Raw genomic sequence first — 1,153,433 nt, 5'->3', positions numbered from 1 at the left:
TACATCTCCCCCGCGGTTAAATAGAAAATGTTAGAAATTGTTTACAAATCAACGAATATATCTACACAATCACATTTCTTCAATCAATCTTCTTGCCATTTTAATTATTCTACCTGATTTGGTTGCTGGGAGGGGTCATCTTCACTGTCAGAGATCTTTAAATATGGTGATGAAATAACAGCAGTCACTGGGTTGTCAGGTTGAGTCTTTCTTTCACCATCTTCATCAGAAGATTGAGGAATCAAATGCCGAAAGTGAGAAGAGTCTCAGATAATAGACTTCCCAGGATGCTGGGCAGTCACTATATGTCCCTTGGTGGACACAACGTGAAACAGTGCTGCATCATATCGAGCAGCAGATATTCTCCTTCGCCGGTGGCGAGCGATCACTAGTTCGCCTGTATTAAACTCAATGTTCTTCGCATTTTGCCTCTTGTCCGCATAGGATCTAATCTTTTACTTGATAACCAAGCCTTTCATTTGAATTGTATTCTCACCTCCTTCTCTTATGTTGGTCTATTGAGGTAACTTGGTTGTCATTGCTCACCTGAACATCAAAGTTGCAGGATTTTCGCCTGTGGTCATGTGAGGTGTTGAATGTTAGGCTTGCAGGATGGAATTCAACACAGTTTGCAAATCAAGCCTCTCAAGAGTTGCACGCTGTACTGCTTTCTTTAGGGTACCAAAAAACTCAACAAGTCTGTTGGCCTGCAGCCACTAATGTGTACTCTTCTGATGCTTTATGTTCAGATGCTCGAGAAAATCGTTGAATTCTCGACTGTTGAATGGCGGGCCATTATCAGACTTCAAAATGTCTGGAATGCCTTATGTTGCAAAAATGCAGTCAAGTCTCTCTTCTTCAGGTTAAAGTCAATTAATGCTATGGTGGCCAATCAAACCATACGGCAGTGGAGGGGGCTCAACTAGGTGTCCTCGAAACGCCATCTTCTGATGAATGTGTGACTATGAAGGAGTTATCATCCACACTTTGCCATGAAGCCTGTAGTTTAGTATGACTAGGGTTCTCCTATCCGATTGATGGACTGGTAGGGTTTAATTCTTCACCTTATCTGCATGGTTTGATAGGACACTATAGCTTTAAATTACTTTACCCTGAAGAAGACCTGTGACCGTTAGAGTCAGGAATAGGGGTCGAAACATGTTGGTAATTACAGGATGTATTCATGTCTAGTGATTCATTGCATTTCCCTTTATGACCAACTTTTAATGTTTTTAATCATTCCAGAGGTACTCGCCAATAAAGAAAATCTTTGAGTATTTCTCTAAGTATATGTTATATATTTCTTCACTGTCCTGAAAATAGATTTATAAGAACTCCTGGGGTATAAAATTGTTTCCCATGGTTGAGTCCGCTGGGGTGGCATTGCTCCTACCCCAATATGAGAGGTCATCAAATGATGAAGCATGCCTTGATTCGTTAAGGGGGAGACGACCTCTGAAAAATCTTTTAATGACCCTCTGCTTTAATAAGTCAAAAATGCAATAGGACAGTTTGACTTTACCTTCCTCAAGTAGCTTTTTGGTGTTTCTTACATACCATTATTAGCAAGATTTTTGAGATACTTGATAATATTTTCGTTATCCGTCTCTTCAAGTGCATCAATGAAATCATAAAATGTCTCTATCCATGCAAACCATATATTGCCAATATTTTGCAGTTTGACGGTATTGAAAGGTGGTGGCGGTTTAACCCCTTCGCTGCTAGGCCTTTTCCCCTCCTGTGCTAAGCCTTTTTTGGGCTATTTGGGGTAGTGCGCGCTTAGGCCTCTGTAACTTTGTGACCACATTAGGTATCCACGCCAAATTTGCGTCCTTTTCTTCCAACATCTTGGGGATTCTAAAGGTACCCAGGGTTTGTGGATTCTCCTAGAGGGTTCCCAGAAATTAGTCAAAATACAGCAATTTTTTTTTTTTTGGTGAAAAATGGGAAAAACGGGCTGCAAATGAAAGCTTCTGGGTTTTTCTCTGCAAATGGTATCAAAAAAGGGTTTGTGGGGCTGAAATCACCATTTCTCCAGCTTTTAGGGAATGACAGAATTTTGTTAGAAAACCAACATTTTTTACACAGTTTTGGTATTTTTCTGGGACATACCCTATTTTTGCTATTTTTTGTGCTTTCAACCTCCTTCCAGTTAACGGTAGAAATGGGTACAAAAACAATAATGGATCCTGGAAAGCTATACATTTTTGAAAAGTAGACAAAATTCTGAATTCAGCAAGGGGTCATTTGTGTAGATCCATCAAGGTTTCTTTATAGAAATTTACAGGTAAATATAGGAAAAATTAAAAATTTGTTGAAAAAAGCAGCCTTTTGAGTCAACGTTTTCACCTGTAACTTCTTCGAATTATGACATCTCTTTGAAAGCAATGTACCGTTACATCCGGTAGACCTTCCTGGTTGTGGGGACATATAGGACTTGTAGGTTCACCAAGAGCCCAACGAACCCAGAGTAGAAAACTGAGCAGCATTTTGTAATGTTTTTTTTTTTTGGTCCGGGTATATAGCAATTATTGTGGGAAAATGTATACATGGAAAAATCGGTATGAAAGTCACCTATGTATTTCTGAAATGGGAACAAATTACAGAGTTTAGAAACAGTGCATATTTGCACATTTTCGAAATTGGGAATACTCATATTTGCATGACAATTATTGGTCATTTTTCAAAATGACTTTTTTTTTACACAATGTCTTTCATTTGGAAGGGAGAAATGCATCAAAAATCAATAGGTAATAACAGTTGCTTTACAAATTTGAACTACCCTAACTCTCCCGATAAAAATGGTACCTCACTTGTGTGGGTAGGCATAGTGCCCACGACAGGAAGTGGCTCAAAACCTAAGGTGAACGCACCACATTTTCACACTGAAAATTTACACTTTATTTGCGAAGAGTCTAGCTGTAGTTTTTGAACCCTAGCCCTGCCGGCACCTAGGGAAACCTAGCAAACCTATACATTTTTGAAAACTAGACACCCAGGGGAATCCAGGATGGGGTGACTTGACTGCCTCCCACCATGGTCTGTTACCCAGAATCCCTTGCAAACGTAAAAAATTGACAAAAAAAACACATTTTCCCCACATTTCTGTGATGGAAAGTTCTGGAATCTGCGTGGATCCACAAATTTCCACCCACCCCGCGTTCCCCAAAGTCCTATGAGAAAAATGGTACCTCACTTGTGCGGGTCAGCCTAGTGCCTGCGACAGGAAACGGCGCAAAACGCAACGTGGTTTTGCAGTGAAAAATGACCCTTTTTTTGGCAAAGTGACCAGCTGTAGATTTTGAACCCTAGCCCTGCCAGCACCTAGGGAAAACTAGCAAACCTATACATTTTTGAAAACTAGACACCCAGGGGAATCCAGGATGGGGTGACTTGACTGCCTCCCACCATGGTCTGTTACCCAGAATCCCTTGCAAACGTAAAAAATTGACAAAAAAAACACATTTTCCCCACATTTCTGTGATGCAAAGTTCTGGAATCTGCGTAGATCCACAAATTTCCACCCACCCCGCGTTCCCCAAAGTCCTACGAGAAAAATGGTACCTCACTTATGCGGGTCGGCATAGTGCCCGCGACAGGAAACGGTGCAAAACGCAACGTGGTTTTGCAGTGAAAAATGACCCTTTTTTTGGCAAAGTGACTAGCTGTAGATTTTGAACCCTAGCCCTGCCGGCACCTAGGGAAACCTAGCAAACCTATACATTTTTGAAAAACTAGACACCCAGGGGAATCCAGGATGGGGTGACTTGACTGCCTCCCACCATGGTCTGTTACCCAGAATCCCTTGCAAACGTAAAAAATTGACAAAAAAAACACATTTTCCCCACATTTCTGTGATGGAAAGTTCTGGAATCTGCGTGGATCCACAAATTTCCACCCACCCCGCGTTCCCCAAAGTCCTACGAGAAAAATGGTACCTCACTTGTGCGGGTCGGCCTAGTGCCCGCGACAGGAAACGGCGCAAAACGCAACGTGGTTTTGCAGTGAAAAATGACCCTTTTTTTGGCAAAGTGACTAGCTGTAGATTTTGAACCCTAGCCCTGCCGGCACCTAGGGAAACCTAGCAAACCTATACATTTTTGAAAACTAGACACCCAGGGGAATCCAGGTTGGGGTGACTTGAATGCCTCCCACCATGGTCTGTTACCCAGAATCCCTTGCAAACGTAAACAATTGACAAAAAAAACACATTTTCCCCACATTTCTGTGATGGAAAGTTCTGGAATCTGTGTGGATCCACAAATTTCCACCCACCCCGCGTTCCCCAAAGTCCTACGAGAAAAATGGTACCTCACTTGTGCGGGTCGGCCTAGTGCCCGCGACAGGAAACGGCGCAAAACGCAACATGGTTTTGCAGTGAAAAATGACCCTTTTTTTGGCAAAGTGACTAGCTGTAGATTTTGAACCCTAGCCCTGCCGGCACCTAGGGAAACCTAGCAAACCTATACATTTTTGAAAACTAGACACCCAGGGGAATCTAGGATGGGGTGACTTGACTGCCTCCCACCATGGTCTGTTACCCAGAATCCCTTGCAAACGTAAAAAATTGACAAAAAAAACACATTTTCCCCACATTTCTGTGATGGAAAGTTCTGGAATCTGCGTGGATCCACAAATTTCCACCCACCCCGCGTTCCCCAAAGTCCTACGAGAAAAATGGTACCTCACTTGTGCGGGTCGGCATAGTGCCCGCGACAGGAAACGGCGCAAAACGCAACGTGGTTTTGCAGTGAAAAATGACCCTTTTTTTGGCAAAGTGACTAGCTGTAGATTTTGAACCCTAGCCCTGCCGGCACCTAGGGAAACCTAGCAAACCTATACATTTTTGAAAACTAGACACCCAGGGGAATCCAGGATGGGGTGACTTGACTGCCTCCCACCATGGTCTGTTACCCAGAATCCCTTGCAAACGTAAAAAATTGACAAAAAAAACACATTTTCCCCACATTTCTGTGATGGAAAGTTCTGGAATCTGCGTGGATCCACAAATTTCCACCCACCCCGCGTTCCCCAAAGTCCTACAAGAAAAATGATACCTCACTTGTGCGGGTCGGCCTAGTGCCCGCGACAGGAAACGGCGCAAAACGCAACGTGGTTTTGCAGTGAAAAATGACCCTTTTTTTGGCAAAGTGACTAGCTGTAGATTTTGAACCCTAGCCCTGCCGGCACCTAGGGAAACCTAGCAAACCTATACATTTTTGAAAACTAGACACCCAGGGGAATCCAGGATGGGGTGACTTGACTGCCTCCCACCATGGTCTGTTACCCAGAATCCCTTGCAAACATAAAAAATTGACAAAAAAAACACATTTTCCCCACATTTCTGTGATGGAAAGTTCTGGAATCTGCGTGGATCCACAAATTTCCACCCACCCCGCGTTCCCCAAAGTCCTACAAGAAAAATGGTACCTCACTTGTGCGGGTCGGCCTATGCCCGCGACAGGAAACGGCGCAAAACGCAACGTGGTTTTGCAGCGAAAAATGACCCTTTTTTTGGCAAAGTGACTAGCTGTAGATTTTGAACCCTAGCCCTGCCGGCACCTAGGGAAACCTAGCAAACCTATACATTTTTGAAAACTAGACACCCAGGGGAATCCAGGATGGGGTGACTTGACTGCCTCCCACCATGGTCTGTTACCCAGAATCCCTTGCAAACGTAAAAAATTGACAAAAAAAACACATTTTCCCCACATTTCTGTGATGGAAAGTTCTGGAATCTGCGTGGATCCACAAATTTCCACCCACGCCGTGTTCCCCAAAGTCCTACGAGAAAAATGGTACCTCACTTGTGCGGGTCGGCCTAGTGCCCGCGACAGGAAACGGCGCAAAACGCAACGTGGTTTTGCAGCGAAAAATGACCCTTTTTTTGGCAAAGTGACTAGCTGTAGATTTTGAACCCTAGCCCTGCCGGCACCTAGGGAAACCTAGCAAACCTATACATTTTTGAAAACTAGACACCCAGGGGAATCCAGGATGGGGTGACTTGACTGCCTCCCACTATGGTCTGTTACCCAGAATCCCTTGCAAACGTAAAAAAGTGACAAAAAAAACACATTTTCCCCACATTTCTGTGATGGAAAGTTCTGGAATCTGCGTGGATCCACAAATTTCCACCCACCCCGCGTTCCCCAAAGTCCTACGAGAAAAATGGTACCTCACTTGTGCGGGTCGGCCTAGTGCCCGCGACAGGAAACGGCGCAAAACGCAACGTGGTTTTGCAGTGAAAAATGACCCTTTTTTTGGCAAAGTGACTAGCTGTAGATTTTGAACCCTAGCCCTGCCGGCACCTAGGGAAACCTACCAAACCCACGCATTTCTGAAAACTAGACACCCGGCGGCTTCCAGGGAGGTATGGCTTGCGTGGATCCCCCAACGTTTCCTTACCCAGAATCCCCTGCAAACCTCAGTTTTTGCTCAAAAATTCACTTTTTTCACACATTTTGGGGTGGAAAAGTAGTGGCATCACCGGGCTCACACAAATTTACCACCACCCAGCATTCCCCCAGGTCTCCCGGTAAAAATGGTGCCTCACTTGTGTGGGAGGCCCAAGTACCCGCGGCAGGCAAGGGCCCATAACGTAGTGAGGTGACATCAAAATGGCCTATCGCAAAACCACCTGGTTTTGCAAGGGGGGTCACTTTGGTTTTTGGCCCGGTGCTCGGCGGCCATCTAGGGAAACCTACCAAACCCATGCATTTCTGAAAACTAGACACCCGGCGGCTTCCAGGGAGGTATGGCTTGCGTGGATCCCCCAACGTTTCCTTACCCAGAATCCCCTGCAAACCTCAGTTTTTGCTCAAAAAATCACTTTTTTCACACATTTTGGGGTGGAAAAGTAGTGGCATCACCGGGCTCACACAAATTTACCACCACCCAGCGTTCCCCCAGGTCTCCCGGTAAAAACTGGTGCCTCACTTGTGTGGGAGGCCCAAGTACCCGCGGCAGGCAAGGGCCCAAAACGTAGTGAGGCGACATCAAAATGGCCTATCGCCAAACCACCTGGTTTTGCAGGGGGGGTCACTTTGGTTTTTGGCCCGGTGCGCGGCGGCCATCTAGGGAAACCTACCAAACCCACACATTTCTGAAAACTAGACACCCGGCGGCTTCCAGGGAGGTATGGCTTGCGTGGATCTCCCAACGTTTCCTTACCCAGAATCCCCTGCAAACCTCAATTTTTGCTCAAAAAATCACTTTTTTCACACATTTTGGGGTGGGAAAGTAGTGGCATCACCGGGCTCACACAAATTTACCACCACCCAGCGTTCCCCCAGGTCTCCCGGTAAAAATGGTGCCTCACTTGTGTGGGAGGCCCAAGTACCCGCGGCAGGCAAGGGCCCAAAACGTAGTGAGGCAACATCAAAATGGCCTATCGCCAAACCACCTGGTTTTGCAAGGGGGGTCACTTTGGTTTTTGGCCCGGTGCGCAGCGGCCATCTAGGGAAACCTACCAAACCCACGCATTTCTGAAAACTAGACACCCGGCGGCTTCCAGGAAGGTATGGCTTGCGTGGATCCCCCAATGTTTCCTTACCCAGAATCCCCTGCAAACCTCAATTTTTGCTCCAAAAATCACTTTTTTCACACATTTTGGGGTGGGAAAGTAGTGGCATGACCGGGCTCACACAAATTTACCACCACCCAGCGTTCCCCCAGGTCTCCCGGTAAAAATGGTGCCTCACTTGTGTGGGAGGCCCAAGTACCCGCGGCAGGCAAGGACAACAAACGTAGTGAGGTGACATCAACATTGCCTATCCCAAATGTCGCCTCACTACGTTTGTTGTCCTTGCCTGCCGCGGGTACTTGGGCCTCCCACACAAGTGAGGCACCATTTTTACCGGGAGACCTGGGGGAACGCTGGGTGGTGGTAAATTTGTGTGAGCCCGGTGATGCCACTACTTTCCCACCCCAAAATGTGTGAAAAAAGTGATTTTTTGAGCAAAAATTGAGGTTTGCAGGGGATTCTGGGTAAGGAAACGTTGGGGGATCCACGCAAGCCATACCTCCCTGGAAGCCGGCGGGTGTCTAGTTTTCAGAAATGCATGGGTTTGCTAGGTTTCCCTAGATGGCCGCCGCGCACCGGGCCAAAAACCAAAGTGACCCCCCTTGCAAAACCAGGTGGTTTGGCGATAGGCCAGTTTGATGTCGCCTCACTACGTTTTGGGCCCTTGCCTGCCGCGGGTACTTGGGCCTCCCACACAAGTGAGGCACCATTTTTACCGGGAGACCTGGGGGAACGCTGGGTGGTGGTAAATTTGTGTGAGCCCGGTGATGCCACTACTTTCCCACCCCAAAATGTGTGAAAAAAGTGATTTTTTGAGCAAAAATTGAGGTTTGCAGGGGATTCTGGGTAAGGAAACGTTGGGGGATCCACGCAAGCCATACCTCCCTGGAAGCCGGCGGGTGTCTAGTTTTCAGAAATGCATGGGTTTGCTAGGTTTCCCTAGATGGCCGCCGCGCACCGGGCCAAAAACCAAAGTGACCCCCCTTGCAAAACCAGGTGGTTTGGCGATAGGCCATTTTGATGTCGCCTCACTACGTTTTGGGCCCTTGCCTGCCGCGGGTACTTGGGCCTCCCACACAAGTGAGGCAACCATTTTTACCGGGAGAGCTGGGGGAACGCTGGGTGGTGGTAAATTTGTGTGAGCCCGGTGATGCCACTACTTTCCCACCCCAAAATGTGTGAAAAAAGTGATTTTTTGAGCAAAAATTGAGGTTTGCAGGGGATTCTGGGTAAGGAAACGTTGGGGGATCCACGCAAGCCATACCTCCCTGGAAGCCGCCGGGTGTCTAGTTTTCAGAAATGCGTGGGTTTGCTAGGTTTCCCTAGATGGCCGCCGCGCACAGGGCCAAAAACCAAAGTGACCCCCCTTGCAAAACCAGGTGGTTTGGCGATAGACCATTTTGATGTCGCCTCACTACGTTTTGGGCCCTTGCCTGCCGCGGGTACTTGGGCCTCCCACACAAGTGAGGCACCATTTTTACCGGGAGACCTGGGGGAACGCTGGGTGGTGGTAAATTTGTGTGAGCCCGGTGATGCCACTACTTTCCCACCCCAAAATGTGTGAAAAAAGTGATTTTTTGAGCAAAAATTGAGGTTTGCAGGGGATTCTGGGTAAGGAAACGTTGGGGGATCCACGCAAGCCATACCTCCCTGGAAGCCGCCGGGTGTCTAGTTTTCAGAAATGCGTGGGTTTGGTAGGTTTCCCTAGGCCGCCGCGCACCGGGCCAAAAACCAAAGTGACCCTCTTGCAAAACCAGGTGGTTTGGCGATAGGCCATTTTGATGTCACCTCACTACGTTTGTTGTCCTTGCCTGCCGCGGGTACTTGGGCCTCCCACACAAGTGAGGCACCATTATTACCGGGAGACCTGGGGGAACGCTGGGTGGTGGTAAATTTGTGTGAGCCCGGTGATGCCACTACTTTCCCACCCCAAAATGTGTGAAAAAAGTGATTTTTTGAACAAAAATTGAGGTTTGCAGGGGATTCTGGGTAAGGAAACGTTGGGGGATCCACGCAAGCCATACCTCCCTGGAAGCCACCGGGTGTCTAGTTTTTAGAAATGCGTGGGTTTGGTAGGTTTCCCTAGATGGCCGCCGCGCACCGGGCCAAAAACCAAAGTGACCCCCCGTGCAAAACCAGGTGGTTTGGCGATAGGCCATTTTGATGTCGCCTCACTACGTTTTGGGCCCTTGCCTGCCGCGGGTACTTGGGCCTCCCACACAAGTGAGGCACCATTTTTACCAGGAGACCTGGGGGAACGCTGGGTGGTGGTAAATTTGTGTGAGCCCGGTGATGCCACTACTTTCCCACCCCAAAATGTGTGAAAAAAGTGATTTTTTGAGCAAAAATTGAGGTTTGCAGGGGATTCTGGGTAAGGAAACGTTGGGGGATCCACGCAAGCCATACCTCCCTGGAAGCCGCCGGGTGTCTAGTTTTCAGAAATGCGTGGGTTTGGTAGGTTTCCCTAGGTGGCCGCCGCGCACCGGGCCAAAAACCAAAGTGACCCCCCTTGCAAAACCAGGTGGTTTGGCGATAGGCCATTTTGATGTCGCCTCACTACTTTTTGGGCCCTTGCCTGCCGCGGGTACTTGGGCCTCCCACACAAGTGAGGCACCATTTTTACCGGGAGACCTGGGGGAACGCTGGGTGGTGGTAAATTTGTGTGAGCCCGGTGATGCCACTACTTTCCCACCCCAAAATGTGTGAAAAAAGTGATTTTTTGAACAAAAATTGAGGTTTGCAGGGGATTCTGGGTAAGGAAACGTTGGGGGATCCACGCAAGCCATACCTCCCTGGAAGCCACCGGGTGTCTAGTTTTCAGAAATGCGTGGGTTTGGTAGGTTTCCCTAGATGGCCGCCGCGCACCGGGCCAAAAACCAAAGTGACCCCCCTTGCAAAACCAGGTGGTTTGGCGATAGGCCATTTTGATGTCGCCTCACTACGTTTTGGGCCCTTGCCTGCCGCGGGTACTTGGGCCTCCCACACAAGTGAGGCACCATTTTTACCAGGAGACCTGGGGGAATGCTGGGTGGTGGTAAATTTGTGTGAGCCCGGTGATGCCACTACTTTCCCACCCCAAAATGTGTGAAAAAAGTGATTTTTTGAGCAAAAATTGAGGTTTGCAGGGGATTCTGGGTAAGGAAACGTTGGGGGATCCACGCAAGCCATACCTCCCTGGAAGCTGCCGGGTGTCTAGTTTTCAGAAATGCGTGGGTTTGGTAGGTTTCCCTAAATGGCCGCCGCGCACCGGGCCAAAAACCAAAGTGACCCCCCTTGCAAAACCAGGTGGTTTGGCGATAGGCCATTTTGATGTCGCCTCACTACATTGTTGTCCTTGCCTGCCGCGGGTACTTGGGCCTCCCACACAAGTGAGGCACCATTTTTACCAGGAGACCTGGGGGAACGCTGGGTGGTGGTAAATTTGTGTGAGCCCGGTGATGCCACTACTTTCCCACCCCAAAATGTGTGAAAAAAGTGATTTTTTGAGCAAAAATTGAGGTTTACAGGGGATTCTGGGTAAGGAAACGTTGGGGGATCCACGCAAGCCATACCTCCCTGGAAGCCGCCGGGTGTCTAGTTTTCAGAAATGCGTGGGTTTGGTAGGTTTCCCTAGATGGCCGCCGCGCACCGGGCCAAAAACCAAAGTGACCCCCCTTGCAAAACCAGGTGGTTTGGCGATAGGCCATTTTGATGTCGCCTCACTACGTTTTGGGCCCTTGCCTGCCGCGGGTACTTGGGCCTCCCACACAAGTGAGGTACCATTTTTACCGGGAGACCTGGGGGAACGCTGGGTGGTGGTAAATTTGTGTGAGCCCGGTGATACCACTACTTTCCCACCCCAAAATGTGTGAAAAAAGTGATTTTTTGAGCAAAAATTGAGGTTTGCAGGGGATTCTGGGTAAGGAAACGTTGGGGGATCCACGCAAGCCATACCTCCCTGGAAGCCGCCGGGTGTCTAGTTTTCAGAAATGTGTGGGTTTGGAAGGTTTCCCTAGATGGCCGCCGAGCCCTGGGCAAAAAACCAAAGTAACCCCCCTTGCAAAACCAGATTAACTATTGTTACTACAGCGTGAGAATTTAGGAATAATACTGCAAAGAAAATGTGGCAGACAGTTTGAGGTTTACAGGACAATGGGGATAAAAAATATTTTTCAATTCACTAGAGAGACATCACCATGAACTCCCAAGGGTTTTCGACAATATCTACAGTTGGTGGGTTATTCTTACATGGAAAGTGTACCTTGGCAGAGAAACTAAAGACAAAGATTCCTGCACAACCATCTATTCCTCAAACACACACACATACTGGTTGGATTTGGCACGAGGGCGAGTCATGGTTCAGTGTATTAAATTTTATTAACAAGAGATTTCACAAAAATGAAATGCACTGTCAATAATTAAATTCACAAAAAACCAAACCAATGACTCGCAGCTCGTGAGCTGTAAAGCCACGTCAAGGCACCAACCACTTTACAGGCCATTCACACACCTTTCATACGTGATACAAACAAGACCATTCGCACCACCAGGTACAAAAGCAACACAGTACAAAAATCACCAAAAAGGGACAAGGTACACCCTGCTTCAGAAAGACAAATATTACTGCACAGCCATCTAACCCGCAAGCACACACACATACTGGTTGGATTTGGCACGAGGGTGAGTGATGGTTCAGTAGATAAAATTGTATTAGCAAGTGATTTCACAAAACATGAAATGCACTGGTAATAATTGAAAGGGCGAGAAACTGAACCATTGACTCACAGCTCGTGAGCTGTAAAGCCACGACAAGGCACCAACCTCTTTACAGGCCATTCATACACCTTTCATACGTGTGAGACATACAAAACCATTCACACCGCCAGCCGCGGGCCCATCACATAACAAAACTCACAGCAGCACACAGCGCCATTCAAGGGCCCATCACTTTCACACGCCCACAATCCAGACACAGCAACTACACAGGCTGAAGGATTGCGTGGAGTGGCACTCAGCTAGCAGTGTGTGTAGTGACCAGCAGAAAGTCACTACTCACACACAGCCAGCCAAGCACCAGTCGACACACACCGCTAGCCAAACGCCAGTCCACGCACACCGCTAGCCAAGCGCCAGTCCAGGCACACCGCCATCCAATCGCCAGTCCAGGCACACCGGCAGCCAATCGCCAATCCACCTACACCGCCAGCCAAGCTCCAGTCCACGGACACCACCAGCCAAGCACCAGTCCGCACACACCACCAGTCCACGCACACCGCCAGCCAAGTACCAGTCCACGCACACCGCCAGCCAAGCACCATTCCACGCACACCGCCAGCCAAGCTCCAGTCCACGCACACCACCAGACAAGCTCCAGTCCACGGACACCACCAGCCAAGCTCCAGTCCCCGGACACCACCAGCCAAACACCAGTCCGCACAGACCACCAGTCCACACACACCGCCAGCCAAGTACCAGTCCACGCACACCGCCAGCCAAGCACCATTCCACGCACACCGCCAGCCAAGCACCATTCCACGCACACCGCCAGCCAAGCACCATTCCACGCACACCACCAGCCACGCACCAGTCCACGCACACCGCCAGTCCATGCACACCGCCAGTCCACGCACACCGTCAGCCAAGCACCATTCCACGCACACCACCAACCAAGTGCCAGTCCACACACACCAACAGCCAAGCGCAAGCCTACACACACCGCCATCACATTTTGGATTTTTTTAGAAAAAAATAAAAACACAAACAAATTGCAAATAGATACAAATCTTCTAACAGAAAATCAGCAACTAAATACATTGCACTAACACCAACCTTGAAACAGAATCATATTTTCCAAAGAATACAGACCAGGCAGTTCACTTTACCACTCATGAATGTTCCCAGAAATTTTTATGCGTGTGGTACGCTCTGAAACAAGCAGAGAGACACAGTGCAGGATGAGAGGGACAATCGGGGCAGTACATACGACTCTCCTTCCGCAAACCTCTTCGCCAACAGACTCTACATCTCCTACTGGGAAAATCTTTTGCGGGTGTGGGAGGAATGTGATCTGGAAAGTGGCGTTCTTTCAATCTAGCAACATCCTCCACCAGTCCAACTCTAGGAACACTTGCCTGTTCCACTACAACAAGGCTGCCTATTACAGACTCCTGAAACTTAGCAAAAGTCATCTTTGACTCAGGGCAAGAATCCTGGAACACAACAAAAGCATTAAACATTGCCAAGTGGAAAAGATGGATAGCCAACTTCTTGTACCAAATGTAAGCCTTACGAAGAGCAGTGTAAGGTTCCAACCTCTGATCTACTCTGTCAACACCACCCATGTGCCTATTATAGTCTAAAATGCACACAGGTTTGCGCGCTTCAGCGACCTGACCCCAAACAGTCACAGGTGCAGTGCTTTCATCATGGATGGAAGTCAGCATGTAGACATCTCTCCTGTCTGTAAACTTCACAGCAAGAAGCTCCTGGCAACGCAACGCACTGCACTGTCCCCGCACAAGCTTTTGACAAACAAGTTCTTTCGGAAAACCTTTACGGTTACAGCGGATTGTGCCACAAGCAAAAGTGTCCACTTTGGCCAATTCCCTGAACAACCGCACACCAGTGTAGAAGTTATCTACATATAAATGGTGGCCTTTGTTAAAAAATCCTCTACCAAGTTCCCAAACAATTTTCTCAGTCACTCCAAAAGTGGACGGACAACCAGGGAGGTTAAACCTAGATTCCTTACCGGTGTACACCCTGAAATTAGAGACATATCCAGTCCTACTGTCACACAGCATATACAGCTTTATTCCATAGCGTGCCCTCTTACTAGGAATGTATTGCCTAAAAACCAAGCGGCCCTTGAACAACACCAAAGACTCATCCACTGCAATTTCTCTACCAGGGGCATAAATCTCAGAAAATCGATCAACAAAGTGATCAAGGACAGGCCTAATCTTAAAAAGACGGTCACAATCAGGGTGATCTCGTGGCAACGCTAAACCATTATCAACAAAGTGCATCATCCGAAGCAGAAGCAAATACCTGTCACGAGTCATGACTGCCGGAAAAATAGACGTTGCCATCAAGGGACTGCTAGACCAATATGAAGCCAATGATGGCTTCCTTAGCAAGCCCATCAAAAAAGTTAAACCCAAGAACTTCTTCATCTCTTCAACATTTGTGGGAGTCCACCGGGTAGCTCTAGAGTGTGGCTTAAGACTGGCACTGTTGTCCCTCAAAAACTGTTCGGCATACAAATTAGTCTGCTCAACAATCTCTGCCAAAAACACATCGTCCATAAACAACTGAAAAAAATTTACAGGCAAAAAGTTCTCAGTATTCACTCTAGACCCTGGAACACCAGTAAACTCTGGAAATTCCGGCTGCACCATTCCAGGGGCAACCCAGAGGTCATCACTTTCAACGGGAAGACTTGCAGCCCCAGCCTGCAGCCCAGATGCCTCTTGCCGCACTACACCAACGGGAAGCCTTGCAGCCCCAGCCTGCAGCCCAGATGCCTCTTGCCGCACTACACCAACGGGAAGCCTTGCAGCCCCAGCCTGCAGCCCAGATGTCTCTTGCCGCACTACACCAACGGGAAGCCTTGCAGCCGCAGGCTGCAGCCCAGATGCCTCTTGCCGCACTATCGGCACATCAGTCTCCTCCTCTAACACAGGCACTTCATCCGCACTAAGAGTATCTTCATCATCCGATGACCCCATACGGAGAGAAAACTCACTGCCAGAATCGTCCCCTGCCTCCTCTCCCTCAGAAGCAGAGTCAGTCTCTGAACCAATATCAGAGGAAGACTCAAACAGCAAACCAACAACCTGCTGAGCAGTCATCCTGCGGCTAGCCATTATACTTACTAAGATAGAAGACTGCACAAACAAGTCAACAACAACCAACAATGTGCAAACCAAGTAAGTAAAGAAATGTGTACCTTTTATCACAAAGATCAATGTACTCAAAAACTATACAATCCAATTACAAGAGACAGCTGCACTCACCAGAAACAAACTCTGCAGTGACACAGCAAAGACCAACGATATCAAACTAGAAAGAAGAAAAAAAAACAAATTACTCACAAGACAACAAAATACACATCGAGCACCAATGCAAAAAGTTTTTGACACTCAAAAACCAAACATACTGCTATTATTACACCATTTGCAAAAAAAAAACAGGCAGAGAAATCAAACACATTTACATTGTACAAAAAAACAGTCTCTTACCAAACTACACAAACAGCAGAACCACCACTAACAAAACGTCAACGTGAAAAGAAGAAAAGCCTTCACCTAGAACAAAAAAGTAAACAAAAAAAAAACATTACAATTGGAAATCACAAAAAATATAACAATAAACATTATAACATGCCATGTCACTACCCAAATGGTCAATCGGGTTGTGTGCCAGGTGGGGCAGAAAACAGCAGGAAAAAAAAGGCTACTCAGTCCCGGGGCGGGTGAGCCAAATACATATAACAAATTGCACCCTGGAAGCGAGGGGTCACTTCTATTTTTAATTGAACTAATTCCCTGGTGTCTAGTGGGCTTTTCTGCCCCCAATGGGAGCAGAAACGGCAAAAAAATAAAACCGATCTGCTCCCAGAGGGGGCAGAAAAGTCTTCAAAAAATTTAGGGGCCCAAGGAAGCGACCCTTGCCCAAGGGGTCGCTTCCTACAATAATATTTATATCCCTGGTGTCTAGTGGGCTTTTCTGCCCCCCCCCCTGGGAGCAGAAACGGACAGAAAGACGACCAATCTGCCCCCAGGGGGGGGCAGAAAAGTCTTCTAAATAATTAGGCCGCAAAGGAAGCGACCCTTGCCCAAGGGGTCGCTTCCTACATAAAGAAAAAGACATCCCTGGTGTCTAGTGGGCTTTTCTGCCCCCCCTGGGGGCAGAAACAGGCAGAAAGACAACCGATCTGCCCCCAGGGGGGGCAGAAAAGTCTTCTAATTATTTTGCCACCCTAGGAAGCGACCCTTGCCCAAGGGGTCACTTCCTACATAACATAAAAGACATCCCTGGTGTCTAGTGGGCTTTTCTGCCCCCCCTGGGGGCATAAACGGGCAGAAAGAAGACCGATCTGCCCCCAGGGGGGGCAGAAAAGTCTTCGAATTATTTTGCCCCCCAAGGAAGCGACCCTTGCCCAAGGGGTCGCTTCCTACATAACGAAATAGACATCCCTGGTGTCTAGTGGGCTTTTCTGCCCCCCCTGGGGGCAGAAACGGGCAGAAAGAAGACCGATCTGCCCCCAGGGGGGGCAGAAAAGTCATCGAATTATTTGGCCCCCCAAGGAAGCGACCCTTGCCTAAGGGGTCGCTTCCTACATAACATAAACGACATCCCTGGTGTCTAGTGGGCTTTTCAGCCCCCCCTGGGGGCAGAAACGGGCAGAAAGCGGACCGATCTGCCCCCAGGGGGGGCAGAAAAGACTTCGAAAAATTTTGCACCCCAAGGAAGCGACCCTTGCCTAAGGGGTCGCTTCCCAAATTCCAAGAAACAAATCCCTGGTGTCTAGTGGGGCATCCCTACTCCACGATCGCGACGCTGTGCGCGATCGTGGAGCAGGAATGCCCTGTATTGAGACATCAGGGGAGAGGAAATACTCTTTCCTCTCCCCCGATGCCTCAATACAAAATAAATCACCCCCGCGGCCCTACCGGACAAGGGAACCTACCTGCTGCTGCCTTGGACGCGCTGGAAGAAATGGATTCCAGCGCGTCCAACGCTTCCTGATGACGCCGGCGCGCGCTGTGCGCGCTGACGTCATCAGAAAGCGTGGGGGGGCTCGGGGGTGGCAGCGGAAGCTCTTCCGCTGCCACCCCCGTAAGTGGGGGCACGATCGATGCACAAGGGGGGGAGCGCCAGCGCTTCCCCCAGGGGCTGTCCTCATGACGGAACGGTTCCGTCATGAGCACAGCCCAACCGATGCTCATGACGGAACCGTTCCGTCATGAGCATCGAAGGGGTTAAATAAATGGGCAGCATGCTAACTAATTATGGGAGTGGCTGACCTTGAGGGTGGAGCTATTTCTGCTCCTGTTGGCTGTCCATTTTAGCCTGCGTCATTCATTCTATTTCTGAGGTCCTGCAATGGGCCAGCCTCAGAGTAGTCATGGACAATCAGGAAAACAATGACTTTCTCCTCAAGCTCCATCAGAGCCCTTCACTTGTTGGCGACCTCTGGGGTTGCTCTGGGCCATCACCTGGCAGCTTTGGTGGTGGGCCACTTAAGGTATCGGACAGCTCAGTAAACACAACCCTTGAGCTTCCTTCTTGTGTCTCCTTGCCCGATACTGAGGCTTTGGTAAGTGCAGTCATAGGTTATGATTAGTCATAGTATTCTTTTTAGCAGGGAAATATCTTGAGAAAATCGCCTTATTGGAGCGGTTTGTAAATGAAGTTTAATCCCAGTGGATTTGTGACAAAACAAAAAAGAGAAGGGTCAGCTGCTGCTTCAGGAATTCATATTCGATGTTGTAAACGGAGATGTGGTGTATTTTCAGCAATCCACAGAAGGCAATTGTGAAACATTATGTGTTTTCAACAATGGAGAAGTGCATCTTACATATTGTTTATCTTTGGCCTAGGCAGTGCGCAGTGACATGCTAAACAAACATTCACTTTTAGAACATTCCTCAGCACTTGGTAGCTGCCATATAAAGATGTGCAGTGCTTACCTTTTCTGAAGCGTGTGGCTGCTGTTATCACAAATACAATGAGTTACGACGTGGTTATTGGCGGCTACCAAGGCTAGGAAGATGCTGCAAATGACGATGAGATAGGTGATAAGTAACCCAAAGAATGACAGTGGAGTCCCAGAGAGTTTACTGTGGTCCAAGCAAATTGCTTGTGCATGCCACATGTGTCGCTGCCGAAGAATGGAATTTACGTTTCATGCACGTGGAGTCAAAGCACAACTCCGGCCTCTGTAATGCAAATGAAGACAACGGAAGTGTTGCAAAGAAATTACACGTTGATGGTCGAGACCTGATGGTCAAGCCATATATAAAGGTACTGCACTGCCACACAAGATACAGTTGTACATTATACGGAGCGATACTGCAAATGATGGTTACGTACTGATACAGGAAAAAGCAATGGCTGACAGAATAAGTAAGAAAGAAGTATATATTATCATTGCACTCTCCTTGTCTCCAAATAAATCTGCATTTGGTATCGTTCCTGTAGCGTCTTCCCAGCCTGGGTACCCGCCAGTGACCATACCATACACCGAGCTTAGTATTACACGTCTTTATTCGGCTGTGTGTAACTGTGAACTCGACATTCTAAAACAAGCTTTTATGGCATTGAGCTCTGACACCTACATCACTGCTCTACGGAGTCTATTAGGAGCCAAAAGGGTTCAGTCATAAAATATTGCAAGACACTACAGCTCCTACCAGCCACAGGAGGTCTGATCCAAAAGCAGTGACTGACTCTCACAGCTCTCCAGTCTAAAAGATGGCAGCCAGCATTTGATATGAATTTAAACACATAAAACTCTATTATTGGCAGTGGTTAGACGACATCTTTGTTCCTCTTAGTACATTAATAGTTCAGTGGTCCACCCTCTTCAGCTATCAACCTTTGGGTTCGTTTTCTACAAGCTATCTGTTGGAAGAGAAGCTGGTGAGGTGATCAGGGATTCTCTTTTTCTCTTCCTATATCTATAATCTACCTTTCTCTTTTTTGTTTTGTTTAGTTCCTCATCACATATAGGTATGCATCCCATCCTGGTCGCCAGTGTTATAATTGAAGATTCCTGCTTTGTAAGCAGGTGTCAGGTAGTCAGTTCATGTAGTTTAACAGGTTGCAGGTTTTTTAAGAGAAAACAAGTTACTTTGTAGAACACCCCTCCAGGAGCAGAATCCTCTCTGCTTAGCCCACTCTCTCTAACTCCATTCATTCTTCCAGTCACTCACCAGCATTCTATGACAGAAAAAGCTTGGCTGAGCATAGTGAGGAATCAGGGAAGTGGAGCAGGGAATGCATTACAAACACAACAGATAGTAACAATTAGTTTATAGACAAAGACTGTGGTGCTGCCTAGCAACTTCTCAGCTCTGGGTATTTACTTATTGGACAATCACTGTTTCTTTTGCCTCTGTCCTGAAAACATATCTCGTGTGTGCATACCAATGGACCAGGAAGGGAATAGTCAGTTGGTCTGATTATGGATTGTCAAAAGCTCAAAATGTTCAGGTCCACCTGAGATTTGGATTAAGAAGTGATATATTTCCGATTTACACTCCATTGATATGTGGATAGAGGTAGGGATAGAATCAGCCAGAGGAATAGAGGTAGGGAGAATCAGCCAGGTCCTTTGACTCCCCTCTCATACATGAAATGTCCCAGTCTGATGAAACAGACCAAGGAAGGCTAGTCTGACTGTCATTGTGAAAAAGCAACAGCGCTCTAGGGAAAGGGCTTGAAATACGGGAAGAAAGAGGGACTCTCTATGTGATGTTTCCCTTCATGGTCCTTTCTCTCTTTTCATGACACCTGCTTGTGTATAATGACCAGAATAAAGAAGCCACATTGCAGAAGCACTTTAACCTGGCAGTGAAATTTGCCATAGTGCTGGAGGACATCCAATCCTTTTACTCTGCTGACAGAAATGGGAAGGTTGCTCTGAACAAAAGCGTACTCTGGCTGTGTCCTGATTTCGTGGCTGGCAGGTACTTCACGTATCCTTTAAGACCTTGGTGAAAGATTCTCAAGCCCTGTCTAGTGTCTTGAAAGAAGTAATAGGTTCAAAACTGCTGCTCAGCTGAGATGGAGCTTGTAATCCAGTCCTTATCAGGCAGATGGCTTCATGTTATTAGTGGAGCTACCCTTGCAGCAAGTGCTTCTGTATTGGCTTGTCAGCAGGTCCTGATCAGAGATATCAAGGTAGCGAGGCTACATATGGCCAACCTGATGAATCTGCCTTTCCTGAGAAAGCAATTGCATAGGCCGAACTGTTTGAAGGCCCTTCACGTTGCTTTGTAGGATAGCAAACGTGTTCTTCCATGTCTGGATAAACCATAATCCTCTTTGTGCAAATGGACTTTTTTCCTACCTGTCATCACTGTGTTGTTTTTGGTGAGGCTGTTCTGAACAATACAAAAGAAGGTTTTAATGCAAGATGGTTTAAAGTTGCTAAGGGAAACCCCATTGTGTAGCTTGCGGCATATCTGCTCACCCATCGTGACTTAGGGCCATATGTATGAACACATTTTCCCATAGATACAAAATGGGTAAAACCCTTTGATACATCTGGCCCTATGTTCAGAGGATCTTTCCCAAATACTGGAAAGCTTGGGAAAGCTAATTTGAGTTACCCGGGTGCTGGTGTTCCTGTAAGATGGCTGCACAGTAAAATATCTGCTTGCTACTTATCTCTTCTGACATATTGGCCTGTGCTCCAAACCAACCAACCAATGGATTCTTTGACAGTATCAGTTGCTCTTAAAGAAGTGAACTATTTCCTGGGTGCCATCTTAGGAACTCTCACATCTACCTAGTTAATAGCTTCACAGCGGTTTTTAGATCGCTCATCAATATGTAAAGGACCATGCTATTTGTCCAAATAGTAGACTTCAAGAGAACAAATTTAAGAGAAAATGATACCCCTTGTCTGCCCAGGATAGTTTATGTGCCTTTAGATTAAAATATGTACCTGCAATTCCCTATTTTGAATGACCATCAGCATCTGGAACTAATACTTTCAGTTTTGTTTCCTCAGGTTATGGCTGCAGTCTCTGGCTTAGATGGCACTTCACTTGCGAGGGAATGGTTTGAACCCCTACTGAAAAAATTGATAATGAATACCCCTTCCTTCGAGAAGATACTGGCAGGCGGTCAGACTGCGATGCCGGTGTGCTATTTTATCATCGTAATGAACAAGTCTCACCTTCATCTCAGAGGGAAAAGCAGTTTGGCCCCATTTAGTTGGGCTGCTCCCTCAGGCAGGACCTGGCTCCAAGTCTCCCCTTCATGGCTCTTTGGGGGAAAAAGCGTAGTAAACTTATGCTGGTTGTCTCCTGTTGTTTTTGTCTTTTCTGCTTGTGCTGCAGATCTTTGTATTGACTTAGGGGAAACTTAATTTGGGGCCTCTACTGATTCATTGGCTAAGCTCTAGGAACCCAAGTTTCAAGCAGTACCGGACACAGATCATGATGTCTCCATCTGTTCTGAAGGTTCTTCAACAAAGGCTGGCACCTGCTTATCTGGTACTTGGTGCCGGAAATGATCAGTACTGGTGGTATTTACAATGGATGCCTCAGACTGCTGCCGGAGAGCATCTCTGTGGCTCGTTCATGTACCTTGGCCAGAACTGTGCCCTCAGGGCAGCAGTGGGCCAGAGGATGCTGAAAGGTTAACATTACTATTCTAACTCCAGTCCTAGAATATTTGGGGACAGAGCAACTGTCCCCCAAATATTCCAGGAGGCTTATCTAGTTTTCCAACTCCAGTCCTGGAATATTTTGGGGAAAGTTATACATTCTCCAACTATATTTAGAAATGGTTGAAAAGTAGTAATTTCGAATGGCAGAAAGTGCTGTCCTGAGGGAGCAGCTCAGGGCAAAAAATGAGGAATACCATCTCTGTGGCCCTGTGCACACAGGTTGTGCGATGTCAGTTGAAGAAGACAACTTGTCAAATTGGAAGAAAGTCAGTAGTGAACCTTGCGCCTCAACATTTTGTGAGTTGTCTCCATGCCAAGGCAGTGGTTGGCAGCGTGGACTGCATCACTATAAGCGAGCACCTGAACAAGCAGAGTCGTTGTGCTCAAGAGCATCAGCAGAGATGGTTATTCAGATGTGGTGTGTGGCAGAGGAGACCCTTCTGTTCCTAGCAACTATCCACTCCGGTGTGGAGCATCCAATGGTGCACAGACATGGCCCTCCTCAAACTCTTAAATCATCTGTCTATTTAAAACACTTGTTTGACTTGACATGTATGGCAATCAAGTTGGAAGTGTTGCATTTTGTTGTTGACCCAACAGAGTTCTGTGCTGCCTTTGTTCTGCTTTTGTTTCCCAGACAGTGGCAAGTGAAACGAAATGCACTACACTTGTCTCCTTGCTTTTTTTCCCCACTTTAAGTTTAAAGCCATGCTCCCTAAGGGTTCCACATTTGTTATCTTTTAAAAGTCAGATATATTTAGTAAATCAATTTTCATTTTTCTGAACTAGTCTGGAGTTTTTTCTATTGTTTTCGACCAATCTCTATTTCTACTCAATTGTCTTTTTTCTTGATTCTTTGATGTCCTAGACACTGATTTCTGTAATTAGGTTATTTTTGAACATTGATAGAACAAAGATATAGGACTGAGGTGTCAAGTCAACTTCTCAGGATAACCACTGTTTATTTAATGTGTTGCATTTCGATTCCTTGTATGTACATTCATGTTGTGTTGTTATCCTGAAAACCTGACTTGGATCTGGTGTTGCTGGGCCCTCTATCTGCCATGCCTGATTTAGGATCTCTGGAGGTCTTAAGGGTGTTCCCTGGAAGGATTATTCTCTGCTAATGCTCTAGTTTTGGCCCTAGGGAAGGAGCCTCCTTCCATTGAAACCAGAAGATTGTCTATTTTGCTTGGTGCTGTCAAAGATCACTGTTCTGTGGTGGTAAATAAAGTGAAATGTATACAGCTGAGGAAGGCTTCCACTAAGAATGTCAGGGTCAGGACTCCCCGGTTAAAACTGGCCAACTGGGGAAGCAGGAGTTTCATTGGCTGTACTACTAGGCCATGGAACAGCCTTCTAAAATCACAGACAACCCTGCTTAGGTTTAGGAAAGACCTAGAAACCTGATTTTTTTCAAATTCATCATAGCAATGATCTCTGTAATTTCATTTCTTTTAGCACTGTAAGTCCTATGGTTCTGCAGCCCCAAGACGCCTTATGGCTTTCACATGCATTACAAAATTAACCAAAAAAACAAACGTGGAATCAGGTGTGCCTGAGAAAAACAGTGAGATGAATGAGTGCACATCAGATGATGCTTCCACAGCAGAATGTTTAACTTTAGTACAAGGGACCCAATGTAAGCAGAGAAATCTTCTTAGTTATCCTCAATCATGCCTAGTTTTGCTGGATGCCGACATGGAGGCTAAAATTTTGGGGGAAAAAACAATAGTTGCTGGATAAATGCTGGCTGGACTTGGGCAGGGAACACCATATTGTATGTATGCATAAATGTTTGTGTCATTTGTATAGCGCACACCTAGCCGGATGGCAGCGCGGTGCTGTACAGGATGAAAGGAAAAAATGAGTCCAACAAACTATTGAAGAGATAGTTATTTTCCAGGGGAGTTAGTAAATAAAGACCCTGGATGAAATGCATGGTCAGCCCTCAAATTTCACCATGCTAGAAAGGCATGCAGAAGACTGGGGCATATTTACGAGGGCATATCGCCAACAGAATGTCCTTTTTAGTGATGTTCTGGTGGCGATATCCCCTTCCCCATATTTACAAAGCGGCGTTAAGCCGCTAAACATGGCTTAATGCCGCCTTGTAAATAAGGCCCCTTTTTTTAAGTTTCACTTAATGTGAGAGGGGCGTGCAATGGGTGTTGCAGTGGGCGTACTACTGCAACTCCCATTGCTTTTTGATGCTGCCCCATATTTACAAGGATGGGGCAGCGCCATAAACGAAGGCCAGGTAAAACCAGGTCTTAGGATGGCGATAAGGGGAGAAATTATTAATTTCTCCTTGCATTTTTCTCTTTCTATGGGGCTGCACTGCAGCACACATAGAAAAAGCAAATCACCTTTAAAGATTCTTTATGTGCAGGAAGGTGTCCATTCCTGCCCATAAACAATCGACCCTGCAGCACAGGCAGTCTTGCAACATTTTTCGTTGCTGAACCGTCATGCAACTTCTTCAGGGCATTTTGGGTTCCAAATATCAACTTCATGTGAGATTCACCTAAAACCAATCGGTTGCAGAGTCTCCTCGTACCTGCAACCGTCTTAGACTGGCACAAGCGTCCTCCGATCACGTGCCCCTGGGGTGACTGCCCAATGTCTAGTCCCCCCTGCCGCGTGTGAAGCTCCGTCCAGCTTCACACTCGCCGGTGGGACGCGGCAGGGGGTACTAGACATTGGGCAGTCACCCCAGGGGCACGTGCCCTGAAGAAGTTGCATGACGGTTCAGCAACGAAACATGTTGGCTTTAGAGAATTGATTATGGTTTGACCAAAACCATTTTTAATTGGGGAAGCTTACAGCACCTAATAAAGTTAAGTTGAGCCAGTAAGCTTCACCGGTTTTTAATGGTGTGAATTACACTTTTATATTCTCACAGGGGTCCAATGGGCACTTGCAAAGATATTAGGCACTGATAGTTCATTCACACTTGAGTTTTACTATCTTTTCTTACTTCACTGGGTTTGAGATTTCTTCAAAAGAACACACACACTTTCTTTTTGTGCATGGAGAAAAAGCAACCTATGATGATAAGCGGGTATGCCGGCGAGTACCAGCCAGCAACCCCCTTGGTGTTACTACCGTGAAGTGCTTTCTCTCCTTTCCCACACTTTTTCTGGTCACTTCTGGGTGGGATTTGCGTTATGACGGTTCTATGACATTTTAAATTTGATACACCACGACACTCTGAGTAGTGATAGGGAACACACTCTAGGGAATTAGAAAGTATTCGAAACCCTTTAAGTGTCGCATTCTCAGTATCAGATGTACTGTGGGTCAGGCTAGTTGTTGTTTATACTGCTGCTTCCATTAACAACTATGGTATGTATGTACCTCGCTATGCCAGCACTATAAGTTTTTTTTACTAGCCCTTCTTGTATTCATCTTCACCTCAAATGTAAATCTACATATTTCCACATTTTCTCACGATGACCCCCCCTCTTAAAACCCTCGTGTACTGACATCACTGTTGTTTACCTGCTCCAGGAAATGCCGACCTTCCATTCTTCTGACCTGCATCTCCATGTCAGCATTTGCCCAACCAACTCTCTACTTATCCTTGTCGCTTTTGTGCCGTGTCCTTATTGCACTTCTACTGAGCACACCTGTCCCCCAAGCACCAGAGAAGCTGTCTTTGAATCTTGTCACGCCCATCAGTGCCCCCACTTCCTTCTCTCACCACGTGCTGCCTGTCCAGTGAAATTAACAGGACTCTAGTCTTGCATCCTCATAAAATGGGATGTTTTGAATGACTGGAGATAATTGATACTGAATAGTGAAAATAACTTTTTTGTTGTTGTCGGATTTTTAACAATAATGATTTATAATCTATAAAGAATGCACATTCAGTTTCGCACACAAATTAATACAAGTAATTCATTTCAGTATAAATACTAAAAGTGTCTATAAAATAACTGCGAACTCTTGAGCAGGCATCATTCTCTACAGGAGGGAATTTTTTTTATAGCTATTGATGATTAGAGGAATTCAAATTAGACAACACAAACAAGAAGGAACACCATGGAGGACGTGTGACCTTTACAAGGTCACTCGAGAGACATGAACTTAACTAACTCTAATTAGGAGAGAGAGGACAGCGGGTAGGGAAAGGGGGTGGTGGTGGGGACAAGCATTGAAAAGGCCAATAAATATGGTTTTATTGTGCTAATGCTTGCACAGGCACAGACCAAAGCACATGTGTGCCTGCTCCTATTTGCATAAGCATATTACAGCCAGCCCTATTGGCTCATCTTTGCTTCTCTGAGGAATAGTTTAACACATGAGTGGGACCTACATGGTGGTAGAACCCAAGGGCTTTTCTGAGCTCGGAGGGGATGTAGCTGCTTCTGAACAGCTCTGCTGGAAAAGGAATCTGGGTTTGGGCCAGAGAGGATCATCACTTAAAAGGAAGGGAGGGAGACTACAGGCCCCTGGGAAGTGGCGAACAAGGGTTGTGCCACATGTTTACAGGCAAATGACGAGCACTGTGCAGTGGACACAAAACAGAGCATCTAGTCTGTGGATTGTAAGGTTGCAGGTGCAGAGCACTTACAGACTGTGGAGGAAAAGCACTTAGCTAAGAGGAGGAACAATTGGCGCCCAGCACGCACCCTCACATGCCATGGATGCCCACTGGGGAAGGGGCAAAAGCAGATCACTTTCATGCTTGGGATGGTAGCACTGAGCATTAGAGGCTGCTGATGGGTAGGGTCTCCTGTCACTCTCAGACTGAGGAGTTGCATTGAGCTCTCACTCACTGGCGATGAAGTGGGAGCACCTGACACTCTTACTTTGGGGAGAAGGTTTCGAGCACTCGCACCAATTTGATTTCGACAGGGCAGTGACCATTCATATACAGCGACGTATAATGCATAGGGGAGTCGCTACACAGCGACGGCAACCAGATGCCCGGAGATCTGCATTATGTTTGCTTAGTGTAACATTCCACGCTCTCCCTACCTTTTATGGGCAATATTTAAAATGGGAGGATAATGCTCAAACCTACTGAAGAAGCTGTCTTTAACTGCTTCTGCAACTGCATAACCATCTTTTCTCAGACCTGGTCACAGCCTCGGACATGTCTGGGGAGCTAAGAATTCTAGGAAGGGACCATAGTGGAAGTGGTGCTTCACAAGGCTGCAGTGCACCCACCCAGATCCAAACCTATGGCCGCTGGCAACAGGGCTAGGAGGCAGTGCTATATGCCCAGCAGCCTCCTCATTGCCTGTCATTGGCTGGACATCCTAGGATGTCGCTGCTGACATACTGGGATGCCGCACCTGGCTGCCTCTCTATGTTTACTTGTTCACATCATATGGGCAGGAATTGTCCTACAGTGAAAGCAGCGTGATAGCAGTGTACAATCTGTAGGTTGTACTTCTGCCACAAAGAAGTAGTCGCTTACTGCTAAGTAGAGTTCTAAGTATGTGACCTTGTAGGTTGATGTGAGATTGATTGCTTTCAGGTCAGCAAGACCTCTTGAATTGGGAGAAAAATCCCCTTGTCAAGAAAGAGACTGTCGCATCGCGCTGACATGATGGTCATCTTCAAAGAGAGGGTTCCTCACAATCCAATGGGATTTCCATGTCAGTGTTCTGGTACTGGTTCAACTACTGGCCAGTGTCAGCTGGCACAAACAGGCAAAACAAAATGCATTATTGACTGACGCTTTCACAAGTGAATGGCTTTCCAGTGGGAGGTTCAAAAAGTGAATGAGAAACTGACCTAAAGTGGTGTATCTATACTATTATTTCAAGCATATGTCAACGATTGAAGGCCAATTCGTCCCTCTATTAATTGTGGGTGATCTTCAAGATTGCAATTGATAGACATCAATTTTCTTAAATGGGAGTTATTAAATAATCCTGGAGAAATTAAATAACATGATCATACTTGCAGCAGAACATCTTCTTGGTGGAGTAGATAAATTGTAAATGGACTATTTAATCGTGGACTATAAGAAATAGGAGGGCCAACTGGCCTTCATCGTTCCATCTGCATTATCATAATTTGTCCCCACACCCTTCCGATATGACTGGCTGTGTGCCCCACTGCAGCCTTGCTGTTTGAAACTAGACACAGTTCTGATGAAGACCCATTAATGTAATGCAATTAGAGATGGAACGTCGACTTTCCAAGTGCACTAAGAGCAGTTGACCACGAGTCATAAGATGAAGAAACAATACATAGTTGTATATGAAACAATCAACTTACTACTTCTATAAACGTTTTCTATGTGCTTGTGAATTGATATTACACTGCGCAACATGAGCCTGATTACATTATGTTGCAGTACAATATATTGTTTATGCTTAGTGTGAAATGATACACACAAAAACACAACAGTCTTGTTGTTTACAAGAATCTTTGGGCCTCATTTTGACTTTGGCGCAGTTGCGCCGGCTCTCCGCCGGCACAGCTGCGTCAAAGTCGTACAAGGACCACCTGCCTTATTACGAGTTGAACTTGTGTAAGGCGGACGGTCCTTTGCATTTCCCATGCCGGTACCTGGGAAACATGCACCGCAATGGGAATGGCAATAAAGTTCTAGTGTGGCATGGAAGTCACCGGGGGGTAAACAGACAGGGGAGCACATGTTGTGCCCCCCTGAATGTATCCCCATGGCGGGGAGGGCATGGGAGCCCTGTAGGGCCCCCTTTGTTCCTCCACAGCCAGCCTTTTCATGGCGGGGCTCCCGTCATGAAATGGCTGGCGGTAGCGGAACTCATAATATGCTCAGCTGGACTGCGCCAGTCCCGCTGAGCATGTTACATTGTGGCACAGCTCTGCCACCGTCAGGAAACAACTGTTCCCTGGCACAGCCGGTGATCCTCCGCCTCAACAACTTTTACAGTCGTTATGCGGTAGACGGACCACCACCAGGGCGAGTGTGGCGGTCTTATGACCGCTGCACTCGTAATCCGACCCTTTATTCGGCAGGATAAATAATTCTGTCTTTACATTTGAATGCATACACAGGACTATCAAATAGAGAAAAAACATTATGTGGGGAGTGAAAGGAAAATATCAATAGGAATAGGAAAGGCGACTAAAACAACAACAAATCAAAAGCTACCATAATTAGGAAATATTTAGTTGGATTCCGATTGTGCATTCCATTTGGGAGCTAAAAATGCTAGTGTTGTCGAGATAAACCATATCTAGGCTATCTGGTTTTAGGTTTAAACCTATAATAACTGATAAAACCCAACCGAAAGGAAAATAGCCATCACGGCGTAAACATATAAACACTGAAAAAACACCTTTGCAACCACAAACTAAGTGCCATTCATAGAAAGGCACAGATGAGTGAAAGTCATTTTCTTTTCTTCCTGAAAGGGCCAATACATTGTAACTTTGTTATACAAGGTAACATCAAGAAAGACTGGGTTAACGTTATTCTGCTTGAGTTTTGTTGTTTAGGGATGTCACTAAAACATCGTCTCTTCTTTCTTCTGCTTTTTTCAGTTTTGTTGTCTTTGGTATAAAGATGCAGTGTTTAGAAGCATTTTTTTAGGTCTTATTTAGTTATTTTTTAAACTGTAGAGAATCGGGAAATATTAGAATCATATTTGAAATGTTGGTTACATTTGATTTCACTGATAGGTAAAATGGCCTGTTTCATAAAAATCATTCCTAATATCTACCATCACATTAACCCACAGACAGAGAATGGGTGAAATCCTTTGATACATCAGCCCCCTGTTCTAGTGAGTCAGTATTGATTGTAAGTGAATTGCCAAACACCCCAGTCATTAAACATTCAATTCAAGGTGTAGTGACAGCTATATGTGAAAAGAATGTTGTCACCAAGCATCTGAGATAGTGATGGAAACATGACAACAGGCGTTTGGTAAACATGGAACGCAGTGTCACTTGGAATGCTGCTGAAAATAGTTCCTTCCAAGTTCAATACAGATTAGAGTGATATTGTTTGTATTTGAAGTAATTCAGCTACGTATATGAAAAAGTTGTATGATGGCCTGTCAAAATCGATACCTGAGCTGAAGTGCTTCCCTGTAAGAGATCCTTGTCACTTGCTAGATGTTATGCTGAAAGCACCTTTACAATCTACAGAGTTAATGAAGAATGCTATTGACTTTGTGGTCCATTCTGGTGCAGTAAAAATGTGTTTGGACGTTATATACCCCGTGCATAGGCTACCTATACACATGCACTATCAGTGCAGAAAGCAAGCAATAATTAAAATTAAATTAAAATTCCATAAACACCGGAAAATCACTGTTTCTGTTGTTTTTAATGGCGTGAAAATGTGTAACCACTGATAACCACTGTTTTTTAAGGTATTGAAAAAACTGAAAAAACCCCACCAGAAATTACAAAAAATAGAAACTGAAAACAGGAAAGCCAAACCATATCTAATCAGTGCAGTCTTCATGGCAAGAAGAACTGGAGAGTGGTTAAGGACCAGAAGTGACTACATCAATAGTAGTGTAGGAATCAGGTAAAGGGGCTATCGTCCCTTCATCAGCTATGCTGGGGGCACCATTGAGTCAGATGTTTGCTGTGGCACTTATAGTCATGTATGATTTTTATTAGTCACAGTATGAATCATGAGAGATCTATCCACGGAAGCAATGAACTAATATGGATTGTATTTAAATATCTGTATGGTGACCTTTTCTGAATAAGGTGAATGGTTAGTATTGATGAGACACAAAGTCAGGATTAGAGGTGTGAATATTGACACCAGAATATCCATGAGTCACACTACCGAGAACAGAATATCATCAGGGAAGTCTAGATTTTCTTCACCTAACTCCACAAATATGTACTTACTCAATTCTTGTATCTTTAGGGTATAAAGATATACAGTTAGGAATGGTAAATCTATACTTCCCTGTTTGCACTTACCCTTCGATATTTTCCCACTTGATTTTCTGACCTCGATATTAGTGTATCACGATATACTGTGGTAGATATTCAGTGGTACAACCAAAGCAACCCTTTTTAGCAACCTTAGAATTACAAAAGATTGAGTAAAAAAACAATAAGGGTCATCCAGTTTGGTCTTCAGTTTGTGTGCAGCTCCTTGAAGCCCGTACATATATCTATGTGCTAAATTACAAGGCTTGAAACTTATCTCCTGCAGGTAACCCGACTATCTCTGTTGCAAGAGCAGTAACCCACTGAGCTATCTGCATAAAATACATATGTGTGACCTGCACGTTATATGTTATGCTGTGCAGAAGATATTTTAACCCTCTATGCTATTTTATTATGCATCTAACACGTGACTAGACTGCACAAGGATCTCTTCAGCAAGTGTATTCATCACCAGTGTTATCTTACCATTATTAAACTCTGGAAATTGTTTGGTAAACAAAGATGCAAGATATTTTAAAATGCAGCCTGTTTTGACCAATTAAGTAAGCCAGAGTAATTTTCTTGTCACATTTGTCCTTTTTTTGTAAATATTTTGGGAAGGCTTTTTTAACACAGTGGCGTAGCAAGGGGAGGGGTGGTCCGCCCCTCGCGGCATGAGTTTTGGGAGCTGCGGCCTTCCCCCACTCTTACATACATGCGTTTGCCGACCCCCGGCAAACTCAGGAATCGCCAGTACCTGCTCTTCCATGCAGCCGCCGCGGGCGACAATGGCAGGGACCGCCACGGGCGGCAAAGTGTCTAGCTACACCACGGTTTAAAATAAATGTGTACGTTCACTGTCAGGCTCGGCTACTAATGACTGCCCATCGTGAACCCACCCCCTTTCTTCTCCACACTTGGACCCCCATATATGGAATCCCAGAGTCATTGTTTTTCATTTCCAGCACCATTCCTGTTTTTTGTTACTTAGACCATGATGTAGTGCTGTGAAACCCTTGAGAGTCACAAAGGGCTTTACAATACAAGTTCAGTTGAGAAAAAAGGGGGCATTTGTACTATCTATGAAAAGATATATAGCTAAGTAGAAAAGGAAGAGACCTGGGCATACATTTGAGTTCAGCAAAAAGGCAGGTATTAGGTGAAATACATTACCAATCAATGGTGATTGCAGAATATAAATAAAGGGGTGATAAGATATGCACATAAATGCGACTGGGAGTAGCTTGAGCCTCTGTGTCAACATATGTAATGTAAATAAAAAAACATATGTTTGTGTTTAGTCAGTTTACTCAGTATGGTAGATTGCAATTGCATTAGGTGGCGATAACGACTGTCAGAAGAGATAAATTTAATTTCCCTTTCCTGTGTCTTCAGCAGCAGGTCTGACATGTGCATGGTGGTGGCAACCAGTGTGGTAGTCAGCATTTCCAGCACAGTGGATGAGTGACAGTAAAGTTTTTGCACACTTGAAATGGTGGAGCGCCAATTAGTGTGGCCACCTCTCTCGGTCATTACGAACACAGTTTCCAGTCCTGGACGTTTGTGTGATAGCCCAATGCATTTTGGGCACCCAGTCTTGTTTGGAATTGATTCCATCAGACTAACACGCCTGGAAGCAATGATTGAGATGCGAAATGTGCAGCACTGGAGACAGTTGATCTGTAGTGAGGTTGCAGTGCTTAATTTGTTAAAAAGTAAGTGCCAGGGTCCTTGTTGTGAGGCCACTGCAGCTGGAGCTACCCATTCCCTCTGCCAATGACAGTTCCAGTAGAACTACTAACCATCACACTTCTACAAGTGTGACAATTAAGACTATTCTGAGCCCCCAAAGCTATAAGAATGACTTGGGTGGCAGGCATGTCATTGTTAATGTACATTGACGTAATAAACAAGAGTTGTTGTGTTCACCTCTAAATCAGATAGACAGCGCCACCATGTGGCAGACAGTAATAAGTGCTGGTGGTGTCGAGCACCGGAAACCACTGGCTCAAATTAAGCCCTGTGAGGGGTCGTCCAAACACCAATATAATAATGCTTGAAGGTCTGCCTAGATGATTAAAAATTACATCAAGCAGTCATTTCTCCAAAATCAACACTGCAGTAACACTTAGGAGTAAAGTTGAAAAAAAGAGAAATGTGGGTAATGCAATATTATGCTGACTGCTCAGATTTGAGAAATATACACAAACGGCATTGGTCCTAATTTTGCGAGTGAAACCAGTACATCTAATGTGGTAATTGTTAGAAAATGTGTGTTTCTGGTTGGCAGAGTATGCTCCCTGTCCTAGCAGGAGCCACAATCCTAGTCAGGGTAAGTCACCACACAACCTAAATTATCCTGTGCTCACATTCGGGTAGCTTGGCACAGAGCAGTCCGGCTTAACTTTATAAAGTATGACTTTATAAATAAAACAAGACCAAAAAGATGAAAATCCAATAAGTAGGAGTTTAGTTATGAATTTTGAATGAATAAATATCACAATAGCGCTTAGAAGACAATATCGCTTAAAGTGTTAATTGATCGCACCAGACCAGGACAAAGTTAAGATTTCAGGCCGAACACAAGGGAGCATGGGCCAGATACATGGGCCCACTTAGGCCCTCGGAACAAAAGTATCTTGATCCTAGGTTTGTGCTGACTGAGTTGAGGTGCAGCCGAGCGATGCTTCAGTGATCCCAATGCAGCAGTGGTGATGCGACGAGGGCCATGAGCGAGGCGTCAATCTCGGAGTGTGATGCACCGATTCAATTCCAGTGGCAGGAAGATGGTACGTCGATAACACTGCAGCAGACCCCCAAGGTGCATGCCCAGGGGTCCAGGACTGGATTGCCACCTCTTGGTAGAACAGACTTTTGATTTTGATCACCAGCAGATGAGCCCAAGGGTTTGAAAAGGAGAGTTCTAAGTCTTTTGTGTCCCTGAGACTAAGGCAACAGGAGGCAAGCTAGCAAGCCAATCTGGGTTCAAGTGATGCAGGTCCAGTCCTTCTCACCCAGGCAGAGAGAGAGAGTGGCAGCAGCAGGGCAACACAGCAAGGCAATAATTAAGCAAACAGCAGATCCAGCAGAGTAGCAGTCCTTTAGCAGCACAGCGGTTCCTCTGCTTCCTGGCAGAGTTGTCACAGGTCCAGAAGTGTACTCAATAGGTAGGGTTAGAGACCCAGTGCTTATACCCAAATATGCCTTTGAACTCGGGTTGACTTTAAAGAAGGGTCTTTGAAGTGCACAAGTTCTTTTCTTCTCAGCCCTGGCTCCAGACTATCAGTAGGGGGTAATCAGTCCTTTGTGTGTGGTCAGGCCACTACCAATTAGAGTGTGTCAGCCCTTCCCTCCCTTCCTGCCCTGGAAGAGCCATCAGAATGCAGATGCATGTAGATGGGTGCTCAGACACACCTACAATGCACAAAGTGTCACTGTCATCCACCCCAGATGGGTATTAGAGGCAGGCTACAAGGCATACAGAGATATGAGCAGAGAAATGTCCACTTTGTAAAAGTGCCATTTCTAAAATATTAATGTTGAAGCTAACCTTCCCATTAAAAAGTACTTATCATTACCATTCCAAAGATATCAAACATAATTCAGCTACTCCTTCCTTATCAGGAATTACATCTTTAAAGTGTGTTAAGGAATTCCCAATGTTACCCTATGAGAGGAGTAGGCCTCACAGTAGTGAAAATGCATTGAGCTGTTTATCACTACCAGGACATATAAAATTTAAGAGTACATGTCTTATCTTTTACTTACATGGCACCTGCCCTTAAGGCTACCAAGGGCCTACCTTAGGGGAGATTTAGGGGTAATAAAAGGGGAGTTTAAGGCTTAGCAAAGTAGTTTTAATTGCCAAGTCGAAGTGTCATTAAACAAATGCAGGCTCTCAATGGCAGGCCTGAGACATGGGTAAGGGGCTACTTATGTGGGTGGAACAATCAGTGCTGCAGACCCACTAGTAGTATTTAATTTACAGGCACCGGGCACATGTAATGCAATTTACTAGGGACTTATAAGTAAATTAAACATGCCAATTGGGGATGAACCAATATTACCATGTTTAGAGAAGAGAGCACAAGCACTTTATGACTGTTTAGCAGTGATAACGTGTGCAGAGTCCTAAAGCCAGTAAAGCAGACGTCAGAAAAATGGAGGAAGGCAGGCAAAAAGTTGGGGGAAGACTACCCTAAGGCTGTCAGGTCTAACAGTCATGTTGAACAAACGTGTTGCCTGCCTGCCCCCCAGAGCCTAATTGGTGAAACAAATAAGTGCCAGGGCTCTTGTCTGGAGGCCACTGCAGTTTGTACCACCCATTGCCCCTGCCAGCACTGCCAACTGACATTACCAACACAACCAATAATCATCGCTCTCTTACAAGTGTGACAATTCAGACTAGTCATGGCCCCCACAGTTAGAAGAATGGCTTAGGCGGCAGGTATTAGTCATTTCTATTGTGCATTGGATTAATAAACAGATGTTGTGCATATCTTTAAGTTAGACAAACTGTCCCACCATGTGGCAGGCTGTCATTTGTGCCAGTGGTGACAATTAAGTGCAAGTGCCAAGCACTGGGAATCACCAGCTCAAATTAAGCACTGCTGGCCCTCATATAATAATTATTACAAGTACCAGAAACATGCCAGCCTCCTTTATTTTCATTGGCTTCTGACTGTGACAATTACAGAAATAAAGGCCTCCTGCAAGCATTGTGTCCCATCTCCTTGACTAACTTAATCTGAAATTGTAACTGCCTTGTGAAGCTGGTTTTACAAATAGACCACTATACATCAGGAGCATTTAGAGGATAATCTTTAGACCTCACACTAGAAATGACTGACATAAGCATAAGGTGCACATTTCTGCGGTCTATGCATAAAAACATTTTGGTGTACTTAAAGTAGTACTCCTGTAGTACTCTTTTACATACTCTAACACGCCTATGTGAATTGGGCCCCAAAACATCTATAAGTGGAATAAAATAGGATTGTTCAGGAAAAGGTCATACACAATTAATAGAAAGTGAAAGGACTGTTCTCTTCGCACTTGTAGTGTAATTGGACATTTCGTCCCCAGTTCACAAAGGCCTATAAGAGTATGTAAAGGAGTACTTCTGGACTACTGCTTCCCGTTATCATCAATGCATCTGTGAATCAGCCCCCATGCATTTAGTGATGGTAGGTTTTTTTTTTAAGCTACCTTAGTGTGGTTTGTAAGGACGGGTGATATCTTCTGCTGTATATTGAGTACTTGACTGTGTAGGTGGTGAGTGAGTTCACACAGACTGATCGTCAAAATCTGGATCAGCTTGAGCAAAGACAGGTTGGTGGAGCCTTCAAAGCAAGACCCACTCATATTGTTCCCAAATATTATGTAAAATTATAAATATTTTTAAGAGGGTCTATGGGGTATCCAGGACAGACATATAAACACAACTATTAGGCAGAAATGGTTTTCAGTTTCTCACACTAAACATATAAAACATTTCGTTGGAGCCTACATTTATTAAATTATTACGTTCAGGAGGATTTACTATGTTCTCAAATAATTAACTGAATGTTCAACGTGTCAATAAGCTAAACATTTCAGTGGGAGGTTGGAGGTGTATTTTTATTATCCGTATTTGTTACCTTTTAATTTGCAACATTGTACTGACGTTGAGCCATATATTGAGGTTAGAAAGCAGGGTCTTCACACAAGATTCTGAAACCATTCAAGTAGGATATAAGTTCTTTATTTTATTTGGGCTCTTAGGGTACAGCAAAAGTAGGTCGGTCCTGTCAGGGCACTATCCTCCCTCCAAATATCTCTATCTCCTAGTTTCCACTCCACAACTCGCACCAACATTCTGGTACATCTTTCACTCTTGGCCTAAATCATACTGCATCAAAAACACTCTAGCAAGGAGATAAGCAAAAGAGGCACTTTTGAAGAAATATGTTAAGAAATTGAGTCAGTCTTAACCCCACTCTTTGAAGAAACATCCTCTTTCTCCCTGATATTTCTCATAGTCCCCAAACACATACTTCATACTTTAAAGTACACAGGCACCCATTAGAGCCCGCTGCGAGGGCTATACTAGTTGTTAAAGGCCCTGAATCTGCAGCTCGGGCCTATAACAAGGGAGTGGGCCTTTAACAACTGGTATAGCCTGAGGCAGAAGGGCTGTAAGGCTAGTAGAGCATTCCCCCTACTAAGGGTAAAATGTTCTAAATTAGAAAGGGAGAAACAAATATTGGAATTTTGGAGCTCCGGGCTTATACCAGCCAACATAAACCCAGAGCTACTCCATTGTCTTCAATAGAGCTCTCAACATTCCAGTGTTCTAATATAGCCTTATAGCACGACGTAGTGGGCTATACCAGCTATCAAAGGCCCGCTCCCGCGTTAAAGGCCCGAGCCGAAGGCGAGGGACTTTAACAAGGGTGAGGGACTTTATTAGCCGGTATAGCCCTGCTACAAAGGGCTATAAGGCTATTAGAACATTCTACCACTAGAGGGCAGAATGATCTAAAAAATAAAACAAAGGCTTCTTGAACCTCGAGGGGATTTAAATCCCCTCGAGTTCCGAGAGGCCTTTGTAAAACATTGGAATGTTGCTCTGCGGGCATTTACCGGCCCGTAGAAGCATGGAGCACTTCATTGTATTCAATGGAGCTCTCAACATTCCAATGTTCTAATATGAATTATCATTTGTCTTCTAGATGTTAATGTGGCTATCTTTCATGTGGCTATCTTTCATCGAGTTCCACCGGTGCTACTACTCATTTATTTTCACTCATAAAAAACTACCTAATAGCTCTCATCATTGGGAACTATTGCCTTGCCAATGATTTTTAGCCATACTGTACAGCATCCATAAAGCTGTTCAGCATGATGAAAGACCATAAACTTAAATAAAAGAAAAAGGTGCTATGACGTGGTGGTTCGGGCACTTTATAGGCACGCATACCACACATGCTTGAGTCTACAAAGTGAGGCAAACATTTTTCTTTTTTTAATTAGGCGCCAGTTGGGGCGAGTAACATGGTGGGTAAGGGTGTGTGGAGAAGCAACACAGCTGGGGATGTCGGAAGGAACGGGCGAAAGAGAAGAAGTGCATGGATGGGGGAGGAAACTCAGAAGGCAGGGCTGGGGCTAAGCGATGCAGAAGCAAAATGGAGGGTGGTGGTGGAGAGGAGAAGCAATGGGCAAGAGAGCAATGTATAGTAGGGGAAGCAAACATGCATAGACAGAAACATGGAGCAGACGGGAGAGAAGAACATGGCAGAGAAAGCAATGCTAGGGGTAGATAGAAACCTACAACGGCAAGTGCACCATGGAGGAGCCATGGATCAGCACACAGCTAGAGCACAACATGGCAACAGTGTTGAGGTTCAAGAGTACTACACGATGAAGGCAGCAGTAAAATACACGCATTCTCATGGAACGCCTAACCCAAAAGAAACAGGCATTGGTAATGCATCAGTTTCATCTATTTGTTTAATAATAATGATTTACAAACAGTTACTTGAAACTTATTTAAGTGCAATATTTTTCAGTATATACATTTTATTTATAAACAAATAATTGCACAATGAGGGTGCAGGCACCACGAGCTGGGAAGAAACGCTGATGTGGCAAAAGCAGTGACGGGGAAGGATCTGTGACGGGGAAGGAGCAGTGACATGGTAGAAGTAGTGACGGGGCAGAAGCAATGATGGGGCAGAAGCAGTGCTGGGGCAGAAGCAATGACGGGGCTGAAGCAGTGATGGGGCTGAAGCAGTGACGGGGCTGAAGCAGTTTTACCACCTTTTAAAAAAAAAAAAAAATTTTTCCTCTCCCTGAAATAATTCTACTTCTGGCTGTTTAAGTTACAAACAAATACAGCAATGGCTCTAGGAGCATGCTTCCAGTCAAATGTTAACCTCAACAATCATTTACCACAAACACTGACACATTGGTAAAAGCAGCAAACATATTACAACCAATAGAAATGGAGGAAAAGTAAGTGTCAAGCACAGGAACCAATGAAAAGCAAGGAAAGCATGGAGGCGGGATGAAGACCCTTTTAACTTTTATATTAAATACAAAAGATTTCCTAAAATGTGCAAAATAATGCAGTATTGTGATCACAAAATGTGCCACATTATGCCGCATAATTTGCCTGTCTTGCTGCATAATTTAGTCAAACTTTCCACGTAATTCCAGTGGCCTGGACTAGCCTTATAATGAAAAACTATACAATAACAAATGATACCACCGAAAAATAAAAATATCCACCAAGTCCCCTTTAAATGGTCCCAAGTTATTCAGAGTATCTTAGAATGGCTTTGGGGCAGTCCGTTTTCTAATGTTTGCATGGATCTTCTGTGTTCGGTTTCCTTGGCGATGATGAGTAGACACACACATCAAGCAGAGGCGGACATGGCGCAGCCAAGCGGAGTGCAGCGAAGCAGAGGATGTGAGTACAAATTATACACAACTGGCATAGCTGCTACCACAACCTATGACTGCCATCTGACTATTGAAGGCATCAGGGACACAATGTCTCTTGTCTAAGAGTTAACGATTCTCATGCCAGTCATTCATTAAAGATTTCATGTTCCTAAAGTCGATAGAAGGAGACTGCGCTTTAAATGCCGTGCCCCAACAGCGGCCATGCTGTAGTCAGGCAACACTTCACTAGATGAGAAAGGCGATTTATCAAATAATGCATTGACTCTCTTGCAACTAGCCTATGTTTAAACTTAACAGAGCCACCATATGTATACCATAGAAACACTTCCTCAGGCTTTAGAATACTGATTGCATCAAGATGGAAATATGATAAATCGCTAGGGCTTGTCGTTTTGTTAAAAACAATTGAGCGACATCAAGCAGAGACTTTGTAAACATATAGGTGTGCATTCTTTTTTGGAGATTGGACAGACTTGAAAAAGTCAAAGAATATGTATGTTTACATTGGTTTGATTAAAAACAAAGCAATCAAGAATACCTGCTTCTCAGATTCTGTATCTGTGAGCGTCCTTATGAGCTTTAGGTGAGGCTTTAGGCTAGTGTGAGGAAGGAATGGTGACTTAAATGCTGCGGGACAGATTTACTTACATTGTAGCTGTGGCTAGACCACCACACATCCAGAAGCTGCAGATAGCCTCCCCTGGTCACTTAGCAGACAGTAGGTGCCAAGCCCACTGGAGTGAGGTTGGTGTAGCATTCGGATACCCTTACACAGTCTTGTTCAGCTCCTGCCAGTACAAGCCAGCTTTCACTGACATCTTCAGGCAGCGACTGCAGCAGGACCAGAGGCTGCTGAAATGTGGCTCCTTCTCCTGACTAGGAACTGCTGCTGACTAGGTCCCTCTCTGTAATGGGCGTTACCTCGGTAGCAAGTAGGCTCGCATATCGGGCAAAATATCACCCAATTGTGCAAGATCTAGCCCAATCTGGCAACCCTGGCAGTAAGTGGTCGGCATGCTGAACACAGGGGGGGGGGGGGTGGTTTGAAGTTGCTTTGAGCTGGGCGGAAACCTCTGCACTAGCAAGAACAAGGTAACATCCTGAGAAATGGCCATATTAAAGTCAAGCTGCCTGTGTGAGCACAAAACTACTAATACTAACGAGCCAACAAACAAAAGCGAGTCAACAGATAGAGGACTACACATTAGCAGAGCCATGCACTTGAAAGTAAACAAGCAATGTGCATGGAAAACCTTTAAAAAAATAGTTCCACAACAGCGGATGAAATACTTTGCCAATGGGAAACTAATACGAGAAGCACACAAGGAACAAGCATTGGTAAATGCAGGAAAAGTATGCTACTGCTAATAGAAATGGAGAAAGTAAGTGGCCAGCACAGGAACCAATGAAAAGCAAGGAAAGAATGGAGGTGGTATGTAAGCCCCTTTTAAGTATAATATTAAAGACAAAAGATTTCACTAACACAACACGAGCGCTGTGTAGGTGAAACCTAAAAATTAGGTCCCTACATGTGAGTGGTAGAAGAACATAAGTAAAGTGACAATACTCCAGTGGTGGGGCAGACACAAGATAAACAAGACATGCCATCAAATAAGAAGCAAGCAAATGAGTGACAGGAAAGGCAACCAATGGTAAGGCACGAGCGGGCTAAAATCCCTGTATGTTCTTGGTCAACCCACAACTTGTAGTGCTTAATTTGAGTCAGTGGTTTCCGGTGCTCAGTACCAGTACTAAATTGTCAACTCCAGCGCGGTTGACAGTCCTCCACAAGATGGCGCTGTCTGGCTAATTCAGAGATGACCACACCAACAGGCAGGGTTGAATTGGGATAAGAAATCGGCCCAGGCACGCTTAAAAAAGTGGCCCACATTTGCATATTGCCTTCCCTCAAAACACTGCTTCCGCAAAGTTTTATAAACACTCGAAAACAAGTGAGGCCACTTCTGCTCAGGCCCCCTGCCCCCGCTCAGTATGCACACATTAATTGGCTGGCCCAGTGACAGAAAGGGAGTGACACCTCTGCCCGTTGACAAAAGGGAGGTAATGAACGCCCATCTGCCTCCAGAAAGGCAACTCAGGGCCCTGCTGGGCCGCTGGCGACATCTGAACACACCAGACACAGCCAAATCGGCCCCCCAGGCTGCCGTAAAAGCAGGCCAAAACTGGAACTTCGATACCGGCCCCTCGGCCATTGACCGAGTGCCCGCCTTACCAATGTGACCCTGCCAACAGGTAATTATTAATTCAATATACATTAAAAAAACAACTGTTACATACTGCCCAAGCCATTCTTATAGCGTTGGGGGCCTGAAATAGTCGAAATTGTCACACTTGTAGGAGTGTGATGGTTAGTAGTGGTGTTGGTACAGTCATTGGCAGGGCTGGCAGGGGCAGTGGGTGGTGAGAGCTGCAGTGGCCTCCTGACTAGACTTACTTTTTTGCAAATTGAGTACTGACAACTTGGTAGGCCAGACCAAATTAAACATGGTAAGCATCAGCAGGAATACCCCCATATGAAGAATGGATTGCATGTGCACCCATAGGACGAAGACCTTTTTCCAAAGTTTAAATAAATATCCTGCAATGAAATAGAGGTGACAAATACAAAGTACTGCCATTCCAGTTTAAAACCAGCCATATGCAAATCAGTCTTGACCCTGCACCCAATAGGAACAGTCCAGTCCAAACTGCCAGGCCAGGTCCTCCCTGGACTGGAAACAAACATCCCAGGACCGGTATCGGGGTTTCACCCCTCATCAGCCAGGATAGCGTGACTCCAGCGGCATGGAGAGCACAGGACCCACGTCTGTACACGTCCCACTCGGGGTGACAAATGCAAAAAGAACAACTGATGGACAGAATACAGAACAATGTCATAGAGAGATCTGGGCCTAAAGCCATCGTTTTATTGCTCCCCATGCCATTCCAGTTTGAACCCAGCCATATGCAAATAAGTGTTGACCCTGCACCCAATGGGAACAGTCCAGCCCGAACTGCCAGGCCAGGTCCTCCCTGGACTGGAAACAAGCATACTAGGACCGGTTTTGGGGTTTCACCCCTCATCAGCCAGGATAGCTTGATTCCAGTGGCATGGAGAGCATGGGACTCACGTCTGAGCATTCCCGTCCCACTCGGGGTGACAAATGCAAAACAACAGTTGATGGACAGAATGCAGAACAATGTCATACATTCACCCCAGTACAGAGATCTGGGCCTAAATCCATCCTTTTTTTGCTCTCCATGCCATTTGAGTTTGAACCCAGCCATATGCAAATCAGTCTTGACCCTGTCCCTCATGGGAACAGTCCAGCCCGAACTGCCAAGCCAGGTCCTCCCTGGACTGGAAACAAGCATCCTAGGACCGGTTTCGGGGTTTCACCCCTCTTCAGCCAGGATAGCTTGATTCCAGTGGCATGGAGAGCACGGGACTCACGTCTGAGCATACCCGTCCCACTCGGGGTGACAAATGCAAAAACAACAGTTGATGGACAGACTGGAGAACAATGTCATACATTCACCCCAGTACAGAGATCTGGGCCTAAATCCATCGTTTTTTTGCTCACCATACCATTCCAGTTTGAACCCAGCCATATGCAAATCAGTCTTGACCCTGTCCCTCATGGGAACAGTCCAGCCCGGACTGCCAAGCCAGGGCCTCCCTGGACTGGAAACAAGCATCCTAGGATCGTTTTTTTTTTTTTTTTTTTTTATTTATTTATTTTTTTTTATTTGGTTTCGGGGTTTAACCCCTCTTCAGCCAGGATAGCTTGATATCAGTGGCATGGAGAGCACGGGACTCACGTCTGAGCATACCCGTCCCACTCGGGGTGACAAATGCAAAAACAACAGTTGATGGACAGACTGCAGAACAATGTCATACATTCACCCCAGTACAGAGATCTGGGCCTAAATCCATTGTTTTTTTGCTCACCATGCCATTCCAGGTTGAACCCAGCCATATGCAAATCAGTCTTGACCATGCACCCAATGGGAACAGTCCAGCCCGAACTGCTGTACGGGAAACAAGCATCCTAGGACCGTTTTCGGGGTTTCACCCCTTATCAGCCAGGTAAGCTTGACTCCAGTGGCATGGAAAGCACGGGACCCACGTCTGGCCCTACCCGTCCCACTCGGGTGACAAATGCAAAAAGAACAATTGATGGACGGCACGCAGAACAATGTCATGCATTCACCCCAGTAAAGAGATCTGGGCCTAAATCCACCGTTTTTTGCTCCCCATGCCATTCCAGTTTGAACCCAGCCATATGCGAATCAGTCTTGACCCTGCACCCAATGGGAAAAGTCCAGCCTGAACTGCCAGGCCAGGTCATCCCTGGACTGGAAACAAGCATCCTATGACCGGTTTCGGGGTTTCACCCCTCATCAGTCAGGATGCTTGATTCCTGTCCAGGGAGGACCTGGCTTGGCAGTTCGGGCTGGACTGTTCCCATGAGGCACAGTGTCAAGACTGATTTGCATATGGCCGGGTCTAAACTGGGGTGGCATGGTGAGCAAAAGAATGATGGATTTAACCCAGATCTCTTGACTGGGGTGATTGTTTTGATTTGTTCTGCATTCCGTCCATCAACTATGTGTCTTATGAAATACAGGTGCGGCATCCGGCACGCCATTAGCAGTGTCATGTAGAACTCGAATGTTCAGGTTTGCTTTTAATATATGTTTCCTCACGAGCGCGGGGCCCTGAAAAAAAGGGGGGCATGTGGAGTATGCCCCCGCCTGTCCCCCCTTTCTGACGTGCTGTTCATACCAACAAGTGTTTAAAGCTGAAATGCGTTTGTCTTTGCAATGTTGTTAAGATTCATCGGTGACTAGAGTTGTATAGATTAATGACAAGCTGAAAAGAACTAATGGGGTAGTGCAGCGATGAATGTTCATTCGAATTACACCACTCCAAAACACCGCCACGCTGCGGAAAGCATTAACCAAATCCTATAGCTAGCAAGGAGCTTAAGTAAGAAGCCGTTTCAGCGTGTTTTCTTGTTGCCATGCGGATGGGACCGGTCTCCCTGCGATACAACTCCCCCTGGCGCGGGGGCGGGGTGGGTTGTCCGGAAACGGACCACTGCGCCTAGTCTAATAGAGCGGGCGCGGCAGTTCACAGTGCGTACCTGAAGGTGGCGCTGTCCCATTTGAATAGTCTGGAACCTACGGTGAAACGTACGGTTTCACCGTATATAGCAACTGTACTATATGAATTACCTTTTCTCACATTTGGGAACAATACTTAAAGCAGAGCATTTTTTTAAAAAAAATTTCAATGACTTTATTCAAGGACCTTGTCCATAATAAGTCCTTTCTAGCACATCTATGCACAATTATTGAGCTGTTCCTTATTATGCTCGGTCTCGTTACAGCATTGTGTATCCGCATGGCAAGAACAGTGCATCCCGCTCACTCAAATAATGAAACTGTCAAGGATTTTTTTTTTGTTCTTAACAAAGTAGAAAGGTCAAAAACGTAGCTGGTATTCATAAATGTTAAATAGAAAGACGTTTAGGATAAAATATGCAAAGAGGAGAAAAATCCAGAAAATGCTTTTTTTATTGTGTAAAAGTGTTGATAGTTTCAGGGCATTAATTGAGTGCATGTTCAAATATGATAACGTGTGCGTATGAACACTCTGGAACATACTATGCACACGAACTCTAAAATACGGGTGCTCTTTCGCACGGTTTTGAGTGGGATGAAAAGAGTGGGGGGGAGGGGGGGGGGTCTCTAAGAGAGATGTGGCCTAAGAAGGTTAAAGAGGAATTCTTTACGAGAGACATAGCCCCATAATTAAGGATGTGACTTAAAACATGTAAACTTGAATCCCCTGCTTCCCATAGCGAAGCACAGGGTCAGTAGTGCCTCTGTCAGCTTTCATCCAGACATATCACGCTATAGCTAACATACACCTAAAACAAACCGATTGGCTTTGTCAATGCTTGTTACCAGTGTCAAATAAATGAGTAACAGTGATTTTGTAGTGAATAGTTAGAACTGAAAATTGTTTTAATTTTGAAAATATAAGACTGCGAACTAAGTATTATAAGAGGAGAGGATGCGGCCTAATGGCTAGTACAGTCGATCTCAAAGCTGGGGAACCGGGTTCGAGTCTCAGCAACAACGCTCAACATCCTGTGATTCTGGGCACATCACTTAAGCTCCCCATGCCTAACAAAAAAAATGAATGTGTCCTTATGTAACGCAACTGGTGCTCAGGTAAAGTGCTCTGATACCTGACACCTTCGGATCAAGTTCGCGCTATATACAACTCTGGAAAAAAGGTTTCTGGATAGAGAAACTTGTACTCTGTTAGAGGGTCGGTGGGAATTGCCCCCTGAGTGTGCCAGCCCAAAGTCTAGCGGCTGCTGCTTAACTGGGTTGGCGGGGTGGGGTTGGGAGGGGGGGTGAAAAGAAAAAAAAATCACTTACATGCAAGCTGGCCCCTGCCTCTTGATCCTCTTAAGGCCAACTCGTAGAAGGCTGAAAAAGGAAGCTCCCAGGCTCCCCTAGCCAATCACGATGCTGGTGTCACCAGCATGACAGCAGCGTCATTATTGGTTTGAGCGCCGTGGTTCGGCGCTCAGATAGGGAGTGGGAGTGAAGAATACAAGCCCCAGCTAGGCCCGCAGAATACAAGGGTTCGCTCTCCTGTAACAAAGGTTAGAAGGAAGTTGGCACGGAAGCTGCAAATACAAAGACAAAGTTTATTAACCCTTAAGGGTGGTCCTACAACCTATACAACACTCTTCAGCATTGCACAGAGTAGTACAAAGAACTTGCGTACACGGTCCCCTTTTATACACAACAGAGGGGCTCATAAGTGGGTGGATACAACATGAAGCAAAGTTCTTTACCTTTTATGGACATTTTCAATACAGAACCAATATGTGGGCGGAGTAACCAATTTCCTGAGCCCGCGAAAACATGGTCAAACAAAGACTAACTGATTACAGATGTGGTCAAGTCTGGGCATGCGCCAGACGGACAAAGGAGCTATTTGTAGACTGTTACTAGGCAGATTACAAGAGCAACTAGCGAAAAGGAAGGACTCTTCTCGTGCACAGCACGTGGAGACATGATAATACAAAATGGAGTCCAGACATTAGTCAACATAAGACAACAGACATTTTCTAAGGAAGGAGAGTTAATGTCTTTAGTGAATGCTTAATCATATCGCTGTTTTAGTTTTCAACAGACGACCCTTTCAGCATTTACTGAAGACATTCGGCCTTTTAGGATAATCATCATATATGTCAATTTTCATCATCTCTTCCACCTCTTTGTTTAAATGTTTCTGATGGGTGACATTGGCGATAGTTTTCTTATCAGGAATACAAAATGACACACACAAGGAACAGAGTAAAGGACCACATTGGACACAGATGCAACAGGAAAACAGAACTGCTACAATAATACAGAGACCAGTTAAAACCTTCCATCCCCATGTAGTGATCAATGCCCAAAACCATCCAGAAAAGAACCAAGTGCCATTTTCTGTATGGATCTCAGCCGCGATTTTATGTAGTTTATTAATGGCGCTATAAACTGATGGCGTATGATCAGGAATAAACACACAACAACTACTTCCGATAATTTTACATGCTCCACCTCTATCGGCTAACATAACATCTAATACCATGCGGTTCTGTAATGCGACAATTCTAGTAATTTGTAATTCTTCTGTAAGATTCCCAAGTGCAGCAGCAGTTTGATTCCTCACAGCCTCCACGACTCTTGTCAATCTTCGAACCTTCCTACTATTTAGGGCAGCTCCAACAAAGAAAAACAATCCTAAGTTAAAATCAATATACTGTTGCAAACTCGTATCAGTTTGATCAACATCATCAATAGATAGAGTGCGTTTATACCTATTTACAGTTACATTGTTCATCAGCTTCAAATCTTTATGATAAGATGCAGGTGCTAAGAATACAGGAGGTAATAAAAACGCTACATAACATACTCCGGACCAGCCGGCCGGTAAGCGATAATAACCCTTATTCCCACATACAAAGTATGTATTATGGGAGGCTAAGAAAGTACTATTATTTAACCCATCTATATTCAAAATAACAATACAATCACTAACACCAACAGGAATATGACCCACAATCTGGACACACAGGTCCGCTTGAGCTTGCGCCACTTAAATCACAAAGCGCTCTTGTTCTGTAGTGTCTCTGGTGTTCGTGAAGATGTAGGGAATCGATTCATTGTCTGGTCGATATTCTTCCCATTCCCATATTGTTCCATTCGCTTGTGGATAGCCATCTCTATCTTGATGACATTCCCTATTAAGTCTGAAAAGTAATCGTCCCACTGTAGGTTTCCGTGTGGCAAAAAGCAAAGTGTACCATGCTCTACAGGAGCAATTATGAGAAAAAGGAAGAGGTATGAATGGCGTTCCTCCTTTCTTCTGATGAGCTGGCATCATACCACATATCCAACAATTCGTAGCATTCGTGGCAACGTGGGTATGATGCAACATCTGGATGAAAGTGTTATTCAAATAAGACTGACGATGCTTCAGTTCTTGATACGGAAGGGTATAAAAGTAGTGCTCCTCAGGCACTGGAGTAGTCAAAACAAGCAACTCCCGGGCAGGAGTCACATCCTCAACAAACCATGTAGCTATACCAACAATAGCTACAGTAATAATAAAGCCTGTCGCACAAAGAATCTTCTTCTTTTCCATCTTGCAGTAAAAAGTCAATATCTTCCTGAAACTAAAAGGTTGTCAGAACTCTTCCCCTTAGGCAGCGGTTGATTTCTTCACCAGCGGGCCAAGACGGGTGTCGCTACACTAATGCAGGGCTGATCCCCCCCCCTTGCCTCATTGGCTCTCCGTTTCACTAACCTAAGGGCCGTTCTGACAACGTATCTGGATACAGAAAAGAAAAATCACTTCCTCGGTCGAAGATGATATCTCCCTCCTCCGGGGATCACTTGGTCCGGGAAGAGCTCCGCAGTGTCGTTTGCTCCACGGCACGGCCTTTCCCCGCAGTCAGGATTTCTCGATGGTCGGTCAACACAGCAGGATCCACCAATCCAGACGGCACTTTACGACAGTGCAAGGAGTGGATCCAGTTCTTCCGATTGGAAACTCGCACAGCCGTCCTTGTTGCGAGCAGAACTTGCTCAGGGCCGACCCATCTTGGCTCCAGACTGTTCGTCCTTTGGAAAGCTTTCACCATCACCAAGTCACCGGGTCGGAGGTTATGGCCTTCACCTGTGGACCGATCAGGGAGCGCTTCTCGAACCTGTTGATGAATAGAAACCAAATTATCCGTTAACTGTGCCAGATAATCACTCATCATTACACAAGGTACATCATACATTGACTGTGGTTTTGGTGGGCCCCAAATATTCATTGGGCGCCCAAACACAGTCTCATAGGGCGTGAGACCGGTCCGAGAATGCGGTATCGATCTAATTGACAATAATGCCAGCGGTAAAGCATCTGGCCAAGTCAAAGAAGTTGAAGCTTGAATCTTAGCAATTTTTAGCTTCAGTGTACCGTTATATTTCTCAACCAGTCCCGCAGACTGTGGGTGAAACACCGCATGGAACTTCTGCGTTATGCCCAGTCCTTTCAGGACATACTTAATGACATCTGCTACAAAATGAGGCCCATTATCACTCCACAGCAATCTGCAAACCCCATATCGAGGGGAAAACTCCTTCAATAGCATCTTTGCTGTAGTCATTGCAGTATTGTCTTTCGTAGGGTAGGCCTCCACCCATTTACTGAAGGCACAAACCACTACTAGAACATACTTCAGATTGTTACAGCGTTCAAGCTGAATGTAATCCATCTGCAGAACCTCAAAGGGTGCAGTGGGTGTCGCAAACCCTCCTGCTGGAGTTCGTGTACCCTTTCCTGGGTTATACCTCAGGCAAATCATACAGGTCTGCACTACCCTTTTTGCCGTACTAGCGATCTCCGGATGCTCCCAAACTCGTGTGAATAATTTGACAATTGCGTAAGCTCCGACATGCGCTAGTCCATGTGCCATCTGGACCATAGGTTGTACGAAAGCAGTGGGAAACTTCCATTTATCCATCTGCTTACTTCTCCAACACCCTTCATCATCTAATTCTCCATCATTGGACCATTGCTCCCGTTCCTTATCGGAAGCGGTCCTCTGTATCTCCAGCACTTCTCTCCTGGCATCGCGCCATCTTTCTGTCTGTGACTTCACAACATACATTGCAGTAGCACCAGGCTGCATCGCAGTCTCTCGCGCCACCCGGTCTGCTAAAGCATTCCCTTCTCCAACTTTATCAACCACCTTCTTATGGGCACTGCATTTAACTATAGCAATCTTCTTTGGATATGTTAGTGCAGTCAAGAGGTTGTGAACTAACTCCCCATACATTATCTGGGTTCCATGTGACGTTAGAAACCCTCTCTCCTTCCAGAGTAAGCCGAAATCATGCGCTACTCCGAAGGCATAGCGGCTATCTGTATAAACATTCACACGCAATCCTGCACTGAGCTCACATGCTCGTGTTAATGCTATCAGTTCCGCTGCTTGAGCTGATTTCTGCGGTATGCGTGCTGTCTCCACTATTGTTTGTAATGTGGTAATTGCATACGCTGCTGAAGTCGTACCATCTGGTAGCTTCAGGCATGATCCGTCCACCCACAGTTCTCCATCTACATCTGTAAAGGGCGTATCCTGGAGATCAATACGACCCTTTGTCTGTTCCTCAGTCACAAGAATACAGTCATGTGTTTCTCGTGCTTCAGGCTGAGTTTCCGGAAATGGCAACAATGTGGCTGGGTTTAACGTTACACACCTCTTTAACGTAATATGAGGAGCCAAAAGCGTCAACTCATATCCCGTTAAACGGGCACGGGTCAGATGCTGCGTCTTTGTCTGATTAAGCAGGGCATCCACAGCATGGGGAACTAATACCAGCAGCTTGTGAGATAACACAATTCCCTCGCTTTGGCGTATTGACACAGCTGCAGCCGCAACCGAGCGAAAACACCCTGGTAATGCTCGGGCAACAGGATCAAGTACAGCCGAAAAATGTGCACACGGGAGCTGCTTGTCGCCGTGCATCTGCACTAGAACTGATAATGCACATCCATCTTTCTCATGCACATACAGTGAAAAGGGCTTCGTATAATCAGAGGTACCTAACACTGGTGCTGAACAAAGGGCTTGCCGTAATTGCTGAAAGGCAATTTCACACTCATTGGACCAGGGAAGAGGAATCGGAGTGTCTTTTGTCAAAAGTGCTAACAATGGTTTAGCTATGTGTGAGAACCCCAATATCCATTGCCTACAGAAAGAGGCCAAACCCAAAAATGCACGCACATCCTTCTGTGTGGAAGGTGCTGGCGTGTCCAAAATTGCTTGAATACGATCTGGTGTAAGTGCACGCCCCTCCTTAGACAAAAGGTGACCCAAATAAGTCACCTTTGGTCTACAAAATTGCAATTTCTTCCTCGACACTTTGTGATTGTGAGATGCCAAAAAGGAAAGCAAGGATAATGTAGTCTGCTCACACAGCTCAGAAGTGTCAGCCGCCAACAAGATGTCATCGACATATTGTATAAGGGCGACACCGTCAGGCAGAACAAAAGAATCCAATTGCCTTTTCAATGCTTGACTGTAAATACTGGGACTCTCTGTGTAGCCCTGAGGGACTCTGCAAAACCTATAAGACCTATTATTCAAAGTGAAACCGAAGAGATATCGGCTATCAGGGTGAATAGGGATCGAAAAGAAGGCATTTTTCAAATCAATGACTGAAAACACAGTCGCCGTTGGCAGGACCAAAGTGAGTAACGTCGTGATATCAGAAACCACTGGATACTGAGGTATCACTATCTTATTCACCTCTCTTAAATCAATGATAAAACGATAAACCCTGGTGTCGGTATCTTTCTTCAAAATGGGCAAAATAGGACTGTTGCAGACATTGTAGGGAACTTCCTCCACTACTCCCACCTTAATCAAATCCTACACAATCTGTATGAGTGCCTCCTCCCCCTCTTGGGAAATACGATACTGAGGGAGGCGCGGTAATACCGCACCCTCCTGGACACGGACGTGGACCGGCGGGATCACCATCTGTCCCACATTAGTATCTGAAACCGCCCACTAAGAATGGGGAAGAGAGGCTAATGCAGTGTCCTCCACAACCACACACATCCGGTCTGTCAGGGGGTGATTATCGTTCAAGATCACACGTACTCCAGTAGGGGAGCAGCGGATCGTAGCTCTGAAGTGCTTAAGCATATCGAGACCCATAATGTTATCAGGTGTGTTCGGGGCGAGCAAAAACGGACAGGGTGCAGAAAAGTGATCAACATGGAAGGGAAGGGGTCGAGAAAGAGGGCTTCGAGAGAGTGTACCATCAAACCCTACCGATGTAACCATTAAGCCAGATGGGGGAGCCCTCGGAACCAATTGTTTAGATAGTGCACTACGAGTAGCTCCGGTATCAACTAGGAACCGATCAGTAGACCCCAAAACACTTGCTGAAACATAAGGACCCTGCTGATCAACCGGTACTTCAACTGATTCCAACCCCCATCCAACGCAATCCTATGCATGCTGTGAATCATAGTACCCAGGGCGGTCATTCCCAGTCATCTGATACTGATTTTGCCGATCAAACACGTTAGGTCTATCTCGTTGCTGCACGCTAGGCTCAAAACGAGCACGATCACTGGAATGCCCTCTGAAGTTCGAAAAGCCCCCTCTACCTCGCGGTGGTCCCTGGCCACGTCCCTGACGAGATGCATATAATACCGGACATTCTCTGGCCCAATGGCCCGACTGTTTACAATACGCACATTGATTTCTATTAACATCTGATCGACCGGAAGGGGGACCATAAGATCCTCCTCTACCTCTGTCGACACCTCGACGAGGCGGACCATATACTTGTGCTAACATCACCTTAGTTTTCAAGTCTTTTGATTTCTTCTCCTCATGCCCCTTCGCTTCTTTTTCCTGACGCTCATAATACTGAGCCATAGTCAGGAGGGATGCTGGAGACGACGTGGACCAGGAACTTTCACTCGCTTTTAAACGAGCTGCTATTCCCGGCAATAAATTCGCCACATATTTATCGACAAAAAGATGTCGACCCGTATCATCCGTGAGTGACTGACCGCTGAAATCATGAAACGTCTCCTCAAAACGTGTAAAAAAGTCTGAAACTGATTCGTCAACCTTCTGTTTACATGATGCTAACATATTCCAATCAATCTTTTTAGGGGGGATAATTGTTTTCAATTTAGTCAAGATAGCAGCAGGAAGATCTAAAATAAGCTGGGATGGTTTTTGCGCGGGCTTTCTCTCCTTATCCTCATCCTCAATCTCAGACCACCTAGCCTTAAAAGCAGTAACATCATCCACCTTCCGCACAGATCGCCACATATCCGGTGGTAAAATGAGCCCGAAAAACAAATCTATATCTGCTAAGGTCATTGTACAAGAATTCAAGGCCCCTTCGACCTCTTCGTAAAAGGCCGCTGGATTCTTGCGGGGGTCAGGTAATGCATTCTTTAATGCCATAACATCAGCCCTATGCCAGGGAGTATAAACCCAATTATACACAAAATATCCCCTAGCATCGGGGGAAGATATATCTGAACTATTTCCTGCTCCTTTAGGAGGAACATATAAAGGCGCCGCCTCTCGCATCGGTTTAGCATGCACTAGTTCACTCTTATCTGAATGGGAAGTAGATGATCGGTTGCCGCCGGTACGGGAATCCAATTGCTCCGCCTCCCCTGCCTTTAGGCGCGCTTTCTCTTTAAGTTCAAACGCCGCATCCCGCAATGTAAACAGCCGTCGGACCGCATCAGGTACCTTAGAGGGAGAAAAAGTACCGTTACGTAATGCTTTAGCATCTGAAACTACAGCATCAGGCTCAAAAACATCAGAATACTTCCGAAAGGCAGTAATCACATCATGAGAAAAGGTGTCAAGAAAATACAGCTGCTCTTTATCCCGCCAATTTTCCAAGGACTCCAATAATTCGGAAAGAGATAGCTTGCCCTTAAGCGCACAAAGAGAAATTTTCCGAAGCTCACCCATACGGTCAGTTGATAACATGGACCGCGTGTCTACCTTATCCGAGACCAATCCAGAATCCTGCGTTCTCGGGGCGGACACGCCAACATAAGGGGGCGGAGAGCGATCTAATAAATAAAAATCATCTTCAAGATTAGTAAGGACAGGATAAAGTGGCTGGCGGACAGCATACTGACCCGAGACTTGCAACCTACGCTCTTTCTCCTGTCTCTCCGCCAGTTCCCTTTCCTCCCGGCGCTTCGCTTTCTGTGCTCTCACATGATCATTTTTCCGTTGTTCTTTATCAAACAGCGCTTTCTCACGTTTCTCTCGTTCACGCACTTCCTTCACCCATAACCGTACACATTCAAACATGTCTTGCCGAGCACGCCGTTTACACATACACTGTTCCACATACTCAATCTTACGCATATCAAACGATCCATACAAAGGCCATCGCAACTCAGGATCCTTTTTGGTGTATTTCCTCCACACTGTGCTGTACATTATAGAGGAAAGACCATGCTTCACATACATATCCCTATTAGGAGTCCCCTCTGGGGGGGGCTGGAGCAGATTCCTCGAGATTTAACCGGTTTCCAAAACAGCAGCACCACTTACGGAGTGCGCTGAAAGCAGGCATGCACAGAAATAATGCAGAATATGCAGTATTATCAAGAAAATGGCACTTAAACTTTGTGCCGTTCAAATTGTCACAGTTCCGGAGAAATATCTCCACATTACCTGCCTATATGTGTTGCAGCGCATATATTCTCACAGTAATCAATACAAAATATGACCGGTCATCACAAATCAAACTCAAATAGCCAACTCAGGCTTCAAAACTCGGAGCAAGTACCGTACAACGGTTCTTACCAATCAAGAGTGTCCAGATTCCAACTGCCAAGTTCCAAAATTCGCCCAAACGGCTATCACGGCAAACCGACAGAAGAGGTCTCAGTCGAGGACCGGCGCCACCCAGAAGGTCAGTTCGGAAGGGAATGAAGAAACCTCGGGATGCCAGGACTAAAACCGCCGCTGGCAGTGATCACATCCCCGGCCAAGTTCCTCACCTTCGTCACGACCAATCCTTCGAGCATCCGAGTCGTCGATGAGCCCCACGTGACGGGCGCCAATTGAAGAATACAAGCCCCAGCTAGGCCCGCAGAATACAAGGGTTCGCTCTCCTGTAACAAAGGTTAGAAGGAAGTTGGCACGGAAGCTGCAAATACAAAGACAAAGTTTATTAACCCTTAAGGGTGGTCCTACAACCTATACAACACTCTTCAGCATTGCACAGAGTAGTACAAAGAACTTGCGTACACGGTCCCCTTTTATACACAACAGAGGGGCTCATAAGTGGGTGGATACAACATGAAGCAAAGTTCTTTACCTTTTATGGACATTTTCAATACAGAACCAATATGTGGGCGGAGTAACCAATTTCCTGAGCCCGCGAAAACATGGTCAAACAAAGACTAACTGATTACAGATGTGGTCAAGTCTGGGCATGCGCCAGACGGACAAAGGAGCTATTTGTAGACTGTTACTAGGCAGATTACAAGAGCAACTAGCGAAAAGGAAGGACTCTTCTCGTGCACAGCACGTGGAGACATGATAATACAAAATGGAGTCCAGACATTAGTCAACATAAGACAACAGACATTTTCTAAGGAAGGAGAGTTAATGTCTTTAGTGAATGCTTAATCATATCGCTGTTTTAGTTTTCAACAGGAGCCAGTGCATATTCTCCTCCACCCAGGCTGTGCAATACAGCCTGGTGGAGAAAATGCTAAGTGCCCAAGACAACAGGCTAAACCATCATGCACACTTAGAGAGTGCCCACCACTCCTCCCCCTACTCTGGCCAGCCAAGCCCCTCCCCCACCTAAGCCAGTACGGAAAAATAAAATGATAATAACAGTGCGTTATTATTATTTTATTTTTCTATTTTGAGCTGCTCACAGATAAGTGGGGCGATGCTCCTCTGCCTCAATGGAGGAACCGCCACTGGATGCTACCCTGATGTGCGGATGCGTAGCCGACAGGCGTACCAGCTTTGTGGCTCACCACATACCCCTTATCAAACACACTGTCCAAACAAAACGTGGTGCATAGAATAACAAGGGGTGGGAGGAGATCTGTCTCTAGCATACATCTCCAGTGCACCAAATGTAATCTTGAAGGCATCGGGAAGGTTTGGGGTTTGATTGAAGGGAATAACGTCCTGCTGTGGATGGGTGCAGTGTCGATCCTGGTCTGTTTTGTCTTGATGCCTGAGTGGTCCGGTCAGGGTTCATCTATTGTAATTGGGTTTTGTCATCAGAAGTACCTGCTGGCTCTATCTGTGTGTCATCACGTATGCCATCCATTGTCTTTTTATTCCATTGGTTTAGGATACTCTTCATCAAAATGTTTTCCTACTGTGTCTCTTTACGTTTTTTAAGACAGTCACATTTTGAGTGATAAGCTCTACATTGTTTTGCCTTGTGGTGTTCCTGAAGCCTGACTGGCGTACTCTACCTGTGATTCCGGTTCGAAGTGGAGTATGGATTTTCTGCATGGCAAAAATTGTTGGAAGCCATTATTCAAGGCTAAAAGATCTGAGTTTATCAAAACCAGGGGAGCGGTTTCCAGCTTTGCACATAGGCTAGGTTCCCGAGTGTCGAGGGACCTTTTAAAAATGTATCAGGCATAAATGCATATCCCAACTCCTGTATGGTAGTGAGGTTTGGGGAAATGTAAACTTGGATAAGATGCAAGGGACAGAGAACAAATTCCTATGCCAGATGGTACAGGTTCCAAGTGACAGATTTGGTATCCTTGAGTCCTTAGAAAGGTTAGAAAAAGAAAATGCCATATTTCTAAAAGTAACTTTACCATTAAAGAGGATTTTAAATTACAATTCTTTTGAGACCAAACATGATATTGCTGTTTGTTTCCAAACAAAGGTTACCACTTATTAAATGCAATATGTTAACCCAACGTTCTCCTATGGGAGGAGTAGGCCTGACAGCAGTGAAAAACGAATTTGGGAGTTTTTTACTACGAGGACATGTGAAACTTAAAAGTACATGTCCAAATTCTTAAATACAATGCACCCTGCATTATGGGCTGTTTAGGGTCTACCTTAGTGGTGACATATGTATTAAGGGAGGTTTAGGCTTGGCAACAGGTTTATTATGCGAGGTCGAATCGGCAGCTCAGCACTGCAAAGAGGCTGCAACGGCCTGAGACTTTTTAAAGGGTTACTTAAATGGATGGCACAATAAGTGCTACAGGCACATTACTAGCATTTAATTTATAGGCCTTGGGTACATGCTGTTCTACTTTATAGGGACTTTTAAGTAGTGTAAATGTGCCAATTTTACCATGTTTTAAGGAGTGAGCACACGCACCTTAGCACTGGTTAGCAGTGGTAAAGTGCACAGAGCCCTAAAGTCAACAAAAATGAATTTTAGCAATAGGAGAGAAGAAGGCAAACATTTTGGAAGTTAATTACCCTAAAGTCTGTCAGGTCTAACTGTTGGCATTTCCCCCCAATGGATTGCAAAACACCTCCTGATTACAGCAGAGGTGTGTCTGCACCTGCTGGGTTGTCCCGTTAATGGTTGGTGGACAAATCTGGTTTATCATCTTTAATTTTTGTGGTGTGTTTGTCTACTACTGGGTATTGGTATTTTCTTGCACTGTCTTGAGTTTTGCATTGTGGGAGTTAGTGAGCATGCTGTGTGTTTGAGACCTTTTGTTGTCCACGCGGTATGCTCCTTCTTTGTCCCTCTCTTTTTTATATAAGTGTGCACTTAATTTTGCGGGAAGAATTATTTTTTTTCCTCTCGTTTAGCATTATTCACTGTTACTATTTTTTTTTTTATGGTTTGAGTTTATGCGCTGTGCCTCTTGAAATTCACTGTTTCTTTCTCTCAAGGGACCAGGTATGTGGAGCAGCTGAGAGAGTGTGTTTCTTAACAGTGCTGCTCTAAGGTGAGCAGTGAGGGATAACAGCGGCCCTAGCAGCTGAACATGGACATCACATTTCCAGGAGGCTGATCACGTCAACCTCGCTAGTATTGTTGGGGGTGGGGAAGTTTGGACAGAGACATCAGTACTCTGTTGGAGAGTATGTGGAGTCCAGTTTTTATAGTTTGGCTTGACAGCACAGCTGTCACCAGACAACTATGTAAGAATCACCAGGAAATTAGCTTTGGCTCCACCCACATGTTGGGAGTCAGGAGTGCGTGTTTTGATTGGGCAAAAGTTGTGTGATTCCACAAAAAAGTGCTTGTCCTCCACATAGCTGCCATCTTTTTGTTTATTTACCAACCAGCTTGGATTTTCAGGGGCACACACAAGACATTGCAATGCTATTAAAGTGTCTTAGATAACTAGATCATTTATGGTCATTTTCTCTGGCAGCAGCACAGATGGGAGGAAGGCAGTCATTACCTTACATAGATTTTTAGTTCTGGCTAGACAGTGGAACTGTCACCTGACTTTAAATCTATTCCAATATCATTCTACAATTCTTTTCTTCCAGAAAATACACATCCACCCACATTATATCTAGTTGCAATGCTGCACATTACAACATTCCATTAAAACCACATCTATTGCCACCACCAATGCTTGTTTCACTCCATATGACCGAATGTGTAGATGCGTGGCAGACAAACGTACAAATAGAGTGGCTCATCAGTGACCTTCGATCCCAATAACATAAGAGCAGTGAAAACATAAAGGACAACTGTGTATTACATTCCAATAATGCCATCGAGGGCCCCTGTAATTCACCACCAGGCCGAAGGCTGAGTTGTAAGAAAATATAACCAAAATCCCTTGAAGGCTTTGTTGTGCGATAATTGACATTACCAGTCAGGGTATTTTTTTCATATTATGTGATTTGCCGTAGTTAGCATCAAAAGGGAGATTTGTTTCCAAACAGGTGAAATACTATTGAAAACATTATGGGCCATATGTATGAACACATTTCCCCATAGACACAGAATGGGTAAAACCCTTTGATACATCTGGCCCTATATGAAATACTTGACCCTAGCTCAGTATCATCTCTGCTGGGGATTCTCCAGATGTTCGCTTGTATGCCACGCTGCAAGTTCTTAGAAAATTAATTTCTCTAATCTCCCCTGATGATAGAGAGCAATATTAGATCTGATAGATGCATGTTTCCATATGCTTTGCTTCAGCATCAGCAAAGATCCTGAGGCTTTTCAGTATATCTGGTTCTCAATGCTAACACTGGGCTGCTGACTGCACCTAGGATAAGCCCATTGCAGCCTGAAAGAACAGTGCTGAATTTTTCAGGTCTTTTCCAGCAGGGCTAGACAAAAAAAGTTCTGCACGTTTGAATGCAGTATATTGTAATTTCTGGAGGACTGGCGCAATGTGCCAATTCCACCCTAAAACGATGCACTGTGAATAGCTTCTTCCTAGCAGTTTTTCCTGCTCTGAGGTTTTCTTGAGTGATATTCAAGGAGCCAGCAGGACAACATAACAAAGGTGCACAACTATGTGTGGATGGGAAACAGTCTTTACAGCCCGGTCATTACCACGCAATACTTTTACCATGTATCCATTTCCACACATATCCCTTTACCATGCACATTTTAACCATGCATGCCTTTACAACGAAAATGTAAGTACTTCATAGGTAAGTGTGTGTGTGTGTATATATATATATATATATATATATATATATATATATATATATATATATATATATATATATATATATATATATATATATATATATATGTATTACCTACTGGCAGTCGCCAGTAGGTAGTTATAGTTAGGACCTATAGGAAAATCCGCAACATTCTATTTGGGATAACGTTGGCGCCGATTGACGAATCTTCGCAAACTTTTCCAAACTTTTGGCCAGCTCCATTCCGCTCCTATCCTGAAAAGTTCACGGTGATTCGTCAAGCGGGGGCCGAGAAAAACGGGGTGTCCCAAAACGCGTTTTCCTCATGTATTTTCCCTGTTGACGCAGCTACAGCCCGAACTGCTGAACGGAATTACACCAAATTTGGCAAAGAGGTAGTCCTCAGTTCAGACTCGTGCCTTTTGCTTAAATGTTGTAAATCCGTTCAGTAGTTCCTGAGAAAATTAGAGTTAAAAAGATAGATATATCTGGGCGGAGCCTAACCACAGATCTCATTGTGAGATCTGATTGGCTGTCAGTACTTCATCCAAGAAGTGTTGGCAGCCATCTTGGGACCAATATACATGATAGCACCTCATTAAAAAGCATTGCAGTTAATAGATGGTTTTAAGACTTTAGTTACATTATAAATCATTTGTTGATGGTACCATACTCATTTTAGGAATTGTGGTGTGTTTGAAGGTGATTTTACCATGTGAAAAAGCCTTCTGCTGTGATATCATGAATTGTGTTTGAGAGAAAACTATTTCCTCATGCTTTTCCCACAGAGGTTTGGAAGGTGATCTATAAGCTAAACTGAGAGCATATTTTCTGTAAATTCACATTATCTTTCTCAGTCATGTGAGAATGTAGTCTGACATTATCAGTAAAACATGTATATCCAACAAGGGCAGAGACTGTCAGTTGATTCCTTTGTGTTCTACTGCAGCTTCCCAGAGTGTTCTAAAGAACAACTAGAGCGCTAACAGTCCTACTTATGACAAACGTATTGCACACCTGAAGCCTTCTTGATTGGAATAAAGTGGTAAATGAGGAAATTAGGAAACTTCATAACAAATAAGCCTCCCAAAATGGCCACCAGAGACAAAAGAGCCCAAATGTAGCACAAATATCACCCAGATGTAGCCCAAGTATAGCCCAATGACAGAATGTCCCAGAGTGTTCTAACGAACAACTAGAGCGCTAACAGTCTTACTTATGACAAAAGTATGGCACACCTGAAGCCACCTTGATTGGAATAAAGTGGTAAGACTTAAAACATTTAATTTACAAAGGAACAAAATGAGGGGGTTCATTTTGCCATAGACATTATGATTGATTAGTGCTGCAGAAAGAAAAATTAGGGCACATTTTGACTTCTCAAATCCTCTTCTATTTCATAAAAAATTCTGACATGCAGACTGAAACATGCACTTTGAATACCAGCAGCAGAATTCCGTGGTGAGCTGTAGCTTTACTACAGTGATCTAATGAGCAACTAGAGTGCTAACATTCAGAATTTATGGCAAATGTGTGACATATCTGAATACCTTCTTGATGGAATCAAAGTAAAAAACTGAAAGCATTTCCTACTGAGGAGACTGCAGTAAATGAAGAAATTAGGAAACTTTATAACAAATAAATCTCCCAAGATGGCCACCAGAGACAAAAGAGCCCAAATGCAGCACAAATATCACCCAGATGTAGCCCACATGTAGCCCAATGACAGAAGTGTGCAAAACACTTATTTTTTGTGTATTTGCAGTTTTATATAGAGCACACTTGTCAGGTATTGGAGGGCTTTACATGAGCATTGGTTACATCACACAAGATCAAATTCATTTTGGTTGTAGACATGGGGAGATTAAGTGATTTGATCAGAGTCACAGAATGTTGAGCTGAAGCAGAAACTCCAACCTGGTTCCCCAGTTGCAAAGTCTGCAGCTCTGGAAGTAACACCGCATCCTCTCCCCTAAGTGCAACATTTAATCAAGTGGTCAACTGGATAAAAAAACATAAATATTACAAATAATTTAAAAGTTCTTTGTCGCTATTTGAAAAATCAGAAAATATGCCTTCATTTTCGTTTTTTAGAGCACTAACCATACTTTTGATGCAAATAAGACCCTCTCATATATGTAATTTCTAAAGGAAATGCTCTAGGTATTACAGTTTTGATTACATCAAGATGACTTAAGGCGTTCTACACTCTGAAAATTGAAGGCAGGTTGGAGAGTGCAGAGGCAACAATTTGACCACGCTGGGCAGGCAGGAAGGGCAGTGGCAGCACAACAGACTATCGAGGGCAGTGGAAAGGGGGGCAGGGGCAACAAACCAACAATACAGGACTGCCAAGAGAGGCTGTGGCAATATAATAGACCATTGTGGGCAGAAGGAAGAGGCAATGGTAGTACAACCATACATGCCAACAGACCCGTTTCAGCCAGGAAACGTCCAATGTTTTTAAGCTCAAATGGGCTTTATTTGATCTGTCTCCTGTCTACAATCTCCTCTTTTTCAGTGTATCTCAAAGGGGAAAATCAATACCCCAGTTTCTTTTCAAAATCTCCCTCTTACCAAGTTCAAAATGTTTGCAAGTATGGTACATTGGATCATAGTAGGCAGGAGGAATTGGGGTAGGGACATGGACTCGGATAACAGAGGACAGGAGGGACATGGAGAGGTGCACCAAACTGACCCTACAGGGCAGGCATCAGGGTTTGCAGCAGCACAATACACCACACAGGGCATGCGGGACGGGAGTGCAGCACAACAATCCATAGAAAGCAATAGGGAGGGGACAGGACCATGCACATGGACAACAGAGAACAGAGGGGAAAGAGGCAATGGTAGCTAGCTGCCCATAATAGACAGACAGGAGAGAAAGCTGCAGCATAACAGACCATAAAGGGCAGGAGGGACAGATCAGGGGCATTACAATGGAACAGACAAGCCAGGAGGGAGGGAATAGGGGTCTGCACATGGAAACAGAGGGCTGGGGGCAAGGGGGCAGGGCAGGAGCAGCAAGATGACCATGGAGGTCAGGCAGGATGGGCACTAGAAACAAGACACACCATGGAGAGCAACAGTGAGACTATGATGGCATACACACAGACCATGGAGGGAAGGTGGGGGGGGGGTCAGGGGCAGCTAGCTGACCACACAGGGAAGGTGGGAGGGGCCATGGCAGCACAGAAGACCATGCATGGCAAGCGGGACCATGGAGGATAGAAGGGAGGGTCAGGACCTGGGCACAGACAAGAGAGTTCAGAGGAAGGGGCCTCACAACAGACCGCGCGGGGCAGGCAGGAGGAGCAGTTGCAGCACAACAGACCAGGGAGGGCAGAAGGGTGTGGTAGTAAAATGGACCATGGAGGACAGGAGGAAGGGGATAGGGGCATGGCATGTGGACAGGCAGGGTGTAGGTGGCAGGGACAGGTTACAGTCATCTGACAATGCTAGGCAGGTGGGAGGGGAGTGGCAGCTCAACAGAACACTCAGAGTAGATAGGAGTGGCAGGTCCATGGAACATGGTGGGCAAAAAGGAGGGAGCAGGGGCATGCACTAAGACATCGGAGGGCAGGGGGAAGGAGAATAGGGGCAGCAAGCTAAGCACAGAGGCTAAGCAGGAGGTCAATGATGGGCCATAGAATTGGGCAATGGAGGGCAGGAGGAGTGGACTGGTACATCATGCTAAATGGAGGGCAGTGGCAGCACATCAGACCATGCATGGCAGGAGGGAGGAGGCTAGTCCATGGATTCAGACAATAGAGGATAGTGGATGGGGCAGCAAGCTAACTGTTCAGAGAAGGTGGGTATTAGGAACTTTATTGTTTTTAAAATGTGTGTCTGTGCGAACTACTTCAAATATGAACAAGTATGCAGCATAATCTCACTTTTATTCAGGAAGAAGAGGATGTTTGTGACTGTGACTCCGGGCTCACTTGGCAGAAACACCCCCTGACCCTCCACCCTCCATCGCAAAATGTAATGACTGTGAAAAGGGTAGGTTGGACGCCAGGGCCGGACTGGGAACCAAAACCGGCCCTGGCAAAGTGCTCGGATGCCCCCCCCCGCCGATTTTGTTACAGGGCCGATTTTGCCAAAACCGGCCCCCACCCATGCGGCCGACCGGGGGATTGCCCGGTGCCCGCTACGGCCATTCCGGCTCTGGTGGACGCAGTGTTATATAGAACATAGTCCTGAGAGCACGATTGAAAATGAAAACTAGATATAGTATATGGTATAAACTATGCACCAAAAAGTGTGATATAAGATGAACCGGGGCGTGAAATATAATATGCAATACATTGTGCGCAATGACAGATTCATTGGAGAGCGAGAGATAGCATAGGCACTAGCGCGTGCTATGCGATATGCGCCTTGGAGTGTAATATGCACAGGGCAGTGTTGTGTAACCTAACTAGTCTCTAAAGTTGTAATATAAAATATGTGCTGGGGAGTGTAATGTTGCATAGGCACTGTGACAAAGATATGGATCCCAGATTGTAATATCTATGGCATAGCGCTGTGCGTTATAACATAGGCATCGAGGAAGGCACATTAGATGGGGCAATATAACCCTTGCGAAGGCAAGTGTAGCATGACATATTCACGGGGTGGTGTTACAGTGCACATGGGCTAGTGAGTGTCATAGCATACGTACTAGCTGGTGGAATACAACACAGAGGTGTGTGGCACTCGGCGGGCACTGGTGGGTGTAACACAGCATTGGGCTCAGCCAGGAGCACGCTGTGACTCTCAAGTGAGGTTCGTCTCCTTTCCAGAGAGTAAAATAAAAAGTATTACACATCCGGCGGTGGATGTGTGTTTTATTAACCGTGAGGGGGGTTTCTTGCATAGTTTGGTCACATTTTTGTCGAATCCCCTTTGAATGGCTTGGTGTGCGTGTGTATTAAATGTGCCCGTCAATAGCTACCCATGTTTGTATAAATAAATGGCAAGGGTGTCTACTTGGAGAGTACCCACCAGGGGCGGCGCCGGGATTAGGCACGGTAGGGCATCAGACATGTCAGAGCTTCACTAGCGGTGTAAATACATTCCACGTGGATTCATTGTATGCATAGTCGCCTTTTAATGAATATCACGCAACGCGTCATGGTGATAGGTACATGCGGTTTGTCCAGCATGTCCTGGGTGTTTCTATAAATATATATTTAAAAAAAAATGATTTTAAAAGAAGGCCGGCCCCGGGGGATGGGGTCCCCGTGGCCATAAGTGGCCTGAAGAGGGGGGCAATGCAGCCCCCCTCCTAAAGAATAAAAAAAAAAAAAAGGCCATGACCCGGGGATTGGGGTCCCCGGGGCCGATAAAGGCCTTGGGAGGAGGGCCCCCTTCATAATTTATATTTTTCAACAAAAAAAATTAGGGTGCAGGCCCTGGGGGATTGGGTCCCCAGGGCCAATAAATTAGAAAAAGAAGGGGGGCCACACAGCCCTTCTTCTTAAAAAGTAAAATAAATAAAAGACCGGCATCGCGCCGAAGGCCACGCCCCCTCCTTGCAGTACTCTGCAAACGCGCCCCCTGGCCAGTTGTAAGTCCCCTTCAATACTGAGGGTCCCTGAGGGCCAACTAGCCCAACAGGTATCTCCAGTATGCGCCAGGGAGCTGCGTTGCAGACAGGTGTTCTGAGGCCACGCCCCTTTTTACACCTCTATGCAACGCAGCTCTGTGGCGCTTACTGGAGGTACCTAGTGGGCTAGTTTGACCCTAGGGACGCTTAGGATTCAAGGGGACTTAATCTCTCAACTTAGAATGGCCACAGGGCGCGTTTACACAGTGGTGAAGGGAGGGGACGGGGCCTGAGGTGACGTGTGCAAACACGCCCTTTGGCGCGTTTTAAATGGGGGAAATAATTCCCTTTCAATCCTGAGGGACCCTGGTGGCCAACTTGCCCACCAGGTGCTTCCAGTAAGCGCCACTGCTCTGCGTTGCAGAGAGGTGGTGCAGGCCGTGCCCCTTTTTACACCTGTCTGCAATGGCGCTTACTGGACGTACCTAGTGGGCTAGTTGGACCCTAGGGACCCTCAGGATTCAAAAGAACCTATTCTCCCAACTAAAAACGGCCACAGGGCGTGTTTACACAGTGGTGAAGGGAGGGGACGGGGCCTGAGGTGACGTGTGCAAACACGCCCTTTGGCGCGTTTTAAGTTGGGGAAATAATTCCCCTTCAATCCTGAGGGACCCTGGGGGCCAACTAGCCCACCAGGTGCTTCCAGTAAGCACCACTGCGATGCGTTGCAGAGAGGTGGTCTAGGCCGTGCCCCTTTTTACATCTCTCTGCAACGCAGCTCTGTGGTGCTTACTGGAGGTACCTAGTGGTCTAGTTGGACCTTAGGGACCCTCAGGATTCAAGGGGACTTAATCTCCCAAAATAAAACGGCCACAGGGCGTGTTTACACAGTGGGGAAGGGAGAGGACGGGGCCTGAGGTGACGTGTGCAAACACGCCCTGTGGCGCGTTTTAAGAGGTAGTTTTAATCCCCTGTGGCGCGTTTTAATCCCCTGCCCTATTATATACTAGGGGCTTACAGAGGAGGTCATGCTAATCACAGGGGGACCCCAACGCATAGTGTTCCCTAGTGTAAGTAGGTGTTTTCACTGTATTCTGAGTGTCTTTTAACATAGCACTGGCTCTAGGACTGGTTAGTCAGACTCAGTTACCACCAGTATCCGTCTGAAAAAGTTGAGGGTACAGGATGATTTTGCAACAAGGCTTCTTTCTGCTCTTCTGTTTGTTCTTTCTGCACGTTATCCTTCTTCCTGCACTTTTCTTCGTCTTTGAGGACTTCTGTTGCTTCTTTCTGCATTTCTTTTTTTTCTTTCTGTGCGTTGTTTCTTCTTTCTTCACATGTCCTATCTCTGTAGGCATAGTTAGAAATTAGCATTTAAGGTTTTTTAAATGTCATCAGTGATGTCATTTGAGATGTCATCAGTGATGTCATGAGTGATGTCATGAGTGAGGTAATATGTGACGTCATCAGCAGTGCATTGCGGGCGCGCAAGTTATAGTTAGCTGAACTAACTATAACGGGGGAATTTCAATGGTTTTGTACGAGTGAAAAGTCCAGCTAGCTATAACGCCCCTGAAACCTATGGTTTTTTCACTGAATATATATATATATGTATACCTATAAATATATTACCTACTGGTGGTCGCCAGTAGGTAGTTATAGTTAGAAACTAGTTTCCATAGGAAAAGCATTTTTTGATTTGCTAATAACTTTTGCGTTGTTTGACGAATCTTCCTGAAATTCTCCCAAAAAAAGTCTATCCAGGTCAGCTCCTATCCTGAAAGTTTGGGGGTGATTCGTCAAGCGGGGGCTGTGAAAAAAGGTGGGTCCCAAAACTCGTTTTCTCCATGTTAATTTCCATAGGAAATTTTGCGATGAGCTACAGCTTGAACTGCTGAGCGGAATTACCCAAATTTAGCAGAAAGGTAGAGCTTAGTTTAGAAAGCGACCTTTTTTTTTAAAATGGTGTAAATCCGTTCAGTAGTTTTTGAGAAATTCTAAAAATAAGAGTCAAAAAATCTATTTCCCATAGGAAACTTTGTGCAGGGCTACAGCCGAAACTACTGAACGGAATTACTCCAAATGTGGCAGAAAGTTAGTGGGTCAGAAAGCGAACTTTTCAAAAATGGTGTAAATCCATTCAGTAGTTGCTGAGAAATTAGAAAAATAAAAGTTTCGATATCTGGGTGGAGCCTAAGTTGCGTGCGCGAGCTTCACTGTGATTGGCTACTAGCACTCCAAACCAGGAAGTGTTGGCAGCCATCTTGTGGCTCGGTAGAAGCGAGTCACCCGAAAACAGAGAAACAAAGGTATAAAACAAGAGAAGGGGGCAGGGTAGAAAAACCCTGACCCACTAGGTCTGCTCAGGGGGTTCAAGGAGGACCCCCAGGGCCTAAAAAATCATTTAATAAAAAAATCGGCAAAACTTTGCGCTGGGGTCGCGGGTTCTGGCACTTTATTTTAATGAGGCCCTTGGGTGGGCTAGGTTGCGGGGCTTTTCTTGAAAAATATTAGCAGGGGCTCGCAGGGGGTGCGGGGGTCCTCTGGGTTCACTTATGTTGGGAGGGGGGTTGCGCGGGCCCCCTCCTGGAGTCTTCTATGTGCTTGTAACTTGGGCGTCGTTTGACTAATCTTTATGAAATTATCCAAAAAGTTTCTCTTTTTTTGATTAGCTCCTATATGGAAAGTTTGGGGGTGAATGGTGTAGGAGGGGCTGAGAAAAAAGAGGGCCCTAAAACGTGTTTTCTCCATGGAATTTCAATACAAAACTTTAAAGAAGACTACAGGTGAAACTGCTGAACAGAATTACGCCAAATTTATCAGGGAGAAAGGTGATGGTCCAGAAAGCACGCTTTTGTTTAAATGGTGTCAATCCATTCAGTAGTTTTTGAGAAATTCAAATTTTACAGATATCGAAATTTGAGCATTCTGACATGTGATTGGCTGAGGGGTTACAAGCAACAGCTTGCGGCTTATTGGCTGTGAATGGTTGAAACCAGGAAGTGTTGGCAGCCATTTTGTGATTTACTTCATCAGCTCGTATCTCTCTGTGTAGAAGCCATCGGGTCCACAGTTTTACCTGCGCGAGACAACACTGGCATCTGTGTCTGTGTGGAATATGCCTTTCATGCTGCCTCTCCTCATATCACCAGAAGTCTGTTCGTCGTTTCGGAGTTCTGTGAGTCAGTCTGTCGGCACAACCCTCTACACTACCCAAAGACTACCCAAACACCCCAGCAACGTCGTAAACTCTAAAACACTACCCCAGCACGATTCCCTACACTACCCAAACACCAGTGCACTACCGTAAACCCTAAATCTACCCCCAGCACGACCTCCTTCCCAAACACCACTGCACTACCCTAAACCCTTAAATACTACCCCCAGCACAACCCTCTACACTACTCAAACACCACTGTACTATCCTAAAGCATAAAACAGTAGCAGTCCGTCGGCTTGCGGCTGTGCGTCTGCGAGCCGTCGTGTCCCTAGCTTTACTTGTGCGAGTCAGTCCGTTAGGTGATAGGTGTGCCTCTGCTAGCAGGGCCGTTGGCCCGTTGGTGTCCCTTTGCAAGTTAGACCGGAGCTCTCCCTCTGCTAGCCAGCATGCTGGTGTGCGTTTGCGAGCCGACGGCCCGCAGCTCACAAAGTGCGAGCCGAGCAGATGGTCCGTAGCTCTCCCTATGCGAGCTGAGCATACGGGCCACAGGTGTCTCTCTGTGAGGCTACTCGACGGCCCGCAGGTCTCCCTGTGCTAGCAGGATCGCAGCTGTCACTCTGCTAACCGATATTGGAAATATAAGGCGGCTCTAAAAAGAGCCCTTGTGTTTATTTCTCGAAGGTCATGTCTCGAGCTCATTGGCGCTTTTCAGCGTAAGCCCTCATTTTGCAAGAGGTATCAGTGACACGATTCTCATCAGGGTCCATTGACGGACTGGTGGTCTATTGTAAGACCTTCATTCCAAGAGCTCCCCCAAACCGCAAGGTGGGAGGACGTTCCCCTGTCGTGGTAAGAGGAGTGGAACACAGGCCACAGAGGGCTGGGCACAAAGCTGATTTGAGGTCGATTCCCTCCAGTGCAGCACCCTGAACCACCCTTTTCAAAGTACTCATAAAGCATTCAAAAACGCCATTTGCCTGTGACCAGAGAGTTGTGCTTTTCTGATGATTAACGTTCAAATGATTAATAAATTCTTTGAACTCTCTGCTATTGAAAGTTGGACCGTTGTCAGATTTAAGACTGGAAGGAACACCCCATGCTGCGAAAATGTCATCCAATCTCTTGAGGACTTTGTCAGGTGTGGTTGATGATAAGACTTCCACTAGAGGAAAATGTGAGTACTCATCTTCAACTACCATGAAATGATGTCTGTTAGACCTGGCACCGTTGGCGTGGGTCACCCTTCCATTTTTGTTTGTGCCTCAATGTATTTTTGTGCTGGTGTTAGCTGCTCAGGGCCCTGTGACACTGCCATCCAGTGCCACAGGGCAAGTGCTCCCCTTTCACGAACGTTATTTATGGTCTTGTACTAAGTCTGCATAACAAAGAACCTTTTACATAAAGTATACGTATTTTTGATACAACTTACGCCTGGCGTCCATTTGTGGGGGATCTGGTGGTTTACTGTGTGTGCTCATAAATACTTAACTGACGTAACGCCCTGAGGTTTAGCCCTGACTGCTCGCGCCACACTACCTATAGGGTGAGCAGGGGTTGTTCTGAGGGAGTAATTCTCTTGCCCTGACTAGAAGAAGGGACCACTGCCTGTCACAAGTACCTACCTGTGCCAACCAAGGGTTCCCCATTCTAACATTGGTGGCAGCGGTGAGGATTTCGGATTTGCATTTATGATTTACATACAGTGAATTATTGATCACCACGTAGCCAGAGCAGACCTATAATGCAGCCACAGGTTGAATTTTGTTTTGCTGAAGAATCTCCACTTGAAGAAACCATGCCTAGCTCAGTCAGTGGAGGTGGAGCGTCCTCCATACTCTCTGGGATTGATGACATAGATTGGGAACAAGAGGCACTGAGAAAGTGCACTAATGAAGTCTTGAAAGGATACCTCTCCAAGTACAGAATTAAACAAAGTGGATTGACCACCAAGGATCAGTACATAAAGGCGCTGAGGGCCTGGCACGAATCAAAGTTCCCAGAGAATGCAAGAGAGGTGATACCCCCAGAAGGTGTTCCTGAGCCTGGCAGAGGCCTGTCGCCAGAGGAGATGGCCGACAGGAGTGCTGCACGCGCACATGAGGTGGAGATGGCAAAACTTCAAATGGAGATGGAAAGACAAAGATTGGCCATGGAGCATGAGGTAAAAATGAGGGAGTTGGACATCAAGGCCAAGAGTTCAAACCACCCTCCCTCTGGTGGCAGCAATTCAACAGAGTCAAGGGTGCATATTCCTAAAGATGTAGTAAGAGAGTATTATAAACAGGATGATATTGGGCAGTGGTTCAGGGCCTATGAAGTAGCCATGTCCTCCCACCGGGTCCCTGAGAAAGATTGGGGAGCGGGGTTGTGGGGAAGGTTCCTGAGTGAGGGGCGGGACACACTGCTGGATCTCCCCTCTGATGTCAAAACATCCTATCCACACATGAAGGAAGCTCTGATGGCAAGGTATGGGTTAACTCCTGAATTGTACAGGCAGAGGTTTAGGGATTGCACCAAGAAACCTGGTACCACTTATGTAGAATATGTGACTTTTTTTTCCAGAGCGCTAGATGGTTGGGTGAAGGGTAGCAAAGTAAATGATTACCAAGGGCTGTTTGATTTAATTGCATGGGAGCACTTGTCGGATAATTGTTTTCCTGAGCTACGCCAGCACCTGATCGATAGCAAGCTGACTAACCCTAGGAAGCTTGCTGAGGAGGCGGACCGCTGGATCAGCACCAGGGTCCACAAGGGTCCCGTGGGAGGCCCCGCCAAAGGTGTTCAGGGTCCCCAGCAGGAGAGTGGAGGGGACAAGGGTAAACAGAGGGAGTTCTACAGAGGTCCCCAAAGTAATTCCCAAGGGAACCAAGGGAAAGGTTCTCAGCCACCCCCACCCCCGAAGCAGACCGGGGCCCCGACAGGTAACCCTGTTCAAAGAGGACCCCTCAGATGTTACAAGTGTAACAACCTGGGGCACATTTCCATGGATCCCAAGTGCCCCCTGTATGGTAAACCGGCACCCTCTGGTGCTCCACCCCCAAGCAGGTGAATCGTGTAGCCTTTGGGAGGGAGATGGATGTCCAAGGGGCGGGGGATCCCGTACAGATGACCCTAGTCTCATTAGGAGACAGTGAGATGGTCGCTGAGGCCCAACTGCCCCCCAATACTCAAAAGTACGGGCAGTGGGTGACCATAAATGGCCGAAGGGTGGGGGGTCTTAGAGATACAGGAGCCAGTGTGACTGCTGTCAAGCAACACCTGGTGTCTCAAGAGCAGGTTGTCCCACACGCATTCTGCCGTGTTGTCAACGCCGACAACACAGAGAGTCAGTGTCCAATGGCTCAGGTTCCCTTTGAGTGGGGGGGGGGGTCTCTGGTACTCTGCAAGTGGCTGTGAGAGAGGCCATGCCTGTTGATTGTCTCCTAGGTAACGATTTGGAGAGCTCCCCTTGGGAAAAGGTGGAGAAGACAACTCACCTGAGGATGGTGGGTTTACCTGATTGGGCGTGCGTGACCACCCGGTCCATGGCAGCCAGTAGGGGTGTTGAAGGGACCCTGGAGCCTGAGGGAGAGGCCCAGGAACCGGCCTTAGGGAGAGGGCACAGGAGGCACGGGAATCCGGCTCCTGACGTTCCCACGGCCAAGGAGGAAGCAGACCCTGAGGGGGATGCCCTGGAGCCTACCGGGGAACAGATAGCCGAACTGGGGGACCTGCCTGAGCTGACCCATTGGCAGCAAGAAGGAGGCCCCACCAGGGAGGAATTCTGCAGGGAGCAGAAAGAGTGCCCCTCTCTAGTGGGTATGCGGCAGCAGGCTGCAGCCCAGGCCAATGGTGATCAGTCCGGTACTCACTTGATCTACTGGGAGAACGACCTCCTGTACTCAGAGCCTAAGGTTGCTGAACCTGGGTCAGCCCGTGCGCTGGTGGTACCCCAGAAGTTCAGAGCCTTCCTACTGGGGCTGGCTCACGACGTTCCGTTAGCAGGGCATTTGGGGCAGGACAAGACCTTTGAAAGGCTTGTCACCCACTTTTATTGGCCTCAAATGCGCAGGAGTTCTGACACTCACTGCAGGACATGCCAGACTTGCCAGGCAAGTGGTAAGAGTGGAAGGAAGCTGAAGACTCCACTCCAACCTTTCCCTGTGGTCAGTACCCCATTCCAGCGAGTGGGAATTGACATTGTGGGGCCACTGGACCCCAAGCCAGCCATGGGCAACAGGTTCATCCTGGTCTTGGTGGACCATGCCACCCGGTACCCTGAAGCCATCCCTCTGAGGACAGTGACGGCCCCCGTGGTGGGACGAGCACTGATGGGAATTTTCTCACGAGTAGGATTCCCTCTATAGGTGGTGTCTGACAAGGGGACCAATTTCATATCGAAGTATTTGAAATCTCTTTGGCAAGAGTGTGGTATGACGTACAAGTTCACCACCCCTTACCATCCCCAAGGAAGCAAGTTGGTTGAGCGCTTCAACCGAACCCTAAAGGCCATGATTATGGGTCTCGAGGAACCCATGAGGTGTAAGTGGGACGTCCTCTTACCATGCCTGCTCTTCGCGTACCGTGAGGTGCCACAAAAGTCTCTGGCGTTCAGTCCCTTTGAGCTTTTGTATGGCCACCCAGTACGAGGACCTCTTAGTCTGGTCAAGGAAGGCTGGGAGCAATCTTCCAGGAAACCTCCCCAGAATGAATACAGTTACATGCTGGCTTTCCGGAACCAGACTAGGCGTTTCAGGCAACTTGCTGAGGCAAACCTGGAAGCCAGCCAGGAGGAAATGAAGCGGTGGTACGACCAGAATGCCACTCTGGTTGAGCTTCAACCTGGTCAAAAAGTGTGGGTCCTGGCCCCTGTGGAGCCTTGTGCACTCCAGGACAAGTGGACAGGACCCTTTGAGATTGTGGAGCGCAAGAGTTCTGTCACCTACTTGGTGGACTTGCAGTCTCCGAGGAACCCCTTGAGGGTCCTCCATGTCAATCGACTGAAGCCCCACTTGGAGAGGTCCGAAGTGGGCATGCTCTTGGCCACAGATGATGGGACGGAGGAGGAGTCTGAGCCTCTTCCTGACCTCCTGGTAGCCTCAGAGCGAGACGGGTCACTGGATGGAGTTAACCTCTCACCCACCCTGACCCCTGAGCAACAGGATGAGTGCCGCCACCTGCTGGGGCAGTTTCCTGACCTGTTCTCCCTGGTTCCTGGTATCACAGATTGGTGCTCCATGATGTGGATACAGGAGACAGCTTACCTGTGAAGCACAAGGCTTACAGGGTAACTGACAAGGTCAGAGCCTGCATCAAAGAGGAGGTCTCAAAGATGCTTGCTCTTGGGGTGGTTGAGTCCTCCAGCAGTCCTTGGGCCAGCCCAGTGGTCTTGGTCCCAAAGGCTGCCTCGCCGGGTGCCACACCCGAACTCTGGTTCTGTGTGGACTACAGAGGACTCAATTCGGTCACGAAGAACGACGCGCACCCCATTCCCAGAGCTGATGAGCTCATCGATCGGTTAGGGGCTGCACGGTACCTCAGCACGTTTGATCTAACGTCTGGGTACTGGCAGATCACCTTGACTGATGGGGCCAAAGAGAGGTCCGCATTCTCCAAACCAGATGGGCATTTCCAGTTCCGGGTTATGCCCTGTGGGATGAAGAATGCCCCTGCCACCTTCCAGAGGTTGGTCAACCAGGTGTTGGCTGGGCTGTCCGAGTTCAGCGCAGCATACCTGGATGACATCGCAGTGTTCAACGGCACATGGGAAGAACACCTGCGACATCTCTGGGAAGTGTTGATGGCACTGCGCAAGGCAGGCCTCACGATCAAGGCAAGCAAGTGTCAGATCGGGCAGGGTTCCGTGGTGTACTTGGGACACCAAGTAGGGAGCGGCCAGGTGGCGCCCCTACAACCCAAGATAGAAACCATCCTGGCTTGGGAGCCCCCAAAGAACCAGACGGAGGTGAGGGCCTTTTTAGGACTCACCGGGTACTACAGGAGGTTTGTCAAGGGGTATGGCAGCATCGTTGCCCCCTTGACAGAGCTGACTTCGAAAAAGCAGCCCAGAAAAGTGATATGGACTGACACCTGTCAGAAGGCCTTTGACACCCTGAAAACTGCCATGTGCACGGCACCCGTGCTCTTGGCTCCTGACTTCTCCAAAGAGTTCCTGGTGCAGACAGATGCATCAGAGCATGGTGTAGGGGCTGTTCTCTCACAGATCACTGAGGAGGGCTTTAACCAACCCGTAGCCTTTATTAGTAGAAGGTTACTTCCCCGGGAACAAAAGTGGAGTGTGATTGAGCGAGAAGCATTTGCGGTGGTCTGGGCATTGAAGAAGCTAAGACCCTACTTGTTTGGGTCTCACTTCCGGGTTCAAACAGACCACCGGTCCCTCAGATGGTTGATGCAGATGAGGGGTGAGAATCCTAAGTTGTTGAGGTGGTCCATTTCCCTACAGGGGATGGATTTCACGGTGGAACATCGCCCCGGTACAGACCACGCCAACGCTGATGGTCTTTCCAGATTTTTCCGCCTTAGTGATGAAGAACTCCCTGGGGTAGGGTAGTTCTCCCCACATTTCAGCTGGAGGGGACACGTGTTAGACCTGGCACCGTTGGCGTGGGTCACCCTTCCATTTTTGTTTGTGCCTCAATGTATTTTTGTGCTGGTGTTAGCTGCTCAGGGCCCTGTGACACTGCCATCCAGTGCCACAGGGCAAGTGCTCCCCTTTCATGAACGTTATTTATGGTCTTGTACTAAGTCTGCATAACAAAGAACCTTTTACATAAAGTATACGTATTTTTGATACAACTTACGCCTGGCGTCCATTTGTGGGGGATCTGGTGGTTTACTGTGTGTGCTCATAGATGCTTAACTGACGTAACGCCCCGAGGTTTAGCCCTGACTGCTCGCGCCACACTACCTATAGGGTGAGCAGGGGTTGTTCTGAGGGAGTAATGTTCTTGCCCTGACTAGAAGAAGGGACCACTGCTTGTCACAAGTACCTACCTGTGCCAACCAGGGGTTCCCCATTCTAACAATGTCCATTACCGAGGGGCCCAAAGAAGTCAACTGCAATCCTCTTCTGCTTAGGATGATCAGACATGTTCAGTGGGTACTGAGTCATTTTGGGAGACAGACAGTTGCACAGATGACAAGCTTTCAATTCCTTTTCAACTTCTTCATCATAGTGGGGGAACCACACTCGATCCCTGAGGGCTCTTTTAGTTGCAGCTATGCCACGATGCCCTTCATGTGCCAGTTTAATACCTTGTTGCCTCAGGCTTTCAGGGATCACTTATCTTGCCCCACTTAGTATGACACCATCATGTGGAACAGAAAGTTCTTACCGGACATTCTTGAATTGGTGGTCCTCAACATCATCTGCAAGAGGCCGAGTATGTTTCCTCCATGATGTCTTTGTCAGTATTAATAGCTATCAGAATCTGTTCAATAGAAAGAGATGCAGGTGCACTTGACTTTGCTATGAAATTGATGTAGGCCTCAGCCACTTTGGACGTTGTACGATGCTGCTGTAGTGGCACATGTGAAAAGTAGTCTTCAGGGTTTTGATCCTTCCTCGGTTTGCGCACAGTGGTGTAATCATACTCCTGCAGATGCAGCCCCCACCTCTCGATGTAAGAGGGCTTTGTGTCTTTCGGATTTCCAAAAATGGTGAGCATTGCCTGGTGATCGGTGACAAGGGTGAAGTGCTTTCCATACAGAAACACATGAAAGTGTTCACACGCCCATACTACAGCTAAGCTCTCTCTCAGGTTGAGAATAAGCACGTTCAGCCTGAGATAGACTCTGGCTAGCATAGGCCACAATGTGTCTTGCAAGGATCATGCCCAACCCCACCGGGCTTGCATCTACCACAATCTCTGTATGCAATTTGGGATCAAAGTAATCAATTTCAGTTGCATGTTCAATTGCATGTTTTACTTTCGTGAAACGTTGGTCGCATTTTGATGACCATTCAAATGGAACCTCTCGCTTTGCTATTTCTCTTACAGGGGCACTCAAAGTGGCAAAATCACAAATGTACCTGGAGCAGTAGCTGACTATGCATAAGAAGGATTGCAGCATTGTCACATCTTCTGGAGGGCAAGTAGATGACAATACTTGTTGCTTTTCAGGGTCAGGAGCCATTCCTTTTTAAGAGAAAATATGCCAAAAGAATTTGTCTGTTTTTGTGAAACTCACACTTTTCTGCATTTAGTGTGAGACCTGCATTAGCAAGCATATGGCATACTTTTGTGAATTTGAATTTGAATAGAATTTGTAGGGCGCCCAGCTACCCTGAGGGGTTTCCTGGCATGTGAGTGCTTAATCATGTTCCTTTTGTGTAGCCCCAAACATCAGTATATCATCACTGTAATTAAATGGGTGTATGACAGGCTGAATTATTCGACGAATCACATCTTGAAAGATTTCTGCTACTGATTAAACACCACAACTAAGTCTTTTATAGCTGAACAAACCAAAATGAGTTGAAAAAGTAGTAATGTACCTACAGTTTTCTTCCATTTCAAGTTGGTGGTAGTCTTTTCAAATCAAGGCAAGCGGAAGCATGTGGCGCTATTCAGCTTGGTGATAATCTTTGCAATGTGTAGACCTTGATGTCTTACTCTTTCGATTGCTTTGCTGGCATGTCGCATATCAACACAAATGCGCACTAAGCCTTTACTGTCCTTTTTTGGCACAACCACAATGGGGGAAACCCATGGCGTCGGACCAGTAGAGCACTCAATGATGTCCTCCCTTAACAGTGTTTCTAGTTCTTTCTCAACGGCTTCCTGTAAGTGGAAAGCAATTTGACGGCGTTTCTGTGCAGCAGGGTAAATATCTTCATTTATGTGCAGCTGCACCTTCATTGCCTTAAGATTCCCAAGCCCATGAATCAATGTCTGGAATTGACTCATTATTTCAGAATGGGCATTCAAGGAGTAGTTAATAGAAATCAGTCCCATGTCAGCAGCCATATCAAAACATAGTAAGCTTGCACTCGACAACGTACCTAGGAGGACATGAATTGGTGCTTGCGCTGTTGTTTTCTTGTGCCACATGGTCTCTACAAAGGATCCTTTACTCTGCAAGGGCGTAGAAGCTGCCCAAGTAAACCCCTTTGTTATCCACAGTGTAAGACATGGTATTGGAGATAGTTCTTTGTATTTTTGTGCCAGCATGATGTTTATCAACGCACCACTGTCTATAGGAAGGAAAGTTTGTAGGGCAACCATTCACCCTGAGTGTGATTTTAGGACAATATCCAAATTAACTTTGTTTTCCATGTGGCGATTCTCTTTAGATTTGTACATACGCATGTCTGTTTGTGATTGACATCACTATCTCACATCCATCTTTCTCGCTGTCACTCAATGATGACATTAACAAACCTTTAGAAGAGGAATTTGATAAGATTGACTTTGTTTGGTTTCCAATTGCATTAGTTGATGCTGCCAAATGGCCTTGTGGAAGTGGCTAGAGTGCTACTGGAACTTTCTGGCGTCCATCTTCTTGGCTGTCTTTGACACACTTAATTTCTCTTTCACTTTACAAACCATTGCAAACCATTATGAAATGGCTGTCTTTCATATCTTTGCATTTACCTTCAAGTGGAAAAACAATGTCTTTCGTTGGAGACATCACTCTGTGGGCCTATGCGTTGTGATGCTGCTTACTTTTCATACTCAATGCTGATTCATTTTGAGTTGTTCCAGCTACCCTATCAGCAGCCTCTCGTTCAGCACATTTGTCCGGTCTTGCAGCCAAAATGAGCATTTCTTGCAGCATGCGTCATCAGAATGAATCAGAGAGCCAGCCATCGATAACTCTAAGAAGCATGGCATCATCATCATTGAATTCAGTGAAGCTGCAGTGGTTTATAAGAATATCAAGTCTCTCAACAAATCCATCCATCATCTCACCAGGTTGCTGTCTTGATTGGTTGAAAGTATGCCTTTCATAGTCGACATTCGGCATTGGATTGAACTTAGCCTCCATGTCTTCTTGATTTGTCGCTATGAGACATCATCTGCTTGTGATATCTTCTTTATCATTTCTTTTACTCTGCCACCTACAAGGTCTTTAAGTATTTGTTTATCTTTTTGTCATCTGCTTCCTCTATAGCTTCAATGAAGTCATCAAATGTTTCAATCCAGGCAGTTCATCTGGCGCCAATATTCTGCTTTTTGGCGATATTGAATGGAAGTGGTGATTTCAGGAATGTGGCAGCGCCATATTTGAAACTCTTTTCAACAACCATTGAAGACCTTCAAAGTTTGAAGATCTTTTGAGTTGCACTGAGTGCCACCCGCCACCTCTGTGGTGGGAAACAGCCGTCACATCGCATGCGTTACAACGCATCGATTACAATGCGGTTGTTACAATGACCGTGTTGTTACAACGCAGTACCATTGCAATGCAAGTCGTTACAACGACTTGCTGTAGGGGGCACTCTAATCTAAGGAATAGTATAATTAACTTTTCAACACCTTCCCTACTGTTGCACACACTGGAGTTGGATAATAAATTATACTATTCCTAACTCCAGCGCGCCCCCTACAGCAAGTCATTGTAACGACTTGTGTTGTAATGGTACTGCGATGTAACAACGCGGTTGTTACAACGACTGCATTGTAATTGCACGCGTTGTAAACGTATGTGATGTAAACGCCTATATTCCTCTGTGGTTGCTTCTGAGCGGACCAATATCTTTGTAAGTGCAAACCCAGTGCCCACACCTGGGTTGTCATGGATGCCATGTGAGAGCACCGACCCCTGTCAAAATCTCAATTGGAGGTCGGGTGGCACTTTTCCCATTCTCTCTGGTTTTTTTACAGCTGTACTTTCTGTACCTGGTTATCTTTGCCTTTAGCGTTTCTCTGTGCCTGGTAATCTTTGCCTTTAGCCCTTTCATGCACCTGGCTGTCACTGCCTCTAGCACTTCTTCGTATCTGATTGTCATTGTCTTTAGAAGTATGCTTTGTATTGGTGCTGGCTCTGTATTATGCTGTGGTGCAGTATCTCTTCTTTCTGCCATACCAGTAGTTTTTTCGCAGGCTAACTGACTCCGCTCCTCCGTAGGGCCTTCACCTGCGCTGATGGCTCTCAAAAGCTAAAGTTGCACTTTGATTTCACATGCGCCAACTGCAGACTGCTTCTTGGGGCACACGTGGCATGCACAAGCAGTTTGCTGGACCACAGCAAACTCTCAGGGAGAGCAGTCTTCTATCCTTGGGGGCACGTATCCCCTATCTCGTCACCAGTTGTAGTGTCTTCCTCAGCCCGGAAGCATGTAACAGCCCAAGCCACATACAGAGCTCTGGTTTGCATGCCTTTCTTTATTCTTCAAAACCAAAGGAAATGATGGACGGAGTGATGAACATTGCAAGCACTCACCCCCAGTCAACTGATCTGGGTTTAATCCATCACCGTTCTTAAGCCCACTCTGCCACCCCAGTTCAGACATGGCCATATGCAAATCAGTCTGACCCTGTGCCTCATGGGAACAGTCCAGCCCGAATTGCCAAGCCATGTCTTTCCTAGACCGGAAACAAGCTTCCTAGGACCGGTTTCTGGCATTTCAGCCGTCTTCAGCCAGGCTTGCTTGAATCCAGTGGCAAAGTGAGCAAGGGACTCACGTCTGAGCATACCCTGCCAACTTATGGCGAACAAAGCAAAACCAAAGGAAATGATGGACGGAGTGTTGAACATTGCAAGCACTCACCCCCAGTCAACTGATCTGGGTTTAATCCATCACCGTTCTTTAGCCCACTCTGCCACCCCAGTTCAGACATGGCCATATGCAAATCAGTCTGACCCTGTGCCTTATGGGAACAGTCCAGCCCGAACTGCCAAGCCATGTCTTTCCTGGACCGGAAACAAGCTTCCTAGGACCGGTTTCTGGCATTTCAGCCGTCTTCAGCCAGGCTTGCTTGAATCCAGTGGCAAAGTGAGCAAGGGACTCACGTCTGAGCATACCCTGCCAACTTATGGAGAACAAAGCAAAACCAAAGGAAATGATGGACAGAGTGTTGAACATTGCAAGCACTCACCCCCAGTCAACTGATCTGGGTTTAATCCATCACCGTTCTTTAGCCCACTCTGCCACCCCAGTTCAGACATGGCCATATGCAAATCAGTCTGACCCTGTGCCTCATGGGAACAGTCCAGCCCGAACTGCCAAGCCATGTCTTTCCTGGACCGGAAACAAGCTTCCTAGGACCGGTTTCTGGCATTTCAGCCGTCTTCAGCCAGGCTTGCTTGAATCCAGTGGCAAAGTGAGCAAGGGACTCACGTCTGAGCATACCCTGCCAACTTATGGCTAACAAAGCAAAACCAAAGGAAATGATGGACGGAGTGTTGAACATTGCAAGCACTCACCCCCAGTCAACTGATCTGGGTTTAATCCATCACCGTTCTTTAGCCCACTCTGCCACCCCAGTTCAGACATGGCCATATGCAAATCAGTCTGACCCTGTGCCTCATGGGAACAGTCCAGCACCGAACTGCCAAGCCATGTCTTTCCTGGACCGGAAACAAGCTTCCTAGGACCGGTTTCTGGCATTTCAGCCGTCTTCAGCCAGGCTTGCTTGAATCCAGTGGCAAAGTGAGCAAGGGACTCACGTCTGAGCATACCCTGCCAACTTATGGCGAACAAAGCAAAACCAAAGGAAATGATGGACGGAGTGTTGAACATTGCAAGCACTCACCCCCAGTCAACTGATCTGGGTTTAATCCATCACCGTTCTTTAGCCCACTCTGCCACCCCAGTTCAGACATGGCCATATGCAAATCAGTCTGACCCTGTGCCTCATGGGAACAGTCCAGCACCGAACTGCCAAGCCATGTCTTTCCTGGATCGGAAACAAGCTTCCTAGGACCGGTTTCTGGCATTTCAGCCGTCTTCAGCCAGGCTTGCTTGAATCCAGTGGCAAAGTGAGCAAGGGACTCACGTCTGAGCATACCCTGCCAACTTATGGCGAACAAAGCAAAACCAAAGGAAATGATGGACGGAGTGTTGAACATTGCAAGCACTCACCCCCAGTCAACTGATCTGGGTTTAATCCATCACCGTTCTTTAGCCCACTCTGCCACCCCAGTTCAGACATGGCCATATGCAAATCAGTCTGACCGTGTGCCTCATCGGAACAGTCCAGCCCGAACTGCCAAGCCATGTCTTTCCTGGACCGGAAACAAGCTTCCTAGGACCGGTTTCTGGCATTTCAGCCGTCTTCAGCCAGGCTTGCTTGAATCCAGTGGCAAAGTGAGCAAGGGACTCACGTCTGAGCATACCCTGCCAACTTATGGCTAACAAAGCAAAACCAAAGGAAATGATGGACGGAGTGTTGAACATTGCAAGCACTCACCCCCAGTCAACTGATCTGGGTTTAATCCATCACCGTTCTTTAGCCCACTCTGCCACCCCAGTTCAGACATGGCCATATGCAAATCAGTCTGACCCTGTGCCTCATGGGAACAGTCCAGCACCGAACTGCCAAGCCATGTCTTTCCTGGACCGGAAACAAGCTTCCTAGGACCGGTTTCTGGCATTTCAGCCGTCTTCAGCCAGGCTTGCTTGAATCCAGTGGCAAAGTGAGCAAGGGACTCACGTCTGAGCATACCCTGCCAACTTATGGCGAACAAAGCAAAACCAAAGGAAATGATGGACGGAGTGTTGAACATTGCAAGCACTCACCCCCAGTCAACTGATCTGGGTTTAATCCATCACCGTTCTTTAGCCCACTCTGCCACCCCAGTTCAGACATGGCCATATGCAAATCAGTCTGACCGTGTGCCTCATCGGAACAGTCCAGCCCGAACTGCCAAGCCATGTCTTTCCTGGACCGGAAACAAGCTTCCTAGGACCGGTTTCTGGCATTTCAGCCGTCTTCAGCCAGGCTTGCTTGAATCCAGTGGCAAAGTGAGCAAGGGACTCACGTCTGAGCATACCCTGCCAACTTATGGCTAACAAAGCAAAACCAAAGGAAATGATGGACGGAGTGTTGAACATTGCAAGCACTCACCCCCAGTCAACTGATCTGGGTTTAATCCATCACCGTTCTTTAGCCCACTCTGCCACCCCAGTTCAGACATGGCCATATGCAAATCAGTCTGACCCTGTGCCTCATGGGAACAGTCCAGCCCGAACTGCCAAGCCATGTCTTTCCTGGACCGGAAACAAGCTTCCTAGGACCGGTTTCTGGCATTTCAGCCGTCTTCAGCCAGGCTTGCTTAAATCCAGTGGCAAAGTGAGCAAGGGACTCACGTCTGAGCATACCCTGCCAACTTATGGCGAACAAAGCAAAACCAAAGGAAATGATGGACGGAGTGTTGAACATTGCAAGCACTCACCCCCAGTCAACTCATCTGGGTTTAATCCATCACCGTTCTTTAGCCCACTCTGCCACCCCAGTTCAGACATGGCCATATGCAAATCAGTCTGACCCTGTGCCTCATGGGAACAGTCCAGCCCGAACTGCCAAGCCATGTCTTTCCTGGACCGGAAACAAGCTTCCTAGGACCGGTTTCTGGCATTTCAGCCGTCTTCAGCCAGGCTTGCTTGAATCCAGTGGCAAAGTGAGCAAGGGACTCACGTCTGAGCATACCCTGCCAACTTATGGCGAACAAAGCAAAACCAAAGGAAATGATGGACGGAGTGTTGAACATTGCAAGCACTCACCCCCAGTCAACTGATCTGGGTTTAATCCATCACCGTTCTTTAGCCCACTCTGCCACCCCAGTTCAGACATGGCCATATGCAAATCAGTCTGACCCTGTGCCTCATGGGAACAGTCCAGCCCGAACTGCCAAGCCATGTCTTTCCTGGACCGGAAACAAGCTTCCTAGGACCGGTTTCTGGCATTTCAGCCGTCTTCAGCCAGGCTTGCTTGAATCCAGTGGCAAAGTGAGCAAGGGACTCACGTCTGAGCATACCCTGCCAACTTATGGCGAACAAAGCAAAACCAAAGGAAATGATTGACGGAGTGTTGAACATTGCAAGCACTCACCCCCAGTCAACTGATCTGGGTTTAATCCATCACCGTTCTTTAGCCCACTCTGCCACCCCAGTTCAGACATGGCCATATGCAAATCAGTCTGACCCTGTGCCTCATGGGAACAGTCCAGCCCGAACTGCCAAGCCATGTCTTTCCTGGACCGGAAACAAGCTTCCTAGGACCGGTTTCTGGCATTTCAGCCGTCTTCAGCCAGGCTTGCTTGAATCCAGTGGCAAAGTGAGCAAGGGACTCACGTCTGAGCATACCCTGCCAACTTATGGCGAACAAAGCAAAACCAAAGGAAATGATGGACGGAGTGTTGAACATTGCAAGCACTCACCCCCAGTCAACTGATCTGGGTTTAATCCATCACCGTTCTTTAGCCCACTCTGCCACCCCAGTTCAGACATGGCCATATGCAAATCAGTCTGACCCTGTGCCTCATGGGAACAGTCCAGCCCGAACTGCCAAGCCATGTCTTTCCTGGACCGGAAACAAGCTTCCTAGGACCGGTTTCTGGCATTTCAGCCGTCTTCAGCCAGGCTTGCTTGAATCCAGTGGCAAAGTGAGCAAGGGACTCACGTCTGAGCATACCCTGCCAACTTATGGCGAACAAAGCAAAACCAAAGGAAATGATGGACGGAGTGTTGAACATTGCAAGCACTCACCCCCAGTCAACTGATCTGGGTTTAATCCATCACCGTTCTTTAGCCCACTCTGCCACCCCAGTTCAGACATGGCCATATGCAAATCAGTCTGACCCTGTGCCTAATGGGAACAGTCCAGCCCGAACTGCAAAGCCATGTCTTTCCTGGACCGGAAACAAGCTTCCTAGGACCGGTTTCTGGCATTTCAGCCGTCTTCAGCCAGGCTTGCTTGAATCCAGTCGCAAAGTGAGCAAGGGACTCACGTCTGAGCATACCCTGCCAACTTATGGCGAACAAAGCAAAACCAAAGGAAATGATGGACGGAGTGTTGAACATTGCAAGCACTCACCCCCAGTCAACTGATCTGGGTTTAATCCATCACCGTTCTTTAGCCCACTCTGCCACCCCAGTTCAGACATGGCCATATGCAAATCAGTCTGACCCTGTGCCTCATGGGAACAGTCCAGCATGCAACCATTAACTGAATGCACTGCATCACAAACTTTATTAACCACACCCAGTCACACCCATCAGATTACATAATACTTGTAAGTAGTCTGCCAAGGGAAAACAGAGGCCTCATATACACAAACGCAGGACATGACAACTGCTGCTATGCCAATGAATTGGCTGGTTACAAAGAAAACTCTAAAAGTCCTGTAATGACAACCAATGATTTAGGGCCATATGTAGGAAGCCTAATACCGGTCGGTAACGGCCGATTTTCGGTAAATATCCCGTTACCGACCGGTATTTAGGCTTTTGGTATGTAGGGGGCACATTTCAGGATTCGGTAATTTACCGAATCGGTAAAATTACCGAATCGGTAATTTTACCGAATCGGTAAATACCGAATCCTGAAATGAGATGTAGGGGGAGTGTGTCGTTGGTGTGGGGAATCGTTATTTACCACCAACTAAAAGTTGATGGTAAATGACGAATAGGTGTAAAAAAGCATTTTTGTGCACTTTGAAGTGTGCAATGTGGCAGACATACATGCCCTTAGGGCATGTATGTGCGCCACATGTGCACACATGGACGAATCAGGGGTGCAACAGGGTGTCAATGTGACACCCTGCCACCCATGATGATGCCTCCCCCATTACCGATTCGGTATTTACCGATTCGGTAATGGCAACTGGCTTCCCATTCATTCCTATGGGCCTCCAGGCCCATAGGAATGAATGGGAAGCCAGTTGCCATTACCGAATCGGTAAATACCGATTCTAAAATACCGACACTTACCGATTCGGTAATATTTTACCTACATTACATTTACCGATTCATAAATACCGAATTGGTAAAATTCGGTATTTAAGAATCGGTAAATGTAATTTACCTACATATGGCACTTAGTGTATGCTGAACAATATGTAACAAACACATCAGCCTTTGATTTCCATAACTTTCTACTGTTTGTATGTTGATGGTATAAAATGTGAGATACTGAAATTAAAACTTTAGAAGGGTCCAAATGTATTCTTATCTTAATCATGTATTGCTCTTCATCCATTCACAACATTTGTAGAAGAGGCAGTTAGGCATGTCAGAATCGGGGATGACTTCCTGTTACCTCAAAATAAAATTGGGTTCCTTGAGTAGAAATTTGGTGACCCATTTTCAGACGATTTAATATTAAAGTATAAACTGAACAACATTTTGAAAATGACCATCAGAGGAGAATACCTAAACGTTTACATATTAAGCTTTTGCATTATAATTCAGAAGTTAGGACTAAATGTAGAAACCGTTTTATGGTTGCAAAATCTCTAATTCAGAGTTTGCAATTGCAAAATTGTTTTTTTCTATGTCTCAATCTAATTTTAGAAATCATATCTTTTTTTCTAACTCCTAAAATGTGATTGAGATTTTACATCAGTTTGCTATTAGGACGGGGCATGTTGTAGGTGTGCCTTCCAAAAACCAAATAGGTATCAATGTTTTGCAATTGTAATCCGGTCGCAAAACATTAAAAAGTTACTGACAGGCAAGTTCCCATTGTCAGAGATGAAGGGGTCCACTTGGGACCCATTTGCCTTTGTACATTTAAAAAATATATAGTTCTTATGGTGTAGGCAGTGGTAAAGGGGACCGCTGCCAACCCTCAAACATTTTGGGGAAAAACTTTTTTTAATGGAAAATGGGCTGAACGTGAAAAAAAGTTTACTTTTTTCTAAGGTGATCACAGACAATGGTAGTCTGATGACGATAGAAACATTATCTCTCTGACGTCCACAGTGGGAAATTGCACTTTTTAGCATGCTCACCAACATTTTGTTTGGACCTATTCTTCTTGCTTTTTGGCATGCCTAGTGAGGCCCAGTGCATGTATTCTGACCCCTAAAAACTGATAAATGTATATTAATACCTAATGGGCATGTTTAACCTCCATATAAGGGTGAAAACGCCCATGGCAGGGAAAGTTGAATATCGCATGTGGATTGCAGCACTAATGTGTCATTCATTAGGGTGACAAAGGAAAGAATGGCTTGAGGCCTGCTGTTGTAGACTGACTGCTAAAGTTTAAACCTGCAGCCCGAATTGTGAACTATCCATTGTGAAAAAAATTCTCATGGTATCCAGGTAAGTGCTTTTCTGTTTTTTTATCCTGCTCAGCTCGCTGCCCCACCATCCTCGTTCGGGAGCAGCTCCTACTGCGCGCATTGCCTCGATGCCTGCAAAGTACAAATACTTTTTTCTTCAAATGGTATGCATACAAAGGGGCAGATTTATGTTGCCTGGCGCATCCCTGCAAATCAGCAAGGATGCGCCAGGAATGATGCGTCACGCAAGTTTACCCTTGCGCCACACATGATGCGCCGCATTTACAATGCGGCGCATTATGGCGCAGGAATAAACAGATGCGTGACGCATCCGATGGCGTAAGGTTGGCGCAGTGCTTCAGTTGCGTCGCAAGCGCGACGCAACTCCAGCACTGTTCCAACCTACCCTATCCCTAACATGGTGCGTCAAGCCTTATGCCTGCTTCAAGCAGGCGCAGGGTTTTGGCGCATCAGCGTTGGGAAAGTGACTCAGTCAAATCTTATAGATTTGACTGAGTCACTTTTCAGGGGCGTTCCTGCGACGGAACGCCCCCCCCTCTGTCGACACGCCCACGTGAAACCTGACGCAGGTTTTACGTGGCGCAGGGCTTTACATCGTGACGCATCTCCATAGATGCGTCACGATGTAAATATGGCGCAACGTGGCGCAGGGTTTACACCGCCGCTGCGTCACAAAAGTGACGCAACGGCGGCGTAAAAGTGGCGCATCTCCGATATAGATCTGCCCCAAAGTTTCTTGTTCTTTTATGTACATTTAACATAGTTACTCGTGTTTGTGCACCGCACAAGCAATGCCTGATGTAGAATTGTTTTCCCTTGATTTATGGCCCATGGCTGCTCACTCTCTGTGGGTTCCAAATCGGACTGCGAGTCAGTGAGGCTGGAAACCACAGGACGTGGAAGCAACCTGTGGGCTCCTGCTATTTATAATAAATCTCTAACAGAAAAGAAACTCATCCTTCTCGTGAGATTATTCCACATTACATGAGTGCTAGTATATTTTCCTCAACATTCTTTCTGTGCAGATATCTACTGGGCCAAAGTATACAGATTGCACTTTGCCAGCAATAATCTGTATCAATATTTCCGGGTGCTATAGATTGGCACTAAAGACAGTGCATTTTTGCATGCACTTTAAAAGGTCCTACGGGCCTTATTTATCAATCAATCAATCATGGCGTTTGTAAAGCACACTACATACCCGTGAGGGTCTCAACGCGCTAGCGGGTTGAAGCTGCTACTGTTCGAAGAGCCAGGTCTTGAGAAGTCTTCTGAAGGTCAGAAGGTCTTCGGTCTGCCATAGGCGGATGGGGAGGGTGTTCCATGTCTTGGCGGCAAAGGCCATACAACACCGTTGCGTCACATTTTGACACTGCGGCGGCGCAAAAAATGCACCCTACTGCACCATATTTACAAAGTGACACATCTAGGCAGATGTGTCACTTTGCAAACCCCTGCACCACATTATATATGTGTCACGTATAATGCATGCAGGGTGGGTGTTCACCCGTAAAAAAGGCTCGTAGAAATGGCACAGTGAAATCTATGAGATTTCCCGGCGCCACTTCTAGGAGTTCACTGCGTCAAATCGTTATGACTGCTTCACTGCAGGCGTAAGGACTGACGCAGGCCCTTTTAAATGGGTCTCGCCCATGTGTAATGACCCATTGCTGGAGTTGTGTCTGTTTTGAGACACACTACAGCAATGTGTCACTACTGCGCCACCAGATACGTCAGGATTCCTGACATATCTGGTCAATCCTTGAGACATGTGCCGTACTGTAAATATGGCGCATCAAAGGTGTCACAAGGAGGGCGCAATTAAAAGCATTTTGCATCGCTGTCTTCCACCAGCGATGCAACACTTTTCATAAATGAGGCCCCTACATGTTCTAAGTGCACTGACCAGTGAGGATGAATGTTGTTTCGCATGTTTGACGTGGTGTAAATATGGTTCAAACTTTGACCAGCATCAGTGCAATTATTGTATTTGAGAAATATCACCTCAAAACTGTAAGTAAGTGCAAGTTAGAATTGGTTCGACCGGTAACAATTGAGCAGCAACGGAAATCTTTCACCTATTTAATGTATTTGTATTCGAAGTGGTCAACTCCAGGTGCTTACTCACTAACCATTGACTAGAACAGTACCTGGGGGCAGATTTACAAGCCCCTTGCGAGACAATTACGCCGCCGTTGCGTCACTTCTGTGACGCAGCGGCGGCGTAAACCATGCGCCATGTTGCGCCTTATTTACAACGTGACGCATCTAGGGAGATGCATCACGTTGTAAAGCCCTGCGCTACATTAAACCTGCATCAGGTTTAATGTATGCAGGGTGGGCGTTCCGTCGGAAAAAGCCTCGGAAAAGTGACGCAGTGAAATCTACAAGATTTCTCTGAGTCACTTTTCCAACGCTGCTGCGTCAAAACCCTGCGCCTGCTTGAAGCAGGCGTAAGGCATGACGCAGCATGTTCGGTATGGGCAGCCCCTGAGCATTGCTGGAGTTGCGTCGTGCTTGCGACACGACTCCAGCAATGCGCCGCCCTTATTCCATCAGATGCGTCACGCATCTGTTTATCCTTGCGCCACGATGCGCTGCATTGTAAATGCGGCACATCTGTGGTGGCGCAAGGGTAAACTTGCGTGCCGCATCTTTCCTGGCGCATCCCTGCTGATTTGCAGGGATGCACCAGGAAACATAAATCTGCCCCCGTATATTTTTCACTTCTCTGCCTATAATACTGTGGCAGAACGCACGTCAGGCTGAACTCCGTCTCAAGATGAGGTAGCTGCAACAAGGAGCAAACTGCATCCAACTTTAGATGTCTGATACACATCGCTGAAATTCTCTCCACTTCCCCTGTCCCCGGGGCGTCAGTAATTAATTGAGGTGGCATTGGCCTTCCTTTTAATCTGGGGTTCTTGGCCCGCTGCGCCGCAACCGCCAGGCTCCTCCATGCAAAATCGGAAATTGAAAATCTCCCGCTCCATTAGTCCAGGGGCAGAGCGCGTGGCCGGATGTATAAACTGGATTAGCCTCGTGCCCCCGCAGCGCGCTTCCTGACAGAGCCCGTCAGGTCTTCAGGTGTTTGTGGCTGCCCCTCTCTCCCTCGGGGCCCAGAACTGTCTTCTGCTGCTGGTTCTGCTGGTCTGAGATGTTGGCAGCCTTGTTTTGGGTCACTTTCGGTAAATACAATGGTTTAAATAAGATATGCAATTTACTAAACCGTTGCCGAACATGCATCTTTTCTCTGTTAGGATTTCCATTCCATACCTGAGTATTCATGTACCCATTGTGGTTTGGAAACATGGGACCAGATGTACTAAGATATTTTGCAGTCACACACCCTGTGATTTGTTGAATGACAAGATTTGTCTTTTTACTATGTACTAAACTCAAATAGCGATTCGGTAAATGGTTACCTAATCGGAAAATGGGTTTGGAGATTGCATTCCGAATGTGTTAAGGGGTCTCGTCCAAATTGTGGGGCATATTTACAAGCCCCTATCGCCACAGGAACGTCACTTTTAAAGACGTTCCTGTGGCGATACAGGCTTTGCCATATTTACAAGGCAGTGTTAAGCCATCCTTTTATGCTATACTTAGCATGAAAGGGGTGGATAATGGGTGTTGGGGTGGGCGTTCTGCCGCAATGCCCATTGATTTTGAAGCCACTCTCTATTTACAAGGGTGGCGTAAATAGGAGGCAGCGCCTAAATTATGACCAAAAAAAGCCTGGTCTTAACAGGGGGAAACGAGAAGAAATGCTTTTTTCCCCTTGTGTTGTGCTGTTTTTATGTGTGCTGCATTGTGCAGCCCACATAGATAGGGCAAAACTCCATGCATGATTGTTTATATGGAGGAGGGCCTCACTTCCTGAACATAAACAATCATTTTAAAAATTACGATTTGCAACTTCTATGTGTACTGGGCAAAGCAGAACACATGGAAGTTACAAATCACCATTTAAGATTGTTTATGTGCAGGAAGGGACACATTCCTACACATAAACAATCATTCCCCCCAATGCAGGCACCCTTGCACTATGGTGCAAGGGTGCCTGCGTTGTCTCTAGGCAGCTGGAATTAACGCCAGTGCAGGGGGGAACACAGGGCTGCCCCATATTGTTGTAAATACAGTGCAGCCCTGTGTTTCAGATGTGGCAGAGCATTGCGTTGAGCCAAGAAGGCTAATGCTGTGCTTCGTCACTTCTTAGTAAATATCCCCCTTTGATTCCTAATGCAATGTAGCAGTGGTTTGTGACAGCAATTTTGGTCACAAACCATTGATAAGTAGAAGAATCCTCGAAGGAGGACGTGACCCATTCACAAAGGGGAAAGTTTGGGATTAGGCATCGGTCCAGAGGGCCACGGCAAACTCTTAAGCAAACTTCTTAAAATATAGAATCATGGAGCCAGATGTACTAATGCATTTTCTGGTTGCAAACCCTTTGATTTGGTAAATTGCAGGGTGTGTGACAAGAAAATTTGGTTTTCGATTGTACTAAACCAATTTGGTGATTCAGTAACCTGTTACAGAATCACTAAATGGGTTTAAGAAATCATCAGGAATAACTATTTGGAAGGGACGTGTTTAGAGCTTCCCTTCCAAAGAGTGATACCTTATGGTATGTGTTAATGTTTTACGAATTAAATGCGGTCGCAAGCATTCATATTTCACTGACACCTCAAAGAAGGTGGTAACCCAATTAGAAATGGGAAGGGGGGCCCAGATGGGCCCTTCCCCTTTCTGAATTGTCCAAAAACATTTTTTAGGAGTAGGCGGTGGCCCATTACAAACTTTTCTATTTTTCTATTGTAAAGGCATCCCGCTTTCCTTTAAGGAAAACAGACAGCATTTAAAAAAAAAAAAAGATTTTATTTTAAAGCAGTCACAGACATGGTGGTCTGCTGAACACAGCAGGCCACCATTTATGTGATGGCAGAAAATCATAATGGGCCTCAACTTGAGACCCACCTCATTAATATTAATGAGTTAGGTTCAATTGCGATCCAATGCCGTTATGTATTTTATGATCCGACCTATTAGTACCTAGGTCAATTTGCAAAATACAGCTGAATTCACTGAAAGTTGGTGCACAAATTGCAATCACTTTTAGTGCATCCATGTATGTACATCTGGCCCATATTCTTTAAAACACTGCCCGTGTCCTTTAAGGAAAATGTGCTGCATTTGAAAAAAGTTTCCTTATTTAAATGCCATCGCAGACATGGTGATCTGCTAGACCCAGCAGGCCACTCTCCCATATTGAGTTGTAATTTTGCAATACCTCGTGAATAATTATGAGGTAGGTCAGATTGCAATCCACTTCGAATGGTGATTTGGTGAACCAACCCTATAGTTCATAGGTTGGTTTGCAAAATCTACTTGATTCGCAAAATGTCTGATCACAATTTCCGACCACTCTTTGCAAATCCAATGTTGGACTTTCGAATTAGGCCTGGTTGAACCTCCTGTAAAATGACTTACAAATATTTGTAACTTTAACATGCAAAAACATGGGTTGTTGCCTGCAAATATTTGCAAACAAATTTTCCGTTATTACGTTCCACCACGTTTTTGATGCAATTGGAAGCCCACCCCAAGATTGCACTTTCAAAAAGAAAAAACAACTCCTGTGCAAGCTCCTGAGTATTTGCCAGAAAAGGTTTTGAAAAAATGCTGCTAAATTGTGCACTTTACTAAGTAATTTCCCTGAGAACCTGGCATAAAGGGGAGGCATCTGCAGTAGAATGAGGACATCTTATAGAAGGTGGGTGCCGCTGAAAAGCCGGATGTACTGTGGTAGCAATGTCCTGGGTTCTGAATGACTGTCCAAGACCAACTAACGAACATTTGAAGGAAATGGCTACCATGCCAGGAAATTCACGTATTTATGCCCGCCCACACCCGACATTATGCTGTAAATGCTCAGTAAGCCACATATGCTGAATAAATACTGAAAACAACGCATTGAGGCAGGCTGACGTACTGGTAAAGCCACTGAATTTCACGGTTACCAATACCATCACCATCATTGACATCATTCCACCACCCTTACTACTATCCTTATTATCTTTACCACCACTTCGACACTTACTGCCACCACCATTATCACCAGCACTCTCACCATTCCCACCACCACAAAAACACTGCCATAGTTACCACCACCATCACCTCTGAATATATTGAATCGGCACTGGAGATGCATGTACCTCTGGTGATTCCAGTCTTTAACATTACCGCCACGATCTGTTTCACCCAAAACACCACCTCCATTATCACCATCAATGATATTACCACCCTTAACATCACCAGCACCATCTTTACACCAACTGCAATGACCACCAGCACCACCATTATCTACACATGATATCATTATCACCACCATTAACACCCTACCGTTGCCACTGTTAAAACCACCATTATCACCACCACTACCAACATAACCACCACCCGCACAAAAATACCATATCAATGACCTCTACGACCATCACATCCGAATCCAGTGAATAAGGTCTGGAAACGAATTCTAGACAAATGTAGTGGCAATACAATAGACACAAAAATGAAAAACAACTGTTTGATGTTTTCAGGGAGGAGGACACAGCTTATATGTTTGCAAAATGCTGGCTATTTAGAGCCATTGAGCAATGTAAATATTTTTTGTAAGCAAACATGCACTTTTTCCCCCTTAATCACAAACACTGATTTATACCATTATATAGATGATCAATAAACTTCCAATACAGTGCAAAGTTAGATTATTGTTGCAGCATTGTAGATATTCTTGCTAAATGAATCTCTCTTTTTTACTGTCTTTCTGGTTTTATTCGTTTGCAGAGGAAGACAGCCACAATTGTGGGCCAGTTCGCAGCTTTGAGTGAAGCAGCTGCTTCTCTTATGCCTTTTCGAGGTCCAGCTTAGACTCTCACCAGCCAGACCTAATCCTGAAAATGAATACATTATAAGGATTGGTAGCACTTCATACAGAAGTGGGTTTGGTTTGGATCTGCTTCCTTCAGCCATTGTACCGTTGCCATGTCATTGACTTTTTTTCTGCAGCCTGCAGAACAGCTGCGCAGAGTGGGAAGACAGTGCCAGGCCCTCTCAGCTATTGGCTGGCAGGCGTTGTCAGTCCAATCGTTTATTTGGCTCGTGCGCAGTGTGAGAGGGGGCAGGGGCCTGTTTACTGTCTGCTTCCGCATCCAGAACGACCAGCCAGAAACAGACAAAAACAGTTCTCATCAATATCTCTTGATGTGTCATAACACTTTCTTCTGAATTTGTAAAGCTGTGTTTTTTCCATCATGGGCAGGGTTATGTTATTGGATCCGTTGTATGTGTGAGTGCTTGACACTGCAAAACAGTACCTCAAGTAGCCAGATCTGGGTTGTTTGTATCTACTGCGCATTGCAAAGTTACATCCGGATGTACGGGTCCAAGGTAGTGTAAGTTCATTTTAAACCTCTTCAAAAGCTTTCTCTGTCATATACCACAGAAATGGTACAGTCGTATGTCATATATCAATGTTGTTAATAACGAACTACAATTATATCACATCCACTGCTATGGTCAGGTGAGTATTTATTTATTTTTCGCAACTGTACTCCTATTTACCTGTTTAAGGCAAGATTAAGTTAAAAATAGCAAACATATTAAAATGCAATGGCCGGTCAATGATTAGCGATATTACAGCCATGCAGTGTCGGACTGGGACAAAAAAATAGGCCGTGGCATCAAAATAAAAGTGGCCCCATTAGAGGATTAGAAAGCAAAAAAAAAAGTGACCCATGTTACCAAGTTGAGGAAGTTTTGAGCTTGTGTAGACACACTGTATAGGGGTTTTGCAGACCATAAAACAGGCCCACAAACAGCCAAAAAGCAAGCATTTGCAATGCAATAGGTCTCGCATTTACGAGAGTTTGAGCTATTGGCATTGTAAATGACAATAGCTTAAATTCTCGCAAATGCGAGACCTATTGCATTGCAAATATTTTGTTTCCAAGTGCCCCATGCTGCACTTGCACGTAGATAGAGGCCACGCCCCTTTCTTTAGATAAGCAGCATCTAAAGAATGGGGCGTGGCCGCCATTAAAGTAAAAGCGAGGTATGGGGTGCTTTTACCAAAAAAGCATTTATTTGAAAAACAAATATTTGTTCTGTAAAAACGCCCCTAACAGAGCTTTCATTTTAATGGCGGATGCTCCCCTTTCTTTAGACGTGGCTCGTCTAAAGAAAGGGGCGTGGCCTCTATTAACATGCAGGTGTGGATTGGGGCGCTTGGAAACAACCCCCAAAAAAGTGAAGAAATATTATTTTTTTTTAAACTTGCGGCTGAGTTCGACATCGCAAATAAACCAAAGGCTAGGCCGCCACTGTGGCGTGCTGTACGTGCCATAAAAAATAAAGCATTAGTAGTGAGCGTGTCCTGCCTGCAACAGCAGGCAGGTGAAAACGAAATAGTGCTAGAAGGTTGAAATTAAAACCTATCGAGTAACAACACATGTAAGAGGGCCAGTGCTTATGGGAGGTTACAAGATGAGACAAGACGGTACTAAGGAGGGACTACTAAGCCTATTTACCAATGAAGACCCAGAGTTTACAAAGGACAATGACACATGCCAATGAAAAGTATGGATGGAGAGTGGGCGGAGCTTCAAGTCCATATCTGGATACAGCATGCCTTGCAGAGCAGCGCATGTGCTGCCCAGGCTCGAACTAATGAACTTTCCCACACTCTGACCTGACAGACCGGCCTATTGGGCGCTGTCTGTTTGCCCTAGGCCAGTCCGAACCTGCTGCCATACAAGATATGTTAGATATTGGGAGGCCCAACAAATGACACTACTTTCCTGTTTAGTCTGGTGAGTGGATGAATATTACCTGATAAATGGAGCACTAATTAATATTAATTAGCTTTATTTTTGCCAGTTTAACGACCCATTAGCCTGATACCGGAGCGTTATACTTATTGTTTTTTTTTTTTTTATAAACTGTTTATTGAAAAGGTTCATAGACACACACAGCTTCGCGCCTACAACCCTGGGCCCGGCAGCATGTCAATAATAAACAATAAACACAGCTTTTAAGCCAACAACCCAGAGGACAGGCAGCAATCGCGTTCCATAGAATTTGCGGGAACCTGTGCACTCAGCATTCTTGGTGCACAATCAAAACAACAAATATAAAGCATATTCAACATGCGTGATCAATAGATAACAAAATATTTATAAAAAACACCAGTTGGCCATTTGCCTATAATGATGCCGGAGTGGTAAGAAACCCATCAGGTGCATAATTGTTGGACCGGATTAACTCAGCCCCCCAGGTGTCAAACCACCCTTTTGGGCGAGGCATTTGCATATTGTTTATTTAGTTTAAATGAACCATAAAATATATGAACATATTCATATCAAGCAATGCCCGTGTGTAGTATCTATGCGTATTTCCGGTACTCAATAAATTTTCGCTTTCCTTGTACAAAATGTAAATAAGCTAATAGTCATTATCAATACACCACTGCTAAACTAATGACTGCATTAATCAAAACAAAATAACCAAACTCCCTCCATAAAATGTAATTTACTGTAAAACATGATTTAAAAACCTAAATGAAATGACCAATAGGTTTACATTCATTAACCAATATATCATTCATTAACTTGCGTTAGCATTAGGGGTGGGCGGAATTTGCGAAATTCACTTTCGCAAATTATCGCGAAAATTGTAAAAATCTCCGCAAACACGCGGAAATATCACGAAGATGCGGAAGTTTATTTCCCGCCCGTTCGCGGTATTTTCTGCGTGGTCGCGGCTCGCCAACTTACCCATGCGGTTGCTCGCGGACGCGGCCATCTTGTTTTCACTTGTCTCGCGAGAAGAAAGACGTGATCGCGCGACGAATGACGTTACTGCGGGCGCGAACTGTCGTGAGACAGCGCAAATGGCTACCAACAACCCAACAACTCGTGGAGAACGCGAACGGATCAGGAAAACTTGTCGGCGAACGCGGGGATTCAGGTAAGGCGATCGCGCGCACGCAAGCATGTACTATTTTACAGCGCGAGCAAGCAAAACATTTCCGGTAAAATGCGGATTGCGGAAATTTTGACATTTTCGCGCTCTCCGCGGAACGTGAAAATGTCAAATTATCGCAATTTCCGCGAGCGGAACGGAATTTTAGCCCAGGCCTAGTTAGCATTTGGGACTTCATTCATCCTGTCAAGCATCCTGTGATCAAAACAGTTAAACAAATATTCAGTTTCATCCCTAACGAAAATAAACAGCACAGTTTTGCAAGCTTTATTACAAAGTGGCATACAATTTCAATTAAGGTTTACATAGGAGTCAGCTGAAAGTTTTAAATAAGGCTGCTCATTTTATTTATTTATTTGAGTTTTATATAGCGCTGGCTAGACCCGGAGGTATCAGAGCGCTTTACATAAGGTTCCTCAAAATTACAAAATGTCAACAGTTACAAGTTACATCAGTTACATGAAAACATTTCAAGAGAGTCGGAAGATGAAATAAATGGAGCTTAGAAGGGTAAGGGGGTGAGGTAAGGTGTAGGAGGGAGAAAGGATGGAGATAGGATCTCCAAGCACAGAACAACTAGGGTTAAAGCAACTTCCTTTTCTTTTAGTTAAAAACAAGACACTAAGAAGATACATACTTTCACCAACTCCTTTGGAGAAGATTCATTTACACGCCTCTGCATGCTCAAAAGGATCAAAAATATAAAATTAAGTTAAGAAGCATGAAACAAAGTTTAAACAGGCTTTAGCAAATGCAACATGTCTAGCTTGAATTCTGAATGTATACCTGTAATACAATTAGTGGGCCAAACAGATGTGCTATCACTGCATGTAAATTGTAGGAACTACTTTATGTCATGAAAAAGCTATAATGTTAAGTCAATTTCGCACTGTGTAACCATTCGTGATATACCCACGCGCTGATGGATGACTTTAGCTCTCTGTAGCAAGATGATAACAATTATCACAAGACAAGACTGGTGTAAGCATCACTTTGCACCCAGTTAGTTCTAAGATATCTGCCGCAGCCTGGTGTAAGTCAAATAACCAAAGAATTAGTGTGGGAATGAGCAGAAAGCAAGCCGCAAGTTGATTTGAGAGCCAGTTCCAATCTGATCAGTCAAAAGGGATGGTGTTCCACAAACAAGACAATGTCTCCAAAAAGAGGCTTCAATTTAATCAACATGGACGGCTCCTCCATTAGGGTGGAGGAGTGCGCCCGACTGCTTTCTCACAGTGCGAGAAGCAGGAACATAAAATGGTAAAGCTACCATTTTATGTTTTGGCTTCTAGCAGTGCGAGAAAGCAGAAAGGGTTTGGTTGGGGGTAACTGCTCTAGGGCTGGGGAGGAGTGGCTTGCCCAATGCTGCGGGCCCTGACTGTTTGGTCGGCTCTCTGGGGCTGACCACACCAGTCATGCGCAATCTACCTTATCTCCTTGTAGGCTGCATGCAGCCTACATGGAGAAAATGGCCTCCCCATAGACGCCTGGCTGGTCGGTGTCCCCACCAATCATAACGCTGTCATTGCAGTGTTGTGATTGGCTTAGGGGAGGGGAGGGAAGGGAGGCTGCCTGCTTCCTGTTCCTGCTGGAGGCAGGAGAGCAGGAAAATGCCGGACCCGGCCAGGAGCTGAGACGGCGCAGGACACTGGAACGTAAGTAAATTTTTTTAAATCAACCTCCCCGTGCGAACCCCCGCTCGACCCCCCCCAGCGAGTCATGCCGGCCTCGACTGTTAATCAAGTACACTACTGTCTCGAGAATACCAAGTTGGCACATCATATTCTAATACACATGCAATGTTGTGTACAATGCGGAGTAAACATGGAGTCTACATGGCATGTGGTACATTTTTCTGTGCTTAGCAGGAAGGGGTTGAATAACAGGGTACCCCACTCACATGGCTCTCTGGATTTGACTGGCCCAGAGAGGTAGGTTTGACGTGAGTCTTTGTGCAGAAAGAATTTGGCTGATGATAAATTCACCCAGGGAGATTATACAGTGATCACCAGCCTGGTGATAGATGAATGTGAGGTAGGTGTGCCTCACCGTGGGCTCAGAACTACTTTGGGGACAAGGGAGCACACCTTCCTATCTACACTGGCCCAACAGAGTGTTCTAATGACAGAGTGAGTGTTCCTGGCTGCAGTGCTTTATGTGATCTCCTCTCTGAAGGGTGAGTGCTAATTGTGGCATCGAGCTGTGGAGCAAACTCTCCTTCACTGACTAGGTGGACTGATCTGGAAAATGTGGATGATGTTAGGGAGCCTATCAGGCATCAAAAGCCATTCAGGTCTGGTTGACATGTCCCATCTTCATCACCATATTTCCACTCTTTAAGACCTACACCGCTTAGGCTCATATCATACCAGGGTGTAAGGTAACTCAGTGGTCAAGAGCGTCCCTTTCTCAGTGGCAGGTGATCAGAGTAGTGCCAGAGCAGGGGGTCCACCTGCAAAGGCAGAAGCTACCCCCAGCCATTCCTCCATCTTGCCAATGTTGTGTGAAGATCTAATGAGCCATGCTCTCCATATCAATTGCCAAAAGGCTATCTGTATTAGCAGCCGGGTGGCAACCCACTATGTGAGGAGAGTTGCTAGGGGGCACTTTGTGCTCTCATCTCAGATGAAAAGTAACCCATCAGGTTCCACACAGGAGGGGCACCGTTTTACACATTTACTCGCTTTATTTGTGCGATAACCAAACTAATCTAGGAGATAAACTTTCTGTTTAATTGTTATAAAAGGGTTTGTTTCTAGTCAAGTCAAGTCAAGTCAAATAGGCTTTATTTCGACATAAAATATCTTAAAAAGCGTACATACATTGGAGATCATTTAGAGCATATACAAGATAAAAAACGTAAAAAACCCTAGATAATCTAAAATTCATCATTTTTCTACATTTGACTAAAAGGAAGGTTATTTAAATTAGCTAAAAAGAATTAAAATCATGATTAAACAATTTGCCTAAGTCTTTTTGACCGTATTCGCCATGCCCAACCTAGATACTTCGAGGTGGCGCATGCAAAGAATGGGCGAGTGTCTGTGAGTAAAATACGTAATGCCACGTTACAATGTCTAGTGCCCAAAGTAAGGCACATCGGTTTTAACCATTTCATTCGGGGGACCTTATAGGCGGGGCACTCAAATAACAAATGGGGGACAGATTCATGACGCTGAGGGCAAAATGGACACCATGGCGCTGTCTGGTGTGGTATTTTCCAGTGGCATGTGAGCTCCATGACCGGGAGGAGACCTGTTCTAAATTTGAAATACAGAGATCTATCCCATGGGGCAGTAACAATGTCCAGGTACAGTTCTCTGATAGGTGCATCTTTGTGCTCCAAGAAATTTCTGGTAGATTTGCAAATTGTTGAGGAAGAATTCCTGTTATTTGCTACCCATGTCCAATAGATTTGTTTTAACATGGATTTGGGCGGGGCTGACTGTTGGTGCCATGCTTCTTCCAGACCCAGATTTATAAGTAGAGCTTTGATGTCCCTTAGCCATTTTATTTTTGCCCAGCCGGGGCAGTTAATTATCTCCCGTAAGCCTTCCGCATAACTTGAGAGCTCTGGCACTCTCCAGATGCGGGCCCATAGTAACAGGGGGCGTAGTTTTGCTTGATCTTCAATCGCCCGGCAACCCATGTCCAATTGCAGGGGTAAAATGGGAACAGAAGGGCCGAGAGACATTAGGCTTCTCTGGAAGGCGTTCTCAGCTAGAGTTAGCACTTTCACATTTGACATCCCCCAGAGCTCCGCTCCGTAAAGTGCTGCACTTGTTCCTCTGGCGGAGTAAATATCCATTACTGCCGCTATCGGTCTTGTGGATGCTGCTCTCTGTTCTTTCAGCAGGGCCCCAGTCACTCTTTTTAAGCTCAACAACATTTTGGTCAAGTGGCAGTCCCATTTCATTGTATCCACCAAGCGAATGCCCAGATAGTCAAACGTTTTAGTTCTTTCAAGGGCAACATGCCCCAGTGTGGGAGGGGGGCCAAGCTTGCGTGGGGGGTTCAAAATGAGATACTTAGTTTTGTCTGTATTAATACAAAGGCCTCGCTGCTTACAGAAGGTGTCAAATCCAGAAAGAAGCCGCTGGAGGCCCATCGGGGATTTTGACAAAAGTAAGGTATCATCGGCAAAGAGTAAGGTGGGAATTAAGCGACCTGCCAAACGTGGAGCATCTGCTGGAGTCTGAGTCAGAAAATCCACCACTCCATTTACGTATAAGGAGAACAGGGTTGGAGCAAGTACGCAACCTTGTCGTACACCTCTGTTCACCTCAATTCTTGATGTCTTTTGACCATTTGATCCCCAACGTATTTGGGCGTAGTTATTTTCATGGAATCTCATGATCAAATGGAGCAAGTAGGGTGGCATGCCCAGGTCACACAGCACTTTCCACAAGTTGTTTCTAGGCACCAAATCGAAGGCCGTGCGGAGGTCGATGAAGGCCAGATATAAGGTACCCTTTCCAATTGTGACGACCTTCCAGTGGATCATAAGTAGCCTTAGCGATTGTTCTATCGTTCCTGTCCCGGATCTGAACCCAGCCTGAAAATCCGAGAGTATCTTATTCTCGTCAGCCCACTGCTGGATCCTAGATAAGAGGACCTTGCCCGCCACTTTTTGGGAACAGTCTATTAAGCTAATCGGTCTGTAATTAGCTGGGTCATCTCTTGAACCTTTCTTGTGCAGGGGAACCACCTCAGCTGCCATCCAAGAAGCAGGGAGGGGGGCGCCTGCCATGACTGCGTTCAATAGCGAGGCAATCATCATAGCCCATTCGCTTATGTCCATTCGGATAAGGTCGCCAGGTAAGCCATCGGGTCCAGCTGCCTTGCGAGGAACCAGGGATTTTATGGCAATTTCAGCCTCTTTCCTGGAAAATAGACTCTCCTCATAATTGCCGGCACCTTGAAGAATCTGAGGTAAGGGGAAGACCATCGCTTCTGTAGCAGGTGCAGTATACAGCTTCGTAAAGTGTGAGTGCCACTGGTCCTCGGTTATATTGCATGTAATAACAGTGTCCAGGGGTCTATGTTTTTTTCGTAACAGATCCCAGAAACCTTTCGCATTTTTTTCTATGCTTGCTGCGCGAAGCTCCTGCCAGAAGTTGTCTTCCCAGTCTCTCCTGGCTAAATTAATAATGGATTTGTAGGACTTACGTTTAGCAGCTATTGCTAGGGCATCACCAGTCTTTACTGCCATGATTAGAGCTCTTTTTCCAGCACGGCACGCCTGTGAGTACCAGCCAAATTTGCCCTGTCGCTTAACCTGGTTTTTGTTTGCCTTGGGATTTGGTTTGACCAGGAACAGGTCCCCTATCGCTGTCGAAACCTCACTGAACATGGCTGCTATCTTATGCGGGCTAGGAGATTGATTTTCCAGGATTTCAGAGGCTGCGGCAATGACGGCTCTGATGCAAGATAGTTTTTCTTCATCAATTGCCACCTTGTCCCATTTTAAGCGTCTGAGGCAATTGGAAGGGACCACCCCCCCCAATGACCTCTGTACGAGTGCCGCAGGAGCTCCATTTAATGAGCCACTGGACCTCCACCAATATGTTAGGGATAATGACAGTGCATTGTGATCACTTTCCAGGGAGGGCAAGACTACCATATCCTCCAAGTGTGCCCACAAGGAAAAGTTTAAGAGGATATAATCTATCCTAGATGAGTGGCCCACCCTATTGTACGTGTGTGCACCCGCCGGGTCTGACCGTGTTCTCCCGTTTGCTGCTCTTAAACCGAACTCGAGTGTGAGGGAATTCAGTTGGACAATTCTAGGAGTCCACCTTTGGACGATTGGAAGATCGAGGGGTGGAACGCCTCTCCTCGAGTCTTCGTCGAACAGGTCCAAGGATTCGTCGGCCATCAAAGGCTCGAAAGTACAGTTAAAATCCCCCATCACCAAAATTAATGAGTTGCCACGACACTCCCCCAAGGCTGCCTCTAGAGCCAGGAGGGTTGGTGACGAGGCCCTCCCAGAAGCCCCTCGTGTGTAAATGTTAAAAATCTCCAACTGCTCAGCCATATTTGGGCATGTTACGGTGAGCCGCATCAAATCTGGTGATTTTTGGGGATGGTGATACACTCGCCAACCTAATGATATATCGACCCAGACTAACAGACCACCAAATGGGCGCCCTCTTCCTGATGCTGGAATACCTGCCGGGACAGAGAAGGAAGCATATCCTACTCTATGCCTTGGTTCCACGCACCACGTTTCTTGAAAGGCGCAGATGGCGTGAGTTTCTATAAGCGCCACCCAATCCGGGGCGTCCAACTTGTTATTCAGGCCTGCCACATTCCAACTGATAGCCTTCAGGATAGGACGAATCAGTGGCCCTGCACATCCAGCAACCCTGCTTGGGGACCCCGTGTTTCCTACTCCATCCATGGGCTCAGTAGACTCAAATCTACTATCGGAAGGGGAGGAGATGGTGGTGAAGGATGTTGGCTGGAGCGTGAGGGGGATTATTAATAACGAGGGGACACTCACTGCTTTATGCAACCCCTTTGCCTTGGGTGGAGGGGCTTTTGGTGCAACTTGATTATCGAGTCACCAACCCCATCCATGGGGTGGAGCCGCTTGGGTCGGCGTCCTTGCCCTTACTCTGGCGTCCAAGGTTGGGTAGTGGGGATACCATGCACCTCTGCCCTCATCCGGCAAAGGCTTCTCAAACCCGGATGACGGGGGGGGACGATAGAAATACCCCAAGTCCCTGGTTTGTATGTTACAAAAATTGTGTGGCGACTGCTGGCTGCAGATCGTACCTGCTGCTCTGGGATCACTAAAGTTAATTAGTATGCAGTCCCCGGTTAAGTCCTTGCGTCTATTTCCAATCCAACCCACACGGCGGACATGGGCTAACCTACCATCAATATGCCCTGGAAGAGGTCTGTTTAATCTGAGCCAGGACAGGGTCTTGTGTTTGAGATCAGAGTACAACTCACAAGAACCCTCTTCAAGCTCCGGGACCCCCGTGAGGATTACCACATACGGTTGGCACCCAGGGGGAAGGCTAACATTGGGGGTGCTAATTTTTGGCCTGCCCGGTGGTAATTTGGCTAGGGGTTTAGCTAGAGGTTTAAGCACAACCTGACTGCCAGAGATGGGATTAGGTGCAATTATATTTCCTTCTGGCGCGGTTGGCGTATTTTCAGCTACCTTGGGGGTTGTCGCTATGACCTCTGGATTGGGTGCAAAGTTAACTTTAACTTTAGAGGTCATCGCTGCTTGATTATTTAATTTTTTCCTTGGGGGGCCCAGTTTAGGTATAGGTTGAGAAGTTTGTGGAGCAGGACTGATACCTGTATTAGGTTGCAGTGACTGTAGGGCCTTCCCAGGTACGGGAACTGTATGACAAGATGTTGGCTCCGAGGGTGCCAACGTTACTGGTGTTACTGTACCACACCTTGGCCCTCCGTTGTCTTCTCCCTGCCTCTTGGAGTGGAATTTGACCAGTGATTTCACAGCATAGAAGTTATCCAACATTGATTGCTCAAGGGTGGCTAATTTCCGTGTGAGACAATCAATCTTGTCTGCAAGGGGCATCACCACAGACCTAAGTAGGCCCTCAACGTCTAAAGATCGGAGGACAGTGTCAGTGTGCGCTGCCTGTGGAACTGGGGTGGTGCCAGGAGACACTGGCGGGACAGGTGTGCCTAACGGACAAAACAGGCCCCTGGATAATAAAGCTCTAGTATGAGCATTAGTTGTTTTAGGGATACCTCCTTTGGTCGCATTATGCCTACTTAATTTACTGCGTGGTTTCAGAGAACCCCCCCTATATGGGCTAACAGGGCGCTTTCTTTTCCTGGGTACTGCAGAACCTGAGAGTGGTTTCCCAGATGGAACAGTCGCAAAAGCCGCTGCTAAAGAGGTACCAACTTCGGGAGGTGCAGCTGTAAGGGGGAGGTGTAAAGCCTTGTTAGATGTAGCAAGAGGGCTTTGGGCGTAGTTGATCTCAGGTTCAGGGTCATCGTAATGGGTCCCCAGCAAGGGATTACATGAGTCGGGTAGGTTAGAATGTGTTGGGTCGTGGGCAATGTCTGGTACGATGGTCATTACCGTTTCAGAGCTTACCCTAATCCGACTCTCCCTCTCGATGGTGGCCGGTGAGTCGACTACTACAAGTGATGTGGGTGGTGCATTAACTGGGCTAGGGGCTAGGGCGAGGGTGCCCAAAGAAGAGCGCTTGTGTGTCAGGCCCATAGAGTCCCGGGATAGTCTTCGTTCCGCTAAAACTATCTCCTTTTCTACAATGGAGACTGCCCGGGAAATAAATTGGTCCATTGTGCCTATGACTGTATTTCCCACAGCATTCCTAGATTTACTAGCTCTAGTTCTAGTACCTGTAGCCATACTCCCGTCTTGCTTGTACCCACTTAGCAGGGCCAAGAGATGTGGCCCGGCCCGGCCTCTTCTGGCCACTGATGGCCAAAGATGGTCCCGCCCTTGTCCCGGGCTTCTCCCGGCGCTGCCCGCGCGCTTCCCGCGTCGCGGGGGGGAGGGTCCGTTATGTAGCGCCTCCGGGCGCGCTGGAAGCGTGTTTCCTGCTTCCGTTAGCAGGGGATCCTGGGTAATGTAGTTTTCGTCGGGTGCTCCCCCCACACAGCGGTCGCGGCGGAAGGCAGGCGACGGCGGGAGGGAGACACCACAGCCAGCGAGGAGTCCGAAGCGCAAAGGGACCCAAGTCCACTCAGGTGCGTGACAGGTTCTTGACTCGGTGTCAGTTTTGTAGCGCCTTCAGGCGCAAAAATGCGGCACTTCCGGGGTGCCAAGGATCATGGGAGATGTAGTTTTCCCAAGCGTCTCCCCCCACACAGCGGTCGCGTTTGTCCTGCGACGGCGGGAGGGAGATTCAGGCGTCAACAGGGAAGGCTGCCCCAGGGATCAGGATGCACAGCAGGTAAGTGCAACAGCACTCAGAAATGTTTCCACGTAGTAGCACCGGGCCCCCAGTATAGGGAGACTCACGCTGCTTCTGTGGCTCTCGTAGCCCCCTGCCCCCTTTGGGACACTCACGCTGCCGAAACACTCACGTGGGTCCAGACGGGGTCAGGTGGGGTCCGGGCAGCCTTTCCACTGCCCCCGCGGCTTTCCCCCCGGCTTTCCTCCGCTCCGCCGCCGCCACCGCTCCTCCGCTCTCGCAGCGACACCCTCTTGGTTGCGGGGGGGACCGGGAGCCGATAGTAACGGCAACAGCGGCAGTAGCGGTTGGGGTAGCGGGATACACCGCGCAGGCACAGGTACAGCGGATACCAGCGACGAAGAGTGGATGCAGCAAAGCCGCGGTGCACGGGCCGCAGGTGAGCTGAGCTGCTGAACCTCTGCGGTTTGTTTCTAATCTTCTAACACTTGCAGGATTGATAGTCACCATTCTATAGAGCTGGTTTTTGCTTTGGGACCCTGTTTGTGGCCTGCTGTGGTGCCTTTGCTGTGGAGCCTACTGAAGAAGGAGATAAAGAGTGAAGACTTCCTTTCAAAATTAACCATATTTGGCTTAGGGCCATTTGATGGGGCTTCCTTTACAGGTGGCTTCAAGTGAACTATATCCAATAGGAGCAAGCACTTTGGCCCAAGAAGAGTCCCTGATTAGGGTAAGGAAACTCATGTTGGTCACTCTACAAGATATCTGTGTGTATAATGCTTAAAACCTTTGAAATAATGGGTTTGTGTGGCGGTCTCAAGGAGGCTACAAACGCCGTGGTAGAGCTGGTGGCTTACGTTTGTCGGGTGATTCATCAAGTTCTGTTCACCTGCAAATCTGACATCTCTCAATGGAATATACTGTCAAGTTCTCCATTTAATATAGGGATAAGTATGTTTTGTAAGTTCTTAATTTAGTTTAGGAATGCAATACTTTTCTGTGTGTGAATCTCTTCCTAGAGTTCCTGAGGATGTGTTGCTTGGCTGTAGAAGGTGTGGAGAAGAATTGAAATAATGCACATTGCAGAATTTTCAAAACAGAATTAAGCCAGTGCAAGGCATGTGAACAATCTTGCTTGCCAGGTCAGAGCTATATAAATAGCCAGTGTGTCTACTCTACCTAGACTCATGTATTCCAAAAGGCACCAGCCCTGTATTAATTAGGCGTCTTATAATAAAACAAGAGTAGCTAAAGGAGAAGCCATTAAAGATTGCTAATCAATGCTAAAGTGAATGCGCTTCTTCCATAAGCATGTGTGTAATTTGTGTATACATGATTGGCATATTCAATTTTTTGGTAAGTCCCTTGTTAAGTGGTATACCATATACCCAGGGCTTGTAATTTAAATGCTATTAGTGGGCTAAAGCACTGATTGTGCCACCCACAGAAGTAGCCTTTCAAATCTGTCTCAGCCCTGCCACTGCAGGCTTGTATGCGCAGTTTACTGCAACTTCGACTTGCCATTTAAAACAACTTGCCAAGCCTTAAACTCCACTTTTATTACATATAAGTTAGCCCTAAGGTAAGTCCAAAGTAACCATAAGGGCAGAGTGCTAAGTAAATAAAAGATATAACATGTACCTTTATATTTTACATTTCGTGGTAGTGACAAACAGCCTATTTCGTGTTTTCACTACTGTGAGGTCTACCCCTCTCATTTGTTAGCATTGGAAAATCCCATATACCTTTTTAAGTGGTAATTCCTGATCAGAGAGGAGTTGCTTTTTCATGCTTTATATCTTTGGATTGGTAATGATAAATCCTCCTTAATGGTTTAGTTGGAGTTAACCATACTATTTTAGAATTGCCACTTTTAGAAAGTGAACATTTCTCTGAACTTACTGCTCTATGTGCCTGACTGCCTGTCTCCAATACACATTTGTGCTGGGCTGGGTGACAGCTATATGTGTGCATTCCCTCTAGACTGCCACAACACAGGACACTCAACTGCATCTGCATTCATCTGCATTCTGATGTGTCTCCCTGGGCAGGGCGGAATGGGAGGGGCTGACACTTGCACTTCAATATGTAGTGTCCTGTCCACACACAAAGGGCTGATTACTCCCACAGATAGCCTGGCAGACAGGGCTGGGTTGAAAGGGATCCTTGTGCTCTTTGAAGTCTCCCCTATATCAAAGGCACTTTTGGTTATAAGTACTGGGTCTCTGAACCCCTAAAATCAGTCACTCTTTGGACCGGGAAACATCCTTTACAACAACTCTGGAACAACGAGTTCCGGAGTCACGCAAGCCGAACAACGACTTGCACAAACAACGACTTAGCCTGAACCACGCATGTGCCTGGTTCAGGCTAAGACGGTCTAGTGTTCGGGATGGGCAATCACGAGGAGCATCAGAAGAACAGGAGAGGTAAGAGGGGTTCAGGGCTGGGGAGAGAGGGTTGTATGTTAGTTTTTAGGAGGTGGGAGGGGTTTGGGGTAGATTTTAAAGGGTGAGGGTATTAGTGCTAGTTTTTAGGGGGTGGGAGGGGTTTGGGGTAGATTGTAAGGGGTGGGGGTATTAGTGTTAGTTTTAAGGGGGTCGTGGGGAGTCCGTATTATTATTTAGGGGTGGGGTGTGCTCGATTTCATGGGGTGGGAGAAGTTTGTGTTTGTTTTTAGGGGTGGGAGGGGTTAGGGGGTGGGGGTTCATATTAGTTTTTAGGGGTTGGGGGTTAGTGATCGTTTTTAACAGTGGGAGGGGTTCGAGTTAGTTTTTAGGGGGTGGGAGGGATTGGAGTTAGTTTTAAGAGAGTGGGGGGTTCATAATAGTTTTTAGGGGGTGGCATAGTCATAATAGTTTTCAGGGGGTGGGAAGGGGTTTGAGTTAGGTTTTAGGAGTGGGAGGGGTTAGTGTTAGTTTTTAGAGGGAGGTAGGGGTTAGTGTTAGTTATTAGGAGGTTGGGGGTTGTGTAAGTTTATAGGGGTTAGAAGGTGGGGGGTAAGGGTTAGACTTTATGGAGTGGGAGAGGTTGGGATAGATTTTAGGGTGTGGTTTTCCCATGCATTCCTTTATCACACAAAAATCGTGGTAAAAGAATGCGTGGTAAAAAAAATCGTTGTTGAGATGCGGTCGTAGTACAGACCGCGTGGTTTAGGGCGTCGTCGTTGAGGAACTTGATGTTCCAACATACAACCCTTTGGACCTGTACCCAGATACTGCTGGCTGTACTTCTGAACATTGCCAGAAGGACTGCTGTGCTGCCAGAAGGGACTGCCATTCTGCTAACTGTTCTGCTTTGTTGGCCTACTGCTGTTGAGCTTCAGGGGGGACCGCCACTTTGCTACATGCCTTGGTATGCTGGACTGCTATCTTTTGCTGTGTTGAACTCTGTGCATTCTCCAAGGGCTTGTTGGCTTGCCCCCTGTTCTCGAAGTTGTCACTCCACTGCTGTGAGAGCTGTTCTGCGAGAACCAGCGTTTCACCCTACACGAGATAAGGTTCCTGTGCTGTGAACTCCAGCCCTCCACTTTGTACCAGAAAGGCCTCTGTTTTGTGACAATCAGTGCTTTAATCACAATCAGATAAAACCCCGTGCTTATTTCAATGAAGGACCCATTTTTAAGTGCCAAACTACAGCAGCTTCCCGACGAATGCCACCGTGTCTTCTACGATTACAGCGGAGTCCAGACGAATGTGTCTTATTCGATCACCGCCTTCCTACTACCAAGCATAGCCAGGGCGATGACGTGCCTCGCCTCCAACTCCGACACATAGAAGCTGCTGCATCCTCTCACTGCCATCAGCGCTTCACCAAGAAAAGCTCAGTGCGGCCCACCGGAGCACTGAACTCATCCTGAAGGATCTCACCGCAGCTGTGGGTGCATCTTGTCAGCATGATGCCGAGAACAGTCCAGTGCCGCTTCACAACCCTACACACGGTACGGTGACTGCAGAGACCCGTGAGGTCTCTGCCTCCAAGCTACACGTTATCACAGGCTGCTGAGGTTAAATAAAGCTTACTGGTCTCGAGGAACTAACCGGAGAGTTACTCTGAAAGACATTTTGGATTCCTGCTTTGATACTCCAACATTCAGATTAATCATTTGCCGATCCCTGACTGGGATCTTCACAACTGCGCTCAATTTACAGTGAAGAGCCTCATCGAAGTGTATGTGTACAGCTCTGCATTTACCTTTATACAGCGTGCACTCGAAAAGTACTTAATTGGATCTTTATTGTTTTTGGTCTTGTTAGGTTATAATATACTAAGTTATTTTTATAAACCTGTGTGGAGGCCTCTTTTGATAAGCCTGCCTGCTCTTTGACAAGCTACCAGAGGGCGAGCACAGGTTATCTTAGTTGTGTGTCTAGCTTACCCTGACTAGAGTGGTGGGTTCTGTATGCCCGGGATGTAACCTTAGTCAGCCAGAATCCCCATTCCTAACAGTCCCCCCCCCCCGAATTATAAATGAAGGCCATGGGGGATGGGATCAATGGGGCCCTAAAAGCTAGGAGGGGGCCCATGCGCACCCCTCCCCTTAAAAAGAAAAGCCCTGAGTGATGGGTTTCTGGGGCTCTAAAGGCTCAAAAAGAGGGAAACATATGCCTGCTCCCCATAAAAAATAATACAGCCCTGGGGAATGGGGTCCCAGAGGCCCCATCCCAAAATTTAAACTGAAAAGAAATTATTATCGGCTCCCACTAGGACCCAATATGGATGCTGTTTAGGGGGGCCCATTGGACTGCGAGGCTCTAGGGTTTTCCCCTGCAGCCCCTTGTGGTTATTTGTGGCCAGGCCCTGTGTCCAACCCCATCCTAGAAAGGGACTTTAGATTTAGGTGGAAATTTCAGTTAAAATATACAGTTTTAAACAAAACCACTGAAATTCACCAGTTATAATTCTCTCTATGGACTACTGCAAGTGCCCTAAGGTAACTATAACTCACGCCCTCCCCATGCACCTGTTCTATGACATCATTGATAATATCATTGCAACATTTGCAATAACATTATTGATGAGAAAACTGCAAGGTGGGTGCGACGTTTATGGTTACCTAGGGCACGAGATATAATTACATGAGATAACTGTAATTGGTGAATTACTGTGGTTTTGTTTGTTTAAAACGATTTTAACTCACACAATTTTGTTTGCCGTCACACAAGTAGGCTGACCCATTTACCCAAGCTGCATGCTCTGGTGGGTAGAACCAAAGGGTGAATAACAATGTAACTGTAACAGACCAATGGATAAGGATTGTGAGCATAAGCCAATATATGTAAGTATAGTATTTTCTTGAGAACTATTGTCAGACAAGCTAATGCTGTTTTAGAGTTCAGACCTAAAAAGAGTACACTGTTCAGAGCCTCAAAGGTATCACAGAGAACAAACTGAAATAAGGGATTAGATTTTGTAACAAGCGAACAGAGGGCCAGTAACATGAATTGGGCCTTGCATCTTGCAGGTCTCCTCAAATTTGGTACAATTTCTCCAACAGCTGTCTCAAAGGATCCGACAGCTGCCCACTAAAGGTGCTATAACTTTTACAACATAAGACTAGTACATAAAATGAATATGTTTTATATCATTTAGCAACCAATGATTACTATTTTAAAGCTAAACTAAATTATGTATAGCATAAGCAATTCAAACACAACAAGATGATGGACGGAGTGCTGAAACTTTTCAACCACTCAGCCCCAGTCAAGAGATCCGGGATTAATCCATTGTTCTTTTACTCACTATGTCACCCCATATGCAAATCAGTCTTGACCCTGCTCCTCATGATAACAGTCCATCCCGAACTGCAAGGCCAGGTCCCCTCTGGACCGGAAACAAGCATCGTGGGACCAGTTTCAGGGCATCAGCCAGGCTAGCTTGAATCCAGTGGCACAGCAAGCAACGGACCTGGACTGTTCCATGAGGAGCAGGGTCAAGACCGATTTCAATATGGCTGAGTCCAAACTGGGGTTTCTTAGTGGGTAAAAATACGATGGATTAAACCCAGATCTGTTGACTGGGAGTGAATGTTTGCATTGTTCAGCATTCCGTCCATCATCTGTTCTTTTAGCATCAGCAATACATAAAAACATTTTATTCAAGTGTTTATTTGATAGACGTATTTGACCCTAACCGTCACTGAACTGGCTCAAAGCATCAATGAGAAGGTAATACCAAAAGAGGGACTGATGCAGTTGGCAAGAGAAGGAAAGATGGAAAGGGAACAAAGAAATAAAGCAGTTCTATACATTGCAGTTATGTGCTAGGCAAATTTAATAAGTAAATATTATTTATAACATCCAAAATGTTTTTTTATGTATTTTTCAGGCGTTAATCTGGCAAATCTCATTTTTTTATGGTTCAGCTCTTTGCAATTTCCAAAAATTAAGAATTTAACGTATTTCAAAAATATAATGACATTGGCAAATTTTGTAAAGCTAGTTCCTGATATTTGGGATGTGATCGCTATCCTATCAGTTGCAATGTTGCAGATTTGGTATGTTAACCCTATCTCCTTCTGTTTTAGGAATATGCGCAACCTTCTCGAAATTCAAATATCGGGACTGAAGCTATTGCAGCTTGATGGGCAGATATCTGGAGCTGAATAGCCACTAAGTTTGTCTTACGTTTACATTTTTTAAAATATTGCTGAAGTGTCACTTCTTCAGTCATATGTGTGGCATTAAATCCTAAAGTGACGGAATAGCTGTTCCTCAAACTTGCTTATGATAGGGATCCATATGTTCACATTGCACGGACACGGCGTCAATGTCTGGATTGGATGCAAGAGTGAACTCTATCGGTGATCTCAAAACAAGCAAAAATCAGGAAAGATTGTTCACACTCCAGTTACCAACATTGAAGGCAAAACACTTGTAAGGAGGTTGAGAATCACTACATGAACAAAGGTAGGCACAAAGAAATGATAGCGCTCTGCTGATCACAGAGACTGTGCTAACGTATTTCAAGGAGGTCGTTTTGAGTTCTGTGTAGCAGGGATCGAAGACTAACCAGTAAATTCGGGAGCACCATGGGCTGAGATGCTGGCATCTACATACAAGACAATGTAATGTGTCTTGATATTCATCTGGCAGAGGACGAAGAGAACATCAGTTGTGGAGGGCGAGGCCAGGCAACGAAGAGTTGAATTGCATTAAGAGATGCTGAGGTGGTGTCAGAAACACCTATTTGGGTATCCAAAGGCCATTTTGTGATGCATTTGAATCCAGTTGAAGGAAAAAGGACAGTGGTCTCAACAAAATCTGTTGTGTAGTAGCGCATCAGGACATGATCAGGTGAAAGCTTGCCAAAGGGCGGTGGCAATGGTAAATTTTTGTAACCACAAGCAAATGCCAAGGTAGGGACAGAATCTCAAGTCAGAAGGGAGCGGTTGAGGATCACTGATTATAGACCACCCCTTTCATTCTTCCCAATTACCTAATCAGAGCTGCCATTTGAGTCTAAAAGTCTCACTCTCTCGCTCTCTCTCTCTCTCTCTCTCTCTCTCTCTCGCTCTCTTTTTCATGGGAGCCAGTGTGTGCCCTAGAGTCTTGCTGTGTCATCCCCTGGTAAAAAGAAGATGCCAGAGCAGACTTGATGATACAGTGCAGATACCTTGGGAGTTTATTTAAAACGCTTGAGCAGTAATCAGCAGGTGGAACAAGGCACGTGACGTGGCCCTAGTATGGTGCTATCACCAGAGCCCATGTCTCACAAGTTGTCCCACCTGAATGTACTGCTCAGTGGTTTGGGGAGATGTGGAAATCTCTGCCTGGAGCCCAGGAGGTGTGGCCAATCTCTTCTACCTGATAAGTGGGACTTAAGCAGGATATGAGAGTGAGTCCAAAAGCTAGGTATTGGCAACAAACTTTCTAAAATCAGTGTTCAAAACACTGGTTCAAAAGCTCTGGAAGGTCTTGAAGGAGTGACGGGGAAAACGGTGAGGAACCTAGACACAGCTGAGGCAGGGCAGCAGAGAGAAGGGGAATAGAGCTAGCCGCGTTATACATATGTGCATTTTGTCAAATGAAGCAAAGAGAAGTATGGTTGACTTTCATGGAAATGGTAGAGTTCCTAAAAGTACCTCTGAAAGGCTTGTAGGGCTGGAAACAAGTCACAGGTCTGGCAATCTGATCTGTGACTGCTTTTTCGAACCCGTGCCAGCCAAACTGCCCAGGGACATATCCCTTTGTAAATTATACAAAAAATGATGCAAAGTTTGGCATTTGTAAAGGTGTTCATTAAGCAAAACGGAAAAGTCACGCATTGCTGGAGTCGTGTCGCAAGCACGCCGCAACTCCAGCAATGCTCAGGGGCGCCCTATGCCTCACATGCTGCGTCAATCCTTACGCCTGCTTCAAGCAGGCGCAGGGTTTTGACGCAGCATGGACATAAAAGTGACTCAGTGAAATCTTGTAGATTTCACTGTGTCACTTTTACGGGGCTTCCTGCGACGGAACGCCCACCCTGCATACATTAAACCTGACGCAGGTTTAATGTGGCGCAGGGCTTCACAACGTGACGCATCTCACTAGATGCGCCACATTGTAAATAGGCCGCAACTTTTACGCTGCCGCTGCATCACAAAAGTGACGCAACAACGGTGCAAAAGTGATGCAAGGGGCTTGTAAATCTGCCCCTTGGTTTTTAGAAGCCATTCAGGGCAAGAGTCAAACAAACCGTAGCTCAAATCTGTGCTGTACTTTTTTCACAGATCTGACGTGTGCTTGTTTCATATTAACAAACGGGGCCTGCACATTGGCTCCCTCCTGTGAGATGGTTACCAAGGAAACACGTCAGAGACCATGCATAAAATGTGCTGTGCCTTTGTTGAAAGAAATACTATGAATGGGTCCTCCTGAGCACGAGGCCTGCTGCTGTTCAAGGCCAATCCCGTCCATGGTAGGGGCACATTTCAGATGTCTTGCCTAAGAGGCCTCGAGTTAGACAACTCTCTGCAGGAAGCCCCTGCATGACATGTTTGATGGTGTTCGAGGTCTTCCATGCTCAAAAATAAACCCAAACATTAACCTGTCTTTTACTTAACGCTCTAGTCTAAATAAATAGCATCTCATTTAGCAGTTCATTCACCCATTATTACTTGCGGCAGGGATTATAAATTATAAATCGTCAATGGAATACCTATTCTCTTTAGGAACAAATGAGATTATATATTTTATTTTAAATTATATTTTTACTGTTTTTAAGATTTGTATTAATTATTAGACATTTTTATAACCTGTAATTTTTGTGTATGTGGATTTATTGTCTCTTAAATGAAAATATGTACGTGCAATCTTTTATGGCTCATTTAGAGTCGAATAAAGTATTCTTGATTGATTGATCTCATTTTATTGAACAGGGTGGAAGGCTGAGTTATGTCTGCTCAGATTCTGCCCTGTGACCTGCATTTCATACACAAATCTCAAAAGCGAGCGCTCAACTCACTGAGCTATCCTACCGACAATGGTACCCTGGGACCTGTTCTGCACAGCCGAAGGGGAAGTGTGTCAGTGGGACTGCTGGAATGGAAACGCATCCTTTAGAAAGCAGGGAAGTTCTTCCACATGAGAGGGACTTCCAACTAAACCCACCCTAACTAGCACAGCAGTGCTAGCTCTCACGATTGCACAGTCATCCTTTGTGGAGTGGGAAACTTTGCACACTATTTTCAGAGTGTTTTGTGCAAAAACACGTACAAGCCTAGCTACAACCCTCAAAGAATTTAAGAAAGTGTCCTTCTGACCCTTCCCTTGGGTACCGGAATCAATAAAACTTCAGAGTTCTTGGTGTTCTGTATTCGACCCTGCTTGCAAAGCTTTTATAACTTTTAGTTTTAAATGTGCGCCCTGCCTTCGAAGCCTGATTCCCTTTGACATTAGTTTACCTGCAGTATTGACGTGGATATGTAATTTACTTTTAAATAGGCTCCGAGGTGATGCAAATCTCTCTGCGGAATGTAATCTTAAATTGGGCCGGGTTTCTTGAATGCCAATAAGTTGGTCTCATATTGAGGCTGTTGATATCTGTCTTAACATCTAATCCATTTTTTATTTAACTCATTCTGTTTTCTCGAAGAAGTTTTCTTTTTGCCTATAGCATACAAGACTATGCATCTTCTCGAGAAGGCCTTTCTTGTTACTGATTTTTTTTCCTTATTTTGTTAAATGCCTTATTTACTTTACAGACTAAATGTCCAGTTTTTATGTACAAATCTTGAGTATGATTTCTGACTCATCACTTACATCAGTAGTATTAAATAAAGGATTATTTTACCTCACCAGCTAATTTGGATGCGAGAGAAATTTAGCAAAATATCATAGTTATTGTGTCAAAACACTCTTGTGGAAAGACCAGCCCATAATAAGCACGACCATGTTTTATGTGTAGAGGTGTCTTCGCTTCTGTGTACGTGAAGGGGGTGCGGAGTGCGCATTGTTTTCCAGTCTACTATAGACCTATCAGTCTCATAGACTCAGCTCAAAAACGTATAGGTCGACTAGTGCAAAACAAACTGCAATCTTGGGTAGAAGAAAATGACATTTTGTCCCCGTACCAAGCTGGTTTTCGACCCTGTACTAGCTCTGTTGATCAGGTCTTTTATTTTTTAGCACTTTATTGGAGGAACGTGACTTTGACTAATGGGACTCTTTACGCGGTCTTTATAGACCTGAAATCAGCCTTTGATCTAGTCCCCAGTTCCAAACTAAGCTAGTCTTATACTTGTTTTTAGGCCCATGGTCATACACAACATTGTATCTCCTGTCAGGAAGGGAAGATGACGGATGAGGTAAACATGGAGGCCTGGACCTAAGCTTGGAAATGACTAAGAGGGCTGGCAGCAATTTGATTGTTGTGTTCTTGCAGGGGGATGGCTTACAAATGAGTGTACGTCTAGTCTGGAAGTTTCCAGAGTCAGTTGTCAGTTGCTCTCAAAACTTACCACTTCAATTACAACACCGGTTTGTATAAGGCCTTCAGAAATGGCCGAAAGCCTTTCTGTTTTGTTTAGTTTGTAACGTCATTTTCTGCCCATGGTTTAGTCATTGCTGTGAGCAGCATAAGCTGCAATCTGGATTTGTTAAATTTTATAAGTAGGAATATCAATTAAAGTCCCTTTGGAGAGCAGGTGGGCAGCCTGCAGACAGGGGCGGCTCTAGGCTCATGGTGGCCCTGTGCAGGGAGCATAGGTAGGGGGCCCCTGAAGAGGGGGTCCGGGCGGGGCGGAAGCCGGAGGCTGCCAAAGCCCTGCCAGGGGCCGCCATGAATATGTATTGTATCCAATTCCTCGTGGCCAGGCGGCCCCTGGGGTTTGGCGGCCCTGTGCAGGTGCACAGCTTGCACATGCCTAAGGCCGCCCCTGCTGCAGGCACACTGTCAGTGAGGCCTTGTTTGTTCCAAACCCCCCTCTTGGGGTTGAATGAAATGATCTTCCTTTGGTCGGACCTCAGTAAGAGCGAGGAAATCTTGGATGAGCGCACCGACGTTTGGAGACCTAAGGTCTGGATGGTTGGGCAACCTGCCAGTTCTGAGCCACTGGCATGCATATTTCCCAGCTCCACCTATGTCACAATATTCTTCATCGGGGAGAGGAGGAAGAGGAGTCACTGGACTCACTGACTCCTTTGCAGGAAGTAAGGGCCCATTGACTCCTTTGCAGGAAATTAGGACCCATTGTTTCCTCTGCAGGAAGTAAGGACCCATTGACTCCTTTGCAGGAAGTAAGGACCCATTGACTCCTTTACAGGAAATAAGGTCCCATTGACTCCTTTGCAGGAAGTAAGGACCCATTGACTCCTTTGCAGGAAATAAGGACCCATTGACTCCTTTGCAGGAAGTAAGGACTCATTGACTCCTTTGCAGGAAGTAAGGACCCATTGACTCCTTTGCAGGAAGTAAGGACCCATTGACTCCTTTGCAGGAAGTAAGGATGACCAATTGACTCCTTTGCAGGAAGTAAGGAGCCATTGACTCCTTTGCAGGAAGTAAGGACCCATTGACTCCTTTGCAGGAAGTAAGGACCCATTGACTCCTTTGCAGGAAGTAAGGACCCATTGTTTCCGTTGCAGGAAGTAAGGACCCATTGACTACTTTGCAGGAAGTAAGTGATCAATATTCTGCAGATCTCCGCTAGCAGGGCTGCCAACCTCATTGTGTGAGATTTAGAGCACAAGATGGATGGATTTCTACTTCCCTTTCAAAAGGTATGGCCTGCATTTAGGTACTTGCCCACAGTTACATCAGTACATCTCATGTATAATTAATAATTGTGTGTATTTTAGATGTTCCCTTAGAGGGCCCAGGGTGGCTAGACATTACACCGGAAGGCCTGTTTCTGTGCCAACTAACATTGTTCTACTACGGACCAAGGTTGAGTGCACACTCCTTTATGGGTCAGCATTCAACCTCGATAAGCTGGGCAAGATAGTGGGCGCAGCAAATAAGAGGGAACCACGGCTAATTATGCTATGGCAAATATTATTTAAGTTTTTAGTGCACACATAGGGTTCAAGTAAAATAACTTGAAAATGTTCCAAAATATATTAGCATTTGATTTTTGCATTTTCACCCTCATTAATGGGCTGAGTTCTCTCCTTTTATGTCCTGCCTGCAAAATATGTTTCACTGTCAGCAGGTCACAGCTTCATTCAGTAGAAATGGGGGAGAGGGGTGGCTTGACTTCGCTGTTCTACAGCACACATTTTGGGAAAGATGCAGGTATGCAATGAGAACTCCGCTGGATCCAGGTGTGTATGTGTACACCGAGGATGAGATCCCTGCGTGCAAAAATCATTCAATAGTCTAGTGTCTGAGCTCAGGACCATTTCATCTTATGATTCATGGTGGTTCCATGTAGTGCTTAATGTATGCCAGTGGTTGCAGCTGGGAATGGGACTTACTTTCAATTTTCAGACTTTAATGCAGAAAAAGAGAGAAAATTGAGAAATAAATATGGAGTAGAAGAAGTATATGAAAACAGTGGAAGGGGAGTAAAGAAGGGATCAATAAAAAGCTGCAAGAAAGCGATAAAAAGGCTCTGGCATTGGGCAACACTATTGCCGTCAGGGCCGGCTCTGGGGCGGTGCGACCATTGTTACGTTGTATGACAGAACAAAAGTGCCAGTTTCACCCAAAAAAACATAAAAACTTGGAGAACCAAGTATCGCTCCACTCCTTCAGCAAGCCGCAATCCATTTCATCCTCAGGTTATAAAATGCACTATAAATATCAAAACGCCTCAACCAGATAGTTGGTAAACCACCAAAAGAGACAACTTACCATAACATTTTTCAGTCAAGCAGGGTTTTTTAACTGTTCCCTTTCTCCACAAGCTACAACAGTTAGCAAGCTTTTCTCTTTCTCTTACCAGGCAGAACATCGGAAGTCAGAAATGCATACAAATATATATAATTGTGCATTATTCTATTTTCCTTTTTCAACAGATCTATTAGCAATTGCCTCAGCTTGCCAAGCAACTTTTGTAAAGTCGCGTAGAGGAAACAGGCTATTAAAGTATGGTGGCTATCTCTACTGTAAGGAGAGGTGGATTGAGCCCGGGAGTCATTGGAGTTGAGTGCAATATTTCTCTTCCCATTGCACAGGGAGAGCGGTCACTCTGGAAGATGCCGTTGTTAGAACTACTGAGCATAACCACTCTGCAATGCAAAACGAAGTACGTGAAAATGTACGGCAAATTAAACTACTAGCATACATCTCCAATGAGCCCTGTGGCTCAGTTTTGAGGGAGATTGGCCAAAACATTCCCATGAACATTGCTAGTAGCATGCCCACCATGCCCACACTTAGAAGAATGGTTCAGAGACAAAAACTGGCAAGTGATCCCCATTGTGTAACCCCCAAACCTATGGAGATATTAACATCCCTCCTGAATTAACTGTGACTTTCTCTGAAGAAGCTTTCCTCCTGCTTGACAATGAAAACCCTCAGAAAAGAATATTAATTTTGAGCACAACCCATAACCTGGTTACCCTTGAGAATAGTCAAATTTGGATGATGAATGGTACAATCTGATAGAGACATCTAGTTGTAGCTTCCTTACCTTTTGAATTTTCCCCAGGCGTCAGTCTGGATCCGGAGATTTTTCATCAGTAGTACCCCTGCGCATCAGTAGGCGGCGTTGGTCGGATCCGTGTCCGTCGGCATTGTGTGTGCCGGAAAGGACGTTGCAGGACCTATATAGATGCTGCCCGCAGATCCAGAGAGAGCTACCCCAGAGCCATTTTTTGGCCAACCCTTTTTTGACTTTTGTCGAGATTTTTTCTGAGTCTTGGACTCCTGGTGTTGTCTAGATTTCCCAGGGCAGGACAAGATTCAAGCCCTGCACAACCTGTCATCGGATGATGTCCATGACGAATCCGCACCTCATGTGCCTATGAAGTTTGGAGCGCGACCATGACTCAAAGTCGTGCTCTGAGTGCCGGGCCATGAATCTGGAGGCTTTGCAGGAGTGGTCCCGAAAGCTATTGGAGGCCCGTCTCTCGGCTCGGCTTCACTCCAGTTTGACGATGCAGCGCACGCAACGAAATTCATTTTATTTATTTATATGTTTACTTACCTCTAATTGTACGCAAATCCGTAGTTTACCAGCCCCTACCCTGCCCCACGTCAGCGCCCAGCAGCAATCCCACCACGGGTCGCTACTGCTACCAGGGCTACCTTCTGTTTGTGGCCTACGTTTGGGGGCCGAAAGGTCTGGATCCCTGCACCGCGTGGCAGGCACTCTAAGGTGCCTGTCACGCGGTGCCGGAATGACCACGGCCTCCCATTTCACTATGGGAGCTTGTGCTACAGCCGGTTTGCGACCGTAACACATGCTTCCATAGGGAAATGTGAGTATGCGACCGCACATGGTGATTATGCGGTCTGGACTTCCGACCGGAGGTTGGTCGTACCTGAATCCGCGATGGCATTGGGCAGACGCAGGTCCGCCAGACATCGTAATAAGTCCCAAAGTGTCGATCACTGTAATTCTTATTTTTAATTTAGAATTCTGTTTTAAAATTGAAATAGGGGTCTTATAAAATAATTTCCCTATTATTGTATTTATTTTTCCTTTTTTAATAAATTCTAATTAGTCTATAATAATTAATGCACAGGTATTAAAATTAATACCTTGGGTATTAGTACACTTCCCTACCCACTTCCCCTGTATATCTTGCATCCCATACCTAAAGGCAAGTGTTGCAGTGTTTTAAAAAATTTTTTATGTTAGTGATGATTTAAATGTATTTCAACACCTAGTAATTAATACTCATGTATTAAAAGTAATCCCTGGGTATTAATACACTTCCTGAAAAACAAGGAGCTGGGAGTGTGGAGAATACTCACCAGTCTTGGAGGATGGAGAGGTCCTTTCTAACCTAAGAAAGGAGAAAGGGGATACGTCCTCCCGAAGCTAAACCAACAATACCAATAGAGTATCCCTCCTAACTTTACGGCACGGGGCGCAATGAGAGGAAGTGCTCACCACACCTAGACTCCACTCTACTCAGAGTGGGGAAGGAAAAAATTACATTTTTTATATAACCCTCACACGCTCTATTAGTGTAACTTCATCATCGGGTTCACCCTGACTCCTAAAGGTCACGGTGGGCTGAACCATATTTCAGGCACCTCTTAAGAGAAAGAGACTAGAGGGTGTAACTAATAGCTAAAAATCTCTCATCCACCCCAAGGTATTCCTTTATTCGTGGAGCGAATGGGGGCAATTAAAAACAGAATTATGGAAGGGGACTGTAGGATTTAGTGTTCCTATGACCCTTACTCGACCAACATGTTTCAGCCCTGCTCTGACAGGCCTAAAAAGGTCAAGGGCTTTCGGTCAGGGTAAATTCAACTGTGAACATTCTCCCAGTGACACAGCTATTCGCTCAATTAAATAATCATGTGTAGCATGCAATTACAAATCGCATGCCCAGGCAGGTATATACTTGCCGCTCGTGATACAACCTGAAAAAGAAAGATCACATATACATTACTTAGCTGCATAATTCGTGCTGTATTTTTATCATGTGCCATTGTGTGGCTGTTTGAAATGTGGCGTGCCCAACTTCTCATGCACGTTTTATTGGTGGTCTCAAGTAGGTAGTTATAGTTAGGACCATGTTTTTATAGAAAAAGCGTTTTTTGACATGCCTATATCTTTGGCATTGTTTGTATAGATATAAAATGACATTTTGATAATAGGGGGTTTTATACCAGAAGGCTCACATGGGCTTAATCTCCTCCTCCTAATAGATCATGGAATCGCTAGAGGCATCCTGTGAAACGCACACAAACATTTAAAATGCGCCTACCCTATGGGATACGAGGTGTTTTTATAGAATAATTGTATTTTCTCTTTTATATAAAGTACTCTTCAATAAGCTGCTAGTGTGATCAGGATTAAGAAATGCCCAGTCAGGAGTCATCTTTAAATATAACAGGTTTACATTGGGATTGTATTTAAACACATTTATTTATTTATATATATATTTATTTATTTATTTAAATATTGATGTGTTTTTAGATATTTGTTCTATTTACTGTTTCTCTAGTGTGATTATTTAACACAAGACATTTTTTGATGACTGTTTTCAATTGATGTATTTTACATGTATTATGAGTATTCAGGATCCGAATCTCCAGTGGCACATGCATAGGATGTTTTCCATTTCTATCGATTTTTAGGCAGTACGTCATTCACTCTGCACTTTAAAAACATCTTACTTCCTCTTCCGTGTCATGTGATCAAGGCCCCACGTGGGCTGAAACGCGTCATGGCGGTGATGGTGTCGGGCACTAAATAAATAATATTGCACCATCCAACGGGTTTGCTTCGTCTGTTTTCCAGTGCGTGAGTGTATCTGAAGGACGACTTTACCTCAAGTATTCTTTGAGATTGCTTCCTCGGAAACCAGCGAAACCCCTCCTTTGAATTGGGCCGTGCGGCATGAAGCAGCGATTCTGAAGTGGTTTTGGAATCTATTTTTCTCCGTGTAAGGAGCAGCTGCGGTTGCCCCGGGACAGCGGAAGTGCGACAAACTGCAGGGGAGTGGTTTGGCGGAGTTGGGTCGGAGGTCAGCCGACCGGAGGACCTGAGTTTTGCCGGTACCGTCCTTTTGCGGTAGGAGCCCCGTGGAGAGTCCCGTAAAGGAGTGTGCTTGATTTGGGCCGCGATACTTATTGGCGGTCCGAATCATAATTTCAATTAGTAGCAGCCCATTGTTTGACGTCATGTCCGCAGACACGTTGAGGAGTAGGGAGGAGGCAGCTTCCGGTATCTTCACTGATTCCCCGGCTGGGGAAAGTGTATTGAATCGGATATCTAGTAGTCCGTTGGAGTCACAGCCTAACCTTAAGGAACTCTTCAAATTAATAGAGAAGGCCAGCAAGTCGGAGCAGGCGAAGTGGTGGGAGCACCGCTCGCTAACAAGGTACCTGGAGGTGGGAAGAATACCGCTGGGTTTACGCATAATGGTGGCACCTTCATATGAAAACCCGGACCCCCGCATGCTTTTAGATTGGGCAGAATGCAATCTTGAGTCCTCTCGGCGTCTAGTAGAAATCCTAGTAAAGTACGCAGAGAGTGATCGTGTGACCTTGCAGAGTCAAATAGAGTAATTGAATGGGGAAATTGATAAATTACCGAGTACCCCTCTTATCTCCAAGTATCGTGAGGAAATGGCAGTGCGGTTACAGTGTGAGGAGGAAATTATTAAAAAAAGAAAGACCTACAAATTCCAACGAGACCGGTTGGACTATGAAAATGGGCAAATATTGACTTTTGCCCAAAATATGACAATGTCAGAGCGAAAAGCAATAAGTCGTTGGAATTGCCAAATACTGCACGACCGGCTCTCAGTAACCCCCCAGAGACTTCATCTGTGTCGGAGCTGAGCTCTAACGTGGATAGTGAGTCGGATAATGACCAACAAAGGGTGCAGCGGCTGGGGTTTCGGAAACTTACCCTGGCGCAGGAATTAGACTGCATGCGCCAGGATCGCAGGCAGACCTTTCGGTCTGGTGCCCGAAATGCCAATACAAGCAAAGCGCCAACAGGAAATGCAGCGCAAGGTGAAGATGTCACAAACAGCGAAAATGTGAGTACCAAGCCACCTTACAGAAAGGTGTGCAAACAGTGGAAGAACAAGTAAGTGGCAACACTATTAGGTGTGATTCACAGTCGGTTGTTAACCTTACCAATTTAATACTTTCTGATAAAGAAAAGAATATCTTGGCTCTGGAACTTTCATATAGCGCCAGAAGCAATTTTGACTATGCTGTGACCCGAGTAGACATCTACAAATATGTACGTAAATTAAAACTGTGCAAATTTCACCTATTGCATAGATCTGATCATATTACACCGCCAGTTTTACTCAACTTAAGCCCTCCACCATTAACAGCAGGTGATGCAGAGTTGATAATGATTTATTTCATATGCAGGCCGAGAATACACAATTGACGTGCAACCCAGATCTAGGACAGAAGATCATGACTGTACCTACTCCATTCAAACCAAAATCAATGTTTTGTCCTCTGATGTTAAAGGATAATATTGATATGTTCCACGACAAGGTTGCTCACGATTTTAGGTTGTTACATCTTAAGGAGGCCAATACTAAAAAGAGACATCAATATCATGACTTTATATACCATCAATTGGTTAAAAAACTGCAAAAGAAAGTGAATGTGGTCATCCGCCAGTCTGACTAAGGCAGGAATGTGGTGCTGTGGCCGAGGGAGATGTATATGGAGGAGGCCCTCGGACAATTAAATGACAGAGAGTGCTCCAAAAGAACCACTATGGCGGAAGCCAAAATGACATGGAATTTGCTATATACCAATTTGATGGCATGGAGGAGTATGGGCCTAATCACTATGGATGAATATAAATTTCTGAAAATCGAACACCCTGTGATGCATATAATTTATTTCATACCTAAGATCCATAAAGATACTGAGAAGCCACCTGGGCTCCCTATTATCTCTGTGTAAAAGCATTATGGAGAACATGAGCAAGTACATGGACTTTTTTTTGCAAGAATAAAGTTCCCTCTCCAATGGAAGGTTTATCCCAATATGCACTCCTTTAAATTCCACACTTTAATAATACGTAATCAAGTGTATCTCTGCAATCATAACTGTTTTATTTTCACAGTAGGCTGATCAAAATGTTAATTCAACGTTTCATTGTCGTTTTGTACAGTAAATACTGTTCCATATTGAAACCATAGGTGCTCGGGTTACAAATGTAAATCCTAGGTATTCGGGTCACAGGGTTTTCTATCCCAATGCATTTCGGGGTCCACCCTTCCTCAGGGGAAACTCCCTGCTTAAACCCGCCATACGGACGTAACTCCTTCGCGTTCAGTGCTCATTAGTCAGATTCTAATGAACACTGAACGCGAAGGAGTTACGTCCGTATGGCGGGTTTAAGCAGGGAGTTTCCCCTGAGGAAGGGTGGACCCCGAAATGCATTGGGATAGAAAACCCTGTGACCCGAATACCTAGGATTTACATTTGTAACCCGAGCACCTATGGTTTCAATATGGAACAGTATTTACTGTACAAAACGACAATGAAACGTTGAATTAACATTTTGATCAGCCTACTGTGAAAATAAAACAGTTATGATTGCAGAGATACACTTGATTACGTATTATTAAAGTGTGGAATTTAAAGGAGTGCATATTGGGATAAACCTTCCATTGGAGAGGGAACTTTATTCTGTAGTTTTGTTACATCCCTTTGGACAGGGGATAAGATCCCACAGCACCCAAAGCGAGTTAAAAGGATTACTATCTGATTCACAAGATAAATTCAGGAGTGCGACCGACACCTTCACCTCATCTATTCTTTTTTTTGCAAGAACATGTCAAAAAACTCCCTTCGTTCATATTAGATACTGGTGATTTATTGCAGAAATTGCAAGGAGTGCACTGGCAAACTGGTTATCATCTAATTTCTTAAGATGTATCATCCTTGTACACCAGTATCTATCATTGGGATGGACTGAGAGCGATTGAATATTATCTAAACATGAGATCTATCAATTTTTGTGAACATAACAAAATGTTACTATCCATGATCAAATTATGTTTGGAAAATATTTTCTTCATGTTCTCCAATCAGGTTTTCCAGCAGGTTAGGGGTGTGGTTATGGGGGCCTGTTTCTGCCCTAGTTACGCCTGCCTGCATATGGGGTACTGGGAGGAACAGGTTCTCATACCTACCTTTCCTGATATCATGTTGAGCAAAGTGGTGAAATGGTTTAGGTATACAGACGACCTTCTCATTATTTGGAATGGAACTAAGAGTGATGCTTTGCAGTTCATTAAGAACCTTAACAAAAATAATTTAAATTTAGAGTTTACAAGTCAGATCAGTAACAGTTCGATATGCTTTCTTGTTGTAGAAATCTTTATTCAGCACAATGAACTACAAACTAAAATGTATCGAAAACCAACAGCCGGTAATGCTTTATTGCATGCCTCCAGTCATCATCCTGCACATTTGATCAGAAGTATACCATATGGGGAAATGCTCTGTATTAGAAGAATTTGTAGCACGGATCAAGATTGTGTAGAGGCTCAGAATGAGTGCAGGGATAGATTTCTGAGAAGAGGCTATCTCCCGGAAATGGTAGATAAGGCAATAAGCAAAGCTAATAATTCCGGTAGCTTGTTAGCAACAGCAGGTAAAAAAGAGAAAGAGCAAACAGAGCAAAATGAAACCCGATTAATTCTAACCTACAACAATCAGCATCAAAGCATTTGGAAAATTATGAATAAGAACTGGGCACTTATTGCCAGTGATCCAGTTTTGGGAAAACATTTGTCCCATTCTCCTAGTATCACTTACAGGAAGGCAAAATCCATGAGCAATTATTTAGTCTCTAGAAGCCCAGAGGTTAGAATTAATAGTTCATGGCATAACAGTAGCAAGGGTTTCCTCAAATGCTCGGTTTGCAAAGCCTGTAAAAACGAGGTGAGTAAAACAGAATATACGACTCCCCTTAGCAATACACCTATTCGTATACAGAGCAAGCTGACTTGCAAAACTGAATACGCGGTATATGTGCTGGCGTGTCCATGTGGCCTGCGCTATGAAGGGAGCACTAAGCTTCAGGTCCACAAGAGGATACTCCAGCACATAAGGGGCCATTACCAACGGCGATACCGCGTATCCTGTGGCTAGACATTTCGAGGAAAAGCATGCTAAAAATCCCACTGGTCTAAAATATTTTGTGATTGACTCAGTCCCACCTCAGAGAAGGGGTGGGGATCGTGAAGCACAGTTACGTAAACTCGAGACAAGGCATATTATACTCATGGACTGCAAAGCTCCCAATGGACTCAATGCTAGTGAAGATTTTTACACCTATCTTCACTAGGTCAAAGAGATTTAACAGTAGGCTCGCTTAGTCTGCTTTCCAGTGCATGAGTGTATCAGAAGGACGACTTTACCTCATATATTTAAATATATATATATTTTTTCCAAATCTCCCCCAGCAGAGGAGCAAAGGAGGCACACTCGCACAGTTGGCTTTTAACTTTTTAATAATTTTGGCAATCCTAACGCGTTTCGGTCTTGCAAAGACCTTTCTCAAAGGTAAGCCAAGCACACACGGCACTGCTCAAATCCACAATGATTGCCTCAATTTATTTTTATAGCCCTCTAGTGGGCGCGATCACAGTTCGAAAGGCATCCTGGAATTTGTGGTTCTTTGAACAGTTTTTAGTCCATACCCTCCAGTGGGCGGTGCCTCGTTGTTGGAAAATTAGTAACATTTGTTAATTTCAGCTCATACTTGTGCTCCGTGTTCAACCCATTTTCAAGGTTGTTTGGATCCATACCGGAGACAGTCTTCGGTAGCGCCAGTTCACCCTTACGCTTTCGCGGGCACCAAAAATGGTTTAAGGTCGGGCAAATTGGGCGCACTTGCTGGTGGTGCGTACCTCCACGGCGGAACCAAGCCGTTCAAACCTTTTCCAAATCTCCCCCGGCAGAGGAGCAAAGGAGGCGCACTCGCACAGTTGGCTTTTAACTTTTTAATAATTTTGGCAATCCTGGGGCGTTTCGGTCTTGCAAAGACCTTTCTCAAAGGTAAGCCAAGCACACACGGCACTGCTCAAATCCACAATGATTGCCTCAATTTATTTTTATAGCCCTCTAGTGTGCGCGATCACACTTCGAAAGGCATCCTGGAACTTGTGGTTCTTTGAACAGTTTTTAGTCCATACCCTCCAGTGGGCGGTGCCTCGTTGTTGGAAAATTAGTAACATTTGTTAATTTCAGCTCATACTTGTGCTCCGTGTTCAACCCATTTTCAAGGTTGTTTGGATCCATACCGGAGACAGTCTTCGGTAGCGCCAGTTCAACCTTACGCTTTCGCGGGCAACAAAAATGGTTCAAGGTTGGACAAATTTGGCGCACTTGCTGGTGGTGCGTACCTCCACGGCGGAACCAAGCCGTTCAAACCTTTTCCAAATCTCCCCCGGCAGAGGAGCAAAGGAGGCGCACTCGCACAGTTGGCTTTTAACTTTTTAATAATTTTGCCAATCCTGACGCGCTTCGGTCTTGCAAAGACCTTTCTCAAAGGTAAGCCAAGCACACACGGCACTGCTCAAATCCACAATGAAAGCCTCAATTTATTTTTATAGCCCTCTAGTGGGCGCGATCACAGTTCGAAAGGCATCCTGGATGTTGTGGTTCTTTGAACAGTTTTTAGTCCATAACCTCCAGTGGGCGGTGCCTCGTTGTTGGAAAATTAGTAACATTTGTTAATTTTAGCTCATACTTGTGCTCCGTGTTCAACCCATTTTCAAGGTTGTTTAGATCCATACCGGAGACAGTCTTCGGTAGCGCCAGTTCACCCTTACGCTTTCGCACAACAAAAATGGTTCAAGGTCGGGCAAATTTAGCGCACTTGCTGGTGGTGCGTACCTCCACGGCCGAACCAAGCCGTTCAAACCTTTTCCAAATCTCCCCCGGCAGAGGAGCAAAGGAGGCGCACTCGCACAGTTGGCTTTTAACTTTTTAATAATTTTGGCAATCCTGACGCGTTTCGGTCTTGCAAAGACCTTTCTCAAAGGTAAGCCAAGCACACACGGCACTGCTCAAATCCACAATGAAAGCCTCAATTTATTTTTATAGCCCTCTAGTGGGCGCGATCACAGTTCAAAAGGCATCCTGGAACTTGTGGTTCTTTGAACAGTTTTTAGTCCATACCCTCTAGTGGGCAGTGCCTCGTTGTTGGAAAATTAGTAACATTTGTTAATTTCAGCTCATACTTGTGCTCCGTGTTCAACCCATTTTCAAGGTTGTTTGGATCCATACCGGAGACAGTCTTCGGTAGCGCCAGTTCACCCTTACGCTTTCGCGGGCAACAAAAATGGTTCACGGTCGGGCAAATTTGGCGCACTTGCTGGTGGTGCGTACCTCCACGGCGGAACCAAGCCGTTTATACCTTTTCCAAATCTCCCCCGGCAGAGGAGCAAAGGAGGCACACTCGCACAGTTGGCTTTTAACTTTTTAATAATTTTGGCAATCCTGACGCGTTTCGGTCTTGCAAAGACCTTTCTCAAAGGTAAGCCAAGCACACACGGCACTGCTCAAATCCACAATGATTGCCTCAATTTATTTTTATAGCCCTCTAGTGGGCACGATCACAGTTCGAAAGGCATCCTGGAACTTGTGGTTCTTTGAACAGTTTTTAGTCCATACCCTCCAGTGGGCGCTGCCTCGTTGTTGGAAAATTAGTAACATTTGTTAATTTCAGCTCATACTTGTGCTCCGTGTTCAACCCATTTTCAAGGGTGTTTGGATCCATATCGGAGACAGTCTTCGGTAGTGCCAGTTCACCCTTACGCTTTCGCGGGCAACAAAAATGGTTCAAGGTCGGGCAAATTTGGCGCACTTGCTGGTGGTGCGTACCTCCACGGCGGAACCAAGCCGTTCAAACCTTTTCCAAATCTCCCCTGGCAGAGGAGCAAAGGAGGCGCACTCGCACAGTTGGCTTTTAACTTTTTAATAATTTTGGCAATCCTGACGCGTTTTGGTCTTGCAAAGACCTTTCTCAAAAGTAAGCCAAGCACACACGGCACTGCTCAAATCCACAATGATTGCCTCAATTTATTTTTATAGCTCTCTAGTGGGCGCGATCACAGTTCGAAAGGCATCCTGGAACTTGTGGTTCTTTGAACAGTTTTTAGTCTATGTATATATATTTATATACATACACGCACATCCACAATTCAAGGATTGAGCTGAACATTTAATTAATTGAAAGGCTAGGCATGGTTGCATTTCCTCCTGATATGGAAGCCAACTGTTGGAGAGCAGTGATGAGAAAGAGTTGGACACACTTAGTGGGTGGTTACGAAGACATTAATTGTGGATGGTAAACCAAGTAGGTATTTTTTGGGAGGTTTTATTGTCAGTGTTCCCTTATTCTAGGGGTGTGTTGCAATTTGCAATCTGCTCATCTAGCTGTTTAGTTTCATTTAACATTTTATATAGCACTGCTTTATCCAAAGTACTGTCATTAGGGTGGTTTATAAAGGAACAATCATATAGAATGGTTCCCTTTACCATATAGAGGGGAATGCACTTAACAACAAATAGGAGGAGGAGTAAGCGAAAGAGAAAAAAAACATGCGTATTATCGTCTGTCGTGGCAAGTTAGATACAGTGTGTTGCATGGAGAATAGTGAGAAAGTTTTTAGAGAAAGAAATGAAGGCGGGAGAAAACTAGTTACATAGATAATGGTTGAACAAGGTGCATAACTCAAACTCATGCAGCCCCTGCGGTGCAGGAGGGGGGACACTCCTACAGGGCCCCCATTTAGTTCAAGGTCCATGAATACCTGTGAGGTAAGGGACACTCAGGGGCCACTCCATACATTCTGGAGGGCCCCCACTATTTTGCGTTAGGCCACTGAGTTAAACAGCTGCTTTTAGGGGCATATCAACAACAACCGGCGATAATTATCGCTAAGCGCACTTAGCGCTAGGATAATTATCGCCGGCTAGCGTTGATTTTTATCGCTGAGATAGCGTGCTATTAGCAACGCTTATCTCAATAGCGATAAAAATCCTCACGCTAAGTGGCTAACGTGAGATTATCTCTGCAAACCCAGCGATAATCTCACGTTAGCTTGTTGATAGGGACAGACAAACTTAGCCATGATATCCTCCTTCCATAGGATATCATGGCTAAGTCAGAAAAATACCAGACGTAAAAAAGCAGCGTTAACCGCGGTTAGCGCTGCTTTTTTTGTCTCTAACAGGGTTAGCGATATTCTTGATAATAGGAGAAATGTCGCTTAGCGACATTTCTCCTATTATTTTAGTCTGAAACGCCCCCTTTGCATCTCATTAGAGATGCAAGGGGAAGCGTAGAGTAAAAGGGTGCTAACATGCAAATTTGCGTGTTAGCACCCTGTTGTTGATAGGGTGCTAGTTTTATCTCTGCTTTTTAGGCTTTTAAAGCCAAAAAAGCAGAGATAAAGCCCTTGTTGATATGCCCCTTTGTTTTTTCCGAAACTTTAGGAGATCTCCTTGACACCTGAGCAATGAGGGTTTGTTTGTAATTGTCATCTGTGCCTGATTGGCGAGTGATTACAGACAACTACAGCTGATTGGCTACATACGTCCGTACATTTTTCAACTCTGCTGCACAGTTTCTGCCGAGGCTTAGCGATTGTGCTGCAGTATAACTGACTGGTGTGTGATGAGCACAGGGTCTGTTCGATTAGTCAAGTCACACTGTGCTCTATTTGGCTAATACAGACCATTTAAATAAAATTAAGTATTGATCAACAAAAAGCAGAATGAAACAGCATTTTACATTGTTCTTCCACGCAAACCACTCTCACACAAGACCAAATCAATGTTACAATTAAAATAATTTTCTGTTGCACTTTAAGTGCTCTTAGTACGGGTCAACATTGTCTGCTCGCATTTAAGTGCTCAGCTATGCTAACAACATCACTTCAACTAATAAAGAAGGAAACATTTCATGAAACAATTTACTAAGTAGATGCTAAAGAGCTCTGTAGGGAGACGAAAATTGAAGCAAATTTGTTTTTCTTGACATGTAATGTAAAAGTTCATTTAGCCCTTTACTGCAGGCGTGTTTACCTTCAGAAATGAAGTGCATTTCTAGCAAATTGAGTGCTTCTGCATAAGTAAACCTAATATGAATATATGAGTTGACTTGACTTTTATGAGCTTGCATATTCCTTTGTCTTTTGGGCCTTTGACTGCACAAGAATCCACGGTTTCCCCTACAAGTAGATGTATAAACCCAAGACCAAAGAAAGCATGTATCAGATAAAGCTGGCACTTTAAGGCCTCATTTAAGACAGGTCTCTACCAAAGTTTTAGGCTGACTCGTGCTTAAGTAGTTGATTGCTTGATGGGCTGTATTTTGCCACCTTAGCTAGTAATAAATGTTTTTTTGTAAGTGGAACGATAATGGCATGTTCTGCTCTAGCATTGAAAAGTAGAATCACTTTGGCATCTGCACAGTTATCATATAAACAACAGATTAATTTAACACAAAGCCAAAATGTATTTATTTATTGGACTTGTAACGCGCATAGCTGCCCCAGCAATGGGGCGTCCCAGCGCGATCAGAGACACAGGAGGGTGGCATGTCAAGAGGGCGTTATACAACAGAGGGGTAGAGCCAGGTCTTAATCGCTTTACGGAAAGTTAGATGAATCTGGATCTCTCCAATTGAAAGAGGAAGCCGGTTCCAGAGTAGCGCCGCAAGACAACGAAATGAGCGCCCCCCGGCTTTTGCTCTCACAACCCGAGGGACAGTTGCCAGCATCTGATTGGCCGATCTAAGGGGTCGCTGAGGCATATATGGTTGAAGCAGCTTAGCCAGACCCAAAGGGGCCTGTTGAGTGAGAATTTTATGTGCGACACAAAGGGTTTTAAATTGAATTCGTTTCTCAACAGGCAACCAGTGTAATTTGGGTAGGATATGGGTGACTGACGCAGATCTCGGGAGTGCCACCAGCATACGTGCTGCGGCATTCTGGGTCCTCTGCAAGCGCAGGATACAAGATTTGTTTGCCCCAAGATACAGTGCATTTCCATAATCCAGTCTGGATAGTATTGTCGCCTGGATGATGGTCTGACGAGCTCTAGGGGGAAAGAAGCCCAATATTGGCTTCAAGCCGCGCAGTAGGCCAAAACAGGTCCCAGCCACAGCTTTGGCTTGAGTGTCGAACGATAGCCTGCTATCAAATCAAAAACCAAGGTTTTTAACAGCCTCTTTGGGCACAGGCGCTGGCTTAAGGCTGCCAGGCCAGCATTGTTCAGACGCCGCACATTATAAACATAAGAGGGCACCATATAACAAAAGAGAACTTAACACAACAAGCACAGAACACAAACAATAATGTAATGGAAAAATAGGGCCCAAAAACATAACAGTACAAAAAAACATAACATACCACCACCACAACAAAACACAAGTTACCACTGCAACAAACCTGCTTTCATGACATGATGGTGAAAGCTATTTTGCTCCAAGTGCTGCCTTACTTACCGTAAAGGACACGCCATAGGGCCAGTTGAAAATGTTTTGGGGTTTGGCCTAGGATGTCTGATATTTCACTCTATAGCTTTAGTTAAATGTCTTTGTGTAATCAAAATCACCACACGTTTTCCAGTTTAATAGCAAGTGTTCAATGATCGTTAGAACTGCTCTTGATTGCCAATTTTCTTAAAGATTTACTGCATGTTCTAGAGTCCAGTGGCATTTAAAAACATTCACATTTCTGCAAAAAGAGTTAAATCTTAAATGAAATCCACTGGTGGAATTCTCCATGGGGACAGGATGGTGGGCGGAATTTCATCTGCGGCATATCCTCCACATTTAGAACTTCCCCCGGAAGAAAGAGATTATTATCTCACCCCTGTGGATTGACTATTGAAATGTTGTTGAAATCACTACATTCTTTTGCAGCAATGCAAAACTTTAGAATGAAGCATAATGATAGGTTTCTTGAGGTTGATGAGTCTAATTAATTGAATAGATGCACTGTTATACAGACGAATCCTAAAAATAAATCCCAGGTGTTGGCTCCTATTGAAGATGCTGCTGCTGATGTTTGTAGGAGTGTTCTTGTGTCTTGATTACATGTTATAATTATACAAACTTTTCTCAGCCTTTGTAATTGTTCATTTGTGGATATGCGGTTAGTTTCAACAATGAATACTTACGAAGTTCTCATATATAGAGTTGGTATGAATGCATACCATTTTTAACTCCTTTCTATAACTCACATTAGCACGTTTCCAATTTAAGATAAAAATAAATACAAAGGGAGAACAGGCTGTTCCAGTGCCCAGGTAAGGCAGTTAGAAAGAAAGCAAAAAAAGATGGTGGGCAATCAAAGAAAGAATCATGCATTTTAAAGGTAAATACATGAAAACTAAGCGCCTTATTACTAGTTTTGGCGGTCCTAGATAATGCGGCATGCCACTGCTCTGCTCCAGGGCAGCCGAAACTCCCCACCGCCCGCCTGCCAAATTGCAAGTATTTTTTGTGGTCTGGCGGGCGGCGTGGCGGTCCCACGGTGGTGCTGTTTAAAGGCTCATTGTGAAGGAATGCACCGTGTCATACATTCCTTCCCGTGCGGACACTGGGGATGCAGAACTACAGGGTGCACAATATGTGCCCCCCTGCATGCACCCACGTGCAGAGAGGCACAAGGGGGCCCTGCAGGTCCCCCTTAGTTGCCTCACTGCCACCCTTTCCATGGTGGTGCGATCACCATGAAAAGGGTGGCAGTGAGGCAACTCAAAATATGCTCAGCGTTGCCGCTGCGGCACCTCCAGCATATTTTGGCCTCCAATCGCTGCTAGAGCACCGCAGGATCCTTGATCAGCAGCTGTAGCAGTGGTTCAGTGATGGTCAGACCACCACACTTGTAATACTGTGGGTGGTCCCACAGTGTGGTGGTGGTCGGACTGCCACCACGGCTACGGTGGTCCCATGTACTGCCGTAGTCGTAATAAGGCCCTGACACTTCCCTGTGGGTCACTGGTGCAGCAAGGCAGCAAACCCAGGCCTTAGTAGCACCACCGAGCCATGTACAGTAGAAAGACTAGCTGTAAACCCCAGGACACAAAGAACTTTTTCATTTTCCACTTTCTTCAGGGAACCCAAAAGTATTGAGTCAAATAATCTGCTCCTTAGTCCAGTGACCTTTGTTTTTTGTAAATAAAACATGCTGTGATTTGTTAGCACATACCTATAATAATGAAAGCAAAACTGCAAATCATGCTAATGTATTTCAGTAATAACATGGAGCTATCTGAATATGTCTCTTATGATATTGAGACATGACATCTATGCACACGGATCGATATATACATGATTTAAAAAAAAAAACATTCACCACTTCTAACAATTTGACTTGTTATACATTTGCAGAAATGCACTTCAGCTTTATAGCAGTTTGCAATTTTTTGCAACTTTAAAGTCTTCTTCTAAGGCTTTTAGTCTCCCACGTTTGTGACAAAAAATTGCATTATTGGTAAAATGTTCACATATTTTCATTGCCTCACTCCACACACAAATAATCTGATGCAATCACCGCATGCTGATCTGTGAAAGGTAATGGGCCTGCTGAATATAACTCGTTTCCACTGGGCAACATCCTGCTTTGCAAGAAAGATTTTTTGAAGACCATATTTCTTTTCCATCGGTGCAAAACCAATCTGAACAGAAAATGCCGTTAAAATAATACAGCGAAGAAGCAATTATCTATTCGTGAAGCATGACAGTGGAAGGTCGACCAACCACAAGGGTATAATTTTCATGCCTTGTAGCCTACCTAGCCTTTAGACTTGGATATTGCCTCCTTTAGAGGGCGTGGCTTGGCACCCATCAAAAATTGCCACTCGCAGATAGAACTTCGTGGTGGTCAGCGAGGAAAGATGGACCTCATTTATTGTCCTCATTACATAACGCCTAAAACTTCACAGACCTGATGTGGGAGGCGGATCTGCTTCATTGGAGGGGATTTTTACTGCAGTAGAACTGGTGGCAGAGTTATTATTTAACACAGAGGGTACATGTTTGTGAAGAATCGTGGCCGCCATTTTGGACTCTGTGATGTATCCAAGTGTACCTGTCGGTTTGGCTGTCCTCAGACAGCAAGCCCAACTGACACGCGGACTTGCAGTGTCCTGTGCCCACCATTCCTCCTCCTGCTGCTGCCCCTCAGAGGATGGCCCCACCCACAAGGCTCGGCTGTGGCTCCGGTGTAAAATAAAACGATAATAACACAGTTTTATTAATTGCTTTATTATCAGTTTATTTTACATGTGTCTGCTGGTTCCAGCAGTGGGGTAATGCTCCTCCGTCATAAAGGGGGAGCGGCCCCTGCTTTCAGGATCACAATTTTAGAGGTTTTGTTCTTCTTGCCTGGGTGAATATATAAATTCAGAATAAACAATGTGAAATTCTGAGTTTGACACATTGGATTAAGGATAAACCCAGGTCCATAGGTTCTTGGTCCCATTGTAGGTCCATGGCGATGTAAAGAGAAAGACCCCCTTTCACTCTTCCCAAGTTGCTAACTTTGCTAGCTTCATTTTCATATTCTTTAAAGCCCATCGGGGTGTCGTTGTCTGCATCCAATTTCCTGTAGCAGCATGACATCAAAGTCTTGTAGAGCGGTTATAAATCCATTCACCCCCCCAACTTGCTACTGAGGCCATTCACATTGACATTGGTATAATGACATAATGTCTACTGTCCAGGCCCTAGTATTTATAACAAGCCTGTCTTATTGACTGGATTTGAATAATGCCAAACAATATATCTAATGTGAAGTCAAGTTGTTCCTGTTGCATTTCTGTGACTAACACCCTTTTATTTGTGCATTTTCAATGGTCCATTAGCCCTAATAGGAGATAGCGTTATTGATGCCTTTTCTTTAACTCTCCAAGGTATATAACTTGTGCATCTAAATAAGCTACTCGTATACTGGACTGCAGGTATTTTATTTTCTGGTATATCATAATAAGAACATACACTTGTACATGTATATGTGTTCATCCTTAAATGGGAAGAACTAAACGTTCTTAGGATAAAGTATAAATCTCATGCTAAAGGTGCAACACCCATAGTCCACTCCTTAACTAATACCAGTATGGCACATAAGGTAGACATGATTCCCACTCAGCACAATCCTAATGTTGTAAATGTGGTATTATCAAAAACACCTACAGCTAAGGGAGGATCCAAAACTGGTATGAAGAGCAATTCGTCCCATCACTTCAAATCATATAAGAATTAAAAAGCTCCACCATCACCAGCAAAATTCCCTTCTCCAATTTCAATGGAGATTCTACAGGATGAAAGTAGGGCTCTTAAACAATACATAGAAGAAACAAGTCAGCGACTCCATAGCCTAGATGACAAATGGTCATTGATAGACAACAGAGTTATGGAGATGGAGCTCAGAGTTGGAGAATAGGAAGCTGCTTCTCAAAATATTAACACCCTTCAAGTCAAGGTTGCACAACTTAAAAAGCATGTTGAAGACCTCCAAAATCGCAACTGCAAAAATAATCTCTGCATTAATGGTTTAGCAGAAGTCTCGAAGGTTCTGATCCTATTAACCCCTTCAGTGCCACGCCCTTTCCCCGCCCTGTGCCGGCCGTTACATTAGCGGGCGGGGTTCATGACGAGCTGGACTCGTCATGGGCACAGCGCAACCACGGCCCATGACGAGTCCAGCTCGTCATGGGCACTGAAGAGGTTAAATGTTTTCAATCTTTTATAGATAAAATTCTTGATATGCCAGAATCTGCTTCTCTTAACATACAGAGATTTCATAGACTATGACACAGTAATAAACCTCATCTTCTTCTCAGAAGCCCAGAGGAGTCCATAATTTTTTTTTTAGAGTATACAGATTTACTCAAAGTCTTCAGAGCTGCTAGTAGTAAGGGACGAGTATAATGGTCTGGCTCCAATTTATACTTTTCACAAGACTTGGCTAAATCAACTGTAGATCGTCAAAAAAAGGTCCTAGAAATGTGCCCTGCTTTGAGGTCTTTAACCACCAGTTTTGAACTCTTTCGCCTGTGCATTTTTAAAGTCACTTACAAGAACAGTACTATCATATATGAGGATCCAGATAGATTACAGGAATGTTTAGATAACTTTAGAGAAGATTGAATGGATGCTTCAAGATTGTCATCCACTTGAAAATATAATCTTCGTATTTTATGAATGATGTGTCTTTTACTATTTATTAGTTACATTATTTAAATACACACTCTCTGCAATCTTTTAGCAATTGTTATAAGCACACCTGTTCTGTAACTAACTGAGTTCTATTAGCATATTACTTTATGTATTGATGGCATCCATTTTATTGTCATTTTGTCTGGTTTCCCTTGAGACCTGCCCTGGACCCTGATGGTGTCCTCCTCCTGTGGTTCCACCATCCCTACTTATTTGTTTGTTAGTAGGTTTGTTTTATCTGTCTTTCTGTTTTCACATGTTTTATTCTACACCTTTCTCTTTTGTACTTTGTTTTGTTATATTAGTTTTCATCCTTTTTATGTTCTCTTTTCCTCTAAGATCTTTAATACCTTTATGTCCCTACTCATTATTTACATAGCCTTTTGAATTATCTAAAGTTACAGTATTTTACCTTTATCTTTATATAACTTGTAATGCTATCATCAATAGTGTGCATACATGGCAATGTCTTTACAAATAACTTCTTGGAATGTTAGGGGGCTAGGTTCTCCTATTAAACGACAGAGAGTTTTATCACTTTTGGAAAAAATTTAAAATGATGTTGCTCTCTTACAAGAAACCCATTTGGTACAATCTGAAATTAACAAGCTTGTGTGAAAATGGGTGGGATATGTATTTTCTTATCTAACCTTTGTAAAACTACTTTAGATGTTCACTAAATATCTCAAGATTGTGATACAAAAGAGAGGTGGCTTACTGTAAAATTGATAATTAATAACATCCTGTTTACTAGTTTCAGTATTGATGCACCCACTAAACCTGATAAACACTTTTTGATTGACATTTCACATAAATAAATGTCTATTGCAGATGACTATTTGATTCTCGGAAGTGACTACAATCTTTGAATGGAACCTTTACTTGATCATAACTCTAAGGTTACATTTATTCCATCCACTGGTCACAAAGCATTTAGCTCAGCCATAGGCCACATATCTCTGGTGGATGAATGGAGGCTTTGTAATCTGACATTGTGGGAATATACTTTCTTTTCTTTGGTACACTCTTTTCAGTCCAGCATAGATCATTTATTTATTTCTAAATCTTTATTTCTGCATCTCTTGAAATTCAGTGATAGGCTCAAAATTGATCTTTGATCATGTGCCAGTCATTACGGGTTTGGATCTTCTTCCTGTTTCTCAAGGAATTAAAAAGTGGCGGTTTAATAACTCTCTCCAAACTAGATATGCTTTGTTCAAGAATCTTTTCTTTTCAATGATACTTCATATATATTTCCTCAAATTCCATGGGATTTATTTAAAACGAAAGCCAGGGACTTCATAATTTCACATGTTTAAAAAGATTAATAAACAAAAATCAGCTTGAATCCCAGAAAATATAAAAGAACTAGAACACATACTATACAACGAAGCCCACGTCTAGTCATGATGAGTTATTTAAGGCAAAATTTTGATTTAATAAGCTTTCTACCGAAGATGTGGCCTCCAATTTGCATAAATCTAGTGCCAAATATTATGGAGGCCAAATGTTAGTCAACTATTTTAAAATTAGGAAAGCAAGGATTACAATTGAAACTATTGTAAAGGATAAAAATATATCTAATTTTAAAGATACTGAGCTTGTGAATAAATTAAAAAAAATTATCAATCTAATTTGTACACACCAGATTGAATTTCTACTTCTGATCTGTTACACAGTATTTTGCTGACATTAAAAAACAACATGTTGATTTCTATCCCCTGGAGGATAGGAATCTCACACTTGAACTTCTAAAGGCAATTAATTCGGTTAATTTGGATTATAAAATGTTTGCAACATTTATTGCTGTTTGTCATGGACCATTATTACCCAAACTGATAGGACGTGAACAGCCAGGGTTTTTTTAGAGGCAGAAACCTATCAGACAATACAAGACTTTTCTTTAATTCAGTAAGGATTTCTAATACAAATAAGCATTCCTTAGCTGTTATTTCCCTGGACACTAAGAATGCATTTGATCGCATGAGTTGCTCTTTTATCTTTCAAGCACTTAAGTGTTCTGACTTTGGTCTGAATTTTCTTAGTTTAGTTTCTCTTTTATATTTCTCACCGTCAACATCTATATATGTAAATGGTCTGACATCAATCTCCTTCTTACCACACAAAGGAGTTGGACAAGGTTGCCCTTTGTCACCTCTACTCGTTGTTCTCGCATTAGAATCTTTGTGGTAAATAATTTAATTACCGGGACTTAATTTGATACAGAAACATAATAAAATAGCTCAGTAAATAAGAGGCAGAATCCGTGGTATTAGAGGTTCGGAATGGGCTTTATTCCAATTGTCGATTATAATCGGTTGCTCCAAGTTCCATCACCACGAAGGTTCAGGAAGTGAAGTACATACATTATTGATAATTATTCACTTTTATACAATAGGCATTACAGTGAGGCCAATGCAAGAGGCGTAACAATTGATAGCAAAGATAACATTTCACATGCGTAGCTGAAGGAGGCGTAATTGGGTGTAACAAGGAAAACGTCATTGGTTATGATGTCACATATGGGTGGACCTATGAAATAATTTTGCAATGTCAGCAAAAATACTTGGCAGGGATGCGCGCGCAGCAGTATGACGTGTGATTGACGTGCAACTAGGGGGTGAAGGGGACTTGACATTTAGCTCTACATGTGGCGACAGAAGTCTGGAGGGTCAAGTCAACCTAATCCCAAATCATATCTAACATCCTATGTTTAAAGAACTATGTTATCCAGAAGAGAGGTCTCTTAGAGTAGAATCTTATTCTATACTGACTATACTGACTGTTAGTGCGTGTACAAGCGTCTAAGTGTCTACACTAGATGCGAGGGCAGGAATCTTCCATAGTAACAGGGCTATGAATTACTTGCATGAAGACAGAGAAGCCGGGCCTTTGCTCGGTAGCTGGAAGAATGTTTACTGAAACTACTAGACAGGAATGCATCGGGCAGGGAACGGAGCAGATAATTTCGAAGGTAAAATACAGTTTCTTGGCAGGCAACAGGCTTCGTGAGCCGCGCAGGGAATGAGACAAAGTTCATGGTCACAGATGCAGGCTCAGACTGGAGCTTCAGAGGCAGAAAGCAAGAAAAGCTTGATGACAGAATCCGGGCCTACTTGCCTGGACTGTAAAATGGCATAAGTGAACCATATAAAGCCGGTGGCCTTTCATACTTAGGAATGGAATATCCGGCCTATTCATGGCGGATCTGAAAGAGGACATGTTGACGGTGGACGCACATGGGTTTGCGTCTTCATAACTGGAACTGGAGGGAGCATACATGTACTTGTGATTCATACATGAAACCGTTGGGGTCCAAGATAGGGGACATAACTGATCAGAAAAATCCATATTTCCACATTCCCTCCTTGTCCCCTACTTGCCCGTCAAGAGATATCAATCTTCATCAATCCATTGATCTGTTCATATAGCATCATTTGTTCTTCTTTTTTCTTCTGGGACGAATGAAATCTTGGTGATGGGACACACGATGTGGCACACAGACCACAAATCGCTGGTCCACATTGTAGGCATAGACAGCAACTGAATAGTATGAGAAAGCCAATACCTAGGAAGGATAGGACCTTCCATCCAAAGGTAGATAATACATTCCAAAACCAACCGGACCAAGTCCAGGTGCCTGGATTCTGGTGTATCTGGCTTACAATCTTATGAAGGCGAGTTATGGCTTTATATACAGATGGCGAATTTTCTGGTATGAAAATGCAACAACTTGATCCGATGACCCTACAAGCTCCGCCCCTATCGGCCAGGATGACGTCAAGGACAAGACGATTTTGAAGCACAACAATCCGCATAGCAGACTGCTCTTCTGTTAAATTGCCTAAGGCGGAAATAGTTTCGTTCACTACTGCTTCAAGGGTTCTGGTTAATCTACGTATCAGCTTACTATTAGTAACTGTACCTATATAGGGAAAGAGACCTTTATTGAAATCTGTGTATTTTTCCCATGCTGTTTCAGTGTAATCGACTATCGGGAGATCTCTCCTTACTCTAGTATATACTAAATGAGTATTTCTGTGATAATCAGGAGGAGCTAGAAAAACAGGCGGCAAAAGAAATCCAATGTAGCAGGTACCATCCCAATCTAGAGGCAAACGTACATATGCCGTCTGACCACATATGAAATAGGAATGGCGGGAAGCTCTAAATGTAGACTTGCCTTGATCACTAAATTCTACTACAGTGGTGCATCTACTATGGCCCATATGTATGGAACCATTCTTTCTTACACATAATTCACCTTTTACTGGAAATATTGACATAGCGGGCAAAATTGGAGTAGCTTCGGATTCGACATTTAGGATCATAAGATTAAGCGTAAAATTACCTAATCCATACACTTCATTTTCTAGATCAGTTCCTGTTCTCTGGGGAAATCCCTCCTTGTTAGGATAGCAGACCTTAAGTAAAACTAAATTCAAATTTCCCCATACCCAGTTATCTTGATAAACTGCAGAATTCGAATCTAGGGAATTGATTAAGCTAAACCATGCTCCACAGGAGCCGTTGTGTGTGAACGGGTATGGAAAGAGAGGTAGAATTTCTTTATAATTCTGATAGGGAGGGAGTCGGCCACATATCCAACAATTTGTAGCATTGCTAACCTGATGGGAATGATGTAACATACTAATAAACGTGTTATTGCGCAGCGCAAATCTATAAGACAACTCAAGCGGAGGTAATTCACTAAAAGAATGTTCAGCAGTAACATTATAAACGTGTCTAAAAATAGGATAATATATATGCAACAATATACTTGCAGTAATTATTAAAAGACTTAAGGAAAACAAAATTAATAACGTCACTGTACAATGACTACGCAGTGATTTACAGTACGCCTGTCGTTTCAACATTTTTCGGGTGCATTCTCTATTCAGGTCCAAGGGATACATGTCAGAGACAATTCAACCGCTTCACCTCGGAGAGGACTTAAACAATCAAATTGCTTGACTGATTGGATCTGAGTTTTAGTTTATAAAGTTCGGAATTACTCTTTTCAACAAAAGGAAGTTTTGAGTCAATGGGTGAAGACACACGAGGTGTGGTATTCACATCCGCTGGTAGTCCATGAAATTTCTTGATATGACTTGAATGAATCCAGCCTTTTCTGCCCTCGATCTTCACGGCTGTCCTTGTGGTGAGCAAGACCAATTTCGGTGACTTCCACCTAGGATCCAGCTGAGTCTTTCGATCAAAGTTCCTCACTAAAACGAGATCCCCCGGAATTACGTCATGGGGTTTCACCTCAGTGTTGTCAGGAAAAGCTGCAGCTACCTGTGAACGACAAGATTGTAGTGCAGACATCAAGGAAGCCAAGTAATCTGTCAGCATATTACAGTCAATATCAGTTATTTTGCGTGGTATAGGCGTCCCCCACATATTTGGTGGTCTACCGAAGATCACCTCATAAGGGGATAGCCCTGTTCGAGAATGTGCTACCATTCTCATGTAAAAGAGTGCAACTGGTAACGCTACTACCCAGTCAACACCTTTCTCTCTGCATATTTTGGACAATCTAATTTTCAGGGTCTGATTATGTCTTTCTACGAGACCTGCTGCTTCGGGGTGTCGGACACAGTGGAATTTCCACTGATAGCCTAACAAAAGTGAAACGTGTTTCATTAATTCGGATGAGAACGGCTGGCCGTTATCTGAGTAGACAACACGTGGCAAACCGTATCGTGGGAAGAATTCTCGAACCAACTGTTTGGCAGTAGTCGGGGCCGTGTAATCTGAAACCGGGTATGCCTCCGTCCAACGGGAAAGAGCACAAACAACTACGAGAACATATTTGAATCCTCGACATCGTTCCATCTGGATATAATCCATCTGGAGGACTTCAAAAGGGTGATCAGGAGGCTGAAATCCACCCTGTTCTACGGGAACGAACCAAATGTGTTGAATGCTGTCTAGCATAGCTTTTTCTCCTAGATGTGCTGGACTATGTACAGTGTTAATTATAACCTGGACCATTGAATCAGGAAGGAACCACACAGATTTTTCCTTCGTCATCCATCCTTGATCCGTTTGGATCCCTCCTAATTCAGTCCATTTCTTTATTTCGTCTGGTGTAGCATGTGTCTGTATATCAATTACGTCAAGAGTAGGATCTTTAACCGTCATACAATGTGTTGGCGTCGGGACTATTGTCTTTGTCATGTCGGATGTTTGAGTTTGAGCAGTCTGTTTAGCTGTTCTGTCAGCTAGATCATTGCCTTGAGAAATGATATCAGTAACCTTCGTATGAGCTTTACATTTCATAATTGATATTGCAGTGGGTAGATGTATTGCATCTAATAAGGCATGAATGAGGGGTCCGTGCTGAATGTGGGCACCGTGAGAAGTTAAATAACCTCTCTCTCGCCACAGCACGCCGAAGTCATGTACAACTCCGAATGCATAACGTGAATCAGTGTATATGTTGACTTTTTTATTTGTGGCTTGAATACAGGCTTGTGTCAGAGCGACAAGCTCTGCTGCTTGAGCGGACAAGGTATTTATGCAATTTGTTTCAATGATTTCAGTGTCTGTTGTGACTGCGTAAGCGGCCACTAGTTCTCCTGTACCTTTTCTCATACATGAACCATCTACATACAACGTCAGGTCTGGGTCTGACAATGGGACATCTGTCAAGTCTTGTCTGGGTTTCGTCGTGATTGTAATAACATCAATACAGTCATGAGCTAGTGGGTCTGTTCCATTTACAGGTAAAAGTGTGGCAGGATTCAATGTGTTACAACGTCTGATTTCTATATGTGGCTGAAACAGTGTTAGTTCGTACCCTGTAAGTCTTGCTATAGTCAAATGTTGTGTTTGCGTTCGATTCACAAGAACCTCCACTGCATGTGGTACTTGTACTGTCAATGGATGTCCTAACACTATGGCATCGCTTTGTCTGATTGCTAAAGCTGTCGCTGCCACTGATTTCAGGCACGCAGGCAGAGCCTGAGCTACGGGATCTAATGTACTAGAAAAATAAGCACACGGTTTGTGTGATCCTGCTTGTTCCTGTGTGAGTACTGACAAAGCAGTACCTTCTCGTTCTGTAACAAAGAGTGTAAAATGTTTTCTGTAACATGGTGTTGCTAAAACAGGTGCTTGGCATAGAGCTTTCTTTAAGCTTTCAAAAGCTTGTGTATGTTCCTGAGTCCAAGGGAGAACAGTCGATGTGGCTGCCTCCTGTGTTGTCAACTGAATGAGTGGTTTTGCTAGAAATGCATACTGAGGGATCCACTGCCTACAATATGAAGTGAGGCCTATAAAAGCCCGCACCTCCTTTTGTGTCTTGGGTATTGGCATGTTAGCTATTAACTGAATGCGGTCGGGTGTAAGCTGCCTTCCCTCCTTGGACAGCGAGTGTCCAAGATAAACAACTCGCTGGACACAGAATTGCAGCTTAGAAGGGGACACCTTGTGCCCCTTTTCGGCTAGAAATCGTAAAACTGTCAGTGATGCTTTCTCACATTCGGGTTCGCTTCTAGCGGTGATCAGCAGATCATCGACATATTGAAGCAAGGCAGTGTTAACTGGCATGTGGATACTGTCGAGTTCTCGTTTCAGTGCTTGGCTATAGATGCTGGGGCTTTCTGTAAATCCTTGAGGTGCGCGTGAGAATTTGAAGCTACGTCCATTTAAACTAAATCCGAACAAATATTGGCTTTCCGGATCTATTGGGACGCTGAAAAAGGCATTTTTGAGATCAATTACAGTAAAGAATGTTGCTTCGGAATCAATAGCTGTCAGTAATGACGAGATATCTGGGACCACAGGGAATTGTGGCACAATGCATTTGTTCAATTCGCGCAAATCAATAACCAATCGATATACTGGCGGGGCCTTCGGATCTGTTCGTTTAAGAATCGGAATTATCGGTGAATTACATACGTTGGAGTCTGTTTCTACAACCACTCCTTGGGCAATGAGCTCGTCAATGATTTGTAGTAAAGCCACTACAGCATCTGGTGGTAACTTGTATTGTCGCATTCGTGGTAGTACCACTCCTGCCTTTAGTGTAACTCGATATGGTGTAATATTCATGCACCCAACATCAATTAATAGATTTTCTCGGACTTCATTTGAATTCTCTTTACTCTTCTCTTCCTGTCTACGTGCTTTTTCTGTACGTCTATACGATTCTTTACGCCATAATTCAATGGCGTCTTTCTGTGATTGTCTAGCTTTCTTTTTCCATAATTCTTCCTCTACTTTCACGATGCACTCTGCATCCCAGGTCCCAGCCGCGGGCCACCTCTGACTTTCTGGTAATTCCTTAGTGTAGTCTACCCATAAATCAAGAAATAATATAGCGTCTAAGCCGTGTTTATGATACATGAAGTACCCTGGAGTGTCCCTAGGAGGAATAGGAACAGCTTCTTCGAGTACCCCTTTTCTAGTTGTGATCTGTCTTAATTTCGAAAAGAGCGGCATATTGAGAACTGATCTGATACTTGATCTTGAACAAACTTAATACAATAAACACGATAATGAACAGTCACTCATACCACAATATGCAGAACGTATTAACACATTTAACATTTAACATTTAAGTGAGCACAATGATGATACGATCTAAGGAAACTTAATTACTGAACATAATACTCGGCATTAACTGAATTATTCTGAATTTATATACTAGGTATACTAGATATACTGCTAAACAGTACAGATACACTGCTGAAACAGTGCAGACCGGATTTGTGTACCCAAACCCGTCTGGACCGGCACAACTTATGTGCACGCCAGAACGCCTCCCCAGTAATGGTACTCACCGGGTAGCTCGGAACGGAAGGCCTCGGAACGGAACTGAACTGAACTTGAACCGGACTGGACTCGACTCGAACACTTCGGAAACTGGACTCGACTCGGGACTTCGGAAACTGGTGGGCCTCTGTATACCTCGGATCTTGCTCTCTCAGCTAGGCTCTGGTCGGGATACTTCGCACTTCTCACCGCCTCGTCTGGGTGTTGATCGCAGCCTCAGTCGCCCCCGCTTGACCGGAGGGAGATACAGGAAATCCTGCTGGTACGCGTTGTTGTCCGTCCAGCTGTGGCAGGAGACCGGGCCTGCAACGCACCACCGGCGCGTGAGATGAGAAAGTGTCCCTATTCGGGCGCCATTCATGTGGTAAATAATTTAATTACCGGGACTTAATTTGATACAGAAACATAATAAAATAGCTCAGTAAATAAGAGGCAGAATCCGTGGTATTAGAGGTTCGGAATGGGCTTTATTCCAATGGTCGATTATAATCGGTTGCTCCAAGTTCCATCACCACGAAGGTTCAGGAAGTGAAGTACATACATTATTGATAATTATTCACTTTTATACAATAGGCATTACAGTGAGGCCAATGCAAGAGGCGTAACAATTGATAGCAAAGATAACATTTCACATGCGTAGCTGAAGGAGGCGTAATTGGGTGTAACAAGGAAAACGTCATTGGTTATGATGTCACATATGGGTGGACCTATGAAATAATTTCGCAATGTCAGCAAAAATACTTGGCAGGGATGCGCGCGCAGCAGTATGACGTGTGATTGACGTGCAACTAGGGGGTGAAGGGGACTTGACATTTAGCTCTACATGTGGCGACAGAAGTCTGGAGGGTCAAGTCAACCTAATCCCAAATCATATCTAACATCCTATGTTTAAAGAACTATGTTATCCAGAAGAGAGGTCTCTTAGAGTAGAATCTTATTCTATACTGACTATACTGACTGTTAGTGCGTGTACAAGCGTCTAAGTGTCTACACTAGATGCGAGGGCAGGAATCTTCCATAGTAACAGGGCTATGAATTACTTGCATGAAGACAGAGAAGCCGGGCCTTTGCTCGGTAGCTGGAAGAATGTTTACTGAAACTACTAGACAGGAATGCATCGGGCAGGGAACGGAGCAGATAATTTCGAAGGTAAAATACAGTTTCTTGGCAGGCAACAGGCTTCGTGAGCCGCGCAGGGAATGAGACAAAGTTCATGGTCACAGATGCAGGCTCAGACTGGAGCTTCAGAGGCAGAAAGCAAGAAAAGCTTGATGACAGAATCCGGGCCTACTTGCCTGGACTGTAAAATGGCATAAGTGAACCATATAAAGCCGGTGGCCTTTCATACTTAGGAATGGAATATCCGGCCTATTCATGGCGGATCTGAAAGAGGACATGTTGACGGTGGACGCACATGGGTTTGCGTCTTCATAACTGGAACTGGAGGGAGCATACATGTACTTGTGATTCATACATGAAACCGTTGGGGTCCAAGATAGGGGACATAACTGATCAGAAAAATCCATATTTCCACAAAATTCAGCAAAACTCAGCCATGAAGGGATTTCATTATGGTGAAAATCAGGTAAAATAGGCTGCATATGCGGGAAATGTTTTGATGTTTATATCTAACCCAACCTCTTCTCTACCGACAATCCTTAATGAAGTAGATAACCTTTATATGGCCTCATGATATAAACATAATGCAGATAAACGTGAAATCCTACCTCTTAATAAATTTTGTTTTAGACCGCATTTAGTTTGCACCAATCTTGCATGGACACCCCAAAAACCAAATATATAGGATTATGGTTTGCAAACAGCATCAAAGAGACTGTTTCTCTCAACATAAATTCAGTAGCTACAAAAATCCCTTCTCTAACATCTAGATGGAATCCACGATTCTGATCCTGGTGGGGCAGATAGGATTAAATTAAAATGCTGCTTGTACCTATTATTCTTTTTACTTTAGCTAATATACCTGTTCAAATTCCAACATTATTTTAAATCCATATACTGTGTCTCATGGAATAATAAAAAAACCTCAAAGAGTTAGGTGGAGTTAAGTTTTCCATTTTGCATCCTATCACACTGCTTTTTTCTTAAATCATCCCAAATATTTGATTATGAAAGACATGAGTGAGCCCCTCCTTAATGAACAAAACTTGAACTTTCTTTTATAGTTCCATGTTTAGTTGATGAATTATTTACCTGGGTTCATAAACCTCTGAGCCTTTCTTTTCCTATTCATAAGCACACTTATCGAACATTTGTCCAATCTTAGACCTACATTTAACTGACAAAGACACATTTTTAGAATCATCCTTGTGGTAGAATACATTGATTTAGAAAAAAGGCAGAACTATTTTGTGGAAATCCCGAAAATATAAGGGACTCTTGTGAGTTATATCTTGTAGATATTCATGAGTGTATATCCTTCCAACAAGCACAACTTCTCTTTCAGTTACCAGACACATTTGCTCATAATATGCAATAATAAATATTTAATCTCACAAATATTGCAGTCCCTTCCCTCCACAAATAGGTCTAAACCTCTAAAATGCAAATTACACAACTCGTATCATTCTCTCCATCAGCATCCACAATTTAAAGGGCCCTCAATGCATCCAGTGAGTTAAGCGACAAGACTAAATTTGAACTCCGATGGGAAATGGAATTTAATATTTCCTGGCCAATACAATTACAGAATACAATTTGTAGTTTACCACACAAATCTTCTAGAATAGCAAACATTATCCAAACACTATTGTTTATATATATTAGACTCCTCGTCATGCCCATTTCTTTAAATAGAGGAATTCCACCACTTCTCCTGAGGCACCTTTGGCTGACCTTTGTCATATTCTTTTCTACTGCCCTCATACAACTCAATTGCGGTTGAAAATTTGGAAACAAATTAATGATATTTTTTATACAATTGCTCATTTTTCATACTCAAATGTATTTTTAGGTAGTTTATTAGAAGACTGGAAACATTCTGCTTGCACTTTTGATATTAACAAATAACAAAAAACTGGAAAGCTTCATCATCTATTTCCTTTCAAGGATGATGGTATGGTATTTGCTGCAGTCATCGACTAGACAGAGCATATATTCAACCTATGACTTTAGACATACAAAGAGAAACTTTCTGGTCACTAACCACAGTTTTTGTAGACTAATCTTCTCAAATCTCTCAGACACACAGCCATCAGTTGAAGAAGTCAATAAGGCTCCTTATATATTCCTGTACATTATTTGAAATCCTATATTACAGAAATGTATTGCATTGCTCCTGTTATAGTATATGATGTTTAGTAATTTTAGCTAGTTATAGATGTCTCATTTAATATTCTTGCTTTTCTTGTAAGGCTAACTTCATATATTATCTACTTATATATTATTTCTTAATTTCTTGTTTCTTTCATTCTTTCTCTTTTGTTTGTTCCAGTAATTTTAGATTTTAACTACTATTTTGTCATACTTTTATATTCTATTGACAATCATATACCTGTTTAATGAGATGGCGTATTATTGATTGCTTTTTATTCTTTAATAAAATATTTTAAACTTAAAAAAAAGAAATTTCAAAAGTTATTGCCTCCTTTAGGTTTTATACTTTAGGATATTCATGGCACCATAAATCCAATCATAACTATAAGGTCTGTTTTGTAGAACGTGCAGACTTGCACTGCTTCGTTTTGCGTTTTAATGGTTCCTGCTTAGATGTAGCGGGTGCCTAGACTACAAGGTAAAATTTTAATGTATAAACTATATGGCACTATGGCCCAGGCAAAGAGAAGCACCATTTCAACTGCCATCAATACATCCTGGTAATTTAGTTTATTATTTCCTTAAATCATCACAGAAAGATAGAATTTAGCCTCTGGCTCATAACCACGGTTGGTCATCTGCTTTAGTATCACGTATGCTATATTTTTAAACTTAGTTATTGGAGTTTTTGTGTTCGGTCTCTTCTTATTATGTCATCAGGGGCAAAGGTTGCATAACTGACCCTGTGGAGTAGTCAGTGGTCAAAGGTTATGCAAGGATTATGTGCTGTTAGCACTTCCTATGATGTCATCAGTGGTGAAAGGGCATATTATGTTACTTCCGCTACCTTTTTTTTATTTTGGTGATCGGATGTCCATGCAGTGGGGTATTGGTATGTGCACTTAGGACCTAATCAACAATAATTCAGACAAACATTACGAAGAAGGATTTTTCTCCACACAAACAATTGAGTAAGTTTCTCTGCCCAAAAGCCCTTATTCATAATTACACTTTCGTGTACACCCTTCTTCCCTTCCTGTACCTTGGTATCACATCACAGTACTAGCCATTTCTAGCCACTTCAGAGAAGTTGGAAATGTGACAGTCTCAATCAGTGAGTGATTTAGATAGTTCAGCCTTATGTTTAGTGGTATAACTCCTCCAATCATTTTGTTGGTTTTAGTGCCTTGACTTCCAGTTACCAGCTGTTAACACACACCTTGTCCGATACATAGTTCTGTTCACTCAGCAACTTTTTTCACTTGATTCCTATATACGCGTAAACCTCTCATAGGATTGTCTGACATTTCATAATAATGCATTAGTGTACCTATATTTCTGTGATAGATCAACATAAGAATCAATATATTGGGGTCCTATGGGAGCGTTATTAACCCGAGTGACTCAGCATGGTAGTCCCTTAAAATGGTTATGCTTTACTAGCCTCGCACCAAAACTTCAATGTTCCATGTGATTGAAATGGGCTCTCAAACTTTCTGCTCTCAAATGTGTGGTACATTCATCTCATTAAGAAGCATCCTATCCTGTGTAATAAAAGTATTTTTCCTTTTTATAAGAAAAAACACTAACTGGACCATAATTTATGAGTGTTGTTGCAAGCCAGCGAATTGGAGTTGCTAGCCCACATCACCTCCCCTGAGTAGGACTTTGGCTACTCTGCTTTGGTACCCAATAAAAAGACATTGCAGACTTTTTACTTGCGCAGGACTCACATCCTTTGCAACTAATCACCCAATTTCTTACAACTAGCCTCCTGGATTTACTCTGTGCAACCATGATGTATGCCACTTTTCACACACACCAGCCAGCCATGTAAAGTAATCTGTTCACTCTGAAATGTGACATGTAGCATGATTCTAGAAAACTAATGGGTCTTGATAGATCCACCAAAGTGTGCTCCTTCAGGGTCTGCCTCTTATCCATTTCAGGTATCATGAGAAGTGACAGCACTTTGTGGTATGCTGTGAGGCAGGGGGCTCGCCACACTGAGGGGACATTGGAAACTCTAGGAGTACTTATTGTTATGAAAAGTCTAACTTTATTGGTAATCATCCTCTTCTGTGGCCTGAGTGACATTTGTCTTGTTATGTTCAATTGCATTTGTCAACTCCTACTTCCAATCACCACTACACACAGCTCTCATTATACTTAACTATCTCATCCAATCAGAACTGTTAGTTTTCAGGCATTGTAACGTGATCCACCTACGTTATTACCCCAGCTTATCAATAACTACAAACAGTGTAGACTCTGGTACCAAACCAAGCAAAATCTTCATCATATCACCAGTAATATTGGCATCTGCAACAGCTACCCCTAATTAGTCACCACACGCTGCATCATGGAAGCCACAAAGAGAGCACAGTCTCTACTGCCTTTTCATGATGCGCACTCCATGAATAGTAGAACACTTGGCACGTGCCACTTGTTTGCTATTCATTGTGTCCCATGTGCCATGCAGGGAGGGGTGGTGACATGTTTCTGCTGATGAGAGCATTCTCCATACATCCATGCAAGCCATAATGAGCTCATTCAGTACTCAAATTTAAAGAGCCTGGTAGCCAGCGGTGGTTGGTGCAGGTAAGCGCGGTGGGGCAGTGGGGTGGGAGGGGCGAGGGGGTATGTCGACAGGTGACAGAATAGGATTTATTTATTTATTTAATGTATTTAATTCAGTTATTAAATTTTCCCCATTCTGTTGATTGTCAACATCCCCCCCTTTCCCGCCCCGCCCGGCGTGCTTGCTTGCACCGACCGCCGCTGCTGGCAGCGTACATGCAATGAGTTTCATTTCTAGTGGTAGAAATGTCACCCAGTCCATTGCGGCATGGGATCAAGAAATGCAGACAAAGAACACGTTTGTCCGATGCCAGCTTTGTGCCTGAGCTAAGGCGTTCTGGAGGTGTGGTAGGCAGAGATCGGTGGGCATCTCTGTGAAAGGAGGATAGACAAGATTTTCACCAGCCAGATACCTCGCCCCAATGGCAAATGTTTGCAAGCTGGCCAGATGCATATTTCCAAGTTAGTTTGTGCATATCAATTACATTTGCGCACGGTCAAATTAATTTTGTACCTTTGCACTTGTTGAGAATGCATTTTTCCTGAATCAGGCCCAGTGGGTCTCCCTTGAAGCTTTGAGCAAATGCTATCTGGCAAAAACCAAGGGTCATATTTATAAAGAAATGGCACAGCACTGCAAGCAATTTAGCAGCATCGTGCCATTTAAAAAATGCTGGGATGCGTCGTATTCAGAAGAATATGGTTCACCCATGTTTTCCCTTGCTCCGGCGGAAAAAAAAGCTGCCTAGCGCCACCACAGACACTTTTGCGCCATCGTGCAAGGGTGCCTGCGTTGGAGGCATGATTGTTTATGTGCAGGGAGGGACACCTACCTACACATTAACAATCATTAAAGGTGATTTGAAGAATGCAGCACACATAGAAAGAGCAAAAACAAGGAGAAATAAAAGAATTTCTCCTCGTTGCGCCACGCTAACACCTGCTTTTCAGTGGCATTCGTTTTTGGCACTGCCTCAGATTTATAGATCCTTGTAGATCTAGGGCAGCGTCAAAAAGCAGTGGGTGTTGCAGTGGAATGCCAACAGCAACACCCATTGCACGTCCCTTTCACACAGATTCCTGCATGAAAAGGGAAGATATTTACAAAGCAGCGTTAAGCCACACAAAGTGGCTTAATGCTGCTTTGTAAATATGCACAGGGTATTCCGCCACTGGAGTATCGCAAGAAGTGACGCTCCGAGTGGCGCAATACCGTTGTAAATATGCCCCTCAGTTTGACTAGAAAATACATAAAGACACACAAAGAAAAAACCCTACTAGTAGAAAATGTTATATTCTCCCAAGTACACCCAATGAAAAAACAGAACTGCACCAAAAAGATAAATAATGCTGTTTTATGAAGGAAAACCTGCTGTTTTATACATGTGATCCATGGTCTTCTAAGGACAGTCAATTCAATGTCCATCTGAAAGAGTGATCAGCTTAGCTGTCCGGGCTTTTCTCACACCACTGCTCCTCAGAGCAAAACAAGGGCTCCACATCCCTTTGCTTGTACTAGCATGCTATGCATAGTGCGTAGTCCTCAGAACAAGCCAATCCGGATCTCAGGCAGGTAAACGGCAGACTCACCTCTATAGCACTTTCCAGTTGAGAGGAGCATGCAAAATCAGGTCAGAATGCCTCAGATCAGCGATTAACTCAAGAGCAAATACAAGTAGTTCATTTAAAGCAGGGTTCTCCAAAGTTGGTCCTGGACGTCCGGATCCATGGCACATTTTTAGTATATCCCCATTTAGACAAATGTAGTTATCTTAAAATTCTGGCATGGACCGACTTTGGAGAACCCTGACCTACAGTAAAGATGCTTACCTAATGCTGAGCAGGTGTTCTTTGAGATCTGAAATTTAGGATATGTCCTCCTTATCTAAGCCTTCATTACAATTCTCAGGAAGACTTTCTGATGCCATTATGACATTGATGGAAGTCGACGTTCTTTCTGTTTGAGAGGCGACAGCAGATGTGAAACACGCCTACTGTCAAACCATCCATCTCCCTGGTCCAACTTTCTTGATCATCATAACTGAATAGAAGTGGCTGAGGCCAGCAGACATTGGTCGAAAAAGATCAGTACTGGGAGTCATTCAAGTGCAGTGGGACTGAAGCCGAAACCATTTGTCATGGTTATGCGACTCCACAGTAAATTATACTCTGCGCTTTGGGCGACACGGTACAAGTAAAGGTTGCATTTGAAAGACAGTAATTTATACCTTTGTCAATCCTCCGGGGTGCCATTAGAAAGTAGTTACTTGCCAGCTGCACATTTTTTATTCATTATTTTTTCCACTATTTTTTTTTCTTTTGGGTATTTATTTAAAGGAGGTTTGCGCCGATCTGAAGCATAGCCCAGAGAGAGACAGGCATAGGACATATGTTATGTTATGTGCAAAGGTATAACACTTACTATTAGTTGTTTATAACCCCTAAAAAAAATTATTTGATACTCAGCTACATTTTAGAGCTCTGAAGTGTACTAAATGGGGTTTATAATATCATATTTATATATTAAGGAGAAGATTCAATATAGTAATTGATGGTGGGACCAGTGCAGTAGGTGGTTGCCATTCTTCCATCATCGCATGTGAGCACTATAGTGATGCTTTGCCATAGGTGTCATTTAGATGCAACCCTGGGCAGCAGTTACTTCCTCTACGTTGCCACTGGTTACCCCTGTACACATTGAGATTTGGCACATCTATGTTCTAATTTGGTACCTGATTTAGCAACATGGACTGTCTTGAAAAGATTATGGACAGTCCCTAAATATCTATTCACAACAAGGACCAGCCACTAATTTAGGGGCATATCATCAAGGAGGCGATATAAAATTATCGTCTTTATTGGACGAAAAGCAGCGATAATGTTATCGCCTAATCAGCAAGGTCAGGCTATCGCGTGAAACCCTGCATTCGCGCCTGTATTCTGAACGCCCAGCTTTGCATCTCTAATGAGATGCAAAGTGGGCGTTCCTGCCCTGACATAACTGGAGAAATGTCGCTAAGCGACATTTCTCCAATTATCAATGGGCCCGCTAACCTGCAGAGCGACAAGCAAAGTAGCGAAAACCTCTGTTTTCGCTACTTTCCTTACGCCTGTTTCTAGACTGACTTAGCCATGATATCCTATGTAAGGTGGATATCATGGCTAAGTTTGCCTTGCCCTATCATCAAGCTATCGCCAAACTTTGTGAGATTATTGCTGGATTTCCAGCGATAATCTCACATTTGGCAGTTAGCGCTTGGAATTTTATCGCTTTTGAGATAAGCGTTGCTAATATCACATTATCTCAGCTATAAAATTCCACGTTACCCGGCGATAATTATCCTAGCGCTAAGTGCACTTAGCGATAATTATCGCCGATCCTTGTTGATATGCCCCCAACTCCCTGAGAATGTACCCTGCAAGAATCCACTAGAATCCCCTGGAATGGAATTAAAGGAGAGGCTCTATGAGGGAACCTACAAAATATGTGTCGATCCACTGGCAAGGGAGGACCAGATTATGCAGCAGGGATTGACTAAATTATGTGGACAGAAAAAGACAAATTATGTGGCCTAATGCTCCACATTTGATAGCAGCCTTACTTCACTATTCTGCCAGTTTTTTTTTTAAACATATTTTAACACTGTTTAATCGAACCGTTTTGTGTCATTTGAACCAGATGATCTGGTACTTAAACAACTACATTGCATTCCTTCCTCTCTTATATTCCTTCTACTCATTCATTGTTCCTCTTCTCCATTTTAGTGCTCCAGCCACAAATCATTCTGTATCAATGAATCGTTACTAACTTGTTTTCGCTTCATCACATCAACATTATCATCCGTCTGTTATATGCCAACCTCTTCATCTTCCCTCACAGTGACTTTAGCCTTCCCCAACCTGCCCTTTGAATCTCGTTTCCCCCTATCCTGGGCCCGTAATATGCAAACGGCGCATTTCCATTGTTTGCGTCGGGTGCACCTTTTAGAAGGTGCGCCCAGCGTTAAAAATCAAAATGTGCCCCATTCTGGTGACTTTTGTAAATATCTGTGAATTTTGAGAATTTTTTTGAAAAACTGAGCGACTGCTTTGAAGCCACTTTGTGTTTTCACAGTGCTGGTGGTAACCTGCCTGCACTTTAAAGGGGGATTAGAGAGCTGCTTGCAGGCGGGTGCAGTGAGTGACTGCATCCGCCTGCAAGGGGATATCTGGGGAGTCCATGGGACCTCCTTTCCCCTCTCCAGAGGGCTGCCATCACCTTTTAGGTTGTGCACTTACAGTGCGCCTCCTGATAGCTTCTTTGCCTCTGAGTCTGTAATAAGGCGCAGGTGCAGAGGAAAAGGGATTCTCTTATTTGCATAGGGCCAAGTCCCCATGCAAATGAGACAACGCCCAATGGAGATAGTGCTGGCACTTTATTTGCGCCAGCGCCAGAAGATAGCGCTGGCACTTTATGTGCTCCAGAACGATCAGTATTACAGAAGGGGACGCACAAGCATCTGCAACCCCTTCATAATACCAAAGTGCCCATTGGGCACGCAAAGCAGGCACAAACGCCCTTTGCGCCCCCGGGGCACTTTATAATACGGGCCCAAGTTGGGTACATCGGTACAATAAATGCATTGCTCAAGTACCACTGCCAACACACCACTGCAATTCGACTAAATTGAAACATATCTCTGTTATCTATAAGGTGTCAGTAAACTGTGCTACTCCTTTTTGTACCATAATGCTTATCCTAGGACCAGATGTAGAAGGCCATTGGAAAAACTCTGGGCTTGAGAAATATGAATTTCCCACCTGGCAAGGTCCAACCGTTGGCTGGATACTTTTTGAGCCTTCAGCTGGTCAAGATCTTCTCGTTGGGGCTTAGTCTCTGAAAAGAAAATCCTGTTTCAGCTGGGCGAGAAAGCAAGCTGTGCGCGACAAAAGTTCTCCGCAACGGTCCGCTAAAACTGATTTGTTGCTGCAGAGAAACTTCAAGCGAGATCAACCTGTTTCTTCAGCCCAGAGAAGTCCTCCCCTCTGGTGTTTGGTTTAGGTCCCTTGAGGGTAGAAATAGGAATTTCTCCTTCTCTCTTTGCCTAAGGCTCCCATACTTCGGGGAAGACTCTTAAGACTTTAGCACATAATACAGGTATGGCCTTGAATAGTGTCCAGTTTTGACTGAGAATCCAGGATATAGTGTTTTTTCCATTTTTCCCATAAGCTACACTAGATATCGGCCCATTAAACATTGGAGTTTAGTTCTTTATTCTGGGCACAAGAGGGAGCAGACCAAGCCCTTCTGGCTTCTTCCTTTTATACCTTGAAGCTTCTTAGAAAGACTTTCCCGTTTATCCCGCTGAATCTACAGAAAAGGTGATTTCAGCCATCATTCTTTTGAAAATCGATTATTGCCGTGCCTTCTTTGATATTTAATAAAATCCGAAAAAAGTGTCTAATAAATAAAATTCAGATTTCCAAAAACACAGCTGCTCGCCTACTCTTAGGCATTTCTAAGCATGAATCCACATCCTCTGCGCTCCCCCTTCTCCATTGGCTTTCTGCCAAGAAGCGCATAGATTTTAAGGCCCTATGTATTGCCTTCAGGGCACTCCACAGCACTGGCCCCGTCTACCTTAAGCAAAGATTCCGTGGTACACCCTGCTGAGGTTGCTCTGCTCTGCTGCAGCCTACAATCTTGTAGTCCCAAAATTTAAAAAATCCCAGTGGGGTGGAAGTAGCTTTGTGGGAGGCACAACCAGACTCTGGACCTCCCTCTCCCTTGAACTGAATAGAAGGACTAATCTGCTAGCTTTTTGGAGGTCCCTGAAAACCTGGCGTTTTGATTTATAGTTCCTTCTTTATCTGTAGGCCCCTCCACTCCAGTAGGCTACCTTTCCTAAGAGCATAGTGCTTAGACACCCCTGGGTATTGATGCGCTCTATAAATCACATTTTCATTTAATTTCATCTTAGGTTACAGCACACGTGACCCTGTTCTGAACTACAACAGATCTAAAAAGTTCTGTGGAGGGTTCCTTGATGCCACATTTATCGGTTGCGCTGGACAGTGGGTGGTGGTGACTTCTGGCTCTACCCTAACCTATGGGGTAAAAGTTTTTGGGGATACCCCTAAAACAAATTTCAGCAGTTCATTTTTGTCTTATTGCAATCAATCCCAAAGTGCATCTATTCCTAAAATCCAACCCTTCCTCCCTTGTGGAGAGACTCTGTGTCCCCAGGGGTGTAGCCAGCTAAATGAGCAGTCCGATCTCCTGTGTCCTCTCCATACCAGTTTTGGGGGCTGCTCCTCACACTGGATTTGGAGCCAGCCTGGCTGGTGTGGTCCTGGGGAACAAAGGCTTGTCTTAGTTTAGGCTTCACCTAGTATCTCCTTGTGAAAAGACATATGTCACCTTGGTCCCTTTTATGATAATGACATCTCGGGCCAACCACAGCTGTCCTTCCTGAAAGGAAAGAAAAACAACACCCCACACATAGGCTATTGTCTCTGTGGTGGGACCAGTATTAATACCTCATTGTCAGGGAGGCACTGGCAGGCCTGCTGTCCCGGGGTAATGCTAATTAGCCTAACTGGGGACAAGGGAGGAAAAGTATAACTTTCTAACAGGTACTTTTCTCACATATTTAATAGAAACCTGACTTCAATAAGGAATTTAATTTTCAATAGATATGAAGAATAGACTTTGAATGGATATTCTATCTGCCTACTGTCAATAGTTAGATGTCAAAGTTTATAATCTCTACTTTAACATATTACACAATCCAGCTACAGCCCAGCCAGTGTAAATAGCTTATTGGGCCGAGTTACTGGAGCAATACATGACAACTATGGGCCCAATTCATGAAGGAACTTATGTGTAGTAAATTTACAAGGGTGGCGTCTTCACACTCGGGGAGGAATCTCTGCACTGCAGTTCAGTGTGGAGATTCTGCTGCGAGTGCGGAGACTCCATACTTGTAACTTTACTACACAGAAGTAACTTTGTGATCCGGGCCCTGTAATTTCAGACACTATCCCTTTTTAAATAACAGGCACCCTACTCTGTTGGAAATAAGGGGTAGCTTATTAACATTTAATATTAGGGTTTCCAGCCTGTGAGAAAGTGGTATTTCTGACAGGTTTGATGGAAGGTTTTTAGTCTGATGCCTGAAGCCATGTTTTGCTAGCCAACTATATGGATGGCACAATAGGTGCTGCGGCCGCAGTTGGCCTTTAACGTCGCGGCCCAGGATGCATTTTCTACACAAAATACTAGGGACATGTAGGCAAGTTAGATATGTCAGTCAGTGGTAAGCGCGACCACTGTACTCCTGTTCAACAGAGGTAAAGTACACAGAGATTAAAGTCCAGCAAAACAGATATGGCAAACATTGGGGAAAATCACTTCCTACAGCCAGCAAGAGGTTAAAAGTCACAAAATGGCAATTTCCTATAAGTTGGCCTGCACTGAACAGGAATGTGCCCTAGAAGAACAAATATTGCTGAAAATGTATCTCTTAGCTCAGTTCTGTTGCAGCCTATGCTTTTTCAATACACTTTACAACCACAAAAGTGTACGGAAGCGGTGTTGTTTGGAGCTACTCCACTAACGTTTGTTTGCTATGTACACAAATCTCTATTTGTTTGATTACTGCACATTAAGTCATTATGCCATTTATTTTTCTAATAAAGCAGTATTTCACTGAGGCCAATGCAAGTGCAAATTTATATTAGTGGAATGTTTCAATTTGGATTTTCAAACGTCTCCACTACATTCGTTTGCTAAGCATTGAAAAATAATGTTATAGGAACCATTGTTCAGATAAGTGCATTTAAAATCGATTTCCCAGCATGCCCTATTCAAGTGCTGTTTTCTGTGCCATGTCAAATACTTTCTGTATCCATACACTTGTTCAAAATAATTATTTCCCCGAACGTTTAAAGAACTAATAATAAAAATGCATTTGACATACTTCTATTTCCCTTAAGAAAAACATACTTTATAATATAATTTTCTGCCATTTGCAGTAATTTTCATAAAATAATTAAGGATAATTTGAGGGCATATTAAGTGATATTTTTATACTATTGGCCTAATTTTGTTAAAAATGCACACTCCTCTGTAAACTTTAAGTACCAAACCTGCAATCTGTGCTTTTTAAGTTGTGAGCTGCGGACGAATTATCCAATGTCTGAAACGCAGATGGAGAATGACTTTTGGGCCTACTCACCAACAATTTTTTGCTCACCGCTAAATCTGTCCTTTACTGTGGCATAGAAAGGGGGGTCCGCCCCAGGCGGCACGACTTTTAGATGCAGCGACCCGCAATCACCCTCTCCCCCCGCTCTTACGTGTGGCTGTCGCGGGGCAGCAAATGCAGGGAACGCCAACACATCCCCCCCACCCACGCTCTTACCTGAGGCCGTCTTGGGGCGGCAAAACGCAGGGACCGCCACAGGCGGAAAAAGGTCTCGCTACACCACTGGTCCTTTTTTTGCAACACAATCCTTGCCCCACAGCGAGTCAAACATAGGCAGTCATTTTATTTAATGTAAAATTTGTGTATTGTCAAGTCATGTAATGTGAAATTTTCCTACAAGTATTTTCTCTACTGCAATCCTGTGTTTCAGTCAGAAAGTCCACCATTATTCAAGGTGTCGTTTGAGTTTAGTCATAGCCAGGGCTTGAAATGGAAAAATAAAAGTGCAGGTACTCTATACCAGAGTACCTGGTTGTTTCTGAGGAGTGCCAGTACTCTCCAATTGAAAGTATAGCATTTCTCTTCAGAAGTGCCAGTACTCTCCCTCTCAAAATAAAAAAGTGCTGGTACTCCGTACCGTACAGTACCGGTCCATTTAAAGCATTGGTCCTAGCTAGGGTCTTCCATTGCAGACAATTCCAATTAATTATTTTAAAATCTGTTGTACGTTTTATCTAATTGATCCATTGATTCATTTTGCTGCAAAATTATGCATCGAAGACAAATGTTGCCAATGTTGGGCCACGATTATCCGAACTACAATTTAAAACCAAATTTATAAATAATAAGCAATCTGAAGTAAAGCAGTAGTGGTTACTTTGCATCAATTTTTAGAAGCAGTCAATATTCTATCGTGACAAATAACGTTGGCATATTTACACAATAGAAAAGTCGTATTGCATATCCATCATCAGGGCAGCATTCGCCACTGCCTTTTTATTTACACCAACAGAACCTCAACCTATCTAACAACATAAGCAGATATCAGGTCATAATATAATTTAACCTCTCATCCCGAAATAATGACAGATGAAAATCCCATGCGGAAAACTGCAGATGATAAATAGACCCACTTAGACTTTTCCGCCTAACTTGCAGTTTATTGTTAAAATCCTGATCTTATGTGGAACCTTTCCCAAATCCAGAAATACCAGACCTTTTTTATTCCCAGCATGCTATTTGACACAATGTTGGACAGTTGCATATGTAAGTACACTTTTTCAAAAGCTCTACAATGTCCACTTATGATCACATATAGATTTTCACAAGGGAATCCAATAAAATATATCACGAAATGTGAAAAATGGTTCAAGAAACCCTTACTATAATATTTTGTTGTTCAAATAGCCATCAGAATGAAATACTTTTGTAAAATTGAATGTAAGATTGCAGGCCTAAAATTGACCACAACTGGAGAAGCTATTAAGTAATGAGGCAGGCAGGTTACCTTTTGTAGCTACAGTCTGGTTACTTGTTAGCATTTCACCCAGGTTTGATGCCTTCTTTGTTGTAATATTGGCTTATTGTGAAATGTTTAACTGTAAATCCCAAGTTAACAAGTGCCAATACCTTAAATCAATCAATCAATCAATATGGGGTTTGTATAGCACGGCTATTCACCCGTGAGGGTCTTAAGGTGCTGAGGGGGGCTGGTGATCCCTCTGGATGCTAGGGTTCAGTCGAAGAGCTAGATCTTGAGATCCTTCCTGAATTGGGTCAGCGGCGGGCATTGCCTGAGGTGGAGAGGCTGGGTGTTCCAGGTCTTGGCGGTAAGGTAAGAGAAGGATCTTCCTCTGGTTCTAGTCTTGTGTATTCTTGGGATGGTGGCCAGGGCCAGGTCCAGTTGGGCAGAGCGGAGCGGCGGTGTCTGATGGGTACGTGGAATGAGAGGCGGTGGTCAGGTATGCTGGTCCTGCATCGTGGAGGGCTTTGTATGCATGTGTGAGGAGCTTGAAAGTGATTCTTTTGTTGATAGCAAGCCAGTGGAGTTCTTGAAGGTGTTTGGTTGTGTGGCTACAGTGGGGGATGTTGAGAACCATTCTAGCTGCAGCATTTTGAACGTTCTGTAGTTTCCTGAGGAGTTTCTGGGTGACACCGGTGTAGAGTGCATTGCCGTAGTCGAGTCTGCTGCTGATGAGTGTGTGGGTGACCGTCTTTCTGCATTTGGTGGGGATCCATTTGAATGTCTATCATAGTAGGCAAATCGTGTGGAAGCATGATCAGGATACGGCGTTGATCTGAGCGCCTGATTACAAGTTTAGGTGTTATTAAACACACCTGATAAATAACAATGTAACGTGGTATATTATTTATCAGGTGCGATAAATAACACCTGTTACGAGGTAGTGTATTTTGGTGTTTAATGCAGCAAAATCTGCATGACACAGTAAATACCTCCAGGTTTGATCCATCAAAATATTAGCGGTTGAGGTATTTAACGCATTCGATGATTATCAGATGCATGAAATATCATCAAACTTGTAGTTCTGAAACATACATAAACAAGGGTTTATGCATGGGTCGGAATAAATCAACCTATTCATAATCAGGCCCTCAGGGCCTCATTTATTAGGTTTTGGCACAGGGCAGCACCATAAGGAATCTTGCTGCGCTGCCCTGCGTCAAAAGAAAATGGCAGGAATGTGCTGTATCTCTGAGATACGGCGCATTCCTGTCCTTTTCCCCTGCGCTGGCACACAAGGGGCTGCCATGCGCCAATGCTGGCATGCTTGCGTCATGTTGCACGGGTGCTTGTGTTGCGGGAATGATTGTTTTTTACCTTCCTGCACAAAAGCAATCATTGATTGCACTTTCCTCGTTCTATGGATGCTGCAAAATGCAGCACGCATAGAAAGAGGAAAAAAGAGGAGAAATAAAAGTATTTCTCCTTGTTGCGCCACTCCCACACCTCTCCTGAGGAGGCGTAGGATTCTGACGCATTCTCAGCTTTATAACACGTAAATCTGGAAATGTGTTCAGGTTCCATGAATGTTGTGTGGTAACACCCCCACCAACACCCATGGAACGCCCCTTCACACAGAGTAATGCATTAAACAGGACCATATTTACAAGCCCTTGAAAAGTCACGCTGGGTGACTTTACGTGGCCTTGTAAATATGGGCAAGCCCGGTGCATAAAAGAAAGTGACAATCGGCAGCGCAATGATCTTAAAAATGAGGCCCATTGGTTTTAATAAAGTGCATTGTGTGGTTAAAAACTCTGAACAGCAGCAGAGTAAGTGGAGCATGGACTCTCTCCTGTAATCATAAAATATGCAAACGCCAATGCCAGTTTTTGTTGCCCAATGAAAATGAAAATCATTAATGGGAAGTACAATGAGTCTCGCTCAAAGAAGACAAAGCCTCGTCTCCTTACTTAATGCTGCCTTTTGAGAGGATTGCATTTTCGTTTCTCCATATAATTTTAGAATTGGGGCAGCGTAAGTGGTTGTGTGAACAGTTTCAAGGTCAGCCTTCCTTGAGAGTGACACAAACTGTTTCCTCCAAGATGGTTTTTATGCATTAGTAGGGGATTGTAGGGACAGACAAGGTGTCCATGTTGATGTGTATGTCTTTGTCTGCCTCTCCTAGGTACTAAGGGCCTTATTCACAAGCCCTTTGCGCCATCCGTATGTCACTTTTCCCATGTTAAAAATGACGCAAAAGTGGCACAAGTCCATGGATTGCAAAAATCTCCTGAAGGGCCTTTTTTGAGAGTGTTTGGTTTGGCTTGCTGAATTTAGTGATAGTATTTGAGAAAGGAGGTCTTGCATTCAAATTTCTGCCCAGTCAAACCAAACTCTGAGCTAAAGTATCAGGCGACTGGAGATGGAAGAGTGTTGTTCATCTAGCAGAGGTGAACATTTCCATGGGTAGTGGTGTTGGCCGTACAAGAGATTTAGAAGTAGCTTGGCTCACATGACTCGAAGAATAGCCTCTGCTGATGCTGAGTATAGCTGGGAATTTCATTTACATAAGGCCAGTATGACTGACAAAGACCTCCTGGAGACATGTTTTCAATGTAAGCAGGACTTAATGTTTTCGGTGAACCATACTTTTAAATAGCTGTATTTAAATGTTTGGGAGATGATTAAGTGTCCCGGCCTCCAGCTTAGTTTCCACTTGTTCTTGTATGTACCAAATGTCACCACTTTTGTTTTTTGGGTGTTGGCTACCAGCTTATACTCTTTGATGTATCTGTTTAACTTGCTAAGGGCACGCTGCAAGTCCATTTTCATGTGCTCAAGAATGAGCAAATCGGCAGCCCAGATTACGACGGTGAATCACTGGGTTCACCTCCCCCAGGATGAACCCGCCTTCAAGATGGAGCTGCGAAATATGCAACGGGGGGGGGGGGTTACCTTAGAGCTCTCTATTGGGGGAAGCACAATAAAGTATTGCCCACCCCACCCTCAGCAACGATTAAGATTTGGCACACTACATCAGCAGCACTAGGTTGGCAAGGTAGAATCACCCAGGCTACACCACTGTGGCATACAGCACAGTCGGACCTACTAGCCGAACACCGGGGTTTCCATAAATGAGGTCTAATAGGCCTCCACATGCCAGAGGTTTGTGGGCAAATGGGGAGGTGAAGTCCTTCTGCGACTTACAAAGGGAATACCAATTGGTGCACTCAGAGGCATGCCATTACCTCTAGATTAGACACTCATTGTGGGGGTGATTCCGAGAGGAGGAGGGAGGGGCTGCCCACGTCCTCGCCGCTCGAAGATAGGCTGCTTAATGAATACATGCATAAAAAGGCAATCTCCTTAACCTTATGTAAAATCCTAAATAATTCCCCATACATCCTGATGCGGCTTCCTGAGAGGTGGGTGAAAGACCTGGGTAAGTTGGAGGATGAAGAGTAGCAAGAAGCAATGGCATCGTCCAGAGAAGTAGCTATCCGCTCCCTGTTTAGATTACTGCAACTTAGGATTCTACACAGGCCCTGCAACGCCTGTACCACATTATTCAAGATAGATTTATTTATTTATAAAGTTTTATATAGGGCGAACAAGATCCCGAAGGATATCAGAGCACTTTACAAAAGGATGGAAGGAAGGTAATAAATGCAATATCGGCATCAAGTAGGAATAACAAACAAGAATAATCACATGATTACAAGACAAAGGGGTCAAAGGCGAGTAATACAATCAACATGTACATAGCAGGCTACGAGGGGGGCACACAATAAGGTCAAGAAGAGCAGCATCAACTGACGGTCTAATGGTTGTAGGATCAATGACTTAGAGCAGGTGATCCTAACCCAATTAAGGTAGATAGTGCTGAGTCACCATTGTGCCCCAAAGGTATGTTTTTCCAGATGCTGTGGGACTGCCCAGTACTCTGGGCTTACTGGGTTTCCGTGACTTCCTGCATTATTGCAATGTGTGGAGGGGGCATGATGGTCTTGGCGAAGTGGTGCCTATTAAACGGATGGGAGGCAACAGACCTACAGCTGCAGATAAGCACTGGGTTACACTAGGCTTCATCGTAGCCAAACATAATATAGCTAAGATGTGGAGGGCGGCTTCTCCCCGATGTTGGGGGAATGGAAGGCGGATATGAATTGGTGCATGTAGGCAGAAAGGGTGGTCTATGAGTGCAGAGAATGGCCACACAAATGAATGAAGGTCTGGGGGAGGTGGAATGAAAGCAGGGTAATGTTGTGCGCACCTGTTGCTAGAGTCGATACGAGGGAACTGGGTTGAGGGCTGCTACATGGAGGGTCCTGTCACTGTGGTATTGTTGCAAAGGCCTGGCAAATTGAATTATGGAACTTATCTTCTGGTATAATGTATCTCAACATCTTGTATACTAAGAGGAGCTGTCATCGCTGTTATATGCTTATTTACTGCTATAAAAAGAGTTGTGAAAAAAACAATGAGCAAATATCAGTGTATTGGACCATGGGGTGTCTGTAAGGACCCCAGGAATAAAAAAAAATGTCAGCAGGGGATTCCAGAGGCATTTTTAATATCACCACTCTGAGCACACGTCACACTTGAAAAAAAAAAAAAACCCGCTTCGCTGTAATTCAGGCGTCAAAGCACAGCTGGGTTGCATTCGGTAGCCCAGCTGGGAACCCAATGATGAAGCATTCCACCAACTAGGTTGGTGGGTGAGGGTTCTTCTTATAAACCTATTGGGTTCCTTGCATTCCAGTGCACGGTACTGAGTCGTCCTGGTATGAGGATTCATTAATGGGTTCGTCCACATTGTTCTAAATTAATGTGAACTCATACATCTGAGTAGAGAGAGATCATTGATTCCTCACTCTGCCAGGGTAGCCCAAATCCATTGAAGGCTGCTGAATAATGCACAAAACACGTAAAGAGGGGCAGTCGAGAAGTTTAGGAGGCACAGTACACCAGTTGTGGCTTAGAGTTGGCGTTATCAATAGTAGAAGAATGTTGTCTGAATCCCGTTTGAAAAAACAGTATTATGTTTGTTTCTGACACCCATGCCTCAAGTTCTAGTATTAAAAATGTTGCATAGGCTTTTGCCTTGACATCTAATAACACATTTTTACGATAATCGCCTGGATGCCATTACTCCCTTTTTATCTAGATTGAATGAAGGATCAGTGATGTAGCGGGAGGGGGTCAGTCCTCCCCGAACTGCACTCTTTTTGGGGGCGGCAGAGGAGGCAGTAGGTCAGAAGGGTCGACCCCTTCCAAAATTGCAGGACCACACTAGATTGGACACAGCCGACATACAGGGGGGTAAACAGGCCAGCCTAAAAATCTGTGTCCGCTATAAACAACGACCCCGGTAAACTGTTATGGCCAGGCGCCCCATTGACTCCCATGGACTATTTGCCTTGTGGACAGTTGCTCTATTGAAAACCTCAGAGCAGTGTTTCTCGTGTTCATCGCTGAGTGCTGCCATGTGTAATCGCATTTGTACTGCCCCACAGGTATTCTTCTGCGTAAAGTAGCTGGACATATTCAATCCATTTCCCCTTTGGTACACCATTCCCTCTGATGGTGGATATATTGTTTAAAGTGCTGATGTATAACCAAAATGTGTCCTGATTGTTGCAGGCTTAAAGGGAATGTACATGTAGCTTTTCTGATTCCTCATATTTCACTTTTGTGTTTCACAACAGGATGCAATAAGCTTTTTTTGTTTTACTCAGCTGCTCTTATGCAGCCTGGTTCGCTTTATTCTTGCTGTATCTTCTGGCTGCTGCATTGAAGGCTGCTTTTCTTTTCTTTAGCTCAGTGATATACCATGGCGAGCCCTGAATTTCCAGACAGATGGTGGGCTACAGTTTCATTTTCTCCCTAAGTTGCGGTATGCAGTATACTAAGGGGCATATCAGCAACACCCGGCAATAATTATCGCTCAGCGCTCTTAGCGTGAGGATGATTATCGCAGGGTAACGTGGATTTTTATCGCTGAGATAGCGTGCTATTAGCAACGCTTATCTCTTCAGCGATAAAAATCCTCACGCTAACTGCCTAACGTGAGATTATCGCTGGAAACCCAGCGATAATCTCACGCAATGTGGCGTTAGCTTGCTGATAGGGACTCACAAACTTAGCCATGATATCCACCTTCCATAGGATATCATGGCTAAGTCAGTCCTGAAGCAAGCATAAGGAAAGTAGCGATAACAGGGGTTATCGCTACTTTTCCTGCCGCTATGCTTCATAGCGTGGGGCTTGATGATAGGAGAAATGTCGCTTAGCGACATTTCTCCTGTCATGTTAGGTCAGGAACGCCCACTTTACATCTCATTAGAGAAGCAAAGCTGGGCGTTAGGAATCCCCACGCTAAAGCAAGGTTTCACGTGTTAGCGTGGCCTTGCTAATTAAGCGATAAAATTATCGCCGCTTTTCGGCCGAAAACGGCCGCAAAGGCGGCGATAATGTTTCTTCGCCAGCTTATAAATATGCCCCATAGTCTCTTATTAGTGGCAAGTCATGTTGCAGATAGTCAGAACTGATGTTTAAATATTTAATTCTTTGTGGTACCACCTAGAATATTTAATTGGCAGCCTGTAGGGTGCTCCAAATGAAATTGCATAACGGCTGGTAAGTGGTCACTTTCAGAGCGTTCCACAATTGCAAAAGCTTTACATAATTACAATAAAGAGCTGTTTGCAAAAGTCTAATCCAAGGTAGTAATGCCCCTGAATGTATGGAGGGGTTTGCTATAGGTTCTATCTGGGGGTCTGAGGTGCTTATATAGAGGTGAGTTTTGTATTTGCAGCCATCTGGCTATATCCCCTGCAGGGTGGACACTGTTGTTTAGTCACATTTCCACCAAATTGTCCTGGGTATGTATGTTAAAATGTACTCTTATAGCTATCACGGGTGAGGGAAATCTCCAGGTAGGTTGGTGAGCACCTTGCAGAAAGCTGTCACTCTGGCACTTCTACCACTAGTATGAGTGTTTAAGTATACACTAATTAGCAAAATAAATTTCACCCTCTTGATTGTGACCACTTAAAACGATGTGCCCTCTCCATGTCTCCCGTTGTGTTATCAAGTTTTATGCTTGTAGTTGTGTAAATAGAAAGGTCACCCAATGGGCGTCCAAAATAGTTTGTTTTAGTGGCCAGTCTATGTAATCCGTAAAAGCCTGCAATCTGTATCGGAGAAATCACCCAAGTCTTCTACAGGTAGAGTATGCCATCCTCTTTAATATGTTTGAGGACCTCATGTTGGCTGAGAGTCTGCCTAAAGCCTGCTTGCAAAGTGTGGCCTCTTTATTCAAACCTTTATTGGCAGCAATAGGAGCAGATGTCAGTCTTAGATGATAACGTCGTGTCAATCCAGCCCGATTCCAGATCTGATGTTTGTGATCATTTGAGTATGTACTATATGATTGGCTTGTTGCCTCATGTTCGGACTCACCTGAATCCTGAAGTTCTTACACAGATTTAGGTCTAATGCACCATTTGCTCCCTATAAAATACTTGTGGTGGGTTTAGGTTACTCCGGGTTTCTGCTGCTGTTCAAAATGTACGGGTACTTTTCTGGCTCTATGGTTCTTATTTCAATACCCCTCTGTGCGAAGGTAGCTTTGTCACTGAGGACTTGGGTTGCATTTAGCATAGATCTCCACAGAACAATCATGGATTCTGTATTTTAAAGTCGACCTGATGAGAGATAGAATGCACCACATCAGACAATACCTTGCAGTACTCAAGGACTAGGTTGTCTGCGATATTCACAAGGGCAGCTGCCGGTACAGAGGGTATTTGCATGAACATCTCATGCTGTGACAATCCAGCTGTTTTACAGGGCTACTTTGGATGTTAATGAGTACCAAAGGAAGAGTGTAAGGCCATTTCAGTGATGTGGAGGCACAAGCTTTAGCCAGTTTGGCGTTGATCCTCCCCATTTACTCTCGCTACAACACCTGATGCCTTGGGTCTGTAACTACAATGGAATCTCTGGTCAATCTCTAACAATGTACATAACAACTGCATTAGCTCACTTTTGAAGTGAATTCCTTCATCGGATTGAAGATGAACTGGCATCCTGAATTGTGGTATCAACTCCCGCAACAGTAGCTTGGTGACTGTTGGGCTGTCACATTTCCTGGTGTGATATGCCTCAACCCATCATGAGAAGAGATACACGATGATGAGGATATACTTCAATTGGTTACATCGGGTATCTCCACAAAGTTGATTTGGAGACAGTTGATGGGACCATCAAACTTTTCCGTGTGACTCATGGCCACTGCAACCCTCTTGCCCATATTCTGTTTTTGCCACATGGTACAACCCTGGCAAAAACTCTCTACCATTGATCGAAAATGAGAATTGTACCAATAAGATCGAAAGGTGGAAACCAACCCATCTCTGCCCACATAAGTCGGACCATACATGTGTCGCGCCATCACATGCAGGAGGGAATCAAGGAGAACAGGTGTCACTCTCTAGATACCAAGGTGTCACTAGCATCCTTCATACATCCTATCCTTTCCCATTTTGCTTTTCCTAACTCTGGGGCAGTATGTTGTAGCTCCCTCAGCTTGTTAAAGGTATGCACAGTACTCAGCAACATATTGGATGCAGTCTCTCCTTCTGCGTTACATTGCTCATCCAAATGGATGGTGCTGGACACAAGGGAACAGTATCAGGCAATCTCATCCTCATAGCAGTTAACAGTGGGCGAAGTACTCTGTTCCGCAGGTGGAATTGGTGGCATTTTGGTGATTCCGTGTTACTGCGTTACTCTTATAATGCGGAGTTCCAGCCAAATTCTGCCAATCGCCATGTGACAGAATTTTTTCTCACGTGTGCACCAAAACAGTACATTGGTGAGTGAGATTTGGCAATCCCTAGGGTGATTTTCGGTCATTAGGAGGACATCAGATGACATTTTTCCAATGCGAACGGTCACAACCGTTCGTGGTCAGAAGGCTGCCACTCGGGTAGAAAATCTACTCGGGTGGCAGCTAAATCAACTCACATAGCTGTGCCCTCTGGCGTGCCGCGTGGTGTCGTTCACGCAGATTTTTCAGTGCAGAACGTGCTCACGGCGCTAAATTACAGAACAAGCAGCACGACGTGAAGATTTCTGCCCATTGGCAGAACTCCGCAGAATCTCGCTGAGTTTTTTGTAACTCCACAGAATTCTGTGGAGTCAAATTCCACAAGTTTGGCCAACCCCTAATAGCAGTTGCCCCTCTAAACGAAATCATTACCGCTCTTATGTGCAGCACGCTTCACCACAGTAATTTCCTTTGCCATTTGCAAAGCACCTAGCAAATTTGAAACATACAGCCGGTTCCTGATGGGGTTGCTTGCTGACATCAGAAAGCTTTGCTGCAACCACAACTGACCAAAGTCATGCACAATTCTGAACCCATACTGGTGCTCAGTGTAAATAGTGACTAGTGAATCCTCTGAGGCACAGCAAGCTTGAGTAAGGGCAATCAGTTCAGCCACTTGAGCAATGTTACATGGCACAAGTAGGATGCTTCTGCAACTCGGCACACAGCATAGGCGGCTCTTTAAATGCCACGTCAATTCCTCAAACAAGACTGATCAATAAAAAGAGTATGATCAGATTTAGTAAGAGAAACATCTAGTATGTCGGGCCTTTGTTTTGTGCACAATTCGGTGATGCTGACGCAGTCATGGTCGAGCTCACCCTAATCATCTCCTTCTGGGGCTGGCAACAGAGAAGCAGGGCTTAGTGTGCTACATCTCAGGATGGAAACATTTTCTGCTGCTAAAATGATTCTCTCTTAGTGGTTTAAGTGGCTATGTGTCAAATGCTGAGAACTGGATCGAGACCTAAGAAGCTCTATGGAGTGGTGTACCTTGACTGTTATGGGATAGACCTTCAATACCCCCCCCCCCCCCCTGTTTTTTGGTTGCTGAGATTCCCCACTGCACTGCTATGAGACAACTAGGGAACACTGTTGCCATCCGGTCAAGAGCATCTGAGAAGTAACTGATGGGGCGCTTAGTCTACTCATAGACTTGTGTTAATACAAAACGTGCACTCCCATCTCTTTTGTGACAAAAGAGTACAGTCTGGCATTCCAAGTGGGGATGCACTACAGAGCAGATTTTTGTGCTCCTGGAAGGCTCCCATGCCTTTGTCATCCTTTGGTATTGGTTCATTGACATTAGTGTGCATCAGCTTAACAAAGGCTTTGCCACAAAGGAAAAGTTTGGGATCTATTGTCAGCAGTAGCCAATCATACCCAAAAACATCCTCACCTCTCTTTGGGGGGTTGGGAACTTCATTTAAGGACTGTCTCTACACACTCATGGGACACTCTCCTCACACTCTTATCTATCTGATGTCCCAAGTACATGACTTCTCCCTGACAGTATTGTAATTTCTCTGGTGACATCTTGCACCCATTCTCGGCCAAATGTTTAAACAGCACAATTGTATCTTGTATTCAAGCTTCCTTAGTCATTGAAGTGATCAGGAGATCGTCAATGAATAGAATTAATGTTGAACTACATGGTAACTGCAGTTTTTTTAAGTAGGATGGACTTCACTATACCCTTGTGCTGCATGACACCACATGGGGGTCTTCTCTTGGAACTGAACACAAAGAAAAACTGTCTCTCTTCATGTAATGGGACTGAGAAGAAGGCTTGACAAAGGTTAATGACTGTGAACCACTTGACCTCTGCTGGAATTTGGAATAGAATGAAGGCAGGGTTCGATACCACAGGATAGCATGAAACAACAACTTGGTCAATCTTTCGGAGGCTTTGTACGATCCTCCGCTTGTTGTTTGCTTTCTGTAAGGCCATGATTGGGGAGTTACGTGGACTGCTGATGACCTCCTTTCGAATGCTCTGTTCTATCATGCTGTCAGTGATGGGGTGATTCCTGCACAAGCCTCCGGAGTAATTTTATAAATGCGAGTCTGTGGAAAAACAACATTAGATCAGTGGGTGATCTTACGGGGCTTGTCACCTGTAATCAACCCAATTTCTCTCCCCGTAAAGTACCGAAATTCCTCCTTAACTGTCTTTCTCAGATCCACTGGCAAATCCTCTGTTATAATAACTGGATATACCCTGATGACAGGTTTCCGAGAATTCAAATTAAATTTAGCATCTGCTACCTGTGTTTCAATTTCGACCCCATAATGCATCCAACAGATAATGCACTTGAGTTTACAGAGAAGCTCTTGTCCTCGCAAGTTCACTGGCCTAAAGTCACAAATCACAAACTAATGCTGTTCTCTGATGTCTCCTATTTTAACCCCTTCCCCACTCATGACGGAACCACTCCGTCATGAGCCACGGTCGCCGTGTGCTCATGACGGAGTGGTTCCGTCATGCTGCGGCCTTTGGCGGCCGCGCCGCCCACGCGGCGCTAATTCCTCGCTTGTGCGGGCGATTAGCGCAGTGGGCGGAGTCATGACGGAACCACTCCGTCATGAGCACAGCTCAACCGCGGCTCATGACGGAGTGGTTCCGTCATGAGCACCGCGCCACCGCGCTGCCCCCAAACCCCCCCCCAGCGCTGCGGCGGAATTCCCGCCGCAGCGAAAGGGTTAACTGGAACAGGTTCAGTGATTTGGTTAGTGCACTGTTGGTTCATAATACCTACAACTTGGACTTCTTTTCCTGAGAGTGCGTAACCTTTAGGGCGCTTATGCTTGATCCTGTTGTATTCCCTTGTAGGAGCCTAATTTGGCTCCTCTCTTACATGTTACTTCTTTATGTTATGTTATATAGATAGTATTTCTTTTATTTGTGCTCTAACTTTTAATAAATAAGGGAGATTTCGGTAACGGTTACCATTTGCCCATTGGTTCCTATATACAATCCTGATTCAGCAGGGAATGTGAGACATAATTTGGCTCTTCCCCCTAAACCACAAGTTTCAGGGAATACACGTACAAGTGTAGGGGCAGAAGGATTTGTTCCCTTGGTTCCTATGAATGTGAGTTCTCCTTCTGGGGCGAGTGCAGAGCCCTGGATTAATCAAACTGGATTTCGACCTTTAAGGACATTCCAGGGATTACCAGAGATACATACAATTACATGGTAGGCACCTCTAAATGCAGATAGTAGTATGCCTTGTGAGGGAGGAATGTCTAAAACTCCTATGGGGCATTCTAATGTGAGCGCCTAAGAATTGGATGAGTGGTTGAAAACTTTTAATGAAGCATCAAATGGAAGTGGAAGTACAGAACTAAGTCAGGGAACAATCAGGTCTACCCTCAAGGTAAATTTGTTAGATGTACTTAAATTGAAACTGGAGCTGGACGAGATAAGTGGAAGTCTTGAACTAGCCCAAATAGAAGTCTTACAGCCAAATTAACTTTTGTTTATGAGCAAGGATGTTACCAGATGGGCAAGACAGGCTTATGATAAGCTTGTTGACTTGACAAAAAAGTATAAGGTAGACTTAGAGTGGACAATGGCTTTATAAAAGGGCCACCAACTCTCTTTTTCAGATCAGGATAAAGAGAATATGAGAGTACCAGGGCTGAAAATGAAAATTCATGATTTAAATAAGTAATTCTTTATTGTTTGATTTAAAAAAATCATTACAATTTAAAACATTGGTATCATATACAAAACAGTTCCTCAATCATCTTAAAAATGTAATATGTTTATAAACTAGGACCGTTATCATGTCCCTTAATTCGCTAATTAATATACAACTGTACATTAGAAATGCTCAATGGTTATATACCGTACTGGGACATTGATACCACATATACACATCTTTATCACAGTCGATTATTGGTCCTAGTAAAATTAACATATTAAGATCAAGTAGTTACCAAAACAATACAATAAAAATTGTAAACATTATGTACCATTATACGAATTAACAATAAACTGCCTAGGTGCTTACACAGGGTCTATTTAGTCTACACATGAAAAGCTAAAACACTGACCATCATAGCATCATAATATAGAAGGCCATAAAACAATTCAACAAAGCTGTAAACATTATATACCATTGTTCAAATGAACAATAAAGTGACTCTGTGCTTTCACATAATCTTTAAGGCCTAATTCCCAAGGTTACCAGAAACAGAATCATTGGGTCATGCTGCATAAAATTTAAAGTGGCAGATGCCTAAAAACGACTATCCTTCTATTATCCTATCCTATCAAATTTACCTTTGAAAAAGGCATAAACAAACGAATTTAGACTACAGAGGCCAGCAATTCTTCAGCAATTGGTAAAACCTTTATCATTTGACAAATCAATGTAACTGACACACCTGATAATAATAGAATAAAGCACAATAGACAAGCAGATCTAACCCCAGCATTAAGAAATAAAGGTTTTAGTAATGCATGACGTGTTTTAAGCAATTTTGGGCACACACACACAATGTGCAGTAAAGTTTCACAAGGCCACCTACACAATCTACATTCACTAGTTGGCCATTGTTGTATCCAAGTTGGCATGCCCTCCTTAGTCGGGTATCTGCAAAGTCTTAATTTGAAATGTTTATCCCTCATATGGGCTGATAAATATGCAGTCAAATAGGGCTGAATTCGCAAAGAGAGATGAGAATTAATCACAGACCACGCATGTTTTTTTGCCACTAAAGACTCCTGATCCGCAATGAGTGAATTAATTGTATTCTTTTTTATTTAAGAATTGTTTAAAGCTGAGCTTTGTCATTTCTGGAAGCCCTGACTGCAGATCAAAACTCTGAAAGCATGTTGAAATATGAGATCTTCAAGCATCTGTGTAAACAGAATGATATTTTTCACACCAGCAATTTGCTAGAGAGTCAGGATCAGATAACAACAAGGAATACATACATAAAAAAATTACCTTTGCACCACCATGGACTGTCTTTGGAGACCAAACTCCAAATGAATTTCAGCTTAGCCAACTGGCATGGGTATTCCAAAGACTGATTTACAGGCCTTGATTACCAGTAAATCCAATAGTTTAGCATCTTTTCCCCTAGTACTGGGCGAGCCATATGGAATTGTTGGCTGTAGCTTTGCTCCCAAAACTTTAGGAAGATGTAAAGATTTAAAAGCATAAATTAAAGATGATGTGTTTGCCCTCAGAACATAAAAATTACTTTTAAACGAGACTTTATTATCAAATAAAATGCCCAGGCATTTATATGTCTCCACCACTTCAATTGGCCTACCGCTAGCTCTCCATGATCTAGTCTTAAACTTCACTGGGCCAATTTCCATGATTTTAGTTTTCTAACATTCAACTCCAGACCATTAACTAAAATACAATCATCAAATGCAGTAATTAATCTTTGTAAACCTATCGAAGTTTGACTCAGCAAAATTGTATTGTCAGCATATTGTAAATAACTAAGATGTACATCAGCAAATTTCAGAGGATGGGCATTAACAGACTCAAAGTATTGGGGGAGAGCTGACATAAAAGGATTAAAAAAGCAAACACATGGAGATGATGGACGGAGTGCTGAAACTTTTCAGACACTCACCCCAGTCACAGATCTGGGTTGAATCCATCATCGTTCTTTAGCTCACTTTGCTGCCCCAGTTCAGACCCAGCCATATTCAAATCAGTCTTGACCCTGTTCCTCATGGGAACAGTCCAGCCCGAGCTGCCAAGCCAGGTCTTCCCAGGACTGGAAACAAGCATCCTTTGACCTGTTTAGGGGTAACACCCCTCATCAGCAAGACTCTCTTGAATCCAGTGGCAAAGTGAGCAAGGGACCCACGTCTGGGCATACCCTGCCAACTTAGGGCGCACAATGCAAACACAAGGAGATGATGGATAGAGCGCTTAATCTTTTCAGACCCTCACCCTTAGTCACTGATCTGGGTTGACTCCATCATTGTTCTTTAGGTCACTTCGCCACCCCAGCTCAGACCCAGCCATATGCAAATCAGTCTTGACCCTGTTCCTAATGGGAACTGTCCAGCCTGAACTGCCAAGCCAGGTATTCCCTGGACCAGAAACATGCATCCTGGGACCAGTTTCAGGATAACACCCCTCATCAGCCAGGCTAGCTTGAATCCAGTGGCAAAGTGAACCAGGGACCCACATCTGGGCATACCCTGCCAACTTAGGGCGAACAAAGCAAACACAAGGAGATGATGGAGGGATATTAAAAAGACAAGGGGCAAGAACACAGCCTTGATTAAGGCAGTTACAGATTTTAATTTTTTGAGACAAAGTAAAACCATCACCTAGCTTAACCTGAATCCAAGTATTGGTATACAAGTGTATTGTTGAATCCAGCAGCTTTTGGGGAATGCCCCATCCTGCAAGTTTTTGCCATAATAATACTCATGGCACTGAATCAAAAGCAGCTTTTAAATCTGTAAAACATATGTATAGATTTTGTTTTTTTAAAACAGCCCGCCCAGCTAATAGAGTAAGGGTCAATAAATTAATAATTGTAAATTGGCCCTTACAAAATCCTGGCTGGTTAATTGGGATTATTTCCTGTAATGCTGCCCAATTTTCCAGATCAATAAATAAACGGGAAGCAAAGACCTTAGCTTCTACATCAGTTAAAGCAATTAAACAATAATTTGAAGGATTATTTACTGGGCCACTTAAAAAAATTGGCTGTACAATACTTTCTTGCACAGCCTTGAGGGCAATATTAAATTCCAATACCTCATTAAACATTAGAGTCAACACTTCAGCCGATGTATCAGCATTGGCACGGAATATAACATTAGGGAGCCCATTTGGGCAAGGAGCCACATTCGATCTAAGCGACACAGAAGAGTAGCTGTTTCAATACTGCTTATGAATCCCAGGTCTGGCTCCGGATTGGGACTATTCACTTTCTCCGTAAATATCTTCACACAGTAGTGACTCACGTCTGGCCTATTAGTATCAGAAGCACAATCACTATACAGGTTGGTAATAAACCTTACCCAATCCTTCTCCATTATATTAACACTATAGGCCCTATTACCTACCCTTTTTAACTCATTAAGAACATCCCAAAAATATTTTGCATTATTTAGCTTAATGACATTTAATAATCTGTGCCATAGCCCTGTTTGATAACGTGATTTCGCCAGCCACACTTCTTGTCTTTATGACCTTAATGCCCTCTTACCCTCACAAATATGATAAGATTGCCAATATCGATGGATTAAAAACTTCCCATGAAACCCTATTGAGTGACTGTTTTAATTTAAGCAACTTTAATGTATACCATTTGTTAGTGGTGGGTAATAATGGATTCGCTTTAGATGGGGTTTGTGCTGTTAATTTCCCAATTAATGATAAAGAGATATAATTCTACTTGTCCATCATTGATCCTACTCCCACCAAACCTTGATCACTATCTATGATTAGAACTTCAGCAGACGTCATTATTTCAACTTGTTTTTCTGAGTGCCATACCAGCCTTTTCAAATGATAGGAAGAATGGATAATATTTTGAAGCACATTGGCCTTGGGATTACAGCTTATTGGCAAATGCAGAATTGATAACTGACAATTATGATCACTTTCAACTCTAGGAGTCCCCTTATATTGAGCAATATTTGAACCCAGTTCATCTGAAACAAAAGTGTAATCAATAATTGAACCAAGCTTGGACTGTTTAAAGGATGGAACTATCCTTGATTTGTACACAGATGATTCATTTAACATAGTTAGCTCAAGCTGCTGCAAATTATAATGACTTATTTTAGCAGTACTATTACTTAGACCCTCAAAAGAATTAAGTGCGACCAGATGTATATTAAAACTCCAGAGATAATCAAGTCAGCTGTTGGATACCGGGGTGCTAATGTTCCCATAATATCCCAAAAGGTAAATAGCTGAGTTGCCTTAATATTGTTCCTTGTGATTAAATAGACATTCAATATTAAGATTCGAGATTTGATACAGAGCATTGAGATTTGGGGTACATTGATAAATGGGAGGACAAGTGTTCAAGGAAGAAGAGTCCCAAAAAGCCCATGGGGAACCTGTTCGCCTTCTGTAGGAGAAAAGGGAGCGAGTACCACAAGTTTCCTCCTACGGGCAGTGCCTAGCAGTAGTTATGTTCATGTGCCTTGGAGTAGAAGTGATCTTGCGTCCTTCACAAATGACTTTCCACGGTTGAGAAAGAAGGCTGTGGAGTGGTACAAACAATCTGATCGATTTGTGGACTGATTTGAATACCTTGTTTGACATTGTTTTTCCAAGTGATTTGTCGTCTGCCTGCAAAATTGCTTCAGATTGGCTTCAGAGGGAACCGGAAAGAAATGCAGTGACACATGGTCCATCAGCTATTGTAATGAAAAGGTATAACCTTTTCTCTTCTCTTTAATTGTCTCTCTCCTCAACTCGCGAGCTATTTGTTGATTATTCATCAGTTGTACATTGCTTTGTATCACCTCGTACCTTGAACTCTGTATTTTTTATACTGTTTGTAACAATACCACCTACTTATTATAATGCTAAAGTTGTCACATTTGTACCCAGCTGATGTATCCCATCAATTTTCTCTGTACACCGTTTGCCTTTTCTTTTGGAAATACCTAATAAAATCCTTTGAAATGAAAAGGTATGACCAGGTGATGTCTTGGCTGAAACGTAAGGTGCTGCCACAGGATATTGATTGGGTTAAGATTGATTGGATGACCCAGGAACCTAAAGAGATGGTTCATGCTTTCTTTGAGAGATTGTTACAGGCTTTTAGCAGTATAGGGGGATGGAAATATTGGAACCTATGGACATGGGACAATTTGTGTCCAGGTTTGCGACAGGATTGAGATCCAAAATTGGTATGATGATTCAAAAGCATTTATTATGTTGGCAGAATAAGTCCATTGATGAGATTTTTTGTTATACCAAGTACTGCCATCACGAGATTGAGATGAAATAGAAGAGACTTAAGGAGAAGTTGATGACTGTGCAGATGAAGGCTGCTGATAGGGGTAACTAGAATCATCCCTATATGGGAAATGCGGCCCCAATGCAGGGTGTTTCTCAGCAGGGAGCTCCTATGATGCAAAGTGGAGGAGACTTCCAGTTGCAGGGTCGAGGTTGAGGTATTCCTATTGAACCGAGTATTGGCATTGATGTAGCCACCTTGAAAAAGTCTAATTCATGTCACTACTGCAATAGGTTGGGGCATTGGAAGCAAGACTGCTGTCTTAATCCAGCTAATAAAAGACATTTAGGGTTTGCGCAGCCTCAGAATAGCAACCCCAGGCAATCGCCAAATGGACTGAGGTCGGGGTCCCAAAATTTCAATGGTCTGATGTTGCAAGTCCCACAACCCTCCTCCCACATCAGAATTCTAATAAATCTAGGTTCAGTTCAAATCAGATCCCAAACATGAATCAGAATTCTTTCCAGAACCAAACCATAGCTCAGCAGTTTCCTGTGTTCGAGCAGCAGAAGGCTATGGTTTTGACCAGTCTTCCTGACTGGCAGTGCCTGAGAGGGGAGGAAGATTGTGCACTTGGCGTAGTCCTCGAGGTAGACCAGAGTGGCCCATTTGTAGATGTAAAAGTAGAGGGCCACCCCGTCAAATTATTAATTGACACTGGTGCTACCCGCTCTACTGTGAGAATAGTAAAGGTTCCAAACCCACCCTCTCGGGAGGAAGAATCCAAGATAGAAGTAGCCAATAAGCAATTATCGAGTCCCTTGACAGAAGAGGTCCCAGTAAAAATTGGAGGGCTTATTTACAAGCCCCTTGCGCCACCCGTACGTCACTTTTCCTATGTTAAAAATGACGCAAAAGTCACACAAGGGGCTTGTAAATATGCCCCTGGGTCTTTTGCTGAAAACCATCAATTTGAAGCATGTCATTCCAGTCCGTTGTGTTTGTAGGGACATGATTTGTTGTGCAAGTTAAATTGCATAATTTACTGCACGCCAAAGGGCATAAAACTCCAGACTAATAATGAGGATATTGCATTCAAAATAGTGAATACGAATTTAGCTGTTACACTGTTCCCTGTGATGACAGTAGAGGGCCTGCCCTAGATCTCATGGATGCTGCAAGCATGGAAGTTTCTCTGGGAAGGACATTGGTCCCATCAAAGGAGTTGAGCCTGACAATTTACACATAAAGCCGAATGCTTAGTACCCAGTATAATTTGACCCCGGAAACAGTTGCTGATATCACTCCGGTAATTGCAAACATGATCCAGCAGGTGATCTTGAAAGAAATAATGGGGAGTGCCTGTAATTCACACATTATGGGCTTGCAGAAGCCAAGTGATAAGTACTTCAACGTGCAGGACTTGCGGAAGATAAATAGCATTGTGGTTCCTTTTTTTCCTGTGGTTCCGAATCCAGCTGTGATATTATTTGAAATTCCATGCCAAGCAGAATAGTTCACCGTCACTGACCTTTGTCGGGCATTTTTTTCCATACCGGTGCATGAGTAAAGCCAGTTCCTCTTCACTTTCTGGCTCAGCAACTGTTGTTTTGGCAGGGTGCTGGGTTCCTCAAGGGTATACGGAGAGTCCATCCATCTTCAATCAGATCTTGAATAAGAATCTAGGGGCCAGATGTACGAAGCATTTTACTGGTTGTAAACGGCCCATCGGGTCGTTTGCAACCAGTAAAATGCCTTTTTTTATGTATAAAACCTATTTTCAAGTCAGTAACCTATGACTGACTCACTAAACTGGGTTTGCGAGTCATTATTTGGAAGGGGCATGCCAAGGGCGTCCCTTTCTAAAAGCGAGTCACAGGGGGATCTACAATGGTTTTGTAACCGGAATGCATTCACAAAACAATCAAAGCTTACCATCCACTTCAAGTAGGTGATAAGAGAGTTGCAAACAGGAATGAATCTCCAAGGGACCTTCTCCATCTTTGTGAATGGTAGCAAAAGCATTTTTTAAGAGCAGGCAGTGGTCCCATGGACCATTGCCTACCCTTAAAAAATGAAACAGAAACGCTTCAATTTTCTTTTTGAAACGTGGGCTGCATTTAAAATAAAAAAGCTGCTTTATTTAAAAGCTAACACAGACATGATGGTCTGCTGTCCCCAGCAGGCCAACATCCCTGTGTTATTGCTCATTCTCAATGGGTCACAAATTGCAACCTGCCTCATGAATACTGATGAGGCAGGCCAATTGTGACCCCATTGGGACACATTAGTACATTTCATTTCGCGATTCTGTAATTGCAAGTTGCAAAACAACACAATTAGAGACTCACAAAATGAAATGGTTGTACATCTGGGCCTGGAATCTTTGATTATGCCCTGCAATTCAGTGTTGGTCCACTATATTGATGACCTGCTGATTGCATCAGATACTCAAGAAGCTTGTACGATTGATACTATTGCTTTGTTGAACCATTTAGCAGATAATGGACATAAAATGTCCCCCTAAAAATTGCAGTACTCTTTGACAGAGATTGTGTATTTTAGACATCACATTGTGAGAGGTGCAAGGAAAGTGTTGCAGGAAAGAATATCGGTGATCATGCAGATGAATCCGCTAACAACTCAGAAAGAAGTCAGGATGTTTTTGGGAATGGTTGGCTACTGTTGCCAGTGGATTAAGCCTTTACAGAGGCTGGCTACGAGGATGTTTCGGATCTGGTGCCCTGGAACAATGACTGTTTGGTTGCATTCCTAGCAGTGCGAGAAAACCTCTGACGTGGCCCAGCGCTAGGACTGCCTGATTACAACAAAGGGGCTTATTTACAAGCCCCTTGAGCCTCCATTACGTCACCTTTAATATGGAAAAAAGTGACGCACTAGTGGTGCCAGGGACTTGTAAATAAGCCCCAAACTGTTTTCACTTTTTCACAGTGAAAGGGAGGACTGCACTGTCTCAGTGCTGACACAGAACCATGGAGGCGGTAGGAGACCTGTTGCCTATTTTTCAAGTACATTAGACCCCATAGCCGCAGCGTTGCCTGTATGTTTGAAATCTGTGGCAGCTACAGGTGTCAGTATTGAAAGATGCAAAAACGTTGTAATGGGTCACCCATTGACTGTCTTTGTTCTTCATTCTGTTGACATTTTGTTGATTAGAACACGTACACAGCACCTGATGAATAGCAGCCTTACTGGCCGCAAGCAGGTTATCCAAGTTACGGAGAACATCACGTTAAAATGGTGTGCTGTTTTGAACCCTGATGCCTTGATGCCTCTCCCTAATTGTGATGTTGATCCTGATGAAATACATCATGACTATCTTGATGTAACTGAACTGTGCACAAACCAAGACCAGATATACAAGATGAACCACTACCTGAATCTGACTATGCACTGTTTGTGGATGGCTTATGAGACCAAGAGGGAGCTCTGAGAGCTGCTTATGCAATATGTACTATCCCTGTGGTATTCTCCACCCAGGTAGCTGAACTGATTGTCCTTACTACAGCATGTTGTGTTTCGGATCAGCTGAAGGTGACACTTTTTACAGATAGTCAGTATGGGCTTGGTGTGGTGTATGACTTCGGACAGTTATGGTCTCAGAGGGGGTTCATGACCTCGTCAGGTTCCCCCATTCACAATGTAGAACAAGTACATAAGCTCTTGGTTGCTTTGCAGTAGCCTGCGCAATTTGGGGTCATGAAATGTTCCGCACATTGCAAGGGAGATGTTATGTGACCATTAGCACCAGGTATGCTGATGAAGTCGCAAAATATTGTGCTCATTATGCTTGTACCTTTAACGGAGAGTAAACCAATGAGGGAGTATGCAAAAACTTAATACAACCCTTTGCTAACAGTTGCCGATATTTTGGAAGAGATTAAGAGGTTGCAAGAGGAAGTGACAGAGACAGAACAGCAGAATTGAGTAAGGGCAGATTGTGTAAAAAGAGAGGATGATATTTGAGTTTCAAGAGATAGAAGCCGTGTGTTGCCTAATAGCTTGTTGCCACCCATGGCTGGGCAGTACCATGGACCAATGCATGTAGGAAGAGATGCCATGGTTAGGTTGTTTCAGCAGACGTGGTTCAATGCCAAGTTCAGATTGATGGCTGAAGCGTAGTGTCATAGGTGTGTTGTTTGCCAACAGATGAATGTGGGGGAAAGTACTGGAGTTACACTGAGGCACACAGGGAGGTCCTTTAAACAGGTTGCAGCTGGACTTTATTGAGATGCCTGTGTGTAGTGGGCTGAGATATGTCTTGGTGGTGGTATGCATTTTTTCGTGTTGGGTTGAAGCCTACCTGACCAGGAGGTGTGATAGTCTCACTGTAGCTAAGCTGTTGTTGAGGGAACTCATCCCCAGGTTTGGATTTCTGACTTCAGAGTCAGACTGAGGAACATATTTTAATGATGAGGGCCTGAAAATGCAGTGTGTAGCATTGCAGGTGGAGCAGAGACTACACTGCAGTTATTGGTCTGAGGCTTCTGGCATTGTGGAGCAGATCAATGGAACGCTGATGTCCAGATTGGCTGAAGTGTGTGCTTCAACATCTCTGAAATGGCCTGAAGCTTTGCCCCTTGTGTTGATGAGACTTTGCAGTGCCCCTGATCAGAGAACAGGATTGTCGCCTCATGAAATTATCATGGGGAGGGCTATGCGATTAACAGCTGTGCCTGCAAATGTTCTTGTGAATATCAAGGATGCTCTAATCTTAGACTACCGCAAGGGATTGGCTGATGTGGTGCGTTCTGTGTCTCGTCAGGTTGAAGCGGCCACAGCCCCTCCTCATGAGGAGCAGTACCATGACCTCAGTCCCGCTGACCGGGTCTTGGTGAAGAAACATGTTCGGAGGAGTTGCCTTGAACCTCATTGACTTGACCCCTACCAGGTGATTCTTGTCACCACAACTGCTGTGAAGTGCAAATGTCTCCCTAATTGATTGCATGTTGCCCATACTCGCAGAGTTCAGTGCTCTCTTGATAAAATTACAGCACCTATCCCAGAAGTGCCAGTGGTGGTCAAGAGGTCACTGGTGTCAAGCTGTAGGGAACCAGCCAGAGCCTGAGACAATACTTGATCAGTCTGAAGGGTGTCTTGAGGAGTCAACAGGTGCTATTGGTGTTGGAGGAGCCTGTCCAAACAAAGGACCTAGTGTTGTAGAACTGTGAGTGTCATCAAAGGAACGTTGGCCCAGATGGCAAGAAAGAGAGAGGCTGAGTTTGCCAGCTGAACGTGGCATTCCAGTTATTTCTGAAACTTCTGAAGAATCTGACTTGAGTGGTGAGGAAGGAGGAGGGCCTGCTTTGTAGAGGTCGAAGAGATTTAGGGTGCATTGTTGGAAATATTCTTCTCCCGGGTGGACATATCTTGCTGCATTTGATCAAGAAAGAGAGTTTGGAGAATTCTGGGACAATATTGGAGGTTAAGCTGCTATTGCCTGACTTTCCATATCAATTATACCTACTAATAGACTTTGCTATTCTGACATGAGCTTGCCATGTGAGAAATGTTGTCCTGGATATGATTGACTTTTCTATGTTAGATCCAAGAGAACTTCCTGTGGAATTGAATGAGCCGTGTTGTTCCCTTTTGGAAATAGTTTTATATAGAGTGTTTGTCGCTGGAACATTTTGGGACTAACTGCTAATGATAAGAGACTTTTATAGGTTGTTTAAAAGAGAAAAAAGATTACCTAGGCCTGAGTGGAAGAAGAATAAAAATAGGGTTTCTCTAAGAAGAACATGGAGTAGGGCTAGGGAAGTCTCATGAAGATTTGGATGCAACGCTGTTGCATATTACAAACTTGATTTTTCTTTTGCACAGGTGGAGGCTCTGCAACTGCTCTTCACTACTTTTTGGGCTGACTTTAGTGAAGTTAAGGAAACTCACTCATATCATCATTGGAGTAGGCACATACTAGGGACTACCTTGTTAATTGAAGTTGTAGTATTAATTTGGTTGCTTGTAGGGTTTTATTCCCCTTTATCTAATGCTGTAGAGGATCACTAGCTACCGTTCCACGGATCCACAGGACCAGAACCAGAGGAAGATCCTTCCCTTGCCTCACTGCCAAAACCTAGAACAACATACCCCTCTGCCTCAGGCAATCCCCATCACTGCCCCAATTAAGGAAGAACCTCAAGACCTGGATCTTCGAATGAACCCAGCTCCCAGACAGATCTGCAGCCCGCCACCCCAGTGCCTTGAGAACCTCATGGGTGAGTTGTGACGTTTTACAAACCCTTGATTGATTGATTGATTGATTGATTGATTGATTGATTGATTGAGGATAAATGTCTAAACCCAAATCATTGCATGTAGCTAATAGAAATATTTATTCATTAGGTGATTCAGAGGAAGTGTTTAACTTGTAATCTCTAGAGGAGATTACAAGTTAAACACTTACACTAGATTGCTTTATGAATATATCAACACCATGGATGCAAAGGATTGCTATGCTTGTATGCAATTGCTGGTGTCAGTGACTGAAGGCATCACTTACCACCATATACCTTTAATGTATGGTGTTTCTTGTAGTAGGATACTGAGTCTTTTCTATGGACAGAGTAATTTCCAGTATTAATATTCAAATTATGATTTAGTTCTTTCAGAAGTCCCTATGTTTAAACATTTGAATCGAAATGCAAATTCTCAAATAAGTGATATTGTTGAAGATACTTTCTCCCTGTCAAAATCTTAGACACAGCTTATGCCCATTGACATAATTTGCTTTGCTTGTTGACGGATGTGGAGAAGAAGTTTATAGATTTAGTAAAAGATAGGTACCGAGCAGTATTAGCTAATATCACTGGATTAACAAGAATACCCAGTTGGTCACAAGAGGAGGTGGATCATCAAATGGCAGGAAGTACAAGAGCATTATCCTTAGATTGAGAGCATACAGGAAATTTATGTATAAAGAATGATAAGAATGAGTTGGACTCTTTGTCTGTAGGGCAGAGTGACTGTGACCATACTTTTGAAACTAGAGCACGATTGGAATTATACCTAGATGAAACGATCATGCGATTCCTGGACTTTACTTTATTTGTGGAAAAATGCATATTTCAAATTGCTCAGAAAATGGTATGCTAGGTGTAGTTTTCCCTAAGATATATAATGTAGAGCATGTTGATCATCCTATATAGGAAAAGCAAAATAGACTCAAAAAGAGGAGCTAGTGCTGGAGAAATTGTTGGAGGCATATGTGGCACAATTATTTCCAATGGAGGGTGATATTGAATGATATTAAGATTAGAAAGGTGTTTACTGTAGTTATTAAGCTGTCTACTAGTAGGGCAGGAGCTTTGTTGCTCATAGATATCGAAATGGTTACCATTAAGCCCATGGTTTTGAAGAATAGACTTAGACATCCTACTTGCGAAGGAAGGCAGAGTCTGCCAAATGTTGAAAGTTCAGCAGTGTTGTACTTATATTCATGATAATAGCAAGGATTTACAGAAATATATTAGGAAGATTTATTACTGATTTACAGTGAGATTTAACTGTGTTGACAGTGACAGGTGCCTGGGGGCAATTGGAAATGGATTGAGTGCAGTAGGAAACTGTTTTGGAAATTTGGGACGCAGAATGGTGGGTTCTATCTTGAAGTCTATTGTTATTATTGCACTTTGTGCAATAGTTGTAGTAGGGTCTTTTAAGGTGTATAAGAGGGTGGGGGCATGCTAACTTCTAATAAACAAGGGGGATTTTGAATGTATTACTGAAATGCTCTATGATAACCCTTAATAAAATCATTTAATGCGTGCATAATAATGTTGAAGATTTTGCTTGAAATGTAGCTCCAACTCTCAACGATAGGGATGATTTTAATGTAACACACAATTATATGTAACCATGATTTATTCTGCTTAATATTTCATGCATGTATTATTTGAATATGCGTTCACATATATTCAAACATCAGCATGCACTCTAATTGCTGTCTTAACTTAGCGTAACCAAATGTCCTAAGCTTCTGAATATCAATATTTAAATTTCATATGAGAATTGTTTTGCTTGAATGTTCACTCCTCTGCAGGTGTAGATACAAGATTACGTTAGCTAGAGCAAGGCATTGTTTATTTGTAGCGGTGTTGAGGTACGGGGGAATGTCTGTGTAAGAAGAAGACATGTCAGCAAAGTGGGAGATGAGTTCTTATGGCAGAGAAGGGATGTTCAAGGATAATCGAATGTGCTCCATTGAGGGTATGGGAGAAGAGCTGGATATTGCAAATTTCTACATTGGACGATGAAAATCTACTGGAAAATGACGACGTTGGTTACCTCGAATGTTTTGTGTGCTAATCGATATTGTATTGTTAGAGAGCAGAGATGTTTAGGATTTCATAAGGTACCGACCTCTTATGCGATTGCTCTCACTGTGTAGCTTCATGCTATACTCTGCAGTCTTGGAGTACGTTTTGCAGAAGACTCCATAATGCTGAACCCTGTTCCTTGCTTCCTGTAGCTCCCTAGCATTTCCCAAAGTTAGTATAGAGTAGAATAATTTAGATTTTATCAGACCCAATAATGACTAGGCAGATTCTGCAAATACATTTCCAGATTCCTTTTCTCAACCTTTGTATTGAAGTTACTGAGTTTTTGGTGTGTTTCTTATTGTTTTGACTGAATTTTGTTAGGCGTTTTGGAATCATTCTTGTGATGCTATATTTCTACAATATGCTTATGAGACTCATTTATACCTCCTTGTTTTTGAGTCTCAAATAAAACCCATTAACTTTTTTTAGCGGTCTTATTCTCATTGGGTGACTAATTGGTTACACTGGTATTGGATTTTGAAACTTATGTTTACTCCCTCTTACCTCTCATGCAACTAATAAAGGCCCTCCGATCATGGAGGGGAAGACAGTACCAAGAGTAGAGTGTTCTCATCCTTGACCTCTGCCCTTCCCTGGAACATTCCCACCATAACTTAATGAGATTCCCTGCATCACTGCTCCGAATCTGGGTTCTGAAATGGAACGTTAAGTCCCTTAACCCCTTCATTCTGTACTATCTGGGTTTGGGCTATCATACACTTTCCTTTAAGCTCTTTCCATTTAGCTTCTAACGTGTCACTGCAATATTTTTCCATACAGTAAGGTCTAATGCACCTTCTTTGTTCTTGCTCTGTACCACATTAAGTATAACTTTAAAATTCACATCCCCGAATGTTGGAGAATGTGTAACATGCCTACGGTGTGACCTGAACCCAGAAGCTTTCCTCGCCACTGTCGACTGATAATATATATACGGGTACGACTTGGGGTGATGTCAGATACGGAGCTCACAAGGACCTAAAGTAGGTACCTAGCGGGTGAGCACCTTTGGCAAAGTAAGTAAAGGTGGAGGAATTCTGCAACAGTTTTAATGCCTGGAGGGACTAGGGCTTTGTCTGATTTTGCTTGTGCCCCCAACAGTGTGTGACTACAAGGGTCACTCCCTCGGAACTTCCATGTTGTGGGGGAGTACTGCATAACAAGTATGTTTTTCAAGATAATCACTAGCCTTAATGCACTTGTAATGCTAAAGTAATGCTATGGATCTCCACACCACCATTTATGTAGATCTGTTCATTTAAACTTAAAGCCTGAACGTTTTCATGAGATGCATGTTTCACACATCGCACTGCCAATAAGAGTTTGCATATTGACTTAATGCGCGAAGACGCCTGCATTCTGCATTGTCAATATAATATAATTAACCTCACTACATAAAATTCATTGTGGTAGGCAAGTGAGGGGGGTCAATGAGATGTTTCTCGAAGGAACGCGGATGTTCCAGCATGTTGGGAACGCAGTGCATGGTTTAAACATGTTGCAAGTACATGGGCCATGTGAGAAGTTGGCCTGGCATATGCTGTCCACTAGTTATAGTGGGCACCTTGCACCAGTCCAAGCAACCCTTATTGATGATTAGGTTTAAGACAATCTTTATTGAAAGCTCTCCTAGTGGTAGCTATGGAGAGCAGTCATCAGGCTAAGTCTTGAAGGAGTGTAAAGCAGCTTGGTTTACCAGATTATCACCTCTTGAATAACTAAATTAAAGGAGAACCACACAAGGTACATATATAAAATATATGTATTTATTTCTAAACACTCTCTACTAACCTTTTTATGACGTTAGAGAGCAAGGCACACAATAATACATTTATTGAACAACAGTAAATAGCACAATATACAATGGGCCCCAGGGGAGACCAAACCATATATTAAGAAAGTGGTATAAGAACCACGACTTGACTAGACACAGTGCCTAGAGAACGTAGAATTGCTGGGACCCCAAGGAACCACCCAAGGAAGGGACACAGGAGACCCACGGGGGACGTGTGCAGTGTGAGAACACAGCCGCGAGCCCCGTACAATTCAATAGGAAAGTCGCGGTTGGAATTTTAAAGAATAAGGACACTTAGGAGAGGACTTTGAGCAAACCCCTTTAGACTTAGAGGGTTCTAGGGCCAGCACCCACGGGAGCACCGGAGTACTCGTGTTACCTCACCCAGGGAAGCCGAGTGCATAGGTGTCAAATGGTGTCGGGAATCGTCGTTGATGTCAATGGCGATGTGCTGCAAAGTGCTGCTGGTGTGGAAAGGAGAAGTGTCCGGTGTGATCCAAGCCTGGATTGAAGATATGAAGAACCTGAAAGCAGAGGGGACAGAGTCTGGGTCACTTGCCAGTGACCAGGGTCTCGATAGACGAATGACCCCCAATGTCGGGTGTTTCGGGTGCGAAGAGGTGAAGCTTGACTCCACTGCCACGGGGACCAGGAGGCATCAACAATGACCACAGTCTGCAGGCAAGCTGTCCCACAAAGGATGTTGAGGGTTGAGGGTTGGGGGGTCAGTGTCCAGATTGGAGACCAATAAGCCTTGGCAACGGCAACCCACGCGGTGAGAGAAAAATGGCTTCGGTGTAGACCAGCAAGGTCTTGTGGACTCCCCAAGTGATGGAGAGTCAGGGCACATCTGGAGCAACCAGGTAAGCCCATTGAAAGTCAAAGTACCCTTCTCAGGGACCCACAAGTCGATGGACAAGGGATCACGAAGGGACATCGAGAGGAATCACTAGATACCAGCCCACAGGTCACTCGAGGAGTATAGGCCAGCAAACTTCAATGGAATCACTGCTCGGGGTCTGGACTACAAGTAGCCCAAAGCACAGCCTCAGGGATTGCCAAGAAGTATATGCTACTGCAAATGGTCGCGGTGTCCAGGGGTTCGGGTTGCACGGTCCCCACGAGGGCTTTGGATCTCAGGTTTGCTGAGAGCACGGATCGGCCTCAGAGAAGCTTGTAAGCCCACCTCCCGTGTTGCAAAATTGTCAGTGTCCTTTGGGAGCAGCGTCAATGCAAACCGGACAGATGCGTCTTTGGTGCCTGCCTTGCAGAGGAGTAACTCCTTTACTCCAAGGGAGATTCTTCGGTCATCCAACATCGTGTAGATAGTAGAAGTTCTGGGATTCTGTAGCAGAGTTTCATCCAGGTAAATCTAAAGTCCTGTAGTCAGGGGTTCCTACTTTATACCCAAGGAAGGGGTGGGACAAACTCTGGCGACCCACCTTTGGGAGGGTCAGGACAGAGTGGTGGCTACACCCATATCCTTTGTCCAGTTTCATGCCAGAGCAGGGGCTGAGTGCCCCTGCAACCGGTTTGAGCTGGACTATGCACAGGGACACCAAATGTGTCCCCAGTGCAGACATCAAAGCACTCTTGGAGTACACCCACCCAGCCCCAATACACTAAAGCCTGTCTGGGAGGTGGTTACACCTCCCTGTGACAGGAAACCTATTGTCCAGGCCTCCCCTGCCAGAGTTTCGTCCAGCAGCAGGAGGGCAGACTTGTGTCTGTGGCTGGCAGCATCCATTTTGTGATGCCAGGGTCTGTTAAGCTAGTACCGGGTGTACCGGTGGTGCCATGTTTCTTCCTCTGGTAAGGTGGAATCATACCCCCCACAGAAGTTACTGGTGTGGAGGTATGATTCCAAGGTGTTTGACACCAAACACAACATGTTTCCATGCAGCCATTCCAAAGTTAGCATTTACCGCGAGGTTATAATGCACTTAAGAGTATATGGTTTGGCTGCATCACAAACAACCCTGGAATAAAGGTTCCAAAAGCTGCAGAGGGGCTCTGCTCATGCATGGGCACCCTCTCACATGAAACCCAGCACCCTGCCTTCAGCATTGTTAAGGCCTGCCATAGGGGTGACTGATAAGTTTACATATGCAGTGATATGGAGAGATATAGGTAACCAAATCTCAGTAAGGGGTACATACACCACTGTACACAGGCTGCTGTAGCAGACCTGTTGTGTCATTTTGAACAGCTTCCCAGGGGTGGCATAATACATGCTGCAGCCCCTGGTGGGCCCCTGGGGTACCTTTGTCCTGGGTACATAGTATACCATATACTAGGCACTTATAAGGGTACCACAGAATCCAATCTGCAGTGTACCTAAAGTACATGCAATCAATTTAGAGAGGAAGCAGCCAGGCTGGGGCCCTGAATAGCAGGGTCCCAGCCAGACTAAAGTCGAAAAACAGTGAAACATCAGCAAAACGTGGGGGTAACCATAAGAAGAAGATCCTACGCCATGCTCCACATATCCAATGACTACCATATAACTGTCTTTTTCATTCATGTTTTCCACAGAAACTCGAGAAAAGTGGCACAACAATCGTAATTTACAAACTGTCATATAAATAATACATTCCTTAGTGTGCACGCATTAATGGTCCTGAAGAAAGTCATACATGACCTACTGGCATTCAAACTAAAATGGCTGAGACATGTAGACCTGGCATGTGAGAGATCATCATCGCCCCTAAGCACATCCACCACAGTTTTTATACCTTGCCTTAGGTTACCATCATTAAAATTACCTTCATTGGTGGGTAACCTAGAGGCAATTTTAATAACAATTTCCCCTCTCAATTGAGACTCACCAAACAAAACCTGCTCTGCTGTAATTAGGAGTCACAGCACACCCAGACACACTAGGCATCCCGGGTGGGAACCCTATGATGAAGCATGTCACTATCTAGCGTTAGTGGGTGAAGGTTCTTTTAAAAAACCCTAAGAGTTTTTTCCAAATACAGATGTGAGAAGGGTATCTAAAATAGGTTATGGATCATGCTAGTGAGCTTGTTTTTCATTGTTACTGTAAGATCTCATCAAAAGGCTTGCTCTGTCAGCAAAATACACCCTGTGTGATTTGGTTGCTAATCTCTTGTCTTAGTCCATACATAAAGGATGCTAGGATGTCTCCCACATTGTCTCTCAGTGGATCATTCTTCCCACTATGCTCTCTATACGCCTGCATCAGTCTTTCAAAATATACATGTACTGATTTCTTTGGTTCTCGACAGGTTTGTAAAATCTTAGGTCAATTCATCTCCTTCTGGGAACCTTGGTCTTCAGGTCGTTATGACCTCATCGTACTTGGTTTTGACAATGGGTAAAGGGTCATGCATCCCTGCCATCCGCAGCAGTTCCCGTGTAGGCCAATAGACTGCCCTCCTACACTCTGCCCACAGATCTTTTTTGATTGCCACCTCAAATAACATGTTCAGGTCTTCCCACAAAACCTTGGAAATAGTCACAATCTGTTCCATCTGGGTGTACCATTTATCAGAATTCTCTCTAAGCTTTGAAAGAATGTTTGTAAAATGGAAAAGGTCTGATCGCGGCCATGTAAGTAGGCTCCACCCTGTACTTCGTGCAAGGGGAATTCCTTCACCACTTTCCCCTGCATATCCTCCCTCCTCTTTCGACCCTTCTTACTTTTGTTTTACTTTGACCTTCTCTTTCTACAACCATAATTCCCTAAATTTCACAGGATCATTCAATTCTCTGATGTTTTCAATCAGTTCCCACACATGGGTCCTCAGCACTCCCAACTTCAACAATTGTAGCTCCTTTTCAGTCATTGCTATCCTAGCATTTTTCCGCAACTTCTTTCACCGGGTTATGTCAATTTCACATTCATCCGCTACCTTCTCCATCCTTGCTTGTGCCTCTTTCGCCACTATTGTGGCTTACCTGCTCCCCATAATATCCTAGAAAATCCATTCTCACATTTCCCTTCAACATTTCTTCAAATTCCGTCTTCAGCTGGACAAGATTTATTCTCTGTGAGATCTGCCCTACGTATGGCGAATTTCCTGGTAGGTTGGTCGACGTAGTTTGACCTCCTATCCTGCCACTAACTGAGTTATCTTCTTGTAGACAAATTAATGCCATTCCTCCAGGCCTTGGTGCTGAGTCCTGAGGTATACTTGGGATAGATCAACCTGGGATGATACTAACTAAGCCAGTCTGCGCCCGGGTATTACCAAAGCCCGTCTGCGCCCGTCCGCGACCCGACCGCGGCCAGTGCCAGGAACCCTGGACCTCCCACTACCCATCGCTACGACACCACCACCCTCCTCGCACTCAACCCTGGAAGACTTAGAGAATGCCAACAGGCCTCGCCGAACATGACCCACGGACAGTTCTCCTGCATCCACTGCCGCCAGACCCTCACCACCATCCCGACCTCCAACATCGCCAACGCCAGCACCGGCGACACCCTAAAAGGCATCCTCCTCAACGTACGCTCCGTACACAAACACACCATGGAAATCTGGAACCTACTCGACTTTCTCTCGCCTGACATCGCCTTCTTCACAGAGACCTGGACCAACGCATCCTTCGCCCCCAACATCAGCACCGCCATCCCAGATGGATACAAGATCCAGAGGAAAGACCGCCCCAACTACACAGGAGGGGGCCTCGTCTTCGCCCACAAGAGCACCCTCTGCCTCACCACCTCCAACGAAACCTTCCCCTCTGTCGAACACCTGCACTTCCAGATCCAGACCACCCCCAAACCACAGTCCAAGGAACCCTCGTCTCCAGACCCCCCGGCCCCCGCACACCCTACGCCACCACCATCACTGACTTCATCGCCCCCCACACCATCGCCTCAACAAACTACATACTCATTGGAGACCTGAACTTCCACCATGACAACCCCAGCGACCTCAACTCCACTATCCTTCATGACAACCTCGCCAGCATCGGACTTAAACAACTCGTCAACACACCGAACCACGGAGCAGGACACACCCTCAACCCCATCTTCACGGCAGGAAACAGCGTCCAATTCAGACACACAACGCAGCCGCCATGGATCGACTACCACTGCGTACACTTAGCCAACAACAAACCCAAGGCACCCGAACCAGTCCCATGCCCACCACAAAGGAACTGGAGCAAGGTTACCGACGAGCAACTTAATTCCACCCTCACCCGAGACAATCACACCTGGGCACCCGACGCAAACGACGCAGCCAGGGAACTCCACACCTGTATCTCCAACTGCGCAGACGGGCTTGCCCAGCTACGCAACCTCGACAGACAACGCCCCAGGAAAGCCGCCTGGTTCACCACCGGTCTCCAAGAAGCCAGACGCACCTACAGACGCCTGGAGAAGAACTGGAGACACACCAACACAACCGAAAACCACACCACCTACAAGGATGCCATGACGGACTACCACAACCAGATCAGAACCACCTAAAGGAACTTCATCCACAACAAAATCCTGGCCAACTCCACCAACTTCAAGGAACTTTTCAGTGTCATTCAAGAATTCACCAATCCACGCAGCGAAGCCACAGACATCACCCCATTCCAAGACCTCTGCAACAAGCTTGGAACCTATTTCCACCTCCATCAAAAACCTCTACGACAACTTAATCGACCATCCACCAGGTGCCACAGAAGGCCTCCCGCCTCCCAGGAACACCAGCCAGCCCACCATCTCCAACTGGACACCAATCACGGCCGAAGACACCGCCTCGACCATGAAAAGCATCCACTCGGGGGCCCCCACTGACCCCTGCCCCCCTCACATCTACCACAGAGCTGCGGCCGCCATCCCACCCGAACTACAACGCACCATCAACACCACCTTCAAAGCAGGCACCTTCCCAGATGACTGGAAGCGTGCAGAAATCAGACCCCTGCTCAAGAAGCCCACAGCTGACCCCACCGACCTCAAGAACTATCGGCCCATCTCGCTCCTCCCCTTCGCAGCCAAAGATGCAGAGAAAACAGTCAACAGGATACTGACACGATTCATTGAAGAGGACACCGTCCTCGACCCGTCCCAATCTGGATTCCGAAGCAACCACAGCACAGAGACCGCCCTACTCGCCGCCACAGATGACATCCGCACCCTCCTGGACCAAGGCCATTCAGCAGCCCTCATCCTACTCGACCTATCAGCGGCCTTCGACACTGGCTCCCACCGCATACGAGTCGCCAGACTACACGACGCAGGCATACAAGGAACAGCCCTGGACTGGATCTGATCATTCCTCACCGGAAGAAGCCAAATGATCAGACTCCTATCCTTCCTCTCCAACCCCACGAAAATCACCTGCGGATTCCCACAGGGTTCATCACTGAGCCCCACCCTCTTCAACATCTACATGGCCCCCTCGCAGCCATCGTCCGACAACACAGCCTCAATATCGTATCCTACGCCGACGACACCCAGCTCATCCCCTTCCTCACCAAAGACCCCACCACTGCCAAACTCAACTTCCAGAAAGGAATGCAAGACGTTGCAGTCTGGATGACCAACAGCTGCCTGAAGCTCAATGCCGAGAAAAAAGAAGTCCTCGTCCTCAGTACCACCCCTTCTGCATGGGACAGCACCTGGTAGCCAATCGCCCTCGGAAGCCCACCTACTGCCTCAGACCATGCCAAGAACCTCGGCATCGCACTCGACTCATCACTCACCATGAACCGACAGGTCAACGCCGTCACCTCCAGCTGCTTTAACACCCTCCGCATCCTCCGCAAGACCATCAAGTGGATCCCCCTGAGTCAAGGAAGACAGTCACCCACGCACTCATCACCAGCAGACTGGACTATAGAAACGCACTCTACGCCGGTATCAACAAGTTCCTACTCTGCAAACTCCAGACAATACAAAACACCGCCGCCAGACTCGTCCTCGGCATCCCCCGACACGATCACATCAACCAACACCTACGAAGTCTCCACTGGCTCCCCTTGGAGAAAAGAGTCACTTTCAAAATCCTCACTCACGCCTACAAATGCCTACACAACAAGGGACCTAAATACCTCAACGACAGAATCAACTTCCACGCACCCAAAAGAAACCTCCGATCTTCCAACCTCGCACTGGCCGAAACCCCACGCATCCACAGAGCCAGAGCAGGCGGAAGATCCTTCTCTCACATTGCAGCCAGACGCACCCTCTCCCTGAACACCTTCAGGAAGACCCTCAAGACCTGGCTCTTCGGCTAAACAGATCTGCGGACCCCCCTCACCCCCCCCCCCCACCCTCCACGGCACCTTGAGACCCTCACGGGTAGCGCGCTTACAATTCCCTGATTGACTGAATGAATGCCTCAGCTGGGGGAGGGATCAGGGCACCTGACAAAGGCAGGGTGCTTATTGCGACGGACACAGGGGTCCGGGTAACAGGGTTTCCAAAACAGACTAACAGAGAGGTGGTTCAGCACCCAAAAATGTGTGGTAATGTATTGAAATGCATCTATTTTATGCATAAGTTTCAATGTCAGACAAGATTACTATGTTAGGCTATAGTCATAAATGAGGCCCTTCGCCTGTTTTACTGGCTGTGTAGAAGAGAGTTTGTTGTACTGAAGGACAGTGAGACGAAAAAATAAAATTGCCATGAAATTCTACCTTGTGTAGACTGATATATAGTACTTGCTCCCGTGCTGTTTGTCACCATGTTTGGCCCAATCTCTCCTGAGTATGTATGGCTGCCACTGGGACCACCTACGCCCTGCACTCCCAAGGCACTTAATATAAATTGCCCTTCATTCTGAAAAGGTTAACTACACCGTTGGCATTTAATTTTTCAATCACAGCATCATTTTAGGTGATTTGAGTTTGCAAAGGTGCAATTCACTCAGAATTCACAGTCAGCACTGGTATTCTTCAAACTTAACTACGATGAATAAATTTAAACTATGAAAAAGACAAGCACTGGTAAAACTTTGATTGATGAAGACTTTCCTTTTCCATGTTGATGTTCTTCAAGATAATAAAGGGTACATGGCTCTAATGTTGCTAACTTCAGAATTACCACAAGCTTGAGGATTTCTAATGTTTTATATGACCTACAAGTCTTTTCCTTTAGCTATGACGCAATAAACTCCCACACTTAGAGACACAAAGGGGCTTATTCACAAGGGGATTGGGCCATCGGAATGTCACTGTTGACGACGTTCTGGTGGCGCAATGCCCTGCACCATATTTACAAAGTGGCATTAAGCCACTCAGTGTGGCATAATGCCTCTTTGTAAAGATGGTACCCTTTCACGCAGTTTTCTGCGTGAAAGGGGCGAGCAATGGGTGTTGCTGTGGGTGTTTCACCACAACACCCATTGCTTTTTGATGCTGCCCTCGGCTTAGAAGGATCTGTAAGTCTGAGGGAGCGCCAAAAGCAGGCATTAGATTGTCGCAACGAGGAGAACTACTATTATTTCACCTTGTTTATGTTTTTTCTATGTGTGTTGCATTCTGCAGCACACACAGAAAGAGCAAAACGCCTTTCATGATTGTTTATATGCAGGAGTTGTCCCTTCTTGCACATAAACAACCATTCCCTGCAACGCACTCACTCTTGCACTATGGCGCAAGGGCGTCTGTGTTGGCGCTAGGCAGCTATTTTTGGCATAAGAGAAAACACAGGGGTGGCCCATATTGTTGTAAATACAGAGCAGCCCTGTGTTTTTTAAATGACGCAGTGCGGCGCTGCAAAATTTGCTGCGTGGCGCGCCATTTCCTTGTAGATATGCCCCATTAAGACCTAAAATGTGGCTCAAAGTTGCGGTTATTTCGGAATCTGACTGACAAGGATTCAATTAAGAATCTTTGAAACCAGTGCTATAATTTGGTGTATTTTAAACATCCTCATAACTTGCTAAGGTAAGAGAGACTGTGTATATGCTCTTGTGAATGTCTTTGTGGGACGTTTTTTTTTTTTTTTTTTTTTTTGTTTTTAAAATCAAATTGAATATATATGTGTGTGTGTATGTATATATATGTATATATATATACATATATATATATATATATATTTTTTTTTATCCTTCCTGAATCAGCATAATTGCTTTATGTTATGAGTGTCTTCTTTTTCTTTTACTTGGAACATACTCATATTGCATTATGCTCCCTATTTGTAAATTTTTCCCTTATCGCTTTCTATTGTGATCCCTTCTTATTTCCCCTTTCTTCGCTCCCCCTCCCTTAATTCCATCTTTAAGGCCTCAATAAAAATTCAATTATTTGTCCTTGCATTCATATGTTTATGTATTTATTAATTTATATAGTATGATTAATCATTCAGAAAGTTTTACTATACGCTTATATATAACAATGTTATTCTATATTTATTATATGACAATGCATACAGTTATTATAATATATGTATTTTGTTTTTTATGTATAAATTCTAATAAAAAATTGAATCACAAAAAAAAATCAAATTGAAGACCAACTAGCATAAGGTCAAGAGACTGGGGGGCATATCATCAAGGACCGGTGATAATTATCGCTAAGCGCACTTAGCGCTAGGATCATTATCGCCGACTAACGTGGATTTTTATCGCTGAGATAGCGTGCTATTAGCAACGCTTATCTCCAAAGCGATAAAAATCCTAGCGCTAACTGCCAAACGTGAGATTATCGCTGGAAACCAAGCGATAATCTCACAAAGTTTGGCGTTAGCTTGATGATAGGGAGAGGCAAACTTAGCCATGATATCCACCTTCCATAGGATATCATGGCTAAGTCAGTCCTGAAGCAGGCGTAAGGAAAGTAGCGATAACAGGGGTTATCGCTACTTTTCTTGCCACTATGCTTCATAGCATGGGGCTTGATGATAGGAAAAATGTTGCTTAGCGCCATTTCTCCAGTCATGTCAGGGCAGGAACGTCCACTTTGCATCTCATTAGAGATGCAAAGCTGGGCCTTCAGAATTCAGGCGCTATTGCAAGGTTTCACGCGATAGCATGACCTTGCTGATTAGGCAATAAAATTATCGCCGCTTTTCGCCCGAAAACGGACGCAAAAGCGGCAATAATTTTTTATCGCCTCGTTGCTGATATGCCCCTTATTTCCTTGTGCAGTAGACATATACAATTCAGAACTTTTTTTTAAAAAAATTTCTCCTGGGCAACAAACCACCATGCTGGTTAACATAAGCGTGCACACATTCGTATGTTTGCATGAGCATGAATTTTTGCATCCCATTTTATATTTAAAGGGACGTTTGACTGCTTCTTTGAACATAATTAAAAATGCAGCAATTAGATGCATTTTAAAGATTTGTAAGGCTTTCTTAATAAGAAGCTATTTAGTGGGAAGCGGCATTTATAGGGCACAGCTCAATTCTCGGTAGGTCAATCCTCAATCGGTGCATCAGCCTGTGTCTCACTCTCCATCTCGTGCAAGAGGCTCGTCTCCCTCCCCTCCTCCTGCTCACCGCCCCGCCCCCTTCACTTCGTTACCCCAGGCCTCGCGGACCTTACCTAAGCAGCCTGTTCTCTGAGCCCATTATTAATACCATATTAGACACAGGCACAGACTGCAGAGGTGAGCAGCTCGGGGACAGTTCAGATGAATATTAATTTAAACACTGACACTTAGCGGTGAAATAAAGAGCCTCTCTTCCCCCAGGACCCGGCCATCTGGTCGCAGCGTCCGCGAGCCACACGCAGCGCGAGCCCATCTCTCCTTGAGAGGATGTTGAACCTCTGCCAGCTGCTGTCAGAAGATAGCGTGCTGTTCAGTCCCCTGCTGAAGTCTGATTTAGAGATTTCTGAAAGGCCAGTTTTAATGGCTGCCCACGGCTTGGTGAGCTTTCCACCTGACATATCGAACGCGACTGCAGCTCGGTTTACCCAGGTACAAAGGAGACATTTCAGATTGAAACCAGTCAGCCATCACTCGGGGAGCGGATGCGCGCGGGAGCTCAGCGCTGCCGACTTTGGATTCGAGTCTTAGGGTGGGCTCGACATCCTGTGATTCTGGGCAAATCACGTATCTCCCCGTGCCTACCAAAAAATGAAAGTGCTCTTGTGTAATGTAACTGGTGCTCATGTAAAGCGCTCCAATACCAGGGTTGGATTGGGATCAAAACTTGGCCGTAGGCACACCCCAAAAAAGTGGCCCACATTTGCGTATTGCCTTTCCGCAAAACACTGCTCCAGTGAAGCTGTATGAAAAGAAAGGGGGTGGGAGGCATGTTTTATTAACTTCACTTAGATTTTAAAAAAAATGCACAGATGAGTTCACACTGCTGAGCTACACATGAATGCAAGTGAGACCACTTCTGGTCAGGCCCCCTGCCCCCGCTCAATCAGCATACATTAATGGGCCGGCCCAGCGAGAGAAAGGGAGTGATACCTCCACCCATCTGCCTCTAGAAAGGCCACTCAGGCACCCACTGGGCCGCTGGCGGCATCCTAACAGCACAGACAGCCCCCAAGGCTGCCCAAAAAAAGCAGCCCACAGCTAGAACTCGGCTACCAGCCCTTCGGCCATTTGCCGAGTTACCAATCAGACCCTGTCCAATACCCTCGGCTCGAGTTTGCGCTATAAAAGACGTAAAAAACAAAAACCTGCAACAAAACAACCACTACACATAGGATTAGTAAAGCCTGAGGGGCTCCTTCAACCCAGATAGACTTTCGGGGCAAAGCTTATGGGGAGCAGGGCTCTGTGTTGCGACAAGGGCGTAGTAAACATAATCAAAAAAAGTACAAACAAAACACCCGCAAAGCACTCCTGTAAACAACAGAGGGGGGGAATTTAGTAATCAGCAGGGAGTGCATTCCTTTTCCCAACACAGGGAGCACTGTTGTTATTATAAAGGCGACCCTCAATGAGACAATTTTGGCCTCCATAAAGGCTCATCCTAACAGAGTGCCCTTGGACTGCTGCTTTACCTGTGGCCTGCATTGTGGAGAATGCTCCTAGCTCTGTAGAGGTTGGTTGAATGTAGGTTCTTGACCCCATCATTAAGTCTAAACCATGTACCTCTTGCCTGAGTAAGGCGAAAAAGGGAATAAGCGAAAAAGGGAATACGAGTCTGACCACAGTACCGAGGGCAGGTCAGACCTGCTGGTCCTTTTCAGCTTCCATGGGACTGGTAAGTGTCTTCCTTAGGATAGCTCCATGGCTTTAAGTGGGATGAAAAAACTGGGGGGGGGCTCTTAAAGGGATGGGCCGATCTAATTAAGGGCGCGGCTTAAAACACCTAAGCAAAAAATCTGTGCTTTATCATAGTGTGCTGCCCCACTGGTTTTCTGGTGCTGCCGTCATTGCAGCCAGATCTATAATACAACAAGTAACATTACACTTACAACGAGCCAGGATTCTTGGCTTTGTCAATGATTGTTAGTTGCATGAGTCAAAAAACGCAACAACTATGGCTTCGTTGTATAGAATAATGCCCCGGTTACTTACCGGTAATCTTCATTACTCCAAGTCCTAGTCTTCCTGGCCACAGTAATAATCAATGAGCATTCTGCTCCCACCGAAACTCCAAGCAAAAGTTAACATACTAGTCTCACTATCCCTCCAATATGGCCCCCAGTGGCTACAACCAATCAGATAAAAGGATACATCAGCCATAGCTGAACCTGTAAACAAAGCCGTAGACATGAAGCCACAATAGAGGGCTGGGAGGGAAGGGAAACTATACTGTGGCAAGGAAGACTAGGACTCGGAGTAATGAAGATTACCAGTAAGTAACCGGGGCATTACCTCCTCGACCGTCTTCCTCGCCACAGTAATAACCAATGAGCAGTTACCAAAGCAATATCAGCTTCATGGATAGGAAACACAGCCCACACATGGAAGACAATACAAAAATAACTTTATTGACAACAATGGAGAGAGACACATATCTCAAGAAACCACAGAGTCCAGAATCGAAGAGGCAAAGGCAACAGAAGCACCACCCCCCAACCTGAAGCCGGTAATGAGACATGAAGGTATGAGGAGAACCAAGTGGCCGCTCTGCAAATATCTTCCATGGAAACACCCTTGAAGGCGGCCCAAGAAACAGCCACAGGTCGAGTAGAACGCCCCAGGATAGGATGAGAGGGAACTACAGACTGGACATCATACGCCAAAAGAATAGTCGCCTTAATCCAGCGATCGAGAGTGGAAAGAGACGGCTTCAGGCCCTGCCGAGCCAGACCAAAAGTGACAAACAAATTGTCCCCCTTACAAAAGGAAGCCGTGGCAGACAAATAAATCACCAAAGCACGCCTATTATCCAAAAGCTGCAACAGAAATTCCTCCTCCGATGAAGGAACAGGAAAGAAGACAGGGAGGACCACGTCCGCAGAACGATGAAAGAAAGAGTTCACCTTCGGAACAAAAGTAGGATGAACCCGTAAGACCACCCTATCGTCCAAAATCTGCAAAAAAGGAGCAGACCGCAGAAAAGCCCCCAACTCTCCAACACATCTGGCAGAGGCAATAGCCACCAAAAACACCACCATGAGCGTCAAAAACTTCAAGTTTACCGACTCTAAAGGCTCAAAGGGAACCCCTTGCAAGGCCCGCAACACCAACAGAAGGTCCCACGGGGGAGGAGGCAACATCGGACAAGGACGTTGAAAAGACGTGCCACCAAGGGCTCGACAGACACAAAAGGGAGACCATTAAAAGTCCGAATGGTAGCCCACTGAGCACAGAAGGTAGAAAGGGCCAAGCTCAAATGAAAACCTTTCTTCAACAAATCTAGTACCAGAGCAGGATCCAAAGTCTCAACAGACCAGCCATGGCGAAGACACCAACTAGCAAATTTGTCCTAATGCTTAGCGTAGGACTTCAAAGTCGAGGGGTGCCTGGACTGCTGGATAAGACCTGCAACCTCCACAGAACAACCACTCTGGATCAGTGACCTGCTCTCAAGAGTCAAGCCTGCAGACCCATGGACCTGAACATCGGAAGAGGAACCAGAGGGCCCATCAAGGGATACGGATCGAATTGTAACGTCCAACCCGGACAAACCGCCAACTCCAACAAGAGAGGAAACCAAGGGCAGCGGCACCAACCCAGTACCACCAGAAGAACCAACGCCCTCTTTCTCCTGATCTTCTGCAACACTGCCAGAATCAGGAGAACAAGCGGAAAAGCATACAACAGGCCTCTCGGCCACAGGAAGGACATCGCATCCACTTTCCACACTTCCGGACAGGGCATAATTGTGCAGAAACAACGTAACTTGGCATTGTCCGGAGACGCAAACAAGTCCAGCACCGGGCACCCAAACTTCCTCTGCAACATCTGGAACATCAACCGGGTCAGAGACAAAGACTCCATGGAGGGAAAGATCCTGCTCAGACAGTCTGCCACTACATTCTCCCGACCCGGGAGATAAATCGCCGACAGGGACGACAAGTTCAACTCTGCCCAAGAACAAATCAGGCGACAGAGGCAACGAGGGAACGAACCCTGCAACTCCCCTGATGATTGATGTAGGACATGACCACCTGGCTGTCCGTCTGGACCTGAACATGGTGACCCTCCATCAGGGCAGAGAAAGCTAAGAAACCCAACGGAACCATCTTTAGTTCCCTGTAATTGGAGGAACAAGACATCAGAGCCTGCGATCACTCACCCTGCACCGAAGAATCTTCCAGAGTAGCCCCCCAGCCCAACCAGCTGGTATCCCGTAGTGACCACTCAAGAGGGAATAATCAGAAACAGACGACCCCTGGACAGATGATCGTCGCTCAACCACCAACCCAGATCCTCCCTCACCAGGTCTGACACTGGAACACCCTGACTGAAATCCCGACAACAGGGGCACCAATGAGGCAAAACATGGTTCACCCCGGGATACAAATGGAGACGAGCCCACAGAACCACCAACAATGAGGCGGACATCAGACCCTGGACCCTCAACCACAGTCTCACTGGAGGACAAGTCCCCGACAACAGGGACCAAATCTCCGACATTAGTGTCAATTTTTGTGCAGGAGGCAGGGACACCAACTCCAACTGAGTCCGGAAGTGTGCCCCAATGTACGTCAGATCCTTAGAAGGAATCAGGTAGGACTTCTTCCGATTCACCAGAAATCCGTGACCCTCCAGAACCTTACAAACCACCCGGATATAGAGTTCCGCCTTAGAAAAAGAAGCAGAAATCAAAAAATCATCCAGGTAGGGAAAGATCTTAATACCCCTCCCATGCAAACCCATCAGAGGGGCCAGAACTTTAGTAAAGACCCGGGGGGAGGAACACAGGCCTGCAGGTCAATGGAAACCAGAAAAATCCCCCTGAGTGATCAGAGGGAGGATCACCTGCAAGGACACCATCTTGAACTTTGTGGGAGGAATGAACCAATTTAACCACTTCAGATTCAACACCGGTCTGAGGTCCCCGGTGTGTTTCTCTACCAGGAAGGGAATAGAGTACACTCCCAGCACCAGCTGATCCATGGGCACCGGAACGACCGTGCCCTTCTCCACAAGACAACGGATGCCTTCCAGCAGAGCCAACTTCTTCAGAAGTCCCTGGGACAAGGATTGACCCAAAAACAGTCTGGGGGAGTCTGGACAAACCCAAGGCGAAAACCTTCCGACACCACCTGAAGAATCCATTGATCCGACACAGTTCGCCTCCAGTTGTCCAAAAAGAGAGACAGCCGACCCCCCCACAGGCCCACTCTTGGAGCAACCCAGTCATGACTTGGAGGGAGCAGAAGAGGAGGAAGAGGTGGTAGGGAACCAGGATTTGTCAGAGGAAGGAGCACCCCGGCCATGCCCCCTTTCACGAAAGGGCTGAGGAGCCCCTCCTTTACGAGCAGGACCAAAGGCCCTATGAGCCCCCAAAAAACATGAACGCTCAGCTCTCTCCGGAGCCAACAGCTTACGATCCTCCGCAGGCTTCTTGATCATATCTTTCAAGGGGGCACCAAACAGTGTAACACCAGAAAAGGGGATTTTCATGAGTAAACCCTTCTGCGCAGCATCAGCCTTCCAAGAGCGTAACCACAACTGGCGACGAGTTGCCCCAGAAGACCCAGAGGTAGAAGCTGCTGCCCCAAAAGAATCAAAGGAAATGTCAGAAAGCAGAGGGCAAAAATATAGAGCCCAATATGGACCCGTCTCAACATCTGTTTTTTAGAACTGCTGGTGCTGAGCACCGGCAGGGCACGCCAAACTTAAAGCCATAGGTAGATCTATGGATGGTTTGAATGATCATTTTGAAGTGGCTTCCTGGAAGACCCAGAAAATGGCAGGCTTCACCTGGAACTGAGCCCAGAAATAAAGACAGGGCTGTTCTGAAGGTTAGATAAAGACTGTTGCTCATGTTGAACACCTAGAATTGAGCACACTTCCTGCTACATGACCCAAACAGGTTCCACTGCTGTAATCAAACCAAGTGCACTGTGTGTAGGAGAGTAGGATCTGCTTCTTATAGTTACCCCCACTTTTTGCTGATGTTTCACTGTTTTCGACATAGTCTGACTGGGATCCTGCTAATCAGGACCCCAGTCTATCTGCTTTCTCTCTAAATTGATTGCATGTAGTTTAGGTACCCTTATAGGCCCCTAGTATATGGTATACTATATACCCAGGGCATAGGTACCCCAGAGGCCTCTCAGGGGCTGCAGCTTGTATTATGCCACCGCTGGGAGACCATTCAAATGACACAACAGGTCTGCTACAGCAGCCTGTGTTGCATGCACCCCTTACTTAGATATAGGTTCACTATATCTATCCATATCACTGCACATATAAACCTACCAGTCACCCCTATGGCAGGCCTTATCAATCCTGAAGGCAGGGTTCTGGGTATTATGTGAGAGGGTGCCCATGCATGAGCAGAGCCCCTCTGCAGCCTTCGCAACCTCTATTCCGGGGTTGTTTGTGATGCAGCCATACCATATATACTTAAGTGTATTATAACCTCGCGGCAAATGCTAACTTTAAAACAGCTGCATGGAAACATGTCGTGTTTGGTGTCAAACACCTTGGAATCATACTTCCACACTAGCAACTGGTGTGGGAGGTATGATTCCACCCTACTAGAGGGAGAAATATGACAGCACCGGTACACCTTGTACCAGCTTTGCAAACCCTGGCATCACAAAATGGACGTTGCCAGCCACAGACGCGAGTCTGCCTTCTTGCTGCTGGACGAAACTCCGGCAGGGGATGGCTGGACAATAGGTTTCCTGTCACAGGGAGGTGTGACCACCTCCCAGACCGGCTTTAGTGTATTGGGGCTGGGTGGGTGCACTCTGAGAGTGCTTTGATGTCTGCACTGGGGACACATTTGGTGGCCCTGTGCATAGTCCAGCTCAAACCGGTTGCAGGGGCTACCAGTCCCTGCTCTGGCGCAAAACTGGACAAAGGGCATGGGTGTAGCCACCCCTCTGTCCTGACCCTCCCATAGGTGGGTCCCCAGAGTTTGTCCCACCCCTTCCTTGGGTATAAAGTAGGAACCCCTGGCTACAGGACTTTAGATTTACCTGGGCGAAACTCTGCTACAGAAACCAAGTACTTCAACTATCTACACTACGTTGGATGACCGAAGAATCTCCCTTGGAGTAAAGGAGTTACTCCCCTGCAAGGCAGGCACCTGAAACGCAACTGACCAGTTTGCATCTACGCAGCTCCTGAAGGACTCCGAAGATTTTGCAACATAGGAGGTGGGTTCCTAAGCTTCCCCGAGGCCAACCAGTGCTCTCAGTAAACCTGAGACCCGCAGCCCTCGTAGGGACCGTGCAAACCGAACCCCTGGACACCGTGCACATTTGCAGCAGCATATGCTTTTTGGCATTCCCAGAGGCTGTGCTTTGGGCTACTTGTAGTCCAAACCCCGAGCAGTGATTCCACTTAAGATTACTGGCCTACACTCCACGAGTGACCCGTGGGCTTGTATTTTGTAATTCCTCTTGAGGTCCCTTTGCGATCCCTGGTCCGTCGACCTGTGGGTCCCTGAGAAAGGAACTGTAACTTTAGGTGGGCTTACCTGGTTGCTCCATACGTGCCCTGACTCTCCATCGCTTGGGGAGTCCCCAGGACCTTGCTGATCCACACCGAAGCATCTTTTCTCTGACTGCATGGGTTGCAGTTGCCAAGGCTTGTTGGTCTCCAATCCGGACACTGAACTCCCAGCACTCGACATCCTTTGCGGGACAGCTCGTCTGCGGATTCTGGTTGTCGTCGACATCTCCTGGTCCCCGTGACTGCAGAGTCAAGCTTCACCTCATCGCACCTGAAACACCCGACATCGGTGGGCACTCGTCTATCGTTCCCCTGGTCACTGGCAAGTGACCCAGACTCTGTCCCCTCTGCTTTCAGGTTTTTCTCAGCTCCAATCCAGGCTTGGATCACACCGGACACTTCTCCTCTTCCCGGCAGCAGCACTTTGAAGCCTCACGCCATTGAAAACAACGAAGAATCCTGACACCATTTCACACCTATGCACCCGGCTTCCCTGGGTTAGGTAACACGAGTACTCCGGTGCTCACATGGGTGCTGGCCTTAGAACCTTCTAAATTTGAAAGGGTTTGCTCAAAGTCCTCTCCTAAGTGTCCTTAATCTTTAAAATTCCAACCACGACTTTCTCATAGGATTGTACGGAGCTCGCGCCTGTGTTCTCACTCTGCACATGTCCTCCGTGGGTCCCCTGTGTCACTACCTTGGGTGGTTCCTTGGGGTCCCAGCGATTCTATGTGCTCTAGGCACTGTGTCTAGTCAAGTCGTGGTTCTTATACCACTTTCTTAAGATATGGTTTTCTCCCCCTGAGGCCCACTGTGTTTTGTTATTTACTGTCTTTTTAGTACTGTAAAATTGTGTGCCTTGTTCTCTAATCTCATAAAGAGGTTAATAGAGAGTGTTTAGTAGTAGATACATATATTTTATATATATACCTTGAGTGGTTCTCCTTTCATTTGGTCATTCAGGAGGTTATAATCTGGTAAACGATGCTGCTTTACATTCCTTCGAGATTTAGCCTGAAGGCTGCTCTCCATAGCTACCACTAGGATAGCTTTCAATGAAGGTTGTCTTTAACCTAATCATCAATAAGGGTCGTTTGGACTTGTGCAAGGTGCCCACTATAACTAGAGGACAGCATATACCAGGCCAACTTCTCACACTGTGCATCTCATGCAACACATTTGTAATCAAGAGAAGAGACATTGCTCTTATGACCCAGTGGGCACTTCTATATTCAAGACCAGACACTCTTCTTATCAACACTAGACTGTACTGTAACAGATGCAATATACTTAGTTTTGCATTCCATCGAAGACACTGCTGTACCAACCCTCGGGGAACTCAACACCAGGGACACCACCACTGTAATCGTCAAGTTGCCACATTCTAAATCAACCCATATAATCCACACAGGCATAGCTGCTACGACCGCCCCAATAAGTGACTCTCTTGATCTCGCAGGGGTCTCCTCCGAAGTCATCATAAAAGGCACAGATAGGAAGCACAACTAGAATGCCTATGCACACGTTATGAATAAAGGCTGTCTCAATACAGAAAGTAAAATGCAGTAGTATAGACACAAATTGTAAAAGTCCAACAAGTTTCGTTTTTCTTGATTTAATGAGATTCCGTTGCCCAGCCAACACGTGTTTCGTCCGGGTATTAAACCCACGACTTCTTCAGGGCATCAGGCAAAAGCGAGTACAAATAAAGAATCTCTCCGCCGGTTATACTTCCGTCCCGGCTGCGCGGGAAAAATACAAACGTCCCTGCTAGGGAAAGTGATTTGGGAGTAACCCAAATAAATCAGGTCCTTCAAGATGAGTACGTCCGAGAGTGAGATGAGTATCCGGTAAATCTAGAAGTCGTGGGTTTAATACCCGGACGAAACACGTGTTGGCTGGGCAACGGAATCTCATTAAATCAAGAAAAACGAAACTTGTTGGACTTTTACAATTTGTGTCTATACTACTGCATTTTACTTTCTGTATTGAGACAGCCTTTATTCATAACGTGTGCATAGGCATTCTAGTTGTTTCTCATTGTTAGACATTTGTCTACTGGAGGGGTTTAGGGTTTGTTGTCCCCTTGTCCTTTTGCACCGTTCCACTCTTCAACCTTAAATTTCTACATACACTCTGAGGGCACCATAGCATACCACAAAACCTAAAACCCTATTTCAGTTGCTCTGTACAGATAGGAAGCACAGCTGGGATTGCTGCATTCACTAGTGTAAGCAAACCTCGGGACAACACGTGGGGGGAATGCTTCATTCAACACAGAAGACTTTACTGGTACCAACCCAAGGTCATTGATGTAAGCAACAGAAATATCCCATTTATTTTTTTGTATTCATTGCCAAGAATTATAAAGCACTACAAACCATCTAGGCCATATGAGACTCTGCTATAGAGGCTGTTACTTCTCAGAAGGACAGAGGCAGACAATTCGTTTTTTAAATAATCTCTTTAAAAAAAACTCACGCTGATACTAGTAACTTGGCAAACTAACATATTTTTCCTTCTTGTTTGCCTCAAAATGTTGGTGCGTATGTATCAGAGATGCACTGTTTTAAATAACACAGAGGATATTGTTGTAATCAAACCACAGGGCACTGTTAAGAACCAGCAATGGCAAAACCAATAGGTCACATCATTGCAAATGCCTGTTTGTAAAGCATTGCTAAGAAAAAGTAAAAAATAAAATCATTTAAAAGTGTCCTCCAGTGCTTCATGACACATACACAGAAGAAAGTGGGCCAAAAATGTTAAGCAAAACACGTGCACAAATAAAAGTGAAGAAAAAACACATGCAGTCCCATAGAATGCTGATATAAAGAAAACGTAGTTCCCTGATTTTCAGCAGTGGAATCATACAATCAGAAATGTTGTAAAACAGCTTTGATCCAGGGGAGGAACAAATACAAGAAAGTCATTGAATGTCGGGGTGGCTCCTCCGTTAAGGTGGAGGAGCGTCACCCCACTAATTTAAATACCCCCAGATGAAAAATAAAATGGTGATAAACATTCTTACCATTTTATTTTTCATTAACTCTGCAAACTTGCGTCAAAAGCAGAGTGTCTGGATGGGATTGGGCCACTGCTGAGTGGCATCAGTAGAGAGGAGTGATGGGCCACGCATTTTAATTTTAAAATGTGCATGTCTCTTTGGCCGGCTCTCTTGTGATGGCCATCAGACATGTGCACTTTAAACATTTCAACCCAGCTGTCTTAGACAGGTGGGTTGAGAGCAAGCACAGGCTTCCAGTGCCCTTTGGAATGCTGAGAGAGCCTGCTCCATCCAATCCTGGCGCTTCTCTCATACTGGTTAGCAGCAGGATTGGTTAGAGGACTTTGCTGGGCCCGTGCTGGAGGAGAGAAGAACACTGGTGCCTGAGCGGGAATATACAGCTAGGTAAGAGACTTATTTCTTTTATGTATTTTTTTGTGTGTGTATGTATGCCCTAAATCGATGACATGCATTACATTACCATTTTGAAGTTAAACATTTTAAATTTAAAACAATAATGTAATGCATGTCAGCATGAATTTAGTTAATATAGTTTTGTGCGTGCTTGCCCCCACCACCCATTTACCCTACCCCACTACTCTCCATAGCTGGGAGGCACCACTGATAGAAACAAGAAAGCCAACCAATGATAAGTGGTGGACAGCCCCAAAGCCCCCTCTAAGTATTGATATTGTACACAGTAAGGGCCATATTTATCATGTGGTTGTGTCGAACTTGCCCCATGCAACAGGGTGCATGTACGACACAACTATTTAGTGCAATTTATCAAGCAACACAACCTTGCGTTGCCCTGAGTGGCTTGATCAATCTGGAGAAAGAAGTGCAAATCACTGCCTTGCGTTACTCTGCCCCAGAGAGGCGTTCCATGGGTAGTACATGGGTGTTCCCACGCAACACCCAAGGATTTTGATGCATTCCCAGATTTACTATTACTGGTAGACCTGGGAATGTGCCAACATTTTATGCCTCCCCAGGTGAGACGTAACCAGGAGAAATATCTTTATCTTGTTTTTCCTCTTTCTATTCGTGCTGCATTGTGCAGCTCACATAGAAATAGGAAATGCCTCAGGGGATTGTTTATGTGCAGGAAGATGTCCCTTCATGCACAAAAACAATCCTGCTTACAAAACAGGCACCCTGCATCATGGTGCAAGGGTTGAATCAGGGCAACTAATTTAGTTGCCGATTGTGTACTGTTTGAGATAAATGAGTTCCTTGTGAACTTTGTTTTGTGCTTCTGTACTTACCCAACTCACAAGGACGTATGGGTTGCTCTTGTTATTTAAAATACAAAGAAATTGGCAACAAGGAGAAACATTCCAGTAGAGGTATTATGCTTAATTGGTTGCAAAGTCTGCATTTAAAAATATTTTATTGGGTTAAGGCACCTGCTGCAAAGGTGCTCAATAAATCTCAGGGAATAATAATAATGGTGAGATAACTCTAGAGGTTAACGCATTTGTTGGTGAGATCGATGTTTGTGTAGTCCCAGATTTGCATCAAAGTAGTACAGAAGATTAAGTTGTTTCCCGCAAACCATAATCACCCACTGTTCTTGGGGGGTAGGTTGGGGCGTTTGGGGATTGTTGAACCTCTATTTTGTTGCTACCTTCTTCGGGTTTGTTATTTATGATATCGCAACGCACATACAGTGCATCTTATACAATGTTGTCAGCATAAATGTACGACTTAATTATGCAATAGTGCTCCGATATGTGTATTTTATAACATATGCCAACTGAAAATGAAATAATGTTTTTTTTTTTTAAAGTTGTCTCTTGCAAAGCACATCATGTAACATACAGATCACAGATTTGTATTTTATGTAGATAGGTAAATGGATTACTGCTTTGAACACAGAGATCCTTTTGTTACTTGCAGTTCATAAATTATAATCCTGGTAGTAGACCACAGTGAACTTGGCTCCTACACCTTGTAACCCTAACTGTCTCATATAACACATCTTGTATGTTGATTTGCACACTTACACACTTACATGATTTATTTTGAAAGGATAATGTGTATTTTATGTAAATGTTAATGTTAAAAGGAACCTGTAGAGCGCGCAGCTACTCAGGAAGAGTGTCCCGGTGCTGAGAGAACCTCATGGCTAGGACTGTTGCTATCACTTAAAGAGGAAAAAGATTTAAAGTTGTTGCTGACATAGCCAGATTTTTAGCTGCTTCCTGAAAGTGAATAACTCAGGCACTTATCTAAGTGACACCGGCAGAAGGTTCCAAACATGGGCAGCCTGAACTTGCACTGCATTGGGTTGAGTAGCGGTATGAAAGAAATAACATAGTGCTATTAAATTGTTATTTGTATGACTACTGTGGCAGATAAACCCATTTGACATTCTTACAGTGCATAATTGCACTTATATACACGGACTGAACACAGTAGAAAGCATGCATCTCTTAAGTACCTGTGAAGAGATACCAAGCTGTGTGCTTTTGTTTCCTCTCCGTTGCATTTGCATGTAAGTGTGAGGTTCCAGGCCGCCTCAAGTCTGATACTCGATCAAAAGGAGGCCTTATGGTCTCTTAAATTCTGCCTTTATCTTTGGACCAGCTGTCGGAAAATTACACTGGGACAAGTTCAACATATGTCTGTGGCGCCCAACTTCTTGGCAGGGTGGACAGCGTGCACCTTCTGAAAATTATGGGTGGACGCTGTGTACCCGCGTGTACCCCCGACTCGTGCCCTGGTAATACCCCAATGTGGAAGAGAACAATGGTTCGGGATGGCCTGAGAAGGTCCAGTGAAATGAAAAGCCCTTAGGAGGGCGAGATGATTTAGTATAGGTTCAAGGACTCATATTGGAGAGTGATACTTAATATAGAGAAACAAGGGACAGGAGAGGTCAATGTATTACACTTATTTATTGAACAAAGATTGAATTCAAGTGCTCACATATTTAGTGACAAGAAAGCGTGACATGCAGGTGAGGGTGGAGTCTTTAAAAGAGAACATCGCATTGGCAACAATAGAGAACCATTTTTAAATAAGATTAGTACAAAATAGGTTCGAGTTGCATAGGGTCGACGGCGTTTCGAACTCAGTTATTTGAGTTCATCATCAGGACAAAATGTGAGCATATGAACTTGAGCATATGAGCGGTAGAGTGACGGGATAGTCGTCAGTAAAAACGTGTTCGTCGCGGTAGTGAACGTCTTGATTTGAATCAATAGCTGAAGTAATAAACTGGGTACGGACTTCTCAATAAATGGAAGCGCGGTGTCTGTGCCGAAATTTAATTCAAGCAGGTATCAGGAGGAAGTTGCTTAAGGTAGGAGTGTAATCATGCCTGCTCAGCGAGTTGAGGCGAGTTTTCGGTGCCGAGGAACTCAATTTAATCCATGCGGCACTCGGTGCATTCAATGGGGGTCACGGGGAGTGGAGCGAATCCTGTGTAGTTACCCCAAAGCATGAGCGGACCCCCAATGAAGGTGAGATGATGACATCTCCCAAAATCAATCAATGACGAAGAGGAGCCAGGGTAGTTCCTGGTACTATCCATAGCAGGGATAGAGGTGGAAAGGCACCCATCCTACCCAAAGTGCGGGGCAAAGATAATGTATGACAAAAGGTTCAGTCGCTGGTGTTTACGGTGCCTTCCAGTGCTCAAAGGCTAAGCCACACATATCAGTATAAAACAAGTTGTGTGGTTATGTCACTCCTGCAACAATAAAGTCTTACAACCAATCAAAAAAACAAGCATTGACAAAGTCCAAAGGCTGACAGCCAATGCCAACCTATTGTGTTTGCCAATGCTTGATTTGGTTTAGTAATGTTGTGCATAGTCCTCTTCTACCCTGTGAGCGTGTGAGCTGGCACAAACTGTAGTCTTGCACCACTGTGGTAATTAGGACCCTGGAGGTTTTTGGCTGCCGGAGGCATATTGTACTTCCATCTTTCGACAGACGTCACACTAGAAGGTATCACCCTGCAATCAGGTAAATCATAAGATCTGCGCATGCCCGTTAGAGTATACTGTCAGACTTTACTGAATTTTAATTATAGTTCTACAACAATATCCAATGTGGGATATCGACTTCCACTACATTGTGAAGACTATATAGTTTCGGTTTGTATAGATTTACTGTACTTAGCTTCACTTCAAATTCCGCTGACAATATGTACATCTTTAAGGTATGTAGATGTGCAGTTAGGAATAGTAAATATGTATCTACCTGTACATACTCTCCTTCCCAGTACTAAGATAGTCAATATTCTGCATCTTTTGGACATTTCAGATGTATGTCAGAATATCAACAACAATTTTCTAACATATCTTCATGTGACATAGAAAGAACTTCATAATTTAGGAGTATCACTATAACATCTGGCCACAATTCCTGCGTACATAAAAAAAAATTGAATGGCCTTTGGAGGAAAAAGTGGAGTATGGGACCTTCCCTCTACAGAAGATTGATCATACTGAGGCCTCCCCTGCAAAATCTGGGGAAGGCCGCTGAAATGCCACTTAGAATGGTCACCTCACAGATATTCAGTAGCCTTATTCAGAGGAGGAAGGTGTGAGGGTTAGAGTTTACCTTCGACGTTGGAGTAGTTAAAAAAATCTGTTAGCCCCCCAAACTACTCAGAAGGCTCTACATGGAACAAAGACCTTCACTTTAGAAGGCTTACATGTTTTCATTGTAATACCACTCTTGGTGGTCTCAAAAGCTAACAATTATCAGCTGTATCCTCCAAGTGTTTTAATTTGAGCCGGTGTTTGCATGTGGGGACCACTGATACTCATTTTTTTGGGGAGCGGCATGTTTTTTTCATTAGCAGACTTTGATCGAGAACAAGAGTGAGAAATGGAGGGAAGAAGGACAAGGAGAAAGACGGGAAGCAGTGAGAAAGGGAGAAAGGAGGAATTACATGGGGTTGAGTCAAGACCAGACCGCCCTGGTATTTGGCAACCCTGACCTTCGGCAGCAGATGTGGCGGGCTTCTCTGGAAAACTTTGGGGCTTATTTACAAGCAGCCGCAGCCCATGCAGGTAAGAGTGCGGGGTGGTGGGGCCGGGTGAGGGGATTTCGACAGATGACAATGAGGGAAAATCAATTATTTATTTAATTTTCCCTCGCGATCAGTCGAATCCCCCCAACCCGGCCCCACCGCTCTTACCTGCATGGGCCACGGCTGTTTACATGCCAATTGCGCCACCGATGCGTCACATTTGATATGGGAAAATGTGGCATACCTATGCCGCTGGGGGCTTGTAAATAAGCCCCTGTGTCCCCAGCACTTGTCCTGTCACAAATTAAGAATTGTAGATACCTAAAGGTTAGATTCCTCTGGATAGCCCGTATCGATTTGCAGGCAGTAGCCTTCAGGGTTGGTGATAAAATAGGTACAAAAGAGTTTAGTTTACGAGCAATTCCACAGTGGCAGATAAGTCTCTGGACAGGCCTGCTGGGGACGTACAAGACGCCCGCTTTCTTGACATGTTTGCAACCTTGCCTCTGCCCAACACAGTACTTATTTGTGCATCAAGTGTCTAAAAGAAGGAGAAAATAAAAGGCAGAAACTGGCTGCCATGAAAATAGATATCCTGCGATAACATCCAATCTGTTTCACATTGGCTGTTTAATGTTTTCCAACTCGCTTCTGAACGGTGTCCTGAAAAAATACAGGTAATAACAAAGTGGGAGAAAAACAGAATTCATCTGTCCTTCAAGAGAGGCGCTCTCAAAGAAAAGCAATCAGCAAAAGAACAAAGAAGAGACAGGAAGAAAGCAGTGGTGTGACACTTAGACAGCAGGACAAGTGTTTGAGCAGCTATTGTTTAAAGAAGTAACTTGAGGCCACAGCACAATGTTAAGAAGAACAGTTTGTAAAGCAATGTTGTCAATTTTTATCCAGACAAGGAAATTACTTGTGCTCTTTTTCATGTTAACACACAAACACATCACATGAAACATTCTCTAGTGCGCATGTTCAAGCAAATACGTACAAAAACTCATCCTACAATGTGCTTGAACAAACACATACGTACAGACACACAACCTTTATCTAAAGTTAATGTGAGAGCAATCATATACAGACACAGGTGTACACACACCAACACACGCACACGTGCCATCACACACATGCCAACACATACACATACACATACACATACACAAACACACACACACACACAAGCACACACACCCATAATGCCCATGACACTGATTAGCCTTCTACCATGACTGGCATACTCAAAAGTGTCAGAATAGTAGGACTTTTTCATCCTTAGATTGCGTCGTCTCTCCGGTTAGCTCAATTCGAGGCAAAGTGAGCAGATAGAATAGCTTAATTTCCAGTTGACTGTAAAGTTAATTTTTCCTCATAAATTGGCTTGGGTTTGATCAATGGTCAGCCATGGAGATTGCAAGCTTTCTACACGCCCCACTGTTCGGCTTGAGGGAAGTAACACCACTGTCTACCCCAGATCCACTCTTGAGCACATTCGGCCGTCAGTCTGTGTTTCACCAACTTGTATGGCTTTTTATGGGTGCCATGGGCCTGCCATACTGGATTTAGTCAAAAGCCTACATAAGTAGTGGCAATTTTGCACCTCTATCTTCTCTCTGTGGTTCACTGGTCCAGAGAACTAGGACAGTCCATAGGCTTTTTTTTTTAAAACCCTCTATTACAGCTTCCTGTTACTGCTGTTCTTGATTGTCCGCATTATTTACTCATTTACTTTGCCTCACAGTTGGTCTTCATCTATCCAGACGATCTTACGCTGCTCCTCCCCTATCTTCTCCTTGATAATTCGTATAAGATCGTCAATATTGCCCCAAGACTCCACTTCCACTGTAGCGTAAAGACATGGTAGAGCCTCCAACTCCTTTTCCTTCTGTCGGCACAGACGCAGTAACTCGTCTTCGCTCTCCATCTTAGGTAAAAGCCTCCTGCGATAGAATATAGTTACACGTTAGACAGGTCCATATGTTAGTACATCATTACTGCACTTGTTGATTTTTGAACAGTAGGCCAGCAATTTGGGTGTGAAGCAGCAACTACACCTTAGAGGCATGGCATGTCCATTAGGGAATATCGAGATAGAAGAATATCATAGCCAATATTTTTAGGGCCATATTAGCGAGGAGGAAAGTATATATAGGCAAGTTTAGCTATACTATTCTTAACTCCACATCTGCATACTTTGAAGATATATATATATATATTATCAAGGTACATACATGTCAAAGTAAGTATGTATAGGTAAGTATAGATTTACTATTCCTAACCCCACATATATATATATATATATATATATATATATATATATATATATATATATATTATCTACTGGCGGTCACCAGTAGATAGTTATAGTTAGGACCGTGTTTCCATAGGAAATCTCAAAATTCTATTTTGAATAACTTTGGCGCCGGTTGACGAATCCTCGCGAAATTTTCAAAACTAATGGGGCGCTCCGCTCAGCTCCTACCCTGAACGTCTCGGGGGGATTCGTCAAGCAGGGGCCGAGAAAAAAGGGGGGTCCCAAAACGCGTTTTCCCCATGCATTTTCCCATAGGACCTTTAGTCGAAGGTACAGCCCGAACGGCTGAACAGAATTACTTGAAATTTGGTAAAGAGGTAGTCCTCAGGTCAGGGAAGTGCCTTTTGCATATATGGTGTCAATCTGTTCAGTAGTTCCTGAGAAAATTGAGTTAAAAGCACATAAATATCTATAGCCGCGCAGCGTGCGCGCACCGTGCGCGCACCCTAACGTGCGTGAGCGTAATTCTGATTGGTGGTTAAATGTCAGCCAACGTTCGAATCGGTCGAAATCAGGAAGTGTCGGCCACCATTTTGTTTGTTTTGAGTGCGAGAGTGAAAAAGGAAGGTGGCGAATGTGAAAAGGGGGCAGGGTAGAGAGTTCCTGACCCCCTAGCCTTTGTCAGGGGGTCCCTGAAGGACCCCGAAGGCAGAATTTTTTTAAACAAATTTTTAAAAAAACACGGGGTGCGCGTACAGTGCGCGCACCGTGAAAAACCTTAAAAAATAAACTTTTTAATACGTAGTTTATTGTAAAATAAATATATAAAAAATATAATAATACATACATAACTTAGCATTTAAAAAAACGTACAAATTCACTGAAAAAACCATAGGTTTCACACACGTTATAGTTAGGATTTAGCATTTAAAAAACCTTGCAAATTCACTTAAAAAAACATAGGTTTCACGCATGTTATAGTTAGGTGGACATTTCACTCGTAAAAAACCAATGAAATTCCCCCGTTATAGTTAGTTCAGATAACTATAACTCGAGCGACCGCCACTCTATCACAATGATGATGTCATCAGTGATGTCATGAGTGATGCCATGACCAAGTCATGAGTGATGTAATATGTGACGTCATGAGCAGTGGATTGCGGGCGTGCGAGTTATAGTTATCTGAACTAACTATAACGGGGGAATATATATATATATATATATTCACTTAAAAAACCATAGGTTTCACACATGTTATAGTTAGCTGGGCATTTTCCTCATGAAAAACCAATGAAATTCCCCCGTTATAGTTAGTGCAGGCAACTATAACTCACACGACCGTAATCCGCTGCTGATGACGTCAGATATTACATCACTGTATTTACACATTTATATACCCATGTCTTCTTCCTTTTTTTTTTAGCTATACATATATATATTTTTTTTTTTCAGAAAGACACATATGTCATCAGTGATGTAATATCTGACGTCATCAGCAGCGGATTACGGTCGCGTGAGTTATAGTTGCCTGCACTAACTATAACGGGTGAATTTCATTGGTTTTTCATGAGGAAAATGCCCAGCTAACTATAACATGTGTGAAACCTATGGTTTTTTAAGTGAATTTGCAGGGTTTTTTAAATGCTAATACCTAACTATAACGTGTGTGAAACCTATGGTTTTTTCAGTGAATTTGTATGGTTTTTTAAATGCTAAGTTACTTTACGCCGTTCGTGCCGTGCGCGCACGGTGCGCTTCGCGCACGGTGCGCGCACGGAGGGCACGCGGTGCCCTTTGCGCACCGCGCGCCCACTTCACGCAGTTCGTTCCGTGCGCGCACGGTGAGCACGCGGTGCGCTTTGCGCACCTCGCGCCCACTTTACGCAGTTAGTGCCGTGCACGCACGGTGCACTTTGCGCACCGTGCATGCACGGTGGGCACGCAGTGCGCTACGCGCAACGCGCGCCCACGTTACACTTAATGGGCCATGTACGCACGGTGCACTTCGCGCACCGTCCGCACAAGGAGGACACATGATACGCTTTGTTGTTAAGGGTTTTGGTATAAACTGTTAATCCTCTTATAAGCAATGCACACACACTGCGCTGCGCGCAGCATGTGCACACGGGGGGATTGACATTGCGATTTTATTTTAAAGCGTTTATACCGTGCGCGCACGCTGCGCGAACCTCGGGGAATTTTTTTCATTTCTATAGTGCGCGCACGCTTCGCGCACTCTGCGATTTACCGAAAAAAAATAATTTTTTTTAATTGCCCTTGGGGGACCTCCTGGGACCCCTTGACCCCTGCTAGGGGGTCAGGAAATGTCCAGCGTGCCCCCTTTACATGTTTTTCTCCTTTGTGTTTCACCCCCTCTCAGTGCAAGAGACAAAATGGCGAACGACACTTCCTGGTTTCGACCGATTCGAATGTTTACTAAGATGTAACAACCAATCAGAAGTGCGCTCGCGGACGGCCGAGTGCGCGCACCCTGCGCGCACGCTGCGCGCGTATAGATATATATATTGATTTAAATGCTATTTTCTCAGAAAATACTGAACAGATTTACACCAAACCTGCAAAAGGCACCAAACGGACCTTATGGCTACCTCTCTGCCAAATTTCACGTAATTCTGCTCACCCGTTCGGGCTGTAGCTGCGACTAAAGTCCCTATGGAAAAATCCATGGAGAAAACGTGTTTTGGGACCCCCCCTTTTTCTCGGCCCCCGCTTGACGAATCACCCCGAGACTTTCAGGGTAGGAGCGGAGCGGAGCGCCCCATTAGTTTTGAAAATTTCGCGAAGATTCGTCAATCGGCGCCAAAGTCATTCAAAATAGAATTTTGAGATTTCCTATGGAAACTCGGTCCTAACTATAACCATCTACTGGCGACCGCCAGTAGTAATATATATATATATATATATATATATATTAAGGTACCTACATGTCAAAGTAAGTAAGTAAGTATGTATAGGTAAGTATAGATTTACTATTCTTAACTCCACATCTGCATATTTAAAAGATATATATATTGTCAAGATGCATACATGAGGAGTTAAGTATAGGAAACCTATCCTGCTATCTTGAAATTCCCTACTTTGATATTCCAGGCTACAACCAACAACACATCACACCATGTTATCTCATCAGTACTTTCCATAAGGAATGGGTTTCTTAGCTGCTCATAAAAGTGAGCAAGCACATACTCAATAGATGTCATGGTAAAAAGTCTCACACAAAGCCAATTCAAAAATGGAACATTTGGATGTACAACAGAACCACGCATGCCATTACCACGCAGTCATTACCATGCAATGCCTTTCCCATGCAAGTCTTTGCAAAACATATGCCTTTACCAGGCATACCTTTACAACGAAAATGTAAGTAAGTATCATGTAAGTGAAAACCCTTTTTTATTTATATTATATATGTATATACACACACACACACACACATACATATATATATGTAAATGTGTGTATATCTATTACCCACTGGCAGTCGCCAGTAGATAGTTATAGTTACGACCTAGTTTCCATTGGAAAAGCATTTTTTGTTTTGCTAATAAATTTTGCGCCTTTTGACAAATCTTAATGCCATTTTCAAAACTAGTTTGCCACTCACTTCGGCTGCTGTCTGGAAAGTGTGATTCGTCAAGCAGGCGCACAGAAAATGGGGGGTCCCAAAACACTTTTTCCCCATGCAATTTCGCATAGGGATTTTGGAAACAACTCCAGCCCGAACCGCTGAACAGAATTACACCAAATTTGGCAGAAAGCTAGATCATGGTCCAGAAAGATCTCTTTTTATAATTTGGTGTAAATCCATAAAGCAGTTTTGGAGTTATTACAGAAAAAAGATTTATGTATATCTAGGAACGGGAATGGTCCGCCGAGCCGACTGATATCATAGTGAGATCTTATTGGCTGTCAGAACTTTAACCAGGAAGTGTTGGCAGCCATCTTGGGTCTTGGGACTTGGCCCGGAGCGGACTTCAGATCTGTTTCCCTCCCCTCAGTAATAGGGGCAGGGAAACAGATCTGAATATTGCTATCACCTGCATGGAGCAGCATATTTAGCTGCACCTTGTGGGCGGTAACTGGGTGCAGGGAGCCGGCTGGGGCTGTGGGAGCTTTGGGACTCCCCTGCAGCCCCAACCTGGGTATGGTGGGTGCCTTGGGTGGGCACCAGGGAACTCACCCTTTATTGAGTGGACTTTAGGGGAGGAGGTCCCCAGGGCCGAAATGAGCCCAGGGAAGGGGTCTGCCTGCCCTGCTCCCTTAACTTTATCAACCCCAACCACTAAACTCAACTATCCCCGAAATTCTACATACACCCTTACCACCCACTTCTCTTACCCCCATAAACCCTAAAACACCTTTGCCAACCAATATCCCTACCAACCCTAAACCCTAAAAATATCCTTACCACACAATACTCTTCCCCACCCATAAACCCTAAAAAACACCTGACCACCCAATGCCCTTACCCATCCCTAAACCCTAAAATACCCTTACCAAGCATTACCCCTACCAACCGTAAACCCCCAAAATACCCCTACCACCCAATACTCTTACCTACCCTAAACCCTGAAAACACTCTTACCACCCAATACCTTTAAACACCCCTAATCCCTAAAATATCCTTACGACCCAGTAACCTTACCCACCCCATAACTCTAAAAACACCCTTACCACTCAATACCCTTACTGATGCAAAAATGCTAAAATACCCTTACCACCCAATACCCTTACCCACCCCTAAAAATAACCTCACCAACCAATACCCTTACCCACACCTTACCCACGCCTAAACCCTAAAAATACCCTTACCACCCAGTATCCTTACCCACTCCTAAATCGTAAAACACCCTTACCCCTCAATATACCTACCCATCCTAAACCCTAAAAATACCCTTACCACCAATACCCTTACCCACCCTTTCCCTAAAAACACACTTACCACCCAATACCCTGACCCACCCTTTACCCTAAAAATACCCTTACCAGCCAATATTCTTTCCCACCCTAAACTCTAAAATCACCCTTACCACCCAATACCCTTACCCACCTGTGAGCTGTGAAAAATATGCTTACCCACCCCATAGCCCTTAAAACACCCTTACCACCCAACACCCTCACTCACACTAAACCCTAAAAACACCCTTACCACCCAACAGGTTTTACCTACCTGATATATACTTAAATTTGTGTTGTAAAGTCACATGTGGTAAAGGCATATGCCTGTAAAGGCAAGGTGCGGTAAAGGTATTGAAAGGTGATAACGGCGTGGTAATGGTAAATGTGGTAATGATCACGTAGTAAAGGTAGATTCCCAAACATTTATGAATATAAATATTGGTTGGCTCCACGGGAATAACATGAAATTAGAAATAGCCTAAAAAAAGGGAATTATGGAAAACATTGACGCAGAAGCACAGAAAGCAGATAACAAATTTAAAATAAAAATGGCAGTACTCACGTAGGAAAATATAAGAATATAATTTTGACATGTGTATAGATATATATATATATATTTTTAATGAAGGTTAAAGTAAAGTTATAGTTAAGTGAATATGTCAGTGAAAACAGTAACGTTTGAACTAGAAAAAACACAGAAATTCACCAGTTACAGTTAGTAGAGTTAACTATAACTTGCACCCCCGCCACGCACTGCTTATAATTTCATATAATACATTACTCACAATGACCTATGGCCAGACCCTGCGGCAAAGACCCTCATAGGTAGCCAACCCCACATTGTGCACAGCCTTTGGCGTGAACAGCACTGGGTTGGCCTTTGGACCCAGGAACCCCATCCCCTCGTGCCAAATCATATATATTAAGGGGAGGGAAAACATAGCTGCTTCCTGATGCCTAACTGTCCCTGGTGACGCCAGCATCAGGGGCCAGTTTCAATAGAAAAGGGTGTGGGGCACAGTGCCCTCCTCTGTAAGCCTTCTCAAGCCTGGAGATCCTATCGCCAAATACAAAATCTAAGGGTTGTGGTAGTGCAGCTCCCTTCCCAAGCCATATTAGTTCCCCGGGACCCCACCTCCTAAGGGCAAATATAATTAAAAAGGGGAGATGGTTGTATGGCCCCACATCCTGAGCCTTCAAAGGCACCGGGGACCTTTTACCCCTGGGGCTGTTTCTGTTTATAAGGGGATGGGGGTGCATGGCCCCCCTCCCAAGCCTTATCGAGCCCAGAGGACTCCCTCCCCGGGTCCAAAGCAAATTAGAAAGGGGAGGGGGCATGCAGCACCACTCTGCAATCCTTATTGGGGCCAAGGGACCTTATTTATCCCCTGGGACCAAATTTAATAAAAAAGGGAAACGGTGTGCAGCCGCCCTCCCCAAATCTTATTAGGACCGAGGGACCCCATTCCCTGGGGTGGAGTAATTGACACATGGAGGGGGGGCACTGCCCCCTCTCTCAGTCTAATGTAGACCTGGGACACTGGGGCTGAAATGTAAAAAAACGGGGAGGGAGGCTGTGAGGTCCCCCTCCCTGAGACTTTATAGGCCCTGGTATCCCATACCCTGGGGCCATACCTTTTTAAAAAGGGTAAGGGGCTGCGCAGCCCCCTCCCCAAGCCTTCTCAGGACCTTGGGACCCCATTCCCTGGGCTGGCCTTTTATGAAAGGGGATGAAAGTCTTGTGGCCCCCTTCCCCAAGCCTATTTTTGGCCCGATGACCCCTTCCCCCTAGGGCCTGCATTTTAAATAGGTGGATGCCCCGGTGCCCACCTGGGGCACCCACCAAGCACAATATTAGGGGCTGTGGTGGAAGCCCCAGGGGACGCGCAGCCTCAACCGACTCCCCGCACGGTGCAGGAGACAGCCTTCCTCCCACCCAGAGGGAGCAGTATTTATGCTGCTCCCTCCAGGATGGAGCAATATATGGTTTTGCTTACTTGCCTGCATCAGTGCAAGCAGGGAAACAGATCAAAAGTCTGTTAGCAGGCGGCAGGAGCATTTGTAAATCTCATTTAACTTTTGTAGAATCTTAGTATATATATTTAACACTCAGAAACGTTTGGAAAACACTCACAATCACTTGATGTTATCAGTGATGTGACTGACCATGTCATGAGTGATGTAATATGTGAGGTGAAAACCAGTGCATTGCAAGGGCATAAGTTATAGTTAGCGCAGGTAACTATAACTGCTCGATTTCTATGGTTTTGTATCAGTGGAATCTGAGCCTAACTATAACATTCCTCTAACCTTCGCTTTTTCATTCAATTTCAAAGGTTTTTTAAATTCTATTTCTTACCTTTAACGTCCCTGTAACCTTTGGTTTTCCAGTGAATTTCTAAGGAATTTTAATGGTATTTGATAACTATCACGCCCCTGTAACCTTTGCCTTTTTTAGTGAATTTCTATGGTTTTTAAATGTTATCTCCTAACTATAACTTCCCTGAACATTCTCTTTTTAAGTAAATTTCAGAGCTTTTTTAAATGTTATGTCCTAACTGTAACCTTTAACCTTTGAGAGTGTGTGTGTGTGAGTGAGTACTTGAGGGTCTCAGTGGGTGTGTGAGTAAGTGTATGAGTGTCTCAATGGATGTGTCAGTGCATCTGGGAGCGGCAGCATAAGTGCCTCACTGGGTATGTGAATGAGTGAGTGAGTCTCTGAATGGCTCTGTGAGTAGGCATGTGAGTATCTGAGTGGGTGTCTGAGTTGGTGTGTGAGTGTCTGGGTGGGTCTGTGAGTGGGTGTCAGAACATCTGAGTGGGTTTCCGAGTGCCTCCATGAGTATGTGAGAGAGTGCATGAGTGTCGAGGTGAGTCTGTGAGTGGATGCATGATTCTCTGAGGGGGGTCTGTTAGTAGGTGCAAGAGTGTCTGAGTAGGTCTGTGAGTGGGTGCATGAGTCACTTAGTGGGTCTGTGAGTGGTTGTGTGAGTGTCTGAATGCCTTCTGTTTTGCCCTCTTATGTTCTGTTTTGCTTTTCTGCTAATTTTTCTGCCCTCTGTTTTGCCTTTGTTGCTATTTTTTATGCCCTCTGTTTCACCTTTTTCTGTTCAGTTCTTTGCACTCCATGTTGCCTTTTCTGCTTGTTTTTCTGCCCACTGTTGTACCATCTTCTGGTCTGTTTTTTCTTTTGTACTCTCATTTTTCTGCCCTCCATTTTGCCTTTTGTGCTTGTTCTTCTGCTCTCTCTTTAGCCTTTTCAGCTTGTTTTTCTGGCCTCTGTTTTGTCTTTTCTGGTCATTTTTCAGCCCTCCGTTTTGCTGCTTATTTTTCTGGCCTCTGCTTTGCCTTTCTAGCTTGTTTTTCTACCCTCCGTTTTGCCTTTTCTGCTAGTTTTTCTGCCATCTGTTTCCCTACTTTTGCAATGGGGGACGGGGGCCGCATGGCCAAGTACCATGCACCTTGTATTAAATGATCACATTTTAATATGGTTACCGCATCCCCGCAAGGTCTGACATTTGTCATGAACATCGCCTTAGCAGTCCAACAGAAAGTATGCTGCATTGTGGAAGGAAAACAAAGCTTGCACTTGCTGACACTTATGTATTAATCTGACTATTGTGAGCATTGCTGTAGCTTAGAGGAGAGGCAGACTTCACATTTCTTTGGAGATCTGGTGTTTCGACTGATTGTGCATATATCTTTGCAAATCACAGTTTGCACTTTATATGAATTGTAGTATGCATGTCTATGAACTCTTTTATACCTATTAATTGCCACCTGTGGAACCTCTTACTATTCACAGTCGCTAGCCCATAGAGACTGGGAACCTTTCCTAATGTCAATCTCTCTCTGATAAATTTTGGGCTGTTTGGTGGTTTTGATTCAGTTGTCATTTAACACAAAGCAGCATCGCTAAAAAAATGATACTGTCCTAAAAAAACAGCTAGCACCGCAGCTAGTCAGAGTGATTCAATCAACACTTTGGGCTTGGTGTAGGCAGGACCTTTAGAAAACATCATAGCAGTACATTATTGCATATTATTAGCGCTTTTAATCCCTGAAGAGAACCTGAAGGGCTTTTAGTAAATCCTGGTGTATCTCCCAGCTCTAGTACTTCTGCTGGGCGTGGGTGGTGTGCCAGGGACTGGTGGATATGCAGACAGGCCACAATTAGGCCCGTCATGGACACCGCCCGGTGGGCCTCTTGCAGTCACACCACTTCCATGAGTTTCATTGGGGGTCGCTTTGTTAGCAGTTTGGCCCCTGCGGATCCTGGATGTTGAGACCCCCTTGTAGGCCCTTATGATGGTGGTACTCCTGCCCAGCTTTGATGCAGTTGTGGACCCTGGTGAGCCTGGTGAAGCAAGAACTGATGGCCCATGAGACGCCCTCTTCAGCGAGCATTAAAAACATTAACTGGCCTAATGACTAGAGCATCCTCGAAGCTGGGAAACCGGGTTTGAGTCTCGGAAGGGAAGCTCAACATTCTGTGAATCTGGGCAAATCACTTAATCTGCCTGTGCCTAAAAAAATGAATGTGTCTTTCTGTAACACAAGTGGTATTCATGGAAAGTACTCTGATACTATTGGGTCGAGTTCGGCTATATAACCCCCCACCTCACCCCCCAAATGCAAATGATCACATAAAGTGAATTTATTAAAAAAACAATGAATATATTATGATGCAGTTCTAGAGAGGTGACACACTCTTGTTTTTGAAAATCATTAGCAGGTGCTGGCTCACTCCCAGCACACCCCACCATTAATGTTTTGCTGAGCAAGGTATTTTTATGTATGTTGAGGAAAATCTGACAGTTTCAGCAGATGCTGGTGTTTAAAGCAACAGCTCCTATTAAACCCAGTAGTAAGCACCAGAATGAAATGTTCACAGTGCTCCTGGAAGCTAGCCCACATTATGGTGTGAACTAGTGCTTTACTGGGCAGCTAGGCAGGACAGCAACATATCCCAGCCCTGCAAAGGCATGTCATAATGCAACAGACAACCATTTTAACTGCATGCCATGTAGTGGAAGAGGTGAATTGTCCATATTATGATGATGGCCATATAATGATATCATCGCAATACAGAGTGAATATCATAGTAGAAGTGTATGCATTGAGGCTGCAGGTTCAATGAATTATAACATATTTGTGCAGAATGCAGTATCTGTATTTGTGGGGGGTGATAACCTCATGAGATGTTTGTTAAATGGCAGTTTCTTGTCTGACCAACACATTTGGCCTGTCCTGGAACCTTACCATGATAGTTACCATATTGCAAGTTTCAAGATAGTTGCCTGCTGGTTAAGGGCGGACCCACTAAATTTCTATACATTCCTTATTAGCATCAACAAAAGTGAATGTTTCTAAAGATGGACTATGCTTTACACCTTCTGTGCTGCAGCTCTTGCCTGTAATTCCCTATACTATCCCAAATAAATAAATGGCGACCCTTCATATGCATTTATGCACACATTCTGTACAAAGTGTGTGAACTGACATTGCTTGTGCCACCCAACTTGATGTCTGGCTTTTCCCATTAACAAATAAAAATATGGGCTTAAAAGCCCCAGAATTAAACTCTGCACTGGCTTGAAGCACCACCCTTGTGATATGGATCCACTTGATAGATATAATGTGCAAATCATAAATATTGGTCTTTAATTATTTCACAGTGCTCTGGGGATATGGAGTTTCTCATCTGACTTTGGGTAACCAAGGCGACCCTGATGTAAATTTGATTGGATGTCCTGTGTTTCTGCCCCTGAAGGAAACCAGGCAGTGTTGCATTCATTATAAAGTTACTTCTATAGCCTTGCGTTGCACCTAAGGGGTCATTTTAAAACCTATCTTGTAAGTTGAGCATAATTTCTTGACTCCCCTCACAAGAAATTGGCACTGAAAGTGTCACACATAAGTCAATGTAATGTCACACATAAGCAAACTGAAAACATGGACTTGTCACACTTGGGCAATCCGAGAACTTAGCAGCTATGCCTGGGCTGTTTTCGTGCCCGCTTGACAGCGGGCAGGGAAACAGACAAAAACTCCGCAACCAGCAAGTCGGAGCAGTTTCACAGCTTGCTGGGTGCAAACTAGGGAGGAGATTTATGAAAAAGGCACCCAACGCAGCGCAACCCCCAGCGAGGCTGCGCTGTGTTGCGCGACAGGGAGGGAGCAAGAGTGCGCCATATCTTCAAAGATATGGCTATCTCCTCCCCTTTCCCTTGCACCGGCGCTGATTACAGCTGTCGTGCTCCATGCACACACCTTAGCGACGCAGCGCTAGGGTGTGTGCATGAGTCCGGCATAGGTTTTGTACAGGAAGGGTACCCTTTCTGTACAAAATCCTATGCTCGACACAAGGGAAAGTTTTTCCCACTTTGTATGTGCGCTGCACAGTGCAGCACGCATGAAAAGTCGAAATGGGAAGGAGAAATGAAAGCATTTCTCCTTCCTTGCGCCTAATTTAAAAGGGCACAGTTTTCTCATGCTAAATCCAATCTACTGTTTTTAGTAAATTGGGTTTAGCATGAAAAACCTTGGGTGGTTGCATGGGAACACCCATGCACCACCCTTGGTACACCCCCATAGCGCAAAGTAACTCAAAGCAGCACCATGGACTGCTTCGCATTACTTTTACGTTATTTCCAGCTCTAAACAAGTTCAGCGCTGGAAAGTAAATTAAAAAAAAAAGATCTTGCGTCGTTTTGTGTCACTTTTGTAATGAAAACACGGCGCAAAAGCTTCATAAATCTCCCCCTTAGTGTTTGCTTTGACTTGGCGGGAGCTCTCTCAGCTCCTGCCAAGTCAGAGCAAACAGCTTTGTTCCGGGACATGACAGGAGCTGGACCTGGGTGGTGGTGGTCTCCAAAGCCATTAATGGTGCCAGGAGGGGGCTGCGCAGTCCCCCTCCTTCTGTATTGATGGGAGGCCCCAGGGAGCTGGTGGTCTTCGGGCCTTATATGGCCCAGGAGGGGGACAGGGCGGCCCCCTCCCATTGTTTGAAATGTATTTGGCCCCAAGGAGGTTGTAGTCCCCGGTGTCTGGGGGTCTGGGCAGTCCCCCACAAATTGTTTTAATTGCTCTAGGAGAGTGGCGGCTTCTAGAAGCCCAGGAGGGGGGTCTGCATGGCCCCCTGCATTATTACAAACATTGCATAGCGAGGAGGTGGTCCCCAGGGCTTCTAGTAAGCTCAGATAGGGGTTCAGCACCGCCCCCTCCATGATTTAAGATAAAGCCCCAGTGAGGTGGTGGTCCCTGGGGCTCAAAAAGCCTCAGGAGGGGGACCCGTGGGCCTCCTCCTTTTATTATAAAATGCTCCTGGGTCTTGGCCCACCCGGGGGCTTCGATGATAAGCACGGGAGACCGCACTTAAAAAAAAAAAAAATTGCCACAAATTCTCAAACTTCGTGATTTCACGGCAATTTGTAAGAACAACGAATAGTTTTTTTGCCATGGCGTTGTCCCGTTGGGAATCCAGCACCAGAGCGAGAGAGTCAGGGTATTTCTACCCTGCTCCCTTTAATTTCTTTGTGTGGATTTTTTGGGGAGTCTGCTGAAGCCCAAGATGGCTGCCAATATTTCCTGGTGGGCATCCTGGGACATTGCTGGAGCTGGTGCTGGGGGGTGGTGGTCCCATGTGGCCCCCTGTATTTCACAAACAGAGCTCTGTGGAGGTGGTGGTCCCCTGGGCTGCAGGGGACCACGTGGCCCCCACATTTAAGATAATTAGCCCTTGGGAGGTGGCTGTCTCTGGGGCTGTGTGAGGGGGCAGGAGCCCCACATTCATTTTTTTTAAACATGGCCCCTAAGGAAGCCCCTCCTGCATACAATTTATGAGCCCCGGGATGTGGCGGTCCCAGGGGCATGCGGGGGCCCACAACTTGTTTTGATTTGCCCTCCGGACCTGGCCCACCCTGGGGCTTAAAGAAGTTACAGAACTTTAAAAGTTGTTTTATTTATTTTCAGCTGGATTCGCGGATCCAACGCGAATCCCGCCAAAAATTAATTTACAAAATGCTTTTTTGGGCCCTGGGGTTCCTGTGGGACCCCCAGAGCAGGCCTAGGGGGTTAGGGTGTTTCTACCCTGCCCCTTTTCTTGTTTTTAAAATGTTTTTTTACCTTTTTTCTTGTGACAAGGTTCGACCGAGTCACAAGATGGCTGCCAACACTTCCTGGTTTGAAGTGTTGGCAACCAATCAGATTGCAGGCACGAGATCGGGAGGGTTCGCGGATTCTCTGCGTCCCTATTTGGATATTTGAGAAATGTTTACATTTCTCAGGAACTACTGAATGGATTTCCACTATTTAACCAAAAAAATGCTTTCTGAGCCAAGAGCTACATTTTTGCAAAATCTTAGTGTAATTTTATTCAGCAGTTCGGGCTGTAGCCGTGTCTAAAGATTCAGATGGAAATTACCATGGAGAATATGCGTTTTGGGACCCCCCTTTTTCTTGGCCCCCACTTAACGAATCACTCAGAAACTTTCAGCACAGCAGCTGGCCTGACCGCCCCATTCGTTTTGAAAATTTCACGAAGATTTCACAGACGACGCCAAAGATATTGGCAAATCAAAAAATGCTTTTCCTATGGAAACTAGGTTCTAACTATAACTACCTACTGGTGACCGCCAGTAGGTAATCTAGGAAAACACGTTTGGGACCCCCCTCTTTTTTTGTGATCCTACTTGGCGGATCCCTTCGAAACTTTCAACACAGCAGCTGAACCAAAAAGGGGACGTTTTTTTGAAAATTTGGTGGAGATTCGTCAAGCGGCGCCAAAGTTATTGGCAAAACAAAAAACACTTTTCCTATGGAAACTTTGGTCCTAACTATAACTACCTACTGGCTATTGCCAATATATGGTAAAAAAAAAGAGAATATATATGTATTTATATATATAGATGTATATATCTCTCTCTATAAATATCTATCTCTCTCTCTCTCTCTCTCTCTCTCTCTCTCTATATATATATATATATATATATATATATATATATATATATATATATCACTACTAGATGGTGCCAGATGTAATGTTTACATAGAAACAATTGCTTAGGGGGCACCTGGCAAAAAAACGGAAGAGCCTGAAGGGACTACGTTAATTTTTGGCCCATGTCTCACTTTTCTGAGAAGCCAGTGTTCATCAGTTATCTGGAGTGAGAAGATTCAAAAGGCACTGCCACAGCTGTGAATTTACCAAGAATATGGAAATATGCTATACATAAAGGTACTGCAATAAACAAGCGAAGTCAGCAAATAGGAAGGTTGGCACATGCACGGTTTACATTTTTCCCAGATTCGGGCACATGTCCATGTGACTCAAGCAAAATGCACTTCAAGAAATTTGCATATGTTTCTGGCAATCACATACAATGCTGCCTTACACCCTTTTGTTTGTAACATATGTGTAGTGTATATTATGGTAAACAGCGTCTACTATGCATGCGAGACAACGCGGTAGTTACAGTGACCGCGTTGTTACATTGCATACCTTTACGACGCAAGTTGGAACAATGACTTGCGTTAGGGGGCAGAAGGTGTTGGACTTTAAATCCACCACCTTCCCTACTGTTGCACAGACTGAAGTTGGAATAGTGAATTATACTATTCCAACATCCAGCGCCCCCTACAGCAAGTTGTTGTTTCGACTTGCGTTGTAAAGGTATGCGATGTAACAACGTGGTCGATGTAACGACCAAGTTGTAATGGCATGCGTTGTAAATGCATGCGGACTAACGTCACATATTCCTATATTATCAGTGTATTACAAATGTCAAGGGTTAGGATTTTGGCAAATATTGAACTGTTTCTGACTACTGCGAATATTCAGGCTAAATTATTATTTTTAGTGTGCTTAACAAGACTTTATGCACTCTCATTTCGGGAACTGGACTACTCATTTCACTTCATTACTCCTCCAGGATATTTTGCCAGAGATCCAATAAAATGTTAATAAAGTGCAGAGAGAAGAATAGTAAGTGCTTAAGCATATGTAAGTTAATGTCCTAAAACATCACTACCTTAAGCTGCATGTTCTTAGCAACTTCTCTAATATTCTCTTAAATGTACCCATCTTCCTAAAACCGTCAGTATTTACACTTATAATACGTGTGCATGTATTACATGCTCTAATATTCCATCGTTTTGATGCATTGTAATAACATCCAGTGACCCATTGGCACTGTTGGGTTTTAAATTATGCTCAGACATGTGTAGACTACATTCTAGTTTATTTAGTGGATAATGTATAATGTATCCATGTATATGTTATAGCTTTTTCTACCTTTATTTTTCCATTTTATGCAGTGGTAAATTTGTAAAACATTAAGTGCCAGAGCTCAAGCACTTCACTGGAGTCCACTGCAGCTGGCACTACCAATAGCCAGTGGCAGCACTAGCCACGTGCTGAATCTATCATTAAATAAATGCTACAATGATGAATTTTGCTGAAAAATACACACATAGTGCCATCATGTGGTATCCATTAAATATGTGCCGGTATTTGGAAATAAGTGCCGGTGCCGAGCACCGGCAAACACTGGCACTAATTAAACACTGTTTTTTGCCCCATCAACACTCCATCTTGCAGCAACTTTGGTGTGACAAACAAACAGTTGTGTAACTCGATTGAGGAAGCAGCTGGGTGGCCATACCCTGTGTGTGACATTAGGATGGTCATAGTAGAAACTAGGGATATGAAATACCTTTACCTGAACTTCACCATCAAGTAATTCGGTCCCCTGAGTTTGAGAAGGTTCATTACCTGAATCGCTTGATGTTTTTCTCTGTGACCTTAACAAAAATCACAATAGGGTAGATCTTCAATTTGATTAACTCCTTTACAATGCTCAGTTCAGCTTCCAGCAGGCAGTGCTTATTCTGAAAAAATACAAGCATGAATACAGATTACAATCCTGAGCATGTGCATCTGAAAGCGTCCAAAATGACGCATGCGCGGATGTTTCCACGTAAGGCGCATCCATTGATGTGAAGCAGGCAATGGAACATGAAAGCCCAATTACCAGCGCATATTCTTAAAGGGAACAAATAGCATCCCAGAGGCATTAAACACTGCTAACAAGAATGCAGAATGGATACTACGGTGAATTTGAACGAAAATGCATATTGTTTTCACAGTACAATGTATATATATTGTAAGCTACAAGGTAGCTACAGGAGCGTGTAATTTACAATTTTTTCTGTTTTTTATGCAGGCTTCCTCTCTCTGAACTAACATGGTATTCAGATCGTCTATAGACAAGGCAGGGGAAAGGCGCATAGTTGGGAGGGATGCAAAACCGAAAGTAAAAAACACACGTGTTGGCGCTATGGAGACATTTTCACAGATCTTGCCACACACATTGGTATTGAAAAATACAGGCGGGTGGAGTTGAGTTTTACTCCAGCTCTTATCAATGCACTGCACTGTGGCCTTGTTAGTGGGATGACCGGATGTTGAATCATGCGAGCATCCGCCTTACAAAAACGTGAATGCACAATGTCCCACCCTACATGAAAAAGTACAATGTCCCATTATGCTTTTGCTTTAGAAGTCTGTTGTGCAGTTATTTAAAAATGGTCTCATGGGGCAGGAATTGCAATTTTCAAAATGCAAAATCATTAAACCATACGCACATTCCTATAATCCACACTCACTGTGGAAAATGTGTCTTCTGAAATCAAATCATGTTCCACTGCTTCTTTCAGTCGCCTCATGCATATTTCAGGCTTATCAAAGTACTGTGATTGCACAAAAATGCTTTTGCTGATGCAAAAATAATTTCACAGTGAATACTTATATTTTTGAATCTATTATTATTTTCTTCACATTGTAACAGCGGTGGTATTGCTGTGGGTTCTCCTTTCCTTACTGCTGTGGTACTCCTACGTTTCCCCTGTTCACTCCTGTGGGGGAGACACTGTGGAAGGGGGGGCTAGGTAAGAGAACACTTTTGTGTCTGGATCACAGACTCCTGGCATCTTGGAGCAGGAGGAGGCTGAGCAGAGGCAGAACTGTGGGGTAGAGCTTCCCTTCTTTCTCCCTTGCCATTATAACCACCTACAGGCCCCAAACCAATCACCACTTATGCATGAGTAAAGAGAAAACCGAGATGGTGAGAGGGGCAGCGGTATTTGGGCAAGATATCGGAAACACAAATATCGTGGGAGAGAAAATCGGGTCAAAAATATTGAGGACAAGAATATCGTGTAGGTCATTTTCTATGGGTAAGTTAAGTTTTACTATATATAACTCCACATATATGTAACTTGACGATATATATATCTTCAAAGAATGTAAATCATCTGGAGTTAAGAATTTTAAAGTTAAACTCACCTATTTGCACTTCCCTTCTCGATATTCTTTTCCTCAATATTTTTGACACAATATTCTGTCCACGTGATATTTGTGTTTCCGATATTCTGTCACTAATCCAGGGGCAGCAGATGTTGTAGTGTGCTGAGCGTTATGAAGCTAGATGTTTGGTTAATGGGAGTGTACGGGGTTGGCCATATGTGGCAATCCTTGTACACAAGCGGCTACACTGTACATATGAAGCTGCACTGGCATACAAGGCGGTCACTGGATATTTGAGACTGCACTAAGCACTTGAAGCTGCTATGGGCATCAATGGCACCATATGCCACATGATTCTTCACTTAGCATGAGAGGTTGTTTCTGGACGGGAGAATGGACTTTGCATATACAAGCTGTAGGAAGAGGCAGTTGGCATGTGCGGCTGTAGCTGAACATAAAGGATAGTGTTAGACCTGGCATCCTTGCAGTGGTTTTCACCCTAACATTTTGCCTTAAACCCTAATGTTTGATGTCTTCATTTTTGCTGGCTTTAGTATTATGCACACTTTACCACTGCTAACCAGAACTAAAGTTCTTGTGCTCTCTCCTTAAAACATGGTAGAATTGTCTCATATCCGATTGGCATCTTTAATTTCAGTAGCGGCCGCTAGTACTGTGAAGTGGTGGGCAGGGGAACAAAAAAAAAGACAGAATAGAAAAATAAATAATAAATCACTTACCTGCTCCGATGGCCCCCACCTTCCTCCCAACCACCGCCTCCTTTCAGGAACTGCTGCACACACACTACGCAGGCTCCAAGCTCCCAATTCCAGTGCTGCTCACATGCTGGGAATACTATTCCCAGCATGTGAGCAGCGCTGGGATTGGTCTGAGCGCCTCGGTTCCACGCTCAGACATTGACTGGAAGCCTGTGTTAGTTTCTTCACCCAGCTGTACAACACAGCTAGGTGGAGAAAGGGTAAGTACACATGACGGCTTGACCGGCCTTTTGGGGCCGGCCAAACCATCATGAGCTCTTGCAGTGCCCATCACTCCCCCCTTCTCCGTGGTGCTTGCTGCAGTGTCACTGTGGCTGTCTCCACCCCTCCCTCCGCTTGGCTGGCAGGCAGCCTGCTGGACGCAATATAAAATGATAATAAAAATGTTTTATTATCATTTTATTTATGTCCTTGCCTCTGCTGGCTTTCAGTGGGGGGGGGGCGACACTCCTCCGCCATAACGGAGGAACCGCCACTGTTTAATTTACTTGCACGTCCCTAGTAATGTAGCACTACCTGTGCCCAGGGCTTGTAAATTCAATGCTACGAGTGGGCCTGCAGCACTGATTGTGTCACCCGCCGAAGAAACCCTTTAAACATGTCTCAGGCTTGCCATTTTGACCTGGTAAAATAAACCTTCCTTTTTCAGACATATTAGTCATCCCTAGGGTAGGCCTTGGATAGCTCAGAGGCAGAGTGCAATGTATTTAAAAAGTAGGACATGCACAAGTAGGACATGCACTTTTAAGTTGTGTATGTCCTGGTAGTGAAAAATGCTTACATTCATTTTTCACTATTGTAAGGCCTACCTCTCCAATAGAATTACATTTGAGTTGCCTTATTACATTTAATAAGCTGTAACTACCAAATGGGAACAGGTAACTCATTCATGTTTGGTGCCTTTGGAATTGTAAAGAAAAATCCTCCCTATTGTAAAGTCAGATTTTAAACTACCGTTCCGAAAATGCAACTTTTATAAAGTTGGTATTTTTCTGCCTTAGCCACTTAGTGCCTGCATCATATGACTGGGTGCAGCTAACCATTGGACTTTGTTTATTCCTCCTAGACAGCCACACTCAATAGAGAGCATAGGTGTGCCTGGATGGACCATCACTGGTTGGATGAGAGGGTGGAGCTGGCCGCTGCCCCACTTACACCCGAATAGGGTGTTTCCTGCCTCCACACAAAAGGCGGCGATCCCCCCTGTAGTTAGCCTGGAGCCAGGACAGGGAAGGCAGGATGCCTGCCGACTTCAAAGGGAAACCTCTAAAAGCTTCTCCCACTTCAAAGGAAGGCCCAGGTATAAATATTGGACTTTAGACACCGACTCTTCAATACACTTCTTTACCTGTGAAAACTCTGCCAGGAAGAAATACTGCTGTGCTGCTGAAAAGATGCCGGTCTGCTGGACTGCTGCTCTGAAGGACTGCAGCCCTGCTGTGCTGATCTTCTGCCTGCTGTTGTCTTGCCTGGGGAGGACTGGACCTGTATCTGTTGAGCCCAGGACCCCAGAGTGACTACAAGAGCTAGTTGGCTGGCCTCCTACCTTGGAGCCTCAGGGATAGAAAGCTCCCAAAACTTTTACCCCAGCATCTGTACTCTGCCATCTGTGAGTCTACCCTGCCAAGTGGTGCCATCCCAGCCCTTTAGTACATCTGATGTACTGGGAGAAACATGAATGCACAGACTGGCTATCAGTTACAAACATGGCAGGGGTCATCCTTTGGAGGATAGATGTGAGGCAGGGCTTCTGCTGACTGTCTGCCAAACCGTAAATAAGTCTCTAAGTATCTTTCAGAGAGATTTACTTGGAACAACTATTATCAGAAAGGCATGGTTATGTATGGTGGCATATATGCACCTATTTTAATTCCTGAAAACATCTACATAAGGGCCAACTGCCTTGAGGCCACCATTGCCGGCCATGGATCATTCGCTAATGACAATTGGATGCTAAAGTTTCTAGATACAAGTTCAGCCACGCATGAAGCTTTTGAAAGTTGATGTGGCTGTTCAGGTATTCTGGTCCTGTGTTGTGTAAGGCTTTGAATATGTGCGTGCGAAGTTTGAATTGGCTGCGTTTGTAAATGGGGAGCCAGTGAAGTTTCCTGAGGTGTGATATGGGTGCAGCATGGGAGGTCGACTATGAGTCTTCCGGCTGCTTTCTGGATCGTCTGGAGTCTGTACAGGAGTTGTTTGAAGAGTCCTGCATGAAGAGTGTTGCCATAGCCCAGCCTGCTAGTGATGAGTGCTAGTGTGACGGGCCATCTGGTGTTCGGGGGCAACCATTTGAAGACCTTTCGCAGCATTCGTAGGATGAGGAAGCAGGATGTGCACACTGCACAGACAGGATGGGTTCAACAGGACTATAAGCACCAGAATACAAAGCACTAGATAACCTTATCAGCAAGAGCAATTCAGATAGCTTTCCCATAGTGATAAGCAAAATTATCCTTTTGTTGTTTTACTTACATATTTAAATCAGATTCTTGATGCAATTGTGTTTGTACTCATGTAATGGTTTTTTATTTCAAAGTAATTGAAAACTGTAAGAGGCAATCTCAGTGGCATGTGGTGGCCAAACAAGAAAAGGATGATTTATCTAATGAGAATGCTTTAGCGTATAATAATTATTAAAGAGCATGCCCAGTGGATATCTTCATGGCAGATGCAAGGTGATTTGTAGATTAATACTATATTCAAACAATGTGGTGATGGATATTCAGAAAATGCAATGTTTTAACACACATTTGTGGCAGGAGAGATGCAAGAGTTCCAGCTGCACTCATATCATCAGGACAATCTTTCTCTTGTTCTACCTTTGCACCAAAGACATGGAACAACCTCCCTCAACACATCAGAGCCTCCTCCCCACTTACTAAGTTCCGCAAGAAGCTGAAGACCTTCACATAAGCAACTTGTGACCACACACCTTCACATCTTGCCCAAGCGCCTGGAAACCCTCTTGGGTGCTTAGTGCTATACAAATCAACATCATAATATAACATAACAAAATCAGCAAAGTTCTACAGCAAAAAGCAAAAACCTGGACTGAATGAACAGCATATGCATGGACATGTGTAACTTGAGAACTTTGGATGTGCAACGTGTGCCGCAGGGTGGGTTATACAAAGGGCTGCAGGCAGAGGCAGCTGGTGGAATTTGAATCTGGTGGGCGTAATCACACGGGGTCTCTCGGCAACCATAAAAATACCCGCACTTACAAAACTTTGCAATGCGAGAACTTTTGATTCCTGTCCGAGATTGCAGTTCATCATAGAGCATAACATTCAGCATAGCACAACAGCAGTGAGCAGTGCATGCCCACATATCCATCAATACTATAATATAACATAGCCTGACATAATTCAATATACTGTAACATAGCAGCGCTACATGGCCAAATCGGTGCAGAATAACTGCGTACATGCACACACAAACCCCCTCATGGTGTAACTTAATATAAACGAGTGCAATTTTGCAGAACGAATTTCAGCATAACATAACAGCAAAAGGCATAGTTATAAGAGCGCAGCTTAACACGATAGGCGAGTGTTCCTTATATTCACACTTACCTACATCTATAACACAGCGAACTACCATAACCTACCTAGCATAGAGTAACATGGCAGCACAAATAGTAGCATTAGATAAGAGTTCACAATAGCGGTATTAGTGGATGCTGCAGCATTGCATAAACGCATAGGGCAACAACAAAGTGCACAGAGGATTAGTAATTTTTAGTCATGAAAGCAAACAACCAAATAAGTAACATACGCAACTGAATTATATTTTAGGCGCTTACTGCTCAAGACGAGATTGGGCCTTCCTGCGTCCAAACTTTCTCTCTACCTCGCTCCTCTCGTATTCTCTCTGCCCTTCTGCCCTGCACCTCATATTCATCGGCTTCTGTTTGCCTCGCTTCCTCTCCATGTCCTTCTTTGTGTCTTTCTAGAAGTGGGGTACCAGAGTGTCACGAGCCCTAATTCAAACAAGGAAAACAAATGTGCTCCCCATCTCCTGGCACGGCAGTGAAAGACAGCCACATTTGGGGTGCATTGTGCCCTTCACACCTCTTGCCCCAGTGCCAGTTTACCTGCTACAAGAATTGTACATACGTCCAGTGTTTTACTTCCCCACACCGACCCCACATCTAGTTGTTTTTATCAACCTAGTTACCTTGTTTTTTCTTTAGCTCACTACCTTTCTCCTTCACTATCTTTTTAGCCATTGTCTCTCCCTCACCGTTCTCTGCCTAGCTGCTTCCCTACCTTATTACATGACTCAGGGTCAATAATGCATGCAACAGGAACCTCTGCAGTACCGGGGTCTGCCCCTGCTCAGGAGATGACATAGAGAGGAGGCCAGCCTTTGTGAAATGCAGTTGGGGCTTGCGGGGGTGGGGGGGGGGGTTGGTGTCACGCGGGGGTGGCAGCCGGGGTGGGGGGGAGTTTTAGAAATAAATTAAAAAAAATCCTACCTGAGAGCAGGTCCGCCGTCCACGCCTCCTCGGGTCCGTTGGCGACTCCAGCCCCTCTCAGCCAATCCTGGCGCTGCTAGCAGCGCCAGGATTGGCTTCTGGCACGGTTACTGCTCGCCCGCCTGCCCATTAGGAGACCGAGGTTTGAGCCTTTGCTCAACTCTCGTTCTCCTAATGGGCATGCGCCAGCCAGAGCAGACACTAGTGCGCATGACTGGGCACGGCGCAAAAATTCGCTCACCTTCCCCACTCATGCGCACTTGTGCTGCTGTCTGTTGCCCCTGCCTGGTCCGTCTGACAATCATGTCAGTCAACATGACGCTGGACCGCCCACCCCCTTCAGACTCTGAAGGGGGTGGGCGGTCCGACGTCATGCTGACTGACATGATTGTCAGTTCTCCCTCGGCGTCTTTGAACTTAAGTAAACTGATTCAGTTTACTTAAGTTCAAAGACGCCGAAGGAGCTGCGGGCGGGTGGGGGGGGGGGGGGGGGGGCTACGCCCCAACGCCCCAATGGACGCACCGCGCCTGGCTGCAGGTCTTGTTTTCCATGCTGTAAGACATTGGGTTGTTGGTTGATTGGGGTGAGAGCCCTGGTCAAGCAGAAACCACAGTTCTTCTCAGGGTGAACTCACAAGCAACCCTAAATTAACCTGTGTTTAATCCCAAGGTAGCTTGGCACAGAACAGTCAGGCTTAACTCAGAGGCAATGTGTAAAGTATTCATGCAAAACCTCAAACAGTAACACAGTGAAAACACACATCAAAAGGATCTCACACCAGTTTAGAACAATAGAGCAACATTTAGTAAATAAAACAAGACCTAAATGACAAAAATCAAATAAGTAGAACCGGAGTTATGGATATTTAAAGATTTTAGGTGAAAGTAGTGCCAAAAAGCACAAAGCACCAACTATGGATATGTGGTCGCACTGGACCGGGTCAAAGTAACATGTTCAGGCCAACCACGATGGAGCGCAGGTTGGCTACAGTCCCCAGGTTAGGCCAGATGAAGTTTACCTTATAAAATCCATGCCAAGAGTTCCATTTGCGGTGGAGGGTGCAGCGAGGAGTGTTACAGGAGGCTGCCGAAGAGTGGGAAGAGCAGGCCAGGTATCGTAGATGGATGTTGTTGGAGCTTCGCTTTGGCGGCCCCGGGCTAGCGGTTGATGCTGTAGTGTGAAGAGGTGGCTGCCGGATCTTCGCAGTGAATCGTAGTGCGAGTAGCAAGGTCTCGGTGTTAACGGCCCCATCATGGTCACGGAGAGCCCATATGCAAGAATAGAGCTCCCTAGGTTACACCAAGGGTCCAGGACCTGAGATGTATCACCTGTGGGTTAGGAATTCACTTCGGCTGGGTCCCGGGGCTGGTGCAGGATGTTGGTAGCCTTTTATGTCCCTGAGGCTCAGATCAGGAGGCCAGCAGACTAGCCTCTGAAGTCACTCTGTTGTCCTGGGTTCAAGGGTGAAGTTGCAAGTCCAGTTCTCTTCTCACCCAGGCAAGAGGGCAGAAGGTTAGCACAGCAGGGCTGAAGTTCCTTCAGAGCAGCAGTCCAGCAAAGTGCCATTTTTTCCAGCAGCACAGCAGTCCTACTTCCTGGCAGTGTATCCACAGGTCCAGGAGTGAAATTGATGCACCTAGCTGTGACATCAATGCATCATCGACATCGCGTTGCCTTCAGGACTCGAGGTCTTGGTCCTGCAATCGACACATCACCTCCTCTGGTTCCTGCATCGTCCCCGGGCGTTAACAGCTCAACGAACCTTCGCTGCCTCCAGGAACCGACGCATCACTTTTCTACAGTGACGTCTCACCTCTTTTGCACAATGCATCATCCTGAGCAAAACCGTGCCAACGACCTGCTTAGCAGTAAGGAACCGGCGCATCACCTGCCTTTGCGACGCCTCACCACCTCTACGCATCGCAACGTCTTTGACTTTTGATACATCCAAGGCACTGTACCGTGGTCCGTGTGACTCCTGTGATTGGCCTATGCTCTATCGCAGTCATACTGAACTTGTGGATTTGTCCCAGTCAACCACAACCAGATAGCCCCAATTGGAGCTATTGTTCTCTAAGCACTGTGTTCTGATTTAATCTTTAATAATTCATTTATTAACGTGTGTAGGTTGAATTTTTGTCATTTTGGTCTTGTTTTGCTCAGATAAATATTGGCTCATTTTCTAAACTGGCATGGAGTATTTTTGTGGTGTTTTCACGGTGTTATTGTGGGTGTTTGCACAAATACTTTACACATATCCTCTTTAGTTTAGCCTGGCTGCTCTGAGCCAAGCTACCAGAGTGTGAGCAAAGGTAAACGTGGTGTGTACTACCTGACTAGAGCGTGGCTCCCTACTTGGACAGGGTGCAAACCACTGCCAACTAGAGACCCCTTTCCTAACAACCCTCCTAAGGCTGACAGGTCTACCACATGCCCACAACCCTTGAACCATTGGAGCGTTTCAAGGCAGTATCACTGTCTGATGGGAAGCATAGCAAAGACACATTTGTGCAGCAGGGGTAAGAACACACATGGTCTGTTTATGCTTCATGTGGCATTGGTGCATCTGACACACATAAAGTAGCTCAAATGATAGAACAGTGCACCAAAGTTTGGACCTTTCAAAAATAGTTTCCTGCCTCAAGGCCAAGACAAAATCTGAAGGGAAGGAAAAGTTCCTTCCTCCCTTTTCTCTTCTCTTCCCTTCAGCACCACGCAAAATGGGACAAACGGTGCTCAGTGCTTAGCTTGTAAAGGGCCTGTGTGCCAGGGCCCAAAGTATTGTTCAGGAGTTCACTGCTTCTTTCACCACTGACAGCTCCTGCCACTGCAGCCAAATGCCGCTGATGGCAGAACATACGAGCTAGGTTGATCAGTTTTTTCAAATGTATATTAAATCTTTAATTGCATTACTGAGGAATTCTGCTTTAAAAAAAATAGACACATAGCACCTCTATGTGGCGGATAAATATTTGCTGGTGTACAGTGAAACCAGCACTAATTAAGCACTAGCAGTTCTTAATTTGTTTAAAATAAGTGCCGGGCCCCAAGTTTTTGGTAGAGGCACATCTCTGGTGCTGCTGATTGTTGGGATTCCCAAATACCAAGACTATATAGTCTTGATATCTCCTCGTATCTCTTTTTTTACACCACTAATCACTCCCTGCCCTTTTATATCACTCTTGCAGATTCTTTTTCATCTCTGGTTTCCCCATTTCCTTTTGTCACTGTTTTCCTACATTTCCCTTGCTCCGTCTTTCTCTCTTTTCTGCCGTTCTCGTTCTGTGCCAGTCTGAATATGGAAAATAAGTCCCGGTCCCCAAAAATAGGCACCAGTTAGCCACTTCAGCAACCACCAGCTCAAATTAAGCACTGGGGACAAGTGGTAGGAGGTTTGACCCCTTGTTCCTCCATTTGCCCCTCAACACCTTCCTAGTTGCTGCTGAGAGCTACTAGTGGACCTAGGAGTTGGAACTCACAGAAGATAAACAAGACATGTTTACTTCCTGTTTGTGACGCTTCCTTACATTTTCTCAACAAAGATAAATTGAATGATTCAACAAAAACAGGGGTATATTATCAAGCACGGCGTTAAAATTATCGCCACTTTAGCGGCAGAAAACTGCCGCTAAGGCGGCGATAATGTGCTTGATAATATGCCGCAGAGAATTCCAATAGAAGCTCATGTTGACACCAGAACATGGGCTTCTATGGGAATTATTAAGGGCAGATTATCAAGCCCATTATCGCCGCTTTAGCAGCAGTTTTCTGCCGCTAAAGCGGCGATAATTTTCACGCCGTTTCTTGATAATATGCCCCTAAATATGGCCCTTCGAATTTTGGAGACATTGTCTACGCTCTACAGTATAAGCAGCATTCACTCTGTTTTTCTAGTCCAAATGCACTAGGACTCTAGCAATCACTGTAAACAATGGCTGAGGGTAGGCAAGATATAGAAAGAAATGTCTATGTGGGCAAGGTATCAATAAAACCTGTACTGTTCCATATGCTTGAAAATGTTTCCTAACCTCTGCTTCAAACTCCTGCCTGCCTTTCCAGTGCTTTGCAAGTTTCCTTTCAGAGTTTTTTTGACTGTGACCATCAGCTTTTTTTAATCTTGGAAAGTGAATAAGTAGTTGACAGATATGTGGACATCATGAGTCTTAAATCAGCAGCCTGAGCGGGAGCCAAGGTCTGAGAACTCATCACTAAGAAGCAGGTAAGACAAGGTGCCTCTGGCATACACTTCCAGAGCCGGACGTGGAGGATAATTTATACTGCAGCTGAGGACAAAGTTCCAAGAGAGCTTTTTGTCTCAAAGTATAACTAAAAAAAGAGTTAATCTGACTCCGCCCAATGATGTCCGTCTCCGGAGACTGATTTAGAGTTCAGTGGTACACGAATAATCCTCCAATGTCTTGGCAAAACCAGGCGTGTCCGGCACAGGTAAGAGCAGTGGGGTGGTAGGGTGGGGCGGGGCAGCTGGGGGGGAGTGGGCAGACAACGGGATAGGTAAAATTGAATATTAAAATAAATAAAACCACTAACTTTCGCTAACCGCATCGGCCATGCGGCGAACGCAAGGTAAGTCGTTTTAATTTTTTTTATTATTTAATTTTACCTATCACGTCTTCTGTCCATTTCCCCCCACCTGCCCTCCACCGCCTCACCACTCTTACCTGTGCTGGCCGCGCCTGGACAAAACCCCAAATGTGGAATACAATTCAACGATTTACTTTGCTTACCAGAATATTCCTTTGGTGGAGAGAATTCAAATGGCGGATTCTCCTAAGTATGTACCATTTCCTCCAGAAATCGGAGGATTTTCAAGTACCACCAGAACTAAATTAGACAAAAATTATATTTGGGGCACGAGGATATTGGGAATGTAGAAGAGGGGCTGTTAAAAAAAATACACGTTTCAGTACACAAACAAACAAAGAACAAGGGATAGTATGATGAACAGACACAAATGCAATGCCCCTGAGAGGCAAATTGCTTTTGCAGCTTAATTCTGCAGTTTACAGATTCCAGTATATCACAGAAAGACTTTCAACCAACTTAGGTGCGACTTTCGCTCTGCACAAGTTGTCCTTGAGCTGCCATTAGACTTGTCAGTATGCTAACACCACCAGGGATGCAAATTGCTTTGAGACGTAAACAGTCCCAGCCAGTGTTACTGTTTGCACAAAGACTTCAGGTACAACTGCATTGCAAGGGGGGAAACATTGGAACATTGAAAAAAAATATGCACTATGGAGCCTACGTACAAAGGCATTTATGAGTATGTGAAATAGTGCTACATGAGTACTACATCACCTGCACAGTGGTTAAAGGGTATTCTAAATGCATCAGCAGCTAAGGCGGAGGCAGGGCTGGACTGGCTGTAGCGTGCACTGGGCGTTTCCCCAGTGGGCAGCCAGGGCGGGGGCCAGTTTTGGACCCATGGGGGGCCGTTTTTGTTACTGGGGGCTGGTTTTGCAACATAGCTGAAATATTGGTCACCTGCAACAAAAGCGGCAGCTGTGAGACGGGAGTGGTGCTTTTCATTAGCACCCCCACCCTCCTGGGGCCGGCCAAGCTGTTTGCCAGGGACAGTTTCGGTTCCTGGTTTGGCCCTAGGTGGAGGAGCATTGCCCGACTGCTCTAAGAGCTGTGCAAGGGAACAATAAAATGATAATAACAGAATGTTATTTTCGTTTTTATTTTTAGTCTGGCTGCAAGCTCCATTCTGGAGCGGGCGGGGCGGGGCTGGGCTCGCGTGATGTTAGAGGGAGGAGGAGTGGCTGCTGCACCATTAGTACGTTCACACTTAGAATGCTCTTCACCGGCTGTATTGCACAACCTGGGTGGAGAACATGCACAGTCTCCCACTCCCTGTCTGAGTGCCGAACCACAGCGTTCAGACCCATCACAGACCTGCTGTCATGCTGATGAAACCAGCACCGTGATTGCCTAGGGAAGTCTGGGAGCCCGGGTGCTTCTGGGAGGCAGGAAAACAGCGAGGACTGAGAAGAACCGCCACTGCAAGCCTTTTTAATAAAATGAGTTTGTCTGGTGTATGTCACACCAGCCTGCAGAGTTTTAAACGGCATGGTGGAAAAATTCTGTGTGAAATTTTGGTGAATACAAAGCACCATCTCAGAGAGTGGGAGAAGCATCTCACAGTATTCAAGCAGCCATGTTCAGCAAACACTGAACATCCTATACTAGGCCCATTGGCGGCTGGTGACATTTGAAAGTGGTGAGCCTGTAACATTATTGTCGTACTGCACTGCGGCGAGCAAGCGAGCTCGAATAACCTATGGGGGGTTTGGGGGACTCCCCCCCCCCCCCCAAGAAAATTTTGAAAAAAGAGTGGACAAACGGTGCATTTTTAAGCAAATGTGAGGAAGCAGGAAGGTTAATAAAGCAATTAGTGTTGGTCCTAATAAACAGATCGTTCACTGCACCTCCCCTTCCCTCACTTCACACAGCTTTGCTCTTGTACCTTCACCCAGCTCCACAGAGACCCATGCTCACTACAGGTGTACACACACCTCTCTACTGGGGATTGCCAAGTAGACAGACAAATACACAACTAACAAGCAGACACATCTCAGTCTTGAAACTGTAAAGCAGAGACACCCAAACGGATCTTATAATAGGAATTATAATGCAGACAAATAGTCAGACACTAAGTCTCCTCCCCCCTTCCATCTCAAATGTTCAAGCTTGTACCTCTGAAACACCACGCGGCATTCTAAAAGCCGGGAAGTAGTTAGGGGGATGAGGCATTAAAATATGTTTAAATAAATACAATCATTACTTTCCCATTAATATATTGCACGTTTTATAAAATGGTGCACTGTTAAACAGTCAATATAGGTACAACCCCTCAAGTCTGCCTATTTCCTGCTCAGTCTTTTCTACAGGGTTATACCAAATCACTCCACAAACACTGGCAAATATGAAACATTATGCGATGCGATTGTATCAGGATCACACCTTGCATCAATGGGGACTGAGATGGTGTCAATTTACAAAGAGGAGAAAAGGGAAATCAAAGCACTGTGTCCCTTACTTCCGCATGCTACGTGAACCTCTGTGCTTCTGCTGAGACACAGCGATATCAAAGGGGATGATGGACGGAGCGTTAGAGCAAATCAAGCACTCACCCCCAGTCAACTGATCTGGGTTTAATCCATCATCATTCTTTAGCTCACTCCACCACCCCAGTTCAGACATGGCCATATGCAAATCAGTCTGACCCTGTGCCTCATGGGAACAGTCCAGCCCGAAGTGCCAAGCCATGTCTTTCCTGGACCGGAAACAAGCATCCTGGGACCGGTTTCGGGTCCATAACCCTCGTCAGCCAGGCTATCTTGAATCCAGTCACAAAGTGAGCAAGGGACCCACGTCTGGGCATACCCTGCCAACTTAGGGCGAACAAAGCGATACCAAAGGGGATGATGGACGGAGCGTTAGAGCAAATCAAACACTCACCCCCAGTCAACTGATCTGGGTTTAATCCATCATCATTCTTTAGCTCACTCCACCACCCCAGTTCAGATATGGCCATATGCAAATCAGTCTGACCCTGTGCCTCATGGGGACAGTCCAGCCCGAACTGCCAAGCCATGTCTTTCCTGGACCGGAAACAAGCATCCTGGGACCGGTTTCGGGTTCATAACCCTCGTCAGCCAGGCTATCTTGAATCCAGTGGCAAAGTGAGCAAGGGACCCACGTCTGGGCATACCCTGCATACTTAGGGCGAACAAAGCGATACCAAAGGGTCCAGGGAAGACATGGCTTGGCAGTTCGGGCTGGACTGTTCCCATGAGGCACAGGGTCAGACTGATTTGCATATGCCATGTCTGAACTGGGGTGGCAGAGTGGGGTAAAGAACGGTGATGGATTAAACCCAGATCAGTTGACTGGGGGTGAGTGCTTGCAATGTTCAACACTCAGTCCATCATTTCCTTTGGTTTTTGCTTTGTTCGCCATAAGTTGGCAGGGTATGCTCAGACGTGAGTCCCTTGCTCACTTTGCCACTGGATTCAAGCAAGCCTGGCTGAAGACGGCTGAAATGCCAGAAACCGGTCCTAGGAAGCTTGTTTCCGGTCCAGGGAAGATATGGCTTGGCAGTTCGGGCTGGACTGTTCCCATGAGGCACAGGGTAAGACTGATTTGCATATGGCCATGTTTGAACTGGGGTGGCAGAGTGGGCTAAAGAACGGTGATGGATTAAACCCAGATCAGTTGACTGGGGGTGAGTGCTTGCAATGTTCAACACTCGGTCCATCATTTCCTTTGGTTTTTGCTTTGTTCGCCATAAGTTGGCAGGGTATGCTCAGACGTGAGTCCCTTGCTCACTTTGCCACTGGATTCAAGCAAGCCTGGTTGATGACGGCTGAAATGCCAGAAACCGGTCTTAGGAAGCTTGTTTCCGGTCCAGGGAAGACATGGCTTGGCAGTTCGGGCTGGACTGTTCCCATGAGGCACAGGGTCAGACTGATTTGCATATGGCCATGTCTGAACTGGGGTGGCAGAGTGGGCTAAAGAACGGTGATGGAGTAAACCCAGATCAGTTGACTGGGGTGGGTGCTTGCAATGTTCAACACTCGGTCCATCATTTCCTTTGGTTTTTGCTTTGTTCGCCATAAATTGGCAGGGTATGCTCAGACGTGAGTCCCTTGCTCACTTTGCCACTGGATTCAAGCAAGCCTGGCTGAAGATGGGTGAAATGCCAGAAACCGGTCCTAGGAAGCTTGTTTCCGGTCCAGGGAAGACATGGCTTGGCAGTTCGGGCTGGACTGTTCCCATGAGGCACAGGGTCAGACTGATTTGCATATGGCCATGTCTGAACTGGGGTGGCAGAGTGGGCTAAAGAACGGTGATGGATTAAACCCAGATCAGTTGACTGGGGGTGAGTGCTTGCAATGTTCAACACTCGGTCCATCATTTCCTTTGGTTTTTGCTTTGTTCGCCATAAGTTGGCAGGGTATGCTCAGACGTGAGTCCCTTGCTCACTTTGCCACTGGATTCAAGCAAGCCTGGCTGAAGACGGCTGAAATGCCTGAAACCGGTCCTAGGAAGCTTGTTTCCGGTCCAGGGAAGACATGGCTTGGCAGTTCGGCCTGGACTGTTCCCATGAGGCACAGGGTCAGACTGATTTGCATATGGCCATGTCTGAACTGGGGTGGCAGAGTGGGCTAAAGAACGGTGATAGATTAAACCCAGATCAGTTGACTGGGGGTCAGTGCTTGCAATGTTCAACACTCGGTCCATCATTCCCTTTGGTTTTTGCTCTGCTGTGACACAAGCACTGCAATTTTGGAGCAGCTGCAATGCCCACAGATGATTGCTTCTATCTTTTCTCTGCATACTCCCCTTCCCTTCAAGCAGAGGCAAGGGCTCAGGGGTTTAGATCCTTTTACCTCATGCACTTTTGGAAGACAGATTATGCTGTCGTGTTTTTGGGACATCGCTCAAGGAGCCTTATTAGCATGGTTCATGCGCACAGGTCTCTGTGGTGGGGGAGAGACGTCCACGTGACAGAAAGCACAACACTCCTACCAGGAGGAGAGGTCTCGGCACCGCTGCCCCATGAACACATTCCGTGCTGGATGAAGACACCAGGTGCTCCTGCCAGAGGAAGGCGAGAGTACTAACCGGTGCTGCATGTCTCACACATTAATAACTGAAAGCAAGGCGTGTCATGTAACTCTAGTCTGCACCGGAATTCATGCTTTACATGCATGCAGACCTTTCACCTAGTGGCACAGATACAAGCATGCTATGGTGGTGTTTTCACATATGGATTTTCGTAAATATCCCATAAAACCACAGATTATAAAAACTAATGTGAGGCCTACTTACAAGTGAGGGGCATTTCAACATGACACTGAAATCGTTTACACTCAGGGGGAAAGTCTGACACAACGGGCAGGTTTACAACAAAAGACCAACACTGGGTTCTTAAACTGTCGTGGTACAGTGCTGCTAATGCCGTTGAAATAGCACAACTGATGATACCAATTCGCTCAATGACGGAAGAACAGCGTGTGTGAGTAAGGGAACAAAACTGTGTGCAGAAACAGCAACAACGCCTTCAACTTGGTTAAAGGGACTTTTGTCTTCACCTGGTCCAACAGTCACTCTCCAGGGCACCTACAAGAAGAAATAAAGTGCTATGAGGCTATGCTACCAGGTTCAGCAACCTGCTGCCGGTAAAGCAACCCACTAAAAGTCCTGCTAACCAACCCTGCACCTCACCACAGCAAGAGCCCGGCCACCAGAAGCAGTGACCACTGTGCGAGATGCTCTCAGAGCCAGCACCCAAGAGAGAGGCATGAAAGCCCTGATACAGAGACTAACAGTCCGTTGTGTGGCCCACGACCAAAGCTATCAGTCAACAAGTGACAAGATACCGGGTAAAGCACCCCAACGATTCGCCTGCTCCTATGTCATCAGCAAAAGGCCTTAAAGCCATCGTGACCACTGCTACTGGGATTAGCCACAGAGGAGCAAACCCTGCTATCAAACCATCAGCAAGGGATAGCTGTGAAAAGAGAACCAACCACTCAGAGCCGGGATTAGAAGCACAGGAGTCCGGATTCAATTACCAGCAAACTATAGGGAATCCTGTTACCATGACCAGCAGCTCCCAGGATGCAGGGAAGCTCTACTACCGGAACCGACTGCCTATATAAACAAACACCAGTTTACAGTGACAAACTAAACGTGTTAAATCAATCTCACATATGTTGCTGGTAGCTGTCTTTAGAACCGACAGGTTATATGCACAGCACCCCCATGCAGCCTGCGCACGAACCCACGCAGCTACTGTTTCACAATCCCAACCCGTAAAGTGCAGTAAAAGACACAGAAGCGCGCACACACACGTCTCTCCTGTTAGGATTGTGCCCCGGGTGACCCCCGCAAGATGCACACCGCCCTCAGCAGATAGTGCACAAATCCACTGAGCTATTTTTCAAACCTGTACCTTGTCCTGTACACAGAGAGACTAGTGTATCGGGCACAACGATCCCAGGCTCTCTTCCACAGGTTCAAACTCCTGCCTTGCAGGATGCGGACACAGTTTTCCACAGCTGGCACATGAGCCCACTCTGCTGTCTGTCATACAACCACAGCACACAGACCTATAACTGCAGGTTACACATGGGTCTCCCCAGCAGGCACACTAACCGGCCCTGCTACTTACCAGGCTCGCCCACCCCCAACTAAAGACACGGACCTTTACACTCTGCAGACCAATCTTAAACCGGGTCGAACACGTACCCTGCACTGCACGTGCGCGCGTGCACACACGCACACACACCTCTGCAGCTGGCACAAGAACCTCCTGAGCTGCTTGTCGTCCACATTCCTTGCCCAGCAGTTTGCCCCTCCGGTAGAGTTTTCCGCTGCCCGGGTCCCGTCCCGTACATAGTCCATGGGGGGCACGGGTGGGCTCCTCACTGCAGGCCCACAGGGGGCCCCCAGGCAGACTCCGTGTACAGACTCAGCATGGCAGGCCTTGTCAGCACCTCGCACTGCTGGTTAGCAGGAGAGCTGTACTATCGGAGGAGGGTGAGGGAGGGTGGGGGCCGGGGGCCGGGGAAGTTTAAAAATAAAATATAAGAAAAGAAAACTTACCGGTCCGTGCCGCCTCTGCTCAACTGCTCCTCCTGGGTCGGGGTCCCGCGCGCGCTCTTCAAAGAACAGGAACAGCCGCGACGTCACTGCCAACCCCTCTGGATCAGCGTCAGAATTGGTTGAGGGCAGAAATACTCCCTGCCCATTAGGAGACCGGGGGCTGCGGCATGAAGCAATCCTCAGTCTCTTAAGGGGAAGGCTAGTGCGCATGTTTGGGCTGATCGTAAAAATGATCAGCACAAAAACGAACATGCGCACTAACTATTGCTGTGACTGTAGTGCGCTGTAACTCCCTGAGTGCTGCCGCAGCCCGGCCAGCCCTGCCCCTTCCCACCCCCTTCAGCGTCCCTCCCTCGTTCTACTTCTCCGACGCTAATTCCAATCAGGAGTCCTGATTGGAATTAGCGTCGGAGAAGTAGAACAAAGAATTTGAATGCCGTGGCATTAGTGCCGTGGCATTAGTGGGGCAACGCCCCAGCACCCCCAAAGGACGCACCACCACTGACTAGGCCTTGAAAACCATCTGTAGAAAGGCTGTCTCATTAACCACATGTGCCAAGACAGAGATCAAATGTTTCGTTTGGAATTGCACATGATTTAGTGGCCAATCTACATTACTACTGACCACTGGCTGCCCCTGTGGTAATGAGTAGGATTGGTCGAGGCTGGGCTCCAAAACACAACCTCTAGGACCTTTTTGGCAAACGCTCTGGGGAGTTGGTGTGAATAGGCAGATCCAGGATATAAAGCTGTATAATCTCCTGATTAAAAACAGAAGCCAGCTGAAGAAAAGTGAAATGTGTGATACTCATGGGCATGAACCTAACACAATGGTCAACGTGCAGAGAGAAGACCCAAGGTGCAGGTGATTTACGTCCATTCTTTATTGTGACGATCAGCATCATGTCTACTCATTGTCAATAAGCTGCACTGGGCCCTGACCATGGATGTAATGAGATGTCAGACCTGAGGGCTAGATGTACAAACAATAGTAACAGCGATGACTATGTACAAGGGGTGCTTTAGCCCCTATTCTTAAAAGAGCAATTCATTGTTAGTTGCAAATACACCTACCTCATGAATATTATTGAGTTAGGTTGCAATTTGTGACCGACTATGATTCGCTGCCTGCACAGTGATGGTGGCCTGCTGGGGTCAGCAGATCACCATGTATGTGATTGCTTTTATTAACTATAGCAATTATTTTTTCTAAATGTAGCCCATTTTCTTTAAAGGAAAACGGGATGCATTTATAAAGAAAAAAAAAGGAAACGTTTAAGTTTCAGCTTTTAAGAGCAGGCAGTGGCCCCTTGGACCATTGCCTGCTCTTAATTTTTTTTTCTCCAACCATTCTCATAGGGGAAGGGGATCCCTTTGGGACCTCTTCCCCTTTGCGAATGGGTTACCACCGACTTTGAGTTGGTGGTAAAGTGTGAATATTTTACAACCGCATTCAGTCAGAATAAATAATTTGTACATACCAATGTGAATCAGTATTTGGAAGGGAACCTCTAAAGAACACCCCTTCCAAATACCGATTCGCAAACCCAAATTGTGACCCAGTAACAGGTTACCAAATCGCAATTTGAGCTTTGTACATTTGAAAATGCCTATTTGCATTCGTAAACAACCTGATTCTGTGAATCGGGCCATTTGCTACCTCAAAAAGGCTTTGTACATCTTACCTTAGAGATTGTTGCTATGTCCACTGAGCACCCAAAGGAAGGAGAGGCAATTAGTAGGAATTGACAAAGAACCGTGAGTTGGTACAAAAACTATCTGAAATTTGCACTGGCCTCATAGATGAGATTTCACATCAAGTTCAATTTTAAAAACTAGGTTCATAGCCCAGGCAGATGGCTTCAGGTATAAACAAATCAAACTTATCAATACATGTGATCTTTCTTTGGGCATTACAAATAATAATCAAAACCTTGGTAATGTGTTTTTTTTTTTAATTTCCTTTTAGTCTATTGGTGGAAGGCATCTAGAGTAGACCCGGCCAGCTTGGTTGAAAGGGGAGAACTTTATATATTAATAGAGGTTGGTAGGTGTGTGTTTAATTAAAAAGTTAAAAAGAAGATGCTTATATCGTTCAAGTAGAAACATTATATTTTTGGGGGGAAATGTGGTAATGTAGGAGTAAAACTAACATAGCGAAGGTTAGAGACATAGGAGAGCCAATCAGTGGACGCGCCTGGAAAATGATATAGGGATGGGTATTCAGTTTTTTAGGAAATGGGAGAGCATGAAATGCAGGGCTAGCTCCTATTCAAGAGTTTTGTTTATTTTTACAAGCACCCCAGTAAATGCTCAAGCAATAAATGTACAGGCAGTCAATGTAGATGGGGGCTTTCAACTTCAGCTTTCTGCTGCATGCCTTATCAAGTAGTGTTTTGAGATTAAAGAATAGTTTGGGCCTCCTGGATACTATATGGCAGATTTACAAGCCCCTTGCGCCACTTTTGCGTCACTTTTCCCATGTTTGTAAATCTGCCCCTATGTGCCTATTTACAAGCCCCTTGCGCCAACAGTATGTCACCTTTTCCCAACGGCGACGCAAGGAGCTTGTAAATAAGTCCCTAATTCTTTATAAACAATCAAGTGCAGTGTCTTAAAAGAAATATTACAAAGCTTGAAGGTGAAAAGGTAATGTTTTTTTAAAGACACTTCATAGGTTTTGTGTAGGATGACCTTAATATTCTGCTAATACCCACAGGTACACCCCAGGTACATATGCTCTCCACCTTAATAGAGATAATATTCCCACACAAGCAAATCATTTCAATCTTTAAAAGTGTGTCCTGAGAAATGATTTCCATTAAGCTACTGTGTCAAAAAGTTAATTAGTAAAATATGTTACAAGAATTGATATCCCTGTGTGTGATATTATCCATAATCCAATGTACTGATACCATTCTGTGAGGAGTAGGCCTGGGCAAAAATTTCGTTCCGTTCGCAGAAATTGCGATAATTTGACATTTTTGCGTTCCGCGGAGAGCGCGAAAATGTCAAAAATTCCGGTTTCCGTAGCTTGGCGATAATTTGTTTCTTGCTCGCGCTGTAAAATGATACATTCTCGCGCGCGCGCGATCGCCTTACCTGAATCCCTGCGTTCGCCGACAAGTTTTCTTGATCCGGTCGCGTTCTCCATGAGATGTTGTATTGTTTTTAGCCATTTGCGCTGTCTCGCGACAGTTCGCGCCCGCAGTGACGTCATGCGTCGCGCGATCACGTCTTTCTTCTCGCGATCATGCACCGCGAGAACAACTCAAAACAAGATGGCCGCGCCCGCAAGCAACCACATGGGTAAGTTGGCGACCGGCAACCATGCAGAAAATCTCGCGAACATGCCGGAAAAAAACTTCCGCATCTTTGCGATATTTCTGCTTGTTTGCGATAATTTTAAACATTCTCGCGATAATTTGCGAAGGTTAATTCCGCAAATTCCGCCCACCCCTAGTGAGGAGCAGTGTATTTTAGATTCGAAACAAGTATTTATAATACTACTATGAAGACATAAGCAGAATAATTTATGCTTTTCTAAATGTTGTCCCACAATAAGTGCTCCCTCACTATGCTGTATATTCTTACAGAATGTGAATGATAGGGAGCATTTTGACTCTGATAGCAGGGGTTGTGATGCGCTTCCTATAACACCAGAATTCTGAGCAAGGGAGGGATTTTGTTTTCTTTAAAAACAGGCCTAAATAAACTAATCGCCAACAGGATGTTGTGCTGCAATGAAAATGGCCCATAATTATACAATCATACATTTATGCAATTATATCATTATACATAAACAAGGCCTCTTGAGAGAATGTTCCAGGGCAAGTACCACTAATCCCAATACTTTGCAATTAACAATTAGTTGAGATGCTAGTATCACTGCTTCTGCTGGCCTATGATGTTGCACATATTAGCTTAAAAGAGGTGGGTGTGTGAAGGAGAGATCTTTTCCTGAACCACATAGCTTGGCCCCACATTATCTTCTAACATCTTAAAACTACAGATATTTAACCTGCTCTATAAGATCCTTTTGAAAATTTGGCAAAATGTGCCCTGATGTCTTTCCGATGCATGCTCAAGGCTTGATGGCCCAATGCTTCCGATAGCAGCGGTTATCTAGAGAACCTAGATCAATTCTCATCTATGGCATGCTTATTATGGGCCGTCGGTCAGTATATTTTGGGACACGTTCTTACTTCTATAGCTCAACTAGAAAATGAGTACCTTGAAGGAGGTGGGTTGGAGTAGATTGTGATTCCCTTGCATGTGTAGAGCTAAACTGTTTAGATGTAAATCCTTTGAACAAGTGGGAGGGCAAAAGGGGGCAACATGCCTGGAGCCACAGGTGGCATCCTAGTGGTGTCACACATTGCCAACAGCGCTGTGTCCCACTTGAAAATGGTTTCCCAAAAGAATGTAATTCTAAGGCATGCAGGTGTATATTTATGTGTGTGCAGTGTAAATCTATGAACACAACCAATTGGAAATGATGTGAATGCAAAGGGAAAATGTTTATAAGTTATGTTTGTAATGTGATTCTTGGGAATTTGGGCGTTATGGTTTTATCAATATGATGTTAGGTAAGATAAAGTAATTTTCATGTGTCTTTGTTGAGTTATGTGTCATTAGGTGTGTGTGTGTGTATTTGGGACATGAAATATGCCACAATGTGTGTGCAAAGTTGCATATTTCTTTGATTTTTAAAGGAAAACATATGTGTTTTTCTAACCATTTGCATATGATATATATACAGTTTTAGAACATACTTTGCTGTATGTAAAGAAATGATTAGTTAATTAATATTTTTTTAATGTGCTCTGTATGGTTTTCTGCAGTGTGCATATATTTTGTAGGTGTAAGTCTTTGTGCTGGTAATGTTATTTCTTGCCCAAATTTATTTCTGTGTGACTTTAGTACAAGACCTGTGAGTGAAAATGTGTTGTGTGTGATTTACTCCAAGGCACGACTGAAGTAGATTTGATGCTTACGTGGGCTATGCAACTACAAGTGTAGATGTGGGTGTAGCTTTCCTAAATCTTTCTTAAATGGTAACCTTCCAGATCTACTCTTTTCTAGATATTTAAAACAAAAGCACAGGTGCACCACACTAATTCAATCAAGTCGGTTAGAACAATTATATAATCCAAATCCAATCAATGAGAAGGAGAGAGTTCCATGATATCATCTCTTTATTCCATTTTCATGCTAGGAACACAACACAGCCGATGCGTTTCGTCCTGTTACAGGACTTCCGCAGGGCGTTAAATGTAATAAAGGATCAATGAGCCTCCATCCCAACTGGAGGAAGACTTGCTGCTGCTGCTTTATTTCAGATCGTGACTACCAGATTACGATCGGTTCTGTTCTACCTGTAAGGAGATTGCCACCACTTTTCCCCTAGCATCCGGATTTGGCTGATAGATATTCCTGGCTGGGGTTTTGATCCAAAGGACATCTCCTTCATGATATTCCTCATAATCGATGGAGGCTCATTGATCCTTTATTACATTTAACGCCCTGAAGAAGTCCTGCAACAGGACGAAACGCGTCGGCTGTGTTGTGTTCCTAGCATGAAAATGGAATAAAGAGATGATATCATGGAACTCTCTCCTTCTCATTGATTGGATTTGGATTATATAATTGTTCTAACCGACTTGATTGAATTAGTGTGGTGCACCTGTGCTTTTGTTTTAATTATTGGAGTTCCTGTAGGAACTAGCATTGTAACAGTGGGTGCTTTTTCGGTGTGCACTTATACCCTTGATAAAATTTACAAGGGATAAAACATTGGGAGCAAATTATGGTTAGGTGCTGACAGTGTGAAGGCTCCACTGTTCTTCTCTTTGGTTTGTCTTTTCTAGATATGTTTTTATATTTACATGTCCCTCTATGCCCCTCCATAATATTTATCTATTTGCTCCTCTCACTTGTAGTAGATATACCCCATCTCCTGCCATTATCCCTTGCTAATCCCACGTTTACACCTAAAATGTAGAACTACATTTGTAGAGTTCTAAGCACTCTTGGTGGATAACACAACATATATGGTACATGACTGGCGTAAACGGAAATTCCCATCTGTACCTATGTGAATTGCATTTACGTTTGCGTGAAGTAGTACTACACAAGTACTATTACACATGCTGGTAAATGGTTTAGTAAATTGAACCCACAGTATCAATACCCATTTAAAACAATTCAAGTACTTTATGTCTCAATATTAGTGAGGGCTTTTAATATTGTAAAATGATCATCACTTAATGTATTAGTAGGTCAGATTTCAAAATGCCTAAGCATGCTGCTTTAAATATCAACTCACCTTCTCCACTGACGGATGGTTCACTTTTAACTTGGAAATAACATTCATATAATATTAATTCATAATCTACAAACCATATGATAATTTTCATAGCAGCCTTGTGAGTAAATTCTAGCTTTGCATGAGTTACACATTACCTTTTCAGCGACAGACTCAATATTTGCTGATGTAATGCATTCATAGGATTTTGCATTTTGTTCTCGAAAGGAGATAATGACTTCTGCTTTCTGCTTTCGTTGGAACTCTTCTTTACTTACAATATCTGAAGAGAAAACAAACATTTTTTTTCAGATAACTGCATGCCAAATTCTTTGTCTGAATATGAATATTGAACACGCTTGAAAAAGCAACCCACTGATACATTGAAGGGAACATCTAGCTGTATTGGGTACTGCACAGTAACAAATGGATAACCGAGAGAAAACACCACACACAAAGATTTACATTCCCCAATGCAATTTCTGCAGGAAAACTTGAACCCTTTTCTTCAACAAAAGCACCTCGGGGAAATGTCTTGAGTGGGCTTTAAAAGGTTAAAAAAGTTAAAGATATGTGGATGGCTGAAACATTTGTTTTCATTCGCCCATAACTTTAGTGCTGTTTGATTAATTTGCTAACAATTTGGCTGATACTTAGCATGTTTAGTTTTCTTTTTGTAGTTTTAAATTTGTGAGAATGTGTCAAGGGGTGCACAGTTTAAAGAGGTGCCAACAGTGTTAATTTACTAATAACTGTGGCATCATTTAACAAATCAGCATGAAACTGGTGGGCATTTAGTATGTTTGATCTTCTATGTGTGTGGCACGTTGCGTGCAAATCAATGAAAGGGGGAGGGGGCAAAATTACAAAGGAGCAAAAGATTTTGATGTGCTAACGTTGGTGCTGTTTAAGAAATCCAGATAAAAGTTTTCAGTCTATTAAGTCACAAACATTTGACTGGTTACTCTCTTCTAAGAAGAATACTAATTCTATTAAGGTGTCCCACTAACATGGTCTGGATTTAAGTGTGAGCTTAGGTCCTCGAACTCTAACATCATATCTAAAGTCTTATCTTTGGCTGTGCACAAGACGCGGGCTTGTAAGATGCTCTGGAGGAAACATGGGGCATATCAGCAACAACCGGCGATAATTATCGCTAAGCGCACTTAGCACTAGGATAGTTATCGCCGGCTATCGCTGGTTGATATTGCCGAGATAGCGTGCTAACAGCAACGCTTATCTCGATTGCGATAAATAAACCAGCGATAGTTGCAAAAAGGTGCGATTATCGCTGAAAATCCAGCGATAAACGCCGAGGGACATGGGTTACCTTGTTGATAGGGCTAGGTGGTCTCAGTCATATAATCCATCATCCATTGGCTAACATTGTTTAGTCAAAGGAAAAGCAGGCTTAAAGAAACCTGAGATGAGAGCGGTTAGCGCTCCTTTTATCATCGCTGCACAGGTTAGCGTGCAGAATGATAATAGGAGTAATGTCGCTTAGCAACATTTTTCTAGAAATATCTCTGTGTTACGCCCACTTTGCATCTGATTCGCGATGCAAAGCTGGGCATTGTTGTAACGGGCGCTAAGTCAGCAAAACACGCGATAGCGTGTCATTGCTGATAAGGCAATGAAATTATCGCCACTTTTCGTCCGAAAACGGATGCAAAAGCGGCAATAATTTCATAGCGCCGCCTTGATGATATGCCCCCTAGTCGGCATTTCATTTTATGATGGAAAAGTTAGAAGATCTAATTGAACTAAGCAATAACTGGATAAGTAGGGCTTTGGATGTAATGAGAAAGCTAAAGCCACTGCGGGCCAGACTGCCGGCAACTTGGCTTTCTGAGGATCTTTTGCAACCAAGAGCAGTTGCAAAAGATTTGAGAGGGTTTGGAGGAAAGGCTACAATGGTGAAGATAAAGTGAAGTACTCAACTGCTCTGCATTACTATAGAAACTTGATTAGAGGAGCCAAGATAAATTATTTGGCAGCACGGATCACAGCATCAAATAATGATTCAAAGGAGATTTTTAATACTGTGAATTATTTTATTAATCCTAAGTGCCTCTCATTGATTATTGCAGATTCCCAAAAAATCAATAGCAAGCTGGCTTCCTTCTTCTTTCCGCAAATAATACACCTCAGTCCACCCTGGTGGAGTCTTTTGGCAATGTGACTTGGGCAAACATATTCTAGTACGGCACCAGATCAGATTTGCTTTTGGAGCCCATATCTTTCAGCTCTGTAAACAAATTGCATCTAACCATTAAATTAGACTCCCCTCTAAAACCCTGCTCAGCGAAAATGAGACATTTGACAGTTAATAAGTTAGGACCCATTTTCACTAGGTTATGTAACGCCACACTGAGTTCAGCGGCAGTTCCGTGTAGCAGAACAGAGAGTTGGTTGTTGCACCAATTTTAAAGAAACCTTTGGTGAGCCCTAAGGTTCTGAACAACTCTCAGTCTGTTTCATTATTACTTGTCCCCTTTAAGATTCTAGATAAATATGCGAATATCACTTTGTCATCAATTCTGGGATCCATGTAGGCTGGCTTAATCGGCCTTCAAACCGACCCATAATATGAAGTCTGCTTTGTTAGCCATGGTTGATGAGTTGAGATGGGTCCTAGATCTGTGTGGCTGTGCAGCCTTGATCCTGTTAGACCCATTGACCACTTACGCCATCATCTCCCTTCCCTCCTAACTATAATAAACAAGATTGGTATTGGGGGCTTGGCCTTACAACAGCTAGCTTCCTTTCTCAATGACCACCATTCGAAAGATACAATCGCTTCCTTGATGCAGGGTGTGTTTCCTGTCGGGTCTGGAGTTCTGCAGAGCTCATCACTGATCCCTGCTCTTTTTAATGTTTCTGTTACTCATTTGGCTAAACGTATTTTTGAGCTTATGGGTTTTTATTTTATTATTTATGCGAGTAACACCCAATTAATTATCTGCCTTGATAGAAAACAAAATCAAAACACGCACTGCATTTAATGCATGCTGTCTGTCATGGCCAATGAATGAAGCAGAATGTCTTGATGCTTAACACTGAGAAGACAGAGGTCATGGTATTAGGTGAAAAACAAAGCTAGCTGGTCAGATGCTTGATGGCTATTGGATGTAGCCCCACCCCTACACCTACAATGGTAGTCAAGAACTTAGGGGTGTGTTTGGAATCTGTCATTTGTATAGCAAATCAGCAAGGCGGTAGCTTATTTTTTAATTATAAATTGCTGAAGAGAATCTTTCTCTTTCTTCCTTTTGACGGTCCCAGGCTATCAGCACAAGTTCTTCTTTTATTCAGGATTAACTACTGTAGCAATTCTGGTATTCGGAAGCTCTAACTGCTTTAGAACCCGATAGCGCGCTTGATTTTCAACCTTAAAAAGCAGATGCACATTTCCTCTTACAGGGTCTTGCTACAGAGAATATAGTTTTGTTCAGATCTCTATGCTTGGTTTACTATTCAGTGTACAAAACAGGCCTTCTCTTTCTTCAAGGTAAGTTTCATGAATACTGTTTAGCTCACTGACTGCGTTCAGCTAAAAAGCATACCCTAAAGCTCCACATTTCAGGAAATCCCACTGTGGAGGCAGAGCTATTTGCTTATTTTACTACCAGTGGCGTAGCTAACCCTATGGGTGCCCGTGGAGGTCTCTGCATTTGCTGCTCCGCGGTGCCCGCAGTGAAGAGCAGGGGGAAGAGGGGGATGCTGGTGAGTATTTTCTCCATATGCCGCCCCCACGCAGCTAAAGCATTTAGGAGCGCGGGGTCTGTTGCCGCCCGAGACGGCCGCTGCCCTCAAAACTCGTGCCGTCCGGGGCGGACCACCTCCCCCCAGCTATGCCACTGTTTACTACCAAATTATGAAACAATCTTCCTCGCTCCCTTTAATGAATTCATCTGCACGCTCCTTTTACGTGGGCTTTAAAAACAGTCCTATCTAAATAACGTGTTATGGCATGGTGAGGCAGTTAAAGTAGACTAGAGCCAGCATGCCCAATTGGGCAACATATTTTAAGATAACATAGCAAGTTAAGCCCAGTGAAATCATTCAGGTTTCACACAGATCATACTGTTCTGTGATTTGCTAATGTCGTTGTCACATTTTTATGGATCTGCACAACACTTGACAGACACTTACTCGTTCAGGTTACTTTTAATATTTCGAGTTTCATGCAAATCTGTGGAGGGTATTCAAAAAACAGCAGTGTTTCAGACTTTCAATCAATCAATCAGAGTACTTGTAAAGCGCGCTACTTACCCGTGAGGGTCCCAAGGCGCTGAGGGGATGGGGGGGGTGCTGCTACTGCTCGAAGAACCAGGTCTTGAGGAGTCTTCTGAAGGCCAGTAGGTCTTGGGTCCGCCGTAGGTGGGTGGGGAGGGTGTTCCAGGTCTTGGCGGCGAGGTAGGAGAAGGATCTGCCGCCAGAGGTCGTTCGTTGGATGCGGGCGACAGCTGCGAGGGCGAGGCTGGCGGAGCGGAGCTGGCGGGTGGGGGTGTAGAAGCTGAGTCTGCTGTTCAGGTAGGCTGGTCCGGTGTTGTGGAGTGCTTTGTGTGCATGGGTGAGGAGCTTGAAGGTGATTCTCTTGTCGACGGGGAGCCAGTGTAGGTCTCTCAGGTGGGGGGTGATGTGGCTGCGGCGGGGGACGTTGACGATCAGCCGGGCGAAGGGCGTTTTGGATGCGTTGTAGTCGTCGTAGGTGTTTGGCTGGGATTCCTGCATAGAGTGCGTTGCCGTAGTCCAGTCTGCTACTCCCAATGGAACTTTTTCGCTTTCCTTCATAAAAAAAACTACGGAGTGGAATTACACCAAACTTGGCATATAACTAGAACTTCACTTGTTTGGTTAGGTGTAAATATTTTCAGTACTTTGCAAGAAATTAGCATTACAAGAATGAGTCAGAAGGCTCGAAAAGGTTAAAAGTCAGACCACAGGCAGAACCCACGTTTGTGGAATTGATTGAGGGAGCTTTTTGATCCCATTGTCTAGTTTGAGTACACAGTCCAAAGTCGGGTCTGTGGACCTGGATCCTCTCATTGGCTTGCTACAACAGAAACTTTTCAGTTGAAATGGCCATCACAGGGCACACACAAGGATAGATTTTATTTTGTTTATTGTTTATTGAATTATCCAAAGCTGCAAAAGTCAATTACTGGCAGGTTCTAAATGTTAGCATCAAAGGTTCACACTAGCTAAAAAAAAAGATTTGTATCTCAGCAAATTTCTCTGTATTGACCTAGACGTCTTCTACTTTTCATTAGAAATCATATTTGTTGGGGCGTGGCTTTGGAGCCGTTGGTGATGGCCGCTGATTTCGGGAGCTCCGCGGCGACGTAGACAGTGGAGAGCTTCCAGGCTTCTTTTCTTCTGTTTTGGGTCGCAACATCGACATGTCCTTAGTCGGAATACCTCAGCTATCGGTGTGAGGAATAACGGAGAGTTTCCATGCCGTTAAGGTGATTTTATTTCCAGAAATGCAGTCAGTCAGAACAACGGCCGCCATTTTGTTTTTTGTGACGATAGTTTACTGATGCGTTCGTCACCCTTTTTATCAGTACCATTCACTACGAGACTGATATTATAATATATGCACAAAGGTTTTTTCTTCATGTATGGTGTAGCTTCCGGGTTTTCTTTGTGACAAATTATTGGAGTACCTCCCGCAGAATCTTTTTTCTTCAGTTTTTCGTTCTCCTTTCATCAACGCTCTGTGGCAGACTTTTTCCAATTTTGACAGATATTGTTGTCTGAATCATCTCTACCTGGGACCGTCTCTTCCGTCATCAAAAGAAACTTTGTCTTCTGTTTCTACATGGCAATGCCGCGCGGTGCTCGCAGTGGCGCCCGCGCTGGGGCTCACCAAGTTATCTCCTCGCCACTGGCTGACAACAATCCTTTTAATGTCCTACGGGACACTATGGATGAAGCTTCTCCAGAGTCCTCCGATCATAAATCCTCCTCTTCGGCGGATACTCGCCCCAAACAACTCTCCAAATTACCTACAGCTCCGCCCTCTGGCAAACGGGCAAAAATTAACCCCCCTTCTCCTACTAATCCATCCTCTTCAGTCTCTATGGAGCTTCTCCTTGAGGAAATTCGTGCTTTGAAGCCGTATATGGAAGAAACTAATTCGCGCCTACAAAGCCTTGAAGACAACTGGTCTCACACCGTCCAGAGAGTTGTGGTCCTTGAACAAAGAGTTGACGCGTCCGAAGATACCCTACAGCAAGTACCCCTATTACATACAGAAGTTGATCGACTCAAACAACAAGTCGAACAATTGGAAAACCGCAACAGGCGCAACAACTTACGTATTTATGGTTTAGCTGAAGGCCTTGAAGGTTCCAATCCAATTTCATTTTTTCAGTCATTCTTACCGTCTCTTCTTGGTCTTCCTGAATCTCCTCCTTTGAACATTCAACGCGCTCACCGTTTGGGCCGGTTGTCTGCTTCTTCCTCCTCCTCAGCGAGACCTCGAGGTACTATTCTATATTTTTTGGAATATACGGACCTCCTCAAAGTACTCCAAGCTGCCAAACAAAAAGGAAAGATCTCTTGGCAAGGCTCCAATCTATTTTTTACTCAAGACTATGCCAAAGTGACTGCAGATCGTCGGAAAAAATTCCTGGAAATGAGACCTGCTCTTCGAAGTCTTAATGCGAGATATGGCCTTTTTCATCCATGCCTTTTTAAAGTGACATATAATAACAAGACTGTCTCTTATGAAGATCCAGCTGTTCTCCAACAATTTTTGAATAACTGTCGTCATGAGTCTATGGATGTCTCCAGATTATAATTATTTGTCTTCCCTCATGTAGAATGTTAGCTGTTTTACTGTATATGGTTTATTGTTCCACTTCGTTAACATCTGTATTTGGTCTTTTTTCCCCTTAGTTTTGGATACTTGGGCCCCTGTTTGTTATCCTCTTCAATTTTCCTGGATGCCGCCCTCCCTGCCGTCGTTGCCCTGTGGTTTCCCGTTCGGCGTTTCATTTCCCTGATGTGGTTCCAACACCCTCATCCTTTCTTGTTCTCCTGTGGTATGTCTTTTGCCATTGTGTTCTTATGTTTATGGAATTGGTTTTGTATGCTTTCTCGCTTTCTTCTCCTTATTCTATTCTCCTCTCTTACTCCTTCTTTCTTTTCTCAGTATCATTGTTTCATTCTTCCTTCTTTTACTCTTACCTATTGCTTTTTTCTTTCTTCTTCTCTCTTTCTCGGGGTTCAGTTTCTTCAATCTATCTTTTATCTTTTTTCCTTATTTGTTCATACCTCTTTCATTCTCGTTTCATCTCTGTATTCTTTGATTTTCTTCCCTTTTCAATATAATGTGTTTTATGGTAGTTCCTTGGTCGTTTTTATTATATTATGTATCTACTTTTCTTTCTTGTGTTTGATACTATCTCTTCTCCCTGCAATGCTTTGTCTTTCCTTTCTTTACTATTGTAAGGTTACTATCCAATTTTTCCCTATTTATGCTTTTCCGTTTTCCTTTTATTTACATTTTTCTCCTTCTATGTGAATGACTTTGAATATTTTATCCTGGAATGTTAAAGGTCTTGGGTCACCTATTAAACGCCAAAGAGTTTTATCTCAGGTAGCAAATTTAAAAGGGGATATTGTTTTACTACAAGAAATTCATGTTAAAGATACTGAAATTCCTAAATTGCGTCGCAATTGGGTTGGTCATGTGTTTGCCTCTCCTGGTTCTGGGAAGCGCAATGGTGTTGCCATTCTATGCCATAAGAAGTTAGATGTTCAGCTTGTCAATCAAGATAACGATACAGATGGTAGGTGGGTAGCAGTTTCTTTGCTGATTAATAAAGTTCCTTTGACTATTATTAATATTTATGCTCCCACTGTTCCTGACAAAGTCTTTTGGCCCCATATTCTCTCCTTACTTATGCAAGTCACCGATGATTATCTAATTTTGGGTGGAGACTGTAATATGGTTGTAGACCCCTTTTTGGATAGAAGATCTGACTCTAGATTCTCCCCTTCCCACATGCATTCTTTGTTTACATCCACTATCTCCCAAAGAGCCCTTGTTGATTCGAGGAGGCTCTGCCACCCTACTCTTAGAGAGTATACCTTTTACTCACCCCCTCACTCTTCCCAGTCCCGGTTAGATTATATTTTCATTTCCAAAGCCCTCACTCAGCTAATTACTCACTCAGACATAGGTTCTATCCTAATTTCTGATCATGCTCCAGTCTCCTTAAGCCTGGAATTACTCCCCCCCGTGAAAGGCACTAGGAGATGGAGGTTTAATAATTCTCTTTTACTGGACCCACAATTTCCACCAGCTTTTATGGATTTTGCCTCTTCATTTTTTGTAGAAAATGACTCACCTCAGTTAACTCCTTCCCTTATTTGGGACACTTTTAAAGCCGCCTCTAGAGACTTCATTATTACATTTGTTGCCCGTAAACGTCGTAAAGCCTCTCAATCAGCCCAATCTCTTAACACACAAATTAAACAATTAGAACACTCCTTTTACCTTTCTAAGAAACAATCCGACTTAGATAATCTTATTAAGGCTAAGCTCTCCTTTAACAAAATTTCCACTGATTCTGCCAATCTATTTTTACTTAAGTCTAGTGCTAAGTATTATACTGCCCAAAATAAAGCCGGTAATCTTTTAGCTAGATACCTCAAAGTCAGGAAGGAACGTACTAAAATTGAATCTATTGTTACCTCCTCTAATGTTAAGGTCCATAAAGATGAGGATATTTTGGCCGAATTTACGGATTTCTATCAGCGTCTATATACTCCGGAATCCTCCCCAACCGTATCCGATATTACTCGTTATTTATCGTCCATTGCCCCACCTTCCTCCTCAGAAGTTGATTTTTCCCCTTTAGAGGCTGACATTACTCGCAATGACATTTTGGAGGCTATCCAAACTCTGAAGAGGGGTAAAGCCCCTGGCCCTGATGGGTTTACTATAGAATTTTATTCCCATTTCTCCTCCTTACTTCTTCCTAGGATTCACCAACTATTCTCATCCTTTATAACTTCCCAAAGATCAGAAGGTACCTTTCAAGAGGCCCTTATTTGTCTTCTCCCCAAGGATGGTAAAGATCACACCTTTTGTAAGAATTATAGGCCCATTTCCTTAATTAATTTAGATTACAAAATTTTTGCCAAGATCCTTGCCCTTCGTTTAGAAAAAATTCTCCCAAAATTAATTGCCAAAGAACAATGTGGATTTATCAAAGGACGTCACTTATCTGATAATACCCGTCTCTTCTTTAATGTCTTAAGTAAATCGCACTCTCATAAGTCGTCATTGGCAGCTATTGCATTGGACGCTGAGAAAGCTTTTGATAGAGTCAATTGGCAATTTATTTTTTCCTCCCTTTCCTGGTTTGGTTTCGGTCCTAAATTTCTTTCTTATGTCTCAATGCTTTATTCTTCTCCTAGATCCTTTATTCTAGCTAATGGCCTTGTTTCCTCTTCCTTTCCGCTTCTCCGTGGGGTTCGACAGGGATGCCCGCTGTCCCCACTCTTATTTATATTAGCATTAGAACCCTTTTTAACTAAAATTCGTATGAACGCTGATATTTCTGGTTTCCCTTATGGTTCTACACAGTTAAAGATTTCCGCATACGCAGATGATATTTTATTATTTCTCTCGAATCCCCATACATCTCTTCCAGCATTTTTATCAGAAGTCTCGAACTACGCATCAGTGTCTGGATATAAGCTTAATGTAGACAAGTGCGAAATTCTTCCTCTTAATAAATTTTGTTTTCATGCCGATTTTTTAACTTCTTCCTTTAATTGGAGCCCGAACAAAATCAAATATCTTGGTCTTTGGTTTACACCTTCTATTAAGGACACAGTGGCTTTGAACTTTAAAAATGTACTTACTGCTCTCACTACCTCTACGAATCAATGGCACCCTTTGTTCCTATCTTGGTGGGGTAGACTAGATTCTATCAAGATAATGTTGGTTCCTTTAGTTTTGTTTCTTTTGTCGAATCTTCCGGTTCACATTCCTAAGGTCTATTACAAGACTATCTACTCCATTTTATCTAAATTCTTATGGCAAAACAAAACGGCCAGAATGTCTTTCTCTAGACTCAGATCTCCTAAACACTTAGGTGGTGTTAACTTTCCTGATTTTTCGTCGTATCATACTTCCTTTTTCCTTGCTCACTCTGCTTTTTTCATCTCTGATCATACTTCTGACCCCTCTTCTTGTCCTCTATGGGTAGAGGTTGAGTCTTCCTTTTTTCAACCTTTTACGTTTGAAGAATTTGTTTCATTGTCACAAGCTCCAAAGAAATTTTCTCTTCCTATTCTCCAACATGTTTGCAAGACCTTTCAACCTATTATTTTACATAACCTAAATGACCGTGCTCGTTTTTTACAATCCCCTATTTGGTATAACTCCCTTATCAAGATTAAAAATAGATCTATCTTTTGGAACGATTGGCTCTCCCTAGGTCTCAAATGGACTCATCAACTCTTTCATGATGGTTCTTTTATTTCCTTTTCTGTTCTTCAGGATCGTTTCTCTCTCCCTCTTTCTTCTCACCCTAAATATATTCTATTAAAATCGGCGGCTCAGGCTACTCTGGATGCCCTTACGGATACTTCCATTCAACACAATTCCTCTCTCATTTCCTTACCATCTTTGCACTCTTCTCCATCGGCTTCTCAAATCTATAAAAAATTACGAGATACGTCTGCTAATCGAATGAAATCTCCTGTGGAGTGTGCCTGGGAATCAGATTTAGGGGATTGTTTTCCTCTTACTACTTGGGATAACATTTGGAACAAAATAAGGAAATCATCTAGAGCGGCGAATACAACCCAAACGCTATTTTTTATATACAATCGACTTTTAATTACTCCATCCAAACTACACCTCATTGACCCCTCTATCCCGTCCAGCTGTTGGTCCTGTTCGGCTTTAGTGGCTGATCTTAACCACATGTTGTTTATTTGCCCTGCTGTTCATCTTTTTTGGGGCAAAGTGTGGCGACAAATTAATTCCATTTTTTCTACCAATTTCCCCTTTTCTTTTTCTCATATTTTTCTTGGGAGTCTCTCACAAATATGGTCCCCCTCCAACACTGATACCTCCATTGTTGACCTCCTTCTTGCTGTGGCGTTTCAACAAATTACGAAAGCTTGGAAAGATACTTCCCTTATTTCCTATCAAGCATGGTGGTATGGGGTTTGTTATAACCATAGGCTAGATAGAGCATATGTCTATCCTATCTCCCTTGCGATTAAAAGAGACCTATTATGGCTACCCATTACCTCTTTTCTAAATTTGTCTGCCCAATCTATTCCCTTACACAACCCCTGCAGAGAAGAAGTATCTAAACCTCCTTGATGTTTTTTGTTCTTATTAATAATTCTGATAGTATTATTATAGGTAACTTTGCCAATTTGCTTTATCTCTTGTTACATAATAATTCCTGTATTATGAAATCATATTTGTTCCTTATACTACCACTTATTTAATATATTGTTGTAATATGCTTTTGATGATATCCCTTTTTCTTTCCCTCTTTTCTTCTTTCTCTTTCTCTCTCTACCTCTTCCATTGCTCTGATCTGATTTATAATGTATTTGTTATCATATATGTATATTATTATTGTATTGCAACTTTTTTCATTCTTCAATAAAATCCTCTTTAAACTTAAAAAAAGAAATCATATTTGTTATTCTTTCCTTGTGTGTACATTTTAGTGATACATCCAATTTCTTTCCTCCCTATGTCCTTCTGGATATGAAAAGTATACATCAAAAAAGCTTGTCTTTTTTACTTTGCATGTTTTTGTATTTTGATCTCTCAAACAATTTTTGAAATGTGAGAAATGACGGTAAAACTGAAATCTGCACAGGGAAATTCAAATGAAAACATACCGGCTATTTTATACATAGAATTGAAACAGAACATTTCACCCACCTATACTGCAAGACATGTCCGGTGATACATTGCGTACACTGGGTTGCCCTACACTTATTTTAAAGAAAGAAGTACTTTTCTGTATTCTGTCAGTCCTATCAGTTCTTGGGGAGCCTGGTATTCAAGACTGATATTTATTCAAACAGTGCAATATATCAGTTTATCTTTTACTTTTATTTATCTTGCCAGTTTTTTGTTCTGAACACAGTGCACATCACAGTGGTTGTTGGAGGCGGGGGAATCAGAGAAAATAAACAATTTATTTGGAAAATAAAGGGGAATGTATGCTCCATATAGTGCCAGTGGTGGTGCACCTTCACCTACGTGTTTTATTCAGGAGAGGAATGGTAAAAGTATCTGAGGGATGACAACACTCTTTTTCTCTGACAAAGGCACTGATGTGGTCTCTAGCATCCGATACCCCAAAGGTGATCAAAAGCCTTGTTTTGATTTCTTACCCTCCATTTTGGCCTATACCCTCTCCTCCGATAGATTGCAAATGTTGACAACTATCTATATATATGTCTATCTCTCACCTTATTGTCCCCTGGGGTATTTGGCAGTGGAATATTAGGAAAACTAGTGGGCCACTGGAGTCTGTCAAGAATTATGGATCTGGCTCACTGCTAAGGGAACATAGTTTTTCTCTCCCCTCATATAGAATGATATTTGATGTGCCTGAGAATGCCTTCATTCTTCCCATTGGGGGCCGAGCACCTTTGCAATTTTTTACATTGGACTCTTTACCTAGACTATATGAAGCCAAATCCACAAATGGTTACCATGTCCAGTTACACACAAGAACTCTATAGTTTTGTGCCTTTTAGCACTTATAGTACTTTAGAATATAAATCCATGAAAAGAACAATGAAACACCATAAAATTGCAGATCACTGTGATAACAACAATCAGCTCATTCTTCTTTGCACGGAATCTAGGACTAATCTGTGACTCATTGCTCCCACCTTTGTACTATCCCCAGTGCATACAGGTATCATCTGTATAACAATTGGAAAAAATTTTCTATGATCAAATTTTATACAAAGAGAATTATTCTTACATTTAAATGTGCTCATTTTGAATAATGCTGATTTCATCTCTGCGATCTTACAATTTGTTTTCACTGACCACACGTTTCCCTCTATTTCACCTAACCAGTCTTATTGCCAGCGTACCATTATTAGCCCACGTACCCCCCTCATCAATTATTCTACCAACATTCCCTTTCCATACAAATACTGCTTCTTGTGCATATTATTTCAATGTAAACATGGTTTCTAAACCCTTTTCGTCATTCTCTTATCAAATGGTACGACCTCTTTCATATGCCCAAATTTTTTCCTCCTACCCCTGGCACCCTCATATTTTAGATCTATGTCTTTACATGGACATCATCATTGGAACACATTTCCTCTTCTATCTGCTGTACTTCCATCCTTTTCTAATCAAACTTGTTCTAAAGTCATCAGCTCATCTTTGTGACCTCTCCTAGCAAACTAGCCCTACATCTAGACAACCTACTTTTTTAACTGTGAAAACTGTTAATGTTGCTTACCTATGGCACACTCTTTGAGCCACTTGTTTTTTTGCAAAGCATTTTGGGAAATTACCTATATGAACAATATAAAATAAGTGCAATATACACCATCCAACTGGGACCAGTTAACACATTATATCATATTGTGATCTTTCCACCTCTTAATTACCTATCAGACACAACAATGCCCCCTCTAAGGTACTCTTCCCTTATGATGGACTGAACATTAAATGATAGAAGAAACAAAATCGGTATATAACTGGCTCTGTGTTATGTCTTATCCATACATACATACATCGGTATAACAAATAACTGCATGTACATCAAAGGATGCAGCAAAGTGTGTACAGTTCTCTCCTCCCTTACCCGGCTTGCAAATGTTGAACTCCTGAGCACCAACAGAATTGAGTAGTTTCTGTATCACGGTCTTCGCCAGCATGCAAGGTGTGAAGATGATGGGTCGCCGGCGTGCTGAATGGAAGGGGTGTACCAGACTATAAGGTATGAGATTCAGGCTCCTATTGATGTCACTGTCTGGGTCAAGATCTGCAAGGACAATATAGATATGAGAGAGCAGGGGCGTGAATAAGAAATCAATCAAATCCCCCTAAAACAGGAAGGAAGCTAATGTTACATTTGGTGCAATAAGGGCTGGGTGAAACTGTCATTCTTTTTATGAAGGTCGATGAAGGTGGCAAACTTTGCTACGTTATGTATCTGCACAGTTTGGTAACTTTACAAAATGCCACTGATGGCAGAATTTTCCGAAAAAGCTAATATGATTTAGGTTGTTCGCGCAAATAAATGTTAGATTTGAGTGGCACTTTGTTCCTTAAATTCTACTTACTGCAGGATATTTCACGTTATTTATATTTTAAAACTTTTCTTGACATTTTCAAAGTGGGCAAACTTTAAAAAAATAAGTTGCAAATTTTCTAATGTCTAATTTCTCTATTGGTGCACATTCCTAATAATTACACTTGAGGTAGCCTATATTGTAGTAAAATGAGAGTGAAACAAAACTAAGAACAAAGCAACTCATTGGCATTCTCATCTAGCAGTAAAAGATGATGCTGTAAGATATTCCCCCAAAAATATGCAATGTGCTTGAGATTGGGAATAATTATTAAAAAAGCCTGTAATTGTAGCTAACTCACAGCATAGGGTCGAGCTTGAGAAAATTGCAAAAGATTTTAATACCTATACATAGAGAGTCTTTGAATTTTCTTTCCACCTTTAATTGTTAACCTGAAATGGGTAGAAATGCTGGACAGACACTGTGCCTGCGTGAAAAGCTCTACTTGAAGGATGGGGAGGCTGGTTGGGTAGGTAAAATTCTTCCTGCTGCAATCAATTCTGTTGATGTAGGCATAGAACTAGAAAGTGATTAGCAAAGTGAGTGATAAATGAGACTTAAATAATTTAAAAGGAATCTGGAATGCGTACATTATTCTTCACAACAAATTGAAATTTGAAACATAATTATTCTGACTTTTGTAACAGACAATATCTCAATAAAAGAATTCCATATGCTATTTGATTAGAATAATACCATTTGCCTGCCTAAATGATAATCCTTCTTTTTACTTTTCTGAATAATAAAGTCTTCTAATTGGATGTTAAATTACTTTATAGAGAACTTTCATATTTTTCCAAACTTTTATGTATTGATTATTTAAGGTTCTATCTACCAATCAATCCTTTGAAACTCCACTGCATTCTGCAGTAGGTTGAATTTAATTTAGATTAATGCATAATCTTAAATTACAGCTCGGTCGATAACCTAGGATATTTAGAACGTGTTTCTTTCCTACCTCACTTCTTTTTCCCTCAACAAACAAGATGGTTATTTTATTGTGGACTGCATGAGCACTGTCAAATGACCCTTGTGTTACTTAACCTAAAAGGTATTTTTGTAAAGCATATGCTCAACCTAGAGGAGGGGGTATCTATGCACTACTGATAGTTAATTGGCATTTATTGTTACTCAACCATACAGTATTCATGGTATCGATCTCAAAAGGATGAACGCTTGGGGGGACTCACTAAGGTCAAACACAGATGCCTGCAGTCAATGAATTTTTACTCAACTAAGCCACCAGACCCGGCCTTACAACCATTCTTGACCTATCAATCAACTTTTGTCATTGGATCCTGATATTTATCTGACAAAAAAGCCAATGATTCAAAACGTTTACCTTTAGGCATTCCAAGAACAGAACTACTCTCATTATTTTATCTACTTCCCCAATCAAATTTGGCTTTCGGATGACACAATTTGATGAAGGAATCAGAAGTTTTGAAAACTTATGGTTGTCTAGAAGTAGCATACAATATGTTCTGAACAATCAACACTCTTTAGAATTTGGACTTTCTAAGAAATCCAGAAAATGCCTTTTCTTCTAATAGTGCCTCATACAGTTCTATAAAGAGATATCCTAGGTTTCATTTAGGATTAGTTGATCTTTTTACAACCCCAGTAATTAGTTAAAAGTCAGTAATTAATTAACAGTGATCCTTTAATCCTCAGGTCCTGGGGAAGCCTGTGCTTCATCTATGACATCCATGTTTCACCTATTGTAGTCAGTGCTTTTTTTTTAAAGAAAGTGATTATCTACATATTTCATATTGTGACTCTCCACTAAATTGACTATAGACAGGCCATACCGGATGCCAAGACCCATTACTAAATCAAGTCTGGACAATAACACTTCTATATCTAACTGAAGTTCCACCCACAACTATATGGCCGTACAAGATTGTGAACATGAGTCTTTGCGAAAAGGGCTGACTATCTTAAGCACCTTTAGAACCTTTACTCTTTATTCTTTCACAGGTGTGACATTCAGTGGAGCAGACTTTTTCTTTCCTATCACACAAGCTGGCCAGGCAATAACTTTAGATTCTTTTCACAGGCAGACCTTTTAGGTTCAACTCAATAATTCAGAACTAAATGCCTGATAGAAAGTCCACCATCAAGTAAATGCTTCTCTGAAATTTTAAACCAGTATTTTTCTAGAATATTTTATATTCCAGATGAAAATATGGCAAAAAATCTAAAAGTGATTATCTTTTTCAGTTTTTTTTTTATCTCGAAACATATAATGCAGAAGCAATTCTACCTGGGGGATGTTAAATATAAAATTGTATTTTTTCAAAAAATTTATAATTTGAATGAATTAAAAAAAGGAAGGTTTATTGGGACCCAGAGTTCTAACCTGTACTTCTTCCCAAGAAATCAACCTACCCTGAATACCCAATTGATTCACAATCCCCAAGCCAGCATCATTCCATTTTTTCAATTGAGTAGAATGAATATATAAACCTAGTTCTCGACATTCAGTTAGCTTTAGTGAAAAAAAGCCAGAAAAATCTTTTTGTTTAAAGATAATATCAAGTCTATTTGAGAAATCTATTAACGTTTTGTATCTTGTTCTCTTTGGGAGTTTAGATGTCTTCAAAAAAGTAGGAAGTGGGGTTCCAGCCTTTTGGATCATTTTGATGATAAAAAAGTTGTCAGCTCGATGCGGATTAGACAATAAACATGCTACATAATCAAAAAATGATGCATCATAATATGAACGAATATTTGGAAGTGCCAACCCACCCAGCTGAGTATCCAATTGCAAAATTGGCAGCTTAACTCTAGCTTTCTTTTTTATTCCACACAAATGCCCGAATCATAGAATCAATCGCTTTGAAATAACTAACGTTAATCTTTACCGGAATATTAGTAAACAAAAATATCAAAAGAGGTAAAATAGACATCTTAATCAATGACACACGTCCTATCAAAGTTAAAGGAAGATTAGACCATTTATCCAACAGTTTCTGGATCTTTATGCTGGTGGTTTCATAATTATTCTTGACCAATTCCCCATAATGACCTGTAACAGAAATTCCCAAATACCGTATGGGATCGGTTTTCCCAGCCTGTTGTTTTAGTTCTTCTGGGAGGCATGCCTTTCTTTCAGATAAGTTTAGAGTGCATTAATGAATGTTCTAGAGGGTATTATCATCAGATAAATGCCCACCACCTGTGTTATGCATTATGAGCAAAAGGTGAAGGAATATAACTGGGCACAAGGGGAATTACCAAAATGGTAATGTCCTCAAAGAAGTTATTTAATGCAGGTGTTTAGAAGATTCCTTAGGGGTACAAAAGCTAGTATGAGATTTGCAATGCCAATTGCAAAGCAGCATCAGAAAAACTCTAAGCCACATTTTGAATGAGTAATTGGGCATTACTAAATCTCAAGCTTCTGAGTTATGCAAAGTGGGCCTTCGTTGTCAGTTCACACCCTACTACAAACAAGTTCACTGGTCAACACTGCCTGACCATTCCATTGCAAATTCTAATTTAAGTTCTTGAAGTCTGAAAAGCCAGATTGAATAACTGTTTTTCACATTGATGATCCTCGAATAATACAAAAAATTAACTCCTAGCCCTCACATAATACATCTGTCACTCCTTGATGTTCCGACTGATGCTTCATGTCTATTACTCACAAAGGACCTGATTCCCAAAGCTATTTGTGCACCAGACTGTAGTTTAGGTGCACGAAGAGCGGAACTGAAGAGATACATAGATTTACTCACACTTAGAATTCTGCACGCATGGGAAACTTTTAGGTATGGGTAAATCTGCTAACAGGGGTGGGTTGTAGGTGTCTGATGAAGTGATCACTTGTAAAAGAAGTGAACACCCAAAAACCTTCCACATTTTGGGGCATCATAAACTTTTTTGCAGATAAATTCTGGCCCAGAAAATTGTCTGAGATTTACTAATGTCAGGGGCATGTGTAGCTACATTTCCAATAAGGGGCCAAGTTGGTAGGAAGGGTAGTGGAAAGGGTTTCTGAATCTCCCACGTCTCCTTCAACCACACCACCGAGCTCCACTGGACCGATCACCGCTGCATCCACTTCACCTTCCGGAAACCCACCACGCACCACCGCACCCAACAGATGCCGCACCGCTGCTGGAGCAAAGTCACAGAAGACCAGCTTTCCACCACCCTCGCCCGGAGCCCACCCGCAGATCTGCCGCTCGCAACCTCAGACAGTGGATCAACGACTGCGTCAACACCCTTGCCCCGCTCAAGAAGCCCTCCAACACCCACACCAGTAAGAAAGCCATCTGGTTTACCGAATACCTCCAGGCCTCCAAGCGAACCTGCCGAAAACTCGAACGAACACCGGAAAGCTACACAGCCCACAAGAACCCCACCCGCAGACACCACCACCTCATCAGATCCGCCAAAAGGACCTCCTTCAAAGACCGCCTAGACAACAATGCACACAACAGCAAAGAGCAATTCAACATCGTGAAGTAACTCTCCAACCCCAGCTCCAACACCAACGACATCCCACCTTCACAAGACCTGTGCGACTCGCTGGCCACCTTCTTCCATCGCATGATCGCAGACATCCACGACAGCAGAATTTTAGAGCTAAGACCCCTGCCCACACCACATCTTCAACAAAGCCAGCAGCACCATCGCACCCCATCTCCGGAAAACCATCAACATCTCCTTCGAGCCAGCGACCTTCCTGGAGAGCTGGAAGCACGCAGAGATCAACGCCTTACTCAAGAAACCCAAGGTGGATCCCAAGGACCTCAAGAACTTCCGACCCATCTCCCTGCTCCCGTTCCCGGCGAAGATCATCGAAAAGGCCGTCAACATACAACTGACCAGCTTCCTCGAGGAGAACAGCATCCTGGACCCGTCCCAGTCTGGGTTCCGCAGCAACCACAGCACCGAAACTGCCCTCATCGCCACTACCGATGACATCAGGACCCTGCTAGACAATGGAGAAACCGCGGCCCTCATCCTTCTGGACCTGTCAGCCGCCCTCGACACGGTCTGCCACCGCACACTACGAACTCGCCTCTACGACACCAGAATCCAAGAGAAGGCCCTGGACTGTAACTCCTCCTTCCTCTCCGGCAGAACACAGAGCGTCCGCCTCCCCCCTTTCCGCTCCGAAGCCACCGGGATCATCTGCGGCATACCCCAAGGCTCATCCCTCAGCCTAACGTTGTTCAACGTCTACATGGCACTGCTCGCCCACGTCGCACGACGGCACGACCTTAACATCATCTCCTACGCCGACGACACCCAGCTGATCCTCTCCCTCACCAAGGACCCCACACCGCTAAAACCAACCTCCACAAAGGAATGAAGACCGTCACCGACTGGATGAGGAACACCTGACTGAAGCTGAACTCGGACAAGTCGGAGGTCCTCATCCTCAGATCCACCCCCTCGGCCTGGGACGACTCCTGGTGGCCGACTGCACTATGAACACCCCCGACACCCACGCACGCAACCTAGGTGTCATCCTCAACTCTACCGTCTCCATGACGAAGCAGGTCAACGCCGTCTCCTCCTCCTGCTTCAACACCTTCCGCATGCTTCGCAGGATCTTCAAGTGGATCCCCACCGAAACAAGAAGGACGGTCACCCAGGCCCTCGTCAGCAGTAGACTGGACTACGGAAACGCGCCCTACGCAGGAGCCCCGGCCAAACTCCTGAAACGGCCTAAACGCATCCAGAACACCCCCGCACGCCTGATACTCGACATCCCTCGCCGCAGCCATATCACACCCCACCTGAGAGACCTGCACTGGCTCCCTGTCAACAAGAGGATAACCTTCAAACTCCTCACCCACGCACACAAGGCACTCTACAACACCGGACCAACGTACCTCAACAGCCGACTCAGCCTCTACATCCCCACCCGCCAGCTCCGCTCCGCAGACCGCGCCCTCGTCCCCCGCATCCGAAAAGTGACCGCCGGCGGCAGATCATTCTCCCACCTCGCTGCCACGACATGGAACACCCTCCCCATCTGCCTACGGCAGACCGAAGACCTTCAGAAGACTTCTCAAGACCTGGCTCTTCGAACAGTAGCAACTCCCCCCCTAGCGCCTTGAGACCCTCACGGGTATGTAGTGCACTTTACAAATGCTATGATTGATTGATTGATTGATGAGGAAAAATATTTCCAAGATGACAAACAAAACAAAGGTTTGATGGGAAGTTTTGGCATACCGAAATGCTTACGAATGTGATTTCTTAGGGACATATTCAGCAGTTGCAGAATTTTAGAGCTAATCCTTAAGAATTCCAAGAAAGTCAAGAATTTACTCTAAAATTATGAGTAACCCTGCAGAAGCATATTTAAATTTTTCTCGGCAACCTCTTCAATCTAGCCTTGTTTTGTTTTTCCATCTTCTTTTCTTTTATCACATTTGAGATACTGATTTTCTGACATCTATGTACAGTGTTTTGACTTTATTAATTGAAAGTTCATTTATGAAAGAACCTCTGAGAATCTATGCATTCCATGAAGTGCACATACCTTCCTGCTTGTCTGGTAAATGCCGTGCAGCCTCGCTGGGGGACCTCACAGGCCCGAAAGCACCACTTGTGACAATGCGGACTCGCTCGTTGCTGTTCATGCGCTTGTACTTATTCTCAGCACGGCTGACGAACTGTAAGAGAACACAGGTTCTAAAGACCGCTTTGAACTGTCTGCTGAGGTTTAAAAACAGTGATATGTGCAGTGCTTAATTTGGGCCGGTGGTTTCTGGGGCTCGACATCTGCACTTAATTGTCAACACTGGCGCATATGACTGTCTGCCACAAGATAGCGCTGTCTGGCTTATTTAGAGATGACCATACCAAGAGTCAATTATTAATTCAATATGCATAAAAAATTACAATTACCTGACACCCAGGCCCTTCTTATAGCTTTGGGGGCCTGGAATAGTCAGAACTGTCCCCCTTGTTGGCGTGTGATAATTAGTAGTTGTGTTGGTACTGTCATTGGCAGTGATGGCAGGGGCAATGGATGGTGTGAGCTGCAGTGGCCTCCTGATGAGAGCCCTGGCACTTAGTTTTTAACAAATTGAACACTGGTTGGTGTGTGCACTGTCATGAGATGAGACCATTGTCTCTGAAGACCTTTCATTCTATTGGCAGATGAGTCCTTTATTGTACACAACATTAGTAGATGTACTATTAGATCCTAAAAAACCCGATTTATAGGAGGAATTGATGATTGATTCTTGGAGCCAATTTAATGCAGCAAGAAATAGTCCAGAATTTCAGTGACTGGTTGCGGACCTGGCCCCTCTGGACCCGTCTCCTTTTACACTTCTTTTATACCGACTATAGAATATGGCCACTCTTGATCTCCTGTTACACTCTTCTCATACTAACTGCAGAATGTGACAGCTCTGGCTCTTTTGTTACACTCCTCTTATACTGTTTGGATACCACGGCCACTCTCTCCGCTCTTGCACTGCTCTTACAGTTACTGAAGAGCGTAGCCACTGACTGACTTACTCTCTCTCATTACATTCTATATAACGAATGCAGAACATGGACAATCTGCCTCGCTCTCCTGTTACACTCTCCTTACACTGATCGCAGAACGTGGCCACTCTAGCTCTTTGCCTCTTACACCGCTGTTATACGCACTGCAGAACACGGTCATTCTGTCTCTCTCTTGTGTTACAATGCTCTTAAACTTGCTGCGGAACGTAGTCACTCTGGCTACCTCTTCTCGTCTGCAGCCTGCAGAACATTAAGATTCTGGCTCTCCCTTTACACTCCTCTTACAGTGAATGCAGAACGCAGGCACTGTGGCTCCCTCTCCTCTTACACTACACTTATATTAACTGCACAAGTGGCCTCTCAGGTCCTTATTCACAAAGGGCTTTCACTCTTGTGGGGGAGGCCCAGCAGTCGTGGAGAGTCTGCACACTCGGACGGAGTCTCTGCAATGATTGCAGAGAATCTGCCCTAAGTGCGGAGATCCCCCCACGGCTGCGGGACCTACTCAACGAGTGCGGAGACCCTTTGTGAATCAGGCCATCAGTCTCTTCCCTGTAACACTCCTCTTATAGTGGCTGAAGAGCATGACTACCAGTGGCGGATGATATGTACAACTGAGAGGGGGGCAGGGTAGCTTACCCACATGCATACTCACATACATCCATGCAGACATGTGCATACACACCCATTCTCAAAAGACTCACTCACAAATACACATACATTCATACATACACGCACGCACCAAACAGTCAGTAAAAACACTACACTTACCTGCTGCAGCTCTTTGTGAGGGAGGCCTCGGAGGTGCCAGGAGGGCTGGGACTGTTTCCTCCCCTCATTGGGTTATATAGTGGGTTGAGTGTGACAAGCAGCAGAGTGTGAGTGTAGTAAAAAGAGGGTGAGGGAGGCAAGTGGCAAAGATAAAACCGGTGGTGAGTGAGTGAGGCATGCAGCAGGGGTAATTAGGTCATAAAGTGAGTCAGGGATGCATACAGTAGGCATGAATGTGGCATTAAAGAAGGAAATGATGCTTGAGTGGGGCTTGCAGTAGGTGAGTAGGGATATATATTGGAGTGAGTGTGGCAAGAAGCAGGGTTGAGTGTAGCATACAGAGAGTGAATGAGGCAAGTGGCAAAGATAAATGCAGTGGCTATTGAGTGAGTGAGGCATGCAGCAGGGATAAATGAACACATCAAGGATATGCCTCTTGGACATTTTCTGACACATGCATCAACAATGCCATTTGCGATTCCTTAATAGCGAAAAATAAGGATTCGCTAATAAGGAATAGCAAAAGGCTATGCATGTAGAAATCGCTTACAAAATAGCGATTTCTAAACATTCCTTAATTGCTACTCGCAAATTGCGAGTCGCAATTAAGGAATACCTCCCCATTGATTCCTATGGGCCTAGAGGCCCATAGGAATGAATGGGAGGACTTTCTCAATTTGCTAATCTCAATTAGAGAATCGCAAATTGCTCATGCTATATCAAGAGTGCCAGGGCGTCAAAAAGACACCCTGTTGCACCCCTGAAATCTGCATATGAATACATCTTGCACACACACATGCCCCAAGGGCATGTGTGTGTGTAAATTGGAACTTTGAAAAATGCACTTTAGTGCATTTTTCAAAGTTTTTGCAAATTACCATGAAGTTCAACTTCATGGTAATTTGCTCCCCCTATTAGCGAAATCGCTAATTTTTAAACTTTCATGCATTGCATTTAAGGAATCTCAATTTGGGATTCCTTAAATGCAATTGCAATTTAAGGAATCGCTATTTAGAGATTCCTTAAATAGCGATTTTTGCATTTGGGATGATGCACCCTAAATGCAAAAATACCGGTCGCAAAGGGGCAGATTCTGCTAATCTGCCCGTTTGCGAGCAGTTTTCTCGTTGATGCATGTGGCCCAATATAAATTAATTAGTGGGTTGAACAATCACACTTATCTTTCTTCAAACGCAGGAGAACAACTACAATTTTTTTTTTATATTTTACATACAAAAAAAAATACATCAACATACCCTAGAAATACCCTATATGCGCCCCCACAAAGGGAGTCACAGTAACCCCTACTACACATCCTTTCTAAAAAATATAATAGACTACATATGGCACAACTTAAAAACAGGAAAGCACGCTCAGGGGCAAAGGGTCCAAACAGGAGGGAGAAAAATCCTCCTTGTGTTTCAATATAATGACCCACTTTGCTTTTTATAATAACTGTACAATGCCCCATGGAGCTTCTAAACTGTCTACAATTCGATCCCACTCATATTTCAAGGGCCATCCTCAGGGCTTGATGAGGGTTATGTATTTATAGGGTACTGTAAAAGAACACAGCAACACATTATTCATAGAGCTCTCTTAAATCATCATCTTTTTTTCTCCTCAAGTATCAATATATTTCAATTCGTTATGCACATCTCTACAACACACACTAAAGCTACTTTGACTTCTAATCAATAGACATTTCACAATTGAAACCTCTTGATTGACTGCTTACAAGGTTTACATATTAAGTTGAAATGTGTGTGAATGCCATAAACTTACAAAGCATATTCCTGTGGCTTAGTGGACCAATGTGCTCATTGTAGGGGCCTGTGTTTGAAATCATAGTCACAGGTTCAAATAATGGTGGGTCCACTCAGCCTTTCATCCTCCTGAGGTCGATAAAATGAGTACCTTTGGGCAGCAATAAACATCTGTTATTCAGCTCCAATATACAATTCTGTGTGAACGTGTGCTTTACAAATACACATTATGTTATGCTTCTGTTGATTTGAGAAGTTTGATTTATTTGATGTTTACAAATAAACATTGAAGCCTCTTTGTTTCCATGCAATACTCCTGTTTAAGATATATGCGGCGGAGTAACAGTCTGTAAACACTACCTACGTGTAAACACGCACGCTCCGTTGTGCTTAACAAGATGCATTGCGTTAACAAAATGCCATTGGAAGTGACATTTTCATTCTGGATGTATTGTTTGATTGTTTTGGGTTATGATTGGTTTATTTTCATCTTTATTGTTATTTTCAATTTAGTTTTTCCTTTTTTTTAAATATAAATTAGGTGGATTGGACTAGCACGATGGCAGCTTTATCGATCAGTGTGTTCTTTTCCATTTTTCACTCACTCACCTCTCTGTAGTCTGTTGTCAGTGGTAAGCATTTTCTCAAGTGGTTTTAGTTATACGTGGGCCAACCTGATAGGACACCGGTTGGTTAAAAAACAATGGTTTTAGGTCAAGCATGGTTTCCTTCGTTAAGTGTGTGGATTGGGTTGTGGTAACGCGCAAACCAGTTGGAGCACTGGGGGAATAGGCATCCATAGAGGTCTTGGGTAGTCATGATGTTAATGTTAATGTTAAAAAGACTTATATAGCGCTCTGTTACCCAGAGGTGTCCTGGCGCTGATGATCATGCTGGTTTAATACTACCTTGTTTGCTTATGAGTTGGTTGTGCTATTTTGGTTAGGTTCCTCTGCGTATTACAGAAGTTAAAGAATCCGCGAATCAGAACCTTTGTTGCCGAGCACGGGACATTTTGTTTCATTTACCTATACGAATATGGCTTGGAATGAGGCTACCAGGTGACTCTTGAAAGTTTTAGTTCTATATAGTTTGAGTGCATTGATAAATGGTAGATGTGTAATGATGTATTGACTCACACTCAGTACTGCCGCTGAAGACTCTGTTGGACTATTGTTGCCATAGACCCCATTGAGCTGCCACGTGCGTTTCTGAATAAATCATGATTGATTATTTCAGGTCACACCATGATTAAGGTAGTGCTTTGAATTGATCTATGTTACCAGTCAGTGAGTTTCAACAAAACTGTGATGTGCAGCCTTGTGTATAGTGATTGTAGACATGTTACATGACTTTTGGTATAGATCATTTCCCCCCTGTTTTTTCAATTCTTTTCTTTTTCCTTCATTTGTATACACTTTTTGGCTTCAGCTTGTTATTGGTTGCCAAATATTCATTTGTCCTTCATTATGTAATTTGTGAGATTATAGCTTTGTGGATGTTAAATAGGTACAACAATGTTAAAGTAACTGTGATTAGTTTTCACTGAGAATTATAGAAATTTTGAATTTTTTCAAATGTTATCAAGATATGATAACATGATGACTAACTGATTGTCATAGGTTGAATTGGTCCTGTGGAAATTATGATGCCAAATGTTATTTGTTTTTTTGATTCATACAATGGGTGCTTAATAGGTTGTATACTGTTAATATTAAGGATTTGTTGTGGTCTCACAATTAACTCCCATTGAATAATTCATTTAAATGTAGCCAATGAATGACAGTATAATTAATGTATGTATTAAATGATCGGACTTATGCCTGAAATAGGGGATATATATGCTCACTAGAAATGATGATTTAAATTCCGAATTGTATATTTATTAGAAGTCAAAGTAACGTTAGTGTGTGTTGTAGAGATTTGCATATTGAATTGAAATATTGATTTTTTTTTTATTTTTTTTTTTATTGAAATCCATATAGAATTTTTTTTATCCATAGATACATCCATAAAATTCATCAAATATATCAACAAAACAATATAGAATTGTTAAATGGCACCAATTAACCAGAAAGAGTACATCCGAAAATTTGTAGGAAAAACCCACACGTTATATCCTGGAACAGGATCCACTGCTAATAATCACTACACACTAAACAATTGATTAAACCTTAAGACATATACATATACCTATACATATAGATCAACAAATATGTTCAATATACTAATTAATCCTGTATTCATTAAAATGGTAAAAATGTATGGAAAATGTCAAATGTCATAAAATGGATTAACATACAGGTAGTATTATGCATAGAAGTCAGACATATTAAGAATCCTTCCGCTGAGATAGGCTAGATACTAAAATCTTAATCAAAATGGCCTGCCCAGACCCTCTCAAACTTCTTAAGTCCGCCTGTTTTTAATACATAAGCTTGTTCGATTTTTTTTTACTTGTTTCATTTTCTGAATCCATTCACATTTAGATGGTATGGTGTCTGATCGCCATCTCTGAAGTAGAAGCAATCTAGCGACAGCCATTGCAATATATAAAAATTTAATCAGCCTATCTGACAGGAGAAGGTCTGGGTCATAACCAAATACTATTAACCGAATATTTAAACCTGTAAAAATTCGATATTTGTGTTCCAGATAGTGAAAAATATCCTTCCAGAACCTTTGAATCAAGGGGCATTGTGATATAATATGTGTCCAATTGGCGGAAGGATAATTATGGCAGCGAAAACACTGTGCAGAATGGATGGAATAAATCTTAAATAGAAAAAGTGGAGTGCTATAAAGTAGCCATTTACTAAAGAACAACATCCTACGCCAATTAGCTCCCCTTAGCGTACAAAAATTGAGATTATTAACTGCTGACCACATATTTGCTGTAATTTCCATCTCCTCATGTTTTGCCCATTTCGCTATGGCCTTCGCCTCCAAATCAATACCTTTGATAGAGGCTAAGCGCTTTTTTCATTCCCCAGCCTTCTTATATATAACGCTTTCTAATAGATCGTAAACTAAGGATTTCCGGTCAATGATTTGGGCCAGATCTAGTTTACTTAAAAACTTACTAAATACATTATACAACCCAAGGAGAAGAAAATCATTTTAATTAAATTGACATTTCGGTTATATTCAGCCAATTATCATTCCTTAAAAAAATCTGAAATTTTTCTAAATCCAGCCTTCGCCCATCTTTGTGTGATTACCGATGATTCTCTTATCCCGGATTGTATGATAGGGCCAGATAATGGAGTTGAAGAGTTAATTACGGGAATAGAATATCTTCTATAAAAGGTCTGACGGCAATAGAAAAACCATTGTATGCACTTATATCGTACTAATTTAGGAGATTTGACAACTGTTAGTGGGCAGTGGATCTGATTTCCTTTACAAATTAAATACATAAAGTAATTAATAAAAAAGACCTGATTGCAGTTCCAGCTTAAATCTGGACATGTATTGTGCAAAATACGCAAAGTAATAATCCCTCAAGTGCTAAATTCAATCCGGGGGACCTTTTTTCCCCATATAAAAGATGTAAACATAGACTCTATTTTAGTAAAAAAGGAACTCATTAAAACACAGGGAATTGCTGAGTAGAGAAAATTAAACAGTGGAAGAACTGACATTTTAATCAATGCGGCCTTGCCCAAAATGGTTACTGGGACTGAATTCCAACGGAAGAATAGATCCTGGACATTTCGTAAATGCGGCGTAAAATTCAAATCATATAAGTCAATAATTCGTGCTGAAAAATATACCCTAAGATATCTTTGCGGTTTTGTATTTAAACAGGACAGAATATTGAGGTGCACATCCATTGGTGCTCCGCCACACTGTATAACTTCTGTCTTTTTTTAATTAATTTTATATCCGCTGAGCAGTTCGAATTGTTCAAACATTTCAAACGTTTTTACTTGAACCTCCTCATCAGGCTTTATAATAAGCATAATATCGTCGGCGTACAATTTCAATTTTGCCATAGTTAGCAGTGGAGGACATATATCAGTACTATTCCGAATAGCAATCGCCATCGGCTCAATAAAAAAGGCAAATAGCACCGGGGACAATGGACATCCTTGTCTAGTTCCCCGTTTAACCTTAACTGGGCCACCATCGTGCTGTTAATAATTATGTTGGCTTCAGCATTAAGATATAATTTCTGGACCAACCCTGCGATCTCAGGAGGTATGCGGAAACTTGCCAAAATAAAAAATAAAGTCTCCCAGACAACTAGATCAAATGACTTTTCGGCATCTAAAAGGAGGATCAGAGCTAGTATCTTCCAAGTCTCAAAATAATCTAGTGCTTCCGCTAAATAATGCGTATTAGTACCAAGCTGCCTCCCAGCAATGAATCCATTTTGATCAGGGTGAATCGAATGCGAGGCAATTCAGTTAAAACGATTAGCTAAAAGTTTAGTGATTATTTTATAGTCAGAGTTTAAAAGCGTGATGGGACGATAGGAATTGGGGTCCTCACTATCCTTGCCTTTGTTTAAAAAACTGACTATATTCCCATTTCTAAATGGCAATGGTATCACCCCCCCCCTCTAAAATTGAGTTGGCCAGCAATAAAAAATAATTCGAAATGGTACTGGAAAAAGTTTTAAAAAATTCCGCCGGGAGGCCGTCCGGCCCCCATGCTTTACCATTCGTGAGATTTTTAATCAAATCCTCCAGTTCATTTTTTGTAAAAGGACTCGCCATGTTTAATTTCTCATCATCTGAAAGTACAGGCAGTTCATGCTTCTGAAGAAAATTTCTCAGGGTTGTCATATCAATAGTCTGTTGTTGGCCGTATATGCTCCTATAATGCTGTAACATTATATCCCCTATTGCTGCCGGGTCGTCAGTTCGGAAGGCATTTATAGGACATTTCAAGGCAGTTATTTGATTAGTTACAGCCTGCTCTATAGGCTGCCACGCTAGAAACCTCCCAGTATAGTTACTAACTTCATATATTTTTTCCTGTGGTGCTGATAAGAAGTTTCATCTTTGAGATAATATCTTTCACTAAGTTCCCGCTTAGCTTGATCCAGCTGCCGTTGGTTAAAGGCTGAAGGACTGCTGAGAAATGTATCAAAGGACTTTTGCACTTTCTGTTCTAATATTCGCTTTTCTTCCTTGGCTTTCCTAAAAGTATCGGCATCCTTCCCGATGGCTTGTCCCCTGAGAAAGGCCTTGAACGAGTCCCAAACCACATGCGGAGGTGCTGAGTCATAATTTCGCTCAAAGAATTCTGTAATCTCAGATTTAATAAAAAGTACCCAGTTCTCATCTGATAAGTATTGCCTATTTAATTTCCATCTTATGGTAGTCATGGTGTATTTACCTAGCTCTAACTCTAGAATCACCATTGCATGATCCGAAAACCCATTCTGTAGGATTCTCTGCTGTTTAGAAATGAATCTCCTGAAAATGAGAAAGAAATCAATGCGCGATTAGGTACAAAATCTACCTGAGGAGCAAGTATAGGCAATCTTAGTAGGAAATGCAGCCCTCCAGGGATCCAAAATATCCATAGTCAAGCTATAATTTTGCAAAGCTCTTGATGTTTTAGGTTTTAACTGTTTTTTGGACAAAGCAGAGGAGTCGATTTTAGGGTTCATTAGAAAATTGAAGTCCCCCCCTAAAATCAATTCGCCAGGTACTTGGATTAATGATTGAAAAAGTTCCTCATATGGCATAGGGTTATCTTCCACAGGGGCATATATGCTGGCAAATGTTAAAAGTCTGCCCCCTAGATTACAGGTGGCCCAACACCACCTTCCATTCGCATGATTTAAAGAATTGACAATGTTGGCCTGAAGTTTTTTACTGAGAAAAATCGCCGTGCCCCTATGAGATGCCGAAGATGAAGAGAAACCCCTATAAGCTGCCCAGGACCTAAGCATTGAGAAATCTGCTAGTTTGCCTGTTGGTATATGGGTCTCTTGTAATAAAATGGCCGCTGGATTTTCTGTCTTAATCCATGCCTCAATAGCCCACATTTTCTTTTTGTTATTAAGTCCATTAAAATTGAAAGAAACTATTTTCAAAGTTCTCTTTTTATCCATTAGCAACAGGCAAGGTAAAATCTGAATAGCCTAATACCATAGATAGAGATGTGCTGAAGGGCTACAACGATGATCAAAGGCTCCGTCTGAGATCTGGAAAAATATGAGTCTATAAATGAATGAAAATTAAAGTATATGGATTTAAAAAATGGATTTCGGTTTTTCCCCATGCTCCTTTTTCCACCCCCGTGCCCCCACCCAACTCCCAACTCCACCATGAGCAGATCGCCGTCCCTGCTCACATCTTGCACACTGCCCTCCCCCCCTTAACTGGTACTATGACTTGGTACCTAGTGCTACCTAGGTCTCCCTCCACCCCATTTCCTAAAAAAAAAAAAAATTATGAATGAGAAATAAGGAGCTCAAACTAGATAACTAGCTATATGCAATTATCTACAGATATGCACTAGCAATTGTAATTAGAAAAAGCAACAGGAAAAGAGATCCGTAATACATGGTCACTTGTAACATCAGCACTTTAACATTATATTAGCATATTATAGTCTGTAGACCATTATGATTTATCTAACGAGATTTGTTGCAGTAGTTTGGCCGGATGCAGGCTATCGGATAAGAACGCCGTGACCACAACCCCTTTCCTCTTCCGATGCCAGATGCGGGAGAGTTGGAGGAGACTCGCTACGCTAAGCTGCGGAAGCCGAAAACACCGAGGACGCCATGAAGCGTTGTGACCCGGGGGGGGGGGAAATGCGAAAAATTCACCAGTGCGACCCCGTGTAACCCCGGGTAATGGGAGACGGGGAGCCTGGGTCAAAGCAATATTGGAGGCAGTGCGGGATCCACGGAGAGCATGCCGGTGTGAGCCCGGGAGAGGCGGGCAAATGGGGGCTGGAGCTGCTCCAGTACAGAAGCTGAGGCAGGAAAATACACCAGCACAAGTCTGAGAAACGGAGCAATTTAGGAGCGGAGTGTTTATCTGCTGGTATCCACAACACTGCTTCACGGATGCTGAGGTGTCCATAATTATTTTATTTTTTTCTCAGCATTCAGCATTGCTATCATGTTACCATTAGTCAGGCTCAATATTCATTTGGAGTGGCTTATCAGCTAAATCAGCTAAATCTTCACAGTCTACGAGCCTGGATAATCTCCAGGCGTGGTTTGCTGTAGGCACCCATGCACTGTGGAGGAACAGTTTTTCCTTTTTAAACATTTTTCTTATGTCTTTGGGACCACCAGGTTTCTCTCCAAGAAAGGGTAAGTGCACACATTTTTCCCTTATTGGTGTTAGAGGGCTCTCTGCGCCACTTGGTAGAGGGTCACTGGGTAGGATCCCAGGCATTAAGTTGGACTCTTTTGGGTTTTTTTTGGTTGGAGTGTGGTAAATAATTTAATTACCGGGACTTAATTTGATACAGAAACATAATAAAACAGCTCAGTAAATAAGAGGCAGAATCCGTGGTATTAGAGGTTCGGAATGGGCTTTATTCCAATGATCGATTATAATCGGTTGCTCCAAGTTCCATCACCACGGAGGTTCAGGAAGTGAAGTACATACTTTATTGACAAGAAATTACTTTTATAGGACATACATTACAATGAAACAAATGCGGGAGGCGTAACAATTGATAAGGAAGATGATAATTCACATACGTAACCGAAAATGGGCGTAATGAGGAGTAAAAAGGAACATAATTGGTTATGATGTCATATATAGGTGGATCTATAAGATTATACTTGGCATAGATGCGCGCGCAGCAGCATGACGTGTGATTGACGTGCAACTAGGGGGTGAAGGGGACTTGACATTAGCTCTACATGTGGAGACAAGAAGTCTGGGGGGTCAAGTCAACCTAATCCCAAATCATATTTAACATCCTATGTTTAAAGAACTATGTTATCCACAAAGGAAGGACTCTTGGACAAAATCTATTCTATACTGACTATGTGTGCGTGCACAAGCGTCTAAGTGTCTATATGAGATGCAAGGGGCAGAAACCTTCCATGGTAACAGGGCTATGAATTACTTGCATGAGGACAGAGAGGCCGGGCCCTTTGCTCGGTAGCTGAAGGAAATGTTTACCTAAACTACTAGACAGGAATGCATCGGCTGAGGAGCGAAGCAGATAACTCGAAGGTGAAATACAGTTTTTGGCAGGCAGGCAAACCGGCCGAGGCAGGCACCGTTAGCCGCACAGGGAGTAGGACAAAGTTCATGGATACAGATGCGAGCTCAAGCTGAAGCTGTCAGAGGCAGAGAGCAAGAAAAGCTTGATGGCAGAATCGGGCCTACTCGCCTGAACTGCAAAATGGAGTAACTGAGCCATATAAAGTCGGTGGCCTTTCGTACTTAGGAATCGAATATCCAGCCCATTCATGGCGGATCTGACAGAGGATATGTTGACGGTGGACGCACATGTATTTGCGTCTTCAGAACTGGAACTGGAGGGAACATACATGTACTTGTGATTCATACATGGAACCGTTGGGGTCCAAGATAGGGGACATAACTGATCAGAAAAATCCATATTTCCACATTCCCTCCTTGTCCCCTACTTGCCCGTTAAGAGATATCAATCTTCATCAATCCATTGATCTGTTCATATAGCATCATTTGTTCTTCTTTCTTCTTCCGTGATGAATGAAATCCTGGTGGTGGAATACACGACGTGGCACACAGACCACAGATCGCTGGTCCACATTGTAGACATAGACAGCAACTGAATAGTATGAGAAGGCCAATACCTAGGAAAGATAGGACCTTCCATCCAAAGGTAGATAATACACTCCAAAACCAACCGGACCAAGTCCAGGTGCCTGGGTTCTGGTGTATCTGGCTTACAATCTTATGAAGGCGAGTTATGGCTTTATATACAGATGGCGAATTTTCTGGTATGAAAATGCAACAGCTTGATCCGATGACCCTACAAGCTCCGCCCCTATCAGCCAGGATGACGTCAAGGACAAGACGATTTTGAAGCACAACAATCCGCATAGCAGACTGCTCTTCTGTTAAATTGCCTAAAGCGGAAATAGTTTCATTCACTACTGCTTCAAGGGTTCTAGTTAATCTACGTATCAGCTTACTATTAGTAACAGTACCTATATAGGGAAAGAGACCTTTATTGAAATCTGTGTATTTTTCCCATGCTGTTTCAGTGTAATCGACTATTGGGAGATCTCTCCTTACTCTATTATTTACTAAATGAGTGTTTCTGTGATAATCAGGGGGAGCTAGAAAAACAGGTGGCAAAAGGAATCCAATGTAGCAAGTACCATCCCAGTCTAAAGGCAAACGTACATATGCCGTCTGACCACATATGAAATAGGAATGGCGGGAAGCTCTAAATGTGGACTTGCCTTGATCACTAAATTCTACTACAGTCGTGCATTTACTATGGCCTATATGTATGGAACCATTTTTTCTTACACATAGTTCACCTTTTACTGGAAATATTGACATAGCGGGCAAAATTGGAGTAGCTTCGGATTCGACATTTAGGATCATAAGATTAAGCGTAAAATTACCTAATCCATACACCTCATTTTCTAGATCAGTTCCTGTTCTCTGGGGAAGTCCCTCCTTGTTGGGGTAGCAGACCTTAAGCAAAACTAAGTTCAAATTTCCCCATACCCAGTTATCTTGATAAACTGCAGAATTCGAATCTAGAGAATTAATTAAACTAAACCATGCTCCACAGGAGCCGTTGTGTGTGAACGGGTATGGAAAGAGAGGTAAAATTCCTTTATAATTCTGGTAGGGAGGGAGTCGGCCACATATCCAACAATTTGTAGCATTGCTAACCTGATGGGAATGATGTAACATACTGATAAACGTGTTATTGCGTAGCGCAAATCTATAAGACAACTCAAGCGGAGGTAATTCACTAAAAGAATGTTCAGCAGTAACATTGTAAACATGTCTAGAAATAGGATAATATATGTGCAACAATATACTTGCAGTAATTATTAAAAGACTCAAAAAAAACAAAATTAATAACGTCACTATGCAATGACTACGCAGTGATTTACAGTACGCCTGTCGTTTCAACATTTTTCGGGTGCTTTCTCTATTCAGGTCCAAGGGATACATGTCAGAGACAATTCAACCGCTTCACCTTGGAGAGGACTTAAACAATCAAATTGCTTGACTGGTTGGACCTAAGCTTTAGTTTATAAAGTTCAGAACTACTCTTTTCAACAAAAGGAAGCTTTGAGTCAATGGGTGAAGACACACGAGGTGCGATATTCACATCGGCTGGTAGTCCATGAAATTTCTTGATATGACTTGAATGAATCCAGCCTTTTCTGCCCTCGATCTTCACGGCTGTTCTTGTGGTGAGCAACACCAGCTGAGGTGACCTCCACCTAGGTTCCAGCTGAGTCTTTCGATCAAAGTTCCTCACGAGGACCAAGTCTCCCGGAACTACGTCATGGGGTTTCTACTCGGTGTTGTCGGGAAAAGCTGCAGCTACCTGTGAACGACAAGATTGTAGTGCAGACATCAAGGAAGCCAAGTAATCTGTCAGCATATTACAGTCAATATCAGTTATTTTGCGTGGCATAGGCGTCCCCCACATATTTGGTGGTCTGCCGAAGATCACTTCATACGGGGATAGCCCTGTTCGAGAGTGTGCTACCATTCTTGTGTAAAAGAGTGCAACTGGTAGTGCTACTACCCAGTCGACACCTTTCTCTCTGCATATTTTGGACAATCTAATTTTCAGGGTCTGATTATGTCTTTCTACGAGACCTGCTGCCTCAGGGTGTCGGACACAGTGGAATTTCCACTGATAACCTAACAAAAGTGAAACATGTTTCATTAATTCGGATGAGAACGGCTGGCCGTTATCTGAGTGAACAACACGTGGTAAACCGTATCGTGGGAAGAATTCTCGAACCAACTGTTTGGCAGTAGTCGGGGCAGTGTAATCTGAAACCGGGTATGCCTCCGTCCAACGGGAAAGAGCACAGACGACTACGAGAACATATTTGAATCCTCGACATCGTTCCATCTGAATATAATCCATCTGGAGGACTTCAAAAGGGTGATCAGGAGGATGAAATCCACCCTGTTCTACGGGAACGCTTTTTCCTGGGTTGAACTGGCAACAGATCATACAGGTACGAACCTTTTGTTTGGCTGCTGCCCGTAAATGTTTATTGAACCAAATGTGTTGAATGCTATCTAGCATAGCTTTTTCTCCTAGATGTGCTGGACTATGTATAGTGTTAATTATAACTTGGACCATTGAATCAGGAAGGAACCACACAGATTTTTCCTTCATCATCCATCCTTGATCCGTTTGGATCCCTCCTAATTCGGTCCATTTCTTTATTTCATCTGGTGTAGCATGTGTCTGTATGTCAATTACGTCAAGAGTAGGATCTTTAACTGTCATACAATGTGTCGGCGTCGGGACTATTGTCTTTGTCATGTCGGATGTTTGTGTTTGAGCAGTCTGTTTAGCTGTTCTGTCGGCTAGATCATTGCCTTGAGAAATGATATCAGTGACTTTCGTATGAGCTTTACATTTCATAATTGATATTGCAGTGGGTAGATGTATCGCATCTAATAAGGCATGAATGAGGGGTCCGTGCTGAATGTGGGCACCGTGGGAAGTTAAATAACCTCTCTCTCGCCACAGCACGCCGAAGTCATGTACAACTCCGAATGCATAACGTGAATCAGTGTATATGTTGACTTTTTTATTTGTGGCTTGAATACAGGCTTGTGTCAGAGCGATGAGCTCTGCGGCTTGAGCTGACAAGGTATTTATGCGATTTGTTTCAATGATTTCAGTGTCTGTTGTGACTGCGTAAGCAGCCACTAACTCTCCTGTATTTGTTCTCATACATGAACCATCTACATACAATGTCAGGTCTGGATCTGACAATGGGACATCTGTTAAGTCTTGTCTGGGTTTCGTCGTTATTGTAATAACTTCAATACAGTCATGGGCTAGTGGGTCTGTTCCGATTACTGGCAAAAGTGTGGCAGGATTCAATGTATTACAGCGTCTGATTTCTATATGTGGCTGGAACAATGTTAGTTCATACCCTGTAAGTCGCGCTATAGTCAAGTGTTGTGTTTGCGTTCTATTTACAAGAACCTCTACTGCGTGTGGTACTTGAACTGTCAATGGATGTCCTAACACTATGGCATCGCTTTGTCTGATTGCTAAAGCTGTCGCTGCCACGGATTTTAGGCATGCAGGCAAAGCCTGAGCTACGGGATCTAATGTACTAGAAAAATAAGCACATGGTTTGTGTGCTCCTGCTTGTTCCTGTGTGAGTACTGACAAGGCAGTACCTTCGCGTTCTGTAACAAAGAGTGTAAACTGTTTTCTGTAACATGGCGTTGCTAAAACAGGTGCTTGACATAAAGCTTTCTTTAGGCTTTCAAAAGCTTGTGTATGTTCCTGAGTCCAAGGGAGAACAGTCGATGTGGCTGCCTCCTGTGTTGTCAACTGAATGAGTGATTTTGCTAGAAATGCATACTGAGGGATCCACTGCCTACAGTATGAAGTGAGGCCTATGAAAGCTCGTACTTCCTTTTGTGTCTTGGGTATTGGCATGTTAGCTATTAACTGAATGCGGTCGGGTGTAAGCTGCCTTCCCTCCTTGGACAGCGAGTGTCCAAGATAAACAACTCGCTGGACACAGAATTGCAGCTTAGAAGGGGACACCTTGTGCCCCTTTTCGGCTAGAAATTGTAAAACTGTCAGTGATGCTTTCTCACATTCGGGTTCGCTTCTAGCGGTGATCAGCAGATCATCGACATATTGAAGCAAGGCAGTGTTAACTGGCATGTGGATACTGTCAAGTTCTCGTTTCAGTGCTTGGCTATAGATGCTGGGGCTTTCTGTAAATCCTTGAGGTGCGCGTGAGAATTTAAAGCTACGTCCATTTAAACTAAATCCGAACAAATATTGGCTTTCCGGATCTATTGGGACGCTGAAAAAGGCGTTCTTGAGATCAATTACAGTAAAGAATGTTGCTTCGGAATCAATAGCTGTCAGTAATGACGAGATATCTGGGACCACAGGGAATTGTGGCACAATACACTTGTTTAATTCGCGCAGATCAATAACCAATCGATATACTGGCGGGGCCTTCGGATCTGTTCGTTTAAGAATCGGAATTATCGGTGAATTACATACATTGGAGTCTGTTTCCACAACTACTCCTTGGGCAATGAGCTCGTCAATGATTTGCAGCAAAGCCACTACAGCATCTGGTGGTAACTTGTATTGTCGCATTCGTGGTAGTACCACTCCTGCCTTTAATGTGACTCGATATGGTGTAATATTCATGCAACCAACATCAGTAGGGCCTTGTGCCCATAGATGTGTAGGTAAAGTCTGCAGTCGGGGATCCATGTCTCTAGATACATAGTGACCTTTAAAATCACGTAAAAACAATCTTACTCCTTCCGGAGAACAACATATTATAGCTCCTAGAGCTTTCAGTGTTTTTATTCCTAACAGATTTTCTGGACATGATTTAGTAAGCAATAAATCTGTAGTTCGGGTCAAAGGTCCTATCGTAAGTGGAAGAGGTTGTGACACTTCATTAACAATAGGTTTTCCTGAAAAACCAAGGGAAATATTCTGTGAGCCTGAGAGGGGTGCCCCTGGAACTTCACTACGTTTTATGGTTGTTCGACTTGCCCCGGTATCGAGTAAAAATTTTCTGTCTTGGCCTAATAATTCACTATGTACATAAGGTCCTTCTTGGTCTACTGGGATCTCGATAAGGGGTAAGTCAACTTCCCTCTCCAGGCTGGTTCATGCGTATCGTTGATAATCAGGATAGTCATACTGTGCAGTTTGGTACAGCTGTCGTGTCGTGGTTTGTGTGGCAGCAACAGGCAGCGCTGGTGCAGCTGGCACAAACTGTATAGACTGTGGTGGAGCCGGCATGGACTGTGCATGCTGCGGGGCTCCTTGTTCATTCTGATCCTGTCTAGGTGGCCGTGGTCTTTCTTTTGTATTACCTATGGCGATATTATGTTTCAAAACTGGACAATCGTGTACGTAATGACCTGGCTTTTTACAATAATTGCATGTCCCTTTTACAGGTCCTGTTGAATCACCGGAATGTGTCATACCCTTTTTATGTCCGTCTGCCGGAACTGTCTGAGAAACTAGCATTTTCATTTTCGTGTCTTTCATGCGTCTGTGTTCATGTTCTTGTTCCTCTCTAATTCTATTGTGGTGGTACTGTAACATTTGTAACATTTGTGATGGAGTGTTACCTTGCCAGGTACTCTCGAATTTTAATACTCTGTTCTTCACTTGAGGCAAGGCATTTTCTACTAATTTTGTCACAAACAGATGTGGGTATGATTCGCTACTTGCTTTTATGCCACTATTTATACCAAAACATTTTTCAAATCGGGCATAGTAATCACTAGTGTCTTCATCTTGCTTCTGTTTACAGGCTGAAATTGTACCCCAATCTTCCTTTTTCGTAGTTAATAAACGTGGCAGTACCTGTACTAGTAGACCTGGTAGTGCTTTAGTTTTATCCCCAAGCCCTGCTCCTGCAGTTCGGGCCCTTTCTTCTGCTTCTAATGCTGACCATTCTATCTTTTGGTCTCCCACCTCCCACTCTTTTTCCCTGAGTTTTTCGTAAATGCCAGCAGGCATCAATACCTTTAATATTGTCATAATGTCGGGATAGGTATACTCTCCCATGAGTAACATGTCTTTAATTTCTCGGTGAAAACCCGCTGGGTCTTTGTCATGACTGGGTACCACTTTCTTCATTTCTAACAATTCTATTTTCGATATGGGCGTGTATACAAATACGCGTTTAAACTCATTGTCCTCGCCCTTTATAGGGTGTACTTCTCGTAAAGGATTCTGTCTGTCCATGTAATACGTGGTTCTTTCCTTAATGGGTAGTGAGACATGTTCTGAACATACAAAAAGAATGTACTGCTTTCTTGATTCCAGTATTTCTTTAATTAATTTAGTACCTGAACCTCTCCATCTATTCATGAGTAATTCAGTCAATATATCAGGTAAGGGACCAGGGTCCGAATGTTGACTCTGATATAGTATAAGGAGTTGTTGAATCATATAAATCCCAGCTAAACGCTGTTCATCTGGGGTGAGATTCAAAAACGTGCGTGCTACGGTATCATCGCTGTACTTTCCGGGACTGTCAACCCAATGGACAGCTGACCTGGCTAATTCTTGTTCATCCATAGAATCGAGAAAATGATAACCCCTTCGTTCTCGGAGTAATTTGTCAGCGGCTTGGAACGAATGCTCGTTAGACCTTATATGGACTATGGGTGTTGGGAAATTCCTGTTATTATCTGGACATATCGGACGTATCGGGTCAATAAGACATCTATTACTATTACAAGATCTTCCTCTACCTACATAGGCTATGGTGTCTGACTGTCCTGTGGGCAGTCCTGATCCTTCTTCTTCGTTTTGTTCGAACTGGTCTACCGTTAATCTTTCTTCGTGTAGGCGTTCTATTTCTTTACGGATCTTTCGGCACATGGCTATTATACAATTTTGCTTATCATGTCTCCCTTCTGATATATTCTGGCTTCATCTGGTAAGAATTTGCATTGCTTCCGGGTCTACCCCCGGTCGGTCTTGATTTCTGATCACACAATTTATGAGGAAACGTAACAGTTCCCCCTGTATCTCCACTTTCTGATATTCCATGGCTCTGTTAATACATTCAGAATCTCGCCCTGTTTGAACAAAATGGTATATATTATCTAGATGCGCAGTCATCCCTGGTAACTTCCCTAAATACACCGCGGCTCGTCTGATGCGTAATGATGCCATGATCATTTCGTCCTCTTTGCCGGGCACAGGGTCATATCTACAATCTACAAGGAGTTCCTTAAGCGTACGGGCGTTTATGAGTTTGGGGGTACGTGAATGTGCTGACTCTTGAAAGGTAAGTTTATTTATTCTGGGTGGCGTAGAGAAAATGTTGGTAGCACCTCCCGTAGCCCCGTCTGGGGTATCGGGCGTGAAAGGATTCGTTGAACGCGATACAGCAACTATAGGTGTTGACACAGCTATAGAAGTAGCTGTAGGAACAGACGCAGAAACAGATGTGCTTGCCGGAACTTGTGACAGGATTTGTTGCTGTAGAGATACGGGTACTGGATCTTGGCGTTGAACCTCCCTGGCAGGCGGTCTATGTGGGGCGGAATTAGCATACTCGGGAGCTGCGTCATCTAAATATGAGGAAAGAAAAACATCTTCTGCGGTTCTAGGATGCCCCTTAGGATGTACCTTTATTGGAAATAATGGGGGTGGCAAGTCTTTTGGTATCTCTGGAGTAGCCTTAGGTAATCCTTCGGCCAGAAGGGGATACATACCATTCATAAGGGCATTTCTTTGTCTGTCTACTTGTTCTGATTTCACTCTTGTACCTTCTTCAATTAATAGGTTTTCTCGTACTTTATTTGAATTCTCTCTATTTCTCTCTTCCTGTCGGAGGGCTTTTTCGGTACGTCTATGAGATTCTTTACGCCATAACTCAACGGCGTCTTTCTGTGACTGTCTGACCTTCCTTTTCCATAACTCTTCCTCTACTTTCATGATGCACTCTGCATCCCAGGTTCCCGCTGTGGGCCATCTCTGACTTTCTGGTAATTCCTTGGTGTAGTCTACCCATAAATCAAGAAATAATATAGCATCTAAGCCATGTTTATGATACATGAAGTACCCTGGAGTGTCCCTAGGAGGAATAGGAACGGCTTCTTCGAGTACCCCTTTTCTTGTTGTGATCTGTCTTAGTTTCGAAAAGAGCGGCATATTGAGAACTGATCTGATACTTGATTTTGAACAAACTTAATACAGTAAACACGATAATGAACAGTCATTCATACCACAATATGCAGAACGTACTTAAAACATTTAACATTTAACATTTACCTGAACAATCAATAATGATGACGGTCTAAGGAAAACTTAATCACTAAAACATAATACTCGACTTTAACTGAATTATTCTGAATTTATATACTTGATATACTAGATATACTGCTAAACAGTACAGATACACTGCTGAAACAGTGCAGACCGGATTTGTGTACCCAAACCCGTCTTGACCGGCACAACCTATGTGCACGTCAGAATGCCTCCCCAGTAATGGTACTCACCGGGTAGCTCGGAAACGGAAGGCCTCGGAAACTGAACTGAACTTGAACCGGACCGGACTCGACTCGACTCGAACACTTCGGAAACTGGACTCGACTCAGGACTTCGGGAACTGGTGGGCCTCTGTATACCTCGGATCTTGCTCTCTCAGCTAGGCTCTGGTCGGGATACTTCGCACTTCTCACCGCCTCGTCTGGGTGTTGATCGCAGCCTCAGTCGCCCCCGCTTGACCGGAGGGAGATACAGGAAATCCTGCTGGTACGCGTAATTGTCCGTCCAGCTGTGGCAGGAGACCGGGCCTGCAACTCACCGCCGGCACGTGAGATGAGAAAGTGTCCCTGTTCGGGCGCCATTCATGTGGTAAATAATTTAATTACCGGGACTTAATTTGATACAGAAACATAATAAAACAGCTCAGTAAATAAGAGGCAGAATCCGTGGTATTAGAGGTTCGGAATGGGCTTTATTCCAATGATCGATTATAATCGGTTGCTCCAAGTTCCATCACCACGGAGGTTCAGGAAGTGAAGTACATACTTTATTGACAAGAAATTACTTTTATAGGACATACATTACAATGAAACAAATGCGGGAGGCGTAACAATTGATAAGGAAGATGATAATTCACATACGTAACCGAAAATGGGCGTAATGAGGAGTAAAAAGGAACATAATTGGTTATGATGTCATATATAGGTGGATCTATAAGATTATACTTGGCATAGATGCGCGCGCAGCAGCATGACGTTTGATTGACGTGCAACTAGGGGGTGAAGGGGACTTGACATTAGCTCTACATGTGGAGACAAGAAGTCTGGGGGGTCAAGTCAACCTAATCCCAAATCATATCTAACATCCTATGTTTAAAGAACTATGTTATCCACAAAGGAAGGACTCTTGGACAAAATCTATTCTATACTGACTATGTGTGCGTGCACAAGCGTCTAAGTGTCTATATGAGATGCAAGGGGCAGAAACCTTCCATGGTAACAGGGCTATGAATTACTTGCATGAGGACAGAGAGGCCGGGCCCTTTGCTCGGTAGCTGAAGGAAATGTTTACCTAAACTACTAGACAGGAATGCATCGGCTGAGGAGCGAAGCAGATAACTCGAAGGTGAAATACAGTTTTTGGCAGGCAGGCAAACCGGCCGAGGCAGGCACCGTTAGCCGCACAGGGAGTAGGACAAAGTTCATGGATACAGATGCGAGCTCAAGCTGAAGCTGTCAGAGGCAGAGAGCAAGAAAAGCTTGATGGCAGAATCGGGCCTACTCGCCTGAACTGCAAAATGGAGTAACTGAGCCATATAAAGTCGGTGGCCTTTCGTACTTAGGAATCGAATATCCAGCCCATTCATGGCGGATCTGACAGAGGATATGTTGACGGTGGACGCACATGTATTTGCGTCTTCAGAACTGGAACTGGAGGGAACATACATGTACTTGTGATTCATACATGGAACCGTTGGGGTCCAAGATAGGGGACATAACTGATCAGAAAAATCCATATTTCCACAGGAGCTACTCGGCAACTCCAGTATGCGAAATCTCACCAAAGGCATAAAAAAGGCACTGTAACAGTTCACGCTCTCGCTGACTCTCCAAGCCTGTGCCAACGGGTTAAGAAACGAGTCGGCCAGGCTGCAGCCCGAGCAAACCGCACGGCGATTCTTCGGAGGGACCTGTATCTGAATCCGAATTCGGAAACTACTAAGATTACTGAGATGGCAAACTCTGAGGCCGCCAAACAAGATCTTCTTGAGAGTGTCTCTGTGAACCTTGATTCAAGTGCCAGTACTAGCCCTTTTCCTACTGCCTCTCCCAGGGCTGGTACTTTAGACTTGATAAAGCCAAAGCTTGTGATGCTGGTTGATCTACCTGGGGAAACTAGGGATCTAAAAAAATATCCCTTATTCTTCAAAGCCAAGACAGGCTTCCTATCAGCAGTACAGGAGGGGCAGGGAACAGACTTTCGTCAGTGGCTAACTCTTTGGTTTTAAGTAAAGATCTTGGTCTTGAGAATCCTACAGTGGGCAGTCACTCTCCCCCCCCCTTCTGCCTCCTTGCTTTTGCCTTCCTTTGGGGTGAGCTCGCCTGCACAATCTGACCGATCTACTCCTATGGAAGATGTCCCGACACCTCCAGCAGAGACTATATCTTTGGATCCACAGGTCTCGCAGTATGAAGCTAGGCCAGAATTAATTCAAGGCAATTCCTCTCAAGATAATAGATCATTCTCCATGCAATGGGATGCTAAGAGCCTCCTTAACTTGATTCTGGAGGATATTCGAGATCTGAAAGCCTCTCAATCTGCGGAAATTGCTGTAATCCACGCCCGTTTAACCAAATTAGGAGAAAATATGGCTCAGGTTCCGGCGCGTCTTCTTGAGGCAGAGACCAGGATTTCGCAATTGGAAGACCAGGTTTTGACCATGAACAATAAAGTTGCCACCTACCAGAGCCAGAAGTCAGTTTTGGAATATAAACTGGAAGAGTTAGAGAATCACCCCAGATGCTCCAATCTCCGCATTCTCGGAATTCCGGAGGGTCTTGAGGGACAGCAGACCTTATCATGGGTGGATTCTTTCATTAAAAAGAATGTCCTTCCTGAGTTTAATGGAGACCTAACTATTATGCGAGCTCATCGGGTGCCAGCACACCTCCCCCCAACGCCAAATTCCCATGGACTATGCTGGTTAATTTTGGTGATTTCAGGTTAGGGAACAAATATTAAGTAAGGCCATAAAATAGCGACAGTTCACTTCAACGGAAGTACCACTCTGTCGTATCTTCCCGGATATGTCGGCCTCCGCAGCTAAAAGGCGGAAAGAATTTGTAAAAATGTTGCATTTGTTCAAAGAACCGAGTGCGCAGGCAATGATTGCTAGACAGAGCAAAAAGTGTTAGCTAAAGGTAGATTTCATGTCTTTTGCAACGTCCCGGAAATATTGATACTTGAAGATAAAATACAATGAGGAATAATTTGTTGCTATGTTCATTTACAGACCCCATAAATGCATAAACTCTCATGAAGTCCTGAGGATGGCTCTTGGAATATGAGTGGAACCGAAACGTAGGCAGTTTGGAAGCTCCATGGGGCATTGCACAGTTGTTATTAAAAGCAGAGTGGGTCATTATATTGAAACTCAAAGATGGTGTTTCTCCCTCCTGTTTGGACTCTTAGACCCTTGAGCTTACTTACCTTGTTTTTAACCCCTTCAGCGCGGCGCGGATTTCCGCGCCACGCTGAAGGTTCCGTGCGCGGGCGGGGCCATGACGGAGCGGTTCCGTCATGCGCACAGCGCAACCGACGTGCATGACGGAACCGCTCCGTCATGCGCGTCGAAGGGGTTAAATTGTGTTATGTGTACTGTATTCATGACTTTTAGAAGGGATGTATCATAGGTTTAGTTTGACGATTTTAGTCTCTCTTTTAGTTTTGGCTCATATAGGCTGGTTCTGTGGCATTTTGGTAATGTTTTTTCAGTATATAAAATAAAAAAGTGTTTTTGTATTAAGTTGCACTTTTCTGATCCTGCTTTGAAAAAAATAATAAGTGTAATTGTTCAAACAACTAATGAATTTATGTAATGTCCAAGGGGCATTTTCATGATATGTTGATTACACTGGTCACCCCAGCATTTTGCAATAATATTGAGCAGGGTACACCTTACTAAGCGTGTGTACTGAGAGCAGGCGTAAATGTGGAATAAATGGTGAGAAGTAGTAGTAAGGCTTAATTTGTCATAAAGGGAGTGCATAAGAGATGGGTGTGGTGGGATGCGAGTGAGTTTATGCCAAATTCACTAAGGTATATGTGGTACAAATGGAGGTAGTGATGCATATAGCTATAGTATAGTATAGTATGTAGCAGGAAGGGAGTAAGGCATGAAGAATGGATGAATATGACATAAAGGGGGTGAGTGAGGCGTTCAGCATGAATAATTGTGCCATAAAGAGGGTGAGTTAGATGTGCATCCAGGAAGTGGTTGAGACATGCTGCAGGGCTGAATGTGGCATCCTGGGTTGTTGGACGAGGCTCTCAACAGGGCGGGAATGTGGCATAAAGAGAGTAAGTGAGGCATGCATCAGGGGTGAATATGGCAGGAAGAGAGCGAGGCATGCAGCAGGAGACAATGTGACAAGAAAGAAGTGAATGAGGTGTGCATTACTGATAAATGTGATGGGATAAGTGTGAGTGAGTGAGGCCTGCTGCATGGGTCAAGATGGCATAAAGGGAGCTGGTGAGGCACGCAGCAGTGGTAAATGTGAAAGATGAAGTGAGGCATTCATCAGTGGTGAATGTGACATAAAAAGAAGGTGCGAAATCAGCAGCAGGAGTGAATGATACACAAAGGTAGATACTGAGGCATGCAGCAGTGGTGAATGTGGTCAGGTGAGTGTAGGGATGGAGAAGGAGTGAATGTGGTATGAGGGGAGTGATTGAAACATGCAGCATAAATAGAGTGGTGTGCAGCATGAGTAACCTGAGCATGAAGGGAGTGAGCTATGAATGCCATTCCCAATGGGTTAGTAGGGCATGGAGTGGGCCAGTGATGTATGTGGAGTAAAGGGAGTGAGTAAGGTGGGGTGGGAAGCAGTAATGAATGTGATATACAGAAAATAAATGAGTCAGCCAGCAAGGGTGACTGCGGTGGGAAGGAAGGAGCTGTTCTCCACTGATGAATGTGGTGTAAAGTGTATGAGCGATGGTCCCAGAAGGGTTGAATGTAACATGAAGGGAGAGATGCTCACAGCAGTGTTGAATGTGACAGGAATGGAATGAGTGAGGTGTGCAGCAGTGATTGAGATGTGAAGGGAACCAGGTGTGCAGCAGAGATGAATGCAGCAGAAAAGGAGTGAGTGAGCCACTAATAAGGTTTGCACTGGGTGTGTACGGTAGAGAGGGGAGTACCGCGTGCAGAATTGGGTAAATGCAGTCTAAATGTTGTGAGTGAGGCCTACAGCAAGAGTAAATGTAGGAAGAGAGTGAGTGAGGCATGCAGTAGGTGTAAATGTGATATATAGAGAGCACCAGCAGTTTTAAGTGTCATAAAAGGAGTGCGCAAGTGTGGTGTGCATTAGATATGGACGTGGCCGGAAACGAGTGAGTGAGGCTTGCCACAGTGATAAATGAGGCATAATGTGAGTTAGTGAGGCACGCAGCACAGGTGAATATGGCAGGAAGGGCATCAGAGGTGAATGTAGCATAAAGACAGTGAGTTATGTAGCATCAGTGAAAGTGGCAGGAAGGGTTTTAGCGAAATATGCCGCAGGGCTTAATATGGCATAAAGCGAGTGAGTGAGGCTGGGTCACAGCCAGGGTGAAAGTGGCATAAAGGAATAAGTGAGGCATGCGACAGGGGTGAATGTGGCTGGAATGCAGCGACTTAGGTGTGCATCAGGGATGAATGTGGTAAGAAGAGAGTGAGTGAGGCCTGCCGCGGGAGTGAATGTGGCATAAAGGGGGTTGGAGAGGGGTGCAGTGGCTGTGAATATGGCCGTGAGGGAACTTGTGCTGCAAGGGGGAATGTGGCAATAAAGAAGTGGGTGAGGCAGGCCCTGCAAATCTGTTAAGAGCTGAAGATAATTTGGCCAGAGTCAAAATATAGTACATACAAATATAGGGGCATATTTACAAGGCCCTAGCCCAAAAGGAACGTCACTTTTAGTGACGTTCCTGTGGTGATATGTGCTTCGCCTTATTTACAAAGCAACGTAAAGCCACTTAACAAGGCTTAACACTGCCTTGTAAGGCACCCTTTCACGCTATACTTAGTGTGAAAGGGGAGTGCAGTGGATGTTGGCATGGGCGTTCCACCGCAACACCCATTCATTTTGACGCTGCCCCATATTTACACGGGTGGCGTAAACATGGGGCAGCACCAAAATTAAGATCAGGGAAAACCTGGTCTTAAACAGGGGGAACGAGGAGACATATTTAATTTCTCTTTGTTTTTGCTGTTTCCATGTGTGCTGCGTTGTGCAGCACACATAGAAACCGCAAAAGGCCTTTCATTGATTATGTGCCGGAAGGTGTCCCTTCCTGCACATAAACAATCAATAAAAAAAATGACATTTTTGCAACTTCTATGAATGCTGCATTAAGCAGCACACATAGAAGTTTCAAAACGCCATTTAATGATTGTTTATGTGCAGGAAGGGACACCTTCCTGCACATATACAATCTTCCCCTCAATGCAGACACCCTCTACCATAGTGCAAGGGTGCCTGCGTTGGCGCTAGGCTGCAAAATGTAGCACCAGCACAGAGGGAAACACAAGGCTGCACCATATTGTTGTAAATATGGTGCAGCCCTTCGTTTCAGAAGTTGCGGAGCCACGCTCCGCCACTTCTCTAGTAAATATGCACTATAGTCACTCCAGGCAAAATTCGAGTGAGTAGCAATTCTGAAGGCTTAATTCTGGACTGATGCTATCCCCATTCCGGATCTACCTGCATTATACTTCGGGCTCCCATTTTTCAGTTTTCACTGATTTTTACAGATAAATGCAGATAGAAAACCATTTTCTGGTCTGTATTTATTCTTAAATACAGAAAAATACAGAAAATAGGCCATCTTTGGATGATTTTTTTCAACTGTCAGTCATGAGTGCCAGGTCAGTAGGTGTAGAGATTGAGAGGTATGGGGAGATTAAAAAGACAATCGATTTCCAAATTAAGATTTTTTAAGTGCATATTTACAGTTTTTTACGCTATTTTATAATGTAAGTTTTTTCAGATAACGCTGTTGCACTCTATACTGCTGAAACCTTTTGGACATTCAAATGCAAACATATATTTATCAGTTAAATACATGTGGAAAAATACCCATGGCAGCTTCATGTATACAGAAAACACAAAATAAAAATGGATAAATACAGGAAAAATAAGCAAAAAATAAATATGGATGAATACAGACGGAAATGTCAAAAAACAAAATACCATAAAACCTTAAAATTGGTGCAGTAATACCACTTGCCCTCAAGTGAGCTTGCCTTGTGGAACTTGTGCTGCAAAAATACTGTGCATTCCATGATGAAACCGGTAAAACAAGTGGTTTTATCAGGTTAGCCCGATTCCAAAGTGCGGAATTCAGTATAGAGATATAATAATGCACTGCGGCTGTCCACACCGGTATTTACTGGATGTGGTATTACCTGGAATGAGGCCCTACATTGGAAGTGAATGCAATAAAAAGCAAATAAACTCAAGTGAACAAATCAACATCTACACGTTTTGCCATTAACTGTGAGCTGCAAAGATTAAAGAAAACATATATACGTCTATACCATAACGTTAAGTCGAAATATATTCACGTATCCACTGCAGGGAAATAGCTATTTCGACAATTATCTGCTGTGGCACAGATGGGAGATTTGACTACATGACTGAAATAAATCTAAGCGGCTCTGGCTCCCTGCAGTAAGTCATGCAGGAAAAAAGCAATACCATTATTCATGAAAAAAGGGAATGGAAGGGGAAATTTGTGCAGCAAAGAATAAATTCAGTGACCTCTGCTGCCTATGAATATTTAAAAAGAGTCTGTTAATTCCTACTTTACGGGCAACCACTTAATCTTCATTACGAGTTTAATATCCTAGTTTGGGCCCGACAAAAAATCCCTTTGGGACGATAATTTAGGGTAATTTAAATAAATTAATGATAAAAGCTTTACTCCTATGACCCATTTACACATTTTGCCAATTCCCATACATTTCCTTGTGGTGTTTGGGATGCTTGAACTAATCTCAGCCACTGGTATTTACTCGGGGTTGCATCAGTCCATTGATGTTTATGCCCACAATGCCATTTCAGATTAGAACATTGGAATGTTGAGAGCGGCACTGAAGACAATGGAGTGCTCTGGGCTTCTCATGAGCAGTAGAAGGTAGGAGTCGGGAGCATCAACATTCTAATGTTTGTTCACAGCTGTTGCGTTGAACAAAGGCCTCAAGGAGCCGAAGGGGATTTCAACATTCTTGGGCTATGTGAGGTCTTTGTTTTACAAATTTGAACATTCTGGCCTCTTGGGGCGGAATGTTCTAATAGACTTAGAGCCCTCCATAGTGGGCTCTACTGGCCATTAAAGGTCTGCTCCCTTATTAAAGGCACGAGCCAAACGCTGGAGAGACCTTTAATGGCTGGTAGAGCCCGCTATGGGGCTCTAAGGCTACATTAGATCCAACCCTTTGCGGATCAGTCTCGACGCTGGAGCAGTCCAGCCCCAATTGCCAAGCCAGATCCTCTCTAAACCAGAGCACAAGCAATCCTTGACCTGTTTTTCCCTAGTTGATGCTCTTCAGCCTGGTGCAGTTTATTCCAGTGACAAATTGAGCATCATCTGCCTCGTGTAGGTAGCTAAATACCGGTCGGTAACGGACGAAATTCGGTAAATATCCCGTTACCGACCAGTATTTAGGCATTTGAGATGTAGGAGGCATGATTTAAGGATTCTGTAATTTACCGAATCGGTAAGGGATCGGTAAAATACCGAATCGGTAAAATACAGATTCGGTAAATTACCGAATCCTTAAATCATATGTAGGGAGCACTCAAGTGACTGAATTTCAGTAGTAAGGATTCGGTATTTAACACCAACTACAGGTTGATGTTAAATAACGAATACCTTTCAAAAAGCTAAATTTGGCTGCTTTAAAAGTGCCATGTGGTAGGGCATGTGTGTGCGCCACATGTGCACACATGCACGAATCAGGGGTGCAACAGGGTGTCAATGTGACACCCTGCCACCCATGATTATGCATCCCCTATTACCGATTCGGTATTTACCGAATCGGTAATAGTAAATGGCTTCCCATTCATTCCTATGGGCCTCCAGGCCCATAGGAATGAATGGGAAGGGATGCATTATTACCGATTCGGTAAATACCGATTCATAAATACCGATATTTACTGAATCGGTAATAATTACCGATTGCTTACCTACATACTATTTACCGATTCATAAATACCGAATCGGTAAAATTCGGTATTTATGAATCGGTAAATAGTATGTTACCTACATATGGCCCTATGTGTCTCACATTGGGCGTCACAATGAGGTAAACAAAGAAAGTAATGGATGGCATGCTTGAATTAGTCTCAGCCACTGTGAATCACTCCGGCTGCATTGCCAGTCCATTTTTTTTTGCCCACCAAGCGATCTCAGATTAGACTCAGCCATATGCAAATCAGAAGTTACCCTGCTCCAATCCGAACCATCCCGCCCAAAACGCCAGGCCAGGTCCACTCTGAACCGGAACACAAGCAACCCAGGACCGATTTCTGTCACGTACAAGTAGGTTTTGGGGAAGTACACTTAGGAGTAAATTCTCCTTTTCTAAATCGACTCCATAAACAATGTAATTTGTGTAGTGCTTTTATCCACAGTGCTTTACATAGAGCTTCTTTCTATTTCCCATATAGCTTTACATTCTTAAACTGCAGAAAAGCATTTCTTACACAAGACCTGGGCAGGTGAGGTCAAACTAATGCATGCTAAATGCCCAGACTCTGAAAGTGGCACTTTAAAATCAAAAACTGAAATGTGTTGTTCTGGTGGTGGTGTCACATTCCACAGCAGCACTGCAGTAGCCAGCCTGCTGGAGGGCACCCGAAGGAGGTGAAGATGAGGGGAGACCCATAGTGTAGAGGTTTGACCCTACTTTGTTTATTAAAGATTTGCCCTTTTTGATTCGACAGGAGTGAATGTCAGTCAGATTACCTGCATGATCTGAACAAACAAGAAACTTGCGCGCGAGAGGCGGGGGCTCAGCTTGGGGTCATTCTGCGGCGATGCCTCCTCCGGCTGCAGCGTGTTCTGAAATGAAGAACAGAGGACTTCATTTTCCTCTTCCAAAAGGTTATAGTCAACTATCAAATAGGTAAACTAAAAGGTCCCCATGCTTTATTTAAAATAAGAAAAAAGCTTGTTGTTTAGAATGTTGAGATTCCTCCTCGGACAATTGTCTTAGAATGCCGCCTTTTAACACTGTTAACAACCGCAAACGAGGGCAATAACACTTAAATAATGCTCTGAATGGAGTTTTCAAAATGGCTCAGGTAATCAAAATGTCTACAAGACAAGCATGCGCAGATCTTGAATTCTCTTAGGGGACCCAGAACTCTGCCATTCCGCGACATTTCCCCCAATCCTGTAGTGATTTATTAACTATAAGACCTGATCACCAGAGAAAGTCACCAGCCTGCATGCACTGATTCACCAATGTGCGAGTGTAGGTTTATGACTTTCTGGAATTCACAAAACATTCCCAAGTATTCGCATGGAAAGGTGTCCCACGTGAAGGGTACCATGCACATCCCTAAAAGAGTCATGTGACATTCCCAGGGACATCCTATTCCCCCTATCCGGAGTTCTCCATGGTGGAGAACTCCACATAAGAGGAAAAAGGAACTAACATTTTTTGTGTTCTTGTTACCACGGCAAAACATTTTCCACGAACACCCCTAGCGAATCTTGGAGTGGTCTGTTCCCCTTTCCACACTGGAACTGGAATTACACCAGCCCTTGGATGCAGTAAAACTCTGTCCCTTTCTACAGAGGAGTAAGCGAGAGGTTTATGAAGGCCAATAACAAGTCAGGTTTCACAAACATGCATGCTTTGGAATGCCCAATTCAGAGTCGGATTTACCAGTGTCTGGAACAATGCACCCATAGTGAGGATTGCGGAACATCAGCACACATGAATGGACTTAACCCTATCAGGAATTCCCTTTGCGCATTTGGTTGTAAATGTTATATTTATAATCAAATTAGCTCATGAATAGGGCACATAAAGTCTGTCCAAGGTGCAGACAGTCCTATATAATCAGATGCCAGGCTCAGAACATGCCCTCTCATAGATGTGATCATGGTAGTACCCCATTACAGGTAGCATGCCTCTCTTTTATGCTTCACTGTGTGGATTTAGTAAGAGTTGTAAGGTCTGTCTACAGAACGGTTGCATCTTTCTGATCTCAAAATCACAGGAAAAGCTTTCTTTAGTGCTGCCGGTGGGGTGACCCGCACACTTAGGGTGTGGGGGGCCCTCTGCACCTTAAGTATAGCTCTCTTTTACCTCACAGCTCGAGGGAGGGACCCATTTTCCATGATTACACTAGTCCCTATTGCACTTTTTCTACTCCACTCCTTAGAATGTTGGGTTGTGAATGTGATCACAGAAGAACCCCTGTGCTATGGACCGGTCTGCCATTTCTCCTACATGACCCTCGTGCATGTTAGTGAGCAGACAGCAGACAGCAGACAGATGTGATGTCAGTGTAAGTTTGGGCAGAAGAGATGAGGGTGTATTCAATATAGATTGAGGTTGAATGAATCTATATAATCGATTTGCAGGGGTATTTGTGTAAATTCCACCTGGGTGTATGCCTGGGGTACAATTTTTATTGAGTGAGTGTATGAGAGTGTGTGAGTGTGTGAGAGTGTGTGTGAGTGTGAATATGTGTGTGTAATGTTCTGTGTTTTTGTTAGTGTTTTCATTTCATTCTGCGGGTCCCTTTCATATGGTTATGGGGCACCATGCTCACATTTGCATTTAGATGACAATGTCTTCCTGCATGTGCATTAATTTCCTCGACTTTAGATCATTGTCTTTTGTAACTAAGGGGCTCATTACGATGGCGGAGGGACTGCCACCGCCGGCCTGGTGGTGGCGGTCCATCCGCCATCTGGCTACCATTTCCACCGCCACATTAGGATAGCGGGTGAGATTGTGCCACAAGCGTGGCGGGCGCAAAGAGTAACGATTGCCTGGCGGAGCGGATACCACCGGGGATACGGGGAGGCTGGCTTTTGGGGGGCCGTTATGGGCCCCCTCTGTGGGGGGAGCAGTTGTGCCCTGGGTGGGTACCCGCTACATTTCCATGCACAAGGTGGCAGGCACCATGCGGTGCCTGCCACGTTGTGCAGAGAAATGCACAACATGGCCATTTACCATTGCGGTGGGAGCTGCAGCCAGCAGCACCCGCCGCAATGTTAAATTGCCAGATGCGACCGCTGCAGTGGCGGTCGCATCATTATTAGGGGTGCGGGACCGCCACATTGCAGGTGGGCGGTCCCGATCCCCCTACGATGGAGGGCGGACTCAAGTCCGCCCGCCATCGTAATCGGCCCCTAATTTCCCAGATAAAGTGGTCAAGTTTATTCAATGGCGCTGAAATGCAGCAGAGATATGTGAGCATGGTGCTGGATATTAAATTCTTATGGCAATGTATATGGATGTGCATTTGTGTATGTATGTATATGTACATGATAAAAACGGACCTATTAAGAGAAAAACTGTAGCACTGAATATGTGCAAGAGCCCAGAGATGTGGTTTAAAAGAATGTAGAATATTTGTGGGTTGGGAAACCTATCAGGCAAAGCGGCTTCAATTGGCGGTTCGTGGGCCAGGACCTCGCCATTAATTGGCAGAGCTTCAGTTTCACCAAACATGTTGCCCCCCAACAACCCCCACTAACAATGACCACTGGAATTATAGGGGAAAGGCAGGACCAATTTATGCATCAGGGTTTTCTAAATTATGTGTCAAGAAAAATGCAAATTATGCGTCATAATGCTTGATATTTTGAGATTGTATTACCTCATTATTTCACCCTTTTTACACATGCAAACACTATCTGGTCAAATGTTTCACCTTATTAGTACCAGTTTAACACCCAAACACAGCAATAAGCAACAGAAAGATGACTAGACAAGTTTAGCAAAGTGCCTGCCATTGTGCATTAACACGTTACTGAGTTTTAGTAACTTTTGAGCTAGAACAACATTTTTTGTTAAAATCTGTAGATTGTGCAGCAGACGATGGATTATGTGGCAAATGAGCACATCCATAATTATGCAGAAAACACCACAGATGCAAAATCGCACAACTCCAGTGCACCTTTCCATAACTTAGAGGTGAAGAAATTGCAAAGTTTCAGATGTCTGACCCTCTGCTGGCTCTACCATTTAAAACACCTAGCCGGTGGCCCGACAGGAAATCACTGTGGCCCAAGCCTTGAACTATTCAGTACATGGACTGCACCGCTGATGACTTTCCACATAGGACCACAATGCAAGCTATGGAGGACGCAGCCAGAATAAGAGAATAATGTCACTTAGAAACATTCCTTGACTTTCTTCTGTAGGAAGAAACCCAACTTTGAGGTTTTTTCAGTACAAAAAAGTCAAGCAGAGGAAGCCTCCATTACATGGCAGCTCACTCAGAATTTATTTTGTTTTGTGCTGAAACAATATTGTGAATATTTTTAGCAAACCCTGGGTGACTCGGCTCTGGGCTGACTGCTACCTCTGTCATCCCAGCAGGAAGGTCAAAATCGCATTCATAATGTGATCTGAAGAGGTGAGTCTTAAGACATGCTTCCCGAAGTGCAGGACGGATGGGTACATTCTGATAGGACCAGATGATGTTCTTCATTCTGGAACTGTAGATGGAAAAGGTCTGCCTTTTTTTTAAGCTTTTGCTGTTGTTGCTAGTCTAGTGAAGACATGGTTGCAGGGTGTCTTTTCTGGTGGCCTTGTATGCGATACAGTGACACATGAAGTGGGCGTGAAGAGATAGCCTGTCTGGTTCCATTTGGGTTGGGGTGATGTAGTCAAAGTTCTTTGATGAGGTGTGCTGCAGTGTGAAGGATGCCTTTCAGGGGAGTCAGTGCGGTATTGGGGAGACCACGGATCAAGGCACTCCTTTCTGCAGGTGTAAGGTTCCATCTTCACCTGGATTTGTTTTTAGTTTCTTCTTTTTACTTGTCATGAGTGTTCATACACCTGCTTATTCACTTATTTATTAAGCCTTTTCAGGAATGATGGGCAATGCTTTTTGGTAACTTCAGAGCACTTTTTGCCCCACTCAATGGAGTAAAGGGCAATCAGGCAGCGCCTGAAACGCTGGTCTGACAGGTCTGTCTATGGGCCATTTTCATGGTCTGGCTTGACAGTGCAGCTGTTGCCAGACAATTGTGTGAGTGCTGAGTACCACTGGAGAGAGACTTTAGCTCCACCCACATGTTGAGAGCCAGGAATATGTGTTTTCATTGGGCAACAGTTGTGGGCTTCTCCCACAAAAGTGCTTGCCCTCCACCAGCTGGTTGAGCTTGAACTTTCATGGGCATCCATAACAGTCTAATGCTGTAAACTTGTCTTTGATAACTAGATCATTTACGGTGTTTGTCTTTCTCTGGCAGCAGCACAGATGGGAGGAGGGCAGTCATTCACCCACATGAATTTTTAGGTCTGGCTTGACAATGCAACTATCACCTGACCTTTTAACCTACAGCAATATTATTCTACAGTCCAACATTTCCACATATGCCATTTACCTGCAATGCTTCTCATTACCATACAAATAGGAACTGCACATTTACTTTTTTTCACATTACCATACAACATTTCTTTAACGCCAGACCTATAGGCATTGCCAAAGCTTGTTGTGGCTGTTTGTGGGCCTGTATTATGGGCTGATGGGCCGGTTTTTATGGTCTGGCTTGACAGCGCAGTTAATGGGCATTGGCTCCGCCCACATGTTGAGAGTCAGGAGTACATGTTTCCATTGGGCAGGAGTTGCGTGCTTCCAAAAAAAGGGCTTGGCCTCCACACAGCTGTGATCATTTAACTTATTTTTCCAGTTGCCTGAGGTTGAACTTTCAGGGGCACACACATGACAATGTAATGCTATTAAAGTTCCTTAGGTAACTAGATCATTTATGGTGGTTTTCTCTAGCAGCATCAGCAGAGATGGACGGAAGGCAGTCATTAACCCGCATGGATTTTTAGGTCTGGCTTGACAGTGCATTCATAAATCAGACCTATAGGCATTGCCAATGGTTTTTACAGTTGATTTCCCTGATATCACCACAAACCATGGCTTAAGCAAGCACAAATCCATGTAGTCTTACATACCTTGTAAAGCACTTATAGAGCGTGTCTTTGCAAGTTCAAAATGACCCCAATTTGCAAACATGGGCTACTTTTTAGGAGGCGTGGGTGGAATTTCAATTCCGCAGGAGTAATTTCGGTAATTCCGTGTTCATCTATGACGCCGAATTACAAATAATTATGCGATTACTTCTCCCCGCATAATTAAGAGTAATTTGAGGGGAAAATACTACTGCGAAGGCACATTTAGCCAGTGCAAGCAGCAGCTCGCACTATTTGTGTTCTGCTGCATAATTATGCGATTACTTCTCCTCGCATAATTAAGAGTAATTTGAGGGTAAAATACTACTGCAAAGGCACATTTAGCGAGTGCAAGCAGCAGCTCGCACTATTTGTGTTCTGCTGCATTCAGCACTGCTTCTTAGTGTAAAATGCATCCTTGCTTCCGTTTTGGACGCAAGGGAGCATTTGTGTGCTAAGAAATAGCACTACACGCAGAATTACTCTTCTTGCGTAATCTAGCAGAATTTCTGGGTAACACACAGAATTACATGAGTTATGCCTCACACTAATTTTTAGCTATCTGATTTGCTAGTGGGGCCACTTTTATTTTAGTGCATGGGCCTATTGTCTGTCACAGTCCAGCAATTATTGACTCAAATGTGTTTTTTTCTTTTCCCCTGCCTTCATGATTGGTCCTCAAACCTTGTTAATCATCTGCTGCCCTGGAAAGTAGACCCTGCTGTATGAAGAGGAAAAAACCTGGACAGGGATAATGACTTGTCAGTACTAGCTGTGAAGTTAGAACTGGGAAGAAAACGTTTGTGAGATGTGATGGATTTCAGACGTACTTACCCTGAGCGCTTTCAAAGTGTTACTCGAACTGTCCGTCTCATCCCGGCTGCCTCTGTGCATTAACCGGTTCAGCTTGACCAACAAAAGCTGCTGGGCCCTGCAGTAAATGAGAAAAGACAAGACAGACATATTGTTTTTCAGCTGGTCCATGCCCCATGTGTGCTGTTCTTGCAAACTAGATCAGAGACACATGGTTAGTCAATATCAATTCAGGATTTCAGATTTTGGTGTTCGATAAACTCTCCCAGAGTCCACTGGGCATTATCAGCTTAATAACGGCCCTTTTACAGAAGAGGTGCACAAGAGCAAGATAGATGGAAGAAGCAGGGCGAACACAAGTCAGATGTTGAAGAGAACTGATGGCATTGTTTGCATTTTACCAAGAACTGAATAACAGCACAACACAGGCAGCATGAACAATTGGGAAATTGACCAAGCCACATCATAAGGAAGAAAAAACAAATTAGCAAAGCCAACAGCTCTGGCTTTTGAACTTATGTGTTAACTTTTGACTTGGTGTCTTTGCTTGGGTTTATCTGTTGTGTTTTTTGCATGGGTTTTGAGGGTTGACATATATTTGGATGTATGAATAAATGTATACATGGCACAAGTATTTTATATAACATTCGCCAGTGTTGCTGTTTAAGTATGTTGCCAGATGCCAAGAAACTCCCATCAAATGGACGGAAACTCTACCCATGTGCCAGATATTAGCTTGTTATACCCATGCACTCCAGCACCTCACATTATGAGCTATGCATTGCTCAAACCCAGGCAGGACAGTGCTGCCTCTGCTGGCAGGAGCAGGCCCCTTCAGGGAAATGTAGGGATATTTTCTTATTAAATACTCCTTCCAGTGAAGACAGCTCCCCATAAGGTAATACTAGTTAAGTCTGAATGCTGTGTATGGGAGGGAAACCCCCTTGCCCTTTTTACAGGTCTAGTTTGACATTGCAGATTTTGGGATTTCACAATTGATTCATGCTGTCTCTGTGGCTGTTGCTAGACTGGCATTATATTAAGCTTAAATAGAACATAATTAATCAAAGTACTGTTTAAGAAACCTTCTAAGGCGACAGCTTTGAAGAGTTGAAGAGTTTAGGCGAATGGTCTGAGTGAGACCTGGGGCCATGAAGAGAAAATGGAAGGGCACTGCCAGGCCAGAGGGTATGGGGGAACCGTGTTCAGAGGCAGAGTGGTGCAGAGGCAAGAGAAAAGCAAGGGAGGATGGATCAGGCCAGACATGCGATCAGGGAGTCAAATGACTGGTGAGAGGTGGGAGGGGTCAATGGCTTGCCCTTGCCTAGGGATAGAGTAGTATGAATGGCCAGATTTGGCACAGCAACTTCTAGTGCTCATCACTGGACATCAGATATGTGCCAACCCCTTTTCTTGCTCAGAGGTACAGAACAAATAATACCCAAGGTGTCCCTCAGGAACAAGAGTAGGATGGCACCAGGATGATGTTAATGTTAATGTTAAAAATATCTTGTAAAGCGCACGTACACTGGGCGGTTTCATGGCGCTGTAGGAGAGAAGGCAGCGATCGATACCCAGAAGAACATCAGTTGTAGGCTTGCTCAAAAAGCCAGGTTTTGAGGGATCGTCTGAATTTCATCCACAGGATGATCCACAGGAAACAAAACGGTCACAATACTAGGAGGAGTGCAGGGTGGAGTTGGAAAATAAGGATGGCTGTGGTGCAGTGGAGGAACCAGGGGCAAAAGGATGGGTAGGTGATCAAGCTGACATTCTCCGAGGAGTTTGGGGCGGGGGGGAGGGCAAGTGACATAGAACAGAGCAGACAAAAGTAGCATTGCCTAATTTGAAAAAAAGTGGCAGGACCCAGTGATTTTCCTGGGAAGATGTCGCCTTTGCTGCAGCCGCTGGTGCGTGTCCTTTACTTATATAAATATATATGTCACTCTCTCGGGGCTCGGGTATCTTGTGGTTCTACCTCATCTGGATCACTAGTTCGACTACAACTACTTTGACAAGGTAGTTTTAAAATAATTTATCACTTCCTCAAGCACAACATAGGCCCTACATTGCTATCCACCCAACATTAAAGCTAACTCTACATTAAAGGTAAGATCATGGAATTACATTTTAATTACCCTTAACGCAACCTTGATCATAAATCAAATCAAATTGAATTTGGCTGCTACCCATTAACTAACCCTTATGTTAGCCCATATCATATTCTTAAATGATGTTTTTTTTATTAAAATGAAACGATAAAGCGAACCCTAATGCCGACAAACATTAATTGATTTATATCAAATTAAATAAGTAAAAGCCTTAATCTTACTCTGCTGATATCCCTAACTCTATTCCTAAATTAATTTTATGTCAGTTACATTCATTAAAAACGAACCCCAATCCGGACAATTAAATGAAGTAAATTCTCCTTAATTAATTTAAATGAACTTGAGTTGAATTACATGTTGCTGGGATTATTTTATTCAACGTAGTATTAATGTAATATTGTATATTGTGGTGAACCTGAAGTAGTGAGGTTGAAAATGTAGTAATTTTCAGATTAGCCCATTCCATTTGGGTCCCTACTAGATTTGCACAGCTATATTGAAATACAAGGTTATGTATTCCATTTTGGCATGTGTTTTACATGGGGAGAGGAGTTGGCCTAACGGCTAGGGCAGTCAACCTCGAATCTGGGGAACTGGGTTTGAGTCTCGGTAATGACGCTGAACATCCTGTGATTCTGGGCAAATCACTTAATCTCCCCGTGCCTAACAAAAATGAATGTGTCCTCATGTAAGGCAACTGGTGCTGTGTAAAGCGCTCTGATACCCGATACAGGTTGAGTTTGCGCTATATAAAACTCTGTAAAAAAAAAAGAACAGCTTTCCACATTTATGCAGAGACGGATTGATCAAGGGATGGTTCATGTCTAGTGTCAATAGCAGGGCCAGTGCTGTTTTCTACAACCTGAAGGTAGAAGAATTGAATGAAAATGCGACTTAATATGCTATTCGCCTGCCATGGGGACGTATTAAGAGCTCCTCTTTGTTTTAGCATGGTAGCTTAATTAAACTTTTCCTGTACCAGACCAGGTATTGTAGTAAGGAATCCCTTAATACGTACATACATTGTTAAGTTAGCATAACCACGTTAGATGTTAGAAAGCCATCTTGCTGCTTTTGCGCACGACACTGCGTCTACATATTATTGTTTAAACAAACTGCTGACTCGCGCTTTGCCTCACACGAAAGCAATCTGTTGTTACCATCCCGAGCTCTGCGCAGCGACCTTGGTCTGTACATGGTGTGACAAACAGTCTGGGTTGTTAGACAATGCATGTTTTCCACTCTAGGTTGATCGACCCACTATTTAGCCATAACACACAGGCAGCTGCGAATACCTGAAAGCTGGTGCTTTTAATATTGCAGACATCATGTTTAATATTCAGACCGAAGACGAGCCTTCCTGCGAGAAGACTCCTGATGCTCCTGTGATGTGATTTCACTAAGCTGATCTTTGAGGTATGGGGTCCCCTATTCAAGCCTAAGGGACCTTTTATTAGCATAATAATAATATTAGCTTCTTAGTAAAGGGAAGGTGGTAGTATCCACTGTCATTTATAACATGATCACTCCTTTTATATTCTATGGTATTGTAACGATGCTGGTGGTTTTAATTATAATCATTTGTCTGCTTGTATTAGCCAAAGTACTGCATCTGAGGACACGTGGTCTATAAAAATAAACTCTTTTTATTTTCACCGTGTCTCTGTTTATTCTTGTTGTGGACTGATGTGAGAATAATATACGAACAGGTATTTCCGATTCCCACCATTCCTGAGAGTACACTGAGTCGCTTGTTCTGGTTTGTCTTTTTATTGGGACCGCCGAGCCAAATCTCGGATAACGAATGGGACACTTATGCTAGCCGGATACTGGGTTCTGGGTTCTGAGGTGAGTTTCTGGTACACCACAATTCACTGAGGTCCTGGGGTTCTACGCATAGTTCTGTGTATAAGCAGAATCCCTGCAACATGGCGCACCTAACGTTTGGTCTATGAGTTGAAACGCCTTAGTAGTGCTTATATTTGTCCACAACACCCTCATTCTTGTTTCCGGATAACAAGTCTGACGGATTTAAACCTACCTATTTCTGTTGATATAGGTTTCTTCAAGCTTGATCATTAAAAAGGTTATTGAACCCTTGTGCTACTGAGTACTTCGAGTGTAGCTTGTCCGTATGGCGGTAGAAATAGCGGCGCATAGCCGTGCAGCTCTGAAACGTCATTTGACGCAGTATGGGGTGCTGGACACTGGTATGAACGTCATCTTTGTGGTAGGAGCCGATGCGGCTCATCCTTATGAGTTGTTCTACTCGTGGGTGACGCTTCCGGCAGTGAGTGAGGACGATAACTCCTTTCATTCTTACACTGCCACTGCCGTGCCAGCGAACTATACACCGTATAGGACACAGGAAATACCAATATCTGCTTGGCAGCATCTTATTTGGTTTAATGGCGCCCTTCCCCATGCGGTTATACCGCCGAGAATGGGCCCTTTATCAATTGCAGGGGCCACTTGGCCGGTACTAGCCGGATTTACGCCTCATTCCCGTTACCTCACGGTGACGGTGGCTGAATTGCGTGTACTACACACTGCCCTTATTACAGTATATAGGGCGTTGGTACAGTACGTGTCACGCAATGTGCAGGCGGGGGCACCTGCTGTTGCGGGACAGCCTACTGACCACCACATGGTGGTCATTAGTCCTGTTATGGTTAATTCTGTTATGGGCAAGCGCCCCCAGACTCGGGATGATTTCCCTTTTTGGCTTGCTGAAAAATTTGACCAAATAGAAGCGGTTTACCCGAATACTACTCCTGTGGAGAAACACAGGATCCTTACCATTAGTTTGCCTAAAGACTTGGTCCCCGACATTGATGATTGTGTAAACTGGGGCAAGGTCTTTGCAGCGACGTACTCGCAGTGCTTTGGCACTCCGTCTATGTCGGTGCTGCCCTCCGTTATTAAACGTGTTCAAGATAACCACGGAGCGGAGTCTGCGATAGAATTAGGCATGCGGCTCCTCGGACAGTTTGGCCTGGTGGCTACCATGATAATGTGTAACCTTAAGGGTGATGCTATGCAGTTCCAAGTTCGTAATGAACTGAAGAAAGTTGCTGATGAGGATAAGCCGCGGGAGTTTGCGAAAATAATCTCGTCGGTGTACAGAGATTTGGGTCGTAGCTCTTTAGGAGTTAAACCTGTGATCAAAACTCCCGAAATTAAGCAGCAGGGTAAGGCGGAAGCCTCTGGTAAGGATGACCGTCCAAACTTTCCGAAACAGAGTTGGCGGTCAAAACAACAGGGAAAGCAGCAGAAGAAACAGGGGTTTCGGCCTGCCTCTCCCGTTCAGTCAGGTAGTGAGCGCACTTATGATCTGCGTGATCGTGCTACTATTAAGTCTCCTGATAGATTTCAGGTTTCTGAACAACGTTCTCCTCGTTCTTCACAGGAAACATCGGCTTCACAGTCCGGTGGCGGAGGCAGTGGCAAAGGTCGGGGTGCTCCACAAACACGTGACCAACCCCGACAGACTGAGGGTAAAGGCAAGCAGGACGAATTTGCACGACAAAGACCCCCGTTTCAGAAGAAGAAAGTGGCTGCTCTGATGGCAAGGTATGCCTCAGATAGTGCGGACACAGCTTCGGAACCGGACATGGGCGCTGACGCTCCTGGACAGCGCAGCGGAAATTACCATAGTCCGTCAAGCTCTGCGTCCATTTCTGGTGGCGACAGCAACTGATATATTGGTTACTGTTGAAACAGCTGACACCAGAGTGGCTCCCCCTGACAGACTTTACGAAATAGTCTTACTAATTGAGGGTGACATACAACGTACAATAAAGGGGATTTTTTGGGATAATCTGACTACCACCTATGATATCCTCCTAGCGGAGGCAGATTGGCCCCCAGCTTTCATTTTAGAAGCTCCTAGAGGGGAGGAGGTAATCCTCCCGTCCTTTGCGCACATGGTGCCTAAGGACCAGGCTGAAGTGTACGCTGAGGAGTGGGCAATGGCGCTTGCGCCGGCGGTGTATCGTACTCAAGTGGGATGGGACCGGTTGTCCCCCTGCCATGAGATTCCATTGCGGTCTATGCCCCAGCCTCAACCCCAATATCCCATGCGTCGTGAAGCTAGACCGCACGTCGCTGCAATCCTGGAACAACTGGAATATCAGGGTGTTATTGAAACTTGTGTGTCCCCTATGAATAACCCTTTATTCACTGTGACGAAGCCTGACGGGTCGTACCGTTTAGTTTTGGATTACCGGCACTTAAATTCGCATTGCCGGACCTGCGCGGTACAAAATACTCACAGCTCGGCTCTTGTCGACAGTCTCGTGCGTAAAAGATTTAAAACGACACTTGACATTTCCAATGGCTTTTTTAGCCATAACCTGTCCACACTGAGTAGCCAGTGGACGGCGTTTACTTCGGGCGGCAAACAAAAACAGTTCACACGATTAGCCATGGGCTACAAAAACAGCCCTGGCGTATTTTCCGCTCGCGTGGTCTCTCTCTTAGAGAGAATAGACCCCGACGCATACTCCTATGTTGACGATATCTACCTCACGGATGATGAGCTGATGCCACATCTGTCTCGAGTCGACAATATTATAGTGAGTTTTGCAGACTATGGCTACAAATTTAATTTTGCGAAGTCTCACATCGCGGAATATACAGTGTTGTTTTTGGGCTACGAGCTCAACAATGAGGGTAAGGGATTGGCTCCTCACTTTCTGGAGAAGTGCGCATGCCTGCGTGCTCCTACAACACTGAAAAAATTACAATCTTTTCTGGGCTTTCTGAATTTCGGTCGTACGTATATTCCTGATTATGCCCAGCGTATCAAGCCGCTTGACGCCTTGGTACAACCTTCTTTTTCGAAGTCTAGCTGGCAGCTAGAACATACTGCTATTCTTCAGTCTTTACAGGCTGATCTTCTTGCTTCACAATACTTATTGACGCGTGATAATCGCACTAACCTGGTATTAAGAATAGTACCAGGCGCAGTGGGTTTCACGTACTTGACGTTCAATGAGGGCGATACCGTCCCCATTGCGTATAAATCACACTTGTACACCTCTGCTGAGTTGCGTTTTTCCACAGTCGAGAAAGTTCTGACAGCAGTACAGATGGCGATCCTTAAAGAACGCGCACTGTCACATGGAAAACAGATACTGGTGGTGACACCGTATCCTGCCCTAGAGGCAGTGACAAAGGCAAGTGTACCAAATTCTAAAGCTTTGCATCCACGGTGGATACAATGGGCCACGACTCTGACGTCACTAGATGTCACTTATATCTTTGACGCTTCTTTACAGACTCAGGAGTACTTACAGTATGAATTCGTTCATCCAGCTCCTCTGTCTTTGCGCCCGCTCGAAGATTACCATTGTGTCATATACACTGACGGCTCGGCGCAGCCGGCGATTGGATCAAGGCATGCTTATTCTGCAGCTTGCGCAATTGTCATGGGTACATTCGTAAATGGTGAATTCCAATCTGATGCCGTGCATACGCAGTCATTGGGTGATTGTACCGTGCAATTGGCGGAGCTTCGGGCTCTGGTGCTTGCACTGGAGTTTGCTGATCCCCGAGTCACTACTCTTATAGTGAGTGACTCCTTTTATTGTGTCCAGTCCTACAATGACAATTTACACTTCTGGTCTCAAAATGATTATCGAGATACCAAAGGTAGCACAATTAAGCATAAACTGCTTTGGGTTCGAGTGGCAGACTTTAAAGAACGTCTCCCTCTTGTGAATATTATTCACACTCTTGGTCACCAACGACTTGGTGTCCATGCTGTCGGTAACAACTTGGCTGACGAGGCAGCAAAAACCGCAGTGGCTACATACTTAGTGGCAGCAGTTACAAGATCCAAAAGTAAGATTGATGATGACATCTTGGCAGCTATTGCTGCTACAGAGAAGGGAAGTGATTACCCGAAGGGTTTTCCTTCTCGTTATTTTTATCACTTAAGTCCTGATAACGTCCCGTTAGTGAGGATTAACGACGTTGGTGACAGAATTATTCCCAACGCGGACTGCAGACCGTCTCTGATACTAGCAGCGCACGAGGGGTTGGCGTCAGCCCACGCCGGCGTGTCCGCTACTATATCTCTGTTACAACAACGTTATTGGTGGTTTGGTTTATATAAACAAGCGCGCGCTTATGTTCTTGATTGTGACATTTGCCAACAGATTAAACCTTCCACTGTTGCGCGCCCACCACAAACACAGTTGTACATATCTAATAAACCATTTGGTTGTGTTTATCTAGATCACTGCGGTCCTTTTTCTTCTGATACTGCGTACAAGTATATCTTGGTTGCAGTGGATTCGTGCACACGTTTTCTCTGGGTATGGCCACAAAGGAGTGCTGACTCGCGGACTGTCATCAGGGATTTGCGTGTCTTTGTGGGAACTTTTGCGTGTGGTACCTTCCATTCTGATCAGGGCCCTGCGTTCGCCTCTAGGGCTTACAAGGAGGCTATGAGAAATTTGGGGGTCCAAGTCAAATTTTCGTCCCCCTACCGACCTGAGGGTAATAGTGTGGTGGAGCGAATGAACCGTGACTTAAAGCAATCTTTGACAGCACGTGTTTTAGGCACAGGCCGGAATTGGCTAGCCCATTTGTATAACGTCCAACGTGCACTTAATAATCTCCCTAGAAGGTCTCTGGGTGGGCGGACCCCATACATGATGCTCTTCGGAATCAGACCTTGATGGTCTAGACATGGCGGCGTCGACCGCACCATTTGACGTAGATGATCACTGTGCTGTTTTGCAGACCCTACAAGAAGCCAGGGACACTCTATCGAAGGAACACTTGCCCTCCACGTCTGATGCTGAGCTTCAGATTCCGGTAGTCGGCTGGCTACCCCGAGTTGGAGACCTGGTCCGTGAGAAGGTGGAGAACAAGAAGGAGTTCGGCCCCTCTTATCGTGCACCGGTTCCAGTGCTTGGAGTGCAGGGTACAAGAACAGTCATTTTACCTCCACTTCCTGGTCGCAAAGAAAACAGGTACATCTCTATTGACAATGTCAAACTTCAGCGAGTGGCCGATACTTCTTAGTCTGACTCCAGCAGTTTCATGCCAGACGATGCAAAGAAATTCAGTGTTGGTTCCTGCTTCTAACACCTTGTCTGATGTTGCCATCGAGATGCAGTCAGTTACTGATCCATTGTTAATACCACCAGCTGGTGGTCTGCCCGAAGAGACTGAGTATGCTTATCCTACAAATGGTCACTCGCCTGTTTTACAATCTACGGCGGTTGACCAGTCCCGTTTCTCCTTTGACACTAACTCATTGCCTTCTACTTCCCCTTCGAACATTGCTATTTTTGCTAGTTGGTTCAAAAGACATTTTTTGATTACCCCTTGGACATACATCTGGCTGGTGCTTTTCAGTATTTTTTTGTTTATGTCCATTGGATTTGTAATAGTGTTTTTCCGTCTGGTGGATGGCCACTATCTCAAAGAGAGATCAACAATTAGACTTATCAATGGAACTTTGGCCCCCCACTCCTCGTCCCACATCATGAAAAGGGACCAGACTTTTGTGAATATTACTGCCTGGCCCGTTTTGGATGGAATTGCATGGGATGCTGTTAAATTCCAAATTCATGGTCCTACAGAGGTCATCAATGTACCTAATGTATTTCGTGTTTCTATGGGTGATGTGGTTAAGCAGAACATACGTTCTGATGATTGGGATGTTCATGCCATTGAAGCTCTGTTTTCTGATTTGAAATATTATGCCGCTTTTGATGCAGAGGATTTATATGAAAATGCGGCTAACTATGCAGAACAGTATTGTTTTCAGCATTATGGCAATCACTTCCTGCATAAAGCGAACACATTTCGTAATTTTGTGAATTTTACCCAATGGGAACACTGTCCCAGCCCATCTTTCGGCAGTTCGCCTACATTGGTTGATAAGTATACTTATTTTACTGATTTCAGTGTTTCCAACCCGGCATCCTATTATTTTAAAGTGATGCCTGAGTCTGCCTCTAAGGTTAGACTGACACACACCAAATTACTCTATTCTAAGTCCTTTATGGATGAGTTGTCAATCAAAGGTTATGATCTGTGGAAGGCTACCAATGACCTAAAATCGGTTTGGGGTTCCAAACCGTGGCAGGTTCAGGGAACTGAAGCTTTACATCGTGCCTGTCTTGTACCAAATCATATGTTGTTTTTAAATTCGACCATCTTCCAGACCACCTGTTTCGGATTGGCCACTTCTAAAAAACTAAATTCCCCTTCTGTTCCGGATCTGGGCGCTTACCCAAGTTGGGATAACCACACAGATCTGTCCCTTCCTGCTTTGCAGTCATTAGTTTCTAATACATCTTTCAATATTTCGAAATTTAGTAGTGAAGGATGGTTAATTTGGCAAAGCAGTTCCGATACCTGTCAACGTCGTTTTCTAGGTCTGAAACCGGGGTATACTCAGCAACGCGTAGACCCTCGGTTTGAGTCATCACATACAGTAACTACCTACTCTGTAGGGAAATTATGTCAATCCTGGCTGCGACATTCCACCTTGGCATCTGTCAAAGTTCATTTATCAAAGTTACATGACAAAATAGATTTGAATGATTTTGTTAAAGGTCCTGTGGGTGGCAGATCCAAGAGGTGGGCGTATGCTATTTACAACGAAGTATGGAAATTGTCGCACATTGAGGCGGCTTCAAGATTGAGGGCTATTGATCAAGCAAATATGGAAAAGGTATTAGCCGTTATAGATAACAGCATTAACACTCTTTCTTCCAGAATTTATACATTAGACAATATAGTTTCTTCAATTGTTGATATTGTACATGATGATATGTCTGTGTTGTATCATGGTCAAAACCAGTTGCGTTCTGTTATGCAGTTTGCATGGACATTACAAACGTTAAAGGCAGGAAAGGTCCCCTGGGACTATCTGAATACGACGTCATTATTCCTTCCCTTTAACCTTACTGTTAAGCAGCAGTTCATGTCCATGAAAGATGCTACATATTCATTGTTACACATTGAAAAATTGGAGCCGTTACCTTTCTCTGTGGCGGAATTAAATTCAGCCGTGTGGTTAGTACATGGGCTGATCACGCTCCCTTTCGCGCTTTTTTAGTTTACGTCCTGTATGAAACACTATGCTCTGGGTAGATATGAACAGCTGGGTACCGCTTTCATACATGAGGTTTGGTCTCTCCCTTTTATGTATAGATGTACAAGAGACGGTACAGAGGTTTATCTGAAAGGTGAGGAGTGTATCTCGACACCTGATCATTCTGTAGTATGTAGGCACATTCAGTTACACGGTGCATGCAATGTACATGCCCCGAATTTGGCCTGCGTCCTCAAAGGTATCCCAGTGCCAGTGATTACACCATCTTTCACGCTGCTTGCAAACGGTAGTTATTTAATTTTGAATAATGAAGCTTGCTGCGGGATGTTGGTGGGAATCCCATATATAGTAACTGTATCGCAGAGAGTAGTCTGCTGCAATATTGTTCTATTTCCTCCCCCGCGTGGGCGGCTGGATGTTTCCATCTGGCCTTCGATTCCGACCTTGAAAGCGGAGTTCAACAAGATGAGCAGAATAAGGGCTCTATTGTCCCAAAAGGAGGTGCCATTGACTTCCTCCCGTGAAACGTTTGTCCTTCACGTAGCAAATACGCGCACTGAGGTGCAGGCGCTTTTGAATACTGACCTCCCCCTGCATTTTGGCGCTTTGATCCAAACAATTTTCAATGCCTCGTCCACAACCGGCCTGGCTCATTTTTTTAAACTTGTGGGCTCAGGCCTCGTGACCTCATTCCAAACTATTTTTGGTGTGATTCCGGCATTTATTCATTCTATTTTCTCGAGCGTCTTTGGCGGTGTCCCGCTGATTCTGGCGCTGGTGGCAGGTGTGCTACTTTTACTTTTCATACTACTAAATGGCTGCTCTTTCTGTGCCACACGACAACCTGTCCCGTCTGCATCTTCTTCGTGACAGGATGCTTGACTATTATGGTACGCTGCCATTGGCGACTTTGAGCCTGGCGTATGGATTATCCTTCCGGTATTCCTACTTCACCTGCGTGCAACCTGTCTTTCACTGCCTAGATTGTCCCTTTGAATGGCCTGTGGATTTGTGCTTAACCAACATGGTGTCTCCGGTGCCGAATTATGATCGACTGATGAGGCCCTTAGTGTCTCACGAGTTTGCCTGTTCTGGTGTTCGGATTCTGGCCTGTGGTGCGGCGCATGGTATCCTGGGTAATTGGGACATCGCAAGGGCTGCCTATGACTTCTTGGATATGAGCTATCTGGAGGAACACGTCGGTTGCCCTCTGATCGTGCTAGAGGCTCCGCTTATTGAAGAACGATTGTATGACATAATTTCGAAAGACAAAAATTCGACCTACAAAAATATCGCAACAAAAATATCGTGGTCAAGAATATCGACATCCTATCTACAACATGGTAAGTACAAAAATATCGATAATTTAATATCGATGTCAAAAATATCGTAATTCAAAAATATCGGTTTTTTTTTAGTTTAAAAATATATGTAAAATAAACCAAATAATACTTATAAATCAAAGAAACATAATTAAATATATTGTATAATATGTAAAATTTATAATAAATATATATAATTAAATGAAACTTTAATTAAACATATATATAATATATAATATATACACTTACTTAATAATTACTTTTAATAATAATTTCTATAACATATAAATTATTAAATATTTATTTAAATTACCAATACATCTATACACATAAAACAATAACATTAATAAATATTAAATAATTACATATAGCAAATAATAATCAATAATTTTAATTTGAATAATTTTTATTATTAATTATATATTACAATAGCTAAAATATTACAAAACATATTTAATATCAGACACAATAAAACTACTAGTCCAACTTCAACAAAAACAACAGTAAGGAAAATGTTGGATAGCGTAGGGGTAAAAATATCTATTCCAACTCCCGAGAGTGCAACAGTAGGGAAAACATTGGATAGCGTAGGAGTAAAAATTACTATTCCAACTCCAAAGAGTGCAACAGTAGGGAAAGTGTTGGATAGCGTAGGGGTAAAAATTACTATTCCAACTCCAGAGAGTGCAATAGTAGGGAAAATGTTGGATAGCGTAATGGTAAAAATTACTATTCCCACTCCAGAGAGTGCAATAGTAGGGAAAGTGTTGGATAGCGTAAGGGTAAAAATTACTATTCCCACTCCAGACAGTGCAACAGTAGGGAAAACGTTGGATAGCGTAGGGGTACAAATAACTATTCCAACTCCAAAGAGTGCAACAGTAGGGAAAACGTTGGATAGCATAGGGGTAAAAATTACTATTCCAACTCCAGAGAGTGCAATAGTAGGGAAAGTGTTGGATAGCGTAAGCGTAAAATTTACTATTCCCACTCCAGAGAGTGCAATAGTAGGGAAAGTGTTGGATAGCGTAAGGGTAACATTTACTATTCCCACTCCAGAGAGTGCAACAGTATAGAAAACGTTGGATAGCGTAGGGGTAAAAATAACTATTCCAACTCCAAAGAGTGCAACAGTAGGGAAAACATTGGATAGCGTAGGGGTAAAAATTACTATTCCAACTCCAGAGAGTGCAATAGTAGGGAAAGTGTTGGATAGCGTAAGGGTCAAATTTACTATTCCCACTCCAGAGAATGCAATAGTAGGGAAAGTGTTGGATAGCGTAAGGGTAAAAATTACTATTCCAACTCCAGAGAGTGCAACAGTAGGGAAAACGTTGGATAGCGTAGGGGTAAAAATTACTATTCCCACTCCAGAGAGTGCAATAGTAGGGAAAGTGTTGGATAGCGTAAGGGTAAAAATTACTATTCCCACTCCAGACAGTGCAACAGTAGAGAAAAGGTTGGATAGCGTAGGGGTAAAAATTACTATTCCAACTCCAAAGAGTGCAACAGTAGGGAAAGCGCTGGATAGCGTAGGGGTAAAAATTACTATTCCAACTCCAGAGAGTGCAACAGTAGGGAAAGCGCTGGATAGCGTAGGGGTAAAAATTACTATTCCCACTCCAGATAGTAAAACAGTTGGGAAAGCACTAGATAGCATAGTGATTCTATTAACATTATAACCAATTTAATAATTTCTTATAAAAAAATTGCATGTTAACAATGTTTAAAAAAAAAAAATATTATTAAATACCAATTATGTAAAATAAATATTTAAATAAATAAATTTTAATTACATCCCACACTATTCCCCCTTTAACACACAACACACTACACATAAAAATTCACATAATTAATTTAATTATGAATTAATCACTTAATAAAATTAAATCACCAATTAATTACTAATTAACAATTAATAATTAACTATAACAATAAAGAAATATTATTAATAAACTAATTATAATTTATATAATTAACAAAATAATAAAGTAATTTTACAATTAATAATTAATTAAAAATTAATTAATCTATTAATCACATTAATTACCAATTATTAATTGATTACAAATTAATTAATCATAAATACCAATGAAACAATACATATTAATTCATTAATTATAATTACATTACTTCCCACCCTATTCCCCTATAAACCCACAACCCACTACACATTAAAATTCACATAATTAATTTAATTATCAATTAATCACTTAATAAAATTAAATCACCAATTAATTACTAATTAACAATTAATTAATTAACAATAAATAAATATTAATAATAAACTAATTATAATGTATATAATTAACCAATTAATAAAATAATTGTACAATTAATAATTAATTAACAATTAATTAATCAATTAATTACCAATTATTAATTAATTACCAATTAATTAATCATAAATACCAATTAAACAATACATATTAATTCATTAATTATAATTAAATTACTTCCCACCCTATTCCCCTATAAACCCACAACCCGCTCTGATACTAAAACGCTAAATTAAATGTAAAATAATTATAAATCTCTAAACATTTATTTTTAAATGTATTAAAATACATTACAATAATCTTTCACATACAAATAAAATACATATTAAATGACATTACACTAAATAAATATCGATATTATTGACATCGAAATTTTTACTTACGATATTACTTACATCGATATTAATTACTTCGATATTATTTACTTCGATATTACTTACCTTGGGATCGATATTCTGTCCATCGATATTCTTGACTTCGATATTCTGTACCTACGATATTAAAAACACGATATTATTGTAGGTCGAAATTTAAAACTCGATATTTTGGCTAACCACCTTGAAGGACATGTATGTTCCTTTTCTTTGATTAACTGGATGGCTGAAACTTTTAGTGGCTCTGCAAACGATTTCCTGTTGGAAGCAGTTGCCACGTATGCTGCATACACGTTCGTGGATTGAGTGAACTGTCGTCCACTATGTTTTTTCTACCATGTCTTGAACATTACCTGTGCCTTTGGATTGCTGGCCAGCGCAGCATATTTTCTTTTTTTTTTCCTTTCCCCTTTTGAGGTTTTTTTTTAACTCCCTTTTCTTTTTCTTTTTCGAACTTTGTCTGAACCGATACTTGGTTTCAAATTGAATACGCCTTGTTCTGCTCTGTCGAATTTGAACTCTGCGTTCTCTCATTTCTTCCCTACTGGTTAGTGCTTCGATCAAGGGGGCATGTAGTAAGGAATCCCTTAATACATACATACATTGTTAAGTTAGCATAACCACGTTAGATGTTAGAAAGCCATCTTGCTGCTTTTGCGCACGACACTGCGTCTACATGTTATTGTTTAAACAAACTGCTGACTCGCGCTTTGCCTCACACGAAAGCAATCTGTTGTTACCATCCCTAGCTCTGCGCAGCGACCTTGGTCTGTACATGGTGTGACAAACAGTCTGGGTTGTTAGACAATGCATGTTTTCCACTCTAGGTTGATCGACCCACTATTTAGCCATAACACACAGGCAACTGCGAATACCTGAAAGCTGGTGCTTTTAATATTGCAGACATCATGTTTAATATTCAGACCGAAGACGAGCCTTCCTGCGAGAAGACTCCTGATGCTCCTGTGATGTGATTTCACTAAGCTGATCTTTGAGGTATGGGGTCCCCTATTCAAGCCTAAGAGACCTTTTATTAGCATAATAATAATATTAGCTTCTTAGTAAAGGGAAGGTGGTAGTATCCACTGTCATTTATAACATGATCACTCCTTTTATATTCTATGGTATTGTAACGATGCTGATGGTTTTAATTATAATCATTTGTCTGCTTGTATTAGCCAAAGTACTGCATCTGAGGACACGTGGGCTATAAAAATAAACTCTTTTTATTTTCACCGTGTCTCTGTTTATTCTTGTTGTGGACTGATGTGAGAATAATATACGAACAGGTATTTCCGATTCCCACCATTCCTGAGAGTACACTGAGTCCCTTGTTTTGGGTTGTCTTTTCATTGGGACCGCCGAGCCAAATCTCGGATAACGAATGGGACACTTATGCTAGCCGGATACTGGGTTCTGGGTTCTGAGGTGAGTTTCTGGTACACCACAATTCACTGAGGTCCTGGGGTTCTACGCATAGTTCTGTGTATAAGCAGAATCCCTGCAACGGTATGGCCTGATATGATGGCATGGTTTAGGGGGAGGTACATAGGAAGTATAGCACTGGCCTTGATGTCCCAGGAGCAAATCAGACAATGAGCTGCACACCATTGGCTCCTAGCCATTGCGCCTCTTGATCAAAGGCGTGGCATAGCTTTGGAAAGGTCTTCTGGGCTTTTGAGTTCACTGTCCCTTTTTGTGGTAGGAATGCTACTCCTGAAATAAAGAGGTGCCTGTGTCTCTCACAATTATCAATGCTGCAGAAGCATCACTGATTCCTTTGTGCAAAATGTACAACTTTCTGACCACTGCATACTCAGTATAATCTTTAATTTGAGCACCTCAATTAAGTACTAACGTTCTAAGATGAGTTCAAGTGCTGAGCTCTGGCAAACACCAGCTCAAAATAAGCATTGGTAGTGCTCTTTACTAGGCTATGAGGGAAGCAGAAGCAAGGTGCAGGGCACACGATGATAAGCAGGGCTCGAGAAAAGTATTTGGGGCGGACTAAGAAGTATGGCTCTAGTACAATCTGGGAGAGATGAGGTGATCTTCAAAAGAATGGAGTAGGAAAACGACCTCAGGTTGCATGAACGACACACAGAACAGGCCAGCAGATACAACTGCTCAAACATTGTGCATTGACGGAATTGCATTGCAAGAAACATCACTGGCACCTGACTTTGCAAAAGTCTGTGTTCTAAAATGTTGGACCTAGCCCTCTCTGCAGGGTCACCCTCAAACATTTTGTCTTTTCCCCTCCACTTTTTCGGAATACGTTTTTGCTGGTCTTAGCGCGCTGTGCTTTTTATCACTGCTAACTAGTGCTAAAGTGCTTTTGCTCACTCACCTACAACATGGTTAAATTGGTTCATATTCAATTGGCATATCACATTTACTTATAAGTCCCTTGTAAAGTGATATACCATATACCCAAGGACTGTAAACTAAATGCTTCCTGTGGTCCTGCGCATCTGCATAACAATGGTCCCCCACATTGGAAAATATTTATAAATTACAACATAGAAATACAGTGACATCTATGTTTGTATAACAAAATTGAATATTTATATTTCAATACATACAATTTAACAAAAACATCAAAACATAAAAACATATACAGTGGGACAATTTTCAACACTCAAAAAGAAACAAGAATTGTCAAACTCAGGCATTAAGAAAGTTGGCCGAAGTACAACTGAGCAAGGTAGGCCGCGTAATATACATATTAGCACTGTTGCACTGTGAAATGGCGTTACATTTTTGGGAGTATCAAGGGGCTTTGGTCAACGTCGCTTCGATCCCTTACGCTAGATAACCCTCAGGCATAGGTTTTTTGTCATTTGATCCACGTGCCTCTTGTTAGTGCATGCTTTATATTGATAAACATGTCACTCACCACTGCACACGTTACCATGATACGTCTTGCCCTTTCTTTACTGCCTTTGTTTAATTTTGATTCCCCCTTTTTGTCTTTTTTCTTTCGTGCCTTTTAGCGGATATTATTCTCAGGCATAAATCACAAATGTCCTGATGATGATCCCGTTATATAGCTAAAGGGATCGAAAAGTCATCGACCAAATGACTTTGACACTCCCAAAAATGTACAGCCATTTCAAAGTGTAACAGTGTTATATATTTATGTTACGCAGCCTACCTTGCTCAGTTGCACTTCGGCCAACTTGCTTAATGCCTGAGTCTGGCAATTCTTGTTTCTTTTTGTGTGTTGAAAAATGTCCCACTATATATGTTTATATGTTTTGTGTTTTTGTCAAATTGTATGTTGTAATTTATAAATATTTTCCAATGTGGGGGACCCTTGTTCATAGATAGATACTCAGACCCAAGGTCCCTTCCATAAACTTGGATGCCCTTGTCTCTTCATAGTATGACCAGTGGTCCTGCGGCACTTAATGTGCCACCCACTTAAGTAGTACCTTAACATATGTACCAGTTTTAAACTGCCATGTCAACTTGGCAATACAACCACCTTGCCAAGAATTAAACGCCCCTTTTATTAGATACAAGTCCCCCCTAATGTAGGCCCTATGTAGCTCATATGGCCGGTGCATTGTAATTAAAAGGTTGGATATGTACTCTTAAGTTTTATATGTGTTGGTAGTGAAAAACTCTAAATTAGTTTTTCCACTACTATGAGGCCTAACCATTCCATAGCACAACATTGGGGATTTCTTGTTACATTTATTTACCTGTAATTTCCAATTGGAACCAGGTGGCTGTGTCAGGTTTGGTGCCTCATTGGAAATGTAATGAAAAACCCATGTAATGGTAAAGATGGGTTTTGGATTATAATTTTGAAAATGGCAATTTTAGAAAGTTGCCATTTTTTCTGCCCTTAACCCATTTGTGCCCGACGCCTGTCTTGGGTCACATGACTGGGTGTAACTGACAGACTTTGTGAATTCCTCCCATGCAGTCACACAATAGAGTGTGTGTCGTAATGGGCACAGCTCCACTTGCCACTGAAAAGGGAGTGCTTTGCTCTCACACAAAGGTCCTATCATCTCCACATTGTCACTGCAGCCAGCTTGGAGCCAGGGCAGGGAGTCATGAAATTCCATATATTTCAAAGCCACTGTCTAGAAGCTTCTCCCACCTTCCAGAAGGCATCAGGATATAAAAAAGGGGACCTCAGGCACCTATTCTTCAGTACACTTCTGGACCTGTGGACTCTGCCAGGAAGAAGGACTGTTGTGCTGCTGAAAGGACTGCTACTTTGCTGCTGGACTATTGCTCTACTGACTGCTGCCCTGCTGTGCTCTTCCCTGGGAGGGAGAGGAGAACTTGATCTGAAAGTTCATCTAGAACCCACGGCTACCAGAATGAATCCAAGGGCTAGTCTGCTGGCCTCCTGATCTGAGCCTCAGGAACATAAAAGGCTCCCCAACATCCTGCACTAGCACCTGGACCCATCTGAAGTACGCTCCTAAACCCTAATTGTGCCCCTCAGGTACTGGACCCTTGATGTTGCCTCAGAGAACTGTATTGAAGTTTTTGGGCACTTTGCGACCGCACACTGGTCTGTTCATGCCCAGACCTCACCTCCCGTGCCGACAGCCAACACAAAGTTCCGGCAGCCGCCGCTCCATGCTAGAGCATTGACAGCTCGAGAGGACCACCAACGTGAAGCTTCAGCAATGTGCATCAGTGACCCCTGGCCTGCTCTTCGCGCTACTCCATCAGTCTCATGCAATGCTCTCCTTGCTCCTTGTGGGCCCTTCCACTACAAACAGGACTCTTGGCGCTGATTTGAGGAGGTAAAACTTTCAATGGTACTAATCTGGTGACTGTAGCCGAACTGTGCTTCATCGCGGTTGGCCTGAACTTGTGACTTTGACCTGGTCCGGATATCCATAGCTTTCACTTTGTGATTTTTGGCGCTATTTTCACTGAAAGTTTTAAAAATTCATAACTTTGGTGCTACTGATTGGATTTTTGTCATTTTGGTGTCCAATAATTTATTAAAATTTACTCTATTTTTCAAATTTGGTGTGGGATTTTTCCTGTATCGTGTTTCCACTTTATTGCTGTTTGTGTGCTGCATAAATACTTTACACATTGCCTCTGAATTAACCCTGGCCCTTTTGTGCCATGCTACTCAGCGTTATGCACACGTTAATTTAGTGACTTTTTGTGGTTCACCCTGCAAAGGGTTGTGGCTGTTGCTTGACCAGGGCTCACACCATAGTCAACCAACAACCCAGCTTCTCACCCAAAAAAGTTTCCGGTGTGGTCAGCAACTAAAACCAACAGCTTTTTCGTCAAAATACTATGGGGAGGAAACTGTCGCTGACAGAAATGAGCTCAGAAACAAACATTTACTTATTGCCTATTTGTCTTGCCTGTACGCTGCAGCATGTAAACCGAGGCAAAGGGCTTGAGAGATAGAGAATTACTGATGATTTTTCAGATAAACCAGTAGGTTCTTGGGTCCCATTTCAAATTGCTTTTTGCATACGTAACTTAACTCACATCTGCAAATAGCCGTTTTACCAAGCAAAAAACGCTTGGAATTCTCAAAAGTTGGCATTACATTCCTAAAAGGATTTGCTCTCATGAAGATTTTCATGTGAGAAAATCTACTCCTTTAAGTAGGAAATAGGAGTTTCAGGGCGAGAATAGCTCATGAGTTTGTGAACAACCATAAACTTGCACGTTTATGGATCTTGGTGTTGATGTGGGGTATTCACAAGGTCTTTATTGGCTCCAACAATGGAAAAGGCTTGACATTGTAATTTACTTCTGACACTAGTAGGAGTAAATCCATGTCCTGGTGGGAAGGAGAAAGTAATATCCTTGCCAAAATCGTCTGGAGCATAGAGAAAGGGAAAAACTAATTCTCTAGAGAGGAAAAAATAGGGAAAAGTAATTGCACAAATGTTATGTCAAGTCACTGCGCACAAAAATGTGCTATGTTTAATAGTTCATTAGAAAATGCCTCCACAAAGTAGCAATTGCAAATTCGCAAATGTTTTCCAAAAGTTAGGCAGAACATTTGCAACCCTGCATATTTCCAGGCATGGCCTGGGAAAACGTTCCTATACAAAGTTGTACATATTCAATTGTAGATTTACTTTTATGTTTTTTTTATAGCAGAGTTCAGTCATTGATGCATAGTCTTACACCTACATATGGGGGTCTTTTCCAATTTGGTGTGAACCAATCAGCTCATCTTCTGCTGTCTCCACAAGAAGATATGTAATATGTAATGATATTGGCTCAGCACAGGGTCCATTTTTTGCGCTTTAATTTAGACTTCAGTACACAAAAAGAACTGAGAATGTGGCCGAGCCAGGTGTGTTTTAGGTGATACCACATCAGTAATCATATTCTTTTATCGTAAACATATGCACCAAAGCATGACTCAAGCATGTTTAGGATTCATGTGAACAAATCCCTCATTTGTGTTTACACAAAACCATCTCAAAGATGCCCTACGCATCTGCTGAGTTACTCTTGTATAAAACCCTGTGAATACGTTCAAATATGGTAAATTCGGGGTGATGTGCAAAGTCAAACAAGTCGCAAAGTTGGGCCAATTCGGATAGCTTTGCACTGTGTGAAAAACATGCAAACGCACTTGTCTTTCCTGACCATTCCAGGCAGTTGGATGCCCCTTCCAACACTGACAGGACATCAGAATATCAGCCCTGCCAAGGTTCCCAGGTTCATTTGTCGTGTGCTGCTCCAGTTCAGGCTTTTTCTTTGAATTCTGGGTCTTGTAGTTTTGCTTCCTCCTTTACATTACAAGACTACAAGTCCCAGAACTCAAAGAAAAACACCTGGATTGGAGTAGCATATCACGCATGGACCTGGGAAACTTGGCAGCTATGGATATGGAATTGTGTTTTCCAGCTGCCAAATAGGAAACATAACAGCAGTCACTCATCAGCCCTGCCATATCCTTTCCCTGCCGCCGGAAGTCCCGCCCTGACTTCTCCTTTTAAAAATTGTGAGAAGAAGAGAAAAAAACATCAGCTGCTGAACACAATTTAGATGGTGCTCCATCACTTGATCAAAACCTATGTGACTTACAGTTACACCTGGAGGTTTTATCCATGCCCTCCACTAAGGAAACCTTTGTTTTAATTTATTTTGTGGTCGACATTGTACTTACCTGCTGTAGCTGGGGATGGTTCCTTTATCCAGGTCCTTGTCGCTGAATGGATCCACTCGGGCACAGAACCACTCATACTTCCCTTGATGCATGGTGTCCAGGACGTGCACGATCTCATCGCACCTCAGCGACAGCGAGCAGCAGTCCAGCTGGCTGGAGATATTCAGATTCAGACGGATGTAGAACGAGTCCCCGGAGACCACCTGTCCAGTCTCCATCTCCTTCAGCAGCCTACTGTAACCTGCAGAGAGTAAGGCATGCATGTGACCAAATGGGACAAGATCATTGATCATTTCCCTGGGTTTTTGTCTACCTGGAGTAATCTGTATAGGGGTATAAAGTTATATGTATCTATGAAGGGGTAACTCTACAGTGCAAATCTAGCCAGAGAGAAGTTCATTTAAGAACTCTGGCCCAGATTTACTAAGATTTTGCCTCAGGGTTGCGCCGCTCTTGTGCTGCATCCCTGTTACAAAATCAATGTTGGGATTTACCAAGCCATGCAAATCAAGATTTGCGTGACTTGAAGTGGGATTTTATCCCAAACGTAATGCAATGCAGCGCAAGCCACCGCCTTGGATACCTCGTGTCGGGGAGGCATTAAATAGGTGGAGCATGGGCGTTCCTTTCCATCCACTCCTGAAATTTGACACAATCCATATTTACGAAAGCCAGTAAATATGGGTTTGTGTCAAAATGGTGCGCCTGCCCAGAGCTGCTAGAGAAGGAGAAATATCTTTATTTCTCTTGTTACTTCTTGTTTGCATTCTGCAGTAAACATACAAAGATCAAAAAGCCTCTAAGAATAGTTTTTGTGCTGACACAAAACCTATTCTGACCAGGAACCTTCCCTTGCTATGTTTCACTGAGTCAAGGTTTAGTAAATATAGCCTTCTGATTGGAGCCAGTGTGCTATGATAATCTGAAACGTGGAATTTGCCAGCAGAGTGTTTATTAATGCTATTATATTTCCATTTTTACTTCACAGGATCATGATTGCAATATGGGCATTATTCTTGCCTACTGATAGTTTTAATGGTTCTAGGTCTGCTTCATCCTTCCCCACCCTGTTTCCAACTCGAAGGCCTTCATATCTGGCAGCAGAACATCTACAACATTGTAAGTGGGATGGCAGGACTTGACAGGACTTAGACACCTCATGACTGAACACAAATTGTTGGTCACTCTTTTCCTGATGCCATTACACCATTTTAAAGTTTCCCACCACCTTGGCTGGGTATGCATGCTCCAATAGTTACCCCAGCCTGGCTAGGCTTGTTAATACCTTAAAGTTAGATGCCACACAAATGAGTGGGCAATGTTTTAAGAGACTTGGGCCCCTCACCAAAACGTACCTCCCTTTAAATGAATTGGGGAAAAGATGGGCACAATCAGCACTCAGCTATCATCTGAGCAAGGCTGTCTGCTCGAAGCGTAGAAGCTGAATGAGGGCCTTATTATGATTACAGCAGTCCATTAAGCCACCGTATTCATGATGGCGGTCCTTGAAACTGCCATGACTGGTGGTCCAACCTCCATATTCTGACTAAGGTGGTCTCACCTGCCACAGAACCACTGTCACCGCCACAGATCCGCGATCCCTGGCAGTCTTGCAGTGGTGTCAGTCTGGTAATATGCTGGGCAGTGCCGCTGTGGCACCGCCAAGCATATTAATAGTTCCCTTACAGCTACAGTTTTCATGGTGCCATGACTGTGTGTGGCACTGAGGAAATGAAAGGGGCCCTACAGGGCCCCCTGTAGCCTCTGCGCCAGGGGATGCCTGCAGGGAGGTACCTCCAGTTCCTGCAGGGGATGGACCTAACAGTCCTTTTCTCTATGCTTGGATATTATGAATAATAATAGAAAAGGGCCAGTTAGTGGTAAAGAATAACAGCCAGTTAGAGCTAAAGACCTGAAGAATGGCAATTACCTCTTCAGGCAACAATGAGGCAGAAACATGTCGACTCTCCATTTAGACATAAGGGGGAAGAGAGTAAGACTGTTCTGATTTTTTACTGAACTTGGATCCTCATGGTTACCAAACTTGAGGGCACATTATCAAGAAACGGCGTTAAGATTATCGCCGCTTTAGCGGCAGAAAACTCTTGTTTTTGTGCAGGAAGGGGTTTTTGTATGCTTGTGATGAGGTCAAGTGATTACCCGAGTGTCATTGCATTTTAGTTTTTGTATTTTTGCCTGCAGGTAGTGGTTGAGGTTTGCTTTGTCTTTCGTTGTGTCAGGGTTTGAAGTGCGATGTTTGAGGATAGTGGGAAATGGTTGGTCCATTTAAGTTGGGCATGCTGGAGGCATGAAAAGGGAAACGTGATAGACAGGATGATAGGGGAAACATCCATTACAACGCAGTCATTACAAAGCACTGCTTTTACAACGCAACTGTTACAACGCAACTGTCTTTACATCGCATGCCATTACAACTTATGCTATTACAAAGCATTTCACTACAACCCATGCCATTACAACGAATGTCACTACAACGCATGCCATTACAACGCATTGGAGTATTTTAAGTTTGAGGGGGGTATGGGTTTTGGGGTATTTGGGAATAGTACTTTTTACCCCTACGCTATCCAACACTTTCCCTACTGTTGCACTCACTGGAGTGGGAACAGTTATTTTTACCAAGAACGCTATCCAACAATTTCCCTACTGTTGCACTCACTGGAGGGGGAATAGTAATTTTTACCCCTATGCCTTCCAACACTTTCCCTACTGTTGCACTCACTGTAGGGGGAATAGTAATTTTACCCCTATGCTATCCAACACTTACCCTATTGTTGTACTAAAAGTATTATGCGTTGTAATGGTATGCTTTGTAATGGTATGTGTTGTAATGGATTGCGTTGTAATGGTGGTTTTAAAAAATGTGTTGTAATGGCATGCGCTGTAAAATCATGCGTTGTAATGGTAGTTGCGATGTAAAAACCACGTTGTAAAAGCATGCGTTGTAATTGTTTGTGTTGTAACATCATGTATTCGGATGATATTCATGTTTCTCCCAAGACTTAAGGTGGGTGCAGAGATGTGGGAGTAGAGGGAGGAGGAGAGGTCCACGCAGATCTTATCATTAGTAGTGCTGAATGTGGATGGAATAGATTAGCAAAGCTATCCAGGAAGTTTGCTACAGTTTCCAGGTATTCTGTAAATGAAGTATGGTTGGGTGGGTGGGAGATGAAAAGTGCTCAGAGACTTTTTGAATGTGGATGGGAGAAAGTGAAAAGACCAGAGACAACGTGGTATGTTTTTGGATGATAAAATTGGTGGATGGTACTGCGGCCATTAGGGATCAGCTGATGTGAAAGTTCAAATGTGAATGGAGGTGGTGTGAGCCTTGTCTGTGTGATGATGAGGATGTCCAAATTGTGTAGGTAACAGATGCCAGAAATATGTGTGTTTGCAAAACGAGTGAGCATGAGAGAGGGGGCAAGGAAGGTGGTGTTTGTGTTAAGAGTAGATAAGGTTGGAGTAAGTGTGTTTGCGGAGTGTGAGGTGGAGGAATTGGTATGCGGTATTACCAAGTGATATTGTTAATTCTGGGTACAGTATTACCACAGAATTGTACTGGCACAGTAGGTATGACCTCCTCAAACAGCAAGCCTGCCCTTAGTGCAGCGTGTAACCGGTAGCTTTACCTTCATAGTTGAATTTGTAGTGCAGAATGACCCATCCGCTGCACCTCTGGATTGTCCAGTGGGCCTCTTCCTTTGTGCAGGAGTCCAGGGGGACGGTTTGCTTCTCACCTTTGATGCAACCTTCCAGCTGCGGGGATGAAAGGCATGGTGCATTTTATCACAGTTTCAGGAAGACACGCAGCAGCATGATTCGGGCACATCAGAATGGTCTACGGGGCATGGGCTACAGGACCACTACTCGTGCAATGAAGCCTTCACTTTAGCTGAAGTAATTTGCCTATTTGCATTTCTTCTGTGTTTTTTGTGCCTATTAAAGTACCAGACCTCTGCAAGTTCCCATTTCATGCTGCGAAAATAATGAAAGAGAAGAGGGACAGAAGGAGCTTTAGATGTAGCATGTGTGGTGTATATTGACCAGCATGGGCGCACATGGAACGTGACAGCATTAAGGGCTACGTGTATCAAAATTCTGAGAATAGCAATTAGGTAATCGCAATTTACAATGTATGAAACTCAAAGAGTTTAATATAGCGATTCCTAGGGGGTCGCAAATCGCTCTACCTCATTATCATTAATGAGGTAGATTACAATTTGCTACCCCGTAGGAATCGCTAAAATGATGGGGATGGTGGCCTGCTGGGGTCAGCAGACCACCATGTCCATGATTGCTTTTAAATAAAGCAATCTTTTTTTTTTAAATGTAGCCCGTTTTCCCTAAAGGAAAATGGGATGCATTTCAAAAACAAAAATGAAAAGATTTATTTTTATTTCTTAAGAGTAGGCAGTGGTCCTTGGGACCACTGCCTGCTCTTAAGAAATGCTGTAACAAACATTCACAAAGGGGAAGGGGTCCCTTGGGTACCCCTTCCCATTTGCGAATGGGTTACCACCTACTTGAAGTAGGTGGTAAAATGTGAATGTTTTACGAACGCATTTCGGTCACAAAACATTCCTACATAGTGATGAGATTCGGTACTAGGACGGGATGCCCTAAACACGCCCCTTCCTAATAGCGTATCGCAAACCCATTTTGCAATTCGGTAACAGGTTACTGAATCGCAGAATGGGTTTTGAAACATGTAAAAAGCCGTTTTTGCGTGCTCAAACTGGCCGATTCTGCAAATCGGACCATTTGCCAACGCAGAATAGTTTCATACATATAGCCCTTTATATTTTAGTTTGCACATGTAGGTCGCACAATTGTATATTTTTGCTCTTTCATCCATTTATCCATCCACAAGCCAGCCTCTCTGTCCTTCCATCCTTCTACTTGGCTTCTAACTTTAGAGCATTGGGAATGGGTTCCAATTGCCCATTTTACTGCTTCAACAAACATTAGATGGATACATACATACAGATTATAAACTTTTTTTCCTTGCGGTTTTTATATAGCGCAAACTCGTCGCTTTACATGGGCACCAGTTGCAATACAGACGGGCACATTCATTTCTAGGCAGGGAGAGATTAAGTGATTTTCCCAGAACCAAAGAATGTTTGAGCCTCCCACCAGACTCAGACCTAGCTTCCCAGCTTCAAAACCAGCCATTAAGCCACATCCTCTCTTGTTGACAGGCACATAGAGTGCTCACAGAGGATTATCTAAACTGTAATCCGTAATTGTGTATTTACATTTTAATTGTGTTTTTCTGCAGGTTGGTGGATGTCAATAAGTTGACCTTCCATTTAGTCAGTGTGAGGAGATCCCTCAATGTTTGACTTGGATTAGTGACCTTTTTGGCATTTAGGGGTCTATTTAGTCCTGGATGGAAGTCCAACCTTCACCTAGACCTAATTCTTGCCACTACTCTGCCAGGCTCCTGCCCGGCTGGTGGCAGAAGTTTGTCTGGCCGTGACAGGGCAGTGGTATTGCCATGCCAACGTCCCTATTGTGGTGGACCAGCTGCCTCATTGAAGCCGTAGATGTGGAAATCTTGAAGAATCTCCGGGATCTCCCCACACACACTGCTGTGCTTGCATGGCTGTGTGTGGGGTAACCCTGCGGGTTCACAAAGACTCTGGTTACCACACTAAGCCTTAGGACTAACTTCGGTTGACTACACAAGTACCTCCGGGCAATCTGCAAGTCCAGGGATACAAGCTGGGTAATTCCTTGGATTCTTCTTTTGTCAAGGGGTGTTTTTACACTCAAGGAAGGTAACCCTAAGAATCACCGTGGTCGATTAATGGTACGGTCTCCTTGGGTCGGGATTAGCCTCACAAACGTTACCAAAAAAAAAAACACATTTGAGATTTAGAACCAAAAAAAGAAATGACAGGGTCATTAAAGTGATTCGCAAGCTCCTAAATGTTTGCCCCTATAATAATATTAATAAACAAACCATCCCAAGGTTTTGCAGTGTCATAAAGTACAGATGTCAGTCATTGAAACGCACACAAATGTTACATTTACATTTAATACAACACTAAATATTGGGCACTGTGTATTGTTATCCAGTAAACCCACATAGGGATTCTGATAGCACAATAACAAATAATCACGGTTTGGAATTCTTAACAGAACTCTATGTTAAGCCGAAAAATAGCTTGATTTTTTCTAATGTATATATCATATAGATGGTGTGAAATTTTTCTTTTTTTTAGAAACGTATAGTAAATTAGTGGCCTGCCTGTAGTTTACAGAGCTTTCTACTTTTTCTACTTCTCATAGCAAGTGCATAGTTTTGCTTCCGATTTTGTACTGTTTTCATGATGGTGCCAATATTTCTACTTCGGGCTCAGCTGCAGCCCATACGTACAGGTGGAGGGACCACGCCCCATCAACCTTTTCTAGAGAAGAAGAGTGTCGGTGACACTGAGCAAAGGTTAGCCTTGCAGGCACTCTTCTTGTTCCGGTCAGGCAGCTAGGAGCTGGACATGTGCTAAATGGACATGCGTCGGCCTGCCTGAGCTAAACGTTGCCAGGTTGAGAATTTCACAGCCCAGTGGGCATGACCTCCTCAGCCTGGAAAAAGTGCCTCAAGGCCTTCCCCTCATGACGAGCGGGAGCATCACTCATTGTCTCGGACCCCGGCACTTCAGTTTTAACCCCTGAAATTCCCTGGCCTGTGTGTCATTCAGTAACACCTTGTCACAGAGTGTGGTGGTGTCAACAGTCTCACTGACCCCCCCCATCGCACTCTGTGGCGAATGAGCAACTGCTGCATCTTCTCATTGGCCAATGAGAAGAGGCAGCAGTTCTAACTCTCCTCGGACCTCCACAGATTTCCTCCCTGGGAAGTGTAGGGCATGTTTTATGTTTTGAATGTTTGATGCATGCGTGTGTGTATGTATGAATGTATGAAGTTGTCAGTGGGTGTGTGTGTATGTGTGTTTGTGAATGCATGGATGTGAGTGAGTGAGTTCATATGTGTGCTTATATGGCCCGCTCATACCCCTCCCTGGCAAAATCTCCAGCCGCCACTATTAGGGCTTAACATGGATGTACCGTATTCTTGCAAGTCATCTTTAGCACCGTTTTTATTGCGCCTTTGAAACTGGCTGATGTTGACGATATTTCTTTTTATTACCACATTAAATTGGTGTGAAAGTCCAGTTTATAAATAAACATTGAAGTGCAGAAAACCTTATGAACTATCTGTAGTAATTGTAATATTCATAAGAATTATGGGAAGTTCATGTCATTATAGCTGTAAATTGTATTTATATAGTGCTTACCACCCCATACAAGGCGTTGAAGTGCTTTGATGTGAGTAGCTTGTCCAAAGGTTAGCGATAAAAGTTAACAGATTAGTGGGGAATTGTTTTTTTTCCTAAGTGGATTAATTGTGGTATGTGGGTTAAATTAGTTGTCATTGAAATCTCATACGTTTACTGTATTATTTTGAGAAGGGTGGATTAATTATAGTGGATTAGTAAAGGGAAGAAGTGAGTAGCTATTGGGAGATTTGCTTATACATACCTGTTAGCTGGCTAATTTGGATAAAGTAGGGAAGAGTTTGAAAAGGGAATTGTAAAGTCCATTGTAGTCTGAGATGTTTGGTATGAGTCAGAGAGTGGTGGTATGGGCAGAAGATAAAGGGGGAGCTTTTGTATCTAAATGAATTGTTAAACCCTTACACATGCCTTCCCTATAATCACGTTTACATACTGTGATATATATGGAATATCATAGAAAAAACACAAAGCTAATAGCACACAGTTCTCATTTAGTAGTGATCTTTACCACTGGGCAAGTACTCAATGGTGCTGCAGTAAGACGGAAGCGAGCGACAAGTAGACGATTTAGGGATCAACTCACCTGTAGGAGCTGATGTCCCTCCTGCAGACCAGCCTTTTCTGCCATTGATCCTTGCTTCACAGAGTTGATAAATATTCCTTTTTCATTGCCTCCCACCAGGGTGATATCCTGTATTAGTATGTCCCCATTCAGCGTAGTGTGCTGTACAGGGTGACTGGTGCTTCGAATGCGTCCAACGGATGTAACAGAGAGACGGAAAGGTCTGATGGAAGAAATAGACATAGGAGGACATGACACCCTCATAAAAGTGGCCAAACCAAACAATGTAATTTGCTAAATTTACAACTTTTCTTAAAAGTGTACAATTGTGAACTATAGTAGTGTACTGACTGAAGCGTAAAGGATATTCTTTTTGTGTTATCTAGATTCTTACATCTGTTCTATGGAATCCTAAAGGATTTACTATTATAATTTTTTTCAAGCCATCTTTATTGGAATTTTATTACCAATGGTACAATGGCTATATCAGTGCATACAATCTTTTCAGTACCCTTTTACAGGCAGTAAGTAACAAGAGCCCCATATCCTTGGAAGTAATCAGCAAATACATGTTCCACAGATTCAACAAATATTTCAATCAATGAGCCAGTTCAATTCCAGGTGTGAAGAATAAAAAGGAAGATGGAGAAGATATTCAGCATACAGCAATAGCACGCAGGCCGCCCATGATGCCCATCCAGGTGTGGTGGGCCCTGCATCAGATCCCAACTTGTGGCAGAGAATGCGCCTTCGCTACGCTCACCATGCTTCACCACCGTGGAGAAAGGGGGGAGGGACGGAGGGAATAGAGAGTGAAAGGGCGTCCATACTTCCGGACCAGTTCCGATGAGCTAATACAGTGTTAGTGCTCAGTTCGATGTGGTGGAACTGTCCTGTGGTTCCTGAAAGGTATCTAATAGGCCTTCCCAATCTGCTGCTAAGGGTCACTTCCGCAGTCCACGTGCTTCTTCCCACGGGAGCGCTAAAGCTTCGTCCTTACACCACTTAAGTGTTGCTGCCTGCCAATGCCCCACCCCGGGCATTGCGATAGTCTTCCAGTGCATAGCAAGCAATCTACGCACCAGTAGTAGTAGTGCCAAATCGATGAAGTGGTTCATGGCCCCATGCCCTTCTACATCTATAAAGCCCTAGCACACCGCTAGTCACACCGTTGAGGTCAGTTTGGCTTGTTATTCTGGCAAGAGTGTCCGTGACCTCTTGCCAAAGGTTGCTGACCAGTGGGCAGCTCCAAAACATGTGCAACATGTCCACTCTGGCCACGTTGCAATGAGGGCAGTCCGATGGAGACCCTGGGAAGATTCTGTGGCGCATGGCTGGGGTGAGGTATGCCCTATGTAGGATTTTGTGCTGTATATACTAGCATCGTAAATTGTGGGAGACCTTCCGCAGGTATAACAGAACTCTGTCCTACACCTTCTGGGTCAACCTGTGGCCTATGTCGCCATTCCAGGACCTTCTAATGGAGACTAAGGGGTCTTGCAATATGTGGGAGAGGGCCCTAGTCAGCAAAGGTTATCAGTTCATGATCATCCCCCATAGTGTACAGTGTTTGTAGGAGAGGAAATGCGTTGGGCTCTGTTTTGACTATACACCACAATTTCCCTAATTCAGCTACCAACCCTCTATATGCCAAGAAGGAATGTATGATAATACCATGCATACCAACATACCGCGGTATTTTACATCGCGGTTTTGACAATGCAAGTCGTTACATCGACTTGCGTTGGAGGGCGCTGGACTTAGGAATAGTGTGAATTACTATTCCAACTCCAGTCTACGTACAGTAGGGAAGGTGTTGGAATAGCAATTCACACTATTCCTTAGTCTAGAGCGCCCTCCAGTGGAAGTCGACATAACGACTTGCGTTGCTAAAACCACGATGTAACCATTACGCGTTGTAATGGTTGCGTGGAAAAGGATGTTTCCCGCCAAGAAGTGGCCTCCCAGGAGGCCCATATCACCCCTCAGCTGACAATGGGGATGAGGGCGCCACTGATTAAGCTGACAAAAAGTGAGATGACAGACCCATTGGAACTAGATGGAGAACAAATGGCAGCATTTGAAGAGTTGAAAAGCAGAATGTGTGAAGCCCCTGCTTTGGGTATGCCAGACTATGAAAAGGAATTTGAATTGTACTGTAGTGAGAGAAATGGATGTGCACTTTCAGTGTTAATTCAGAAGCATGGATTACTGAGAAGGCCTATTGCGTACTTCTCATCGACACTTGACCCTGTAGCTGTAGGTTTACCAGGTTGTTTGAAATCTGTGGCTGCAACATGCAGAAGCCTAGAACAGAGTGAGGGAATCATAATGGGATATCCTGTAAGGGTATTCGTACCTCATAATGTGGCAATTCTTTTGACAAGAAGCAGAACTCAGTACATGTCACATAGTCGGTTGACTAAATATGAGAAAGTCATTCTGGGAGCATCAAATGTGACTTTGGAGAGATGTGTGAATGTGAATCCAGCGACATTGTTGCCGGATATTGAAAATATGGGTGTGAAAACAGAAGATGATCACAATTGTTTGGATGTGCTTGATTACTGTACAAAACCGAGACCAGACATAAGGGATCTTCCCTTGCATGAGAGTGATCATGTGTTGTTTGTGGATGGATCATGCCTGAGGAATGATGAGGGTGTGCTATGTGCAGCATATGCAGTGTGTAAAGTTTCAGAAGTAATGGAAGCATCATCATTGAAAGGAGTGAATTCTGCGCAAGTTGCTGAATTAGTGGCATTGACAAAAGCTTGTGAAATTGGGAAAGATTTGAGAACGACTGTGATGACTGATAGTCAGTATGGATTTGGAGTTGTGCATGACTTTGGCCAACTTTGGCTACAAAGAGGTTTCTTGACGTCGAGTGGGACTCCAATAAAGAATGCTGAAGTGATTGGGAAATTACTTGAGGCGATACAGCTGCCTAAAGAATTAGCAGTTGTGAAATGTGCTGCTCATGGACAAGGATATGATTTTGTGACAGTTGGCAATAGATATGCAAATGACATTGCTCAATATTGCGCCAAGAATAACCAATCAATTAATCGGGAACGAGAAGGTGAAATGTCTTTTTGTTCTGTGATGTTTACTAATGTCTTAGAGACGTGGGATGAAGTGAAACAGTTGCAGGATGAGGCAGAGGAGGAAGAAAAGAAAGATTGGATCAAGGCAGGTTGTGCCCCAAGAGAGACAGACCATGTTTGGGTCTATAGAGATGGCAGACCAGTAATGCCGAACTCCATGCTGTCAGCAATGGCAAGGATGTATCATGGACAGGGACATTTGGGAAGGGATGCGATGATCAGGTCTTTTAAACAAACCTGGTACAATGCAAAGTTCAGGACAATTGCAGAAAGTATTCGTCAAAGATGTTTGATTTGCCAGCAATTTAACACTGGGAAAAAGACAGTGGTGAGTTTGGGAACAATAGGCATAGAAGGAGGTCCTTTTACAAGAATGCAGATTGATTTCATTGAAATGCCCCAAGTGAACAGACTGAGGTATGTACTAGTGGTAGTCTGTTTGTTTTCAAGATGGGTTGAGGCCTATCCGACTAGGAGAAGTGATGGAGTAACAGTGGCAAAGTTACTGTTAAGAGAGTTGATTCCTAGGTACGGGTTTCCGGTAACGATTGAGTCTGATAGAGGTGGACACTTCTATAATGAACTCATGAGTTTGATTTGTGAAGCATTAAGCATACAGCAGAAGCTACATTGTGCATACAGACCAGAGGCTTCTGGTGTTGTTGAGCAGATAAATGGCACAACCAAGAACAGGATTGGTAAGATGTGTTTAGCCACTGGTATGAAATGGCCGGATGTCTTGCCTCTAGTGCTAATGACTATTAGATCTACTCCAGATAGAACTACTGGTTTAAGTCCGCACGAAATCATAATGGGACGTGCAATGCGACATGCATATGTACCTGTCAATAAGTTGATGACAATAACTGATGACATGATTTTGGATTACTGTAAAGGCCTGGCTGACGCAGTTCATTCTGTGTTTCACCAGATTGGAGAAGAAGCTACCACACTTGAGAAGAAGCAAGCTCATGACCTGAGTCCAGGGGACTGGGTAAGGATTAAAGTTCACAGAAGAAGAAATTGCTTGGTTCCAAGGTGGGGTAGACCAAGACAAGTCATTCTAACTACGACAACTGCAGTGAAGTGTGCTGGTGTGAAAAACTGGGTACATGCGAGTCATACTCTGAGAGTTCCAAACCCAAAAGATGGGACTGGTAGAGAGTATTTTGAAGAGTCAGATTCCAGTGATGATGAAGACCCAGAACCAGTGAGAAAAAATCAAAGTTCAGGGAAAGAAGCAGAAAAGGCTTTAAGAGAACCATTGAGAATCTCAGAAAGGAGATCAGATTCTGTAAGAGAGCCTGAAGTTCCAAAAAGCAGTGGAGGAAAAAGAAAAGAAAAGAGCAGTTCCACAGAAATTACTCCTGAATCAGAAGAGGAGGAGATTGAAGAACCACTTGAGATTATACCTGAAGAAGTAGAGTCAGAAGAAGATAGAGAGGGACAGATTGCGGAAGACCCCCGAGGAGGTGTAGGGAACATTCTTGACAAGCTAGGTGAAGGGACAAGTAGACAGCAAGAAGATTGCGTGTCGGAGACCCGAGGAGGGACAGAAGTAGGGAAGTCTCAAATGGTGGTGAAAAAGACTGTGGAGCGAAAGAAAACTGCTGAAGAACAAGAGGCATTTGAAACAGAATCGGATGAAAGTGAGAATGGAAAATCAGAAGGTCGAGTTCTGAGAAAGAGAACTTGGATTGGAGAAAGAAATAATACAGAAACGAGACCGAAAAAGGTTGTAAGAGGAGATTTTTGGCCTAACAACAGAGTAAAGAGGCTGAGATACAGACTGATAAGAGGGAATACATCGAAAGCTGAACAAGTGAATGAAGTGTCGAGTCAAAACGAAGTGAAGAGGAAGGAGCAAAAGGAGTCAAGAGAACCTGAGGAGATAAAGAGAATTAGAAGACCCAACCAAAAGTACAGATCACCGGAATGGTCTTATGTGGCACTGTCTGAAAAAGGAGAAGAAGAAACAGTGAATCGAGATAATCCGGAGGGGATCTTGAGAAAAGTGGTTGAGGAAAAGGAAAAATCTGTTGGAATCTTAAAAGTTATCCTGACTGACATTGGAGAAGAGTCGGATGCACAGGATGTTGTTGATGATCTGATACAATTTGATGTTGCTGAAGAAGAAGGAGTGAAAAGTGATGAATATCCAAATTGAGTGAACAAAAGAAATCACTTGGAGAAAAGTGAGAAGGAAAGTCTGAAATTCAGCTGTCTGAAGTAATCCAAAGTTCGAGAAATTTCAGTAGTGGAGTAGTAGAGGCTAAGTCAAAAGACAAGGTCAAAGTAGTAAAATGGCTAACGTAGAGAATAATCAAAGTAGATGTGCCTTCTTAAGAAGATGGTGTAGAATGTGCTGCTGCTGTACTGGATTATTAATGCTACTATGGGGTGTTTTAGCTTTATTAGTTACATTTAGAGTTTCAATAGGTACATTTGAAATACATACTGAGAATGAGACAAATATAGAGAAGAGTTCGCAAAAAGTAGTTCCAACTAGAATTAGTAATACTTACATGCATAAAGATAGGTCAATTAATGATTTTTCTAGTAATGTTTTTTCAAAGTTGTTATACGAATATGTGAAAACAATGGAAGTTAGGGATTGCTATGTTTGTATGCAATTACCTGCATCCGTTTCAGAGGGTGTTACTTATCACCATTTACCAGCTACGTATGGAATTTCTTGTAGTGTATTAAGTAGTGTTTTTTATCTGTTAGGGAAAATAGATTATAAGATGTCTAACAAAGATAGTATTTTTGGGCACTTGCCAATGAACAAAGAGCTGAATCCAGCTAAAGAAGCTAACATTTTTGGTGAGATTTTTATTGAGAAAGAAGAATTAACATTAGATTACATTTTTAAGAATAATTTAACTTGTAGTTTGGAAGAAGAGGAGAAAGCTTTCCTAAACATGGTGGAGGAAAGGAGATTGAGTATGCATGAAAAGGCAGGGAAATACAAAGTGAGTGAGACAATTTGGGACATTGAGATGGGAAAAGAATTGAGAAATGGAATTAGTCCAACTTTAGCTCTAGATGCACCACAGAAGGGTAAGCTGTGCATTACAAGAGGGAAATCCCAATATGATACATATTTTGTTGGGACTAGTGAATGTCATGATACATACTTCATTGCAACAGGATGGGGTTTCAGAGGTGGAGAAGATACAATTTTTCCAGGAGTGTATTATGTTTGTGGGAACAAGGCTTATTACAAGTTGCCTGACCATTGGTATGGCACGTGTTATGTGGGCCTGGTTTTTCCAAAGATCTTTCATATAGATAGAATAGAAGATGTAGAACATATTAATTTACTAATGCGCTTCAAGAGGGAAACTTGGTCTGAAATAGTGGGTGACATTTTTGGAGCTTTAATTCCAGCAGTGGGAATTTCTTTGAATGCTTATGGGATTCGGAAACTGTCAACAGTGGTGGATCGCTTATCGACAAATACCGCTGGAGGGTTTCTTTTGGTGAATACGGAACTAATTGCCGTACGTGCCATGTCTATGCAAAATAGACTTGCTCTTGATATTCTATTAGCTAAGGAGGGTGGAGTTTGTGGAATGCTGAAAGTTCAACATTGTTGCACTTACATTCCAGATGAAAGCAAAGACCTGAAGGTCTATATCAAAAATATTACTTATTTGCATGAAGAATTAGTACCACTTGAAGCTGAAAGTATTTGGACTAAAATAGCTAATAAAATAGTTGCTGTTAAGAGTTTTATTGCAAAAATAGGTAGTACTATTATAGGTAAGATATTGTTTCCTTTAACTTGTATAATTGTTGCTTTATTGATATTGAGATTGGTGTGTTTGTGTTGTAAAAACAGGGGAGGGAAAAATAAATTAATTAAAAGAAACAATGAAAAGAGAAATAAAAGGTTGAAAAGAGAACCACAAGAAATTGAATTAGAAGAATTAAGGGAGAGTGTCTACTTAGAAACAAAGAGGGATGATGAAAGAGTGTCTGGTGTGTAGTGTTGTGTAAGGAGAAAAAGACATTTCCAATTTCTCCTAAAATGGGACTAAATTTCACTAAATTTTTTTTTTTGGGTTATTTGGTGATAAAATCACCAAAGGGGGGATTGCTGGAGCAGAATTTTCTGATGAAAATCTATTGGGTTTTTAAGCTCTGGTTTGTCTATTTGTCATAATTAAAATTACTAATTATTAATTACTAATTATTTGTTTTGTGTATATGTTTAAACTTATCAACATGTACTAATGAGAAGAAAACCGACACGAGGGAATGCTTTCGTATTGCTATTTAATAAATGTGCATGTTTTATTAAATAAACGTTGCTGAGTGCTGTTTATTTTAAAGCACAAAACGCTTTTGAATTAATGCTTTTCTGTGTTGCAAAGGCTAGATAATTACATACACATAAGGGTATTAGTGGGGTTAACACTGTTTAATCACTATGCTGTGGTAACGTTGTTTTTGTCTCTTTTAATTAAGATGGTCTATTTTGGCCTAGAATAAAATGGCCGCCGTTTGCAGCCTGGCCTCGAGTGAGAGATTTGTGATGAGAGGGCCTTGCTGAATATGGTCGAAGTCATCTGACCACAGTCTTCGCCTGGTTAAAATTTTCCGTGAGGACAGTAGCAGTGCTGGGCAAGTCACCAAGAAACATCTGAATAACCTTGGAGGACAAAGGAGCCATAAAGAATGAACTGAATGGACTCTGAAGTCATCATGTTAGTTCCGAGGAAATGTGGATGTTGAAAGATACATTTTTTTAGTTCCTGTTCTGTCTTTTTATTTTTGTGATTTTTTCCTGAGCGGAGATTTTCCAAATGTAGCGATGCTACATCCTTTCCTGCTCGCTCTGCTCAGCGGTTCAGCGGACGTGTAGAACATTTTATGTTTCTATAATATTGCAAGTTTCTTTATAAATATTGTTAGCCTAGAGAGGGTGGGAGGCCACTTTGCCACTTCTTCCCAAACCTGCGTTGGTGAGGATCGATGCTGAGAGGACGGTGACTCGGGAGACTTCTACTGAGAGACTTGTCCTGATGACCCATTCTGACATTTAGCTAGAATAGGTAATTATGAAAAATGATTTATTCTGATTGATTTCCTTTGACTAATTTTAGATAAAGAATCATAATTTTAAATACGGTGTTGGTGATTATTTCTTGTCAATTATTGAGTACTCTATTTGATTATTGTTGTATAGATTGTTTAGATTATGACTCAGGACAATTACAATAACTAGGTCTTATCGACCTCAGTGTAGATGTGGGGTGTTTAGGAGTTTTCTTTCCACAGGTTCAGTGCTGGTAGAGTATTTGAGTGTATGTTAGTGAAATGGGCCCTAGTGTATGATGAGTGTATGTGTGTTTAACTGTGAAATTACTCTATCCGTGGAAGTAGGGAGATTTTGTACACCCCAATCTGCATCATTACTACCTGTTCTCTTTAATCTGACATTGCAGGATGTCATCACTGTACGGATTAGGGTCCCTCACACAGTTTAAATTTGCCCTCCGTCATTAGCTTGCGCGGTGCTTGGTGTAAGATTGTTCTTCTTGTGTGTGTTGGTGGCATTTTATTTCTATTAAGATTAAAACCGTTCTTGTGGCAGTGTAGCATCAGTCTTTTGAGGCGCTAGAAGGCATTGTCTAGCCAGCTTCTAGAAGAGTGTGCGGCCACATGTTCCAGATGACGGAATGGGCAGAATCTTATATATGCGCTGGCGGCATTACACTTTCCTATAGAACTACAGTGACACACACTCTGCCAGACGTGTGCCGGGAAGAAATGGAGCTGAACTTGAGAATGCGTGCAAGTGTCTCAGAAGGCAGATGACACACTGCCACCTTGACCAAAACAAACAGAAACCACTCTAGTTCTTGTCCTGATTAAGAGCACCTACGTAATATGACTAGGCCAAAACATCAACTCAGTCACTTTTTTCGAACTGAAATTCTCAGGGTGAGTTACCTTTGCCCAAAAAGTTTTTTATACTTTACGCAAGTTACATCTAACTTTACACATTACCTCTGCGTCACTTGCACTAAGCACAATTGCTGTTGTTATAATGTAATGTTTCCTAAAATTTGCCCCACAAGGATTACAAAGGCTCATATATTACTCTGATGACCTTGCTCTCGCATATGCCTTGATTATCTAGGTTCAGATTTGCATTTATACCTTATTGACAAGAGAAAGTGTGTGTTTGACCTACTGAGTCAATGAGGAGCTTGATGGGCGCAATTATCTAAACAAAACACATCGGGGCTCTTTTATGAGCCCCTGCGTCACTTTTGCGCCACCGGTGCGTCACTTTTTGTGACGCACCAGTGGCGTAAAACATGCGCCATGATGCGCCATATTTACAAAGTGACGCATCTACCTAGATGCGTCACTTTGTAAACCTCTGCGCTACATTATACCTGCGTCAGGTATAATGTATGCAGGGTGGGCATTCCCACGTAAGTATGCATCGTAGAAGTGACGCAGTGAAATCTACAAGATTTCACTGCGCCACTTCTAGGGTGCAAATGCGTCAATATCTTGCGCCTGCCTCACAGCAGGCGTAAGACTGACGCAGGCCCTTTTACATGGGGCTTGCCCCATGTGAAATGACACATTGCTGGAGTTGCGTCACTTTTGTGACACACTCCAGCAATGCGTCACTTTTGCGCCTACAGATACGTCAGAAATACTGACGTATCTGGGACTCCTTGCGACATGATGCGTCATACTGTAAATATGACGCATCATTGGAGTCGCAGGGAGGGCGCAGTGAAAAGTGACGCATCACTGTTTTCACGCAGTGATGCGTCACTTTTCATAAATGAGGCCCATCATTTTTCTCCAAACTAATTAAGTGCACAAATAAGATTCAAAATTGCAGCATAGCACTAATCCAAAGCAGTCACAGACAATTCTACATTTTCTGCCTATATTACTGGACTTTTGAGTGATATACTTGTTTTTTCCATTAAAACAAGCACAGTGTGTAAACATATTGAACTGGTTCGCAATTCTGCTGTGGGGAATTTTTATCATAGGTATATTAAAGCAAACTTGGTAAATAGATGAGGAACATTACACATAAGATCAGACTTTTTTTGGGGAGTTGCTTTGAGCCACTTTGAGACAATATTTCTTTACAGAAAATTGAGTTTTGGATTTTATGTTAATTTTATTATTGGGTTTTACTTTATATCTTTCTCAATGAGCAGAGAATAAGCCCCTTCTCACCTTGCAATTTTAGCCCTGTTGATTTTTAGTTTTGTAACAAAGCGATATCGCCCATGTAACCCGGCATTGAGGATCTAGTTACTAGTATGTAAGAAAGATCTCCCCATCTTGTTGTGAATCAATATTATTTGCTCATTAGTCAAAGATATAGCTTGTCTGTCTGACCCTTTGTTCCTTCAATTGCATTTCTTTAGAACATTAACATTTTTTGTATTATTGTCTTCAACAATATCTTTCAGAAACTGAACATGAAATAGAAAAAAATAGTAACATTACTTATTATTTCCCTTTCACATATGGATTTCTTCTATACATTACATTATTTTACACATAAATTAGACCTTTGAGTGAAAGTGTCATCACCTTGTGAGAGGTATTATGAACGATTTAATAAAAAACAATGTTAAAATGTAAGATTTTGCTGTTTTCCATGCAGTCCCACTGGAGTGCATTGAGCCCAGTGTCTTTACAAAACTCTTAATTCAATACCTAAAATATGCATATAATTGTTAGGGGTGGGCGTAAATCACTGAGTTTTTCTCTGTGGAATTCCGTGGAGTTACCTTACAACTTTGCAAGATTCCACGGAGTTCCGTGTGCAGCAGATCTCCGGTCCGTTTTGTGCTGCTCTCGCTGATTTTCTTGTACCAGGAGCTTGTCCCGTGCTGTAAACTCAGCTCGAACAGCCTCACGCGGCTCACCAGAGGGAGCTGCTTATTTCTGCAGCTCGAGAAGATTTTCTACTCGAGCGACAGATTTCGCAACGTGAACGTCAACTTTCCCAATGCGAGTGGTAGCGACCTGCCGCAACTGCCAGCGTAGAGAAATCTCGCCAGGAGGTAGTCTAGCAATGTTTTTTTTTCGCTTGTGAAATTAATGTCGGTGAGCCGTGTGCAACAAAAACTCCACAACGCGTGGTTGGCAGAGTTTTTGCCAAACTTCGCGCTCTGGGCAAATCTCTGCAAACTCAGCCGGAGGAGCGAAGTTTACCTCCAAGTCCTAATAATAGTATATCAGGCATCAGCAGTAGATAATCTTGGTGTCTCCTAATTCTCATATACATTCTCCTATTTATCTCTCTCTCTCTGTTTAGAATATCTACAGGGTTTAACATGAGAAAATAGCGCCTATTTCAAATAAGTGTTATGAAGGAGAAATGCTTTCATTTCTTCTTTCTTTTTCGACTTTGCCAATGTGTTATACTGTACAGCACACATACAAAGTGGGAAAAGGTTTCAAGTTAATCTACACATGGTATTTTGTACTGGAAGGCTTCCCTTCCAGTACAAAACCTATTCTAGAATCACAGAGACACCCTTGCACTATGGTGCAAATGTGTGTCTGTGGTGCAAAGGTGTGTCCCCTTTCCTGTATCGCTCCTAGTCTATCTTCCATTTCCATGTTTTTTTTTCTCATCTAAGATGGCGCCGCTCTCACCCGCTCTAGTTTCCAACTCACTCCCCACTATTTAGTCACGTTCAACATGCTTAACGCCGTCACTCGGTTCACCGCAACCCAAGGACCTGGCTGTATCCCGGTAAGCGCTACTCACTACCCCTCCCTTCCTGTTCCGCGTTCTCGCATCAACTCCATGCTCACACCGTGCTTGTTTTATCCCCAGTGCATTGTCACGCCGCCTACACTTTTCGAAGCTCCGTCTGGACTAATTAATTTGGATTATTCATCACCTTTCCGAGGTAAATATTGCTCCTCCCAAGCCCACCTTGATCAGCGCACTTTACCACTCACTTAACGCGCCTATTTCTCCGTTCCAGTTTTTCCTTGAATTCACCTGGTGAACTAAATTGCCCGCAGCTCCGGCCGGATTGTGTATTCGCACTCCAAGTTCACACTAGGTAATTAATCTAAATTCTTCCGTTGTCATTCACCGTCATACTCACCATCCACTCCCTAACACGTTATGCTCCCCTCCCTAGTGAACCCCCAACTGTACCTGATCACCATTGCAGACGGTCTAAACAACTGTACCCGTTCACCGTCATTGCCGCCGCCATTAGACGACCCTAGCAATCGTAACTCCTGGTGAGATCATCGCTCACTGTAATTATACTTGGTTCTCCTATCCTCTATCCACATACACTCCACTTTTCATCCTTCTACATAGTGCCACAGCGCTACCACCGGTGACTATTGTTCCGCTCTCACGGCTCGATGCAGCCCGCTCACCTAGCCTCTCCCCAAAGCTCCTCATCACGCACCTCGCCCCGGCAACTCTCCTGTTATTGTCAACGCTAGTCCTCACATCACGCGCTTATCCTTCACCGTTCAGCATACCATCTTGATCGCATAATTCTTATCATTTACCACTCCCAGGACCTAACTGCACTTGCTACTTTTCCGTTAGCACTTCAATCTCGACCATAACGCATGCCTAAATACCCGCATGCGCTTTTGGTATTACACTTGCATCCCTTGAGCTAATTAATCTTGTTCACAACACCATGAGTGGACCGCCCTAAAATTTATTTTCCATTTTTTCCTCATTTTTCCCCTCTATATCTCCTCTGGCTTTTTCCCAACAGGCAATTTTGTTTATAATCAGGCATGTACGCATTAATGTCCTGATGATGATCCTGATATTCTTCTAACAGGATCGAAACGTAATCGACCCTTTTAAAACAGCATGCACGTTAATCCATTGTGTCTAAAAAAGTGCTTCAGCTGTTTTCCTAAAAGCTTACAACATTGGATATTGTAAAAAGCTCTTTTTTGTCTTGCCTGAAATGCCTTTGTTTGTTTTGTAATGTTATTGTTCTAATCGGATACAGGACTGTGTCCCACAAGTACGTTGTTCCTTTACATGTGATAAATTGTATATTACAAAAATTAAATTGGTTGTCCGGCTGGACTTCCAGAATATAGTATCGATTCTGAACTATATTTATCTAACCATTATTCTAATTGTTTGAGGCTCACTGTTGACTGTACTGAACTATTACCCAAGGTCCTCTACTACCTTATTGGGTTCCCTTGTTCTTTATAAATGTGGTGCACAGCAGCATATTTCTGCGCCAGCGCTAGGGAGAGGGGAGGAGTGTGCTATATTTCTGTGAATATGACACTCTTCTGCTCTCTCCTCACACAGCGCAACACATCGTTTGCGGCTGCTGAACTGCACTCCGTGAGAATCTAGTAAACCTGCCCCTATGTGTTTAAAAAAATAAAGCCTCAGAACCTAGCTTGCTCGATGCATTTTTCAATTACTTACAGGAATGGTAAGTTAAAGTTCTTCAGAAACTCTTTCTTCAGTAGGTAGAAAATGGCATGGTCCGGGTCTTTTGCTGCAACAGCATTACTTTTCTCATCTATAAAAGCAAAATGGCAGAACAGGGGACCCAACATCATGGCACCGGCAGAAGAAGCCCCTGCCAGAGTCTAGTCAGGAAAGGTCTAGAAAAACCCATTAAAGGAATAAGAGAAATATATTTTTGAGAAACTGGTGGCAACTCATAGGATCTGAATCAGTGTGGATTCCAGATTAGCATGGGCACCTTGGGCCAGTGTGGCATTCCTTTACCAAAGTATTGCAAACTCCTAAATCAGCACCTCTTGGGTTCCCTGAGGAATAAATATGCAATATTTGACATGACTAAGTTCTGGAGTATTGTTTTGCAGCAAGTAATAACAGGGGTTTACTCATATAATCCTCAAATACCAGCTGCCTTCCTGATCCAGAATGGAGCACAACAAGGATGCATGATCTCATCTCTACTACTTATTTTAGCAGCCGCGGTCGGTAGTAGGAGTAACTGCAGGGCGGTGACGTGGGGAGGGGGAGGGGCAGGGTGGGGGGTAGTAAACTATGGATTCCGGAGGTTTACAGGTAAGTTAACATAGAAATTAATAAAACGAATTTCGTTGCGTGCACTGCATTATATGTTAACTTACCTGTAAACCTCCGGAATCCATAGTTTACTACCCCCACTCTGCCCCTCCCCCTCCCCACGTCACCGCCCTGCAGTTACTCCTACTACGGACCGTGGCTGTATTTTAGGAATACTAACGTGGTTTTATGTAGTGCTTCGTTCGCCATTTCTAAACACTTTAAATAACAGGTGTTCCAATTACCAAGTTTAATAGTATTTAGTTTAGTGATCACGGAAGGATGGAAGCCTGAATTAACATTGTGGGAATTCCAGTTTGCACCTCATATTTCAGTAGCGAGCAATCATCCCTCTGAGCCATCCAGCTGGCTATGTCATTAATGTGTGCAGAACCTAAAGGTCATCTATTTATGACACCATGGGCCTCGTTACGATGTCGGGTGGACGTAACCGTTGGGGTTTGGAACCTCCCGACATGTCATGTCTGAACCATAGGCTCGAAGGCTCCTCACTCAAAGCCATGTAAATAGTTCCAAACCTATTATTGCAAAATAAGTTGTTTATTTATCCTCAAACCATGCAAAAATAGACTTTAGAGCAATAAAACTTCAATGCAGTGCTTCTATCCAATGGTGCGCTCACATTCATCACAATGACAAGGAACCGTAAATGGACATGTTCCCTATAAAATAATCCAAACACTTTATATGATTAAAAGTTATGCCTGTCATTTCTTCTTTCATAAACAGTAAAGGATTAAGAGAACTAATTTGCAGCAGATTGTAAATGGTCCTTTGATTGCTCAGTTTCTAAGATTCAAATAACGTACATTTAAATGTTGTTGTTGCCTTATGTCGATGGATTTACTAGATCCAGGAAATATCGCCCTATGGGGCTGCAAACTCGCTATTGTTTCCCAGACTTGTGCCCGTAGCTTATCCTGCCCTGGAGAAAGCTGGGGTCCATGTCCCGCTTCTTACATCCACCCCCGTTGCAAAGCCCACCCTTCATTCTTCCGCTACAACTGAAAACCTTACAAAAGGTAGACTAACAAACCTGATTTGCCACTAGACACTCAGGGGCAGATTTACAAGCCCCTTGCGCCTCTTTGCGCCGCCATTTCATCACTTTTTTTGACTCAACGGTGGCGCAAACAATGCGCCCTATTTACAACCTGACGCATCTAGGTAGATGCGTCACGTTGTAAAGCCCTGCATCACATTATACCTACGTCAGGTATAATGTATGCAGGGGGGCGTTCCTACGCAGGAAAGCCTTGTAAAAGTGAAGAAGTGAAATCTACAAGATTTCACTGCGTCACTTTTAGGACGCCACTGCGTCATAACCTTACGCCTGCTTCAAGCAGGCGTAAGGAGTGACGCAGTGTAGTGGGAATAGGCCTCAAAATGCATTGCTGGAGTTGCGTCGTGCTTGCGACACGACTCCAGCAATGCGTGACTTTTGCCCCAACAGATGCGTCAGAATTTCTGATGCATCTGTCAATCCTTCCGCCATGGTGCGCCGTATTGTAAATACGGCGCATCCATGGTGGCACAAGCATTTTTTAGGGTGTCGCACGGAAAGTGACGCATCTCTATAGATGCGTCACTTTCTTGTAAATCTGCCCCTAAGATCTCCCACTGTTAAAACAAGCATTGGCAAAGCCAACAGGCCTGGCGTTGGCAAGCAAACAATGTGTTGTTTTGTTTTTTCAAGAAACACATATGGCAAAAAACATTCTAAACTAACAAAATTAAACAAATAAATAAAGGGGAAATCCTGCAGCCCCGGAACCCTAATCCTAGCATTGAAGTGCACTCTTTTTCAGGCGGCTGTGCAGAAGGGATCAGGCGAAGTGCAGTCAATCACAGTGCAAGGCAGCCAATGAATGAAGTGGGCTGACCCATTGTCGCATGCTGTTTGCTGTAGTGGGTTGAAGCAAAAGGTAAAGAGCCCAGTGCACAAAGAGGTCTAACACCTCGTCCCTGTATGTCTAAATGTTTGCAGTTTTATTATTATTTTATGGAAATAACGAGGCTGGTGAGACAGAGGCTAGACAAAAACTCGCTATTAAAGTTTGGCCCAGCAAACTGATAAAGTGGCTTGGATCAAAGGCACAGAATTACCATGTTCTGGAGAAACACAAGTTTATGGCTCATGCAAAAAGCAGGAAAAGGAAACCAGGGCCGAGAATGCAAATTTTAACATTGTTTCCCTGTCCTAGCGCCAGAGGAGTGGAAATAATATTTTAATCATGGGAACAAATTGGATCATCGAGTATTTTTAAGCAATTTAAGTTATGAACTGGTGTCGGTGGCTGCTGCTACACTGGAATATATGGGAAAGATGTTTGAAGTAATGTGCATGCCACTGCAATAAACAGATCAAGTTATCTAAGCTATACCTTATATTAGTGTGCCCAAGGTGCACAGGTCTGAGGGAATAGTTGTTTTAGCCGATGCTGCTGCATGAAACAATCATGCCTATGACTATAAGAAAAGTAGGAGAATGAACTGACTACTGATAATACAACTTTATCAACTGGTAACGCTAGTGTCCCTGCTATTAAATAAATGTTTACAATTGATTTGGAGAAAACATAGGGTTAAGTCGTATTCATAAACCTAGAACCTAGGTAAGTACAATTAATGCAAATAAAGCTTCCACAACAATTCTTTTGGATGAAAATAATGTTTTTGTTCAGATAATTGCACTGAAGGAGCTCCTCCTTGCCTCAGTAGGTCAAAACACACTTTCTCATGTCAATAAGATATGAATGCATATTTGAAATGAGATAACTGAGGCGCATGTGAGAGCAAGGCGATCAGTGTACTATATGAGCCTTTGTAATCCTTGAGGGGCAGATTGTGGGATACATTATATTATAGCAACAATTGTGCTTCGTGCAAGCGGCACAGAGGTAATGTGTAAATTGAGACGTAGCTTGTTCTAAGTACAATAAAAGTTCTTGGGAAGGGCAATTCCATTCTAAGAATTTCAGTGTGAAAAAGGGAACTAAGTTGATGCTTTGCCCCTGTCATGTATGTTATGTAGGGGGGCGGGATCATGATCAGGACAAGGACTAGAGTGGTTTCTCTTTGTATTGGTCAATGTGGCAGTGTATCATCTGTCTTCTGAGACACCAGCAAGAATTCACTAGTTCATCTCCATTTCTTCATCGCACACGTCTAGCCGTCTAGCCGAGTGTGGGTCATTGTAGTTCCATAGGAAAGTGTATTGCCGCCGGTGCATATATAATACGCTGCCCATTCCTTCAACATGTGGCCACACACTCTTCCCTGAGCTGGCTAGAACAAGCCTTCTGCCTCCCCAGAAGACTGAAGCTACACTGCCAAAAGAATGGTTTTATTCTTAATAAAAATGCCACCAACACACACAACACACTTTAAGTAAATAGGAGTTTAGCGTCAGAATCACTGGGTGGGTGCACGGACACACCCATGCACCACCCATGGTATATCCGATTGGCGCTAAGTAATGCAAAGCAGCGCTTTGCACTCCTTTCGAGTGATTTTCCAAAATAAATTAGTGGGAAATGTTTGTGCATCGATTTGTGTCACTTTTGAGTCACTTTTGAGCCACAAACATATACTCCATAGTTTTTATAAAAGATATTATGTATGCATTACTTCTGAAATGATGTGCATACGTGATAAACTGCTAAAGGTGGCACTTCTGTTAAGAATCACTACAACACAAATATTTGTGTATTCATTTTGTTCCCCAACGCCACTTCTTTACTCCCTACAACCACAAACTTAGAAATTGGGAGAAACAGTGAATACACAAACTCGAATGTGAGAGGCCTTTGGATCACGTAGGGTTGGTGTGGTCACATATGCTGTACACGCCTTACTCCACATTGCCTAAGTCCTCCTCCATATAACCACCACCATCAACCATAGCCTGTCTACGCTCCGCTCATCCATAGTTAACCAGATTCAGCAGGGGTGTCGCTTGGTCTGGGAGATTCAGGTGGTGTGAGTCTGACAATTCCCTACCATCTTCGGAGTGCGCGTACCCCAAAAAGATGGTACTTCAGGCAGGATTTGCATAGTCGAATCATAAGCTGTGGTAGGGTAGAGGCTTTGGCTGTTAAGGGTGTCAAAGACAGGGTGTGCGATATTATATACAGTAAAGAGAATTCTTTAAGCCCTTGGTTTCTGTTCAATTATTGCGTGTTGTATAGGATGAGCTTTGATAACAGCTGGCAGATGATTGAGGAGTTGGGCACAAGCTCCAGATACTTTTAGTTTGCAGTCCCCAACTTCTTCTCCCAGTGTATCGATCCAGCGTATTCTGCAGGGGTAGGATGTTGCAAGCGAGGGCCCTTGGATTAAACTATACAGGCCAGGGATCAGTTCCTTAATGGTGACTTCCTTGTTAAGGTTGCCACCTGGCTAGTTTTATACTGACCTGAACAGTATTTTAAAATTAGGAAAATCACCTAAAACTTGCATTTCTACCCCCTTATCACAACACATATAAGACAGGAGACATAAGAAGAAAGCACTTTAAAATGTATTGTAGAGCTGCCTTAATGATCTCTGACTGATAATTGAAGTAAACAAAAACAGAAAGTCCCTGTTAAACATGGAAACAGACAATTTTATAAAAAAGTTCTATTTATCAGTCACGGCCCTTGCAGGGAAGCGCAGTGGGGGGTTGGGGCAGGGCTGGGGGAGGAAGTGACAAACGACGGAATAGGGAAAATAAATAAATAAAACCATTTAACTTTCGCTTGCCGCATCACTGAGTCGGTGATGCAGCAAGCGCAAAGTAAGTGGTTTTATCTATTTATTTTATTTTCACTATTCAGACGTTTGTCACTTACACGCCCCCACCCCACCGCGCTTACCTGCACGGGCCACCACTGCTATTTATGTATCCTGTCTAGGCCATTATCAAATTTAAAAATGTGAACAAAGGCCAGTATTTTTCTGTGGAAAAGATGACAATCCCATATCCTGATGGTTGGGTGCATCACCCATTAATGAAGGTAGGCATAATGATGTCACTTGGTCTCATCCAGGTTGAATAGTCACTTGCATGACTTAGTCAGACAGTTCCCTCCCTGGTTCCATTTATCAAACACCCCCTTGTGCCGTGCCATCATGATGGCTGGATTAGGATGGAAAGGAGTGGGAGGGGTAGAGAATGGAGGTCAGTTTGAAGCGTCTTGTGATGGAGTCCCATACTATCAGCGTGGCAATGGTGGGGGAAGCTTTGGGGGCTTAATCACTTTTTCAATGTTGTGAATGGTATCCTTATCTTTTTTTGTAATGAAGAACCAGTTTCTATTTCATTTTAATATGCCACTAAACCTTTCAGCAGCAGTTCCACGTGAGCATCACTAATGAGCATCACAAATATCATCAAGTGTTATTTAGGTCTTTAATATGCCATTCTCAAGCCTCTTTTTGAGTGCATTGAATTTAAATCAGAAATCACTCATCTGTTAATTAATTACTGATTCTGGTGATGGTTAGGTAATTACTGGACATGGGATTCCTTCATCACCGCGAGTGTCAAAGATCAGAATAGGGCTAATGCAGTATATTACTGCAAATCTAGATGAATTCTCCTATTCTAGGTTGCAAACTACAGAATCTAGCTCAATTTTGTCGACACATTTTTGCCAAGATTTTCCTGTTGCAATATATGTGAGGAAAACTCCAGCTGTGAATACTGATTCAGAGGGAATCTCCCATGTCAGCCTTAATCAGGATTAGGAGAGAACTTGCAATGCTCCCTACAGTGCTCTACTTAACTTGTTTGGGAGACCGCACATTTTAGCTCCAGATTAATGTCCACCATGCGCTGGGTAATCAACCTCCAGGTGTTTGGCATCATTGTTTTCAGCTGCATTATCAAATTCATCGTGTGGGAGAGATTTTATTTCTTATTCTCTGCGGGGCCTCTTGTTCCTTAAGATTGTGATTGACAGTCGGGACAAGCCTAATACAGTTTTTCTATTTATAATAAGATATCTATCTATATGTGTGTGTGTGTATATATATATATATATATATATATATATATATATATATATATATATATATATATATATTATTCAACAAACAAAGTACCTAGCTTGGAGAGCCACCACTCGTCGTCACCTTGCTAGATCCACAAGGCAATCTTGCATCGTGATCCCCAGACGTGCAGCGTTTGAAGCACCAACCAATCCCTACGCGTTTCGAGCGTCTCTGCGCCCTCGCTCACGGGTGCTGGCGATTGTGATTAAAGCATACCACAACACCTGGCTCGCTTATTTATCCTCCCTTGTGGGCGTGTCAAAACATAATGCATGCTGGTCAGGTAAGTTTTTAGAAAGTTCTCTTTATTTCCATTGATCGCCACAATCATATATATATATATCCACATATCGACCAAGATTACTGGAGTCCCATTGGCCCGTAGACAGGTGGCGGGTTCAGTCGGGCAGGTCTCCCGGCATGTAATGTAGCACACAAACGTCTTCTTCAAAGAACAGCCCGCACTCGGAAATGAACCACAAAAGTTTAATCCTGTAGGTTACGCGTTTCGACAGCAAGCTGTCTTGATCACACAGTATACTACAAGGTGAGGAGGCATTACATAGACGTAAAAAGTGATGACGGACTTAATGTTTGACATCATGGCAGCCATATTTGAATGTACTTGGGTTATATTAACTTAGATACATGCGTACCTCAGAAAAAGAAATTGATGTTATCTCAATAGATACAATTCGATCAGTGCAACATTTGTATGTATAGTTAGTTAAATACATGTTAATTTCCGGTATTTAAAAGAAATATAGAACAATTTTAAGCTGTCTAGTACATCAAACGGAAAAAAATGGGAAAATTACCAATGAAGATCAGCCATTTGAAGCCTAGATAGAAAATGCAATTGCGCAGTATTACGCTATTTCTTGGCTGAAAAAACTCATATTGGTATATTTGGGCTATAATATACTGTACTTGTTATGCTATCCCCAAGTGGGCCAATGTAATAAAACCTACATGCCATATACGACATAACATATGGATGTTTACAATGCCAGTATTGTCGAAATCTGGGAAAAATTGAAAGAGTGGGAACAAAAATGTTACATCACTTGGGAAGAATTTTGTTTGTTGAAAAGAGATTTTCCCAAACTATCAATATTGTATCTCTTGTCGAAGATACATAAGAACCCTTCTTTGCCTCCAGGACGACCTATTGTTTCCTCCATAGGTAGTGCCCTGGAAAATGTTTCAAAGTATGTGGACCATTTCCTTCGGGAATATGTAACAGGACTTCCTTCATATGTTAAGGACACTAAGGATTTCCTCATTAAACTTGAGAATGTTAGATGGGAACCAACTGACCTTTTGATAACGTTAGATGTAAATTCTCTCTATACGATTATAGATCATAAGCAGGGCATAGAAGCATGTCATCACTTTTTAAAAAAGAGATCTATGAAATATCTAGAACATACTAGAATGCTTACAGAGATGATGTACTTATGCCTCACGAATAACATTTTCATGTTTAATGGTACCATATATAAACAAATACTTGGTACGGCAATGGGAACATGTTTTGCTCCATCTTTTGCAAATCTTTTTCTAGGAAAATGGGAGGAAGATATCAGAAATGACGAAAGCCTCTTTTCATCTTTTGGCAAAGTCAAGATTTGGCTTTGCTATATAGATGATTTATTTGTGATTTGGACTGACACTGAGGAATTAGCAGAAAGATTCATTGAGAGACTCAATATCAACAACTATAACATTACACTCACAAGTAACATGAGTAGAGTCTCTATTGAATTTCTTGACCTCCTAGTTACACCCCATGACAATACTCTTCAAACCAGTCTTTTTAGAAAAACCACGGCGGGTAATACTCTTCTTCACGCTCTCAGCAGCCACCCAGATACCCTTAAGTGGAGTATCCCCTTTGGGGAACTGCTGAGAGTGAGAAGAAATTGTAGTACCACCGCAGCCTTCCAATCAGAGCAGGAAGTCATGGCTAAGAGATTCTTGGATAGAGGCTATCCGAAGTGGGTTTTAAAAAAAAGCCATCGATAGAGTCAATCAAATTGACCGTAACCAGACTCTAACTACTAAAGAGGAGACTGAGAATACCCCTAATATGGATGAAACTAACAGGGTTATTCTCACTTATAATGGAAATTCAGGGCAAATACACAAGATATTTGCAGACAAATGGGAAATTTTGACAAGTGACTCCATCGTGGGCCCTACTTTTCACCGTCGTCCTAAAATAACATACCGTAAAGGGCGCAGCCTTTGAGATATTCTTGTCCACAACGACATAACACCAATGGCCAATACCAGTGAACACAATCTTAAAGGCTTTTTTCCATGCTGGCATTGTAAAGCTTGCCGCAATAGCTACATGATTAAGTCTTTCAATATCCCGGGTCAAAAATTGCCCAGGAATATAAATCAATTCTTAACATGCAGTACCACTTACTGCATATATGTGCTGGTATGCCCATGTGAGTTATGGTATGTGGGGAGCACTACTTTTATGGCGAAAAAAAGAGTATTGGAACATCTACGCGCCATAAATAAAAAAGATAGTCATTATCCCATTGCCAGCCATTTTGAGCTATTCCATCTGTCCAACAGTTCGCAATTGCGATATTTTGTGTTGGAACAAGTTCACAGTGGTCCCAGGGGAGGTAATAGAACTTTACAACTTCGTAAACGAGAATCCAAATGGATAATTGAATTAGAAACGATGTACCCCACAGGCCACAATTTAGATGAGGAACTGAATACACACTTACGTTTTGATTGATGTATTATCAATTTCTGTAATTCCTTTCATCTGTACTGTACTGTAGGTTTTATTACATTGGCCCACTTGGGGATAGCATAACAAGTACAGTATATTATAGCCCAAATATACCAATATGAGTTTTTTCAGCCAAGAAATAGTGTAATACTGCGCAATTGCATTTTCTATCTAGGCTTCAAATGGCTGATCTTCATTGGTAATTTTCCCATTTTTTTCCGTTTGATGTACTAGACAGCTTAAAATTGTTCTATATTTCTTTTAAATACCGGAAATTAACATGTATTTAACTAACTATACATACGAATGTTGCACTGATCGAATTGTATCTATTGAGATGACATCAATTTCTTTTTCTGAGGTACGCATGTATCTAAGTTACTATAACCCAAGTACATTCAAATATGGCTGCCATGATGATCGCTATTCATTTGTCAAACATTAAGTCCGTCATCACTTTTTACGTCTATGTAATGCCTCCTCACCTTGTAGTATACTGTGTGATCAAGACAGCTTGCTGTCGAAACGCGTAACCTACAGGATTAAACTTTTGTGGTTCATTTCCGAGTGCGGGCTGTTCTTTGAAGAAGTTTGTGTGCTCTATATATATATATATATATATATCTATATGTATATAAATATATATTAAAAAAATATATATATAGCGGGATGCTTGGTGCTCTGTTATTACATGTCAGTGTCAGAGTCTTGTTGTTTTTCACGAGATACCAAGAGAGAACTGGGTTAATAGATGTATTACTACTGTCTTATCTTCCTGATATGCCTTGTTATTGGGAGAAGACTACCTAATAATTAATTTGTGTTGAACTTGGCTCTTTTTGGCTAAAGTTCCTTAAACTTTTTGCTATCCCCCTAAACCTTTTTTCCGACATGGTGTTGCCAACTTAGATGCTTTGGGCTCTTTGCCACTGCTGATCAGTGTCAAAGTGCAAGTGCTCCCTGTATAAAGTGTAATGGTAATTGTTTGTCCATGATTGGTATGTTTGCCTTACTAGTAAAGTCCCTAGTAAAGTGCACCATGTGTACCAGGGCCGATAATGCAACTGCTACTAGTGGGCCTGCAGCACTAACTGTGCCACCCACGCAAGTAGCCTTAAAGAGGGAACTCAGGCCTGCCATTGCAGTGCCTGCTCGCTGATTGTAAACTGCCATGTTGTACTGACAAGTGTACCCACTTGCTAGACCTTACCCTTCCCTTTCTATGCACATCAGACACCTCTATGGTAGGCCCAAGGTACCCCCTGGGCAGGGTGTAGTACATGCGAAAGGTAGGACATGTACTAAGGTGTGTACCATGTCCTGACAGTGAAATAAACTCCATTTCACTGTGGAAAGGCCATCTTGCCCATAGGATAGAATGGGGAGGCTGTGTAATATGTTTTACAGCCTCTTCCCAAAGGCTTAAGATGGAGAGGTGAAGTTTAGTATGCCTGAACTCACAATGTAATAACACATCATTTTATGAAGGTGGTTTTTGTATTGGGTGTTTAGAAGCCACTCTTTTAGAAGTGGCCGGGTGTTTGTGCTTTAACATTTCTGTGTGTCTCTGCCTGGTTGTGGATTGACTGTCTAGATTTGAAAGTGATAGGATCTGGGGAATGTCTTGACCCAGGGGAGGAAGTGATACAGCAACAGGCTGACCTGCACCTGGAGTGTAGGGGGAGGAGTAGCCCCTAGAGGTGAAGAGGCCTGGGTTGCTGCCATAAAACAATTGTCCCATCTCCTGCTGAGTGATTGAGAATCCAGACCCACACTAATCAAAGGAAGCAGGTGTCACTGGCAGGGGGGCACCCAGAACTGGTTTGAACAGGGGCAAGTGCCCCCTTGAACACAAAGACTTCATAGACATTTAGGGGTATAACTATAAGAGGTGAAGCCCCTGAACTTTGGAGAAATGGATTGATCAAGTTTGAACAAGACTGAAGCACTTCGTGGTCAAGAGGAACCTTTGCCAAGGCAGAAACAACTGAAGAGACGGAAAGAAAGGACTGACCCTTGTTGTGTGCTCTGGGGCTGGCCTGCAGTTTGCTGTTTTAACCAAGGAGAGGCTAAAGGGACTTTGCTGTGTGCTGTGTCCCCCTTGCTTGAAAGAACTTTGCTGTGTGCTGTGTCCGGAAGTAACTTATCCCCAAGGGCCCGAGGTGAACTGGCTCCCAGTTGCGGAAACTCAGGAACACAGAAGTTTCCAGGAGAGTCTCAGCGATGCTGTGTGCATGTGTGTTTTGCAGCCTGAGACTCTCGTAAGAAGTGCCCTGTGATCATGGGCACTTGGAGTCCAAGCGAGTCTCAGCACCGCTGTGTGCGTGTGCTATTTGCAGCCTGAGCCCTTCGTGAGGATTGTCCTGTTATCGTATGCATCAGAGTCCAAGTGAGTCTCAGCGACGCTGTGTGCATGTGCTTTGTGCAGCCTGAGACCTTCGTGAGGATTTCCTTATTATCGTGCACACCCGGAGTCCAAGTGAGTCTCAGCGATGCTGTGTGCGTGTGCTTGGTGCAGCCTGAGACCTTTGTGAGGATTGACTTGTTATCGTGCACCCAGAGTCCAAGTGAGTCTCAGCGATGCTGTGTGTGTATGCTTTGTGCAGCCTGAGACCTTCTTGAGGATTGCCTTGTTATCGTGCACCCGGAGTTCAAGTGAGTCTCAGCGACGCTGTGTGCGTGTGCTTTGCGCAGCCTGAGACCTTCGTGAGGAGTGCCCGGTGATCGTGCACCCGAAGCTCAAGTGAGTCTCAGCGATGCTGTGTGCGTGTGCCCTGTTGCAACCTGAGATCTTCGTAGCATCAGCGGCCCCGACCGGCAGCCCCTGAGGAGCTGAGCCGCCAGCCCGAGCCCACCATTGCCAGAGCGGGACCTCGAACAAACCTCGTCGAGGGAGGGCCCGAGTCCCACTGCCCGGTATTCACAAAGATTGCATCGGAGGCCCTAATCGCTGGAAGAGTAGAGGAGATTGAGGTCGCACCCCCCAGGTAACGTGTGTCGACACCTGGGGGGGGGGGGGGGGTGCGGGCTCGGAGGGAGACGCTCTCGGCCTCTCCCATTCCTGCAGCGCGAGCATGTCAGGAGTGTTGTAATATGTGAGATCATAAGCAGTGCATAGCGGGGAGCAGGTTACAGTTAGCGCTTCTAACTACAACTGGTGAATTTCAGGGATTTTTTAGTTTACAGTGTTAAGTTGGCATTGACATTTTCAACTAACTATAACGTCACTAACCTTTGTTTTTTTCAGTGAAAAAAAATATATATATATATTCATATGTTTGTGTATATATTTGTAGATAGATAGATGAAGCTGCTCAGAGTGTAATATGCTATTTAATTCCATTGAAGTGTGGGGTGGGACTATGACTTACAAAATAGAGACCTTGACTGGGTCATGCGCCCCTCCCCCTGTCTTAACAATGGTATTAAATAACTTATATTCAGTGCTTCTCCGTGTGTTGTTTTTATTGTTCTAGTTGGTTATGTGTATTTGTTTTTACAAAAGATATTTAAACAAACCAGGATACCAGAGATAAATATTTGTGTAGCAAGTTAAAACTGCATTGAAAAGGCTCCCTGACTATAAGAAGAGTTACTTCTTCATGTAAAGTAATTGTTACCTTTGTCAATGTGAATTTAGAATGAACAAATAAAGTGTGTTCAGTTAACATGAATAGGTTGTAAATGACATCATGAAACTGTAATTAACATGGCAACGTTTTCAAGTTGATATGACTAGGCCTCAAATCCACTTTCATTTGTTGTACTTTGCACATTACACATGGTTTCTCCTCCCTCTGTGCAGCTCTAGTTAAAAATGTGTCATTCAGCATTTTGCAAAATACACTAAATTCAAGTCGTTTTACAGTCTTGTTTTTGTTGCATCTTCAAAAATAAGCTTTCTTCGTGATCCCGATGTCCTGGAGGAAGTAGCAAGGCTTGACTGTACCTTTACAAGGCCACTTTGTGGAGGTTGTCTATATAACCTTATGTTCCCTTCTTTCAGATGCATAACAAGTTTGATTTGACTTGGATTATCTCTATTCTGGGGTCATCATCCTTTCAGATTCATACATGGCCCCCAATCCCGAAAATGAACACTTAAAAATAATAATTTAATGTCAACAGTTTTTTTGAGAACAAATTAGAGCTAAAACATGCAATCTGTGAGGCAGTAGAGAGTGGTTTTCTCCTGTCAGTTTTTCTGTATTGTGGTGACAAACTGAAGGTTGGAGTAGTAAGTGTGTGAATGTACTGTTGTTAGAGATCTAAACATCATATGCTATTGAGCCATATTTATTTTCATAACTGTGACGCGTATATGTATAACCAAGTGCTCCATTTCCCAGGTAACAGCAATATGAACAACCCACATAACTAAAACTGCTCAACCTGCATTCTGAGATCATAAGAGTGAGGCTAGGACAGAATCCTTCAGTAGACAATACCCTTATAGTTTAAAGCGTTTGGTGTATATATGAAATACCTTTGCAGAGACAACTTCTTGACCATGCAGTTAAATTGATCAATGTCAAAGCTGTCCAAGCTCTCAGACTGATGAGAAGATGAGGAAGAGTTCAGCGACGGGGGTCCGCAAGAGTAACAATCATCTAAAGAAACAGCACAGAGAATAAATCAATAAACACTGCAAAGGGAGTGATGGTTCAATAGAAACAGAAGATCCTTATGATCAATACTACACACTGCTGATTATGGGTGCTAGGGAGCAACCACTGTCACTCAACTGGAAATCCCCACATCATCTTCACCGCTCATGTTCTCTCTCCCAACACAGCAAAAGCCTCACACATCAAAAGGTGAGACGGCAAAGTAGAACCTCTTTTAGCAGAGCTAAAACAACTGTCTGTAGATAATCAATAAGATCAAGGTGTTCCCTCATCCAAACAGCCGTCAAATGCCTCCATCCCTTCTACGCCTAAAGAAAAAAGAGACCCTTCTATAAAAAGAGTAGACGAACGATTTGAACTTAAATTTACTCCTCTCTGGTGCCCAGATTTGACTTCAATCCTCATCAATTTTAAACCAATTAAGGCAAATTTGTGCAACTGATAATGCATCTTTCGATAACATGTATGTACCCTACTGGGGTACAGAACCAACTGCATTTAGCCTGTATCTTCCAGGTACATAGACGCGGAGTGAGGAATAGTATATCGATACCTACCTATAAATACTTACCCTCATGATGTTATTGTGATCTATAAACTGGACATGATATTTTGCCAGGATATTTTTAAGCACGATATCCTGACATTCAACCGCTCGGCCTGTGCTAACAACCTGAATCTGGCCTATTCCACCCTCTCCGCAAACACCAGCAGGAAGCACTGAAGGATCCCAGATAAATGTGGGTGATTCAGGCCTAGAAGCTCTTCATTGTCCTCCCCCACGCAATGTGAGCATGCTATAATGGGGCACTTCCAAAATCAAAGATTGCATTTGTTTTCTAATCAGATCTGTAAATGCTGCCTTTCCAATGTGTATCACAAGTTGATGCAGTCCGTTCTTCATGATTTTGGACTATATTTCATGAAAGCCCTTTGTCCGTCACTGTAATACCATGTAGAAGAATTTGAGTTTTTTGTGCAATTTCCATGGGATTATGAGAACAATTCAGCAAATTAGAAGAACATTAACTTGGGTCATGAATTTGGTGACAATGTGGAGAGGTGTGGCGCAGCCCCGAGAGCGGCTGACTCCAGAGCACGGGGCTCACGATTCGATCCCCGGTCGCAGCTCAGCATCACGTGACTCTGGGCAATAGCTCGCTTAATCTCCCCGACTGCTCCAAGTGCCTTGAAACCCTTAAGTGGGTGATATGTTTGCACTTTACAAGTAAGAATTATTATGATTATTAAAATATGGAGTTGGATCACGAGGGAAACCATGACAGTGGGAATGTGTGTCGGTATGCAGAGATGAGGATGGAGAACAGATGCAAATAGCCTCATTATACATCTTTTAGCCAGCAACACCTGCCCTTCTCCAATGTGTGCCCTCACTTTGGGCAGGGTCCATAAATTCAGGGCAGGCAATTAACAGCACTTAACACCCTGAGCAGAATAGAAATACAGCTTAAGGATCAGTGTCAACAGGGCTAGGATATTCAGTTAATTTCTGGCACAGATTCTCTACCAGATAACAGTAGAATAGCAAAGACTTTTCTAAAATTACCTGCAACTGAAATGAAGTTGGGTGTCACAGAACATTTCACATGTAAGCAGCCGAAGAAGTGCTCTATTCTAGCAAGGTCAAACTGACACCTGCTAGCCCACTGGCTCAAGTGTGAGGATGCCTCATTAAATCACATTTGTTGTGCAGTCATCAGAACTAGATCGGCGCCATCATCGCCCATTACAACCGAGGCACGTCTGCTGACTCAGCATTCCCTGGGAAGCTTCCCATGACCTGTGCTCTTGACAGATTTATCGAGGATGAGATTCTTAAACAAGATCAGTAATTCAAAATCCATTGGTGCTGTAATGGGGTATTGGTTTTAGTAAAGTGTTCTTCAATTTCATTAACACCTTGTCAAGGTGATGTCCTTTCACATTCACAGAAAATAGGCAGATTTCATTCAGCAGAGAATTTGCTACCGGCGCGTGGAAACAGGTATAAGCATCAATGCGAAATAAGGCTGTGCATTTAGTGCCCACGAAGGGCGCCGGTACGAGGGAACTTGATACTAAAGTACTTCACCAGAGTGTAAGCAACATAGCAATGCATGCCATTGTTCCATTCGTCCTTGGCCTCTCTGCTGAGATAGTCACAACTGCGCTATTTCAGCTAGGAGGGTGGTGATTGTTTGCAGCTCAGGTCACTAAAAACCTTGGAATTATTCTGAGTTAGCCTATATTAAATCTATAGGCTTCCAGCAAAAGATATAGGTAGGGCCTGATTCACAAAGGCAACTTACACTTTGGAGTAAGTTTACACTTCCGAGTAAGTTAATGTAGTGAGTCCATCACTATACATGGCCAATCGCTTGTGCTGCAATACCCTCCCAATGAAAATAATGGAGCTAGAAACATGCTACGGAAATGGCAGAGGCCCGCACCCAAGGGGGGGCAGAGGAGCCGGCGGAGTAAACCACGGCAAGGCCTGGAAGGTGGTGGGTCTGGAAGGGACAGACAAAGAGGCCAGAAATGGCACTGCTACCCACAAAGAGGTGGAAGGCATGGGGTAAAGAGGTTCCAAAATGTACGAAAAGGGCATAGTGATCACACCGTCATCCGCTCCTCTCAACACGCATGCACAGACGTCACCCAAAGATTACACACTTTCATTATGGGTGAAGAACTGCTGCAGGTTTATTTCATACAACATAAGTATGACGATAAGTGGGTTATCTTACGGGCGATCCAGGGCAAGCAGCCCCTCGCTGCTCCGCCCGCCTTGCGAGCCAGCACGCACAGTGGGTCGATGCCCGACAGTGCGGCACATTTTTTCAGATCCTCCTTTGGATCACGTGATCTGTCTAATACTCCTGCCCCTTTTAACGGGGGCGGAGCGTGTTGTGGCACACCCCCGGTTGGTCAGGCCCCCCAACCGCCCGAAGGACTAACGGGGCGCCGTCGCAGTCTTCCCAGAACCTCCTACGGCTCCCGGACCTTGGCTCGGGCACCCTTACTGTGCCTGACAGGGGTACCCTTACTGTACCGCCTGTCGCAGAGGTACCCTTACTGTACCCTTCTGCCTCCAGATCGCCCTGTAACTCCGCCTGCAACGCAAGAAAAAAACATTAAAACATTCCAATAGCGCGCTGCCTCTGCCGCGCAGGGTAAGCGGAAAGGGTGGGAATTCGCGTGGCCAGGAGGAGCGGCGCTGGAAGCAGAGGAAGATCAGAGGGGGTGAGGCGCTTAAAAGGGGGGCTAGCCTCGCCCACCCTCGTGGCACGCCTCCCCAAGACCAAAACCCATTGGGGGCTCCCCTCCCCGAGGCGCGGCCTCACTAGAGAGGCGGAGCAGGGGGTGGGGGAGAGGCTCCGACGGGCGGCCACTAAAGGGCTGCGCTGCTGATGTTCCCCTGCGTGGGACGCAGGCAGCGGCAGGAAACCTGCCAACCAATGGCAGGGCAGAGCGGGATTCAAAATTACCCCTGAGGGCACAAGAAGCCCATTTAAGGAGCCCCTGCGTCCGGAGTCCCTCACTGTTGAAATGAGTGGCATGGTGACGAGAAAGAAGAGGAGCATTGAACAAGGCCAGGCCAAGCCCAGAGCTGCACATCTGAAGCACCAGACAGAGCAAGCAGGTCAGGCAGCAGGACCACGCTGCAGGCAAAGAAAGGCAGGTGGGAGAAACCATCCGAGAACCTCTGACTACACCCCTGCAATGTAACCTTACTATGGGAACAGCAGCGCACCCTACTGGGGGTTCGCTCTCTCCACCTCGCCCCTTCACGGTCTGGAAGTCGGAGCTGCAGCGTCGCAGTGTGTGAGGGGCAGCCCCACACATTGAGGTCAAACTCGAGGAGTGCCACAGCGCAGAAAAATCTGCAACGCAGGTGGCTCAAGCATCAGACAGACTGTCGAGCGAGTCTGACAACACCCCCACCCCAACGCAAGCCCAGTAACTTACTAGGGAAGTGCTGCCGGCATCAAACGCAGCATGTGGGATGTGCCAAGAGCGGCCTCCACCCAGCAAACATCAAACTTTCAGCTCCACCCAACAAAGGGGGAATCAAGAAGCAGAGAGTTATGGGCTTGTGTGGGAAGTGTTTTGGAGCAAGACAAAGCCAACAAGAGTGATTCAAGGAGAAGATAAAGCAAACCAACAAGTGGCAGACAAGTAGCGTACAGTAATAAAACAAGAGAACAGCACAACAGTCCATACACTTGAGTGCACTCTTTTGGCAGACGAGGAAGGCCCAGACTCAAATCGTAGTGTAAAAGGGGCAGATCAACAAGGCTAACAGGACATCAACCAGAGATCAGCCAGCAGACCATTGATCACACGGGGAGAGCCCACGAAGGGCGATGTGACCCGTAGTGAAAAAGGCAGAGCAGCAGGGCAAACAAGCTAACAGCTGGGGACAGCCGCACCGGGGGTGACACGACCTGGCTGTAGCAGTAAAACAACCAAGGACATGCTAGAGGGGGCGACGAGACCCACGGAAGTGTGAGGCGGCCTACTCCACTGTACTGGAAGTAAACTCTAGCTCAAAACAGGGTGCATTGAAAGATGGCGGAGCCAAGCAGCAGCGGCCATGAAGAGGAGATATAAGAAATCATAAAGGCGGTGAACGAGGCAGTGGCAGTGGCCATTCACAGGAAAGAAAACTTTTGATGCAGAGGTCACCCTGGAGGGAAAACCAGCCCAGAGGAATCCAGCGACAAAGGACACAGTGAGGAACGCTGTGAGGATCGCGCCGAGGAGAGCAAAGGGAGAGAAGAGCCCAAAAAGTGGCAGCGGACCACCAGCAGAGGTACGTGGCAAGAAAGCGATTGACGGGAAGGAGGCCAAGGAGCCTAGGACAGCTGCCTTGATGGCGATACCAAAAGTTAAAGAAACAGGGGTAACCCTATAACCCAAGGAACCTGGGCCTCATCAACATAATATAAACAATGGTTCCATAGGGAAACAATTACTTTCAATCATAATAAATCAAAAACCACAGCATATATAAATCATTTGAATAATCAATATCAAACAAAAATGTACAGTTTTAGATACAGCAATTTATTCTTTGTGTTTTAAATTGGGTATCAACTCTTTCAGAGATAGACAAAATCCAAAAATTGAAAAAGATAAAGATAAGGCTGTATATACAATATTTTTGGAAAACGACGCAGTGACCAAGTGAATAAAGTGACTTAGTGCAATAAGTGACAGTGCAAATAATTACAGTATATGCACGTATTTACACAATGAAACCAAAATATGTACAAAGTTCCTTATTTTGAAAAAGTCCTTAGTTTCCTCATGGGTGTACAATAAACCTTGTAAGGCACATGTCCTATCTTTTTGTTGTCAACAAGGAAATCAGATTAATAGGGGACTGGAGAACCGTCAACGTTTCGACCCTACATCAAACGCTAGTTGTGAGTAGTCATATCGGGTCTTCTTCAGGACACAGGAATTGTATACCAGCCTAGGATATAGGTGATTGAACAGATGTAACCAATAGTGTTGCAGTTGCCACCTCTTGTAGTCAATCAAAGGGGAACGGGCTCGTAAAGAGTTTTGTCTGCACAAGGGGCCTCTTATTCTGCCGGGTTAACTTCTTCTTATTCCCTCTCTCCTTATTCTTGCTGCTTTCATTAGCAGGGCTTTCTCGTGAATATTTCAACTGACTTCAGAGTTGAAAATTAGCGTATACCACTTCGAAAATGGATGCGGCCATCAGGACACAAGTTCCACTGACGGTGCTTGATTGCTTCTATCTCTCGCGTGACGCTCAAATCGTTTCACTGCGTCATTTTCCAAAAATATTGTATATACAGCCTTATCTTTATCCTTTTCAATTTTTGGATTTTGTCTATCTCTGAAAGAGTTGATACCCAATTTAAAACACAAAGAATAAATTGTTGTATCTAAAACTGTACATTTTTGTTTGATATTGATTATTCAAATGATTTATATATGCTGTGGTTTTTGATTTATTATGATTGAAAGTAATTGTTTCCCTATGGAACCATTGTTTATATTATGTTGATGGCGATACCAGCAAGAGAGACACAACTGCAAATAGTGAGCAGATAAGTGCAATTTAAACAGTCATACTTGAAATCATTTGTGCCACTGCTGGTCGCCAATGCCGGGGGGATGGGCAGACAAAAATGGAAGGAGCAGGGCCATGGGTTTCCGGAGGAACGGGGACCGATTTAAGGGGCCAGGCAAGTGCAGCAAGCACACCCCTGCAGGAAACACTCAGAAGGCGACCCACACCTGTCCTGTTAGAAACACCAACCACAAGCAATAAAACCCCGGCCACCTCTAAAGAATGGGGAAGCATGCAGGAGCGGCTGGTGCAGGTAAGCATGGCGCGTCGGGGCAGAGTTGGGGGAGTCGACAGACAACGATGAGAGAAAATAACATTAAAGAAAAGAAAACACTTACGTTGCGCTCGCCGCATCACTGAGTCGTTTTTTCTTTGGCATACTGGGTCTCCGTTGTGAGGAAACATGGTGTGCGTAAAGGCGTTGACATGTTTGCCTAAGATTCTCAGAAATTACTTAGGGCCAGATGTACAACCTGCAAAATAGCGACTCATTTGCTACTCGCAATTTGCGAGGTGCTATTTGGCATGTAAATGAATATTAATGAGCCTCTCACAATTTGCGAGGCCATTGCAGAGGACAGGCCCTCCCAGGGATGGTGGCCTGCTGGGCTCAGCAGACCACCGTCTGGGACTGCTTTCAAATAAAGCATTTTTTTTTTTAATGCAGCCCGTTTTCCTTAAAGGAAAACGGGATGCATTTAAAAAAAAATGAAATGTTTTAGTTTCCTTTTTTAAGGGCAGGTAATGGTCCCTGGGACCACTGCCTGCCGTTAAAAAATATTTTTTGAGACAATCACAAAGTGGAAGGGGTCCCCTGGGGACCCCTTCCAAATTGCGACTGCATTACCATCCTCTTAAAGAGGGTGGTAATTTGAGAGTGTTTCGCGACTGCAATTGCGGTTGCAAAACATTCATACATGGGGTTGCGTTCATAGCGATTCGCTATTCCTAATTAGCGACTCGCAAAAAATTGCAACTCGCTATTTAGGAATTGTACATAGCCCTTTCACATTTTGCATGCGCAAACGGGTCGTAAACCCGTTTGCGCATGCAAAATAGGGTCGTACATCTGGCCCTTAATTCTGATGTGAAAGAGTGAGTGAACCAGGTGCGGCATGTAGTGGTGCACAAGGAGCCAGAGGCAGTGTGCTGGCATCATGAATCATGACATTCAGTTTTTGGCAGCCAGCCATCTTCTCTAGTGCCTTGGCGGTCAATCAGCTTAAGGAGACTAATAGGCATCATCCAGGGACTTTCTAGACAGGGCGCCCAGAGGGCTCAAATTATTACTGTACTATACACATGATAGAATGACAATATATATCGCAACGTTGTGGACACAAGGATAAAAAAGAACCGCTCCATAATAAAAAGGTAATGAATGTGCCCAATTTAGTTGTTGTGCATCTTACCTCACTGTGTAAGCAAAGAGTAAATGATACACGTACCCTTGAAAGAAATCCGGAACAGCAAGCACATGACTCAGTTGCACTCAATGGGACATTGCAACCAATGAACTACTGGCAAGTCTTTTCCCAGTCAATGGAAAACTATCATGGTAGTTACTGATGGCCCAATAAACCAATAAAGATGGAGAATTTCCATAGCCAATTTCATGCTAAGACTAAGAGATCCTCCCACTATTCCAAGTTTATCTCGCTCTCCCACCACTGATATAATCTAGTTTCTCTGGCGTGATTGGTTGTGAGCATGGGGGTATGTGCTTTGTGCTTAGGGGTTCCTTGCCCTGTGATGGGACTGAAGCCCCTTGTTAAACTGTAATAAGTAATAATGGTAGTGCACCTGTAAGCTCTGCTCTGCCGGCGGTTAGTGAGGTTTTTGCCATACTCCACACTCTAAACAGAGCGCGGAGTGGCAAAACTCTGAACTCCAGGGTGGAGCGGAGTCTACCTCCCACCTCTACTTAAAATTCCCTGAGGGGCGGCAGTAAATGATGGGATCAACCCGGAAGATTGCACAGTAGGGTATGCCTCAGTGGATGATGCAATCGATCTAAAGAACGCGCCAAAGCGGGGGTTCTTGATGGCAAAGAGGGACATGGAATCCGCGTTAAGGCTCTTACTAGTGTGCCCAGAAAGCTACCACTTTTGGGGTTTCATGTTTGAAGGAGAGACATATTTTGACAAGACCCTCCCTATGGGGTGCTACATATTATGAGCATACTTTGAACGATTCAGTACATTCTTAGAATGTACACTGCACAAGACGCACCCTGAAGGGGGCAAGCTCCATTACCTGGACAATTTCTTCTTAGAGGGTAGGCTGAGGGGTGGAGTGGAGAAGTCTGCTATACCCCTTTCAGCGGCTACTGGACAAGCTGAGTGTCCTACTGGCCGCATACAAAATAGTGGAGAACGCGACTCAGATAGTTTTCCTGGGCATAAAGTTAAATTCCACTGCCGGCGCATCACACATTCTGGAGGTCAAGGTGTAGGACATATCAAGCGGGATCAAGGTGCTGGTAGGCAAAGAGAAAGCTTTGCTGGGAGAACTGCAAGAGCTCATAGGAAAGTTGAATTTTGCAGCAAGGGTGATCCCAGTGGTGAGAGTATTTGCCAGGCACCTCACACAACTGACTAGGGGGTTACAGAAGAAGCACCACCATACAAGATTAGGGTCAGGGGGAAAGCAGGACCTTAAAACCTGGTTGACCTTCATAGAAGACTATAATGGCATGCTCATATAGAAGGAAGGTTGGGGGTCAGACAGGCAAATCTCACTGTAAACGGATGCATCAGGCAGCTTTGACTTTGGGGCAATCATAGGGGACAGCTGGTGCATAAAGAAGTGGCCCAGGAATGTGCCACAACAGGACTATCCAGAAACATAACATTCCTAGATCTGTTCCCCATAATAGTGGCACTGACATTATGGCGGGGCTGAAAGACATGAAGCTGACGCTATGGTTTAATAACCAGGCTGTGGTGCATGCAACCATCAGTGGGGCAGTCAAGTGCCTGAGGGTGCTGAAGTTCTTAAGGTACATGGTAAAGCTGCAGTTAACAATCAATCTAGAGTTGAAGGTGAGGCATGTCCCAGGTTGTCAATATTTCTCAAGCAGATGCACTCTCTCATTTCCAGATGGATACATTCAGGAGACTATCCCCAATGGCAGAGTGAACAATAACCCCTTTCCCAGACGAGCTCTGGTGCCTTGCAGATGTGACCTGTCTTAGCTGATAGAGTACACCCAAGCCCCCAAAATAGCACAGTGGTACGCAACATACGCTAAAACAATGCAGAGGATCACCAGGCTAGAATCTTTCATGGACCCAAGAAGAACTTCAAGGGCAGCAGAACAGTTTGTGAAATGGGCTTTTGAACAGAAAAAGACAAAATAATGGGCTCAGGCACACCCGGCAGCAATAGCACTTTTTTTTCAAAGCTTGCCACAGGGGGGACCCCACTGGCTCTCATCACCTTAGTGCAGCATTGAAAGGTTGACAGCGACCAGAAGATAGAAGGCAAGAAAAAGTGCTACCCATTGAATTCAACACCCTAGTACGACTGGTAGGGGTCCTCGCTGCAACTTGTGCAGATATCTTTGAACTCTCACTATTTAAATCTGCATTTACATTGGCATTTTATGGGGCATTCAGGATTAGCAAACTGGTAGCCCCATCCAAACACGAGGCACGGGAGGCCAGCCTTCAGGCGCAGCATATGCGGCTAGGCATGGGGGAAGTCGAAATACTACTGAGGAGGCCCAAGACAGACCAGCAAACCAGGGGGACCTGGATTAAGCTTCAATGCTTGTCCAACCAGAGCCCATGCCCGGTACGCTAGATGCGTGAGTACTGGGCAATACGCCCCGCAGGAGGAGGCCCCCGTTTCAGACACATCAATGGAGAATGCTTGAGCAAATTCCAATTCTGGGAACTGCTGAAGAAGGCGCTGGGCAAGGCAGGGCTGCTAGCTGAACATTCGACACACATTCCTTCCGCATGGGGGCAGCGACGACAGCAGCATGGCTGGGTATCCCTATAGAAAGCGTCAAGGGGCTAGAGAGTTGGCGTTCCATGTCATGCAAGAGCTATGAAAGGATCCCACAAGATGGAGGCTCTTAACACACCTCTCGCGCCCCCGCCCCCCCCCCCCCCCTCGGGTGCCCGGAACCAACAAACATGGAAGGGACAGTGGAGCAGCAAAACAATCTTTCATTGTTTGTCTTAGCAGGAGCCAAGCATACAATGGTGTTGGTTGTTGGACATTTGTTTTTTTGGAGGACCCAAGCCTGGTGGAGACAAGGGGGGTGCCGAACTCCCCAGGCTGGACAGGTAGGATATTATGAGTTGCCTGGAATGTGTTTGGACCAGCAGGGGGCTACATTGGAGAAGCTGCACAAACAATGGGGCACATCAGGAGCGACCTAACTATGGTTGCCAGATTATTCAGCAGCACCAATATGATATGGTCAGAAATTATTCCCAGGCAAAGATGGAGGGGAGTCTGGTCCACCAGGGCCCTGGAAAAATCCTGCAAAAAGCTCAACATAGTAGTTGCCATGTTCTGCAGTGCTAATGGGTGGGAAACCATCAGGCAGGCCTGATTAACCCGAGTCACCCTAAATATTTTAGAAGTAATGGGGTGCACCTCTAAGATGCCAGAACAGAGGTTTTCTGGGCCAACCTATTGGATGCCATGGCACTGGCAGGGTGCAATTAACAGCCACATAACATGTTGGAGGAGCTATCCAAGACGTAAGCCCACTGACAGCATGGCAGTAAAGGAGCTAAAAGGAGATGAGCTTAAGGAGGATTTGAAAGGCCACACCCGACCTCGGCAGGGTGGCAGACCAGGTTACTTACCTTAGGATGCCTTATGGTAGGGTAAGACAGTCAGAAATGGGGGGGGGGGGTACACGAAACACTGCACTCACAGCCCAGGCCCGCCGGACGGCAGACCACACCAAGCAAGTGAAGGTAGTGAGTTAAGTCTAAAATAGCCGGTGGCATTACCCCCACACTGAAAATAAACTCCAACTCAAAGACTCCAATCACATTAGTAAACGTCAAAATGATTTATGGTATGATTTATGACTGCATGACAAGCCAGCAATAATCCTGCCTACCTGCTTTATGGCATGGTTTATGATGACATGAGTAGCTTTATGGCATGATTTATGCTGATGCTTCAATATTGATGACCTTGTTGTGTTGCGCCTGTGATGCAACAGGCGCCCTACGTAAAGGCCATGTGACCTTAGTTTAATGAAGCGGTCGCGCTTGCACGTACGCCAGTAAGGCTACGGCGGCGATACCAGTAAGCACCCAAACTGGCTCCCGAGTGTTCATTTCCCGTCTCAGGCCTACCGTTGGTTGCCCCCTCGTGTGTCGGCGCCAGCCCCGTTCCCGGGCCGGCGCGCGACACAGCAACTGCCGACGAGGGTGGGATTGCCCTCGCTGTGCTTGGAGTCTCGGAGTGGCAGCCGCGAGCACTGCCATCGGCTCGCGGCACTCGTGCCCCGGTGTGCGGCACGCTGCGCCCCTGCGATCGGCAGCTCGGACGGAGCGCCTGGAGCCAGGCGCGACTGCAGAGGCGGCCCCGGAAAACTATCGAGGGCCCGCGGAGGTAAGACGGTGCGACGCTGCTCCCCACCACACTGCCTGCCGCATGTGTGGTCTCGGCCAGCTGGCCACGTGGAACCACGCCCCGTGTGAGCGCGCGAGTCACTACAGCGGCCTCAGCTTGCTGCGGGGCTCTCAAAGGGCCTTACCATCTGCCCCCCCGCCCAGGCTAAAGGGTTGAGGTGCACCCTGCCGGGATAGAGGCCCCCCTTGCAGCACGTGGGGGAGAAGAGGGAGGCCTACATCACAGGCCTGGTTCAGAGGAGCCATTCGTGTGAGTGGAGTTCACCATAGGGGAAGCAACCCCCCTGCTCCTCAGAGAAGTGAAGGGCCTTTGCCACAGGCCAACCAGAGAGCTGTGGGTCCTGGCAGTCTGGGAGGCTGAAAAGCACTAGTACAAGAACACCCCCCAAGTGCAGCTGCGATCAGGAGAGACAGTAAGTCTGCGAGGGAGCCTTCGGAGACAGCACACACACCGGTCAAGGCGCCGATCATGTTCACGATACCCCCCATAGAGCACTTCATAGTGGAGGGGTCGCCCTCATCACTTGCACCCAAGTGGAAAGACTGGGTGGACCGCCTACTCATATTCTTCGAGACCACTAAGGTTCACAAGGACCAGAAGAGAGCTATGTTACTTCATCTGGGGGGCAAGGACATCCATAACATACCCAAGACACTGGTAGAGGCCACGCCCAAGAATCACCACACACTGATAAATGCCCTCAATGGACATTTTGAACCGATGGCCAATCAAGACTATGAAAGGTTCATATTTAGGCAAGTGCATCAACTCCCCAAAGGATCGCTGGACACCTACCACGTGAGACTCAAAAACCTGGTGTCCACGTGCGGGTCCCCCGACGAAACGGAGGAGATTAGGGGACAAGTAATTCAGGGCTGCACGTCTGCCAAGCTCCGTGAACGGATACTGGAAGAGTCCAGAAAGTCCCTCGCCAACATATTGACCCTGGGGCTCACCAAGGAGTTGTCAAAAGCACAGGCCGCACACATGAAAGCGGCCCTACAGGCGCCTGTAAAGGCTGAACCGGTGAATGCCGTGACGACCAAACCTCCGACGAGGTGGGTCTAGAAGGGACCCGGAACGTCGACCTCAGGACAAACTAAGACCTGCGGATACTGCGGAGGACCACCCCATCAGGCGGCTGAGTGCCCCGCCAATGGCAAGAGATGCTCTGGTTGCGGACGATTCAACCACTTTGAGAAAGTCTGCAGGTCCAAGAGATATCGCAAGCCCCGACAAGTGGTTAATGCCCTACCAGAAGGAGAGAGAGGGCCAAGTGACATGGATGATGATGAGGAGGAAGAGCGGGTAGTGCACAAAGTACACATGATCGGCACCACAACCCGGAAAGCACGTCTACCCCAGTGCAGCATTGCGTGGGCTCCCAAGACTTCATGGCAGTAGTTGACACCGGCGCCACCATCAATATCATGGCCTCTGCCCTCCACCGAACCATGAATCCAATGCCATTTCTCTACCCCTCGGCAATCATAGTATTTGCCTATGGTCAAGACACACCCCTGAAGATACGAGGCCGGTTCAGAACAGCCATATCACATGGTGCCCAGTCCATCACCACCAACGTCTATGTCACCGAAGACGGACAAGGCATGCTACTGGGGTGCCGAGCTGCCGAAGATCTAGGTGTGGTGACGTTTGCCTTCGGGGTACACCAGGAGTCTATCCAGCATCTTCTAACCGAGTTCTCGGAAGTCTTCAAAGGGATTGGAAGGTTTAAGGGTAAAGAGGTCCATCTCCATATTGACCCCACAGTCCAACCGGTGGCTTTGCGGCATCTGCGAATAGCCTTTCACCTGCGCCCACTGGTAGAGGAAGAGCTCAAGAAGTTGGAAGCCGCTGGCATAATCGAGAAAGTGACCGGTCCCACTCCGTGGGTCTCTCTGATTGTTGTCACCCGAAAGCCTAAACAGCCTGGCGCGGTGAGGATCTGTGAGGACATGAGGCTACCCAATGCCGCCATTAAGAGGGAGCGCCACATCACCCCCACAATAGATGACCTCATTGGGGAGATGGCTGGAGCCTGCTGGTTTTCCAAGCTAGATCTGAGGTCCGGCTACCATCAGCTTGTACTAGATGAGGCGTCCCGCAATATCACAACCTTCTCAACTCACGTGGGGCTCCGGAGATATACCCGATTGAGCTTCGGGGTATCCAGTGCGGCCGAAGTCTTTCAGAATTTCATACAGGAACTAATCCCTGACATCCCTAGCATTATCAACGTTAGCGACGACATTATGATACATGGAAAGACTATGCCGGAACACAACACTCGCCTCACTCAAGTGCTTCGTTGACTGCGAGATGCGGGACTCACCCTTCACCGGGAGAAATGTGAATTCTTAAAAAGGAAGTTACAGTTCTTCGGCTACACGTTCTCCACAGAAGGAGTCAATCCAGACCCTGAAAAGGTCAGAGATATCAAAAATGCCGTCGACCCCTCTAACGTTACCGAAGTCCACAGTTTCCTCGGTATGGTGAACTATTGTGGGAGGTTCATTCGAGATCTTGCCAATCTGACCCTACCATTGAGGGAGCTCACCAAAGACTCCACCCCCTGGAAGTGGGGCCCCGATCAAGCCAAAGCTTTCAAGGAAATCAAAGAAGCCCTTTCAGAGGCAACCACGCTTGCCTTCTTCGAGCCAAGAAAACTGACACTGGTAGCGGTGGATGCTGGTCTCATGGGACTAGGGGCCGTGCTGTTGCAAAGATGACACCAGGATGAGGATTGGGCCCCTGTGGCATTTGCCAGCCGGTCTCTCACTGAAACGGAGCAGCGGTACTCCCAAATTGAGAAGTAAGCCATTGCCATCCACTGGGGGTGTCGCCATTTTCACCTGTACGTCTATGGTAAGCCCTTCGTGGTAGCAACCGATCACAAGCCTCTCGTAGCTCTATTCTCGGGGACATCCACAAAGCCACCACCTTGGATCGAGAAGTGGATGTTGCAGCTCCAAAATTACAATTGCAAAGTGGAATATCAGCACGGATCTCGGAATCCTGCCGACTACCTGTCTCGACATCCCCGAGCAGCCACGGTCCAGGAGATAGAAGACGCGACCGATACGGAAGAGTATGTCCGGTGCATCACCGCTCATTCCTGCCCCCTTCCCCTCTCCATGGAGAGTCTCAAAGAAGCCACGAGCAAAGATGATTGTCTACAACATGCCAAGGCGGCTCTACAAAGTGGTAACTGGCACAAGGCTAGGGAAGAATGGAGGATACTAACGACCAACGCGCAGCGCATCATGGACAGCTTATACCACGTTAGAGACGAGCTCACTGAAGACGCCACAGGATGCCTGCTAAGAGGACACCGGCTGGTGATTCCGACATCGTTAACTGCTCAAGTTGTTCAGCTCGCTCACATTGGGCATCAAGGCATGGTCAAGACCAAGTCACGACTCAAAGTGTGATTCCCACTGATGGACGAACTTGTGGAGGCCACTGTCCGGTCATGCGCTGCCTGCCAAGTGACGGGGGAGACGCCCTGACCAGCTCCGATCATTGTGGAACCAAGGCCGAAATCTCTGTGGTCCTGCGTTAGTTTAGACTTTGGTAGCCTTCCTGACGGCCGCCACACGTTTGTGGCTATCGATGATCACTCCAAATACCCGGAGGTCGAAATCATATCAGCGCCTAGTGCCTCGGAGGTGATCCCAAAACTTGAAAAGATCATGGCCACTCACGGTCTCATACAGGAGCTGAGGACAGACAACGGACCTCCTTTCCAAGGGCAAGAACATGCCACCTATCTGAGCTCTCTTGGCATCCATCATCGAAGAATCACACCCAGGTTGCCACAAGCGAACGGCGAAGAGAGATTCATGTGGACTTTAAATAAGGTGATAAGGATTGCTCACGACAAGGGACAGTCCATAGAGCTAGCCATTTTCACTTTTCTAAGAAGCTACTGCCAGACACCCCACACCACGACGGGCGTAGCCCCAGCACATCTTCTCATGGGACGAGTAGTCACGGACTCGATCCCCCACCACCCCCAGTGGCAGCCGGAGACACCCAATGATAACCAAATCGACGCCAGACGCTGCAAGGCGCATGCCCAAGTCAGTCACCGGCAGAGGGCTAAAGCTCCCCATCTTAAAAAAGGGGATGTGGTGTTGCTCAAGAATCGCATTACCAGCGGCAAGTTTCGGTTGCCATACGAAAAGGATCCGTGGACTGTGGTCAGTGTCAAAGGAACCCGGATCATCGCCACTCGAGGAAGAGAAACTGTAACCCAAAATGCGTCACATTTCAAGAAGTACCAGTCAGAGGGGTCAGTGTCCTCACCAGACCGGCTTGAGATTGGTCCCAACATCATGTCATCGGAGGATTTCAACTCAAGTGGGGTGGCAGACATGTCTGCCACAGAAGATGGTCGGGAGTCACCTGACCCCGTGTCGACTCAGTGTGAAGGGGCAGCGGGTGAAGCGCTGGAGAATAGTTGCAGTCATCCAGAGACCCGGCCAAGCGAGACTACACCTGAAGCCAGAGCCCGGGATACTCAGAGGCGGGGCCTGTCTCAACGTCAACTGCAGGGAAATCCAGCGCCTTCTTGCCGACTGAAGGACTACTTCACATAAGACTGTTCTTAATTGTACCTTCAGAACATTTTGTTAGTTAATTTGACAAGTTAGGAGTCAAACAGGAGGGTTACCTGCTAATGTTGTTTTGATGTTTGTTGGGGAGGAATGTTGTGTTGAGCCTGTGATGCAACAGGCGCCCTACGTAAAGGCCATGTGACCTTAGTTTAATAAAGCGGTCGCGCACGCACGTACGCAAGTAAGGCTATGGCGGCGATACCAGTAAGCACCCAAACTGTCTCCCCAGTGTTCATTTCCCATCTCAGGCCTACCGTTGGTTGCCCCCTCGTGTGTTGGCGCTATCCCCGTTCACGGACCGGCACGCGACACAACAGACCTGTTCATTGACAATGATTGATTTATGACATGCAAGCAGGCTGAATGATTTATGACCCCAAATAAAGTTTATGTGGGTTTAAATTGTTAATCCAGTGGAACAATAACGCTGTGGCCAATTAATTCCAAACACGTACAAAGGTTGCAGTGCTTTACTACAATGGGAGTGGCCGTGTGCGAGGTTTAGTGTAAGTCAGTTCAAATGTGCAGTTTGTGAATACAGAAAAGTAGTAAACTTACTCAAAAATGCAAAACCAACTAAACTGACCCCGCATTCAGGAAAACAGAGCAAAGGCAGTTTGCAAACTTTCTATCAAAAATATGTCTAGTGTTCGAGCATTAACGCAAAAAAGGTAATGAATTCTATAAGCGTATGACACAGGGTAGCTTCTTCCCTCCAATTATCCTTCCCAGCTGTGACAAGTGGCAGGGCTGAGCACTCGTTTTGTGTGTGAAAATGAGCTGTACAGACTGACATCTCAAGGCCGGAGACCGCCATGAGGTGTCAGTCATTCAAAGTACAGGTGCAGGTCTCCTTGGAGGGCGTCAAATGTATCGGATTTCAGCTGAGGTGGCGGGGTTCAGTTCTGAGGAGCTCTACTTCACAGCTCGTGCCTGTCACATCAGAGCCGCTTCACCTCAGATGGCGTGGCCGTCTAACGGGAGGGCTTGAGGGCAGCGGCATGAGTCAGCCATCGCTGCGGTGCCCCTGGGACCCGGCCTGACCCGAGCATTATACAGGAGCACTGACACGCTTTCATCCGCTTGGCTTCACCCTCGGGTGACGCGCGCAGCAGGACTTCCGGTAATGAGTCCTACGCGGACTGTCTGAGGAAACTCATCGCTGTCACCCTTCACTCACTTTTAAATCTGTTTTTACATTAGCGCCCTCAAGGGAAAATGTAGAAAGAGCAGAAATAGAATACTGGAAAGAAATATGCCGAACACTACTTCTTTTAAAAAAAAAAAAAAAAAATCCACGTCCCTCTTTCGCCACTAAAGGATTACATACATATAGCTATAGGTGCACCACAACTGACTGCATCTCTGGAGCCCTAGGGACCTGAGAATATTTAAGGAAACATACATTAAACAGGCAGGAAGGGGTTGCCACACACATCTTTTTCTTTCTTTCATACGCTTCCAACGGTACTGTTTTCCATAATGTATTATTCAGTGAATTAAACCTTGGGAAAAGTTAATTTAAACAGATAAAGAACCTGCACAATTCTTTTTTTTGATAAATTATAACTGTGGTTAGCAACCCACCGTCAGCATACAATATGTGTCAGCTCAGTGGGAGAGAAACAACATTCATTAGCATGGAATCTGGAAATAATCCTCCGCAGAAAAGCAGAGAAAATAGCTGATATGTTTTGTGCAATATCTACGCTGAACAGCGCGTTTATTGTTAACCAACCCTGGGCGGCGTTGTATCATTCGCCAATGAGGATATTTATGGGCAGAGCGCATTACTGACGCCTCAAGGCGCTTGGACAAGGGAGACAAATCAATGTTTCAAATGAGTAACTATCCAGGTAGAGAATATTTCTTTATTTTGGGATTATTAAAAAGCGCTTGCAATCACCAGACGGTTTCTTGGTGATGATTTGTAGGATACAGATAAAACAGGAGTACCAGAATGCATTGTACTACGCCGATACAGTGACAGGGAAAAGCCACGTTTTCAAGAGTTTGGTAAAATTAGGAATATTGTAATGCTTCTTAGTTTGAGAGTTAGGACATTTTAATGTTTAGCAGTGACTATAGCAAAAACAACAGTTGATGGACAGAATGCATAACAAAGTCATACATTCACCCCAGTACAGAGATCTGGGCCTAAATCCATTGTTTTTTTGCTCACTGTGCCGTTCCAGTTTGAACCCAGCCATATGCAAATCAGTGTTGACCCTGTGCCTCACGGGAACAGTCCAGCCCGAACTGCCAAGCCAGGTCCTCCCTGAACTGGAAACAAGCATCCTAGGACCGGTTTCAGGGTTTCACCCCTCTTCAGCCAGAATAGCTTGATTCAAGTGGCATGGAGAGCACGGGACCCACGTCTGGGCATACCGTTCCCACTCGGGGTGACAAATTCAAAAACAACAGTTGATGGACAGACAACCCTGCAGCAGATAGTGACATATTGAAGCCCGAAAGAATCTCTGTGCTCATACCAGTGAAGGAGTCACAACAGAGGACCGGTCAACAAATAAAGCCTTATAAACAAGGCAGACGGCCTTACAGATATGGGCGTCGATTCACCAAAACACCATCGGTAACGGAAGTGACATTACATACCTGTTAACTTTAATGACATCACAGGAAGTGATATCACATGACCCCTGACCATGATTTTTTCCAGGAAGGCATGAGGATTTGCATTGGATAGTATCACAAAGTAACACAAAGTTGCCTTTGGAAACCATCACAAAGTAAAACAAAGTTGCACTATGCGCTGCTTTACATTATTTTGTATCAAGGGGGTGTTCCAAGCGTGGTGCTTAGAAGCCTTAACTGTTACGAGATTTTAAAACTGCAATTTATTTGGCAACTTTCTCATCTTACGATCCATTTTCCGGTCATTGCATTCTAATTTTATTTTGGGCTGTGTTATGTTATACTGTGGTTATGTTACATTAAATGTGGTGCTATAACAAATTATTTACAGCATGACATGTAATGCAAGCTTATTCTCTCTCATATTCAGCTATTCTAGTCTATGTTGTGCTGCTGTGCTATGTTATTTTACATGTACTACCAAGCTATTTTATTTAATAGTATGCCACCAGGCACGTGCTATTTGTTATGGCACAATGCATTTTCATGCCTTATTGTGCTAACTTATGCTGTGCTAGTAGAGATGTGGGAAAATTGCATAATTATTGTTTTGCAAAATTGACAAAATTATGCAAACTTACATGAATAAGACAAAATATATTTTGCCAGTAACATGCATTAAAGCTTCATGTTAGGGCATATTTTGCTTAAACGCGTCATCTGGGAGGGCCGGAGACATGTTTCAACCAGTCTCCAGCGAGTACAAAATTTGCATCATTGTGCGAAGTTACGCGAAGCTCGCAAAGTGCCAAATTTGCAAATTTCGAAAACAGCATCATTAAAATGTAGCCCGGCTTATAGCTATGGTATGATATATGACACTGTGTTTATATTTCTCTGGTGTGGTACTGGAATGGCTATGCTAGAACTCCTCACTGTAAATTTAATAATGTTTTACGCAGGCGTTTACATAGTACAAAGAAACACAAAACATTACGTTGAGTTACTTGCCATTAAAAATTGCAATATTGCCATGCCCACGCGAGTATTCACCACACTACTTACTAAATCTAAGCCTTCAGGGTGAAGGAATATCTAGAGAGAACACACACAGCCTCAATGCATCACACTTCTATTTACTCCAGCAACTACTGACGTCAGATAGCAAAAGACAAGCTGGAAACCAGCTTACCATCAAACTCCAAACCTTCACAATACGTGCTGCTGTTGTCCTCCTCGGTTAGGCTGCACAAAAAGTGAGAAAATATTAGCAAATATGCTGCTCTTGCTTCAAAGCGAACTTTCAAGCATCACTGTGTTAGCAGGCCAAATGTACTGTTATTAAACTTTAAAGACACTCTCTGATGTGACAGACCATTGACAGATACAGAAATATACATTACAGGAATGACTTCATCTGCACGACTAGGAGCCACAGCTCTAGAAGGGGCTTTTTGGCGCCCTTGAAATGTGGGGCAGCTTCACAAAGAAAGTAGTAAATATACATTTGTAAAACCACTTGTGCACATTTTCAACTTTTGAGAATTCACAACTATTTCCTGTGTTGCGCACCTGGATAGCTGGCCCACACTCAAGCATACAGGGATACTAATAGAGATGTTTGAGGGATCCTATTGTAGCTATATGCAAATCTATATAGAATAAAAATCGGTAGCAGCTAGTGTCAGGGCAAAGTGGCAGGGCGGGCGACGAGAAAATAAGAAAAAAACAACGAACAAAAAGAACTTACCGGCTGCATCGCCGCTCTTTTGCTCCTCTCTGGCTCCACTGCAGCACAGTCTCCCAGACTCCCCTGCGGCCAATCCAAACGCTGCTCTCATGATGTGTGAGAGCTGTATCATGAATGGCCTGAGTGCCCTAGATTTGCGCTCCCAAGGAGTCTGGGAGCCTGTAACTGCTGTCCCCACCCCGGCAACGCAGATCAGGTTGGAGACATCTCAGTGCACATGTCGGTTTGGCCCACCAAACCCACATGCACACTGACAGCAGTGCCCACCACTCCCCTACCGTGAGTGCCCGCACGATCGCCCCGACCCCAAAACTCGGCCCTTAGACCTTGAAAATTAAAACAATAATAGACATGTTCTATTATCGTTTTTTTCACATTTTGAGACTGCTGGGCAGGGTGGGGTGATGCTCCTCCGCCATAGCGGAGGGGCCGCCACTGATAGAAACACAGGAGGAATGAAGCACGCTGTGTAAAAGCACATTTTGTTTTTTTAAGAAAAAAATATTTTTCCCTGTGAAGAAATCCCTTCTGCTACACGCTCAGTAAATCTTGGGGTGATCTGTCCCCCAGTCCATCTGGGAAGAAGAGCTACTCTAGCCCTTTGAGAGAGTACACCTATGACTATTTTCAGGGTTGTAATGACAGGGGTTTGAGAATACCAATAATTTCCCTAGTTTGTTCACTTGCTTCCCACCCCTTGCCTATGCCTTTATCTGCAGTCCTGGAGAAATGCAAGCCACAAAAGCAGTTAAGCCTGCCAGGAAACCCTTTGTGAATTCCTGGCATACTGTCATTTTTCAGATGTAAACAGATAGGACAAATTGTGTTCCTTTTCTGGTTATAGTCTTCTTTTGAGCGTCTCCCCACGTTGTCTTTCATGATTGCTAGAGCAATATCTGTGCCTGGGGAGTAAAATAGCGATAGGATTTTATTTTAACAATAACTACTTTATTGGAAATGTGATTATAGTGTAATGCTAATGTTCTTGTGTAAGTATTGCTGTATTATATGTGGCTGCCTTTAATGTGCGCCTCAACAGGCGTCCAAGCAAGTGACCATTTAGTGGGTTGGAAAAGTATTTACTCTTTCTTATAGCGCTTTCACAGAAAGCACAGAACAGAACAAAACAAAGTGATCAACAGCAAGGGGTCAGCTTTGCCTATATGGCACCGGGAGATGCTCTCTCAGATGTCTATAAAAAAAAGATAATGTAAAGGCACTTTACACAGCAAGAGGAAGTTTTTTCGACAATTCGGGGCATAGGGCAGATGTACAACTGAGCAAAACTGGGACATATCACATGGAGCATGAGGAACAGGCAGTTTAAACACCTGAGTATTACAGAAGGAGTTCAGAAACCAATAAGTGAGCAAAACACAACAAGTATTGGCCAAGCCAATAGGTCTCGCCTTTTTGTTTTAGCCATTCAGTGCCGCATTCCCAATGCTCTGCAGCATGGTTAAAATAAGAGACAAAAAGTTGTTTAATAAGCACACACACCAAACGTGCTCACACCTGCAAATTAAAACAAGTGTTTTTTTCTTTTTGTTTATAGAAACTGTTTGGATCAGTAAACAGAAAGAAAAAAGTAGCAGGAGCGTATGGGGATGCAACATGAGTGGGGGAAGCAACACAGATGGGGGTTGTGATCACAGAGGGAGAGGTGGTGAAGCAACAGCTGAGTGGAAGAACCAACATTGGGGGCAGGTGGAAGCAACACGCAGGACGCTGGTGAGGAAGCAACACAGAGGGTGAGGGAAAGGACACAAACAGAGCGAGAGGAACATGGAGCTGGGAAGCAACAGATGAGAGAGAGCGCAATGCAGAGCTGTAGGAGGAGAAGCACATGGGCAAAAAAGCAACACGAGAAGGAGAAGCAGGTGAGGGTGAGTGCACCACAGGAAGTGGAAAACAGGGCTGGACTGGCCGTAGTGGGCACCAGGCGTTTCGCTGTTAGACCACCAGGGTGGGGGCCGGTTTCAGGCCCTGGAGGGCCATTTTAGTTACAGGGTGCCAGCAATATCGTCCCCCTGTAACAAAATCAGATGAAATCAGCCGTTTCAAACGGATCGGCCGCACCCCTCTCCTCACCCCAGGGGGGCAGGCCGAGCAGTTTGCCAGGGCCCATTTCGGTTTCCAGTCCGGCCCTGCTGGGAAAACACACAGGCAGGGAAAGAGCAACATGAGTGCAGCAGAGAAGGTGAGTATATGAGGGATACTGCTGAAAAACTCATGCACCCTGGAGGAGTGCTGAAACAAAAAGAGAAAAGTAGCACCAAAAAAGTGAGCAGTGAAAGGAATGAGTGATACCCTGGGGGAGGGCCAAACACATGAAGGTACATCATATCCACCTAAAAAGAAGTGCGTTTCAGTGCCAGGGTTAGTTGGCCAATACTTTACTTATGAATTCTTCCTGCTTTAATTTTTTGTTCTTTTTTTGTTTTAAGTTATCCTTTTGTGTTTTAACTGTGGCTTCAATTTACAATAATTCAGAGCCTATATTACCTTTTTTTTGATCAATGAAAATCATATTTTTCTGCGATGCCTGATTTAAGCACTGTGATAAATTCTTCTTACTTCATTATGTTCTTTTTTTAAACAACAAATGGTTTGTTTCATGCATTTTATATTTGAAGCTGTGTTTTTGTTTTGATCTCTCGTGTATGGTGCCCTGTGTCCGGTTACCCTTTGGTTAGCTTTAGACAATGCTTTAAAATGAGGCTTCTAAGACACAGCACTGTGACCTCAATTCCTTTGGTGCACTCTTGTCCAGGTGGAACATTAGGTGGGGTACTTAAAACACCTGGGTTTCATGTTTTCTTGCAAAGGCCCAGTGGTTGCGCTCTGGGCTTGTTTTGGGAGCAACCTGCTGCAATCCCAGGGAACCCCAGTGGGACAACCTCTCCAAAAAAACAAAATGGCAGCCTGGGCCGCCCACATTTTTAAATTAAGGGGAGGGAGGCATGTGGCCCTGCTCCCTGAGTTCTATTCAGCCTCGGTTACCCCACCCCTGGGGGCCTGAATCATCAAATATAGGGGATGGAGACCGCAGCCCCCTTCTCTGTGCTATTATAGGTCCTGAGGAGCCCACCCCAGTGCCAAACTTCACTAAAAAGGGCCACCTCTCCCCGAGTCTTGAAAAGGCTGTGGGGACTGCTAACTTGCTAAATATGGAGAGGGCCTCGAGGCGTCGCTCCATGAGCCATTAATGGCCCCTGGGCACCCCATCCCCTGCGGCCAACTCACTAGCTGTGACCTGGTGTGCCCACCCCTGGGACACAACAATGTCCCTGCACGCACCGGCGGGGCAGAGAAACCTGTGCTTGCTTACGCCTGGCGGGAGAATTTTTAAATCTCCTGCCATTCATGAGCAAACACAAAGTCTGCTCCCTGCAGATGGGAGCTTTGAAAATGCTCCGCCAGCTTGGAGCAGACTTTTGATCTGTTTCCCTGCCTTCACAAATGCGGGCAGGGAAACAGATCAAAATATTGCTCTCACCCAAAGGGACCAGCATAAATAGCTGTTCCCTCCAGACCACAGCAATTTGTGTTCTGTTTCCCTGCCTGAATCAGTGCAGGCAGGGAAAAAGATTACAAGTCTGCTCCCAGCTGGCTGGAGCATTTTCAAAGCTCCTGCTCGCTGGGAGCAAACTCAGTGTTTGCTCCTGTTTGGTGGGAGCAAACACAAAGTCTGCACCCAACCGGTGGGAGCTTTGAAAATTCTCCCGCCAGCTTGTAGCAGACTTTTGACCTGTTTTCCTGCTCGCACTGATGTGGGCAGGGAAACAGATCAAGGTATTGCTCCCACCCGGAGGGAGCAGCATAAACAGCTGCTCCCTCCAGGTCAGAGCAATTTGTGCTCTGTTTCGCTGCCTGCATCAGTGCAGGCAGGGAAACAGATTACAAGTCTGCTCTCAGCTGGCTGTGGCATTTTCAAAGCTCCCACTCCCTGGGAGCAGACACAGTGTTTGCTCCCGTTTGGTGGGAGTATGGAAAATGCTACCCCCAGGCAGGAGCAAACACAAGTTTCCATGCCCACGCTGGTGTTGGTAGGGAAACCGCTATGTCCCGGGGTGAGCTCCCTGCAACATAGCATGTGAACGGTCCCCGGAGAATGGGGTCCCCGGGGACATAACATGCTCAGGGAGGAGGGCCTTGTGGCCCCCTTGCCTTTTTCTAAAGCTAGCGGCCCTAGGGGATGGGGTCTACCCTGCCTTTTCAAGGCTAAGGGAGGGGGGCTGTGCAGCCCCTTCCCTCTTTTTCATAAATTACAGCCTCAGGGTGGAATCCACGGCTCAGGGAGCGTGGCAGTGCGGCCCGCTCCCCTTATCTGGTGAATTGTGGCCCCGGGGTGGGCTCTCGGAGCCTATAACAGCTCGGGAAGGGGGATCACACAGCCCCTTCCCCTTTTTTGAAGGATTTTGGCCCTGGGGGTTGGCTCCCTAGGGCCGAGAATGGCTTGGGGAGGGGGAGCATTGCTCCCCCTCCCCTTATTAAATGTGGCCCTGGGGGTGGGCTCCCCGGGGCCTATAATGGTTTGAGGAGGGGGTGCACAGCACCCCTCCAGTTTTTTAATGAATTTCAGCACCGTGGGTGGGTTCCCCAGGGCCTATAATGGCTCGAGGAGGGGGTCTTTGCGTTCCCCTCCCTTTTAATTAGTGACCCTGGGGGATGGGGCCCCCAGGGCTTTTTTAACCTCGAGCTATTATAGGCTCCTCAAGAGAGGAGCCGCGCAGCTCCCTCTTTTTTTTTTAACTACATAGGGCCCTGGGGATGGGCTCTCCCAGACCAAAAACGGCAAACTGCTCCCACTCTCATTACAGAATGCAGCCCTAGAGATGGGATCCCCGGGTCTATAATGGCTCAGTCAGGGGAGCTGCGTGGACCAGTGGTGGCTTGCTGAGGGAGCGCTGCGGGGCAGTGGGGCGGGGCAGGGGAGGGGCAGGGTGGGGGGCTAGTGGAGTCTGACATACGGCGGTCAGGAGTAAGGTAAGTAATTCAATAAGTAAAACAATTTACCTTGCGCACGCCGCAACGCCAACTGGGCTTCTTAGACTTGGCTCGGTCCACCTTGATCGGGGCGTGTTGCACTGTGACCTTATGTAGCATTATTTTGGTGACTTTTCACTTGTTTGCAGCTCACTTCGAACCCTGCATGCCACGCCAACTAATTAGCCAGGGTCCCCTTCGTCAGACATAGTCGCAACCACGGGACATTCTTTCCCTAGATGGTTGCAGTTTTTGCCATAAATTTCACTCCGCCTGCTCATTTGTATCCTGACGGTACTTTGCACATTTTCATCCTTTGCTTCCGAACAGTTACGGTGTAACCTCCCGTTGCATTATACCACGTGACCTTTTACTCTTTTTTCTCTTCCACAGGAATTATGGAAGGCTTCGCCGACATACTAGCAAAGGCTTATGTCTAGTTACCCAGCTGCCGTCACGGGACTACATTTCCCTTGACGCTGGCTTTTTTGACTACAGCTCCCAAGCACCCCTGTGTATCCAACAGCAATTGACGCGTTGTCAAATACGACATGTACAAACTCGCAGTGCACTCTTCTGGGAGGACGCACTCCAAGGAGACCCCGCTACATCAGAGCGGTAAGTGTTCCCCCAGGGTCGTGATTATCTCTGATTATCTCTGACTCTCCACTAGGCTGTGGCTTGTGCAGTGTGTCTGATTCCTTATCTCGATCTGAATGCTCACACGGTTGCAGTGCCTTATCCTCTGACAGCGTCTTTCCTGTCTTGCACTCTCCGTTTCTTTCGTGAGATTCATACCACTGCCTGCCTGTGTGTTCTGCACTTCTGTGAGCCGACTCCTTTGGTCGAGTCAGCGCCATGCCCTCACACATGCCCCTTAGGACCGCGTTAACCACCGCGAGTCTGCGTTTTCGGGGCTTCCATAATTTGCATTACTGGGCTCTAGTTTTTCTAACGCCCTCATGCCCCTTAGACCCACAGTAACCATGGCGAGTCTGTGCTTTACTACAGGGCTCTTGTGTTTTGTAATGCCCTTTCATGCCCCAGGACCAGCGTCTTGTATCGCGAGTCTTCTGTTCTCAATGGGCCCCCATCCATCTTGGATATACCCTCCGTGACAGACGCTTACAAGCTGCCTTAGCTCTCCCTGACCTACTAGGCGTATTAACATAGCCATCATCAATATATCCAGGCGCAGCCCCCCTGGGTTGTCTATGGGTACGGCACTGGAGTAAAGTAGTCCGACCTATAGTCTTGTGGAGTGTTATTACCCCACAAGAGCCTACTACTACAGATTACAACTATGTAGTACCTGCCTTGAACTTTTCAAACAATTCCTTGATCATGGTATAGTACTAGCCATTTTGGCATTCTAGTCTGAACAAACCATTGCCCTCTGCTTGCCCCTTTCTGACCAATGAACTTCAGAGCTCTGTCGGATCTGTGTTCTCTTCTGTCTGTCTCTCTCTCGCTGACACCACTTACTCTCCTTCTCAGGTCGGGTTAGCGTATGTACCTTTGGCCAAAAGAGGCCCGTACAGATGTGGTAACTATAGCAACCTAAATAGGTAAGTGCCGCTCTGCACTAATCTCACCATTTTTTTACAAAAGTGAAATATGAGTTTCTACCCAGTATTTAGTATGGCATAAGCCATTTTAACTGAATGTGGCATAAATCAGCACCTGCGCTATTTGGATTTCTTGTTTTTTGTCTCACTATAGGTCCCAGTGGTGGATTCACTGAACACACACATCTCTGGTTCAGTATATAACACCGACTTGTTTTTTTACATTCACTTGTTTTTTACATTCACTTGTTTTTTCACCTGTTGCAGTAGCTGCTTTTCTAGATCCTGATGAAGGCCCAGACACTCTCTATAGGTCACTAAAGGCCGAAACATGTCGATCTCTCTAATGTAGGTATCTTGAATTCTGACAGCCTCATTATCCAGCTCATTGTTTTTAATCCTGTCACTGGGTAGCTAAAAAAAGTGTTTGACAGCTAGCTCTGTAGGCAGTTTTAACTCACTTACATACTCACGCTAGCACTGCACAACACATTTATTCACACACCACGCTCACATAGTGTTCTTAGTACAACCCATGTGCTAGATTTGAAAAAACATCCTTGAGCTCCTCCCACATAGAGAGGCGTTTGTAGCCCATTCCTGACACGAGGAGGCATCCCTATGATGAAGCATGACACCTAAGGTGTGTGAGGGGAACCGTCCTTAAAAAGGGATACCTTCCCCGTACCAATTGGTTACCATTCTGGTGTCTGATATTTACGCTCCACATTCTCAGCAGCTTTACATTTTGGACCCGTGGGCTCATTGTGAGTTGAATATATGAGTGGGGAGTGTGCCCACGTAGGTCCTTAAATCTCATCTAGGCCCTTCTTTTGTGTGTTATATAGCAGCATGGGGTTACCAGCCTGTGGGGAAGCGTATGCCACTGCCCTTGGCCGGTGGCTGAGCACTGCGGGGGTTAGCTTTACATAATGTAAAATAATGTTAGTTTACATTATAAAAAAACTAGAAATTCACTGAAAGGAAACAAAGGTTAAAGTAATGTTATAGTTAGGTCTAATAAATAGATCTGTTTTTGCAACAGTAAAAGGAATTTCACTGAAAAAAACAAATGTTAAAGTTAGATAAATATGTCACTTATAACATTAATGTTTTGAAGTAAATTAAACACAGAAATTCTCTACTTACCGTTAGCAGAGATAACCATAACTTGCGCCCCCACTATGCACTGCTTATGATCTCACATGTTACATCACTCATGCCATGTTCTACAACATAATTTATGGCATCACTGACAACAGCTCAAATGACATAATTGATGCCATCACTGATGACATCATCCATGCTCCTTATGTACACATTACGCTATAAACCGGTATAGCATTAGAGCTATGAAAGTTTAAGTGCAAAATAGCTCTGAATAATATGAAGCATCCTTACTGCTATCATACATATAAACCCCATAGGTAAAGCAAGCTTTGTTATGTGCAACATTGACCCTATAGTATATTCTTCATGGGTAGCTGAGGTCGTGTTGACTAGGAACCACAGATGAAAGAGTAATCTATCCTGCACATGGTGTTCAATCTATGTACAACTGTTCAGGGAAAAACAAGTTCCTCCAGATACTCATGCCCTGTTGCATAACTAATGCAATCTACGGACCGTCTTTAGCTGTATCAAGGCCCTGACAGTCACTGAACCTATATTGAGAAATGAAGTGGATATGAGTTGAAAAGTGGGTTCTGCTAACACTGTTTACTCTATGGAGAGAGCTTCCTCTGTACCACACTGTTTACTGACCATAAAACTGTCATGAGAAATACACCACAGAGTATTAAAATGTATCTACTGAGAACAATGTACACTCTATGCAAAACATGTCCAAAGAGCAACTATTCACTTAAAATAACCATGGTCTGAAGGAGCTAAAGATCATACTAACTGCTGCCTTCACACTGTTGTGAAAACTTTACAGATTGCCCATCTTTTGATGCAAAACAATCACATGTACATAGGTTAGTACCTGGTGCGCACAGTCTTCTATGTTATGTGGAAATTGTCATGCTGAGACGATCCTGTCTAATAACTCAAGGATGCTTACACTACTTAATGTGTTTTACATACAATCTTTGCCCTGTTGAAAAAGTTTTCTGCAGAGCCAAAAAGCGTGTGTGGAACATGCTGAATCGAAGGTGTCACCTGTCACCTGCACCCTGAGTTAGTCTTCAATGCTAAGATTTATAACGTGTTCAATACCTCTTCACATCTATGATACATTAGAAGCACATGCGTTTTGTACACACTTACACCCATTCGCTGGACAAGGGGCTGTACAAAATTAGGTATAAAAGTAATACTGTAGTTATCCACCACTATATAAACTATAACATAAACAAGCACACTCATTGGATGATGTCATCAGTGATGTCCTTGAGATGTCATCAGTGATGTCATAAATTATGTCATAGAACATGTCATGAGTGATGTAATATTTAAGATTGTAAGCAGTGCCTGACCGGGGGAGGGGGGCGCAAGGTGAATTTCAGTTATTTTCTTTTCAAAACGTTAATGTTACCACTGACATATTCACCGAACCATAATGTTACTTTAACCTTTGTTTTTTTCAGTAAAGAAAATGTGAATGTGTCTGTGTCTCTGTGTGCATTAATGGCCTCATTTAGAGTTTGTCAGATGTGCAGATGTGGGACATCATCAGAGAGTGACAGATGTCCTGCCCACCCTATTTGGAGTGCGCAGAGGCCTCTACACTGTAAATATGGCAGATGGGATATCTACTGCTATGTAACGAATGATCTGTATCAGACAAACTCTCAATAAGAACCTTAGTCACCAGCACTCACAGGATATTAATTTCACCTGGGGAGAGTAAAATGTAAATTGCCTTTGTTAGTGGGGATCAAAGTCTTTTATTTATTAGTTATGGTCTAATATGGCTTAACATGGCCTAACAGTCCTCAGTCATGTTGACTGCATATATTATCCTGCTTGGCTTAACAATCTCTGCTGGAGGGGTGGTCCTTTTGCAGCTCTGACTGGATTCATTATTAAACTACCTGATGGTTTAATGGTACTTCTAATGAGTAGGGTGTAATCATTTATGGAAGAAATCCATATATGCCACCGGACTCCACCAATTAGCATACAATACTGTCCAATCTGTAGATGACATGTACCTGCATGTAAAACTGCCTCTATTCCCTACACACTTTGCATATCTTGCGCTTATGCGCAGGTGCAGCATGCTTCCATTATATTGATCGAACTGCATGTGCCTTACCAACATGTCCCATACAGGCCACACTACAACAACAACCCAAGGTCGGTTTAGGGCAGTGCAACTGGTGCGGCGGCACTAGGTGCTGACCAGTGGAGGGGGTGCCAAACTCAGGGGGGGCTCTGTGTTTAGCAGTAACTTAGGATAGGAAAGATGAGGGGCACTTATGCCCAGTGGTAGTGAGAGAATCTGAGGGTCATGGAGTTTGGGGGCGCCAAAAAATGATTCTTGCAACAGACGCCACTAGCGCTAAAGCCGGCCCTGCAACAACCTCTCAACCATGGACTCCGGAGTATACAGTGGAATCCAGTACAAACTGGAATACTTCACGACCTTATCAGGGAAATGAAGTGCTATATAAATAATAAATAATATAAGCATTGCACCGGGAATCTATGTTAGGCCTCCGAGAAGGGCACTGAAAGTACTATACAGATATCAGTAGACTACAGTGCAGTACAGTTCCATATTCATTGAGACCAGTGCAGTTAATTGACCACCCAACCATTTTTGAGACCCTGGCTTCATCATGTAGCATTTTCCACGGTCTTTGAATGGAATAATTGCTCTCTTGTTTCCACCCAGCTAAAAGTAAGTACCTGTGAATTAGGTGCTCTGTTCCCTTTGAGGTGTCCTACCTGCGTGGAGTTGCATATTCCATGTGACGCCGAAGAATGGAATCACTTCCTGGAGGCTCTGGGTTTGTAGACCTGACGCTGATGTTGCGGCTTTTTGCAGACTGCATGGAAATAAATATGTAAATGTATTAGGAGAATGGGGAGCCTGCCACAAAGACATTTTGGAGTATGTAAAGTAGTACTCTTTTATATACTCTTATACAGCCTTTAGTTTCTGAAAGAAAGAGTGCCATGCCCGAATCTCTGCTTGGATGCCCTCAGCGAGTGCAATTAAACATTGGAGCGCCAAATACCAAGGCTGGTAGCTTTAAATCCACCTTCTGCCTCTTTAAACCACTACAGTCACTCCCTGGACCTTTATCTCACTCTTGCAGGTTTCTGCTTTCGCCGTTTGTGATGATTTTGCCATCTTTCTCTTCCCCCATCTTTCCGATTTGTGTGTTTTTCCCTCTCTTACACTTGGTAAACCTCAGACGTGGAAACATAAGTGCCCGTGGCCTCCACCAGCAACTACTGGCTCAAATTAAGCACTGCTCATACATGCCTATGTGAATTAGCTCCATTTAAACATTTAAAAGGAGAATAAAATTGGTATATTCTGGGAAGATTCATATATAACTAGGACAAATAGAAAGGACTTTGCCCTCTTTTCACTCTTACTAATAGGAAGTTGAACGTTTGAGGACTGATTTGCAAATGTATATAACAGTACGTAAAAGAATGCTTCTCTAGTACTATTTCCGATACCCAGAAATGCTCTTGTGAATCTACTCCACAGACTTCTGTATTGTGCAATGTGAGGCAAAGTACATTGTCAATTTACTAGCCATCATAAAGACCTGGCGACATCCGGGGGGCTAAACATGGCTAGTAAACGGATGTAGTATTTTGCCTCATATTGGGTTTCATGAGTGCCCGCGTAAACCTTTATTAAATAAGTGCCTATGTTTTATATTTTTCCCTTCCACTGATGATGCCCATAAGAGAAAGTGTGGCCATGTGCCAGCTTCTGCTTCATTGTGTGCACCAGCATCTGCACGACCTTAATTAAATAGGGACTTTTATTCCTAGTGGTATTTAGACATCCCCAGCTACCCTAGAAATAGTGCAGGCCCTCTGCCACCTTCAGCACCACTGTGATTGTGCACCCTGTGCAAAACCACACATTCCACTCTCTCCTTTTAGATATTAAACGCGCCTCTAACATCAAATGGAGACAAGGCGCTGAATGCCACAAGACTCCAGGAATGGAGATGATAAAAACGAGTTTTAAACTTCTGAACATCTTATTAGTGCAACGTGACAAGAGGTTTTGGAGAAACGTACAAACACAAATTACCCATATCAATCTTGGAGCATTAGAGAGACAGGCGCAGCTAAAGATCTGGTCCCTCTAGTGCAGTGATACTCAAAGTACGGCCCGGGGGCCACATGCGGCCCTCCTGAACTTTACATGAGGTCCCCTGGTCATCCGCAGCACTGGGCTGCTGTTTCTCGACTCAGCACTAACGTTGAGAAATGTGTTAAATAAAGGGGCACAGCTTAACGGAATTTTAAAGAAGTAATTAAGGTGTTGTGCACCACTTAAATTTAGGAAAACCTTCATTTTTAAAGAAATGTTGCAACTATAAATATCTGATAGTCTCTTCAAAATTCAAAAAGGGTATTTAATTACCATGCAGAAGCGTTTCGTCTTAGTACATTAGATTTTATCAGTGCATTGAGAATTTTTTTTCTTTAAAGTGATAGTTTGCAAAGATGAATTTAGAAACATCCATGCTCCTTTTCACCCTGGCAACACCGCAAATAGTGAACTAAGAGGCAAGTCAGTTGCTATGTTTACCATCTGAGTTGCCTGGGTTCCTAATATACATGGATAACATTATAGTTTAGCAAATAAAACGCAAGAGAAACCTTCTCTTGCACTGCTAATCCTGAAGCCCTGTAGTTCGACATCCTCTTATATGTGAAAATGAAGAAAAAGAAAGTAAAGAGAAATAAAAAAAAATTGCCTTGGATCACACAATTTGGTCAAGTGGGGAAGCCGGGATTGATCCCAAGTTTTCTTGCTCCATAATGTGCAGATCAGCCTTTTATGTACAGGCTTTGCTTCCTTATGCCCACCTTACACCCCCCACCCCCACCTGTCTTCAATGTCGCCCTCGACCACACGAGAGGCAAACTTTCTGCCCCCTGGAAAATGTTTGTGAGTCCCCATGCTCTAGTAAGACATCTAAGGGCATAGAACAAGAGGCCAGCAAGCCTCTGGAACAAGGACCCCACAGGTCACGAAATAAGAAGCCAGCGAGTCTTTCCAATACCATGCAGCAAGGCACTGAGCGCATCATTACGCCTATGTTGGTCGATGCATATTGAGAAATGGCGTAAACAGGCCAATCAATTGTTTTGATGTCAAAAACAGGGCAAAGTCTGGGCTGCAGGCCGTTTTCCCTGCTCTCTCGTCGCCAAAAATCTACAAAAATAGGGCAATGCCCAGATGGCAGAATCTAAGCGGATAGCTGGCGAGCAGCCTGCTTCCTTTCATCTGAACTTCTCTTTCGCTTTACGTCAGCCCTCAGCCCCTGGGCCCAATTGACACCGGCCTCTGGCCGCAGGAAGCGCCCGCATTGACCGGAAGGATACTTACACACTTGGTGACGTCCCCGCTGCCGTCGGAGGTCACGGAGTTATTGACCGACACCGTGTGGGAGGAGGTGGTGTCCGTGCGGCTGCTGCTGAATTCGACCCTGTCGTCTTCGTGTTCCCGGATAGCTGCAGACACAGCGAGAGAGAAATGCTATTTATGTTTCTAAAGTATTTTTTTCCTCCTGTACTACATCTGAGGGAAATATGTGAAACATTGGAACCAGGGGCTTGACTAGCACAACAGCAGCGTACATCAGTAATACACAGCATGCATTACAAGTGAAATATTGCCCCTGAAATAGATATTATGGACTCTGTGCCAATGTTGTCTGTAGGAGTGAATTTTAGGAGAGGGAACATGAAACAGGTGGGCACACCCATAACTGACTGCACACTATCTCTTTACATATATATTGCTAGAAACATATATACACATACATATGAAGTCATATTTAAGCATTACTAATTTTGTAAGCTGCTATTGCCTCAAACAATGAATGCTTTGGAGTGAAAGGTTATTGTGCACGTGATTGTGTGTGGCATTAAGTGGGAAAAAAAACTGGGGGTGCTCTAAAAGGGGTGGGGCAAACCTCAAAGGGGTGTGGCCTGTCGAAGTATGGGCGTGGTCTAAATAAAGATAACTAGTGTAGCTCTGACAAGCCGTCAGCTCAAGGACTCCTCAGAGTGTCATCAGATTTGGAATTCCCCGCTCAGGCTCGCTCTCTCCCCACCTTATTACAGCTAGGCTATGTATGGATAACACCATACACCCTCCCCAGTACCCCAAGACTGCCGCTGCCCGCGTCCCACGCAGGGGGACATCAGCAGGGCAGCCCTCTAGTGGCCGCCCGTCGGAGCCCCCCCCCCCTGCTCCGCCTCTCCAGCGAGGCCGCGCCTCGGGGAGGGGAGGCCCCAATGGGTTGGTCTTGGGGAGGCGTGCCGCGAGGCTGGGCTAGGCTAGCCCCCTCTCTTAAGCGCCTCACCCCCTCTGATCTTCCTCTGCTTCCTGCGCCCCTGGCCGCGCGAATTACCTCACCACGCCGCCGTTTTGAGTGTCTTGGGCGTTCTGATCGCCCTGGTCTGGCGTCGGGTTTTAGTGCCTCCCTTTTATCCCGGTGAGTGTTAATTGTCCCTGAGCCTCACTGGCCTGGATGTGTGCTGGGTTGCCTGGTGGGGCTCGGGAGGTGGGCAGATGGGAGCGAGACTTATGCTGAGCGGCGGGGTAGTGTGCGAAGGGCGCCGAGTGTGGGTGCGAGGCCGAGGGAGGGGGGTCTTTGTGGTGCAAGGCTTTCATGCCGTTGGTCTCCTGTGCCGCGCAAGTTCCGGTGCCCTCGGCTTCCTGGTCTGGCGTCGGTCACACGGTTGTGTCCTTTTTCTTGCGTTGTTTTCATTGGAGAGTGCAGGGCAATACCGCCTCCCGTCTTTCCCTCGGGCCTTAAAGTAAAGAAGATGGCATGCGTGAGGCGAGGACTCGGCCCTTCTTTGTCGTACTTTTACACTTTACTTGGTGACAGATATTGACGTGTTGGCTCGTTTTTGAGGGGGAATGAAAGCCACACTGTGTGCCTAGCAGCCCCCCGACAGTACTAGGGCACGGAGTGGGTGGTGGATGGCAGGGGCTTGGGAACGGGTCCATGCCTCGCTTTCCCCGGACTTATTTTCAATGCTCTCGCCCGCCCCCCAGAGAGTAGCCCTATTTCAGTCACGCAGTCGCCGAGGCCTAGAAGGACGCAGAATGCTAGTGCCTCTCGGCGACCCTGCCTGTTAAACTTGTAGTGAAAAAAAAAACAAAAAAAAAACGCATTGGCGGGAAACCCTTCTCTCGGGCAACAAACACGCTGCATCCCAATAATCGAGATCATTGTTCGACAAGTCTGAGCGGCCTTTGTGTGAGGGGAGGGACGTCTGCACGTAGGTCACTGCGTGACAATTTTATTTATTTAGAGGTTTGCAGGGCCCCCGCAAAATAGCTGTCCACACACGATATTTCAGTTATTACAAAGAAACCTGCCCTCTCACTTTGTCGACGAAGGAAGCCACTGACCCGGCAATATGTGTGTTGTAGGGGTTGAAGGCCCGCGACCGGGCACTGCCTTTGTGGTGTCTTTGGGGGCCAGAGCTAGCTGTTTGGCTCGTGGGGGGCGAGCGCGGTCGGGAGGAACAATTTAGCAGTGTGGTTCAACGGTGGTTGTTTCTGCTTCTATTTACATTTTACTATTGTTTTTCATCCCGTCCTTTACTTTCTTGTGTGACGTTTAGCCACGTTAGATCGCGGGTGCGGCCAGGTGGATACACATATGTTCATGCGTTAGGCGTTTGCCTTAAATGTATGGGGAAATCCCTCGAAATAAAACAGGCGTGTAAATGTACGGGGAAATCCCTCGAAATAAAACGGGCGTGTAGAGCGGTGCCTACATTATCACAAGAAAGGCTCGTTTTCTGACTTCGGGACTTTTTATTCGTTCTTTCAGTGTTTCACTGCAAATAATGCAGAGAAAAGGGCCTGCTGCTAGTGGGCCCTCCTGGTGATAGGGAAGGGCCCCCGGCGTGAAGCCACAAATGTGCAGTGGTCGCTCGTTCAGCTGGAGGTTGGCCGCGCGTAGCGCTATTAAGACTGCAGTGCCAGGGAAGCGAATACTAGGGGGCAGAGGTCATCGCTTAATTGCAGCTGTATTAATGCCCGCTTACCACGCTGTTGCTGTTGGAGGATCGCGTTTCCTTGGGTTACTAACGTTCAGGCTTTTGGTGCGTGCTGGGGCGGTTCGGCAGAGTCGTGCTCTATACATGGCGATCAGACCCGAGGATGAAGCAGGGAGGGGATGTGGAGCTCCGGCTAGCCTGCCGACTTTGGGGCTGAGTGCCGGAGTTCGAGTCTCGGGGTCGCTTCCGCTTCCTGTGATTCTGGGGCGGGTCGCTTGGTCTCTCCGTGCCTGCTGGTGTAGTGTAAATACGGTGCTCGTGTGAAGCGCTCCGCTGCCTTCGGGTCGAGTTCGCGCTATACAAATATGCAACAATTTCAGCCGTTAAGCGCCGATAATACCTGCTTTCGCCGCGTGCCACTGTACTTCGGTGTAGTTAGGCGAGACCGATTGCATTGCAAATGCTTGTTTTACTTCTGCCGCTATCCCTTCTCTGTAAGTGCGGTTTTCTCCCCGATGCTGCTCTTCTGCGTGCCTCTGGGTGCACGGTCTGCGCTTCGTCTGGGGGGCTCCTGCACTTGCACCTGCTGCTTTGGGGGAGGGGGCTGTTGCCACGGCTTCCAGAAAGCGCGCTTGGGTGGGCGATACAGCGATCATTCATCGGCGCAAAGTTCTCCGGATTCCAGAAATCTAATTGCTTCTGCATCCGACTTAGTTAGTAAGGGCACAAAATATATGTACTAATTCTCATAGCCGCTTACAAGTGACCTTTGAGTGTAATGTTTTCTTTTGCGTAAACCACACGCAGTCCAACAAATCCGATACAAAACACGGCTCCCATCATCTGTTGAGGTGGACAGTTGTATTAGGAAAGTAGCAGCGGGTATAATGGGAGGGAACTGCTGTCAGGCTTCCTAGCTGTCAATACGAATAGACGAGTAGCCAACAAAACAAACAAACAAGGGACGGCAGGCATTTGGAGCGAAGCGGCCATCTTAGCATGATGCAGTTTTGTGCTACAGCAAGAGGTGCCTTGCAGGAAAGTTGAGGAATATTACATGTTGCATGGAATTTCAAAAAATAAATTACAGATCATGAACTTTTCTGTGGCAAGTGCAATAAAATAATCGCATTGCTCGTGTCGCTTTCGATATACAAGAACGAATATTTAATTTTCCTGATAATCATTATAAACATTATTAAGGTATGCTACGTTAGTAGTTCTTTTTATGCTTTCTTATTTTAATTGCTGATGGTGTTTTCTTAAGACTGTTGTCAATGATTGGCGCTTGTTTCGCACAATGGGTCTAGTTTTACTAGTTTTAGCTTGTGGCCAATGGTAGTTTTCGTTAGCCAGTTTCGGGATAGCTGTTAATGCAGGACACTAGAAGCGGTTGTGTGTATGTCCAAGTTGGGGAAGGTTTTCTTGTGACACAGGCAAGCTTGCATTGTGGTGCACCAGTGCCAATGGCCTTCGGTATCGGGCATAGGCACGCATTTAATAGGAATAAAAAATCCACATTTCTTATGTCCTTATGCAGTTGGCTTCTATACAACTTCAAGTCAGGATGATGATACGTTTTAGAGACTTTTATGGGCAACCCTTTTTATGCAACGCGCAGCAACCAGTATAATACCTACATGTGACTCATGCGCCGCTGGCAATACGTCAAGCTTTCCTTATGTACACAGGTAGGGCTTCACCTTTGTGTTGTCAGAACAGGATAAGTGAGGGTATATGTATATATATATATATATATATATATATATATATATGCTATCTTGGTAGCAGGAGTACAAATATGTCAAAGGTTCAGCCTAACACCAGTCTCAACCATAATGCAAGGGTCAGCTTGTGGAAAGGTGTAGCACAGAAATTGATATACCAATGTTAATATTGTGAGTTCCACGCTTGAGTCAAGAGATGCTGCTGTCTTTCATCTTTGCCTGGCCATTCGAAAACAGCTGGTGTAAGGTTTCTTTCAAATCACAATCATAGGGGCAGCTTAGTCTATACAGAAAAGTCAGCAGCCTGAGCGGTTTTGAGACAAGCTGTAGGCCTGGGTTTGCGCGTCATACATAACATCGTGAAGGTAGTTATTATTGTGAGTTCCACGCTCAAGTCAAGAGACACTGCTGCCTTTCATCTTTGGCCTTGCTATTCGGAAACAGCTGGTGGGATGTTTTCTGCAACACAGTCGCACTGGCAGCTTAGTCTATACAGGAAAGTCAGCAGCCTGAGCTGTTTGAGACATGCGGCAGGCCTGGGTTTGTGTGTCATACATAACATCTTTAAGGTTATTCTCCCTGTTTCACAGGGAGGCAAGGGAAAGCCCAGAGTGACATGGTTTACCGAGACTTAGCCTGGCTTGCCTTTTTTCTGCGACTTTGTGAGGTCTGTTTATGTATTGTATGAAGGTGACAGAGGTTGTCACTGTTGTTTGATAGGCAACAGGGCCAGATGACGTCTAAGTGCATTGTGTGCTGGAAACTAAGGAACGGGTCCATTATAGTAAGCACATGGAGCACGGGGGCGTTTTTAGCGCTAAAAGAAAGTTGAGACAACCCAGTTAAGTTTCAGTGCTCGGCCACATTTGGTGGGGCAATTCCATGTGTAAAGCATTACACCAGTCAGCCCTGGGAATTAGGCAGACGTACGATTAGCTGAGATGTTGCCCAAACTGAGGGAGAGCATATCGACCGTAATTCACAGTGGAGCCAGGGTAAACGTTACAAAGCAATGCTGTAGATTTCCTGTAGAATGCCGTATGGCTAAGCTTCAAGGATAAGGCCCTGACCTTTCACAAATAATCACAAGGGGTATAGACCATTCGGCATTCCCGATATCCTGCCAGGAGATATGGTTCAACGCCGGTTCCAACAGACTTGTCTGCCCCCACGGGCTATCCTTCCAGGGCTTAAAACCAGTGAATGGAAGGGGCATCTTTTTCGACCTGTGTTGAACTGGGAAAGGAAGCAAGGCGGGCTTGATAACTCTTACTTCTACCTGCAATGGCACATCTTGTCAGGAGTGATTGTCATAGGTATCGCACTTCAGCCAGGCTAGGTTAACACCCATCCACCCCAAGCTGAGTGTCCAAGGTGATAGTGGGCCGCATATACACAACCGAGTATCAGGCCCCTGGGGGTCGTCAGCGTAGTGAATTACTAAATTCAACTGAAATGGAGGTGTGACCACGTTCTACACTAGCAGAAGTTAGGGAGTGCAAGCCTCCGCCTAGGGGGGCGGCTGGCTGAATTTGATGAACTAGTTCAAACGTTTCACAGCACTACACGGGGGAGAGTGTCCATTACCTGTGCATTCTTCTACCAGACACCCCAGAATGGCATGCCCTCATCTACATGGTCATAACTGAGAGAGCAGAGAGCGACCATACCTCTTAGACTTTGCACTTAAACTTTCTAATAATGGAAAGGGCTTAACACCTTTTGAAATTAGCATGACCAGAGATGTGTTGCCTTTCAACGACATTTGACAGGTTAAATGGGCAAAGCCAGCAGAAAAGCCAGATGTATTGTCATCAATTAAGGCAGACGTGACCCAAGTATTGGCAAGATAGAGACACTGCCAACTATGAAGATGTACATGAAATCATAACTGGGGCTCACAACAAATTATTTGATAAAATAAGAGGTTTCTTTTTCAAGCCACTATGTCGGTGCCACGAATTACCATAACGCAGCAGCGCTGGTATAACAAGGTCTGCAGGCAAACCATTAACTCCTTGCAGCAGCAATAATGTTTAGAATCTAGCTAATATTCAACCAGCAACGAAACTGTATATGCTGTCCCAGTGGAGAGCAAGAAAAGATTGGGATGAACAGCGGGACTAGTTTAAGACCCTATCATCCAATTTAATGCAACTTAATTTGCAAGTAGAAAGGCTAAAACAAGGAGATGTTGCTAAGATACGGGTCGGTTTGCAATAAAAAATAGGATAATACAATGTACAAAGAAGCAAAAGTAGGGGGTAATGGCCGAAAAGGTAAACGTGGCAGAGTTAGCAGTTTTATCGAATTTTCAGTTCTTTGTACTGGCATGCTGTAGGAAGGTGAGATTGTCTCTACGACACAGTTGCCAACGATGCTGTCACCAGCTAAGGTTGTGGCATTAACCATCCAGAGACAGTGACATGATGCAGCCAGGGACAGTGAGCATATGTTACATGGTGCTGGGTGTGAGTACAAAGACGGAGGCTGTTGCAGCAGGAGCCGTAGCTCAGTGGCACTATTGTCGGCCTTTGGTGTTGCAGGTCCCTAAAAAGCAGGGGTTCAATCCCCAGCAGTGGAGGCAAGGTCATCTCTGACTGGCAAAATCTAGAGCAATTGTTTTTCCATACTGTCCAATGCTCACGGCCAGATTGCAGGTCCATAAGCGCCCATTTCACCATGCCTTGGTAGCCATGCCATATTTTCAAGCCTGAGAAACATGTAGGTGTTGCCCTTCCCGCTCAGCCTTTCCTTGGAGCCAGGGAGTTGGGAAACGTTCACAAAGTTTGGTCCTCGAGCTGAGAGATGCGTATTTTTCAGCAGCTCAGTCAGTCATAGTAGCTTCATCCGGAGCCATGATAAACGCCGTCCATACAGCAGTTATGTTAAATGCTTTGCCCTGTCGAGACATCATGCAAACCTCGAAGCAGCAGCAATTTGGGAACCATGACACTCTCAATACATCACTTGGGGCATGGGTTTTCATCAGACATGCATTGCTCCAAGATGAGGTGGGGGGTTCTATGAGCCTTATGGGGTACACCTGTCCAGGGTAGGGATGGACATGTGCTTGCTGGACGTGCAAGAGGCGCTCGCAGGGGCAGGGCATCAGTAGCAGCAATAGAGGGAAGGGGGGGCTCTGGCATCGACGGGTGCCTCCCCAGAGCTGTGGCGGAGTTACAGGGCGATCTGGAGGCAGAAGGGTACAGTAAGGGTACCTCTGCGACAGGCGGTACAGTAAGGGTACCCCTGTCCGGCACAGTAAGGGTGACCGAGCCAAGGTCCGGGAGCCGAAGGAGGTTCTGGGAAGACCGCGACGGCGCCCCGTTAGTCCTTCGGGCGGTTGGGGGGCCTGACCAACCGGGGGTGTGCCACAACACGCTCCGCCCCCGTTAAAAGGGGCGGGAGTATTAGACAGATCACGTGATCCAAAGGAGGATCTGAAAAAATGTGCCGCACTGCAGGGCATCGACCCACCGTGCGTGCTGGCTCGCAAGGCGGGCGGAGCAGCGAGGGGCTGCTCGCCCTGGATCGCCCGTAAGATAACCCACTTATCGTCATACTTATGTTGTATGAAATAAACCTGCGACAGTTCTTCACACATAATGAAAGTGTCAGTGTAATCTTTGGGTGACGTCTGTGCATGCGTGTTGTGTGGAGCGGATGACGGTGTGGTCACTATGCCGCTGCCCGCGTCCCACGCAGGGGGACATCAGCAGGGCAGCCCTCTAGTGGCCGCCCGTCGGAGCCCCCCCCCCTGCTCCGCCTCTCCAGCGAGGCCGCGCCTCGGGGAGGGGAGGCCCCAATGGGTTGGTCTTGGGGAGGCGTGCCGCGAGGCTGGGCGAGGCTAGCCCCCTCTCTTAAGCGCCTCACCCCCTCTGATCTTCCTCTGCTTCCTGCGCCCCTGGCCGCGCGAATTCCCACCCTTTCCGCTTACCCTGCGCGGCAGAGGCAGCGCGCTATCGGAATGTTGTAATGTTTTTTCTTGCGTTGCAGGCGGAGTTACAGGGCGATCTGGAGGCAGAAGGGTACAGTAAGGGTACCTCTGCGACAGGCGGTACAGTAAGGGTACCCCTGTCCGGCACAGTAAGGGTGCCCGAGCCAAGGTCCGGGAGCCGAAGGAGGTTCTGGGAAGACCGCGACGGCGCCCCGTTAGTCCTTCGGGCGGTTGGGGGGCCTGACCAACCGGGGGTGTGCCACAACACGCTCCGCCCCCGTTAAAAGGGGCGGGAGTATTAGACAGATCACGTGATCCAAAGGAGGATCTGAAAAAATGTGCTGCACTGCAGGGCATCGACCCACCGTGCGTGCTGGCTCGCAAGGCGGGCGGAGCAGCGAGGGGCTGCTCGCCCTGGATCGCCCGTAAGATAACCCACTTATCGTCATACTTATATTGTATGAAATAAACCTGCGACAGTTCTTCACCCATAATGAAAGTGTCAGTGTAATCTTTGGGTGACGTCTGTGCATGCGTGTTGTGTGGAGCGGATGACGGTGTGGTCACTATGGTGTCGTCATCCCGGGAAATGCCCAGGCAGACACCTCCCATATAGAGTGGCTCCACGTGAGGCTGAGTGTACTGGAAGCACTGCTGCCAGAACGAAATGCAGCTTCGCAGGGGTGAGTTTTAACGAAGCCACCACCCCCGTCAAAACTTGCCACAGAGTCCTCCTACAACGTGGCTCTCCTGGCATGACGTCATGCCTTGACCTCCACTACTCAGTAGTGAGCAAAATGAGCATGCACACATCTATGTGCATGCTCTCACTGCAGTCCAAGAAAAAAAAAGATAACAGACTACCTCTGCGAGGCCCAAAAAGAGAGCCCGATAGAGACCCGTTTCGAAGCCCCCTGAAAATAACTGCCGGTGATCAGACTCGGACAGAGCCTAAAGCCCCCTAAAGCCACTTAAAGCCCTGAGTAGTGCCATCTACTACCATGTTACTCCGAACTCCTTATGTAATTTACTTCACTCTATTTTATAGCACTCTGACACCTCTGGGTAAAGGACGCACTTTATAAAAACACAAAAATAAGAGGCGTCAACCTAGCAGTCGCGAATAGGATTGACTTGTTCGTGAGATCGGGGGTGGTTCGGAGCGCGGCCATTCACAGCCCTGCCGAGTGCACACATATCTGTTAAATAATAATATATGTTACTAATTTCCTCTGATCCCCCACAAGCATTGCAAATTGCCATGCACATGTTGGTTGCCGTTAAGCAAAAAAAGCTGATAGCGATGCCACTGCCATCTCTTCTTTGGTTGATAGCAGGTGAGTGGCTCTGGGCTGGGTTATGGCTGGATTGATTAATGTCAGGCAGAGGTTCAAGTAAGGGCGAAGTGGGGGCTAATTCTAGCACAGGAAATTGGCTCCTCTGTGAAACGTCACTTGGTAAATGTATTCCAAGCGATGCTGTAAAAATGAACTTGCTTATAAAAGTAATAAACGCACCAGCAGCCAGGCGCGCAACACCCATTGGGCGTAAATCCCCCCCCCCGTCGTGTGTGTCAGCACGGGATGAGACACAGCTTCCCGGGCACACACATAGCCGCACCCGAGTACCTCACGGGTCTTTAAAAGACCATTTATTTCTAACCAGGAATTGTTATTTTTCACCCCTTCTTACAGCCCCTGCATCTCCACTCTGACTATTGCTGGAAGAATTAGCACCCGCACCCCCCTGAAATGTGGCTCTAGTTGCGCCTCTGCCAGCAGCCCGAGCAGGCTCCCAACTTCAACTGCTGAGGAGGGGAACATTTTCGTTCATACATTCGGATTCTCTATTCTAGAATAGTGACGTAAAATGCAACACATCTGTCTTTAAGAACAATAATACAAAATGAGACTGTATACTGAATGATACCCATAGGAAATAAAACAATGAATGCAAATATATTCATTTTAAGCGTGAAAAAAATGCAACTAAAGCTTCCTATTACTTAATGCCCATTGGAAACAACACAGGACCACATACATACCCTCACGCCTAATCGCTCAACCTTGATGGTATCTTCCTTTGATGTGCACTCCTTCGCAGATCCACTCGTTCTGTCATTCAGACCTGCTTACCAGCCAAAGGTGCCTGCTGTTCTAAATCAGCATATTGTACATCACCAGAAGATTCTTTCCGTACTAAGCTCGAGTCCAGATGCACTCCCCACTTTTTCTCAACTTCACCACATTACTCACGTTCCATCGCTTCCTATTTTCCAACACATCTGTAAACCTTCCAGTTCTACTCACTGCAGTCCAAGAAAAAAAAAGACAACGGACTACCTCCGCGAGGGCCGAAAATAGAGCCCGATAGCGACCCATTTCGAGACCCCTAAAAATAACTGCCAGTGCTCAGACCCGGACAGACCCGCCCCACTTAAAGCACTGGTGGCATGGTTAGTTTCTTCCACTGCCATGGTGGTGAAGGCCAAGCCATGCACGTGAGCACAGGTCCCATCTGCCTTCCCCTCAAACCCCAAGGGAAGCAAGTGGCTAGAGCTTAACTTGTGCTGGTGGATGAAGGTGGTGGGCAGCGGCAATCATCTTTAGAGGACTGGCACTTCATCATCACTCTGACCCAGAGCAAGATAGAGAAAGAGAGGGAGAAGAGAAACATTGGAAAATACAGGCAAAGTGATGAAGAAGACACCAGAGAATGAGAGAAAACAAGCATTGGCATAGCCAATTGGTTACACCTTTGGGACCTTATACGTGTTTAGCCAGAGCTATTGGCTTTTCCAGGGTCTTTCTTTTGATAGACAAAGTTTTTTGAATTTTTGCATAGAAAGTACAAGACACACACATTGGTTCAGCCGAAAGTGATACAGCATTTAACCACGGTCCGGGCATGAAGTTGCATGATATCTTAGCACAAAGGCAACACCAACAGACTTATCGATGGGCGTGGCCCTAAGTTAATTGTCCCAGCCACTTTTCTCATACTCAACTATGCTTCAAGGTACAAACCCAGGCCTCGGTAGATCAGTCTTTCTTGCTCGGCACAGCAGTCCACCCCCGTCGCCATTGTGAGAGGGTGGGAAGGGGGGGCAGGGTTTTTGCCAATGTCTTTAAGCTATGTTGTAGAACAGTGTGGCTGCTTTGCAGCATGTTGAAAAGTTATAATAAAAAAGTTTAATAAGCATTTTTGTTACCTTATTTATAACCAGGAAGACATTATGTACAACTGAACGACCCAATTAAAAGAATAATTAACATAAAAAATGACTTCTAGTTTTTTTGTCCTTGCAATGCTGCCAACTTCTTCCTGCCTGTTCTAAGGCTTGTTTGTTATAGCTTTTTTTTATTACGGGGGGGCATAAACAACGGGAGGGTGGAGGTTGGGAAATAGTACCTGAATTACAACGCAAGCAGTGAATGCACACTAGGCGAGAATCAAATGATGCAAGACTCCGAGGGCAGACTGAGGTGGTGCTGAGTGATACTGAGGTGTTGCTGAGGTGGTGGTGTGCTGGTGCAGAGGTGATGCTCACGTGACACTGAATGATACTCAGGTTGTGCTGAGTAATGGTGTGGTGGTGTTGATGTGGTGGTGTGCTGGTGCAGAGGTGATGCCTAAGTGATGCTGAGTGGTACTGAGGTGGTGCTGAGTGATTCTGAGGTGGTACTGAGTGATGCTGTGGTGCTGCACTGGTGCTCAGGTGGTGCTGCGCTGGTACTCAGGGGGTTCTGAGCTGGTGCTCAGGAGGCACTGAGTGATGCTGAGTTGGTGCTGTGCTGAGGTGATGCTGCAATGATGCCGAGGTGGTGCTGCTCTGAAGCTGAAGTAGTGCTGCGTTGGTGCTGAATTGCTGCTGAGGTGGGGCTGTGCTGGTGCTGAGGTTGGGCTGCAATGGTGGTGGTGCACTGGTGCAGAGGAGGTGCTGTGCTGATGCTGAGATGGTGCTGCACTGATGCTGAAGTGGTGCTGAATTGGTGGTGGTTCACTGATGAGGAGGTGGTGCTGTGCTGATGCTGAGGTGGTGCTGTGGTGGTGCTCAGGTGATGCTGAGTAATGCTGAGGTGGTGCTGAGTGATGCTGATGTGGCTCTGAGTCATGCTGAGATGATGGTGCTGCACGGTGCTCAGGTGGTGCTGAGCTGGTGCGGTGCTGAGGTGATGATGCGCTGATGCTGAGGTGGTGCTTTGTTGATGTTGAAGTGGTGCTGCATTGGTCCTGAATTGTTGCTGAGGTGGGGTTGCCATGGTGCTGAGGTTGGGCTGTGCTGGTGCTGAGGTGGGTCTGTGCTAGTGGTGGTGGTGCACTGATGCTGAGGTGGTGCTGTACTGATGCTGGGGTGTTGCTGTGCTGAGTTGGTGCTGTATTGGTGGTTGTGCACTGATAAGGAGGTGTTGCTGTGCACTGATGATCAGGTGGTGCTTCGCTGATGCTGTGCCCATTCTGAGGTGGTGCTGCACTGGTGCTGTTGTGGCGCTGAGTGATACTGAGGGGGTGGTGTGCTTGTGCGGAGGTGGTGATCAGGTGGTTCTGAGTGATACTGAGGTGGTGCTCAGGTGGTGAAGTGCTTGAGCAGAGGTGGTGCTCAGGTGGTGCTGAGTAATGCTAAGGTGATGCTGAGTGATATTTTGGAGGTGCTGTGCTATACTGGTGCTCAGGTGGTGCTGAGTTATGCTGAGTTGGTGCTGTGCTGGTGCTGAGGTGATGCTGCACAGGTGCTGAGGTGGTTCTGTGCTAATACTGAAGAGGTACTGTGCTGGTGCTGAGTTGCTGTGCGGTGGTGCTGAGGTGGTGCTGCACTGATGCTGTGGTGGGGCTGTGCTGGTGCTGAGGTGTGGCTGTTTTGCTGCTGGTGCACTGATGTGGAGGGGGTGCTGTGCTGATGCTGAGATGGTGCTGTGCTGATGTTGGGGTGGTGCTGCGCGGATGCTGAGGTGGTGCTGCACTGGTGGAGGTGCACTGATAAGGAGGTGGAGCTGTGCTGATGTTGATATGGTGCTTTGCTGATGCTGAGGTGGTGCTGTGGTGGTGCTCAGGTGGTGCTGAGCTGATGCTGAGGTGGTGCTGCACTGATGCTCAGGTGGTGCTGCACTGATGCTCAGGTGGTGCTGCGCTGATGCTGTGCTGGTGCTGCGGTGGTGCTGCACGGGTGTTGAGGTGGCTCTGAATGATACTGAGGTGGTGGTGTGCTTGTCCGGAGGTGGTGCTCAGGTGGTGCTGATTGATACTGAGGTGGCGCTGAGGTGGAGGTGTGCTTGTGAGAGGTGGTGCTCAGGTGGTGCTGAGTGATACTAAGGTGGTGCTGAGTGATGCTGAAGTGATACTGAATGATGCTTTGGTGGTGCTCAAATGGTGCTGTGCTCGTCCTCAAGTGGTGCTGAGAGATGCTGTGTAGTTGTTGCACTGGTACTGAGGTGATGCTGCACTGGTGCTGAGGTGGTTCTGCATTAATGCTGAAGAGGTGCTGCATTAGTTGTGAGTTGCTACTGATGTGGTGCTGCGCTGGTTCTGAGGTGGTACTGTGCTGATGCAGTGGTGGGGCTACGCTGGTACTGAGTTGGTGCTGTGCTGGTGCACTGATGAGGAGGTGGTGCTGTGTTGATGATGAGGTGGTGCTGTGGTAGAGTTGAATGATGCTGTCGAGATGCAGTGCTGGCGCTGGTGCTGAGCGGGTGCTGAGTGATTCTGTGGTGGTGCTGAGGGATGCTGTGCTGGGGCTGAGTGATGCTGTGGTGGGGCTGAGTTATGCTAAGGTGGTGCTGCTGCGCTGGTGCTCAGGTGGTGTCGTACTTTAAAATTTTGGACCGCGTAGGAGGCAGGGCCCTACCCCTGTCTATCCCGGTATTAGCGAACCGCGAATGGTCAATGCGGTATGTACAAGTGCTTTGTGTAACGTTTTAGCTATGAATGCACTATGTATACGTTATTATACATTAACTTCGTGGGTTCCATCATGGAGCGGTGGCCATCTTATGGTTGCCCTCACATAGGCTACATATTACGAGCAAAAACGGGCCTTTAGAACACATGTGCCTTCCTTTGACTTCTCTGTGACCTGGGCAGCTTGGCTCCGCTGCCCCAGGTCAGTCCGGTCTCACGAGCTCCCTGTCCTACGGCCACCTGTGATTAGCATCAGGGTTTGACACACCATAAAGCCTTTTCATCCTACACGAGCCTCCAGCTAATCTCTTTTACACCTGACTGTTCCTGCTTTATGGCTTGTTTTCCAAACAGGAGATGCTCGTGTTTATTGGGGCCTATCGATATCTGATGTGGGATCTGAGCCTTGCTGGGTAAATAATTGTGGGCTGGCTTAACTGGAATGTGGGATGGTCATCATGACTCTGCCTTTTCGTTTGAAATGTATACATGTATATGGCCATATCATAAAACAAGGAATGTGTGCCTTAAGCATGATATTTTGTATTTAAGGAAAAGCCCGTTTCTGTAATTTTTAGCAGTCTCCTGAGAACATACACGCTGTTGTACTTCTAGGATACCTGTAATTGGTCTGCAGCCAATAAACTGATCTTTGACTTCACCCAGAAGACTCTGTGTTTCTGTAGGTCTGAAACAGGAACAACCCGAAGTCATAGGGTGTGTTCCCCTGCACCGCTGGGCTTAAAATTCCCAGTACTTCAGTTGGCGCCCAATTCGGGACGATTTCAGCGGTACCGGTCCAAGCCAGAGGTTCGTGAGGAGCTTCGTGTGGAAATTCTGGAGGAAGGCCGCCACTTCATCGACCCCTGCATGTCGACGTGGTCCGAAAGTCTTTTCTGCGAGGTTCTCCGCGTCCCGACGGCTACGAAGGACTGCTGCCCTGATTAATCGCCCTGTTTTGGACCCTTGACGATTTTGGTAGAGCGAAACAATCGAGAGAGTCTTCTGGTGACGCCATTGATCATCGATATTCAGTATAAGTGGAGCGTCTCCCAGTTTGTTTGGTATCCTTTGGGATTTTTGGTATCCTTCAGGATTATTTTGATTTGGCGTTTGCAAACGCCAAAGCCAGAGGACTCGTGTATTCACGAGACTATCGTAATCGATAATCCTTTGAAGTTTGGAACTAGACTAGTGAGCGAAGATGCCTGGTGCTAGTGTATTTGGAAGATTATTTTGTTTGGGTTGTGGAAGGGATTTCCAGTTAGAGGATTCATGTCCGGTTCCTCCAATTGGAACTCCAACTTATGAGCTTTATGTAAAACATGGCGTGGGCCCCATTGCATATAATGAAGTATGGATCCGATACACCAGAAAGGACGGTGTTTTAAAATGGCCCCAAAATGGTAGTTTCGATACAGATATCTTAGTTAATTTGGAAGTGAAATTGTTTAAAAAGAAAGCCCGGCCGGCGATGTTTGATTCTTTCCGCCTATGGCGAAAGGAAGCCAAACAGAAGGAAATTAAGCTAGCGAAAAGAAATAAGAGAGAAAGAGGTATGTCAGTGATGCAAGCAGCTGTGCAATTTAAAGATAATGAGGAGGAACAAATTAATGAGCAATTGCACAGACAGCGCAAACTAGGGATTGATAAATGTTACCCTGTTTTGTCACCCCTTGTGCAAGATGAGACAAAAGAGAAAGAGAAAGATTCACTAATGTCCCATTTGCTAAGTTCGCCACCCCCATATGCGCAAAACGCCACAGCACCTCCACAGCTTGTAAATGTGCAGCCTCCAGTAAATATGCCGCAAGCCTTCCCGCAGCCGCCAGCTCCTCTTCAGCTGGCTCCTATCCCTGCAGTGCAGCCCTCTCAAGGGCCGCCAGTTTTGTTACCTGTTAACCCCGCGCTTCCTGCGACTTTGCCTAGCACGCCAGCGGCTTCCCCTGGCGCTCCTTCTTACACTACCCAGGTACCTGTATCTGACTCCGCTTTTCTTCCCTCTGTTTATCCCCCCGTTCTCGCCTCAACTTCTCCTTCAGCACGACAACGACTAGCTAATGTAGTTACTAGTTTAATGTCGCCTCTCTTTGGGTCATCTAATGCGACTCCTGGCTTACAGCGTAAGCAATTGCGCAGTCAGCTGCCTGGTCCCGACGAGAAAGAGGTGTTAGATCATCTGGCGCGTAGGTGGATTGGTTTCCCTTCACTCTATGATGTGGAATCAGTTGTTAACGTTTTTCACCAATGGGATGCCCCAAAACAGAGGTATGTCTTTGACAAGATGTGTGAATTCCTCTGTGAGGAATTGGAGGATAATGGTGCAAACCCAAACCCACAGGAATTGTGTTGAGTGCGATTTGATTTTGAAACAGGTATAATTGTGGGCCCCAATGTAGATAAAGCAGTTGCGACTTTACTGTCCCTCAGAAATGGGGATTGTCAGCAATCATTGTTCGAACAGGAACTCCCTGTGGGGAAAAAGGTAAAAGCGCGCCAATATCCGATGCGTGAGGTTCCCCCAGTTTGGAGACCTGCTGATCCAAATGCTAATCCACCTGTCCTAGCACATTTTCAGCGTGTTTGGGTGCATGTCCCATGGAAGCGATCTGAGGTGTTAGCACTTAAGCAGACATTGCCTGACCCCCGTAAAAACCCTACAGGATATTATAAGGAGTTATCCCAAACTGCAGAATCGTGTGTCATGAATCTGGCTGACATAGATATGTTATTCGGGAATGTTGTTCCACAGCCTTTATGGGGATCCATCCGTAATACGGATCATGCTGCAGAGCTAGGGGGTACATGGGCTAATATCGTTGCTGCAGACGCTAGACAAGTTGGTGGCGCAAAGCCTGACCCTTTGGTAGCAGAACTCCCTGGTAGAATTATCACATACATGAAAACTATAATGCCCGCAATGCGCGTAAATTGGGATAAACTATCCGCATGTAAGCAGAAGAGAAATGAGACAGTGTCCGATTTCTTTACCAGGTTTGAAGAAACGTTTATCGACCACAGTGGTCAAGACATGAGCACTGAAGGTGGCCAACAGTTATTTGTTGATAAATTTGTGCAGAATCTACTTCCCGAGTTGTGTAAAAAATTAAAAGACTCAGAAAGTTCCTGGGCTGTTTCCTCTTCAGCGCAAATACTGGCTACTGCACAGTATTATGAAAATAGAGATAAAGATGAGAAAGATAGAACAGATAAGAAAACGAAAGAACTGAAAACAAAGGTCCTCTTGCAGCAGGCTTATCCACCACGTGGAGGACAGAATAATTATAGGCAAACACAAGGTATCTATCAGCAACCCCAACAGTTTCAGAATAATCAACAAATGAATGGGTATTATCAACCACGAATCCCTGTAGGTCCCAACCAATGTTCATATTGCAAAGAGGAAGGTCATTTTAAATATAGTTGCCCTAAATTAATGCAGCGTAACAGTAATGCGTATGGCGCAAGAGGTAGAGGTAGTCAGCAAGCTCCTAGAGGCAGAGGGCGTGGAAATGCTCCCCAGAACGCGCGTCCTCTTCCGCCTCAAAATACCATAAATAGCTTTGATCAGCAAGCCAACGCGACTGGTAATACAGCTCAGTACTACAATAATGATTATTATGCAGAAGATGACAATGTAGAAGATAATGATTACTAGGACAGCTGTAGACAGAGAGAGGGAGTTGTTTCAGTGCCAGTGGATCAGAGCGGACCTTATGTTAAAGTAACTACAGCAAATGTAACGGAGCCCTTTCTGCTGGATACTGGTGCTGCAAAGTGTTCAATTAGGCATTCAAAACTCCCTGGCGCGCCTTTGTCTGGCGAAATGAATGTTTCAGTAGGTTTTTCTGGCGCCCCAGTTAGGAATCCGATTTCTAGTCCTATGTCACTTTCTGTTGGACCTTGTGAGCTAAAAGCACCCCTCATTCTAACGACAGGTTGTGGTGAAAATTTGCTAGGCTTAGATTTGCTAAAAAGATTGCATGCAACGCTATATTGTTCTCCCTCAGGAGTACAACTCACATTAGGTAAGAAAGTGATTTCCCCAATGTATTTGTCTAAAAATGCAATGCCACCTGAATTGTCATCCCTTCCGGATGTCCTTTGGGCTACTGGTCCCAATGATGTGGGTCTTCTGGAAATACCGCCATACGTGGTCACTTTAAAAGCCAATGTCAGATTGCCACGTATTCCCCAGTATAAGATCTCCAATGAAGGTCATAAAGCGTTGTTAGCAATTGTTAGCGATTTGATTAAAAAGGGTGTAATTGAAGAGACAAGAGGCAACGTTTGCAATAGTCCTGTTTTACCTGTCTTAAAACGAACGGACCCTTCACAGCCACCTGTTTACAGATTTGTGATTGATCTTAGAGAGGTTAATAAGATTGTTGTGCCACAGTTTCCAGTTGTCCCTGATATAACTGCTTTGTTAACTATGATTCCAGCCTCCGCTGCATGGTTCTCAGTGATCGATCTAAAGAATGCCTTCTTTAGCATCCCAATTGCAGAGGAGAGCAGAGACATTTTTGGCTTCAGTTTAGGAGGTCGCAGCTTCCGCTTTAAACGCGCTCCCCAGGGCTACTGTGAGAGTCCATCAATATACAGTCAGGCTTTAAAAGCGCAGCTTGATGCACTGGTTTTACCCAGTGGCGCTATCCTCATCCAGTATGTTGACGATTTACTAATCGCCGCGGATACTGAAAAGATTTGCAAAGAAGCTATATTGTCATTGTTGTGTCATTTGTCTGCCTTCCATCACAAAGTGTCTCTCTCAAAGCTGCAATATTGTCGACAAGAAGTGACCTACTTAGGTCATCTCTTATCGAAGGAGGGAAGGAAACTGACCCCAGAAAGAATTCAAGCCATTGCACAGTTGAGTGTGCCAAGAACACAGAGAGAAGTGCGTGCTTTCTTGGGCATTACTTCATACTGTAGGCATTGGATTCCCAATTTTTCCTTGTTGGCAAAACCTTTGTTAGCATTAACATGCAAAGACACACCGAATCCTATTCCATGGTCTGAAGAGTGTCAGAAAAGTTTTTTGGAATTGCGTAATGCATTATGTTCAGCTCCTGTGTTGGGTACCCCTGACTACAGCAAGCCTTTTACATTGTATGTTCATGAGAAAGATGGTTGCGCATTATCAGTGTTAACACAGCCTTTTGGCGATAGACCGCGTCCATGCGCATATTTTTCGTCAACCTTGGACCCGGTAGCGAGGGCATTGCCAAGTTGTTTGAGAGCTACAGCCGCCGCAGCTATGTCTATTCGACAGTCTGCTGGCCTAGTAATGGATAATACATTGATTGTTATGGTTCCACATGCTGTGGACACTAGGCCTGGGCGGCAAATTCCGTTCCGCTCGCGGAATTTGCGGAATTTGGGTAATTTTGCGTTCCGCGGAGAACGCGAAATTGCCCAAAATTCTGCTTTCCGCGACTTCGCAAATGTTTTTGCTTGTTCGCGGTCTCAAAATGCGTGTTCGCGAGAGATTTCTCCCCGAGCACGTAAACAGCGATTGTGAACAGGAAAAAAGCATCGCGATCAAGCAATTCCGCGTGTTCGCGGAATTTCTGCGTGTTCGCGGAGATTTTTTACCGTTTCGCGGAGATTTGCGTAACGCGATTACGCAAATTCCGCCCACCCCTAGTGGACACATTGTTAAACAGGACCAAGACACAACACTTAACTAGTGCGCGATTATCTGGATATGAGCTGACACTGTTAGCAAACCATATACACATAAAGAGATGCAACACGTTGAATCCAGCTACACTATTACCAATTCCAGCAGACCTAGATGAGATTGAGCAACATGATTGTCTGTTCAGAACAGAAGAAGAGACGAAAGGGAGAGTAGATATCTTAAAGATACTCCCCTGACTGAGTGTGATGGTACTTTATGGGTGGATGGTTCGTGTTTTAAACTTCCAAATGGTGATACAACTGCTGCATATGCTATCACGACTTTGCACACGATTGTTGAAACTGCACGTGCGCCACAAAATTCGGCTCAAGCAGCAGAACTGATTGCCCTTACAAGAGCATGCGTGTTGTCTGAAGGAATGAAAGTGAACATATATACGGATAGCCAGTACGCCTTTGGCGTGGCGCACAGTTTTGGGTGATTGTGGAAAGAACGTGGGTTCCTGACTTCACATGGAGCTAAGATTCAGAATGGCAAGTTGGTGAATGATCTCCTTGAGTCGCTGACCCTACCGTTACAAGTTGCGATTATGAAATGCAGTGCGCACAAGAAAGTCACTGATGATGTTGGTCGTGGTAATGCGTTTGCTGATGAAGTCGCGAAAGAAACAGCAAAAGATGTGAAGACTCGAATGTATGTTGCAGGCCCTGCAAGATGGGTTGGTGATGTTGGAATGTGTGAAAACACAATAGAAAGTGTGAAGTCCCTTCAAGCTGAAGCCACAGAGAAAGAGTTGAGCAAGTGGAGAGAAAGTACGGGTAAGTTGGATGAGAATGGTTGTTGGATTGATCTGTCAGAACATAGGCGATGGTTGTTACCTGATGCATATGTGCTTCCAGTGGTTACCATGGCACATGGAATGGCACATATCAGTACGAAAGGAATCTGTAAGTTGTTGGCTCCAGTATGGCAGAATGCTGGAATTCCCAAGTGTGCAGAGAATGTGGTCAAGAATTGTATGGTATGCTTGAAATACAACCCTGGTAGGGGAACCCCAACGCCAGCTGGTCATTTTCTGTGATTAGCATCAGGGTTTGACACACCATAAAGCCTTTTCATCCTACACGAGCCTCCAGCTAATCTCTTTTACACCTGACTGTTCCTGCTTTATGGCTTGTTTTCCAAACAGGAGATGCTCGTGTTTATTGGGGCCTATCGATATCTGATGTGGGATCTGAGCCTTGCTGGGTAAATAATTGTGGGCTGGCTTAACTGGAATGTGGGATGGTCATCATGACTCTGCCTTTTCGTTTGAAATGTATACATGTATATGGCCATATCATAAAACAAGGAATGTGTGCCTGAAGCATGATATTTTGTATTTAAGGAGAAGCCCGTTTCTGTATTTTTAGCATTCTCCTGAGAACATACACGCTGTTGTACTTCTAAGATACCTGTAATTGGTCTGCAGCCAATAAACTGATCTTTGACTTCACCCAGAAGACTCTGTGTTTCTGTAGGTCTGAAACAGGAAGAACCCGAAGTCATAGGGTGTGTTCCCCTGCACCGCTGGGCTTAAAATTCCCAGTACTTCAGTGGTGCTGAGTTAGTGCTCAGATGGTGCTGAGGTGGTGCTGGGATGGTGCTATGTTGAGGTGATGCCGAGCTGATGCTGAGGTAGTGCTGCATTGGTGCTGAGTTGCTGCTGAGGTGGGGCTGCACTGGTGGTGGTGCACTGATGAGGAGGTGGTGCTGTGCCAATTCTGAGATGGTGCTGTGCTGACATTGAGGTGGTGTTGGGATGATGCTGAGGTGGTGCTGTGCTGGTGCTGAGGGATGCTGAGGTGGTGCTGAGATGTGCTGAGGTGGTGGTGCTGTGCTGGTGCTCAGGTGGGATGAGTTTGTGCTCAAGTGGTGCTGAGTGATACTGAGGGGGTGCTGAGTGATACTGAGGTGGTTCTCTGGTGGTGCTGCACTGGTGCTGAGGTGGTGCTGCGCTAATGCTGAAATGGTGTTGCATTGGTGCGACGCTGATGGTGGTGCACTGTTGCAGAGGAGGTGCTGTGCTGATGCTGAGGTGGTGCTGTGGTAGTAATGAGTGATGCTGAGGTGGTGCTGAGTGATTCTGTGTTGGTACTGAGTGATGCTGTGGTGGTGTTGAGTTATGCTGAGAGAGTGGTGCCGCACTGGTGCTCAGGTTAAGCTGAGCTGGTGCTCAGGTAGCGCTCAGTGATGCTGAGTTGGTGCTGTGCTGAGGTGATGCTGTGCTGATGCGGAGGTGGTGCTGTGGTAGTACTGAGTAATGCTGTGGTGGTGCTGAGTGATGCTGTGGTTGTACTGAGTGATGCTGTAGTGATGTTGAGGTATGCTGAGGTGGTGGTGCTGTGCTGGTGCTTAGGTGACGCTGAGCTGGTGCTCAGGTGGTGCTAAGCAATGCTGAGTTGGTCCTGTGCTGAGGTGATGGTGCGCTGATGCTGAGTTGGTGCTCTGTTGCTGTTGAATTGCTGCTGAGGTGGGTTTGTGCAGGTGCTGAGGTGGGGCTGCACTGATGCAGAGATGGTGCCTTGCTGATGTTGAGATGGTGCTGTGCTGATGTTGAGGTAGCGCTGCACTGGTGCTCAGGTAGTGCTGCATTGGTGCTCAGGTGGTGCTGAGTGATCCTGAGTTGGTACTGTGCTGAGGTGATGCTGCGCTGATGCTGAGGTGGTGCTGCATTGATGTTGAAGTTGTGCTGCATCCGTGCTGAGGTGGGGCTGCACTGGTGCTGAGGTAGTCCTGTGCTGATGCTGAGGTGCTGCAGCACTGATGCTGTGCTAGTACTGAAGTGGTGCTGCCCAGGGCTGGGTAGATGTTGAGTGATACTGAGGTGGTGGTGTGCTTTTGTGGAAGTGATGCTCAAGTGATGCTGTGCTGTTGCTCAGGTGGTGTTGAGTGATGCTGAGTTGGTGTTGTGATGGTACTGAGGTGATGCTGCACTAGTGCTAAGGTGGTTCTGCACTAATGCTGAAGTGATGCTATGTTGGTGCTGAGTTGCTGCTCAGTTGGTGCTGCACTGGTGCTGAGGTGGTGCACTGATGTAGTGGTAGGGCTGCGCTGGTGCTGATTTGGTGCTGGGCTGGTGGGGGTGTACTGATGCTGAGGTGTTGCTGCGGTGTTGTAGTGATGCTCACTCAGGAGGTGCTGCACTGGTGCTGATTGGTGCTGATTGATGCTGTGATGGTGCTGAGTGATGCTGTGCTGGTGCTACACTGATGCTGAGGTGGTGGTGATGCACTGAGTCTGAGGTAGTGTTGCGCTGGTAGTGAGGTGGTGCTGCACTGGTGCAGAGGAGGTGCGTGCTGGTGCTGAGGTGGTGTGCTAATGCCGAGGTGGTGCTGCACTGGTGTTGAGGTGGTGCTGTGCTGGGGTTGAGTGATGCTGAGGTGATGCTGTGCTATTGTTGTGGTGGTGCTCAGGTGCTGCTCAGTCATGCTCTGGTGGTGCTGCTGAAGTGATACTGAGTGACGTTGACCAGTACTGAAGTGGTGCTGCATTGATGCTGAGGTGGTGCTGCGGTGGTGCTGAGGTGGTATGGCACTGGCAGGACATATTGTTAAGTAACCTGACATTACATGCAGGAGAGCATGAGGAGGCATCCCTTGATATTGGTTTTATTTCTACAATGATTGAAACCTAAAAGAAAGCATCAAAAGTTGAAAGCGCAGAACTTAAAGCTGATTCCATTTTCATAAAATGGAGCCAAAACAGCATGCGTACCTCTTTAATCGTATCCAAATAATCACGCTGTAATAGGTTGATCCTACTGTCAGCCATCTTCTTAAGTTACACTTCCATTAAATAAGTACATTATATAAGGTTTGGAAATCTGAGCTAACGAAACCAAAAATGTTATAGGATGAAAAACAACATAGCCTCCTGCTGAAAAAGCGCTTGTGAAACCCCAAAAAGTGGAAAACAAGATAAGGACATGATTTGCAACCCTTGGCTGAGCATGTTTGGAAAGCCAAACAAGCCCAAGCCAAAGTAGTGCACCAAAACTAACATATATGGCCAATAGTGTAAGGATCAATGTAACTAGGCCAGTCTCCAGGGCATGACCAAAACAGCAAAAGGATCGACAAATGTAAACTATTCACCAATGAAAGGAATTTCAAAAAGCACATGAAACAACAAATGAAAACGGATCGGTATGCTGAAAGCCCATACAGTAGATACAGCATGCCTCGAGAGACAGCGCATGTGCTGCCTTGGTGAGACCTAAAAAGATTGAAAGTGTAGGACATTGAAAGAAGGAACTCACACTGAAATTAAGACTAGACAGCCTGTGTACTCGATGAAGTGCCAGTGGTGGACTTCTAAAAAACAATTCCCCAGCACATATATGTTTTTTTAAACAAATTAAGCACTACACATAGGGCGTATGAAGGTAAAAATAATATATTCCATTGCTTTCTTCTGTTGCTAATACGAAGCGCCAGTCTTCCACTCAGTGGCACATGGCACATGCAACATTCCACCGTGCATCACACATTCTAGGCTAAGGAGAAGAGACAGTGAAGACAAACAAGAAGACAAGGTAAAATATATCAACCTCTTGTGGGAAAACAAGAAATACATGGCATGACAAGGAACACAAAGGAAGACAAGTTACAACACCTCTCACTTTAAACTTTATTAACAAAGCAGCAGATGCATCATGGTAATCTTGGATATTTGTAACATAAGCGTATCTTCCAACAGAATGTTCCATATTGTGAAAAATTGGATTGTTGGTTCAATGGTGGAGGGGTGACCCCTGGTCAAGCAACAGCCACAATCCCTGTCAGGGTGAACCACAAAATTTCACTAAATTAACCAGTGCTTAACCCTCTGGTAGCTTCACACAAAAATAGTCGGGTTTAACTTAGAGGCATTGTATAAAGTATTTATGCAGCACACAAACAGTAATAAAGTGAAAACACAAGACAACTCAACACAAGAAAAATCCCACACCAATTTAGAAAAATAGAGTAAAATTGTATACATTATTTGAAACCAAAACACCTAAAATCCAATTAGTAGAACCTGAGTTATGAAATGTTAAGGTTTTTAGCAAACTTTTGTGCTAAAAGATCAAACCGCCAACCGTGAACATCTAGTCATGCGAGACCGGGTCAAAGTAAAAAAATATGGGTGACCGCGATGGAGCGTGGGTCAGATACAAGAAGTGGATTGGGCCTGGTCAGTGCTTAACTCCAGACTTAAAATAAGTTTTGAAGAAACATTTCTGAGAAGGTAAGGTTCAGAAGGGCAAAGCTGCAGGTGGTGTCTGCGGAGGAGGTGTTATCATCAGGGAGTCGCCGGCCAAAGATGCAGAGAACATTTCTGCATTTGGACTTAGTTGCTTTTTTGGAAGTCGAAAATCTCCAGCAAGGCAAGAGGCTGGAGCCAACGAGAGTTCCAGGAGGCTGGATACGCCTTTGGCGAAGGACTGCTTAACAGTATTTGTTGCTGCGGAGAAGAACCTAGCAGAAGCTGCCTCGAAGTCAGGCTGACCGGGATTGCACCGTGGGCAGATAGACGAGCAAGTTGGCCCCAGTCTTCCCTCAGTTCTCAGATCAGTTTTTACCCGAAAAGTGTTTAGTCCCAAGCAATGTTCCCTCTAATTATTTTCCTCTGTTTGCAGCAGTGTAAGGTTTCTGTGCAGTGCAGCCAAGCTTGTGTGCGCCAGGAAACCAAAAATGCATGTGGTAGGTACATGGGGTTCTAGTTTAGGCCTAAGAGGTATGTGCTCACATGTTTCCTTATTAGCATTTATTAAATGGGTTTATAAACCTGCAAAGCTCGCTTGTCTCTCCAGTGCTTAATAAACAGTGTGAAAAATTATGCACAAAGAGTTCAAAACAAAGCATTAACATTTGAGGATAAAGGGAGAGAATAAAAGATACTCACTCAGTGGCTGATTTATTGAAAGTGAGACCTAAAAAGCTGAGAATAATACCAGCTTCCTCACTAACCCATCAGTGTGACATTAGGCAAATATTGCATTTCAGCAATCCTCCATTTTCTTCATTATTGCGTATAAAAGCATTTTCAAATAGGTTAGTTCAGAATACAATTTTGTTTGATTTAATAGACTATAATGTGGGAGCGGCTGTTCCATTTGAGCGGAGGAGCGTCGCCCCACTAGCCAAAATGCCCAAAAATGCTGCAGAGATGAAAAATAAAATTGTAATAAAGTACATTATTTACCATTTTATTCTTCATCCTCCCCGTCCCTAACCGAGTGTCAGGATGGGGCGGGGATTGCTTCGTGGTAGCAGCAGGGAGGAGGTTGTGCTGCCTGGGCACATTTCAAAGTGTGCATGTTGCTTTCGATGGCCAACAAGACATGCACACTTTGAAAGCTCTAACACAGCTGTCTTAAGACAGCTGGGTTTCAGCAAATGCAGGGCTCCTGTGTCCTCGGGAGCAGCACGAGAGGCCGCTCCTGCCAACCCTGGTGCTGCTCTCATGCAGGATTGGTTTCGGGAGTTGTTAAGGGTCCAGCGCTGGAGGAGAAGATGAAGACCGGACCAGAGAGCGGGGACGTTCGTGCAGGAAAGTGTTTTTTTTCTCCTTTCTTTATTTAATGTGTCCTTCACCCACCACCCATTTGCCCGCCCACCGCTCTCTAGCGGTGCCAGCCGCGACTGCTATAATGCTGCTCTATTTATAAGAATGTGGGCCACATACAGGGTGCGCATGACAGATTACTTTCCTCTCAGTTCACAAACAAACATGTTGCCAGGGTGAGGGAAAGGCAAGAAGGCTTCTAGGTTCATGTTTAAAAAGTCACTTTTGCAGTGAAATGCTTTAATGTAACAAATTAATGTCAAACTTCTCCATGCAAAAGAAAGGTACATTTTTTATATTTTGAAACGACTGCATCATATGTTTGGTGATGTTTGCTGCATGATTTAAATGGCAAACCTTTCAGGGCTCAGTTTGTACAAGGGCTAAAATTGCCGAGACAGAGGGGCATGTGCACTGATGCAAGAAGAGTAGGCTAGCTGGCTCATCTTTATCTTTTTAATTATCACCCCAGGAGTGGAATGAGTGGGCCAAGAACAGCAGACGCCATCTCTGCAGCATCATCTCTCCGCTGTTAAACATAAACAATGTCTAGAGCAGACTTGAAAGGAAAGATTAGTACAAGTTATCCTCAGTCAAACAATTGAATGCAGCAAACTGCGCGTCATGCCCTTGGACGCCAAGTAATACTAATTAGAGCAAGGACCAAAAGAAATACATTCATCAGAGACACCGCTGCTGTACACACCACTCCTGCTACCTCAAAAGCTAATGGAGCAAGTCGCCTGTGTGAGAGCCACTTGCTACATAACTTGTGACTCTCTGCAGCCCCCAGGCAGGGCTGTGGAAGAAGAATACAAAAATGCTTCTCCCGTCTTCCAGGGTGGTCTGCTCCTTCACATGAGGTCACAGAAGCAGCTCTTTTTTTCACGCAGCTCAATTTTTTCGGAATAAAATGAGCAGCTGCAAACAGTCGCACGTGTGATAAGTAAGGTGTGCACACTTCACAATCATGATTGCGCACTCTGAAAGTTACGGTGCGCACATGCGCACCCTGCAGGGACGACTTGTCCCAAGTTTTTGAATTTGCCTATCTGGGCACTTTTAGCACTACCACCAAGAGTCTAGGACTGTAGGGGTACCACTTGAGGGTTTAGGACTCACTGAGGCTGGGTCCAGGTGTGGGTTCATGATGATGGGTACTGTTATGTCCCTGTGGCTCTGAACAGGAGGCCAGCAAACTAGCCCTTGGAGTCACTTTTGTAGTCCAGGTTTTGAGTGCTGAAACAGGGCTCAAGCAGCAGGGCTGGCACCTGAGGGTTCAAGACAGGCTCCAGGGAGCAAAGCAGTCCTTCCAGGTGCAGCAAAGCAGTCTGGTTGAGTACACAGTAGGCTGCAGCAACAGGATGTCAGCTGAGAGTCCTTCCACAGGTACAGAAAGTGAACTGAAGAGTGGGTCTGCAGGTCCACTCTTTATACATGGTGCCTTTTTTGAGGTAGGAGAAGTTTCTGGAGGATTCCCTTTGAAGTCGTTGACGTTTCCTGACTTCCCTGCCCTGGCTCCAAGCTGGCTGCATGAACAAAGCAGTAGTGACAAGTCATTTGTGTGAAGGCAGAACACAACCTATTTATTTGCAAGTGGGGCTATGCTCAGCTTTGCCCCCCCCCTTCCTACCAGTTGATGGCCATTCAGGCATACCTAATCCCTCTATTGTGTGACTGTCTGGGAGGAATAAACAAAGTCCAACTGTCAACTACGCCCAGTCATGTGACCTAGGATAGCACCAAATAGCAAGGAGCAAGAAAATGGCAATTTTTTTAAAGTGGCAGTATCAAAATTGTAATTTAAAATCCAACTTTACCATTAAAGAGGATTTTTAACTACAATTTCATAGATAACAAACGTGAAATGCCTACCTGTCCCTAATCAAAAGTTAACAAATGGAATAAGGTGACCCAATGTTATCCTATGGGACAGGTAGGCCTCACAGTAGTAAAAACTATTTTTCAGGAGTGTTTCACAACCAGGGCATATAAAACTTCAAAGTACATCACCAACCTTTTAATTCCAATGCACCCTGCCCTATTGGCTACCTACGGCCTATATGTAAAAAAGGGGAGTTTATGGCTTGGCATGGGAGTTATTTTGCCAAGTCAAATTGCCATTGTAAAACTGCCTTCAGGCTATAATGGCAGTCATAGAACATGTTTTAAGGGGCAACTTAAGCGAGTGGCACAATAAGTGCAGCAGGACCACTAGAAGCATTTAATTTACAGGCCATGGGTATATAGTATACCACTCTACAAGGGACTCATAAGTAAATTAAATATGGGAATTAGATGTATGCCAATTTTACAATGTTTAGGAGAGTGAGCACAAGCATGTTATCACTGGTTAGCAGTAGTAAAGTGCACAGATTTCTAAGGCCGACAAAACAACAAAAACAAATTAATCAAAAATGGAGGAAAATGGCAAAACATTTGGGGTGACCCTACAGACAGGTCCAGGTCTAACAAGCATTTATTCTTTGCAGTTTAGTGCTGAATTCGCCTTCCAGGTTGGACATCTTCAACATTTGCTTCTTCCCCTGTATGGCGTGATGGGGTGTGGGGCAGCAAGGCTACAGGACTCCGAATTATGTCACTTCCAGGGTGAGGGTCTTTCTATAAATATCTGGTGGGTCTAAGTTGTATCCTCTTTGAGAGAACCTCTCCAGTTAAACTCACCCTACCACTTACCCTTATTAAAATAAGTGTGATTCCGGATGTAATGCAAGTATTGTACTGTTGTATTTTCTTTTATTTTGTGTTGCATGTGGATTTACAGGGCGATTTAAAAGACGTTGATGCGAAAAGCACCCACAGGAAAGAGCCCATAGGAGCTTCATGCCAATTCCCCAGAAGACATTATGGCAGGGCCCCAGGATGAAAATGACGGTGCCCCATTATTCCCAAGGGCAGGTGTAAGACTGAGCAACTGGGGTCTTGACTGGCAATGCTCCACCTATGCGCATGAGTTCTGTTCCTGGACTATGAGACCCAGATATGCATAAACCCCCTATAGTTCAGGAATAGATGTAGTTACCAACAAGCTCACATATTTGTGACAATATCTTAATATATGTTATCTGTGCTTTATTTAAGAGTGCCACTCTTGAGAAGCCAAAGTAAAGACTTGAGGTTTAGAGTTGAATATGAACTGATATAAGACCAGACTGGTGGAACCAACTCCAGTGTTTTTCTCTCTCACTCGCTCTCCTTCTTAACCACATTTCCCCTGGGGTGAGTACAAACGTGGAAGTTACCAGTCTGTATGCACGCCTTTTCTTCAGTCAGGTGGGTGGTGGATTAGCATCAGAGATCAGTGCCACAATCTTGCCCCACAACAGTAGGCTCCTGACATTGTTCCTCAATAAAACTTTTTCATTAAAATTACTCTTTTTTTGTTAGAATAAATATTTTTAAATCTTTGTAAATATAAGCATTAGAGCTCAGTTGGTGGACACTCCTGATGTGATTATCTGGGTTTACTTATACTTTAAAAAAAATATTGTAACGCAAAAAATCATCAAAGTTTCTCATGAGTGTGAAGAATATTTAATAGGAAAAGTGTTATACAGAAAATATGAAATTCCTCTGAAATAATTTACCAGATCTCAATGCTGGCAATAGACTTTGAGGCCCATTTAGTGCTTGCCAAGTAGCATGTCAGCCTGCAAGGTGAGTGTTGGCTATGACCTAGACTCCACTGGGACCCAGGCAGAGGACATCCTGCCGTTATCTCACTGCCTTCAAGCAACCACAATTGTGGAAGTTGCTCGGAAGACAGAAGAGTTTGCCAACTTAGAGTCTGTTTTTGAAAAATGAACAGCCCTAAAGAACAGTGAAATATCTCCCTGTGTATCGCGAGTCATTGTTAGATTTCCCTGCCTGGGGCTCTGGGACAGCCATGCCGTATCGCGAGTCATTGTTAGATTTCCCTGCCTGGGGCTCTGGGACAGCCATGCCTTATCGCGAGTCATTGTTAGATTTCCCTGCCTGGGGCTCTGGGACAGCCATGCCTTGCTTGGAAGTTCCGAATAGAGAGATCTAATAAAGGTTGCCTCAGCCTAAAGTCTGTTTAACAACCATCACCATGATCTGGCGTGATGGTAGTGGATGGAATGCCAAGTCAAGGGTCTCCACTAGTGAAGGTCCCGCCAATGGAAATCTTGCAGCTCTCCACACCTGTAAATAAGGTACGGGAACTACGAGTTTTCTGGGGCAGGTGAAATGGCAATTAATGGCAATTCTCCAACTTAATCAAAATCTAAATGACCCTATAAGTGTTATTATTTACGGTCATAGATTCTCCATGTATAGCGAGGCAGAGGACCTGACAACGTTTATATGAAATGAACCAAAGAAACCTTTAGTCAAGTTATGGAATATCAATTGGAGGCGGTGCCATTGGCAGAGGTGTAATGGCAAAGGCTGTTCTTTAGTGATTTGCATATCACATGAAATGTTACATGGTGACTCCAGTGGGTGAGCTCTCTGGTGTTGCAACATCAGAATTGACTCTTCTGTGCAATGAATGGTCAAAATGTGGAATGAAAAAAGATGGATGTGACATTCATCATCTAAGGGAGTTTGTCAAATCTCATGGCAGCCCAGTAAATGTCTAAATGTCATAACATCCTCACAACTTGTGGTACCTCTCATGAGTTATCCTTGTATATACTAAATGTCAAAGACATTGGTAAAGTCAAATACCATCAGTTCTTGAAGAAATGCTTGCAGAGCCCATGTTAGGTTATGGAAAGTACATTTCTTAACTGCACAATTACCAAGGATGGTGCCAAAGAAGTATCTGCTTCAACACACTTTGACACAAGTGAATTGTATCCTTCACAGTTTTAGTAGTATCTTTCAGATAAGCGGAGTCTTCAGTAGTTTCCTAAAAATAATTTTATCTTAGGTCGCATTCAATGACATCGCTGAGGATTCCCCCAGGATGAACCATCTTTGTTTTGGGAATTTTTAGTAACAAATCGTTGGAGGATCCAATAACTCTACTAAGATCCATTTCCCCTCCATCTGCCACCGAAGTCTCCAAGAATATAAAAAATTGCCTGTGATAAATAAAAATAGAGGGGCATATTAACAAGCGGCAGCGATATTTGTCGCTGTCCGCTCTTAGCGAGAAAAATGTTATCGCTGGCTATCGCAGAAAATTATCGCCATGCTAGCATTGTATTAACAACTCATAGCGCAATGGCGATAATTTCGCAGCGATAGCGATGTTTTCCATGGAACATCACTGGTTTTGCAGCGATGTTCCATGGAAAACGGCGATAACCTTGCTGATACGACCCTGAGGTCGTATCAGCATAATCCACCCCCAATGGTAATTATAGGTAAATCTGCATTTTATCAGACGTTAGTTTTTGGAGAAAACAGCTGTTTTCTCCAAAATCTAATGTCTGCTAAAATGCGTGGGCAGCCTTGTAAATATTGCGATGTGTACATCAGCGATATTTACAAGGTTGTACTGCCCAGTGACGCCCACTTTGCATCTCATTAGAGATGCAAAGGGAGGCTTTTTTGGCTTTGAAAGCCAAAAAAGCGGAGATATGGCCCTTGTAAATATGCCCCTGATTTCTTAGGTTGATCCATCTAGCATGTAATAGATGATGTCCAATACTTCATTGCCCTTCTTTTACTGCATGTACAAATTGACCCTTAAAGCAATCTACAAAATCATACCTTCTGAAAGAACTGGGAACAGAATTACTGCTTGCATTATAGGGGTGTACAATGTTTCTACTTCAGGGCAGGGCGTTGTGTTTTTTAATCAAACCTCACAAGCTTTGCCAGTTTTGCAAAGGATGTAAAATGTACATTTCAAGAAAAAAAAAGTCTGAAAGTATGTTTTATGTGAAAAACCTCAGTAAAATCCACATTCAATCTGAGAAATCTGTCGCACAAAGGTTTTTGTGGAACAATTCCTTAGCAGAAACTCTTTTGTGTGAGTTTTGACAAAAGGAAAAGTCCCGAGTGCGGACATGGAGTTAATACTCGTAAATGCTCTTTGTGTATTCCCAAGGTCATAAACGTAGACTTTCGGTCTAAGTTTAGACCAAGCCTCTAAGTTTACCTTTGTTAATCGTGCCTATTGTCTCATATCCTACTTGCTGATGCATGCATGGTTTCAGATATCCATCATGCTGTTTTCTTTATGTATGCATGTATAAGGGCATTTATATAGCGCACACCCAGCCAAAAGGCAGCATTCAGAGTTCCATAGCTAGAATTTGGACACCAAACATCAATGCCATCGCTTTGGGGTTGCATCCTTTTTTTAAGTAATGGGTGTGCAAGACTGTTGGTTTCATATTTATTCTATAAAGTTTTAACATGATCTACCTCTTGATAGTTTGTATCCCAGATCAGGAAAGACCGTCTGTCGAATCCTCTCAGCATTTCACATCCTGGCATGTGTGACAGAACAAGCAAGTAGGAGACCTATAAAGATGCTCTTAAAAGGGTCCTATGAACGAGTGATGATTCACAGCATATTTCAATTGGTCCAGAGAGCATTAGCTCAGCACAGAAGATCAATGAAAGTGAAAGGCTCACCGTCAGCCTCATCTGCCCCAGCGGTAAGTGCTCTTCTTTGGATGAAATGTGGTTTACTTGACTTGACCGGTGCATTGTCAAAGAGATCAGGCAGTAAGGCTTCCCTGCAGTATTTCAAGGCGGCTCTGGCATGAACACCCTCTTGCATCCAAGGGCACCCGCATGCCTGCAGCACCATGGACACGGTCTCAATGACGTGACAGAATGAATGTCGATTCCCTGAGGTCTACCTCACCTGCTCGATGTTTGCAAGGCCAAACCATGTGAAGTAAATCCATGTTTTTCACCACAAACCGAGTCAAATGTGGTACTTTTTGCACCTATATAACTAATTATTGAGAACATGGACTGTGTAAGGCATATACCGACTATGTTTTTTTTCCGGAGCTTTATATAGCGCGAACGTGACCCGAAGGTATCAGAGCGCTTTACATGAGCACTAGTTGCATTACACAAGGACGTATTTATCTTTCTGTTATACGTGGGAATATTATGTGATTTGCCCAGAATCACAGGATATTGAGGGTTGTTGTCAAGACTCAAACTTGGTTCCCCAGATCTGAGGTCGACCGCCCTAGCCATTAGGCCACATCCTCTCCCCTTACTTATGTATAATACATATGGGGGCATATCAGCAAGGCGAGGCGATAGAATTATCGCCGCATTTGCGGCCGTTTTCGGCCAAAAAGAGGCGATAATTTTATCGCCTAATTAGCAAGCTCACGCTGACGCGTGAAACCTTGCATTAGCGCACAAATTCTTAACGCTCAGCCTTGTATCTCTAATGAGATGCAAAGTGGGCATTCCTGACCTGACATGACTGTCACTATCATCAAGCCCCACACTATGAAGCATAGCGGCAAGAAAAGTAGCAATAACCCCTGTTATCGCTACTTTCCTTACGCCTGCTTCAGGACTGACTTAGCCATGATATCCTATGGAAGGTGGATATCATGGCTAAGTTTGTGAGTCCCTATCAACAAGCTAACGCCACATTGTGTGAGATTATCGCTGGGTTTCCAGCGATAATCTCACGTTAGGCAGTTAGTGTGAGGATTTTTATCGCTTTTGAGATAAGCGTTGCTAATAGCACGTTATCTCAGCGATAAAAATCCACGCTAGCTGGCGATAATTATCCTAGTGCTAAGTGCGCTAAGCGATAATTATCGCCGGTTGTTGCTGATATGCCCCATAGTGTGCTATTGTAAGTAACAAAGGGACATGCGAAGGAGCAGTAAAGGATGGCGCCTGGAATGTACTGCAATATATGACATATGGCATAGCCGCCAATGCATGGAGCTTGACACGGATCATAGTACACCACATGGTCAGCAATGCATGGTGCATGGCATGGATCACTGTACATGAAATATGGCCTGGTTAATAATGTAGGCAGCATTTCATGGGCCAGTCATTCCTGAAGCATTCGATGGTCAGAGATATGAATCATGCTAATGCCAGAAACATCTGAGTGATGGCAGCTTCTCCCAACTTCTGCACCTTAGCTGCTGGAAAATGAAACAGTCACAGAGGATGAACAGAACATTTCAAAGCTCTTCTTAAATGTGGCTTCAGCTGCTGGAAGCAAAGGGGCTTGGGAATAAAAAGAAAATACATATCACACTGAGATATTGAAAGCAGCATCCTTAAAAATAAAATCCAGATTAAAGACCAATCGCCTTAAAGACTCAGCAACGAGCAAGGATATATTTAAAAAGCCTGGAAGTATTAATATAGATATGTCATTTGGTGTACATGGCATGCTAAAGAGAATGAAGGGGCTTTACTTGGAGTGGAATGTTTTAGGATTACATTGTCAGAATGTGACCCTAAATGGCTTGTGCAACTTTCAAACAGGCTCTGTACATAAGACCTATACACCCATTCCCTGAACGAGCTCAAACGGGCAACACAAAAATGCTACTGTATAAATACTGCAGTGGGCGCTTTTACTGCGCGAAATGCAGTGGTATAAACATTCCATATTTCACAGAGAAAAGAGAAATATGAGTTTTTTAAAGTTACCCTTTATCACGAGGAACCAAAAGTCCCCCAAACCTCTCTTGCACTCTTTAGAGGCCAAGAAAATGGAGGAGTCCCAAAATTGCCATTATTCCTTCTGATTGCAATAGGATCGATTGCTCTTTGATACAGAAAAAAAACAGTTGAACAGAATCACACCGACTTTAGGGGAGAAGATCAAGCAATGTGGTCTTCTTTAGTTGGTCTAAATCTGTTCAAACGAGTGTGCGGGTTAGGCATGAAGAGGTTAACATTTAGTGATATCTGGACTTTTAAATCACAGAGGATTTGTGGTAGTGGAACAATTTTATTGGCTGGTGACAGTATTGGAGAAAAATATTGGGGCTGCAGTGGCATAACACAGGCCCCTGCAGGCCCCGTGGTGCGGGGGGCCGCCGAGCTGCAGGGGGCCCCCTCAGCACAGTACTCAGGCCAGAGAGCTCTGGATTAAATCCGGAGCAGGGGCCCCTCCATGTACCTTGCAGGGGGGCCCCCTCAACTTTCATTGCGCCAGTGTGGGGCTTCCATTACAGGACATGGAAAAACAGTGAGAAGGGGGAGTACGGGGGCCCAGTGGGCACATCAAGACCCCAAGGCACTTGTGGAGGGGATCCCAAAGAAACCTCTTCATGGTAGATTTTTTTTTTAAAGCAGGCTTTGTTGTGGGATTTGCAGATCCGCTGTCGGTTCTAGAACGACACCCACCAGTACCGCCAATCCAGCTGTGAGTCCATGACACCTACAAGCTTCACCGGTCTTGTGCTGCGAAATTAGGGCAAGCCTCACTGGCGCATGAGAGCCTGTAATAGGAATCTGTGGCTTTGGTCCCAGGGCCATGGATTTTGCAGAGGTCGTTCAAAACTTGCCCAAGACCTGATCCCTCGGTGTCTGCGACGGTAAGGAGCACTGGGTATCGAGCACCCTTGGAAGGTGGTGTGCAAACCCACACTAGCCATGCACAGTCCAGGTCAGATGTCCACAGAGAGTGGTGGGCAGGGCCTGGCTCCACCCTCATTTCACATGCCCAAAGGGCTAACTCTTGCTGCTTGTGGGATTGGTAAAAGACTACATTTTTTGGGTGTTTCTATGATCTATGGATGCTTTGTGAACCCATATGTAAGTGACGTGAAACCCATGCAGTAAAATGGTGGTTTGAATCTGTACCACAGAGGATCACAATGAAAAAAAAAAGCTTGGAAAAAAACAAAGTGCATTTGTGACTCTGAAAATAACCTTTATATTTTCTCCAGACTTATAGAAAGAATTGCATAGATTCTCTCAAGTTGCTGAGGAAGATCCAACTTCCTTTTGCTAGCAAATGTACTATGAAATGTGCAAATGTGTTGTGTGCAGCCAATCCAGTTGCGCAGAACTAATGGCCGTACAAATCCCAGGCCCTGCTGCTCATCTTTACTGCGCACAGCTGAAGGTCAGACGCCTGTCAATGGTGAGGCACGGCCCACCACTGTTACATATACGGGCAAACGCTGTGCGCTGTTGGGGGTCGGATGCCCACCAAGAGTGGGTCGCTGGGCCAGGCTGGAGGCCAGCTGTGCAATGTACAAGGCAGTGTGTGGATGAGGTTGGATGCTAAGACCCTGCCCCACCTTCACTGCACATGGCGTGGGGGCAGGTAGGACACTTATGGAGGGTGGGTGGCAAGGTTTGTCCAAAGGACATGCACAGTGGAGTTTGGCTGCAATGGCGGTTTAGGAACAGGGTCTGGCTAGACAACCACCAGTACAGGTACTTACTATAGGTCATGATCTGCAGCCAGTTCCAGCTTCACATGGCTAAATTCAATGTGCAGTAGGAGTAGGCTGCCTTCTACAGATTATGCACAGGTAGCCATTCCCTACAATGCATAGTCAAAAAGTCTAACTTAAGTGGTGATTAGCTGTGAACAGAATTTGAGCTCTAAAAAACAGGTTCATGTGGAATATGGTTGGAAAAACAAAAGATTCACTGGAAAAAAACAAAAGTTAAAGTAAAATCATGGTTATGTTTGCCTACAGCACCATAATTTAGGCTTAAATAATCTCTAAAATGTCCTGAAATAAACAAAGTTAAAGTGCAATTAAGGTCACAGAACAAAACCGAAAAAACACTGAAATTCTTCAGTCATGGGGGCATATGTATCAAACGTTTTTTTAATCGCAAACGCTGCGATTCGCAAAATAACAACGTTTGCGATTAAAAAATCGGTAATCAGGATGTATGAGCCAAATCCCATTGCAAAAAGGAATTGCTAATTTAGCGATTTCTTAATGTTGCGTAAGCATTTAAGAAATCGCAAATTGCGATTTCTTAAATGATATGTAAAAAGCACCCAAGATGTGCAAATTATCCTTAAGAAATCGCAAATTACCACCAACTTCCAGTTGGTGGTAATTTGCGATTTCCGTTCAAAATGCACTTTTTTGAATTTTACAAAGTGCCACGTGGCGCTCATACATGCCCTTAGGGCATGTATGTACGCCATATGCACACACATGCTCATTTCAGTGGTGCATCAGGGTGTCATCATGACACCCTTGCACCTTTGAAATTATTCTCAAATTGCGATTAGCAAATTGCGAATCGCTATTTGAGAATGACTTCCCATTCATTCCTATGGGTCTCCTGGCCCATAGAAATGAATGGGCAGGTATTCCTTAATTGCGATTTCGCAATTTGCTAATCGCAATCAAGGAATTTTAAGAAATCGCAAAAGTTTTGCAATTTTTTAAATACATCACGTTTTGCAATTCTCAAATAGAGATTCTTTAAAAATCGCTATTTGAGAATCGCAAATGGTGATGTTGATACATATGCCCCATGGTTCAGTAAACTAACCATAATTTGCACCCCAGTCATTCACTACTTATGGTCTCACATATTACATCACACATGACATGTTAAATGACATTATTGATGACAAATGATGTGGCTGATGGCATCATCCATGATACTGCTCTTAAAATTCTTTTGATTTTTTTTTTAATGATGTGAACAACAAATGCATCTTCAGGTCAAAATGGAAAAACAAATGATGTGGAATGGGTATCTAAATTATGCAGCAAGGCAAATTATGCAGTACATTCTGCTGCTGGACTATTTTTTGTTTTGAAAATAGAAATCTACGCAGGGAAGTGTCTTTGCTTGATTAGTTGTGAATTATTCAGGGTATTCTAGAAAATATTGTTAGAAAGTGTTTTTTATGGACCCTAAATTTAGACAACCAATCAATTAAACTGTTGAAGATAGAGATACCAGTGGTCGTATTACGGATGCAGCGCACTTTCATTGTTTGAGCCAGGACGCAACTTTCAAAAGGTGCGCCCTGTGCAAACAAGTAAAGTGTGCCACATTAGAATGAATGCGCTGACCCCAGGGCAGCCACGGGTCTGCACTGTCCTGGGTGCAGCGAATTCGAGTGAAATATAGAACAACTGTTTAAAAGTTGTTCCATGATTCACTGTGCAGGCAGAAACCCACCTGCACTTTTAAGGAAGATTAGAGATCTCCTTGCTGGCGCGTGCAATGAGTAACTGCCTTTAGGATGTGCACTGAAAGTGTGCCACCTTTTTGTGGTGCAGTTTCAGTGCACCATTAAAGGTATGCTTGCCTCCACAGAAAACACAAGATGATGGACGGAGTGCTTAAACTTTTCAACCTCTCACCCCAGTCGTAGATCTGGGTTTAATCTATTGTTCTTTTGTTCACTATGCCACCCCAGTTTGGACCCAGCCACAGTCTTGACCCTGTTCCTCATGGGAACAGTCCAGCCCAAACTGCCCGGCCGGGTCCTCACTGGACCGGAAACAAGAATCCTGGGACTAGTTTCAGGGTTTCACCCCTCACCAGCCAGGCTAGCTTGAATCCAGTGGCACAGCGATCAAGGGACCCACGTCTGGGCATACACGGCACACTTAGGGCGAACCACAGCAAACACAACAAGATGATGGACGGAGCGCTGAAACTATTCATGGCGCACATGCCCATTGCACCCCAGGGCACAATGTATAAGACGGGCCCTGGATTTTAGTTCACTAATGATTGTGGGCAATCCGCAAACCCCCAAATAGAAAAAATATTTGAATTTTAAAATGAGAAGAGCGAGTATTTTCTCCCATCGACCATTTCAAGCCTGCGAACCTAGACCAGGTTTTCAGGTATGAAGTTTTCTGAGTTGCTCATCAAAACTGAACAAAAATGTGACTTCATTACAGTATGTGGATTTGATTCCTGAATTTAGAAAAAAAAATGAAGTAGCCAGAAGAGGTAGGGGGAGTATCCGTGACCCAATGGCTCTGGTGAGGGAGCCCCCCAATGTTAAAATTTGCAACACAAAAAAGGCAAATTTACTGCAGGATTCCATGACCGAGATGCTGGCTTTGTGGTTGACAGAGCGGCCCCTCAAGGCATGGGAACCTCGGTGAAGTGTCTGCAAATGCCTATCAACAGATTTTGGACTCTTTTTCAACCTGCCGCTGGTTTACGCTGGTTTACGGATCTGCTCTAGTGTCCAAGGAACTGTAAAAACACAAGATCTGGCCATAGGTCAGGTCTGGTGGCTCAACCCCAGCTCTGCAAGTGCAAGAAGCATTTGGCGGCCCACAGCAAAAGCATCAGGTGGCGGGGGCTAGCTGCCCACTGTGGTGAGGCGCAAAGCATGTCCGAAGGCCAAGCCTGCGGCCAACTCCGTTGAGTCTCCCGAGACGGGTTGGGCACAGGGAACTGTAGCATGTTGTGCATGATTTTTAAAAAAAAGATATACTAGAAAAAACACAAAGGTTAAAGTGAAATTATAGCTAGCTAAAAATCCACAGTTCATATTCAGTCGGGGTTGTGAATTAAAACCATAGAACCACTGAAATTCGCAAGTTAAGTTTAGTTATGTAATCCATAACTCGCACAATCACCTTGCAAACCATTTATCGCACATCAAGCACTATCTATCTATCTATCTATTTGTCTATCTATCTTTTTTTTTTTTTTATTTATCTGTCTATCTGTCTATCTACATAGTGGCGAGCCGGTGCTATTGGCAGCACCAGCAGTCTGTTGTGTTCTGACATTGATGGCAAATAAATGAATAGGTAATCATTGCCCCAAGTGCTTGCCATCATTTAAGTTTACTTTGGTAAGGTAATTGTGCAAAAAGTATTATCTCTGGCTCTCTCTCACTCACACACGCTTGCACGCAGGCACACACACTCACACAAACACCCACACACACGCACACACACACACACAAACACCCCCACCCCCATATAATTCTGCCGAACTTTACCCTTGTTAGGAACAGAATGATAATGTGGCGATGGAGAAGCAAGAAATGTGGCACAGTTATCTACATTATGTGGCAAAAAAGGCAAATTCTGGTGCACAATATTAGGCGTGATTATTTTAATACATCGGAGCAAAAAACAGCATTATTGTTAAAATCTCTAAATTTACACAGCAATTTTTTTCTAGTGCTGTAAATCTACAATTATTTGGTAAATACCCTAGCCACTGAATTGCACAATTGCCCTAGACCTGACCATATTCCAGCGTTCTTACTTCCAGTCAAGGCACATTGTTAGCTGTACTCTGAAGACAATAGCTGCTACAGTCTCTCTTTTGTTTGCAGACATTAAAGCTACATTGGCGCATACCCTGGAGACCATCAAGATAGGACCGCTGTATTTCACGTTTCTTTCACCAACAAACCAACAAGTGGTTTAGGAAGAGCACTTGTTCAGGGCATTGATTGTATTATTACTTACTTTTTTCAATAGCCATACTCTGTATAACCATTTCTTGCAGCAAGAATTCTTCGAAGATACTGAGATGCATTACTCTATCATTCCTATAGAGGGAGACACTACGATTTAAGTCTCCCTTTGTGTATATGACAGTGGTCTGGTCTTCCCAGAGTTTCATTGATCTTTTGTTGTTTTTAGAACGCGTTAATCGTTTACTGTATGAATGTGGTATGTGTGGAAGTTGGTGATTAGAGATTTTGATCTTTTGTCTTGGTGTCTTTGATATTCCATACTTATAATAAAAATGATAATATATATTCCGCTTTTTTTCATTGTTTAATATATGTGTAATGCATTACATGATCAGTTTTCAAACATAGGTGTATTTACCTTATCTGTTTCTTCAATTATTTCTATGTTCTTCGCTCATTTTTCATTCATTTTCTGACTCCTATTGAGCGCTGTTATGATGGCGAGAGATTCCGCCCATTAAAGTACCGTACAGGCAGGATAGTTCTCATATACCTCATTAAAACAATATTGTGCAGTATTCTACTTTTTTAAGTCAAGTATCCCAAAATATGCAATGAACATAAATATAAAAATTATACATGTAACATAAATCTAAAATCAAAAAAATATAGTTTACATGTGGACGGCCTCGCGGCTAACATTGTCATCAGAGCCCCTCAATGGCAATATTCAACCTCACTGCATTGTTAGCTGTTATGTTCCCTCCATCACTCTATACATACCTGTGCAAAACAGTTAGGAATGAAAACATTTTAAATGATAGCTGTGGTTTCTAACCTAAGTCCAAATGCATCCCCAACTTTCCAACCAATACAATTGATGTGTTTCAAAAAGCGGTGACTGAGACCTGAAAACTCTGAGAAGCAAGGTAATCAAATGCATTAATAACCTCACTTGTGACCAGAGTTTAGTAATTCAAAATCTTTGAGAAGATTCCCATATTATTGTAAAAAAAAACTCAGACAATGGAGGAAATATATTATTATAGTGAAATGTTGATATAAACAAATGAAAACCAATGAGAAGGTCTCGCTTTTGGGAGTTTATAAGTATTTAGTTATGCAGCACAATAGCCTTGGTGCAACAATAACTGTTGCATGGCTAAACACTTATAAGGCCCCAAAGGCGAGACCTATTGGCTAGGCCAATGCTTGTTTAGGACTTGTGCCCTGGCTAAATGGCTCTATTGTTTGTTGTGTATCATGGTACAGCGCTATATTTAGTGATATGCTCCTACCTCCCCACCCCCTTCCCCCCACACAACCGAGGCTCATCTTTGACTCTCCTCCTTATCCTTTTATGCTATTAGGTCTTATTTCTCGAAAGCGCACTGGGTCGGCACATTAGTAATGTTTGTCATGTTATTCACAAAACATTGAAATGAAGTGTGAGAAAAAAGAAACGTGCTTGTGTAACCTGTGAGCCGGTTATCTAACTGGGAGAGCTGGTTTGCACGCAACAAACAGAGAAAGAAGGAAGGAGAGAGAAGAAAGTAAGCAGGGTGAGAATGCAGGACAAAGACGAGGGAAGGCACAGAAAAAAGGAGAAAAGGAAGAGCGAAGCGGAGGGACATGGGGTAGCTAGCAGAGTAATGCAGGAGATGGGAAGGGGAAAAGAAGACAAAAGGAGGAAGCGGTAGCAGAACCGGTTTATATTTGTTGCATCACACGTACAACAGCAGACGCTCACTCTTTGCTCTGGGCACAATGTTGAATGTATGTCTGTCTAATTTTACCATCTGAGTGAGTGATACAAAATGATAGAGTGCCCTGGCACCCCCAGGCTTCCCCCATACCTACGGATACCCTCCAAAATGACGGACAGACACGGGTACCGAAGCAAGGTTTTGTTTTTTACTGATGTGATGCACAGCAAAGAAAATACAGGGCGTCGAATCTCAATCATGAAGAACGGTTCCCTATGAAAGTCAAAGAGAACACTTCAAGAGCAGCTGGGAGTCATGCTGTCACTTAATACACGCTGCAGGGGCAGGAGCGGGGGGCATGAGCAAGTCGTAACCCAAGTCTCTCGGGACACAAGGGAGGGACGGGTGTTCAGACACTACTTTCATCACTTATGTTAAATAGCTCAGGTACAGAAAGGCATTCTGCAGAAGAGAAAACGGGTACAAAGCCTGACACAGTCACATTAAAAGTGAAGTAGATTTCGAAGAGCAAAACAATGAAGACAGGGCAAACCCGGACCATAAACCCACACTGGTATACTAAAGATTAAAATGTAAATATATTACCAAAACATTAGAAAACAAAAATAGCTCGCCTCGCACTAAAAGTGGGAGAGGTGGGGGGAGTGCGACAGCACACAAAGCGTTTCCCTTGCGGGAGCGAGCCAGGGACACCATGTGTTTGTAAGTTAATTACAAACATATGGTGTCAAGCTCGCTCCCGCAAGGCAATCGCCACACGTGCACGCGTTGCCATTGAAGGCAATGGAACGCGTGCACGTTTTCGGCTGAAAAGCCGAAGCGATTGCAAAAGGTCTTTTTTGCCTATGCAGCGCATGCGTGCTGCATAGGCGAGACCTAATAAAGGGGTGTGTCTTGGGGCTCTGGAAGACCATGGTCGTTGGCTAACAAAGGTGTTTTGGCCACCCATGGTGGTGTTTGGTGGAGGGCATGGAGGAAGGCCAGGCCCTGCAGCCAACCTCTTGCTGTGCATGACCAATGGCCAAGCGCAGCAGAGGGTGGCCGCCCACGACTCAGAAATTTACTGAAAACAACAACGGCTAAAGTGACGTTATAGTTGGGTATGTTATTATATCCAATTTTTCATTTAAAAAATCTGAGAAATTAACTGAATAAATTAAAGGTTATGACCTTACATATTACATCACTCATGACATGTTCAATAACATCATTAATAACATTAATGCGACATCAGGAATGACATAATTGATTCAAACACGTGCATGGCAGGGGCTTGAGTTATAGATACTTGACTATAACTGGTAAATTTCAGTGTTTTTTAGGTTCATAAATGTTTCAACTGACATTTTCTCCTAACTATGTCACTTTAACCTTTGTTTTTTTCCAGTGAAAAAGAAAAAAAAAATATATATATATATATATATATCATCACAAGGTTGCCCTCATTAAAGACGCACTCTCAAGACAGATGAACTCGGCAGAGTCCTTTATTTGAGGGAAACAGCATTTTGCATTTCAGAAAGATTTCATTCGCCTTACGCGTTTCGAATCTCACGATTCTTGTTCACAGGCATTTCTGAATAGATCTGGAAACACTGCAGGACTTCACTCTCCTCTGCATGCTGCTTGAATAATTGCCCTCCGGTGGGCCTCTCCAGTGTGTTTGTTCTCACAAGGCATGTTGGAATTCGTTGTCCCTATTTATTAATTTTAACCCTCCAGTGGGTGTGCGCCAGAGCCATTCCAATCATGATTATTTTTAAGTCCTCCAGTGGGCCCCTCCATGAAAAATGCTGTTAAATGTCCATTTATCTGGCGTACCTTAGCGAAGCTCTGAAAAGTTCAAGGCCTCCTAACTAACGGAATTAAAAGCCGTGCATGAGTGCACAGGATGCTTGAAAATCAATTAGACCAAAGACGGAATTGTGGAAGAAAGAGTGTGTGGCCTCACATCGCCTTTGAAAAAGGAGATTGTTATCTCTGAAACGCGTCAGGCAGATGAAAAGGGAGAATTCCGGACTGAAATGCTCGCTTTATCCAGAAATAAAGTTGTTGTGCAACTCACCTGCATTGGAGTGCGGACTTGTTTGCAGGGCAAAGTTTGGGGATATTTCGCACGGCAGGTCCAGCCGTGAAGTCGACGCACCGCCCAACAATGAGGGACCCGGGTTTGGAACTATTCCGGATAGACGTTGGCAATGCAGGTACCTGAATATGATGAAAGCGGGACTTTCAGTCCCAAAGCCCACTGGAGGGCTGCTCCGTTCTTTAAAGCATTGAAGTCTACACATAAACCCACTGGAGGGGAATACATATTTTAAAGACCACAAATACCGGAATGCCTTGCATGAACACACCAGGGCTTAATTAACTAACGGAAGTAAAAGCCGTGCATGAGCGCACAGGATGCTTGAAAATCAATTAGACCAAAGACGGAATTGTGGAAGAAAGAGTGTGTGGCCTCACATCGCCTTTGAAAAAGAAGATTGTTATCTCTGAAACGCGTCAGGCAGATGGAAAGGGAGAATTCCGGACTGAAATGCTCGCTTTATCCAGAAATAAAGTTGTGGTGCAACTCACCTGTATTGGAGTGCGGACTTGTTTGCAGGGCAAAGTTTGGGGATATATATATATATATATATATATATATATATATATATATATATATATATATATATATATATATACACACACACACACACACTTAAAATACAGAAATTAAAGTGAACTGATGCTTACAAAACAAACTATAAAGATCAAGAAATTGTCTACGTATGAAAAGCTCCCCAACCTATAACTAACATAACAGCCATGCAATTTGAGGCAATTTCAAATGTCATAAATAATGTTACAAATAAGGTGAGAGGAAAGCAGTTTATATATGTTGTGGTTGTGCGACCTCGCTGTGTAATAAACTCACTATTTCGTCTTGGATCCAGTCAGGCTCATTTGTAGAACCTTAGCTCAACCCTGGGTAGCTGTGGTTTCAAGCAGCCAGGCTTTAACAAAGGAACAAATGTCAAGCATTTAGAAGTAAGAAAATAATTGAATACGAAAGAAACACAACACAAAGGAACTCCAACACCAATTTATAAAAACAAAATCTTATTTTTTATAAATTTGTACACACCAAATGAACAAAATCCATCAGAAGGCTCCAAAGATATAAATTATTAAGCAAATTCTAAATCAATGCTTTTCACTCAGAATGCAAACAAGCATTAGTAGCTATCGCAGTTAGCAGTTACTTTGGAAACGTTTGAAAACGTTTTACAAAGTTGTGGTCAGGTACTCCCGTCCACCTTGGGCAGCCAAATCAGGCAGGGAGCAAGCTAAAGGAGCCAGTAAGGCTTATCAGGAAGGTTACCTTCCAGTCCAAGCAGTCTCCAGTCCAGTTTCAAACTCTATGGGCAAACCGCCATACACATCATTGAAGTGGTCCTGATGCAAGGGATACAAGATGCTGAAAATACTAAGGATGCTATTGATGCTGATTCAGTCGATGGGGGCCATTCTGGGGCCACCATCCGGTCCATTACCACAGTGGGGTGACTTTGGCCACAGAGGTCTATGTCCCATGAACTCCAGGTACAGTCTAGCCACAAACCAGTTGCCAGTGACTCCTGTCACAGTGAAACCAGCGGTTCCCTTTAGCCGAGGCTAGTGTCGGTCTTGGGCAACCAAACTGCACTTTGATGACTCTACCGGATCCAACAGACTTGGATGCAACTTTTGAGTGTCAGGACTTGGACTCCAAGGCTGTGTTTCAGAGGTCAGTGGTAATCGAGCAATTGTTGCTACCAACTCGCCAAGGCAGCTTCTTCAGCTTTTGTGGCCCTGGAGCTATAACAGGAGTCAGTCAACTGACTGTTGGAGTTCACCTCTTCTGTCTGGGGCTTGGAAATGACAGCACCATGGGCACATTCCTTTCTTTGCTACTCAAGGATCAGCAGGTACAGCCAAGTCTTTGGTACAGCCGTACTTTGCGGGGTCCAGGGAATAGAACAGCAGTTCTTCAGTCCTCTCTCTAGTGCAGATGTGATCCGAGGTCTGGCTGTGAGGGGTTCCACTTTTATGCCCACAACTTGCTATCTAGGATGAGGTGACTAATAGACAATGAGTTACCAGGTTCCTTCTCGCCTGATGATGACTTCTAGGAAAGTGGGGCATCTAGCTATCCCAGAGTGCAATATTTTGCCCACACCCAAGAAGGCAGAACCCTGGCTCAATGGGAGGAGCTTGATAGCCAACCGTAGATGTTTGGCTATCTGACAGCTAGGCGCCCATGGGAAAACTGGTTTGGCAATTGTTTACCCCTCTCTTTTCCCTATGCCAACCTGTGTAGTAGAAAAAAAGAGCAGCCCCTCTCGTGTTGTCCACCATTTGCCCATCAAAGCCAGCTTCCCTTTTGAAGCTCACCTTTTGGGCTCTCACCCTATTTGGCTTCCTGCCAGGGCGAGGTAAAGCCTCTTTCAACCTCAGGCCTCTATTGTGTCCTTTCAGTGAGTCATTCACACATCTGCCAAGAGGGGCAGAAGACTGACTCATGGCCAGCAATCGCAAATGGCCACTTGAAAACATGGGAAACAGAGTAGCCAGCAATCACAAATGCTCACTAGAAAACTTTGGCAACAGAGTGGCAACTTTCTAAAGTTGCCTTTTACTTAAAAGTTACACAAATTCGACTTGGGAATCAAGTTGGGTTTAATGGAACAATTCTTTTGATACATTGAAGTACCAACTTTAGTAGCCCTGTTCAGAAGTTAGCAGAGCTGAGATGTCAGCATGTAACCTTGTACTTGCCAATGGGGCTACCTGCCTTTATTCAGCAAAAACTACAATTTGGAGTTTTTACTGTTAGGACATATAAAAACACATGTCCTACATTTTAATATACAGCACCCTGCCTTAGCGCTCGACAGGCCTACCTTAGGGGTGACTTACATATGTTAAAAAGGAAGATCTGGACTTTATCATTAGTTTAAATGGCAAAGTCAAATTAGCCATTTAAAACTGCTCTACCAGTCAGCAGTGGCAGGCTGGGAGACATGTTTTACTCTGTCGCTCTCATGGTGGCACAATAAGTGCTGCAGACCTTGAGGGACACTTTAACTTACAGGCCATGGGTACTCCTTCTACCAAATACTGGGACTTCTAAGTAAGTTAAACTTAAGCTAAATGGGTATAAGCCAATTAAACATACTCCATGAAGGGTCAGAGCACTGGCACTGAGGTCTGGTTAACAGGCCTCGGTGCACTCGATGAGTCAAAAAACCAGTAGCATTAGTCCAAAACATTGGGGTTGATCATGTAAAAAAGTTATTCCCCTACATAAGATTACATAAGAACTTGCCATTAATACTATGAAAGAGACAAATATAAATCCAGATTTATTTATTGGTTTGAGTAAGTGTTGCTGTTTAATGATCTGCTTTTAGGTGTTCTTGCTTATTGGTAGATATATTGCAAGGTCACAAGCATTGCATTTGATGTGCCTGATTCATTACAAAAAACATTTTAGTGGTTTGTAGGCCCTACTGTTGGGTTTGCAAACCCTTGCAGCGCTGTGGACCCTTGATGGGACCAAGACACCTTGTGAAATTTTCTCAGGCTCTTGACCTGGGTTTGCAAACGTCAGGTGCCACCCTATAGGCCATAATTCCAGCATCATTGTCTGTAAACCCTGTGCTAAAACCTGATTTTTGTTCTTCTTATGTTGCAACTGGGGAGAGAGTGGTCCCTTTGCAGATGGTCCACTCCCTTGTCCAAACGAAGTTGTCTATTTTTTAAATGTGCGTCCTTGAACCCAGGTTTATCGACCATTTGCAGTTCTCTCTAACTTGATTTATAGGTCACACGAATGTGAAGCCTTCGCAAAACACTTTTCTAATACTAATTTCTCGAAAGATTACGGATTTGCACCAATACAGACAAATGTATTTCCTTTGAGTGCAAATCTGTTCTGCCATTTTTTGATGAAGTAATTGAATATGTCATGAGTTACGTCATATGTGAGATCATAAGCAGTGTATGACAAGGGCCCAATTATGGTTAGTGACCTTTCTGTCTGTGCACTTGTTTATATCTAGAGGTGATTGCCAGATATGCTCTGCTATCATCCTCGCTGTCCTTTGTAGCAATGATTAGGGTACTCTTCTGTAGTTTTATTTTGATTTAATTTGAATAATATTGTAATTATTTCCTCTGTGTGCAAAATATGACACCATTTTATTATGAATCTGCATTTATAAGATAACTTCAATTTCATAGTAAAGACAAGCATCATGAGGACTGAACCACATGTGCAAGTCTCTGTTCAATTGCAAAAAAGATTCAAAATCTCCAAAACCATGTGTCAACCTTGATGTAAATGGTCCTGTGGAAAGATACTCCATTGTAATTGTCTTCTTGTATTTTGTGTGATATGAGTGGATCCAGTATTCCTGCCACATCCCAGGGAGAACCAATGACAGCCACAAGGCGAGCTTTAAAGAAGTGGATAGGTTGATAGTAGTTGGGTTGCCCATCTCTTACATTGAGATTCTGTAATAACAGTAAAAACCTGTAGATATTTTCCTTAGGCCATAGACTGTTTCTGCTCTTAATTATGACTATATTCAATCCAGTGACTAATGAAAATCAGATTTCTGCAGACAATGTTCACCACTGCTGACTCCCCAATCAGTGGGCTGCTTTGAATCTGTATTGTAGAGCCTGTGCGGGTGTTTAACCTGTTCCTGTGGAAATGTAATGCACATTTGAGTGTAAGAAGTAGGATCCCAGGCGAGCAGCTATTAGGTTGATGTAGAATATAATACACAGTTAAAGGTTTGACTTCCTCCCTTAGACTGAACAAAAGCACCTGTGCAACTGGGACATTCTCATCAGGGAGTTTAGAGCTGAGTGGTTAAAACAACTTCAGTGAATACATTAAACAGAATCTATTATTTTAACACAAAGATTTTTTTTCACTTGTACCTAAAGTGCTCAGTGTTCATGCAATCCCACAGTGTGTAGAAATGAAACCATTCAAAAGCTAGAGCGATTACCAGAAATGCAACACACCTTGGCCCAGATTTACAAAGCTTCCCGTTTGCATTTATTAAATATCGACACCGTAGGAATCACTATTTTAGAAACGCAAAAGGATATGTTCTAAATTTGCGATTCCCTATTAGCAATTCCTACAATGTAGGAAGCACCATTGCGGAATCTCAAATAGGAAATGCCGTTGCATTCCCGCCTATGAGCAAAATAGGAAATGGTGTGCATTTCTTAAATTGCAATTTCTTAATAGGAAATCGCGATTTAAGAAATGTGATTTCCGAAATCACACTTTAAGAAATGCAAAGCCCAGGGTGCCTCGGGGCTTAAGCCCCCCCTGGAGGAACCTGAATTTGTTAACAGGCCGAAAAAGTGATTTGGCCTGTTAAGAAATTCTAAATGGCTTCGTATCTGGGCCCTTGTGTGTAGAGATTGTAAAATCTTTCACAATTCTAAAATGTAGGTGAACATAACATCATGAAAGAACATAATGGTTCAATAAAAGGCACCTCAAAACCATTCTTTCAGACAAAATGCTTAAGATAAGATTTGATTGAGTGACTGATTGGGCACATCACCGTTATATGCCCTCTATGAAAATGAAGAAACTATGAGGAAGAAACAAGAGTAACAAGATATTATTCAAAAAATGTGACAAAAGGGGGGGGCGTGGGCAGCAGCGGGGGAAGATGGCGTGGCTCCGGCCTCCTCCGCCATTTACCCCTAATATCCGACACCTATCCGTCGTCACTGGACGCTCACTAGAGTGCCTGGTTACCAGGGAGCAGTAGATCGACGATCCAAACGGCCATCAGCAGCGGGCTGGGCTGTTGGAAGCCTGTGCAAGTGGAGGCCTGGGAGCTCCGGAAAGCCTTGGTGTGCCCCGCGCATGCGCCCGGCTCGACGACGTAGGCCCAGTGGTGCGGTTACACCAAGCACAGTGATACTGTGCTGAAGGAGAGCCGCTGCACTGTAGATCTAATTAAGATCTGGGCCCGGCGGCGTCCTGAAGGGGGGCCGGGAGCAGCGCTGGGGGCTGCCTGAGAACCACAAGCAGCAATCAGAAGGAAAGGGCAGGAGCCCATCCTGACTCGGATGGCCTGTAGAGACTGGTGAGGAGTGTGCAGGGCCTCCAGGGCGGGTGGTACTATTCTGCACCTATAGCCAAGGGCGGTAAACCTGATACCAGAATAGGCTAAGAGAGCGTGGGGTGTGCTGCGGTGAATTTGAGTGGCCGGCCCCTTGTGATGCAGGTTAGGCCACGATATACATGCTACTTTGCTGCAGCGACATAACTGGCACCACAAACGCGCCATATTGGTTGAAAGCCGTGGTGCCAACGTGATAGAAGATAACTCCTGGTGAAAGAACACACTGGTTGGACCGGCGAATAAAGCGCAGTGATCCCTGGGCAGGTGGCGACAAGCTACGCCGCCATTAGAAGGTGCTGCAGGCCCTGTGCAGGACAGCTGTGTGCAGGAGACAAAGCAACAGGAGCGGACTGTGGGCTCCGCCTGCGGCAGAGGCACGCAGTAACCCCTAATCGCCGCCAAGCAACAATCAAACGGCATATTTGCACCTCATTGTTGCAAGCTGCATAGGCAAGTATTATAAGGACATATTAGCTCGTAAGGGGGAAGCCGACAGGCCACGTGGGATAACCCTGGCTGGCGGCGGCGAGTACCCTGTGAACACTCGCACTAATTCATCAAAGGTGCCATTCCCAACGCAATAATGTTGGTTAATAGAGGTGGGCATGGCTCGCATCAACCCAAACTTGAAAAATTCTCATGGAAAAAAGTGCAAGATGGTGCGATGGGGCAGATAGACCCAGAGCAAGAGACACAACAGACGCAAGCTGAAAAGGAATCCCCTATGCTGCAGGACATAATGGCAGCCATTACCAGTGTACACACATCCCTTGAGGGGTGCTTGGGTTCAGTATCCACAGACATCTGCCTGGTGCGGGCGGACTTGCGAAAAATGGACACACGGGTCAAAGAAGTGGAGGGTGTGACCCACGGTCTGGTCTCTGATACGACGGTCTTGAAGAAACAAGTCTTGGACTTGCAAGCCTCCAGCAACGCATTCGCAGCCCAGCTGGATGATTACGAGGGCAGATCAAGGAAAAATATTATCAGGATTTTGGGGGTGCCAAAGCAAGCAGAGGGACCAACAACGGACCTCTTTGTGGAGGAACTAATCACGAAGCATCTGTAGCCTCTACAACAATTTTTCTATGGAGCATGTGCATCGTGTACAGGGGGACAAACCCAGGCCAAAAGCGCCCCCCGGGGCCATCCTGGCTTGAGTGTTTAATTTCAGAGACTGAAACGTTATTCTCCAAACTGCCCGCAACGCACCACTTCTCAAGTATGAAAACAGTACAATAACTTTCATCCCCGACTTCACTGTGAAGGTACAGAAACAGTGGTGTAATTTTCAGGAGGTCAAAAAAGCTCTCAGAGAGAAGGAGTTAAAATATGCAATGCTGTTTCCAGCAAAGCTCAGGGTCGAGCAGCGGGCAAAAGCTGGTTCTTCACCGACCTGGGAGAGGTCTGGGACTGGCTGGAGGGATGGCGAAGAGTGGGTGATTGGGACAACCCAGATTGGTGAGAGCAGCAACAGGGGAAAACTCAAAGACAGCAGAACCCAAATCAGGCGTCGGGAAATCTCGCCAATGGAAAAAACAATAAATAAACCAACACAACAGGAACCGCGACTGAGGGTTCGACCTCTCTGGTACTACCGGAGCAGCCTGACTGACAGTAGTGGAACTACACTGGTGGCTGGCGGTCTGCTACGGCAGCAAGGACTGAGACAGCCTTCGAGACAGTATAGAAGAAGAGATGGCTAGGTATACTAATAACTGCATCTATGTATCTACTGTAGCAAATTGTCCAGATAGAGCAGAGGGGTGGGCAGGGGGCTGGCAAATGGCTCCTCCAACTCAGGGATGGGTGGGCGACAGGCACTCTGCTACGTTAGGGAGGTGAGCATTGTTGATACCGTCATGCAGGGAGACAGGGAGGGGGGTAGGGACTGTTTCTAGGGGGTGTTGTTGTAAATTTTGTTATATCACTGTTTTTTTGCCACAGTATTATAATTTGCTCACGGCACGTCAGAGACCAAGCCTCTTATTAAAGTTTAGAGAATTGCATATGCAGCACAATTGTTAGAAGGTGGTTCTGACACTCTGAGCCGCCCAGTTTTTTCGTTTTTTGAGCACCTATTTGTTGAGCTTTTACTGTGGGAGAGCCTCATAAGTTGAGACTCACCCACAGTGAACTCAGGATGAAAGAGACTGCGTGTAGATTTTACTGGTGTCCCCCTAGCTTGACTAGGCTGCTGCGCAGCAGCTGGAGTATGGGGCAACAGGCTGGTTACATGCAGAGACATGTGTACATACGTGTGCACACGTGTATGGGCTGCGCAGAGGAGATTCCTGGTGTGCGCAGTCCAGGAGCAGCTACAAAGTGAATGGTGTGGCAGGACTTATGCAGAATTGGGTGGTGACATGGAATAGGCTCTATACAGTGGGAAGAAACATGCCAGGGAAAGTCAGTGTGCTTTACAGTGTTTATTCCATTATTCTCTTATGAGGATAGGGAGCACATGGGTTAGTTTCCCTTTCCTAGGGCCTATAAATTCCAGACACGCACCAATGTGCACTGTAACCTATGTGAGAAGAAGTATTCTGCAGAGTCCAGAGTCATATCTGTACTGCTTTTGGGTCATCCAGAAATGTTATGTTTCTCTGAGGTAGCTCATAACCAGGGCCTGGCTGGGGGCTGACCCCAGCAGCCTGGATTATTTACCTTTCTTCCCAGAGCAAAGACCTTCCCTCCAAGGAGAGAAGAGGGGTGGAACTACAGGCGAATCCATCAGCAGCTGTCACTGGGTGCCAGGCACCAAACTGCACCAGGGAGAAGGCAGCCCTGGGGGGAAGGGGCTCTCAGAGACCATGTGGCAGGAGACACAGGACGATGCCATTTTGAACTAACCCAGAGGCCTGGGCAGGAAGGCGGGAGCTGGGGCAGTGAAGTGATGTGTGACTGTTTGATAGGGCAAACAGAGACTTCCTGCCAGCCCCCTCGCCAAACTTTAAAAAGTGTTTGCACAGGAAGAGAAGCTCTCTCTGGGGTGTGGTCTGCTGAGGCAGAGGGTGCTGGAGCCTGGCGCAATGGGCAGTTGGAAGGAGGAACCCCCTGACTGTCCCAGAATCCTGAACAGCTCCAGGAGAAGAGACCAGGACCAGTGTGCAGAAGCAGGGGCCTTTGTGCAGGGAGAAGAGAGGCCCAGGAGAGCCAGGTGAAAGGCTAGTGCAGGGAGCCAGTGAAGACAGCTCCCTGCTGAATGCACCCTCCTTGAGACCAGGAGGGCGAAGGAGTGCTCCCAGTGGCTGGGGAGCGCCGCCAGGAGCAAGAGGAGTCAACAATGGTGCACATAGGTACCCTGGGGGCTGAGATATGCCCCCCAGAAGGTAGGTGACCTTTGACATTCAAGAAGACCGACGACGAAGTGCGTGGGGCGCAGCCGCCGGTCTTGAATGTGCCCCCGGGGGGTGCCCCCAAGTGAAGCAAAGCCGGGGAGCACCATTGTGCTCCCCGTGAAGTGTCCCCTGAAGGGGTGCCAGGAGCCCTCCCTGGTCCCCGAGGAAGATGAAGACTGGGGAGCGCCATTGCGCCCCCCAGGAAATGGTGGGAGGGGCTTGGGATCCCAACTCCAAGCGCTGTCGTGCTCCCTGTGAAAATGCCCCACAGGGCGCCAGGAGCCCACCCTGGCCTCCAACGAAAACAATGATGGGCATGGGAAAAGGGGCCCGGGCTCCCAACTCCGGGCCCCGTTGAAGTTAAGCCGAGGAGCGCGGTCACGCTCCCCGTGAAGAGGCCAAGTCGGGAAGTGCCATCACGCTCCCCGTGAAGATCCCGAGGGGCCGGGATCCCAACTCCGGGTCCCGACGTGTGGCCAGAAGAAGGTGGGGGAGTGCTGTCGCACTCCCCTGAGGTCTCATCGGACCGGCAGCAGCCTTGCGTCTGGCTCCAGCGGCAGCACGTGAGGGTGCTGGCCAGATGGGGAGCCGGCGGGGGCAGCCGGGGGTGGGCTCCCCGTGCTGCCCTCCATCACTGTGGCCATGGGGGGGTCTGGGTGGGACCGCCCCCCCCAAGAAGAAGAAGGAAGGTGGGGGCCCGGGTGGGACCGGGCCCCTGAAAAGAAAAGGAAGAGCGGCCCGGGGTGGGCTCCCCGGGTCGTGAAAACACTCACCGCAGACGGCACGGGCCTGGGTGTGACCGGGCCCCAAACAAAGAGCAGACGCAGTGGGGGGCAGTCGGCACGGCCAGCGCGGCTCTCCCCGGAGCAGCGGGAGGGCCACTGTTCTGATGTGCACGGGCTGTGCATGAAGCGCCCCATAATTCCTTGCAAGGCATGGGGACAGCTCTTTGTTTTGGTGCCGGGTGGCCCCCAGAGGAGGGGGGTCACGCTCCATGGTGGGAGGGAGTGAAGGGGAGCTGCAGGAGCAAGGCAGCCTCCCCCAGCATGAAGAATCCAGTCCCTCCCTAAGTCTCATGGGGACCTAAAAGAAACAACCTCTCAAGGGCTCAGCCATTATTGTATCACCTTCTGGGCTTGAACCTTTGTTCTACAGCTGGGGGTGTATGGAGAAGTGCATCAAGAAGCAAAGGGCTGAGTGGGGGATGTCTGGAGTAGAGCATCCCCTGGAGGTGAAGCGGTGTAATTGCACCCATAGTGCATTTACTAATGTTATTTCTTTCAGAGGGACTAAAGGACACATGTGTAATGTAAAGTACCCGTGTAAAGTGACATCATAAGCCAAGTGGGGTTAGGTTGCCAGACACTCCTGCTAGGGTGTCTGGCTGTATATGCTTAATCCTGTGATTTCTTCTGTGATACCTTTAGGGCTGTAATTGCAATACATTCTAATGCCCAACAAATGTAATGGGTACTGTCATTCTAAAGTGATGCTTAAACATGTATTCTTGCTGCTGCACTTAGGTGAAGAACCCAGACTGCTAGCCCTTAAGATGTAGAGGTGTATACTTCATGGTCAGTAGGAAATGCTCAGTCAGGGTTATGTGTCACCAAGTCAGGGTTACCCATTTTTAATGCTGGATGAGGAAATAGGGGGGGGGTCGCCACTGGGATGGTGCCAGTGCTCACGGCCCTCGCTCCAGGTTATGTTCAACTAACTGCATTAGGGGGCAAGATGATGTGCATACATGGGAGTGGTGGTACTAGACCCCACCCCCCTGCGGGAGGGGTGGAGAGGTTATGCAATGTCGCAAAGTAATTCCAACAGCTTATGTATATTTGTAAATTGGTGCATAGTATTGAGTAGTGTGTGTGTTGAATAAGTGTACTCTTAATTTAATAAAGCAAAGTACAGACTGGACAATCAATTATTGAGTGTTATTGCTGCGCACCGGTAATGGCAATTACTAGCCCACACCACCTCCCTTGAGTAAGCCTCAGACTGCTCTGCAACGCTAACCTCTGAGAGTCAGGCGCTACAATTGGGTGTTTGGTTCCCAGTGAAGGACAAATGTAGTCATGCTATTAGTGCAGGCCTCACAGATACTGTCTCGTTTTCCAACAACAAGACACTAGTCGGCCGACCCTTTACACCAGGCAGGTCCACCTGTCATTTCTCATGCAATGACTACACAGATGGCCTCTAATGAAGCGCAGGGAACTCACAAGCCTGCGATGGAGAGGAGGGCATAAACATCATTCCAAATACACTCCTGGAACGTTAATGGTCTAGGGGACAAACTTAAGAGTGATAGTGCTTCAATATATTAACAGACAGGCTCCGGATGTGGGACTGCTCCAGGAGACCCATCTGGTGGGTAATACCTGTGGAGCGATTAACAGATGGGACTATAAACTCATTGTACATTCAGGGTTAACCTCAGGCTCCAGTGGGCAGGGATCTTGTTATGGAAATCATTACCCTACACAGTGGCAAATGCACACGCGGACAAGCAAGGTAGAGTGACAGGTTTCTGGCAGGGCAAAAGGATCAACTTATTATCAGCATACATACCCCCTGCACTAAAATGTGGCACTATCTGACTTAAATAAAATGACCCTGGATTTTCCTGAAGGGGCACTAGTGATAGGTGGTGACCCAAACATGACCCTTGACGACCGGCTAGATAGACTCCCGCCGAGAACGATTTCACGCACTTGCAACACAATGGCGGAATTCCTAAACACACTCGACCTTGTAGACGTGTGGCGAGAAGCCTACCCCGAAACACAGCAGTTCACAATCCACTCTGGGGCACACAACAGTTTGTCCCGAATAGACTACATCTTAACTGTTGAAGAAGACAAACTATACTTCACAGACGTCAAACACTTGCTGGGGGAATCTCGGATCATGCACCACTGTGGGCAAAATTTAGTTTGGGTGATCGGATCTACACGTAGATCCATATCGATCAGTCCCTGGTTCCTCACAATGCCATATGTTAAGGCCGACATTATCAAAGCTACAGAACGCTACTTTAAAGAAAATGTGGGGTGAGTCCAGCCTTCTCAGACCATTTGGGAGGAATACCAGGTGGTTTTGAAGGGGCAAGCGCTCTCCCTTATGGTCGGACATGGGAAAGAGAAGAGGGCTAAGCTAGAGACACTGGAGCGAGATCTACTGGCTTTGCAACAGTCCCTCACGCCCTTAGATGAGGACACCAAGCATGCCCTAGAGGTAAAGTAACAAGAACATAGGAACTTAGTGACGGAAATGGCCAGAGGTAGACTTCGTGCGACACAGCACATAGTCTTTGAGCTCGGAGATAGAGCAGGCAAGTCATTAGCCTGGCTGGATAAAAGAGAAAAGGCAAACAGATGGGCTGTGGCACTTCAGGGAGCGGAAGTAGACTGGCTACACGACCCACAAGAAATTGCGGAGGCTTTTGTGGCTCATTATATACACCTTTATTCCCCGGAAGCACCAGGCACGATTGAGGAATCCAGGGAACTATTAGCAGATATCCCAATTTGGGCCCTCTCAGTAGATGATAGGGAATCGCTCGAGGAAGATCTCACGGCAGAGGAAATAGCTGCAGCCATTAACAGTATAGAGTCCGGTAAAGCCATGAGACCGAACCGTATCCCAATCGAGCTACTCAAATTAACTGCTACTAAGGTGGCGCCCCACATCCTCAGCATGTATGAAGAAAGTAGACAGGCAGGTCTATTACCAAGTGATCATCAGAGACTAGCATCGGTTGCAGTAATACATAAAAAGGGCAAGCCAGTGGGGGAATACTCCTCCTATAGACAGATCTCCCTCCTCAATGAAGAGGTCAAAATCCTGGCTCGGCAATTGATCCCGGTGGTGGCCAAGCTTGTGCATCCGGACCCGTCCGGATTCATGCCAGGACGCAACACGGCTCTCAACCTGAGGGGACTAAATGCAATTTTGGGCCGAAGAGAAACTATCCAGGAAGACGTGGCAATACTATCACTCGACGCAAGTATGGCCTTCGATACGATCTAGTGGCCGTACATGTTCGCAGTCTTAGAGCGTATGGGATTGGGCGGAAAGTTTATCGAATGGCTCCGGCTGTTATATACCTCACCTCTGGCCCAAGTCGTGGTAAACGGGCGAACATCAAATACCTTTACGTTAAATCGGGGAACGAGGCAGGGTTGCCCGCTGTCTCTGCTATTGTTTGCCATGGTTCTGGAACCCTTGGTGTATTCGATACGGGGGGACCCAATCAACTGTGGGCTACAATGGACAGAGGGGAACGAAGATAGAATTTTGCTCTATGCGGATGACGTGCTCCGGTACCCGGCGTTGCCACGATCCTCAATTGACAGGATTATCCAGATCTGCTCCACTTTTGGGCAATCCTCGGGATACACCATCAACTGATTGGTGGTGTTCCCCCTGCAGGGGCCTGCCCCAATCCTGCCTGCAGGCTTTGAGGCACAAATTGTGGAGGAAGAATTAGACATCTATGTCACCAACAGGAAGGAGCTTTTCTATGAGCGTAATCTCCTTGCCCCACTTATCTGATTTAGGGGAGAAGTGCGGCACTGGTGTGCTCTGCCGCTGTCCCTATTGGTAAGAGCGGCGTTATTCAAAATTATGGCGTTGCCGCGGTTCCTCTATGTTCTGCAGAATACACCTTATGAGATCCTTGAAGCGTACTTCATAATTGTCACTGTAATGTAGAATGCTTCTAAAAAAAGCCTATAGACAGATTTAGCTGTCTGGAAGAACTCATGTCATCAGAGAGTGGGTTTTGGGTCCACCCCTTTCGGCCATTTGTTTTTATGTGTGTTTCATGGTTAGCCATTGCTTGAATGGGCTGCCCATCAAGGCCATGGCTACATTGTGGATAGCTACATTGTCCTATTAGTGTTTCCGTTAGGTTGAGTTTTGGCACTCAAGTAGTCTTTATGTTAGACTAGAGCCACTTATAATGTAAACAGTATCACCAGACTCCTTTTCGTGACACTCTTCTTTGAGTGAGGTGCTTACCTCTGCTAATGCAGACTGTTCAGAACAAAGGCCTTACCCCTACATTGCAAATTGTTGTTGTCAAAGATGTTGTTTGATCATGGGATTTACTTTCTAAGACAGAAGGAGGCATCACACACAGTTGTCCCAACTATTGCCAAATGCTTCTAACATACAGCCAGGTGTATGGGCTTTGCCAATGCTTAGCTATTCAACGATAGGTCTTCATGGTCGCTTATTACATGCATTGCCTTGGTCTTGCATTCTGTATTATCATATCGATCCCATGTAACACACTGCATCTCCAGGGAAGGAAATGACAAGGGCAATGGTTTTGGCACACACACATGAACATGCACAGGGATGCATATGTGCCTGAAAATAAAGACATGCACACACAGTTAAACACCTGAAGACAAACACATACACACAGAGACACAAATGCACATATATGAACTCATAGAGGCACATGTAAGCAGAGACACACATTTAAATACACAAACATATGCACACACACCATCTCAGATATACATGCAGCCACACGTGTAGAAATATACAAACACAGGTACAAATGCACAAAAAAAGTCAGGCACACTAATGCACACACACAACATGTGTATTTGAAAGTGCACATTCACCCAAGGGTATTTTGGCGCTGAATAACAGATGTTTATTGTTACCCACCTCAATGGTACTCATTTTATCGACCTCAGAATGATGAAAAGCTGAGTCAACCTACCGGGATTTGAACCTATAACGATGAGGTCGAACACAGGTCCTTACAGTGGATGCATTAAGCCACCAGACCCGGCACACATAAATGGACACAAAACCACAGACACACACGAACACACAAACTTGTACATTGACACAGAGAGACAGATGCAGTCATGGAGGCACACATATACAGATGTTCCCATTGACAAATGACACAGGGCCACAAACGGAGAGACGCACAGCTACCCAGGATAGCGACTAAACACTCTTAGGTTATGAGCAAGTAGCACCAAGAAGTGCAACCTCCCAGCTTTCCTCTCTTGGTGCACAGTCGCATCTTCCCTTGCCAGGCCTGTTCACCAGCTCATAACAAAGAGCAGCCAGGCTTAACCATTGTGAGTTTGGAAAGAGGAATGGTAGCCCTCAGTATTGACCTTTTCATGATGCTACAGAGACTCTTCTGCAAGATGTGGGGCTCACCACGACCATCCTCCCTATTGTGAGCTCCTTGCCCGCCTGGCAGAGATCGAATTACCTTGTAGGCAACCACCGGCACAGTGGTTGCTCTGAAAGCCAAGCCAATTGCAAAGCAGGTGACATTTTTTTTCCGGCCCCAGTTGGCAAACATTTTTGTTTTTTGAAAAACAAACTGTCCTGGAGCAGTATTCCTCTCCAAAGTGCACAAAGACTCCTTGACAAAGCTTGTGTGTCCGGCTAGCAGAACTATTTATTCTCCTGTGACTAGCCCCTTATAGAAAGTGCCAGCAAAGATATCATTTCTTGCATGTCAGGTGTGGTAGCTCATCCTACCCTGTTTTCGTCTTTCTTTACTTTATGGAATTCTTGTAATCCTGCATGCGTTATTGGAGAAAGAACAGACCACATGCCAGATCTCAAAGGCAGGGAGCAGCAGCCGGGGACCCCAGCCATGGGCAACACGACGCACAAGACCCTGCCAGGTGAGGGGCAGGGTGTGGAGAGCGACACGCGTGGGTGCCTCTTGGTCACAGTGTGCCAGGTCCAGCGGGACAGGAGCACAAGTGGGGCCTCAGTGCCTGGGCAGGCCTGTGCTACCCGGGGTATGGACGTGCTACCGGTGGGCCCTTCAGCTCTGCCAGCTACTTGGGATGTGGAGAGTCCTGCCAGTGCCCTCTTGGGCAGGGCTCACTCGTGAGTTTTGGTTTTGCACGACTGCCTTATGTTCACTGTGCTCTAATGGTGTGCTGAGTGATGGTGAGAGGGTGCGGGCAGTGTTTGCAACACGCCTCTTTCTCTGCCTGAACTCACGAACGTAGTGTTACTTTTACTAATACTGTAGTGCAAAGGTGTGGGGCGTGTGGGTTGGGGATGCCTGAATTTTGTGCATGGGACGTTGGAGAGGAACAACTAGAGCCACATTTCGGGGGGTGGGGCTACAAAAAGTTTCGGAGGGGGAGGTGGGGAAGGGGGGCTTATTCTTCCAGCGATAGTCAGAGTGGAGATGCAGGGGCTCTAAGAAGGGGTGAAAAACAACAAAGCCTCGCTAGCAAGTAAATGGTCTTTTTAAGACCTGTGAAGTACTCGGGTGCGGCTGTGTGTGTGCCCGGCAAGCTGTCTCAGACCGGGCTGCCACACATGACATTCTGGGGGGGGGGGATGGGGGGTTGCTGAATCTCTTTCAGCCCAATGGGCTTTGCAGGCATGCTTTTCTTTTTGTTTGCTTTGAAAAGTAGGTGGGGGGCTCCAGGGTGGCCTCGTCTTTGTCTTGATCTGCAGAGCAGGGGAGGAGAGTGAACGGTGACATTGAGAGGCGTGTTTATGATAGGGCTGCCAGTGCTTGTGTAGCGCGTATCTCTCACGTGTATCTTAGCGCTTTCAAATGCTGATTCTGTTTTTGCACTATGTTGGGAGTTTCTATGTATGTATGTGTTGCTGTGAATAGCTCCGGTTCAGACCTTTTGCTTTCCGCTGTCTTCATCTTATCATCGTACAGTGTAATAACCCATGCTGCCAAGGCCCCTAGATCCCCTCAGGGATGATTTGTGCGCCTGATAAATAAAATAAATAAATAAATAAATAAATCATCTCACCCTATACCTCTCTCCATATGACCTCTACCTCCACTCTCTGACTCATCTCAAACCTCATTCTACTACTCTCTCCAGTGCACAAGCCTATTTCTAACCCTATACCTTTCTCAATATATCCTCTACCTCCACTCTCTGACTCACCCCAAAACACATTCTACTATTAGGATCCTCAAAAGAACCCTTCCTAGACTCTTCCCTCCTCTACCCCTGCTTGCATCATCTCAAACCTCCTTTACTATTCAGATCTCCCAAACAAGCCTTTGGAAACCCTTCCCTCTGACTTTTGCCCCCTCCTCCTCCCCTTTACGCATCCCAAACCTCCTCCTACTGCTATAATCTCCAAAACCCACCCCTCTTCTTTCCCTCCACTATCCTTTTCAATTCAACTAACAGACTCACATGTCCACCGCACAAATTAATTTCATATTTCCCTATACTAATGCCCCACTAATCCTGTTTGGGTTCTTGAGTAGCGTGCTACCTGCCGAAAAGCTCTTCACTGCCTCATCAGGGGTAGCTAGCTCTATTTAAATACAGACCCTTCCCTCTTCTATCCCTCCACTATCCTTTTCAAGACAAATAACAAACTCACATGTCCACCGCTCAAATTGATTTCATATCTCCGAATACTAATTCACCACTAATCCTCTTTGGGTTCCGGAGTAGCGTGCTACTCACCGAAAAGCAATTCTATGCCTCGTCAGGGTTAGTAAGCGCTATATAAATGCAATTACAATTACTTATCGCACATGGCAACTTGAGAAGTCTGTGGTGGAAAGCATTACACAAATAATCAAATACAATCGGAAGAAACTATCAGCCCAGGAGGTCCTTTTTAGTTTTTATGCTCTAGAACTACCCACCATTACACATACTGGGGTTATTCACAAACTGCATTTTGCAGCATGTTCAGTGGTAAAGTAATACAAAATGCTATCCACAAACCTTTGAGTGTAAAACTCCACCTCCACCTCTCCTATCTTTTCTATGGGGAGATCTTCAAACATGTAAATTTACTACTTAGGGCCCGATTTCGATGCGGTTAGGAAATCTTCCCGACCGAATGGGTTTGGGAATAGTTTACAACCCACTCAGATTGGGAGAGTCTGACTGACCGAGTACCATGCATCCGGATGCTTCCAGATACGATTGGGTCGGACTCCCATTGACTTCAATGGGAGCCTATGTTCCGACCGAATGCATAGGCTCCCACTGAAGAAAGGGGTGGCTGGGGAAAATGTGGCACCCTGTGGCGGACATTCCCTGGTGTCTGCCACACTGTGCATGGCTGGTAAGTGTGGACCCATGGGTACCCCCACAGGCCCAATTGGGAAGGCTCCGGGTGCATGGGGGCCCGCTGCAGGCTCCCAAAGTCTGATTCCGACTGCAGATTCGAGTCGGACGGCACAATTTGGAAAGGCTGTCCGAATCCAGCATCGCACTTGGTCATTTGTAAACGCGGCCCGTAGAGACGTACGATTCTGCTCTGTACAGCCTGGTCATTTCGAATGCTGGTGGGTTCGGATTGGGATATTCCTAATGCCTAGCTTGCATCGTTCTCGGTTGGTCGGAAACCTTTCTGAGTCGGTCGGAAAAACACATTCCTGATCCAATTCGGATGGAGCAAATGCCATTGGGAGGCCTTCCTAACCGCATCGGAATCGGGCCCTTAGTAGTAAATGTAGGAGGGACCACAAGGAGAGGCATACTATTGCTAAATGGGAGAGGTTTACGAAGGAATAAGGAGGGCTTAGAGAGGGTTAGCAGGGGTTTTTATGGAGGGATATGCACCCACAAAAGAGTAAGCCCATTGCTCTTTACAAACTGTATTTTTTCAATTATTACAGACATAACAAGGACCCGAAAACAGTAGTAAATCACTCCAACTCAGAACTGGAGTAAATCCAGAACCACACATGGCCACCACTGGTACTGTAACACTGTCCAATGGAAAATAATGGTGGAAGGGACTAAAAACAAAAGCCCATAGGGAATAATATTACATTATTTAAAACAGTTAAAAGTATTTTTTTTAACTGTAAATAAATCAAAAATGAATACAAATTTATTATTTAATTACGCAATATTTTAACAACCTTTTTGAGTTTATAAACTAATACCATATTACCTTTTAGCAAAATATAATTACATCACTTTTAATTGCTTTTATACATCAGTTTTAATAGTTATTAATGCATAACGCAAAAACTTTTTTTGTTTACTTTTGGTGGGAATTTATCATTGAATTTAAACTTAAAAAATATGTTTTATTTAATTTGATAATAATATTTTTAAATTAATTGAATATTCAATTTAAAATTAAGTTAATAGTGCTGAAGAATTTTTGTATTTTGTTCTACATTCAAAAAAAGCATTTATATTAAAAGTAAACATTAAAATATTTGTACTATTATATTTTTATTTAATTCAACCTTTTCATCACTTTTTTTCCTTTACCTTCCACAGGGAGATTCAACAGTCAGGGTAGAGTTCCCCCTATGGTGATGTATAGGAAAAAATTAAAAAGTTTATTAAACTTTATATTAAATTAGTATAAATTATATAATGTTAAATATTCATGAGAATTGAGTGTATATATTTATTTTAGATGTAGAACAAAATAAAGAAACATACAGCACTATTAACTTACTTTCAAATGAAATCTTTAATTAATTTAAATATAATAAATTAAATAAAAAATATGTTTTTAAAGTTTAAATTAAAAATCAATTTTCCATCTAAAGCAATATTTTTATTATGCAGTATTAGTTTTTGAAACTCATGTATATAATTAATTAAAAGTCATTTCATTGTAGTTTAATTAAAATTATTGTTGCATTCATTTATAAATTCAGAACACGTAAAAAAAGTTGATAATTAAATAATAAACATGTTTTCTTTCTAGATATTTTTACAACATTAAACTATAAATACTCATATTTTTAAATATTCAAATTATTAAATGGTGTCCTAGCGTGTTTCCATAACTCTGTTATTTTCTATGGAAGGGTGTTGCAGCATCAGCGGTTAGCCTAGTGTGGTGCTGGACTTAGTACTGTTTCTTTTTTAGGAGAAGTAACTTGCCCCACCCTTTTTTTAGGGGGCGAGTGGTGGGTAAATCTACACTTCTGTGTAACTTTACACTTGGATTTTGAAATTAACCAAAAGTAGTAATGTTACTCAAACCTGTAAGAGTAAATTACATGTGTACATTACTCAGAAGTGTAAGTTATCTTTGTGAATAGCCTGTCTCTGTTTACAGCACCGAGGATTGTTTCTTAAAGCACAGAAATCCTTCCTCTTTAATTAGTTGCTTTTCTTTATACACTTCCGCTGATGCTGATTAGCAAAGCGGTGCTTGAGTGTAGAGTGTGCTTTACGTGTTACTTACATTTGTCTCTCTCCTGTGTGACTGAAGATGCAGTTTTAGCACCCTTGTTATGCAAAAAAAAGGAAAAGCCTTTTCATTGCCTTTACTTTCCCATATCAGTGTAATATTCTACAGTGAAATAAATCAAGTTGTGCTTTGGCTAATGCTTGTTTGCTAATTTGTTTCCTAACCTTAACAGATCTCATTGTATCTCGAAGTAGCCTGTCCACATCACAGAGCAGCCTGCCTCACCTTCCTCTGAACATTATGAGAGCTTGTCATTCTGTTGCTTGTATTATGAAGCTGGCTGGCTCCAGAAGCACCATGATTGCAGCCATCGCCATTATGCTAAGCCGAGAAATCGACTTTTTAATAATTGTATAATTTCCTTTTACTCACATTTGGTTTAGATACATTTTATTTCTCAGTATGTATCAGAAGGGGCACCATCTAGAACTGGTCTACTGAGGTCCAATTCCTTCTTTTATTTAACCCACCTTGCTTTTTGCCGAAATATCGCTCCAGTGTTCCTCAGTCTCGCTGAGCCACACCCCTTCCTTCCTCACAAGGCGGGCTCCTTAAAGATACAGGCGGAGAGTCCATGCTGGGTACAGCCTTTTCACATCACAGAGATGTCATCCTGACCTTTGAGGCTTTACATCCTGCACCATGTATTTTGTGGTGGCCTGGCACCAGGAGGCACTGTGATTGCAGCGGACGCCATATTGCTATGACGTGGATGAGGATTTCTAATAATTTTTTGGTTTTATTTTACTCACATTTATTTTAGCACAGGAGGCATTGCTGTGCTCCAGTTCTTTCTTTTCTTTTGCCCACCTTGATTTTTTCTGAGATGGCACTCCAGCGTTCCAGGTCTTGCTTAGCCATGGCACACCTTCTATGCATGGCAGGCTCCTTAAACAATGAGGCAGTGAACCTGCACTAGATAGAGGCTGTTCAGGTCACACAGATGTCTGCCTGACCTTGCTCTTAACATTGTGAGATCTCCCCATGTTCCTTGTATTTTGGAGTTGCCTGGCTCCAGGATGTGCTGTGACTCTAGCGGTCGCCATTTTCTATGCAGTGAATGCAGCTATATATGGTTTTCTTTTACTCATATTTATTTTAATTAGCTTTTATGTCTCAGTACCTGTGTCAGAAGGGAAGCCTCTCAGCACAGGAAGGGTTTCTGGGCTGCATTCCCTACTTTGCTAATGTCCACCTTGCTTGTTTGCTGAGATCACACCCCAGCGTTCTGTGGCTTTGCCTACCCCCACCCCCCTCCCTGCAGGTTTGACTACTTAAACAATAAGGTAATGCGTCTGTGCAGTGGATGCACACTGGAGGTGCACCAAAGGCTAGACCATTATCCTTCATAGGGCTTTAGTTCAATTGAACCATCACAACAGTTGTGCGATGAGCTGTCACTGAGAACATTCCAAAATCTATGATGACTTGGTCACAATCCTTCCCCCACCAGACATAGCACTAAGCACCTGGTCTTCTGTTCAGGTCCCATCTTGGTTCATCTACCAAGCCAACATCACTTCTGAGTCCTTGCCCGATCTGTGCCCATCTTCTATCGTTAAGCTCATTACTGAGCAAGCTGCTGGTCAAAATTGGACTCTGTCAACTGGGAGCACACCCTCTTAAACACTAAAGGCTGAAGGGCGAAATATCAGAGGGGAGCTCAATTTGATTGTTTTTTTTTCAAAATACTTTATTGATTTTTTAAGAAGGGCAAACAGAAAGTCTGTATCAGACAACAAAACTTCCCTCACACTGGTACATCAAATGTTGGCAACTAGTCCATTGGATTAAATACACCCATAGACCAAAAGTGAGTTTATAAAATATTTTTTTGTTTCATTTATTTATCAAAAATATATTGTTTTCTTAATAATTGTATATCCATTTTTGTTCATTAAAACAGAAAGTCTGTAACAGGGTTAGCATAAGTTATCCAAGGCAAGGTTTATGCATATGAGTCCTAAAACAGTGTGTTGTAACGACTAGATTAAGTCCTCGTTAGATAGGCTTATAGCGCTCAGAATTCATAAAAGGGACCGGTCGTGTGGACATCCTCTCTGGTTCAATACCTATTTACCGGAACTTAAGAAAGAGTGCAAAAGGATGGAAATAAAGGCCGAGGAAAGCATATGATCCAAGCAGTAAATGAAACTAATAAAGCAGTGAAAAAATATCACTGTGGTATCAGAGGAGCGAGCTCTACCTATTATGCCACATCAATTTATAGGGCATCCAGTTCAGCTAAGGAGGTATTTAAGATAGTCAAATCTCTCATGAATCCTACAAGCATCCTAATTATGCCTCCTCCTGAGTTTTGTTGTAATGAACTGGCTAGGTTTGTTCTAAATAAAGTCACAGCCATATATGCTCCTTTCACAGATTAAGCAGAACAGTTTGAGATTTCTGCTTCACTCTGCCTGGTAACTCGACCAATAAACCATAACTGCCTTCCCTTCCATTAGGAAAGAAAATTTGTTAGGAAATAATGAGGATAGTTAAGTAGGGCTCCCCACTGGACCCCGCTCTATTCTTCGTACTCACTCGAGGGAAAATTGCAATCTACCCTGTTCTGATAGACGTGTTCAATTTATAACTCCACAGCGATATAGCGCCACTTTCTTGAAAACATGAAGTAATGACGTCTTTACTAAAGAAGCCATCATTTGACCCCGCACTAACTGAATGCTATAGGTCGATGTCCGTGGATTAGGACATGTGACAACCCACACATTTGCAATGTGTGCCATTACAACATATTTTTTACAAGGCAAAATCCATTACAACGAATGTCCTTACAACGCAAGCCATTATAATGCATTATCCATTACAACGCGAATTACTATTCTAACTCCGCCGGGGCGTTACTTCGGGGAATGCGTTGTAATGGCATGCGTTGTAATGACATGCGTTGTAATGGATTTTGTGTTGTAAAAACTACGTTGTAATGGCACGCGTTGTAATGTGTGCCTTGTAAACAATGTCTCCCATATCTGTGCTGCCTGGGGCAAGTAAGGTGCTTGAAAGGTTTGTCCACCAACTGCTATCGTCATTTTTGGAGAAACATATTAAGCTTCACTTTACTCAAACAGGCTTTGGCCCATGATGCGCCACGTAGATAGCACGCTTAGCTGGAATGGAAGACTTGTGAAAAATCCTTGATTAAGGTGCAGGTGGCGCCCGGTGAGACAATGGGGCATATTATCAAGCTCAATTTCACCACTTTAGCAGCCGTTTTCGGCCGAAAAGCGGCGATTTATATATCGCTCAATTATCAAGGACATGCTAACGCATGTTTCCTTGAGTTAGCACAAACCACGGGGGAGCCAACAAGGTCCCACCAAGCTGCACAGCCACAAGGCTTATATGAATCCAATGAGCTGAGTTCCAATAATTTTTATCCACTATTTTCCTTATTTGTCACCGCATGTTTTTCGACCTTCATACTTGACTATGTGTTCAATTCATTATATTCATATCCCTGCTTAACGTAGATGTTCACAAAGGCTCAGGAGCAGAAGTAGGTTCCATATGTCATGATTTTATAATGCATTTCGGGAAAAGATTCCCTTTGTCAGGGGCATCATGACATCCAGTTAATCCTGTGGTTAAAATAAAATTACCAAAGGTTCTGACTCTTTTTAAAAACTGCATACCAAGTTCTGTCACATCATTTTACGATTTCCTGGCGTGCGGTGAAAAATAAGGATAATAGTGGATAAAAATTATTGGAACTCAACTCATTGGATTCATATAAGCCTTGTGGCTGGGCAGCTTGGTGGGACCTTGTTGGCTCCCCCGTGGTTTGTGATAATTGCAGCGCAAAGGGACGAAGCGCGGAGCAAGTTTCACGCCAATAAAGTCTTGAATTGGAGTAAATATGGATGAAATTGGTAAAAGAGGTGTGCATCTCTCACCCCCACTTTAACTCCTTGAGTTAGCAGCCTTTTTTTCTCTACTTTGCATGTCAGTGATTATTATAGCTAATGACATGCAAAGTGGGCGTGCCTTAGCAAAACTAAATGGAAAACACTCGCTAACTCTGCACCGCCATATTAACAAGGCTGCCCCTGACCCGCAATGCGAGAGGAAAAGGCAGGCTAAGCCCCCTTTATCGCAGGATTTAACTCCTGCAAAAATTCTGACTTAGCCATCTCTTCCATGGGAGGTGGATTGATGGCCTATCAGCAAGGATTTCCCTATCACTGATGTTTTATCGCTGGATTTCCTGCGATATTCCTGCATTTCGCCGCTATTGCTGACTTTTATATTGCCAATGCGTAAAGCGTTGTTAATACAGCGCTATCATGGGGATAAAATCCAGCGCTAGAAAAAACGCGCTAAGCGCGTTTTGCGATAATTATCGCTCTGTGTTGTTAATATGCCCCATTGTTTGTTGGCGCCCACTAATGTCCACCTCCACCATGGATTCCCTCACCACCACCATTAAACAGTGCCCCTCAAGTCTCCTTAACCACTCTCTCTCTGAGATGCATTTAATTAGTTTTATAGCGCCACTCATACCAGGGTAGGGTGTCATAGCACTTTGCATCGCACACACATTACACAGAGACAATCAATCATACGTGTGTGAATCAGTGTACAGGAAATGTTACATAAGCTGGAAGACTACAAGGTGTAGAAGTGACATGTCATCCATACTGGCAAGCAGTACATTTTAAGAGTGCTTGGTTTGGAGAAGCACAAACTCAGAGTTTAAAGCGGAACACCATGGATGGAGGTTCTCTTTAATTATAGAAATCAATTTCTACCTAAATGAACACTTTTTGTAACACTAGGATAATGAAAGACTGGGGGAAAAATCAGAACACTTACCTTGCAGTTTGCATGCAGTTCTTAGACAACAGCGAATAGCTCACTGTTCTATATTAGGATTCTATCCTATAAACTGCATGTAACAAAGGGCTCTCTCTGATAAAAGCAGTAACCCACTGACCTATTTACATTATATGCACTTTATGATCTACATGATGCACGTTCTTTAGAGCAGGCATCGTAACCCTCTGGGCTATTTTATGAGTAGTCAAAACTTCCACTAGATAAAACTCTCTCTACAGCAGGTCCATTAATCACCAGAGTCCCCTTGACATTTTTATTGTTGCCTGGAAATAGCTGGCGGCAAGGAATGCATCAGCAGGTGCTTTTAAAACCATAATGAACTTGCATGTATGGCGTCCCCGAGAAGTAAGCACCCAGTGCGGTGGCACAGGTCGCACCGCCCTGTTCAAGTAGGTAGGTAATCTGCAGTGATACTGTTGGATCTTAGCGCAGCCTTTGATACCGTATCACATCCACCTTTATTACAGTTTTCGTAGCCGCAAGAGTTGTTTAGCCGAGCCATTAAATGGTTTGAATCATTTTATGATGGCAGTGACTTCCAGGCACTACAAGGAGCATTTTTTCACAGAATCCCACTCTTTAAAGTGGCTCTTCCCTGAGCCCCACATTATTTATTTTGTATGTGTGCCCTTTGCCCAACCTTGTACAATCATATGGCCTTTCGGTAGTGTCAGATGTGGATGACACTAATCTCCCTCACCTCTGAAACAGGCGGAGACCCCTCCCGGGTTAATTCTTGTTTGAATGATGTAGCAGAATAGATGTCAGATACGTAGTAAGAAGACTTCAAGTTGTACCAAATATTGCGGCACACATTTGATTAAATATTCCTATACAGGGGCGTAGTGAACCCTCCGCTTTAGCAGCTATGGAAGGGGTGGAGTTCTTGATGGGCCTGTCCTGTCTGCAAATCAGCAGACAAGGCTCATAAATAACGTGAAAGGGTGGGTGGATGTATGAGTGAGTGAAAGGATGGATCGGTGTGTGACTGAAAGGATGGATCAGTGTGTGACTGAAAGCTAGGATGAGTAGATAGATGGATGAATGAGTGAGTGAAAGGATGGATGAGAGAAAGAATGGGTGGATCAGTGAAAGAGGATGGATGAATGACTGACAGGATTACGGCTGAAAGGATGGATGGATAGATGGATGGTTGGATATGCTTGGAGATGTATGGATAGGTTGGATATGGATGGGCGGAAAGACAGAATGGTAACAACTGAATGAGGGATGGAAGAATAAATGATTGGCAGAATGAAATTAGGGATATCAGCAGGTGGATGGGAGGATGAAAAGATGAACGGATAGATGCTTCGATAAAGAAAACAAGAGAGCTCTTCTGGGAAGGGAGGTGATGACTTGCTTTGTTTGCTTGGTGTCATAAGAGCTTTGGTTCAAAGTGGGGGGTATTTTTTATTTTCTGGCTACTCCCTTGTCCCTAAACATAAATTCTGTGACAGGTGCACTGGCCTCTCTGCATTGGCTGCCTGTCGAACCAGAGAATACAGTTTCGGGCACTCTGTATGGCTCATTGAGCTCTTCATAATAAGGGCCCATGGCTACTACAACATCTGGTATGGCCCTATATCCCCAATAGGACCACACAATCTACTTCCTTAGGTTATTTGGCAATCCCCAAGATCCATAAGTCAAGAAGTGGTGGTCGGTCCATTGCTTATTTGGTTCTTAAATATAGAACTCACTGCTTATTAAGATTTGTAAGACCAAAGAAGAGCTGAGTTTCAGGAAGCTACTGAAAACTTTGCTATTTATCTAATAGCTGTTATGATATGGGGACTTGTATATTCACCAGGGCTGGGAGGCCCGTTGTGGGTTACCATACGCCTCTAGAAATGCCAAGAATAGAATAGAATAGCTTAGCACGTGTTAAATCTCTCACTCCCACAAACATTCATACCTAGCTCCTGTAAAACAGCCCAGGCTATCCCATTACTGAAAGATTCCACTGTGGATTTAACTTCTTAACAACTGCTTACCTTCCTTACCCCTCAGCAATTTTAGAAAAGGTAGTTCAATTATCCTACTATTTGAAAAAGAACATCCTAGATTTTACCCAATCTGGTTTCTTTTTTATGAATAGTACGTAATAAGTTCTTCTTACAATTTTCATCCTTTAGCTTTGCCCATAAGGAGTTTCTATTGTGAGGTCAACTCGTATGCAGATGACACGCAATATCTTTCTTCCCATCTCCTCCAGCATTCTTGACACCCAAAACAAATTTGAAGGCTGCATGGAAACAGTTGCTGATTGGCTGAGGGACAGTTGCTTAAAGCTAAATGGGGATAAGACAAAGGGTCTCTTCTTCGGCCATGTCCCTTTAGCCTGGCCACCAGCCTGGTGGCCTGCAGGACTAGGCTATTACTGGTTATCTCAGCCAGAAACCTAGGTGAACTCATGAATAACAACCGTTTGTCCCCAACCATGTCAACCATATAGCATCAACTGGTTTTCATTTCCTGCACGTGTTGCACAAGATGCTTGGTGTGATCTGTATTAAATCTTCAAAATTCTTGGTACAGGTTCTCAATTATTCCCGCCTTGACAACGCCAATCGCCTGTATTTGGGGCTCCCAAATAAATCATCCACTGCCCCCAAATAGTCCAAAATGCTGCAGCCAGATTGTTACCTGACATTCCTTCCTGTATCTCTGTCAAGACACATTCAAAACACCTTCACTGGCTCCCCATCCAAAAGGGTATATTATTCAAATCTCTATGCTTCAGCTACAAACAGTGAACAATCTTGGCCCCTTCTGCCCAGTAGAGAGGTTCAGTGTATTGTCCATCTCGCACACTCAGATCATCAGCTAACAAAAATCTTCTACTTCCCAAGGTGGGGGACAGGATGTAACCTAATGGGTAGGGCGGTTGACCTCAAATCTGGGGAACCAGGTTCGAGTCTCAGCAACGACGCTCAACATCCTGTGATTCTGGCAGCCGCAGTCGGTAGTAGGAGTAACTGCAGGGCGGTGACGTGGGGAGGGGGAGGGGCAGGGTGGGGGGTAGTAAACTATGGATTACGGAGGTTTACAGGTAATTTCACATATAAATTAGTAAAACGAATTTCGTTGCGTGCACTGCATCCCCAAATGCGATGCAGTGCACGAAACGAAATTCGTTTTATTAATTTATATGTTAATTTACCTGTAAACCTCCGTAATCCATAGTTTACTACCCCCACCCTGCCCCTCCCCTTCCCCACGTCACCGCCCTGCAGTTACTCCTACTACCGACCGCGGCTGGATTCTGGGCAAATCACTTAATCTCCCTGTGCCTAACAAAAATGAATGTGTCCTTATGTAATGCGACTGGTGCTAATGTGAAGCGCTCTGATACCTGATATATTTAGGTCAAGTTTGCGCTACATAAAACTCCGAAACAAAAGGTCCGTAGAAGCAGATCAGAAGGATGAGTATTCTGTTTTTTAGCAGCTAAGTGTTGGAACTCTGTTCCTGTAGAGTGGACATTGGCCCCCACAACCGAACTTCTCCAGAAAAGGTTGAAAACATGGCTTGTCTACATTATACTTCTGATCGCATTCTTAGCTCCAGGAATCTATGGTATCAGGGCGCTTAACAAATATAACTCGGTCAATCAATCAAAGCACGTCGATCCTTTTAGAACCCCGTCTGGTTGGGGAAGGGATGTGAAAAGCTCAACAAGCCACATCCTGGATTATCTCCAGCAGGGGTCTCCAACCTTGTCTGTAATAAAAGCTTCCTATGTTTAATGAAACTCATTGAAAGCTACTAACATCATTAGTGTTGTAATATTGACAACATCAGATCAGAATACATTATAAGTAGGGCTCCCGGTTTTATGGTATTTATTTTTTTGACATTTCCGTCTGTGTTTATCCATACTTATACGTTGTCAAATTTATCTGTATTTATCCATATTTATTATGGGTTTATAAAAAAATAAATCTGAAGCTGTTATATTTCCACATTTATTTAACCAATAACTATGCAGTCACGCTTCAGTGCCTGCCAGGTTTCAGTGATATGAACAGAAGATAAATCAATGCACTTATATTAAAATGGGCACATTTCAGTATCAGCTTGTGCATATCCACTGCTGTTTAAGCCTCTTTACTAACTGTACTTTTTTTTAACCCCCTTACCTATCAATCCACGAAGTTATTGGCCTGGCTGTCATGGCAAAGTGTACTTAGAATCATTCAAAAAGCACCCAATTTCTGTTTTTATCAACATTTAAAAATAAATACAGACAAGAAAATAAATGGTTTCCTGTCTATTTATCTGTGAAAATCAGTAAAAACGGAAAACAGGGAGCCTTAATTATAGGGCACTATATAAGATTATCGCTAGCGATCACCTCAGTCAGGGTTTGCAGCAGTAATGTATAAAAGGCTTTGACCATAAGAAAAGCCTCTACACGGATAATAATTAACAGCCGTAGCTGCAACGACTCTGGTGCCACGGGAGTAACATTTGTAAAAGGTCTTCCCAAAGCCACATCATTTATCACTCAAATATCAGCTTTAATAAATATATTTTGGAAATTCAGCAATTTTTCTACAAATATCGGCTTATGAGTTTTGAAAACAAGCTCATTTTCGTCTCTACTATACACTCTAGGTTTTGGTGTACGTATATTAATTCAACCAAATAAAAGCCTCTGATTTAGCAAGCTGGGTGCACAAAGGAGAGCTACTCACAGGTTGCTATAGAGCTACCAGTGGCCCTCGAGCTACTCGTTGGAGAAGTCTGCTCTACAGGGTTTTCCGAGTGTGTCTGACTGTGGCCAGCTGGGAGCTCTGTTACATCTGCTTTCTGCTCTTAGAAGGGTCGCTTTTACTGGAAAGACACATGTTGCAAGGTTTATCGTGTCAGCGGTGGGCTCCAGGACTGTTCCATCAGGGGTGTAGCTACCATTGGTGCAGCAAGTGCAGTGACACCGGAACCTATTAGCCCTACAAATTGCTGCATTTTACTTACTAAACAGCAGTGAAAGGCTTGAACCAGAGCCCTTGGCATCCTCGCTACCCTATTGGTTGCCAGGTAATTGCTGTTCATTGACTGGCAACTGTTGAAGCTGTGCCTGGAGGCCCCCGAGACGCCATCGTGCCACATTGTCTCCCCCCCCCCTTCACACCGGATAGCTTCTTAAATGTTTATTAAAGCGAGGCGCAAGGCCAGGGGATAACGCTTGCTTGTCGCGGCGGAGGGATTTTTTTGCGCAACCCTTCTCACAGGCTTCTCATAAAACTCCTCAGGAGCGCCCGGTATTGCTCCTGCCACTCCAGCGCGGCCCCGCGTCAGAGGCCTGACAGCCCCACCGAACTGTGTCACGACGACTGATGGATTGAGACCACCGAACTAATTTCTCATGGGGATTGCGGCAGGACAGGGCTTGAAATAGAGGCGCATTAAGCCGCAGCACCAATCTTTTTCAAACATTTACCCTGCGACCGCCGCTTGTCAGTGAGGTCAAAGGGGAGCCGCGAGAAAGGCGGAAAAGATTAAAAGAAAGATGGGGGCACGGCTACCACTTTAAAGACGAACGCGTGAACATTTAAAAAGCTCGAACGAATGTGAAAACCGTCGTTAAAGGGGACCACAGAGGTTAAAGAGCCCGCGGCCTCATTTTAGACTAGTGATAGCGGGTCACTGTGTGTTAAAAGTATTCATTGCATGACATTTTCCTCTAGTTGTTACTGTGGGGCTGAGAGGTCTAATGCATGCTTCAGAACACATTTAGCGCACTGTGGTCCACTCAGGAGCCATATTAATAAGAATGCTAGACAATGAGGAATTTGAGTCACTGATGTAGTGGAATTTATTTAAATGATACAGAGGCACCAGCTGGTCCCTCGTCAGGGGGCTGACTCTTAGCCAGACCTGCTGAATATTCATAGGCTTCCAGTGCTTTAAATGGGCCGGTACTGTCTGGTACGGAGTACGGAACTTTTTTATTTTGAGAGGGAGAGTACTGGCACTTCTCAAGACAGACGTAATACTTTTAATTGGAGAGTACCAGCAGTTCTCAGAAACAAGAAGGTACTCTGTTATGGAGTACCGGCACTTTTTTATTTTGAGAGTGAGTACCGGCACTTCTCAAGACAGACTTAATACTTTTAATTGTAGATTCTCAGAAACAAGCAGGTACTCTGACACAGAGTACCTGCACTTCTACTTTCAAAATTCAAGCACTGAGCTTGACAGCACTTGTAGGTCCATAGTTGAATGGGAGAAAAGTCCCAACATGTGGAGCACTATTCCATGGAAAACCAGGAAAGGCTGGAAGACATTAAAATGACAGTGGGCAACGTCGTAGCTATGGCAACTAATCTCGCATCAGTGGCATCAACAGCTGCCATCTAGCCACAGGTCATGGCCAAGCCTAGCATTTAGCGCACGGTTCATTCATTGATAGATGGTTAATGCTGTACTTATAAGGGGACACACAATCCTACAAGCCTTAGGCCCAAATTTACTATGTTTGCGCAGGCGTCAATTATGCAATAGGGGGATACAGGACACAAAGGGGTGGAGATAGCTGCGATAATTAACTTTTCCTTGCAAAATGCATATTGAGTCGAGTAGTGGATGAGCGTGCAGTGGCAAAAGACCTTGCATCGCGTAGCACCAAACCTATGACTAAGAACTGCACAGCTCCTTTAAGGTAACAAGACTTGACGTTGCATGGCAAATGGCAGTCAAATGAAACCAGGCACAAAAATGGGCATTGGCACAAGCTTATAGTCTTTCAGGCCAAAAATCCAGGTGACATAGCAGGCCCACTCTACAGCATGATCCCCAAAGATCAAATACAAAAACAATACAAACTAGAAAGGTATTTGGTTTCTGACCTCTGCTGGAAGAAGGGGGAGCACTTCAGAAGGCTCCATTCTTTATGGGAATCAGAAAAAGTACGATTTGATCATGGCGGGTGACACTGTCATAACCTGTCCCAGAAGAAGGGAAGTGGTCCCTTTTGAAATGTTTTTAGGAGGTAACAAAAGGAGGGCTGTGCCATATGGTAGGTCCTGCTCAGATGGGACGTCACCCTACAAGTTTATGGCTAGGACAAGAAAGAGGAACGACGTGATAATTCATCTGTAATAGGGTGTCAAAGTGCCCAATTGTCACTGGAGAGAAGAGGGTGTTGACGGAGGTTCAATGAATGGTGTTCAACCTTTACATTGCAGGTAAGTACATCACAATTGTTATATTCGTAGGCATGTACACTGAAGATCGATTTTAGTAACTTTACATGGTGATACTTTACTAAGCAGGTAAGTAATTACTAAATCGTGCGCCCCATCATGCACTGCTTATCACATCCTTCATGGCATATTAAACAACATCATTGATGAAATTACTGATCATATTTAAATAACATTGTCAAATTTACTAATGAGATCAACCAATGACGAATATGCTATGTTTGCAGCAAGTGGTCACAGAATATTCCATTATAACGTGATTGGAGGTAGAAAATTGGCCACAGGTGTAGCATGTTGCAGTGGCGGTTGGTGAACTTTCAAAGTGGTGGGGCATATGACTATATCATGAATTTGGAGGTGTGAGTGTAATTAGCAAGCATAACTGTCCCAAGGGGGCACAAAGGGTTCTGCTACGGGGAATTGTGTTTAAAAAAATGCTCAAAAGATGGATCTGTATCACACCGTATCTCAGATGTTATTTTAAAGTACTGCAGCAGATCTCTTAAGTCTTCCTAAAATACAATTCTGTGACCTCAGCCTCAGTGAAACGATTTAAAAAGCCTCTCACCCCCAAAATCTAGGATATTGATGGAAAACAATGTTTTTCAATTCGATTACACGCCAGCACATGCATTTTTGGGGTGGTGGGCTAAATTAATTTTGGCTTAGAGAAGTGAAAGAGGTAACTGGTGAAGGGGGATTGTTCAGTAAGTTTTACTGTTATGTCATAATCAGACAAAAGTTTGTGTGATGTAATATTGTTTGTCACCATCATGAAAATCAGTGGCTTAAAACTTGCACATTTTTGATCATAGAAAGCAAAACTGGCAAGTAGGCTGAGGAAGTACGTAACTCATATGATACCATACATCCCATGGCATTAATATTAAACTTACTTGTGCAGACACATTGCATCCTGTTACAGCTGTGCAACTTCCACTGAAGCAGTCAGGCAGTTAAAAGCACAGTGAAGCACCCATTGACTTATTCTCCAAAACGGGTTCTCTCTTGCACTGGGCAGGGCTCTCCAGCAGTGACGGCCCGTGTAGGGCGTTTTACCGGGGCGGTGACGTGGCGCAGAGGAGGGGCAGGGTGGGGGGTTGCAAAATGCGGCAAACGGCCGAGTTCAGGTAAGTTACGGAAACAATTAATAAAACGAATTTCGTTGTGCGCGCTGCATCGCATTTGCCGTATGCCGCATTTTGCAACCCCCCACCCTGCCCCTCCTCTGCGCCACGTCACCACCCCGGTAAAACACCCTACACGGGCCATCACTGCTCTCCAGTGTTTCTTGCCCATGTTGGCTATTTCCAAAGTGACAATGCTTTCATCTCAACTATATGTTTTACAAAATGTTTATAAAACATGTAACTCTCTTAACTATGTTTACAAGAGTTAGGCATTTCATATATAATTCATAAAGCTGAAAATTAAGGTGAAGCAATCAGCCTTTCACATTATGCTCACATTCGAGCGCCCCTTTCATATTTCTGCATAAATGGCTCAGTTCCCAACACTGCGAAATGTGAGTGACATGCGCACTTTATGCCAACAAGGGCAGTGATAATTCGGCAAACACAACAGACGTACCCCTCAAAAAACCTCAGCAAATCACAAGAGGCATCTCCAAGTCTCCACCTCACTTACACAGTGGCGGCTCCTCCGCTAATGCGGAGGAGCGTCACCCCACTGCTTTTAGTGCAGTGAGAAGGGGTAAAATATAACGATAATAACAAGGTTATTATTGTTTTATTTTTGGTTTCTTCGGCTGGGTTAGAGTGGACGGGGCTGCGGGCGTAGGGTGGGAGGAGGAGGGGACTATTCAAACTTAGGAGCTGATTACGAAGTCGTTCGGAAAGGCTCCGAATCGGATTCAGGTCTGCCTAATCCATTTCGGAACCCGTATTTTCGACCGATTTGGAAAGCTTTCTGAGTGACTGATTACGATGTTCAGAAAGCGTTCTTACTTTCTGAGTCGGCTCCGACTCAGTTCCAGATGGCATTCGGAGGAACCAAGTAATTCGGAGCCGACTCGTACAGGTCTACGGACCGCGTTTCTGACTGAGCGATTACAATGTCAGATTCGGACAGCCTTTCCAAATCGGTTGTTCCGACACAGATCGGCTGTCAGAATCTGACTTTGGAGGCCTGTAGCAGGCCCCCCTTCACCCAGAGCCTTCCGAATGGGCCCGTGGGGGTACCGCAGGGACCCCCCTTTCAGAACATGCACAGTGTGGCAGGCACCATGGGGTGCCTGCAATAGGGTGCACGATTTTCCCCAGCCACCCCTTTCTTCAATGCGAGCCTGTGTATTCGGGCGGAACAAAGACTCCCATTGAAGTCAATGGGAGTCCGACCGAATGGTATCTGGAACCATCGTAATCGGTCGGTCGGACTCCCCAAATCCGATACAGTCGGAAACCATTCCGAGACCAATTCAGTTGGAATGCTTTCCGACCGACATCGTAATCGAGCCCTAAGTGCTCATGACTGCTTGGCCGGCCGTTTTGGCCAGCCAAGCAGTCATGCACACTTTGCTTATTCCCTACCAGGCTGTAATGGACAGCCTGGTAGGGAACATGCACAGGCTCCCTTTCCTGATCTGAGTGCCAATCCACAGCGCTCAGACCAATCTCAATGCTGCATTGCAGTGTTGAGATTGGCTCAGGGGAGCCTCTGCGCTCATAGCTTCTGCAGCTTCTTCCAGACTGGAGTCAGGAAGAGCGGAGGAGCAATGCAGCCGGCAGAGAAATGGTTAGCGCGGTTTAAAAAGAAAATGTTTTCAACACCCCCGTTGTCATCTCCCCTCTTCCCCCACCCTCATTCCCACTAGCCACCACTGCACCTACACACAAAGAGAGCCTCTGTCTTGCCTTACATTTTACCTCCCGTTAGCTGATTTGATGCAGAGAGGCCAATGCCAGCACTCCCCCGCAACCTCCTGCACATTCATTCAGTGGCAGGTAGGTGTCCCGCTGGTTGGTTTTGAATTGAAGTGGCCACATTTAGAAACCTTTCCAAAAATGAATAAGAACTGTTCAGTTGTATTTACATTCAATTGTGGTACATTATTATTTAATTATACGTTAGACTCCAAATACCTGAATGCAATGGAAAATCCGCATAAGACAAACTACTTAAACCAAACATGGTACAACTCAGGGTAAATCCACCACTGAAATATATGGCATATTATATCACACACACTGACATTTACACATTGCTTAATCAATAGCTCATATGGGGAGCACCATACCTTCCATTGGCATTGAGATAGAAGCTATGTCTGAGGAAGGGTCATAAAATAGGTTAGTATTGTTGCTGGCAGAGGGCAGGGCCGGCCTGCAGCAACATACTATTTAAGCCTTGGTGCTGATTCTTTTTTTAAATACAAACTAAATAGTGGTCTGTGGTTTAAAACAGGAGTTTCCGATCATCCATCTCAAGAAGATACCTTTGAAGCTCAGTTACCTACATTGCAATGTCTTAATGAATGTGCAAGTAAGGCCTTCAGTGGTTTGCACACAACCTAACCTCAACATTCCCACCCCGAAACAAGAAATCAAGACCCTTGGAGTCTGGCTGGAACCCGAGCTTTCAATGAAAACGCAAGCGTCCAAAACAGCAGGTACCTGCTTCGGGCTTATGCGCACCACCCGCAAGATTCTCCCCTTACTCCCGCCCACATCTAGAAAACTCCTAGTCCAAGGTTTAATACTGGCACGGTTGGACTACAGCAACATGGTTTATCTGGGAGCCCCAGAGGCCACCATGGCTAAACTTCAACGCACACAGAATGCAGCAGCCCGACTACTTATGAACCTTCCCTCCAGAGTATCAGCCAGACCAGCAATCAGGGCCCTGCACTGGCTGCCAGTGCGCCAAAGGGTGGAATTTAAGGCCATGTGCACTGCACACAAACTGATGAATGGAGTTGGCCCTATGATCCTCAGCGACCTGGTGACTCCTTATAAGGCCCCCAGATCCCTTCGGTCTGAGTATGAGCGACTGGCCAACATCCCCAAATACAGAAAGACACGGACTGGAGGCCGACGCTTCTCCGTGAAGGCATCTGCCGGGTGGAACTCCCTCCCCCGCACCCTTAGACTGGAGCCCAGTTATCTGATCTTCAGAAAAAAACTGAAAACGCTTTTATTTCCCAAAATAAAGTCCCTTCTCTTTCTTCCCCTCTCCTCTGGATAATACAATCAATATAGCGCGGGGATGCCTTCGGGTCACCAGGCGCTCTACAAATCGTTAAATAAATAAATAAATAAAACATCCTGATGCGTGCACGTATTGTTTGGCACTTTTCCTGTTTGGGTCAGCGCTCTACACATAATGTTGATTGATGTTGGCTGTGGTGTCACTTCAGGTGTAAGTAGTCTAACCCCAAATAAAAAAGGCATTTTACCCTACGTTTTTTTTATATACCATTGGTGGATATGAACTGGAATTCTCTCAAGCCAACTCCTTGCTGTTTAGTTCAGCCGGGAAACATCGTTTACATCGCATTCAGTACAACGCGATGCTGTTACAACGCGGTCGTAACAACGAACGCATGTAACCACGCGATGCCATTACAACGCAAGTCTTTACATCGACTTGCGCTAGATGGCGTGCTAACATTACAAATAGTGTAGTTTACTATCCCAACACCTTCCCTACTGTTAAGTGGACTGGAGTTGGAATAGTAAATTACACTTTTCTAATGTTAGCTCGCCATCTAGCGCAAGTCGATGTAAAGACTTGCGTTGTAATAGCATAGCGTAGTAACATCGCAGTCGTTGTAACGACCGCGATGTAACTGCACGCGTTGTAATGACTCGCGTTGTTACGTCATACATCCGTTCAGCCTGCCCTCACCCTCCCATCAGCACACCCTCCTCTTTCTATTCCCCAGTGGTCAGCAGGCCAGGCATCCCTGGAGCCTGCCTCATGCTGTACCTGCCCTATTGACACCCAGCACGAAATTTAAAATTGAACAAATAAGCACCAAGCATCCTGTTTCTGCTGTCAGAAAGGAGTTTCTGGGATTTAGGCACAACATTCTTTTTTTAAATACAAACTAAATAGTGGTCTGTGGTTTAAAACAGGAGTTTCCGATCATCCATCTCAAGAAGATACCTTTGAAGCTCAGTTACCTACATTGCAATGTCTTAATGAATGTGCAAGTAAGGCCTTCAGTGGTTTGCACACAACCTAACCTCAACATTCCCACCCCGAAACAAGAAATCAAGACCCTTGGAGTCTGGCTGGAACCCGAGCTTTCAATGAAAACGCAAGCGTCCAAAACAGCAGGTACCTGCTTCGGGCTTATGCGCACCACCCGCAAGATTCTCCCCTTACTCCCGCCCACATCTAGAAAACTCCTAGTCCAAGGTTTAATACTGGCACGGTTGGACTACAGCAACATGGTTTATCTGGGAGCCCCAGAGGCCACCATGGCTAAACTTCAACGCACACAGAATGCAGCAGCCCGACTACTTATGAACCTTCCCTCCAGAGTATCAGCCAGACCAGCAATCAGGGCCCTGCACTGGCTGCCAGTGCGCCAAAGGGTGGAATTTAAGGCCATGTGCACTGCACACAAACTGATGAATGGAGTTGGCCCTATGATCCTCAGCGACCTGGTGACTCCTTATAAGGCCCCCAGATCCCTTCGGTCTGAGTATGAGCGACTGGCCAACATCCCCAAATACAGAAAGACACGGACTGGAGGCCGACGCTTCTCCGTGAAGGCATCTGCCGGGTGGAACTCCCTCCCCCGCACCCTTAGACTGGAGCCCAGTTATCTGATCTTCAGACAAAAACTGAAAACGCTTTTATTCCCAAAATAAAGTCCCTTCTCTTTCTTCCCCTCTCCTCTGGATAATACAATCAATATAGCGCGGGGATGCCTTCGGGTCACCAGGCGCTCTACAAATCGTTAAATAAATAAATAAATAAAACATCCTGATGCGTGCACGTATTGTTTGGCACTTTTCCTGTTTGGGTCAGCGCTCTACACATAATGTTGATTGATGTTGGCTGTGGTGTCACTTCAGGTGTAAGTAGTCTAACCCCAAATAAAAAAGGCATTTTACCCTACGTTTTTTTTATATACCATTGGTGGATATGAACTGGAATTCTCTCAAGCCAACTCCTTGCTGTTTAGTTCAGCCGGGAAACATCGTTTACATCGCATTCAGTACAACGCGATGCTGTTACAACGCGGTCGTAACAACGACGCATGTAACCACGCGATGCCATTACAACGCAAGTCTTTACATCGACTTGCGCTAGATGGCGTGCTAACATTACAAATAGTGTAGTTTACTATCCCAACACCTTCCCTACTGTTAAGTGGACTGGAGTTGGAATAGTAAATTACACTTTTCTAATGTTAGCTCGCCATCTAGCGCAAGTCGATGTAAAGACTTGCGTTGTAATGGCATAGCGTAGTAACATCGCAGTCGTTGTAACGACCGCGATGTAACTGCACGCGTTGTAATGACTCGCGTTGTTACGTCATACATCCGTTCAGCCTGCCCTCACCCTCCCATCAGCACACCCTCCTCTTTCTATTCCCCAGTGGTCAGCAGGCCAGGCATCCCTGGAGCCTGCCTCATGCTGTACCTGCCCTATTGACACCCAGCACGAAATTTAAAATTGAACAAATAAGCACCAAGCATCCTGTTTCTGCTGTCAGAAAGGAGTTTCTGGGATTTAGGTACAACATTACCCATACAATAAGGGTAACATTTGCAGCCAAGCAGATGCAGCATTCTGTCGCCACATGAAGCCACAGTTGTACACTAGTCATTCCTTGTGTGAAAGTGAGTGCTGAAAAGCACATAGAAGTGCATCTGCTGTGACTCATTGTTTTTTGCATAATTAACCACTGTTTAAGTAGCGCTTGCTCCTATGCTAATTGTGCTTCATAGCAGTGTAGGTAAATCTTTGTGCTATTAAGCAGTGTAGAGAAATCTTTGTAGTATTATGAATTTCAGGTTATTGGGCTGAGATAGGTGGAAGGCTAAGGCATTTACAGACTGATTTCATATTTTCCACCTGTAATTCTCTCTATGGGGTCGATTTTGATGTCGGACGGAAAGGATCCGACCGACAGTCGGATTCTCCTAGACGTGTCGGAACCCATCCGCCTGACTTGGTCGGTAACAATTCTGACCGACCGCTTACGATGCTTGCGGTCGAAAGGGGAACAGTTTGGTCATTCTGAATCGGTTATGACCAGCAATGGAAGAATCCGAGTCAGTCGGAGGCGATTCATACAGCACTACGGACAGCGTTTTCAACCGGCCGATTATGATGTTGGATTCTGATAGCCTTTCCGACTCGGTCTGTCCGACACAAAAAGGCTGTTCGAAACTGACTTTGGGGGCCCCTAGCAGGCTCCCCTTTATCCTGAGGCCTCTGGTTGGGGGCAGTGGGGATACCCAACAGACCCCCCTGTAAGACAATGCATTGTGTGGCCTGCACCATGGGTTGCACGCCACAGGGTGCATGGTTTTCCGCAGACACTGCTTTTCCCCATATACCCTATGTTGTCGGTCGGAACACAGGCTCCCATAGGAGTCAATGGGAGTCCTTCCGTACAGTGTTCGGAAGCATCGTAATCGGTCAGGAGGAATTGCTGATTGCGAGTCAGTCGCAACCGAATCCGACAAGAAGTCGGGGGATAGTTTCCGCACAATATCGTAATCGGGCCCTATGTGCTTTGGAGCAGTTGCTTTAAAACGTTGTCTTCTGACAACATATTAATTACTAACAACATGCACCTTTCAATGAAGGATTTCACATGTGCTGTCAATTTGGCTGCTGTTAGGAAACTAAATGCTACAGTTTACGCCCCCTAAGGTTGAATGGAGATATCACACACTTCGTGATTCCAGCCACAAACTACAAACTAATATCTGACAGGAGGGTACAAACACAGTTAAACCCCGCCTAATTGCTTTTATGGGAGAGATGAAACAGGCACATGCATTTTGAGCACTTTATTCGGGAAATATATATGTTTACATTTCCCTTACCAGAGGTACGAGGAAGCATGGCGCAGGTTCTTTCTTTTAACTTTAACCTGACCTTGTTTGGTTGGTCACAGGACAGGGTAGGATGGGTTAACAGTGAGGCTTGCTGAACTGTGATTGACGTGTAGCCCTGGCCTCTGCAGATCTGAAGCCAAAAGCCCCCAGGTCTAACTTTATTGGCGGGGAAGGCCCTTCAGCAAGGAATACAATGGCTTTGCCGAACTGGTGATGTCATGAGCTTCAGGCCTGTTAGCTCCTCAGGCTTGTGAATCTAGAATTGCTGGCGCATGCTCAGAGTGCATGATTAGTGCCTGCCTTAAACCTGACTTGCGAGTTGCGAACACTGCCTGAAGTCAATGCCTGTGTAGCAGAGAGCCTGAGGCAATTTACTGGCAGATAGAATTTTTGACTCTTAATTGTAGAATAAAAAGCACAACTAAGAGGCAGAAAAAGGACGAGGGCGTCCCCCCTTCGCCCATATAAATGAATAGTCACTGGCATGTTGTATTATCCAAGTGCACAAACACTATATGAAGCTGTTTCAATGACTGGATGATGTCATCAGTGATGTAATCAATTATATAATTTGAGAAGTCATCAATGATTCATCAATTATGCCATTTAACATGTCATCAATGATGTGGTATGTGAGATCATAAGTAGTGCATGGCAGGGGCACAAGTTACAGTTAGCTCAGTAAACTATACGTTGTGAATTTCAGTTTCTTTTATTTTTAAGCATTAGTTTTTATCTCAGTTAAACACCTAACTGCGATGTCACTATAACCTTTGTTTTTTCAATGAATATATATATATATATATATGTGTGTGTGTGTGTGTGTATGGGCATTTGTGTGTGTGTGTTATAAATACTACTTACAGTTAACAACGCAATGTAAAGCTAGATGTGATATAAGTACAGCTTGATGATGCATCACGATTAATTACCACGATGTAAGCTACCATATTTTTTACTACCTACAATGTAACAACTGATAGTCTCAATGAATTTGGTCATTCGCTCTGGATATAAGTGGGGGAACAAGGCCTTCACCAAACAGCTCCTAAATTCAAGCCCATGCTTAAAAGAGCTGGCACATGCTAATATACAATCACATTCAGTATAATGAATTAATGTTATGGACATTTTATCTTACGTTGAAAATCTGCAGCTCGGCTTTCACCAACAACTGGGGACTTTGACCTTTGAATCTAAAAACAAAGAGAAAGCATATACAGACATGAAAAAAAATTCTAGGCTCACCATTCCCTCTTGACTTTACAGAACATCCCCATTCACCTACGCTTTGAAGTATTTTTTAGAGTGCTCAATCTGTATTGAGTGTAAAGCTACTCGAACCTCTGTTTAAATCGGGCCACATACTCTTATCAACGTCTAATCCCTGCAGCGAAGAGTGACGTCCCATGAATGTCCCTCAAGTACTCATGTTGTCCATGTCTATGGCTAAGAGAGTAAGAGATACTGCAGGGATTTAATAACATGGCCCCCTGGAAGAGTGTTGCTTTTTCACATAACACCACCTGGGTTTGGATAAGGTTAGCAAGGTACACAAAAGAAGGTGGCTGACAAAGAGCATGGCCTCACAGTGTTCTGTTCAGACATCATACTATGACACCAGTTCTTTTTTTGAATCCAGTCAAAGACAACATAACTCTACTTTTTCTGTCTTTGCTCCCCTGTAGGAAGATTATTAAACCTTACTGTTGTGTTTAGTAGGTTTGTTCATTTAAAGAATGCCAGCTTCTGCATTTCCTGCATGCCATGGGATTCTGTTGCCTGGGAAACGGAACTGCATTCTAAGTGGGACTGTTGATGTCGGTCTGCCAGGGGTCGGTCGTGTGTACCTATTTATCTCAAATTAAACCATTAACCACTCTACCATGTGGTCTCAAATCTTACATCCCTCAAGCTTGCCACTAACAGGACTGCTATCAAATGGAAACGTCATTTATCATCTGCTCAGCCAGAAACCAAAGTGACTGTTACATATGTTGGGAGGGAAGGTATTGGTGATGCAGCATGTTTTGAAAAATCATAATACTTGACATGTTTATACAGAGAAGACAGGGAAGGTTGAAAGTACACGTTGTAGACGTTAGACACAGTGACACATGATACAGAGACAAGTGTAGTAGAAGTACAGTAAAAGCGTGCTTTAAAACGTGAGCTAAAGAAAACACATTTATAAGGCAACACTAATACATGTAAATGAGCTGTGAAAATGAATTTAGTGCATATATTGCTTTTTAACGAGTATTGATGAAAATTGTGATGCTAAGTGAAGTGGCCTAGTGTTTTCCATGCTTTTTGCTGAGAATGCACAAGTTAGAAAAGTCGGTGCAAAAATATGTAGCAATGAAGTACAAGCTTGATATTTTGTAATGTGATATTAAAGACTCTTTAGTTTATGAAATATTAAACATGAGGTTTGTAGGATGAAATTAAAAAAACTTGCACTTATATGAATATTGTAAAAATTGTAGTAGTAGGGTATTTCTAACGTTAGCCATTTCCATGTAATATTTATTTGTGAAAATAAACATATTCTTTATTTGATTTAATTTAATTTAATTATATTGGATGTTGGTTTAAAGCTCATTTTATTTAAACGTGCAATTCTAACTTAAAGGCCTTCTCGAAATGTTTTTTCTCTAGTGCTGACGTTTCCACTGATTTAATAATATGGATCATTCTTTACAAGTGAATAGTTACTTATTTGTCCCATACATGCGTTCCCCCTGACATTCCAAAATGTTTCTTCATCGTTCACAGTGAAATATTCCCGTGGGAATAGAATTTCAGTTATGCCTATGGACAGACTACTTTGTATCTTTTATTTGATACTAGTCTTGTGTGGATTTACAAGTTTCCATTTCTCATGAATAGCATCGGAAACCAGGTTGATGTTTCAACCATCTCAGGTGACACAATGTGAACATGGACATGTAATAGTCTTTCAATGGTGGTGCGATGTCAGGCCAGTGGACATTGCTAAAAACTCTATAAAAGAAGAAACCCCAAAGGAGAGGCAACAAATTGCTTTGATTTTTGCTTCACAACAACTTCCATTCTGATTGTTCCTACTTGAGCTTCGGTAGCTATGCTGATTGATCTTTTACTTTGGACTGTTTGTCGATGCTACAATCGGTAGCTGATGGACTAAGACCTTCTTTGCCGAACCATTTCTAGTTTTAAAATTTTCATTATATCTTTAGCTCTAGACTAATGGACTCGCCCCTAATGGACTTTAAGTCTGAACCTTTCCCCATTTGTAGGACCTGAGCTGTTAGAAATGTGAACCATCCTTCTACCTTCAATGGTAGTGGAACTCTGTAACTCTGCAAACAAAATTTTATATATACTCGATAACATTTTGCCTAAATGTTTGGAGCTTTAAAGAAAGCTGTGATATTCTTGACTGAAGTCCTTAAGAAATTGCTCATTTTAATGATTTTTGATTCTTTAATACAATAACCAAATTAATCTAAATCTGGCTTGGTCTATTATTGAGCCCTGTTGGTTCTTCCATTTAAACTGTTCTTCTGTACTGATGTTTTAAATGCATTGTAGGGAGAATCAGCGTGTTCTATCGGTAAACAGGTTTTACTTCTTTTATTCTGTATTGCTCCTGCAGAGCTTTTGGTTTGCATAATCCTCACTCGACTCAACTTCTTCAGGAGGTTGGGCCTCCCAGGTGCTATTCTTTATTTCTACAGTATGGTCTTAAAAGCGGTGTACCTAAATTTGATTATTAGCTTGTGAGTTGGATGTCAATTAATGGTCCTCATTTGACAGCTAACGTGGAGTTTGAGCAAGCTATTTTCCACCCCTCCTATCGGCGGAGAATGCTTCAGACTACCTAATCGTAGAGGGCCCAGAACGGTTAGAGTAGTAGGAACAGTAAGCATATGAATGAATACATTTTTACCCATGCTTCATGCTGCAACACTGGATAGAATGAATCATTTGTCAAAGGCTCTACAGACAATGGCTATCAATGGCAGGATTGCTGGAGGAGAATACATACTCTTTGGGAGTCAGCAGATTTACCAGGAGCAAACTTGGAGGCAGTGACACTCATTTAACGCAAACATCTCCTAGTCTTCGTTTCTACATTACAGAGAAGATTTTCCTCTATAAAAAATGGATTTTTCTATGACATACAATTCAGCCGAGGATGCATAATACATAGCCTAGGTTGTATTTTATCTCTGGCCTTGCCAAAACCGTCAAAGATTCTGGCATCAGGATAATTGGATTTAACAGCAACCTTTAGAAGCCATTGACTTAAGTTTAGAAATAAGTCTGTTTTGAACTTCTTTCTAAATATATACCTACAATATTGTATGGAAATATTTTTTTGTGTGAAAAATACCCAAAATAACTGTAGCACAATTCTTCTTACCACAAGCTAATTCATAAAAGTTGTATTTAAAAATTCAAATATCACCAGAAGCAGAGACTACTACTGATAAGTGCAGAATAATTTTCAAACTGACACATGCTTTATGTTTTAGTTACAAGACCTTCTTCAAGGAAAAGCGTGTAGTGTACAGGCACAGCAACACCAAAATATTAGTCCAGATACTAAATAATTAAGTTAAAATTCCCAAACCAATATTATAACAAAAAAACAAAATAAAAAGATAAATAATTAAGTTAAAATTCCCAAACCAATATTATAACAAAGAACAAAATAAAAAGATTGAAACAAAACAAAACTGAAAAAAACCAAATGTAGGGTTCAAAAGGTTTAGAAAAAAGCCATTTCATAGGAAACAAATTAAAATAAAATGAACGCAAAATTAATTGTAAGTGAATGGTGTGAAGTTTACTTCAACTTAGTTAAATCAAATCAAATCAAATCAAGCTTTATTCGGATCATACAAAATGTCCATAAAAGCATTCTATAAAATACAGTAAAATCCATTTATGACCAAAAAAAACCCCAAAATATCCAGAAGCACAACATCTTAAAAATAGGCACAGTCATTGTACATATAAACCTATAGTAATTCTTAGTTCAATTTTTCTAAGTGAACGAGGTCCTTCCTTTGTTTTTTTGCTGACATTATATAACAAATTACTGCATTGCAGACTAGTATTCTTTCAAAGTTCCGTAAATAATTAAAAGCAGTTTTATAGGAGTACAGGCAATTATCTTTAAAAATTGGACGGAGATACATTTTTCTAATTTCTATATAAAAATTGCAAAAAAGTAAAAAGTGAAGGGTGCTTTGTTTGGATCTACCATCAAACGGGCAGTTTGGAAGATTAGCACACCACTTGGCCCTTTTAGGAAAGGCAAAAAGATGGTGTAATTTGTTCATCCGTATTCTGGTTAGGTAGAATCTATGCTGTACATTGGTGATAAAAATGAGGTATGGCTGCAGACCCACGGCGTTTGGTCCCTTAAGATAAGTTATAGCAGTTTTCTTAGAACCTGAAACCTCATCTCTTAAGGCTGTCCTAACATTCAGGAGTCTCCTTTTCAAATCAACCTTACTAGTATGTTGTATGTCTTCAGGTTGATATCCATTCATCTAAGAGACCACTAATACAACTTAACCAAGGTATTTTCTTGCATTGGTCTTGGGACAAACAGTCTAAAATGATATCCCTCGTAAAATGAGTTTCTTCCCTAGTCCAGATACGGTGCCACAAATTTAAAGAGGCCATGCTAATCAAATCGTGTATATATGGTGTTCCAGTTTCTCTATGCACAATAATGGAAGGGGTAGAGGCCGATACGGCTAACAAACGTCTTAAAAAATTGTTTTCAAGAATTTGTAATGGCGAGGTATCCATCTGGCCCCATAGTGCTCCCCCGTAACAACTCCCTGTGATGCACTTTGCTCCGTATAGCTTGAGAATCCCCCGTACAGGTTTTTTACCAATTTTTTGGGAGAATCTAAAAATAGCCTCCACCAATTTCGTAAAGTTCAACTTGCATAGAGTTATATGTGTATTCCAAGTACCCTTACTGTTAAAAAGAATCCCTAAGTAAGAAAATGTAAACGTTCTCTCTATTAATGTCCCGTTAATATAATGTGATTTTGTTTTAATTTTCCTTTTACCACAGGACATAACCCGAGTCTTACTCAGGTTGATTTTTAAATGTTTTTCCGTCATAAAACTAGTAAAATTATCCATCAGGGTCTGTAAGCCGTTCGCTGTCCTTGAAATTAGGACGGCATCATCGGCGTACAATAATAGAGGTGTTGCCCGCTTACCAATCATTGGGACGTCTACCCCCAAATTCTGTAGTAAAATGTCAACACCATTTCTATAAAGTGAAAACAGAAGAGGTGCCAGAGTGCAGCCCTGTCTTATTCCACGTGTAATATTAAAGTGCTTCGTGCATTCCCCATGTATTCCATAGCGTATCTTTGCGGACAGACGAGCATAGATTTGGGATAAGAAACCAATAATATCCTCCGGGGTTCCCATCCCTCCCAACGTCTCCCATAACTTTGAATGATTCACCAAGTCAAAAGCACTTGACAAATCTACAAAGCAAAGTTGCAAGGATCCTTCCCTAGCGAAGGTGTATTTTCCTATTATTAGTTCTAAATTCAGACACTGTTCGACTGTCCCAACATCTCGTCTGAAGCCATACTGAGCTACAGATAAGATATTTTTTTCTTCTACCCATTGCTCTAGCCTGGCCAACAGCATTCTGCCCATAACTTTAGAAGTAGAGTCAAGCAAAGATATTGGGCGATAGCAATTGGCACTACTCCTATCCCCCATTTTAAAGATGGGGACTATCAAACTCTCTGCCCAAGTGGCAGGTACCACCCTCTCAATTGTTGCATTAAACAATTTGTACAAAACGGGTACCCAAAAATCCATATTGTATTTAAATATATCAATTGGGACTCCATCGGTGCCAGCTGCTTTGCCACTAGCGCTATTTTTAAGGGCTGTTCTAATTTCGTCTTGACTGATACTCCGTATTTTGGTGTTTTCTAATATTATAACGGACTTATCCTCTTTATTTAAAAAACCCTGTTCCGTTTCATTACAAATTGCTTCAAAGTGGATTAACCAATCCACTGGGGTCACTACCATGTCAATTTTTACTGATTGGACATCTTTAAAGAAAGGTTGGTCCAATGATTTCCAAAAAAGGGCCGAATCTCTAAGATCGGCAGCTTTGATCAGATTCTCCCACGATTTATCCCTAATTTCCGATTTTCTACGGATAAGGGCTTCTTTATATGACTTCCGTAGAATACTGACCTCCTCCCTATTGCGCGGGATGGTTTTTAGTGCAGACTTTAAATCTCTATTTAAACTAGAGCATTGATTATCAAACCATCTTGGGGAATGCGAAACATTTGATTTAGGATTCTTTCGCAAATCATCAGAAATTGCCGTAGAAATACTTAAACAAGCCTTAACTATGCCCAAGCTATTTGAGGAATTATCAAGGCAGGTTATAACATGATCATTAATTTGTAATAGGATCCTATTTGTAAAAGCTTCTGGGTCAACACCAACCCATTTAATTGAGATCCCATTCTCACCCCGTGTTTTTATATCCATAACGCGGGTACTTGCTTCCGAATGTTTTAAAAGGGGAGATCTTAAGGTTATCAGCACAGGATGATGATCACTCAATAAACTTGGGGAGACAGAGCATTCAGCTACTAGGGACCTAAGAAGTGATGAAATTATCAATACATCAGGATGATCTTACTCCTTCAAAGGTGTAAATATTACCCTATGCTCACGTCCACTCTCTTTTATAACCTTCTATGTAATTTCTAGGTTATACTTGGACATAACAAGGTTAATATTTTCGCCATAATTGTTATGTGGAAAGTGTGCAGAGACACTGCCTGATTCCTCTTCATAGCCACATTGAATCCCCGCTAAAAGGTTACATGGTTCTATGTTAAAGTCTCCCGCCCAAATTAGGGAACAATCCGGACCTACAATCTTCATGATGTCCGTCAGCTCCTTATCCAAAGATATGATGACCTCATGTCTCGAAGCATTAAATATATTATTATAAAAATTAATCACTATAATATCCTGTAATCCATCTGCTGTAAAAAATAAAAACTGGAAATTTGGCGCCTTTGTGTAAGATTTTTTTAAAGTCATCCTAGAAGACAATGATATAAGTGCTGCTAAACCCCCACTAGCCCTACCTGCCTTTGAGGGGATAGCATTTGTTGAAATTGTCTTGAACCCGTTTACGAAGAAATTATCTGTGTGCCAAGTCTCTTGTAATAAAACCACGTCGCAGAGTTGGATGCTTGTAAGCCAATTTACATCCTGCAGTTTATACCTAACCCCAGCAACATTCCATGTCATTATATGAAGGCATTCGTACTGAGGATAGCTAGAAGGATCCGTTTCAGCTTCCGTGGCTGATCCTTTCTTGCATCTGACAGTACAAGCCTCCCTGGCTAGTGACACTCATTTAACGCAAACATCTCCTAGTCTTCGTTTCTACATTACAGAGAAGATTTTCCTCTATAAAAAATTGATTTTTCCATGACATACAATTCAGCTGAGGATGCATAATACATAGCCTAGGCTGTATTTTATCTCTGGCCTTGCCAAAACCGTCAACGATTCTGGCATCAGGATAATTGGATTTAACAGCAACCTTTAGAAGCCATTGACTTACGTTTAGAAATAAGTCTGTTTTGAACTTCTTTCTAAATATATACTGACAATATTGTATGGAAATATTTTTTAGTGTGAAAAATACCCAAAATAACTGTAGCACAATTCTTCTTACCAGAAGCTAATTCATAAAAGTTGTATTTAAAAATTCAAATATCACCAGAAGCTGAGACTACTACTGATAAGTGCAGAATAATTTTCAAAGTGACACATGCTTTATTTTTTAGTTACAAGACCTTCTTCAAGGAAAAGCGTGTAGTGTGCAGGCACAGCAACACCAAAATATTAGTCCAGATACTAAATAATTAAGTTAAAATTCCCAAACCAATATTATAACAAAAAACAAAATAAAAAGATTGAAACAAAACAAAACTGAAAAAAACAAATGTAGGGTTCAAAAGGTTTAGAAAAAAGCCATTCCATAGGAAACAAATTGAAATAAAATGAAAGCAAAATTAATTGCAAGTGAATGGGGGGAAGTTTATTTGAACTTAGTCACTTTCAAGACAGACTAGTGATGGAGTAAAGTTTGATAGAGGTTATTAATTCTTTTGAGTTAGCAGATATGCAGGCCATGAAGTGATGTCGGACAAGGGTTGGCGGTGTGCCCCGTTCAAGAGTTTTACTTACACACTTGCAACTTATTGTAGAGGGCAAAACTCATGCAGCAGGGAAATGGAGGAAGCTGCAGCCTTGCAGAGTCCACTTTGTTTTTAAGTTCACATGGTCGACTCCAACTTGGTATGCAAATATCTGAGTGGGACAAACCAAAAAAAGGTAGCCACTAAGGTGACATTCCAACTTACAGCTAAGGTTTGCAATTTATTTCCTGGTGCTCCAAAAATCTTCACAAACATTAGTGGGCAACAAGCAGGCTCCTTCTGGTCAGGAACTAAACCTTTTATCCTTTTCGGACAAAATGGGTTGGCTCAGCCATTGGAGCATCTTTTGGGTTCATAGATTAAGGGTAAATCTGTAGATACTTTCTGCATAGTCCTTCACCAGGTAGATGGGAATTCATCAAGCAACAAAGTAGAGTTTTGCCTTGTCTCCTCTAAGCTGCTCTTTCCTTTCAGAGTATTTTTCAGCAAATTTTACAAGTTGAACTTATTTGCAATAATCTCTAAGTTTACTATAGTGTTTCCCAGTTCTATTCTTCAAAGGACCAAGCCCGACAGCAGCCATCCACAAAACGTTTTGTACCTTGAAAGAAACCGCTGTGACATTGGCTCCTTTCAAGGTATAGGGATGACCACTTGACTGACTGTTATCTCAAAATTTGGCAGATGAAGTATCTTTACCATGGTGAAGCTAATGTCCTCTGCCAACCCAACCATAGCTGCTCCATCCGTCAAACAATAAATCAGGCTCTGAATGTCTCTGAAGCTATCTTATATGCAGTTTTCCAAAAAGCACAGCAAATGGGTCTTTGGGATCTATGCATGGTGATTTCAATAACAGCACACTTAGGACATGTCAACTAGTATGGGTGGAAAGATTAATATCCCACTTATGGTTTAGCAAAGGGCGTTTCAGGAGCAGGCTGCAGATCTTCCGGGACACATGAGAATGTACTTCTTTCAAATCCTATTATTGGAGCCATTAGGCCAAGATCCTTAAGAGCCATAAAGGGCTTGTCTTAGTGCATTTCATCCATCCGTAAACAAGATTCTGGAAACAGAGGTTATAAAATGGCTTCAGAGTCCATATCACCCAGGAAAGTCACATGATTTAGGAACATAGTAAATACAGCATGATTTAGCCATTTGTGTACTATCACCATGGGTAGGGGCATATTATAGATGTGATACTGGAAGCTGAGAATGGCTCTCATCTGCTTCATTGTTTGGATGTTGCCATATTTAATGGACCTGTGTAAGAATGGTGGTGGTACTATATGTAGGGTGCAATATATTTCATGACAGTGCCTTGTATCCTTTACATCGACCTACCAATACATTTTAAGGTAAGAATATAAACATAAGTATATAATGACAGCACTTATACTTACCTGCCAAGGGTGAATAGATAATATATATTTACATTACAATATAGTGGTTGGTTGATGCAGTGGATGCAATATTATTGCAGGTAGTCACTGTTGACCTCGATATAGTGGTATACAATCCTAAGAACTTAACTTGTTGTCCATTAATGATTTTTTCTTTAAAAGATTGCTTTGCGATGCCAAGTAGCGTAACTTGTCACATGCAGTAGATAATGTGAAAAACTATAATCCTCCATGACTAACTCTAAAAAGCTGAAAAAGTATGTTGAAATTTACGTCATAAAACAAACACTCACTTACAAAGAATGGACCTACTCATCTGGCCTTAGACAACGACTGGACGCCCTCCATCTACTTGGTATTAGACTGGAAAAATAAAGCAGCTTCAAATGGTCTAAAAACACCGAATTGGATATGAAGTTTGGATTTTCGTGGAGAGTCCATTGTTAGTGATTATCTGAAACACTCGTCTTCCTACCCTTCAGCGGAATGGCCATGTGATTCCCAACACAAAGGGCAAACTACATAACAGGTACTCCTTGGCTTTCCTAGATTACTGCAGGGGAACCCTCAAGAAGCCTAAATGCATTCTCACCTGTAGTCCTTTAATGTTCATTAATCTTTGTCTTTTGGATTGATCTGTGAGGAAGAATTCGTTGTCTTCTGGTGACTCCTCTGAGGTGGAGGAGTACTCTGCCTCTTGCCCATTGATTCTGGGACTCATCCGTCCAGTGTTCTGAAGGTTGTAGGGTATGACCAGATTCCTTGGTAAGCTCTGAACACAGAATATAGAAGAGGAAGAAGAGTACATGAAGTCAGAGGCTGACGAAGACCGAATAATACTCCACATCCATTGCCTTCCCCTCACTGTCTGCTTCTCTTGCACACATTATTGTTCTTTACAGGCTATTGGTAGATAAAGCATTAAACCTAGTGAGATAAATGAAATAGCTAAACTGGCACATAGTGACAGTGTTTCCATAATTCTGTACATCCCAAGCATTCTTGAAGGCTCAACATTATTTTCTAAGTAGCTATTGGGACCTCTGTCTACCCGCTACCTTCTGTCTATTTCCCTCTAACCCCTTCTCCATTGGAACTGCTTCTTACACTACAGTTCTGACACTTTTTATTCTGACTCATCTGTTTTAATCCCACTATTGTTCTACTATTTTTCTGTCTTGCCTCCTTTTCTCTTTGTACTTATATTTTAATTGCATCTCTTGAACATTGCGGTTTCCTGATATTTGTTTTGCTCTATACTCTATTACTGTGCTTTTCCTGAATTTACCTATTGCCTTCACTTTTTAAACCTTGTATGAATACGTTTCTTGGTGTCTTTGGAGGCATGGCCTTGAGCCCAAGTGAATAACATGCACTTTTAGTTGTTCTCACCGCTGGCTTCCTAAGGCAACATGAGCCCAGAAGTGCACAAAGCTATCCACCAGAGTACACCAACATTGAGAAGGGGATAAGCTGCACTTAAAGTGCTAAAAAGCATTCAGTAGAATGAACTTGGAGGTGCTAATTTGGTTATCTTCCAAGGACGAGGAAGATAACATGGTGGCCATCTCCCATGCACAAGGGGCAACCTGCTGCAGATATGCTGAAGGGAGGACAAACTGCCTCGCTGGGGTCCCAACTGAGTGGCAGTAGAGGAGAGAAAAGTAGACAGCTCTGCTGGGTGTGATCTGGAGCACATACACCCCCTTGTGGCAGGCTCTCGAGGAACAATTACAGTCTTAGCAGCCACGATGAGATGAGGTGTCAACACACATGCCCAATGATGGGGCTGGGATGCAGAGTCGAGGCAGCAGCAGGGGCCCCATGAGCGAACCGAGAATATGGTCAAAACAGCAACTGGAATAGTATAACAGAGTTGGTGGGTCTGGGTCTGGCTTGAGCATGATGAGGCCTGATGGTGCACTGCCTGCTCTATTAGACTCGAGTGAGAAGCTATAACCATGCTGACATGGTGGGAGACTCTCCCACCCAATAAGAAGAAATTGGGACGCATCCATTTACCTCCCCACAAGTGACCACCTAAGAACACAAGAATGGACTGCCTATGGCCTCGGGCAGAACTGTCTACACTAACCTGGGAGGATAGTGACTGGAAGAAGGCTGCCACCCCATGTTGCCTGCAAGCAAGCTAAGGCAAGGGAGTGAAAACATTCTGTGGGTGGGCATGTCTGGCTAGACAGTGAGGGACAGCATAAAGCCAGGCTCACCATCCTTATGCATCCATCCTGTGGTGACACAGGATCACAAACAAAGCCTTTGAGAGCCAACAATGGGGCAAAGCAACAGCATTAAGGATTTAATGCAAGCTGATGGCTGATCAACAGCAGCTTCAAGCCAGGATGGTCAGCATGAGACAACTTCTTGCTTCACCTGAGACTGCTTACACTCTACCCAAAGAGGAATGTGCCCCATAGGAGCATGTTCCCCTTTGTGAATTAGTTACTTGAGCCTAGGTAATTGATCAATGGTTTGCAACTGCAACTGTGGTCACAAAACAGTGCTGCACCTCATTGTAAACTCCAAATATAAGGGCGACTCCTCTTTTACACCCCACACCTCTTTTTCCAATTCAAAATGGATCACAAAAGCCCTTTTACAAGTGGAAAAGGCTTTTCCATTTCGTAAAAGGGTTTTGATACATTTTAAGAAGGTATTTTGCATCACCTACCTTTTGATTCTGCAAAATGCATTTCTGTGTGACCGCAAAAAATCTTTGTACATGAGGCCCATTGTTCTTTCTTGATTTCTTTATTTGATTCAGTCCTCAATTTGTGAAACAATAAGTTCCCAAAGTTTTTCATGGCCTTTCATAATGAGTGGTGCATTAAATGCCAGCATGTGCAGAAACTCCTGTCACCACACTTAGTAGAACTATTAGTTTTGGGGGTAACATTGCACCTCACAAATGTCCACCAATACATTTCATCAGTTCAAACCTGACAACATGTACCATGGGTAAAGGGCCTGGGAATTGCTACAACATGCAGATTCTGGTGCAGTAAGCACCAAAATCTACTTGTTAGTTGCCCGAACCCCATAATAGGTGATAATTAGCACACCAAATAAATTCCGAACACCTGAGTGTCGGATTTTATCTCTCACATATGATAATGGAGCACATTTAATGCAGGCCTTAAGAGACTGCTACAGATGCTACCAGATGCCAGTGTTGCTGAATACCAAGGCTGACTGGTCTTGATTCCACCCCCTGCCTCATTCTTTTGCAATGGTAGACTTTCTGACATTTACACTCAATTTTGCAGCTCCTTTCTCATTCCTATTGTCTGCTTTTGTCACTGTTCTTCCAGGTTCTTGCTCCTCATACTTTCTCCTTTTTGCTCCCTTTCTCTCTCTCTGTCTGGGTAAAAGTCTAATGATAAAAAATAAGTCCCTCTATCCAAAAAAGAATACTATAACCCATCATCAGCTATTACTGGCACAAATGTAGCACTTGTTTGCCCACTGCAATTTCTTTAGTTGTGTTTTTTACTTCCATCCGTCTTCTCCACCCCCTTAACCACCCTTCTTTTTGTTTTCTGTTTTGCCCTGAACTATGTCTACTTGCAAGGGGAGAGGTGGATGGAGTTGATCTCTTTTTGAGGCTTTGTCAGACTGTGACACCAATCTGTTTAATCTAGGTGTGTGAATTTCAGCAGCAACTATCTCTCCAATGAGCTGAGAGGTGTGCTGTGCTGTTCACACCCTGACCTTCCAACTAGTGTCGAATTCAGACAGAAAATAGGCCCGGATAGCAAAACAAAAAATGCCCCCCATTAGTGAATTAAAGAGCTAAAGATAATATCCCAAAATTGTAAATGGGGCAGTTGTGAACTTGTAAATACAATTTGTATTGGTGTTTGGAAAGGTATAGAAGGCTGCATGCATTTGTGCTTACTGCAGGCAATGTTTGTGGTCATGCCAGGAAATTCAACAGTAAAAACTGGCCCACCAGAAAAAAAACAGTTCCACAAACCTCCTAAAACTGGCCAACGCACTGAACTATTAGTCCCTTCCCTCTGGCACTGTCTGATTGCCATATAAGACAGTGCAACCCTGCTTCCAACATGCAGATGGCATTGCCAGACATATGCAACTAACTGGCAATGCTCTGGAACGGGGTTCACAATCCCTTATGGTTATTTTCCTGCCAGTGAAGCATCTTTCGAAAGATGCAGGCTTCAGCTGAAGCAGAAAAGCCTTTGCGAGGCCATTACACAATTCTTTGATTGGCTCTTTTACTGACGTATAGACTCAAAATGCGGGGGAGGGGGAGAGGAGTTATTTTAGATAAACTTTTTAATAGACTGCCAACTATATTTTGTTGCTAAAAATATGTGCTTTCAGATTTTTCTGCTGAGGAAGGTTAGTCACTTCACATAATATCAATTGAGATGTTTGGTGGTAGAGGCACTGGCCAACTCAAGGCAACATTGCAAACAGCTCTGTGTTCTATTTGTGAAACTCCAGGTACTCACAGTTCCTGGGTGTGGGATATTACTGGACTCAAGAAATGGGGCCTTGTTTTAGGGGCAACAGTGTCACGGCAGGGGTTGCAAGTGGAAGGCCGTATCAAGTTTAGAACTTGTTTGGTTAATAAAAGTGTATAAGTAATGGCGCCTCTATAACTCCCTGGCAAAATGAAGTTTCTCCAAGCCTCAAGATCAATGCACACCTTCCATTCCTAACAGTTAGGTAGCAGCAAGCAAGTTTGGTTGAGCGTAGGGCTCTTCCACATTGTGACACAGCTACAGTAGCTCCCTTCTGTCATGCGTCTCTACAATTCACATTGTATATGACATTGTTTACTTAAAAAAATTCACCAATTCACTAAACCTTCCATCACTTCACCCTATCGTTACCACCAACAGAAGGCATCCTTCCTAAGTACTTAGAGCAATTTGTGCTCTATAAAAATATACGCACACTCACTCATATACTCACTGACTCATGCACCTGAATTTACATGTTACACAGTGTAGGGAGCCTTCCTACACTCTGACAAATAATAACCTTTGAAGGTATGAAGCAATCCAATGCAGCTGCTATACCTTTTCTCAGGCCAGAAGGTGACTTGTATTCCATGGCTGAGCTCCTTAAATACAAAGTATGTTTTAACTTTTGTTTAATGATTTCCACCTGTGGTATTCATTCATACCAAGGTTTTTGAAGATACAAGAAAAGGGACAGTTAAATTGATTGCCCTGTGATTGCTTTAGTGAGAGAAGTATGCAAGCACCAATCCTCATGTCTTCATCACATTTAACAGCATAATGTGGCCGTTCTGGGTATATAGAAATAAATGTAATCTTCACAAAACCAATTGAGCAAGGCGTGTGCCTTTTCGGAACACCTTTAGTACATTGACTAGTGGTGACAGCTCATTAGTTTCAAAGTGCTCATCAACTTAATTCGATTCTGTCCTTTAACAAAGTTTTATGGCACGAGAACTATAATGTGGCGGAATGTAAACCAAGGCCAATGAAAAAGGTCTATTTGTCGTTCAAAGTAAAATAATTTTTAAAAATCCATGTATATCCATATTATCCCCATGTAGTTGGTTGCAAAAATGCAAAAACATATTTAATTCCTTTTAAAGCAAGGAAACAAACAAAAAAGGCCAAAATGCGAACACTCAAGAGACCATTGTTGTATTTTTGATCAAGCCACCCATGTATTTGTTGACGAACGTCATTGTGGAGATGCAATATGTATCAAGGTACCATCTGGGAGATACTATTCCCTAACATCGTGTGTGAACAGAACGGGACGAATATACCTAATTGATGGATGTGATCCATGACTATGACGGCCACCTGGTGATAACAATTTCTTGATGTACCTAAAGAATTTCGGAGATTAAATCCACAAGAACTCCAGATTGGGAGTATAAAGAATATGAATAAATTGGAGCCCTGATGAAGTTCCCGAAAACATTTGGGAACGAAACGCATTGGCTGGATGTTGCTATGTATGTAAAATGATTTTATGAATCACACGGAAGAATAAAAAGAATTTGGGATAAAGTTGGAAATTTTTGGACTACAATATCTTCGGGTGCACCATTTCACTTGTATATTCATTCATGTATTTATTTGTGTTTGTCCATACCTGTCAAATGGTGCATTTCATGTTTGACACATTCAGCTACTTTGGGTGTTTTAGCCAACAGAACTTTGCATTTGTGATCTTACAGTTTTATTGTTACTACCATAAATATGGACTTTAACATCCTGGCATTTAAAATACATTTGAGCCAAAAAGCAACACTAGCTGAAGGTAGCCTGCATTATCAACTGACAGCTATGAAAACAGGCGTGGATGTGTGCCTGTGAGTTTTTTCAACCTGTGTGAAGTACCTTGTGTATTCTAAGCGTACGCGGGAATCTGCACATGTGATGTTTATATGCATGATTGTTTGTATAAGTGTTCTATGTCTACATCCATGTATGCATATGTTTTGGTCTTTGTGTGCATAGAGTGTTATAAACATATTGGTCTACCAGCATGCATGCATATATCTTTGCAATTTATGTACCTCTATGAACATACGCTCTATTATGGTCAAGCATATTAGCTCTGTCAATGCTTGTTTAATGTTCTTCTGCCTGAGAAAGTTGTACACCTAGTTACCTTAATGTAGACATTAAGCTGAAGTATCTGCTCAGACTTAAATAGCTAAAGCTGACCTTTCTCCAAATGCTGATTCACATAACAAATCACTTTCATTAAGAAATGAGCATTTTGCTAATTGGAATCAAACTGTTGCTCGCTAATCATTTGTTATTCTCTGCCGTTAATGAAGTAATTACGCAAGTTGTGCTGATGAAAATAAAAGCAACACGGGAACAGCGAAACTGATAGAATAATAAACAAAATAATTTAGGAAGACAGATGTAAGAATGTGATCCTTACGCCCATGCACTTTCTCTAGTGGATTGCATTCTGTGTTGCCTCTGGTTATTTTTACTTGTTTTTCATGCTGTAATAAAGTGTATCTGTAAGTCTTTGAAATGTTGTTATAGGAAAATGATTTCACTTCCTATCAGACTTCAAAAAAATATATGAGTAAATTATCACTAACTTCTTTTCCTGAATGGAAATTAAAACACATGATTCAGCACATGCATATTTGTTTGGGGGGCACAAAAGCACTTAGATGTGAAGACCCTGCTTCAGATCTTAAAACCTTACACAAAGGAGTTAATCAAAATGCATTTTCCCTCTTGCAATATAGATAATCTCATTGAAAATGACATTGAAATTACACTTTAAGAAAAATGTACTTGGTGTCTCAAGTGAAAACTTGCGAATAAAAATGAAGTGGTGTGAGCATTTTTTAAGCAGAAGATGGTTTGTGGACATGCAGTGATCAGTTTAACGTTTGTCACAGGTCATTTTCAACTCAAACTGGTTTCCTGTGGGACGAAAAATATACGGTAAAGTGTGACCGCAAGAAAAAAATATGCGAAATGCACGAAAGTCAGTAATCCGGAATTACACGCAATCAGACTCATTTAATATTTTTTATTTTAATTTAGCAATTGTTTATTTTTTAAGAAAAGCAGCATGGGCAGTGTAATGCATTCAGCTGTTTGCAAATGATGGTGGGAAATGTAGGTGGCTAGAAGTATGTGATCATTTCCCTAACAAGTTGGATAGCATTGGACCAGGGCTGGGCTTAACGACCCAGCAAACTGTACCATCCAGTCTTGTCTGAAGATATCCTCGCGAAATATGTGTGAGGAAAATTTATATATAGTAACAATAACTTAGTTGTCATATAATGCTCCATACTGGGCTTATGTTGTTTCTAAGCAGGGCAATCGACAGGGGGCAGATTTACTGACATTTCACGCAACACAAGCACCCCCTGCTACTGTTTTACATAGATTAAAACATCAGAATTTTGAGAGATCCATTCTTCAATAGATTAACTCTGGGTTTATAATGGCTGGTAGAAGCCCGGAGCTCCAACATTCCCAGGTTTTTCTTAATGTTGTCCCTTTTTATTTCAGAACATTCTACCCTTAGTGTGTGGAATAATCTAATAGCCTTATAGCCCTTCTGCTGTGGGCGACACCGGTTGTTAAAGGCCCTCTTTGTTATACGGCCTCGCCTGCGGCTTGGGACTATAACTCAGTTTCAGGGTCTTTAACAAATGGTATAGACCTTGTCAGTGGGCTAATAGGCTATATCAACAAACCACTGTGACTCTTATAGTTGTACCAATGCCCCTCACAACCCAACTGCAGCCATCATGGTCACTCACAGAGGCATTTTCGACAACACCTCAATCATAACCCACAGAAGCCATTGCCACTTCAGTGACAACATCCAGACTCAGTAACCTTCTCAAAGTTCTTGACCTTCCCCAGGAGCACCCCCTACCATTTCTTAGTGGGAAAGCATACTGCCCTGCCAATGCACCTTCACCTTCACTTACAGAGATCCTTATAATCCCAACACTGAGAAAAATGCAGTTCTTCAAAAGCACCTCAGCCATACCCATAGCCTGACTCCCTATTCTATAACATACTAGATGTACTGATGCCCCTAATCCAGCAGCACCCACTGTTGCTCCAGAACTTGCATCCTCCTATATGAGCTGAATGCATTTCACATATCACCTCCACCTCCTCTATTATTCCAGCTGAGGAAAGACACAAATACATCAATGCAAGTCAATTCTGACCCATAGCAACCTCACCTCTGCCTCTACCGGAACAAATACACAGCTACAATGATGCACCCCAGTCAGTAACTGCAGTATCTCTGCTGTTCTAGTACCAGGCTCCACATATAGTATTCCCACTGCACTTCACCACTGACCTTCAGCAACACTTCACATTAACAAATCTGCTATCATGTGTGGTATGCTTTTGTGAGAGAATAGTGCAAGTATGTAAGACAGGCCTGACTGCATGCCAACCAGACTGCTTGTTTGCATTTAATATTGGAAAATGTGCATGTTTGGCATGGGGTATAGAGAAGCAGTCTAACTGTTTGGTTGGTAATGCTCACAAACATATGCTCTAGTTTGTTGTTTTCAGTATAGAAAGTCCTGTTCTCTGGCACCGTCCAAGCTAAGAGGACAGCAAAGGAACGTTTTCTATTTTCTGGTGCTGACCTTGGAACTGTGACTGCAACAGGACGTGATAAAATATAATTAATAATAAAGTTATATACGGTGCCAGTGCAGGCCTGGGTTAGACACATGGACTGGTTGCTGAGTGGAGTTGTTGAAAGGGTGGATTCTCACTGCTGAGTGACCCAAAGTATACAGGTAAACTACACATGGTGTGGCATAATTTATGCTTAGGAAGTTTAAATGGCCATATATATGGCTGACAACATTTAGGCACTTCATGTAGGGCACAGACATACAGGATAGGGATATTTGATTACATGGGATATGGCCTATTGACAATCTCCCCTATTTGCAGACCATTTGCTGAGTTATTTATAAAAAGTATGATCATTCTTATACACCTGATTTGTAGAAAAATACTGCAAAACAGTCTTATGACAGTAAGATACCGATTGTGTGTGTACTTGTTTGGGGCACAAGTGCCGAGCTCTATTTTATCATCACCTTCAGAAAAAAGATTCTCTGGGAGGTTTTTCTGACTCCTAACACCCACTGTCCAACAGAGCATAATCACTCACTGGTTGGGGAGTGAGAGACAACAGCTGATCCTCCTTTTCTGTGAAAGGGATATATTTCCTTTTGGAGCTGATGGTATAAACCAGGAGCGAACACTGATATTGTAGGGAACATGATACGGCGATCAACGAAGGGTCTGATACCTGAGGATCCCTGAGGGCCTGGGATCCCCAAAAATACGTAACACACACAAGCCCAATGGGTGACATGCAGAGGGATTTTAAGATGCTCCTCAGCAAAAGGAAAACCATGCACCTTGTCTGACTGAGGTTTGTTAAGGGCTTAACAAAAACAAAGGATCTGCCTTAATCACTAGTAGAGAATGTTGAGTCTTTGTGAGCAATGATTGAGATACAGAGCTGGTGAAAATGAAACAGCCATGACAATGGGCTTACATTTTGACCTTTAACCTCAACTGGCAATCCAGTATTGAGAACTACACAGTCCTGCCAGTGCATATCAGTCCTCATAGGCACCACACCTGCTTTCCAAACACTGGAAACATGTGGCTAGAAGGATGAACCTATATGTTGACCTTAAACAACACCCCCTGATGTCCTGTTACTGATAATCATTGACAGCCCTTTTGGTGCACCTCAATCCTGGCCTGTGGCACCTGTCTGCCAATTATTTATTCTAATTGTCATCATGGTCTTAGACCCTTAAATAGCTCCTTGAATCCCATTTGCTGCAGGACAGCCAACAAGGAACCAAGACCCTTTTTGGGGTTAATGAACCCTTGGCTAGAGTCCATAAAGTCTTATTTGTTTTACACTCTTAAAAAAATTAAAAATACATTAAAGGGGCTGAAGTCGATGAACAATTGGGGTTGGCTGCCCGTGGAGGGCTGGTACAGGGCCTGGCCTTTGACTATCTTCCGTGCACAGCAGGGGTGTCCACCTGTGGAGGGTTGGGTGCAGAGGTTGACCATATGACCTGTGGCCAGCCCCCCTAAAACATGGCCAAAGGCTGTGCTCCGAAGTGGTTGGAAGTTTGTAAAGGGTTTGACACAGTGTACAGCGAGGCTTGGCCACCTGCACAGAGCCTTGCTAAATGCCAGGCTTTGCAACCAAACCCTGCTGTGCATGGCCAAAGACCATCCATAGGGGTGTTGGGTGTAATTAGGAGGTAAAGTGCAAGTAACTGTTGGATGAGGTCATGATAACAATGGGAAAACAACGAGATAACAAAAACACAAATTCACTGAAAAATCAAAGTTTGATGTTAAGTCATGGTTAGCTTTGTTAATAAGACCTTAACATATGACTGAACAAATTAGAAATTGAATGAAAAAAAAGAAACTTCAGTTAAAGTGAAGTTATGCTTACAAAACAAAATCAAAATCACAATTTAATTTGCCAGTTATGGTTAAGTAAACTAACCATCACTTACAACACTCTCTCATGCAGAGATTATGACCTCACATATGACATCAATTATTGCATGTTAAATGGCATCTTAATAACATCACCGATGACATCTCAAATTATACCATTGATGACATTATTGATGACATCACTGATGATAGTACCCAATGGTTCCAATAGTTGCGAATGTCATTTTTTTTTAGTTTTTAATTCATAACCATAACTGTACTTTAACAGTGGTTTTTAAGTGAATGTCCATGATGTTTCTTTACACATACATTAAGGTGTTATAATCAAAGCTAACATAACTTCCTTTTATCCTTGGTTTTCCACTGTGTGGTTAAGATTCGGCTGCACTTTCCATTGAAAAGGAATTTTCTGGTATAAATTTGGCAGTCACTTAGCTGCCGCAGTTTGCCCATTCGAGAAAAAGGTTAAGGAGGGGGGTCAAAATGTGTTTTTCGTTTTTAGCCCCACACAGGAAATTTTGCTCACTGCTACAGCAAGAGCTGCTGAACTGATTTACTCCATACTTGATATGATTGTGTGCTTTTTGAGGTTTGGTGTAAATCGGATCAGTATTTTGGAGATATTGGTGTTTTAAAAGGTGAAAGATGGGCTTGAAAGGGTTAATCTTTTGCATAGCTTGGCCATTTAAAATAACAGTTTCCAAAATCATGATTTCAGTTTTCTCATATGTGAATTTTTCTAGGAATGTGACTGGTTGAAGAAGGGGATCTAGGTTTTTGTAGGTCTGAGACTATTGAAAAGTAGGTTATTAAATGCTTAAATAAATAGATTTGAGGATTCTATCATGCCGTCCATGTATAAAGGGAACACTATGGAAGGGCTGAATCAGAGAAACCATGAAAAGCAACTAGGAAAGAGGCTTTATTGAGTGGGTCGGGACACTGAGGGGTACAGGAAAGCTGCAGGTCACCTTCTTCTGATATCACAAGAAACTAAGGTTATGAAATAAGCTTGTGTTGCTGGTTATTGAGCAAATAAGGGGGTGATTACAATGGCGGATGGACTTGAGTCCGTCCACCATCATCACGGGAATCAGGACCACCCAGCCATATGGCGGCGATCCCGCACATGCAATTATAATGCGACTGCCACTATGGCGGTCGCATTGTGCATATCTACTATTGTGGCGGGTGCTGCTGGCTGGAGCACCCGCCCTAATGGCAAAAATGCATGTTGTGCATTTCCCTGCACTACATGGCAGGCACCACACAATGCCTGCCACCTGGTGAAGGGAACTGTATGGGGGCACCATAGGTGCCCCCAAGTGCACAATTGCATTGCCCCTGAATAAGGGGGGCCTGCAACAGGCCACCAAAGTCAATCTCCGCCAATCTTTGAATGGCGGAGGAACCGCCATTCAAACGCTGGTGTAATGCAGCATCCTAATATGGCTGACGGTGCCTGTTAGGCAGCGCCACAATTCTAGTTATGCTGGCCGTGTCTGACAGGCAATCGTAACGATTTCCTATGTTGGACCCGTGGCAGACAGGCTTTCTGTCCGCCAGTACTCCGAACGCCATCCTTATCTGGCGGGTGGAAAATGGTCGCACGATGGCGGTGAACCCGCCACTGGCAGTCTGCCGGTGGCCGGTTCATCGCTATCATAATCAGGTCCTAAATGTCCTGCCAATTAGAAATTTGAAATAAGTGAATCTGTGAATTGTGTTTTTTACAAATTCAGGATCTTAATCGCATGCTATTTGTGTGTCCGGAACTTCAAATGGCAATGCGCAAGGCGCATGTTTTTTAGACTTTCAGTTATCAAATGTAATACTCACTTGGCTCAGGAAGCTCGATCTTTTGTCCTGTCCCCACCAAATGAAATGGTTTGCCATGGGATATTTCAATTGTTTAAAACATTTCTGGCCATTTATTAGGAAATTCTTGGGGAGTTTGATTTGTGTGCTGTAATGTTTGCTGGTTGGACAATGTAGAATGTTGCATCCTTTACAAGGTAAGTTTTTCTCTCTTTCATCCGTTTTTGATTTACTGTAGTGTTTGAAAAAAAAAAAAGGGAAAAAAAAGTAGTTAAAGTATTTTTTTTATTGTGTTGGTGTATTTTTGTGGACCTCCGTAGGAGTTCTGTAACAAATGAAAACTAAATTGAATTGAATTGGATTGGGTATTAGGTAAGAAGACAGGGGAGTTTACCTTGACTAATTTTAATATGAAATAATTTTATTTCTTAGTAATGCTGGATCATTGTTTGAATACCACTTCATTTTTTGGACGAAGACTACACCCTTAAAAGACCTCTTTTCCTGAAAGCCTTTTAATGTTGTGTTTTGCTGATACTTAGTGACGTACATTTGGAAAAGCGGAGTATATTTTAGAGATTTGCTCGCTAGACTGTTTCAATTGTAGACCCTCTGAAGTTGCATAATTCATGACATCTAGAATTGAACAAATAAAGACCACTAAGACTGGATAGTTCAAGAAGGGGAGGAGCTGTTAATTTGAAACTGAGGAGCCAGGTTTGAGTTCTGTTCTACACACAACATCCTGCGATTCTGGGCAAATCCCTTAATCTCCCTGTGCCATATCAAAAATCTGTACTAGTGTAATGTAATCTGGTTCTCATGTAAAGTGGGCTAAAGCCTTTGCGCCGTGTTGGGCTACATAACAACTGAAAAAAAACACCAAAACAGTAAGTTCAGACAATTCAGGATGCCTAAAATTGAATAATTCAAGAACACTAATGTTGAATAATTCAAATTTACAAAGATTGATTAATTTAAGATACCTAAGGTTGGATAATTCAAGGTCAATAGGCCTGGATGATTCAAGACCACTGAGGTTGGCAATTCAAGACCACAATAGATAGTTTGAGGCAAGTCATCTCCCATCCCAGTTCATCCAAATTAATTTTTACCTGATCAAGACAGCTGTCCTTGGACATGCGTCTCAGTTTGCAGTCAAGGTTGACAATGCGAGCCTCTTTCCTGACCATCTCTATTCTCAGCTCATCGTTCTTTTCTTCCAGTTCACGAATTTGCTTCCTGTATTTGTCCTTATCTATCAAGCACTGAGAGTACTGAGTCTGGGCCTCATCTCGAGAGCGGAAGGCCTGCGGTGAGGTGGGAGAAACAAAAGTCATGAACAACAATGGTTAAGATAAATAATAAATACATACCTATGTCATCACATGAAATACAAGGAAGTTTTCGCAGGTGAAATAAAAGACTTGACTAGTACTAGTCAGTGCTGTGTGAAAAGCTGGACATTGGCATATGTGAAGCAGTAGCAATTTAAACAAAATTATCACACACTAAGTTGTACCTAACAGCCTTCAAGTCAGTGATATGCTCTATCATTAAAACAATAATTAGTCAAACAAAGGAGCATCTTTTAGTAGCCACATCTCTGTTTCATTGTAAAGCACATTTATTTTTAAACATATTATATCACACTCATATTACATCCAAGTTGCTTTATTACTTCTTGGCATAAAAGATTTTAAATGTTAAATGACTCCGCCATGATTTTGTGTGGGTCGGGTAAGACAAGAATTGTCACAGATAATAGATAAAAATGAGAATTTATGATCATAAAAAAATTAATTTCACTCGATGCAACAATGTTCTACATAATGTTCAAGAAAATTATTTCAGATTTTGTTAAAGCCTTTCTTCACTCTCTATTCTAATCCAAGCAATACAATTCCATAATTTGCTCTATCTCTGAGTGAGTCATTTGACAGAGCATTCTTGTACATCCAGCAAGAAGGTACTGTCTTTAGAACCATCATTAATGATCTTACAATCCTTTGCTTTGGATTTTTCAACCTCGGCTGCAATGCAGGAATATCAATATCAAAATCAAAGTAGTGATTATCAGTGTTTCTACTTTTCAGTATACTAAGCATCTGCCAGAGACAATATTTTTCTAAGGTTTACAAAATTCAATGAAGCGAACTGACCGAGATATGGATCCGTGAGGAAGTTTTAGCCATGGAGCTTTGAGGCTTGATATTGTATCTCAGCTTTACCACGGTACCAAAATATGCTGGTAATAAACACTACATTCAAAATCTAAGCTGGGCTCCCAAGACACTCCCAGGGAAAGGCTGTTTCTGGCCTTGCTAGGGAAAACGCCCTCCCACCCCTGTTATGCTGTGGTCGTCAAGTTGGAAACTGTCGAATCAGGAAACAAGACTTTTACTCCTGGCATCCCCATGTATCCAACTGTGTATGCTTTTGGTCAGTCCCTTTATGAATCAATTCTTCAGATAGTCTTTTGGCAAAGATTGAAAGGTCATAGAATCAGGCTAAATACTGGTAGTAAGCAGGTTGTTAGAAATCTGGACTTGCCACCCAATACACATTGAACCTTGACCCAGGGAAGGCAGCATCCCCCCTAATATCTTCATTACCTGGTGTTTTCTGCCTTTGGCATGCATTTGCACTGCAGGTATAAGCCACATAGTTTATTTAAGCCATGCATTTCTGGAGGTGAAACGTTAGGTGGGCCAGAGGTTGTAACCCAAAAGTTGCTCAACACCGTACAGTGATTAATGATGTTTTCTCTGTCATCAGGTTACTAATGGAACTGGAAGTTATGCAATGCTGAATGGTACATCATACCTCAGTTTTGCTGTTTTTTATAGTTATTTTTCAGATTAAACTGAACTCTGGAAAACATAGACATGTGGCTTGGAGAGTGCTATTTCGGTTGTTAAATGCCCTCCTCTGAGTTGAGATTTATGCAAGTGCCTCTAACAATAGAGTTGACATTTAACATCTTGAAATACCCCTGGCTATGGACTACAATGCTATTGGAACATTCTACCCATGGAGTACAGAAGTTTCTAACTTAAATTGCTAGAAGAGAAAGTGAAACATTGAACTGCTGGAACAGAGGTGTGCTACCACTGATTGGTTGCCTTCTGCAGCATCCTTTTACCTTCAAAGGAGTTTCCAGCATTCCAATGTTTAAAACCTATTTCCAATCATATTGTGAACAATGTATGTTCATGCTCAATTACATACATATGTATGTAACTGAGCATTAACTTACATTCCGCATATTGTTAATTATATACACACTGCTATGCTACTGTCATTTTTTAAACAAATTCTCTTTGATATGTACATGTGCGGTGTTCTGCTATGTGTTAACTAGCCCACAATTTGGGTAAGAACTAACCCTGGGCGTAGTTCGCGAAGTAGCACTTCGCGAAGCTACGCAAAGTGCAGTTCGCACTACGCGAGCTACGCGTAGCACTTCGCAAACTGCGTAGTACCTTGTTCGCACTGTGCCAGATGTTGTTTTCAAAGATTGCACAGTGCGGACAAGCAACCGGCACTGTGCAATCATTGAAAATGGCATCTTGCACAGTGCGAGATGTAGTTTTCTGCTGCTCAAGTAGATTTTTACTCGAGCGGCAGCTTTCTCAACGCAAACTGGTAGTTTCTCATGGCGAGCGGTCGCGAGCATACGCGACCACCCGCAATGAGAAACCTGACCTCCTCGCGTTGGGAATCTCGCTGGGAGGTTTATTTTCCATGCTCGCGATCGCCAACTTGATGTTGCTGATCGCGAACAAGGAAAAAGTCTCGCCGGGATGTCATTTTGTTTGCTCGCGGTCGCCAACTTGACGTTGAGGACCGCGAGCAAGCAAAAAATGACCGCAGCACTACGCAACACTACGCTACGCGTGTTCGCACTGTGCTACGTGCAGTTCGCGTAGTGCGAAGTAGCGCGTACTTCGCAAACTACGCGAGCGTAGTGTAGTGCTTTGCCCAGGCTTAGTAAGAACGTCATCTTTCCCAAAATGAAGTCACCTCTCTCACTCATGTTCTCCCCTACCACCCACCCACCGCCCACTACATGCAGTCAAGCTGAAATGTAATGCCTTATTTATAGTGTTATTGTTGTGCTGCTTTTGATGAACGTTCCCCAGCTCAGTTACAATATGCAGCTTTGCCAAGGTCCTTCCACTGGTTCACTGTGCCTATTCATTCATATAACATGCACTTAGAAAATGTGTCTAGTTTTGTTCTATCATCTACGGATGATATTAGCACAGAGGGTGCTGAATAAGTATTCATGTGGTGAGATAGTGCTTATGTATTAAGGTCATATGACTTTTATTTTTTTGTGGTCTGATTTGCTGATGAAATGATACACTTGCTCACACCACCATGAGTCTGCAGATCCTGGAATTTCATATGCGAAAATAATGTGTAAAAGGCATTGATTTTGAGGGTGAGCCAGAAGACTTTACTGTTCTGCTAGGGATGCCATTAATCTCTAAATTTTGCTGCCCATTTGGAATTTATATTAATTTCTGACCTAGCATTCTCTGTATAACTTTATATTGAGAGCCTTCATGGCATTGACTCTGTGTCGCCTATTTTTGAATTTGAAATAAAACCCTTTAATTTGTATTTGATCTAGAACTAAGTTATTGAGATGGGCCCATTTACTTAATAATTTGTATTTTCCTGATTTTTAGCCTTACGGGAGGTACTTTGACGCGGAGACACATTGCATCATGAAACTGAGGTTTAACACTGTCTCCGATAAATGTGGGCATTCTCATTGAGGTCAATTTTGGGGTGTCTAAAATTTCAAGGTAGCCCGCGCCCAAACAAGTTATCCTGGAGAAACTTCCCTAGCACCAGCACAAAATTTGTTGTGTAATTTTACGAACATATTCGCCTATTCCACTTGTTATTCACTGCACTTTCAACCAACGCCTGAGTTTGCAGGGGTGAATGTGTGCATTATTTAACCAGTTAGAAATATATTTTTTGTAAAACATTTGATGAACTTACCTAAGTCCCTGCCAAATCGTCTTGACATTTACGAGTAATTGTTAGTAATTACTCAAAGGCAATACACCCCAAATTAGATTCCCAGTCCTCAAAAAACTTTTTATTTCGTCAAAAATTGTTGGAAACAGAAATAGTCGAGAATACCACACATCTCTGTAATGTCCACATTTCTGGAATCTTAAAACTGCGAAAGAGAGGATGCAGAAATGCTAGGTAGTACCAATGTTAGTGCCTGTTATTGTCAAAAGTTATGGTAACTAAAATGGTAACTGCTGATGTAGAAATAGCTATATCGGGTGGCATTAACACAGTCTTGATTATGGTGGTAATACCTGACAGTTTTGCTATTACTTATTACCCATAAACAGGTGGGTTTGTAATCGAGCCTCAATGTTTCTGTCTGTGAAAGTCTAGTTACACTGCTTTTTTAGAGCTTTTTTCTTTAAAGATGACGTAACAATTAATGGATTCAGGGACTTTTACGCCTCGTGGTAAAGTAGTTACTTTATAAGAACGAAGAAAAACACAGACAAAAGGCTAACAGAAGGCTGATGTGGTGCCATAATATCGCCTACAGATGTACTGTGATCAGGAGCGGCTCTTCCATGGAGCGGAGGAGTGTTGCCCCACTTAAAATCCCCCCAAACCCCATGAAAGATAAAAAGGTAATTTATAACCAAGTCAAGTCAAAAAAGGTCTTTATTCGATTGTCATCATAAAAGACATACTATACATATTAAAAATACATATAAAATACAGTATCAATGTAACAAAACAAGAATAAAATATAAAACCAAATAAAAATTATTTAATGTTCATAATATTAAAACATGAAGGCTATACATAGTAGGAAGTACAAAAACATGCAGTAACAGTAACCCACCCTATGGCCATAATGGTAACAATGATTAAAATCAACAAAATCACATGTGGGACACAAATTAGGATTTAAGCTTCCGAGTCCAGAGGATCCAAGCCCAGCTGATGAATTTGGCAACCCCTATAACAACAAGTTTGGATGTATCGGATTTCAAAATTCTACTGGCAACCTGTGCAGAACGGGTACTCATCAATCGGCAAACAGGATGGAGCCACACCCGTCGTGGGGAAAGATATGCTGGACAACAAAAAAGAAAGTGATCCGTAGATTCTAATTTATAACCATTTCATTGTTCATCCTCATCCCGAGCCAAGCGTCAGGAAGAGGTCGGGTCGCTGCTGAGTGACAACAGCAGGGAGGAGGTTGGGCTGTCTATGCACTTATGTTTAAAGTACGCATGCCTTTTTGGCCATCCGTTTTGAGGTGGCCAGTCACACATGCGTATTTTAAACATCTATACCCAGTTGTCTTAAGACAGCTGGGTTAGAATAGGTACAGGCCTCCGAGGCGCTGTTGAGCTCTGAGTTAGGCCGCTCCTCCAATCAGAGCGCTGCTCTCACAGCATGGGAGCAGTGGCCTGATTGGTCAAGGGAGTTCTGCCCCCCTCTTCCTCTAGATACCAGGCGCTACTGGTGACCATAATATTGACTCCCACAATATCGTCACAGTGGACTTAGTAACAGTACATCTACACTTATCTTGACTCATACACTTATCTTGATGGTCATGTTATATCAGCAGGTCGATATTTCACCACCGATATTGTGACATACAACCGCAAGGGCATATAGCAAATCACAAAAAGTGCCGGTAAGTAAGCAGCCATTTTGTGGAATTCTGTGTAATACTGTACTGATACAATGTGCGAGAGGAGAAATAGATGACACACCACAATCTAAAGCCAATAGTATAGTATAACGATTAACGATACCTGGTCTCGCTCCTTTTCTACTTCTTCCAGCTGTATCATGATGGTGGTCATGCGGTGCTTGTACATTTCACAGTCTTTGACTAGCGTCGAGCACTTCAACTCCAGGTCCTCCTTCTCCTCCAAATACTGAAAAAAGGGTGTAAATGATCAATGAGACGCCTAGATTGATGTAAGATATCCCTGTCCAGTTCTTTTAAAGGACCTCTTATTTTCTTTTCCGTAATGTCTATTGTAAATTACAATATCATGGTGGCCCTGACTGTGCAAAACAAGACAGATGCAGTACATGGCTATAACAAACGTGCTAGTATTTTACTATAAGGAATAAAATTGGCAGGCTGTCCTCAGAAGCAGAAGAAGATTTGTGGATGATGTCATTGCACCTGGCTAGAACTACCGAACAAGGAACCGGCCAAAAATGGGACCACACTGTAAGGAACACACAAGCATACATAATACGAAAAAGAAGAGAGATTGGTACCAAGCTGGATCTATAAATAAGTGACACGAAATACCATGAGCTTCTGTGGGCTAGATCGACAGAGTGTTTAGATATAGGGTAACATTGAGCAAATCATCACTGAATGGGGTCTCATAAACTGGCAGTCAGTATAGAACTACCAGAATGAGAGAACTGGTGTGGATCCTTTAGGGCAAGGATATTAATTCAAATGCTGTATTAGATGTGCCACTAATTCTGGCAGATTGAACTATCAGTGATGTGCGTCACTAAACCGGGGAGGTTAGACAAAAAGAAAAAAAAGAAGACTTACCTGCTGGTCGCCAACCACGCCTCCCCCTGTTTTTCTGGCTCCTGGCAGCAGCCAGGCTCCGATAGCCAGTCACGATTCTGCTGTCACCAGCATGACAGCAGCGTTGTGATTGGTCTGAGCGGCCTGGTTCGGCACTCAGGCAGGGAGTGGGAGCTTGTGCATGTTCTCCACTGAGGCTGCGCAGTACAGTCGGGTGGAGAACATGCTAAGTGTGCATGGCGGTTTGGCCATCCAAACCGTCATGCGCTCTTATGGTGCACCAACCACTCCTCCCTCCCTCTGACGCGAGCCCAGCACGCCCGGCCCTAACCTAGCTCCAAGCTCCATGCTAAAAGTAAAATGATAATAACATTCTGTTATTATCATTTTATTTTTCCTTTGCACTGCTCAGAGAGCAGTGGGCCGACGCTCCTCCACCTTAGCGGAGGAGCTGCCGCTGTCTGGATTGTTGCTTGTGCTCTAACTGTGTCATCCGAACTACAGCTGTATTTGTTCTGTTAATACGCTCAGAGGCGGCTCCTCCACTATGGCGCAGGAGTGTCTGCTAATACGCCCAGAGGCGGCTCCTCCACTATGGCAGAGGAGTGTCGCCTCCCTCCCCGCCAGCAGCTTCAAACATTTAAAAAAGAAAATTATAATAAACCAAGTTTATTGCCATTTTATTTTTCTCTCTCGGGCGAGTCTTGGGTGCGGGCCATTGGAGTGGGGTGGAGGGGGCAGTCACGGACGGAGAGTGGTGAGCACTATGATTCAGTGAACATGATGGTTTGGCCGGCCGTCTTGGACCGGCCAAAGCGTAATGCGCACTGAAGCTCTCTCAAACCCTAACTGCATTGCTGGGTTGGAGACAGCAGTCACAGGCTCCCAGCCTCCCTGGGAGCGCAAATCATGGTCTCTCAGGCCAATCCTGATGCTGGGCCTTTAGCGCTGGAGTGGGCCTTTAATGGCCGGTAGAGCCTGCTATGTCAGGCTCTAAGGCTGTATTAGAATACTGGAATGTTGTGAGCTCCATTGAAAAAAATTGAGTGCTTCGGGCTTCTAATTCTAAGCCCGGAGCTCCATCATTCCAATTTTTGTTCACAGCTTTTGCAGTGAACAAGAGGCCTCACAGGGCTCCCTGAGGCTTTTGGTTTGCAAATTAAAACATTCTGCCCTCTAGGGGCGGAATTTTCTAATAGCCTTAGAGCCCTCCATGGCAGGCTCTAAAGGCCTGCTCCATTGATAAAGGCCCTTACCTTCGGCTCGGGCTTTAAACGCTGGAGCGGCCCTATAATGGCCAGTAGAGCCCACTACGGCAGGCTCTAAGGCTATTGTAAGACACCTCCACCCTCAAAGCTACATTCTCATTCCTTCTATTTTGGTTTGTACTGTTCTCACACTTGGTTTCTCCTTTCCATCTGTTTCACCATTTAAGGCAGTCTCAGAGTGGCATAAAGCACTTTGAAAGGCCCATTGCTCTTTTTCTGCCAGCATCGTCGATGCATTTATATTAGTTGGAAGTGTATCTCTAAAATGCACACAGCCCTGCCAGTTTTACCAGGTCCATTCTCCAGTCCAGGCTTTTTCTTTGATTTCTAGGAATTGTGGTCTTGTTTATTCCATTACAAAACTCCTGGTCCAAGAACTCGAAGGAAAAAACCTGGACTGGAGCACCACATCAAGCATGGACCAGGGACACTTGGCAGCCGTGCACCAAAACTGCACAGTATGATGCCCTTAACCCTCAACATAAAAGATGGCACACCCATGCCTGGCCTTCATGCAGGATGGATGGTGTGTACATATGCAAAACAGGATTGCTTGCAGTAGTCCCTTAGTCAAACACCAATCACTTCTCCAGTGGGAGCTAGAACATTACTCTTTCGATCCTTTTATATATAGAATTTTGAACATTCTACCTGTGCTTTTGCAATATTTTGTTTTTGCACTTAATGTGTTATTTTGCCTCGCCTGCTGGCTCTGTTCTCGAACTCCATGCTGTGGCCATTAGACTCCCTCGGAGTGAATTGCTACCTAGCTGCCCCTGACTTTTAGGCCCGGGGTGTCCTCTGCAGCTCCCTCCCACTCACCAGCTCTGGTGGGAGCACTGGGGGCCGAGAGCTTTCCAAGCCTGATTACAGTTTGTTTCTAGCTCGCTAAAAGCCCTTCATGGGGTCACCGAGCTCTGCACGGGACAAACAACATGCTAAAATAGGTTTGTGGAAGGATGTAGCCGCAGCAGCGATCAATGCGCAACCTGTATGTCACAGGGCAGGACTGTGCAGGGTTTAATCAGAGAACAACACAATAAGTAGAACCGACTTGTGCAAAAAAATTACATCTGCTGTTGTTTTTTGGGTTTTATGTCGGGCTGACATGCGGCCCTTCGGCTTCTTCACAGGGCTTCAGACACTAAGCAGCAGGGGGCACTGAAATCAAATGGTCCACACAAATAAAATACATTTAACCCACTAGGAGCTACTGAGCAAAACTTGGAAGTGATGACATGTGGGGAAAACACAATAAATTTAAACCATAACACACAAGTGGTGCAGATGAACAAAACAACTTTTGCTTGAAATTGTTCCCAAAGTGTGGCACATACCACTGGAGTATTCTTAACGAATAAAAGCTCCTTATGCTTGTCAGAGACGTATGTAAACTCAACACTCAGCTTCTGAAACAAGTGTGTACTCTCCAGGTCATAGATTCAAATTATCACAGGATTAAATAGTATTTCATTTTTCCAAGGACTGCAATTCAGGCAGGAAATGGGTACAGGTGTTATGAAAATCACTACAATATATAAAAAAAAAAGACCTTGCAAGTACCACATTAAAAGGCAAATTTAGTATTTACTACCATTGTTAAGAAAACATTTGGGGCCTTGCTACATACTGTACTTCTGGGGCCAGGTGGGTATTTGCTAGGCCTAGGTGGAGTTTTACTCTGCGTAACTCTGCGAAGGGCCGTAAAAACTCTGCCGCGCTCCGTGGAGTTCGGCCAGTGGCGGAGTATGTTAAGTCACGCTGCTCGCAATGTTTTTTAGCGCTGGGAGTTTGCCCCATGCTGTAAACAGCACTACATGTCACGCAATAGGGTGCTGCTGCTTTCTGCCACTCGAGTAGACATTCTACTCGAGCATCAGCTTCCTCAATGCGAGTGGCGGATTTCTTAACGCGAGTGGTCACGACACATCGGGAGGAGGTCTAGTGCCTGATTTTTTCTCGTGGGCGCTCGCCAACTTAACGTTGGTGAGCTGCTCAAGTGAAAAAAGTTTGCCCTGAGTCACTTTGCGGAGTTTTTTCGGAACTCCGCGCAGTTGCCAAAACTAAACAAACGCTGCCGGTGGAGCAGAATACTTTGCCTACCCCTAGTATTTGCACTCGTTTTTTGTGGTCGAAGGTTACTTTGGTATTACAGAAGGTGCAGCAGACGCTTATTCAGCCTTTTCTGTATTCTGGATCACACAACACAAAAATTTCACAAGTCCCATCCCAAGGCAACATTCACTCATTTGCATGGAAGCACGGCCCTTTTACCTTTGCACCTGAGATGCATTATAGAGGTAGGCACAGGGCAATGAAGCTGTTGAGATGCACGCTGAATGTGCTCAACATATGAGGTGGTTCACAGCTGATGCGCCCCCTTGGAGGGAAGTACGGGTAGCCCATGAACCCCTCAGACGACGCCCACAGATGGGTTGTCACCCACTGCACCTGCTTGCAGGGTTCCCTGCATCCTCTTGAAACTGAGCCCGGATCTGTCTTAGGCAGTGGAAGGTGGACTAGAGGTTTCAAACAGTTAGTCCACTTTCGCTAAGGCTGTGTTGCTGGAGCAAGCACAAGTTCGCACCTGCTATATGCAAATATTTTATCAAAAAGGGGGACTAGAGGACTTTTAAGAGGAGGTCCAGCATACAGGCCCGGTTAATCGTTAGAGAGAAGGAGAATGCAGATCCTCAGAATAGAGGGAGAGTGAGAGTGTAAGGAAGAGACCGTGTAAAAGAGGAAAGGGAGTTCCTCTAGTCGGAACTAGGGTCCTCACACACCAAGCAAGCTAGGTGTCATGCTTCATCATATGGACCTGCTCCTCGTCGGGTCGGCGCTGCAATACCCGATTGACACCCTTAAAGGGGCTCTTTAGCGGAGATCTTCTGTTCCTGGCCGTATGGTGTAGTGCGTGTGAGGGGTCTAGTGGTGTAGATGTGAATGCGTGTAGGTGATTAAAACAAATTGGATAATCCAAAAATAAGGCTTTATTAGGAATGGCTATCCACTTGAGTAAAAACAAAAACAGAGTGGCAGCTAGCTGACGTGAGGGTTCAGCTTAGCTATGCTCTTCTGTGATGGTCAACATGTTTCATGCCTTGGGACCTCCCCCCAGTGAAAGGTCACTATCCTTGCGGTTCATGTGCTGTGTGTCACCAAACTTCAGTGACGAAAGAAGTGGTTTTTTCAGACTCCTTTACTTGGAAGATTCAGAGGCACACTAACTGTAACACCTCTCACTGTATCTATTTAATCACCTGCCCGTGTGAAAAGAGATATGTTGGTATGACCCTGAGACCAGTAAATACACGCATAACTGAACATAAAAGCAATGTGAGATGCCAGAAGATTACCACCCAACTCTACACTCACTGCAAAGAGAATAACCACAAACCAGATTCCCTAAGATGGCTAGTGCTTGAGACCCACCCTAGGATCACACAGAAAGCATTGTTCAAGATAGAACAGAGATGGGTTCATCGTCTGAGGGCAGACCTTGAAGGCCTCAATGACCAAATTCCATGGGCAGCACTTACTGACAAATAATAAATAAGTTCTTCATTCATGACCACTCCGTTAGTTGTTTTACTACTTTACACGGAGCTTGCAGCCTTGCTCACTCACCATTCTGGGATTAAAATTGGATCCTACCCCTATTAGAGTTGAGCGCTTGTCTATTTCTCACTCACTCTACGATGTGGACACTTTTCAGGTTCACTCATTCAGAGATTGCCATTCATCTTTTATTTCACCACATACTTTGGCATCTCAGATTGATCAGATTTGGTATATCGCGATTGTGATCCCTCCCCTTCCCTTTATCTTGGTTAAACCTCCACTGATCACTGGGAATCGCCTATTATACACTTTAACAACCACATCCCAAGATGGCCTCCGCCTGCGACATACCCACATCCTAGAACCAGTCTCTCCTCTCACGCTCTGACGTAGAACACACTTCCGGGTAGCCGGCCCGTCCCCATGTTACCGGCTTGTATATCTACATGGGACCCAGACCGGGGCTATCCTTCCCGGTTCGAGTGGCGCCTGGGTAGGTTAACGGCCCATCCCGGCAGCATCCTAAACGTGAGTGTTATTGCAATGTTGCGGTGTTCCCGTTTGTCTGCGAGGGGTTATGAGAACGGTTTGATTGTGCACCCGTGACTCACGGGTACGGCGGTTTTTAGTAGATTGAGCCTCGCACTGGACTTGCGATTGACATTTGAGACACAGTGGTTTCATCCTTCTAATGAAGGTCTCAACACTCGACGGTGTCAGTGCTCTGTACCAGCTTCCTTTCAAGCTTCCCTGCAGCGCACGATGCTTGACTCCTTTTCTTTGGGGGCTACGGGGCTCCCCTTGGTTCGCATCTTTGTATCTATGCCGGAATATTCCACCCCATACGTGGGTTTCCTAGATGCATTGGTAGTGGACTGGTCTAACCCCGGACTTCACTCGGAGTTCTGGCTATTGCGTGGAGGTGCTTAGGCATTGATTGATGGCTGTACAGCACTAGCTGGCTCACACGTTATCCCGGCTGGCTGTTGAATTTCACCATCTGTGCGCCTCACTTTGACTCTCATAAAGTTTCCCTTGGGGGTCTCCTTGATACTCAACCACCTTTCTGTGTCATGGCTCGCATTACTTTTGCTCGCATGACTGGACCGCACTACGGGCGATATTGTTTTACCTGTACTGACACCTCATGTTGGGCTAGCTGCCCTTTGTGTGTTTTTTGTTTTCCATCCCACATTTTGTCTTCCATTAGGACACCAGAATCTTGGTGTCCCGGTGGCGCAACGAATACGGACAGAAGCAGGGAAATACACCCCAATAGGTGAGTGCCTTGTAACTCCATTATGTGATTACTAGTTCCCTAGACTTCACCGTAGTGAATACCGCACATCTAGTCTTCTGATTTTTAATATGGTGCTTGTTTTTAATCTCACATTTACGTAGAGGATTTATGCACTCTATAGTTTGTTTACTTACACTTGGTTACAATTGGCATAGCCTAGTGTCACATTGTATAGGGAGAGAGTCCTTGTGTGTGATATTTGTCCGAATAGTACTTCATATTCCACACTGACCTATGTCTGGGTTACCTTATAAAAAAAAATTTCCTCCTAGGTCCCCTCTGACATATGGCGAGATCGTTCTCCATAATACATGTGGCAGGTAACTATTATACTTTCCACAGTGTGTAGATAGTTGACAGTTCATTAGGTCCTGAAGAATTGCCATGGATCACTAGGACCACAAGGCATGAAACATGTTGACCATCACAGAAGAGCATAGCTAAGCTGAACTCTCACGTCAGCTAGCTGCCACTCTGTTTTTGTTTTTAATCAAGTGGATAGCCATTCCTAATAAAGCCTTATTTTTGGATTATCCAACTTGTTTTAATCACCTACACGCATTCACATCTACACCACTAGACCCCTCACACGCACTACACCATACGGCCAGGAACAGAAGATCTCCGCTAAAGAGCCCCTTTAAGGGTGCCCGTCGGGTATTGCAGCGCCGACCCGATGAGGAGCAGGTCCATATGATGAAGCATGACACCTAGCTTGCTTGGTGTGTGAGGACCCTAGTTCCGACTAGAGGAACTCCCTTTCCTCTTTTACACGGTCTCTTCCTTACACTCTCACTCTCCCTCTATTCTGAGGAACTGCATACTCCTTCTCTCTAACGATATGCAAATATTTAACAGCGCAACATGGCCCAGATTGGGATTGTTTGCCTAACATGTGATGCCCCCTGTTGACACCTAATTCAAGGGAAGATATTGGGAGAAAGGCCCTGTTTTACTGACAAATTAATGTTTTTATATTTCACACACCAGGGACTGGCCTGGAGCTAAGTGTCACATGGAAATCAAGCAGAAAAAAACGTGTGGGCTTCTAGGAGAAGCCGATCACCTTACCGAAGATCAGAAGGGTTTTGGTACCAGATGAATCTATCCCTCAAGAAGTGAGGACCAAACCCGTGAAGACATCTAATGGTAAGGACCAGTGAACAGAGTGGGAAAACCTAGACACAGAATCCTTTTACTTTACTCTGTAGATCAAACAGAGTTCTGCTTTTTGTACAGACAGCTGGCGTTAGGAATGCCAGCGATGAGCTAGATCTAATGCATAAGATGAGATGCTGGAGGGTTTAACCTAACATGTGTATTTGTAAAGCACACATTCACCCAAGGGTATCTTGGCGAAGAAATAACAGATGTTTATTGTGTATAACTCTTCTTTTCGAAATCCACCCATCCAAGGACACTGCTTTTTGTGCAGCTGGAGTGAGGAACGCCAACGATGAAGACAAATCTTATGCAAAAGATGAGATGCTGGAGGGTTTGTGTATCACTCTTCTTTTCACCCATCCAAGAAATCAGACACTAGCACCTACACCAGAATTCATGACTCAACCTGCCAGCCCTACTGCTGGCCAGGGTTAGCTGTCCAGGAAGACAATGCAAAAACACTACTCGCAACAAAGGAAACCCGAGGAATAAGATGGAGATAGCCATCCGGCAAAGCATGATGAGGTTGAGCCGGTGATTTCAGGGGGTAAAATTAAAGGTATTTAGCAAAAATGCTACAGGAATTTCTACTGGAATTAAATCACAAAAAAAATTACCAGACTGCTCTGCTGAGACCTAAAGATCTGAGAACGCCACAAACATTATGAAACATGTTAATTTGCATGAATCCAAACTTCCTTCACACTTGAGGCTGAGAAACGTTAGCAGAGTGGCTACTCGGAGCTGACAAGAACCCCAACTAACCAAAAAACCACAAACGTTCCACCACTGAAAAAACACTCCTTAAAATGGAAATAGGGAACAAGGAGCATCAGGTCATAAGAAAATGTGCTAACAAAAACAGACAGCATCCACACATGAAATGCCTCCATTTGAAGATATTAAGCAATATCTTAATTAAAATAGCTAGGGCTATCAGTTTTTTATTTTACAATAATGGCTTGTGAAAAACCCTGTCTATTTTTAAAAATAGTGAGAACCTGCTTTTATATGTTTCTAATTCACTTCTTTCTCTTTGGAAGCGGTATTTTATATGTATTTGCAATTGCACTTTCAAATTATTCATGCAAAATAAACCAATAGTATAAGAGCTGTTGGTGGGGCTGGTCCCAGAAAGTACCTGTCTTGGGGGAAAATTATATTTACATTTTTTATGTAAGTGTGTGTATTTGTATTTATATGATATTTGTTTTGTATAATGTATGTTGCTTTTATGACCCTAGAGATCGAAATACAGCTTTTCAATCATGAAGATATTAAGTTACACAAAAGGGGTGACTAACAGAGGAAACTGGTCCAGGCACAGTCAGGTTTGAAGACCCAGGGATGCTCAAGAGAAAGCAAGTGCAGGAGGGATGTGCAGCAATAGGCTGTGATAGGTGTAAAGGTTTTCAAAGGTATTCATTTACAGAGTCTTTGCCTGCCCAGGCCGCAGTTGGAGGTTGAGCTAAAGAAAGGACCTGTGCTCAGGTCTGATGAGCTAAAGAAAGGACCTGTGCTCACAGGAGCTAAAGAAAGGACCTGTGCTCAGGTCTGATGAGCTAAAGAAAGGACCTGTGCTCAGGTCTGATGAGCTAAAGAAAGGACCTGTGCTCACAGGAGCTAAAGAAAAGACCTGTTCTCAGGTCTGATGAGCTAAAGAAAGGACCTGTGCTCACAGGAGCTAAAGAAAAGACCTGTGCTCCGGTCTGACGTCAACATTCTGCAGTCCTTAAATTAAAACTAATTGCATTTTTGGCAGTCTGAATGAGAAACCATTTGCATCAATGAGCTGTGCAAGGATGAAAGTGTCCTGCAGCGGGTATCCGTCCTTTCACCTTTGAACAGCAAAAAGCCTCACTAAGGGTTCAATAAGAACTTCCTCCGGCAGGCCTAGTCTTGCAGGGCTGCATCCAGGGGATACACGTTTTGTTTTCTTAAATATGTAAGAGATATTCACTTTATTACTATAAATCGAAAGGATGCCTCCAAGGCTGTGACCTTATTCTGTGGAGCCTGTTGCAAGTCATTGCTCACTGTTGGGGTTACCGTGAGTGTCAAACCTGCCGAAACGTATCGGGGGAAAATGCCCAGTAATTAACGAGACCTCTGAATGTGGCACAGTAAGCATCGAATTTGCATGTTGTTCCCATTACTGGGGACACACTCGTGATTGAGTGATATTTTTGCACCCTAAAGATTTTGAGAGTGGTTGAGGTTTATTGTGCCCCATAAATACTGGTCCAAAACACCAGGGACCATATTATACAGCGTACCCCGGGGATGCAACATGCGTTCGCACCTGCTTTGCACGCCCCCGGTGTTACAGAAGGGGCCACAGACACTTGTGCGGCTCCTTCTGTAATAAAAATAGTGCTGGCGCACAAATAGCACCAGCACGACCATCAGGCGCGTAGCTTCAGGGGGGGCGTTTAAGGTGTTAAACCCCCCCTAATAAATGCATTTTCTGATTAATAGTTGGGTACTGGTGCTTTCAGTTGGGTACTGTGAGATGCCAGTCGGATTTGACCAGCAATTCTTTACATACACACACTCTCTCTCTCTCTCTCTTTTGAAAGTCCTAAAAAGTATTGGCTATTTTAAAAAATATTGTTTTTTCTCTCTTTTACTCTTACTAATTTGCATTCCTCTCCCTTACCACTTCCCCTTAGGCTCCTCTCATGTACTCTACTTCTCCTATAATGTATTTAAACATTATATGCCAGCCTGATTGCCGGAAAATATGAAGCTCACACCCACTCAATCTTACTGAACAAGCTATGCCCCTAGCTATCATCAGAGGGCATTCCCTCATTTGCATGGGGGGTGTGGCACCATGAAACTGAGGGAATATCTTGGGCTCTGCGCCCGTACCCTAATAAAGTTGTGGGTGCAGAGGCAAAGAAGCTATCAGGAGGCGCACTGACAGTGTGCCACCTAAAAGGCGGTGCACTGTCAGTAAGCCCCCTGATGGCAGCCCTTTGAAGAGGGTGAAGGCGGTCCTATGGATTCCTAGACATTCTGTTGCAGGCGAGTGCAGTCACTCACTGCAAACTCCTGGTAAGATCTCTCAACCCTTTTTAAAGTGCAGGCGGGTTGCCGCCTGTACAGTGAAACACAGAGCGGCTGCTTCAAAACCACGCCGCATTTCACTGGAATCCGCTGCCTTCAGGGCAGCATGACTTCGCGGCTGCTCTGGTGGCAAAATATTCAATGGTGCACTCTCCTTATTTGCACAGGGCACACCTTTTGAAAGGTGCGCCTGGCGCAAACAATGAAAATGCGCCACATAGTGTAATACGGCCCCAGGTCACTCGTATTGAGGTCATTGGTGGAAAGCATTGGGTGTTTTGCATGAATGCGGACGGATGCTTCAGAATTGTAACTGTCGGCTTAGGCATGCCTCTGGGAATAAAAATATTTAGGTTGATATGTTTGTTTTATTAAGATTGGACTCTGTGTGGTAACGGTTAATCCAGAAAGGGGAGAATAATTGAGTTTTAAAGTTCGATTATTTTATGCTTAAACCCAGTTTGAGCAGAAGAGCGTTGCCCCACTTAATTGCCCCAAAAATGCCCCAGCAGAAGTTAATTAATTACCATTTTATTTTGCGTCAACTTGTCCTGAACCGAGTGTTAGGACAGGGCGGGGTCTGCTGAGTGGCAGCGGTGGTGGGTTGGTTGACTGTGCACAAGTTTAGAGTGTGCATGTCCCTTTGGCCGGCCATCTTGCGACGGCCAGCCTCACACGCACACTATAAACCTGTCAACTCAGGTGTCTTAGGCAGCTGTGTTGAGAGCCTACACAAGCCTCCAGTGTGTTCAGGAACGGTGAGAGAGGCCGCTCTCTCCAATCCTGGCACTGCTCCAAGATTGGTTTAGCCCAGCTGGACGTGATGTCTGGAGAAGACTACCTGAGCGAGGAGGATGTGTCTCCGGAAAGCACGGTAAGTATCTTTTTTATTTATTTATTTTGTGTATTTAATTGTAATTATGTATTTTTTAAAATGTTTTAACCCTTGTTCCCACCCCTCCAATTGCCGTACTTTCCAACCGCCACTGATGATGGAATACATTGGATAGCAGTCGGCTGTATTCGGGCATGGATCTGTGTAGGGTGTTATTTGAAGGGGCGAGTGGATACTGCTGTAGAAAGAGATCCGGTGCTGCCCTAAAGAACTAAGGTTGCCACTCTCATTTTCCCACACCCACCCACTCTGTGCTGCACCGTACACTACAGAGAGACAGGAGGGCTTCCTATTCGGTGGAACAGGGGCTAAAAGTGTGTTGAGGATTTTTACAATGAAACTAGGCTCAATATCTTGGTTGATACAGGATTATGTGTTAAACCCCTAATTCCGCAGAAGTGCCACAACTGCACAATGGTATGATTTAAGTGGCACTTAGGATGAAATTTACAAAGACAAAATGTGAATGAATGACCATAATTTATATTATACCCTTTAAGTGAAGCTGTGTACCCATGAAGAGCGTACATGCAAAAATACACATTAGAACCAAAGTACAGATTGGACTAATTAAAAAAAGCCCTTCTAGTAAGAGAGCATCACCACTGTCACTTTGACAGGACTGAAGGGGAACAATGTGAATTGTCACTTAATGCCACAGCATCAGCCTTATACATTGACGCAAAAACACATGAAGCCTTTTCAGTAAGGCGACTAAATGACCCAATATCTCCAAGAACCCAATGCTCCACTCCTTGGCTTTCCTTTTACAAACCATTGTAATCTAGTACTTTAGTCAGTTTGATATCAAGTACCGGAAACAAGCCTGAGTTTACGGGATACATTAGGTGGTTGGTCCAAAGCCCAGGCCTGCAGCATTGAGTCACTATTGACATGGCGCCCTCTGGTAACTTTCCTTTATGGACCCTTTTGTGCTGGTTAATGGTGATTTCACATGGACCAGCATGGAATGGTGCAGTTTCCCAGGGCCTATAAAGAAAGTATTTTCGTTACTTGAAGGAAGTTATTACACTAGAATGGGCCTTCCAGGTCTTCACATATACAGTTAGAACACCAAAACTTGTATGTTGGACTGGTATCGCTCTCTGCCCCCACTCTGGCGTTATGGAAAGAAAATGCAAATAAGGCCACATAAAACAGGATTATGATTTAGTGTGCAGGGGAAGTTTATTCACATACTTGTTTGCACTCAGGAAAAGTAAATCTATGGCAAAGGAGCAGAAAATACATACCTAAGAAGTGGCTGGATTCAGGATTCAAAAAGGCTTCTGGGTCCTAACACACAGACAAACATACCCACACACATTCGAGTTCTGAACTCAAAATAGATTATAGGTCTCTGCCTAATAAGCATGAAGTATTTGCATGAGAAATCTTTTGTGGCTGTGCAGATCATCAGAAAAAAGTGCTGAATTGGCAAAGATATACATTTCAAGACAAAGCAAGGTTGTGGCAAGGGTTGGTCAATACAGTGTTGTTGTAAAGATTCTATATAGGGACAATGTTGCGTTTTTGTGGTTAGGGAACTTCATTTTCAACACTGCGAGTGGATTTCACAATTCACAATTGCACAACAGGGGATGTGAAAATGACAACTTCTATATCCCCCGCGGCATAATTATAAATTGGAAGCATTTGAGCATGAATATTCCAGAATGTAATACTATGTACATGATAAGATGATATGCTTTATTTGCATCACATTAACGAACGTGTAATGATAGTGGCAACCATACACTCCTTCATCTGTTCAGCGTGGGTCCATCTGTAAGGGAGCCGGGGCTCGACCTCACACTTTTTCTAAATCATCATGAGTTTCTGACCGACTGAGCAAAGGTCACCCTCCTGACACTCATGTGAGGATCAGGCAGCCAGGCGCTTTACATGGGCTAATGTGAAGGTTGCTGGTACCCAAAGCCAAGGTTTGCAGGGCTGAAGATCTCACAGCCCTGAGGAGATCACCAGCCACAAAAAAGCTTTGCCAGTTTACCCTCAAACTCATGATGAGGGTGAGATTCACTGATTGAGTCCGCCCTGTGAGCTGCGGGTTTGAATCCTGAATTGCCCAGGGCAAACAGTGGTGCCTCATACCACCCTTTCCTGACCTGTCACACAGTAGGTGGGATCAGCAAATTTCACAAACCCATTCCAGTTTATGGAGCGTTTTGGAAGGTACTTCTCTCATTGCCTGATAGATAGCACGGTTAGCCAATGAGAGGAGGCGTTGGGACCTTCAGTTCTTTTACCTCCCCAGAGTCCCCCGCTCCTTCCTGGGCCATTGTCTTTCCCCCTCCCGCCACCCACTGGTCCTGCATTCACTGCCACAGCCCAGTAAGTTCTTTATTGAATGTTGGGTTGCATCTGCGTTTATATTAATGTATCCAAGGTAATCCTTACTCCACAAGAAGAAGGCACGCACACGAAGACTGCAGGATAAAGCTTCTTTATTTAAAAGCGTCTCCTCTGACCCACCGACTAAGGAAACGCGTTTTGGCTGACTCACCAGCCTTTATCAATCTTAAACCTATATTGATGTATGTGTATTTGTGCATGTGTGTTGCCAATGGGCCAGTGTGTATTTGTGAATGGGTTGGTCTGAGTATGTGTGCGCATGTGTGTTTGTGAATGGATGAGTGTGTTTGCACAAGTGTGTGCATGTGAATGAATGGGTGGATGTCAGTTTGTGTGAGGATGTGTGCTCGTGAATGAATGGGTGGAAGTGATTGCATTCATTTGTATGTGCTTGTGAATGGATGGTGTGTATAAGCTTGTGGAAGTGTGGGTCCTCCCCGCTACTTCTCTAAATACCCAGCCGCCACAGCATATGTTTGCATTTTGTGTGCGCTCATCAAAATTCACAAGTGCTGCAGAGGAAGGATGCACAATTGTTGACTACCACTGTTGCCCAGCAACAAATGACATTCTGAAGCCTTGTTACATCTCTCCGAGGGTCAGAGATATGACATTCTGAGAAAACCTTCTTTCTTGAACTTCAAACAGAGCAGTTTTTGCAGTACAAATGAACTTTGGCCAAAACATGTCAAAATGGTGTGAAATCTGCTCTGCCATTTTAGTTAGAGAATTCCGAACATTATTTTAAAATTTCCTATGATTCTATGGCAGTGTTACTGTATTATACTGAAATTGTACATAGCGCTTGATATCCCTGAAGCGCCAGAGAAACGCATGTATGGACGGGTGGCACTGTACTCTGTGGGAGCGCTTTGAGTAGCTCATCATGTCGATCATGTGCCTACATGGGTAGTGTTTCAGTGTGCATGAGGACCAGAGCTGTACTTTGATAGTTTTTTGTCTCAGCACCAAGGTGTGAAGTTGAAGAAACAAGGAGTGAGGTATAGGACATGAAGAACATTTAAAGCTGGGTATGGATGGGAACAGAGTGCACGAGGGCAGTAGCCATTTTGGGAAGTGTTTTTGTGTCAAGAATGTATGACAGCCACTGCTATATAATAGACAGCATCATGCAAGCATGTGGATAGCTACTCTATTTGGAACAACCTGTATCATGCATTGTAACCACTTTGAGTATGAAGCATAGGAAGAGTCCAGAAGTGAAATGAGGCAACTCTGGTGTGCTTACTTCCATCCACTCTATGGCAATCCCTGAAGTGCACACTGGACCGCCACAGGATCAACACATATCAATGGTCATTACACAACCAGCCCCAGACTGCCCAGAAGCAGCCAAAGAAGGGAAATGTTCTGAGATGGGCAAAATGGGCAAATGAGATCCCTGATTAGGGGTTCATTATGTGCATCTCTGAGATTGCCATGTCCAGATGGTAAGCCAGCCTGATATAACTGCGCATGTAGAGAAAACACAGTTTTTTAAGCAGGGTTGTAGGCTGATGTCAATTACTGAATCTTTGCAGAGAAGTATATTCCAATGCCTTCTTATCCCAGTGCAACGGCTCTGATGGTGATCTCTGGTAAGGGTGCTACTGCCCGGTCTGTCTGCTGGTTTTCTCAGGAGCGTGTCCTTGAGAGAAAAGGGTGTAAAGAGCTAGAGAGAGCTTGGCAATGGCACTGTAGGAATGTTGACAATGCACGCTACAAACATTCATATCACAAAAAACATGAAGCGAACTCGCACCCCTTTCTATTCCCAATGCATTAACGAGGCCGACAGTAATTGGGAAGGAGATTTTTAAGATTGTAGCAAGTTTCATGGATCCAAAGATGAAGGCCTTATCTCCTGAGACCAATCAAGTCCTCTGCACAAGACTTAGTGACTTTTTTAAGACAAGATCACCAAAGTTCAAAACAACTTGCTGTCCCTTAACAGTCTGGATCCCGACACGAGGTTTAGAGATATTTCAGGGCAACAGCAAAGATGAATTTGACTCTATTCCAACCTCCCAAAATAGAGGAACTGAATGCCCAATTCTCAAGCTGTAGAACTGGATCTCCCATGACCCATTTCCCCAGCATGTTTTGAAAGGAATTGTCGATGCTATTGCCCCATCTTATCATGAGCTATTTTCAGCTTTTCTTCAATTTGGTGTTGTACCAGACTCATGGAAGAGGGCAAATGTAATCCCCCTAATTAAGAAGGCCAATGCCGAACCTGAAGTTCTAGGGAACCTCGGACCGGTTCCACTATTACCAGCAGCCACCAAGATTCTGGAAAAGATGGTAAACTGAGAGCTCATAGCTTTTCTCGCGGGGAGGCAATCTCTTGCACCCTTCCCAATCTGGGTTCAGGGCACGACGTAGCACCGAGACAGCATTACTGGGGATCTCTGAATCCATCAATGCAAGCCTCAATTCAGGATTCAATGTTGCCTTGGTACTATTAGACTTGTCAGCAGCGTTTGACACGGTTGATCACAAAATCCTGATACATAGGTTGAAGGTCTTGGAGGTGACTGGCTCAGCCCTAGACTCGCTGGGCTCCTTTTTGGAAAATAGAGAGCCGGTAGTTTGGACGAAGCACTTTTCCTCCAGAGCAAAACCTTTGAAATGGGGTTTCCCCAGGGCTCCTCCCTGAGCCCCACTCTTTTTAATTTATATATGACCCCACTAGAGTTCTTGGTCAAGTCTTTCGGCATTACGGTGACATTGTATGCTAACGATACACAGCTACTGCTTACTTACTAAGGAGACTCAGCGAGGGCCAAACAAATGTTTGCACTCTGCATAAAGGCGCTACTTGGCTAGCTTAGTGCAAACAAGCTGCAATGAAACCCAGACAAAGCAGAGATCTTGCTGTTTGGGTTGGACTCCCTTCCAGGGTGGACAGGTGCCTGGCCCAGTAGTATCTCCCCTTCTTCATCCCAATGGAGGTGGCAAGAAATCTGGGCGTTTGCCCAGATTGCAGTGGTAGTGAAATCCTGCATCTGGATACTATGAATGCTCAACTTCCTTCAACAAGAATCACAGGTCACAGTGGTCAGGGCTCTGACTTTGTTAAGTCAGTTATGTCAGTGTGCTGTACCTATGAATTCTGAACGATCTAGTACATATGCAAGTTGTACAGAACATTGCGGCCCAACTCCTCTATCAGCTATCAAAACATTCCTCTGTCTCTTATTTTTGAGAGAAACTGCACTGCTTCAGTTCCATAAGCGTATTATGTTCAAAACGCTTACAGTGACTCATCAAGCCCTTCACAATATGAGACCCATCTACTTGAAGGAGAAGATCAACGAGTGCATACCTGGAAGGTCGTTGCGATCTAGCAATGCTCGCATGTTATCAGTCCCCTGTTTAAAATAAACCAATGGAGAGCGGGCTCCTCCTTCATGGTCATGGCCACAAAGATGTTAAGTCAGATACCTGCCCATCTGAGATCCACTACAAATGAAGTAACTTTTAAAAAATCCTGGAAAATGGACTTTTCAAACTTTAAGGGAATGTATTGTACCTGACTGTTCAGCCACCCTTCTGCCTATTCTTTTATGTCAAATGCCGGAGCACTCACTGAGGGGAATTGCCTTTACAACTGGCGGGCACAGGAAGAGGAAGGATTGGGAGACACGGACGTGGTCCGGTAAGTAGGGCTGGGGCCGGATCTTGGGGGGGTGAGGTTAGTTTTATAGGGTGGGGTAGTTTATACTGCTCAGGGAGTGTCGGTTGTTTTCAGGGCTGGGGGTCAGGTCGTTTTTAGGGCTCAGGGAGGGGGACTGGGTAGTTGTTAGGGTTCGGGGGTAGTTTTTAGGGCTGGGGGGGTCAGGTAGTTTTTAGGGCCCAGGGAGTCAGGGATGTTTTTAGGACTCTGGGTCGGGGTAGTTTTTAGGACTCATGGCAGAGGACTGGGTAGGTTTTGGGCTCGGGTTAGTTTTTTGGGGTTGGGGTCGGGGTAGTTTTTGGGGCTCAGGTCCGGGGCCTGGGTAGTTTTTAGGGCTCAGGGCAGGGGGCTGGGGTTTGATCTTTAGCACTCATATACCTTTACCAGTCATGCCATTACCACGGAATTGCGTGGTAAAGGAATACGCGGTAAAGGAATGCGTTGTTCAGATGTATTAGTGGTTCAGTCAGCATTGTAGAGGCACGAGTGGTTTAGCCATGCGTGCCTCTGTCATACAACCCTCACTGAGCTAATCATTCATTCATTCATTCATATGTATGTCCAATGATGGGAAATTGAATAAATGATATACGTTTACTGCTTACATTCAAATAAGGTTATAGTGACAACTGTTAGTTACATTGCTGCAAAAACTGAGGTATGGAGTGCTAATTAAAACAAATATCCTCGCTTATATATGGGTTAGCCAGTACACAGAATATTATAGACAATTATACTGAGAATAAATAGATTTATAACTGAAAAGTGAAACCACATGTTATCACACTGGCCACTGTTACACAATTACTGATTATTACAAGTCCACATATAGAGCACAGACAAGCGAGAGGTGCATATTATTGTGTAGTGTTTCTTTCATCCTACTCAAAGGCTTTTGTTTAGTGTTAATGTGTCAGCCTCTCATGTTACAAAAGCTTTCTGAACTAGAGCCACTCTGCTAGATGCACTGTATTTCTTTTCATTTTCCTACAGTCAGTAATCTTCTTTCTGCAAGGAGACACTTCACACATGTGTGATATGTTGAAGAGTGTGAAAGCAAATGCAGTGCAAACCTATGCTCTTCTGTTTGCTTAAAAACTATCATTATTTTTAGGGAAGCTCTCCCTGATTCTGCTGATTCTGAACCTATTTCATGCTTGCTTGGGTGCTGGCTGAAAATGATCATCTTATCAGTATGTAATGGAAGGTGTCAGAGTTGTTCCCTGTGCAAAGGATTAGTTAAATAAAATACCCCCACGCTTACCCATATCCTGAATGGTGCTGAGCGAGGAAAGGAGCAAAGCAAACTAGCCCAGTGCTTCCTTGCAAGATCTGAGTGCTTGTCCCCCTAGGAGGAACTTTTGAACCAATGGGACCAAATGTTCAATTTTACATTTCAACTTTCAAAGACTATCGCACCATTATGAGATACCCAGATTTACGTGCAGGGAAATGGGAGAACCTGATTCTCTTTTTCTGGTTACATCCATGCACATAAGTCTGAGAATTACAAGTGATTTACTTTGGAATGGGCATTAACATGTGGAACCAGAAATTTCAAGCACAAGTCTGTAAGCTTTCATTACTTCTGTGGGAAATAAAGGACTCAATTAAATTAGAGCTGGTGGCAAATTTGTGGAAGGCTTTGTTTAGTGCTTTGGAAAGAGAACCGAGCAGGTGAGGATAGAGAGTTTCCTCACCTTTTGCTGCCTTTAGAGCACAAGTCCCCACAGCTCTGCTCAAATGTTCAGGCCAGGTATCTCCAGGCCCAGTGCCTCCGGTCCAGGAATTATTGGGTCTTGAGTTTGTGAACCCAGTAGTTCTGGACTCGGAGATACCAGAAATGTTAGAAAGACCCAGAGCAGTACCACTGTGTAGAAATGCTGATCCAGGCCACTTGTAATGGGCCCCTATGTCGATATCACTAGAGGTTTCACAAGAAGATTTGAGTTGACATTCATGAAATAATCTAAACCATCAATGTCTGCTTCCGGAAACAGACCTTTCCTAGAGAGGTTTGGGAATCAATCCTGCTCAATGAAAGTTTGAAAAAATTGAGTCAAATTGTTCATTTTACAAAACAATTTTTAAAACAACTGATTAAAAAGCCATGTTTTTATAGGCAGTTCTGATGGGTGTCTCATGCAATATTTCCACACTTCTATGGCGTGCCAGAAAAGGTTGCAACATGGCTATTGAGCCATAGGGTTTACAAGCACCTCAGATAGCCTGGGTTGTAATTTGACATGGCCTCTTGGTATTCCAGGATGGGACCAGTGTTAATCTTTCTTCATTCCTTTCTTTCTTTTCGGGTGCTTTTGTTGATTAGGGGAGAGAGCTGACAAAACCACATCCCACAGGAAGCTGTAAGACTACCAATGCAGTGGTCATCTTGGGAGTGCCTTCTTATTTAATGCCCATGCTCCAGACAACATTCACTTGCCAAAAGGCACTTTCAGCTGCAAAGAAACTCTAGTGTGGCTGCAATGAACTTTCGCTTTGATGAGGATGCCTTATCTTTAACTTCCTTTGAGGTGAGACCACTCTTTAGAGGGAATCCTTCATTGAATGAAGAGGGCATTACACTAAACTATTTAGGCACCATGTTGATACTTTGAGACATTTTGAGTGCATGTCCATTTCATATCCACTTCATAAATTCATTATCAATCAACTAGATGCCTTTTATGATTTATGGTTTAGCTATCTGCATATCTTCGGAAATTTGTTAATCAAGAGAATCATTGTATCTTAGTTTGTTTTAATGATTTGGATTTCAGGATAAAGAATATTAAATCTATTTATATCTCTCTAGAAAACACAATGAGTCTGGCTAATACTCTCTCTATCGATGAAAGAGGATTGATTATAGACTCTAGAATAGTACATTGTTAGACATGTGTCTAGTGTTTCTCCAAACAGTTCCACACAGCAGAATATAACAGCCCTGCATGGTGGTAGATGGTTGCACAGTTGGATCTTCCATGCCAGATAAACATTGTTGTAAACACTGTGATGACCTTTAAACAAAGAGTAGTAATTTTCTTTACGTATCTGCATCATGTCGTACAATTATTGCCTTATAGAGTCAAGGCCTGAGGTATTATAAAAATCTTGATATCTGAGGATAATATCCGATTAGGATGTAGACTTAAAAATCCTTCAGCTTTTTTACCCTGACAAATGCACCTGCTGGGTGTAACTCCTGACATCTCTGTTCCCTCTTGACCTTGGGGACTTGTCACTACAGCAAGGGAACCCTACTCCTCAGGGGTTCCAGCGCCTGTGCTCCATTTGTAGGTCATTCAATGACTTAGAGATTATGCAGACCTTTGATAGCAACATAGGACAGGCAGATGGGTCCTGAAAGAAATCTTCAATCTGCTAGTACCTTCTGACAAGCATGATATCACTTCAACAGCCAAGTAACTGGTGAAACCCAAAGATGTTCATAGGGGTGACCGCCCCAAAGCTAATCGATTGCTTTTCACATCCCTAATTCACCAAAATAATTTCCTTGTTATGGGACTCATACTCCTCCACTTTATAATAATTTCAATGAAGTCAAATTGTGTAGTATTTGCCTTACTGTAGAGCAAAATCTCATGCCCCATTACTCATCTAGAGAAAATGGTTGCCTGAAAACCATAGATGACATAAGTTTGGTCAACACTGCAATAGCTGTTGCTTTTTCAAATGCTCAGCTAACAAATATATATCAATAGCCGAGCCAGTCCCCTAATCAGGGCTGCATTATTTTTTGGGTGTGGGGGAGCTTGACATGAGTTTCGCTGTGAAATTAATTGTCACTAAACACTAGTGTTTTTTTTTGTGTAAAACATCTTTTTATGAACAAACATAAAATAGTTCCATAAGATGGTACAGTATACTCAGCACTGGATTAGCACATACAAAACCATAGCAGCGTTCACCATGCACAGTTCCCGCAGTTCACTGTTGACCCTAAGACGATCACTTTCGACCCAATAATCACTTGCACTCTGTTGGTTGGTTCAACTCAACCGGTCAGCACTTTCCCCCTGTAGGCCATCCAGGCCCCCCAGATCTTTTCCCATATCCGTGGGCACCCTCTACTCTGGTACACAGCGTGCTCCGCCCTTTAACACCAGTCTAGATCTTTTTTCCAGCGAACTACCGATGGGACCTCACCAGCGCCCCATAGTCGGGCAATATTACGTTTTGCCACTGCACCTGCTACTGCGAGCCAGACTGTGGCTCATTTGGGCGATACCAAATCTCCAGTCACTCACTCCTAATATATGCCACCTAGCGTCTACCGGGACCCTGGTGCCCACCAATTCAGACATCACCTGGGCTACGGTTTCCCAGTACCTCTGTATCCTAGGGCATGCCCACAGGATATGAAAGAATGTCCTGGAGTCATCACAGCCACGCGTACAATTATTGGACCCACAATAACCAATGCGATACTGCACTGTCCTAGGGACGTTTGACCGATGGAGAATTCGGAGCTGGACTAAGCGAAATCGTGCCTTTATCGTTATTTCTCTAGGGTGTTGTAGAGCCTCTGCCCAGTCGTCATCCTCGAGGAGGCCAAGATCTGACTCCCATGCCTCTCGTAATGGCCCCAGGGGATCCGGTGTGTTATTTATCAATTTTTTATACGTGAGTGAAATGACCTTGTCGATCATTGGATCAAGCAAAAGCCTATCTTCCAGCGGAGCATATTCTGGCAATTGGTCCCCCTCCTTCAAATGGCAGTGCAGTGCATGTCGCAGCTGTAAGTATCGCAAAAATTCTCTCTCCTCCATCAGATATTTCGATTGCATGGTGAAAAAGTCCAGCATCTTCACCTTTTTCCAAACCTCGCCCCGGAGATCTATACCAATGTTACTCCAGCCTCGGAAGCCCCGTAAGCACGCAGTTTCCTTAATAAAATCCCCTTCCCATCATGGGGTTTGCTCCGTGAGTTTGGCTTCCCACCCCGTCATCTTGGTTGCTTTCCGCCACACTGTGACCACTGCCTCCATGTGAGGTGGGAGGATTGATCCGCCCCTTCCTTTCTTGCAGAGGGCCGAGAGATAGCTGCCCCTCCCCAGGGCCATACAGTCCACCCAATACGCTGGTTCCTCGGTAGAGGAGAAAACCCACCCATTAATGTTTACAAGCTGTGTCACCCAACAATACTTTCTGAGGTCAGGTACCGCCAATCCTCCCTCGTATACCCCAAGTTGGAGCTTTCGTAGGGCAATTCTGGGGCTCCCCCCCAGCAACGTGCACTGCTCTGCCTCCAGTGCACGGAAGAAACTCTCTGGGACCAGAAAGGGAGTATTCTGTAATAAATACAGTAGGCCAGGGCCATCATTTTGAACTGGACAGCGCGTCCCATGAGCGAAAGTGGCAGACTCCGCCAGTGGGCCACAACGTCTTCAGCCTATTCAGTTGTGTGTAGTTATTCAGGTGCAGGAAGTCCATTTCGGATTTAGTGATCCATATACCCAGGTACTTAAAAGACTCCTTATGTAGCAGATCCTTACATGCGGAGGTCAACACCTGAGGTGCTCCCGCCAGCGAGAACACTAAGGACTTGTCCCAGTTAATGCGATACACGGAGTACTCTCCGAAAGACCTTAAAATGTGGATGAGTCTATGGAATGTTAGTCTGGGGTGGTGTGCATAGTGGAGGACATCATCGGCGTAGAGGGAAATGCGCTCCTCCCAACCCCCCCCCGTGTCAATGCCTCTTACCAGTGGGTCACCCCGCACCCACGAGGCCAGCGGTTCAATAACCCCTAGTGTTTTGTATCCATCAAAGAACATCTAACCTCCATGTGTAGAATTACTCTATTACATTAACAGTCTGGTGAAACATCCACAATATCCATCACTGCTGGCAGAATGTCCACCAATAAAATGAAGCTACTACAAACGTTCACCCAAAATGAGTGTACTTTTTTTTCAGAGTTTTATATAGCTCGAACTTGACCCGAATGGGGTATCAGAGCTCTTTACAAAGCAACAGTTGCATTACATGAGGACACATTAATTTTTGTTAGGCACGGGGAGATGAAGTGATTTGCCCAGAATCACAGGATGTTCAGCGCCATTGCCGAGACTCGAACCCAGTTCCCCAGATTCGAGGTTGACCGCCCTAGCCGTTAGGCCAACTCCTCTTCCCCTACTTACTTTGTCAGTACTCCTGTATTTGCTCGATGTTTTAAAAGGACATTGTAAAGGCCACACCAGGCTTCCCATGAATGTTCCACCACCATTCTCAGTGTGGTCTTCAGAAAGACCATTGGCCCTAGAGAGGAGTGCACCCATGGACATACCTGCAGAAATAACTCTGACACAGGGCTGAGCTTATGGTACAGCCAAAGGAGTTTGTCAGATGAATTTCCACTACACTGTATAGGGCTTCATAAAACTTTAGGTGCAGTAGGGAGATCTATAATGTTTGTGCAAATTTTCAATTACTGCTTGTTGGACTTGGCCCTCGGTGCATGGTCACCGCCAAAACTTTTGCCCCCAACCCTCCTATTTTTCAGAATTCCTTTTTGTCGGCGTTAGGACTCTGTACACTTTACCACAGCTAGGCAGTTCTAAGGTGCTTGCCAGTCCAGCTGTGGTCCCCACCAGAATCAGGGCATCGCGAATCAACCTGAAGCAGGAAATCGCATTGCAGCTTCTCATTGGAACTGGCGTAGCATGAAGCAGCTTGGCATGAACCTGGCTTCACAACCCCTCATCAGAACCAACGCAGTGCAACTCAACCCGACGCAGGCCTGCGCATTACTCATTGGACTGAAGCTGCACAATGCATTTAGACTTAAGGCCTCGCTTTACATCTCAGAACTGCCGCTGTATGGTGCAACACCCGGCATCAAGGATACAAGATGCAATTCTCAGCTGGCCTAGCTTTGTCCCTATATCCTGGCCGCACTCCATCACGGTCAGCCTGACCTTGTGATTTTGTCCCAGTCCGGCGCAACCAGATAACCACATTTGGTGCATTGTTCCTTTGAGCACTATTTTTACCTAAACCTTTAAAATTGCATATCTCTGGATTCATTGGATTTTTGATATTTTGGTGTCAAATTATGTATTAAAATGTACTCTATGTTTCTAAATTGGTGTGGGATTTGTCTTGTGTTGTGCTTTCACTTTATTACTGTTTGTGTGCTGCATGAATACTTTACACATTGCCTCTCAATTAAGCCTGACTGCTTTTGTGCCAAGCTACCAGAGGGTTAAGCACAGGTTAAATTAGTGACTTTACTGGTTCACCATGACAGGGATTGTGAACCGCTCACACCCTCCTCAACCAACAGCCCAAATTCTCACACCACTCTCATCTAATCCAGGGTCTGACCTCTAAATCTAAAAACATATTTCTGGTGCTGTGCTGCGTGCCATTAAAGGGAGATAACAGAACAGATTAATATCTGCTAAAATGGGGCACTGTATCGCTCTCGTCCTGTGCTGGGGCACCTCAGGCAGCCTTGTGCCACACACAGAAAATTGCACCATAAATCCAGAGTGTGTGTGTAAACTCTAGCATACGTTTTGTACTGGAAGGATAGCCTCCTAGTACAGAATACTATGCTTAAACATAGTTTAAAAGTTTTCCAAGTTTGTATGTCCGCGTACAGTAGAGCACACATAAAAAGTTGGAAAAGTTTGAAGATAAGAAAGTGTTTCTCCAAGGTAAGTCTGCATCAAGGAGGCATACATGTTTGGTGCAAAGCTCTCTGTTACGTTTTTTTGGTAGACATGGCTTTGTGCCAAAAACCATAGGTAAATTCATGGGAAAAAACATTCTCAGATGTAGGGTTCTGAGTGACGTTTCCCTCTCGTTGTCTACCTAATTTCACTTAGAAACACTCAGTCAAATATAGCCCCATTTACCTATCAATAAGTCTATATATGTATGCATATACCCCTTGATGCAAAGTAGCGCAAAATAACACATAGCTTTTTTTTACTTTAATTCAGGCAAACTTTCCAGAGCAAAGCAGGTTTTGCGCTGGAAAGTGAATCCTAATTCAACACTTTGAACCAGTTTACATCACTTTTGTGGCACAAAATGTTAATATAAGTTTAAATCAGAGTGCAACATATGCAGCCCATAATAGGCCCATTCATACTAGGTTTTACTTGTGCTTCTAATAAACTCAGTAGTGCAGCATTCAACTTGAAAGACACAAAAGCTAGATACATGCTACACATGTCAAACCCACAGCGCGGATCCAAACTGATATATTGGCATGAATGTAATCTGTATGAAGCCTGGAGGGGGCAGCTAGATCACCTTACATTTTGCGAAGTAGTGCAACATAGAGTAAAAAAATTATCAATATATAGACCTAATAATTCTTTGAATTAAGGTTTCTTTTTATTTACAAAACTCTTACAGTACATCACAAATCAAAGCAGACACACACACACGCACAAGCACACGCACACACACGCACACGCGCGCACACACACACACACACATTTCCGCTGTATGTTTGAGAAGTTTTAATCCAGCAAAATAACATCCATTTCCATCTGTGCAGTGAGCTGGAAGATGAGCTAAAGTTCAGAGTATGGCCTTTCTGCTTTTAGCATGCTTCTGACAAGTTATGCTTCAGCTGTGCACATGCTTCAGCTATCGCGTGCTTCAGCACGCGCACTGTCTCGCGGCAGAGCTATCTATCTCTTATCTTTCATCTCATAGCAGAGATTGTTATTTTAATAGGAGGCTTCTAGAAGAAGCCTTTTTCCTGAACGTGTGTCGAGGGTGGTGGAAATGAGTGGGATTAGACCAGGTTGTTTTAAGCATATACGTTGGAAGCAGGAGCAGATCATTTTGGCAGAGGGCATACATAACCTAAAATTATTCTTGGCTAAAATGAAAGTAACAGGGATGTTTTTCACCCCGGGTTCAGAGTGACATCATGTTTCGCTTTCAATGTCCACTTAATTTAACTTAGAACTAGGGGTGGGCGGAATTTGCGAAATCCGCTTTCGCAAATTATCGCGAAAATGTTAAAAATTATCGCAAACACGCGGAAATATCGCGAAGATGCGGAAGTTTTTTCCCGCATGTTCGCGAGATTTTCTGCAGGGTTGCGGCTTGCCAACTTACCCATGTGGTTGCTCGCGGGCGCGGCCATCTTGTTTTCAGTTGTCTCGCGGTGCATGATCGCGAGAAGAAAGACGTGATCGCGCGACGCATGACGTCACTGCAGGCGCGAACTGTCGCGAGACAGCGCAAATGGCTAAAAACAATACAACATCTCATGGAGAACGCGACCGGATCAAGAAAACTTGTCGGCGAACGCAGGGATTCAGGTAAGGCGATCGCGCGCGGGCGAGAATGTATTATTTTACAGCGCGAGCAAGAACCAAATTATCGCTAAGCTGCGGAATGCGGAAATTTTGACATTTTTGCGCTTTCCGTGGAACGCGAAAATGTCAAATTATCGCAATTTCCGCAAACGGAACGAAATTTTCGCCCAGGCCTACTTAGAACCCCTCAGTGAAATAGTGCCCCATTATTCACAGTTATCCATCTGTCTATAAATCTATATATTATTATCACTAAATAAAATCTCTTGGGATTTCTGAGAATTTGTCAGTGTGAGGCTCGATTCATGTCAGCCACATGCACAATGAAACAAACAAGGATACAACTAATCAACCCCTGGGGATAGCTTCGGGCGTCTCACTAAAATCTTGCATTCCAATATTGAAAGTTCTGCCCCAGTACTCAGAATCAATCATTCTCTACTGAAGCATGTTTTGTATGTTCCTCTACGGATGTGCATCTAACACAAAACACTGCATGCATGGCAGGACATATGTCTGCCACAGGAGAAGCAACAGAGATGCAATGGGACCCACATCAACAAAGCCTCCTAAAAATACTACCCCAAGAGAATTAGTACCAGTTTCAAATATTCTGCCAAAATATAAAACGTACCTTTTTTACTGATCCAGCTACTAGTTCATTAAAATGTATGTGCCACAAAATGAAATAGAACCTCAAAAGTTGTCATGCTATACGTCAAGACCCTGCCACCATACAGCAACTACATTTTAATACATTGTTGATGCTGGTGCGAATATTTGAGGTGTGAGCAATTTTATTAGGATGCTACTCAAATATTCCAGATTTCTGTTTAATATTGAATCTTATCAGAGGTGAACAGTGATGATCAAATAGGCCAGGACATCTCATTGTGCCCAACTAACTGTCCCCAGTGGCTGTTCATGGTGCCAGGGATTTCTTTCCCTCTGATTCATGTTACTATTTGGCTCAAATATCAGAAGTCATGGGCTCATGCCCTGCATAGAAGAATTATCCATCAAATTATCAATAGTGCTTGATGCCAGTTTCCATATTTAATGGTATGTAAAGTGTTAATACTGTTCTAGCTTTTACAAATTCCCTACTATGCAAAGCAGCATCATGCACAGGTCAGGACCCTCAATGACATAGTAAATAAAACATAATATCTAAGTCAGTTCCACATTGCTCTAACTTGTGATGCATTATAGCCAGGTCATTATCAATATTGAAACTGTATGAAATCCCCTCCCCCCCATAGCTAGGCCAGTTTCTCATTGCCCCAGCATGACAATCACCATGGTCAGGCCAGATTTACAATCCCCTGTGTGTGATATCCCCTGTGTGTGATATCCCCTGTGTGTGATATCCCCTGTGTGTGATATGCCAGAGGCAAGCCAGCTCCACATTGACCCTGTATATAAGGCACCACAGCTAGGTGAAAATCCATAGTGCTACTTGTCTAGCTTCAGTGCTTAGTATGCTGGGGGTTGTGGAGTTGGACAGCCTAAATCTATACATGAACATACATTGAGAAATCTGGCTATTAGATTAAATTCAAATCCTTGCACCACAGCAAAGGAAGCAAAACACCAATGTTGTTCCATTGAACCACAAACAGGCACCATTAAGTTGGACGGACACTGACTCACAGTCATAGTCATAGTCCAGAAATACTTTATTCAGTTAATAAAAAACCATAAAACCATCATACGCATAAAGAGGCAATAAATAAGTTAAAAACAATTCTCATAAATAAAATTTCATTAATCTTAGAATCCAGATTTAAAAAAACTTTTAAAAATTCTCAAGTTCACAAATGACTTCCTCCTCCCAGATGTTTTTTCCTGCATCTAAGGGCACCTGACAGAAAGCTAGCCATGTTGAAACAAACGTAAGGATTCACTAGCATTTGAAGATAGATCGTGGTCGGTCTTCATTGCTAAAATCCCTTTCCATTAAGTAATGGTAATATATAGCGGTGTCGCAGGGCACTGTAATGATCACAAAACACAACAAAATGCATTGTGTTTTGGAGCGAAAAATTATCACAGGACCAAGGCCCCTGGTCTTCAACATTATGTTTATTCTGCGGCTCCACGAACAGCCAATGCAATAAAAGTAATCAAAAAGGGCTTTAACAGGAATCGAAAATGGGGAATAGTAACCACATTCAGATATGGCTCCAAGCGAGCCCCGGTTATCAACAGAGGGTGGGCCCTAACAGAGGGTTTCAGAAGTTCTCTAGCTTCTCTATCAGCTTTGGCTCTTAATGTAAAATATTTTTTAATCCAGGTAAATCTTTTATTAAAATCCTTCCATATAGGGCCACCCACCCCAGTTTCTCAAAGGAGTCTTTAATATTATGAAGCCAAGGGAAAGTGTGGCCTTTGTCCAAGGTAGGACACTCCCTGATAATAGCCTGATTCAACCCTAACTTCAACCTTGACCAGATTTTATACCATCTGACTAAAGGGGCGAAAAACAGCATATCAGAGATATACTTCAGCCCCTATTCTTTGTGAATGATTGCAGTGGCTACCGACTGTGGGATTGAAAACAATATTCTAATGAAGTAGTTTTCCTCTTGCGAATCTCTCCACAGTCCTTGTAGCCCCATAAGTCACTCCCATAGCCAGTGAAGGATAGACACTTCACTCGGTAAACTTTAACCATAGCCTGCATGGGCTTTGCACCCAGTCTTTTTGAAAAAACAAAGACAGAGGCTAGTGATCTGGCCATAAGATTTATTTTAATCTTTGCAGGCCCACAAACTCCTCTCATCAAAAATAACCCCCAAGTACAGGAAGGCAGAAACTATGGTCCCAGAGACCACTGCCTGCCCTTAAAAAACATGAAACGAAAACGTTGCATTTTTTCTTTTTTAAACGCATCCCATTTTCCTTTAAGGAAAACGGGCTGCGTTTAAAAAAAAAACTGCTTTATTGAAAAGCAGTCCCAGAGATGGAGGTCTGCTGAGCCCAGCAGGCCACCATTCCTGGGAGGGCCAGCCATTCCCAATGAGGTTGCAAATTGCGAGTGGCTCATCAATATTCATGAGCCTCTCATTGGGAATCTCTAACAGTGTCTCTGACACTGTTGTAAATTTTTTTTTGTGACTCGAAATTTGCGACTGACAATTTTTTGAAATTTGCGAGTCGTTAAAGCAATTGGTCGTACATCTGGCTCCAAGACTCATCAACGTAATACAATTATTAAGCAACGACATCAGGGAGGTGGCCAAGCCCAGACTTGTCGGGCCACGGATGGGCGCAGATGGGCGTAGCCTGCATGCATGCATCCTACACAGTGGGAAATGTTAATGCGCTATGTAGCGCTCGTTATTACGCACAGGTGCGGCAGTTGGGGCTGATGGCCGCCTCCTCACCCTAGATGAACACTGGGACACGTAGTCCCAGACTCCAGCTACCATGAAGCTCCCGCGTGGTGGGAAATGTCAATGCGCTATGTAGCACTCATGACTCCCCACGGGTGCGGCAAGTGGGGCTGAGGTCTGCCTCCTCACCCTAGATGAACACTGGGATGCGTAGTCCCAGACTTCGGCTGCCAAGAAGCTCCCCAGTCAAATCATGAGCTGCCTAATTATAGTCAAAACAAATGTACACGTCCTTCCCAAAAAACACATCTCCCATCACTTAATAAAATGACTAGTTGACCACCACCACCACCACCGTAGACAATCAGCATATTTCACATATTACCACTGCACCTTGAACATGTGGGGTAACTCACGAAGTATCCACATCTCCAAATCAGGAATGAACGTACAAAAGCAACTGAGAACACATTATATTTGTAGGAAATGGGACATGGGGATATTACCTTCAAATCGGAATAAGTGTGAGTTCCTTAAACCTTCAAATGCGAGTGATTCGATTTCAAGGCTGATAGGTGTGTGATGATGCTGGAAATCTCCCATTCTAAGAATATTCCTTTCTAAGTCAGACAGACTTGCTAGAAGTACCTTGTTTTAATTCCCACATGTTGGCACCTTGATCCTAGAGTTACAACATGGGGGCCGATTACTATGTCGGTCGGAAAGGTTTCGAACAGGATTCGGATTTTCCTAACCCGTGTCGAAACCTATGTTTGCGACCAACATCGCAATGAGGCCCTAAATCTGGCTGAGTAATGATAATGTCCCTCATACTGATCAACACACACTTTTACCTTAAATTCCTTTTAATTATTGATAAGTGTAAGGGTCCTATCAGAGCATTCTTGACAGCCGACTGAGGGAACTGCAGAAATCATATTCCTGTAATTCGTCCTGGAGCACAGGCCAACAGATGAAGGACAGCAAAGCAAGGAAATGAAGCTCCGCAGAAAATTCTGACAGAAGATAACTCCCTGCAGGAAAGGCAGAGGTCGCCAATGACTTAGTCAGGATTGTTGAGAATGTCATCGACCTTCACAGCAGGTGACTGTAATACTGACTGATCTGTAATAGAATGTTTCTGAATTTGGATCATTCACGTTAGCTATAAGAGGACAATCTCAGGGATACAGAAACAGGAAATCCGGATTGCTATTCATCCCTTTCACTGAAAGGCCTGGCATTATACCAAATGTCCCAGTTTCTCACACATGAGGTATGAAATAAACTGAATTGAGAAATAAATCCAATGTCAACTTTATCAAGGCAGCATTGCAATAAAAATGAAAATACTCTTTATGATATTTCCCTGTATTCAATTAATCAAAAAACCTTTAGAAAGGAGTACAAAATTAAAGCAAATTCTTGGACTACATTTTAACATAACCAGGAATGAAGCTTTGGGAAAATCTAGACTAACATAACCAATGTTATGTGTCACTAAGACATCTGACCAGATTCTTGATACTTGCAGCACAAAACATGACAGTATGGTGTATGGCTGTTTTCCAGGGCCAGACTCGCTACCGGGCGTTTTGGTGTGCTGCCAAGCTGGGGGCTGATTTCGTTGACGGGGACCTGCGTGTGCTTAAAACCATTCGATTTGCTTTGTTTATTCAGGAGCAGGTCCCCATCAACGAAATCAGCCCCCACCGCAGTGAAATCAGCCCCCAGCTCGGCAGCACACCAAAACATCCGGTAGCCAGTCCGGCCCTGCTGTTTTCTGAAATTCGGGGGCACTGTAGTATTGCGGCAGGGGCCGCAGACGCTTGGATAATCCCTTCTGTAATACAATTTAAGGGCATAGGGATATGGCCCCATGCAAATATGAGATATGCTTTGGCTTATCACCCCCACCATATTATGAGCACGGGTGCAGAGGCAAAGAGGCTATCAGCAGACGCACTGGATGTTCACCACAAAGAGGTGGCATGCAGTAAGTGCGCCACCAACAAGAGCTCCCTCTGAAAGGCGGTAAAGAGGGTCCCATTGACCTCTCATACATCCCTCTGCAAGCGAGACTAGTCTCTTGAAGTGCAGGCCAGGTGGCACATACACTGTGAAAGACAGAGCAGCTGCTTTAAATAGCCATTCCGCCGTTCATTAATGCGCTGTTCCGACGCAGCAGATTATATGTTGTAGGGTGCACTGTCATTGTTTGCATCTGCCACACCTCGTTAGCCCCTGTGCCGCGTGGGGGGGGGGCACGCACGGCACCGCGGTGCTCGTGACGAGCCCGGCTCGTCACGAGGCACAGTGGAGCTGTGCTCATGACGAGCTGAGCTCGTCACGACCCCGCCCACTGATTGATTCTCCCGCACAGGTGGGGAATCAATCGTGCGTGGGCGGGCCGCGGCCGTTATTAAGAGCCCAGCTCGTCATGAGCACAGCTCCACTGTGCCTCATGACGAGCTGCGCTCGTCATGAGCACGCAAGCCGTTAAGGGATGCTGTGGTGCAAACAGCGACAGTGTGCCCTAAGTATAACACTGCTCATGATGTTGTACCACAATATTGATTTCAATAGTTTTTGATATTGTCTGGCCAAACTATTGCAACCAGATTATCAGCAATTACAATAATGTGAAGGTCATTATATATAGGTAACATAGATTTATTATTTCTAACTCCACATCTATGCACCTTGACAATGTGTTTGCTCAACGTACATAGATGTGGAGTTAAGAAGGTTAAATAGACAGAACGAACGGACGTATCGGATATTACCTGGTGTTCCCTTTTTCAGGAAACACATCACTCCTGCGTTTTAGGTGAGAGCAAACACAGGAATGCCTCGGCCCACTACAGGAGCATTAGAGTGATGAGAACGTAGAAACCACACAAAGTTAAGCAGTGGCCGCGCATCAGATTATCGCTATCCAACTTAAAAGAATTGATAATAATTTTTCAATTTAAATTCACTACTTCATTTGTATTTGCTGTTTTTAATACTTGCTAACTGGCCAGCAACACCTGCAAGGTTGATTTCGCACAAATTCCAAGAGCATGTGCAATGCATAAGCAAATGTATAAAAAAAACTATTAATTAACAGGCTCTCATCAAACCCTAGCAACAACGTAAGTATGGCAACCTCCTCACTCCAAGTCATGTCCTCCAGGCCTGAACGTTTCTCCTACAAACCATTGTTTTCAGGTGTGTGTGTCTAATTAGTTCAAAGGGAGCAGAACAAGACTACAACATCCAGAACTTATTGGGTTCTCAACGAAAAGTCCAGGACTTTAAACTGACTTCGCAATGACCTGGAATGTAGTGGTCCTCCTAAACTTATATCGCACATTGATCATCAACAGATTGATCATTTTAAAAAATCATACGTTTTGTTTGAAGTGATATTCCAGCTTCTTGGCACCAAGCAAGTTATTGGAACAATAAAATAATAAAGGTTATTATGATTTTTAAGCAGATGTTTAGTTTTGTCTCACCTTGTCTCGTAGCTCCTCCACCTGGCGAAGCTCCTCCTGCAGGTTAAAGATCTTGTTCACCAGTTCGTGGCGGTCCTCGAGCGCCTCCTGGCGGTCGTGTTCGAGGATGTCGAGAATGGCTTTGTCGGTGTCTGGCAGACTGCGCTTCCCAGCCTGGAGCGAGTGAGGCCAGACCAGAAATACAGGAGAAAGGTAGAGCGAAAGGCAGACCAGAAAAAGTGGAGAGACAAGAAAAGAAACCTTGGTTAGTGTTGGAAGGCAAGTCTTGGACTCAAAGGGAGTGTGGTAGCATACAACATCACTAACAGTGGCAACTTATTGACTTTTTCAACTCAAACAGGCTGCGTAAAGTTCCCGAAACATTGGCACAAGACAGGAAAAAGCTAAAAAGAAACTGCAGGTCTTTGAAGAAGTCCAGGGTTTGGGGCAATGATTAGTAGAAAAGAACTCTAAGAGGTCTCCAACCTTTTCTTTAATAAGAGCTACATATGTTCAACAAAAATCATCCTGAGCAGGGGCGGCTCCTCCACTAAGGCGGAACAGAGTCACCACACAGGAAAAATAAAATGATAGCATTTTTTCAGTACTCACAGTGCTCACAGAGCAGGGAGGAGAGGTGGGCACTGGCTAAGTGCGCATGACTGTTTGGCCGGCTGTTTTAAGCCTGCCAAACAGTCATGTGCACTTGGCATGTTCTCCACTGTGGGGTGTTGCACAGCCTGGGTGGAGAACATGCCCTGGCTCCCAGTCCCCATCTGAGTGCTGAACAACGGCACTCAGGCCAATCACGACGCTGCTAACAGCAGCGTTGTGTTTGGCTAGGGGAGTCTGGAAGCCTGGGTGCTTCCTGTTCCTGCTTACTGCGTCGACCGCAGAAGAAGAGGACGGAGGGGAAGCGGCGGCTGGCAGGTAAGTTTACATTTTTTTTTTTTACCCCACCACTTCTGCCCCCGTAGCAGCCACTACTGATCCCGAGCTCGTACCGAATATCATTGGTGTTGTAATAGTGACCATATCAGACCATATCAGACAAGATAACATTAGTGGTCAGTCTGCACAAGGCTATATGTGCTGATGTAGGGATGTCCTCATTACTATCTAGCACAGAGAGACCATTAGTGGTCACTCTGTGCAAGATAGTAATGAGGATCTAGGTGCATCAGTGGTAATTTAAAACAAAATGCTTTTTCTATTTGGAATGCCTCAACATGGGTTGCACAACAGTCATAGCACAATGTTTGTGGCATATAGGTGATAATGTTAGCAATGTCTCCCCAAAGCAGCTTGATTTATCATTCAAATATCAACTTAAAATACATTTGGAAATTCAACCATTTTTCTCCAAACATCAGCTAATGAGCTCTGAACATGCACACATTTTTCAAACTATTCATACATGTATTCATTAAACCAAGCAAAAGCTCATAATTTAATAAGTTAACGTGTATTTGTAAAGCGCTAGTTCACCCAAGGGTATCTTGGTGCTGAATACATGATGTTTAATAAGCTGGGATGCACAAAGGAAAGCTACTTAACAGTAGCTGGAGAGCTACCAATAGCTCACGAGCTACTCATTGGAGAAGGCTGGAATAGAAGGTGGCAGGCTTGTCAGGAGTTTTTTTGGGGCTCAAGTCGCAAACGTGATGCAGTGCCCTTCTCTGCTTTTATGGCACCGCTTAGTGGTGGCAATGGTTATCTGCCTTATTGAGGCTACATTATCCAAAGCAGTATACTGCTTTTTGCTATATAAATAGATTTGGCAGTGGCAGAGAATGGTCCTGAAAAGAGTGGTGAGTGGGGTCAACAGCCCTAGCTGCTCTCACTGGATGATGGCCCTGAAGACTGGAAGGGAGGGATGGATCCAGTGCTTAATTTGAGCTGGTGGTATCCAGTGCTGAGCACAAACAGTTAATTGTCAACACCAGAACTTATGATCGTCTACCACATGGTGGCACTGTTTGCCTAATTTGTAAATGAGCACAACAGTTATTTATTCATTCAATATACTTTAGAAATGATTACTACCTGCTGACGAAGTAATTCTTATAGCTTTGGGCGCTTGAAATAATCTGAATTGTCACAATTGTAGGAGTGTGAGGGTAAGTATTGTATTGGTACTGCTATTGGCAGTGCTGGCAGATGCTATGGGTGATGCAAGCTGCAGTGGCCTCCTAATGAGGGCCCTGGAATTTAGTTTTTTATAAATTAAGGACAGCACGGATCGCGAGGATGGAGGCTGGGAAAAGGGAAGATCCGCAAGGGGATGATCAGAAAGCTAGACAGAGAAGGATGCAATCTAAAAGTGATATGTTATAACATGAGCCAGGGCTTTAGTCTCTAAAATGAAACCCCATTAGACTGTATGTGATTAGTTTACTATTTGAAGAAGTTCAGTTAGGGATCACTGACGTTAGGAGTCAATGATGTTAGGTCAGTGGCCTCAGGTGTCAGTGGAGACTATTAAAAGTGATGCAGGTAGAGGGGAGTAAGTCAAGTTAGTGGAGAGTAGAGTCTGGAGTAAAAAGACTGAAGACCGAGGAGTCTGGTGGAAGAGCCCATTTTCAAACAGCTTACTTTGCACATATATTTAATCAGTTTGTAATCTACAAAGAAAACACATTGCACCCTAAAATCATGAGAACATTTATTTATAGAATATTGAAAGCAGATTTTGTTGTAAACAAGGATATCCCTCATGGCACAATCTTGAGAATTTGAAATAATTTTTGTCCCTTAGTCCCCATCATTGGCTTGGACCATGCCATAAGGACCTTGTTAGCCCGAAAGAGGACCTTATATCACGCCTACATCAGGTCATATTTTGCTATGTTTTTGTGTGAAGTTTCAAGTTTATTGTTATTGCTCGGTTAATTAAAACCATTGCAAAGTTTAAACATTAAGAGATATAATTAAAAAGACAGATTCTTTATCAAATAACACCATGTTTTAATTTAGCATATCAACTGCAACAAATGTAAATAAGATCAAATAAAGGTGTCAATCAAATAGGTAAAATGCATATTAAATCCTTAAAAGGCATACTAAACAGATCTGCATTACTCGACTACCCTAGACAACAATAGGTTCCTTATAATATGTGGGAACCCACTGGAGTAACCATGGACTCCCAATAAAGTGCAGCCTCCCAGCAAACAGATAAGATGTGTATAAGACTCTACCACATAGACTTTGTTCAGTATGGGGAGCATGCCTGATCACATGATAAAGTAGTTGCCTAAAGGGTAAAAATTAACTTGTTGAAACAAACAAAGTGCATGCAATCGCCAATCTGCCCTCTGCTCCAATGTGTTTTTTAACAAAATGTGCAAAGCTGCAAGGGGGGTCAGAAGGAGGGGTGAGCTTGGGCTCAATAAGATACAGCTTCCCCGGCAAGCAAGTAAAGTGCTAGGGAAATCACGCCGAAGATCTTTCTGAGGGTTTTCCAAATAACCTTTGAGAAAGGCTGGCATCTTCTATTGTGGAAGTGACAGAACAAGCTTGCCGCTTGTAGTTTGACATTGTGGTGTTTTAATGTATTTTCACAGTAGCAGGGAGATTGGCATCTACATTATCCTATTGTAATGTTGTTCCTCCACAGCTGCACATCAATGTTTGTAGGACCTAGTGGCAAAGTCCCTTTTAGAAGCACATCTATTTATCCCAGTCATATGAGCACAATCACCTTTGAATCGCCCTAGAATTGTAAATCTAATGAGACCCTACATTTTCTTAGATTGTGCATGTAGCAAATCAGTTCATCCACCCCTGTTGCGTTTTTCACATTCACAAGAGCAACGTGTGGACATTTGCTGTAGCGGATGTGGGACAGAGACTTTATGATCAAATTTTGTGAATAAGAATGCACTAAGAGGTTTAAAATGGACCAGCACAGCGAGCCGAAAGCCTCAGACTGACTGTAAGGAAATGCCTATTTTTGCATAATCATCACACCCAAAGTTTTGGACTCATTCTGCTTGCTTTTTTACTCTGATTGTGCACTAAGTTCTGCTAGCCAGTCCTCAGTGCCATAGTTCTAACCCCTTACAAAATATATCTTGAATTGGCTACACCCAATTGGCATAAGCTGCCTTACTTAGAAGTCCCTAGTATATGTAGGACAGCACGTCCCCCCTGGGCTGCAGCACTGGTTGTGCCACCCAGTGTGTGACAAAGTACAAAATGACCCCCAGCCTGCCACTGCAGACTAAAAGGGCAGTAGTAACACTGCTAGTTCAACTTTGCCATTCAAACCCATGGCAAAGGCCCGACTTCCCTTAACAATATATGTAAGTCTCCCCTAAGGAAGGCCTATCGAGCCATACGACAGGGATCTGTTTATCATTAAGTAGGACATATACTTTTAATATGCCCTAACAGCAAAACTTCCAAATTGCCATTTTTGCTGTAGAAATGTTAGTAGCCCTATTTGGCTAATACAGAGCTACTGGCTGACCTTGCAGTCCTACTAGCTTTTGCATGGGACTACTAAAAGGGGACTTCAAGGTATCAAATTTATCGTGGCATTAAACCCGATTTGATGCCCAAGTCAAAATTAATGTCACTTTTAAGGAAGGGCAGCTTTTAGAAAGTTGCCACTCTGTTGGTTAGCTTGTCCAGTGGCTGGCCAACAGACAGGCTTCTACCCTCCTGGGGAGTAGTGTGAATCACTCCCAGGCTCAGGAAAAATAGAAGTCTACTACAGAGAGAGGTTTTACCTTCCCCTTGGAGGGAGTCACTCGGGGTGTTGGTCCAGAAGGCAAGCTTCAAAAGTGGATCTCTTTGGTGGGCAAATGGCATTCACACTCCTGAAGGGTTGCCACTTTGTTCAGGTAGACAGGCTGGCAGTGGTAACAGAGAGGAGAAACAGGTGGTCAAACTGTTTTTTCCATGGGCATGTAGCTCACAGGTAGCCACACATCTAGGGCGGGCTAACAAGCTCCTAACATCCAAAGAAGTGTTCAGACAACTTGAGGGTGGACAGAATAGTGCACTCTGGGATTTCTAGATGTCACACATAGCTGGAAGTCAACAAAGGGTAGAGGTAATGGTAGCCCATTGGCTAGTGATCACATCATTCCCCCAGGGCATTTTCTGGACTTATATATGCTATCCCTGGCACCCTGAACCTCAGATCATGACAGAACTGGAGAAGGGACAGAAGAAGGACTGCCCTGGTGACCCCTGGACCCGACAAGAGAGGCTGCACTGACTGCTGGACTCCACCTGCCGCACCCTGGGCTAGAAAATAGAGAACTGTGCCAATGGTCCTGGCTCATCGAAAAGTAATTTTTGAGCCCCATATCAAAGAAGTGACTCCAAGGGTCAGTCAGCCGACCACCTGGAAACAGCACAAATGCCGTTAAAGCTGAAGAAGCCCATTCCAGCAAGTCAGTAGCCACATTATTCAAATCATCGCTGCTGGATGACCCAAGAGATGATCCTTGGCAGCCAAAAGTTACACCCAAGTCTGCTGGACCCAGGATGTTCATCTGAGCCCAAATTGTTAACCAAAATGGACACCAGCACTCACCAAAGGATACCGCGGGACTCCCTGTGTATGGAGATCGGTGGCCCAGCTGCAACTACCCTTCTACTGGCTCAAAGAGGACTTTTAAGGACATCATCCCCTGTGGCCAAAGTCGCCCCAACTTACCCATGGACCAAGGACCGTAAGCACCCCCGTCGACCGCACAGCAACCAGAGCATTTTTTCTCATCCTCAGCATCTTGTATCCTTGGTATCAGGACCACTCCATTGAAGTCTATGACGGTCTTGATGTACAGTGTGGAACTGGACTTGAGACTACTTTGGTGACCAGGTAACTATACAACTCCTACTTATTGCCCCCTGACAGCTTCCCTGTTGGAATTGAACACCCCTCTCGGGATGGAGTAGCCAAACACAACTCTTTCAAACTTTTCAAACGTTTCTAAATTTTAACCAATGCTCGTTTGGCACTTCTAAATGCTTCCCACTAGATCCTTTGTTTAAGCCTTGCTGCTTGAAGCCACATCTACCCAGGGTTAAGCTAAAGATTTTTACAAACGAGCCTGACTGGACCCCAGACAGTTTTGCAAGTGTAAATACATGGTAAGGTCGCACAACCATACCATATAATACACCAGAATTCTCACACTGACACATGTTTATTTTGGTATCTTTTGAAGGCTTCACTATCATGGGACACATTTGAGACAATGGAAGTCTGGTCACTGCAGGAGAACCTACAAGCGCCACTCTTTTGACACAGCGCAAAAAACAAAGTTGCTACATTGGGTAGTGCAAGGGGGAGAAAGGAGCTCAGGGGCATTTTTAATTAAAATGACCTGCTTCTTCTGTCATCACCTGCACTGGCACAGTATAATGGCTTCCTACCCCTATGCACAACATTTGCACAATGGTGCAGAAGTGTAAGCATGCCGTCTAGCGTAGGATTTATAGGGGAAGGATATCCTTCCAGTACAAAATCCATCCTATGTTTAGACAAACTCTTAGAGATTCCACACTTTGTATGTGTGCTGTGCAGCACACATGCAATATGCAATATAGGAAATGTTTGGAGTAATGAAATAATTTCTCCACGTAAGCAGCTGCTTCATGGAGGCATTATTATTTTCAAACAAAGCACGGTCTGGCTATCTTTGCAGATTGGGATGTGTGTCAAAAACGATGGCGGCTTCTGCAGATTCACCTAAATTACACCCACGTAACACCTCCATGGCACTGATTGGCATGAAGCTGTGCAAAGCGGCATTTGAATGGGGAAAAAGGCACCTTCCAAGTAAAATACTTCTTGCCTTGGAAAGTAAATATCCCTTGTAAGACTTTGAGTTGCTTTGCGTTACTTTGCGTTGGTGCAAAACCTTTGCAAATGTGGAACTTGCTATAAAATGGCTGCCGCAAACCTTACTCGAATTGCCATCTTAGCCCTGGTGCTCTGAGGAAGCAAAATGTGGGAACCCTACGGTTTCACAAAAGGGCATCGATAAATATAAATATGTTATTGTAGAAGAGAATATTATAATTTTTTGGGATGTTTGGCTGCAAAACACCCCGTCTATTCCCAGTTTCTGTGATCAGGTCTTAACCAGAGCAAACACGTGCAAATGCACGCTAGCAAGCACACTCATACACCTTTGCTCCGCTGTTTCTATACAATACTACTTGCTTTCCTAAACCCCCTGTTGCTTCTTGGAGATCAGTCCATGCTACTTCAAGAATGAAAAAGATACTTTCAGTGCCTTGGCACTCTATATACTGGAAAGGGGGAGAGGATGTGGCATAACAGCACAGGTTGGAGACGGCGGGAACCAAGTTCAAGTCTCGGTGTCAATATCCTGTGATTCTGGGCAAATCACTTAATCTCCCCATGCCTATAACCCAGCCCCTTGAAACCCTCACGGGTGATTTGCCACGCTTTACAAATCCTGGATGGATTATTAGTATTTATATACTAGTCCAGGGGTCTGCAATTTTTTTTATGCTGTGCCCTCAAAAATGTAATTAAAAAAATCATTGGGGCTCCCCAGAATTTTTCACAATTATTCTATTAAATTGTCAATGTTTAAATAAACATTGCAGATAAGTTCTGTTACCCCTTTTAAAAAATACAGTCAAATACATGATTGCCAAACATAATATCCTGGTTAGCTATGCCTCACTAACATGTTGAAGTATCCTCAGTGAGATAATCAGAAATGGAAGGTGGGGGCTTTGAGGAATATTTGGAGTCCCTTACCTTTTGACACATACTCCAAACCAGATATAAATGACAAACATGTTAGTGATGGCCCATTACAGAGCGGCCTTCTGCTACTCATTTTTTTCAGCTTAAAACAAAGCTCTGTTATCAGCATAATGCTTCTTTTGGCCAGAGCTAGTGCCCCCCTGCTGTCAATCAAGGCATCCGTAAGGGGTCCCGCCCCTTGTTTTGAAGACCCTTGTACTGGACTGAAGCTCACTGAGGTTACTGAAATCAGACATGAGGCGCCACTGCCTCATTCTGTAAGTGATCGTCACTTTACGTTTTTTTAGGGGCTCACAACAGTGCAACTCCATGGCCAGCCTGAAGCTCAAATAACATTCTTCATTCACTGTAAGATCAGCAGTCCCCTCTTTTTGCCCTCCATCTGTGATTCCTCACCCACAGAAAACTGCGCTTAAGTACATACCCAACACAACCTACTCCCCGCAGCTATAAGTCATGTGTGTTTAATTGAAATACTTCAACATATGCAGAAATTAATTTTACCTTTTACTTAATTTAAAGGGATTTTATTGAATTTATTTAAATGTAATGTTCTGAGTTAGAGAAATAGACAAATATAAAAAACTATCTAAATATATGTACTAAAATATTAAATTATTTGTAGAATAAAAGTAAAGGAAAGACGGGAATGGAGGCAGAGGGGTGTGGAAAGGATATAGTTTAAGGAATATAGAAAAAGGGATCAATGAAATTAAATATGATACTGACTACAACACTTATTTCAATACACATCTAACTTTAAATGTGTAAACCAGTGAAACAATTCAAAAGTGAGATACAATTTTAAAATAAGGAAGTGGCGATGATATCATGTTGCGTGAACACTTCTTTGGTACGTGGTGGATGTAAAAGAGAGCTTTACCACAAATTGGTGATAAAAAAGGTTTCGAGGGCCCACAAACGTTCTGTTTGACTGCGTATGAGCTGAGGGATACATAAGCACTATCTAGACTGTGGCTTTAACAAATGTTATCACCATAATTGAAAAGTAACATTCAAAGGGGCATATTTACAAGGTATGGCGCATCTCTGCAAATCAGCAGGGATGCGCCAGAACACTTGCGACAGGCAAAACCACCCGTGCGCCACCACTGATGCGCCGCATTTGCAATGCGGCGCGCCGTGGCGCACGGATGGGCAGATGCGTGTCGCATCCCCCATCGTAAAGGCGGCGCATTGCTGGAGTCCAGCAAGGCTCGGGGGCGCCCTATGCCTAACATGCTGCATTACTCCTTGCGCCTGCTTCAAGCAGGCGCAGGGTTTTGACGCAGCATGGCCGTAAAAGTGACTCAGTGAAATCTTGTAGATTTCACTGTGTCACGTTTACGAGGCGTACCTGCGAGGGAACGCCCACCCTGCGCCGTAACGCCCACATGAAACTTGACGCAGGTTTCATATGGCGCAGGGCTTTACAACATGACGCATCTCCCTAGATGCGCCACGTTGTAAATAGGGCGCAACATGGCGCATGGTTTACGCCGCCGCTGCGTCACAAAAGTGACGCAACGGCGGCGCAAATGAGGCACAAGGGGCTTGTAAATCTGCCCTAAAGTATTTTCCAGTTTTTAATAATTTGTTGTCAAGCTACTACCAATAAATGGTCAATTACGCTAACATTGTAAGAACGTCAATTCCATTCTTCTGATAAGCTTCCTTGGAAGATGTTAGTGAAGCTGAATGGTACATTCGTTTTAAAGATACAGTTTATTTGGGGACAAACTCTGTGCCAAAAGATAGGATAAAAGATAAAAGAATTCTGGCAAGAAAAAAGAATATGCTCAAATCAGCAATAGGTTCATCAGATGTCCAACACTTAGAATGTACATCAGAATTAATTTGATGTAAACCTTCTGGTGTTAGAAATAATCTAATAACATTTAAATATTAGTCTGAAAAAATAGAAGAAAGCAGAGCAAATGGAAGTTACACCAAGCTTTTTAGAAATATGGGCTTTAGCATAAGCAGTGAACAAAAGTTCAACTAGTAAGAAGGGAAAACGATTTATTACCCCTCTAAACAGCACATAAATTGCAGTGGATGGTCAGACAGGTTATGCATTTTTAAAAGCAGTCCTTAGCTCATCAAACTTAGTTTTATGTCTCGGAAGATGATGAACTGCAGAGCTGTGGGTGATTTGAATGATATGCCCCTTGGAAACTAGCCAGATGTGGGACTTGGGCCTGTTTGAACACTGGGGAAATGCAGATGTGTCCAAACTACAAGAGCCTGCACTTCAATAAGTTACCAGAAGGGAGTAAAAAACTCAACAAATGCATATTGCCAATGATTCACAAAGTCACTTTCGGCCCTAAATGCACATTTACATCTGAAAATCGCCCCAATTGCACCTGTGAGGGATTTACAGATGGATTCATATGTACAGATGTGCCTGGCACAGCTTTCCAGGTGTTCTACTGGGAAAAACTAGTAAATCTTCACTCATTCATAGGTCTGCACGTTTACATTGACTGACTATTTGCTTTGCGAACTGACTCGGATCCATTGTGTTTTGGTTCTCAAGTACTTTAGGAAGATACCTGTCAATGATTTAACTCCTTCCCTGCTCATGACGGAACCACTCCGTCATGAGCCACGGTCGCGCTGTGCTCATGAAGGAGTGGTTCCGTCATGCCATGGCCGTTGGCTGCCGCTCCGCCCACGCGGGGCGTTTTCCCCGCCTGTGCGGGCGTCCAACGTAAGTGGGCGGCGCCGTGACGGAACCACTCCGTCATGAGCACAGCTCGCCCGTGACTCATGACGGCGTGGTTCCGTCATGAGCATGGCGGCGTCGCGCTCACCGTAAAACCCCCCAGCGCCGCGGCGGAATTCGCGCCGCGGCGAAGGGGTTAAAACATTTATGTTAACAAAATATAGTCTTCCTTGGCTGGAAAGCAAATATCATTTTCAAACAGCTATTTTCACGTGGAATAACATATTTCAATCTATTTGTGTGTGTGTGTGTGTATATTATTGATAATGTACCGGGCAGTAGTAGCTCCTTAGACGGGGGTACTGGCTGTACACCATGGCAGAGGGCTTTTGTGCTAAGTGGGCACTATTCTTAGGCTGACTGCTTTCTGGGAAAAAGCAAAGTCCATGCCTTCTTTCCCACACCCATTTGGGGCAAGGTTTTGATTGCACGGGTGGCAGATAATCACACCCTGAGCCCTATATCAGCTGTGTTTGACTGCCAGGTGGTGTCCAGACTCTACTAGGGTGATGAAAACGCCCAGAGGCCATGGAGGTGCGAGTATATCTGGGGACAGTGATGGGGAATGGGTTACAGTGGGGAAAACGTTCACATCAGGTGACCGGATGGTGCATGGTTGAAGGTCAGGTCTGTTGACTCTATGGGCTTTGGAACCAGTTAGACTGAGGTCGAAGGACATGCCTGGTGCCCAAGAAAAAATGATCATTGCCCAAACCCATGCTCATCAGCTTCTTGGGGGCCAGGGAACTATATGGGGAGAGGAGTTGGCCTAACAGCTGGGGCGGTCGACCTTGAATCTGGGGAACTGGGTTCGAGTCTTGGCAATGACGCTGAACATCCTGTGATTCTGGGCAAATCACTTAATCTCCCCGTGCCTAACAAAAGATGAATGTGTCCTCATGTAACACAACTGGTGCTATGTAAAGCGCTCTGATACCCGATACCTTTGGGTCAAGTTCGCGCTATATAAAACTCCGTAAAATAAAAAAATAGCTGAGTCCACTCGATGTAGCCTTCCACTATGCCTTGTGGGTTCTGGTGTCTGGGGCAGGGGCAGCTGGGTCCAGGGCAATTGAAGTAGAAATGTACCCAGTGTCTACTACCGGGCACTGCTGATGTTTTATGCTGTGGATTCTGGCTATTGGGAAAGTGGGAAACACCTTGTGCTAAAAGCCTGCTACACACAGCTGAAATTTATGTGCAGAGACGTATTGGATTTAGCCTATGGCTGAATTCAGTGATATCACCAGTGATGTCAGCATGGTGTCTTATGTGCTGTCACAGTGATGTCATAGATGTAATTTGTGATGTATTAGTGATATCATATGTATGGGCACCAGTAGTTCATGAGGGTAGTTGTGGCGGTGAAATGGAACAGATTCTACCTAGTTTAATTAATTTGATAACATATTTGTGTACTCTGTGCCGTGATCATTAAAGTTGTACAAGTATGATCTCTCAATACTACATCACAGTTTTTGCAATTTGAGTCCCTTCTATCTTGCAACAGAGGTAATTGCATTTGATTTGGAAATTCCACCTCTGTGGGTTCCTGATCTGCACTTACCTGGATGATGGATTGGAGCTCTTGAATTTTAGTCTTCATAATTTCATTTTCCCGCTCCAGCACCAACACTTGCTCCTTTTTGGGTCTGTTCTCAATGTCATTTTTCAGTTTTAAGGACTGGTTTCGCTCCAGTTTGCACTCTTCCTCCATTTTATTGAGACGGTGCTTTAGCTGGTCAATCTACAATTCCAGAACATGGAAAAGAAACAAAGAGGTGTACAAATATTTGGACCGCCCACACTCAAAACATGGCTGAATAGACAGATCTAAAAGGTCCAGCAGAAAAATAGATATATTCTATGGGCAATGCAATCTGTCTGACCTTTTCCATCTGCTAAATTGAGAGATAGGATTCACTGTCACCATCATACTCACTGGTTCATTGTGTACAGAATATTTTGCAGGTGTGTGCAGTATCCAAAAATATTAGAAATGCTTTGCTTCATTAGTATGCAAAACTAAGCTTTCATACTAGGCTGAGTATCACAAGTTTCTGTGCCACATTCTGTTCATCCATTTTATCAAAAGGCCTATGTGGATAGGCTGTGGTCATCTGTGGGACAAGGGTACAGGACGATGGCCAGGTTTATGGAGCATCCAAGCTTTGTTCAACCCCTGATCAAGGCTCGGGAATGCCAGAAAGTGAAGGTAGTGAATTTGGTACAGTGATATATCTGCAAATAACATACAAAACCCAGACTGCTGCCTCCAAAAATTGAGTTTTAATCTGTTTTAGACCCTATTTTCTGTTTCCAATAAAATCCCTTAGCTGTTCTCAAAGGCTGGGCATGACAAATTAGACCTCTTGTTAGAGGATGTTTAAGATGATGTTCTATCGGAAAATCCCCCATCTAAAATCATCCCACAATACCATCATATCCAGGATATTGATTCCAGCTAGATAGCTATGGTAAGTGTTGATAGGGAAGTATATATCTACTATTCTTAAATCTGCATCTATGTACCTTGACTATATATTCATGTTCATGATAAGTAGATTTTGTGTTCATAGTAAGTTTACATACTTAGCTTGTTGATACATGGGTAGTCGATATCCGACACTCAATAGTGTTGCAGGACAATATTTTGTTTCTTGATATAGTGATGTATGCAACTGTTTCCGACTTCCATCGATTCTAAGGTTTCTCTTAATAGATAGCGTTCAAGACCTGTATTCTCAGGCAGGTGTATTCTACCTAACTCGATTCTAAGTGACCCGGTGTTCCTGCACCTGAAATTACTGGGTACGATAATAATGGGCCTAATTTTGTTGCTGCATTTCTGCACCCTGTAACATCACATGCGTGTCTAGGGATATTTTCAATGAGGTATAAAATGTCTATGGTAAGGTTCCCAAAATCAGGTGTGCATGTGCAGTGACGGGCCCACTACTTGGGAACCAGGCTGTTAATCCCTAATCTGGGAATTTAAACTCATGTTGCCTGGCATTGTGGGTGGAGGAATAGGCCAGAATCTGTAACTCTGGCCCCAGTATCTTTCCTCCTTTGATTCCATGCATTTCATAATGGGGCCTCAATTGCTTCTTTGACATTTCCACCTGTTTGTGTATGGTAAGTGGCCACAACACAACTACAGTTCAGGCAAAACATTCTTAATGACAGATATGCAATTTAAATTGTAATTCACCCAACATTAAACAAGGAGCATTTCTACTGCATGCAACAGATCTTTAGGATCTACAGTGTTTTGATCTGGTATTTGGGATATCTTGGAGATACAAACATCTCATGCTATTCTTCTCCCTTGTCCTGCATCCCCTGTCCAATGCTGCTCACCTCCAATTGCAGGTCTCGACTTCTTATGACCGCCATGTTCTTCTCCTCGCTCAGCTGGGCATACCGCATGGCCAGGTTGTAATTGTCATCCTTGACTTTAATCAGCTCATCATTGTAGATGTTCTTCTCTTCCTTCATCTTGTTGTACCTCTCCTGGAAAGTAAGCAGCTCCACATTGACAAGCTTCTGTTGCTTCCTCTCCTCCTCCAGCTTTTGTGCCTTGGCCAGGAGCTCACACCGCTGTACATCTTTGGCCTTCACTTGTTGCTGCAGCTTAATGACCTCGTTCATGAGGAAATGGGTAAGACCCTCATGCCCCTCCTCAACTGGAAAAAAAACATTCTTTTAATTTAAAAAAGTGTAGGCATCCAATGATTCTCTTGAAGCCGAACGCAGGTTCTGCCGATTGCCAAGGCTGCCAAATACCAACATGTTTCCACCTTATCCCTCTTTCTTCTGCCACTCCACACTTTGAGTCTCTATATCTCAATCTTGCAGATTTTTATCTTAGCCCAGCTTTCTCCCTTTGTCACTGTTTTTCTATCTATCTCTTCCTCCTGCCTCTCTATTTTATGCCTTCCTTCCTTTTGCTCAAGGTGATTAAAATATTAGCCCCTGTCCCCAACAAGCATTTGCAATGCAATCGGTCTCGCCTTTGGGACCTTATATGTGTTTAGCTATGCAGCACATTAGCCTGGGTGCTGAAACATCTACTGTTCTTTAACATGGAGGGAAAGTAAGCACCAAACTGCGTGACATGCCAGGTATGGGAACACTTGGAGAGAAATATTGCCTTTCAGCGGGAAATGGTATGGTCCAGAGCTCTGTTTTTAATATGAATTCAGGGCATTTGGTGGCCATATCACTTAAATACAAGATTTAAAAAAATATTATTGTCTACAGGTGCTCGTGGAAGACAATTTCTATGGACTGGAATCTAGAGAATGCTAAAGTGATTCTGGTATTTTACTGACCTCTGCTGGTTGTTTTCTATCAAGAAAGTTAAATAGAGGCAGTTGCCAGAAAAATAAAAAAAGAAAGTCCCTAAGCACAAAGCAATTCCAGTATTTTACTGACCTCTACTGGTCGTTTTCTATCAAAACAGTTAAATAGAGGCAGTTGAACAAGCAGAAACAATTCTGGTATTTTACTGACCTTGGTTGGTCGTTTCCTATCAAGACAGTTAAACAGAGGCAGTTGAAAAGGAAAAAAAGTCCCTTAGCAGAAGTAGACCAGTCCTAGGGCTGATCTCCAGAACCCCCAAAGTACATACACATATAAGTATATACTAAAGTATATACAAGAGGTCTCAAATGCTTGGCCTAAAAATGAGTGCCAGTGCCCACAACCTGCAACCAGAGGCACACATCAGGCACTAAAGAAAAAAAACAATTAGCCATTTACATAGACGCGTGCAAGGAAGTAAAACCGCTTTCCAATCCACACATATTCATGCTCACATTGACAAATAACCTGAAGTGGTTTCACTATTGAATAAAGGATACATGTACAGGGATTGAAAGAGGATGATGGGAATGTATTATCAGGCTAGTCTGCTTCACCCTTTGTTCCAACCCACACCTTCCGATATTGCTACTCATTCATCTAATTGAAGGCTTATCTTCCTTCTTATCTTTTTTGCCACTTCACCCTAGTTTCTCTAATAAGTCTATTTCTATTTTAGAAATCATAGAGATGCCAGGGTGGTCTTATGGCACTGAGACAGGAGGGAGTCGCGACACACTGAGCAATCGGCAAGTCCAGAGACATTAGCAGAAAAGATACTTTTTAATTGACTTCTTAAAAGCCATGTAGTTTGAAATGTGATTTGTCGCCGCATACAGTTCCATGGCTAGTGCATGAAGAAACGTCCTTCCACTCACTCCTAAGCCAACTGAGTAAATGAGGGATATTTTAAATCACCGTGGAGCAATTCCCCCTTCCTAGTTAGGTCCACATATCCTGGTGGTCTAATATATTTGATATTATTCCTCTGATGTACCAAATAATAGTTCAACAGAGCACCCTGGTAACATGTATGTACAGACCCACATTGACCTCTTTATAATCTGAGACTCTGGGTCTTATTTAGGCTTGGCAGGCATCCTGCATCCTCACTAAGCGGGGGTGGAGGTCATAACCCTGGTCACCCTGCAGTAAACTCATCCCTCACATTTAGAGATCCCTTACTTCCTGACTGGGGTACTGCTGTGAATGGGCAGCAGAAATGAGTGAAGTTAGTCCCACCCGCAATAGAGCAGTACAACTGTAACTGTGACTCAGCGGTCATGTGACGACTGACTGCTGCATGTGAGATTTCTACTGATGGAGGCAGTGAATGCTCAGCTGGCGACAACCACTGGTTTTCTTGACTATACACTAACTACGGGAACTAGAAACTTGGCAGGGTGGGAGTATTGCTGGTTTTGGGCATCCCGCCTATTTTTTTGCTTTATTTTAATCTTATAAGGTGCACAGCTTCCCAAGGGTTTACCGGCGCCGCCCATCAGAACTGAGAGAAAGAAAAGAGTAAATTAGATTCTACATATCAAACAGCCAGGTTTTTAAGCGCTTGCAATAATTCTCATAAACGGTTTCAGTCCTAAGTGCCATCAGAAGGGAGTTCCACAAATAGGGGCCAAGACAAGAGAAGGACCGACAGCCCATACGTGACTGCCTGGTCCTAGGCACCGTAAATTTCACTTGAGTGGCAGAACGTAAGGAACGCAAGGGTAGGTAAAGGTGAGCTAAAGCATTCTGATATTGGGGCGCTTTACCACTTTTGATTTTGAAAATATAGCTCAGGGTTTTGAACTTTATACAGTTCTCAACACTGAGCCAATGAAGATCTCGGCGGGCGCCTGAAATGGAAGCTGTTTTAGGGACCTTACAGAGCAACCTAGCCGCCGCATTTTGTACCAGCTGTAACTTCCGTACCACATACTTATTGGCTCCTAGATACAGAATGTTGCCATAGTCCAGCCTTGAAGTAATGAGAGCATGGACCACAGTACGTTGTGTGGACAAACGCAGCATCCAGAGGATTTTCCTGAGCCAATTAAGGATAGTAAAACAAGTAGACAACACTTCACTGCTTGTTACCTCATTGAAAGTTGGTCATCGATTATAACACCTAAGTTCCGGACCTGCTGATTGGGCTGGGGCACATCGCCCATTTCAGGTGGCCAATGTTGGAGGCCCCATAGCTCTTTATTCTTGCCCAGTATCATCACCTCTGTCTTTTCACCATTGAGTTTAAGCAGGTTGGCTTGCATCCATCCTGCAATATTCCTCAACCCAGATTGAAGAGAGGATGGTTTGGACGCCCTGTCAGCAGATAAGGATAAAAGTTGAATAATAGAGGGCTAACGATTGAGCCTTGAGGAACCCCATAGGGTGAAGAGTACGTTTTGGAGCTAGATGTGGGAGAGAAGACTTGGAACGTGCAATCAGCCAGGAAATCTTTAAGCCAATTAAGTGCCACGCCAGTCACTCCCAAAGAATGCAGAGCTTGCAAGAGCAGAGTATGAGAAACCGTGTGAAAAACGCGGCACTAAGGGCATGTATGTGCGCCACATTGCTCTTTGAAAAATGCAAAAAAGTGAATTTTTCAAAGAAATCGCAAATTACCACCAACTTGAAGTTGGTGGTAATTTGCGATTCCTTAAGTCTAAATTGCACCTTTTCTGTGCTTCTTACATTGCATTTAAGGAATCGCAATTTGCGATTCCTTAAATGCAATTGCAAAATAGGGAATCTCAAATTTTGCGATTCCTTATTTTGAGAAGCAGTTTTTCATGAATACATACCACTAAGCCCAATTGCAATCGCAAATGCCGAAATTCTGCGAATTTCGGCGTTTGCAATCGCAATTTGGAATGATACATATGGCCCATAGTCTTTTTCGTAATTTTTACAACGATTAATAGGAACATTGACCTGGACCTTATCAATCCTTGAATGAGTAGTCAACGAGCTGCATCCTTGATATGAGTGTATATCAGATGAATAGCTGCAGCACGGGCAGTTAAAAATTATAGTCTCTGGGTTAAATAGCTCGCAGCCGGGGGATAGGACATTATTAAGATCTTTCAGCTGCTTTTTGGAGTACCTTATAGAAGTCCTCTTGATCGGACCAGGTGTCGTGGCCCCTGGCACCGGTCACACGTGTACGGGCGCAGACGGGCTTGCCTTAGGCGCGCCTTTGGGGCCCCAGCTGCACGCATCCGCTGTGCGTCTGATCCGCATCCATAATATAAAGTAATGGCCGGGCGGCGTGCAAAGGCTGGCGCGCTAACTGGTTGAGAACGCGTGGCAACCCAAAATGGCCTCCCGCGATCAACAAGTCAAAATGAAGGTGCAATACAGCTATGAGGAGTTTAACACACTCCAGACAGTAAAAATAGATTTCAAGACCCCAGACAGAAAAAATAGATTTCAAGCCCCCTGGAAGCCCCAAAAACACAGATTCAATTTTTTTTTTAAAAACGAGTAGGAGTACATAAAACATAAGGTTAAAAGCAACAATTCAATTCAGTTCTCGGCAAACCTAACAGGCACTGCCCGTCCAATCTGCGTCCATTATATAAAGTAATGGCCGGACGGCGTGCAAGGCTGGCGCGCTAACCGGCTGAGAACGCGTGGCAACCCAAAATGGCCTCCAGAGATCAGCAAGTTAAAATGAAGGTGCAATACAGCTATGAGGAGTTTAACACACTCCAGAAAGTAAAAATAGATTTCAAGGCCCCAGACAGTAAAAATAGATTTCAAGCCCTCAGGAAGCCCCAAAATAAACAGATCTAATGTTTTTAAAAAAACGAGTAGGAGCACATAAAACATAAGGCAAAAAGCAACAATTTAATTCAGTTCTCGGCAAATCTAACAGGTCAGCCTCAAAATGAAGCCACCGATTGCATACATTGCTGGCCCTTGGTCGTGCTCTGTCTTTGATAGTAATGAATTTATCAACACAACCAGATCATGGTGGTCACAGACAATCATGGGTAGAAGTTGGGAGGGCACATACATTCATGTGGGCATGCAGAAATACTTACTTAAGAGTCAATCCGTTATGACCCCATTAACTAAGGATGTGAATTACCAGTGCATATTTGTCATTCACACTATGATTAGAACAGTGGCATCACATTAGCCCCCGCAGCCCCAAGCTCCAGGCACCCTCCCCCCCCCCCCCACCCATCACTGGTCAATGAGAACTCCTGAGCGGATCCTAGGGGGGGATATCCAAGCACTTTGCAGAGGGGCCACCTCAAGTTTTGTTACACCATTGGATTGCAATGAGCACATTGTTCTCTTGCTAAACATGGGCAATTTGCATGATTGTATATTCAATAATGATTCAGTCCACACAAATGTTTTGTGAACGCACCTCAACGCTGCTTGACAACTATCACCTGCATCACTTTTATCAGACACACAAATCCCACTTTGAATGATTCTGATGAGCATAAGGGCTGAACATTTTTATTCATTCGAAACTGTGGCTAGCAGTTTTCTATAGAAAACAAAAGATTTGCAAAGTAATACATAGTGCAATGGCGCTTCATGAAGTTTAGTAACCCACTTCTAAATTCCATATCATTCCTAAGAGAGTAATATCCAACTTGGTCACAAAGTATGAAACACAAACAAATAAAAATAGGAGTCTCTTTCTCAAATCTTGGCTAGTCCATGGAAAGTGAGCATTAAAAGGTTATGGGCCTTTTTAATAGTTCAGTGGAGGGGTACTATGCTATACACATGAAGGCTATCCTCCCACCTTATTGCAAGCGCATGATATCCATTGGCACTTGCTGCAATCAGTACTTCCATGTGCAGGCTGCAGTATCTTAAGCTGTTACTAGAGGACCTTCAAGTCATTGCTGTAGCAGGCTGCTGTACCTTACTAAATGTCCCCCGATTCATTGCTTCAGCAGGCTGCTGGAGTAGCCCAATTTAGACTCCATCATTTACTCATTATCCATACACAATCATGCATTTATGTTTGACATTATATTTACTGTGTGCCCTAATAATATTAACGTGTGTGAACATTTAAACACATTATTGAAATGTAACTATTGTGAAACTGAACCTTTATAAACACGTGCACTAATGTTCAGTTTAAACATGACAATGTATTTTGTATTCACGTTTACATTTATACTTTAGGCCACATTTGCATATATTCTAAAAGTCCTACTTGAAAGTGCAATAATTTATGCTTTTACTCTTGTATGCATTTGTTCCTGAGTTACATGTACACAAATATAACCGTGTTTTTGTAGTGCACGTTTAAATGTTTAGTTAAAGTTAGACTGACTAAGGCCTTTAATTCTGAAATGTATTTTGCTAGGTTAGCTAGAGAAAAGGAGTATTGTTGTATGTTTTAGTGTATTGATAGTAACCCTGGGCGTAGTTCGCGAAGTGCACTTCGCACTACGCGAGCTACGCGTAGTACTTCGCGAACTGCGTAGTACCCTGTTCGCACTGTGCAAGATGTCGTTTTCGATGATTGCACAGTGCGGACAAGCAACCGGCACTGTGCAATCATTGAAAACGGCATCTTGCACAGTGCGAGCTGTAGTTTTCTGCCGCTCGAGTAGATTTTTACTCGAGCGGCAGCTTTCTCAACGCGAACTGGTAGTTTCTCATCGCGAGCGGTCGCGAGCATACGCGACCACTCGCAATGAGAAACCTGACCTCCTCGCTTTGAGAATCTCGCCGGGAGGTTTATTTTCCACGCTCGCGATCGCCAACTTGATGTTGCTGATCGTGAACGAGGAAAAAGTCTCGCCGGGATGTCATTTTGCTTGCTCGCAGTCGCCAACTTGACGTTGAGGACCACGAGCAAGCAAAAATTGACCGCTGCACTACGCAACACTACGCTACGCGTGTTTGCACTGTGCTACGTGCAATTCGCGTAGTGCGAAGTAGCGCAAACTACGCGAGCGTAGCGTAGTGCTTTGCCCAGGCTTAATTGATAGTAAGGTCTGAGTAGAGAAATCGTGGCAAGAAAGGTGAAGCAGATGAACCCTCCTATTCATCACATATCAGGAACGAGGAATGCTCAAGGTAGCAGTAACTGTCTTCTGTGGGACCTGAAAGTCTGGTAATGTTGCAAATGCATGACATGAGAAGTGAAATTATTGGTTCCTGGTGGGGCAGGAAGAGATATGATTGTTGTTAAGTTTGCTGGGTTTAGTTTATGTTCACACTGTTAGAAGATAGATCAAATTTCCCTAGACATTGAGACCTCTCTACTTCCTTTATTTTTGCAAGTGAGAAACTTCATGTTAAACACTTGTTCTAATTCTGGAAGACTTCTATTGGAGTCTTTACTATGCTGATATTTACTTGCATTTTCGAATTTCCTTGAGACCCTATTCTATGAACCGTCCTTACTCTTAACTTAGAGCCTTTATTGGATGACTTTAGAACTCTTTCATGTTTAGGAGAGAGAATCGGAGTTTCTTTAAGGAACACATTTCTATTTCTCAGTTTTTGTATTGTTGTGGCTGTGATTATCTCATATCTTATGCTACTGAGACTGAACCTATTGCAATATTTCGTTTTGCCAACCGTAATTCTGTATCTTTTTAATATTCTCTTGATATGCATATATACTGGTATGATTATTAACTGACAATAAAACCACTTTACTTCCATTACTGATTCTTGGTCATTATTGTGGGGTCAAATGGGCTTCACGAAAGTTGCCCTTCACATCTAACATGGGCTTCAACTGGAATTCCATAGAGCATATTAACAAGCCCATTATCGCCGTTTTAGCGGCAGTTTTCTGCCGATAAAGCGGCGATAATTTTATCGCCTGTCTTGATAATATGCCCCTAAGTGACTTCAAGAGGGGACTTGCAAGTAGTGAGTGTGTGTGCTTCTTATTGCGCGCGCTTCCTCCATTCATAGGGTGTTTTAAACTAAATTAAAGCTGAGAGGAAATACCACAAAGCACGTCTTGCTTTGTCGAGGAGAGAGGCAAACACTGGAAGGTCGAGAAAGCTGATTTTGATAAGCTAAGGTTTTCTTTAGCATTCTGCTACCTGCTGCAAACAAAATTATCACCTAATGTGACGCAGAGTCTTGGAATCTACAGTGGCCAGTGGGAAACCCATTTGCAAAAAGCACTTCTCTTATTGACATTAACAAGAAACGAAGGTCTAGTGAGGCTCTGCAGTCCACTCCTTGTTCTTGCCCATCAGGTGGTTCTGAACCTCCTGATGCTTCTTATTACAGAAAACGTATGGAAAGATGAGAAGAGAGGCCTTCTTCTCGTTGGCCCTACCCTCTGGAACATTTCTCTCTTCTATTTATTTATTAATGTTAAAAATAATGGGGCATATTATCAAGAAACGGCGTTAAAATTATCGCGGCTTTAGCGGCAGAAAACTGAAGCTAAAGCAGTGACAATGGCTTGATAATATGCCCTTGAGAATTCCAATAGAAGCCCATGTTCTGGTGTCAACATGGGCTTCTATTTGAATTCTCTGCGGCATATTATCAAGACATTATCGCCGCTTTAGCGGCAGTTTTCAGCCGCTAAAGCGGCGATACTTCTAACGCAGTGCTTGATAATATGCCCCAATGCTTTTATTTTCAATCTAGAACAGAAAACAGAAACCGCAGATGTCCAGAAAAAAAGAATTGATCCGTCAATGCATATAAAACATTGGTTATAAATAATAATGTAGATTTAAATTGACAATTATGCATATGCATTAATAAATAGTTAAAAAAGAAATACATACAATAAATACAATCATGGTATCACATGTCTCCCTTCTAGATATGATTGACTACTGCGTCTCCTGACCTGCAGAGAAGAATTCAGGATCCTCTTTTTTTCTATCAAACTCCCCATTTCATGACCCTCTAAAAGCCCCCCAGCATTTTGGCCAAGATCTGTGGGCATGTTTATTATTTTTGGCACAGGGCAGCTACCAAAGTTAATGCTCTGACTTGAACAAACGGACGTAAGCAACTCATAGCCATATTCTTTCAAATGCCCTGTTGCTGCTTTCATCCCCCATGTCCTGGTGCAAAACCAGGCTGCCTAGCCCCTAGAACAACCTTTGCCTCATGGACTCCATCTTAGCCCCTACTTCAAGGAACCTTTACTTTTGATGCAACCCCAGTCTGACTATATTAGTAGATCAAGCTTTCATGAAAAACTATTTATGCTTGCGGTGTAACTCCCAAGTTCCACCCACATAATGCCACAAAGACGCAAAGTGGTGGAAAGCAGCACAAAATTAAAAAAAGTTGCGCCAGAAAGTAAATATCCTAACAAGGATACCGGCTGCTTTAAATTACTTTGCACAACTTGCCCTAGCACACAAGGTGTCGGCACAAACCCTTAAATCTCTCTCCGTGGGTGTGTACTGTGGTTTCTGCCTCACAATACTGTTGTGAGTATAATGTGCACTCCATCTGCCCTCGCAGCTGTAACCCACACATGTTCGTATGTAAATCCTTGCCCCACGTCAAATGTTCTGTATCCCATTGGTGGGGGGCTCATGCTGCATAAATATTGCACGTAAAATAAAAAAAACAAAAAAGAGCAACTGAACTCACCAACGATTGTTGAAAATCTTCGCGTGGGCTCCTTTCCAGTCACGAGCTTATAAAGCTCTGGGTAGTAAAATTCGAGGCTCTCCAAGAACACCACGTAGCCCCGGTGGCCTTTTGTGTGAAGGATGTCCAGCAGGCGACCTGCAACAATGCACAAACATACAACAAGAATGAGCATAATTTGAAGAACAGGCCACCTCAACAGGCCAGTGAGGAGCACCTCGGTACCTTGATATTGTACCGCTGACCATGGCATCGACCAAGACCTTAATCCTGATGTAACATTACCTCAACTTGGCACTTGTGTTCAAATTACTAGGAATAAACGACAACTACATTGAACGGTCATGGCCAATGGAATTTTGGGATTCTGTTGTGTTTTCCACACAGTGCTTAATTTGCCAGGGCCCTTGTCAGGAGACCACAGCAGCTTGCACCACCCATTGCCCCAGCCAGCGCTGCCAATGTCAGTATCAACACAACTCCTAACCATTACGCTCCTACAAGAGTGACATTTGAGACTATTACAGGCCCCAAAGCTATAAGAATGGCTTGGGCATAGGTATCAGTTATTTTAAATGTATACTGAATCGATAAACAATTGTAATTGTGTGAATCCCTAATTTAGACAAACAGTGCCGCCATGTGGCAGACTGTCATGAGTGCTGTGTTGGCATTTAAGTGCCGGTGCCGAGCACCGGAAACCACTGGTTCAAATGAAGCACTTTCCACATAATTATGAATTTACTGCAATTGTCCCATAATCCACCATTTGCTGAAAAGATCGAAAATGTAAACAAAAACAATTGTTTCTGGCTTAAAAGGACCACCATCTACTCAAAAAATTGCCACCTGAAAATTTGAACTGCACAGTGGTAGCCCCTTTGCAAAGGTTAACTGGTCGCCATTCAATTGCTCATTGCTGCATTCAGGTGTTAAACTGGTTTGAGTGACACTTGTCCAGGTGGTACAGATTAGTGTTATAATGACAAAATACCAGACTAATACTCCAATAAAATGCTTGCCTATACCGCATAATTTGCATTTTCTTTCCACATAATTAACACTTCCCTGCAGCATACACTATTCCCCCATTGCTGCATAATTGAAAAGTCCATAGTCATAGGGGATGTTCTGGTTAGTTGCTGAAATAGGGGACAATGTTGTGTCCTACTTTTGCTTCACCAGTCATTTATTGAAGCAGTTGAGGAATGGGTGGATCCTTTTCCTATATAGCTAAAGTGTAATTACTCTGCAGTGATGGGTTTACAAGGGCAATGTACTTTTTAACGGAAGCTGCATAACTGATTATGCTTACTTCATAAAGTTGAACAATAAACCGATTATTTAGCGCCTGGATACCTCTCAGGGTAAAAGCATGTTCTCCAAGTTATGTTATGCTGATAATGTCTTTGAATGTGGTTGTAGGTTACTACATTCCAACTAGGCCTAGAAGATGCTGAAGTAATTCACATAATTTTGGGAATTCCACATTTTGCTTGATTTTGTTTGTGAGCGAGTCACAGTATCGGTCTGTATTGGGTGTGTAAGTGACAGTAAGGGTGTGTATATAGCTGTGTGAGTGGGTGTAGGAGTGGCTGTGGATCTGTGAGTGAGTGTGTGAGTGGGTCTGTGAGTGGTTGCAGGAGTATCTGAGTGAGTCTGTGACTGGATGCGTGAGTGTCTGAGTTGATGTGTGAGTGGGTGCATAAGTATCTGAGTGGATCTGTGAGTCAGTACGTGATTCTGTGAGTGGGTGCATTAGTCTCTGAATGGGTGTGTGATTGGATTTGTGAGTCTTTGAGTGGGTTTGTGTGTCTGAGTTTGTATGTGAGAGGGTGCATAAGTGGCTGAGTGTGCCTGTGAGTGGGTACAAGAGTGTCTGACTTGGTCCATGAGCAAGTGCATGATTCTGTGTGGGTCTGTGAGTGGGTGCATCAGTGTCTGCATGCCTCTTTCTGCTAGTTTCTGATCTGTATTTTGCCTTTTTTTGCTCATTGCTGGCCTTTATTTTGCCTCCTTCTGCTTGTTTCTCACCTTTATTTTGCCTCTTTCTGCTAGTTTCTGACCTTTATTCTGCCTCTTTCTGCTCATTTCTGACCTTTATTCTGTCCCTTGCTGCTCATTTCTGACCACTACTATGCCTCTTTCTGCTTGTTTCTGGCCTCTATTTTGCCTCTTTCTGCTCACTGCTGATCTTTTTTTGCCTCTTTCTTCTAGTTTTTGACCTTTATTCTGCCCTTTCTGCTCATTTCTCATCTTTATTTTGCCCCTTTCTGCTCATTGCTGACCTTTAGTCTCCCTCTTTCTTCTCATTTCGACCCTTTAATTTGCCTCTTTCTGCTAATTTCTCACTGTTATCTTGCCTCACTCTGCTCGTTGCTGACCTTTACGTTGCCCCTTTCTGCTTGTTTCTCACCTCTATCTTGTCTCTCTCTCCTCATTGCTGACCTTCTTTCTGCCTCTTTTAGCTTGTTGCTAGCCTTTATTTTGCCTCTTTGTGCTCATTTCTTACCTTTGTCTTGCCTCCTTTTTCTAGTTGCTGACCTTTATTCTGCCTCTTTCTGTGTGTATCTCAGCTTTATTTTGCCTCTTTCTGCTCTTTTTTCCGCAAGTCTGCGCAGGGGAGTCTCAAGGCTCCCGTGGTCCCTGTCGGCTCTCCGCCTCCTGCGGGAGCCGGCATTGCTCTCACAGACAGGAAGCTGCTAAACATGCAGCTCTCTCTCTGAAAAGCAAACATTTTGTCTGTTTCCAAAATAGACGAAACCTCCACTTCCAGCAAACTAGAGCATTTTGTCAGTACCCGCTCGCTTGGTTTGAGGTGTTTTCTCTGACTTGACGGGAGCAAGTCACAGCAAACAGATATGTCCGGGGGGTGGTCAGCCTGGGACATAGCAGGCGCCAGCTCAGGGGGATCACGTGGGGTGGCATTCTTCAGGGACATTAGTGGCTCTCGGAGTGGTGCCGCTTGCCCCCTCTCCTTCCTCCTTCATGGATCTGCCCGGTGACGTGGTGGTTTCCGGGGCTGAGAACGGCCCAGGAGGGGTACCCCACCTTCTTTATTAAAAAGAAAGCCTTAGGGAGGTGGTGGTCCCCAGGGCTTGGGGGTCCATGAGGTCCCCCAAGCATTTAACAAGTAGTCCACGGGAGGTGGTGGTCCCCGGGGCCAAGAGGGGTCCGTCCGACCCCCACTTCATAATATAATTAGCCCCGGGGAGGTGGCTGTCTGGAATGCCCGTGCCACAAGCGGTATGAAGGGAGCACTATCCACCCTACCAAAAAACGAATCCTAGAGCACATGCGTGCCATTACAAAAAATGACCCCACTTACCCGGTGGTCCATCATTTCTAAATGACAGATAACAGTAACCATGATCTCTTGAGGTTTTTCTGCTTGGATCAGGAGCCCAAAAACGAACGAGGGGAAGAGGGGGTCTGAAAACTACGTGTTCTAGAGTCTAAATATATCATAGAACTTCAAACATTGACCCCGCAAGGCCTCAACAATGATGAGGAGATGTGGGTACACCTAGAGTAATAATTTCTGCCTTGAATCTAGGCACTCTTTGTTGTTTCCACTTACACCTAGTTCAAGGTTTTTCCGTTACACGTCTTAACGTATTGCCCATTCAGGGCTTGAGAACTATGACTATTGATACTCAAATGATGCCTTTGATTACTTCCTCAATTTATGAATTGTAGTTACATGACAATTGCTCTTTGAGTGACGTTTGTATTGAGTAACATATTGTTTTACCCACTATAAGATGGCCGCCATTGTGGTGTATCAACTGTTGTAATTAGCGACCATCTTTACTGTCGATTAATTCAATTCCTCTTTTGATTTCTGTTGATTTTTGTTTAAAAAGGTAACTATGGCAGTAAGCAAACTGACATTGATAAAGGCGATGTGCCGAATCGCGCCTGTCAGTTTCTGGAGGCTTGCAGAGTAAAGTTTCACTTTGATTGAATACCCGTGAGTGCACTCATTTTTGGGTTGACAAAGGAATTCTCAACCGTGTGGTTTCACGTGTCGCGGCTCCCCACCGCAGGAGTTTTGCACCCGGGACGCGAGGTGCAGCGGCGGTGGATCTGAATGTGTGGACTATATAGATAGACTTATTAAACTGTGTAGTTTTAGTTCAGACTCACTTTTGGAAAGGAATTTTTGATTTACCTAGAACTTTTGATCCTAAGTAGGAATGTGCAGTTTGGCAGATCACTACCCTAGGCAGCTATGGTGAAGCCGGACAAATTTCATGTAGATTCAATCAGGGTAAAAAAGTTAGGAGGGTGAAAAAGAAACGTCCGCCAATTTTAGTGCCCATGGGAAATTTTGTTCAGGTCTAGAGACTTTATTGGTATGAAAGTAGAACTTTAGCCTTAGCATGCTATCGGATGGGGTATAAATCAATTCAATAGTTTATAAGATATTAGCATTTAGAAATGTTGCTCAATGGGCTTTAAACGGTTAACACTTTTGTATATCTATGCCTTAGGAAGTCTGGAAAAAAAAAAAGTAGTTCTGATTAAATGAGATAGCCTTTTGTCCAAGCATCCCTGTCTGCACTGCTGTTCCAAAGTAAACTGGTTGTCTGCTGCAAGAGAAAAAATTCTATTGCAGCAGCAGTTGCGGGGCCTAGGGTGCAGTCTCCGTGTCCTGAACTTCTTTAGAAAAGGGCCAGAAAAGAGGCAGGGTAGGCACACTCTGACACCTAAGCTACAGTGACGGGACCCTCAAAGGTCCCCTTTATCTAAATGTTTTTTTAAAACATTTTTTTAAAAACAAGATTGTCATGAGGTATGTGAGTCTGACTTCTGACTTGTAAATCACAGGCACCTAAAATTGTGGTCGAGGACCCCACTTCGTGTGTAGATACCATAGTCCCCGGCCTCCATTTAAGGTGTTGGGAATTTGTGTGTCAAAAATGAGACTTGCAATTCCAAGGCAAGCTTCAGGGTGAGAGGCTTGCGTTGAATTCACACATCCTATTTTGGATTCACCAATCTAACAAATAGCAAAAAATGCAAGGCCTGGCCAGAGACCAAGCACTTTGAGGCAACCCATATCTATTACTTCCACGCCAGGCTTTGCTCCCAATTACTCCCTGTATATGGCCGGAAGCTTCACCCAGCAAGGGATGGTCCCCTACTCAGAAGGGAATAGAGTCTTTAAACACTTACCACCACCTCTGATGGATCATGGTGAAGAAACGTTGGATGATCATGGGACAGCAATGAAAATGGTAGACAATTATGGAAAGAAAAATACTGAGGTGGTGGCAAGATATACATTTGTAGGAACCTTACAATTCCTAGGTGAAACTGTGAATATCCATCGGTGTGAGCAGCATATAATTATAGATATTTACATGTCAGATAAAACAGGATCAATTTGTGCAAAGTACCAACAACAGGAAAATCCAGGGAAAACTGGTATTGACCAAGAACCTAAAACTGGACAAGGCAGTGAAAACGTAAAGGCAGATCGAAGGCTGTAGTTGTTCAATTCCTGTAATGAAGAATGATCCTTTGTGTTCATGATGTTTCATGTGATGTTCTGCCAAAGGCAGGAGGGTATATGGTTTATGGATGTTACAATAGTGGTCCTGATGTTTGAGTGGTCATATTGAGCTTCAATGTAGTACAAGTTACAAGGACATAGTATAGCATAGTGCATGAATGTACAGTTGCAGTTATCCATTATGTAATTCAGTGTTTGTATCCATTACTGAACTTTATGGTGGTCTTTTGTTGGTCCCACGGTTACCGACAGAGCAATAGTGACACGTGAAGGAGTCATTTGGTTTATTAAAACAATGTTCTTGAGTCTATAATTTGTCTTCAAAATTAGATTGACAGATTTTTTGGTTGAAGGTGCATGCACTTCTGAAACGCGTTTGGGGGTAACCTAGAATGTACTCTTGGATTAATGCGTTGTTCTTCAAGAGGAATCAAAGCTTGTTCAGAATTTTTTGGATATCAGATATGTAAAACGAATTATATAGAATTTTTAAATTATATTATTATTTAAAAAAATTTAAAGTCACGTAATAAAAAAAAATAACCCTTAACTTATTTAAACATTATAAGGAAATTATATTAATTAAACAAATATAATTCTACATATTAAATAAAATAAAGTTAGGTGAGTGGGAGTTTTTCGTTTTAATGGTTGTTATTAATATTCATAAATGCAATAAATACATTTAAATTACTTAAATATTTAACACATACTTAATTTGATGAGTTAATGCATTGTAACATGGTAATTTATTAGTTCTAGTTTAAATTAAATATTTATTTATATTTATTTTTTACAAAAAAATATTTTACATATTTTGTTTTTAACAATGATAAATTGTAATCATAGTTCTTCCTACCCTTTCCCATAAGGAGATATAATTGTATTCCTAGCCCTAAAATAGTAGGAATTAACCCATTCACATTTCCATTGGTGGGCACTTTAAGACCCTTGCAGGAAAAAATGCGCGGATACAAGCAGTGGTAAGCCAGTGGACTGCTGACGTTCTCTCGTCCTGTCCCTCCCCCAACATAGGAACTAATTCATAATAAAGCAGTAGACATATGGTCACTGTTTCCTTCTTATTGAATTGCACAGCTGTGCTACATTTGCTCTGGCATGCAGCTTGATATTTTGCAGACATGTATTTCCTGTTTGGAAATTAGGGCTTGCATGTTGGGAAAGTGCACATGCACATTTGGGGGTGGTAGCATTATATCACTTAGAATCAACTATTCTAAACTAATGGGCTTCTTGAAAATGAAGTCATGAATAGGTTTAGGTAAATTAAATTATTGGAGGTTAAGCAGTGTATTGCTCCTTGAGATCAAATAGTCAAACGTGATAGCTATCTTTCAAAACCAAAAGGAATGTTGAGAAAAGGTATTTTAATGATATGCCATTCTAATAAAGAACTCATGTTTCCGTTTGCCTGTTTTCTGTTTTGTTTCATCATTAATAATGATGCTATTGTTAATAGTACTTCGGTCTGTTTGCCTTTCAGCGTAATTGTGATTGAAAACTGATATATTTATCTAAAATAAATGATATTTGTTCTAATGTACACTTGAGAATACAGCAAAATGTTATGACTAGAATTAATAACTATGTGCCATCTGTCTTTGAAGGGTGCATTACATAAATTAATGGCGTGTTGAGTGAAAAAAATAAAGTAGGGCGTTAAGCTGGTTCTGGAAGATCATTTTGGAAATAATGTTTTTATTCCTTGATCAAGAGCCGCATAATAAAGTGTCTAAAAAAACGCATTATACTACATGACACTCTATCTGGAAGGCAGACCAAGTGAAAAACAAGGCCTAAAAGGTCTAAGTAGAGAATGGGTTTGGGAATACTCAAAAACGAACTGAAGATACATATTTTATCTGCCATTATCGTGTGTGCAGTGTCAAATTAAACCCTGTGGAGGCCTCTAGGCAGTCGAAATGTGCCCCCCCCCCCAGAAATTACCTCTTAATACCCAATGCACCGGATTTCTTTACAAGCTGACAACTGTCAGAAAATGAGCTTTTAAGAGACAAACTGTTATGTGAATCTGATGTCTCTGGTTTATGTACTTTAAGTTGTTAATGGGTACATGCCATTAATACAGTATTTTCTCTATAGAGTCTTAAATACAAAGTTTTCATTTATTTGAGTTGACTAATTTTTTTCTATCTTTTGGAAACAATATTTAAGAAAGCTTGATTGTAATTTTCTTTCAAGATCAAATCAATATTATTTTGATCCATTGATGCGGGGCCCTTAAAAAGAGTGGGGCCCATAGACCGGTGTCTACTTTGCCTATTTGGCAATTCGGAACTGTATGTTTGTGTTCATGATCAAGACACAGATGGTGGGTACCCCAGGGAACTAAAACATTGGCAGATGTGTTTCAGTGTAGGCCATTGATGAACTGAACATCTACAATGTGATCGCTAGAATAACTACAATATTGCACTTCTTGTACTCTAATATTTTTAATATCTTTTTTCTCTCTGCATTATTCCTCTTTCTGCGTTCTCTTCAGGGTGCACTGTTAAGCACTTATACGAGTCTATGTGTTACTCCAATGTGCAACAAAAATATTTTTCTATTTCCCTTATTTTTTTAAAAATTCAAGTAAAAAACAAACTTATTTTTTCCATTCCTTCTGTTTGCTCATGTTATACTATTTATCCTGAACAAGAGGCTTGTGAGGTGGTGAGAAGTATTTGAATTCATTTATTAGGTGTGGGATTGGGAAATATATGTTTTACTTCTTTACTTTTTGTTTTTCCCTTCAACACGCTTCTTCACATTTTTTTACATTGATTTTTAGAAAGGCTGTTGCCTTCTTCTCATTTCCGTTAATTGGCAAGCTCCACTGATTTTTGCTTTATCTATTAGAAGCCAACCAATATGCAAATGTTTTAAAAAGTTTAAATAAATGGCATAAAGAAATGCACAAAAAAAAAATCTTATTATTGTTATCATTATAACTACTAGAGCGTTTATTACCATAATTATTATCATTGTTTTTTCATGTTTTCATGGACTCCCTGATTTTGTTTTTACTGATTTGTACAGATAGCTAGAGATAGAAAACTATTTATTTACTTATTGGTAATTATTTTAAATGTAGATAAAGACAGAAATTAGGTTGTTTTTTGAGTGATTCTAAATGACTACCAGGTGAAATCAATATGTGTATTGAAGAGGTAAGGGGGGATAAAAAAGAAAGATTTTTTGGCAATGAGGCCTAAACAGTCGCAGATAAGCATAAGATTGGTACTAAAATGTTCATGTTTTCATATGTGTATTGATTTATCAATCGTGGGGTGTTCATATCAATGAAACCTATCAGGCATTAAAGTAGAAGTATACATTTATTGGTTAAATAAATGTGTAAATATAGTTTCAGTTTCATTTTCTCACAAAACCTTAAATATATATAGATAAATACAGATCAAATTGGATAAAGACAGATGGGCATGTCATCATGAATCATGGCTCAACGAATACTCATCTCCTTGCCTGGACCTATCAGTCCCTCCCAACTACAACGTTGCTAGACTGGACAGACAATCCAGCAGGAAAGGAGGAGGCTTCGCCTGCATCTACCGATCGAATCTCCTTGTCACGGAACTCACGGCGGACACCACTGACTCCTGCGAATACCTCGCCCTCTCCATTTGCAGCAACTCAATACAACTGTGCAACTTGCACATCTTTTACCACCCTCCAGGCTTGAACGACTCTTTCACCGATCACCTCTTGGAAATCACCACAACTAAGATTTCCTCCAACGCTAAAGAGATTTTCCTTGGTGATTTCAACCTGCACTGGAACGATCCCAAGGATCAACGCCATCAAAGGCCTCCTAACCAATCAAGCCCTGACTCAAGCCTGCTCACTGCCAACTCACTCAAAAGGGGCCACCCTGGACTGGATCATCTCTAAGGAATCATCAGTCAAGCTTATCTCCATGGACCCATGTGGCTGGTCTGACCACCACGCCATTGCCTTCCTTTTACCCGGGACCCACAAGACAAAGGCACCGCAACCGGTGATTCCCAAACACTGGGTCAGAGACACCAAGAACCTTGACCACAGGAAACTGGAGGCTCACTGTAAATCTGAACTCCTCCCCCCTCGCATATAACAACGGTCAGGGACCTCAATGATCACTACTCTGCGACTATATCGAACATTCTGGATGACCCAGGAACACAAATCAAAGACAGAAACCCCTGGTTCACTGGATCCCTCAATATGGAGAGGAGATCCCTCCGGCAATCTGAAAGAATATGGAGACAGCACCCCTCTGCTGCGCATCTAAAACTTATCCGCCAGGCGAGAAACGCCTACAACAAGAACATCCTCAATTCAAAAAAAGAATTCTTCAGATCGGAACTGGGGAATGCCATGAATAGACCCCGCAAGCTCTTTGAACTGGTAAAACACCAACCAAATAAACTTGCTAAAACACTGAAAGAAACTCCTAAGTCTCTAATATCATCTAAGGTATTCTCCTCTTTCTTTGCTGATAAAATCACAGCCTTAGGAAATGAACTCAGTGCCGCTACATATTCTCAACCCCTTCCTGACCTGTCCCCTCTTTCCGTGCTGCCCCAACTGGCCTCACCTAAAAATCAAGCACGCTGGACCGACTTCAAGTACTATGACGAAGACTCCGTCTCTAAAATCCTCTCTACCTTAGACCCAAATAATCACTTTAATGACCCGCTACCATCCAACTGCCACGCTGATGCCACCCAATCCATTGCTCCTAGCTGGACTGCAATAATCAACACCTCTGGCCAGCAGGGATCGATTCCTGACTCTCTGAGAGCCGGCCAAGTCCTCCCCATTTAAAAAAAAACGTCGCTGGATCCAGTCTCCCCTGACAACTTCAGACCTTTCTCCAATATCCCTCTGTTAGCCAAAGTGTTAGAGAAGTGTGTACAACAGCAACTAAGTCAACACATCAACAACTTCCACCTACTCGATGACTGCCAATCTGGATTCAGACCTGGGCACAGCACTGAAACTACCATGCTCAACATTGTGGACGATGCCCTCCAAGCCCTTGACCAAGGCAAAACCTGCCTTCTAATCCTCCTAGATCTATCCTCGGCCTTCGACATGGTCAACCATGAAAAACTACTTGTACGCCTCAAACTCAGGATGGGTTTGCTTGGCTCTGTTTTAGAATGGTTTAGGTCCTTCCTCCACAACCGATCACAGAGATTTCTAATTAACGGCTGTTAGATCTGGGGGTCTCTAGTTGGCAGAGGTATACACCTTAGACCAAATAGGGACCCTTGCTTCTAGTCAGGGTACAGGGACACACACGGTAGATAACCCCTGCTCACCCTCTAGGTAGCTTGGCTCGAGCAGACAGGCTTATCCCCAAGGCAATGTGTAAGGTATTTGCACGTAGACACCACAATGATCCCCCCTCCGCACACCACAAACTTAGACCACACAGGTGAGTTATATCAAAAATAATATATCTTTATCTAGTTTCCGCAGTTGAAATCAAGCATCACAGGTTTACACAATATTCGCTTTCTTGGTTGGTCGGGATCGTCAGACGATAGTCTCTAGTCTCTTGAGTGATTCGATACTCACTGAGAATGAATCAATTTGTAGGCTCTCGATGTTTAGGCAGCTACGTTGCTCCGGCAGTGTCGCTGCGCTCGTTGTACAAGCGCTCCTCGGGCTGTTCGGTGCAAGGATTCCACAACTCCCTCGACGAGTACCCAGTGACGATGTCGACGTCACCGGAGTCAGCCACTCACAGCGCGGCCTCGTAGAGCAGGGAAATACGACTCTCGATCTGCGTCAGGCCTCCGGGTCGCGGCAAGGCACGTGCCGATGAGCATGTCGATCTTCTTGATGCGGCAACCGGTGTCAGGCCCGGATCGGGGCGGTACTCTCCAGCAAGACAGAGAGCAGCCAGCCCACCTCACAGGCAGATGTTGAGAAGCTTGGTAGAACAGTCCACGGTCCCTGCGGCACACATCAGCGCAGGTGGGACACAGCAGAGTCTTGAGTTCTTGGCAACCTTTCTATCCCTGGGTTGCGAAACAGGAGGCCAGCTCTTCTCAGGCCCTTGGAGATTCAGTTGAAGACACAGCACACAGCAAAGTCTTGTTTGGTCAAGTGGATAGGGTCAGCACACAGCAAGACCCCTTCTTCTCCTCAGCTTCAGTTGTACAGCAGAACAGGTCAGCCTTTAGAGCACACAGCACGGCAATCTTCCTTTAGTTCTTCAGCGGTCCGTCTTTCAGCAGAGGTTCCTCTCGATGGTCGAATCTGAAAATCTGTTGTCAGGGGTCTTGTACTTATACCCCTAAAAGTCTTTGAAGTCTTTGTGCAAGTGGGTCCTGAGCCCGGTCTGATCCAGTTCTGGGTGTTGCTGGAGCACTTTGTTTTCCTGGCCTCTACATTCTTTTCAGAGCGAGGGGCAGAGTCGTCAGCCACCCAGCAGGAGGTGGAGCCAGTAGAGTGGCAGGCAGGCACAGCCCTATTCAATCCCAGGTGCTATCTCCTCCCTCCACTCTCCTTGCAAATGTCGCCATTCAGCAGAGGGCTGACTCAGCCAACCTCCCGGGGGATCCCCAGCCCCTGTCACTCTCAAACCAGACAGTCAATCCACAAGCGCGCCCAGGCACACAGAAGGGTCAGACAAGAGAACAGCTACTCTCTAAAAAGTACTATTCTCCAACTCAGGATTTAAAAACAACCTCTCCTAAAAGATGTGTTATTAAATGCTGAGCTCAGGGATATCAAACACTCATGTCTTATCTTGTTCCTATGAGAAGATAGGCGGATAGCCATTGGCACCCGCCTCCCCCATGTTAGCCTATGGAACAAGATAACCTTGCAGTAGTGAACACACAAAATGGCCGGTGTTCACTACCAGAACATGTTACCTGCACTAGTACATGCTCTACCTTCTACATACACTGCACCCTGCCCAGGGGGGTACCTTGGGCCTTCCATAGGGATGACTGACGTGTACGAAAAGGGAAGGGTTAGGCCCGGCCAGTGTGGACACTGGCCAGGAGGACATGGCAGTCCGGGGACTGCAGGCAGGCCTGCGGCGGCAGGCCTGAGACACTGTTTTAGGGCTACTCAGGTGGGTGGCGCAATCAGCGCTGCAGACCCACTAGTAGCATCTGTCATCACCAGCCCTGGCACACACAGTGCACTTTACTAGGGACTTCATGGTGATACAGATATGCCAATCAGGTATATCCAATCAATACGATATTTTACACAGGGAGCACTTACACTCTGGCACTGATTAGCAGTGGCAGAGTGTCCAAAGCATCTAAACCAGCAAGACGAAATCCATCACAGCATCAAAAATCCCGGTAGCAGAGGCAAAAGATAGGGGAAAAACCCACGCCAAGGATGTCAGGTCTAACAACGGCAACCTATCAGCTCCCTCCCCGGTCACGATTGGAGTCCCTCAAGGATCTACCCTGTCCCCCACCCTCTATAATCTTTACTTAGAGCCGCTTATCAAAGTACTTCACACCGCTAACATCTCCTACTATATGTACGCGGATGAGACCCAAATATACATCAAAATTTCATCGCTTGAGGAGATCCTCTCCCTGAATGAGGCCCTGAAACTGACCGTCCAATGGCTCGCCTCTAACCAACTCAAACTCAACGCAAAGAAAGCTGAATTTCTCCTAATCTCCCCTACAAAAGCCAACCCGGAGATTCAGATGTGGATCAAGGCCATCACAGCCTTAAACTGCCCACCGACCATCGTGGACTCGGCATAAATCTCTGGGAATAATCCTCGACTGCAACCTGAACATGTGGGACCACATCAACTCGATGGCTAAATCAGCCAGGTTCCACCTGAGCTGCCTAAGGAAGCTGAAACCCTTCATCGATGCTCCCGACCTAAAAATGGCAGTCCAAGCACAAGTCATCTCTAGGCTGGAATATGGCTGTTCCACCCTCTCGGGTTTACCCAAGATCTCCCTGGTACCTTTAAAAGCCTGCCTCAACGCGGCTGCCAGACTACTTACCGGCACAAGGAAAATCGACCTAATCTCTCCACATCTGAAAGCTTTGAACTGGCTTCCCCTCGAGGCCAGAATACAGCTGAAACTGGCATGCATTACACACAAGGCTCTATACGCAAACTTCCCTGCTTATCTAGCACAGAAACTAGTGGTATCTGGAGGAAGCAGGAACTCCCGGTCCGCCAGAGACCTCTTGCTCCAACCTGCCCGTTTTCGGGGGAAAAAAACCTACAATCGAGCTTTCTCCGCGGCTGCACCAAGAATTTGGAACTCTCTCCCACCCGTCATCACAAGAATTCCTTCTCTGGCACGCTTCACAAAGGAGGCCAAAACTTTCCTCATGGGTAAATTCCTCCCCTAATCTCTGTCTTCAACCACCACAGAGAGCCTGAATAATGTACGACTATTGCCTTTTACTCAGATCACCTACTCACTCCACCAAGAAACTGTGGGGTCTTATACTGATTAACTGTAATTGTAGCCATACACACGTGTCCCTCTATTCCCCTATGTGTACAGCACCCCTGCACCTGTCCAATAGTTTGGATACTTCTGTATTTCTAAGCCTTTTTTGTTCACTTCTGTAAACCTTGTAAAGCGCTCTGATACCCTCACGGGTCAAGTTTGCGCTCTAATAAAAAATAAAATAAAATAAATAATAAAACCGTGACCCCTAACTTTAATTCTGTGCCAAGGGCCTCACTAATTGTTAAAGGGTCTCTCCATGACTTACAGTCATGAGCCACGATTGATAGCTTTAATGGGGGAGAGAGCCTTTATCGACCAGGAGGAAAGCTACGATGCTTGTAAACATTCCACTCACTGAGGTCAAAATGTTTTAAATTAAACAGGAAGTAAAAAACAACAAGGATTTGAATGTTGGAGAGGACGTCCTACAGCATCGATTATTGATCCACTGACATTCGATTGTCTTAAAGGGAACGTTCAACATTCCAATGATTTATTGTAAAATAAATATTTAGGGGAAGGATTGACCCAGCCACTAAAATGCCCTGAAACTGCAATCGTTGACGAGCTGGAAAATGATATTGTATTACCAAAGAGCTTTAGACAGGAAGAGTGTAGCAGAGAACTGTGTGTGTCTGACAGAGTTGTAAGCGTCATTTTAGGATACTGCCGAATGCCTGTACGTATCTATGGTTGTACCGGGTACCCGTGGAAATTGAAAGACATTGTTCAGTAGTCTCCATACGTTGGTGTGTTCCCTTTAAACTTAATATCTGCATCTTAACACTTTGCAGGACACATTTAAAGTGATTGAGGAAAAAGTGGCTTAAAGCAAACATGAGCAAACCACAACTTGCTATATCTATCTATATTAGTGTGGCATATAATATGTTATTTGCTTTTGTGTAGTACCAACCACCATTTTATGCCACTAACGCACATTTCTGTTGAGCTGCCCTTTCTTGTGGATATGGCGGGGCATCAGCTTGACTGGAGGACACTTGGTGGCCTCATTTAACAGAGTCTGTTGATCTTTGGTTGAGTGTTTGTTACAGAGTTTCTACCTTGTCAAGGTTCTAAATGATTTGTGTAACATAGTGTGAAAGGTAAGTGAGTTTGCCTTAAGAAGATGTGTATGCTTTAATGTTGTATATGTGTGGGTGTATTCAGGGACTTTCTCGATTTCATTTGGGGGAACAATTGCCCATTATTGGACCAGACAAAATTGCTTTTGTATTCACAACGTTGTGATTGATGTCTTATGATGCAGTCAGCTGCATGAGATGTGCATTCAATTTCAGCTTCTTTTTTCTTGACTTTTTCTAGGGTGTGTTTTGGTGAGGTGGGGGGTGGATAACAGAATTCTTGATTTGGCAGCAATTTGCCAACTACATCTCCTATTTAACTTTGGAGCTGTGAAGTGCCTAAGGTGGTGAGGGGATTCTGTCCAGTATGTGCTCACTGAGTATGATCATGCGTAGGTAAAGTTGGAAGGATGCTCTCCATGATGTATTGAATGTGGTCTTTTGGGCTGGTTTTGGTTTAGATAGTGCAGGGTTACTCATAGTACGGCCCGCGGGCCGCCAGCGGCCCGGCAAGCCTTCCTTGGCGGCCCGCGGACCTTGCAGACATCCTACATGTGTTTTAAAAAAAAATGTAATAGTGTAAACACTGCCGGTTGCAGCAGCCCGGACTCTGAGACTCTGCTCTGTGGGGGCCGGGGATTCCAGTGATTGTCAAAGTGGAGATGCAGGGGCCTAAGAGATGAAATACAACAAAGCTTTATTAACCTGTAAATGGTCTTTTAAAGACCTGTGAAGTACTCGGGTGCGGCTGTGTGTGAGTGCTGGGAAGCTGTCTCAGGGCAGCTGTGTGCGCGCTGGGAAGCTGTCTCAGCCCAGGCTGAGGGCTGACACACACAGGGGTGAGATGACAGAGGGTGACGGAGAGAGGGAGAGGGAGGGAGAGGGAGAGGGAGACAAAGGGAGAGGGAGGGAGTCAGAGGGAGGGAGAGAGACAGGGAGAGAGACAGGGAGAGACAGAGAGAGAGAGACGGAGGGAGGGAGATGGAGGGGGACGGAAGGAGGGAGAGGGAGGGAGGGAGAGGGAGGGAGAGAGAGGGAGGGAGACAGGGAGGGAGGGAGACGGAGGGAGACAAAGGGAGACAGAGGGAGAGGGAGGGAGACGGAGAGAGACAGGGAGGGAGGGAGATGGAGGGAGACAGACAGAGGGAGATGGAGGGAGGGAGATGGAGGGATGGAGACAGAGGGAGACAGGGAGGGAGAGAGACAGGGAGGGAGAGAGACAGGGAGGGAGACGGAGGGAGGGAGAAGGAGGCAGGGAGACGGAGGCAGGGAGACGTACGGAGGGAGAGGGAGGGAGGAAGACGGAGGGAGACAAAGGAAGACAGAGGGAGGGAGATGGAGGGAGGGAGACAGAGGGAGACAGGGAGGGAGACGGAGGGAGGGAGACGTACGGAGGGAGGGAGAGAGGGAGAGAGACAGAGAGAGACAGAGGGAGACGGAGGGAGGGAGACGGAGGGAGGGAGATGGAGGAAGTCAGAGGGAGGGAGGGAGAGGGAGGGAGGGAGAGGGAGGGAGACGGAGGGAGGGCGACAGAGGGAGGGAGAGGGAGACAGAGGGAGAGAGACAGAGGGAGAGAGATAGAGGGAGACGGAGGTAGGGGGAGGGAGACGGTGGGAGGGAGGGAGACGGAGAGAGACGGAGGGAGAGAGACAGAGAGAGGGAGACAGGGAGGGAGACGGAGGGAGGGAGACGTACGGAGGGAGAGAGAGGGAAACAGAGAGAGAGAGACAGAGGGAGAGGGAGGGAGACAGAGGGAGAGAGACAGAGGGAGGGAGACAGCGGGAGGGAGACAGAAGGAGGGAGACAGAGGGAGGGAGACAGAGGGAGGGAGACAGAGAGGGAGAGAGACAGGGGGAGAGAGACAGGGGGAGAGAGACAGGGGGAGGGAGGGAGGGAGGGAGGGGGGGGAGGGAGGGAGGGAGGGAGGGGGAGGGAGGGAGAGGGAGGGAGAGGGAGGGAGAGGGAGGGGGAGAGGGAGAGAGAGAGAGAGGTCTGTGTATGCCGGGTCTTGTGGCTCAGTGGACGAAGGCGTCTGCTACAGGGACCTGTGTTTAACCTCATGGTCACAATTTTTTTTGCTTTAGCCCCGCCCCTCCCCCTCTGACCCAGCCCCCACCGGTGCGGCCCTCGGCCACAAACCACACTGTAAATTTGGCCCCCGAGAGAAAGTTTGTGAGTACCCATGAGATAGTGTGAGTTGTCAGAGAAATCTAGTTATTCTTCAAAACCAACATCCCTATATGACATGAATGACATGGATCAGGAGGTAAAGCAGGCAGTGCAGAGTTGAAATGACAGGTGGATCAGAACCTCATTACTGAACACAGGATTTCATTATAACCACAGGATGTGACAGGAATCTACCTTAACTTTGATACCCTAAATATACCTTGTCTTTGGCCATGTACAGTGCTCCCTTGCCTTTTGAGCAGGTTTTTGCTATAGAAATACCATATAGATATGTACGGGAAACGGCCACTACAACGCGTCCGTTTCCACGTATACCCATAACCACGCATGCATTACAACACAAGCGTGGTTACCTTTACCACGCATACCTTTACTACGAGATACGTAGTAAAGGCATGTGTGCTAAAGGTAATATTAAAAAATGGGGCTTAGGGGGTCTCCCCCCTCCAAAAAAAACACACCTGATTCCATCGCGATGTGGAGGCAATCGGTGTCGTTAGAGGAAACGGAAAGACACTTCCGATTCCTCTTTATGACGTGCGACGCAGAACGGAAGAGCTTACAGAGAAGAGAGGACGTAGAGAGGTAAGGGGGAATTTAGTTTAAGAAAATAATGAGAGGGATGTGTAGCGAAGGGGTAAATTTATAGAGATCTGGGGAGGGGAAATTGAAAAAAGGGTTTGTGGGTGGGGGAATCGCGCAGGGGAAAAAATTTAATGTTAGGGCAGGGGAATTTATTAGAAGGAATGGGGCGGGGGTACAGGGAAGGGGTATTATAAAAATAAAGAGAGCTGGAGAGGGGAAGGCGCAGGGAAGCAGTAAAAGGAATTTACAAATCGTTGTAAAGATATGCGTGGTAAAGGCATTTTCGTGGTAAATGGTATTCGTGGTAATGGCATTCGCGTTGTAACGCATGCGTGGTAAAGGCATGCGTTGCAACGACATACAACCGATACGTACATACAAACATATGTTTGGCAATTGTTAAATTCAATTTGAGGTTTACACATACAGCAACGTTGAGAGGACAGTGGTCTCTTTAAATGTAGCTCGACTTCTCTATTATCTAAGCTCCCTGATAACTCATTGATCTAAAGATGCATTCAAATTCATACAAAAATTAGGTATGTCTAGTGAAAGACTATTGCACCCAGACCCTTTATTTCTGATAGGCTTGGCTTCTGTATGATCATGTTATTGATGTTGGTACTAAAGACAATTCCCTTAGGAGCTTCTTCTGAGGTGCTCAACGGTGTCCAGCGACACATTTTGTGGTAATCAGTGCCTAAGATGTGGACAAAGAATCATCGCTTTCCTGCAGACCCTGTGCTCTCATCCAAATATTCCATGATCATTGATAATGAGGTAGCAATGCATTCAACAGCAAGGAGATGGCTTGGTGAGTTAAACACTTGCTGCTGTCAGTCCTGATCTTCTAGCCATAGGTTTCCACTCAGCCTCTTATCCTTCCGAGGTATATCACTTGAGAACTATTATACTGGGTTATAGATGGGTAACAATTATAATGGTGCTTAGGAATATTTTCAGTTGTATTGAGCACTAAATAAAAATCAAATTGTTATTATTGAAAAGCTAACATCAAAAAATGTAATTCAAGCTGTGACATTTTCCAGGCCCCAAAGCAAGTATCTCATCGTCAACAAAAACCAGCAAAGTTATCCGTGAACAGGAAAAGGCGTACCCAAAGGCCTTCTGTCTACTCTATTTTTAATTAGTTTTGAACACTTCTGCCTACTCTATTTTAATGAGTTTTGAACAATTCCTAGCTCAAAATCAAGGGTGACAACATTTTCCAAGTCTAGAGTTCGCTTCTAATAGCACTTTGATTCATTATAAAATGATAGACTCTGTGCAGGGAAATCACTAGCATTAATTGAAAATTATCTCAAATAAAGCTACATATTTTGTTAAAAATGGACCAATGTTGTGTAAATTGCAGTAGTGACGTACTGATCCCCAGTAACAACCCTTCAAATGGCAATCAATAAAATCACATATATAGTAGTCTCGCTCTTTATGGGCCATGAATCCATAAAATACGAAATGTCATAGACAAGGGCCTGTGGAAGGATGCTCAGCAGCATAAACAAAGTGACATTTTAAAGACATTTTTTATTGAGATTTGAAGATATATAAGGAATCCAACTTTTACATAAGTTCGATATCAGTGTCATCTTCAGGATTTTGGGGGCCTGGGCAAGACATACTTTAGGTGGGCCTGTTTGAAAGAGCGTTGCATGTTATTACCCATTCAGTTATTTCAAGCTCCATAGTGATAAACAATATTGAATACCTCATGATAGGCTAAGATAGAGAAATAGACAGAGGTTGGATAGGACAGAAAAAGTTCAGTTGCCAAACATGCCCGACCTGTCTTTTTTGTCCACTGGGAATTTTACAGTGATCTGGAGTCTTTCAAGGCCAGTGGGCCACTGCTGGCACCTCTGTCACTTTCTCCATGTTCCTCAGGTAATTACAGTAGGCACCTAGGCATGGTTTTCTGCTTGACGTTTTGCCTTCAAACCTCCTGTTTTGCTGACTTTGTTTTTGCTGGCCTTAGGATTCTGAGCACTTTACTCCTGTCAACCAGTGCTAAAGAGCTTGTGCTTTCTCTTTAAAACAAATTGGCTTATACCCAACTGGCATATCTAATTTACTAGTAAGTCTCTAGTAGAGTGGCACTACTTGTGCCCAGGGACTGCAAATTAAATTCTACTGGTGGGACTGCAGCACTATACTACCCACTTAAGTACAACTTTAAACATGTCTCAGGCCTGCCATTGAAGCTGTGTGTGTGCAGTTTTAAACTGCCATTTTGACCTGTCAAAATAAACCTCTTACTAGGCCAAAACCTTCTTTTTTTAATACATATAAGTCATTCCAAGTGTAGGCCCTAGACAGCCCAGGGGGCACAGTGCAATGTATTTAAATAGTAGGACATATACTTTTAAGTTTTAAATGTCCTAGTAGTGAAAAACTATTTTAAATTCTTTTTTCACTACTGCAAAGCCTACCTCTCCCATAGGATAACATCGGAATTACCCTATTACGTTTTATAAGTGTAATTTTCAATTGTGAACAGGTGACACCTGCATGTGTGGTGTTTCTGGATTTGCAATTAAAAATCCTAACTTATAGTGAATCGGGTGGCAGTTAGGCTTTGTGTATTCCTCCTAGATAGAAACACATAAAGGGGAGCTTAGGTGTGACTGGATGGGCCATCACTGGCAGGATGGGAGGGAGGAGCTGGATCCAGCCCCATTTACACTTGAATGGGCTGCGTACTGTCTTCACACAAAATACTGCATGCCACCTGCTGTGGAGCCAGGGCCAGAAAGGCAGGGCACCTGTGCCCTTCAAAGGCATGACTTTAAAAGCTTCTCCCCCCTTCAAAGGCAAAACTGGGTATTACAGTGGCTGGACCACTGACACTACCACATCAGTACACCTTTGGACTGCCATGTTGTTGAAATGCTGTTCTGAAGGAACTGCTGCCCTACTGTGCTGACCTGCTGTCTGCTGCCCTCTTGCCTGGATGAGAAGGACAGGACCAACTCCGGGCGGACACCTCCGCTCCGCCCGCAGAGTGTGCGGAGATTTGCCTTCTCCGGGTTCCGCGGAGAACGCAAATCTCCGCACACTCTGCAGCGGAGCGGAATTGGCCAGCCCCCGCCTCCACCCCCCCCCATTATAAAAGCAAATTAAACATTATTAAAAAATAATTTTAAAACCGCTTACCTTGCATGCGGCGTCCCCGGGCTGCCATCCTCCTCTTCTTCGCCGTATCGCTAATCCTTGTTAGAACTGCGCATGCGCGCGACCGCGCATGTGCATTTCTTGTGAGAAATGCCTATGAGTGGGCGCATGCGCAGTTCTCACAAGGATTAGTGAGACGGCGAAGAAGAGGAGGAGGGCTGCCTGGGGACGCTGCATACAAGGTAAGTGGTTTTAAAATTATTTTTTAATAACGTTTAATTTACTTTTATATAATGGGAGGGTGGAGGCAGGTGGTGTAGCGGAGTTCCACGGAGTTTGTTTTCACCTCCGTGGCCCTCCGCATCGCCCCGCTAGGCACACTATACCCGGGGTTAGAAAGGACCTGCATCACTTGAACCCAGAACCCAGAGTGACTGCAAGGGCTAGTTGGCTGGCCTCCTGATCTGAATGCTCAGGGTTCCAGCATCCTTGCACCTGGACTCTGCCATCTTTGAGTCTACCCCGCCAAGTGGGGCCATCCCAATCCTGGACCATTGGAAATGAGCTTAAGGTGCTCCGCCAGCCTCTGTGGACCCAGCAGAACCAATGCATCTCCTCAGCTGCGCACCGCAAACCTAAGCAGAGCTGACACATCTCCTCTGCTGCATGGATTGGACCCATCACAAAGACCCGCTTTGCGGCTGCAGTCCATCAGAACTGCCACTGTGTGATGCATCCTCGATGGTACCGAACTCCACATCACAGCGCTTCGTAACTGACGCATCTGTGTGCTGCATCCTTGATGCCAGACTTCTTAGCGGGCCTAACCGGGTCCCTTAAGCTGGCTCATGCTCCATCGCAGTCATCCTGAACTGGTGACTTTGTCCCGGTCCGGCACAACTAGATGTCCACAGTTGGGGCGTTGTGTTTTTTTCGTTCTATTTCTTCCAAATTCTTTAAAATTGCATATGTCCAGCTCTACTAATGTGATTTTTTGTTGTTTTAGTCTTGTTTTATTTATTAAAGAGAGTTCTATTTTTCTAACTTGCTCTGGGATCCTATTTGTGTGATGTTTTTCTCTGTATTACTGTTTGAAGTGTTGCACAAATACTTTACACATTGCCTCTAACTAAAATAGGCTTGATCGCTCTGTTCCAAGCTGTCACTATGTCTCACCCTGGCAATGATTATGGTTGCTCTTTGACCAAGGCTCGAGAGAGAGAGAGAGAGAGAGAGAGAGAGAGCGAGAGAGAGAGAGCGAGAGAGAGAGAGAGAGAGAAAGAGAGAGAGAGAGAGAGAGATGAGGAAAGGAGCAGGACTAGTTTGAACATTTTTGCCAGGGCTACTTTTGATTCCCAGTCTGACCCAGTTCCTAAGTGCTCCATTGAAGGTGGGGACCTAGGGAAATTCGACCTCTTTGCCCATGTCTTAAAGTGTCTCCGTTAGGAGTCCTGTCGAGTTGATGTACAGTTCCACTATATTTTGAATTCAGACTCTCTCAACCAGAGAACAAAATAAATAGAAAAATACTAATATCTAAAGTAAGATTGACATATTGGGTCATGCTAGACACAGAAATTGGCCTTTTCATTCACTCTTCCATTCAAGTCAACTTGGAGTTTGCACGTGCAAAAATGTGTCACTTCCTGTTCAGGATCCTAGTAAACTGATAGAGCCCTTAATGGTCTCAGACATGGTGAGCCATGCTGTAAACGGTCTGTCAACGCTTCCCACGCACAGCGAAATAATCACTTTCTTTTCTGAATTCATGGGTCAACATTTCCAATCTCCATCAATGCCCACAGTGTTTTTCGACAAATCAATTTCTGTGTGAGGGAATGCTTCATCCAGTTAACTGCTTTGTCTTAGTTAACCTCCGAAGTCATACAAAGTCACATTTTGAATCCTTCCCAATGGCAATAAGGCAAACATGTATATTTTTAGGGGAAATCCAGTGCCCCCTCGTGCCAGTCATCGAAAGCACTGACTTTAATCTAACTTTAGCCTTGGCTGTAACTGAAGTTTCGGACAGTATAGCTACTGGTGGATTTTTAATTTTTTTTTTTTATTTATGCATTTTTATATAGTGCGTACTTTAACTGAAGGTGTCAGAGTGATTTACAAGAGAACCAGTTACATTACATAAGGACATCAAAGCACATGGATTACATACAAGATACAAAGCAGATACATGCGTCTAAACACAAAAAGAAAATATTACAATGGCGTGTACAAGAAATGTGCCATTTAAACTAGCAGAGTAGATATAATCTGCCAATACTGGTGGAAAGTGAGCACAAAGATTAATGGCAGGAAGTGAGCACAAAAAATACAGAAATAGCAGAATGATATTATATAGCATAGCATTATGATATACAAAGGCGATAGTGTATATAGAGAGTAGAAGATGGACAGTATATGAAACGATATACGATGGAAGTATACGATGATCCATTTTCAGACAGATGGTGGACCTACACACATGCAGTCCCTTTGTCTGCAGCCGTCATGGACTGTGCCTCGCACGCCTACATTATATGGGTTGTCTCAGACACACATTCCAATAAATCCTCAAGAAGGAGTAAACCTTCAGCGGTTTTTGTACCCTTACTGGAAGGGAGAGCTATTATTATTATTATTATAGGTTCATATAAGCACTTAAGCTCTCAGCTTATGTAAGAATAGGACTTCAAGCCTCTCCGGGGGATAAATGCTCATAGAAGAAGATCTGTAACTGGGGGTGAGTGTCTGAAAAGTTTCGGCGCTCCGTCCATTATCTCCTTGTATTTGCTTTATTCGCCCTAAGTTGGCAGGGTATGCCCAGACGTGGGTCCCTTGCTCATTTTGCCAGTGGATTCAAGCTAGCCTGGCTGATGAGGGGTGTTACCCCAAAACCGGTCCCAGGATGCTTGTTTCCGGTTCAGGGAAGACCTGGCTTGGCAGTTCGGGCTGGACTGTTCCCATGAGGCACAGGGTCAAGACTGATTTGCATATAGCTGAGTCTGAACTGAGGTGGTGAAGTGAGCTAAAGAACGATGATGGATTTAACCCAGATCTGCTCTTAGAAGTCTAGCTCATGTCGTTGCATCTCCAGATTTCCAGTGCCAAGCAATGGAGCTCATAGGTCCTCCAGATTTACACACTCAGGCAACAAGTGAGGGCACTTGACTCTTCTGGGCAGTTAAACAAGTACAGGCTGGTTCAAGATGTCTCCACAGCTAATTGCACATTCTTGTTTGGCTGTAAAATATTTTAAGGAAATTGTACTGTCCTGCGTGCTGGGTAGAAGAATGATTTCCAAGTACTTCAAATTCAGGCACCCCACCCTTAAAAACTCTCATAACTAAGTGTGCACAGGGCCAAGGTGGCCGCCCTGTAAGAAATTCACTCACTGTACTCCTCTCCCTCACTTATACTCAGCCATTCAATACATTTACCCCTTCTACCAGCCATCCAAACTCATTTTCTTTACTAAGACAGATGAAGCTAACAAGCACCCATTTTTTTGACTGACAAATTCACATAGCTTTACAGTACACTGACTTTCCCTCACCTGGGAATCCCTGAGAGTGAGCCTTCTGCTTCTTTAGATTGCAACTGAATGTACTTTTACAAACCCTGTGACTCCCAAGTCCACTATGGGAATCCTCCTTTACTTTCCTGAATGCTGCTTTGACTGTACTCTTTTGTCCCTTTGTGGTCAGGCTATACGGGTCATCCCCCACGTCCTGGCCTCCAACATTTGGCATAGCAATGGCCTAATGAACCAGTTGCTGCTGTGAGGCTGGTTTACCAGTGAGAAACAGAATACTATGTTTGCCCTGCAAGTTGATGGTGCTGCTGCACCATGGGGGCTTATTCCTCTGTCTGTGAGTAGGTGGATGTGTGTTGGCCTCAGTGCACACCAATAACTGGTAGGAATGGACTAGCGTCAGTTGCAGGCAAAGGGGCAAGAGTGGGCTGAAGGCCAGTGGTTAATTTGTTAAAAAATAAGTGATGGGGCTCTCACCAGCCACTTTCTCCTGTTAGCGCCGCCTAAAACAGAACAAACTGCTAACCGTGAAAGTGAGAAGAGGTTGTGGGGTAATGGCTGGAGCTGCTGCTGGGGAATTAGGTTCAAGCCACGGCATCGGCTCAACATCCTATGATTCTGGGCAAATCACTTAATCTCCCCAGTAAATTAAGGTGTCCTTAACTGGTGCTCATGAAAAGCACTGGTGTTGATAAAGTGTCGATGCTGAGCACCGGAAATCACCGGCTCAAATTAAGCCGTGCTGAGGACTGTGGCACTGAGGAGCAGTCATGAAAACAAAACTTGTCTGCTAGCACCTCCCATCTCCATGCTCTTATTTGTGCTCGGTTCTGTCACTCATCCTGTATGGAGCGCAGGGTCACACTGCACTATTGCTCCCTGTGCAGGGCTTGGTCAGTGTGAGAAACTAACCCAGCTCCATCCAGGAAGGAGAAGCTTCGTTGTCCCGAACACCTTTTGCATTGTTCCCCTAATATACATGTTGCAAATTGGGCTCTGTCCCAACCCTACTTTTATGCTGCACTGGAGTACAGGAGAGAATGAAGGGGCAGAGGAAGTTGTGATCTGGAAAAGCCACATTAAAATGTGCTACACAACATCTATAGAAGGCATTCTTCTAGTAAGAAACCTTTTTGAGTGTGTTTAGATATTCTATTAATATCATTGACCACTTCAACCACTATTGAGAGACACTACCTAAGCAGCAAACCATGGAGTGCCCAAACCAGAATGTTCCTAAGTGGAAGGAAAGGATGTCCATAATTGCCAACTTTTAAATACTTCCCACTGTGTAAGAGGAGGGGGCAGCCCTTTAGGGTGTGGGGTTTTGTGCCAAACACACCCAGAGGAATATCTACCCACCCATCTACAACCAAAAAAAAGGTTTCTGAGACCAATGCCCTGGGGAGGGTTCAAATCAGCCATGCAGAGCCTACAAACACGAGCTGAAAATCCACTCTTTGCAGACGTTACCTGCTGATTCTGTGTTCCATCCAGGGCTTGAAGTGGGATGGAAATCTGGGGTGTCCCTCAAAGGGGTGTGACCAATGTAATTAAGGGCGTTTAAAACTCATAAGCTAAAAAGCTGTGCTTAGCATAGTGTGTCGCCTGAATGGCATTTTGCTGCTTCTGTCATTGCATCCAGATATATGATACAACAAGAAACATTACACCTACAACAAGCCAGGACTTTTGGCTTTGTCAATGGTTGTTAGTTGCATATGATAAATAAGCACCGAATATGGCTTTGTTGTATATAACATTGAAAATGATTCCGTTCTGACACGAAGATACTCTGAAAGAACTATATAGAGTCTCTTTGAGGTTACATCAAAGGCAGTGAAGAGTGGTACTGCTGTAGAGTTATGATTTTTTTTTTCACCCTGAGGGTGAAGGCAAAAATGGAGAGCCCGATAGGGACCCGTTTCAGCACCTGCTTTTTAGAACTGCTGGGGCTGAGCAATGGCAGGACCCGGCCCACTTAAAGCCCTGGTTCCACCATATGATGTCTCTTCTCCGGGAGCCAATATTGTGTGACACATGGAGGCACCATGTGAGTTTGTCTGTCTGAATGTCCACCACAAAGAGCAATAAGAACACCAAATGGTTTATTTTCATATTCATAGACCAGTCAAGAGCCATGTTTTCCAGTCTTGCGTGCCACAGATGGGGGTGGGAGGGCAGAGGCTGGGTGGGGGAAGAGAGGGGGTAAAGAAATACATCTCGACGCTCTCTCCAACATCGTCTCTCCAGGAACAGAAACAGAGCACCCAGGAACAACCCAGGCTCCCCTGAACCAATCACAATACTGCAATGCAGCGTTGTGATTGGTCTGAGCACAGTGGTTCGGTGCTCAGATGGGGACTGGGGACCTGGGCATGTTCTACAACCAGGCTGTAATGCAGCCTGGGTGGAGAACATGCAAAGTGTGCATGATTGTTTGGAGGGCCCTAAACGGCTGGAGCAGTTCCGCCCCGCATTCAAAGCTGCCGCAACAAGGAAAAACTAAAATGATAATAACTTAGAGGTATTATCATTTATTTTTTCTTTACTTATACTGCTTAAAAGCAGAGGGCGAAGTTCCTCCGCCTTAGCGGAGGAGCCGCCACTGGTGTTTTCAGTGGTGTGTCCACATTCACCACTGGACTTCACATGAGTACTAAAGAAATGTCCTTGCCAGAGTGCTGCTATCCTCAGGCTTCTCTCCAATGCAGATCCTACCCAATCTCGCCCCATCATGTCAATGCTCCACTGATGGATGTATGACGTTACAACGCATACTTTTACAACGCATGCACTTACAACGCAATTTTTACATCGCAACATCCACTACAACGCATTCCATTACATCGCATGACACTACAACGCATTTTAAAAAACTACCTTTACAACGCATTCCATTACATCGCATACTACCTTTACAACGCATACCATTACAACGCATACTGTTACATTGCATTTACGGTAAGTATTGGATAGTATAGGGGTAAAAATTACTATTCTGACTCCACGGGGTGCAACAGTAGGGTAAGTGTTGGATAGTATAGGTGTAAAAATTACTATTCTAACTCCAGGGAGTGCAACAGTAGGGTAAGTGTTGGATAGTATAGGGGTAAAAATTACTATTCTAACTCCAGGGGGTGCAACAGTAGGGTAAGTTTTGGATAGTATTGGGGTAAACATTACTATTCTAACTCCAGGGGGTGCAACAGTAGGGTAAGTGTTGGATAGTATAGGGGTAAAAATTACTATTCTAACTCCAGGGGGTGCAACAGTAGGGTAAGTGTTGGATAGTATAGGGGTAAAAATTACTATTCTAACTCCAGGGGGTACAACAGTAGGGTAAGTGTTGGATAGTGTAGGGGTTAAAAATTACTATTCTAACTCCAATGGTATGCATTGTAATGGTATGCGTTGTAATGCCTGTGTTGTAGTGACATGCGATGTAGTGTCTGCGTTGTAATGGTATGCGTTGTAATGGTATGCGTTGTAGTGTCATGCGTTGTAAAGGATGTTCCGTTGTAATGCCTGCGTTGTAAGTGTAGTGCGTTGTAATAGTTGCGTTGTAAAGGTTGTTTCCCTCCACTGATGGGAGTCCCATCTCTTCCACCAATAGCACACTTAGCAATAATAAGAATGTATTTTAATGTAGCGCCTCGTGCCACACTAGCGCTGATTTTATGTGTTGCTGATAATATGTTTCTGTCACCCAGTCTGATGGCAGCCAGTTTGCCGACCTTGGAAGTGCAAAGTGCTAGGTCAGCCTTGCTGGTATTCTAACTTGTGGCCACCAGAAATTTCCAAGCCTACCTTCTTTCAACTTTTTTTTTAACTTAGCCAATTTCACTAAGTGCAAAACTGCTTTTTTTGTTTAAATCTGATGCAAGGGACACTAAACTGCAGCAGGAAGCTTTCCACATGCAACCAAGATGCAGGTTTATTGTTTCTGGACAGGCAGAGTTTTGCACCTTCTTTGGTGCCGGAAGTTTCAGGGAGGGTCTTCCAGCGGCAGGGAAGGAGAAAGACTTGATGTATCTGGTGGTGGCAAGCATGGCCGGGCTAGGAAACCAAAAGCAGCCATGGCAAAAATGCTCAAACCACTCCCTTCATCTCCTCATACAATTTCTCTCTTTCCATCCATCCGTTCTCTCCCTGTCTCTCTCTCTCCTCTCTATCGCTCGCTTTCTCTTCATTTCCTCTCTCGCTCTCGTCTGTCTCTCTGATTGCTTTTTCTCTATCTTTCCCCGCCCTACCTTTCTCTCTCTATCTTGAAGTCTCCCTGTGCCTGCTACAATTAACCTTTGGCTTTGAAAATCAGCCTCCATGTGCTGCAGCCCACTGGAAAAATGCCCTGGTGGCTAGCTAAGGACCCTGAGTGACAGCTCTCTGCAGCTGGATGCTAGGGAAAGTGAGATTCCTTCCAAAGATTGAAACAATTTGGCTAGGTAGGCAAAATACAAAGTTCCCACACCCCTAGCAGAGTAAACCCTTCACAATCTCTCACTTGTTTGCTGCTAGTGCCGGGAAGCCCGTATATGGGTAGCTGTGTGCTCTACAAATATTCTATAATAATAATAATATTAATAAGGCATTCAACTCACTGAGCCCCCTGTGCCCCCACAGCCGGTCGCTCCTCACCCCTGCTGCCTGCCGATCCTGGACGCCTCCTGTTGCCGCCGCTGCCTACCGCCTCCTGCCTGCCTCCTGACGCCTTACGCTCGCTGCCTGCTGCCCACCTCCTGACGCCTTACGCTCGCTGCCTGCTGCCTACCTCCTGACGCCTTACGCTCGCAGCCTGCTGCCTACCTCCTGACGCCTAACACTCGCTGCCCTCACCTTCCGCTTCACCTCCGCTGCCCTCGCTCCTGGTAGGTGCCGCCGCCGCCACCACCTCCTTTTCGCGCCATTTTCCGCCGCTGCCCCTGGTCCGCTCCTCCTTCCCGCCGACGCTGACCCCAGGCACGCCTCCCCCTGCAGCCCATTGGTCCCCCTGCCTCCCGGCTGACCCTCCCTCCCGGCTCCTTACTTAAAGGAGCCGAGGCGGGCTGGTCAGTGTGACCCCCTGTGCCCCCACAGCCGGTCGCTCCTCACCCCTGCTGCCTGCCGCTCCTGGACACCTCCTGTTGCCGCCGCTGCCTACCGCCTCCTGCCTGCCTCCTGACGCCTAACGCTCGCTGCCTGCTGCCCACCTCCTGACGCCTTACGCTCGCTGCCTGCTGCCTACCTCCTGACGCCTTACGCTCGCAGCCTGCTGCCTACCTCCTGACGCCTAACGCTCGCTGCCCTCACCTTCCGCTTCACCTCCGCTGCCCTCGCTCCTGGTAGGTGCCGCCGCCGCCGCCACCACCTCCTTTTCGCACCATTTTCCGCCGCTGCCCATGGTCCGCTCCTCCTTCCCGCCGACGCTGACCCCAGGCCCGCCTCCCCCTGCAGCCCATTGGTCCCCCCGCCTCCCGCCTCCCGGCTGACCCTCCCTCCCAGCTCCTTACTTATGACGCCCCCTCAGCGACCGCGCAGCGGACGCGCGCAGCGGGCGCGCCGACTGAGCGCCGGAGGTGCGCCAAAGGTAAGCCCGTCTGCGCCCGTCCGCGCCTGGCCCGCGCCCAGCGTCAGACCCCCTGGCCCCCGCGTCCGCCACCCCCCCGCAGAACCTACGCTGCCGCAACACTCATCGCACTCAACGTCGGCCGAACCCCCGGATGCTATCAAGCATCACCGCGACGCACCCATGGACCCTTCGTCTGCCGAGCCTGCAACTTCTCCTGCCTACGAACCCGCACCGCACCCTTCAGAACGGACATCAGCAACCACCTCAAGTGCATCCTGATCAACACCCGCTCCGTCCACCGACACGCCGTGGAACTCTGGAACCTCATCGACACCGCTGCTCCTGACGTCGCCTTCCTAACGGAAACCTGGATGAACACCTCCTCAGCCCCCGACATCGCCATAGCCATCCCGGACGGCTACAAGATCATCAGGAGGGATCGCGTCAACCAGACCGGAGGAGGGATCGCCATCGTACACAAAGACACCATTCGCATCTCGACTGACTCCATCGACGCATTCAACGCCGCCGAGTACCTGCACTTCCAGATCCACACCGACCCAAAGACCACCCTCAGAGGCACCCTCATCTACAGATCCCCGGGACCGCTCACACAGTTCTGCGATGACATCATGGACTTCATCAGCCCACACGCCCTCCCCTCCACCGACTACATCCTCCTCGGGGACCTCAACTTCCACCTGGAGAACAACAACGACCGCAACACCACCGCCCTGCTGGACAACCTCGCTAACCTCGGACTGAAGCAACTGGTCAACACCCCCACACACTACGCTGGCCACACGCTCAACCCGATCTTCTCGTCCAGCACACAGATCTCCTTCAGCCACTCCACCGGACTTCACTGGACCGACCACAGCTGTGTCCACTTCAGCTTCAGGAAGAACACGACCCACCACCACCCGAAGCAGGGTCCCCCACAGAAACTGGAGCAAGATCACGGCCGACCAGCTTACCTCCTCCCTCAGCCAGAACCCACCTGTCAGCACAACGGTCCCCAACACAGCAGCCCACAACTTCTCGCAGTGGCTGACCACCTGTGCCGACGACCTCGCCCCACTGAAGAACCCACCCACCAAGCCCAGAAGCAAGAAGGCCCCCTGGTTCACCGACGACCTCAGGGTCTCCAAGAAGGCCTGCCGCACACTCGAGAAGGCCTGGCTCCGCGACAAGACCGCCAACAACATGACCGCCCTCAAAATCGCAACTCGCAGACATCACCAGCTCATCCGCATCACCAAGAAGAAATCCCTGAAGGAACGACTGGACAACAACGCCCATGACAGCAAGGAGCTCTTCAGCATCGTCAAGGAGTTCTCCAACCCCAGCACCGGAAGGAACGACATCACCCTTCACAGGACCTCTGCGACTCCCTCGCCTCGTACTTCCACCGCAAGATTGCCGATATCCACGAGAGTTTCGGGACTCCGCCCCCGCACCCATCGGTAGAACCTCCGCACACCACCGTCACTCTCCAGACTTGGACCAAGGTGACTCCCGAGGACACTGCCCGCATGATGAACACCATCCACTCCGGCTCTCCAACGGACCCGTGCCCCCACCAGGTCTTCAACAAAGCAGCCTCCACCATCGCACCCCACCTCAGAGACATCATCAACATCTCCTTCGACACAGCCACCTTCCCGGAGAGCTGGAAGCACGCCGAGCTCAGCGCACTGCTGAAGAAACCAACAGCGGACGCAACCGACCTCAAGAATTTCCGCCCTATCTCGCTCCTTCCTTTCCCTGCCAAAGTCGCCGAGAAGATCGTCAACAAGCAACTGTCCACCTTCCTCGAGACGAACGGATCCCTCGACCCATCGCAATCCGGCTTCAGAGCCAACCACAGCACTGAGACCGCCCTCATCGCAGCCACCGACGACATCCGGGCTCTACTTGACAACGGGGAAACTACGGCCCTCATCCTCCTGGACCTCTCCGCAGCATTTGACACTGTCTGCCACCGCACCCTAGTCCAACGCCTCAACAACACAGGTATCCAAGGGAAGGCCCTGGAATGGATCACCTCGTACCTCGCCGGCAGAACACAGAGAGTACGCCTCCCTCCGTTCCGATCTGAGGCCACCGAAGTCATCTGCGGCGTCCCGCAAGGATCGTCACTCAGCCCCACCCTCTTCAACGTCTACATGAAACCCCTCGCGGCCATCGCACGCCAACAAAACCTCAACATCATCTCCTACGCCGATGACACCCAGCTGATCCTCTCACTCACCAGAGACTCTGACAATGCCAGGACTAACCTGCACGAAGGGATGAAAGACGTCGCAGAGTGGATGAACCTGAGCCGCCTGAAACTGAACACGGACAAGACAGAAGTCCTCATCCTTGGACCATCACCCTCCGCATGGGACGACTCCTGGTGGCCCCCAGCCCTAGGCACCGCACCAAAGCCAACGGACCACGCACGCAACCTGGGCTTCATCCTGGACTCTTCCCTATCGATGACCAGACAAGTCAACGCCGTCTCCTCATCCTGCTTCCACACCCTCCGCATGCTCCGCAAGATCTTCCGATGGATCCCGACCGAGACCAGGAAGACGGTCACCCAGGCCCTCGTCACCAGCAGACTAGACTACGGAAACACCCTCTACGCCGGAACAACAGCCAAGCTTCAGAACAGACTTCAGCGCATCCAGAACGCCTCCGCCCGACTCATCCTAGACGTCCCCCGACGCAGCCACATCTCGAGCCACCTGAGAGACCTCCACTGGCTCCCTGTCAACAAGAGGATCATGTTCAGACTCCTCACCCACGCACACAAATCTCTCCACGACATGGGCCCAAGATACCTCAACAACCGCCTCGCCTTCTACGCGCCCACTTGCCAGCTACGATCCGCACGCCTCGCCCTCGCCGCCGTCCCTCGCATCCAGAGAGCCACCTCCGGAGGAAGATCCTTCTCCTACCTGGCGGCTAAGACATGGAACTCTCTGCCCATCCACCTTCGGCTGACCCAGGACCACCCCTCTTCAGGAAACAGCTCAAGACCTGGCTGTTCGAGCAGTAGCAGACCCCCTTCCCCTAGCGCCTTGAGACCCTTCCGGGTGAGTAGTGCGCAATATAAATGCCTTGATTGATTGATTGATTGACTGAGCTATCCCACCTTCTTACACAAGATTTCATTATAAGGAACCGAGTACCAGACTTTCGCCTCTTCTTGGAGCTTGTTATAAGGGCACTGACTCCGCCACGAATGTCGATGTTGGGCTGGTTGCAGGGAGTGAAATGTCCTTATCTGCGCTGCTGCACCCTGTGTCCAGGGCTGCGTCGAGCCCCCTCTTTTTTGATTTTTGGGAGGCCAGACCTTTTCGTTGTGGGCTGAGGGTTTATCACTCTATTCCCAAAGAATGTACTCATTTCCACCTGTGTTCCTTTATTCAGTGCTTAATTTGTGCCGGCGCTTTCCGGTGCTCAGCACCGGCTCTTAATTGCCAGCACCGGGACTTATGACTGTCTGTCACATGGTAGGGGTGTCTGCCAATTTAGGTACGAGCACAGCAACTTCTGTTTATTCTTTCTATTTCAATTTCCAATTATTAATATTTGCCTCCAAAGCCATTCTTATAGCTTTGGGGGCCTGTAATAGTATTAATGGTCACACTTTTAGGCGTGTGATGATTAGTAGTGTGTTGGTGCTGTCATTGGCAGTGCTGCCAGGGGCAACGGATGGTGCAAGCTCTAGTGTCCTCCTGTAAAGAGCCCCAGCACTATGTTTTTTACACATTAAGCACTGCCTTTATCCCATTAATTTATCTTGGAGGATCTAAACTCGAATTACCATCAGGCCCTTTGAAAATGAGGCTAGGGAAGGATTTTAGAACCAGGCTGATCTCAAACAAAAGATTGTTCACAAACCGTATGATAACTGTGTGATGTTCAGCATGACAAATCATAATTCCTTGTGTATGATGGACTCTAATGTCCTCAAAGAGCTTCATGGCCTCATTAGGGGCTTCACAAATGTTTCTGTTTTTTAGGAAACCCACTAAAATGTAGTGAGCTTCCCCTCCTCCCCATGCCTCTTCTTCTGCCCCTGCAGCCTCAACTTCATGCCCTACCTTCTCACCCTTCTCACTGCACCCGCATCCCTACTCCTTTCTTCTCCCACTCCCTTCTAGCAAATGGCCTGTTCTGGGTGTCTCTTGTATCCCTTTCTTGTTCCCTTTCTTGTGTAAGGTCCTCTTCAAAAACAGAAGCAGCAGCAGCAGGTGTGGGGGGGGGGGGTACCACTTTTGTATTCTGGACAAAAACAAGAGGTGTCCAAGGAAAAGAGGGCATGACCCAAGATGGCCGCTTGGGCTACTGAACCAAAATATCACAGACAAGCATCCAGATGTGGGCTTTACCGAGTCTCGCACCATCTCACTTAATCAAAATGTATTCAAAGATATTGTCTGGACTAGACTTCTTTAGGGATGGTATATCAGTAGTGTTAAGGTTTCCTTTATTTTCTTGCTAAGCTCTTGCCTATGGGGCACCCTAACTTAGAGGAGAGAACATCACATGTGCATCTATCATTACAAAGATATCTCTAATCATATTACCGTCCTCATTGGCAATCATTTAACTAATCACTCACAATCATGAATCCATCCATTACAGTCCTTCAATTTGAGCATCACCCACCCACTTGTGTATGTGCCTTGATGCATACAACCAGTGATTGAATGTGTGTCTGCATATGTTCTCTGTATTTCCATTTGTCCCTCTATATATGTTGCCTGTAGGTAAGTGAGTGTCTGTATGTTGGGCTGGTCTGGGGATGCCTGACTGTTGTTTTTTGTCAATACTCTGTTGTGCAGTGCACTTTTGTTTCCATACTCGCCTGTTTTCTTACTGTTTCCTTGCCACACTACGAGCAATATTGGTTGCACAGTTTTGTGCTGTGTACCTGGTGTCCCTTCTCTAGTACAGGACAATAGGCCTCCCTTGACATAACACCCCCATGCATGCTGTGGGGCACAAGTTTGGAGATCAGTATGCTATTGCCAAATTTAGGATACACCACAAATCTCCCAATCAATGCACATCATGAAGACATTATCACATCCACCAAGCACAGAAGAACGGGCGTCAGAGCTCTTCACGGCTGGTCCTTCAGACAGGTGGTTAGTCTTAGATGAGGAAGGAATGCTTATCGAGCATTGTGGAATTCTCTTCCTTTGAACATCTCTAGCGAGGCCTCGCGGCCTTTATTCTGTAAGGCTTTAAAGACCTGGCTCTTTCGTGGTCCTTCAGAATGAGCATGTTCCTTTTCTCCAGTCCCCTGATGTTTTGCATCTAGTGCCTTGACGCCCTTGGGCTAAGTTCGCGCTTTTATACATTTAAATTCATTCACTCATTATAGAGAGTGGTCCTCCTCATGGAAGAGGAGAATGGGTGGACCCTGATTAATCCAGACTAGGACGGCATCCAGGGAGCGTAGCCGAGGAATGCCTAGCGGCTCATCGTCTGCTTTCCTACATTTCCTGATACCCACCTGGGCACGCTGCTGCTCTGTACACTACTTACAGTACTGTATCTAACCTACCATTCCACTGATTGCTCATAAAATGCTGGCTCATAGCTCCTTTCCCATGGCTGTGACTTCATGAAACGTGGGTGCGCCCACCCCCCCCCCCCCCATGTTGACAGATTAAATCATTTACTAAGAAAAACTGGATCCCTTTTTGAATGAAGTCATCTTGAAGTTTTCAATTGCAATGCTCTTTCACTTTCTTTTAAGTAATTCCCTCGTAATTACACATGTAGCCAGTCGGCTTCAAACAGCCGGCATGATGCCAAAGCTGAGGATAAAGGGAATTTTGAAAAGCGCTGAACTGTTCGCGAATGGGTCAATTCTCACTCAGCAATTCCACCTGATCATCAACTCCCAGATTATACAAATCAATGTACTTTTTAATGGAAATATCCAATATATATGCAAATTGGTCCACACCTGGTACGCCCCGCCTGCGGAGAGTGGCGCTGCTGCAGCGTACGGGCAGCAGTGTGAAGCTGAGTGCATGTGACACCCTATGAATTCATGTGAAACCGCATTAGCCCAACAGGAACAGCCTCTAACTTGAAGAATTGCGATAGCGCACATCCATCACCGCGCATGCTTGAGTTCGCCCCGCTGCACAACAGCGCCAGGATTACAGCGACCGCCCCTGGAAAATATGTTTCCAGTGCTGCTTACGGATAATCAGTATGGTCAGGTACCAAATGCAATATATGCCCTATGATTTTTTTAAATAAAATACCTCTGTAATACCATCTTGAAGGAAGGTACCTCCTACATGAAAATAGGGAGTTAAGACATCAGATGCAGGACAGAATTGCCCACAAAAGCATTCCAGTCAGTCATGTTAGAATTTCCTCGGTCGCCCATGACAGGGGATGCACTGAAAACGGTATTTACAGATTTTATGCAAACATAGCAGAAGGAGTAGACCAAATAAAATTGCTTGATGTGTGCAAAGACTTCAGATAACATAATAGAGACACGTTCAGGGATGCTTATTATGGTGACAGATTGTTTTAAACCTGAAAAGCGCACTGATTATGGGAGCTTTTTGGCAAAATATAGAGATGCATGGATTTTTATATTTTTGATATGCCCCTTTTTATATGCGCTCTTAAATGGGGGGCTGGGATGTTTTGTGTAGTTTCTTACAATGCCCAAGTGGGAAGCCCACTGAATGACATGTGGTACCCAGTGTCCAGATACTGACGAGGGAAGAACATGCAGTTGCCAGGGGTACAGCCAGGACGATAAGAGAGGAGCATTTTGTGAGGCAGGGCTGAAGGTAAATAATTGGTTTGGTCTACAGCAAGAATGAAGCTAGCAACGAGACATCAATCAAACTGTCCCCTAAGTTGTATATACCAGCCATACTGTGACGTGTAACCAGTAATCATGTATTCGGCTCTGAGACAATTTGTTTCGTACTTGCACAGCATTCGTGAGCTACAGAAATATCCTAGGAGTAAAGTAGTATGGGTTTTAAATTTAAAATCTGTCATTTTCATACGTATGACTTTCATTACATTTAATCTAAGTTGAATTAAATTTTTTAGCTGTTGAGACTGAAGTTGAGTTTAAAAATGGTTATTTGAACTGGAACTTGTAATTTGATGCTTCTCTTGTGCAACTGTGCCTTTCTGGCCCTGTCAAGGATATGTGGTGGTGCAATTGTGATTTTACCGAATACAACACGTTACAACGCAAACATTTACAACGCATGCTTTTACAACGCGGTTTGTACATCGCAACATCCATTACAACACATGTTTTTACAACGCATGCCATCACAATGCAATTTTAAGAAACTACATTTACAACGCATTCCATTACAATGCATACCATTACAACGCATACCATTACAACGCAAAATACTTTTAGGGTAACAGTGGGGTAAGTTTTGGATAGTGTAGGGGTAAAATTACTATTCCTACTCCAGGGAGTAGGGTAAGTGTTGGATAGTGTAGGGGTAAAAAGTACTATTCCCACTCCAGTGAGTGCAACAGTAGGGTCAGTGTTGGATAGTGTAGGGGTAAAAATTACTATTCCCATGTACCCCCAAACCCATGCCCACCCTAAAACCAAAAATAAATCCATTATATACCTTATGATGTGTTGTAATGGCATGTGTTGTAATGGTATGCATTGTAATGGCATGCGTTGTAGTGACATGCGTTGTAATGGCATGCGATGTAAATGCAGGTGCGTTGTAACATCTACGTTGTAAAGGTAGTGCGTTGTAATGACTGCGTTGTAATGTTTGTTTCCCGTTTTTATCATGCCAGGCACGTCCTGGTAATTTTAATCACACACAGCAGGGAGAAGCATAGCACGCCATTACGGGAAGCTGACAAATTGTTCATGAAAGAGCTGGCTTGAAAGTTAAGTCTGTTCCTCTCCTTGGGTTTTCCACCTGAGTCCAGCAGGTACATTGCATGAGGTACAGCTAGGCTGGCTTTAGGCACTAGACAACTCCACAGATGCTGCTGTCATTAAGGTCTGTGTTGGGTATGTGGAAGATGTCTGGACTCCAGGGGCGGCTCCTCCGCTATGGTGGAGGAACATCGCCCCACTGCCCTGCAGAGGCAAACGAAAAATCAAATGATCTTAATGCAGATCATTTTATTTTTCGTCCTGTGGCTGAGTCTTGGGGGGCAGAGCCATAGCACTGCAACAGGACAGGAGGAGTGGTGAGCCCTGCTGTTAGTGTGTATGAGGGTTTGGATGGCCGTCTCAGGCAGGCCAAACCTTCATGCGCACTGACATCTCTCCAACCGAGCTGTAATGCTTGATGGCGAGATCAGCAGCACGGGCTCCAAGCTCCTGATGGAGTTCAAAACAAGTGCGCTCCACCCATTCCCTATGCTGCTCTCATGGTGAGAGTAGCGTTGGGATTGGTCGCAAGGCAAGCTGGGAGCTTCACCCTGTGCCAAGAGGAGAAGCCCAGGGAGCAGCATGGCGAGCAGAAGACCAGCATATACGTTTTCTTTCAAAAAAAAAAATTTTTAGCCCCCTCGCGCTGCGCCCTCCCCCACGCTCTCCCCGCGGTCCCCCCCCTCTGCCCTGCCCACTCCACCCAAACACATTTATCTTACATAAGCCACTGCTGCTGGACTCAACACCTCACAGTCGCCTGCACGCCAGCCTCATCGCTCTATGGATGGTCAGTGTGCAGGAGGGTTGAGTTCAGAAGTCATCCAGCACCTTCATTAGCTCATCATTTGCCCCCATGAATCTGCAGAGCTCAGGAGGCAGTGATGCAGAGCATGCTTCATGGCACACACATTCAGGGTGGCACTCAGAGCTGGAGCGCACCACAGATGCTGCTCCTGTCTGTCTCTTTGAGAGGCCGCCATCCTTTGTTTCTGTGAGTGGGGGTAGAGACATGCCTCTGGACTTTTTGCATCTTGGTCCCTATACATCAGTCTCACTGCTCCATGGAGGACAGTATCCAAGGTCCATGGTAATGGGCAGAGACTGATTTTTTGCCTGTAATTACGCCAGTGCATAGAGACGCATACACAGGGTTTTAAGTGGGTTGAAAAAACTGGGTGAGGTCACTCAAAGGGCTGTAACAGAGGGTGTGGCTTAAACATGTAAGATACAAATCTCTGCTCCCTGACTGGTATTTTGCTGCCTCTGTCTGTTATTGCATCCAGATAATTCATTTAGCAACTTGCATGCACTTAAAACAAGCCCAGACTATTGGCTTTATCAATGGTTGTTAGCTGCAGAAGATGAATGAGAAACAACAGTGACTTTGTGGCAAATAATAGTGAAAATGCTTCAATTCTGTAATTATGATACTGTGAAATAACTATACCACTATAGAAACGTTAAATAAAAACTCTTTGTAAAATACTTACTTGTATATATTGTGGACTTGAAAAAATGTCTAGAAGCAGCTGCCTGTGCAGCAGCTACATCACTGCAAACCTGTTAAATGTAGTGCCTGCGCATCGCCCTTCACCCCTCCTACCCCGCTGCGGATCCCGCCGGCGTACACTTTCAGATCACTAGCCTGTGATCATATCTTCTGATTAGCTCCTTCGTGGAAGCATGCATAACAAAGGAATCTCTCCAAGGGAACATCAAAGGCTCATGATGGCTGGTAGTAGCCCCGAGTAAAATAAAAAATTAATGCCCAGGGTGAGGGCAAAAATGAAGAGCTTGGTAAGGACCCGTCTCAGCACCTGGTTTTTAGAACTTCTGGTGCTTAGCACCGGCAGGACCCAGCACCGGCAGGACCCGGCCCAGTTAAAGCCCTACGCGGACACATACTCTCCCAATGGAATGACCAGAAGCCACATAAAATGGCTGCCAGGTACTATCTCCAATGACTAAAGCATGGATTGATCAAAAATGTGAATAACACACCTGCAATTAACATTGGCTAAGGGCAGCTCATCCACTGTGACTCTCTCTTTCTCTTCATATATAATTGATATGAGCTCTGGCAGCGGTGCTTATTTCGGACCGGTGGATGCAGTTGGGAACCACCAACACTCATCTTGGTAGACCTGAACTTATTTTTCATCATCAGAATTTGTCCTGAAACAAGAGAGGTAGGAAGAAAATGGTGAAGAGTAAGATGAGAAAACCGTAGCTAATGGAGAAAACAGGGATGAAAAAGAACTCATAAGAGTGAGATAAAAGGACAGGGAGCTTATGGTGGTGGATGAAAGAGGAATAAGGTGAAATCAGGACTGGGCATGCTTGGTATTCACATCCCAACGTTCACCAGTGACATTCGCGGGCGTTTGAGAAAAGGTTTAGAGCCTGCATTTATTCTTTCACAAATTAAGCATTGCCTAGCAGACAGCAAAAGCTGTTACTGGCTGGGGGGCGGAGCTCGCCTGGCCTGAAGATGGCCGCCTGCTAGGCGAGCTCCTACGGGTGTTTTGTATATCCTGTTTTATCCTGCTTCATCGGGCGGCAGAGCGCTTAATAAAACACCGCTCCCAGCTGCTTGTGCACCGCTGAGTTTACGGAGACTGACATTTCCGGGGAGGCACGGCTCCGGGGGCTTGCTGCGGATATTGTGGCCTACCCTGCGGCTGGGGCATAGAGCACACTAGGCCTGGCCCTGAATAAATACCTGACTGGCCCCTGCTGCTGGCATTGAGCGGAGGCCCTGATGACCTGGGGGAGCTGTGCAGGGTGGCGGCAGCTCTGGACTGCTGGTGATGCCTCTGCTGCCTGGATACATTGCAAGCACAAGGAATGATGGACGGAGCACTGAAACTTTTCAGACACTCACCCCCAGTCACAGATCTGAGTTTAATCCATCATCCATCTTTAGCTCACTTCGCCACCCCAGTTCAGACCCAGCCATATGAAAATCAGTCTTGTCCCTGTTCCCTGCCCAGATACAGTGGGCCCGATGTCTACGTGGCCCGCAAGACTCTGTGGCGCTACGCGGCGCAGGGAGGTGAGCGGGCTCGAGCGGCCCGGGAAGCTTGCCATATTGCCACTGGCTGCGGCGTGGCCTACGACCCATCTGCTAGGGGTGGAGCACTGTACTACACCCCAGGTACTGTGGTTGTTTTGCGGCCTGGAGCTTGCTGCCTACAATCTGGGCTGTATTGGCCCCACACTGCTGGTGGCGTTGGGTGGAGCGGGACAGGAGACCTGGCCTACATTGACTGCAGGAGCAGAGTCTGCCACCCTACCACGAGGTGCTGGGGGCGCCAGGAGCTGCCTGTCCTTCTGACTGGGGATGATCACTGCCAGTCTTAGCTGCAGCCATTTGTCTATGTAATACACATAGAAGGAGCTCCTGAATGGCTGAGGCATCATGCCTGGCGGGACAGTGAGCCGTGTGGGGACTGCTGTGCCAGCAGCAGTCAGAAGCACGAGAGAGGGCACAAAACCTGGATTACATTGCGCATGGTGGAGCCTGAGGTAGCACCATTCGGGGGCATCCCTAGTTCATGGTGACTACCATCATCTTCCCTTGGTGGGTGCTTGCGCCGAGTGTGACTCGCAGAGTCCTTGACTGTTTGGTCTGGTGACCTGATACCCAGTGTCACACATACTCAAGACATTACCGCAGCTACGGGCCACAGAACACTCTCCACAATAGGGAAAACTGATAAACGCCAATCCAAATTGCAGTTTGAGCAGCGCAAAATGTCCTGGCTCTGTGAAGAGGGGGCGGCTGCACCCCAGACTGGCGCGGACGATGCAGGCCATAGATAAGGGATGAGTCGCACCAAATCCTAACGACTATGCAATTGAGCCTCACCAAGATCGACAGGAAGATAGATGCCCTCTCCTACAGAATGGACAGGATGTTGGAGCACATCAACAAACATGCGGAGCGCCTTGATATGGTGGAGAGGCGGCTATTGTGAAGCAGAAGATGCGCAGGCCACGACGACTGGGGCACAGAGGCCAGAGAAGGCATTATTGACCTTGCAGGTCAAGACCGAGGACTTAGAGGCCCGTTCACAAGTGGAATAATCTTCGTATTGTAGGTCTGGCAGAATCTACGAATGTTGGCAACATGGAGACTTTTGTGTAGCGCTTTCTCATCGAACTGCTACGATGTCAGACTTTTTCAGATATGTTCATGGTGGAGCATGCTTACTGTTCATTGGCTCTGTGGCTAGTGCCGGAGGCCCGACAATGCCCCAATTATAGCGAGATTGCTCAACTATAGAGGCCCTGATGCAGCGCTGGGCTGATGAAGGGATCTACAATCTCTCAGATATGAGGGCATGGAACTTTCTATTTTCCCTGATTTTACGCCACACTTGCAGGAAGTGAGAAGACTATTCCTCCCAGTAAAACATAAGCTGAAGGAACTGAAATTTGACCAATCAATGCTCTATCCTGCATGCCTGCGAGTGTTTGTGGCCGGTAAGACTAAGATTTTTAGTGACCCCAAAAGGGTGCAGCAGTTCCTCAAACAACATGAATCATTGAGTGGTAGACGGTGTTCCCCGAGGTTGTAGGAGGATGAGCAGGGATCCTTCCATGAACTTGATAGACATGGCTGATCTCTACCATCCCATTGATCCTGTGGTATTTTCAAGGCTAAGTGCCATTTTCTTTCATGACATACTATGTTTAAGAGTGCTGTCAATGTCATATCCTACTTGAGACTGATGCTGTGGATTGGTCCCGTGTGGGAAGCTCACTTGGCGAATGGATGGGTCGGCCCTCTACCAGTTCCTGTGTGGGGCTCGGGCACATGTGATGCAATACGATGCGAGTGAGTGGATGTGGTGTACGGGTGTGTACTTATGATTGCCTGCCACACGATGGGAGCAATTCATTTCCTGAAACGGCCCTCCTGTGACCATCTGCTATGGGAGTGCTTGGCTGGCATTATTTGCCTCCATGTGTGTACCACATTGTTATTGTTGGGGTATAATGTTTAAGGGTATGGGAGGGCTATTGGTGGGTTGTGTCTTGCTGTGTAAGTTGTTGGGGGCATGGCGTGGTTGGGGTAGGTGGGCAAAGTATTCAAATGTTTGCATGGTGCAGACTAGAACAGAACCAGGTGCATGTATTGGATTGGGGTGTTTGGTTGTCCATGATCAGGTATGACAACGCTTGCTGGGGAGGAAAATATTAATGCGCCTGCTGGGCATGTGTCACAATTTAATTTCTTGATGTGGAATGTTGACCCCTGAATAATTGTTGGAAAATTCACAAAGTGGTATTATATCTTCAAAGGCATCAGACAGATGTTGCTGTGCTGCAGGAGACACATCTGGCCCCCAACAATGGGCTGCTCACATATGACATATGAGAGGAGAATACTACGCCTCGGGGTTCACCATGCACATGCGTGGAGTTTTAGTTTGGGTCAGCCGAGGCTCTGAGATTATACTGCAGGTGGTATGTGTGGACACTGGGGGGCAATTTGTGGTGACAAGGTGCTGCAAAGACCATTTTGACATACTGCTAGTGGGTGTCTATGGACCCAACTATGAAGATACGCAGTTTTATGACACTCTTCACGCTACGCTTGCCACTTACGGCACTGTGCCACAGATATGGGGTGTATTTTCCCCTCACTGCTGTTACGACTCGAATACAAGCAGAGTTCCGACTTGCGTGGACCACTGAGCCAGTTCGCTACTTGGGCATGCGGGTCCGTAGTGATATGCGAAAACTATGAGAAGGCCATGCATCGCCTTCCTGAGGCAGTGGATTGTAGATTTGCCTCCCCTTCTATCTCTGCCGTCGCATAGCCATCATGAAGATTATAGCAGTTCCTAGCTTTGTATACTTGTTCGCAAACATTCAGATACTATTGCTGCGTGCGATGTTTTGGACGCTGTGCTCTTTGTTGGTACGTTTGGAGTGGGCTGGCAAACAGCCTCGTGTGCAGTGGAAGGCACTCACTTTTCCTTCTGCTGCATGTGGCCTAAATGCACCAGACCTGGAGGCTTACTACAGGGCAGCGCAGAGTATGTTTGTCTATTACAGGCTGCACAGTCAACTGGATTTACCGCATCTCTGGCTGTAACGCGATAGAGCATCCCCTTAATTGACGCCCCTCTTCTTACTTAGCAAACCGGTGCGCCGATTTTACATAATAGATCCAGTGGACACTACATGTTCCCTTTTGCAGAAATTGGCGGTTTTACAACAACGGGGCATATTATCAAGCACAGCGTTAAAATTATCGCCGCTTTAGTGGCAGAAAACTGCCGCTAAAGCGACGATAATGGGTTTGATAATATGCCACAGAGAATTCCAATAGAAGCCCATGTTGACACCAGAACATGGGCTGCTATGGGAATTCTTAAGGGCATATTATCAAGCCCATTATCACCGCTTTAGCGGAAGTTTTCTGCCGCTAAAGCGGCGATAATTTTAACGCCGTTTCTTGATAATATGCCCCAACCTTTCTTTACTCCCACCGGCTTCCCCTGGAGTGGTGCAGGTGGTTCCTGCTGGGGGCGGGCAGCAGCGGCGGGTTTATGTGAACTTGGTATACAGAAAATGGGTGACTTTTTCGAAAATTAAATGCTCCTCGACCGGGCCCAGATTAGTGCACAGAGTGACACACACACTACACTAGCCCAATTCTATTTCCACAAGGCGCGACATACGATGAGCAGCTTGCTGGATGAGACCTTGGTGGAGTCAGTAGGGATGCCTGCCCTTACCCACCTCTTACAGGTGATGACGCCCATACAGGCTGTGGCAATGTTATAAGCTTTCACGCAGGGGGCCAGGAGGCCTGGAATCCCTAAAGCTTGCAGAGACTAGCAGAATGACCTTGATATAGTTATCACTGATAAACAGTAGGGTTACTATGGTTCTGTAGTGCGCACTATATCGCTGAAGGGCAGTCACCGACTTTTGCATTTTAAATATCTTATCCGGGTATATTATACACAGGCTCCATCCTTCAGATATGGTCTAAGGGAGGACTCTTGCTGCCCACTCTGTGGCATGGAGGACTCAGGCTTTGCTCACATAGCATGGCACTGCCCTGGTGTGCAGCGCGTTTGGTTTATGATATTCAAGGTATTGGGAGAGATTACAGGGGAGGCATTGGCATGCACACCACTGTTGGCCCTGCTGGGTTATGACCGGGATGTTCCATGGCCCAACGGTTGGTGGTGCTGGGCAGTTTGTCAGCGTGGTGATAGATCACAATGCGATGGATGAAGGGGCCTCTCCCAACATTAACAGAATGGCATACTGGTATGCCACTTCGCAGACGCCCACCATGTATATGGGGCCCATATCAGGAGTATTTGACTCGCCTGCGGTATGAAGCGGAGGGTGAGGATGAACCGGGAGGTGAGGGGTGAGGATTCCAGGGCGGTGGAAGTACTTGGCTCCTTATTAGACGTGTGTGGCCCGGGTTGAGTGATGCGGAGTGCAATGTGGGCATGGATGACAGTCCTAATCTTCCGGCGTTGAGTGCCCCTGTGTGCATGGTTGTTGCCAGAGGACTCTCCCGGGAGTCTATGCAAATGCATACTCACCTGGAGCTATTGGAGACAACATTGCTTATGTTAATTTTTAACATCACACTGCTGCTATGTTAACCCGCTCTGCATTCCTATAATGCCTGACATGTACCTTAAATATTAGTATGTTTATCTGATGTATCTAGCCTGTGCTGGAAATGTGGTTCTCTTGATGTCAAATTGTTGACTTTTATAAAATTAAAATTAATTGATTCCTATGGGCCTGGAGGCCCATAGGAATCAATGGGAAGGTATGCCTCATTACCGAATCGGTAAATACCGATTCGGTAATGGGGGGAGCACATTCAAGGGTGGCAGGGTGTCACATTGACAACCTGTTGCACCCCTGATTCCTGCATGTGTGCACATGTGGCGCACATACATGCCCTAAGGGCATGTATGTCTGCCACATGGCACTGTTAGTCCAGCAAAATATTGCTTTTTGCAATGAATTCGGTATTTAGCACCAACATATATTTGGTACTAAATACCAAATTATTTTCCCTACACATCACTCATTTGAGTGTCACCTACATCTCATTTCAGGATTCGGTATTTACCGAATCGGTAAAATTACCGATTCGGTAATTTTACCGATTCGGTAAATTACCGAATCCTGAAATGTACCCCCTACATAGCACAAGCCTAAATACCGGTCGGTAACGGGATATTTACCGAAAATCGGCCGTTACCGACCGGTATTAGGCTACCTACATATGGCCCATAGTATTTCCACTATGATAGTGGAAGCCACCTAGGAGAAAAACTGCTGGCACCAAAGATGGAGTGCGATAGTGCTCTAAAATTGTAGGGGTGCATCATAATCATGGATAGTTTGCACCTGCATTTATTTCTGTGTTGCATTAATCTTTGGTTATTAGAAACGTGTTGTAATAATGAAGGTGTTACGTGAAAAGAATAGAAATTGCTTCGTGCCATGCGAAGAAAACGAAATGGCTTTTATGTTTGGAAAGAATTGCCTTTCGCATATTGTAATCGACTAATAAAAAGCTTATGTGTAATTTAATGCATCATGATTTAAACGTGCACCATGTTAAAAGTCTGCACGTGAAATGACTAAGTGTGCTTAACGTGTAACAATTGTAGATGCTTGCAGAGCAAATCATCGTTAACCTGTGTGTATAACTTGAAGTTTAAAGGCCTAATTAAAATGTTCACTTTGGTGTATTTGAAAGGCTTATTCGTTTATTCTTCTGTTGGCTGAATTGTGTAGGTCTGAAAATGTAATTTCCCTGGTAAGCTCTCGCATTTGGAGGTAGTCAGCGGATTTCATGTGCATGCAGGGTTTTCCTTTTCCTGTTCTCACGTTTCAGTTGCAGGTGGAAGAATCTGCCTTTGTTAGTTAGAACTAACGCCTTTGTTTTAGGAGTTAGACCTGGAGGAGAGAAGATAAATTGTGAACGGAAAGTCGATAATTGGGAGCCGGTGTTCTTTCTCACCAAGGAGGCCTGGAAATCAAGGTCATCAAGCTGAACATTGGAAGGAGTGTGGAAGACGGTGGAAAATTACCTAGGAGAGGTGTCCGTTGGGATGAGGTGATTTGTGGGCGTTTTTTACATCTTTGGGTTTTGTATTAGGGACAGTGTCCTGGGGGTTGAGTTAGGAGACGGGATGAAGAGATCGATCTGACAAGAGCTCTTAGAACAAGCTCTCTAGCTTCGGCTAATCGACCCATACATGTGAGTGTACTTCTTAGGAAGTCTTCACGAGCGGACACCTTTTACCGATCATGCCTGGGAAATGCTAAGTAGGGATGTCACCTTAGAGACAGAGTGGGCATAGTCAAATGCTTTTCACTTTTCAGCCACAGATGAAGTCGGACTTAAATATTGGAGCAGTCCTTGCTTGCGTTCAGTTTTTGGAACTTTTCATTCTTTACATGATCCATCGGATTAAGCTCACTCGTAGATATGGTTTTGTATTAGTTCCTATGTACTTTTATAACCTCGTCCTGAGGTGCTTGTACATTCAGTTGTTTTTGGCTTTGTAATAAACCCACTAACCTGGAGTTCAGAGTCTGTGATCCTATTACTGACTGTTGAATTGTCTAATATGAGTTGTTTCTCCCCTTTACACTTCTCAGCAGGTAAAATAAGCTCCATTGACCTAGGGTTCCTAGTTAAATTCTGGTAGTGGAACCCGGCCTTATCACCCGTAAATGAGGGACTCTTCTTTCACTAGTGAGGCAGACAGGTCTAGCCGCCAAAGTTAAAACCAGGCTAATAAATAAATACAAGAGAATTTGCTTGGCCTTGGTGAAATTTTAATTAGCGTAGCGGAATTCGCAAAATTCCCTGAAATATCGCAATAGGCAACTTTGTATAATTTTCAGCAGTGGGCGACTGGTTTGTTCAGACAATGTGCGCAGTGTACGACATGTATGTAGCTCTTCTTTCTTACTTTTCACACAAATGAATTTTTTTTTATTCAAGGTATTCCTGTGTGTGATTTTTTTCACTCAAAGTTCTGGTGAACCATATTTTGCATGATTGAACAAATCATATTTTGCATAAACCTGTGTGATTTTTTAAACATTTCTAGAAATGGTGGATACAATTACGTGATTCTGCAGCTGCATGCAATATCCTGATGCTACTGACAACATGTTAGGCTGCGGGTGACTAAGACAGTCCCACACATTGCGCCACAGCTAACAGTGCCCGCCCACAACGCGCACTGGAACACACGATCGCGACATCGCACTGAAATTCAACAACGAACTGTGGTTGATGGCTGTTGGTTCACAATCATGATCTCTTTAAAAATGGTCTCTTGATTTAGAGCGGTCCATGATGGATGTTAGATCATTGTTTGTAATATCACTGTGTAGCCTAACAGTATATACTGTAAAAAAAAATGTCACTGATGGAGACAAACCTGTTCCTCCAAGCTCACAGTAGGCGTCATGGGTACTGACCACAAGAACATTTCTATTTTTCATTATTCCATTTTTTCATTACAGACAACATAAAACGGTCCTTGAGCTCATAATGCAATTCCAGCCTGCAATATATATTTTAAGAGACAAAATTATTTATGTTTTTTTCCCTTTTCATCTAATCTAACCTGCTATGCCTCCCTCCCTCTCTCAGTGTGCTCCAGTCCACCTCCTCCATTAGACATGGAGGCCAGTTTTTGCTGCATTCTCTGCTGTTCTGCTTGGTGATGATTACAGAGCCAGAGAGTCAGAAGAAACCCCATTGATCATCGTGTCCAGCCCCTGCTGTGGTGCTGGGACCATCACTACACTGATGCAGTCATTACTTTAGCAAGGTTTGTTTGAAGTATGAAACTAAAGTGCTTCCAGTCTCTTCAGTGGGAGGCAGCACTAGTAGTGAACTTTATGGCTGCTTCCCTGTTCTGGAGTTATGGTTTCTTTTTCTACCCTTAAAAATTGCCTTTTGTCTATGTACTTGCTACCTTTTTTTTGTTTTATATAGCGCAAACTCGACCCTAAAGCATCAGGGCGCTTTACATGAGCACCAGTTGCGTTACAGACTAACACATTCGGGGAGTTGAAGTGAATTGCCAAGAATAACAGGATGTTGAGCGTCCCTGCCGAGATTCGAACCCGTTTCCTCGACTTTGAGGTCGACCGCGCTAGGCGTTAGGCCACATCCACTTATTGTTAGCCGCTCTCCGTGTATAGTGACAGTAACATCACACCCCATCAAATCCTCTCTTCTGAAGATTAAATATTCCACTTTACTGTTAAATTATTTTTAATTCAGACTTAAAATGTCATTTTTTCTGTACTGTATTATTTTATGACCAGCTTGCTCACCAGATGATTTTACTATTGTTGAGCTAAGTAGGGAACTCTGGACATTGTCTGAAGTATACATCACGATATTATTTGTTGAGTACATTTTCTAGTCAGTGCTGGAACAATTCTATTAATGGTGTATGGCTCTCTGAATTGTGTCCACTTAGTGTTCATACCTTATTTGAGTGTGATAATAGTAAAAAAATATATTTACAGGGTGCACATGCATCTCTGGCCCTTTCTGTGTTCCCATGACAATTATGTATGACAGAATGCACAGCAGTTGCATATGTGGTCTGTTTTGTAATAGAACAAACAGTGATGAATATAATGTTTAATTAATCCTAGCCACTGGTACTTAACTCTGGGCCATCTTCTAATCCAGCTGTTTTTTACCTGTCAATACAGGAACCAACCAGATGCCCCCAGCCCATATGAGACACTTTACAGGTTTGCCCAGATGTCGGTCGAGAACCTCTCTTTGTGGTAGGACTCAAGCTGCACCTCACTGGTCAACCTCAACATGGGCGATCCTGGTCTGGGGGTACTCCTGCTCCTTTTCCTGAGGGAGTGAGATGCACATGTGGGGGTGAGTCTCCACTTCTCATCAGTGACACCCCATGCACCGGAGGTACACAGCAACGCCCTTGACAGTCCATACAGTATATACTCACATCCCAAGCCCTTTGTTTCGTCACGAGCAGAAAATGTTGATTCGCCTCTTCTCCCTGGCAATCCTCAATATTTTGAGTCCGAATACTGTGAGACCTAAATGCACTTCCTTGGAGCCCTGGAGACTGAGTTCGACTGGTGGAATGCCATAACCCGCCACAGTAACTTAAGAGAAATCATCTACCAGGACAGACCAATGAGGACAAGGGAGGATGTCCGGGGACATTTGCAGTGGTGCAGTTTGGTCCCCGTCGTACCTCAACCCATGATGATCTACCTCGCATGGGCAACCTGGCAGAGCGATTCCCTCAGATTTGCGACTGGGTTCCCGTAATCTCAAGGTGTTATTGATGATCCTAGGGGCTGCACTGATGCTGTCCTGGGCACCATAGAGCTTCGCCCCATCTGGATTGGAGCAGGAGCACAATCTTTGGTGTGGGATGAGATAATCAAGCAGCCTCCTTCAATCAGTGGTGAATGGATGAGTAAAGAGAAGCAGTGGAGAACTCGCACAGAAAGTCCTCAGAAAACTAATGTGCCGAAGGGGAGCGGAGCAGGAAGCAGAAGCACTCTTCAGCCGTCGGCAGCTGCAGGGGGTGGAGACCACCTTCTAGAGTGGTCTGCCTCCTGGTAATGGGCATGAGAGAAAAAAAAATCACACCGCAGACCAACATGACTGACGCTCCGTGATTAGCGCCCCACCGGTTATAGGACCACCCTATCTTTCTGCAATGGAGATTGAGTTCGGAGATGGCTCAGCCCCACCTAAAAATTGTGCTTGCTTGTCCATTTGCCCTCCGATTTGGCAGTCGCCACACATCCAATTGCCAGTAATCTCTAACTTTCTGTAGGTTTTTGTTATTGTCTGTGACTGTTGGATAGAATCTGTGTAGATGTGTATAATACTTTTATGTTTCTTAACACCTGACTGTTTTGTAAATTGCTTGCTTGGAGCATGAACTGGTCCTTTGTAAAGCTCCCAGATACTCTTTTGGGTCTTGTTCACGCCATATAAATTGCAAATAAACACATATATACAAGAACAGTGAGGAAAGCCGTTGAATCTGGAGTAGGAAAGTTAGGAAGCCAACAAGGCTATCCAACCACGAGCATGGAGCTGTCAAAAGCTCCCTCTAAAGCATATGCAATGTATTGGATATGACGGATCTGGCTATCCAAGATGTAGAAATGGCATTTGCAGATCGGTGAAAACATTAGATTTGCACCAGATGCAGATTCCGTTTTAGTCAGGGAAAAGTTGGTGCAAACTTGCAATGTAGCAGCTCAGTGCTGTCAACATTTTTCATTGGCCCTTTGGACATTGCTTTGCTACTGCGGCATTAATCAACAAGCGGTCATTGGCATTGATTTCATACATTTACGTTTTTCACTCTGTCTCATGACTGCATGCTCAGTTCAGTATTTGCCATTTTGGGGCACTTACAGTTAGTTGTTTCAAAGTATATATCTTTTTAAATGACAATGGGGCATATGTATCAAATTCTCTATTTGCGATTCTCAAATAGCAATTTTTTGAGAATCGCTATTTGTGAATCGCAAACGAGATGTAAGTAAAAATTCGCAAATTGTTAGCGATTCCTTGGCATTCCTTAATTGCAATTAGCAAATTGCGAATCACAATTAAGGAATACCTTCCTATTAATTCCTATGGGCTAGGAGGCCCATAGGAATGAATGGGAAGACATTCTCAATTAGCGATTCACAATTAGAGAATCGCAAATTGAGAATAATTTCAAGGGTGCAAGGGTGTCATAAAGACACCCTGGTGCACCCCTGAAATGAGCATGTGTGCGTATGTTGCGCACATACATGCCCTAAGGGCATGTATGTACACCACATGGCACTTTGAAAAATGCCAAAAAGTGCATCTTTCAAATAAATCGCAAATTACCACCAACTTGAAGCTGGTGGTAATTTGCGATTCCTTAAGGAGAAATCGCACAACTTGGGTGCTTGTTACTTCGCATTTAAGGAATCGCAATTTGCAATTCCTTAAATGCAATCGCAAAATAGAGAATCGCAAATTTGCGATTCTCTAATTTGCGATGCCCTTTTGGAATGATACATCCCAAAAGGCCTTTTCCCGTTTGCAAACGGGCCGATTCTGAGAATCGGCCCGTTTGCGAACGGGAAAAGGACTTGATACATATGCCCCAATATTTGTACCTTCTTTGCTGTCTGCAGCTTTGCTCAATCGGGCCAGTTAGCTTTAATGATTTTCGTTATAATGTATGCTCTTGTGCCATTTCATCAATGTTGTCACCATTCTGTGAATTTTTTCAGGTTTGCTATTGTCTGTTTTGAACATGGTGGTCAAAATGAGCACAGTGTTCTAAACACGGATGTGTCAATTTCCTGTAAGAAGGAAGCAATGCTTCTCTAGCTCTGCTTCCAAGACCTTCATTTGATATATTTTATTTTTATTTTAGAAGCTTGTTTTGCACTAAAAGAGCCAGATGCATTCCGAGTAACTCCCCCAGCAGCGTTCTCCTACCGTCTTTATAATTATATTGAAATTGCTGTATTCTCGGTGCATGACTTTACATATATCTGGGTTAATTTGTGAAACTAGAAGCTGACTGAATTTGTAACAGGCGTAGCATAGCATATGAAAGGAGTCTCACTTTTGGAAATTTGTTTTTGGCCCATTTTAAAGAAACAAAACAAATAGCAAGAGACAATGTATTTACTAATATACATTAAATAATCTAAGGGCAAACGATAAAGACAAAGGTGGGACAAATAAGACTATGTGTCAATAGTTAGTTTCAATAGGCGCAACTCTTAAAATGGAAACCCATGAAAATATTAGTAAGACTCAGTGAAAGTAAGAACATGGTGGATAAAGGACTCATTTTTGAGTGGGACCATACTGAGAAGAATTCTAACCAGCCACTGCAGGTGGTTTGATGAGGTTGGTGGGTTAGGCTTGGCACGGAAAGTTACATGCGGACTTTGTCACTTTTCTGTACAACCAAGTTCACCAGCGTGAGGGGTGGAGCTGTATCCTTCGATGACAGATCACCGAGTGTGGTGAAGAGGTAAACTAAAGTCAAAAAACCTCCATGCCATCAAAGGTTTCAGATGCCGCTCATGGGAGCATTCAATATTCTGGTTGACTTCTCGTGTATGGTGATCTGTTTTTCACTCCCTGGGGTTCGGGTCAGAAGAATCAGCTTTACCTGGCTCCATGAACTTGGTTCTTGCTGGTTAGAGCTCATAGAAGATGGTGTAAAGAGAACTATAAAAAAACTCTGGAGTAAGCCAATGCGCATCCTTCACTTAGGTCTTCTGATGGAAGTCAGAAGTCTGGAAGTTATTTTGCAGCCAATTTTTGATGGCACCGAAATACTGCTCGGAAACATCTACAGTTGGGGTTGTGTTGACTTTGATTCCGACAAACCAGGAAGGAAAAAGCAAGTAGTCTTTGCCTCTTCTTTGAACGGACTATAAAACATCCCAGGCTGCCCAGGTTCCCAAGCATCCGCTGCAGTCTCTGTGCCCTCTTGGGTTGGGTCTCACAGACTTCAGGCTACCACAGGGCTTCCACTTCCAGGTTCTTGATCATCCTTTATCAAGGAGGCAGTGGAGGCAGAGAACAGAATCAGCAGCAGAGGCTGCTGCAAGATTACCCAACTGGTCTCAGGGATAAGCTGAGGAGGGAGCTGGTCCAACGTTCACAGCCAATGGTCAGTCCAAACAGGCTTCAGATGCTGGAGACAAGTTTCTTCTGCTGAAGGGTCTTCACATTTTGGAACTTTGCAACACCAGTCTAACTGACTGTTTCCAGGCAATACCTAAGTGACTAATGGGTTTCAATTGTGTCATTTCTGAACTTACAGGTCATAGCTTTTGAGCTATCCCTAATCTTATTAACACTTTTACCCCAGTGTTGTATAAGAAATGGATGTTTCAGGTTTAGGTACAGTGAAGTTATTTTCGACGCCCCATGTTTGCTGCCTGCAACCCCACTGGAGTGTTTGCCCCTTATTTGACTTATTCATTCTAACTAGTGATGATTTAATATAAATATGGCATCAGCGTTTGCTTCTTTTAGTGGTCGGGTGGTCGTGTTTCTGCAAACAGGCAGAAGCCGTACACATTTAATCTCATTGTTTTGAATAAAAGCTGCATGCCACATTATGGCTCATTGGTGAGAATGTCACATCTTGTGATGCCACCTGGTGGGAGGGAGGGATGAGGGCTGGGGAGAGGAGAGCCTGTGTGTACTGCTGTGCTACAACATGGTTTTTAATGAAATTGCTCCATAGAGAATTCAGGGGTGAGTTAAACTGCATGAACAGTAATTAATGTAAGCAATGCTTAATTTGTAGAAAAATAAGTGCTGGTGCCCAAAGCTCTGCTCAGAAGCCTGCGTGCTGAATACCAAGGCTGCTTAGTCTGGAATGCACCTCGTGCCTCTTTAACCAACAACCGGACATTCCCTGCCCCTTTATCTCACTCTTACAAGCTCCTGCTTTCCCCTTTGTGATGTGTTTTCCCTTTGTGTAACTTTCTCCTTCTTTCACCTTTGTTCATTTTCCCTCTCTTGCACTTGGGAAATGTCAGATGAGGAAAAAAGTGTTGGTCGCCAAAAATGAGTGTCGGTGGGTCACACCAGCAATCACCAGCTCAGATTAGATGCATGTAAGTTAGAGGAATCCTCAAGCTGACAGGATCCAATGGAGCAACATTTGGGAAGTGAAAACCCACGTAGGAGGCTTAAGAAATAGTTTTGTTGAAACTAATTAGAGGGAAGGAGGTAGTAGAAAGAAAAGAACAGGCAGAGGGTGCTAAATAGTGTCCTTTAGTGCTTTTAGATCAGAAGCCACATTGCTTAAGATAAGAACCAGATAATAGCCATACCTCATTCTTGGATAAATCTCTCTTGCCTGTGACCAAAACATAACGTATTTTGCTGATGTGTTTAAACAATTCTTTCTTCCGCACTCACCATGTTGTCTTTGTGTTGGGGTTATCTACGATAAATTGTTTCTATGATTTTCACACCTTATAAACATCTTGTTTTAATAGTTCCATTGTTGTAACTACAAATTGAAATCTGTTTTTTTCATCCTGGATCCATGCAGCTCCCTAACCCCGCCAAGGTGCACATGTCTCCAGTTGTCAAACTGCTCATCAAATTTACATTGTCATTCCATTGAGAGCTGATACGGCCCTGTTGTGATGTAACCTTATCATGATATGACACCAACATGCCATATTTTGATATGTCCCTTTCTTAAAAACAAACAAATGGAGAATAGATACAATACTGACAAACCAAAAATATACAACACCTTTTTTGTGACAAAAGTGTATAAAAACAGCAACAGATTTGCCAGCAGCACAGAATTGTAGCCTCTTCCGATGTCTCGCTGGTTTCAATGGAGAAAAGCTGATTCGCTTGCATCGTCCAAATCCAAATATTTTGCACACATTTACTTGTTTAAAAAAGTCTGCAGAGCCCACATTTTGTTATTGATCTTTTATTTGCTTGGCAGCTCAACCCAAAAGGAAAAGATTGAAAATATTTAATTCTGTTAGAAAATAATGAAAATGCCGATACATTATGGGATTAGACATTGGTCTTCTACCATGATATCCAAGGCATAAATATCCCAAAAATTACTTACTCTTGTATTTAGGTTACAGTAACTTTATCTTCTAAATACTTGAGTCGATAAAGTCAATGGAATTCAATGGTGCACAGCTTTCTATCTCATAGGTGTTTTATTCACTTTGAGGAGAGGAATCACAGAAAGGTTTGGATATGAAGGGTACACTCCAAAAGGATCAAAGTGGCTGGATGGAGCCCATCTGTGCATCCCACACAACCAATGGCAACAGGAATATTTAAAAACTTTTGTGAGGTAAATTCCTCAACACTGCAGTCATGGTGTAAGTTGCTGTTGATTCTCTAGAAATGTTATTTTCTGTCCTCCTTGAAATGATATGTAATGTGCTATGATCCTTCAATCAATTGTAACTAGGTACCAATGTCTCCTGAGGTTGTACATTATAACAAAGAGGTCCATATTATTGGTCACACCTATCTACTCCACAATATCGACTATTTCCATAGGTCAAGCTGAGTATACATAGGGACTTTTAGATTTAGTAATCAACACTCCTTGACTATAAGTCAGTAGCCGATATTGTGAAGTCTCTATAAGTGGTGATTGATATTAAACTATGATATTGTGTTAGAAGACTGTCCTGTGAACAGTGGCTCTACACACCCATCTTGTAACCTTTATTTTCTATTGCCTGTAGGGTCATACTTGTAGCTCAGAGAAGAGCTTACTCAGTGACCAGTGAAGAGATTCTGTGAAACAGTAGTGGCAAACAATTCCCTGTTGAATATTTTATGACTGTAGTAATGCAAAGTCAAGCAGAGAAATGATAACATAGCTACCATGCTGAATTCACCACGGGTATATGCTTTAACAAAGAAGATCCATACTCCTGGAGCTCCTGTAAACCTGATCCTGAGAATGTCACAAATTGTACTGTGTGTACAAATCATTCCTATATCATGGTCTGTTCATGTACTGTTCATCAGATGTTACCAAAAGTGACTGTTACCTGATCGGTTAATCTTGGAGAGCAGCATGTGGGAGTTGAGAACCTCATCCTCATCCTGTTCATCAATGACCTTACACTGCCGCAGATATGGGGTCAATTTGGCTGGATTAATATAGCGGGTGAGCATATGCCGGTTGCACTCCACATTCTCCCACAGAGCCTCCTCCTCCTCATCCTTCAAAGTCTCAATGCCGTCGTCCATCTTTTATTCTCCTCCTGAAAATCAAGCCATGGGGTAGATTAGTAAAATTCATAGCAGACTATGGGATATCACATACCCGAAATTCTTCTGGCGAATAGCAGCTACCGACACACCAGAAGCTGTTTCATGCTAAAACATAAACCTCATTTTACTTGCATTTGTTTAAAGTATAAATGAACTATACCCATACTTGGTGTTTACATGAAAATGTAGAATCAATTAATTAATGACACATGAGCAAAGAAAAACGTATAAAACTGAAGCTCAAAAGTAAATAGACTAATTTTGGATGATGCAAGTTTTCACCTCTATTCTTCACTATTTCTTAATGAGCAACCTACTATCCAGGGGTACCACCTTGTTCTTCTTTTGCTCCCTCTATCTCTCATTGGCTAGTCTACCACAATTTTTGTCATCTTTAATTCACTTTATTTATTAGTTTTTAATAGAATGCTTTATCACCCCAGCTGGGGTGGTAGAGTGCTATACCTAGAGGGACGACGTGGGAACAGTGAAGTTTGGCAGACTGATCAAGTATAAAAAGATACAACTAGTGTAAGTGCAACAACAGACATCATGATTGTGAAAAGGCTCACAGCGAACAGAACAGTTACATGTTATTTCAATGAAAGAAACAACATGTATAGACAACATCTCTGTGCATCATATCTCGGGAAAAGTCTGCGAAGATAGGCAGTATGTCAAGCACTAAGGAGTATTAGAACATTGGAATATCGAGCGCTTCTTTGAAGACAATGGAGTGCTCCAGGCTTCTAATGGCTTGTAGAAGCCCAGAGAGCACCATTCCAATGTTTTTTACATTTCACAGCTGTTGCTGTGAAAAGACCTCTCAGAGCCAGAGGAGATTTAAATCCCATCGGGTTCCCTGAGTCCTTTGATTTTACAAATTAGAACATTCTGCCCTCTAGGCGCTTATTGTTCTATATCCTTCGAGCCCTCCTTAGCGGGCTCTATCGGCAATTAAAGACCCGCTCCCTTGTTAAAGACTCTCGCCTTCGGCTCAGCCCATTAACGCTGGAGCAGGCCTTTAATGGCTGGTAGAGCCCACTACGTTGGTGTCTAAGGCTATAATAGACAGAGATCAAAATCATTTTAGGGATGGAATAAAAACCTAAGCTCATTCAGTAGGTGTTCCTTCAGGTTCGGTTTGAATGTTTGTAAGAAAGAAGCAAATCCGATGAGGGTGGATGTCTTCTTGGGCGCATATCATGATAGTGCCCTTTTGAGAGTCCAGACCATTCAGAAATATGGTGGAGAAGAGATTGGCTTCATAGGGCTCTGTTCTTGCCATGCAGCTCGGGTTTTTCTGAAAGATAAGGAGATGGTTCTTCTGGTCATTACTTAGTTCTGGTAGGTTTCTGTGATGCTCTATGTAGGCATCTAGATCAGGTACATTCCGAATGGAGTAACCAGGTGCTCTATAAGCTTCTAAAACAACATATCATAACATGAGTTGGAATGTACTGACCTCTATATGAGACAGGTCAGGCTATATGAGGAGTGTATTTCCAGTGGGAGCCACTGAATGGTCTTAAGTACAACTGTGATCTGATTGAATATCTTTGGGGTTGTGGTTGGTCTGACATGGGTTGGGAGTTGAGGACATTTTGGATAAGTCAACAAGGCCATTTTACTTCCTTGCCCAAGGGCCCACGGCATCCGTACTACGCTAATGAACCACTCGTTTGCGAGGCAGTGCCAATGTACGATCTAAGGACCAAATGTACCAATACATTTTCCCATAGACACAGAATGGGTAAACCCTTTCATACATCAGGTCCTGGATTCTGTGAATCTGGGCCTATATATTCCTTGTCCCAAAACAAAAGTGAAGTTCACACGACTTAGTATCATTTGCACATGCATGGTATTTTTGGAAGTGATAAAATAAAGAAAGTGAGGCAATTTGGTAACCTAACCAGTCTGAAAATTCACACCTTCTACTCTCACTTACTTGAACTTATTATGGAATGAAAAGTGTGTTGCTTATAAACATGCTGGGAAGGCATAGTGATGCTCAAAATCCACATTAATTAAAAACACATAAACTGTCAGCCGAGAAAAATTTCCAACGAGGTAAAATGTTAATTACTAGTAAATGTAATTAGGAAGCAAAAACGTAAGTTCTAAAACAGTAAAGAAACAGCATATGCCGGTGTGTTTACATGTTCACATGTGGATAGACTGTAATTAGCAATCAGAACATCTTTTCAGCTATCCAAAATGCTTTTACTTTTCGGGAACATTATTATAATCTACATAAACTGTGATTATTTTTCCATCCAGATGTGGAGGTGAAAAAGGCAATCTCAGACATGTAGCAATCAAAGGATTTTTGCTGCACAAGGCGAAGTTAACTTCTCGCCCTCCCCTCCCCCACTTGTGGGGACAGACCTTGATGTCTGGAGTGAAATTTGGTGTTCTTCCTGTTGGCGCTCTAGCTGTAGTGCTTAATTTGTAAAGTAAATCATTTAAAAAAAAAAAAAAAATCATAAATAACATTTCTTTAAAGCCCACCCCCGGCGCTGGCAAATGCTCCAGTTGTTGGATACCAGTGCTGCCCAGCCTTGATTCCACCTCATGTCTCTTTCTTCAACACTAAACATTTTGTGTCTTTTTATCTCACCCTTTCGGGATCTTTTGATGCTTGCTTTCTTTTTCACTGTTTTCCTTTCTTTCTCTTCATTCTTCTGTCTTCCTGTTAAGCCTTTATCTTGTCTCTAGCTGGTTATATATATATATATATATATATATATATATATATATATATATATAGATATATATATTATCTACTGGCGGTCGCCAGTAGATAGTTATAGTTAGGACCATGTTTCCATAGGAAATCCGCAACATTCTATTTGGAATAACTTTGGCGCCGGTTGACGAACACTCGCAAAAATGTCAAAATAGGTGGGGCGCTCCGCTCCGCTCCTACCCTGAAAGTCTCGGGGTGATTCGTCAAGCGGGGGCCGAGAAAAAAGGGGGGTCCCAAAACATGTTTTCCCCATGCATTTTTCCATAGGGACCTTTAGTCCAAGGTACAGCCCGAACGGCTGAACAGAATTACTTGAAATGTGGCAGAGAGGTAGTCCTCAGGTCAGGGAAGTGCTTTTTGCAGGTCTGGTGTCAATCTGTTCAGTAGTTCCTGAGAAAATCAAAAGTAAAATCATATATATATGTGGGCGGAGCCTAACCACACATCTCATCCTGAGATCTGATTGGCTGTCAGCACTTCATCCAAGAAGTGTTGGCAGCCATCTTGGGACCAATATACATGATAGCACCTCATTAAAAAGCATTGCAGTTAATAGAAGGTTTTAAGACTTTAGTTACATTATAAATCATTTGTTGATGGTACCATACTCATTTTAGGAATTGTGGTATGTTCTAAGGTGATTTCACCATGTGAAAAAGCCTTCTGCTGGGATATCATGATTGAGAGAAAAATATTTTCTCATGCTTTTCCCACAGAGGTTTGGAAGGTGATCTATAAGCTAAACTGAGAGCATATTTTCTGTAAATTCACATTATCTTTCTCAGTCATGTGAGAATGAAGTCTGACATTCTCAGTAAAACATGTACATCCAACAAGGGCAGAGACTGTCAGTTGATTCCTTTGTGTTCTACTGCAGCTTCCCAGAGTGTTCCAAAGAACAACTAGAGCGCTAACAGTCCTACTTATGATAAACATATGGCACACCTGAAGCCATTGTGAGAAGTTGGCCTGATATGTAGTGCTCACTATTCTAGTGATCACTGTGTATCATTCCAAACGACCCTTATTGATGATTGGTTGTAACTCAACCTTATAGACCAGCTATCCTAGTAGCGTAGATACGAGCAGTCCTTAGGCTAAACTCTAGAGGGCGTGTTAAGCCAGCTGTTTACCATCACATATACCCCTTGAACACCAAGTGAAAGGACACCACACAAGTTGTTATGAAAATAAAGGATATTTATTTATAACAAGACTACCCTGGCTCTTTATGAGTCAGGGAGCTAAGCACACTACAAAACTCTTATGAAAATACTTCTGGTTGCACAATTTACACAAGTGCCCGAAGGGCACAAAACCATTTACACTGCAAGTGGAATGGGAAAGGTTAGATAGTTTAAAATGACTGATTCCGGAGGAATCCGATCAGTGGGACTAAACGAAAAAGGAACTGGGCACTTGTAGAGTGAACCTACGATGGAGCACCGAGATGCTCGAGTTACCTAGCCCCGGGGCTGCGGCTGCGTGGGGTTCAGCAAGATGTCGGGAGTCCTCGTTGTAGTCTCAGGAGCCTGAAAGAAGAAGTTGCTGGCAGGCGACCAGTGTCGATGTTCAGAGAGATCCAAGCCTGGATCGGTGATGAAGGAAACCTGAAAGCAGAGGGGACTCAGTTCTCAACCGCTAGCCAGCGATCGTGTGGGTACCAGGAAGGTACCGGCTGAAGTCACCTCGACCAGGTGAGTGGATGACGTCGGAGTCGGCTGTTCCTTGGACCAGGAGGCGCGGCGGCGACCCGGAGGGAGGGCGAGCTGTCCCACGAAGGTGTCTGCTGTCGATGATGCTGGGCCCAGGAATGGGGCAGCAGGTCTTGGCAGTGGCAAACCCACGCGGTGGAGTCAAGATGGCGTCGGGAGTGGACCAGGAGGGTCCGAGGTACTCCTCTGTTGAAGGGGAGCAAGAGCCAGTCTGGAGCAACCAGACCAGTGATGAAAAGTCTGTCGTGGTGCATCATGAAGAGGGCCACAAGCCGGACGGAAAGTGGTCGGACAACGCGGTGGGCTGCAAGGAGCAGAAGGGCCCCCACGCAGATCTCGTGGATGCTGGGGAGGCAGACTTCGGTGCTGGAGCCGCTCAGGGTTAGGGCTTCTCAAACCCTAGGTGCACTCACTCGAGGGTCCCTCGGTGGGCGTGCTAGATAAGCGTCGTGCAGGTTCTGAAGATGGCCGGTCCCGCAGTTCTCGTCACACCTACGAATCTCAGCTGGGCTGATGATGTAGGTAGAGGTCAGAGATGGCAGGGAACCCGGGTCTCGTCGAGCTGGGCAGTCTTGATCCGTGGGAGAGACGTACAGCAAACCGCAAGCGCTTAGGTGGTGCCTGCTGGTGCAGGGTGGCTACTCCTTAGCCACAAGGGAGAGTCTTCAGAAATAGTCAAGAGTTCCTTTCGTGGAAAGTAGTTCAAGATTCAGAATTATCCAATTTGGGAAGGGGACTCGCTCCTACCTTTATTCTAAGAAAAGGGGCTGGCCCGTGACTAGGTCCTACCTATGGGTGGGGCCAGGAGGGGGGTGGTTACACCCCTATCCTTTGTCCGGTTTCGCCCCAGCTCAGGGGCTGGTGTGCCCCCGAAACTGGTTTGAGCCGGGCTATGCACAGTGAGCACCGGGGTGCCACTTGCAATCACCTTCCTTTCAGCCCTGCCTACCTGGGATACACAAACCCTGTCTGGGATGGTGCTAACACCGCCCTCGACAGGAAATCCTTTGTCCAAGCTCCCCTCGCTGGAAGGTCTCCCAGCAGCAGGAGGTCAGACTTGTGTCTGGTGGCAGCATCCATTTTGTGATGCTGAGGCTTGAGTCAACTTTTAACCGGGGTTCAAGGTTACTTCCATGTCGTGCCCCTCTAAAAGGGGGGAATGCTAACCCCGTCGCCAGAATTGGCGAGGGGTTCGTATTCCAATTCGTATGACACCTTACTCGACATGTGTAGGTGAGGCGATGCCAAAGTTAGCAAATAACCGCAAGGGTTATAATGCATTTTAAAGGAGTTGGCCCGCGTCACCATGGAACGGCTATTAGGATTTGGTTCCGCAAGCCGTCGACGGGCTCAGCTCGCGCCAGAGCACCATCTCACATGATTCCCAGCACTCTGCCTTCAGGATTGATAAGGCCTGCCATATGAGTGACTGACAGGAATCCATGCGTCCATTTTAGGGTTAGGTATAGGAATACTACACCTACAGCAACGGGTGATTACACCACCTTGCCCCAGCTGTCGTGCAGCCAGTTGTGTCAGATTTGGGCGGCCATCCAGGGGTGGCACAATACATGCTGCAGCCCCTGGTAGGCCCTGGGTACACCGATGCCCTGGATACCTGTGGTATGCTGATACAGGGACTGATAAGGCGGCCCAGTTCCAATTAGTGGATGCACCTAATGTACATGTGTGTTAATTTCGAGAGAGAACAGCTAGGCTGTGGGTCTGATTGGCAGGCCCGCAGCCGGGGAAAGTCGTAAACCAATGAAGCAAAAGCAAAAAATCTGGGTGATCATAGGATTGCAGACCCTACTCTCCTACAGCCATCTTCCTTGGATTAAAGTGGTAACTCTTAAAACATTTAATTTAAAAAGGAACAAAATGAGGGGGTTCATTTTTCCATAAAAAGTATGATTAGTGCTGCAGAAAGAAAAATTAGGGCACATTTTGAGTGACTTCTCAAATCCTCTTCTATTTCATTAAACAATTCTGACATGCAGACTGAAAGATGCACTTTCAATACCAGCAGCAGTTTTCCCTGGTGAGCAGTAGCTTTACTACAGTGATCTAATTAGCAAAAAGAGTGCTAACATTCTGAATTTATGGCAAATATGTGACACATCTGAATGCCTTCTTGATGGAATCAAAGTAAAAAACTGAAAGTATTTCCTACTGAGGAGACTGCAGTAAATGAGGAAATTAGGAAACTTCATAACAAATAAGTCTCCCAAGATGGCCACCAGAGACAAAAGAGCCCAAATGTAGCCCAAATATCACCCAGATGTAGCCCAAGTATAGCCCAATGACAGAATGTCCCAGAGTGTTCTTAAAAACAACTAGAGCGCTTACTGTCTTCATTATGACAAAAGTATGGCACACCTGAAGCCATCTTGATTGGAATAAACTGGTAACACTTAAAACATTTAATTTAAAAAGGAACACAATGAGGGGGTTCATTTTGCCATAGAAATTATGATTAATCCTGAAGAAAGAAAATGAGGGCATATTTTGAGTGACTTCTCAAATCCTCTTCTATTTCATTTAAAAATTCTGACATGCAGACTGAAACATGTACTTTTAATACCAGGAGCAGACTTCCATGGTGAACAGTAGTTTTACTACAGTGATCTAATGAGCAACTAGAGTGCTAACATTCAGAATTTATGGGAAAAGTGTGACATATCTGAATACCTTCATGATGGAATCAAAGTAAAAAACTGAAAGCATTTCCTACTGAGGAGACTGCAGTACATGAGGAAATTAGGAAACTTCATAACAAATAAATCTCCCAAAATGGCCACCGGAGACAAAAGAGCCCAAATGTAGCCCAAAATCACCCAGATGTAGCCCAAATATAGCCCAATGATAGAAGTGTGCAAAACACTTATTATTTTGTGTTTTTGCAGTGTTATATAGTGCAGACTTGTCAGGTATTGGAGTGCTTTACATGAGCATTGGTTACATCACACAAGAACAAATTCATTTTGGTTGTAGACATGGGGAGACTAAGTGATTTGACCAGAATCACAGAATGTCGAGCTGAAGCAGAAACTCCAACCTGGTCCCCAGTTGCAAAGTCTGCAGTTCTGGAAGTAACACCACATCCTCTCCCCTAAGTGCAACATTTAATCAAGTAGTCAACTGGATAAAAAAACATAAAGATAACAAATAATTTAAAAGTGCTTTGTCGCTATTTGAAAACTCAGAAAATATGTCCTTATTTTAGTCTTTTAGAGCACTAACCATAATTTTGATGCCAATAAGACCCTCTCATATATGTAATTTCTAAAGGAAATGCTCTAGGTATTACAGTTTTGATTACATCAAGATGACGTCAGGCGTTCCACACTTTTGTAATAAATATAGAATGTTAGCAATCTAGTTGTTCATTAGGATACTGTTGAGAGGCAGAGGCCAGGGGCACGGACTCTGAAAATTGAAGGCAGGTAGGAGGGTGCAAAGGCAACAATTTAACCACACTGAGCAGGCAGGAAGGGCCGTGGCAGCACAACAGACTATGGAGGGCAGTGGAAAGGGGGGCAGGGGCAACAAACCAACAATACAGGACTTGCAAGAGAGGCTGTGGCAATGTAATAGACCATTGTGGGCAGAAGGAAGAGGCAATGGTAGTACAACCATACATGCCAACAGACCCGATTCAGCCAGGAAACATCAAATGTTTTTAAGCTCAGATGGGCTTTATTTGATCTGTCTCCTGTCTACAATCTCCTCTTTTTCAATGTAACTCAAAGGGGAAAATCAATACCCCAGCTTTTTTTCAAAATCTCCCTCTTACCAAGTTCAAAATGTTCGCAAGTATGGTACATTGGATCATGGAAGGAAATGGGGTAGGGACATGGACTTGAATAACAGAGGACAGGAGGGACATGGAGAGGTGCACCAAACTGACCCTGCAGGGCAGGCATCAGGGTTTGCAGCAGCACAATACACCACACAGGGCATGCGGGACGGGAGGGCAGCACAACAATCCATAGAAAGCAAGAGGGAGGGGACAGGACCATGCACATGGATAACAGAGAACAGAGGGGCAAGAGGCAATGGTAGCTAGCTGACCATAATGGACAGACAGGAGAGAAAGCTGCAGCATAACAGACCATAAAGGGCAGGAGGGACGGATCAGGGACATTACAATGGAACAGACAAGCCAGGAGGGAGGGAGTAGGGGTCTGCACATGTAAACAGAGGGCTGGGGGCAAGCGGGCAGGGCAGGAGCAGCAAGATAGCCATGGAGGTCAGGCAGGATGGGCACTAGAAGCAAGACACACCATGAAGAGCAACAGTGAGACTGTGATGGCATACACACAGACCATGGAGGGAAGGTGGGAGGGGGTCAGGGGCAGCTAACTGACCACACAGGGAAGGTGGGAGGGGCCATGGCAGCACAATGGCTATGATGGGCAAGAAGGAGGGTGCAGGGGCATGCACAAAGGATGATGGAGGATAGAAGGGAGGGTCAGGACCTGTGCACAGACAAGAAAGTTCAGGGGAAGGGGCCTCACAACAGACCGCACGGGGCAGGCAGGAGGAGCAGTTGCAGCACAACAGACCAGGGAGGGCAGAAGGGTGTGGCAGTACAATGGACCATGTGGACAGGAGGAAGAGGATAGGGGCATGGCATGTGGACAGGCAGGGTGGAGGTGGCAGTGACAGGTTACAGTCATCTGACAATGCTAGGCAGGTGGGAGGGGAGTGGCAGCTCAACAGAACACTCAGAGTAGATAGGAGTGGCAGGTCCATGGAACATGGTGGGCAAAAAGGATGGAGCAGGGGCATGCACAAAGACATCGGAGGGCAGGGGGAAGGGGAATAGGGGCAGCAAGCTAAGCACAGAGTTTCAGCAGGAGGTCAATGATGGGACATAGAATTGAGCAATGGAGGGCAGGAGGAGTGGACTGGTACATCATACTAAATTGAGGGCAGTGGCAGCACATCAGACCATGCATGGCAGGAGGGAGGAGGCTAGTCCATGGATTCACACAACAGAGGATAGGGAGGAGGGGGATCGGGCAGCAAGCTAACTGTTCAGAGAAGGCGGGTATTAGGAACTTTATTGTTTTTAAAACGTGTGTCTGTGCGAACTACTTAAAATATGAACAAGTATGCAGCATAATCTCACTTTTATTCAGGAAGAAGAGGACGTTTGTGACTGTGACTCCGGGCTCACTTGGCAGAAACACCCCCTGACCCTCCATCTCCTATCGCAAAATGTAATGCCCGTGAAAAGGGTAGGTGAACACAGTGTTATATAGAACATAGTCCTGAGAGCACGATTGAAAATGAAAACTAGATATAGTGTATGGTATAAACTATGCACCAAAAAGTGTGATATAAGATGAACCGGGCGTGAAATATAATATGCAATACATTGTGCGCAATGACAGATTCATTGGAGAGCGCGAGATAGCACCGGCACTAGCGCGTGCTATGCAATATGCGCCTTGGAGTGTAATATGCACAGGGCAGTGTTGTGTAACCTAACTAGTCTCTAAAGTTGTAATATAAAATATGTGCTGGGGAGTGTAACGTTGCATATGCACTAAGACAAAGATATGGATCCCAGATTGTAATATGTATGGCATAGCACTGTGCGTTATAACATAGGCATCGAGGAAGGCACGTTAGATGGGGCAATATAACCCGTGCGAAGACAAGTGTGGCATGACATATTCACGGGGTGGTGTTACAGTGCACATGGGCTAGAGAGTGTCATAGCCTATGCACTAGCTAGTGCAATACAACACAGAGCTGTGTGGCACTCAGCAGGCAATGGTGGGTGTAACACAGAATTGGGCTCTGCCAGGAGCGCGCTGTGACTCTCAAGTGATGTTCGTCCCCTTTCCAGAGAGTAAAATAAAAAGTATTACACATCCGGCAGTGGATGTGTGTTTTATTAATCGTGAGGGGGGTTTCTTGCATAGTTTTGGTCGAGTTTTTGTCGAATCCCCTTTGAATGGCTTGGTGTGCATGTGTATTAAATGTGCCCATCAATAGCTACCCATGCTTGTATAAATAAACGACAAGGGTGTCTACCGGGATTAGGCACGGTAGGGCATCAGACATGTCAGAGCTTCACTAGTAGTGTAAATACATTCCACGTGGATTCATTGTATGCATAGTCGCCTTTTAATGAATATCACGCAAATCGTCATGGTGATAGGTACGTACGGTTTGTCCAGCATGTCCTAGGTGTGTCTATAAATATATTTTTCTTTTAAATAATAAAAAACAGTGGCCGGCCCTGGGGATTGGGGTCAAAAAAATATAATTAGGAGACAGGCCCTGGGGGATGGGGTCATCAGGGCCAATAAATTAGAATAAGAAGGGGAACCCACACAGCCCCCCTTCTTAAAAAATTAAAATAAATAAAAGACTGGCATCGTGCCGGAGGCGACGCCCCCTCCTTGCAGCACTCTGCAAACGCGCCCCCTGGCGAGTTGTAAGTTGGGGAATTAATTCCTCTTCAATACTGAGGGTCCCTGAGGGCCAACTAGCCCAACAGGCATCTCCAGTATGCGCCAGGGAGCTGCGCTGCAGACAGGTGTTCTGAGGCGAAGCCCCTTTTTACACCTCTCTGCAACGCAGCTCCGTGGCGCTTACTGGAGGTACCTAGTGGTCTAGTTTGACCCTAGGGACCCTTAGGATTCAAGGGGACTTAATCTCTCAACTTAGAACAGCCACAGGGCGCGTTTACACAGTGGTGAAGGGAGGGGACGGGGCCTGAGGTGACGTGTGCAAACACGCACTATGGCACGTTTTAAATTGGGGATATAATTTCCCTTCAATACTGAGGGCCCCTGGGGGCTAACTAGCCCACCAAGTGCTTCCAGTAAGCGCCACTGAGCTGCATTGCAGAGAGGTGGTCGAGGCCATGCCACTTTTTACACCTCTCTGCAACGCAGCTCTGTGGCACTTACTGGAGGTACCTAGTGGGCTAGTTGGACCCTAGGGACCCTCAGGATTCAAATGAACTTAATCTCCCAACTAAAAACGGACACAGGGTGTGTTTACACAGTGGTGAAGGGAGGGGACGGGGCCTGAGTTAAAGTGTGCAAAAACGCCCTGTGGCCTGTTTTAAGAGGTAGTTTTAATCCCCCTGCTCTATTATATACTAGGGGCTTACAGAGGAGGTCATGCTAATCACAGGGGGACCCCAACGCATAATGTTCCCTAGTGTATGTAGGTGTTTTCACTGTATTCTAAGTGTCTTTTAACATAGCACTGGCTCTAGGACTGGTTAGTCAGACTCAGTTACCACCAGTATCCGTCTGAAAAAGTTGAGGGTACAGGATAATTTTGCAACAAGGCTTCTTTCTGCTCTTCTTTTTGTTCTTTCTGCACGTTATCCTTCTTCCTGCACTTTTCTTCGTCTTTGAGGACTTCTGTTGCTTCTTTCTGCACTTCTTTTTTTTCTTTCTGTGCATTTTTTCTTCTTTCTTCACATGTCCTATCTCTGTAGGCATAGTTAGAAATTAGCATTTAAAAAACCTTTGAAATTCACAGAAAAAAACATAGGTTTCAGGCACGTTATAGCTAGGAATTAGCATTTAAAAAACCTCAGAAATTCACTGAAAAAACCATAGGTTTCAGGGGTGTTATAGTTAGCTGGACTTTTCACTTGTACAAAACCATTGAAATTCCCCCGTTATAGTTAGTTCAGCTAACTATAACTCGCGCGCCCGCAATGCACTGCTGATGACGTCACATATTACATCACTCATGACATGGTCAGTGACATCACTCATGACATCACTGATGACATCTCAAATGACATCACTCATGACATCATCCTTGTGATAGAGTGGCAGACCTCCTCTCACCCTAATATAACCTTTGATACACACATTCAAAAATAGAGACTACAATTTTCAAAACAATGGACATACCAATACCAGTTACAACAACCTCTTCAGTAATTATAAGATCCACATACACATCCACTCATTCACCAACAGTCCTATACAGTCACTCATACATGTACTCACTCATCATATGTACTCATACACCTATACATCCTGTTACACAAAGCCACTCATCCATAGAGTTACTCACACACATAGTCACTCATGCTAATAAAGAATCAAACATACATTTACTTGCATATACAGTTATACACACACCACCACACTTACTTCTACGGAAACTTACACATACTTAGTCTTTCAAACAATCACTTATAGAAACACATACTTATTCATACAGGAACTCTTTCAATCTCTCACTCTCACATATACTCACTTATATACACCAATAGTCACATATAATAGTTTAAAACATATGTAGTTACTCATAAAGACACTATTGAGACAGTCATTCACTCACTAACACACCCATACACACACTCATCCACCCATACAGTCCTGCACACATGCTGTCTTCAACACATACAAACAGTGAGTCACTCATTCATGCAACTATGCACTACGTAATACCCCCCACCGAACCATGCAGACACTCAGACTGATACTCAAAAAACCAACTAATAACCTATATAGACACCCATGTCGCTACTCACCAACCTATGCAGCCACTTATACACAAAGTGAGAGACTGATACAGATATTTACATATTTAAACATTACTCACTAAGCCATGTATTCACTATGATACACTTAATCAGTCAGTTACACAATCAATTTTTCAAAAACAAATCATATACCCATTTATTCTTCCATCGACCTTGAGATATACATATATAAAACATATTTAATTTTCAGAAAAACACACATTCACTGGATGATGTCATCAGTGATGTCATCAGTGATGTCATTTGACATGTCATCAGTGATATCATGAGTGATGTCACTGACCATGCCATGAGTGATGTAATATGTGACGTCATCAGCAGTGCATTGCGGGCGCGCGAGTTATAGTTAGCTGAACTAACTATAACGGGGGAATTTCAATGGTTTTGTACAAGTGAAAAGTCCAGCTAACTATAACACCCCTGAAACCTATGGTTTTTTCAGTGAAAATATATATATATATATATATATCCACAGCATTCCACTCCACAAGGAAGAAGTAGAGGCCACACGGGGGGAACGTCGGGAGATCTTTTAATAAAACAGCAAGTGCATAATGCATTTCGGCCTGTGAGGCCTTCCTCAGATGCAGCTGTAAGCAAGATATGGCTCCACCCTCACCTTTAGTCACCCAAAGTCACTCCCATTGGTGGTAGTCCACTGACCGACGGTCACATGTCCACAACTACGCTGTAGTAAACTACAGCTCCCAGAATGCTGTGTGACTGGGTGAATGTTGCCTGGGAGGGACCTTTGAAATAAGACCTCTGTGGGTAATGTCAATGTAACTAAAAGGTGCCGAGTGATAAAATTCAAGAGTTCTTGTGTGTCGGTGTTCCGTAGATCGCCCTCGGGTCCCCTCAAACGTTCCAGCCTTGATGTGCGTTTGCTGGCAGGGCTGTAAGCCGGCATCAATAAACCTGGCTCCCCATTAATAATGGACTGCACCGCAGCAGCCGCTGGCATAGCGAGCACTCATAGGCGAACCGAAGCCATGTCAATACCTTGACGACGAGGAAGCTGCATCCGCAGCGGGTGCCAGTGATACTCCGGTTTCTTCAGGGAACGGGGCCTCCAATGCGCCTCTGGCCAGCGCAACAGTATCCACAGCATTTCCATAGGAAATCCGCAACATTCTATTTTGAATAACTTTGGCGCCGGTTGACGAATCCTCGCGAATTTTTCAAAATAGGTGGGGCACTATGCTCCGCTCCTACCCTGAAAGTCTCGGGGGGATTCGTCAAGCGGGGGCTGAGATAAAAGGGGGGTCCCAAAACGCGTTTTTCCCATGCATTTTTCCATAGGACCTTTAGACACAGCTACAGCCCGAACGGCTGAACAGAATTACTTGAAATTTGGCAGAGAGGTAGTCCTCAGGTCAAGGAAGTGCCTTTTGTAGGTTTGGTGTAAATCTGTTCAGTAGATTCTGAGAAAATAGCCTTTAAATCAATATATATATCTGAGCCAGCTTACGGTGCGCTTACCGTACGCGTACGGTGGCGTGCGCGAGCGCGATTCTGATTGGCCCTTAGATCTTGGTAAACATTCGAATCGGTCGAAACCAGGAAGCGGCGGCCGCCATTTTCTCTCTCGCACTCTGACAGGGGGTTGAAAAACAAAGTGCAAATCATGTAAAGGGGCTGTTTACACAGCTCCCAAGCACCTAGCCATGTCGAGGGAGTCCCCAACGATCCCCCAAGTGAAAAAAGGCAATTTTAATTTTTTCGAAAATTTCGCCGATTACGCTTACCGTACGCGTACGGTAAGAAATAATAAAAAAAAATAAAAAATATCCACATTCTCCCCACCCCGTGCGCAAAAGGTGCCCGAAGGGCACCTTTTGTGCATGGCTCATCAGAAATAAACAAAACCTATATTTTACCTGTCACAACGATGCTCATCATATGACCTCCATGTGCGCACGGTGCGCGAAGCGCATCGTGCGTTCATGGCCCATCTAGCGTAACGTGGGCACGCGGTGCGCGAAGCGCACCGCATGCTCACTCTGCGCGCACGGAACGAACTGCGTTAAGTGGGCGCGCACGCCACAAATGGCGTAAAGTAACTTAGCATTTAAAAAACCGTACAAATTCACTGAAAAAACCATAGGTTTCACACACGTTATAGTTAGGAATTAGCATTTAAAAAACCTTGCAAATTCACTGAAAAAACCATAGGTTTCACACATGTTATAGTTAGCTGGACATTTTACTGATAAAAAAACCAATGAAATTCCCCCGTTATAGTTACTGTAGGCAACTATAACTCATGCGACCGTAATCCTCTGCTGATGACATATGTGTCTTTATGAAAAAAAAATATTTGTTGGTGTGGAGAATTAAAGAACAGTCAGAGTACCCGACTGTTCTTTAATTCTCCACACCAACATTAGTGCTTGCGCCGAATATGATGTTCCAATGATGGCATAATAATGAGGACTTCCAGACTGTTAATTCGTATGGATGCAAGAATGCACTATGGGAATTGTATTTTTAACATGGAGTCACGTGATGTAAAATTTAAAAAGGCACGCAAGAACGCACTTTGCAAACCTGAGTTCCATTCTGTGAGCAAGGCTGATTACAAGGCGAAACGTTAGAAAAGGAAACGGAAAATATGCTGTGCCGTCTGAATGCTGAATAAAGTTTCACCACCAGTAATGAGCCTCAAAGTGTTTCTGTGGTGTTAAATGGATGGGCTGCTCCATGCCCATTGGAGTTGAGGCTGCCCTGAAGGGTCGGGGGCTCCGGAACAGGAGGAGTGGTTTTGCGAATTTCATGGAGGAGCATGACCCACTCACGCGCCCAGCCCATCTGGGAAATGCTAATCTAGCGAAAATATGAGCGCGTGTGGAAGGGATTCGAAGGGGAAAACATCCCACTTTGATCGTGCTGGTGTTTGAAGGTTTGTCATGTATCAGTAGAATTACAGCACTACGCAATTTGAACTCACCTGACTGTTCTTTAATTCTCCACACCAACATTAGTGCTTGCGCCGAATATGATGTTCCAATGATGGCATAATAATGAGGACTTCCAGACTGTTAATTCGTATGGATGCAAGAATGCACTATGGGAATTGTATTTTTAACATGGAGTCACGTGATGTAAAATTTAAAAAGGCACGCAAGAACGCACTTTGCAAACCTGAGTTCCATTCTGTGAGCAAGGCTGATTACAAGCCGAAACGTTAGAAAAGGAAACGGAAAATATGCTGTGCCGTCTGAATGCTGAATAAAGTTTCACCACCAGTAATGAGCCTCAAAGTGTTTCTGTGGTGTTAAATGGATGGGCTGCTCGGTGCCCATTGGATTTGAGGCTGCCCTGAAGGGTCGAGGGCTCCGGAACAGGAGGAGTGGTTTTGCGAATTTCATGGAGGAGCATGACCCACTCACGCGCCCAGCCCATCTGGGAAATGCTAATCTAGCGAAAATATGAGCGCGTGTGGAAGGGGAAAACATCCCACTTTGATCGTGCTGGTGTTTGAAGGTTTGTCATGTATCAGTAGAATTACAGCACTATGCAATTTGAACTCACCTGACTGTTCTTTAATTCTCCACACCAACATTAGTGCTTGCGCCGAATATGATGTTCCAATGATGGCATAATAATGAGGACTTCCAGACTGTTAATTCGTATGGATGCAAGAATGCACTATGGGAATTGTATTTTTAACATGGAGTCACGTGATGTAAAATTTAAAAAGGCACGCAAGAACGCACTTTGCAAACCTGAGTTCCATTCTGTGAGCAAGGCTGATTACAAGCCGAAACGTTAGAAAAGGAAACGGAAAATATGCTGTGCCGTCTGAATGCTGAATAAAGTTTTACCACCAGTAATGAGCCTCAAAGTGTTTCTGTGATTGATATATATATATATATATATATATATATATATATATATATATATATATATATATATATATATATATATATATATATATATATATATATATATGTTGCCTTCCTACTAAGGATGTTAATAATGTTTTTATAAAATTAATTTTTTGCATTGAACCTACTAAGGAAACAATGTGTGCTTACTTCCTAGGGACTACAAATCCCATGATGCCACAAAGACTCTGTACCAAACTAAGCCCACCAATTTGAAAATGATTGAAGGATGTGAGCAAATCAATGCAAATCTTGATTCAACAGCCCATGAAGGAGAGGCGTGTCAGCCTCGAAACGCGTCGGCATGGAACTAATGCTGGCAACACAAGGCGAGCTGCAGCGAGGCGTACAGACCAGATGGTCGGGAGCACCGTCGAGTGCCCTCTCATGGCTTTCGGGCCATTGATTAAAAAAAAAATATATATATATATGTATATATATATATATTTTTTTTTTTTCACAAAGGACCAACACTTCGGAGAGCACACAATTTTCAAAACATCAATGTTGCACGGTGGTTCACATTTCCTCGGGTTAATTCACTGTTGCCTTACGCGTTTCGGAGCCCTTGCGCTCCTTGTTCACAGGCTTTCACGGAGGCACGGAAATGAAAGAGACACCCATTTGACACGGTAATTTATTTGCGTCATTAATTGATTCACAAAGTGTTGCATGCTGGTATTGTAAGTCCATATACTTCTTATAGTAGGCTGGGGTGCCCCCTTCTCAATTATTTTACCTTTGTAGGTTCCGCGTTTCTTCCGTGTCTTTAATTGATTGTCATTACCCTCCAGTGGGCTCCAAGGGCAAAGTGAACCGGCAAGGGTGCTGTTAGAAAATTCCAAGGGAAACTTGGCACAGTTCCGTTGTTTCCATGGCCCTAATTTCAGGTGGTGCCTCTCCGCGACATGGACTGCCGCCAAACATTTTTTTCACAAAGGACCAACACTTCGGAGAGCACACAATTTTCAAAACATCAATGTTGCACGGTGGTTCACATTTCCTCGGGTCAATTCACTGTTGCCTTACGCGTTTCGGAGCCCTTGCGCTCCTTGTTCACAGGCTTTCACGGAGGCACGGAAATGAAAGAGACACCCATTTGACACGGTAATTTATTTGCGTCATTAATTGATTCACATAGTGTTGCATGCTGGTATTGTAAGTCCATATACTTCCTATAGTAGGCTGGGGTGCCCCCTTCTCAATTATTTTACCTTTGTAGGTTCCGCGTTTCTTCCGTGTCTTTAATTGATTGTCATTACCCTCCAGTGGGCTCCAAGGGCAAAGTGAACCGGCAAGGGTGCTGTTAGAAAATTGCAAGGGAAACTTGACACAGTTCCGTTGTTTCCATGGCCCTAATTTCAGGTGGTGCCTCTCCGCGACATGGACTGCCGTGCAACATTGATGTTTTGAAAATTGTGTGCTCTCCGAAGTGTTGGTCCTTTGTGAAAAAAAAAAAATATATATATATAACACAATCCTGGCTCCCCACAGACTGCTACTGTGGCCAATCAGGGAGGGACCACTCCACGCTTATTGAGTTCCCAAAACCTGCTTTATTCAGGCAAAGTTTCTCAAATGAAACAAATAATATATATATATATATATATATATATATATATATATATATTCCTTTTCCTTATCTCCTTGAAATAAAATCACTGCCGCCAAACCGTGAGTCACGTCGTCTGTCGGACAGAGGCCGAATAAAGAATCTTTGAAGCACCCCACACGGCATCGTCATTCCTGGTTTGTTGAAATAATTTGTACATATATATAGACTAGAATTGAAGAGTCCTTTATTCAGCAAACAGCAAACAGACACGCTCGGTCCATTTCGCAGGAAGGCAAGTTTTGCATGGATTAAAACGGGCAGTCGCACCGGAGGGATCCATTGGGAGATTTTTACTGTATCAAGCGGATGGCAGAACCCACAAAGGGTTAAATTATAACGGCAGGACTACGAGTCCCAAAAGCACTTGCATTATTAAATGTGACCCATTGGAGGGAGATATAACAGCTGACTGGGGACACGTGTTCTTCCGCTTCTGCCAATGCTGTTTCCCGTGAACAAGGAGGAAGGATCCGAAAGGCGTAGGGATTTAAAAAAAGGAAATGATTCAGTGCGCTGCCTGTTTGCTGAATAAAGGGCTCTTCAATTCTAGTCGGGTCTGCTTGCCTTTGTGTACGCCTTTGCTTTGGGGACAAAGTTTGGAAGAAATATATATACATATTGATAAAGGCTTCTAGTAAGACGAAACGCGTCTATCTCTTACCTCTGGGTTGAGGGTGACTTGAGACAATAAATATTGCCGTATTCTGAGCAGCCTCGAGTCCGTGCCTTCTTCTGTAGTTTTGCTGTGGAAGCTGGAGTGCTTGTTCATTCATGTATATATATATATATATATATATATATATATATATATATATATATATATATATATATATATATATTCACTTAAAAAACCATAGGTTTCACACATGTTATAGTTAGCTGGACATTTCACTCAAAACCATTGAAATTCCCCTGTTATAGTTAGTGCAGGCAACTATAACTCACGCGACCGCAATCCTCTGCTGATGACGTCAGATATTACATCACTATATTTAGACACTTATTTACCTATGTCTTCTTCCATTAATTTTTAGCTATACATATATTACAAATATTTTTTTTTCAGAAAGACACATATGTCATCAGTGATGTAATATCTGACGTCATCAGCAGAGGATTGCGGTCGCGTGAGTTATAGTTGCCTGCACTAACTATAACGGGGGAATTTCAATGGTTTTTCACGAGTGAAATGTCCAGCTAACTATAACATGTGTGAAACCTAAGGTTTTTTAAGTGAATTTGCAAGGTTTTTTAAATGCTAATTCCTAACTATAACGTGTGTGAAACCTATGGTTTTTTCAGTGAATTTGTACGGTTTTTTAAATGCTAAGTTATTTTATTTTTTTATTTTTTTTGTAAGGTTTTTCACCGTGCGCGTACCGTACGCGCACGGTGCGCTTCGGGCACCGTCCGGGCGCTGTGTGCGCGCGGTGCGCTTCACGCACTGCGCGCCCACGTTACCCAGTTCGCGGAATTTTACCCTTTCTACCATACGCGCACGCTACGCGTACTCCACGATTTTTCGCAAAAAAATTAAAGGAAATTTTGGCCCTTGGGGGTCCTTCTGGGACCCCCTGACAAAGGCTAGGGGGTCAGGAACTGTCCACCCTGCCCCCTTTTCACGTTCTCCACCTTTGTTTTTCACCCCCTCAGACTGCGAGAGACAAAATGGCGGCCGACACTTCCTGGTTTCGACCGATTCGAATGTTTACTAAGATCTAACAACCAATCAGAATCGCGCTCGCGCACGGAAGCGTGCGCGTACGGTAAGTTTTACCGTACGTGCAAGGAGCGCGCTTATAGATATATGTATGCTTTTAAATGCTATTTTCTCAGGAAATACTGAACAGATTTACACCAGACCTGAAAAAGGCACATCCCTGACCTGAGGACTACCTCTCTGCCAAATTTCAAGTAATTGTGTTCAGCCGTTCGGGCTGTAGCTTGGACTAAAGGTCCTATGGAAAAATGCATGGGGAAAACGCGTTTTGGGACCTCCCCTTTTTCTCAGCCCCCGCTTGACGAATCTCCCCGAGACTTTCAGGGAAGGAGCGGAGCGGAGCGCCCCACCTATTTTGAAAATTTCGCGAGGATTTGTCAATCGGCGCCAAAGTTATTCCAAATAGAATGTTGCGGATTTCCTATGGAAACACGATCCTAACTATAACTATCTACTGGCGACCGCCAGTAGATAATATATATATATATATATAGATATATATATATATCTATATATATATATATATATTATCTACTGGCGGTCGCCAGTAGATAGTTATAGTTAGGTCCGAGTTCCCATAGGAAATCTGAAAATTCTATTTTGAATAACTTTGGCGCCGGTTGACGAATCCTCGCAAAATTTTCAAAACTAATGGGGCGCTCCGCTCAGCTCCTACCCTGAAAGTCTCGGGGTGATTCGTCAAGTGGGGGCTGAGAAAAAAGGGGGTCCCAAAACGCGTTTTCCCCATGCATTTTCCCATAGGACCTTTAGTCGAAGGTACAGCCCGAACGGCTGAACAGAATTACTTGAAATTTGGCAAAGAGGTAGTCCTCAGGTCAGGCATGTGCCTTTTGCATATATGGTGTCAATCTGTTCAGTTGTTCCTGAGAAAATTGCAGTTAAAAGTACATAAATATCTATAGGCGCGCACCGTGCGCGCATCGTGCGCGCACGGTGCGTGCACCATAACGTTCGCGAGCGTAATTCTGATTGGTGGTTACATGTCAGTCAACATTCGAACCGGTCGAAATCAGGAAGTGTCGGCCGCCATTTTGTGTGTGACAGTGAAAAAGAAAGGTGGAGAACGTGAAAAGGGGGCAGGGTACAGAGTTCCTGACCCCCTAGCCTTTGTCAGGGGGTCCCTGAAGGACCCCGAAGGGTGAAAAAATAGATTTTATATTTTTTTTCAAAAAATCGCGGGGTGCGCGCACCGTGAAAAAACTTTAAAAAAAAAAAAATTCAACTGTTTATAAGTTTATAGAAGATATTAACTATGCTGTTCAACTTTATCCAAATACAAAAAAAAAGAGCTGAGCCATTCCATATTACAGGATACAGTCAATCTATAACTATATACATAGGTAGTTTATTGTAAAATAAATATATAAAAAATATAATGATACATACATAAATTAGCATTTAAAAAACCTTACAAATTCACTTAAAAAACCATAGGTTTCACACACATTATAGTTAGGAATTAGCATTTAAAAAACCTTGCAAATTCACTTAAAAAAACATAGGTTTCACACATGTTATAGTTAGCTGGACATTTCACTCGTAAAAAACCATTGAAATTCCCCCGTTTTAGTTAGTTCAGATAACTATAACTCACGCGACCGCCACTCTATCACAAGGATGATGTCATCAGTGATGTCATGAGTGATGTCACTGACCATGTCATGAGTGATGTAATATGTGACGTCATCAGCAGTGGATTGCGGACGCGCGAGTTATAGTTATCTGAACTAACTATAACGGGGGAATTTCAATCGTTTTTTACGAGTGAAATGTCCAGCTAACTACAACATGTGTGAAACCTATGGTTTTTTAAGTGAATATATATATATATACATATATATATATATATATATATATATATATATATATATATATATAGTTTGTAATGTTTTACTGATGTATAATTTGATGGTTGTAATAACCAAATAACATATATATATAATAAGGTTAAAGGGGCGTTATAGTTAGGAAATGGAATAAAAGTACCTTAGAAATTCACTGAAAAACCAAAGGTTACAGGGACGTTATAGTTAGCCTCACAGTTCCCTCATAATATGTCTTTGTAACAAATATCCAACAGGTTTTTGATGTGTTTTGTGGGAATGTTGATGGTGTGACCATGTATTATATGGGATAAAGTACCCCTTGGTGTACATTAGAAGGATATTGCAAGTCACCTCGGAGTTCCATTACCTTATAAAGAAATTGGATATTTATTTAGGCTCCGTCTTCTCTATTGTTATAGACCTCATCAGTGACTTTCAATAGCCTTACATTGTACAGCAGGGGGTACTTTATCCTAATATATATATATATATGTGTATATATATATATATATATATATTTTTTTTCAAACAAAGTGCCCAAGAGCTTTAGAGGAGCACTCGACGGCTCACCTCCCATCTGGGACTTTTGGTCAACTTGCCTCAATATTCTAGTTCGTTCTGTTGGCCTGACGCGTTTCGAGGGAATAAACCTCTTTTTCAAAGGCTGCTTGCTGTAAACCTCATTTTCAAAGGCTGCTTGCTGTAGTGAAGTGGCGCGGTGAGTGCTCGTTTGATTAGTATGCTTTTATTGATTTAATGGCCCCCTCGTGGGCCTCACTGAGTGTCGTATTATCATATTGCATTATGGGACATGTGGTCCCTCGAGCATACAATTATTTCCCTAAGTGGGTCCCAAGCTCCAGATTCAATATTTTACAGCTATTTACAAGTCCGAAGTAGGATTGATGCAAGTTGCTCCCATCTGGTTCGCCGTGCTGACAGATTACGGAATAGTTCCTCATCACAGCCTCTCCTTGATCACAAGATGGTGCTCCCCTCACGGCAGGGCTGCCGTGTGCCAATTTTTTCAAACAAAGTGCCCAAGAGCTTTAGAGGAGCACTCGACGGCTCACCTCCCATCCGGGACTTTTGGTCAACTTGCCTCAATATTCTAGTTCGTTCTGTTGGCCTGATGCGTTTCGAGGTAATAAACCTATTTTTCAAAGGCTGCTTGCTGTAAACCTAATTTCCAAAGGCTGCTTGCTGTAGTAGGTAGTTATAGTTATATAGTTATACTTAGGATGCAGTTTCCATCAATCAATCAATCAATCAATCAATCAGGGTTTTGTAGAGTGCAGTCCGAGTTGAGTTTCAGGCAGCTGTTCATCCCTTCTTGGAAGATGTGCCTGGTGATGTTGGCTTCCTTAGTGAGGGAGAGGCTGAGCAGGGTGTCATCGGAGTAGGAGATGATGTTGAGCCCGTGGTTTCTGACAATGGTTGTGAGGGGTACCATGTAGACGTTGAAGAGGGTGGGGTTGAGGGAGGATCCTTGGGGTACTCCGCATCCGATCTCTGTTGGTTCTGAGAGGAAGGGTGGGAGTCTTATTCTCTGTGTTCTGTCTGTGAGGAATGAGCATAACCAGTCAAGGGCCTTTCCTTTGATGCCGGCGTTAGGAAGTCTGGTGGCTAGTAAGTGGTGGAAACGGTGTCAAAGGCTGCTGATAGGTCAAGGAGGATGAGGATTGCTGTTTTGCCTTTGTCAAGGAGGGCACGTATGTCGTCTGTGGCAGTGAGTAGGGTGGTCTTGGTGCTGTGGTTGCTGTAGAATCCAGATTGAGAGGTGTCTAGGATGTTGTTGGCTTCAATGAAGTGTACTAGCTGGGTATTGACGGCCTTTTCGATGATCTTGGCTGTAAAAGGAAGCAGTGAGATGGGCCTGAAGTTCTTGAGGTCCGTTGGGTCTGCGGAGGGTTTCTTCAGGAGGGGGTTGACTTTGGCGTGCTTCCAGTTGTCGGGGATTGTGGTGGTCTCAAGGGAGCAGTTGATGGTTCGACGAAGCTCGGGTGCGATGGCTGTGGTGGCCCTGTGGAAGATGTGCTGCGGGCAGGGGTCAGAAGGAGCTCTGGATGGGATGCTGTTCATAGTCGTTAGGGTGTCTTGTGTCGTGAGTGGGGTCTAGGTAAGTGGGGTCTGTAGGGTGTCATCGCTGGGGGTTGGAGCAGTGCAGAGGTCTTGGTCATTGAAGTTGAAGAGCGTCTTGATCTTGAGGTGAAAGAAGGAGCTGAGTCTGTTGCAGTGGTCTTGGGAGGGAGAGACACACGTTTTTTCACTGTTGAGTTGGGAAAATTCTTGTATGATGGCGAAGAGATCCTTGGAGTTGTGGGCACTGGAGAAGGATTCTGTCTTGGATGAAGTTCCTCTTTGTGGATTTCATAAGTTGGTGGTGTGCCGTGGTGGCTGTTTTGTAGGCGGAACGTGCTTCTAGAGTTGTGCTGTTTCTCCGTGTCTTTTCCAGTCGTTGGCAGGAGCGATTGGATTCTTGGAGTGCCGTGGTGAACCAGTTTGATCTCTTGTTGTGTCGTCTTGTGGTGTTCTGGAGGGGGGTGAGCGTGTTGGCGAAGTTGGCGATCCCTTGGTGGAGGCTGCTTCCTGCGGTGTTGTGTCTGTCGTGGTTGGGGTGGAGTGCGGATGAGGGCGAAGATGAGGTGTTCTTCAGAGACTTTGTTCCAAATTCTGTGTGGGAGGCGGCACATGTGCTCCTGTGCGGTGGGTTTACTAAAGGAGAAATGGATGCACTGGTGATCAGTCCAGAGCAGTTTGGTGGTGTGGTTAAAGAAGATGCTGTTTCCTCCTGCGATGACAGGGTTGCATGTGTGTCAAGCTGTGTGAGTGGGGGCAGAGACAAGTTGCTTCAGTCCTATGTTGGTAAGGTTCTCTAGGAGGACCGTGGTGTTGGGGTCGTTGTGGTTGTCCAGGTGGAAGTTCAGGTCTCCGAGTAGTATGTAGTCTGTGGAGGCAAGGGTGTGGTGTGCGATGAGGTCGGCGATGACGTTGGTGAATAGAGAGCAGGGGCCAGGCAGTCTGTAGACGAGTGTTCCAGGGAGCATTGATCTGGGGTTGGTCTGGATCCAGAAGTGGATGTGTTCCATGGGGGACGAGGTGTTGTCCGAGTCGGTGGTTGTCAATCGGAGGAAGCTTTTGTGTATGATGGTGAGGCCTCCTCCTGGGCGGGTGGGGAGGTCTTTTCTCAGGATCTTGAATCCATTGGGGATGGTGGTTGCAATGTCAGGTGCGGAGCTGGCATTGGTCCAGGTCTCTGTGAGGAAGGCGACGTCTGGCGTGTGAGTGTTGAGGAGGTCCCAGATTTCTACGGCATGTCTGTGTAGGGAGCGTATGTTGAGGAGGATACAGTTCAGTGTTTGTGTGTGCTGGCATCGGGTGGGCTGGGGGCTATTGCTTGGTGTTGAGAGCTGGCGGTTGTTGCTGTGTATGGGTTGAGAGTGCGGAGGGTGCTGGGGTCGCAACAGCGAGGGGTCACAGGAACAGGATCCCTGGTGCTACTCGTGGTCGGGTCGTGGCCAGGCACACACGGGTTTTCCTTTGGCCCACCAGTGGCTGCACAGCAGCCATCATTAAGTTGGGGTCAGGCGAAGGGGTATCAGCTGGGAGGTGGGAGCGGGAGCAACAAGCTGATGGGAGAGGGGCCTCGGGGACAGCAGCGGCAGGGAGCGCAGGAAGGGGGCGAGCAGAGGAAAAGGAAAAAGAGAAAACTGCAAAAGAAATGAAAGAAAGGCAAAAGAAAAGAGGCAAAGAAAGGAGAAAAGAGGCAAAATAAAGAGAAAAGGGCAAAAGAAAAGATGCAAAGAAAGGAGACAAGAGGCAAGAGTGAACAGAGGTCACAGAGCGGAATAGCAGAAGAGCAGGGTGCTCTTCCACTAGACCACCAGTGGAGGAGGGCCTCAAGCACCTTCATTTAAGGAGTTCGGGCTCAAGGGTGGGGCTGCGCGGGGGAGAGCAGTGATACAACCATGGGAAGAGCTTTTTTTCATTTGCTGATAACTTTGGTGCCTTTTGATGACATTTTCAAAACTAGTTTGCCACTCACATCAGCTGCTGTCTTGAAAGGTTTGGAGTGATCCGTCAAGCGGGGCTGAGAAAAAGGAGTGTCCCAAAACATGTTTTCCCCATGTTCATTTCCATAGGAAATTTAGACGCAGCTACAGCACAAACTGCTGAATGGAAATACACCAAATGTGGCAGAAAGGTAGTTGCTGGTCCAGAAAGTGACCGTTTTGTAAATTGGTGTAAATCGGTTCAGTACCTGGGGAGATATTTAAAGAAGTTTACAATGGAATATATAGGGATCCGGAGGATCCGTGACCCCTTCTGATCTCGTGCTCAAATCTGATTGGTTGCAAACACTAAAACATTAAAAAAGAACAAGGAAAGGGGCAGGGTAGAAATACCCTGACCCTCTAGGCCTCTTAGAGGTGGGGGGCCCACCAGGACTCCACAGTGCCAAAAAACTATTTATTAAACATTTTAAAAACCCCGAAGTGCATTCTCCAGCGCTTCGTTAGTTATCGACCCAAGGGTGGGCCAAGTCCCAGGGGCATATAGATAAAAAGAGAGAAGAGACACATCGGCCCCCCTTTCTGGGGCTTATTATTGCCCCAGGGGCCACCATCTCCCCAGGGATTACTCATTTAAAACCTGGGGGCCTCTCGTACCCCACTGGCCCCGGGTACCACCATCTTCCTGGGGCCAAAAAGAATTTGTATTGGGGGGGCCTCAGTGACCCCCCATGGTCCCGTGTAACATCACCTCCCCAGGGCCATCTTTTTAAAAAATTATTGGGAGGGGGCGGTGCGGCCCTCCTCCAGGATCGTTCTCGGCCCTTGGTCCTCCACCTCCCTGGGGCAAGCCCTATACAGAAGGGAGGCGGGCCACATGGCCCCTCTTCTGAAGCCATAGATAGACATGGGGACCTCCACCCACCAGGGCTGGCTATGTCTCGGGTGCCCACTCCAGGACATTGCTGATTGCAGTGGCTTGGTGAGAGTTTTACCACTCCTGCCAAACCAAAGAAAACTCTCTCCATCCAGCAAGTGACAGCCTTAAAAAGGCTCTCGCTTGCTGGAAGCAGAGCAAAATTGCTTTGACACCCAGGGAGCAGCTCCCTGTGTATGAAAGCAATGCCTTCTCCCGCAATATGTGGAGAGCCGGCAGAGACCGCGGAGGCTCCCAGGCGGTCCCCAACAAGTGTGAGTGGGTGCCCTGAGTGGAGCCAAGGCACCCAGAATAGAGGCAGGGCCCTGGGGAATGGGGTCTCCGGGGCCGAAATCAGCCCGGGAGGGGGGTCCCCTTGGCCCCCTCCCTTTAAGTAAAAAAAAAAAGCAGCAGGCCCCTGGGATGGGGTCCCCTGCACTGAAGTCGACTCAGGGAAGGGGGGCCACAAGGTCCCACTCCCCTAATATATCCAAAATATTTTTTCAAAAACAGACCAGAAAGTCACCGGAGGCCTTTCCCCTCTCACCACCACTCAGCAAACGCCCCTCTTGGGAAACAAGTGGTTGGGAGATGAAGTCTCATTAGCTGCAGAAGGTCCTTGGGAGCCAACAACCCCTTTACCTCCAGTAAGTCCCACACAGGAGGATTGCTGAGAGGTCTTTAGATGCCACGCTCCCTTTCTCCAACACTCTACAAACATGCCCTCTGACACACTACTAGTTGGGGGATGAAGTCCCTTTGGTTCTTGAGGGTCCTTGGAAGCCAACTACCCCTCCTATTACCTCCAATAAGTCAAACACAGCTGGACTGCTGAGAGGTTGTCGGAGGCCATGCCCTCTTTCTCCACCACTCTATAAACATGGCTCCTGGCATGCAATTGGTTGGCGGATGAACTCCCCTTGGCTGCTGAGGGTCCTTGGGGGCCAACTACACCTCCTGTTATCTCCAGTAAGTCATCCAAATCAGGATTGCTGAGAGATCAACATATGTCCTGCCTCCTTTCTCCACCACTGTGCAAATGTGCATCCTGGTGCACTACTGGTTGGGGATGAAGTCCCCTTGGATGCTGAGGGTCCATGGGGGCCAGGAACCCTTCCTGTTACCTCCAATAAGTCAAACACAGCTGGACTGCTGAAAGGTTGTCGGAGGCCAAGCTCCCTTTCTCCACCATTCTGCAAACACTCCTCCTAGCTCACTACTAGTTTGGGGAGGAAGTCCTCATGATTTCTGAGGATCCTTGGGGGCCAAATACCCCTCCTGTTACCTCCAGTAAGCCCCACACAGCAGGATTGCTGAGAGTGATAAGTCAACGGAGGACCGCCCCCTTTCTCCACCACTCTGCAAACGTACCTCCTGATGCGCTAGTGGTTGGGGGATGAAGTCCCCTTGGATGCTGAGGGTCCATGGGTGCCAGGAACCCCTCTTGTTACCTCCAGTAAGTCCCACACAGCGGGATTGCTGAGATGTCACCGGAGGCCCCACCCCCTTTTCCCACCACTCAGCAAACGCCCCTCCTGGCACACTCCTGGTTGAGGGCTGAAGTCCCCTTGGATGCTGAGAGTCCTTGGGGACCAGGAACCCATTCTTTTACCTCCAGTAAGTCCCACACAGCGGGTCTGCTGAAAGGTCTTAGGAGACCATGTAATCTTTATCCACCACTCTGCAAATGCGCCTTCTGGGACACTACTGGATGGGGGATGAAGTCCCCTTGGCTGCTAAGGGTCCTGGGGGCGAACACTCCTCCTATTACCTCCAGTATTTCCCACACAGCGGGATTGCTGAGAGGTCTTCGGAGGCTACGCTCCCTTTCTCTACTGTTCTGCAAACGTGCCTCCTGGCACACTACTGGTTGGGGAATGAAGTCCCCTTGGCTGCTGAGGGCCTTGGGGGCCAACAACCCCTCATGTTACCTCTAGTAAGTCCCACACAGTGGGATTGCTCAGAGCTCTTTGGAGACCATGTCCCCTTTCTTCACCACTCTGCAAACACACCTGGCCCACTACTGGTTAGGGGTGAAGTTCACTTTACTTCTGAGAGTCCTTGGGGCGAGCCCCTCCTGTTACCTCCAGTAATTCCCACACAGTGGGATTGTTGAGAGGGTGTCAGAGGCCACGCCCCTTTTCTCTAACACTCTGCAAATGTGCCCTCTAAGACACTACTAGTTGTGGGAGGATGTCCCCTTAGCTCTTGAGGGTCCTTGGAAGCCAACAACCCCTCCTATTACCTCCAGTAAGTCAAACACAGCTGGACTGCTGAGAGGTTGTCGGAGGCACTTCCCCTCTTCTCCACCACTCTGTAAACCTGCCTCCTGGTGCACAACTGGTTGGGGGATGAACTACCCTTGGCTGCTGATGGTCCTTGGGGGCCAACTACCCCTCCTGTTATCTCCAGTAAGTCACACAAAGTAGGATTGCTGAGATGCCACAGGAGGACCCACCCCCTTTCCCCACCACTCGGCAAACACCCCTCCTGGCACACTACTGGTTGAGGGATGAAGTCCCCTTGGATGCTGAGAGTCCTTGGGGACCAGGAACCCATTCTGTTACGTCCAGTAAGTCCCACACAGTGGGACTGCTGAGAGGTCTTAGGAGACCATGCCACTTTTATCCACCACTCTGCAAATGTGCCTTCTGGTGCACTACTGGCTGGGGGACGAAGTCCCCTTGGCTGCTGAGGATCCTGGGGGTGACTCCTCCTCCTATTACCTCCAGTAATTCCCACACAGCGGGATTGCTGAGAGGTCTTTGAAGGCCACACTCCCTTTCTCCACCGTTCTGCAAACATGCCTCCTGGCGCACTACTGGTTGGGGAATGAAGTCCCCTTGGCTGCTAAGGGGCCTTGGCGGCCAACAACCCCTCGTGTTACCTCTAGTAAGTCCCACACGGTGGGATTGCTTGGAGGTCTTTGGAGGCCATTCCCCCTTTCTCCACCACTCTGCAAACACACCTCTTGGCGCACTACTGGTTGGGGATAAAGTTCACTTTACTCCTGAGAGTCCTTGGGGCCAACCCATCCTGTTACCTCCAGTAAGTCCACCACTCTGCAAACACGTCCTTTGACACACTACTCGTTGGGGGATTAAGTCCCCTTGGCGGGTGAAGTCCACTTGGCTCTTGAGAGTCCTTGGAAGCCAACTACCCCTCCTATTACCTCCAGTAAGTCAAACGCAGCTGGACTGCTGAGAGGTTGTCGGAGGCCATGCCCCCTTTCTCCACCACTCTGTAAACGTGCCTCCTAGCGCGCAACTGGTTGGGGGATGAACTCCCCTCGGCGACTGAGGCTCCTTAGGGGCCAACTACCCCCCGTTATCTCCAGTAAGTCACACAAAGCAGGATTGCTGAGAGATCAACAGAGGTCCTTCCTCCTTTCTCCACCACTCTGCAAACACACAACCTGGCACACTTATGGTTGTGGGATGAAGTACCCTTGGATGCTGAGGGTCCATGGGGGCCAGGAACTCCTCCTGTTACCTCCAGTAAGCCCCACACAGCGGGACTGTTGAGAGGTCTTAGGAGTCTATACCACCTTTATCCACCATACTGCAAATGCGCCTTCTGGTGCACTACTAGCTGGGAGATGAAATCCCCTTGGCTGCTGAAGGTCCTGGAGGCGAACACCCCCCACCTTCACCTTCAGTAAGTCCCACAAAACGGGATTGCTGAGAGGTTGTCAGAGGCCACGCTCCCTTTCTCCACCATTCTGCAAACATGCCTCCTGCCCGACTACTGGTTGGGGAATTAAGTCTCCTTTGTTGTTGAGGGTCCTTTTGGGGCCCGGAACCCCTCCTGTTACCTCTAGTAAGTCCCACACAGCAGGATTGCTGAGAGGTTGTTGAAGGCTATGCCCCTTTTCTCCTCAATGCTGCAACGATGACTACTAGTTAAAAAATCATAGAAATTCACTTAAAAAAACAAAGATTACAGGGATGTAATAGTTAGGAAATAGAAATTAAAAAAACCTTAGAAATTCACTGAAAAAAACCAAAGGTTACAGGGATGTTATAGTTAGCCTCAGATTATACTCATACAAAACCAGTAAACTTCAAAAGTTATAGTTACCTGAGCTAACCATAACTTAAACGCCCGCTTTGCATTGCTTATGTCCTCACAAATTACATCACTCATGGCATGGTAAGTGACATCACTGATGATGTATCTAATGACATCGTTGACATCATCCAAAGAAACACTCACACTCATACAACCAGTCACTCACCCGTACAGTCAGTCACATAGCCACACACTCACCCATACAGTTTACTCACACACTAACCTATTTACCTATGCAGCCACTCACACACCCACTCACTCACCCACACAGCCTCTCAACACAGCCACTCACTCCACAATACAAGCACTCACACACTCAGCCACACAACCACTTACATACCCATTCACACATGCTTACAAGCACTCACACATCCGCTCACTCACCCATACAGCCATTCACACAGACTCTCACTCTCCAAAACCGCCACTCACACATACAACTCACTTAACCAAACTCCCACTTAGCCACGTACTCGCCCATACAGCCACTTACACACCCGGTCACTCACTCATACAGCCATTCAGACACCTACTTGCTCACCCATATAGTCACTACACACCCACTTACCCACCCATAGAGCCACTCACACCACCACTAACTCACCCATACAGCCACTGACATACCCACTCACTCACCAATACAAACACTCACACAGCAACTCACTCACCCACACAGCTACTCATACACCCAATTATACACCCATAGAGCCGCTCACACACCCATACACACAGGGATACATACAGTTAGGCAGCCACTCACAGAATATATGTTAGAAGTAGTATCTCTCAGTAGTAGTGCACCAAGTATACTAATTTAACTTTTGTAGTAGGTTAGTATATATGTTTAACACCTATAAATTGTCTTGAGTGATGTAATATGTGATGTCATAAGCAGTGCATTGCAGGAGCGTAGGTTATAGTTAGCTCAGGCAACTATAACTTTTGAAGTTCACAGGTTTTGTAGGAGTAAAATCTGAGCCTAACTATAACATCCCTGTAACCTTTGTTTTTTTCCGTACTGCTGAGGAGTCGACATGTACAAAGATGGAAGATACAGCATCCACTGTCTTTCGGCTCTTTTCAGTCTGATGTATTGTTAACTCAGAGATTCACTCACTGACATAGTGGTCTACCAAACACAAGACATGGCAATGCATGCCTGGATGAAATCCTTTAACTGTCTCTGCTCCTACAAACACTGCCGGAGAAAATTATGTCAATAGAAGGCCTCAGCTATTGGACAGACATGTAGAAGTAGAAATGGAAGACCTCTGAGCTGTTAATCCCAAGGCCATGAGTTTAGCCTTCCCCCTGGATCTCTGCCTACAGGTCCCTTTTTCGGTCCTGCAGATCATAGACAACTACTGGCAAGTATTTGCAGTAAGTAAACAACCACTGGCAAAGCAAATTGTCTGGCGTGCAATTGAAAGTACTTGGATGCTTCTATCTATGCAGTCACTCATAAAACACTCAATGCACTAAGTCAATTACTATTCATGCAACCAATCACTCATTCTTGCACCCATAAATATAATAATCAACCTATTTACTCATTCTTGCATTCTCCCCTTTGCCGAGCCACAATGCCACACAAACTCACCAATTAAAGACTAGACACCTTCAGTTATCAGCCAGACCTACTTGCTGTCCTGCTAGTTTGTGAGCGGTGTAAAGGTGCTTCCAGAAATGTGGGACTGGTAGTCTGTGAGGGGTATGAGTTTGCTGCTGGTGGTGTGAAACTGCTTCAATATACAGTGCTCTCACCATTATGGGTGAGAAAAGGAACACACCGCAATAGCATGGCTGGTTATCTGTTTAATGGAATACACACCTCTCTCGGGTGCACTCAGTGTGCCCCTATGTCATTAGGCTAAGAGCTTGCAGCTACCCCAGGAGTGGGGAATCATTGGATTCACCCTGCTTCTGTTGGCACATGCAGAGTGATGGTCTATTGCTGTTGTTTTCAGCGTTGAATAGGACTGAACCTGCTGGAGTTTGCAGTGCCACAGTAGGGAGTCCTCTAGGGGGACTGGTTTCCGCTGGCAGAAATGGGAATTAGAAATGCAATTTTACTGCTTTTCATCTGGAAATGGGATAACTGGTTTGGGGAACAGGGGCCCTGGGGTGGTCTATGGCTACTGGGCTGCTCTAGTGACAACTGGAGTCTTTTTCCTGTAACCCAAATTAAACAACAAGTTTGGTAGCACTGTACTCTCATATATGATGGCACAGTAGTCTAATAATTATTCAGGGGAAGGTTGAGTTAGAACTCAGAGAAGCACATGCCTACACTTAATAAATCAGTGTCCAGCCAGTGGTTTTACTTTTAAAGGAAATGTACTAGCTTAATTTACTGTCTACAAAAGACTAAACATAAATATTCAAATGTACATATTGAAAGACAGCCTTCTCTAGTCCCTCCTGGAATAGAGATCTGAGTGAAGTGATATCACGGTTTTAAAAATCAAATCAAATCAAATCAGGGACATTTGTTCAGCGCACATATCACTCGGAAGTCTCATGGCGCTTGCAGACAGCACCAGGTCAAGCACCTTCCTTGTCACATAGTTCACATTGTAAAACACCTTCCTATTGCACTTCTCACAGAATTCACAATGTAGACCCCCTTCTATGGTATTTCTCACTGAGTCACACTATGCATTGCCCCTTCCAACAGTATTTAAAACTGTATTCTGCCCAATCAGAAGCCCGTAAAGAAGATAGATAGGAAAGGGCGGAGCCAAAACCTGTCCTCTATAATGCTGTTTTAATTTTTGGCAGGGGCGGCTCCTCCGCAATGGCGGAGGAGCGTCGCCCCACTGGCTCAGAGCCAGCAGGTGAAAAATAAAGCAATACTCTATCATAGTTTTATTTTCCACCTGCTGGCTGTGCCAGCGTGCGTAGGGAGGGGTGTGGAGCCATGGGAAGTGGAGGAGGACTGTTTTGTGCACTTCTAAGTGCGCATGTGTGTATGGTCGGCCGTCTCAGGCCAGCCAAACACATAGGCACACTTAGGTTTTTCCAACCAGGCTGTATTAAACGGCCGAATTGGAGAAACAGCACAGACTCCCTGTCCTAAGCGGAGCGTCAAAGCAGCCAGACCACTCTGGCCAATCCCCATGTTGCTCTCATAGCATGAGAGCAGCGTGGGGATTGCACAGCGAGTCTGTGATGCGACCAAGAAGGACATCGAGGCCGGCAGATTCAGGTAAGTGTTCCTTTAAAAAAAAATATAATTAAACTACCCCCCTGTCCTCCCCTTCCCATGCCCCTGTGCCCCATCCACCCGCCTCACCACTTTTTGTTTGTGGCGGCCGCCACTGATTATTGGTTGTAATCATATGCGCTCCAGCAAGTACTTAAGCTGTTTCCAGCCAGACCTGAGATATAAGTGCAGCGTTCTTGCTCCACGCTGCTTTTTCCTGTGAGATGTGAGAGAGACCTGTGATCTTCTATTGCGAGCGGTGCTATTGTTTTCTCTAGACTGGAGAGGTAATAGAGGTCTGACCAAGACCCACTTAAATTAAACAATGCAACCAGTTTATTGCACCTTTTGAATACAGCACATGACTTCTGTGTTTTAGTTTAGGAATGCTGCAAATGTTTTCTACTATTCATCTTTGTATAATCTAACACTTAACCCGAACAATCTAACCCTAGGAAGGCCATACAGGATTCATGCGTGCTTTGTTGTCTATGAATGCTGGTGACGTATCCTCCTGCTAACTTTTGTGCAAGACAAACAATAAACATAAACGTTGCAACCTCTTTGTCAGACCCTATGAATGCAGCATGTTGGATTTCTGTGATTTACTCTTTGAATGGCTGAAGATGTACTTATTGTTTGATCTATGTATAAGCTAACACTTTGGCACACCACTGCATCTCCCAAGGCACTTCCAATGACCTATATATCTGTGCTTCTCTACTTCTGTATGCTAAAGATTTTATATTCTTATATTCTGCCTGCCCCAAATCACACATGTGTCACCCACACTGTTTTAGCATTCAACTAAGCCATATTATAATTCATTTCTTCAAAAAGAATGTTTTTCTAAGTTTATCCCCACTAAATCTGACAGGCCCTTTCCAAACAAAACAAAATAAACTGAACTAAAATAACTAGTTTTAGTGTCTGTAAGAACTAAACTAGGTTCATGTGAACTCATTAACACCTGCTTTTGAAGAGCATCTTGTATTACATTTCAGATGGTTTTCTTGATACACCGGGAATTTGCAAGTGTCTGGTTTATATTTTACAATCACTACACAAACAATGTGTAGTTAAAACTATTCTAGCCCTTTTGTTCATCTCTTGTTGGACCCCCTTCCCTGCATCCACTCCCTTCTTTCAAATGATCTCCACCTCAGACTCTCACATTGCTTCATCAAGGTATTACTATGTGAAAAACAGGTTAGCAAGATTCATGTACAAAAGTATTTATCCTCCGATTCTTTCGATAAAACTGACAAACATTTCAAGTACAATACTAATAAAGACACCAGAATACCGGTTAAGTAGTGCCTAGAAAGCTTAAAGCCGAGATGCTCCTTCAGGAGTGATACGCGCGCGATACCTTGATGAGCGCGCGATACCAAGTGACTAAATAAATAAATAAATGAGAAGCTCCTTCCTTTTCTTCTTGTCTAACATCGAACAGTGGACCAACGTTTTTCTTTTGTCATTACCCTTAAAGCTGGGAAGATCAAGGTATTACAGGAGATAAAACGCTATGTATTCCTATCAGATTCCTTAGCGCTTTCTGCATTTAAGTTTTCATTTACGTGAACTGCCCTAACGCTAAACACTGATGATTGTGGTTGCATTCTTGTTGTCTGCCAACCGTGAGGGTTCAGTCAAATTTGTTCAAAGTACCATGGAACAGCTTTTACCACCATGGGGATTCCACCCGGTCAATTTACCTCCAGAACCTGTCTTAAATCTTTGAAGCACGTATGCATGGTGACCCTCCGATGCTCATCATTATCCTGCCTTGATGATGACCCACAAATCCAACATCTGACGAAACTCCAGCGTCTACAGAACGCAGCAGCTAGGTTGGTGCTGGACATCCCCAGATCAGAGCCGGTTACCCACAGACTGAGAGCCCTCCACTGGCTACCAATGGAGAAAAGGATAAGGTTTAAGTCAGTCTGCCTAGCCTATAAGGCCCTCCACGGTTTAGTTCCACACTTTTTAAAAACACACCTGAAACGGTATGAGCCACACAGGAGCCTGAGGTCTGGTCAGGCAAAATTGAAACAGATCCCTAAATTCAAGCAGGTTGGGGGGGGGGGAAGCTTCCTGTTGCAGACAGCCAAGACCTGGAACCTTCTTCCTATTACAATAAAAAAACAGTCCCTTGCTCCTATCATTCAGGAAAGCTGTAAAAACCTGGCTTTTTGCCTCCTAGTTAGAGCACTATATCAACGGCAGTCTTTTCTACATCGACTTAGCGCCAAGACGCCCTTGGGCATTCGTGCGCTCTACAAATTTTCAAATCATCCACTAAGGTACAAACTTAGGGGCTTATTTACAAGCCTCTTGCACCACTTTTGCGTCACTTTTGCCAAGTTAAAAATGCCGCAAAAGTGGCGCAAGGGGCTTGTAAATCTGCCCCTTGGGTCACTATATCAACCATTGGATCATTATGTACATAAAAGCATTTATTGGCAACATTGTGTTCAATCATTAATTTAAATCTTTTTTATAATTGCTCCACTTCCACAGATAAATATATTTCAGCGCGTTACACCATTTTGACAATTCAGCACTTTTTGAGAACTGCATTACAATTCACTCTTTATCAGCACAATGTTTTGCAAATGATTTGTATTATGTAATATATGTGCATTTTCCAATAATTTTACTATGCATGATTTTTACGAATTTCCTTTGAAAGGTTTTGCACATTTTTATTGTGGACTTTGAAACAGCTAAGACTAAAGATTCTTCTACGCTTGGATCACTAATTGCTCAGACAGAGTCATTCATGCAAAATCCTACAAACACAAGAGATCCTCCAAACAGGCAAGTTGGTACACCACAGAACTGAGAATCACAAAACGCAACTGCAAGTGTCTTGAAAGGGAATGGTGCACCAGCAAGACGCCCACAGACTGAGCTGCCTTCAAGCTATCCCTCAACCAATGCCACCAACTCCTGAAAGACATGAAAAGGAGTGCCCTTGCCCACCACTTTGGAGCCAGTTCTAACCACAGCAAAAGACTCTTCAACATCGTCAGGAAGTTCTCCAACCCATTTGCCAATGAAAACATCATCACTCCAGGATCTGGTGCCACCCTGGCAGACTTCTTCCATGATAAGATCTCCACAGCTACAAAAACGTTGAACCCTAACCAACTGCTGCTAATATCTGTAGCCTCCTCGCTCCCACAGATGCAAACCCCAACCACCTGCTCACCACCTGGAACCAGCTCATCGTAAAAAACCACACAGCCATCATTACTCTGTCCATCCATGGACCCCTGTCCCCACCACATCTTCAACCTCCCAAATAGGGCCCACATGGCCTCCACCTCGAGAAGCTCCACTAACTCCCCATTCAGAAGAGATGTCAATTCAAGATGCTGATCCACACCTGCAAAGCCCTACACAACCAAGGACCAGCATACATCAACCATCGCCTGAACGACCTTCCCCTTCACCTCCGGACCCTATCCTCTCAGGTGGAAGTCAGGAGAGTACTCAAGACCTGGCTGTTCAACTGAACCCTCCCAATCAGCAAGGTTATCAGCGCCTGGTTACCCTCATGGGTCACTAGCTGCACTTTACAAGTCCTCTTTGAAGATTTATCTAAACAAAGTACTGTACAAAATGGATGCAGATAATTCATGAGTTATTCCTACAACTGAGCTGTTTTCTCCAAAAACAAATCGGATGAACATCTGCTGCTTAGTTACTTTGCTATATTTATCATTTTTCTTGTGTTACTTCAAGTTAGACTATAGCCACACAAGGATGAATAAGCAATGTTCAAGCATGCTTTGAAATTCCCTGGCTAACAAAAGTCAACTTCTTTGTTTTCAAGCCTTGATCATTTGACCAAGATCAGGAGGCGGACCACCTGTGTGAGTCTCCCGATACTCGCTATCAGTAAAACGAATCTTAGCTTTTAAGAATATTTTTACTGTGTTTACTGTGATTTTACTGTGATTTTAGAACTTGTATAGAATTAATCACTGTGCTGGGGGGAACAGAGCTGTGTTCAATGCTCTGAGCGCGTACACTCCTTGCCTAACTTCCGCATCATAGAAGCGCCAGGTCAGCATTCTAGTGGCTGGACCTAGGCGGCTCCTTCCCCTTCATGCTTAAAAAGCGCGTGATGACGCGACCGCGCATCATTTGACCAAGATCAGGAGGCGGACCACCCGTGTGAGTATCCCGATACTCACTATCAGTAAAACGAATCTTAGCTTTTAAGAATATTTTTACTGTGTTTACTGTGATTTTACTGTGATTTTAGAACTTGTATAGAATTAATCACTGTGCTGGGGGAAACAGAGCTGTGTTCAATGCTCTGAGCGCGTACGCTCCTTGCCTCACTTCCGCATCACAGAAGCGCCAGGTCAGCATTCTAGTGGCTGGACCTAGGCGGCTCCTTCTTCCCCTTCATGCTTAAAAAGCGCGTGATGACGCAACCGCGCATCATTTGACCAAGATCAGGAGGCAGACCACCCGTGTGAGTCTCCCGATACTCGCTATCAGTAAAACGAATCTTAGCTTTTAAGAATATTTTTACTGTGTTTACTGTGATTTTACTGTGATTTTAGAACTTGTATAGAATTAATCACTGTGCTGGGGGGAACAGAGCTGTGTTCAATGCTCTGAGCGCGTACACTCCTTGCCTCACTTCCGCATCACAGAAGCGCCAGGTCAGCATTCTAGTGGCTGGACCTAGGCGGCTCCTTCTTCCCCTTCATGCTTAAAAAGCGCGTGATGACGCGACCGCGCATCATTTGACCAAGATCAGGAGGCGGACCACCCGTGTGAGTCTCCCGATACTCGCTATCAGTAAAACGAATCTTAGCTTTTAAGAATATTTTTACTGTGTTTACTGTGATTTTACTGTGATTTTAGAACTTGTATAGAATTAATCACTGTGCTGGGGGGAACAGAGCTGTGTTCAATGCTCTGAGCGCGTACACTCCTTGCCTCACTTCCGCATCACAGAAGCGCCAGGTCAGCATTTTAGTGGCTGGATCTAGGCGGCTCCTTCTTCCCCTTCATGCTTAAAAAGCGCGTGATGACGCGACCGCGCAGCATGCACAAGGCAAGCCCGTCTGCGCCCGTCCGCGCCCAACAGGGCCCCGGGGCCGGAACCCCTGTTTCTCCACCACCAGAGTTGTACCACTACTCGTCTCTGCAGCTAAGACAGTTCAACAGAGCCCCTGATATTCGTTGTTTGCACTCTATCTCTCCGGATAATTTTTATAGACATTGCCCGAAATGTAAATCCACCCTTTCAAGTATTCAACCCGAATCTTCTTCTTGCTCCGCCCATTTTAGATTTCTATTATTAAACTGCAGGTCACTGCCAAATCACTCCACGGAGATTTCAATGCTCCTAACAGACTTAAAACCAGATGCCCTTTTCCTGACCGAAACTTGGCTAAGTTCCAGTTCAGAACCGGATATTATTCAAGCCCTCCCTCAAGGATTTACCATTCAAAGAACTGACCGGTCAACGGGAAAAGGTGGGGGGTTAGCAATTATCTATAAAGACAGCTATACCTGCCGCTTGCTAGGCAATCCAGTTACAGACTGTGAGAATGCTCACTTTGTTATTGAATGCTCACCTCGTACATCTTTCTCCGGTATTCTTGTTTATCGTCCCCCTGCCCCCTTAGGTTCCTTCCATCAGTCCATCTTAGAGGTTGCATCGAATCTTATTAGCTCTACACCCAACTTAACTGTACTTGGGGATTTCAACCTTCACTTTGATGTGGAATCAGCCACCAATGCAACCGAACTTTCCAAGGACCTTACAGTGCTCCAACTTATCCCTAGAATTAATTGCACCACCCATGTGAAAGGCCACCTTCTAGACCAGGTCTTCTCCAGTTTAGAAAACCTGCAGGGATCAGATCCCCTGCCTCTTCCATGGACAGACCACTCGTTGATTGACTTTACCTGGTCTCTACAAAATAACAAAACTCCTTTACTCACCTCATGGACACTAGGCCGTCGCTGGTCCAAACTTCCCCTAGAGGAATGGATCCAAGCGCTGGAACAAACCAGACCTAAACCTAATCCATGCCCAACTACGGCAAACAACGTCTTTCACGATTGGATAGACCAATCACTGGACTTAGTCCTCCCCAAAACTAAACTCAAAAAAACTGAAGGTTATCATAACTCTCCCTGGTTCACGCCCAACCTTCGAATCCTCAAACAACAATGTAAAATTAAGGAAAGACAGTGGAGGAAAGATTTCCTCCCGTCAAATAAAATTGAATACAGATCAACCATCCATAAGTACAAAGCTGAGATCAAAAAAGCTCAGTCTTCTTATTACGAAGACAGGATCCTAAAAGCGCAGAATTCATCAAGAGAAACCTATGCCATAATTAATAAACTCCTTAGACTTCCCGCCCCTCGTACAATCTCAGACCCCACCGGACAACGCTGCAACAAATTGGTGCAATTTTTCCATGACAAGGTCAAAGCAATCGTTGAATCCCTTCCACGGAAGAGTATGGACCCAGAAATGCAAGAAAGGCCTATCAAGTGTCCCTCTTCTAACACCGCGCCCTCTCTTGAGTCTTTTCCCCCTCTGTCTTTGGAAAAGCTTTTGGCCCTTTTGGTTTCCATAAAGAGTGGTTCTCCCAGGGACTCAGCCCCGTTGAATATTATGAAACAGGCAATAGATACCCTAGCCCCCGCCATGCTCCAACTGATTAACACATCACTCAGTTCTGGAGTGGTTCCTCCGAACTGGAAAAATGCTATGGTCAGAGCCCTTCTGAAGAAACCTAGCCTTGACCCCACCGACTTAGGCAACTACCGACCTATATCCCTTCTCCCTGCTATTAGCAAAATAACTGAAAAATTTGTCAACCTCACCCTATCTGATTTCCTTGAATCAAACAATCTCCTCCACCCTTCACAAACTGGATTCCGTCCCCATCAGAGTACAGAGTCCGCCTTACTGGCAGTCACTGAGGAATGTAGGAAAATCCTCGATGTTGGAGGATCTTCAGCTATAATTCTCCTGGACCTAAGTGCGGCATTTGATACCGTAAACCAATCAATCCTTATCCAGCGCCTAAAGAAAATTGGTGTTATGGAATAGCCTTACAATGGCTTCGCTCCTTCCTAGAAGGAAGATCCTTCCAGGTCTTTGAGGAAAACACTCCTTCCCATCCGATGCCTTTGCCCAGTGGGGTTCCCCAGGGCTCCTCACTCAGCCCAACTCTTTTTAATATTTATATGTCCCCCCTGGCTGACATTTTAGCCCCCTCAGGTATCTGCATAGTGAGTTATGCGGATGATACTCAACTAGTGGTGGCTCTTAATCCTCTCGATCCCTACGCCAATAAACTTCATTTCTGCCTGGAACAAATCTCCAAATGGATGGATCTATCCCAGCTTAAATTAAACGGGGGAAAAACTGAGATGATGGTACTAGGGAACCCGCGCTGTTTCCAGCCACAACTCATGTGGCCCTCCGCTATGGGCCCCCCTCCCTCCCCAAAAACCGAGATCAAGAGCCTGGGCATCTGGCTGGACAAGGACCTGAGCTTTAGGACTCAGGCCAGGAAAACTGCAGCCATTTGTTTTGGATTGCTGAGAATGGCTCCTGCCTCCCTCAGCAAGAAAAGTCATGGTACAATCCCTTGTTCTTTCAAGGCTGGACTATGGAAATGCTCTTTATCTGGGCTCCCCGGCATCTGCTATTTCCAACCTTCAACTAGTGCAGAACTGCGCAGCCAGAATACTTACAGGTTCCTCATCCAGACAATCAGCCAAGCCCTCAATTCAATCTCTACATTGGCTCCCCGTGAGGGATCGCATCAAATTCAAATCCCTGTGCATTGTGCATAAAATATTACGTGGGACGGGCCCTCCCATTAACTCATCCCTTGTCAGTCGCTACAAAGCTACTAGGGAACTAAGATCCGACAATCTCCATCTGGTAAAAGTTCCCAGAATACAAAGGACTAGAAGTGGAGGGCGGTTGTTTTCCTACAATGCCTCCAAGCTTTGGAACTCCCTGCCACTCCAACTGCGGACAACTGCCAAACACATGGCTTTCCGTAAAAAACTAAAGACTCTGCTATTTCCCTAAATCCGTCTCCTGGTCCTTGATCAGACCCATAGCGCTGGGACACTCCCGGGTAGCCATGCGCTCTACAAGTGTCCTTTCATTCATTCATTCATTCATTTAGCAGGATAAGTTCATGATGTCAGGATTGTCATTCTCACCACCACAAGTAAAAACCTTCTTTGCCTGCATTCCAAACAACCTCTGTGGCTCCTCTGCCCGCTTACTTATGGTTTCCTAGTCCGCCTTTCACTCTTTGTGGTGCCTCTTTCTGTTTTAAATTGGTGTCATCTTCGCCCTTGTGCAATAATGGACTATATGGGTTCTACTCCCGATCACTTACAATTACATTCTCGCCACTATACTGCAGATGGTCCTTGTAGGCCCTCTTCGCGAACAGAACCATGCCACTGGTATTAGTGCCTCCGACCGCTTACTTTGCACTTTCACCTTAACATTGCTACCCATTCTGGCGCCCAGTGTTCTCTTTGTAGCTATGTTAACTGCTGAATTACTGTTATTGGCAGTGTCTCATCTACACACTTCATATTTGGTTACATCTTCCGATAGCTTCAAACACAACCTCAACTCAAGATGAGCCATCTCTAAGGTTTCTTGGTAGCAAATTGTTTATCCTTAGGGATGAAAGACACAACATTTCCCCTCCAGTGTAATTAACAGAAGTAGAATGTAGTCCAATCTCTTTTCATGTTGGTCATCACATTGATACCTTGTAATGCCATCAGTACTCTGACACAGAACCAAGAGGATTGCATTCGAAGGGTAAAGAAAGGGAGAGAAAATGAAAAAGGTACAGAAAATGAATACACTTGCAAAACCTATCAAAGCCTTATCATCAGGTCTTTCTGGACATGTCACCAGCTGTTTGTAAGGAATTTATGTAGTTTAAGTAGCTTCTTAAGCAATCTTTAGAGTAGGTCACAGCATAGGTAGTTGCAAGAATTTTGCAAATTTGCTGTTTCCTGTTGCTCAACTTTGCACCTGCTTTAGATGTCATACGGTGCTCTGAAGTGTGAAGGATGACATACAGGAAACACCATGGAAAGCCAATGAAATTCATATATAGTCATTTTATGTATAGATTATGTGTCATTACGGATATATAATTTACTTCACTTCAGTGCTGATTAGCTTTGCTTCGTAAAACCTGCTTACCTAGAGAGATGGACCAGATATTAATAACACTTTACAATATTGGACTATTTCATCCCTGATCTTGAAAATATTTTTGATCATTGATATTGGTGTGTAAATGTATTAGGCAAAAACTTGTGAATCGATCTGTATTTCAGTTACATGCTGTATCTATCCATTGATTCCTACACGCCCTTCTTTAAAAAATGTTTAAGGATAGCTAAGACTACATTGGGAAGTGACTCAATCTTAGTCCAGAAGCTAAAGATACGTTCCTATTAAAATAATTTCACTTAGTTCTTAATATCATCGATCATTGATTTTTGCATTATCTTTAGCAATTTCATTTTAGGGATTAAAATACCTATATTGTTCAAATTATCCTGTATGCAACAGAATCTCGGAGTTTAAACCTAAAGACTAAAGCCCATAGAAGCACAACTTGTTTTCAATATTTCCTAATTTGACTGCATAGTTTAGTACCTTGGTGTAGCCTCAAGAATATGTGCAGCCCTTTACCAAGCACCTACATGAATAAAGAAATATTAAAATGTGATTGTAAGAATGAAAGTATGTACTATGTGCAGTGTATCGCTGTCTCAGTTACGCGTACCCAAAACATCGTAGGTCCATTAATCTGGTCTCACCCGAACCACGCATTCTATATTGGTCCACGTCCACCACTTCTCATTCACAATACTTTTGCTACTTTGAAAATGATCTGTGCACATATCTAGTCTTCTTCTGAGAGCCTGGTGTGTGCCACATAAAATGGCCAGGAGAAGAAAAACTACTAAAGTTTATCGTTAGCCAACAAAGTTGTGCTCTTTTTGTTATCAACTTCAGAGGAATGAAAGGCTGAGGTACCGCCGTTAAGAGCCCATTAACCTTCAAGAATTGAATTTCAGGCTTGTGACTTCCAAGTAACACACCGAAATTTGCAGTTGACTCCTTAATCAAGTGAACTCATGTGCGAGATTCCAAGTCAGGTCTTTAGTTATCCACAGTTCATTGGTGCTGGCGAATTAACAAACTGGACCATCTTTCTTAATGCAGCGGGTGCATTATCCCTCTAAATCATCTAACCATGTTTTCAAAATTCGGTCAGTCTTCTGATTTCATACACCTCAACATCTTAATTATTTTACGTGACCAGCAGGGTACTTACATATTGGTGCATTAGGTGTATTAACCCTACAGCTATCTTACTGGGGTTTGAACCGGTGATAACCAGTTAGTTTTTGCACAGGTGTTTTGAGGCAGGAGTTTAATCTTTTGAACTATTTTACCAGAGTGGAGAAGTGTGTGCCTGGGACGGGGACACACCCTGACTGTGGTGATGGGACATATTAATAAACAAGTAGATTTTGTAACCGATGATGAAAAGCAGCAAAAGAATTGCAAGGGAACATTTTAGTCTTTTATAGCCTTTTATAGCCTTTTATATTGGTATGTTATGCTTTGATACTTTGATCAATGTTACCGTTCGCCGGTACTAAGGAGCAATTACAAGTAGGGCTCCCAGTTTCCGTTTTTGCTGATTTTTACAGATAAATACAGACAGAAAACTATAGAAAATAGACTTTCTTTGGATGATTTTCACTACTGTCACTACTGCAGCTTCCTACGTACAGTAAACACAAAATAAAAATGGATGAATACAGAAACAATTAGCAACACATAAACATGGATAAATGCAGATGGAAATGTCAAAAACATAAGTACTATAAAGCCAGGGACTCCAATAGCAAGCTCTCCAAAAAAGGCTCTTTTTCTCCAGCACAACTCTAGAAGCCTTTTAAGAACCCACACGAGTGACGTTGCTGCAAATTTACCATAAAACACCTCCTTGATTCCCACATAACATGAAGAGACAGACTCTCTAACAGTTTTTTTCTCCAAAAACCTTTATTGAAAAAGGGAAATCAATGACACATTACAGGTTGTCAGTGCAGCGTTAATGCAGTCACATTTACACTTACATTTACATTCCACATTTGAAAAGGATGACCAGTAAAAAGAACACGGTACACATCATAGCTTCATTGGATGGTGATTATGGCTCATTAGGGGAAGCGCAGATAGGCCGTCCCGATGAGTGGGCATTACCTTCGGCACTGTCTCCGGCATTTGGTGTGTCAGTAATGAGGGAGTCTGATCATGTGTCACCAGGGGTGGCCAGTCGTTGCAGATAGGTGGTAAGAGGGACCCATTTGTCTGAAGGTCTGGCGGCTGCTGGGTTCAAGTCCCAAAATTCACCTAGTAGAGTCTGGCAGTGGGCGGCAACGTCCAACCAGTTTCTAACCGCGGGCGCCAGTTTACGCCCCCAGTGGATGGACACCCTACAACTCTCTAACAGTTTGAGCTGGATTTGTGTCAACAAAGTGATGCATACCAGCGCAAATTGTTGCTTTGGGATTTGCTTGAGTGTCAATCAAGTTTCTGGTTTGCCTTAAGGAATGTCCTCTGCCTAAGGTGACCAGGTGACTCAATGTCAACAAGTTTCCAAACCTCTTGGCCTGTGTTTTGATTTAACAACCTAATGCATGCTGGCAGTGTAGTCCTGGATTTAATGCCTTAAGGAATGTCCTCTGCCTAAGGTGACCAGGTGACTCAATGTCAACAAGTTTCCAAACCTCTTGGCCTGTGTTTTGATTTAACAACCTAATGCATGCTGGCAGTGTAGTCCTGGATTTAATCAGTTGATTAATTTAACCGATTCGCCCAAAAGAAATGGTCTGTAAAATAATACTCCAGGACTGGAAAATGTCTTCCTTATTAACAAAGTGTTACTGAGTAATCCCACATATAGGTCCAGGTCTTCAGGATACCATGCTTCCTGGGCTTGTCTACTCTCGATCACTGGTATCAGGTGCGACAGTCCAATTACCAACCAATAACTACAGTCCCAGGACAACAGAAGCCAGCGGTACTAAGCCATTTTGTGATCACAAACCCTGCAATTTGTGAAATCACAGGGTTTGCAAACCCCATTTAAGGCTTTGCAACTAGTAAAATGGGTTTTGGAATTCATTGCAAATCGTAGTTAGGAGGGGGCATGAAAGGAGCATCTCCTCCTACTTATGGATCACAAGGGTATGCATCAATGGTTTACCACTAAAATTGTGGTCATAAATTATTGATCAGTGACTGACACCTCAAAGGAGGTGACAAGTGATTCACAAAAAGGACGGTGTCCGCGTGGTTCAATTTTCCTGTAGTAGCCTGCTTGGGCGACCTATGGGAGCAGGTCCAAGGGATCTTTGCCTGCTCTGGGAAACATTTTTTTAAAGCAGGGATAGTGTCTTCAAAAAAATCAAAAAAGATGTGTTGCTTAAAAACACAAAGGTTGCCATTTGTGAATGAAAATACATGGAAGATTGTCTGCTGTTTCTTGCTGGACACCATCCCTTTGTTTATAGGTAGTCACAAGTAGTCACCTGCCTAATCAATATTCATTAGGGAGTTATTCTGTGAACCTCCACTGACTGGGAGTTTTTGTAATTTGATCCATTTATTCAGGGTCTTATCACACAACAGAGACAGGTCACAAAAAGTCAGGTCTTAGACCATTTTTTGAACAAACACATAACATTTCCATACATTTCCCGGCATATGGGCTCATATGTGTTTTTTAACTTTTACGACAACAGGGAACACTCATAGATCCGCAGTCTCATTTTGGGACCGTATAGTTTGCCTTCTCTGTCTACACCACGACAGACAACCACTTCCATAGATGACGTCACACCGCTTTGCGCCGTGACGCGTAGACAGCCAATTACAATCGCCTTTGGCGGGAGAACACGGACATAAAAACCGGCTCTCCCGAGATCATCTGCATCCACAGACTCCCGAAAAGCAGGCCGAAGTAGGTATGGGAAGTGGGTAGATGACCTTGAAGAAGTAAGTAGGGCTCTTGGGTCTGGAATCCCGATCCAAACATGGAGGATCCCGTTGGAACTGGGAACGCCTTCAGTAATAGGTCTTTTTCTTTTTTTTTTTACCCCTTTTTTCCATCACACTCTCAGTGTGTGACTATAGGTCCTGCCCCCTCGTGGGATTCATGTTGCTCGTGATGACAATTTCATCGTAAGCATTCCGCCTTATAATCTAATAAGACCGCCTTAACTACGGGTATACTCACAATAGCGCATACAATTTGGTATTAAAAATGCGGTTATACACAAGCGCCACCTTCCGCTTCACTCCCGCATTATTCTGCATAATAACCGGACAAGGCGCCCACCATGTCACAGCATAATTGTGCGAATACCAGAAGCATAATGTACTTTATGTTAATGTATGTTTGTACTGTCTGTTTCTTTCCACAGACTTTGAGCAACTTTAGGGGGACATACCTTCCCTCATCACCGCACCTTAGCGTGTGCGGCATCACCATTGGTCACGTAAAACACACCTGACCATCACGTTCTGTCACTCTAAACACTTACACATAGGTCCTGAAGAAAGCCAGCAAACGTAGCTGCCTGGCTCAAACATGCAAACCTGACCTTCTATTACAGGATATGAGAGACATAATTTAATCTCTGCCCATATCCACCTCCCTTTTTAACACTGCCAGAGGGCCCACCATTAAAATACCCACCTTTAGTTAAAAGGGACCCAATGGACAGTTTTTAAACTTCACCAATACAGCACCACTCTACACTCAGCACACAAAAAACCAGCTCCGCTGTAATTCAGGCGTTGAAGCACACCCGAGGTGCACTCGGCACCTTGAGTGGGACCCGATGATGAAGCATGCCACCAACTAGGTTGGTGGGTGAGGGCTTTCATAAAAAAACAAATGGTTTTCCCAACACATGAACATCTAGCTTCTAAAGTGTGAGCAAGTTCTTATTGATATTTATTGTACTATCCAGGGGAAGTGAACTAGCCCTCACATCGACCCCTTTTCCTCATTCTCTCATTTGATTTATATAGTTTGGAACTACCCTTTGTGACCTCTCCCTCCGTACATTAAGCACTAGGTTGTGAAATCCCTTACACAAGTCCAGAGCTCTCAAGTTTGCTCGTATGTGAACGAGTAGCCCATTCAGCATCGGCTTTCTGCTTTGCATTTTGGGGCTTGTAGTTCTGTTTATTCAATTATATAATCAGAAACACAAGCACCAGTTGGCAAAGTGAAAAACTGTACTAGCTGAGCTACTCACGCACAAATCTGGGGAACTTCAGATCGCTGCAAATATACTCGATTTGATTTGATTTACTTACTTTATTCGGTATCCATCAATACCATAAAAGTACCAAACAAATATTTAAAACACGGACAGTAAACATTCTACCATTATTTTAAATAATTTAAAAACACTATATAACCTGTAAAAATACAAAACATCATGAAATGCAGGTAGAATAGACTAGCAATTTAATTTTTAAGAGAATTATCTGAGATAAAAGATCAGTGTAAGACGAGAGAGAAATTTCGTGTCCCAAATCAGCAACCAGAGTCTATCGTTTTTCTTAATCTAGCGGCCATCCTTAAAACATTTACAGTACAAAAAAGAGTGAGGGGCTCCTCAGACAATTTTTAAAAAAGAAACGCCACCCTTGCTTGTTTGAACCTTAAGGACTTTAGAATATTCTTTAAAAACAACGTCCTGGGATGAGCATAAAAGGGGCACAATAAAACAAAATGAAGCGTATCCTGAGGAGACTTATAGTCGCAGCCGCAAGGGCCCCTCAACTCAATCGATGATAAAAACCCAGATGGGCTCCCCAGTGTGTGATGCAATAGGTACATCCTGAATCTAGTCATCAGGAATCTGTCTTGGGCGTTGTAAATATGCGCCAGGTATGGTTCCAGTTCTGGACTAGATTTGGCAAGCAGATGTGCTCTCACGGTTGGTTTAATCATTTCAATATCTTCCCTGGCAGACGCCCTCTGCTTTTCGAATGCCAACTTAATAAACTCCTTGTCCCGTTCTGCCAGCAAGTTTGGGTTATTATAATAATCAGCAAAACCCAGACCAGAGAGTTTCCTTTACAAATTTGTTATGCCCATGCTCCCTGTTAATGCAATCCGTTAGGATCTGCCTGCCTAAGGTAGCTTCGGGGTTAGTCCATATGTTTATCCAACAGGATAGATGCTTTAGTTGGATCTCGTCTCTGATGTAAGAGAGACCTAGCTCTTCGTGAATTGAGTAGGATGGGATACTCTGTGGGACTCTAAGTAACCTACGCAGGAACTTATTTTCTTCAGCCTGTATCCTTTTGGGGTCAATAAATCCCCATACCTCATGCCATATAAGATTTTTGCCTTGCTAATGGCCCTATACAAATTCACAATTTGTTCTGGAGGGCATCGTCCCAGCCTGTGTGCGAATTTCATGGTTGCCCCAGAAGAGCTGGTAAGGGAACTGCATTTCTCATCTAACAATTTATTGAACCTATTACGGGTGTCAAACACAATTCCCAAATAAGAAAATGCCTGCAAATATACTCACTTATTGCACAAAATGAAATTTAGCAATATCTTAAAGTGTACTTCCAACAACTATTTCTATGGGAACTACCTTGCATCAAATCAGGACCTTGTCAAGACACACATGAGAAGTATTTACCTGGTGGTTATGTTTTTCTGTGCACAGCCACAGAACTAAAGACAACCCTGGCTAACAGCCAGGGTGTGGGAATTGAAAAGGTTTTCTAAAGATGCTTGCAAGTTCTTTCTTGTTTTCATTCACATTTGGAAAATATGCCCTTTATTTACAGTACAACACTCCTGAGTGAGTACTCCTAGCCAAGGGCTGTGTTGCATAAACTGAAAACACTGAGCAAATTATATTTTGTGCAGTCTCTGGTGCACATTGCTGGAAAGTGGTCCTAGGCACATGTGATACAACCAGGAAGCCCTTCCTTTTTACCCGTAACAGGTCTACACGCCCATTGTTAAAAACAAATTACAGGCCCCAAAATGCAATGCTCGGACTGGCCGAAGTGAGCATCGGGCGTTTCCTCGGGAGCCTGGAAGGGTGCGGGCCAGTTTTGCAGAGGTGGGGGCAGGTTTTGTTACTAAGGGCCAGTTTTGCTGTGGTGCTGCAATATCAGCCCCCAGTAACAAAAGCAGTAGTGCTTCACACTTGCAAACCCCCTAACCCCTCCCACATCCCCCTGGGGCTGGTCCAACAAAATTGCCAGGGCTGCTTTGGATTCCCAGTCCAGCACTGGCCACCGATACCTTCCGAAGCTGCTACACTTGACTCAGAGTTACTATGGTTGCAGGAGCTTTAAGACCCTCTCCACGATAGCAAACCCATGGGTGCTGGACCACAAAATAGGACACAATCTGATTTGCGTAGGGGTGTGCTCCTTAAGGATGCCAGTTGAGACCGTTTCAGCACCAAAACACTTCTTCCAGCCTAGGGGTTTTCTTTTACACGCCATTAATTTCAACTATGATAGTCAGGTTTAGTTAATTGAAATCAAAATAAGACTGCACTACATCAAGGATGTAAAATGTTGGAAAATAAGTCCCTGACATACGAAGTACTGTTCTAATGGCAAAGAATGATTTGGAAACCCTAGTTCCCTGTACAAAGTGCAATATGCTACTTACCCCCAAACATGTTTCTAATAAAGAACAAGCTGCTGACCAGGATGCTCCGCAAGGGAGCACAACAAAATGTTGATCACAAAGGAGGTGATCTATGTTTTGTGCAAACTCCTGGGGCACAGGTAAGGCACTTATAGGTCCCAATGACACTCCAAGGGCCCCATAAGCATCCCTGAGCACATTCCCAGGTCTATGCACGAATAGTTGCTTCAGTCCTCTTTTTTCTTTGAATTCTGGGACTTGTAGTCTTGTTTATCTCATTATAAGACCAGGACAAGTGCATGCCAAAGCTGTGGGTGAGAATAACACCCTTTTGTGGTGCGCATGGTGCTGCATTGCTTTTCATTCTGGCACTGCATGGTGCAGTGATAGGTCAGGTTTGTCCACCCAACCCCAGGTGGTGGTCATTACATTCTTCTTGCCTGTGGCTTCACTAGAGGTAAGCACTCAAGGGGAAAGATTAAGTCCTAAAAGATGCTTGGTGTAAATTGCCTATTATTTGCAATGCACCCAGACAAATCCCCAGAAAGAAATTAATTTTCGAGCACAAGCTCTAATCACTGTGAATCAAGGTACCACTGAGACAGACTCACGCTCCTTGGTACCAGAAGGGCCCCAAACGTACCTTGCACCCCTTTAGCGGACCCCACGCCTCTGGCTCGACCTCAGCTTTTACCGATTGGGGGAGGATGCTGCTGCACTAAAGAATGGGGGGGCACTAATGAGGATACCTGCTGAACTAAAGAATGAGGGAAGATACTGCTGAATTAAGAATGGGGGAGGATACTGCTGCACTAAAGAATGGGGGAGGACACTGCTGCAATAAAGAATGGGGGAGGATGCTGCTGCACTAAAGAATGGGGGAGGGCACTGCTGCACTAAAGAATGGGAGAGGATACCTGCTGAACTAAAGAATGGGGGAGGATACTGCTGAACTAAGAATGGGTGAGGATACTGCTGCACCACAGAATGGGGGACACAGTTGCACTAAGGAATGGGAAGGATACTGTTGCACTGAAGAATGGGGGAGGACACTGCTGCATGAAAGAATGGGAGAGGATACTGCTGCACCATAAAATGGGGGGGACACTGTTGCACTAAAGTATGGAAGAGGACACTGCTGCACGAACGAATGGGGTAGGGTACTGCTGCACTGAAGAAAGGAAAAGGAAATCTGCTGCACTAAAGAATGGGTGAGGACAGTGTTGCACTAAAGAAAGGGGGAGGATACTGCTGCACTAAAGAAAGGAGAAGGATGTCTGTTACATTAAGAAAGGGAACGTAAAAAAGGGAAAAGATATTGATTGCAATGGAGAAAAGGGGATAGGAGATCTGCTGCAATTAAGAAAGCGGAAGGATACCTGCTGCATTAACAAAAGGAGAAGGATATGGCTGCACTAAAGAAACGAGAAGGATACGGCTGCACTAAAGAAAGGGGACAGATACCTGCTGCACTAAAGAAAGGGGAAGGATACTTCTGCACTAACGAAAGGAGAAGGACACTCCTGCACTAAAGAAAGGAGAAGGACAATGCTGCACTAAAGACAGGGGATATATATGGCTGGGCTGCACTAAAGAAAGGAGAAGGATGTCTGTTACATTAAGAAAGAGGAATATATGAGGCTGCACAAAGGAAAGGGGATGGATGCCTACTACCCTAAAGAAAAGAGAAGGACAGTACTGCACTAAAGAAAGGGGACAGATACCTGCTGCTCTAAAGAAAGGAGACAGACACATGCTGTACTAAGGAAAGGGGAAGGATACTGCTGTAATAAAGAAAGGGGAGGGATACTTGCCGCATTAACAAAGAGGAAGGATACCTGCTTCACTAAAGAAAGGGGACGGAGACCTGCATCACTACAAAAAGAGGAAGGATACCAGCTGCACCAAAAAAGGAGACAGATATCTCCTGCGCTAAAGAAAGGGGAAGGATACCTGCTGCCCTATAGAAAGGGGAATTATACTGTTGCACTATAGAAAGGGGAAGGATGCCTGCTGTGTTAAAAATGAGGGAAGGACACTGCTGCACGAAGAAAGTGAAAGGATAATGCTGCACGTAGAAAGGGAAAAGACATCTACTGGCTAAGGAAAGGGGAAGGATACTGCTGCACTAAAGAAAAGAAAAGAATACCTGATGCACTAAAGAAAGGGGAATGATACTGCTGCACAAAAGGAAGGGGAAGGATAATTGTAGGACTTGGCTTTTTTGGCTAAAGTTCCCTAAACTTTTTGGCTTTTCCCCTAGACCGTGTTCCTGTGAAGTTGTTATGTTATACAGTTTATTAAGCGCACAGCTGCCCCAGCAGAGGGGTGTCTCGTCACTGAAAGCAGAAAATTGCGATGCCTCTACCAACAGAAGGGCCATAGAGTTGCCAATTTAGATGCTTTGGGTACTTTGCCACTGCTGATCAGTGTCAAAGTACCAAAGGTTCCCTGTGTAAAGTGTAATGGTAATTGGTTGGCCATGATTACTATGTTACCTTGCTAGTAAAGTCCCTAGTGATGTGCACTGTGTGTGCCAGGGCTAGTAATGCAAAGGCGCGCAGAGAAGGGAACTCAGGCCTGCAGTTTAGGGCCTGGGCGCTGTGTGCTAAATTAGCATGTTTTCCTAATAAGTGCAACCACTTGTCAGGCCTTACTTTCCCTTTTGCGTACACAGTGGGCACCCCTGTGGTAGGTCCCAGGTAACCCCTGGGCAGGGTGCAGTGTGGGTAAAAGGCATGACATATTCTAAGGTGTGTGTTATGTCCTGACAGTAAAAAACACTTCATTTCGTTTTTCACTGGTGAAAGGCCATTCTGCCCACAGGACAGAATGGGGAGGCTGGATATTGTGTTTGTTAGCCTAGTGTCTCAAAGGATTAAAATGGAGAGGTGAAGTTTAGTATGTATGAACTCACAGTGTCATAAGACATCTTTTTTTTTGTCACTGTGTGTTCAGAAACCACTCTTTTAGAAAGTGGCTGAGTTTTGTGCTTTAAGCATTTCTGTGTGTCTCTGCTGTATGTGGATTGACTGTCTGGATCTCAGAGGGGAGGGGTGAGATGGCACCAGGCTGACCTGCATCTGGAGAGAGGGCGTAGGAGAATCCCCAGGAGGTGAAGAGGCCTGGGTTGCAACTATTAAACAATCGACCAATCTCCAGCTGAATGATTAAGGATTCAGACCCCCAGTATCAAAGGGAGAAAGGCGACACTGGGAGGGAGATACCCAGAACTGATTTAGGCAGGGGTCAGGGTCTCCTGAGCACAACGAACTTCAAAGACATTGAGGGGTATAACTATGAGTGCTGAGGCCCCTGAACGCTGGAATAGGAATCAAAATGGATTGAGACTGAAAAGGCTTGGACCCATTTTGTGGTCAAGAGAAACCTCTGCTAAGGAAGGAACAACTGAAAAGACTGCTGGGAAGGACTAATCCTTGCTTCGTGATCTGGGGCTGGTCTGCAGTTTGCTGTTTTAACCAAGGAAGAGGCTGTTGGGACTGTGATCATGCACCTGGGTCCCCCTGCTTGAAGAAGACTGTGCTTTGTGCTGTGTCTTGTAACCCAAGGGCCCGAGGTGAGCTGGCTCCCTGTTTGAAATGCAGGAACATAAATGTTTCCAGAGAGTTCAAGCGATGCGGTGGGTGTGTGTTGTGACAGCTTGAAACCCTCAGAAGGTGTGCCCTGTGATTTTGGGCACACCAAGGTGAAGAGAGACTCGGACGCGCTGGGAGCGTGTTGTGGTGCACCGCAGCCGTCAGTGAAGAGCGCCTGGTCAGCGTGTGCATCGGAGGTGACGTGAGACTCGGACGCGCAGGGTGCGTGTCGGGGTGCACTGCCGGTGCTGGTGAAGAGCGCTGGGTTAGCGGGTGCATCGGAGGTGGAGTGAGTCTCGGACGTGCAGGGTGCGTGTCGTGGTGCACAGGCAGAATTGGTGAGGAGCGCCTGGTCAACGTGTGCATCAGAAGTGGAGCGAGTCTCTGACACGCAGGGTGCGTGTCGGGTGCACCGCAGGCGCTGGTGAAGAGCGCCTGGTCAGTGGGTGCAGTAGAGGAGAAGTGAGCCTCGGACACAGCGAGCATGTCGAGGTGCGGCCGGAGGCGTTGGTGAAGAGTGCCTGGATATCGGAGCACCAGGAGTTGGAGTAAGTCTCAGTGAAGCAGCGTGCGTGCTGTGGTGCAACCTGGGACTGTGGAGGTGATCAGCTGATCATCGTGTGCACCAGATGAAAGTGAGTCTCTGCAGCGCGGTGTGCGTGTCTTGGTGCAAATTGAGACCGCAGGAGGGAGTGCCTGGTGAGCGTGCACTCGGAGTCAAAGTGAAGACCCATCAGCGTTGTGTGTGTGGCTTTGTGCCCGAGGAGAACCAGAGAGTGCTGTGGTGAACGTGCACCCGGAGTAAAAGCAATCTCAGGAGCGTAGGGTACTTGTGCCCCGCGGCCGCCTGAGACCTTCTTAACAGCTGCGGCCCGTACTGCAAGCCCCAGGGGAGCTGAGCTGCCAGGCTGAGCCACTACGGCCCATTGAGAAAGTTCTACATGGTAGTCCCAGTTCGGGGAAGGAGAGAAGAGTGGGGTCGCGCCCCCAGGTAACGTGGAGCATTGCCTGGGCGGGGTAAGGGCTTGGAGGGACACTCTCTCAGCCTCTCAGTCCTGCTGGCGACATGAGCCTTTGCTTCGGCTCAAATTGGGGCCCGTACTGACCAAAGGAGTGGAAGTATTGGGGCCCGAGTGGGAAGCTGTACTGTGTGTCATAATTGATCCGTGTGGGGGGGCAACTGTTATCGAAGAGGCTGACTGCCGTAATACACATTGCCAATATTGCTGCTAACGAACTGCCTTATGACGCCGGACATTATTCCTGCATAACAAAGTACACGATTGTAGCGCTACGCAGTGCATTATTTCTCCCTTGCAAAGTACACGATTGTAGCGGCCCGCATTGCATTATTTCTTCATTGCAAAGTACATGATTGTAGCGGTGCGCATTGCATTATTTCTTCATTGCAAAGTACGTGATTGGGGTGTGACGCATTGCATTATTCATTCATTGCACAGTACAGGATTGTAGCGGTACGCAATGCATTATTTCTCCCCTTGCAAGGTACCGGGTTGTGTCGTTACGCATTGTATCATTTCTCCTTTGCCCAGCTCAGGAGTGTATCGTTACGCAGAGCACTATTGTTTGTTCATTGCAACATGTGTGATTCTAGCATTAAGACCAGCATAGCATTGCAAAAGCGGTGGTTGGAATTTGAACCTACCAAACAGCCGGAACGAATATTACCCTGTATTATATGTTGGCTTTTGTATCGTGTGGTCTGATCGTATATCTTTTTATATTAAGTTTATACTTGTTTTATCAAACTTGTGTGGAGTCCATTTGTGGTGTCATCAGTGGGTTGCTTTGGGCGTGGTTGCACATACTGTACACTTGTGCTTTGGAGATAGGCCTGGCTGCTTGTGCCAAGCTACTAAGGGGGTGAGCAGGGCTATCTCAAACGGTGTCCTTACTTTGCCTACCGTTGAGTTGGGAGTCCTGGGTCGCGCATTTGTGATAGTGGGGCGCGACTGAGAGTCCGGCTTCCAACAATACTGATGCACTAACGAAAGGAGAAGGACACCTGCTGCATCAAACAACGTAGAAGGATACCTGCTGCACTAAAGAAAGGAGAAGGATACCTGCGGCACTCACAAAAGAAGAAGGACACCTGCTGCATCAAACAACGTAGAAGGATACCTGCTGCACTAAAAAAAGGAGAAGGATACCTGCGGCACTAAAGAAAGGAGAAGGATACCTGTGGCACTAAAGAAAGAAGAAGGATACCTGCTGCATCAAACAACGTAGAAGGATACCTGCGGCACTAAAGAAAGGAGAAGGATACCTGTGGCACTAAAGAAAGAAGAAGGATACCTGCTGCATCAAACAACGTAGAAGGATACCTGCGGCACTAAAGAAAGGAGAAGGATACCTGCGGCACTAAAGAAAGGAGAAGGATACCTGTGGTACTAACAAAAGAAGAAGGACACCTGCTGCATCAAACAACGTAGAAGGATACCTGCTGTATCAAGAAAGTAGAAGGATACCTGCTGCACTAAAGGAAGGAGAAGGATACCTGCGGCACTAAAGAAAGGAGAAGGATACCTGCGGCACTAAAGAAAGGAGAAGGATACCTGCGGCACTAACAAAAGAAGAAGGACACCTGCTGCATCAAATAACGTAGAAGGATACCTGCTGCATCAAAGAAAGTAGAAGGAAACCTGCTGCAGTAACGAAAGAGGAAGGATATCTGCTGAGCTAAAAAAGGGGAAAGGCACTGCTGCACTAAAGAAATGGAAAAGATGCTGTTGCACTAAAGATTGGGGGGCATATTATCAAGACAGGCCGCTTTAGCGGCATAAAACTGCTGCTAAAACGGCGATAATGGGCTTGATAATATGCTCTATGGAATTCCAATTGAAGCCCATGTTAGATGTGAAGGACATCTAACATGAGCTTCAATTGGAATTCCATAGAGCATATTATCAAGCCCATTATCGCTGTTTTAGCGGCAGTTTTCTGCCGCTAAAGCGGCGACAATTTTATCGCCTGTCTTGATAATATGCCCCTGGGATTGATACTGCTGCAGTGAAGAAAAGGGACGGATACTGCTGCACTATAGAAAGGGAAAGGAAACTGCTTCGCTAAAGAAAGGGGAAGGATACTGCTGCATCAAAGTAAGGAGAAAGACATTGATGGACTAAAGAAAGGGGAAGGATACTGCTGCATCAAAGAAAGGAGAAGGATACCTGCTGCACTAAAGGAAGTGGAAAGATACCTGCTGCACTAAAGGAAGTGGAAAGATACCTGCTGCACTGAAGGAAGTGGAAGGATACCTGCTGCACTGAAGGAAGTGGAAGGATACCTGCTTCACTGAAGGAAGTGGAAGGATACCTGCTGCACTGAAGGAAGTGGAAGCATACCTGCTGCACTAAAGGAAGTGGAAGGATACCTGCTGCACTGAAGAAAGTGGAAGGATACCTGCTGCACTGAAGGAAGTGGAAGGATACCTGCTGCACTGAAGAAAGCTGAGAGACCCTGCTCTTCTTTATGTTAGGGGGCGGGAATGCTACAGCAATAATGGAATTGGGTTGAGGAGGTTCGCTGCACTAACATAAGTAGGAGTGAGACCTTCTGACCGTATAAGGCTGAAGATAACCCTACTGCATTACTAAATGAGGAGGGAGGGACATGCTGCACTAAAGAAAGGAGAGGGGTTGAATCTGCTTCTTTAAAGGAAAAGGAGACTGATGGGTGATGTAGTAAAGGACATGGGGCATCAGCACTAAAGCAACGGAGAGCAGCATCACACAGGTAGGAGTAAGGACGCACTGCTGCACTAATGGAAATGAAATGAAGCCCTTGCTGCACTACAGGATGAGTGAGAGCGGTCTCTGCCCTAAAGGAAGGGGATCTTGCTGCAATAATGAAGAAAGGATAGAATTGCAGCAGTAAAGGATGGAGGGAAGACCGTTCTGGACTGAAATATGGAGAAGGAGATCTGCGGTTAAGAAAAGGGGAGGGAGACGTCTTTGCACTAAAAGAAAGAGGGCAGCCAAAGATTTCTGTGGGGGAGACCTGCAGGGCTAAAATAATGGGGTGAGGAACATGCTTCACTATAGAAAGATGGAGACAATCATAGCAGAAAACTAAAAAGATGGGCTACGTCACTGGAGGAGGGAGGACCTTGTTGCACTCAATAAAGGAAAGGGAGACTGACTGCACTGAAGGAAAGAGAAGGCCAACTGAACTGTTGAGATTCGCAGTGCATGCTGCTGTCCTAAAAAAAGGAGGGAGAGAACCACTGCACAAGAGGCAGGGATAGAACCACCTGCACAAGAGGCAGAGAGAGAACCACCTGCAACAGTGGCAGGGAGAGAACCACCTGAACGAGAGGCAGGGAGAGAACCACCTGCAAAAGAGGCCGGGAGAGAACCACCTGCACGAGCGGCAGAGAGAGAACCACCTGCAAAAGAGACAGGGAGAGAACCACCTGAACGAGATGCAGGGAGAGAACCACCTGCACGAGCGGCAGGGAGAGAACCTCCTGCACAAGAGTCAGGGAGAGAGCCACCAGTACGAGAGGCAGGGAGAGAACCACCTGCATGAGCAGCAGGGAGAGAACCCCCTGCACAAGAGGCAGGGAGAGAACCACCTGCACGAGCAGCAGGGAGAGAACTTCCTGCACAAGCGTCAGGGAGAGAACCACCTGTACGAGAGGCAGGGAGAGAACCACCTACACGAGAGGCAGGGAGAGAACCACCTGCACGAGAGGCAGGGAGAGAACCACCTGCACAAGAGGCAGGGAGAGAACCTCCTACACAAGAGTCAGGGAGAGAACCACCTGTACGAGAGGCAAGGAGAGAACCACCTGCACAAGAGCAAGGAGAGAACCACCTGTATGAGAGGCAGGGAGAGAACCACCTGCACAAGAGGCAGGGAGAGAACCACCTGCAGGAAATGCAGGCAGAGAACTACGTGCACGAGAGGCAGCGAGACAACCACCTGCACAAGAGGCAGGGAGTACCACGTCACTCAAAGAGGGAAGAAATGCCATTTATGGAAAAGAGGGAGACCCTGCCTCAGGTTGAGTGATTAATATGATGTGATGAGGTAAAAAGGAGATAAGTACATTCGATTGATCATAATCAAAATGTGTAAGTGGACACATTCTACTTCAGAAATGGAAGAAGGATAAACAGAAGTAGCTTTAGCACAAAAGAAAGGGGGGATCCTGCTAGCACCAATAGAAGAGAGGAAGAGGCAGTTGGAAAGATCCTGTTGACAATAATAAAATATGGCCAGAGGAGAGAATTTGAAGCTGTACTAGAAAATTTACAGATTTAACAACAACCCTGCTTGTTGATTATTGATGAGGCAGCTAAACATGGCCATATGTCTATATTTTGTGTTTGTCTTGTGCACCATGAGCCAACCGAGCTGCCACCCATGGCATCCTCCGGACAAACTGCGGAGGCTGCCCCTTCCCCCATCTGGCGACCAAGACCTGGAACGACCTCCCCCTGCAGCTCAGAGCCTCACCATTGCTCCAGCAATTCAGGAAGGACCACAAGATATGGATGTTTAACCGATAGGAGAACAGGCAGTTTTTATCAGACGATGCCTTGAAACCCTCATGGGGGAAGCAGCCGCACTCTACAAATCCTGATTGATTGATTGATTGATTGATTGATTGATTGATTGATTGAAAAAGACAGTGGAGTGCTTTATAGGTTCAAAGGCAAGCACACAGGCAACTAAGGCTAGAAAAAGTAGTTGGTTTGTAGATTATTGCTGCATTGCGATGTAGGGTTCTGTAAAGAGGTACGTCTTCAACTCATTTCTAAATTGGAGCAACATTTGGTGACCCTGGTCACTGCTAGGATGTTGTTCCAGATCCTGGGAGTACAGATGGCACCAGATGTTGGAGCTGGAGTCATGTTCTTTCCCTGGAAGATACTTTTTATACTTAGAAACAAGTGTTCCTGCCACACAAGCTAAACAAATGAAGAGGGAAGTAGTGGGGCTCCAAAAAACCTGTTAATGGGTGAAGATCTAGGCACTCTGGATGAATTAAAACATAGGCACTGGCACTAACTATAGGAGGGAAAGAGTAATTCAACACTGACTAATGGTGAAGGGGGATAATGGCACAGAAGTTAGAAGTAGGCACTAGTACTTAATGAAAAAGGGAAGAAGCCTATGATACTGACAGATTGGGAAACAGATTTTGAGACTGATGTAAAGGAAAGGATGACTGTGGCACTTATTGAAGGCAAGAAGATGACCAGAAAACTGGATGGAATGGGAAATAGTTTCCAGCTGAGGATTATAAGTAATGTTGTAACATGTTAGTGTGCACCAATGTTCACACTGTATGCTACCATCCTTTAAATGAAAAAAGCAGGCTAATTCAATTTTAAGCCGTAAGGCAATGAATATGGGCAATGTTGTGTAGCGCCAAAAACAGCACAATGACTCCCAAACCTACCAAAAGATCACAATGCCAGCATCAGTTCATTAGAAATTAATTAAATCCATACACAGTTCTGTCAATGCATCCCTTATTTTTGTTTTTTTTAATTGCTCTAAAATGCCAAGGTGTATGCAAACCTGAATAAATAAATAACTCATGTAGCCTCTCTGCCATATTCTGCTTCCAGATCTTCAAGCCCCTGACTCAAGCCTCATCTGCCCTCATTTCTAAGTTTCACCTATATAACACACATCTTACCCAGGGGAAAATACCCAGAATCCTTTATGTCTGCCTGTTGGAAATGACCATCTTATGTGTGGCTTTACCCAGATTTGTGCCTTCTTTTGCTGAACCTGTTTGCATTGGCCCTGTTGAAAGATCCTGTTGACAATAATAAAATATGCCCAGAGGAGAGACTTTGAAGCTGTACTAGAAAAGGGAGGCAGATTATAATAGTTCTAAAGTGGGGGCTGATAAGAAGACCCTGCAGCACAAAAGGCAAATTCTCTTTACAGTAATGGAAGTGTGAGGGAGGGAGACCATGTTCAGTACTGGAAAGTGTAGGTAGAGACTCTTCTACACTCTTGCTAAGAAAAGGGAGAGTGATCCTGCAGTATCAAGTTAAGACTGAGCTAGGCCATCCAAAGGCGAGAGCACATGGTCCATTATGCCCCAGGACCTGCACTAATTCAAGGCTCAGCATTTCAACTGCAAAATCAATTTACAGATTTAACAACAACCCTGTTTGTTTATTATTGATGAGGCAGCTAAACATGGCCATATGTCTATAATTTGTCTTGTGCACCATGAGCCAACCTAGCTGCCACCCATGGCATCCTCCGGACAAACAGCGGAGGCTGCTCCTTCCCCCATCTGGCGACCAAGACCTGGAACGACTTCTCCCTGCAGCTCAGAGCCTCACCATCGCTCCAGCAATTCAGGAAGGACCACAAGATATGGATGTTTAACCGATAGGAGAACAGGAAGTTTTGATCAGACGATGCCTTGAGACCCTCATGGGGGAAGCAGCAGCACTCTACAAATCCTGATTGATTGATTGATTGATTGATTGATTGATTGATTGATTGATTGAAAAAGACAGTGGAGTGCTTTATAGGTTCAAAGGCAAGCACACAGGCAAGTAAGGATAGAAAAAGTAGTTGGTTTGTAGATTATTGCTGCATTGCGATGTAGGGTTCTGTAAAGAGGTACGTCTTCAACTCATTTCTAAATTGGAGCAACATTTGGTGACCCTGGTCACTGCTAGGATGTTGTTCCAGATACTGGGAGTACAGATGGCACCAGATGTTGGAGCTGGAGTCATGTTCTTTCCCTGGAAGATACTTTTTATACTTAGAAGCAAGTGTTCCTGCCACACAAGCTAAACAAATGAAGAGGGAAGTCGTGGGGCTCCAAAAAACCTGCTAATGGGTGAAGATCTAGGCACTCTGGATGAATTAAAACATAGGCACTGGCACTAACTAAAGGAGGGAAAGAGTAATTCAACACTGACTAATGGTGAAGGGGGATAATGGCACAGAAGTTAGAAGTAGGCACTAGTACTTACTGAAAAAGGGAAGAAGGCAATGATACTGACAGATTGGGAAACAGATTTTGAGACTGATGTAAAGGAAAGGATGACTGTGGCACTTATTGAAGGCAAGAAGATGACCAGAAAACTGGATGGAATGGGAAATAGTTTCCAGCTGAGGATTATAAGTACTGTTGTAACATGTTAGTGTGCACCAATGTTCACACTGTATGCTACCATCCTTTAAATGAAAAAAGCAGGCTAATTCAATTTTAAGCCGTAAGGCAATGAATTTGGGCAATGTTGTGTAGCGCCAAAAACAGCAAAATGACTCCCAAACCTACCAAAAGACCACAATGCCAGCATCAGTTCATTAGAAATTAATTAAATCCATACACAGTTCTGTTAATGCATCCCTTTTTTTGTTTTCAATTGCTCTAAAATGCCAAGGTGTATGCAAACCTGAATAAATAAATAACTCCTGTAGCCTCTCTGCCATATTCTGCTTCCAGATCTTCAAGCCCCTGACTCAAGCCTCATCTGCCCTCATTTCTAAGTTTCACCTATATAACACACATCTTACCCAGGGAAAAATGCCCAGAACCCTTTATTTCTGCCTGTTGGAAATGACCATCCTATGTGTGGCTTTACCCAGATTTGTGCCTTCTTTTGCTGAACCTGTTTGTATTGGCCCTAGAACTCTGCACATTTTACGCCAACTAACCCACAGTAAAGTGCTTGTGCTCTTCCTCATAAACATGGTAAGATAGGCATACACATGACAGGTATCTTTAATTTACCTATACATCCCTAGTATATGGTACAGCGTGTACCCAGGGCCTGTAAATGAAATGCTACCAGTGGGTTGCAGCACTCATTTTGCCAACTGCTATAGTAGCCCTGTAAAAAATGTCCCAGGCCTGCAGTTGCAGCCTAAGTGTGCAGTTTAAAAGTGCCATTTCGACCTGACAAAATAAACCTTTTGTCAAACCCAAGCTTTTGTTTTTAATGCTTATAAGTCACTCCTAAGGTAGACAGTACATGCCAATAGGAGAGGGTTCTTTTATTTAAAAAGTAGGACATGCATATTTAATATTTTACACATCCTAGAATTAAAATGCCTCTTAAATCGTTTTTCACTATGGAAGGGCTAGCTCTCACAACACGAACACTGGTTTACCTCATTACATTTGATACAGGCTAAATTCCGTTCTGGAGCAGCTAGAGAAATATTCCAAAGACGCATTTTAATTGTAATTAAAAATCCAAATTAAAGGTAAGGTTTGCTTTTAGATTTGTATTTTGGAAATTACACTTTTAGAACATTTGCATTTGTGTGCCTACACCTGAAAGGCTTTATTGCTAGTGTCCAATGTCAATAGACCCCTGATACTCTCCTGAAGTATTATGTGTATTGCTCCCAGACAGTAGACAAGGGACCTCGAGTGTGGGGAGGGCTGTTCCTCTCCTGAGCAGGATAGCCTGGGGCTCTACTCAGCCCCTTCCTGACTTCAAAGGATGACTCTATTGAGACTGTCAGATGCAGTTTACACCTGGGCCTACCTATCCTTTGTCCTTGTGGCCAGCCTGGCTCCAAGCTCAGGGGGGAGTTGAATGATTCAACCAGAACTAGTTCGGGGGTAGACAAAGGGCTGTTATCCGCCAACAGGCTGACACTGGGCAAAAAAGTGGAGCCCACAGACCTCTTCTCATACAACTCCTGACCTGTAAAGAACAAGGACTGCCCTGCTGTCTAAAGAAGCTGAAGGAAGACTTTACCTACTTGCCTTAAACCCAGGATCCCAAGAGTGAATCCAAGGGTCAACCTTCTAATTGAGCACCTGAGACACAACACACTTCAGGAGGTCTCTCTCCTTGCAACCGCCCAGCTGACCATTTCCATCTTGATCTGCCCTGCTGAAGTAAGTCCGTGAGTCCTAACCCTCCCCCTCAACCCCCCACCACACCCCGGTAGCTCCTCCATGGTCCAGGACTCTTCTGACAAAACTGCAAAAGCTGGGACTTAAAAACATTTCACCATTTTTTCCTCGAGAGAAATGACTGGAGACCGGGACCGCTGTGGAACTGAAGCTGTTGACATCAAATCGCCAGTCAGATTTAACTTGCTGGTTTTCTACACAGAAGGACAAAAGTTTCTTAGTCCAAACATAGAGAGGCTTATCGGAACTGATTCCAAGCAGCATCCAATTTGAAGTTGATGCCTCCACAAGCACAGACTTTGTGTGCCCGGAGCTTTCCCACCTTTGTTGATACCCGCACCAGAACCATGCTCTTCAGCATCCCACTGCTGTCGAGCCAGTATGCAGCTTGCCCCGCCGCTGACGTCTCAACAGCCACTTTCTTTCCAGAAAGATTTCTTAGTCAGAAGATAAACTTTCAAACCTTATCCCTGTATCCAACCCAGGCTCCATGCGGTTGTCCTTAACTTTCGACTTGAAGCCAGTCTAACATGACTAGATAACTGCAGTTGGTGCTTTGTGCTTTTTGCCTCGATTTCTGAGCTCTACCTTTAAAAATTCTATATATCCAGGTCTACTTATTGGATATTTGTTGTTTTGGTGTCATTTTATTTATTAAAGTGTTTTGGGGATTTTTATTTTGTGGTGTTTTCACGTTATTACTGTTTTAGTACTGCATACTTACTTTGCACTTTGCCTCTAAATTTAGCCTGACAGCAGCTAAAAGCTTTGTGCTACGCTACCGGAGGGTTAATCACTGGTTTGTTTAGTGCCTTTTGTGGTTCACTCTGACATGGATTGTGATTAATATTTGAAGTGGGTCCTCACCTCCTTCAACAAATAATTGAATTTCTCATATTGTATATTGCCTTAGTACAAAACCCCTGGCAAAAAATGGCTTAACCCTTTTTTCCATTAGACCATCAATCTCTTTCCCAACTTGATTTCCTCTCTAAAGTTATGGAGCACCTGCTGACCAACAGATTTATTCTCTTCCTATCAGATTATAATTTACTTGATCTACTCCAGTTCAGTTTTCAGGCTTTTCCCTTCAGTGAGTCTGCTCTCTATCACTTCTGACTACGTTATTTCTCCACATTACATCATCTATTATCTATGTTCATCCTCCTTTGTTTATAGGCTGGAATTTATAGAGTGGAATACATTATCTTACATACCATTCATATACTGTTTCAAATGATGCTGTATCTACTATGGACTGGTTCTGTTTTTGCTCTCTTTGGCGCTTACTGCGTGGTAAGATTCCCATTCACCCATCTTTCAGTGGGTATCTACCATGGCTCAGTTTTGGGCTCTTTCCTTTTCTCACTTTTCTCTTCCTCAATGGGTGACATCATTTACTCCCGTTGCTTCTTCTACTGGCTCTTCACTGATGTTTTTTTTCTCTTTTCCATCTCAAGTCCTTATATGCCTCTCCAGCAGAAGGCATATACTTTCCAGCCTACCCTCTTCTACCTTTACTCTCTCCACTGATATACTTACTGCTTCATCCACTGGCAAAAACCCTGGAGTACTACGCCACGCAAAAACAAGCATTGGCATAGCCAATAGGTCTCGCCTTTGGGACCTTATAAGTGTTTAGTTATCCAGCACAATATCCTTGGTGTAACTGTTGCATGGCTAAACACTTATAAGGTCCCAAAGGCGAGATCTATTGGCTATGGCTATTGGCTATGCTAATGCTTGTTATATGAAAGGCGAGGATGAGAAACTCGATGTCACAGGCTCCATGGGCCCATCCATATGCTTACTCTAGGCCAGCGGGCACAGCTGCAACTCATCTTTTGTCCATTGTTAACTCTCTGTGCAGGAGAGTTAGGATGGTCGTCTCTTTTTACTACCCATAGGTCTTGGCTTCTGACAGAAAACCAATAGCTGCCTTGAACCTATGTGGAACCTCATTCTAATGGTACATAACTGGATACTAATGTTTACCTTGTATATATCACAGACCATACTGGCCGGCCTTTCAGTGCTTAACGATGTTTACTATTATTGCAGAAATATGGTGTACTCTTTTACTCATTCTCTGATAGATGAAAGGCTGAGTCTGCCCTGCCAGAATTTAAATTGTAGACCAACAACACACAGAGAGATCCCCACAACAGGCATTCAACCGACTTAACTGTCTTACAAGAGAAAAGAAGAGTGTCTGGGAGAGGGAAGGAACTGCTGAACTCCCACCAGGGTTTTGAGGCTGTTGACTTCTTTTGGGTGACCTTAGCTATAACGGGTTACCTCTCAGCCTTCACATATGTGAGCAGTTGCTGAGAGGAAAACTATAGCGGCACGAGGTTGTGCCTGAATGCAAAATCACATCTGGGGTTAATTCCAAAGGGTAAAATACCTTGCCAGCGAGCGAGAGCAGGGCACAAGGGATTGACCCCCACCTCACACCACTGCACCCGACCCCCACCTCGGCAACCAGGCAAAGAGCTCGGCAGGACCGACATCTCTATGACTTCCTGCATGCAAATGTTGCATCCGATTTGGGAATTCCAAGAACATCTGTAATTGTCTTCTGCCACGCCGCACATCTGCTCGGAGTCCCTGGCCTGTCGGCGTGCTTCTACCTGCCCCAGGCCTGTCGCTCGATGGCAGACTCGCATGTTGTCTTCTACCTGCCCCGGTGCAATACGGAGGCGAGATCATACCTGCAAGGACCCAACATGTACCCCTCTTTGGCGAGAAATTAGTAATGGACCGCACATTCTTTGCAACTCGAGATAAATTGAGAATTTAAGACCCCCCTCCCATAATCCTCACATCTAATCTTTAAAACTTTCCCTCATCCCCGCCAAAAACCGAACTTTCCAGTCACAGCTTGCCGGGTGTTATGAGACAACACACCTCCAGATCAGAGAAGGTTCTGCAGCTCTCTGGAGCGATAGCGATAAGGGATGGGGGAGGGGAGGAGCGGCAAACATACATCAAGCCTTCCTCACCGAGAGTTTCATAATACCTAACCTCAACACCAGAGGGAACAAACAGGATAATTTCCCTTCCGCTTATTTGTACTCTTGGCTCAGGCGTTAAGCGCCAGGAGCCTGTACCTGCTGAAGGTTTAACGAGTGGGTAGGTTACTCGATGGCAGAGGTGGGGAAAACAGAGCTATTGTGCTGTTTTCACCTAACTAATGAGTCCCTCAGTCAATATATAGGTATGGTGCTGCCTAATTCACACCAAGAGTGCTTCCTGGGTCTGTTATTAACATCAATTGATCCAACTGTTAAAGAGGTGTGTGTAGTAGAATGCGCCGAGGGTCACACAAGTTGCAAAAGCGAGCCAAGACTAGCCCTGCCAGCACCCCTCGATTAAACCAGTAACATGTAATAACAACGGCCCAGCCCGATGACAATTGCAACAAGACCTTGAGTGGTGTGCATGTGCACAAGAGCCGTGGAGATGAAAAAACAAGTGGGAGGGGTGGGGGGAGTGCGGCCGAGAGCAGAGACTGGGGCAGGCAGATTGGCAATCTGGAAGGCGTGTCTGTGACTGCGGCGGGCGAGTGCAGCGACGCACAGTGTTTACCTTGCGGGAGCGAGCGCGATAATTGCTAACACATGGCACCGCTGCTCGCTCCCGAAAGGGAAACGCCAAACGTGCACGCGTTGCAATTGAAAGCAATGCAAAGCGTGCGCGTTTTTGGGCAAAAAAGCTGATCGATTCCAAGAGGTCCCCTCCTAAGCACCGCATGCGCGCTGCGTAGGCGAGACCTAATGAGCTTGCACTTGCTATTTCCACCACTGCTACTGCAGATAGATATGAACTACCTAATGTATGAAAGATTCACTGTTTCCTCCCAATCAACACTGGCAGTCCAATCACAAATTCAGTCGTCATGAGCAAATTTGAATACTGCAGCTCTTTGCTTGTGGGTCTCAAAATAAATGTCCTCTCTCCCTCTGTAAAGTTATTCACTTTGCAAACACCAGGCTCTTTGTTCTCCATCAACTAGAACCTACATCCTCCTAACAAATGACTTTCTCTAGTCTGCCAAGCCCATGAAAACTCTTAGTCTTGATTCTAAAATTGATCACAGACTAGCCACCTGCCGTGTCAGAAACTCTCTCTCAATAGGTAAGACCTGACCTTTGCAAACCACCCCCTCCTCACTGATTATAATTCCACATGTCCACATTCTTGTGATCACTCCTTTCACCTTTCTGCCTTGCTTTACTGGCTTGCCCTCCTGAAATAGTCTATTACATGCCTTTAAATAGCTCTCAGAGCTCACCTGCTCAGCTCTGATTCTCATGCACTCTGACATGTTCAGCCTAAAACTGCCTTCCCTCAATCTCTCCCATTTCCCTGGAGGGCCGGAAGTGTGGGGCCCGGTTTTGTGCCGTCGGGCCGGTTTTGTCACTGAGGCTGGTTTTGCAGCAGTGCTGCAATATCGGCCTCCTATAACAAAAGTGGGAGCGGTGTTTCTTGCTAGCACCCCCTGCTCCCAGGGCTGGTCGGCCAGCAGTCTGCCAGGGCCGGTTGCGTGTCCCAGTCCGGCCCTGATCTCTTCCATTATCCTGTCTCCTCCCACCCTCCTCGTGTACTCCTACCCCGTTGCCCCAATCCACCTAGGTCGCCACCCCCTCTAATCTTGCCCACTAAGGGTTTCATGTACCCCTTGCAAAATAGGTATCATATTAATCTTTACACTGTTTCTTCCATGGTCTTGGCACATCTTTTACACTGCCCTCAGTGTCACAGTATTGCACTGAAATATCAATAGCATGGTCAAAAGTTTGTCTGACATTAATATCCTGTCCTAAAAAATAGTTTACATAAATATTGCCCCATTGGGGTTAATAATAGAAAATCTTTTGACCCTGCACATTGGTTCACTGCCTTTTGGCTAAGTTTGTGCTACATAGTTTACACAGGCAATACATACAGCTACACCCACCGCAATGAGGTTATTTCAAATGATATTTCAAACAGAGTATTAGTGGGCATACCGCGTGCGATTCGCCCCATCAATATCGCCCAAGTCTCTCCTTTGTTACACTCCCACACAAAGCACACCAGGCAAGTAGTTGGTCTTTACTGCGTAGTCTTTATTAACCTCAGATAAACACAATCTTTACTTAGTTGATGGACAGTCAACTCTCGACCATCTTTATTAAAATTCCAGATCAACACACATGGATAAAGGCAATAGGCTTGTGAATATACAATTGAGCCAAAGGTTTATATATATTGTATTTACATTCTGAATCTCCAAGACCACACATGATGCGTGTTGCTCCAGCAGGCCACAACCAATTCTTCACAGCTCCTCTTTGGGATAACTACCCATCGTCTATCCTCTAGACGCGGCCACCAGAGCACTGCTTGGCGCCATTCTTGCGCGCCATCTCCCTCAAAGTTGCTTACCATAAGCGCCGGCATCTCGGGTAGGGCTTGAGAGTCCAGGACCACCAGCAGGTCAGCCCCCTCTCCCGCCAGCCCGAAGCCCCATAGGCAGCTCGCCCTGTTTGTTCCAGGATCAGACCGTCCCCGCCAATCCGGAGTCCCGGCCATTTCTCTTGCCCGGGACCCCGCCACAGGGCGAGAAGCTTGCTGGTGCTCTCGCCCTCCCCCCAAATGCTGCTACCTCTTCCTCATCTAGTGCCATGGCCCCCAGGATGTTTTGGATGAACAATTCCAAACCTGCCTCCGACAGATGTACTCCATCCGCAAAATAAAGTTCCGCTTTTGCTGCTTGTATCAAGTTATGCCTGATGGCCCGTATGGGTGAAACTCTCAAAAAAAGTTTTGCCACCGCCTGGTTCAATTTCTTCACCGACCTATTTACCACCACTGCTGGTGTGTCATTACCCAGACCCGGCGAGGGATCATTTCTGACCAAAATATCGTGGCATTCGTTCGTTAAACTTTATTTCGGCTTTTTAGCCTTAAAAGCAGAATACAGTAAATAAAACACAATCGCATCTTTTTTCCTTTCATACATAGCCATAATCCAGCAGTTAAATACATTCCGTGTTATAGGGCGAGAAAATCATTAGATATAATCATATACAAGTTTTTATCGCATTTAAGATCATAAATACAATTATTAAATTAGCTAAAATCCAGACAAATAAAAATATTGCTTAAAATTAAGAGGATCAATGGCACCATCATTCTATACAGGGTAAGACTGGGCAGCAGTATACAATCTAACATTCACAATTTATAACCAGCCCGTTTCCTAATAAGGTACACATTAAATAAAAATCTGCTTGTACCAAATACCACAAGTTGTGAGGTATTAGACTTGATTATGCGCTCTGCCTCTTTATAGGATCTAACCCCCATATTTTTACAAAGAGGTCTGATCCAGCAGGCTCTCGGTTTCTTATATGCCGGGCAAAAGAAGAGTAGATGAACATCGTCTTCCTTTGCCCCCAGGGCGCAAAGAGTGCATAGATCAGTGCCGTTTGCCTCCCTCCATCTACATGTGGTTGCAGAGATCTGTAGGATCCCATATCTAAATTGCAAATACAGTGTTTTTGCTAAAGGTGGACCTATTTCATCCATAAATTGCTCAAAGGAAGGAGTATCTTTTATGTTCAGGAATTTCTGGGTCATTGGGCCAATTGAAGAACTATTTAATACATCAAAATTGACATAAGACCAAAATGAATCCTTTACAAGTTTTTTGGAGGAGCAAGTCATGTTATGAGGAGCATCCCACAAGTGTGAGAGTCCTAACCTCTCATACCACTTGAAAATGTGTTTTAACCACTGTATTTTCATATATCCATCAAATTGGAGTATTTCGATCAACCCACTCTTATAATCTCCCAACTCCGGGGTGGTCCATAATCTGACCCAATACAACAAGGGTCTTAGTATGGCATGATTCGCTGTCCTCTTTAAATTAATGTCAAGGAACACAGGTACTAATGGGGTTCTAATCGGAATTTTAAGCAGCCTACGTATAAAATGATTTTCAACCTTATCAAAGTTGTTGTTACAGCTGCATCCCCAGAGCTCAGCTCCATATAGGGCCGCCGATTGGGCCTTAGCTTTAAAGACCTCGATTGCCGGCGTAATTGCTTTGGAGTGGCTTGCACCGTGCACTTTTAATATAGGCAGTGAGTTCTGCTTAAGGGTCAGATTACTCTTTTCTAACTGGCCTTTCCATGTAAGATTGTTATCCAACATCAGTCCTAAGTAATTGAAACTGTCCACATGTTCCAATTTTTGCTTTTCTAAGAACAGATTTTTCCTAAATGACTTTTGGGGTTTTATGGACATATATTTAGTTTTTGTTGGATTTATTTCAAGACCCTTCTCCACACAATAGTTTTGGAATGAATCCATCAATTTTTGCAACCCCCTCGGGGTCTGTGAAATAAGAATGGTGTCATCAGCAAACAATAAAGACGTAATCACCTCACCACCTAACTTTGGGGAGTCGTGATCACAATTACTTAGATAACTGGGAATATCATTTACATACAGCGAAAATAATGTGGGTGCTAACACACACCCTTGCCGCACGCCACATTCCACGGGTATGGGCCTTGAAATTTCTCCACCTTTTCCCCATCTTATTTGCGCAAAGTTCCCTGTGTGTAGTTTGATAAGTTCCTTAAGAAGCTCGCCCGGAACCGCCATATTCTTAAGTGTGTTCCACAGCAATTTGCGGGGAACAAGGTCAAAGGCGGCTCTCAAATCAACGAATGCTACGTACAGGCTACCCTTCCTTATGTTTATGTATTTCCAACAGATACACATAAACCTAAACACCTGGTCAACCGTACTCATTTTAGGTCTAAACCCTGCTTGAAATTTAGTTAAAACCTTCGTGTCCTCGATCCAATCTAAAAGTCTATTTAAAATATGTCTGGAGAAAATTTATTGTAAAATATCAATTAAACTTATTGGGCGATAATTACTCGGATCGTAACGATCACCTTTTTTAAAAATTGTTATGATTTCCGCCCCTTTCCAAGAATCGGGGATTGGAGTTCCTAACACTATTGAGTTGCATAGAAAATTAATGTACGGCCCCCACACTTCTTCATCATGCTTTAGAAGGTCTCCAGGAATTTTATCAAGACCAGGCGCTTTTCCATTTTTGACTGTCTGTAGTGCCAGAATTGTTTCGTCTAGACTGAATCGTAAGGGATCAATGCTCGGTTCTGGGGTAATCTCCGGATACCCTGGGGTTAATCCCTCCTCATCACTTGAATAGAGCTTAGAAAAGTGATCACACCAAGTTTTCTCGTCTAAAAAGATATCCTTTGGTGATCTACCTTTTTTATTTCCCTTTACAATTAAATTCCAGAATGTACTCTGGTCTCTTAGTTTTGCCGCACTTAGGAGATCATCCCAGAGTCTACCGTCCCAATCGCTTTTTGCTTTTATCATGGTTTTATTGTTTACCTGTCTACCATTTTTTATGTCCTGTTGATTTTCAGATTTTACTGCCTGTATCAACCTGGACTTTGCTATCTGACACTCTTTATCATACCATGGGTTCGTTTGTTCATGGTGGTTCCCTTTTGAGTTTGCACCCTTATTATACAATTTACTTAAAAAGGGAGATAGCGCATCTACTAAATTGGTATGTAGAACTAGGACTTCCTTAGAGCCCATTATTGGCTTCTGTGAAGCTTCAATAGTATCAGAGAATGTAGTATAAATATCTTGTAGTGATTTTTCTTTTCCCAGAATAGATGGCCATTTCAGGGCACGCCTATTATTCGCTATCTGTGGCTCCTCATCAATAGTACTTAATAATGTTTCTCCAGCTGGTCTAGATGAGAAGGGGTGAGGAGATAGCCATAGTTGAAGAGGGAGATGATCACTCTCTGATCTAAAGTCTACCTTGAAATCAATTATTAAGTACCATAGATACATTGAGACCAAAACAAAATCTATATGTGATCTACAATTGCCTTTCGAAAAGGTTGGGGCCGAAGGTCTATCAGATCTAAAACGACCATTACAAGCCCTCAGATCATGAGCCACAGTAAACTGAAGAATCTGAATGGCAGCTATAGTATTTTTGACTGGCCCCATAGAATCTAAAGGCAAAATTCCATTGGCAACATCTTGTTCGTCAAATAAAGTTTCCAACCCCAAAACAGGTTCGAACTTACAATTAAAATCCCCACTAATTACTACGTGGGCAGACGTGCCCAATGAATCCAAAAAAGAGTCCAGGAGTTCTACCACCTTGGATTCCTTATTTGCTGGGTATGGTCTGTTATATATATTTATTAAATACATAATTGCATTTCCCCTCGTCACAATCTTTAAGCATAATATATCTGGAGAGGGAATGGTCAATCGGGTAACAACTATATCCAATTTTGCTTTCACCCATGACCAGTCCCCCTGATGCTCTACCTCTTACTGAAGGAATTGCATTCAGGCTAAATGATTTATACCCTAGCATATGGGGGGTTTCTATAGCCCAAGTTTCCTGTAAAAGAATAAAATCATAATCATCTATATAGGAGCACCATATTACATCTTTTAAATTTCTAGCTAACCCTGCGATGTTCCAGGATATCAATCTTGTACTTAGATTATTTTCTACATTAGGTTGGGATATGGCAGGTAGTGTATCAGCCATAGGTGTAAGTGGAGAATTTAAGATTTCAGTTTCAATATTGTTTGCACTAATTCTCTCTTCCCTTTCTTCTGTATTCATGGTAGAACCTTGGTTTGTTATAACTTCCTTGCATACTTCGGCCACCCTGACACCCTCTCCCAAGGTGCTCTTGTATGATCCTCCACTAAATGGCAGTTCGCCTGGTACCATAACTTTAGAGGTTAAATTCATTGAAATATTAAGAATAGCTTCTCCATTATTCATTGATTGTCCTAATGCCTGAGTATTCAGAGATGTTTCTACAACTAGGTCCCCATCCTGTACGAGTCAGTCATTTTGATCCAGGGTACTCAATTCCTGATATCGATTTTTAGTGGAGATTTGGAAAACCGGATGTTTAGTGGTATTTTGGTTCCCCTTAGTAATAGTCCTAAATTGGCCTGTTTTATCTAAATGACAGTAAAAATAACCCAGCGGGTGGACAGTCACATCATTTTCCCCTGGGTCAAGGGAGGCTGCTCTAAGTAAAACAGTAATAACGTGCTGAGGGTTTCTGAAATTTATAATCACACAGTCTCCCTTACATTTTTTCCTAGAATTACCAATCCAGGGGACTCGTCTAGTAGACAGTATTTGCTCAGCAAAATTAGATGGAAATCCACAATTTTTGTTCAACCACGCTAAAGATTTCCTTTTTAGCGAGTCGTGCGATTCCTCCTGGGATTTACATGTCATGTGGTCTACTGGTGGCACATTTGAAAGGACTATAACATAGGGTTCACAATCAGGGGGAAGGTCAGTATATCGCATGTTTCCCTTCTCAATAGTATGACTCCCAACTCTGGATGTGTGTTCTTTTGTCTGGGTGGTACCTTTAGCTGCACATGGTAACGCCCTTATCTCAGGATTATAATTGGGAGATATCTCTCCACCTATCGCATTAGCCGTTACAGTAGGACCTGCATGGAGCAGTAGCTCTGGTAGTTTATTGCTCTGTTCCCTATCCTTTTTATTTAAAATGTCACTTAGTCTTAATACTTCAGCTGTGAGAAAGTCAATCTTTTCCACCAGGGGTTTTACAGTATTATTTAGTTTTTCTTCAAACAACTTAGCTATATGGCTCATAGAAACTAGGTCCATATCATCACTCTTCGACTGGATCTCCTTAGTTTTTTTGTTTCTTTTTTGTCCTGCTTCCTTCAGATGTATATTCCTATCCTTCACCTGGGTTGTCCTGCATTTCCTTACTACCCTCTTAGCAGGAGAATGTGGTGTTGGGGCAGTTTGTGGCTCCTGGTCAGGGTCATCTTGTGACGCATCTATAGTTACTACATTCCCCTCCATCGAGGTATCTATATCAAGGGGTTCGTCCATAGAAACACTATTACCATCATCCAAAATTGAATGTATGGGTTCTGGGGAGGTTTCTCTACCCAGCGATTTCCTTCTGTCGTTATTAATCTTGCTTACCATTTTGACCAAATAGTTATCCATGGTCGACTTAGATTTGGCCATTATATGCAAGAAGGAAGACAAATTAAGCTAAGAATTGCACACGCGGGTAAGCAAAAGGGCCTATAACTTTAGGTGATAGTAATAACAAAATTCTACTTGGTATCTGTATCTAATATGACTTTTGCTATGGCTACCGTATGACAGAATATAACAGGGAGCTCTGCAATCATATTACCAAATACGAACATATGGGTAGCACATTGCAACAACAATAAAAAATGCCTTACGTAAGTGCTTAATGGGGTGGCCCGACCCGACCCCTTCCGGCCCCCTAACGGCCACACAACGGCCCGCCCTTTGCCCGGGCTTAGCCCGGCGCCGCCCGCGCGTGTCCCGCGCGCATCCCGCGACGCGGAGGGAGCCGTTTGAATTTAGCGCCTCCGTGCGTGGAAGTGCTGCCGGGTGGGGGCGGAGTCACTGAGGTTCCTGGGAGCCGTAGTCCTATGCTCCCAACGTATGGCGGCAAGTCTGCAGCAGCTACGGCGAGGTAAGTTTCCAGCACCCGCCCAAGCACACAGGAGAAAGAGAGCGTCTGCCTCCTCGCTCCCCTAGCGGTGTCCAATTCAAAATCCTGCCACTCGTGTGTGTAATTGACGAAGGCTCCCGCTCCACCGAGGGAGCCGTTTGAATTTAGCGCCTCCGTGCGCGGAAGTGCTGCCGGGTGGGGGTGGAGTCACTGAGGTTCCTGGGAGCCGTAGTCCTATGCTCCCAACGTATGGCGGCAAGTCTGCAGCAGCTACGGCGAGGTAAGTTTCCAGCACCCGCCCAAGCACACAGGAGAAAGAGAGCGTCTGCCTCCTCGCTCCCCCAGCGGTGTCCAATTCAAAATCCTGCCACTCGTGTGTGTAATTGACGAAGGCTCCCGCTCCACCGAGGGAGCCGTTTGAATTTAGCGCCTCCGTGCGCGGAAGTGCTGCCGGGTGGGGGCGGAGTCACTGAGGTTCCTGGGAGCCGTAGTCCTATGCTCCCAACGTATGGCGGCAAGTCTGCAGCAGCTACGGCGAGGTAAGTTTCCAGCACCCGCCCAAGCACACAGGAGAAAGAGAGCGTCTGCCTCCTCACTCCCCCAGCGGTGTCCAATTCAAAATCCTGCCACTCGTGTGTGTAATTGACGAAGGCTCCCGCTCCACCGAGGGAGCCGTTTGAATTTAGCGCCTCCGTGCGCGGAAGTGCTGCCGGGTGGGGGCAGAGTCACTGAGGTTCCTGGGAGCCGTAGTCCTATGCTCCCAACGTATGGCGGCAAGTCTGCAGCAGCTACGGCGAGGTAAGTTTCCAGCACCCGCCCAAGCACACAGGAGAAAGAGAGCGTCTGCCTCCTCGCTCCCCCAGCGGTGTCAAATTCAAAATCCTGCCACTCGTGTGTGTAATTGACGAAGGTCCCTCGTGGTTCTAGGCACCAAGTCGCGAAGGCCTGGACATATGGTTAACGTGTGCTGTTAGCACCTTGCCATCCACGCGTGACTCCGATTTGTGGGTGCTGAGCTACTGATGGCCATGTTGCAAGGTGCTGTTTTGCAGATGTTACTGAGTCTGTAGCTGGTGCTTCTAGGCGCTGTATTGCAAGAGTAGATTCCAATCTTTGCTTTTAAGAAGTTTCGATATTTTTTTCTGGGTAGCTCGAAATTGTGCACAACAGTCGCGCACTTACAAGGAGAACAGAGACACGCAGGTTACAGTTAGTCCTAACGCAGAGTCACGCATATTGCGGACAGCTAAGGGATCCGACAGCAAGTGCGAGAGAAGTAGGATGTCCAGGACGCCGGGAGCCGAGATGGGATCGTGGCATTCGGGAAGGCCTTCCTAACCTTAGAGAGCGTAAAAAAGAGTTCATCTATAACTCCCCTCCGGCCCGCCAGGATCATGTTGTTACCCCGCGAATGTATCACTAATACGTCTGGGATAGGCATGCCCCTATCTAGAGCCTTCCGAAGATGTGTGATGATGTCTTTTAAAAGCTGCCCTCCTGCCCCTACCCAGTGGTGATCTATACCTTTCATCCTCTGCGCTCTCTCCTCTCTGGAGTTTTCGAACATTTGCCCTGCTCTCCGTATATAAGAATGGCCACACCAGCATACCTGCGTCCGCTGCCTTGAGACCACTGTATGATAATTAAAGAAATTGAAAGACAAGAAAGAAAAGAAGGTTTCATTAGGCGACTGGCACCCCATGGGGCGACGTCCCCCTGCCACTATCTTAGGCTAACTGCGGTCTCACGTATCGTTCAAAACAAGATGACTTCCATCTGCCTACCCGCTTGATGGTTTCCGTGGGTAGGCCTACAGCGGCTGCTGTCGTGGCCGCCCCAATCCGAAAAGAGTGAGATGTGAACTGGGCTGAATCCTCCCCCAACACAGCCAGCGATCGCTTACATAAGCTCTTAAACTGAAATCTTCTGAGGGGAGTCCCGTCCGCGTGCAAAAGCAGTCAACCATCTCCCTCCCTAGGCCATACTTGCATGAAATTCTTCATCAGCGTCAAAGAACAATAAACGGTCCCCAGTGCTGCTCTCAATTGAACCCAGACCCCTCTCCCTAAAGGGTCTGTTTTTGACCTCCTCACTTTCACTTGAAGCATGCCCACCGAAATTAGCTAATTTCTCCTTTCCCATCCACCTTTGAAGCAGGTAAGAGCTCCGATATTCGGAAAGCCCCGAAGAAAGCCAAGGAGTACGCCAGTCGCAGCAGCTGCGTCTCGTAAGGAGACCTGCATACTTGCGTCAATACTTCCAAAATATTTACAAGTCTACTGGCGTCTATAGGTCTCCTGCTGTCTTTCCCCCCCGGGGCCAACCATTCCCAACCCTTCACTGCCCGTCTTACTCTAGGGTCTTTTGTGGAATCCCCCGCCCCCTCCAGACACGAAAAGAAGGCAATTGCCGACAACTGCCTCTTAACCAAAGACAATGATTTTCCATTCTCTCTCTGCTGTACCATGAGAAGGAGAATCCCCTGCGGGGTAAATGGCTCTGCTATCCTGGCTCCCCTCAGGACTGTAAGGTAGGCCTGCCAAGCCCTCTCATACATACTCTTAGTCTTGGGCGCGATGGAAGCCGCTATCAGTTTGGGGGCAAAGGGGCACCAAGTTTCCACAGCTGTTTCGGGAATCTGACTGTCCGCTTGGGGCCATCTGAATTCTGCCAACGTAAAACAAGACAGGGCATCAGCTACTGTGTTGTCTACCCCTGGCACATGTTTAGCAGTAAAATATACATTACGCAGCAGGCATCCCCGCACCAGCTCCTTAAGTAAACTGAGCACCCACGGGCATCTAGCCCTCTGATTGATCACCGCCATTACTGCAGACATACTGTCAGACCAAAAAGTAATGCGCTTATTGTCAAAGAAGGGACCCCAGAGATGCAAAGCCACAATGATGGGAAACAGCTCTAAAAAAGTGATATTGCGAGTCAAGCCAGTTTTGACCCAATCAGCAGGCCAATGTCTCATGCACCACTTTGATCCTAACACTGCCCCAAACCCCACGCTGCCAGCTGCATCTGTGTAAAGCTGTAATTCTACACTTGACTTGGTCGTTTGCTGCCAGATCACTGTGCCATTGAACCCCATCAGAAATTCCTTCCATGTGCCCAAGTCGTTTTTTACATCCACCGATAACCTAGCATGGTGGTGTTTTGCCTTTAAGCCGGACATTGCAATGGCGGTGTTACATGAAAAGGCCCTACCCATGGGTATCACTCGGAGTGCGAAGTTCAGCTGCCCCACCAAGACCTGTAACTGATGTAGAGTGACCTTGCGCGCCACTAGGCATTCATCTATGGACGCTTCAAAAGCTCTCACTTTCTCCTGCGGGAGTCGGCATACTCCCTCCACCGTGTCAATCTCTATGCCAAGGAAAGTTAGACGAGTGGAGGGGCCTTCAGTTTTTTCTCCCGCCAGAGGTACCCCCAGTGCCTCTGCCAGCCGCTGGAAGCCCAGCAGATCCTTCCCGCAGGCTGGCAAGCCCGATGGACCCATAAACAGGAAATCATCCAGCTAATGCACCAATTCACGGGACTCCACTATATCCTGCACTGCCCATTCCAAGAAACGACTGAAGGTTTCAAACACCACGCATGCGATGGAACAACCCATAGGCATACATAGGTTCATAAAGAACTGCCCCTCGAAAGTGAACCCTAGCAACCTAGTATCCTCTGGGTTCACTGTCAGGAGGCGAAAGGCAGCCTCCACATCCGATTTAGCCATCAGCGCTCCCTCCCCTAGTTTCTTCAGCTTCTGAATAGTGGTGTCAAGTGTGGTGTAACGCACTGCACAGAGTTCTGGATCCAACCTATCATTGACTGACAGACTGGGTGGACTTGAAAGGTTATGAATCAGGCGATATTTACCCACTTCCTTCTTTGGCACCAAGCCCAACGGTGAGCACACTAGGTCTTGCCTAGGCGGAGGCTGAAAAGGCCCTGCCACACTCCCTAGCGCTACCTTCTTCATGATCTTCTCCCTGGCCACCTCTGGGTTCTGCAAAACTGAGTGCTGGTTGCGTGGAGGGACTGTTGAAGGCGGAGCACTCGATGGGATGCGAAAACCAAATTTAAAACCTTGATATAAAAGCTGGGCCTCTTGCCCCTTCTCATGACTACTGAGCATGTGGGCCAGGACATGCAAACGTATGGGCAAAATCTTAGGATGACTGGGCAGGGCGTCCCTTGGCTTGCGCATGTGCTGGGGCATGTTGTTCTTTAGGTTTCCCCACTTTTTTATAACACTTGTTCTCAGGGTGGCCTTGTATTCCACAGAAGGAGCATATGTGCTTAAACTTGCATGCTGATCCCCTACTGCATTCATTCTTGTTAAACTGCCAGCATGCTTGCTTCTTATCTCCTCCCTCTTTGTCCTCCCGAAAAGAATGAGTAGTCTTGCTAACCGGTGTTGACGAGTGAAACTCGGCGTACCATATATTGATCTCCCTCTGATCCTACGCCACTTCTGGCCTTACTGCCTTCATTTGTCTAAATTTGCTGTTGTATTACAACTAGGCCATGCCCTGGAATTCCAAAGCGGCCCCGTGTATCATTGACATGTAGCTTATCAACTGTGCCGCCAACGCTGGGAACCGCTCTACCATGATTGCTGCGTAGATAGCAAAACCAGTAACCCAATTCTTGATTGATCATTCAACCCAGACTTTTTTCTGCTTCAATTCTCCATCCCTACCTGCCCTGTATTTCTCAGGTACCTGCATTGATCAGATCACATACGTCTATGAACTCCCCCCTGAAGAGCTTCTCCTTGGTGTCTGCCGACATATGCCATGTAATACCCGCTGATGGGGCTACCGCCAGTGACGGGGAACCGTAGATCACCGGACTCTGTGTCAAGGGGTGTTGAACTGTTACCACCGCCACCGGGGGTCCCGGTGGTACAATTGGGATCGGCCCTGGCAATCCTGCATTAGTAGTTGGGCCCTGTGTTGATGCCGCAATCACCATGAGGGATTGTGCTACCCCACCCGATTGTACCCAAACTTGCGTCACCCCACTCCCTTGATGCGCTACTACTGGAGCGAGAGCCTGCGCGGAAGGTATTGTTGCCGCCGCCATCCCCCCTTGTGTTTGCCCGGCGTCAGCTGTAGTCGCCATTGTTGGCGGCGATGCTATGTGGGGTGCTGAACTCTGTTGACATCCCTCTACCGAAAGCAACTCCACATTCACCTGACCCTTCTGCACAGCCATGCCCGAAGCATGACTATTGTCAACCCGCTGCCACTGCCTCACCTGAAGTGCTTGCCCGCGCTTCAACGACCCTTTTGTCCTTCTCTTGGTGCGCATCTCTGAAGCGTTCGGGCGTTCTCCTCGTGCGTTTGGACGACGGAACCTCTTGCTGTGGACTCCCTCCAGCCCCTTGAGTTAACGTCTGTAGCGCCCAATCAATACCACCTTTCTTTGCAACCTCCCACAACACAGACAGCGAACGAAATTCTTCCAATGTAGCGGAAGCCTCCTTGGCTCCCTGTGCCCGCTTTGGTGGCATCCTGCCCACTAGATAAATCAAAGAAGAGTTAAAACCACGTACGCTGTGTTTTTCCCCTTGCCCTCTGGACGGGCCTTGTGAACCACGCTCGCCTACCACCTTGTGACCGGGGCACTGGGAATACTCACTACCCGGTGCCCCCATGCATCCTAGAGTGGCCTCCTCCATACGCCCACCGTCCATGCATGTAAAACCAGCCCCCCCCCCCCAACTAGGGTACTCAACCTACTCACTAGTTGAGTCCCCTGGGTTTATCGTGCAATGCCACACCATGTGTAATGCCCCCACCTCCCGGAGTGCCCGGCCTACTCACTAGCCGCGCACTCCAGTTAGTTGTGGCAGCCCCGTGCTCTAATGACATGTTCTTACTTATTCATAAAACATTAATGGATAGCACTCCTTATTTATCTGGAAATCTCTCAATAAAAACACTCCCCCTGCCATGCACTGTAGGCCCTCTGCCCCCATGCACCAGCCCTCGTCCCGTTAGGCCTGTGGCTCACTGCATTAACTGCCCCATGCTGGGCACACAACGCGCACGCGTGCACATTAACCCCAGGGAATTACATTTAAAAGGGGCTCCTTTCCCGCATGTTTAAATGCTGACCCTCAACAGGCGCCTGGCCTGCCATACGCATGGTCCAAAGTGTGTCTTTCCCAGCAAAACCCTGACGCGCTGCTCCATACAGACAGGCTCATCGCCGCTCGGCCCGCCTCCCAGCGTGTCTTCAGAAGCGCTTCTCTCGGAGTGCCGCTATTCTTTACTGACGCGCTCACACTCATACAAGCGCTCGCGGAACAGGCAGCGTTCTTACGTCGAACTCGTATCTTTAAACCCGCCCAGGCATGCCACAAGATTCATGCGCTCTAACATCAGCGCCGCCATGGCTCACCTCGCTACTCAGATATAGCCCCCTCACCTAAGTTCTCCGAACCGCTGATCGCCAGAACCCGCAACTCCTGAAAACTCGTTTGTGGCTCCGATCCGCCGTACACCGCGGTGAAGGGACAAAGAGGGCTTCCACCTCGTACCCACTGCCTTTTATCTCCTTTGTCCTAGGAGGGTCGTCAGCACACCTTGGTGACGCCCCTCTGACCTTTCCTGCCTCCCGGCGATGCCCCCTCTTCCCCCTTGACCCTCCGGACCGGAAGTTGGGTCAGCTCCCGCCCGAGTTGCCACTAAGGGCCCCCGTCCCTAGGCATGGGGGTGGGGGCCTGCCATTATCCCAAATTATATTTTTGGATAGCTGTTCTTGACTTTCTGTAGAGCAGAGTAACAGAAGCTCCTCCATTCCCACGATGTGATTGGGGGTTACACCCTATGCCTCACAGCGGATCTCCTCCGCTCCACGCCAAATTATACATTGCAGCCTTGGCTTAACAGGGAAAGGGAAGCACTTCTGGCTTGAACCCGAGGATAGTAGGGCGAGCACGCAAGCCAATATAGTGACCCTGATATCCTGGCTGCTCTTGTGTTTGCTCCTTGAGCCAGGCCAATTTGTCCAACCATAATCGCTTCAACTTTTCTTAAAACGTAATCATGAGTGAATTTGCAACTTGTATATTTGTAACTCTAACCACTAGTATCTGTGGTAGACGTATGTACATACTAACATTCTTATGTGAGTTTAGAGTTTCTGTTTCATATCTTTTATGTAATTCATGTACTCTAAAGTCCTTATGTAATGTAACTGGTTCTATTGTAAAGCACTTCGACACCTTCTGGTGAAGTTTGCGCTATATAAACAAAATGCATATATAAATGAATAATAACTCTCTAAAGCCAATGAAAACAGACACAGGCTTATGCTGGCTCCTTCCATACCTTAAAGGAGCCACAAGAGCAAAGCATACATTCAATGGACTCCCTTGCTACTGGACCATGCAGTACTTATTTGTCAACCAGCCTGAGTTCTCAAAGTGCTATGGATGGGTCAGTTGAAAAGAGAAGGGGTCAGCCATCTATCGGTAGTTGTAAGGTACAAAACTTACAGCCGTGGAATAGTATTTGCCCATCATTGCTAACTTGATTCCTGTATACAGATATGCTTAATCCAAAAACAATACGAAAGCAAATAGGTATAGGTGCTTACTCATTCTCTTTGGTTGTCAAGTCTCAGTGGTGTGATCTTGGGCAAAGTTCTCGCTCTTCTTCCCTCCAGCCCAAGATATTAAATAAATCCGCTTTTGTTGTGCAGCTCTTATCCTTGACAAGTGGCCTCAGGTCATGTATTTTGGGACAGATTTGATGTATTAGCTCATAGTTGTTACTATCCACTTATTTTCCAGCCCAACACACGATACTAATTGTGAAACTACAAGTCCCAGAAGGCAAAGTGGTGTTGATTTAAAAGTCAGAACTGACTGGACATGAAACATATGACATGGATACTAGCTACGGTAATGATTACCCTGTGATCAGTCAGTGATAGGGCCAATCTGAAATGGTTTTGCTAGCAAGGGGAATCTGCATAAAGTATTCATTCCCTGCAGACTCGGGGAGGAAAGCCATGATCCCAATGAATGGATTTTCCTCCCGATGACCTGGTACATGACAGCACACAATAGGTTACAGCAGAGGCCACCGCCGAAGGAGGCCTAAAGGGCCGGCGCCATAACCGACGCTGAGCACCCCCCCCCCGCTGCGGCCGCCCCAGAGTCGCCAGCCCACCCCGGCCAATGGGGGCAAGAGGCATGATGCAAACCCCACAATGGGGGGGGGACCAGGCAAAGGCGGCTCAGCACCTGAGGGAGGATATAAGCGCTGCTCCCCCAGGGATGCTCCTATCTGTTGGGGAGCAGCACCGGAAATCGTTGTGGAAGGAGATTGCGGCGAACGGGGATCCGGAGGACGAACTTGCGAGGCAGAGGACGACCAGGAGCCCACCCCGGCCGCCTCGATCCCCCACCGATCAGCGCCGCGTGTAAGGACGACCGGGAGCCCACCCCAGCCGACTCGATCACCCATCAATAGCGCATCGCTGAGAACGCCCGGGAGCCCACCCCGGCCGCCTCGATCTTGCCATCGGACCAGCTGCGGCAGACGACCGGGAGCCCACCCCGGCCTCCGCGACGCCCCCCCCCTACGAACTGGGACGACCGGGAGCCCACTCCGGTGCCAAGAACATACCGCCAGCGCGGACCGGGAACCCAACGAACAGCGGCCGCAAGGTAGGCCAATTTGAGCTTACCGCGGCAGCTGCACGCCGCTCCCGGCGATCCCCGACTCACGCCGAAAAGAATCACTCTGGCCTAATGGTGAAGGTCTTAGACTCTTACTCTGAAGATTAGGTGTTCAATCACTGGGCTTTCAATGGCACTGTTCAGAGAGGCAGCCGGCAGTCCCCCGCTCCCAGCAACAGTGAGGGGAGGGGCGGAGCACACGAAAGACGCGGGCGCCTGGGGGAGAACATTTTTTTAAAGGGACAAACACCATTGCAATGATTACACACCAGCTCCTAATAGGCATGGTGGACTAATGATTGGGGGGCTGAGACTGTTGCACTCAAGGTAACGTGGGCAAGACCAGGTGTAACAAAGGAACATGAAGAATTGGCTTGGCTTGGACTATTAAAGGCGGGTACTGCGGAATATTGCGAAGCATTTTGGTGCATACGTGTGCGACAGCACCCCGCAGCATAACCAGCTGTGCCCAAACCCTACTAAAGGGTTTATACAACAGCGTTTTTGGTGCATTGAATTGCGGCAGCATCCCGCACACAGGCAGCGGTGGCCAGAAGGATGGCAAAACGGGGCAAGAAGCAGCAGGAGGACCTCGACGATTTGATGCGGCGGATCCGGGCGGCTTCCGAGGTCCACGGTCGCGACTGGCTGGACACCCGCCTGCAGGACGACGGGGAGGAGGGGCCAAGTCACCAGCAACAGACGGTGCCCGTCGCACCGGCAGCCAAACGGCAGAAGAGAGTGCTGGCCAAGCTCGCAGAAGCAGGGGCCGCTAAGAAGGCCCACCAAAGGAAGACCCAGCCACCTGTAGCCAGCATGGTGGCGGCGGGGCTGACCAGGGGGTCAACAGACACACCGACGAACGGTCAGCATATAAGTACAATTATACAGGAATGTTTCAAGACTATGGCACCAATGTTTCTTCAGGGGTTAGGCAGGCAAGCAGGTTCACCAGGTGCGCAGGCACAAGGCGGCATGGGAGGGCTAGATGGGGTAGAGGCCCAGGCAGAAGAAGAGAGCTCGGGGCTACCTTGGCATCTGATAGACCCAGGCCACGTGCGCCGGCAGCGATTAGCGTGGCAAAGCGTCATAGAGGGGCAGAGCGAGGGAGGGTCACCCACGATGGCCTAGGGGAGTACTCCACCCGCGCCCATCCCGCCCCCCAAACAAGCGGCACCCGATGCATATATGCATCCCTCACCGGGCCCAGCGTCATTAACGACAAGGGCCACAGGCACTAGCTAGCCTCATACCACCGGCGGTCAAAGAGAGGATTTGGAGAAAGGAGTTCATTGATATTTTTTCACTCCTGGAGATACAGTTAGATGGGCTCGACTTGACCACCTGTGATAAACAAGGTGAAGACAAAAGGGAACGGAGAAAAGAGCGGAAAGAGAGGAGTTTTGATAATTGGCTAGACGCATTCTGGATTATGGCCTGCATTATAGTGGAGAAATTCCCACGCTGCACGGCCGACCTTTGGCTTTACGAGTCCAACATCCACAACGAGCAGAGACAGTTCCCAGGTGATGCATGGCAGGAATATGATAAGGGGTTCAGGCTAAAAATTCAGACGCACCCAGAAATGGAGTGGAATGAGGAGGATGTTTCAGGTTTCATACACAAGATGATGGTGGCGCGAGAGGCCAAAGCATGGGTGGGTAGAAACGAGCAGTCTTTTCGAGGGCTCTCCCACAAGGTGAAAGGGAGACCATTTCATAAGACCATACAATTCAGCTCTTTGAAGGCCCCCCACAGCAGCGGGACACCAGCTATCTGCTGGAAGTTTGAGGCCAACGAATGTACCTACGGGGCGGCATGCAAGTTCCAACACATCTGCTCTGCCTGTGGAGGGGGGCACCCAGCTGCAGGGTGCAAGCGCAAGCGAGACCACAAGGGGGACAAAAAGGGGAAAAAGAAGCAGTAACGCAGGCGTGGTGGATACAGGGGGGTCAACAGGTGTACAGACTTATAAGCTAGCATGCTCCCACGTCAACACACACCTATTGCGCAAGCTGGCCAACAGTTACCATAACAGGACCGATGCCGAGACCTTAGTCCGCGGCTTCGAAGAAGGTTTTCCCATCCCATTTACAGGCCCCCGCCCGCCAAACAGCAGCAGGAACTTGAAATCGGCACTGCTGCATCCAGGGATGGTCACCAAGAAAATAGAGAAGGAGAGGGCCCTGGGTAGAATTGAGGGCCCCCTGTCGGATCTCATAGCCAGGGAGCTAGTGATCTCCCCATTGGGGTTGTCCCCAAGAAGGAACAAGGCCAATACCGGCTAATCCACCACTTATCCTCCCTGACGGAGTCTCAGTGAACGACGGGATTGACGCAGGGGTGTGTTCAGTGTCTTACTACACAATAGATGATGCCATCGACTTAGTCAGAGCAACGGGCCCAGGGGCGCTCATGGCAAAGGCGGACGTCGAGGCCGCTTTTCGCTTACTCCCAGTCCACCCAAAAGCTTTCATCTGCTAGGGTTCCAATGGGAGGGCAAGCTATACTTCGACAAAGGCATGCCCATGGGGTGCTCGGTGTCATGCGCCTATTTTGAATTATTCAGCACCTTCTTGGAATGGGCATTACACGTCAGACACCCGGGAGGGGAAAAACTCCACTACCTGGACGATTTTACGTTCACGGGTCCCGCAGCATCTCCAGAGTGTGGCGACACCCTAGCAGCATTTAAAAAACTGGCAGGGGAAGTAGGGGTACCACTATCAGCTGACAAAACGGTAGGCCCAGCAACAACAATCACCTTCCTGGGAATAGAGCTAGATTCCGTCGGTGGCACATCCAGGCTCCCCACGGAGAAGGTGGAGGATTTCAGGGGGGAAATCAGGAACCTATGCGGGCAGGACAAGGCGACACTGAGGGACCTGCAGCGACTGATTGGCAAACTGAACTTTGCGGCCAGGGTAATCCCAGCTGGCAGGGTATTCGCCAGACGGTTAACTCAACTGACAAGTGGGCTCACACACAAGCATCACCACGTCAGGCTGGGAGCAGAGGTAAAGAAGGACCTAGCTATGTGGGACACGTTCCTGGCAGATTTCAACGGATTACTTATATGGAAGGAAGGCTGGGTGACCAACAAACAGATCGCGCTGTACACCGATGCGTCAGGCAGCACAGGCTTCGGGGGAATCCTGGGCAGGAGATGGTGCTCAGGGGAATGGCCCGATAGCTGGCGCAAGGCAGGCGTGACCAAAAACATCACCTTCCTGGAGCTATTTCCCATCATAGTCGCACTCACGGTCTGGAACCGCGAGCTGCAAAGCATGAAGCTGACATTATTGTCCGACAACAAGGGGGTAGTGCAAGCGATTAATAGGGGCACAGCCAGATGCCCGGATACACTTTGACTAATGCGCAGATTGGTTAAGTTACAGCTGGAAGGTAACATAGAACTGTGGGCGCGCCACGTGCCAGGGGTGGACAACGAGATCACAGACGCCATATCCCACGCACAGATGGAGAAGTTCTGGGAACTGGTGCCCGGCGCAGAGCAGGATATGACCCCTTGCCCTGGCCACCTGTGGGACCTGGCGGGATAGATTTGTCAGAGCTGGTCAGCCAAGCCCTCACCCCGGCAGCTGCTAGGAGATACAGAGCATACATCAATACTGTAATGTGAATAGGAGGGATACAGTCTCTAGGCGACACAGGAGCCACCCGCAGGGCAGCAGAAAAGTTCATACAGTGGGCGTTTAACTCCCAAAAGTCCAGGTCATGGACAAAAGCCCACCTGTCAGCTGTGGCATACTACTCTAGGTTAGAGACTGGGTTGGACCCTGTGGCCACACACTACACCAAGGCTGCGATGAAGGGGTGGAAGCGAACTGAGGGCGCAAGAAGGGATCCCAGACACCCGATAGACTTCGCCAAGCTAAGGGCCTTGCTGGGGGTGCTGCAAGACATCACGAATGACGGTTTCGAGCAACAGCTATTCAGGGCGGCCTTCGCCACCGCATTCTTCGGGGCGTTTCGCGTCAGCGATCTGGTAGCTCCTGCGAGGGCGGACCCGGCAGAAAGCTGCCTCCAAGCAAGGGATGTCACACCAAGACCGGGGGAGATAGAGCTGCTACTGCGGCGTTCAAAGACAGACCAAGTTGTACTTGTGTGCACCTTAATTCCCACTTACATCGATTAACTGCTCTTACTTCTCCCAAGTTGTATCTCTAATGCGTTCAAAGACAGACCAAGCTGGCAAAGGGGCGGTCAGTGAGGTTGCGGTGCATCGAGGACAGGAAGTGCTGCGCAGTGTGCTGTTTGATGGCTTTTATGGCAATACGCCCGGCCGGCGATGGTCCGCTGTTCAAACATAGGGACGGTACTCACGTCAGCAGATTCTAGTTCACCTCGATCATGCGCCTCTCACTCAGCAAAGCGGGACTGCCTCCTTTGGGGTTTAGGTCCCATTCATTTAGGATAGGGGCCGCCACAACCGCCGCGCAGCATGGGATGTCCGCAGCGGGGATACAGGCGGTAGGGAGATGGCGGTCAAAAGCATACCGGACCTACATAAGACCCCAGCTCATGTAAGGCAGTACCAGCACCCCCCCGGCCCGGACAATTCAATGACTTGTTGTCATTCCTCCAGCAGGAAGGAGACCGCGCTTGGCCTGGGTGGTAGGTCACTCTTTCATAACTCGCATGCACTTCTGGTGGTGGCAGGAGGGGCGCAGGCAAGAACGACGGCCGGCGGACACCTGCATAAGGTGGTTTGGCCAACCGGGAATGAAATGGGAGCAGCTGCCAGCGAGGCTCGCAGAGCAGAGGGCAGAGGCTGGCGCGCACCTGGACGTCCTGATCATACAACTAGGGGGGAACGACTTGGCCAAATGGGGCAGGCGGGACCTGCTTCAGGATATACAAAGAGATCTGACGGAGGCGAGCAGAGTATTCCGAGACACCTCCATCATATGGTCAGAACTGATCAGCAGGAACGAATGGCGTGGGGCACGTTCACAGAGTGCGGTGGAGAACTCGAGGAAAAAGCTGAACCTAACCGTGAGCAAATTTTGCAGAACCAACGGGCTGGAGTCGGTTAGGCACGGCCTCATCCACACAGGCTGGCCCGAGTTCTATACAAAGGATGGGGTGCACCTGTCCGATATGGGCATGGGAGTATTCTGGAGCAACCTCTGTGGCGCAATGGCATTGACGGGTACATGACAGCACAAGATAGGTTATTTAAAATGGCGGCGTCCACCCCGGTGACACTGTAGACTCCTGTCCCCCCCCGCAGGCAGCAATGTAGATATATAACCCGCCATTTTATGGCGCCCACAAAATACAGTGTTGTAGGGAAAGCAAGCTCCAAGGTCCAAGTCAGGTTTTCCCTCTTTTGAGTGTATGCAAGAGCGCAAGAGAGAAAACCTATGTAAGTGTCAGAATCTGTCAGAAAGGAATGTGTGTGACGTGCACTGAATGCATTTTTTAAAACCATATTTATTTGTGTTCTTTTTTTATAATGCGGACATGTCCCGGAGGCACCAGAGCACTTTACAAGAGTACAAAACAAAACACTTACAGCAGGAGTACATTAGGGATACAACTTGGGAGAAGTAAGAGCAGTTAATCGATGTAAGTGGGAATTAGGGTGCACACAAGTACAGTTCACAAACAAACAACACAGGAGTACATTTGAGGGCATGGGAAAAAATAAAAGCAGACAGCCAAGAGCTAGTGGGAGCAAAATAATTGAATACAAGTTTCTTTCAGAGAGGAGTTATGAGATCTGTTTTGCCAAGTGGCCATACAGAAGGCCGCTGTAGGACAGCGTGTGTGAGAGATAGTGTTACTGTGAAATGCAGTTTGTGTGTGCTTGTGGTGAGAGAGACAGTGAGAAAGTGTGTGGAATATCTGGAAATGTGTGTGCATACGTGCACATGCGTGATTGCTGTTCCAATTTCCATGCAGGTACTTGGGGAGAGGGTATTGTGGGACGCTGCAGTGGAATTGCCCTTTCACCCCATCAATGTTAACCAGTGTTACTGTTCTAGTGTACTATATGAAATGATCTATGCACATTTCACACTTAAACACAACTGACCTATTGGAACCTCCAGTGTCAAATGTGTGTACATTATGGAAGATCTCATATCTGGCTAGTGTAACATTTTTTCAGCAGTAAAGTTTCCAGATTTATCTTCCTCTGATCAAAGTTTTTAGGCATTGTCAGATAATTTTTCATTGCCTGGTAAAATAATGTTCTATCTATTCAAACCAGTGCTTAATTTGAGACAGTGATTTCAAGTGCTCGGCATCAGCACTTAATTGCAACCCTGGCACTTTGTGACAGTGTGCCACACGGTGGTGCTGTTTGTTTAGTTTAGATCAGGTGAGTGTGCCTAAAGGGAATTTGTTTACAAAATATCTTATTAATTCAAAGAGCTGTATCTAAGAAACTCTAGCTAGTGACTTCAACAAACAGAGTTGACAGAATAAGTCATATTCATTCAAAACGAATGTATCAGCAAAGAAAGAACAGGACGGGTGTATACTTCTTTAGAAAAATACACATTTATGGAGAAAAATTAATTTGAAAGTTAAGGTACAAAATGCAAATCACATGGATACAAAAAGTGAATGAAATGAATTGTTTATACATGAACTGGTTTCTCTGCAAGGAACATTTTCAAAGAGTTATTTTAAGCATGAAAATGGGTAGAGTTGTCGACATTTCGGTCTTGTTGTGTGTTCTCATCTATAAGACCATCTTCAGGACGGAATGTTCGTATGTGAACTGAAGACCCTGAATTGTTGAATAAGCGCAATCTGATGGTTTTTGATGGTTTTATGATTAGGAGCAGATGACTTCATCTAATCTGCATGACTGATGCACAGGTAATGCTCGACGCAGTTGATTTACTCAATGAGGTTTGGGACCCCCCCCTATGGAAATCCTAAGGGTGGTGTCAAGGCGGATCATTGAAATGATTTAGTCACCATTGAGATTTCGTCTAATTAGGATGCCGTTACGGATCGGGTCTCGTTTGTTTAGTTTAGACATGAACACAACAACAGCTGTTTATTAGCCCCTTATCTGCAGCCCCCCCTCATGCCCCCAGCCCCCGCACACGCCTAACTGAGCCCTCTTTTGTCTTTTTAGTGTAGTTCGCTCTTAGGGCTCCACAATGTTTTTTTTCACATAAGGTATCCACGCCACATTTGTGTCTGTTTTATCCAACATCACGGGGATTCTAAAAGTACCCAAGGTTTGTGGAGCCCCCTGGAGGGGATGGAGAAAATAGGCAAAATATGGCTACATTTTGAGTTTTTGGAGAAAAAGTGATCTGGATAAAGGTGTCTGTTTTTTTCCTATAAATGGCATCAACAAACAGTTTGCTGTGCTAAAGTCCCCATCTTCCTAGCTTTCAGGTACATGCAGAGCTGAATACAAAAAGCCAAATTTTTTACCACAGTTTTGACATTATTCAGAGGTGGCCTAATTATTTTATTTTTTGTGCTCTCAATCTACTTCCAGTTTGTTGTGAAAACCGGTGTGAAACCCACGGGTGATCCAAAAAAAACAATAGAATTCTGAAAAGAAGACATAATCATGAATTCAGCAAAAAGTCATATGTGTAGGTCCCTCAAGGTTTTCTCAAAGAAACTAACTGTTGAAATAAAGGAATACTAAAAATGAGAAGGATAAACGACATTTTGTGACAACGTTTTCATCTGTAACTTTTTTTCACAATAACTGATTTCCAAAAGCAATATGCCATTACGTCTGCTAGACCCTTCTGGTTGCAAGGATCTAGAGGGTTTGTAGGTTCTCTAAGAACCAAAGGTACCCAGAGCCAACAACTGAGCTGAACTGTACGATGGTTTTTCGTTGTGTACCAAGTATAGACCAATTCCTATTATGAAATATATAGAGTGAAAAATGGGTATCAAGGAAACCTAAGTATTTTTTAAATGGGCACAATAGATGGAGTTTAGCAACAGTGGTTATTTGTACATCTCTGAATTTGTGGGTACCCGTACTAGCATGCGATTTAGAGGGTATTTTTCAAAATGTATTCTTGCTTACACACTGGCTTACATTTGGAAGGCACAAATGCAGCAAAATCCAATCAATAACACATGTGTTAATGTTCAATGCTCCCATATGTTTCCCCCCAAAAATGGTACCTCACTTGTGTGGGTAGGCCTAGTGCCCGTAACGGAAAACGGCCATTGACGCATCAAACCTTTTCACTCAAAACTGCCCCTTTTTTTGCAAAGTGGGTAGCTGTGGATTATAGCCCTCTGCTCAGCCGGCACCTCGGGAAACCTATTGAACTTTCACATTTGTAAAAACTAGACACCTGGGGAAATCCAGTGTGGGTGGATTTGAATGGCTCTCACCAGGTGTTTAAACCCAGAATTCTTTGCAAACCTTAAACTTTGATTAAAAAAACACATTTTCCTTATATTTCTGTGATGGAACGTTCTGGAATCTGAAGGGAGCCACAAACTTGATTCCACCCAGCATTCCCCCAAGCCTCTCGATTAAAAATGGTTCCTCACTTGTGTGGGTAGGCATAGTGCCCGCCACTGCAAGTGTCTCAAAACAAAACATGGCTACATCACATTTTACCACTTAAAACTGACCCTTTCTTTGCAAAGTGGTTGATGTGGATTTTAGGCCCTAGCTCTGCTTGCCCCTTGAGAAACCTAGCTTGTCAAAGTTGCTCTGCACTGCACTGCACCTTATTATTTGCATGTGTTGGCAGGTGTTAGCAAATATATGTATGGTGAATGGTAGTTGCCTTTTTTTTCTTCCTGTTATAATTCTGCTTAATAAAAAATGTACACAAAAAAAGAGAGAGAAACCTAGCAAACCTGCACATTTTTTAAAACAAGACTCCTGAGGGAATCCAGGGTGGGGTGACTTGCATGGCTCTAATCATGTTCTTCTTACCCAAAATCCCTTGCAAATGTCAAACTTTGGTAAATAATTCACATTTTCCTTACATTTCTGTGATGAAAAGCTCTGGAATATGTGGGCAGCCACATATTTCCTACCACTCTAGGTTCCTAATTCCCCCCGAGAAAAAAGGTACCCCACTTGTGTGGGTGGGCCATGAGACTATGACACAAAAAGGCCATAAAGTGCTACATTGAGAGATAAGCAATCTGGGTAGCTTCAGTATTCAGGGATGTACTGTGGGACCACCCATGCAAACCTAGGAACCATAGACATTTTTAAAAACTAGACTTCCGGGCGATTCCAGAGTAGTGTGCCTTGCATGAGTCCCTTTAATCACACATTTCCTTATATTTCTGCAATGCGAACTTCGGGAATTCGGTGGAATCCACAAAAATCCTATATATATATACATATATATATATATATATATATATATATATATATATATATATATATATATATATATATATATATATTCACTGAAAAAACCATAGGTTTCACACATGTTATAGTTAGCGGAAATTTTACTGATAAAAAACCAATGAAATTCCCCCGTTATAGTTAGTGCAGGCAACTATAACTCACGCGACCGCAATCCTCTGCTGATGCTAATACTGTATTTAGACACTTATTTGCCCATGTCTTCTTCCATACATTTTTAGCTATACATATATTACAAATATTTTTTTTTCATAAAGACACATATGTCATCAGCAGAAGATTGCGGTCGCGTGAGTTATAGTTGCCTGCACTAACTATAACGGGGGAATTTCATTGGTTTTTTATCAGTAAAATTTCCGCTAACTATAACATGTGTGAAACCTATGGTTTTTTCAGTGAATTTGCAAGGTTTTTTAAATGCTAATTCCTAACTATAACGTGTGTGAAACCTATGGTTTTTTCAGTGAATTTGTATGTTTTTTTAATTGCTAAGTTACTTTACGCCATTCGTGGCGTGCACGCCCACTTAACGCAGTTCGTTCCGTGCGCGCACGGTGCGCTTCGCGCACCGCGCGCCCACTTTACGCAGTTAGTGCCCACGTTACGCTAGATGGGCCATGTACGCACGATGCGCTTCGCGCACCGTGCGCACATGGAGGACATATGATGCACTTCGTTTTGAAAGGTAATATTTTAATTTTTCGTATATGTTATAAGCCATGCACAAATGGTGCCCTTCGGGCACCATTTGCACACGGGGTGGAGAGAGTGTGGATAATTTTTTTTTTTATTATTTTTTTTTTAAATATTTTAATTTAACTCATCTTTAATAAGCCATGCACAATTGGTGCCCTTCGAGCACCAATTGCACACGGGGTGGGGAGAGTGTGGATAATTTTTTTTTTTTATCATTTTTTACCGTACGCGTACGGTAAGCGTAATCGGCGAAATTAGCGAAAAAATAAAAATTCCGTTTTTGGCCTTGGGGGATCTTTGGGGACTCCCTCAACATTGCTATGTGTGTGGGAGCTGTCTAAACAGCCCCTTTACATGTTTTTGTGCTTTATATTTTAAATATCACTCTCAGTGCGAGAGAGAAAATGGCGGCCGCCGCTTCCTGGTTTCGGCCGATTCGAATGTTTACTAAGATCTAAGAGCCAATCAGAATCGCGCTCGCGCACGCCACCGTACGCGTACGGTAAGCGTACCGTAAGCGCACCGTAAGCTGGCTCAGATATATATATTGATTTAAAGGCTATTTTCTCAGAATCTACTGAACAGATTTACACCAAACCTACAAAAGGCACTTCCTTGACCTGAGGACTACCTCTCTGCCAAATTTCTAGTAATTCTGTTCAGCCGTTCGGGCTGTAGCCCTGTCTAAAGGTCCTATGGAAAAATGCATGGGAAAAACGCGTTTTGGGACCCCCCTTTTATCTCAGCCCCCGCTTGACGAATCCCCCCAAAACTCTCAGGGTAGGAGCGGAGCGTAGCGCCCCACCTATTTTGAAAAATTCGCGAGGATTCGTCGACCGGCGCCAAAGTTATTCAAAATAGAATGTTGCGGATTTTCTATGGAAACGTGGTCCTAACTATAACTACCTACTGGTGACCGCCAGTAGGTAATATATATATATATATATATATATATATATATAATCCACGAGTGCCTCGGTAATCCCTCCTCCTCCAAACCGAAGGGCGCGTCGGCGTTCCGGATCTCCGAGACTAGGAGTTCTGGAACGCCGACGCGCCCTTCGGTTTGGAGGAGGTGGGATTACCGAAGCACTCGTGGATTGTGTTTGATACCACCGACCCCCCCAACCTTGGACCCAGGAAAGCGGCAACGTGACCTGGAAGATTAGCGTGCTGCTACCTCAAATCGACCATCTGCGCACACCGCCGAGTCGGAGGACCCGAGGAGTTCGTAGACGGCATTGAGGTAAGAGCTTGACTACACGGAGGTGGGGAGAAGGGAAAGCCAGTGGAACTGTACACACCGCAGGCATTGACCGGTTGCGGTTACTGGCGGTTCGTTCAGAGCGTCAACTAAGGTCTACGCTTAATTATCCAAATTATGTCAGCTGCCGAACTTAAGGAACGCGAGGAAGCAGCGCTGTCAATCTTTAATGACAGCACTCCCAGTTACAGTAAGAGAACAGAAGCGACAACTGCAAACACCAATTTGAATGATGTTACATCTCGCCTAAAACGCTTGGAGAAGTTAAAGCGGGCAGAACTATCAAAATGGTGGGAAGCGAAGTCACTCAACCAGTACTTGGAAGTGAAGAGAATTCCACGGGGTCTAAGAATAATGGTGGCCCCCACGTATGAAGATCCGAACCCGAATATGCTCAGGGAATGGGCGGAGAATAACCAAGAGTCCTCGAGTAGGATGTTAGTAATTCTTATCAAGTACGCGGAAATAGATCGTGCCAAAATAATGGAGGAGATTGAACAAATCTTAAACATGCTCAGCAAAGAGTCAGATCAGGAACCAATTGTAAAATTCATGGGTGAGATGAAGGACCGTCTGAGCAAATTGGAAACAACAATTAAAGAGAGAAAGGCACAGAAATTTTAAGAGATAAAATCGACTATGACCGGGGACAGATTTACACTTTTGCTAAAAAGTTTGAGAATATGAGGAGACAAAAGATGAATGTGAATAGCCAAGAAGCGCAGGCTCAACAATCAGATCTCAGCAGTATACAAAGTTCGGAAATTGACACCGACCTTGAGGAGGGTGTGCATAATATAAGATCAACATCAGTCCCAACAGTAATCGATGAATTTGATTTTTTAAGGGAAGAGAGACGATTCAACCTACGTCCAAGACCCCTATCAAACTCCAGACCTCAAAGGGCAAGAGGCAGAGGAAGAAGAGGCGCAAAGGCGCCAAATTATGCAGTCACAAGAGAGAAACCCAAATCCAAAGACAACAAGTAAATGAAGAAGAGAATGTGACAATAGTTAATTTATCCAACGTGAGTCTCTCACAAGAAGAAGAAAGGATTCTACGTTTGGGTCTTTCCTATTGTCCACCTATCGATATGGACTACACCACCACGAGAGTAGACGTATTCAAATTCATAAGGTCGCTGAAACTAAAAAATTTTTTTGCAGTTATTCCTAAAGCTAAAGATAAATCTACAATAAGCACTGCTGATGATGGAGAAGAGACTTTCTCTGTAAGCGATTTCAATCTAATGATTGACTTACAACAATTGCAAAAAGAAAATGATTTGGGTGAAAATTCTTCAGCTTCACCGGATACGTCTATGTTAGTCACTGATTTGGCAGTCACTGAAGCAATTAATATCAATACCAGTGAATTGACGAAATTCAAGCTACCTTCCAAATTTACGCCAATGACAGCAAGGGACTCTGTTGATGTCTTTAATGATTTGGTTGTCAATGAAGTTAAAGAACTATGTAGATCAATAAATGCAAAGAAAAAGCCATGCACGAAACAAACAAGAGATTACTACAGATTGATTGAGAAATTGTCTAATAACGATAATTGCATTGTGCGAAATGCCGATAAGGGGGGTAACATAGTTCTGTGGGGAAAACAGCAATACCTTAATGAAGCCCATAAACAACTAGGGAACAAAGATAACTATGCTAAAGTTCCACATGAGGTGATGACAAAGAGTTTTGATTTGTACAATGTGCAATTACTAGAGTGGCGAAGAATGGGTTTAATCAGCCAAGATGAATATTCTTATTTAGTAATTGCCAATCCAACTACCCCAGTATTTTACCTAATCCCTAAAGTACATAAGGACATAAAAAATCCCCCGGGCCGCCCAATCATTTCGGCCATTAACAGTGCATTTGAGCACACATCAAAGTTTGTTGACTCGTTTTTATGTCCTCTAGTCAGTGAGCTTCCTTCCTTTATCCAGGATACAGGAGATTTCTTACGAAGGATATATGATGTACCTTGGGAATCAGATTATCTTCTGATGACTATAGACGTTACAACTCTGTACACAAGTATACGCCATTCGGATGGGTTGAATGCTGTCAAATTCTTTCTGGGGGGCAGACCAGTTAAGTTCTGGCAGCATACTCAGATGTTGTTAGACATGATCACCAGTTGTTTAGAGAACAATTTCTTCCTTTTCAATGATGTTCTTTACCATCAACTATGTGGGACAGCAATGGGTACCTGCTTCGCCCCCAGCTATGCTAATTTGCATATGGGCTGGTGGGAGGAGCAGGTAATCCAATCCCTTTTTCACCGAGAACAACAAGAAAATATAATTTTGTGGAGTCGATTTATCGACGACCTTTTTATTATTTGGAAAGGAGATGTGAACAGTGCTCATGAATTTGTCAACAAGCTACAAATTAACCAATTGAATTTGAAGTTTACCAGCACCATTAGCAGTTCAGAAGTGAATTTTTTAGATCTGACAGTCTACATACATCAAGGGCAGCTGCATACCAAGCTGTTCCGTAAACCCACAGATGGAAACACGTTACTTCATGCTTCAAGTTTCCATCCAGCCAACCTAGTCAGGAGTATCCCCTATGGGGAATGTCTTAGAGCAATGAGAAATTGCAGCACAAGAGGACGATCCCCAAGCAGGGATCCACCCACTAGCACCAGGGAGGGGGGAGCGGCCCCTTGGGCAAGGGCCTTTGCTCCCCCGTGTTTTTTAGCCACATTCAGTCTTTCTGCCCCCCCTGGGGAGCAGATGGGGCAGTAGCCCCCAATCTGCCCCCCCGGGGGAACAGAAAGCCAGGTAGAAACCAGGGATTTTTCTTTTTTTATTGACGTTGGGGTGGGGGCTGCCCAAAAAGGGCATAGCAATGCCCCCCCAGGGAAATGTCAGTCTTTCTGCCCCCTCAGGGGGCAGGCGGGGGTAGTAGTCCCCAATCTGCCCCCTGGGGGGGGGGGAGAAAGCCCACTAAAAGCCAGGGATTATTTTTTTTATTGACATTGGGGTGGAGGCTGCCCTAAAAGGGCATGGAAATGCCCCCCCAGTAACCCCCAATCTGCACCCCCGGGGGGCAAAAATCCAACCAGATGCCAACGATTATGCTGGCTTTTTTTATGCGTGGGGGTGGGGGCTGCCCAGAATGGGTATACCAATGCCCTCACCCCCCAAAAAAATAGTGTTTCTGCCCCCTTGGGGGCATATCAGGGTATCCCCACCCCCAATACCCCCCAGGGCTGCAGAAAGCCGACTAGGCACGGACTTGTTTTTAGCAATGTGCCTACCTGTGGATTTTGGGCCCTAGTGCAGCCGGCACATAGGGAAACCTAGCAAACCTGTATATTTTTTTAAAACTAGACATCCTGGGGAACCCAGGTTGGGTTGCCTTTACTGGTTCTCACCAAGTTCTTTTACCCAGATTCCCTTGAAAACCTAAACATTTGTCCAAAAAACCACATTTTTCTCACATTTCTGTGGTGGAAAGTTCTGGAATCTGCGTGGATCTACAAATTTCCACCCACCCCGCGTTCCCCAAAGACTTCCGAGAAGAATGGTACCTCACTTGTGTGGGTAGGTGTAGTGCCTGTGACAGGAAACGCCCCAAAACGCAATGTGGACACACCACATTTTCACAGTGAGAACTGACCCTTTATTTGCAAAGTGCCTAGCTGAAGATTTTGAACCCTAGCTCTGCCGGCACCTAGGGAACCCTAGCCAACCTATACATTTTTTTTAAACTAGACACCCAGGGGAATCCTTGATGGGGGGACTTGACTGGCTCTCACCAGGTTCTGTTACCCAGAATCCCTTGCAAACCTAAACATTTGTCTAAAAAAACCCACATTTCCCTCACATTTCTGTGGTGGAAAGATTTGTAATCTGTGTGGATCCACAAAATTCCACCCACCCCGCGTTCCCCAAAGCTTTCTGAGAAAAATGGTACCTCACTTGTGTGGGTAGACCTAGTGCCCGCGACAGGCAAGGGCCCAAAACCAATTGAGGCGACATCAAAATTACCTATCACAAAACAACCTGGTTATGCAAGGGGTGTCCCATGAGTTTTTGGCCCCGGGCTCAGCGGCCATCTAGGAAAACGTACCAAACCCAAACATTTCTGAAAACTAGACACCCGGGGGAGTCCAGCGAGGTATGGCTTGCGTGGGTCTCCCAATGTTTTCCTACCCAGAATCCCATGTTTAGGTTTGCAAGGGATTCTGGGTAACAGAACCTGGTGAGAGACAGTCAAGTCACCCCATCCTGGATTCTCCTGGGTGTCTAGTTTTCAAAAATGTATAGGTATGCTATGTTTCCCTAGGTGTCGGCAGAGCTAGGGTTCAAAATCTACAGCTAGGCACTTTGCAAAAAAAGGGTCAGTTTTCACTCTGAAAATGTGGTGTGTCCACGTTGCGTTTTGGGCCGTTTCCTGTCACGCGCACTAGGCCTACCAACACAAGTGAGGTACTATTTTTCTCGGAAGTCTTTGGGGAACGCGGGGTGGGTAGAAATTTGTGGATCCACACAGATTCCAGAACTTTCCACCACAGAAATGTGAGGAAAATGTGTTTTTTGGACACACTTTTAGGTTTGCAAGGGATTCTGGGTAACAGAACCCGGTGAGAGCCAGTCTAGTCACCCCATCCTGGATTCCCCTGGGTGTCTAGTTTTCAAAAATGTATAGGTTTGCTAGGTTTCCCTAGGTGCCGGGAGAGCTGGGGTTCAAAATCTACAGCTAGGCACTTTGCAAAAAAAGGGTCAGTTTTCATTCTGAAAATGTGGTGTGCCCACGTTGCGTTTTGGGCCGTTTCCTGTCGCGGGAACTAGGCCTACCCACACAAGTGAGGTACCATTGTTCTCGGAAGACTTTGGGGGAACGTGTGGTCAGTGGAAATATGTGGATCCACGCAGATTCTAGAACTTTCCACCACAGAATTGTGAGGAAAATTAGTTTTTATGGATACATTTTTAGGTTTGCAAGGCATTCTGGGTAACAGAACCTGGAGAGGGCCAGTCAAGTCACCCCATCCTGGATTCCCCTGGGTGTCTAGGTTTAAAAAATGTATAGGTTTGCTAAGTTTCCCTAGGTACCCGCAGAGCTGGGGTTCAAAATCTACAGATAGGCACTTTGCAAAAAAAGGGTCAGTTTTCACTCTGAAAATGTGGTGTGTCCACGTTGCGTTTTGGGCCATTTCCTGTCGCGGGCACTATGCCTACCCACACAAGTGAGGCACCATTTTTCTCTGAAGACTTTGGGAAACCCGGGCTGGGTGGAAATTTGTGGATCCACACAGATTCCAGAACTTTCCACCACAGAAATGTGAGGAAAATGTGTTTTTTGACAAATGTTTAGGTTTGCAAAGGTTTCTGGGTAACCGAACCTGGTGAGAGCCAGTCCAAGTCAGCCCCATCCTGGATTCCCCTGGGTGTCTAGTTTTCAAAAACGTATAGGTTTGCTAGGTTTCCCTAGGTGCCGGCAGAGCTAGGGTTCAAAATCTACAGCTAGGCACTTTTCAAAAAAAGGGTCAGTTTTCATTGTAAAAATAAAAGCGTGTCCACGTTGCGTTTTGAGCCGTTTCCAGTCGCGGGCACTAGGCCTATCCACACAAGTGAGGTACCATTTTTATCGGGAGACTTAGGATAACACGTAATTGTAGAGCATCTGTTATTAGCTTTTGACTTCCGATGCATTTCTGCCTTCCAAATGAAAGACAATGTGTAAAAAAGAAGTCATTTTGAAACATTTCTTATAATTCTCATGCTAGTATGGGTATTCACAATTTCGGAAATGTGCAAATATCTACTGTTTCTAAACTCTATATTTTGTTCCTATTTCATAAATACATAGGTGTTTTTCATACCTATTTTTCCATGTATATATTTTCTCAAATTAATTGCTCTATACCCGATACATAATAAAAAACCATTACAAGACGCTGCTCAGTTATTGGCTCCGGGTTCGTCGGCGTCTTGGTGAACCTACAAGTCCTATATATATCCACACAACCAGTAAGGTCCAGCGGATGTAACGATATATTGCTTTCAAACAGCTCTCATAATTTGAAGAAGTTACAGGTGAAAATGTTGGCACAAATGGCTGCTTTTTTCAACTAATTTTCAATTTTTCCTATATTCAACTGTTAGTTTCTATAGAGAAACCTGAAAGGATCTACACAAATGACCCCTTGCTGAATTCAGAAATTTGTCTACTTTTTAAAAATGTATAGCTTTCCAGGATCCAATATTGCTTTTATTCCCATTTCTACCATTAACTGGAAGAAGGTTGAAAGCACAAAAAATAAGCAAAAATAGGCTATGTCCCAGAAAAATGCCAAAACTGTGTAAAAAATGTTGGTTTTCTGACAAAAGTTTGCTTGTCCCTGAAAGCTGACAAGATGGTGATTTCAGCACCACAACCCATTTTTTGATACCATTTACAGGGGAAAAAACAGACGCTTTCATCTGTAGCCCTTTTTCCCACTTTAAAAAAAAAAAAAAGAAAATTGCTGTATTTTGGTTACTTTCTGAGTCCCCTCCAGGGTAATCGACAAACTATGGGCACCTTTAGAGTTCTCATGATGTTGGAAGAAAAGGACGCAAATTTGGCGTGGATATCTTATGTGGTCAAAAGGTTACAGGGGCCTAAGCGCAAACTACCCCGAATAGCCAAAAAAGTGCTTAGCACGGGGGGGAAAGGACTAGCAGCGAAGGGGTTAACATGTCGATTGGTGTTTACAAAATCCTCTCACTTTGCAGTCAGAAAAATAAAAGCAGAGTGCATTATATGACAATTTTGCTGGGGTATAGAGGGTGTTAAAGGAAAAGCTATAGGATGTCATTTTGTACAACACAGAGCAAAGTGTATATACCTGTAAATGAACTGTACACATTGAGCTGTTCAGAAAGCAAAAATGAAACACATTTGTTGTAATTCTGAAGTGTGATGGAAACAAAGATTTTAATATGATCAGAATTAGTCATGACACATTTACTTGGTGATGCGCAAATGAACAAATTCGCTGAGACCGGACTGCTACATATTACCATTTGTGTGCAATATGTTTTTTATCAGTAAAACTGCATGTCTGTTTAAACTTAGTGGCCATTTCAATGGAAAATGTGCTGTCTGTAAATGACTGTGCACTACCATGCTTTATTTGCATGAAAAAAATCGCCCATTACAGCTTATTTGTGTTTTTGACATTATTACTGTTTTTTACTGCAGAAATACTTCACACATTGCCTTAAGTTGAGACTGTCTGCTCTATGTCATAGCTGCCATAGGGCTGAGCTCAGGTTAATTTAGTGACTTTGAGGTTTCACCTGGACAGAAGTGCTATTATTCCTTGAGGGGGAAATTCGCACACCCCAAATAAAAATGTGCTTTCTTACAGAAACACTTGGTAAAAAATAGAAAGGAGTCTTATTTCATTTTTTTAATTGTGCAAACATGAAGCTGAGGTACAAAGCCCTTTTATGGTCACAAATCCAGCGATTCAAAAAATCACATGGTTTGCAACTGCAATATTTTTACTAGTTACCAATCCCCTTTTGCGAGACAGAAATGCCTTTCCAGCTCACAAATTGGGTTTATCGACACATTCAAAATCGCAATTAGGAGGACTTATAATAGCTTCTTTCACTCCTAATTGCAATTTGCAATGGCTTGTATAAGTGATTTACAATCCACAAACAAATAAAACAAACAGAAAGTCTCAAAACATTGATCAGAAACATCCATCAGAGTTTGACTGATATCTGATAATCAAAAGGGGCAGCAGCGGCCCGTGCAGGTAAGAGCGGAGGTGCCGGGTGGGGGGGGATTTGGACATACGACGACGACGAGGGGACATTAATTATTTATTTGATTTTCCCTCATGGTCGTCTGTCGAATACTTCCCTAAACCCGGCCGCACAGCTCTTACCTGCACGGGCCGCTCCTGAAAAGGTAAACTGTCCCAAGACAGCTACTCCTTGAGGAATTGTGTCAGACAGCCTCCTGGAGAGCAGAGAGTGGTTAGGGACCACGGCATGCTAGCCTCAATTTCTTTTCAAACAGTAAACCATTTTTCTAAAAGCAGAACCTGTCCTGTTAAGGGATCCAGATTGATTAAGGCGAATGTTTCTCGTTTAGCACTGTTGCAGTGGTGGTTCTCAGTGGTCCCTTGAACATCACCCTCCGGGTGTTTGTAGCCAATCTATGAAAATAGAACCTGCCTCATGAATACTTTTTAGGCGGGTCGTTTTGAATCCTTGTAGGAATGGACATTTTGTGACACAACCTATTAGTATATTAGGTCGAATCCCAAAATGAGAGGCAGGTGACAAAAAGTCATTGTACAATTTGCACCCACTATTGGCGACCTGTCTGTAAGTAAATCAGGCACATTGTTCAAATGGACATCAGAGTGCATTACACATGAAGATGGCACTATACAGCACCGAATAATGTCAGAGACAATGAATATATTCAAAATGCTGGAGTAGCGAGTAAATAGATCAAAAGGTTTAATACAATATTGTAGCAAAGCTTCAACAGAGCTACAAAATGGAGCTGTGTTATGTTTAGAGACCCATGGAAGTAGGACTATGGTAGGGATGTAGATTGATTTGAAGAAAAAATATAGAATTATCAGAAGTAACTGCTAAGTTAAGGTGAGGTAAAACTTTATTGTTCAGTTAATTAAAACTTACAATGTAACACAATATAATCACCAAATGGAACATCATCAATAAATAACATCATAAAAACCATCTTCATTCAATTAAAACCCCCAAGGTTCACTTCATTTGCCTCAAAATAAGAGATTGTTAACTTAAGTCCAATGTTCTGCAATAATGATCCAAAGCCACAAACCACCAGCTATGAATATAATCCAAATACCTTTTCCCAAATCGAAGATAGTGAAAAGAGCTCCGATCTACAGTTCTTACAGTTCATGGGCCTTTCTACAGTAACTTTCTATACCTGCTAAATTATATCTATTGGGCCCGATTCACAGAAGTAATCTGAGACGAAAGTCTAACTTTACCGCTTTCGGTATTCACAAAGGGCATTTACGAGTAGACCAAAAGTCTAACTTAGACCAAAAGTCTAACTTTACTAGTCGTAAATGCCTTTTGTGAATACCGAAAACCGTAACGTTAGACTTTCGTCTCAGATTACTTCTGTGAATCGAGCCCATTGTGTGGAGGTGGGGTCGTAAGGACAGGAGTAGTAAGATGTGGAGAATAAGGACAATTGTGTAGGAGGAATGCCAGAGGCCCTAATTGTAAGCCTCTTTCAAAACTTGTTAAGTATTAAAACAAAGGCATAATTGGAGTATAGTCGGCCTCCAGTGCCCCTGAGCTCTGGCACTAATGCACCTGCTGTACAAATGCTAGTTACATCCTGACTGAGGATGATGTGTAAGGGAGATAAGAGGTAACCACGCCTCAGAATGAAGGAGGAGCTTCTGCACTACAAGAATAGACGTGGCGCATCACATTCAATATGATCTGGAAAAGAATTTACGGCTCTCAATACCACAGGACCAATGAGGCCCAAGTAATTATTTATTAATGTAGTTCAGAAGGAGGTGCATCCTAAGTCTATTTTATGAAAGAGAAACAACCATGGGCGTGGCTTCCATTGGTGCAGCAGGTGCAGCGGCACCAGGGCCCAAATGACTAAGGGGCCCAATGAGCAATTCAAACTGCAGCCAGGTGGCCCATTTCCTTGCACTAAGACCCATGACACACTGGCTACACCACTGGGAACCAAGGGTCTTGGCTAATAAGGTGGGGGTAAAGTGATATGATGATGTTATAAGGCAGCGTGTCTTGGAGCTACTGTGCTTTTTAAAGCCGAATTAGGTCTTGAGTATGTTTTAGATATATTCCGGAGTGTTCCATTCCAGGCCCTCAAAAATGACACGCATCGACCCACAGTTCATCAGGCTGGCAAAAGGAGTCATTTGAGTTGGGTTAGAGTCAATTTTGCAAATTTAACATATGTTTGTGTGCTACAAAAGAAGGACACTTAGGCACTATTCAGACATTTTGGAGCATGTAAAATAGTACTCCTGTAGTTCTTCTTTTAGTACTCTTATGTGCTTTTGTGAATTAGCAGCAAAACATCTAAAATGGGAATACAGTGGGCATGTGCAGGGAATATTCATGTATAAGTACCGGAAACAGAAAGTACTGAGCCTTTTCTTCACTTTAATAAATAAGGTGTTTGACGTTTCCGACTGATTCCCAAAGGCATGTAAGAGTATATACAGTGGTTAATTTGTTTTTTAAAAAGTGCCGGAGCTCTCATCAGGAGTCAGCTTGCAGCAGCCAATTTCAACTGTAAGCGCCGCATAAAACAGAACTCATGTGCCTACCAACAGTGAATGTGTCCGCGCTCCAATACCTTCGGGTCGAGTTTGTGCTATAAGCCCCGATGTTCATGATTAAGTGCTGGTGCTGAGCAACGGAAACCACTGGATCAAATTAAGCACTGAGTACATAAAAGACTACTCTTGTAATACTACTTCCAGTGAATCAGCGCCTTAATGCTTATGTGTGAGAGCTACGTCAAAAATAAATTGACATATCTGTATTCAAGTACACTATTTGCTATCAGTGTTTGTCCCTCAGCACATTTCCAAAATCAATCCTCGCAATCCACGTACCCGACAGACAACTCTGTTCCGCCCAACTCGCCCTTGCCTCCGTCCCCAGGATCCACAAGACCAGAACCGGAGGAAGATCATTCTCCTACCTCACCAGCGAGACCCGGAACACCCTGCCCCTCCACCTCAGGCAATCCCCGTCACGGGCCCAGTTCAAGAAGGACCTCAAGACCTGGCTCTTCGAATTATCCTACACCGAGAGGGACCAACAGCCCCTCCATCCCCAGCGCCTTGACACTCTCACGGGTGAGTAGCCGCACTATACAAGCCCTCAATTGATTGATTGATTAATTGATTGATTGATCGATTGAATCCTCTGTTTCCAATTTGCCAATGAGTGGGCAATTGGGTTTAATATTTGGTGGTCTCTGGTTATTAGTTTACAATTGTATCCTAAGCAATTAATACGAATAAAATAAAAGTGTCTGAATGTTGAAAGTGTTTCCCAGTGCCTTCCTGCAAATTGTGCTATCTCTGAGTGAGAAGGGGCAGTGGTTGTGAACAGCAGAGGCCCAAGGCTAACAGTGACTGCTTACAATGTTGCGAAATTATGGAAAAGAGCTTAGAAAGACCTAATTTTGCTACCAGGGTCTACCCCTGGCTTCCCTATTGAACCAAAACATCCACAATGTGTAATCTTGGGCAAATCTTGATGCTCATGTTTGCAATAGCTGTTACAAAACAAGCATTTTCAATGCAATAGGTCTGGCATTTGTGAGAGTTTAAGCTAATGGCATTGTAAATTTATGTGTTTTTAAAAGCAACAAATATATAAAAGTCATTGTCATTTCTGATGCCGATAGCTCAAACTCTCGTAAATGCAAGGCCACTTTTATAGTGGCCGCACCCCTTTGTTTAGAGGCTGGTCACCATATTCAGGTTACAGTGAGCAGCGTCTAAAGAGAGGGGCGTGGCCAACATTAAAGTGAAAGGGTGGCATGGGGCTCTTTCACTTACAAAAGAAAACAATAAAGAAAGCACGTTTCTGTACTGCTAAAGTGAAAGTGGACTGCGCTGCAAATTAATGAAATAAAGAAGCGCGGCCGCGAAAGTGAAAGCGGACCGCGCTGTAAGTTAAACAAATAAGAAAGCACGGCCGCTAAAGTGAATGCAGACCGCGCTGTAAGTTAAATAAATAAAAAAGCACGGCCGCTAAAGTGAATACGGAACGCACTGCAAATTACATAAATACAGAAGCTCAGTCGCTAAAGTTAAAGCGGACCGTGCTGCAAATTACAAAAATAAATACATTAGTAATAACAATGTAAATGCAGAGGCGTGCTGCGACATTGTGGGTGGAATAGGGGAAGACCATTAAAAGAAAATAGTGCTCACACGGCTAGATAACGCAGACAGTGCACCACAAGTAAAAAGTCCAGCGATTATGGGAGGTTACAAATGCAGACAAGGTAGTGCCAAGGAGGGACTAGTAAGCCTATTCACGAATGAAAAGCAAAGATTTTGAAAGGACTGTAACAGGAGCCACTTGAAAAGGTGGGCGGGGAAATGGGCGGCGCTTTTATTCCATACCTCAATACAGCATGCTTCCCAGAGCAGTGAGTGCATGCGCTGCTCAGGCTCGACCTATACAAGGTGCTTAAAAGCATCCAAACCTCCGATGTTAGCGCTACTTGTGAAAACAAGAGTGGGCCTTCTATTCAAACTGGCAGTCCCCAAACGTTGTTTATTTGCGGTGCAAGCGTCTCTCCTGCCAGCAGGGAGAGAAGCCTAACTTCGGTTTAAAGATTTCTACTCAAAACAGCACTTCTCGAAGTTTTTTATGTGCCACGCGTTTGTGCGAGCACATCAAAGTTCTTACCTGGTGGGGGTAAATGTTTGTGTGCCGCATTACACAAACAAACAGAAAACGCGGGGTCTGTGCAGCTGGAAAGCTCGCGCTCACTTCTTCCAATTTCCTGCTTCTCTTCCCATTTGGTTACACGCTGTGACTTTGCCCCTCCCGACTTTTTGGCTGCGAACCGGCAGTGCATATTATTCTGGGATTGGTGCCAGGCGGCGATATCTCTCTGCTGCCAGATGTTACGTGAGAAATGTCCCTGGTTTCGGGATTGCGACGGAGTCCTGCCGGTGGCGGGAGACGTGACACGTTCCCTTACACGGCCTGCAGGTCGCGGAAGTCACCAATCCCTTCTGGTCAGGGTGAAACATACCGTAGACCTCCGGCTGAGGGGCGAGTGCTTTATAGAGAAACTTTTATTTGTTTATTATTATTTTCTGCATTTCTAGAAAGCCCGGACTTGGACCAAGGGCATTAGATCGATTTATCTGAGAACCGGACATTTATTTTATTTTATTTCCAATCAAACAGGGACGGACTTGGACAGAAAATAGGCCCGGAACCCAAATAAAATGGCCCTCGTTAGTGAATCAAACAGCTAAAAAGTGCCTTGCAAATCGGAGCCGTTTTGAACTTGTAAAGACAGGCTGTACAGTTGTTTTTCAGTGTATGAAATTCAGCATGTATGTGTGCTTTCTGCGGCAACATCACATAAAGAAATAGAAAAGCCGACCCCACCGCCCACAACTGACGAAAAAGTGGCCACACACTAGCTACCAGGCCAGCCTTTCTGCTATTGCCTGGTATGCAAGGCCACTGGAATTATGCGGCAGCAGAAGATCAAATTATGTGGGTATGATGACCAAATTATGTGGCAAGACAGTCAAATTATGCAGCGCAATGTGGCACTTTTTGTGACAGTATTACTTTATCATTTTGTCATTTTTTGCACATTCTACCACTGTCACAAACATTGGAATAAGGAAATTATCAACAATACAAGGGCAACAAAAGTATCACAGGTACTTGCAAGGCAAGTATACAATGTTTGAAGGTCATACATGGGTGTTGGGGTAGGGTGGAGGGCAGGGCTTAATTGTATAAAACATAAGTGCCGGGGCCCTCATTAGAAGGCCACTGCAGCTTGCACTATCCATTGACCCTGCCAGTGCTGCCAATGACAGTATCAACACAATTGCTAACCAGTATTACTAAAAGTGTGACAATTCACACTATTCCAGGTGCCCAACACTATAAGAATAGTGTTGGCGACAGGTATTTTGAAAGTATATTGAATAAATGAACAAAGGTTGTTGAGCTCACTAATTTTTAGATTAGACAGTGGCACCATGTGGCAGAATGTCAAAAGTGCTGGTGTTGACCGTTAAGTGCCGGTGCCACCCACCGGAAACCACTGGCTCAAATTAAGCACTGATGAAGGGATGCTTGCCTCAGTGGTGAGAACTGGCCAATAGCATGGGAGGCTGACTCAATATAGACCACAAAGGTCCTGAGATGCAGCAATCTTGCTTGACAACAGTGCGCCGGGCATTCATGCTCAGCAAGTTCAATGGGGCACGGAAAAGATACTAAAAATGATAAAAGTTGGTAAATCAAGGGACATACCGGCCAGTCTGTTTCACCAGCATTTTTACCACCTAATGTTAATCTCTTTGACAGCACACCATACTTGTGGGTGCAGGGGTGGTGGGGTTCAGCAGATGTTCACGAGCATTGGGTCCTGAAACAGTTGAATTCTCAACAGGCTGCTTCCATTTTGAGGTGAAGGATACAGTGGGCTCAGGATACTTGAAGGATTGTAGTACAGAGTATCGAGCATAGAAATATTGTGGTATCCGAAAATCATGGGCAGACCGAATCTTAAGGGACAAAATATCGAAAGGTAAGTGCTCATAGAGGAAGTATATATACATAAAACTTTTGAATTTGTAATCTTTTTGGTTTAGTTTAGGTTTGGTTTGTATGGAAAGAATACATATAGTATTCCAAACTATAACAAAGGTTTAACCATTGTTTATTTAATTGACTATAAATATATATATATATATATATATATATATCCTTCCAAAACACAGCTCCTACTGGAACGCTGGGACCCTCGAAGGGTGGCGTATGCTCCGGTGGAGCAAACCGGAAAATTCAATCCAAGGTATGAAAAAGTACATAAATACGCGCTCAGGAAGGAAAGGCAGACACGATCTTCCCCATCACCAGTTTAATGCACACGACGCGTTTCGGCAGAAGCCTTGTTCACGTGTGACATGCTGTCAATATTCCACACTGATAAAGTTAACACGATCCAAAGAAAAGTCAACAAAATGAACATAGGACAATCCCGTAATACATGGCGGCCATCTTGTAATGGGTAAAGTACCCTTCCATACAGTAGGAAACAAAACCAACCCCTGGCCAAACTTCTGATCCAGAGTGCATGATGAAAATCAAATATACATTTTCTGGGGAAGGAAAACATGGTATGCATTCACGTGTGGAGACACATTGCAATTAATAAGTGCTGAGAGCAATGTATACAACTAACCAAACTCAGGAAAAGATATTCCATGGGCATGCTGTCAATATTCCACATTGATAAAGTCCAAAATGAACAAAATGAACAAAGGACAATCCCGTAATACATGGTGGCCATCTTGGAATTGGTAAAGTACCCTTCCATACAGTAGGAAACAAACCCACCCCTGGCCAAAGGTCTGATCAGTTATGCAAGATGAAAATCAAATGTACATTGCCTGGGGAAGGAAAACATTCACGTATGGAGATACATTAGAATTAATAGTGCTGAGAGCAGTGTTATCAACTAACCAAAACTCCGGTAGAAGATATTCCCTGGACAGAGTGAACACAAAGTTTGTCACAAAATTTGTACGGTTCCGCATAATAGCGGAAAAGGGGAACAAGAGAGTATCAACCAAGTTAGGTGAGAGTACAGCATCTAACTTAACTGCAGAAATAACAGCATAGATATGTGGACTACGTGGACCAAAAATGATCAGTGGCTTAGTGCCTAAATGAGTGGCTGAACGAAGGTAAACACGTAGTGTGTACAAGTAAACCAGGAGCAGTCCATGCTGTGAAGATAACGTAAGAAAGTAATGTAATCACACGGAAGAACAAAGTAATCCCAAAATTGTTCCGCATTACAGAACTACCTGGCCAACCTGGAACGTGTCAATATCAGTGGACGTGGTTGGTGACAGCATAAATAAAGATGTGGCAAGCGTGTAGGTCATACCGGATGAAAAGGGTAGGTTGCCCGTGCAGGTGAATACGTGAAAGTGGGCCCCTTCCTTTTCTCCTGTAAAGAATAATAAAAGATAATTAGAATACAAAGATATAAAAACAAATTACATTTGTTGCACATCCTAACGGGGAGAGGAAGAAGCAAGAAGGTTAAGAAATGTACTGATAACCCAAGACAAGAACTGGAGAGTCCTAACAACCCGTAAGACAAGGACATACAAAAGGCAAGACACGAACATGCGTGTGGGTCTATATATCACAAGGGTTAGGGCACTGTCCTTGTCCTGGTAATGTACAAATAAATACAATTAAACACAATTATGAGCTTTCTTTGAGGTGAATGGATAACTCTTCATCCATGTTCAACCCCCCAGGGGTCTTCGTATGAAAATCTATGATGTATCTAGATTTGCGCTGTCGTAAGGAGAGTACCCTGTCACCACCTCTAGGATTTCTGGGGACATGTTCGAGGATGGTGAAACTTACATTGGAAATGTTGGAGAAATTAAATTCTTCAAAATGTCGTGCCACGGGATATTTGGGGTCATGATTAGTAATGGCTCTTAAGTGTTCTAAGATCCTCTTTTTCGCTGGACAGGTGGTGCTCCCAATGTACCATAATTTGCAGGGACACTCAATGGCGTAGATCACAAAGCTGGTACTGCATGTAAGGAATTGTGTAATTCTTTTCGTTATACCATTGTAAGATAGAGAGATCTTGAACTTACTATATTTACACGCCTTACAGTGGCCACATGGATAAAATCCAATTAGACCGTGACCAGTGGTGGTGGGAGATTGTGTGATATCATTCCTAACCACCAGATCGCGGATATTCTTGTTGCGTCTGTAAGTGATGGTGGGTCTATTGGGAGTACTGCTTCCCAGGACACTATCATTTTTCAGAATGTCCCAGTGTTTGACCAGTATGTGTTTGATTTTTTGTGAGTCGGAATTAAAGGTAAGGATCATCCTGGTGTTGTCCGAATCTTTGTCAGTGGGAGGCTCTATGGGATCAGATAGAGTGTTCTTTCTCTCAATCAATTCAGCCCGTGCTGTGGCTTTTTTGGCGTGTAAATATAGTAAGTTCAAGATCTCTCTATCTTACAATGGTATAACGAAAAGAATTACACAATTCCTTACATGCAGTACCAGCTTTGTGATCTACGCCATTGAGTGTCCCTGCAAATTATGGTACATTGGGAGCACCACCTGTCCAGCGAAAAAGAGGATCTTAGAACACTTAAGAGCCATTACCAATCATGACCCCAAATATCCCGTGGCACGTCATTTTGAAGAATTTCATTTCTCCAACATTTCCAATGTAAGTTTCACCATCCTCGAACATGTCCCCAGAAATCCTAGAGGTGGTGACAGGGTACTCTCCTTACGACAACGCGAATCTAGATACATCATAGATTTTCATACGAAGACCCCTGGGGGTTGAACATGGATGAAGAGTTATCCATTCACCTCAAAGAAAGCTCCTAATTGTGTTTAATTGTATTTATTTGTACATTACCAGGACAAGGACAGTGCCCTAACCCTTGTGATATAGACCCACACGCATGTTCGTGTCTTGCCTTTTGTGTGTCCTTGTCTTACGGGTTGTTAGGACTCTCCAGTTCTTGTCTTGGGTTATCAGTACATTTACTTAACCTTCTTGCTTCTTCCTCTCCCCGTTAGGATGTGCAACAAATGTAATTTGTTTTTATATCTTTGTATTCTAATTATCTTTTATTATTCTTTACAGGAGAAAAGGAAGGGGCCCACTTTCACGTATTCACCTGCACGGGCAACCTACCCTTTTCATCCGGTATGACCTACACGCTTGCCACATCTTTATTTATGCTGTCACCAACCACGTCCACTGATATTGACACGTTCCAGGTTGGCCAGGTAGTTCTGTAATGCGGAACAATTTTGGGATTACTTTGTTCTTCCGTGTGATTACATTACTTTCTTACGTTATCTTCACAGCATGGACTGCTCCTGGTTTACTTGTACACACTACGTGTTTACCTTCGTTCAGCCACTCATTTAGGCACTAAGCCACTGATCATTTTTGGTCCACGTAGTCCACATATCTATGCTGTTATTTCTGCAGTTAAGTTAGATGCTGTACTCTCACCTAACTTGGTTGATACTCTCTTGTTCCCCTTTTCCGCTATTATGCGGAACTGTACAAATTTTGTGACACACTTTGTGTTCACTCTGTCCAGGGAATATCTTCTACCGGAGTTTTGGTTAGTTGATAACACTGCTCTCAGCACTATTAATTCTAAGGTATCTCCATACGTGAATGTTTTCCTTCCCCAGGCAATGTACATTTGATTTTCATCTTGCATAACTGATCAGACCTTTGGCCAGGGGTGGGTTTGTTTCCTACTGTATGGAAGGGTACTTTACCAATTCCAAGATGGCCACCATGTATTACGGGATTGTCCTTTGTTCATTTTGTTCATTTTGGACTTTATCAATGTGGAATATTGACAGCATGCCCATGGAATATCTTTTCCTGAGTTTGGTTAGTTGTATACATTGCTCTCAGCACTTATTAATTGCAATGTGTCTCCACACGTGAATGCATACCATGTTTTCCTTCCCCAGAAAATGTATATTTGATTTTTATCATGCACTCTGGATCAGAAGTTTGGCCAGGGGTTGGTTTTGTTTCCTACTGTATGGAAGGGTACTTTACCCATTACAAGATGGCCGCCATGTATTACGGGATTGTCCTATGTTCATTTTGTTGACTTTTCTTTGGATCGTGTTAACTTTATCAGTGTGGAATATTGACAGCATGTCACACGTGAACAAGGCTTCTGCCGAAACGCGTCGTGTGCATTAAACTGGTGATGGGGAAGATCGTGTCTGCCTTTCCTTCCTGAGAGCGTATTTATGTACTTTTTCATACCTTGGATATATATATATATATATACATATATATATTTTATATATAGAGCGGTGCACGTGAACAAAAAGAACTTATTTAGTTTTTTAAAATTTCATTTAGTCCTTTAGTTTCAATTTCAAATGAAGTTGCATAAAAAAGCAGCCAACGCTTTTCGTTCAGTATGGCATATAGCCGGGCCCAATAATCACATGCCCGAAGTCTATCTTCTCTTCAGCGTCAAGTCAAATTGATATTTGACAGTAGTTTATAGGAAGCATACCCTACTCGCTGATGGTGCTGCCAGGAAGGAGTAAAGGACCGCTTATCAAGGCGGAGATCATCCAACTGGGGATTTAAGGCACTTTTCCTTTGACTTCCTATAAACTACTGTCAAATATCAATTCGACTTGACGCTGAAGAGCAGATAGACTTCGGGCATGTGATTATTGGGCCCGGCATATGATTGAACTAACACAGAGGACTATTAAGTCGGTTTGTGTGATCAAAAAAGCCCTGAAGAAGTTCTCTTGGCTATATGCCGTACTGAACGAAATGCGTTGGCTGTTTTTTTATGCAACTTCATTTGAAATTGAAAATAAAGGACTAAAAGAAATGTAAAAAGACTGAATAAGTTCTTTTTTGTTCACGTGCACCGCTCTATATATAAAATATTTTGGAATCTGTGAACCGTGGCACTAAAAGGCAACAGGTGCTGAGAAGAGTGCACGAACCATCCACCTAATAAGACTGCAGTACATTAGTGAGATGCTTTTCTGCTAGAGTCTGTTGCCTGAAGTTTTACTTGGATATATATATATATATATAATGACCCTCTAAACATTGGAAGCAGCCTTGAATTATTAGACCGAATCATCTCAGCATGACAATCTGTAAAAGTTTCACCACAGTATGAAGGCTGCAGGTAGTATGATCTTTAGCACCTTCAGACCTTGGTTATTTTAAGTGAATAGTCTCTCTTTTGACAAGTTTTGTATAGAGTGTACATTATTCTTAGTAGATACTTTTAAGTTGTGTAAAATTGCATTTCTCAAGAGCATTTCACTGTCTGGAAACAGTGCGGTACAGAGTAAATTGTCTCCTTTGCACTAAGACTATTTACAGTACCAACTTTTCTACTGATAGCCACTTCATTTCTTACTGTAGGTTCGGTGACGGTGAGGGGTTTGATACAGGTAAAGACTGTCCATAGTAGAAGATTATTTATGTAACAGGGCTTGAGTATCTGGAGGAACATGGGGGCATATTTTTGAGCCCATTGCACCGCCGTAGTGTCACTTTTTGTAACTCTCCGGCGGGGCAAACCTTGAAATCATATCTATGAAGCTTGGAATCACCTCATAGATATGGAGAAAGGCAAGGCAGCACACAACGCAGTGCTGCCTTATTCTGCGCCACAGAGGCATTCCATGGGCGTGGCAGTGGGTGTCCCCATGCAACACCAATGGAATTTGAAGCTTCCCCAGATTTACAAGACCATGTAAACCCGGGGTCGCGCCAAAACCATACGCCTCCCAAGATGAGGCATAACAAGGAGAAGTAACTTTATTTCTCCTTGTTTATTCCTCTTTCTATGTGTGTTACATTCTGCTGCACACATAAAAGAGGAACATGCCTAAATGTATTGTTTCTGTGCAGGAAGGTGCCCTTTCCTGCACTTAAACAATCCTGCTGACAACACAGGCATCCTTGCACCATGATGCAAGGCTGCCTGCATTGGTGCTAAGCTGTCGAAACTTCGCCAGTGCAGAGGGAAAGTACAGGAATGCAGCGTTTTGGATAAATACGGTGCATTCCTGCCCTTTCACTGTGACGTAGGGCAGCGCAGCAAGGTGACCTGCTGCACTGCCCTATGCCAAAACCCTATTAATGAGGCCCTTGGTTTACTCTGACAGTTATATACAGATTGTCAACGTGTGTAGTAGAGGTTATCCTTTTATCTGTGGTTGTTAGTCAACATGAACTCGGCTACCCTTGAAGTGTATGGTATAGGGTCAATGTTGCACATAACAGAACCTTGCTTTACCCATGTGGATTGAATTTATGATAGCATTAATGATGCTTTATATTATTCTGAGCTTTTTTGCACTTACTTTCATAGCTGCTGCTTTTTTCATGCTCTCTCCAGGAGGGAGCAATATGTGTTCTGTTTCCCTGCCGCATCAGTACGGGAAGGAAACAGAGCACACGTCTGCTCCCAGCCAGCGGGAGCATCTTTAAATCTCCCACCAGCTGGGAGTAGACGTGAATGTTTGTTCCCATTTGGCAGGAGATTTAAAAAATGCTCCTGCCAAACCCAAGCAAACATATATTTCACTGCCTGCGCTGGTGTGGGCAAGGAAACTTATATGTCCCATGAGTGGGCGTGCCTCAGGACACAGTCACCGAGCCAGCCCTTGGGAATGGGGTCCCTGTGCCCGTTAAATGCACATGGAAGGGGGTTGTGTAGCTCCCTCCCTTTGAATTTATTTACACCCCTTGGGGATAGGGTCCACTGGGCCTTTTAAGACTCAAGGAGGGAGCCTTCACGGTCCGCCTTTTTTAAATAGATTTTGGCCCCGGGGATGGGGTCTCGAGTCCTAAGATGGCTGCCGTTACACCCTTGTTAAAGTGGTGCCAGCCAATCAGATCTCACTATGAGATCTGTTGGCCATGTGGATCCTCCACGGCAAGATATAATCAAAGTATTTGAGCCTTAATTGCTCAAAAACTACTCAACAGATTTACACCAAATCAAAAAAAGCACTCTTTTGTAGATGAAGATTTAGCTTTCTGCCAAAATTATTATAAATCCATTCAGCAGTATGGGTTGTAGCTGTGTCTAAAGTTCCTACGGAACAATGAATGGGGAAAATGTGTTTTGAAGACCCCTCCCTTTTTCTCAGCCACCGCTTGATGGACTCCACCTCCCCATGAAATTTAACAGTTATCAGCTGAGGTACAAGAACATTTTACTGGAAAGTTTCATGGAGATTCGTCAAACGGCCCCAAAGAAACGTGGTCATAACTATAATAACCACCCAAAGGCGACCACCACTGGGTAATATATACAGTGCTCATTTCATAGGTAAATTGAAGATTCAACTCATTTACATTCAGGTCTGCAATATATTGTTCTGCCTGGGTGCCTTGCCATATGATAAATAAGTCGTCTATGTACCCAGCCCATAGTACGATCTTTTCCACCCATCCCTCGTTCTGATCGGCCCAGGCCACATGCTTCTCCCACCAGCCTACGAAAAGATTTGCTTAGCACGTGCCCAAAGGGACTGGAGTGTCAAATTGAAGGCCCATTCAGGGCAGAATAAGTAGGGTGGTGGGCCACATTACGATGTCGAAAGCAGTCAATGTACACTCTAGAAATATATGATTAATTGTAGCAGGACATGGATGATGGTGAGATTAAGTGCCAGTACACATTTAAAGAGCTAGCTGTGGGATGTGTGGAAGGATGTCATTCTAATCTTGATAGATAAAAAGTGTATACTGACATACATGATCGTTTTAAAATGGCCCCAATGTATACAGATACTTTTTCCAGATCGAAGAAATGAGTCCTATGTTTATGTTCATGTTTAGTTCCTCCTGATTCGTCGCATATCACGGGAACATTTATTTTGAAGGTTTTGTATAGCGCAAACAAGACCCTTGCGGGTATCAGAGCGCTTTACAGGGCAGATGTACGTGACAGAAACAAGCAAAGAAAAATATAAGTGAGACTAATACAACAATAGTAACTAATACAGACTAGCAAATATATACAAGGATATATAAATAGTTCAAGTGAATTTAGCCATGAGAATAGAGTTTGTGGGCAGGAAGGGTTTCAGTCTTCTCAAAGTGTTCATCTGAAAATGTGCTCCTTTTGTAGAGGTGCTGATGTGTTTCTGCATCTTTAGCTTACTGTCCAGAGTCACTCCCAGCGATTTTGCTGAGTCGATAATGAGAGGTTGACCCTTGAGTGCTGTTAGGTGGTTCATCCACTCGAAGATGATGGTCGATTGTTTGGGGGGGAGCGATTAAGAGGAATTCAGTTTTGAGGGTGTTTAGTTTCAGATGTTTTTTTGCCAACCAGGTCTGCGTTTTTTGAAGCGTTGAATTAAGAGATTTGATGTCCTTCAGAGAGTGGATCTTTATGTAGAGTTGTGTGTCATCTGCGTACATGGGATAATGGATATTCGAGGAGCTGAGCAGTTCAGTGAGTGGTTCAATAAAAAGGTTGAAGAGTGTAAGTGAGAGGGATGATCCAGGCGGAACTCCTAAAGTGACTGGGGTGGGTTTGGATAAGGATTGATTGACCTTGAATCTTTGTGTTCTATTTTGAAGGAAAAAGGTGAACCAATTTAGAACAGATCCAGATAATCCCATTCTGTCTTTCAGGAGATCTAGCAAGTTGTCGTGTTTGATGGTGTCAAAGACAGAGGACAGGTCAAGCAAGATTAATAAACAGGCTTCGTTTTGGTCAAGGATTTTTAATACGTCATCAATTATGTGGGTCATGGCTGATTCCGTACTGTGCCCTGCACGGAAGCCTTCTTGGTATTGGTCGAACAGGTTAAATTGGTCTATGTGGTTGCCAAGCTGCGTGTGAACACATTTTTCTAACAGTTTGGCCAAAGTGGGGATGTTGGATATTGGGCGATAGTTATTCAAGTCAGAGGGGTATGCCGATGGATCTTAAGGTAGGGGATACATGCCCTGCTTTAAGGATTTCTGGGATGGTTCCTTGAAGGAGAGAGGTGTTTATAATCTTGGTCCATAGAGGCAATAGTAATGGAGTGAAGCCTTTTAAGTAGTTTGCGGGAAGGGGGTCAGTGTAGGGTAGTTCGAATAGCTTTTTGGGATGATTCTTACTGAAAAGTCTGCTTTTGATCGTCTGATCTTTCTGTAGTAGGAGTTTCTGGTGCATCTTAGTAACTTGAGGTTGGTCAAAGGATGGTGCCAATCTCCGTCGTCGTTCAATTAATCTTGGTGATCGTCTGTCTTCATTTAGCCTACCATCATACCAGGGTTTTGAGTCTTTTGTGGCGACTCTTTTCAATTGTAATAGAGCTAGATTGTCTAACACCGTGTTCATGGTGTGGAAGTAATGGTTAGTCAGAACTTGTACATCGGATACAGATTCTGGGGGAAGCCTGATGTTAGTACTAGAGGTTTAAGTAAGTTGGGAATGACAATTTTTATGTTTCTCATCCAAATTTACGTTCTCGTGGGTTGGGCAGAAAGTAATTTAACTGATTAATTGATGTAGAATGTAATGATGTGGTGGTCAGACCAGTCACAGGGGAGGATCGAGTCAAGCTGAGTGGAGTCAGCTTTGGAAATTACTATATCGAGGGTTGAGCCTTTATCATGTGTGAGGTTCTCACAGATTTGTGTAAGGTTAATGTCTGAGAGGAAAGCTTTGAGACTATTGACCCCTGGGTCGTTAAGGTCATCCCAGTGGAGAATGAAGTCACCAAGGAATATTTGAATATTTTGTTGTCCAACATTTGTAGCTAGGATATCCATGAGATGTTCGATGAAGGTGAGGTTATCCCCTGGCGGGTGGTAAAATGTGTGTAGTGAACATATTGGTTTGTTATTACTAGTAATGTCTAACCACAGGTATTCACAGGAGGAAGATACCAGGGAGTGGGAGCGGTTCACTGAGAGGTTGCTCCGGTTTATGCAAGCAACACCACCACCTGGCCTATCAGATCTATCTAGTCTTGTGATGTGGTAATTTGGGGGAACTAGTATGTCTAGGGTGGGCGTGGATGACTCATTTAGCCATGTTTCGTTCAAAATTAGAAGGTCAATTTCATTAGTGAGTATGAGGTCCGCTATATCGACTGCATGTCTTGAGGACGACCTGCAGTTAGAAGTATACATTTTAGTCAAGGCTTGGTGGGAGTTGTGTTGGGTTCGTTTAAGATGGGGACTCGCATGAGGTTGTTTTCCACTATACCTCTAGAGATGTGTCTTGTAACTCTAAGGGTATTGGAGGGAATGGATTGGATTATAGCAAATTTATGTATGTTATCTGAGTGTGCATTATTAAGGGGGGAGGCGGAAGCTCATAGGAAAGGGGTAGGAAGGTTAAGTCTTTATTTGATAGAGGATTTTTTCTCTGGACCGGACGAGATGAGGCATTGGGGTAGAGCACTGTTCTACATCTTGGGGGCTCATGTTTCGGGGAGCTTGCGTGCAGCTGTTGGGTGAGTTTTGAGTGGTTGATGTGGAGGTATGTTCTAGATTCTAGTTTGGGGCGCGTGGACTTGGGTTGTTGCAGAATCAGATCATGTAGAGTTTGTAGGTTCTCTTTGACTTATCTCATCGAGTCTGGGGTCTGGTGTCGGAGGTAACATGTTTAAAGTATGGACTGTGGTTAAGGGAAGTGAGGTTGAGCCTTGTGTGTAGTTTGGGGTGGAATCATAATCTGGTTCGTTGTATTGCAATCTTCCTGTGTGGTAGTCAATGGAAAGGGGGGGGGGTGTAGAGTCAGGATGTGAGGAGGTATGGGTGTGTGGTATATCTGGGACGGTGGGATTAGTGATGAGGAAAGAGGGGGCGTGTGGGAATGTGGGCTGAGAGGATTTAAGGGTGTGGGGTGTGATTGGAACAGAGTGAGTATTGGTGGTGCTGGGGGTGGAGTAGGAATTGGGGAGGTGTGTGTTATCTCTAGGGTGTGAGGAGGTATGGGTGTGGGGTATGAGTGGGAAAGAGGGAGTAATGGTGAGGGGAGACAGGGCGGGTGGGAAGGCGGGATGAGAGGAAATAAGGGTGGTGGGTGTGATTAGAACAATAGGAGCATTTGTGGTGCTGGGGGACGAGTAGGATTTGGGGAGATGTCTGTCATCTCCAGGGGTGGCGGTTAGGTCTGGGCAGCAGCGGTCCGTGGAGGGAGTGCCGTGGGGCGGAAAGGCGGGGTGGGGGAGGGGCAGGGTGGGGGGTACTAAACATCGGAATATGGATAATTGGAGGTAAGTAAACAATTAAATAAATAAAAAGAATTTCGTAGCGCGCGCTGCACCGCATTTTGTGATGCAGGGCGCGCTACGAAAGGAGATTTCCCTTGATCTTCACTTTTCTCCTGCGGGTGCATTCCAACTGGGGGCAACCCTCTTTCTTCTCATATTTGCGGCCGGCCCGGTCGCGGAACAGCACCGCCGCGTTATCAGCGCGGATCCTTGGTTGCCTGTAGTGGGCAACTGTCTGTGGAGCAGGAGGGGATTGTTCGCACTGGGGGGAGCAGCTTTGAATGGACCCTAATTCGAGTGAATTTCACGGCGTGGTGGCTACAGCCCACATGGGTGTTATGGCAGGACTTCAACTCCCAGGATGCTATGCAAACTTTCAGGATGCTGTGCAAACTCACCTGATGTTAATGTTTGAAGTAGAAATAAAAGAGGGTAAAATGCTGGAAGTCCTGAATGTTTGCCATTACGCCGCAGCTCACCTTTGATAAAGGGCATACGCCCGAAACGCGTCAGGATTGGCTGTGGTGGTCCGTGGGGAGACTTCCCTTGATCTTCACTTTTCTCCTGCGGGTGCGTTCCAACTGGGGGCAACCCTCTTTCTTCTCATATTTGCGGCCGGCCCGGTTGCGGAACAGCACCGCCGTGTTATCAGCGCGGATCCTTGGTTGCCTGTAGTGGGCAACTGTCTGTGGAGCAGGAGGGGATTGTTCGCACTGGGGGGAGCAGCTTTGAATGGACCCTAATTCGAGTGAATTTCACGGCGTGGTGGCTACAGCCCACATGGGTGTTATGGCAGGACTTCAACTCCCAGGATGCTGTGCAAACTCACCTGATGTTAATGTTTGAAGTAGAAATAAAAGAGGGTAAAATGCTGGAAGTCGTGAATGTTTGCCATTACGCCGCAGCTCACCTTTGATAAAGGGCATACGCCCGAAACGCGTCAGGATTGGCTGTGGTGGTCCGTGGGGAGACTTCCCTTGATCTTCACTTTTCTCCTGCGGGTGCGTTCCAACTGGGGGCAACCCTCTTTCTTCTCATATTTGCGGCCGGCCCGGTTGCGGAACAGCACCGCCGTGTTATCAGCGCGGATCCTTGGTTGCCTGTAGTGGGCAACTGTCTGTGGAGCAGGAGGGGATTGTTCGCACTGGGGGGAGCAGCTTTGAATGGACCCTAATTCGAGTGAATTTCACGGCGTGGTGGCTACAGCCCACATGGGTGTTATGGCAGGACTTCAACTCCCAGGATGCTGTGCAAACTCACCTGATGTTAATGTTTGAAGTAGAAATAAAAGAGGGTAAAATGCTGGAAGTCGTGAATGTTTGCCATTACGCCGCAGCTCACCTTTGATAAAGGGCATACGCCCGAAACGCGTCAGGATTGGCTGTGGTGGTCCGTGAGGAGACTTCCCTTGATCTTCACTTTTCTCCTGCGGGTGCGTTCCAACTGGGGGCAACCCTCTTTCTTCTTATATATATATATATATATATATATATATATATATATATATATATATATATATATATATATATATATATATATATATATATATATATATATATATATATATATATTAGTCAAGATACATATAAGTGGAGTGATGTATAGAAAATGTAGACTTACCTTTCGATACCTCAGCCTCGATGTTCTGGTCATGATATTTTGTTGAATCTCAATATTCCATGGGGACACCCACTCGAAGGTCTCTGTTGGAGTTTTGCAGCTGGACTCCATGTGATTCATGTGTTTGCTGGGGGCCTCCAGTCTGGGCAAAGGTATCAGAAGCAAGGCATACAAGTAAAGTTTCAGCAGCGCCTTGGCTTAGTTCGAGCCAAGACAAAGTAGACAGCACAAAGTCTTCACACTTTGAATACAGTTCTTCTGCGTGGTGTCCCTGCAGGTTTAAGGCCTGTTGTAGTAACACAGGTGGGCGGTTGGCAGAGGGCCAATGATTAGTCATCATCCAGTGCATTGTACAATTGCAAAGAATCATCCAATCAGGGTATAGGGCTAATCTTCCATCCTCGGAGAGGGTTTGGAATAGCTGGATCCTATGCTGTCATGCAGGTGACACTTCATTGAGCTTTTCTAGTGGGAAACTATGCATAGTCCCCCCTAACAAACTGGAACGATGAGAACTGACAAAAGACGTATGAGATGGGGTCACCCTTGCAAATATTAGTTTTACATTATTAAAAAATGTTGGTGATCATATATGGGTAACCCTATGTAAGAGTGACAGGTACTGTTAGCAAACGTACCATAATTCAAAAAGACTAATGTTTGCAAAGGATTACTTAGGTTAATAAGCTATGTAAAGTTTGCAAACAATATTTTGCTTATAAAAAATATATTCCCACAAAATGACCTCCATCAAAACCCTAGCTTTCAATTTATATAGAGTGGCCAGTAAGCGGCTCTTTTGGAAGTATCTGGACACCCAGAAACTATACGTTAACTTCCTCCAGCCAGGTGGAAGGTGGATAAAGGAGGATACCATATGAGGACAAATGCGAGCTCCCTTCTCAGGGCTCACCCAGAGGGCGACCTTGATTCACCTAATCTGGAGGCTGGGGGAAGGAGCCCCTCAAACTGTCACCAAGAACAAATATCACTAGCAATCTTCAGCAGATAAAGTAAAAAACACACATCCAGCTTGTTTGGAGTTTTCATCCTTTCACCAATGGTAACCCTGTTCAGCATAACTTACTAGCCCTGTTCCCAGCTCTTTACCTTGCCATGCAGCACCTGTGGGTACAAATTGCCCGACCTGGCTTCAAAATGCTAATCTCCATGGGGAACTGCCGGCAAATTTGATCTAATGTAGTCATGAGCAGCCAGATGGAAATGACTTACTGGAACTTTACCCAAACTAGAAACAGGTGACACACATTGGTTATTCCACAGAGCTGCATGCTCTGTACACTATCCCTGTAGCCATTTTATCATCTGGTTTGACAAACAAGTATGTGAGCATCACTAGAGAGGGACTTTGGCTCTGCTCACATGTTGGTAGCCAGGAGTACTTGTTTTGATTGGTCAGATGTTGAGTGCGTTCACAAAAAAGTGCTTGCTCTGCACAAAGCTGTAATCACGTTCTTTATTTATCCAGCTGTCGAGGTTGAACTTTCAGGGGCACACACATGACATTGAAATGCTATTAAAGCGTCTTAGATAACTAGATAATTTATGTTGTTTTTTCTGACAGCAGTACAAATGGTAAAAGGGCAGTCATTAACCTACATTGCTTTTTAGGTCTGGCTTACCAGTATTATTGTTACCTGACCTTTTAACCTACACCAATATTATTCTAAAGTTCTTTGCTTCAACACACATTCATTTTTTTTCCTATTATATTTACTTGTAACGATTCACATTACCATGCAACGTTCTTTCAAAGACAGACCGATTGGCATTTACAATTCTTGTTTATTATTTTTTAGCACATGTGGACAGGCCAGAAGGCACTGGATAACAGGTAGGTAACAGAGGTTTAACATCATCATAACAAGTACAATCAAGAAGCCTGGGCTAGGGGAAGCGTTCATCATAGACAGCTTTGCACCACGCTTGCATCAATAGCACAATGCAAAGAAACAGAGACACTTTTCTGTAGGAGGGCCGGAAGTGCTGAGGCAAGGTTATAGTCATGCATCCTCCAAACTCTTTCTTTTTGAAACGTGTTCAATACACTGCCCCTATTGGTGTTGGCCCACCACTGCATGCAAAAATGTAACAAGCATTGGCAAAGCTACTAGGTCTTCCCTATACAAAAGGTATTGGCTTTGGCAATGTGGTTTTGCCATGTTTCACACCAGTGCGGCTGCTGTTCATCATGGGTACAATGCTAGTGGTGTGGCGCATCCTTGAGTGGAGTGAGGGGAGTAGAGTGTTGTAGACTGGATTTGTTGGAGTAGAGTGTCATAGAATGGAATAGGAAGAGTAGAGTGTTGCAGAGTTGAGTAGAGTTCAGTGCAGAGAGTGTTGTGGAGTGCAGTGTTGTAGAGTGGTGTGGAGTGGAGTGGAAAGGGGTGGAATAGGGTGGAATTGGTTGAAGTGGATTTAGGTAGTGGGTGGATTGGAGTGGAGTAGATTGGGGTGGATTGGATTGGGGTAGAGTGCGTTGGATTGAGAGGAGTGGGGTGGGTTGGAGTGGAGTGGGTGGACTGGATTGGGGTGGATTATAATGGGGTGAGGTGGACTGGATTGGTGTGAATTGGAGTGGGGTGGATTGGATTGGGGAGCGTGGATTGAATTAGTAGGGTGATTAGGACTGGGGTGAATTAGAGTGGAATGGAGGAGGTGGATTGTACGGGACTGGAGGGGGTGGGTTGGAGTAGGGTGGATTGTAGTGGGTGGACTGGACTGGACTGGAGTGGGGTGGATTGCAGTGGGGTGGGCTGGAGTATGGTGGGCTGTAGTGTGGTGGGCTGGATGGATTGGATTAAGTGGTGAGGTGTGGATTGGGATTAGCGAGGTGGGATGGATTGGACTGCAGTGGAGTGTGGTGGATTGGCCTGCAGTGGAGTGGGGTGGATTGGAGTGGAGTCGACAGGATGGGGTGGATTAGAATGGAGTGGATTGAAATGGGGTGGGGTGGATTGGATTGGGGTGCGGTGGACTTGAGTGGGTGGAATGGAGGGGGGTGAATTGGAGTCGGGCGAATTGAATTGGTGTGGGGTAGATTAGAGTAAATTGGATTGCAGTGGGGTGGACTGGACTTCAGTGGGTTGGATTGGATTGAGGTGGATTGGATTGGGGTGGGGTGGATTGAAATGGGGTAGATGGGATTTGGCTGGATTTGGGTGGATTGAGGTGGAGGGGAATGAGGTGGGATGGATTGGAGTGGGGCAGATTGGATTTGAGTGTTTTGGGATTGGGGTGGGGTGGATTGGATTGGAGTGGGGTGGATTGGAGTGGGGCAGATTATTTTGGATGGAGTGGGGCTGATTGGAGTGAGGCAGATTAGAGTGGGGCAGATTGTTTTGGATTGGAGTAGGGCTGATTGGAGTGGGGCAGGTTGTTTTCCATTGGAGTAGGGCAGATTGTTTTGGAATAGAGTGGGTCAGATTGTTTTGGATTGGAATGTGGCAGATTGGAGTTGGGCAGATTGTTTTGGATTGGAGTGGGGCAGATTGTTTTGGACTGGAGTGGGCAGATTGTTTTGGATTGAGTGGAGTAGATTGATTTAGATTGGAGTGGGGCAGATTGGTGTGGGGCAGATTGTTTTGGATTATAGTGGAGTAGACTGGATTGGAGTGGGGTGGATTTTGGAGGATTGGATTCAGGTGAGGTGGATTGGATTGGGCTCGATTGGATTGGCCTAGTTTGGAGAGGATTGGATCGGTGTGGAGTGGGGTGGATTGGATTGAAGTGGGGTGGTGTGGATTGTGGTGGATTGGAGTGGGGTAAATTAGGATGGAGTGAGTGGATTGGGGGAGGTGGATTGGATTGGAGTGTGGTGAAATGGAGTGGAGTGAATTGGAGTGGGACAGATTGGAGAGGGCAGATTGGAGTCGGGCAGATTGAACGGGTCAGACTACAGTGGGGCAGATTGTTTTGTATTGGAGTAGGGGAAGATTTGAGTGGGATGGATTGGAGCAGGCCGATTATTTAGGGTTGGAGTGGGGCATATTGGAGTTGGCAGATTGGAGTGGGAATATTGTTTTGGATTTGAGTGTGGCAGATTAGAGTGGGGCAGATTAGAGTGGGGCAAACTGTTTTGGATTGGAGTGAGTTGGATTGGAGTGGGGCAGACTAGAGTGGGGCAGATTGGAGTTGGGCAGATTGTTTTGCATTGGAGTGGGAAAGATTGTTTTGGATTTAGTGGAGTAAATTGTTTTGGATTGGAGTGGGGCAGATTGGTGTGGAGCACATTGTTTTGGATTGGAGTGGGGTGAATTGGATTGGGGTGAGATGGATTGGAATGGCGTGGGGTCAATTGGATTGGCTTGGATAGGGGTGGATGGGATTGGTATGGGATGGGATGGGTTGGGTTGAATTGAAGGGGGGTGGATTGTGGAAATTGGAGTGGAGTGAATTAGGATGGAGTGGGTGGATTGGGATGAGGTGGATTGGATTGGAGTGGGGTGGGATGCATTGGAGTGGGGTGGATTGTTGGAATTGGTGTGGGGTGCATTAGGATGGAGTGGGTGGATTGGGGTGAGGTGGATTGAATTGGAGTGGGGTGGGATGAATTGGAGTAAGGCGAATTTGGATGTATTCCAGTGGGGCAGACTGGTGTAGGGAAGATTGGAGCGGGGCAGATTGTTTTAATTGGAGTGGGACAGATTGAAGTGGGGCAAATTGGAGAGAGGCAAATTGTTTTGGATTGGAGTGGGGAAGATTGGAGTGGGAGGGATTAGAGTGGGGCAGATTGGAGTGGGATGGATTGGAGTGGGGCCGATTGTTTTGGGTTGGAGTGGGGCAGATTGGAGTGGGATGGACTGGAGTGGGGACGATTGTTTTGGGTTGGAGTGGGGCAGAATGGAGTGAGCCGATTGGAGTGGGCAGATTGTTTTGGATTGGAGTGGGGCAGATTGGAGTGAAGCTGATTATTTTGGATTGGAGTGGGCAGATTGTTTTGGATTGGAGTGGGGCAGATTAGATTGGGGCAGATTCGATTGGGGCAGATTGGAGTGGGCAGATTGTTTTGGATTGGAGTTGAGGGGATTGTTTTGGATTGGAGTGGGGCAGAGTGAGGAAGATTGTTTTGGATTGGAGTAGGGCAGATTGTAGTGGGGCAGATGGTTTTGGCTTGGAGTGGGGCAGATTTTAGTGAAGCAGATGTTTGAATTGGAGTGGGGCACATTGTTTTGGATTGGAATGGGGCGAATTGGAGTGGGGAAGATTCGTTTGAGGCAGATTGAAGAGGGGTGGATTGGGAGGATTGGAGTGTGGTGGATTGGAGTGGATTGGGGTGAGTGGTTTGGATTTGAGAGGGGTGGACTGGATTGGAGAGGGGCAGATTGTTTTGGATTGGAGTGGGGCATATTGTTTTGGTTTGAGTGGAAAAGATTGTTTTGGATTGGAGTGGGGCAGATTGGAGTGGGGTGGATTGTTTTGGATTGTAGTGGGGTGGACTGGTGTGGGCAGATTATTTTGGATTAGAGTTGTTCAGATTGGAGTGGGGCAGATTGTTTTGGATTGGCGTGGGGCAGATTGTTTTGGATCGGAGTAGGGCAGATTGGATTGGGGCAGACTGTTTTGGATTGGACTGGGCAGACTGGAGTGGGAAAGATTGAAGTGGGGCAGTTTGTTTTAGATTGCAGTGGGGCAGATTGGTTTGAACTGGAGTGGGGCAGATTATTGTGAATTGGAGTGGGGTAAATTGGATTGAGGCAGACTGGAGTGGGGTGGATTGGGAGGATCGGATTGTGTTGCATTGCAGTGGATTGGGGTGAGTGGTTTGGATTTGAGAGGGGTGGACTGGATTGGAGTGTGTGAACTGGAGTGGGGCAGATTGTTTTGGATTGGAGTGGGGCAGATTGGAGTTAAGCATACTGGAGTGGGGCATATTGTTTTGGATTGGAGTGGGATGAATTGGAGCGGGCCATTTGTTTTGGATTGGAGTAGGGCAGTTTGAAGTGGGCAGATTGCTTTGGATTTGAGTGGGCAGATTGTTTTAGATTGTAGTGGGGTAGATTGGTGGGGGATTAGAAAAGAGCAGACTGTTAAGAATTGGAGTGGGGTGGATTGGAGTGGGGGAGACTGGAATAGGGCAGAATGGAGTGGGAGGGATTGGAGTGGGGCAGATTGGAGTGGGATGGATTGGAGTGGGGCAGATTGTTTTGGACTGGAGTGGGGCAGATTCAAGTGGGCAGATTATTTTGGATTGGAGTGGGGCATATTGAAGTGGGACAGATTAGCGTGGGGAAGATTGAAGTTTTGAATTGGAGTGGTACAGATTGAATTGGATTGAGCAGGGCAGATTGTTTTGGATTGCAGTGGAGCAGATCAGAGTGGGACAGATTGATTTGGATTGAAGTGGGGCACATTGGAATTGGACAGACTGTTTTGGATTAGAGTGGGGCAGATTAAAGTGAGGCAAATAATTTTGGATTGGAGTGTGACAGATTGTTTTGGATGGGGCAGATTGTTTTGGATTGGAGTGGGGCGCATTGGAGTGGGAAAGATTGAAGTGGGGCAGATTGGAGTGGGTGGATTGGGGGGATTGGAGTGTGGTGGATTGGAGTGGATTGGGGTGAGTTGTATGGATTGGAATGGGGATGATTGGATTGGTGTGGGGGATTGGATTGAATGGGGTGTATTGGTGTGGGAACAGGTGGGGTGGATTGACATGGATTGGAGTCGGGCAGTTGGAGTGGGGTGGATTGGGGTGTACTGCACGATTATGTGTTAAACATTATTTCAGAAGTTACACATAAGAAAGAAACAATATTGCATTGCAATAAAAATAATTCTCATCTTTTTAGAACAGCACCCACAACCAAAAACAAAAAAACATAATTGCAAAGTGGGAAAAGAAGACTTGGCAAAATGAACGAAAGTTACTATAGAAAATAAGGGGCATATATACAAGCCCCTATCGCCACCACAACGTCACTTTTTCTGATGTTGTGGTGATGATAGGGGCTTCACCTTATTTACAAGGCAGCATTAAGCCACTTAACGTGGCTTAACGCTGCCTTGTAAATCAGGACCCCTTTCACACTATGGTTAGCGTGAAAGGGGTGGGCAGTGGGTGTTGCGGTGGGCGTTCCACCACAACACCCATTGAATTTGATGCTGCCCCCTATGTACAAGGGCAGCGTACATAGAAGGCAGTGCCAAAATTAAGACCAGGGAAAACCTGGTCTTAACTTGGCGAAACGAGGAGAGATGCATAATTTCTTCCTGTACATGAACAATCTGTAAAAAAAACAATGCCATGTTGTGACTTTCATGTGTGCTGCATGAAGCAGCACACATAAAAGAGACAAAAAGGCATTTTAGGTTTGTTTATGTGCAGGAAGGGACACCTTTCAACACATAGACATCCTCTCCTGCACGCAGACACCCTTGCACTATGGTGCACGGGTGCCTGCGTTGGCGCTACACTGCTAAGTGTAGCGCCAGCGCAGGGGGGAATGCAAGGCTGCACCATATCACTGTAAATAAGGTTGCGTTTCAGAAGTGGTGGAGTGAGGCGTTAAGCCATGACGGCTAACTCCTCACTCCGCCACTTCCTCGTACATATGCCCTTAAATCTTTGCAATTCTGTTTGTCCTTCTGGGCAAGTTTTTGCCAGTCACATGCCTTCTGTTTGCAGGGCACTAAAAGCTAAACAGAACAAAATAATACCGCAATCACATCAGGAGCAGCGGACGGGCACTGATTAAGTTGAATCAATCAGTGCTTGGTCCCTGTTCCACAGAGAAGAACGAAAAGTATGTTATGCCTGTCTTGATGAATTACGAGGCTGCAAAGAAGAGTGCCACGCAAGCCAACAAATGGTAAGCAACGGGCAGGCTCAAAGCCCTTTATGTTAACAACAGTGGGGCAGATTTACAAGCCCCTTGCGCCTCATTTACGCCGCTGTTGCGTCACTTTTGTGACGCAGTGGCGGCGCAAATCCTGCGCCATGGTGCGGGGTATTTACAACGTGACGCATCTGGGAGATGCGTCACATTGTAAAGCCCTGCGCAACACGTAGGCGTTCCTGCACGGGGGGGGGGGGCGTTCCAACGCAGGAACGCCTCCTAAAAGTGGCTGAGTGAAATCTACAAGGTTTCACTCAGTCACTTTTAGGCCTATGCTGCGTCAAAACCCTGCGCCTGCCTGAAGCAGGCGTGAGGATTGACGCAGCATTAACAAGATAGGGCCCCCAGAGCATTGCTGGAGCTGCGACGCAACTCCAGCAACGTGCCACTTTTACGGCACAGATGCGTCACGCATCTGTGCCGTTTTTGCCCCATGGTGCGCCGCATTGTAAATGCGGCGCATCCATGGTGGCGGAGCTATGGCGCACAATAACTGGCGCATCCATGCTGATATGCAGGGATGCGCCAGTTATTGTAAATATGCCCCAGTGTCTCGCAAACGAGACACATGCGCTAGTGCATGCTCTCGCAGGGGCGACCCCAAGAACGAGGGATAGCAAACGTACAAAGTGCTGCCATTGTTTCCCTGTTTTATCTCCTTTTGTCACCTTGTATGCTCAGTTCAGGAATCATCTGCTGTCATAGTCTATGCAATGCTACCGAAAACAGTGTGGCAGATGAAATTCAGATACGATTGTGCCAAGTAAAAACCCTCAGCACTTGTTTTTGAGATGCAACGTTAGTTCCTCACTTTTGAATAAAAATAACATGACGTGTCTGACTGGACCAAATGCATTTGGCATGTGCAAACAGCGGAAACATGACGTTAAAAATAAAATAACACATTCAGGCCTGAGTGCACCTATTACCACGTGCAATATGTTTCGAAGGCTTCGTTGTGCATTGAGACGTACAGCGGGAAGAGACAACCTCAATTACCGAGCCTGAAGTTTCTGGGCGGGAACCAAAAACAAGCTCAGAAGACTCGTTAATACAAGTCCCACGTTGCAAAATACCAGCCCTTACGTTCCACGGGAGTTTTGGGGGTGTGGAAACGAGTGCAATAAATATACAAATATAACTACACAGTTTGCACTACCATGCATGCTTCTTCCAAATATATTTGCAAAAGAAACGAGAGCGCGGAAATGCGAGGAAGGATACAGTGATGCGGCTTGCCACTCTCCTCGCCCCTGCTGTCCTTTCTTTGGGAGTGTTCATAAAATGAAATGATACTTTGTCTGCTGCGGTTGTGGACAGGGGTGTTTTTTAAAGACATGACTTTCAGATTCAGGGTTAAAGGTGAACTTTCATCCAACCCTCTGAGATGGCCCCAGGGACGCAGACACATTGTTCCTCTACCTCAGTAAACACACTTTTGTGCCCGGGAAACTGGGAGCATAACAAGAAAAATATTAATGTTACAAGAGAAACAGTGCCTGTCCAGAACACTGTACGACAGCAGAAAATATTCTGCATAAATCTGGTGCTAGGAGAATAACAACAATTTTAAACAAGGTACAGCAAATACCATTTCCATCATCTTCTATTTCCAAGTAAACAAACCATTAAAAGTAATGTTCTAGGACATAAGATGCCACCAGGTATGCTGCTGGAATGCCACTTAAACACTGCAAAGAACTGCGGAAGGTTGTGGGTCAGGCATCCTGGGTGAGGCCAGTCATCTAGTGATGCTCCCCAGTGACGCTCACAGATGTTGATTAAATAGGTCATGGCTGTCGAAAGTGTCAGTGATGCTCCTCCAACAGGCCTCTTCTGCTCTGCTTGTCAACCCCGCCCCTAATGCCACGGGGACTGACCGCTGCACCACAGCTAGGGGTCACTGTGCCAGTTCGGCTGCTTGGCGGCTGTCATAGTGCCAGACATCTGTGTAATATGGCAGGCAATGTGCCACCTTCAGCACTATGTGCCAGAGTGCCATAAGCAATGGATGCTGTTTGTGGGCCACCTTGTGATAGAGCCGCAGACAGTCGGCCAGGGCTGCGGCTCTGTGTATCACTGCTCAACATTCTAGGTCTGCTACTTAATGTGAGAGGGATGTCACTCGAGTGTACGGGAGGCTTCACGTTGTGGCATACGCTGTTTATTGTGTACACATCGCTATATAGTCAGCCATGATTGTTTCTGATCCCGTGGTCTGGATGTGCTCATTTTGCCAGGGCTGCTGTTCATTGTGCCAGGCCTGTTTCTCATTTTGTCAAGGCGGCTGTTGCTCAATTTGCCAGGGCTGTTACCCATTTGCTAAGCATGTGGCTCATTTTGCCAGGCCTCATTCTGCCAGGGCTGTTGTCAATTTTGCCATGCCTGTTGCTCATTTTGCCAGGCTTGTTGTTCATTTTGCCAGGGCTGTTGCTCATTTTGCCAGGGCTGTTGCTCATTTTGCCAGGGCTATTGTCCATTTTGCCATGCCTGATGCTCTTTTTGCCAAGGCTTTTGTCCATTTTGTCATTTTGTCAGGGTGGCTGTTGCTCAATTTGCCAGGGCTGTTACCCATTTGCTAAGCATGTGGCTCATTTTGCCAGGCCTCATTCTGCCAGGGCTGTTGTCAATTTTGCCATGCCTGTTGCTCATTTTGCCAGGGCTGTTGCTCATTTTGCCAGGGCTGTTGCTCACCTTTCCAGACCTATTGCACATTTTGCCAGGCCTCATTCTGCCAGGTCTGTTGTCAATTTTGCCATGCCTGTAGCTTATTTTGCCAGGCTTGTTGTTCCTTTTGCCAGGGCTGTTGATCATTTTGCCACACCTCATTTTGCCAGGACTGTTGCTCATTTTGCCTGGGCTGTTGTCCATTTGCCATGCCGGTTGCTCATATTGCCAGGGCTTTTGTCCATTTTGCCATGCCTTTTGCTCACTTTGCCAGGACTGTTGTCCGTTTTGCCAGGCCTGTTGCTCACTTTGCCAGGGCTGTTGGCCATATTTCTAGGTACGTTGCTCATTTTGCCAGACCAGTTGTTCATTTTACCAGGCCTGTTGCCAATTTTGCCAGGCTTGTTGCTCATTTTACCAGGCCTGTTGCTCATTTTGCCTGGACTGTTGCTCCTTTTGTCATGCCTGTTGCTCACTTTGCCAGGGCTGTTGCTCACTTTGCAAGGGCTGTTGCCCCTTTTACCAGGACAGTTGCTCATTTGCCAGGTCTGTTGCTCATTTTGCCAGGACTGTTACTCATTTGCCTAGGTTCTTGCTCATTCTGTGAAGGCTGATGTTCAGTATGACATGAGTGCAGCTGCTCATTATTCGGTGGTTTACTGCTCTGGTCCAGGGCTTATGCGTATGTATCAAGGATACTGTTCATCTTCCAAGGTGCTGCCAGAGTTTCTGGCAAATTCTGCCACGCTGGTATCTTCAGGACTTCAAGAGCAGTGTCATGTGTGCTGCACGTTAGTGACATAAGTGATTCAAGAAAGCAAGTAAGTGTAAACAGTGTGCCTTCAAAGTAATGCCATGGGCATTGCCAGATTGTGCCAGAGACCTTGCCTTCGTAGGCACATAGACGTTGCAAAGGTTCTTCCCTACGAAAACCAAATGTATTCTCAATTTACTGCCATGGTAGTGCCATGGGTATTTCCAGAGTAGAATAGTGGATGATGTTGGGGTAGTGTCTAAAATTTCACCAAAACTTTGCAAAATTGAGCATATACTTTGATATGTGCTTTGCTGGTGCCTCATTTTACTTTTGTACCCAAAGGTTTAACTGGGGTACAAAACTCTTGAAAGATAGCAGCAGGTTACTGGTTTGAAAAGAAAATGTCTTTTAACCATAATTTACCACTCCAAAAACCCTCCCAGGAACTATGCAACAAACTTGCTGACTTCTTCCATGACAAGATCTCGACCATCTACAAAAACTTCATACACCAACCCTCCGCAGCCGAGAGCATCAACCAGATCACACCCACGAGCACAAATCCCGAAATCCTGCTCACCCACTGAGATCTCCTCACCACGCAAGACACCATCTCTTTCATGAACTTCATGCACTCGGAAGAAACACCCACAGACGCTTGTCCCCGCTACATCTTCAACCTCAGATACAGGACAATCTGCAACGAGCTCAGGAAGGTTATGAACATCTCCATCACCACGGCCTCCTTGCTGGAGGAATGGAAACACGTCGAAGTGAGCCCTTCCTAAAAAAAAATATCCCCCGACCCAGCCGATCTGAAGAACTACCGGCCATCTCACTGCTCCCCTATCCAACCAAAGTCCTCGAGAAAGCAATCAACCAGCAACTCAACCAACACCTAGAAGACCACAACCTCTTGGACCCCTCCCCATCCAGATTTCGAGCTAACCACAGCACGAGACAGCCCTGATCACAGCCACTGATGACATCAGAGCTTACCTGGATGCACTGAGAAACAACAGCCCTCATCCTACTGGACTTGTCCGCAGCATTTGACACCATCTTCCATCACATCCTGATCAACTGACTCCACCATATTGGGATCCAGAGAGACGCCCTCAATTGGATCACCTCGTACCTCACCAGTAGAACACAAAGGATCCGTCTCCCACCGTTCACCTCGGAGCCCAAGAAGGTCATCTGCAAAATACCCCAAGGATCGTCCCTCAGCCCCACTCTTTTCAACACCTACATGACCCCACTGGCTGACACAGTCAGATTGCCCGGACTCAACATCATCTCCTATGCCAACGACACCCAGCTCATCCTCTCAGTGTCCAAAGACCCCTCCACCACCAACGCCAACTTCATAAGATGCATGATGAACGTCATGAACTGGATGAAGGACAACTGTCTCAAACTCAAAACGGACAAGACAGAAGTCCTCACGTTTGAGAATAACTCCTCGCCATGGAACAACATGTGGTGGCCTGCGGAACTCAGCCGCCCACCCCTGCCCCAACAGATCATGCCCACAACATCGGCATTGTCCTGGATAGCAAGCTACGCATGAAGAAACAAGTCAATGCAATCTCATCCACCTGCTTCCACACCCTTTGCATGCTTCGAAAGATCTTCAGGTGGCTCCCGGTCCATTCCTTTGGTGAGGCAAAGGGGTCCCTCTCTTTTTGTTTCTGGCTCCCGGTCAACACCAGAAGGACCGTCATACAGGCACTCATCGGCAACAGACTGGACTATGGAAATATACTTTACATAGGAATTACTGCACACCTCCTGAAGAGACTCCAGACAATACAAAACTCAGAGGCAAGGCGCATCCTCGACCTCCCTAGAAAGACCCACATCACACCCCATCTCAAGAAAGTACACTGGCTCCCGATTCAGAAGAGATGCCGGTTCAAGATGCTAACCCAAACCTACAAGGCCCGGCACAACGAAGGACCAACATCATCAACAAACGCCTGACTTTCCACCAGCCAGCCAGACAACTTCAATCCACCTCCCTCCCCCTCATAGACCCCCCATGGATCCGCAGAACTAACAGCAGAGGATGCTCATTCTCGCACCTGGCAGCCAAAGCATGGAACAGCTTTCCCCTGCACCTCAGGACCGCACCGTCGCTCTAGCAATTCATAAAAGAACTCAAGACTTGGCTGTTTGAATGATCAAACCAACATGCAGCAGGCAGTATCTTCAGCACATCGAGACGCTCACGGGTGATTTGCCGTACTATATAAATGTGTGATTTACCGTGCTACATAAATGTGTGATTGATTGATTGAGAAATGTTCAACTCAAACCACTCATCCACAAGTGAAAATTATGTAAAACTACAGAATTTAAAACTTCATGAAATTTTACAAATGTCTTATAAAATTGTGCAAAATGTTGCCGGAGTAAGTAAAATCTCACCCCTACTTAGTACAGCCAGGGGTTCTTTACTTTGAAACAACTAGACATGCTATAGATTGTTACACATAATATCCATTGATACAATCACCAGGCTCCGATCTGTCGTAAAACCTTCCTGTGGGAGAAGACAAGGAAGTTGTGTAAAGTTTTACATGGCCAGACCAATGAGAGATGTGCTCTGGTCGAGAAACCGTCAACATAACATGGCATGGTGTAACACAGCACAAGATAACATTACATACCATAACCCTGAAACAGAAATTGTGTGCAAGTCAAAACCATAAATGTGTACTTACTGGGGCATCATGGAAAATATGTGCATGTCATACTGTGGTGTCTTGGAAAATGTGTGCATGGCACAGTGGAGCATCATGGAAAATGTGTACATGCCTCACTAGGGCATCATAGAAGTTGCAGCTGTGTTGCATACCTGAGTTATTTTAGACACTGCCAATGTGTGTTAAATGGGCATTCCAGAAATTCATTACATGTGAATAGCGTTTTATTTTTCAGTTTGATATAGCACGAACTGGAAGGTGTTGGAGAGCTTTACATGAACACCTATTACATTACACAAGGATAAATTAATTTGTTTTCAGGCACAAGAAGATTAAGTTAGTTGCCCGGAAACACAAGGTGTTGAGCCAACGCCGAGACTCAAACCTGATTCGCCACTTCTAAAGTCAGCAGTTCTGGCCATTACTGCACATCCTCTCCCGTTGTTTAATGTTAGAACTGTGTAACGTATGCTAACTGGGAACTTTGTAAGACTATAGATGGGAGTACTTTAAGCACTGGCCATGCGTGTGGAAACAGTGTGTTGTTTTCTGAGGCATAATGTAAGCTGTGAATTTGAAACTGTATGTAAAGGCAGGGTAAACAAGAATTTACAATGCAAATTGACCCCGCATTTGTAAGAGTTAGAGGTATTGGCGTTGTAAATGACAGTGTGTTTTGGATTGGAGTGGAGTGGATGTAAATGGTGTGGAGTGGAGTTATGTGGGTTGGATTGGAATTGTTAGTTGTGGGAGTGTGTGTGGTGGAATTGTGAGGTGTGGAGTGGATTTACGTAGTGGAATGATGTGGCATGGGGTGCAGTGGAAATATGTGGATAATAGTTATGTGATATTGAGTGTACTGGAATAATGTGGAGTAGAATTGTGTGTGATGGAGTGGAATTATGTGGAATGGTATTTTGTGTTGTGGTATGTTGTGTAGTTTAATTATGTGTTGTGCTCTTGATTTTTGTGGCATGATGTGGAATTTTGTGGTGTGAATTGGATGTATGTGGTGTGTTGTATAATTGTGTTGTTGAGTCGAAATATGTTATTTGTTGTTGAATTATGTGGTGTGGAATGGAAATGTGTAGAGTTGAAGTTTGTGGCGTGGAAGTGTGTGGCGTTGAGTGAAATTACACTGATTGTAATTATGTGGTATGGTGTGGAGTGTATTTGTGTAGATTGTGTTACCAAGTTAGCCCAAAAAGAAAGTAAAGAGTTCCCCAAGGAGAGATGTTATGCTATGTGTGTGTGTGTCATGTAGAGATGTATACATTACAGATGTTCTCCAGGGGACAGTGGAGGACTGCAAGAGTTCTCCAGCAGTCATGAACCAAGATGAAAGCCAAATGCACCATTATGGACATATAGCAGAACTCATCTTACCTTGTCCCCTCACAGCACCTGGGCGAGGTTACTTGTGGCAGGTTGATTAATTCTGGACATGGCGTGGTTGGGAAACAGAGCTGCTCCGTGATGAGCGATGGATTGAAATAAAGCACAGGTGTATTGCTTATGCCCGGGGCTCACTATAGAAAGAGGACTGAGCTTCCTATATCCACTTTAGGTATATTTGAACATTAGCTAAGTAATTCACTTTTTGCTCCGTACACCGGAGAAGCAGCCGGCAAACATTCCATTGAGGACCTCCACTACAGCAGTGGATGAGAAGAGCGAGATTACTAAGCTCTACCAAGAGATGCCCGCTAACTGAAGGGCAAAGGCTGCGTTCTATGGTACAGAAATATATAGTAAGAGTGCCTGGGTAAACCCAGACTCGATTCACCTTGATCTGCTCCACACCCGCCTCCATCTTGAGCTGCTCCACCAACCTCTGCATGGTGCCCAAGCTAGAGTTGGACATGTTGCCGCCGGGACTAGCACAGAGAGAATGGAGGTGAAAGAGCAGACTGGAGCGATGCCGGGTGAGGGCAGTAGCAGCCAGCGGCATCAGGACCACAAGAACTGCCAGACGCAGTGGAAGATCTGAGAGGGCAATGTAAAATGGACCGCAGCCAATCACGTCCCTCCCTCAGGACTGGGCCTGAAAGGGCGGGGGGACATATGGAGGCAGAAAGGGGACACCATACCTAGTGAATGTACTGAAAACAAACAACGAATCGAAGGTGAAAGTCACAGAAGACCTGGAAAGGGATCCAGTGCTTACATTACAGTGTGAAGAAGGGTTCTCTGTGCTGTACCCCAGCAGCAAGACAAAGGCCAACATAAGTGCTCGTTATACTTGGCACAAATGTCAACGGCTGGTGCACTGTTCATTTCATAAAGCGTGATCGATCATTACAGGTCTAACGTTCATAACTGGACCTTCCTATCAGTAGGAAGCAGATTAGATGTTAATGGATTGTATTAATGTAGTGAGTCTACCTTGAGACAAAGAGAAGGCTGTAGCGGGCCAGCCTAGGTCTGGCCGCTTGGTAAGACTTGGTGCCACGAGCCCTGACAAACACAGACACACGCAGTGGGCGTGGGTATCGATAAAAACAAGCATGGGCATGAGCGAGTTCCCGAGCAGTGCGAGCAAAGTGAATGCCGCCACCCACCGCTGTTAGTTCCTGCAGCAATACTCCATGGGAGTTAACTTTAAAAAAAAGGTGGGACATGCACCAACCATTAGCCAATTGGTGGCTACGATTTTTAAATTACAGAGACAAAAGCCAATCCAAAGCAATGGGATGAGTCAGACCCCACAAAGTACATACAACAGATCACCTGACAGCACAAGCACTGTCTAGGCTTGACCTAAAAAGTGATAGCACTTTCATTATCCATTCAAGGCTCAACACACATGGTCTGCTCATGCTCTGACAACTGCCCCGTGGTTCACAAGTAACCAAGTAGGTCGACATCGCATACGAACGGTTTGTCGGCAAACCCACAACACATTTCCAAATTCACCACCTACTCATCACGCTATAGAAAACATTCTTACCAATCCCTCAACAAAAAAACTGATCACTAGGCTCTATTGCTCCATGCAGACACACTATCCCGTGGCCAGGCCAAATCATAGAGACCAATGGAACACTGAACTAGATCCACAAGTGACAGAGGAGGAATGGAAGTTCTGCTGCACGCAGCTAGGACAATTGTCCCCCAATTATAAGCTCAGGCTAATTCATTTTAAATTTCTAAATCAATATTATCAAAAACCAATACAACTTTTTCAAATGGGCATTAGGTCGAACGCGGAATACTGGAGATGTTGCACAGATCAAGCCACTTTCTTACACTTGGCCTGGAGCTGCCCCCAATAGCAGCGTATTGGAAAGAGGTCTTTAAAACTATCAGTGAGATACTTATGACACAAATAGCACCTGGGGCACTGATGGGCCTATTGGGATACGTAAAGAGTATGCCCGTGGGGGTTCACAGATTTTTGACTATGCTGCTACTATTAGCAAATCATAGGATTGCTATGAAATGGGGTAGGCCGCACCCTCTCAAGCTCAAAGACTGGATAGTTGATGTGACATTCTGTCAGGAACAAATCACTGCTTTTTGGGAGTTAATGCCTGTGGCCTCTCGCCTGAAAGATATTGGGGCCCATTTATAACTTGGCTGAGGGCTGCGGAACAGAACGTACCACAATCTAGTGTAAAGTAGTTGACATAGGTAGGTTACCCTGCAGCGGACAGGAAAAGGACCCAGTATACCAAGCACAAGATTACTTATTAGGAGTCCTTTGCAAGCGGACATTCGTTAAGTGGATATGACAGCCGCCACACTCCTACAAATGCTACAAATATGACAATTGAGACTATTTGTAAGAACGGCCTTGGCGCATTGGTATCATGTGTTCTTTTTAATGTTTACTGAATTGAGAAAGACCTTCATTGTGTGCTGTGCTTATAATTAAAGTGACAGCACCATAATGTGTAGGAATGTCGGAACAATGTTCCCATCTTAAGAGATAAGTTCTGGCGCCGAACACTGAAAACACCGGCACAAATTAAGCACAATATGAAACCATCAAAAGTTTCTCAGGAACCATCACTTGTGGAGTTTCTCTTGTTAGACTGTGCCATTTATCCACCGTTCTAATGCCAATATTCCTTGAATGTGGTTTAACTGTTACCTACCCGTGAAGTACAAATAAAGATAATAGAAGAAAGAACATTTATGCATTTAAAAATGAATTTCTGCTTTTCATATTTACCAGAACGCTGTCAGATATGTAAGTATAGACTTTCATAAACATCCTGCTTAGAGCAGGCATTGTTAATTGCTGTATTGTGTGCATGTATTACTGTATACCTGAAATAACTTTACTGAACAACAACTATGTAAATGAGTAGCTTTTCAGACTGTCTGAAAGCTTTGCACTGTGGAGGGGACTGCAAGTTTCAATATTGCCATTTGGGTTACATTTAATGAGGGTATTTTGGATGCTGAATTGAGGCCTTTTAAAACCACATCAGAGGCACATATATCCTGTTATATTGAGGGTTTATAATGTCAATAAAGTTGTGGCGTGCTCACATTTGGTTTGACAATGCTCTAATTGGGTTTATTTGATGCCTTATGACTCATGGACCCATCGCTGGCGTCACGCGCTCAGTGTCATCATTTAATAAAGTAGAGGAAGGGTTGTTCCACTTCTGGCAAGGAGAGGACGCACCCACGGTTATGCTGCTTGCAAACTGACTGAAGAGCCCACAGGAACAAACATTACCGGGACTTGTGTGTGTTTCTAATACAATATAAATATGGGACAGAAAAGCCCTCAATTAATCACAGACTTTGCCTCAGCCCATCAGAGAAAACTAATTTATCTTCAGAGTTTATCGTACAAGGTGACGGACTCATTAAAACAGGGGGAAGTGGAACATCCCTTCCTCTACTTTATTAAATGATGACACTGAGCGCGTGACGCCAGAGATGGTTGAAGAGCATGTTGTGCCCACCCACTTTTGATTGTCATCAACCTAGGAGCTACTTAGGAGCCCCACTTGGAATCCAATCAAGTGTCCATGTATTGGATCCCTTTTGAACTATATTGATAAGGCTACACACAGTCTATCTTGTTTTGTCCTGATGATGACCTGTGTTTGATGCTTAAATGTAGCACAGATACTCAGGGGTCGAAACGTTGACGCAAAATCTGAAGCACTACATTCCCTTTTTACCAGTTAATTGATTAGGAATAATTTGAGGTCATTTTGAGAATAACTACATGTTTTTACTCCGTGCCTTATTGTTAATGTCGTTTATGTATGTATTCAATGGATTTGTTGTGTCTTGTCATTTATGAAAACTATACACTTTATCTCACTCTTTGCACCAGATAATAATGTGTGTATGACCTGTTTCTTTTTCTTTTGTAAGATGATACAAAAACCTTTTTGCTTTAAATTAATTACAGAATAACATATTAGTTTATGCTATTTACTTGGAGCATGTGTTTAGACAGATATGTGTAACATTGACTGATATCCTAACGTAGAAAGGGATATTAAACGTAGAAATCATTTAGCTTTGATAAGTGTGTTGGGGTGAAAGGCAGGTCATGTCATGGAGCATAATGAAATCAACTATTTAAAGCATCAAATTGAACACTGATTTTCTTCTGCTCTATTTTAATAGCTTACAATGTCAAGCAGAGAGAATGTGTTTATTTTTTGCATTCCTTAGATAGAGAAAAACTAGAAACTTTCTGCATGTTTCTACACATTTGCGAGCTACCGCAGCTTTTTTTCTTTTAAACTGACTTTTATTTAACTGTTTCTAATATCTGTTTGCATCAAGTATCTAATAAGTTTTTTATGTGTTTAAGGTTTTATTTTTATTCTTCATGTTTGTAAACATTCTTCCTCTTTCATATGAAAGAACTAGGCACCAAGCTTTTAAGTGGTTTGTGGGAAAGGTGATGGTGTGACCATGTATTATATGGGATAAAGTGCCCCCTGGCGTACATGATAAGGATATTGCAAGTCACCTCAGAGTTCCATAACCTTTAAAAGGACCTCAGCCTTTGACCTTGTTACTCTATAAGCTTATGGAACTCCTCGATGGCTTGCAATATCCTTATAATGTACGGCAGAGGGTACTTTATCTCTTTTATAATCGGTAACTTGTGATACACCCAGTCACCGATTATCAAGAAAAGATGTCAGAACTCAACTATTATTAGTTATTACAGTTGAGTTCTGACACCACAATGCCTGCTGCCAAAGCAAGCAGCTGAGGTGAAAGGCAGGTCACGCAGCATAATTGAAGCAGCTGTTTAAAGCAACAGAAATAGAACGTTGCTTTTCTTTCTCCTTATCTCTTTTAATAGTTTACAATGAAAAGCAGAGAGCATGGGCCAGATTCACAAAGGGACTTACGACTCGTAAAGTTACAAGAGCAGAGTTTCCGCACACGAGGCACAATCTCCACAGTGTAGTGCTCTGTGCGTAGATTCCATCATAAGCGCGGAGATTCCACCCCGAATGCGTTGATTCAGCACTCGTAACTTTACAAGCCATAAGTCCCTTTGTGAATCAGGCCCAGTATGTTTATTTTTTGCACTCCTTGCACAGAGAAAAGCTAGAGTCTTTCTGCATGTTTCTACACATTTCGAGCTACTAATACTTGCATTGAACTGTTTCTAATATCTATTTGCAGCAAACATCTAACAGGTTTTTGATTTTTTTAATTTTGCACTATAGGTTTTAATTTTATTCTTCATGTTTTCAAACCTGCTTACTCTTTCATATGAAAGGTTTTAAGTGGTTTGCGGGAAAGGTGATGGTGTGACCATGTATTACATGGAATAAAGTATCCCTGGTGTACATGATAAGGATATTGCTAGTCACCTCAGAGTTCCATAACTCTATAAAGGAAGTCGGCCTTCAGCCTCATTCCATTACATGGTTATGGAACTTCTCAGTGACTTGCAGTATCCTTGTAATTTTCGTCAGGGTTACTTCATCTCTTATATATCTGAGACCTTGTCGCAGAGGAAAGTACTTCACAGACAACTAAAAGAAAAAAAATCCCCTATGGATGTACTTGGGACATAATTCTACATCCAGAAGTAGAAATGCATAATGAGTAATAATTCGTCACCCTACATGCCTCTAACAAAGATAACCTCTTCCACAAGCCACTTTAATGTATGTCACCCTCAAAGCAATGATGGAGCAGGTAGAACAACATTTTGTATACCTCCTCTATTTTGCATGAAAAAAACTAATTATATAACCTACTGATTATAATTTACTAACTGGTTTGTTGTGTGATAATAATACAACCTTTTGCATACACCCAATTACAAGTGGGAAATTGCTATTTGCATGGCAAAATAACTCAAATAACTAAAATACGTACGCATATTAATAGTAGTATATGTGGTAATTAGATATGGCATGATTTATGTTGCTTATGTGATGTTTGCATTCTTGATTGGATCCTAAAGGTAAATATTATCGCTTTAAATGTTGCTATATGCTAGGAAAATACTAATACATAAAGGGATTAGTGAGGGTATAACATTAAAATCATCATTTCTTTGTATTAATTATTCTTTTGTGTTTGTTTCGCTTAAGTTGACATTTGGGCCTACCCTAAAATGGAGTCGAAAATCGAGTTCAGAAGTGGCCACCGTCTCATGAGCGCGATGCCTACTGCGCAGACTCGGATGGCTCTGTGAACTTCCTAACTACCTAAGCACCCAATGTCCTCGGTCAAGGATAGGATCTTGGTGGACTGCCCAACTCCAGTTAGTAAAAGCTGGTTTAAATGAACAATTGGATCATACAAGCAAACCTAAAACATTGTATCATAAGGACAAAACATACGCTACGGAAGTGAACCAGCAAAATCCATGAGAACTCAATTAAATAAAAATCGGACGTTTTCGATCAGCCAATCACATACTTTCCCCGCCTAAAAATGTTTCATGTTATCCCGAAATTTATTATAAAAAGAGTAGTAGAATAGGGAGGGGCTGGCATTTTCCATTTTTCCTGACATTCGGCGGTTACTATGACTGCACACCCACTTTGACCCCACAGGCGATGACAGATGCTTGCACGACTTCTGGTCCTTTGAAGATCTTTGGTACTGTAACGTGCTGAGCAAAGAACTTTCGGACCTTAAGCCTTGGCCTGCTTTATTTGGACAATTTAACGGCTAATTCGGTTATGCAGAGCCAAATGCATTAGAGAAAATCCAGATAGCAAGAATAGGTAAATATAATGTCCTGCGATTTGAATTGATGGATCCTGAAATTCTAAAACTTTTGATGAAGCAAATGCTAATATTAATTGCAAACAAAATTTAGATAAACAAAAATTTGATTAACAGAAATTACGAGTTGTGGTTTTTCGATGAAAAGAATAAAGGATTCTGAGTCTTAAAATGTGTTTTAGCTGGTTCTAAATCACCATCAACCAATCCAACTAATTGGTCCGTCGACCAAGTGGGTGGAGTGCCTTTATGTTTGGGATTAGGAATCTATAGGTGGCGAATGTTATGAATATTCTGTAAAATAACTTTTCCTTCCCTTTAGGTTATAAGGTACCCCCCCCCCCTCCTGTGTGCAGATACAAGTGCGTTAGTGTGAATGTTGGTGTTATGGGCCCCACCAATGAATGCATGTGTGAATGAATAAGTGTGGTAATGGATCTGTGATGCAGGGAGGATCTGTGAATTTGCCCCCCCTCCCCTTTCCGCTGGATCAGCAACATGGTACAGCACTCACTGAGGAACACAGACTCCCTCACCTTGACTTCTTCAAAACCCCAAAATGACACGCTGCAATCTGGATCCTTTTGGAATGAAGAGCATTCCATCCTACCTATGTCCAATTGTTTACAAAACAAGAAACACAAATAAAGTTCCTCTCTCCACCCCAACTAGGAATGGTTAAACCACAGCAAAAGTCCTCCATACACTTTCTTCAGGAACATGGGAGGCTCCATCACATAAAAGCAAAGCTAGAATGAAATGTGAGCCAGACAGTCCACTGTCCCAGAACGCACTAGTGGGCGATAACACATAGGGGCATATTCATCAAGGTTTTGCATCACCCTTGCGCCACGCAAGGGGACGCAAGGGCAACGCAAAACGTAAATGAGATTTATAAAGCCACACAAGGCCTCTTTGACCTGAGGCTTGAACCTGAGTGGCTTGATATATGTAGAGTTATGCAAGGCAGCAAAAATCGCTGCCTTTCATTACTCAGTGGCAGGGAGGAGAGCCATGGGTGAAGCGTGGGTGCTACGACACATCCACCCATAGATTCTGACACATTCCCAGATTTACCAACATTGGTAGACCTGGGAACATGTCAGAATTGTACACCTCCCAACCAGAGGCGCAACGAGGAGAACTATCTCTGTTTCTCCTCGTTGTTTCCTCTTTCTGAGTGAGCTGCATTCTGCAGGAGACTTAACAAGAGGAAAATGATGACTCTGAGGATTGTTTTTGTGCAGGAAGGTGTCCCTCCCTGCATAAAAACTATCCTGTCTGCAGCACAGCCACCCTTGCAGCATAATGCAATGGTGCCTGTTTTGGCGACAGGCAGCCTAAAGTGCGCCAGCACTAGGTAAGGACACGGATATGCTGTGTGATGGTAAATATGGTGCATTCCTGACCTTTCCCTTTCACGCAGCACAGCAAGGTGACATGCTGTGTTGTGTGATTTGTTTTTATAAATATGGCCTGGAGTCTCCAACCCTATGAGCCCCAAACCACATTTTTCACCAAAGCCGTTCATCTGCTCTCTGCGCCCCATTACAACTGGCCCAATTACGAGGCACAGTTATATCAGAATCACTATTAATGAAACCGGCCACTATTACTTGTAATTGCATTCATATAGTGCTCACTACCCCTGATGAGGTGTTGAATCACTTTTATAGTGAGCAGCATACTGCTTCAGAAACTAAGGTTAGGGGTTAGTTCGTTTTCTTGTTACTGGTTATTGGTGGCTACTAGGATTAGTCGTTGTGTGCTCAAGCAAACCATTCCATGCATTCACTCCAGTTTCTTTGTGGTGGATTACATTAATGGGAGTTAGTTGTAATCATTAGTTTGTGGGGGGGGGGGCATGTGAGCTCATGTAGGTGGCTGGTGGAATTAACAGATAAAATATGAGATTAGGAATTGTTTGGTTGTGGGGGTTGGTTTTCAGAGGAAGGAGAAGAGGCTGTTATTGAATTGTGGGTAATTTGAAGAACTACAATAATAGAGATTGAGGCAAACAAGTATGTGACAGAGTAGGTTGTGATCAGAGAGATGAGGCATGAAGAGGATTGGAAAGAAGGAAAGGGCAATTTGAAAGAAAACAAATGAGAGGAGACAATCAGATATTTTAAGAGAAGGTCAGTATTTATTTTTAGGGACATAGGGGATGTTTCTGAGATAGCATGCCGTTTGAGGATACAAAGCAGTAGAAAGAAACATTATTTTCATGTGAAGATTGGACTATATTAGATATTTTGATGTGCACTAGAATCGGGCAAACAGTCCATCCACTGCTAGGGTACTTCTAGACCATCACTCCCTAGCGAGGTCAGCTGATCATCTCAGGGGTTGGAAGCAACATGTAGTGGTTGGATGCATATGTCGAGAAATAAAAAGAGCTTTAGGCTGCACTCCAAGGAGGCAGTAACCAAAAGACATAGCAATTCCACACCTTACTGGCAAAACAGGTTTTTCCACTCGCGTGGCCCTAACATTTCTTTCCTTCCACTCGAAAGGGACCTTAGGTCCCTAGGGACCCTTGCCCAAGCTGCTGAGAGTTTGGAGGGTGCAGCACCAGCTAAAGGTGGCCTGGAAACATTCAGATTATATTTTGTTCCCCACCCTAGGCAACCACACTCATTTCCTAATGGTTTGTTTATCTTGATTTTTGCTGCATTTATTTGTTCTGTCTTTTTGATGGTATTTTCAGAACTCATTTCTGCCTCAGGAATGTGGCCAATATATATTCAGGGAACCCATGCATCATAGCTGTGGAAGCAGGTGTGTGTGGGGTGCTGCAGCACCCCCAAAATAACTATGCTGAGGTTTAGGAGGTGAATGAGAATTAAAGATGCCCATATACTGTGTTGCATTTGCTGTGTGTTCAAAGGCAGAGGTCAAATGCCACACTGTCTTCTAACACATTGATGCTTATTCATTAAAACTGGAAATTCATTTTTACATTTCTTTCTCTGATTGCAAAGTGAGAAGATTTTGCAAAGTGAACTATGTGAAACGTTGGCTGGGGTACAGAGAGTCTGAAAGGAAAGGCTGTGGAATGTAATATTTTTTGTAGTAAACATCAACATGTAAATAACTGCAATTGAACTGTATAAATACTTTAAACTATATCTGCAGTTAGGAAAGCAGAAATGAAGCTTTTTTTGGGGGTAATTCTGAAGTTTGACAACAAAGATTTCCATAGGATCAAAGCAAATAAAAATACTTGACCTCAATGTTATATTTGCTGAATCCCGATTTCCACACAGTATCATTAGAGCACTATATATAGTTTTATCGGTAAAATTTCACCTGTACAAATTTAGCAGCCATTCCGATGGAAAATGTGCTGTCGCACCAATGTTTTAGGAATATACCTGCAACAGTGTGCTCCAAATGCACCACCAGCTACAAACCACACCTTAACCACTCTCTATGTGACTAGGCGTGGCTCATTTGCTCCACCTGCTCTTTGTGTGATGCTTGGATTGTCACAATCCCTAAGAGGTCAGTGATGTAACATTACTCCAGCATCACTGCCATGCATTGATCTGAAATGCCCCCCCCCCCCTTTATCTTCAGCCGGTGTGGGTTTTGCTATCTTGAATGGGAATGACATGCAAAAATCGGCGCAGCGGCATCAATTTCTACAGGTTTTCCCTATTTCCCGTCCATTTTCCAGGAGTATTTCTGACTGCTTTTTGTAATTGGGTATGTGACTAGAAATACCGGACCACAGGTAATCCTGTTTCGTCGAAAGCGAAAAGTATTGGACCAGGGGTATCCAACCTCAGGGGCGTAACACAGGCCACTGCGGTAAGGCCACGACCTGCAGGGGGCCCCCGCAGCACACTACTCAGGCCTGAGAGCTCCGAATTCAATCTGAGTGGGGTCCCTCCGAGTACCTCGCAGGGGGCCCCCTTAACTTTTGTGACACCACTGTCCAACCTTTTCTGTATTAGGAGCTACTTATGCTCAATGAAAATCATGGAGAGACACTAATATTGTTAGTCTTGTAATAATGACCGCACCAGACAAGAGTTCATTGGTGGCCACCCTATGCAAGATTACTGGTAGTGGAGACCTCAGCACAGAGTTTCCAGCAATGATCACTTCAATGCATCACATGAGGCACGGTTGCCAGAAGCAAAATAAAAAAGGTTCTGTCGATTTGGAATGCCTTTACATGGGTAATCCATAGCCGCCATAGCTGCAACCCCTGCCACAAAGGTAATAACATTAGTAATGTTTCCCTCAGTGCCACATGATTTATCACTTAAATATCAGCTCCATGTATATTTTGGAAAACCAACCATTGATCTCCAAACAAGCTTAAAAGTTCAGAAAAATACACACTTTTTTGTGTCAGGTGAACACATTTCAATTTTGGTATACATATATTAAGTCAGCCAAGCAAAACCTTAAAATTTAGTAAACTGGACTGCACACAGGAGAGCTACTTTTAGGTAGATGGAGAGCAACCTGTAGCTCACGAGCTACTCCTTGGAGAAGTCAGTTTCAGCCGCGGTCCGTGCAGGTAACAGCGGTGGGGCCGGATAAGGTGGGATTTCGCGGGACGATGCAGCGGGAAAATTTACATAAATGATTAATTTTCCCTCTGCATCGTCCCTCGAAATCCCCCCTTACACAGCCCTACCGCCGCACCGCTGTTACCTGCATGGACCGCGGCTGGTCAGTTTTGGACTAATTGGGATTAACAACCGATTTGTAATGGGACTGCTGGTGTGTTGTTTTTTGCCTTTCCATAGCAAACATCCCAGTTAGACATTCAGCGAATTTTTACTACTATTCTGCGCAAAATTTATAAAAATTCAAAAGGCCGCGTTTTTGTGTTTTTAAAGCACATGATAAACTGACAATGTAAGGAAAGGTAGGACTTAAATGAACTTTAAATCATTTATTTTTTTGTGCAAAATTTAGTGCCCAGGGCCAAAGGACTCTTGTCTAGGGAGATGAAGGTTAAATGATGCATTTTGACCTGGCTAACCCAAGCAAGCCTCGTTCCAGGAGCCACTACATAAAACAATACCATTTTATGATGCTGAAAGTCATTGCTGCGAAAAACATTAGTCGTAAAAATGGAGCTGTCACTCAAAACTGGTGCAAGAAAAATCTACTTACGAACCTATGCTTTTTTGTGTCATGCTGGATGTACTGGCATTCTAATCTTTTTTTGTTTAAATTCAAAATGGACAGCTTTCAAAGTAATGAATCAAGGGGATTTTAAATTTGACAGGTAGCTATCAAATCTAGTTCACTTGGGGTGTTAAATATTGAGGAGTTCCAAAGTCCCCTCCTGCTTTACACACCCCAGTGGGCTAATCTGCATATAGTTAACCCCGGCTGCATCAAAAGGTCACTGCTGCTCCCTAAGTCATTGCAAATATCCCTTTGCAGGGCTATTCTTTCTAAGAATGGATTTCTCATGGTGTCTATTGCACACCAAAAAACCTGGCTCCATGCACTGCATCAGTTGAAGAACCACCAAGTTCAATTGTATAACCTGGACTTGTCATAGGAGTTTCACACCCTTTTTATTTAAACATTTTATTGTTTTGTAGTCGTTGCATAAGTAAAGAGGAGACAGATATAAGGTGCAAGACACCTGCACACTACATGATAAAAAAACAGAGCGAAGTACAGGTACATTTTGGATCAGTTGTGAAGATTGTCCGCCTTGCAATGATAATTCCATTACACAAATTCTATGAACGCTGTAGCATTGCATTCTGGATCTAAGGATCAGGAGTGCAGACATACAGTTGTAGAACTTTAGGAAGGTTGAAACAGGCCTATTAACCAGACTGCATAATTCTACATTTAGGATATTAAGGTGGAAGTGATTTTGCAACATTTTTATTTACAAATGTTCCACAAAAAAGTGTCTGCATTTCCCCCTAAAAAGAAGCAATAGTGGGGGAGAGGTGTGGCACAGCGGCCTGAGCGGCTGACTCCTGAGCGTGGGGCTCACGGCTCGCGGCAGCTCAGCTCAGCATCATGTGACTCTGGGCAATAGCTCACTTGATCTCCCCGATGGCCCCCAGCGCCTAGAAACCTTAAGGGATGATATGTTCGTGCTTTACCAATAGGAATTATTAGTACAAATAGGAATTCTTATAACAGAGCAAAGAACCCTTCCGCATACCCCGCATCTCATTCAGGTAATTGACTTGCGAATTAGGACTTGTAAAAGGAACAGTAGATATTACTGCTTGCATGTGTTTTTTGGCTGCCAAAATGCACATTCCTAGAGCAAATTTTCCAATAAATTCAGGATACGTTTTAGCACTACTTTTTACTGAAAGAAGATTAAGCAGATGCTGGTGTTACATTTTGACTGAGATTAGCATAACTGGGAAACTGGAACCAAGGAATGAATGAATGAATGAATGAATGATACTTTTGTAGAGCGCAACAGCTACCCTGATGGACAGCCTGGTCCTCTAGGAAAAGGCTGAAGGATACTAAAAAGGCACGAGTTCATAAAGAAATTTAACTGGCGAATTGTTTCAATGTCTCGTGCGTGGTTCTATGGATTGTCCACTTTTATTATAAAATGTAAGCTTAACCATTGAAAAATGATGTTTCATTTTTTAATCTGAGAACCGGGTGATGGAATTTCTAACCTGAACAGAATGAACTATCATTTACCACTAGTTCAGGAAACAAGCAGTTTTATCAATAAGTTTCATGTTCCTGCCACCAAAATACTTGAGGTAGCAGAAGTCACATCTCATGTCCTTTGACCCTGGTGACATCATAGGAAAAGACGTCATATGACCTTTGACGCATTTTCTGTTTTCAGCTGTCTGTCTTCTTTGTTACAGCCCCTTCCGGGCGTGCAAGTTCACCTCTTCCTTCTTGGCCATGCAATGCATCATCCTCGCCTTCAAATCATTCAGAGGACAATAGTTTACGGTGCAACTTACTGTTTGGTCATTTGAGGCCCATGTTTGTTTATTACATCTCACACTTATCAATCAAAACATTGTCCCGATGGTTTCACCTCTATTTCTGGCTGACAGCACTGACCCTGCGCGATGGCCCCTGTTGCAGGTGTCTCAGGTTCTGCGGGTTCTAGGCTTCCCTTGCTACTGGCCTTGTGGGCGGACGTCAAACCCGGCCCGGGCTGCAAGTGCCATATTACTTCCCTGGACCCTTGCTGACAACTCACCTGCTCCCTATGCCCCTGCCGTGTGGCATCCCAAGGACAATGTCTGAGCAGCTCTTCTATTCTGGCTGTCATTGTGTGCTGTCACCTGCTCCCGCAAGGACACTGTTTGAGCAGCTCTTCTATTCTGGCTGTCATTGTTTGCTGTCACCTGCTCCCGCAAGGACACTGTTTGAGCAGCTCTTCTATTCTGGCTGTCATTGTTTGCTGTCACCTGCTCCCCCAAGGACACTGCTTGAGCAGCTCTTCCATTCTGGCTGTCATTGTGTGCTGTCACCTGCTCCCGCAAGGACACTGTTTGAGCAGCTCTTCTATTCTGGCTGTCATTGTTTGCTGTCACCTGCTCCCCCAAGGACACTGTCTGAGCCGCTCTTCTATTCTGGCTGTCATTGTGTGCTGTCACCTGCTCCCGCAAGGACACTGTTTGAGCAGCTCTTCTATTCTGGCTGTCATTGTTTGCTGTCACCTGCTCCCCCAAGGACACTGTTTGAGCAGCTCTTCTATTCTGGCTGTCATTGTTTGCTGTCACCTGCTCCCCCAAGGACACTGTTTGAGCAGCTCTTCTATTCTGGCTGTCATTGTTTGCTGTCACCTGCTCCCCCAAGGACACTGTTTGAGCAGCTCTTCTATTCTGGCTGTCATTGTTTGCTGTCACCTGCTCCCCCAAGGACACTGTTTGAGCAGCTCTTCTATTCTGGCTGTCATTGTTTGCTTTCACCTGCTCCCCCAAGGACACTGTTTGAGCAGCTCTTCTATTCTGGCTGTCATTGTTTGCTGTCACCTGCTCCCCCAAGGACACTGTTTGAGCAGCTCTTCTATTCTGGCTGTCATTGTTTGCTGTCACCTGCTCCCCCAAGGACACTGTTTGAGCAGCTCTTCTACCTCAGTTACTCTTTCCTCTAGGTATCTTTCCGTGCTGCCTCTGCCTCGCCCTTCTCCCATGTCCTTATGGCTGGTACAACCGCATTTTTTGGTGTGTATGGGTGGGTTCCAAGGCGATGGTCAGTTGTGGTCAAAGGTGCCTGTGCCCTCTTTTGACCTCCTTGTTCACCTCGCCCTCCCTCTACCATTGGGCGGTTCGTGGTTTTCAAAAGATGAGCCCCAATCGTTGCGTGTCTTTTTTCACAGGCTTTGCATGTGGTGCTTCCTGCGGGCCCCTATCTGGTCCGACTTTGGCTACCCGGCCCACGTCACATCTCGTTCATCTGTCTTTGTCACCTGTTGCTGTCTCTTTCTCACCACTCCTGTCTCTTCTTTTATGTCAGCTGTGCCTTCCTCACTTATTTCGTTATAGTTTGCATGTGTCCCACTCTGCCACCTGATTTTTCACCTGTTCTGTCTCTGATCCACAACAGAGGGTGACACTCAACCGCAAAGTGATGTTAGCCGTCTTCAAAATCTTAGCCCTCAAAATTCCCAGAAACACTATAAAACTGGGAGCTGCCATTGGAGAGATGGCCTAAAGATGCTGGTTCCTTCATGACACAAAGAGTAGATTCACAGGTACCCAAAACTGCCTTTTCTTTGTTTCTGACATAAAATTCCTTGCTCTTGGTAAGATCCAAGAGTGGGTAGCATAGACAATGGATGGAGTTGACCATGGCCAGAATGCTCCTGGTGTGCAGCTACATAACTTTTTAAGTTCAATCGGACTCTTCCACAGATTCATGGCCTAGAATGGACTGCGAAATCGAAGCCTACCATTTGGATGAAACCCAGCCATGGCAACTAAGTGTTAGTTCTCTTAGCCTTTGAGGCTAGTGGATTGAAGGGGAAGGCCTGGAGGTCTGGGGTGTGTTGGAAAGAGAGGGGCGTAGAGAATGATGGCACAGAAAATCTAGAAAGACATTTGGTAACTCCTTTCAATCTCATGATCTATTGGTAACACAATGCCATACTCTCATTATTAGCTTTCTTGCAAGCAAGTAAATAAATATGATTAATTCGGATTACACCATTGCAGTTAAAGCATTCACAATTTCGCGTAACCATGCAAAAGACTACAACAATAGTTTAAAAAATCTATTGTCAAATAATAAAACCTTCAAGAAGGCGTGGTCACGCCGAGCAGCAAGATGGCCGCTCGTTAGAGGACTCTGCCAGCCGAACATAATATCTGCACAGCAACCAACCATATACAGGAGCCTGCAGCCTCCCCCGGCGTTTGTGTAACACTTCATATTGGGCCTGCCCGGGGCCTGCGGTTGTGGGGGCCGGGCGGCGGAGTGTGCCGTGATGGCCTGATATGGGCGCCTTGCGCTGCCGGGGGGGTCGGGCTGGTGTCCGCCATGCTTGTGTTCCGGGCTGACAGTTGTGCTGCGGGGGCAGATGCGCTGTTGGGTATGGCGTCCGGGACCTGGAGCTCTGCCACTGTGCTGCCTCTCTGTCGCATCTCCAGAAAAGCGCTGTGGCAGGGCGGGCTGCTGGCGCAGGACGGAGCTCGCGGCCCAATGCAGATTGCCTGCCCTGGTGAGTACCATATTGTATCATGCCACCAAGGACTAATATAACTAATACAGGTCTTGTGCTCTGTTGCTTGGCACCCAAAACCCTTGCTTGCTATAATCGCCTGTATAGAGGTGCCTTAGCTGCGCAGGCAGTGTGCATGACTACTACATGGCTCTGGCCTAGATAATTGGCCACTGATTAATGAAAGGCTAATTGACAGTTGCACTGATGAAGTTGTGGCCCTTGTCAAGTATATGCCCACCAGCTATCATGTGTGATGTTCCTTAAAGGTCTGATGCCTCTTGAACTAGCTAACGAGGGGCCTTTACACCGCCAAATGCCTTTGTTTCAAAAATATTAACTGGACACTGCTGCGGCTTTGGCTCCATTGATCTAGCCCGTTACTGCCTGCTGCTCTACTTGATTGGGTCACAGCCATACTGATCCATTCGCAATTTTCAGCTCTCTTAAGTTAGAGCGAACGCCATTACTGTGCAGGCTGCCATTATTCTGCTGCCCCACTAGAGCCCTACCTGTCACATACGGCTATTGCAAGTTGGCGGTGGAGTCTGCTTGTGCCCCCTGTGCTGGCATTAACCAGAGTGTGGCAGAACTCAGTGGATCCTGCAGGATTTGATTGCCCAGACATATCAAAGATCTTTACAGCAAGACAATAATCCTACATCTCTTAACTATTCTCTATCTACCCAACTCGCACCGTATTTGAATCTCACAGACAGCCCATCCCAAGTGAGTAACTATGTGGAAAAACAGCACTAAACAACCCAAACTTTCATTTGTAAGTCGGCGCCTTACCTGCAACGCTGAGCAGGGCCTGGAACCAGAGCCCAATGCTACACAATCAAACAAAGAAGAGGTGCAGGACACTGATCTATGCGCTATGCTCCTGGATTTAAAAACAAGCCTCAAAACCGTTGACTTTAAACTAGACCTACTTACGAGTCAACTGGACCATGTCAAACATCGCGTCGATGCACATGAAAAACATTTGGATCACATTGAAAACCAAGTTTTAGGTGCAGATGGTTTACAATTGGAATCCAAGGAACAATTATTACAAATGGTCAAGATGCTCAAACTAATTAAAGCTAAAAATGAGGATCTCGAAGCGTGCTCTAGGTGCAATAATCTCCGCATAACTGGTATCCCGGAGACCACAGCCTCCCCCAAAATAGAAGATTATGTTGAAAATTTGCAACGCAAACTCTTTGGCGATAACCTGTCACCTGTACTAATTGTGGAGCGAGCCCACTAGTCCCTGGCTCCTAAACCACCTGTGGGAGCCACTCCGTACCAAATAGTTTCCGCACTCCTAAATTATAGAGACAGAGACGGGGTTCTGCGGCTGGCCCACAAGTGTGGATCCATCCAGCACCAAGGTAGCAGCATATCATTCTACCCAGACTTCACTCCGTCGGTCCAAGCGGCCTGCCGTGAATTCATACTGGTCAAGAAACTTTTACAACATACTGGCATCCCGTACTCTCTTTTACCCAGCTAAATTGCGCATCCCCTTTGAAGGGAAAATTCATTTTTTCAAGGCAGTCTTTAAATATGCTAAACACATTACCAAACCACGGCGATCTCCTGGGGCCTCGCCCTGCTGCTCTGCAGAGGCCCACCTCAGTGACAATACCTGGTCACTTTTGGTATGTTGCTCCAATACTGCCTTGTAGGCAACTGGGGAAGCCTGTCATGCACTGTAACTGGTACATCGCCTATTGGTTATGATCTATAAACATAACATGCTTCAAAAAGTTTCAATAACATGCAGTAACTACCATCACGGCTTCATTACAGTTCGCCACCTGTTTCCTAGTTCGGCCACCCAGCATTCCTTGGCAGGGTTGTACACCCAGGTTTTCCCTGTCCCCACGGGATGATTCCCAAACCATAATTTCTTCCAGTTTGTTGCTTTTTGGGAGGAAGGGTAGGAAATGTATCTCAACCGGATTGTGTGGTTGGGATGGGTGGGGGGGGGGCGGAATGGGTTTAGATTGTTATACTATGTTTTTGTGCTTTGTTCTTTCCTTATTTTCCATCTGTGTCGCACATCCCCACCTACTATTATTACCTATATACAATGTAGGTTTCACTTCGTGGACCTCCACCTGTTATACCTCATCATAACGCCACATATCCAATATAGCTAACATCTCATGTATTACTTGGAATATACATGGCCTAAACGTCTACGGAAAATCACACCTTACACATGCTTATTTTAAAAAACATAAAGTGGATACTTATTTTTTGCAAGAAACACATCTGAGTCAACCATCCCCTTCTAGCATGCAAGCACACTGGTGGGGGGAAATTCATACTTCAGTTTACTCTAACTACATCAGAGGTGTTGCAGCTCTTCTGTGCAAAAACCTCCCATGAAAACTGGCACAAACCCTAACAGGCACAGGAGGACGATTTGCAATATTAGCAGGGGACCTGTGTGGACAGCCACTGCAGATGGCTGCGATCTATGTACCTAACTGTGATGACCCTGATTTCTTTGCTGCGATCTGAGCATAAATAACTACTCTAGGTCCTAGTGCTTTGATTTGGGGAGGAGATTTCAATGTTGTTATGGACGATCAATTTGATCGTTACGGCATATCTAAGAGATTACACCCACGGGCCGCTAACACCACCAAAACAATTGTGAAGTATAACTGCTTGCTAGATTCTGGAGGTGCTCTCATCCCCAAACACTGGAGGGTACATGTATCTCTTCCTTTCATAATGCATGGTCAGGCTAGACTTTTGGCTGGTATCTTGTGAGAATGATACCTGGGTTACCTCTGTATCTCATTTGCCACAAACCCTATCTGACCATACCCCGGTGCTAATGACTCTACACATACCTTGTGTGCTTCCTTCTGCCTTCAATTGGAGACTCCCAGGGGGAGCGCTCATAGGTGCTGTTTTTTAGAAAAAATACATAAAGACATATTGGAATGTTTCACACATAACTTAAACCCAGTTCAATCTGCGTCCACACTTTGGGGGGCATTACAAATAGTAATATGCAGAGCCTGTATTGCTAAACAAGCAGGAGTCTTCGAATCAATCAGAGGCACCTTATCAATCAATCAATCAATCATTTGTAAAGCGCACTACATACCCGCAAGGGTCTCAAGGCGTGAGGGGGCGCGCTACTGATCGAACAGCCAGGTCTGGAGTATCCTCCTGAAGGTCAGCCGGTCTTGGGTCTGTCGTAGGCTCAGTGGGAGGGTGTTCCATGTCTTGGCGGCGAAGTGGGAGAAGGATCTCCCGCCGGTGGTTGTTCTTCGGATGCGCGGGACGGCGGCAAGTGAGAGGTCGGCGGAGCGTAGCTGGCGGTTGGGGATGTAGAAGGAGAGCCGTCTGTTGAGGTTGGCTGGGCCGGTCTTGTGGACTGCTTTGTGTGCATGGATGAGGAGCTTGAAGGATATCCTCTTGTTGACGGGGAGCCAGTGCAGGTTTCTCAAGTGGGGGGTGATGTGGCCGTGTCATGGTACGTCGAGGATCAGTCGTGCCGAGGCGTTTTGGATGCGTTGTAGTTGTTTGATGAGCTTGGTCGGGGCTCCCGTGTAGAGGGCATTTCAGTAGTCGAGTCTGCTGCTGACGATGGCCTGGGTGACTGTCTTTCTTGTATCTGTTGGGATCCATCTGTAGATCTTGCGGAGCATGCGGAGGGTGTTGAAGCAGGAGGAGGAGACGGCGTTGACTTGCTTGATCATTGAGAGCGTTGAGTCGAGGATGATTCCCAGGTTGCGTGCGTGGTCGGTGGGTGTTGGGGCTGCCCCCAGTGCCGTCAGCCACCAGGAGTCGTCCCAGGCTGAAGGGTTGGAGCCGAGGATGAGGTCCTCCGTCTTGTCCGAGTTCAGCTTCAGACGGCTGTTCTTCATCCAGTCGGAAACGGCCTTCATTCCTTCGTGGAGGTTGGCTTTGGCGGTGATGGGGTCCTTGGTGAGGGAGAGGATCAGTTGAATGTCGTCGGCGTAGGAGAATATGTTGAAGTCGTGCTGTTGGGCGACATGTGCGACCGGGGCCATGTAAATGTTGAACAGTGTCGGGCTGAGGGAGGATCCCTGGGGTACGCCGCATATGATCTTGGAGGCTTTGGAACGGAATGGGGGAGGCGGACGCTCTGGGTTCTGCTGGAGAGGAAGGAGGTGGTCCATTCCAGAGCCTTGTCTCGGATCCCTGCGGCGTGGAGGCGTGCACGTAGTGTACGGTGGCAGACGGTGTCGAAGGCGGCAGAGAGGTCTAGGAGGATGAGTGCTGCGGTCTCACCGTTGTCCAGCAGGGTCCTGATGTCGTTGGTGGCGGCGATGAGGGCAGTCTCGGTGCTGTGGTTGCTGCGGAACCCTGACTGGGAAGAGTCCAGGATTCTGTTTTCTTCGAGGTATCGGGTTAGCTGTCTGTTGACGATTTTCTTGATGACCTTGGCCGGGAAGGGGAGCAGAGAGATGGGCCGGAAGTTCCTGAGGTCTCTTGGGTCTGCCTTAGGTTTTTTGAGTAGGGCGTTTATCTCAGCATGTTTCCAGCTCTCTGGGAAGGTCGCGGCCTCGAGGGAGAGGTTGATGACGTTGCACAGGTGGGGTGCGATGGAGCTGCTTGCTTTGTTGAAGACGTGGTGCAGGAATGGGTCTGACGGAGAGCCGGAGTGGATTGTGCTCATGGTTTTGATGGTGTCATCGACGCTCACGCTGGCCCAGGCTAGCAGGGGGTCGTGGTCGATGGTGTGCGGAGGGTCTGTGTGTTGCTGTCTGTTGGGGCTGTCTGGGTGTTGAAGCTGTCATAGATGTCTGCTATCTTGCGGTGGAAGAAGGTGGCGAGGGAGTCGCACAGGGCTTGCAACGGCGGGATGTTGTTGGTGTTGGAGCTGGGTTTGGAGAGTTCCTTCACGATGTTGAAGAGCTCCTTGCTATTGTGTGCGTTGTTGTCGAGGCGGTCTTTGATGGAGGTCCTCTTGGCCGCCCTGATGAGGTGGTGGTGGTTGCGGATGGCGTCCTTGTGTGCTGCGGGTCTGTCCGGAGTTTGTTCACTGTGCCATTCCTTCTCTAGTTTCCGGCAGGCTTGCTTGGAGGCAAGGAGTTCTGGGGTGAACCAGCAGGCCCTCTTGCTGGTGTCTCTGTGGGGGGTTTCTTCAGCGGGATGAGGGTGTTGGCGCAGTCCTCGATCCAGCGTCTGAGGCTGTGGGCAGCGTTGTCGGTGTTGGAGGGTTCGGTGGGTGGGCTGAGAGCGAGGTTTGCATGTAGTTGGTCTTCGGTGATTTTGCTCCAGCAGTGGCGGGGATCTGTTGGGTGCGGTGGTGTGTGGTGGGTTTCTGGAAGGCGAAGTGGATGCAGCGGTGGTCGGTCCAGAGGAGTTTGGTGGTGTGGCTGACGGAGACGTGCGGGCTTGAGGAGAAGGCGTGGTCGAGCATGTAGCCGACGGAGTGGGTGAGCGTTGTGACGAGTTGCTTCAGTCCGAGGTTGGCGAGGTTATTGATCAGGGTTGTGAAGTTGTTTTTGCTGTTGTTCTCAAGGTGAAAGTTCAGGTCTCCGAGGAGGATGTAGTCGGTGGAGGTCAGGACGTGCGTGCTGATGAAGTCGGCGATGGAGTCGCTGAACTAGGGATGGGGTCTGGGGGGTCGGTAGACAAGGGTGCCTCTGAGGGTGGAGTTAGGGTCTGTGTGGATCTGGAAGTGCATGTGTTCGGCAGTGCTGAGCGCGTCGTCGGTGCTAGTCGAGACCCTGATGCTGATCTTGTGGACGATGGCGATTCCTCCTCCGACTCCGTTGGTGCGGTCTCTGCGGGTGATCTTGTAGCCGTCTGGGATGGCTATGGCGATGTCGGGTGCGGAGGAGTCGTTCAGCCAGGTCTCTGTCAGGAAGGCGACGTCTGGGGATGTTGTGTTGAGCAGGTCCCAGAGCTCGACGGCGTGTTTGCGTGTGGAGCGGGTGTTCATTAGTATGCATCGGAGGTGGTTGAGGTCTTTCTTGGCGGGTGGTTTGTCGGCTCTGAGGCTGGTGTAGCTGCAGTTCCGGCAAGTGAAGGGACCATGTGTGAGTTACGGGGCGGCCTTGAAGCAGGTGTGGGTCCGTCCAGAGTTCAGAGCGTGCAGAGTGCTGGCGTCGTAGTGGCGACGGTCGTCGTGGCGGGTGCGGGGGCCAGGAGTTCTGGTGCTGGGCGCGGTCCAGGTGCAGACGGGCTTGCCTTAGGGACGCCTTCGGCCGCACAGCGGCCGGCATATATGGGGAGGTGGGAGGGAGGAGCAGCTGGGAGGCAGGAGGCGGGGGCAGCGAATGGGCAGTGGCCAGTCAGGGGGGCAGGGCAGCAGGGGACGCAGCGGCGGGGGCGGTGAGGGACAATGAAGGGAACAGAAGGCAAAAGGGCACAAAAAAGGAGAGAAAACGAGTGGCACAGAAGTCAAAAAGGGCACAAAATCGAGGTAAAACGAGTGTCACAGAAGGCAAGAGGGCACAGAAATACAGGGAAAAAATGAGTGGCACAGAAGGCAAAAAGGGCACAGAAATACAGGAAAAACGAGTGTCACAGAAGGCAAGAGGGCACAGAAATACAGGGAAACAACGAGTGGCGCAGAAGGCAAAAAGGGCACAGAAATACAGGGAAAAAACAAGTGGCACAGAAGGCAAAAAGGGCACAGAAATACAGGAAAAACGAGTATCATAGAAGGCAAGAGGGCACAGAAATACAGGGAAAAAACGAGTGGCACAGAAGGCAAAAAGGGCACAGAAATACAGGAAAAATGAGTGTCACAGAAGGCAAACAGGGCACAAGAATACAGGGGCAGCTGAGAAACAGAAGGCAAAAACGGGCAGAGAGGCACGGGGGCAGCGAGGGGTACAGAAGGAAAAACCGGGCAGAGACACGGGGGCAGCGAGGGGTACAGAAGGAAAAACCGGGCAGAGACACGGGGACAGCGAGGGGTACAGAAGGAAAAACCGGGCTGAGAGACACGGGGACAGCGAGGGGAACAGAGGGAAGAAAACGGGCACGGACCACGAACAGGCAGCGGGGGAAGACAGAACAACAGCAGTCACAGACACAACAATGAAATACAGGCAGTACAATAAAACAATAGAGCGGAAGATGAACAAACCTACGGCCTACCACTGGCCACCAGGGATGAGGCGCAGGTGGTAGTCTGCGGGTGGTGAAGGGCCTCGAACTTCCTTAGCGGCAGCTGGGGCAGGGACACCCAGGCAGTGCTGTGCGGAGGGGGAGCGACCTACCTGGTGGGGTCAAGGGTCGCTCTCCTCATCGCGCAGCGGGCGGCGTATATGGGGAGGTGGGAGGGAGGAGCAGCTGGGAGGCGGGGGCAGCGAATGGGCAGTGGGCAGTCAGGGGGGTGGGGCCACAGGGGACACAGCGGCGGGGGCGGTGAGGGATGATGAAGGGAACAGAAGGCAAAAGGGCACAAAAAACGAGGGAAAACGAGTGGCACAGAAGGCAAAAAGGGCACAAAATCAAGGTAAAACGAGTGTCACAGAAGGCAAGAGGGCACAGAAATGCAGGGAAAAAACGAGTGGCACAGAAGGCAAAAGGGGCACAGAAATACAGGAAAAAAGAGTGTCACAGAAGGCAAGAGGGCACAGACATACAGGGAAAAAACGAGTGGCACAGAAGGCAAAAAGGGCACAGAAATATAGGGAAAACACGAGTGGCACAGAAGGCAAGAGGGCACAGAAATACAGGGGAAAAAATGAGTGTCACAGAAGGCAAGAGGGCACAGAAATACAGGGATAAAACGAGTGGCACAGAAGGCAAAAAGGGCACAAAATCGAGGTAAAATGAGTGTCACAGAAGGCAAGAGGGCACAGAAATACAGGGAAAAAACGAGGGTCACAGAAGGCAAAAAGGGCACAGAAATACAGGAAAAACGAGTGTCACAGAAGGCAAGAGGGCACAGAAATACAGGGAAAAAACGAGTGGCACGGAAGGCAAAAAGGGCACAGAAATACAGGGAAAAAACGAGTGGCACAGAAGGCAAACAGGGCACAAGAATACAGGGGCAGCTGAGAAACAGAAGGCAAAACGGGTGGAGAGGCACGGGGGCAGCGAGGGGTACAGTAGGAAAAACCGGGCAGAGACTCGGAGGCAGTGAGGGATATAAACGGAAAAACCAGGCAGAGACACGAGGGCAGCGAGGGGTACAGAAGGAAAGACCGGGCAGAGTAACGGGGGCAGCAAGGGGTACAGAAGGAAAAACTGGGCTTAGAGACACGGGCACAGCGAGGGGAATAGAGGGAAGAAAACGTGCACAGACCACGAACAGGCAGCGGGGGAAGACAAAACAACAGCAGTCACAGACACAACAATGAAATACAGGCAATACAATAAAACAATAGAGCGGAAGATGAACAAACCTATGGCCTACCACTGGCCACCAGGGATGAGGCGCAGGTGGTAGCCTGCGGGTGGTGGAGGGCCTCGAACTTCCTCAGCGGCAGCTGGGGCAGGGACACCCAGGCGGTGCTGTGCGGAGGGGGAGCGACCTACCTGGTGGGGTCAAGGGTCACTCGCGGGAAACATTTGCACACTTGAACATCAATACTATCAAACCTGTGACACTGCCATACTAGCTGATGCCCGAGATAAATTATCTGAATTTCAAGAGGAGCCTAATCGGGAGACCCGCTTTCTAAATCAATACAGCCAGGCTATGCTATGGGGAGATGGACTGCCTGAGCAAGGCACTTGCAAACCTACTCGGAACTCCACACTCTGACAATTATGTTACTGAACTCCTGGACAGTGATGGCTAAACAACCACCTATTCATCCGAATTATTAGCCGTAATGACCACTTTATTTAAGCAATTACATTCCATGACTATATTGATGGAACCAATATCACTCTCTGTGTATTTGGGCTACTCAAGGTTGATAACACACACTAAGCCTATTTGGACTCACCCTTTACCACTGAGGAAATTATCCCAGGGATTCGTAGTTTGCCAGGCGACAAAGCACCAGGGCTGGATGGCCTCACAACCACATTTTATAAAGAATATGCTCCCATACTGGCCCCACATCTACTTGCAATGTTTCAAGATTGCATGAACAATGGCTCCTTATACCCTTCGTTGAGGGAGGCAGCTATTATTAAACTACTTAAACCTGTGAACCCGGCCCATCTAAGCGACTCCTGTCGCCCCCTGTCACCAATAAACCCTCGCTAAACTGCTGGGTAGACACCTACAACCCTTGCTGTTCATGTTGTTCGACTTGACCAATCGGGTTTTATTCCTAGTCCTCTACCACTCACAATCTATGCACTATAGTTGCAGTCATTGAGGGTGAGGTTAGTTTTTACACTGCGTCTACTGTACTCCTCAACAATTATATCGCATCGGATTGGTGGGCGATTCATCCTGTCTCCTCTGCAAGGTACCACACTCGTCATTCCTGCACCTGGCGTGGTTGTGCCCAAGAGTGGCGTCCTTTTGGAAAGAGGTATTTACGCACATTCACATGATCACTCGGTTTCTGATCCCACGGACTGCACTAGCTAGTTTATCGGGATATGTTAAAGATTCCCATAAGTCACATCCCCATCTTATTGCTATGATGCTGTTGTTGGCGAAGAGAAGAGTGGCCATGCATTGAGGCAGGAAACTCTCCCCACACTTTAAAGTTGGTTACACAACATTACATTTTGTCAACAACAGCTGTCCATATTTTGGGAACTGATGCCCCCTCATTTCAGACCTCAGGATATGTGGACACCATTTAACTCCTGGTTTTGGCACAAAGATTCATATATACCCGACCAGATCCAAACATCACCACTGCCTACATTGATGCAGATTCAACCGCATCACCAGTGTGACTCACTGGATATAACTATCATAAACACTCTACCCCTCTCACTCTTCTAGGCTCTATTTCATGCAGTTATAACTGCAACATAAGTTCCTTTTATATCTGGGATTTAAACTGGTAAAGGTTATGATATGTACTATGTATGATATTTTCTATGGGTATCTTCTGGAGTGTCCTTAGCAATGATATTGCATACATTGGGGCAGATTTATGTTCCCTGGCGCATCCCTGCAAATCAGCATGGATGCGCCAGGGAAGATGCGTCACAAAAGTTTACCCTTGCGCCACAATAGGTGCGCCGCATTTACAAAGCAGTGCATCGTGGCGCAAGGATAAACAGATGCGTGACGCATCTGATGGTGGAAGGTTGGCGCATTGCTGGAGTTGCGTCGCAAGCGCGACGCAGCTCCAGCAAGGCTCGGGGTGCCCTATCGTTACAATGCTGCGTCAATCCTTACGCCTGCTTCAAGCAGGCGCAGGGTTTTGACGCAGCATGGCCGGAAAAGTGACTGAGTGAAATCTTGTAGATTTCACTCAGCCACTTTTCGGAGGCGTTCCTGCGCCGGAACGCCCCCCCCTGTGCAGGTACGCCCACATGTGGCATAAGCTTTACAACGTGACGCATCTCCCTAGATGCGTCACGTTGTATATGGGGCGCAACATGGCGCAGGGTTTACGCCGCCGCTGCGTCACAAAAGTGACGCAACGGCGGCGTAAAAGTGGCGCAAGTCCGTTATGAATCTGCCCCATTGTTCCTTATGCTGTTCCCTTCTTCCACTTCCCTCCCCCACAATTCCCCAGATGTGTCGAGGTTGTTGTTTGTTTGTTGTATAAGAGCTCTTAATAAATGCTAATAAAAAGAATTCTGAAAAACAAAATTAAAACCTTGAGTTCAATGGCTGTCCTGTCAGTAGGTAAAATAAATTGTCTAGTTTTCGACCTGAAACATTGTATTTGATGGCTGTATAAAAACTCCAGAGTGGCTCATCAAAGTCATTCTAACAGATAGACATCCAATTTTATACTTGTTAAAAGTGCTAAAAAAGTCATTAGGGATCTAGGGCCAGATGTATCAAGATTGCATTTTGCGACTCTATAATAGCGAATTTTACAGATTCGTTATTATAGAATTGCACAATGCAATGTATGTCGGTTTTGGCAAAAAGTTTGCGATTCCTACATAGTCCTTAATAGCGAATCGTAAATTGTGATTTGCTATTAAGAAATGCCTTCCCATTCATTCCGATGGGCCTAGAGGCCCATAGGAATGAATGGGAAGACATTCGCAATTTGCGAGTGCCAAATAGGTACTCGCAAATTGCGAATGCAATTTCAAGGGTGATAGGGAGGTAAGTGTGCACATGTGGTGCACATACATACCCTAAGGGCATGTATGTACGCCACATGGCACCTTGAAAAATGCAAAAAAATGCATTTTTTATGGAATTTGCATGGCAATTTAAGATTCCTTAAAGGCAGGTCGCAATTCTTTTTAGCTTCCTGCATTTCATTGAAGGAATTGCAAATTGCAATTTCTTCAATGCATTCGCAAAATAGAGCATCACAATTTTTGTGATTCCCTATTTTGCGAATGCCTTTTAGGATGATACATCCCAAAAGGATTTTTCCCGTTCGCAAACGGGCCGATTCTGCGAATCGGCTTGTTTGCGAACGGGAAACACTCTTGATACATCTGGCCCCTAGATTCTACCATGTGTTCCAATATGCCAAACTAGTTATTGTTTTCTGCTAAATATCTAAAAAGTGAATCAAGCACTGTAAACGGATGCAAATTAATAGCCTTGAAACAGGCATCTTTAGCTTGAGTAACCAATCTTTATGACTTTAGTCGAAACCCAGCCAGCATCTTCTTTCTGTCTTTAACTAAGACATCACAGACGGATAGACAATATATAGGATTTTTACGTTTCGCACATGCATAGGCGAAAGCAGAAGCCCTGGAGGCTGTCTGCCAATAACAACAACCGGAAGTGTAAAAATCAGTGTCATGTTGATAAAGAAACGTCCCATGTGATTTATTTCTAAGGCTAACATCATATAGATTGTATGGTACATCGTACAGATTATACAGGCTGGTATTGAAAGACACCGCTGAGAAAGACCGGATACATTAAATTATGGCTGCACTGAAACTGAGATCAACACAGCAAAGCTGAGGGAGAAACTAGAAACAGCACATAAGCCTGATGAAGCAGAAGTAAAAGCTGTGAACATTAAAACACTGATTAAGAAAAGGACGTTGAGTGACTGATTTGGAAAGAAAACAAAATCAAAACTTGACTGGAGCACCCAAAAACAAGCTTTAGCAATACCAATAGGTTTGGCTTTTGAATGTATTGTCAAACCAGACCTTAAAATCCATAGGGCAGATTTACAAGCCCCTTGCGCCACTTTTGCGTCACTTTTCCCATGTTAAGAGTGACGCAAAAGTGGCGCAAGGGGCTTGTAAATCTGCCCCCATGTATCTTAATGATTGCCCTCCGCAGCATCTGCTGGTGCCAGAGAAAAACACATTAAGTTATCTAGTTATCTAAAATACTTTAACATCATTTGTGTGTGCCTCTGAAAGTTCAAGCTTAGGCAGCGGAATAAATAAACAAAATGATCACAGCTGTGTGGAGGGCAACCTCTTTGTGGAAACACACAACTTCTGCTTATCAAAATGTACTCCTGGCTCAAAACAAATGGGCGGAGCCAAAGCCCCTCTCTCAGTGATTCTGACATAATTGTCTGGTGACAGCCGCGCTGTAAAAAGGCACACAGTGGCTTAAATATCAGAGGATCTGGTCACCGTTTCATTGATAAAATACGGAAGACTGTACTGCTGATTGTCTATCCCTGCCATGTCGACAAAGCAGATTTGATTCAGATACACACTGGCATTTGTAATATCAGACTTGCTGCTCACCCTGGGCGGACCACTAGGCTACGCTCGCGAAGTTTGCGTAGTTTGTGCTACTTCGCGCTACGCAAATTGCACGTAGCACAGTGCAAAATCGCGTAGCGTAGTTGGCATTTTTTGCTCGCTCGTGGTCCTCAACATCAAGTTGGCGACCGCGAGCGAGCAAAATGACATCCCAGCGAGACTTTTTCCTCGTTCGCGATAAGCAACATCATGTTACCGAACGCGAGCGTGGAAAATAAACCTCCCGGCGAGATTCTCAACGCGGGGAGGTCAGGTTTCTCATTGCGAGTGGTCGCGTATGCTCGTGACCGCTCGTGATAAGAAACTACCAGTCCGCGTTGAGAAAGCTGCCGCTCGAGTAAAAATCTACTAGAGCGGCAGAAAACGACAGCTCGCACTGTGCAAGATGCCGTTTTCAATGATTGCACAGTGCGGACAAGCATCCGGCACTGTGCAATCATCGCGAACAGCGCAGTACGCAGTTCACGTAGTAATACGCGTATCTCGCGTAGTGCGAAGTGCACTTCACGTAGCTGCGCGTAGTGCTACTACACGAACTGCGCCCAGGGTTAGTTGCTGCACAGTGGAGAGCCTTGCTCTATTTTTTTATTCACTATGGCCTGATGGGCCCCCTTTTTGTACCACCACAATTTCTCTTTTGCTTTTCTAATTGCTTGTTCCTGTAGTTTGTTTGCTTATACCTATACTCACTCCCTCACCATTTGTTTTGTTTTAAGTACCGAGCCAGTCTTTTTTTTTTTTTGTGCCCCCCAGCTAATTTTTGGGTGGAATGCTACCTTCTTCATTAAGACATGGATACTGGCACTATCAAGGTTGTGAGCGGCACTGCACTAAACAATGAAACAACGCTAATGGGTGCAGGACTATAAGCCAAATATATACTTTACTAAAGAATACCCAAAGGTAACCATGGGGTGAAATTCAGTCGACATTGTGGGCAATTAGACCGGATAACTTATTGCCTACAATAAGCCTGTTTTACCGAATCTGGTGGCTTAGTGGAATAATGCGTTCACTGTAGAGGCCTATGTTTGACCTAATGGTCACAGGTTCAAATCCCAGCAGGTCTACTTAGCGTTACATCCTTCTGAGGTCGATAAATGAATGCCATTGAGTTGGGTAACAATAAACATGCTATTTAGTACCAAGATACTCGTGGCAGTGAACATGTGCTTTACAACTACACGTTATATTATGGGCAGAATTCAGTTTGTCACACCACAATTGCTTTTTTTGTGCCTGATTATTTCATATACACATGTCCGTTCTTTACATTTCTTCACTGCGAGAGTACATGAGCACTGCGGGTCAGATGTACTAAACATTTGTCTCAAAATACTGGTAATGAGACTTGCGACCTGTATTATTACGATCAGTTTGGTATTTTGATAACTAACTTGTTAGAACTGGGTGTCTCTAGTTGGCTGAGGTAGGTGCCTTAGTCCAAATAGGGACCCTTGCTTCTAGTCAGGGAAAGGAGGGACACACTCTTAGATAACCCCTGCTCACCCTTCGGTAGCTTGGCATGAGCAGTCAGGCTTATCGCCAAGGCAATGTGTAAAGTATTTGCAACCACACTCCCAGTAACACAGTGATAACACCACAAATGGACACCACACTGATTTAGGAAAATAGCGGTATCTTTATCAAGAAGAAATACGATGAGACCAAAGGATAAAAATATCCAGCATAATGGTATGCGTAATATTTCACTGGGCCGGTTATTAGACCAACAATCACTTGTAGGTTCTTGCAATATTAATGAGCAGTTCACGCTGATCTAATGCAGTCCTAATGCAATGCTATGCAGTTCGTAATGTAGAAATAAGACTGTCCTTAATGCAAGTACTAATGCGGTTCGTAAAGCAAGTAATAATGCAGTCCGTAATGCAAGTACTAATGCGGATCGGAAAAGCAAGTAATCATGCAGTTCGTAATGCAAGCACTAATGAGGATCGTCAAAGCAATTAATAATGTGGTTCGTAGTGCAAGTAATAATGCGGATCGTAAAAACAATTAATAATGCAGTTTGTAGTGCAAGTACTAATGCGGATCGTAAAAACAATTTGGCACTGATCGCGGTGCTAGTGAAGGTCTCTATGCCACTCTTGGCTGACTCGCGGTCAGTGACTGCCAAAATATGCCCCCAATACTGTTATGAAGGAAACAAAGTGCAGCTCCACAATCTGACCCCGGTACTGCCACTCCTCGGCGAGTACAGGCCGCAATACTGACTTGAGCAGAGGGTCGCGCTGCAAAGATCGGAAAGGCCGAGAGCGGTCTCTCGTAGTATGCACTCCGCCCCAGGCGGCGACACATGCACGCTCGCTGAGTGTTACCTGGGGGGTGCAGTCTCTCTCTCCTCTCCTCACGGCTTAGGCGTCACGCTGTGCGGCTTCGGGTTGGCGGTGGCTGCTCCTTGCTGTGAGAGTTGGGCTACCTCGCAGCTGATCGGCTCCCGGCGCAGCTCCATTGATCTTGGGCAAAGGTCCTCGGACCCAAGTTGGTGAACGTTCACAGGTCTCTCCTTGGCAAAGGCAGGCTCAGGCCGGCGGCGGTGATTTCTCACGGCTCCCATCTTTGAGACGACGGTCTGGGCCGATGGCGATCACAGCACTTCTGGTCATGCTGTCGATCGAAGCAGAGCGCAAGACTGCTCCAGGGCACAAGGTCACGGGGCAATTCTCACAAAGGTCTCACGCTGCAAAAAGCACACGCACACAGCGTCGCTGAGACACACCTGGAAACGTTGATGTCCCTGAGTTTCCACAACAGGGAGCCAGCTCCTCTCGGGCCCATGGAGACAAGTTACTTCAGGACACAGCACACAGCAAAGTCCTTTCAAGCAGGCGGACACAGCACACAGCAAAGTCCCTTGTCCTCTACTGAGTCAAATCAGCAAACTGCAGGCCAGCCCCAGACACACAGCAAGGGCAGTCCTTCTCTTCAGTCTATTCAGCTGTTTTTCTTTGGCAGAGGTTCCTCTTGATCACAAAGTAGTTTCAATCCTTTTTCAGGCTTGAGTTCAGTCTTGAAATCAGGGGTTTCATCTCTCACATTTATACCCCTAAATGCCTTTGAAGTCTTTGTGCTCTGAGCCTGGTCCAAACCGTTCTGGGTGTCTTCCTGCCAGTGCACACCTTCTTTCTTTGATATTGAGGGTCTGCGCCTCAGACACTCCGCAGGAGGTGGAGCCATTCTTTTGTGGAAGCAGCACAGCCCTCTTCGCATCAAAGGGGCTACTCCTCCCACCACACTAAATGCAGGACAGCCTGTTGCTGTCTCACCTACTCCTCCTTGGTGTCAGGACACCTCCCCAGACCCTGTCACATCCAAACCCAGACAGACAGTCAATACACAACCAGGCAGAGGCACACAGGATGAACAGGACAAGAAACTAGACACTTCTAAAAGCGTGGTTTCTAAACACACAATTTAAAAACCATCTTCACAAAAAGATGTGTTATTAAATTCTGAGTTCAGGCACACTAAACTCCATCTCTCCATCTTATGCCTATGGGAAATTATGCTGGAAACACGTGACACAGCATTCCCCATTCTGTCCCATGGGCAAGATGGTCTTGCAACAGTGAAAAAAGAATTTGGCAGTATTTCACTGTCAAGACATGGTACACACCTCAGTACATGTCCTACCTTTCACATACACTGCACCCTGCTCAGGGGGATACCTTGGGCCTAATATAGGGGTGTCTTATGTGCATGAAAAGCGAAGGGTAAGGCCTGGGAAGTGGGTGCACTTGTGAGGACAATAAGGCAGTTAACAAACTGCGTGCAGGCACTGCAGTGGCAGGCCTGAGATCTCTTTTTAGGGCTACTTGTGTGGGTGACACAATTAGTGCTGCAGGCCCACTAGTAGCATTTGCATTACCAGCCCTGGCACACATAGTGCACTTTACTAGTAAGACAAACATACCAATTATGGACAACCAATTACCATAACACTTTATACAGGGAGCACTTGCACTTTGACACTGATCAGCAGTGGCAAAGTGCCCAAAGCATCTAAGTCGGCAACACAATGTCAGAAAAAGGTCTAGGAGGCAGGCAAAAAGTTTAAGGAACTTTAGCCAAAAAGGGCCAAGTCCAACAAGACTTATATACGAATAGGTCTGTTTACAAAGTACTAAAAAGTAGTGGGTTGCAATTTTACCTACCTCCTCAATATTAATGAGGTAGGTTGCAAATTGCAATCCATTATGGTTCGCTCATAGGAATAGTGGACAGCTGGGTTCAACACACCACTATGTCTGTGATTGCTTTTAATAAAGCAATCTTTTTTTAAGTGCAGCCCGTTTACCTTACAGGAATACGGGAGGCATTTAAGAAAAATTGAAAAGTTTTTCAAACATTTTTAAGACTAGGCAGTGGTCCATGTAACCAATGCCTACCTTTAAGAAATGTTTTTGTCTACATTCACAAAGGGAAAGGTGTGCTTTTCATGACTTCTTCCCATTTGAAAAGGGTTTACAGCTACTTTTGTGTAGTCAATACAGCATCAATGTTTTATAACCAGATTTCGGTCGCAAAACATCAATACATCCCATTTCGAATTGTTATTTGGAAAGAATGCCCTAAGTACGTCCCTTACACATAGTGGGTCGCAAACATAATGTATTACCGAATCACAATTTGTGTTTGGTGCATACAAAAAGGCAATTTTGTAGTAAGAAAGTCTGATTTTGCGAATCGGACCCTTTGTGACTCCAAGAAGCATTAGTACATCCGGCCCTAAGCACTTTTTCCACAATTTATTTTCAATGTGTTGTTATTGAGAATTAATAGCTAACTTGTTAATCCTTTGGAAAGTTTCTGCCGGACAGATTTATTTTTAGAAAATGTGACATTGGTTGCTTAGTTGCAATCAATATGTAACGATTTTTTAAACAACTCCTTTTTGGGCATATAACATAACATGTATTTGTAAAGGGAACGTTCACCCAAGGGTAGCATGGCGCTGAATAAGAGATGTTTATTGTTACTCAACAGTACTCATTTTATCAACCTCAGATGGATGTGAGGTTCAGTGGACCCGCCAGGATTTGAATCTGTGACCAGGAGGTCGAACATAGGCCCCTACAGTAGATGCATTAATCCACTAAGCCACCAGTTACACATCCTTTGGTTTTGCAACTGCTGTTCCCTGGTCCTCAGTGGAGATGCCTCATGGCGAAAGCAGCCTAACTTCTGAATCAAATATGGCTGCGACAAAATAGACATGTCTGTTTCAGAGTGCACCTTCACTGTCTACTCGTACATTTATAACACAAGATTTTTGCTGTCCCGACTTTGTCGAAATGAAGGGGCAGATTTACAAGCCCTGTGTGCCACTTTTGCGCCGCCGTTGCATCACTTTTGTGACGCAGTGGCGGCGCAAAGCTAGCGCCATGCTGCGACAGATTTACAACGTGACGCATCTAGGGAGATGCGTCACGTTGTAAAGCCCTGCGCAACATTAAACCTGCGTCAGGTTTAATGTATGCAGGGTAGGCGTTATGTCGCAAAAAGCCTCGGAAAAGTGACACCGTGAAATCTACAAGATTTCATGCAGTCACTTTTCCGACGCTGGTGCGTCAAATCCTTACGCCTGCTTCAAGCAGGCGTAAGGCGTGACGCACCATGTTAGGGATAGGGCAGGTTGGAACAGTGCTGGAGTCAGCACTGCGCCAACCTTACCGGCAGATGCGTCACGCATCTGCTTGTCCTTGCGCCATGATGCACCGCATTGTAAATGCGGCGCATCTGCGGTGGCGCAAGGGCAAACTTGCGTGATGCATCTTCCCTGGCGCATCCCTGCTGATTTGCAGAGATGCGCCAGGGAATATAAATCTTCCCCTATGTCCCTATTACTCAGTAGCCTTGATTCATGGCTAATCACAATAACCCGGTAAGAAGAAGCATTGGCAAAGCCAATAGTCCTGGCTAAAACATTAGCAAACTGCTGCAGTGAAAAACAATACAGTAAACCATAGGTTTTTTTCTACAATGCATCTATGAGATAAAATATTCAATGTATGACATGTCAGTGTACTTTTGAACTTTAAAATATTCCTTCATGCTTTGCAAAGTTGACACTCCTTAGGAAGTTGAATGACACATCAGAGCCAACAGCATTGGAAGAGAAGGAAATACTTGTCTTGGAGACAAAGACTATCCTATGTATACTTTAAACAACTGGTAACAATAGATAAGGCAGACAGCTGTGTTGTCAAGCTAAACCTACAAATGAAAGAGAGGTCACCTTAAGGAAAGCTTGCTTAGTAAGTGTGACGTACAGACTTTTCTAATGTGTACTAGAACAGCCACTGTCTGGGTAGTGTTTGAGCACTGGTGTACCAAGTGAATTGTTGGCCTATATTTGCATTGCACTGGGCAAAGACTTAAACCAGTTAAAATAAGATTTTTTAGGGCACCACAAAGTTTGCAATTATGCCATGCATCCGGTTCCTGAACTTAGGGGGCCCGGTTTTTGGGTCTGATTCAGAAGGGTAATTTTACACGTCTGTGTACATTTACTATATTTTTGATATTCACAAACTATGAGTTAAAGGTACATTTTTGACTGCGGAGCCTCCACAGTCTGGTGGAGAACTCTGCACATAAAAAGAAAGGATGAGCTTATCTTTTCATGTGTGGCGTATCCACCACAAGTGCGGAGTCGCCGCAGTCATAAATTTACTATTAACTCGCAGTTGGTGAATAGCAAAAAATTGGTAAACTTACACAAAAGAGTCAATTTACCTTTGTGAATCAGGCCCTGTGTGAGTAAAAGCTATCAAAATGTGACAATACTCTTTAACACCTTCACTGTTCCAAGCAGCAAACTGAACGTTTGCATTCACTCTTTTTTGTGTTGCTACCAGCAATAGCCACTTTCAACTAAAAGGGGATCTCAAAGTACCCCAATCTTCATAGATGATAAATCACAATACTGGGACACCTTCTCATTATACCAGTCTGCATGAGATGATCTTTGGCTGCCAGGAGTGTGATACAGAAGTGAGAGTGAGTGCTGGGGTGAGTGCCATCAGCAACGGCCTGTGTCCCGGCAGAGAGGCGAGGCAAGGGCGAGGGGGAACGGAGGACAAACAAAGGAGACACAAAGGAGACAAACAAATCAATAACTTACCTGTTGTTTTGCCACATCGCCACTGTTCTGCTTCATCGTCACTAGCACAGGGTCCCAGAATCCCCTGCGGCCAATCTTGATGCTGCTTTCATGATGTTGAAAGCAGCATCAGGATTGGCCTGAGCGCCAAGGATTTGCTCTCACAGTGATCCTGGAAGCCTGTGCTTGTTCTTTCCAACCCAGCAATGTAGCTGGGGTTGGAGAGGGCATCACTGCGCATGACGATTTGGCCAGCCTGAGACGGCCGACCAAATGGTCATGTGCAGAGACAACAGTCCCCTGCTCACCACGCCCCCTCCATGATGTCCCCACCCCCAAGCCTCGCTAGTGTACGAAAAATAAAACGATATTAGAACATTGGAATGTGGAGCACTCCATTGTAGACAATGGACTGCTCCATGCTTCTACGGGCCGGTAAAGGCCCGCAGAGCAACATTCCAATGTTTTACAAAAGCTTCTCGAAGCTCGAGGGGATTTAAATCCCCTCGAGCTTCGAGAAGCCTTTGTTTAATTTGTTGGAACATTCTACCCTCTAGTGGCAGAATGTTCCAATAGCCTTATAGCCCTTCGTAGCAGGGCTATACCGCTATTAAAGTCCCGCTGCTTTTGTTAAAGTCCCTCGCCTTCGGCTCGGGCCTTTAACGCTGCAGCGGGCCTTTAATAGCTGGTATAGCCCGCTACGGTGGGCTGTAAGGCTATATAAACACTTTTATTATCGTTTTATTTTTAAGTTTTGAGGCTTATGGGGGGGGGGGTCACGCTTCTACGCCATAGCAGAAGAGCCGCACTGAGTGCCATGTATGTGAGTGTGTGTGGGTGGGTGCATGTGTGCAGGAGTGTGTCTGTGTGTTTGTGTGTGTGTGTGTGTGTGTGTCTGGATGAAGAAGTGAGGGAGGGTGTACATATTCTACCGATAAGCTGATGAGAAAAATGTTATGCTAATTCATAATTTCGGGCAGTCCGTTCGTTGAGAGGCTGAATTGCATCTAAATGTACATGAGGACCTCCATAGGATGTACTAAGTGACAGAGAGGATGGACAGCCTGTTGTGGAAATGGTTTTTGCCATCTTAAGCTGTGTGTGGTGCCATAGGTGATAAAACCAGATGATATTTACAATTTGATGTTGCTGTCAAAGTGGAGGTTTATATTGTTTTAATCATATAAAAATGACTAAAAACTCAGGTTAGATTCCTGAATAGGTGAGACCTATTTCGGAATTTACGAAGGTTCCTGCATCTTAGGCCACACCTATTTCTTCCAAATTAAAGCCATACAAAAGTGTGCAACCGCAACATACCTTCCCCTCATCAGCACATAGAATCTGTGTCATATTCCTGTCGGTAAAAATACTGGGGCAGATATACAAGCCCCTTGCGCCACGTTTGCGTCATTTTTCCCATGTTAAAAGGGACGCAAAATTGGCGCAAGAGGCTTGTAAATCTGCCACACTGCCTCTTTTTAGAGAGCTGAGGGAAGGCTTTGCAGCCAGTGTTTGGAATCAATGCCAGCGTTCAGTCATATAGTTTAAAATAATGATTTGATTTATTTCAGGTTATGCATGGCATTACAAAAGGTGGTCATCTTTCCTTGTCACATTGGATGGGTACTTTCAGAGAGAAGCCTCCATCCCCTGCATCCGACTTCCTTACTCGTTGCTATGGAAACCCTGCATCAAGCTCCGTGTCCAAGGCCATCTCAGTGAAACGTGGCTTTTCAAACGCCATTAAAAGTATATTTTCCTCATTCGCCAGAGCAAATGCAACAGCTTATAGCGTGGGCAGAGGAAACACTGCAAAGTAAAGAGCTAGAATTTACTGGACGCCGGCTGTAAATGCAAAGCACTTGACAGGAAGTAACATCGCACGAGCCTTCGGCGAACATCACCCTGTACTTTTAGAAGAATAACCACTTCCTTTGAGACTTTGTGAAGTGTGTTGTCTTTTGGGTGTCTCAGCGCAAACAAAGTATTTCCGCAGGGATCGGGAAAAAACGGGTCACTCATGGTTGGGGTCTTTGAATCTAGGATGTGGTCTCGCGGCTAGACTGCCGACTTTGGAGCTGGGAAACAAAGGTTCGAGCCTTGGGTTCGACTCCACATCCTGTGATTCTGGACAAATCACTTAATCTCCCTATGCCTACCAAAACAATTAATGTGTTCTTGTGTAACGTAACTGGTGCTTATGTAAATCACTTAGGGACATATCAGCAACAACCGGCGATAACTATCGCTCTTAGCGTGAGGATAATTATCCCCGGATAACGTGGATTTTTATCGCTGAGATAGCGTGCTATTACCAACGCTTATCTCATTAGCGATAAAAATCCTCACGCTAACTGCCTAACGTGAGATTATCGCTGGGTTTCCAGCGATAATCTCACGCAATGTGGCGTTAGCTTGTTGATAGGGACTCACAAACTTAGCCATGATATCCACCTTCCATAGGATATCATGGCTAAGTCAGTCTTGAAGTAGGCGTAAGGAAAGTAGCGATAACAGGGGTTATCGCTACTTTTCCTGCCGCTATGCTTCATAGCGTGGGGCTTGATGATAGGAGAAATGTCGCTTAGCGACATTTCTCCTGTCATGTTAGCCAGGAACGCCCACTTTGCATCTCATTAGAGATGCAAAGCTGGGCGTTAGGAATACCGGCGCTAAAGCAAGGTTTCACGCGTTACCGTGGCCTTGCTAATTAGGCGATAAAATTATCGCCGCTTTTCGGCCTAAGACGGCCGCAAAAGTGGCGATAATGTTTTATCGCCAGCTTGTAAATATGCCCCTTAATATCCCCGTGCCTGCCAAAACAATTAATGTGTCCTTGTGTAATGTAACTGGTGCTCATGTAAAGCACACCAATACCTTCGGGTCGAGTTTGCGCTATATAAATCTGCAACAAAAAAAAAGAGAAGGAAGGGTTCTGAGGTCTGCCGTGCCGAAGAACCCCTGCTGAAGCAACAGCCTGCCCCTGGGTGAGACCAAACATCTCCGGATTCATGTTCCCGTGTGAGGTGGGCCTTGTAAGGTTATTTAGCCCGGTGGGCCTGTGGTAGCTCCATGGTACCAGTAGTTTAGCGGTCTGTTTATTTCTCTGTTATCTGCCCATGGCACCCAGAGACTCCTCAGGCGTGAGCATGCACTTGAAAATGTATGTTATTTTATACTCTGTTAAGGTCAGGGGTTTAAGTGGGATGACAAATCTGGGGGGTCTCTCATAGGGACATTGCCGATGTAATTAAGGGCGTGGCTTAAAACACTTATGCAAAAAATCTGTACTTAGCATAGCGTGCCGCCCGACTGGTATTTTGCTGCTTCTGTCCATTCATCCAGATATATAACACAAGTAACATTACACCTACAACAAACCAGGTCTATTGGCTTTTTCATCGGTTGTTAGTTGCATAAGATAAATAAGCAGCAACTATCACTTCGTTGTATGTAATGTTGAAATAGCGACTTGCTGATGTGGCGTAAGGCTAGAGCAGCTGACTGTCGAGCTGAAAAAACAGGTTCGAGCCTGGCATTCTGTCATTCCAAAAATAAATATGCCCTTGTGTAAAGGAACTGGTGCTCATGTTGTAAAGTGCTCCAAGTTTGCACTATATAAAACAGAAAAACGAGTCGCTGAAGTTACTTCAAAGGCAGTGACAGGTTGTACTATTGCAGAGTTAAGCTTTTTTTTCCCCTTGAGGGTAAAAATGGAGTGCCCAATAGGGACCCGTCTAGGCACCTGCTTTTAAAACCTGCCGGCAGAACCCGGCCTACTTAAAGCCTTGGTTAAGTTATTCTCTCAGTAGAGGTGGGTGATCAAAAACCCTCGATAAATGTTTTCACTTGAGTATTGCACTTCTGCTATTGGCGTGCACCTCTGTTGCATTTACTGAGGCTTCTTCAGATCGTGAGATAAGGAGATTGAGCATTTAAGGTGAGGGGTAATCAGAGCAATCTAAACAGGGGGAGCACCAGAGCAGAACCAGAGCAAGATGGTGCTATTCCAGGGCTGTTACACACGGCAAACAGAGACAGCGTAAGCTTCATGCCAGCAGCAATGCCATGTGTGAGTGCATGCATTCATTGTACAATTCATTGCATCCTGGGAGATTTAGCTAAAACGAATTAAGTCGTTTGGTGGGAAAAGAAATCACCATCAATTTCAATAACCTGAATTTTCAAAATTGTAATTAGTCCTAAATTCATTGCAATTGTATATCCAACCTTCCTGACCACATAGGGTCACTGCATCACTGCTCCTGTGTGGACCCTTGGGACTATATATTAGTGTCTAGTGATTGCCCTAGAGCTTGAGGTATTGGATCTGCAGACTTCTGGATGACAGCATTGTTGCTGCTGGGTGGCCCTGAGACCCTTGTACATGTAGTGGCTGTTCATTTCATGAGGGGCGCTCCCTCCCTGTGGGCTAGGCTACTAACCCACACCTACTCACTAAACAGTCTGAAGGATAGATCCTTACTCAATCATCATAAGATATACTGATGGTAAATATGGTAAGTATACAAAGGCAACTCAATGTTTCTAACATCTCCCCACTTGCTTAGGGGCAGCCATAAGTTTGCTCCAAAATGAATGGAGCACACTTCTGAACCTCATGACCACTCTACAGAACTCAAAATGTACCAATCCCGAACAGCAAACTCAGTAGCTGGTTATTCATCCACCCAGCATGTGTCTGGAGACCTTACTAGGGCTTGGAAACCATTATAACAAATCTACAATACAATAAAAAAGCATATTAGGATCATAATGAAGGACTACTTTGATTTAGCTTTAAGGTGGTGAGCCAATGTGAAAGAACCTACTTCTTCCATTCTACCACACATCCCAGCTACCCAATGCCAACCCTAGAGAGCAGAACACGCTCAACATGCGCATACAGCAGGAAAAAAGACCCACCATGCTGTAAATTTGCTAGGCAATGAGGTTTCCTTCATTCGCAGCTGAACCAGCTGATATTGACAAGAAATACCATGATCACAAACCATAATGCCAATTATAACATCCAGCTCAATTTCAATGACACAGCTCCCTTACCGCGTCCAAAATGCCAAACCGAGGTTACTTGAGCCCAACTGCAGCACCAACCCCACCAAGAAAAGACGCTAACATGTTTCACCCAGGAGCACCAAAGCTGGTTCACACTTGCATTAGCCTGTAACAGCAAAGAGGATGAAGGAGTAGAAGGAAAAAGGGGTGCAGAAGAAGAGAAAATACTAAGTAGAAGAAGGCAGGGAAGATGAAGGCAAAGAAGAATCAGAAGGAAAACCACTAAAAGGAGAAGGTGGAGAAAGAACAGAAGGCAGAGAAGAAGGCGGTAAAGAGGCTGGATAAGGAAAAAGAGAAATTGAAGAAATATGAGATAATTAAGACCAAGAAGAAGAGCAATAAAAAGAACGAGAATAAAAGGGAAGAGGGAGACAAATTTTATCATACTAGTCCTCTGCTGTCTTCCCATCATTGACCTACTGTGAAGTTTCCTTCCCTCTTTAAAGTCAAATAGTTTACGTTGTCCCTCCTGATTTTATTAGATATTGTTTACAATCCTTATCATACATTAAGAGCCCCTTGCGTCAATCTTCTCCGTATTCAGCACTTTAAAAAAAGCTTTGATAAAAGTAATCCTTTTTCAACTAGGACTCTCGGCTATGGAACTTGGTGCCTTCTTCCTTACACCTGACTCTTTTCCCTCTGCCCTCTCGCCATATGCGTATAAGTCCTTCCTTGTTGGGCTCATATTAAACCTTCTGGTCTGTAACCTCATGAAACCCTTTGGTACTTGTGCACTGTGTCAGAACCACCCCTCATTAACATCAACCTTAACCACAACACTTTAGCAGTTTGGATAAGAGACTGAATCAAAACTTTGCTAAGCGCATGTGATCAGATTGCTGTATACGTTTTGAATTTATTGTACATTTTCGAAATTATTGACAACACCCACTAATACTGCTGTCCAGACACTCTAAGTCCTCTGAAGAGAACAAACAAATGACAAAATATTTATTTTTATTTAAAAATAAGTGCAGTTACATCTGGTGGCTAGGACACCTAAAAGGCTGTCTGTCTGCTGTATGTTTTTTTTAAAAAAAATGTAAAGGGGGAACCACGCAATATAGCCTTACAGCCCGTCGGAACGGGCTATACCGGCCATTAAAGGCCCGCTCCAGCATTAAAGGCCTGAGCCGAAGGCGTGGGCCTTTAACAAGGGAGCACGACTTTAATGGCCGGTATAGCCCAGCTACTGAGGGCAATAAGGCTCTTAGAACATTCTGCCACTAGAGGGCAGAATGTTCTAACAAATAAAACAAAGGCCTCATGGAGTCCGAGGGGGTTTAAATCCACTTGGGCTCCCAAAGGCCTTTGTAAAACAACATTGGAATGTTGCTCTGCGCGCTTTTACCGGCCCATAGAAGCTCAGAGCACTCCATTGCATTCAATGGAGTGCTCCACATTCCAATGTTCTAATACATTTTACAGTACAACTTTGCCAACTATTTTGGGAAAAAACACATACAGACTGTTCTGAAGAGAAACAAGCAGTGGCGGCTGGCACAGGTAAAGGTGGTGGGTGGTGCAGCGGGGCAGATGTGGTGAGCGGTGCAGGAGCGGGGTGGGAGGAGGGAAGTCGACAGACGACAGAATAGGTATAATTACATAAATAAATAACACCTATTCCGTCATCTGTCGGCTTCCCCCCCCTGCCGCGTCCTGCCCCGCCACACCACGCTTACCTATGCCGGCCATCGCTGGGAACAAGTAAAACATTGCTGAATCGCGACACGCTAAAGCACTTTTTCTCAGAACAGAAAATCATATAGTTTATCACAAAATGTTAAATTCATTAAATACATCAACTAAAGAGCAGAAGCATGTTTGTGCCTTGACCTGACCCAGTGCACCATTAAGCTATCAGAAATACATTAAAATCTACAATTGTCTGAACTACAAACAACACCTCTTTTACATATGAACATTGTTGGAAATGGGGTTCTCTAGTTGGCAGAGATAGGTACATTTGTCCAAATGGGGACCCTTGCTTCTAATCAGAGGAAGGGGATACACTCCTAAAATAACCCCTGCTCACCCCCTTGGAAGCTTGACACGAGCAGACAGGCTTATCTCAGAGGCAGTGTGTAAAGCATTTGTGAACACATACAGTGATACAGTGAAAACATTACAAATTGACACCACACCAGTTTAGAAAAATAAGTAATCTAAACCAAAACAAGACCAAACAACAAAAATCCACAATACAGTATTAAAAATATGACTTTCAGATGGTAGAAATAGTTTAATTCAAGCAAAATTGCAGATGCAAAACTTTTCCCACAAAGTACCTGGAATGCGCCACGCAAACAAACAAAACGGGCCGCAGGAAAGGTGATGCGTCGGTTCCTTACACTCAGGGATGGTGATGCATTGGTTCCTTGCTTCGAGGGAGGTGATGCGTCGGCTCCTTACTGCAGCGCAGGGGAGGTGAGGCGTCGGTTCCTTACCAAAAGGAGTAGATGGGTCGGTTTCTTACTGCGTTGGGAGGTGATGCGTTGGTTTCTTCTTGTGTCCCCCAACGATGTGACAGACTTGGCACCTCGATGCGATGCAACGATCCGGTGAAGATGCGTGAACTCGTGTAGCCGCACAGCACGCCTTGCATCGAATTCGGTGCGGTGATCTTGGAGATTGGTGCACTCAATGAGGCGTGCGGCGATTTCTTGAGTTGCGGCAGGCGGTTTCTTTGGCGATGCGTCGGAAACAGGTGCAGATGCGTCTTGCTTCTTCAAAGTGGCGTAGCATTTCCAGTTCCCAGCGGAAAACAGTCTCTAGAGGTCGAGAACAGGAGCAGGCACCTCTTTGCAGATTAGAATTACCAGCAAGGAAATTCAGGGGAGCTGGTGGTTAAGTCTTTGTGTCCCTGAGACTTCAGAACAGGAGGCAAGCTCAGTTTCAAGCCTTTGGAGATCTTCTTTCAAGTAGGTGACAAAGAAAACAGCAAAGTCCTTTTCTCTTTTCCTTGGCAGCAAGTAGCCACTGCAGGCCAACCCCAGACAGCAAACAGCACAGGGGCAGTATTCCTCCTCAGCTTCTCCGGGTCTTCTCCTTGGCAAAGATTTCTCTTCATTCCCAGAAGTGTTCTAAAAGTCTGGGGTCTGGGCCCCTATTTTTATACACCAAAATCCTTTGTTCTCTGATGGCAGAGAGTGTCTGTACCCAGCCAAAACCAGTTCTGTTCTCATTGGTGTAGCTTTCTGACAAGAGGTGGAGACAGCATTGTTGCAGGCAGACCAGGCCCATTCAGGTGAAAGGAAATCTCCTCCCCTACTCTAAATCCAGCCCAGGTCTATTCAGCCCAGCCCTGACTCATCAGACGTATGGAGCCGTTGCCCCTCTCCAGCCCCTGTCATCCAAAAGCCAGATATGCAATACACAAACCTAGCAGAGGCACACTGGATGGTTAGGCAAGAAAACACATACTTTCTAAAAGTGGCATTTTCAAACACTGAATGTTAAAATTACCCTCACTAAAAGACGCAGTTTAACAATCTGAGTTCAGGCATACTAAACTGTATTTGTCTACCTTGTTCCCAGGGCCAGTTATGTTTACAAAATGTTATAAACAAACTCCCCATTCTGTCCTATGGGAACAGGTAGCCTTGCAATAGTGAAAAAATAAATTAGCAGCATTTCACTATCAGGACATGCCACACACATCAGGGCATGTCCTACCTTTCACATACAATGCACACTGCCCACAGGGGTACCTTGGGCCCACCTTAGGGGTGACTAATATGTAGGAAAGGGATGATTTAGGGACTGTCAAGTGTGTGCACTTGCCAAGTCGACATGGCAGTTCCAGACTGCACACAAGCTCTGCAATGGTAGGCCAGAGTTACATTTTACAGGCTGCTTCTGTGGGTGGCACAATCAGTGCTGCAGTCCACTGCAAGTATTTGATTTACTGGCCCTGGGCACACACAGTGCACTATACTAGGGTCTGACAAGTAAATCAAATATGCCAATCATGGAATCACTAATCCATAACAACAATTTACAAAGGGAGCACTTGCACTTTGGCACTGAACAGCAGTGGCAAAATGCCCAAAGCATCTATACCAGCAAAAAGGAGCCCAACACAGAGTAAAAACAGGAGGAAAAGGCAAATAAATGCAGGGGAGACCCACATCAATGGTGCCAGGTCTAACAGTCAGTCAATAACAGTCCGTATATCTTTTCAATTGATTGTTCCAATAGGTGGCATGATAAGGATACTTATTTGACATTAATCAAATGCCTTGGGGTAGTCTTTCACTTCTGAATATAAATTACACAAAACACTTATTGTGCCTAAGTTGTTCGAGTGTGTAAGAAAGTGGCTTATTATTGGCAAAGAATAAGGTCCCTTAGCAAGTAGTAAAGTCCAAGAGGTACTTCGCGTAGGTCGTGTGGGCTAGTACCCCAGACTGCAAGAACAGACCAAACAACCCAAAGAATAATTGTCCATCCAGTGCTTTTACTCATAAAAAGGAAAAGTATGCATAAACTACTCAATGCTATGCATTCATTTCTAAAAATACATGAGATGTCAATTGATAATGCTAATGGTGATACCCTTCTAACAGGCCACTCCTCTAGCAAGCCCTGAAACCTATGACCACAATGTCCCCTCCTATGCTAGACACCACATTAAAAAAAAACACGTTTCATAATAAACCAATGCAACACAAGTAAAATCACTTAGGATGGTACCTTCTTACAATGACACTTATTGGCATGTAATAACTCCCTGTTAAGTTTGTGATTGTTAATAAAGCAGTTTAAAGCATTTCAGTGGCCTCTGTTACAAGATAAAAGGATTCACTCTTAATTTTGTGATTCTCAATAAAATATTTAAATGAATGTGGGGGGTGCTAGAGGGCGCAAAGCAAGATGGCCGCTCTGTAGAGCTGCTCCGCCGGCCGAGCTACAAATCCATTAATTATTCTGGCCATCCCGCCCTGCATCCTGCTGAAACCGACAGCCACAGGGTCTAAACGACCTACAGACTGACCTGGCTGAGTACTGTGGGCCAAAGTTTACCGCGCTGAAGAACGCAGGCTGGGAGACAGCCGCATGAACCAAGACGTAATTACTAAGATCACAGATGAGACAGGTCAGGACACAGACATATTGGAGCAGTTCAGACAAACATATACAAAATTTTACACCTCGCAAGGCGAGACGGCCACTGAGGAATTGGATGACTATTTATCACAGGTAGCTATTGCATGGTTGTCGGAAGGGCAGAGAGATTATCTAGGTCAGCCTATTACAGTGGAAGACATTCGCATGGCAATAGCCTCTCTCCCTAATAAAAAAGCACCTGGCCCGGGCGGCTTTCCTTCTGAGTTCTACAAAGCCTATGCTGAGGAGCTCACCCCCTTCCTGATAGAAATGTATGTGGAGGCGTATGACACAGGCATACTCCCCCCTTCCCTTTGTGAGACACTAATCATTACTTTATTAAATAAAGACAAACCGTCTGCTCACTGCGACTCATACCGCCCCCTGTCGCTCATTAACACAGATGTCAACATTTTAGCAAAGATACTAGCCACCCGCCTTCAATTGCTCATGCAAAATCTGGTGCTACCAGATCAATCTGGGTTCATCCCTACACGGTCCACCTCCCACCTCCCACCTCCCACAATCTCCGCACACTATTTGCTCTCTTCCACACTCTTTCTCCTGATCTTCTGGCGGCAGCTGTCATGCTTGACGCTGCCAAAGCATTTGATTCAATCAAATGAGAATACTTGTTCTTCATTCTCCAACAGATGGGATTTTTCCCTTTTTTTATCAACTGGATGCGGCTTCTTTATGCACACCCCACGGTGCGGGTCCGAGTGGGGGGTCACACCTCAGAACCTTTTTTTATTACTAGAGGCACCAGGCAGGGGTGCCCCCTCTCACCACTCCTGTTCACCTTGACGCTGGAACCGCTGGCCTGCCTCATCAGACAATGTCATAAAAATGCAGCCATTAACTTACATTACCGTCCACTCATCATCTCATTATATGCGGATGATATGCTGCTTTGTATTCAAGAGCCCCGCACTCATCTGGCACCGGTTCTGCGGGAGTATATTCGGTTTGCTAGATTCTCCGGGTTACCCATCAGCTGGTCTAAGTTGGTGGTTTTACCACTGACCATATCCATGCACCCGCATGAGCCAGACTTCCCCCTCGCACGGGCAACGGAGTGGGTTAGGTATCTGGGCATCTGGGTTCACCGAGATCCCGACAGAGTCCTCCATGAGAATTATGGCACTCCTGTAACGTTGTTGGAACAACAAGTCGACAAGTGGATCCATCTTCCTCTCTCCCTCGCAGATCGTATCGCCTTAATAAAAATGATGGTGTTGCATAAATGTTTATATTTCTTTAATAACATACCGATCCCTCTCTCCCAACATTTTTTAAAAACAGTATGTTCGCTGCTGCTCCGTCTGATTTGGGGTGGAAAACAGGCTCGAGTGAGCTGGCGAACTCTAACCCCAGATTACAAACACGGGGGATTCGGGGTACCAGATATTTACGTGTATTATTTGTGCTCACATGTGCAATACGCACACTTTTAGCTAACTTCTCACAATTTTATCCCGCATGTGGCGGTGGAACACTGGGACGCACATCCCATCCCATTAAGCTCCATTTTAACACATAGGCGTACACTCACACCCACGCCACATTCAACATTATCAACTCGACGATCACAGCCTGCCAATCACTGGGCCACTGGGTATCTTGACAGGCTATCTCTGGGAAGTAGCCATGCCTGTAACTGTCACAGCTGCCTGGGTCCCTCCCTACAAAACTACAAAGGACAGCATCTGGCTAGCCCCAGAGGTCAGCTATTCTCCTTTGTTTCTGTGGGGTTAAGCTTTCCCAGGCAGTGTGAAAAACAATTAGCACGTGCAGAATCCTTCCCCACCTCCTCCTAAGAGCAAGTCTAATTACTCACTAAAAGTGCAATGTGTGTGGGAGGCCTTTGATCCTCCAGCTGGCCAGCAAAGTAATTACATGGCCCGGCAGAGTGATTCAAAGGTCTGAATCTCAGCTATGTCAGAGAAAAATGATAAATCATGAAGAGCAACACAGAGTGCAGGTATGTGGAAAGTTATGGAATCGCTGCAATTCATGTAATATTGGTTTGTTGATCGAGTCTCTATGCCTAGCTATGATGAAACTGTAGTTTGGTGCAGTTTTTGACTATAGTATTCAATACAATAAAGCTTACATACTTTTCGGTTATCGTTACTGACAGATGTATCCACACTATTGATGCCCACATTATCAGGCCTACACAAGGTCAGCACCAAGCCCTGAAATGTCCCTTTTGCAGCAAGCTGCATATTGGCAGATACTGGGCTGAGCCAGACAGTAGTATTGCATGGTCAGCCCACAAACATGTGCAAGTGTACAAGTGTTAATGTGCAAGCAACCCAGAGCATCATACCTTCTGTGCACAGCAGCAGATCTTATCTTATGAAGCGGACAGTGGCAATTAGCACTCCCAAGCCCTTATACCTAAGCTTACAGTCAGTTAAAGTCAGGCAGTAAGCCCGCCCTACAACAGAAGTCCATAAACTGGGTAGTCTAAAACGCAGAATAGTGGGATTCAATTGGGCAGAACCCTTTTCTCAGAGTATGTTTGAGCATTTAAATAATTGTTTAACAAAACTGCTTACAGAGGTGGATGGCTTCTTAGTTCTAAGTCTAATGTTAATTTCAGGAAATATCAACAGTGTAACAAAGATGAAAGGTAAATAAAGAAATATAGGCATAAAGAAACATGGGCAGGGATCCAAGAAAGAAGAGTATATAATATACGATTAGGTCATACCTTGTGAAAGAACTATCAAATTATGTAGAGTGTATGTTATTTAAGACAATAAGTCGACTAAGCTAAAGAAGAACATAGGATTGTCTTTTGTGGTGAGCTAAGGGCACGAAGCATGGTTCCAGAGGAGTAATGTTTCTGCATCAATGTAGGGAATCTTGTTGCAGGACTGTAGTCTGAAGTAGTCACATTGTAGGTATGAGCTGTGACTGAGACCCAGCACACAAAAAACACACAAGCAAAGAAGGAAACCATTTCCATCAGAATTGAGTACTGAAGTGCCTTGAGGTTTCTTTACAGGCCAGCCTCAAAGATGTCTTCTGTAAAAATAAAAATGATATAAGGAGTTTTCACTAGGAACGAGCCCCTTGAAAAGCCTATTCCATCCCTCATCCAAAAATGTAAACAGATTTAAAGAAAGCGGTAATGGATTATCGGACAATCGAGAAATGAGCAAACTCCCTTACAGAGCAGTTACAATAGAGTGTGCTCGAATTCAAATGTGAGCAATCACCGGATTTATGCACTTGTACTTTTTGTACATTTTGCAATAGGGTTACAGTGACTATTTTTACACGTTTTTGTACTTTTTGCAATAGAGTTACAATGACAATTTCTGCGTTGAAGGTAAATTACATCTCAACAAGGAAAATATTCTTGTGTGGCCATTAATATTTGATAATATGGTATGAATTGAGATATAACAAGGATGCATTGAAAAGGAAGTTGCTAATGTAATAAGTGAAAGAAATATTGTTATGTTGCCAGTAACGACTCATGCTATATTGTGATTAATTGCCTTTATACTGAACCAGTCCCTTAGGGAACCACTAGTAGATGCAGATCAGATAGCCCCGCTTTCAGAGGGCTAATGGGGCTGCCTCAATTTCCTTCCTTGACTTTATGTCAGGTCGGTACAGCATTAGTGGGGGCTACTCTGACAGTGAAGGGTAATGCCAATTGCACAGATTATAAGGCGCCTAAAGCCTGTTTTGGGGGCTGCAGACCAGAGGCTGGTGCATAGGTCCTTGATCTAGGGCCCCAAAATTGTTTTTTTTCATAATCCATAATTGAGATCATCAGAAGACAGTGAATGTCTGACAAGAAGCCACATTGCTAACGAAAGCATGCAGCAGAAGTTTGGGAAAGAAAGCATCTGGAATTATGAGAAAAAGACAGGAAAAAAAGGTGTGAACTATGCACTTGCAACATCACTCCTAGGCAATGTTACATCTAGTTCTTGGGCCATGTTTTCAAAATCCTGCGGTTGTTAAAGGAACCGATGAGAGAGTGTAGACCAGCATTTGTCAAGCTACTCCTATTATCCAGCAACATAGGGGCATATTATCAAGGACGGCGTTAAAATTATCGCCGCTTTAGCGGCAGAAAACTGCCGCTAAAGCGGCGATAATGGGCTTGATAATATGCCGCAGAGAATTCCAATAGAAGCCCATGTTGACAGCAGAACATGGGCTTCTATGGGAATTCTTAAGGGCATATTATCAAGCCCATTATCGACGCTTTAGTGGCAGTTTTCTGCCGCTAAACCGGCGATAATGTTTAACGCCGTCCTTAATAATATGCCCCATTGTTTGCTTGGCAGATGCTACGGTCATTATGGCCACACGGGAAAGACAGGAAAGGCTTGGCTTCATCATCCATGAGGCACTCGCTTGTTTGACTGAGTAGTTAGTTCGTGGCGCATCTTCATTACATGTGCATTGGGATATATATTAGTATGTTTGAACTTTACATTTGAATCAAAGGATCTTTGCATTTTGTCGTGTTTTTACTGACTTTATGCATTTGTATATGTTTTATACAATCGGTGGGAAGAATTGTATGCTTGATTGAAATGTTCCTCTAGGAGGGGCTTAATTTTTATATCATATTTAATTGATAACAAAATTACAGACAAGTGGTGGTTGAAAAGAAGTAACTATTTTCACAGTTCAGCCACAATATCTCCGAGAGACACACTGAACAGCGAAACACTCCACAAGTTGGATAAATTGAATTATGCTGCATGATTTACTCATGCGTATGAAGTTTACTCCTGCAACATTTAATGTCAAAATGCTGCGCCATGTGAGTGGGGATTGTTTATATGATTTTGAGGAGAATCGTTTACATTTGCAGGGGAGGAGATCTTCATTCCAGGATGCCCAGTGGCAGATTTATTAGAGCCCTGCGTCACTTTTGCGTGACATGGGTCTTGTAAAGATTCATGAACCCACACAAAGCCACCTTGTGTGGCTTTGAGTGGCCTCATAAATCATGAGTAAGGCGACACGGCACAAATCGCTGCTTCACCTTACTTTGCGGCCGGAAGGTATTCCATGGGCGTTGCTGTGGGTTCTCCCACTCAACACCCAAGGAATTTGACATAAATAATTCACACCACCCGAATTATTTGCAGGACTACCGTAGACATGCTTAGCATACTCCAGTGGCAAAACCTGCACACCATACAAACAAGAATGCTTGTTAGTAGATGAGTAAATTGTTGCTATACTCCAAGAGTAAATCTTGAGACGGACACTCTGCCATAAACATAAATTCCTTCACCTAAAGTGGTTTTGTGCTATTGCCAGGGCCGGACAGGCCGTAGCAGGCACCAGGCGTTTCCCCGGTGGGTCGCCAGGTTGGGGGCCAGTTTGGGGCCCCTGAGGGGCAGGCAATATCAGCTCCCTGTTACCAAATCAATCGAAACTGGCCCTAGCTAATAGCTCGCCCGCACCCCCCTCCTTCCCAGGGGGGTCGACCGAGCAGTTTGCCAGGGCCAGTTTCGGTTCCCAGTTTGGCCCTGGCTATTGCCAAACTTCCTGAGACCTCTGCTGGCATCGTTTTGTCTTGCAAAATCGAGCAAATGTTTATTATCAGTATGAGAAATTCCTGATTCTGCCTAACTGTGGTTTAGCTAGCAACATGTTGGATAGGCTTGGTCATCTCGTCGTACGCACATATGCTCTGCTTGGCACCTTTACAAGTACTACCAAAGGCATACTTGGGGTTTGTAAGGTTCAACCCATTGTCCATCTCACTAGGCTTCCATCCACCTCCCCAACTAAACCAGGGTAAGTAAATTTCCTTCCTGTGCGGGCCAGGAAAGACATGACCGTGGCATGTAGACATCCTATTACATCAGGTTTGCAAGTGTACACATCTTTGTGTCTCCTGTTGATGTGCTGAGGCTGTTTCCTGGTCTGAGCCCTCAGATCTTGGTCAATAACCCGCTATCTTACATTACTCTGCTTCAAGGGTGCGACGAATGGGAAGAACCTGTTTTAAAGGACCACTGGTTTTTGGATGACTGTCTGGACATGAAGCCCCGTCACCAGGGCTCGGAGTTAGCTAATGACGACACTGGGACATTCCCTGGCTAGGTTTGCCATGATTTGTTTGCCTTCTAAAGGAGTCATCTACGGAGAAGGCTTGTCATTTCAGCTACAGTAACTTTATATACAGAAGGCTTCAATACACAGTTCCCACATCCAGAGAACGACACAAGCCCGACACTATGCAGAGGACCGAATAATTGGTAAAATATGGACTCAAGAAAAGCGATGGAGACATATGTAAACCTTTCATAAAGCAGAAGAAAGTCCTGATGACTGATATTTTAAATGCTGGAGGCAGCGGTGGAAAGGACCTCTCTTCATGCTCCTTTCCCACTCTGTTCTAGGTTAACCCAATCACCTTTGAGCACCATAGTGGCTGTTGGCCACAAATGTCCTTATGTATGATACAAATCAGCATGCGTACACACTGTACCTTGAATTCCCTATGGACAGGTACGCTTTAACTTCCCAGCCTATGCACAAGTAGCTTTGTTGGCATTTGCTAAATGTTCCCTAAAAAGAGTAAAATGTCTTTCTCTCCAGATGTTACATCATGTAAGAGCTGGGTGAAAAATGAAGCAATTATGGTTCATCCCAAACTTTATTTTTAGATTAAGAGTTGTGCGAACTGGTATCTCTGCAGAACATACCATCCAGCATCATTAAGACTGGAGCGGGTGTGCTTACACCCAGTAATTCCACAAGGGTCTCTCTTCACAGATTCCTTCTTCTGACGCTACTGAGTGCAGCTGAAATATGTGTGCATTAACTGGCTCGTAATAAGGAAATTACATGCAGGAAATGACCCGGTTATCATGGGACTTGCCTGTGTTTCCCAGTTATGGGCATGAAGTTTGTAATCCCGCTCAGGAATTTATTAATGATACGATGTTCTGATTGCACCCTGTAGTGTGCAACCCGCAATCCTGCCAAATGGTGACACTAAAGAAAGGCGTTGAAATGCTGTTTGCTTGAAACAGTGCACAGGACAGGAAGATGTAAAAATATTGTTCAGTGATTTCCAGTAAATGCTCACACTGCTTTGGGCTATTCTCCTTGAAATACCAATTGCTATCACTGCGCCAAATGATACATTACCTTTTGCTGAAAGATCTTAGGGGCAGATTTACAAGCCCCGTACACCACATTTGCACCGCCGTTGCGTCACGTTTGTGACGCAGCGGCGGCGCAAAGCCAGCGTCATGCTGCGGGGTATTTACAACATGACGTATCTAGGGAGATGCGTCACGTTGTAAAGCCCTGTGCCACATGTGGGCGTTCCGGCGCAAGGGGGGCGTTCCGCTGCAGGAACGCCTCCTAAAAGTGGCTGAGTGAAATCTACAAGATTTCACTCAGTCACTTTTACGGCCATGCTGCGTCAAAACCCTGTGCCTGCTTGAAGCAGGCGTAAGGATTGACGCGGCATGTTAGGCATAGTGGCAACGCGAGCATTGCTGGAGCTGCGTCGCGCTTGCGACGTGACTCCAGCAATGCGTCACCTTTACGGCAGCAGATGCGTCACTCATCTGTCTATTCTTGCCCCATGGTGCGCCGCATTGTAAATGCGGTGGATCCATGGTGGTGCAAGAGGTGTCTGCCAGGACGCAAAATAACTGGCGCATCCCTGCTGATATGCAGGGATGCGCCAGTTATTGTACATTTGCCCCTTAAAGTTTTATAGTAAGTGACAAATTTTACAGGTTCCAGGAAATCTTTGGGTCTTCAAATGCCCTTAGAGCTGACAAGGGGGCTCAGGGAATTCACCACTCAACACTGGCACCAACTGAGTTACGGATCACAGGTTCGAGTAGTTACACAGCAGAGGGATTTCAATACATGAAGTATGTAAAGGGAAATTAAATTGCCATCTGCCAAATAGCATTGCTTTGTTTAAAACACTTTTTGCAAAGGTACATAGTTATATTAGGGGAAAGTACGGTTTTACCTAAAAGGCATTGCCAAACTATGCTGCTTGCAAGAAATCTGATCCTCACAAAATGAAGCTGCCTGAAATACACCCCTTTACATTAAGTTTATCATAAATCCAGAAGGCAACATTTTATCGAGGTAAAAACAACTTTTGTAAATTCCCGAAGTTGCAGTTTGTCGTCATTGCACAACTTCACATTTGAGTGAGTTTTCCAGTCACTTAACATTTCTTATAGGACAGGTTTCTCTGAAAAATTGCTTTTTTCTACTGCAGAGTTTTTCGCTCATAATTTATTTTAGAACGTCATCAACTTTGTGCAGTAGGCAAAGTCTTAAAAAAATCTTCACACACCTATATATTTTAAAGAAAACCCTAAAAGGGGACATCTTCTATAGCCGGTGGTCTGAGTAACAGAACTGCTTTGCCACAAGTCCGAAACATTTCAGACCAGCTTCCCTTTAAAGAAGCAACGAAAACCTCACTTTAGTAGAAAGCTATTGGGAGCGGTCGAACTTCTTCAAAGACTAGTAACTACAACGCGCTGTGATTTGGATAACTATGTGTATTTTAACTGGCATGCAGCTGGAGCGCTAGGTGAGTGGGACCATATAAAACTAGTTTCTCTCTCTCTCTCTCTCTCTCTCTCTCTCTCTCTCTCTCTCTCTCTATATATATATATATATATATATATATATATATATATGCAAATTACTCCCATAAATCTCATTCATTGCACACACTTCACAGTGACATAGCTATATGTTTTTTGCTCTATTCTTGATTTTTTTTCTCTCTTTTAAATTACCTTTTATTCTCACAAATGCAATAACTGTATGTCTCTGCATGGTGCTCTCATGATCGCCGCTCTGATTATTATAAATATCCTGTTATTCCCCAAATGTATGCACGTCCATCTATCGCCACCTATGCAATTGTCTATTTCAAATTTGTATACAAACTGTTTATCCCTCTAAAGCGCTCTGATACCCTAACGGGTCACGTTTGCACTCTATAAAACACTAAATAAATAAATAAAATTAAAAAATATATATATATATGTATATAGATAGATAAATAGATAGATATGTAGATAAGGAGACAATCACAACGCTCACACAGGGGTAGATGATAATAAAGTGTTTAATCATCACCGCAGACACGTTTCGGCCCAGCCAAGTTGTGACCCAGGCCCGCTGGGTCGAAACGTGTCTGGTGTGGTGATTAAACTCCCATTTTCACCAATCACAATGTGAGCGTTGTGATTTTCTCTTTGTCTGGATTCTACTGGCTAGTTTGCTTATCCAGCTAATGCGCTCCTCCCCTAAAGTCCCAATGTGGTCTGATGCTTCTTTGGGAGCTCTTTCTGTAAAACATATATATATATATTTGCAACCCAGCCACCCCAGCCTTAACGTCTGGACTATGTGAAAGGTGATCGGACTATGGATGCCCAGTGGGCCCACAATCAGAAACTTTTTGGCAGATATAAGACAAATACAAATCTTACCTTTAAATTAGGCAGAGCTCAAATCACCTTCAGAATGTTGACTAAGTTAAACGTCACTGTGTTCTTCGTTATGAAGCCCACAGAACCCTGGAGAAGCCTCTTGCTGTCAGGCAGCATCAGATCACGGGCTCCTGTCACACAGCCTTGATCCCAGCTCAGCTTTGAATTACCCTCAGTGCGGCGCAGCACTTTGCGACACTCGCCAGAAGCTTCTGTGCACCATCTTTCACACATTCAACCTCTATTTTTAGCAGACAGGGAGGTAATGGAAGCCACTTCACTTCCCTTTTTATGTTTTCAGATACTGAGGGAGATTGTGTCTTTTTTTGAGTAACAGATATGCAAAGGAAACCCAAAGAGGAAATGGCAGCTCCGTCTATGGCTCAATGGGTGGCACGAGCAAAGACGACAATTTGCTGCCAAACACTCTATAATTGCTTTTCTATTTTTCCCTCTCTTTTCTTTAACCTTCCACTTAGAAAATGCACGAAAAATGCAAGAGAAAATTAAAAACACCATAGGGGGCTCGCAATGGATTGTATATATTTCATGTCTTTGAATCTGTCAGTGGTCCGCGGAACAATTTCTTCTTGATTCATACATTTCTAAATGTAAGGATATTTTCAGTTCTTTGATCTTTCCATTCACCTCTCTAAGTTGGCGCCCCCCTCCTGAATTAAAAACTAGACAATAAAAAAAATCAGCTTTTATTTTGAAATGGGGAAGCCATATTGACATGGACGCTCAGAATAAAAGAACAAGGTGAATCTTCAATGGAGGAGAAACAAAACCTCTTCACCAAGGGATGCGCAGACCCCCACATACAACACACACACACATGTGCGCACACCCACACGTGCAAACACACACACACACGTCCTTACCACATATACCCACTCCTAGAATGACGCGGCACATTCCGCTCACAGCAGATACTCAGGAGGTTTCTGTGATGATACATGTCATCACCAGACTCTTACTGGTTTCTTATGATGTAAATTAGTGTATCCATGTGGGCCAGATGCCAGTCACATTTTCAGGACATCCAGCTGAATAAAGTTTGCAGCCTTGAATCTAAATGGAATTCATTTGCATGGTCTGTGGTTATCTTGAAAATACAACATGGAATGTGGCCGTCAAGGGCCAAAGTTGAACACTCCGATGCAAAAATTATGATACATTTTAGGTAAGTGATAATATTAAATAAATGTGAGCATGGATTAGCTTTCGAGCCCAAACAGGTCTCTTTATTCCCTGTGACAGCTTGTACATAAAGAATAACCAGTGTGTCAAAAAAGCAATCTCAAAGACATGGAATGGATGAGTACATAGTCTTGTTGTTGCAAATGGCTACAGTTCTCAAGAGTTTCCAGCACTATATGGACCCAGTGGTGTAGACAGGTGGTCTCTCCCTTTACAGATCTGACTGCAGGACCTGCTGCCCATCTACAGTTTCATAAAATGCCCTCCATTGCCTAGAAAAAGATATCTGAATTCTTTCCATGGTTGAAACTCCTGCCAAATGCTTCAGGCTGCACTATCGCACGAACAAAGCCATTAATATTGTTTAAACTGAATCCAAGTCTGCATCCTCATTCAATTCATTTGTTTGAGAGTGCTACGGTGCTTGCTGGCATTTTCACTGCTCATTAATGGCTGGTTGTTGAAGTTTTTCCACAGAAAGCCAAGCAGTACCATCTTATTCACACTGAACTGTTCTGGGCCTGGTTTCTATAGTTCTGCATTGGTATTTACAAGTGCAGCAAATCAAAATAAATGTATTACTACCTATATCACACAAAATATTTATTTCCTGGACCCAGATAGTGATAGACAACATTTCAACATGTTTCAATAAGGATGGTACACAATGGAGCATATTTTTCCTTTTAAAACATCACATAAGAAACTTAAAGATGGGAAACATCTGGAAAGCTTAAATACCTTTTCCAAATGGGTGTGGCCTGTGCCAAGTCCAAGATGGCAGCTCGGCGATGAGCTCCTATGAGCCTTCTTCTCCAGGAGCTTTCTATGAAACACCATGCTATGTCTTACTCTGCTAGATGAGATGAGATGAACTAGACCCCTAGTGGTACCGGACAAACAGTGGAAGCATCATCTGAGGACTATTCACTCAAAGCCGATGGATCCTCCTTTATCCCTCCAAGCACCAATGAGGAGAGGCGGCCATCTTTGATCCAGGACATCGCTGATGTTTGATCAGCTTGACAGCGTGGGGGATGAAGGCATTAAGGATGCTTTAGAAGATCATAAATAATGGTGCACTAAGCCTGTGATGAATTGAACTCTACTCCACCTGAGACCGACTAAATACTCTGCAAATACTCACTAGCTGATTTGGAGAGGGTGTTAACAGTGGGAGTTACAGGGGCCCTGAGAAGAGAGACCTGACTCTCAGAGCTCTCGGACAAGCTACACCTTCAAGATTGGGCCTTCTGTTTGCAGGGGTTGTGTTTTTTGGGGTATTTAAGCCTATTTTGAATCCAGATAATGATAACCAGAGTCCCGCCTTTTTTCTTCTTTTCCTACCATGGAGGACATGGACTAGTTTCTGAGAACTGATTCATACTGAAGCACACTGCTGGAGTGGTAGATGGTGTACTCTCATAAGAACCACCAATGTGAAGGTTATCCTCACTCCCCTGATTGCCTGCCATTGAGCACCACTAACTGACTAAGTGTTTCTTATCAGCAAGCCAAGAGTTCATTTCAAGACAGCCTGAGACTAAATGCCTTTTTGATGCATGGACCCAAAGCCAAACCAGAAGAGGCCAGAAAGGCATCACGGACTGCTAGGGTGATGCTGCTAAGTCACTGACCAACTTGAAATCAGTCAGCAATTCGCCTACAAGGGATCAGCGCCTCATTAAACAATCTTGGTGAAAAAAACAACCTCCCTTGCTCCACTGGCCAAGGATGACCACCAGAACTGCCTCTAATACTTTCATCAAAAGATTTATGGAATGGTCTTGAAGCAATTACAGTCTCTTAAATATGAAGTCATTGCCACTCTCGTTGACATAAATTAGGTCATTCAAGCAATGGGGGACAAAGTAGCCGCAAATGAAAAAGACATCATTGTACTCAGCCAATAAATGGAGACCACTCAAGATTCATGTGTCAAGGTGGAAAGGAAAATTAACAACCTGAAAGATAAATGTTTGGTCCTCAAGGACAGATCCAGAAGAAATAATATCAGAATGTGCAATGTGAGGGAGCATAGAGAAGAAACAGATGTAGGGAAATGCTGTCCTGACCTTTTTAGACCTATCCTGGAAAATGATTAATCCTTTCACATCCTGATACTAAGAGCTCATTGAGTGTGTACTCTTAAATTGAGCTGGAAATTAGGGCTAGAGATATCCTAGCAAAATGTGGGTTTTTTAGCACTTAAAGACAGGATTGTTAGAGAAGCCAGGAGAACGAACACTGTTACATTTGAAAGATGCTCTATTACTCTCTTTCAGTATGTATCCCTAAGAATTTTAACCAGGTGGTGCTCACTGCTACTAATAACTTCAGAACTTCTCAAGAGATAAGTTAGGTACAGATGGATTTATGCCTTTGACCTCTGGTTTCACCACAAGACCAAAAGTCCCTTAATACACACCATTGAGGAAGGCAATGAATCATTTGGTCTGTCAGAGTCAAATAAAGAAGTTGCTTTGAGCTCTCAACAAAAAGAAAGGTGGACTCCAAGGGAAAAATGGGACTGACTGACACCCCACAAGAAAACTGTTAGAACTGACAGCTTTAGGGTGGTCGTCACAGAAACCTTTTGCCTTCCTCATCCATTTTTGCTTATCTCGTTTTTGTTGGCCTTAAGGATCTATGCACTTTACCACTGCTAACAAGTTCTAAAATGCTTTTGCTCTCTCCTTTAAACATGTCAAAATTGGCTTGCACCCAATAGGCACATCTAATTTACTTGTAAGTCCCTAGTAGAGTTGTATTACATGTACCCAGGACCTGTAAATTAAATGCTACTAGTGGGTGGCTTTCCTCGGATACCGGACCTCCCGCTCGGCATCTGGATTTACTTCTCCTTGGAATGCTTATTTTTCAAAACTCTGATACATGCTCAGATCAAAACTGCAATATTTGAAAAGGAACCTGCCTTACAGGTTCCCAACTAAGATTCACAGGAGCATCTACCGCATACCTAATTCTAGGATTGCCAGACTCCGTGGGAATCCTAAATGAACTGGTTTTCACGTGTTTGCCTTCATTGGAAACCTTGCCACATGACTGGTCCAGCTGTGGATTAAATATTAGGTGCTCACACACCTGTCCTGATGATGATCTCGATTACATGAGATTGAAACGTCGTTGACCATAAAACAACCTAACTCCTTATTTTTTTATATAACAAAAAATGCCAAAAGGAGTTCAGCTTCTTGTTGTTTAAATTGATGCATGTTTTAATGCTCTTTCACTTAGCACGTTTTTTTCAACTTATTTGTGAGCACTGGATCATGATATGATACTTTGCAATGAATACATTTGTTGCATTACTAAGAAGTGTCCTGCTACATGCCTTTGAAATATTATGTACTGTTGGGTCCTCAAAACAAAAATCGGACTTTCTGTTTAAAAAAAAAAAACACACTCCTGAGACCTATTGGTTTTCTCAAACTACTAATACGTTTGAAACACTGATTGTGCCACACACTTGAGTAGCCTTTTAAACATGTTTAAGGCCTGCCATTGCAGCCTGTGGGTGCAGTTTTAAACTGGCATTTCAACCTGGCAAAATGGGCCTTTTACCAGGCTTACGCCTTCCTTTTAATACATAGCAGTCAGCCCTAGTGTAGGCCTTGGACAGCTCATAGGGCAGAGTGCAGTGTATTTAAAAGGTTGGACATTTCTTGGTAGTGAAAAACTCTTAAATTTGTTTTTCACTCCTTCAAGGCCTACCTCTCCTAAAATTTAACATTGGGTTAAACTATTACATATGTAAGTGATAACTTTCAATTGGGAGGAGGTAGGAATGTCGAGTTTGCTGTATTAAAGAATTGTAATTTAAAGCCCTCTTTAATGTTGGAGTCCAGATTTTTAGTCACAATTCTGAATCTGCCACCTTTAGAAAGTTTTCATTTTCTGGTGCCAACCATTTGGGCTGTCTGTATACTGGGTCACATGACTAGGTATAGCTGGCAGTTGGTCTTTGTGTATTGCTCTCAGATAGCGAGACAAAGGGATGCTAGGTGGTGGCAGGATGGGCCATCTCTGACTTTGTGAGGGGGAGGAGCTGCCACCTACCACATGTGCACACCACAAAGGCTCTGCCAGAGCGCACTCACAAAAGGTGAAATACTGGTCTATTGTGACCCCAGTGCAACTGGGGCTATGGCAGGGAGGCAGGAAAATCCCAACACTTCTGGGGGATGTAAACCTCCAGAATTTTCTCCTACTTCAAAGTGGTCAGCAGGTATAAATGTTGGGCCCCCAGACCCAACTCTTCAATACACCTCTGGACCTGTGGAAGACTCCGAAGGACTGTTATGCTGCTCTGCCAGAAGGACTTCTGCTCTGCTGCCCTGCTGCCTGAGTAAGAAGGACTGAATCCACGTTTTGATACCAGGACCACCAGGGTGACTCCAAGAGCCAGGTGGGTGGCCTTCTACTCAGAAGCCTCAGAGACAGAACATGCTCCAACCACCTTGAACCCAGCACCTGTACTGAAGGTGGTCTTGTGAGTGGTGGACCATTGAAAGTGGACCTAAATATGCTCTGTCCGCCCAGCTGTGGTCCTGAGGGCAGTACCGATGTGGTCCGAGTCATCTTGCAGCCCGCATTCTCCTCGGAACCACAGCTGCATGATACATCCTCAACTCAGGCCTTCGCATCATAAGCCCCTCGCGACGGAGTCCTCATTGACGCAGGACTCCACATTGCAGCTCCAGGGCTTCTTCAGAGCTGCCTGTGTGCGACGTAAATTTGCCGTAGGACTTCGCATTGCAAGCCCCTCATTAAGGGCATACTCGATAACAGCACAGGACCTCGCATCATAGCCTCCCAGCTCCTCAGGACCGCCGCTGTGTGATGCATCCTTGACACAAGATCTCACAAAGCTCCGCAATCAGGATTTAAGGTACTCTTGTTCGGCGGGCCTAACTTGATCCCTGTATCTGGCCTATGCTCCATTGTGTCCGGCTCAATGTTCCCTATGATATAAGTGATCTTCAAAATACACCTATATGTAGAATATATGTAAAATCTGATCAGTGAAATTACACACACCAATATGTAGTTTATATTTTATTACAAAACTGTAAGCATTGTGGGCCGAATTTACAGAAAAGTAAGAAAAGTGCATGCAGAGATCCCCTCCGAGGCAAAATTCATCTTCGAAAGCAAACTTCACCACCCTATAAGTAGGATTTATGGCTGTGGTGGAGATCTCAGTACTCATAAACAGGCTTACGCCTGCCAGGATTCCATTTGTGAATTCCAGGAAGGCATAAAAAAGATAAATATGAGGGTCAACATTTTTTTTGACCAAAAGTGCTGCTTAAAGATCAAAGGATGGGTCAAGGAAATACATGTGAGACAGGAAAAAAGCAAGATGGTCATCTCTCTCTTTGAAATATGGTCCTTTAAAATGAAAAGATCAGTTTGACAAAAGCAAATTCAACTGCCCGTGCCACGGATGAAGGTATGAGGTGAACAATTAGTTGACATTTTTTGCATTACAAGTATTGAATCTAAACATATTGACAAATGCAAATACTTGGTCTCTTATTTTAAAATTAAAATGTCCTAAGAGAAATATAACAATGCTCTTTAATACTGGGATGTACTAGATGTGCTCCAATTGGTGGTATTCTGTGCCAGGTGCAGGTCAAAAGAGACTATGCCCAATGTAGACTTACTTCAGGGACTACACAATATTATCCCTTGAACATGTGTGTAGAGGCACTACATTTAAATGTGTGTCAGTAACCCGAGTAACCAATACAGCTTCAGCATCTCACAAAAACACACGTTGCTCACATGCAGGCATTGTGGGCTCCCATATGTTGCCTAGGTGTGAACTATAGAATACATAGGCTTCCTTCAGCAGGAGTCCACCTTTCTACCCACCTGCCACTTCACTGCAAGACTCTTATAGCACAATTTACATTATAATCATTCAGGTGTTCTTATTTGGTAAGCATGGGTTGCACCCTTGATATTGCCCTTAACCTCCAGGCACCCCTTTGCTGGGGCTATTTTCCTCAGAAAGTAGGATCTCTGTGCTTTAAACCTATTCAGGTTATTCACCCAGTCTTTAATTAAATTGAAGGTGTATATCATGTAACATTGTAGATTCTATCGACTCTAAGAGCTTGAGGGATATATGCCATGGACAGAACATTCTACATTACATTATCAGATACACGTGTAGTCATTTTCTAAACCAAAAGTACTTGATATATAGTTGAAATGGTACAGCTTTTACAAGCCAGAGTCTGCCACAGACAATAGGAATCCTCGATTTGAGTCTAGAAAATGTTGGGAACCATTAATAATGTGTGGGAGGAGAAACCTACCTCATGACTTGGAATGTAAGAGATGACCAAAACAACTGGGACAATTATAACTAAGGCTCCCTGTTTTCCGTTTTTACTGATTTTTACAGATAAATACAGACAGAAACCTATTGATTTGCTTGTCTGTATTTATTTTCAAATGTGGATAAGAACGGAAATTGGGTGCTTTTTGAGTGATTCTAAATACACTTTGCCATGACTGCCATGCCAATAACGGTGTGGATTGATAGGCAAGGGGGCTAAAAAAAGGAATTTTAGTAAAGAGGTTTAAACAGCAGTAGATATGCGCAAGGCTGATTCTGAAACACGCATATTTTCATATAAATGCACTGATTTATCTTCTGCGGCTGTTCATATCACTGAAACCTGGCAGAATTCAAGCATGACTGTATATTTATTGGTTAAATAAATGTGGAAATATACCAGTTTTTTTCTATTTTTTTCATAAAACCCATACTAAATATGGATAAATACAGATAATGTTGACAAAAAGTAAATATGGATAAATACAGACAGAAATTTCCCAAAAATAAATACCATAAAACCGGGAGCCGTAATTATAACCCATTTGGAAGATATTTATTTCACGCTCTTTTACTAATGACGAAGTTGTATCTGGAAAATGTCACTCTTAAATATATTTAAAAACTAACCCAATTATATCGAAGGTCTGGATACCACTAATATTTTCTTATAAATTAAGTCAGTTTCTCAAACAACCAGAACCACAATATTACTGCTCATAAATAAATTGTAAAAAGTATGTTCCTTTGAGATATGGGAGCAGAGGAAAAGTAGGGTAACAAAAACATCATCTGAATATAGTTGTAAAGTATTTATTTGCAGGAAATACAGGTTGCAAATTGTGCAGCGAAACCCTCGGTCGAGTATATATTTCACAATTCAAAATACACTATAGTTTTTCAAAAGTCATCCTTGTCAAATGTTGTTCAACTGCAGCCATTCCGCATTCATGCACTTTCTGACAATCACCAATATTCTTTTACAATATTAGTCCAATAAACAAATTAAGGATTTTGGTCACCGAACAATCATCACAAGGGTTTGGAATTTTTGAAAAATATATCTTATTTAATTGTCCATTTCAAAATTATTTGGCTTTGGCTAGACCCTTTTTTCTTGTGATAAAATCTGTAAGAGCAGTATATTCAATAAATTCAGGGAGTTGCGGACTTGTGATATCACTCACTTAGTTGTTTTAGTCATGAACAACTCTGAAAAATAAAAGGACTTTGAGTGTTCTATGATATTGAACAATAAGACGAGTCATTTTATTAAATAATGAATGAATAAATGCTTGATCTTATAGCGCACGCGGCTACTCTGAAAGTGTACCAGCGCTATAGGAAGATACAGATCAGGGACACTATTGTTACAAGCTAAATAAGTGGGTCTTCACCAATTTATGAAAGCAAGACCAAATTCCCCAAACAGAAGGATGAATTCTAAATTCATTTATTGGATTGGCTTTGTAAAAAGAATATGAAATGAGCTTTGAAAAGTTAAGGTGAGCTTGACATACAAAACAATATGCCTTCCCAATATATAGGAAATAACATTACATTGTTAGTTGCTGATACTGGAGGTAAAGATGGTTTCGGAGAAAACTAATGTGTTTGTTCTTGTGTACCCTTTGAAATGTCGGGTATCTTATCAATGCCAATATGATATCACATAAATGTCGATAAAAGAATATTTGGGGGATTAGTTATCCAAAATCACAAATAGTTACGGTACCGAGGAAGGTATTTGATAATAAACAATTAATGAACGTTTTTTTAGTCTAAATGGTGGTGGAAATAATATAAACCTGCCCATAACACCGTTGACAAAATTAACTGGGCTCTGGGTAATTGTATAAAAGGTCACAAATGTGGAATATCTATGGTTGGAAATAAGATGATGCAACAAGAATGACTTTAAAGAGAATTTCACTCAGCACGATTTCTAAATTGTATTTGCTGCAAAAAAATGCTTTGTTCATCAAACGTTCTGATTACATTACGAGCCATATAAGAATAAGCAAAATATTTTCTTGCAAATTGGGTAGGCATGTAAAGTATGTTAAAATACCAATTTCTGATTCTTAGGGAGGTCCACTTAACAAATGAATGGAAGCCGCTTCACAAAAGCATATATGCGTAAATGAAGTAGTACTGGAGGAGTACTCTTACATACCTTGGTGAATCAACCCGAAACGTCATACTCCTTATTAATAAAAGTGCAAAGAATGCACATCCCTTTTTAATTTTACTAAGTGTACATGGATAATCCCTTGAATATTCACATTTTATTTCCATTTTAGATGTTTAGAGGATGTCAGAAAGGCATCTAATAGTATGAGTGCAAGAAGAGTATTACTTTACATTACTATAAGATTCCCATGCAGCTGAAAGGATGACGCAGGACACAGGGATGTGGTGGAAACTTCAAGTTTATTCCAAGGAAAGGAGAGACCAGTCCATGTAACCACCACCAGCATTTCAAACAACACATTCTAAAACCTACGAAACCAAGTACAGCACAGAACCATGGTCATGGAACCATGGGTAACCATGGCACCATGACATCAGAAACCAGCCTAGTTCAGATTCCACAATTACGTACTCCAAAATTATTTTGTGAATAGCCCTCAAAATATCTGAAAAGCATACCTGGTATTGCATGACACACATGTAAACTCACTGACACTCAAAGTTTGTGTGTGTAACAGTGTTAGTCACAGGCACTCAACATTTGTGTGTGTGTAACAGTGTTAGTAGGTGCTTTCAGGTGAAAAACCGGGGACTATTGTCAAGCAAATAATGTAAGAGAAGCTTATCTGTGCAACGGTCACAGGGTTTATTAAGTGCAGGTAGCTAGGAAAAGCAGCACTAGAAGAATGTGCCCATTGTACTAAAGTTTACTTTGCCCGGATAAGGGCCACACCATCAGTTACATGACACTCATTTGCATTTTTGAAAGATTACTGTACCATATCGAGAGGCTTTGAATGCTTGAGTGGTTGCGACCGGTCTCCTCGGCTTCTAATCTACACATGTGCTTATTTTATCTCTGAAGTTTACTCTTATCTGGGTTTGAAATGTTCTCCATCAGCTGGTTCGACAATGTGAAACATTCAGTTTGAATCTGCAAGACTGATAGAAAATGCTTTGGAAGAATAAAACAAGCACTGTACATGGATGACGCTGTAAGGCCACGAAGGAATAAAAAGTTAGATGCTTCAAGATAATTAAGATGGTTTGAAGACTGAATACTACACACATCCTTTTACTTCGTAAAACATTTCTGAAGTCTTGAAGTTGCAGTGGACAGGTTAATTTTAGTGATATGAAAAAGACAGTAGTCTAGCCTCTTTCTAAAAAGCCGTTCATTGGTTGCCAAAAAGATATTGACTCAAAATCAGCAGTGTAGCATGGGTTGCCAGCGCCTGGGGCAAGGCAAGTATCCTTCCACTTTTCTTTTAAGATTTTGCACCCCTATTAAAAGTTTGTCCCCTAAAACTATCCCTAAGAATTTTTCCCCCGGGGCAACCGCCCCTGTGGCCCTCCACGCTACGCCACTGCTCTAAATCAAAGAGATGGTGGCTGCCCATTGAACATACCAAAAGTGAATTTCAAAATGGTGTGCATTATACAGCGGCCACTCGCGTGCTTGGGAGGCCGCGCACATCTTAAAGTAGTATGTCTGTTCTGCTGGAAGTGGTAAGCTCTGAAACCTCCCTGCCCCAGCTGGGCAACCAACAGGCTGCGGTCGGGAGTTCACTTATGCTTCCAAATAATGTGTAGGCAGTCCAGTGAGTGGCATGAAGATGGGTAGACACAGGGAAAGGCGATCACACAGATAGGTGAGATGTTCACTATGAGAGAAAGGTTAGGAACAGAGGCCTCAAAAGTATCTATAACGAGACACAGAGGGTCTCAACAGGATCAACATTAACAGAGAATCAGAGTGGATGTATTGACTAAAACAAGCATAGGTCACCCAAAGGGTACAAAACAAACCTTGAGTCATTGAAATAATGACTCATTTTTTCAAATCTGATGGTTGCTCATCTGGATTCAAGAAGTTAAGATGAGAGCAGATGTTATTACAACAGTGTAGAAAGATGAAATATCACTCAATCTATCTCTGGAGGCCTTGATTAAGGATACTAGGCAGCTACAATGACAGCCACAGTGGTTTATTTGAAAAGGAGGGAGGGAGCACACTGCCTCACATCCCAGCACTCAGTTCTCCCTAAAGATGCATGGCAAATGCAGTGAATGATAGCACTTACTTCAGTACAGTCTTTCATTTCCCACACATGATGGGGCAGTCAGTGCTGTGTCTCTAGACATGTGTTTCACTGATGAAGTAGACAGCAGCACTTCATTTTGGGGGTGCTGGAAATGCTACTCAAAGTCTTCTCAGTACCACTCTCTGAGAATAGGTGCATCAACCAGATCTCGTCAGCTTCTTAGCTCAAGGGAGCCTTGTCAAACAAAAGATGGGAGGAGCACACTTCCCCTAAAACGATTTGTGTTGCTCTCAGCTGAAGAAAGCCAACTATCCTGAAACACGTGTCTAGAGATCCATAGCACTGGCTGCACTAAGAAGGGTAAAAAACTAGACTGTCACTGAAGCAAGTGTTATCATGCACTACATTTACCATGATGCATTGGGGCAAACTGAGTGCTAGGATGTGAGGCAGTGTGCTCCCATCCCCTTTCTGTTTGAAAAGGCTCCCTTGAGCAAATGAGCTGACAAGCTCTAGCTGATGCACCAGCCCCTGGGAATGGTACAGAGAACTGAGAAGACTTTGGGCATCATTTGCAGCACCCCAAAATGATGTATTACTCTCTACTGAAGAAGGACAACTATCCTGAAACACTTCTCTAGAGAAACACAACACTGGCTGCACCAACAAGGGTGAACAACTTAAGACTGTACTGAAGTAAGTGCTATCATGCACTGCGTTTACCATAGTGCTTCGGGATAAACTGAGTGCTGTAATGTGAGGCAGTGTGCTTGCACTCTGTTTTGATAAGGCAACCTTGAGCTATTGAGCTTATATGCTCTGGTTGATGCATCTGCACCCAGTGAGTGGTACAGTGCCCTCAGAAGACTTTGGGCAGCATTTGCAGCACCCCCAAAACAAAGTGTTGCTCTCAACTGAATATGGACAACTATCCTGAAACACGGGTCTAGAGAAACACAAGGGCGAAAAACTAAAGACTGTCTCTGAAGTAATTGTTATGAGGCACTGCATTTACCATAATGCTTTGGGACGAACTGAGTACTGGGCGGTGCTTAATGTAAGCTAGTGGTTTAAAGTGCTCAGCACCAGCACTTAATCATCAACACCGGCGCTTTTCACAAACACCAGTTAAGGTCACATTAATTTACGGGGAGATTAAATGATTTTCCCAGAATCACAGGATGTTGAGCCAACACCGAGACTTGAACCGGGTCCCTAGCTCCAATGTCTACAGCTATGGCAATTTTACCACATCCTCTCCCCACTTTCATGGTTAGCAATTGGGTCTTTTTAGGCGGCGCTAACAGGAGAAATAGGCTGCTGCAAGCTGCCTCCTGACGAGAACCCGACACATATTTTTTTTACAAATTAACCACTGGTGCTGGGATATGAGGCACTATGCTCTCAGCCTCTTTTTGATAGAGGCCTCTTTGTCAAATCTAAAAAATAGACCCAGAAACTTTAAACTAGGATCAATGATGTGAAGACCAGCGATAGGTGGAACTCATCCGAAAAGGATATAAAGAGTTTGTGCATCCGATACAGCAACAGTGATCCAAACTGAATCCAAATCTGAACAATTTAAGAAGAGCCCCTGATGTCAGAGATGAAGAGTTCCTAGCCAGGCCTCATGGAACGACCAACAGTAATCCACTGATGCCTTCCTGCTCACCCAAGTCAACTCTGAGAGAAACTGAGTGAGTGGGCACTTACAGCTGCTTCCATAAAGAAAATCATCAAGCATTAAGGCAAAGGGTTCTTTTGTTCCCAGACCTTATTCCCAGATCCTAGAATTTTTCAGGAAAACACTCATGGGAATACACTCCCAGTCATTATTCCGGTTTTTGGCAAAATTAATAATTACCTAGCTAGGGAAGAGCCCTATGTCTTGGCAGTGGAGGCTGGTAGTGACTTTGGCGTGAGAGTAAAATCAGAGAACAAGCAGCAAGAAGAAGCTGAGACTCGGTTTCCTCTATTCTAGGTTTATGAGTGGTGTTTGAATGTGTAGATTGCAATTGTAAAATTGTGTTTTGTGTTTAATACAACTTTAATACCAGGGTGTTTGACAACTCGGCAGGGCCTAGCCAATGAAGTGGAAGATGAATTGGTGCAAAATAGATAAGGGCTTCCTTCAGAATATTGAACCTTCTAACATATGTAATATTATGTAACATTATTGGGCATTTAGGTAGTTGAAGGGAGAGAATCAACATATGAATGGGGCTAAGTCCAACAATGTTACCAAGTGTTTATGATTTTTATTAAAACACATTGTAACAAATAACCATATATGACAATGCACTCTGATTGGTTAAAAGACATATTAAGGGCTAGGTGTATTAGGAGAAGAATTGCAAATAGGAGTCACAAATTGCACACTGAATATTTGCAAACTTTGTGATTTATGTACGTCGCATTGTGAATTGTCCAGTTCCAAGAGATTGGAAAACGAGCTGTCTACTGAATATTAATTATGCTTGTCACTACTTACAGCCCACTTAGATTGGATAAAAACGCAGGTATGGTGGCCTGCAAGGTACAACAGACCACCATCCCTGTGTTTGCGTTCTAAAATGTGTAACTTTGTTTTAAAGCAGCAAATTTTCTTTGAAGGAACCGGCATTGCTTTGAAAAAGTTTCTTGTTTGAGAAAACAGGGAGAAGATTCATAGATCACTGTCTGTTCCCACTCAGGCTGGCAAAAGGATTATCAAAGTGGAAGGTTTTCCTGGAGGGCACACCACCTTTGCAAATCAGTTATCTCCCCAACTGGGGGCAAGGGGTGGTAATTAGAACTGGGAGGGTAATTCCTCTTTCTACTCCACTTCTTATGCAATTTGGAATGGATCACAAAAGCCAATTAATGCATCAGAAATCATTTTCCAACTTGAAAAGGGCTTTCTACATTTTACATTCAGCCTTTTTTATAGCAATTGCACACCTTTTGATTTTGCAAATGGCAGGGTTTCCAACTGCAAAATGTCTTTGTAAATCTGTTCCCAAATTACTTCCCTCCTTATTCAAACACTGTGCCAACATCTGCGATACGCTCACAAAAGTAATATAACTTCTGATTAAAAAAACTTTTGTGGTATGCTGTGAAACATGCTACTTGCAACCCAACTCATTGAGACAAACCACCTTGTAGTCATTAAACCGTTGGAAACCGGCCATCTACAAGACGCACCACAAAATGGCACGAAAACTGAACCAACGCTTTCCAATGCATGCCCTAAGAGGAAATAGGATTGCCAATTGGTGGCTATCTTTGTCCTCTGTTGCCTATCCGTGTCCTGTGGCGACTATCCCAGATATGTAGTGGCCATCCTACGTATATAGTGGCCATCCTTGGCAAATGATGACCATTCCTGACAGAGGGTCTGCAAACTTAGCATATGAAAGCCCATTTCTAGTTTATCCAAATAATATCCACATTTGTAAAGCGCGAACAATCACCCGTAAGGGTCTCTAGGCGCTGGGGGACGTCAGGAAGATTAAGAAAGCTATTGCCCAGAGTCACATGGTGCTGGGCTAATCTGCCATCGGCGCCGGGGATCGAACCGTGATCCCAGATTCCGGTGTCAGTCGCCCTGGCCGCGGCGCCACACCTCTTATGAATCCAAATATGGTATACCGTTACTATTACCAATGTATGTTGCCCATCACTGGCATCTGGTGGACATTCCCGGCAATGGGGACCACTCATGGTTTGAGAGAGGCGTCTTTGTCATGTGGTTGGCAACCAGCCATATGATGACCATTTCTGGAATCTAATGACTTTCTTTGCATCTGATAACCATTCATGGCATCTAGTGCTCATCAATGAGATATGGTGAACATACATGAAATATGGCAACAGCGTCTTGTGTATGATGACTCTCACTGGCATTTAGTGATCATCCATTCTATGTGGGCTAGAGTGCGCATACCAAAGACATAACACCTTTCCCTGACACAATTGTAATCCCATGCAAATGAATACTAGGAGGTAGGCATGCCTGGTTTTGGGTAGACATTCATAGCAAATGCTGAACTTCCCGGACATGGTGTCCACATCTTACATAAGCTGAACATTCTTACATGTGGTGGTGAGTCCTGGCACATTACGAAGGCCACCCAAGGTATATTGTGGCCCTCCCTTTCATTAGGTGCACATTCCTGGCATATAGGATTTTACACTGATTTGCCAGAAAGTGCATGAGTGATATAAAGCTGGAACTGGATGAGTGATGCGGAACCTGGATAGATGAGGCTGTTCCTCCAATACAATGGTGGTATAAGAGTATTTTAGGCGTACATATTCGGCAGTAACATCATTAAAGAATTATTTACGAATTCACTTCAAAATCCATAAAAGAGCTTAGTCATACAAAAGCACAATTTCATAAAATCACAGATTAGACGAACGTCTAAGAACCATAGCAGAGAATAAAAAGCAGGCAACGATAGTCGTGGTTAATTCATTTTTAAGATTAAAAAAACATCATGGCTGGCCGCACTTGTTTCAAATTCAGTCTCTTTAAATGAAGGATGATAAAATCTTTCTAGGCTTAACATAAAAGCTGCAAAATAAATGAGTAATATCTTGTGGAGACACATAGATCTAATTTTTTTTAGACCAATTCTACCTTTTGGGACTGGCACACATAGATGTGCTAAATTCAATCTGCACCATGTTAACAAAAGCGATGACTGATGTTGGATACCAGGGTAAACAAGCATTTGCAATGCAATAGGTCTCACATTCACACGAGTTTGAGCTATTGGCATTGTAAATGACAATGCCTTTTATTTATGTTTTGGTTTTTAAAACTTAAATAAAAGCTAATAAAAATAATAGCTTAAAACTCGCGGAAATGCGAGACCTATTGCATTGCAAATGCTTGTTGCTGATGGTGCAGCACTTCTGTCCAGAAGCATTGCCAGAGGACCTTAGTAGCACTGAGTTCCTAAAGCATTACTTCCTAGATGATCTTGTATGGCACCTCTGTGGTGTTATTGTAACTAACTCTCCGGCCAGTTGCTATAAACACGGGTTGTTTATAGTTACGATTTGACGTTTGGGCAGCGGAGAGGCATGCAACTTATTGTGGTAGGTTATCAAATGTGTAATATTGTATGGGCTCACTTCAAGGCGCTGACAAAACAAAGTATTCTGATGCTGACATCACTTCCCGTCCTGGATGAGAGAGTCATTTATGGGTCCGGGGACAGGTGCTTGATAGGGGGTCAGCGCAGATGACTGAGTAGCGGGGCAGTGGAGGAAAGGAGGTAGTGGTGGGTTTGAGAGGGATGCAAATGTTAGAGAAAGTCAGAGGCAAAGTGCAGGAGAGGTACAGAGGCACTGGGTGGAGAGGTACTGTGGCGCTGGGAGGAGAGGTACTGTGGCGCTGGGTGGAGAGGTACAGAGCGCTGGGTGGAGAAGTACAGAGGCGCTGGGTGGAGAGGGTACAGAGCGCTGGGTAGAGAGTTACAGGGCGCTGGGTGGAGAGGTACAGAGGCGCTGGGTGGAGAGGTACAGAGGCGCTGGGTGGAGAGGTACAGAGCACTGGGTGGAGAGGTAAAGAGGCGCTGGGTGGAGAGGTTGGTGACTGACAGAAGAGAACGTGGGAAGGGCATCCATGTGTCCACATAGAGCTGCTTCCAGTCACTTTGCGGGCTCGCACGCATAAACAGAACATGCAGAGCTGAGGCCAGGGGCCTGGACAGGGTGGGCACGAGGTGCGGGCACCCGATGGACACAGAACGCAAGGAGAGGAGGCAGGCAGGACAGGGCGGGCGTGAGGTGCGGGCATCCGGTGGCCCAGAATGCGAGGAGAGGAGGCAGGCATCGGAGAGAGGCAAGGACTGGCGAAATAATGGCTGAAGAGGAGACAGGCACTGGAGACAGACGGGGAATGAGGAGAAACTGGGATCTAAGCTTTGATAGAAGAAGAGAGATGACCTCTAAAGAGATAATGTGCGTTGAGAGGCAGAAAGGGTTAATCTAAGGGGGAGACAGGCAGGCAGAGGAATGCATTGAATAAAGGCGGAAAAGACGTGAGATGCCGTCCAGAAAGGAACATGGAGAAGCAGCCTCTGGTATGCGTGTCTGGAAGAAACGCCGTGCGCGAGCGTGCCTAAGTGAAATCGCCAGTCCGGGTGGGCGGGGCCTAATGCCGACAGGGCTGACACCAACCCCGCTTCCACAGAAGCCGGACACAAAAGCAACAATAGATCTCGCAAAGGCGAAGCAGCGCATGCGCTGCATCGCAGGTAAGACCTAAAAAGGGCTCACCATGAAGAACTATTTTTAGGAGTAAATATGCTTGGGCTGAGGGCTTAGAAACATCTTTCTCTTTCAGCTTGAGGCCTAGAGAGGAAGGTTTTCCTTGTCCAGATCAAATCATCTTTGGTTATTTTTTTGGGATTGAAAAAAATAATCAAGGTGCCCGTTATGGTAAATAGTTTATCGATATATTTTAACCAAGGAACCACTGCCTCGCATTCCACGTGCCCGCCAGACAACTCCGTCCTGCCCAACTAGCCCTACCCTATGTCCCAGGATCCGCAAGACCAGAACAGGTGGAAGTACATTCTCCTACCTCACTGCTAAGACCTGGAACACCCTGCCCTTCCACCTCAGGCAATCCGCGTCACTGACCCAATTCAAGAAGGATCGCAAGACCTGGCTCCTTGAATGATCTTACACCCAGAGGAACCAGCAGCCCCCCTGTGCCTTGAGACCCTCAGGGTTGAGTAGCCGTGCTTTACAAGCCCCTGATTGATTGATTGAAGGAACGAACTCAGTCTTGTCAGGTGAGAGACAATCCTGCAATATATCTTGATTCAGGGCGTGATTTAGATGGTGGTGGATAGGTTACTCTGTCACAAAGGTGACGGATATCCCATCCACCAAATTATAAATCCCGGGGGATATAATGGGATTTATATTTAGGCAGACTGCTTTTCCGTCGACGTTATGACGGCGTAGCCCATCCGCCAACGTCTAAATCAGGCAGCCAGTTTTGTCTCAGACATCGATTATATGGTTACCTATCTTAAAAGAGGACCAAAGGCCAATACATCAGATAAGTAACTAAGACCACATTCTTGCTAGACAATGTACGCAGGAAAGGCCCAAGGGACATTTAAGAGGCACATTATCTGTCCAGGGGGAGTCAAGTAAATTAAAGTAGCAATATTAATCAACATGGCAACTAACTTTTGCAGACAAATTTTTTGTATTTTCCTTAAAATAAAAGCAGGTGTTTGAAGGCCAAATGAGTGTATGTTCAGAAGATTACAAGGTGATATTGATGAGAAAATGCGTGAATTACTAAAGCTTGGTGAACTGGTACTTGAAAAAAGAAACGCACCTGTATTTTTAGTCATAGAAAAACTTTCACTTGTAGAATGATGAGTCTATTTACTAGAAATAACTTGTTTACATTTGCACGAAAAATGCGTTTTAACGAGCTGTTGTTTCAGGACGAAATCAGTAATTTGTTTTTAGAAAATTGAAAGCTGCTGTTTCTGGACAAAATGAGCTCACTGCAAATATATTTAAATGTGATATTTAAGAGAAAGTTCAGGCTGAGTGAGGACATGGTGTTAGGAAGGAATTTTTCTGCTGCTAGGAGGATTTTTCGCTACTGAAGCAGAGGCAGTTTATATTATAAATAGATACATTTTTAATATATACCTCTAATGATGTATAACTGCAGGGTGATTGCTATATTAATAAGGTCAATGTAGCGTAAAGGGTATTGAAACTGTAGGACTATATATTATATAGGAAGCATATACCTGCCATATATAACACGGGAGACTGCTATCCCTGCATAAACCCCTGTATCTAATTTCCTTAATACAGGCGGCTTGTGGTGGCTCCAGCCACCTGCAATAATGACATCACATAGCTGCTCACCTCTAGTAAACCTATCACCGTTTAGTTGTGATCTCATAATGACTCCTGCTAGAACCAACAACTAAGATGAAAAGCTGGTCCCAGAGCATAATTACAGCTGCAGTTAAATTATAATCTGTAATTCTAAAACAAATAGTGATGAACAGAAAGGAGAGATTTATTGTTAGCACATTAAAGGTTGTTAGAAGAAAAATAGTATCTCCCTGCTTATTCTACACATTTCCAGCCTCAGCACTTTTTGGAATCTTATTTACAATATCTTGATTTAATATATTTTTGCAACAAGTTACAAACTGCTTTTTGGTGTTTAATTTTGTTATCTAATTTCATACTAGATTCTGCTTTCATTCTTCATGCCTGCAACCAAACTCCTGTTTTATATGAAAGACCAAGACACAAAGGATCTATGTGGTTTGCGTGATGAATGATGGTGTGATCATGTTATTTAAGAATTAAAATACCCTCTGCAAAACCAAAGAGTTGCATGACCTCACAAAGAACTAGGCCTTCAAGCTTGTATGGTCACAGAACTCCTCGATGACTTGCAATACCCTCATCATGTACGGCAGTTATATTATCCTAAATGCATGCTAGATTTGTCTAACCTCAGTGACAGCTACACATTTTTTAACCCTCCGTCTGGGTACATTGCTGATTCCATTGTGGAAACGTTGCATACAAAATTATCATTACTGTGGGTATCTGTATGTTGAAGATAAGCTATAAAGCCCACATTGTAACCTGAGAAATAGGGAATAAAAATGCATATAGGTTTTAATGCACCTAATGGCGTTCTGCAGGTAAGTCCCCATTATTGGGAATGTTTCTTGGGCCATATTTAGCAAGGCTTCATATGATACATGTGGCCCTAGAAAAGCCAAAGGATGTCCTCACAAAAGAATACAGTGAAGATGGAGAGCTGCAGTTGCGTTATACTGCCAAGAGAGGACCTCACAGAACAGTACAATGTTGATAGAGATGGAAAGCTGCAGTTGCAGTATACTACCAACAGAGGTCCTCACAGAAGTGTACAATGAAGATGGAGAGATGCAGTTGCTCTATACTGCCACTAGCGGTCATCACAGAAATTCACAATGGCGATGAAAAGCAGCACTTGTGCTATACTACCAATAGAATTTCTTGCAGAAAAGGGCACTGGAAGATTAAAGCTTGCTACACTATACAACCAATAGAAGTCCTCGTAGAAGAGTACAATGACATCATAGCCCTTTCTGGGTGTGCACTTACACTTTGCATAAGGTAGTTATGCAAAAGGCACACAGCATTCACTTCTTGAGAAAATACATACAGCACTGCAGCTAGGTTCATGTTTTCCTCAAGCAAGGGCAATACACAAACAAATTAACTTATGCAAGATCACATTTGCTATGAACACCATTAGACCTTTCCTTTCCTTATAGGAATTAGAGTGTGCAGCCCAATAGAGAATGACAACTGCACAACTATTCCGGGATGACTCTAACATCCTTGAATTTTTGTACAGAATAAATTTATACTAGGCCTGGACAAAACTTGTAGAATTTCCCTTCGTGGAATCACATAGTGTTACATAAATACTCCGAAAGATTCTTGGAGTTCCACCACCGGGCAGAAAATTCATGTCACTCTGCCTGCGCTCTGAACAACACACAGGAAAAAGGAGAAAAAGTACTTTAAACCCAGGTCCTCAGCCTTCTCATAAATGTGAAAACCTTTTCCCTTAGAAAAAACTAAAAAAGGTTAATTTAAAATAGGGCCCTACTGCAACTTCAGTCCACCCACAATCAAATTTAAGAATGTGAGAAAAAACGAAAAAGGTAAAAAAATACTAGGGCATGCCCATCATCATACAACAAACTTTTTTTGTTTTTTCAAACAAATTTTGCTTCCACTCAAGTAGAAAATCTACTCTGGCCCTTTGACTGCAACTCTTGAACACCCACACTCGTAAAATCTCACCGAAAGTCCTCCTAGCGCCCAGAAATCACATTTGGGGATACCAAATCTTGCTCACTATCTTGCATTCTGAAGCCTCACGTAGTTCCCTTTATCATTGCGGTGCACGAACAGGAAAAACATTCCACTACACAGTTACCAGATTTTAGTGAGAAATCCGTGTTACATGAGTTTTGTGAAGTCGCCAAAATTCTCCAATTCAGCTCACGGAATTAAAACCCCACCTGCCACTAAATATATGCAATGTCAACACCAGTGTGCGGTAAACAAGTGCATGGGTTGCAAACCTGCTGGATTTCCTCAAGTTGTTACAAGAAGTCCCTCTCACGGCAGTCGCCTGAAATCAATCACAACAGCTGTGGCGGTGTAGGTTCAACCTTGAAATTTGAATATGCACTCTTGCTACTCTAATGCCTTGTGCTCATTTGTCTAAAGGGAAAATAAATATACCAAAGCTGTTTGAAAGTGATGAGTCAACATTCCAACCTAAAGTAAATGTCTTGAGTGTTATGATAAAGCTGATGATGCCCTACTATACTTGAGAACTAGCAGTCCATGAGCACTACAGGTTCCTAAACAATTTTATGGAGAAATTGTCCATTTAATGTGCGTGGCATCAACCTAGAAATCTCCTTATACATTCTTGCTTCTTATTTAATAATAAATCATTTTTATTTCATAATAAAGAACTGCACCAAGGTTGGCTGATAATTATGAGTAGGAGTGTGCAGCACGTTTAATTCAGTCTGGGAATTGGGGGAATTTGGCAACTTTGCATTGCTGTTCCGAACAAATTCCACCAATAGCCGTATGGAAGAATGTTTTTCTCCTGAGGTTTCAGAAATGCAAGATGGCGAATGAGATTAAGCATCTCCTTGCATGATTTTCTAACATGGGCGGTCGCAGTCTGATGGCTTCTTCTTGAGTAGATTTGCTGCCGCTTGAGTAGATTTTCTACTCAAGTTGCAGCAAAAGCAAAATGAATGACTGAGCTTTTGCACACCGCATGATGCTGTTTGCATTGATTTTTCACTGCTGCTCGCGCTACTGGCACTAAATTGCAGCATGAGCAGCGCGACGCGCATATTTTCTGCACGTTGGAGGAACTCTGCTGAATCTATCTGAGTTTTTATAAAACTCCGAGGAGTGAGACTCCACAAGTTCAGCCCAGCCTTGGTTATTGGAGTAGTTAATGACATTCCAATAAAAATAGAAACTAGCAGTCACTGGGGAGTTATAGTGATAAAATGTTTTATTCCTAGGGAGATATCTTTTAGATGTATGTAAAAATGTTTCACTGTACTATCAAAAGAGGTCTTCACATAAGGTAGTACGATATAGATGAACGTGTGTTGCACTCTACTACAAATAAAGGTCCTCAAGGAAGAGTACAATGGATATATTAAGCTACCGTTACGCTATATTACAAATAGAAGTTCTCACAGAAAAGTTCCATTTATTTTCTATATTTATGTATAAAGTTTTATACATAGCAAACATGATCCGTGAGAGTATCACAGCGCTTTACAAAAGATCGGAAGGAAGAAACAGGAAGAGCAAACAACAACATAATCAAGAAAGGTACAGAATGCAGTGGCTCACTATCTGAGGAAAGATACCTCCACAGGACCAAGCGAGAGGAGATTAGACAAGATCCAATATTCGAATAATAATCATGGGTATAGACACTGAGTCCTATTGTGTGAACTTCAGCAGAAATGTGTTCATAAGTAGTACTTTAACTTTCTTTTATGATGCAGTTGAGGGGATCAGGCAGAATCCATGTAGAGATAGGAAGTTGCAGTTGCTCTATACTACCAATATAAGCCCTCACAGGCGAGTGAAATGGACATGGAAAGCTGAAGTGATGTGCTTGGCTTCAACCTAAACATCTGCATTTCTATTCTTACTGCTCTAGCAAGAATTGTGCTCAATTTGATAAACAATAAATGAAAATACCAAATCTGTTTGATAGTGATGAGTCCAACATTCCAACCGAAAATAAATGTGTTGCATGTTGTGAAAGTAGTTGGTGACACTCTACTATACACAGGGACTACCAGTCACTGGGAAGACATTTGAATATACATACTTGCTATTTTCTTTCCTTATTGTTTTTTTTAAGGATAAAGAAATATATTACATTTGATGCATAACTTTAAGTCACCATTGCAACTTAAAAAAATGTTTTATATGTTATGGAAATGGTTAATAATTTTCTCCTCTAATTATCTTAATGTGTTTAAATCCATTTTATGTGTTATTATTATTTGTCTAATTAACAATATTTTTAAATTTAGTATGTAATTTTAAGTGATTTTCTTTTATTTAATTGCTACTAATAATTTATAGCATCAAAGCAGGTTGCTAGGTTTGTAGGGCTATAGGATGGGAAGCTAATTAAGTAATAATGAATTAACAATTAATTTATTATTAGTAATTTAATTGATTATTCATTGTGTAAATTATGAAATAATTATATGTTGTACCTAGATTTTTGAAGCTTTGGCAGCTGGATTTGTAAGGGGATGGGGGAGTTAATTAAGTAACAATTCATTAACAATTAATTTTTAATTTAATATCAATTATTTAGTTGATTATTAATTATATTAATTGCGTAATAACTTTACATTTGAGTTATATTTTAGGGGTGGGCTGTTGGGTTTGTAGGGATATAGGGCAGGAAGTTAATAAAGTAATAATTAGTGATCAATTTTTTATGTGTCATCAAATATTTAATTGATATTTTTTATGTACATTATGTAATACTGATTCATTTTACTTATATTTTAGTTTTGGTTTGCTAAGTTTGTAGGAGTGTAGGGTGGGACGTTAATTAAGTGATAATGGCTCTTTTCCCGGATTTTATCTGATTGGAGTGGGGTGAGGGATTGGTCTCCAGCCTTGTACCACAGATCAGATTGGAGGCCTGGTCCTTAGTCCTAACTTTTACCCCTTCCTTTCATGCCTACCTAATGAGTTCTTATCTTCCGTTGCACAGGAAGCAGTGATGTGGAGGTGTTCACTTGAATTGAGTGTCTCCCACCTTCTCCATGCCTCAGCCCGGTTCCATCCACCCCTCCCATCTTTAAGCACATTGTGGCATCCTGTCATGTGCCTGCTTCATTGTCAGTAGGTGAGGAGATGCAACTCCTTTGGCCGTTATTCAAATAAATCATCTCCCAGTGTTTTGTAACTTATAAAAATATCTAGCTCAAGCAATATTTACTCATCACTCTACATCAGTACATGAAATGAGATGACATGTCCTTTGGCACACAAATCCATGCAAGTAATCTTCCTATCTTTGAATGTGTGATATAATTTTTATAATTTCTATTATAAAGGTAAAAGGGAAGAGGGGTCATTGGATCCTTGATGTGCGGACCACCACAGTTTACAAGGAAATTATGATCAGGATAGTTTCAAATTTTCCTTTCATGGAGTTTTGAAGCCTTCTGTTATTTTTCAGTGCTGGGTACCTTTCTCTATGTTACCACTTTCCCCTAGCTTACTCTTCCTGATACCTCTCTCCTTCCAAGCACTGTCTGCTGCTGGGCCTTGACTATTACAAGGCCTGCTCTGGCTGCCGTCCCTTGGTCTTGTCTACTGACTCTAGGTTTGGACTTGCGCCAAACTTGCTCTTCCTGGATCCCTGCCCTACATTGCCGTGCAGAGGAAATGGACTGGTGTGGACAACATGTTCCAGACAAGCTCACTCCTCTGAACAGTCTTACTTGACGAAATGAAAACAAATGCTCTTGTCTATTATTTCCTCAAGGAGATGAGCTTCATTATTCATCAGGTATCACAGGGGCACCTCTCAGATCACTTGGTTTTCAGGACTTGTACCGACCTAATGGCACATTTTGGGAGTCCAAGGTCACGCAGTCCACTCGGGGGGCATATGGGCCACCAACAGACACTTATCCCGGCATCAGTCTGCCTACTACTCAGGCACATTGCTCCAATTCCAGTGGTAGCCAAGAAGGTGAAAAATTACAACAATTTCACTGCTTGGCCCAGCAGCACCACAATTCCTTCAGCGAAGCTGATTAGGGAGTCCCTGTTGGGCAGATCCTACACCAGGGTCAATTATGGCACTCCCTTCCATGTTCAGCTCCTCCTGAGGGCCCTTCCTTCCCTTGCTCACAGCCAGGATGTTGTGCCGCATAGGACAGTCCAATAATTCCTCCTTCAGATCGGACTCCATGTGATGTACCCTCAACTCTGGGGCGACACCAACCCTTGTCTGCCTTGTAGTCCCTGAGTGCTCTGTGGAGTACCCTCTCCTCGGGAGAAGAGACCACGACAATAAGAACCACTGAGTCTTGGGCTCCCATCTTTATACTTATAACCTGGATGTGTAGTCGAGGTCTGCTTCCTTGGAACCAGTTTGGTACGGTTCCCCTGTCATGTGTCCTGTCATGTGGTGGCGTGGTGAGCAAAATAACGATGGATTAAACCCAGATCTGTGACTGGGGGTGAATGTTTTGCCTATGTGCAACATTCCGTCCATCTTCTTGTGTGTTTTGCTGTTCGCCCTATGTGGGAAGGGTATGCCCAGACGTGGGTCCCGTGCTCACTATGCCACTGGAGTCAAGCTATCCTGGCTGAAGAGGGGTGAAACCCCAAAACCGGTCCTAGGATGCTTGATTCCGGTCCAGGGAAGACATGGCTTGGCAGTTCGGGCTGGACTGTTCCCATGAAGCACAGGGTCAAGACTGATTTGCATATGGCCATGTCTGAACTGGGGTGGCGTGGTAAGCAAAATAACGATGGATTAAACCCAGATCTGTGACTGGGGGTGAATGCTTTGCCTATGAGCAACATTCCATCCATCACCTTGTGTGTTTTGCTGTTCGCCCTATGTGGGAAGGGTATGCCCAGACGTGGGTCCCGTGCTCACTACGCCACTGGAGTCAAGCTTTCCTGGCTGAAGAGGGGTGAAACCCTGAAACCGGTCCTAGGATGCTTGATTCTGGTCCAGGGAAGACATGGCTTGGCAGTTCGGGCTGGACTGTTCCCATGAGGCACAGGGTCAGGACTGATTTGCATATGGCCATGTCTGATCTGGGGTGGCGTGGTGAGCAAAATAACGATGGATTAAACCCAGATCTGTGACTGGGGGTGAATGCTTTGCCAATGTGCAACATTCCGTCAATCATCTTGTGTGTTTTGCTGTTCGCCCTATGTGGGAAGGGTATGCCCAGACGTGGGTCCCGTGCTCACTACGCCACTGGAGTCAAGCTATCCAGGCTGAAGAGGGGTAAAACCCCGAAACCGGTCCTAGGATGCTTGATTCCGGTCCAGGGAAGACATGGCTTGGTAGTTTGGGCTGAACTGTTCCCATGAGGCACAGGGTCAAGACTGGTTTGCAAATGGCCATGCCTGAACTGGCGTGGCGTGGTGAGCAAAATAATGATGGATTAAACCCAGATCTGTGACTGGGTGTGAATGTTTTGCCTATGTGCAACATTCCATCCATCATCTTGTGTGTTTGGCTGTTCGCCCTATGTGGCAAGGGTATGCCCAGACGTGGGTCCCGTGCTCACTATGCCACTAGAGTCAAGCTATCCTGGCTGAAGAGGGGTGAAACCCCGAAACCGGTCCTAGGATGCTTGATTCCGGTCCAGGGAAGACATGGCTTGGCAGTTCGGGCTGGACTGTTCCCATGAGGCACAGGGTCAAGACTGAATTGCATATGGCCATGTCTGAACTGGGGTGGCGTGGTGAGCAAAATAACGATGGATTAAACCCAGGTCTGTGACTGGGGGTGAATGTTTTGCGTATGTGCAACATTCTGTCCATCATCTTGTGTGTTATGTCTCCTGGCCAGGCCACCTCTCAGACTAGGCCTTAGTCTGCAATGCTGCGCTCCCCAGCAGGACAGTCTCCAGGTGGGGTGCCCACCACAAAAGTACAAAAGGTTTGAGCAGGATGTGCCCAGCTACTTATGACCCCTCCTCACGGAGATCGGGAAGAAAATCACAAATCTGAGTCATTCCCCTGACAACAGATACTGCAGACCTCACCTTTCTCCTGCTGCCATGTACAGAAGAGCAGCTTAAGTCAAAGTCATTTACAGCTCAATGTATCAGGAAGAGCCCTAGCACTTCCAAAGAAAGGCTTTCTCCTCTTTATTCACTATAACCTCTGGTGTTCTCCCTCCCATCAAAGAGATGCCAACAATACACATATGCTGTCTAGGAAAAGCAACCTTGCCTCTCATCTTGTAATCTGGTTGATGCTCCACGCTTCCAAAATAGAACTTGCAGGCCTTTGTCACTTATGGATGGTACACTATCAAAACCTAGCACACACACATATGTGCAACACACAGAATGTAGGTGATTATGATTCCGGGTTCATCGTGATCAACACAGCTTTCCATGAATGGGCCTGTAAGCAAGCAATCATGTCTCACAGGTAAATGGGTCTGTCACTATAATTCACCAAACCATTGTTTTCTGCCACCACCACATTCTATGCATGAAACTCACGGCAGGAATGGTAGCCCTCAGTCACAACGAGAGTGCCTTTGGTGCACTCTTCTCAGTTCAGGACAAAGCCTAGCACTGTGAAAGACCGGGCCTAGTCTGCCAGCGCACCCAGGATTAGTGTATGGCATAACCAAAAATCAAAAACCAGGATCACAAATATTTGTAATTCTGGCACGCAGGGGAAGAAGCTTGACCATACATTAGGCCAGGGACATTCCAATTCCAATACCTTCTTACATTTTTCTTTTTCCATTTCTCAGAGACTAAGGGGCTAATTATGAGTTTAGCAGTCCATCAGACCTCCAAACTCGTGGTAGCATGACGGGAACCGCTGCACTGGCGGTCCGACTGCCACATTACGAGTGCAGCGGCAATATGCTGGTGGTGCCAGTGCGGCACCGCCACGCATATTATGAGTTTCCTCACAGCCACAGTTTTCATGGCGGTGAGCCAGCCATGAAAACTGAGGTGGTGAAGAAACTAAGAGGCCCCTACAGGGCCTCCTGTTGTCTTGGGGCCAAGGAATGCATGCAGGGGGGCACATGAGGTGCCCCATTGTCTGCATGCACTCCCAGCTCCTGCACGGCATGGAGTTCATTGCCAGTGCCATGCAGGAATGTGCTTTGGCTGTCCCATTGTGGTGCCTTTCTAACAGGCTCCGCCGTGGGAGCGCCAAAGCACCACCCGCCAGACCACAAATTAACTTGTAATCTGGCGGGTGGTGTGAGGACGAGTTTGGTGGTATGGGAATGGGGCGGTGGCGTGGTGGCCCGCTCACACTCTCCCAAACTCATAATCAGGCCCTAAGTCCATTTAATGTCCTCTATTATGCTTGTGGAGAATAATGTGCTAGGTAAAGTCCAGAAGGATCCAACTATTGATAACCTCTTTGGCGTTGTTAACAATAGGACCATCAACATCATGTTTAAAATCAAAGGGGTATTGCAAGCTCTAAAATAGCTATGCGTTGTTGCTGCTTGCAGTCAGTGAGTTGTTCTTTGTACCCCTGTGATCTAGGTACTGTTCCTTTAAACGAAGGTTTCTCTCTAGCTGTTGCAAATTTTAGTAGTCAGTTGTTGGTGCCTACTGTAAATCACTGTTCATTGCTGCATTGCTTGAGGTTTTAATAAAATTTAAAAAGAAGAAAAATGAGGTGTAAAGTTGTGTGATGTCATTTTCGGTGATATTATGGGAGGATAGTTTGCATGTGATGATACGTATGCTGCCTCTGTTACTTGGATGAATTGACGACTCCTCTCTTAGAGACTCCATCTGCTGACAGTCAGGCAATGTCTGTGAATTTCAAGAGCATCGTGTTATATATCAAGACTCATAACTCTCTGTGGCCTTCACCTGTCACTCTGCTATTCCTTGTGATAAAAACAAGCATAATACTGGAAATGGGTCAGGCTTTAAATGAAACCAATAGTGCATCACGTGGGGTGAAGCCTAAACGGTGTGATAAGCAGTTATCACGGAAAGTGAGGAGAACCATAGCAAAATTATATTATGTTTCCAATTACTAAAGATTCAACAGTGCCTTCTACTAAACCTAAGGGCAACAAACAGGAGCTCACATTGCCGTATGAAGGCATCTAAACATGCAAGTGAAACTCCTCCAATGGACTGGCCATGCTGCCTGGGACTTTGTAAGGCACGTTTTGAACCCCAAGTAGGCCACACAGGGATGCACCTCATAAACTACCTTAAATAAATCAGATGAAACTAACAGACCTAAATTGTCATAAGAAATCTGTGGTGATGAGGTCCACAGATTTATTGAGTTACGTTACAGGTAGTTGAGTTGTAGAGATACAGCCCCACCAGGAGCAGTCTGTCTGTTGCTGAGCCCATACTCCAACTGACACACTCAAGCATCCAGGCACCCAAACAGTCCATTCAAGACTCTCACGCCAACATTCCATGCATCCCAGTCACACTGGCTGAGCAGCTAGGGAGTAAGTAACCAGATAAATACAATGTAGGTTACAACAGTATTCTAACAGGCAGGCTTTAAAAGCAGTAAGTAATATACAGGGTATCTCATCAGCTGCTGAAAATTAATCGGTTGTGAGCAAAACACTGGGCAATTACAACAAGTGATTCACATTATTACTAGGTGATTATGTTTCACCAATAGAATGGCTAAAGTATGTGGCTGATTGTGCTGATGAAGGTGGCTACTAGTGCACTGAAGACCCGAAACGTTGATGAACATCCGGCAAAAAAGTTTTGAAGTTACATTGTCTTCCCTGTCTAATTTATCAAATTAGGGTACTGCTGGTTTGTAATCCAGAAACAACCGCACAGATGTTCACATTGCACTATGATTTTCATGCATTTTTATTTAATATTCATTAAGTGCTTTGATTATTCTTATTGTTAATCTTTGACATCTAATTGGAAAATGATGACAAAATAAAATTGCATATTTTTTCATTTTTCTGTAGGTACCCACGTGCAGTACATACGTGCACCCTTGTAGAAATTTTAGGAAACATAATATAATTTTTTTCATGGTGAGGAAACACTTTTTAATGTCCAGTTATTATTCCAATAAGTAATCTCATGTATTGGTTGATATTACACTCAACACACCCTTGAGTACTATCAACGGCCAGATCACATCTATCACATCAGTAAATGAGCAATTCTGATTCTCTGGTGATCTGTAAATTGCTTACATGCATTTGCTTCGATCAAACAGCGCACCATGAAACTTTCAATAAGCGCAATGTGTTTCGGTGATTAGCCAGTGAAAATGTAATGTAATGCTTCGCTGTTAGTGTAAATGTCAGTGCAAAATTACGCAGTCACCACTACAAATTTGCTCACCCACCTGTACGGTTAATGCAATCTGGCCATTAATGGTTCAACGCACTAAATCCTGCCCTGAAATTCTGCTTCTTTTCAAACAGTTAAAAGCCACATCCATGCAGCATCATACAGAAGACAATCATTGTCACGAAACCACACAGAAGACAATCATTGTCATTAAACCACACAGAAGACAATCATTGTCACTAAACCACACATTAGCCAAGGGAAGGCATGCATTTGCCTTTCCAGTGCCCCTGCTTAAAAGCACCTAGAATTGAAGCAGGCACTGCAGGGACCTTACGATTATAGGTCCTGATAAATACGCTGATGATAATCTTGAAGTGATGGGGATCCCCATTGAGTTCAACGGGGCTTCATGCTCACAATACTGATCACACAAGCCAATGACAAGAGACCTGTTGGTGAACGTGCGCTCTCAAATTTTCAATAACATAACATAACAATTTAGGAAGGACCTAAAGACCTGGCTCTTCGACTGAACCGCAGACGCAGCCCCTCCCTCCCAGCGCCTTGAGACCCTCACGGGTGAGTAGTCGCACTTTACATGTCCTTGATTGATTGAATGACACATCATTTGATGGGTAGCATGAAACAAGTGATTGCACACTTCTGCTGCACCAGAAACTGCAAACACAAACAAATGTGTGAACCAACCCCACTAGACACCGTCTTGGTGGTGCGCGCAGCTACAGGCTCTTGCAGCCTATTATATAAGGCATATTCCCAAAGGCATCACTCCATGGGCAGAAAACTGCAGTAATTATAGATGTAGCTAATGCTCCAATTATTGCGCCATTTGTATCGGGCCCCCAGAGTCCTCTTTCCACAAAAAAGAACAGTGAATGCAGAAGTGCAATAAATAATGCATGCTTGCAAATTGCAAGTTGCCTGCAGCCTATGGGAGCAGAAAAATGTTTGTTTTTATGTAGGAAATGCTGCCCCTGGCGGGATCCTCGTGAACTACGAGTGATATTCCTGCCACAGCCTTGATCCTTTATGATATTACTACAATCATACGTTTACGGTGAGTGTAGAGATGGATAGCAGGGCCCAATGATGTGATGTGTTTTTCCTATAGCACAAGGTAAGACTGATAAAGGTTTCCAAAGAGGTGCAGCCTCCAGATACCAGGAGCGAATGACTAAGCGACATTTCTCTTGTACTGTTAGTCTACAATGTTTTTTTTTTTTTGCAGTTTTATATAATGCAAACTCGACCCAAAGGTATTGGAGCACTTCACATGAGCACCGGTTATGCTACACAAGGACATATTCATTTTTTGTAGGCACACGGAGATTAAGTGATTTGGCCAAAATCACAGGATGTTCAGTGTCCCTGCTGAGACTCGAACTAGGTTATCCAGCTCCAAAGTCGGCAGCCCTTGCCATTATGCCACATCCAATGCTTTGATAGTCCCAATATATGCCTTGGTGTAAAGAAACTCTCTTCTTTACAACAAAAACAGCCACACACATAACGCCAAAAACAAGAAAAAGCACTTGACAGAAACAAAGACCAGGTTCGAAAGACAATGGAAGGTGGAGGAACAAATATCCAAAATAATTTCACTGGAGTACATTTAATTAAAAAGAAACAAAGAGCAGTCAATCAAAATTGAAAGAAAAACCTACATCCAGAATAAATGGAAATCAGAAGAAACTGCAACACAATGTATTAGCTGCTGCACTTCCCTAGTTGATCCTCTCCTGATCCTTTTTAAGTTGGTTGTCCCAAAGCCTTCAACCCACCACGCTTTCCACTCACTTCACTGTCCGCCTTCATGAGTGCCAGCAAATGACTCTAAGATACTTTGGGCAACTCCAGACTAGGCCTGGGCGAAGCACTACGCTACGCTCGCGTAGTTTGCGAAGTTCGCGCTACTTCGCACTACGCGAACTGCACGTAGCACAGTGCGAACACGCGTAGCGTAGTGTTGCGTAGTGCTGCGGTCATTTTTTGCTTGCTCGCGGTCCTCAACGTCAAGTTGGCGACCGCGAGCAAGCAAAATGACATCCCGGCGAGACTTTTTCCTTGTTCGCGATCGCGAGCATGGAAAATAAACCTCCCGGCGAGATTCCCAACGCGAGGAGGTCGGGTTTCTCATTGCGAGGGGTCGCGTATGCTCGCGACCGCTCGCGATGAGAAACTACCAGTTCGCGTTGAGAAAGCTGCCGCTCGAGTAAAAATCTACTCGAGCAGCAGAAAACTACAGCTCGCACTGTGCAAGATGCCATTTTCAATGATTGCACAGTGCCGGTTGCTTGTCCGCACTGTGCAATCATTGAAAACAACATCTTGCACAGTGCGAACATGTTACTACGCAGTTCGCGAAGTGCTACGCGTAGCTCGTGTAGTGCGAACTTCACTTTGCGTAACTACGCCCACCCTTACTCCAGACACATGAATCTTGGACATCTACTTAATGTACAATTGCGTGAATTATACAATTTACGTGAGTGTAACAGGAAATTTCTCAAAGGCAAATTGTGTATCCCGTTTACCAGTTTTTACTATCTTTGGCATACTACTTACACCTTGTTCGCACATACACCATCATTCTTCATTTACAGGACAACTATCCATCAGACACATGTTTTGTTAGTGATTCCTATAAATATACATACAGTGGCCTCAAGGTGTTTTACACTCTCGCCACATGCGATAGGCTGTTTGGTGTATTGTTCGGCATTTTTTTTATGGATTCTATTGCAATTCACGAGGAACTACCATCATTAATACCTCTAACATTACTACCATCACCCTCATTATCACTAACACCATTACTACCACCATCACTACCACTACCATTACCACAACCCTTACCATGACTACCAAAACCACCATCATTACAAGCACCATCACCATCACCTTCATTAATACCACAACCATTAAGATTACCACATAAGCATTAACATTACAACTGACCTGGCATCCTTGGTGTGTTGTTCCCTACCTTTTTGCCTTCAGGCCGCCTGTTTTTGCTTACTTCATTTTTGCTGGTCTTAGAACTCTGTGTACTTTAGGGCTTGTGCTCCTTCCCTAAAAGCATGTTGACGTTGGCTTGTACCCAATTGGCATATTTAATTTACTTGTAAGTCCCTAGTAAAGTGCACTATCTGTGCCCAGGGTCTGTACATTAAATGCTACTGGTGGGCCTGCAGCACTGATTGTGCCACCCACTCAGTAGGCCTCTAACCATGACTCAGCCCTGCCATCGCACAGCCTGTGTGTGAAGTTTCAAATTGCCATTTCGACTTGGCAAAGTAACCTTTTTTCCAGGCCCAATTCTTCCTTCCTAATATATATTAGTCGCCCCTGGGGTAGGCCCTGGACAGCACTGGCAGAATGGGAGGGAGAAGCAAGACCCAGCCCTACTTACACTTGAATAGGCTGTGCCTTGTCTCCCTACAAAGGGCCAACTACCCCCTGTAGTTAGACTGGAGCCAGGAGCAGGAAACATTCTAGAAGCTTCTTCTCACTTCAAAGGCACAACTGTGTATAAATACTGCACCTCAGACACCACTATTTCAGTACACTTCTTGCCCTATGGACACTCTGCCAGGAAGAAGGACTGCTGTGCTGCCACAAGGACTGCCACTCTGCTAGACTTCTGCTGTGAAGGAACTGCTGCTGTGCTGTGCTGGCCTGCTGTCTGCTGCCCTCTTGCCTGGGTGAGAAGAGCTGGGCCTGCATCTCTTGAACCCAGAACCCAGAGTGACTGCAAGGGCTAGTTGGCTGGCCTCTTGAAGCCTCATGGACATAACAGGCTTTTAACAACCTTGCATTTGCAGCTGGATTCTGCCATCTGTGAGTCTACCCTGCCAAGTGGTGCAACCGCAGTCCTGGACCCTTGAAGTGGATTTAAAGTGCTCTGCCAGCTAATGTTAATGCAGCGGAACCAATGCATTTCCTCGGCTGCACGGCAAAACCCAGAGCAGAGCGAATGCATCTCAACTGCTCCGTGTTCTGGACATGTTGCGAAGACTAGCCTTGGATCTGCATACTGCATTGCTTTTGGAAGCGCCACTGTGCAATGCAACCAGGCACTCGCATCCCTCGCCGATGGCAGCCTTGGCGACAGAGCCAGACTTTGTATCGCAGCTCTTCGGAACTAACGATTCGCCCTGGCTATGCTCTGCATCCTTGATACCGGACTTTGCAATGCAAGGCCCATTGACAGGATCCTCTAACACAAAGCAGGCCTTCGCATCGCAGCCTCGCTGCATCACGAAACCAACACATTGCTTAGGCTGCTCGATGCATCTTCGACCCAGATACGCTTTCCATGAACTACAGACTCATCTTCCTCCTACCATACCCGGCAAAGATCTTAGAGAAATTAATCAACCGATGCCTCAGCAACAACCAGTTCCTTAAGGCCACGCAGTCCGGATTCAGGCCAAACCACAGTACAGAAACAGAAAATATTGCTGCCATAGGCCACAGACAACAAACAAATTTACCACCTGCATGACTGAAGTCACTAACTAGATGAAAGTCAATTGTCTTAGCTCAACACAGGTGATGCAGACGTAGTGATCTTCGGCAAGAACACCTCACCCTGGGACTCCAACTGGTGGCTGGCCGAACTCGGACCCACACATAGCACACACCCCATAAACCTTAGAATAATCATTAACAACAAACTCAACATGACCGCACAAGTCAACACCATCGCTGCAGCCTGCTTCCACACCTTGAAGAAGCTGAGGAAGATCTTCAAATGGCTCTCAAGCAACACTAGAAAAACTATAATCCCCACCCTAGTCACCAGTAAGTTGGAATACAGGAACACCCTCTACATCAGGATCACAAAGCAACTCACTAGAAGGCTACAAGCCATCCAGAGCTCACCAGCTAGACTCATACCCAACCTCTCACACAGAACTCACACCAAAACAAACCTCAATGAGCTCCACTAGCACCTGACACACAAACACATTCACTACAAATGCCACATGCATCCATTCAAGGCACCACACAACTTCGAGCCCACCTACCTGAGCAGTCGCATATCCTTCCACCAACCACCCAGTCACCTCTGCTCTGCAGGACTCCTACTTGCACACCGGTGCATACACAGAACCAGAAAGGAGGACAGACTTTCTCTTACATCACTCCTAAAATGTGGAACTCCCTCCCACAATACATTAGAGTCTCCACCTCTCTTCCTGAATTGTGCAAGCAGCTGATGACCTGGCTTTTCAATGAACCATTTTTATCATTCTCAGGTGTCTGGCAGTGGCTCTCTGCATTTCAGAATGCATTCATTCTAGCTGCACTTCAGAGAATAGCTCACCTGGACACTTGAGCATAGGTTTGCTTCATTTAGGATTTAAAGCATATTTTGCCCTGCCAAGAATACATTTTAAATGAGAGGCCTACAGCTTCAGGCAGCACCATGCTGGGTCGGAAATATTTCATAATCTTCTCCTAGGGCGTGCAGCATTTCACTTATTTCAATATAGGACATATCAAATCTATGGCCTCATTTAGTGTTTAGAGACAGGATACTCTGTTACAAAGGCGGCGGATATACCTTTTCACCACAAGTACATTGTAGCCTATGGCGCTTTTAATACGATGCACCGGAGATCTGCCTGATTTGTAAAGGTGTGTCCCGTCTGCCAAACTCGAGGGGGCCCTCAGTTACAGCAGCGGTTTCTGGCATAGGGCATCAGGCCCCGCCCACCCAGATGTTTAGGTTACGTGGATAGTAATTGCTAACAGCAATTGCCGTCCACTTAACACTTAATGAAATATTTAAAAGCTGCGCCGCCCTCAGTGTCCGGCTGCCTCTTGTGACACATCCCGCCTGGCAGGAGAGTCAGGCAGCCAGGCACATTCCAGACAGACGCGCTAGTGCCAATGTGCCAAATTGAGTTTCCTTTTTTTTTTTTTAAATATAATCACTGCAGTCTGTGAGCTGACCTACCTCCAGCCCTGGCCTACAGTACTTGGGGGTCTCAAAAGACCACCCACTTATGACGCGAAGCATCGTTGTATTTTCCAGGTGTGTAGGGAACAAGCCCTCTATTTACAGGGCTGTGTGTCAGTCACTACACAGGGCAGCAACACCCTTTTCCATCTCTTCCCAGATTTACACGTTTGAAATGGGTGGGGCTACAACATACTGCCTGCGAGGTGCAAAGTCACTGTTGCTGCCCGTTACGTAGCTTCAACCGTTAGCACCTAAAAAGTAATTGGTTGGTCACCACGAAATGGAAGCCGGGGAGCATTTTAAAATAAGTGTTTTACATGTACAAGAAGGGCACAGTCCAGTTCAAAATAATGGGTGTGCCCATCAGTCATTGAGCGTTAATGCTACGGTGTGGTACCAAAGGAAGCCCGGGTGGCAGGGGTTAATTTCCTGTTAATGTCCACCTGGGAGGAGCCGCATTGTTTCACGGCGCATCAGCGGCCAACTCGGGTGCAGCACGAGAGAAGAGCGGGAGCCCAGAAAGGCACTGTGCTTGCCGGAAGTGAATGCAGGGTCACCAGAGGGCAATGCCAAGTCCGCACGGAGATTCAACAGTTTAAGGCACAGAAATAAAAGAGCAGCAGACCCACATTATGATAAGAGGCACAGATATGGGAAGTTATTCAATTAGTAAACAATTAATGTGATGTCGAAGTTAACTTGCAGGTGAGGCCGCGCAATAACGACACTCGGGTCAAGGGGAGGCGCACAGCAGCGGCTGATGTCGTTCATTCTATGACAACTTCATGTTTCCTTTCCCTGCTATTCTGAAGAGTGTACATGCGACATGCCATGTTACCACATAGATTGTTCTTATACTTATGGCCTATAAAGCATTGGGAATTTGTTATAACATAAATGTGGTGCAAACAAGAACGTGATCATTTGTTGGAAAGTGGAGTGCAATTATACGTTTTTCTGTTGAAACACTTGCCTGCTTACATACCGTCTCATAATAGGGAGTGCAAGAGTCTGTCTTTGATCAGAATGGGAGAGATAGAAAACAGGGTCAGCAAGATTTCCTGGGCTTAAACACATAAAATACATTTCTGTGATATCTATAGTGTGCCAACCAACCGATATTCTATTGCCTCTCTGAGCTTTGTGTTATTGCATCCAGATATATAACACAACAGCTGACATACACCACAAAATCAGCCAGCACTATCAATCAATCAATCATAATATTTATAAAGTGCACTACATACCCGAGAGGGTCTCAAGGCACCGGGGAAGGGGTGGTGCTACTACTGCTCGAAGAGCCAGGTCTTGGGAAGTCTTCTGAAGGTGAGCAGGTCCTGGGTCTGCCGCAGGTGGGTAGGGAGAGTGTTCCAGGTCTTGGCGGCGAGGAAGGAGAAGGATCTTCCGCCGGCGGTCGTTCGTTGGATGCGGGGGACAGCGGCGAGGGCGAGGCTGGCGGAGCGGAGTTGGCGGGTTGGGGTGTAGAAGTTGAGTCGGTCATTGAAGTAGGCTGGGCCGGTGTTGTGAAGGGCTTTGTGTGCGTGGGTGAGCAGCTTGAAGGTGACCCTCTTTTCGACGGGGAGCCAGTGAAGGTCTCACAGGTGGGGGGTGATGTGGCTGCGGCGAGTGACGTTGAGGATCAGTCGGGCAGAGGCGTTTTGAATGCTTTGCACTCGTCGCAGGTGTTCGGCCAGGATCCCTGCGTAGAGTGCATTGCCGTAGTCCAGCCTCCTGCTGACGAAGGCCTGGGTCACCGCTCTTCTAGTTTCGGTGGGGATCCACTTGTAGATCCTGTGGAGCATGCGAAGGGAGTGGAAGCAGGAGGAGGAGACGGCGTTGACTTGTTTTGACATTGAGAGGGAGGAGTTGAGGATGATACCCAGGTTGCGTGCGTGGTCGGTGTGTGTCGGTGGTGTTCCTAGCGTGGTCGGCCACCAGGAGTCGTTCCAGGCTGAGGGGGTGGATCCGAGGATGAGGACCTCCGACTTGTCCGAGTTCAGCTTCAGTCGGCTGGTCCTCATCCATTCTGCGGCGGCCTTCATTCCCTTGTGGAGGTTGGTTTTGGCGGTGTGTGGGTCCATGGTGAGGGAGAGAATCAGCTGCGTGTCGTCGGCATAGGAGATGATGTTGAGATCGTGCTGGTGGGCAACGTGGGCGAGGGGGGCCATGTAGATGTTGAACAGCGTTGGGCTGAGGGAAGATTCCTGGGGTACGCCGCAGATGGTGTCGGTGGCTTCGGAGCGGAAGGGGGGGAGACGGACGCTCTGGGTTCTGCCGGAGAGGAAAGATGTGGTCCAGTCCAGGACCTTCCCTTGGATTCCGGCTTCTTGGAGTCGTGTCTTTAGTGTGCGGTGACAGACTGTGTCGAAGGCGGCTGATAGGTCCAGGAGGATGAGGGCCGATGTTTCGCCGTTGTCCAGTTGGGCCCTTATGTCGTCTGTGGCGGCGATGAGGGCTGTCTCTGTGCTGTGGTTTCTTCTGAATCCGGACTGGGATGGATCCAGGATGTTGTTGACTTCGAGGTGTCGGGTCAGTTGCATGTTGACGATTTTCTCGATGACCTTTGCCGGGAACGGGAGCAGGGAGATGGGTCGGAAGTTCTTGAGGTCCTTAGGGTCCGCCTTGGGCTTCTTGAGGAGGGCGTTGATTTCGGCGTGCTTCCAGCTTTCCGGAAAGGTGGCTGTCTCGAAGGAGATATTGATCACCTTCCGAAGTAGGGGTGCGATGGTTGCGTCGGCTTTGTTGAATATGTGGTGAGGGCAGGGGTCTGTCGGTGATCCTGAATGGAAAGAGTTCATGGTCTTGTGGGTTTCGTCGTCGTTGACGTTGGTCCAGGAGGTCAAGCTGTTGATGCGGATGGGATTTGCGGGTGCGGCGGGGTCTGGTGTTGTCGTTGTGTTGAAGCTGTCGTGGATGTTGGTGATTTTGCGGTGGAAGAAAGTGGCCAGCGCGTCGCAGAGTTCCTGTGAGGGCGGGATGTCGTTGGCGTTAGCGCTGGGGTTGGAGGGTTCTTTCACGATGCTGAAGAGCTCTTTACTATCGTGTGTGTTGTTGTCCAGGCGGGTTTTGAAGGCAGATCTCTTGGCACACCTAATGAGGTGGTGGTGTCTGTGGGCGGCGTCTTTGTGGGCTGCGTGGCTGGCCGGTGTTTTTTCGTGGGACCACCTCTTCTGTAGTCTCCTGCAGGTGCGTTTGGAGGTCTGGAGTTCTTCGATGAACCAGGTGGCTTTGTTGCTGGTGCGGCTGTTGGAGGGTTTCTTGAGCGGGGCGAGGGTGTTGGCGCAGTCGTCGATCCACTGTCTGAGGTTGCGGGCATCGTCGTCTGTATCAGTGGGTTCGGTGGGTGGGTTCAGGGTGAGGGTGGCGGCCAGCTGGTCCTCGGTGACTTCGCTCCAGCAGCGCCGGGGCAGCTGTTGGAGCATGGTGGTGCGTTGTGGTTTTGTTGTAGGGGAAGTTGATGCAGCGGTGATCGGTCCAGTGGAGTTCGGTGGTGTGGATGAAGGAGACGTGGTTGCTTGTGTAGAAGATGGGGTCAAGTGTGTGGCCGGCGACGTGGGTGGGATCAGTGATGAGCTGTCTGAAGCCGAGGTTGGCGAGGTTGGCGATCAGGGTGGTGGCGTTGACGTCATTGTTGTTCTCGAGGTGGAAGTTCAGATCTCCGAGGAGAATGTAGTCCGTGGAGGCGAGAGCCTGGTTGCTGACGAGGTCGGCGATGTCATTACTGAACCGTGGCCAGGGTCTGGGGAGTCTGTAGACGAGGGTTCCTCTAAGGGTGGTGTTGGGGTCGGTGTGGATCCGGAAGTGCAGGTGTTAGACGGTGCTGAGGGTGTCGTCTGAGTGTGTGGAGACCTTGAGGGTGGATTTGTGGACGATGGCTATTCCTCCTCCAGTTTCATTGGTGCGGTCTCTGCGGGCGATCTTGTAGCCGTCCGGGATGGCAATAGCTATGTCTGGAGCCGAGGCATCGTTCCACCAGGTCTCCATCAGGAAGGCGATGTCTGGGGCAGTGGTGTCGAGCAGGTCCCACAGCTCGACGGCGTGTTTGCGTGCGGAGCGGGTGTTGAGGAGTATGCAGCGGAGGTGGTTGGGTCTTGTCCTTGGTGGTTTGGCGGCTGTGTCGCAGGTGAAGCTGCAGGTGCGGCAGGAGAAGGGTCCGTGGGTGCGTTTCAGGGCGGCCTGATAGCAGCTGTGGTCTCCGCCGGTGTTGAGTGCGTGGAGGGTGCTGGCATCGTATCGAGGTCTGGCGATGTGGAGAGTGCGGGGCCAGGGGTTCTGGCGCTGGGCGCGGTCCAGGCACGGACGGGCGCAGACAGGCTCACCTCTGGCGCGCCAGCGGCGCGGCTGCACAGCAGCCGCCATAAGTAGGGAGGTGGGAGGGAGGAGCGGCTGGGAGGAGGGTTGGAGCAGCGAATGGGAGCGGGGGCGGGGCCGCAGGGGAGGCAGTGGCGGGAAAAGGCGAGGGAACAGAAGGCAAGGGGGCGGGGCCGCAGGGGAGGCAGCAGCGGGAGAAGGGACGGCGAAAAGCGGGTCAGAGGAGAAGGGCAGTGAATGGAAAAAAACAATACAGTAGCAAGGCAGACAATAAATACAAGTGCAGTTATACCAAATACAAGTACAGTTATACCATACAGTCAGAGCAGATACCAAAAGTGAAGACAGCAGCCCAGGGGGGCCTTGAACACACGAACACTTAGCAGCAGCAGGCACAGGAAGCCGGCGCAGTCAGGTGGAGCTGCGCGGCGTGGGGAGCGACCTGCCAGACCAGGGTCCAGGGTCGCTCTTACTGCCGCGCAGCGGCCGCCATAAGTAGGGAGGTGGGAGGGAGGAGCGGCTGGGAGGAGGGATGGAGCAGCGAATGGGAGCGGGGGCAGGGCCGCAGGGGAGGCAGCAGCGGGAAAAGGCGAGGGAACAGAAGGCAAGGGGGCGGGGCCAAAGGGGAGGCAGCGGCGGGAGAAGGGACGGCGAAAAGCGGGTAAGAGGAGAAGGGCAGTGAATGGAAAAAAACAATACAGTAGCAAGGCAGACAATAAATACAAGTACAGTTATACCAAATACAAGTACAGTTATACCACACTGCCAGAGCAGATACCAGAAGTGAAGACAGCAGCCCAGGGGGGCCTCGAACACATGAACACTCAGCAGCAGCAGGCACAGGAAGCCGGCGCAGTCAGGTGGAGCTGCTCGGCGTGGGGAGCGACCTGCCAGACCAGACTATTGGCTTTGTCAGTGGTTTATAACTATGTAAGATTAATAAGTAACAACTAATTTGTTGTGGATAATACTGAAAATGTTTTGTGAAATTATCAGACTGTGCATCATTTTAACCTGTGTTATCATGTGGCAAAGTCACACACTGAGAATACACCACCCAGGCGCAACAAGTAGACATCTTCAAGACCCTAGAATTCCCATAGGCCATCACTGACGCAGCTCCCACACGCATGTGTCACTCTGCCACATGAAACACATTTTCCAAATTAGCAGTTTTTGTCTTAAGTGATTTCAATTTTAAAGGCTTGTTTCAGTGGGCCATGCTGCAAAATAATAAAGTAAATCCGCACTTATCTTCTGCAAAGTTAGACAAAAATTGCTTTCCTTCCTTGTATCCCAACACCATTGCACACCACACACTGCCAAAAACACAGCTATAAATGAACTTTCTTTGACTAGAAGGTCCATTTGGACATCGATTATATGCATACAGTTTCAGCCTTCTAGACCATCATTTATCTGGAGCGATCTTCATCTTTTCAAATGCTAAGGCATAATAGAGTGTGAAAAACGCCTAAATCCACCGAAAATTCAAACACATGCACAGTCCACTTCATCTCACAAGCCAGAGAATCATTCCTCGCTCCAGATTTGTTCTTTGATTTTACCAACAGTATTCTGCATCCTTCATAAATCTCCACATTATTCTCAGCACTTCCAGGGTCTTACAACCCCACAGATTTCCACTCATCTGTGCTTCCTGCTACCTGCACATTCAGCTACTCTGGTGCTTTTTTTGCAAATGCTATGAATACTTCTTGCTGATACATCTTAATCACTGCACCACTCAATCCCTCACTTCTCTTTCTAGCCTCAGTCTCTTTCTATGCAAATGAAACTCAAGCTAGTGCCAAGATGCACACGTGCCATGCACCATCATGTCCACTGAATATGTGAAATTGATCTGAGTTAATCACTACTTTCTAATTTACTCTATTCTGCAACTTGTCAACCATGCTTACTACATTCTGTTTCACTTCCAATTCTTTCATTACCACCATTTAACACTCTCCCTTTGCCTTCACCAGAAATCTTTGTATTCAGCTGTGGTTTTCTTCACTTGGTCCAAGAAATGATCTATAGTTTTCAGATCAGGGAGTGTCTAAAAATTGACGTTTCCTGATTTCAAAAGCGTTTTGTTGATTTGAATTTTGCATACCATTAGCTTGTCTCTCATGAATTGATCATGAAAAGGATCTAAATTTCATATGAAACCTAAGTGTGCTAACATAGTCGGCCACCAGTTCATTTCACCTTGATTTCATGCATTGTATTTGTTTTGAATTAATGGCATTGCATTTGAACATTTCTAGTAACATATCAAGGTCATCCTGTGACGTCCTCACCTAATGCCAGACCCTTTTAACATAATTGATCAGACACCTTACAATCCAATGCACATCTCAAGACAAGGCTAAAATTGCAAATTTGCAGAGATTCAAGATTTATTCTTAAACTTGCCTGTGTAACCTTTCCTTCTTCCTAATCCTGCCTTCTTCAGTGAAATAATAATGGTTAGATATTCAAGTGAACCATTTATTCTTAAACTTCTCTGTGTAACCTTTCCTTCTTCCTAATCCTGCTTTCTTCAGTGAAATAATAATGGTTAGATATTCAAGTGAACCATTTAGGTTTCACTTCCAGGGGGCATGATATAAACAGAAGTTTCTAAAGTCATTTTTATTGACTTCTAATCCCGACATTTAGAAACTTCTCTTCATTCGTAACCCTCTACTGACATTAGTCTGCTTGACACCCTCAGTGGCAACCTAAAGAAATTGTATTTATTTGATTTTTTTTTTATACAGCGTGAACGTGACCCTTGCGGGTATCAGAGCTCTTTACAAGTAAATGAGGGAATGACATATGAATCTTTAAGCATAGTAAAAGCTCATACCGGATAGGAGAACAATAAGCTCAAGAGGCAGAATTCTGATGATCTATGCCAAGAATTTGTTCATCAACGGGAGTTTGACTTTTTTCTTAAAGGAGGTAGTGGAGGGAGTAAGTCTTATTTCAGGGGGCAGAGAGTTCCAGATTCTGGGGGCGATGCCAGAGAAAGCTCTGTTGTAGGTTTTGTTTCTTTTGAAACGCTGTGGCTTGAGCAGAAAGGTGCAGGCACTGCTAGAGGATCTAGAGCTTCCAGGCAGCTCAAGCTTGTTGGCGAGATAACTTGGGGTGTTGAAATGCAGAGCTTTGTGCGTCATACATGAAATTCTTTGTTGAATTCTTGTTTCATAAGGGAGCCAGTTGAGGGATTTCAGGTCAGGGGACATGTGATTGAACCTTTTTAACCCTACCGGGGCTGTTGTGGCTCTAGGCAGGCCTGAGAGAGTAGCGCTTCCATATTCCAGTCTGGGGATCATGAGTGCTTGCACGTCCGACTTGATTCCAGTCCGGGGATCATGAGTGTTCGTCCGCCTGACTTGTCATTTTGAGGGAGGAAAGGTTTCAGTTTTCGTAGTATGCTCATTTGTAGGTTTACTCCTTTTGTGGTGGTACTAATATGCTTCCACATATTAAGGTGTTTATCAAGGATTATTCCTAGTGATCTTGCTGACTCAATGATTTGTGGTGTGCAATTGAATGCTGTTAATTGCTTCATCTAATCTCTTGTAGAGTGTATCTGGTTGGGAGGGGAGATTAGGAGGAACTTGGTTTTTGAGTGTTAAATATGAGGTGGTTTCCTACTCCTCTTATGCTCGAGGGATTCTTATCCTGATTAAACAGGGCATCCCTTTCACGCCACTCAATACTTACATTGATGATGGAGGGCACTGTGCGATGGCTCAGGGCAAACTAGGTGATTCCCTGATCACACTCATAAACACTTACGGGCTTATCACAGACGAACCTACAATGTTTATGCATATGTGTGGGGTGCTCAGGGACTGGCCGGACAGAGGTATTCTGTGGGGTGGGGACCTAAATACGCACCTAGACCCATCCCTAGATAAATCCGGTTCACACGGTACTCGCACGCCAAAAGTAGCCCACTGCATCGGCGATGCTGGAATTTGGGCTGGTGGATATCTGGAGGTTACATAATGAAGCAGGAAGGGCAGGCACACATGCCACATCAGCACACGGCAGTTGATCGAGACTAGACTACTGGCTTGTCAGTGAGGGGGTAGCGAACTGGGTTACTGAGATAGGCACACTCCCATGCACTCTGTCAGACCATAACCCTGTACAAATGACTTTTAACATCCCCACTATATTACGCCGCCCATTCACGTGGCGATTTCGATCGGAGGCCTTGCTCAACCCCATATACGCCGACACTATTCGAAAAGCTCCAATTCAGTACTTCGAAATATGCACTGGCTCCGTTGATAGTGCTGCCACATTATGAGAGGCATTTAAGGTTACGATACGTGGGGTTTGCATTGGCACCACTGCTGGTATACTAAGAGTTATCAGAAGACAACTAGCTAGAATAGCGACCTCGTTATCAGCTTTGGAAACTGAATATACAGTAAAACCTAGTCAGGAGACACCCTCTTGGATTCATGAGCTTATTCTCGAATACGACACATTGGCGGAATCTGAGTCTCGTTACCTTTCACGCCGATATGTAGCCAGAGCCTATGGAGAAGGAGGCAGGCCTAGTCGGAACTTAGCTGCCAAACTCAAAAATCGAGCAAAACAACAACGTATAGACAAAATTACTGATCCCCAAGGGGTAGAACACTACTTGCCCATGGAACAGGTGGCTCAATTCCGGGATTATTACACGGCAATGTATGACTCACAGACAACCGCGCCTGAGCTCGATATAGCAGAGTATTTGGCAGATATTGCCTGTGCATGGCTGGCAGACGGTCACCGCGACTACTTAACCCAACCCATAGCGGACTCAGATATCAAAGCTGCTATACATGACCTGCCTAACAAGAAGGCACCGGGGCCGGATGGACTCACGGCTGAGTTCTATAAAGAATTTGCAGATATAATCACGCCCCACTTACTAGAAATGTACGTGAAAGCACATGAATCGGGTGTCCTTCCACCGTCCCTCCGACAGGCACTAATCATTACTCTCTTAAAAAAGGACAAACCACCCGACAGGTGTGAATCACACAGGCCTGTGTCTTTAATAAACTTAGATGCCAAGATCCTTGCGAAAATTCTTGCTACTAAACTCCAACATTTGATGCCCTTATTGATTCTTCCAGGCCAATCTGGTTTCATACCAGAAAGATCCATGTCCCACCATCTTCGAACCATCTTTGCAATGATGCACATCCTTGACCCGAACCTGCAAGCGGCTGCGGTAATGCTAGACGCGGCTAAGGCGTTCGATTCAATAGAATGGAGCTAAATGTTCTATGTTCTCCAGAGGATGGGATTCCCACCACTATTTCTGGGATGGGTACGACTGCTCTACAATGACTCGTCTGCCTGGGTGCGAGTGGGGGGATTGACATCAGAACCCTTACAAATTAGATGAGGCACCAGACAGGGCTGCCCCTTATCACCACTGGCATGTGTGATCCGTCAACGACATAGGGAAACGGCACTTAACTTTCTACACCACCCGGCAGGCATTTCGCTCTAAGCGGATGACATGGTCTTGTTTGTTAGAGAACCAGATCGATACCTTACACGGGTACTGAGGGAATATATCAGATTCAGACTCTTCTCAGGACTTGCGATTTACCCCTGACAACTATCACATCCCCACCGACTATGGAATATCCCTTAATGTTGTCCTCAGATCCTATTAAATACCTGGGCGTGTGGGTTCATTGGGATCGGGAAGTCGTCATCTAAGAAAATTATGGGCGTGCTTGCGCCAAACTCGATGAGCAGATTGAAAGATGGACCGCATTGTCGCTATCCCTCGCTGATCGTATTGCGCTCATAAAAATGGTCATCCTACCGAGATTTCTCTACCTCTTCTCTAATATCCCGATAAAATTGACACAACATTTAAAAAAAAAATTACGAACTGCACCACTCAAGCTAGTATGGGGGAGAAAACAGGCACGCATCTGCCGGACAACCCTTTCGCTGGACTATGACAGAGGCGGGTTCAGCGCGCCGGATTTGTACACATATTATCTCAGTGCCCAAGCACAGTATGCATACTATTGGTTTCATCCACATGCATACACTCCACACGTGGCAGTAGAAGATGGCAATGCTCTTCCAACACCACTATCAGGTATTATCACACATACTGGGCGGAATACCCCTAAAATAGAAATTAACACAATTGATGCCACTATCGCAGCATGGCACTCTATAGGCCGACTTTCTTCTAAACTCCCTATATATGCCCCCACGCTGCCTGTTGCACACCATGCTGCCTTATTGGTGACACAGGAAGACGGCCCTGTGAGATCATTAAAAGAGGTAGGATTAGTCACCATGCACGATTTTTACCCAGGCGGCAAATTTCTCACAACTGAAGATCTTCAATATATTAACAATCCCACACCGCTATTTCAAATCACTATTCACAGACTCCGTCATGCAGTTAAATCACACTATTCAATGTACCCGGAGGAGCCACCCTCCCTGCAATCACTACAGCTAGTGCTCACCACTCCTACGTGGAAAAAGCTAGTCACCAAAATGTACAAAGCGATAAGAGCTGAAACGGTCAGGGGGTCAGATAAAAGCCTTGCTCGTTTGAATGAGAAACTGCCCACCCCTCTAACGCCATCAGAGTGGGAACAAATTTGTAAGCTTACCTGCCAACTCACTCCCAATGGCAACTTACAAATTATACATTTTAAATGTATCCATCAGATCTCCCACACGCCCTTCAAACTATTTAAATATGGTGTATGTGACTGTAACAGATGTAAACGCTGTAACCAAAAAGAGGCTGATTTCTGGCATCTAGCATGGGAATGTGGGCTGGTGGCTAGATTCTGGGAGAAAGTGGTACAGCATATATGTCTGGGATTGAATTGCACTGCACACCCTTGATATGTTTATTGTGCTATGTTCCGCATGCGAAAGGAACTATAGGTTGATTCATACGAATTGCACTATTGCACTATTAATGGCAAAACGGCGAATAGCTGTGACATGGGAGGGAGTCCTGGCCCCGAGGATTGAACATTGGCTCAAGGACATGGTGTACTGCAAAGAAAAATTGGAGCTGTATGCGGAAGAACTGCCAACATCCTCCAAACCGAAAGACATCTGGGAGCCACTACATCACTTTCTTCAACAATAAGGATCGTACAACTCACCGGCAGCAGCAAGTTGATTATGTTTGTGGTCTGGAACCCTCTTTGTGTTGCCAACTGAGGTCATTCATTATATATATGTACTTAATAGGCCTGTGTACTAAACAATCACATTTTGTTTCTGTTAGCTTTGTTAATGTGTAACCTTACATGGTAGCAGGGTGGACCATCTTTGTTCTGAAAATGCAATAAAAAAAAAAAAGTATGAGGTGGGAACTTGAGAGCCAATTTCTGGTATTTTGAAGAATAGGATTGAGGGATTGCATGTCTTCCAGGGAAGAGATTTTAAAGTACAATTGAATGTCATCCGCATAAAAATGATTGTGAATGTTGTATGCCCTTAGCATTTCTGTTAGTGGTTCCATGAATAGGTAGAAGATAGTGGGGGGGAAAGAGGAGCCTTGTGGGACCCCAAGTGTGACTGGCGCAGAGTTAGAAAGGGATTCATTTGCCTTGACTTTTTGCGTTCTGTTTTTCAGAAATGAAGTGAACCAAATTAAGACAGACCCTGATATTCCAATCCTGTGCTCTAGTAAATCGAATAAGTAATCATCCTTTACCGAGTCACAGGCCGGAGAGAGGACCATGAGGATTAGTAGGCATGATTCGTTTCGATCCAGCATTTTTAGAGTATCGTTCACTATATGTGTCAGGGCAAATTCAGTGCTGTGGCCAGAGCGGAAACCAGATTGGTGCCAGTGAAAGAGGCTGAATCGGTCGATGTGGTTACAAAGTTGGCCATGCACACATGTTTCTAGAACCTTAGCCAGCGTCGGGGTGTTGGAAATAGGGCAAGAATTGTTAAGGTTGGTTGGAACAGACATTGTTTTTTTTTTTTTAAATATGGGTGACCTTTTAGGCAGTCCAGTATTTTACCCTAGCGTAGATAATCATTTACAATCCTAGCCCAGAGGGGGAGAATAGACATTTTGATATAATTGAAGAGGATGGAGGGAAGGGGATCACTAAATTAATTTGAGTGTTTCAAGTCTGTAAGCATTTTGAGAATTGTGTTTTGCTCAATTGTTTCGAACGAACTCCAGGAGGCATTGATTGTGAGGATGCATTCCGGAAGGTGCATGAGATCCCTTATACCAGTAGGGAAAATTCTGGTGTTTAGTGATGGATGACATTGATTTTGTGAAGTCTGAAGGTCAGCTTTCAGGTTATGTGTCTTTTCCAGGAAGAAGGAGGCACATTCTTCACAGTTGGGTAGTAGACTGTGTCCATTTGATGCAAGATTGGGTAGGCCCTTAGATTGCTGCTTGACCAGATCAAATGGTTTTGGGGCAATTTTCGGCTGAAGAAATGCACTTTGGCATTTATGATGCTTTTGCGATAGGTATTTCCTGAGAGATCTTATCTGTATGAGGTGTTCCAGAGTTGGAAAGGCTCTCCACTTTCGCTTAAATCTGAGGTTGTCTTTCAGTATTGAGGCTATCGCTGTACCATGGTTGCTAGCCTTTTGTGGGTAGTCTTTTTAGTTGAAAGGGTGCAGTTGAACCAAGAATATTCTTCATGAAGCTAGTATAGTGGTCCATGAGCTCTTGAACATCTACCATATTTTCAGGGGGTATTGGAATGTTATCACTGAATGATGTCACTTCAGTGAGATCGATGTTTCTCATATTTCCTTTCCAAATTTTCGCTTTGAGTACTTGTGTTGTAGTTTTTCTTGAAGGAATAGTGATGAGGAAGCTGAACTGATGGTGGTCGGACCAATCACAAGGGAAGATAGATTCCAATTGGGTAGAGTTATCTTTTACCATGATAAGATCTAGGATCTCCCCTTTGTTGAGTGTGGGGCTATCACAATTTGTACCCAGTTAAGAACCGTAAGAAAATATTTGAAGCTATTGACTATAGTGTCATTCAGTTCACTCCAGTGGAGATTAAAGTCCCCAAGGATGATTTGAGTGACATGTTGATCCGTGTTTGTTGTGAAGATACCCATGATTTGTTCTACGAAGGATAGATTATCACCTAGAAGATAATAGAACGTGTGAAATTTGCGTAGGGAATTATTGTTGCTGGCAATTTCGATACATAGATATTCACATGATAAAAGAGCAGGGGACTGTAACTGTTTAACTGCAAGGCTGTTACGGTGAATAAAAGCGATGCCACCCCCTATTCTGATAGGTCTATCTAGTCTGATGATATCATAAAAAGGAAGAACTAGAATGTTGAGGGTAGGAGCTAAGGACTAATTTATCCAAGTTTCTGTCAAGATCAGAAGGTCTAGATCCTGCCCTAGGATGGGATCTGCGAGGTCCACAGCGTGTCCAACCGCTGATCTACAATTGAGAAGAATGCATTTAAGAAAGGATTTGGGGATATCCTTAGAGGTCTGAGTAAGTGTAACTCTCCTGAGGTTATGTTTATTTATCTTTCTGTGATTGGGTTTTACTTCTCTAGGTGGTTTGCAGAGGTAGATTGGACTTGACTCTGATAAACAATTCTTGCATGGTGGAAAGGGTTGTATGAAAGTAGGAGGTGATTCAGTATCTTCCTTCGATAATGAGTTTGAATCCGAGGATGTACAGGGTCTAGAGGGTGCGTTGGGGGAGGGACATGTTCTCCAACTCCACCGTGGGCTATTCGAGCCGGCTTAGGGAATTTAAGGGATTATAACCTATCCTGAGCTACTAATGGTAAGGAGAAATTGCAGCACTGAGGAAGGTTTTGAGACACAGAGGCAGTGTCCGTAACATATTTCCGAGGCAAGGATATCTCAACTGTCAGTGTGTTCTAGAAGAAACACAATGACCTACCAGTTAGAAAACCAGTGCTGACAAAACAGAGTGAAACAGGCATTGTTAGACTCATTATCTCCTGTAATAAACCGCCACCAAAGGTACACTGACTGTTATTCATACATTGGATCATTTCCAAAAGTGATCATGTAATAGGATGTACTATGACTCGAACCCTAAGAATTCAGGACTGAAAAGCAAATTCTCTAAAAGTGAAGTTGGTTTCATGCCATCTTTCAAATAATATTGGAAATATCTGGTTGTGAGTAAAAGGTTTCCTGACATACAACTGTTGCAAGGCTTGTCACAACAATCATACAGCGGCGGCTCCTCCACAGTGTCGGAGGAGCATCGCCCCACTGCCTGGCTTAAAGCCAGTAAAAGGAAACTAAAACAGTGTCATCATTTTATTTTTCGTTTGCCGGCTCTAAGCCAGCTTGCACATGGAGGGGTGGGGAATGGGGAGGAGGAGTGCTATGTTCACTCCCTAAGTGCGCATATGTGTTTGGCCGGCTGTCTCAGGCCAGCCAAAACACAATGCACACTTAGGTTTCTCCAGCCCGCTGCATTGAATATTCGGGCTGCAGAAACCTCCACAGACCCGCTGGTCTGTGCGGAGCAACTTTCCAACCTGCTCAAACCAATCCCCGCACTGCTCTCACATGAGAGCTGCGTGGGGATTGCAGGGAGTCCGTAACACGGCCCCAGTGCTTGCTGGAACCAGGAAGAACAAGGCCAAGTGTAACGCGGAAGGCGGGCGGCAGCTCCAGGTATGTGTCTCTTTAATACAAATATATTATTAACCCCTGCGCAAGTGCTCCCCCTCCAGCTCTCCTCTGCGCCCCCTCCACATGCCCAACCACGTCTTTATTGTGGCGGTCGCCACTGCAATAATGCCATTAAGTAGTTAGTTCTTTTAGATTCAAAGCAGAGAATTACATACAAATATATCTCATGCCATTCTGACTTCACAGTATAAATGTTTACACACCCATGTAAAAAAAGATGAGTCGAGACCATTATTCCCCCAGTGAAGAAAATATTATTCGAACATTTACCTGCTATTAACAGAGGTTACAAAACATATCCAATTAATTGGTATTTGCATGAGGTTCATCAGGATTGTAATGTTATGTTATATTGATTTATATAGGACACTAATCACCCAAGAGGGTATCCAGGAGCTTGGGCAGGTGAGTAGGTTTTTGGTCCCCAAGGTGCTTATATGATGAGCCCGGTGTTCAGCTTCAAGTAGTGAGGAGGAGGCTCTGATGTGTCGAGGGAGGTCAGTCCTCGTCTTGGGTGAGATGCAGGAGAATGAGCGAAGGATTCAAGTGATGTACTGGAATTCTGTGAGGTCAACTGAGCAATGAGGAACCCTTGTGAAGGAGACAGGGAGTTTCACCTAAGGCATCTTGAATGGAGATGTATAATTTAGCTTGGGTCTGAGTACTGAAGGCTACCTGGGTGCTTATCTATCTGGGAAGGCCATTGAGAGAGATGGCTTCATAAGTCCCAAATGTTAATATCAATGTGTTGCTTCCCTTTCTTATAGCTTCTTTCTGTGAGGATTTTTTGCTGATGTTTTGGGATTTAATTATTTCCTTTTCTTTTATTAATTCGCATGTTGGTGGACAACTCAGAAAATGATGAGACTAGCGATACAGTGGCATAGTTGCACATATGACTTGCCCACTTTTAGGTCACAAAACTTTGATCTACAATAGAGTCATATCACTGGACCTAATGTGTTGGCCCACATTGTCATTTTTTCATTGTACAGTAGGAATAATGACAAAATATATCAACAGATGTTTAATTCGCTATGATCAACAAAGGTCCTGCTTGTTGAAAAGTAAAAAATGAATGTATTAATAAAAGTTATGAATGATGGACAACATATTCTAGTTTTTATTGTTCATGTCTCGCAATAGTATTTTCCCCATTGTTTTCTGAGCGCTATTGAACAATCTACAGGATGTTTGCACATTTTTCTGTGATCAAGTCCCTGTAGTTTGCACATGTTGGTGTACGGCTGCTGCTTTCTGGCAGTAAACCCTTTTGAACTCGCCACATGAGTGCCGGTCGTTTTCCTTTGAACACTCTTGCCACTACTGGAATGGGTCACCTGCTCCCATTGGGGTGCACCAGATCCCCCAGGGCTCTACTGTATAACAATACAAGTGAGTCTGTAAACAGAGTTACACACGTTTGGTTCCAAACCTCATTTGTTTACCCATATGTTGGTATTTTAGATCAGGTCGTACACCATTTGTACAGACTTAGATTTGTTTAGCATTAGTTTAAGTGAAATTTACAGCTGCATGTGGGTATATTTGTACAATCTTTGGAGCCAAATATGCAAGAATTTAGCTGAATATTTACATTTAATTTAATTTGCGGGTTGGTGTGAACAAAATCAAGAGCAGATTTGCACCGTTTAGTGATTGCTTCCCAAGTGTATTCAGTTTGTCCAATGGGAGGTGGGCATACGTCACCAGTCTGTGGCAGGAAAGGTCACAAGGAGCTGCAAACACTGATTTTTTGCTTGGTGGGGAACGAGTGGGCAAGTTAAAAATGTTGTATTGTCTTCAGTGGAGATAATCCTTGTTCTGGGGCCTTTCTCTTAACCTTTTTGCGGTTGATGAGCAGCCTTTTCAGATTCAAATGAGATAGATCAGTGTTGTAGGGAAGATAAGGAACGTGTTGGCTGTAGGTGTGGTGCTGTGGCTGGAAGAGATACAGCTCAGTGTGTAGCATCTATGGGCCTCATTTACAAGGAATGAATGCAGTGCAGTGTCGCACGTTATTTGGCTGCGCAGCACTGCGTGAATTCCGAAGCACAGGGATGCATCATTTCTACAACGATATGATGGATCCCTTTGCTCTCCCTGCGCTGGCGCACAATTTGCTGCCATGTGCCGACGCATGGAATGTCCCTTCCTGCACATAAACAATCTCCGTTTTGGAACTTATATGTGTGCTGTTTAATGCAGCACACATAGAAGTTGAAAAACGTCATTATTTTGGATTGTTTATGTGCAGAAAGGGGCACCTTCCTGCACATAAACAATCACAAGAGGTGATATCCTCATTCTATCTGTGCTGCAGGATGCAGCACACATAGAAAGAGTAAACAAATGAGGAGAAATTCAAACATTTCTCCTCATTGCACCTCCCTATGCCTCCCCTGGGGAGGCGTAGCATTCTGACACATTTCCAGGTTTACGATTTCTTGTAAATCTGGAAATGTGGCAGAAGCCACAAGTGTTGCATGGAAACACCCACAGCAACACCTATGGCACTCCCCTTTCACACAAAGTGTTGCATGTAAAGAGGCCGTATTTACAAGGACACGAAAAGGCACGCAGGGTGGCTTTAAGTGTCCTTGTAAATATGGGGCAGGGAAAATCTTTGTGCACAACCATCAAATGTATGTAGTGCATGGAAAAAACTATTGCACATGGAGTCATTTTAGATTATCACCAGCAAAAATAACGATGTGCTAACATTTTGTGATTAAAATATTGACTGTCAAAATATTGGGAACGTATAAGTGATAAAGTACCCCCTGCCATAAATAATAAATAGATTGCACATCACCGAGGAGTTCCATGACCAAATAGAAGTATGAGGCAAAGGCCGAGCTCCTTTATAAGGTTATAGAACTCCGAGGTGGCTTGCGATATCCTTATCATGTAGAGCAGGAGGTACTTTATTCCTTATAATAAATGGTCACACCATCAAGCTTCCCACTAACCACTTAATTCCTTGGTGCATAGCTCTTTCATATGAAAGAGAGAGCATGTTTGTGAATATGAAGAATACAAACAAAAAATCTCTAGGGCAAAATTAAACACATCAAATATGCAGTAGTAAGTTGGTGCAAAAGATATTAGAAGCAGTTTAATACAAGTTTTTTTTTTTTTTTTAAAAGAGGCGCTGTAGCAGCATGCAGAAAGATTCTCATTCTTCTATAATTACCCAATGATTGCAAAAAATAAACATTTTGTCAAAAATATCTCTTTATCAGTGGGCACAGCAGAGTAGAGTAGAATGCAGTCAGCTATATTGAGTCCTGGGAGGTCTTTTTTTCCTTTTAGCTCAACGGGTGTACACCGAAGCCCTATTGGAGGGAGCGCAGTGATAAGCGCAGTCGGAGCCTAAAGCCCTTGGAGCCCTTGGCATCTTCCGTGCCTGTGGCTGCCTCGCTCTATTCATCTCAGTCTACTGCTTATCACTAATCGTTTGTTTTTGGAGCCGGGTGGCAAGTGCAGGAGTGATGAGGAGGGAAGCCAGCAAGGTGGACGTGGCAAAGGCTCCCAGCAGCATGCCTGCTTGGGTTTGGGGGAGGAATTTGGTGAGCACATGGCTCTGTGAATGCAATGGAGTTCCGGCAAGGGAGGCTGACAGACTGAAAGGTTCATTGGAGGCCCTGACCACTGATATCCTCCCCCCCAGTTGGTAAGAGTATCGCGCTAAGCCAATGGCAGCTGCAATGTTGGGCAGCAACTAAGAAGCAGTGAAGAAGGATGCGTAAGTGGCTAGGTGCTCATGCCGTGACAGATTAACACCCATATGCCACTCCACCCAGTTGCACCACCGGGTGTGCTTTTTGCCTCTGCTCTCTTGGTCTCTTCTAAGTGGGTTTGTTGTTGGCGATGGTGAGTGAGGCCACAGGAAGTTGAGGGAGGGTAGCGGCTATGTTAGGGGTGCAACTTCTTCTTGGGAGGTTGTGGTGTTGGTCACTGTGCTGCTCTTGCTGGTTTGTGGCTTGGTGCGGTTTGCAGCGAGGAGTTGGTCCTTACGTCCCTGTACCTCACATATTGGTTGCCCTTTACCGTGAGTGTTTTCCAGCATCCCCAACTATTAACTGAACTATTCCAGTTGAATATAACAATAAGAATGATTTCTACAAAAGCGTGTAAAAAGACTAAACTCAACTCCTTGTGAAACAATTCAATCCATCTAAATGCAGTACTGAAATGGCTGTAATTCCATCCTCGCCTTTTTTCAGAAAAAAAGACATGGTGAATAGTGGTACTGCCCAGTAAGTGGCCAATCCAGAAAACTCTTCTTCTAATCCTTTTATTAACTCCAATCCCCCACAACTCAGCCTTGTAAAGAATGTTTCAGACACACGAGGGAGAGGAAATCCTTCTTCCCAGTGGAGATTCCATATTATCAGATATGTGGATTTTGCTAAAATAAATAAATTGCGAGAACAGCAATACTCCTCTGTACTACTTGCAACCCCCACATGTAATACTCAAAAATCCGTGCTGAATCTCTTTAGTAGCACTCCTAGCAAAAAGTCATCTATGGTGTCGGAAAAGTCTGCTACCCCAGACCTAGAGTTCCCTCTGAACTCCTTGTGTAATTTTTGAGGAATTTTGTCCAATACTCCGAATCACTTAAATGCCTGGAAGGGATCCGGTCGTCAATTCTTGCATTGACGGAATGATTAGTAAACAACTCGGACCATGCACAAGATATTCTCTTGGGAATTCTGAACTCAGTAGTGGAGAGTACAAAAAACACGGTTGTGCGCTTTGATATTCAAAAGAGGGGTTTGGATAGCCCCTGTAACTCTGAAGCTTCTTTCATGTGGGACAAGCATTTACTTAGAGATGTTGGCACGCAAATCGTCAAACCTCAATTCAAGATATTCAATAAGTGCAATAACCCTTTTAAAAAAGAAAGTGCCTAGATATATTCTCTGGAAAATCCTTTTTAACCTCCTCCTTTGGATACTTTAGAGCCGACCAAATTAGGAGTGGCTTCCAGTTCAAAGAATGATGTATTTGCAATTTTTAAGGGTAAAGAGACTCTTGCAGGGTGTGCATATAGCTGTAACGCCAATTTGCAGTATAAAAAGAAAAGACAAAGAAGAATATAAAAAAAAAGCTTACTAAAAACTTGTTTTGAGAATATAGACTTAGTAACCAACAAAGAGGATAACACTGGTCTGAAATCTCATGATGAAACGCCAAATACTTTAAAGACCTATGTGGATTCTTCCCAGGTGATGACACCACATGAGCCTTCTCCTTATAATGGGCATCATTCGGTTAACATGTCCTTAAGGGCCTCAATCCTTTTGCTAAAACCTTTTTGCTATTCTGATGAAACCAAAACAATTAATGGAAAGCTGCTAGCGGAACAACATGCATCACTGTTTGCGTCAAATGTAGTTTATTGCTATATTTGATGATGATATAATGTTTTTCTATTTTTTTATTATCCTGCTTTTCAGATAAAGAAGAATTGAAGATGGTGCAAAAAAGTTACATTTCTTTAGTGTATATTATGCATTTCTGTCTGGTTAACAAAGCAAGAGTGACATTTCAGTCCAAGGTGCTGCCAAATTTGATTTTGCAAAATAGCGATTATTTTCACTGGAGAGGGATGGATGTAATCTTAGTACCTCTTAAGAGTAGTAGTAGTAGATTCTCCTGTGAGGCTGGGAACTTCTCCCTGGAAGGAGGATCCCCTATGGAGAATAAAGAGTTGCCCACCAAAAATAGAAGATGAGCTGAGTAGATGGAATTGGCTGCCAGGTGTCCTCAACTGTAATGGTGTGCTGGGACCCATGATTAATTACAGCTTAAAAATGGTTTCCTGGAATTCTGCCTGTTTTGTTGAACTACCCTGATAAAATTATTTTTTTTAATAACTTAAGAGCTGATGTGATCTGCATCCGTGAAACCTGGTGCTCAAATGCTTTTTATCTGGATGGGTATTTTGTCCTCAGTTGCAGGGCTACCCCCTCTAGACGGGGTTATGCCAGGCGAGGTGTAGCTATTCTTTTAAGCAATAATTTTAGCTGAAACTATTGTAGTTTCTCAGATTCCTCAAATCTGTCCCAAGCAATAAGGCTCTCCCCGTTGCAGGGTAAGATTGTGGGAGAGTAAGTTTTATTTGTAAATGTATACATTTCACCTGACCCTGTGTATAATGCTCTCCTACCTGCTTGGTTTTCATTCATAAATGAGGTGGTAGACCGGGTAGACGCTAGAGAGATCCTACTAGTTGGGGATTTGAATTGCAAAGTATCCAACCACATGATTAGGCTATTTTCTGATTTAGAGTAAGAAGGTGCTTTAAATATTGCCTCAGCTTGTTTTCCATCAAATATAAAAACAGATAAAAGAGGACACTTACTACTGGATTTACTCAGACAAAAATAGTCCATGATAGTAAATGGTAGAATTCCCTTTGGCTCCCCGACCCATTTTACTCATAACACAGCTACCGGGTATTCTATAATTGACTATCCTATAGCCTCTCATCCAGTTTTCAAGTCTATCTTGGAAAGGAACATTATTGACAACTCCCTTAGCGATCATAACGCAATATCTTTTTTGATAGAATCCTATTCGTGACGGTGGGTCCCTGGAAGCTTAGTCGAGCAGATCAAGGACTTATTTGATCTATGAGAAACTCGGGGGCGATAGTCCCAGATGAAGTTAGTATCTCTATTATAAAGAGGCAGATTAAACTTCCAGTGAATTTTTTAACTACTATTTTTTAACACTGTTACTCTCTTACAATAATTCCCTCATCATGGTTTGGGAATGTCATAGTCCCATTATATAAAAAGGGATGTTGTAACTTATCAAATAATTATGGACTAATTGCCCTCCTGAATGCAGTAGGCAAAACCTTTCGAAAAGTGTTCTGCAACATTTACACTCTTGGGTGGAGGCAGAAAGGTTCATTCCAGTAAAGTAATCTGGGTATAGGAAAAGCCACTCCACATTAGATATTTCTGCTCTTCAACTTTTAATTGATAAATATGTTACAATTATAGGCGCCCGGTTATATGCAGCTTTTATTGATTTCTCCACAGCATTCGACAAAGTTGATCGTCCCACGATGTGGAGAAAAGTCCATGATCTTGGTATGCCGGGTACTCTGTTACGTTTAATTATTGCTCTAAATTCGCCCACGTGGTGCCAAGTGCTGGTGGGAGTGGACAAAGTGTTATCGTTTGTAATCCCTACAAAAATTGGCTTGAAACAGGACTGTCTCCTGGCCCCAATGTTGGTCTCTCTCTATATTTCAGACTTACATCTTCATCTAGGCAATAGTTCTGGCGATTCGTTAAAAATTAGGGGCCGGCTGGTGCCTTGCCTGCTGTACGCAGATGACTTTGTGATCCTAGATCTAACACCAAAGGGATTGAATAGTCGATTGGTGCAACTTCATACATTTGCTTGTGTTCATTTTCTGAGAATTATATAAAAGTAAGATCCTGATATTTAAGGACACAAATCTTTGGAAATATTCTAATTATAATTGGCACCTTGCTGAAGAAAAACTAGAGGCAGTCAAAGATTATCTTTTTTGGGGAAAATTATGTTGAGTAAGTTGAATGACTCCGGCCATATTTCATCAGTAAGGCTAACTCACAGGCCAATGGGCTAGGGATTTTTTATAATGCAGTGGGGAGAAGACATTATGCCATCTACTTTTTGTGAATAGGGTGAAAATCCCTTCAATCTTATTGTCCACAACTGAACTAAAGTATGTGAGGAAATTGTATTTTTTAGATAGGATAAAAGGTCTAATTCTAAGAAAACTTTGTGCTTTTAATACACATGTTGCTACCTGTGCAATCTGATAAGAATTTGGGTTCCAGAGTGGCATGGTATAAGGCCGCATAGAAGTTATGCATTGGGGTTATTGTTTTTTGAGAAATGACATGATGTCATTAAGGAACCATATGCGTCTAGAGAGCTATAAAGTAGGAGAAGAAAAGTATTTGCTGTACATAAATTTTATTTATGCTTCAAGTAGGTTTGACTTGGCCTCCCGCACCTGCTGGATCGCTTTGCATCAGTCTGCTTTAATAGGGCACTTGAGATAAATCCCACCAAGTCGATATATATGGCAATGAACCCTCACGGCACCTTTAGAGGCAGGATGTGCATAGAGGGGGAGGGAGCCTCTGGAGCAAGTAAAAGGTTTTGATTATCTTGGTGTATGATTGGCTGATAATATGTCCTGGGTTCCACATTTGGGGAAAAGTAGAATTATCCTGATCCAAAGGCTGTCAGCCATAGGAAGGAAATACAAAGCCACCGCCTGTGGAGCTGTTACACCAGCCCTAAAAGTATACAGGGCCACAGCTATGTCAGGGGCTACATACGGTTCTGTACTTTGGGGATGTGCTGATGTGTCCATGCTTACCCATACCGAAAGTCAATTTATTAGACCCTTTTTAATTTGTTCTCAAGTATGTCTCTTTCACCCCCTGTGCCTTGACTTATCTCTGAAGAGAATTGACCAAGTGATGCTACTAAAACTCATGATATACTGGGTACAACTCTGGACGACCCTGAACTGGAGTCCTTTAGGAAAGCTGTTGTAGGGTTAGTTACTATCGATAAAGGAGTTCGCACCCCATGGATTAGGAAAATAAAATCTCCGTGTGAGCTAAAATGGGGGAAGTTTAGCATTCTCCTGCCCAAATGACAAAAAGCATTACCTCTAGACTTAAGCAAGTCTGTTGGGAATTTATGATGGCAGAAAGTTGGAAAGACCAAAAAGCGGGGGGGGGGGGGGGGGGGGGAGGGGCGTATCACTGAAAAATTCCTTACTCATTAATGTTTTTTTTTTATTTGAATCCTATCTGGACAGGATTCGGCCCCCTCAGGCAAGAAGTCTGTAGATGAAGTTTAAGATTGGTACTCTACCGCTAAAATCCGTCACTTGCAAAATGGATAAAAAAAAAAAGCTCTGTGTCTTCCCACTGCCCATTTTGCATGCAGTTGGAAGAGTCAGTCAATCAATCAATCAATCAATCAAGGCATTTATACAGCGCACTACTCACCCGGAGGGTCTCAAGGCGCTTGGGGGGGGGGGGGGGTGGGGGTGCCGCTACTGCTCGAACAGCCAGGTCTTGAGCTTCTTCCTGAAGGAGAGGTGGTCTTGGGTCAGACGGAGGTCGGGAGGGAGGGTGTTCCAGGTCCTGGCGGCCAGGTAGGAGAAGGACCTTCCTCCAGTTGTTGCTCTTCGGATGCGGGGGACGGCGGCGAGGGCGTGGTTGGTCGATCGGAGGTGGCGTTTGGGAGCGTAGAAGTTGAGGCGGTTGTTGAGGTAGCTCGGGCCTTGGTCGTGCAGGGCCTTGTGTGCGTGGGTGAGGAGACGGAAGGTGATTCTCTTGTTGACAGGGAGCCAGTGCAGGTCTCTCAGATGTCCGGAGATGTGGCTGCGTCGGGGGATGTCGAGGATGAGTCTGGCTGAGGCGTTCTGGATCCGCTGGAGTCTCTTCTGGAGCTTGGCGGTGGTTCCGGCATAGAGGGCGTTGCCGTAGTCCAGTCGGCTGGTGACGAGTGCCTGGGTGACCGTCTTCCTGGTCTCGGTGGGGATCCACCGGAAGATCTTCCGTAGCATGCGCAGGATGTTGAAACAGGATGCAGAGACGGCATTGACTTGTCTGGTCACGGAGAGGGAGGGGTCCAGGATGAAGCCCAGGTTGCGTGCGTGGTCTGTCGGTTTCGGTGCGGTGCCCAGGGCGGGGGGCCACCAGGAGTCGTCCCAGGCGGAGGGCGAGGAGCCCAGGATGAGGACTTCCGTCTTGTCTGAGTTCAGTTTCAGGCGGCTGGTCGTCATCCACTCGGCTACGTCTTTCATCCCTTCGTGGATGTTGGTTCTGGCGGCGGCGGGGTCGTTGGTCAGGGAGAGGATCAGCTGGGTGTCATCGGCGTAGGAGATGATGTTGAGGTTGTGTTGGCGTGCGATGGCCGCAAGGGGGCTCATGTAGACGTTGAAGAGGGTGGGGCTGAGCGAGGAGCCCTGGGGGACGCCGCAGATGACTTCCGTGGCTGCAGATCTGAACGGTGGTAGGCGGACTCTCTGTGTCCTTCCAGCGAGGAAGGAGATGATCCACTCCAGTGCCTTCTCCTGGATTCCGATGTTGCTGAGGCGCTGCACTAGGGTGCGGTGGCAAACAGTGTTGAATGCTGCGGAGAGGTCTAGGAGGATGAGGGCCGCTGTTTCACCGTTGTCCAGCAGGGTTCGGATGTCATCGGTGGCAGCGATGAGGGCGGTCTCGGTGCTGTGGTTGGCTCGGAAGCCGGACTGTGAGGGGTCGAGGGATCCATTCGTCTCGAGGAAGGCGGCCAGCTGCTTGTTGACGGTCTTCTCGATGACTTTGGCTGGAAACGGGAGGAGCGAGATGAGGCGGTAATTCTTGAGTTCGGTGGGGTCCGCTGTTGGTTTCTTTAGTAGAGCGCTGAGTTCGGCGTGCTTCCAGCTCTCAGGGAAGGTGGCGGTGTCGAAGGAGGTGTTGATGATGTCCCGCAGGTGGGGTGCGATGACAGCGTCGGCCTTGTTGAAGACGTGGTGGGGGCAGGGGTCGGTCGGAGATCCGGAGTGGATAGAGTTCATCGTGCAGATGGTGTCTTCTGTGTTGATCTGGGTCCAGGCGCTGAGGGTGGTGGTGGGGGGCGTTGGTGCGGTCGTGGGGAGCGTTGTTTGTGGGCTGAAGCTGTTGTGTATGTCAGCGATCTTGTTGTGGAAGTAGGAGGCGAGGGAGTTGCAGAGGTCTTGTGACGGGGTGATGTCGTTGTTTCCGGCGTTGGGGTTGGAGAGCTCTTTCACGATGTTGAAGAGTTCCTTGCAGTTGTGCGCGTTGTTGTCCAGCCGGTCCTTGAATGCTGTTTTCTTGGTGGCGTGGATCAGTTGATGGTGCTTCCGGGTGGCGAGCTTGAGGGTGGTCATGTTGTCCGGTGTTGGCTCCCTTCTCCAGGCTTTCTCGAGGGCTCGGCAGTTCTTCTTGGAGCTCTTGAGTTCGTCGGTGAACCATGGGGCCTTCTTGCTGCCGGGTCTGCTAGGCGGGGTCTTCAATGGGGCGAGGTCGTCTGCGCAGTCGCTGATCCACTTCGTGAGGTTGTCGGCGGCCTGGCTGGGGTTCGCTGAGCTGGCGGGAGGGTGCTGGCTCAGGGAAGCGGCGAGCTGGTCTGCTGTGATCTTGTTCCAGTATCTTCGGGCAGCCTGTTGCTGGTGGTGGTGGATCGTGGATCTTCTGAAGGTGAAGTGGACGCAGCTGTGGTCCGTCCAGTGGAGTCCGGTGGCTTGGCTGAAGCCGATGTCCTTGCTGGAAGAGAAGACAGCGTCGAGTGTGTGTCCGGCGAGGTGGGTGGGGGTGGTCACCAGCTGCTTGAGTCCGAGGTTGGCGAGGTTGTCGAGCAGGGTGGTGGTGTTGCGGTCGTCGTTGTTCTCCAGGTGGAAGTTGAGGTCCCCGAGGAGGATGTAGTCAGCGGAGGGGAGGGCGTGCGGGCTGATGAAGTCGGCGATGTCTTCGCTGAATTGTGTGCGTGGACCCGGGGGTCGGTAGATGAGGGTGCCTCTGAGGGTGGTCTTGGGGTCCGTGTGGATCTGGAAGTGCAGGTGTTCGGCGGTTGTCAGGGTGTCGTCGGTGTTGGTTGTGATGCGGATGGTGTCCCTGTAGATGATGGCGATCCCTCCTCCCGTCTGGTTGTCGCGGTCTCTTCGGGTGATCTTGTAGCCCTCTGGGATGGCGATGGCGATGTCGGGCGCTGAGGAGTAGTTCATCCAGGTTTCCGTGAGGAAGGCGACGTCAGGAGCTGTGGTGTCGAGGAGGTTCCAGAGCTCGATGGCGTGTCTGTGGACGGAGCGGGTGTTGAGTAGGATGCACTTGAGGTGGTTGCTGCTGGTGTTCGGCTTGGCGGGTGCTGGTTCGGGGCTGGACCGGATGCAGGTGAACTTGCAGGCGAGGCAGCTGAGGGGTCCGTGGGTTTGTCTTGGGGTGGCTCGGTAGCATCCCGGGATTCGGGCGGTGTTGAGTGAGTTGAGGGTGGTGGTGTCGTACGTCCGGCGGGTGGGCTGGGGTCTGCGGGGGCCAGGGGTCCTGGCACTGGGCGCGGTCCAGGCGCGGACGGGCGCAGGCGGGCTTACCTTTGGCGCACCTTCGGCGCTCAATCGGTGCTCCCGCTGCGCGCGTCCGCTGCGCGGTCGCTCTGGGGGCGTCATAAGTAAGGAGCCGGGAAGGAGAGTCGACCATTTCCTTTTTTCTACCCTTAATACGCCCTGCTTCAAAATAAATTGATCATTCCGGGGTGCAAGTTAATGGGCATGGTACAACATTGGGCTGCCTCCAAGATATTTAGGTGTGACACAAAGGAGCTTATTGTGTTCGCAATTTCCAGATTTCTATTGTGGGCAAGGAGGATTAGATCAAACAAGCTTCTTGATTAACATAGCCGGCAGATTCTTTGGCTTTGCAGTGAGTGATTCTAACACAAGTCATATTTGCACCCCCAATATTATGGTTGCCAGTTACTTTTTAAAATATAAAAGCAACTGTGTACTGTATTGTTTTAATATGACAAGTAATTTTAACGTCTTAGCGTATTTATGTATGTACGTATTTTGATTGCATATTGCCAGGCGGCTGCAATCGTTACTTTAAAATGCTTACAATTGCATTGCGTAATAGGGCTCCTGTAGAACTTGAATACAGCTCTTGCTCATTTTTAATAATTATGACTCTTGCACTCAGGAAAATTATGTTGGTATCACCTTTTAGTCATGTAGCATTTCGACCTTTTAGGTCACAGTGAATATGCATCACGCAACTAGTCTTCATGTGACTGCATCATGCGTCACTATGTACAATTGCTGGACACTCAATAGACATGCCTAAATGATGATGTGTTCTGGACTTGTTCTGTGATCCTTTTTATTGCACTTTTATGGTTGTATATTTTTTAACCAAAATAAAGTAAATTTGATGTAACTTAAATCAGAAGTATTTATGCACCTGGTCTCAGTAACAGTTAAAATCTTTAACCTAAGCTTTCACTTAGATTCTGAATATTGTGGGAAAAAAGGTAAATTTAAAGTGATATAGATCTCGTCCCTTCCAAGAAAGCCACAGCAATATTTAATATGGAATATTGGCCATGGGGTTAAACGCTGCTCTCTGTTGCTAAAAGCTTTTACTGCCAGTTGGTCTCATTCGGCTAACAACCATAAGACATGTAATTTCTGTAATTATGGTGTTCAAGATTTAAAACATGTATTATTTATTTGTCCTGCACTGCTTCTCTATGGCTGTAAATTATTGAGAGCTTTGTTTTTAAACTATCATGTCTGAACAGCTGCTGAAGTCCTACACGTATTGTTTCTCCCACCTAATGAAATAGTTTGCATAGGAGTTTTTGCATTTCTAATTTTTTTTTAACATTTGTGTTGAATACGATGTCACATTTATATGTTTTTTAATGTTGTTTCATATAATGAAATGTGTGAACTGCATAATTATACATTTTTCATACTTTTATATAGTGTTGCAAATAACTTTTTAGTTGTGATGTCGGTATCTTTTTCATCTTGTGGACCTCGTTTGAGTTCCAAATCGTGAAATAAAACTTGACTTGAACAGTGTACAGCTAAAAGAGTATAAGAAAAAAAATATGTTTAGTTTTCCTTCTTTAAGCAGCTGCGTTAATTGTGTAGAGCTATGATGTAATTTCTTTATAATAGGTGACTGGGTGCGTCAAAAGTCAATGATTATAAAGAAATGAAACATAGGTGTTTATACAGGAATTGCAGTACCTCATGTATTATAAGTGTATACAGTTAATTATAGATTTACTACTTTTAACTCTCATTCTACACACCTTGAAAACGTTGAGACGTCAATGTTAGGCTCAGGTTTCACTCGTACAAATTCAGCCGTTATAGTTAGCTGAGTTAACTATAACTCGCGCCCCCGCAATGCACTGCTTATGACCTCACATTTATTTGATTTATTTATTTATTTGTCTTGTTAAGCACCCGAATAACCCCCGAAGGTGTATCTCTGCGCTACAGGAGTGCTGCAGAGTCACGAGGGGGTTCAGAAGAGTTTGGTTTTAAGAAACCTGTGGAATTGCAGATAGTTGGTGCATTCGCCGCGGTGTAGGGGAAGTTGTTTCCAGTAAGGGGGGGGGGGGCAAATGATAGGAGGCTTTCCCACCTATGCGAGATTTCTTTACACAAGGTAACATGAGGAGCGATTTAGAGCCAGATCGGAGGGTTCTGGAAGGCTGGTATCGTATGAGTCTATCTGCGAGATAGCTGGGGGCGTTGCCGTGTAGTGCCTTGTGCACTATGCAGCAGGTCTTAAAATGGATCGGCTTGTGGATGGGCAGCCAGTGTAGTCCCAGGAGTAGCGGCAAGGAGGCAGTCCTGGCAGGAGCATTGGAAACTAGGCGGGCCGCGGTGTTTTAGACCACCTGGAGTCTGTTAAGAGAGGATTCGTTGGCTGAAATCAGAAGGGCATTGCAATAGTCAAGACGACTTATTACCAGTGCCTGAAGGAGTGTTTTTTGGACTGTCATAGGGAGGAAAGGGAAGACCTTCCTCAAAAGACTTAATGTGTGGAAGCAGGAACTCACAGTGGTTGCGACTTGCTCTTTCATTGTGAGTGTCTGGTCTAGATGTACTCCTAAGTTTTTCACCACTGCTTTCGGGACCGGTGCAGGACCCAGATTGGTGGGCCACCACTCTGGGGACCAGAGTAGAGGCGCATCTCCAAAAAGCATAATTTCAGTTTTACTAGCATTCAGCTGAAGGAAGTTGTTCCTCATCCAGTCCGAAGTGGAAGAGGTGTGGCGCAGCGGCCAGGGTGCCTGACTCCGGACCACGGGGTTCACGGTTCGATCCCCGGCACCAGGAAACCACTTCGGAGGTAGCTGTGCACTTTACAAATTCAAGGTTAATTAAATTAAAAATAATTAATTAAAAGTCCAAGATGGCTGTCATACCCTCAGAGAAGGCTGACTGGGTTTTGGTGGTGTTATTGTCAAATGCCATTAGGAGCTGGGTATCATCAGCGTATGAAATTGGGATGAAGCCCAGTTCTCTAAGTAGATCTGCAAGGGAAGCCACATAAATGTTAAACTGCTTGGGACTAAGGCAGGATCCCTGGGGCGCACCTTTAGTCAGCTCTGATGTTGGAGAGCTAAAGGTGCTGAGATTGACAGTTTGGGTACAATGGGTTAAGACGTTTGACAGCCACTGAAAGGCATGACTTTGGATTCCAACATTTCATACTCTAGTTAGTGGGATGGAATGGGATATCGTGTCAAATGCTGCTGACAGATCCAGCAGCAACAATAATTCTGCCTGTCCATTGTCCAGGAAGTGCCTGAGGTTGTCTGTGATTGCATTAAGTGCTGACTCCGTACTAAATCTGGGACGAAATATTACATCACTCATGACATGGGCAGTGACATTACTGATGACATCTCAAATTGCCTCCCCTGCTTTCTTTTTTAAAATAATTTATGTGCCAGTGGCGGTCCCCGGGGCAGCCGGAAAGGCCTTAGGGCCTCCCCCAGATTTCCTTTAAAAAAACAGTTTGCCCGGGCAAGTGATGGTCCCCGGGGCAGTGGGGGGCCGAGCGGATCTCCCTGCAACACAATAGTCATTGCCCCGGGGAGGTGGCAGTCCCTGGGACCCCTCCCCAGCTATTTTTGGCCCCTGCAAACCATCCAGTGGGATGTTTTTTTTAAAAGGGAGGACTGCGCGTGCCCCCATTCCAGGCCATTTTCAGCCCCGGAGCCTGCCCCCTTTTTTTAATTAAAAAAACAAGGGAGGGGTCCCACCCAGGGCAACCACATTTCCAACGTTGGGGACCGCGAGAGGGGCCGGAAGGCCCCCACTGTCCCTGCCGGCTCCCTGCCTCCTGCTGGAGCCAGCATTGCTTTCAGGTCGAGGGAGATGCTAACATGCAGCTCCCTGGATCTCAAATCAAAATGCTTTCAGCAAGCAAAGAGCATTCTCTGCTCTCGCCTGCTGAAAGTGGATCAAGTTTGTTATGGGTTGGCGGGAGCGGTGCTCCCACCAAGCCATAGCAAACTGCAAAGTGGACACTTCAGGACATTGCTGGAGCCAGCCCTGGGGGTGGTGGTCCCCAGGGCCATCTAGGGCTCCAGGAGGAGGGCCATGCGGCCCCCCTCCAAAGTTAACTTTAGCCCCGGGGAGGTGGTGATTCCTGTGGGGCCGTAATGGACCCCCTTTATTGTTGTGTTTGTGCCCCGGGAGGTGGTAGTCTCTGGGGTTTCAGGGGGGCTGGGTGAGCCCCCGTGTTCCTATTAAGTGACCGGGGAGGTGGCAGCCCCCACCTCACCTGCTTTGTTTCTTTTGTGCATATAGGTGGAGGTCCCCGGGGCTGCGGAGGAGGCTTTAGAGCCACGCCCGAATTTCCTTAAAACAAAAAAAAACAGTGTGCCATGTCAGTGGGGGGCCTAGTGGGCCACAGTGTTCATTGCCTCAGGAAGTCCGCTGTCCCTTGGGCTGTGGAGGGCTGAGCGGGCCCCCTTATTTTTATTGTGTACAGCCCCCAGGTAGGTGGGGACCCATGAGTCCCCCTCCTTCATGCCCCCGCGATTTGGCCCACCCATGGTGTCTTTTTTTTTTAGATTTTGCTACAGATTCATGGATCCACCCACGGCTCTGCAGCAAAATTTAAAAAAATATGCTTTTTACCCCTGAAGGACCACCCCACCATATCTGGGGGGGTGGGGGGGGGGGTCACAGTATTCCTACCCTGCCCCTTTTTGTTTAATTTTGACTTTGTTTTTGGGACTCGGCTTCAAGCCGATTCCCATGATGGCTGCCAACACTTGCTGGTTGAAGTGTTGGCAGCCAATAAAAGTTTAGCAGGGTCCGCAACACAGCACAGCAGCGGAACAGAAAATGGGAAGTTTTGTGACATTTCGTGGTGACTCGTCAAGCGTTTAGTGGCAAAACGAAAAACGCTTTTCCTATGGAAACTTTGTCTCTAGCTATAACTATCTACTGGTGACCGTCAATGGGGAATATATATATAATATATATATATATATATATATATATATATATATATATATATATATATATATATATATATATATATATATATATTCACTTAAAAAACCATAGGTTTCACACATGTTATAGTTAGCGGAAATTTTACTGATAAAAAACCAGTGAAATTCCCCCGTTATAGTTAGTGCAGGCAACTATAACTCACGCGACCACAATCCTCTGCTGATGCTAATACTGTATTTAGACACTTATTTGCCCATGTCTTCTTCCATACATTTTTAGCTATACATATATTACAAATTTTTTTTTTTCATAAAGACACATATGTCATCAGCAGAAGATTGCGGTCGCGTGAGTTATAGTTGCCTGCACTAACTATAACGGGGGAATTTCACTGGTTTTTTATCAGTAAAATTTCCGCTAACTATAACATGTGTGAAACCTATGGTTTTTTAAGTGAATTTGCAAGGTTTTTTAAATGCTAATTCCTAACTATAACGTGTGTGAAACCTATGGTTTTTTCAGTGAATTTGTACGGTTTTTTAAATGCTAAGTTACTTTACGCCATTCGTGGCGTGCGCGCCCACTTAACGCAGTTCGTTCCGTGCGCGCACGGTGCGCTTCGCGCACCGTGCGCGCACAGTAAGCACGCGGTGCGCTTCGCGCACCACGCGCACACTTTACGCAGTTAGTGCCGTGCACGCACGGTGGGCACGCGGTGCGCTACGTGCACCGCGTGCCCACGTTACGCTAGATGGGCCATGTACGCACGATGCGCTTCGCGCACCATGCGCACATGGAGGACATATGATGCACTTCGTTTTGAAAGGTAATATTTTAATTTTTCGTAATTTTTATAAGCCATGCACAAATGGTGCCCTTCGGGCACCATTTGCACACGGGGTGGAGAGAGTGTGGATAATTTTTTCTTTTATTATTTTTGTTTAAAATATTGTGGTTTTTCTCACCTCTAATAAGCACTGCACATTTGGTGGCCTGCGGCCACCAAAAGCACAGGGGGTGGGGAGAGTGTGGATAGTGTTTTTTTTTATTACATTTTTTACCGTACGCGTACGGTAAGCGTAATCGGCGAAATTAGCGAAAAAATAAAAATTCAATTTTTTGCCTTGGGGGGTCTTTGGGGACTCCCTCATCATGGCTATGTGTGTGGGAGCTGTCTAAACAGCCCCATTACATGTTTATTGGTTTTATTTAACAACCTAACTCTCAGTGCGAGAGAGAAAATGGCGGCCGCCGCTTCCTGGTTTCGGCCGATTCGAATGTTTACTAAGATCTAAGAGCCAATCAGAATCGCGCTCGCGCACGCCACCGTACGCGTACGGTAAGCTTACGGTAAGCGTACCGTAAGCTGGCTCAGATATATATATTGATTTAAAGGCTATTTTCTCAAAATCTACTGAACAGATTTACACCAAACCTACAAAAGGCACTTCCTTGACCTGAGGACTACCTCTCTGCCAAATTTCTAGTAATTCTGTTCAGCCGTTCGGGCTGTAGCCCTGTCTAAAGGTCCTATGGAAAAATGCATGGGAAAAACGCGTTTTGGGACCCCCCTTTTATCTCAGCCCCCGCTTGACGAATCCCCCCGAGACTTTCAGGGTAGGAGCGGAGCGTAGCGCCCCACCTATTTTGAGAAATTCGCGAGGATTCGTCGACCGGCGCCAAAGTTATTCCAAATAGAATGTTGCGGTTTTCCTATGGAAAAGGGGTCCTAACTATAACTACCTACTGGCGACCGCCAGTAGGTAATATATATATATATATATATATACATACCAGGTATTACCCACTGGAGGGTTTGATTTTGAAAATGTTCGCGCAAACCACAAGTCCCATAATGCCTCAACTTGCATCCACTGAGGAGGTCCAATTAGGGCCAAGATTTTAAAGACCACAAATGGACGAATGGTTTGTGTGGAGATCAACACTGGACTATGGCTTTGAAAAAGTTTGCAAAGAACGAAACGCATCAGGCTGCATGTCCGAATGTAAATAAATTTAAATGAACAACCGGTGCGTGAGTGCACCTTCCTTCATGATTGAGGGAGTCTGTGTGGATATAAATACGGCTTGGTCCTACCGTTGGACGCACCACCCGCAAAGAGCGCCACAATGCCCCGAAATGGACCTTGTTGTTTTGCTGCCGAGAGGCATCAAGGGGTAATGGCCACCGCCTCGGACTTGCCGAGGCTGGGATCCTAGTCAGCTTTGAAAATGGGCTGCGATGGAAAGAATCAGCACAAAAAGTGCAACATTCAAATGGACAGCAATAGACCAGGTGTTACTCACTGGAGGGTTTGATTGTGAAAATGTTCGCGCAAACCACAAGTCCCATAATGCCTCAACTTGCATCCACGGAGGAGGTCCAATGAGGGCCAAGATTTTAAAATGGACGAATGGTTTGTGTGAAGATCAACGCTGGACTATGCCTTTGAAAAAGTTCGCAAAGAACGAAACGCGTCAAGCTGCATGTCCGAATGTAAATAAATTTAAATTAACAACCGGTTCGTGAGTGCGCCTTTCTTCATGATTGAGGGAGTCTGTGTGGATATTTATATATATATATTCATTGAAAAAAACATAGGTTTCAGGCACGTTATAGTTAGAAATTAGCATTTAAAAAACCTTAGAAATTCACTGAAAAAAACCATAGGTTTCAGGGACCTTATAGTTAGTTGGACATTTCACTCGTACAAAACCATAGAAATTTGGCCGTTATAGTTAGTTCAGCTAACTATAACTTGTGCCCCCGCAATGCACTGCTGATGACGTCACATATTACACCATTCATGACATGGTCAGTGACATCACTGATGACATCACTGATGACATCTCAAATGACGTCACTGATGACATCAACCAGTGACTGTGTGTTTCTGTAAAGTTTAAATATGTTTTATATATATGACATGGTGTATTGAAAAATGAGTGGGTGTATAAGTGTCTGAATGGCGGATTTAGTATGTGCATGACTGACTGTATAAGTGAGTGATTAAATGTAACTTACTGAATGCATGGGTTAGTGACTAAACTGTGTGAATGTCTGTATCGGTCTGTCTGTTGTTGTGTAAGCTGCTGCATGGGTTGGTCATTAGCTACATGAGTGTCTATATGGGTTATTGATTGGTTGCCTGAGTATTTGTATGGGAGACTGAGTGTGTGGGTGAGAGGTGTGTGACTGTGCATAGATGTGTGAGGGGTTGAGTCACTGGGTGTATGGGTTCAAGAGTGCATGTGGAAACAGCTGTATGGGTGGGTGGGTGTGTGTATGGGTGTGTTGGTGAGTGAATGGATGTCGCAGTGGTACATGTCCAAGTAACTACATATGTAAAAGGCAGTGTATGTGAGAGTTGGAGTATATAAATGTCTATATGTGAGAGTCAGTGATTGTGAGAGTGGCTGTGTGTATGAGTGTGTACTTGTATTAGTGATTGTATAAGAGAGTAAGTATGCGTTAGTATCTGTATGAATAAGTGAGGTGGTGTGTGTATAACTGTATAGGTGAGTAAATGGGAGCGTGATTGATTCTTTGCATGACTGTCTAGGTGTGTGAGTAACTCCATGGATGAGTGGCAGTGTGTGAGCGTCTGTATAGGTGTATGAGTGCATATGATAGTGTTGTATTGATGAGTGACTGCATTTATGAGTGATTGTATGGGTGAATGAGTGGATGTGTGTGTAGACCTATGAATCAGTGAGATCGTATGTAGTAACTGGTATTGGTGTGTCAATGGTTTAAAAAATGGAAGTCTATATTTTACAGTGGGTGTATCAAAGGTTATATTAGAGTGTGAGGAGATGCATCAGATTTTCACTTGGATGATGTCATCAGTGATGTCATTTGAGATGTCATCAGTGATGTCACTGACCATGTCATGAATGATGTAATATGTGACGTTCTCAGCAGTGCATTGCATTGCGGGGGAGCGAGTTATAGTTAGCTGAACTAACTATAATGGCCGAATTTCTATGGTTTTGTGCTAGTAAAATGGCCAACTAACTATAACGTCCCTGAAAACTATGTTTTATTTAGTGAATTTCTACGTTTTTTTTAATGCTAATTTCTAACTATACCGTGCCTGAAACCTATGGTTTTTTCAGTGAATTTCGAAGGTTTTTTAAATGCTAATTTCTAACTATAACATACCAGTCGCGTTTCCAGAGTGGTGGAGAAAGGTGAGCGTGGCCTCTGAAACACCTCTTAGCAATCCCACTGTGTGGAATTTACTGGAGGTAACATAAGGAGTAGTTAGCCCCCAATGTCAACGTTGGGGGCCAACTACCTCTTTTATTACCACCAGTAAGTCCCACACAGCAGGATTGCTAACTTCTTATATCAGGCCCCACCCCCTCCCTGCACCACTGTGCAAACCCGCCCCCTAGCACGTTGTAAGTTTGGGAATTAAGTCCCCTTGAATCCTGAGAGTTCCTGGGGGCCAACTAGTCCACCAGGCACCTCCAGTTAGCTCCACAGAGCTGCTTTGCAGAGAGGTGGTCAGAGGCCACGCCCCTTTTTACACCTCTCTGCAACGCAGCTCATGGCTTGGGTCAGCTGTATCGCAGGAAAGTGTTTGCTTTTGTTGTTAAAACCTTTGGCCCCTGGGAACATTTTTTTTTAAAAGGTGCTACATTTTGACTAGTTTGTGCATGGGAAATTTCGGGATTATCTTTCAAGTGGGTGCTGAGAACAAAGGCGGGGTCCCAAATGCAAAATCTCCATGCATTTCTCATAGACTTTTTTAAGAAGGGCTAAAGCAAAAAGTACTGAATGGAATTACACTAAATTTGGGAGGAAACTAGATCTTGGTACACAGAGTGTGATTTTTGTGATTTGGGGTAAATCCATTCAGTAGTTTTTGAGAAATTTAGGTTAAAAAATAATTGTATATCTGGCCAGTTGGGTCCGCAAGAGGCTTGAGAGACTCCTGCTAGAGCGCCACTTAAAAAATTGAGTTTTCTGATTGGCCCAGGGAGCTTTATTTCGCTTGGGCCATGTTGCTCCGTGGGACACAGACTCCCTTGGGAATGAGCACTTTGATTGGCTGACAGCTACATCAGAAAAACTTTGCTGGCAGTCATTAGCCATAACAGGACTCAGGGACTTAGTCCCCTTCCCTGAACAAGTAAAAACAAAATAATAAGGCGGCGCGGAAGGGATACCCTTTGCACCCTATAGGACCCATTGTTGTCAGTTTGTGCTGAATCCTGCGGGACTCCTGCAGGCTCATAAAAAAAGAACAAAATGGCGAATGGGCCACTTAATTTCATTAAGTGAGGGGCATGTAGCCCCTCCGCTTGCCATTATAGGCCCCATGAAGCCCACCACCAGGCTGGAATTATTGAATTGAGAGAGGAGGGCTGCGTGGCCTCCCTCTCTAAGCCATTAAACCCCTCAGCCACTGAAAACATCATCACCCTTTCTCAGGAACTCTTCCACAAAAAGATCTCCACCATCTACAAAAACTTCAAACCCCAACCCACCACCTTTGAAACCCTCAGCTTCCTCGCTTACAAGGATGCAAATCCCGATGCTATCTCTAACCACATGCTCACCGCCTGGGACCAGCTCACCACACAAAACACCATCCACTCAGGAGCACCCACGGACCCCTGTCCCCACCACATTTTTAACCTCAGGAGTTAAATGATAAGCAGCAAGCTTTCCGCCTTCTTCATCCATATCCACGGCCACCTTCCCTGAAGTATAGAAACATGCAGAAGTCAAACCCCTTCTCAAAAAACCTTCCACCGATCCCAGCAAACTTAAGAACTACCATCCCATCTCTCTGCTCCCCTTTTCCGTCAAAGTCGTAGAAAAGGCCATCAACCGCCAACTCACAGAACACCTGGATATTGGCAATGTTCCGGACCCCTCCCAATCCAGATTCTGCACCATCCACAGCACTGTAACCGCTCTGAATGCTGACACTGACAACATCAGAACCCTCGACCTGGGAGAAACGGCGGCCCTGATCCTCCTCAACCTTTGAGCAGCATTCAACACCTTATTCCACCCCTCCATTATCAAGAGGCTTCATCAAAATGGAACCCAAGAAGAAGCCCTCAAATGGATTGCATCCTTCTTCACTCGAAGAACCCAGAGGGTCCCCATACCACATTTCACCTCTGAACCCAAAAACATCATCTGCAGCCCCTCTCAAAGATCATCCCTCAGCCCTTCACTGTTCAACATTTACATGACCACCTGGGCCAACAGCGGCAGAACCCATGGAATGAACATCATATCCTACGCAGACAACACCCAGCTCATCTTCTCACTATCAGAAGACCCCTCCACAATGAAGGTCAACTTCCACAGGTGCATGACAGGCACTGCCGACTGGATGAATAACAACTGCGTAATACTCAACACAGACAATACAGAAGTGCTGATCTTTGGGAACAGTACCTCCATGTGGAACAACTCCTGTTGGCCTACCAAACTAGGACCAGCACCCACTCCGACAGACCTTGCTCGCAGCCTTGGTATCATTCTGGGCAGCAAGCGCACCATGAAAAACCAGATCAATGTAGTCTCTTCTGCCTGCTTCCTTACCCTTCGCATGTTCTGTAAGGTCTCCAAATGGCTCCATGTCACCACTAGACAACTGTCACTCAAGCCCTAATCACCAGCCTGCTGGACTGCGGCAACGCACTCTACATAGGAATCACCACAATCCTCCGAAGAGACTACAGACAGTACAGGATTCAGAGGCCAGACTCATCCAAAACCTCCCCATATGGACCCACACCACCTCCCTCCTCAAGAAGCTCCACGAGCTCCACATTCAGAATAGATGTCAATTTAAGATGTACAAGACCCTTCACAAACAAGGACCAGCATACATCACCCATCACCTGAACTTCTACCAATCCACCGCTACCCTCTCCCTTGCACACATCCCCTGTTTCCGCCAAAGCCACAGTGGAGGATGCTCCTTCTCCTGCCTTGCGGAAAACAACTGGAATGACCTTCCCCTTTGCCTACGGACCTCATCCTCTCCTCTGGAAATCAGGAAAGGACTCAAGACCTGGCTGTTCAACTGAACTTCTTAGCAGATACATTCTCACTGCCTTAATACCCGTGTGGGTGATTTGCTGCGCTCTATAAATCCTGATTGATTGATTGATGTCCCCGGTGGCGCTATTTCCTTGGACCTGCTCACTTGCTATGTCCCAGGAAGCCAAACCCCGGAACATAATGGTTTCCCTACCCGCTGAGATGCGGGCAAGTAAACCTGTGTTTGCATCCACTTAGCAGGAGCATTTTTTTTTATCTATCAACAATGTCTGCTCCTAGCTGGCGGGAGCTTTGAAAATGCTCCTGCCAGCTGGAAGCAGACTTTTGATCTGTTTCCGTGCCTGCACTGATGCGGGCAGAGAAGCAGATCAAAGTATTGCTGTCGCCCGGGGGGGAGAAGCATAAGTAGCTGGTCCCTGCAGGCGAGAGCAATGCTGGCTCGCGTTGCATGCGGGTAGCCGGCTGGGGCCGTGAGGGCCCTTTGAATCTCCCCACGGCCCCCAACAAGTGTATGGTGGGTACCCTGGGTGGGTACTAGGACATCCACCTTGAAATATTATGGGACCCGGGGAATGGGGTGCCACGGGGTAATAACAGCTCAGGGAGATAGGCCTCACAGCTACCTGTCACTTTATTTTAAGGAGTGACCATGGGGGATAGGTTCCCCAGGGCCTACACAGGCCTGGGATGGGGCCACAAGGCTCCCCTCCGTTTTAGTAAAAAAAAGGACCTGGGAGGACCTGGGAGATGGGGTCCCCAGGGCCTAATGAGGGTCAGGGAGGGGGGGGCACATGCCCACCCCTCTCATTTAAATGAGTTATGGACCTGGGAGATGAGGTTCCCGGGGCCTTTTGAAGGCTCAGGGAGGGGGCTGCGTGGACCTTTGCCCCTTAAAAAAATCACAGCTCTGGGGATGGGGTCCCCAGGGCCTTTGAAAGGCTTGGGTCGTGGTCCCTAGGGCCTAATGTGCTTAATGAGGCATTGAAGTTAGGTGTGATAAAAAGATATATCTTTTTTTTAAAAACCTTAGAAATTCAATAAAAAAAACAAAGGTTAAAGTAACATTATTTAGGTGAATTTGTCAGTGACAACATTAACGTTTTGAACAAAAAAAAACCAAAGATATTCTCCAGTTATAGTTAGCAGAGCTAAGTAGAAATTGCGCCCCTGCCATGCACTGCTTATGACCTCACATATCAGCCAAGACATGCTCTATGACATCATTTATGACTTCACTGATGACATCTCAAATGACATCATTGCTCTCCATTTTTTTATCGTAACGTAATATGGAATTATGATATGTAAATCCAACCCTCCGCAAGGCCCTGGGGCCACGCGGCACACAGCATTCGGCCGTGCGCAGTGGGGGTAGTTGGACACAAGGCCTGGTGATAGCCTCTCTGTAGTTATAATTAGGATTTGCAGAGATTGGAATTCCTCTGATTTTTGCTTGCTAATAACTTTGCCACCATGTGACGAATCTCCATCCCCAAAACTATGCAGACCCAATGCTTTTCCTACATTGGTGGATGGTGCAAAGTTTCACTGTGATTCGTAAAGAGGGTGTAAACAAAAAAGGAAGTCCCAAAACATTCTTTTCCACCAATGCATTTTCCATAGACTATTTAATCAGGGTAGCAGCTTAACAGCTAGTTGGATTTCCATAAAAATTGGCAGGATTATAAATCCTCTTTGGTACTAGATGAAGTTTGGCTAAGCAATTTTAGAATTAAAAGCAACAAAAACACAGTGATATATTGGGTCGTGGCATACTGTGGTAATTTTGTGGTCTACCTCGGTACATGCCAATGACATGGCAGTATATGATTGGTTAATGACTGGCTTCCATTGCTAAATTAAAAGGCAGCCATTTTGTTTAGCCCATACATAGGGTATGGTCTGGGTTAGAAGATAAAATATAGTATATTAGTGGTTTATAAGTGAATAGAAATGATTGAGGAACTTTAGATAAGTATGTAAGGGTAGGTGTAAAGTAGTTTTATTACTTTATATATATATTTTAAAATGTACTGTGTACCGCGGTACTAACTAAAAAGTACTGCGATACATTTTTTGTAAAACATTAAATATGTAAAAGTAAAAAATACACTGTACTGCAGTGTATTTTTTCATTTTTGACTTATTTAATTTTCTTTTTAGAAAGTTGAGAAGTACCACAGTATTATCTACAATGTACTGAGGTCCTTCCAAAAATTAAAATAAATATATCTCATATTTGTAAAAAAAAAAAAATTTAGCCTTTACTACATTATATTTTACAAATGTAGTATACTACAGTGGCTTTTAAATTTTTACATATTTAATTTGGTTTTTCTGTAACTACCACAGTACTTTCTAGCTACTGGTGTGGTACCCTATAAACTTTAGTTTTAACTAAAGTAATAAAACTACTTTTCCTTACCTGTACATACTTACCTAAACTGCTTCAGTCCTTTCTATGCACTTATAATGCAGTGGTACACTATATTTCTATTTAAAATCCAGAATGCAGACTAATTTGTGGTCTAAACAACATGGCTACCTTTAATTTTAAAAGGTCTTTTATTATCAATTCATATGCTGTTTTCTCATTGCGATGTACCGCGGTATACCGTGGCCCAATATATAACAAAGATTTGTTTCTTATAAATTTAAAACTACTGAACTCTATGATCTTCCACTGTACGCCACGCCACTGTACGCCACTCCACTTTACGCTATTTCACTCTTTGCTAGTCCATTCTACTCCACTATACACTATTCCACTCTACGCCACTCGACTCTACGTCACTAAACTCTCCACCACTACATTCTACGCCGCTACACTCTACACCACTCCAGTCCAGACCATTCTAGTCTACTCCACTCAATGCTATTTCATTCTAAGACACTTGACACTATGCCACTCTATGCCACTTGATTCTACGCTATTCCACTCTACACCACTCTACTGTACCCCACTCCACTCTACAACACAACACTTACACTGAACGACACTGCACTCGACAAGACTTTCCTCCACTGTACTCTATGACACTCTACTAAACAACACTCCACTCTACGATCTGAAACACATTTTTATTAAAAAATAAAAACCATTGAAATTCAATGGAAAAAAAAAATGTTAAAGCTTAGTTATATTTAGGAAACATATATTCTTTCTATTCAAACCAAAAATAAACTACACAAACATTAGAAATTCTAAATTGTAGTGATACCGGTAAATTTATAAGTTACGCTACACCTTCTAATTACTAGAACTCCTGCATCTCCGTGCACAATGTTGTCAACTCGCTAGCCAAAGTACATTAACTATAACTTGTACCTCTACAATGCACTGCTTATACCCTTTCCTATTGCATCACTTGTACCACATGAAAACATAGCATTCATAACAGCACTTATGACATCTTAAATGACATAATTTTCGAGAACACTGTGTATGGTAGCGTGGTGAGTTATAGTTCATGTAGTACGGCTAGCGAGTTGACAACACGCTTTACAGAGATATGCGAATTATAGTAATTTGAAGTCTTGGGCAATATCATAAATGGCAATAGACACTGATTTACCCTCTCATCAGTGGTGGCTCCTCCGCTGAGGTGGAGGAGCGTCACCCCACTGCTTTGAAGCTGTGAAAGAAATGAAAAATAAAATGATAATAGCGTAATGTTATTATCATTTTATTTTGTCCTGCTGTGGCAGCTTTGGTGATGGGGTGGGCTGCTCTGCTCTCAAGGGAGGAGTGGTAACACTCTCCCCTCTCAGGATGGCCAAACAGTCATGCACACTTCGCTTGTTCTCCATGCAGGCTGCATTACAGCCCGCATGGAGAACATGCTCAGGCCCACAGTCCCTGGTTGAGCTCTGAACCACGGCGCTCAGAACAATTGCAACACTGTATTGCAGTGTTGTGATTAGTCAAGGTAGCCTGGGTGGTTACCAATCACAATGCTGCATTGCAGAGTTGTTATTAGTCAGGGGAGCCTGGGTGCTTACCAATCACAACGCTGCTTCCTGTTCAATCCCCGGCGCAAGGAGAGACGACGGAGAGACGCGGCGGTAAGGTAAGTTTTTTTCTTTTTTTTAATAGCTCATCACCCCCCATCGCCTGCCCCGACACCCCGATCCGTGCCAACCGCTACTGCCTCTCATGGATGATACTCAGAAAAAAATATATAGCATTCTAACTGAAATGTGCTCAGATAACAGTCGCAGATACAATGCATGGAGAAATGGGAAGAATGAGAGCTGCGGCCTCCATTGTTAATAAAAGAATGGATGTCAATTAGGGGAAGCTGTGGTAAACAATGCCACCTATAGCTTGCCTGATGGTTCCCCAGCCACTGCCCAGGCTACCCCTGATCTCAGGGGTCAAGAATGTACCTTCAGGAGAAATGATAGACAGGATCCTGAGAGCCTTGTTGTCGACTAGTTACCATTTCCTAGCCCAAAACAAACAAGTAGTAAGCTATCAAGGGGCTAAAGGTTTTATAAGAGAGGTCAATCCTCTCATATCTGCCAGGGTCATAGGGCAGTTGATGTTAATTCAACAAGCCCTGATGTTGTGGTGCATCAACTCTCATGAACAAATTACAGCAACCATTTATTTGATTAATGTCTGTTAGATTAATACAGTTGAATATGTACAGGCGCACTTCCAATGACGTTTCCTCTCATGTTTTTATTCATGTTATTATTTTTTCAGTTTTATATAGCGCGAACTCGACCAAAAGGTATCAGAGGGCTTTACATGAGCACCATTTGCATTACAAATAGACATTCATTTTATGTTTTTAGGCATGGGGAGATTACGTGATTTGCCCAGAATCTCAGGATTTTTTAGCCTCCCGCCAGACTCGAACACGGTTCCTCAGCTTCATAGTCAACCGCTCTGGCCATTAAGCCACATCCTCTTTATGAATACAGTGTGGCATTACAGGCCAGGAACGTGTGTTAGAATTATCAGAACATCGATCTGAAGTTACAGAATGGATGTTACAGTCATTAAAAATAGCAGCCGACTTTCTATATCTGCACATTCAATGTGCTTGCAAATTATGTAGAAATGTAATGTTACTGATTTTAGTGAACTCCTAATCATATCAACAAGTAAACTAAATTGGAAAGAAAGCAGGTCAATGGCATGGGGACGAGTAGGCAGAGGATCTTTTTCGGTAGCTGCATTGTCTACAACCCACATTCTTAATGGTCATTATAATACTTCACGATATAGTACAAAGTGAGACAAAGTATTTTGAAAGTTAGGCAACTACTTCTTAAACGATTCACAGGGGCTTCCTGTTCCAGAAAAGAATAAGAATAAAACACAAGAACATGTCTTGTGGGTAGGTTACTTACGTGTGAATTTGCTCGTTTCTTTACTAGTTTCACATCAAAACATATAGTGAAGTATAGAAAAGTGACAGCAAGAATCTCATTCTTTATAACTCAATGCTGTGAGTCAAATTCACAAAATCATTTATGAGTACAGTAAATAGTATTACAGGATTACTCTTTTACGTACTTTTACATGATTTTGAGAATTGGCCTCTAGATATCCAACTCCCTATTAATAAAAATTGCACACAGTCTTTTCTATTTGTAGTAATTATTTATGAATTTTATCTAAATATTTCCATTTGAGATGTTTTGGGGCTAATTCACAAAGGCATAGAAAAATAATCTGTAAATGATTACTACAGGATTACTACTTTACAAACTCGAAAACGTCTTTGAGAATTAGATTCTGTGAACCTTCCAACCGACACATCTCAATAGCCCTAAAATGTTTAAGCTTATGATCTTAGGAGAGCGGAGTATGACCAATAACAGTGTTCCCCAAGACAAATTGATTGGAAGGGTCACAAGAAAAAAACACTTCTGAGCAAAATCCAAAAAAATACAGTGATGCACAAAAATTAACAGGGTCCTTTCCATGCTGAGGGAAGCACAACATTCTAAAGTGCTCACATGCTCTTATCACTTCCTTCCTCTTTCATGTTTTTACTAAATTTGCTCTTTTTCTCTATTTCTTCCTCTTTCAAGTCTCTGAGTCTTGCTTTCTAATTTGCTAATACATTTTAGAGTTGGAGAACATTTGGTCCATGTTTGCCACTTTAGCTAAATAATCTTTTAAAGAGGGTTTAGAATATATATGAGAAAATCAGTCAAACAATTAGGTGTTACTCAACAAGAAAAGTAAGCACCAATTCCAGTTATATCAGGTTGCAAATACCTTGTGCATATGATACAATGGAAGCAATGTTCTTTTGCATCTCTTCCCGGGCTAACCAGGGACCACATATGCTATAATATGAGGGCAAGGGGTAGAAGCGTGGAAATTGATAAGAAAGAAAACAGAGACACAAGACTCCACTACTCTGCTTTGCCACTTCTGGGTCCAGGAGGTCTGGAGGTTGCCGTGGATTTCTACAAAACAAGAGGGGCCTTATTTATGAAAACTGTCTAATCGCTGCGTAAAAACAGCGATGCAACAGTTTTCACTACGCCCTCCTTGCGACATGATGAATGCTTCTTATTTACTGTAAGACGCATCATGACGCAAGGAGTTACAGATATGTCAGTATTTCTGACGTATCTGTAGGCGCAGTAATGACGCATTGCTGGAGTGTGCAACTCCAGCAATGTGGCCTTTCACATGGTGCAAGCCCCATGTGAAAGGCCCTGCATCAGTCTTACGCCTGCTTGTGAGGCAGGCGTAAGATTTTGATGCAGTGACGCCCTAGATGTGGCGCAGTGAGATCTGATTGATTTCACTGCGCCACTTCTACAAGGGTTTTTAAGTGGGAACGCCCACCCTGCATATATTATACCTGACGCAGGTATAATGTAGCACAGGGCTTTTCAAAGTGACGCATCTGCTTACATGTGTCACTTTGTAAATACGGCGCACCATTGTGCATTTTTTACGCGGCCGGAGCGTCACAAAAAGTGCCGCGACTGTGGCGCAAAAGTGTTGCAAGGCCTCATAAATAAGGCCTGAGATGTCCTAAGTAACTTGTCACTAGACTACTAATCATAGCTGTAATGGTGAATAGCTATACCTTATACCTCTGGATAACCAGCTATCTATATTTCAGCACGAAACTGAGAATTGTTGAAAACCAAACACAAGTAAAAATAAGTATCTCAAGAAGGCATGTGTCTCTCCCTATGTTTCAAAGAACTATCTCAAGCTTCATCACTGTACTTTTGGAAAATGAAAAACAAGTAATAACATTGGCATACTATTATTCCCTATATATGTGCGTGTGCAACATTCTTCCAACAGAATAAAGAGATAAGCGATCACGAAAATCAGAGTTTCATCATTTTAATTCATAAGCATTGTAAGCACATGCATTTTTTGTCTGACAAAGAAGTCTTTCTCAAGGTAGCTATCCCCATTTACCATTGCCAATTAAATATAAAATTTGACGACACGTAAAACATACTTCCATTTTCATGACATAGCCATTATTTCAACAATGTAAACATTACAAAACTCATCAACATTTTTGTGTATTATTAATAAACTATGGAGCTCATTCTGTCATAAAATAAGATGTTAATTCCTTTCCATAGGAAATCCATGAAAAAGTCTACCATGGCAAAAGGCAGGTGTCTTATCTGTTATTACATATTTCTTCTTTGGCCATTTCTCATATTGTCTACATAATCAGTTAGTTTCGAGATTTTTTCATTTATCATGGTCTATAACATATTTATTTTGAAAGAATGATGGATTCATGTATATGGTTACATATATTTTTCTCTATTTGCATCATCATTGTACACATAGCATTTTTTCTATTTTCTAATGGTGACACTGATTCCAATGAGTGTTTGCAGGGAAGACCTGGCTTGGCAGTTCGGGCTGGACTGTTTCCATGAGAAACAGGGTCAAGACTGATTTGCATATGGCTGAGTCTGAACTGGGATGGCGTAGTGAGCTAAAGAACGATGATGGATTCAACTCAGATCTGTGACTGAGGGTGAGTGTCTAAAAAGTTTCAGCGCTCCGAGCATCATCTCCTTGTGTTTGCTTTGTTCGCCCTAAGTTGGCGGGGTATGCCCAGACGTGGGTCCCTTGCTCACTTTGCCACTGGATTCAAGCTAGCCTGGCTGATGAGGGTTGTTACCTCGAAACCGGTCCCAGGATGCTGTACACTGGATCCGCCCGCCGAACCGGCGTTTACCTCATGAAGGTTGCTGCAGTGGATGTCAGAGTGCGTCTCCACAGGTGGGAACCTTTGAGCTTTGATATATATATATACATATACACTATGAGTCACTATGACTGAAATGTATGAATGTCGAACAGTATCTTTAGAAGTGATTTGAAATACAATATATTTTACACTAAGAATCATAAGGTAAATTTTGCCCAATCACAATGAAAAATACATTAAAAAAAAATGTAACCCTTTAAAATCAATGGCCATTGGTAGAACTGCGTCATGTGATCAAGTCCCCCAGGAGGGATGAAACGCGTAATGGCTGCCGTTTCTCTGTGAGATTCGGTGAATAAACCATACGGATATTGAACAAGAATCCTGTGGTCCGTGCTCTTTTTACTCGGCTCCAGTTGGGTAACATACGAGAAAGGAGAGTGCTTTCTAATATTAGAAGACAGGTTTGACTCCTCCTGTCTTTCACACGGACCCCTCTACGATACGGGCTCAACTGCTGCAAAGGAGCTGTCGCCCGGCAACGAGCGTCGAAACGGAATCCGGAAGATTATCAGCAACAGAGACCCCCCAATGGAAGCGTGAGAGCGAAAAGCCGGACACCCGGCAAAAGCACAGGTAAGCGAGGGCCGTGTCGGAGGACGCGACTAACGCAGGACCGGTGTTTTTAAGGGGTAAAGACTTGCTCAGATATTTACAGTTCCGAGTTGGGTGTGGAGTGATTCGAGCGTGGTGGAAAATTGGCTGTGTGACAGAGCGGTGTCAGGGGATTACTCTATCCAGCCAAAAATCGCCAGCAATCATCTACAGGTATTAGGATCAAAGTGAAAATCACAGGCAATAGGATGGCAACAGACGCATTGAGAGAAAGGGAGGAAGCAGCGGCAGCAAAGTTCAGTGATGAGAGTATACCTCCTAAAGACTACATTACCCAGAATCCACCAGTAATGGGCAAAAATGCAGGGATAAAGGACAAATGTAAGCAGTTAGAAAAATTAATGAGAACGGAGCAGAAGCGATGGTGGGAAGCTAAATCGCTGCAACGCTACATAGACGTGGGGAGGGTTCCCCGCGGGTTAAGAATTTTTATTGCTCCAAGCTATGAGGCACCCGATCGCGAAATGATTTGCGAATGGGCAGAAACGAACCTTGAATCCTCACGAAAACTGCTTTTCATCCTTGTAAAATATGCAGAGAAAGACTGCATTAAACTAACGGAGGAAATTGATGCAATAACCAAAGAATTGGAAAAAATGGACCAACAAGAGGAAATTGAGAAATTGAAAGTAGATATGAAAAAACGTCTAAAAAAAGAAGAAGATGTGATAAGGGAGCGTAAAGCCTATAAGTTCCACAGAGATTGATGTGACTATGAACATGGCAGAATATTCACCTTTGCCCGGAAATTCGATTCACTAAAAGCCGACGATAAGGAAATGAGGAAAAAAGATGAAAGAAGGTGTAAATCAACACCCAGATCTAACGTCCGCATCAGAGGGAAGTTCTGCAGTGGAAAGCGGGTCAGAGGTAGAGACCCACAACAAAGCAAAACAAACCACATCTCGCAGACACTCTCTAACAGAAGAAGTGGATTTTTTATGTATGGAGTGCCTACAATCACTCAGGCCGAGAAAACAACAGGCCGGCGGAAATCGAGGGCAAGCAAAAAACGGAGAGAGAGAAGAAAAGCCAAAGGAAGAAGGGACAAACAAAAAATATCAAAAGAAACAGCAGAGGAGATTCTGGAAAAAGTAGATCATATCTATCCAGATGAAACCAATGAAATGACAGTGATCAATTTGACTGATAAGACCCTCAACATGGCAGAAAAACAACTATTGGCCTTAGGACTCTCTTTTTGCCCTGAAAGCTCATTCAACTACTTAAAATCCAGGGTTGATATCTACAAAAGTGTTAGGAAATTGAAACTCAGAAAATTCCATACACAATCGAAAAATGCAGTAGATATTGGAATATCCCCCAAAACAAGTAATCCATCAACACAAGAAATAGAAATGGATTCCAACACTAATCATGAGTCACAGGATTTGATGAATGTCCTCTATGATTTAGCACAAGAGGGCAACCAAGCAAGTGGAACCATGGATGAATGGCCAGCAGGCATTTCAACAACATCAGGCACAATATGTAAAACGCCCTTTAAACCACCATCCTCTTTCTATCCATTGATGATAAAAGACACTATTGACATGTTTCAAGATCGAGTCATCACTGATTTAAAAAGCTTGAATAAAATGACATACAAAGGGGTAAAAAATTTCAAAAAAGAATATACTAGAACTTCAATACCATCAATTAATGACTAAAATCAAAAACAACAAAGAAATAGTTGTGAGAAGCGCCGATAAAGGCGGGAACGTGGTACTGTGGAAAAGAGAAAACTACATTAAGGAAGCAATGAGTCATTTAGAGGATAAATCGTGCTATGGAAATAGCAACAGAGCAACCTGGAATGCAATGGAATCATCATTCCGAGTATATTTAATGGTGTGGCGGGAAAAGGGCCTGCTAACAACGGAGGAATACAAATATTTGTGGACAGCAAACCCAACAATTCCAATATTGTACTTCATACCAAAAGTACACAAGGACAACACTAATCCACCAGGAAGGCCTATCATATCAGCCAAAAACAGTATATTTGAAAACACTTCCAAATATGTAGATTTCTTTCTACAAGAACATGTTCAAAATCTAGCCTCCTACATTAAAGACACAGGAGACTTTTTGACAAAAATCAAAAATTTCCAATGGAAAGATGACTATTATTTGATTACCCTAGATGTAACGTCACTCTATACATCTATCAGGCACAATGACGGACTTCGAGCCTTGAAACACTATTTGGCAAAGAAAGGAACCCAATATGTAGAACACAACAAAATGATCGTCAATATGGTTGAACTATGTTTAATGAATAACATCTTCATGTTCCAAAATGCAATGTACCAACAACTGCGAGGTGTGGCGATGGGGGCCAGCTTCTCCCCCAGTTACGCGTGTTTACACATGGGCTGGTGGGAGGAGCAGGTCCTCATGAGCAAATACACCGAAACATTAACTAACAATATAAAATGTTGGTGGAGGTTTATTGACGATTTGTTCTTGGTGTGGCATGGTACAGACAGGGAAGCAATAGAGTTTATTGATTCCATAAACAAGAATGATTTAAATCTGCATTTCACATCCAATATAAGCAAAACCAATATAGTATTCTTGGACGTCGAGATATATGTAGAACAGGGAATTGTGGAGACTAGATTACACAGAAAGTCCACAGCGGGAAATGCAATCCTACATGCAAGTAGTGCACACCCTAATCATTTAATACAAAGCATTCCCTATGGCGAGCTACTGCGCATAAAACGCTTATGCAGTAACGAGGAAGCTTTAAAGTTAGCACAACAGGAATGCATCAGTAGATTTAGAGCCCGTGGATACAGCAATAAATGTCTAGAAAAGGCTCTTACAAAAAGTAATCTAATTGATAGGGAAAAGACATTGGAAAAGAAATCACAGCAAATTATCCCTAATGATTCCTCAAGCAACTTTAGATTCATTTTAGACTACAATCGACAGCAATTAGCAGTAAGAAAAATTATCAATAAGAACTGGTACCTCGGGAAAGCTGAGACAGTCCCAGCCGGCGAAGGAAGATGGCGGACTACAGCCGCCGCGTCTCACAACTCATGGCTCTAGCCCCTAAATGATCCGACTCTCCCACATGCGACCGCTTACTCTCATCTATATTTCAAAGATGACAATGGGCAATTGATATGATGCGGCGCCGCTAAATACCTTTGCGAAATACGGACCCCCCCCAGCGAAGTACTCACGTTTGTATTCGCCTGCTTCCTGCATCGACTGGATTCCTACGGATCTGCCAGCTGATTTTCGGCTGCCCCCCGGCTTTCTCCCATGCTCATTCTCAGCGGAAAGGCTCTTCAGGTTGTAAGGAAACTGATCTCGTACCGCCTACACTCCTGCAGCAGCGGCAACGGAAGCGGCTCCCGCTCCTTGGTATCGGCGATCGGCTGGTTACGTCTGAGTATGGCGCCTCCGAGGACCGCGACGAAAGGTGCACGGGCTGCTCGGCTTACAGGGGCTCAAACATCTGCATTACCCGACGAAGACGCCGAGATCAGGGGCAAAGCCATTCTCTCTAAGACTGGTAGGACAACAGTTTGATGCATGGGAGCAGGTAAGGCAGCGCTGTTGCTGGAGGAAGGGGGGCTACATGCTGCTACAACAGATACTATCGCACTTGCTGAGCTACTTACTAGCTCTAGTGCTAGTATCACCAGTGAAAATGGAAAAGATACAGGAAACGGTGTATTTTTGACAAACTGTGGGAGAGGAGAGAAGACGGCTATGCTTCAATGTGAGGGATGCTCTGACTTACAATCTACTATAGCAAACTATAACGAGAAGCAGCCTATTTATGACCTTCTCGCTGGTAGTCGGCCTAATAATATTCAAAGTAATTGCGAAAGTGACTGTGCCAGCTCGCAGGATATTACCCAGACTAGCGAAGTATTCAGCCCGGACCTCAACCAAGATGATTTGCTCATTAGAGACAATCATGCTATAAGCGCTAATTTATCTAATGGCTCTGAGCATACTGGACCCAGAAACCTGAGCATTAATGGATTAGTTTCAGCCTCAGCTTTAACCTCAGCCTCGGTACTACCTCCGCAAGTATACAACATCCGGCAGCAGTTAATAGCTACTCCAGAAGAGGAGTACATGCCATCTGATGATCAACAAATATCGTCAGATGGAATTCACAATACACATAGCCAAAAGAAAAGGGTTAAAAGTACTACAACTATTAATAAACATAGGAAGCCTAGCAACCTACAAGATAAGACTGCTCGTATAAGTGCCATCTCATCCCGCGGTTTAGAAAGCAGCCCATTAAGGAAATGGGTACAAGCTAAAGGGGATGTTCGTGCTATGATCTCACGCTTGTCTGCTACTTGTTCAACCAGACCTCAAGGTTTTGCAAATATTAGTCATGAAAGTGGTAGCATAGACAGCAATGATCAACTCCCCCTGCCTCAAGAGGCTCGAGTCAGCAACCCTCAGCCATTGATAATGGCAAGTATAGAAATGATAGTAGCTAGCGATAGTAATCTGACCACAGGGGTAGAGCCCTCCTTAGCTCTAATTTTACAATCTTTACAAGAGCAGCGTGTGGAGGCACAGGCACATTATGCACAGGCTAGGGCGGATTATCTAAATATTAAGCTATCACTCGATGAGGTTACAAACACAGTAGCTAATGTTGCCAAAGATGTGAAGGAGTTACAAGGCAGAGTTGCTGAGGTGGAGGAGACAGTTACTACTGTAGCACAGGTCGCTCAGTTACATGAACAACAGATCCATGGTTGCTTGGCTAGGGTCGAAGATCTGGAAAATAGACAAATGCGCAATAATTTAAGGCTGTTTGGGATACCGGAGGGAAAGGAGGGGTCGGATCCTTGAGGCTTCGTGGTCCAACTTCTTCAGAAGGCTTTCCCTGACCTATCAGACTGGGATTGGGATTGTCAAGTGCAGAGGGCTCACCGATTTCCCTTTTCTATGCAAAGAACCAATGCTCGATATCCTCGCCCCATTCTGATCTTTTTTGGAAATTTTTTGCCGAGACAAGCGCTATCTTTTAAAGCGCGTCCTAATACTCCGAACCACGTAGACTCTTTGTCAATTTTTTTCAGGTCGGACTTAAGTCAAGTAACTATGGAAAGGAGATGGAAACTGCGCCAATTAATTGACCCACTTAAGGCTGTCGATGCTCAGGTGTTTTTACAAGAACCAGCTAAGCTCAAAGTTGTTAAAGATGGACAGTCTTTTTTTTTTCTGTCAGATATGGAAGCTAAGAAGGCATTGGCAAAGTGGCAAACCACATACTGCACCGGTGCTAAATATGGGCTTTTGAGATCCGGGGTTTACTTCTATTCTCTTTTTCCTCATTCCATATTCCTCAAATTTTAATTTCAGACTAATGATTTAGGATTTTGAGACTTTTATCTCTGTGTTCCTAGTAACTTCTTGCTTTTCAGGATGCTTTTTTTCTCAATATGGAAACTATGCTGAATTATTATCTGATCTGCTGTGAATTCACTTTTTCTCTCTGAAAATGGGCTAACAGCATTAACAAAGGGAGGGGGAAAGTGGGGTAAAGTGGGTCAAGGGGGGTTCATTGGGGGCTGGGCCTGAGCTAGTGGAGATGATAGCTGCCATACTAACGGCAGCTGTTCAGGGGGGGATGATTCCTTCTGTGGGAAATAGAATGTATGGTCTTAAAGAAGACAGAGTAATGTGTGTGAGTGCTGGGTGGGTGTTAAACAAAGGGGTGAAAAGTCAAAAAGAGGAATGTTATTAGTGATTGTTTTGATATGGATATGGGAGAGTATTAGCAAACTCTTTCTTTTTTTTTCTCTCTCAGCGTTTTATATTAAGTAGATATGGCATTAATGAGATGTTTAGCTTGGAATGTTGCTGGCTTGAATGCAAGGTCTAAAAGGCAACTAGTTCGGAAAGAGATTAAGACATACAAGCCTCACGTAGTACAATTGATGGAAACACACTTAGCCTATAAAGATCGTCGACTTTTGGAATATTTTGGCCTAGAGATAGCTGTATGTACTTCTCAAAGCATATCGATTAGAGGAACGGCTATTTTAGTCTCAAAATCACTGCCTTGTCAGGTTCGTAAAGTTTTAGAAGATCAAAGAGGGAGGTGGGCCATTGCGCAAATAGAAATTAATTGTACCTCCTATGTTTTTTGTGTTTTATATGTTATGTTATGTTATGAAAACTTGTATAGCGCGCAGCTACCCGAAGGTGTCCCGGCGCTTGCTACAATCCTCCTAAAGTTTAACCAGAGATAGTTAGAACAGCCACGTTTTCAGCGCCTTCCTGAAAGTAAATAGATCATTACAGTTTCTTAGGCCAACGGGAAGTTTGTTCCAGGCCTTAGCTGCCCCGACGGAAAAGCTTCTGCCTCCCCATCTAACTCTCTGCCTGGCAAGGGGAACTGATATTGATGGGTGATTTTAATTGCGTTATCTCTTATAGGGTAGACTCTACTAGCCTACCTCTAGTTTCGAGAATGGTGAAGGTGAGAGCTTCCATCTTGGAACTGGCTAGATTATATTCTTTAAAGGATGCGTGGCACACCCTATACTCAAATAAACCCGGTTATACGTATTATTCGGCACCACATCGCCAGTATTCAAGAATAGATATGGCCTGGGTTTCAGAAACCTTATTGCCACTTGCAGATATGGAGATATGTCCCAAAATGACCTCTGATCATAATCCCATAATTTTTTCTTTCTATGCAAAACATTCTACTAAAACTGCTCGAATTTTTACGTTTCCCAAACATTTGGTGACGAGTGAAGAGTTTAGGATTTGTATTGGGAAACAAATCTCTGACTTCTTCATAGATAACACTGGCTCTGCTTCATCTTTGATTGTATGGGATGCGATGAAAGCTTATATTAGGGGAGCTATTCAGCAGTTTATATATAAACAGAATAGACAAGTGAGTGGTCAGATTAAAGATGCTTTTCAAAAGCTTATTAGGGCCGAAGTAGAACATGCTGATGCAGTTTACTATCAAAAGGCAGACCAACTCCAAGATCACTTGTATCGACTTCTTTTGGAGCAGAAGGCTATTGTCAATAGCTTTCTAATGGAAAAAGCAGCGGCCTGCTACATGAGACATAAGACATTACAATATGAGTACGGGGACAGGATTGGGAAAGTTCTGGCCTATCAAATTAGGGATAACCAACAAAAAATTAAAATTAAGGCTATAAAAGGGAAGGTGGGGTTCTTTTTAAGGATCCCGTGGAGATAGCTAATCAATTTTCTATCTTTTATCAACAACTATACTCTCTAGATATAGCGCAGGATTTGATTGATCCATCTGATATGATGAATTACTTACATCAGAGCAACCTTCCATATCTGACGGAGGAAGATGCAATCTCTTTAGAACAAGGGGTTACAGAATAAGAGGTTTCTGATGCAATAGAAGGGCTTACTTTAGGCAAAGCTGCAGGAGATGATGCTCTTCCAGCGGAGTTCTATAAATGTTTTAAAAATCTCTTAGTTCCTGCACTATGCAATGTCATATCTCAAATTGCTAGCTCGGGTCAAGTACCAGCTTCTTGGAATACTGCTAATATCATCTTTTTTTTTTTTTTAAAGGCAAAGATCCTGAAGAACAAGCCTCATATCACCCAATTTCTTTAATTAATACAGATGCAAAGGTGTTTGCCAAGATATTGGCCACCCGGTTAGCCCCAATGATGACAAACTTGGTTTCTCCTCAACAACACGGCTTTATCACTGGGAGAGACACAACTGCCCATGTTAATACAACAATAGCTGCCTTTGATGCTGCTGAGAAACTAAAAATCGAATTTGGCATGATTTTATTGGATGCTGAACAAGCATTTGACCGGGTGGCCTGGGACTATCTCTGGGCGACACTTTCGGCGTGTGGGGTTAAAGAAAATTTTCTAAAATTAATAACTGCTATGTATAAAGATCCGAAGGCAAAATGGCTTTATTGTACTATTAATACCAATCCTTTCCCTATAAGGCGTGGTACGAGGCAGGGCTGCCCTCTCTCACCTCTTTTATTCGCTCTTTATATTGAGCCATTTATCAGAACACTACTGGCTAATAAAGCAATCTCCCCGCTCAACATCGAGCACCGTCTCCTTAAACTGACGGCATACGCCGACGATATAGCTATGGTTACTATAAAACCCAATGAGACTATAGAACAAATCACTCTGGAGGCAAAAAAGTTTGGTCAATTCTCCGGCTATAAGCTCAACCGTAGCAAAACCCAAGTTTTGCTTAATTTTCAATTGCATGATCTGATTGAAGGCGTTTGTGAGAAGGCTACTTATCTAGGGGTCCAAATTTCTCCTAATATTAAACTAATACACTCGCTGAATTATGTTTTCTTACTAAATAAAGTTGAAAAACAATTAAAAGTATGGCATAAGCTACCTCTGAGCATCTTGGGCAGATGCAATCTTATCAAAATGAATATACTTCCTAAATTTCTTTATTTGTTTAAGTCAATTCCATTACGCATCCCGAACGCTTTCTTTAAAAAATTAGATGGAATTTTTAGTAGTTTTATCTGGGGATACCGGAAGGCAAGAAGGGCTATAGCATTAATGAAATTCCCTTATCATCAGGGAGGGTTAGATTTACCTGATCTTAAATCCTATTATCTCTCAGCTTTTGTAGACCGTCTACGGAGTCTTTTACATCCTGAAATGGTGCAGTATTGGCATTGGTTGATTCCAGGGGCCGAAAGCAAATTATTTCTCTATCGTATTCATGATCCTAATTATTTTAAACGTGTTAAGTTTAAGACGATACGGGATTTGGTCTATATATGGAAAAATATTGAACTCAGACTCTCTCTTCCGGTAATCCATAGTATATTTCCTATGTGGGGTAATCCAATGTTTCCTGGCATTTATCAAGATAGTATTGCCCTTCAGTGGGCTAAACATGGCGTACAATCACTGGGACAACTGTTTGATTGTAATGGCCTAAAATAATTTGAGAATCTTTCTATAACATTTAATTTCCCACTAACCTTTTTTTTTAAGCATTTGCAAATTAAAGATCATTTGGTTAGGAGTTTAGGAATACGGCTGGTTAAGGAGGCCAGTATGTGGGAACTTATTTATGGCCAGAATCTATATGCTACTATTAGTAGGGCATATCAAATCCTCTGTGAGAATAGAGCAGATGGATGCGAAAAACTAGCACTTAAATGGAGTGAGAATTTGGGAGAGGCTATTACAAGTGATAGGTTAAAGCTGGCTTTTGACTATATCTCCCGCTCGGTACACTCTACTAATCTTCAGCTTCAGCAATTTCGGACATTGTGTTGTCTCTATTATACACCTGAAAAAATTGCTCAATGATCTGCAACTGGTAATTTAAGTTGCACCCCCCAGCAAGGCTCGCGTCAGAACTGCCCTAAATGTGGTCAACACGCGGCAGATATTATCCATATGTTTGTGCTTTGCCCCTTGTTGAAGGGGTTTTGGGATAAGATCTTGGTGACAATATCAGATAGATTTGCTATGGATATAAGATTGTCAACTGCAGAACTGATGCTAGGTTATAAGGAAGAACGTGCACAACAGAATTCCCCCTTACTGTCTATAATGATTGTTACTGCACGTTTAGTAATAGCTAGAGCATGGATCTCTACCAAACCTCCTACAGAGATGGAATGGTGGTCAGCTCTCAGAGAAATTGGGGAAAGGGAGAAAGATCTGGCTAAGAATAGGGGAGCTTGGGCTCTCCTAAAATACAGATCTATATGGGGGGTCTTAGACTAATAACACTTTAAGCTATCTATCATGTTTAAAACAAACAAAGCAAATATCTAAATGAAACTAATGCCTATTAAGGTCACTGAGCCAACCAAGAATGTAGATTATGGATTACGATTTCTGATTTGGATCTTGATCTTATATTCAAGCCTACTAGTTTGCTTACCTACATGCTTTCGGTCTTTTGATTTAATTTAATGACAGATTACTGCATTCTGCTTTTTGTTTTTCTCTCCCATAAAATGTTATAATGCTCTATGTATTATTTTGCATTGTATAATTATAATATTTTTTCTTTTTGACAATTAAAAAAAAAAAAAAAAAAAAAAGAACTGGTACCTCAGGACCCCATTATTGGTAAATCGGTACCCAAAAAAACGACTATAACATATAGGAGGGGAACATCAATGAGAGACTCGCTAATTGACAATGACCCATGTGGCATGCCAGCCAAGAGATCTTGGTTGGCACAGAGACAAGGATTTTATAAATGCAAGACCTGCAAAGCTTGTCAACATGGGGTTTCTACGACCAATTACTCTACTCCCTTTGGCGGTCCTAACAAATAAATCACTAAAGCTCTAAATTGTAAAACACACTATGTGGTGTACATGTTGGAGTGCCCGTGCAAACTAAGATACATTGGAAGTACTATTCTACCAGGTCATAAACGGGTGCTCCAACACCTACGAGCCATAATGATCAGGCGTACCCAGTAGCGCGTCACTTTCATGATAAACATGATGGCAATCCCAAAGATCTCAAATATTTCTTCATCGACTCTGTTCCAAGGAACAAAAGAGGGGGTGATAGGGAAAAATCCCTTAGATTATTGGAGATGCATTATATCCTATATTTAGACAGCAATCATCCTAATGGAATCAACAGTTCAGAGGAACTTCATGCAAGTCTATAAAAACTATTAGAAATGCCCCAATGCAAAAACAGCCAATCTAGATTTATCTATTAGTAATTGTATGAGAAACAAATAACAATAAACCAAAAACAAACTCTCATAAATTAATAAAATGACAATTTTAGCTAACATCGCACATAGTTGCACAATAAGTTTAAAAAAATAAAAAAATAAAAAAACAACATTAATCCGCCTACTAGTATTTATATAGCATATTAAGAAAAAAAAACTTCTCCCTTAAATCTCTTCAATTTTTTTACTACCATAATTTTTAATTAGGCACAATTTGCACATTTTTTTTCTAGATGAATTCCTTTCCTCACTTCCCCGTTTCCTTTCCTTCCCTTTCCAATTTAGATGTTAGGGCACTAATACTTTTCCACACATAGTCAGGATTAAGGAGGACAAAAATGCCGGATATAATCAACTGAATTAATTACAACATAAGGCACAAAAAATAATTGACTACAAACTGAAAAAAACAAACACAGGCAATTTCGAGACTACAGGAGGGTCCATAAAACAGCAAGGTATTAAACACATAATTGAAGATAGATTCAATGGGAATCTATCCGAATAACCTTATTTCAATGATATGGCCCAGAACTCATTGTAATCTAGAAACAATGAGGTGCAGAGAAGGAGAAAAAAATATGTTTACAGTGTATGATTCCATTTATTTATATGTTTGGTCAATTAAATATTTATGGTGATTTCACAGATATTTTAATACCCAAAATGTATTATTATCTAATCTAATATATTATATTTGAATTTCTATTTATATATTTATTTATTTATATATCTGTAGATGAGTATATGTATTTATGGTTATTTATGCACAGTAAGAACTTCATCTGTACATCATTCAGTACCAGGTTAGTCCATTATGGTGTCGATAAGGAAAACAAAGCTCGATTGTTTTTGATTCCTATCAAACGGCATAATTACATGATATTAACAAGCTTTTTTGACCTAGTTGCCATGGGATTTATCCCAACACTATGAGTCACTTTGACTGAAATGTATGAATGTCGAACAGTATCTTTAGAAGTGATTTGAAAAACAATATATTTTGCACTAAGAATCATGTGGTAAATTTTGCCCAATCACAATGAAAAATACAAAAAGAAAAAAATGTAACCCTTTAAAATCAATGGCCATTGGTAGAACTGCGTCATGTGATCAAGTCCCCCAGGAGGGATGAAACGCGTAATGGCTGCCGTTTGTCTGTGAGATTCGGTGAATAAACCAAACGGATATTGAACAAGAATCCTGTGGTCCGTGCTCTTTTTACTCGGCTCCAGTTGGGTAACATACGAGAAAGGAGAGTGCTTTCTAATATATATATATGGAACTCTGGGTAGTTCCCAAGCCTTAGGCGTAGAACAGCTCCTTTATATGGAGCACCCTACCACACCAAAGGCCCTCTGAATCTGCTCATCTCAAATGTCTGTTTTTCAAGCAGAGAATTTGAAGCATAGTATTAATACAATGCCTTCCATGCTGAGCTACAAAGTGACAAAGCCTTTTGGAATTTTTACTGCAAAGTCTTCAAGCATAATATTAGCTAGTGCCATATACACCGAGCTGAAAAATGACAAAATACTTTTATCACTCCAGGCACAGTATTACATCTTTGATTGGTAAAATACCATCCAAACCACCCTGGAATGAATAAAAGCAACCCTTGACACATGTTTTGATCTTACTAGAGCTCTTCACAGAGGTATTGCTTTGTCCAGACACAAGAGAGCACCCAGTATAAGCCAAGACAGTACCCTTTCAGCCTTAGCATGCAACATACGCCTGAAAGGGTACTGCCTGTGACATTAGAGTTAGCTCTGGTAATCAGATCTTAGCATACATTAAATAAACAGAAAATCGCTGAAAAAACAACAAATCTTAAAGAGATGATATAGTAAGGTGTTCAAATGCAATAAGTACTAACGGTTAAAAAACTAACAAAAACTGAAATGTGCCAATTACAGTTCAGTGACCTAAGTAGAGCATGCATGTAACCTCACATATTACATCACTCATTACTAGTGGTCTGCAGTCGTAATCCTCGCCACAATACCAGCCCTATACTAGAAAAATAGCTTATTGGAGAAGTAACCTTGGAGTGGACAAATAAGACTGGCACACAGCGCCCATAATTGTTTAAATGAAGCTGTAACATAGATAACAGAAGAAGCTGTTTATATCTAAATACTGTAGGGATTTTGTCATAAGGTAAAGAGCTCAAAAAGTTGATTGCTCCATTGCTTTGTTTTCTCATTATTTAAATGATTGCCCTATTTAGGCTTCTCCAGCTAGTAGCCCAGGAGCTGCTGGTAGCTATCCAGGTACCTGGTAGAAGTTCTCCACAATACAGCTCAGCCTGCTGAATTAGAAGCTTTTGTTTGATTGAATATGCACCCCAAAATAAAAGGCGTTAATTTGTGATGAAAATGTGTGCATTTTCAGAATGTACATGCTGATGTTTGGAGAAAAATGGGTTTTAAAATATATTGAAAGCTGATATTCGAGCGATAAATCCTGAAATATTACTAATATTTTTACCTTGGTGCCAGTGGCATTGTAGCTATGGCTGTCATGTATTACCCATGTAGAGACATTCCATGTTGACAACACCTTTTCACATTGCTGCTGGCAGCCCTGTCTGATGCAGTGAGGCGATCGCTACGGGTAATCTTGCAGGGGGTGGCCACTATTGTAATCTTGCATGATGTGGTCACTGTTACAAAACTAATAATATTAGCAGCTCAGAAACATTTTCAGTGAACGATGAACATGAGTATCTCCAAGTACAGAAACGGTTGGAGACCTGTTCCATAATTCATTTAATTTTACTTTAAGTGATTATTTCGTACTACACAGGGCTGTAGCTGATTAGCCTGTTTTGCTTTACATACATATCCCTAGGACATAGTTGTTCTGACTTATTGCTCTGTTTCATGTTGTCTATTTACCATAAGTACACAGTTGTTTTATATGATTTCCCTATCTTGCTTTCTGTTCTTATTAGCACACAGGTGCTATGGATGATTGCCATGATCTGCTTTAGGTTCTTATCATTGGAACACTGCATCTTGATCCAAGTGCCTGATTCCAATTTGTCTAATTTTCATTAGTACTCATTAGCTAATTGTCGTGTTTATCTTTGTCTTCCTATCACCGACACAGCGGATTTGCTGATTGCCTATTTCACATCAGTTATCATTAGTACGCAGTGGTTCTGCTGATTGCCCCATTTCACCTTGTTTGTTATCATTAGTACACAGGGGCTCTGCTGGTTGCCTTATTTCACCTTGAGTTGTTATCATTAGTACACAGTGCTGCTGATTGCCTCATTTCACCTTGTTTTGTTATCATTAGCACACAGTGGCTCTGCTGATTGTCCCAGAAACCAGCGCACTGCCCTACAGCACAGCAACACCACCCGAGTTCACTCCAGAAGAGAACGGGTAATCAAGGCACCATAGAGCATGCTCATTAGCTTATCAAAGCCAAGCAAAGCCAAGCAAGGCCAGCTCTATCTTTTTCTCTAGACTTTTTTAAGAAGGGCTAAAGCAAAACGTACTGAATGGAATTACACTAAATTTGGGAGGAAGCTAGATCTTGGTACACAGAAAGTGCTGTTTGTGATTTGGGGTAAATCCGTTCAGTAGTTTTTGAGAAATTAAGGTTGAAAAATAATTGTATATCTGGCCAGTTGGGTCCGCAAGAGGCTTGAGAGACTCCTGCTAGAGCGCCACTTAAAAAATGGAGTGTTCTGATTGGCCCAGGGAGCTTTATTTCGCTTGGGCCATTTTGCTCCGTGGGACACAGACTCCAGTGGGAATGAGCACTTTGATTGGCTGACAGCTACATCAGAAAAGTTTTGCTGGCAGTCATTAGCCATTACAGGACTCTGGGACTCTAACCACCTGCTCACTGCCTGGGACCAGCTCACAACACATAACACCATCCACTCAGGAGCACCCACGGACCCCTGTCCCCACCACATTTTTAAGCTCAGGTGTTAAATGATAAGCAGCAAGCTCTCCACATTCTTCAACTCATCCGTATCCACGGCCACCTTCCCTGAAGTCAACCCCCTTCTCAAGAAACCTTCCACCGATCCCAGCAAACTTAAGAACTACCATCCCATCTCTCTGCTGCCCTTACCCGTCAAGGTCCTAGAAAAGGCCATCAACCGCCAACTCACAGAACACCTGGATATTGACAATGTTCCGGACCCCTCCCAATCCTAATTCTGCACCATTCACAGCACTGTAACCGGTCTGAATGCTGACACTGACAGCATCAGAACCCTCGACTGGGGAGAAACGGCGGCCCTGATCCTCCTCAACCTTTGAGCAGCATTCAGCACCTTATTCCACCCCTCCATTATCAAGAGGCTTCATCAAAACAGAACCCAAGAAAACACCCTCAAATGGATCGCATCCTTCTACACTTGAAGAACCCAGGGGGTCCCCCTACCACATTTCACCTTTGAACCCAAAAACATCATCTGCAGCCCCTCTCAAAGATCATCCCTCAGCCCTTCACTGTTCAACATTTACATGACCACCTGGGCCAACAGCGGCAGAACCCATGGAATGAACATCACATCCTACGCAGACAAGCCCAGCTCATCTTCTCACTATCAGAAGACCCCTCCACCATGAAGGCCAACTTCCACAGATACATGACAGGCACTGTCGACTGGATGAATAACAACTGCGTAATACTCAACACAGACAATACAGAAGTGCTGATCTTTGGGAACAGTACCTCCATGTGGAACAACTCCTGTTGGCCTACCAAACTAGGACCAGCACCCACTCCGACAGACCCTGCTCGCAGCCTTGGTATCATTCTGGGCAGCAAGCGCACCATGAAAAACCAGATCAATGTAGTCTCTTCCGCCTGCTTCCTTACCCTTCGCATGATCCATAAGGTCTCCAAATGGCTCCCTGTCACCACTAGAAGACTGTCACTCAAGCCCTAATCACCAGCCTGCTGGACTACGGCAACGCACTCAACATAGGAATCACCACAATCCTCCGGAAGAGACTACAGACAGTACAGGATTCAGAGGCCAGACTCATCCACAACCTCCCCATATGGACCCACACCACCTCCCTCCTCAAGAAGCTCCACTAGCTCCACATTCAGAATAGATGTCAATTTAAGATGTGCAAGACCCTTCACAAACAAGGACCAGCATACATCACCCATCACCTGAACTTCTACCAATCCTCCGCTACCCTCTCCCTTGCACACATTCCCTGTTTCCGCCAAAGCCACAGTGGAGGATGCTCCTTCTCCTGCCTTGCGGAAAACAACTGGAATTACCTTCCCCTATGCCTACGGACCTCATCCTCTCCTCTGGAATTCAGGAATGGACTCAAGACCTGGCTGTTCAACTGAACTTCTTAGTAGATATATTCTCGCTGCCTTAATACCCGTGTGGGTGATTTGCTGCGCTCTACAAATCCTGTTTGATTGAGTGATGTCCCCGGTGACGCTATTTCCTTGGGCCTGCTCACTTGCTATGTCCCAGGAAGCCAAACCCCAGAACATAATGGTTTCCCTACCCGCTAAGATGCGGGCAAGGAAACCTGTGTTTGCACCCACTTAGCAGGAGCATTTTTTTTATCTATCGCCATGTGAGAGCAAAAACAATGTCTGCTCCTAGCTGGCGGGAGCTTTGAAAATGCACCTGCCAGCTGGAAGCAGACTTTTGATCTGTTTCCCTGCCTGCAGTGATGCGGGCAGAGAAGCAGATCAAAGTATTGCTCTCGCCCGGAGGGAGAAGCATAATTAGCTGGTCCCTGCAGGCGAGAGCAATGCTGGCTCGCGTTGCATGCGGGTAGCCGGCTGGGGCCGTGAGGGCCCTTTGACTCTCCCCACGGCCCCCAACAAGTGTATGGTGGGTACCCTGGGTGGGCACTAGGACACCCACCTTGAAATATTACGGGACCCGGGGAATGGGGTGCCAGGGGGTAATAACAGCTCAGGGAGAGAGGCCTCACAGCTACCTGTCACTTTATTTTACGGAGTGACCATTGGGGATAGGTTCCCCAGGGCCTACACAGGCCTGGGATGGGGCCACAAGGCTCCCCTCCCTTTTAGTTAAAAAAAGGACCTGGGAGGACCTGGGAAATGGGGTCCCCAGGGCCTAATGAGGGTCAGGGAGGGGGGGAGCACGTGGCCCCCCTCTCATTTAAATGAGTTATGGACCTGTGAGATGAGGTTCCCGGGGCCTTTTGAAGGCTCAGGGAGGGGGCTGCGTGGACCTTTGCCCCTTAAAAAAATCACAGCTCTGGGTATGGGGTCCCCAGGACCTTTGAAAGGCTTGGGTCGTGGTCCCTAGGGCCTAATGTGCTTAATGAGGCATTGAAGTTAGGTGTGATAAAAAGATATAACTGTTTTTTTTTAAACCTTAGAATTCAATAAAAAAAAAAACAAAGGTTAAAGTAACATTATTTAGGTGAATTTGTCAGTGACAACATTAACGTTTTGAACAAAAAAAAAAAAAGAAATTCTCCAGTTATAGTTAGCAGAGCTAACTAGAAATTGCGCCCCTGCCATGCACTGCTTATGACCTCACATATCAGCCAAGACATGCTCTATGACATCATTTATGACTTCACTGATGACATCTCAAATGACATCATTGCTCTCCATTTTTTTTAACGTAAAGTAATATGTAATTATGATATGTAAATCCAACCGTCCGCAAGGCCCTGGGGCCAACCCCCCTCGCGGCACACAGCATTCGGCCTTGCGCAGTGGGGGAGTTGGCCACAAGGCCTGGTGATAGCCTCTCTGTAGTTATAATTAGAATTTGCAGAGATTGGAATTCCTCTGATTTTTGCTTGCTAAACTTTGCCACCATTTGACGAATCTCCATCCCCAAAACTATGCAGACCCAATGCTTTTCCTACATTGGTGGATGGTGCAAAGTTTCACTGTGATTCGTAAAGAGGGTGCAAACAAAAAAGGTGGTCCCAAAACATACTTTTCCACCAATGCATTTTCCATAGACTATTTAATCAGGGTAGCAGCTTAACAGCTAGTTGGATTTCCATAAAAATTGGTAGGATTATAAATCCTCTTTGGTACTAGATGAAATTTGGCTAAGCAATTTTAGAATTAAAAGCAACAAAAACACAGTGATATATTGGGCCGTGGCATACTGTGGTAATTTTGTGGTCTACCTCGGTACATGCCAATGACATGGCAGTATATGATTGGTTAATGACTGGCTTCCATTGCTAAATTAAAAGGCAACCATTTTGTTTAGCCCATACATAGTGTATGGTCTGGGTTAGAAGATAAAATATAGTATACTAGTGGTTTATAAGTGAATAGAAATGATTGAGGCACTTTAGATAAGTATGTAAGGGTAGGGGTAAAGTAGTTTTATTACTTTATATAAGTTTTTTTTAAATGTACTGTGTACCGCGGTACTAACTAAAAAGTACTGCAATACATTTTTTGTAAAACATTAAATATGTAAAAGTTAAAAATACACTGTACTACACTATATTTCACAAATATAGTGTACTGCAGTGTATTTTTCATTTTTGACATATTTAATTTTCTTTTTAAAAAGTTGAGAAGTACCACAGTACTATCTACAAAGTACTGAGGTACTTCCAAAGCTCATATTTGTAAAAAAACAAAAATATAGCCTGTACTACATTATATTTTACAAATGTAGTAAACTACAGTGGCTTTTACATTTTTACACATTTAATTTGGTTTTCCTGTAACTACCACAGTACTTTCTAGCTACTAGTGTGGTACCCTATAAACTTTAGTTTTAACTAAAGTAATAAAACTACTTTCCCCTACCTGTACATACTTACCTAAACTGCTTCAGTCCTTTCTATTCACTTATAATGCAGTGGCACACTATATTTCTATTTAAAATCCAGAATGCAGACTAATTTGTGGTCTAAACAACATGGCTACCTTTAATTTTAAAAGGTCTTTTATTATCAATTCATATGCTGTTTTCTCATTGCGATGTACCGCAGTATACCGTGGCCCAATATATAACAAAGATTTGGTTCTTATAAAGGTAAAACTACTGAACTCTATGATCTTCCACTCTACACCACTTGACTCTACGTCACTAAACTCTCCACCACTACATTCTACGCCGCTAAACTCTACACCACTCCAGTCCAGACCATTCTAGTCTACTCCACTCAATGCTATTTCATTCTAAGACACTTGACACTATGCCACTCTATGCCACTTGATTCTACGCTATTCCACTCTACACCACTCTACTGTACCCCACTCCACTCTACAACACAACACTTACACTGAACGACACTGCACTAGACGAGACTTTCCTCCACTGTACTCTATGACACTCTACTAAACGACATTCCACTCTACAATCTGAAACACATTTTTATTAAAAAATAAAAACCATTGAAATTCAATGGAAAAAAAAATGTTAAAGCTTAGTTATAGTAATGAAACATATATTCTTTCTATTCAAACCAAACATAAACTACACAAACATTAGAAATTCTAAAGTTATAGTTCTACCTTAAATTTATAATTTATGCTCAACCTTATACTTAACTATAACTTCATTTATTATTTCTATACAAACCAAAAGCAAACTGCGGATATAGTTCTACTTTAAGTTTATAATTTACGCACTACATTGAAATTACTATAATTGTATTTATTCGTTCTATACAATCCATACTTAAACTACACAAACATTAGAAATTCTAAATTGTAGTGATACCGGTAAATTTATAAGTTACGCTACACCTTCTAATTACTAGAACTCCTGCATCTCCGTACACAATGTTATCAACTCGCTAGCCAGAGTACATTAACTACAACTTGCACCTCTACAATGCACTGCTTATACCCTTTCATATTGCATCACTTGTACCACATGAAAACATAGCATTCATAACAGCACTTATGAGATCTTAAATGACATAATTTTCGAGAACACTGTGTATGGTAGCGTGGTGAGTTATAGTTCCAAGTAGTACGGCTAGCGAGTTGACAACACTGTTTACAGAGGTATGCGAATTATAGTAATTTGAAGTCTTGGGCAATATCATAAATAAATGGCAATAGACACTGATTTACCCTATCATCAGTGGTGGCTCCTCCGCTGAGGTGGAGGAGCGTCGCCCCACTGCTTTGAAGCTGTGAAAGAAATGAAAAATAAAATGATAATAGCGTAATGTTATTATCATTTTATTTTGTCCAGCTGTGGCAGCTTTGGTGACGGGGTGGGCTGCTCTGCTTTCAAGGGAGGAGTGGTAACACTCTCCCCTCTCAGGATGGCCAAACAGTCATGCGCACTTCGCTTGTTCTCCATGCAGGCTGCATTACAGCCCGCGTGGAGAACATGCTCAGTCCCCCAGTCCCTGGTTGAGCTCTGAACCACGGCGCTCAGAACAATTGCAACACTGTATTGCAGTGTTGTGATTGGTTAAGGGAGCCTGGGTGTTTACCAATCACAATGCTACATTGCAGAGTTGTTATTAGTCAGGGGAGCCTGGGTGCTTACCAATCACAATGCTGCTTCCTGTTCAATCCCCGGCGCAAGGAGAGACGACGGAGAGACACGGCTGTAAGGTAAATTTTTTCTTTTTTTAATAGCTCATCACCCCCCCCCCCCCCATCCCCTGCCCCGCCACCCCGATCTGTGCCGACCGCTACTGCCACTCATGGATGATACTCAGAAAAAAACATATAGCATTCTAACTGAAATGTGCTCAGATAACAGTCGCAGATACAATGCATGGAGAAATGGGAAGAATGAGAGCTGCGGCCTCCATTGTTAATAAAAGAATGGATGTCAATTAGGGGAAGCTGTGGTAAACAATGCCACCTTTAGCTTGCCTGATGGTTCCCCAGCCACTGCCCAGGCTACCCCTGATCTCAGGGGTCAAGAAGGTACCTTCAGGAGAAATGATAGACAGGATCCTGAGAGCCTTGTTGTCGACTAGCTCCCATTTCCTAGCCCAAAACAAACAACTAGTAAGCTATCAAGGGGCTAAAGGTTTTATAAGAGAGGTCAATCCTCTCATGTCTTCTGGGGTCATGGGGCAGTTGATGTTATTTCAACAAGCCCTGATGTTATGGTGCATCAACTCTCATGAACAAATTACAGCAACCATTTATTTGATTAATGTCTGTTAGATTAATACAGTTGAATACGTACAGGCGCACTTCCAATGACGTTTCCTCTCATGTTTTTATTCATGTTATTATTTTTGCAGTTTTATATAGCGCGAACTCGACCCAAAGGAATCAGAGCACTTTACATGAGCACCATTTGCATTAAAAATAGACACATTCATTTTATGTTTTTAGGCATCGGGAGATTACGTGATTTGCCCAGAATCTCAGGATTTTTTAGCCTCTCGCCAGACTCGAACCTGGTTCCCCAGCTTCAAAGTCAACCGCACTGGCCGTTAAGTCACATCCTCTTTATGAATGCAGTGTAGCATTACAGTCCAGGAATATGTGTTAGAATTATCAGAACATCGATCTGAAGTTACAGAATGGATGTTACAGTCATTAAAAATAGCAGCCGACTTTCTATATCTGCACATTCAATGTGCTTGCAAATTATGTAGAAATGTAATTTTACTGATTTTAGTGAACTCCTAAACATATCAACAAGAAAACAAAATTGGAAAGTAAGCAGGTCAATGGCATGGGTTGAGTAGGCAGAGGATCTTTTTGGGTGGCTGCATTGTCTACAACCCACATTGTTAATACTCATTATAATACTTCACGATATAGTACAAAGTGAGACAAAGTATTTTGAAAGTTAGGTAACTACTTCTTACACGACTCACAGGGGCTTCCTGTTCCAGAAAAGAAGAAGAATAAAACACAAGAGTATGTCTTGTGGGTAGGTTACTTACGTGCGAATTCGCTCGTTTCTTTACTGGTTTCATATCAAAACATATAGTAAAGTATAGAAAAGTGACAGCAAGAATCTCATTCTTTATAACTCAATGCTGTGAGTCAAATTCACAAAATCATTTATGAGTACAGGAAATAGTATCACAGGATTACTCTTTTACGTACTTTTACATGATTTTGAGAATTGGCCTCTAGATATCCAACTCCCTATTAATAAAATTGCACACAGTATTTTCTATTTGTAGTAATTATTTATGAATTTTACCTAAATATTTCCATTTGAGATGTTTTGGGGCTAATTCACAAAGGCATAGAAAAATATACTGTAAATGATTACTACAGTATTACTACTTTACAAACTCAAAAACGTCTTTGAGAATTAGATTCTGTGAACCTTCCAACCGACACATCTCAATAGCCCTAAAATGTTTAAGCTTATGATCTTAGGAGAGAGGAGTTTGACCAATAACAGTGCTCCCCAAGACAAATTGATTGTAAGGGTCACAAGAAAAATCCAAAAAAATAAAGTGATTCACAAAAATTAACAGGGTCCTTTCCATGCTGAGGGAAGCACAACATTCTAAAGTGCTCACATGCTCTTATCACTTCCTTCCTCTTTCATGTTTTTACTAAATTTGCTCTTTTTCTCTGTTTCTTCCTCTTTCAAGTCTCTGAGTCTTGCTTTCTAATTTGCTAATACATTTTAGAGTTGGAGAACATTTGGTCCATGTTTGCCACTTTAGCTAAATAATCTTTTAAAGAGGGTTTAGAATATATATGAGAAAATCAGTCAAACAATTAGGTGTTACTCAACAAGAAAAGTAAGCACCAATTCCAATTATATCAGGTTGCAAATACCTTGTGCATATGATACAATGGAAGCAATGTTCTTTTGCATCTCTTCCCGGGCTAACCAGGGACCACATATGCTATAATATGAGGGCAAGGGGTAGAAGCGTGGAAAAGGATAAGAAAGAAAACAGAGACACAAGACTCCACTACTCTGCTTTGCCACTTCTGGGTCCAGGAGGTCTGGAGGTTTCCGTGGATTTCTACAAAACAAGAGGGGCCTTATTTATGAAAACTGTCTAATCGCTGCGTAAAAACAGCGATGCAACAGTTTTCACTGCGCCCTCCTTGCGACATGATGAATGCTTCTTATTTACTGTAAGACGCATCATGACGCAAGGAGTTACAGATATGTCAGTATTTCTGACGTATCTGTAGGCGCAGTAATGACGCATTGCTGGAGTGTGCAACTCCAGCAATGTGGCCTTTCATATGGTGCAAGCCCCATGTGAAAGGCCCTGCATCAGTCTTACGCCTGCTTGTGAGGCAGGCGTAAGATTTTGATGCAGTGACGCCCTAGATGTGGCGCAGTGAGATCTGATCGATTTCACTGCGCCACTTCTACAAGGCTTTTTAAGTGGGAACGCCCACCCTGCATATATTATACCTGACGCAGGTATAATGTAGCACAGGGCTTTTCAAAGTGACGCATCTGCTTACATGTGTCACTTTGTAAATACGGTGCAACATGGTGCATTTTTTGCGCGGCCGGAGCGTCACAAAAAGTGCCGCGACTGTGGCGCAAAAGTGTTGCAAGGCCTCATAAATAAGGCCTGAGATGTCCTAAGTAACTTGTCATTAGACTACTAAACATAGCTGTAATGGTGAATAGCTATACCTTATACCTCTGGATAACCAGCTATCTATATTTCAGCACGAAACTGAGAATTGTTGAAAACCAAACACAAGTAAACATAAGTATCTCAAGAAGGCATGTGTCTCTCCCTATGTTTCAAAGAACTATCTCAAGCTTCATCACTGTACTTTTGGAAAATGAAAAACAAGTAATAACATTGGCATACTATTATTTCCTATATATGTGCGTGTGCAACATTCTTCCAACAGAATAAAGAGATAAGCGATCACGAAAATCAGAGTTTCATCATTTTAATTCATAAGCATTGTAAGCACATGCATTTTTTGTCTGACAAAGAAGTCTTTCTCAAGGTAGCTATCCCCATTTACCTTTGCCAATTAAATATAAAATTTGACGACACGTAAAACATACTTCCATTTTCATGACATAGCCATTATTTCAACAATGTAAACATTACAAAAATCATCAACATTTTTGTGTATTATTAATAAACTATGGAGCTCATTCTGTCATAAAATAAGATGTTAATTCCTTTCCATAGGAAATCCATGAAAAAGTCTACCATGGCAAAAGGCAGGTGTCTTATCTGTTATTACATATTTCTTCTTTGGCCATTTCTCATATTGTCTACATAATCAGTTAGTTTCGAGATTTTTTCATTTATCATGGTCTATAACATATTTATTTTGAAAGAATGATGGATTCATGTATATGGTTACATATATTTTTCTCTATTTGCATCATCATTGTACACATAGCATTTTTTCTATTTTCTAATGGTGACACTGATTCCAGTGAGTGTTTGCAGGGAAGACCTGGCTTGGCAGTTCGGGCTGGACTGTTTCCATGAGAAACAGGGTCAAGACCGATTTGCATATGGCTGAGTCTGAACTGGGATAGCGTAGTGAGCTGAAGAACGATGATGGATTCAACTCAGATCTGTGACTGAGGGTGAGTGTCTGAAAAGTTTCAGCGCTCCGAGCATCATCTCCTTGTGTTTGCTTTGTTCACCCTAAGTTGGCAGGGTATGCCCAGACGTGGGTCCCTTGCTCACTTTGCCACTGGATTCAAGCTAGCCTGGCTGATGAGGGTTGTTACCTCGAAACCGGTCCCAGGATGCTGTACACTGGATCCGCCCGCCGAACCGGCGTTTACCTCATGAAGGTTGCGGCAGTGGATGTCAGAGTGCGTCTCCACAGGTGGGAACCTTGGAGCTTTTATATATATATATATATACATCCTCCGACGGTTCCCTGGTAGGAAACCAATTAGCACGCACTCACGGTTTATTTGATTTTAATCCCAGTTCTTTATTCGTCTTAATAGATTTCCAGTCTTAAGACAAACCAACGCGTTTCACCATCCACTGATAGCTTGATCACGGTTGTCGTTACACTTTTGAAATTAACCAATAATTGTTTTTATTGGTTAATTTCAAAAGTGTAACGACAACCGTGATCAAGCTATCAGTGGATGGTGAAACGCGTTGGTTTGTCTTAAGACTGGAAATCTATTAAGACGAATAAAGAACTGGGATTAAAATCAAATAAACCGTGAGTGCGTGCTAATTGGTTTCCTACCAGGGAACCGTCGGAGGATGTTATGACGGCACAGCTCGGCCGCAGCATTGCACCGGATAGAGAAGCGCCAGGGGCCCCTTGAAACGGAGCGGAATTGTGGAGATATATATATACATATACACTATGAGTCACTATGACTGAAATGTATGAATGTCGAACAGTATCTTTAGAAGTGATTTGAAATACAATATATTTTGCAATAAGAATCATGTGGTAAATTTTGCCCAATCACAATGAAAAATACAAAAAATGTAACCCTTTAAAATCAATGGCCATTGGTAGAACTACGTCATGTGATCAAGTCCCCCAGGAGGGATGAAACGCGTAATGGCTGCCGTTTGTCTGTGAGATTCGGTGAATAAACCATACGGATATTGAACAAGAATCCTGTGGTCCGTGCTCTTTTTACTCGGCTCCAGTTGGGTAACATACGAGAAAGGAGAGTGCTTTCTAATATTAGAAGACAGGTTTGACTCCTCCTGTCTTTCACACGGACCCCTCTACGATACGGGCTCAACTGCTGCAAAGGAGCTGTCGCCCGGCAACGAGCGTCGAAACGGAATCCGGAAGGATTATCAGCAACACGACTAACGCAGGACCGGTGTTTTTAAGGGGTAAAGACTTGCTCAGATATTTACAGTTCCGAGTTGGGTGTGGAGTGATTCGAGCGTGGTGGAAAATTGGCTGTGTGACAGAGCGGTGTCAGGGGATTACTCTATCCAGCCAAAAATCGCCAGCAATCATCTACAGGTATTAGGATCAAAGTGAAAATCACAGGCAATAGGATGGCAACAGACGCATTGAGAGAAAGGGAGGAAGCAGCGGCAGCAATGTTCAGTGATGAGAGTATACCTCCTAAAGACTACATTACCCAGAATCCACCAGTAATGGGCAAAAATGCAGGGATAAAGGACAAATGTAAGCAGTTAGAAAAATTAATGAGAACGGAGCAGAAGCGATGGTGGGAAGCTAAATCGCTGCAATGCTATATAGACGTGGGGAGAGTTCCCCGCGGGTTAAGAATTCTTATTGCTCCAAGCTATGAGGCACCCGATCGCGAAATGATTCGCGAATGGGCAGAAACGAACCTTGAATCCTCACGAAAACTGCTTTTCATCCTTGTGAAATATGCAGAGAAAGACTGCATTAAACTAGCGGAGGAAATTGATGCAATAACCAAAGAATTGGAAAAAATGGACCAACAAGAGGAAATTGAGAAATTGAAAGTAGATATGAAAAAACGTCTAAAAAAAGAAGAAGATGTGATAAGGGAGCGTAAAGCCTATAAGTTCCACAGAGATTGATGCGACTATGAACATGGCAGAATATTCACCTTTGCCCGGAAATTCGCTTCACTAAAAGCCTACAATAAGGAAACGAGGAAAAAAGATGCAGAAGGTGTAAATCAACACCCAGATCTAACGTCCGCATCAGAGGGAAGTTCTGCAGTGGAAAGCGGGTCAGAGGTAGAGACCCACAACAAAGCAAAACAAACCACATCTCGCAGACACTCTCTAACAGAAGAAGTGGATTTTTTATGTATTGAGTGCCTACAATCACTCAGGCCGAGAAAACAACAGGCCGGCGGAAATCGAGGGCAAGCAAAAAACGGAGAGAGAGAAGAAAAGCCAAAGGAAGAAGGGACAAACAAAAAATATCAAAAGAAACAGCAGAGGAGATTCTGGAAAAAGTAGATCATATCTATCCAGATGAAACCAATGAAATGACAGTGATCAATTTGACTGATATGACCCTCAACATGGCAGAAAAACAACTATTGGCCTTAGGACTCTCTTTTTGCCCTGAAAGCTTATTCAACTACTTAAAATCCAGGGTTGATATCTACAAAAGTGTTAGGAAATTGAAACTCAGAAAATTCCATACACAATCTAAAAATGCAGTAGATATTGGAATATCCCCCAAAACAAGTAATTCATCAACACAAAAAATAGAAATGGATTCCAACACTAATCATGAGTCACAGGATTTGATGAATGTCCTCTATGATTTAGCACAAGAGGGCAACCAAGCAAGTGGAACCATGGATGAATGGCCAGCAGGCATTTCAACAACATCAGGCACAATATGTAAAACGCCCTTTAAACCACCATCCTCTTTCTATCCATTGATGATAAAAGACACTATTGACATGTTTCAAGATCGAGTCATCACTGATTTAAAAAGCTTGAATAAAATGACATACAAAGGGGTAAAAAATGTCAAAAAGAATATACTAGAACTTCAATACCATCAATTAATGACTAAAATAAAAAACAACAAAGAAATAGTTGTGAGAAGCGCCGATAAAGGCGGGAACGTGGTACTGTGGAAAAGAGAAAACTACATTAAGGAAGCAATGAGTCATTTAGAGGATAAATCGTGCTATGGAAATAGCAACAGAGCAACCTGGAATGCAATGCAATCATCATTCCGAGTAAATTTAATGGCGTGGCGGGAAAAGGGCCTGCTAACAACGGAGGAATACAAATATTTGTGGACAGCAAACCCAACAATTCCAATATTGTACTTCATACCAAAAGTACACAAGGACAAAACTAATCCACCAGGAAGGCCTATCATATCAGCCAAAAACAGTATATTTGAAAACAGTTCCAAATATGTAGATTTCTTTCTACAAGAACATGTTCAAAATCTAGCCTCCTACATTAAAGACACAGGAGACTTTTTGACAAAAATCAAAAATTTCCAATGGAAAGATGACTATTATTTGATTACCCTAGATGTAACGTCACTCTATACATCTGTCAGGCACAATGACGGACTTCGAGCCTTGAAATACTATTTGGCAAAGAAAGGAACCCAATATGTAGAACACAACAAAATGATCGTCAATATGGTTGAACTATGTTTAATGAATAACATCTTCATGTTCCAAAACGCAATGTACCAACAACTGCGAGGTGTGGCGATGGGGGCCAGCTTCTCCCCCAGTTACGCGTGTTTACACATGGGCTGGTGGGAGGAGCAGGTCCTCATGAGCAAATACACAGAAACATTAACTAACAATATAAAATGTTGGTGGAGGTTTATTGACGATTTGTTCTTGGTGAGGCATGGTACAGACAGGGAAGCAATAGAGTTTATTGATTCCATAAACAAGAATGATTTAAATCTGTATTTCACATCCAATATAAGCAAATCCAATATAGTATTCTTGGACGTCGAGATATATGTAGAACAGGGAATTGTGGAGACTAGATTACACAGAAAGTCCACAGCGGGAAATGCAATCCTACATGCAAGTAGTGCACACCCTAATCATTTAATACAAAGCATTCCCTATGGCGAGCTACTGCGCATAAAACGCATATGCAGTAACGAGGAAGCTTTAAAGTTAGCACAACAGGAATGCATCAGTAGATTTAGAGCCCGTGGATACAGCAATAAATGTCTAGAAAAGGCTCTTACAAAAAGTAATCTAATTGATAGGGAAAAGACATTGGAAAAGAAATCACAGCAAATTATCCCTAATGATACCTCAAGCAACTTTAGATTCATTTTAGACTACAATCGACAGCAATTAGCAGTAAGAAAAATGCTCAATAAGAACTGGTACCTCGGGAAAGCTGAGACAGTCCCAGCCGGCGAAGGAAGATGGCGGACTACAGCCGCCGCGTCTCACATCACAGCTCATGGCTCTAGCCCCTAAATGATCCGACTTGCCCACATGCGACCGCTTACTCTCATCTATATTTCAAAGATGACAATGGGCAATTGATATGATCCAGCGCCGCTAAATACCTTTGCGAAATACGCCCCCCCCCCAGCGAAGTACTCACGTTTGTATTCGCCTGCTTCCTGCATCGACTGGATTCCTACGGATCTGACAGCTGATTTTCGGCTGCCCCCCGGCTTTCTCCCATGCTCATTCTCAGCGGAAAGGCTCTTCAGGCTGTAAGGAAACTGATCTCGTACCGCCTACACTCCTGCAGCAGCGGCAACGGCAGCGGCTCCCGCTCCTTGGTATCGGCGATCGGCTGGTTATGTCTGAGTATGGCGCCTCCGAGGAACGCGACGAAAGGTGCACGGGCTGTTCGGCTTACAGGGGCTCAAACATCTGCATTACCCGACGAAGACACCGAGATCAGGGGCAAAGCCATTCTCTCTAAGACTGGTAGGACAACAGTTTGATGCATGGGAGCAGGTAAGGCAGCGCTGTTGCTGGAGGAAGGGGGGCTACGCGCTGCTACAACGGATACTATCGCCCTTGCTGAGCTACTTACTAGCTCTAGTGCTAGTATCACCAGTGAAAATGGAAAAGATACAGGAAACTGTGTATTTTTGACAAACTGTGGGAGAGGAGAGAAGATGGCTATGCTTCAACGTGAGGGATGCTCTGACTTACAATCTACTATAGCAAACTATAACGAGAAGCAGCCTATTTATGACCTTCTTGCTGGTAGTCGGCCTAATAATATTCAAAGTAATTGCGAAAGTGACTGTGCCAGCTCGCAGGATATTACCCAGACTAGCGAAGTATTCAGCCCGGACCTCTACCAAGATGATTTGCTTATTAGAGACAATCATGCTATAAGCGCTAATTTATCTAATGGCTCTGAGCATACTGGACCCAGAAACCTGAGCAGTAACGGATTAGTTTCAGCCTCAGCTTTAACCTCAGCCTCGGTATTACCTCCGCAAGTAACCAACATCCGGCAGCAGTTAATAGCTACTCCAGAAGAGGAGTACATGCCATCTGATGATCAACAAATATCGTCAGATGGAATTCACAATACACATAGCCAAAAGAAAAGGGTTAAAAGTACTACAACTATTAATAAACATAGGAAGCCTAGCAACCTACAAGATAAGACTGCTCGTATAAGTGCCATCTCATCCCGCGGTTTAGAAAGCAGCCCATTAAGGAAATGGGTACAAACTAAAGGGGATGTTCGTGCTATGATCTCACGCTTGTCTGCTACTTGTTCAACCAGACCTCAAGTTATTGCAAATATTAGTCATGAAAGTGGTAGCATAGACAGCAATGATCAACTCCCCCTGCCTCAAGAGGCTCGAGTCAGCAACCCTCAGCCATTGATAACGGCAAGTATAGAAACGATAGTAGCTAGCGATAGTAATCTGACCACAGGGGTAGAGCCCTCCTTAGCTCTAATTTTACAATCTTTACAAGAGCAGCGTGTGGAGGCACAGGCACACTATGCACAGGCTAGGGCGGATTATCTAAATATTAAGCTATCACTCGATGAGGTTACAAACACAGTAGCTAATGTTGCCAAAGATGTGAAGGAGTTACAAGGCAGAGTTGCTGAGGTGGAGGAGACAGTTACTACTGTAGCACAGGTCGCTCAGTTACATGAACAACAGATCCATGGTTGCTTGGCTAGGGTCGAAGATCTGGAAAATAGACAAATGCGCAATAATTTAAGGCTGTTTGGGATACCGGAGGGAAAGGAGGGGTCGGATCCTCGAGGCTTCGTGGTCCAACTTCTTCAGAAGGCTTTCCCTGACCTATCAGACTGGGATTGGGATTGTCAAGTGCAGAGGGCTCACCGATTTCCCTTTTCTATGCAAAGAACCAATGCTCGATATCCTCGCCCCATTCTGATCTTTTTTGGAAATTTTTTGCCGAGACAAGCGCTATCTTTTAAAGCGCGTCCTAATACTCCGAACAACGTAGACTCTTTGTCAATTTTTTTCAGGTCGGACTTAAGTCAAGTAACTATGGAAAGGAGATGGAAACTGCGCCAATTAATTGACCCACTTAAGGCTGTCGATGCTCAGGTGTTTTTACAAGAACCAGCTAAGCTGAAAGTTGTTAAAGATGGACAGTCTTTTTTTTTCTGTCAGATATGGAAGCTAAGAAGGCATTGGCAAAGTGGCAAACCACATACTGCACCGGTGCTAAATAAGGGCTTTTGAGATCCGTGGTTTACTTCTATTCTCTTTTTCCTCATTCCATATTCCTCAAATTTTAGTTTCAGACTGATGATTTAGGTTTTTGAGACTTTTATCTCTGGGTTCCTAGTAACTTCTTGCTTTTCAGGATGCTTTTTTTCTCAAGATGGAAACTATGCTGGATTATTATCTGATCCGCTGCGAATTCACTTTTTCTCTCTGAAAATGGGCTAACAGCATTAACAAAGGGAGGGGGAAAGTGGGGTAAAGCGGGTCAAGGGGGGTTCATTGGGGGCTGGGCCTGAGCTAGTGGAGATGATAGCTGCCATACTAACGGCAGCTGTTCAGGGGGGGATGATTCCTTCTGTGGGAAATAGAATGTATGGTCTTAAAGAAGACAGAGTAATGTGTGTGAGTGCTGGGCGGGTGTTAAAAAAAGGGGTGAAAAGTCAAAAAGAGGAATGTTATTAGTGATTGTTTTAATATGGATATGGGAGAGTATTAGCAAACTCTTTCTTTTTTTTTCTCTCTCAGCGTTTTATATTAAGTAGATATGGCATTAATTAGATGTTTAGCTTGGAATGTTGCTGGCTTGAATGCAAGGTCTAAAAGGCAACTAGTTCGGGTAGAGATTAAGACATACAAGCCTCACGTAGTACTATTGATGGAAACATACTTAGCCTATAAAGATCGTCGAATTTTGGAATATTTTGGCCTAGAGATAGCTTTATGTACTTCTCAAAGCATATCGATTAGAGGAACGGCTATTTTAGTCTCAAAATCACTGCCTTGTCATGTTCGTAAAGTTTTAGAAGATCAAAGAGGGAGGTGGGCTATTGCGCAAATAGAAATTAATGGTGCCTCCTATGTTTTTTGTGTTTTATATGTTATGTTATGTTATGAAAACTTGTATAGCGCGCAGCTACCCGAAGGTGTCCCGGCGCTTGCTACAATCCTCCTAAAGTTTAACCAGAGATAGTTAGAACAGCCACGTTTTCAGCGCCTTCCTGAAAGTAAATAGATCATTACAGTTTCTTAGGCCAACGGGAAGTTTGTTCCAGGCCTTAGCTGCCCTGACGGAAAAGCTTCTGCCTCCCCATCTAACTCTCTTAGAGATGGCCCGAACACTGATGATCCTACTATATTTGATAATCTGTGTCTAGAGTTAGCTGCCTGGCAAGGGGAACTGATATTGATGGGTGATTTTAATTGCGTTATCTCTTATAGGGTAGACTCTACTAGCCTACCTCTAGTTTCGAGAATGGTGAAGGTGAGAGCTTCCATCTTGTAACTGGCTAGATTATATTCTTTAAAGGATGCGTGGCGCACCCTATACTCAAATAAACCCGGTTATACGTATTATTCGGCACCACATCGCCAGTATTCAAGAATAGATATGGCCTGGGTTTCAGAAACCTTATTGCCACTTGCAGATATGGAGATATGTCCCAAAATGACCTCTGATCATAATCCCATAATTTTTTCTTTCCATGCAAAACATTCTACTAAACTGCTCGAATTTTTACGTTTCCCAAACATTTGGGGACGAGTGAAGAGTTTAGGATTTGTATTGGGAAACAAATCTCTGACTTCTTCATTAGGGGTGGGCGGAATTTGCGAAAGCGACTTTCGCAAATTATCGCGAAAATGTTAAAAATCTCCGCAAACAAGCGGAAATATCGCGAAGATGCGGAAGTTTTATTCCCGCCCGTTCGCGATATTTTCTGCATGGTTGCGGGTCGCTAACTTACCCCTGCGGTTGCTTGCGGGCGCGGCCATCTTGTTTTCAGTTGTCTCGCGGTGCATGATCGCGAGAAGAAAGACGTGATCGCGCGACGCATGACGTCACTGCGGACGCGAACTGTCGCGAGACAGCGCAAATGGCTAAAACAATACAACATCTCATGGAGAACGCGACCGGATCGGGAAAACTTGTCGGTGAACGCGGGGATTCAGGTAAGGCGATCGCGCGCGAGAATGTATTATTTTACAGCACGAGCAAGAACCAAATTATCGCAAAGCTGCGGAATGCGGAAATTTTGACATTTCCGCGCTCTCCGCGGAACGCGGAAATGCCAAATTATCGCAAATTCCGCGAACGGAACGGAAATTTTGCCCAGGCCTATTCTTCATAGATAACACTGGCTCTGCTTCATCTTTGATTGTATGGGATGTGATGAAAGCTTATATTAGGGGAGCTATTCAGCAGTTTTTATATAAGCAGAATAGACAAATGAGTGGTCAGATTAAAGATGCTTTTCAAAAGCTTATTAGGGCCGAAGTAGAACATGCTGATGCAGTTTACTATCAAAAGGCAGACCAACTCCAAGATCACTTGTATCGACTTCTTTTGGAGCAGAAGGCTATTGTCAATAGCTTTCTAATGGAAAAAGCAGGGGCCTGCTATATGAGACATAAGACATTACAATATGAGTACGGGGACAGGATTGGGAAAGTTCTGGACTATCAAATTAGGGATAACTAACAAAAAATTAAAATTAAGGCTATAAAAGGGAAAGGTGGGGTTCTTTTTAAGGATCCCGTGGAGATAGCTAATCAATTTTCTATCTTTTATCAACAACTATACTCTCTAGATATAGCGCAGGATTTGATTGATCCATCTGATATGATGAATTATTTACATCAGAGCAACCTTCCATATCTGACGGAGGAAGATGCAACCTCTTTAGAACAAGGGGTTACAGAATAAGAGGTTTCTGACGCAATAGAAGGGCTTACTTTAGGCAAAGCTGCAGGAGATGATGCTCTTCCAGCGGAGTTCTATAAACGTTTTAAAAATCTCTTAGTTCCTGCACTATGCAATGTCATATCTCAAATTGCTAGCTCGGGTCAAGTACCAGCTTCTTGGAATACTGCTAATATCATCTTTTTTTTTTTTTAAAGGCAAAGATCCTGAAGAACAAGCCTCATATCACCCAATTTCTTTAATTAATACAGATGCAAAGGTGTTTGCCAAGATATTGGCCACCCGGTTAGCCCCAATGATGACAAATTTGGATTCTCCTCAACAACACGGCTTTATCTCTGGAAGAGACACAACTGCCCATGTTAATACAACAATAGCTGCCTTTGATGCTGCTGAGAAACTAAAAATCGAATTTGGCATGATTTTATTGGATGCTGAAAAAGCATTTGACCGGGTGGCCTGGGACTATCTCTGGGCGACACTTTCGGCGTGTGGGGTTAAAGAAAATTTTCTGAAATTAATAACTGCTATGTATAAAGATCCGAAGGCAAAATTGCTTTATTGTACTATTAATTCCAATCCTTTCCGTATAAGGCGTGGTACGAGGCAGGGCTGCCCTCTCTCACCTCTTTTATTTGCTCTTTATATTGAGCCATTTATCAGAACACTACTGGCTAATAAAGCAATCTCCCCGCTCAACATCGAGCACCGTCTCCTTAAACTGACGGCATACGCCGACGATATAGCTATGGTTACTATAAAACCCAATGAGACTATAGAACAAATCACTCTGGAGGCAAAAAAGTTTAGTCAATTCTCCGGCTATAAGCTCAACCGTAGCAAAACCCAAGTTTTGCTTAATTTTCAATTGCATGATCTGATTAAAGGCATTTGTGAGAAGGCTACTTATCTAGGGGTCCAAATTTCTCCTAATATTAAACTAATACACTCGCTGAATTATGTTTTCTTACTAAATAAAGTTGAAAAACAATTAAAAGTATGGCATAAGCTACCTCTGAGCATCTTGGGCAGATGCAATCTTATCAAAATGAATATTCTTCCTAAATTTCTTTATTTGTTTAGGTCAATTCCATTACGCATCCCGAACGCTTTCTTTAAAAAATTAGATGGAATTTTTAGTAGTTTTATCTGGGGATACCGGAAGGCAAGAAGGGCTATAGCATTAATGAAATTCCCTTATCATCAGGGAGGGTTAGATTTACCTGATCTTAAATCCTATTATCTCTCAGCTTTTGTAGACCGTCTACGGAGTCTTTTACATCCTGAAATGGTGCAGTATTGGCATTGGTTGATTCCAGGGGCCGAAAGCAAATTATTTCTCTATCGTATTCATGATCCTAATTATTTTAAACGTGTTAAGTTTAAGACGATACGGGATTTGGTCTATATATGGAAAAATATTTAACTCAGACTCTCTCTTCCTGTAATCCATAGTATATTTCCTATGTGGGGTAATCCAATGTTTCCTGGCATTTATCAAGATAGTATTGCCCTTCAGTGGGCTAAACATGGCGTACAATCACTGGGACAACTGTTTGATTGTAATGGCCTAAAATCATTTGAGAATCTTTCTATAACATTTAATTTCCCACTAACCTTTTTTTTTAAGCATTTGCAAATTAAAGATCATTTGGTTAGGAGTTTAGGAATACGGCTGGTTAAGGAGGCCAGTATGTGGGAACTTATTTATAGCCAGAATCTATATGCTACTATTAGTAGGGCATATCAAATCCTTTGTGAGAATAGAGCAGATGGATGCGAAAAACTAGCACTTAAATGGAGTGAGAATTTGGGAGAGGCTATTACAAGTGATAGGTTAAAGCTGGCTTTTGACTATATCTCCCGCTCGGTACACTCTACTAATCTTCAGCTTCAGCAATTTCGGACATTGTGTTGTCTCTATTACACACCTGAAAAAATTGCTCAATGGTCTACAACTGGGAATTTAAGTTGCACCCCCCAGCAAGGCTCGCGTCAGAACTGCCCTAAATGTGGTCAACACGTGGCAGATATTATCCATATGTTTTTGCTTTGCCCCTTGTTGAAGGGGTTTTGGGATAAGATCTTGGTGACAATATCAGATAGATTTGCTATGGATATAAGATTGTCAACTGCAGAACTGATGCTAGGTTATAAGGAAGAACGTGCACAACAGAATTCCCCCTTACTGTCTATAATGATTGTTACTGCACGTTTAGTAATAGCTAGAGCATGGATCTCTACCAAACCTCCTACAGAGATGGAATGGTGGTCAGCTCTCAGAGAAATTGGGGAAAGGGAGAAAGCTCTGGCTAAGAATAGGGGAGCTCGGGCTCTCCTAAAATATAGATCTATATGGAGGGTCTTAGACTAATAACACTTTAAGCTATCTATCATGTTTAAAACAAACAAAGCAAATATCTAAATGAAATTAATGCCTATTAAGGTCACTGAGCCAACCAAGAATGTAGATTATGGATTACGATTTCTGATTTGGATCTTGATCTTATATTCAAGCCTACTAGTTTGCTTACCTACATGCTTTCGGTCTTTTGATTTAATTTAATGACAGATTACTGCATTCTGCTTTTTGTTTTTCTCTCCCATAAAATGTTATAATGCTATATGTATTATTTTGCATTGTATAAGTATAATATTTTTTTCTTTTTGACAATAAAAAAAAAAAAAAAAAAAAGAACTGGTACCTCAGGACCCCATTATTGGTAAATCGGTACCCAAAAAACCAACTATAACATATAGGAGGGGAACATCAATGAGAGACTCGCTAATTGACAATGACCCATGTGGCATGCCAGCCAAGAGATCTTGGTTGGCACAGAGACAAGGTTTTTATAAATGCAAGACATGCAAAGCTTGTCAACATGGGGTTTCTACGACCAATTACTCTACTCCCTTTGGCGGTCCTAACAAATAAATCACTAAAGCTCTAAATTGTAAAACAGACTATGTGGTGTACATGTTGGAGTGCCCGTGCAAACTAAGATACATTGGAAGTACTATTCTACCAGGTCATAAACGGGTGCTCCAACACCTACGAGCCATCAAAAATAATGATCAGGCGTACCCAGTAGCGCGTCACTTTCATGATAAACATGATGGCAATCCCAAAGATCTCAAATATTTCTTCATCGACTCTGTTCCAAGGAACAAAAGAGGGGGTGATAGGGAAAAATCCCTTAGATTATTGGAGATGCATTATTTTTTTGTAAAACATTTTTATTGGCATTTATAACAATAGTAGTACACGCAGGCACAGGCGGTATCGCCAGCATCACGGAAGCTTACAGATCAGGTGCGCCTGGTCACAGCCCATACGGTCTCATAGTCTCGTGGGCCCTCAGGCCATTCGCCTCTACCCTGAGTAGGGCTGCCGGTGTGTGTCCGGGACCAGTCTCTGGGTATGCCCCCCCAGAGCTCGCAGTGAGCGCCTCGCCGCAGGGATGCCGTGCAATGGAATTGAACTCCTGTGAGGGATGTCGTAGAGGCTATAGGAGTGCAGCCATTGAGTAACCATGAACTAACTGGGGACAGAGAACTAGGGAATGGGGCTGCACTATGTCGCCTATCAGAAATACTTGTATCTATGCGCTTGAGAGCTGGACCATCGTGCAGGGGAAGGCCGGGGTGGTCGCGGACGCAGGGAGGGGGCAGGGGGGGTGGGGGCATCGATCACAGCCTATGAGGAATCTGGCGGTGGGACCTGTGGTGTCTGCCTCTGCGAGGCACCGGGTGCTTGGACTGCCTGCGCGTTTCCCAGGGTGGGCTCCGGAGTCTATTGGAGATGCATTATATCCTATATTTAGACAGCAAACATCCTAATGGACTCAACAGTTCAGAGGCACTTCATGCAAGTCTATAAAAACTATTAGAAATGCCCCAATGCAAAAACAGCCAATCTAGATTTATCTATTAGTAATTGTATGAGAAACAAATAACAATAAACCAAAAACAAACTCTCATAAATTAATAAGATGACAATTTTAGCTAACATCGCACATAGTTGCACAATAAGTTTAAAAAAATAAAAAAACAACATTAATCCGCCTACTAGTATTTATATAGCATATTAAGAACAAAAAACTTCTCCCTTAAATCTCTTCAATTTTTTTACTACCATAGTTTTTAATTAGGCACAATTTGCACATTTTTTTCTATATGAATTCCTTTCCTCACTTCCCCGTTTCCTTTCCTTCCCTTTCCAATTTAGATGTTAGGGCACTAATACTTTTCCACACATAGTCAGGATTAAGGAGGACAAAAATGCCAGATATAATCAACTGAATTAATTACAACATAAGGCACAAAAAATAATTGACTACAAACTGAAAAAAACAAACACAGGCAATTTCGAGACTACAGGAGGGTCCTTAAAACAGCAAGGTATTAAACACATAATTGAAGATAGATTCAATGGGAATCTATCCGAATAACCTTATTTCAATGATATGGCCCAGAACTCATTGTAATCTAGAAACAATGAGGTGCAGAGAAGGAGAAAAAAAGATGTTTACAGTGTATGATTCCATTTATTTATATGTTTGGTCAATTAAATATTTATGGTGATTTTACAGATATTTTATTACCCAAAATGTATTATTATCTAATCTAATATATTATATTTGAATTTCTATTTATATATTTATTTATTTATATATCTGTAGATGAGTATATGTATTTATGGTTATTTATGCACAGTAAGAACTTCATCTGTACATCATTCAGTACCAGGTTAGTCCATTATGGTGTCGATAAGGAAAACAAAGCTCGATTGTTTTTGATTCCTATCAAACGGCATATTTACATGATATTAACAAGCTTTTTTGACCTAGTTGCCATGGGATTTATCCCGACACTGAGTCACTATGACTGAAATGTATGAATGTCGAACAGTATCTTTAGAAGTGATTTGAAAAACAATATATTTTGCACTAAGAATCCTGTGGTAAATTTTGCCCAATCACAATGAAAAATACAAAAAGAAAAAAATGTAACCCTTTAAAATCAATGGCCATTGGTAGAACTGCGTCATGTGATCAAGTCCCCCAGGAGGGATGAAACGCGTAATGGCTGCCGTTTGTCTGTGAGATTCGGTGAATAAACCAAACGGATATTGAACAAGAATCCTGTGGTCCGTGCTCTTTTTACTCGGCTCCAGTTGGGTAACATACGAGAAAGGAGAGTGCTTTCTAATATATATATATGGAACTCTGGGTAGTTCCCAAGCCTTAGGCATAGAACAGCTCCTTTATATGGAGCACCCTACCACACCACAGGCACTCTGAATCTGCTCACCTCAAATGTCTGTTTTTCAAGCAGAGAATTTTAAGCATAGTATTAATACAATGCCTTCCATGCTGAGCTACAAAGTGACAAAGCCTTTTGGAAATTTTACTGCAAAGTCTTCAAGCATAATATTAGCTAGTGCCATATACACCGAGCTGAAAAATGACAAAATACTTTTATCACTCCAGGCACAGTATTACATCTTTGATTGGTAAAATACCATCCAAACCACCCTGGAATGAATAAAAGCAACCCTTGACACATGTTTTGATCTTACTAGAGCTCTTCACAGAGGTATTGCTTTGTCCAGACACAAGAGAGCACCCAGTATAAGCCAAGACAGTACCCTTTCAGCCTTAGCATGCAACATAAGCCTGAAAGGGTACTGCCTGTGACATTAGAGTTAGCTCTGGTAATCAGATCTTAGCATACATTAAATAAACAGAAAATCGCTGAAAAAACAACAAATCTTAAAGAGATGATATAGTAAGGTGTTCAAATGCAATAAGTACTAACGGTTAAAAAACTAACAAATAAAATGAAATGTGCCAATTACAGTTCAGTGACCTAAGTAGAGCATGCATGTAATCCTCACATATTACATCACTCATTACTAGTGGTCTGCAGTCTTAATCATCGCCACAATACCAGCCCTATACTAGAAAAATAGCTTATTGGAGAAGTAACTCTGGCGTGGACAAATAAGACTGGCACACAGCGCCCATAATTGTTTAAATGAAGCTGTGACATAGATAACAGAAGAAGCTGTTTATATCTAAATACTGTATGGATTTTGTCATAAGCCAAAGAGCTCAAAAAGTTGATTGCTCCATTGCTTTGTTTTCTAATTATTTTAATGATTGCCCTATTTTAGGCTTCTCCAGCTAGTAGCCCAGGAACTGTTGGTAGCTATCCAGGTATCTGGTAGAAGATCTCCACATTTTACAGCTCAGCCTGCTAAATTGGAAGCTTTTGTTTGATTGAATATGCACCCCAAAATAAAAGACGTTAATTTGTGATGAAAATGTGTGCATTTTCAGAATGTACATGCTGATGTTTGGAGAAAAATGGGTTTTAAAATATATTGAAAGCTGATATTCGAGCGATAAATCCTGAAAAATTACTCATATTTTTACCTTGGTGCCAGTGGCATTGCAGCTATGGCTGTCTGTATTACCCATGTAGAGACATTCCATGTTGACAGCACCTTTTCACATTGCTGCTGGCAGCCCTGTCTGATGCAGTGAGGCGATCGCTACGGGTAATCTTGCAGGGGGTGGCCACTATTGTAATCTTGCATGATGTGGTCACTGTTACAAAACTAATGATATTAGCAGCTCAGAAACATTTTCAGTGAACGATGAACATGAGTCTCTCCAAGTACAGAATGGTTGGAGACCTGTGCCATAATTCATTTAATTTTGCTTTAAGTTATTATTTCGTACTACACAGGGCTGTAGCTGATTAGCCTGTTTTGCTTTACATACATATCCCTAGGACATAGTTGTTCTGACTTATTGCTCTGTTTCATGTTGTCTATTTACCATAAGTACACAGTTGTTTTATCTGATTTCCCTATTTTGCTTTCTGTTCTTATTAGCACACAGGTGCTATGGATGATTGCCATGATCTGCTTTAGGTTCTCATCATTGGAGCACTGCATCTTGATCCAAGTGCCTGATTTCAATTTGTCTAATTTTCATTAGTACTCATTAGCTAATTGTCGTGTTTATCTTTGTCTTCCTATCACCGACACAGCGGATTTGCTGATTGCCTATTTCACATCAGTTATCATTAGTACACAGTGGTTCTGCTGATTGCCCCATTTCACCTTGTTTGTTATCATTAGTACACAAGGGATCTGCTGGTTGCCCTATTTCACCTGGAGTTGTTATCATTAGGACACAGGGGCTATGCTGATTGCCTTATTTCACCTTGAGTTGTTATCATTAGTACACAGTGCTGCTGATTGCCTCATTTCACCTTGTTTTGTTATCATTAGCACACAGGGGCTCTGCTGATTGTCCCAGAAACCAGCGCGCTGCCCTACAGCACAACAACACCACCCAAGTTCACTCCAGAAGAGAACGGGTAATCAGGGCACCATAGAGCATGCTCATTAGCTTATCAAAGCCAAGCAAGGCCAGCTCTATCTTTTTCTCTAGACTTTTTTAAGAAGGGCTAAAGCAAAAAGTACTGAATGGAATTACACTAAATTTGGGAGGAAGCTAGATCTTGGTACACAGAGTGTGCTTTTTGTGATTTGGGGTAAATCCGTTCAGTAGTCTTTGAGAAATTAAGGTTGAAAAATAATTGTATATCTGGACAGTTGGGTCCGCAAGAGGCTTGAGAGACTCCTGCTAGAGCGCCACTTAAAAATTGAGTGTTCTGATTGGCCCAGGGAGCTTTATTTCGCTTGGGCCATTTTGCTCCTTGGGACACAGACTCCAGTGGGAATGAGCACTTTGATTGGCTGACAGCTACATCAGAAAAACTTTGCTGGCAGTCATTAGCCATTACAGGACTCAGGGACTTAGTCCCCTGCCCTGAACAAGTAAACAAAATATATATAAGGCGGCACGGAAGGGATATCCTTTGCCCCCTATAGGACCCATGGTTGTCAGTTTGTGCTGAATCCTGCGGGACTCCTGCAGGCTCATAAAAAAAGAACAAAATGGCGGATGGGCCACTTTGTTTCATTAAGTGAGGGGCACGCAGCCCCTCCGCTTGCCATTATAGGCCCCATGAAGCCCACCACCAGGCTGGAATTATTGAATTGAGGGAGGAGGGCTGCATGGCCTCCCTCCCTAAACCATTAAACCCCTCAGCGACTGAAAACATCATCACCCTTTCTCAGGAACTCTTCCACAAAAAGATCTCCACCATCTACAAAAACTTCAAACCCCAACCCACCACCTTTGACACCCTCAGCTTCCTCGCTTACAAGGATGCAAATCCCGATGCTATCTCTAACCACCTGCTCACTGCCTGGGACCAGCTCACCACACAAAACACCATCCACTCAGGAGCACCCACAGAACCCTGTCCCCACCACATTTTTAAGCTCAGGTGTTAAATGATAAGCAGCAAGCTCTCCACCTTCTTCAACTCATCCATATCCACGGCCACCTTCCCTGCAGTATAGAAACATGCAGAAGTCAAACCCCTTCTCAAGAAACCTTACACCGATCCCAGCAAACTTAAGAACTACCATCCCATCTCTCTGCTCCCCTTACCCGTCAAAGTCCTAGAAAAGGCCATCAACCGCCAACTCACAGAACACCTGGATATTGGCAATGTTCCGGACCCCTCCCAATCCAAATTCTGCACCATCCACAGCACTGTAACCGCTCTGAATGCTGACACTGACAACATCAGAACCCTCGACTGGGGAGAAACGGCGCCCCTGATCCTCCTCAACCTTTGAGCAGCATTCAACACCTTATTCCACCCCTCCATTATCAAGAGGCTTCATCAAAACAGAACCCAAGAAAACACCCTCAAATGGATCGCATCCTTCTTCACTTGAAGAACCCAGAGGGTCCCCCTACCACATTTCACCTTTGAACCCAAAAACATCATCTGCAGCCCCTCTCAAAGATCATCCCTCAGCCCTTCACTGTTCAACATTTATATGAACACCTGGGCCCACAGCGGCAGAACCCATGGAATGAACATCATATCCTACGCAGACAACACCCAGCTCATCTTCTCACTATCAGAAGACCCCTCCACAATGACGGTCAACTTCCACAGGTGCATGACAGGCACTGCCGACTGGATGAATAACAACTGCGTAATACTCAACACAAACAATACAGAAGTGCTGATCTGTGGGAACAGTACCTCCATGTGGAACAACTCCTGTTGGCCTACCAAACTAGGACCAGCACCCACTCCGACAGACCCTGCTCGCAGCCTTGGTATCATTCTGGGCAGCAAGCGCACCATGAAAAACCAGATCAATGTAGTCTCTTCCACCTGCTTCCTTACCCTTCGCATGTTCTGTATGGTCTCCAAATGGCTCCCTGTCACCACTAGACAACTGTCACTCAAGCCCTAATCACCAGCCTGCTGGACTGCGGCAACGCACTCTACATAGGAATCACCACAATCCTCCGAAGAGACTACAGACAGTACAGGATTCAGAGGCCAGACTCATCCACAACCTCCCCATATGGACCCACACCACCTCCCTCCTCAAGAAGCTCCACTAGCTCCACATTCAGAATAGATGTCAATTTAAGATGTACAAGACCCTTCACAAACAAGGACCAGCATACATCACCCATCACCTGAACTGCTACCAATCCACCGCTACCCTCTCCCTTGCACACATCCCCTGTTTCCGCCAAAGCCACAGTGGAGGATGCTCCTTCTCCTGCCTTGCGGAAAACAACTGGAATGACCTTCCCCTTTGCCTACGGACCTCATCCTCTCCTCTGGAATTCAGGAAAGGACTCAAGACCTGGCTGTTCAACTGAACTTCTTAGCAGATACATTCTCACTGCCTTAATACCCGTGTGGGTGATTTGCTGCGCTCTATAAATCCTGTTTGATTGATTGATGTCCCCGGTGGCGCTATTTCCTTGGGCCTGCTCACTTGCTATGTCCCAGGAAGCCAAACCCCGGAACATAATGGTTTCCCTACCCGCTGAGATGCGGGCAAGGAAACCTGTGTTTGCATCCACTTAGCAGGAGCATTTTTTTTATCTATCGCCATGTGAGAGCAAAAACAATGTCTGCTCCTAGCTGGCGGGAGCTTTGAAAATGCTCCTGCCAGCTGGAAGCAGACTTTTGATCTGTCTCCCTGCCTGCACTGATGCGGGCAGAGAAGCAGATCAAAGTATTGCTCTCGCCGGGGGGGGGAGAAGCATAAGTAGCTGGTCCCTGCAGGCGAGAGCAATGCTGGCTCGCGTTGCATGCGGGTAGCCGGCTGGGGCCGTGAGGGCCCTTTGACTCTCCCCACGGCCCCCAACAAGTGTATGGTGGGTACCCTGGGTGGGTACTAGGACACCCACCTTGAAATATTATGGGACCCGGGGAATGGGGTGCCAGGGGGTAATACCAGCTCAGGGAGAGAGGCCTCACAGCTACCTGTCACTTTATTTTAAGGAGTGACCATGGGGATAGGTTCCCCAGGGCCTACACAGGCCTGGGATGGGGCCACAAGGCTCCCCTCCCTTTTAGTAAAAAAAAAGGACCTGGGAGGACCTGGGAGATGGGGTCCCCAGGGCCTAATGAGGTTTAGGGAGGGGGGGCACATGGCCCCCCCTCTCATTTAAATGAGTTATGGACCTGGGAGATGAGGTTCCCGGGGCCTTTTGAAGGCTCAGGGAGGGGGCTGCGTGAACCTTTGCCCCTTAAAAAAAATCACAGCTCTGGGGATGGGGTCCCCAGGGCCTTTGAAAGGCTTGGGTCGTGGTCCCTAGGGCCTAATGTGCTTAATGAGGCATTGAAGTTAGGTGTGATAAAAAGATATATCTTTTTTTTAAAAAACCTTAGAAATTCAATTAAAAAAACAAAGGTTAAAGTAACATTATTTAGGTGAATTTGTCAGTGACAACATTAACGTTTTGAACAAAAAAAAAACCAAAGAAATTCTCCAGTTATAGTTAGCAGAGCTAACTAGAAATTGCGCCCCTGCCATGCACTGCTTATGACCTCACATATCAGCCAAGACATGCTCTATGACATCATTTATGACTTCACTGATGACATCTCAAATGACATCATTGCTCTCCATTTTTTTAACGTAATATGTAATTATGATATGTAAATCCAACCCTCCGCAAGGCCCTGGGGCCAACCCCCCACGCGGCACACAGCATTCGGCCGTGCGCAGTGGGGGGAGTTGGACACAAGGCCTGGTGATAGCCTCTCTGTAGTTATAATTAGGATTTGTAGAGATTGGAATTCCTCTGATTTTTGCTTGCTAATAACTTTGCCACCATTTGACGAATCTCCATCCCCAAAACTATGCAGATCCAATGTTTTACCTACATTGGTGGATGGTGCAAAGCTTCACTGTGATTCGTAAAGAGGGTGTAAACAAAAAAGGAGGTCCCAAAACATTCTTTTCCACCAATGCATTTTCCATAGACTATTTAATCAGGGTAGCAGCTTAACAGCTAGTTGGATTTCCATAAAAATTGGTAGGATTATAAATCCTCTTTGGTACTAGATGAAATTTGGCTAAGCAATTTTAGAATTAAAAGCAACAAAAACACAGTGATATATTGGGCAGTGGCATACTGTGGTAATGTTGTGGTCTACCTCGGTACATGCCAATGACATGGCAGTATATGATTGGTTAATGACTGGCTTCCATTGCCAAATTAAAAGGCAGCCATTTTGTTTAGCCCATACATAGTGTATGGTCTGGGTTAGAAGATAAAATATAGTATACTAGTGGTTTATAAGTGAATAGAAATGACTGAGGCACTTTAGATAAGTATGTAAGGGTAGGGGTAAAGTAGTTTTATTACTTTATATATCTTTTTTAAAATGTACTGTGTACCGCGGTACTAACTAAAAAGTACTGCGATACATTTTTTGTAAAACATTAAATATATAAAAGTTAAAAAATACACTGTACTACACTATATTTCACAAATATAGTGTACTGCAGTGTATTTTTCATTTTTGACATATTTAATTTTCTTTTTAAAAAGTTGAGAAGTACCACAGTACTATCTACAAAATACTGAGGTACTTCCAAAAATTAAAATAAATATATCTCATATTTGTAAAAAAAAATAAAAATAGCCTGTACTACATTATATTTTACAAATGTAGTATACTACAGTGGCTTTAAAATGTTTACATATTTAATTTGGTTTTCCTGTAACTACCACAGTACTTTCTAGCTACTAGTGTGGTACCCTATAAACTTTAGTTTTAACTAAAGTAATAAAACCACTTTTCCTTACCTGTACATACTTACCTAAACTGCTTCAGTCCTTTCTATGCACTTATAATGCAGTGGTACACTATATTTCTATTTAAAATCCAGAATGCAGACTAATTTGTGGTCTAAACAACATGGCTACCTTTAATTTTAAAAGGTCTATTATTATCAATTCATATGCCGTTTTCTCATTGCGATGTACCGCAGTATACCGTGGCCCAATATATAACAAAGATTTGTTTCTTATAAATTTAAAACTACTGAACTCTATGATCTTCCACTGTACGCCACGCCACTGTACGCCACTCCACTTTACGCTATTTCACTCTTTGCTAGTCCATTCTACTCCACTATACACTATTCCACTCTACGCCACTCGACTCTACGTCACTAAACTCTCCACCACTACATTCTTCGCCGCTACACTCTACAACACTCCAGTCCAGACCATTCTAGTCTACTCTACTCAATGCTATTTCATTCTAAGACACTTGACACTATGCCACTCTATGCCACTTGATTCTACGCTATTCCACTCTACACCACTCTACTGTACCCCACTCCACTCTACAACACAACACTTACACTGAACGACACTGCACTCGACGAGACTTTCCTCCACTGTACTCTATGACACTCTACTAAACGACACTCCACTCTACGATCTGAAACACATTTTTATTAAAAAATAAAAACCATTGAAATTCAATGGAAAAAAAAAAGGTTAAAGCTTAGTTATAGTTAGGAAACATATATTCTTTCTATTCAAACCAAACATAAACTACACAGACATTAGAAATTCTAAAGTTATGGTTCTACCTTAAATTTATAATTTATGCACAACCTTATACTTAACTATAACTTCATTTATTATTTCTATACAAACCAAAAGCAAACTGTGGATATAGTTCTACTTTAAATTTATAATTTATGCACTACATTGAAATTACTATAATTTCATTTATTCGTTCTATACAAACCATACTTAAACTACACAAACATTAGAAATTCTAAATTGTAGTGATACCTGTAAATTTATAAGTTACGCTACACCTTCTAGTTACTAGAACTCCTGCATCTCCGTACACAATGTTATCAACTCGCTAGCCAAAATACATTAACTATAACTTGCACCTCTACAATGCACTGCTTATACCCTTTCATATTGCATCACTTGTACCACATGAAAACATAGCATTCATAACAGCACTTATGACATCTTAAATGACATAATTTTCGAGAACACTGTGTATGGTAGCGTGGTGAGTTATAGTTCATTTAGTACGGCTAGCGAGTTGACAACACTGTTTACAGAGGTATGCGAATTATAGTAATTTGAAGTCTTGGGCAATATCATAAATGGCAATAGACACTGATCTACCCTCTCATCAGTGGTGGCTCCTCCGCTGAGGTGGAGGAGCGTCGCCCCACTGCTTTGAAGCTGTGAAAGAAATGAAAAATAAAATGATAATAGCGTAATGTTATTATCATTTCATTTTGTCCTGCTGTGGCAGCTTTGGTGACGGGGTGGGCTGCTCTGCTCTCAAGGGAGGAGTGGTAACACTCTCCCCTCTCAGGATGGCCAAACAGTCATGCACACTTCGCTTGTTCTCCATGCAGGCTGCATTACAGCCCGCGTGGAGAACATGCTCAGGCCCCCAGTCCCTGGTTGAGCTCTGAACCACGGCGCTCAGAACAATTGCAACACTGTATTGCAGTGTTGTGATTGGTCAAGGGAGCCTGGGTGCTTACCAATCACAATGCTGCATTGCAGAGTTGTTATTAGTCAGGGGAGCCTGGGTGCTTACCAATCACAACTCTGCTTCCTGTTCAATCCCCGGCGCAAGGAGAGACGACGGAGAGACGCGGCGGTAAGGTACGTTTTTTCTTTTTTTAATAGCTCATCACCCCCCCATCCCCTGCCCCGCCACCCCGATCCATGCCGACCGCTACTGCCTCTCATGGATGATACTCAGAAAAAAAACATATAGCATTCTAACTGAAATGTGCTCAGATAACAGTCGCGGATACAATGCATGGAGAAATGGGAAGAATGAGAGCTGCGGCCTCCATTGTTAATAAAAGAATGGATGTCAATTAGGGGAAGCTGTGGTAAACAATGCTACCTTTAGCTTGCCTGATGGTTCCCCAGCCACTGTCCAGGCTACCCCTGATCTCAGGGGTCAAGAAGGTACCTTCAGGAGAAATGATAGACAGGTTCCTGAGAGCCTTGTTGTCGACTAGCTCCCATTTCCTAGCCCAAAACAAACAACTAGTAAGCTATCAAGGGGCTAAAGGTTTTATAAGAGAGGTCAATCCTCTCATATCTGCCAGGGTCATAGGGCAGTTGATGTTAATTCAACCAGCCCCGATGTTGTGGTGCATCAACTCTCATGAACAAATTACAGCAACCAGTCAGTCAGTCAGTCAGTCAAAAAATAACTTTATTTGGTTTTCACAAACCATAAAGCATATAAAACACATTTCATAATAAAAACATTTTCAGTTCATAAAAGTCTACTTAGTTCTTTTTATGGCATCATGCCTTCAATTTTTGCCCACTTTTGAAAGTAAGCTTTCTACTACTATCATAAATTTTATCCCCCTGCATATTAAAATGTTTGAAGCGGCACCCATCCAACTTGTTGCTGCCTGTCTGCAGGTGCGGATTTTTAAATCATTAAAAGCTGTTCTCAGCATCTTCCTTCTTTCTAATTTTACTATTTCACAGACACACAGCATATGGCTCAAAGTTTCGCTATAATAACCACATAAATGACATGCCTTTGCTTGATCCTTGTTTTTCCAGGAGGGTACTAAGTCTAATGTGCAATGTTCTCCAAATCTGTATGCCATGAACCTCCTTTTTAAGGACAATCTGAAGTGAGCTGCTAGGTAGGGTTGAGGTCTTGGCCGCGTATAAGAGTTTATTATGACCCATGCATGGCGGCGTCTCGCTAATTCCCTTTTGTCCTCCACGAAAGATAATGCTTTTGCTTTGTTTTTGCAAGCTAGTTTAAATGTGGCCTTTTCCAACTTGCTGTTCCAAAGCCCCTCAAGCTTTAATTCTTCAAGAGCTATCATCAATTGGACCCCCCACGAATTTGGGAGTCTTTGCTCTAGTTGTTGCTTTATTTCCAACCAGCATAAATTATTCAAACTTCCCGGTTCTGCCGCCCTGAGTTTCCAGCATAAGTTTACCATGGTTGCCTTCCTTTGGAATACTTGATTCTGTAGTCCGAATTCCAAACGGATTTGTGCTGGAGAGGAACCTTTAAAGAGATTAAATCCCATTTTGTAAACCTTGGTTTGTAGCTTATTTAAGATGTTACTTTCTTGGCCATGCCAGGTTTCCAGGCCATAGGACAAGGTCGGTAGCAGTTGGGCTGCCATTATTTTTAAAAGGTGCCCATGTGAAGGGCTTTCCAGATTCTTATATAGTTGTTTATAAGCGAATATTAAGGATTGAGCTTTTGCTGTAATCTCCTTTTTCTGCTCCATCATTGACAGATTTCTTGCCATTTTGATGCCCAAGTATTTATAAGATCTTGTCTCTTCTATTTGAGAGTTCTTAGAGAACCATTTAAAGTTTCCTTGTCTTGGGCCCGCTAGTCTTACCACCTTGGTTTTTGATTTATTCAATTCCAAACCTTGAGCGTCCAAGTAGTCTATTAATTTGTTTATTGCCCTTTGTAGCCCAATCGAAGTCTGGCTTACCAAGACAATGTCGTCTGCATACTGTAAGTATTGAACCGGCTCCTTTGCCAAATTTGGTGGGTGTCTGTTTATTTGTTCTAAGTGGCGGTTCAAATCAGATAGATATAAATTAAATAAACATGGAGAAAGGACACAGCCCTGTTTTAATCCATTTGTAATGTTTATTTTTGAGGAGACTCTTTGTCCGTCCCCTAATTTTACAGTGGCCCATGTTTCACTGTATAATGATTGTATTGCTTGTATCAGTAGTTGTGGCAGTCCCCATGCTTTCAGTTTCTTCCACAAGCGGTCCCGCGGCACTCTATCAAAAGCCGCTTTTAGATCTATATAGCAAGCCACTAATGCTCCACTTTTCCTTTCGGCCTTTTCCGTCAGAATTGTCAAGGCTGTTAGATTAGTGATGGTGCCCATTCCCCGTCTGAAGCCTGTTTGGAATTTAGGGATAATATTGTTTTCCTCTGTCCACTCTTGTAGATGTTCCAAGATGCATGAAGCATAGAGTTTGGCCTCAACGTCGATCAGGGCGATCAACCTGTAATTCCCGGGTTCTGTTCTAATACCGCTCTTGTAAATTGGGTGGAACAGGTTACCGCTCCAGGATTGCGGGATCTTGTTGTTACGGAACATGTGGTTAAAAAGATGTGTTAGGTATTTTGCCCAAACTTCTGGATCTCGTTTGAACAGGGCATTTGGTAGCCCATTTGGACCTGCTGCTCCTTCCGCTTTCAGATTTTTTATCAGTGTTTTTAAGCGTTTAACCGTTGTCAAAATTTGGTCATCTCCTTCCCAGCTGAACTGATCTTTCCCATTTTCAATATTAATGCTGGTTACCCTGGTGTTAAGTACTTTTTCCTTTACTTTCGGTGACCTTACTGCATCCACCTTTTCTAATCCCAGTTTGGGGTTATACAATTTATCGATGTATTCTAGCCAAATATTTTCGCTGATTCCGATGGTGTTTTGCTTTCCGTGACCTTTCATTAATTTGTTGATTATACCCCAGAATTCTTTACTATTTGGAAGTTTGCTTGCCCACAGCAGATCTTCCCATAACTTTTCTCTATATTTTCTTTTTTCCACTCTGCATTCCATCTTGTAGTGTTTTCTTAGTTTTTGGATCTTCCCGCTATCTTTTTTTATTCCCCTTTTAATTGCTTGCGCATTTTGTCTTACCTCTTTGGCGATATTTCTTTTTTTGTTTCTCATCTGTGTTGTATACCATGGCTCTTTGATAAACCCGTAATTACCTTTGGATACTATTTTTGCTGGGAATTTGTCCAGCAGTAATTCACATAGTTCCTCCCAGTTACTTGATGTTTGAACTGCTAACTCCTCAGCATTCTTTATGTGTTCGTTCACCATATCCATTATCTCATCCATGATGGCTCCTCTCCATTTAAGCTTCCTTAAGTTATATATTTCAGGCCACACCACTAATGAAGCTACAGGCTCCTTAAGTTTAATAATTAAGTCTAGGACTGTCTCTTGAGGGAAATGATCATTCTCTGGTCGTAATAAGATACGGAACTTGTCTACCCGGGATATTAGCTCTTTGCTAATTATCGTATAATCTATAATTGATTGTTTTTTTCCACAGGAAAAGGTGATACTGGCTGGTTGATCTCCCTTCGTGTTTCCATTTAGGATGACCATGCCTAGTTTTCCAGCTTGTTTCGTATCTTTTGATTGTTATTCTTGTTCTTATTCGTCTTTTCTCCTGTCAGATTGTGATTAAAATCCCCTGATATTATCATCTCATGGTGTTGATGTGTAACTTGAAGTGTTTTTATTAGGGTTGTTAGGGTGGCCAATTTCTCCTCTTTTTTGTCCTTATTTGGATGAATATAGATATTTAGGATTATTAGTTTGTCTCCAACTCTTTCTCTTTGTACCGGAACATTTTCTTCTACTTTAATTATTTGGATCCAGTTTTCTCCGGAATCCATTTCCTCCGATTTCCAGTCGATTTCCGTTGCCATGTATGTGGACAGACCCCCTCTTGGATGCCCATACTTAGATGTTTTTTCCGCCATTGTATGGAATTCTTCGTATCCTGCCAAGTGCTTTGGTGAAGTGTTCCATGTTTCTTGTAACAGGATAACTTTAAAATTACTTAAATAGGTAAGGGTTTCTTTTTTTTTTTTTTTTTTTTTTTTTTTGAAATCCTTTATTGACATTTCAATCAATTACACGTATGGGCCTACAACCCCCGGGGCCGGCCGCTAAACAATCAGAATAACAGAAAGCAGGTCTATCACAGTCAGTACCTCGGGGAGCACAATCTCAACGCTAGCATTCTCTCAGTCTCTGAACAGCCCAAGTAGGAGACCAGGATAATCAAGGTTTACATTTTATAATAGAAAAGGATGGAAGGATCAGGTGCCAAACAGTTTCCCAGCAGCGAAAAATGGCAGGCAGAACGATGAACGTAAACAATACACAGCAGTCTATCTAAGCAATGGCGCTGAAACAGGAAGTTCAGGATGTGGAGGAAGGACACGGCCATTTGCGCCTGCAACCCCCTGCCCCAAGACCCAGGAAACTCCACGGAAATTATGGCACTCCGGAAACAGCAGCGATTAACAACAAAGGAGTACTACCATGCTGATCCCAGAAAAAGACAAAGGGGAATAAAGGAAGAAAAGGGGGCCATAGAAAAGGGGGGTGAAAGACTAAAGGATCCCCCCCCCAACCCCCCACCCTGCACCTCTGCAGATGAGTACGGCCCCCCCCCCCCAGCAGTGTGCCTGTCACCCCGGAACCAGACCCGAAATTTAGAAGAAACAGAGAAAAGAAGTGGGAAAAAAGCCCCCACCAGACGGGGGGGTAGAGAGAGTATTAATAAACTGGAGGAGGGCCTGCAAAACACGCCCCCGGCTTCTCCCTCCCGCACCACACAGTTTCCCATAAAGCAAACAATAAAGAACACAAAATCGACCCTGTCAAAGAGGAGTAAGGAGCATTACGCACTTGGTACACTAACAATTATGCCGTGAGAGCACACAACTCCCGAGCCCGCCCGCCTAGTAGGTGACCACCTCGGAAGGGTCAGCATCATCCTTGGCCACTCTTTGCAAACCCACCCACGCATACCCCCAGTCCCAGTGCAATGTCCAGTATTACCAGGAAGAGAAGTGTCCAATAAAACTCAGGAAGCGACACACACAGGTAGGGTAGAGGGCTCTGAAGATCGACACAGTCAGCTCTAGGGAGGATCGTCTTTCCCGATGCCGAGCCAGGATTTACACTACACACCAGGCCCAGGAAGGCGGAATCAGCCAGGGCGGGCGACCGTTGCTTGAACGTTGCCTGGGTCGTCGGAGACCGCGCACGGGACAAGGCCACCACCCCCCACTCAGGTCCGAAACCTCCGGGACAGACCAAATCCACAGCCAGCTGATCGCACGTTAATATACTGTCCGGAGAGTCCAGGCGTGCACTATTCACAGGGGCGGCCACGACACTGTCCCCCCGTGCGCGGCGTGAGAAGTCCCAGTGTACCTGGGGATAGGCAGGCGGCAACTGTTCCGACGCTGATGTCACTCCATCGAGCTTGCTCCCCAACACCCAGGTTCCGTGAATCAGGGTGGAGTGAAGGGCACCGAGAGCCTCGAGAAGGTCACCGTACCCCAGTACAGCTCCCGGCGCTCGCTCCGCTACGCTCCTCAGAGTCGCACCCTCCCAATCCTGCTGCAACCCGGTGTACAGGATGGTGGACTCTGGCATACCAAAATGGCCGCTGGGTAGGTCCATCCCAGATCGGGGCCGGGGGTCAGACACAAGCGCCTCGGGTTCCATGGCACTGGTAACTGGGTTACGAGGGCAGGCAAACAATGTGTCCGGTGTGTGGTCACGGGCCACAGTCGTCCCCACCACGGACCAGCGCCCGCGAAATCCGGGAGCGGCCCGCAAGAATCGGGACAAGTTACGGGCGGCGTCCGGGCAGCTCACCGGCGAAGGCTGAAGCAATCACCGGAGAGTCTTGGAGTTGCCACCACGGGCACGCACTCGTTCAGCTACGCTTAGTGGTAGGAGCGACCACGGCGAAGCGCAGTCCGATATTCGCACCCCTCCGGCAGTCCGACCCCACCCAGTCACCAAAGGCCGTTGTTGTTGCACTGCCGCCCGGCCACGGCGTTCACTCGAGGTCCCGGCTCCGGGGCTGCACAGGCCACAAACTTCAGACGGTCATTTCTCCGGCGGTACCGCTGCCAGAAACTTCGGGGTCACACGGCCGGTTGCCGCTCGCGTTCACCAACACGGGTAGATGGCGCAGGCTAAGGATCTCGTGCAGGATATCTGTGCGGGGTGCGGAGGTTCACGGAGCCGGGAGCCTACGCCGCCGTCCCGGTCGCCATCTTGGCTCCTCCCTGAGGTAAGGGTTTCTTGATCTTGTTGCATTTCGTTAAAACCATGAACGTTCCAAGAGCAGATCGTGAACTTTTTCTCCTTTTGATTTACTGCCTTATTATTTTGTGCCCCCCTTACCAAGGTGTTATCATCAGGAACGATGTAAATTCAAAGTGTAGGGTAGCCAAGACCATTCGTGGATTCCATCTGACTGGGTGGTTGTTTGTCTGTCCATAGCAATTTGCACTCCGGTTCCCCTGCGTGTTTCTTGATTTGGTGATGTACTTCTGGCTCCTTTTAGGACCATTGAAGACTTTCCCTTTATGTTTTGCAACCCGGAAACCTCGTCATTTATTAGCGGGTATGGATATTTTATTAATGGTGGATAAGATATAATTATGCCCCAAGTTGCGAAGATCTCCCTGGAGGCAAAGATCCGTTCCGTTATCTCAGTCGACGCCCATGTAGTTCTACTAACTTCCAAATCCATCTCCATGTTAACTTGCACGAATTCTAGTGCCAATAGATCAGTTGATGGAATATCCCTTATATTCGGAATTTCTCTAAAAAGTCTCATTATGTTACCCCTATTTAGGATATCATTTTTGCCCTTTGTTTGATATTCCGGCTTAAAGATTAATTTACAGCCTGTTACTTCTGGATTTGGTTGGGGTTCTTGATTTCCTTTTAGTTCCCTTTTTTCCCATATCCTTTCCCCCGCCTTAGTGTTGATCGTGAGCTCGATCGTGGGCCGTCCTTTTGAACTTAAATTCAGCGTTTTATCTTCCTCTCCGCTTTGCCTTCTATTTTCCTCCTTTGTTTTGAACATTTTGGTTGTACTGAACTGTCCCAATTGTTGGTTCTCTGCTAATATTTTACACGTCCGGCCTTTTTTATCCAGGGTGATGGATAGCTGGATATCAGAACTTGACGCTCCTTCAATGTTAATCCCGATACTTTTTTCCCTTTTTAGCGTGGTTGTTTTGTCTTTGTTGGTTATCCATTCAATTTTTTCTTCCTGGTGCTTGAATTTTAAGCCATCATCGTTTTTACAGCAACCATTTATTTGATTAATGTCTGTTAGATTAATACATATGTACAGGCGCACTTCCAATGACGTTTCCTCGCATGTTTTTATTCATGTTATTATTTTTGAAGTTTTATATAGCGCGAACTCGACCCAAAGGTATCAGAGCGCTTTACATGAGCACTATTTGCATTAAAAATAGACACATTCATTTTATGTTTTTAGGCATGGGGAGATTATGTGATTTGTCCAGAATCTCAGGATTTTTGAGCCTCCCGCCAGACTCGAACCCGGTTCCCCAGCTTCAAAGTCAACCGCTCTGGCCGTTAAGCCACATACTCTTTATGAATGCAGTGTAGCATTACAGGCCAGGAACATGTGTTAGAATTATCAGAACGTGGATCTGAAGCTACAGAATGAATATTACAGTCATTAAAAATAGCAGCCGACTTTCTATATCTGCACATTCAATGTGCTTGCAAATTATGTAGAAATGTAATTTTACTGATTTTAGTGAACTCCTAAACATATCAACAAGAAAACAAAATTGGAAAAAAAGCAGGTCAATGGCATGGGGACGAGTAGGCAGAGGATCTTTTTGGGTAGCTGCATTGTCTACAACCCACATTGTTAATAGTCATTATAATACTTCACGATATAGTACAAAGTGAGACAAAGTATTTTGAAAGTTAGGCAACTACTTTTTACACGACTCACAGGGGCTTCCTGTTCCAGAAAAGAATAAGAATAAAACACAAGAGCATGTCTTGTGGGTAGGTTACTTACGTGCAAATTCGCTCGTTTCTTTACTGGTTTCCTATCAAAACATATAGTGAAGTATAGAAAAGTGACAGCAAGAATCTCATTCTTTATAACTCAATGCTGTGAGTCAAATTCACAAAATCATTTATGAGTACAGTAAATAGCATCACAGGATTACTCTTTTATGTACTTTTACATGATTTTGAGAATTGGCCTCTATATATACAACTCCCTATTAACCCCTTCCATGCGGGGCGGATTCCCCCGCTGTGCTGACCGTTACCTGCGCGGGCGTGGTCATGACGGAACGGTTCCGTCATGAGCACAGCTCAACCGACGCTCATGACGGAACCGTTCCGTCATGAGCGTCGAAGGGGTTAATAAAAATTGCACACAGTCTTTTCTATTTGTAGTAATTATTTATGAATTTTACCTAAATATTTCCATTTTAGATGTTTTGGGGCTAATTCACAAAGGCATAGAAAAATAATCTGTAAATGATTATTGCAGGATTACTACTTTACAAACTCGAAAATGTCTTTGAGAATTAGATTCTGTGAAACTTCCAACCGACAATAGCCCTAAAATGTTTAAGTTTATGATCTTAGGAGACAGGAGTATGACCAATAACAGGCTCCCCAAGACAAATTGATTGTAAGGGTCACAAGAAAAAAATACTTCTGAGCAAAATCCAAAAAAATAAAGTGATTCACAAAAATTAACAGGGTCCTTTCCATGCTGAGGGAAGCACAGCATTCTAAAGTGCTCACATGCTCTTATCACTTCCTTCCGCTTTCATGTTTTTACTAAATTTGCTCTTTTTCTCTGTTTCTTCCTCTTTCAATCCTCTGAGTCTTGCTTTCTAATTCGCTAATACATTTTAGAGTTGGAGAACATTTGGTCCATTTTTGCCACTTTAGCTAAATAACCTTTTAAAGAGGGTTTAGAATATATATGAGAAAATCAGTCAAACAATTAGGTGTTACTCAACAAGAAAAGTAAGCACCAATTCCAGTTATATCAGGTTGCAAAAACCTTGTGCATATGATACAATGGAAGCAATGTTCTTTTGCATCTCTTCCCGGGTTAACCAGGTAGCACATATGCTATAATATGAGGGCAAGGGGTAGAAGCGTGGAAAAGGATAAGAAAGAAACAGAGACACAAGACTCCACTACTCTGCTTTGCCACTTCTGGGTCCAGGAGGTCTGGAGGTTGCCGTGGATTTCTACAAAACAAGAGGGGCCTTATTTATGAAAACTGTCTAATCGCTGCGTAAAAACAGCGATGCAACAGTTTTCACTGCGCCCTCCTTGCGACATGATGAATGCTTCTTATTTACTGTAAGACGCATCATGACGCAAGGAGTTACAGATATGTCAGTATTTCTGACGTATCTGTAGGCGCAGTAATGACGCATTGCTGGAGTGTGCCACAAAAGTGACGCAACTCCAGCAATGTGGCCTTTCACATGGGGCAAGCCCCATGTGAAAGATCCTGCATCAGTCTTACGCCTGCTTGTGAGGCAGGCGTAAGATTTTGATGCAGTGACGTCCTAGATGTGGCGCAATGAGATCTGATCGATTTCACTGCGCCACTTCTACAAGGCTTTATAAATGGGAACTCCCACCCTGCATATATTATACCTGACGCAGGTATAATGTAGCACAAGGCTTTACAAAGTGACGCATCTGCTTACATGTGTCACTTTGTAAATACATGGTGCATTTTTTACGCCGCCGGTGCATCACAAAAAAGTGCCGTGACTGTGGCGCAAAAGTGTTGCAAGGCCTCGAAAATAAGGCGTGAGATGTCCTAACTAACTTGTCATTAGACTACTAAACATAGCTGTAATGGTGAATAGCTATACCTTATAGCTCTGGATAACCAGCTAGTTATATATTTCAGCACGAAACTGAGAATTGTTGAAAACCAAACACAAGTAATCATAAGTATCTCAAAAGGGCGTGTGTCTGAAAATCTCTCCCTATGTTTCAAAGAACTATCTCATGCTTCATCACTGTACTTTTGGAAAATGAAAAACAAGTAATAACATTGGCATACTATTATTCCCTATATATGTGCATGTGTAACATTCTTCCAACAGAAGAAAGAGACAAGCGATCACGAAAATCAGAGTTTCATCATTTTAATTCATAAGCATTGTAAGCACATGCATTTTTTCTTAAGTGGGCTATCCCCATTTACCTTTGCCAATTAAATATACAATTTGACGACACGTAAAACATACTTCCATTTTCATGACATAGCCATTATTTCAACATTGTAAACATTACAAAAATCATCAACATTTTTGTGTATTATTAAAAAACTATGGAGCTCATTCTATCATAAAATAAGATGTTAATTCCTTTCCATAGGAAATTCATGAAAAAGTCTACCATGGCAAAAGGCAGGTGACTTATCTGTTATTACATTTTTCTTCTTTGGCCATTTCTCATATTGTCTACATAATCAGTTAGTTTCGAGATTTTTTCATTTATCATGGTCTATAACATATTTATTATGAAAAAATGATGGATTCATATATATGGTTACATATATTTTTCTCTATTTGCATCATCATTGTACACATAGCATTTTTTCTATTTTCTAATGGTGACACTGATTCCAGTGAGTGTTTGCAGGGAAGACCTGGCTTGGCAGTACGGGCTGGACTGTTTCCATGAGAAACAGGGTCAAGACTGATTTGCATATGGCTGAGTCTGAACTGGGATGGCGTAGTGAGCTAAAGAACGATGATGGATTCAATCCAGATCTGTGACTGAGGGTTAGTGTCTGAAAAGTTTCAGTGCTCCGTGCATCATCTACTTGTGTTTGCTTTGTTCGCCCTAAGTTGGCGGGGTATGCCCAGACGTGGGTCCCTTACTCACTTTGCCACTGCATTCAAACTAGCCTGGCTGATGAGGGGTGTTACCTCGAAACTGGTCCCAGGATGCTATACCCTGGATTCGCCCGCCGAACCGGCTTTTACCTCATGAAGGTTGCTGCAGTGGATGTCAGAGTGCGTCTCCACAGGTGGGAACTTTGGAGCTTTGATTTTTATGCGGACCCGCAGCCGCGGGGGATGCACCACCCAGAAATTTGGGGCCACGGAGCTCCGAATCACGGAGTCTCAATGTGGAGGCATCCATGGAGGATTGACAAGCCGGATGTGCGAGTGGGGGCCCATTGGTGGGCTTGAAATGTCTCAGACAGTAGTACACAACTGAGGCACACACTACAAGACCCACAAACCAACGCAGACTCATTCGAGTCGCCCATTGGAGGGTTCATATTTTTAAGTGGGAGGTGTGGCTCTATGCCAAAATGACTGTCACGCCTCTGAAGGGTGCAATGAGCACGAAACGCGTCAGGCGTGAATCAACAGGCATGCTGTAAACTGGATCCGCCCACCGATCTGGCGTTTACCTCATGTAGTTTGCTGCAGTGGATGTCAGAGTGCGTCTCCACAGGTGGGAACCTTGGAGCTTTGAGATATATATATATATATATATATATATATATAAACAAAAAAAAAAAAAAAAAAGAAAAAAGGAAGGGATTCGAGCAGGAAAAACTTTCTGCTACGATCGTGATGGGGAGCGAAGCTTTGTCAGGCCATCTACAAAACGACATCATTGGGAAATAATTTCCACTTACCTGACTGGTTTCAACAGAAGACTCCAAGCGAATAGTGCGTGTGCCAAGTAAGAATTGTACACATGTTTCATGAATGAGGACTTCCAGATCGTATTCAGTTTATGAATTCACAATGCACTATGGGAGCTGAAGTTTGCATATTCCAGTCATGTGACTTTCACCTTTTAAAGCGCGCATGAATGCACTTTGTGAAATTACTTCCCCCTGTGATCAAGGCCACCTGTGCCGAAACGTTAGGGAAAGGAAGCATGCTGTGCTGTTGGACGCTGAATAAACCTACGTCCCCAACAATGGGCCTCAATGTGCTTTTTTGTTAATTTGATGGGCTGTTCCGTGCCTGTTGATGAGGCCGCCCTGTAGGGTCGGGGGCTCCGGAACGGAAAAAATTGTGCTTTGGATATATATATATATATATATATATTCACTGAAAAAACCATAGGTTTCACACATGTTATAGTTAGCGGAAATTTTACTGATAAAAAACCAATGAAATTCCCCCGTTATAGTTAGTGCAGGCAACTATAACTCACGCGACCGCAATCCTCTGCTGATGCTAATACTGTATTTAGACACTTATTTGCCCATGTCTTCTTCCATACATTTTTAGCTATACATATATTACAAATATTTTTTTTTCATAAAGACACATATGTCATCAGCAGAAGATTGCGGTCGCGTGAGTTATAGTTGCCTGCACTAACTATAACGGGGGAATTTCATTGGTTTTTTATCAGTAAAATTTCCGCTAACTATAACATGTGTGAAACCTATGGTTTTTTCAGTGAATTTGCAAGGTTTTTTAAATGCTAATTCCTAACTATAACGTGTGTGAAACCTATGGTTTTTTCAGTGAATTTGTACGTTTTTTTAAATGCTAAGTTACTTTACGCCATTCGTGGCGTGCACGCCCACTTAACGCAGTTCGTTCCGTGCGCGCACGGTGCGCTTCGCGCACCGTGCACGCACAGTGAGCACGCGGTGCGCTTCGCGCACCGCGTGCCCACTTAACGCAGTTAGTGCCGTACACGCAAGGTGGGCACGCGGTGGACATATTATGCGCTTCCTTGTGAGAGGTAATCTGTTAAATTTAATTTGTAAGTGATGACAATAATACGCCATGCACAGAGAGTGTTTTTTTTTTTTTTTATTAAAATTTTTAGCGTAAGCGCACCGTACGCGTACGGTAAGCGTAATCGGCGAAATTTTCAAAAAATAAAAATTTTCCGTTTTTGGCCTTAGGGGATCTTTGAGGACTCAACTAACATGGCTATGTGCATGGGCGCTGTCTAAACAGCCCCTTTATATGTTTTTTGCCTTTGTTTACAGCCCCCCCTCAGAGTGCGAGAGAGAAAATGGCGGCCGCCGCTTCCTGGTTTCGACCGATTCGAATGTTTACTTAGATGTAACAGCCAATCAGAATCGCGCTCGCGCACGCCACCGTACGCGTACGGTAAGCTTACGGTAAGCGTACCGTAAGCTGGCTCAGATATATATATTGATTTAAAGGCTATTTTCTCAGAATCTACTGAACAGATTTACACCAAACCTACAAAAGGCACTTCCTTGACCTAGGGACTACCTCTCTGCCAAATTTCTAGTAATTCTGTTCAGCCGTTCGGGCTGTAGCCCTGTCTAAAGGTCCTATGGAAAAATGCATGGGAAAAACGCGTTTTGGGACCCCCCTTTTATCTCAGCCCCCGCTTGACGAATCCCCCCGAGACTTTCAGGGTAGGAGCGGAGCGTAGCGCCCCACCTATTTTGAGAAATTCGCGAGGATTCGTCAACCGGCGCCAAAGTTATTCAAAATAGAATGTTGCGGATTTCCTATGGAAAAGGGGTCCTAACTATAACTACCTACTGGCGACCGCCAGTAGGTAATATATATATATATATATATATATATATATATATATATATATATATATATATATATATATATATATATATATATATAATACCCTTTTAGGCTTACAGTGCCACATAAGTTATGCAGAAAAGGAAACAGGGAACTCTGGGTAGTTCCCAAGCCTTAGGTGTAGAACAGCTCCTTTATATGGAGCACCCTACCACACCACAGGCACTCTGAATCTGCTCACCTCAAATGTCTGTTTTTCAAGCAGAGAATTTGCTGCATAGTATTAATACAATGCCTTCCATGCTGAGCTAGAAAGTGACAAAACCTTTTGGAATCTTTACTGCAAAGTCTTCAAGCATAATATTAGCTAGTGCCATCTACACCGAGCTGAAAGATGACAAAATACTTTTATCACTCCAGGCACAGTACTACATCTTTGATTGGTAAAACACCATCCAAACCACCCTGGAATGAATAAAAGCAACCCTTGACACATGTTTTGATCTTACTAGAGCTCTTCACAGAGGTATTGCTTTGTCCAGACACAAGAGAACACCCAGTATAAGCCAAGACAGTACCCTTTCAGCCTTAGCATGCAACATAAGCCTGAAAGGGTACTGCCGGTGACATTATAGTTAGCTTTGGTAATCAGATCTTCGCATACATTAAATTAAACAAACAGAAAATCGCTGAAAAAACAACAAATCTTAAAGAGATGATATAGTAAGGTGTTCAAATGCAATAAGTACTAACGGTTAAAAAACTAACAAAAAAACGGAAATGTGCCAATTATAGTTCAGTGACCTAAGTAGAGCATGCATGTAATCTCACATACTACATCACTCATTACTAGTGGTCTGCAGTCGTAATCCTCGCCACAATACCAGCCCTATACTAGAAAAATAACTTATTGGAGAAGTAACCCTGGAGTGGACAAATAAGACTGGCACACAGCGCCCATAATTGTTTAAATGAAGCTGTAACATAGATAACAGAAGAAGCTGTTTATATCTAAATACTATCGGGATTTGTCATAAGGCAAAGAGCTAAAAAAGTTGATTGCTCCATTGCTTTGTTTTCTCATTATTTAAATGATTGCCCTATTTTAGGCTTTTCCAGCTAGTAGCCCAGGAACTGTTGGTAGCTATCCAGGTACCTGGTAGAAGTTCTCCACAATACAGCTCAGCCTGCTAAATTAGAAGCTTTTGTTTGATTGAATATGCACCCCAAAAATAAAAGGCGCTAATTTGTGATGAAAATGTGTGCATTTTCAGAATGTACATGCTGATGTTTGGAGAAAAATGGGTTTTAAAATATATTGAAAGCTGATATTTGAGTGATAAATCCTGAAATATTACTAATATTTTTACCTTGGTGCCAGTGGCATTGCAGCTATGGCTGTCATGTATTACCCATGTAGAGACATTCCATGTTGACAACACCTTTTCACATTGCTGCTGGCAGCCCTGTCTGATGCAGTGAGGCGATCGCTACGGGTAATCTTGCAGGGGGTGGCCACTATTGTAATCTTGCATGATGTGGTCACTATTACAAAACTAATGATATTAGCAGCTCAGAAACATTTTCAGTGAACGATGAACATGAGTATCTCCAAGTACAGAAACGGTTGGAGACCTGTTCCATAATTCATTTAATTTTACTTTAAGTGATTATTTCGTACTACACAGGGCTGTAGCTGATTAGCCTGTTTTGCTTTACATACATATCCCTAGGACATAGGGGCATATCAGCAACAACCGGCGATGATTAACGCTAAGCGCATTAGCGCTAGGATAATTATCGCCGGCTAGCGTGGATTTTTATCGCTGAGATAGCGTGCTATTAGCAACGCTTATCTCAAAAGCGATAAAAATCCTAGCGCTAACTGGAAACCCAGCGATAATCACACAAAGATTGGTGTTAGCTTGTTGATAGGGACTCACAAACGTAGCCATGATATCCACCTTCCATAGGATTTCATGGCTAAGTCAGTCCTGAAGCAGGCGTAAGGAAAGTAGCGATAACAGGGTTATCGCTACTTTTCCTGCCATTATGCTTTATAGCGTGGGGCTTGATGATAGGAGAAATGTTGTTTAGCGACATTTCTCCTGTCATGTCAGGTCAGGAACGCCCACTTTGCATCTCATTAGAGATGCAAAGCTGGGCGTTAAGAATAGGTGCACTAATGCAAGGTTTCACGCGTTAGCGTGACCTTGCTAATTAGGCGATAAAATTATCGCCGCTTTTCAGCCGAAAACGGCCGCAAAAGCGGCGATAATTTTCTATCGCCGCCTTGTAAATATGCCCCATAGTTGTTCTGACTTATTGCTCTGTTTCATGTTGTCTATTTACCATAAGTACACAGTTGTTTTATCTGATTTCCCTATTTTGCTTTCTGTTATTAGCACACAGGTGCTATGGATGATTGCCAGGATCTGCTTTAGGTTCTCATCATTGGAACACTGCATCTTGATCCAAGTGCCTGATTCCAATTTGTCTAATTTTCATTAGTACTCATTAGCTAATTGTCGTGTTTATCTTTGTCTTCCTATCACCGACACAGCGGATTTGCTGATTGCCTATTTCACATCAGTTATCATTAGTACGCAGTGGTTCTGCTGATTGCCCCATTTCACCTTGTTTGTTATCATTAGTACACAGGGGATCTGCTGGTTGCCTTATTTCACCTGGAGTTGTTATCATTAGGACACAGGGGCTATGCTGATTGCCTCATTTCACCTTGAGTTGTTATCATTAGTACACAGTGCTGCTGATTGCCTTATTTCACCTTGAGTTGTTATCATTAGGACACAGGGGCTATGCTGATTGCCTTATTTCACCTTGAGTTGTTATCATTAGTACACAGTGCTGCTGATTGCCTCATTTCACCTTGTTTTGTTATCATTAGCACACAGGGGCTCTGCTGATTGTCCCAGAAACCAGTGCACTGCCCTACAGCACAGCAACACCACCCGAGTTCACTCCAGAAGAGAACGGGTAATCAGGGCACCATAGAGCATGCTTATTAGCTTATCAAAGCCAAGCAAGGCCAGCTCTATCTGATAGGTCGGATCGTCCCATCCCCCATTAAACCAGTCATGAATCTCAAACATCTGCGAGGCCAGGTAGCAGATGTACAGATCTGCCACATCCATCCCCCATCAAAGGTGTATCTCCACCTTAAATTCAAACTTTTAAAACAGGTTTTTTAGGATGTATAAATTTGGCAACTCGTGCAAAGACTTTGCTAGAAGGAGCAACTCGTTTAAACGCCTTCCGTCAAAGCGATGTGGATAAATATCTGCACTCTGTGGTCATATACAGAGAAGTTCACGAAAGCCGATCATAGAAACTTTTTATATGCATACAATCAGTGCCATCCTAAGGATTTTTGGGGCCCTGGTCAAGAAATATTTTGGGGTCCCTGTTTGGAACAATTTTGAATTTTATAACCCATTTTTTACTGATTTATACCCTATACCCTATGTTGCTTAACAATATTGAATTAAACGTTAAAGATTAAGATACAAAGATACACAGAAGTAAGCTTGAAACAAAGTCACTTTCCCACGGAGGACATTGGAAGATGGGGGCCCTCAGCAATTGTCTACTTTGCCTATGCCTTAAAACATTTGTGTAACTAGCATTTAATTTTGCACATCAGTAGTTTCTAAGTACCATAAATATTAGATATAATTTTTACTCAATTTCATTGTGCTTGGAATAACACATATGGGTTGTAGGCAGGGTCACTGAAAAAGTGCAATTTTGTGGTCACAGCATTTTCTGCATAATTATGGATTTGAGGATTTGTCGCATTTGGCACATCATCCATCATCTGCTACATAATCAGTAGATTTTGACAAAAAAATGTTCTTGCTCAGATGGATCAAAAGCTACTAAAAATATGGCAACGTATTGTGGGGCAGTGGAAGGCTGCTCTCTAAGCAGACCAGCCTTCTTGCAGTTGCTTATTGCTGTATTTTGCTGTTAAAAAAGTTCTAATGAGGTGAAATTTTTGTCCAGATAGTACTACCTTGAGTAAAAATGCCACATAATTTGCCTTTTCTTGCCACATAATTTAGGAAACCCTTCCACATAATTTGGCCCTTCCCTGCCACATAACTCCAGTCGCCCTGGCTGTAGATCATAAACAACAAAAGAGTGAGGCCAAAAACTCAAGAGCCAGCAGGAGGAGTCACTCTTGTTTCCTAAAAGAACCCTCACTCACCAACCTAGTTGGTGACATGCTTCATCACTGGCTGAATGCTACGACGCCTGATACAGCGGATTGGGTTTTTTGGATTGATGAGTGTGATAATAAAGTGATTGTGCAAAAAGGTTAAAAGTACATTTATTCACCTTAAAAAATTACTGCTGGAGGAATAAGGTAGATGGATGAAATTAATGTGGTGGATGTTTGAAAACTGGGTAGATTGGCCAGTTACATCCTATAAATTGAAAGAATCTGGTCTACATGTGTCAGCCTCCTCGTGCTGTTTGCGAGGCTTTCGTCAGGACCAACTGCCATGGCGGTATGCGCACGCTAAGGCGCAACCAAACCAGAGGCAGCGAAAGGACCGAATAACTTATGGTTATCATTGCACCTTGAAACTTTTTTCGAAGGCAGAGACATTTCTGGTGTAGCGAAACCTCACACCATGGATCCATGCGAGGGCGGTGCCCTATAGTCACACATCCGTCAAAGCCAGACACCCGTCTGGCACCTAGCGACTCCCGTTCTGAGGATCCCGTGGATGTAGATCGTCACATTCAAAGGCGGGTTCAGCTCACATATACGCCGGGAAAACGAGTACAGAAGCCATTGAATTATCTAACAAGTGGTGCAGCATTTTTTTCTTTGCACACCATAAACATGTGAAACACGTGTGACTAACTGCAATCATTATGGGCATATGTATCAAAATCCGTTATTGCGATTCTCAAATAGCGATTTTTTGAGAATCACTTTTTGAGAATCGCAAAATGGGATGTATTTAAAAATTCGCAAATATTTTGCGATTTCTTGTTATTCCTTAATTGCGATTAGCAATTTGCGAAATCGCAATTAAGGAATTCCTTCCCATTCATTCCTATGGGCCAGGAGGCCCATAGGAATGAATGGGAAGTCATTCTTAATTTGCGATTCGCAATTAGAGAATCGCAAATTATGAATAATTTCTAGGGTGCAAGGGTGTCATAAGAACACCCTGATGCACCCCTGAAATCAGCATGTGTGTGCATATGGCGCACCTACATGCCCTAAGGGCATGTAGGTGCGCCACATGACACTTTGAAAATGCCAAAATGTGCATTTTTCAAAGAAATCGCAAATTACCACCAACTTGAAGTTGGTGGTAATTTGCGATTTCTTAAGGAGAAATCGCACAACTTGGGTGCATGTTACATAGCATTTAAGGAATCGCAATTTGCGATTCCTTAAATGCTTACGCAAAACTAAGGAATCGCAAAATTAGCGATTCCTTAAGAATGCGATGCGAAAATGGCTCATACATCGCGTTTTGCGATTTTGTATTCGCAAACGCTGTTTTTTTGCGAATCGCAGCGTTTTCGAATACAAAATCGTTTGATACATATGCCCTTAAGTCACTATGTTTGCATCTGTACGGTCATTTGTAGGCAATGGAAAGGTTCTGAAAAACATTACCTGTGCTGTAATATGCAATAAATGCAGAACAAAACTACCAGACGGGAGGCAGTAGTACTTAATTAAAATATATAAGCACCATGATCCAAACCATGCCTAAATTTAAGGAGCTGACAAATCGAATGTGGTGACCTCCCCATGGCTGCCGCAAGTGCCCCGAGGCTCATGTGTGTTCACAGCCAGCAGCACCTCTGTGCACCATACACTTGGATAAGGCCACACAAATTGTGCTGCCATACCTGCCAACTTGAAGAACAATCTCACCATGTGAGGAGGGGCGGGGCCTGGCCTCATGCCTAGAAATACCTATGAGGCACTTTTGTACCCCACCCCACCCCCAATCCCCCCCAAAAAAGCTTGCTGAGGCTCGTGCCCCTGTCCTGGGGTGTTTTCACATACCCTTATTGGACATTGGCAGTTCAAAACCTCAGAAAAAGAGCTAAAAAAACACTATTTACAACCGGTTTTGAGCTCGTTTTCCCTGCCACCATGTGATATCGACTCCTCACCGGGAGACCGTGTGATGGGAGCAGATATTGTGTGTCACACGGTGGTACTGTGTGAGTTGGCAGGTATGTGCTGCTACTTGCCTAAGATGGGCGCCGCAGAGTGGCGAAGGGCTGCAGGCAGCAGTGGTGCTTCTCGCTTTCCTGCCACAAGCAGGCAGAGATGTTTTAAGGCATGGGCAAGGTGGGCAATTCCGAGGGCCGCCATCTTTCAAGTGGCCCCTTGGGAAAGTGATTTTTTTCTTTCACCTCCTTTTTCTCAATCTATTCCCTTTGACTAGGTATCTGCCTCAAACCATGTCGTTCTCTACCCAATGCCATCTTGAGGATGTTGGTCTCCCGGCAAAGACATCTTTCAGCTGTTTTTGTGTGACCTGCTTTTCTGATATTTAGGGTAGGATTTATTATCGTTTGGTATCTTGCAAAAATTATCAGAAAATGGGTAATAAAATTCATAGTTATTCAAGACAGGGGCCTCTAAAACATGCCTTGCCTGAGGACACAAAATCCTTAGGATGACACTGGAAGCAGGTACTAAGCGCTGGCGCTGCACTTCCTAATGTCTGCTTCAAGGCGCTTTGATAGGCTGCTGTTTTTCTACACTCTTGTCCAAAGTGAGCCTCATGAATTAAACGACCCCGGAGAAATATATTGCTGGCTGCCTGGTGCGCCTTAGAGAGTCAATCTCGCAGTGCCTGGCTCATATAATAGCACAAAATGATTGTAATACCTGTGGGCGGTGAAGCTGTTGTGGAAAAAAAAACCTGTCATATTTGTTTCAGTAAAATAATGGATGCACAGCTTGTTCCTTTTTTATTTTTTATAAATGATTAAAAACCATACACATTCCATTCCCAGAGTAAAACTGCAAACTTATTTCCATGAATTAATGAACCATAATGGTACATAAACATGGCAAACATGAATAAACTAAAGTGCTGGCGAGAAATAGCTCGTGTATTGTTTATTTTGACTGTAGAACAGGGAAGTGAGTTAGGGGCTCTTCACTGGGCCTTCAGATTCACGGACCCTGTTGTAAGGTTGTTTCTAGACTATTACGCTGCACACATGGCCAACTTCAGGGCGGTGCGACCGGTGCAGCCGCACCAGGCGCAGAGCTAGGAGGCACTGTGTTTTGACATATTTTATGGTTTAAAATGAACCTGCTGCAAAGTTTCTTGTGTGCACAGCAATTTTCAGGCAATAAAAATGTCAAGATAGTTCAAATGATTAATGTACTTGCTGGAGTGAGTGTGTTTTCTCTAGTGGCAGTTTTGCCTCATCTTTAAGTAGCACATAGTGTAAGTATGCTGCTACAAAGAATGTGCCATGCCAATCACAGAATTGTATTTTATGTGGATAGCTCAGTGCTACTGCTTTTGTCACAGAGATCCTTTTGTTACTTGTCCTTCCTAAGTTAAAATCTTAATATAATACTGTGAGCTCTGAACTGTCACCAAAGAGCTGCATGCAAATTGCAAGGTATAGTTTAGAACGTTATGTTTTTTCCCACAGTCTTTGATTATCCTAATGTTGCTAAAAAGGGTTCATTTGGGCAGAAATACATTCTTATCAGTATAGCAAACCCTAACCACAGTGTTACCTTTTAAATCTTGAGTTTTGCATCTCCAGAACAAGCACTCTTAAATATACTGTCTAGTGGTATGGATGACATGTGACTCCTACACCTTGTAGTCCTCTTTGTCTTATGTAAAATTTCCTGGACGCTGATTTACACACATATATTTCATTTATTCTAGATTCTGTATAATGTGTGTCTGATTTAAAGAGCTCTGATCACCCGCAGCTGAGACGAATGAAAGCAGAAGTTAGTTTTAAAGAAATCATTAAAAACCTACCTCTTCAGCCTTTAGGGTATGGGCTGAGGTCTGCTCTATGTGTGAGCCGTTCATGTTGAGTTCCAGGACACTGTCGAAGTAGCCGAGCATATTGTAAATAATGTTTATTCATTCATTCATACATTGCATCCGGGGATGACCCTCACCTCCGGAAGCTCACCCATGACCTGTTATTGCATAACTTCTTCGCTTCAAAGATAGGGACTTGATATTAGCGCCGAGACACCCAAGGGTATTTGCACGCTCTACAAATTGCTTCAAATACATTAAATAAATAAATTACAGCTATTCAGAACAAAAGGCCCTTGGCGCTTTGAAAATAATTCCATCACTGCTTACCCGGACTTCACTGCTGAGGTCTAGCGGCTTCGCAAATCTTACACTGCAGTCAAACAACGACTCCAGGAGTCGAAACATTGCTTTATGCGAAAGGACTAGCACCTACTACAGTTGAGGAACCAATTCATAGGTGGATGGCTGGCACCCTAACCGCAGTGCAGTAGACGCAGGGGCGTAATACAGGCCCCCGCAGCCGGTGCGGGAGCGCCCCAACCTCCAGAGGGCCCCCTCAGCACCGCATGTCGGCCGGAGAGCTCCAGATTGAGTCCAGAGGGGGCCCCTCCACGTACCCTGCAGGGGGGGACACCTCAAGTTTCGTTACGCCACTGAGTAGACGTAGTGGGGTGCGTGGTCATCCCACCCAGGAAAAGGTGGCCCTGCAGTGGGTACAAGCAGTGGCGGTGGCCCTACACCATAGTCAAAACCCCTACAATGCATTGCGATCTGACCAAGCCTTGGAGGTTAGCTCAAACACTTGAATCTCTGAGATCTCGATAATAGCCGCTGCTCGGAGGCCCAGAACTGGCTCCAAGATCGTCAGATGATAGCTTGTGAACTCGGACGGTGTTTGTCACGAGTGGAGGAAGGCTGGTCTCATTCATGTGAAGTAGGCTGACTCGTTCTGTCTTGTGGACGACCAGGGCCGGATGCTCAGATATCCGATGTGGGCTCCCCTTCCGCTGGACTACTCTGCTACCCGTGCACCAAACCCCAAGTGGACTCCCAACAGGATAGGCTTAATATCACAGTTTTTATTTAAGTTTGTTGCAGCTGGATGTTTAGTTTTGGCCGGGGACATGTGGTCCTTCTGACCTGGGATTGGGTGGGGTGGGTCTGTTCAGTTGGGTTATTGATTAGTTTGTGGAGTCTCATACATCTTTCATCAGGACATGGCCCAGATAAACACCAGGCATCTCGATACAGTTGGGATGCATGGGAGGGACAACACATAGAGCTGAGGTCTGGAGGATATGCTAGGCCACGGCACACTGCTACCTAACACTTTACGCCATGAGCACAGCGATACACACCTCTATCCCACGTTATAATTTGCTGACATGGAACGTGCAGCACGGCTACCCCACGAAATAATACTGAATACATGCTTACCTCAAGCGCTGCAACACCCACTTCGCATTTTCACAAGAAACTCCCCTGACATGAACAAAGGTATGCAAACGTAAGGCGAATTGGAGGGGACAGGTCTATGGCACAATGGTATCAGCGAATGTGCGAGGGGTGTTAATCTGGATAGCCGCTGGGGTCCCCCTTGTGGAGGATATGCATCGGGCTAATGGAGTGGGGGTGCGATACATGCTTGTTGAGGGCCATTTAGACGGGATGCTACTAACACTAGTGGGCATCGATGCACCCAACACTAATCAGACCGCCTTCTTTGACAAACTGACACCGGCACTCTTTAAAGACCCTCTTGCCCCATGTATCTGGGGAGGTGACTTTAACTGTGTCCCAGATGTCAATCATGATGGGTCTGGCCCACCCTTTAATCATTCTCTCAGCATCCGTACCTCTCCTTATTTTTGGGACTAGATGGCTCACACACAAGTATGCCTCATACTCAAGGCGCCTTAGACATCCCCATGACACTGAATTTTCATATTACTCCCCAGTACATGGAATACACACTAGATAATTTCACCCCTAGACTCGCACATTGTGCATACGGAATATTTGGCCAGTACCCCATCAGATCATTGGCCATTGTTAGTGACACTCCGTTGGGGCAAACAATGCCCTACCATACCAACCTGGAGGTTTCAGACAGAAACATTGGGAGATCCCCCCTTTAGGGAAACAACAGCGGCATCTATTTTTTAATACTTTTACATTAACAAAGGCACAACCCCCTCCAGGGCACTGGAATGTGACGCCCACAAAGTGGTCGTATGGAGGCAATGTATTCCTACCACATGGGGGGTTTGGCGGGTTCTGCTTGATGACCTACTGACATTGGAACAGGAGTTGTGTCTCCTTGAGATGGAGGTGGCTTGATAAGCCACTGATGTTGAATGGCTTCAACATCTATGATCCAAGCATAGAGAGGCTGAATCAAGGCTAGGAAGGCATGACTTCAAGCAGCAGACTGCGCCCCTCCATGTGGAAGGGGATCAATTGGGAAGGTTACTAGCTTGGCTGCTGAAGTAGGACCAGCAGAGATCGGCATTAGGTGCCCTCAAATTGGGCCATTCATATTGCGTTTTAAAACTACTACCAGACTTTGCACCTGACCTGAAAGAACCCTCTCCATGACCACATAGATGGATTCTTTCGGGCTCTCCCGCTACCCAAGTTAACTCCATTACAACTACATGATGACTTAAAGGCGCCCCCCAACTGAAAGAAGTGCGAGCGGCCATTGCTCAGATTGCCTGGAATAAAACACCTGGCACTGACGGCCTTCCGATTGAGAATTATGCCACTTCAATGCCCACCTCTCTCAACGTCTTCTGGAAATGTTCAATGAGGCAAGGACGCTGAACCTGCTTCCGGACTCACTCCATGAAGTGTTGATCATGGTCCTGCCTAAGCCAAGCCATGCTCCCCTAGATGTCTAATTGTATCACCCACTGTCGCTCCTCAACTTAGACTAAAAGATATTGGGGAAGGTGTTATCCAATAGGCTCCTCCCTGTGGTTGGCGCCCTTGCACACACTGACCAATCCAGGTTCATACTGGAACAAAGTACCCTCCTAAATATTTGTCGGCTACTGCACTTGATAGAGGTCAACCCAGTAGTGGCTCGGACCCAGGTGGCGGTATCATTAGATATTGAAATAGCATTTGATACCTTGGGCTGGGAATGCCCGATGACTATGCTGGAGAGTATGGGTATAGGAGCCGGGTATCTTGGATGGATTTCGAAGAGGCACAAGCAAGGAATCCCCTTGTCGCCCCTGATTTTTCCCTTGGCCGTGGAGTCTTTGGCATGTAGCTTGCTCCTGCAGGCATAGTGATGGGGGATACTGGCACATGGTGAGCGTCACATTGTCTTGGTATATGTGGATGAAGCGTTGATATTTCTGTGGGATGTTACCACTTCACTCCCTGAATTGATGAAGCTATTGGAGGAGTTCAGAATGTTGTCAGACCTCAAGGTGAACAGGCCCCAATCTTTTTTGTTACCCTACCCCTGATTCCGGAACCTGACAAAGAGACCTTGCCGGGGTCATGCCTTAAATGGTGCTATCATTCCTTTAAGTACCTTGGTGTCCAGATTTACACTACTGATGCAGATCTCGAAGAAGATAATATAGACAGGGTTCTGGGCTCAATTTATAAATCCCTACTTTTCTGGAGCTCTCTGCACTGTCCCCAGTGGGGAATGTGGTGTTCTCTAAGATGCTAATACTGCCTCACCTCTACTACTTCTTTGCTGCGCTGCCAATCTCACTACCTAGGAGTTTCTTCCAGGAACTACATGGTATTCTGACGGAATTGATATGGGGCACAGGCAGGCAGGGCTGTTGCTTTCCATATCGCAGCGGACACAGACTGAGGGAGGCCTGGGAGCCCCCAATTATGAATTGTACTACACAGCCACACAATTGCAATGGCTGATGCAGTGCCTGAGTACCACCATCCGCCCGAAAAGGGCGACCATATGCAAGATTCTTGTGGCGACCCCGAACTACAGGTGGCTATCATACTTGGAAACTGGCCCGCAACATGAGACTCACCAAATGAAGATGCCCCACCTTGGCTGACAGAGGTTTGTATGCATACAAGCATCCCCCACACTCTCCATCAATACCAGAGTGGCAACATCCAAACCTTCGCAAAGTGGTCCGACAGTTTGATCTGGCACCCTGGAGAGAAGCAGGAATAGAATGCATCAGAGACTTCTACATTGATGGAACCCATATGTCTTTACAGTATATTATGGACAATTATGGACTGATGGCGGGACAGCTCCTGACCCATCATGCAATACAACATGTGAGCCACTCCATTTGGGGCCCTGACATGTTGGAACCGCCCCAATCTCCTGTACTGCACATATTCCTGACATAGGGAGGGGCACGACACACTATAACAGTGCCATACATGGCCTTAAACTCCACCCCAGTGGAGGCAACTGACGGAGCTAGGACCAGATGGGCAGCAAACCCCTCACAACCACTGATGTATACACTTTGGGCCCAGGTACTCCAACAGGTTAAGGAGGTGTCCCACAGTCTTCATTTCCGCTTTACTCAGTGTAACTAGCTTCACTAAAAGTACCTCATGTTAATCCCACTCCACTGCATGTTCTTCGTGGTGTCCTCTGCTTGTCCTAGATTCGGCACACTTAACACTGATTTTTACCAGATGCTCTGGGAATGAACGGTGATCCAGAAGGTCTGGGATGAAGATACAGGGCTATAAGCAAAAAAATGAGGGGGGCTAGGAATCAATAAAGTTCCTGTACCCAGGCTCTAAAGTCAATCGTTATATCAACCACAAAGGTACTGTTCCTATCAAGGAAGGAGCCAAAGGAAAGGGAGGACGAATATCTAGACTGCAAGAGTGGAAAGGGGAATCCTACAGATTATTTCTTGTTGCCCTCACACACCCCTAAGGATGTCATGCTTCATCATGGGGCATTGCTCTTCGTCGGGCCATCACTGCAATGCTCTATGGGCCCCACAAAGGGTCCTTTGGTGGAGATCTTTAGTCGTTTTATGCCGTATGATGGAAGATGTGATTGTTAGGGTGTAGTCAACATGTGGGGTGGTATTATGTAAGGGAGTGAGAAGTAAAACTATCTAGGCGATAGCAGGTAAATATTTTAATGTGGAGGTTCTCCTGGCAGGATTAATAAGAACAAAAAATAGCTTGAATCTATTGGCGGGGCGTAATGTGCCCAAGTAGGTCAACATGTTTCGCACCTGCTGGTCACGAGCGGATCTGCGGCGCTTTGTCAGGACTGATAAAAGATGGGTGGTGAACATACCCCACCCCTCTGTTATGATCTATTATGTAGGTATTCCAGAGTGGCATAATAACTGGTGTAGATGTGGAGAAATTACACTCGTCCACCTAAACATGAGATTGTCAAAACAAGGATAATTAAAAGGCAGCACATTTCATATGAAATGTCATAGGAATCCTGGGAACGCTAGCAGGCTGTCTCCCCCTTTAGATATGCACTCTATGGCTAACCAAGACTGGTGTAGTCCGTACAAAACTGACATGTACTGTATTTAAGTGAAACAGAGAAAGACACACAACCACAAAGAGATACAAAAACACAAATGATGGTGTCACACTGTGAGCAATCGTGTGACATACGTTGCATAGAGGAATCTTACCCTATGTAACTATCAAATTTGTCCCAACTGGTTGATACAGAGGTCAGCACACTGCTACTGACTAAAATAAAGATGTAAGTCAAGGTCAAGATCAAGTAAACATTCAAAGTCCCTTTTAGGGAGCCTGGCATAACAGTAAGGAGAAAGTGAAGCGTAGCCTAAAAGGGAATTACTTACATGGCTCCTGTGCGTTACAGGAGTAACCGCAGTGATTACCCAGCATGCATTAGTGGCTCCACCTGAATCCTGTTTACTTGGACTCCTACCCAAATCAAAAGGTGATAAATATTTACATAGGTTCATTGACCTGATCTTTGTCTTGTTTAAATGTAATATTGCAATGGCCTAGAAGGCGCCCACAGCTACACAGGTTAAATGCTGGCTGGTTGCATTGTTTAAATGGGCATGAGCTGAATCTGATAACCTTGCAATGGCACATAGGCGAGGAGAGGGGGGGGGAAGGAATGAAGCGAGCTGGAAAATCTACAATAGGAATCTGGAGGTGAAAAATGATACTGACCGCCCTGATTGCAATTCAGAAGATACATTTTCTAGTCTACAGCACACTAATTTGTTTCTCTGCCATAGTCTGGAGACACACTCCTGGGATTATTAGGTGTGAACCTGTACACAATATCACTTGCTGGGCTGTGTGTAGTGCAGCCTAGAAAGATACCGGTGACCACAACACACTTGGGCCCTTTCCAAGCTATCTCAGTGCTCCTCCCCTGGGAAGGATGAGATGTTACTGATCCTTGATGACTCCGCTGGCGTTGTTTCTGTTTCTGATTTTGGTTACACGTCTTGATTATTGCACACATTTATGCTTGTAATTGATATCCAGGTTGCAAATACGAATGGCTGTTAAATAGTCCACATTGAACAGAATGTTACAAGTCTTATTATGTTGTGCGTTACAATCAATAAAAAAAAATCTAGGGACTCATAAGTAAATTAAATACGTCAATCGGGTGTAAGACAATGTTACTATGTTTTTGGAAGAGAGCACATGCACTTTAGTACTGGTCAGCAGTGGTATTGTGCACAGAGTTCTAAGGCCAACAAAAACAAATCCAGCAAAGCAGGGGGGAAGTGGAAAAAAAGTTTGGGGGAAGGCCACCCCATGGCTGACAGGTCTAACATGTGCCCCTCTCCCCAGCTGAAGGCGGGAAGAACTAACCAACCTCCAGGGAGTTCTCATTACTAAGGCAGAATAACATGGAAAGATCAGCAGCACAGGAGTAGTCTGACCCAGGGCGGTGTTCCATCGGAAAGTCCATTCCCCGTAGGGAGATGGACCACCTCAACAGTTTGGGGTTCTCACCCATCACTTGCATGAACCATCCGAGTACCCAGATGTGAGTCCCAAACAGGCATGATCTCAGTTCCTACAGTGCCTCGACCACAGCAAAGGCTTTCCTTTCAATAGCAATCGAAAATGTTCCATGGAAAGTCATTTTCTACAGATAAAAGCTACAGGTTTTTCTAGGCTCTCGTCATTCAACGTTAATAGTACAGCCTCTATTCCATGCTCTGAAGCATCTGCATCTGTCTGCACTATGAATTCCATCGGAGAAGTCAGGGGCCTTGAGTACAGGTGCGGTACACATGGCTTCCTTGAGGGTGAAAAAGGCAGGCATCCATCCAGATGACCTTCTGGGGCTACTTCTTAGACATCAGCCCAGTTAAAGAGTGTTTTAGCCCTTAACAAAACTCCTATAATATCCAGTGAGGCCCAGAAAGTCCCTCACTTTTCTCTGAGTTTCTTTTGTTGCGGTGGGGGATTTCTCAGGATCGAATAGTCTTAATTTTGGCCTGGAGAGCCTGCATCTTGCCCCAGATACACCACAGTACCCTGCCCTATCTGGCACATGCTGGCCTTGACAGTAAGGCCTGCTGGTTTCAGAGCCTGAAGTACCTTCTTGAGGTGAAGAAGGTTATCCTCCCATTTTGTTCTTCCTTAGGTCAGGTTCTAACGCACTTTGCGCTGGCCTCGGGACTGCGGGTTAATGCAGCGAAATCCATTCTCGCTCCATTTCTACAGGAAACTCCAGACCCGGGATATACGCTTGGGGAAGTTCTAGTGGCATGGCGCACCGATCCTTTTAGATACTCGGGGGTACACATCTACCGTACTAATGAGGACCTATTCGAAGGGAACATACTTAGAGCCACTACAGCCATCCAGTCACAAATAAAATTCTGGAAGACCCTTCCATTGGCGATCTCAGGGAGGATCGCTCTTATTAAAAATGGTAGCCCTCCCCTGCCTCCTCTACTACTTCACCACCCTGGCTACTATTATTTTCCCTCCATTCTTCTGCCAATGGGAAAAGAATATAAGGGACTTTATATGGGGTACGTCGAGATATAGGGTGCCTATGGGGAAGCTATATTTGCCTGCGGAGTTGGGTGGACTGGCGGTGCCCAATTTTGAACACTATTATTTAGCCTCTCAGCTGCAGTGAATTGCCTGATGGCTCTCATCACGCCATTTAGCAGACACAGCCTCATTACAACTCCAGCTAGAGCACCATGTCTTACTACATGTCTTCCATCCCTGTTCGAAACCCAGACTGCCAGAGACACTTTTACTCACAGTGGCTTATAAATGCTTTCGTAGGTGCCTTTTCCTCACCAGAACTACCACCCCATATGCTCCTGCTATCCCATTACTAGGAACACCACGAGGGGATATTCACACCACAACAGCCGAACTGTGGCACTGTGCTGCGGAGGGCATCCAGGACGTGGGAGATCTTTTTCAAGATGGCTCACTCATCCCATATCAAGAACTCATAGCTGAAGAGAATCTACACCGGGACAGTTTTTATTGCACCGGACACTTATAGTCTTGCTGTCCTCTAAGTGGGGTACGCTTGCTCAGGAACCACCCACACACCACACGATGCAGTATCTACATGTGATGGCAACTGGGGGGCATTTTACTCAGTGGTTCGCATCCTCGCTTCGTCAGCACACAAAGGCTAATCTGACCCCTCAGAAGCAATGCTGGGAGGAGGCCTTGGGGAGGGCATTCACAGGCAGGGTGTGGATTGTTGTCCAGGGTAGTCCGACACACATTCCGCGCAATCAGCGGTTTAAACAAATTCAATTTTTTGTGTTACACCGGGCTTATCTCACCCAAGCTCAAATTAATAAGTACTTCCTCAGAACAGACGCTGCCTGCCCTAGATGCCGCCAGCTAGACACGGGCATCCTTCATATGTTGCGGCACTGCCCAGTCTTAAATGAATATTGGGGCAATGTGACAACCACACTGGCTGCTTGCACATCCCGCAATGTCCCATCTCGGTGGGAGGTACACATATTACACCTATTCAGCAGGAATAAGAAAAACAGGGCCACCACCCGTTTTCATGATCTGGGGCTAATCGTAGCGAAGCGCTTGATCAACAAGCGATGGAAATCCCCTCTGGCATCTCACACATTAGCCTGGCGCCGGTCACTACTCAATTGGGCTAGGGCGGAGGGAATGGCTCTGCACAGAGAGGACTTGCTTGGCATCCATAAGTTCCCCCTAGCGTCCCAATGGGATGCTATGGTGTTGAATCTGCAGGGCATGGTCACTTGCACTGGGGAGCTTAGGGACGGCGACCAGGTCTGACACACAAAAGGCACACAATTGATGGACGGAATGCAGAACAAATCAAAACATTCACCCCTAGTCAAGGGATCTGGGATAAATCCATCATTCTTTTGCTCACTATGCCATACCAGTTTAGACCTGGCCATATATGCAAATCAGACTTGACCCTGTGCCTCATGGGAAAAGTCCAGCCCGAACTGCCAAGCCAGGTCCTCCCTGGACTGGAAACAAGCATCCTAGGACCATTTTCGGGGTTTCACCCCTCATCAGCCAGGATAGCTTGAATCCAGTAGGACAGTAAGCCCGGGGGCCACGTCTGGGCATACTCGACGCACTTAGGGCGAGAAAGCAAAAGACACACAATTGATGGACGGAATGCAGAACAAATCAAAACATTCACCCCCAGTCAAGAGATCTGGGTTAAATCCATCATTCTTGTGCTCACCATGCCACCCCAGTTTAGACCTGGCCATATGCAAATCAGTCTTGACCCTGTGCCTCATGGGAACAGTCCAGCCTGAACTGCCAAGCCAGATCCTCCCTGAACCGGAAACAAGCATCCTAGGACCGGTTTCGGGGTTTCACCCCTCATCAGCCAGGATAGCTTGAATCCAGTGGCACAGGAATGGCATGGCATGGTGAGCAAAAAAACTATGGATTTAGGCCGAGATCTCTGTACTGGGGTGAATGTATGACATTGTTCTGCATTCTGTCCATCTATTGTTGTTTTTGCATTTGTCACCCTGAGTGGGACGGGTATGCCCAGACGTGGGTCCCGTGCTCTTCATGCCACTTGAGTCAAGCTATCCTGTCTGAAGAGGGGTGAAACCTCGAAACCGGTCCTAGGATGCTTGTTTTCAGTCCAGGGAGGATCTGGCCTGGCAGTTCGGGCTGGACTGTTCCCATTGGGCACAGGGTAAAGACTGATATGCATATGGCTGGGTTCAAATTGAAATGGCATGGTGGTCAAAAAAAACGATGGATTTAGGCCCAGATCTCTGTACTGGGGTGAATGCATGACATTGTTCTGCATTCTGTCCATCAATTGTTGCTTTTGCATTTGTCACCTCGAGTGGGATGGGTATGCCCAGACTTGATTCCCGTGCTCTCCATGCCACTGGGTCAAGCTATCCTGGCTGAAGAGGGCTAAAACCCCAAAACCGGCCCTAGGATGCTTGTTTCCAATCCAGGGAGGACCTGGCCTGGCAGTTCGGGCTGGACTGTTCCCATTGGGCACAGGGTCAAGACTGATTTGCATATGGCTGGGTTCAAACTGGAATGGCATGGTGAGCAAAAAAACTATGGATTTAGGCCCAGATCTTTGTACTGGGGTGAATGTATGACAATGTTTTGCATTCTGTCCATCAATTGTTGTTTTTGCATAGGTCTGACACTCAGCACTCGCACTTTCTGGAGCACATGTGTGGAATGGTACCGACTTTCATGAATGTATAACCCCGCTTCATAGAGCCACTGTCACTAAGCCCTGTCAAGGTTGGCCCCCTCTTTTATACCACATACGGCAGCGGGTCTCAAGCGACTTCCTTACCGCTCCTTTGATTAAGTTGTCCTCATTTTGTTGTACCCTATGTCCACAGATCTGGCCTACAATACGCCATATCAGGAACATCTGAAGACCGTTCTGTTGTAAGAATTCTTGGCTTTGCCATGCCCTCTGTACAGACATTGTCACGAGCCTTCTTTCAGTATCCTGCTTGATAACCCATCTGGTATTACATGGATCTGTACTCTGTATTGTATTGCTTGGAAGTAATTATACATGGTGTCTATGCATCGTTCACGTTGTATGATTAAAACAAGAAAAAATGTCACGAAAAATGTTTAAACAAAAAAAAAAAGAAGGTTATCCTCCCAGTTGCTGCAGTACACTGTTACATCATGCAAGTAGGCAGCACTGAAGGACTCCCTCCTGGTCAGGAACCTGTTTACCAACCTCTGGAAGGTGGCAGGGCATTCTTTAATCCAAAAGGTATCAACCTGAATTAGAAGTGGCTCTATGGGGCCGAGAATGCTGAACTCTTTTTTGCCCCCTCAGTCAGAGCAATCTGCCAATACCCTGATGTAAGATCAAAAGTACTCAGGAACTTGCTAGCTCCTAGCCTGTCAATGAGCTCATCTGCTCGAAGGATGGGGTGAGTATCAGTCGTGGTGACTAAGTTGAGCGCCCTGTAATCGACACAGAACCTCAGTTCTATGGCGGTGCCCAGTGGGATGGCTTTGGGTAGCAGCACTGCTGGGCTGGACCAGGGACTAAGGGAGTACTCAATCATCCCCAATTCAAGCATTTTGGGGTCTTTCTCCTGAGAGGCAAACTGCCCCAATGACTGATGACCGTCCCTCTGCAGCTCTGGGGCCAGGGTAGGGGAGAGGTTGACACCCTGCAATGACTCATCTTCCTTGGAGGCTAGGAGAACGGGGAGACTTACACCCTCCTCTTCCAACCTTTCCTCAGTCACCAGGAGCATTGTGACTTCAGATCTCTCATACTTTTTCTGAGGGTGATAGGGTGGAGAGAACTGGGTTACCCCACACTGATACCATATAGACTTCATATGCACAGATCCTGTCATACACAACTTCCTTGGGGAACCCTACTCAGGTAAACATCCCCATCAGGGTCCTAGCCTCTACAGGTGCCATTGCAAAGCTCAGAGGTATGGCCTCTTGATATATGGTGGCATGGTCCAGCAAAACCAGGATAAACCTGCTGCCTATGGAAGCTTTGGGGTCCAAGGGCCCAACAATATTGATGCCAATCCTTTCAAATGGGGTACCAACAACATGTGAGACAACAAGGAGAGCCTTGAGCTTTTTGCCTGTTTTCCCGTTGGCCTGACAGGTGGGCCAGGACCTGCAGGATGCATCTGAGGCTGTCTTCATCTGTGGCCAATAAAAGTGGGTGACAAGTCGGGCAAAGGACTTGTCCTGCCCCAGATGTCCTGGCAGGTTTGTCATGAGCCCGTCCCAGTAGGAATGCTCTATGACACTTGGGGACCACCAACGCAAGGGTTGCCCTAGGCTTAACCTTAGGTTCACTACATAGGAGGTCATTCTCCCAATAAATTAGATGATCTCCAGAGGTGTCACCAACTGCCTGGACCTTACCTTGCGACTTAGAGTTGGGCTACAGCGAACGCCATGAACAACCGGCAACGCGAGATCTGCACTTTGCGCTACAGCATAGACAGCCCATGGTGACCTCCAACACGCAGCTCCAGCAACAACTATCCACGACACCTGACAGATTATTGCGCTACAGCAACGACCATCTGCGACGCCTTTGCGCTACAGTAACAAACATCCATTAATCTCTCCCTGCTCCTTATGGCCCCCACCATCACAAGTTGGACTCTTCCACCTGAACTTTGAGAAGGTAAATCTTTCTGCAGGACTAACCCAACACCTGGATCCATCTGGCACTCCATCGTGGTCGGCCAGACCATGTGACTTTCCCCCGATCTAGCACAACCAGTTAACAGCGAGAATTACTTTGTGCTTTTGGGCACTATATTTACCTAAATCTTTTAAATTGCATATCTCCCATTCTACTGGTCGGATTTTTGTCATTTTGGTGTCAACGTATTATATTTTACTCTATTGTTCTAAAGTAGTGTGAGATTTTTCTTGTGTTGCGTTATCAATTTATTAACATTTAAGTTTTGCAAAAATACTTCACACCTTTCAGTTAAACCTGACTGCTTTTGTGCCAAGCTACAGGACGGTTAAGTTATTTTTATGACTTTTGTGATTCACCCTGACAAGGATTTCTGTTTTTGTTTGATATGGGTTTACCCCCTCCTCAATCAAAAACCCTTTTTTGCAGTATCTCATGCTTAGACTGGAATCTTGTAGCAAAACATTGTTATTTGACAAACACCTCAAACAGGGTTGCAATGCATTGTTTAAAGGAAAGGGGTCCCCTAGGTACACCTTCCACTTGGGGTCCGAGAACTTACTGCAAATTCTTAAACAATTAAAACAATTAACTTTTCTCTTGCAATTTGCGACCAGAAACTTGTGAACAGATCTGCCTCTAAATGTCGTTAGGTTATTTTACAACAACGTTGCAACCATGTCTTGAAACTGGTGAAAAGTTTTTGACAAAAACCCCTGTCAGTTTTTCTGAGGACCCACAGGGGTATGGAAAAGAAAACAGGATTTTAGAGATCACGCTCGAAAAATACTGCCTTAGGATGACTCCAGTGGCGTAAGAGGGCCCTCTTGGAAGCCCTTCCCCTCACCCCCACACCCCCGGCGGCGCAGGGGCTGATGGGGCCTGCGTTATGCCCATGACTTTCGAGCAAAACATCTAAAGGACCAGAGACCCGCCCCGCACGCCTTTGGTTTCATAATCCGTTTCCCTTCCGCTCAGTTTTTAAAACGACTCGCGCGGCGGCGGGTCTAAAGATAGGAAGCTGTGAACACCAAAAGAAATCATTTACATAAATTGATTCTTTGCCCCACGCTGAGAAGGCCTCGCAGTCAGTGGCGAACACAAAGCTGCGCCTTTTTAAAAGATCAGATATTAAGCAACAGCTGTTAGGAGTTTAAATTAACATTGCCTATAATGTAAACAGCTAACCAAGTATGCACGGCACGCGAGGAATTACCATAAGAGAGGCAGCTATACTGAGCCAAACATGGAGAGAAGTGATATGACCAAGATTGTTGTTCTTTTTTTTAAATAAATTCTACAACAGGCTAGGCACTGTTCTTGATGCATTCTCAATTTTAATCAATGTGTAAAATAGAAATATTATTTACTTCGTGGTTATTTTCCATTAGAACCCCCTGTACGGTTCAATAATCGCCTCTGAGTTGTTAGTTCATTCTTTTATGCACGAGCATTCTTACTAAAGCAATTTGGGGTCGGTGTGCTGTAATGGCTGCGCATGCGGGGATGGCGGTCTGCGAGGGACAACAGACCTCTCCATCCGTGACATTCGCATTCACTGAATGCAGACTGTTTTTCAAGGCCGTCCCTGCCCCTCAAAGGGACAGTGGCTTCTTTAAAGATAAGGCATATAGCATTCAGTGCATGACTTCGGACGTCTCGTGGGCCACAGTTTTCCCTATCCTAGAAAGACACACATATTGTAGGGCCACTGATTCCGGAATCTGGGGATCACGGTTGGATCCCCGGTGCCGGCGGCAGATTAGCCCAGCAACATGCGACTCTGGGCAATAGCTTGCTTAATCTTCCAGACTCTTACGGGTGATTGTTGGCGCTTTACAAATGTGGATTATTTTTATATTCACAGGGGTAACTACCTCATTGTGAATGAGATGCCAACCTTTTGAGGGATTGGCATTGTATTGTATTGCATTCAGATCCACTAAAATTATGCGATTCTGCTGCTGCATAATCCAGAATTATCATTTTATTGCATTTTGTTACATAATCCATAATCCACTGAATAATATGCAGATTTAAACAAAAACGTGTTTATCTCAAATGGACTAAGGTTACAGAAAAAGCACCAACACATGGTACAACGCAGAAGAAGGCGCTTCATAGAGGTTAACGGCTCACCTTTCAGTTCCTTATTGATATGTTTTGGTGTTAAACTGAAAGTGCTTGCCTACATGGGTAACGATTTACACCATGTGGGATAAGTTGTTGGAAGGGTGTTTTCTCAGTTTTTGATTATATGTGGGGAGTGTTTCCATGTCATGTGTGATATCCACCAAGGTGCAGTAATCATGTTATCGTGCATAGCGCTTAGCAATGTGATAGATAAAAGGTGCGAGATATAGATGCACACTTTATGGTTTTCAGTAGGGTGGAAGCTAATAGCAGATCTGTACGTCCCTTTATTGTATTTGTTATGATCATAGTCTTCTTAGCAGGTTACTGCACTGGGTTGCCTATAGTTTATGTTGGTATCCAAGATATGAGAATATACAGGGTTTTTATTGTGTAGAAGGCACTCTTTGTGATGTTGTTGACATGTGGCAACACGGATAGGTCTCAATCCATGGTCACCCCTAGGTTTGTGACTAAACTTGATGCTGCTTTAAGGGCCTCAAGATCCTTCTGCCGTATGGTGGTAAGTTTGCATTTTTGCCATCTTCCACACGTTATGATTTCTGTCTTTGTGGTGATGAACTTTAGGTGGTTACTCATCATTCACATATTTATAGAAAAAAAGGCAGTTATCAAGTTTTGAGTTGTAGAGGTCTTCTGGGCTATCTATTTCTCAAATAATTTGTCTGCCATCTGCATACTTATAACAAGTGAGGTTGAAAGATTTAAACAGGTTTGGTAAGGGTTCCAAGTAGATATTGAATAATATAAGGGATATGATGGACCCCTGAGGGACACCACATTGTTGGGTGTAAGGAGCTGATGTGGAAGATGGTACGTAAACTACACTTTGTCTGTCTCTGAGGTAAGAAGCAATCTATTTTAGAACATTTTCACATATTCCAAGATGATGAAGTCTTGTAGTATCATGTGGTGGAGTTAGTGTAAAATGCAGCTGTTAATCCAGAAGCAATAGTGCAGCCACTCTGTTCTTGTCTAGTGTGAATTTGAGGTCATCCCACATGGATATAATGTCTGACTCTGCACCTCTGCCTGGTCTAAGACCGGACTGTGGTTTGACATTAAGTAATTTCTGTAAAATTTGAAAGTCGAGTAAACATTGCTCCTTCAAATACTTTTCCTAAGAATGGTCCATTTGATATAGGTCTGTAGTATATTGGGTGGGATGGGTCGAGGTTTTTTTCTGAGGAGTGCTCTAATGTAGGAGGATTTTAGCTTGGGTGGGAATAAACCTAATTCAAAGGACTTGTTGCATAAGCATCTAGCTACCACACCTGCAGAGGTTGTGCAATGGATACCTTTAATGATTTTTGGAGGTGCTGGGTCTGAAGGTGATCCTGATGGTCTACTTGCGACGATGAAGTCAAGGAAATATTTTTCTGAGACGGTATTGAAAGCATGTAGTGGTAGAAGATTGCTTTCGCCTTAATCTAAGTTGGTTGGGTCATGTGTTGGATGGTGTTGTCTGTGTTTTCCTTAATATAAATTTCTATCATTTTTTAGATGAATTCTGTTTTTTTTGCAGAAGTCTTGCAATTGTGGTGTTTCTGTGTTTTGACAATCTGGATTGCAGAATTCTGATAGAATCTTGTGGAGTACATTAAAAGGGCAGTTGGCTGCATGTGGAATAGTGTTGTCTTTTTGGAGTTGTGATGGTTCTTCTGTAGGCTCTGTTGTAGTGGCAGAGAGCGATTTTGCCTTTTACATCTCTTGAGTTTCTCCAGTTCAGTTGTATGTAATATGTTCAGTTGGGTATTCATTCTTTTGATGTTGTCATTAATCCATGTGATGTTCTTTTTGTGGGTAACCACGGATGTGGTCTTTATTTGTATCTGTTTGTCCAGTGCAGCGTCAATCCAGTTGTAGAAGGTGTGTATGTGTTGATCTTGAAGATGATAATGTTGTGGTCGCTCCAGGTTATGGGGCAGCTGTCTGTTACTGTGGCCCATCCCAAGGGGGTAGATATGGCATCTAGAGTATGTCGAGCCAAGTGAGTTGGGCCGGAAACAATATGTTGGAGGTTCAAGTCTTCAAAGTTGGTTGTGATAGCTATGGTTGTGGCAAGATTCTTCTTGTCAACCCCTATTTTAAGGTCTTCTAGAATGTATAGGCCTTGGTCACTGTATCCACTGAGACAACTTTAAAGTGTGCATTGCTGGGTGGTGGTCTGTATATTAAGAGAAAGGAATACGAGTGATAGTTGAATGGTTGCAACATCTTATTAATAAGGATTCACAGCCGTTGATGGTGTATTTATGAAGTGTGTTATTTTTAGAGATATTTCTATTGATGACGGCCAGACTTCCCCCATTTTTGCAAATACAATTTTAGTTGGAGATGCCAAACTCTTGCGGTGATGGCTTCATGGCATGTGGGTGCAAAATCTTCACTGAGCCATGTTTCTTTAAAGAAGGTGATTTCTGGTGTGGTTTCTGAGAGTAGATCAAAGATTTTTTTGTTCATGGATCGTGCACTGATGAGTAAGCTTTTAAGTTGTGTTTCTTTCCTCTTCATGTCATGGTGCTTTGAATGGATTGTATGGCGTAGTATGGAGGAGGAACAGGGGAAAAGGGGATTTTGATTTGGAAAGGTTGGAGGTGAGACAGGTTGCAAACATGGGTGGAGAGAAGTTTGTTGGATTAGAGAATTTTGAGGTTTGAGAGGTGTATTCATGTACGTGGACTTTTGCGTAAGGTAGCTGTGTCATAGCTGCTTTATTGTTCAGTGGTTTGAATGCTGTGTGGAGATTTCAAGGCGAAAGGTCCGATCAATGAACCTTGTGATCATACTCTTGCACCTTTCCTTGGTGTTTGGTTTTCTCTTAACAAGTGACATAGAGCCTCATTCACAAAGGTAAACTTACACTTTTGATGTAAGCTTACTATTTGTTTGCTATTTAGAAACCACAAATGTAGTTTTACATGTATTATCCCTCCGACTGTGGAGAACTCACCACATTACAAGATAGGACAGTGTTGGGACGGAAAGGTCTTCTGCATGGTAAAGACTTGTACCCCTGCCCTGAGTGCCCAACTGTATTGTTGTCTGGTTCCCTAATGCTTTTTTTTTTCATTGATGAACATGGATCATTCATGTGGGCCTCGACATAGGCCGGTCTCATGGACTGCTACCTTGTTGGACCGGGTGGGGCACCCAAAGTGCTACTAATTTTGGAAGGCTACTGCCTTAACCAGGAGTTAAAAAGCAGAATCCCGGTGGTGGCAGCTTACCATGTGATGAATAAAAGTAGTGACCAGGTCCTTTTTACACAGAGTCATTGGAGTAAGGCGTACTGGCTCACTCACCTTTTTAAAAGTTCTGCTGCTGTGTGTTTATCTTACCCTTGACCTACATCAGGTTGATGTAGAAATGTGTGCACGTAGGACAAACACTACACATGGAGTGCAGCGTAGAACAGGGTGCATATGGTAAATGTATGTGTGCTGCAGAAGGTGCTTTAGGTGACACTCTGGTGCAGTACATAGAGACAGTAGTACTGAACAGTGTGGGCAGACTGATTGCATGTGCTGCATGTGGAAGTGCTGGTGGCAGTACAGCACATGGGCAAAACAATACTAGACAGTGGAGTATGTTGTGAATGTATGCTGACTGCAAACATGCCTGCACTGGTGCACTACAAGGAGGACCTTGGGTTCCATTTTGGGAAGCCCGTGCCTGGTGAAAACTTGAGGAGTGATGAATCTCCACCAGACAGAATTCTATATATTGCTGCATTACTGTAAGCTGGGTGAGACAAGCACCTGGAGAGGGGGAGCCAGACTCACCCCGTGCATTTCAAAGGGCTCTTTGATTCAGTGACAGATCACAAGGTAAGGGCCAGGACACATCTCATGAAGAGGGAGATGAGGCTGACAAGAGAATCATTAAGGGTCAGACTGCGGGCCCGGTATTAACTTTTGATGCACAGATCACTGTGGGTGACATCTTGGTGTGAACTCTGATCACTCCCATAAATCTTGTTGTGGGTTAATCAGCTTCAGAGTCATACCTGCTGTGACAGACGTCTTCAGAAGGAAGAATGAAGGGGAGAGATGTCCATATCAGGGAAGCAGAACCCCAGAATAAAACCTCGAAGGTCTAGACCCTAAATCACATTTGGTGTCTGGAAAAGAAATATGAGTAGGTAGGTTGAGACTCCATTCTTTGTTTTCTGCTGAGCAGCCAGCCGGGCTGAATGAGGAGGGGACGCTCCGCCAGACTTCTGCCTGTGACTAGGACTAGAGGCCTACACTGCTAGTCTCCGTGCTGGGTGAGGGGATATTACCCAGAGAAACCAAGATCAGATCAAAACAAGATGTCGACTAATTGTCTAAAATTAAATTCCAGTAAAACCGAGGTTATTGTATTCGAAAATAATCGCAATTGCCCTATTCCTACCCTGAAAGCAAAAAATGTAGGGGTATTAGTAGATAACAGACTCACGTTTAGTGATCATATAAGTTCTGTGGTGTCTGCATGTTTCCTGATACTGAGAATCTTAAGGAAAATAAAACCCTATCTTTCAGAAGGAAATCTCAGGACGGTGGTCACGGTGCTTGTCATGGCACGACTGGACTACTGCATTAGCCTCTATACGAATGCCCAAAAACAGCACATCAATAGGCTTCAGATAGCTCAAAACGCAGCAGCTAGGCTGTTGTCAGGTACACCCAAATTTGTCTCTGTGAAAAAAGAATTAATTCAGCTACACTGGCTTCCTGTGAAACAAAGGGTACATTTTAAGGTGCTCTGCACAGCCTTCAAAGCCCTTAACGGAATAGGCCCTGACCATTTGAGGCAAAGGTCCCCGGTAGAACTCTTCGGTCCACAGGAGCAAAAAAGTCCAAATCCCTACATTTAAAAAAGCCAGTTAGGGAGGTAGGAGTTTCATTACATGCACATCCAAGGCTTGGAACGACCTGCCGTTCCACCTGAGGAATGCTGCAGATCTCCTCTCCTTTAGAAAGGGACTGAAGACTTGGCTGTTTACTCATTGACCTTTTTCTCCGCTAACTCACAGGCAGTGCATAGCGCCAGGACACCTCAGGGTAACCGCTGCGCTCTATAAATCCAATTAACATAACATAACATCCGCCTTAGAGTCTAGAGCACCAGTACCTGCCTGCTTGCCAAGACCGGTGTGCCCGTCGGGGACAGAAGCATGTTGGAGGGAGCGAGATCCAGAGAGGAACACAGACATGAGCAAGGTGTGAAGAACTACGTCGCACCAATTGGGCTGTTGAACTGTGCTGCACTGTGAACTTTATTGACCTCGTATGCCAGGAGGGGCCACCATGCATCAGGAACTGTGCTGCACCAATCGGGCCCTTGCCCATGTGCTGAACTGTGGCGACCCCGTCTGCCAGGAGGGGCCCCTAGGCACGAAGGACAGTGCTGCATTGATCGGGACTTTGCTCGTGTGCAGCTTTGTGGAAGTGGCGACCTTGTGTGCCAGGAGGTGCCGCAGAGGAGGCAACCTTAGGCCAGAGTGACCAGACAGTGAGGTTCGTTGGAGTGCCCCGTATGCCAGGAGGGACCACTCAAAATTCTGAGGCCAGAGGTCCGGGTCATTGCCCCTGACCCAAATTGCCCCTACAACCAAGATGAGGGAGGCTTTGTGTCCGAGGAGTGCAGTGGACAGAGGAGATGCATTTGAGCCCTGCCGAAACAAGGAGACTTCCCCCATTCCTGAGGAAGGAAGAATACGACTTACTGCATGTGTCTGGAGCCGGAGCACCTCCAATCATCAGTACACTGTTAAGCGCAGCTCAGGAAAGAGAGCCGGCACCTACCAGGAGCTGTTGTGTGAGCGCGTGCAGCTCAACTTTGCCAATCCAGGCCAGGACCTCACTGTACCGCTGCCAGGGTTCATACTGCAGGGGTGGGTTAGCTGAGAACTGGGTCTACCAGCTCCAGGGGATATACCCCCTTTGGTTTTGGCAAGCCTACTTTACTCTAAGGGACTACACCATATTGACTGAGTCCAAGAGAGGGAAACCCCCCGAACAGGGTCTAGTAGTTTACATTCTCTGGATGTTGCCACATGTGAGTGGGACAGAACAGCACACCAGTTATATGGGAACTTAGTAGCCTGGGGATTGGCCTGACAACTTCTAGGGTTCATACCACAAGGGAGACTGTGTTATTGCATATTGAATGTCGCTTATCTTTCCATGTGTATAATTTGAATTAAAATACTTGTATTATACAAAACAAATATTTGATTGCAAATTGATTAATTGTATGCGCTGCGTGCATGTTGCGTTATGAGTCGTGTTCACTGATCAGTACCTACACTTCCCTCCAAGGGATCCTTGACTGCTCGCGTTACATTACCAATTGAGAGTCAGGCGTGGAAGGAGGCACTGACCCGATTGAGTGGGATCCATAGTAGGGTGGGCACAGGGACAACAGGAATAAACTGTCTCAACCACCTCGATTGGGCTCAGTATCCACTGCTTGCCCCATGGTCCTCTGAACGCAGTTCTGACAGGCAGTCTCAACAGTCATAAAAAATACTACACATAAAACTACACTTGTAGTTTCTGAATAGCAATAGAAATGTAAACTTACACCAAAAGTGTATGTTTACCTTTGTAAATAAGGCCCATTGTCACTTTTTTGGGTTGTGGTGTTACAGTTAGTGTGTTGTTCTTGACAGACAGTGTGTTGTTCTTGATAGGGAGTTTGATGTGGGTGCGGTGATTGGTTTTGCTGTTGAAGAGGTTATATGAGTGAAGAGGGTGGCTTTGTAATACTTATTTTCACCATGTTAATGTATATGAGGGATGTGTATTTGGTATATGTAGACTTTAGGGGGCAGTAGTCGATATAGATTGTGTAAATGTTTCATTGTTTACCTGGACTTTTAAAGGGGGACATGCAGAATTTCTGGCCCTTACAGGCCCATACTGACAGCACCTTTAACAGGACTTCTGTTACCTGATACCTGTGCTGGATGCTATAAGCCCTCAGTTTAAGTAAACCTAGTGATTATGTGGCATGGGTCAATGGAAATCTGAGGGTTCGGAGCCAAGAGGATGACAAGCCATCTACCCTAACCAATAGAAGCCCTAGTTCTGGGAATCAGTAGGAGGCCAAGCCCTAAATCATAACCAATAGAAACCTTAGGTCTGGAAAGCAATAGAAAGCCAAGCCCTAAACCCTACAACCAATAGAAATTGTAGCTTGGGAACCAATAGGAATACAAGGTTCTTGCCCCTATAACCAATAGAAACGCTAGCTCTGGATCAATAGGAAAACAAAGCTGTAAGCCCTATAGCAAATATAAACCCTAGCTCAGGGACACCAATAGGAAAATGCAGCCCTACACTTAATAGAAACCCCAGCTGCAGGAAACACAATTGTAGTTGTAAAACATTCATACATTCCACTGTGATTCCATGGGAGGAGGTGATACCCCTTTCATGTCCCCACCGCCTATCGAATCTCAATTAGGCCTGGGAGAAATTTAAATGACACCAGAGTAATTCCCGTAATTGAAAGGATTTGGCATAATGCTTGTTACATGAAATTTCCGAAATGTCCGTTATGCCACAGTCCACAATTACACCCTGTTCACGCAAAATTGAATCTCTTGCATCAATTGTGTATTTTGTGTTATTTTGTTCAACGCAAAATGCGCCCTTGGTTAGAAAATTTACATGAGAATGCTTTTTGCACTAAACAGTTTGCTAAATTTTGAATTTGCATTTTGTGTGGTTATGAATCATTATACATAATTTTCACAAACTTTCGCATAATTATACAAAATCTAATTATGCAAATTTCACATACCCCTAAACTCAATCAGTCGGAAAGGAAATTTGTTCGTTATTAAATTAGTTTGCCTGCACCCTGAAGGGCTTCCCAGCGCTAACCTGCCACTACTGAGACATCCCATAACAGGCCAAAAGCCTATGCAAAAAACATCCAGGTCTTCAGCTGCTTACTGAAGGAGAGATGATTGGAGGATGCTTTCAGTAGGTGTGTAGGCAAGTTGTTCCATACCATCAGTGCTATTGCTCGGAAGGAGTGTCCTCACTCCCTAGCTAAATGAACGCGAGGTACCACCGCTAGATAAGAGTCTGCCGATCATAAAGACCTAGGGCCATATGTATGAACACATTTTCCCATAGACACAGAATGGGTAAAGCCCTTTGATACATCTGGCCTCTAGTGGGGTTATAAACCTGAAGCAAGAATGGCAGACTAGACGCACCCTGCTTGTTCACAATCGGATGAGATACTCACAACGCCTTGAACTGGATGCACTTCTCAACCGGAAGCCAATGCAGCTTACAGAGTAGCTTAGAGACTTAACAACATTCTTGTAGGTGAAATAATAATCTCCCCACTACCACGTTTCAAACAATTTGCAGCCCGTTTTTCACGTGCCTAGTGGCACCCAAGTACAGGCTGTTACCGTATGACTGTAGTCAAGGGCAGAGGTAATTGAGGACTGAACCTGGGGATGGGATTAGCCAATGACAGGTTTGAGGCTTTTAAGGGTGCCAAAGCAAGCAGAAGTCAGAGCTTTGACTTGTGGCTCAGAAGATACCGAGTTGTTGAACCAAATACCCAGGTTTTTAACAACAGATTTGGGTTTGGGAGGAAACCATAGCACACTAGGCCACCAGTGATCTCCCCACTTTAGCGATTGTTTCCCTAGCAAGAAAAAGTCTGGTTTTGTTAGCATTCAACTTTAAACAGTTAGACTGCATCCACTTGGCAACAGCTATCATGCAATTCTGGAAATTGACAGCACCATCTACAGACCCCACAGACAATGATATAATAAGCTGAGTATCATCTGCGTATGATACCAGTAAAAAACCCAAAAGAGTTCACCACATCAGCCAATGGCTTTGCAGAAACATTAAAAAGGGTGGGACTTAGGGCAGAACCTTGAGGGATGCCATGTTATAAGGTTCTCTTAGCTAATGTACTTTCCACCTTCAATGTTTCCATTATACATTGTAACATGCCTTCCTATAATCGGGATTTTTTTGCTAGGCAGAATTAACACCATGATATTTCTTACATTATCCTGAAAGTGGAAAAATATATTTTGACCTAAATCTGTTTTTCAGCTTATTTTTTAATGAAGCTCACATGCATAGATCATGCTCTATTGAATTAAGGCATACATGTGAATCAAATGACTGGACATGGTGAACAAGAGTATACAAAAATGTAATTTATATTCGCTACCATTAAGGAATCTCTTAATTAATATCAGAGAAAGTCCATATTTATTAGTCTAATTTTTTCATCTTGCAGTTGTGCAATTAAAAAAAGTTTTAAAAAAAAGGATAAATCAACAACAATCTGTAAAATAATGAATGTCTTAGGATAATTTTGCAGGTGGAAAACCTTGTATCTAACATCTTGACTCAGTCCAAGCCTGGCCTCAGTCAAAGTAAATGTGCCTCAGACAGAATAACACATTATTGGCGCATCGGCACCAATGAAAACACATTCGCACATTTATTACTACAAAGCAAAGGGGGGCCTGGGACATCTGGACCAACTTGCATCTTCACCTCTTGTAAGTCATGGTCCCTACCCACACTCAACGTTGGTAGTTAAAAGGACTTCTACTAGGGTAATGTGGAACAGAGGACCAAATTATGCAACACTGTATAGCAAAAAATTTAAATCATGGCAATATTGTATTCATCCATGTGAGCTGGAGACAACATTTTTTGATGAGATCTGCAAATTTCAAAAATGATATGGCTGATAAACTAAATCCATAATCATACAGTAAACACTGGAGCCACAGAACAGCATAAATCAACTGACCCTCATCACTGCATATGGATTTATATTAGTTTCCTGACCTAACCATACTAATTAGAGTCAGTGCCCAATGTTAGCTGTTGTTTGAAGAAAACAGATTCTTACAACTAACTAAAAATAAATAAGGAATACAAAAAATACATCTTGGGGTTCTGGTGACACTTACATGCCATTTGGTTTTTGGACTCATGGTTTAGGATGTCTAAATACTTTCGATGGCAATATTGGACATATTACATGATTACTACATATTTATACCCACAGGGTACAAAACAGGTAAATATGGTCCAATATTCCCTTCAGCAAGGCTCTGCAGCCAACTGCGCTGTGGGAGCCCAAACCCCGCAGACCCCAAACCCACGCTTCCTTTCCTTTCTCTTGTTTCACTGATATCACAGTACTTCTTGATACCGGCTCTCAAGCTTCCCCCATGGTATCCTGGTACCATGCAAGTTTCCTTCAGGGAAGCTTGCACAGTACAATTGGGTCTAAGATTGAGCAGTGGCTCTGGCAGGAGAACTGCAGTACCTCATAGGAAGGCCACGCAGGGCCCCAGGGGAGTACCACGGAATGCATGAGTTGAAATAAAAGATTTATTATTCTGGTTTGGTCCCTGGAGGGTTCAGTCTGTGCCCGCACCACACCCGCCCACTTCCCCAACACCGCTTTTTTAAAACAAATTCAGGACACAAGGACCAAGTCCTCAAGTCCTATTATGGCAGCCTCAACATATTTTTCAGGCCAACAAATTAGATCGCTCAATACCATGGGATCAGTACTCGAAAGGGATGAATGAAGACAAAGCTCCCTTGGCGAATCAGGAGGAGCCATTTTTAAAATATTTTTTGTATTGCTGGACTTCCGCTGGAAAGACCGTGCAGATATATCTATTTTTTAACCCTTTATGACCAACCGAAGCACCTCTTTAAATGCAAATTTCTCAAAAATTGCTAAATGGATGTAAACCAAATCGCAAAATTCACACTTTATAAGTAAAGTTCTAACTTTCTGCCAACTTCGATGTAATTCCAGTTAACCATTATTTTCTGTACCTGTGACAAATGTTTCCTATAGGAATTAACATAGAAAATTAAAGCTTTGAGAAATCCGGTTTTCGTGGCCCTTATTTGAAAGTTCACCCCTAAAACCTTCCTGGAAGAGCTGAGCTAGATGAACGTTTTTTGGAAAGTTCCATGTAGGTTCGTAAAACAGCGCCAATACATATATATATATATATATATATATATATTCACTTAAAAAACCATAGGTTTCACACAAGTTATAGTTAGCTGTACATTTCACTCGTAAAAAACCAATGAAATTCCACGTTATAGTTAGATCAGGTAACTATAACTTGCGCGCCCACAATAAACTGCTGATGACGTCACATATTACATCACTCATGACATGGTCAGTGACATCACTCATCACATCAATGATGACATCTCAAATGACACATTGTGGATTGCGGTCGCGCAAGTTATAGTTACCTGATCTAACTATAACGTGGAATTTCATTGGTTTTTTACGAGTGAAATGTACAGCTAACTATAACTTGTGTGAAACCTATGGTTTTTTAAGTGAATTTGCAAGGTTTTTTAAATGCTAATTCCTAACTATAACATGTGTGAAACCTATGGTTTTTTCAGTGAATTTGTACGTTTTTATAAATGCTAAGTTATCTATTTATTGTTAATTTTTGCGCGCACAGTGCGCTTCGCGCACCGTGCGCGCTCTGTGGGCACTGCGTGCGCTTCGTGCACCGAGCGCCCACCTTGCGCATTTCGTACCGTGCATGCCACGCCATTTTTTACAAAATATCAATTGTTTTTTTCTCCCTTGGGGGTCCTTAGATTTATATATTAAATATGATTGTTAATTTTTTATTTTTTTTATTTTTTTTACCGTACGCGTACGGTAAGCTTACCGTACACGCAGTCCCCGATTTTTAAAAAAAATTATTAAATTTATTTTTCAGAATTTTTGGTCCTTTGTGAACCCCCTGACGAACGCTAGGGGGTCTGCAACTCTCTTCGTTGCCCCCTTTTCATGTTATCAACCTTTGTTTTTCAGTGCGAGAGACAGAAAATGGCGGCCGATACTTCCTGGTTTCGACCGATTCGAATGTTTACTTTGATCTAACAACCAATCAGAATCGCGCTCGCGCACGTCACCGTACGCGTACGGTAAGCTTACCGTAAGCGCACGGAGCGCGCTTACAGATATATATATTGATTTAAATGCTATTTTCTCAGAAACTTCAGAACAGATTTACACCAGACCTACAAAAGGCACTTCCTTGACCTGCGGACTACCTCTCTGCCAAATTACAAGTAATTCTGTTCAGCCGTTCGGGCTGTAGCTGTGTCTAAAGGTCCTATGGAAAAATGCATGGGGAAAACGTGTTTTGGGACCCCCCTTTTTTCTCAGCCCCCGCTTGACGAATCACCCCGAGACTTTCAGGGTAGGAGCGGAGCGGAGCGCCCCATTAGTTTTGAAAATTTCGCGAGGATTCGTCGACCGGCGCCAAAGTTATTCCAAATGGAATGTTGCGGATTTCCTATGGAAACAGGGTCCTAACTATAACTATCTACTGGCGACCGCCAGTAGATAATATATATATATATATATATATATATATATATATATATATATATATCAAGTCCAATCCCCTATTTTTCAAAGAAAAACCGGGGCCGACACATGCTCAGCGTTGTCAGAAGCTTTTTATTTTCAAATTCAAGCGCTCCAGATACATAAATGAAACGCTAGGCAGACGCGTTTCAGCCTGTCGGCTTTTCTCAGTGCCAATGTTCCATCAAATGACTGTTGTTTCACCTGGGGGCCAGTTAAAAATGGAGAATGGTTAACTCTGATTGGTGTAGTGCATCTAACCAGCCTCCTCATAGCGCTGCTCCCACCTAGTCCATGTCGGGTTTTGATACACTCCGTAGCGAGTGAAAAAATACAGTGAATTTTCACTCGAAAAGCCAAGTGGCTTTATATATATATTTTGGCGCTGTTTAACGAACCTACATGGACCTGTCCTGAACATGTTAAAAAAGAGGGGACCCCCAGGACCCAAAAAACCAACCAAACCAAAAATGGCAAAAAATGGTGCAATGGGGCTAAAAAAAAATGCTGGCCAGGCCACATTTATTAGGTTTATGCCCCAGGGCTGTATTCATAAAAGAGGAGGGGGCTGAGTGGCCACACTCCCCGAGCAATTAAACACCCCAAGGAACCCACTCCTGGGACCGAAATGGGCATTTTAGGGGAGGAGGACTGTGTGGTCCCCTTGCCTGAGCCATTAAAGGCCCCAGGGAGCCTACCACAGGGCCTAAATTAGTTTAGATGGTGAGGGGGCCACATGGCCCCACACTCTGAGGCATTAAAGGCTCTGGGGAGCACATCCCCAGGCTTTAAATGTTACAAAATGGGGAAGGGAGCCATGCAGTCTCCCTCCTCGAGCCTCAAAAGTCCACATGAGGGTCCCCCAGGGAGCCCACCGTGGGGCCTATTATTAAAAGGAACTGGGGTCATGACGCTCCCTCCACAAGCCATTAATGGCCCCGGGGACCCCATCCCCTGGGACCGGCTCACAAGCGGTATCCCTAGCTTGCTCTCGCTTGGCGAGACCATTTTCAAAACTACTGCCAAGCAGGAAGAAACACAAAGGGCCAGATGTAGGTCTTGGAGGACAGGTTACTCAGGCAAAATGGTGATGGATATCCCATTTGTCGAAATATAAATCCCATGAGATAAAATTGGATATATATTTCGGCAGTCCTGTTGTGACGGAGTAACCCGTCTGCCAAGATCTAAATCAGGCCTAAGGCTGCTCCCAGTGGGTATGATCTTTAAAAATGCTCCCGCCTAAAGGGAGCAGACTTTTGATCTGTTGCCCTGCCTGCACTGAAGCGGGCAGTGATGCAGATCAAAATCTGCTCCCGCCTGGAGGGAGCAGCATCAGTGCTCCCTCCATGCATTAGAGGAGCCGGCTGGGGCTACAAGGGCATTGGGGCTCCCCTGCAGGCCCAAATAAGTAAATGGAGGGTGCCTTCGGTAGGCACCTGGGCACCCACCTTTAAAACGCGACCAGGGGATGGGTCCCCGGGGTCAATAGCAGCTCGAGGAGGGGAGTTGCGTACCACCTCCCCTTCATTTTTAGAAATGGCCTTGGGGGATGGGGTCTCCAGGGCCTAACAAGGCTTGGGGAGGGGGGTCGTGGAGCCCCCCTCCCCTTCATGGAAATGAGTAGCCCTGGGAGATGGGGTCCCCATAGCCTAATGGGGCTTGGGGCGAGGGGACACGCTGCCTCCTCCCCTTAATGTAAATGAGTGGCTCGGGGAATGGGGTCCCAAGAGCCTAACAAAGCTCGGAGGGTCATGCAGCCCCCCCCTTCCCTTTATTTTAGTAAAGGCCCTGGGAGGGGACCATGCAACCCTCCTCCCCTTTATTTAAATGAGAGTGCCTGGGAAATTGGGTCCCTAGGGCCTAACAAGGCTTGGGGGCAAAGTGTGGACCCCCTCCTCTTTATATTTAGTAATTGCCATTAGGGATAGGGTACCCAGGGCCTAACCAGGCTCAGGGAGGGCTCCTGAGTGGCCCCACTACCCTTTATTCTTAATCTTGTCCCAGGGGATCCCCAGTGCCTAGCAAGGTTCATAGAGGGTTCCTGTGAGCACCCTCCCCTTTATTTAAATAAGTAACCCTGGAAGATGGGGTTTGCAGGGCCTAACAAGGCTCAAGGAGGGGGTGGAGAGGCCCCCCTCCCTTTTATGGAAATGGGTGGCCTTGGGGGACGGAGTCCCTAAGGGCCTAACGAGGCTTGGGGGAGGTCCTTGCGGCCCCCTTTATTTTTAGTAATGGTCCATGGGGTCTAATAAGACTCAAGAAGGGGGCCGCATGGTCCCCCTCCCCTTTATTAAATGAATGGCCCTGGGGGATGGGGTCCCCAGGGCCTAAGGTAGCTCAGGGAAGGGGGCCACTCAGTCCCTCTCTACTTTAAAGTATATATGGCACTGGGGAATGAGGTCCCCAGGTCAGTATAGGTTCAAGGAGGGGGCCACGCTGCCCTCCTCCACTTTAAAGAAAGAAAAGGCCCTGAGGAATGGGGTCCACAGGGTCCGGCCCTGTGGCGAAACCCTGCCACACACAGATGAAGGCCAAAAAGTGTGCTTTTTGCAAATTGGCGTAAATATGTTCACAAGTTTTTGAGAAATGGAGCCTACAAATTTATAGATATATCATGAGGTGGAGGATCGACGGAGCCCACAGTTCTTGAGATAAGATCTGATCAGCTGCCATCACTTCAACAACCATCTTAGGACTCACGGACTCAGTCCCCTGTGCTAGAAGAAAAATGAAAAGGAACCATATAGGGATTGCCTGCCTCCCTAGACCTAGTGGACAGGTTCCCTGGGGACAAAATTTAACTTTTTTGTTTAATCTGCACTGGGGATCTGTAGTGCAGTTTAAAAAAAGAAATGCCAGTTTACCTCCTTTTTGATAAGCTCCTCAGATTGGCCAAAGCCCTAGGGTGCGCACATTCATTTTTTTTGAAGAGGCTGGTTGAGGCCCCTAAGACCCCACCCCAGGGTCCGTTTAATTAATTTGGAAAGAGGGCATGCCTGCCCTCCATGAGCCTGTCTGGGGCCCCAGGGACCCAATAACCAGGGGCCGGTGTTTCAATAATGCGGAGGGGAACACATGTACCCCATCTCCAGGGCCAGTGTATTTTTGGTGGAGGGGGTGTGCCAGGGGCCATTCTCCCCCAAGATTGGCTCATGCGACCCAATTGCAGGAGCTTGTTCACAGTGTCCCAGGAACCCCAAACCCCAGGACACTCCAGCTTCCTGCCTGGGAGAGTACAGGAGGGCAACAGAAATCTATTCTCTGCCTGCATTCTCCTAGGCAGGGAACACAACTCTACTCCTGTTGGGGTTGGAGCAGAGAAAAAGCGGCTCCCGCACAGGTGGAACAAAGTAATAGAGCAATCTCTCACCAGCACACAGTATGGTGCAGTCTGGCTGGCCATGGCGCCAATGAAAATGGAGTTGTGGGTGATCCGGGTGGGCACCCGAGCACCCATTGAACAAACAATAGCCGGCTCCCACCATGGGTGCTCACTGGGGGGTGGTAGGGACCGCGGAGGCTTGAGGCTCTGCCTGTGGCCCTCAACATTAGAAAATAGTGTGGGTGCACTGCGGCACTCACACAATAAATACAAAAATTAATAAGGAGTCATAACTGAGTGGTGAGAGATGCTCATCTATTATTTACTGCTGCTGCAAAGAGCACCCTATAATCCCCTACGGCATGTATAAAATTTATATTTTCTTGCTGGAGGTGCCCCTAGAAGGGACAGAGGCACCACCAATTGTTTTTTAATGTAGTGGGGGGCAGCAGGGAGTGTGGGTGGCCAACAACACATTACAAAAAAAGCACAGTAAGTCTCCTGGGTCATTAAATCCATGACCTCAGAAGAGATTACCATATGTTTTTTCAACACATAAAGTGGTGGTGACAGTGTATTGTGTTTTATGATTTGTCATATGACCAGACCTTTTTCTCTGTGTCAGCAACAACGATGTGTACTGACCCCTCTTGTTTAAAGTTCCACTGTTATGTGAGAACCTTGACTTGACATCCATTTGGCATGTCTAGTGCAGTGAGCGTATGATACAAGTATGGCAGCAGGGCTGTGTGTGTTTGTGTGTGTTAGTCTAAGTAACATAGAGGGTGTGATTCATTTTGGTTCACCCAGGATTGGCGTGGCACTTGACGGAGGATGAGGAGAGTTTCCCCAGACAGTGGCAGTGTGTTGCCTGCATTCTTGTTGCTGGAGGATTAGAATCCTGACTCTAAAGTTAGAGGGATGAAGACAGGGCTACCATTATAATTATCATGAAGACTTTGCTACAAAGAGGCTTCTGATTCGTCCTTCCTGCGCACTGCCATTTTGTTGATTGTTGGCAGAGGGATAAGACTGCAGGTGTGTTGTTCAAAGTGAGACGGTTTTTTGGCCTGGTCTTCTCTGTTGTCTGTCTATGATTACTGCTTCAGGAAGGCTGATGACAACCTAGTTCACAGAACTTACGCTATATCCATGTTTTGAGAACTTCTTGTTCGGAGCCAGTCAAATTGATTCCCACTGTGAGAAGCATAGTTTTATAGAAAGGCTGTTTCTGGAATGCAGCCTGGAGGTGACATTTGAAAGAGAACTAACTCAAACTTGTTCAGAAGCCACAGGCAGTAAGTAGATACATATCTCCTGTTTGGAAAATGTGTATAAAACCAAAATCCAAAATTCCCCACTTTGTTGCACTTCCAAGTTTTCATGACCAAGAATGAGAGTGTTCCACAGAGTAATTGAAGGAGGGTTGAGCAATCGGGGCAGGTGTAGGCCTGACAGCCAGTCTCCTAGAACTGAGGGCACATCGCCTGTAGTCGGCACTTTCTGTTGAGGTTCTGCCTAGTATGCAGACGCCTGCTCGCTGAGAGAGGGAGAGTGTGCCTGGTTCTGTAGAAATGAGAGACTGTCCAGGAGGAAAAGCCTGCAGTGCTTAATTTGTGCCGGTGCTTTCCGGTGCTCAGCACCGGCACTTAATTGCCAGCAACGGGGATTATGACTGTCTGACACATGTTAGTAGTGTCTGCCAATTCAGGTACGAGCTCAACAACTTATTATTTCAATTTCAATTTCCAATTATTAGTATTTGCCTCCAAAGCCATTCTTATAGCTTTGGGGGCCTGTAATAGTATGAATTGTCACACTTTTAAGAGTGTGATGATTTGGTAGTGTGTTGGTGCTGTCATTGGCAGTGCTGACAGGGGCAACGAATGGTGCAAGCTCTACCGTCCTCCTGTCGAGAGCCCCGGCACCAAGTTTTTTACAAATTAAGCACTGAAAGCCTGGCATTTTTCTGTTGTAATGTACTCTCAGGGTAAGTGGACTACATTAGAGATCAAAGCCAGAAACCTGTGTCATAGGTGGGTCTCTCCATCTCTCTATGCGGTTGCTGTTGAGAGCTACTCCAAAAGACTTTAGAAGTAAAACTACCATTGTGTTCACATACAGCTGCTGTGATCTGGTGCTGCCAAATCCAACAGAGGAAGAAACCACATAACCATCGAAATGGAGCCCAGCCAGCTTGTGCAGCACACCAGTACTTGCTATACTGAACTTTTCAGCTCCAAAGGAAGGCCATCTCACAAGCTAAATATCCAGGCTGCACCCAAACTCCCCACACTATCAGTAGAACCATTGAGGAGGTAACAAAGGTCTTAGCCTACGGATGAAACAGGGAGCTACAACATGCACAGAGGAATCACGTGTAAGGACTTAAGACTTTTTACCCAAATTAATATCTTTGGTAAGAACTATGAAACTGAGTTGCACATGTAAACCTGAGGGAGTCAAATTATTCTGGACTTGTACCTAATTCATGCCTCTGTTCACAGACTCCTGAGGACTATAGTTACTAAGGTCACCCACATGATCAGAGAGTATTCGAAAAGGGGATGTATCGCTTACTGGAGGTCATTACCAGAGCACCAAAGCTAATCCAGTTGAATGGTGTAGCATCTAGTTCTACTATGTGATTAAAGTACTTTCTGTTACATAAAAATCAGCACTGGGCTTGTGATTGTTATTATGTCTGTTGGTTGACTGCTGAGTTCTGAGCCTCCCACACTACCTCTCAGAGAAGCCTGACTGCTCGCACTCACTACCCTCAGAGTCAAGTGCAGACAGGATTGTGCGTAGCCCAGTTTATAACTTTGGAGCCATTTGATGCAGCTGTATGAAACTTTCCCAAAAAAGTATATTGAGTTTGGATTCTTCTTGACAAGTTTTGTGCAGATGCCTAGTCACAAAATGACATTTCCCATATTAGTTTCCATAGGATTCAATGCTCCTAAACACTGAAAAAATGGCTGAACAGAATTATGCCAAATTTGGTATGTAGTTAGAACATTACTCAAGGAGTTGTCTTTGTTTTGTTTGGTATAAATCCGTTCAGTAGTTTTTAAGAAAATTGAGTTTAAATAGTGTGTTGGGTCGACATAAACAGCTTACATTTTAAAGATATCTGGATTGTTACTTTGAGAAATTCAAATATCAAAAAAGTACTCATATTCAGTCGGAGACCTCAGCTATTTCTCCTGTCATCCATTTTGGTACCGCAAACCTGGATTCACAAAACCTAAGTAATTTGATTGGCTAGCCACAACATGGGGAGCAAAATTGCGGCTGCCATTACAGGTAGTGGGGATTCGGTCCTCGCTTCCTGAAAAACTAAATGAAAGGCAATGTAAGAGGGGATGGTGAGTACATGCTCAAGCTCATTTGGGGGGAATCCCCAATTTAAAAAAAAAATCAATACAACCCAAATGTTGCCATTGGGATTCTCAGATCCAGTGGCTGGATTCACATATTCCAGTGCTGCCACAATCTGCGAGTCTCAGCAATCCCAGCTGGAGACCGTAAATCCAGTACATGCATCACAACCTAACAAAGCAAACCCAAGGCATCTGCACCCCGACTGCGTAATCTCCCCATGGTAAAGTATAGGGTAAAGAAGAAAAAAGTTTATTTAACCCCCCAAAAAAATCAACAAATATTTTAAGTTTAAATATTATTGTAAATAAATTATGTATATATTTACTTTGAATGTAGAATACAATAAAATAATCCCACAGCATTATTTTTGTTGTTGACATTTTTATTATGTTACATGCAAGATTAACAAACAACCATAACATAGTACAACCCCCCCCCCCCCACAGTACTTATCATATTTGTTCAGGTATAAAAAAAAACAGATCCACTGCGTAGCTTTACAGTATCTTCTCATATATCCGGCACTTAACAGTCCTGACCCAGAGCTCCCATCCTTTTACTGCACATCAGAATGAAAAGACAATACATTCCCATCTAGGTAGGCACACCATTCAATCAAGCCCAGAGAACCAACCCCCCCCAGACTTTCTCATATATCTGATCACATCCCGTGCCACGATAAATTTCCCTTTCTCTTTCCCTTTCCATCACTCTTAAATGTTCCATACCTAATCATCAGCACATCAATCCATGCTAAGAAACCATCAGGAAGTCTATAAGGTGAATTCTGAAGAATATAAAGGAAGCGGGAGAGTGCCAACATTTTTAACATTGCTACATTCCTGAAATTCCACTGCATTATTAAATTAATTTGGAATTACATCTTTAATTAGTTTAAATATATTAAATTAAATCAAAATTATTTTTCTGACGTTTAAAGTAAGGAATACATTTCCACCCAAACTAAAAAATACATCTTTTATTATGCAATAATAATTATTAAAAGTGTTGTACTGAAATTATTAAAAGTTATTTAATTGTATTTTAATATTAACAATATTACATTCATCATCATCAAATGTACTTTATTTGACTCTTTAGACCATAAAAGTACATCAACAAGAATAAAATGCAAATTAAAAATATACAGTAAAACATAGCAGAATAAAATGCACATAACTATGCAACTATAAAAATGCTCTGCAAAAATTACAAAAACAGATGAATCACAGAGCAATGAGAAGGTGCAATAAAAAACAGCTTAGAAAATACATGAATCTGGTGCTAAATTCAAAAGTTAATTAGGACAAGTATGGTAGATTGCGGCTTGCAAGTATAGACTGTAAAATTAATTTGCCAACCATATTTCTAACACAGCCGAAATATATGTATGGACCAATAAACAAATTGTTTCAGTTTGCAAGAGTTGGAAGTATAGTAACGTAAATCTACATTGAGAGTTTTTAGTAAGGGTGATAAAAATATTTTCCCAGGGACTGTGTAAAGTTTATAGAAAAACATAAAAGGAAGCGATGGCTGTGGGATAACAGAATCGCAGGGACACGGTACCATATCCAATTCTCTGAACACCACTTTAGGAAAAGAGACTAAAAAATGAGCTATATTGAAATGAAACCTCACCAGAAAAGAAGCAGGAATTATATCAAGGGAAAGAGGAGAGATACCGTGAATATGGTCTGTGGTTGAGAGTAGGTGATAGACTGCCACTCTCTGCTTTTATACACTCTGGCACCTTCCATATGTCTTTTTAACAGGGCAAGATATCTGAGTTTAACGGTTACTTTGCTAGAAGAGTTGATACTCTGTCGATTCTCAAAGAGTTCCCATTTCCTTGTAAGAGCAAGCTGATCTTTGATGTACATCATCCATGGGAAGTTGCCGACTTTTTCAAGACTTAGACAGTCTAGGATTATAGATCAATTAAGCAAAGTTTCAGGTTTAGCCAATACAGAGAGCTATAGCAACAGGCGACTAAATTTCACGAAATCCTCCAGATACGTTAACCCGTCTCAGAATAGCATTATTATTCTTATTATTAGAATTATTTTCAGCTATCTGAAGATCTGGGATCCCTCATGTACCCCAGCTGCTCGCCTCAAAGGTAGCCCGCTAAAATACACTTAGCTTGATTAATAGTGGTCATCACATCAATGAGACTAGAGCCCAGTTTAGCAGCAAACCTAAAGATTCTGCTATAGATTGTTCCAGCTGTGCTTTCCAAACTTTCAATAAGTGAGACCAGGTACCTTTATCAATGAAATCCCCAAGTACGTGAAGGTAGATACACGTTGCAGCCTAGAGTTGATTACAGGAAGAGATTTTATTTTGCCAGAGTGTCGACTATATATCATAGAATGGTATTTAGACGCATTAATTGGCAAATCCAAATCATTCATAAAAAGTGCAAAGGCTAATAACCTCTGTAGGCCTACCACAGTTCTTGCCATTGAAAAGTCGGGCCCATAAGTTCTGGATCTGTTCCAGAGGCACAATCAGATATTTCTTTTTAGCAGCATGGAAGTGTAGAAGGGAGAAAGTCGTTATTAATGCCAATCGATTCAATAGAAATTTCTCTAGACACTTTGTAACCACAGACAACTAAGTAAAGTTAGTTAACCTATTACAAAGCCAAAAATAACTGGACATAGACACACCTCAAAACAAGCGTGTAGAAATACATTGGAATCAGCATAAAGCCAAATCTGCAAATAAAGTTGAGGTAGTGTAGCATAAACAAAACAACTAATTCAAGAAACGGAATGCAGAGGATCAGAATTTCCCTGCATCGAGGTTGATGCAAATACAGCATTAATCTATCCCTGCACTAACACTAAAATGGCATCCCTACTCAAGCATTCTCAGGAAAAAGGAATAAAAGGTGTCAGCATGTGGAGTCTTCCTAAGATTCTCTCCACAATCGATGGGTCGGATAACATAAAGCTTTTGAGCCCGAGCTCGTTCTAAGATGCTCTCTTTCTGAAGGCAGAGAAGAAGTGGGTGTTTTCTCTACTCGCAGGTCACGCCATCCATTCTGAACACAATCTCATAGGTAATTTTCAATGGGATAGCGGTGTTCCTGATCCGCAACATGTTGACCTTGATTCCCAGGCCTTCTCTAGTGTGAAAACACAACAATTTCCTATATCGGCTTGAGCTTACAATGTATCTCCTTGCCTGACTAATAAAACAAAGACATTATTCTAGCTAACAAGGGCGCTTCTTCCACTTGCATCACAAAACGTGAGAAAGAACTAACTATACAGCACACATGAAATTCAAACTGTTAATTCTAAACAAGAGCTTTCAGGGAAATTGCATTTCAGGCTAATGTAAGAAATGGCATATGAGCTTAACGAATTGCATAAGAAATTAAGGCACGTTCAGTTAATATTCCTACCTACATGGAAAAATGACACATTAATAAGCACATTTAATAAATTAATGATTGTCAGTTGCACAACACGAGTTCTTCACATTCATGATTTTTGCTAGTTACATTTACTTTCCATGTTAATTCTTCAAATCACTATTCAATGGCCTAAATACATTCACGTTTCATGTTATTACATTTAGAATTCTAACACTTCACTTTAATACGACAAAGGATTATTAGCGGCTGCGCTCTACATGTGTGGTTATAATGCACCCCTACTATTAAAATTAAGTTTCCGCTACATCGCCATTAAAACACCATAATCTGCATACATTAAAACAGGACGATGCCTAAACTCCACCTTAGGAATACCAGCCATAACATTCCATAAGAAGGATTCAAGCTCATTAATATAAAGATAAAAAAGCAAAGGGGCAAGAATACAAACTTGCCTGACACCCCAGCCTATGTGAAACAAGGGAGTGCGCTCTCCATTGGGCCCATAACTGATCCACCCAGATAGATCGATATGTAACTGAATCAGGAAGTACACCAGCAGACCCTCCACCTCGATTTACACAGTCAAATGCTGAACTGAGGTCCATAAAGGCGAGGTGTAGAGAACCATTTTTAACCTTCGTGTACTTGTCTATTATGAGATGATGGTTCAGGAATTGTTCTGTTGTCCCCAGGCCTTGTCTAAAACCATATTGTACATTGCAGAGAACACCCTTTTGGTTAGCGTAGTACTCCAACTGGTCTAGAAGAACTCTACCAAGTATCTTTAATGTAGAGTTGATCAGGGAGCTAGGGCGGTAACATTTAAGGTCGGCTCTGTCTCCCTTCTTAAAGATTGTAAAAATTGCTGACTGGGACCATGACTCGGAGTACCCATTTATCATAGCACTCCTGAACATGTTTACTAAAAGAGAGGCCAATAGTTCGATTTTATTTGGGTGCAATGTTCCATTAATTTACTAATTCAAAAAAGGATTACAAAATATTTTATAAATAATAAATATATTTTATTGTTAGATTTTTTCAGAATTAAATTATATTTATTTATATTTTTAACTATTTTAAATAATTTAATGTTATGTTATTTCCTATGGTGGGTCATTTAAAGCCCCTATTTCGATTATTTTCAATGGGAGGGTGTTTCAGTACCAGTGGTTGGCCATTGTGTGATGCTGGACTTATTCCAGGACTGAGCTGGAGTAATTCACTACTGTTTTGGGTCCCTTTTTGGCTGTAGTAACTTTAGAAGTGCATTTTGTGAACAGTAACATGTTTTCTCCTCTTCTGGTTGATGCAAGTCCCTCCCTAAACCCCTCCTTACTTTTCCCTAAACACCTCCCATTAGTAGTATGTTTGTACCATTTTCCAGCCATTTCCTCTGCTCCCTCCAGCATTTAGTACCAAGTAATAAACATGTGTGTGTATCTCACCATAGTAAAGATAGGAGAGGTGGAGATGGAGATCTACACTTGTAGGTTTTTGTAGTACTTTGCTACTAAATGTACTACAAAATGCAATGTGTGAACAGGCCCCATAGGGATTATTGCTCAGTTGCGGTTGAAGGACAAAAATCACTCCCTCGGACCATTGTGAAAGGACTTGTACACTGAGGATATGATCGGCTTTTGATTAAAACTGCCCCCCTCTCAAGCCCCACTTTGGAATACACTACCCAACAGGTAAAACATGACTATAAATAAAAGAGCTAAATTGCATTCCTTAAATAGTTCTCTAAAATTCTGTAATCTGTTTGAAAACATTTTTTTTTTAAAATCTTCAGATTATGCCACCGATTATGGATTATTTGTCAAATATGTCTTATTCTCAATTAAGAAACATGTAAAGAATTATTGTATAGTGTAGAATACATCACAAAAAGTAGTTCCTTCCTTTCTTTGTTCCTTAATTCATCCCTCTGTGCCCTTCCTCCTCACACTCCCACCTTATCCTTTCCCTTTCCCTTTCCGTAAAAATAGGGGAACAGCTTACTTAAAGCTGCATTGTGTTTTTTATGTGTAAACAACTGTTTGAGTTAACACATCCCCAAAAGAAGCATGCTTTCGGTTGAAAAAGTCATCATTTCACTGGAATCACTTGTGCACAGATAATCCTAATTAGATAATGTTCTTGCAAAAATAAGTAAATCTGAAATGCATTTCACATATCTTTGCAGGATTACCAAACTAAGGGCCACATGTAGAAAGGCAAATTGCGATCGCAAATGCTGAAATTTGCGATCGCAATTTGGGCAGTATGCTATGTAGGGAACAACAACCCACATACAAAATAAGGAATCGCAAAATTTGCGATTCCTTATTTTGCAAATGCATTTAAGGAATCCCAAATAGCGATTCCTTAAATGCAATGTAGAAAGCACCCAAGTTGTGCTATTTTGGCTTAAGGAATCGCAAATTACCACCAACTTCAGGTTGGTGGTAATTTGCGATTTCTTTTAATAATGCAGTTTTTTGCATTATTCAAAGTGCCATGTGGCGCACATACATGCCCTTAGGGCATGTATGTGCGCCACATGTGCACCCATGCTCATTTCAGGGATGCAACAGGGTGTCCTATTGACACCCTTGCAACCTTGAAATTGCATTCTCAATTTGCGATTCTCTAATTGAGAATCGCAAATTGAGAATGTCTTCCTATTCATTCCTATGGGCCTTTTAGCCCATAGGAATGAATGGCAAGGTATTCCTTATTTGCGATTCTCAATTAGAGAATCGCAAATAAGGAATAGGTGGGATTCGCAAAAAAAATTGCTAATCCTACCTACATAGCGTTTTGCTATTCTCTAATTGCGATTCCCTAAAAATTGCAATTAGAGAATCGCAAAACACAGCCCTCCTACATATGGCCCTAAGTGCCTGATTTAGATCTAGGTATTCTGACCGCTAGCCAGCCGGGAGCTCCAGTACTCCATCGGGTTGACGGAGTCCAGCCCGCATTATTTAGATGTATACGCGAAGCACGGAAGACCTCCGTGGCGGCGGACTTCTGTGCTGCCAATCCGCCATCCTGACGGCAGGGTCCTGCTAAGCCAATTTGGATGTTCCCGTTGGGCTGGCGGTGCTCTGTTGGCGGAGTGAAGACTGGAGCAAACTTGGTGGTGGGGAGACAGGTAAGTGACGTTTTATTTTTTACATATAACATGTGTTGTGTACACGTCCATATGTGTATGTAGGTTATGTTGAGTGACCCCATGTTGTACATTCTGCACTGCACCCTTCCAACATACACACACCATGCACTGTATGCCTGCACACACCCCGTACACTTACCTTTGAGTCTGTCAAAATAGGGTGCTGGTCGGTCACGGTCAAGGTGCTCCAGGACAGGGGGGACCTGGACAAACGTGAAAAGGAGGAAACCACAGCCTGTACCCTGAAAAAAGGTGAGTTATAGCCCCTTTTCAGCCCTTTCTGCCGACTCAAAGTAGGAGGGATTCCCATCGGAATTCCTTTTGAAACAAGCCAGAAAAAATACTGACGGCAGGAATGCTGACTGGAGTCCCACCGCCTGCTGCAGCCCACCCCACCAAAGGGGCGGGGAGCAAGTCTTCTCACCCATTGTACTCTGGCATCCAAATTAGGCTGGAAGACCGCCAAGTAGGCGGGCAGGAAGACCGCTAAAAAAGCCCACTCCGTTGCTGTCCCGCCAAAATCTAAATCCGGCCCTATGGACCTGAATGCAAGTTTAGGTGCTATTTAATGCACCTGATATCACAGGGTATGTTATTTATCGGGTGCCAAAAATAATACCTATTACAAGTTTTTGGAGCATAATAAGCGAATTTTGGTGTTTAATGTACCATAATCCACATGATACAGTACATACCATGGCCCAGATTGTTTTGTGTCCACATTGTGCCATGCAAGGCAACGTAAACCATAGAATGAGATTTACCATGCCATGCCGAGGCACCCTGTGTCGCTTGGTAAATCTGGTGTAAGGCAAGGTAGTGCAAGTCAATGCGCCGGGAAGGCGTTCCATGGGTGGAGCGTGGGTATTCCTACACATCCACCCATGTGTTCTGAAGCATTCCCAGATTTACCAACACTGGTAGACCTGGGAATGCGTCGGAATTGTACGCCTTCCCAATAGAGGTGCAACCATGGGAGGCTCGTCCTAAAGAGACGAGGTGCTTTGCCCTACCAGCTGCGAGCGCAGCAGGCAAACACAAATAAATAAAATGGCATAATAATGGCATTTTATTTTGCCTCCAGCTTGCGCTGTGTACAGTGCGATAGTGAGGGTAGGGGGCGGGGCTGAATCAAGCCTGCGATTGCAGGATGACTGCTGCCCTTATCAGTGTGCATGTCGGGTTGGCTGGCTGTCTTGCTACGGCTAGCCCACCATGAGCACTGTAGACCCAGCAATCCTAGGGCTGTGGAACTGCTGAGGGACTGCCGCCACAGGCCCCCAGCCTCCGAATGAGCGCTAGGTTAGCATGCTCCCACCAATCCTGGAGCTGCTCTCCTGCTGAAAACAGCTTGAGAGCAGATGCTGAAAACAGCATGAGAGCAGCTCCAGGATTTGTGTTCCACTGAGCAGGAAGTCCTTCCATTCTTGCTCCTGGACACTGTGGGAAAAGTGCTGCACTGGAGGTGCTGTTTATATGGTGAGTTTGGCGCCATTGTGTCGCACCATATTTTAGTCCTGCTAGCCACCACTGGGTGCAACGAGGAGAAACATCTTTATTTCTACTCGTTGTTTTATCTTTCTAAGTGTGCTGCAGAACAGCACACTTAGAAAGAGGAAAATGCCTCTAAGGATTGTTATTGTGCAGGAAGGGACACCTTCCAGCACGAAAACAATCTTACCTGTAACATAGAGAACTTAGCACCATGGTTCAAGAAAGCCTGCATTGGCCCTAATCTGCACTTTATGTGCCAGTGGAGCAGAGGACAAGAATGCGCAACATCCTAATAAATATTGTGCATTCCTGCCCTCTCACACAGCGCAGCAAGGTGTCTTTTTCCTTTTTTGGAAAAAATCATAAATCTGAGCCCATGATCTTTTCCCTGCTAAATTTCGGCAGGTTTAACCCCGCAAAATGTAACAAAAGTTAAGTTATTTAACGCATCCGATAATTATCGGATGCGTTAAATACGTTTAAACCTGTATTTCAGACCCATGAGTAAACACAGATTTAGGCATGGGTCCAAATTAACTAACCCGCTCGTAATCAGACCCTTTGGGGTAATTACAATGTCAGTCTGCCTGAAACCGTCTCAAAATGGGACCGACCTACCTCAGGTCGGCGGTCCCGCCTGCCTAATTAGGATGCGACTGAACACTATTCAGTTGCATCCTGACCTTTTCCTATGGGATCATGCATTACGGGCATAAACCGGCCGTAATATATGCTCCCATAGGGAAATTGGAGGTGTTGTTCATCCCTGCACCCGGTGGCAGGCACTCCAACCGGAGGCCGCACACACAAGGGGTCCTGCTGGGCTGCTTTCTGACATGGTTTCCATGTTGGACAGACCGGCATGGAACCTATGATTGAAACCGTGCATCGTGATCCCAAGGACAGAATGGCCCACCGTTTGGGATTACAAGATGGCTCCGACAGGTGCCCATTAGAAGCCAGCCGGAATGACCGGCCAGTTTCAATTCTGACCTTTCTGATACATAATCAGCCGGTCGGAATTTAAACCAACGATGGGGGTCGGAAAGCCTCCAACCAAAGGACGGAAGTTTTCTGACCTCCATCATTATAGGCCCCTTAGTGTCAACATTACGCGGAGGAAGTGGTATTGAGTAAAATGTGGTCCGTTGTCTAAATTGCTGAGTGTGAAATCAGTGGTTTCCTCTTTTAACCACAATGCGTGCCACTGGATAAGTCAGTCCAAATATTTTTACCCAAGTTCCCTCATCTCATACATCATAAGCAAATAAGAAGTAGTTAACTGTTATGTGTAAATGGGAGCAGCAGATCTACTTATCTCTAAAGCAAACCAGCCCAAATTTAAGAACAAAACAAAATTAAAGATAAGTTAAACACGTGCAAAGCCCACACACAAGCTCAATAAATAGTTGAACACTGTTAAAGATCAGGTTACGAAAACAAAGCTATTCCCTAATGAATTTTAATATTTTGACAATCAATAGATATGCACTTAAGTAGGCCTTCAAGACTGCAATCAACATTTCCTACCTGTTTCCTATTTACTATTTATACCGATGTTTCATGTGGCTGATATGTATAATTATTGTTGGTAACCATACATTCGCTATTTCAAAGTCTCTCATTCTTACAATAATGAGACAATTTTTTATTGGAGTTTCTTTTTAAAGATGGTTGTCTTGTATCTTCTTTAATAATATATCTAAACTTAAAAATCTGCAATGAAGTTAAAAGACATCAGTGGGTCTAGTACTGGTTACTGAAGTTTGCATATTAATTGTAGTTATGGGTTTGAGTGCCACTAGCATCAAATCAGTTTTTTATTCTTTAAAGGTCAGAAAATTAGAATAAATTATTTTTTATACTAATATGTGCAAGTTGGCGATACCTTCCCATAAAAGGCCTGAAGAGTAGCCGATGAAAACTGAGGACATGCCCCAGGTGCTGACCCCAGTAGTGGGAGCAGTGAAGCTAGGAAAACTGAGGGAACAGACGCTGTGGCAGACAGACCCGGCAAAGACACAAAATGTCAAACCAGGTCAGGCTTTGGGGGGTGTGGTGGCACTGTGTTATGAGGCCTTTGAAATATAGGAAAAAGCGCTTTAGTATAGCTGTGTGGTAAGTGAAAGGTTGGGTTGTGGACTGAACTGGCCAGTCCTTCTTCTTCTTGCTGGTGCAGCCTGTTCCTGAAGAGGTGACCCAGTGAAGGCCATCAGCAACGTGAAGTCATAGCGCACCACGTGAAGTGTTCATTCTAGCCAGCCTCCCTCGGAGAAGGACTCAACCGCAAACTACAGAAACGGCAGATCAGGAGACATGCCCAGTGGACGAAAGTCTTTGACAAGAGAAGTTACTACTGACAAAAGAGCCCTTTCTCTCCATGCCCCACATCCCACAAAGGCCACCATATCCAAAGATAAGAAACACTCCAAACCCCAGCAGGATAAAATTGATAACAGCGTCAAACCAGTGATAAGTCCTTGCCTCCACTCAATGGGCCCCCAACTCACTGAGCTGAAGCATAAATTAAGATGGACAAAACATCAGCAGCCATGATCCAAGCAATTCTTGAAATCCGGTCATCACTAGAGTGTAAAATGAAGTGCAGTGGAACTGGTGTCAACCTCTTTCTCTAAGATCGATTGATTGAGTAACTGAAGCAGAAACAAGATTCTCATGAGGGGAGAATACAATCCAGGTCCTTCAGGTTCAGGGTAAAGTCATTCAACTACAAAAAACTCACCAAACTACTAGAAGATAAAGTTGAAGATGATGAGTTCAGGTTTCAGGCACAACACTGACAGGATTGTAGGCAGTATAGAGGGTTTTCAGGACTTCAACTTGTTTCATACTCACATAGCCCCGCTCCTGCGTTCCTGAAGAAGACGTCCCCTGTTTCACAGTGTAGAGACCCCAGCAATCTCTGACCCCACAGCCTCCTCCTGGTGCTCTTATTAAGACCCTCCCACAGCCTACCTTCACAATCATATGGAAAGGGACACAATCAGGGCCGGCTTTAGGGCAGTGCGACTCGTGCGACCGCTGGGCGCTGGCCTGTAGAGGGGGCGCGGACCTCAGGAGGGCCGCTGTGTTTAGCAGTAGCTTATGATTGGAGAGCTGAGGGGCACTTTTTTCTGGTGGTAGTGAGAGAATCTGAGGTGGCGGTCATGGGTTGTGGGGGCGCCAAAATTGATTGTTGCAAAGGGTGCCACCAGCGCTAAAGCCGGCCCTGGACACAATCATAAGGATGGTTCACCGTAAAGGTGTGATTTACCACAACTCCTTCAAGTCATGATCTTCATGCACTAAACAATCAGAGTGCAGCCACAATGCAAGTCCCTTTCAGAAGCCAAACAAAAGTTGAGGGTGATGCAGCTGGAATATTAGTTGTGCTGCCAGCTGGACTGAAGGTTCACTGTGGAAAAGCAGGCTTCTGCAACACATCTGATTGCACCTTGGATTGGGCACATCTGATTGCACCTTGGATTGGGTTGAGGGGAAGAATGAGCCAATGGAGCAGTGGAAATGTTCCCTGCCAATGGCCTGCCCAAGAAGAATGGGATTCGATCAAATGGAGGAATCATTGAAGGTGCCACTGCAACTGAGTGAACCACTCACACAAGGACGAGAAGGAGCAGCCTTCACCGTCCACTGGAGAAGAGGAAGACACAGAATATAATCAGAAATGCAGCAACTTACATACACCTAATTTCCAAGTAACTCTGGCTTCAGCCGTCGTCATACCTATTGTGAAATAACTCAATATTTACCTTTTCCACTCATAAGCCATACACTCCACTGTCTGGTGCACCCCTAATGATCTATTTAAAGATCTCTCCCATCCAGTACTTCAATAGGAACAGGTGAATGGAAGTCTGCTGGGCAGTGGCGCAACGAAACTTGAGGGGCAAAGTGCATGGAGGGGGGCCCCTCTGGACTCACTCAGGAGCTCTCAGGCAAGGGCACTGTTATGAGGGGACCCCCTGGAGCTCGGGCCCCCACCGTACTGTGGGGGAGGGGCTTTGTTACACCACTGCTGCTGAGACACTCCCCTAATCCGCTGGGATCAAAATGGCTCCATGTCAAGTTGCAGCGCACGGCATTGCCTCGGTTGTGCACAACTGGCCTTGGCTCATGTGCACAAACTCACTGGACCAAGTGCCATGGTCTTAGTGGACTTTAAGGAAGCATTTGATTCCATGAGCTGGGCGTTCTTATTTTGGGACTCTCCGACCATATTTTTACACATATTTTCGTGAATAGGCTCCAGAAAGCCTAGTGATTCTCTTTTGAATTCGAAAGGACTGTTTCAAGAGGTGATGCATTGCTAGGCGAGTACAAATTACCTCTCTCGCAGCAATGGGGCTGAAGCTTGCCCATGACTGCTGGAAAATGTGCCTGTCGGCAAATAGCCATCTCCCTCAAAAATAAACTGAAGTTCTCGAGGAACCTACAAAGAACTCTGTTTTTGCTACTGTGGTCCCAAAAAATAAATAAAATCAATGTTATTCAGGAAGCAACAAGAAAGTATTTCGGACATGAAGGCAAAAGGGGAGTTTTTCGAATGAGTGACTCGCACAGAAATGCAGTCTTCTTCAAAGAGGAAGAAAAAAAAACAATTTCACAACATTATCCTATGGCAGCAGCATGGGTAAATCTTTAACAAGAGGCTCCCTCGTGAATTTATGGATAATTAACAGGAGGCCAGTCTCAGTAGAACTTCAAATATTATGCTTAAAATGTTAATTGGGTACTCAGGCAACCACCTCAAGAAATAACAGTACAAAGTTTATGAAACTCATCAGGAAGTGTACAACATGGATAGCAGCACTCCAGCTTATCACAATCCTAATATTTGTTATGAAAACATTTACTTTAAGGGATGTGTGCCTAGATTTTGTCTAAACAGGTTTAATGCTAACTAGTGTAACAGATACTGGCAACTGCGGCAAAATGGAAGAGATGGGCAAAACATTATGAAAGACAACAACAATAAGTTAGGTTTAGGGAAGAGACCAGAGACGAGGACAATAATGCTTCCTACAAAGAACTTAATTGCATTCCCAGTGGTGAATTAATGTTATCTTTTATTTTCTGAGTATGAATTGAATGCACGCTGTCAAACACATACATTTTACCCAATGCTGATTCCAGAATTTACCCAAAAACATATTTTCTTTTTAGTTGTATAATAAAGCTATAAGAATATTTTAATAGATACTAGATCTATTTAATTATTCTGTTGTTGATCATTACATGTATTTAATGTTTGGAGAAGCCGTACTTGATAGTTACACAATAATGTCTTCAACAGAAGGCATGAACAATCCTGATCCCTCAGCGAGACAGTGAATTAATTAGATTTGCAGGTGGGGAGAGTGGCTTGCATCAAAAATGGTACTTCATGTAATACCCCCTATGCAATGTACTGTTTAATCAATACTGCAGAATGTTCACTGCATTATCTTATGCACAGTCTACACCCCCTCCCTTTGATGTCTCCTACCTTTCCTACTGTGTATTTATTTTGTTTGCCACTGCCTATCTCAGTCTGCAAAAAATTATAATAAAATACTTAAAACTTTTTTTAAAATGGTCCTTCACCACCTACATACCACAAAGGTATAATATAGCCACTTTCTGTGCTGCAGTAGAGAGTAAGTCCAACTGGAAGTCACATTTCAAGATTTCGGTGTAGTAATCCATTTTGTCTTGGCGTGTTTTAATTTTTTTTTTTATTTGAAACTCTGGAATTTTGAGCTCTGTTGTGGACTGTTAAACATGCATGAGTCCCATGTGCTCTGCTGGAATGGGGTTCTGTGGTCGTCCCCATGCAGCCCCTTACCACAATCCAGACTGACTGCAGGGGCGTAACGCAAAGCCCTGCAGCCCCTGTGGTGCAGGGGGGGGGGGGGGCATCCCTTCAAGGGGTCCCCCTTCAGCTGAAGGCCAAAGAATATTTGGGGTTCCTCGTTACATTCTGCGGGGGGGGGGGGGCATAATTTTCCGCTACACCACTGATTGACAGGACTCTATGTCAAGGCATTAAGCTAAAACTTGGAACTGTCAACATATTAATAACAACTACTTATTGTGTAACAATTGTAATTTAGTGCAGAATGTTATATTTGCAAAAGGTTAGATATAGAAACTGCAGGTACGTATAAATCATCCTTGCACTTGGGTGATACATATCTGCAGGTGAGAGGCTGTATAGACCTTTGATAGGCTATGCTGCAAAGACAATATCTTATTTATTTAGATAAATGCAAATTAACTATTAAATGGGATGGGGAGTCTGATACACGTTCTCAACACTAGAGTTAAAGCATATATGTAATGGGACTAAAGAGATCCGATTTGCAATCATATATGAGTTACTTATTTTACTTTTGAGACATGCAATGTGGTGTGCCTGAGTCATGCAAAGTAGTTTGCCTGAGTAAAGCAGAGATTAATTCTTGTGACTGGAGGTCTTCACACATTTTCCCACCCCATAATGACCCTTAATAAACCAGTTGATCGGATCAACCTTGAGGCCTCACTTGGACTCTGCGGGACAGGGTACTCCATTGCAAACATGACGGAGTACCCTGTCTACGAATCTCTTGGTTTGTCCATTTCATTTAGAGACAGGTAGACCTTAAGCGTTCCATTGGTGGGGCCCCTGTTGGCTCACTTGATCGATAAATCAGTGTCTCAGTAGATGAGCAATATCGTAAGTGGGATATGTCTGTCAGTGTGTAGTGAGCTATATAGGCATTTAATTCTGCTTTGAGCACCCCCATGCGTAAGAAGTGTTTGTAGTAACTGTGAGTCTCTGGCTCTTCATGTGTCTTGTGCCTGACCTGGTGCAGGTGATATGAGAGGGAGGCATAAATGAGAAAGGAGCCCGTCGGGATACCTTAGTTGTCCACTAGGCTGTCAAAGGTGCAGAGGATCTTAGCATCCAAGAGGTCACTGATGTAGCGAGGCCGGGGTTGGCCCACTGGGCAACTTCTTGTCTCGTGCCAAGAGCGGAACACCCCGGGGGTGGCCACAGGGATAACTCTGGCACGTATGGGACAATCATGCACTGTGGAACTGTGTAGGATTGCCAACATGCTGTACCCTCATGAGAACATTTCTGGGCTCTCTGGGGACCTCCTCGTTGGACTGTGGTGGGTGACATGGCATCAGGCCGGTGTCCCAGTTCCGGTAAGATCTGTCTGTCTGTCAGCACGTTGGCCACTGGAGCTGAGCTGCGGCGTAATACTATTCATAATTTGGTGCCCTTAGGCCACCCTCAGATAGTGGGGCATACAATTTTGATATCCCTGCTCTTGTACTTGCCCCAAACTAAGGTGATCAGGAGAGAGCGTAGTTCTGCAAACAACTGCTTTGGTAGAATGACAAGGATGGAGGAGAAAAAATACAACATTCGCAGGAGAAGTAGCATTTTAGAGATGCTGATAAGACCCATTGGAGAGAGGCAAAGAAATCCAGAAGGGCAGTGAAAGGCTCACCTTCGCCAGGGCTCTCTCTAAATTGCCATCCACCAGATCGTCTTCTGCATGGTATATTTTGACCCCGAGATATTTAAAGGTATTATGGCTCCAGGGGTGTGGGGCAGTAGGGAGCTATTGGAGCTGTTCGTCTGAGAGTGCCGTCAAGGGGGACAGGTGTGATTTATCCCAATTCACCTCAAGCCAGAGGCCTCTCCAAAGAGTTGCTACAGGTTCCATTAGTTGAAGGATGGTGCCAGCCTCTTCCCGGAGGTACACTAGTGTATCATCAGCATATAATGAAATAGTAGCCACCTATCAGCAACCTAAATGCCCAATTCTGGCGCCATTGCTCGCTGTGCGATTGCAAGGGATTCCATGGCTAGTGTGAAAATAATCAGGGACAAGGCGCTGCCCTGTCAGGTGCCTCATTCAATTTGAAATAGCTCAGGAATGACATTGCCCGTCTTCACCCGAGCAAGATGGTGCGTTATATAATAGGGCGACCCATATCAAAAACTATGGTCCTATTCAAAATCTCTTGAGGACCTCTAGGAGCCAATCTCGTCCCAGGGTGTCAAATACCTTCTCTATGTCTAGGGAGGCAACCCATGCATTGATACCCAATGTGTTTGCCCAGGCCATAAGCATGAAGAGGCGGCGTAGATTTAGGAAGGAATTCCTGCCAGGTATAAACCATTCTGGCCAGGGTCCACAACTTTTCCAAAGATTTTATAATCCGTGTTCAGGAGGGATAGGGGCTGTAGGACCCCAACAGCAATGGGTACTTGTCTGGTTTGGTAGGACCACCAACACCGCTTTTCGTAGGGATCGTGGGAGTATGCCAGCGGAGTATGCTGAACAGAAAATCCTGTGCAGGCATGGAGTAGGCTGACTTGCAAAAGCAGAAAAAAAATAACACAAGAAATTCAGAGAAAAAAAATAGGCAGCAATGACAACTTGACTGGTCTATTCCTTTCATTCATGTGTCACCAATAAAATACACTTTGTCCATATGTGCCTTTGACTTTTAGAAGTGTCCTGATCTTTGTACCCTTAGGTTTGTTATCCAGCTCTTTAATGGTGGGCATGCCTACATGGAACAATTTTTTCAAAGCTCTCTGCATTTTTTTTCTCCTGCAGTACAATCCTGAAGTTTAAACAAATGCTTTGATGAGGCGTTCCCATTGACTCGGTTTTGAAAAATATTCCCAGAGCACCTTTGATTTCAGTACAAGACAAGTGAGTACAAAAGCTTTTGTCTGTTTTCTTTGACCCTAGGGATTGTGTGGCCCTTGTACATTATCCTGTCTACCAAGTCGCACAGTAATGCCATTTGGAAGGTTGCTGCCTGCCTCCTTTGTCAAAGACAGTGGGATTGTTTCTGAGCTATTCACAGTGGCACCTTTCTATTCTTTGCTCTCGGTTGCTTTCTCCTTAACTCAACCTTTCTCAGAAACCAGTCTACAATACTCCCCTGGTGAACACCGATATGGCACAATCCAAAAATAAATGTCTGATAGCATGTTAGTTTACAGGTTATTTTTTTTTACTGTAAAAAGAATTTGACACAAAAAATGTGGATTGCAATCCATGTTGTTTTTCTTTTGCATAATTTGCCAAATTACATGACTTCGTTTTTACAGAAATGTTTTCTGTTTTATTTGTTCCTTCATCTTCAAAGTTGCTCAGATTATTGAGGAAGAGTTTATTTGTCATATGATGTTGAGAGGAAGGTCCCTGCTTTCAGATATCTGATATATTCTATTAGTTGTACTCAATAGATCAACTAGTTATTATGGCAAGACAAAGTGTTGTCCTTTCAAATTTAAAAGTGTGAAAAGTTTAATTTCTGAGTTGGAAATATGGGGACTTTTATGCATCTCTAGAGGAGCCTGGGGTAGAGTTGAGATGTTTGTTCAATGGCTGCAGGACGAACTTGGCAAGCAAGAAACAGCCAGAGGTATACAAGGCATCTACACAAACTGTACCTTTCCTTGGGCCCTCCTTTAGGGTTACGGCACCTTATAAGGATTACCACTGGGGAAGGTAATCATCAGCAGTTCAAGTATTGTGGCTTTTGGGGTTTATTTATGTTTTCCACACCTGTAATGAGCCTTTTTGCATGGCCTACACACACAGTTACTCATATCCTTTGTAGGAGCATGTTTACAAATGTTTGCAGGCTTGGAATGCTCTGCGAACTTTTATTAACACTCATAAAATGTTTGACTTTGTGGGTTCTTCTTGTCTAAATATCTTGCAAGGCCAACCACCCAAATGCCAACCACTGTTGACACTGTGCTATCAACTAATTCACCTCCTTTCCATTCCTACTCATACACCTAAGGTTTTAGAACATGTGATGCACTTCCAGTTGCAAGTGAATTTGCAGTCGAAAGATATATATGAATCCCAAATCTGTGAATCAGAATTTGAGATGTACCACTATGAATTCAACTTTGAATCCACATAAGTTTTGAAAACTGTTTGGTACAAGGAGACCTGAGATCTCAAGTGTTTTGAGTGGCTTATGTGTATTTCACCTCTTGAAATGACAGGAAAGAGGTGGGCTCAGTTTTTTCAAACACAGGTGAGTCACGTACACAGGGTTAACCATTGCTTAAACAAACAGGGGCAGGTTGTCCAAAGTTTTTCTTTGCAGCTCACTCAGTTGTAGCTGAGGGTGGGTAAGGGGGGGGCGGTTTGCCCCTGGTGGCACTGTTATTGGGGGGCAGCGGAAGTGAGTAAGTCATGTCTGTCGACTACCACCATTCCCCAGAGAAGAAGTCTTCCGTCAGCCCCCGACTCCCCCACCCACCGGAACAAGTTGGCCATCAGCCGCCACCCCTCCCCCTCTGAATGCTGTTCTGGAGTACAAAAGTTGACTAGTCTCATTTCCACCATATTTGCAGCTTTCTTTCACGGCCATACACTTCCTGCCTCTTTATCTCAATCTTACAGGTACTTTTTCTTCGCGCCCGTCTCCCATTGTCACTGTTTCCCTAAATCGTATTTTCAAATATTTTTCTTCCTCTATGCTCTTTTTTTCCTCTCTCTCTTTCTCAGGTTCTCAGTCTAGTGATCAAAATAAAGTGCTGGTCCCCAAAAACAAGTTCCGGTGCCAACGACCTGCAACCACCCTCACAAATGAATGCCCATTCCAAAACATAGTTTTCACTTATGAGCTTAGTTAACCAAGACAGAGTCCAAAGATTGCATCCAATCATAAGACCTTCATTTTATGATCACTTTAATGTTCCACTTTGCAAGTCATTTTATAGGCCGTAAGACATTGTCATAAGTGTACTGTCCAGAGTGTGTATTGGCTGCCCTGCTGGCAGACTGCAGCTTTCTCACAAAGGCAGTGAGCATCTGCCAGTCCTGCCCATTCCTACTGAAAGGAAACTAAAAACTATGCAGGAAAAGGGAGGAAAACTACAGCTCTTTTATTGTTAATTCAATCCTTTAAATACATTTGGGAAATCTAAGGCAAATTTTGCAATTTTGACTTCAAGAAATGTAATGACATATGCTCATTTGGAGTTGGGCGGTAATAGCAGAAATGTGTTATATGGGTATTGCCCACATTTCTACCATTAATGTAGCATCTGAGTCACGCACTATTTCTGCCTGATTTCAACTCCAAATAAAAATGATGTCTACATTAAATAAATACGGTGATAATCTACCAGCAGGCAAGATCTGCTATGATCAAATTGCAATCATTTGCAGTGTCATCATAAACAGTATATCCACGAACTGTGCCACAAACTTTGAAAGCATCCTTTTGACCAGCTGACAAGCATTAATTCAGTGTATGGGTACTCACACACAGTTTCCTTGGGGCCACAAATTTGTTCTGTGATGTGACCGAGGGTCACATTCATGCCAGCAAGGCGGCAGTCAGGGTTTGGGGAGGCGTTTGTGGTAAGGTGGGTGTAAGGGAAGATAGGCGCATACATCTACAGGCACATGCATCAAACATGCCATTTGCGATTCCTTATTAGCGAAAAATAAGGATTCGCTAATAAGGAAGTGCAAATGCCTAGGCATGTAGGAATCGCTGAGAAAATAGCGATTCCTACAAATCCCTTAATTGCGACTAGCAAATTGCGAGTCGCAATTAAGGAATGGCTCCCCATTCATTCCTTTGGAATGAATGGGAGATTGCATGCGCAATTTGCGAGTACCAATAGGTACTCTCAAATTGCGCATGCAATTTGAAGGGTCCAAGGGTGTCAAAATGACACCCTGTTGCACCCCCAAAATAGTGATGTGCACCCATGTTGCGCACACACATGCCCCAAGGGCATGTGTGTGTGCAACATGAAACTTTAAAAAATGCACTAAAGTGCATTTTTCAAAGTTATTGCAAATTACCATGAAGTTCAACTTCAGGGTAATTTGCGCCCCCTATTAGGGAAATCGCTATTCTAAAGTGGTTCTTGCATTGCATTTAAGGAATCGCAAATTGCGATTCCTTAAATGCAATTGCAATCAGAGAAATCGCAAATAATTGTGAATCCTCAAATTGCGAGTGCCTTGAACCTTGATGCATCGCAAATGCCCTTTTTGCAGGCGCAAGCGGCCGATTTTTGCGAATCGCACCATTTGCGCTCACAAAAAATGGTTGATGCTTGTGCCTGCTAGTGTCCTAATTGCACCCAATTGTGTGATCCTAGGCAATTTTTTTAGTTAATTTTCCCTCCTTTTACTTCATTATCACATATGAGGACCTCGAAAACATGACTTAAGGATGTGTGCTGTACAAACCCTTCTCCAGTGTTTGATTTAATAAACTATATGTTATTCATGAATAATAAAAACCCCAGCCCCCAAAAAGTGCACATGACAACTGACTTTTGAAGAAAAATGGAGGTGGCACCAGGACAGAAGTCATGAGTCCGTAAACATGAACTTATTCAAAAATACTCCTTTTATTCAATCCCTGACTGTGGGTATGGAGTCTTGAAACGAGAGCGTCTATCATAACGCGTATTGAAATATACTATACCATACTCGTCCTTCCTTGTATACTATTGGATGACCTTCATTCTGGATACTATTAGTAAAACTTTATACAAATCATTACTTCATTATGCCCTGATGAAGTTCCATTAAAAGGAACGAAACACGTTGGCTGTTGTCCTGTGTGTTTCCATGTTTTATATGAAGAAGAATAAAAGGAGTATTTTTGAATAAGTTCATGTTTACGGACTCGTGACTTCTGTCCTGGTGCCACCTCCATTTTTCTTCAAAAGTTTCGTCTCGGGTTTCCAAGTGAGATCTATCCACAGCAGGTCTTGGAGACGTTTGGCACAGGAGTATCCTACTTATGGGACTTGGACATTGATGTGCACAACATTAGTCGGCTGTGGGATCTTTGGCTTGTCATGACAACTGACTTGCCTGTTTGTACACTATTAAAATCGTTATTAGGCTGCAGGGAAGAATGAATGTTTCTCAATTCACATTTGAAAATGATAACTTAAAAGAAAAACTTCTCAATGCAATGATAATCTGATGTTCTAAGTGAAATGGTTCTGCATGTTAATGAATTATTAAAGTAATCATACTTATACTGCAAAATGTCTTTACAAATGAAGGTATTCCTAAAGTTATGTGGTTTAGGACACCCTAGTCACTACTTCCTTTCTTTAATTTTGATGAACCTTTAAATAAATGCTTGCCAGTTTATTTAACATATTTTTTATGTTAGTGCTGAGTCACTGCTGCTCTTGACCAGGGAGCACATGGAAAGGTTAAGAGGGCCGCATGCGGACCCCGGTACTTAGAGTATCACTGATTTAGAGGTAACGCTGCACCACTGAATGTGGTCAATGGGTGACCACATAGGAGTTCTACCCAAACTACCCAAAAGGAGTGGGATGGTGCCTTCACACATATTTTGTAAGGGAGAATATTATTTCAGATCAATGTTTGCATCAAGATTGCATTTATACTTTTATACTTGCATTATTTGATTAAGTCTGAGTTTGTAATTGCATGGGTATAGAGTTTGTATTGTGTACACTATTGCATTTGTAAGTATTTTATGGTTTGTATTGAAGCTATTGTCAAATGACATGAAGAAATCCGACTAAATAAAATCGTCCATTTGTGGAGAGACATAGCTTAGAGCAGAATTCTTTTGGTGGCGTTTGAGGTGTTGCAAGACTGACAGACTGCAAGAAAGGTTTGAGACCTGCTGAGACCTGCAGGGTCAGTACATGCATACTGACCCTGAAGCTGATGAAAGCTAAGCTGGAGCCAACTACAACATTAACTATAGTTATTCACCTCCACCACCACCACCTGCCACAACTGTGTAACCTTTAGTACATATATAGCTTTGGTTAGGCTAGCAAAGAAGAACTGATTAGTTTTCCCAGAATTGCCAAGCTGTTACTCAAAGTGACTTACCTAAGTCAGGATCTTTGAAACATTTTTCCTTACTGTAGCAAAGCATCTGAGTAATCTCCAAAGTATGGATTCCGGCAATTTCTGGGGAGGGTACAGGAAAAGTGGCCTGAAGACCACCTGCTGACAGTGATGTATTGCATGCACCACTGCGGTGGCATGGATGATGTTGTAGTCGAATATATGATGTCACTTAGCGTGCCGTTACTCAGCAGGTATTAACTGCGAAGTTTTTACTTCGCAAATACCATTTTTACGCATGATTTTAGTGTGCATGCTTTTACTTTGCAAATATATACAAATACATAAAAAATGCTTTTACTTCGCAGTTAATTATTACGCATACCGTTACAACGCGTTATTGGTACTTCAAAACTTGCCTAGTAATCAGGGCCGTTTCTACCATTAGGCAAGACAAGGCAGCCGCCTAGGGCGGCAAAAGGGGGAGGGCGGCAAAAAACATGAGTTTGGGAATCTCTAATGCATGAATTCTTCTAGCCTGGATGACAGGGGGAGAGAGTGATGGTAGTAAAAGGGAGGGGGCGGCATTTTTCAATTCTCGCCTAGGGCGGCAAAACACCGAAAAACGGCCCTGCTAGTAATAAAAACAGACATTTACCCCAACACTACACTAAATACTAAATACAAATACACAACCCTACACATAACAAACTCTAAAACACTATCCAAACCCCTAAACACTACACTACCCTACACTACTCAAACACAACTACACTACCCTAACCCCTAGATCACTACCCCCTGGACGACCCTCCCCCTTCCTCCAGCCCACTCCCTGCACTCAAACACTACCCTGCACCACACCCCAACACTATCCTAAACCCTAAAACACTACCCTACACAACACAACACCACAACACTACCATAAACCCTAAAACACTACCCCCTGCACAGCTCTCCCCGATCCCCAGTCCTGTCCCTACACCCAAACACTACCCTGCATGACACCCCAACACTACCCTAAACCCTAAAACACTACCCTACACTACACTAACACCACAACACTACCCTAAACCCTAAAACACTACCCCCAGCACGACCCTGCCACTACCCCGTTAGTTCCCTACACTGAAACACTACCCTGCACAACCCCCCGACACTACCCTAAACCCTAACACACTACCCTACACTGCACAAACACCACATCACTACCCTAAATTCTAAAACACTACCCCCAGTACGACCCTGCCCCTACCCCCAGTCCAGTCCCTACACTGAAACACTACCCTGCACGACCCCCCAACACTACCCTAAATCCTAAAACACTACCCTACACTACACTAACACCACAACACTACCCTAAACCCTAAAACACTACCCCCAGCACGACCCTGCCCCTACCCCCAGTCCTGTCCCTACTCCCAAACACTACCCTTCACGACCCCCTTAAACTACCCTAAACCCAAATACACTACTCTACACTACACAAACACAACACTGCCATCACTTGTTAAAAAGATATTAATAATTCAGTTAATATGTTTATTTTTATTCATCCCGTTTTGCATTAAATATTTTTACCTTTAATTTGCACAGTAACTCCATTATGCGCAGTAACTGCATGCTAAGTAATGGAACATGCGTAGTAAATGCATGCTAATTAAATGCATGCGAAGTAATGGCATCTGCGAACTAAAATATGCGTAGTAATGGTAATACGAAGTAATGACCGCGTAGTAAAGGTAGAATACCGTTGTAGTCTGATCCAAAGGCATTGGAGTCATGCTGTGCTGGTGGCCACTGCAGTAGATCTCCTAACAAGTGAGCATGGATTCCAAATCAACTGGACTTGGGTGTAGGGTAAAGGCCTCATAATACAGACACATAGCAACACTTTGCCTGTCTCCTGCTTAAGGTCTGACTTATTGTACGCACATGGGAGCATATTTACAAGACAATGGCACAGTGCGGTGTCGCAAGCAATTTCTAACCCTGGGCCACGAACTCCGCTCCGCTGGCGGAGTTTGTGGATTTTTGCATACTCTGCGTTCCGCTGAGAACGCAAAGTTCCTGCAAAACCTCTGACTCCACAACGGAGCAGAGTTCAGCCCCAGACCCTCCCACCCCCTCTCAATAAATATGCATCAAATAAAAATTACAATTAAGATTTAAAAAAAGCGCACTTACCTTTATTGCGGCGTCTCAGGGCTGCCCTCCTCCTCGCCGCGATCTGCTACGTCAGACGTACGTCAAGGTAAGACTGCTCATGCATGCACATGCACAGTCCTTCTATGATGTACGTCTGATGTAGGGGATTCTGCAGTGCCACAGCGAGGAAGGTGGGGGCAGCCCGGAGACGCCGCGATAAAGGTAAGTGCACTTTTATTTACCTTAATTGTCATTTTTATATGATAAATATTTATTGAGGGGGGTGGGAGGCGCTGAGTGGAGTTTTTGCCCAACTCCTTAGAGCAACTCCACCTGCTCTGCCTGGGGTTAGCAATTTCGCGGCGCCAAGCTGCGCCATTGTCTAAGGGCAGGAATGCACCGTATTTACAAGAATACCTCCCATTTCTATACTCACCCCTGTGCCGGTGCACAAACAGCAGCCATGCACTAACATAGACACACTTACCCCGTGGTGCAAAGGTGCCTTTGTTGCCGGGATTATTGTTGTTGTACAGGAAGTGACACTTTCCTGCACAACAACAATAATTGATGGAGTTTTGCTCCTTCTATGTATGTTGCAGAATGCTACACACACAGAAAGAGCAAAAAAAAAGGCGATATAAAAGGTATTTCTCCTTGTTGTGCCCCCTGGGGAGGCATACGTTTTGGCCCTGCCTCAGATTTAAGATTCCTTGTAAACCTGGAGCAGTGTCAAAAAGCCATGGGTGTTGCTGAGAACGCCCACGGCAACACACATTGCATGTCCCTTTAATGCAGAAAACTGCATCAAAGGGAACGATAGTTACAAGGCCACATTAAGCCGGGCAAAGGAACACTCCAGTGGCACAGGGCCTTGTAAATTAGGCCCCAGGTGGTTTTCACCTGAATGCACGAGAAATAGCGAGACCTTGCAGAATAACCCAGATTTCTAAAACAGCATTGTGTTGATGGAAGATGATACTTTTTGTTTCTGACTTCACAAATAAGCGGATGTTGATGGTGGAAAACAAAGTAGTTACTATGCCCTCCAGCAATCTCTTTTTCCGGCATGACCTAAATGTCTGATTTACTATGGCAGATCCTTTCTCCCATTGGAAACATGTTTCAGTGCGAAAAAGGAAACACAAGAAAATTAAATCAGTTTGCACGTCATACAATGAATTGTTTACTTTGAAAACACAAGAAGTCAAGGAACCCAGTAGGTAGACCTAATTTCCGCCGGTAATCATCTCAAATTCCTTGGGCCTAGAATTCGGAAATTGCTTAGGGAATTGGTAATAATATGCCTGACTCCACTGGTAATTCCTCATTTTGCCCTAGAGTTTCACCCTGACATTTCGGCTGCTTTCACCAGTTGACATCTTAGGGTGAAATCCAATATGGATGCTTCTATAGAAACTACCACCATCGACCCCATCTGAATTGAAATGGACCTCGGAATGAGAGCCTGTATGTTTTAGGGAACTTAAGATCAAATGTATCTGCTAAGTGTGAGACATATCTGAAAATCAGGTGCTTGCAGTAGGGGTCACCTACATTAGCACATAGGCAGTTTTCCTCTCCCAAAAATGTTTTGCTGACCAAGTATTTCTGCCAATTGAATATATGCTTCTCATTAATTGATAGCCCTCACAGAGATGGTTCCATGCTTCGGCATAGAATAAGAGAGTCCTCTTTGGCTGAAATGGATGGGTGGCTGCCATTTAAAATGCATAACGCAAAGCCGCATTGACTTCAAGCTGCATCAGCTTTTAAAAACTGGGATAAAATCCTTAATGAGCAGATCATTTTAATTCTCATCATGCTAATGAATTCAGAGCAGGATGCCAATCGTACATGTATCCTATCCACTTAAAATATGCAAATGACTGTAAATGTATTTGGGATTGTATTTCGAATGCCTAAACATAATTGTTGACAATCTTGAAGAAGAGATTGACATTGGCTCAATTTTCACCTGAGTTTTCTTTGCCAAGTGGATCTTTACACAGCAGACTCTGGCAATTTGAGGGAAAGCTCTGCTGCCCTGCAGAGACCTAGAATACCCAATTACTGAACTTATTGGGGAGGGTGGGTCTACCGTCACTCATTTTCCCTGTCCATGCCTGCCATGAATTACGTGGCTGAAACGAGGACGGAACAGTAGCGGCTGCAACCGGATGTGGGTGGTGGGGGTCTGTGGGGGTGGGTATAACAATAATTTATTATCATTTTATTTTTGCTTTTGAGCAGTGGGGCGAGGCTCCTCCCCCTTAGCAGAGGAGCTGCCACTGGGACGGAAAGTGTTAAATGCCCCCCCACCCCCCGTATGCAGAGAAATATCTCACTGCTTGTCAGGACATATACTTTTTTGCTCACTGCAAACAAACTCTTGCTTTGGGAGTTTGTTTTCTCTGAACAAACTAGTTTGTCAAACTGGCCCTTTAAACATGGCGTCCACTCGACAGACCTTCAGCTCTGTGGCTGTTTCTTTCATACGATAGAGATCACCACAAGGCAGACAGGGATCTCTAAATACGCTGGACAGTCTTCCACCCCTATGGGAGGACCATTCTCCAAAGCCTAAACGAGTCCTTAAATCTCTAAGGGCCATATTATCAAGCACGACGTTACAATTATCGCCGCTTTAGCGGCAGAAAACGGCCGCTAAAGCGGCGATAATGGGCTTGATAATATGGCGCAGAGAATTCCAATAGAAGCCCATGTTGACACCAGAACATGGGCTTCTATTGGAATTCTCAAGGGCATATTATCAAGCACATTATCGCCGCTTTAGCGGTAGTTTTCTGCCGCTAAAGCGGTGATAATTGTAACGCCGTTTCTTGATAATATGCCCCTAAGTTAGTATTTTGTGCAACTCTTTTGTGGGTTGTAACAGCACTGCCCAGTGCTTTCCAGAATGGACTCCAAGGAGACACAGTATAACATTCAGTTGGCAAAATTCACCACATTCAGGACAAAACAGCAACCTTTGTTAAGCCCATGGAGCACTGCAAAGTACATCAGTTCACATTATTCTAATGCTTGTACAGTGAACGTAGCTAGCAGCTGGTGAGATTTTTTTAACCCTGCATGACATTTATCAAGCAGTCTTTACCTCACAGGTAGGTGATGCTAATGGGTTTTTACTTTCACCCTGCATCCGTTACCGCACTATATTTTACTCCACAGAGAAGTATATATATATTCCATTAGAAAACCAAGGTTACAGATAAGTCATAGTTAGGAAAACTTTCTATTCTTTCTATACAAACCATACTTCAACTGCACAACCATTAGAAAGTCTACATTTTTAGTTGTAACTTTAACTTACATTTTACACACCACTTTCACAATACTATAAGTCGCCCACCTACGTACACAGTATTACTTATAACTTATGCTTTAACTTAACACACCACCTTCAAATTACTATAAGTCATGCAGCTTCGTACACAGTGTTCTCACCTCACTCGTCATACTACATTGCCTATAACTCACAACTTCTCAATGCACTTGTTATACCCTTGCATATGACATTATTTATACAAGCTTTCATAGCAACACTTGTGACATGCCAATTAAGATGATTTTTAAGAACACAGTGCATGTTAGAGTCATGAGTTATAACTAAAGTCAGTGATGTCATTAATGATGTCATGAGTGATGTCATAAATGAGGTCATAGAACATGTCATGAGTGATGTTATATGTGATGTCACAAGCAGTGCAAGGGGAGGCGCAATTTATAGTTAGTACTACTAACTATAACTGCTGAACTTTTTTTATTTCAAAACGTTGACGTTGTCATTGGGATATTCATCTAACTATAATATTATTTGACCCTTTGTTTTTTAGAGAATATATATAAAAAATATTATTTAAATGCAATTTCAAAGAAGAGAAAAGGAAAAAGGTAAAGGAGCGGGTAAAGGTAACGGATGTCCAAGGATGATTTTAGGTTTATGGGATGGTAGCGGTACTGGAGGGTAAGGGTGTTTTAGGGTTGAAGGGTTTAGAGGTAAATGGAGGTAATGGTAATTTTAGCATTTAGTGATGGCTAAAGGTACTTGGAGGGTTAGGTGATTTTAGGGTTAAGTGGTGGAAAGGGGAGGAAAAGGGAGGCAAGAGTGATTTTAGGGTTAAGGAGTGGGTAGTGGTAAGAGGGAGTTAGGGTGATTTTAGGGTTATAGGGAGAGTAGAAGTAAATGGAGGTAAGAGTGATTTAAGTGTTAAGGGACATGTAGAGGTAAAGGGTAAAGGATTTGTTACGGTTCAGGAGATGAAAATAAAGGAAGGTAAGGGATTTGTTTTGTAAAGATGGGGGTTTGGGGCAGTTACCCCCCTAGAGAGACCACAAAAGGATTGGAGGGTGGGAGTTCGAGGGGGGGTAAACCCCCAAAACACAAAAAAGTGTGTGTGTGTGTAATGAGATATATATAAATATACATATATATTTATATATGAACACAGAGCATTCACCAGTTTTTCTCAAGGAAAAGAAAGAATGCACGAACTCCTAATATATATACATTTATATTTTATATACATTCATGTATATTTTTTATATATATATATATATATATATATATATATATATATATATATATATACACACACTTCCGCTCGATGCGATGCTGCAGCGGCGACACACTTTACGAGATGCGACAACAACAGCTCCGACGGCGGCATGCTTCTCCTTCTTGAGTCGCGCTTCCAGCTCCTTGCGACACGCAGTCCCTCAGAAGGCCCAACAACAGCAGCAGGCACTTCCAAAGAACTCTGGGGAGCTGGGGGGGTGAGCAAAAGTACACACACAGTTCCTTTCTCCTCTCTTTAGCAGTAAGGCAACCACTGCAGGCCAATCCCCCAGGTTCAGGGATAGTTTCCTCCTCAGCTTCTTCTGGTTACTCCCTCAGCAGAGGTTCTTCTTGTTTTCCCAAAGTGATCTAAGTTCTTGGGATCAGGGTCCCAATATTTATACCCAGAAATCCTTTGTCCTCTGAAGGCAGAGGGGCCTTTGCCCAGTCCAAACCAGTTCCTGAGCACTCTGTTTACCAGACCTCTCCTTTCCTTTCACAGTGCAGGGCAGAACCATTAGACGCCCCACAGGAGGTGGAGCCAGCATTGTGGAAGGCAAGTACAGCACTGGAGCACTTTGTTGACAGGATTCCTTCTCTTCATTCACTGTGCAGGGCAGAGACATCAGCCGCTCCCCGGGAGGTGGAGCCAGCATTGTGGAAGGCAGGCACAGCCCTATTCAGATCCCAGGTGCAACTCCTCCCACCCATCTGGATGCAGATCTCTCTATTCACCACTGGGACACGTCACCCTGTCTCCTGGAATTCCCCAACCCTGTCACTCAAACTCCAGACAAAGGAATACACACAGCCTAACAGAGGCAGGTTTGAATGGTTAGACAAGAAAATGCCTACTTTCTAAAAGTGGCATTTTCAAACACTGAATGTTAAAACCAACTTTACTAAAAGATGTATTTTATCATCCTGAGTTCAGGCATACTAAATTCGATTTTCTACCATGTTCTCTGAGTCAGTTAGGTTTATAAAATGTAATAACCAAACTGCCCATTCTGGCCTATGGAGAACAGGTAGCCTTGCAATAGTGAAAAACGAAAATGGCTGCAATTCACTATTAGGACATGCCACACACATCAGGACTTGTCCTACCTTATGCTTAAATGCACCCTGCCCTTGGGCCTACCATAGCGGTGACTAACATGAAGTTAAGGGAAGGTTTAGGGACTGGCAAGGGGGTGCACTTGGCCAGTCAGCATGACAGTACCAGACTGCACGCAGGCTCTGCAATGGCAGTCCTTAGACACATGTTTACAGGCTGCTTCTGTGGGTGGCACAACCAGTGCTGCAAGCCCACCAGCAGTATTTGGATTACAAGCCATGGGCACTTCTGGTGCACTGTACTAGGGTCTGACAAGTAAACCAAACCAACCAATCATGGAATCACAATTTATGCATGAATTTACAATAGGGAGCACTTGCACTGTGGCACTGGACAGCAGTGGCACAGTGCCCTGAGCAGCTAACACCAACAAAAAATACATGAGGCACAACGAAAAAATGGAAGGGAGACCCACGCCAATGTGCCAGGTCTAACAGTGCTGATTAAAATTAAATGTAGATCCTTGCATTTATGTCCATGGTGTCTACACAGCACTATATTACTTAGGTGTCTGATTCACAAAGGTAAACATACACTTTTGTGCATAGTAATATCATGGACGTCAATTCACCAAAATGCCAAGGGTAGCGTATTTGACATCGCATGCCATTTTAGTTTTACTTTGACTTACACACACATGCTTACACATACTAACACATTCACACACTCTTGCGCATATAAACACGCTCTCACCCGCAAGCATGCATACAACATACATTTAACAGCATTTTTTACCTACCTCAACTTCCAGTTAGGGTCATATTCCAGCTAATGTACTCCATCTTTTATTACACTAATAGTGAATAATATTATTCACTATTTGTTTAATAAAAAAAAATTGACAGTAACTAGGCGAGTGGAGCTCCAACCAGCGTCCATTAGGAGGATCGCTTATTTTGTCACCTCTGAGGCCAGGGGTTGCAAAAGCAGTGCCAGAGTTAACAAGGGGCAAGCCAGGGGTCGCAGCTGCGACCCCTGGCGACCCCTAAATGAGGTCCATGAGTACTGTCATGTCTTTTTATGTGGGGAGACTCTGCAGTTGTAAAGATTCTACTTGTGAAATACCTTTGTGTATAGCAAACAATAGTAAACTTACACACATTTTCAGACCCATAATGTCAGGAGAAGGAGAAAACATTTGGAGCATACCAACTGTTTACACAGATTATGTCAGCATTTTTTCTAAATTTCAAGATATACACATGATAAGGAAATGTATCTAGGCCTGCCAAAAACAAATAGATAACACAAGCCCAAAAACCGAGTATAAATGGTAAAGGATAACTTTTTTACTTTTTTCCCTTTTAAACCTAGCTTTCAATATTGCCATATTGATTATCTTGGGTGTTTGCATTTCAGAGTTTGAGTCCTATAATGCTGACTTAGCCTCCTGAAGAAAAACTCATCAAAATCCACTTTCATGAAGCTCCAGCGGTTTTATTTACAATTCAGAAATATGAAATCCAATTAGCAGCTCCCTGCTAATGAAGTCAAAGTAAAGGGCAGAGGAGACAAGCAGTGAAAGGGAACCTAATGTATGTGTGAGAGGCGCGTGACAGCCTGGGTAATGATGCAAGCAATTTAAGGAACCAGTCTTTATTTATTTCTCCACTCGCAGTTATTAAGATGCGTTACAATCACAGAAAACAGACTGTAAAATTTCGACACAGATGAGATGCCATTTAAATCATCCGAATGTGAACATTTAATACCACTTCTTAAGGTGCTCATTACCAGCCTGAGAGTAGAAACCGCTAGCAACTCTCCACACGGGCATACGCGTACAAAGTTTCGGGGTGAATTTCCATATTATGAGTTTGAGTCTCCAGAATAAGGAATAAATATAGAAAATGGGGTGTGTGTAGCAGCGTCTGGTGCAGGTAAGCGCGGTGGGGCGGGTCAGGGCGGTGGTCGGGGCGGGGCGATGACAGACGACGGGATAGGGCAAATCAAACAAATAAATAGCTCCTATTCTGTCGTCTGTCGACAATCCCCCTGCAGTGCCCCACTCCACCTCAGCGCGCATACCTGCACCACCCACTGCTGTGTTTGTGCCTGTATTCCTACTCATTTTGTGCACTTTTGCCTTACAAAATCCAATATATTTCATCTCACGAAATGTACCAAGTGAAAATTCAGGAGTTACAGGTTTTTTAAGGTAGACTTGTAAGGGGGGTTTGGGGGGGCAGCCGAGCCCGCATGGTCTGCCTCCCGGGCCGTTTGGGAGGGGGCGGGGCGGCTGACAGCAGCCATTTTTTGATAATTATTTTGGGCTCCGGGGGGATAGCCACCATTTTAGGTTTGGTGACCTGGTGGCTGGGAGGGTAGCTGTAGCTAGAATTTTGTAGGGTTTTTTATATTCTGTATTTGGCGCGAAATTTGTTTGGGGTTTAGCGAGTGTTATGGCTGGAGAGGACTGGAGAGTGTTAGAGGTAGTCCGGCTGCTCAAGGAGGCCGGCTGGCCGATTTCCTCACGACTGATGCGGCGGGAACCGTGAGCTCGGCGAGGAGCGTGTCCACGGGGGTAGCGGCTGCTGTCGCAGCCTGCTCGCCCCCCAAGAGGGTGAAACGTGCGAAGGTGAGTGTCCCGGGCCGCAAGGGGGGCGTGCAGGGGGCCCAGGGTGCTGACTCAGAGCTGCAGCCTCTGCTGAGTGACGACGATGCGGCGGGAGGTTTAGAGTTCGGTATTCGCCGGCGGAGTGTGTCCCGCGTCTCCCAGGCCGGTCCGATGAAAGTGCTGGGCCGCTTCTATATCGAGAGCGGCCCCGCGGGGGAGAGATACACTCGAGCCTCCCGCTTCCTTGGGGGCTCCAGCGAGAATGGGGGAGGGCGGGGCCCGCCGGGGAGATGGCCGCTGGGTTCCCCGGAGTGACAAGGGGCAGGAGGGGGAAAAGGGGGATCCTGACTTGGGGGCAGGTTGGGAATTCAGGGGGGGGGGCAGAGGACTCGGGGGCACACCGGCAGGGCTTCCCCTCTTCTTGAGAGCCTGCCGATTGGAGGGGAGCTAGGGGGCCTTCTGGGGCTGAGTTCTGGAGAGGTCGATGGGGGTGTGCAGCTGGGCAATGCAAGATTCAGCGAAGGGGGAACAGGACGGGTGCGGGAGAGATGGGGGGTTTCGTGGGTCCGGTTGGGGGGTCCTTGGGGGAGGGAGGCTGGGTACTGGAAGAGGAGGATGTCCCGGAGGAGCGGGGATCGGAGGGGGGCGGGATTGGGAGGGCCTGGATATATTTACCTCTTGGCATGATGAGGTACAGGGCTTGTCTAGGAGGGAACAGATTGATGCCTACATGGCACACGAGGGGTCGCTGGGTCTGGAGGCGAGGTGCAGGGACCAGGCAGGCGAAGAGTCGGGTGTAGAGGGGATGCTAGGTGGGGGCATGGACCTCGGCGCGTCGGGGTGGGCATGCGTGGGAGTCTGGGGAGGTTGGAATGGAGTGATGACGACGAGGGGGATGGGTCTGGGGGGTTGCGATTGATCTCAGCAGAGTAGGGCGTCATTGGGCGGCTGGTACTCTGGGGGTAGGCAGGACAGGGAATTGGGTGGGGAAGGCTCAGGAATGTAGGCCCAGCACACCAGGCCAGTTTTTTGTGTTGCAGGCTGTGGAGCGGCGACGAGAGCCTGACTTGGTAGAGCTGGGTGCGGCTCATCGGCGCCGAGGTGAAGGGAGGGTGGAGCCGCGCACGGCGTACCCGGTACCGACAAGATCGCCCGTCGCGGCCGGCATAAGTAGGCCCTGAACGGGCACGCTGGCCCCAACAGCCGATGGCCCTCAACGGGGCATGGGACATCGAGGACGCAGGATCACGCATGATGGATTTATCAGGGATTTGAGGAGAAGACAGTCTGCGCCGCCTGTAATCAGGAGTTCGAGCCAGAGGAGTTAGACTATGAGCGGGATAGTCTTGAGGAGAGTGAATTGAGGGAAAGCGTCTACAGGGGTGTGGGGGGGCCAAATAATGTTGTTTGTAGTACCTTGCAGATGTCACGACGCCAGGCGGGGCCTACGGGTCAGACAGCTGGGTTGGCGGCAGCAACGGTTCCTGTGGAGCGGCGGGCTACAGCGAGACGGGTGCCATCAACAGCGCCAGGTAAAACGAGCGAAGGATGGGTGAAACCGGTGATGGTTTCGGTGGGGATCGGAGTGGGACAGGAGGGGGGAAGGTTAAGCAGGGGAAAATATGTTTTGGATGTCGGAGTAGGTACGGAGGACGCAGACAGGACAGCGGGAGGAGCAGGGGACGACTCTAAAACAAAGACGGCTAGTGACGCTGGGGCAACAGTGACAGGAGAGTCCGGTGTAAAGTTGGAGAGCAAAGAGTTTAAAATCAAGAAACTACCCTATATGGGAGTGACGAAGCCATTGGGCACGCACCTGATGTTAGCCACTAAAGAGCGGATATGGCAAGGAGAGTATGTGGAAATGCTCAAGCTGCTGCACAGGGAGGTTAGAGCTAAAGAGGGATTGAAAGAAGAAGAATGTGAACTGGTGAAGCGGCCCAGGGTGCCGCTCACTATACAAAACTGGACGGCAGCGTTTTTAATATATGCCAGTGTATATTGCGAGAAATACACGGAGAGGTGCGTGGCCCTCTTTAAGTATATGGACGTAATCAGGAAGGCTCAGATCACGGGGGAGGGTTACGCTTGGGCACAGTACGACAAAGAGTTTAGAGCTCCTATGGCATGGGATACAGAAGCTAAATGGTGGGAGTTGGATACGGATCTGTGGCAGCACACGAGGGGGTCGGCCCGGGCGGGGAAGACTGTATTTACGGCCAGCGGGCTCCCACTCATTTATCGGCCTTCTCAGCCCACCTGGGGAGGGGCAGGGAGTGCAGGTAGGGGGCAGACAGGCTCAGTGGGAGCATGCTGGGAGTTCCATAAGGGAATGTGCACTAGGGATTTTTGTAAGTTCCGGCATGACTGCTCGAAATGCGGAGACAGACACGCCTTGGTGAACAGCCACAGCCAGTCAGGGGGCCGGGAGCTAGAGGGGCGGGACCCAAAGGCTTGTACGCTAATTAGGGTGGTCAAATTCTGGGGGCAGTCTTACACGGTTGGATCAAACCAGAAGACTGCGTAGGTGCTACAGGCAGATTTACAGACAGTTTTTCTTTGGGGTCGTGAGGCCCTGGGGATGAGGGGCAATAAAGAGACAGTTTCGGACAGCAGGGGAATACTCAGGGGGATGCCCGATACATAGGTCGGGCCCCGCAACAAAAACATTTTGTTGGGCTTTTAGTCTGGTGGTGCCTAGGGAAGCGTGAGGACAATACCTGTTACGCAGCAATTGTTATGACAGAAAGCGATGTGGTGACCAACTTCAGCGACGGCACTGTGGTCGTGGTGTCTGATTAGCTGGTTGACATGGCCAAGTCACTGGGAGTGACCACAGGCGTCATAGTAGTTGGTTGACGTGGCCATGTCACTGGTAAGTGACCACGGATGCAACAGGGACAGGATAGGATGGACATACAGTCAGCTTACTGGAGGCTTCCAGTCCACCCGGAGGATGGGGACCTCCTGGGCATCCATTTCAGAAGTGAATGGTACGTGGGCAAAGCATTAGCGTTGGGCGGCTTATGTCTGGCACACCCATCGAAATTCTTCCGAATCACTCTTCCAGTAGTTATTTTCCGGGGACACGAGTCACCGGTGGTACTGTATTACCTGGATGACTTCCTCTATGACGGCACCTCAGGCTCCACGGAATGTCAGGCAGCACTGAACAATCAGAGTCATGAGGGGCATGGAGGGCCTTTAGCAGGGGTCAACCGAGGGGCTCGGCATGGCTCTGGAATTTTGGGCGTTGAAGGGACAGTCCGCTGGAGAGAGACTCGTCCGCTGATGGGTGTGCAGTAGCAGAGGCAGGACAGACTGGGGTAGGCGACGGGGGCGATGACAGGCCGGAGACCTCGGCGTCGCCGGGTGACCATGAAGGGGAACTGGGGTGACAGCATGCGGGCGGGGCAACGAGGATGATATCAAGTGGTGATGAGAGTTATGCTAGTGGCACTGCATGAGGTATATAGCGCGGTTATGTTTTTTCGTCTGCTCACATAGTTTTCTATTTCAGGTTCTGGCTTGGGCCCCCTCGCCACGGACAGGATCATATGGTTAGTAGGGAGTTCATTCGTGAAGGGGGCCCAGGTCAGGGAGCGGTCCTGCGATTCTGGAGCAAATTCGGTTTAATAAAGTTTCTTCAAGATTTTGTGAAAGGACGGAGGAACAGGCTACGGAAGGAACCTATACGTCGACATGTTGTGGATTCACTGTGTGTTTATTGTATGGTATGTTAGTGGCTGGTAGATGCCACGACAGGTTGTAGATTCACCTGGGACGGAGTAGGAGGAGCTCGGAAAGGGTACGTTATTGCAGAGTTTTGGGGCGTTGGCACATGGGAAGATTCAGTGGACTCGGGGGACCTTTTTGGAGGGGAGGGGGTACATTTGTCACATGTGGTTATGGGCTTAGATTTACTAGAGTTTACAGACATTTTGGATAAGGGGTTTAAGGTACAGAACCGCTACGATAATACTCCGAGTAGGGCGAGGGGGGCAGAAAAAAGGGGAAGCGGCTTCACGCCTATGCTCCCTCTTTTCCCTGGGTGGTGGGGTTCTTCAAAAGTTGGCCAGCTTGGCAGAAGTTTGGAGTTACATTTTGAGAAGTTTTGGGGGCAGGGCCAGGGAAAGGTTAGGCAGGTATGATACGTTTAGAATAGAGGTTAGGTAGTTACAGTTGCAGAAGGACAGATAGGGTTTTAGGTTTTATTAGATGGCAGGAGTTTGGAACTGCAATACTGTGGAATAGGATGGTGATGGAATGGTATGTAATGTCATGTTATCGGCAGGGCAGGGGATTTTATGTGGGGATCGTAGGGGTGGGGGTGGGAAAAATGGAGGAGCAGTTTATTGATGTATAGTGAAGTTTTAGTTTGTAATGCAATGGCCTAGGTTGGACATTGTGATATGCACCTGTTTTCAATAAAGCGGCCTTTTTCACACACAAAAAATGGGTCTTGGTGTTGACTGTCCCCCTCCCTTCCAAGGGCGATTTGGGGGGCAGCCGAGCCCGCGAGGTCTGCCTCCCGGGCAGTTTGGTAGGGGGAGAGGTGGCCGACAGCGGCCACTTTTTGATAATTATTTTAGGCTCCGGTGGGATAGACCAAAAGTAGCCCAAGTTATTTTATAGCCCAAAGGCTATGAGGGGTTGGCCCTCCCTCTCTCAGCCACCATTTTAGGCTTGGTGACCTGGTGGCTGGGAGGATAGCTGTAGCTAGAATTTTGTCCCTCCCGCCCACCCTTTAGTTAGGAGTTTTTTCGGGGCACGGTTTTCGGGCAGTACATTTTTGGAGTTTGCGGTTTTGTTGGGAACAGGTGCATAGGGTTACAATGGTTGTTGGATTTGCTGTCGCCTGAAACAGGTGCTGCGGGGTTGTTCAAAAGTTGGCCAGATTGGCAGAAGTTTGGAGTTGCATTTTGGTAAATTTTGGGGGCAGGGTCAGGGAAAGGTTAGGCAGGTAGGATATGTTTAGAATAGAGGTTAAGTAGTTACAGTTGCAGAAGGACAGATAGGGTTGTAGGTTTTATTAGATGGCAGGAGTTTGGAACTGCAATACTGTGGAATAGGATTGTTATGGAATGTTATGTAATTTTATGTTATCAGCAGGGTGGGGGATTTTATGTGGGGATCGTAGAGGTGGGGATGGGGAAAAATGGAGGAGCAGTTTGTTGATGCATAGTGGGGTTTTAGTTTGTAAGGCAATGGCCTAGGTTGGACATTGTGATATGCACCTGTTTTCAATAAAGCGCCTTTTTCACACACAAAAAATGGGTCTCGGTGTTGGCTGTCCCCCTCCCTCCCAATATCAAATTTAGGCCCTGATTATGAGTCAGGTGGAGGAGCTCCGCCTGATCATGAGCATGCCGGTGCCCCTGCACCCAATTTTCCGAGGTCTAGGAATACCTGATCTAATTTTACTGAGCGGTAAATCCACCAAGTAAAATTGCATGAAGCCTTGACTCCCATAGCAACCAAGCTTCACCCTGATGGTTTTTTTTTTAATCTGGCAGCGGGGGGGTGGGCATTTAATGACCCTCACTGGCAGATTTCATCTGCCTTTATTCTCCCCTACTCCCCACACCCCCTCCTTGAGGGATAAAAAAGTAGTTTCCAGTATATAAGGAGCATCGGACCTATATTATGTCAGCATGATGCATCTAATCGTATACTCCCTGTTTGATATATATATGATTTTGCTTGGAGGAAACTCGTTTATTCCCTCCTTGGATATCTATTGCTGAAATGGTAGGCCGAGAACCATGCAGACGCCATTTTCTGAACATATGCTCGAGCACAGGCCGTGATCACGCGTTGATCACGCGCAGTTGTCAGGCCCCAGTTCATCTGAGTTACTGGTAGCAGCTGAAGGTAGGCTGCTCACTTCAATGTTCTAAGACTCAAGGTCGCATCTGGCTTTGGGGGCGATAAGCGCATTTCTGGAGGCGCCGTGTCTACACTCCCAGGCACCAAGACGAAAGGGAGTCACCCCTCCTGACCTCATCAGTAATAGATAGTCAAGCGTTTGTACTGATCTGATGTGTGCCATATATGGTCCTTTCCTGGAGCTCGAGGGCCAACTGGTGTTTTTCCTTTTACAGTGATTGTATGTGTTGAACCGAAAAGTATATAACCTCATGTTTGAATACGAGCCAACAGTCTTCTCGGCGCACCTGATGGTTGAGGTTCGGAGAGGCTCCTCTATAGAGTATTTTGTCTAATAAACAATTGAACCTTCTTCACTGCCAACTGACTGATTATTTGTAATGGTATTGGGACTATTGGTAGATATAGTCCTTTAGTTCATTTTTTGTGTACATCATCCTTCCACCCCCACCCCAGAGAGAGGCCCCTGCACACAATTGTCACTTGTTTGGAGCAGAAGATAAATACATGCATTAAACCCCACAGTATTCTAAATTCCTTGTGGTTTTATGACCACAGTGTAATTCCCCATTCAGCCTGGTTCAACGTGTAGCTGCACAGTACTGGTGTGGGGTTACTGCACAGTAATGTAAATTTCTTGTGCAGATTTAACCCCATGCCAGTACAGTACAATTTATGATCAGGCCCTCAGAGACTTTTCTCTGTGCCTCTGGAATTACTGTTATCACGGGTCTCAGACATTTCGGTTGGGATTGGACATAACAGCAGTTTCTGGAGAATAACATTCATGAAGCTTGTGTTTCTATGACGATTCCCGCATGTGTTGTGTCACAAACAGATTTCAGCTGCTTTCAGTAATGCTAGTAATGCTAAAACCCATCTGTAGATCGCACACTACAGTTTACAGGTTGAACTGGAAGATCTGTTGTATGCACTTTGTGGGCTCTGGAGCATTTCCCCAGGACTTGTCTGCTTCCGCTTTTCTTAGGGACCTTTTTTCTTAGCAACTGCCTCTATTTAATTCTCTTGATAGAAAACAACCAGCAGAGGTCGATAAAATACCAGAATCGCTTTAGCATTCCCTCGATTCCAGCCTGTAGAAAATTGTTTTTCGTGTTCACCCATAGACCAATAATATTTTTTTAATGTATTTTCAATTATGCAACCATCGAAGGCCCTGATTTTATATTAAAAACAGGGCTTTGGATGATACCATTTCCGGCTGATGGGCAGTATTTCTCTCCATGTGTTCCCATACCAGATGTGTGCCGCAAGTTGGTGCTTACTTCCTCTCTGCCCTGAATCTAATGCTCGTACTCAGCCTCTGTGTGCCACCTTCTGCCATCTACATTGTGTTTAGAGCTGTGGCATAATGCAAAATGATGCCCTGCCTCCATCCCCTCGCTGAATGTGATGAAGTGAGTCTCCTCTCATATATCACAGATATATGTTGGCCTTGGATGGTCGGGGCCCCTGTAAAGGGCTGGGGGCCCTCTGAAGAGTTGGGGTAACCCCTGCACCACAGGAGGTGCAGGGGCCTGTATTATGCCCCTGGTTTAGAGCTCCACAGCTCGCTCTCATGCACAGCAAGTCTTTGCCACCTGGTATTGCATTCAACACCCTCACAGCTTCACGTGGACTGCCCCAAGGCCACACAGTCTGATTTCATCTCTCATCCCACCCTCTCATACTCTTCTTATGCCTCCTTACAGCAAGAGACCTTGGCAACTTCTTGAAATTATAACAGTTGTGCCTGTTTACAACTGTTTGTACAAGTTCTAGACTGCTTAGAACCGCAAGTAATACTAAATATCCGATATGAATGCTCACCCCTGACAGAGATCATGGGTTCAACTCCCACCAAGTCTGACTCAGCCATGCACTCTTCAGAGTCTCAGGTTTGAATCCTGATGAAGCAAGTACAGTTGTGTTGGGATATTGTGCTTCCTCATGTTTACAGGACTAATATATGATAAATCGACAGTAGCAATCACTACATAGAAACAAGCATTGACAGTGTCAACAGACTTCGCTTTTTTGTGCCCTTTTACCAATGTTGTTCAGTAACAGAAAACTCAACAGGCCACAAAGGGCCATGTTCTGGAGCCATCCCAAAATGATTGAGTTGAAATCTTCACTTCTATGTTTACTAAAAACAACTGCGGCGATATGACCATCTGTGTCGTTATTTAAAGAGGAGGAACATTCAGGCCCTTTTCTAAGGCGAATTGCCTTGGCATACCTGGTTAAATAAATGCATTTCTTTGCACGTTCCCTCATCACTGCACTGAAAGGAATGTAGAGATTCTCACTGTCTGCTTTTACTCTGGCTTCTGTGATTTAAAAAAATATATATAATAATCACCAGAAGTCGTTGGGTCTGCCCTGTGTTGTGGTGATTATCGTGAGCTGGGAATGTCATTGTGCTGAAGATACATGTGAGTGAAGCTATCCTGCAGTAATGTGCGATAATATATAGTGTGATAATGTGTATATTAGTGTCAAAGCCTCCATGTTAAAGAACAGTGGGGCAGATTTACAACAAAGTAACGCAGCACGGTGCAGCAAGTCACTTTGCTGCGCCGTGCTGCATTAGTTTGGAAAGCACAGAGATGCGACATATTTACAAGAATATGTTGCATCTCTGTGTTTCCCCTGCGCTGACGCACAAACTGCAGCCATGCGCCAGCGCAGGCACCCTTGCACCATGGTGCAAGAATGCCTGCATCGTGGGGAGATTGTTTTTGTGCAGGAAGGGGCACATTCCTGCACAAAAACAATCACAAGAGGCTTTTTCCTCTTTCAATGCGTGCTGTAGAACGCAGCACACATTGAAAGAGGAAAAAAAACGAGGAGAAATGAAAACATTTCTCCTCGTTGCGCCTCCCTACGCCACCTATAGGGTGGCGTAGCATTCACACGCATCTCCAGATTTACGATTTCTCGTAAATCTGGAGATGTGTCTTGTTCCATGGGTGTTGCGTGGGAACACCCACAGCAACACCCATGGAACGACCCTTCCACGCACAGTGCTGCATGTGAAGGGGCCATATTTATGAGGAGAGGAATAGTCACGCAGGGTGGCTTTTCCTCTCCTTGTAAATATGGAGGAGCCCCCTGCACCACCAGTACGTCACGAAAAGTGACGTAGTGGTGGTGCAGGGGGCTTGTAAATCCGCCCCAGTAGATGTTTCAGCACCCAGGATAATGTGCTGCATGGCTAAATACTTATAAGGTCTCAAAGGTGAGGTTGATTACATTGCACATGCTTGTTATGCAAGCAAGCAAGAACAAAAAGTCTCTCCCTTATTTCGGTACTGATTAATGAATGACACTTGCTTTGATATTGGGCACCCAGGGGGTATTCTACCAGAATTTTATTTCCAAAATATCGAGAAGTGAGGGTATATAAGAAAGTGGTACATCTATATTTACCTGTATAGCTTTACCTTGTCAAAATTTTAGTCTTTGATAATTTTCCCACAATTCTATGGCAAGACAATATTTGAAAACAATTTATTTTCACATCACTTTACCAAGGTAGTGTGGAACATCACCAAATTAAAATAAATGTTATTCCAAAAACATCGTAGCAAACATTTAAATAATGAATTGTCAAATAAGATGGACCATAACTAGTCTAAGTTTTATAAAAAAATGTACATGTACAAAGCAGCTTTGAAACATCATCAAAGAGATATATCTTAAAAATCCATAGGATCAAGACAAGAAGAAAGAAGCTACATACATTCAAAACGGGCCTGCCAAAAGGAATTTACAAGATATGCAGTAGGGAGAGAAAAAGACACCCGGGTCAACGCTGCAGACAGTACATCCATCACAAAATGTCATACTTTGGGTTAGCGGTGTCAATCGACCGCTGGGTAAATCAGCGTGGGAAGCAGAAGAGAAGAGGCCTTCTAAATCATCACATTAAAGAATAACTAGAATTTTAAACTGATGTAGCCAATCCATAATTATTTGAAGGAAGCCCCTGGAAAAATCTAGCTTTTTGACAATAGGAACAAGTAGTCATCTGCAAAGGTCCTTATCATGTTAAGCTGCATTGGTGACAGATGGTATCTAGAGAAGCTCACCTGACCTCTAAGAAAAGACCCACATCTATGCTAGAAAGAATTATAAAAAAACATAGCTTGATGACTAACAACAAGAGACACTCCCTACACTTATTGCAATTCTCAGGACAAGTATTTGAATCTCTTTATTGGATTAGCTTTAACTGATTAAATTACCCAGAGATAGGGAAATTGAAAGTGTGACATTCCTGCATCTTCTCCAATTCCCAATTGGCCAAGAAACTCTGTTTGAAGTCCAATCAGGAATCACTGGGTGCTCAGGAGAGCCTATGCGACGAACATGATCTTGGGACGCAGCATCAAAACCAACTTCGCACTAGAGATGGGGAATTTGAACCTCAAAACTTTGTCTTACTGAAGGGTGAAAATTGAGGGCTTTGAAAAACTTTTTGGGATAAAATAATATTTTGACCATCCTTACTAAAATCATGTGTCACGGGCTTGAGAAGCAAAGCCTACAAGGGTTTGGATAAGATGATGGATACGCTCCTTGGAGGCATGAACAGTATGTTATGTTTTCAGGATAACAGGTAGATTTATACTTGAGATAGTAACGGTGACAGAAAACATCATTCTGTCTTAAAAGTGTCGAAAGTATGTATCTTACCTATAAAACTGTGTTGGTGTCAGGCTAAAGTTAACAAGTATTGGAAAAGCCAGTAGGTCTTGTTTTTGGATCCGATTGACTTTGCCAGTGGTATGCAGGCTTGTGGTACAACATTTCTGATGCTGTGCTGTGCAGAGTGGCCACCACAAAAAAAGTAAAAAAGAGGGCTATGACAAGGGAATTGAGGCATTCTGTAGGACTGCGCACCATGTCTTGGCCCATGTGCAAAATGACTCAGGAAATTTCTTTTTTACTTAACAATTTGGATCTGAAAATAAATAAATAAAAATAAAATAAGCGTAATGGTAATATGGAGGGCTGGGGTGTATGGAAGCAACAAGGAGACTGCAGGTTGGTAAGTAATGGGGGGTCAGAAGCAATACGGAGGGCAGGTGTGGGGAGGAGAGGCAACAGGCAAGAGAGGAGGGCACGGGGACAGCAAGATGGAAGCGAGAAGACAAAACAAAGCATGAGAGAGAAGGAAGGTGTGGGAGGGGGAAGCAACTTCGAAAGCCTGGTGGGAAGGAGAAGAAATGGCCACGAATGCAACACAGAGAGTACATGAGAGCGTGGAAGCGAGAGAGCGAGCAACATGATAGTGCCAAGGAGAAGCATAAGGGTGATGGACAGGAATATGGACTGCAGGGGGACAGAAGTACACCAGAAAGACACTGGAAAGTTATTAACCAAAAAGAAAAAATCAATCCTTGAAAAGCGAGCAGTAGAAGCATAGGAGCCAGACAACCAAAGGAGATTGTAAAGAGGCTATGTTCCACGCAAGGGACAAATATAAGATTGACAAGCTGGGAAATGAATGAGAAACAGGAAAATGAGAGTGACAAGAAAACTAAACAGTAGTAAGCAATGGGCTAACTCCAAGGCCCTCTATGGTGTTGGTGATCTTATAATATGGCTCACAACAGACAGTGCATTCTCTGTCTAGCAAGATAGACTGAAAAAAGTGTCAGATTCGTTTCATGCGATATTGACGGAGAAGGCGACTATTAATGAGAAGTCTGTGTGGACATTTACCAGATGGCAATCCTCCAATAGAGAATGTTCATTTATTGTCTTGTCCATTTTTATTAATAGATTATGCAAATGTAATTCCTAATGTCTCGGAGAAAGTATGTAAACTCCTGAAAAATATTTTTGTGTTTCTATGACATTATAGCACAAGACTTTGGAGTGTTTGTGTGGGGATTCTTAAATGATATTTGTTCCTTTCCATATAAACTCTGTACTGATCACAAGATTTAGTACCATTACTTATGAGTAGGTATAGTCCAAATTTACAGCACAGATTTTCCTCCATTACAGACAGATCTTTTAGTTCCCCATAGATTTTATTTCGCACTGATTCTTTAGTTTCCCACCAATTTAGAACATTTTGCAATTTGTGATATTTTGAAACTAAGCACACATTTTCTATTTATGCATGAATTTTTAGACTAAGAAAAAGCAAGTAAAATGTTTAGAAATGAAGAACGAATAGCTGAGACTTTGTGAGTCTTTGTTGGGCACAGGTGCGGCCCCTCTGTTATAGTGGAGGAGCGCCACCCACTGAAATGCCCCCCGAGATGGAAAAAAAAAATGGTCATGAAGTAAATTAATTTCCTGTGTTGAGGATACATCACACAGCAGCCGTTCTGAGGAGATCTGCGGGGGTGCCATATGAGGTCCTGTGTCAAGGTGTCATGCAGCGGGGGGTTTCCAGGGAACTGCAGGAGCTACGATGCGAGGTTATATATAGAGGAGGCAAAGTGAAGCTGTTGTCGTACTTTAATATTCGGGACCGCGTAGGGGACAGGGCCCTATCCCTGTCTATGCTGGTATTAGCGAACCGCAAATGGTAAATGCGGCATGTACGAGTGCTTTATATATCGTTCTAGCTATGAATGCACTGTGTACACGTTATTCTGCTCAACTACGCGGGTTCCATTTTGGAAGCAGTGGCCATCTTGTCATTGCCCTCACATAGGCTATGATGGAGTTAATACGGGCCTCATAGTACATGGGCTTTCCCTCTGACTTCTCTGTGACCTGGGCAGCTGGCTCTGCTGCCCCGGGTCAAACCAGTCTCACGAGCTCCCCTTCCTCCGTCCACCTGTGATTAGCATCAGGGTTTGACCCGTCATAAAATCCTTTCATTCTACACAATCCCCCGGCTAATCTCTTCCACACCCGCTTGTTCTTGCTTTATGACTTGTTTCCCAAAACAGGAGATGCTCATGTTTATTGGGGGGTCTATTTACTTCAAACATGGGATCTGAACCTTACTGTGTAAATCATTGTGGGCTGGCCGAACTGGAATGTGGGATCGTCATCATGACTCTGCTTTTTCGTTTGTAATGTATGCCTTTATATGACCATATCGTAAACCAAGGAATGTGTGCCTGGAGCATGATATTTTGTACTTAAGGAGAAGTCCGTTCCTATGATTTTCAGCAGTCTCCTGAGAACATACACGCTGTTGTACTTCTAGGATACCTGTCATTGGTCTGCAGCCAATAAACGATTCTTTGACTTCACCCAGAAGACTCTGTGTTTCTGTAGGTCCGGAACAGGGTGAAACCCAGAAGTCATAGGGTGTGTGCCCCTGCACCGCTGGGTCTAAAATACCCAGTACTTCAGTTTGGCGCCCAACGTGGGGCGATTTCAGTGGTACCAGTCCAAGCCAGAGGTTCGTGAGGAGCTTCGTGTGGAAATTCCGGAGGAAGGCCGCCACTTCATCGACCCCTGCATGTCGACGTGGTCCGAAAGTCTTTTCTGCGAGGTTCTCCGCGTCCCGACGGCTACGAAGGACTGCTGCCCTGATTAATCGACCTGTTTTGGACCCTTGACGAGTTTGAGAGAGCGAAACAATCGAGAGAGTCTTCTGGTGACGCCATCGATCAGCAATATTCAGTTAAGTATAAGTGGAGCGTCTCCCATTTGTTTTGGTATCCCTCGGGATCGTTTGGTTTGATTTGGTAATTGGTGATTTGGTGTTTGCAAACCCCAAAGCCAGAGGATTCGTGTATTCACGAGAATATCGTATTCGATAATCCTTTGACGTTTGGATCTAGACTAGTGAGCGAAGATGCCTGGTTCTGGACTATTTGGTAGATTATTCTGTTTGGGTTGTGGAAAAGATTTCCAGCTCGAGGAATCATGTCCGGTTCCTCCGGTTGGAACTCCAACTTATGAGCTCTATGTAAAACATGGCGTAGGCCCCATTGCATATAACGAAGTGTGGATCCACTACACCAGGAAAGATGGTGTTTTAAAATGGCCCCAAAATGGTAGTTTTGATACCGATATTTTGGATAATCTGGAAATTAAATTGTTTAAGAAGAAAGCCCGGCCGGCGATGTTTGACTCTTTCCGCTTATGGCGAAAGGAAGCCAAACAGAAAGAAATTAAGTTAGCGAAAAAGAATAAAAGAGAGAGAGGTATGTCAGTAATGCAAGCAGCTGTACAATTTAAAGACAATGAAGAGGAGCAAATGAATGAGCAATTGCACAGGCAGCGTAAGTTAGGGATTGACAAATGTTACCCAGCTTTGCCACATTCTAAGCAGAATGAGTCAGAAGAAAAGGAGAAAGATCCCTTGATGTCACATTTGTTGAGTTCGCCGCCTCCATATGCGCAAAATGCCACGGCGCCTCCCCAGCTTGTAAATATGCCACCTCCAGTGCATATACTGCAAGCCTTGCCGCAACCGCCAGTTGCTTTGCAGCCAGTTCCTATTCCTGTAGCGCAGCCCTCTCAAGCGCCGCCAGTAGTGCTTCCAACTGCCCCCGCATTTCCTGCGACTTTGCCTAATCCAGTAACTGCCTCCCCTAACACTCTTCCTTCCATCACTCCAGTACCTGTCTCTACATCCTCTTTTCTTCCCTCTGTTTTTCCCCCTGTTCTCGCCTCAACTTCTCCTTCGGCGCGACAGCGCTTAGCTAATGTAGTTACTACATTAATGTCTCCTCTCTTTGGGTCATCTGGTGCAACTCCTGGTTTACAGCGTAAGCAGTTGCGCAGCCAATTGCCTAACCCCGATGAGAAAAAGGTAATAGATCACATGGCGCGTAGATGGATCGTTTTTCCTTCACTGTATGATGTGGAATCAGTTGTCAATACTTTCCATCAATGGGATGCCCCTAAACAGAGATATGTGTTTGAGAAAATGTGCGAAATTCTCTGTGAAGAATTGGAGGATAGTGGTAGAAATCCGAACCCGCAGGAGTTGTGTAGAGTGAGGTTCGATTTTGGAACTGGTATAATTGTGGACCGCGAAGTAGATAAAGCAGTTGCAGTTGTATTGTCACTTAGGAATGACGATTGTCAACAGTCATTGTTTGAACAAGAGGTCCTTGTGGGGAAAAAGGCAAAAGCGCGACAATACCCCATGAGAGAAGTTCCCCCGGTATGGAAGGAAGCGGTTGCAGCTGTCGGTGGTAACCCCGCTGTGGCAGCGCATTTCCAGCGTGTTTGGGTGCATGTTCCATGGAAGCGCTCGGAGGTGTTAGCGCTTAAGCAGTCCTTACCTGATCCCCGTAAGAATCCAGCAGGTTATTATAAAGAGTTGTCACAGACGGCAGGGTCATGCATTATGAATCTGGCCGATATAGACATGTTGTTTGGTAATGTTGTTCCACAGCCTCTATGGGGATCAATTCGTAATGTAGATCACAATGCAGAACTAGGGGATACATGGGCCAACATTGTTGCTGCTGATGCTAGACAAACTGGTGGTGCGAAACCAGAACCTTTAGTAGCTGAACTGCCTGGTAGAATCATCACGTATATGAAGACAATAATGCCTGCGATGCGCGTAAATTGGGACAAGTTATCCGCATGCAAGCAGAAGAAAGATGAGACAGTGTCAGACTTCTTTACTAGGTTTGGAGAAACGTTTATTGACCACAGTGGGCAGGATATGAGTACTGAGGGTGGCCAACGGCTGTTTGTGGATAAGTTTGTGCAGAATTTACTTCCTGACCTGTGTAAAAAGTTAAAAGATTCAGAGAGTTCCTGGGCTGTTTCTTCTTCAACGCAAATACTGGCTACTGCACAGTATTATGAAAATAGAGATAAAGACGAGAAAGATAGAACGGAGAAGAAAACGAAGGAACTGAAGACAAAGGTCCTTTTACAGCAGGCCTATCCGCCACGTGGAGGTCAGAATAATTATAGGCAACCCCAAGGTGTCTATCACCAACCCCAACAGTTTCAGAACAATCAGCAAATGAACGGGTATTATCAACCACGTGTCCCTGTAGGTCCCAACCAATGTTCATACTGCAAAGAGGAAGGTCATTTTAAATATAGTTGCCCTAAATTAATGCAGCGGAACGGTAATATGTATGGCGCAAGAGGTAGAGGTGGTCAGCAAGCTCCTAGAGGTAGAGGGCGTGGAAGTGTTCCCCAGAACGCGCGTCCTCTGCCGCCTCAAAGTACCATCAATAGCTTTGATCAGCAAGCTAACGCGACTAGCAATACGGCCCAGTATTATAATAATGATTATTATGCAGAGGACGGTGATGCAGAGAATAATGATTACTAGGACAGCCATAGACAGAGAGAGGGAGTTGTTTCAGTGCCAGTGGATCAGAGTGGACCGTATGTTGAGGTGACTACAGCCAATGTAACGGAGCCTTTTCTGCTAGACACTGGTGCTGCAAAGAGTTCAATCATGCATTCAAAACTCCCTGGCGCACCTTTGTCTGGCGATATAAATGTTTCAGTAGGTTTTTCTGGCGCCCCAGTTAGGAACCCGATTTCTAGTCCCATGTCACTTTCTGTTGGACCTTGTGAGCTGAAAGCACCCCTGATCCTGACAACAGGTTGTGGTGAGAATTTACTGGGATTAGATTTGTTGAAAAGATTGCACGCTACACTGTACTGTTCTCCTTCGGGAGTACAACTTACATTAGGTAAGAAAGTGATTTCCCCAATGTACTTGTCTAAAAACACGATGCCACCTGAATTGTCATCCCTTCCGGATGCCCTTTGGGCTATTGGTCCCAATGACGTGGGCCTCTTGGAAATACCGCCATATGTGGTGACTTTAAAGGCTAATGTCAGACTGCCACGTATCCCCCAGTACAAGATCTCTAATGAAGGGCAGAAAGCATTGTTAGACATTGTCAGCGACTTGATTAATAAGGGTGTGATAGAAGAGACAAGAGGCAACGTTTGCAATAGTCCGATCTTACCTGTCTTAAAACGAACGGATCCTTCACAGCCACCTGTTTACAGGTTTGTGATTGATCTTAGAGAAGTTAATAAGATTGTTGTGCCACAGTTTCCGGTTGTCCCCGATATAACTGCCTTGTTAACGATGATTCCAGCCTCTGCTGCATGGTTTTCAGTGATCGATTTAAAGAATGCTTTCTTTAGTATCCCAATTGCAGAAGAGAGTAGAGATATTTTTGGGTTTAGTCTGGGAGGCCGAAGCTTCCGCTTCAAACGCGCTCCCCAGGGCTACTGTGAAAGTCCATCCATATACAGTCAGGCTTTGAAAGCGCAGCTTGATGCACTTGTTTTACCTAGTGGCGCTATCCTGATTCAGTACGTGGACGATTTACTGATCGCCGCGGATACTGAGAAGATCTGTAAAGAAGCCACATTGTCACTGTTGCGCCATTTATCCGCATTCCATCACAAAGTGTCTCTCTCTAAGCTGCAATATTGTCGACAAGAAGTGACCTACTTAGGTCATCTCTTATCGAAGGAGGGAAGGAAACTGACCCCAGAAAGAATTCAAGCCATTGCACAGTTGAGTGTGCCGAAAACACAGAGAGAAGTGCGTGCTTTCTTGGGCATCACTTCATACTGTAGGCATTGGATCCCTAGTTTTTCTTTATTGGCGAAACCTTTGTTAGCCTTAACATGCAAAGACACACCGAATCCTATCCCATGGTCTGAAGAGTGCCAGAAAAGTTTTGTGGAATTGCGTAATGCGTTATGTTCAGCTCCTGTGTTGGGTACTCCTGACTACAGTAAGCCTTTCACATTGTATGTTCACGAGAAAGATGGATGTGCGTTGTCAGTGTTAACACAGCCTTTTGGCGACAGACCGCGCCCATGCGCATATTTTTCATCTACCTTGGACCCTGTAGCGAGGGCATTGCCAAGCTGTCTGAGAGCGACAGCTGCTGCAGCGATGTCTATCCGACAATCGGCTGGTTTGGTAATGGACAACACATTGATTGTCATGGTTCCACATGCTGTAGATACATTATTAAATAGAACTAAGACACAACACTTGACTAGTGCACGATTATCGGGCTACGAACTTACACTGTTAGCTAATCACATACACATAAAAAGATGTAATACGCTGAATCCAGCTACATTGTTGCCAATTCCAGCAGACTCAGATGAGATTGAGCAGCATGACTGTCTGTTCAGAACAGAAGAAGAGACGAAAGGGAGAGTAGATCTGAAAGATACTCCCCTGACTGAGTGTGATGGCACTTTATGGGTAGATGGGTCCTGTTTCAAGCTCCCTAATGGTGACACGACTGCTGCATATGCTATCACGACTTTACACACAGTCGTGGAAACTGCACGAGTGCCACATAATTCGGCCCAAGCAGCAGAATTAATCGCCCTCACGAGAGCATGTGTGTTGTCTGAAGGAATGAGAGTGAACATATACACAGATAGCCAGTACGCCTTTGGCGTGGCTCATAATTTTGGGCGTTTGTGGAAGGAGCGTGGGTTCCTGACGTCGCATGGAGCTAAGATTCAGAATGGCAAGTTGGTGAATGATCTCCTTGAGTCACTGACCCTACCGTTGCAAGTTGCGATCATGAAATGCAGTGCGCACAGGAAAGTCACAGATGATGTTGGACGTGGGAATGCGTTTGCTGATGAGACCGCGAGAGAAACAGCACAGAATGTGAAGACTAGAATGTATGTTGCAGGTCCCGCAAGATGGGTTAATGATGTGGGAATGTGTGAGAACACAATAGAGAGTGTGAAGTCGCTTCAAGCTGAAGCCACAGAGGAAGAGTTAAGCAAGTGGAGAGAAAGTATGGGTAAGTTGGATGAGAATGGTTGTTGGATTGATCTGACAGAACATAGGCGATGGTTGTTGCCTGATGCATATGTGCTTCCAGTGGTTACTATGGCACATGGAATGGCACATATCAGTACGAAAGGTATATGCAAGTTGTTGGCTCCAGTATGGCAGAATGGTGGGATTCCCAAGTGTGCAGAGAATGTGGTCAAGAATTGCATAGTATGCTTGAAGTACAACCCTGGTAGGGGAACCCCAACTCCGGCTGGTCACTTTGCACCCCCATCATGTCCATTTGAAGTTTTGCAGCTGGACTTTATTCACATGGAAAGATGCAACAACCTGAAATATGTATTGGTGGTTGTTTGTGCTTTCTCAAAATGGATTGAGGCTTATCCTCTGAAAGATAACACTGCCCTATCCACAGCCAAAGCCCTTGTGAAGGAGTTTTTTCCTAGGTTTGGGATGCCAAGAATGGTGTGGTGTGATAACGGAAGTGAGTTTGTGGGTAAAGTGATGAAGAATGTATGTGAAGGGCTAGGGATAAAGCAGAAGTTCCACGCTGCAAACCACCCCCAATCAGCTGGATTAGTAGAACGCTACAATGGAGCCTTAAAACTCAAGCTGGCCAAAATCCAGGCGAGCACCGGTCTTAAATGGCCTGACGCTCTGCCTTTAGCACTCTTGTCTACTAGAATGACCATACACTCACGAGTGGGACTTAGTCCTTACGAGGTCGTTTTTGGCCGTCCCGCCAACGTATGGGGTGTACCGAGACCTACGAAGTTCAGTGAAATAGAGCATCCAGTACTGCTCGATTACCTGTATGATTTGACTGTTAAACTGCGTGTTTTGCACCAACAGGTACATGATACTCTTCCCCAAGCTTCTGAACCTCCTGGACACCCTATCAACCCTGGCTCGTGGGTCCTGGTCCGGAACTTCCAGCGCAAGAGCAACGACGAGCCTCGCTGGATCGGCCCTCATCTTGTTCTTCTTTCGACAAGATCAGCAGTGCGAGTGAAAGGGAAGAAGCACTGGATTCATGGTACCCACTGCAAAGTGGTCCCCTTGCCTCTGCCATATGACCAGTGGGTCAAGGAGGGTATCGCCGACTCAGAGACAAACATTGTACCTCGCTTTGTACCATTCAGTGACGCACGCTTAAGAGACACAGTTTCAGACCAAGAGAGTGACAATATTCTGCAGGAAGCTGTGCCACCATCGAGTCGACTGGACACCACTGAGCCTGAACTTTTGTTTCAAGACCAAACAGCACCTGGCCGTCTCCGTTATAATTTGAGACCTAGGCCCATGGACAAATAAAGATTTCCTCATTATTTCCCTTTTGACATTTTTGCTCTCCCATCTGAAGGACTTTCTTGATTTTTGTTTTTCGAACCACCATCCGGGTTCTGCCGCAGGGTCGCGGTGCCAAGACTTTGGGGTACAGGCCGAAGACGCTAGGTCGACGGTTCTGGTTAGTCTAGGGCGTTTCCCTGGACTGGCAGGCGTACTCCTTAGCAGAAGAAACTCATCCGCCGCGAGCGGCCCGAGTAGAGGATGGAGTTTTTTAAGATGGAGAGACCGATTGAGGAAATGACCTTTAACGCAAGGATGTGTAGAATTGTAAAAAGTAAATGTTTTGTCTTTTTGTGCTTTTTTACACTGTATAGTATCATAATGTTTATTGTAGGATTTGTGTTTTTCTCCGCTCAAAAGCCCATTGCACCCACTCAACAGCCTATATCTCCTTCTACTGCCTCCTCTCACTCTTTTCACCCTTTGCCTGAGCACGAACAGACCAGACGATCAGAGTTCGTAAATAACTCGTTTATCCAACTCTTGCACCAGCACCAACTGGTAATGAATACGACCAATTGCTGGGTCTGTGGGTTAATGCCCCATACCATTAACAAGGGTATTCCCTACCTGGTGCTACCGTACAGTTACAATGGATCGTCATGGGCATTCCAAACCATGTTTCTCTATGCTCTAGATACATACTCCCCTCGCCAACCGCGTTCCATCAGACCTATCACCAATAATAAGGCTTTGATGAAAGGAGTTGCCGATATGAGCAGGGATATCAATGCATACTCATCCATTCCCAAAGAAGAGTTGAGACCTTATGTAGGATGGAACGCGACGGGGTATAGTATTAGTCTGGGTGAAAGACAGCGAAAAATCTCATCTCCAATCTGGGTCGTACCCCACATGGGTCGGTTCTGCTTACAGGGTAATGGTCAGAATCCTAGAGCTCAACTGGGAAGAAGTGACTGTACTGAAACGTACACTTTCCCGTCACAGTTTTCCCCTGCGTTTTTGGCTGCTAAGGGCACATATTTCATCTGCAATGACCGAGCATATACATGGCTGCCCCCTGATTTCTCGGGCACATGTTATATTGCGAATTTGCTACCGCCGACATTTACTGCTGCCTCTGACTATCACAAGACCAGAGTTGTGAGAGGTGTGATTAGTAAGGAGGATACTGCCGGTCAGGAAGCAGGAGACTTCTTCTTGGGTTTCCTGCCGTTTTGGGGACCTATGGTCAATAGTAGGAACCTGAGACAGCTGACTCGTGTGGTTGAATCCACTGTCAATGTAACGGCTGGTGCCCTTAGTAATCTGACAGCTGAGCTCCAAGCGGATCGCCTTATGACTCTGCAGAACCGCATGGTTCTAGACGTTATTCTTGCAGACCGCGGTGGGGTATGCAAGGTCATCCAATCCAGTTGCTGCATTTTCATACCAGATAATGCTCCAACAGTGTATCAAGCCATCTCCAAACTCCATAAAATATCTGAATCCATACACGTGGATAAGGGAGATTGGTCACTGATGGGGTGGTTCTGGGAATTGATATCTGCCTGGGGTTGGAAAGTTCTGATGGTCGTTGGAATGATCTTAGCCATTCTTTTCCTGTTCTGTCTGTGCATACAGTGTGCTCCTGCGATATGTGGTCTCTGCGCTACCTTATGTGTAAGGAAACCTGTATCGAGGGACGAGCTAAGTAACAGGATGATGCTACAGCAACATCTCCATGACTTCGTGAACATTGACCTAGACTCGGATTAAGATGAGTATAGTGATTGCCTATGTAAGGGCAAAAGGAGGGTCTGTCGTACTTTAATATTCGGGACCGCGTAGGGGACAGGGCCCTACCCCTGTCTATGCTGGTATTAGCGAACCGCAAATGGTAAATGCGGCATGTACGAGTGCTTTATATATCGTTCTAGCTATGAATGCACTGTGTACACGTTATTCTGCTCAACTACGCGGGTTCCATTTTGGAAGCAGTGGCCATCTTGTCATTGCCCTCACATAGGCTATGATGGAGTTAATACGGGCCTCATAGTACATGGGCTTTCCCTCTGACTTCTCTGTGACCTGGGCAGCTGGCTCTGCTGCCCCGGGTCAAACCAGTCTCACGAGCTCCCCTTCCTCCGTCCACCTGTGATTAGCATCAGGGTTTGACCCGTCATAAAATCCTTTCATTCTACACAATCCCCCGGCTAATCTCTTCCACACCCGCTTGTTCTTGCTTTATGACTTGTTTCCCAAAACAGGAGATGCTCATGTTTATTGGGGGGTCTATTTACTTCAAACATGGGATCTGAACCTTACTGTGTAAATCATTGTGGGCTGGCCGAACTGGAATGTGGGATGGTCATCATGACTCTGCTTTTTCGTTTGTAATGTATGCCTTTATATGACCATATCGTAAACCAAGGAATGTGTGCCTGGAGCATGATATTTTGTACTTAAGGAGAAGTCCGTTCCTATGATTTTCAGCAGTCTCCTGAGAACATACACGCTGTTGTACTTCTAGGATACCTGTCATTGGTCTGCAGCCAATAAACGATTCTTTGACTTCACCCAGAAGACTCTGTGTTTCTGTAGGTCCGGAACAGGGTGAAACCCAGAAGTCATAGGGTGTGTGCCCCTGCACCGCTGGGTCTAAAATACCCAGTACTTCACTGTGGGGTCCTACATCAGGGATGCATCAGAAATGCATAGCACAGCGGCGGTTGAATGAATGAATATTAGCTTTGTAAAGCGCAAACTTTGCCCAGGGGTGTCAAGGCGCTACAGAAAGGGGCCAGGAGACAGATGTGCATATATGTACAAGGCTTACAGAGTTGAAAGGGTAAAAAGCCAGGTCTTCAAGGCTTTACGGAAGAGAGAATGAGTTTCCAGAGCAGAGATTGAGGAAGGAAGGAAGGCAGTTCCAGAGTTTGGCCGTAGCCAAAGAGAAAGCTCTACCCCCCCATCTAGCTTTCCTGAAAATTGGAACTATCAGCAAGTTCTTGCTAGCAGATCTTAACTGGTTGGCATATCTTCGAAATAGTTTTTTAATGCCTTCTGACCCCGTATTGTAGAAAGCCTTATGAACGAGGCAAAGGGCTTTGAATTCAAATCTCCGACCAAGCGGAAGCCAATGCAGATTACTGATAGTGGCCGAGACTGAGTGATATTTGGGAAAACCCATCACCAGTCTGGCAGCAGCGTTCTGCACTAGCTGAAGTCGATGCACAAGCCCCTTATTAATACCCAAATAGAGGGCATTACAGTTGTCCAATCTAGACAACACAAGGGCCAAAACTGCCTGTTTTTGGGAAGAAAACGAGAGAAATTGGGAGATCTTTCTAAGAGTCCTTATAGTCCCAAAGCAGGTGGAAACTGTTCTACTGATTTGGGGGCTCAGGGAGAGGGAGTTGTCAATTATGATGCCTGAGTTTTTTGCACTAGGTCTTGGGCAGGGACAAGGGCCAAGTGTATCCGGCCACCAAGCCTCTGACCGGGTATCCTGGTGGTTTCCAAAAATTAAAACCTCAGTTTTATCTCCATTGACTCTTAGATAGTTCTCTACCATCCAGGAAGCCACTGCCTGCATGCAGTTTTTAAAATTCGCCGGCAAAGCTTCTACGCTGTCAGTGATAGAGACCATTTTTTGAGTGTCATCAGCGTAGGATAACACTTCTAACCCAAAAGATCTTACAACCCTGGCAAGAGGGGCTACATAAATATTAAAAAGGGTAGGACTTGATGAGGATCCCTGAGGGACTCCACAGAACAACTGATTAGAAGCTGAGTAGAATTGGCCAATCTTAACTCTTTGCGATATGTCCATAAGAAATGAGGTGAGCAAGTTTAGGGCAGAGCTCTTGATCCCTATTTCCCTGAGCCTGCCTACCAATCTTAGAGGAGAAATAGTATTGAAGGCCGCCGTAATGTCCAGAAGGATCAGTAGTGTCATATGACCGGCGTCAACCTGACTTCGGATGTTGTTAAGTACAGAGGTTAACGCCGTCTCAGTACTGTGCTCACTTCTGAACCCATGCTGCGATCCATCGAGCAGCTGATGTTCCTCCAAATAGGAACTAAGATGGAAATTCAGATGTTTCTCCAAGATTTTTGCTGGGACAGGTAATAGGGAAATGGGAAGGTAGTTCTTTAACTCAGCTGGGTCCAGAGAGGGCTTCTTCAGAAGGGGTTTAACCAACACAGTTTTCCACGCGATGGGGCACTGCCCGGATGTAATAACAGTGTTAAGGAGTGAGGTCAAGTGCGGAACACTAATCTCCCTTCCTAATTTCAAAATGTTCAGAGGGCAGGACTCCAGCAGGGAACCATACTTGATTCCATTTAGCAACCGATCTGTATCCTCTTGCAGTAGAGGGAGAAAGGAAAAAAGATAGCCTTCCTCCATAGGAGCTACCAAATGATCCGCAACCGAGGAGTCCAATGGAAGACCTACATTAGATCCTTCCAGCATTGAGGATCTCCAGGGAGGAATATATTGCCTTGATTTTAGCTTTAAAGAAACACGCCATTTTGTCACAAAGACCCTGGGAAACGTCAGTATAAGCAGTGGCTGAAGGGGCTAGGAGAGAATTAATCACAGTGAAGAGTTCCCTTGGAGACCTTAGGGATTCCGTCATCCTAGACTAAAATAATACTTTTTCCTCTGTGATAGCATTTTTGTATTCTCTTAATCTAAGTTTGTGCAAATCTCTTTCGGCTGGTTTGAAATCGCGGGGCCATTTCCTTTCTTGATGACACATACTTGTCTAAGTTTTCTCAGTCTCTCTGAGAACCAAGAAGCCTAGGGCCGTTTTCTGGCCGCATAGTGCTCCTTAAGAGGAGCAAGGGAATCCAAGGCTGCTAAAAGCCAATTAGAGAAGTCAAAATAGGCTGAATTAACTTCCAAATGAGAGAGCCATACATAGTTGCTTAGTGTGTTAAGAAGGGCCTCCTTATTAATGAGGCTGAGGTTTCTCTTCTTCTCCACCCTATTCTTGATATTGGGGCCTATATAAGATGCTGCAGTTTGCAGCTGGAATGGGATAGCATAGTGGTCAGACCAAGAGAGTTGAATAGGTTCCTCCACCCAAATCTGAGAATCATTGGAGAAAATGTCATCCAGTGTGTGTCCTGCTATATGAGTGGGGCTCATTACCAGCTGGGAGAGGCCACAAGAATCCATAGTTTCTAAGAATGCTTCTCCAGATGAAAATTAAAGTCACCCAGGAGAGTTATGTTAGATCTTGCCAAATAGGGCTCTATTAAATTGCTAAAGTCCTGCTTGAACATCGCTCTAGGTCCAGGTGGCTTTAGAACTCTCTTTACGACTTTACCACTGCTAAAGAGCTTGTGCTCTCTTCTTAAAACAGCGTAAAATGGGCTTCCTTTTTATACATATGTCACCCCCTGTATAGGCCCTGGACAGCCCAGAGGGCAGGGTGCCATATATTTAAAAAGTAGGACATGTACTTTTAAGTTTTACATCTCCAAGTAGTGAAAAACTCTTACATTTGTTTTTCACTACTTCAAGGCCAGTCTCTCCCATAGGATAACATCGAAGTTGCCTTATTATATTTTAGTGTAATTTTCAAATGGGAAGAGATTAGTAGTTCTTGTTTGGTATCTCTGGAATCCTAATTTAAAATCCTAACCTATGGTGAAGTCGGATGAAGACTGATTTGAAATTACAATTGTTAAAATTGCACTTTTAGAAAGTTGTCATTTTCATGCCTTAGCCATGTGGTGCCTGCAGCCTGTCTCTGGTCACATGACTGGCTGTAGTAGGTAGTTGGGCTTTGTGAATTCCTCCTAGGCAGTCACACACAATGGGAGCTTATGTGTGACTGGATGGCCATCACTGGCAGTATGGGAGGGAGGAGCTAGGACCAACCTCACTTACACCTGAATAAGCTGGGTCCTGTCACCATACAAAGGGCTGCATGCCCCCGTGGTTATTCTGGAGCCAGGAAAGGGAAGGCAGGTCAACTGTGCACTTCAAAGGCATGCCTCCAGAAACTTCTCCCCACTTCAAAGGCACAACTGTTTATAAAAGAAGAACCTTAGTCACCACAAATTCAGTGCACGTCTGGACCGCAGGTACTCTGCCAGGAAGAAGGACTGCTGTGCTGCTGAGAAACTGCCACTATACTGGACTGCACTTTCCTGAACTCCTGCTTTGCTGTGCTGACCTACCGCCCTCTTGCCTAGGTGAGAAGGACTGGACCTGCATCTCTTGATTCCAGAACTCAGAGTGACTCCAAGGGCTAGTTGGCTGGCCTCCTGATCTGAGGTTTCAGGGACATACCAGGCTTCCAACAACCTTGCATCTGCACCTGGACTCTGGAATTTGTGAGTCCATCCTGCTAAGTGGGGTCACCCCCGTCGTGGACCCTTTTAAGTGGGTTTAATGTGCTTTACCAGACTCTGTGGATCCAGCAGAACCGATGCATCTCCTCTGCTGCGCGGCGCAACCCAGAGCAAAACTGACACATCTCCGCTGTTGTGTGTATTGGACCCATCACCTAGATCTGCATCGCCGGCATGACCTGCAACGCCTCTGGAAAAGCCACTGCGTGATGCATCTTCAGTGCACTCCCTTGCATCCCTCATCGATGGCAGTCTGTATAATGACGCAGGACTTCGCATCGCAGCTTCACAGCACTTCAGAACTGACATCGCCACAACTGCGCGCCACATCCCTGATGACAGACTTTGCATTGTAAGCCCCATTTTTTTATTTGAATGTGTCTTTATTTGTATAATAAGTGATAGCGTAGTCGACATCAAATATTACAGCTACGTATTCGAACAGTTCAGACGTACATCTGTATATTCCCTGGAGTGGTTTCACTGTAATTGTTGAGTAATATAGCCACTGTACATGCTTATAATATTCATGTGTGTAAACCGTAGCACTAACAGTAGTAATCACAGACAATAATGCATAATTCAAAATGTCTTGAGACAGTTTAAGCTGCATAGATTCAGTTGTGTGACTGCCCAAAACACTGAAGGGGTGTGTTGAGTGGGGGGAGTGAGGGACAGGAAAGCATCCCCTAGGGGGATCATCATCGGGCGTTTATTGCCACCATATACAAGAAAGAACCAGTGGGTGAAGGGGGGAGGTGGGACGATCTATTTGCAATGCCTCAGACTAACTTGTCTTTGAGGGGATACTCAAGGGGGTGCTAACAGATTTGGTCTCCACTGCCTCCAAGTATCTTTGCCAATTTGGGGGGTGAGATGGGATCTGCCCTGTTCTGGCACTGCGCAGTGTTTCTTTTTCTGCATTGCAAGCCCCGTTGACTGAATCCTCATTGACGACGCAGGTCCTCGCATCACAGCCTCTCCGCATCTTGGAACTGATGCATCGCTTTGGCTGCATGACACATCTTTGATGCAGATCCTCGCAATACTCCACAAACCAGGATTTAAGGTACTTTGTTCAGCAGGCCTAACTGGGTCCTGTAGCTAACCGATGCTCCATCACATTGCTAGGCCTGAACTTGTAACTTTGTCCCAGTCTGACACGACCAGATATCCACAGTTCCTGCTTTGTAGTTTTGGGTGCTATATTTATATAAAAGTTTAAAAGTCAATATCTCCGGTTCTACTAATTGGATTTTTACAGTTATGGTCTTGTTTTATTTATTACACTATTATTCCAACCTGGCATGGGATTCTTTTTCTGTGGTGTTATTACTGTTTTACTGTTTGAAGTGTTGTACAAATACTTTATACATTGCCTCTAAGTAAAGACTGACTACTCTGTGCCAAGTTACGAGGGGGTTGAGCAGAGGTTAATTTTGGGCTTGCTTGTGCCTTACCTTGACTAGGATTGTGGTTGCTGCTTGACCAGGGCTGACACCCCAGTCAAATAGTAACCAATTTCTAACAGAAACCCTTTGAGAGTGTGCTTAGACAAAGCCTTTGTGATGTGCAAGTGTGGTATGTGACAGCTACTCCCCCTTGACAAGGCAGAGATGGCTACTCCTGCCAACACCTATTACCCCTTTGTCTCACTGCCTTGGAGCAATGCACAAAGCCAAACTGCCAGCTACACCTACTCATGCAACCAAGGGTACAGGATGCAGAAACCAAATGGATGGGACAGGAAAATGCCAACTTTCTAAAAGTGCCATTTTCAGAATTGTGACTTAAAATCCAAATTTACCATTAAAACGGGTTTTAAATGGCAGTTTTGAGAGCCCAAACTTGAGTTTCCTACCTGCTCCCAATTAAAATGCAGTAAGGTAACCCAATGTTATCCTATGAGAGAGGTAGGCCTAACAGTAGAGTGAAATGAATTTAGGAGTTTTTCACTATCAGGACATGTAAAACTTAAAAGTACATATCCAACATTATAAATACACGCCACCCTGCCCTATGGGATGTTTAGGGCCTACCTTAGGGGTGACATATGTATTATAAAGTGTTGCTTAGACCTTGCAAAATGTTTATTTTGCCATGTGGAAATGGTAGTTAAAAACTATACACACAGGCTGCAATGGCAGGCCTGAGACATGTTTAAAAGGGCTACCTAAGTGAGTGGCACAATTAGTGGTGCAGGACGACTAGTAGTATGTAATATACAGGCCTAGGTACATGTAGTAACACTTGCAAGTAAATTAATTGTGCATTTGGGTGTGAGCCAATTCCGCCATGTCTAAAGGAGAAAACACCAGCACTTTAGCACTGGTTAGAGTGGTAAAGTAAGCAGAGTCCTAAAGTTGACAAAATGTAATTCAGCAAAAACAGCAGTAGTAAGGTAAAACGTTTGGGGGGAAGAACACCTTAAGGCTGAGAGGTCTGACAACTTGCAAGAGTGAGATAAAGAGACAGGAAATGTAGTGTGGTACATGTTGAAACAGACATAAGGTAAAATCAAATTTGGGATTTGGCAACCCTGAAATTTGGAACCGCAACAGCAGGCTTCAACACTGGACACTTTTTAAGTTGCACAGCACATCTGTAGGAAAGGAAGCATGTAAAATGTCTGAAGATGTTAGCCAAATGAATGGGGCTCAGAGAGCACCACAGCTACACCCTCCTGATCCCAAGATGTTAGAGGACCCTGCATCTTGCTCAATTGGTGTCATAGTGAAAGATCACACAGGTCACGTTGCTCTTCCCAAGCCTTGGCCACTGGTGAGTGATGAGATTAATAACTCATAGGAGAGGGGAAACCAGCCTCCTTGGAGAGCTGAAAGGTGGCTGCAAGGCTCCCCACCGTCTTTGATTAATACTCCTTTCACGTGCTAATGTTTTCCTGCCTCCCACCAGCAATAAATAACCAATATGCTTTAATGCCTTGTTATTATTCATCGCTTTCACATATTTATATTTTGATCTCCTGCTACAGCATAATTACATTGGATTCCTCCAACCAGGGCAGGCCATTAAGGAAAAGTTTCATTTCCAAGGGCACGCCAGCAAGGGATAGAAATGCAATTAATAATGTATGACATAAAAAAGTGTGAAAATAAAATGCATCCTATAATTCCCCAAGTGTTAAAGCACGGTAAAATGCAACAATCTGACAGCTCCATTTTCCCGGTAGCATATATCAAGCGTCACAAGACCATCATCACGTTGTAAAAGTGAATCTCTGCCTTTGGTAAAAGGTTGGTGTGGTCTGGGAAGGAGACTGCTTGTTTACAGGAAAGTAAAGGAAAAGTACAGAATTTGTCAGTGCTGTGGACTACTATACACCCAGGGGTGTACTCCACACCTTTAATTACGGATTCCTAAACCAGGCCTATGGCCAGCACCCAGGGCCAGACTGGGAACCCAAAGAAGTCCTGGCATTTGTGGACCCGCTCCAGGGGGGTGGGTGCAAGTGTGAAGCACTGCTGCTTTTGTTACTGGGACCTGATATTGCAACACCACTACAAGACCGACCCCACCGCTGCACAACTGCAACACACCCTTCCAACCTCCCCGGGAGACGCCCAATGCCCACTACGGCCAGTCCGACCCTGCCAGTCCCGAGCATCAATGATGCTGAAACACTTTTCAGATTGCGGGAGCTGGCATCGATGTTACACCACTTAAGTCATAGGGATTGTGAAAAGTTCAAGGGGCGTACGCAAACAACACGTACAGCATCTGAGCCACTCCCATTTAGCAGGAGAGTGGTAAGTGTGTGGTGTGTAGCTGGAGGGGCATTTTGGAGCACACTGTCGCAATGATATTACTAAAGCATGGCGTGATAGCACTATCATTTACAAACTAAGGGGCTTATTTACAAGCCCATTGCGCCACTTTTGCGTCATTTTTAACATGGGAAAAGTGATGCTAAAGTAGCGCAAGGGGCTTGTAAATAAGGCCGTAAATATTTTCCATTTAATTCAACACGAAATTTGTACAGACATACAGTTCTACTGATTACTATCTAGGGCAGAAAATATATGATGTGTAGGATTTCAGACAATATTTATCATTTGCCCATGTTTTGTTCATACTAAATATTTGTTTCACTCACACTTAAAAATTATAAAAAAAAGTGCTTCATTAATGTTCCCTAACTGTTGGCTTATTTTGAAATATTTGTACAGTTCATTACAGGTATCTAAATTTTGTTCTGTGTTAGAACAAAATAGATAACCTATCTTAAAACATTTCCTTTCACTCTCCATGTGGGCCAGCAAGACTGTCACACAGTTCACTTTAAAAAATCCTCCCACTTTTATTCAGAAAAAGCTAAGTAAACACCAATCTGCATGTTAAAAGAATAAGCAGTAATTTGTCAGAAGACATAGCCTGAAATTTGACTTCGGTCTTTGAAAGAACAGCAAATGTGACACGAATCAAATAAAACGTGAAGGCATCTGTATTCACCTTCTACACTTCAGTATAGTTATTTTGGGGGTGCTGTATTCACCTTCTACACTTCAGTATAGTTATTTTGGGGGTGCTGCAGCACTCCCACATCCCTACTTCCTGCGCTGACGTCGAACATTAAAACTGTAGTAGAACCCAGGTACACAAAGACATGCCCAAATGGTACTTACATGTGTTAAAACCTTAAAACCAGACCTATTGGCTTTATCACTGCTAGATGTCTTGGGAGTGAAAATGATTTGCAGATTAACAAGTTAAATGATATGTTGCTGTTTGGTCGCCATCCTTTCCACTACCATCAAGGACTTTGTTATGCCAGTTGTTGCAATTTGATATCGTCTTTGAGCGAGGTGCAGGAAGGCACTTGCCTGCAATGGCTGGATTACAGAACCAGCTCTAGTTAGCTCCATGCAGTTGAGGTGCAGGAGAGGCTCAGCGCCCTCTAAAGGGAAAAACTCAACATGCAATGGGACTGGGAGATGAATGTGGCCACAGCAGCCTTCACAGAGAACAGAAGACATTTTAGAGGGTTAAAGTAGTGTCAGACTTAAAATGCACAAGACTTTTTCCCCAAAAACGTTGGTGACTTGTAGGAAATTAGAATGGTGAACACAAAAAAAGCTTAATGAGACATTCCTGTATTAGGCTGCAGGGCTGTATGTCGCTTTGTCGAGGCCAATAATATTAACCTGCACATATATGGACCCCACAGTCTCGACCACCACAACATTGTCAAGATCATAATCAAGAAAGTGTAGATTTACTATTCTCAGGCACAAACGTTTGGAAATCAGCCCCACACAAAGGGCAAAGAAGTGGGCCCATCACAGATTGGTTTCTCTTGTGAGTGTGTGACACCCACAAACACTTGGGACTGTGGCCTCCAAATGCCTGTCAGCCTCTTACCTAGTCGAGACAACTTATAAAAATACTTTAATGTATGAAATTCATATGACTTAAGCAAGCGTGCAATCACAGATTGATATGGAAGGACCATGGCTTAAGTATTTGTATAAGTTGTCTCTGGCTCTCACGAAGATCAGCTTGCCATTATTACCTGTACATATTTATGTGCTGATTGCATTATATATACTCTTTATGTTTTGTAGATAAAGTTCCTACAGATACTGAAGAAACCCGGTTTGGAGTAGGTGTCAATCGGGTATTGTATGCTTGATATTTGAATGCAGTGTGTAAGGAAGAACCATAGGGATACATTGGGTTCAACACGGTCTTGAAGAAAGCCTGGGACCTCGCAGGGGGCCACAACAGGGCTGAAACATGTCGACCTAGTGGACAATCAGCACCATAACAGGGCTACGATTGTCCTATACCTCGTGCTTTTAATCATCCATCCACCACCAACAACTAAAAATTATCTAAATAACTGGTAGGTGGTAGGGATTTTTACCTGAAACCCTCCCTTTTTTTCCTTTTCTTTTTCACCTTAGTTTCCTATTAATATTGGTACTACAGCCCTAATACAGGATCGTTTGCCATTAGAGGATTCTTTGGAGAATGTGGGATAGCCGATGATGAAGCCTAACACCTAGGAGGTGTTTGAGGCCATCCTGTATATTTTTAGCACACTAGTGTGCTGGTCCAAAATATTGGATTGTGTTAGTAGCCAGAACTATCCCTCAGCAAAGGTACACGTACATAGTAAGGTTGGATGAAGCCACACTAAGTGGACCTGATCATTGAAGGCCCCGTTAGTTTTTTGGGTGGAAATGACATTGTAAAGGGAGAGCACGAATGTTGGTCCCTTGCCCTCCGGGCAAACTTGCTCCCACTCCCTCTGACCCATCAGTGATTGGGTCACATGTGATATATGGATATGCTATTTCCCCATTACTCTGGCAAATGTCCCAGGGACCTCTCTGATCTCTCTGATATTCTGGTGTTTAGTGTCAGCAAGTGATTGTCCATTCAGTTGTGTGGATCCTACATTCATGCCAGTAACCATGTGGGAGTCTGAGCCAGGCCACTTTTCAATGTAAGTATCTGAGTGCCACTGACCTATATGTAGGAATTAGATCTACGTTCATGGACAAGAAGGGCTGCCAGCTACTGAACATAAACATTAGAGATGTGGGTGGGTAATAGTGGGCTCTTGAGGAACCATAAGTTGAAAATACATATTTTAGAGTAAAAGGACGGAGATTGTCCTGGAATACAGTAATTGAAATTTCCTGCTTGATCTACTTCTACATTGTTACGAACCAATGAAAAACCTCAAGAAATAGGTTCAGGTATATTTTCCTGTTGCATATTCCTGCTGGTGGGAGGCTGGCAAGAAATGTGATTTTCTGTTCAAATTCTCCCAATGACCATGTGATTCAGGATCCACTTTCCATCAAGAGTTTCCATAGCATGTGCACAGTTTATGTATTATTCTGTTTCTGTTCTCTACCGGGCTAGATATCACACTATCAAAATGACTACCACAAAACCACAACGACATCAGAAATGTGTTTCCACGGCCACGTATGTTTTTGTGATTAGGGAGTAGTCCTGGGTGAACTTTTCAAAAAGTGATTTGTGGGTTTTCATGAACTTCTAGAGAAGATTAAGGTCAATGGACTTCACACACTTTTCTTGCTACCTAATTCAGTCAGCATATCCTCAGAAATTATGAATCTCAAGCCAAAAGTTTAAGAAAAGTTTGAGAAATAGAGGCAGGTTCTAGGAAGGCCAAAATTCCTAACAGTTTCATTCAAGTAAATCCAAAGGGGAATTGAACTGTAGGAAGGAGGAGAGTGATGGGGAAGAACGGGGGATGTAGAAGAAGTATTTTAGAGTGATAAGGGAAAAAAAATCATACTTTGAATCTACATACTGTGTTATCTACTTTAGGCAACATATTAAAATCTGCAATTTGATTTTTCACTTGATTAGATCACCTGCTGCTAAGATTTGTTTGTGAATGTTTAAAATACAGGCAGGAGCGACTCAGAACTGCATCATTTGGAAGTCAACAAACTAAATAAGATTAGAGTGGGTCATTGAGTCATTTCATGCAGGACTGTCATGCTGGTCTGTGGATCTGTGCTACGCATAAGAGTGAATACTTGATTATAAATACAGTTGTTCACTGCTATGGCAAAGCAACAGTGAAAAACAAATGTGTTTGCCACTGTTTTTGCATCTTAAGGAGAAGAGCTTGCTTCCCCTATGCTGTCCTGGTTCACCTGGCTCTCCAAAAACCAGAAAGGTGGTGTAATGGTGGATGGCACCTTTGCCCACCTTCTTCAACCTCGCTTGGGTCTCCACAGACTTGAGTAAGGCTGTGTGGCACTGGTGGCACTCCGCTTCCACCAGATGACACATTTCTGTGTCAGACGCAGGTCTCTGCAGATCCACACTGAGAGGGAATTGAGAGCTGAACTTAACAGCTCTTAGAGAACCTGTCACTGCACTGTCAGCTCCATGCTTCATACAGAGCAGTGCACAAAGCTGCAGTGGCAGGTACGGAGGAGTGTTGGGGTGGCTGACAAAAGGCCAGGTATTATACTTTATATCTATGTGTGGGGAGTGGAAGTAGTATTAAAGAGAGGTTGGTATGTGTGTCAGAGCTTAATTTGTAAAAGAATAAGAGCCAGGGCCCAAAGGTTTACTCAGAAGCTGCAGTCAATGCCATTAAATGGCTGTATGCCAAATGCCAATACTGCATAATCTTGTTTCCACCCAAGCCAACTTTAATCCATCACCAGACACTCCTGCCCCCTTTTTCTCACTCTTGCAGATTCTGCTTTCTTTCCTTGTCATGGTTGTTTTTTCCCCTTTAGTTCTGTGGTTGCACTCACCCCCCAAGACACTACTTCAACCCAGAATTTTGCATAGTGCTGTGCTTCCAATTGAATAGTCCGAAAGCACTTTCGGATCCATGTGCTGTTTAAGCTTCTGAGGACCTAAGAGTTTTACTTATGGCCTGGAATTTGTATCTGTCATCAAAATAACCAGGGATTCTGGCACCATGTTATCTGTTGAAATCACAACCCCTATGAAGACTGTGATGCTTTTTATGATGAAAGTAAAGAAGATACTGGTATTAAGGCAGTTCTGTATCATGTTGTCTTAGATCTGAGCCTGTAGGATCAGTGTAACGCGCACCATCATGGTCACCGTGTGCAGCACTGGCACGGTAGTGCCACTGGTGTACCGTAAAAAGATGGGGCACCCCCGCAGAATGTGATGAGGGGCCACTGAGTCTCCCATATTTCACAGATACTCATTCAATCAATCAATCAGGGTCTTGTATAGCGTTGGTACTCACAGGGCCGGACTGGGAACCAAAACTAGCCCTGGCAAAGTGCTCGCCCGGCCCCTCCCCCTGGGGGTTGGGGGTGCCGCCGAGCTCTTTGCCAGGGCCGGTTTTCAGCCGATTTTGTTACAGGGCCGATTTTGCAGCTATGCTGCACAAATGGCCCAGTAACAAAACCGGCCCTAACCCATGCGACCCACCAGGGGATTGCCCGGTGTCCGCTCCGGCCAGTCCGGCCCTGGGTTCTCACCTGTGAGGGTCTCAAGGCGCAGAGTCGATTTATCGATCTTATGCTGAATGCTATATCATTCAAAACAACACGAGTACATCTTCTTTGCATAATACCTTTCCTCTCAATAGTTTATCTCTATTTGCAGTACAGTTATTGCCTTAAGCATCCTTGCTTCACTTTTTAAGTGAGCAATGCTATATTTGTCGGCATCATGTCTATACCCAGATCAGTTGTCTCTAAATTATCTTATGCAATGAAGTGAGGCCATGGGTGAACATTTTCAAGGTTTAAAAGGTGTGAAAAAGAAACATGCCTTTACTCTCTTCTTAAAGTTTAGAATGTGAAATTCAGTTCACAGCCGCAATCCAATCATTTCAGAGCGTGTTTCTGCAGCACATAACTCATTTGCTGGTTTCTTCGGCTTTTGTGTGAGCCAGTTGACAGCTGCAAATTATCTTAAATTATTTTGATGGAAAACCTCGGACTTGTAAAAGGGCTGCAGAATTTGAATGATAGGAATGGATTTGGGATTCTGAAGTAGTCTGCTCTATAGTGTTTTTGAGGGTAAAATTGATAAATGATATATACTAATGAACCTGCTAAAAAACAGAAATAAGATTAATATAGTAATCTAGATAGAAACAAGTGAATGCCGCCTCCAGCCATTCAAATGTACCAAAAATTATAAAGTACTCGCCTGTTTTAGCAGCAGTGCTCTTATGGCATAGTTTCGTATTAATTGGAAATAATTTAAAAAAGAAATGGGAATTGTCTGATCCCATTAACTGCATCCCTCCCAATCGCCTAACACTAAGTTTTAAAAATGTATATTCTTTTTTGGTATATTTAGATTCTGTGGGGCTTATTTATGAGCCCTTGCGTCACTTTTGCGCCGCTGGTGCGTCTCTTTTTGGAATGCACCAGCGGCGTAAAAAATGCACCATGTTGCATCATATTTACAAAGTGACGCATCTAGGTAGATGCGTCACTTTGAAAATCCCTGCACCACATTATACCTGCGCCAGGTATGATGTATGCGGGGGGGGGGGGGGCGTACCGACGCAAGAAAGGGTCGTAGAAGTGACACATTGAAATCTATAAGAATTCACTGCGCCACTTCTAGGATGCAAATTCGTCAATATCTTACGCCTGCCTCATGTCAGGTGTAAGACTGACACAGGCACACTCCAGCAATGCGCCATTTTTGTGCCTACAGATACGTCAGAAATACTGACGTACCTGTACCTCCTTGCGACATGGTGCGTCATGCTGTAAATATGACGCATCATTGGTGTCGCAAGGAGGACGCAATGAAAAGTGACGCATCACTGTTTTCACTCAGCGATGCGTCACTTTTCATAAATGAGGTCCAAAGTTTTCAAACACAATACTACAAAATTTGATCTACTATACACATTGTCACACAACATTAGAATACAGGATCGCTGTTAGACCTTGCCCATTTTGAAAAGTTATCTCCAAACGTTTTGCCTTCTTCCTTCATTTTTTTATGACCTGCTTTTGTTGGCTTTCAGGACTCTGGCCACTTTATCACTGATGATCTGTGTTAGTGCATATGCCCTCTGTCTAAATTATAACTGTGATTGGTTATCCATGATTGTCATATTTGATTTAATGTTAAGTCCCTGAGTAAAGTGCACTGAGTGTGCCAGGGCCTGTAAATCAATGGTGACTAGTGGGCCTACAGCACTGATTGTTCAACCCACATGAGTAGCCCTGCAACCGTGTCTCAAACCTACCACTGCAGTGTCCGTGAGCACAGTTTTAAACTGCCATGTCGACCTGGTAAGTGCACCCACTTGCCAGGCCCATACCTTCCCTTTTACTACATGTAAAGCCACCTAAGGTAGACCCAAAGTAGCCCCATGGGCCGAGTGCAGTGCATTTAAAAGGTAGGACATGCACTGGTGTGTTTTACATGTTCTCATAGTGAAATACAGCTAATTTAATTTTTCTCTATTGCAAGGACTATCTATATGATAGGTTATCATTGGAGCTGCCTTGTAACCTTACAAGTATTACTTCTAATTGGGAAGAGATAGAGATTTGGAGTTTGGGGTCCCTGAACTCATAATTTAAAAATACATCTTTTAGTGAAGTTGGTTTTTAAAATGCATGGTTGAAAATGCCACGTTTAGAAAATGGGCATTTTCTGTGCCCTTGACTGCCCTTGCCTGCCTATGGAATCCACGTCTGGTTTAGACTGACAGTGGGTCTGTTTGTGCAGTCAATCTAGACGGTAATACAAATGGAGGTGAGGTATGCCCGCCTGTCCTGATAGCCCATCACCAGGCTGATGGGTCTTCCTGAGCTAGAGGGGTGGGAGGAGTTGTCACTGACACCTGAATAGGGCTGTGCCTGTCCTTCCACAAAGATGTCTCCACCCACCTGTAGATTATCTGGAGACAGGTCAGGGAAAGGCAGGGTCTTATGCACTACAAATACTTTCCTTTGAAGGTTGCCTACTTCAAAGGCAGAAACTGGTATAAGTACTGGAGTTGTGACACCATAACTTCAGAACACTTCTGGATCAGGAGGAGATTCTGCCAAGAAGAAGAGCTGAAGAAGCTCTTCATTGCCTGTTTTTACTGCCCCAAGCTTGCCGTATGGTTGAAAAAACAACTCTTTGCCGTGGTGCGGCCAAAGAATCGGCACATTGCCTTTCACGTGGCTCCAAGATTGCCGCAGTCCGAGTCCCAAGTAACGTGTATCTGACATCAGAGGCACCCGCTCCGACTCCGACAGAGGCCCTGCTGTGCGGCTGAAGATTTGATGCATCACCTGCTCGCTGCTGGGAGAATTGACGTAGTGCTTGTTTTGCCTCATCGACTCCAGCGCGCCCGGATTTTCCACACATCGCACCTGTGCGCCAAGTCTTCATCAAAGTTGCCCAGTAGTATAGAACTTAGGCCACATGTTTGCAACTCAACACATCACCTCCCCTCGCAGAAGGGAATCAACGCATCACCTTCCCTGACAACAAGGAATCGACCCATCACCTCCTCTGCTCCGCAGCAAGGAATGGATGCATCACCTTCTCTGTCAGTAAGGAATCGTCGCATCATCTTCCCCGAGAGTAAGGAATCGACGCATCGCTTTGTTTTCAGCGACTCATCTCCCCAGCACCTGTTTTTATCTTTTGATTTTGAAGCATCTCAAGTACTTTGCACTAAAAATTGATGCATCCATAATTTCCTATAGAATTAACTGTTATCAACCTTCTAAAAGTGATATCTTCACTTGTGCATGTTGGATTTCTGTCATTTTGTTCTTGTTTCATTCAGATAATGATTTCTTATTTTTCTAAACAGGTGTTGTGCTCATTTGTAGTGTTTTCACTGTGTGTTTATGTACAAATGATTTAAACATTGCCTCTGAGATAAGCCTGATTGCTCATGTCAAGCTACCAAGGGGGTGAGCAAGAGTTATCTTAGCTATGTCATTCCCTTACGCTGAGTAGAATAAGGGTCCCTACTTGGACAGGGTGCCAGTCACTGCCAACTAGAGACACCCATTTCTAACAATCACTATTAATTTCTTTTTTTTAATTTTACTGCTTTCAAAATCCGAGCTTGTCTCACAGCTTGTTTTTGTTTTTCATTAGCTGACAACTTACAAACTTCTGTAATTTGTGTTAGTGGAGTGGGCATTTCCCACATTTGCTGTACACGTCCACATCACTCATTATGCAAACCCAGTAAGTGAGTACTGACAAACTACAAGTCTGAGGCAAACAGTACTTTTTCATCACTCTACTTTGATCTTTCTGCTTTCTTGTGTATTTGGAAACTTGGCTTCACCATCATCTCTCTTTTAATTTCTTACATTCGTTCCGAACACAGATGAACTTTTGTAATTTTAATTATTGTATTTTTACTGATTTAAAGTTCCCACTTTATGTTTGCCCCTTTTTTCATGTGACCAAATAGCAGCAAGAAACGTCTAGACTAATTTTTAGGTCAAAGTCCAGCAGACTGCGCAGCTGTCTGGTCTGCTAAAGACATCTTAGGGGCATTAGAAAAGCAGACCTAGGAATGCATTCCACTCATTGCTTACAATTGGCTTTGTGGTTTGTAGCTCACATATGCTTACTTTCTATTAAACCTGGGCAGAGTTCGTGGACTTCCGCTATGCAGAATTCCGTGAACTGCGACAAAAACTCTGCCACGTTATGTGGAGCTCCACAAGTGGCGGAGTGCGTGAGATAAATGCCGTTCACAGTGATTTTTAGCGCTGGGTGTTTGTCCGCACTGTGCAATCATCGCCAACAGCACCATGCACAGCGCAAGCGGGCGCTGTGTGGAGAATTTATTCTTTCATTGTAGAACTCAGTGATGGCATAGGATGACATCACTAAGAGATTCTGTGAAGACAGTCAGTTGAAGAAGCTGGAGGTCGCTGTACACATGTGAAGATGTACTTTCATGAATAAAGGCTTTTATTCATTAACCACTGCCTCTGTGGTTACTACATTTTTATGGCGACGAGGGTGGGATATGGTGGTAAAAGGATAAACATTGTGGGGATGGCGCTGCTCTCTTTTTGGTGCTTGAGTAGATTTTTTACTCGAGCCGCAGCTTTCTCTATGTGAAAGGACGGTTTCCCATTGCAAGAAATCCGACCACCTGTGTTGAGAAATCTCGCTGGGCGGTGGACTTTCCTCGCACGTGCTCGCCAATTTGATGTTGATGAGCAGAGCAGAGTTTTTCGGATCTCCGTGAGCTCCACATACCGCAGAGTGCAGAAAAGTCTGCAAACTCCGCAAGCGGATCAGAGTTCACCTCTCAGAATTACTTTCTATTTGCTGGCTTCATTTGTTTAGGCTGTCCACCATGTCTTTGTCCCTTCCATAAAGCTTATCATATTTACTTTTTTCTTCCAGGAGTGCTTGCTTTATGCAAACAGTCCTTTACATTTTTTCTTATCCTGTCACATTTGCTGTGCATTCATAGACAGAGGTCAAATGTTAGGCTCCGTCTTCCTAGGGAGCTTGGTGTTTACTTTTTTCTCTAACTTCACTGCAAGAGACTTTATCTGGCAATCTGGGTGTGTGAAAGGGATAGCTCTTTCTATTTCGTTCTGTGTAGAGTTTTGCTAGCACCATGACTCTTTTGGACCCTGTGTTCTGCAATTTATTTTACTTAGTTACTAAAGACTTTTTTTATAGAACACAATAAAATTGAAATCAAGAACTTTTTTCGTTTATGTGCTGTATAGTTTTATCAGTTAATTGTATGCCTGTGCAAATGTAATGGTCATTTCAATTTAAAATGTGTTGTCTGTATTGGCAGTGCTCTACCACACAATGCATACTCGACACTCCACTCTATTCCACTCCACTCTATGACACTGTACTCCACACTTTGCAACTCCACTCTACACCCCTCCACTCTATGCGTCTTCGCTCTACACCCCTCTTCTCTATGCCCCTCTGCTCTATGTCCCACCCCTCTATGACACTCCACTCTATCACATTTTTCTCCACTCCACAATACGTCCATTCACTCTACGCCCCTCCATACTATGCCTCTTCACTCTATGACCATCGACTCTATGCTTGTCTATGGCACTCCACGTCACTCTACAACACTCCAAGCTACTCTAAGCCACTCCATCCTATGACACTATACTATAATCTATGCCACTCTGCTCTATGCCACTCCATGACATTCCACTCTAGGACACTCTACAACACTCCACTCTAAGACACTCTAATCCACTCTATGCCCCTCCACCCTATGCCCCTCCACTCAAAGCCCCTCCACTCTACATCCCAACACTCCACTCTACTTTACACCATTCCACCCCATTCTATACCACTGTACAACACTCAACTCTACTCCACTCTACTCCACGACACTCTACTCTATGACACCTCATGACACTAGTCTCTACGGCACTCCACCACCCACCATTCAACTCTACACCACAGCACAATATTCTACGCCACTCCATTCTAACAAAACTCCACTCTCAGACACTCCACTCCAAACCAATAGCTTGTAGCCTTGTTGAACAGCAGCCACACTGGTTTATAACACGGCTATTGGCAAAGCCAATAGATCTTGCATAGGTGAGACCTATTGGTTTTACCAATGCCTGTTAGGTTTCGCCTACTAACAGCTTTAAATTACAATAGATAGAGAGAGCTTTGGGTCAGCCCCTTGCTTATGTTTGGATGGCTTTCTTATCTATCCCAGTTCCCAGCTCCTGATTCTAATGAGTTTCTCCATATTGTATTTGTCCTGCCTTGGAACATTTTTCTTTATATTGTTTCTGATTGTATGAGTTGTATTCTTCCACTACACACTTGAGGGGACTCCTTTTTATCTTTCATTCAGAACTCTATGAGAGCACGTCTTCTTTCCTTGTTCACTCACAATCCTCTTGTTCTCCCTACAATCTCTATTCCCCTGCTCGCTTTATGTTTACACCCCTGCTTGCTCTTTGTTCCCCCCTTCTGCTCCTTGTTTTGAAAAGAAAATATTTTCATTTTTTTCCCCCCAGGACCGCTATGCCATTGCTTTCTCTATCTGCTCAAACCGTTGCCCTATTTGTCTTTCTTCTCACCTTCCAACAACCTTTTATAAAAAAAAAAATATATATATATATATATTCACTTAAAAAACCATAGGTTTCACACATGTTATAGTTAGGTGGATATTTCACTCGTAAAAAACCAATGAAATTCCACCGTTATAGTTAGTTCAGATAACTATAACTCGCGCGCCCGCAATCCTCTGCTAATGACGTCACATATTACATCACTCATGACATGGTCAGTGGCATCACTCTTGACATCACTGATGACATCATCCTTGTGATAGATAGAGTGGCGGTCGTGCGAGTTATAGTTATCTGAACTAACTATAACGGTGGAATTTTATTGGTTTTTTACGAGTGAAATATCCACCTAACTATAACATGTGTGAAACCTATGGTTTTTTAAGTGAATTTGCAAGGTTTTTTAAATGCTAATTCCTAACTATAACGTGTGTGAAACCTATGGTATTTTCAGTGAATTTGTACGGTTTTTTAAATTTATGTATGTATTATTATTTTTTTATATATTTGTTTTTCAATAAACTACGTATTAAACATTTTTTTTTTAATGTTTTTTCACCGTGTGCGCACCCCCGCGATTTAAAAAAAAAAAAAATGTAAATGTTTTTTTCTGCCTTCGGGGTCCTTCAGGGACCCCCTGACAAAGGCTAGGGGGTCAGGAACTCTCTACCCTGCCCCCTTTTCGCGTTCGCCACCTTCCTTTTCCACTCGCACTGAAAACAAACAAAATGGCGGCCGACACTTCCTGATTTCGACCGATTCGAACGTTGACTGACATGTAACAACCAATCAGAATTACGCTCGCGCACGTTAGGGTGCGCGCACACTGTGCGCGCACGGTGCACGGCTATAGATATGTATGTGCTTTTAACTGCAATTTTCTCAGGAACTACTGAACAGATTGACTCCATATATGCAAAAGGCACATCCCTGACCTGAGGACTAGCTCTCTGCCAAATTTCAAGTAATTCTGTTCAGCCGTTCGGGCTGTACCTTCAACTAAAGGTCCTATGGGAAAATGCATGGGGAAAACGCGTTTTGGGACCCCCCTTTTTTCTTAGCCCCCGCTTGACGAATCCCCCCGAGACTTTCAGGGTAGGAGCTGAGCTGAGCGGAGCGCCCCATTAGTTTTGAAAATTTCGCGAAGATTCGTCAACCGGCGCCAAAGTTATTCAAAATAGAATTTTGAGATTTCCTATGGAAACACGGTCCTAACTATAACTATCTACTGGCGACCGACAGTAGATAATATATATATCTATATATATATCAATTTCAATTTCAAATACTTTATTCGACAAATAAGTCGTAAAAGTGACATGTATCAATCACATACAAAACAGAATAAATCAACACATAATATCAATACGAAATTTACATTTATAAATCAACATTATAATGACAAGGCTGCCAATGGCCTAGTCGCAAATCACTTTGGCATTAATCAATCTAGACCGAATTGCCCAGGCCCACTTTATGTATTTTGACATTGCAATTGAGATAATCGGACTTGGGTCAGTAGACAAGATTCTCATAGCCACCTCATACCTTCGGGTACCCATTAATCGGCAGACAGGTAGTACCCATTTCTTACGTGGGATGGTATAGAGCGGGCAAAAAAGAACAAAGTGACTCATAGATTCATTCTAGTCACGGCACCTTGGACATCTATCTTCAGACCCTACTGCCCAATTAGATGTGAATGATCGTATCGGGAGTGTACCTATCCTAAACTGGAAAAAGAGTTTACGATCAGACGGTACTTCAATTAGGCCCCAATATGGTTCCAGTCTGGCATAAACCTTAAATTCCAGAAATCTGCCGGTTAAAAGGGATGAACACCCCTTGGTGAATAATTCTAAACCGATCATCTCCCAGTATCTGGTTTTCACAAAATCTTTTGAAGGGAAAACCGCATTATAAGGATCATCCCATAGGTCTCTCAGCCCCATACGATAAAGTAACAATTTTACAGACCTCAGCCAATCTATCTTGTGGAAGGAATCCTTTTCTATGATTTCCTTTAGGCCCAGGGCATAATGACTAAGCTCATCGGTTGTCCATACCCTACACCAGTACAACAAGGGACGTAGATAAGCTACATCCTGTAAAGATTTCAAACCTAGATCCCAAAAAAGGGGTAGCAAGGGAGTGCTTTGCGGAACGCCAACAGCTTTCCGGATGAACTCGTTCTCCATGGCATTCAATCGCTGTGGGTTTTTGCCATGTCCCCACAGCTCAGACCCATACAGAGACGAGCTACGAATCTTCATCGTATAGATCTCTAGAAATGGCTCCAGTGGTTGAGACTGCGAAGTTTTAAATCGTTTCAATAAAATACCAGTCTGTTGTTGGTATTTCAATAACGAGAGATCTATATGGCTATTCCAACGCATATTTTTCTGTAAAGTTACTCCCAAATATGTAAATGCGTCAACCTGTTCTAGCGAAGATCCATTCATAAGAATTACACCTTTGAACGGTCTATACATTTTATTGGGTCTAGGGCCATTGAGCACCATAAACTTGGTCTTTGCGACATTAATTTCTAGTCCACGCAATAGGCAAAACTCCTCGAAGCGCCGCAAGGTAAGCTGGAGGCCACTCGGAGCTTTCGAAATCAGCAAAGTATCATCCGCAAACATGAGGACTGGAACGCGAGCTCCAGCCATAGCTGGAGCATCTGTGGGGACCCGGGAGAGGAACTCGGCCAACCCGTTAACGAAGAGCGAGAACAGGTTAGGTGCCAAGACACAACCCTGCCGCACTCCCCGCTCCACGGGGAAGGAGTCCGTAACCTCTCCCGGCCTACCCCAGCGTACCCGAGCGAAATTGTCCTCATGTAAGCGAATGACAAGTGCCAACAACTCCGGTGCCATCCCCAGTCCCTGGAGTACTTGCCATGGTTTGCCACGCGGGACCAGATCAAATGCCGCCCGCAGGTCAACGAACACTGCGTACAGGACGCCTTTTTCTAGTACCACTGTCCTCCAATACAGTATCAGAAACCTAAAGACCTGGTCAATGGTGCTGGTCTTGGGACGAAAACCAGCCTGTAGAGGACTCAAGATATTACCATCCTCCATCCAAGACTGGATTTTGCCCAAGACCAGCCGTCCCATGATTTTTTGTATAGCATCTATTAGGCTGATGGGCCTGTAGTTGCTGGCCAAAGACTTGTCCCCTTTTTTGTATATCGGGACAATTTTAGCGCCTTTCCAAGATTGAGGAATGGCCATGCCCTGGGCAATAGCATTGGCCAAGTAAGTGATATAAAGGCGCCATCTCTGCCTGTCATGTACAAACACGTCTGCAGGAATTAGATCCATACCAGGTGCACGACCCGGGGTCACAGTGTCAAGCGCTCTGTCGACCTCCTTACTACTAAAAGGTGGCTCCTTATAGAAGTCCCATTCCTGGTAGGATGAACTAATATCCTCTGCATCCTTTGCATATTGGCATTTAAAAAACTCTATCCAAGAGTCCTGGGGAACACAGTTGTGTGGACTTTCAATTATTTTCCCCCTTTTCCACTTAAAAATATCCCAGAACTTCTTCTGGTTCTTTCCACTACATGCTACCTTAAGATCTTGCCACTCACTCTCTTCCCAATCCTTTTTAGCTTTCCACTGTACCTTCTTGTAATTGTTGCGAGCTAATTTTATTTTATTCAGATCCTTTAGCTTAAGTGCGACTCCTAGCTCTTCCCGGGCTAGTTTACAGGTGGCATTAAACCAGTTCTCTAGCTTTCTTTTGTGAAACCGTTTTACTAAAGATGGTCTGCAGAAATAAGTTTTAAGCTTAGCAAATAGTATATTATGTATGTTCTCTACAGCTGAATAAGGTTGACTATTATTACAGCCAGCCCTCATTAATATCAGCGCCTCATCGAGATTGCTTTTTATGCTATCCACAAGTTCGGGGTGCTCTAAAACTTTTTCCCACTTAAGGTGACGTTCATCATTTGATAGCCGAGTAGTCAGGCCTTTCATAGCAGTTGTCCCTTCCGATCCTTCCCCCATGCCCAATCTAAAATAGGCTACTAATGGGTTGTGATCGCTTTCAATTCGAGGTTTGACCATCATGTCCTCAAGACCATGCCACATCCCAAGATGGACCAAGATATAATCTATAGTGCTAGACCTAATGCCATTATCATAGGTTTTACACCGCGCCCTGTCAGAAGGGGTCCTGCCATTTGCCACCCTCAATTGGTTGGTCAGGCAGAACCCCTTTAAATTCAGGGCAGCCTCTGTCCATTTGCTTGCTGTCATTATCTCGAGCTGCGCAATGCCCCATCTTAGGTCCTCTTCCTCCGTTAAGGACAAGTCATTATGACCCAACGGTTCGAAGGTCGTGTTAAAATCACCTGCTACAAGTGGGAACGCATCGGTAGATCTTGACTCGACAAGGGAGTTTAATATTGATACCACCTCCGACTTTTTACCACCTGGTAAACCTCTAGCATAGACATTATAAACGTCTATGTACAGGTTTGATGGAAAATTTAGCCTAATTCCTAAGATGTCATTATTCTGATTTGGGATAGGTTGGATTTTGCACTTTATACATTGTTTAACCCGTATAACCAAGCCTCCTACTGGCCGGCCCTTTGGCCTTTTGACTGCAGGAGCATAAAAATTCAAATAGCCTAGTCTGAATACAGGCTCTACCGACCATGTCTCCTGGAAGAGGCAGATATCATGGGCGTCGATGAAATCTAACCATAGGGGTGACGCTAATTTAGATCCCATACCCGCCACATTCCAGGATAAAACCGTTGTGCAACCAACAGTATTAGGAGTCCCTTTAGGTTGTCCTATGTTTACAGCCAAGGGTGTGATAGCAGATATTCTTTGTCCAGGCTCAGGGCAAGAGCCTTGCTCCACATCCCTATAGTTTTTTTTGCGACAGGCAGCGCATTTGCAACGCTGTCGCCACCAGGGTTCGCTGTTATGGACATCCCACCCAGTTTTTTTCCCTTTTCTACCTCAGGGACTACATATTCCATTTCAAGGCTAGGACATCCACTACTGTACTTCTGTCAATCACAGTCAGTCAATCCGGACAGTACATCAAATCGGTTAAAAGACCTAATGTCCCCCACTGGGTGACCCATTTGCGTGACTCTCCCTCCAGGTATCCCGAACAAAGGCAAGGGGGCCGGTGCATAAAAGTAAGACAATGGTACAGTACTAATCGGAGATAGGAAATCAGCATCCTGGGACCATCCACAGATATAGTCAACACAATGTCTATCCCTAAAGATGATGATGACACAATCCCCCTTGGTTGTCTTAGGTTTATTGCCCACCCAATTTACCCTCCTAGCAAACAAGATTTCGGCTCGCATATTGGCCAGCAGGGGACGTTTAGTATTGAGCCAAAATTTACATTTGTTTTTTAAGGCCCTATACATTTCCCTAGTACCAGTTACCAGAGGTGGAACCCCGGTTAGAACAACCACATATGGGGCAGCCTCTGGGGGAAGATGTATATCAATCAGACCCGGAAGGGCCTGTCCCAGGGGTTGTGCCTGTGCGGGCTGCTCAACATTTCTTACTGCAACAGGCATAATACCATTGGGTCCACCACAGGCTGGATGATTTTTTCCGCTTTGCTGATTATCATTCTTCCCTATACCATGTTGCTCATGGGAACCTAAGGAATTGATATTTACAGCAGCGTTAACTTGGTCATTCGTGGTAGATTTGATCTTACTACATTGGGTTTGCTCATTAGTACATTCCATTTGGGAGTTCAGTCCCCTTCCACCTCCCCGTTGCTGTGCAGTGGCCAATGAAAGTTCTATACACACAAGTCTACTTTCAATAGACCCCAGCCTATCATAAATAGGAGCACATGCGTTTTTTAAGATGCTATCCAGTTTTTTCCAAAACAATTTGTCCCCCTGTTTCGCAAGGTCTTCTCCCTCAGGTAGTGGTAGATTTGCCCTTTCTTCACTTGTAATAGTTTGGGGGCATAGAACAACGTCTTTTCCTGGACCAATCACAGGATCAGGATTCACATTTTTACCCACCACGGTCTGCTGGCCGCCTCTACGTTTTTTTTTCCAGGATAAGCCTGTGTGCTGTTTGACGAGACCCCCCTTGGTGCTACTAGCAGAACGGGTCTTAATAGTTGATAAAGGCTTAGATTGTGAGACGATAGTACCTACTGACGACCGTTCTGCCGTTTCACCCAACATATCAGATAAAGGGGAGGTAGATAATATAGCATCGTTATTACCCTCCTCCCTCAAGGAGCATTCCAGGCCTGTAGTTGCCTGCATAGCGGACTTATGGCACGGTGGAGATCTAGAGTTGACAATAGTTCCCAAGGAAGACCTCTTGTCACATAAAATATCTAGTGACAGCCGTTTTTCAGGTAATTCTATGTCCTTAGCTAAAACAGATTGGACAGGCACAAGGAAATTATCAAGGGTTCCCATTAGGGCTCCTCCAGTTGACAGCGAGGATGTCCCTTCCCTATTTCCAGGCTTACTCATTATTCAATGTGTAAAATTGGACTCAAGGGATTCAAAGGTCAACTGGAACACAACTCGGGGTCCCTCCTACGAGCTGGTCCTCACCATACAGACCTTACTCCGCAAATGTTAATAGGTGGGCCCGGCCCGGACTCTATCGGTCTCGGACCGGCTCAGACGGGCCCGCCCTTGGCCTCGGCTTTGCCCGGCCCGCGCCCGCGCGCGTCCCGCGGAGCGGGGGCCGTGAGTTGTTTTGTAGCGTCTGGGCGTCTGGGCGTGGCGGGAAGAGAACACAGCTGATGGTGATTGCAGGGCTGCTGGTCCTCGCAGTCCCGTCGTTTATGCCGTCCCAGCAATAGCGTGCAAAACCAATATTCTCCTGAGGCAAGTGAAAAGATCTCTAGCGTCAGCACCAGGACTCTTAGGTATTCGCAATTAAAAGGGTTTCAGGCACTCTGGCTCTCCTTCACGAACGGCACCCCTATATATATATATAAAAATAAATGCATATTGAAGCTCAGGTTAGATGTGAAGGACATCTAACCTGAGCTTCAATTGGAATTCCATAGAGCATATTATCAAGCCCATTATCGCCGTTTTAGCGCCTTTCTTGATAATATGCCCCTTTATGAGTTGTAAATTCCTTTGTAAATCGGGCCCAGAGATACTACTGCGAGTAAAACATAACATTGTCTCGCAAAATTGGTGACAAAATAGCATAATAGTAAGATTTTGCTTTATAATGCACCTACATTTTTCACCTCCAGTGGTGTAGCTTGGCCTTTTGCCGCCCATGGCAGTCCCTGCGTTTGCCGCCCCGCGATGGCCACAGGTTAGTGCGGGGAGGGGATGCTGGCGATCTCTGCAGGTAAGAGCCGGGGGCTGTCTTCCGGAAAACACGTGCCGCCAGAGGTGGACCGCCCGCCCCCCCCCCCCGCTAAACCACTGTTCACCTCTAAGCACTGTAAATAATCTTACTATTAACCAGTTAAAGTGACTCAATTACCTGACTTCTGAAAGATAAAATAATGATTTCGCCTTGCCAGGTATCCTAATCGTGACCTGCAGGGCTTAGCAGAGGTCGGTACTAAGGCTTAACTCATTGAGCTGTTTTGTTTTAAAGTCGCACTCAACTCTTCTTTGTGCATAGGTTTGAGCTACGCCAAGGGCGTCATTCTGGAGTGTGTCGATGTTGCTGCTTACAACCCCTTGGAGATTTCCGAACTGACTTCATATCTTGTAAAAATAAAGAATAACTTTATCTTGTTCTGTTTTCAGCAGCTGGTTCGTTTACTTACGTCAATACATAAACATATGTTTATTAACGTGCATTAACCCCTCGTTTTTCCTGAAGAAAGTTTAAAAATACACTGATCTATCAACGGGGTTACAGGTTGTGCAATGTCACTTCCTGTGAGGTCGTTGTAGGTGAAAGGACATGTAATGCTATTTCTGCTACCGCTATTGTAAGTAGTGCTCCCGGTTTTATGATATTTTTTTTTTTAACATTTCCATCTGTATTTATCCATATTTATTTTTGGGCCGTCTTATTGGTATTTATCCATATTTATTTTGCGTCTTAAGAATAAACAGTCATAAAATGGTATATATCCACATTTATTTAACTGTTAAACACGCACTCATACTTCGATGCCTGTCGAGCTTTAGCAGATTAAGCAGACAAATATTACAAAAAACTACACCCACATGTAAATATAGCATTATATACAAATATACGTTAACTAATGCCTGCATTTAACTCGACATGCTTTCTATCTGCTCAGTTGTTGGCCTGGTATTCATGAAGGACAGCAGTGAACGTCACTCACAAGGAGCACTATTTTCTGTATTTTTCTGTTTTGAAATATAAATAGAGACAGAAAATGTTTTGTTTTATGTCTGTATTTATCTGTAAAAATCAGTAAAAATGGAAAACTGGGAGCCCGACATACTTTGTAGTGAAAGAGAGGTATGGAATCCTAGAAATGCAATTCTAAGATTGTTACAAATTCAAAGTGTAATGCCGCTTAGATTTGTTCCCAAGTACACCAACTAAATCACTTTAAAATAATTCAGAATGCAAGTAGATCACCATCCAGCTCGTTTATGACGCACAGGGCTTGAAGTGGGCCGGGCTCAGATGATCTCAGACCCGGAAGTAATTATAAACTCACTTTGAAACTGCTCCCATATTCATGACCTTATCTGTATTGGCAAAACCACTGACTGATGTCTCAACAATGACTGCAAACACCTTTAAAGCAATCCATCTCAGCAATGCAGTGCCTGTTTATATTTCATGTTTTACTCCTTCTTACATTCCCTAAGAGTATTTGCTTTCCCCAGATGTAGTGTTTCTGTAGTTTATTTTTTCATGAATCATATGACTGTTGTGTAGTGCATAATGTGAAATGAGTCACCTCCAGGTGTCCGGGTGAAGTCAGGTTGTGGGTGGGCGTTTATGATGGTAATGGATTGAGCGCTCTGGAGCTGAGGATGAAGACACTGCCAGTTTCTTGCAATGTCTGTCTGTCATAAAGGTGGACAGCAAATCCAATCCTTTGCCTCTCTGCAGAGCACACAGAGCGATGGTCAGTCACATAGGTGCCAATTATCATTGTGAGAAAGTGTGTGAACCGAGTACAGAGCTGTAGAAATATGGACAGTGGGTTGTGTGTGTGGGGAGACTGTGAAGTCAGGAGAGAAAAGGAAGTGTCTGCAGAACAGAGCGAAAACACTGCTGACGAGTAAAGAGATGAGGTGAGATAAGCAGATGGAAGATTTCAGAAATGTGTGTAGATAAAAAGGGCATACGTTTCTAATAGAGTGAGAAGCTGTAGGGGAGTGGTGTGGGGGGTGGGGATCAGTCTGATATTTCTAGAATTGTAATATTTTCAATTCTAATCATTCACAACAAAATAATTTTTGTTACCTATTTGAGTCTGCTCATAAGCATTGGCAAGGCCATTAGGTGTTGCTTGTTTTCAGCATATGGTTGTTGTTGTGTGATGTATCTAGAGAGTTGTTAGACCTGGCATCTTTTGGCGTGGTTTCCCTTGTTTTTTTTGCTTCTGACCACTTGTTTTTGACTGTCTGCTGAACTTCGTTTTTGCTGGTTTTAGGACTCTGGGTACTTTTCCACTGTTGACCAGTGCTAAAAAGTGTGTGTGCTCTGTGTCTAAAATGGAATGGCGTTTGGTTTCTCCATAATTGGCGTATTTGATTTACTAGTAAGTCTCTAGTATAGTGCAGCACGTGTGCCCAGGGCCTGTAACTCAAATGCCACTAGTGGGCCGAAGCTTAGGTTGTACCACCCACATGAGTATCCCTTCAAACAAGTCTCAGGCCAGCCACCATTGAGCCTCTGTGGGCAGTTTTAAACTACCATGTCGACCTGGCAAGCCCACCTACTTGCCAGGCCCAAATATTCCCTTTTATTACATGTAAGATGCCCCTATGGTAGGCCCATGGGCAGGGTGCAGTGTATTTAAAAGGTAGGACATGTGCGCGTGGGCTTTACATGTTCTGGTAGTAAACAACTGTTACATGTGTTTTCAATACGACAAGGCCTATCTCTCCCATAGGTTAGCATTGGAGTTGACTTGTAACATCTTACAAGCGTATCTGCTAATCGGGAGAAGATAGAAAATTGGAGTTTGGTGTCCCTGGGCTCACAATTTAAAAGCACGTCTTTTAGTGAAGTTTGTTTTTAAATTACAGGTCTGAAAATGCCACTTTTTGAAATGTTGGCATTTTCTTACTTAACCATTCGGTGCCTCTGCTTGCCCCTAGTATACACATCTGGGTTAGATGACAGTTGGGCTTTGTGAATTTACTCTAGACAGTCACCCACACCAGGAGCTGAGGTGTGCCCTGCATGTCCTGATGGCCCACCACCAGGTTGATGGGCCTTCCTGAGCTAGAGTGGAGGGAGGAGTTGACACTTGCACCTGAATAGGGCTGAGCCTGTCCTCACACACAGAAGGAGCCACCCCATGTAGTGTCTCTGGAGCCAGGGCAAGAAAGACAGGGTCTTGTGCACGACAAAGACCTTTCTTTGAAGTCTCCCTACTATAAAGGCCATATTGGGTACTGGACCTCTGACACCATACACTCAGAAAACCCCTGGACTGAGGACATTCTGCCAGGATGAAGAAATGATGTGCTTCAAGGAGGGACTGCCACTTTGCTGCTTGCTTTGCTGTGTTGGCCTGCTTCCTGCTGCTTCTATTCTGCGAGTGGGATGACTGGACTTTGCTCTCTACATCCTGCTTTCTAAAGGTTCTCCAAGGGCCTGAGTTGAGCTTCCCTCCTGTTAGAAGTCTCAGGGCCATCAAAGACTTCACTGGTAACACCTGGAAACCTTTGCTGGGTGTCCTACTTGCCAAGCAGTGCCAAATCCAGTTCCTGGGCCCTTGGAAGTGAGTGCTGTGCTACAAGGAGAAACCAACGTTGAGCCATTTAGGAAATAATGCCTGTCTGCAACCTTTACGCTATGCCACTGCCTGTACAGAAGCTGTGGTCCCCGCATGACGCAATGACGCGATTTACAATACAGGCTCCGACGGTGCCACAGGGCCTCTGAAGAGCCGCCATTGCGGGATTCTCGAGCACCGTGCCAACAACTTCCATAATGCACTGCTCCGACTCCAACACCATAGCTGTGGCCCAGTGGTTCGACCTCGATGCCGTATGCCCGAAACCTTGCGGCATGGCCTCCAGCTTCATCATTGACCACGCACAGCAGTAACGAACCGAGGGTCATCTTGGCAACCGCTGCATCAACTCTCCTGCGCCCTGCAAAGCCCCAGGGCTTCAGACTTCCCGAATTCTGCACCACCGTCACGAACCAATGCCTCACTTGCTCAATGATGCCTCACCTCCTGTAACACACTGTCCTTGAATGCTAACGCGTCAACGACCGGCATAACAGCAAGGCACAGATGCCTCCTCAATGCCTCACCTACCCTGCATCTTGCACAGTCTTCGATATCCGGTGACTACAAGGTACTGTACTGGAGCCTGCATGACCTCCAACACCGGTCCTCACTCCCCAAGGCCAGATTGACTTTGTGGACTCATCAGCGCCAAGCACGAACAGATAGCCCGTTAGAGCTATTGTGTTTCTAAAAGTCATTCTCATCAGATGTCCTACTGCTCCAAATCAAATCACCCATAACACTCCCTTCCCCATTTCACATACCTCATCAACATATCAACATGACGAGTGCCAACCCACACTGTTCTCATCTTCCACACTTGGGAAACACCAGTCTAGCCATCCTCTCTTACTCCCAAATCTACTGCCCACTAGACTAGAACGCTTGGAACACTCTAATGCCCTCCATCCCGACCCCTGTCTGAGCACTCCCCTTCTACCCTTTCGACCACTAGCCATCCCCAATCCTACCTCAAACTTCTCATTGTACAATGTCAGACACCAATAAAGTAGGATTACTGCTCTAGCCCTCCTGTTCCCACATTCTTGAACTTGCCTAGGTGTTGCACAATATCATACAACATATATGTACTCACAACGGACACACTGGAACATAGCCACCACATCCTCTTTACAAACATGCACTCGCCTCTCACCCCCACAAGGTCACACAGGATGATATTCACTCCACGCCCCATCCACATCACAGCTTCTTCCCCTTCTCAAAATAATATGTAAGCTAGACTACTTAGATAAGAAAATGAAACTGATAACCACTGACCTGGACACCATCAATCACACGGCCCAAAACTCAGTAATCTACTGGAAACTATCAAAATAAAGAGAAATGTTCAATACCCTTAAATCACCCGGGCATACAAAGCCTATATGTAACTGAAAGACCAGACTCGAGAGAGCTGCCAATTATCTCACACAGAAAGAGATAGATTCCCTCAACTCATACGAGCCCTGCTGCACAACACTCTCCCAAATTAACTCACACAACATTCTGGTGTTCATGTTCCCTTCAATAATCGTAGTACCGCTGATTTGAGAGCAGACCTCCAAATAACAACACCAAAATACCTTTGGCCATGTACTGAATTACAACATCACAACAAAACAGCATAAAATGTATGCTAGACAACTGCAGAGCTGCAGCCAAACACAAAACAGAGATAGCTGGCTCAATCCTGCATCTTGGAATTTACATCCTATTTCTTACAGAAACCTGGTTGAACAGCCCCTCTTACAGAAACCTGGTTGAACAACCCTCCTCCCAACTGATCGACTTCCTGGTATACCTAATTTTTCCATCAAAAGACTTAACCAGGAGGGGAAAGCTGGAGGCAACGTTTCCATCATCCGCCGAAACCCCTTTCAACTTCAGTGTTTCTATGCAGAAGAATTCCCCCGCCTTTGAATACCTAGCGGTGGAACTCCTCATGACAAACAGGAAGATGAACAAATTGGAACCAACTCTTAATCAAACATATACTTGAACTCATCATCCACCAATCACCCCTGCCCTCCAACAACATCTTCCTCTGGGATTTTAACCTGCACTGGAATGAAACCAGCAACACCCAAACTGTCCATCTCAAAGAATTTCTGAGCATTAATGATCTGACCCAGGTTAGCATTGGTCCAATACAGCAAAGGTGCCAGGTTGACCTCCTCATAGTCAAGGAAGATTTGATCACCATGGACTCCATACAGGTTGACTAATCTGATCAGCACATGATTCATTTCTGTTATACCTGACAGCCTTAAGTCTACCACAAACGTTTGCCTGCTTAGCTCTACTTTTTGCTGTATTTGTTTTGTTGGCCTTAGGACTCTGAGCAGTTTATCACTGCTAGTCAGTGCTAAAGTACATGTGCTTCTCCCCTTAACATGGTTTCATTGACGTATCCATGACTGGCATATTTAATGTACTTGTATGTCCCTTGTTGAATGGTATTCCCTATACCCAGGGCCTATAAATTAAATGCTAGTCATGTGCCTGCAGCACTGATTGTGCCACCTACACAAATAGCACTTTAAATATGTATCAGGCCTGCCCATGCAGAGCCTGTGTGTGCAGTTTATACACTTGGCATTTAAATGCCCTTGCCAAGCCTTAATCTCCCCTTTTATTACATATACGCCACCCCTAAGGCAGGCCCTAGGAACCCATGTGGCAGGGTGCTGTGTAACTAAAAGGTAGGACATGTACTTTTAAGTGTTGCATGTCCTGGTAGTAAAACACACGTACATTTATTTTTCACTACTGTGAGACTAACTCCTCTCATAGGTTAACATTGGGAATTCCTTTTGAGCTGTAATTCCTGATTGAGCAGTAGTAGCTCCCTCTTGTTTAATGTCATTGGAATGCTAATAATAAATCCTCTTTGATGGCAAAGCTAGATTTAACATAACTATTTTAGAAATGCCACTTTAGAAAGGTTATCCACATATAAGGGTGACCCAATATACCCTTGTGGGCTTGGGTATTAAAAGTGCAACAGGTAATAGTTCCTACAGGGGATTTATTTTTTAGCAGTGTGATTTGAAGTATATTGCACTGCTTATTCATGTCTAATCGTGACATCACAAAATAATTAGCCAAATCCATATAAAGATACTTCTGTGTAAATGAATTTCAAGAAACGGGTGTATATTTGTTTGTTGTATTTTTAGAAAATATGGCATTTCTTTGCTCTTGAAGTTCTGTGTGCCTGCAGCCTGTCTCCAAGATATGTCTGGGTAGGTGACAGCTGGACATTGTGCATTCCCTCTAGACAGCCATTCACAAAGGAAGGGTAGGGGTGACTGAGGGCCCATCTGCATCTTGATGGCTCATCCTGGGCAGGATGGGAGAGGAGCTGACACACCCGAATGGGAAGTGTCCTGTCCCCACACAAAGGGCTGATTACCCCCCGTAGTGATTCTGGAGCCAGGGCTGGAAAGGGAGGACATCTGTGCTCTTCAAAGTCAGTCTTTGAAGTCACCTCTGCTTCAAAGGCACAACTTGGTGTAAGTACTGGGTCTCTGACCCTACCAAGTCACACACTACTGGACCTGTGAAGGACTGTGCCAGGAAGAAGGACTGCTGTGCTGCTTCGAGGAATTCCACTCTGCTGGACTGATGCTCTGGAAGAAATGCTTTTCTGCTGTGCCACCCTGCTGCCTGTTATCCTCTGCCCTGCTACGGATGGACTGGACTCATCTCATTAGGACCCAGAGGCATGTTGAATTGCCCCCTGTTCTAAAGTCTCAAGGACATCAAAGACTTCTTCTTTTCACCTGCAACAGCACCTGTACATTGCTTGCTGCAAGTCTTGCCCTGTCAAGTGGTGCCAATCCAGTCCTGGGCACTTGGAAGTGTGTATAAAGTGCTGCAACTGCCAGAATCCATGCATCTCCGTTGTTGCGCCGCTCGGAACCGGTGCATCGCCCTCGAAGATGACGCATTGCGGCCGCTGTGAGAACTGATGTCATTGCTGTGCCCTCAGTGCAATGCATCATCTACTTTTCCGATGCATTTCCAACTTTGCGCAGCTCGGAACCGACACATCGCCTTCAGCTAGAAGCACGACTACGACTCATCACCCCTTTTGCTGCTCATATCCATTGACAACGCAATAAGGTACTTTGCGAGGGGACAAGGTTGGTCCCGGTATCTGGCCCGCACTCTATCGTGTCGGCCTGAACTTTCAGATTTATCCAAGTCAAGCGCAACCAGATACCCCGGTTGGTGTTTTAAGCTTTTAAGCATTCTATTTTAATTTATACTTTCAAAATTCATAACTCCGGTTATAGTTATTGGATGTTTGTTGTTTTGGTCCTGTTTTGTTCATACAAATATATGCTATTTTTATAACCTGGTGTGGAGTCTTTTTGTGGTGTTGGTACTGTGTTAATGTTTGAAGTGTTGTACAAATACTTTACACATAAGCCTGCATGCTCTGTGCCAAGCTACCAGAGGGAATTACGTTTGTACCCTTCAATTTATTCCTAAAATATGAATTTGTACAAAAAAGAAATACACCTTATTTAGTTTTTTCGTTCTAAAGATTATTTCCTTGTTAAGTTACTTCATTATTTTTTAGTCTAAATTGATTTGCTAGGATGCTAATTTGAGGGATTTCATAAATATTACCTAAAAGAAATACAATCAATATTTAAGTAATATCCCTTGTAGGTATTTTTACCTGATACAAAGCGACCAGAGGGTGGCACAGATTAATTTAGAGTGTGCATCTGACTTACCCCCCTGACTAGGACTGTGGCTCCTACTTGGACAGGGTGCATACTTTGCCAACCAGAAACCCCACTTTCTACCAATTTCCATATCACATCTGAAAAACAGTCAGAGGTCAAGCATACAAGACGAAATGCTAGACCAGCGACATCAAAAAAATCAACCCAACAGAACTCTCAGCAAAAATCAACTCACGCCTCCATCCACCGATCACTCTACACAACTTTGAGGACCCGATCACGCATTACAGGGCAACCATGTCACATATACTCCTGGAAGTAGCACCTTTGAAATTCGGGAGGCAAAAAGCAAACCCTTCTACTCATGGCTCAAATAGGATCTAAATGAATAAAGGAGACAGCACAGAATGGCAGATACAAGAAACATATTTTTAAATTAAAAGCCTCCTCCCACAGATCACAACTAGATATGGCAAAAAAGACTTAAAAACTCTTTAATAGCATCGGGCAGCAGATTTCCCCCTAAAACGGAATCAGCTATGGATTACTCAACAGAATAAATTACCAACTTCTTCATGGAGAAGATCATAAGAAGAACTCTCTCTCTCTCTCTCTGTCTAATGTGCCCATGATTAATTCTCCTCACCTGGCCACACCCTCAAAAGCCAATCCTGACAACTGTAACATAGTCAACCCCATACAGACACTACTGAGTCCTAAAAACAATGCCTTCTGGAACTTCAGGGCTATTAAGACAAACTCATCAGAATTGTAGCCAACACTAACCATTCCCCTTACACACACATCACAGAGTTATCACCTCCTCTGAAATACAATAATCAACGCATCACTTTGTAGTAATCACAGCTACATCCAGAATGTAGTTTAAAGTAGATTTATTCAAGTTGGTTACAAGATGTAGGTTCAGTAGTATTCAGCAGTAGATTAGTTGTAAATCAGTAGTGAATCAACCCCACCAGGAGCAGCCAGCCAGGCGCTCAGCCCTTCTCCAACTGTGGGTTTCATAGATGAACATTCCACATTACATCATCTCCACAGTGTTCCACTGGTGGAGCAGTGAATGGCAAGAACAACACTATACCAAGATACTGCATATCCTCCTTTCTTCCAAAAGGAAAACAAAACAGAGAAATAAAGAATTAGAAATAGAGCTCAAAAGAACAAAATAGAGGAGAGTACAAGGGAGAACAAGGCGGAGGTAGAAAAAGAGAAAACAAGCAAAGGTCTTAAAGAAACAGATAAAGAAACAGGTAAAATAACTTGTTTCCCATCCTCCTTTCTATAAATGAGAAAAAGAAATAAAGAAAAGAAAAAAACCATCAATGAGTACTCTCTGGACACCAACTGGCCAGGTGAGTGTGCGAGAAAGCGATCCACATCAGGAAGAAACAAGATGACAGAGAAAAAGAGAAATGCAAAAGATTACTCATGCTTCCCTGTGATAGAAATAAAGATAATAAAATGTTAACAGCACTGGGTAAAACAATGTACTAAAACAGGAAACAATACGTAGAGAAAGAAAATAGCACCCAGTGTAAATTAAGAAATAAAGCTCAGGGCGACTTACATAAAAGAAACACATGAAGCGCAGGGCGACTTACACAGAGAAAAACGTGAAGCGCAGGGCGGCTTACACACAAGACAAACATGAGGCACAGGGCGACTTACACACAGGACAAACGTGAGGCGCTGGGCGGCTTACACACAGGACAAACGTGAGGCGCAGGGCGGCTTACACACAGGACAAACGTGAGGCGCAGCGCGGCTTACACACAGGACAAACGTGAGGCGCAGGGCGGCTTACATACAGGACAAACGTGAGGCGCAGGGCGGCTTACACACAAGACAAACGTGAGGCGCAGGCCATCTTACACACAGGACAAACGTGAGGCGCAGGGCGCCTTACACACAAGACATACATCGAGACGTGGAAATGGGACTGACATCCATACCAAACATGGTAAGAGAAGACAACAGTGACAAGTCATGTTAAGAAGGAAAATGGGACTAAAACCCCTGTGCACTGTAATGACGGGATAAAAACCCCTGCAAGACACCATGTTGAGGTATAGACGTTGTGCACTGTGTGACAGGACCAAAACTCTTGTGAAAAAGAGATAGTAAACACTGCTAGATAACAAACTAAAGGGTAATGCAAGTGTAGCACTACTGCTAGGCACAAAAGACTGTGTAGGGTGAAATCAGTGTGAAGGGTGTGCGCACTACCCGCACTGAAGAATGAAACAAGTGTAAGAAGACCGGCTCCTAAACAACAAAAACCCTAAAGCAAATGCCTGATACCCTGAAAGTATCTAAGTCTGGTAAAACCAATAAGGCGAAGCGTAACTCCCTATGAAGTGTCAACGGCAATCATAATGTAAATATTATAAAGAGTGAACAACTTACTACTGTGAGATGTCACTAACATTGCAATGTAACTGATAAAGCATACATTACAAATAAAGAAAGCACGTAAACATAGGAAGTAACCACAGTGCAAAACACATGTCAAGAAACGCTGTCCATAGTAACACAATAAACTAAAACAAATAAAGTTGTCACCATAGTTCCATTTACAAGGATACTTCTCTGCAGTTGTTGCCAGTTAGTCCCAAAGATTTTTGCTCCAGTGCGTCTGTACATTAAGCTGCACTACTTGATTTCCACAGAACACTTGAGCAGGCAGGCACTTGAAGAAATAGCAGGATACGATGTTCTGATGTTGTTCGGAAAAACTTTATTGTCCTCCAAAAGGAAAACAAACGTGGTTGGCAGAAACAGCACCGCGGATTGAACACCGGAAGACAGCATGGCTTAGGTGCATGACTCTGGTGGAAACACAATATGGCGGCACGCTTCATGACGCCGTGCCGGATGGCTCACAGTTCGTCTGTGCACACCGGCATCAAGGAGCAGCTCTGACAGGCATGGAAGCAGAGACGCCTCAACAGGGAATGCAGGTGAGCTCGAGCGCGATGAGGAAACCACGCCCAACATTTTCAAATAGCAAACAGCTATGCGCGTTGCTAACGGCTCACACCATCAACAAGGCTCAAAGTTTAAAATCTAACACGGACAAAAACTCACCCATGACAGAGGTATAGCTCCATACTTGCCCATACTCGCTTTTGTAATATAAACATGGCAGTTGAACTGGCGCTGACTTTTTTTTCCCTTACCAACACATGATGGTCAAACAGGCAGTACCTGGACAGACATAAAATTATATAAAACGTGCCTCACCAAAACGAAACACTGCTGTCAAAGAAAACATGCATGTTACGTTTGGTAACAATGCTCACAACTCAGCAGCTCCGTGTCTCCTCTGACAGCAGGATGACGATCCCAGAGTGAAGAGCTTGCATGTAAGGCAAGAGCTTCCTTACCTAGATGCACAGTAGGTTAGATGAAAATCCCCACAGGGCCCAAGAGACACTGTAAGAGCAGCAGGATTGAGTGAGAACTGCAGATTGATCGATTGAAGCCAGGCACTCCTCAAATAAACCCTCTCTAGGCAGTAGAGGCAGGCAGTAAAAACGGAGATCTCGGAGAGTAGTAGCGACAGCATACAGTACTTTGATCTAAAGTATCTTAACAGCAGCCACTGACCTTTTGAGATGCCTCTCTTGAAGGCACAGCACAGGAACACACATTGATGAACGCTTGGCTTACCCTCTCTTTAAGGCACAGCACCTGACTAAGGCGTTGTAGAGTGTCAGGCTTACCCTCACTGAGGGCACAGCATGGGAACCAACTTGAAGGATGATGAAGGCGACCGATGTAGGGGTCACTGGTGGGGCTGACGTGGCAGTTTCATGGTAGTACGCAGACCAGGTACTGAAGAAGATTGCTTGAGGTTCCCAGACACTTCCACTTGAACTAGAGAGGTAGAGATCGCAGGTTCTTTTATAACTCGTTGCCAATAAAATGTAGTAATCACAGCTACATCCAGAATGTAGTTTAAAGTAGATTTATTCAAGTTGGTTACAAGATGTAGGTTCAGTAGTATTCAGCAGTAGATTAGTTGTAAATCAGTAGTGAATCAACCCCACCAGGAGCAGCCAGCCAGGCGCTCAGCCCTTCTCCAACTGTGGGTTTCATAGATGAACATTCCACATTACATCATCTCCACAGTGTTCCACTGGTGGAGCAGTGAATGGCAAGAACAACACTATACCAAGATACTACACACTTTCACAAGGCACAGCCCCAGGATGCCTGAAACCAGGTCAAATTTCACGTCTTCTCAAGAAATCCGGAGCCAACCCTGAAAATATGAGCAACTTCTGCCCTGTGCCCTGGTCAAAGTCCTAAAAAAATAGTGTGATATCACACCTCAAATCACATATCATGGACTCCTAAAAAATCTGCAGTCGGGCTTCAGAGCTGGCTGCAGTACAGAGATGGCCATCATCAACATTTCAGATGACGCCCTCGCCATTTTACAAAAGGAGAATCCTGTCTGGTTATACACAAACGTTCCTCGGCCTTTAAAACAGTCAATCAAAAACGTCACCCTAAAGTCAGGAATGGGGCTTGGCAGTACATACTTGAAATGGTTCTCCTCGTGTCTCAACAATCACCTCAAACATATTAAACTAAAATACTTCTTAATAAATCCTGCCCCTGTGAACCAAGGGGTTCCTCAGGACTCCATTTTAGCTCTGATGTTCTTACATTTCTGCATTGAACCCTTAACCTTGCCACCAAGCCTATAATGCATATTCTCTTTATGCAGATGACGCACACCTTTCCCTTAAAATCTCTTCTCTAGAGGACGTACTTCATCTTCATCAAACTCTGATAAAACGACAGGCTTGGCTGTCAACCAACCAGCTAAAATGCATCCCATTGACGACTGACTTCATTCTCATCTCTCCCTCTTACAACCCCTCCAATACATAGTTGACTGTACTAAATCATTCAAAATCTCTCCAGACAAACACCCAACCATGCTTGCCCACATTAACTCCACTAGCAAGGTGTGAATTGTACTAAATTAGGCTACTCAAAAAATCAAGCCCTTTATACCTCTGCCCGACTTTCCAAACTTGGCACACGCAGTTGTAATCTCAAGATTAGACTATGGAAATGAGGTTCTAACCCAAACAGCAAAATTTCACCTGTCTCCTTAGTAAGCCACACCCAATTAAGCCACTAGACTATGGGGCATATTATCAAGAAACGGCGTTAAAATTATCGCCGCTATAGCGGCAGAAAACTGCCGCTAAAGCGGCGATAATGGGCTTGATAATGTCCCCTTGAGAATTCCAATAGAAGCCCATGTTCTGGTGTCAACATGGGCTTCTATTGGAATTCTCTGCGGCATATTATCAAGCCCATTATCGCCTCTTTAGCGGCAGTTTTCTGCCGCTAATGCAGCGATAATTTTAACGCCGTGCTTGATAATATGCCCCTTCGATCGGGAGCGAGTCGCTTTGAACCTATAACTCCATCTCTGATCATAATTAAGTGGCCATCTATTGAAGCATGCTGCTTCCTAAAGTTTGAATGTATCATACAAAAAGTGCTACAACATGGGACCTCGAAATGCCCAGCTCAGGAATTCGCCATCTCCGGAAGCGGCCGCTCAAAACCCTCCTCTCAGGCTTTCATAAAGATTGTGAAATCTCTACTATTCAAAAGATACTTCATGCACTGACTGATTTGACTATACAAGGAGAACTGCTATTGGCTGCTGTAGGAAACCTGACATTGCAATAAGAGCCTTAACCCATTTTCAGACTGCACCAGGCCCAACCATCCTCTTGGTAACTCGCTGTTTGTTTTGTTTGCAGTTTTTATCCTGTACAGCAAGCGGTTTGATACGTCTGGGTCATGTTTGTGCTTAATAAAACTCTCAATAAACATATAAATAGACATCTATGGGCATTAGCTAAAAAAAACTATCAGGTTAAAAGGGTATTCCAAAGAGAAGCTGGTCAAAATATTCACCAATATGCCCTCTTTTATGGTATATAGAAGCACCTTCTCCATAGCAAAAATGAAGTAACTATGTGAAAATGGTGTGCCTAATACAAAAAAATGAATGACGCAGATTAGTATGAGTTCTAAAGGCGAAGTATTTTCTGTTTGTTGTAATGTTTTGCACTGAAAAAATAAATCGCCCATTCAAAATCATATACATAAAAAAACATAAAATGCTAAATCCCCTTTTTTCGGGGGATTTAGCAGGTAGAGCCTGCTCCTCCATTGCCCTAATGCCCTAAATCTTATGTTTCTAATTTTATTTACTGACTCATTTTAGCTTGTGAGGCACTCATGTCATTTTGGTGGAGATTACATGCATGGTCATACACATGTGCTTGCACGATGATGCATGTGCATGCCTGTGTAATCACTCTTGTGTGCGCATACAAAATTATACAGCCACATCATTGCAACATTTTTTTCCTCCTTTTGTTCATGCTGTACAGCAAGAACAAAAGGTATGGGCAGAGCCAATAATTCTAAGAGTTGAGACCAGCGGCTGCTCCTACGCTAAGGGGGAGGAGCGTCGCCCCACTACATTGAAATAAAGGAAACATAATATGATAATAACTCAAGGTTATTATCATTTTATGTTTTTCTTATGCGGCAGGTTTGCGGGCGGGCTGTTCCCTCAAAATACCCTTATCACCTGTGTGTTTCACAAGATGTGAACTGAATAATGAATCCTAGGCAAACAATGCACACATTTATTTATATATTTATTTGACATTGCTTTGTCCACCTCTCTCCCCCATTCCCTTTGATACTAGCTTTTAAGTGCATGAGTCAAGGGGGTCAAAAATGATGGGTGTGATATCACCAATCAAATACTTTACAACAGACGTAATGTACTTGGCTTATTCAAACTAAAAAGACAGTCACAGGTTCTAGCTAGAGTTTACATCATTCTTTGTGACCAATTGGCAGCTTATCAACTCAGAAAATAATTATTACACCAATGCTGCAGGTCAGTGCTACACATAGACAGCCTGCTGTAGGTTAAATGCCTATGGGTGGTTAATAACCTTTTTCCTCGCACTCCTGGCAATGGTACAGTAAGTCTAAAAGGTCAAATAAAGGCTGGAGGCCACTGGCTGCAGTGATTTGCCTCACGCCCATCTTTTGGGTTATCCCTCCGCCCCGTGGTAAGCCCACATTTTTGCTGCTGAAGAAATTGACTCCCCTCCTAGAAGCTAGTTGTTCTGCCTTGCCCTGAATCAGCTGTGACCCTAGGTTGCCCTCAATGGGGGGGGGGGGGGGGGGGGGGGTGGGGGTGGACATCTAGAAGAGTCCAAATGGAGCCTGTTTTGAAAACTGCAGTGTTCGAGCCATCAATGTCGCATCGACAGGAGAACGAGTGCGGTGAGTGAGGGCTCAAACCTCTAATTTCTACACTTGCTTGGGTGTCACGGATATCTTGAAAGAGGGCATGTTGTAATTACAAGCTGCCACCTAAGTCCTATAAGAATTGTTGACAGGGTCTGGATGATTGGACAATTGGTACTGCACTACCACCTCACTTGGACAGACAGATGCTTGCCTCAACCGACACAGCAAGGCCCATGGGTAGGGGCAAGCAGGCCCTCACATGCTAAAATTGATACATTTGCCAAGGCTACCCCAAACACAATGGGCAGGTCCCCTCCAGCGTTCAGCAGGACCCCACAGGACCAGACAACCTCCATCTTTCAAATCATACAGGACTCCAGAGCGTCCCAGGAGGGAAATATTGGTGTTCTCTGGGTTGACCTCTCGCTGCTCCGCAGGGACCTTCAAAATACTCTGGATAGGATCTCCAAAACAGAGGCAAGGATATTATAGGCTGAGGTCTCCATTTGTGACTTGTATGCAAAAACTGCTAATTTGCAAAGTTCAGTGTTACATCTTGAGGCTAGAACAGAAGATGCTGAGGGGTGGTCTTGGATGAATAACATCAGGATAGTGGGATCTCCAAGAGGACTGGGGGCATATTGCCTACTCAATACATTTCACAATGGTTGAAATCCTGGATTCCAAAGAATGAGATGTCACCTTGCCTTCCAGTGGAGAGGGCCTTCAGGTCCCAGGCTCCCCAATCACTACCCCCAGGAGAGCCACTGTGGCCCATTATTGCCTGCATTTTCAAATTTGCAGATAGGGATGCTATCCTAAGGGCATCGCGTAAACATGTCCCTCTGCTTTGTAGCTCTTGCTGAGTTCTGGTGTTCCGAGATTATACCCTGAAAGCACATCAACAGAAGCGCACATTCCTGGAAATAAAACAAAAACTCAGGGCCATTCAGATTCAATAAATGCTTTTGTTCCCGGCCCTCCTCAAACTTTTCCTTTGAAGCGAAGCCCTTACAGCGGCTGACGCGAAAGGATGTGAATGATCCGGTACCATGGGATGAAGACTGCTTAAGGTCATTTTTGAGGCTGAGAGAAGCCTTATGCAGTGCACCAGCGTTGGGAATGCCAGATTATAACAAGCCATTCGCTTTATTCTGTTGCGAAAAGGAAGGTTGCGCATTAGCAGTGTTGACTCAGAGCCACGGAGGTGTCTGTAGACCAGTTGCCTATTTCTCCGCTACTTTAGATCCAGTAGCTTCTGCGTTGCCCGGATGTCTCAGATCCGTTGCTGCAACAGGTGTCAGTATCGAAAGATGTGAGAGCATTGTGATGGGTCATCCGCTTACTGTACATGTGCCACATTCTGTTGAACTGTTGATGACTAGGACTAAAACACAGCACCTCACAAATAATGGGTTGACTCGTTATGAGCAAGTCATCCTTGCTGCAGATAATGTGACGCTGAAGAGGTGTTCTGTTTTACATCCTGCTACACTGTTGCCTATTCCAAATGTAGACGTAGATGAAGATTGTGAGGACCATGATTCTCTCGATGTTACTGAACTATGCACCAAACCGAGACCTGACATTGTCGTTGAACCACTCCCAGTTTCAGATGAGATTTTCTTTGTGGACGGTTCATGCCTAAGAGACAGTGTTGGTCGACTGAGAGCAGCGTTTGCTGTGTGTACCATCACAGGGGTTGTCGAAGCCGCTTTTCTAGAAGGAGTATACTCCGCACAGGTGGCTGAGCTTATTGCCTTGACCCGTGCCTGTTTGGCCGCTGATAAGATCCGTGTAACGATTTACACGGATAGCCAATATGGGTTTGGTGTGGTTCACGACTTCGGACAGCTGTGGTCCCAGAGAGGGTTTATGACATCTTCTGGTTCACCCATCAGAAACGGGGATTATGTACGACAATTGTTGGAAGCATTGCAAAGCCCAGATGAAATTGCTGTTGTCAAATGTTCTGCACACACTAAAGGAAACGATTTCGTGTCATTGGGTAATAATTATGCAGATGAAGTTGCTCGATTTTGCGCAGAACAGGGATGTAATTTTATTGAGAACTATGTTGCGGAAAGTGAAGAGATGACAGATTACGATGTGATATTAGCCATGGCAGACTCATGGGAGGAACTGAAACAGTTGCAGGATGGAGTCTCTGATCAGGAGCGGAACGGCTGGATACGAGCGGGATGTGAGAAGGGAGATGTGGATGTTTGGGTTTCGAATGATGGACGAGCTGTGTTACCGGAATGTTTGCTGAGCCCCATGGCGAGGTTGATACATGGTGCTGTGCATCTTGGCAGGGACGCAATGATGCGAGTGTTTCGTCAGACGTGGTACAATCCGAAGTTTCGGACAGTGGCTGAAGCTGTGTGCCAAAGGTGTGTCACATGTCAACAGATGAATGTAGGAAAGAGGACCGCTGTGACGTTAAGTCACATAGGTAGGTCAGGTGGACCTTTCAATAGAATGCAGTTGGATTTTATTGAAATGCCGAAGTGTAATGGGTTGAGGTACATATTAGTCATAGTATGTGTCTTTTCCAGGTGGGTGGAGGCTTACCCGACACGTAGGTGTTACACACTCACTGTAGCTAAGCTATTATTGAGAGAACTGATCCCGAGGTACGGTTTCCCGACCTCTTTTGAATCAGATAGAGGAACGCATTTCCACAGCGAGATCATGAAGCTGCTTTGTGCTGCCTTGAATGTAGATAAAAGATTGCACTGCAGTTACCGACCAGAGGCTTCAGGAATTGTAGAGCAAGTAAATGGGACTTTGAAAGCCCGAATGGCGAAAGTGTGTTCTTCGACATCTTTGAAATGGCCAGATGCATTACCTTTGGTTCTCATGAGTCTCCGTAGTGTCCCGGATAGGAGGACTGGATTGTCTCCCCATGAGATCCTCATGGGAAGAGCGATGCGCTTGCCAGCAATACCTGCTACTGCTTTGATTAATATCACTGACAATATGATACTGGACTATTGTAAAGGCCTGGCTGACGTGGTCCGTTCTGTGTCTCAGCAGGTGCAGACAGCAACAGTTCCAGCCGTAAATGACCTGTGCCACGATTTGTGCCCAGGGGACTGGGTCCTGGTGCGCAAACACGTGAGGAAGAGTTGCCTGGATGCTAGCTGGAGGGGGCCATATCAAGTCATATTGATCATGAATACAGCAGTGAAGTGTGGAGGACTTCCGAACTGGATACACGCCTCCCATACCCGTAGAGTTCCAGCACCCTTGGAAGAAAGAGCCCCTCTCGAGAACGAAAACCCAGCTGAGGTGGCAGAGCCATCTGAGAGAGCAAGTCAAGCTGTAGGGGTTGCTGACGCAGCTGGTTGTGCACTAAACCAAGCCAGAAGAGAAGGTGAAAGTAACATTGAAACGGACTCGGAAGAAGAAGCACGAGCTGCAGAAGGCAGTACCGAGTCAGGTGTTGCGGAAGAAGAAAACAGTGCACAGGGTACCAGTAGGGAGATTGGAGGGGCCACTGAAGCAGAAAGGGTTTGGCCCGTGAGTCAGAGACGGGTAAACTTGAAATCGGCACCAAGAACAGATCTCGCCCCAGTTTCCGAAGAATCCGAAGCAGAGCAAGAGGACGAAGATCAACCCCAAGGTGCTTTGAGGCGATCGAAGAGAACAAGAGTGCCGTGCCAGAAGTACGCTTCACCAGAGTGGGCATACTCAGTGACTGATGACAGGGTTACTGACCACGGGACGGCTGAGATCGATCACACTGGTCAGCAACTCTCCGTTTCCGAGAGTGGAAGTGTTGTTGAAAATCCCAGGATTGGAGATCGAAGGAATATTGACCATCAATATTCCGAACCCGCCACTTCTGAGCATCATCCGTGGTCTGATTCTGGAGACGCTGGACTTCCCAACCTTTGCAGTTATACCAGCTCCCCAAGAATTGACAACCCTTAAACTTGAGATTTTGCAAGGGGTCTTACAGCTGTTGGGACCCGCAGTTATTCTGGACTGAGTGTAAATTTGCTGTATATAAAGTTTGAAAAGAAGATAACCTAGGCCCGAGTGGAAGAAGAATAAATTTAGGGATTTTTCCGTTGGAGAGTGAAGAAGAGCTAGGGAAGCCTTCCCGATCTAAAGAAAGCAAAAGAGTAACTTTGGACTTTGCTAGAAGTTCCCCCAGTTAAAGAAAGCAGCTGAATTGAATATTGCTGGATGAGAAAAAGACTTGTAGCAACAGAGACTGTGCTGAACATTGAGAACATTTCAAAGATGGCGGAACCTGGAAATACACACCGTAGAGCCAAATTAGTGATAGGCCCACTGTTAGGGATAGTGATAGCCGTTATATTTGCAGTAGTAGTGACCTCATACATGGTGGCCCATAGACAGGAGGGGGAGGTTCAGGGAACACCCACACCTATCACTCAGAGACAGGGAGGGGTCACTAGTAGAGATCAGAGAGCTCAGATGCTTGACGAGAGTTGTATGTTTCACATAGATTTGTCTCGAGCTGACTTCAAACTCAATGCTTATGCGAAACTGTTGTATGAGTATGTTGATGCGATGGATGCGAAGGATTGTTATGTGTGCATGCAGCTGCCTGCTTCAGTAGACGAAGGTATCAGGTATCATCATCTTCCATTGACATATGGGATTTCTTGTAGCTTATTGCTCAGTTTGTTTTATGACAGGAGACATTTTGAGTATTTATTTTCCAATTATGATACAGTACTTCCTGAAGTTCCAGCATACAAACATTTGAACAGGTATGATTATTACAAGTCAGAAGATAGACTTCGGAAGTATTTCATACCGACTGTAAAGCTAGATACAGCTTATGCACATAGACATAACTTGACATGTTGGTTGTCCGAGACAGAAAAGAAGTTCATAGCTCAGATAGAGGACAGGTACCGAAAACTGACTCAGACACGAAATACAGGAGATAGTCCAGTGGATTGGACGGATGAGGAGAGATTGCATAAATCTAAGGGAAGTTATGGACCAATTGCATTAGATGAAGTACAGAAGGGGAAGTTGTGTATTGCTCGTCCTCAGACCTATTATGAGAAAGTTCCAGTGGGACAGAGTACGTGCGATCATACTTTTACCTTGGAGGACTCTGCTAAGAACTTCTTGCAAAGTCCGGTACAGGTGATTCCGACCGTGTACTATGTATGTGGGAAGAATGCCTATGTGAGATTGCCTGCGAATTGGTATGGTTCATGTTACTTGGCTATCATCTTCCCAAAGATTTATCATGCTGAGGATTTAAAGTTGCTAGAGACGGGACGTCATTCGAAAGTACGTAGAGCTGTAAGTGCAGGAGTAGTGATTGGTGATATATACGGAGCGACTAAACCTAGTTCGGGCGTGGTCCTGAATGATGTGAAAATAAGGAGGTTGGCGACTGTGGTAGATGAATTGTCAATGAATTCGGCAAGGTCATTGTTGTTGGTGAATGGAGAAATGTTGTCGATACGGAATATGGTTTTGCAGAATCGACTTGCGTTAGACGTATTATTGGCAAAAGAGGGCGTAGTCTGTAAATTTCTGAAGGTCCAAGAATGTTGCACGTATATTCCAGACAATAGCAAGGATTTGGAGAAATACATAGATAACATCACCACAATCCATAAAGAAATATTAGATCTGACAGAAGAGATTGTGTGGGAAAAGATTGGTCAAGGATTTGGTTGAGTGGGAACTTGGTTTGCGAACCTGGGAATGGGATTTCTTGGATCGGTGCTGAAGCCCATAATAATTGCTGTGGTTTGTGTGATTTGTTTGTGGGGACTCGTAAAGGCATGGAAATGGTACAGTGGGACTAAGGCCGAAAGAGCCTTCAGAGCGAATGAGCAGAGAATGGCGAGAATGCAGGACCGTCAATATCAGAACCTTAAAAGGATAGAAGAGATTTGACAGAGTGGAATGGTAGTAACTGCCGTTTAGATTAGCTTCTTGGCTCAAGGGAAATGAGGAATGATGGTGTGATGACAGTTGTCATCAAAGGGGGGAACTGATGTAGCGCCCAAAGAGTTTTGAAATTTGTAGGGGTGCATCATATTCACCGTTAGTTGGCACTCACATATAATCAATGTATATTCAGATGTGTCGTGCGAAATGTATTAAGAAATGTATCAAGCTGTACAGCAATATAGAAGTGCTAGAGATGTGTAACCATAATGTGAACGTATTCAGTGAAATGTGTAACGAGTAGTTTTCGTTAATACAATGTATTAGGCTAAAACGTGTAACCTGATTGAATTAACTCATGTATGTCATTTATCCACGTATGTGAAAGTAAAAGTACTAATGTTAGAATGTAGTTTAATGGTGTGTTTAACCTGGTAGAGGCCCGAATTCACATAGGTCATTGAGAAGAAGGGCCTGGAATTTCTTATGTTAGCTGAGTGCGGTAGGCTGTAAGTGATTTATTCTAGTAGAGGTTTTGGGCTGCAGTAAATTGCAAAGTTAAAAGATGCGTAGTATTTCTCCATCCCATGATCTCACCGCAGGTGCAAGGACAGTTGGTTCGTTAGTAGAAAAGGTCTTTGTCTAAGAGTTGAATTATGGAGAAAGCATTGGAATGTGCCAATCGCAACTCCTCAGCCGACGGTGTCTGGGACTCAAGGCCAAGCTGATGGACGATGGAAGATGGACAGCGCGGAATGGAAAAGTACAGAAAGAAGACCTGGTCGAGGAGGTGTGTTGAAGGGCGTGTTCTATGTTTTGGGGTTTCGTATTAGGGACAGCACCCCGAGGGTTGGGCAGAAGAATGTAGCCCAGAGCAGAGAGAAGAGGTGGGCGAGGAGCTAGAAGGAATACTTTAGCTCGAATCCTCACTAAGTGAAGACTTCTTTGGGAGTTTCACTTCTGACACCTTTTTCGATTTCTTGGGTCTTAAGGGAATGCTAAGTAGGGATGTCATCTAGCATAGAGTAGGGGCAGAGATGCGTTGGTTTAATGATTCCTAATATCGACATTGGCTTGGTAGTTATCTACCTCATGCTTTTAGAGTTTGTGCTTTTGTTTGTATTTAGTCGTATGCGGATTCTTCGTAGAGTAGCATTTGTTTTAGTGCCTATTTACCTGTTGTGCCTTGTACTGAGGTGCTTGTATCTGCAGATGTTTTTGCTGATAATAAAAAATTCCGAGAGCAATAGAGATTGAGTTTCGAGTCCTTAATTATGTAAAATTGCGGAAGGTATTCACTGATAATTGTGTTTGCTCCCTCTACGCTATTGGGCAAGTAAAAAGGTTCACTCGACCAGAGTGGGTTCTTGGAGATAATTGGAAACAAGAAAATTGGGCCCCAGCAGTAACTTCTTCACATGATTCTCCACTGTCAAAGTATTACTCAACAGAAGGCTTACAAATTCCTCAACAAATCACTGGATTTACATTCGACGACCATCTCTGTGTCATGTATCCTCTGCTGCGTTTTCAAGTCTTAAGCTTGTCGGAGATTTGCAAATGGACCACCTGATCTCTTTTGTGAATCATATCCTTCTCCCCGACCTTAAGCTCCAACCTCTCAATACAACTTATTTTTACTTATTTGTTTCTGCTTTGCTTTTCTTTTTAATCCCTTTTTCGCTCATGGTCTTGGATCAAGCTTTTTTTCAGTATTTCTTATGCAGCTGTAAAAACACTCACTGAATTCTACACCTTGCTGTTACTACCACCTTTCTATGCATTACATTATCGCTCTCCTCTTCCTCTAGGAATCATCCATACGGATTTATTTTCCTTTTTTGCTTTTTGTTTTCTTTTGTCTTGGCGGTTACATTAAAACAACTCTCCTTTTGCTGTTAGGTTGTACCAGACCCATCTGCCCTCTGCCTCATTTTAGTGAATTATCTGCTACTTTTGACGCTGTTGTTCTCGTCACTCACCTACACTCCCTTTCTTCTTGTTGCATCTCACGCTAATGTCTCACTTGGTTCTCTCCTATTTTTTCATGCATGTTCTCTGCCCGCCGGACAAGCTCCCCATATCTATTCTTCACTTTCGTGAGTGGAAGAAACTGTGATGCTCCCTCTCTGTACTGGCCTCCTCTATTACCTACTCCAACAGAATTCAGAATATGCCTTCCTTTCCACTTTTATGGATACAATTCACACTACGTTTGTGGTTCTTCTCTAGGCCTTTGAGTTCTTTTTTGCAGCATTTACTCCATGAATACAAAGCTTGAAAAAAAGTTAAATGTCCCTTCTTTTCCACTCATTGTGCTACTGCTCACAGCCTCAGCTTTAAATGTAACTGACTTAACCAATAGCCATCTTCCTATGAGCACATTTTCACAGCCACCCAATCTTGTGGGTCTACAATGTCAAAGAAATATGTTCGTGGTTACCATTTTATTCGAAACTGCTTCATCAGATTTTACTCCAGTCTCCTTTTAACTACTGCTGCTCCTTAAATTGTTCATGTCCTGCATACACTCTTTCCTCTTTTCAGCCAATGCTAAACTCAGTTGTGTGCAGTTTATTTTGAATTTTTTACTGTGCAGACCTCCCCCCTCCATTCGCCCTAGTTCTATTACTTCGTATTACCTATCGTTTTCAATGTTACTTTCTGTACTTTGTGTTTAAGACTCTTTAATTGTATTGCCAACATTATTCCACTCGGGTTTAGTTTATTTCCAAATCTGATGCATAGCATGACATAAAAGAAACATCATAAGCTGCGTCGCTATCCCAATCACCTCAAACCATTTCTCAGCACCTGGCAGAATTGTGGAGGCCTTTAGCATCACACACTGCCACCTCCATTACCCTCCCTCCAAGTGCATGACAGAAGCATGAAAAAGATGCACATAATTTAAGTTGGGCATGGGCACTTGGGGCCCATTCACTGAAGTGTGGGTGAAGCAAAATGTCTCTTGCAAATGTGTGTCTGCATTTCTTTTGGCCGCAGGCCCCAATACACAGTCGGAGGCGCATCGGGCTGCAGGAGCAGATGTTGGTCGTCAAGTTTAGAGCTCCACTCCTTGCATTTTAAACCTAAGAGTGTGCACTAGAAGGTGTAATATGCATAAAGGCTTACTAGCCAGTGCCTGACGATGGCTGCAGGCTCTCACGTCCTACGCCAACAGTTAAGTTCCGCCAACATATTGTTGGCGGAGATCCCCAGAATTCAGCGTGCAAGAGCGTGGAGGAAGGTCTCTATCGTATCTGGGTTCGGTAGCCTGGAATCACCTTCCTCTGGAGCTGCGGGTGATGAGTGATGCTGCAGTGTTTAAGAAGAAACTTAAAACATGGCTTTTTGTGCAGGCCTAATGTTCTGTTCATCCTCCGACTGCGCAGCTTCGTGTCGGGACACTTCTTGGAGTATCTGTGTGCGCTATTAATTGCCACCATCATCATCTACGCACGCTTCATCAATGGAAGGGTATGGACCTGTGGGGGACTGACAGGCCCTTTATATGTTAATGTATTGAACAACATTCTTACTCCTAAAATGCAGCTTTAATTAATTTATTTATTTAATGTTTCTTTATAGTGCAAAAATGTTGGCAGTTCGGGCTGGACTGTTCCCATTGGGAGCAGGGTCAAGACTGATTTGCATATGGCTGGGTTTAAACTGGAATGGCATGGGGAGCCAAACAACAATGGATTTAGGCCCAGATCTCTGTACAGGGGTGAATGTTTGACATTGTTAACCCCTTCGGTGCTCATGACGGAATGGTTCCGTCATGACCCACGGTTGAGCTGTGCTCATGACGGAACCATTCCGTCATGACCACACCCGCGCAAGATTCCGTCAGCACAGCGGCGGAATCTGCGCAGCATCGAAGGGGTTAAACATTCTGTCCATCAATTGTTCTTTTTGCATTTGTCACCCCTAGTGGAACGGTATGCCCAGATGTGGGTCCCGTGGTCTCCATGCTACTGGAGTCAAGCTAGCGTGGCTGATGAGGGGTGAAACCCCCCAAACTAGCCCTAGGATTCTTGTTATCCAGTCCAGGGAGGGTCTGGCCTGACAGTTCGGGCTGGACTGTTCCCATGAGGCACAGGGTCAAGACTGATTTGCATATGGCTGGTTTTACACTGGAATGGCTTGTGGAGCAAACAAGTTTCCATTGTGATGCGCCGCTATTCTATCTTTTGCTTTGTGCCCTGCAGGATATTCTACTTTTTATTCATACAGAGGCAGGGCACCCTTCACACACAAGGGCACTTTAAATAACTGTCTAAGTGCTGTCATCAACATGCAGATGCATCCATTAGGCCCACAGAGACGGGCCAGCAGGGGAGATTGACAAAAAAAGAACAAATGTAAACTCTTAGGGGGCCCCCTGGGCCTCCAAACTCTGGAGTTTCTCAAAGTGCGAGGCCTCATGGCTGCGAGCAGGTATGGGGCCCTGGGCAGCTACCCACACTGCCCATGCCTAGCGCCGGCCCTGGCCTCCTAGGCAGAAGCGGGACCCACTTTTGCCCTGTGGGCTAGCAGGATACTAGTACCACTAATCCTAAAGATATTTTTGGACACAGAGATTCGGGATGAGCAAAGGGATGCACAGGCTATGAAGTGATGGAGGCCTTCACCTTTTTGTTGCTTTTATCTATTGAATGATGCACTGCTGTTTCTAATGGCCAATGTTGAGAACTGTCTGTCTGTCTACTGCCAAATTCTGGCTTATATAGAGTGTGCTGTGCCATTCATGGATGATGTAACTACCCAAAGTAACGCGGTCTCTGCTTGCTTCCATGGGTGCTTTATGTGTTTTATAAAATCTCAAAAAAGAACCACTGGTTAAAAAAATTAAGCAATAGAGACTTGGAGGCCTTTTGTTGAGCACTCGAATAAGTTCAGGAAAACAATATTTTTCACATTCTCAAGCTAGTAAAAGGTTTATAGATAATATAAATCTAACTTTGCCGCCTCAGCTATGCCCATCTTCCAGCCCAACACACAAATCTCCCTTTTCTGAAAATGTTTTGGAAGAACAATTGTTCTTCAACTTTATGTTTTTTTTTTTATGTCTTGTCACATTTGACCTCTTACTCAGTCTGGCTCTAGACCCTGGATTGGCAGTGAGGTAGCCCTTCTAGACTTCTGGATAAAACCCAGTGATTAACTACAGCTATCCTGCTGGTCCTACTGGAACTCTCTGCTGCCTTTGATATGGTGAATCATGACATTTTTATTGATCATCTGTCCACCATTTTGAGAGCTTCACACAACACTATAAACTGGTTTTGTCAGTGGTGGCTGCTACTCAACGGGGGTAGCAGAAGGGATGAAAAATAAAAATAAATAAATCACTTACCTGCAGGCTGGCTGCCGTCTCTCAGTCCTCTTCAGTTGTCAACTCCTAGAAGCAGGAAGCACACAGGCATCCAGGCTCCCCAAGGCAACCACGATGCTGCTGTCACCAGCATGACAGCACCGTTGTGATTGTGTCTGAGCGCCCCGGTTCGACGCTCAGACAGGGACTGGGAGCCTGTGCATATTCTCCACTCAGGCTGTGCAGTACAGCCGGGTGGAGAACATGCTAAGTACGCATGACTGTTTGGCCGGCCCAAGACGGCCGGACAAACCGTTATGCACACTTAGAGAGTGTCCACCATTCCTCCCCCTGCTCTGGCCAGCCCAGCCCGCCCCGCACCAAAGCCAGCACGGAAAAATAAAATGATATTAGCATGGTGTTATTATCATTACATTTTTCTTTTTTTAACTGCTCATAGAGTAGTGAGGCTACGTTCCTCCGCCTTAGCAGAACAGCCGCCACTGGGTTTTTTTCTTTCCTGATTCTTTCTCCCAACAGGTTAAATAAGGATTCTCTGCCTCTGAGACTAGCAACTTAGACTCAGCATTGTCACCAACCTTTCTTGGTATATGCATAAGACCATTATTTGATTTATTTGAGGATACATGTTTAGCTGTGCAATACTAAGTTGATGACACGCAGTCCAATATTTAATTTTCTTCCAACCAAAATCCTGCCCTCATCCTACAACATTATTTACTGATATTCAGTCTTGGATGTCAATCAGTTTCCTCCAATGTAATGCCTCAAAGGCTAAACTGATCAACTTTGTTTCAAAGAGAGAAGCTCACTTTCTCATGACACTCCTGCAATCTTCAACTTCTCACTTCATCTAGTTGAGAAAATTAAGAGTCCTGGGATAATTTTTGACATTGTTTTCCCCTTAACACCTAAGATAACAGTAGCTATTTCCAGCGTAGAAAAATGAAGCCCGTTGTCCCTCTACTGTTCTAGTATCAATGTGATATGGCGTCAGAGGCTGCTATTAGTTATTGGTGCAACTACTGTAACTCAATTTACTCTGGTCACCCTCAGGTCCTTATCGCTTGGTTAGAAAGAGTTAGAAAAGACTGCTTTTTTGAGCTATTACTGGGCCCAGAAAAAAATAATTCCCATCCTAATCTAGTACAAATTTAGATGTTTTTCATGAAATGCCTTAATTAGTTCCCTGGCTATAACCCTACTACCACAATCTGAAAACTAAAGATAAAGTTCTCTTGTTTGTTCACAAATAATGGGACCGATTTACAGTTTGGTCGACGGTATTAGTACCGTCGTCATGGAGTACTTTACTCATGCCATGGCAAGGGTACTCGGTCCAGATGTCCGCTGGCTCAGTGGACATCTTTCACATTTACAGGAACCGCTGTCATGCGGATTCCTTAAATGCATTGAAAGTATCAACATGACACAACCACACTGCACTCTTTCATTTTCTTTTTTTATTTCCCAAAACAAAATCCCAAGGCAGAATTGAAAGTAAAAAAAGCAATGAGTTTTCTCCCATTGCCTGGGGCTTATTGAAAAGTGTTTATTTTTACTTACTTCACGTTTTGGAATGCAGTTTGCAAAAGTAAAAACTGGCTATGTGTCCACCCACTCTAAGTCGGGTGAGCAGACACATGGTCAAACCTCAGATGACCCTAACTATGTTGGGCCGTTGGAGGAGTGTTTCGGTGGTGGAGATGGAGAAGTCCTTGCCGTCTACATACTGAAGGTGTGCCTGTCTGTAAATCTGGCAGGTGGACCTTGGGTTTGGCGGACGGGGTACTCCGTCGCCCTTGAGACAGAGTACCCTCTCTGCCAAACTCTGAATCCGCCGCGTCGTCTCCTATCTTGGGGAAGATGCTTCTTTCAGTGTAGAACTATTATATATGATTCACATCAAGCTCACATCTTCTATATCAATCTTCTGGAACATAACGAATACAAGGCTGCTGGCTAGGCAGCACTTGTAAGGAAAGTGTCATTTAATACAATAAAACTGCAGTCAGTCAATCTTTTCAGGTGTAATTACCAAATTTGATTTCAATATCACGTTATATCAAATGTAAGCAAAATAATGTTTTGCATTGTTTTATATTTCAATAAGTATGTACTGCAACCTCTCTGGGGAGAACATGCATTTTTAAAACATGTTCTGTTTCAGGTGTATATGGTAAAGGATGTCCTTCAATCCTGCATTCAATATCTATGCTTTGTGTAACTGAACAACAATCTATGACTAGCCTTTGCGGGAGTTTTTTTATTTTTATTTTTTCAACAGTTTAAGGTTTCTGAGGACATATTCATTGTCAATCAGCAATTCACTGGATGTGGCTTTACAAAAATGGCACTAAATTACATAAGGATAACTCATTCCCTTTTCTCCACTATTCATGCCAGTTTTTTGCTCAATTTATAACGGCTTTTCTACTCCCAGATTCACAACAAATCTTGGGGCATATTATCAAGAAACGGCGTTAAAATTATCGCCGCTTTTGAGGCAGAAAACTGTGAAGGACATCTAACCTGAGCTTCAATTGGAATTCCATAGAGCATATTATCAAGCCCATTATCGCAGCTTTAGCACCAGTTTTCTGCCGCTAAAGCGATAATATGCCCCCTTGTTTTATAAACAAAACTTAACTTACACTGGTGCCCTCCCACAGTCACTTAAACACGCTCTCTAAGGTTGTTCTAATTGTTTCTGCCCCAATTACTTCATCACAGCATTTAATTGTTTGTACACAGTATGTTACCATGTGTGTTTGTTCAGTCTAAGTTGAGGAAACAGTATCCCCCTGTGCAGAGCCCCCCTTTTGTATGAGGTCTATCTACCTGGGGTGGGCTCTCAATCATTTTATTACCCGCAGATGATCATGTTTGGGGCAAACGACAAGTTCAGTGAAAAACTGCTAGAAACTTGTCCCCAGATCAGTTAGAGGAAGTAAAGAATCCGCATCCCCTTCTCCAAATGTAAGATTATTCTCTTACATTTAGCACATATCTCAATGTCTGTCATCCATTGTGTAAGTGATGGGGCAGCTGCAGATCTCCAGTGCATCCCTATGGAGCTCTTTGCCAGGACCAAGGTCAAATCCAGGAATCTATTACTGCCTTTTTTAGGGCTCGCCTGACCCAGCGCATGCGCTGGTCTGGCGAGACTTATTGAGAGGGCTCCAAAAAGTGCTACCAGGCCAGCCTGGAGCTACAGTGCATGTGCGCGGGCACGCGCGCCGCGTTTTACCGCGATTACTTTCACTTTTGGCAGCACGGCCGCTTTGATGTTTGATCGTGATCGCGATCACTTTCACTTTCGCCGCTTTGCATAGCCAATAGGTCTTGCTTTTGGGACCTTATAAGTATTTAGTTACGCAACTGTTGCATGGCTAAACACTTATAAGGTCCCAAAGGCGAGACCTTTGGCTATGCCAATGCTTGTTCATTTTTGGGAGAGGAAATAAGTCTAAAAAGCAACTTTCTGGCGTAAACAGCTTGTTCTGTTTAATGTGGCACCCAATGTTTCTGTAAACCTTTCTCAGAATCGACCCACCTCATATGGAACAACTCTGCATCTCGAGAACCACATCTTGGGCACTGCAGGCTATCTGTTCCCAGCACCTTGCCTATTCTATGCAGTGTAAATCAGGGTTCATGACAATAATAAAATTGTGTTTATCTAAATTTAGAATTCCTGGACATCTTAAAATTGCATTCAAATATTCCGTTCAATTCCACTTAATTAATTTCCATCCCAAGTTCACCTCCCAATGTTCCTTTACTCTATTTAATTTACATACAATCAATTTAAGATGGCTCCATGGACCAAAATGATAGTTCTAAGTCCACTTCCCAAATTTAATATCAATTGCAAAACTGCTTGTGTTAGTGCTTCAGTGGACTCCGTTCCCCGTTCATTTCACAATGATCATATTACTGTCCCATACACAAGGGATTGGCCAGCTGGGATCTCAAATTCTTCAATCAGCGATTCCAAAATCCTTAATTCAACTTCCTCATAGCACTCCCCAAATTTAGTTAGCCCCACTCTAATCCATGCAAGCAATTAGGTGGCTGTTATGTATTCTTGTATACCGGGAAAATCCTCCAGTGGTACAAATGGTGGATACACTTTAATGCTATATTTACCAATTTGGGTAGCTGCTGGACCCTGTGCCCACTTCCTGTGATCAATGGCCTTAATGTTCCTGTACTTACAGCTTCCCCCATTTGCTGATGTCCTCCAGATGCAGCCCATCTATCCATCACAGAATCTGGGCATCTAAGTTGTACCCTTCTAATTCATGAGCCCCCAAACCTCCCATCTGAAACAGGCAATTTCAACACCTTGAGTGCTACCTAGTGATTAGCATCTCCCCATGTAGTTCCTTAAACCATTTCCTTGACATCCAGATCAGAAAATGTATAAAATGTACAACATCCACATGGTCAGCACAACATACTACATAAGTGACAGTTTCAGTGCCCTTCTAAAGGTAATGCTTCTCCTCAAAGAAGCCACTGCCCTCTATAGGTTTCCTCTGCCCAGAGGTCATGGTCTGAATGAATATTTAAATGTGTGGCTTTCACATGATGTGTTCTGTTCTGCATGTATTTGTGGACTACATCTCATTTCTTATAATACTGGAAACACACGCCCTTCGGAACAGTTCACCTTAAGTACAAATTCCTCTAGAGTTGCACCATTGTAGCCATACCCACTTCACCATTTTTCGAATATAGGAGCTTATCATCCAAATGGGATGAGATGACAAAAATTCTGCCCATGAGGAGGATCCAACCCCCGTCCCCCCCATCTTCCCTCTTGCCACATGAGTTCCACAAATGGTTCTGAGGCAAGTGCAAACATCACAGGGGGGAGCGGGCACCAGTGGCTGGTGCCCTGGTATATCTTATACATCTTAGTGTGGATAATAGTTTAACCCAGCTTCACTAGTTGCTTCCCAATCCCATTTTTCTAAATTCTGCTTGTAAGTAGCACAGTTAAGTGTGCCAAACGCTTTCTCTATATCCACTGACACCATTATTGCAGTTTGCCTGTGCTTGATGGTAGCTCCTCCAGAAACCTAAACAACTGTCTAATGTTCTTTTCCATATGAATTAATACTGGAAACAAAATGTGCGGTCAGCTCCAATCAGTGGGTTTAATAGAAAAGCAGTTACAACAACAAAACATAATGAAAAAGTTTGTCTATTTGAAGAGGGAGCATGTGGCTGAAAGATGATAACCAGTAACTCAGCCACTGTGTGGTTCAAGAAAATTTGATGTCCAGAGGAGCATGGTAAAGAAAGATGGAAATCCCTACTATGGCGCGATTCACAGAACTAACTTAAGACAAAATCCTAAACTTACTACCATTTTCGTAGGATTTTTCTCAGTTTAGGAGTAATAAGGTTAGGACTCCTAACTTTAGGACTCCTAAATGCCTTCTGTGAATATCAAACGTCTTAAAGTTAGGATTGTTCTCAGTTTAGGAGTAGTAAAGTTAGGACTCCTAACTTTAGGACTCCTAAACTGAGAAAAATCCTAACTTTAGGACTTTCGGTATTCACAGAAGGCAAGTTAGGAGCCTAATTTCTGTGAATACCGAAACGAGTAAGTGCATTCTGTGAATACCAAAATGAGTGAGTGCCTTCTGTGAATAACAAAATGGTAGTAAGTTTAGGATTTTGTCTTAAGTTAGTTCTGTAAATCGGGCCCATTGAGAATAGATGGGAACAGTAGAAGGACACAAGATATACGAACAGTGCAAACAGACCCAGCTGAGAAGAACAATTGCTCCTCAACAGCTTCACTAACAATGACGTCAGCCTCATGCACATCCAAGTTATCCTGTAGCACACTAGTCTAAATGTAATACATCAGGCCAGTGGTGCAAGAAAGTTCAACAGAAAGCATGGACAGTGAACATCTCTGTTCTCTCATTTATGAACGTAGAAACATGCAATCTGTCTAATGGCACAAAACAACATATTTTTAAAGATGTGGATAAACCAGAATCAAGGAACTAAAGAGAGGGTCTAATGGACAATGGGACAATGGGGCATGTTCCTGAAGACCATTTTGCTCATAAATATAGGTTTATAGATTGGGTGTACAAAATCATTCAATTATTTTCGTGAAATGTCCTAAACTTTTGTGCCATTTACTTGAAATATGAGAAATTTTGCTAAATTCATTTGATGGTCAGGTGTGTGAAAATGTAACCCCAAATCTAATATTGAGATATAGGGGCACAAGATTGGTTTGAGGAGAAACTGCATCGTGCAAAGAGTTTTCTGCCTAATATAGTCCCCCACAAGTAAATAATTATGCAGAATTTTATGCCTCCACAATCTAGCAGAATTTGGCAAAATTGGTATACTATGAAATTCACGAATTTCACAGTTGTAAATAAAATTGCACTCTGCCCTCGTTTTTTGTCAAAAAGAGGTAGTTGTGTACCTTCTAAGAGGGGACAAAACAATACCTAGCAAACACAGCCGCGGCCCGTGGAGGGAGTTCCGTGGGGCGGAAAGGTGGGGCGGGGGAGGGGCAGGGTGGGGGGAACTAAAAACCAGAATATGGATAATTGGAGGTAAGTAAACAATTAAATAAATAAAACAAATTTCGTTGCGTGCCCTGCATGGGGAAAAAAGACGAAACACGTGTCGGCTGCCTTCTGTGTTGACACTATGCACGTTATGCTAGAATGCAGTTCTTCATAATCAACAATAAACAGACCTGTTTCATGAACAAACTGTTTTGAATTGTGTTGGTGCTCCGGGTTGAATTGATATGATTTTGCCATGTGAGTGTTTCCCGCGTGAATTGTATGCCTATCTGGGTAGCATAGTGTTCTTTACCTGTTGAACACCTAGGGGCAGATTTACAAGCTCCCTGCGCCACCACTACGTCACTTTTCGTGAAGTACTGGTGGCGCAGTGGGTTCCTCCATATTTACAAGGAGAGGAAAAGCCACCCTGCGTGACTTTTCCTCTCCTCGTAAATATGGCCCCTTCACACGCAGCACTGTGCGTTGAAGGGGCGTTCCATGGGTGTTGCTGTGGGTGTTTCCACGCAACACCCATGGAACAAGACATATCTCCAGATTTACGAGAAATCGTAAATCTGGAGATGCGTGTGAATGCTACGCCACCCTAGAGGTGGCGTAGCGAGGCGCAGCGAGGAGAAATATTTTAATTTCTCCTTGTTTTTTCTTCTTTCAATGCGTGCTGCATTCTACAGCACGCATTGAAAGAGGAAAAAGACTCTTGTGGTTCTTTTTGTGCAGGATGGTGCCCCTTCCTGCACAAAAACAATCTCCCCACGACGCAGGCATCCTTGCACCATGGTGCAAGGGTGCCTGCGCCGGCGCATGGCTGCAGTTTGTGCATCAGCGCTGGGGAAACATAGAGATGCAACATATTCTTATAAATATGTCGCATCTCTGTGCTTTCCAAACTAACGCAGCACGGCGCAGCAAAGTGACTTGCTGCACGGTGCTGCGTTACTTTGTTGTAAATCTGCCCCCTAATATTTTACTCTGTGATAGTCCAACTTACCTTGTGTTGTGGGAAGTGTGGACATTCGCATACCACTGCTACCAAATTTGTTTTACTCTTTTAAGGTTTGTTGGCTTGTTGCAAGCTACAATTACAAAGCTTTAAAATAACACCTACGTTTTGGTGAAGATGTATACATTTTTGGAATGCTCAAAGATTTCCATGGGCATTAATTGCAAGATACAAGAGCCTGAATTTTCCACGACTATTAACAAGCTGAAGCAATTACACAGTAGCGGCTGGTCCATATGGGCGCCAGGGCGGCGCCGCACCTGCTGTCACGGCGCCCCACCTGCTAACTGTCTGAAGTTCGGCAACGGAATGTAAGCAGACGAATTGAACAGCTTTCAATTTGTCTGTTTACATTTCCCGGGCCGGGCGGGTAAAACTGCGCATGCCAACGCACAGCGCATGCAGGGGAGGGAGGGGGAGAGCAGGAGTCCAGAAGATGGTGGTCTGACTGCGCATGTGAGTGAGGAGCGTGCGCTCCTTACTCACATTCAAAACCATTAGGTATGCTGCGCATGCCTAGTGTAGCGTGCAGGCCTCTGAATAGGATCCTGCTCGGGCGGTGACGCGTTTTACGCAAAGTCGCCCCATGCCCTATCAAATGCCAGGGTACAAAGTAAGGAAATAAGGGTCAGCCGCCTCCCGTCGCATCCAGTCTCCTGATTTGGCAGTTTAGTTGGAAAAGAAAAGAGCGAGGTTACTTCCACCACACCACGTTGCAGAGGAGACGAGCGGAGCCGAAGGAGAATGGAGATGCCTGGTAAGTTTATTTTTTTATTGTAGGCTGCAAGGTGAATCCTCACTGTGTCAAAAGCATTTTACATGCGCTAAACAAAGTCCTTTAACGTTCACCTCCAAGGGCTGTGAGCAGCCCTGTAACATTTTCACAGACTTTGGCAATCAGCGTATACTAAGTGTTTTAAATAACATGCGCGCGGTGGGAGCAAAGCCTATTTGCATGCTTTGTTCTCTGTGTTTTGCCTCAATCTGTAACTCGGCCCCAAAACACACCTAGTAGTTGTCGAAAATGGAGGTTATGCTAAAATAAATGACCGTAGTAACCATTGTTGTAGCAGGGCCGGAAGTCCTATGGTGCCAATTAAACCCTGTCTATTGTTGTATTTTTTACTAATCTAACTGCTATAACGGTTCCTTGCCTGCACCGTGTCCCCTGGCATCCCTGCTATGCTTTTGCTGGACTGTTTACATGCTACGTTTGAAAAGAATCTTTATTTCGGTAAATGGTCTGAAGAAATCTGTCTGACTAATACTTCTGTTACTGTAAAGGTGGCAAAATAGTTCAGAAATAGAAGCCATTAAATACCTCTGGTTTATTTCAAAGACAGCATAAACATGTAGCTGGCTAGTTGATAGCTGTATTTCTCTACTATAAAAGGCAAGTATATTACTAACTTGTGCAAGAGTCTCTGGGTAGGTCAATAAAAGCTTAAAATATTCATATGAGTTGATATATACAGCGCACACTTAAAAAAAAACACTCTCAGTGTTACATAATAACAGTCAAACAAATTTGGTTGCATGATTTGGCGACATATTACATTTTATAGCCTAAAAATGAACTATACTTTAGTGCATCATGTACTTTCATCCATAATTGCGTGGAGTCTGCTTGGCGGTCAAGTTGTAAAATCGTGACCTGTCCCAGGGAGGGCATCAAGTATAGAGGTAGGGTGCCAGTAGTATTATCTAGGGTAGAACACTACTACAGCGTGGACGGAGGCATTCATCATGTCCGTAGACCAGGATGGGCATCTTGGCAGGCTCCAGACACTGCCAAAGGCATTGAGAGCTTGTGATAAATGTGGCATGCCATGAGTTAGCAAAGTACTGGGATGAGTTTTAGCAATCTTTGGCCATGGATTTTTATTCCGGTCATGAATGAAAAAGATAAGTCTTTGTGTGTGGAGATTGCTGGTAATATTTTTGAAGGATTTTAATGAGAGCTGCATGCTGTGGAGGCTGCTTCAAACTACGTCAATTTATATGACCAAACTGCGAACAGAAAGTCCCCAAAGTGGGAGAACACTACTACTCAGTACTTAAGAATCCCTGTTCTCTTCAGCACTCTATCATCACTTCAAGTTGCATGTTGTTATGCTGCCAACAGTGACTATTTGCTTTTTATGTTGTGCGTTTTTTGCAAAATTGAAAATAAAACAATTAAAAAGAAATCCCTGATCTCCAGACTCCTCAAGACCCCTGGTGCAGCTATTGCTATCCATCATGCCTCAGAGAGTTGTGTCTGTAGTTAAAAAGCCATTTTGTTGTAAATTTAGTGAACTGGCACTGTGGGTTAAATACCTACAATCCTTCATCGTTTCGTGGTAGATAGTCTGAATACTATTTGTTTACATAATAATACCAATTATTTGGTGCATAATCACATTTCAGGTTGTGGTATACATTACTATCCTTAAATGTTTGGTACGAAAGATGAATTGATCTTGAAATCTCAGAGAGCGGACATTGTGTTTCCTTATGTAAATGCCAAATAGCTAGAAAGATGCAGCAACGGTTCCTGCATTCGGGCGTTGAGCCTCCGTGTTTCCTCTAATTTGTTTGAAAATGCCCCATTTGCCCACTCTTTTAAAAAAAAAATCAGAGGGAGAACCCCTCTGAACCACCCTTGTGGGGGTTGAGCTCACTCGCTACACTTGCACGCCACCAGGCACTCATCCAGAACTTTTACGCCCTACCACTTTAAAATGTCACCAGCCGCCCCTGCAATTACACATTCCGAGTTGTAAACTGTGAGCAACTACACATGTAAAAACGTATAGAAAGTGCTTTTGTACATTGACTTTTTTTGTTTTCACTCAGGAAAAACATTTTTTCCACTGAACAAACCCTTCCCCCAAATCCTGCATCGATGTTGTAATGTTCCTCCACCACTTTCCTAAAATGGAATGGAATTTACTTTTGATCTTGTAATAAGTAAATCTCTAAATGCACCAGGGTGGGAATATGCCTTGGAAAGGTTTGTGAATGTTCACAAACTTGTGATTGTTCTACAAGTGTACATGGCACCCCACCACAGAATGCACACCCAGTAGAACATGAAGCAGATTTATTGCCAAGCATAACATTATGGTGGTGTATTAGTACCTAACATTCAATCTAAATCAATTCATGAATGCACATTCAGTCCTAATTCAGTCTACCGTGGAACACAGGACTTGGGAGGACAATGTCAAGGTAAAATCTACAATGTAATGACTATAACGCCACATATACCCAGGACAATTGAAGCCACCATGAAAAATAAGCAGACATATTTTGAAATGTAGGAACGAGTGCCTGAAAAGTAGATGCAATTGGCAGCCCCTCAAGAAAATGACTTCCGAACAATATACAAGGGCTATTCTAAAGAATTCCTTCAATCCATTATACCCAGTTCTGTAAAGAGGTGAAATAAACGTATCAGGTGAAATAATAAATGTCCTTACTTTCCATTTCTCATATTATATGATGTCCTTGTAGTCACAAGTGTTTGTTGAATTCTTACTAAAGGAGCCTCACCTTGAGCCATATTTTTTATACATACTGTAGTAGGTTCGGTCATTATCTTCTTAGTGTCAATACACATGCATGTCATGAAACAAGTATTCACTTGCTTCACAGTAGTACGCAGTGGCAGCCCATGCAGGTTAGCGCGGTGGGGCAGGGTGGGTGGAAGTGACCAAGGACGGAATAGGAAAAATAAATTAATTAATTAATTAAAACACTTACTTACCTTGCGCTCGCCACATCCCTGACTCTGCGATGCGGCAAGCGCAGGGTAGGTGGTTTTATTTATTTATTTTCCCTATTCCGTCTTTGGTCACTTAACTGCCCCGCCCCACCGCGACTCTGCGCTTATCTGCATGGGCCACGACTGGCAGTATGAATCTGTGTCGACTTATGTTTTTCATTAAATAAGTCCTAACAACTTCTTAACTTTAAACTGACGTTGGTGTCTTGTACAGTATATCTTTTAATCCCTCCACAGGGAATGTAATGACTTGTATATTCAAAATCATCTGTACATGTGCATACACAATTATGCTTACCAACACTGGAAAGCCTCATGGGAGGGGAGCGGGGACAACGCTGCATAGGTGAGCCACAGTCAGCTGTCCTTGATGTTGGGTATACCTAAAAGTCCATCAGTTGTCTATGGCATATTTGCCAGTACACTCTGGGGGATGGGGGAACACGCCTCCAATCAACCAAGCATTCAGATCTTCCTGGGCCATGCTTACTATCCTTCCGCCCCACTCCCAAACAATAACTTCAGCAACTTTTCCCAAACTTGTCCAAGTTCCAGTGTTCTTAGTCCTTTAACTTTCGCTTGCGCGTTCCATGTCAGCCCATCTTCGCACCTCACACTCTACCAGTGTCTGCCCCTCCTCACCTATGTCCAGGAAAAGGCTACCAGCAGTTCAGCATGTATGATGGCTATAGCTATGAATCTGTGGCTCGCACTCCTCTTCGGGGGTGAGGGAATAAGCTCAATGGACAGACCTCAGTTTTTTCTCCAGTAGGACCTACCTATAACTTCTGCGGGTCGCCAGGTGATATCAACTCAATAATTCAGCAGTACCTAGGCATCCTTTGCCGGATTTTGGTCGCTTCACGATTAATCCTTCATTTATCGAGAGCCATAAGGAGCCCCCTGTGGAGCAGCCTAGTACAGCTCTGTGAGCTTAGGTGCCACTATATCCCAGAATATAAAGTTCACCTGGAACCCATCAGCCTTTATTTCAGATGTGGTGACTGGAGCATCTGACCCCCTCAGTCTGCCACCACTGTAGCAATGTCAGTCTCCCTCTATTCAATGAATCACCCATGTCTCATTCTGCGACTTCATTGTGATTTTTGGACAAGTCAGTGTAAAAGTCAGAGAGCGCTTGCTTGATGTCTTCCTGGAAGGGTACAATTTCCCTTGATGTTGTGCAAATGCTGTTAATGAGGGCTTCCCTCTCCCCCGGGCTAGCCCACCACGCTAACAACCTACCTGTCTCATCACCGCCCTTATAAGCTCTTGTCAAATATTCCCTATAATCTAGGCATCTTAACCTTTTTAATAGAAAATAATGCTTTCTCTTTGCTCTGCCACCTCAGCTTGGTACCCCAGAAGGGCCTGGACTATGGAGGTCCATCTTCTGTAACCGCTCCTCGGCTTCCTCAAACTTGCTCACCAGAACTCTCCTCACCAACATGATGGTTTTTATACAATGCCTCCATATGACCATTTTAAAGTCCCCCACTCAACCAAAGAATTGAACACCGACACAGCATTCATCATAAAATAATGCCCTATATGCTCTCTGATAATGATACAGAAAAGCAGCACCCTCAAGGGCACTGGATTGCATCTTCAAGTGGGGCTAATGACAAAGGGTCCTCCCCATTGAAGTTCATACAGTAATAACTTAGGGTACAAACTGTCTTGCACAAATATACAACACGTATAAGTCTACATCGCAGGCTTGTAGCTGAGTATACTGCCGATCCTAACATGAGCGTTGCGGACTGGAGTGTAAAATGAACATTCCCTGCGGTGCAGGTCTTTGTCCCTTCAAAGATCTACCAAGCCCTGATTGCCCAACCAATCTCTCAGTATGTGAGCCATTCCCACTACTGGGGAGTTGGTAGCGGTAGGGTAGATCTACCAACAAGCACATTGTTGACTCAATGAAAATCACCCCACATACTGGTACCTGAGCCATTGGGGCCAATTGATGTGGCAAATGATTAAAATAGTCTTGTCCTTTCCATATAGGGAAAATTAATTGCTAGCTGGTACAACCTCTTCTGCATTTAATTTCCCCACGAACTACCAGAAAGGGACAATATCTGTAATCGCTTGACAAGATCGGCGGCAAAGGAACTGCAGGTCAAAATCAGTGGCTCCTTGCATTGGAAAATAAAGAGTGTAAAACTGATGTTTCCTTTACATATTTTGTAACTTCTTGGCCTCTTCTCTGGCTAATGTGTTCCAAGAAAGAACACTATAAGTGTTCTGTGCCTTTTCAGGATTGAAGCAATATTTTAGCACATAATGGCATTGTTCAGTCACCTGATAGTAGACATAACACATTTTAATACAGCATCCCATAATTAGTAGTACTCTCTAGTATATTTACCTTCTCATGCCAAGTTTCAGCAGAACTGGCAGCCATTACTCTCTCATCCAGCCAGCCACCTCCACAGATCACGTTGACTATGTACAGCACATTTCAAATATAATACACTGCAACAACTCAGACAGTATACATTCCTAGCACAACCCCCCGGGTCTTGGTATCGGTGGACCCCCAGTCAAATAACAATTCTTTAATTAGTAGAACTCTAAACCAGTGGTTTTAACCTGTGGTCCAAGGACTTCAGGGGTTCCGTGGATGCTCATAAAAATATTTAATAGTAGCTGATTAATAAAGTATATATATAAAGAAAGTTTTAAACATTCTGTATGTGTTAAAACATAGAAATTGTATGCTAAAAATTAAGTTGGTATCATTATCTTGATTTGAGTGATCAGTGCAAGTACAGCTCACAGAATCAGTCTTGTATGGACTATTAGTAGCCTCAACTGAAGCAGCAATGGCAGACATCATACCCTTAGGTCTACAAGTGTGCAATGTCCAGGGTATCTTTAGAAAGGACAGAAAGTTTCATGGCAGATATGGCCATATTGCCACAACATGCTGAAGGCATTGGATGGCCCTTGGTATAGAGACCGCTTTGGAACACAGCAAAGACGAGCTTAAAGAAATACCAGATTTAGAGAATGAACAGCTGGGCTGTGACAAACTAGAGGAGGCTAAATTAGCAATAGACAAACAAAATAAAACTATCACTTAGCTCAACACTGTAGAATTGAAGAAAAAAGGTGATAAAGTCCAAAAAGATATCAAGAACTTCACTAAATAGAAGGCATATCCTTATTTGATTGACGAATACTACACACAGACACAGATCCTGCGGAGAAACATCACTTGGGGTAGGTAGAAGGACCAGAGATTGGTCACATTTTCTGAATCCTCAGGGGGCTCAGATAGCTCGGAAGAACCAGGAGAGGGCACCAGCAGTAATTCAGGCAACCCAGTCCCTACTCATTTAGTAGGGCAAACAACACAGGGCAGGGCAATTAGAGGAAACCGAGGGAGGCTGTGAGACCAGCAACTGGGGGACCGCCAAACCTGCAGGTGGTACTGCAAGTGGGGCCCAGTAGCAGAATAAACCATACAAACACTAGGGAGATGGGGCACTCTACATTACTGAACACTCACTTGATAGTATTTCATACCGATGATACATCCTTTGCGGTCAATACTTCATCTGCCTCGCAATGCATTCCGATCTTCAACCTATCCAATCATAATAAGTTCCGATGAGATTACCTTACTCAGCAAAGGTCTTTCCTTTGTCATCACGGTAAGAACAGACTTCTTTAAATCAGAACTTCACAGATTCTTTAGAAGAATCAGATTAAAACATTTCTTCTACAACAGAGACACCCCTCCTGCCTCTTCTGCATCCCAACTTGGACCCACCTCCTCATTCATCCCCCGAATGCAATGATGCCCCCAGAAATACTTGCCTTCAAGAAAGTGGCGCTAGAAGACATTTATGCTCTCAGAATGGCAAGGTCATTTACCCCATAGAGCATGTCATGGCCCAAGAGGCAGTCACTCAAACGCAAAATGGAGGATTCTATTGTAAAAAAGCCTGCAGATAAGGGAGGTGGCATTGTCATACAGGACAGACAAAAGTATGAAGCAGAAATCATTAGTTAGTTAAGTAACCCTAACCACTATAAACAACTATTTGCCAATCTCCTCCCAGAAATAAAATTGAAAATACTCAAGACCACTACTCGGGGACTAGAACAGGGGTTCCTCATAAAAAATAATTTGAGTTTCTTTAAAAAGAATCTCAGAGAACAACTGTTTCATACACCGTAACCAAAATCCACAGCGATTCCAGTAAACCCCCAGGAAGGCCCATATTATCAAGCTGTGATCCCATTCTTGATCCTATTGGAGAATAAGTCAATTTTTTTTATCAGAACATGTCCCACTCCTGCACACTTATGTCCGCCATAGTACGTTCATGATTAACCTCATTGAAGGTTTGGAATTTGATCCCTCACAGGAAATACTAGTGACTCTCGACATAGAGTCACTATATACCAACATTCCCCAAACAGAGAGCATGGAAGTAATTAGGCATGTCCTAGATCAACGTCCTGCCCCTTGCGGCCTACCTACACAGTTCATTGTCGAACTACTAGATATCGCCCTGACTGCCAACTACTTCTTCTTTGGCTGCGATTACTATCAACAATGCTCAGGAACACCCATGGGAGCTATTTTCACACCACATAAAGCAAAACTTGATGTTGGCCACTTTGAAAGTGACTTTGTCAATACTAACTTTAACCCACACCTAAGTAACATTCTCTGTTGGAAAAGGTACATTGACGACATTTATATGATTTGTACAGGTCCCCTTAATACCATGACAATGTTCATAGAATACCACAACAACTGTCAGTCACACCTCAAATTCACACACAACATTGACTGCCATAGTCTCCCCTTCCTAGACCTGGGCATCAAGAACAATGAACATCATCTGATTATCTCCAGCTGGTAATGACACAGCCACCATCAACTGCCTTTTTACTTCATAGTTATTGTGTGTACGTAATTGTACTTTGTCTATCCACTTTAATTGTTATGTATATTGTTTTTTGTAGTAAAGGGTGATTCTCCCCCTACCTTGATATAGCTCCAGTTTATTCTTACTGGACATTAGACATACTTTGAGATTTGTTCCACATTCAATTGACTCCGTGCTACTAATGTGGCAACAGAGCCTGCCAAGCCCTACCCATAGTGGCGATTACCTATCCATTAGGTCACGTACACCCAGAAAATGCTGACACCACAGCGCATCACATGCCTCTCCCAACCATAGGTTAGTTCTTCAAAGGCACTGTGTGTTCGCCAGAGACTTGCATAAGCGCTAGCTGCTCCACTTACCCCACCCTCCTCCATGCCCACTGTCATGGCCACGCCTCCTCCACGAGGACTCTACGCGTCAGATGCGCCGCGCTATTTGAATAGATCACATGTATGCATCTGTGGATCTTCCTTAATGGAATATGACAACAGCACTTTTTTCAACCTATAAGTTGATATAAAACCATCAGGCGTATAGGTCGCTTTGGATTAGGACGACACAGTCATAAATATCATATCGGCTTTCCTTCGTGGAAATTCTAAATGCCCTGAAGAAGTTCTCTGTGGAGAACGAAACGCGTTGGCTGTGTGTTTTCTTAAAGAAAAGAAGATCACGAATCAATAATAAAGAAGGACATTTAATTATTTGATGGATTCAATGCGGACTATTTTCCATATTTTGAATGACAGTGGTGCAATCATTATACAAATTCATTTCTTCCTTAAATGAAGTTAGCTTTTTTTGCGTCCGGGAGTTTGCTAGATAGCACCGCTCTTAGACACCAGATGCAATTGGCAAAACACTCATAGGCAAGGACATCAACCTGACTGCAATTGTACTTGATTTCTTATCCAGAAACAGGTGTTTTGTTGTAAATCCCAGCGTCGCATTCTCATTTATGTTTTCTTTTTCATTTACCCGCTACTGTAGGTAAAGCCTGTGAGTATCTCTTTATCTACCTATTATCCTTATTTCTCACTCCGGTGATCTTGGCACCAAGTGCTTCCGCACTCTATCATTATCCCGGGTAAGCAGCTTCTTAGCAACACACAAAACACCATGCAATAGTCATGCCCCTTCCAACATCTAAAACACTGTATCATTTCATACACGTTACTTCCTGGGTTCAAGACTTGCTGCCGTCGCTGCGTCCTTGACGTTATATCAGTATTCAGTCCTTGTTTGCCATTGCAATCAGTATGTATCTCTCAATTTTCCATTCTATCCTTCAGTTATTCATGACTTCATCGTAATTTTGCACATTTCATTAGTGCCCCAGGTTATCAACAGTCCTGATGAGACCCTCATATCCTGTTTAGGGTCAAAACGGACAGACCTCTCTTTTATCGATACATCAGGGATAATCCCTGATGTGGCTAACTTTATTCAACTCAACAGGCAATCTTATGTAAAATACCAATATGCCATTCATGTTCACAGATTTTTGTCACTTCTCCATATTTGGTTATGGTTTTTTTTCAATTGCGGCTTCTTAAAAATCTATCTTTACTCACTTGATCACATAAGCTTGATTTGTGTGCATTTTCATGTTAATTTTAAAAAAATTCAATTCAGAGGAATTGAATATGACAATGACATACTGATTGATTTTCATGTGTCTTGCCTAGATTTATTCTTGACAGAATTCTTTTGTCTTATAAGTGAAGATTTTTTCTTTGATTTACTCAAGACAGGAAACTCCTGTCACATCAGATTGGGTGTCTTCATAATGAGTTCCATGTGAGTGAATGTTCCAAGTTTACACCTGATACCTATGTTCACATGGACAATTGGGTCGCTCTTGTATTTCTAGACTAACAAAAAGAGAGTATGCCTTAGGAACAAAAGAGGTAACATGGTATGCTAGAGTCTTGCATTTTGCTTTTGTATTTTAGATATAAACTTTGAAGAGCTCCAACTTTCTCATTAAAATTAAGATTTCAATGTTCATGTTGTTTTTGTTCGTGAACATTAATTTGAGCATCTGCTTGATGTATACATGTTTTTGTATTGTGTTTTGAGGTTCAAATCATAGAAATTGCTTAGGCGGGGCTCATCGGCTTCCAATAGTGATTCAATGGGGGTCCACAGAGGATAAAAGGCTAAGAACCGCAGCTCTAAACTGTCACTTACAGTGCACAAAAGAGCAGAGAGAGAGAACGAAGCACAACCTTCAATTTCCCCTCTGGTCCACCTCCATCTTGTGTTCAAATAATACAACAACTCATTCATTTGAATCTAAACTATGCAAATGAGTTCTGCCCATTTAATCCCCCCGGATGTTTTTCTTTTTGGTCTACTTGGTTTTGGACTTTTACTGTGAGTAAGTCTCACCAATGGAGTTTCACTCACTGTAAATTCAGTGAAAATAGCCTGAGAGTGTTAACTGCCAGCGTCTGCCTTTTAATGATAAGGCCTGCTGCTGCGCAGCTGGGTAAGAGGATCTGGGCTGGTTACACATGAACACATCAGCACACATGTGTGCACAAGTGTGTAGGCTCGGCCTGATATCTGCACACAGGTAGCCTGTCACAGTGGGATCCTTCATGGATTGGTGCTGACCTGGGAAAGGCTTTATAATGTGAGTGGGTTGTTATCATGTCTGTCTGTAGTGCTTAACAGTTAAAAATGGGTGCTTAAATTGAATTATGCAGCTTGGGTGAAATATGTGTGAAAGTAAAGGTTCACCATACATGGGCCTGGAGACACAGGCCAGGTACCAATCCCAGGGTAAAAATGTACCCCGAGTACAAATCCAATGTCACTTTACTCCATATGGCACTTGAGCATTTATCATAATTCTCTGGCTCAACTCATCGGTAGATTCCAGGCCTTTGTCGCATTAGTTATTGTGCTGATCAGCAGACGGATCCAAGGCCTCCCCACTCAAACAGGCCATTTGACAGAGCTTGGGATTATTCCTAGAAAAGAAAGAGTTGGGGGAGGATTCCTTAAGTGCTAATACATTTTTGACTCTGCACCTAGCCTGAGAAGGCTCACTCCCACAGAAACAAAAAAAGGCAGCCAAACCTCTGGAGCTAATCCCAGAAGGGGCTACCCTTTAAAGTTTTGGATGGAAGTGATCAGACAGCTGTGGCAATTGGGGGCAGGGCTGAGACTCTCTGAGCAGGTATTTCAGCAGACCACTTCAAGTAGTTGTGTCAGATCATCTCAGAATGCTGTGCAAGAGGGTTGGGGCCGTAGGATTGAACAGAGAGAGGCCCAGATTCTGGAACCTTTCACTCCCACGTAAAAACCACAGCACAATATATCTTAATGTGGTCAATATATCTTGATGTAGTCTTTAAAGATATGCAAAGGACATGCAGATCAGACCCATGTAGATTGGCGATAGTGCTTAATTTGTGCAGGTCTTGGTCAGTGCTTGATATGGGCACTTAATTGCTAGCACCTGCACTTACTTATGACAGTCCACCACATGGTGATCTTTCTTTTTGTACAGAGTATGTTTGATTGACAAAGAAATACTTCTACAGCTTCCAGTCCATTTGTAATGCTTTAGGTGGCCTGGAATTGTCAGTGAATCTCCTATTCACTGGCACAGAAAGTAAGAAATATATCTCTAGCACCTTTCGTATAATTCTGTGGTTCTATTAACTTGCAGGGATATGAGCATTTTAGAAAACCTCACATTGGGCCAGTAATTCCTTATTACATGACACAGAGTTTATCAGTTTTATTCAAGAACAAACTAAGAGCAATTTCATCAATATTAATAACTCAGTTCACATATTCATGATTTGGGACCCATACAAAGCCTTCCCTCAGGGAATCCCTACACATTGCATACCAACAAAGAATCTAATGAATAAAGTGAGAAATGTGGGGAAATTCTTTCTCTCAAACTGCAAAAAAATTCAAATAAGAAACACTACGCATGGAGGAAAAAGGCAAAATTGAAGTCTGATGCTGAGATTCATAATCCGTTGATTGATTTGTGTTGGTGTGTTACTCTCGCCTTCCTCAATGACTGCAGGTGATCAAGGACACCACTGAATTAGAAGTCTCCGGATTAAACTTAAAAACTTGGAGGGGATGTACAGAGGCATTCTATGGCAGTACATCTCAAAAATATTTTGATGACCCACCCGCTGGAACAAACCCAAATTAAAACTAAGTCTGTGGTGACTTGGAATCCCTCTAGTGTCCCTGTTTGTGCCGAGTGCATCTCCATAACCTCCTTTTGCATGTAAATCTATATGAAGATTTGAAAAATTATGGACTCTGAAGATAGATTTTGCAGATTTTGTAAAGCTGAAAAGGGTACCTTATTTGACACTTCATTTAATTCTTGCCTTTCTTATTCTTTTTGTCAAAACGTTTGGATGCAATGTAATAGCAGTTTAATTACCTCTATCAAATTTACTCTTCAACTTTTTTTAGTCGCTTCCTTAGCTTTTCCTGAAAGTATTCTGTTTCAAAAGAAATGCATTGTTGAATTACTTATTGCTTTATGTTGGAAATATTTGATCAATTATCTTGTTATTCATGGTGGGATGCAATCTGTGACCGTTACAGAATTGATACTGCTGCTGTTCCGGATGTTAAGAATAAGATTAGGTAAGTAACATTTTGATTAACTCATTTCACACATCTAAATACCTGTCTTAATAAAGATAAAACAACCTATCTAATTACAAACATGTACATCGTTTCTAATTGTTATTTTTTCTATCTTTTCAATCCCCTGCTTTCTTTTTGTTTTGCTTTCTCTTTATTCTCTTTTTTGTTTGTCATCTTGTTCCTAGATTAAATGATTAATGTAATACAATAAAAAATGCCTTAGTTCGTTTACTAAATATCTTACCAATTTTTTAATTCTATATATCATTATATGCATTGTATTTATGCTGCTATTAAATTTTTGTTAGATGCTGAACTATTTTATTCTTTAAGTTATTAAAACTGAGAGAAATGGTCATGCCAGGCACTCCAAAATTACCATCTTGTCAGTTTTCCGCATCACAGTAGTTACTGTGAGGTGAAGCGTTCACCAGGAGACAGGTAATTCACTTGCTCCCCTTTTTTCTCATTGGGCCATAGCTTCCTTCCTGTTTAGTCTGTCAGATGTCTCGATGCTACTAAAAAACTCACTGTTAATGAGTTAATTTTCCTTTCTGTACTTTTTATTTTATTGTATATTCTTAACTTGTGGGCCTACTAATTTTCAGGTGTGAGGGAGCTCGAACACAATATTTTCGCTGATGTGTCTGGGATGCAATATTTTGCCGTGGTAATAAGAGAGATGTGGAAACTGCTGGTGTTGCTCTCCTTTGTATTCCTGAGGTTTGAGCATCTTGTTGTCCTCAGTTAACGACTCATGTTGGAGGACGGAAGTAAATGGTCACTAAGTCTAGGCCTCCAGTGGAGGACATTGGGGTGCCTGCTCCTTCCATCTCCCTGACCCCCTGTGCATCTTCAGGCTGTTGTCGATACAGCGATCTCCTCTGCATCGCAGTACCACTCTCTCCCAGTCTAGGGTCCACCACGGAGGACAGCAGAGATGAGGAACCCAGGGGCAGATACGTGCAGGGTAAATAGCTGGCTGACCACCCCCGCCTCTTTAGAGAGAACCTAGGGTTACATCTTTCTTCCACTGTAGATTGCGAGGAAGGATTTTTTTTTATAGCTTGTGGTCACAGGACTCTGTTTCTCTATCTGGGCAAGTGGCTATTTGGAGCATTTTCCATAAAGAATGCATGACATTGACATCCCCGATATCCCTCGGTTTTTGGTTCGCAGATACTACATGGACAGTTTGATGCCACGGGGGCATCGCCATAAAGTGGACTCTGCTGGCCAGGATGGCAATTCAGTCTGCACTGACTTTTGAAGATGTTTCTACAGTAGGTGCCACTGACAAAGAGTTTGACTTGGCTTTGAAAAGGGCCTATTCTGCATCCAATACTGCCATGAGTTCTGGGGACTGGGCCACATATACTGTGTAATCCCTCCTTACCAATTTTGAAAGTCTGTCTGATGTGCTACCAAAGGGGAAAGATCTGGTTTTCTTCCTCCTATCAAGGAGAAGCAGGATTGGCACCTGAAAAACAGATCCTGGATATTGTAAAGCTCTGCCTACCATCCTTCGGTGGCACCACAGCACTCTGGGTCATGGTTATAAAAACAGATCAGTGGTGAACAGGACTGAGTTCTGCAATACCAGGCAATGCTGAAGCAACTGGGGTGAAGCGTGTCAAAGACAATCACCATCGATAATATCCTACAGATGGGCAAAGTCCTTAAGGAAGAAAGCCCCAAAAGTCAAAAGTGAAACGGCATGGATGGAAATGTGCATTAACCCCGACACAAGACACTGTGATCTTACCTGGAATTCAGAAGAGCCGGATTCTTCCGTCGACCTGCTGTCCTGTTTTAGCTTTGACGACAGAGCTCTGGTGAAGATCTGCTGTTAAGGACTTCATGGCAAACTTGAAATGGACCACTGTTGCTGCCGCCCCTCTCTGCTCTGCAAGTTATGTTTCCACAACATCTTCAAAACTTGCAAAAAACACAATGAAAATTGTTATCATGGATGCGGTTTCAGACTCAGCCCTTCCTTGCCCTGCCTGGGCTGTGAAAAACCAGAAGCGACGGGGTGGTCGGTGGGTTTAATATTTCTGAGTAATCAGCGCATAGCTTCGGTGCCCACAGCGAGAGTTTCGACAGAATATAAAAGCGTGCATGCACCCCCATCTGTTCGTGTGCACTCTGTCTGTGCATTCATGTTCTCCAAACGGTTCGGCGTTCTCCAGCTGGGTCGAGGCGCGCGAGACCTGCTTCCTGGTGCCCGGTCAAGCTAAGCCGTCCCCTGGTCTCCAGAGGAACACTGCCGCATGTCGCACCACCCAAGGGCTCGAGCTTTTGAGATCAGAAATAAAATAGAGGCAGGTAACATGAACTAAGGAACAAGAAAGGGCGTGTGAAACTGTACAGGAAACCACCCAGACACCTACGCGCTACGTGGTGCAAATTGGCATTAACTTTCTTCAAAATGGCAAGTGCACAGCTACAACGCCTCACTTGGGTGCTGGGGAATTTAAAGAACCTTTTTACGTACCCCACACAAAATTAACTGGGTCCTGTTTCTTTTTTACTCATACCTGGTTAGGTCACACGAGAAAACACACTGAGATTTCTGTAACTCGTGAAACCTAATGCGGAAAGGAAAAGTGAAAGCAAACGGGCTCCGCGAACCTCTATTCAGAAAAGACTTAAGAGGTCGATGTGAAAGAGATCACATACACTGTAAATTGAGAATATATATAATATATTTGGAGCTAAAGATACCTGGAAGTATGTAAATTGAGAGTATTAGAAGAAGTGTTACATTTTGCAGCTAAACATGGCGAACCTGTCAGCATATGACGTCTTGAAGCAGGTATACCTGTGGTCTAGGGTGGGCCATAGAACAGTCTCAGCAGCAGAGGCAGGAAGTGTTTGTGGCGCGTGAGCGTCAATCATCCTGTCAAGTCGGTGTGGTTATGGCTGGGAGGAGTGATTGAAACTGGGCCACAAAACATGACTTGAGATTATTTACAGTACAATGTGCCATTCTAGCACTTCGAAGCCACAGGTCCAGCGCTTAATTTGCAAAACAATAACTGCAGGGGCCGAAAGTCGTTGGCATGCACCAAAATTCTGGGGTTGCCGTATGCCAACTGCATAAGACTCCAACAACGCATTTGCGGAAAAGGCTGCTTTAATGAAGAAGGTGCAATTAAATTAACAGCTCTCGGCATACAGCCCAAGAAACAAAAAAACCTCACTGAACGTACATGCAACCTATACCCCACCTCTCCACCCCTAAATAAACCCCACACACTTTTCTCAACACTACTTCATATCTCATCACCTCTTCACGGCAACCTGAACTGTATTTGGGGTCCTAACTGCAATCTTTAATCTTTCTGCCTACTAAATTCTCAAGTTCTTCAAAGGCCCCCTTCCCACCCTAAACTGCTTTGATCACCACAAAGTTGAATGTAACTCCTTTTATATGTCACAAATCATGGATACACCTGAAACTATTAAAGCCCTCTCAAGGAGTTTTTCTGCCCCAAGCCCCCCTTTACTTGATCTTTACCTACTCCTGCCTACTGTCTTCCCCACATCGTAATGCCCAAAGCACCTGGTAATGCCTCCCGCAACTTCATTAGGTAAACTTCTATTGCTAGAATAGAAAGATGAACTCCATTTTCTGTGAAAAAATGTTTTTTCCTCATACTTTAAGTAAGTGGGCTGCACCCTCCTGATACCTTCATGCCAACAAAACCTCCTTAGCTATCAGTGCCGGATTAAACCCTGTGGAGGCCCCTAAACAGTCGAAATCCGCCCCCCTCCCCCTCGCAAGTTGTCTCCTCATACCAAATAAACCAGGTTGTTTTTACAAACTGACAGCTGCCAGAAGAAGAGCTAAGAGACAAGCTTTTATGTGAATCTGATGTCTCTGGTTTATGTACTTTAATTGTTAATGGGTACATTATATTAATACAGCATTTTCTCCATAGAGTCTTGAATGTAAAGTTTTCGTTTCTTGTAGTTGATTCATTTTTTTCTATCTTATGGAAACAATATTTAAGACAGCTTGATTGGAATTTTCTTTCAAGATCAAATAAATATTATTTTGATCAGCTGTCCCTGGGCCCATAGGTCGGTGCCTACTTTGACTATATGGTAATCTGGAACTGTTAGCTATATGTTTAATTCCGCCTCACGCGATCAACGGGCTCTAGGGGACTCCCACTCCCATGCTGACCTCCATACTTGGAGGTCCTATTCCCTGGGTGGTAGGTTTTGGCCCCGTTACGATCCCACTCCCTCTCCGCCACTGGACACTACCTAGCCTTCTATCCCACCGGTATGATGGTTTAGAGGGGAGTTAGACC

General features: G+C 44.4%; 1 protein-coding gene across 6 annotated transcripts; it reads right to left on the bottom strand.

Moving 5' to 3' along the window:
- Positions 1–215,833: 215,833 nt before the first annotated feature.
- Positions 215,834–1,151,465, bottom strand: CARD11 (caspase recruitment domain family member 11). 6 transcript variants are annotated; one of them, XM_085629202.1, is made up of 25 exons: positions 1,150,874–1,151,465; positions 636,790–637,005; positions 580,130–580,267; positions 570,539–570,864; positions 568,743–568,922; positions 556,698–556,850; positions 522,475–522,600; positions 516,757–516,951; positions 503,395–503,574; positions 493,281–493,335; positions 406,818–406,942; positions 404,171–404,271; positions 393,159–393,211; positions 372,883–373,006; positions 345,413–345,614; positions 341,155–341,281; positions 337,505–337,745; positions 330,433–330,483; positions 315,217–315,313; positions 309,189–309,284; positions 278,765–278,897; positions 271,764–271,943; positions 258,072–258,196; positions 233,174–233,289; positions 215,834–217,165 (listed from the first exon to the last, which is right to left on the bottom strand). In XM_085629202.1, the coding sequence occupies exons 2-25, from the start codon at positions 636,989–636,991 to the stop codon at positions 216,961–216,963; spliced, it is 3,531 nt and encodes a 1,176-aa protein (XP_085485328.1). In that variant the 5' UTR covers positions 636,992–637,005; positions 1,150,874–1,151,465; the 3' UTR covers positions 215,834–216,960. The 6 variants fall into 6 exon arrangements, with proteins under 6 accessions (XP_085485328.1, XP_085485326.1, XP_085485325.1 ...); XM_085629200.1 differs by lacking the exon at positions 1,150,874–1,151,465 and adding an exon at positions 831,864–832,064; XM_085629199.1 differs by lacking the exon at positions 1,150,874–1,151,465 and adding an exon at positions 745,689–745,801.
- Positions 1,151,466–1,153,433: the final 1,968 nt, after the last annotated feature.

This window comes from Triturus cristatus, chromosome 10, assembly GCF_964204655.1.
Source record: "Triturus cristatus chromosome 10, aTriCri1.1, whole genome shotgun sequence".
Taxonomy (NCBI): domain Eukaryota; kingdom Metazoa; phylum Chordata; class Amphibia; order Caudata; family Salamandridae; genus Triturus; species Triturus cristatus.
This window is presented reverse-complemented; position numbering and strand designations above follow the sequence as displayed.

Excerpts from the sequence above, each read along its gene's own strand:
- CARD11 (XM_085629202.1), bottom strand. The coding sequence starts at position 636,991 with ATGGACGACGGCATTGAGACTTTGAAGGATGAGGAGGAGGAGGCTCTG. Across the intron at positions 522,601-556,697 it reads TGGAGGAGCTACGAGACAAG|TATTTGGAGGAGAAGGAGGA; the intron begins GTGAGACAAAAC and ends CCCTTTTTTCAG. Across the intron at positions 233,290-258,071 it reads TTGAGTCTGTCGCTGAAAAG|AATAAGCACTGCCTGCTGGA; the intron begins GTAATGTGTAAC and ends GTATTTTTTCAG.